Source organism: Dunckerocampus dactyliophorus, chromosome 8 (genome assembly GCF_027744805.1).
Source record: "Dunckerocampus dactyliophorus isolate RoL2022-P2 chromosome 8, RoL_Ddac_1.1, whole genome shotgun sequence".
Lineage (NCBI taxonomy): Eukaryota > Metazoa > Chordata > Actinopteri > Syngnathiformes > Syngnathidae > Dunckerocampus > Dunckerocampus dactyliophorus.
Window position 1 is genome coordinate 23,269,048 of NC_072826.1, and position 1,153,433 is coordinate 24,422,480.

At 41.7% G+C, this 1,153,433-nt stretch overlaps 4 protein-coding genes and 1 non-coding gene across 31 annotated transcripts; 3 read left to right on the top strand and 2 right to left on the bottom strand.

Annotated features, from left to right (window-relative positions):
* Nucleotides 1–1,788: 1,788 nt before the first annotated feature.
* On the top strand, nt 1,789–23,187 carry LOC129186135 (casein kinase II subunit alpha-like). 2 transcript variants are annotated; one of them, XM_054784074.1, is made up of 14 exons: nt 1,789–1,935; nt 3,928–4,221; nt 4,296–4,407; nt 4,510–4,611; nt 8,005–8,055; nt 8,309–8,368; nt 8,457–8,540; nt 13,473–13,583; nt 15,015–15,116; nt 18,980–19,080; nt 19,265–19,413; nt 19,774–19,866; nt 21,834–21,978; nt 22,943–23,187. In XM_054784074.1, the coding sequence occupies exons 2-13, from the start codon at nt 4,121–4,123 to the stop codon at nt 21,950–21,952; spliced, it is 1,185 nt and encodes a 394-aa protein (XP_054640049.1). In that variant the 5' UTR covers nt 1,789–1,935; nt 3,928–4,120; the 3' UTR covers nt 21,953–21,978; nt 22,943–23,187. The 2 variants fall into 2 exon arrangements, with proteins under 2 accessions (XP_054640049.1, XP_054640050.1); XM_054784075.1 differs by having other exon boundaries at nt 1,813–4,221.
* Nucleotides 4,058–41,430, bottom strand: slc2a10 (solute carrier family 2 member 10). 5 transcript variants are annotated; one of them, XM_054784071.1, is made up of 7 exons: nt 41,047–41,430; nt 31,339–31,414; nt 26,442–27,647; nt 25,669–25,791; nt 25,129–25,264; nt 24,929–25,066; nt 4,058–4,510 (listed from the first exon to the last, which is right to left on the bottom strand). In XM_054784071.1, the coding sequence occupies exons 2-6, from the start codon at nt 31,340–31,342 to the stop codon at nt 24,958–24,960; spliced, it is 1,578 nt and encodes a 525-aa protein (XP_054640046.1). In that variant the 5' UTR covers nt 31,343–31,414; nt 41,047–41,430; the 3' UTR covers nt 4,058–4,510; nt 24,929–24,957. The 5 variants fall into 5 exon arrangements, with proteins under 5 accessions (XP_054640046.1, XP_054640048.1, XP_054640047.1 ...); XM_054784073.1 differs by having other exon boundaries at nt 24,915–25,066; XM_054784072.1 differs by lacking the exon at nt 4,058–4,510 and adding an exon at nt 13,046–19,863 and having other exon boundaries at nt 24,915–25,066.
* Nucleotides 8,098–8,233, top strand: LOC129187081 (small nucleolar RNA SNORA57). The gene has a single exon (XR_008572355.1). It is a non-coding gene; the product is annotated as a small nucleolar RNA SNORA57 (small nucleolar RNA).
* A 29,029-nt stretch (nt 41,431–70,459) lies between the features above and the next one.
* On the bottom strand, nt 70,460–281,309 carry fhit (fragile histidine triad diadenosine triphosphatase). 8 transcript variants are annotated; one of them, XM_054784102.1, is made up of 9 exons: nt 278,037–278,062; nt 276,227–276,401; nt 275,830–275,885; nt 275,706–275,742; nt 231,601–231,723; nt 137,959–138,104; nt 131,594–131,623; nt 128,744–128,812; nt 70,460–70,840 (listed from the first exon to the last, which is right to left on the bottom strand). In XM_054784102.1, the coding sequence occupies exons 3-9, from the start codon at nt 275,845–275,847 to the stop codon at nt 70,733–70,735; spliced, it is 531 nt and encodes a 176-aa protein (XP_054640077.1). In that variant the 5' UTR covers nt 275,848–275,885; nt 276,227–276,401; nt 278,037–278,062; the 3' UTR covers nt 70,460–70,732. The 8 variants fall into 8 exon arrangements, with proteins under 8 accessions (XP_054640077.1, XP_054640074.1, XP_054640078.1 ...); XM_054784099.1 differs by lacking the exons at nt 276,227–276,401; nt 278,037–278,062 and adding an exon at nt 280,098–280,172 and having other exon boundaries at nt 275,850–275,885; XM_054784103.1 differs by lacking the exons at nt 276,227–276,401; nt 278,037–278,062 and adding an exon at nt 280,098–280,114.
* A 10,711-nt stretch (nt 281,310–292,020) lies between these two features.
* Nucleotides 292,021–745,546, top strand: LOC129185846 (receptor-type tyrosine-protein phosphatase gamma-like). Of its 15 annotated transcripts, none has more exons than XM_054783375.1 (20): nt 292,021–292,411; nt 383,192–383,305; nt 523,016–523,060; nt 523,129–523,198; nt 549,044–549,192; nt 587,720–587,815; nt 602,887–602,953; nt 612,239–612,396; nt 619,336–619,528; nt 628,733–628,917; nt 656,935–657,043; nt 664,415–664,464; nt 674,511–675,165; nt 692,677–692,830; nt 705,552–705,643; nt 709,222–709,313; nt 710,116–710,206; nt 712,795–712,877; nt 720,621–720,702; nt 744,007–745,546. In XM_054783375.1, exons 2-20 carry the CDS (start codon nt 383,219–383,221, stop codon nt 744,159–744,161), a joined length of 2,613 nt encoding a protein of 870 aa, XP_054639350.1. In that variant the 5' UTR covers nt 292,021–292,411; nt 383,192–383,218; the 3' UTR covers nt 744,162–745,546. The 15 variants fall into 15 exon arrangements, 12 of the variants coding, with proteins under 12 accessions (XP_054639350.1, XP_054639347.1, XP_054639348.1 ...); XM_054783376.1 differs by lacking the exons at nt 292,021–292,411; nt 383,192–383,305 and adding exons at nt 473,442–473,685; nt 473,894–474,135; XM_054783372.1 differs by having other exon boundaries at nt 523,016–523,198.
* The last annotated feature ends 407,887 nt before the right edge of the window (nt 745,547–1,153,433 follow it).

Consider the following 1,153,433-nt stretch of genomic DNA (forward strand, 5'->3'; position numbering starts at 1 on the left):
TGGTTAGCACGTTGGCCAACGCAGTAACAATCGGGAGATCGGGAAGACCTGGGTTCGATTCTCCCTTGGGCATTTCTGTGTGGCGTTTACGTGTTCTCCCCATGTATGCGTGGGTTTTCTCCGGGTACTCCGGTTTCCTCCCACATTCCAAAAACATGCAGGTGAGGTTAATTGGCGACTCTAAATTGTCCATAGGTATGAATGTGAGTGTGAATGGTTGTTTGTCTATATGTGCCCTGCGATTGGCTGGCGACCAGTCCAAGGTGTACCCCGCCTGTTGCCCGAAGTCAGCTGGGATAGGCTCCAGCATGCCCCCACGACCCTAACAAGGAGAAGCGGTATAGAAAATGGATGGATGGAACTATTTTAGCTGATTTCATTTTGTTGGGAAATTACCACTCTGGAATGATAAATTACTGATGTACGTCAGCGGGTCTACGATCCTTATTTAACTATTATCAGTGATTTCCTTTTTTGTCACATCAGTGAGGAACATGGAATTAGGACTCCTGTCTATGTTTTCATTCCTTTCCTCCACTGTCCAGAATTTTGGAATCTCTTCTTCCAGTTTTGGTCCGATATTTACAAAGTAGTTATCAAACTTTTCAACAACCTCATTCATATCATCATATCATCAAAGTAAGGGAAATGTTTCTGAAAAATGAGGGTATTACTTTCTGTCATGCCAGAAAGTGGTCAAAATGCGCACATGTTGGTCACTCTCACTCTCTTGGGAGGGGGGGGGACTAACATTTGCTCAATTGACCGGCAAAGATCGACCAATAGCTCGCAATTGACGGGTTGGTGACCCCTGGCGTATGGTATTATTTTACTGCCCTGCTTCTTTTATTTTGAAGGTCGCACTTTCCAGGCTACAGGATGTAGTATGTCGATGTTGCCGGAGTATGGATGAGTAGACCGGAAGCTGTGCTGCTCCGACAGAACAGGAGATGATTTTTTTAAATGCAACTAAAAATACAGGAGACTATTAAAATGTTAAATGCCAGGTAAAATTCTGTAGGGTTGACACCACTGCTTCTCTGTTAGTGATGGAAATGTCGGCTCTTTTTAGAGAGCCAGTTTTTCTGGCTCGGCTCACTAAAAAGACCCGGCTCTTTTGGCTCCCAAGTGGCTCCTCGGATTATTTTTACTGCTTTAAATTAATTTATTACCAAATTATTTGTATTGCGTAAAATGAATTACTAATGTAAAAAAAACAAATGATGTCAAATGTTTGTTATTTAAATGGATGTATTTAAACCTCAGTGAGCAGATACAAGAACATATTAGAATGTTGTTTTATAGGAAAAAAAAACAAAGACCCATCTCAATAGACAAATTAAATCCAAATAGGTCAAATCTCTTCATGCAAATTTGTCACAAACGAATCGGCTCTAAGAGCACCACCCTGCCACCGCCCCTCCCCCAGCTGAGTGTGGACACCATCTTGACCAATGACATTCGCCTTTAACAGAAAAAAAGACGAGCAAAAAACTTTTTTTCCCCGCTTACTACGCGAGCCCGACTCCTGTTGTTCATTTCAAAGAGCCGGCTCTTACAGCCGATTCGTTCGCGACCGACCCATCACTATTCTATACACAGGTTTACATTTGATCTTCTTACAGTCTAATCGTGTATAGGCTGGGTAAAATAATATCACAGTAACATGTTTTTGCACAACATTCAGCATTATGTAATTACACGCAATAATGTAATTATACGATGCCGTAGAAACGGTTTCCGCGTTTGACGCGCATGTCCCTCTCCGACTTCCGTTTTAGTCGTGACGTAGCGGCAGGGGTCCGCCATATTGTCTCTGATACAGCAGAAATCTCGCACTTGTGCAGACATACCGGCAACGGTCCGACATTTGGCTATACGGATTGACGACTGATCTTCTGGGGAAATATTTCAGTCGTCATATTGTTCACGGGGGTAATTATGCAGTGTTTCCACTGATCATGTTAAGCCGGCAACCGTGCCTGGCGAAACCAATAAGCTTTACTACTTGCTAAGGTTAGCATGCTAACAAGAAGGGCCCGCCCAACACGGATGAGTTATCTACATCTTCTGTCGACTACAGCAATGGGTTTCTCGCGGATTGTCACATTTTTATCATCGGACTTGGGGTCTTTAAGTGGCTCTCATTTGTGCTGTCATGAGTCAAAGCCCCTATAGTATACACTCACCGGGTTACTTTGAACCATACACCGCTAATTTTCAAAATGCCTATGTACCAATCATCCCCATTCGAAACAGTATGAATGTCTCAATTCGCGTACTTCCGTAATTACAATTAGTCTTCTGAGTGCATAAATGTGTTCACACAGAGGTACGGCAAGACGTAGTGCACTGTCAGTACCCGGATGTTGCGCTCAAAATAGTAAGTGCTCGAATATAGTTACCATCTTGGCAACATAGAGGAAGGGGCGAGAGCAAGTTAAAATGAGGAGTAACCCGTAGAGATGGAGGTTGTCATTTCTGGTAAGTGCTCAATGACTAATCAATTTGGGACTGAGCTATGTCAAAGGACATCCAATCCAGACTGTGTCGCAAATCGAATACTTCCGTCAGTACACTCCAATATGTTGTATACTATTCACACTCTATACGTTGTTCCTGAGGGAACGAATTTTGACAGTGGAGTGCTGTTCTAAATCTGTCGTTGCACACTTGCCGGAAATTGCGATGGCATTATTTATCTGCTTCATCTTATTCTTCTTTCCTTTTTAATTGTGAATTAATTGCAACCACTCAATTACTCACTTACCACTGTGTAGCCAAGATGACGTTGACTGAAGCACACTCATCATTTGGGTCGTGTTCAGTGTAATGTCCGGGCACTGAGTACTGACCGTGCACTGCATTTGCTGTACTTCGGACGCAGATTGAGACACAATGACGCAAAACTGTCAAGGTACAAGTGTAAAGTGTTTTTGTCTTCGGGGGCTAGCTTTTTGGCGGCAAAACCCCCCTTTACGTTTGTTTTGTTTTGACGTCATTTCCAACAACATCGGGAATGTGCTGATTAACGTAAATGGGAATATTTGTATTGATTGTGGATGAAAAACATGTCTTAAAGAAAATACAGTGGACCCTGGGTTAGCCTATAATGAATCAACTCTGAAACATACTTCAGCCCCCCCCAAAAAATCAATAAAAAATAATGTAAAGCCAAAGAATCTGTTCCAGAAAGCAAAAAATGTTAACACAAAACACTTTTTAAAAGAAGTTTTTACAATAATAGTTTTACATGCATAAAACAATTCTAAATGCATATAAATGATGAATGAAAGGGATAAATTAACATTTAAGGTTACTTTTACCTTCACCACTTGCAACTTTCTTTGTCTCCATTTTGTCTTATTTTGCAGTCGTGATCAAAAGAAAAGCAAAGACTTTAGATGAGAAACAATTGAATTCAATTTGTGGCAAAACAGGACTGTGGTGTTCACTGTATCATCTGTAATCACAATATTGTATGCATGGAAATGTGGTTTGACAAATATTCCGAATGTATAATCACTGATATTTGTATTTCTTTGTTATTACAACACTTGCGGGTATGCTGTTTTGAAATAATCCTGAAAATATGTAAAGAAGAATATTTCAGATTGAAACATTCTTTTTCAAATGTTCAAATGCCACACTTTAATCTTTCTTACAGCGCTGTGAGGTTTTTGGTCAATGAGTGGTGTGAAAAGGGCTGTAGTCCTGTGGTTTTTATGAAATGAATATTTATGGGATGATAGTGAGGGAGGGATGATGACAAATGAGTAAAACTGATGAGGCAGGATACACAGGATGCATACTCAGCCGTGTTGTATTGTTATTGTGTCTTATTGATTGGTACCATAGTAAATGGCACACTGACCTATTTGCCTGAAGGAGAATTTAATTTGTTTTATCTCTTTTTTTTTTTTAAAGCAAAAACACTGTGCCCCTGGTGCCCCCTCCCTTGTCCTTAAATAACCCCTCCCCAGATCCCTGCCCTGTCTGAATCAAACATCCCCCCCGACCTTCCCTTCTTCCCCTCCCTTTCACCCTCCCACCCTCCAATCCTCCTGCCGATATCTAAGCCTTCTGCGGCTGTACACCACTCACTGCCAAACTGTCGGACATGTCAGGACCCGTGCCAAGCCGGGCCAGAGTGTACAACGAAGTCAACACTCACCGGCCGAGGGAGTACTGGGACTATGAGTCCCACGTAGTGGAGTGGGGGTAAGATTCTTGTTTTGTAGTATTTCTACAGCAGTTTTCAACCTGTCTGATGTTTGGGTACCATGTATTCCCAGGAACCAAGATGACTTCCAGCTGGTGAGAAAGCTGGGCCGCGGCAAATATAGTGAAGTCTTTGAGGCCATCAACATTACCAACAATGAGAAGGTGGTTGTCAAGATCCTCAAGGTAAATCTGTGACATGCTGCTGCTCGTTGTTGGTGAGCGGTTGATCAGTTTTGGATTTTGTCAGGTCACCACGCTAACTTTCGTCCGTTTATGTTCCGTCAGCCTGTGAAGAAAAAGAAAATCAAGCGCGAGATCAAGATATTGGAGAATCTACGAGGAGGCCCTAATATTATCTCCCTCATTGACATTGTGAAAGACCCTGTCGTAAGTATATCTTCTTAGGTTCTTGGTAGATACTACAATCATTTTAATTAATGATTAATCATGTGGTGATGCTGTCACTTGTGTAAGCTCTTCAATTCCAATTTGGCTTGGCAAGTTTGTTTCTGTAAGTACTTGGCTTTCCATGGCTTTTTTTTTTTTGCCTGGTCCACTAATGTGGGGGTGGGGTCTCTCTATGATTTAGTTGTAAATTTAGTTGTTTCAGTATTGGAAACAAACCGCTTTGAAAGATTAACAGCAATGACTATTCATGCCATCCTGTGACACATCAGCGTCACCTCACTTACTGTTCAGTATAAGAACTTGGCTTGGGTAGTGCTGCAGACCAACATGTGAAAACTGGTACTGGTTGTTGGAGGGATGCTCGTCTGCTTTCCCAAATGTGGGATACTGCTGCTGCTAGATTCTGCTCACTAATTTCTATGGGAGAGCCCCCTTGTTTGGAAGCATCCCTCAGTGTTTTCTACATGTAGTCGAATGAATCTTTCCAGTGTCGTCTTTATGTCAGATGCAGGAAACACTTTTGTAGATCCAATAAAAGTACATTGAGGCTAAGATGTTTACACTTTGTCACATTTGGTTCAGTTCCAATGAGTGCAGTTTAAGTGTGATCGCAATCATACAAACCCTGGTCTGGTTCTTATCAAATTGTTGATTTATGTTTAATTTTCTGTATTTCTGTCTCTACATGGGCGCACACTTACACTGCTTGTCTGCTTACTGATCACACAGCGGCATGATCACATGAATTATGTGACACATTTTATTAAGTGTTAGAATGTGCTCGAGCGTGTCTCTCTATGTATTCCTATTCAAGTGAGGGTCATAAATAAGAGGTCCCCAACCACTGGGCACCAGCCCAGTATTTTCAGGGTAAGTCGACTTAGAATTTGGAACCTCCTACCTCAGGGGTTGGCAACCCGAGGCGCCCTTCACCGAGCGTGGTAATTTTTTTTAACACCGAAGTGGGTGACGTGCATTTTCGAAACGAATGTGAAATATCCGACTCGTCATAAGTCGTGAGAGGAAAAAAAAGTGAGCAAGTTTTGAATTGAGTCTAAAGCAAGTTTTCAAATGATTTCAGAGTAGGCCTAAACATGCATGGCGCAATTGTGTTTGTTGAATTTTGTTGTAACAGATAGCATTTAAAGGGGGCCTGTTACACTCATTTTCGGGGCCTTTGTATTGAGTTCTGGAGTTCTATAGAGCAGCTGCACACGATAGCCTGCACAGAAAGCTTTCTAGATCTTCCAGACTATAAGGAAATCTGCGTTGGGATGACGTTGGTGGAACTTGGTGAAAAAAAAACACCTCCTAAAACAGCGTGCAGAGATGTCCAAAACTGCTTTCAGGGCTCACTTCCAAATGCGCAAACCTCATTATCTGACGCGCTGGCATCGTTTAACACAAGAATACAACATTGTAACAACATTTATAGGTTAGAAAAGAGGAAAAGCATAATAGAAAAAGATTACAATTTCTACAAGTTTATAAGCTGTGTAATGTTTTGCGGCTCAAGACTTTTTTTTTTTATAACAAAGATGAGGGAAAATGGCTCTTTTGATGTTAAAGATTGCCGACCACTGTCCTACCTGGAATATCCCCCTGCCATTTTGCCATTTCATAAAACTAACTCATCTTATTTGTCATTTCTGTCTCTATGCGTATGTTTTTACTGCGTAGCCTTTGGTATCAGTTGGAGTGCTAAGCAAATGCACTAAGTATCTTTTTAACATTTCTGGTCTGAGCAGAAATACTGAACTACAAGTGTGAACACAGCCTTAAGTTCCTAAAGGTTGAATTATGCTCCTGCGCTCTGGCTGGCTCCGCCTCCAAACACTCCATCGGACCTCCACCTCCAAAAAATGTTAACCTCGTGTCAACGGCAGAGGCTTTTCTTCGTACATCATTTCCAATTTTTTCCTCTTGTTTGAAGTGGCAGAAAGTCTCAGCTATGAAGACTAGACAATATTGGATTCACAGGACAGACTTTTTTTGTTTAACTGAGTCACAAAACAATGCAGGTATATTTTGAAAGGCTTTATAACCGCATGCATGACCAAAGCATAACTGTTACATTAGCTTCCCTGATTTCTCCTTTCTTCGCTAGGATGGAACATAATGTTGATGTGGACTCATTGTACTTTGCCATGAGTTGTTTCTCGAATTAAATAGTGTTTCTCACCTTCATCGAAACGCTGACAATCTCAACTGTCTTTGGCCCCATCACATGTTATTAGTCAGCGACACCTAAGTTGCTTTTTTAGGGCACTCGAGTCCACGGAATGATACAGTACAGGGCAAACGGACTAGTTTGTTGCGTGCAGTGTTGTACAATAACAGACTGTGTAGGAAATATTTTGGCAAAATTTTTTGTCACTTTTTTACAAGTATATGAAAACTGAGGTTTGACTACTTTGTAAAACCCCATGTGAGTGTTTTGAAAATGTGTGGAGTAAGGGTAGCGCTTCATAGGGGTGAGTTTATTTTTTAACCACTGTCAAACCATTGTCCACTTGCACTGAGAATTGTTTGAATTTGCTGACGTTTATCAACAAATGATAAAAAACACTCAAGATTGCTCTAGCGTTTCTCTCATCAGGGGAGACCCTTCCTAAGGCATGTCAACATCAATACAGATATAACAAAAGGCAGATTTTTCTTTGCGCTTTGCTTTCATACACACGCAAATGTGGGGGTTTGTTCTTTTAAAAACGGAGCTTTTGGAAATTTCCAGCCAGCTCAAAAAAACGGAGGTTTTTGGTGTGTGTCTTGAGAAATGTGAGACATGAATTCATATTTTTAAAGCTTATTTAACAACAGAAGATGAAGTTATTGACGAACATGTATTGCTTTTATTTAATGCAGAGAAAAAAACAAAACGTGTATTTTTCTGGGCTCTACGGGAGTGAACGACCGAATGCTGATTTGAAAGATAATGTACACGATTGTGCAACCTGTTACGGTGGGTTTTTCAGTAGCGGTTGGTTGTATGTTTATGTGGACAGATATTTTTTTAAGAGGTTTTTTTTTTCGGGGAAATGCGTGTTTTTGAAAATGTTGGTGTGGCCATAGCCCAATACTTACTCTATGGCTGGATGTACCTGTTAGGCCGGTTAAGTAGGATGCTTACTCAGGTACACATTATTAACCAAGTAGACCAACAGTGTTCCCATTGCATTATATTATTTTATTTTATATTTGATAGGTCATAAAAGGATACTTTCCTCTAGAACAGGTCTATATCTTGCCCTTTCATTAAACTAAATAGCTTTATGTTATTTGTTTTATGTACAGTATTTGGGCACATAACTATGCATTTACAACTCTTGTCACTTACTGCAGTATTGTGAATGCATCACTGTTGTTTTTCAGTCCCGGACACCTGCCTTGGTCTTTGAGCATGTGAACAACACGGACTTTAAGGTGAGAAGTTAGTTTTTGTGACATGATTGCTCAAGTGTAAACCCTCCTTTCTTGGCACTCTTGCTTCTGTTTGTATGCATGTGTGTATGTAATGGAGGAATATTAGTGTCCAGTGCAACGTCTTCGGTGCCAGAATGTCAACAGTCTTCTGGTCCTATCCTCAATCACTGGCACATTCTAAGCATGCCTATGTTCATACTGTCATGATTCTGTTGAATATGGGTCGCTTTGATGACTTTGTTTTGGTTCTCAGCAATTGTACCAAACTCTGGCAGATTTTGACATCCGATTCTATATGTACGAGATTCTTAAGGTGAGTCCGTCTTGGGTCGTTTGCCACACACATTCTTTCTTTTCAGGCAAAACCTTTCTATAAGTTGCTGTTTGGTTCTTGTCTGTAGGCCTTGGACTATTGCCACAGTATGGGAATAATGCATCGAGATGTCAAGCCTCATAATGTGATGATTGATCACGAACACCGCAAGGTAAGTGCTTTGACACCTGGCACCCAGTGTCTTATCAGGCTGAATCCATATGTAGGATCCCCACATTTTCGGCTAATCCGCAAAAAGTCCCGGCGTTTTGGAGGTACGATTCTGGCAATTTTTTGGAGAACGCCCCCTAGAATGAATAAATCCTTTGGCTTCACGGCTATGAAGCAACTTTGCTACGCTACTTTGGTCAAACGATAAATAGCAACAACAACAACACAGGCAACCTACGGTATGCCCCGTACCTCCGTATTTGGGCTGTGGTTTTGGTGGTATTTTTTCATACGGAGAACAACTTTTTTTTCTACCCAAATACTCTTTTTATTATTATTTATTATTATTATTATTATTATATGATTTTTAAAATGAAGCCTGAAAATGCAGTTGCAATCTACTGGCAGGTACTTCTCCAATAAATAAAATGGTCAACTAAAAAATAAGAATACTATAGCACAGAGAAAAATGGAAGAATGGAGGCCACTTTCATATGTACATTATGCCAAAACCAATCCAACGAAGGTCAGTATATTGTACTATACAGGGTTTCCCCTAGGATTTTCTGAAGCTGCACGGGACTGCCGCTGCTATGTCGTGCCGCTGCAGCATCTGCAATTTTTTTATTATGACAAATAACAATTTTTATGACCTATTTATTTATTAACTTAATGTTTTTCAACTACCAGCAGAACGTGAACTGAGAACATTGCAAAACTGTTAATTTATTGGCAAAGTTGCTGAGAGCACTTAGAGTGAGAGTCTAAAATGTTGAGCCTCTTTTTGTTACCTGGCCTATAGCCCAATAGTACTATGTGACTATTAGGGGTGTAACGGTTCACATGGATGTTTTGAACCATTTCGATTCTGCATGTTTGGTGCCGTTGTGTACCGTTTCGGTTATATTTTATGCTATTTTTCTCATTCAATTATTACAAGAGTGGTAAGTGCTTCACATGGAACTAAACTAAACGTCTGTGCTCGCCCTCTGAGCGTCGGACACTAGTGACTGAGGGGGAAGAACGCTAGTAGCTCGCAGGCGTGACAAATGGCATCATGGCAGATGCAAGCCTGAGCTGGAAGACCCTCCAATCTCACTATGGTCTCCTGTTTGGGAACACTTTGGCGTCCCTGTTAAAATTACGGATTGACAAAGGCAAGTGGATAAATCCACAGTTGTGTGTCGACATTGTTCCACGGATATCGGATATGCTGCAGGAAACTCATCTAACATGTTAGCGAACTTAAAGCGTCACATCATCCGGCAGTGAATGTTACCTCTACAAGAAAGAAAACCAGCTTAGTGCAAACACCGATAACTTCAGCATATAAACAACCTCTAGCAAGCTACTCTGACCGGGCCAAAGCAGTAACACACGGTATTGGAGTTTTTATAGCCACGAGATTACGTCCATATTCAGTTGTTGAGAGCGCTGGCTTTAAGAACAGTCATGGAAAATGATACCACCCTCGTTTCTTTAGTTTCTTTCTTCATTTTAATGCCTGATGCAACTAAAGGTACATTTGTTTGGATAAATCTAAAATAACTCATAAGAGTTACATTTTTGGCAGTACAATGCTAGAGCTATTCATGTTAGAAATTAAGTCATTTTGGTTATTATCAAGAAAACCATGGAAGTTGCGAGATATCAGCTCTTAAATTCAACTCTTCATTATACTCATCATTATGTTTGTCCAAACAAATGTATCTTTAGTTGTACCAGGCATTAAAATGGATCAATAAACTGAAGGAACAAGGCTGGTCTAATGTTTTTTTCCAGACTGTATTTGATTAAAGTTCTTGAACCTTGCTACGTAATACCAACACGTCCTCACTGTAACCAGAAAGTTATACCAGCACTTTATGAAAAAGCTGAAAGTGATCACGGGCACAACAGAGAGCTATTTAACTAATTGTCCTTTACATTTCGCCACATTTCTGTTTGCATTTTAAAAGCATTTTTATACATTTTTTTCTGCCTTTTTTGTACCGAAAATTTACCAAACCGAGGACTTCAAAAAACTGAGCCGACCCAAAAATACATGTTAGTGTACCGTTACACCCCAAGTGACTAGTACAAAAGTACAACATTTTGTACTATTTGACACAAATCTAAATTTAATTTAATGCCTGTTTTAGAGTAAAGCTAATACATGGGAAAAACTGTTCAATAATGTTTTTTAGTTCAAAATAACACAATGAACAAAATAAAATAATTAAGATATTTGTGTTATACAAATGTGTCCTGTATATAGAGTATATTTTGAGAGTCCAGGGTTATGATAGCACAGGTGTATCCAACTTGCAGCATTATTAAATCTACTTTGACAAAATGAAAGAAGAGGAGAGTTATTTGTGACTGCCAACATTTAATTGTACTTTATTTACAAAGCACATCTCCACTCAGTATGTTCAGGCGTCATGTTTGAGTAGAACACTTATAAAAATACCAAGAGGTGAAGCAAATACTTGAACTACTCAACATCAGCTGGTGAGCTACTGCTAGCATACGAGCTACCTGTTGGAGACCCCTGTGATAGCATGACTGTCTAAAGCTGGACGTACTACGTGTTTGAACAACTTAGTCACACATGTAGTGTTTTGAAGACGAGCCATAAGTATTGTAATGATAACAACAGCAAGATTAAGTGAAAATTATGTTAGCGTGAATGTGAACTTGTAGCTCCACCGTGGGACAAAAATGAGCTCGCTAGCTACCACCAGAGAGGCAGTGCAAAAGGGGTAAAAGACACCAGGAAGTTTAATGAGATTGAAACGTGAGCGACGTAGCTGAAGAGATCCACCAGGTCCAAGTCTCCTCTGCACATCTCCAACACAGATGGACGAGGTCATGCGGCTGCTGTCATGCATACGCTCCAATATACAACCCCTGGCAAAAATGATGGAATCACCAGTCTCGGAGGATGTTCATTCAGTTGTTTAATTTTGTAGAAAAAAAGCAGATCACAGACATGACACAAAACTAAAGTCATTTCAAACGGCAACTTCCTGGCTTTAAGAAACACTAAAAGAAATCAAGAAAAAAAGATGTGGTAGTCAGTAACAGTTACTTTTTTAGACCAATTAGAGGGAAAAAATTATGGAATCACTCAATTCTGAGGAAAAAATTATGGAATCATGAAAAAAACAACAACAAAAGAATACTTCAAACACACCACTAGTACTTTGTTGCACCACCTCTGGCTTTTATAACAGCTCGCAGTCTCAGAGGCATGGACTTAATGAGTGACAAACAGTACTCTTCATCAATCTGGCTCCAACTTTCTCTGATTGCTTTTGCCAGATCAGCTTTGCAGGTTGGACCATTTTCTTCAACTTCCACCACAGATTTTCAATTGGATTGAGATCCGGACTATTTGCAGGCCATGACATTGACCTTATGTGTCTTTCTTAAGGAATGTTTTTACAGTTTTTGCTCTATGGCAAGATGCATTATCATCCTGAAAAATGATTTCATCATCCCCAAACGCCCTTTCAATTGATGGGATAAGGAAAATGTCCAAAATGTCAACGTAAACTTGTGCATTTATTGAAGATGTAATGACAGCCATCTCCCCAGTGCCTTTACCTGACATGCAGCCCCATATCATCAATGACTGTGGAAATGTGCATGTTTTCTTCAGGCAGTCGTCTTCATAAATCTCATTGGAACGGCACCAAACAAAAGTTCCAGCATCATCACCTTGCCCAATGCAGATTCGCGATTCATCACTGAATATGACTTTCATCCAGTCATCCACAGTCCACGATTGCTTTTCCTTAGCCCCTTGTAACCTTGTTTTTTTCCGTTTAGGTGTTAATGATGGCTTTTGTTTAGCCTTCCTGTATGTAAATCCCATTTCCTTTAGGCGGTTTCTTACAGTTCGGTCACAGACGTTGACTCCAGTTTCCTCCCATTTGTTCCTCCTTTGTTTTGCTGTGCATTTTCTGTTTTTAAGACATATTGCTTTAAGTTTTCTGTCTTAACGCTTTGATGTCTTCCTTGATCTACCAGTATGCTTGCCTTTAACAACCTTCCCATGTTGTTTGTACTTGGTCCAGATGTTAGACACAGCTGACTGTGAACAACCAACATCTTTTGCAACATTGCGTGATGATTTACTTTCTTTAAGAAGTTAGATAATCCTCTCCTTTGTTTCAATTGACATCTCTTGTGTTGGAGCCATGATTCATGTCAGTCCACCTGGTGCAACAGCTCTCCAAGGTGTGATCACTCCTGTTTAACTGCAGACTAACCAGCAGATCTAATCTGATGCAGGTGTTAGTTTTGGGAATGGAAATTTACAGGGTGATTCCATAATTTTTTCCTCAGAATTGAGTGATTCCATAATTTTTTCCCTCTGATTGGTCTAAAAAAGTAACTGTTACTGACTACCACATCTTTTTTTCTTGATTTCTTTTAGTGTTTTTTAAAGCCAGAAAGTTGCCATTTGAAATGACTTTAGTTTTGTGTCATGTCTGTGATCTGCTTTTTTTCTACAAATTTAAACAACTGAATGAACATCCTCCGAGACTGGTGATTCCATCATTTTTCCAAGGGGTTGTATATACTCTGTAGCCAAATGCCTCGCCTTTTCCTCCACTTTGAGGTAAACTGTGCCTCACTTGAAATATGTAGTGTTGGAAATGAGACGTTACGTCATAGGGAACCATATTTTCAAAATTGTTATCCATTTACATAAAATTTGATGTAGTTATTTACATTTTTTTTAAGTGTGGGTTTTTTTTTTTATATCATTGCACCTGATATTTGGTTGGGGACCCCTGCCTTACAGCATGCTTGTATATGATGTGCTGATTATGATCCCTTCAAACTACAATGTGTGTCTTATATAATACCCATATTTATATTGTACTGTCACAAACTTGTATTTTGTTGTCACTAATAGGTGCATGTGTCTTGTGTGTAGCTACGTCTTATTGACTGGGGCCTGGCTGAATTTTACCACCCAGGACAGGAGTACAACGTCAGGGTTGCATCACGCTACTTCAAAGGACCCGAGCTTTTGGTTGATTATCAGGTAAAACTCTTCAAGGGGAAGGAAGAGCTTTTTCCTTGATTCATCTTGTATGTTTACATGCACCGATTGGACAAAACCGAACCATTGTTGTATTTAGCCTAAGGCCTAAGGAATGCACGTAATGGGATGCCCAACCTACCACAACCATGTAATAATAATAATAATAAGAATAACAATAAATTAACTATTAATATAATACAAATTTCCCTATATGTGTGGGCCATGTTGGCTTTAGAAACTGGATAGATAACCACCATCAAAATGACCATTTACACAATGAAAAGAGAATTTCACATGTACTTGTAGCATGTGACCATCTAGTCCTGACATCAAATAAAGCATGGAATCTGTAACAACTGCTAACAAGAGCAAACTAATCATGGTTTCCTATAGAGACGCTTTTATAATGTTTATATTATCTTATTCTGTATTTGTGAATTGTCAATTTTGCATAATTGGTCCTGATTTACATGTTTTTTTTTAAGGTTTTAAAAATCCATATATCTAAAGTCAAGTATTTGTGTATCATTTGGAGCGGCGTTATGATGCATACAAACAAAAAAAAAGTATTTTTAGCACGAGTGGGAAAGCACTATAGTACGTCACAGAGAGCAGTCATCATTCCCGCAGCGCTCCAGTATCCAACTGATATCATAGCAAGTTAGCTACGTTAGCGAGTGCAGCTTGTACGGCTGAGATGTCATCGTGCATCAACACAAGTTGCCAATGTGAACCAAGACAAGTTGTAGGAGACTTGTAGATATGTATACATTTGTGCCAAAACGTTACTCTACTTGGATTCACTTTGTATGGACTTATTTCACGAGCAAAATGCGAATGAAAGGGTTGAAAAATGTAGTCGCACGTGTGCCCCCTTTTTATTGTTTCTACTTGCACAGTCTATTTGTAGGCGCGTAAGAGAGTCAAATGCTGGCACTGTACAGCCACTTCTTCATTTGAACCATCAGCCATTCCCTCATCGTCTGTTCCCTTCTTGTTCAGGCTGGATGGGTGGAGTCACGTGACTACACACGCCCTACCTCGTCTTATAAAGGGAAATTAACATAGCTTACCAGCACACACAGTGAAAACAGACAAAAAAGACTGGTGTTTTCTTTTTTATTAAAACACTGAATTTATTGACATGGGCAAAGTGACATCGGTTATCGTAGTAAATTTCGGTAATGGTAAATTTTGGGTTTATCGCCCAGGCCTACATTGTATGAATGGACATATGGACATATTCTATATCAAGGGTGCGCATTACGGCGATTGTGAAGGTAGTGCGGGTGGATTGCGTCTTTTACAAATTTTACAATTGGCACACATCCATTTTAGCAAATCCAAGTAAAACACTTGCACTTTAGGACTCCATGAAATGGAAATGTGCCGAATTACAGTCAGAGCTAAAGCAAGATCTGTGTATTTCAGATGTATGACTACAGTCTGGATATGTGGAGCTTGGGATGCATGTTGGCCAGCATGATCTTCAGGAAAGAGCCTTTCTTCCATGGCCATGACAACTATGACCAGGTACTCACACTCTGCATTGCTGCTTCACAGTCTTGCAGTCCTGGGCTCCGTCCACATGGGAACGCTGCGGGTTGGAAAAAAATGCCGTGGTCAGTAAATAGTCACGTCCACACGGGAACAGATCACTGGGTGAGAAGGATGTAATACTTAAGGAATGCCTACATGTGGCGCTGTAAACAAACAGACAAAACCACGTGGCACACAAAATTCTAGAAAGAAGGAAAAACACTTGTGTGGACTTGCGATGAAGTAGAATTACTTCTGCGAGTCATTTTAGAGTAAGACAAAAGATATCAGGAGAATTCAGATATTATGTTGGCTTTTCACCAGCAGTACCCAACCGCTCACTTCTGGACATGTGATGGGGCGGTGATGTCATGGCGACGTTGGCAGATTTTGTTTCAGGGTGACCACATTACCAGAAAACCTTCCCACGTGGACAGGCCCTGACTGACACTAAATATTTTCAGCAAGGTTTTTCCAAATCAAGGACACTGATGGAGCCACAACACTGCCGTCAATCAATGGAAAAAAAACATGGATGTTTCTTTGTTTTTAGTAATGAATATACAGTTGTCCCCTGAACATTGCACTCTCACTCTATTGCGGTTTTTCAAAAATTAATTATTGCATAATCGTTGTTTTGTGGTTGAATACGGCCTATTATCAGCAAAAAAAAAAATTATCCATCCATCCATCCATTTTTTATACCGCTTCTCCTCATTAGGGTTGCGGGGGCATGCTGGAGCCTATCCCAGCTGACTTCGGGCGACAGGCAGGGTACACCCTGGACTGGTCGCCAACCAATCGCAGGGGGAAAAAAATTATATTTAAGCAAATTGTATGTATTCTTGGCCTAAATTAACCATTTGTTCAAGCATGAAAATGGCAAAATGAACAAAAATACACACACAAAGCATTTAGAAGATGTGATATGAAGTGTAATGCGTAGCTAGAGTTGGCTGTTAGTTGAGTGCTAGCAGCAGGTTAGCAGTGTCGAGAGTGGCTGACAGCAGCTCCTGTGTGAATGTTCACTGCATGTGTACTCTGCTTAACAGAGCCATTGAAGTGGCAAAAAATTGTAAAATGAACAAAAATACACAAAGCATTAAGAAGATGTGATATGAAGTGTAATGCAGTAGGTAGAGATGGCTGTTAGCTGAGTGCTATCAGCAGGTTAGCAGATAGCAGCTCCTGTGTGAACGTTCACTGCATGTGTACTCTGCTTATTAACAGAACCATTGAAGTGCATCGTAAGTCTCTCTTTAACCACAGAGGCAGTTCTACACTATTCTACACTGGTCTCTAGGTGTCAGTAACGTTACGTTGATGAGAGCCACCAGGAAGTATGTTGTCAATGCTAACGTGTGAGTTAATTTATTTATGTCTAAGATGGCTTTCTGTAATGTCTACTATATTGGGTAATACAAGTGTATAGGGGTATTATTTCATGTTTAGAGGGCTCTAATACCGGCAAAAGCGTATTTAGAAGGTCATAAAAAGGTTTTATATGCTGTCATTTATTTATTGAATCCTACTTTGGAGAAATTCACTTGTCGCCGTCAGGTCTGGAACCAATAAAACGAGGGACGACTGTATGTAAAATATATATCTTTCACGCCTTCGTGTTCATCTTTTTTCCTGAGGTTTTTTTTTTTTAATAGATTCATTCTTTTTTGGTCATTTTTTCAGTTTAAACTTCCTGGTTTCACTTTAAATTAAATGTTTTAAATGTTCACCTTAATGAACTTAATGGTTTTGGAGTTGGAGGGGGTGTTTAGAGGAGGGGCTCGGAGCGTGCCAACCCACATGAAGGCTTTGTGAAAAGAACTTCGCTGCCTTTGCCGTCTGCTGCCGTGATTGTTTCTGTGAGCGGTGGAGCAAAGGGGCTGCAATGGGGCTCACAATTTCATCTGTCAGCTGCATGGCAGTTATTTTATTTTATTATTTGTTGAACAGGGACAATGTGTAAACACATTCATCTTTACAATAAAGAAGAAGTGCTTCACAATTTAGCTGCAGCTGCTTTCCATCTGCAGTTGCTTAAAGTTTTGAAAGTATTGTTTAGGCATAACAAGTCTGAACTGTGGCATACCACCACACATGCCCAAAGAGTGTAAAGGCTGCAGAATCAGAATCAGGTCATGTATAAGAACTTCTAATGCAGGGGTGTCCAAAGTGCAGTGCGAGGGCCATTTGTGGCCCACTGCTTTTTTTTTTTTTAATTGGCCTGACGCACAATCTAAAAAAAATTACAAGATGAAAGATGAAATAGATAAAAATAACAGCAAAAATAGAAAAAAAACTGCTGTAATGTTAGGGGAATAAAGTCAAAAGACACCATCCCGTGAAACAATACAATGTTGTTGTTGTAACTGCACATGAGGTAGTTCTCTCAAATAGAAATGAAACGTTTAGAAAATTGCTGTCCAAACTACTAAATGACATCAGTTCCTTTTAGTCATTTGTTTTTCAGTTTAAAAATTCAAGTGCATAGCAGTATTTTGCTTTTGCAAATAAAGGAAATCACAAGGCTTTTCAAAACGTTTGAGGTAGTTAATAAAATAAAATAATATAAACTAATATACAGAGCAGAACAACTTAAACCACCAATTAAGTGTCCTGATTTTTAGGTTTCCTTGTAGTGCAAAAAGGAAAAAATGACCAAATGCCTTGTGGGTATTTAATAGTTAAAATATCAATCTAAAAAGGACAGGACAGCTCTAGTCTGAGAAATTGGTGCAAGATCTCCTAGTCTGAAGTTTTTTAATTCTCCACTCTGATCGGAGTTATCCAAAAGCTTTGTTTTTAAAGGACAGAAACAGACTTTTGCGTTTGGCTGAAGGGCCAAAAGGGTAGAAAATTAGCAGTTTTCTAATTGTCTGATGCAAGCCATGTCCTCAAAAACTGTAGACACCTGCATGCGACTCGCAGCTCAAAGAAGCCGCCGCAGTGACGAGCTCCTCTCTCTGCGCCGTAGAACAGAGGTTCGTTCCTGCTGCTATAAGACTGCATAACAGCCCCTGTTCACCATATGTACTTTATTTACTGATAATGTGGTATATTTGTTAATATGTTTGGTGAATATACAAGTATTTAGAACTTAAAAAATATATATGATATATATATTTGGTGAATATTGTGTAGGGGTGCACCGATTAAAATTTGACCTGCCGGTTCAGATTTTGGATGATACCGATTTTTTTTAGAATCAGAATCAGCTTAATTGGCCAAGTATGCTGACACAAACAAGGAATTTGACTTTAGCTCTCACTGTACATACAGGTATACACAGAGACTTAAGAAATACATAAATAATTGAGACATAATTCAAGAGTAAGATTGAGATGTGCAAACGGATAATAATAATACAGTATAATGCCAGTGCAGTTCAAGTAAGCGGGTGTGTGATTAATAAACCGGGAAATGCAAACATCAACTTATAAAAAGAACTGAGAAAGACGGAACACAAACGCTCCCAAATCATATTCTGCAGATTACAAGCTGCAAGTAAAGTAGTTATGTTATGTTGTTTAGGCTGTAGTTATCTGAATAACTGTTAGTTACGTTAACAGATGCCTATTTAGCCTGTTTTATTGTTATTAATATAACTTGCCTTTCACGATGAAATGTCTGTTCTTGGTCTCTGATTTTATAAAATCATTTTCCCCCCAAAAATGCGACTTATGTTTTTTTTTCTTCTTCATTGTGCATTTTTGGCTGGTGACTTATACTCATTTTTGACTTTTTTGCCTTATAGTCCGGGAAATAGGATAAAATTCTTGCTGCAATGTGTGTGGTGTAGTACTGTGTGTGCTGCGTGCGTGCCCTATTTTATGACTGAGAGTTTGTCCTTTTTCCAGCTGGTGAGAATAGCCAAGGTTTTAGGCACAGAAGACCTCTACGATTACATCGATAAGTACAACATTGAGCTAGAACCTCGCTTCAATGATATACTTGGAAGGTAAGTAGCGAGCTAAAACCACTTAAAATGTTTGTTTGAAGAACTGGTCTACAAATCTTCGAGCATCTTTTCCAGCAAAAGCAACTATGATATTCATGACAAAAGTAACAAATATGTACAGAATGAAGTCAATGAAATGAATCAACATTGAATATCTTCTTTCGTACTTGTTGTTCTTCTCCAGGCATTCTCGTAAACGGTGGGAGCGCTTCGTCCATAGTGAAAACCAGCACCTGGTCAGCCCTGAAGCTCTGGATTTCCTGGATAAGCTGCTGCGCTACGATCACCAGGCCCGGCTGACTGCCCGGGAGGCCATGGATCATCCCTACTTCTGTAAGCTCAGCATTCATCATTAGGCTTAGTCCCTGCAAGGAGCTTGTATTACATTCTTAGGAGTGTCTTCATACTTGAACCACAGAAGCTTTTCAAGCACTAGTCATGACTCCGATAACCAAAGACTGCACCGTGCTGTATTTGTTTACCAAGTAGACTCATGATGCCGTAAACACTTCCTGTCTCTCACTTTGGCACACTTCTGTACCAAACTCAGTGTTTCATACTGAAAAATCTTATTATGAATATATGTACAGTACATACCTGTACATACACATCCCCCTAGTGGTTTGGGAACAAATAGAAAGCATATTTGGGCTTTATTGAAATAGAAAGTCATTGTTTTGGTTGCTTTGGTAGTTCCCATTCTGAAGGAGCAGTCTCGTGGTGGAGCTGGAGCTGCCAACCTAGCCAGTGGGAACCCGGCTGTTAGCACGGCCAGCATCATCACTGGTGAGAACACAAGCATTTGTTTCGTCAACATGCTGAGCAAACACAAATGTTATCAGACTAGTTTTTGACATAAGTTTGACATAAGTAGTTTTTTCTGCTTGTACAGTTATAAAACACAGAATGACAAATTACCACGTGTTAATGCCATTTATACAAATAGTAAATGATTGAGGTCCATTGAGCAACAGCAGGTAACCAGCAGAGCCTGGGAGGACGTTCTCATCACAAGCTCATGCATCTAGTATCATCACTGCCATGCTTCCTCCTGCAAATTATTAACCATAACCACCTTCTTGCATAACACTAATAACCATTGTATTGTACAGTATTTGTAAAATCCCTACATATGTGTTTTGACCTGGACACGCCGTGCTGGATGATGATACAAAACAAAACGTACTTACTTTGCGTATTGTCGTCATCAATGTCACTTAAAAGGCATTTCAAATAAGGCCAAATGAGTTCATTATGAATCCTGAATAAAGTGAATGAACTGACCATAAGAAGCAGTGAATCAACTATATTTCACAGGTCAACCACCACATACCCGGAAGACAGTGACGTCACCGACAGGCAGACTGTAACGTTTATAACGTAAAAGCTCATCCATATAAAGCCTGTCCCATGCTTCATTTCCAGGCATTGATTCAATCGATGTCAAACGATATTGGATTGATATTTATGTTGTCCTGAATGGAAACTCGAGAACCCAGAATGATGTAGTTGAATCGTAGGAACATAAATCGATGTAGTGAATGAATCGTTACACCCCTAATCCAATCCCAGTATTGCATCCTTGAATATCAGCTGATTCAATGTCAACCTGATATCAGCATTAATCATACATGCTTTTGACACATTTTGTAGTGTGGAATGTTAGAAAAGGCTTGATCACGTGATATTAATCAGAATTAAACAGAAAACAATCACAACTTCTTCATGTATGTGTGGTATAGTTTTATCCACACGTAGTGGCAGCTAGCCATAAAGGTTCCAGGTGCTGATATTGGCTCAATATCCGATATCAATATTGGATCAGGACACCCCTAGAACACATGATACATTTCACAAATAAACAATACAATACCGCAACATGCAAAGTAAGTTCTAGGAAAAAGTGCCATAAATATGACCACTTTTTTGTGGAATTGATTTGAAACATTTTGTCTCAATGAAAGTGATAAAAAAAATCACTAGCAATTGTCAAGTAATATCAAATGTTCTCCCAGTGTCAACAAGTAAGGCAGGTTCGTCCTTTTCACAAATAAGAATCCAATTCAATGATGCTGGGAATGATACCATTTGAAAAGCTACACATTGACTGTACATCACATCATACATAAACATCTCCGTAAGAACAAAGTATGAAACGATGAAAAATGATCAAGTGGGCTCATTTGCTTATTTTGCTGCAGGTATGCTTGCGTGCGAGTGAGATGATTCCTTCTGGGCTGTGATATTAGAATACAAGAATTAAAGGAAGGCGCATTTACAATCATTGCAAATTGCATGTTGACACCTTGGAAAGAATTCCAGACAGACATACTGAGCTCTAGCAAGCTTGTTGCTATGTGGAACACGACGCCATCACTCGCACGCCGATATCATTATCGGCAGAAAAAACCCATAGTAAAAAAACGATGCCTTACTCATTTTGAGGCCAAATCAGCTGATATTGGTTGACTGATGTTCTTACATTGCCTCACACAAATGAATAATTCAGAATAAGCCACAACGGCAAAGCTGATGATGCACGAGCATCATGGACGTGCTGGATGTATTCCTCCTCCCCCTGTCTTACGTGATACCACAGAGATCAATCCACAGTGTTCCGCTTGAGGCCAGGAGGTTCTCATCCAACATTTCTAAGAATACCAACACGATACCACAAGGGTTAGAGAGGCTGATCTGAATAAAAGCACAGAAGAAGTAGGAGTTCAGTAATGACTGTGCTTCCTGTCCTCCAGGTATTTCTGCCTTGCCAGCTTCCACTGCCCTGGGTCCACTGACTGGATCACCTGTGCTGTCTGCCCCCACCAATGCTCTCAGCTCCTCTGTGTCCACCGCCCCCGGGGCACCACAGTGACCCTCCTCACGTCCGCATCCATGCAGGTTTAATATCTCTACCAGCTCTCCTCACTTCTCACATAAATGATATCATTTCATTCTCTTACAAATACTTCAATTCATACAAGGGGCAGTATCGCTATCACCTATGCCGGGTTTTTGTTGGATTACGTGGTACAGTGGAACCCCGCACGTAGAATCTGTCTACGTGGACCAACTCGTCAAGTCCTGGTCCACCATGTTCTTATTACTATACAGAGCCCGCTTAAGTCGACATCGACAAATATGGTGACACCATCTGTGAGAAATGGTCCGTTTATGTCGACATGTGTTGTAGTATTGTTACCATCAGTATCACGAATACCTAGTTACACAACATTAAAACATGTAGACACTTGCTTCCTGTTCAGTGCAAAGTAAGCCTAAAAATAATAATGGCAGCATGAACGTGGATTCTACCACAGCAACTAACAAGACACACCCTAATTAGTTTCATTTTGTTGTCAAGCCATGACCACAGCAGAGTATAGATATTTATATCCTGAAATATCATGAAAACACAAGAATCTCAATAACCATTGTCCTCATGTCTCAGGACAAAGTCCCAAGTAGCCAGTTGGACACAAAGGGCTTCCACTGTGCTGCGAAGAAAGTACATTAACATCATAAGCATGTAGTTTTGCTTTGGATGAGGTCCAGTGGGTCATTTTTCCTCACATATGCTGCTTGACTTCAAGACATAACCAAAGTTGACTCCATTCATTGGAAGACACAAGAGAATAAAGCTGCTGTTATTGTATAGCAGATAAAAGGTCTTAAACACTTTGGGTTTTTTTTTCATGTCCAATATTGTTACAATATCGACTGGGGCAAGATGTGAGCGATGTCCACCTACTTGCTACAAGTAGTATGGTCCCATTGTATGTTTGGATGCTGTGTTGCCCCCCCGCCCCCAACGTGTGAAACCTTTACGAGGCGAACGTTTCATTTTAACAATCATTCTTGGCAGGTGACTGGAAGGAAAAGTGAGCGGTTCCTGACGAGCAACATTGATGTTGAATAGCACTTGAAGGACGTGTGTATGTTTCCCAGCCTGATGTACATCTTTTCTAAACATGTCAAATGCAAATAAACCCCAAACCTCGAGCGCAGTCCCTACACCATGTATATATTTGTATGTCCTTATGTAAGAGACCAGCGTTTGCAAAGATTTGTGTAAATAAAGCCTTTTATTTATCAGCTGCTTTTGTCTCACACGTTCCTTTGGCAGGTTTTCTTCACCACAGGTCATTTTACGTTTCTACAAGTCCCATGGTAAACATTTTACACTTGACATGGGACATTTTTTCATCTTTTTTCACCTACAAGAGCATATAGCAAGTCAAAGTCAAATGTTAACAGCAATACCAACATCACAGTCCAGCGTTGGTGCAAGAATTAGTATATTGGAAGAAAACACTGAAAAATAAGTGTTTGATCCCTGCAGATGTAAAGTTTACCTTTATGAACACTACATTTTTATTCTAAACTTTAACACACAGAATGCAAAAAAAATATTTGTCAATACAAAAGGTGGTTGGAAAAAGCTTGTTGGCAAGCACGGGTCAGACCTTGACCACATCGCATCACCCTAAAATGGGGAAAAAGGGGCCCCATACAATAATCCCTTACCTCTTCACATTTCATGGCTTCACGAGTTTTACAAAGTATTCATGCTGTTTTGTTAATAATGAATATGGGCTATTCATTGGTTTTGCACTTCAACGTGCAAAAAGATGAAATAGGAGTGATGCAAAACAAAAGCTTTTGAGTTTCATAATTAGTTTTTGAAAAGTGTGTGTCTCATTACATCTGGCGTAAAAGTAACAGCGCATTTCACAAAAAGAACATGAACAGTAAAATGTGGTAGTGTGATGGTCTGGGTTTTGTTTTGTTTAGGTTTCATTTAAAAAACGCATTTTGTGTTTGGTTGTGTTGTCATTGACTAATATTGAAATTTGTTTGATGAGCTAAAACGTTTAAGTGTAACAAACATGCAACAAGAATAAGAAATCAGGAAGGGGGCAAACACTTTCACACCACTGTTACCTTCGAGGAAAAGGCTTCTTGAGGCGTCATCTGTACTTCTGTGAAGAAGGTGTCGGACGTTTCGCTCCTCATCCGAAGAGCTTCGTCAGCGAACTAATAAGTGCTGGTAGCTTAGGCCTTAAATACAGTAAGAGTGGGCGGAATTGGTGTGCCAACACCCTCCTCCTATTGGTTCGTTACACTAAGCCTGGGCGGAGTAGTGGTATAATCCTATCCTGTTATTAACACCTCCGATAAAAGGGAAGTGTCGCTCCCTGAATTGGGTATGAACGACTCTGATACTGGCTTGTTAGCATCTATTGTTCTGGCTCGGCCCTGCCTTCACCTCATTTGCAAGACTAAGAGCTGTGGGTTTTGGTCTCAGTAACCTGCTGAACACAGGGTCCAAATTAAACCTCAAACCACCATTCCGATTCAATGATGGGTTCTGTTGTTTGACAAAAATAGCTTCCTTTACTCCTCTTTCAAACTCACTCTTACTGTATTTAAGGCCTAAGCTACCAGCACTTATTAGTTCGCTGACGAAGCTCTTCGGATGAGGAGCGAAACGTCCGACACCTTCTTCACAGAAGTACAGATGACGCCTCAAGAAGCCTTTTCCTCGATGGACAACTCCTGTACGACTGAGAGCCTACACAGACCACTGTTACCTGTGCTGGATTGAGCAGCAATCTAAACAACCCCTTCACCCACCCATGCAAACAAAACAACACGTGAACACACGTGCCCAATGCTCACACGTTCCACGGCCAAAGCATTCTAGGTATCTTGCAGGACACTCCCCTCACGTGTTTGTGCCCTCTGTTTGTTGCACTTTTGCTTGATTGCAAAACATGTTGAGGAGGTCGTCAGGGAAGTAAACAAGGACGTTCACACGCTCTTCATATTTTTACGTGTGACTCCTCACCTCATGTCAGCTAACTTCCTGTGCTGTTGTTAGCGATGTTCTAAGATTGAACTGCTCCGTTGACGGCTGACTCTTTGGTAGCGGTGGTGAGCAGGTGTTGGTCTGATGAAGGCACAGCACTCAACATGGTGGTGAAACCTGCTGACACCAGGAGCTCAGTGTGGCGTCCGTGTAAGGATGTGTAGGGATGAATAGCACACCTGTTCATACGCAGCTCCTTGTCTATCTCATCCAGCGTCTTGCCTTTGGTTTCTGGCAGCAGGAAGTAGAAGAAAACTGCAGCCACCACTGAGGTCGCCCCGTACATGAGGAACGTCCCACCCAGACCCACAGCATCTGTTCATCAACACATATAACCTCCAAATTTATAATTAGAAAATATACTTCACAATAAAATCAATTATAAGGACAAATGTATACATTAAATTAAGAAAATGTGTATGTCACACACACATATACATTGTATGTATACATACATATATATATATATATATATATATATATATATATATATATATATATATATATATATATATATATATATATATATACGTAATAAAAAGTCATTAAAAAATACATGTAATATATAGAAAAACAAATACGTTAAATTTAAAAGAAAGTATGCATTTTAATACATAATAAAAATATAAAAATTATAATTATAAAAAATATTTTGAAAAATGGTAGGATTTTATAGGCTACAATAATGCAGCACACACCTTGTGCTAGCAAATGCTTACTGAAAACATCCAGGAAGGTGAAGGCAACCAAGAGGTGGGCACTCCAGTTGAAGCAGCTGGTGAGGGCAAACGCTCTTCCTCTCACAGGAGCAGGAAAGATTTCACTGAGGAGGAGCCACGTCACTGCAACACACACACACACACACACATGCAACAACACAATTCATTTATGATGCTGGAACTTCATAGACTTGATGGCAGCACAAATCACATATTGTGGTCCTGAACATGAACCCCAAAATTCACTCACTAGCGCCCTCTTTTAAATCTGTCATTTGGTGGCGACTCCTTGGGACGCTGACCAAATGATCACAAATTCAAATGACGGATACCGGACAGATGGGCAATGACATACTGCTGGCACCAGCATTCTGCTAAGATTACTACTGCACACATCATCACAGATGAATAAAACTACCTATTTTGAGTTATTTTGCAGCCGTAACTTGAAAAAAAAAAACACTCAGACATATACGATGTGCTTGAATGCCTCATCAGCGCAGGGTGCAGTGTTGTTCTATGAACCAAAACCACACACACACACACACAATAAAGATACTGAAAGAATCCCCTGGCTGGAATCTGTCTCTCAAAGACTGAGTCACGTGCAAGCGTGCTTTGTTTGGGCACTCGATTCCGCGGACTAGTTTACTAGGCGAACTGTTTGGCCGTACGATAACTGCAACAGTGTATGAAACCCGACCCAACCAAAGGTTCTACTGTGTAAGAGTGTGTGGATCTGGCCTGCATATATTGAAGAAGAATCCACTTACTTGGTCCAAATCCAATGGAGTATGCAGCCACAGCAGCCATCATGCACGTAAGGATGATCCAGTTTGCAACTTTTTGACCAACACTCGGAGGTTCCTTTGCAAGTTGCACAGGTTTTGGTGTTTTTTGGAGTTTGTTGTCGTCAACCGCCGGCGTGTTCAAAAGCGTATGGTTTCCCACGGGAAAAACAGATGGACTTGTTCTGTTGCCGATGGCGTGGTCTTTGTTACAAAGCCCCCTAGCGTCCTTCAGTGAACGCCCACTGAGAAGTCCGATGGTGATCAGACACAAGGCCATGACGCAGCATCCACTGATGAGCAAAGGCCTCCTGCCCACTCTGTCCGAATACACCATGGAGGTGAGCGTAGCCACCACTTTGACCAGTCCGATGCCAACGGTGGCAAGTACTGCAGAGTCAGCGCTCTGAAAGCCTGCTGACTGAAAGATGGTGGGCGCGTAAAAGAGAATGCTGGGCTGTCCTGTGAACTGCTGAAAGAGCACCAATCCCAGCCCGACGATGCTGCGGCTCCTCATGTTGTCTTTGCGCTGCAAAAGGGACATGATGTCATACTCCTCTCTTTTGTTGCAGTCCCCTTCTTCTTGGGCATCCGTGGAAGTGATCAGATCTGCTTGAGAATGAATCCTACCTCTGCCAGTGTTGGACGGAAGGAAGCATATAGAGAAGAGCTGAATCAAGGCTGGTACCACAGCTAAGCCAAACATCCACTTCCAGCCCCTCTGCAAGTCAAACAGGATGTAGTTCATAGTGTAGGCTACAAGGATGCCCACGGTGATGCCAGCTTCATACAGGGTTACCAGGAAACCCCTACGCTCAGGAGTGACCAGCTCCGACACGAAGATGCAGCAGGAAATGGAGGACAGACACATGGAGACACCCACTGTGAACCTGCCACACAGCAGCGTAGGGTAGGAGCTGATGAGCAGGATGAGGCTACCAGTTAGCATCAAGACATTACTGAGGAGGATGGACTTTCTCCGGCCGTAGCGGTCGATCAAGCCTCCTCCCACCAGAGAGGACAGTAGGGCGCCGATCAACAAAGAGCTGACCAGCGCCTCCTGCTGGATGCAGGTGAGTCGGAGCTCGGCCTTGAGCTGCAGCAAACCACCAGAGATTATGCCCAGTTCGTAACCAAAAAGCAGGCCTCCCAGACTGGACACGGTGCTGGCCAACAAGAGCACAGAGCACCCTGTAGATGACGGAGACATTCAGAAGGTTAAGACGCTACAGCTAACCACACGGCCAAATACTCTTCAAGTAATTTGCCCAACACTGGTTATAATACAAGTAACCTTTTAAAACTGCTGGACCCCACTACAGGGGGGCTTTTGAGTTGTATTTGTGTTGCTATGGTAACCGCGATGCGGCGCTTGTATCAATATACACGTGCGACGCATACACATAACATCAGCTAAAAGCTCAACCAAAGCCATTTTAGAAAAAACAGACAATTCACACACTCGGAGAGCAGCATAAGTCATGAACGATTTCATAAAGCAAAACACTAAAGTTTAAAAATCTGACTGAACAAGCATGTGCATTTACTCTAATCCAGCAGTAACGATTAGGGCTCGACCGATTCAGCGACCACCTGATTGAATCAGCCAATTCCAGTCATTAGAGAATAAACGCTAGTTAACACTAATTCACTCATAATATGGTGGGTTTCTTAAAAATGAATGATAGGGCCCGACCAATTTAGCAGCTGTACAGTAGTATTGTCCTTCTCCTCCTTTACAGTATATAACCAGGGGTCACCAACGTGGTGCCCACATGAGGTGCCCGCAAGCCTGCTTTTCATTCAGGTTTCCAGTTAATAATGAAAGAACAGTAGAAAGAAATGCATTCTGAAATACAAAATGTGAGTTGTGGACACCAGCATTTTGTTCATGTTCTGGTAAAACAAGCATATTCTCTTTGTTTGGGTTTAAAATAAGCTCTGAAGATAAATGTTACAAAAATGAGTAGCTCTTGGCCATTTTCATTTTGTAAAAGTAGCTCTCACAAGGAAAAACCCTGGCGACCCCCGAGGTAAACGTTACTTGCTATTGTTGCCCTCTGTAACAGAGAGTGATGTTAGACTGGAGTCAAACTGCTAGAATGGAAACATACACGATGAATAAAGCTGATTCCGATTCTGTTCGTAGCCTTGAAACCAAAACTGCAATACAACATGAACAGAGGAGTTATACCAGACTCACCTGTCGTACAGCAAATCAGTTCTGGCAAAATAAACATACACGTCTCACATGACTAAGCCGCCAAACAAGTAAACAAACAAAAACAAAAAATACCCCCGACTTAAAGTAATTCAGTGAAGGAAATAGCAGTAATACATCACATACTCAGCATAAGAAACGTACAAATGGGTACTTTTCTACCATGGTTACAGTATGTTGCTTTTTTTAACCTCCTCAAGGTGCTGCCCCTCCTTGGCTCCATACTACACTTGATCTCCACCACAACCACCGGCTAGAACGTGTTACCAATAGCTGTTTCAAAGAAAAGACCTTCCATTCCATAATTGTCACAATTCTAAGTCATCTCGTTGTCTTTGAACGTGCAGGAACAAGTTTTTGTTGCTGACAAACTTCTGCTCCACACTTCAGCCCAATCGTTGACAGTAATGTGCAAATGAGATATGACGACATTACGAGATATTGCTGTATCCCCAAAAGGAGAAGAAAGGAGATGAACACCAAAGAAGAAGAAGGCGAAAAAGCCGATGTGTGTGAGAGCGGGGATGAATGGCCACTGTGATTGGTTTATGTGTAAAAAGAGGGCGGTGTCAGAGTTCTAATGTACGTAAAGTATTGGTTTGTATTCATGATGTGTTGTGTTTAATCCAAACACCAGCACAACCGAGGGTCTTTTTAAGGTGACCACTGAAGTTGAACGGTGAGTAGCAACAACACACGTCAGGCCTTCACAATAAAAGCACTGAGTCTGACTGCACAAGAAAAGTCTCAGTAGGCCTGTCACAATAATCGATAAAACGATTCACCGAACGATACAAAAACAGGTCGATAATTATGACGTCCTCGTTAAATTGACATGTGCATGTATGCGTGTTTCATCTGCTAGTCTCTCCTGCCAAACAAAGACAGATAAGGAAGGAGGGAATGCGCAGCAGGCATATCACAGGTGGGCCAGGAAGGACAAAACTAGTTTAAATGCATTTCAGTTTCGGTTATTTTTGACTCCATGTACTTCACAGCCTACAGGTAGTTTCTCCTGAAGTTTCTCTGCACATTTTCACTTGAAGAATGGAGTTCGAAAACTGTATCGTATCGCCCCGACAGTCAACGCTTACCGAGGCGTTTGGACGGCAATGTAAATACAAGCAAAACAGTGCAAAATGGTGCACGCTCACAGACAGTATCGCTCGCTACAACCATTCGATACGGTTATATGGCATACATTTTAAACAACATACATACAGGCAACTTCTGTGTCAAGCTAATGTGGCTCACACAGGTACGCTATACTTGAGTACCATCTAGTGGTTCAAATGTGAATTACACCTCTCATGACAATAATTAATGAAAAAAATGTCTCATAAAGTGCCGATAATATCAATTATTGACAATTTGTAGCACAATTTGTTTTTCAGAGAGAAGATCTCTCAAGAACGTTTGATGACGTTGACAGGTGGTGTGCTAGCATGATTTAACTTGACACACACACACACACACACACACACACACACAATAACGTCATCAAAGCTCACCTTTATGCATTCACAAACATCGGCATTTGGAAACAACGCCTGAATGGGAAAGTCTACTTGTGGCAGCATCAGACTAAATGTAATGTAACAGTGTAACGGAGCACACAACTATGGTGAGTTCAATGACCGGTGAAACATAATGAAATTTTAAAGCAGGCACACAAACACACACGCACACACAACATGCGCACTCACGCACATGCACACACATAGTTCAGTTCCAAATGTGAAAACTATAAATGGTTTATGGTGTTATATTTGTAAATAAATTGTATTTTTGTTGCAAAAATAAAACCCTTTTTTGTGTCCAAGTGAAAGTTACTGTATGTTTGAAATGTATCTTTTCACAAAAAGCTCGTTTTCAGCAACTGAAACGTACCGATGTTCGACTGCTGACTACTAAAGAACGAAAAAAGGTAGAAACAAACTTTTTTTTTCTGATGAAAGACGGGAGTCTAATATTTCTTTTGGCAGGTTCCATGTTTATACAGTCATAGAACACAATACTCTGTGTGCCTTCAAAGATCAGTCAAAATCGTCTAAAATGGCCGGTTGAAGGGGTTGTCTTTTGAAAAATGTCTGGGACCGAATGAGTATTAACTAACTTTGCAAGTCGATTCCAGTGTGCGCCCAGGTATTTTCGAGGCCACTGTGCTCCAAGTAAAAAAAAAAAAAAAAAAAAAAAAAAGGTCACGTATAGCATCTTGATACAAGCGTCACATAGCAGTTACCATAGCAACACAAAAGCCACCACACTGTCCCACGTACTGGGGTCTGCTGCTTTTTAAAGGTGAATTTACACATTTACAATGATGCTTTGCAGCTGTTGCTCAGATCAATGTGAATCTCTGATGTTGCCCGTCTATTGAAAGCAATGCGATGAAACAGAGTAATGGCCAAATGAAGCTTGTCTGCAAACGCATTTGCATACAGTAGAACAGTAATAAACATGTGATGCACTGCTTTTTCTTCAACTAATGCCATTATTAAATATCTGGGCTCTGCACTGATTTGATGGTAATGGAAATTCATACAGTATGCATACTAAATGAAAAAAAAAACATCTTTATCATAAAAAGATGATACAATATCATATCAAAATAACATATTACTGATTTTTAAAAAAAAACAACAAAAAAAGGTAATTTACCCATTGTTTTTTTCTGTTTACAAGTGCTCTTCTGCCATGTCAGAGAAGTTCCGCTTCAGGTCCAACAGGTCTTGCTCTGTAAAACAAAGACTGTACATGAAATTCAATGGCAGACAGTCGTTGCTCCCCTGGTGTGCATCACGTTGGTCAGTGCTCACAGCAAAGATGAGAGAGCCCAAAGGAGAGCGTGGCAGCACCGTCACCGTGACAACCCCCTTGTTGTTTGCTGTGATTTCATTACTGCATCCACTTGAGATGGAATCAGTAACATGCAAGACACAATTGTATTGGCTTAGCGTCCTTGCATTTAAAGCGTACATATATGGGATCTTCCGCACGATAAGGCGCATTTTAAAGCCTTTCATTTTCCCAAAAATCAACGGCACGTCTTATAATCCCGTGCGCCTTATGTGTGCACTGAGTTCCAAAATCTGGAAAAATGTTGTTGTGCGACTTTGGTAAGCGCTGGACTGTCGGACCATTTCCCGCTGACACAGTACGTACAGTACGTACAGTATGTACGCTGCCAGCGATTAACCAATCAGAGAACATTGTTACATACGTACCGTATACATGCTTACCTCCGGTAGGTATACTACCGGTATGCTGCAAAACCACATTTGTGAAGTGAAGCAAGTGAAGCAAATGAATTCGGAGCTTGCCATCATCCCGGGAGGATCAACAAATGAACTCCAACCGCTGGACACTGGTATAAACAGGGCGTTCAAAGTGAAGTTGTGAGCGGCATGGGAGCGAGTGATGAGAGACGGCGAACACACCTTTACTAAGACTGGGAGGCAGCGCCGTACAAGTTACGCCGCCATATGTGAATGGATTGTGGATGCCTGGGCTAAGGTGTCTGCTTTAACTGTTGTCCGAGCTTTCGTGAAAGTCGGCATCGCTGCTGAACAGCCACCTGACAACAAGGCTGACTCCGACAACGGCATGTTTGATGGCGAAAATGCCCAGCTTGAGACTGCGCGTTATAATCCGGTGCGCCCTATGGTGCGGAAAATAGGGTACATAAAATCATTCCTGACGACGCTGTACATGTGACATCACATGCTTGCTTCATTTAAATCAGGCTGGATTTAGCTTTCTGACAATTATCTGACAGTATGGAAGGAAAAGGCAGAGATGTTAAGGGATAAATTCACAACAAAGGGATGAAACCTTTCTTTTGCAAAACCAATATGAACATAAGACTGAAAAAATAAAAAGCAGTATATTAGATGACAGTTGTCCCTTGCCACTTCACGCTTCGACTTTTGCGGCATCACTCAGGTTTCCAAAATATATAAATTAATGAATCATGCTGTTTCATGGTTGACTATGGTCTATTATTACAAAAAAAATGCCTATTTAAGCAAAAGTTATGAATTTGTGGCCTAAATGAAGTATTTTTAAGCACAAAAATGTTTACAGGAACTAAGATACAAATATGAGGCATCGTCATCAAACAAGTTGCAGTATTTTCACAGGTTAGTGGTTGTGTGTAAGAATTTTGTGTGTGTGCGTGTGTACTTATAATGTGCAAGTACATAAGTATTATTACCATATACGCGTGCAGCAAGCGTATCAAAATGAAACAAACCGTAGACTAGTGGTTCGCATGTGTTGTAATGATATGTAGTATTCTACACTGGTCACTAGGTTACGCTCATGATACAATAGCCACCACAGGAAGTACTCAGTGATAATGTGACTCTACCAATACTAAAAAGTGTGAGTCTATATTAAGTCGAACTTCTGTCTTATTTTGTCTTACTATGTCTACTATATTGGGTAATAGCAGTGTAAAGGTGACTATCTTCTTCTTTTCTTTTCGGCTTTTCCCTTCAGGGGTCGCCACAGCGAATCAATTGCCTCCATCTAACCCTGTCTTCTGCATCCTCTTCTCTCACACCAATTACCTTCATGTCCTCTTTCACTACATCCATAAACCTCCTCTTTGGTCTTCCTCTAGGCCTCCTGCCTGGCAGTTCCAAACTCAGCATCCTTCTACCTATATATTCCCTATCTCTCCTCTGGACATGTCCAAACCATCTCAGTCTGGCCTCTCTGACTTTATCTCCAAAACCTCTAACATGCGCTGTGCCTCTGATGTACTCATTCCTGATCCTGTCCTTCCTGGTCACTCCCAGAGAAAACCTCAGCATCTTCATCTCTGCCACCTCCAGCTCTGTCTCCTGTCTTTTCCTCATTGACACTGTCTCTAGACCAAACAACATCGCTGGTCTAACCACAGTTTTGTAAAGCTTTCCTTTCATTTTAGCTGAAACTCTTCTATCACACATCACACCTGACAATTTTCTCCACCCGTACCATCCTGCCTGTACACGCTTCTTTACCTCTTTTCCACACTCTCCATTGCTCTGGACTATTGACCCTAAGTACTTAAAATCCTCCACCTTCTTGATCTCTTCTCCCTGTAAGCTCACTCTTCCAGTTGGGTCCCTCTCATTCACACACATGTACTCTGTCTTACTTCGGCTAACCTTCATTCCTCTCCTTTCCAGGGCAAACCTCCACCTCTCTAGCTTCTCCTCCACCTGTTCCCTGCTCTCACTGCAGATCACAATGTCATCTGCAAACATCATAGTCCATGGAGATTCCTGTCTAACCTCGTCTGTCAGTCTGTCCATCACCATAGCGAACAAGAAGGGGCTCAGGGCTGATCCCTGATGCAGTCCAACCTCCACCTTGAACTCCTCTGTCACACCTACAGCACACCTCACCACTGTCTTACAGTCCTCATACATGTCCTTCACCGCTCTACATACTTCTCTGCCACTCCAGGCTTCCTCATACAATACCACAGTTCCTCTCTGGACACCCTGTCATAAGCTTTCTCCAGATCTACAAAAACAGAATGCAGCTCCATCTGGCCTTCTTTGTACTTCTCTATCAACATCCTCAAAGCAAATACTGCCTCTGTAGTACTCTTTTTTGGCATGAAACCATACTGCTGCTCACAAATGCTCACTTGTGCCCTTAGTCTAGCTTCAACTACTCTTTCCCATAACTTCATTGTATGGCTCATCAGCTTTATTCCTCTGTAGTTGCCACAGATCTGCACATCTCCCTTGTCCAATTTCCACCAGCACCCTGTAAGTCAACAGCACCGATGGCGGTCGTTGTTAACCCAGGCCTTGACTGATCCGGTATGGAAGTCATCGGTTTGATTCGCATGTTTGATTTGGCAAAAGTGTAAAGGTAACTATAGGGGTGTTATTTCATGTCTACAGACCACTAATGTTAAAAACCATATTTAGAAGGTCATAAACAAGTTTTGTATGCTCTTATTACAAAAACATTACATTCATAAGTAACTTGGTGAAAATTCACTGCACAATAATCATTAAAAAGGCGCTATTTTACATATTTAAAATGCATTTTTGTCCACCTCAAATACCCGAATTTGCAGTAATACATACTGCATGTTATTCGATTCGCAATGCATTGAGGTAAATGCTCATTTAATAGTATAGCAAGTTGATGTTTGACTGTTTTATAGGTCAAAATTGCTAAGTCAAATGAAAAAAACAGTTGCTCCACACAAAATGATGTGTGTTATCACATGGTTTAATTTATTTGTTTGGGTCACACCTAAGCCACATGAGCTGTACGCTTCAAATAAACGTATTATATTAGTGACTTGAACTTTTAACAAGGTTCTTCTCCTCACTTTAAACGGAAGCTTTGTTGAGACATTAACTATTTTATAGGTCTGCCTGAAACTTGTTTTTTTTATAGCTGGAATATCGTACAAATAAAATTGAACTAATACAACAACAAAAAATAAATAAATATCTACCTTAAAGTGGGTTTAGTCTTTTTTTTTTAACTAAATTTGCAGCCTTTAGTGCTTTTTTAAAAAATATAAAATTAAACAAAGAAACAAAAAAAACTCAAGAACAGCAAAATAGAAAAAAGAATAAAAAGGAATAAGTTAATGAGAAAGAAAATAATACATTTTTATACTAAATAAGATTACTACTACTACTACTGCTACTACTACTACTAACGAACTAACTGCTATAGACAACAGAAGATGCGCAGCAGCTGTATTCATGGATTTGACAAAAGCTTTCGATACAATTAACCACAATATCTTAATTTCAAAATTAGAAAGGTACGGAATTAGAGGATTGGTTTTGAATTGGGTTAAAAGCTACCTAGCAAAGAGGAAACAATTTGTAAAGCTAGGAGAAGATACATCTGGGAGTTTACACACCATGTGTGGAGTACCCCAGGGGTCCATACTGGGACCAAAACTATTTAATTTGTATATCAACGACATTTGTAAAGTAACTAAGGACTCAAAATTGGTCTTATTCGCGGATGATACCACCGCTTTCTGTTCTGGTGAAAATACACAACTCATTAAAAAGGTCAAGGATGAAATGGTCATATTAAAGTCATGGTTTGACAGGAACAGATTATTCCTGAACATAAGTAAAACTAAAATAATGCTATTTGGAAATAGCAGAAGGGATATGTACGAGCAAATACAAAGAGACGGAGTGGATATTGAAAGAGTGGAAGAATATAAATTCCTTGGGGTTGTAATAGATGAAAAAATGAGTTGGAAATTTCATATTAAATATATACAACAAAAGGTGGCAAGAAATATCTCTATATTGAATAAAGCAAAATATGTTCTTGATCAAAAATCACTCCACACTCTGTACTTTTCCTTAGTATTAGCATATTTAATGTATTGTGTGGAGATATGGGGAAATAATTACAAAAGCAATCTTCACTCACTCACTGTACTGCAAAAAAGATCTGTGAGGGTAATTCATAATGCCAAGTATAGAGAACATACAAACCCTTTATTTTTAAAATCACATATTAAAATTTGCAGATTTAGTTCATTTTCAAACTGCTAGAATAATGCAGAAAGTTAATAATAACTCATTACCCAAAAACCTCATACAGTATTTCTCAATCAGAGAGGAGAAATATGATCTTAGAGGAAAACTAAACTTAAAACATTTATATGCGAGAACTACGCTGAAAACCCACAGCATTTCCGTGTGTGGAATTAAATTATGGAACGGATTGAGTAAAGAACTAAAACAATGTACAGAGATGAGCAAATTCAAAAAACAATACAAGCAGTTGATGTTTGCTAAATACAAGGCAGAAGAGTCTTGATCATCTCAATGATTGTTCTGTCAGGTTGGTTATTTCTTGTTTTGTTTTGTTTAAAGAAAAAAAAATTCTTTACTCATATTTATCTAATTATTTATTTATTCTCACTTATTATTAATATTATTACTTATTCACTTATTTTTGGGACTTACCGATATGGATTATGTATTATCCTGACTATCACAGAAAACATGACATGGAATGCAGGAAGTGAACAACAGGTGTTGTACTAGATGCGGAATAGATGGGGGGTAGGATTAAATAAGCTCTACTTCTTCCTACTCCTTTTGGACATGTGGAACTGTGAAAGAATGATTCATGAGATGTATTCCATTGTAACCTTCATGTTCAAATAAATTACTACTGCTATTACGACTGCTGCTGCTAATAATAATGCACTTTAATGTCACATAACACAAAGCAGACAAAAGGTTTTGTCTTTAAATATAAAAAGATATATAAAATAAATATAAATACAGCATATAAAACATATTATTTTTAGCTAGTTAAAAAAAACACAAAAATAAAAATATCAATGCATCCTCTGATTTTGCACTATGTGCCCCTCAATGGATAAAGTGTGGACCAATGTGGCATAAATCATTATTTTTTTTAATCTATAGAAAAATGAAAATACATTTAAGTCAAATATAATAAAATGTAACACACTAAATGGTGCAAGGCAGTGGCCGCAGCCCGTGGGTCATTTGGTACCGGGCCGCACAGAAAGAAAAAATTATTTCCATTATTTCTTGTTTTTTTTTTTATGTTCTATTTTGAAAAGTTGCCGGATTCTCTCTGTTACATCCATCTCACTTGACGCATGTCCATTGTGCGTGTGCTAACTTTATCTCATATGCTGCACAGATAGACTACTACTGTATTTTTACCATTTTTCTTTCACCTCATATTTGGTGTCAAATGCTGATACTATGTGGGAATGCATAAAGGTAAGTTTTGATGACTTATTGAGTGCTAATGTGCACATTTGTCTCAAGTTCATTCATGCTAGCGCACTGCCTTTTACCACACACGTCAAACAGCGATGTAATATCTTTCTGGAAAAACTTGGCTGGAACTTGAACTGGTGGATGGTGGGTCGGCATTCATTTTGTGCTTTTAATTTGATGTTATTCATGTCTTAGTTTTACACAATACATAATAAATAAGATAAATTAGATCGCTAAAATGTACAAACCCCCCACTCCCCGGTCCGCGGGAGATTTGTGGGAACACAAGCCGGTCCGTGGGTCAAAAAAGGTTGGGGACCACTGGTGCAAGGTATCACATGAAACCCCTTAATTCAGGGGTGTCCAATCTTTATCCACCAAGGTCCACTTATTGGGAGTGGGTGGATCAATCTAAATATTGACTGTATCAATACCAAGGGTAGTGTCAGTATCGGGTAGGTACAAGAGTGATGGGATCTATAGTTTGTGTTTTCTTGTATGTTTTAATTTCACAAATATGTGTGTTTTTTGTTCTTATTGTTATGCAGTATATTGTTATACTATTTATGTAAAAAAATTGTTTTCTCAGGTGGTGTCTCCTTCAAGCTCGGGGTTCTCTACCGGAGGCGTGGGAGCTTGAATGGAAATGTCAGATGTTGTATCTCAGCTTGGGGGTGACTGCCCCCAGTGCGCCCATCACTACCGGCACCACTGTTAACTTCACATCCCACATTTTCTCTTTTCTTCCCTCCTTCTCCTGGATGTTGCTATCATTCGGGATTGCTACATCTATCACTACCGCTGTCTTCTCATGTTTAGCCACGGCCACGATGTCAGGCTGCTTGGCCATCACCAGTTTGTCAGTCTGGATCTGGAAGTCCCACAAGTCGCTCTCAACCACCTTATGTGGCGTCTGCCATCTTGATTCTGTGATATCCAATGCATATTTGGAACAGATGTTACAGTACACTATTCCTGCTCCCTGGTTGTGTCGCCCCTTGTATGTCCTCCTGCCAGCATCTTACACTCTGCTGTGATGTGCCGCAGTGTCTCTGGGGCTTCTTTGCACTGCCTGCAACTGGGATCCTGTCTGATGTGGTAGACCCTGTTGTCTATTGATCTTGTGTTTAGGGCCTGTTCTTGTGCAGCCGTGATCTTTCAGTCCAGTCTTTTTCACTTCTTCAAATGTTGATGGTACAGGCCATGCTGAAGCTTGTTTTTCCCATGACAGCCCATCTGGCTCCTCCCAACTGACTTCTTGGAGGCCTGTTGTTTCCTGCTGGACAGTGCCTGAGACACTCACTCATCCTCTTTTTGCTTCGGGTATAGCTTTCTTGTGTTGATATCAGCGGCTTGCAGCTCCTCCAGTGGCCAGAGGGGCACAGCCTGGATGTTATTCTAGCCATTCAGCTGACACTTCAGTTGCTCGGGGCTCCCCCTGCCTCATCCTGTAAATATGTTATTCCATCTTCGGGTAGTTCATCTTTCAGTAGTGATCATATTCCCTCGTTCTTGGCACACAGCTTGATGTTGACGAGATCACCTTTATTCTCCTGTCCTCTACCTCTATTGTGTACTCTATTGTGTACTGGTAAAACTATAAAAACGGGTTTTTTGTTAACATTTTTGGCTTTATGGAATTGACTAATTGAATCTACACTGTTTTTCATGAAAAAAAGTTGATTTAGTTAATCCATGTTTACACTTGCACACACTTTTGTCCCCGCAGTGGTACGCAATTTGCATGGCAATGAGTAACGTGGTGGTAAAACAGATGTGAAGTATGTGTAAATTGTGCGAGGCCGCATTGCCAGCATGCAAAGAAAATTTTAAAATTTAGAATGAACAAAAGAATGTAAAATGTGTAGGCAATTGACGACAGCTTGTCACATGCTAAGCCTATCTATGCCAGTGTGTGTGAGATCGCTCACGTTTCAATCTCATTCCACTTTCTGGCATTTTAGTTTACACATAACATGCCTGGCTGGCGGCATCTAGCTACCTCGAGCTACAAGTGGCTATTACGTTCATGGGACACATCAATCATCGATCATCACAACTTACTTTTTTAAAGTGTCACTTAATCTTGCTCTCTTGCTATTATAAAACCTATGGCTTGTCTTCCAAACACTAGTTGTACAACAGAAACATGTAGCGTGTCCAGCTTTAAACAGTGATTCTATCACAGGGGTCTCCAAAAAGGTAGCTTACCAGTGATGTTGAGTAGTTCACCAAAGAATATTTGCTTCACCTCTTAGTATTTGTACAAGTGTTCTATTCAAACATGACACCTGTATTTCATGACAAATGAGCACACTGAGTGAAGATGTGCTCTGTAAATAAAGTGCAATTAAATGTTGGCGGTGCTCTCAGCAATTTTGCCATTTAACAATTTTGCAATTTTCTTGGTTCATGTTCTGCTAGTTGTTGAAAAAAGTTAAATTAGTTAATGAATAAATAAGTCATAAAAAATTGCTATTTGTCATTAAAAGAAATAAAAAATTGCAGACACGGCAGCGGCATGACACAGCGGCGGCCGTCTGCCCTGCCATGCAGCCCACCACCACAGCTTCAAAAAATCCTAGTGGAAACCCTGAAGTGTGTAATCTATGTGTAAACAGTGCGCAAACTAGACTTCACAATTTTCAGGCGTTCCACGAATAAATGACACGCATTGCCACAGCAAATTGCAGGACAATGCGGAGGCAAAATGCGTGCAAGTGTGAACACCATTTTTAGAGGATGTTTCGGTTAGAGTTGGAACCAAAGTTCTAAGTTCTACTGCAGTAGTTTTTGTTTTCTTGACTTATTTTGCACAATTTACATTTATTTTGCTCAAAGAATTGTATAAAACATAATTGTTTTCTTTTCTTGATATTGTTACATTATTGTATTGGTATATTGTTCACAAATTGTTTTACATGAATAAAAATGTTTTTTTTCTGGTTACCTAAAATCTTTGTGCTGTGCTTTATTCTGATAAAATCATGATCAACAAATTAAGGGTAAAATATTCAGTGATCTTGAAAAGTTTCAAGTAAGAAATATCAGTATCATTGTTAGTACTGGCAATACATTAAATTGGTATCAGTTCGATTTTCACAATTTACATTATCATACCATAAAAAATAAATTCCACAAAAGGCGAGGGCTATTTTGATTTGTGTTTTGACCCTTTTTTTTAAAACCATTTTTGCTGTTGTTTTTTTTAAGTGTTCATGTTGAAATGTATTTTTATAATGTGTCAATAAAAAACAAACTGCGGGCACAAATGGCCGGTGGGCTGCACTCTGTGGACACTGCTGCATAATTCATCTGTTTTGGTCAGGCATGAAGCACACGTACTGTACCTTTAAATGAAACTTCATATATTCAACTTCCAACATCACTTTTCTACTCAAACAGTATCTTTACATTTCATCTCCAAAAAGTATATGTTTTCGTCGTGTTCAGACCCGTTTTTTCACCACTTGTGGCGGTTTGTGCATCCAAAAAGTGCACACACACATTGCATCACACGGATATAATCCAGAAAAATTGTAGCTCTAAATATTCCTTTGGGTTTGTAGAACATCGCGGGAAGAAGGTAATAACTTACCAGAAGTTCATCCTGGCGTTCCAGGAAGCTTCTACGTGGCAGACGTGTCAAATTGCAGAAAGAACAGAAGAAAAGAAGGTTGCTAGGAGGAGCAGATGTGAAGATGTGACGTCACCACTGTCAACAAACACAAAAGGACGTGTATTATGAATAACCAGTTTATGGCAGTCATGTATATCGTAAGCGGCAGCCATACTTGAGTAAACGTAAAGATAGCCTAGCCCAAGAAAATTACTTTACTATATGTTTCTTAACTTTAAATCTAATCACTTGTACAGAAGTATCAGAAGTACGATAGCATAGAAAGTAAAAAGTAAGTGGTGTTAATGAGTAGTCAAATTGGACTTGCTTTTTTTTTTTAAGTGTTTATTTATGTAGGCATAAAATACGGCTATATATTATCACAAATGTCGCGTAGCTTTCTTAAGTTAACTCCTACTAGCCTGGACACAACACAACAAGTTAAATGATATGCAATGTACTGAATAACTTAAATAAAATAAGTCGTTTTCTGTAGTTGTCTGTGTAGTATGTGAACCCGGACAGAGAAGCTGCCGGGGCCAGCCAGGCAGTAACTTCCTGTTTATATTGGCGCCTCACCCAAAGAACCAATCACACACGTTCTTCTTCTTCTTCGTCTTTGATTGATTGGCAGCGGCATGATCAGAGTACTCTTTGCAGCCATTGACTGACAAAACATCACCACAAATAATGAAGAGTGACGATCGGAGTAAAATGATCCATTTTCTTTTGGTGGTGCGGTAGACGACATAATTATACAGTAATTACGTCTTGTACAAATTTATATGTAATTTTTTATTTAATATTATATATATATATATATATATATATATATATATATATATATATATATATATATATATATATATATATATAAATGTCATGTCTGCAGTCTTCCCCATATTGAACCGAAATGAGACAATGAGAACCAAACTGAAGCAATTTAATGACACCTGGGGAAGCCTGTGTAGGTGATTTGAGTTTAGTTTGTTTGTTTAGTTTGTTTGTTTGTGTGACACTCAGTTTAAAACATTCATGCCCTGCAAAATTTGGGCTGATTTCTTCACAGTATTCTAATTTTTTGAATTCCTGTTTTCGTGGGTTTTATGAGCTGGAAGCCCAAATTACGTAAAAATAAACAAATAAATACTTGAAATTGTTTAAATTGTGGGCCCTGAATCTATAATCTATGAAAGTTTAACTTTTTGAATGGAATTATGGAAATTAAACAACTTTTCCATGACATTCTAATTTTTTGGAAAGGGTCTGTATATATATATATATATATATATATATATATATATATATATATATATATATATATATATATATATATATACACACACACAATGAAAATTCATATCTACTTGTTTTTAATTTAATAAATTAATTCTCATAAATTTGTACTTATATTAGGCTAAATTTTTATATAATAATTCTTAGCATTACAAAATATTCAAATGTAGTTATTTTTTAAAATAATGAATGACAAACTTTTTTGTATAATGTATGTATAGTATATTGTATGTGTATATTATATGATACGTCCAGACTTTTGGGACACCCTGCATAATAATGAACTATTGCAGGGGTGTCCAAACTTTTTCCAGAGAGGGCCACATAGTGAAAAATGAAAGGATGCAAGGGTCACTTTGATATTTTGCAACACATGCAGCTATATTAAGAAATTATATATTTTCCGTACATTTCAACTTTCATCAAATAATCTTTGTAAATTTTCTTCTTGTAATATTTTGACTTTAATGTCACAATATTTTGATTTTATTATAACTTTCCCTCATCCTAATTTTAAAAAATTACAACTTTGTTTTGTTTCTCGTAATATTATGATTTTATATATATATATATATATACTTTTTTTTTCTTTAATACTGTATTTAAACTCTATGCGACTAAAATGGCATTACTTTTCTTCTCATAAAATACAGCTTTTTTCTCCTAATATTTTTATTTCATTCATGGAAAATTACTGCTGATTTTTCAAAAAAAAATATTCGTTAAATAATATTTTTAGAATGGCCAATTAAAAAAAGGCACTTTGGACACCCCTCGACTATTGCAATGTGGTGTACAATATCATGTAGTACAAAATGAGCTTTTCATATTTCCATGTGAATTTGTATTTCATTACATTCATTAATCCATACAACAAAGAACTGCAAGATGTTGAAATGTATTATGTGACTGGGCGTATCCATCAGTCTCTTTGGACAAATGATTGTCGCCATCTAGTGGCGATGGAGTCCAACATTTATCCCTTCACTAACCACCCTGCATACCTTGACTGGGTGGTATTCACTAATGTATTCGTAAATTACCCATTATAATAGCGCTACAATAATAATAATAATTATAATCCATGAATTCAACATGATTAATTTTAAATTCCTAGATAGGCAATGGATATGTCTTTACATGATCTCAACAGGCTGCCAATGTGAAAGCTCTTTGTTGCCCATGTACCGTAGAATCTTGGATGAGAACCTCCTGAAGATGGGCCATGGATGGGTCTTCCAGGATGACAGTGGCCAAAAACATATGACCAAGACAACAAAGCAGTGGCTCCTGGAGTGGCCTTGCCAGTCTGCAGCACCTAATCCCATAGAATATCTGTAGAGAGCTGAAACTTGAAGTTGCCAAGCAACAGCCTCGAAAACCTCAGGAGTTGGACACTACAGTTGTCCCTTGCCACACAATATCTGAATATTTCAGGTGTCATGAGTCACTGCAGTCGACATTCTTCTGGCATTTTCTTGCCTTGTACTCCCAAAATGACGCACATGTAATTCCACAAGCCTTGAAAAGGTGAAGATCAAGGACTTATGCGTGTCCATTCTTTCTTCTTCTATAGTTTGGTGTGTCACATGGTTCTGTCCGCATGTGTGTCCACAGCGCCACACGTAGGTGTGCCTTGTATATTACATCATTTTCACTCAGTTATCCGTTCCATCTGGATTCAAGATTCAAGATTCAAGAGTTTTATTGTCATATGCATAGTAAAACAGGCAGTTATACTTTACCACTCTGACACAGTGTGGATGCGGCTTTTTTTCAACCCGCCAAAAAAAAATCCCAAGAACATTCCCGTCTGGACAGGGCCCAAGTGTATGTTCAAATCACTCCACTGGACAGTTTGAGAACTGACTGGGAGGGTGTGGGAGGTGGGGGGTTGGTGTATGTGTGGGAGGTGGGGGTCAAGGCAATTTGGTAACTCAAAGGTCCAGTCAATAACGTGATCACCAATATACAAACTTGAGGAGGGGATGGGGACCTTGCAGTAGCAGCTGAAATCTCCAGGGATTCGTGTTAATCCATCCATCCATCTTCTTCCGCTTATCCGAGGTCGGGTCGCGGGGGCAGCAGCCTAAGCAGGCAGGCCAGACTTCCCTCTTCTCGGCCACTTCAATAAGTCCTCGGTCTTCTCGAGGTCTTCTACCGGTCGGACGTTCCCTGAACACCTTCCCAGGGAGGTGTCCTGGTCTCAACCCCAACCCAGAGATGGCACACCGCCCTTTTCCGGACGAGAACCATGAACTCGTACTTGGAGGTGCTGATTCTCATCCCGGCCGCTTCACATTCGGCTGCAAACCAATCCAGTGAGAGTTGAAGTTCATGGCTCGATGAAGCCAGCAGGACCACATCATCTGCAAAAAGCAGAAACTCAATCCTGCAGCCACCAAACCGGAACCCCTCAACACTCTGGCTGCGCCTAGAAATTCTGTCCATAAACATAATTAACAGAATCAGTGACAAAGGGCAGCGCTGGCGGAGTCCAACCCTCACTGGAAACGGGTCCGACTTATTGCCGGTAATGCAAACCAAACTCTGACACCGGCCATACAGGGAACAAACAGCCTGAATTAGCTGGTCCGATACCCCATACTCCCGGAGTACTCCCCACAGAATTCCTCGAGGAACACGGGTGAATGCCTTCTCCAAGTCTACAAAACACATGTAGACTGGTTAGGCAAACTCCCATGGACACTCAAGGACCCTGCTGAGAGTGTAGCACTAGTCCACAGTTCCACGACAAGGATGAAAACCACACTGCTCCTCCTGAATCCGAGATTCAACTATCCGGCGGATCCTCCTCTCCAGAACCCCTGAATAGACCTCAGCATGGAGGCTGAGGAGTGTAGTGTTCCAACTACAGTGTTCCACGATAGTTGGAACACACCCTCCGGTCCACTTTCTTAAGGAACTCCGGGCGGATCTTATCCACCCACCGAGGAGCTTTTTGACAACCTCAGCAACCTCATCCCCAGAGATAGGAGAGCCCACCGTGGAGTTCCCAGGCTCTGCTTTCTCATAGGAAGACGTGTCGGTGGGATTGAGGAGGTCTTCAAAGTATTCTTTCCACCGATCCACAACATCTCGAGTCCAGGTCAGCAACACGCCATCCCCACCATACATGGTGTTGACTGTGCACTGCTTCCCCCTCCTGAGACGTCGGATGGTGGTCCAGAACCTCTTCGAAGCCATCCGGAAGTCGTTCTCCATGGTTTCTCGGAACTCCTCCCATGTCTGAGTTTTTGCCTCAGCAACTGCCAGAGCTGTAGACCCCTTGGCCTGCCGATACCTGTTAGATTCTTCCGGATTCCCATGAGCCAGATAGGCCCGATAGGACTCCTTCTTCAGCTTGACGGCATCCCTCACCACTAGTGTCCACCAACGGGTTCTGGGATTACCGTCACGACAGGCACCGATCACCTTACGGCCACAGCTCCGATCAGCTGCCTCGACAATAGAGGCACGGAACATGGCCCATTCAGACTCAATGTCCGCCACCTCCCTCGGAACAGGGTCGAAGCTCTCCCGGAGGTGGGAGTTGAAACTCCTTCTGACAGGTGACTCTGCCAGTCGTTCCCAGCAGACCCTCACAATATATTGGGGCCTGCCAGGTCTGACCAGCATCCTCCCCCACCATCGGAGCCAACTTACCATCAGGTGGTGATCTGTTGACAGCTCCGCCTCGCTCTTCACCCGAGTCTCCAAAACATATGGCCGCAAGTCCGCTGATACGACCACAAAGTCAATCATCGAAGCGCGGCCTCTTATGCTTGCTAGTGTTTGTTATCGACAATCTGTGACAAGCACAGAAATCCAAACAAGTATCGCTTGGGTTCAGATCAGGGGGGCCGTGCCTCCCAGTCACCCCTCTCCAGGTTTCACTGTCGCTGCCAACGTGAGCTTTGACGTCCCGCAGCAGAACAAAGGAATCCCCTGGGGAAGCAATCTACAGTACTCCCTCTAGAGACTCCAAAAAGGGTGGGTATTCTAAATTGCTGTTGCTGCAAACAACACCCGAAGGCGGAGGGAAACTACCCTCTCGTTCACCGGGTTAAACTCCAACATACAGGTCACAAGAATTTCCATCTCTAACCATTGCCTCTCACTGCTGGCAATGCCAGAGTGGCATAAAGTTACAGCCCCTCTCGAGAGGACTGTTTCCGGAGCCCTTGCAGTGCGTTGAGGTGAGTCGGACTATATCTAGCCAAGACTTCTCAACCTCGTGCACCAGCTCAGTCTCCTTCCCTACCAGAGAGGTGACATTCCATGTCCCAAGAGCTAGTTTCTGTAGCCGATGATCAAAGCGCCAAGGTCCCCGCCTTTGCCTGCTACTCAGCTCACTCTGCACCCAACCCCTTCGGCCCCTCCTATGAGTGGTGAGCTCATTGGAGGTGGGACCCATCTCGTCTCTTCGGGCTGTGCCCCACCCCATGGGTGTAGGGCACCAGATGCTCTCCATCGTGCCCCTCCTCCAAGCCTGGCTCCAGAGGGGTGCCCCGGTGACCTGCGTCTGGGAACACGTGGTCCGATGGTTTGTTTCATCATCGGGGTCTATTGAGCCACTCTTTGTCTGGTCCCTCACCTAGGACCTGTTTGTTATGGGTGACCCTACCAGAGGCACAAAACCCCCCAACAATTTAGCTCCTAGGATTATCGGGACACGCAAACTCCTCAACCACGATAAGGTGGTAACTCAGGGAGGAGTCTAGTGTGAATAAAGTTCGATAATGTGGTGTGCTGTCCAGATATGGCCATATTGTTTACATGTTTTATTGAGCTCACTTCCTGACCATCTATACTGAATACAATAAACATATCTCACCATGAGAATTGTTGGCGACTAGGGTGACTATAATTCAAAGCAAAAAGATTTCACTGTGATGTGCTTTGTAATGAGATAGCTAACAATATTAGCTATCTAATAATATTGGCTATCTAATAATATTAGCAGCTGAAGCCTCATGAAGCTTCCACAGGGTTCATCTGATTGTGCCGGAAAATGAACCAACGTTTTGGGGCTTTGAACCACACAGAACAGTGACATCTGGTGGTGCACTGAAAGTATATCATGTCATCTACTTCAACTAGCTTTCTTGTTTTTGTTCTACTTAAATATGTACACAATAAAAAGCGTAAAACAAAACAAATTGTTATTGATTTATGTGGGAAGTGTTTGTGTTACTTTATGAAAATAAACATAAAGTGACAAGGGATTGTGCTTGTGAAACAGGGCTAAAATGACTGCATGAGATATATTTCAAAGATTTTTATTTAAAAACAGGACTTTTTCAACTGTGGCTGGTTTCAGCCTGTTCCGTCTTTGGCAGACGACTTCACCAGCCTTGGAAAAAATCCTCTCACATGGCACAGAGGAGGCTGGTGTGCATAAAAATGTTACTGCCAGCTTGTAAAGGTGCGGGAAAAGTACTTTGTGGGTGATCCAGTACTTGAGTGGGTCTTCTGCTCTGGGAATGTGGGATTCCTTTAAGTACCTAGACAATAATTATTAGAATAACAATAACAATAATTATATGTCATTCAGCAGCATAGCATGACCGTTCAATGGTGATGCAGATTATAATGTTTACTGTACCTCTGAACCTCCACTGTCGCACTGGCAGTTGTGTTGGTCACCTGCTGTTGAGCACCAACATGCCTGTCCAGGAGTGCCCAAAGACTGTCATCCTCCAGTCGATTTGAAGGGCCTGCTCTTGGTGGTGACTGTGGCTGTGACTGTGAGTGTGACTGAGCAGGCAGTTCAATATGCATTGTTCCTGCACACTCCCTTATAAGTCTCTCTATGGCCGTTTGGGCTGCAGAGCCCCAGCTCCTTGAACCTCGGGTCTAGTAAGGTTGCCATAGAAAGTGCTGTGACCTTCTCCAACATTGCAAACTTTTCAATTAAATTATTTTTTAAATTGGTGGCCAGTTTCTCACCCAGTGGGTGGGTGATATGGCCACATCTGCTCGATATATAATGTTTTAGCATTTTAACTAGTGGTATGACTTTCGAGGCCGACATCTGTTTTTCCTCAGAAAGCTCCACTGTGGCCTGGTGAGATGGCTTCAGGACATCCAGGCAATGGTGCATCGCCTGGTAGTCCTCTGAGGTGAATGGGTTAAGGTCTGAAGAGAGGCTGGCCAGAGCTGCACCCATTGGCTCTCTTTCATTAAACAGCCTTTCCAACATTGCAAAAGTACTGTTCCACCTTGTGTCCACCTAAGATAAAATAACAAGCAAGTTTTGTAAAGAGAATATCACAATTACAGTAACTACAAGAAGAGTAACAATGTTCAAACAGTCATCACCTCCTGAATCAATTTATGTTCTGGCCTGGCCAGCTGTCGCTGCATCTCAAAGAGCTTTTGTTTAGCTGTGGTGCTGGACTTAAAATGCACAACAATCTTGCGCCCCCGACTCCGGATGTCCTCTAGTTTTGGGGTTTGGGCAAGGGACCGCTTTACCACCAAATTCAGCAAGTGTGCAAAACACATTATGTGCCGAAGATGTAGTAAATTGGCACATGCAATCATATTGGGAGCACAGTCTGTGACCAGGCCTGTCACCTGTAGCAAAGATTACATGTGCACACATGTACACACTCATATACACATATAGAAATTAGTAATAGACAATATTGCAGGATAATCTTGTCTTTGACTGGTCTCTCACCTTCCCCTTAATTCCCCACTCTTCCATGAGGACATCTTTGGCCTCAGCCAAGTGAGCTGCAGTGTGGGTTTGGGGAAACTTTTGAACCCCCAAAACCACTGTGGAAAGCTGCACCTACAATGTGCAAAATCAGAGTGAGGCACAAGAACAAGTAAATTTCCCCGCTGTGGGATAAATAAAGTACAAATACAAAATACAAGAACCATAGCAATACACAAAGTAGTTCAAAGAAAGGAAGTACATGCTACAGTATGACTGATACTTACCTCCTCAGTCAAAGTGGCACGTTACAGCCAAGTAGGCGTCCATATTAATGGAAGTCCACATGTCTGCTGTCAGGCTAACAGCAGAGGCCTTGCTCACAAGAGCCATAGCCTTCTCCTTGGTAGCCTTGTATTTGTCATCCACCATTTTTCCCAAGGCCTTCCTATTCGGGATAATGTAGGTGGGGTCCAAAAGGTTGACAAAGGCCTAAGGGTGACATTAAATGAAATACAGCACATTAGTTAAACATGTATTGATACTCAAAATGGGAGAGACCCATTAACCACCATACCTTGAAACCTTTATCTTCCACGATGGAAAATGGTTGCATATCAATAACAATCATGTCCACCAATGCAGCATCAAGTTTTTGCTTCCTTGACACTGCAAAAAAAAAAAAATTAGCCAATTTGTCAAGAAAATCCATACAGAGGAAATTTGTAATATGTTGGATTCAAACCCATAACCTTCGGATCTAAAGCCACTATGTTAACCATTGAGCTATAAGCTATGTGACTATTTGCACCCACCATCCACATCATATATAAATAATTACCGGCAGGAGGAGGATTGAAAGTTTGGTTTGACATCTGAGGTGTTCCAACATGATGGATGGACCGGAGGTGCCGCATCATGGAGGAGGTGTTGTCATGATATGCCAACTCTTGTGGGCAAATCAAACACCGCACCTTCAACAGAAAGAAAACAAATAAATACTTACTTTTTAAAATGAAATACAAACCTACTTCTAGTTAAAAACATCATCAATAGCTAACTATAGTAAACTTGATTTGGCTTAAAGAATTCAGAGACACTTTGCATGCTCTCTTAGCATTCATACACATAAAAATAATAATTGTTATTATATTATTATTAAATTATAAAACTAATTTACAGTTGAAAACAAAAAACAGTCAAATATATTTCATCACACAATAGTAAATATTGTACTATAGCTATACTATTACCTTATTAGGAGAAACCAAGGTGAAGTGATCCCAAGCCATAGAACGTTTCTTACCGGAAGCCATGGTAAAGAAAGAGCAATGAACTGACTCGAATCCAACAGGGCAAAAGAACTAGTGTTTGGGAATCGTCGTTTTGGATTCATTTTTCTTTTAAAGAGAAGAGCGCGCCAAAGTGTTCAAACAGGTGAGCGAGTTCCGGTGACGTCAGAACCGTGGTTTGGCCAAACAATGCATTCGGCGCTTCAGACGTCATCAGTCACGTGACAGGGAAATTTGACACAAGCCCCGGTACATTGCGCCGAACCACTCTGCTTCACAAAGGTAAAACAAGCGCCGAAGCGTCTGTGTTAAACCGCCCATCCCTAGCTGATATAAAACGCAAACGTCACAGTACAGTTCAGTAGCTTCTTGAGTGCTGCGTTTTAGCTGAGGTTTAGCTTGTTGTGGGCTATGGCCAACAGTAACTGGTGTTATTATTATTATTATTAGCATTATCACTGTTGTGAGATAATTTAAACCTGCAATAAAAGCCGGTTGTTGAAGTTCAAGTGCTTTGGGCAGAAACCACAGAAGAAAAAGAAATGAAAAACGTGCATAACTAGCAGACTCGTCTGGTGACGTTAAATGGAAAGATCAGCTAGCATAGTTAAAATCAAAAGTATGGACCCACTTTGGCTTTTATACTGTGGACGAGACTACGTTGACTTTGCAGTATGGAGGAAGTGTCTGACAAAAATAGGATGGACGCACGGCAGAGATGGGATGTATGGATCTCTGAGGGGAGCCGAATCATGGTGAGCTGTTCCTTTCAAATAGCTGCTCAAAAAAAAGGCTCATTTGACTTATTTTTATATTTCTTACGTTTTAAGAAGCTAACTAAGAAGATAACTCGTTTTATCTTGGAAATAATCACTGGGAGGAATGAATTTAGATATCCCACCAATATGAGTTTGAATTATTCTGAAATATTGATTTACACCTTATTTGACATGTGTGGATTCAATTTAAAGTCTGATCTGGATCCATTCTAAATATTCCACAGGGTGGCGACATATCACAGTGCTTTGACAGTGACGTCATTATTTTGAATTACCCTTTGTACAAATTCTATGAATGTGGTAAACCATGACTTGAACACGTATAAACATTAAAAACAAAGTTTCTGTGCAAAACAGCTTTTAGTGCATTTCCACACAAGAATATTGTTACTAATAAAGACATCAAAACTATTCTCTGACTGACTCTCCTCCTCATTTAGACCTCTCCTGCTCGATCAACTCTTTCTGTGTTTTTTTTTTTTACTGGCACACTGAAGGCAGCGTGCACAACGTGGTGTGATGCAGTTTGCATATCTAATAAGCACCGCTCAGCTGTGCTGCGCTCCTCCCAAGAAACTGGGAAAAAAATGAACGGTTCCCAAGTGCGACTCGGTTCCCATCATTCCTGTTAACGAGCCGTTCAAAAGAAACTGTTCGTTTGTGAACGTCACAACACTAACACACTACTCGGTTCCCATCATTCCTGTTAACGAGCCGTTCAAAAGAAACTGTTTGTTTGTGAACGTCATAACACTAACACACTAACACCAACCTCATTCATCACCAGACTCACAGAGAAAACTGCCCAGAAAAAAAAAGTTTATTTTTGTATTCAAATGCTAAATGTTGTGTTTAGTTTACATTTTAGTTTACAATTGTCAAAATTGTAACGCTGCTGTCACAACTGGCTGTAAGCCAAGTGTTGGAACCCAAAATGCAGAAGGAAACTGCGCTGGTGAAAAAAAACAATATCCGTTTATTACGGTAGGTAATAAGTTACAAAAATACAACAAAAATACAAAAACACAACTAAGAAGCTCAGGGCTAAGGCCAAAAAGTCCAACAAAATACACTGCTAGGCAGGAAGAAAAGACACGCACGATAACTAAGGAAGCTGTAGCAAAAACGGCATACAGAGCAGGAAAATACACGATACTAGGAATCGCAATGGAACAAGGCAAATAGTAATAACGACCAGTTGGAAGCCAGGGAAGGAAGGTGCAGGAAGCAGGGTTGGCAAAGGAATAACTGGCAACTGGTTGTGGTCTGGCAGCAGCTGATAAAGGCCCAGGTAATTGGTCACAGGTGACTCGCATGAGCAATTAGGGTAAGCAATGCACTGCAACAGAAAACAGACAGGCGGCAGCAAAGTGACAACACTGAATGTGACAGCTGCTCAATCTTATCCGGGTCATTCTCTGTCTCCTTCCGGTGAATACGTCACAACTGCCCTACTACACAGAATATTTATATTTGTTATGCTTCTACATTATAGAGTTGATCTATTTGAGAGACATGAGATGTTGTGTTTTCTGAATGCGTTTAAAACAGTGTCACTGTTTGTCAGACACCTGAACTAAAATCCTGTTGCACTAAAACAGTTTGATTCTTTTTGCAGCGTTGCTGCTTGTATTCTGGTTAAAATATGCTGTAAAATTTCCATCCATTTTCTGTACCGTTTGTCCTCACTAAAGGCCCTGTCACACCTTGACGATTTAGCCAGCGTATGCCAACGTATGAAAAATTTGGCCAATACGCTGGCGTACGTCGAATAAGTTATGGGTAAGTTTTGTAAAAGTTAAGAGCATGCTGAAGCACGCCGGCATACGTCGTAGTACGTCCAAGTCGTCCAAAAATTTGGTGCATGCACAAAACTTTTTGACGTATGTCAACGTACGATTCATACGTCGCGCATACGCGGGCAATAAGTTATGCAATCGTTGAGACCCGTTCACACACGTTATTTGTAAGTTACGCACAAGTCGTAATACGTCAACATACCTTGAGACAAAACTATCTTCTTGGCTCTCTTCTTGGCAAGCGTTGAATGAGAGGAGATGCCACGTGTAAAAAAAAAAACCCAATACAAAATGCAAGACGCTGCTAGACACGAGGATAGCAGAGGAAAAAACAGATAGATAACAAAAAATCACTGCTGAAAACCAAACAGGAAACATGGCTTGTGTGGATCTAAGAAACACTGCTGAAGACTGAGCGGGTAAGGCGAGAGCAAAAATGACAACAAAAATATACCGCGGCTGGAAAGCCAAGCAGGGAATAATCAGTACTCACAATAGAACGAAGTTGGACCAGAAAGTAAGCTCAAGCAAAACACGAGGCAAGGGTGAGCGGGGAATCAGGCGAGAAGCAGGGAACAGTCTGGCAAAGACTCAGCACCACAGTGCAGCTAAAGTAGTCCCTGGTAAATCGGCTGCAGGTGTGTCCAGGTGACTCTTCCCAGGCTGTAGTGTGCTGCAACAAGAGACAGACAGAGCAGCGCTACAGATTAACAATTATGTTTAACACACAACAAAAAATATAAATGCAACACTTTTGTTTTTGCTCCCATTTTTTATGAGATGAACTCAAAGATCTAAAACTTTTTCCACAAACACAATATCACCATTTCTCTCAAATATTGTTCACAAATCGGTCTCAATCTGAGATAGTAAGCACTTCTCCTTTGCTAAGACAATCCATCCCACCTCACAGGTGTGCCATATCAAGATGCTGATGAGACACCAAGATTAGTGCACAGGTGTGCCTTAGACTGCCCACAATAAAAGGCCACTCTGAATTGTGCAGTTTTATCACACAGCACAATGCCACAGATGCCACTTGGACAGCTGCTGAAACAATCGGTTTGCATAACCAAATAATTTCTGTACAAACTGTCAGAGACAGTCTCAGGGACGCTCATCTGCATGCTCGTCGTCCTCATCGGGGTCTCAACCTGACTCCAGTTCGTCGTCGGAACCGACTTGTGTGGGCAAATGCTCACATTCGATGGTGTCTGGCACGTTGGAGAGGTGTTCTCTTCACGGGTGAATCCCGGTTTACACTGTTCAGGGCAGATGGCAGACAGCGTGTGTGGCGCCCTCCCACTCAATAAAACAAAACTGCACATTTCAGAGTGGCCTTTTATTGTGGGCAGTCTGAGGCACACCTGTGCACTAATCATGGTGTCTCATCAGCATCTTGATATGGCACACCTGTGAGGTGGGATGGATTGTCTCAGCAAAGGAGAAGTGCTCACTATCACAGATTTAGACAGATTTGTGAACAACATTTGAGCAAAATGGTGATATTGTGTTTGTGGAAAAAGTTTTAGATCTTTGAGTTCATCTCATAAAAAATGGGAGCAAAAACAAAAGTGTTGCGTTTATATTTTTGTTGAGTGTATATTGGGTAGCAGGAGTGTAAAGGTGACTATAGGGGTGTTATGTCATGTCTAGAAGGCTCCAATAATGTTAAGAACTTTATTTATAAGATTGTAAACAGGGTTTCTATGCTGTAATAACTACCAAAATATTCCATTTGTAAATAAGGAATCCTACTTGGCAGAAATGCACTTGTCACGGTCGGGTCTGGAGCCAATTAACCGCCATAAAGGAGGGATTACTATATGCATGAAACTGCTTCCCATCACTCAGAAAACATGAATCTAGGGATGTTCATATTAAAAAACGTCTCCAGTAAATACAATTGGACAATCTCATGTAATAAGGTCTCTCATGAGCGATTTTTGTTACTATATTCGTCTAAACAAGTGTAGCTTTAGTTGTAGCACGTATTAAACTGGACAAGAAAGTGACTGGTCTAAACATTTTTTCCATGACTGTACGTTTGCGTCATTACCATCTTTGTACAGCAGAGGGCGCCACTGCATAACAGAACAATGACCGCTTTTACACTTCCAAAGGTTTACACACACCTGATTTATGGCAGTGAATGAGGTGACTTATTGCCACCTTGGCGCGATTTTCCACGGTCGAACGTCTTGTGGCTTTTTTAGTTTTCTACTTTCCATCCGCGAGGCAGCAAACATGACGTTTGCCGATCTGACGAGGCGAATGGTGTCATTTAGCTTATTCCATCTCCTCAAGTGTTCCAGCAAAAGCCTTCAATACAACGAGCGGGTATAATATAAACAAATATATAACAAACAACAGCAATTCATCCAGAACTGGACCAAAAGAACAGAGAAAGCATCGGAGAGAAGCAGAAGGGGTGGCACCGCTCATCCAGGGCATTACAGAAAGAATGGAATTGGTCGAGATACCGTAAAGAGCAAGCAAGCTATGGCTTTAACAAATTTTAATAGTGAACATCCTTCGCTGTCAGTGTTGTTTGTAAAGCTAGCTACAGTACACAACGAATTGGACATAAACAGTTATTTATACTTTTCAGTACACACCACTATGGATTTGAAATCAATCACTCAATCATCCAACCCTCTGTTTTCTATGCCGCTTATCCTCATTAGGATCGCAGGGGTATGCTGGAGCCTATCCCAGCTGACTTTGGGCGACAGGCGGGGTACACGCTGGACAATCGCAGATCAGCATCAATGAATGTTTGACACGTATGAAAATATACAGAAATATGCATTACATCCTGTCCATTTTAAAATCCTTTTTGGTTTTAAATGTCACTTTTGCAAGCTTATTTGTCATTGAGCCATTTCCATAACAGTTGGTGGTGAATGGTCTTTCACTTGTATAGCGCTTTTCCACCACATTTACCTACTGATGACGCAGCATCAGCAGCCCCCGGGGGTTCAGTATCTTGCTCAAGGACACTTTCACACAATCACGGAGGATTGAACCCACAACCTGCAGATTGGGAGACGACCACTCTACCACCTGAGCCTCAGGTCGAGAGGTAGGCTCTCAGGTCTTGTATGCTTAGAATCATTTAAGCGACATCTTCTCCTAAAGCTTCTGTATTCTTTTGTGCACCTAAAGCACATCATGGAGATGAGCGACACATCTGACGACACAAACACAAATTATTATTGGTCATAAATCTGGTTTTACTTGATGGATTTACACCAGGGTTGTGAAGGAATTGCTCCATGGCTTGTTTGGTCTAAGAGGACAAAAAAGAAAGCAACGCCTTGCTGACGTTTTGATCCCATGACAACATTGATCGCTGGTACGTGAAAGTTGGGGCTGAGCCACATGCAATGAGCGTCAATAAAAGTACCCTGTGAGTCCGAACAGCTACAAATCTTTAAATAAAGTTGATCAAATGTAGAATTACTAAAGCTTTTGCTTGGACATCAACAAGTAACTCCAATGGAAAAAAACAGACCCACCTCAGTCGCTGAGAGCGCTGAGGTAGGTTGGATTGTAGGGTGCCTAAAGTGTGCCTAAAGCACTTCATGTGCGCTGCCAATAATGCCTTGCACACGGCGACTTCCATATTACTGTATTATCATTGATAGTAGCCATGCCATAGTTCACAGTCTTGGTTGGCTTCTGGCTGCCGTGTTTTTGCGATACAGCTTTTCTGCAAGCGAGAAATCTCACCAGGTTTTAAACTCACGAGATCTCGTCACATTGTATTTGTCACGCACTTTGCATTTCAAGGATGTCTCAAGGATGCTACAACATTTAGGTGTTACTAACAGCAATGATAAAAAAAACAAGAAATACTAGCAAAAAACACACACAAAAAAACAATAAAAGCCACATAAAAATGGCCAAGTAGGCCTTCTTGAATAAAAACATTTTTAACTGCCTTTTAGAAGAAAAACTCCACATCCTGTAGTGCATGGACACAGTAATACATGCAGTAATACATGCAGTAGTGCATGCAGTACTGCATGCAGTAATGCAGAACAACTGCCACATGCTGGGGTACAATGGGTACAATGTAGTCACGTTTTGAGCAAGGTTTTTTCTGACAATAAAAGGATGTAAATAAAGCAACAAAATGTGTATTGGTGCAGACATAATTTGCATTTCCTACCAACTATTGAGCTGCTGTATATTGCCGTATATTTCCGCATGAACATTTTTCTGTCTAACTACCGTAACGTTGAGTCTTTGGGGTTATCAGAAGAAAAGGAAAGTTTCTCAAGCTACTGACAGAATCTATAATTTAGAGACACACACAATGTTCTCATTGTGTCAGGAAGAATACAAATGAGAACCAATGAAAACAGCAACCCTAACAGCAGTGTCACCATGTGTGAAGTGAGCAAAACCACAGCATGACCTGCTTCATTTGCATCAATGATTCATCATTCATTACTGTTACCCGATAAGTCACATTTGATATATTACTGAGGCGTGGGCATCGTTAGGTCTATTTCGGGGTATTTGCAGCTCCACAAAAAAGTTCAGATGCTGCCGTAAATTACATCAGATTTGTTTTCACGTAAGAAAAACTGTTTCAGGCTTGCACTGAACGCAAACCAGCATAAATATTGGCACAATGTCGGCTCAGCCATATGTTTGGACCCCAAAGCAGACAGATACGGAAGTAAAGCGAAAGGTTTAATGTAACAAAACGTCTTACGTGAATACAGCAGAAGAGCATCAGGGTTAACAAAAGGTGTCAGCAACTTGCAGCGAGGAAAAAGTGCACCAAAAAAATCATGGTAACAAGCTCCAGCGAAGACGCACAAAAATACAAGCACAAGGCAAAACGCAATAATAAGCGAGGCAAAGAGCTAAGGTCGAGGAGTGGCGCAGAACGGAAGACGGTCCGGCATTACAGTGTGGCAAGCAACAGGCTAATAACCTGGTGGCAGATGAGGAGCATGTTGGCTCCGCCTCTTGAACGCCAAAAAAATGACTGTAACAGAGACCAGAGAGCAGCAGACCAGCACAGACGGGCTGATGACAATACCCACTCATGACAATGCAGCATCGCTTCCCGGTCTTGACTGACCCGCTCTGTCTGGCGGTTGGATTGTGGATGGTACCTGGAAGACAAGCTGACTGAAGCACCGAGATCCTGAAGGACCTCCATACCTGGAGCTGAGGATGTCTATAAGACACAAGGTCACACAGAATGCCATGGAAGCGATACACGTGCTTGACCAGTCGAGCAGTCTCCAAGGAAGAAGGAAGCTTGTGAAGAGCTATGAAATCTTGGAAAAGTGATCAGTGACAAGAGAAGGATAGTGTTACCTCAGGACCAGCAGTCCAGTGACAAAGTCCAGGGAGATGCTAGCCCAAAGTTGGGATACAATGGGCAGGGGCTCTAGTAAACCAGCCAAGGGCTGGTGAGAGGATTTGCTGAGGGCACCGACTTAGCAGGCAAAAACCAACTCTGTCAGAGCACATCATGATATCCAGAGGGTACCGTAGACAAATCAATGACTTCTGGTTTAACTCGAGCGTTACGGGTTGCAGCAGTGACAGCAGAATGCAGACCACGTAAATGACAAGCAGGACTCCCAATTGTTCATCTCAGGCTTGAAATAATCAATGATCGGGTTATGGAGTTGCAGCAAGTAAGACCCAACACAAATGGTGCAAACTGAGCAGGCAATACCAAAAAACGAATGAGCTTGTGATGGTTGCCAGAGTCATTTCCGCCAGGAGACGGCCATCAAGATAATTGATATAATTTGACAAACTCGGATGATATAGCCAGGGTCTCCACAGTAGAGGCGCAACTGGAGTCTGCGACAATGATTCCGCTTGACAGTGGTCAGCCTTGGGGACAGGAGCTGGCTCGAAAGGTTGAACAGGAGGAGGGTTGAAGGCAGGGGTGGATCTGCAGGAGCGATCGCAGGCAGGGCAGTCTGCAATGCCAAGGAGGGACTTGCTTCAGATTGTTCTTGATTTGGCAGCTAAGGTCTTTACAAAAAATCCCACTAAGGGCCACTTCGTCATAAACACTGGCAATTGCCAAAATTCTAAACTTGATAGCGTATGAAGCCATTGATATTTCTCCTTGAACCAACTTATCTTCTTATAAAAATGCTGGCACTTGCAACTTTCTTTGGCTCCATTTTGCCTTATTTTGATCAAAAGAAAAGCAGAGACTTGAGGAGAGAAAAATTATTGAATTCAAGAAATAACTCATGGCAAAACAGGAAGGTGGTGTCCGTGCTGATCTTGTTGCCACATCGTGTCCGTTAACAATCACGTCTTGAATTGGGATTCAAAGATTCCACCTGTGAAGCCCTCTAAAAAAACCTCCAAAAACCTCCAACAATGTTTCATATACAAGCTGTAACCACTAACTAGTAATAGGCACAATTGAATTTTGGTGTTGTGATCCAAAATCCACATCTTCATTAATACCACAAGAATGAACGTATCAAAGGGGAACATGTACGCAATATTGTACGATAACCCAGCGTGTACAAGAACCGAGGCAAAATTGGAGCAACCATTTTCATTGAAAAGTGAATCTTCCAAGAACGCGTGTGTTCGGAAACCGAGGTCTGACTGTCTTGTAATATGTTAAAAAAGGGTGTGCCTGAAACATGGTCACATGGTCACTTTTCTCATCCAATAGAAATGTATTATTTCTGGCCGTAATATTGGCAAAGAAGAATATGGCAGGAATGTGAAGAAAACAAGAGAAATTCCATTAAGATTCAATGAACTGCGTAAGCTCAGCGTGATAAAGATAAATAACATACAAATTGCCTGTGATGTTGATATTCCCAGGAGCTGTTCTGGTTGTTTAGAAACGTACTTCTGTTTTTTTCCTTCTTTCTTTACTGCTGCATTAATTCTCGCTCTAAGTGCCGTAGTGAAGTGGTGCATGAATTATCTGTTTTAATCGTGCCAATTACTCAGGCCTTGACACGTGTTTTAACATACACAATAGGTACGTTTGCTGCAATGATTTCAATGTTTGTTTGTCCACACTTTTAAGCAACACGTATGCAGGGTTTTTTTTTCCATAAATGTGTGGCTAAGATCGAGCTGCAGAGAAAAAATAAATCCAAACTGAATGTGCTCTGCTTACAAAGTGTAATTAGTTGGACTGATGAAATCTGACAATCTTGGTTGTGGTCATTTATTTTGGTTTGCAACAACCAATCCAACCCTCCTTTGTATAATGAATGGGCCCAAAACAATACAAATAACATGTGGATTACCATTAATTGGGTAAGAGAAGCAGTCTCCCATGCATGTTACAAAAGTGGCTCCATTCCAGCTAGACTGCACGTGTAACACACTAGGGCAGCCATCACCAAATGGCGGAGCTCGGTCCCGATCCGGACCCAGTGATGGCCCATTACGGACCTGTGACCAATTAAAGTGAATGGGAAATATAATAACATAAACATGCTCGCGGACTGATCGCAGCGGCGGTTTGCGGGCGTAATTACTTCAGTTCATATAGTTACATGACAACAAACGCGGGGAAGTCACTGAAAATGAGCCACTGAAATCGTTTCTTTACTTGCTGAGCGAAGGAGGACCATGGCTTGCCCAAAAGTAAGAACAGTTGATCGAGAAAACCGAACATTTAAGTGAATGGATGAATATAAAAATTGGATTTATTTTAATAATAAAGCCCCGTGTTCATGCATTGTTTGTACAGTCAAACATTTGATTGTTTATTTACTTAATAATAAAAAACTTTCATTTAAAAACTGCATTTTTTTACTGCAAGATTGAAATGACAGAAAATCTCTAATCTCTCTTTAGGAAAACCAACCCGGTGGTTTCACTTTGTTGAAGCAAAACCCATTTCATCTGCTTCTCTTCTGTTCTGGACTACCCTGACATTTGACCTGGGTATAATTTGTCGCCCCGTGAGGATCACATGGTTCATTCGCGCATGCTGATCCACCTCATCAATTGTATATTTTGTTTGCTCAATGATATTTTGCTCTGCTTCTTTCTCTTCCTCAAGAGTGGCGGCAAGGCAGCATTATCATCCAGTAGTACTTTTATATCATCCCATAATAATCATAATAATAATGGATTTGATTTTATAGCGCTTTTCAAGGCACCCAAAGCGCTTCACAATGAAGTGAAGCCATTATTCATTCACTCCTCAGTGATAGTCTACATTTGCAGTCTGACGGAAACGTGGCTGCCAATTCGCGCCTACGCCCCCTCCGAGCACCACCAAACAAGAATGTAAGGGTGACTATAGGGGTGTTAGTTCATGCCTAGAGGGCTCTAATAATGTTAAAAACAGTATTTACAAAGTCATAAACAGGTTTTTTTTATGCTCTAACTACCAAAACATTCCATTTCTAAATAAGGAATCCTGAGGAATTCACATATCACAGTCGGGTCTGAAACAAATTAACTGCGATAAACGAGGGATTACTGTATATATATGGATCCAAACAAGAGGTTTAACTGGTTTGACAGAAACACTGTATTCATTCTATTTTTGCTACCTCCTTAGATGCTTGGATATCTGCAAATCCCTTCCCCAAACATTCATTTCGTAGCAAATCAGCCATGGTGCAGCAAACTGGGGATGTGGGAAAGATAATATGATGCATGGTGTTGTCTTTGACTCAAAGAGGAAATGCTGGTTTGTACCTGAAAGCATGTTTATGATAACTAACCTCCCCTCCGAAAGAGGTTGCAAGCTCCGTGTTTTCAATTTGACATCCACCCCTTGCAGACAAACACCACCGCTGAATCATTTCTCACAAAAGCGGTGCTTCACAGTGGCCACACTTTGTTTGCTGATGAAAGACGTCAATCATCACAGCTTCATTGCTGCAATTCACCCTTGCCAAATATCATCTCTGTTTACTTTCATTCCCTATGCCTTTTATGATGCTGGAGATTTTAATAATAGTAATGGATTAGATTGATATTTGTTTAGGATGCTCTACATCATGAGCTGCCCGAAGCATCTACTGTATATACAGTATGTAACCCACTCACTCAATTCAGTTGTGATACACACGGTGCTACCTGATGGGCAATATCACATGGGAGGTGAATTGGTGGGCGCTACTAAAACATAACACTGGGATCTACGTGCACTTACCCCCCACAGGCATATGACTGACTAGGGTGCAGAGAGGACTGTTACCATGAGCTTGAAAGCCCATGCACACGGTAGCTAACTTAGCTACGCTATAAAACTGATGTCCTGCACAAAATGTTTCCAGCGCTTCGTGTCTCTCAGTCTCTCAACTCCTGTTTCTGGCGTCAACCTCGTCACTAGGGATGAGCGAGTACACCACTATCTGTATCGGTATCAGTATCGGTATCTGTATCTGTATCTGTACCTGTACACCCATCTAAATGATCTGTATTGTGGCTTTACTCGGAGTGGGCGGGGCATAAACCGGAAGTGTGCTGGTTTAAGGGAAATGGGTGGGGACATTCGGTTTTTCGGTACATTATTTTAAGTGCAACATAACCACTAGCTTGTGTAAGCGATCTGTAAGACTTTATTATTGAATTCTTTTTTAATGATCTGTGTGAAGTATTAAAACGAGCATCAGGCCCGTCCCTACTCGTCACTCTCCCTTCTTCATCTTGAGCCCACCCTACAGGAACCCAGTTGGCTAATGATGATTAATTAACTTGTCTCTGATTGGCTGGAACTGCACATTGACACCTGGCTAAACAAATGCACAAGAACGCATTGCTGAGATGTTCGAGGTTCGCTTGAACCTGTGAATTTTCAACTTTTCTACATATTAGTGCAATATTATTAATTTCTCACTTAATACTGATAAACTTACTGATAAACTGAAATTAGCAGTGTGCTGCATAAACCTTTAAATTAGGAGTGTGCTGTGACCAAGTAGTAATAGGCACATTCAAAATAACATGAACTACTTCAGTATTTTGCCGTATTTTGGTCATTTTAAGCAGTAGGCAGCTCAAATAAATTATACTCACCCAATGAATATAACATTGTTTCGTACTGCATTTATTATTCATTGCATGAGAATGTGTTGCACCTTTTGGGTACGGTTGACCTCTTTCTTTTCCTAACAACACACATTTGGTCCAAATAAATTTGCCACTTTGTCACTCCGCAATGGATTTTGCAAAATGCCAAATACTGACTAACCTACTGCCCAAGGGCAGCTAATAGTAAATCATAACCACTACTTTGCATTGTAAAATGTTGTGTCATGAATAAGCAAATCCTTGCCAAGTGCATCTCAGCTTTTGTCACGCTGTAAAATCGCATGTTATCTTGTTTCTTGTAGCTCTACAGTTAGCGTTCGCATTGCAACATAACCACTAGCTAAAGCAAGCATAAAGTGTTATAAAGTCACGCGCTGTGATTATAATAGTTGGTCATTTTACTAAAACAACTCCTCAGCAAATCACCACCTGGTCGTGGTTGAGGGATTTGGGGGCCCGAGTGATCGTAAGAGCTATGTTGTCCGGGGCTTTATGCACCTGGTAGGGTCTCCCAAGGCAAACAGGTCCAATTGAAGCTGGAGCCAGGAGTAAGTCCAACCTGTTCAAGGCTGAATGTCGGCCTTTGTAGAGGCTGCCCTGTGACAATGCTTCTGTTCATTACCTTTATGCACAAGGTTTGCAGGAGAAGCCAATGAGTATAAGATTAAATTCAGTACTCCAAACCCGAGGCCTTAGTCGAAAAAGGGTGGATTGTGCGAGTGAAGTCTTGCCTCAGGTTGAGGTGTTCAAGTATTTCGGGGTCTTCTTCATGGTGCGATATAAACAGATGGATACTGCCGACGCTTCACCAATTCAGGTAAACGTTTGATCAGAGAGACAAACTTGATTTGAACTTTTGATGAATGAGATGAATAGACGGCCTATTAATGTAAATACAATTGACCTTTCAGCTTTAACCAGGTTGGTCTTGATGGGAAGAAAATGCTGCCAGAGTGCGATGGATGTACGGATCTGCAGTGTTCCTCTGGTCGACACTTTGGCTAGCTCAGCAGCATCTTGGCAGATTGAGGATTGAATCTATTTGACTGGGATTAGAGCTGGCCGGGCTTGATAAAAATGTGTTTCAAGCTCACATTGCTTTAATAATGTCAAGAAAAAGCAGTACGCTTAAAGTGTCAAATCAATTCTGCAAAGCAGGGAAAAAAAGAAGTTTGCCCGAGCTTCACCTCTGGCACAAGATAGTGTCAAGTCATCAGGTTTAAATCCACGGGCACGCTGCTCACAATGGTTGGATTATATAGCATGAATCTAAATGAAGTGCTCATTAAAGAAAACATATGAGCTACGTGGAAAACTCGCTTACTGGCGCAATCACTGACAAGGCACTGAAATTAGATTTGTGATGAATGTGATTGTTCTTTATGGTAAGAATATAAAGATTTACCCAAAGTGTTGCAGTAATGTGAATGCTCATGAAGGACACTGTTTCGTTCAGTTGAACTGCGATGTAATCCGACATCATAATTAAAGATATAGATAGTGCATATCCGTATTCCAAATGTGTAAGCAGCACCACCATCTGCTAGCACAGCAAGAGAACATCACAGAGATGAAGATATTACTGTGGTGTCTTTTACACTCTCACAACCTGTTTCTGTCCAAACATCGTGAAGAAAGGCTTCTGTTGGTAACTTCTTAAATATACTGTATGCTGAGAAATACAAGTGCACAAGCAAGCCCAAGGAATATATCTGTGCGATCATGACGTTTATGTTGGAATCATACAATGCTGTAGGCCAGAGGAGTAACTGTGGTGACAAAAAGTGAGTAAAAAAAAACATGAAACGCAAAACAAACATGTTTAGAAATACAAATGAACTTTCACTGTCGCTTCTTTTTGTGTTTTGTTTTTTTTTTTAAATGTCAATGCTATGTTCACACTGCAGGTCATTCAGATCTTTTTGCTCATATGTGACCAGTATCTGATTTTTTCATGTCAGTTTGAACAGCACAATTCTGAGTTTTTCAAATGTGTATGTGGCTATAAATCCAATATGTATGCCACGCGACTGCAGTATGAACGGTCAGGTCGCATATATCCCACCTATACGTCATCGAAAGCCGTGTATTGCCGTGCTTACCGAGACTTTAAAAGGTACTCACGGATGTAGGCAGTCATCGAAAGGTGTGGCTTATCGTGCAAGACTCGGAACGTCACGTCACCCGAGTCTCCCGAGAACCGCTCGGGTCTTGACAGCTGTGGGCAGGTGGGCGAGGTCGCTTGGGCCAGCGCTGTGGTAGTGCTTACTACAGGTCTTAAGTCAGGTTTTAAGCCCCGCAGTAGTGTGTTGAGGGGGGCGCCCAAACTGTCCATCATGGCCTCCTGACGTGCCGATAGTTCCTGGAGGCAAGTTCCCATGGAGGTGAGCTGCTCTTCTTGCTTTCCAAGGTGTGCGCTTGGCTGCGCAGGGCCTTCTTTACAGGATCCTACTCTGCATGGTCCATTACTCTGGTTGGTTCTTTCTGTTACGGTGTGTGCGGTGGACCACAGAATGCAGAGGCAGATGGAGCAACTTCACAGTTCTTTTAATGTCTCCAGATACAGGTTCAAACAGTGGTGAGTAACAACAAATGTACAACTACATGCGCTGGCAATGTAAAAAGTCCTCTGGCTAGGAAGGGAGGGACAGCTGGACTCTACCCAGACGAGCGGAAGACACGGCTCCAGAGCTGCAGGACAATGATGAGATAGCTTGAAGGTAGCAAACACAATGTGGCATGGGTCAGCCTTCGGTGCGAAAGGAGAAGAACAAGCGTCTCCCAGTGGTAGTAGTGGGTGGCCTGATAAGGAGCAGGTGCGTCCAGCTGTCAGGGCTCCACCCGAGCGCCCAACTGTAGAGAAGAGAAGGAGAGCGAGCGCAACAAAGCACAAAAGCAGGAGATCGTCACAGTATGAGCTGCATTACCTTGCTATAATCTCCTGGGAGCGATATGGTGACATAATGGCATACATATTCAGAATAATGAAAACAAGCCATTAATTCCATTTATTTACATGATAGTAGGGCTGCAACTAACGATTATTAACGATTAACGAGTCGATTAATCTCACGCTTGTTGTTTGGTACTCGGTTAAGCCCTAGACCAGGGGTCTCAAACTGAAAAGTCTGGGCTGCATCAGCTATTGGGAGTAGGGCTGGGAATCTCAGGGTACCTCACAATACGATACGATTTGCAATATATGGCTCACGATAACGATGATATCTGACACAAAAAAATAAATAATTTCAGAGTTTGTAGCTTGCTGCAATCAGATGGGTTATGCTCCATCTTACCCATATCCCTAATGAGGATGGTACAGAAAATGAATGGAATTTTTACAGCACATTTTAACCAAAATACAAGCAGCAATGCTGTTTTAATCTCCTTCAGAAAACACAACATCTCATGTCTCTCAAGTAGATCAACTCTATAAAGTAGAAGCATAACAAAAATAAATATTTATTGTAGAACGGCAGTAGTGACGTATTCACTGGAAAAGACAGGCAATGACTCATATAACATTGAGCAGCACTACAATTTTGACAATAAATGACGTAAACTAAACACACGTCTCTTCATTGAATAACAACATTTTAATATAAAAACACATTTTTTTTTACTGTGACGAACTTGTTTGGTGTTCATGTCTGTCGTACCGCCCGTGTGTCCTAATTTCGTCAGACACTTCTTCCATACTACAAGGTCTGTCACGTCTTGTTTTTGATATTGTGGCGATGACCCCAGGATGCAGGAAGTAGAAAGCAATTGCAGGAAAAACGTATCTTTTAATAATAGCTGCAGTGCAGCGGCAGGAAGTCAAGTTAGACAGGTTTGCAGCAGCGTGTCAGGCTTTCACAAACAATGCAACAACAAACTAAGATGCACGCACCTGAACTAAATAGAAGGAGAACTCAAATTAGCAACAGGTGCAAGTGATAAAGGAAAAAGCAAAGCTGGTGGAGACAAACCAGGCAAAACAGGAAGCACTACCAAAATAAGAGCAAAAAACAGGAACTAAGGCATAAAAGTGGAAACAAACTAAACTGTCACGCAGGCTAACTCATGGATCGTGACAGTACCCCCCCATCAAGGATGGATGCTAGACGTCCAAAAAGTCCAAAGTCACAACAAAACAATGAGGGATGGGTGGTGGGAGGACCGGTGGTGGGTCAGCGCCGCAACCCCCCCACGGGACGGCCTGCACGGTGAGCAAGGCAAAGGAGGCAGAACGGCAGGTCCGGCGGAGCGAGTTGCGGAACCCCTCCGGAGAACGGCCAGGATGGTGAATCTGGCAAAGGAGTTGGGACCCCCTCCGGGGGTCGGCTAGAACTGGCTCCATCCTCTTACTTATTTAGGAGAGTCTCTCCTGACTCTCCTAAATCTTCAAACTATCTCTTCCCAAACTATCTCCAAAGTAGATAAATGCTATCCAAACTCTATAATCTCTATCCAGATGCTAAAATGACTGCAACTCCTCATCAAAAACTCACATTTTGAACGGAGCCTGAGGGGTCTGTATTGCCTTCAAGCCTCGCACCAAAATCTGAACCACTGCCCGAAGCAGTCACGTGGTACAGCCGGGCAGCGAGGCTTCAGACGTCATCATTTTCAGCTCCTCCCCTAAATGAAGCGAGCCTCGAAGCGCTCCCTCCATTACTCGACACACGCTTCGAAGCCTCCGCACATCTCGTAACATCACTAGTGCCCCGATTCAGCTTTGTCACTTCCAATACTTTTAGCCTTGAATATCGTCTGATACCAATATTGATCCGATATCACCACAGATGATGCGTATTTTTATTACTTGTTCTGTCCCATGGAATGTTAGAAAGGCTTGATCATGAGATATTAGTCAAACAGTCAGCAACAGCAGGTATGAGAAAAACAGACTCATTTACTTCTTGATGCATCTGGTGTACAGTTTTATCCACAGCAGGCATAATGTTGCGAGGTTAGAGGTGCTCAATGAAACTTATAAACCCCACATTACTCAACCAATGACTTTTTGTTGTCCCGTGGGAGTTTCTCACTCTTTGCAAATTTTTCAAATAGTGGTGGATGATTGAGGAAACTTGCGAAAATCTTCAAGCCCTTCATTGTGATGCTGCTCAAAGGTGCGATGAGGTTGAACTTGAACTTTCCTGGTTGTGTGGCAGCACTGGAAGCTTGTACATGACAAGTTTTGCACTCAAATGTGTTTTTCAGACGTTAATGAAAAATACTGCCACGCGTCCGACATCACTTGAACTCCTTGCTAAACACACTGGAGCACGCTGTTGTTGTGATCACGTGGGTTCTACATGCTGAACAGAAGTGCTGGCGCGGAGTTGGGAATAGACCTCATGTATCGGAGTGCCAATATCTGAGATTTTAGACAAACCCCTTACAGTTAGTGATTTGGTCCACAGCATATCAGAAAAAATGCAAAAGTGTGGATCACTGTTTTCCAAAGTTTTGTTTCTTTTGCCAAAAAACAAAGATATTAGGTCTGCTTTCATGGATGACTAAGGAAATTAAAAATTATTCACATTTGAGAGGCTGAAATCAGAGGATATTTACAATTTAAAATCCAAAAACGATTAATCAAATACCAAAATAGTTATCGATTAATTGGATAACCGATTACTCATCAATTAATCAATTAATTGTTGCAGCTCTAATGATGCACATTGCTTTACTGAGTCTGGGAAAAGTATGGCATTTTCAAATGTCAAATTTGGAGGAACCCTGCAAACAGTGATTTGTGGGTTACATGTACAATGCATACTGCATACATATTATAGTACTGAGGTCAGGGGCGCCGTATGGGGTGGAAAAGTCAGGACAATTCCAAGGCCCCCTGTCAAAAAGTAGAGATGTGGTGACAAAAGCAGCCAACGGGGGGCCCAATGTGATTTTTTTTTTCATGGGCACAGAATTCCTGGCGGTGTCCCTGACTAGGGTAACTAACTAACCAACTTGAATTTCAAAAATAATTTAATAAAAAAACACTGAATGTTAATTTCGCAGCCACATCGTGTTTTTGACAACAATCAAGTCTTCCGTGAAGGTAAACGTAACTTTCAATGTTCATTTATCCCCTTGTTCTGTGTTGTGTTGAACTTACATGATTTCTTATGGGAAAAAACCTATTTGGTTAGAGTAGGTTTCAGTTAGAGTTGGACCTCCTGGAACGGATTAATGACGCTAACCAACATTCCACTGTACTGTACATGTACCATTATACCGCTTGTGTCTATATATGCCTTGTGATGGGCTGGTGACCATTCCATGGTATAGTCCAGTCAGATGGGATAGGCTCCATCTTCACACACAACCATGAACGAGATAAGCAGTAGAAAATGGATGCGTAGTGTAAAATGTGGCAGGTGACCTAAATGACATGTAAAAAACGCAAATGGTGAGTAAAAAGACTGCAATTCAAAAAGATTACTTGTCTTATTTTGTAAAAGACATACTGTATGTCTAAACCATACACCAAAACAAAAGTCCTCCATGTATGAATGCATAGCATTCTCAGGAATATCATGAACGTTTGTATTCATTTTATTATTATTGTATTCCACTCTCAGGTGACCATGACATCGTCGATAATCTGAATCTGATACTGAAAAAAAGGGTATTTTCAGATTTTGCATTTGTCAAACAGGGTGAAACCAACCCATGATGCAGAGGAACACAGCCAAAAGATAACAAAAATGTTTAATGAGAACAAAAGTACAACGCAAATAAGAGAGTCAATAAGTAACAAAACAGAAAACACTGACAGCAAAAGGCTGACAGGGAAAAAAGTAACACTGGAACAAAAAACACTGCGGGCTAACACAATCCGGAGACTAGTGGAAATAGCGACTTGCAACTATGTCAGGAAGCACGAGGCAAGGTAAGAACAGGCAGCGTAACCAACGGGAGCCAGAAAGCAGGGTAGAAGGTACAGGAGCCGGGCGAAGCGGTGAACAGGTGAGTCAGGAGGTACAGTCTGGCAAAGAAGCATGGCTGCTGCTGTGCTTAAGAAGGTCGAGCAGGTAATTGCTTGCAGGTGTGCCCAGGAGTCTTCGTGCACTGCAACCAAGAAGCTGACAGGCGGCAGCAGGGCGACAGACACAGAACATAACAAAACCTCCATTTTATAGAGAACAACTTATAGTTTTACATGCAGAAAACAATGTGAATGTGTTTATAAATGAGGAATGAAATGGATAAATGAACATTTAACATCACGTACCTTTATTGAACACTCTTGTTATGAAGACAGCAAGGAGCGTTTCAACACCTTCCATCGTTTGTGATCTCTGTTTTGTTAACACCTTTACCTTTTTCCCACGTTCAGCTTCCTTCCTTCCTTCTTAGTCAGGATCGAACCTATTGTTGATGCGGCAAACAGACTAGTTTGTGTAACATTCTCATTCGAGTTTGCCAAATAAATGTGCCTTGGGCACCGTCGGATTGCGTACACTAAGTATCGCCACATGTGGTCTTGGGTGTGTGATCCAAGATGGCTGAATAAACAAGTAATGCTGGGAGTATCCTCCACATCTTTATTAATACCACAAGATTCTATGTACCAAAGGAGAAATTACAACAGTTTGTTCTGTGCAATATTGTACGATAACCAAGACAGATTCTAACAAGGAATATAATTGTAGCTATCTGAGTACATTTATAACACATTTTTCTAACAATGTCTTTTTCACTTGTTTTATTTATAGGTTTCGTTTTCTTTTGCATGTGCTGCAGGCCAATAAAACATAAGCTCAAAGCGCAAATGGCCCCGAGCCGCACTTTGGACACTTTGGTCTAAGGGTTCTCAAGTTGTTTCCTCAAGATGGAGGCTTCTTCTGCCATCTCTTCCTCCGATCTCCACTTTGAAGGAACGTCCTGACCTTGGCGATCATGTTTCTGGAGCTGCAAATGTAAAATGAAAACGAACATTTCTGAAACGTTTGCCATCAGAGAACTGAAGCTCACTATCCTAACCAAGTTAAGTTAAGCTGCCAAGAAGATCTTGCGACAGTCGCCAAATTGCCAGCACTGCTTCCATTTGTCACACATGTTGATATTCTGCATCACCATTGCATATCGTGACACCTTCATTGTTACCATAGCAACATATGCAGATTGGTCAAAGCAATCTGATCACTTGTAAAAGCAATAAAGTAAATCCAATTTTTCTGCAGTGTGATCATAGCCTAAGATCTAAAAGACAAAATTATAACAACACAGCCTACATGGCTCTCTCTCGGTCCTTAAAGCTGAGAGTAAGCTTTGTGCTTTTATGTGCTTTTGAACATCTTAAACCGTGGCCCATTTTGTAGAAACCGACATTTCCAAAATAAATGATATGCGAGTTTGCATGTACAAGGTGTACATGGGTGATGTAGTAAAGACTGTGATGCTTATTGTACGTACGTAAGTGAAAATGCACATGCAGTGCCCTCCAGAAGTATTGGAACAGTGAGGTCAATTCCTTTATTTTTGTTGTAACCTGAAAACATTTGAGTTCTGAGACATCAAGAAATTAATAGAACAGCAGAGAGTAACATTTCAGCTCTTATTTCCAGGTATTTCCATCTGGATCAGATGCACAACCTAGAAGATAGCACCTTTGTGCTATCATGTGACTGACATGTTTGACTTGTTGCCCAGGTGTGTCCTATTACATTACTTATTCAATCAATAAGTAAGTGGCTTGGTTCCCAGCAAACAATATAACCACCCTCGACGGTCTTGCACTCCCCCTCGAGAGAACCTTGGGATCATCTTTGATCAGGATCTTTCCTTTAGTTCCCAAATACAACAACTGTCAAGAACAGCATTTTTTCATCTACGACACATAAAAAAACCTCTGAAATTTCCTGCCACTACTAGATACCGAAAAATGAGTTCATGCTTTTGTGACCTCCAGGTTGGATCATTTTTACTCCTTGTTAATAAGTTCCGCCGAATAAATCTCTCAGGACCCTTCAGTTGGTGCAAAACACAGCTGCATGAGTTTTAACCAGAACCGGATCACATTTCACCCGTACTAGCCTCACTGCACTGTTACATGTAAAAGTTTGAAAGTTTGAGTTCAAAATTCTCCGTCTTACATATACCTGTAAAGCACTACACAGTCAGGCACCAGGATATCTTAGAGAGCTTCGAGTGCCTGATCAAACCAGTAGAACACTACGCTCCCACAATTTACACGTACTCGCGACTCCTGGAATTTTTATAAGTAGAATGGCAGTTAGAGCCTTCAGTTATCAGGGTCCTCTATTATGGAAACATCTCCTTGACTCAGTTTGGGAGGCAGACACCCTCTCACTATTTAAAAGTAAACTCATAACTCACCTTTTTGCTAGAGCATATAGTTAGACCAACCCCGTTCTTTGGATAAAGACTCTGCCGTTTTCTCACTCGATCTAGCATCTATCCCTCAACTCTGTTTTTGCTATCTTAACCCAACCGGTCGAGACAGACAGCCACCCCACAGAGCCTCAGTTTCTTTCCCAGAGGGAGTATTTCCTTGCCTCTATCACCAAGTGCTTGCTCATGTGGGATTTCAGTCGGTTTCTCTTTTCATTTATGAGGAGCATGATAGACTTACCTATAATTAATTTCATATTGCGTAGGATAGGTAGGATAGACTGCATTTAGAGGTGAAAACAACATGAAAATCCAAGAGCTGTGAAAAACAAGCAAATGTGAATCTGAGAAAAGATGGAAAATCAAGCAGAACCATTGCATTGCAACACTGGCCATAGTCAGTACAACCATTTGGAATGTTCTGAAGAAGAAAGAAAGCACTAGTGTACTAAGTAACAGACATGGAACAGGTATGGTAAACCAAGGAAAACATCAGCAGACAGAATGACATGACATGACAAAAACATAGTGAGGCTTCTTAAGCTTAGAAGAAATACATTTGAAAAGAAAGAAGTTAAGCAAATGTGGTGTAACCAATGAATAATAGGAGTGTAACAGCAACTATTAGGGTGTTATTTCATGTGTACTGGGATCTAATAATGTTAAAAACCGTATTTAGAAAGTCATAAACAGGTTTTCTATGCTCCAACTCTGAAAATGTTCCATTCATTAACACTGAATCCTATATGGCGGAAATTCATTTAACGCAGTCGGGTCTGGAACCAATTAACCGCTATAAACGAGGGACGATTTTAAAAGTAATTGAGTTTCCCAATACTAGCCCCTAGTACCGGGAACGCATGCTTTTAAAATGTATGTATTTTTCCAATTTCATGGCTTCATTCGATCACATTTTTCCAAAAATATATAAATTAATAAATCATATTGTTTCGTTTTTTGCCTAAATTAAGCATGTTGAAGCATAAAAATGGCTACATGAAGTAGAATACAAATATAAGGCATTCAAAAGACACATTCAAAGACGCTGATGTAGTATACAGTTTGAACTCTCAGCATAGTTCAGTCCCGCACAGCCGTTGCCCCCACTGCAACAGACTTTTCAGTGCAAGAATTGGCCTTATCAGCTCTCTTCGCACACACCTCATATATCATGCAGAATTCAAGGTCATCTTTGCCTGCATCGTCACCCTTCTTATGTCTACTGTATTGGGTAATAGGAGTGTAAAGGTGACTATAGGGGGTGTTATTTCATGTCTTCATGGGCTCTAATGTTAAAAAACTTATTTAGAAGGTTATAAAGTTGTCAGTGCTCTAACTACGAATTCCATTTATAGTAGAAATCTTACTTAGTGGAAATTCACTTATCATGGTTGGGTCTGGAACCAATTAACCTCAATAAGGGTTTACTGTACTGGAAGCTTTCAGGCAAATGAGATACGCATGGTCTTGTCAGCTCCGCACCCTGCTGGGGCTCGAACCCACAAATCTCGACTAAGGGGCGATCCACATGGAAACGTTTACAGGTCAAAACGGCAAAGTATTTTATCGTCTCAGACTCTCATCCACATGGGAACGGCGTTCTGGGTGACCTGAAAGGGTATTTTTTCAAAACGGCTTCCAGAGTGGGAAAATCTGAAAACGCTGGATCGCCATTTCTGTATAAAGTAGCAATATGCTAAAAACAATGACGTCACCGCTCAGTTGCTGTCACGTGACCAGAAGAACAAACGGGAGCCCCGAGCTCGAAACTACAACAGCAAAGGCGGACTTCAAAACTGTGTTTGTGCTGCAGTTGGCGCTATTAGCACTATGACAAAACCTTGTGGCCCTCTATAAACGACACGTGGAGCAGAGATACATACGCAATCACATGCGTTGGATTTTTACAAACCCACCAGGGTGTCAAGCAAGAAGGGCCACCAGAAGACAAAGTGACGGACTTATGCGCCTGCGTCATTTCTTCTTCTATAGTACGGGGTGTCACGTGTCTGTTCACAGCGCCACATGTAGATGTGCTTTGTGTATTACATCGTTTTCACTCAGTGACCCGTTCTCGTCTGGATGCAACTATTTACTAATCTGGGACAGTGTGGAAGCAATTTTTTTTTCAACCTGCCAAAAAAAAAACCCCGGGAACGTTCCCGTAAGGACAGGACCTAAGGCAACTCACCGCAGCCTCATCTCATGTTTCTGCCTAGTATTTGATCAGGAAATTAGCAAATTCAGCATTTTTTTCATTTAAAAATACAACACTGCACAACCACAGTTTAAGGGACAAATATTAATATTTATGTTACTATTCGTTTTTCTTAAAATGATTATGACTCCCCTTACCACACGTACACTAGCATGAACACACACTATATTTTTAGCAATAGAGCCAGCAACCATTCACAGTTGGAAAGAAAATATCTGGGAGGGGAACAAGAAATTTCAGTTAATTAACCTCTGCTAACCCCATTTTCTCCTGTGGTGGCCGGGTGTTGGACAGCGCAGAGGCCACAATCTTATACGTCAAATGCTTTACGCTTTCATTAAGTCGTGACCCCAACATGGTGACCCAGGAGTCGACTTGACCTCTGTGCCATCTGCAGCCAGCACGGATAAAAATCCCCTTATGGCACTGTGGCCAACAATCAGTATACTTCATGAGAAAAGCCCAACATGTAGGAATCCTGAATGACATCAGTCTGGGTCAAGACCCTGCCCTTCCTCACACTAGACGTGTAATAAACTAATCCATGCCCACCCTATCCCAAGGTGCGGGATGTTGTGAACATACAGCAGCTGATGACATTTTGCATATGCATGTTCTGGGTCGGTTGTTCAAAACTGGGTTATTGTTTTAACCACTGGTTAAGTAAACTTCCTGGTTAAGCTGCCTTCATGATGCCATACTGTCATGTCTCCTTACGTGCATTGCTGATGTCTGCGTTATGCATTACTTCACACTTCACTGTACATTGCAGATTTTCACCACATGACAAATGATTTATATTTGCAAGACAAAAAAACATGCTTTTAACTGCCTGATTTTAAAGGAAACTATTTTACTGAACCGTGTTAAGCTTGCAAATTCGATCTTAGTCATGTTTAAGAACAACTATTGTGATGGAATAATTGTACATAGAGCTATTTGAGGCTTTATCGGCGTCACAAGGTTGTATTTTCATGAACTTTTTGAGGCAATAGTGACATTGGGCCTCATTCACGAAACGTTCTTACGCACAAATGTGTTCGTAAAGCCTTCTTACGAAGATTTTTGGCATTCACGAAACCTATTCTCAACTCACAGTTCTTAGATCTAAGAACAAATTCTACGAACGCTCAGGAGGACTCTTACGCACAAGCAAAGCTTGCACTTTCAATGCCCAATCGCCCTCATGATGGATTTTGCAACCTGATCCCAAAAAATGTAGTGCAAATAAAATATCACAACAATTATTTATCATCAAAACAACAAAAATATACTCCATGGATAAATATATATTTAAATCCCAATTCATAAAAAAAAAAGTAGCTGGCTGGAAGTGCGCTGCGCAGAGAGAGAATGTAAAGGGACCATTAGATTTATTTGCTGAAAGCGACGAATATTTGATGTCCCGCTTCAGGCTTCCCTCTCTGTTCTTGCAGGTGTGCAGGATCATCTGAATAACATCGCAATGAAACGTGGTGTGCCTATTGCGCACGTAGCACCCCCAGATAACGACATGCGCCCCCAGCCACGTCTTGAGCCAGAGCACGGGGCTGCTGTATTAATTAGGCAGCGTCTTATCAAATGTAAACACAGAAAAAATAAATTGTCACACACAAACTATGTATTTTACTTTATTTTTCCATCATGATTGTGTAAATATTTTCTAGAGTTTCCGAAATAGTTTGGTTTCTGATTGATGGCCCACCTCCCGTTTCCTCCAGATCCCTCCGGTGCAGTCTAATCTTTTTTTTGAGTCTATTTTAAGTCAAAACAGTTCTTTTTAACCTCTGCGGTGGTGCGTTTCTCCGTGGAAACGGCATTTATGTTTCCTGCAATGGTGCTCCATGCCGACTCTTTTTTGGATGGCCTGATGACCGGTGGATACACGTGAAAATAAGGTGGTCTTGTGTTCGGTCACTCCTTGTAAAAGCACCTCTACTTCTGTAGAATTGAAGTTTTACTTCTGTTTGTTGTCCAGCTGCTCCTCAGTCTTGCCCTTGCGCTTTGCCATCTCCGCCTCTAGCTGCCTGTTGCGCACGGCACATTTTTTACCTTATATAGGAAATAATAGGCGGTGACCTATGCAAATTAGGGCTCACATGCACGGGCATCGCAGTTGGCGTTCATCAACCTAAGAACACCGGTGCGAACGATTATCCCTACCTAAGAACGTGTTGTGAATGTGGCGCAGTTTTCAACCCGCGCCTTCTTAAGTACACTTCTTAAGAAGACTTTTAAGAAGATGTTCGTGAATGAGGCCCATTATTTTTAAAGCTTTCCACAGGAATTGTAAGTATAATGTGTCTGATGGTGTACATAGTCTTGCCTTTGCAATGTATAGAAAGCTGGGTTCTGTACACTTGTGTAACAATAAAAAATACATTTGATAAATATTGTTCATGTGTCGTTTGTATATAAATAGTTATTATACGTATTATCATCTTGGCACCAATATTAGGTTGAACCCTAAGACTCTTACTTTGACAGCAAGCCGGCTTTCTGTATTTTTCCAAACTATACCAGCTTGTGCTGAGCAAAATATTTTTAACCAAATTTTATTTAATTGAGTCCAAATTTGAACATTTTTGAGTTAAGCGCGTCTGGGCTCTTACTTTGAAGGCTGGTTAAGTAGTTCCGGTATCCGGCGTAGGGCCCGAGGTTCATTTGGCTGTAAAGCTGGAAACTATGTTAAATATCGCTCACTTTTATTAATAATATATTACACTAAAATATTTTTGTATAATTTCTTTTTTAAATTTCTTTAATTATTTTGCTATCAATTTTTTCAACAAAATGAGGAATTGTGGGATATATTGGCGCTGACCAGTGACGTCAACCACACAGTTAACTTTGATGGTGCTGTTAATTAACAACGTGACTAACCAGTTTTGAAGAATGCATATTTAACGGTCGGTCAGCTAACAGCGGGTTAAGAATTTAACCGTTGGTTTGGGGTTAACCAGTGGTTAAAACAACCAAGTTTTGAAGAACCGGGCCCTGGGTAACTTCTGGGGGTATTCCAGGTAGGAGGTTGAACAAACTATGAGCCTCCTCAACACTAACTTGATTTACCCCAAGAATTGAAACTCAGGGCCTCATCTAATAAGATCCCAAATAAGGAATACTCAACTGTAAAAAATTGTACTTACTATTAGTAGTTGTGTTGCGGGTGACCTATTATGATTGCTTAAACAATTTTTGAACAGGTGCAAAAAGTGGTGCAGAATGAATCTACGCGGGTCTATTGAAATGAGGACTTTGCGTGTGGTTGTGGTTGGAACCAAGAGTTTGGGAGAGCAGAATGGCCGCAAAGGAAAAATGAGGTCTGAAGACATGAAGTTGGAGATTTGATGCAAATAAACACACTGGTGAACTCCAGCAGAGACATCTCATCATCTGGAGCCTATGACAGCTGACTTCGGGGGAGAGGCGGGGTAACCCCTGGACTGGCACATATAGACAAACAACCATTCACACTCACATTCATACCTATGGACAATTTAGAGTCTCCAATTAACCTAACATGCATGTTTTTGAAATGTGGGAGGAAACCGGAGTACCCGGAGAAAACCCACCCACGCACGCACAGAGAGACTCCACACAGAGATGCCCAAAGGAGATTCGAACCCAGGTCTTCCCGATCTCCTGACTGTGTGGCCAACATGCTAACCACCAGCAGAGACATCTCATCATCATAATAATGCTATATTAGTCACATTTAATGTACATGTTTTACAATACAACAGGTTGTGTAAATGTAGGTGTTTTACGCTATTAAATAGGGTTGTCATCAGATCTCGTGTCACAAGATCTTGTGAGATTAAAAACTGAGAAAAACTGTCTCGCAATAATAGGTCCATCAATTAATCACATGATAAATACAAATGAACCAATAATTTTGCCAGCCGCCATGTACAGTTGTCCCTCGTTTATTGGGGTTAATTGGTTCCAGAAACAACCACGATAAGTGAAGTAGGATTCAAAATTAATAAACTGAATATTTAATAGCACAGAAAACCTATTAATGACATTCTAAACATTTTTTTTAACCATTATTAGAGGCCTGCATACATGAAATAACAACCCTATAGTCACCGTTACACTAAGAGACATAACTAAGGGACACTCGGGGACAGAAGGGATGGCCACCACTCATAGCATGTAGCAAGCTACTGAGCTAACAAGTTAGCCTCCAATTAATTTGTTCTAAACTTAAAAGTGTTTCAAACAGAGTGGAGAACAAGGACAAAGTCAGAAGCCAAAAACGAAGTACTTCCAAGCAGAATGGGAGGAGAACTTTTTTTTCTCTCTATCATGTCGGGCATGCCATGGCTGACTGCATGTGCCTGCAATAAAAACCTGTTGCTCCGGCCATCAAATCTGGTGCTTGTGTGTCTCAACATTACAGTAACATTACTGACACATAGTGACCATATTTATGCATGTAAATGCTGCATTTAGGCAAAAATATGTAAAATTTGCTTAAATATGTTTGTTTAAAAAAAACATAATAGGCCTTATTCAACCATGAAAGTATGATTTATTCATGGTTTTGAAAAACAGTGATAGAATGAAGCTGCAAAACTGGCAAAAGATGACTGTCTCTTTCAGCAGTTTGCAGTTGTTTATGTTTAATATTACAAATCATTAATGCCGTTTACTCAAAAGCTAAGCAGTTTTGAGTTTTGTATTTTGTTTGTTGACACTGTACTCAAAATGAACCAAACCATGACCTTAAAACCGAGGCATGTACTGAACCATGATTATGGCGCACGTACTGTTACACACCTATGGTCACAACTACCAATCATCCCAGCTGCTACCATCAAGGCTCGCTTGCCCGAATAAACATAAGCTAAATATTTTCCATCCTCACTTTAAACAAACTGAAATGAACAAACACTCCAGTCCGTGCAGGGGCCTTACTTATAAATCTTGCGTACGCACAAAACAGGGCGTACGCCGTTTTCCACGCCAAGTATGGTAACTATAAAAACACAACTTGACGTGAGAATGTGCGCACCGCTATGCCACCTTTGTAGTTGGCGTACGCACCTTTTGGAGACATGGCAAAAAGGAGACTCACATTTGAAGTGGTGAGGTGAAATAATTTGTCAGAAATAAACATGCAATAGAAGCCAATAAAGTTTGATCCGTCATTGCATGAAAACATCACGCTGACTTCAAACATTTGGGGAAAGTGTTGTTATTTGACATGACCCTGATGACATGACACATCATAACCATGAATCATAAACACCATTACACACGAGCGGATAGAAACCCCACTCAAAGATACATGGAAAACACAACGCAGCGCTTGAATACTTCTTCATTTTATTTTATAATCATGATAATATTATGTGTTTGATTCATATGAATGTCAATGGCTGTCAATTAAATAATTGTAGGGAGTAAGTTTACAAGACACAGCGCTAAATATGTCCTTAGAGCGCCTTTTCTCGCTATGTTTTTTGACAATTTCTCAAAAAGCTAAGACAGTTTTTCATTGCAGATGTCAAGTATGTCATCAATAGCAACATTTATTTACCATGCACGGCCTTTATTTGTGTGGACAGTGTCAGGGCCATAAACGTAAACGCGTAAACTTCCTCTTTCCTTTTCCTTTTCTTTTGATTTGCTTTGAAATAACACACATTAGTTCCTCATAAAATAATTATAATATACCTCGTATTTTGATGGTGTTAATGTCATCATTAAGTGAAATATTTATTTATTTATTTATACTATCCGGCTGCAATTACAGCAGTGAATTTTCGACATAACTTCATCCCCGTTTTGAGTCATTGCGTCCAACTTTAAATGAAACAGAAATTGCTAAGCTTGTACAATGTACAAACATGCTCACAAAAAATGTGCGCCTTGATATCCAAAGCTTTTTTTTTTTTCCATTCTATCGCTGTGCGCCCCTTTCCACTGACGCTGTTGACAGTGGAGTCGCTCATCTTCCTCTTGTTTATAAGGCCACTGCTGTGTCCTCCAAATATGATGTTTTTACTCGCCTCCAGATGTCCAGCTAAGATTTCCACCTCAGTTTTGATGAAGTTCTGCTTCTTCGTTTTTGGCTTCTTCAGCAACTGTGGGTTCACTAGACTTCGACATAGAAGGACAGAGGATCAAACCAGCAAACTTCAGGCTGGGAGGGGCCACCTGACAATATTTGATCATGTGTTGGTTGGTTTTGTGACAAATGGCCTGTGTGTGGAGTCTTATGCGGTATTGTAAACATGTTCCAGGCACAGTATGAAAGACGGTCTTACATTATGTGCATACCGTATTTTCACGACCTTTAGGCGCACTTAAAAGTCTTACATTTTCAGCCAAATGGACGGGGCGCCTTATAATGCGGTGCGCCTTATGTGTGCACCGAGTTCCGAGTTCTGTAAATGTTGTTGTGTGACTTTGATGAGCGCTTCGCTTGACTGACTGGGAGCATTTCCTGCTGACACGCTGCTTATATAGAGGAAAGGTGGACGTGACTGAGGACAGCATGCGGACGTTATAGGGGGAAGGGTGCATGTGAAAGAGGACGCTAAAGGCACGCCCCCAGTAGGTATATAGTGCCGGTATGTACATTGTGCAAAACAACATCGGTTTGGCTCCGGACCACCGAAAATGGAACCTACAAAGAGAGACGCTTACGATGCACGCGTCACCGTCCCTGTTGATCTGTGATTCCATGCGCTCACAGCCACAGCCACTGTGAAAAACCAAGTGCAGCAAATGAACTCAGAGCTTGCCATCATTCCGGGAGGCTTGACGAAGGAACTCCAACTGCTGGACATCGGTTTAAGCAGGGCGTTCAAAGTGAAGTTGCGAGCGGCAACAGCTTTACTAAGACTGGGAGGCAGCGCCGGGGAGTTACGCCACAATTTGTGACTGGATTGTGGATGCTTGGGCTAACGTGTCTGATGCACTGTTGTTCGAGCTTTCGCAAAAGCCGGCATCATTTCTGAGGAGTTGCACGGCAACGAGACTGACTCTGACAATGACGAGAGGGAACCTGGCGTGTTTGATGGACAACTTTCCCCGTTGTTCATTTTGGAGGACTTTGATGGATTTGCGGATGAGGATTGATCAAAAAACAACATGAGTACATTGTTAAATACTTCAATAATGTTCAACCGAACTCATCGTTTACATTCTTGAATACTTCAATAAAGTACAACCGAACTCAGTTTTGCTCCCGCTGCCTTTTTAAAAACATACACGAGCATGCATAACGTATGCTTTAGCGTGCATGCATGCTACCGTATGTTTTAAGCTAGTATATGTTCTACCATGCCTGCGCCCAATAATACGGTGTGCCTTATGTATGTGTTAAATACAGAAATAGCACCCGTAACTGAGACTGCGCCTTTTAATACGGTGCGCTTTATGGTCACGAAAATACGGTGCTCCATAGTTTCCACTAGCATTCCAGGAGACTCTGTACTTGCCTTATTAGTTCTGCCCAGACTGCATCAGTTCTTATTGCTTCTATAAATTTCTCAAAAATAGTCTTTTTAATTTAGTTTCAATGTCCTGTTTCACTTGACATTCAGTGATACCTTAGTTTTCATTCACTCCGGTTAACGACAAAAGTTATTGCCAAAAATATGTCTTGGTTTTCATACACTGTCTTCGTTATCAAACGCCGCCTAACAAACTAGTTGGTGGAATCTAATGCCCACACAAAGCATCCATTGAGATGATCAGGTGACTCAGTCTCTGAACAATGCATATTGGTTCTTTTTGAGTTGTGACACTTTGTTCATAGAATGCACACAGAACAAAGAATAACTGTATCTGTCTCCTTCCTTCCTCTTAAAGCACTGTGCACCCTGTAGATGAAATGCAGAAAAAAGATGCAGCATAAAAATATTTGCTTGTTGTTTGCTACCAGCAACATCAAAAATACAGAATCTTTGTGGAAGGGAGCTGGCATTATGCAACCGATTCCAGGGTCAAGGTTTTTCTGTTTCAGTCGGTAAAACATGATCAGCATTTAACGCAACAGCAGAACTAATGTACACCTTCCCTGCTCCATTTGGTTCATGTGTAGTGTACACCAGCCACTAAGCAGCTCAATTGAGTGCTCTTGTTTAACTTTGAATTTAAAAAAACAGAAGAGCATATATTAGCGCTGATTCCCAATTAGACTTGGCCCAACTGGAACATTCCCATTCAACAGAATTTTAAGTGCTCCCTCAGTGCTTGATGATAAATGGCTAACCTCTGAATGTCACTAACATTTGCATGCGATGGTGGAAGTGGTGCATCTAAACAGAAACACCGCGTCTCAAAGAAGGAGATGTCACCACATCAGCAGGTGCCTTGGGTGGGCGCTGTTCTGTTACTGAATGATATTCTCTTCTTCTCTCTAATACAATTGAATGGCACTGAAATTGCTAAACCGCAAGTAATTGATATGCCTCAAAATGGCTACAGTGACACATGCAAGCCCTAAATAAAGCTAACATGCTTATTAAACACATTTAAAGTAGAAAATGTATAGCTACTCACCACCAGTGAATGATAATGTAAGATGATCCGTGAACACATGGAATTGGAGTCACGGTGTAGCCTTTAGCCTTTAGGTCTTTCTCCAAGCTGCGTCTACATAATCCACACTGCTTGCCTGTTGTAATTCCACTAACACTACCACACTAAACTCCTTTCCATCATATATTAACTTAATAAGTATTAAAGTCGTACTGACAGTGGAAGCTCGTGCTAACGTAGCCAACAGGGTTGCCAACCGTCCCTTGAAAAAAACGTAATCGTCCCGTATGTAGAAAAAAAGTATGCGTCCTGTATTGAGTTGATGCATTTGATCCCTTATTACCGTGACTATCAAAATTTTGTCTGAACAACGTGGAGTCTATTGACGACAGCTTGTCACAGGCTAAGCTAATCGATGGCAGCGTGTCTGAATGCTCACATGTCAATCTCATTTCTGTTCGACTTTTCCGGCATCTTTTGTGAACACCTTTCCTGGCTGTCACTCTGCTTCACTGGAGGCAGCTACTTTGCTTTTTAACATTTTCTTCAGTAAAAATGACTGATTTTGCACATTTCCTGTTTAAATACAGGGAGGAAACCCAAAATAAGGCTGCCACGAGCATCTCTTTTCGGCTTAATGTGCAAGCCCTGCCTCTCTACCTCTCTTCAGCCTGTGTAATGTCTTAATGTAAGTGTGACATCATTATTCATGCTAATCCAACAAATTCATAGAAATGTCATACGTGGAGGCAATGCAGTGCTTGCCTCATCCTGAAGGGGTGGGGGTGTACTAGAAGGTGCTTGTCACTGCCACCCTTCAATGAGAGGAAAGGTCAAGGTCAGATTTTTTTTTTTTTTTTTTTTTTACAGCAGCATTACCAGCTGGAGAGCAGAGAGTCAAATGCATTCACAGTATTTTTATGCTCTGTTGAATGAATGAATGAATTTGACTGACAAGATGGAGGATTATATATCCAAGCTCACCAGGAGGTGAACGGACCTTTACAACAAAGTATCAGAACCTTTGCTGAAAGGTTCTGATACTTTGTTGTAAAAGATAATAATTTAGCAATTTTGAAAACAAAATTGCTAAATTATTCTCCTCTTTTTCTTGTTAATGAGCAACCTGTATTACCTGTATACATAAAAAACCTCCCATATAGTCAGTGCCTCAACAATGCAACAATGCAATAACTGCATAATTGGCCATTGACTCGACATGCTTCAGTTAGTCGTCCTTTGCTGCATCGCGGTTCAAACATTGCGCCCTCACTCACACGTTTTTTCACAAAGTTATTAATTAATAAATGATTGCTGTTTCGTTTTTCACAAAGTAATTAATAATAAATGATCGCGGTTTCATTGTTGAATGCACCCTATTATTACTAAAGAAATACAGTTTAAGCAAATTGTATTTATTCTTCACCTAAATTAAGCATTTTCAAGCATAAGAATGGCTAAATGAACTAACTCAATGAACTAAAATACTAATACAAGGCAGAAGCAGCAGGGGGGTGAGGGGGTTCGTACATTATAGCGACCAAATTTATCTTATTTATTATGTATTGTGTAAAACTAAGACATGAATAACATCAAATTAAAAGCACAAAATGAATGCCAACCCACCATCCACCAGTTCAAGTTCCAGCCAAGTTTTTCCAGAGAGATTATTACATGGCTGTTTGACGTGTTTGGTAAAAGACAGTGCGCTAGCATGAATGAACTTGAGACAAATGTGCACATTAGCACTCAATAAGTCATCAAACTCACCTTTATGCATTCCCACATAGTATCAGCATTTGACACCAAATATGAGGTGAAAGAAAAATGGTAAAAATACAGTAGTAGTCTATCTGTGCAGCATATGAGATAAAGTTAGCACATGCACAATGGACATGCGTCAAGTGAGATGGATGTAACAGAGAGAATCCGACAACTTTTCAAAATAAAACAAAAAAATGAAATAATGAAAATTTTTTTTTTGCTTGGGGACCACTGCCCTACACATCTGTCCACTCGTACTAAGGTCCACTAGGAAACATATTTACTGTGATACACACGAACAGGAGTTTTATTTAGTCTTAAATGGCTTATTTATGCTTATTATGTCTACTATATTTTGTAATACGAGTGTAAAGCCATTTAAAGCCGCTATTACTACACATTGCTGAGACAATAGCCACCGCAGGAAGTACGCTGTCCAGAAAAAAAAGGAACTGCTAACGTGTGAGTCTTTGTTATCGAAGTTATTTATGTCTAATATGTCTTATTTTATCTGATTATATCTACTACAGTTTTTATTAGGTGATACAAATATAAAGGCGACTATATGGGTGTTATTTCACGTCTAGAAGGCTCTCATGTTAAAAAGCGCATTTAGAAAATTGACAAGTTTTCTATGCCGTGACTACAAAAATGTTACATGATGGCTGTATAATGTTTAAGCAGATCTACATAATTCCTCAATCCAGTCTTCAAAGTGCAGTAAAAATACACACAAGGTGCTTAAATTACATCCTCTCTTTTGTTGTCATTTTTGGATGAGGACTGCTGTTTTTCTGGTCCATTAATTCTGTCATCTTGTTATAACAATGACAAACTCTCATACTGAGGTCATTAACATGTACAGTCATGGGAAAAATTAGTAGACCACCCTTGTTTTTTTCAGTTTCTTGTTCATTTTAATGCCCGATACAACTAAAGGTACCTTTGTTTGGACGAATATAACAATGACAACAAATATAGTTAATTTTTTTGACAGTACAATGCTATAGCTATTCATGTAAGAACTTAAGTGATTCTTTGATCATCAAGAAAAGCATGGAAGTTGAGTGTATTGGTGATGTGATTTGGTCTAGTCAAACAGTCGATTGTATGAGACCACACATCCCTCATTCAGGCCTCACTGTTCATCAGGCTTTTTATCTTCTAATTTCACATCACCTGTCAGTCAAACAGGCTTTTGTCTAAGTACAAATTTAAACATGTTTAATACCTTTTCAAGACATCTAAATGGAAAAATTAAGACTATACCACGGCAAAGAAAAATAGCAATACAACAACTCTGTGTTTGATGGAAAAGGTTTTTACTAAGTTTGAATGCACACACTTGGTGAACAACAGGCGCATTCATGTCAACTGTTAGACATGCAAACATGTCAAGTGCTAAGATAAAGTGAGTCTTGTGGTTTTGGGCTGCATTTGTCAGAAAATGGTACATAGAGAGACTGGTTAGTTTGCATGCACTAGTACGCCCGGCACGGGTTTGATGGGAAGCAGGATCCAGAAACACTGGACACTGTTGAGCAATGAATTGCGCTAATAGGCGGTTCAAAAGACCAGCTCTCGCATTTGTAAAGTTTTTCAAAGACAGACAAGTATGTGATAAAAATGTTGATTTAACACTGGTAGTTGTAAATAACCAGGCTAGTGGGCAAGACTCAAAGTGTGTCCCACACACAAAATTCAGTGATGATGATGATTTAGGCTATAATCTATCAAATGTATTAACAATGTGATTACTGAAATAAATGTTGCATTTTGTGAATACATTCAGTTAATTCTCCAAATAATATAAGTATTTTTAAATAAAATTTCCGTTGTGCCTTATGGTGAGGAAAATATAACCAGATTTGTTTTAAGCATGCTGGCTATGTTATGGTTTAATTTATTTTGAACATGCATACAGGTTACATTGGAATACTTCATGTTACAATTCATAATTCCACATGTCTGAAAAGGAGTAGGAAGAAGCAGAGCATATTTAATCCTACCCTCTCTCCGTTTCATATCAGTTGTTAATACATGTGTTCACTTCCTGCATTTAACATGCACTATTAGTTGTTTGGAAAAACAAACAAACAAAAAAAAGGTTTCCTTATTCCTTTGTTGTTGTCCATATCTACACCATTCTCCATAGTGTTGTGACGTTCATGAACAAACCAGTTCTTTCGAACAGCTCATTAACATGAACAATGGGAACCGAGTCGCAGCTGGGAACCGTTCTTTTTTTCCCCAGTTACATGGGGAAGAGCGCTGTGCATATTAGTTATACCAATAGCAGCACATGAATGCCCTCTGCCTCGGAGAGCAGCAGCGAGCGGTCTAAATGAGCAGGCGGAGAGTCAGTCAGAGAATAGTTTTGTTGTTCTTTATTATGAACAATATCCTTGTGTGAAAATCTTTGCACTAAAAGCTGTTTTGCACAGAAATACATTGTAACCTGCTTTTTTTTATACTTATACGTGTTCAAGTCATGGTTTACACACAGAATTTATACAAAGGGTAATTCAAAATAGTGACGTCACTGATATGGCGCGACCCTGTGGAATATTTACAATGGATCCAGATCAGACTTTAAATTGAATCCATACATGTCAAATAAGGTTCTAATCAATATTTCAGAATAATTCAAACTCACATTGGTGGGATATCTAAATTCATTCCTCCCAGTGATTATTTCCAAGATAAAACGAGTTAAAGCCAGGCTGGCTTCTTAAAACATAATAAATATAAAAATGAGCCAAATGAGCCAGTTTTTTAAACGGCTCTTTGAATTCCCGCAAATGCTGTCTGATGGTTATTGTGCTGCAGTCGGCACCAGTAAGGGCCTTAATTTGGGTCAAAGACCGCCCTGTATCTTGATGGACAGCCCATCTGATCCTCCGGCTCAACGCAGTTGTGATTTTTTTGGGTCGACCACTTGATTGTTTTGTTCCATAATGCTCAGGATCTTTCAAAAAATGTAGAATGACTGATTTACTGCGCTCAACCTCAGCAGCAATGGCACGCTGCGAGAGGCCTTGCTTATGCAGCTCGACAATCCAACCACGCTTCGTAGCTTTGGCCATCAGGAGGGCATGACAGTGTAAATGCCTGACAGAAAATGACAATTTTGAGCAGATTTTGGCTTTTATAGCCAGTGGTCTTAAACTTTTGATCAGCAGATATACAGCCTATTTCAGTTTAATTGTTGTTTTCAATAAATTACTTTTTCAAATGCTTTTTGTCTCACTCCCCCTTCTTGTTTTTGCATATTGTCGCTCTACTTAAAGCCCCGGTCACACCGCCCGAACTTTGCTGTAGCGCCCCTGGAGCAGTGAAAAAAATAATCACCGCTCGTAACTGCGCACAAAATGGGAAAAAAAAATAGAAATCACGGGCATTGTCCTAGCGGTGCCCCGCTGAAGCCGCCGTTGCTTTGGTGTTGGTTTAACGGTAGCGAACGTTGGTTTAGCGGTGACGCGAGCGTCGATAGAGCAGCGTTCTGCGCATGCGGGCTGGTGGCATCCTCATGACTTGCTGGAAGGCTCGTGGATCCGCATTCGCAGTCCCACAGTGCCCTCTAGTGTGTCTCTGCAAACACAACAACTGTCACAACAACTGTCTGACCCACACAACTCTTGTTGTATGTTGTCAACAGCTTGTTGCAATCTGAGGAGGTTCTGATTCTGCTGCTGGACTAGTGCACCAATCATAGCAAGTCTCTCAGCATCCATGGTAGTACAGTTTTACTGTAACTTTGAGCAAATTCGATATAACTGAGGTCTGCACTCAACGGCTATTCCAAATGGGCTCCCTGTATTTATAGCAAAATTATACTCCGCCTCCGACACCTCCATAGCAACGGCAAACCAAAGTTCATCACCGCAATGGATCGCTGCTTCATCGCTGCTTCAACGCCTGACACCGTTCCAGCAATCCCGTGTCCGCTAGTAAAACGCTTACAGCCGCTCCAACTAAGTTTGTGCAACGTTTAATCACCGCCCGGGCAAAGCTGGCGAAGCAGCAGTGGTCCAGCGTTCAAGATTTCTGCGTTGGCGTAGCGGACCCAAGCGTCCACGAACTTCCGTCTAGCGGCGCCAAACTTTGACTGGGCGTTGTTGGAGCCGTGATGAACTTTGCCGTAGCGGAAAATTGCCCGCTCCTCACCGCTGGCAATATTTTGTGCAGCTCAAAACCTTCGGAGCGGTAGGAGGGACCATCAGCGGTGGCCGAGCGTATACGTCGTTGCCTTAACGGGGGCCAACTTCTGTTAAACGGTGGTGAACGGTTACGAGCGGTGATGATTTTTTTTCACCGCTCCAGGGATGCTACAGCAAAGTTCGGGCGGTGTGACCGGGGCTTAAAACTCAATTTTATGTGCTCCAAATGTGCAAAATGCAAATTCTAGCAATTTTTCAACTGGTCTTAAGATTTTAATCAGGAGTGTATATACAGCACAACAACAAAATAGAAGGAGCCCACAGGTGTATAGTCCCATGCATAGTTCTTCCTTTTGAAAGGGCTTCTTGTAAGACTAAGATCTTGTGGATAGTTCTTTCCAACAGTCCAGTCACACGGTTCAGGTGGTCCAAGTCTCTGGAGATCATCTTCATTGGCTTTAGCTTCTCTCAGCTGGGCTTTGAAGTGGCGAACCTCCTCCTCGTTAGACTGCTCCCAGGTAACCGGGGTGCTGAATTTCTCCTTCTCATGAATCCATACGTCCTCTGGGTCTTTGAAGCTAACCTGTTCCAGGTCTTTAACAGACTCTGTCTGTGTGGCAGAGAACAGCAGCATTTGGCAGGCTTCTCCATGATAGCCTTGACTGTGTTGATGAAGCCCATGTCTAGGATGCCGTTGGCTTCATCTGATGTCAACATGTGCAGGTTGGAGGTGTGGAAGGTGGTCATCATATCCATGTGCTGCAGCAGTCTCCCCGGGCTGCAGATGTCACAGTTGGTGTAGTAGATCTTCTCATAATGGCTCTTTTCTCACCCGCCCTGAGCTCCTTTCTGCCAATGTCCTCCTCATGGCTGATGGACTGGATCGCTTGGAGACCTTGATATCTCTGAGCCACTTCCTGATACTTCTTACATTGTTAATTCAGGTGCTCCTGTAGCTTCTTGCCAAGTTGCTCCGGTTTCCTGCTGAACACTCGGTTAGCCTCCACCTACTCTGAGAGGCTTTTCAAGGTCCCCTTCCTCTCTTCATCTAGTGCCTTTGTATTACATTCTTGATAATACTCCTTCAGTTTGACAATGGAAATCCATCCATCTATTTTCTATGCCGCTTATCCTCACTAGGGTCGCGGGTATCCTTGAGCCTATTCCAGCTGACTTTGAGCGAAAGGCGGGGTACACAGTGGACACACATATAGACAACTCACACTCACATTCATACAATTTAGAGTTGCTAATTAACCTAACATGTATGTTTTTGGAATGTAAGAGGAAACTGAAGTACCCGGAGAAAACCCACGCACAGAGAGAATATGCAAACTCCACAGAGAGTGGCCCAGATCGACCCCAGATCTTCCCAATCTCCTGACTGTGTGGCCAACATGCTAACCACTAGGCCACTGTGCAGCCCAATGGAAATCCTGTTCACCAAAACAGTTGGACAGCTTCTCTGACCACTGGTTCCACTCCTCAATTGTCCGGTTATAACCCATCCCAACAGGGTCTTCACGGCAAATGGTCCATTGCCTTGGCCGTTTATAATCCCCCGTGGCTCCATTTACTTTGGTGCATTCATCCCACATCAGTATCCAAGTCTGGGATCTTAATAATGGTGAAATATTCCCTTTTTTTTTTTTACATCTTGCTGATGGGGAATGCTGTCCTTTGAAACAGGAATGGTGTTCTGTGTATAGACCTCTGGAAGTTCCATGAAGTAGTTTTCTCTAGCTCAGAGATCTCCAGCCCCACAACACAATGATTGGCAACCAGTCTCTCTTCACCCATAGTCCACACTATAATATCGGTCCTTGTGCCTTGCAGGTTCAGCTCCTTTGCGAGTGTGTAGGTGATGACGGTAACTGTACTCCCATAATGTGTGTGGGTGTGTGCTGAGTCTGCTCCTCTACACGCTCTTCACCTATGATTGCGTGGCATCCCAGAACAACACCAGCATCATTAAATTTGCGGATGACACTACATTCATCGGCCTGATCACTGGTGGTGTTGAAACGTCATACAGAAGAGTGGTTGGCGGACCTCATAGCTTGGTGTCATGATAACAATCTCCATCTCAATACAGATAAGACCAAAGAGATGATCATTGACCCAAGAACAAGGGAAAAGGAGCCGCGAGACTAAGGTGGAGAGGGTGAAAACCTTCAAGTTCCTTGGCACATACATCAGCGAGGACCTCACCTGGTCTCACAACACCCAACAAGTTATCAAGAAGTCCCAAAAGAGACTGTACTTCCTGAGAAGACTGAGGAAATTTGGAATGTCCACCAAAATCCTTAGTTGCTTCTATAGATGCACTATCGAAAGTGTCCTTACCACCTCCATCACTGTTTGGTACGGTAAGGAAGACGAGACAGGAAGGCACTCAAGCGGGTGATCAAGACCTCACAGAAGATTGTTTGGGCAGCCCTGCCCTCACTGCAAGACATTTATAAATCTAGAGTCCTACAAAGAACACACAACCTCATCAAGGACAGCACACATCCACAACACTCATTATTCACACTCCTACCGTCAGGCAGACGCTACAGGAGTTTGAAGTCCAGGACCACAAGGCTAGCAAACAGCTTTTACCCACAGGCCATCAGGCTTCTCAACGAAGCACTCACACACGCCGCACGCAACACACGCACACACTCAAAACTCTATTTATTTATTTATTTGTATAAATGTCTCTTCTGTTGTTGTTTAATTTATTGGTATTTATGTTTCTGATGTTCTTATTCATTTTCTTGTGTTTTTCTTTCTTTTTTTGGGAGAATGAACAGAGCAAGAATTTCATTGCATAGCGGAACTACCTGTTTTACTGTGCATATGACAATAAAACTCTTGAATCTTGAATCTTGAATAATCTAAGGGGGCATACGCCTTCAGCACTTTATCTTCCTTTTTAGCCTTGATCTCAACAGGTACAATGAGAAATGTACAATATTGGTCCACGACCCCAGTACAAGAACTGGTTCGCTGACGAGCACACTGCTCACTGGTGTCTCGGCTGGTTTTGACAGCAGTTCTCTTTCCATATGGAGAATAGTGGGATGTTTGAGGTTGCATGTGCCACAAGTGAGCCGACTCCTACAGTCCCTGCTGATGTGACCGACCTTTAAACATCCAAAACATACTCCTTTTCCTTTAAGAAATTCAATTCTTTCCTTTTGAGGAATTCTGTTTAGCCTTGGACATTCTAGCAGGTAATGAGGCTGCTCACACCAAAGACATGTTTCTGAGGGAATGCTCCCAGGGTTTGGTTTCCTGCTCAGACACTGCGGGTGGAGAGGCTGCAGCATTGCTAATGGATGTTGCAAAGCTGCTGCCTTCATTGCTATTCTTTGGTGGTGCACTTTTCAATACATGGCTGGGCTTGGTGCCGGAGATGTGTCCAAACACAGGATGAGACAGGACTATAACTTGCCGCTGCAGGAAGCTGACCATGTCGCTGAATGTGGCTCTGAAGCCTCTGTGCTCCTGCATATCATAAGCTGCTGATCTCCAATCCCACAGCTTGTAGGGCCACTTCATGATTGTTGGTCTCATGTGGGATGGGGCATTCATCTCCTCCATATACTGTATTTCGGACAATGCGTTACAGCATTTACGCAGAAACAAGGCAAAGTCTTGAAGTGCTTTAACATCTTCTGATTTTATAGAGGCAAAAGCTTTGTCCATGTAAGCAGAAGCTACGTGATGTTGGTTTCCGAAGTGTTCCAGTAAAAGTTCTTTAGCTCTTTGATAGCCCTGCTGTGGTGACATGTGCATGCAGCTCCTCACCAGTTCCTTTGGCTGCCCTCTGGTTTATTGCTCTAAAAAATGCAAACGATCCAAATAGTTGTTGGTCCTTTGCTCCACATGATGCTCAAATGCTCTCATAAATGAAATGCACTGCAGGGGGTCACCTTAGAAAACTGGGATGTCATGCTGAGGCAGAGATGCTGCCAACTGCTGCTGCACAAGCACGGTGGTGATCTCATTCTGCCTTTGCATGATGGCACAGATTGGGTTAACAGCTACGTCTGATGCCTGCAGCCAGCATGGGTAACTGTTTTTGCATCTGTTTGTTGCGCAATGCTTGTGGTTGTGGTGCTGCAGGCTGAATAGAGACAGCCCTTGACACAGGCATACTATTCCCAAACTGGTCCCTGAAAGTATCCAACTCATTCTTTAGTTTCTGCGAATTAGGTTTGACAGTGACATCTACTGGCTGTCTGTGGTGTCGTAGTTGACTCTGTGGATTTACTTTGTTGGAAACTTGAGTTCTCCAATAAGGTACGGATGTTGGCTGAGCAGTCATTGTGGTAGGTTCAGGCAAAAACTCCTTTGCTTGTGTGTTAAGGCCACTGCGCCTCTGCTCTGTGTCCCTTAACAACATCGGGGTTGATCCCATTAGCGCTTGATCTTCCTCCTCTGCTTCCATCCTCCAACATGGACAAACGTGCAGCAACAGCAGCTATTTCAGCAACCATTTCCATTTGTTCCTTCTGTTTCCTTATTTTGTCAACTTCCAACCTGTGTCTTTGCTCCTCTTCCTCCAAATCATGTTTTCTTTTAAGAGCAGCAGCTTTTGCCAATAAAGCAGCTTGATCCCCCATGGCTTGCTTGAGCATCGAGGTGGAGCTGGACCTGGACGCATATCAGTGCTTACTTGAAATGTCTGAAATGCTGTCTTCAGGATTTACACCACCACATTCGTCTGCTTCAGCATACCAATCATTATTTCATTTGTTTTTATGGTCATTCAACCAAATGTGCACATTTTTTTATAAATTCATCATTAGCTTCATTTTATCCTGAAACCAGGCCTTTTGACTGTGTTGCTCCTCCTCAGGCAAATCAAAATCACTTAACGAGGTGTGATGAAGACAGGATGCATTTTCCAACAAACCATGAACATTTTTTAAAAGCCGTTTTATCATAGAAACATTGGTATTTGATGACAAGAGCTCCAATATTTGGACCTGTATGTTGCTCACTTGCTGAAGTACATCACTCCTTTGCTTTTCTGCTTTTTAATAGAAAAAGCAGCACCTTTCATTAAAAGCTTTCTTTGTCTTTTTCTACCTTGTACTGCCGAAGGTCCAGCTTCAGCCTTATGACGATCCATTGTGCTTTGTCTACCTTTGCGTGCGTGCAATGCGCTTCACAAATGCCACAAACACAAACGTATTCACACACAGACCTTCTGAATGTCCGCTTTGAAACATGAATGATTGACAGGTGCCACCAAAGACTCGCTGTCTGTCAAGCTAGCTTTATCTTCCGGAAGACACCGAAGTCCACACCTTGAAGCCGATCCAAAACGGCCACTATAAGATGAATGACTGCACTCACCGCAGACGTCTTCTACAAGTGTTGTACCTCATATAATCAATCTCACTTGAGAAGACGACGGTGATGAGTGACGGTACCGCCTTGCTTTGTCATACAGGTGGTGATTAGGTGCAGGTGTGGAGCACGTCCAACTTTCCAGGGGAGTCCAAAAAGTGAGTTTGTCTTTTCCCAAAAGCTCCGTATTTTACTTGAGCCACAAGGTCAGGTTTTTACTTTATGTAGTGCCTATCTTGTCCTACCATTTTATTTGCTTCTGGGTGCGGGAGATTAAACAAAGTCCGGACAGATGATTAGGTATAGTCCCGTTTATTGCACATTGATGAATGAATGAATCGGTTGTTTATAGAGTGGTGGTGTATGTCATAAGGTTGTATGTATGACGAATGTGGGGGTCTGGTGCAGTGAGCATGAGTGGAGCTGATTGTCCATGTGAGTCTGTATGGTACGAGCGGTAAAGACTGTGTGATCGCCCGTCACCCCAATCCGTGCCCTGTCTCTTCTGCACTTAAATAGTGTGCCTCCATACCGCCACCAGTGGTCAAACAAAATATAATTCCATCAACAAAACTAAGAGAACAGCACCAAAATAAGCCAAATAACTAAAGCAAAACAAAGCATAAATGGCTCCTACACATACCATAACCCCACTGCCACCATGAGCCACTCCATCGACTAACACAGGTGCATTTTACTGTTTTGATGCCTTTTTAAATGCACAGAGATACTGTGACAAGAGTCTGAGGCCCATTGTTGTGTCATTTGTCTACAAGCATCACCTCATGTTGCAGCATGATAATGCACGCCCCCCTGCTGCAAGGATCTGTACACAATTGCTGGAAGCTGGCAACATCCCAGTACTTGCATGGTGAGTAGGGACGAGCGAATACACCACTATCTGCATCTGTATCGGTTCACCCATCTAAATGATCCGTATCAGTATCTGTACTCGGAGTGGGAAATTGACATGGATTGATCAGAAGTTGCTATATTTATTGTTTATTATTCAGCTATATGTGTACTGTGTATGTGTGTAAGTCATCTGTAAGACTTTGTTGTTGTAAAATAGGTTTAGGATTACAACGTGCATGCTGCAACCTATTGAGAGGGGTGTAATATTTTACCACACTTATGTATATAATGTAGTATGATAGCCATACAGGCAGAATGTTTGATGCAGCTGTGCATGTGCACCCAGTCAATGCAGGTTAACGTTACCACTGTCTGTGTACTGCCAAGTGAAAATTAACAAAATTCTTATATTGTCGGTAGGACGCCCGTTTTATGATGACTTCTTGGAATAAGACAAAAATGCATTTCAAGGAAAAAAAGCGGTCATGCTACCCCAATTGAGCTGCATAAGTGACTGGCGCAACACAAGCCTGCACAGCGCTGTCTTGTCTTGGTTATAACGAGTATCCGGCTCATCTCTAATGGCCAACATACTCACCTACAGTATGTCACCTATTGAGCATGTTTGGGATGCTCTGGATTGGTGTATACGGTATTTGGCATATGGTGGTCACAGCAGATACTGTGTACAGTTTTCCTGCCTCCAGACCACCCCCAATACAGTTCAACAGCTTATTTTGGAGTGACCATTTATTATGGCCAACTGAAGGCACATCTGTGCAATAATCATGCTGTCTCATCAGCATCTTGATATGCCACACCTGTGAGGTGGATGAATTATCAGTCATGAATGATGAATGCTAACTAACACAGATTTAGACAGATTTGTGAACAATATTTGAGAGATAAGCATTTTGCGTACATAGAAAAAGTTTTACATTTGAGGTTAGCTCATGAAAAATGGGAGCAAAAACCTAAAATGTTGTGCTTATATTTTTTTTTAATTGTAAGTAGAGCTTCAAAATACAAAAAGAAGAAATGGGAGTGAGACAAAAACAATTTTGAGTCAGTAATTTATTGCAAACAAGCATTAAAGTGAAATAGGCTGTTCATCAGCGGATCAAAAGTTCAAGATCAAAAAGACCCCTAATATAGAAATAAAATGTTGCAAAAGAGACTCAGTAATGAGTAGCTGTGCCATTCTTGTTAATCATCTCAAAAATTAGTTTGGGCATACTTGATGCCAGTGTTTCCAGGAGGCTCGTGGGAATGTCACTCCAGGTGGTGAAGATGGCTTCATGGAGGGCATCCACTGTCTGGAACTTGATTTCACTTTGGAAAGTTCTCTTGCCATCCATTGCCAAATGTTGTCTATTGGATTTAGATCAGAGGAACACGCAGCATTGTCCAAAAGAGTGAGGTTATTTCTCTGGAAGAAGTCCTTTTTCAGGCGGGCATTGTGAACTGCAGTGTTGTCCTGTTGAAAAAGCCGGTTATTACCACACAGAAAAGGGCATTCAGTCATAGAGGATGCCTCCTGCAACATCTCCACATAGCCATCTGCCGTTTGACGCCCTGCACAACCTGAAGATCCATTGTTCCATTGAAGGAAGAAGCAGCCCAGATCACGATGGCGCCCCCCCCCCCCCACTGTGCCGGGTAGAAAACATCTCAGGTGGGATCTCCTTGTCATGCCAGTAATGTTGGAAGCCATCTGGACCGTCAAGGTTACATTTTTTCTCATCAGATACTAAAACTTTTTTCCACCTTTCAATGTCCCATGTTTGGTGCTCTCTTGCAAATTCCAAACAGGCAATTTTGTGGCATTGAAGGACATAAGGCCTTTGAAGACCTTTTTTCTTCTTAAAAGCCTTCTCTCGCAGATGCCGTCTGCTGGTTATTGGACTGCAGTCAGCACCAGCAACAACCTTCATTTGGGCCAAGAATGGTCCCGTGTCTTGACGGACAGCCAATCGGATCCTCCGGCTCAGGGCCGGTGGCATTTATTTGGGTCAACCTCTTGACTTTTTTGTTCCATAACCATGAGGATCTTTCAAGAAGTTTCAAATGACTGTCTTACTGCGTCCAACCTCAGCAGCAATGGCGCGCTGCAAGAGCTCTTGCTTATGCACCTCAACAATCCGACCTGACAGAAAGTGACATTTAATCCACAAGATTTTTGCTTTTAAAGACTGTGGTCTCAAACTTTTGATCAGCTGATGAACAGCCTATTTCACTTGCTGGTTTGCTTACTCAAAAAATATTTTGTCTCTGTTTTTTGCATTTTGAAGCTCTACTTAGAACCTCCTTAAAATCCAACGCTGCAAAATGTAAATTCTTGCATTTTTTCAACTGGTCTTAAAATTTTCATCAGGAGTGTATATCGTATGTAATTTATATTTACAATTTTAGAGAGACTTCATGGACACTGTGTTTTTTTTCCACCCTGCACTGACTGTTTACATGCTGGACACCAAAGAATCTGTCATTCTGCATCCGGTTACACAGCACCAAATGCGGGCCGACCATCGCTACGGACTGGGCGGAGCGGGATGTTTAGATGCAACTAACTAGACAAGATAAAATGAACTTTTGATGAACACGACATTCAAGACGTGAATGTAGTCTTTCATAACGTAAACGTACACACACTTGTTTCAGTTAGCAACTGGATAACCTGAATTACAATTACATGACCTTCAGCATGCCTATCTCTGGCATCCAATAACTTGCATGTGGGTGCATCCTGTACACTGTGGGCCCTGCCCATCAAATTTTCCTAATTAAACCACAGGAGCATTGTTTTTCAGAGCGCAGTGAGGACATGAATCAGCTAGGGATGTTGACATTGTCCTCTATAACCATCCCAGGTCATCCTCTCACTGTCCTGCTGTTTACTATTCTACTCCTACTCCCATTTGGGACCATAATGGAAGAATTTCCTACAAGCCTTTCGAAGATGACCGTCATTTGTACCAGAGAGACATGATAGAAAATGGGGTAAGAAACTTGTTTCAAATATCCCTCGGCTTGAGCGAGGCTCCACACAGATTCCCTGAAGAAATTAAAAACAGCCTAACTGCGAGCTCGTCTCATGTCCTCATCCGTGCGCCCATGAAAGCGCGACAGTCCCCACTGGACACGGACATACATGGATGCTTTTTAAGTTCATTGCTACAAATTGAGGAATGGAAATGTGAACTCTCCTCTCACGAGGAACTAGACTGGAGGGGACTGTTACATACAGTAGGAAGCATGTTCAGTCATTTCACACCTGCCAACCCTGAATACATTTGATGTACGCCTCTTTACTTTCATATTTTTATATATGTTTCTTTTTATTTTGTACAAAGGCTAAACAATGTTCTAAAATACTAAGCTTTGTGTTATTCATTTTTAGTATCAACATTTCTGCCTTTTCTCATTACATTACGCCTTTTGCTCTAGTTCAGGGGTGTCCAAAGTGCGGCTCGGTGGCCAATTGTAGCCCGCAACAGTTTTTTTATTGGCCCACAGCACATTCTAAAAATATTATTTAACAATAAAAAAAATAACAACAATGGTAAAAAAAAACAGCAGTAGTTTTACAAGAATAAAGTCAAAATATTAGGAGAAAAAATGTGTAATCCAATGAGAAAAAGTTGTAATTTTATGAGAATAACACCGTAATATGCGGGAAAATAACATCATTTTAGTAGCATAAAGTTGAAATACTTAAAGAAAAAAAGATATTCTTTTTTTTAGAGTGACATTTTGAGAAACAAAAACACAAATAAAGTTGTAATTTTCAGAAAATTAGGTTGCGGAAAAAGTTATAATGTTACGAGAAATACAGCCGGAATATGATGAGAATAATGTCATAATTATGAGTATTAAATTTACAAGAAGAAAGTTACTTTAAAAAACTTTAAAAAAAAAACAGCAGCAGAAATACAAAAAACAGCTGCAGTATTCCGAGAATAAAATCAAAATATTAAGAGAAAAAAAGTCATATTTGAACAAGAAAAAAGTGTATTTTATGACAATGATATTGTAATATTATGAGGAAAAATAACTTAATTTAAGTTGCATAGAGTTAAAACATTAAAGAAAGATATGTTATTTTTTAAAAGTTGTAATATTATGAGAAAAAAAACAAAAGAAAATGAAATTGTCATTTTGGGAAAATTTGTATGGGGAAAAAGTACATAAATTACTCATGGAATGAAGTAAAAATATTTTGGGATTAAAGTCATAGCATTACCAAAAGAAAATTTACAAAATTTATTTCAGAACAAAGTTGAAATATTTGGAAAAAAATCCACAAGAGCAAAAATGGAAAAAAAGAGCAAAGATGAAAGTTCATACTAATAATATGGTTTTTCACCTACAGTATAACACAAAGCTGAGATGCAATTTTTTCTTGAGATATACCGTATAGAACGTCTTGGCACTGAATATTAAAGTAGCTCTTGCATCCTTTCATTTGTCAGCATGTGGCCCTCTGGGGAAAAGGTTTGGACACCCCTGCTCTAGTTTGTTAGTGTTTATTTTTTTTGTTTATCCACAAATTTTGGACACCTCTGCTTTTAATGCGCTTTGTCAGGATTGAGTGCAAGACGTGACGTCAACACCGTGGGAAACCACAATTCTCGTCGACTATTTAAATTGTTAGCTTTCTTGGTCGCGAGAGCGAAAGCAAGTGTTCCTGCAGCTGGAACTAATCCATGCGTTGATCTAAAATCTGAGGAGATGGGCTGCACGCAGTTTGAGCGACTCGTATCCACACAGGAAATAATGTTCTACCAGCAAACCAATAATTGCCTTTACCGCCGCAACGTGAGATTAGATTTACATCATGCTACCTAAGAGGGTTTGCAGGGGGGAGGACCGAATTGGTGCTTTGACAAATGAAGGAGGTTTCAAAGACTTAACTTGAAACTGAAACTGGCAAAACACAACAAAATGGCCAAGTAGGAAAATCGCATGCATGTTGGCAGGGCTGATATTTGCATGAGGATGTCAGTGAATTGGGCCACTATTTGTAGATGCCAGTAACTCTTTCATTGCGTTTATGAACATGGCGATTTAAACATTCTTACTCAGAAGGATTCCTGAAGAAGGTATTTTTGGGAAAAATGTATGCTTTTTCATCCTTCAAACAAATAAGTGAGGTGATAAATGGAGTCAGGTAAAATTGCAATGCATGGGAAACCAGTGCTGAATCGTAATGCTTACAACACTGGAACAGTAATGTTTATAGCGGGACTTCTCGTCAACGACTCTAAATGACAAATGTGTAAAAGAACTGAGCTGAATGGAGAACACACACCCACACAAATTGGGGAAAGGTTGAGGACACTTATGCATTTCCCTTGATCATTTTCCTTGAGGAATTATGAATGATAATATAATATAATAAGCATAATAAGATAAAACTACAGTGGTGTCTCAGGTTTTGTTATTAATTTGCTACAAAAGGTCCAGCGAGGAAATAATGTACATCCAATTAATCCGTTCCAGACACCCAAAAATATGAATAAAAATACATTTGATAAGGAATAATGGTTATACAGGTTATATATAATAATAGTTATGCAGTACATGTAAAACACAGTGTGAAATATTTATAAATGAGGTATGAAATAGATGAATAATTAACTGAAGATTCTTGTTGACAAAGGTGGCGAGGAACAGCAAGGGAGGAGAGGGGAGGGGAGAGAGAGGAGGGGATCACACCAACAACAACTTCTCAACATCTTTCATTGTTTGTGATCTGTGTTTTGTTCACACTTTTGCTCCTTTCACAACATTAGCTTCCTTGATTTCTTCCTTCTTGGCAAGGATGGAACTTACTGTTGATACGGCAAACGGACTAGTTTGTGTAAAATTCTCATGTGAGTTTGTCTTACATGATACTGTAGTATTTTGTAAATTTGTGTTGCGTGTGTGATCCAAGCAACGCTGAGAGCGTCCTCCGTCCACATCTGTACGACTACCACAAGATTCAACGCACCAAAAGTAAAATACAACGGTTGTTCAGCACAACAGTGCAACCTTTTTACATATCACCGTATACAGCACTGTGATCTCAGTGTCCGTCCCATCAGTCATTTAAAGTCCAAAACAAGTAGTACTATTTTGTGTAAAGTCTTGATGATGTCACGCGTGTACTCGGTAAATTAAGGCAGTAGGAGTTCAGCCTTGGGCTAGTTCGTGGGAAACATGGCTAGAGATAGCGCCGAGGAGAAACCAGAACTTGAAAAGCCTTTTACTGTGATTCAAGTCTCTTGTTTGGGAACACTTTGCCTTCCTGCTGAATACATAAACGGACAAAGACAAGATGAAAGCAGCGTGCCACCATTGTTCAGTAGAGATGGAGCACGGGACTACAAGATGGAACTATTAAAATGCTCATGACACCAAAACACATCTTGCTAATCTTGTTATTTTTGCCATGCAAAATAACAATGAAAGGCATATTTCCTGTGTTTGTGATGTCGCTTTGAGAACCCCACCTCTCGGAACCATTTCCTATACCACTATCAGGCACCATTATCTTGCAGTCTCTGCATAGATCTGTCATTGTCAATCACTGCCAGTCAAACAGCATGACTTATGTGTGTTATATCAGATGCTCAATGAACTGATTTGCAAACAGGCGGAGGCAGCTCTGATTTCGCAGATTGATATTGTGCTAGCTGACAGTGCTTATTCTGTAAATGTTAAAAAACTAATGTATGTAGTAACAATGTACAATGTATTCAGGCTTGTTTGCTGTGTGCATTACTCCGGAAGAGTTTGGTTGACTACCAACTGAACAGCCTTTCCAATGTGATAACATTTACGAGACATATGTCCACAAGTACTGACTGTAGGACACGTCTGTGGTGGATGTCTACCACAGTGCCAGGCATCCACTGTGGCACCATTCAATCAGTCCCTTCTGGATGATCTTTTTTCCATGTGATTGTATGCTTTTGTTGCAGGTACTCTAGCTTCCTCTTACAACTAAAAAACAGGTTTGTTAACTTAATTACAGACACTAAATTACTGTGTAAATTTTTAGTGGGAATCTACACACCTGCAGGTTTAAGTGGTGGAGATAATGGACCGCTGGAAGTGCCAATTTATGCCAGCCAGCAGAACTTTACTCATTGGCACTTTCACCTTAAAGTATTTAAAAATGTAGCTATTTTTACAAAAGCGGATCAACACACATTCTGGTTTCAAGTGCCTTTTATGAGTGGTGACAAGCACGGCGCTAAAATAAAAGCAGGCAGAGGAGAAAAACAAAGACACAAACAAGGCTAGCAAAGTGAGTATGACTCGCAGTGACAGTGTTCTCAGCAAGGTGACACTGGAAAGAATATCAAATGTGCCATCTGGTCACAGAGGAAGTGACAAAGCCAAGGAAGACACACAGCGACAGATTATCACAAGAGTGTTTAGTTTCTGATTTGATCCTTTATCACAAAGCTGCCGTCAGCCCTCTGATTTATTATTTATTTATATTTAAAATGATAACACAACAGCACTCCAGACTCCCATTTTTACTCGTTTCAGCGATCATCAGCGTATTGCTTGTGACTTTTGCTGTCATATCCTGTATCTTCTGCTCAATAAGAACATGGACTTCCTTGCATGGCAGTAGGTGCTCTAAGCTGTTGATATACAGTATACTAGAGCAGGGTTTCCACTACATGTAATAGATCGTGCCCGTGCGCCACTACAAAATAAAAGCCGCCACACCTTAAAAATGAGGGGTGTTTTTAAACTTTAAATCAATTTTAAGTAATATATTTTATGAATGGACATAATACCTTATTATTTATGCACATATTGACCACAATTGGTTTGAAACAATTAAAAATATCATTAACATATTTTGATAAGTTAGAAGGCAGAGCTAGAAGTGGCCGTTACGTTCATAGGATACATCAATCATCCATCACTTAACAATCTTGCTCTCTCGTTATCATTATAATACTTATGGCTTGTCTTCCAAACAGTAGTTGTGTGTCGAAGTTGTGCAACAGAAACACGTAGTGTGTACACCTTTGGACTGTGATGCCATCCCAGGGGTCCCCAACAGATAGCTAACCAGCTGACGTTGAGTAGTTCACCGAAGAATATTTGCTTCAACTCTTAGTATTTTTAGAAGTGTTCTTGTGGTGTGTTGTGTGCTACGTTGCTGCCCTCTCCTGTGCTCATGTTGCAGTACACCCGCCACACCATCATGAAGAGCGGATTGGCAACACCTGGAGATGATTAACGGGACTAGTCTTAAGACACGAGATCTCCAGACACCGTTGCCAGATCGTTGATTCGCAATCCTCGACCCAGGCGTCCTCGGCTACCTTTCTATGCTATTTGTCGCTGTACTAGTAACCTCTGCTAGTTACTTTCTCCCTGCTTGGATTATTCAGCAGCGTAAGCATTGTGCTAGAACTATCCTGCTTGATTACTCAGCAGCGTTTTTTGTTACTAGCTCTACCCCTTTTTGGTAGCTCCCTTTGTTGTTCTGCCCTTTTCCCGTCTGCATTCGGGTCACCTTTTGTTGCCGCATCCTTGTTTGTATTTTTGCTACCTTTGTTATCCCTTTAGTTTGGAATAAATTGTTTCCAAACATCACGTCGACTCCCGCATTTTGGAATCCCCACCTGCGGCTCACTCCGTTCCTAACAGAACGATCTCGCCAAAAGACATGGATTCCGCGGAGTTCGACCGGGTTCGCTCAGCCCTATCACAGGGCACACTTGTTGGTGAACATTCCCGTACTCTACGGGAGATCATGGAAGCGCTGGCCTCCATGTCCACAAACTTTCAGTCATTGGACTCAAGGATGGAACAGGTGCTCGCCGCCATCGGCGCTGCCGGCGTCAGCCCCTCCTTCGACCTAAGCCTCACCGGTGAGTCGCAGACCTCACACTCTCCCCCCGCCACACGTCGTGAGCCAAGCATACCTCCTCCACCCCGCTTCTCGGGTAACGAGAGCTCATTCATCATTGCTCATTGGTGTTTGACCAGCAGCCTCACACGTACGACTCGGACTCAGCCAAAGTGGCGTTTGTCATGAGCTTATTGGTCGATAAAGCAGCTGCCTGGGCTATCGCCTTAAGTAAATCCAACCCGGCGATACGCACCTCCTTACCACTTTTTCTTGTCGAATTACGCAAGGTTTTTGAGCATCCCGTGGGGGATCGCGAGGCTGTAAGCCGACTATTGGATCTCAGGCAGGGCAATCAGTCCGTAGCCACCTTTTCCATTGAATTCCGCGTACTAGTGGCAGCTAGCGATTTCAACAAACCCGCCCTCCGGGCCATTTTTCGCAAGGGACTTCAGGTTCGTGTCATGGATGAGGTCACCGTCCGTGACGATACCACCACACTCGACCAACTTATCGACCTCGCTATCCGCCTGGATGATCGACTGAGGGAAAGAGATCGCGTTCACCGGGAGCGGTCCAATCATGGCGGTGCAACCGTGGTGACTCCACGTCGGAACCAGACGTCCCTCTCCGAGGGGCACACCCGGAGCAACACGGACTCGGGCTGGGATTCCTCGTCTCTTGACGAACCCATGCAACTAGGAGAAGGACGGCTCTCGTCCACGGAACGCTCTCGCCGGCGGCGTCTTCGTCTTTGCCTGTACTGTGCTGGGTCCGGTCATCAGCTGTCAAGATGTCCTGACCGGCCAAGACGACGTCCCAGGTCTCCTACCAGTTCAGAGACCTCTGAGAAACCGGTATCACTTCAGGATCGACCCCTCGGAGGGGATCGGTCTCAACCCTCAGCTTGTGAGTATGCGGCGAGGGAGCCGTCCAATACGACAGCTCCCTCGGGCCAACGACGGCTCCAATTGGCTGGGACGTTAACAGGACAGGATATATGAAAGCGGAAAGCGGAAAAGACGGTACAAGCCATGTCTACCGTCTGTCATCATGGGGAACGTAAGATCTCTCCCCAACAAGATGGAAGAGCTAACGGCGCTGACCCGACTGCAGAGGGAGTACCGGGAATGCAGCCTCATGTGCTTCACGGAGACGTGGCTGAGTGAGCTTTCTCCGGATTCACATGTCGCACTGGACGGATTCCAGTTGGTACGAGCGGATAGGAATGCAACGGAGAGCGGTAAGAAGAAGGGAGGGGGAATCGCTGTGTTTGTGAATGATAGATGGTGCCACCCGGGGCACATCTGTGTGAAGGAGCAACTGTGCACCAGAGACGTGGAACTGTTAGCGGTTAGCATGCGGCCGTACTACCTTCCGAGGGAGTTTTCACATGTTATTGCTATGACTGTGTACATCCCCCCCTCAGCGGTCGCTGCTGCAGTTATAGAGCAGATCCACACCATCGTCTCTCAACTTCAGCACCCCCAATCCCTCCTCCTCATCTCCGGTGACTTCAATCATGCTTCCCTGTCCTCTGCTCTTCCCACCTTCACCCAGTCTGTCAAATGCCACACTAGAGACAATAAAACGTTGGACCGCTTGTATGCAAACATCAAGGATGCGTACACCTCAACCCCCCTCCCCCCGCTGGGTCGTTCTGATCACAACCTCGTCCATCTCCACACAGACTACACTCCAGTAGTGAATAGACAACCCCCCTGTGAAGAGGCCTGTGAAGCAGTGGTCTGAGGAGAGCAGTGCTAGGCTCAGAGACTGCTTCCAGACAACAGACAGCGCACTGCATCACAGACTATATCAACTTCTGTGTGGAAAACACTGTGCCCTCCAAGGTGATGCGGTGTTTTCCCAACAACAAACCCTGGATGACCTCTGAGATCAAAGCCCTGCTGAACAAGAAGAAGAGGGTCTTCAACTCGGGGGACAAGGAGGAGCTGCGCAGAGTCCAGAGGGAACTCCGGCATAAGATCAGGAAGGGGAAGGACTGCTACAGGAGAAAACTGGAGAAGCGGCTGGAGCAGAATAATGCCAGGGAAGTCTGGAGAGGCCTGCAGACCATCACAGGCCATGGCAAAGGAGTGGGGAGAGACCAAGCCAGTGGGGACAAAATCTGGGCAGATGAACTCAATCTGTTTTTCAACAGATTTGAGTCTGCCCCCCCTGCCTCCCCTACCCACTCACCACTCTTGCCCCCATATCCACATCCCAGCCATCCTCTACCCCCCTCTCCATAACTGATGATCAGGTGAGAAGTCAACTAAAGAAGATCAAGACAAGGAAGGCCCCGGGACCGGACGGCATCAGCCCAAGAATCATCAAGGACTGTGCTGACCAGCTCTGTGGAGTGTTAAGGCACTTGTTCAATCTCAGCCTTAGCCTGGAGAAAGTCCCGGCCCTGTGGAAGACCTCCTGTGTGGTCCCAATACCAAAGACACCACGTCCCAAGGAGCCTAACCACTTCAGGCCTGTTGCCTTGACCTCTCACCTGATGAAGACCATGGAGAGGATTATCCTGCAGCACCTGCGACCCCTGGTGGGCACTCAGCTGGACCCCCTGCAGTTTGCTTACCGGCCTGGGATAGGAGTGGACGACGCAGTGATCTACCTGCTGCACAGATCACTACTACACCTGGAGGACAGCGGGAGCGCTGTGAGGGTCATGTTTTTTGACTTCTCCAGTGCCTTTAACACCATCCAGCCGTCACTGCTCAGAGTGAAGATGGAGAGTGTGGGAGTAGACCAACAACTGACTGCATGGATTATAGACTACCTCACCAACAGACCACAGTATGTGAGGCTCCGTCACTGTGTGTCTGACATGGTACTCTGCAGCACAGGTGCCCCTCAGGGTACGGTGCTCTCCCCTTTCCTCTTCACCCTCTACACCTCGGACTTCACACACAACTCCACACAGTGTCACATCCAGAAGTTCTCCGATGACACAGCCATTGTTGGTTGTGTTTTGGAGGGGAATGATCTGGAATACAGGACGGTCATCAGGGACTTTGTCAGCTGGAGTGAGCTTAACCAGCTGCAACTCAACACCAGCAAGACAAAGGAGATGATCATTAACTTCCAGAGGAAAACATCCCACTTCACACAGGTGAACATCCGGGGAGCGGACATAGAGTTGGTAGACAGCTACAAATTCCTGGGTGTTCACCTTACCAACAAACTGGACTGGTCCGTCAACACCCACGCCCTCTACAAGAAGGGCCAGAGTCGGCTCCACCTGCTGAGGAGACTGAGGTCCTTTGGTGTGTGCAGGACTCTCTTACGGACCTTCTATGACTCTGTGGTGGCCTCAGCCATCTTCTATGCTGTGGGCTGCTGGAGAGGGGGCAGCACGGACAGGGACAGGAGCAGGATAAATAGACTGATCAGGAGAGCGAGCTCTGTCCTGGACGGTCCTTTGGACTCCGTGGAGGAAGTGGGGGAGAGAAGGATGTTGGCTAAGCTGACATCCATCATGGACAACACCTCTCACCCGCTACATGACACTGTTGTTTCCCTGGGCAGCTCCTTCAGCAGCAGACTGTTACACCCACGGTGTAAGAAGGAGAGGTTCCGCAGGTCCTTCATACTGACTGCTATCAGGCTGTACAACACCTGAACCATTTTGTATTCACTATGTCACTATGCATTCTTTACTTGTGTATCTTGCTTGCTGCTGTAACAGATGAATTTCCCTGCTATGGGATTAATAAAGTACCACTATACTATACACATAGCTGTAGTCGCGCTTGTCGACTCGGGTGCCGACGACAATTTTTTAGATGCTAACTTAGTTAAAAAGCACGGTTTGGTTAAGATTAGGCTGCCTAACCCCATGGAGGTACATTCCCTGGACGGGAGGTTACTAGCAATCATAACTCACCAAACCGAATCTCTATCCTTACAACTCTCCGGTAATCATCATCAAAACATTAGATTTTATATCATGCCCTCTCAGTCGGCTCCTGTCGTCCTGGGTCTCCCTTGGCTGCGACTTCACAACCCTACCTTCAACTGGGAGTCAGGTAGAATTATTAACTGAGGGGGGTAATTGTTACGCGCGGTGTTTATGCTCCGCGTTTTCTAAGAATTCACCACCTAGGAAGCCTACTGAAAGGATTAACCTTGTCGGGGTTCCCCTGATGTATCATGATCTGAAAGCCGTGTTTAGTAAGGATTCAGCGCTGAGTTTAACTCCTCATCGGCCATATCACTGCGCCATAAAACTAGTTCCTGATGCCCCTTATCCCAGCTCTAAGTTATACAATGTGTCCCAACCTGAACAGCAAGCGTTGAGGGAATACATGAGCCGCAGGGCTCATTGGTCCTTCTTCCTCGCCTATGGGGGCCGGGTTTTTCTTTGTGTCTAAGAAGGACGGCTCCCTTCGCCCCTGTATCGACTACAGAGGTCTTAACAATATTACTACTGTATAAAGAATAAGTACCCTCTCCCTCTCATGGACTCGGCGTTCTCTTCACACCGCGAGTATATTCACTAAGCTAGACCTACGCTCCGCTTACCACCTGGTCCGCATTTGGGAGGGAGACGAGTGGAAGACGGCTTTTAATATCCCTATGGGCCATTACGAGTATCTCGTTATGCCATTCGGGCTTACCACCGCACCCGCCGTATTCCAATCCCTCATAAATGACGTTTTACGTGACTTGATTGGACAAAGCTGCTTTGTATATTTAGATGACATTTTAATTTTTTCAAATTCTCCACAGGAACATGTGCGGCATGTAAGAGAAGTCCTCCAGCGGCTCTTAGAAAATAAACTTTTTGTGAAATCCGAAAAGTGCGAGTTTCACTCCGCCTCCACCACCTTCCTGGGGTACATAGTGGAGAAAGGAAAGCTACGTGCCGACCCCGCCAAAGTACAGGCGGTGGTTGAGTGGCCCTCTCCTAGATCAAAGAAGCACTTGCAGAGGTTCTTGGGCTTCGCCAACTTCTACCGCAGGTTCATTCGCGATTTCAGCATCAAAGCAGAACCTTTGACGAGGCTGACATCTACTAAACTACCTTTTATATGGACCCCGGAGGCGGAGAAAGCATTTAGCAAGCTTAAGACGCTTTTTACCTCAGCACCGGTTCTCACGCACCCTAACCTGTCTTTACAGTTTCTAGTGGAGGTTGACGCCTCGGACACAGGAGTGGGCGCATTCCTCTCCCAGAGGTCCCCAGTCGACCAGAGGCTGCACCCGTGCGCATTCTTCTCGCGCCGCCTCACACCACCTGAGAGGAACTATGACGTGGGGAATCGGGAGCTGCTGGCCATCGTGCTTGCCCTGCGGGAGTGGAGGCATTGGCTGGAGGGCGCCATCCAGCCGTTCCTCGTCATGACGGACCACAAGAACCTCTCCTATATACGCTCTGCTCAGAGATTGAACTCTCGCCAGGCACGTTGGGCTCTGTTTCTGACTCGTTTAGAATTTTCCATCACTTACAGACCTGGTTCTCGGAGCACGAAACCCGACGCACTTTCCCGGATTCACAGCACTGTGGAGGAAGCCAGGAGTCCGGAACCCATTGTGCCGGGGGCCAAAGTGCTGGGGGCGGTCCTATGGGAGGTGGAGAAACAAGTTTCCGAAGCATTAAAGGGAATCGACACGCCGGAGGGGTGCCCCAGAGGTAAGCTGTTTGTTCCCCCCAACCTCAGGTCCGAGGTCCTGCAGTGGGCCCACACAGCCAAGATCTCATGTCATCCGGGCGTTCGGCGCACCCTATTCCTGGCTTCCCAGCGCTTTTGGTGGCCGTCCATGGCTACCAATGCCAAGGAGTTCGTGACGCCTGCTCTGTCTGCACCAGGAGCAAGGCATCCCATCGTCCACCCACAGGTCTACTCCAGCCACTACCGGTCCCACCCAGACCCTGGTCCCACATCGCCCTGGACTTTGTCACGGGACTACCTTCATCGCGGGGTAATACTGTGATATTGAACATCGTAGACCGTTTCTCAAAAATGACTCATTTCATCGCATTACAAAGATTACCGTCAGCTCTTAAAACGGCACGATTACTTGTTAAACACGTCTTCCGCATCCATGGTATTCCCATGGATATCGTGTCGGACCGGGGTCCCCAATTCACATCACGGGTGTGGAGAGCCTTCTGTCGAGCCCTGGGCGCCAAGGTCAGTCTTTTGTCAGGTTATCACCTCCAGAGCAACGGCCAGACAGAGCGGGCCAATCAAGACCTGGAGGCAGCCCTTCGCTGCGTTTGCCATCTACACCCCTCCTCCTGGGCCGCACACCTTCCATGGGTGGAATACGCGCATAATTCCCTCATCAGCACAGCCACAGGTTTGTCCCCTTTTAAGACTGCTTACGGCTACCAACCCCCCCTGTTTCCTTCACAGGAGAAGGAGATTGCCATCCCTACAGTGGAGTCCCATCTCAGACAAGCCCGGCGCGTTTGGCGGGACACCCGCACGGCTTTGGGTCGAACGGCGGCTCGGAATAAGCAACTGGCTGACCGGCACCGTATCCCGGCACCCATGTTTGTTCCAGGACAAGAGGTGTGGTTATCATCTCGGAACTTGCCACTCGCGGGCACGCGCAGAAAGTTGGCACCAAGGTTCGTGGGACCCTACGTGGTAGACTCTATAATTAACAAGTCGGCAGTCAAGCTAAGGCTACCCCCCACACTGAGGAAACACCCCGTCTTCCACGTTTCCTGTCTCAAGCCGGTCAACTCCAGTTCTCTGTGCCCTCCGGCTAAGGCCCCACCTCCGCCCCGCATCATCGATGGCCAGCCAGCATACTCAGTGAGAGCCATGTTGGACGCGAGAAAGAGGGGGAGGGGGGTGCAGTATTTGGTTGACTGGGAGGGTTATGGGCCTGAGGAACGCTCTTGGGTCCTGGACCTGTCCTGTCCTGGACCCTCAACTTCTCCGTGACTTCCACTCGTCTCATCCCACCAAGCCAGGTATACCGCCAGGGGGCGTTTTATAAGAGGGGGGGATACTGTGGGGTGTTGTGTGCTACGTTGCTGCCCTCTCCTGTGCTCATGTTGCAGTACACCTGCCACACCATCATGAAGAGCGGATTGGCAACACCTGGAGATGATTAACGGGACTAGTCTTACGACACGAGATCTCCAGACACCGTTGCCAGATCGTTGATTCGCAATCCTCGACCCAGGCGTCCTCGGCTACCTTCCTATGCTATTTGTCTCTGTACTAGTAACTTCTGCTAGTTACTTTCTCCCTGCTTGGATTATTCAGCAGCGTAAGCATTGTGCTAGAACTATCCTGCTTGATTACTCAGCAGCGTTTTTTGTTACTAGCTCTACCCCTTTTTGGTAGCTCCCTTTGTTGTTCTGCCCTTTTCCCGTCTGCATTCGGGTCACCTTTTGTTGCCGCATCCTTGTTTGTATTTTTGCTACCTTTGTTATCCCTTTAGTTTGGAATAAACTGTTTCCAAACATCACGTCGACTCCCGCATCTTGGAATCCCCACCTGCGGCTCACTCCATTCCTAACAGTTCTATTCAAAATGACGCCTGTATTTAATGACAAATGAGCACACTGAGTGGAGGTGTGCTTTGTAAATAAAGTACAATTTAAATGTTGGCAGTGCTCTCTGCTGCTTTGCCAAGAAATTAACAGTTTTGCAATGTTCGCGGTTCATGTTCTGCTAGGCGTTGAAAAAAGTGAAATAAGTTAATAATAAAAATAATAAAATAGTCCTTAAAAATTGCTATTCATCATTAAAAAAAGAAAATTTGCAGATGCAGCAGCGGCACAACACAGCGGCAGCAGTCCGTCCTCCCATGCAGCCCACCACCACAGCTTCAAAAAATCCTAGGGGAAACCCTGTAGAGGTGTCCAAAGTGCCAAATGCCGAGTGCCAAAGTAATGTGATTGTTCACTAATATGCCATTTGCGGCCTGCAGCTTGTTTTTTATTTACCTGTGGCACATTGTAGAAATGGTGGAAAGGAACACCCCTGATATATACAGTAGACCACTTTTGGCGGGGGTTATGTTCCAGGACGACCAGGGAATTGCAAAAAAAAGCCCATAAAAATGGCAAAAAATACCTGCACCTCGCCTGGATGTGAGACACCCTCACCCCCTGGAGCCAGGCCCGGAAGAGGGGCTCATAGCCTGGTGGTCTAGCCTTCACCCGAGGGCAAATAAGGGTAATATCTAATAATATATCTCATTAATAATAAAAAATCTTTATTTTTTTTACAATATGTCGAGGGACAATAAAAAACTTTAGCCTAAAATGTCTCACGTGCCACACTTTGGACACCCAAGTACAAGGATGCAGACAGGTGTACCAGTAACAGTTTGAAGAGTGTGAATGATGATTTTATTTGTAGTTAAGTAAAGTTTCTTATTGGTTGAAGTGTAGTATTAATAGTTCCAGCCAGGGATGCTCGGCCCCATAAAAAAAAATTACGTTGGAGCCCCCCCTTTTTATCATGTAATCATTACCTATTTGGACCCTTGGAATTGTCTTAACTTTTCTCCCCTAAACGGCACCCCTGGTTCCATCTTATTGTCCTGTTCCCCATCTCTACTGAACAATGGCGGCACACTGCTTTAGCGGGCCTTATAGCTCGATGTACGTGCTCCTACATGCTGGCTACTTGCAAAAATGGGGAAAATCGACACGCACAGATTTTCAAACCCGCAGACAAAGCGAGTTTGAAGCGGGCTTCCTACAAAGCCTGTAGGAAGAAAATTGGGGCGCAAATTATTTTCTGGGTGCAAGCAGGAAAACCTTGCACGCAGCCAGGTCGCAAGTTTAAAAGTACATTGTGTACGTTGCCCGGCTTCTCTCGCGGCGATCGACTCCTCCAGCTGTACACTCTGGTTCTCCCGACCTCTGTGGACGCACGGCGACTGCTCACATAGCTTATCCGACATTAATGCGCCTTGCCCGGCCACGGGGGGCAGCTTCTCCTGGCCAACACTCTGGTTCTCCCGACCTCCGTGGACGCACAGCAGCTGCTCACATAGTGTATCCGACATTAATGCACCTGATCCAGCCACAGCAGGCGGCTCTTCCTGCTCTACACTCTGGTTGTCCCGGTCACGATAGCCGTAGGTGCCGTAGGAAGCCAGTATGCCCATCTTGCAATCGACGTGAGTGGGCTGCATGAGCCTCGCACGATGCCCACACACGTACGTCCCCAGTGAGTGAATTGTACGACAGCCGTACATGAAGTGCATCTAGCTCACGAGTCGCACGTCACACTCATGATCTAAAAGCCACCAACGGAGGGCAAGCGGCGTGGGTATCACGAATCACTTGCTACAAAAGTACGACACACTTGCAACCCCTCTACGACTGGCCACGGCCAACAAATTTCCCAAAAATTGCAGAGCCCATGCATGTGGTAACACGTACGGCGGAATGTAAGCCCTGCTTTTCATCTTATCCACTTGTCTGTGTCCCTTTATGTATTTCAACGGGAAGACCAAGTGTTCCCAAACAGGAGATTTAACCATGGAAGGGGCTTTTCAAGCTCAAGTTTTCAAGATCCACACATACACACACGCACACACACACACACACTATAGGTGCGAGTGTTTGGTGTTGTCATCGGATGACAGGGAGCTAAAGCTGGAGAGGCAGAAAAGAAAGCTCTCATGGGCACAAAACAGAAAACAGAAGAGGCATAAAGGAGATGGAAAACGATGAAGAGGAAGCTTGTACATATTCAGGTTAGCTAAAGCTACCACTAGTAAAACAACTGGTTACTGTTGTCTAGAGAGTAGGTCAATTATGTCAGTGGCTGCTGTAATATATGTAACTTAAAAGTCTGCCATAAAAGTCTTACATTGTATAAGTCCATGAATAAATTAATGAAAAAGGGTGCATGGGAGTTTGCCCAACCAGTCTTCACGTATTTTGTGAACTTGGAGAAGGCATTCGACCGTGTTTCTCGAGGAATTCTGTAGTGAGTACTGTGGTGAGAACATGGGGTACCGGACCACCTAATTCAGGTGGTTCATTCCCTGTATGACCGGTGTCAGAATTTGGTTCGCATTGCCGGCAATATGTTGGACCCGTTTCCAGTGAGGGTTGGACTCCGCCAGGGCTGCCCTTTGTCACCGATTCTATTCATTACTTTTATGGACAAAGTTTCTAGGCACAGCCAGAGCGTTGAGGGGTTCCGGTTTGGTGGCTGCAGGATTGGGTCTGATGATGTGGTCCTGCTAGCTTCATCGAGCCATGACCTTCAACTCTTACTGGATCGGTTCGCAGCTGAGTGTGAAGCGGCTGAGATGAGAATCAGCACCCCCAAGTCCGAGTCCATAGTTCTCGCTCGGGAAAGGGTGAGTGCCATCTCCTTGTAGGGGATGAGATCCTGCCCCAAGTGGAGGAGTTTAAGTACCTTGGGGTCTTGTTCACGAGTGAGGGAAGGATGGACAGCGAGATCGGCAGGTGGATTGGAGCGGCGTCTGCAGTGATGCGGACTCTGCATCGGTCAGTTGTGGTGAAGAGGGAGCTAAGCCGAAAGGCAAAGCTTTCAATTTAACCCATTGGAAATTGTAGGAGGTTATTACTCAATATAACAGACTGACACACGGTGTCATCGGTGTCAACACTAAACTCAACACACAGCAACTTAACACTCAAAATGTGTACCTAATAAATATACAAACATGTGCAATACAAGCTTAAAATGAAAAAAACGTTATGATGAAAAAATAGTTTTTCATTATCTATTTCGTCTGAACAAAGCATTTAATTGGAGGACAAGCAGCACAGAAAATGGATGGATGGCAATGCGATGCTGCCTCTGTCCACCAGAGGGAGCCAGAGGAGGCTGATGTCATTGCAGCGCCAAAATGAATGTGTTGCTCAGACGCAATGCATTATGGGACAACTTTAATTTTTTAAAACTTGTATTGGTACATGTTTGTATGTTTATCAGGTATAGCTTTGTTAGATGACCTTGTGAATCAGACAGTTATATTATCATACTGCTATATAATGACCATCTTTGATTTCCGATGGGTTGACAAGCTTGTTGTGAGTGCATTCATAACTCGTGATTGAAAGAGCTACCGTATCCTCACTGACTCACGAGCGCCACAGTATTTAAATAGAAGTAAAGGAGATGTCACGAGATTAGAATTTAGCCAAAAATTAGCCGCACCGCTGTATAAGCCGCAGAGTTCAAAGTTTAAGAAAAAAGGAGTGGCTTATACACCGGAATTTACGGTAATTAACTAATGATGGCTGTTTTGTGGTCGACCATGGCGTATTATTAGTAAAAAAATATTGTAAGAAAAATGTATATGTAGTATTCTGTCCACTAGGCATCAGTAATGTTCCATTATTGAGACATGACATGAGATTACGGTTACATCGCATGGAGTCAGCCATGGCATGTCCGACATGATAGAGTGAAAAGAATTTCTCCACGTGTGAAAGTGGTGAGTTTTTGGCTTCTTTGGCCTCCTTCCCTTGGAAGGGATAGTTCAGATTTTTGGACGTGAAGTTGAATGACATCCTCATCAGCATCTGGTCAGATTTCTCTGATGAAGAACGTAGTTTCGCTCAGTTGAATTAATTCATTCAATTAACCGCCATAGAAGGGACGACTGTACACTGAATTATTTGGTGTGAAATGCCAAATCTGCAATTCTTCTACTCTTAGCAGTGAAGAGAACCATTCTCCACCTTCTCTATTGCCTCTTATAGTCTATGAATAAATAATCATGGTAAATCTGGGCTTTAGGACGGAAGAAAAATATTGTATTGTATGTAAATGGAAAACAAACCATTTGCTACTGGGATGTGGAGTGGCACATTTCATTTCTCCTTTCAGTCACTATGAGGGGTATAGCAAAAAAAAAAAACATGTTTATAATCCATGCTTATTAGAATATTCATTTTCAACTTGGCAGTCATTCATTTGCTTCAGATTCTTGCTACAAATTCAAAATGTCACGCTGAAATTGAAAAGCACCCTGAAAGGCATGCTCATTATTTTCAGAGTAAAATGTTGCGGTCCACTGGTTTGGAGATGCTTAGGGCTGTATAGCCCCTCTGATATTCCTTCAAACAAATTTCTCAGATGTTTAATTAAAGTTGTGAGGAAGCACAGGTGAATCAGTTAATTAGCAGACAATTGTGTTTGCATTATGTGTTATTAATACTTCCAGCATCGTGTCTGTAAGGAGGTGGAAAAAAAACAGCATCTGGCAATTTTTATTTAACATTTGCCTCAAATTTGTTTCGTATATATCTTTCATGCTCATATTGTTTTCTTGCTCCATGCTGTTGTATTTTTTATAGCATTCAACATGAAGGTAACAGTTGGTTCTGTGTGTCTTGTTGTCTGCTGTAACAAGGGACTTGTAGAAGTTTGGTGAGAATGCATTTGATGGAATATATTCACCATATTATTGCATGCTACATATAAAACACTTGAATTCATGAATATTTTGATTTTGCAACCATGTCTCTGCACACCATTACATATAGTACGCTTGAAGAGATCACAAAGCCCGCTCAGCTGCAAGAACCCAAAATGGAAAATGAACATACAAAAGAGGAGGAAAGTTTGTATCACATATTGGACCAAGTGACGCAATCGCATGCACCTCGGCCTACCTCGCTGCCTCCACTGCCTAATGAGAGCTCAAAGGCGGACATGCATGTGTCCCTGGCCCCTCTAAACCCTGGTTCTCCTGACCTCTAGAGCAGCATCCCGGTGAAAACGACCAGGCGTTCTGCCGAAAGGCATGCCCAGCGATGCTCCATGAAGGGCTAGGGATGAGCCAGATACTCATTTTAGACGAGTATCCATTACGGATAATGCATTTTTGCAGAGTACGAGCATGAAACGAGTACAGCTCGTCATTATCCGTAATCGTGATGAAGGAAAAGCCTCACCGGGTAACTACTTATGTATTCACTTTTCACGGTCTGTGATTGGCCAGTCACACACAGCGATAGCCCCTCCCTAGACAGACTCGCTACAGTCAGAGAGGAGCCATGCCTCTCACTCTTCAACACAGCCACAATACAGACAGTGAGTCTCTGCTTGCTTGGCTAGACTCCAGCTCACGTTCTGTATTTCGCTGTATTTCGGTTAGTATGATATTTAAAGCTACTTGGTAGACTTGGTAGACAGCTTGAAAACGACTTGTGTCGTGTTGGTCACTGCCTCCAGTCCGGACAGGCTTTTTTTAGGTTTTCCTCAGCTCAGCTCATATCTTAAGTTACTTGGTAAACCTGCTTTGTTACCTACATGGTGCATTTGACAAGACAGAGCTGTAAACGGCTCGTGTTGCGTCGGTCACTGCCGATGTTTTTAAAATATTTCCCTCTGCTTGCTTCTAATTTGGCTGCTGATATAAAGTCAGTTGGAAAACTTTGCTCGTCGTACTGAATGCGGTGCTTTTGAGAAAACTACAGTGAACAAGTTCCTTGTTTGCCATCACTGGATGTTTGCATGAATCACCAACTTCACACAGATCATTAAAAATAATTAAATAATAAAGTCTTACAGATCACTTACACACATACAAAGTACACATATAGCTGAATAATAAACAATAAACAACTTATGATCAATCCATGTCAATTTCAGACTTCAAATAATGTACCGATTTAAGCCCCACCCATTTCCAATTGAACCACGCCCACTTCCGGTTTATGCCCGGCCCAATCCGAGTACAGATACAGATAATTTAGATGGGTGAACAGATACAGATACAGATAGTGGTGTACTCGCTCATCCCAGTACAAGCATACTGAATGTGTATGTGGTCATAACCTTGGTGGGACCCCAATCTGCTCATCGGAAATGATGCTAACTGCCTGTAGGTCATGTGGACCACAAGAGAGTAGATTTCAATATTAATAAACAAAATATTTTCATAGTTAGAACATAGAAAACCTGTTTATGACTTTTTAAAGGTCTGAGTGTGATGAAATCGTAACTGATTTCCTCAAGCGCTATTGTTCAATTAATCGCATAGTTAAAATTGATGAACCTGAGCCAGAATATGATCACACTTTAGTGGTAGTGTTGGAGTTTGGCAGCGTGGTTGATGCATTAACAACAATTTCACCTCACAAAGTTGGTTCAGTGATGAAACTAGTTCATATTGCATTTCTATTTATCAGCTATACATACTGCCCAGATAGGTCAATTTAAAAGAAAATATTACCTTGCAAAAGTAAAATACCTAAAAAATAGCTAAACATTCTGGTATTGACCATGCAGTTGTCCTTCAAGCCATGATGAAGCAAATTGGTCACACTTACACTGAGCTGTGTCCAACTACTCAAGTGAAGCAGCCACCTACAGCCACTTTTGACACCACCACTTCAGTCGGCGTTTAAAGCATCGCTTGCTCCACTGTCAGTTTCTACTCCCAATGTTCAGACTCCAACCACTGTGCACCAGCTGAGGAGTGAGCAGCCACCTCCTCAAGCAGAAACTTCTCTCCTCCAAAGGAGGAGCATCACCTTGCAATTTGACAGGTCAGGACATAAACCCTCCGGCAATTCAGTGCTACGTAGGGAAGCATGTTGTTAAAAGTGAAGATATTTCAATGCACCATTTATCAGCCCAAAGACTTAGACCTTCTCTGGTAGAGCCCCAGACCGCCACCTGAAGCCGACTACAATACACAGAGTAGTAGAGTTCAATTACATGTGAATGACTCTTCAGTGTGCGACATGCATTGTTTTAAAAAAAAATGTGGACAGCCTGTTGATTTGATTAGACACTTATTTCTATGTACAATTTTTTTTCATAATTTATCTGGACATTTTTTGTCCTTACCTCACTCTGATGACTTGCACTGAATGGAATCAGCTAAGGATGCATAGTCCGGACAATAGCTGCTGATAGCCAGCCTCAAGCACACTTCCAAACGATTATCAGTCATGGTGGAACAGTACTTGGACATAATGATCTTCAAGTGGGAAAGTCTGACTCACATAAATAAGTCAAGCCGAATAATGCAGTCAAGGAGATAGCACATATCGTCATATTGGGGTACTTTTCCACTGTGAGTGAGTTCAAGAACTGTCCCTGAGCTCTAGACTTCAGTTGAACGTCGGCTTGTCGTGTCAAAATCCCATCCTCCACTTCAGAAGTGTTCGGGTGAAACATGGTTGGTATTTCTAAAGACAGTGAAACAACCTCAGCATCTTCCCAAAAAAGGTAGCGATTCTAGCGATTGGCTCAAGTAAAGCAAAGTCTTAAAAGCGTCTCTGACAGACAATTGTCATTCTGTTCTGTGTAGCGTGCACTGTCAAGCTGCATGCATGACTTCCCTTGCAAAAGGAACTCTTGTATACAAACCCAGCATCACTCGCAGTGCAATACCGAAGAGGATGTGGATATCAACAGGAGAGAAAGGACAGGATAAATAGAAAGGAAAAGAATTGTGTACCTGTATACTGTATATGTGTATATGTGCATACTTGTGTAGGTGCAGATTTAAGTGTATATATGTATGCGCGTGTTTGTATGTACACACATGTATGTATTAGCAACTGATGTGCTACGAAGAGGGGGTAGGATTAAATAAGCTCTACTTCTTCCTACTCCTTTTCGGACATATGCATGTTCGAAATAAATTTAACCAAACCAAACCAAACCAAATTTGCAAAATCATAGCGCTGGAGCTTTGAGGAGCGATGTTGAAGGCATTAACTGAGATGATCATATTGATCAGTTTTGCCTTTTCCTTGCAGCTCTACTGTAGTTTAAGGTCATTCAACATGTTGGTCAGATCGGTTAAAAATGCTAAAGTCTAGCAGCCACTGTTTGTCTTTTAGTAGGCTGTACTTTGCATGTTTAGCTACATGGAAAAACTCTTCAATTTCAGCTCTGAAAATATTTGCAGGAAATTTCCTAAATTAAGTCATCTCACATCAGTGTGCAAAAACAACTCAGAGTGGTCACAGTCGGCGTTCTCCAGATACGCATGGAATAAACGTCTTTGAAGAGATCTGGCGCAAATAGAACAGGTAATAGTTGTTGCCACATCCATTATTTCTTTCATGTTGAGCATTTTTGCGCATAATGCTTGTTGGTCTATTATGCAGCGGTAATGGAGGAAGTCTTGTCCTCCCTGCACTTACAAATTAATCCATCAGAACGGCCAACCATTGTGGGTGCTCCGTCCGTGGTGATGGACACTGGGAGCTGGGTTTTCTCGATAAAGTTTTTAAAATACCGAAATATGTCCTCTCCTTGCATGTGTTCTTTTTAATGGGCAGTACTGTTAGCAGCTCATTTGCAGTCAAATCAGTAAACACCATTATTAATAAAAATGCACAACTGGACTCACGTCCAGTAGACTTGTTCAACTGTAGTGCAGTTGTTGTAGTTGTAGTTGTGTAACTGTACTTCTTGATATCTGGAGAGATTTGATGGATTTCTGGTTTGTTTTTAAAGTTTGGGAACGAGTCAGCTGCTTCAACAAATGCCTCTTTTTACCATCTCTCCATCTTGGAAGGATTTTTTGTTCTTAATGATGAAGTGACTCACCCGGAAAAATGCTTGGGTGGCTGCTTTCGCTTTTGAAGTTAGCGGTGGGAAAAATGACCGCTTTCCAGACAACTGTGATTTTACTTCCTTCACCTTTTTCCTTCTCAGCTCGCTTTTCGGAGGGAATTCAGTGTTGTAGTTTTAATGAACTGTTCGAAAATGCCGCTCCACATTTCCCTTCTTTGGTATAGCGATGGCAGCCTGGCAGATGAGGCAAATGCACTTTGAAAATGACATTGTGAAGAAAAAGTCTGTCTCCCACTCTTGATGGAAGTGATAATTTTGGATTTACTTGCTCCAGTTACCCCACTCATTTTATACCCTTTCTTAAGTTAAAAATAACTGAAGTGGAGGCTAATTCGCTAGCTTGCTAAAGTTTTGCAGCACTTTGCACTGTTGTAAGTGCATAGGCGGTGACATGATGTATCAGAAAATGTCAGATGTCTGACTGGCTGTCTTGTATGTCAATCAAGTGACAAATTTCATAGTGAGGCTGGCTATTGACCCATACTAGCTTTGCGACCGACTGGTAGCTCGCGATCAACATAATGAGCACCCCTGCTGTAGATTTTGCATATGGCACAGTACAGGACTGGGAAGAACTGTATGCCAAGTTCATGGACACCTTTCAAAATGCATCAACATATTTGCAAATGCTTCAAGTCACTATTATTCTGGCTGTGAAAAGGAAAGGAGTTTTAGAGGCTGATCCTGATACCTGCTTAACCAATTTTGTTGTGGTTTCTGGAATGACACTTTAATTTCAGAGCTGCAGTTAAAGCATAAGTAGGTTAAACCGCCAGCCTTTGCTGAGCTGCTATTGCTTCTGCGGACAGAAGAGGATCAGATAGCAACATTAAGTCTTTGCATAAAACAACACCTCTGAGCCACAAAGCAAAAAGTTGCTGCTCATGCTCAAATTGCTTGCATCGATCTTGCTGAGCAAGGGGCTGTTGCTGCGTTAAACACATTGACGCGACAATTAGCTCAACAGCCAGCTGATGACCAAAAGCAAAAAGTCTCTTCTGACTACCATTCAGCGGGGCCACAACAAACACTGTCTACCAAGAAGTCATCTTTCAACATAAGATATATCTACATCTTTACAGCCCCGGCCTGTTAAGTGTTTTTGCTGTCCCCAGTGTGGAAATGCACCACATTGTGTCCTGGTTGCATTCAAGAAAGGAATATAACAAAATACCCAAGAAAGAATCCAACTTTCGTGCCTCCGGGAATTTAAAATAAAAGCAATTCCTGTGCACTCCAGGGCAGACAGAGGCTGAAGAGGATAGTCAATGTCCTTCAAAGAAGAAATTTGTCCTGTGGGTTGAATTGACTCAATCCATTACATCCCAAAAGCTTGTGTATCGACTACAAAAGGGACTTGTAGGCTAAACGCAGCAGGACTGGCTATTAGGGATGAGCGAGTACACCACTATCTGTATCTATTCACCCATCTAAATTACCTGTATCCGTATCTGTACTTGGATTGGGCGGAGCATAAACCGGAAGAGGACGTGGTTTAACCAGAAATGTGTGGGGCTGAAATGGGTACATTATTTTAAATCTGAAATTGACATGGATTGATCAGAAGTTGTTATATTTATTGTTTATTATTCAGCTATATGTGTACTGGGTATGTGTGTAAGTGATCTATAAGACTTTATTATTTAATTATTTTTAATGATCTGTGTGAAGTTGGTGATTCATGCAAACATCCAGTGATGGCAAACAAGGAACTTGTTCACTGTAGTTTTCTCAAAAGCACCGCGGTCAGTACTACAAGCGAAGTTTTCCAGCTGACGTTATTTCACCAGCCAAATTAGAAGGAAGCAGATGAAAAAAAAACACCGGCAGTGACTGACACAAAACGAGCCATTTACGATTCTGTTTTGTCAAATGCACTGCGCACGTAACGAAACAAGTCTACCAAGTAACTTTAGATACGAGCTGAGCTGAGGAAAACCTAAAAAAAAAACCTGTCCGAAGTGGAGGCAGTGACCAACACGACACAAGCCGTTTTCAACTCTGTCTTGTTAAATGCACTGCGTACTCCTCTCTCTGTCTGTAGGAAGTCTCTCTAGGGAGGGGCAGTCGCTGTGTTTGACTGGCCAGTCACAGAGCGTGATGAGTGAATACATAAATAGTTACCCAATGAAGATTTTCCTTCATCACGATAACGGATAATGACGAGCTGTACTCGTTTCATGCTCGTACTCGACAAAAATGCATTATCCGTAATGGATACTTGTCTAAAACCAGTATCTCGCTCATCCCTAGTGACTATCACTGACCATGACTACCATTGCTTACTGGAGACAGGATCTCAAGTAACTATCTCACCAATCTTATTCTAACATTTATCAGACCAGCCTGTCAAACCACTCGATCACTTGCTCCTTGTGGGGGGCGCCGCGGGACAGTCAGTACCATATTTGGGCTACGTTAAAGTGACTGTCAAGTTTCCCAAAGAGTTTCTGGGCTCTGAGTTCACTATCTCTGCTCTTGCCCTGATGGTCCTTGATTTTTGCCCATTGTCACTATTGATTGACAAAAACACTTTGGAACCCCTGTATGACCAGTTTGTCCAGATTGACTGCTCCAGATTCCTACCAGTCCAGCGTGGCTATTGTGCAGTGCTAAAGCTTCTGGCATTGCAACACCAACAAAGCCAGGATGGCTGTGCAAGGGGCAGTCTGGTTGATCAGCTTTATTGATGAACCATTCACTGTTTCTGCTGGTGGCATTATTGCTGTCGATGGTTCTGCAGACATCAAGATTTCTACTGCCACGCAGTGGGCCTCAGCAAACATACTGCATCTCCTTTGCTGTGTGGATTATGCATCCAAAACTGTCTAATCTCCACTCCATGTCATGCGCCATACAAAGTACCAGCCATTGTGAAAAATGAGTCTGAGCAAGATGCAGTAACGACAGTAATGACAGTAATTTCCATTGCAGGAGACGCTGCCAGCATCCTGTCACAGCAGGTTAAAACCAACTCCGCTCTTTCAGCGGCTGCTGCTCTACGGTTCAATTTTGGCAATTTACCTATTCCACTTGAATGGAAACACCATATCACAGATGAACTTTCAAAAATGCCAAAGGTATTCTCTCAACATGATTTGGACTTTGGCTGCACTGACCAAAGTCTGACAGCATTTTAATTTACATGATGAGACCCCCTTCAGACACTCTGCTCGACCCATACACCTGCAAGACATCAAAGCAGTCTGCAGCCATCTTCGTGACCTCCTGGAAGCTGGTGTGATTCGAGAGTCCGGTTGCTTTTCTCTTTGCCAGTTGTCGTTATTTTGCGAACAGTCTTGACAATCTTCCCTTTAAAACTGGAAACATTGAGTTTGCTTGGGAAGCTTTCAGATCCACAATCTGTTCCACCTCTCAGGAAATACTTGGTTTCTCAAAACAAGGACGTCGAGACTGGTTTAATAAAAATTTTGATATTCAGGAACTGCTGACCAAAACACCAAACACCACCAGCACAAAGAATACCTAAGATATACAACTTATGTTGCTAAGAAGGCTGCGCTCTGCACTTTTCATTTAAAGGTCCAGTGTAAACTGAGGTTGATGAAAGATACAAAACAAAACAGTGGGAATTCAGACCAACACTGACAAAACGAACTTCAAGATATTCTAGAGAGACAAAAAAAAATCTTGAAAGATGGTCCGAGGTGAACATTTGGGAAATTTGCTGATGCCTTTAATTCTCTGAAAGTCTCTGGGACCGATGCTCTTCCAGCAGAATTCTACAGATTTGCTGGTCCTGTTTTGGTAGACGCTAACTCAGGTATTTAAGTCATTGTGGAACCAAGAAGTCCTCCCACAGAAATTCAATCAATATTATTATTAAATCAATCCTATTATGTTATTCATCAATATACACATGCTATATAGGCATATAACCAGAAAAACGCCAGCTAAAAGCTCAACCAAACCAATCTAAGAAAGACCCTTCTCAATAGTACAGTATTTCAAATAGGGGGGGCATGAAAACATTTCTGTCCCCTAAGGAGGCTATGACAGAAAATAATTGAGAACCACTGATTTACACTTACAGTAGTAAAGATACAGTGTATGTCCATTACGAAACAAATAGTTTCATACCAAAATCATCCATGTAGACCAGGGGTCATCCACTACATTTGTCCAAGGGCCAGACTTTTTCTCAGCAGACAACTGTGAGGGCCAGATGGTATCGTAAAATGAAATGGATATTGTACCTAAGCAATATATTATTATTTGATATCTTAACTTTGCATTGTTTAGCCTTGTCAGTGATCAGCCGTTTACGCGCCAAAGTCGCAAAATTGCGACAAGCAACATTGCTGAATTTAACAAGCCACAGAGACAAATATGATGCCTCATGTGGTTACTATTTTACACCAGGAGATGGCGGACATCTGTAACTTCACTCTGACAACATTGTGGGCTTGTTTCTATGCAAAGTTTAGGAGTTTATAGTCTTGAACCCCGTGTGCGGGCGGTAGCGAGTCCGCTCCCCGTTACAGTCCACATGCAGCACATTTTGGTGCCGATGCTTTGCTTCACCGTTTTTAGGGTGGCAGGATACATATATATACATAGCGCTATGGCTTCTATAGCTCAGAAGACAAATTTGAGATTTCCATCTCAGCCTCATTTTAGTTTTTACTTTGTCTAAAAATGTTTCTCATATGTTTCTCCTAAAATGTACTAGGAGAAATAGATGAGACGTACGGTGCGTGGTGGTCAAAACACCGCTAATGGTGAGGGGGCTGGTGGGTATGTATAAAACCATGGAAATAGCAGTAGTCGCGGTAGAATCCGCAGCAGAAAATACACTACTATAATCAAAGGATGCAGCAGTGGTGTTCAAGATCCTGCTGTAAATGATGATGATGATGGCTGGGTTTGCTTGAGAGATGAGGAAAAGTATCATAAGTGGATCAGACATTTTGATGAGCCCGTTGGGTATCGTGGAGAAAGGGATATGACCATTTCTGAGTCTGGTGATGTCATAATATGCAAATTAGATGAGTGAATTTACTCCCATCACAAATTCTGGGTCATACTGATGATTTGTTTCATATACAGTATGCCTTTATCTCTAACCATTTTCAAGCTACAACCTAAATAGTACTATCAAAACTGAATATTTTCTTGAAAAAACTAAGGCGCCTAATGGGTTATCTATCCATCCATTTTCTATGTTACTTGTCCTCACTAGGGTCACCGGGGTATGCTGGAGCCTATCCCAGCTGACTTTGGGCAAGAGGCAGGGTACACCCTGGACTGTTCGCCAGCCAATCACAGGGCACCTAAAGGGTAAACAGACTCATATTACCTGTACTGCAGCAAGCCACTACAGTCCGTAGTCTTGCAAGGGTTTTTACAAATCCAGAACAGTTCCACCCATCAATAATCAGGAGTTTCATTTATAAAGGTTGTGTACGCACAAAACAGAACCTGCAAGTTGCGTACAGCCGTCCCTGGGCCACATCGCGCACCGAATTTCACAGCTTTACTCTATCACATTTTTTTTAAAATACAGTAGGTCCCCAACTTACGAACACAATTGGTTCCAGACGACCATTCTTAAGTCGAATTGTTCGTAAAAAGGTAATAAGGTTATACTACCAATGATATAGGTACTACATGTACATGTATACATATACAGTATATGTGTATGTATGTAAATATGAGTTTGGATGCAGTAGTAATATTAAACAAGGATAATTAATGAAAAAAACAATAATAATAAAAATGATATAATAATACGTAATGATAAATTTTATTTACCTTTGAAGAGGAGTGGGTGAGCATACGTGGTTGGTGGTAGTGGTGGAGGAGGAGGAGTTATTGAAAAAGAACAAATCGTCATCGTCATTAGACTCTTCTAAAAGAGGTAGTGTTCTGTGGGTGGTGTAGAATTAAGCAGGCCTATTAACTCTTCATAAACTTTAATCACACGCTCTGTCCGGGTTGTATCATACAGCTACAATTTAGCTTTCCATTTAGCTTTCTCTCCCCAGCGTCTGTTGGTCCCATCAGCAGTGTCACAGTGCCCTCTACTGGTCAAGCATGTAGCAGCATAAATACTGATGGAGCGACTAGAAGGCAAAATAAAATAAAATATAGACCAGTCGGCTTGTGTTCGTATCCGCCAATGTTCGCAAGTCGGATGTTTGTAAGTTGGGGACCTAGTGTATATTAATTAATAAATCATTGCTGTTTCATAGTTGACCGTGGCCTGTTAGAAATAAAACGCATGCATATGTAAGCAAATAAACTATATGTATTTTTTTGCCTAAATGAAGCATTTTCAAACATAAAAATGGCTAAATTAACTCATACACAAATATATGGCATTCACAAAACACAATGAAAGACACGTTGATATGTAGTATTCTACACTGGTCACTAGGTGTCAGTAATGTTACATTGGCCACAAAAAAGTCCCGGATGTAAAAAAAGAAACAATAATAAGAAACTCTTCCAATGCTAACATGCGTGAGTCTTATTTTCTCTTATTATGTCTACCACATTAGGTAATGGGAGTGTAAAAGTGACTTTAAGGGTGTTAAGGTCTTTCATGTCTAGATAGCACTATCCATCCATCCATTTTCTATGCCGCGTATCCTCATTAGGGTTCCGGGGCTATGCTGGAGCCTATCCCAGCTAACTTTGGGCGAGAGGCGGGATACACTCTGGACTGGTCGCCAGCCAATCGCAGGGCACATATAGACAAACAACCATTCACACTCACATTCATACCTATGGACAATTTAGAGTCACCAATTAACCTAACATGCATGTTTTTGGAATGTGAGAGGAAACCGGAGTACCCGGAGAAAACCCACACACACACGGGGAGAACATGCAAACTCTACATAGAGATGCACAACGGAGATTCGAACTCAGGTCTTCCCGATCTCCTGACAGTGATACAGTATATCAATTAATAAATTATGCTGTTTGATGGTTGAATATGGCCTATTATTAGTCAAAACATTTGTATATTTAGGCTAATGTTACGTATTTATTGCCTAAATGATGCATTTTCAAGCATAAAAATTACCAAAAAAGCACTAAAACACAAGTTTTTGGAACTGAGGCGGCCAAGCCCGCGCTATTGTCATATGCTCTGAGCCACAGAGCAGGGGAGAAGCAGCGCCTGACGGAGGAGCTCAAGCTGGTAAAGAGGCAGTACAAGACAGCAGGGGAAGTTGAGAGAGCTGGCCTGGCAGGCCTGAAAGCATCCTAAGGAAACAACTGTTGACCCTGAAGAGGGCAGAGTTCCACAGGACGAGGCGGAGAGTGAGAGCCAGGAAGAGGGCAGCTTTCCTGGCAAATCCCTTCAAGTTGACCAAGCAGCTCCTTGGCCAAAAGAGGACTGGGCGCCTCACCTGCTCAAAGGACGCCATTAACAATCACCTCAAGGCCATACACGTACAGTGACCCCAGCAGAGAACAACCGCTAGGCCCATGTGATGCACTGACAACATCACCAGAGCCTACATCAGACTTCAACCTGAAGGAAACACCCAGTGACTCCAGGAAACAGCACTGATGATGTGTCCAACTTAGTGCATCAGAAGATGTTTCTGAAGACTATGTTAGATTTAATCCTCCGTGATCTCACAGTGAATGCCACAGTGAATGTGAAAGCAAAGCAAGACAAGTACAAAATCAGCACTAATGTGCGGTCTTGGACAGCCAGCATTCTCTGATGTAGACCTTGTAGATGCAGAGAAAATATTTTATTTTTGATAGGTCTTTTCCTAGCAAGGGTTTAGGAGATTAAAGCATTTAAATGCAAAACTCATCAAGTACATTTTCATTTATTTGATGACCCAAAGTAAAAAATAACAAGTTCTATTCAGAATGAATTGACTGCCATTTGAAATTTTGTGTTTTGTATTTTGATAAAGCTACATACAATAGAGAAGTTGTGCTTTAAAGTAGAGTGCTCTTTCATTCAGCTATGTAGTGATAAAAGTTTTCATCCCCGTTTTTGTCTTTCAAAAAAGTCTACAGTGAGAGCTAAACATTATCGCTGACCATACACATCCAGTCTTCTAATCCTGTATGTTCAACTCCACAACCACTGCAACAGCTAATAATAATTCTACTCACAGTCACAATAACAACCATGCTACATGAGCCAACATCAACATCAATATCAAGTATGGCTTTTCATTGACATGCTGAAGCAGAAAACAGAAATCTTACCTCCTGATAAACACTGTCATTGTCCTCAAAGTCACCTGCCTTCCTGGGCAGCACATGGACATGAACATGCTGCAAGCACACACACAAGACAAACAAAAGCTTTAGGGATGTACTCTGACCTGCATTAAGCTGCAGGGGTCCAACGGGAGGAGTTTCCACATTTTTATGTGTGTATGATTTTTTTTTTTTACTGTGAGAATCTCTACAATGTAAGGAAGTTAGAATGCAAATATAAAATGTACACACATGTACAGTATATGTACGTAAATATGTATCAAACAACAAAGTTAAATGTAATGAAATAGAAGGATTTACCTTCAAGGCAGGTAGAACATATGAACTACCTACACAACAAATAATGTATGTACAATGTACTACCTATGTACACAACAAATAATGTATGTACAATGTACTACCTACAGTTATGTACACAACAAATAATGTATGTACAATGTACTACCTATGTACACAACAAATAATGTATGTACAATGTACTACCTACAGTTATGTACACAACAAATAATGTATGTACAATGTACTACCTATGTACACAACAAATAATGTATGTACAATGTACTACCTACAGTTATGTACACAACAAATAATGTATGTACAATGTACTACCTATGTACACAACAAATGATATGTCCCATTCCAAAAACGTGTTTTTGTCCACCTCAACACAGATATAGAACATCAAGAAACTTCAAGGGCAGCCAAGGTGAAGAGTCAGGCCTGTAGTCTTCGAGAGACATGCTGTGTTTTTTCACATCAAGGTGACAGTGTTGACTTACCCTTCCCCTTCTCCCTCAGCAACTGGCCTGTAATGCTTTGATTGGTTGATGTGGAGTTGTTTTCCACCAATAGGAAGGTGGTGGCAGATACTTCCCAGGGTGTCCCATACAGTCATTTATTTATTATTATATCAACTACTTAAGGAAAAAATGTATCCGGTCCGTTAAGTCAGTCCGTTCCGGTTAGAGTTGAACATTCTGGAACAAATTAATTACACCGACCACGGCTGCACTGTATTTACAGAATGTAGATTGAAGAGCGGCATCTGCACCTAGCTTTCCAGAAGACGGTATATCATTTATTCATTTATTGTTATTTGGAGCTTTCTTTTGATATTGTAATTGTTTCATAGTATCACCACGGCAGAATGAAATGTGATGATCTTTTGTTTTGTTTTGTTCCCCATTAGCTATAGTGTGGGATTTATTTCTGCCGACATAATGTGGTCAAAAATGTGTCGCTATCATCAAGGGCATGATAAGGAAACTGTGGAAAAGGTTTTATTCACTGCCACATAAAGATAGATTGTCAAGGCGGGCTGAAAGGATGTTTCTAAATGTTCCGACCAAGATCTGCTGAAAGACAAACAACACAGTGTGATCTGTCAAGTCAGCTCACATGTGGAATTAATTGCTCATTCGCAGGACGAGGCTCTGCAACAATGCCACATTTCACTGTTGCTCACGGTAACGCGGTTGTAACATTTCAAATAGCAATTAATGTTATTATCTCTTATTGGAAAATAATAACGCCATTACTCCAAACACTGAAGGTAAAAGAAATACGCAACACACAAGTTCAAGTCTTTCTCCACTAACTAGGAAGTCACATTTTGCATCCGGATCAAATACTTATTTCCCACAATCCAATCCAAATTAATTTAGAACCTTTATTTAGTGGTATTTTAAATTGATTTTTTTACATTCTGTCTTTGAAATGATGCACTGTTCATATCTTTGGAAACTTTGGAAAAATCAGCAGGGGATCAAATTCTTTTTCTCCACCGTACGCTCTCATCATTTTATTACCAGTATAAAGTTCCCATTAATAGCAGTGAGGATTGTTCAGGAAACAAATAAGGCCCTCCACAGGATATCTAATCATCTTATATTTTCTGTAACATGGGGATGAAATCCATTTCCATCAGCCCAAATCATTTGTCTTGTGTGTGCGCCACCCCAGTCAGTGAGTTTATCAAAGCAGATATGCATTCCTCTTACAGCTGGACTCACTTATTTAATCAAAGGAGCGTTGTTGTTGGCATGCAGGCAGGTGAAGACAAACATAATGTATGTTGTATAGATATATATTCTGCAGATATATGACATATAACATCCATCATGGACAACACCTCACCCCTTGCATGGCACTGTGGGTCTCTGAGTAGCTCCTTCAGGGGCAGACTGTGAATGAAAGGAGCGCTACCGCAGGTCTTTCAACCCAACAGCCATCAGCGTGTACAACACTTGCACAACCTGAACGTGTTGTAGTTATTCTCTGTTTCTCCATTTGCACTACTTAAAGTAATTTCTACTTCCAAAATTTTTTGTATGATGTGCAATATATTTTTCTTATATTATATTTCTTATATTCTTTTCTACATCCTTAAACTTTACTAAAAAGAAACCTTGTACAGCAGGCGTGTCCAAGTGCAGCCCATTTTCTGTCGTGATGGGCGTATCGATACTAATAAAGGGCATGTGTTACTTCTATCTCTTTTAGGGTAATTTACTGCACACAGGCTTTTGTGCTGGAACCCCCCCCACAGTAGCGTAAAATTAAACTGATTCATGTCACATGACCACTGACCAGAAGAGCAGTGACTCCATGCTGGAGTCAACTACACAACAACAACAGCACAAAGCAGTAAAGAACATCTCAAATGTTGGGCATGCTTGTCACCATGGCTTCTTATGGGCTGGAATAAATCTCTAAATAATTCAGCGATGCCAAGAGTTTAGCAGTGAAAATGAAATACAATGATTATTTAATAGTGTATAAGTGTTGCGCAAACCTCATGCCATATTAACGAGTAGTGAATTATTAAGTTCTCACCTTCACAGTTTGTCCGGCTTCAGGGCCGTCCTAGTGGGAACAGAAAGCGGTAATTAGAAAAGAGACGGAAACTGTAAAGTATTTACATGAATAATTTACAGAGATTTTAATTTCAGATGAGCTGCAGCACTTTGCTACTCTCTAATTAGAAAAAAATATGATTTTTGTCAGTACATTTTATTTATTCATCAGAAATTTTGCTTAAAAATATGTTGACTTGATATAAATAAGATGGAAAATGAAATACTTTCAATGAAATAATGGTAATTGTGGGAGTACATGTACCAACAAAGTCAAATAAAAATTGCCATTGACTCATTTTTAACTTTTTACAATTCATTTAGCACAAAACACCCTAAATAGCTGCCAAACAGTGTGGCTGTGCTTGTGTTTCAGAGCTTGATCTACTAAGATCCCAAAGAAGGAGCGGAAAATTGCATGAGCAAAGTAAAAAGGTGCACATACTATTAATGGGTCTGTTGTAGGCGATCTGTTATGATTGCTTGTACAATTCTTAACTGGCGCAAAAGTGGTGCGGAGCGCTGTGTTGAAATGAAGGTTGTGCGTGTGCTAGCGGTCACCATGGAGAGTTTGGGAGAGCAGAGTGGCCGTAAAGGAAACAAGAGCTTTGAAGTCATGGAGTTGGAGGTCTTGGTGGAGGATAAAAATAAACACACTGGTGAACTCCAGCAGAGATAATAATGCTATGTTAGTCTATTTTCTCATTTCATATACATTGGAAACTTGGTTAGTGTCACTAATCCATTCCAGAAGGTCCGACTCTAACCGAAACGTACTCTAGCCAAATCAGTTTTCCCCCAGAAGAAATGATAAATCCAATTCATCCGTTCCAGAAAGCCAAAAATATATTTTTATAGTTTTACAATTATAATTTTACATGCAGAAAACAATTCTAAATTCATACAAATACATATAAATGATGAATAAAAGGGAGTTATTTCTTGAATTCAAAGTTGTTCAATGTGTTTCTCACCTTTTTTTTTTTATCAGAATGCTGGCATTTGCAACTTTGGCTCCATTTTGGCTTGTTTTGCAGTTGTGAGCAAACAAAAAACTGTGTTAGTTAGCAAAGAACTACAGCATCAACCGCTGATGACATCATTGACGGGCGACGGAGCCAACTCCCGGTTCTGTGTTTTATTTTATTAGCAAGCTAATAGGTTGTGTGGGACGTTGTATGATAAAAATACATTAAGAACACAGTTGGACTCACACAGTGTATTAATAACACGACGAGATGTGCATCATATTGTACGCTAACCGGAAAATGTACACAGGCCAATGCAAAATTTTAGAGTCAATTTTTAACGTAAACCAAAAAACATGCTAACTGGGGCGTATGCTAACTGAGGTTCCGCTGTATTTTTCTTCCAGAGTGTGTAAAAATGTCTTGTCCATCTTCTACTAAAAGCTTTATAATGTTGCTGTGCTTTATTTATCAATTACAGGTGATAATCACGTGTTGTTTTTATAATTTCTTGACTTTTTACACTGAAACAGGGTATTTCTAAAGTCTAAATTCAGGTTTCTTTCATTCGACAAAAAAGAAATGGTCTTTGCTTACCCGGTGTGAAGAAACTGTCACATTCACCAATCCACTCATTATTTTCATACCAACAACATCTATGTAGACATTTACATGCAGTGAAAAAGTCTTTTTTTTTTTTTAGAAACACGTCGTAGGAGTCCAACAGTATACTATTATTCATCCCAGGAGTGGCCCCACTACTGCAAAAAGTTCTACTTAATGTGGTGACTAAAGCAGGCGAGCTGTCATGATTAATCTTCTGTCATCACTTCTCATCACCTCCCCAGTCAAAGAAAATGATATCAAGGTAAGGATTGCTCTTTGCTGCCTTGGGTTTTTTTTTTTTTTGTGTTCTCTCACCTAACCTGTGAAACAATTTTCTCTGAGAGGCCGCAGTGCAGGCGAGCTGCTATTTTCATATTAGCATATATATCACCAGTTATGCAGAATAGGTCGTTCAATCTAAGGTGAGGGTCTGTCTGGGCGTCTTGTGGGCGTCAGAGTTAGCTCCGTGTTTGGCTTCTATCACATTATAGTCTATGACAGATGAGCTGATACAGGTGAAAATGCTTATTGATTATTACTTTCTAGTTAGTTTTCCCGAGTGAAAATATTTAAATCCGATGACGCCATCACCAACGATTATTGCCATATTGCTTGATCTTCTCCTGAAAACACATTGAAGGCACTATTGTTTTGGATTTCTCAAAAAGAAGAGCTCACAGTGTTCAAAACTTGCAGGCTAATTCTGTTCTTTTACACATGGGATTCCAGGGGATCTAAAATGCATCACAACAAACCCTGTGCGGTCGCTCTCGTGGTGCAAAAATGTCAACATGGAAGTGTGGTGAATAATGAGAAACTGGTCGTAATTTAAAATGGAACAAAATTGGCCGTTTGTGGCCTTTTTAATAATTATACAGTATACCTAAAGACAGGGGTGGCCAACCTTCTGACTTGTGGGTCACATTTGGTTCTTACATTGTGTAAAAACTAGAGCTGTCAAGTGATTAAAATGTTTAATCTAATGAATCACAGTTTTCTAATTAATCATGATTAATCACCATTTGTAACAATGTGTGAAATATGCCCATTTTTACTGTACTTTATCAACAGAAAGGTAAATGACAGGACAGGATTATATTTGTATGTATTAACATGTCCGGATGAACTAATAATGTCAATAAATAAAAAGACACCACACAGAGGGCAGTACGGTGGTCTAGTGGTTTGCATGTTCCGTGCGTGCGTGGGTTTTCTCCGGGTACTCCGGTTTCCTCCCACATTCCAAAAATGAGGTTAACTGGCGACTCAAAATTGTCCATAGGTATGAATGTGAGTGTGAATGGTTGTTTGACTGGCGACCAGTCCAGGGTGTACCCCGCCTGTTGCACGAACCCAGCTAGGATAGACTCCAGCATACCTCCGCGACCCTAATGAGGAAAAGCGGCATAGAAGATGGACACCACACAGGTCTAAAAAAACTCAAGTATTTTCAAGTCATCAGACTAAAGTCCAAGTCCATAAATGTAATGAACAGAATTGGTGACAAAGGGCAGCCCTGGCGGAGTCCAACCCTCAATGGAAAAGGGTCCGACTTATTATTGAAGTCTAATAGCAAAACACCGCTTGGGTTCAGATCAAAGGGGCCGTTCCCCCCAATCACATCTCTCCAGGTCTCACTGTCCCTGCCAATGTGAGCGTTGAAGTCTCCCAGCAGAAGAAGGGAATCTCCCGAGAGAGCACTCCCCAGGAATCCCTCTAAGGACTCCAAAAACGGCGGGTATTTTGAGCTGCTGTTTGTCGCATTAGCACAAACAATAAAAACTACCCTCTCGTTCACCGGGTTAAACTCCAACGTATAGGCCCTGAGATTTGCCCGCCTTGCCCGTTGCTTCTCACTGCTGGCAACGCCAGAGTGGAATAAAAAACAACCCTTTTCAAGAGGACTGGTTCCAAAACCCTTGCTGTACGTTGAGGTGAGTCCGACTATATCTAGCCAGGATTTCTCAACCTCGTGTACCAGCTCAGGCTCCTTCCCTACCAGAGAGGTGACATTCCACGTCCCAAGAGCTAGCTTCCGTAACCGAGGATCAGGCCTTTGGCCGCCACCCAGCTCAACTCTGCACCCGACCCCTTTGGCCCCTCCCACGAGTGGTGAGCTCATGGGAGGGGGGACCCATGTTACCTTTTCGGGCTGTGCCCGGCCCATGGGTGCAGGCCCCACCAGCAGATGCTCGCCAGCGTGCCCCACCGGTGACCCGTGTCCAGGCAAGGGAAATCTTGGTCCAAAGTTGTGTTTCTTCATTGGGGTCTGTTGAGCCGCTCTTTGTCTAGGACCTGTTTGTCATGGGTGACCCTACCAGGGGTGCAAAAGCCCCCCGACAACTTAGGTCCTTGGATCATTGGGACACGCAAACTCCTTCACCACGATAAAGTAGTGGCCCAGGAAGGAGGTCTGTAACCACCACGAGGATATCCTTACATGATCAGTAAGTCACAAGTGTCATTACAGTAGTTTTTGATCTGACCACCTCCTTCCATTGGTGGTGGTGGTGGTGGTGTTGGGGGGGGGGGGTTATCGAAAGCTGTAAATGAAACAAATGAAGTAACTTGTAATGTCACTTATTTACTTTTAAAATAAAGTTATCAGTACAGAAGCTAAGTTTCTTTTTAAAGGAGTAATCAGATTACTTTTTCAAGGGAACTGTGGCAACACTGCCAGCAACCATTGGGCTGGGACATGACCAATCTACCACCTGAGCCATGCTACCCTGCAAAAGAAGTGGAATGTTGCAGCAATTGGAAATGCTTTTTCACCAGTGCAGGGCACCATTTGATTTGTCTATTTTCATTTTTAAGCAGACTAAAAACGGTGGAATTCGAAATGTTGGAAAGTAAAAATGCCGACTAAATGCTAAAATTTACAAATAAGCTGTAAATGTACAAAGATTACAACAGGATGCTTCTCAGCATTCACACTATAGAAGGTCATTTGTAATCTGTGTAGAAATTGTGTGAATGCTGAATAGCTGAAGACAAACTGAAATGCTGTACGGAAAATGTGGAATTTGGGGGAAAATGGAAATTTGTGGAATATGAAAAATAAATGAATGTTTTAAATGAGCTGAATGTTTTGATGTTTGATCTACAAGTAGAAGTGCACTCCTGATCAAAATTTTAAAAACCAGTTGAAAAAAGGCAACAATTTACATTTTGCACTGTTGGATCTTAAGGAAGTTCTAAGTAGTGCAAAAGGAAGAAATGGGAGTGAGAAAAAAAAATTAAGCAATTTATAGCAAACAAGCATTAAAGTGAAATAGGCTGTTCATCAGCTGATCAAAGGTTTAAGACCATAGCTTTGAAAACGCAAAATCTTGTCAAAAATGTGTATTCAATGTCATTTTCTGTCAGGTATTCACACTGTCATGATCTCTTGATGGCAAAGGCAATACAGCTTTCTCTTTGAACTCAGTCGGGTTGTTGAGCTGCATGAGCAAGGCCTCTCGCAGGGCGCCATTGCTGCTGAGGTTGGAAGCAGTAAGAAAGTAATTTGAAATTTCTTCAAAGATCCTCAAAGTTACCAAACAAAAAAGTCAAGTGGTAGACCCCAAAAATGTCACCGGACCTGACCATGTGAATGTTAGTTCAGAAACCAATAACCATCAGATGGCATCTCCGAGAGCAGGGTTTTAAGAAGAAAAAATGTCTTCAAAAGCCTCATCTCCTGCAACGCCACAAAATGACCCATTTGAAATTTGCACAAGCGCAACAAACATGGGACATTGAAAGGTGGAAGAAATTCTCTGATGAGAAAAAAATGGAACCTTCACGGTCCTGATGGCTTTCAATGTTACAGGCATGACAAGGAGATACCAACTGAGATGTTTTCCGCAAGGCACAGAAAAGGGGGCGCCATCATGATCTGGGGTGCTTCTTCCTTCAATGGAACAATGGAGCTTCCGTTTGTGCAGGGGCATCAAACAGCAGATGGCTATGTGGAAATGTTGCAAGGGTCATCCCTCATGACTGGAGGCCCTCATCTGTGTGGTAATGACTGGCTTTTTCAACAGGACAACCCTGCAGTTCAGAATGGCCGCTTGACAAACAACTTCTTCCAGAGGAATAACCTCACTCTTTTGGACAATCCTGTGTGTTCCCCTGATCTAAATCCAATTTAAAACATTTGGGGATGGATGGCAAGGGATGTTTACAAAAATGGACATCAGTTCCAGACAGTGGATGCCCTCCGTGAAGCCATCTTCACCACCTGGAACAACATTCCCACGAGCCTCCTGGAAACACTGGCATCAAGCGTCCACAAACCATTTTTTTTCATTTTTTTTAGGTGATTAACAAGAATGGTGCAGATACTCATTACTGAGTCCTTTTTGTATATTTAATTTTTGTTTTTGGGGGGGGGGGGGGGGGGGTTGAGCTATGGTCTTAAACTTTTGATCAGCTGATGAACAGCCTATTTCAGTTTGTTATTTGCAATAAATTTCTTACTACATTTTTTTTGTGTCACCCCCAAAATTTTGATCAGGTGTGAAGTCAGCTGTATTAACTTTAACGAGTATGTGTGGAATTATGGGGAAAGTGGGAATTTTGGGGAAATATTAATTCAAATGAGGTGAATGTTTTCATGTTGGAATGGTTTGAGTCAGCTAACGAATGTGAAAGTAGCTGAGCCTAGCAAAAATGAATAAATAATAATGAATAATAATCAAAAATACTAATAATAAATCAAACAATTTTGGTGCAGAATGACATGTGAAATTTGATAAAAGCTGTTTTTTTTTGTTTTTTTTTTTACCTGAATGGCAATAGTGAGAGAGGTGGCATTGAAGTGTTTCTCAACCAGGTTAGCAACCCTCTGGGTGGTGTTGAAGAGATCTGTAACTTCATCTGGACCAAGATCCCGAAAACGCTCCACTTGTCTCAGGGGGCAAACCAGCACATCTTTTGAAAAAAGTTCTGTTAAGGAAAACTGTTTGCAGTACAGAAAAGTCTTTACAATGTATTAGCACATTTGTTTTTGGTGGAGCTAACTATACAGACTTAAGAGACACAGAACATTCATTTCCTATAGCACTTGACCTCATTAGGGTCACAGGTGAGCTGGAGCCTATCCTAGCTGACTACAGGCTGGGTATACCAGGGTTTCTCCCTGACTTGTTGCCAGTCAGTTGCTGGACACAGAGAACATTGACACTCACAATCATACCGATAGACAAGTCACAGCAGGGGTGGGTAAAGTACGGCCCGTTTTGTCATTTCTTTTTTTTGTATGTCTTGTATGTCTTTGTACGTACGTACATGGTATGTACGTCTTTGGGATGTGGGAGGAAACTGGAGGAGGGCTCTAATAATGTTAAAAACTGCATTTAGAAGGTTGTACACAGGTTTTCTGTGCTCTAACTACAAAAATATTCCATTTATAAATAAGGAATCCTATAATTTCATCCATCCATTTTCCTCTGCTTATCTGGAACCGGGTCGCAGGGGCAGCAGTCTCAGTAGGGAAGCCCAGACTTCCCGGTTCCCGGCCACCTCCTCCAGCTCCACTGGGAGGACACCAAGTCATTCCCATAATCCCTCCAGCGTGTCCTAGGTCTGCCCCGGCCTTCTCCCGGCTGGGCATGCCTGGAACAGCTCACCAGGGAGGCGTCCGGGAGGCATCAGGACTAGATGCCCGGGCCACCTCAGCTGGCTCCTCTCGATGTACAGGAGCAGCGGCTCTACTCTGAGCTCCTCCCGGATGACCGAGCTCCTGACCCTACCTCTTAGGGTGAGACCAGCTACCCTACGGTGGAAACTCATTTCAGCTGCTTGTATCCGTGATCTCGTTCGGTCTCTCTCTACCATGACGGTCTGGTACAGCGATCGTATTACTGCAGGCGCTGCGCCGATCCGCCTATCGACCTCACACTCAAACCTTCCCTCACTCGTGAACAAGACCCCGAGATACTTGAACTCCTCCACCTGGGGCAGGACCCTATTCCCAACCCGGAGGGAGCCATCCACTCTTTTCTGACTGAGAACCATGGCCTAGGATTTGGAAGTGCTGAGTCTCCCCAGTAAACGCCAGTAAAGGTCACAGCCCGACAAAGCCATCAGGACCACATCATCTGCAAATAGCAGAGACGAGATCCTAAGGCCGCTGAACTGGACTCCCTCGACACCTTGGCTGCGCCTAGAAATTCGGTCCATGAAAATTATGACCAGAATCGATGACAAAGGGCAGCCTTGGCGGAGGCCAACGTTCACCAGAAAGAGGCTTGACTTACTGCTGGCTCCAGGCTCCTGCTCCGGTTGTACAAGGACAGAATGGCACGTAGTAGCGCGCCAACAATCCCGTACTCCCGGAGCACCCCCCACAGGACATCGGGAGGCACACAGTCGAATGCCTTTTCCAACTCCACGAAGCACATGTAGATCAGTTGGGCAAACTCCTCAGTACCCTCCAGTACTCTCACAAGGGTGTAGAGCTGGTCCAGTGTTCCGCGACCAGGACAAAAACCACATTGCACCTCCTGTAACCAGGTTCGACTTACGGTCGTACTCTTCTTTCCAGCACCGTGGAATAGACTTTCCCAGGGAGGCTGAGGAGTGTGATCCCCTTATAGTTGGAACACACCCTCCGGTCACCCTTCTTGAAACGGGGGACGACCACCCTGGTCTGCCAATCCAGAGGTACTGTTCCCGACTTCCACGCAATGTTGAAGAGACGTGTCAGCCAAGACAGTCCCCATCCAGAGCCTTGAGGAATTCAGGGCGAAACTCGTCCACTCCCGCAGCTTTGCCACTGGAGAGCGTTTTGACTACCCCAGGTATCTCAGCCACGGTGATGGAACTGTCCGCGTTTGTGTCCTCAGACTCCGGACTCTGCTTCCTCTATGGAAGGTATGTCAGTTGGCTTGAGAAGGGCCTCCAAGTATTCCGTCCACCGTCCGATATCCTCAGTCGAGCAAGCCCCGTGTCCCCACTGTAAACAGTGCTTCCCCTTTCTGAGGCACCGGACGCCCAGAACTTCTCACCTAGTTCAGTTCCAAATGTAAAAATTGTAAATAGTTCATGGTGTTATGTTTGTAAATAAATTATTGTGATGTTAAAAAAGCCCCACCCTTTTTGTGTTGTTCATTTTGTGGTTTAGATGTTGTTTAGATATTTCAGCTGTCACAAAAGCCAAAAATATTTGTGTCAAAGTGACTAACAAGGACTGGTGAGGTAGTGGAAATGTAACAATTATTGAGTAAATATTGGACCAAAACTCCAAAATTCCAAAACTCTGGGCAATGGACAAATGGAATGAAACCATAGATAGGAATCTCAATTCCATGTTTCTCACTGTTGTAACTAAAAAGGAAATCACTGACATTGTCAAAAATTTGAAAGCAAAAACATTAACTGATTGTAATGGAATCGAAATGGAAACAATTAAAAGGGTTATCAATGAGATTGTAGAACCGTTACACATAACCGTTAACATATATTGGTTACTTATCATTTCAGGCTGGAAAATTTCCTAACAAAATGAAAATGGATGAAGTGGTTCCCATTTTTAAAAATGGAGATAAACATAAATTTACAAATTACCGACCAGTTTCCTTATTACCCCAATTTTCGAATATTATGGAGAAGCTATTTAATAACAGGTTGGACAAATTTATTAATAACATGAATGAATTACTAGCAGGTTGTCAATACAAATACAGAGCTAACATTTCAACTTGTATGGATGGCACTGATTGAAATCACAGAGGAAACTACTAATGCTATAGACCACAGAAAGTGTGCAGTTGCAGCATTTATGGATCTTACAAAAGCCTTCGATACAATTAATCACAATATTTTAACAACAAAATTAGAAAGGTACAGAATCAGAGGATTAGTTTTAAATTGGGTTAAAAGTTACCTAGCAAATAGGAAGCAATTTGTAAAGCTAGGAGAATACACATCTGGGAGTTTAAATATCATGTGTGGTGTACCCCGGGGTCAATATTGGGACCAAAACTGTTCAATTTGTATATCAACGCCATTTGTAAAGTGACAAAGGACTTAAAGTTGGTACTATTTGCGGATGATACCACTGAGCAAATTAAAAAAACAATACAAGCAGTTGATGTTTGCTAAATATAAGGCAGAAGAGTCTTGATCATTATACTTAATGTTCTGTTATGCTTTTTAAAAATTATTTATTATTTATTATTTATTTATTATTACACTGATTATTACATGGAAAATTATTATATGGAATGCAGGAAGTGAATAATATGTACTGCACAAGATGCAGGCGCGGATTTAGAGTGGGGTGTAGGGGGGGTACACCCCCCCGTTTTGAGGCACCCACGATTTTTTTTGCCTGATTCTGATGTATGTCCATAGGGACATGCATCTGACATGCATCTGAATTATGGGCGCGTGGTGGACGCATATGCCAGAATGCAACCGAGACGCATGCTATTCCTGAACTCACTGTCAGGCTTATAATTTACATTGGACATTGAACGTGTGCTGTACATGGCTATTCAAAATAAAGGTTCTGGCATCATGACTATAAGGAAAACTGTTGTCTATTCTCAATGAAAATTAACCAGAAATGCGATCCCCAGTGACATAAAATTAGACTCAAATACACAGAATTTACAGCTGCTTCAAATTGGAAAATATTTCAGGAAATTGAGCTAAAATGGGTTTCTCCTAGTACCGGTAATTTTATAAATAGAATGTTTTGGCTTAAACGATATATTCCAAGGATAAAAATAACAACAAACTCTTGAAATTAAGGACATAAAATTGGCCTCAGATATCACCAGATTGCAGGAAATGAGGTCTAATTAAAAAAAAAATTCTGGGGGAGGGCCACCAGACCCCCCACTCCATTCACATTTACAGCGGGCCTACGGCCTTGGCCACACCGCCCCTTTTCAAAAAAGCTAGATCCGTCCCTGAGATGTGGAACAGATGGGGGTAGGATTAAATAAGCTTTGCTTCTTCCTCCTCCTTTTGGACATGTGCAACTGTGAAATGATTCTTGAGATGTATTCCATTGTAACCTGCATGCATGTTCAAATAAAATTAAACCAAACCAAACCGAAGTTATGCTTAAAATGCATCTTTTCACAAAAAGCTTGTTTTCTCCCTTTTCTAGTTGGCAACTGACATTTTCCTGAAACGTATCTATCTTCTACTGCTGCTTACTAAAGAACTGAAAAAGGCAGGAACAAAGTTTTTTTTCTGATGAAAGATGGGAGTCTAAACTTTCTTTTGGTAGGTTCTATGTTGATAAAGCCATAGAACACAATATTGTGTGTGCCTTGAAAGATTGCCAAAATTGCCTAAAATGGCCGGTACTGAAGGGGTTGTCTTTTGAAAAATGGCTTGGGCAGAATTAGTTAGCCTCCATAAATGAGGGATTGGTGTACATAGATATAGCATACATCAAAATTAAAGGATGAATGCCACTTTGATACATTTTGTACATTAACGGTGCTAAAAGCAATCCAGTGTAGTTCAATATATGCAAAACGTCCAAATCTTAGCTTTGTGTTACATGTGACAAAGTAAATGAGTGTAATGTTTCATAATATACATTATCTCATTAATAATTAATTTATTTTAATTTTACAATATGCTAGGGGCCAATTTAAAACAATCTTGTGCGCAGCTGGTTTTTCTCGATGTGTGCCGCGTGGGAAATTGGTACGCCTTTGTAGCAAAAAATCATATTGGGGATCCATGTACAATTACACCCCTAGTTTCTACAGAACCACAGTAGATGCAGTCTCAAATCCCACCATGCATATGCTGTTTACTGTGTCATCCTCATAAACACAGTACACATAGTGCTAGGCATTTCTTTTCTTGCGTGCTAATACACTTGACTCCCTTCAAAACATCAATATGGTTGATTCTGTCTCCACCATTTCAGCGTTTGCAGAAGGAGAGATTTTCATATGACTTTTCCAGGGACGATCTGGTTGGGCCTTCACAATGACAATGAAGAGTCAGAACATCTCCTTTGTGAGAGAGGCATTTGATAAAATCACATTATTATCTGTTACAACAGTTATTTGACTGTTTTTGTGATTCATTTTCAGGGTTACAGTGCATGTAATAAGAACAAGGCATTCAAGATTGGTTTTACATTGCAAATGTAATCATTTCTTTGAGGGAAAACATCTGTTACAATCCCTACACACCCCCAATCCATTACATTTCCCAATGCCCTGGTGTCATTTTTCAACTATGACAATGACTTCACATTAGCCTGAAAATAACATATTTCCCTGACCCTTGTCAAGCTCATCTCACAGACCATTTTCACACAAATGTAATAGTGTTTGAGCCAGTGGGCTGTTCACACAATAAATGATGAAGTAGACTTCATAACGCCCATGCAAACTAGATGGAAATGTGAACTATATGCATATTCTCCAACCAAAGCAAGATACACTAAACCAAAGAAATAAAAAGCTTAACACCAGGGCTATCAATAGAGTTAAATATTTAATCGCAATTAATCACATTTTGTCCATAGTTAACTGATAATTAATTGCACTTAATCACAGATAGAAATATGTTTTCATCTATAGTAAGTAGGAATGTTAATCTCTTTGTGGTACAATAGCTACATCAAATTTTATGTAAAGGGATATCAATTTTGGAAAAATGGGCCATTATTTTATTCAAAAAATGATATACCTTCAGAAGCCACTAGTTTTTTTATGTTTATTGCAAGCTGCTCTTTGTCCTATTTTGTTTGACGGTCCTGGACCGCGCCATTTAATTTTGTCCCGCGCTGTACAGATAGACTAGCTATACTGTATTTTTACCCTCTTTCTTTCACCTCAAACCCCAAATGCGGATACTATGTGAGAATGCATAAAGGTAAGATTTGACGACCTTACTGAGTGCTAATATTTGTTCAATACACAAACTCCTGTCATAGCCTTACAAAATACATAATAAATAAGATAAATTGGATCGCTATAATGTACGTACTAGCACTGCTAGTTCTTCAGCCATGGACACTGTCACTACGCAGTATGTACTGGAAACGCAATCGGTTCTGCGCATGCGCAAAACCAACATCACTTCCTCCTTTAGTAAATTTTTACAACAGCGCTACTGCGACTTCACATGCTGTGGTAGTTATTATTTTTTAAATGTATGAAGTTAAATGATCAATAACCATACTGCATATATCGACAGATAGCGTAGATTACACATGCCTAATATGTGACGACTGAAAAATGGCTCGACCGGATGTAGACGCGTTCTGCACATGCCTTGAACAGCTTGCAGTTAAAAAAACACCAGTTGAGAGACGTCTCACATCTAAAAAAAAACACTCGTTAGTTGGGACATTCTGTGACAGTCCTTATTGGCTAAGGGAGAACCGGTCTAATATTTTCTGTGTCGTGATTGGCTGTAGACCACTGTCAATCAACCTCCTTCGTGCCGTTTCCTCTTGTGGTCAATAGTTGCTAGCAAACTGGCTAACTGAGTGAGCTGCTTGCTAACTGCCAATAAACAATAGAAGAAGAAGAAGAAGCTAACCGGCTAAATTAATCTTCGGACGACGGCAGGAGCAATAGGTTTTAACAAGGATACAAAAACACGACAGCCGAGCGGTGCGAGGGAAAGGCACAGTCAGAGGAGTGAGTCACTTAATAATTTCTTGTGTCCAGCCTAGTAGAGTCATCATTAAAATTCAAACGCAATTTGAACTTGAGTGTTTAAACAAGAGAGAAATGTGAGAAAATGTTAATGTCTGTCTGAGAAAAGTGTATAAAGTGTATTGTGAGGGGTTTTACAGCCTTAAAACATATAATAATTGTAAACAAAGTTAACTACTTCACAGATTTCACTTATTGCGGGCTATTTTGGGAACCTATACCCCACAATAAACGACGGAACACTGTACTGTTCTGCTGGAGAAGAGTGCACCGTAAAGAGACAATGTTGCACTGTTGTGGGAATTAAATCTACCATATACAGTGTGATGGTACTGAGAGCCGTTTCATGTCCAATTCCATCTCTTGACCCAGACAGCGGGGTGGTTTACAGACAAAATGGTCCTCCTATTATTAGGAAACTTACCTATTGAGTGTTGCAATTGATTCACCTCTCATCCACGTCTACAGTACGTGCAAATACTCTGATTCATCTCCTCAGATCCTTTACACACACTTGTTGTTCAAATCATTTTTGAATATGTGGTATTGTTTCTACAATGATCATGAAACGCCGTGTTAATTCAAACTGCACTTTAATGTCTTTTCAAGAAAGGGACTGTTTACAACCGGCTCAAAATGACACTGCCAGCGCTTAGCAAAGGCTCCTGAGCATATGTGTGCACCTGGGGTGCAGCTTACATGCTCGGAGCAGGAAGAGGGCGGGATATAATGCTCGCAACACATACTAAACTGTACGATCTAAAAATTATAAAGCAATAAACAAGTTTTCTCTAATGATATACAAATACGATTGTCGATCTACCTTGTGCTAAATGCTCCCAAATCCTCTTCAGCCACTGCTTTCAAACCCAAGTAACAATCTCAACTTTTGTTCACTTCACTAATATAAGAGAGTGCACTACGTGTACATGTGTTACACACTCACAAAATAACAGGCAATGATGAAGGCAGCAGAATCTCAAATGAATAAAAATGCCCTTTGTCTTGTCAGTTCAAAACCCTCCATGGTCAAAACAAAGAGATCCATCACTGCCGTTGCAACAATTGGCTCTTTCTGCCTGATTGCAGCTGCCCTAGAATGGCCTCCATTGCCCAGCATGGCCTGGAAAACCAAGCAGCACCACCGACACAAGCACTACACATACCTCACGCAAAAAAAAAAAAGAGCAAAAGCATTCATCACAATCATACGCCTGTGATCTCCAGTAAGTGCACAGCAACTATGGAAGACAAAGAACCTTAGGTGTTTCTTTCAAAGCATGTTTTTTCAAGGGAAACTTCAATGACTAAGCAAACCCACACAGTGGATCATTTCCTCTCATCACATAAATAATAAGACATTTTCAAAAAATACTCAGGTCAGTGGTGTCCAAACTGTCCAAATGTATCGTAAAATAAAATGAATTGATTATATATATATATATATATATATATATATATATATATATATATATATATATATATATATATATATATATATATATATATATATATATATTTTTTTTTTTTTTTTTTTTTTTTTTTTTTTGTCAAAAATAGACATTTTCTTCAAAAGAAAAAGGGAACACATATGGGTCATTCTCCTGAAAGGGGTACCAAAAAGTGTGACATAGCAAGCAAAAATTTAAGTTGTTATTTTCTAACTAATTTACATATTAAAGTATCACTTGTTCTTTTACAGTTTATGACAAAAAAAAATATCATATTAACATATTTCATGGCAGTGGGGCACTGTTTACTGAATTGTAACATTTATGTAAAAAATGTAAATAATTAGAGCAATTGATTTACTTTTTTTTGGATAAATGCTGGATTTGCACTTGTTTTAAGTAAATGAATGGGTTTTGAGTCAAAGGTTTTGGAAAAAAACAGTTGACATTTTTACAAGTGCCCCACCATTTCTTTAGTTTTTCTGTGCGTACACATGAACAGTCATGGAGAAATGATATTTATCAAAAAATTATGATGGTGAGGCTTTTTCAGGAAAGTTTTTTTTTCACAATTTACCAGGTGACGTAATGGTGATATAATTTGACGTAACACAGAGCAAGTTTTTTATTCGATGTGTTTGTTGTATATTTTCACATGGCTACAGCTTTAAGTCATTGTTGTCTGTGTGTCCTGCCCCTCCAAGTGACAGCACCCTCCCTGGTACAGCATCCTCCCTGATCTTCCCCACGTCAGGGCAGTAAGATATGACTTTGCTCTTCACGCAGGAACGTAGGCTCTCATTTGTGGCCAATATTGATGAACTGTTTATTTTTTTGATGTATTCATGGTTAGCTTACCGCAGGGATTGCACGCTCAAGAAGCCGCCTCCATGTAAAGGCAAGGGCCATTAGGCGAGGATGTGATGCATATTTTAATTGACTAATTTGAATAACAATAATGGATTAGATTTTATACAACACTTTTCAAGGTACTTCATAGCACTTCATTCACTCTTCAGTCACACACTGGTGGTGGTATTCTACATCTGCAGACGGAAACATGGCTGCCAATTTGTGCCTACGGCCTCTCCGACCACCACCACACATTCATTCAGCACTGGACGTAAGGTGGGTGAAGTGTCTTTTCTTTTGACTAATTATATTCATCCATTCATTTTCTATGCCGCTTATCCTCACTAGGGTCGAGGGTATGCGGGGGCCCAGCCCAGCTGACTTCGGGTGAGAGGCGAGTAAACCCCAGACTGACCCTGCAGCGCCCATATAGACAAACAATCATTCACACTCACCTTCATACCTATGGACAATTTAGAGTCTCCAATTAACCTAACCAATTAACAATGTGGCAGGAAACCGGAGTACCCGGAGAAAACCCAGGCACGCATGGGCAGAACATGCAAACTCTACACAGAGATGCCCAACGGAGATTCGAACCCAGTGTGTGGCCAACATGCTAACCACTAGGCCACCGTGCCGCCCTTGACTAATTATAAATGTTTTTAAAAAGTCAATGTTAATAGTTTTAGTTTGAACTCCAATATATAAAATAAGCCAAAGTAAAATATATAGAGTGGTGCGAAAAAGTGTTTGCCCCCTCCCTGATTTCTTTTTTTTTTTGCATGTTTGTCACACTTGAATGTTTCAGATCATCAAACATATGTAAATATTAGTCAATAACAACACAATTGAACACAAAATGCTGTTTATAAAAAACTCCAAATTTATAAAAAACTCCAAACTTACATGGCCCTGCGAGGGAAAGGCTTCTTGAGACGTCATCTGTACTTCTGTGAAGAAGGTGTCGGACGTTTCGCTCCTCATCCGAAGAGCTTGTCAGTGAACTAACAAGTGCTGGTATCCTAGGCCTTAAATACAGTAAGAGTGGGCGGAATTGGTGTGCCAATGCCCTCCTCCTATTGGTTCCTTACACTAAGACTGGGAGGAGTTGTGGTCTAATCCTCTCCTTCCATTAGCACCTCCGATCAAAGGGAAGTGTAGCTCCCTGTAGTTGGGTATGAACGACTCTTATACTGGCTCGTTAGCATCTATTGTTCTGGCTCGGCCCGGGCTCCACCTCATTTGCATGACTAAGAGCTGTGGGTTTTGGTCTCAGTAACCTGCTGAACACAGGGTCCAAATTAAACCTCAAACCACCATTCCGATTCAATGATGGGTTCTGTTGTTTGACAAAAATAGCTTCCTTTACTCCTCTTTCAAACCATCTGTTTTCTTTGGCCAAAATCTTTACCTTCCTGTGATAAGGGAACCATGAATTCTGCTGTCTACCAAAAAATCCTGAATGAGGATGTCCAGCCATCTGTTCATGAAGCTGAAACCAACTTGGGTTCTGCAGCAGGACACCAGCAAGTCCTCCTCTAAATGGCTTAAGGAAAACAAAATGAAGACTTGGGAGTGTCCTAGTCAAAGTCCTGACCTGAATCCTTTTGCGATGCTGTGGCATGACCTTAAAAAGGCGGTTCATGATGGAAAACCCTGCAATCTGGCTGAATTACAACAATTCTGCAAAGATGAGTGGGCCAAAATTCCTCCACAGCGCTGTAAGAGACTCATTGCAAGTTATCACTAACGCTTGATTGCAGTTGTTGCTGCTCAGGGTGGCCCAACCAGTTATTAGGTTTAGGGAGCAATCGCTTTTTCACACACGGCCATGTCGGTTTGGATTTTTTTTCTGCCTTAATAATAAAACAAGTTCATTTTTTAAATTAAAAAAATACATTTTGTGTTCAGTTGCATTGTTATTGACTAATATTTCAATTTGTTTGATGATCTGAAACATTTAAGTGTGACAAGCATGCAAAAAATAAGACATTTGGGAGGGGGCAAACACTTTTTCAAACTACTGTGTGTCTTATTTAATAAATCCTCCTTATTGTTAACAGTGATAAAAAATCTGCCGGTGTAGGCGCCAGCCTACTCGTCACAGTGAGGACAAGCCGTATAAAAAATGGATGCATGAATGGGTGAAAAACACATGATACGGACTTCATGTAATTTGTGTAAAAGCTGCTACTTTTTTCTCACACTTTAAACTCTGCGGCTTATACAGTGATGTGGCAAATTCGTGGTCACGTTCAGGTCTCGCGACATCTCATGTGCTTCGGAGCAGTCATTTTGTGCTTTGTGCGCGCACGCTCATCTTTAGTGATGTGCAATACCACTGATTTCTTTTCCAATCTGATACTGAGTAAAATTCAGCAAGATCGATCTCCTGCAAATACAGCTAACATGTCCGGTAAATCGAAAAAAGTAGTGTATTTCAAATCATAGCATAGCACATACAATAAGACATCAGAGTAAGTGTCGGGAGGTCCACTATCGCAGGCGGGTGAGGGGGGCTGGACAGCTGTGTGCTGGGGAGGACGGGCTCGGGGGCTGATTTGCCTCAGGGCGGGGGTGATGCTGGGAGCGACAAAGATAGGACAGAGACCGGCGACGTGTGTGCTGAGGGAATTGTAGGACTGCTCGGTTCCAACACTTGAAGAGAATGACTTGAGTGGTTTTATTTCGCAGGAGGACAGGGAATGAATGACTTTTTTCGTAGGCTACTGTTTAACCAGCTGTATTACACGCCCTGTTCGACACTAGAAAAAAAGCATTCATTTAATCAAAAGTTGAAAAAAAATCTCTGTGTAACATCCCTCTGTGTACTAAATATGCCATGTTACGACATAAACACTGTGGCTTGTAGACCGGTGCAGCCTATAGATCAGGGGTCACCAACGTGGTGCCCGCGGGCACCAGGGAGCCCCCCACGACCACATGAGGTGCCCGCAAGCCTGCTTTTCATTCAGGTTTTCAGTTAATAATGAAAGAACAGTAGAAAGAAATGCATTCTGAAATACAAAATGTGAGTTGTGGACACCAGCATTTTGTTAATGTTCTGGTAAAACAAGCATATTCGCTTTGTTTGGGTTTAAAATAAGCTCTGAAAATAAATGTTACAAAAATGAGTAGCTCTTGGCCATTTTCATTTTGTAAAAGTAGCTCTCACAAGGAAAAACCTTGGTGACCCCTGCAATAGATGTACAAATCTTTAAATTTTAATACCAGGAATTATGATACTTATCAATATTATTCTTTTACTTTGAATCGGAAGTGCCTTCATACCTGAAGGAACCACATTTACAATATCAGTTTTCGTTAATACGGTTTCTTAGCTGACATACTTAAATATTTCTATATGCTTTAGGTTGAATGCATCACTAAGATACTTTTTAACATCAGATAACAGTGTAATGTCACTATCCTTCCAAGTCCTCCAAAATAATGTTGTATTTCAAATGATAGATTATTCCGAATGTGTATGTGAAAAGGAGTCCCTATTGCTTGTCCCAAAAGTCTCTTTGTTTTTTTTCCCACATTTTTTAGAAACGAGAGCAGTCCGTAAACTAAGTGGTTGTAATTGATAGTTGTAACTATCTACGGATCTTCATTGGTGTTTTTAATAAGTCAGTCGACATCAATCTGAGCTACAATCTGATAAAGAGTTCCATGTTAAGGAGATTTAAACCTCCATCTTTTTTATAGCAACAAATGATTCCTATTTATTCTCTGTTTTTTTCTGATAAAGATAAACAAATTTAACTGATGGGAATATGACTTTGGGGGTGTCAGTGGTATACACTAAGATATCAAAAAATAAATTTAGAAAGCCACATCATCTTATCAAATTTATTCTGCCAACTAGGTTTAATTTCAGGTCGGAATATTTATCCAGGCTATTTTAAAATTATTTCTTCAATGAAACGAAATGAAATGAATCTTCAATGAAGTTGTTCATTTAGGATCACAGGATTGAATTACTTGTATTTCCTCCATCTTTGTGGATGGAGCGGATAGATGGATGGAGAGATCCTTTCATAGACCTACTTTTGGATACCCTCCATTTTGGTTACAAAGTGAACAGGTCTGTGTCAGCATGGTGCGTCGATTAATCCTGCAACATCTGCTGCGAGAAACTGAAGCCAGAATCCAGTTGGAGGACAGCAACCCTGCTTTCCATCATTCTACTTTTTGTGATGGATAGGCTGTCCAAACTGTGTGTACCTGCTGAAACTGAAGCTAGAAAATGGAAAACAAATCTTCAGTTGATAAGCAGGCAGCAAAGAAATTCCGAGCAAGATCTGGCTTAACATTTAAAAACCCAGGGCCCTGGTCCTGGGAGGTTGCTGGGTTGTGCTCCACCATCATGCAACCTTCGTCATGGTAACAGCCTAATTCTCTCAAATCAAATGTCTCAAAGCATTGATCACCTCAGACACACGGTATGTAAAAGACATTCGGGAAAATCATGGAGACTCAATCTAGCCAAAGATGCCTATGCAATGCTCAAGACTATCTTCAATGATAGAAAGACCTCCAACATCAAGATCCAGCAATGAAAACCTTTGTCTGGTCAACACTCTGCTTTGGCTGTAAATCCTGGACAGCCACGGAGACTACTATTGAATTCAGCAGCAGGATTTTGGTTTGTTTGTCAATCAAGATGGAGGACCAGATGCAACATCATCGGCTAAAAGATGGTTGACAAACATGATCTTTGTCTTCTTTGTGCTTCTTTGCAACCCGATGTGTGCATGTGGATAAGAGTTGTAATTGGATGTTTGGGTAAATCAACAAATCATTCAGTCAAGTAGAGTGATGATTCTGATTCTGAAAAAGTGAACTGAAATGACTGTATGACACATGGCAATGTCAGTGCTGCCTCTGCCCATTCAAGAACTTTGGTTTGTCCAAAGTCAGCTATCACGTAGCACTCAATGCTGACAGGCATGATGGAGAGAGTGCCAGGAGAATAAGTGTTCCCCGTCATGTTCTTTTCAGAGGAACAAAGACCGACACTCATTGGGAGTGTGCCTGAAGCTCAAAAGTGTCATCTCACTCAAACGCTTGCAGCTTAAAACACACATCATGCCTGCCGTCACAAAGAAAAAAAGAGGTTGAATCAGAATTTCATTACACTGCGGCCTTTTGAGATTTGACAGGCATTGTGCCTCTGAACAGGACTCAAGCCTTCTAAATCAGAGAGTTATTGTTTGAGAAGATTGGACGCTCTTTACAATCTGACTGGCAGCAATTATCTAAAAAGAGCCACAATGTGAGAATATCAAGGGCAGAACAGTAGCAAAACAAACGGAATGCTTCTTGTGCTGAGACACCTTCATTTGAGAGAAGCTTAAATTCAAATCCCATCACAACTTCACCAAGTTAACAGCAGCAAGCTTCCTTTTTCTCAAAAACCACAAGCAGAAACTACCGAGTGTCCTCAAGTCTGGACACACAGGCATACTGTATATCATACTATTGTTACAAGTTATAATACGTATACTTTTTTTAAAGCTGTATTTTATTGGAAATAACCAACATTTGCAGAAGTAGAGTTTTTAAATGAAATGTATGTGGTGCACCTATTTTATTTATTTTTTTTACATTTTCATTATTTAGTGCATTATGTATGTATTATCAATTCAGTAATTATGAATGAAAATAAACTTTTTGGTATAATGTATGAACATTATTATATGGCCACACATTAGGGACACCGTGTACATGATACCAAACATGATGAATATGATCAATCAGGCTTAACTGACACAGTGTGGCAAGTGGAGGAGGAAAAGCAGCTTATCTCCCAGACAATTTGATCTAAGATATGGTGAGAGCCTTAACCTGAACTGAAGGGCATGACAATGTGCTGCTATGCTTCCTAAAATACACAATATTCTGTATTAGAGGGCAAATTATTCAGGGACTTGGCTGGGTACATTATTTATGATTGAAATATAGCCTTGTGTGAAACACAGAGGAAGATAAATAATCATATTAGAAGTAGATGCTGTGCTTGAAATTATGCATGCCCTACTCCATATTTGCCCCATAAAACTGACACGAGCATCTGTAATTTTTGACAAATATACATCGACTGCAAAAATAAAAGTCTGCATGAAGCTGCAGGTCATGCAGACGATATAGCTGCTGGTTGTACAATGTACCGTTAGAAGGTGTTATCTACTAGGAATGAGTGAGTACACCACTATCAGTATCTGTATCTGTTCACCCATCTAAATGATCTGTATCTGTATCTGTACTCAGAGTGGCCGTGGTTTAACTGGAAATGGACGGGGCTTAAATCGTTACATTATTTTATCAGAAGTTGCTATATTTCCTATCCATCCGTTTTCTATACAACTTCTCCTCACTAGGTATGCTGGAGCCTATCCCAGGTGACTTTGGGCGGGCGGCGAGGTACACCATGGAGTGGTTGATAGACAAACAATCATTCACACTCAGATTCATGCCTATGGACAATTTAGATGTCGCCAATTAACATGCATGTTTTTGGAATGTGGAGGGAGCACAGGGAGAATATGCAAACTCCACACAAAGATGCCCACTGGAGAGTCAAACCCAGATCTTTCAGATCTCCTGACTGTGTGGCCAACATGCTAACCACTAGGCCACCGTGTGGCCGTTGCTTTATTTATTGTTTATTATTCAGCTATATGTGTACTGTCTATGTGATCTGTAAGACTTAATTATCACTTAATTATTTTTTAATGATTTGTGTGAAGTTGATGCAAACATCCAGTGATGGCAAACAGGGAACTAAACTGTCAGCCTTGTTCACTGTAGTGTTCTCAAAACCACTGCGACGAGTAAAGTTTTCCCACTGTCTTTATATCACCAGCCAAATTAGAAGCAAGCGGACGAAAAAAAAACAAAAACCACCGGCAGTGACCGATGCAACACGAGCCGTTTACAGCACTGTCTTGTCAAATGCACCACATACACAACGAAACAAGTTTACCAAGTAACTTTAGATACGAGCTGAGCTGAGGAAAACCTAAAAAAACCCGTCCGGAGTGGAGGCAGTGACCAACGCGACACAAGACGTTTTCAAGTCTGTCTTGTCAAATGCACCGCGTACGTAACGAAACAAGTCAACCAACTAACTTTAAATATTATACTGTACAAACCAAAATACAGCAAAAGAGACAATGTGCGCCGGAGTTGAGCCAAGCGATTAGAGTCACTGTCTGAATTGTGTTTGTGTGTGAAAGAGTAACAGGTATTGCTCCTCTCTCTGGCTGTAGGAGTCTGTCTAGGCAGGGGCGGTCGCTGTGTGTGACTGGCCAATCACAGAGGTTGAAGAATTAATATATAAGTAGTTACCCAATGAGAGTTTTCCTTCATCACGATTACGGATAATGACGTATCAGGGATCCATTCAGGATGCAGTTGAAGACCTTCCCAAGACCTTCTCGCTCTTCTCCTAGCCTAAAGCGGAATCTGTCTGTGACCTTTCCCTTTTTTAGAACCAAGGGCCTGGACTTTGTAGGCGTAAAGCTCATGCGAGCCCATGCTATGATCCTCGCCAACCCCTCGAGAATCCACCTGGCTCCTGGTACAGATTTTGTCACTATGAGGTCGTCCATGAAGGCTCTGATGGGTGGTTGCCTTACTCCAGACTTGCTGAGTGGGTCCTCCGCATTTTGTTTTTGTTCCCTTGACCAACATGTTCATTGCCAATGCAAAGAGGGTCACTGATATGGTACAACCAGTGATTATACTCACTACCAGCTGGTGCCAGTCAGATGAGACCAAATGAGACTCTCAAGCTGAATTTACTGTAATAGACCGGGATGACGTCTTTCACCTTCTGGGTTACATGGTGTTTTTCCAGTGTGACCTTCACCAGCTTATGGGGAATTGAGCCATAAGCATTGGCGAGATCCAGCCACAGCAAAGCCATGTCACCTCTGCCCTCTTTCGCCTCACTGATGAGCTGGGTTGCCACCCTCGTGTGTTCCAGGCGACCGGGGCCTCCGAGCATTCCTCCCTTTTGCACAGATGTATCAATGTACTTATTGGTCAACAGGAAATTGGAGAGCCTCTTGGCCACAAAGCTGAAGAAGATTTTGCTCTCCACTCTGAGCAAGGAGATAACCCGAAAAAAACAGTCACAGTAAGCCTGCTAAAATCTCAGTCAGTTTTTCCTTTCCTATTTACCTACAAGTGTACATCAATTTGGTCAAATCTATTGAGCTCAACAGATCTAACATTGGATCTAAAAAAAATGATGTACATAGGTAATGGCACCTCGGTATCAGTCAATCAATTATATCAATTTTGAACAGACCTCTGGATCTGATTTAACACAAGAGCCAAGATGGGGAGAGGAAAAAGAGAAGAAATCAATATTTGTGGTAAATGCCTCCAAGAAGAGTGCTGAGCTTTGAGATAAGGACATCACAGCCCTCAACTCATATGCCTTCATCCTACTTTAGTTTATTAGTCTGCCTTGTCTTTGTCTGTGTTCAAGGACTGGCAGGATGAGGAATTGCTATTGTTCTGGATCACAGAGAAGTCAGAGAGCCTGAGACCAAAAAGTCCACTTGAAGTATGAAGGAATATAATCTAAATCTAGAATGATATTTATTCACATTGGCCATCAACCTGTGTTTTTTTGTTTTTCTTCCTCGGCCGCACGGTGGGGAGTGGTTAGCATGTTGGCCACACAGTCAGGAGATCGGGAAGACCTGTGTTTGAATTTCCGCTTGGGCATCTCTGTGTGGAGTTTGCATGTTCTCCCCGTGCACGCGTGGGTTTTCTCAGGGTACTCCGGTTTCCTCCCACATTCCAAAAACATGCATGTTAGCTTAATTGGTGACTCTAAATTGTCCATAGGTATGAATGTGAGTGTGAATGGTTGTTTGTCTATATGTGCCCTGCGATTGGCTGGCAACCAGTCCAGGGTGTACCCCGCCTCTCGCCCAAAGAAAATGGATGGATGGATGGACTTTTCTTCCTTTGATATGACATGATAAACTTACACTGGCGCAAATGAGTTGCTACTCAAGCAAAAATAAATTTCATAAGTCAAATTTGTAATTTCTGCAATTTTTACTGTCACTGCAATCAACTGGATAGAATGTCAGGCTTTAACCAGCACAGACCCAATGCAAATGTTATTTATTTATTCATTTTATGCACTCAGTGTTAATGAATAGGGCCAGGCATGGGCCAAGTGCTGTCCACAGGCCATAAAGCCAAATTTTACAAATTATTTAATAATATTTCTTTAAATGGTCACTGACATCATTTATCAGCTTTGCTTAAATATGTTGAATATTGCTTGTAATTATGTTCTACGTTGTTCATTTTTTTAATGTGAACTTTAAATTCATAAAAATATGTTTATAGTACGTAGAGGGAGAAATGTCACTGACCGCCGCAGAAAAGGGGCGTTTCCGGAAGTGACGTTGGCGAAGGAGCAGCTCTCATCAGCTGCAGCAGCAGAGGAAACAAACATGAGAGAATGGACGAGACAAAGATGTTAACAGTGATTATAGTAAGAATTTGAGCGATGTTCAATAGTTTTTGAGGAGGAAGAAACATCTGGAGATGAAATAGAGAACTCGCAGAACATGGAATCAAGCCGTATTTACTGAACCACCACGATGGAACTACAGTCAAACCTGTCTTAGCGGCCACCTTTCTAGAACGGCCACCTGCCTATAGCAGCCACTGAAAAATCCCCCGCAGCAGATTTACATGTTATAGACCCTGTGTACAGTATAGCAGTCACCTGTCCAACGCGGCCAGCGGCCACCCATTTTGTCTCCCTTGGTCAATATCTGACGGCATATAGCGGCCAAATTACCGACTCAAGTAGAAGCTTCATGCACGAAAAAGTTTAGTTTTTCAATCAATGAAGCCGTCGTGTGTAGACTTTAATTACTGAGTCCTAGCTCAGTCACAATCATTCACAAGATCCACACAAACTGTCAGTTGTTCCACATAAAAAAGCCGTCTTCTTTTGAGCTTGCTATTTCCTGGTCAAACATGTAACTTTAAGAGCATTTGCACCAAAACATTACCGCAAATTAGGCTGGGAACAGGACGTGCTCCCAGCGACGCTACAATAAAAAAAACATACGCTAGCATGCATGCGGCAGCGGGAGCAAAACTGAGTTCGGTTGTACTTAATTGAAGTATTTTAGAATGTACTCACGTTATTTTTGATCAATCCTCATCCACAAATCCATCAAAGTCCTCATCTTCTGTATTCGACACAAAAAAAGCCGTCTTCTTTTCCGTTCGCTACTAGTCCGTTAACTTGTCAGTGTTATTCAGCTCCTGTTTCTTCTGCCAACTTTATTTATTGAACGCGGCCACCAGACAGCAGCTCAGAACACACACACATCTCTCAGCATCGTCTCTCCTTCCTGCTTGCCCACAAGGCAAAGGTTAAACAAGCCCCACTACATAGCTGTCCAGGCAATGCCTGTAACAAGTGACACTGTTTATTTCCTGGTGTGAGACAATGTGCACAATGTGTGTCAATACTGTAATGCCGCTTGTTGTGGGGAAGGAGAGACTCACGTCGCCGATGCACTTTAATGGTTTTATTAACAGCGGAGAACACTGCAGGACTTTACATCCACGCCAACATAAACACACTTCACAACTCTCTCGAAACTCACAGCTAGCACTGAGCCTAGCTCTCCTGCTCGGGACGCCCACCGTCACTTCCCGTCACTTCCTGATGAACTAAAGCTGTAATGACACTCTGCCGTATAAAAAGTAAAATATTAAAAACAAGCGTAAGACATTACTAGCACAGCTTTGTTCTGTGGGTCGTGGATATATTCTATCAGTTATTATTAAGCCTCTAGCTTCCTTTGAGTAAGTAAAAACCTTGGCTATGATTGCACTACATTGTCATGTAGACCTACAAAGTACACTTGGAAGAACAAGAGGTGAATAAATGTATTGCAACTGATGTGAAACTGATGAGGGGTAGGATTAAATAAGCTTTGCTTCTTCCTAATCCTTTTTGGACATGCAAAATTGTGTGTACTGTGTTGTGTGTGTACTATGTGATGTGCTACTATTTGACTCATATGCATGTTCAGGATGAATTAAAACCATGAACCACGAACCATGATAATAACAAGCCTAGTAGTGCTGTACAACTTTCATCCGCAGTCCGCAGTGCCCTCTACTGGTCAACATTATTATTATTATTATTTTCCCTTTTTTTCCCTCTACTGGTCAACATTCAAAATGGACGCCAACCTGTCTATAGAGGCCACCTGTCTATAGCGGCCACTTTTGCAGACTCCCTCTAGTGACCGCTATAGACAAGTTTGACTGTATATGTCTGTTGCGGAGGTGTCCCATGACAAACACTTGGAGATGAAGATTGGGCGGCTTCAAACATAAAATGTTAAGGTCAATATTCCGGTTTTTGAAACATTTGGAATAACCCGTTCACATGCGTGACATGAAGCAAGCAAACAAACACAAAAAAAGCACGGACGTCTCAACGCAAGGAAAACGTCATGACACATTCTTCTTCCTGTTTCCAAAAACAACAACAACACCGGCACGGCAGATTATGAACGACTTTGTTTGCGCTTTGGTGCTGGCACTGACCCACCACCAGTACCTGACACTATTCTGTCTCTCTTTCTTCATTAACTGAAGGCGAGAATGTGAAGAAATAGGAAACTGAGTCGGAGCTGTGCCATCCATATCCATGCTACATCCACCAGAGCCCCCCGGACACTTTAAAGTGTCCTTAATCCTGCTTTGCGTAACTTCTCGCTCACTTTCTGATAGGTTTGGCTACCGCGGTACTTTCTGCCATCTATAAAAGACAATGTTCCTGTCTTTCACCACACTAACTAGGTGGCTTGTTTCCTCCTTACTCCAAAAGTGTGGTTTTGCGTGTGGCCATGTTTACAAGTAGTACCTGCTAAAGACACAAGATTCCTTTCCAATAAGAAATGCGCAGAACAAAAAATTAATGTTCCTTTTGATCGGGATATCCCAATACGAGTATACATGACCCAATGTTTGAAATATTAGGAAAGGAGTAACCCAAGGGTAATATTCGTGTTTAAAAAAAATGGAATATAAGCATATTTTCATATATATATATATATATATATGGAAAAGGGTTATTTGGTGTTGACATGGCCATTGCTAATATTCCGGTTACGATAGGGTTATTTTACTGCATGTAAACGTACTCAATGTCATTACGGTAATCCAAGAAACTCCGTCTCAGCAGCTCCAAGGATACTCCTTTTATACAAAGCAGAGTGGGGGTTTTGTTTACAACGGATACAAAGATGGAGAATCACGCTTCATATGACAAGGTTCTTCAGAAAAAGTCATATTTTATCAAGAACTTGGGTGTTTCTTACAGTTGGTTGCTGTGTTTCGCTGTCGTGTTTGTTTAATTGCAAAATGTGGGTGAATTTGATAAATAGCTGATTCAAGGACAAATCTAAAATCATCTGAAAACCAGTAAGCAGTAAAGACTACTTCAGAACAGAAATAGTGGCCCAAAGTTCACCAACGTTTTGATATTCATGCATATTCTGGGTGTCTTGTTCAATAAAAACCTATAAATTCCCCCTTTTTCAGTTGTTTTGTCATTATTCCACAAACACATTGAGAACAAATGTGTGATACTACAAATAAACCGTTAAATATATGAATTAGTCAGTGTTGGTAGGATCTGCTTTACGCAACATTGTTCAACATGCCCCAAAAGGGCATCCTTCAGGCATGTAAGCAACTGTTTGTTCCTGTAAAGCAACAGCAGCAGTGAGGCCTTGTTATTGTTCTGTGTTTCTGATGTGCTGCATTTAAAAAAAAGTCACCTTGGTTGCTGAGTTTCCCGTTTGATCACACACACTAAAAGCAATCATTTGTGGAGATGGCAGTTGTGAACGGTGACAAACTAGCTCCTGGTGTTTTGTCTTAGCTGCCATCTGGTGTTTGGCCTTCAATGAGTGATTGAAGAGAGAAGGAATGTGGAAGAAAGGGGCTGAAATGCCAATCTATACATTTCCTTCACTGTAAAATGACTCATTTTGCTCAGCATTGAAAGGCTTTTGAGGAGATCCAATCACATGACAGTTTGAGACAAGAACTTTTGTCTGTACCCTCATACTCAGGAAAGATGGATGAAGTAGAATTTGCTGAAAGATGTCCAACAGCTGTATTTTTTAAGTAAAAGACTTTACTTAAGTCTTCATTTTAATTCAGAAGCAGAAGCACTGATCAAAATTTCAGATTTAAATTGCAGTATTTGTTCCATTAAATGGTATTAATTTATTCCCAACAGTCTCTATGTATATATCCATTTAGTAGTGTTTTTCTTGGCTGTACTTCTTCCAGTAGTGTATGTGTATGTAGGATTTTTTTTTTGTCCAATTAGATTTCAGCTTGTGTCTTTGTTGCTATGTCAATGTAATCTGCCCAGGGGCTTCAAAATCTGGAGTGCTAGCCCTAGTCACATACACACTACTAGCAATAGCGCTGTTAGGGCCAGCTTGCAGGCTTATCAGGCGTATTAATGACAATGTATATAGCCGTTTATGTTGACGTGAGTCAGCCAGCCACGGGGTCATCGACTTAAGCGGGTTCTACTGTACTGTTACACTTGGTTCGGGGTTCCAGGCAAGATTTTGCCTTAGACTGACCACATGTCAACCACAAAACAGACACAACGAGACAAACAATTCACATATGTTTATGATTTTCAGTCAACAGTTGCCGGCTGCCCAGAGAGAAAGCACTCAAGCACAGAATGAGGTGAGAGACAACAACCAACAACTCAGCTGACAGACCAGTAGTCACGCCAAAAGTGATAGATAGAGTCGACATCATTAAGCTTGGAGGCGACACATGCCACCAACCAAGCCTGCCTTTCAAGTCATTAACCAAATTGAAGCTCTGGCTTCTTCCCACAGCAGTCACCTCGCCTCATACTTCAGGCGACACTCCCAACAAGTCCACATTTGGGAAGACAAGCGGTATATTGGAGAGTAAATCAAGTTGCTTAATTTGCCCACGGCAGGTTACTCACTGTGGCTTATTGTGTGGTCAAAAAGACAAACACACCAGTAAAAGAAACAATTAGGCACCTTTAATCCGTCCTAGGCAGATGCAAACAAAAAAAGAAATACCTGCCAGTCACACAAATTGTATCATTTTCATTCAAAGTTGAAGCTTGTTGTTGGCGAACAAGTTCACAGCGTCTGTTGTCTGGACTATAAACAAAACACCACACAAATGACAAACGCAACCAAACATGTTTTTTTACAGTGTGCAGACACAAGCATAGAGGAAAACTTGTATGCAGAAAAGAGATAAGAAAATTTGTGTAGGAATTGCGTGTAAATGCTGAAGCTTAACTGAATTCTCTTTTAATTAAGGAATTATGGGAAAAGTGGGGGTTTTTGGAACGTGGAAAGTATATATCCTGGATGTTTTGAATGAGAAACACTGCCTCCTTCCAGCACATCTCTGGGAACCTCTTTGATGTCTTTATATCATCAATATCCTCTTTGTTACATCTGCTGGTCAAATTGTAAAAAAATCTGCCACAGAAAGCCAAGTCCTCCAAGTGTATGCAAGCCAGAACACGCCTTGTTGTTTTGGATGAGTGACCTTCATCACACAATGTACATGTCACATGCGCCGTCCAATGGAGGCGTGACTTTCATATCATTAACTAAGCGTATCATTAACTGTGAGCATTAATTGGTCGGCTGACAAAAATACACGTGTGAATAGCACCAAATATCTTTTTTTTAATTTGAGGTCCAGACCAAAATGAAGGCATTCTTACATTGCTAAAGGAAAAGAAAAGACAGATAAAATGTGTTAAAAAAAAAACAAAAAGAAAGACACATTAAATCAAAGCAAAAATGGTTCTATATATAAGAAGTGCAAATACATTTTAAACGGTTTGAGTTAATAATTAGAACATGAAAAATGTTAAAGTAAGTAAAGAGGTTAAAGATGAATAAATGCATACTGAACTAAAAAACTGACACATAATACATGCTCAGTGTAATAACCCATTAATGATGATCAATACATGAAGTACTCTGTTCAATATTGGTAGATGTTTTTAATGAGCTGAATGTTTCAGAAGTACACTCTTGATCAAAATTTAAAGACTAGTTGAAAATTTGCAAGAGTTTACATTTTATACTGCTGGATCTTAAGGAGGTTCTAATTAGAACTTCACAATGCAAAAAGAATGGGAACTGGGAGTAACGTTGCAATTCTCCTGAATTTGACGCAAACACCAACAAAGAAGAAGCTGGCGAGCACCAACGAATAAGAAGTGGCTAAAAAGTTTGGCTCAGCATCATAAAAAAAGAGCGGTCGGCTCAGTGCAACATTTGCAAAAGATATCATGAAAAAGAGGGTCAACATGATTAAACACCTCCGGATTCATGGTGTGGAAATAATACCTCATATTTGATGTGCTAAGTCAGACTCCCTCTAAGCAGTCAGAATCAAGGAAGTCAAACAATAAATGACGAGTGTTTCATGCCAATGTAACCGAGGGTTTCAGGAGCCCGCTGATGTGGAGGTTTGGTGTAAATACGGTTCTATGAGGTAAGTTTATTCATGTGCACAGCTAGTCTCGTTTAGCGACAGTCTGACACCTTCTCAACCCACCCAACACACTTCTGGCCTTCAAAATAAGAACTCCGCGGGCTACATCCTGTTTACTTATAAGGATGTCATAAAAAAACCTTTTTGGCTAAGAGAGCCATGAAAGTCACATATTTTAAAATGTACCGTAAATTCCGGTGTATAAGCCGTGCCCACCAAATCCTCATATATAAGCCGCACCTGTGTATAAGCCACAGGTGACGCCATAAAAAGTGATATTTAGTGCACAGAAAGACGTTACACAGAAAGACTTTTAAAACTTTTAATTAAATAAATGATTTTGTCTCAAACAGTGCCGAATATTACAGATAACAGTAGTAGCCCACCAGAAAAGCCATTCATCGCCGTCCTCTTGGGAACTAAAACCACAAAAGTCTTCCTCGTCCGAGTCACAAGTGAAGAGCGTCATAATTCCTTCGTCACATCTGCTGTCTGTCTCTCTCTCTCTGTCTCTCTTTCGGTTCGCTCTCCGTGTCTATCTGGCGCTAGTCCCAGCCTTTCGAACCCCATTGAAGATAGTGTAACCGAGTGGTCGAGGACTCCTACAAATGTTGTGGGAGTGCAGCGTCAACGAAAGTACAGGCACGTTTATGTGGCACAGCTTTGTGTCTCAACTGACTACCGTCAAATGACCTCAGCACACAACAACACCACTTCCGGCCTTCAAAGTAACAGCACAGCCTGTAGTGCTGCAAAACAAGGGTGTCACAAAAATAGCTTAAGATAGTGTTTTTTCTGCTCCACGCTGGAAGGAGATTATACACAGACTTGTGCAAAAGTTGCATAGTTCCTTCTACGACAGCCAAATCCATCCGCTTTAACTTGAAAGCGGCATCATATCCATTTCTTAGTGTGTTTTCGATGATGGAAGATTGCCACTACCAAGTGTATGTGCACAACACGTTTACATTCCTGTACAGTAGGTGGCAGTACGCACTGAAACGTTGGCCGCGACCCGCCATAAACAAAAAGAAAGACTGTGTCTACATCCGGGCACTTACGTATATTTCGGTAGTAAGTTTTAGATGGATAGATAGCAACTTTATTCATCTCCAAGAGAACAACACGGCCTTTATGTTTTGTTTTCTATGCTTTATTGTATCTGTATTTGTATTTATTGATGTATACGTGAGCCTATATGACGTGTGCGCCTGTGGCGTTACGTACATTGCGGAAGTTTTAGTAGGGTCACTTGGGAATTTGCTGGGTCTTCCGCAATATTTCTGCTGGAGTTATCGCTCTAGACTTCATGAGGACCACGGTACAGTGGCACATTCGTGGCCGCCTTTGAGCCATCATAGTGCGTGGATCCCCCCGGCAGATATGTCCAATATGTTCCCTCTTTTTTTGTTTTCATTCAACGTAACAGGCTTTGCACTCTTGGCGGTATATTTATGGTGTTTATTGAATAATCCAACTCCAACAATGTTTTACATTTGATTTTAGTATCATATTTTAGCACTGAACTAGAGCGCCAGGGTTATTGGCAAACGCCGACAATGGTGGCTTCTCTACATTTTTTGGTTGTTTCCTGAACTTTTTTTTTGTCCGAATAATGGACTATTTTAGTAATAGCGTTTTCCGAAATACGTATGTAAACGAAAACGTTCAAAGTTTGAGAAAAAAGTAGCGTCTTATACATTAGAATTTAATAAGTCTTTTCAATAAATGCATTCTTTTTAATAATGTTGTTATACTGAAGCTAACCAATAATAAATAACATACTTCTTACCATTAATGCGACTTCTGATGCTGCATGGTTTTGCACTGTACTTCTTTGTTTTCATCATCTTCTTTGTCAAAAGGCTTTGCTCTGCAGAATTAGCAAGCTGACTATTTGATTAAAGGAGAGAAGTTTATTTCTTGACCTTTCAATGACCTGGGTAGGGTACCGCATTATCCAGTATTCATCAAGTTTTGGTGTCTGACCTGCAAACTAACGGAAGGACAGCTGGCATTAGCGCTGGCCACTGGAGTAAAATGCATAAGAAAGCTTTGTATTTTGAATGTTTATTTTGACACTGTGATTTCCGTCATGTTTTACTTTAAAATAAAGAAATTTTATTGTGTTAAGAAATGTCTGAAAGGCAGATGCAGTCATCAAAAGCACCACATCTGGCTCCCGAGCCATAGCTTCCCTACCTGGCTTACACCAACTGTGAGGCCGCAAACAAAGTATACTAGTGCTAAGCGATAACATTAGTCAGAATGGTTGTAAATTAGTCAGCTTTTTTATTTCAAATAGACACAAGGGACTATGTCTTACAGGCTGATGCTCAAAACACAGCGTGAATAGTTCAACACTTCCTAGTTCTCTTCTTCTATGGACTAAAAGCAAACCCAACATGCAGAACATCACTGCCCTTTATTTCCCACATTCTAAAACACATTCTAAACAGCAGCTCAGAACTACACAGAACACCTGTTGCTGCAATAACATTACTGACACCTAGTGACCAGTGTGGAATACAACATACCATGAAAATGTCTATTGTACTTTATGTAGCCATGTTTAAGCTTGAAATGCTTCATTTAGGCTGAAAATGAATTGTAAAATAAATCAAATGTGCTAAAATATGCATACTTTTTGAGTATGCAACGTCGTGGCGGATGCACCGTCAATCACACACACGCAATATACAGCTGTAAGAGAAAGTAAAGCCAAGCGATTTGCCAGGTCTGATTTTTTTCAACGAGGCATTTTTGTCATGCAAATGTATTACTCTTTTGAATGCATATTGTTTTGAGAAGCCAAACTCTCTACTTAAGTAACCAGAATAACTCACCGGAACTACAGTAATTTTCTCATCACTGAAATTCAAACTATCCCTTCAACTGAGGCAAGTGAGGTCTGCAGTTCTGTGGATGTTGTTGTGGGGTCTTTTGTGACCTCTTAGATGAGTCGTCGCTGCTCTCTTGGAGTAATTTTGGTTGGCTGGCCACTCCTGGGAAGGTTCACCACTGTTGCATGTTTTCGCCATTTGTGGATAATGGCTCTCACTGTGTTTCGCTGGAGTCCCAAGGCTTTAAAATGGCTTTATAACCTTTCACAGACTGATAGATCTCAATTAATCTCAGTTATGTTTTAACAGGGCCATGTAGGTTTGGATTTTTTTCCCCCCTTAATAATAAAAAGGTTAATTTAAAAACTGGATTTTCTGTTTAGTTGTGTTGTCATTGACTAATATTTTAATTTGTTTGATGATCTGAAACATTTAAGTGTGACAAACATGCAAAAAAATAAGAAATCAGGAAGGGGGCAAACCCTTCTTCACACCACTGCATGTGACAGGTGCACAGAAACTGCAGAGATCTTTACTTGAAATGCTCCAAGTGCCCTGAATGTTCTCCTGCTTCTTTAAATCGCATGCTTTCTTGACGATTTCGCCGATGCGCTTTGTCAGATGTTCATTCATGGAGACGTTTGTTCCACGCATCTTGCTTCTCTGTTTCAGCAACGATATTTTGTTTTATTCGTTGGCGAACTTAATGTTGATGAAAGGCATGGTGTTGTTATTTCCTCCTACCACTGGAATGCATGCATCAACATCTACAACTAGTTTCACCTCCTTGGATTACAGAGAGTTGGCCATCTGTTGCACCTTCTCCTCTGTTCACAGTCGCCCTGGCATAAGACCTGCATGTAATGTGGAGCACAGTCACAATCACAACATTCATTCTGGACATCATTTACAACATGATCTGGTCCTTCTCGTCATTTTGCTTCTTAAAGCATTCATGTTTTCTGCCAGCTCAACATTTTGTATGCAAACTGCAATCTCATCCCTCAAGTCTTTGATATACTGCTGACAGACTTGGATTGTTTTCCTATGTCATCATTTTGACAAATGATGACAAATTAATATTTACTAAATTTTCCCTCCTTGTGTCGTTCAACATTACTTCTCAGATAGTCCCTAGTTTCTGGCTTCCATGTCCTGAAAATAATGTGGAAGCGGTTGAGCGGTTGAAATGAAAATGATGAATAGAAGAATTTCGATGAAGAATAACATGCGCTCAACAAAAATATAAACACAACACTTTTGTTTTTGCTCCCATTTTTCATGAGCTGAACTCAAACTTTTTCCATGTACACAAAAGCCCCCACCGCATGGAACACTACACAGACTGAACTGAAAATGTCAGAACTGGTCTCAGTCAAAGCCTTTTGTTCTATTTTACACAAAAGGCAGCGAGAAACCGATGAGCAATGCTTGTGTTTGTAATTATTCACCTGGTTGTAATTTATTGTCTTAAACTTTCTTGATTTTTTATTTCTGTATTTATTATGACGTGTGCTGATGACCTCTTAGCCAGGTCGCCCTTGTAAATAAGATCTTGATCTCAATGGGATAAATTCTGGTTAAATAAAGATTAAATAAATAATAATAAAAAAGGCCTATCACTGTCAAATATTGTTCACAAATCTGACTAAATCTGGGTCAGCGACATTCATAATCTAGCCACCTCACAGGTGTGGCATATCAAGATGCTCATGAGCATGATTATTGCACAGGTGTACCTTCAGTTGGCCACAATAAAAGGCCACTCCAAAATGTGCAGTTGAACTGGATTGTGTAGCATACATGTATTACTGTTAAAAACAGCCCATAATTCTTACATATTTATGTTTTTATACTTCACAGATAATGTTTATTCCTCAAGCGTCCTTGAACGCATCATAGTCGCTTGGGTTAAGACTGGAATATTTTCTACTATGTTTTAGACAAAGTACGGCAACGTGCTTACAGTATCTACCACAGAGACATAACACATTCAGAGGACCTTTCACTTGGGAACGATGCACCAGGTGTTTCTTTTTCTGCGCACACACACACCAAGTTTCACAACATGCCACTTTTTCAACTGAGGAGCGATTGGACAGCCAACTGAGATGAGCTGGTGCCTCTCTGACAGAAGTTATAAATGAAAGTGGAAAAGGGTTGCTCTTCGGAGATCGATTGGACTTTGCTAAACCTTTGTTGGTCGCTAATCGTTCTCTCCAGCGCTGGCATTGCAAATGTTGTATAAGCTCCTGTTTGATTTAAATTGTAAACTGTCCTTGAGCCTCCAAGACTCACGTCACAGCTGTTAGAATAAAATAATCTGGGGGGACACCCGCCATGTAAAAGGGCGGATGTCCCAATACTAGTTTCGTCAGTCAATACAGCCTCAAAACTCGTGGTGAGGTGAACACAAGTTAATATGTGATGGTAAGTCGTTACTGGAATGACAACAGGCAAGCAGTGTGGATTATATAGACGCAGCTTGGAGAAACACATTCTCTAGCCTGCTAGCCTGACGACCAGGATAAAGGCTACACGGTGACTCCGATTCCATGCGTTCATAGACCTTCTTACATTATCATTCATTAGTGGTGAGTACCTATCCATTCATACATTCAATTCCTATGCCGCTTATCCCAATTAGGGTCACGGGGGTATGCTGGAGCCTATCCCAGCTAACGTCAGGCGAGTGGCGGGGTGTGTGTGAGGCATATTTATGGTGTAAACCTGGATTGTGCAGCTAAGCATTTAGCTTGTTAGCTTCCTTTGTTCCGAGTCAACAATTGCAATTGATGAGAGACAAGGCGGTTTCCGGGGCTGAATCTACCCTAATAATTACACCACTCTTACGGCAAATGTTGATGGGAAATTGGAGAAGAGCGTCAACATCAAGCTAGCAGGAGGGTTTGGAGGGGGAGGATCGACCCGTATGTCAAAAATAAGCATTTTTATGGGTGCGTCAATTTTCACCATTCACTGGCGATCTTGGAAAGTAATGTAAAGTAATCATATACTGACTGAATGCAAATGATTCTTATATGGCATTGGGTCACAGTTAATACTGTAGACACAGCTAACAAAGATATGGACTATAAATTGGTGTGTTTTCAATCAGCTGGGAGTCCTTTGATGTTGCTTGTTCTTTTCTATTGCTTTTCTTAATGGCTTAGTCTGCATTCACTTCATGTCTAAACCATAAATGGGATCATTATTATTGCTCCGAGGTACCGACACTTTGATCCTAAATTGCCACCGTTGGTTTTCTGAAAATCTCTCTGCAAGAGTGGTGTAATATCAGCAGAGGCATGACTGTTAGCGACGGTATAATTAAAATCTGCTGGATAAGTCGGCTGCAGGTGTCCTAAGAGGGAGTAGCAAGGGGAAAAAAAATACAGAATGGACACAGCAATCACTGTGATTTGGCTTGCAGCCAACTGCAGTGCTCATCTCAATAAATTTCACTTTCATTTAAATATATTTAAATACCTTAATCCTAGCCTATAGCTAATTTGCATGACTGGGACAGAGGAAACATATCTTTAAAGGACCAAAAGAGAGAGGATGGGGACTCCAGGTGACTGCTGTGGGCTTGATGGACAGCTTAGTGTCATTTTGTAATGGCAGTTATTCAGGGGAGTTAGAATAGATCTACATACATATTGATTTGCTTGGTAATTGCGGCCTAGGGCCTGTTACATATCAGATTTAAGAAGTGTGACATTTAAGAGCTGACACAAGGGCTTGGAGGCTTGCATTCAAGTCAATAGCAAACGTGTTGCACGTACAAAGTTGTGTTTATCCAGCTGAGAGCACAATTGGACATGTTCTCTCCAATGCCCAAAGCCAAATGCCCCTGAGGTCATACAATTCTGAATAAAACAAAATCGACAATATCTCGGATATGCTCAAAGTGCCGTCATAGATGATGTAGTGCAAGATCCCAGCTTACCTTTTCCCGTGCTTTAACTTTTACCTTTGGTTCTACCTTTTTTATGTTTGAGCTTCAGCATGCAGTATGAGGACTCAAATCAATAACTGTAATATTTTCATTTTACTTGTGACTGGGTTACAAATACACTAATTACTCGGGGTATATTCATACAAAGTAAAAGCATGGAAAAAATAATATTCACCTATGGTGATGGTTTAAGTGTATGCAAACATGCAAACAAGTTACAATGGAATACATCACATACACGCAACAAAAATATAAACGCAACACTTTTGTTTTTGCTCCCATTTTTTAATGAGATGAACTCAAAGATCTAAAACTTTTTCCACATACACAATATCACCATTTCTCTCAAATATTGTTGACAAATCTTTCTAAATCTGTGATAGTGAGCACTTCTCCTTTGCTAAGACAATCCATCCCACCTCACAGGTGTGCCATATCAAGATGCTGATGAGACACCAAGATTAATGCACAGGTGTGCCTTAGACTGCCCACAATAAATTCATGAATTCAGCCACCCTACGGTAGAAACTCATTTCGGCCGCTTGTATCCGCAATCTTGTTCTCAGCCAAAATGTACTGTCTAGTTTCCAAACATCCATATTCGTGTATGTCTTACAGTAGATCTTAGACACGCTTCTATGATAACTTGAAAGGGATAGTTTTGCAATGAAGTTGTATGACATCACCATCAGCATTGTAGTGACTTATCCCCCACTCGGTCTCCTACATCCACTTCTGGTCAGATTTCTGTGATGAAGAATGTAGTTTTGCTTAGTTTCTGGGGACAATTAACGAAAGAGTTTGGCTTTTCAAAACAATATGCGTTCAAAAGATTAATACATTTGCGTCACAAAAAATGCCTTCTCAAAAAAAATCTGACCTCACAAAACGCTCTGCATTATATTTGTCTCCCGCCGTATTCCTGCACACTGTCGCCTGCACATTCTTGTGTACGTGACGAAGACGCTCGCATTTACTGCCATAAGGGAAGGTCTCGTCCTCTCTCTTCTTAATCTTCTACACAAAATCATGTAAGAGTTGCATAAAATTCTTGAAATTGCCACAAAAAATTGTAACAACCTAAGCAGTGTTTGAAAGCTAATACTTAGCCCTTCCAACGCCGCAAGTATCATTCCTCTAACACTAAAACTCACTGAAGATGCATCTCCATGTACTATTATTCAGAAGTAAAGATATGTACATTTTCTTTAGTCTTTGCTTTCATACCAACATGATCCATGCACACCTTGTACATGCACCCTACAATATGATTTGTTTAATCTTTTTCAAGAAAAACGGTCCAGGGTTTAAAAGGTTACCTTTAGAAAAAATGCTATACATATTGTAACCATGTCTCAGTCAAGTAGTATACCGAAAACTGAGGTACATTTGACATCGTGGAGGGCTCTTTTTCTGTCAGGGGGACAGAAATGCTCAGAAACAAATGCTCAAAGCAGACAAGCAAGACACAGCGGGGTTCAGCATTGGGCTAGGCGTGATGGATATGTTGAGTGAAAAGCATCTGGCTGCTTAACGTGATTCCTTATGACATGAAAACGAGGACACGCTGGATGTACCAGACACCCGACACCACAGGCTAAAGTCTCACAGACAAAACCAATTCTACTTCAATAAAAACATAAATACAATAAATACATCAGTCCATTCTTCCCTCAGGTCTTCATTGCTTCGCTAATGGACAGCATTTTAGATATAAAAAAACCCCAAACATCATAAACAATGATGGCCCACAGTCAGTAACGAGAATAATAGTGATATGAGTTCATTTGAAAAACAACAGTCTCTTTATTCAAATGCAAGCAAAGAACAACACTGAAGACTTGTCTAAAGTGGGTGATGTCTCCAAATAGCTTCAGGAAGATACAGCTGACATTATGGCGATGTCATATCAATTTGGACCGTTCTTTTTCTCCGGTAAAAGGATTATAGACCCTACAGTGGGTAAAATAAGTACTTTGATCCCCTCCTTATTTTGCAAGTATACCCACCTTACAAAAATCATTATTTTTGTAATGGAAAGAGAGAGAATGAAAAAAGTAAGTATAAAGACGTATTTGATACCAACACGGTGTTTCCTACAGGACTGCAATCTATTTGTGGTAGTTGGTTACGGGGGGCGATCATCAGTCATCGTCTAATCTGCATAAATGGCCATGGCTAAAAACAGTCAAACATATTTAATACATTTTTGGGTTATTATTAGTAGGGATGCTCTGACCCATCAGCCACCGATCAGTATCAGCCGGTTTCTGTGCAAAAGCATGTGACGGGCATATGCCGATCAATACATTTCAATGCCGATCACAAAAAACGATCACCTGTGGTTTGTACTATAGGAGGCTGCAGCCTGCAGAGATCCCTGTGTGCAGTGTAGTGTCCTGCTGTAATGTCTTGGCTAGTGTCCCCCTCCTCCTTTCCGTCACACCACGCAGATGTGGGGCAGCAAACCCAAACAAACATGTCTGCCGTGTGGAACTTATATGCCATTTGTGAGAGTGATGTAAAAGTTTGCATCCTGCAACACATGCCACGAAAAATACCTTGTGGTGGGTGGCACGTCAAAAAGCTTTAATTCAGGATGGTATTTGAAGAACAAACACTTGACAGAGTGACTTTTCCAGGCTCACGCTGCAGCGACCATGAGTGAAACGGCAGCTAACAGCTAGCTATCTGACAGTCAGAAGGCTAAGCAATTAATCCAAAAAATTATTGATAAATTATTTCATAAATGATTGGATTTCAGTAAATGACCAGTCTTTCTCAGGGGTGGAAGACAACTGCTTTCTCATTTGGAGCCCAGCTACAGTCTGGACTTCCAGGAAGTCCTGCAAGAGCTCCACCAGACAATGTACTCGCACGTGGAAAGTGTGGCGTCTCATCCTCTGCAAGTTTCACACATACTGTCCAGTATATGTTCCTTGGAAAAAGTCAATCAAATATGTTTTTTGTCTAAATGAAGGTTCTTTTATGGTTCCTATTTTCAGATCATATAGCCCGTGGCAGGGGTTCAACAAGCAATTCTGGGCTCCAAAAAAAATTAAAAAATCACATCAGGCCCCCCCGCCTTTTATTTTTGAATAATCACCTATTTTTGGGGGGGCCCTCACAGTCAGAGGCCCTTGTAATTAACTTTCCCCCCCAATACGGCGCCACTGGCCAATAGCATTCACCATAAATACATTGCAAAGTTTACAGTTAATACATGTGATAGGTATCGATATATCTCATGGTTGATCGGTATCAGAATCGACAGCATAGAATCCTATTCAAGCACCTCTGTTTGTTATTAGTAGCAACATTTCTGCTTTTTCTTGTTACATTATGCTTTTTTTGATCTACTTTTCCTTTTTTGGTTTATTTTATTTGCACAATGTGCCACAGGGCTATAAAAAAAACAGCCGCAGTCAACAAATGGTCTCCGAGTCGCCCGTCTATGATGTCATCAGCAATTGACTCTATAGTTCTAACAGAGTTACGCAACAACTCTCAAAAATGTTAACACAAAACATGCTTTTATAGTTTTACAATTATAGTTTTACATGAAGAAAACCATTCAAAATGATGAATGAAAGGGATAAATGAACATTGAAGGTTACTTTTACCTTCATTGAAGCTGTGACTTTTGCCAAAGACAAGATGTGGCAGCGAGAGCAACATGGACACCACCTTGGTGTTTTTCTATGAGTTAGTTCTTGAATTCAATAGTGTTTCTCACCTTCTTTATCAAAATTCTAGCACTTGAAATTTTCTTTGGCTCCATTTTGGATTACTTTGCAGCTGTGATCAAAAGAAAAGTAGAAACTTCAGGTGAGAAACACTATTGAAATTAAAGAAATAACTTTAATTGGTGTCCGTGCTGATCTTGCCGCCACATCATGTCTTTGGCAATAATCACGTCTTTAAGGTAAAAGTAACCTTAAATGTTCATTCATCCCTTTCATTCATTATTTATATGCATTTAGAATATACTTCTGCATGTAAAACTACAATTGTAAAACTAACTAACAAAAAGTGTTTTGTGTTAACATTTTCGGCTTTCTCGAAAAGTGACCATTATAGCAATAATTCCAGGCGTCGGCCATAATGAGCTAGGAAGCTCGTTCCTGTGGAGCACACCATCACTCATGTGCAGATATCATTATCATGAGAAAAACAAGATATGATCTTATTTTGATTCCAACATTACTGACATCGATCGATATTATCGACCGTGCTTGATTCATGGCATGTGTATAATGATTCACGCATTGTGTATCAGTTAACACAGAAACACAAATGCAACCATGCTGTCCCATGTTCTAGGGTCTCATTATATTTGCAAACACATTATTTTTGATAGAGATGGTGTCGCATCTAGTTAGTTGTGTGTGTGTGTACACACACAGACAACCAGGAATTGCTCACATCAACAAAATCAGAACAATTTATTTACACTCAACACTAAAATATATATATATATATACACACACACACACACAACTGTGCTCATTTGTCTGTCTTGTCACAAAATATATACAGTAATATTTGCTGTGCCTTCAAACAAATCTTCATCCATAAGCTGACAGACTGTCTGTGCATGAAAGGGGCGCAAAATTGAAAAGGAAACCGCCCCACCATCGAGTGTTTGAAAGAAGGAATTAGGATGGCACAGAACTGCTCTAACAACATGGCAAAGTTCATCCAGACAAGCTTTAGCAACATGGCAAGTTCACAAATTAAACCTTCTTGCAGCTCTAAGCTCCACTTAGATCATCTGCTGTCTTCTCCACCTGCCAAGTGAACGGCAGCTCTCAGCGGACCCATTTTAACAAGAAGCGCCTCCGGGAAAAATAAGGCATGCCAGCACATGCAAGTGCATCCCATGGGAGACAGCCGCAGCGGTGTGCAACTCTATCTGGACCATGACATTCCAACAAAGTAACAAGGAAGTCTCAAGTCCACTGGGAAAGGAGGCCTGGGTTAGTGCTTCATTGTCACCTTGGGAAAAAAACAACGAAGCACACCAAAAGCGAAGTAAAGAAATCCCTTGTTCTTTGATCAAGAGTGATCAATTAACTGTGGAAAAGTTTCAAGCAATTACTGATCAAAGAAGGTGCTGAATTGCACTCCGTAAGCTTTGAAGGACTTTAGTCGCCTACATGCCTGATAATGTAAAACCTGCGGTTGTCAATTTCAACCTTAATAGGATCCCAAGATTATCAACCTCCTTCATCCACATCCCAGGAGACAAAGTCAACAGAACGGACAGGCTGGTCAGACAACCTTAGGGCCTGTCCACAGAAGAAGCTTTTTGGGTGGAAAGGGTAAAGTGTTTTATTGTTTCAGCCTTTCATCCACACGGCAACGGCGTTCTGGATGCCCTGAAAGGGTATTTTTTGAAGTGGGAAAATCTGATCACGTCGGCTTGTCGTCGCCGTGTAGAGAAGCAAACTGCTACTTTCTGAAACTTATGACGTCACATGACCAGTGGCCACTGCCGACAAACCACTTTCATTAATGAACAATTAATTAACTGATTCAGTTTTTCCCAAAGAAATCATGTAAATCCAATAATCAGTTCCAGAAAGCCAAAAATGTTAACACAAAACACGTTTTTATAGTTTTACAATTATAGTTTCACTTGCAGAAAACAATTCGAAATGCATATAAATGATAAAGGAATTGGATAAATGAACATTTAAAGTTACTTTTTTTTCAATGAAATGTGATTCTGGATGTGACTGAAGATAGGAAAGTGGTGGTGGTTGATCTCGCCGCCACATTGTGTCTTTGGGAACGCTCATGTCTTCAATGAATGTAAGAGTCACCTTAAATGTTCATTTCACCCTTTCATTAGTCATTTATATGTACTGTACTTACATGCATTTAGAAGCGTTTTATGCATGTAAAACTATAATTGTAAAACTATAAAAACATTCTTTTGTGTTAACATTGTTGAGAGTCAACCACTGATGACATCACAGACTACATTAAGAACACAGTTGGACTCGGACAGTGTATTCATATTGTACCATATTGTATGCACGCAGATGGAGGCAAAATTGTTTTGGTTTGGTTTAATTTTATTTGAACATGCATGCAAGTTACAATGGGATAAATCACATGATTCAATTCCCAGTTCCACATGTCCAAAAGGAGTAGGAAGAAGCAAAGCTTATTTAATCCTACCCCCCATCCATTCCACATCTTGTGCAGTACATATTATTCACTTCCTGCATTCCATATGTGATTTTTACTACATAGAATAATGATAAGGTTATGTAAAAATATGATGATGTAATTAAGTTTTTTCAGTATAATAATAAATAAATAATAATAAACAGAAAGAAGCATAACAAAACGATGAATATAATAATCAGTATAATAATAAATACATAATAATAAATTGAGACAAGTGTAATAAAGTGCGTTCAAGACTCTTCTGCCTTGTATTTAGCAAACATCAACTGCTTGTGTTGCTTTTTTGGAATTCACTCATCTTGGTGCATTAAGTTCCTTGCTCAATCCATTCCGTAATTGAATTCCACGTACTGAAATGCTGTGGCTTTTTAGCGTTGTTCTCGCATATAAGTGTTTTAAGTTTAGTTTTTCCCTGAAGATCATATTTCACCTCCCGTATAGAGAAGTATTGTATGGCATTTTTGGTTAGCAAGTTATTGTTAACTTTATGCATTATTTTAGCGGTTTGAAAATTGACTAAATCAAATTATAATATCTGTGATTTTACGTATCATTTCTGCTATTACCAAATACCATTATTTTAGTTTTACTTAAGTTCATGGAAAATCTGTTTTTACAGCATAACTTTTCAAGATTAACTGAAAAACCTGCTAACTGGAGTGGATGCTAACTGAGGTTCCACTGTATCTGAATACTTCGAGTGGCACGACTCACCCAGTCCACATACACTCCTGATCAAAATCTTAAGACCAATTGAAAAATTGCTAGAATTTGCATTTTGCACATTTGGCTCTTAATGAGGTTTTAAGTAGATGCTACAACATGCAAAAACAAGAAGGGCAAGTGAAAAAAGCTATTTATCAGCTGATCAAAAGTTTAAGACGATCGCTAAAAAAATAACATAAAACTCTCCAAACCAGAACAAAAACATTTCTCGGTGGGACTCAATAATGAGTAGCCCCACCGTTCTTGTTAATCACGTCAAAAATTGCTTGATGCGAGTGTTTCCAGGAGGCTAGTGGGAACATTGCTCCAAGTGGTGAAGATGGCTTCACGAAGGGCATCAACTGTCTGGAACTGATGGCCATTGCCATCCATCCCCAAATGTTCTCTATGGGATTTAAATGAGAGGAACATGCAGGATGGTCCAAAAGAGTGATGTTATTCTCCCTGAAGAAGTCCTTGGTCAAGCGAGCATTGTGAACTGCAACGTTGTCCTGCTGAAAAACCCAGCTGTTACCACACAGACGAGGGCCCTCAGTCATGAGGGATGCCCGCTGCAACATCTACACATAAGCAACCGCCGTTTGACGCCCCTGCACCACCTGAAGTTCCAGCGTTCCACTGAATGAAAAAGCACAAACATCTCAGGTGGGATCTCCTTGTCATGCCAGTAACGTTGGAAGCCATCTGGACCGTCAAGGTTACATTTTACCCTCAGCGCAGTGTCTACCACTTGACTTTTTTGTTCCATAATGCTCAGGATCTTTAGCTTTAGCCATCAGGAGGGCATGACAGTGTGAATACCTGACAGAAAATGAAAATTTTGAGCAGATTTTGGCTTTTGTAGCCTGTGGTCTTAAACTTTTGATCAGCTGATAAACAGCCTATTTCAGTTTAATTGTTTTCAATAAATTACTTTTTCAAAATGCTTTTTGTCTCACTCCCCCTTCTTGTTTTTGCTTTCAACTAGTGATCCATTCCAGTCTGGGTGTGAATATTTACTAATGTGAAACTGTTTGGACACATTTCTTTTTCAACCCCCCCCCAAAAAAGGAGCGTTCCCATGTGGACAGAGCCTTATTGTAACTTTTCTTGTGAACTTTCTTTACCTTTACCTTCCCAGTACAGGGGGCAGTGTGGTTGCATTGTTGTTGCTATGGTAACTTGTATCAATATACACATTATATACATCCACGTAACAGCAAGTATGTCACCTAAAAGCTCACTTTTAGAAAAATAATTTGGTGGCTGAGTGGTTAGCATGTTGGCCATGCCAACCCATGATTGGGAAGATCTGGGTTTGAATCTCCGCTTGTTCGAATGTCTGTGTGGCGTTTGCATGTTCTCCCAAAATCATGCCTGTTAGGTTAATTGCCAACTCTAAATTGTCCATAGTATGAATGTGAGTGTGAATGGTTGTTTGGCTATATGTGCCCTGAGATTGGCTGGCGACCAGTCCAGGGTGTACCCCGCCTCTCCCCCGAAGTCACTCCTAGTGAGGATAAGCGGCATAGAAAAAGAAAGATGGATGGACAATGGAACCCGTTTAAGTTGACATCCCTCGGACTGGGTGACTCACGTAGAATGAGTTTCCCCCATAAGATGGCGAGACTTACCCTAAGAGATAGGGTGAGGAGCTTAGAGTAGAGATGCTGTTCCTTCACATCCAGAGGAGTCAGTTGCGATGGCTGGGGCATTTAATTTGGATGCCTGCTGGACACCTCCCTGTGGAGGTGTTCTGGGCACACCCAGCACACGCTGGAGGGATTATGTCTCACAGCTGGCCTGGGAACACCTCGGGGTCTCCCAAGTGGGACCGGAAGACGTGGCCGGGGGACCGGGAAGTGGAATGCAATGACATCGTTTGTCTCCATTTGTGCAAAATGTAAATGGATGCATTTTGTTAGTTACGGAAAAAGGGGATAAAAGAATGGCTGGGAATTGTACCCTGAAATAAGAAAGGACCTTTCATCTTATGCTGAAGCACTAAAGGCAAGTGGCAGTTCCTTTCCTATTGACCCTGCCACCCTTCTTCCTTTGTTTTGGATTTTGACAGAACCACAAATCTGCTTTTATAAAACAAATCACACAATCAGAGGTCAACAATTCTCCAACACATTTTGACATAAACAGACCCATTTTACATTGAAATGACCCCCTTCAGGCTCAAATTTCATGTCGACAAAAGCCCATGTATATGTCGCCCTTAGGAGTGCACGATATAAACAATATGAAATAGAAACAATATCAATTTGGCAATTCTCCGACGCCAACACCAGCAACAACAACACTTCTTCATTATCCACCAATCACACTGATGGCGAGGTGCATTCACAAACACCGGCATTCTGAACATCAACCTATGTTCCTTTATTAACAACACGACAGATTTTCCAGTTCTCTGCATCTTGGGTGTCATTTTAGAATCAAAGACTAAAACTAGCTGGTTGTATGCCTTTTGGAATGGTTTGCATGAAAGGAAAGAAAGCCTATGCAGTGGAACTTCAGAGGCCTCATTACCATGTTTTTGCGTACATTACAATTAGGCGCACATCTTGTCATGTTATTAATACACTGCGTGAGTCCAACTGTGTTCTTAATGTATTTTTATCACAAAACGGCTTTAGCATCCTACTAGCTTGCTAATACATGGAAACAGGAAGCAGCAGTCAGCTCCGTCGCCTGTCTATAATGTCACTCACTGTGATGGCACTTGAAACTTTCGCTGGCTCCATTTTGATTATTTTGCAGCCGTGATGAAAATAAAAGCAGAGACTTCCGGTGAGAAACACTCCTGACTTCAAGAACTACCTCATGGCAAAACACAAAGGTGGTGTTCACGTTAATCTTGCTACCACATCGTGTCTTTGGCAACAATCACGTCTTCAGTGAAGGTAAAAGTAACCTTGACTGTTCATTTATCCCTTTCATCCATCATATATACTGTATATACATTTAGAATTGTTTTCTGCATGTAAAATACACTAATGTAACAAACTTGGCTGCGTTTGAAAGTTTCTCTACCACCAAATATAATATAATTGTAAAACTATGAAAGCATGTTTTTCTGTCATTTTTGGTTTTCTGTAACGCCTTAATTGGATTTACATTATTTCTTATGGAATAAGGGACTAGGTTAGAGTACGTTTTGGTTAGAGTCTGACCTTCTGGAAGGGATTAATGACGCTAACCAAGGTTCCACTGTCCTTGAAGCGTCATCTTTGAAATCTCTGCAGCTAGTACTTCTTTTTTCTTGGATTTAAATTTATCTGCAACATGATGTCATACAGTTACAGTTATGGACAATAAAGATTGTCAAAACTACATCAACTTTCTTTTAAAAACTGCATATACAGTATTTGAACAGTTTTGCTTTACTTAGGGCCAAAGCAACGCTTCTATTATAATTTATATGCTAAAGAATATATCATGATATACTGTACTGTACTGTATATTGTTATTGCAATATGGATTTTAGGCCATATCGCCCATCCTTAGATGATGTCAACTTGGTTTGGTTTGGTTTGGTTTGGTTTAGTTTATTTGAACATGATGGTTACAATGGAATACATCTCATGAATCATTATTTCACAGTTCCACATGTCCAAAAGGAGAAGGAAGAAGTAGAGCTTATTTAATCCTACCCCCCATCTATTCCACATCTAGTACGGTAGATATCAGTGTACTGATCAAGACTCTTCTGCCTTGTATTTAGCAAACACCAACTGCTTGTATTGTGTTTTGAATTTGCTCATCTCTGTACATTGTTTGAGTTCTTTACTCAATCCGTTCCATAATTTAATTCCACATACGGAAATGCTGTGTGTTTTCAGCGTTGTTCTCGCGTATAAATGTTTTAAGTTTAATTTTCCTCTAAGATCATATTTCTCCTCTCTGATAGAGAAATACTGTATGACGTTTTTGGGTAACAAGTTAGTATTAACATGATGCATTATTTTAGCAGTTTGAAAATGTACTAAATCAGCAAATTTTAATATCTGTGTTTTTAAAAATAGGATTTGTATGTTCTCTATACTCGGCATTATCAATTATCTTCACCGATCTTTTTTGCAGTACAGTGAGTGAAGATTACTTTTATAATTATTGTCCCATATCTCCACACAATACGTTAGATATGGTAATACCAAGGAACAGTAAAGAGTGTGGAGTGATTTTTGATCAAGAACATATTTTGCTTTATTCAATATAGAGATATTTCTCGCCACCTTTTGTTGTATATATTTAATATGAGATTTCCACCTCATTTTTTCACCTATTATATTCCCCAGAAATGTATTTTCTTTCACTCTTTCAAAATCCACTCCGTCTATTTGTATTTGATTGTACTTTTTACTCTATTTCCACATAGCATTATTTTAGTTTTACTTAGGTTCAAGATTAATCTGTTTCTGTCAAACCATGACCATGATAATATTTAAACTCCCAGATGTGTATTCTCCTAGCTTTACAAATTGCTTCCTGTTTGCTAGGTAACTTTTAACCCAATTCAAGACTAATCCTCTGATTCTGTACCTTTCTAATTTTGATGTTAAAATATTGTGATTAATTTTATTGAAGGCTTTTGTCAGATCCATAAATACTGCAACTGCATATCTTCTGTTGTCTATAGCAGTAGTGATTTCCTCTGTGATTTCAATCAGTGCCATGGAAGTTGAAATGTTAGCTCTGTATTCGTATTGACTACCTGCTAGTAATTCATTCTTATTTATAAATGTGTCCAACCTGTCATTAAATAGCTTCTTGATAATTTTAGAAAATTTAGGTAATAAGGAAACTGGTTGGTAGTTTGTAAATTGATGTTTATCTCAGTTTTTGAAAATTGGAACCATGTTAGCAATTTTCATTTTGTTGGGAAATTTTCCAGTCTGAAACGATAAGTTACTAATATATGTTAACGGGTCTACAATCTCATTGATGACCATTTTAATTGTTTCCATTTCGATTCCATAACAATCAGTTGATGTTTTTGCCTTAAAATTTTTGACAATGTCAGTGATTTCCTTTTTGGTTACAACAGTGAGAAACATGGAATTGAGATTCCTATCAATGATATCATTCCATTCGTCCATTGTGTGTTGTTTTGGAATTTCTTCTTCCAGTTTTGGTCCAATATTTACAAAATAATTGTTGAACATTTTAACTACCTACTTGAGCGGTCACTTTTTAGTAATAAGAACACGGCAGCCAGGACTTGATGAGTAAACAGGTTGTCGACACAAGTGGGACAGACTGAAACTGATTTCACTTTTTTTCTACCTTTGTGAAACTATAAATTCAAAAAACATTTGGGAAAGAGTGAATGTGCTGGTTTGACGTAATATAAATGGCATCGATAAGGCATGACAACAGATTTGAAAGCCCACGGTCACTGTGACCTGCGCACCACTTCAGGTTCCAGATTTATTGAGCATTTTAGTCGGGGCGTTGTGACACGTGCTGAACTCATCACCCTGCTTGTCACTCTTGCACATCCCTGTTATTTTTCACGCGGCCTTATGTGTCGTTTGTCCTGATAGTTTTCTTTTTCAAGCACATCTGCCGTGCTCGATGCCTGTCACAAATGATTGGTGGGAAATGTGTCCTCTGATATGGCGTCACTCGACTGTGACACCTCCACCACCACGAAGCCTCGGTGAAACATATGTTCTCTCATACACCCCAAGCACTTGTTTTTGCCTCATCGGCAGCTCGCTCTCCAACATAACGGCTGTGCCCGCATGTCGACCACCTTGCTTTGCCATATCCATTAGCTGCAGTTTGGCTGCTACCTTCGGGTTAAAGAGTGTTCATCTCTGCAGGGATGGCCACTGGGTTAGCTGGGGAGGTGACAGACTTTTTGCTGCTCCCTTATCCTTTTTGACCTGACCTCCCACTCATTATCATGTAATTATATATCACATGACACAGTTGGGCCCGGTGTTCTTGGAAGGAAATAGAACACATCTTGTGAGGACATTATCCCTTCTGTCCTATGCCTGTGAATATTGTCATTCATGCAGGGCATTCTCAGGGCACAGAATCCATTGCAACTGGACTGTTCAGGCCATCTTAGACGCCTCTCATCCGAGCTTGCCTCATCAGTTCATGCTCTGAGACTACATAGGACAGCTCTAGTCCTATCTATTGGAAAGTCAAAACTGTTTTTTACAACTACTTTTGCTTCATGTTAGGTTTATTTCATTTGCTATGCCAACCTTCTCCCTGGTTGCATTCTTGCAGGACGAGATGAAGTCATGTGATTCGCTGGGAAGCATTTGCGTACATTTTTTTGTGTGCCAGTGCTGAAGAGCATTCACACGAGAAATGTAACGGCACACAGGACAACCGTGTCCCGTTCGGTGTGTCCTGCACAGGACAATCCACCTTACGAACCGGCGGTTTCGCGGTACATTTTGCAATGTGTGTGTGCCCGTCCAGGCTGGCAAAATGAGCTCCCTGCAACGTAATATCCCATCCCAGCAATGTACATATTTCACGGGATCGACAGTCGGCCTAAGGCGGACAAAAAGGTGAAGCATTATAATATATATGGGACAGTATAGGCGACTTAATAGCCGTGTGGCCACGCCCATTTGTGTCAGAGATGCGCATGTTGACTCTGAGCCGGTGGATCTCCTCAGGTACGTGCCTGCCAGTCCACATTTCCTGGCCCTGACAGTTTTGAACACTTCACCTACATACAGGGACAAAGATGAGGCCATAAAATGAAAGCAGCGTGCTGCCATTGTTCAGTGGCGATGAGAACGCTGCTACACGCTGCAAATATTAACGCTGCACTTCAGGTAAGGAACTTTATTAAAAATAAAATAATAATCACCCTGTTCAAAAAGAAACACTGTAAACATGGAGAGACCAAAGTGTGGCCCAGTTTGTTCTTCCTCATTTGCTTTGTCTACAACACAACATCTTGTATAGCCTATAATACAATATACTGATCTACATTGGATTGCTTTTAGCATCTTTAATTGGTCCCCACATCCTTCCGTGTTTCTACATGCTATACGAACATTTAGATTTCTTTATTTTACAGTTTATTTGCTGGAGAATTACCTGCCAGTAAATTGCAATTGCATTCCATGCTTGATTTTAAAAACCACTTAATAATAATAAATAATAAAGAGAGAATTTGGGGAGAAAAAAAGTTGTTCTCTTTATGCACAAAAATGTACCAAAACCTTAGCCCAAATATTGAGGCACGGACCGTACTGTTGGTTACCTGTACCGCTACACTCTTAATTCACACGTATGTTCTGCATGCTCCGCACCCAAAGTCTTCTATTATTCTTATTCTATCATTTTTTTAACTCAACTACTTCCACATTTCTCAACCCATTCAAACCATTTCAACATCAAAACTTTCCGCTCGGGACAGGCAGGCAATCTATTGAAATATTCCAAATAAATCGGACATTTTCCGTAATTCCATGCACAATTCATGCTGAAAATGAATGGACAATTTTTACACATTTCTCAACTGACTCAAACTCACTGGGCTCATTCAAAACATCTATTTTCCACATTCCGAAAATTCCTGTTTTTCAAGGAAATCCACATCTTCATGCCCAAAAAGTTCCCATTGAAAGAAATGTAATTTTTACATATTTCTCAACCCATTCCATCCATTCCTGCATGAAAACATTCAGGATAAAAATTGTCCATATTTAAAAAATTCCCACTTTTCCCATAATTCAAAATTTCCCGTACTGCGCATTCACAAGCCATTTCTGCTCACATTGCTGCAATGAGATATATCGATGTTGTGGTGAAATGTGTTTTCATTGCGCACTGCAGTGAGTAAATAAATGTGACCCTTCCAAACAGAAGCTACTGCTGCGCTGAGGTTGCACTGTTAGGCCAGAAGTCTTAAAGTAAGGACTGATGGTAGAAGTCAACACCAGTTGAGTTCATTATTGTCTGGCAAACAACCTCTCGGGAAGTGTTCCAAAGCGTGGTACAGGCTCCAGTGAGCTAATTGACAAATGTGCATATCTCACGAGGACAGACTCTCCAAGTGTTGAGGAATAGTTACCCATGTGAATCTTTTCCTGGCGATGCAGGTTACTGCCTGTGTGCCTGAAACCTCATTAAGCATCCGTTGCCATCCTCCATCTGTTCCACACTTATCCAGTAGAAGCGAGAAGAGATGGGAAGCAAGCTGTCCATTAACTTCCTCTCTTTCTCTTCAAAAATAAATCCTGAGCTGTCTCTTCAATTCAGTCTGTTCTGCTGTCTGCAGTTTACTGTTATTCCACCATCCACCTTGTTTATTGGCATAAGTAGGCTTCCAGACAATCCGAATATTTAACCTTTTAGTACAATGACCAGTGACTAATCACGGTAAATCACAGACAACTGACTTGCCAAACTCATTAGAATGCATGGTGACACATCACATCAGTAATACTTTAAATATGCTGAAATGTGTCCTATACGGCTTTAACTACATCAAGTCCCTAAGTGACGTATAGGAAACATTTAGGAGCGGTTGTCATGTGACAGTCATGTGACTATCCCAGGAAATAGCTTCCCCAAAATGGCAGTGTGCCAGGTGAACTAGCTCATTTCCAATTTTAATAGGGTGTGAAATATTACAAGACTTGGTAGTATTTTAGAAAAACAAAACATCGTATATGTCTTCTGTGTTCCACTTGCTGTGTGGTATATCTACCATTATGTTCATTTAAATGGATCCGACAAAAAGGAGCTGCACAGTCCCACTGGTGTTTTAATGTTCTTAATACTAAGGCCTTTATATTTACGGGGTATACTATTCCGGCTTCATCCCGGTGTCATGTGTAACTGAGGCAGACGGAGACACCCGTGTGACGGTGTTGACTTTCCAATGAGAGCTGATCTCTTGGGGCTTTTACCACGGGGACTCCCGACACTGTCAGCTACAGACCTTCTGGGCTCCACTAGCTGCCCTCATAACCCTCCAAACTTTTTAATGAGGCAGTTAGCCGAGCAGCGCTAACCTTTCAGCGACATTCCCTGACCGAGCACTCTGATGAGAGGGAATATTGATAAAGCTGTCAGGAGGAAAGCTCAGCTGCCCTGAACAAGTCCCTCCCTGAAACTACTTCTTTATTTATTTACTCTTGTCAGTTGTCAATGCGAGTAGTAGTTTGTATCCTTTGAAGTGGGATTTTTTAATTACTTTTAGGTTGCTTTTGATATATATAAAAATGGACATTATTAAGAGAACTGTATTATACCAGATTACACATTTCTGTTATTTAAAAAAAAAGGTAGACTAGATGAGCAGATAAATTCTTTTTTGTGGTATTTTTAAAAAAAAGAAAGCAATATTACTATTACTATTACTATTACTATTACTATTACAATACTACAATTCACTATCACAATTGATAGCCAATTTATTCCAAGAAAACTAAAGTATACAGTAGATCCCTGCTATTCCTGGGCTTATGTAACCAGACCACCCATGAGTAATTGAGACCAGGGGCGCCGTAAAGGGGAGAAAAGTTCGAACAATTCCAAGGGACCCTGGTTGACAGGGGCTCCAGTAAATAGGTAAAATAATTTTGCTGTTTGGTTGTGACTTCAAAAAATATATATTGTCAGAACACAATTAAAACAATCTGTTGTATTTGTTTGACCAAAAGTAATGGTTTGGGCCACTATTACCTTCACACTTCATAGTTGCAGCGTGTTGCCTGTCAGTCTGCAGTTGCGGCAGAGCAGAGTGAAACAATGCTGCCAGTGCCTCATACCATAATGTCTGGGAGTGGAAAAAGGAAAGAGAGAAAAGAGGCAAACAAAAAGGGTGTGAATATGTGACCTGTTTTTTTTGTAGCCTAGCCAGTCTGTGTGTCGTGGAAATTAACTGTTTACCTTAATGTCCAATGTCCAAGGCCCCAAGGTGATTTTTTTTCATGGGGCCCAGAATTCCTGGCGGCACCCCTGATTGAGACGCCCATAAAAATGTCTATTTTTGATGCTCTCATCAAGCCTGGATTATGCTGCTGCATCAAGGCACCACCATATGCTACACATCCTCCTCCAAATCCTCCTGCTCGATTCTCCTCTGATTTCCCATCAACATTTGGAATACGAGTGTTTCTTGTATCTTGCCATCTTGCGCTGACATCGTTGTGTATGCTGTACATTGTATGCTTTGTCATGTATTTAGAAATTATTACCAATTTAGGGGGAATTAAGTGTTTTGTGTAAAAAACACAGCCTATTGTCTGAGAAAAAAAAATAATTATTATTTTTTACATCAGTGAATATGCAGGGAACCACTGTAGCTGTATCCTAAATTAACAACTTGCTGTTTCAGTGGACCACTGGCTGTCTACTGTTTTGACGACAATGCCGAGATTTTACAGCAACTCCTATTTTGCATGCCTGTGCATGTTATACGTTGCTGGAAAGTTAGTTTGTTGACATTCGACTGCTGTACGCCATTCTTGAGTTGAATTACAGTGGAACATTGGCGCATTCTAAAGAGTTCCCAGGCCAGTTGAGAGACAGTCTCAACGTGTCCTGGATCTTCTCCAAGGCTTCCTACTGGTTAGATGTGCCCTGAATACTTTTCTGGGAAGGCGTCCAAGAGGCATCCTGACCAGATGGCCGAGCTACCTCATCTGGCTCCTCTCAATGCGGAGGAGCAGCGGTTATACTCCGACTTTGTGCTGGATGACAGCGCTTCTCACCTTATCGCTAAGGGAGAGCCCAGCCACCCTACGGAGAAAACTCATTTTGGCCGTTTATACCCTCGAGCTTGTCCTTTTGGTCACTACCCAAAGCTTATGACCATAGGTGAGTGTCGGAACGTAGATTCAGTGGTAAATTGAGAGCTTTGCCTTTCGGCTCAGCTCCCTCTTCACCACAATGGACCGAGCCACACCATCAATGTTACTTTCCATCCTTCTCTCACTCGTGAACACGATCCCGGGGTACTTAAACTCTTCCACTTGGGGCAGTATCTCATCCCCAATCTGGAGATGGCTTTCCACCCATTTCCGGGTGAGAACCATGGACTTGGACTTGGAGGTGCTGAGTCTTACCCCAGCCGCTTCACACTCAGCTGCAAACCGATCCAATGAGAGTTGAAGATCACGGCCTGATGGAGTCAGCAGGACCACATCATCTGCAAAATGCAGAGACCCAATCCTGCAGCCACAAAAACAGATCCCCTCAACACCCTGGCTGCACCTAGGAATTCTGTCTCTAAAAGTAATGAACAGAACCGGTGACAAGAGGAGCCCTGGCGGAGTCCAACTCTCACTGGAAATGAGCCCAACTTATTGCCGGCAATGCTGACAAAGCTCTGACACTGGTCATATAGGCAGCAAACCGCCTGAATTAAGTGGTCCGGTACCCAATACTCCCGGAATACTCCCGACGGGATTACTCGAGGAACACGGTCAAATGCCTTCTCCAAGTCCACAAAACATATGTAGACTGTTTGGGCAAACTCCCATGCACCCTCAAGGACCCTGCCGAGTGTGTAGAGTTGGTCCACAGTTCCACAACCAGGACGGAAACCACACTGCTCCTCCTGAATTCGAGATTTTACTTTCTGGTGGATCCAGAACCCTTGAATAGACCTTACCAGGAATGCTGAGGAGTGTGATCCCACGATAGTTGGAACACACCCTCCGTTCCCTTTGTTAAAAAGGGGGACCACCAGCCCGGTCTGCCAATCCAGAGGCATCGTCCCTGATGTTGCAGCGTCGTGTCAACCAAGACACCTCCACAGCATCCAGGGCCTTAAGGAACTCCGGGCGGTTCTCACCCACCCCCAGGGCCCTGATACCGAGGAGCTTCTTGACCTCCTTGGCAACCTCAGCCCCAGAGAGATAGGAGAGCCCACCATGTAGTCCCCACGCATCTTCCCCCACCATCAGAACCAACTTACCACCATGTGGTGAACGACTGACAGCTCCGCCCCTCTCTTCGCCCGAGTGGCCAAAACATATGGCCGCAAGTCTGACGATACAACCACAAAGTTGATCCTCGAACTGTGGCCGAGGGTGTCCTGGTGCCAAATTTACATGTGACACCATTATGCTTTAATAATGTGTTGGTTATGGACAATCTGTGACGAGCACAGCAGTCCAATTAGGTTCAGATCAGAGGGACCGTTCCTCCTAATCACGACTCTGCAGGTGTTACTTTCACTGCCAACGTGAGCGTTGAAGTCCCACAGCAGGGAATGCCTGAGGGAGCGCTTTCCAGTACTACTGCTAGGGACTCCCAAAAGGGTGATTCTTAACTTCTGTTTGCAAACAACAGTCAGGACCCATCCCCCCCACCAGAAGGCAGAGGGAAATTACCCGCTCGTTCACCATTCAATGTACAGGCCCTGAGCCGGAGGGGCAACAAGAATTGCCACCCCTGCCTGTCAACTCTCACTGCTAGCAACGCCAGAGTGGAATGATATCCTGTCCCTCTTGAGAGGACTGGTTCCAGAGCCCTTGCCGTGCATCAAGGTGAGTCTGACTATATCTAGCCGGAACCTCTCCACTTCGCGTACCAGCTCAGCCTCCTGACACTCCACATACCAAGAAGTAGATTCTGCAGCCAAGGATCGAACCGCCAAGGTTCCTGCTTTCAGCTGCCACCCAGCTCACACTGAACCTGATCCATGTTGCCTCTTTGGGCTGTGCCCTATACGTACGGGCCCGGCCACCAGACGCTCGCCATCATGCTCCACCTCTAGGCCTGGCTCCAGAAGGGGGCCCCGGTGACCCTCATCCGGGCGAGGGAAAAGTAAGTCCATTTATCTTGGAGCCACACAACCAAAGCAATATTTCCCATACGAAATAATGTAAATCCAATTAATCTGTTGCAGAAAACCCAAAATGTTAACACAAAGCACATTTTTATTGTTTTACAAAAAATTATGAATGAAAGGGATAATGGAACCTTTAATGTTACTTTGTAAACATCAACATAAATGCAACTCAACTTTGAAACCTCACAGTATTCCAACACTACATAAGTCACACAAAAATGTTCATGTTATGTTGGCAATGGTTCAGTAAACGTAAATAGTTAGTCCACACCATCCATAAACACACACTGACCAAAAATAAATTCTTTCTCTGCATCTGATGTACAATGTCTACATTAGGGATGGGCAACCTCTGCGGTGACAGGGGCCAATCAATGTGGAATGTGGGAAAAAAAAGCATCGTCATCATATATTGTAATAAATTGTAATAAATACACCACATGATACAGTAATCCCTCGTTTATTGCGGTTAATTGATTCCAGACCCGACCACAAAAATATGAATTTCTGCTAACCGTGTGTTTTTCAGTAAATGTTGTCCAGATGTGTGGAGCTGAGTTTTAGCTGGAGTATGGCCACAACAGTACGCCGTTTTATTATAACGATTATGATTCTTCTTATTATTGTTATTATTGTACCTGATGTGAGATCATTCAAACCTGCAATAATCTGTTGACGGCGATCAAGTCTGGTGCATGTTAGTGATGAAACCTAGTGGACAGTTTAGACTACAGTTCACAACATCCTTTTATCCCTGAAAAGTGTATTTGTGTTTTAGTTCAATTTCGTAATTTTTATACTTGAAAATGCTTAATCTAGGTGAGGAATACGTAAAATTTGCTTAATATGCATCTTTTCTCCTAATATTAGGAGTCATTTAGAGTATTAATGAATACATTTTTGAAAAACCGTTACAGAGTGAGAAAGCAATGTTCAAACAGACTGTACTTCACAATATCATTTTTCCATGACTGTTTACGTTTATGCACAGAAAAATCAAAGAAATGATGAGACACTTTTTTCATCACACGGAAGCACATGTACATTTTTTTTTCCCCAAAAACCAATGACTTAAAAATCATTTATTTACTCATACAAAGAGCAAATCAGTTTATTTTAGTTTTTCAGAAGTAAATAAATTAGGGCATTTTTTATGTAAATGTTGAAATGGAGATTTCAGTAAACAGTGCCCGGCTGCCATGAAATATACCAAAATGTGATATTTTCTTGCAAGTTTTTCTTCATAAACTGAAACAGAACAAGTGATGCTTTATTTTAGTATGCAAATTGGTTAGAAAGTAAGGACTTTCATCTTTGCTTGCTATGCCACTCTTTTGGAGAATGACCCATTAGTCTTTTGCTTGATGAAGAATACTTGTATGTTGCTGTCTTGCTGTTTGCTTGTTTTTGACATTTACTTTTTTAAGTGCTTGTGGTTTGAATTGTCTTCTGTTTTTCCAAACCAGTTATGTTTAGCCTTTAGCTGACATTCCTCTAGTTACATGGACATGTGTTTATTAAGGTTGAACAATCACCATAGCAACACAGACACAAACCAGCAGCCCCCAGTGTGGTTTTAACAAGGATACACATCATCGAAACCAGGGGTGTCAAACTCGTTTTCACCGAGGACTACATCTCAGTTATGGCTGCCCTCAGCGAGCCACTTGTAACTGTCCATATACACTCCTGATCAAAATCTTAAGACCAGTTGAAAAATTGCTAGAATTTGCATTTTGCACATTTGGAGGTTTTAAGTAGAGCTACAATATGCAAAAACAAGAAAGGGGAGTGAGACAAAAACATTTGGAACTTGTAATTTAAACAAAAACAAAAAAAAAACTGAAATAGGTTGTTTATCACCTGATAAAAAGTTTAAGACCACAGGCTATAAAACCTAAAATCTACTCAAAATTTTCATTTTCTGTCAGGCATTCACACTGCCATGCCCTCCTCCTTTGAACGTGGTCGGATGGTCGAGCTGCATAAGCAAGGCCTCTCGCAGCGTGCCATTGCTGCTGAGGTTGGGTGCAATAAGACAGTCATTCAAAATTTTTGGAAAGATCCTGAGCATTATGAAACAAAAAAGTCAAGTGGTAGACCCAAAAAAATCACACCTCTGCTGAGGCGAGGGATCCGACTGGCTGTCCATCAAGACACAGGGCGGTCTTACACCCAAATTAAGGCCCTTACTGGTGCCGACTACAGCGTAATAATAACCATCAGATGGCATCTGCGGAAAAGGGTTTAAAAAACAAATTCAAAGACCTCGTCTCCTTCAACGCCACAAAACTGCTTGTTCAGACTTTGCCAGGGAGCATCAAACATGGGACATTGAAAGGTGGAAAAAAGTTTTATTCTCTGATGAGAAAAAATTTAACCTTGGCGGTCCAGATGGCTTCCAACGTTACTGGTATGACAACGAGATCCCACCTGAGATGTTTTCTACCTGACACAGTGGACGGGGGTCCATCATGGTCTGGGGTGCTTTTTCATTCAGTGGAACGCTGGAGCTTCAGGTGGTGCAGGGTCGTCAAACGTGGATGCTTACGTGCAGATGTTGCAGCGGGCATCTCTCATGACTGAGGGCCCTCGTCTGTGTGGTAACAGCTGGCTTTTTCAACAGGACAATGCTGCAGTTCACAATGCTCGCTTGACCAAGGACTTCTTCAGGGAGAATAACATCACTCTTTTGGACCATCCTGCATGTTCCCCTCATTTAAATCCCATAGAGAACATTTGGGGATGGACGGCAAGGGAAGTTTATAAAAATGGCCATCAGTTCCAGACAGTTGATGCCCTTCGTGAAGCCATCTTCACCACTTGGAGCAATGTTCCCACTAGCCTCCTGGAAACACATCAAGCATGCCCAAAGCAATTTTTTAAGTGATTAACAAGAGTTTGGTTTGGAGAGTTTTTTGTTCTTTTTTGAGCGATGGTCTTAAACTTTTGATCAGCTGATAAACAGCCCATTTTAGTTTAATTGTTGTTTTCAATAAATTACTTTTTCAAAGTGTTTTCTGTCTCACTCCCCCTTCTTGTTTTTGCATATTGTAGCTCTACTTAAACCCTCATTAAGATCCAAATGTGCAAAATGCAAATTCTAGCAATTTTTCAACTGGTCTTAAGATTTTCTGTATATGAATATAAATATGGATATTACTTCATATTGTTACATACTGTTGCCCATACATTTAAATATTTAAATATTTTATTTTTACTAACAAATTGATAGATAACTTTTTTTTTTTTTTTCTTGACGGGGAAGGACGTGTATGGCAGAAGCTCTGTTGATGAAACTGGAAATTTTAACTGTTTTGGTGCTTTCCTGACGACACTTCATGAACACAAGATCAGTACTGCTTGCTGAATCCCCCAACTTTAACTTGGATAGTCGAGAGGTACAGATACAAGTATCGATACTGCTAGCAAGTCTAGCTAACTAGCTAACTGCTGAAGTTCAAAGAGGTTGCTTAGCAACAATGTCAAACACAAAGGAAAATGATTCTGGCTCTGAACTTGCAGAGGAAAATGATTCTGGCTCTGAATTCAAAGTGGACATGGAAATAAAAACATTGGCAGAATACCTAGCTAGTCCAAGATACCAAGAGTTGCAAAATGCTGTCAAGAGCTGCAAAGAAACCTTTGATAGACGCTTCGAGAGTAGAGAGATCACTCTACCACAAATAATGCGAGCAATTGAGAAGCTGCATTCAACTGTAGAGATACAGTCTGAAGAAAATAGAGCACAGAACAAGTATATCAAAAAACTAAGAAAAGAAGTCAAGAAGTTGCAAGATGAAACTCCAGACCTGAGCGCTGCTCTTAAGGAGGTTAAATACCCTTTGGAAGATATCAAGGCTCTGCAGGACAACATTAAGGTACTGCTGAATGACAATGCTGCCTTGCGCTCTGCTCGTCAGGAAGCGATAAACCGTAAAGAAAATACAGCATTTTGCAAGGATGTTAGGGTTCTGCAGGATGATATCAGGGCATTATTGGAAGATAACACTGCCTTGCGCACTGCTCTCAAGGAGGCTATAAACCATATGGAAGCCGCCTCACGTACTGATCTTAAGGATGCTAAAGACCCCAGGGAAGAAAATAAAGCACTATGCAATGATATCAGCATTCTACAGGATGATATCAAGGCACTATTGAAGGACAATGCTGACTTTCGCACCACCCTTGAGGAAGAGAAAGAAGCAAAGGAGAATATCAAGGAGCAAATTAAAAACTTCATTGACGAGGTGGATCAGATGGCACGAATGAATGAGGTGGTCCTCACAGGGCTCCAAATCACACCCAAGTCAAGAGATGTTCCTTCAATAAAGCAACAGATTGCTAACTTCCTACACTCGAAGGAGGTGGATGTCGATATCAACAGTATTGACACTTGCGTCCCACTCCATGGCAGGAACAACACCACACCTGTCATCATTAAGTTCACCAACAGGGAATCCAAAACTGCACTGCTGAAACAGGGAAAGAAGCTAAGAGGCACCAACGTCTACATGAATGAGCATCTCACAAAACGCAATTCCGACATCGCCAAGAAAGCACGAGACCTGAGGAAGCAAGGAAAGATTCAAAACACTTGGAGCACTAACGGGAAAATCTACATCAAACTAAAAGGAGGTCCAGGAGTCGCAAGAGTGCTTGTTGTCCAAGACATCAGTGTTCTGGATGCATATTAAAGATCATATGACTATGACAATAAGCATAATTGCAATAACCTTGACATAGTTAATAAAAGGAACTCTTGTATACAAACTCAGTGTCACTAACAGTGCAAAACCAAAGAAGATGTGGATATCAACAGGAGAGGAAGAACAGGATAAACAGATAGGGAAAAGGAAAGGAAAAGGAGGATTTTTTTTTTAAAGCATTTGTGTACCTGTATACTGTATATGTGTATACTGTATATGTATATATGTGCGTACTTGTGTAGGTGCAGATGTAAGTGTATATATATGTATGTGCGTGTTTGTATGTGTATGTACACACATGTATGTATTAGCAACTGATGTGCTACAAAAAGGGGATAGGATTAAATAAACTCTGCTTCTTCCTACTCCTTTTCGGACATATGCATGTTCAAAATAAATTAAACCAATCAATCAATCAATCAAAACTTGCTTTGAAATGAAAATTGAAGTGAGATTGTCAAGGTGTCAAGCTGACATTCAAGTATTTATTTTTGATAACAATAAATGCTTGGAATATATACATAATGACACAGGTAATATTTAAGTTTCGAAGAACTGAACAAAGTACAGATTTTCTGTTAAAATGACGGGGCAACATAAAATGATGTGGTGGGCCACATCTGGCCCCCAGGCCTTGAGTTTGACACCTGTAAGCTAAACCAAGAAAACCTACAAGGAAAGCAGTGTAAACAAAATCTGTTGAAAGGGCCTAAAGATAAGAGGAAAAGTTTGCATGCAGTACGAAAGGAGAACATAAACACCACAAAGTATCAAAAGCAGCACAGATCTGCACAACAAATCCTGCACCCAACCCCGAACAGCAATATTTGCGGCAATATTGACGTTCACAAAGACGACTCAGTCCAATGGGACTGGAACACATTTTTTATTAGCTTTTGTGTCGCAGAACAATGCAAGCGGAATTATGATTTCCCTTGATATATGATATTATGGTAATATAAATTTGTCCTACAGCGGTGCATAGAAATCATACGTACGGAGAGAATCATCCCCGTCTCTCTGTGCTGGTAGTTTTACGAAAATCAATGTCCTCAAAAATCAATAATAGAAACAAAGACCAAGAAATTAAGAATGCTTGATCAAAAAACAAAAAACATGCATCGCTCTCCACGAGTGGTTGATTATGCTGTCTGGTTTACCGTCATGGTGCACAAGGGAAAAATATGATGACATTTATGTTACCAACAAGGGCCGCCAAAGGCTCCCATCCCAGCTTCGAATGGTGCAAGCATGAGACGATAAATGCATGATTTTAACAAATGATGCATACTGCATACATTTAAAAGGTACTACTAAAACAGATGCTCTCCTCTTTTATTATAATAATGATTCATGTGCAAATCAAAGGACGTCATCAATTAAAATAATTACACATGGACAAACTCCCGCCCTTTCACCGTTTTAATCTGGCAAATTCTTGTACGAAAACCCTTTAACAACGAAGCTGATGACAATACTGGTAGCGCTATTTTGAAACTGCCATAAATCTTGACTCATTCACGCAATCGAAATAATTCCAACGGTCTCTGCAACGCTTTCCGTGCTTTCCAGTGATATACATGTCATTACGGTAATCCCAGACTACATCACAGCAGCTCAGAGAAGACAAGGCTTTAGCACAAAGCAAAGTGGGGGTTCGTTTGCAAAAAAAACTGTGAGCCTGTGCGATGAAGAGTGAAGGATAGCAAAATCATATTTTACTAATTTACCTACAGTATATATCGGGGCCCAGTCAGTCAGGGGTGCTTAGAATTGCACTAACCCCTAGAATGGGGTGTAACCCCTAGAATGTTATAGCTAAGCCATACGATTTCATATAATCCATGCAGAAAACACTCAAGGTGCTCACAGACTCCAGTGTACTGTGGGATGTCTGCAGTTATCAGAGCTTTCATAGTTGAGCGCACTGCCGCATTGTAGTTTCCTGTGAAATTTCTGTGAACTCCTACATTGTACACAATCCTTCTGCCTTTTTTGTTGTGGCGCGCCTGCTGGCTTGGCAAAGTAGTGGAATAAGACGGTGGTGGTGCTGCTGGGGAAGGACATGAGAAGTATAGCTGCTGAAAAGCATTTTCGAATGTCATCAGAAAAATTAACACCACCCAGTTGTGACCACCTGAGTTGCAACTTATTTCAAAAGGACACAGAAAGCAGGGAAGACAAGTCATCAGAGTTTAATAATGAAACAAATAAAAAACACCAAAAATTTGCAACCTGTTACTTTCTACCCTGTTTTGAAGTACGTGAATGTTGTAAACGGGCACGTGCAATTTTAGCAAATACAAAATAAATAATAATAATTAAGATGAAGCCTTTTACGCCTGAGCTTAAAATGCCGCCTACTCTCCAGTAAAGCTTGGGCACACACTGGACGTTGTCATCTCCCATGGACTATCTGTGTCAGTTACTAAAATACGGAATGTTCGTATTTCCGAACACTCCATCTGCTTCCAGACCCGAGCACCTCCAGCTGCACCTAAACCTGCTGCCACCTCCTGCCGCCGGGTGATCACCTCCACAGCAATTAATGACATTGCTGCTGCCTTCTCAGGTACAGACCTAAGCCCTATAATGTGTCCAGACATCTTCCTCTCATCTTTCCACTCCACATGTTCCCAGATCCTGGACTCTGTGGCACCATTTAAGGACGTACGTAGCTACCAGACACACACCTGACACGTGGTTGAATGGAACCACTTGCGCCCTGAGACGGCAGTGTAGGCAGGCTGAGCACAAATGGAAGAAGGATGGATTTCATGTATCACTGGGCATCTTAAGGGACAGTCTTGCCACTTACCACAAAACCATGAAGGAAGCAAAAACTAAATACTTCTCAAACATCGTCTCTAGCAATAGCCATCGCCTCAGAGTGTTATTTAGCACCATTAATTCTGTCATTAACCTTGTCACTGCTGTTTTTAATGATGTTTCTGAACACACATGTAATACACTTCAACAATCAACAAACAAAAACAGGCAGACAATCCATCCCAAAGGTCTCAACTGCTAGTCTGGCTGACTCCCCGGTGAAACACACTTTTGAGAACTTTGAGCCAATCTCCACTTCTCTTCTTAAAAAAATCAGTCCAACAGCTAAACCCCACCTAGTGCCCTTTAGAGGTTATCCCTGCAAGGATAATGAAGGAGGTTATAGATCCCATTGGTCCCAGCCTTGTTCTTTTCATGAACAGCTGCTTCTGGCTGGGTATTGTCCCACTGCCCTTAAGAAAACTGTAGTTAGACCACCTCTTAAAAAAACAAACCTAGACCCATCAACTCTGTCCAACTTCCATCCAATTTCACATCTGCCCTTCCTGTCCAAGGTCATGGAGAAACTTGTCTTCTCACAACCCCAGTCATATTTGTCTATCCATAATATTGTTAACAAATTTCAATCTGGCTTAAGAACCCGTCACAGCACAGAATCCGCGTTATTGACAGTACACAATGACATCCTCACAGCCCTTGACGCTAAAAACTCTGTTGTACTGATGCTTTTAGACCTTACAGCTGCTTTTGATACTGTGGACCACTCAGTCCTCATTTCCCGCCTGAAACACTGTGTTGGCCTACGTGGCTCTGTGCTTAAATGGTTCATGTCATATCTCACCAACAGGACTTTTTCAGTAATGATCAATGACTTCTCCTCTACAACCGCCCCGGTGTGCCCCAGGGTTCCATCCTTGGGCCTAACTTATTTTCACAACACATGCTACCATTAGGACAATCATCTCCAGACACAATATCCATTTTCATTTTTATGCCGATGATGTACAGCTCTACCTACCAGTAACGCTCAGTGACAAGAACGCACTAGATCCCCTCCATAGCTGCCTGCATGACATCAAACAAGTCATTTATTTAGACTGGCGTATGACACATGATGATTGGATGTATTTTAGTTGTGATTCTGTGCCTGTATTTTTATTTAGTTTTAGCTGTTTTATATATTTATCTTACTCGATCTTACCCTGTTCTTATTTGTTATAACCTGTTTTTACTCTTGTGAAGCACCTTGTGTTTTTAGAGTAGCCCTCTCTACTTTGCCCTCCTATTTTTGTTTAAAACCATGTTAAAATGTCTTGGAAATGCAAGTACTGCCCTGACATCTGTGAGAAGAGAGCACAGCTTTTTAAACATTATAGGCTAAAACATGGGACTTATGCAAGAACTGAGCCCTTTCCTTGCTTGTGTTTTTTTGTAAGTAACTCTGCCTGAATACTGTATCAAAATTGAGCATATTTCATATTTTTCAGGTGTACTTGGAGTTAAACAGGGTTGCTGGTAGAAATCTTAAAGAAGAGTTCTTTGGTGTTCTTGATGGTTTGTGTCCAAGCTTGATGGAAATCTTCAAGAGGAAGACGGGTCGCATAGGCAAGCAATTAGCTGACCTGCTACAACAGACAACGGTGGGTTGACATTTCTGTTTTTTCTTGTCATGATATTGATGGTTAGTTCATACATATTACAAAAACTAATTCTCCCACCTTCCCTTGTGGTACTTCTCTCTATGAACAAATAAACTGATATAAGATGCATATCTTTGTTCTACATTTAAGTGTGTGTTATATTTCTTTGCAGCCGTTAGATGCCTTGTCAGAGGACACATGTAGAAAGTTGCAGTTTTTTTTCCAACTCTGGTCCTCGCTGCATAGTTATTTTTAATGGCTACTTTGTGTGGCACACAAAGCATATAGTTTTTCCTTTAGCACTCACACGATGCTGCTACATGGTCCGTGTTGTTGCTTTTTTCATACTTGAAAATTGTTCACAGAACAAATAATTAAAAAACTGTGCTGAGGTTGTATATGGAAGGAAATTGTTTCATAACTCAATACACATTCTTTACGTTCTATTTGCTGCATCATAGAATGGTACTGTAAGGTAATATCTGCAGCAAAAAGTAAGAATATACTGTTGTAATTGTTGGCAAAGACCCATTTTGCTAATTTTATGAAAACAAGGTCCTACTGCATCTGGTATTTCACACAGCATCATTGTTAATACATATTTGTTGCTTTGTTGTGTGTCTAAATAAAATAAATAAAATGTACTGCATTGTGTGGTCATTGACAAAAGAAGAATTAAATTGGAAATTTCTTATCCCAAACATAATATTAAATTTAATGTATATGTATTGTTAATAAAACTAGAATTTTAAGTAGACTCCACAATTTTTATGTTTTATTGTTGATTACTTAAATCATTTAAGTTTATATAACTTTAAAATGTTACATTCTGACTATTGTACATTAAAGTTGACTATACTTGAACAAAGTCATTTTCTCTGCTGTCAATTACTTAAACCATTTGAGGCAATCACTTGACACAAATAGTTTAAGTACAACCAACTTGTCCGGGTTTACAGTGCAGTCGAACCTCATTTATCACGGTTAACTGGTTCCATATCCGACCGCCATGAGTGAACTTCCGTGAAGTAGGATTCAATATTAATAAGTGCAATAGTTTCATACTTAGAGCATAGAAAACCTGTTTATTACCTTCTAAATACTGTTTTTACCATTATTAGAGCCCTGTAGATATGAAATGACAGCCCGTAGTCAGCTTTACATTCCTTTTACCCAGTATAGTAGACGTAATAACAGAAAATAAGCCATCTTAGACATAAATAAGATTACATTAGCATGACAGCATGTTTCCTGAAGTAGCTGTTGTCCCATCAATGTAACGTTACTGACACCGAGTGACCCATGTAGAATAACTGCCGCTGTTTGTGTTTGAGAGACTCACGATGCACTTCAATCGCTTTATGAACAAGCAGAGAACACATGAAGTGAACATTCACACAGGAACTGCTGTCAACCACTTTCTACACTGCTGACCTGCTGCTAGCACTCAGCTACAGTCACCTCTAGCAAACTGCCATCACACACGTCACTTCTTAAAGGGGCACACAGATACTGTCACAGTCACAAATACTGTATTACACTTCACATCATGTCTTCTGAATGCCTTATTTGTATTTTTTTTTGTATTAGGCCAATAATACATACTATTTGCTTATAATATGCATTTTTAAACTAATAATAGGCATTGTTCAATAGTAATATTGAACAATGAAACAGCAATCATTTATTAATAAATTCCGACTGTACATTTACATGGACATACAAGTAGCATCCTGTAAAAGCGTCTCTGTGATGATTTGAGATAGAACAATGTCAGATGTTTTGAATAAATAAATTGTTGAGGTAGAGAAAATAATTTTGTTAATAATCAAAGGCAAACAAGAAAATATCCATTAAAAATGAACAAGGTAAAAGCCATGCTCTGTTTTTTGGGGAATAACAGCTTGTATGTTGTCATGACATCCTTCCATGTCCTCAGAGACTTGACACTGCTGAGACTGAGCTGAAACCTGATGAAGTCTTACACCAATGTTGTCGCTGCCACGTTAATGTGACATCTTGCTCTTGTTGGCTGTCACATGTTGTTTGAGCATCCACGCTCACAGCAGCACTGCTGATCAGTGCAGCGCTGTTGTGGAAAGAAGCAGACACTACGTCTATCAGATGTGAGAGCAGATGATAAAGTCCAGTCGGTATTAAAAGTGGTATCTAGAAACAAGCGCCCACTGATTTTAAAAGTACGGCAACAGATTAGGATACTCTCAAATGGATGTCCATTCAAACAGGATTGGAGATGGATCGGGTAAGCGGTAGAAAGATCACAGAGAGGAGGTGGATTTATCTACTGTATTAAGAACACAGACAGGAGATAGCTGGAGGCTTTTGTGCTTGGTAAGTGAGGACATGAGGATCAGCTTCGACGTCTTCAAAAGGCTGACAGAAGCAGTGAGAAAACTCACTTTGACGGAACTTTACACAACCTTGCAGAAACAGACACAACTTTAAAATACTCTTGACCGTGATTTTTTTGATAAATGCTTTATCAAATCGGTGGCGTCCAATGCTGCCGCCGCACCTTGACACTCGTGTCACACAAAGTACTATTTTTCTCTTCTTTACACGGAAAGTAACTTCACACAGCTGACATGACAACGCTGTGGTATGTGTTAAATGGAATGTATGTGTACACAAATACAAGACTCAAGGCTAAAGGCGCACAACCTGAAGCTTGCTCCTAAAAGATGTCACTTCATGAGGTCATCTGTTAAGTTTCTAGGGCACATTGACAAAAATGACAATTCGACTGATCCCAAGAACGTTAGGGCCGTTACTGACATGACTGAGAGTGACCTGATGGATGAGAGTGGTAGCGTCTGTTCACCAACCAAGATTAGATCATTTCTTGGAATGGTTGTCTTCTATCAGCAATTCTATGAAGGGTTCTCCAGCATCAGCAGACGTATATTCATTTGACCACTGGCCTAAAAAGTCAGACACAGATCAACGGTAAAAAGAGCTCATCCGTGATGAAGAAGATGACCTCTGCTGATGAGACACAGCAATGAGGCTTTCAGGAAGTTGAAAAGAGCTTTGTTAGTCAATGCCACCTCGACTCATCCGGACTTCAGTGAACCTTGCTTGTTCTCTGTTGACGCTTCCTCCAATGGACTGGGTGCTGTGTTGTCACAAAGATGTCGCTCAACCGATTGCATTCGCCAGCAAATTTCTGAACTGTGCCCAATCACGTTATCCAGCTCATAGGATGGAATTTGTGGCAGTAAGATGGGCTGTGTTTTATAAGTGCAGCCACTGGTCACCCGTTCACTGTTTGGACAGATAACAACCCTCTTACCTACCTACCTACCTACCTACCTACCTACCTATCTATATAAACTCGTACAGCCACAACATTATGTTGATGCTTGCCAATGCTGTTTCAATGGGCGACGAGCTGCGAAGCAGTTCCTTTTACTCAACATACGTCACACAAACAGCTTTACTGTATATTCAGTGTGAAAAAAGGCCACTCCAAAACACAACGGCGGCTCCTTCTCTGTTGAACAACAAACACCACCTAAGTCTCCTGGCTTGGGTTCTATGCAATATTTTGATGAAAACTACCAACAAACTTGCAAAGCTGATGCTAAATGACAGAAGGTCCAGAACCTGGAACAAAAGATTCTGTCCAAATTTAGCCCCGGCTTGTCTGTTTTGTCTGTAGTTTTTCTATTATCCTGCCGACTTAACAACTTAAACTGTTATCTATTGCCTGAATGGTCCAATTGCTTTTTGGTGCCTGGATGATTGTTTCTGTCCTGCTGCTGGTGAATCAGCATTTGAGTTGTCAAGTGTCTGGCTTGGATTTGGTGCTGAAGATCGCTTCTGCACATTTGCCAACTCGACTGAGGAGACAACGCCGGCTGATTAGCCACAGCTAGCAGCAGGCTAACAACATTACTCAGATGCTCTGCCTCGGTTCCCTCCACCTTGTATCCCTCCCATAAGACAGGTCAGGCTTCTACGTTGACCGCAGTATATCCCCAAAAGCTCCTGCAAAAGGTCTGTTTACCTCTGGTGCCGCTTCCGGACCTTTTGGAATGGATTAATGACAAAAACCAAGGTTCCAGTGTATAAAAATGAAAGTGTGCTGGTACTTACTGAGACACATTTGCAGAGCTGAAAGCTGACATGTCAAAAAATTCAATTTCAGGGTTTGCTTTAAAAAAAAAAAAAAAAGATGTTGCTGGAGAGTAATTTTGAACAACAGCGTTTGGCTGCATGGTTTAAACATCTCTTTATTAAAAAGTTAAATTTCACTTTCAGTGCAGGATCCATCATGTATGACAGGGTTAATCAACAAGGGAAAGAGCAATTCAGCTGTGCCTGCTGTAGGCCAACCCCCCACTCATCTTCTCATTCCTGCACACTCCCTGACCTTCTTCCACTTCCTCATTTGACCAGACGAGTCACTTCCCAAACTACCCTCACCTCTGCAACTACTTGAACCTCAGCAGCATCAATCTTGATGTTCTTGTACGGCCACAAATTATTTGTATTGTCTCGGTCAATTACTCTGCCATTTATCTTCCTGCAGAGCTGTGACATTTCTCTCTTTCACGCTTGTGTGTGCGTGCGTGGAAAAATACACGCCACCGCAACACACACAACAGGGCCTCTATAAGGGCTGTCACATCCCTTGTCAGTGTCCTCATAATGACGGTTGGGTAGTTACCTCAGTTTTAAGGTCACGGTTTGGTTCATTTTTGCTACAGTAAAAAGAAACTAAATGCAAAACATAAAAGTGTTTAGCTTTTGTGTAAACAGCTGCGATGATTTTTTAAAATGAAACATAAAAACTACTGGCATGTAATTCCCCAATAAATAAAACTTCCAAACAAAACATAAAAACATGTATACAGCAAACATAAAAACGATGTAACCATGCTACTTTGATACAATTGGTGCATTAAATATGCTAAAAGTAATCCAATGTAGGTCAATGTATGCTACAATATCTGAACAAAACATCCACACCTTAGATATGTAACAAAGCAAATTCGAGTCATATATAATAATGTAACTTATTAATAATTGATTGATCTATTTTTTGCAATATGTCAAGGGCCAATAAAAAGCAACTGCAGGCCAAAAATGGCAGCCAGGCTGCTCTTTGGACACCCCTGCTTTCCAAGGTTCTTTGTAGTAAAGTGTAACGATGCAGACAAGTGTAACAGCAAGAGTGTGAATTATTTTATTTGTAGATATTTATCGCTGGAAGTGTAGATGAATAGTTGCAGTTTGTAGTCCCATTCCCCAACTTTACTCAACAATAGCGGCACACTGCTTTCATCTTTTCCACTTGTCTTTGTCCCTGTGCGTATTTCACCGGGAAGACCTTGTGTTCCCAAACAGGAGACTTTAACCACGGAAGAGGCTTTTCAAGCTCTAACTTCTCCTTGGCAGCATCGCTAGCCAAGACTATATCTTGTCAAAGACTGGACTGTATTTATTTACCAAGTAGACACCATAAACACTTCCTGTCCCTCACTTAATGTGTACCGTGTGGGAAACCGAACTGCTGATACTGTAGTTCCTGTTGAGATCCCCCACATCCAATGCACACAAATAGGGATCAGAACGATTTAGTTTTCATCTTTTTCCCCAAAATGGTTGTTGAGGATATTTACTTGATGGACTTGATGCTACCTATCATATTACTTATCTGGTTTAGGCAACTACTATATGATTGGCTGGCAACCAGTCCAGGGCGTAACCCGCCTCTCCCTCGAAGTCAGCTGGGATAGGCTCCAGCATACTCCCGGCACAGAAAATGGATGGATGAATGGGTTTGGGCAAGTACAAGAAAGGCAAAACAGAGAGCTAGAGTACGACTGCACAATTTGGGAAAATGTGAATCCCGATTTTCTTCCTTAGAATTGAGATCACTATTTTCTGGGACAAAAAGAGAAGAAACCACAGATTATTAATTAATCTTACTACAATGATTACATTTATTGTCCTGCTCCACTTCCTGTGGTCTTTCTGGCATTCTTCATGAGAGGTCCCAGAAGAACATCTGCTGGACGACTTTCAGGTCAATCAACTGACTCGATCGCTCCTCCCGCCAGCTGATGAATGATAGAGCGGTGGCTATTCAGTGGGTAGAACCAGGGTAGCCGAGCCAACTCGCCCTAACCGGTGAGGCTCGCTGGGGTAATGGGAACGTGAGGAGGTAGTAAAATCATCATCATTTAGAAATTAGATTATTGTTTTTTTTGTATGGTGGTCAGCCCTAAGCTAGAGACACACACACACACATGGATTCAACGGGAGAGGAAATAGGAGGGTGGGAAGAGAAATAGGCAGGCTGGCCACTGGAATTGATCTAAGTGGTGCTGGGGGGCCACGTTATAATAAGGTTTGCAGTGGTTAGTAGAGATTTCATGAGGAGAATGGCGGAGGGCTTATCTCCGCAGAAGCAGAGCCATTATCCTCCTGAAAGAGGGAGTGTGTCATTACTACCTGCCTACACTGTCAGAAAATAAAGCCGTGTTTCTGCTAATGAGCATCCAGGAATACGTCAGTGCTGGACAAACAATAACAATAAAACGTATGCTGGGAGAAAAGGGAAATAAATGCATTGCTAGTCTTTTCTCTTTTCATATAAAAACTATTGAAGTATGAACAAATGGTTCTGCATCTTTTCCACCATAAAAATAGTGTTCCCCCCAAAAATGTGACTACTTGTATCAATGAGAGATACTTATTTCCCACATGAAATCTAAATAAATTAGTTTTTTTAAAAGATATATTTTTGAGCCCAAAAGAAGCCACGGTGACACAAATGTGTACACTTTCAATGTCCTACAATGACCCCCATGCAGCCTGACAGCCCTTTTCTACTATGGCTATTCAGAGTTCCACATAGGTTCTCACAACTTCTTTTCCAGATGTTGAAGTAAGTGGTTGTCGACAAAACTGAAACTAAGCATTGCGTAAACATTTACATAAGGACATACCTGTAAGACATAAGGAGCGTTGTGCTGTCAGTGGAGGGGTTCAGTCATGATGAAAAATAAAAACAAATAACAGGAACAAAATATGAATATTTGTCTATTAAACTGCATTATGTATTTTTCTGGATATGACTCCAATAGTTTTTAACATTTCCTGAAGGAAAAATGGCTGAGTTTGCACATTCCCTGATCAAATACCGTGTAGATACTGAAGATGTGACTGTCGCCAGCATCTCTTCTCAGCTTAGTGCGCAAGCCCTGCGTACCGTCTGAGCGCACTCAGTGAGTATGCTGGGTTGGCTCGCCTGCCAGTTTGTATTTGTTTGCATGTGGCCAATAATGTAATGTTGCAGAAACATTTATGATACACCACAACTTTCTACAGCCTGTGTGATGCCTTTAATGTAAGTGTGGCATAGTGGTGTCAGGTAAGCCAGCGCGTTTCCCGGACGACCCCCTCGGCTGCCACTTGGGGTCGTCCGGTGTGGGGTGTGGGGGCCGGCCTAATCCCCTGGTGGGGGCGCGGGTGCGTGAGCCCAGCTGCCCCCGCAGAGCTCTCTCCCCTGGGTGGGAGGGTGGTTTGGGTTGCCCTTTTTATTTATTTATTTATATATTATTTATATTATATTATGGCGGGGGGCTGGCGGGCGGTCCCTGCTGCCTGCTGGTGTCTGGCTGGTCTCTGCTTCCTGGCCGGCGGTTGTCTCTCTCCCTCCGGGGTTTCTCCCTTGGCGTGTTGATGGATGGGCGGGGGGTGGAGTGGTGGCTGGTCTGCGGCGTGGCGGGGGGCGGGGCGGGCGGGGGCATCTGCTTGGGCGCCGGGCGAGGGGCCGCTCCTTTCGTGGGCCCTGTCGTGCGGTGCTTGCTTCTCTGTCCCTCCCTGGCGCCTCTGGCTTGCGTGCTTCATGGGTGTGGCCGTGCTCCGCTCTATGTGGGGTCCGGTGCTCTTGTGGTCGTCGTGGTGTTGCTCCCTTGCCGGCCGTGGTGGTATGCGGGAGGCGCATGGGCGCGGTTCCCGCTGTCCTGGTGGCGGTCGGATCTGCCTTGGGGCATGTGGCTGGTCCGTGGTGTTTGGCGGTTTGGGAGTGGCGCTGTGCACGCTACCTCCGGTGGGGCTCCGGTGTTGGGGGGCGCTGGGGGTATCGCCTCTGGGGGGTTGGGTGGGCCGGACTGGGCGTCCTGGCGGGCCGGGTAGGGCCTGTGGTGTGTCCTGCGGCCTGTGGCTCGCCCGAGCCTGGGCTGTGGTGGGTGGCCGGTCGGTCATGTGTCCTTGGTCCCCCCCCTGCTCGGTTTGGGCGGCGTTGGGGTGTGGGGCCCCCGTCCTTCCTGTGCCACTGCACCACCTCACATATATATAGGACTTTGGGGGGTGGCCTATGGTCGGGCGTGGCTGGGGAGGGGAGCTGCCTTGGGGGCTCCTCTGTTCCTGCCGTACCACTGACCTGTTGCCCCCCAATTTTAATCGCAGAGTAGACACTTAGAGTTTGGGGGGGCTGGTCAGGTGAGGGACCCTCTGAGCGGCAGATGTCCCCCGATTTTAATTGCATTATTAGCTATCATCCACATACACCCCATATACATGCACACAGATACACCCATCAGGGAGACAGAGACCAGCTTTTCGTAGCTGTCCTCTTTTATTTTATTTTATTTATTTATTATTTTTTTAAATTGCATTATAGACACAATCACACCTTATTACATACACGGGTGGGGCGGGCTGGATTGGGGTGCCTCGTGCACCGCGGCGCCTGCCCGCCAGGGTCGGCGGGGTGGCCGGGGGCCTGGCCGTCACAGTGGCTCGCCCGGGGTGGCCTGGCCTGTGGGATGCCTATGTCTGGTTCGCCTACCCTCCCCTGGGGTGGCCCTCTGGGGCCTGTTGATGCCGGGGGGGGCGGCTTGCGGTGCTTCCCCTGGACTGACACGTGCTGCGGGCGCCTCTGCGCTCTTGGGGCGGGTTCGGCAGTCTCCGGGGGGTGGTGCTGGTGCTGCGAGTGGCCCGTGTGCCGCCGCGGGGGTTGGTGGTTGCTGCGCTGTGGCGGCTGCTGGGGCGCTGGGCAGGCTGGTGGGTTGGGGCTTGGTCATGCTTGCGAGTACTGTGGGCCTGGGTGGCGGGGTGGGGATGGGGGGGGCGGGTGCCCTGGGGCCGGGCCCGCTGGGGGGGGGGAGTTGTGCTCTGCCGGGCGCTTGGGCGATTGAATAAGGAACTTGGGCGTCGCCGTTGCGCTTTGTGCTTTGCTGGGCCGCTGTCTGTGTCCTCGCCTCCCCCGGTCTGTCTGCGAGCTTGTCGGGGGTGGGGCTCCGGTGCGCGGGTGGTGCGCTGTCGGCTCTGGTGGCATGTGGCTGGTCTGGCTTCTGGTGGTTTGTGGGGTCCGTCGGCTGGTCTGCTGCTGGTCTCGCCTTCTCGGCTCTGGTGCTTGGTCTCCCTGTGGCTTGGGGTGCGGTGCTCCCGCTCCCTCTTCGGGGTTTGCTGGCCCGCGGGTGTCGGTTGGCGCTTCCGGCGCGGGCGGGCTTCTTTCCGGTTGTGGGGGCGTCTCTGGGCCTGTCGGTTTGTGGCGCCCGGTACTCGTCTGCCTTTGTGGGATGTGATCTTTCGCTGGTCTCGGGGGTTGGCAGTCTTCCGGCCCGCCGGCGCCCTGTACTTGGCTGGGATTACCTCTCTTCGGCCCCTTGCTGGTCTTCCCGGGGGGGAGGGCTCTCTGGGCTGGCTCTTGGGGCACTGATCTTTGTGCTGCCTGCCCCTGTGGGCCTGGTGGCCTTCTGACGGCAGGGGCTTGGCCTGGCTATTTGGGGCGGGGCTCTCTGGGAGGTGGAAGGCGGCCCCTTTCCTTTCATGCATTCTCAGTGACAATTACACGCCCACACATTCTTGCACCTTTATATATCTGAAGTCTTCCTCACTTACAGAGATACCTGTACATATGTACACTCACAGTACATACGTACTTCCCCACATTATTCACTGAATTAACCAGGGTGTTATTATGGTGATGGTTTTATTACAGCGATGGTGATATCAGCAGTATGACTCTAGTTTTTTTTTGTTTTGTTTTTTTACAATGATGTGCATTACAGTAATTATCATTCTGTTCACTATCATGGATAATCATTTTCATTACTACAATTATGTGTGACTGTTTCAATGCAGTATTGTCATTGTGATCACTATCATAGTTCATCATTTCATGACTACTATTATGTGTGATTGTCATTGACAGAGTTATCATTGTGGTTGTTGATATTGTTTTGTCCTTTGTCCTTAAGTCCTTGTTCGTCTTTATAGTTGTCACAGTTGTCACAGACATTTATTTGCTGATGTCGTCCTGTATGTTTCTGTTGTTCTGTTCTTGTTGTCACAATTGTTGTTGTTGCTGCTGTTGTCCTTGTCTCTTGTCGCTCTTTTTTTTTTTTTTTTTTTTGTCCCCCTCTCATCCCCGCACCCCCCGTTTCCTTTTCTCTTCTTCTCTGTCCCCTCCTGCTCCAGTCCGGTCGCTCCAAATTTGCTTTATAACAAGCATCAAAGTCAATTAAATTTTGTATAACAGGGGAAGTGTATATCACACTTCTCTCTGGCAGAGTAAATCTGTTGAGCACTTGACGGCATTTAGATCTACAATTCTATCTGCTTTAAAGGCTGGACAGGGCATTGGTAAAAAAAAAAAAAAAAAAAAAAAAAAGCCAGCGCGTTTCCAAAAGGTTTTTTTTTTTTTGCCATGACAACTAATTTTAAAGCCATTTATGAATTGTACTGGTAGGGTACTGTACTGGGAGTCAAATATTACAATTCAACTCTTCTTACTATATTTCTTCAATTAATTCATAGAAAACAAGGTAGGAAAATATCACAATCTGGCTTTAGCCTTCGTATTGCTATGGAAGGTCTCACCTGACGTATTTGTCACAATAGCAAAAATGATAATAAGGCAGGGGCTGGGAACCTTTTTGGGTAAGAGAGCCATGAAAGCCACACATTTTAAAATGTATTATATGTATTATGTACATATATTATATCATATTTTTTTTAACACCGAATACAACCAAATGTGTGTATTTTTAAGCAAGACCAACAATTTGGGAATATACTAAATCTCTGAACTTATTCTTTTTAATAACGTTGTACTGAGGCTAACCAATAATAAATATATTAGTTCTTACCGTTAATGCAACTTCTGGTGCTGTACGGTTTTGCACCGTACTCCATATCTTTCTTCCTTTTTGCAATCTTCTTTGCCAAAATAATTAACTAGCTCACTATTAGATTAAAGGAGGGAAGACCCCAGGAGGCTACTGCATTATAAAATATGGGAAGGGCAGCTGGCACGTTGAACGTCATTTTAAACACTGATTTCTGTAATGCTTTACTTTCATATGTCAGCAAAAAAATAAATAAATAAACAAATGCTATGGTGTTACGAAATGTCTGAGAGCCAGATGCAGTCATCAAAAGTTCCACATCTGGCTCCCGAGCCATAGGTTCCCTACCCCTGTAATAAGGCAATCAATAAATGATTGTGAGGAATCAATGCCTTTCAATGAATATATGTTCTTTGCTCAATTCTTTTCAAATGAGGAATACATTTAGCATGAACAATGTAACATGTATGTAACATCATAAGAATTTGTAGTAATTTACAAAAAAAACACCACAAGTGTCTGTTCCACTTGCTTTGTGGTATGGGTTAGTAGTCACCGGTCATTTTTAGTTAACACATTCTTCTTGTTTAATTCTGTTGTAATTAAAGTACAAATGGGACCATGACCTGTCGTGATGCCAGAAGCTTTGTTCCATGGCCGGCGTCTGATATCCTTTCTAATGACTGTGACACTGTCACCTTATACCGCTGCGTTATACACCAGGATCATCGACATGGGTCCGGAGGTTGCTGACATGGGTCCGGACCTGCCAGTTTCCTAACTCTACCAGCTGCTGACCCTGGTTAATGGCTACATCGCCCCATTGCCAGGATGATATGGATCAGGCGGTGACATCATAGACATATTCAAACACTGGCACACCAGCCTATAATCCCCTGTGCTCAAATTACTACCACTCAAAGTACTAAAACACACAATACAGTACCTGTGGTGGGGAAGATCCATCCATCAGTGTGGGACATTTTACAGTTACAATTTAAAACTGATTTTCTGTGGCGTTTAACAAAATGAATATTTAATAATTTCACACACTGCAAACTAATGAAGATTAGACATATCAGGAAACCTGCATCTATACACTCCTGACCAAGACCAGTTGAGAAATTGCAAGAATTTACATTTTGCATGGATGGATCTTAATGAGGTTCTGAAGAGAGCTGCAAAAAGGAGGAATGAGAATGAGACAAAAAAGCAATTTTTTTTAACAACCAATTAACTGCAGTAGGCTGTTCATCAGCTGATCAACAGCGTTGTCCTGTCAAAAACAGCCAGTCACTACCACACAGACGAGGGCCTTCAGTCATAGTCATGAGGGATGCCCCTCTGCAACATCTCCACATAGCCAGCTGCCGTTTGACGCCCATGCACAACCTGAAGCTCCATTGTTCCATTGAAGGAAAAGGCACCCCAGATCATGATGGCGCCTGGTTACTTCTTTTAGGGTCTACCACTTAACTTTTTTGTTCCATAACAGTCCGGATCTTTGGAGATGTTTCAAATGACTGTCTTACTGCGTCCACCCTCAGCAGCAATGGTGCACTGCGAGAGGCCTTGCTCATTCAGCTCAACAATCGGATTGTGTCAATCAGAGAAAGCTTTTTTGTCTTTGCCATCAAGAGAACCTGACAGAAAATTACATTGAATACACATTTTTTTCCAAGATTTTGCGTTTTAAAGATTGTGTTCTTAAAATTTGATCAGCTGATAAGCAGCCTATTTCACTTTAATGCTTGTTTAGAACTACTTAGAACCTCCTTAAGATCCAAGAAGAGTCAGAAGGCAGAAGAGTCCTGATTGTTCTGTCAGGTTTGTTATTTTATTTTATTTATTTTTTTATTTTCTATTTTATTTTATTTTATTTTATTTTATTTTTTATTTATTTAATTAAATTATTTATTTATTTATTTATTTATTTTTATTTATTTTATTTTTTTTTATAATTTTCTTTGTTGTGTTTAAAAAAAATAAAAAAAAAAGCTTTGTTCTTATTTATTTATTTATTTATTTAGTATTGTCATCATTATTATAATTATTATGAATGTTCTCTCCTTTTTTTGGGGGGGAGGGTTATCCCACCGTTATCTATTATGTGTTATCCTGACTATCACTGAAAACATGACATGGAATCCAGGAAGTGAACTACATGTACTGTACTAGATGTAGAATGGATGGGGGGTAGGATTAAATAAGCTTTGCTTCTTCCTACTCCTTTTGGACATGTGGAACTGTCAAAGAATGATTCATGAGATGTATTCCATTGTAACCTTCATGTTCAAATAAACTAAACCAAACCAAACCAAACCAAGAAAGCAAAATGTAAATTCCTGCAATTTTTCGACTGGCCTTAAAATTTTGATCAGGAGTGTAGGATTTATAAATGCTCCATCTAACAATTTTTGGAGGGGGAGGATTATGTGTAATATCTGGTTTGAAGTAGATGCTCTTTGAGAGATAGAAAACAGAAGTGTTCTTTTGCTGATGTTATATTGGCAAAATGCTGGTTTATTAATCACACACCATTGTGTCATCACTTTTCAGCTTTCCACTGACACCAGGCACAACTGTTTGTCATCTATTTTACTGAACTGAACTTAATTTACTGTGCAAACATACTCATTTACACACAGCCTGATGGAAATACACGCATACCAAAAAACAAACAAAGAAAAACATTAAGCTAAACTGCGGATCCGTGACATCCATTATGTATGATTGATGACCATGTTTTTTACACTCATGAAGGAGATGGCACAATAATAATGTAACAATAATAACGTCTCATTAAAGTTGAATGACATGAACTGAGTGTTACAGGGCTCTATATCAGAGTTCACTTGTGTTCATCCAGTCTTAGGAATTCATAGGCTTTTTCCCCCACTTAACTCAATTTAACCCGCCTGGCTCGAACTAAGGTCCGCCAAATGAGTGTCGAGAGCTAGCTGTCAAGCTAACAGCCGTGACTGTCAACACTAGGTTCAGCGCGACTTTTACGATGTCAGAGAGCGAGGTTTACGAACGTATATCCGCACAGACGCATTGGCTGGCACCCATAACACAATAGATGGGGTCTCTTTGACCTCTTAAGCTGTGCACCGTAAAGAAGTGCAGTCAATTTAGAGCAGGATTTTTTAACTGTTACTTTTCAAAACAGTAGTTTATTATTAACACTGTATAAACAGCACTTTACCATTAATCATCCAAACTGAATTACACCATCATATAGTATTTGTGGCAGTGTGGCAAAACAGCTCTAACTGTAGCAGTTTTATTTCATGAATAAATTGCTGCTGTGTTACCTCATGAACGGCGTTGATTACGTTGCACTTGTGACATCACATGGGATGCCGACGTGTCTGGCCCATCTTGTTGTGTCACAGACATATGTACTTTATATGTCTATGAGTCGTACATTAATGAAATTAATGAAATGATACAAAATCCAGTTGAGAATCCAGAGGATCAGAGAAGTAAAGCGGAGAGAATGGGCCAATATACTGAAGTTCCTGTTTGTGCAGCAACTGCTCACCAGTGCAACTCCGAGACTAAACTTTTGCTGCAAAGAGCTTCGCTTTACTTCGGGAGAGATTGACACATTCAAAGTTACCGGATCAATAACTCATCAACTCAGTTACTTTGAGTCAGAAACTGTTGATCAGAAACTGTTCCATCAACAGTGACTTACCCCGCACTTGGTCCCTTGAGCCCAGTTCTGGTTGGATTTTGGAGATGAGAAAGGTTCCGGTTAGTTATTGGGGTTACTTAAGTAAAGAGTTTGGCTTCTCAAAACAATATGAATTCGAAAAGGGTAATGCATTTGCATGACAAAAATGCCTCCTCGCAAAAATCAAACCTCGCAAATCGCTCGGCTTTACTTCCTCTGATGTCGTATTAATGTGCGCTATCGGCTGTCCATTATTGTGAGTGTGATGAAGATGCATCCGCCGCGACGTCGCAGCTATCTTGTTTACGTATGTGTTCCATGGCAGATGAAGATGCGAGGGTCGCAGCCATTTTCATCACATACGCAGCAATAGCATTAATACGACGTTAAAGAAAGTAAAGCCGAGGGATTTGTGAGGTCTGATTTTTTCGAGGAGTCATTTTTGTCATGCAATTGTCTTACTCTTTTGTATGTAACGCATATTGTTTAGAGAAGCCAAACGCTCTACTTAAATAACCCCAATAACTAACCGGAACTAAGTTTCTTATCACTCAAATCCGACCAGAACTGGGCCCCCGGGACCAAGTGCTGGGTAAGTCACTATTGATGGACTACACTGCTGATGGGGATGTTGTACAACTTCATGTCAAGAAATCCAAACTATCCCTTTAAGGGAGAACAAAAATCCAAATCTACATGGCCCTGTGTGAAAAAGTGATTGCCCCCTAAACCTAATAACTGGTTGGGCCACCCTTAGCAGCAGCAACTGCAGGTCACGGGGGGGTAATAATGTATGTCACAAATACGCGTAAGTGCGCAATGATTGAATGGCCAAGTGACAATGCTTTAGAATGTGTCGGTGTTGACATAACCCTTTTCTATAATGTATTTTATTGTACTGTGTATGTATACAAAGCCTGAGAGGGGCTTGTAGGTGATTCCATGGTCTGCCCAGGGGCCACTATATCTGGCACAGACCAATAGTCCCAACGACTCGGGGTGCTCAAAACACTGTGGTCCTTGTGGTCTGTGAAGCGGCTTTAGTATTTTTCCCCAGAAATCATAATCATTTGTCTATAAATCTAAAATATCATAAAAATACAATTATTATTCTGCAGACCATCTGACACAGACGCGTGGCCACTACCAGTAGGAGCGCTAAAGGCACAGTGGTCAATTGATATTTTAGTTTGTTTAATGGTCTTCACGACACATAATGTTTACTTATGTGGTTTGTTAATACATAATCATTATATTGACTCAGTGTAAACAGCTAAATATCAAATCAGTCATGCATAATACAAATATTGATGAAACAACCTATACCATGTTGACAGTCAATAAATGTATTATACCTTAAAACTAGGGGTGTCGCAAGATTAAAATGTGACGAGATTTCTCATTTAGAGAAAAACTGTTTTGTGATAACAGGGTAGCCAGAAGCCAATCAGACTGAACTATGGTATTGCTACTATGCCATAGTATGAAAATAAATATAATAAGTTAGTGGAAATGTGCTTGGCATTATTGGAACCGTACATGAAGTGCTTTACACATACCTACATTGGTGCTCCCAGCGTCAGCGACTGACTTGTGGGTGTGGAGTTAAACAGCTGCGGCACGTGTTAATACCCAAGCAGAAGCTGTAGTAATTTTACATTTGTTCAAAGTTACTTAATATTTATCAGATAAAAACACACAGATGTACAGACTTGTCTGCAACCTTAATCACCGATACCGTTAATCACCATCAACATGAATAATGGCAGCACCGGGTCTGCTCAGAGCAGGTGTACATTGCATCGTGGCGGCCAAATTCGGTGGCTCCCTCTGCTCTATACTCTGGTTCTCCTAACCTCCAGCTGCTCAGAGCGTGTCTGACATGGTAGCGTACTGTGGCGACCATAACTCCGCCTCATAACGCGCCTCGTACGTAGAGGAGATCCATGTATTAAAAGTGAAAGACGGGAAGTGTTTCTTGCATGATGCATTTATTCGGTAATTAAATACAAGTGGTCAACAAAGGTGAAGTATCCGCCACGCAGGATCGCCACCTCTCATTGAGCAGCAGCAGTGCAATGCCGATATGGAAGCTCTAAAAGCTCCACAATGCAACCTGACATAGACAGACAGACACACTCCTTCTTTGCACACACGAGTTTGTCCAAAGTGCGGCGCAGGGGCCATCTGTGGAACTTTGCTCATTGCAGAAATAAAATAAGATAATAATAACAGACAGTATGACTTGCCCGTGAGAAAATACATATCACACACTTCAATTCTGTAACTTTAGTGAAATAGGACATGTAAAAGAAAGTATTACATTATTATGGTATACTATTTATCATCATCATCATTATTATCATAACAGTGCTTTATTTGGGCTCAAAAAAAGTAGACAATAATGTCATTTAGCGTCAATTTGTGGGACAATAAACATTTCAAAACACATCTGCATGGTTTTATGACTGGGTTAAATAAAGTTTTTTTTTTTTTGTCCATTCAGATTTTTTCATTGTACTTAATTTTAAAGTCTCGTCTCGTTCTCATGGACCCAATCTTGTGTATCGTCCGGTGGGTTGAGTGTTCTGTGACACCCTACTTAAAACTAAAACATGTATTAAGACATGTATCAAGAAGTATAAGTCATGTTAAGGTTTGCAAAGGGTGTTTCATTTATTTAAAAACTATAGGTCATGGGAAGGTCACATGCGTTTTGCTGTCCATAAGATTCTAGAGAAAAGGAGTGTATTGAAGGTAATATATTCGTGACCAGGACTCAAACATAATTTAGCTTACTTGATCACCAGTAAATACACTTACATCTGTTAATTTAACGTCAATAAAACCAGTGATGCGTCTTCTTCGTTGTTTATTTTCTTCATATGTTATCCTGAGCTGACATCCTGCCAAGATGTGAGGGTTTTTCCAGGTTCCATGCGGCAAAAGTCCTTGGAACGTTCATTAAATAAAGATTTGATACTTCTCATTCATTTGTTGCTGTTCTGTATATCTGAAGTAGAAATTATAATTAAAACTTTTATATTTCCATTTATGTTGCTTTATTGCTGAACGTCTTCCTTTGCTACATTTATGTGATATTAGTTCCCAGATCAAGATTTGATACCGAGGGTAATTTGAATTGTTGTATAGTTTAAACAAGTCGGGAAAGCAGGGACTTGCATAATTGATAGTTCATACAACTCCGACTAATAATGATAATTTAGTCATTGATTTCTATTAATATTAATGACCCGACAGGCGAAAGATAATGATTTTATTTATTTATTTAACTTTATTCAACACAGTGTTGCCAACACAATGAGAAAAGAGAGAGGGTGTATTAAATCTACAGTAATCTCACAGTACTGGTCAAGCCAGCAAGGGCCACAAGACAGCACCTTAGCACCTCTCGTGGTAGTGATCACTGGTCTATGCCAGACAGCAGCTGGTTGCGAGGAGCTGGTCAGGACCGTACGGCTGGCCACGAACACATGCATAACCGATAGTAAGTATCATATTCATAGAGCTACGTCTAATAGTAGTCATTTTATCATTATTATGATTTCTGTGGTGATAGTGATCAAAAACAGTGGCTAGACAAATGATGATTTATTCATCTGACCGTGTTGGTACCACAGTGACAATAAGGAAAAGTTGTACTAAAAATAAATACCAACACTCCACAGATTACTCAACTGATTCAAACAAGAAGACAGATCACAGAGGAGATGGTCAGGGCCAGTAATTTCAGTGCCCTTCGTGCCAGAGAGCAGCTGATCCCTTCGGTTTGTGCGAATAAGACGCTTGTCATGACCACATGGATCTGTATTATCAATAACAATAACAATAATAATCATAATCATATTGATATGGTGTATTTTACAGACAAAAAATTGGGATCTTAGCCATTATACAGCCAAACGTCCTGCCAAAAGTGCTAGCATTTTGAAAAAAGCAGGTAAGAAAAACTACTGAATGGAAGAAATAACTCATGGTAAAACACCAAGGTGTTTGGCAACAACGATGTCTTCAATGAAGCTAAAAGTAACCTTAAATGTTCATTTAGAAGAAGGATAAATGCATGGAGTCATCCTGCTCCAGCAACATGTCATTATAGTGATTAGATAAAACTGGTCCATCATATATTTCGTCCTATGCTATCAAAGCACTGGGAAAATGCCACGCAATCAAGACATTTTCCAGAAATTGACTTGGCCAATTAGAGCACAGTGTAGGCAATGAAATCTTTTTTTATGGTCAGAGAAAGAGTTTCAACTGTAGTAGAGGCGTGAAGTCATTAAGCTCCAGAAGGGACATTAAAAGAAAGTGTTGAGCCCTAGGGTGATTCAAATTATGACCCCCGACTTTATCCATAAAACCCCTAATTACACACCAATGTAGGCATTGTAATTAATAGTACAGAGCCAGTCTGTTGAACAAGAACAGTATATGTATTCTGAAAATATAACAGTGGTGAGGCTAAAAAAAAAAGGTTACAGGAGCCACAAAACATACAAAGTGAGTTTGACGTTCCCTTTGTGACTCAGGTATCCTACATTGCCTGCTGACCTTTATTGCAGTGGTTGTCCCCATGTCCACAAATACACTGTACAATGTGAAATAAACATCTATAGGTTTCATACAAAATGAGTCACCACAAAAGAGAGCGTGAGGGTCTGTGCAAGCAAAGAGAGAACGGGTGAGAGGGCTCAAGCTCCAAGACAGATTACAAGCTCTCCGTTCACTGACACTATCAAAAGAACCCAATAACCTCGGCTCTTTCTGCTCAGCCAAATCTCCCTGCTGGTGACAAAGAAGCTGGACAGACAGCTCACTCACTGTTTAACTGCAGTATACTTGAATTGGTCATTTATTTCATTTTAAATATACTGTGATTTTCGGTGTATAAGACGTGCCGGTGTTTAAACCGCACCCACGAAATTTGTACATATATAAGCTGCACCAGACTATAGTAAGCTATACATGTCCACGTCACAAAAAGACATATTGTGGCGCGGACAAGTCTGTGAGGACCAGGCAGCTCTTTATTTGACAGGAAACAATCATGACCTATAAGAAAATTCACAACGAGCTAATCAACCCATCGGAAATCACAGAAGGTCATGACTCATTATCACAGTCTGACTCACAGTGACATCTTAGATAGAAAGCTAAAATCATCACACAGCAACTGAACACTCAAAAGGTAGCTAAAAAATATACAATAATATCCCAAATATACAATAGACAAGAATAGCCCACAACACATTTCTTCCCAGCAGAGCAGTTCATTGACCAATGGCTGCCAAGGCTGTAGATTTTGGGATATTATTGTAAAAAAGGAACAGCAAGGAACTCTCGCAATACTAACATGTGAGTCTTATTTTTTCTTATTATGTCTACTATATTGGGTAATATGAGTGGAACGGTAACGACGGCGTGGTATTTCATGTCTAGACGGCTGCAATAATGTTAAAAAGCATAGTTAACAGGTTTTCTATGATCTAACTACAAAAATATCCATTTTATAAATAAGGAATCCTACTTCGCAGAAATTCACAATTCCGCATGTCGAAAACGTTGTAGGTGTCTATTACTGATATTTCATTCACACCAAATGTTTAACATGTTGACACTTACTTTATATTTTCTAATTAAAAAACATTTGCTCACGTCCTGTGTTTAGGTGTCACCATTTTATAACAGGACAAAATACATTAGAATATGCAACAATGACAGTCTATGCAGCGATGACGGAAAGAAAGAAGGGGAAAAGGACTTTCACTTGTATAGCGCTTTTCTACCTTTAAGGTTCTCAAAGCGCTTTGACACTGTTACCACCTGTGCCTACTGCGGTAAGTAAGGCCTGCAGTTCTTTGGATGTTGTTGTGGGGTCTTTTGTGACCTCTTGGATGAGGGGTCACTGTGCTGTTGCGGTCATTTTGGCTGGCCAGTCTATCCTGGGAAGGTTCACCACTGTTCCATGTTTTCACCATAAGTGGATAATGGCTCTCACCGTGGTTCGCTAGAGTCCCAATGCTTGAGAAATGGCTTTATAACCTTTTCCAGACTGATAGATCTCAATTAATCTCAGTTATGTTATGTTATGTTTGAACAGGGAGGCAATCACTTTTTCACACATTGATTTTTTTCTGCCTTAATAATAAAAAGTTTCATTTAAAAACTGCATTTCGTGTTCAGTTGTGTTGTCATTGACTAATATTTAAATTTGCTTGATGACCTGAAACATTCAAGTGTGACAAAAATGTAAAAAAAAAAAAAAGAAAAGAAATCACAGAGGGTGCAAACACTTTTTCACACCACTGTAAATGCTGAATGTAAATTACGCAATAAACTAATGACCAACAAATAAAGTGCATTGCTTAGTATTGTTATAATTGATGACTTGATGACTTTGTCGAGACGATGTCATGTTCAATAATTGTGCAGTTCCTTCATGTTTTTGACATCAGTACAGTTGACACTCTGTGCCTTGAATTTTCCCCTGCTGAAATTTACACCTAATGACACCAGCTGTATTTCCCGATTTTATAACCTTAGTTATTCCATATTTGAGTATACTTTTCTATTTCCAGAAACAAATATTGCTATGTGTGACATAAATACCTATTCTTCAAATTGGATTTGGCTGACCCTACAATGACTCGGACACAAGTTGTACATTATTTCTTACTTTGATTCACGTGCGACATCAGACACACACAGGACAATCACTAAGAATCAAGTTCATTTGTATGTCTAAATGTAATTGAGGTGTTTTTACTAAATCTTTGTCTGTCCTACGAGGTTATGCTTTTTTCCTACAGAATCTGTTACAACATCAGATGCAAATAATATGCAAATTACCCTTGACATCATCTGTCAGCCAATAGTTACTTTTCATACTGAAGAGTTGCCAGCAGTGGACCAGGTTGTGTGCCTCATGACAGCACAACAAGCTAGCAAAAGGGCCGTACAGTTTTTTCTATGCCACTTGTCCTCATTAGGGTTGTGGGGTTACGCTAACTTCGGGCTAGAGGTGGGTTACACCCTGGACTGGTCATCAGCCAATCGCAGGGCACATATAGACCATTCACACTCACATTCATAACCACGTGCGATTTAAAGTCTCCAATTAACCGCTTTGAGTGTCTTAGAGGTGGAAAAGCGTTATACAAGTGAAAGACCATTCACCATTTACAATAACCCATCCATCCATTTTCTATGCCGCCTATCCTCACTAGGGTTGCAGGGATATGCTGGAGCCTATCATAGCTGACATTGGGGTACACCCTGGACTGGTCGCCAGCCAATCGCATTGCACATTCATACTTATGGGCTAATTAGAGTCTCCAATTAACCTAACATGTATGTTTTTGGAATGTGAGAGGAAGCTGAAGTCCACAGAGAAAACCCACGCATGCACGGGGAGAACATGCAAACTCCACAGAGATGCCCAAACAGAGATACAAACCCAGATCTTCTCCTGACTGTGTGGCCAACATGCTAACCGCTAGGCCACCTTATGGCCCAGACAAAAGGGGGTGGAATTTTATAGATGAGCAAATGGGTTAACGTGCAGTCAGGGGAGGCAGGTGAGGCGGAGCCTCACAAAGTCATGATGAAAAATAAAAAAATAAAAATGATAACATAAAACAAATATAAATTGTGGTCATTGAACGGTATTCTAAATGTATTCTCTGTATGAGTCCAATCGTTTTTAACATTTTCTTCAGTAAAAATCGCTGAATTTGAACATTTCCTGATCAAGTGAGGCTGCCGCAAGCGGGTCTGCCTACCGTCACACTGCACATTGAGTTGAATCATGGCACCTGCCAGTTTTAGTTTGTTTATTTCTGTTTCCGTTTTGTCAGCATGTCACCAATAATTTAATGTTGTAAAATCATGTATTATACAGACTTTTTCCAGCACATGTAATGTCCTTAATGTAAGCCTGACATCATTAGAGTTTGAAAGTGCTGGACCACGTGCAGTTTAGATCCACAGTCAGAGCCCAGTTGTGCAAACAAGTCTTCTTTAATTGCCGATTCCACCATCCACCGTTTTACAGGAATGTAAACAACACAAGATGAGTTGGCTAAATATCAAACTTAAAAGACATGCAGCGCACGGTAAAAAAAACGTTTGCCTCCATCCAGGAGTTGACAAACTGAAAGTGAAACCTATCCACACAATGCAGCATCTACTGCTTCTTAAAAGCATGGTGAACAATTTCTGTACTAACACACTAAATTTGAACTTGAACATTAATTCTCTCTTCCTTTACCAAACGTATTTCCAAATGAATTACAATATTGTAGCCAAACAATGTGTCGAATTATAACAAATTAAAAACATGCATCGATATTTGATGCAATATGTACAGTGGTGTGAAAAAGTGTCTGTCCCCTTCCTGATTCATTTTTTTTCCCATGTTTATCACACTTAAATGTTTCATATCATCAGACTAATTTAAATATTAGTCAATGACAACAAAACTGAACACAAAATGCAGTTTTTAAATGAAACTTTTTATTATTAAGGGAGAAAAACAATCCAAACCTACATGGCCCTGTGTGGAAAAAGTGATTACCACCCCATCCCCATTAAAACATAACTTAACTCAGATATATTGACATCTATCAGTCTAGTGGTTCAGTATCCTGCGAACCACAGTGATTATCCACAAATGGCGAAAACATGGAACAGTGGTCAACCTTCCCAGGAGTGGCCAGCCAGCCAAAATTACCCCAACAGCACAGCGACGATTCATCCAAGAGGTCACAAAAGACCTCACAACAACATCCAAAGAACACTTGCCTCAGTTAAGGTTAGTGTTCATGACTCCACTATAAGAAAAACACTGGGCAAAAACGGCCTGCATGGCAGAATTGCAAGACGAAAACCACTGCTGAACAAAAAGACCATTAAGGCTCGTCTCAATTTTGCCAGAAAACATTTTGATGATCCCCATGACCTTTGGGAAAATACTCTGTGGTCTGACTAGACAAAAGTTGAATATTTTGGAAGGTTTGTGTCCCATTACATCTGGCATAAAGGTAATGCCTCATTTCAGAAAAAGGACATCATACCAACAGTAAAATATGGTGGTGGTAGTGTAATGATCTGGGGTTGTTTTGTTGCTTCAAGACCTGGAAGACTTGCTGTGATAAATGGAACCATGAATTCTGCTGTCTACCAAAAAATCCTGAAGGAGAATGTCCGGCCATCTGTTGGTGACCTCAAGCTGAAACCAACTTGGGTTCTGCAGCAAGACAATGATCCAAAACACACCAGCAAGTCCACCTCTGAATGGCTGAAGAAAAACAAAATTAAGACATTGACATAAGAAATTGGAGAGGCCTAGTGCTCAAAAACTCTCCAATGTGGCTGAATTACAACAATTCTGCAAAGATGAGTGCGCCAAAGTTCCTCCACAGCGCTGTAAGAGACCAATTGCAAGTTGCCAGTTATCGCAAACACTTGATTGCAGTTGTTGCTGCTAAGGGTGGCCCAACCTTTTTCACACAGGGCCACATAAGTTTGGATTTTTTTTCCTCTCTTAATAATAAAAAGTCTCATTTAAAAACTGCATTTTGTGTTCAGTTGTGTTGTCATTGACTAATATTTAAATTTGTTTGGTGACCTGAAAAGGTTTGGTGACAAACATGCAAAAAAATAAATCAGGAAGGGGGCAAACACTTTTTCACATCACTGTATATGCCAATCACCATACAGTCTTATAAAAAGAAAGCAATATGAATTCTTTATGCTTCATAACCCCCACTAAATGGCATACAAACATCCCTGGATAAGTGAGTGCTTCATCTCACGTACAAGCAACCTAGTCTTTTTCTCTACGACATCATCGGCTTGATACCGCTGGGAAATAACACTTGAGCATGACTGCTTTCCATGACAGATGAGATGGCTCATTTTTGCCCACTGGCAACATGTAGCCCAAGGCAATTTCTCCACTATGCTGAAAATGTGAAAAATAACAAATACATAATGGAAGTGTACACTGGCAGTCCTGGACAAACATGTAATGAATGAAGCACAGGTTTTCCCACCAAGGAGTCACGTGAACCCCCTGCCGTTCCCCCTGCAAGCTGAGTTTGTTGAGATTGGACTGACATACACTATTCCAGGATACAGTACAGGCTCGGTAAACACTAATATTAGGCCGGTCGCAAATATACATGAAAGAAACTCACCTTCGAAGCCTCACAGTATTCCAACAGCAGGTAAGTCAGACAAATACGTTCTTGTTACGTTTGGCAATTGAGAGATAGATGGATACTTTATTAATCTCCAAGACAAATTCACATTTCCAGCAGTTCTGCAAAAATGTCATAATGAACTAAAGCGGGAGTTACATCCCGACGTACGTTTTACCACACGCAAAGGCTCCGCAATTTTTGGGAAATGTGTTGGCCGTGGCCAGCACGTAGAGGAAGTAGGGTAGTCAGAGGGGTTGCAAGTGCCGTCGTACTTATGGCGTAAGTGATTCGTGACACTCACATGCTTGCCGCTCGCCAAATTGGTAGCTCTTAGATCATGAGTGTGGCGTGCAACTCCTGCATGCTAGGTGCGCTTCCTGTATGGCTGTCTTATGTTTCACTCACAAGGATGTACGTGCGTGGGCATTGTACGAGGCTCGTGCAGCCCACTCACTTCGATTGCAAGATGGGTGTACTGGCTTTCTACGGCACCAATGGCTATCGTGACCGGGAGAACCTGAGTGTACAGCGGGAAAAGCCGTCCGCCATGGCCGGGTAAGGTGCATTAATGTCGGATATGCTATGTGAGCAGCCGCCGTGCGCCCACAGAGGTCGGGAGAACTAGAGTGTACAGCTGGAGGAGTCGCCCACCGCGGGAGAAGCCGCTGCCAGGCAATGTACACAATGTATTTTTTAACTTGCAACACACACCAGGGTCACACACCCCTCTTCTGACTTGCCCTTGCAACCTGGCTGCGTGCAAGTTTGTTCTGCTTGCATGCAGAAAATAATTTGCATCCCAATTTTATTTCTGCGTTGCATGTAGCCAGCACATAGGAGCGTGTACATTGGGATGTAACTCCCCCTTGAATCACTTAATCACAAAATAAAACAACCAATTGCAAGACATGAGAGATAAGAAAATTAAGAAAATAGAATAAGAATAAATAAATAAATGAATATGAAACAGTTCAGGTCAAATTGTAGTGCAATAATACACCATAAATAATATTCCATAATAATGATAACACATAAATAGGTATGGTCCAGTAAATTTAAAATAGTTCTACACCAAGTGTTACATCCATAAACACCACTTACCACTGCTACACACTTTCATCATTTTCATCAGTTGCACATATTTGCCACATATTTTTGGTCGCAAATTCAGGTAGCATGGATGTATTAGCCACATCGTGCTACAGAAAGACCTCTGAACTTTGAACTTTTGACTGACAGCTCAGTCTACCCGACAGAAGGGTGTTTACCTTGTCTGCTGTGGCACAATAGCCAATCAACATCTGCACATAAAAAGTACCAGCCCCTCTTCCAATCTTCTAAAGTATGTGGGAAAGGTCTTAATGATGACTGACACATTCAATAGCCAATTAAATTGTGAAAAGACTGATATGCTGCTTGATGGGTGGAGCAAGAAACTCTTGCGTAACGGAGCAACGGAAAATATCGACTGTGCGTCATCCGTGTGGCAACGTTGCGCCTTTGAAGGTTTTTCTTTTTTATGCCTTCATTCTTACGATCATGACAAAACGGTGTCAGGAAGCCATGGAGTTTCGTTTGCATGCACCTAGTGAAAATACTGACCAAAAGTGAACAAGACTCTCTCGATGGAACACCTTTGGAATGCCTGATCCTAACTTTAAAGAATACATTTTGGGATACCTTTGTAAAATTTGAAATGGGATTAGGTAAAGACTCAAGCTTTAGCCTCATTGAGTTTTCCAATCCATATGTCAAACAATAGTTAATTTTACAGCATGTTTCTTAAAAAAATTAGGCAAACATGAAAAAAAAAAAATCTTCAATTGTCCTTTCAAACTCCCATTTGCAGTGTCAGTAGCATTTTGACAGTTTCTGACTGGGAGAAAAGTCAGCTTGTTTGCTTTCAAAAGAGGCCAAAACCGCGACTCCACTCCAAATGTTAAAGAACAGCTTTACATTTACTTTGGGTATAACTAACATGCCGGAATTAGAGGAATTTCCAATCATCAAAATGTCAACAAGGTAGTCAGCCACTAATCTTAATATGTACATAAGAATATGTCATGAAAAGTACTTATTTACTTACACTAAAATCAGATTTCATCCATGTTAAATAAATCATCAGTTTAAATGTGAACTTGAGTTATTTAACTAAGTGATCACAAGTGCTGTTCATCTTTACCCAGAGTGCTTCATGTAGCTTTGTGTAGTGAAGGAGACACATTTGGTTAAAAAGAGCTAGGCTGTTGGAATGTTTCATCACTGAGTGTATAGCAGTAGAACCAAAATGCAGTTCCTGCTTCTTTTTAAGATTATGTGCGCAGTGTACTGTATGATTACAAGAAACAAGAAACATAGAAACAAATCCAGATTGGGGGAGATGAACTAATCCCTCCGGATGACAGTTTTGTTTGACAGCGCTCTGGCATTAACCAAGCTGATACTGGCTGAAAGCTGGGGTCTGGATCTCAGCGGGGGACGACACAAAGATCTCTGTTGAGATACAGATATATGAGAATGTAATCAATGTAGTCCATGCAGGGACCGGGGAACTGTTGGTATATGCGCTGGACGCGTCCATGCCCGCCTTATAGGACAAGTGAAAGCCCTGACAGAAGTGGGGAAACTCATTTTTGCCCACCATAGTCAAACGCAGCGAGATCGTCATCAGAAGGTTAAAGATCTAATAAAGTTCGGCAATCACACACCAAAGGCAACTTATTTTTTAATGTCACGCCATAATGTCTGCTGCGTTTATATGCCTTTCGTAATTCATTCCTCCATGTCTTGTGGCCTGATCCTTCACTGACTGGTCATTGCAGGCTCTGCCGTCTAGACAATGAAAGCAGGCTGTGACATGTCTGCAGGGGTTTGGTTAAATATCCACCTCACTTCAGACGAGCAAACATAACAAGACCCCGAGGCCAAATATGTAAACCCACCAAACATGAGGCAGACAATAAAGGTCAAGAAACAGCAAATCCTTTAGCTAAAAGAAACTGATGACTTGATTTTGTTTGTATGATTTCTGGCATGCAAGCACCAGTGATCCATGCATAGTTGGGCGTGCACAAAGGAGGGAGCCCTTTGGATCACGCATGCATGTGATTTGGCCTTTCGAGGTCAGAGTAATGTGCAAACAACACAAACACAAAGTGATTATTTCTAAATTTATCAACAACACAGCTTTAGCTTCCATTTTCCATGCAAGGATGTTAAACCCCTTCAATCCTGTGGTTTTTTTTTTTATTAAACGCAGAAAAAGGTCATACCCATAGCCATGCTGAATTTTGAGAAAGTTTTTGAAAGTGTCACTAGTTTGGAAGTATGGAGTAGTACACAACACACCTCCTCCCATTTCAGTTCTGACAATAAAACTACTGAAACTGAGTATTTTACACAGGTTTTTCTAAAGTTAGGATGAGATGTCCAAAGGTGTGGCATTTGGTGACCCTTGTTCAGTCTTTACTAACGCCATACAAACAAAGCTCCATGTCTTCCTGACAGTGTATTGTGTCCATTGTTGCCAACTCCACAGTAAGAAAAGTAGCTATTGCCTGTCCTAGAAGTCACTAGACAATGAATAAACCTGATTCATGGTTTGTTAATTTAAAATTGGCCACTAGTTCATCAAAATAAAATAACTAATATTTTAGCTGTGTAGTGGATGGGGGAAGTGACCGAGTCCGAATGAGGCTCCAGTGTAATTAGTAGTAATTGAATGTAGATAATAAACATTTACGTTTTAGATTCTGCTCTGTAAAACAGGGCGGGATCCACTCTGATGGCATCGTGTCTCGCGCATGTGTGATTCATTTGCAGTTTGGATGTGGAGGAGTGAAGAGCTTTGCGATGCTCTCAGAGTGCCGCGGGGGCTCACTGTGCAACTGACCGCTTGTGACTGCTTTGGGGCAGGGCGAACCTCTCAGCAGCACGCACTGCTGCTCGGTGAGAACAGAAACTACAGAACAACACGTGTTTTTAATCTCCAAATATCAGCGACACCATGAAAAGTCTAGATTTCTAGATTTGTCACTAGTCACTACATCTACTGGACCATTGCCAACATAACAGGACCATTTTTGTCTTTTATCTGCCATGAGGCTTCGAAGGTGAGTTGTCGAATTTACAGAGACCTTGCTAAAATAATTTAGACTGTTGCAGAAGCTCCATTCATCTCATTCATTGTGGCTTACATACCGAGGATTTATATACTTGAGGCCACTTTTTTAAGGGGCATCGCTCAGATGCTCCACTTTAAGCACGACCAGCTAGCTGATTCTTGCTGCCTGCACGCCCGAGTCTGGAGAAGGCAACCAGGAGGCCGACCAGAACGTAGACTTGGCTTAAAAGGTGCACGGGAGTACTGCGAGTCCAACATCTTGACATCTTGTGTCTACGCATGTAACGATAATCAATAGATCGATCAATCGAACGATTTTTAAAAAACGACGATCATTTTCAGCGGCCTCGATAAGTTGATATGTGCATGCATTCGTGTTTGTATTCCTCATGTCTTTTTCAGACTGGATGACAAGAGGGTCCACTCTGCAGCTGTCTGTGCGCGTTGGTGCTACAGTGGAATGAACGGAGAGAGTGAACCCTCCTGTCGTCTCCTCCCCTCTTTGTGCCTGTACGTGGAGGCGAGGCTAGCAGCAAATTAGCCTCCTGAGCCACCATATGCTAACATGAATGACGGCACAAAAGCGTTTCTAAGGAGAATGCCACTTCCCCAGTGTGAGAATATTTCAGTTTTACAATAAACCGAATGAACAAGGTGAGCGCATGAACACCGACAAATTCAGATGTTGCATTTATTTGAAAGTAGTGACGAGGAAGCTGGGCAATACAACAAACTTGTATGCACACCTAAAACGGAGGTGGAAAGGAACCTTCGTCCCGACAATCAGTTCGACATGTCGCTCGCTACATTGCAAAAGAAATGTAACATTTCAGGAAATGTTAAAAATATACAGACAGTACGAATTGCCTGGGAGAATGTAAAACATGTCACAAACAGCAATTCCTGAACTGTATAACCGAGTGAAAGAAAACGTAAAGGACATCAGAAACATTGCATTTCACTCTGCCACGACAGATATATGGGCCGGCTCCAATATGACCCCCTACATTAAATTAACAATACACTAGATAACTGCGTGTGGGTGTTTTTTTTCTTAACAGAGACAGAGTCCATTTTATTTTCATTGTTTTTTTGTTTTTTTTTGTCTTGTTTGTTTAATTTATTTAAAAGCTCTTGACATTCCAATTACAATGTTAAATACTCTTTAGAAATTGAAGCTTATTGCTTTTGATATGATGTACTCTCATTATTATACCATATAATTGATGAAATAATTATCCCCAAAAATGTCAATAATATCGATTATCGACAATAATATGTAGGATGATTATGGACTAGCAAAATTTGTTATTGTGACAGGCCTACTTGTGTTTGATGGAAGTGTGGCCACATGTGAACTTTACCGATGTCAGTGGGCTGATAGACATGTCATTCTCATCAGTAAGAATGGAAGGTAGTATTCCCATTTTTGTACATGAGAAGTGGTGCAATCCCACACATATTAATGAAGGAACATCTTTGTACACTACACATAGATGTTCGGTGTGATACAGAGGTGTAGCAAATTCCCACAGGGTACACATTAAGTGAGGGAGAGGAATTGTGCCTCTTGTACATGTCTACTTAGTAAACATATGCAGTGCAGCTCAGCGTTTGGCTAGCAGGAATATAAAAATATATTTCTGGAAAGAACAATATAGAAAGTAGATGAAAACGACAAAGCATCTGACATTTGCATTAATATCACTTCAAGACATTTGAAGGGGCTATTTTGGGAAAAAAAAAAACACCATTATTCTTGTAATCCATGCCCGAGCACCACCATCTGTACAGAATAATGAGGGACAGCATTCATATGCTAATTGCAACCGGTTTTCCATCCTCGACCAATTTTAATGTGACTTCCATCAGCTTCTATAGATGCCAAAAACTGTAAGACTATGTAAGTTTTTATTTTTACACAGCAGCGTCACATGAAAGTTCAGTGAGCATAGCGTCATGGTTTTTCTCTCAGATGGAAATGAGGACCGGTTACGGTGGATAAAAGCACAATAAACAAATATAGAATATGTTGAACTATCATGCAGAGAAGGTTCCATGTCATTCATTTGTCATCTACTACTCTATGCCATCAACAAAAATACATGAAGTGTCACACCAGATGCCTGTTTCGCAGGGTCAGTGCTGCCTCCATGCGGAGGAACCCCATTTCGGCTGTGCTCGTGACCATAGGTGAGGGTAGGAATGCACTGTAGAAGGACCATTAACTAGAACTTTGCCTTGTGGCTCAGCTCTTTTCACAACAGTCCAGCACAGCAGCCGCGTTACATCAGACGCTGCGTCCTTTCCTCACACGTGAACAAGACCCTGAGATACTTGAACTCCTCCACCAGGACAAAAAACACATTGCATCTCCTCTTCTCTCCAGCACTACAGAATAGACTTTCCAGGAAGGTAGAGAAGTGTGGTCCACCTACTGTATAGTTGGAACATGCCCTCCAGCCACCCTTGATATTGACGAGACGTGCCAACCAAGAGCCTTAAGGAATTCAAAGCAAATCTCATCCAACCCTTGAGCCTTGCCACTGAGGAGTTTTCGGACTACCTTTGATACCTCAGCCGCAGTCACTGACATGTCTGCATTCATATCCTCAGACTCTGCCTCCTCTATGCGAGGTGTGTCAGCGGGGCCGAAAAGAGCTTAGAAGTATTCCTTCCGCCGCTCGATTATATCCCCACTCCATCCCCACTGTAGAGGTCAGGGCACTACTTCCCCCCTCTCATCGGTTTGCCAGAACCTCATCAAAGCCTACTGGAAATTGTGCCCCAGGGCCTGAGCGACTGTGTTTTGATGTTTCTGTTGTCAGCAATTAATTGACAAAAGTTGCTGGCTTAATTGCAGACAGAAAATCACATGAAGTATCCACTCCAAGAGGTTAACTGGAAATGAAAACACTAATGATTTGATGACATTTTTTAAATTTGATTAAATTAATTACATTCAAATCTTTGCACACCCACACAATAACTGAGATACCACTGTACTAGGGTGATGTTCAGCATGACGGTTCTTGTCTTTAGTTTTGTTTATTTCTGGTATCCCTAATCTATTAAGACTTTATTGATCACACCAGCTGCCATGTCCTTGCATCCTGAGGGACTCTTCGTCAGGTAATTGACAAACATAAAAGAATGAACCAGCCAAGTAATTGTTATCTTACAAGGACAATCTTACCTTGCTTGGTTTTGAAAGCCGCCTGGAACTCGCAGTGTATGATCAACCTCGAGGCTTCAGCTTCCCAGAAGCGGCGGGCTTGTGGTGGTCGGCTCGCTGTGACCGCCAGGGCCACAGCCACCTAAAGTCTGGTCACCTCCTGTTTAGGCTCCACACCAGGCTGATATCCAGGTACCTACTGCTCATTTCCATGGGACTCCGATATCCAGTCACCTCCTGCGTCAGCTCCACACCAGCACAAGGTTAAGTCGACTTCAGCTGCTGCTACACGGCAGCCCAGGGTCCAGTCACTACGTGTCCTGGCTCCACGGCAGCTCAGGCTCTACAGTATTTGCTGCCTGTTCCGGTCAGGTTGCCAGAGCCAGATGGACCACAGACCTTCCTCCTGGCCTCTCACCACCCACCCCAGTTTTCTACTTCCCCTGCGGGTCCTGAGATTCTCCAGACATTCCTCCCTCTGTCACTTTTCCCTGTTTGAAGCTTAGTGCTACCCCTTTACATTGGTTAGATGTAACTGCGGGGCTTTACTTTAGTAGTGCTTTAAAAGACAGCAGCGTCACAAGGAGGGCGCCTGTTCATTCTTTTACTTTCTTTGAGTTTCCTTGATGAACCCTTCACCATGAGTGCCTGTCCTAATTTCCTTTTTCTTTCTCTGTTAGTTTAACCTTTTACAGTTACTCTACATCTTTTTACTATTTTTTTGTGCCATTGTTGGTTTTTGTTCCAATGATATGTACGAATTGTTTCATGGGATGATTGAAAAGCGTGACTTTCACTTTCACTTGTGAGCAACGTGATCTGTGAGCTTTTAGAACGTTTAATTTACTCTCACCTGGTGTTTGAAAAAAAAGATACGTCCAGGTACCACAGGCTTTCTGTTGACAAGAGCAAAGGACAGTTCCGTCTGCAGGAACACGGAAGAGACCTTGATGAGGTGCTGTCCAAAGCGCAGAGTCGACATGTCACGCTCGCTGAATCCTGAATAGAAGCACAGATAGCAGGCGTTTCCATAATGTAGGAATAGGACATAATGTTGTTCACACCACCATACCTCTGTGCATGTTTGTGGTATGGATGCCTTTTTTTGCTGTAGGCCAAATAAAAACTAACCGCTGGCCGCAAATTTGCCCTGGGCCACACTTTGAACACTCATGCTGATCTAGTTCTTCATCGGGGTTGGGGTTCGTCGGGGTTGAGCATGAACAACCGCAACTCTCGTTGAATATTTTAGGTTGTTAACGTCCTTCGTCGGGGGCAAACAAGGGGGAGTGATTTGGAGGTGGAACTAATCGGTGCTTTACAGCAGTCACTCTTATTGCAAATGTTGTACACACAGGAAATTATGTAAAAAAGCTGATTAATCCTTTAAAGCCTTTCCAGTCTGCGGAGGTTCGAGGTGCATGTGACGCTATGCATGAGGAAAGACAAATTGAAAAAGCTAAAGTAGTACCAAGCCTGAAGACATATCAATTCATAAACTACTCACCAGTTTCCACAATTTTCCTAAATGATTGAAAACTTATTCAACAACAGGTGAGATCAATTTATAATAAAAGTGAAAGACTTTGGGACAGCCAATAGAGATGCACAGCAAACGTCTCAACATCAATGGCACTAAGTAAAAGAAGTGAAGAAATTACCAATGCATAGCGCATTTTTGGATCTAACAAAAGTGTTAGATATTATAATTAATTGTATCTTAATTAACAAATTAGAACGGTATGGCATCAGATGGAAGGGTTTTGAACTGGTTGCAAATCTACATAACAACCAGTAAGCAATATGTGAAGCTAAGAGAACATACAATACATCTGCATGGCTTGATATCTTGCAGTGTACCCCAGGGGTCAATAGTGGGACCAAAACATATACATAACATATAGAAGATGGCGCCCTCCGTGGCAGACGTCTCTGTCTCACTCTCCCATTTTTTTCTATTTTTTGCTATTTTATTGTTCATTTTGGGCATTCAACGCACTCACGCAGTACATTACAACAGAGAGACACTCTTGAACATCAGCAGGGTTCATCATGATCTTTCATTCAGCCTCTCAGACTTTGCCTTTCTTCTGCGCCGGGAGAACGCAGCAGCCTGCGGGCCTGGTGAGCTGAATACCCGGCGAGCAAAGCATCCGAGGCGGAAACGAGGCAAGAGACGCGGCCTGCATGCTAGGCTAAAAGCTAGAGCGATTAGGCCACCGCTACCAAGCCTGCTGCTAGCCAACGTCTGCTCTCTTGAAAACAAGATGGATGAACTAAGAGCAAGGATTACAGCTCAACGTGAGATCATGGAGTGCTGTGTGCTCTCCTTCACAGAAACCTGACTGACGGAGGATATACCGGACTCGGCAATCCAGTTGGAATGATTTGCCGCGTATCGGGGTGATCGGACTTTAGCGTCTGGTAAACACAGAGGTGGCGGCGTCTGTGTTTACGTAAACAAACGGTAGTGCACAGACGTACAGACGATTGAAAAGCACTGTTCGTAGGACATTGAGCTGCTGATGGTAAAATGCAGACCTTTTTATTTGCCTCGTGAGTTTAGCGCTGTGTATTCAACTGCTGTTTACATTGCACCACGAGCTAACACCGCTAACGCACTAGGCCTCATGCATGACATCATTGATAAACACGAGACCAAACACCCAGACGCTGTATTTATTATACTGTATCTGGCGATTTCAACCACTGTAACCTCAGGACTGTGCTCCCTAAATATTACCAGCATGTAAGCTTTCCCACAAGGGAAAATAGCATCCTGGACCAAGTCTACAGCAACATGAAAGGTGCTTTGAAGGCTGTTCCAAGACCCCACTTTGGAAAGGCTGACCATATCTCCATATTACTTTATCCAACATACGGACAACTTCTTAAACAAGCTCTCCCTGCAAGTACAGCTGTTAAAGTGTGGAATGAAGAAACTGATCAAGTACTTCAGAGCTGCTTTGGCTGCACAAACTGGGATGTGTTTAAAACTGCAGCGGGGAGGGAAGATTGTACTGTTGATTGGGATGAATACGCGTCTGCTGTTACTGCCTACATTAGCACATGTATAGAGACTGTTACCACCACCAAGTATTACAGAAAATACCCCAATCAAAAACCATGGATGAACTGTGATGTAAAGGCTAAGCTACGTGCTTGTTCGTCTGCATTTTTCATGGGCACCGTTGATGACTACAAAAAGGCCAGATATGACCTGAGGAGGTCCATACGAGAGGCCAAAAGACAGTACAGACAGAAGCTGGAGGGCTACTATTCCACCTCAGACCCTCGGCGCATGTGGGCGGGGCTCCAGCACATCACAGACTATCGACAGCGGAGTAGCGAAGCCACGTCCAGCCAAACCACATTTCCAGATGAGCTGAACGAGTTCTATGCCCGCTTTGACACCCAAACTCCTGATGAGCAGAGAGGGTGGCTGGACTTGGGCACACAGGACTCACCTCTCATGGTGACATCAGCTGATCTGCGCAGGGTTCTGAACAAAACAAACCCACGAAAAGCAGCAGGCCCAGACAACATCTCAGGCCGTGCACTTCGGGTTTGCTCATCAGAGCTAGCTGATGTGCTTGCTGACATATTTAACCTGTCGCTTGCAGGCATGTCCACCACAATCCTGAGTTGCTTCTACAGATGCACTATTGAAAGTGTCCTTACCGCCACCATCACTGTTTGGTACGGTAACTGTACAACACGTGATAGGAAGGCACTCCAGCGGGTGATCAAGACCTCACAGAACACTGTTGGGGCAGCCCTCCCCTCACTGCAAGACATTTATAAAACTAGAGTCCTACGCAGAACACACAACCTCATCAAGGACAGCACACATCCACAACACTCATTATTCACACTCCTACCGTCAGGCAGACGCTACAGGAGTTTGAAGTCCAGGACCACAAGACTGGCAAACAGCTTTTACCCACAGGCCATCAGGCTTCTCAATGAAGCACTGACACACGCCGCACGCACACACTCATAGCACTTTATTTATTGACTTATTTGTTTATTCATTTATTTTATTATCTGTATTAATGTCTCTTCTGTTGTTGTTGCTTAATTTATTGGTATTAATGTTTCTGATGTTCTTATTCTTTTTCTTGCGTTTTCTTTCTTTTCTTGGGAGAATGAACAGAATAAGAATTTCATTGCATAGTATAACTGCTGTTTTACCATGCATATGACAATAAAACTCTTGAATCTTGAATCTTGAAAACTGCTCAACTTATATATAAATGATATGTGTAAAGTCATGAAAGACCTCAAATTGTTATTATTTGGAGATGATACTGTCAATTCGGTTCAGGGGAGAACACATGGGAGTAAATGAAAACAACCACAGAGGAAATAAAAAAAAAAAAATTATTTAAACAATCTTTGAAATTAAGCAAGACTAAATACAGTGCAACCTCTGTTAGCGTGTTAATGGTTTGGTTAAATGTATGCCAAAATTTTGCCTTGGTTTGCATATAATATGGCAAGCTTCTTGTCGTGTTATTAATACACTGCGTGAGTCCAACTGTGTTCTTAATGTATTTTTATCACAAAACGTCCCTGTTAGTATCCTATTGGCTAGCTAATATATGGAAACAGGAAGCAAAGTCAGAGCAGCCGCCTGTCTATGATGCCATCAGCAGTTGACTCTGTAGTTCTTTGCTAACGAACACAGTTACGCCACAAGTCAAAAATGTTAACATAAAACATGTTTTTTATAGTTTTACAATTGCTGTTTTACATGCAGAAAACAATTACAAATGCATGTAAATGACGAAAGAATAGGATAAATGTGTGACGATCTCCTGCTTTTGTGCTTTGTGGTGCTCGCTCTCCTTCTCTCCTTCTACAGTCCGGCACTCGGCTGGAGCTGGGACAGCTGGACACACGTGCTCCTAATCGGGTCGCCCACTATTTAGGCTGAGTGGAGGCAGCTGGGAGACGCTGGTTCTTCTCCTTTCACACCGAAAGCCGACCCATGCTATCTCATCATTCTCCAGTATTCTCCTGCACTTCTGGAGCCGCGTCTTCCCCCCGTCTGGGTAGAATCCAGCTGTCCCTCCTCCCGAGCCAGAGGACCTTTTACATTGTTAGTCCCTTCCCTTGTGTGCAGCCAGCTACTGCCGCCAACGTCTTTAGTTATTCATTTTTTGTTACTGACCACTGCTTGAACTTGTCTCTGCATTCTGTGGTCCATTCCGTGGTCCACCGCATACATCGTAACAAAATTAACATTTGAGCTTTCTCTGGATGTGACTGTTGCCAAAGACACAAAGTGGCAACGATCAATAGATCAACACGGACACCACCTTGGTTTGCTATGAGTTACTGTATTTCTTGAATTCAACAGTCTTTCTCACCTTCTTTATCAAAATGCTGGCACTTGCAACTTTCGTTGGCGACATTTTGTCTTATTTTGCAGCAGTGATCAAAAGAAAAGCAGACACTACTGAATTCAAGAAATAGCTCATGGCAGAACAGGAAGGTGGTGTCTGTGTTGATGTCGCTGCCAAATCGTGTTTTTGGAGACGGTCACATCAAGAATCATGTCTTCAATGAAGGTAAAAGTCACTTTTCTATATGTGTATGTATTTTGAATTGTTTTCTGTGTTTTGTGTGCTACCATTTTTGGGTTTCAGGAGCAGATTAATTAGATTTACATTATTTCTTATGGGGAAAATGTATTTGGTATGTTTCAGTTAGAGTTGGAACGGATTAATGATGCTCACCAAGGTTCCACGGTAATGCTACTTGGTGAAAAGATATTCAAACACAAATACAAATAAACTGTGTAGACACTGAGGGTGAATGGAAACAACTTTCTAAGTGTCATAATTGCATATAATCAGCTGATAATTTTAAAAGGTTTGAACATTTTTTTTTTTTTTTTAGATACGGTCTTCATCTTCATCAGCTGATGAACAGCCCATTTCACTTCAATGCTTGTTTGCATTAAACTGCTGACTCAAATTTTTTTTGTGACACTCCCATTTCATCTACTTGCATTTTGAATCTCTACGTAGATCCAACAGTGCTAGGGATGCTCCGATTAGGGTTTTATGCTGATTCCGATACCGATCATCCAGGACTGAAATCAGCCGATACCAATCACATGGAGTAATTATACATTAATTTATTAATGATGAGTGCTATTGGCCAGGGGTGGCGTATAAAGGGCAAATTCAGGACAATTCCAAGGTCCCTTGATTGCCAGGGGACCCCAAAAATAGGTAATTACGAATAAAATTAGTAATTAATTAATGTTGGGAGGGCAACATTATTTTTTTATTTTTTTTTATTTATTTTTTATTTTTTTAATAGGACCCAGAATTCCTGGCTGCACCCCTGGCTATATGGTATGAAAAAAGGAACCATAAAATCACCTTAATTTAGTATATTTAGTATATTTAGTATATTTACTTACTTTTTGAAGACAACTTGAGAAACTTCCAGAGGATGAGAAGTCTTCTATAAGGAGACTTTGGGGAACTTCGACCGCTGAGAAAGGCTGCTCTCGTCCGATTAATTCAATTATTGTTCGAGTTATTGGCTTAGCCGTCTGACTGTCACATACATTCGGGTGAGTGTTAGCCACATGGCTTAGCTGTCGTTTGACGTGAGCTTCCGTGGGCCTCCAAAACTCAACATACTCCAAGTGTTGTTCTTCAAATGCCATATTAAAGCTTTTTACCCTCACAAGATTAGTTTTCGTGGCATGTGTTAGCAGTTAGGTTCCACACGGCAGACATGATTGCTTTTGTTTTGAGGGAAAGTGGGAGGACGATACTGACCAAGACGTTGTTCGGGCAAGACACTACACTGCTCAAAAGGGTCGCTGTGGGCTGCACAGCTGATCGGCTATGGCGTTCACGTGTTTTTTTTTTTTACGATCAGTAGCCGATCAATCGGAGCATCCCTAAACAGTGCCAATTTTGTTTCGCAAATTTTTGCAACTTTTCAACTGGTGTTAGTGTCCAAAAGAACCAAAAATCACGCCATACACTTTACTGTTCTCTGGTGTTACCATAGTTGAATTATTGTGTGGCTATATGGTATAATAATTACAAAGTGCACTGCAGTGACTAACTGTACTATAAAAATGTAGGATAATTTAAGTTCTGATAATCCACAACGTTGGTTATAGAGAACACACAAAGCCTTTATTCCTTAAATCACAAATACTGAAATTAACTGAGCTGCTACATTTTCAAAACATATAAAATGATGCAAAAAGCAAACAATACCCTGCTACACAACAATCAATGCACAACATTATTTTTCTACGAGAGGCAAAATACCACCTTAGGGAATACGTTTAAACATTTAAAACATATAAGTACACACGCACGACACCAACACCTGTGTCATATCTGTATGTGGAATTAAAATATGGGACGGATTGAATTTAAAAAAGTCAAACAATCAAACAATATACAGTAGAACCTCGGTTAGCATGTTTTTCTGTTAACGTCGAAAATTTTACGCTTCGGTCTGCATGCATTCTCCGGTTGGCGTAAAATATGGCACGCATCTTGCCGTGTTATTAATACACTGCACGAGTCCAGTTGTGTTCTTGTGTTTGTTTGTTTTTAATCACAAAACATCCTTCCTTGTTAGCATCCTATTAGCCAGCTTACAAAATGGCAACTGGAACCGGAAGTTACGTTGCCCATCTATGACGTCATCAGTGGTTGATGCTCACGTTTTTATAAACGGTTTAGTTTTAGTTTCATAGTTTTACATGCATAAAACAATTATAAATGATGAATGAACGGGATAAATGAACATTTACGGATACTTTAACACAACTGAAGACGTGACCGATCAAAAACACAATGTGGCCGCGAGATCAACCACTACCACCTTCCTGTTTTCAGTCCCCTCAAGAATCACGTCTTCAATGAAGGTAAAAGTAACCTTAAATGTTCATTTATCCCTTTCATTCATCACCTATATGCATTTATATGCATTTACAATTGTTTTCTGCAAGTAAAACTATCATTGTAAAACTGTAAAAATGTTTTTTTGTACTAACCTTTTTGGCTTTCTGGAAAGGATTCATTGGATTTACATTATTTATTACGGGAACATTTTATTCGGTTAATGTCATTTCAGTTGGACCCGGACCTTCTGGAACGAATTAAGGACTAACCACGGTTCCACTGTACTAATATGAGGCATTTTTTATTTACTATTCATCTTCTATTATTATTTAACATATTATAACACATTTAATATTTTTTTATTACTGAACAATGTTTCTGTTAACTCTGGCTCCTTTATTCATGTATCTATATTACTGTAAAAGCTATCAACAAACTCCTATTATATTATTCCCTTTATCCTTTTCTTTTATTATTAAAACAGTGGCACTGGTTCATATTCAACACAGGAAGTGAACACAATTTTTGTAACTGTGGTGACATGGAGAAGGGGTAGGATTAAATAAACTCTTATTGTTCCTAATCCTTTTCCGACATGATGAATTGTGAAACATTGTAAATGCGATGTACTTCCATGTATAAACTAAACCGTTACCAAATGTGTGGACAAGCAACTAAAAAGTCACATGTCCATATTATGTCCTCATAATAATTTGAGTCTAGCAGTGTAAAAGTACTTAGTTTTCATGTTTCATAATTGTTTAGCAGTATAGTACTTGATTCTATTCAAGAGGTTCAAATGGAAGCTGCTTTGAGCCAACGATGCTGGAATACAAAGAAAGAAAAAATGCCCAGCTGACTGTTTCTAACCAACACGGGCTCCCTTAGCTCCCTCGTGGACTGCACATCGCTGTTCAGGGGGATGAGGGGGTTTGTGATGGACATGTGGGAACGACCTAACCGAGAGCTGGCTTCTCTGTAAAATGAAGCCTCACTTCAAAGTACTTCCATCCAGTCGCCTTTCAAGGCCCTTGTTGAAATGCACTGAACTTAGCACAAAAACCAAGGGAATCCACTCCAGATCAATCTCGCTAACCCCCACCATGGATGAATACCGATGATGTTCATTAAGACTAAATGTTCTCCAAGGTCGCTTGAATTTCATCTAAGTAACTGAAGAGCCAGCCTTGCGATAGCATCTGAGAAATGTGAAAGATGAACAAAAGGCCTCCAATTAATTCCCCACTGCTCCCATGAGAGGGTTAACATTCAAAAGTAGCAAAATGACTTTAGTGTGATCAAAATAAGTTGCCATCTGGACACCAAGGTCTCATTTTGGAAATAACAAATCGGGCAATAGATGAAAGGATTTGTGATGCTCTACACAAATAAATTGGTTTGCTGGCCCAAGACTGGTGTTTGTTACATGTCCCTGTTTATTTCAGACTTTTATTTTAAAAGGAAAGTAAAAACAGGAAACAGACATTGTTTGTCTTTTGGTAAGAACTCATCTTCTGTCATCCTTTCTCTCTCTAAAATCAATCTTCTGAATAAATTGGATTCTAGAGTGTCTTGTATCTCAGAGAAGAAGAGTAGCATATACAGTAATGCTTCACCTGCCATGTTTCAGGTATGCTATACTGGACATTTTGTGTACATAACACACTACATTGTGTGCAAATGTCCTGTTTTATGCTTAATTTCAAGCTGTAAAAACTCACATTAAAGCTTTACTTTAATGCAAGGATCATCCATGTCTACCTTGCTATTTATTTTGGATGACTTTTTCAAGCAAAATGTGTAAAAGATGTTAAGAGTTGTGTGCAATGCTTATACTATCCAAACTTTACTGCAGGCAAAACTGATTAGAGAGGTTTATATCAACAAGTTGTGTTACTGTTCAGCATGTGCATGAATGATGAAGCTTGATGGCACATTCATTAGAAATACATGTAGGACCAGGTGGTAGACGTCGTCCTTTCATCAAACCTCTTATTGAAGACATCTGGATGTGCAAAATCATCCATTGTGCAGAACAGCATTCCTCTTTGGAGCCCCCCCTCCAGTATGATGTTCTAATCTTACGTATGAACAAAGATTAGTCTCAGACAGAGCTAACCTGTTTATAGTAGGACACCTGTGGGTGTTTTTTAACCTCTTTAGACTGGCCCATGTTTGTTGAAAATGATATTCAATACAAATAGTAGTTTCTCACTGCATCTACATGGATGAGCTTGTATTGCATGAGGCATGTCCACGTTCTGGTTATCTCTCTTCGTGGGGCGGCATGGCTCAGGTGGTAGAGTGGTCGTCTCCCAACCTGAAGCTTGCAGGTTTGATCCTCTGTCCTCCTGTGATCGTGTCGAAGTATCCTTGGGCAAGATACTGAAACTGATGCTGCTAGCAGTGTTTTCAGTGCCTTGGAAGTGGAAAAGCGGCATACAAGTGAAAGACCAGTTACTGTTTCTGGTCAAAATGATTTAAACGCAACCCCAAACAATAGACGACCAGATTAGTGAAGGTTAATATGAGTGAAACAAAGTTATGAAGCGCAAACTGCAAAGTAAGACAAGATTTGTATCATAAACGGTCATTTTTGGCTTCATGTTCAGTGAGTTGTACAGTAGAGGAATAATACTTATTGTTCGTTTTCATGCCTGGGTAAAGCTTGTTGTAGAATTCTTATAATTTTGTGGGGTTATCATCGTCATATGCTGCTCTCTGAGTTTTCGCTTGCATTGGTCAGTTCCCCATTTAAGTGTGTGTCGCTTGAATTGTCCTATATTGGTTTTGCCAAGCTTCTAGAAGACATTCATTGTGTTTTATAGATGTATAGCCTGGGTATACTGTAGTGATGACTGTTCTTGATTATTATTAATAAAGCCACATCGGCACAGCCAGATTGGTACTGGGGTATTTTGTGCATAACAGGGTCATAGAAATAATTATTATGTGGCCTAAAGACGGGTAGGTTATGGCAAAGCATATCCAGGGACTGAAGCAAACAAAATCAATATCATGGATCCCTTCAGTGCACTGAGTGCAGAGTGATTTGCACAACTATTACAAAAACTTCTGTTCACCTTTCAGCCAATGAAACCCACTGACTTTTGGCACAATCCTGACTGTTGGAGCCATCTCCTCCCAGGCATTAACACACTGGGCATAGAAGCATCCCTCTGGATAACTGCCATGGCATGCGGAATGTCAGACAGAAATAATCTCCTCCCAGTGATAACCCAGTAATCTCACAGCCCAAGGCAGCTAGAGACACAATTAGAAAATAAATGGAACAATAACATGGCTGGCAGGTAATGACGCAGGGACTGCGGGGCTACACAAATGCACATCTTCACCATAAGTTGACTGAAGACAAATGGACACAACAGAAACATAGCGCCTCCCTTCGCCCAACAGCATTTATATGTACTACTTGTACTATACAAGTGCTTGCGTTGCAAAAATTAATACAAATGTAAGTTTCATTCTTTTATAAAAAAAAAAAAATAATGACAGAAACACATTATAAAACATTTCCAAAACTTTTTCATTGTCTGCACTTTGAAGATTGAAGACATCTGATTCAAACATTTAGCCTAAATACTTTAGGCTAAATACCTCGGTCCATATCTGAACTAGACAGACACCTTGTAATACTGACCAAGACCTGCCAGTGGTGGTTCTGGACATGAGAGACGCCCTTCGCAGGATTTGGACTGAAGTCTTCTACAGACACCCCTGACAACGGTTGTCACAAGAATCGATACTTCAATAAACAAGTCGATATCAACAAAAGCAAGCAAGCAAAATATATAGGTCTGTCGGACGTGGAGCAAGTGACATCTACACCGGACTGTCCCACAAGGAAGTTCTCGTTCACTACATTGCATTTCCTGGTTATTATGCTCCAGTTCGCTGTGAATTTCTGGAGAAGACGAAGTAAACTTGTTCACATTTCTAAAAGACACCATTCGCCTCGTCAGATGATCGGCAAACTTTGTGCCACGAAGTTTGCCGATCATCTGACGTTCACATTTCTCCTGCTAATATACTGCATAGTAGCCAACCTAGTGCTAATGCAGTGCTAATTCCTAACGGACGCGGTAGCTAGGCAGCCAATGTGCTATCTATGGTTGCTATCACTGCTAGCAAAACATATACTGCTCAAAAAAATTAAAGGAACACTTCAAAAACACATCAGATCTAAACTGGGGGAAAAATGATCTTGAATATCTTTCCTGATAATAACTGGGTGATGTATTAGTAACAAAATGATGCCACATCATTTGATAGAAATGAAAATGATCACCCTATAGAGGGGGGAAATCAAAGACACCCCAAAAATGAAAGTGAAAAAATGATGCAGCACACTGGTCCATTTTGCCAAAATGTCATTGTAGCAACTCAAAATGATTCTCAGTAGTTTGTGTGGCCCCCACGTGCTTGTACGCATGCCTGACAACGTCGGGGCATGCTCCTAATGAGACTACGGATGGTGGAGGAAGTATTCCATTGTTTAGTACACGAAACAAACAGCTAGCAAGTACTGCAGTCGCTAGCACATAGCTTGCCTCTCCTCACTGGGAGAAAGAAACTGAATGACTGACAGGCAGGGTCACTCACTCTGTTCATTCCGCCATAGAACCAACGCGCCAAGGTGTTCAGGCAGATGCACGGAGTGAACCCTGTTCTCATATAACCTTTTTGGTAGAGAGAGAGAGAGGAGGAAAACAAACACACAAACACGTCAATATATTGAGGCCGGCAAAATGATCACGTTCGTTTTTATTTATCGTGCACTTAATTGATTTATTGATTATTGTGACAGTAAATCCATATTTTTTTGACTAGATATATTCTATTATTCTATCCTAGAATAATAGTATGGGGTTTCATTCCAGGGCTAAATAAGCAGCAGTTGCAGCTCACTGGTCTTTTATTTTGCAGCTTTTCTTTTATTTTGCAGATTTTATTTTGTCACTTACGCTGGCAATGACGCTAATACATGCACAGTCGTCCCACAAACGTGTGGAAGAAGGACAAGGAAATAAGCCACAAACTTACCACTTCCACACGGAATAGGAGGAGAACCTTTTTTCACTCTGCATCCATGGCTGGCTACATCGAGTGTCAGGAAGTAATGCAATGTACTATAATACGGATGGATGTGTCATCCATTTAACATTACTGCTACTTAGTGGCCAGAATACTACATATCACTTGCATTTCGATATGACTATGACATATCGATATGTCATTTGTCGATATGTCATTCGATATGACATTTCGTCTCTCAACTTCAGAACCAGCACCCCCAATCCCTCCTCCTCATCTCCGGTGACTTCAATCATGCTTCCCTGTCCTCTGCTCTTCCCACCTTCACCCAGTATGTCAAATGCCACACTAGAGACAATAAAACGTTGGACCTCTTGTATGCAAACATCAAGGATGCGTACACCTCAACCCCCCTCCCCCCGCTGGGTCGTTCTGATCACAACCTCGTCCAACTCGTCACAGACTACACTCCAGTAGTGAATAGACAACCCCCTGTGAAGAGGCCTGTGAAGCAGTGGTCTGAGGAGAGCAGTGCTAAGCTCAGAGACTGCTTCCAGACAACAGACTGGGAAGCACTCTGTAGTCCCCATGGCAGTGACATTGACAGCATGACACACTGCATCACAGACTATATCAACTTCTGTGTGGAGAACACTGTGCCCTCCAAGGTGGTGCGGTGTTTTCCCAACAACAAACCGTGGATGACCTTTGAGATTTAAGGCCCTGCTGAACAAGAAGAAGAGGGTCTTCAACTCGGGGGACAAGAAGTAGCTGCGCAGAGTCCAGAGGGAACTCCGGCATAAGATCAGGAAAGGGAAGGACTGCTACAGGAGGAAACTGGAGAAGCGGCTGGAGCAGAATAATGCCAAGGAAGTCTGGAGAGGCCTGCTGACCATCACAGGCCATGGCAAAGAAGTGGGGAGAGACCAAGCCAGTGGGGACAAGATCTGGGCAGATGAGCTCAATCTGTTTTTCAACAGATTTGAGTCTGCCCCCCCCCTCCATCCCCTACCCACTCACTACTCTTCACCCCCACATCCACATCCCAGCCATCCTCTACCCCCCTCTCCATAACTGATGATCAGGTGAGAAGTAAACTAAAGAAGATCAAGGCAAGGAAGGCCCCGGGACCGGACGGCATCAGCCCAAGAATCATCAAGGACTGTGCTGACCAGCTCTGTGGAGTGTTAAGGCACTTGTTCAATCTCAGCATGAGCCTGGAGAAAGTCCCGGCCCTGTGGAAGACCTCCTGTGTGGTCCCGATACCAAAGACACCGCGTCCCAAGGAGCCTAACCACTTCAGGCCTGTTGCCTTGACCTCTCACCTGATGAAGACCATGGAGAGGATTATCCTGCAGCACCTGCGACCCCTGGTGGGCACTCAGCTGGACCCCCTGCAGTTTGCTTACCGGCCTCGGATCGGAGTGGACAACGCAGTGATCTACCTGCTGCACAGATCACTGCTACACCTGGAGGACAGCGGGAGCGCTGTGAGGGTCATGTTTTTTGACTTCTCCAGTGCCTTTAACACTATCCAGCCGTCACTACTCAGAGTGAAGATGGAGAGTGTGGGAGTAGACCAACAACTGACTGCATGGATTATAGACTACCTCACCAACAGACCACAGTATGTGAGGCTCCGTCACTGTGTGTCTGACATGGTACTCTGCAGCACAGGTGCCCCTCAGGGTACGGTGCTCTCCCCTTTCCTCTTCACCCTCTACACCTCGGACTTCACACACAACTCCACACAGTGTCACATCCAGAAGTTCTCCGATGACATAGCCATTGTTGGTTGTGTTTCGGAGGGGAATGATCTGGAATACAGGACGGTCATCAGGGACTTTGTCAGCTGGAGTGAGCTTAACCAGCTGCAACTCAACACCAGCAAGACAAAGGAGATGATCATTAACTTCCAGAGGAAAACATCCCACTTCACACAGGTGAACATCCGGGGAGCGGACATAGAGTTGGTAGACAGCTACAAATTCCTGGGTGTTCACCTTACCAACAAACTGGACTGGTCCGTCAACACCCACGCCCTCTACAAGAAGGGCCAGAGTCGCCTCCACCTGCTGAGGAGACTGAGGTCCTTTGGTGTGTGCAGGACTCTCTTACGGACCTTCTATGACTCTGTGGTGGCCTCAGCCATCTTCTATGCTGTGAGCTGCTGGAGAGGGGGCAGCACGGACAGGGACAGGAGCAGGATAAATAGGCTGATCAGGAGAGCGAGCTCTGTCTTGGACGGTCCTTTGGACTCCGTGGAGGAAGTGGGGGAGAGAAGGATGTTGGCTAAGCTGACATCCATCATGGACAACACCTCTCACCCGCTACATGACACTGTGGGTTCCCTTAGCAGCTCCTTCAGCAGCAGACTGTTACACCCACGGTGTCAGAAGCAGAGGTTCCGCAGGATCTTCGTACCGATCGCTATCAGGCTCTACAACACCTGAACCTTTTTGTATTCACTATGTCACTATGCATTCTTTCCTTGTGTATTTTGCTTGCTGCTGTAACAGGTGAATTTCCCTGCTATGGGATTAATAAAGTACTACTACTACTACTACTAATTTTGACTAATAATAGACCGAAGTCTACCATGAAACAGCAATCATTAATTAATACATTTCTGAAAAAATGCAATATAGCGAGAGAGAGATTATCGAACTGTGACACTGCAAGGGTTGACTGCATATTATATATTTTGGCTTGTGTTATGACGCTTTCAAAACAACGTGTACTTGTTTCAGAAAAAGCCTCCAAACTTGCCAAGTGCGTGATCTTATATCTACAAAAAGGCCTGTACTTTGAAGTAGGATTTCTCCTTATCCTGGATAAGTTTGAGGATTAAGTCTGGATTTGCTGTACTATGAAGCTGGTTCACTTCTTAACAGGATACGTCACCACTGTAGCTTATTTGCTAAAGCTAACCTGCACTGTAAACCCGAATGCTCAACTTAATTTAAAAAAATGATTGGTGTATAATTAAAAAATGTAAAATTTGCTAGTTAATTAAATTTTTAGATTTTTTTAATGCATATGTCCAATTTTTTTGACTTAAAATTATTCATTTTAATTATTAATTCCATACAATTTTAATTACCGGTAAGCAGAACTTATAGTTTATACTTTTCTTTAGTATTATTTTTAATTTACAATTACTTAATATTTTCAACAATCCATCTGGACAACAATCAGAATTAACAATTGCATACAACAATTTTTCCACTATTTTATTAAGATTACATGATTAATTGGCAATATCAGTACACTGTAAAGATAGGGGGGTTATTATTATAATGATCTGTACATATTTATGCACTTTAAAAGTAATGTCTTAAAACGTAATATGATTCCTTTTCATGAATTTCATTTTACAAGTGCAAAGGAAGGTATGTAGGTTTTTTCTTTGAATGGACCAGGATAGTCCCGTGCCCCTGCCTGTTTTTGTTTTTTTTTGTGCCCCTGCCTGTTCTCCCTGTAATATGCCCAAAGATGACATCATATGGTGAGCATGAAGCCTCGAGAAATGAACCTTTTCGTGAACCAGATGGATGGAAAGATTCTAGGTCACCCCCTTGTCCTCGCTACTCAGTCTGTTCCGGACATCTCACCCTTCACCTTTCTGGTTTCAAATCTCCACGCATGAGCATTGTGTGCTCTTGCACTTCCTCGGCTTCACCATCGCCGCGGCCAAGGCGAACCGGCATCCAAAGATTGACTCAGGTAACAACTTTAAAATGCACACACTTTCCGAGCAGTTTCAAGTTTCGCTGAGTGTTAGAAGCAAGTCTTTATTAGAAGCACGTCGCTTTTCTCTCATTGATATTTCAAAAGCAGAGTTTGATTTACTACCTGCTTTGATTAGTTCAGTCCTCATGCTAGCTAACTTTTCTTCTTACCGAGAGCACGTCCTTGCTATAGTCGACTTTATGCCGTTGCAAATGTTATGTTGTCGTATTTATATTTCGCAATAATGTAACATATTTAGAGGAGTAAAGTAAGTCCACAGTGCATGTTCCAGACCACGCTAAAGTTAGTGTGTTAGGACCATGGCGGACATGCTAATGTGCTAGCAACACGGCACACATGCTACTCCACAGCCCTCAGATCAGCACAACAGCATCAAGAGGTCACATTCTCACAACCTTTCAAATAATTGCGCATGTTGTATTTCTGTCTGTGCAGGTGTATGGGCAGGTGTATGGACAAACCAGACTTAAGACTTTGGGGTAAATGTAAGTATAAATACATATCTAAAATTGGTTCTAAAACTAATGCAAATGACTTTTGCCCTGCAAAGACAAAACATTGTGGTTCTGAAGCACCTGTGAAGAACTCGCTGGAGCTTTGGTCTGCACTTCAGTTGCCATCTGAGGTAATCCAGATGGGAACATTTTATTTTGTTAGTACTGGAATTATGACAAACATGTTTTTATTGCAGGTATATTGTGGTGTTCTGTGTGCTGCGTTGCTGCCCTCTGCTGTGCTCTCGTTGCAGTACACCATTCACACCACCCTGAGGAGCAGAGTGGCAACACCTGTGGATGATTGACAGCAGGACTATATCAGTCTCAAGCATTCTACACCTGCTGCCAGATCGTTGCCATTCCTCCACAACTCAGGCTCTTGTGGTTTCATTAGCTGTTGCCCACTACTAGCTGTACTTGCTATTTTTGTTCCCTGCCCGGCTTACTCCGGCAGCGTAAGGACATTGCTAATTTTCTCCTGCTTGATTTGTTCAGCAGTGTTTTGTGTTTCCTGGCTCTACCCTTTTGGTAGCTCTTTTATTTCTCGTCGTTTTCCCGTGTACCATCCGGGTCACCTTTAGTTGTACATCCCTTTTGTTGTACCCTTTTTCTTGTGTTGTACTTTTTTCCTTCATGGTTTGGAATTAAACTCTTCTCCAAACCCCAACGTTGACTCCCGCGTCTTGGGATCCAACCCGCGGCACGCACCGTTCCCTAACAGAACGATCTGGCCGTAGTATGGATCCCGCGGAGTTCGACCATTTCCGCTCTGCCCTCTTGCACCAGGGAGCCCTCGTGGGCGAACACTCTCGCTCCCTGAGCGAGATAATGGAAGCACTCGCCTCCATGTCCACTAACCTCCAAACGTTGGACCAACGTATGGAGCAGGTGCTCGCCGCCAGCGGCGCTGGAAGCGCTAACCCTGCCCACGGTGCAAGCTCAGTCAGCGAGATCCAGCCTGAACGCTCCCCTCCCACCTCACGCAGAGAGCCCAGCATTCCACCTCCTCCACGCTTTACCGGTAACGAGGCCTCGTGTGAGCAATTCATTCATCAGTGCTCGTTAGTATTCGACCAGCAGCCCCACACATACGGCTCAGACCTCTCCAAGGTGGCCTTCATGATGAGCTTGCTGGTTGACAAAGCAGCGGCGTGGGCTATCGCACTGAGTAAATCCAACCCAGCGATACGCTCCTCTCTACCCCTGTTTGTGGCCGAGTTACGTAGAGTTTTTGAGCACCCCGTAGGGGACCGCGAGGCTGCGAGCCGCCTCTTGGACCTTCGACAGAGAAACCAATCTGTGGCGGCGTTCTCTGTTGAGTTCCGCGTCCTAGCGGCGGAGAGTGGGTTCAACGATGCTGCCCTCCGCGCAGTATTCCGCAAAGCGCTTCAGGTCCGGGTCATGGATGAGATCACGGTCCGAGATGATACCACCACCCTCGACCAGCTGATCGAGCTCGCAATCCGCCTGGATGATCGCCTCAAAGAACGGGACCGCGCTCACCGGGAACGAGCTAACCACGGAGGAGCCACTGCACCCGGACCACGCCGAACTCGGACCACGCTCCACGAGGGACGCACCCAGGGCTACACGGACTCAGGTTGGGATGCGTCCTCCACCGATGAGCCCATGCAACTTGGGGGACGGCGCCTCTCTTCGGCGGAACGCTCCCGCCAGCGGCGTCTGCACCTCTGCCTCTACTGCGCCGGGTCGGACCACCAACCGTCTAAGTGTCCAGACAGGCCAAAACGACGCCCAGCTCGCCATCGGGGTCGGAAAGCCCTGAGAGACCAATATCACTGCAGGATCGACCCGCCGGGGGGGGATCGATCCAAGACTTCTTCCTGTGAGTATGCGGGCGGGAGGTCGTCCAATAAGACGTCTCTCTCAACCCAGTGACGTATTCAATTGGCTGGGACCATCACAGGGTTTGGGAGACGGGTTTCTGTGGTCGCGCTCATAGATTCTGGGGCCGACGAGAACTTTTTGGACGCTGAGTTCGTTAAAAAACATGGGCTAGCCACTATTAGTTTGCCTAATCCTAAGGAAGTGCACTCTTTAGATGGCAAATTATTAGCCATAACCACCCATCAGACCAAATCATTAGCGTTACAACTTTCCGGTAACCACCATGAGACTATTAGGTTTTACGTCATTCCCTCACAATCAGCCCCGGTTGTCTTAGGTCTGCCATGGTTACGTCTCCATAACTCCACGTTTAACTGGAAGTCAGGTAGATTGGTTAACTGGGGGGGGGATTGCTATGCTCGTTGCTTGTGCTCTGCTGTGCCCAAGGGCTCTCCGCCCAAGAGACACACAGACAGAATAAACCTGTTGGGGGTTCCCCGCGTCTACCACGACCTAGCTGCCGTGTTTAGCAAGAATGCCACACTTAGCCTGCCTCCTCACCGGCCATATGATTGCGCCATAAAATTGCTCCCTGACACGCTGCTCCCCAGCGCAAAATTATACAACATATCCAGACCGGAGCAGGAGGCACTCCGTGATTATATTTCGTCATCCCTCGCAGCGGGTCTCATTCGACCTTCGTCTTCTCCGCTGGGCTCTGGGTTCTTTTTTGTGTCCAAGAAGGACGGCTCTCTCCGTCCATGCATAGATTACCGGGGCTTAAATGAGATAACTGTTAAGAATAAATACCTGCTTCCCCTTATGGACTCCGCATTTTCCTCCTTACATTCGGCCAGTATTTTTACTAAACTGGACCTACGTAGCGCATACCACTTGGTACGCATCCGAGAGGGAGACGAGTGGAAAACGGCTTTTAACACACCCATGGGGCATTATGAATACCTTGTTATGCCGTTCGGACTGACTAATGCCCCAGCGGTGTTCCAATCTCTTATAAATGACGTGCTGCGCGATATGATTGGACAATATTGTTTCGTATATCTGGATGATATATTAATTTTTTGTAACTCTTTGCAGGAACACGTTCAACACGTGAGACAAGTCCTCCAGCGGCTCCTGGAGAATAAACTTTTTGTTAAATCTGAAAAGTACGAGTTCCACTCCGCCTCGGTTACCTTTTTAGGCTACATAGTGGAGAAAGGCAAGCTGCGAGCCGACCCCGCCAAGGTTCAGGTGGTGGTCGATTGGCCTCCTCCCACATCAAGAAAGCACTTGCAGAGATTCCTAGGCTTTGCCAATTTTTACCGCAGGTTCATTCAGGATTTCAGCATTAAAGCGGAACCTCTAACAAGGCTGACATCTGCTAAGTTTCCTTTTATTTGGACGCCGGAGGCGGAGAGGGCTTTCAGTAGACTCAAAAAACTGTTCATGTCAGCGCCAGTACTTACACATCCCGACCCTTCACTACAGTTTTTAGTAGAGGTGGACGCGTCTGATACAGGGGTGGGCGCTGTCCTCTCCCAGAGGTCCCCGGTCGACCAGAGGCTGCACCCATGCTCATTCTTCTCGCGTCGCCTCACACCTCCTGAGAGGAATTACGACGTGGGGAATCGGGAGCTGCTGGCCATCGTGCTTGCCTTGCGGGAGTGGAGACATTGGTTGGAGGGTGCTACCCAGCCATTCCTAGTCATCACGGATCACAAGAAGCTAACCTTTTAAGTTTATATTCTGAATTTTTTTTATTACTGTTAAATGTGAAAAGTATGCCAATAGTCCATGAAATCTTTAATAACAAAATAATAAATTTAATTCGGATAAATTAATTTTTTTATCTTTCTGAAATTATATTTTTCAGTTAATTCACACCGAAGTAAATTAAAAAAAACAATGTACTACTTACTTAATATTTTTAGTATCTACAGAAATCAAAAAATTTAAGACGTTAAACTTAAAAAAAGTTAGGCAGCCGTTTACATAACAAATTTTAATTACTGCTAACTAATTCGGGTTTACAGTGTGCTCAGGAGTAAGTTAGGTTTGGGCAATACAAAATCAGATCCAATAACAGTACCCCGCACTGACTAATAAGAAACTACATCTTATCAGCCTATAAAAGCCCTGCCCACTGACCAATCATTTGTCTCAGAAAATGACACATTGACAACGGCCGTGGTGATCCGGCTCAGATAGGAAGTAATTCAGGTTTTCAACGCAATGATTTGTACGTAATTTTCAAGAGGAAAGTTTGAGATCTTCTTCTTTTATTGGTCAGCAGGCGAAGCTGTGAAAATATTGATATACTTTTGTCATAAAAGCAACTAACTCCTGCAGAACAGAGCAACAGATAGCATGGACTGAGCATCAACGGAACACGTGGGCTGTGCGTCAATGTTTTTTTTTTTTCTCTCTCTTTATTTTACAAAAAAATGACAACCAAACGGATGGTCGTCAAAGACAAGACCCCATGTCAAGGAACTTTGTTTGCATGGAACGCCTGACTCTACCTTTACAAAAACGTGTAAAATACTCAATTTTTGGAGTATCACTGTCAAATTTGCAATGTCATTAGGGAAGGACCCAAACTATGGCCCCATTGCATTTTCCAGTCCATATCTGAAAGGGCTGTCAACTTAAACGGGTTTCATTGTACAGTCTTTACGTCCTACTCTCCTCTCTCCGAGACCTTATTTTGCACATTGTTTACTTCATTGTCTGCCATGGGATCCATTTCTACCATTGCAAAGTTCATTTTTGGGTTATTTTACTTTGGACTTAATGACACATTTGGAGGGGACATGCACAAAAGGAAGGAGAGAGGCAGAACATTACCCCGTAGGGGACATTTTTATGCATTACAGGTCATCATTTGAGAGGCTTGAGAGCCACTCAGACACCATTAACTAAGACGAGGGACCAACAGGGCTACTTCCTGCCAGGAAGTATTGGGAGAAATATGGAGTGCATGTTCAGAGCTGACGGCTTCAGATTTCCAATGTTTGGAAATCACTCCAACAGTAAATCAATTTACAATGCACTGCACAGAAGGAAAATGTGCTTCTTCTTTGTTAACTTTCTGAAAGTTGAATTTGACAAATATAATGTAACACCAGATTATTGCATCACTGTGGGCATTTTAAGGAAGTTCTTTCTAAAGAAAAAAAGGCTCCAGAAAAAGTGAGTCTGAAGATGCAAATGAAGCTATTTTTTAAAAACAAAGATAAGTATGTATTTTACATAGTCACTTACTAAAGTATAGTATTATTGTGCATAAGAAGGCACCTTTCATCATGATTTACTTTATAACAGTTTAGAGCAGAAGTGGCAATTTTTTTTAACTGTGGACCACAATGGGTTCTACGATTTAGCTGAGAGGCTGGAATAAAGGATATTATATAAGGATATAAAGGATATAAAAGAAAAGTTAAGTTGTATTTCAAAAAAAAAAAAAAAACATTTTTATTTTTAGGCCTTTCACAATAATCAATCATTTGTTTAATGTTTTATGTTTAATTAATTTTGTTTACAACACTTGACATTTCAATGTTAAATACTTGTGAGAAATGAAGTGTATTGTTTTTGATACGTTGTGCTCGTATTATTCCATATACGGTATTATCATTACATGAATGAAAAAAATGGTCTCAAAATAATGCTTATCGTCAATATATTTGTGACAATTATGGTCCAGCAAAATTTGTTATCGTGACGTCCTATTTATTAGATCTTATGGTCATTTTCCAAAGCCTCAGAAATAAAGTCCATTATTATCTACTAGGGATGAGTTTGTTATGGATAATGCATTTTTGCCAAGTACAAGCATGAAACGAGTACAGCTCGTCATTATCTGTAATCGTGGTGACTAAAAATCCTCATTATGTATTCACTCTTTACGCTCTTTGATTGGCCAGTCACACACGGTGACTGCCCCTCCCTAGACATAAACACAAATGAATAGCAACACAACAATCTCAGCTATCAGCAGTACACTAAACACATTGAAATAGCATGCTAACAATATAATGAATTGGTGGCAATGCATACGAGGCTAACTTAGCTCAGCAGTTGGTGACCAGCTCGGCGGTTGGATGCTTAAGGCACACAATATCACATAATACAATATCACGGTGCAAAAAGAGTCTAGCATTTAAGGAATGATAAATAACCAGGTGTTTATAAATGCACACTGTCAGTTGACATCAAAAACAAGGTCTGTGTTACGACAACAACTCTCAAAGTTCTGCAGCTGCCCTGGGGCATTCGTGTGCCCATCCTGCGTTGTAATTAAGCGTTATATTTAATCACATGTTAACTTAAAGGAATAAAAGAGAATGAGCACTACTAAAACAGTCTTTTGTACAAATTTGTATATATAATTACAGTGTATATATATATATATATATATATATATATATATATATACAGTATATATATATAAACAAGAATATAAACAAGAATAACAAGAATAGCAACCCCCAAAAAATGAGATGCAGCTCACAGGTAAGTGGTACTATTTGAGCTATCATTAGAACTGGCTGGCAGGCGACTCATTTGGTCCTTAGGGGCCACCTGGTGCCCGCGGGCACTGTGGTGATGACCCGATTTAAACCACACATACACGCATAATAAATGTCATGCTCGGCGTGCTCGTGAATGCATCTCGTTGTCTGTCTAGTGACAACAAGGAAGTGTCGTTGCAATGACAAATGGACTACAGACGTTTATTTGGTGTGTTTAGAGTTGGAAATACATATATGGTGTTTGAATTGCAGTGCTGTTGATATGTTCAGGTCAGAATAAAGTTATAAAGGAGAGACAGACTCTGTGGGGAGCTACACTGTGCCGCTGTCTGTTGTCATAATAGAGAGCAGTGGCTTGCCATGATGCGTATACGTTAAATATGCTAAAAAATTTAACTTAATTAATTAAATAAATTTGTTACTGCCGTTAACACGCCATTTTGACAGCCCTACTAAGAAGTAATTAATCTTACTGTTCACTTACACACATACACAGTACACATATACTGTAGCTGAATAATACACAATGAATATAGCAACTTCTGATCAATCCATCAATTTCAGACTTCAAATAATGTACCAATTTAAGCTCCACCCATTTCCAGTTAAACCACGCCCATTTCTGTTTTATGCCCCGCCCATTCCAAGTACAGATAGGATACAGATAATTTAGATGGATGAACAGATACAGATATGCTCATCCCTATTATCTCCAATACTCTTAAAGGGCTCATGACACCAAAACACGTTAATCTTGTTATTTCTGTGAAAAATAACACCGATATATTTCCTGTGTTAGATGTGTACTCGAAATGACTATACTAAAAAGATGGTTTGATGAAAATAGATTATCCTTGAACCTAAGTAAAACTAAAATAATGCTATTTGGTAAAAGAAGAAAGGATACAAATGCACAAATACAAAAAAGACGGCATGAATATTGTAAGAGTGAATGAAAATAAATGATGGCGAGCGTCTGGTGGCTGGGCCTACGCCCATGGGGCCCGGCCGGGCACAGCCCGAAGAGACGACATGGGTCCCCCGTCCAATGAGCTCACCACTCATGGGAGGGGCCAAAGGGGTCTGGTGCAGAGTGAGCTGGGTGGCAGCCGAAGGCGGGGACCTTGGCGGTCCAATCCTCAGCTACAGAAACTAGCTCTAGGGACATGGAATGTCACCTCTCTGGTAGGGAAAGAGCCTGAGATGGTGCATGAGGTTGTGAAGTTCCGGCTAGATATAGTCGGACTCACCTCAACGCACAGCAAGGGCTCTGGAACCAGTCCTCTTGAGAGGGGTTGGACCTTGTTCCACTCTGGCGTTGCCAGCAGTGAGAGGCGACGGGCAGGGGTGGCAATTCTTGTTGCGCCACGGCTTGTCGCCGGCATGTTGGAGTTTAACCCGGTGAACGAGAGGGTAGTTTCCCTCCGCCTTCAAGTGGGGGGACGGGTCCTGACTGTTGTCTGTGCTTATGTGCCAAACAGCAGTTCAGAATACCCACCCTTTTTGGAGTCTCTAGAGGAAGTACTGGAGAGTGCTCCCTCAGGCGATTCCCTTGTTCTGCTGGGGGACTTCAATGCTCACGTTGGCAGCGACAGTGAGACCTGGAGAGGCGTGATTGGGAGAAACGGCCCCCCTGATCTGAACCCGAGCGGTGCTTTGTTACTGGACTTCTGTGCTCGTCACAGATTGTCGATAACAAACACAATGTTCAAGCATAAAGGTGTCCACATGTGCACTTGGCAAAAGGACACCCTAGGCCGCTTTTCCATGATTGACTTTGTGGTCGTATCAGCGGACTTGCGGCCATATGTTTTGGACACTCCGGTGAAGAGAGGGGCGGAGCTGTCATCTGATCACCACCTGGTGGTAAGTTGGCTCAGATGATGGGGGAGGATGCCGGTCAGACCTGGCAGGCCCAAAAGGTTTTGTGAGTGTCTGCTGGGAACGACTGGCAGAGTCCCCTGTCAGAAGGAGTTTCAACTCCCACCTCCGGGAGAGCTTTGACCATGTTCCAAGGGAGGGGGCGGACATTGAGTCTGAATGGGCCATGTTCCGTGCCTCTATTGTCGAGGCAGCTGATCTGAGCTGTGGCCGTAAGTTGGTTGGTGCCTGTCGTGGCGGTAATCCCAGAACCCGTTGGTGGACACCAGCGGGGAGGGATGCCATCAAGATGAAGAAGGAGTCCCATCGGGCCTTTTTGGCTCATGGGACTCCGGAAGCAGCTGACAGGTATCGGCAGGCCAAGCGGTCTGCCGCTCTGGCAGTCGCTGAGGCAAAAAATCGGACATGGGAGGAGTTCGGAGAAGCCATGGAGAACGACTTCCGGACGGCTTCGAAGAGATTCTGGACCACCATTTGGCGTCTCAGGAGAGGGAAGCAGTGCACAGTCAACACCGTGTATGGTGGGGATGGTGTGCTGCTGACCTCAACTCGGGATGTTGTGGATCGGTGGAAAGAATACTTCGAAGACCTCCTCAATCCCACCGACACGTCTTCCTATGAAGAAGCAGAACCTGGGGACTCCAAGGTGGGCTCTCCTATCTCTGGGGCTGAGGTTGCGGAGGTTGTCAAAAAGCTCCTCGGTGTCAGGGCCCCGGGGGTGGATGAGATCCGCCCGGAGTTCCTTAAGGCCATGGATGCTGTAGGCATGTCTTGGTTGACACGACTCTGCAGCATCGCGTGGACATTGGGGGCAGTACCTCTGGATTGGCAGACCGGGGTGGTGGTTCCCCTTTTTAAGAAGGGGGACCGGAGGGTGTGTTCCAACTATCGTGTAATCACACTCTTCAGCCTCCCTGGTAAGGTCTATTCATGGGTTCTGCAGAGGAGGATCTGCCGGATAGTTGAATCTCGGATTCAGGAGGAGCAGTGTGGTTTTCGTCCTGGTCATTGAACTGTGGACCAGCTCTACACTCTCAGCAGGGTCCTTGAGGGTGCATGGGAGTTTGCCCAACCAGTCTACATGTGTTTTGTGGACTTGGAGAAGGCATTCAACCGTGTTCCTCGAGGAATTCTGTGGGGAGTACTCCGGGAGTATGGGGTATCGGACCAGCTAATTCAAGCTGTTCGTTCCCTGTATGACCGGTGTCAGAGTTTGGTTCGCATTGCCGGCAGTAAGTCGGACCCGTTTCCAGTGAGGGTTGGACTCCGCCAGGCTGCCCTTTGTCACCAATTCTGTTCATTATTTTTATGGACAGAATTTCTAGGCGCAGCCAGGGCGTTGAGGGGTTCCGGTTTGGTGGCTGCAAGATTGAGTCTCTGCTTTTTGCAGATGATGTGGTCCTGCTGGTCAAGTGGTCAAGCTGTGAACCTCAACTTTCACTGGATTGGTTCGCAGCCGAGTGCAAAGCGGCCGGGATGACAATCAGCACCTCCAAGTCCAAGTCCATGGTTCTCGCCCGGAAAAGGGTGGAATGCCATCTCCAGGTCGGGGATGAGATCCTGCCCCAAGTGGAGGAGTTTAGGTACCTTGAGGTCTTATTCACGAGTGAGGGAAGGATGGAACGCGAGATCGATAAGCGAATTGGTGCGCCGTCTGCAGTGATGCAGACTCTACATCGGTCTGTTGTGGTGAAGAGAGAGCTAAGCCAAAAGGCAAAGCTCTCAATTTACTGGTCGATCTACGTTCCTACCCTCACCTATGGTCATGAGCTTTGGGTAATGACCGAAAGGACAAGATCGCGGGTACAAGCGGCCGAAATGAGTTTTCTCCGTAGGGTGGCTGGGCTCTCCCTTAGAGATAGGGTGAGAAGCACTGTCATCCGGGAGAGACTCAGAGTAGAACCGCTGCTCCTCCGCATTGAGAGGAGCCAGATGAGGTGGCTTGGGCATCTGGTCAGGATGCCTCCCGGACGCCTCCTTGGGGAGGTGTTCAGGGCAAGTCCGACTGGTAGAAGGCCTCGGGGTAGATCCAGGACACGTTGGAGAGACTATGTTTCCCAAATGGCCTGGGAACGCCTCGGGATCCGCCGGGAGGAGCTGGACGAATTGGCCGGGGAGAGGAAAATCTGGGCCTCCCTGCATAGGCTGTTGCCCCCGCGACCCGATCTCGGAGAAGCGGTAGAAGATGGATGGATGGATAGTAAGTTTTCAAACAGCTAAAATTATGCATAAAGCAAACAATAACCTGCTACCCAAAAATGTCATACAATAGTTTTCAAAAAGAGACAAGAAACATGATCTCTCAGGGAAAAACTAAACTTAAAACACTTATGTGAGAACAAGGCTAAAAACCCACAGCATTTCAGTATGTGGAATCAAATTATGAAACGGATTGAGTTACAATCTCAAACAAAGCACCAAGATGAGTGATTTTAAGAAACAATACAAATAGTTGATGTTTGAAAACTACAAGAAAGAGAAGAGTTTTGAACCACTGTGTACAAAACGCTGTGTCTAATCACTACAAGACTCATTACTCTTCATTCATGTGAGTTCACTGTCAGTACTGACCTATTACAATGTCTATTTAAACTATTATTTATTTACTATCATACTAATTATGTGATTATTATTTATTGTGATTGAAGCAAAACCCTGACAATTATAGTATATTACTACACTGTTACATTACCTTATCATTTTCCATTGGATCATTTTCCCATGTATCAACTGGTAAAGACTACATCAGAATAGAGGAAGTGAATAAATGTATTGCAATTGATGAAAAACGGATGGGGGGGAACATTAAATACGCTTTGCTTCTTCCTACTCTTTTTGGACATGTGGAACTGCGAATTGAACTAGGTGATATATTCCATTGTACAACTTGTACACATGTTCAAATAAAATTAAACCGTTACCATTGAACTGTTTGCAATTTTTTTTTTTTAATTTGGCAGTTCTTCCAGGTCTGGAGGAGGCCGAGCAAGTGACATTTACACCAGACGGAACTTCACCTTCACTGCAATGCTTTCTCAACTGTTGTAGTCTAATTCTGGATGAATTGCTGTTGTTTGTTATATATTTCTTATATTAGACTTGCTTGTTGTGTTGAAGGCTTTTTTGCTGGAACACTCGGAGATGGAGTAAACTTGTTCATATTTCCTAAAAGACACCATTTGCCTCGTCAGATCGGCAAACTTCGTGGGACAAATATTTAAATTCTGCCCCGCAGATGGAAATAAAAAAAATAAAAAACCCACAAGATCGAGGGAAAGGCTTCTTGAGACGTCATCTGTACTTCTGTGAAGAAGGTGTCGGATGTTTCCCTCCTCATCCAAAGAGCTTCGTCAGCGAACTAATAAGTGCTGGTAGCCTAGGCCTTAAATACAGTAAGAGTGGGCGGAATTGATGTGCCAACACCCTCCTCCTATTGGTTCCTTACACTAAACCTGGGCGGAATTGTGGTCTAATCCTCTCCTGCCATTAGCACCTCCGATCAAAGGGAAGTGTAGCTCCCTGTAGTTGGGTATGAACGACTCTGATACTGGCTCGTTAGCATCTATTGTTCTGGCTCGGCCCTGGCTCCACCTCATTTGCATGACTAAGAGCTGTGGGTTTTGGTCTCAGTAACCTGCTGAACACAGGGTCCAAATTAAACCTCAAACCACCATTCCGATTCAATGATGGGTTCTGTTGTTTGACAAAAATAGCTTCCTTTACTCCTCTTTCAAACCATCTGTTTTCTTTGGCCAAAATCTTTACCTTGCTGTCCTCAAAAGAGTGATTGGTCGCTTTACGGTGTAGATGTACTGCTGATTGAGGCCCACTAGAATTGCCCCTGCGATGTTGATAAAGCATTTTTTTGGAGCATTTGCTTAGTTTCCCCAATGTAGTGCTCTTTGCATTCCTCATCTTTACAGTGGATGGAATAGACCACATTGCTCTGTTTTTGGTTTGGAGCCTTGTCTTTAGGATGCACTAATTTTTGTCTCAGGGTATTTGCTGGTTTGAAATAGGTAGGAATTTTGTGTTGCCATAAGATCCTCTGGAGTTTTTCGGAGACCCCCGCTACATAAGGGACTACCACTCCTCTCCTTTTTGGTAGTCCCTTATCGTACATCACACAGTACAGTTCACAGTTCCACATGTCCAAAAGGGAGTAGGAAGAAGCAACGCTTCTTTAATCCTGCCCCTCATCTGTTTCACATCAGTTGCAATTCATTTGTTCACCTCCTGTTGTCCAAATGTAGTTTTTTCCAATTATGAATACATAGGAATGTGATAAAGCAATATAACAATGTGGTGCAATGACAGTCAAGGTGTACGCTTACTGCAAAAAAATATATTGCACTTAATGATAACAAACAGATAACTGATAAAAGGTGTTAATAGTTGACAGAACAGTTTGATAATGAGTGAGTACAGACAATGTAGTGACCAAAAATGAAGAGTTAGTGGTCAGTGTAAGAGTGATTGGACTTAGCATTGGATGTTAAGTATTGTATGTGTCTTCCTTGGACTTTATAAACATCAACTGCTTGTACTGTTTCTTAAAATCGCTCATTTTAGTGCTTTCAGTTCCTTATTCAATCTCTTCCACAACATGATTCCACCTACAGAAATGCTGAAAGTTTTTAGCGTTGTCCGTGCATATAAGTGTGATATTAGGGATGAGCCAAATACTCGTTTTAGACGAGTATCCCTTGCGAATAATGCATTTTTGCTGAGTACAAGCATGAAACGAGTACAGCTTGTCATTATCCGTAATCGTAATGAAGGAAAATCCTCATCCTCCATTAACTACTTATGTCTTCACTCTTTAATCTGTGATTGGCCAGTCACGCACAGCGACCGCCCCTCCCTAGACAGACTTGCTGCAGGCTGCAGTCAGAGAGGAGCCCTGCCTCGCTCATGTACGCGGTGCATTTGACAAGACAGAATTGAAAATGGCCTGTGTCGCGTTGATCACTGCCTACACTCTGGACGGGTTTTATTTTAGGTTTTCCTCAGCTCAGCTGGTATCTAAAGTTACTTGGTAAACTTGTTTTGTTACATACACGGTGCATTTGACAAGATAGAGCTGTAAATGGCTTGTGTTGCATCGTCACTGCCGGTGTTTTTTTGGGGGGAGGTTTTGTTGCTTGCTTCTAATTTGACTGGTCATATAAAGTTAGTTGGAAAACAGTTCTTTTGAGAAAACCACAATGAACAAGGCTGACAGATTATTTCCCTATTTGCCATCACTGGATGTTTGCATGAATTACCAAATTCACACAGTGTCATGGAGCTGTGGTGCTGCTTTGCTGCCGCCTATGTGTCATCTGTTGCAGTGCACTGCTGTCTGGCTTGGGAGGAGTTCATCACACACCTGCAAACAATTACACCTGGACTACTTAAGCCCTGCCATACAATTCATTTGTTGCCGGATTGTTTCCTGACCTACACCTGAGTCCTGCTCCTCCGTATCCTAGCTTTCTGGTCCATTCTGCCTGTACTTGTTTGCGAAGCCTAGCCAAGAAGAAGAAGACTTGTAGTATTTGTTGTTTCCCTGCCTGACTACTTCCAGCGACAGTGTTTTTCTTTGTGCTTTGTTGTTTGCCTCCTGCCTGGTTCTCTCCTGCTATTTCGCGTGGTTAGTAGCGCTTTCTGTCTAGTTCTCTCGTACCTTTTTCCCGGTAGCCCGATAGTTTTTCTTTGTACTTTGTTTTTGCAGTTTTTGTATTGGACTATTGTATAATAAATTTTTGTTACACGGATTTCCGCCTCTCTGCATCTTGGGGTCCTAATTACTGGCGTTCCGCCACCCATGAGACACAGATCGTTAAAAAATAATGAAATAATAAAGTCATACAGATGACTTACACACATACACAGTACACATATAGCTGAATAATAAACAGTAAATATAGCAACTTTTTTTTTTTTTTTTTTTTACCCCTGTCCTGTCCAGCCTTTAAAGCAGATAGAATTGTAGATCTTAATGCCGTCAAGTGCTCAACAGATTTTCTCTGCCAGGGAGAAGTGTGATATACACTTCCCCTGTTATACAAAATTTAATTGACTTTGATGCTTGTTATAAAGCAAATTTGGAGTGACCGGACCGGAGCAGGAGGGGACAGAGAAGAAGAGAAAAGGAAGGGGGGGGACAAAAAAAAAGAGAGACAAGAGACAAGGACAACAGCAGCAACAACAACAATTGCGACAACAAGAACAGAACAACAGAAACATACAGAACGACATCAGCAAATAAATGTCTGTGACAACTACAAAGACGAACAAGGACAAAGGACAAAACAATATCAACAACCACAATGACAACGCTGTCAATGACAATCACACATAATAGTAGTCATGAAATGATGAATTATGATAGTGATCACAATGACAATACTGCATTGAAACAGTCACACATAATAGCAGTCATGAAATGATGAACTATGATAGTGATCACAATGACAATACCGCATTGAAACAGTCACACATAATTGTAGTAATGAAATGATTATCTATGATAGTGAACAGAATGATAATTACTGTAATGCACATCATTGTAAAAAAAAAAACTATAGACATACTGCTGATATCACCGTCGCTGTAATAAAACCAACAACATAATAACACCCTGGTTAACTCAGTGAGTAATGTGGGGAAGTACGTATGTACTGTGAGTGTGCATATGTACAGGTATCTCTGTATGTGGGGAAGACTTCATATATACAGTATAAAGGTGCAAGAATGTGTGGGCGTGTAATTGTCACTGAGAATGCATGAAAGGAAAGGGGCCGCCTTCCACCTCCCAGAGAGCCCCGCCCCAAATAGCCAGGCCTAGCCCCCGCCTTCAGAAGGCCACCAGGCCCACAGGGGCAGGCAGCACAAAGATCAGTGCCCCAAGAGCCAGCCCAGAGAGCCCTCCCCCCCGGGAAGACCAGCAAGGGGCCGAAGAGAGGTATTCCCAGCCAAGGACAGGGTGCCGGCGGGCCGGAAGACTGCCAACCCCTGAGACCAGCGAAAGATCACACCCCACAAAGGCAGACGAGTACCGGGGGCCACAAGCCGGCAGGCCCAGAGACGCCCCCACAACCGGAAAGAAGCCCGCCCGCGCCGGAAGCGCCAATCCCCGCTCCCCGCCACTCCCACCCCCAGGGAGCGGAGCCCGGCCCGCCCCGGGCCAACCCCCGCCCGACCCCCGACATAGGGCCGCCCCGCCCAGGGATGCAGGAGGCACACCCTCCACCCACCCGGCGGAGGCACGGGCGGCAGAGATGTATCACCCAGCACTCGACCCCACGGAGTAAACCCCTGTATGCCCGCCCCCAAAAAATAACTAACTAAAATAAATAAATAAATAAATAAATAAAAGTACACACACGCACGCACATACACACTCCTACGCACCCACGCGCACGCACATACACACTCCAACGCACTCAAGCGCGCACACCCACGCACGCACACCCACGCACGCGCACGCGCACACACACACACACACACGCACGCACACACACAGTGGTCGACTGCCCGACACCCGGAAGCCTCACCCTATCCCCCATTGGTAACCCAAGGAGCAGCGGAGCCGGGGACCCCGGGTTCCCAGACATACAATCCAGAACCCAGGCGCGGAGAGCGTGGCCCGCCGGGGAGCAGGAAGACACCAGGCCACACCCTCCCAACGGTAGGACGCCGCCAGCAAGGCAGACAGGGGAGCCAGCGAGGAGAAAAGCGGGAAACCGAGCAGGCGGGAGGGAAAACGGCTGAGCAGCCAGGCGAACCACCACACATCGCCAACCGACACCCGCGGGCCAGCAAACCCCGAAGAGGGAGCGGGAGCACCGCACCCCAAGCCGCAGGGAGGCCAAGCACCAGAGCCGAGAAGGCGAGACCAGCAGCAGACCAGCCGACGGACCCCACAAACCACCAGAAGCCAGACCAGCCACATGCCACCAGAGCCGACAGCGCACCACCAGCGCACCGGAGCCCCACCCCCGACAAGCTGACCGGGGGAGGCGAGGACACAGACAGCGGCCCAGCAGAGCACAAAGCGCAACAGCGACAAACGCCCAAGCGCCCGGCAGAGCACAACCCCCCCAGCGGGCCCGGCCCCAGGGCAGCCGCCCCCCACCCCCACCCTGCCAACCAGGCCCACAGTACCCGCAAGCATGACCAAGCCCCAACCCGCCAGCCGGCCCGGCGCCCCAGCAGCCGCCAGAGCGCAGCAACCACCAGCCCCCGCGGCGGCACACGGGCCACCCGCAGCACCAGCACCACCCCCCAGAGACCGCCGAACTAGCCCCAAGAGCGCAGGGGCGCCCGCAGCACGTGTCAGTCCAGCGGAAACATTGCAAGCCGCCCCCCCCCGGCGCAAGCCCCAGCATCAACAGGCCCCCAGGGAAGGGTAGGCGAACCAGATATAGGCACCCCAAAGGCCAGGCCACCCCGGGCGAGCCACCGTGACGGCCAGGTCCCCGGCCACACCGCCGACCCTGGCGGGCAGGCGCCGAGGTGCACGAGGCACCCCAATCCAACCCACCCCACCCGTGTATGTAATAAGGTGTGATTGTGTCTATAATGCAATTAAAAAAATAAATAAATAAGTAAAATAAAATAAAAGCGGACAGCTACGAAAAGCTGGTCTCTGTGTCCCTGATGGGTGTATCTGTGTGCATGTATATGGGGTGTATGTGGATGATAGCTAATGATGCAATTAAAATCGGGGGACAGCTGCCGCTCGGAGGGTCCCTCACCTGACCAGCCCCCCCAAACCCTAAGGGTCTACTCTGCGATTAAAATTGGGGGGCAACAAGTCAGTGGCACGGCAGGAACAGAGGAGCCCCCAAGGCAGCTCCCCTCCCCAACCACGCCCGACCGTAGGCCACCCCCCAAAGTCCTATATATATGTGAGGTGGTGCAGTGGCACAGGAAGGACGGGGGCCCCACACCCCAACGCCGCCCAAACCGAGCAGGGGGGGGACCAAGGACACATGACCGACCGGCCACCCACCACAGCCCAGGCTCGGACGAGCCACAGGCCGTAGGACACACCACAGGCCCTACCCGGCCCGCCAGGATGCCCAGTCTGGCCCACCCAACCCCCCAGAGGCGATACCCCCAGCGCCCCCCAACACTGGAGCCCTACCGGAGGTACCGTCCACAGCGCCACCCCCAAACAGCCAAACACCACGGACCAGCCACACGCCCCAAGGCAGATCCGACCGCCACCAGGACAGCGGGAACCGCGCCCACGCACCCCCCGCATACCACCACGGCCGGAAAGGGAGCAACGCCACGACGACCACAAGAGCACCGGACCCCACATAGAGCAGAGCACGGCCACACTCACGAAGCACGCAAGCCAGAGGCGCCAGGGAGGGACAGAGAAGCAAGCACCGCACGACAGGGCCCACAAAAGGAGCGGCCCCCAGCCCGGCGCCCAAGCAGATGCCCCCGCCTGCCCCGCCCCCGCCACGCCGCAGACCGGCCACCACTCCACCCCCCGCCCATCCACCAACATGCCAAGGGAGAACCCCGGAGGGAGAGAGACAACCGCCGGCCAGGAAGCAGAGACCAGCCAGACACCAGCAGGCAGCAGGGACCGCCCGCCAGCCCCCCGCCAGCCCCACCCTCAAGCCCCCGGCCAAAGCCACCCCCCGACCGCCCCACCCCGGAGCAAGCATCCCCCCGCCGATCCCGGCCAGCGCCACGCAGAAGAACACCACGCCGCCCGCCCCCACGCGCACCCACCCGCTCACCCGCCCACGGCCCCCACACCCCCCGCCCACCAAGCCACAGCGGCCCTCTCCCTGAAGGGAGAAAGCAAGGGATCCCCCCCACCCCAGCACCCCGCACCCCCAACCCCGAGCCCAAACCGCACATCCACGACCCACACCTCCGTGCCCCCAGTCACCCGGGGGACAGCCACAGGCGCCGGAGGACAACAAGCAGCTCCCACCTGTCACACATACACCACACACATAAATCGGTAAAATAAAATCAAATTAAATAAATAAATAAAATTAAATTTAAAAAATATATAAAATAAAATAAATAAATAAGAAGGGGCAACCCAAACCACCCTCCCACCCAGGGGAGAGAGCTCCGCGGGGGTAGCTGGGCTCAGGCACCCCCGCCCCCACCAGGGGGAGAGGCCGGCCCCCACACTGGACGATCCCACACGGCAGCCGAGCAGGAGGGCCCAGGGCAGACCCCGCCCCACCCCCAGAGGCAAAGGAGGCGAGGGAGAGCCAGCGCCACCAGCCGCACACGGGCCCCCCCAGCAGCAGTAGGCGCCCGGCACCCGCAGGATGCAGCACCCCGCCCACCCACCTACCCCGGAGGCCAACCAACGCCGCCCCCCGGATGGCCCCCCCCAACCCCGCCCCATCACCCGACCCGGACCTTAGATGTTGTTCCTTAGATTCAGCAGACATTCTCTCCATAGCTATATGATCTAACAAAAGATTTTTGTAAAGAGCTATGTTCAGTTTCTTCCTTGATTTCCAATTGATGAGAATGGTTTTCTTGGCGATGCTTAATGCAGTGATGAGAAGCTGTGTTTGGTTTGTTTCTACATCAATTGTGGAGAGATCGCCCAGCAGGCATAGTAAAGGGGAGGTAGGAATGGAGAACCCAAGTGCCAAAGATAGGTACTCACACACTCCGTGCCAAAAATTTTTAATGGGAGCACAGGTCCACATGGAGTGTAAGTAGTCATCTATTCTATGGTCTGAGCAGTGTGTACAGATGTTAGAGTCAGTTAAGCCCATTTTAAACATTCTATGTCCTGTGTAGTGTACTCTATGAAGGATTTTAAACTGAATCAGCTGTAGGTTAGGATTATTGATTAACCGGGAAACATTAAGACATATTTGCTTCCAGAATTCAGGGTCACAGCTTGTAGATAAATCTGAGCTCCATTTGGAGATTGGTACTCCGATTGTGTTGTCATTTTTGGAAAGTAGAATATATAATTTAGATAATGTTTTAGGGGCAGATATTTTTTTAAATTGGTCAATAGTGGTATTGCTTTCCCATGATATAGTCCTGAAACTTAATTAAAAACTTAATTATAGATTTAATTTGTATGTATTCAAGAAATTTGTTCTGATTTATTTCATACTGTGTAACAAGGTCGTTAAATGAGAGTTGAGTTAAAAGAAAGTTGTTTCCTATAATTATATTTTTCATACAATTTATTCCTTTTTCGTGCCATGTTGGGAAATTTAATGGTTTCTTTTTAAGCAAGATGTCAGGATTATTCCAGACGGGAGTGTATTGGCAAGGAGTGAGCGAGAATTTTGTTATTTTTAGAAATTCCCACCAAGCTGTCAGAGTGGTGCTTATATTTATACTTTTAAAACAATTATTTTTCCGGAGGATTTGTCTAATGAAGGGCAGGTTACAAATTGGGATTTCGTGGCTAAGTGATTGTTCGATGTCTAGCCATAAATAATCCAATGGGTTAGGGTTGATCCATTTTAAGAAATACTGTAACCTGTTTGCAAGGAAGTAGTTGGGGAAGTTTGGGAGTTCTAAGCCCCCATATTCTTTAGATTTTTGTAACGTTTTGAGACTTATTCGTGCTGGCTTATTTTTCCAAAGAAATTTATTTATATATATATGAATCTAATGACTTGAACCAAATTATAGATGGTTTGGTGGGGATCATGGAAAATAGATAATTAACCTTTGGTAAAATCATCATTTTCACGGTGGATACTCTGCCTGTAAGTGAGATGGGCAAGGTTCTCCAACGTACAAGATCATCCTCTATTGACTTCAATAGTGGAGTATAATTCAAGCGGATCAGGTCTGACAGGTTGGAGGAAATGTTAATACCCAAATACTTAATGTTCCCTGAACACAGTGGTATAGAAGGGGTGCTCTGGAAACCAAAGTTAATGGGCAGTACTGTGGATTTAGACCAGTTAATGGAGTAATCTGAGAAGGTGCTGTAATTGTTAATGAGTGAGATAGATTCGTGAAGTGAAGAATGTGAATTATCTAGGAAGAGTAATACATCATCAGCATAAAGGCTTATTTTATGATGAACATTTGTGGTGTGGATCCCTTTAATATTTATATGTTGTCAAATTGCAGCTGCAAGAGGTTCGATAAAGATAGCAAATAGTGAGGGAGAGAGTGGACACCCTTGCCTAGTACCTCTTTGTAAAGTAAATTCTGGAGAGATGTTATTGTTGGTCCGAACAGAGGCCTTCGGGGTGTTGTATAGTATTTTAATCCATGTTCTAAATGAATCTCCAAAGCCAAATTTTTGTAGTGTTGCAAAGAGAAATTTCCAGTTTACTCTGTCAAATGCTTTTTCAGCATCTAATGAGACAATTGTGGTTTCTAAATTATGGATGATAGAGTAATCAATCAGATTGATTAGACGGCGTACAATGCTAGTTGAGTTTCTTTCCTTGATAAATCCTGATTGATCAGGGTGTATTATATGAGGGGTAACCTTTTCCAGCCTTATAGCTAACGCTTTGCATATTATTTTAAGATCTGCATTAATCAGTGAGATTGGACGATAACCTTATCCGGTTTCAGCAGGAGACTGATTGTCTTTAATTTTCAAAACCATTCTAAGAAATATTGGAGATAGTAATGACCAGAATGTTTTATAAAACTCGGCAGGGAAACCGTCAGGTCCTGGTGCTTTGTTATTCGGCAACCGGTGTAGAGCGTTATGGAGTTCTATTAATGAAATGGGTACATCTAAGTTTGTCACCTGTTCGTCATTTAATTTTGGTAATTCTATGGTGTTGAGAAATGTTTCGATATCTGGGAGAGATGGTTTAATCTGAGGTGTATATAGATTTTTATAAAAGCTCCTAAAGACAGAATTAATTTCCTCCGGGAAGTGAGTGATGTGACCTCCTGAGTTTCTAATGGAAGAGATAGAGCTTTTTTCTTTATTGACTTTTAGTTGGTTAGCTAAGTATTTTCCGTGTTTATTGCCATGCTCAAACTTTTCCAAACGTAGTCTCTGCAGTTGGAACTGAATTTTCTTGTCAGTAATTTCTTTTAAGTCTAGTTTCAGTTTCAGCAACTTCTGATCAATCCATGTCAATTTCAGACTTAAAATAATGTACAGATTTAAGCCCCACCCATTTCTGGTTAAGCCACACCCACTTTCGGTTTATGTCCCGCCCACTTTGAGTACAGATACAGATCATTTAGATGGATGAACAGATACAGATATAGATAGTGACGTACTCGCTCATCCCTATGAGATATGGTAATATCAGTGAACATAGTCTGGCAGTGACATCACAACCAAGATGGAGTCGGTTCAGAAAACTCGCTGGGGGGGTGTCAAAATCACCACTTCTTTTCACTCCTATTTCATAGATGTGTATTTACAGTATCTATGACAGCACTATGCCAAAAATGTTTGAGTACTTTCATTTTTTTTTTGTTTTTTTCAAACTTTTTTGGGGTAATGACCACTTTAAGTCTGCACTGAGCAGACATTCCTGTCCATTTGCAGGTCAATAGAGCTCTTTTACTAAACTTGAGTCCAAACAAAAGGTAGATGTGTTTGTAATGCAGATACAAAAGGAACAGATTATCACAAAAGGTCCCCAGGTGTACACTAGTCCAGTGAAGTTTTTTGGGGGTGGTTTTGCTGCCGGCTACTGTTAAGAGGCCCAGACACAGCCTTTCATTTGTACTGTTGTATGTGCATGTCTTTTGCATGAACGTGTCCCAAAAGGATCAATACCAGACTCTCTTTAAGCCAGGGAAGAAAGAGAGTTCGCAGATAATGAGCAGATGGCATGGGAACAAGATTCCTGCCATCCATCTCGACAGTTCTCCAGGTAAAGAAACCATTCTGAACTTACACAAAAATAGACAAAATTGACAGTAAAAACACAGAAGTGCAGCTCAAACTGCATTTGTCAGTTTAAAGTTCAAAGCAGTAGAAATAAAATTGTCAAAAAAAAAAAATTCTCAACAACGGCATAAAGCACCACAGACAATTAGACTTTAGAAAAAAAAAACTAAGACGGTAATCAACTGGTTTAATACGATTGAAGTTGGCAGAAACAAATGGATATTAACTGTGTTGCTATGGTAACTGCTATGCAACACTTACACTCAATATACACATGGTATACATCCACGTAACCATAAGCGAAACGCTTAACCAAACAATTTTTATTTGAAAACAAAATTCAAAACACACGCACCGAAATGGGAAAATGTCATGAATAATTTCTAGGGCTGCCAAAGGAACACGTTAACGGAACTACTTTGATTGACGCAAAATTAACGTGCGCACGTCCTGTTTGACCCTCTGCCCACACTGTACTTTGAGGAAACGCAGCAGTGGATGTGGAGCCACAAGCAGGAATACATATTGAGCAGAAATTGACAGAGAAAAGGGTATTTTGTACAGCCCTGGCAGATGGCTGTCTCCACAATGCCAAAGTTATTAGTATCTACCGTCGCTGTGAGTTGAGTTGTCATGGAGTACGTCGACTGCCAGAGATAAGTAAGACGATACTGGAGCAGTGTCTGTATTTTTTGTCATTTTTGTCATTTGGACAGTGGTACCTCAGCATCAAGTGTTCCAACTAACAAGGGTTTTTTAGATGTGCGCTGTCTCTCTGCTGATTATTTGCTTTGAACTGTGAGGTAAATTTGGGTTACGAGCTGCTAGTTACCGACAGGCATAGGCGAGGATGCCTATTCGGGGCTAGCGTTAGTAGCTAGCATTTGCAACGCGCTAGCTAGTCACCGGGAAAGATTTTTAACACAGCAGCAAAACATACGTACATTATATCAAGACAGTTTTTTGTATTTTGTAAAACTAAGACAGGAACAACATCAAATTAAAAGCACTAAATGAATACAGACCCAAAAATCCACCAGTTGTTTTTCAGAGAGGTGTATTTTATTTTTTGAATAAAATAATAGCCCATATTTCCAAAATTGATATCCCTTTACATAAAATTTGGTATGGTTGTTACCTCCCCCAAGGAGGTTATGTTTTTGCCGGCATTTGTCCGTTTGTTTGTTTGTGTTCAAAATAACTTGAAATGTTCTCAACGGATGAAATTTTCAGGAATTGTCCGAAATGGGATATGGAAGAACTGATCAAATTCTGGGGGTGATGCGTATCACCATCTGAATCCAGGAATTTATTACAGTATTCTTTAACATTGCGAGAGAGGACAATTTTCGGCATTTGTGCAAATAAAGCCACAAAAAATTATCAGAGCACTTGGGGAAAAAAAAAAAAATACAGGACGAATTTCCAACAGGTTCTACAAAATATCAAAGACAGATCCAGATAACGAAATAAGTCCGGATACTGTGATCCAGAATATGGAAAATAGGGAGCCTTTACAATTTTCATCATAGGAAGACAACAAATGAAGCTATAGACATACAACAAACACCATAATATATATACAAGACACTGTGGAATCTGGAGTGTGCCAACGGATTTGTTGGGTCTTCAAAAGCTAGTGGGACAGACTTTGAGCATTAGCTGATGAAGCTGATGAAGCCTGCTCAGACGAGAGGCAAAACATCTTCTCAGACAACCTGAATAGTCCAGTTGCAATCGACTGGATGGTCTGAGAATACAATAACCTGGATGAATGAAAATATTCACAGGCATATTTCTGGACATTTTGGGTTTAATAGCCTCAAAATGGTGCGGGAGAATAAAAGGAGTAGCGGATTACCGACGCCATCTCAGGTTTAAGATGTAGACAAAACAGCCTCATACCCACTAGTCCACGCCTATGTTCCACCAGGAAAGTCCATAGGACAGACAAAATCCTGGAAAAGCCATAAAAACAACTCCTGAATGAGAGAGTAAGGCTACGTTCACACTGCAGCATATGATGCCCAATTCGGAGTTTTTGTTTGAATCAAACTTGTTAATGTGAACGCAAAGCGTCAGGAAAGTGGCATGCATGTGCGAAGCACAATGTCACTTGCATTTCCATGTGTTTACAGAAGTAAAGATTGCTGCAGTGATGTGCGATACCACTGATTTCATTTCCGATTCAATACCGGGTAAAATTCAGTATGGTGTCGGCGATACCGATCCTCTACTTTGCACAAATACACCTAATGTGTCTGGTAAACTGTAAAAAGTAGTGTACAGTATTTCAAATTATAGAATAAAGAATCAAGACATCATTGTAACATATTGATTTATTTTAAATCCTAGATAGCGGGATGATTTACAATATAGCCAAGCTAATATTCAACATCAGAAAAAACAAAAGGACAAAATCATATATCTGAAGTATCAAAAGTATCAATATTTAGATTTGGGCATCGACTTTTGAACATTAAGAGCTGGTATCTGAAGTATCAATATTTCAGTATCGAGCCGCACATCACTAGCGTGCTCTCCTGAAAGCGTTTGTGGCAATTTCAAGGATTTTGTGCAACGGGAGTCAGTATTTTCTCCACCAAATGATTCTGTGTAGGAAATTAAGAAGAAAGAGGAACAGAATTTTGGCTGTGGCAGTTCATAGACATCTTGCTGCGACGTCTGTTCCAAGGAGCGTGTGGGTGAATGTCGGTGGCAGGAGTGGTGACATGAGACGAGAGCTGCTTCACTAACACATTTTTAAATAACTTTCAGATGAGACGAAGAACTTTTGCCCACATCTTCGAGTGCCTTGATCCAAGTCTTACGCGATAAACCACTCAGATGACCGGATGTCGAATACATGACCTGACCGTTCAGACCGCAGTAGCATGAGATACATATCAGATTTACAGTGGTGTGAAAAAGTGTGGCCCTTGCTGATTTCTTTTTTTTTGCATGTTTGTGACACTTAAATGTTTCAGATCATCAAACAAATGTAAATATTAGTCAATGACAACACAACTGAACGCAAAATGCAGTTTATAAATTAAAGTTATTATTAAGGGAGATAAAAAATCCAAACCTACATGGTCCTGTGTGAATGTGATTGCCCCCTAAACCTAACAATTGGTTAATAATTGGTTGGGCCACCCTTGGCAGCAACAACTGCAATCAAGCTTTTGCGATAACTTGCAATGAGTCTCTTACAGCCCTGGAAGGAATTCTGGCCCACTCATCTTTGCAGAATTGTTGTAATTCGGCCACACTAGAGGGTTTTCCAGCATGAACCACCTTTTTAAAAGGTCAAGCCACAGCATTTCAATAGAATTCAGGTCAAGACTTTGACTAGGCCACTCCAGAGTCTTCATTTTGTTTTTCTTCCATCCAAACTTCCAAATTTTGAATTTTGATTCCTACTTTTGATGCCCACCTTGCTGGCGGAAAGAAATAGCCGCTAACACCAACAAAGAAGAAGCGGTTATAAAGTTTGGCTTAACTTCATAAAAAAAAGAGCGGTGGTCTCAGTGCAACATTTGCAACAAAATGCTATGATGCAAAGGAGGGCGCACGATTAGGGTTGGGCAACGAGCATCGATGGGAACAGGGACTAACATTCCGATTCTTCCGGAATTGTTCATTTTATAAAATTTTGATTCCTACGTTCGATTATTAACAGGCCCGCCGACGGGAAAAAATGTGATGGTGTTTGATGTGCTACGTCGGACTTCCTCCAAGCAGTAAGAATCATGGAAGTCAAACAATAAATGACGTCTGTCTCAAGCCAATGTAACCGAGGGTTTCAGGATGACCACTGATGTCGTGGAAGTTTGGTGTAAATAAAGGACAGGAATTAGTCTACGACTGCAGGATGCAAGTTTATGTTTATTCAGTTTGTTCACGTCTCTTTTAGCAAAAGTCGAGAGACCTTCTCAACCAACACAACACACTATAAGATGATAATAGTGCTTTCCACTACATCCTGCATAGAAAGCTTGTACACAAACCTTTAACAAGTTGTTTGATATTCTGCACCGAGGTCAGTGCATGTTTCATTTCAAATCCATTTTGGTGATGTTTAGAGCCAAAAAAGGTGACAATTTTGACAATGTCCCAATATTTATGTGCTGCATTACAACTTGCACAGAGTCTCAGAGTACTCGCCACAACCACACAACACTTCCACATACTCTACAGGCGAGGTGCATTCACGGACGTCAACACAAATCACAAGCAGGTTGTTTGATTATGCAATGATATGGTAACCTCTCGGGGTGTGACGTGAGATTACAAAGTGACAATATTTCTCCTTTAAGACAAAAGCTCTTCTTTTGCAAGGCAGAAGCCTATCCAACTGTGAGCTATTCCAACTTCTGTTTTTGACCTATGGGAGCGGTAATGTGCCTTTGCTACATCTAAACTGCCAGAAACTGTCAAAAAAAGAAGGGGAAGCAGCCTATCGAGGACAGCCAGAATGGCGTCGCCGTCTGAAAATATTATATCATTGAAGATGCCCCTGCCACTTTTATATTGTTTGTGTGGCAGCATTTTGGGTACCCAGTTGAAATACTGTAGTAAAAAGCAACCAAGTGACAGACAAGACATGGACAATATCTAAGCTCTGTAAGAAAATTGCAGCGTACAGCGCGACTAAAGCAAGCACTATGCAAACACCACCACAGCTGGCTACTAAAATCAACTGCACCTGTGAAGAAAACAGCTAAGGGCCAGGCAACGCTGACACCATGGCAATAACGAGAAGCAAAGTTGTTTTCATTGCAGCTGATATGAGGCAATTTTCTGTGACAGAAAATGGGGCAATTTGGCGACTCCTCCACACACTGGAACAAGACTAAGGTTGTGCAGACCCTTGAAGACACAGAAAGCATCGCCATAACGACGGTTGGACATTGAGAGGTACGTATTTACTTTATTTTAACGTATCATTTTTAGCTTTGGTTTCAATGTGTGGCTCATGCTTAGGTCATGAATGCCATGTTCGAAAACATTTCAAAATTCACCTGCACCTGTCAAACACTCCTGATCAAAATGTTAAGATTTTTTGTCTCACTCCAATTTCTTCTTTTTGCATTTTGAAACGCTACATCCAACAATGTAAAATGTAAATTCTTGCAATTTTTCAAATGGTCTTAAAAATTTTGATTAGGAGTATATAACGTTTTTCTTAGAATAAAAAAAAAAAATGCACGTGGCACAATTATGCAAATTAGACTCACCACCAGAAATAGATTGCAGTTCTGTAGGAAACATTGTACTCAAAGCATTTTTTAGCAGTTAAAGCCATTATTCATTCACTCCGCAGTCACACACTGGTGGTAGTAAGCTACATGTTTAACTGGGGTACACTGATTGAAACGTGGCTGCAGGCCTCTCTAACCAACATCAAACATGATTTCACATTTATACACCAGTGTGAGCAAGGTGAGTGAAGTGTCTTGTCCAAGGACACAACAGCAGTGACAGGGAAGGGGAAGCGGGTTTCGAAACTCCAGTTTCTGGACGACCCGCTGACCTCCTGAACCACTGCCGCCCGATACTAACAGACTAACCAAATGTGTTCAAGACAATAAAAACTTTCAAACATTTTGACACATATAAAGTACTTTTTGGTGCAGTAGCAATGTGTTGTGTGCTGTCAAGATACCTGACAAAATGACTTCTTGCTTCTGGGCTCTACTTGCCTGTGAGAGGAAGAAGTAAGGACGTTTTTTATGTGAAAATCACCAAAGGGGTGAAGCAGAGCATCAATATGCAGCTTGAGGTCATACCCTGACCATCTTCTCCATACCTCAACTGGGACCTCACGACCTTCGAGTCGTAGCTTCTGTGAGCACACACAAAAAAAGTCAAATGAGTGACGGTAAAGGGTTTTAAATAGGAAGAACTGAGTGAGTGTGGGTCTGATTATAGTGATATAGAGAGTGCCCCTAAAGTGTGGCCATGTACACATACTGAATAATATACTGTGCATGTAGTTTACAAAACATATTTAATTTCAATCAATTTCGACATAAAAATGATGATGAGGATATGCGTTTTGCTACGCTATATGTATTTGTATGGGCAAACTTAGGAGATTGACTGACAATGGTCTACAGCCAATCACGACGCAGAAAACAATGGGCGGTACAGACAGACGAGAGAGGGAAGAGACAGACACTCAACTTCCCACAATGCAATTCTTCTTAAAGGGCCAGGCTCGTCCTGTAACAGCGTTCATACGTTGTAATTTAAAAAAAAAGCACTAAAAGAAAAAAAAAATCAGCAAAACAGCAAATCCACGAAAGTTGAACAGCAATAAGCGAGGGAACACTGTATCCACGTGGTGGTGACTCAGACTCTGTGAAGAATGGATAATGGTTATTTTAGATTGGGGACACAATAGACAGATTCCAGCCTGGGAATCCTTTAAATATCTTGATAATGAGTGTGTGTTTGGTTTATTTGTTCACACTAACAGAACAACGAACAACTCTTTCTACGCAATGCACTGATGAGGCATTCAAGTGCACTGTATATTTGTTCGTATGTTCTGTGCTTTTATTATTTTGATAAACTTTGATAAAAAAAGGTGAGAAACCCGATGGAATTCAAGAAAGTACGAAGTTAGCGTCTGTTACAATGGAGGTTCCTAGTTAACAAGGGGAATGGTTTAAGGGAGACACATAACAGAAAGTGAAGCAGGCCAGTGTGCGTAATGATGATTACACCTGCTGCTGAAGTTTACGATCAAGTTCCAGTGCGCAAGCATACAGTAGAGCTCTAACCGGCCACGCTTTGAAGTTAACTTTGTAACGGACAAGAATGAAACCGCATCCGCGTGACTCTTCCATCCCCTCTCTACTCATTCATGTGATCACCAACAAGTCTTTAACAAAGGTAATAGTAATGTTGAATGTTAATTTAGCCATTTTATTCCTCATTTTTGCAATGTTTTGTGCATGCAAAACTATAATTATTCTCTATTGAATGTTTTTGTTCTTCTCCCGTCCTTCGTATGGCCATGTTTATGTGTTTTTTGTTGCTGTTTTGTTCAAATATGCCACAAGCCATCAAAAAACGAGCCGCGGGGTGCAAATGGCCCAGGACTTGGAACACCATTGGGCTAAGCCTTAGAAAATGAACAAATAAATAATGTCCTGTAGTCTTTCTCTTTACATATTATACATATTATACTGTATGGTATTACGTTCAAGCTTGCGACTCATTCATGTCTTGTCAAAGACGTGCGAGGTTACACATGTCACATTGTTCATGCTAAATGTATTGAAAAGTCAACTTGACACTTTTCTGTGGAGCACAAATGTACTTTGAATTGAAGTAAAGACATATATTGACTGAAAATTATTGAAAGAGTGACACTGTTGTTATCATTTTTGCTTTCCATCGCAATTCGACGGCCCATAACCAAACGAACTTGTTTTATATGAATTCATTGAAGAAATATAGCAAGAACAGTTGAATTGTAATATTTGTCACGGTTAAAGCATCACAGGCAAAAAAAAAAAGCTTTTGAAAATGAACCTGACACGTTGCCATTTCGGGGAAACCATATCCCGGGATAGTCACATGACTGTCACATGACAACCACTCCTAAATGTTTCCTATACTGTACTTTGATGTGTTCAAGTCAAGCGAAAAGCTGTATTGGACACGTTTGAAAACATTTCAAGTGTTTGTCATTATAGCTGGTTATGGGGTAAGAGCAGAAGCATTATAAAACACTTGACGAGTATGTTAATAAGACGTACACCACAATAACTATGAATTTAAAAGACATCGAGATATAACACAAAGCAAATGCGGTATTTCTACTATTTTAATGCCGTTGTCACAGTAATAATGTACGTTACACATCTCAAAAACGTCATTAGTGATCAGGAGACAATAGTAACACACACCAATTATAATACAACGGAAAAACAACAGTTACATTCATTCTAAGTTCGAAAATGAATAATGGAAGTTCGATCACCCGGCTCGTGCTTTTCACGCTTACCGTATATCCGGGAAAGCAAACTGTCGCGTCGTTGCATTGTGGGTAACGTAGTTTTTAATCACCGGTGTTCCAGTTGAAGCCTTGAGCATTGTACTTTTCAAAAACTACAAGTCCCAAAAACAAAAGTAAAACGGATGGTGCGCTTACAGGCTACAAGATAATAAAAATAGAAAATAAAAGCGAAGACACATTACAAACAAATAGAGCAGATGAAGAGTTACTACTTGTATTCATCAAATAGTGTTGTTTGATGCAGTCCTCCACTGGTTGCTGGTAGTGACGTAAAAAAAAATACCACGATGTTCTTCACTGATCCTGTACGACAGGAGTGTGTTTTTATTGTAGTGGTATATATTCTATACAAAAAAAATGACAAAATATTCTTGAAGAATATTGTAAAGAGAAAACGCTAAATGTGGTTGTTTTATGAAAATTGTTTACAATATATTTACATTTTAGCAGCTCTAATATACAAAATGTATCAAAGTGGCCCCAGCATCTTTCCGTTTGTCTGTATGCTATTTTTTATTTTAGAATTGTATTTTTGGGAGAATTACCTGCCAGCAGTTTGCAATTTTATGTTTTATTTTAAAAATCATAAAAGCTGTTTTTGTTTTGCACTGTGCTCCCTTACTGCACCCAAAATAAACTGAATATGACCTCTTAAGCCCGAAAGCCACTGATGTGTGTCATTGTTTCTATGGTAGTAGAAGTGATGATTGTACCAATGACCACGTACAATATACTGTATGTAACATTATATTTATTGTTCTGTCATGCTTGTTATTTATTTATTACACTGATTATATGAAATAATATTATATGGAATACAGGAAGTGAATAACATGTACTGCACAAGATGTGGAACAGATGGGGGGTAGGATTAAATAAGCTTTGCTTCTTCCTACTCCTTTTGGGCATGTGGAATTGTGAAATGATTCATGAGATGCTTTCCATTGTAACCTGCATGCATGTTCAAATAAAAATAAAAAAACCACAGCAAATATTGAAAAATCAGCAGTAGTTTTACAAGAATAAAGTCAAAATATTAAGAGAAAAAATATGTAATCTAACTCAAAAATGAGAATAATGTCATTTTAGTAGCTTAAAGTTGAAATATTAAAGAAAGACATTTTTAAATTCGTAATATTTGGAAAAACAAAACAATGGTGGCATGTTGGCCACACAGTCAGGGGAATCGGGAAGATCTGGGTTCAAATCTCTGTTTGGAGTTTGCATGTTCTCTCCGTGCATGCGTGGGTTTTCGCCGGGTACTCCGGTTTCCTCCCACATTCCAAAAACATGCATGTTAGGTTAATTGGAGACTCGAAATTGTCCATAGGTATGAACGTGAGTGTGAATGGTTGTTTGTCTATATGTGCCCTGCAATTGGCTGGGCACCAGTCCAGGGTGTACCCCGCCTCTCACCCAAAGTCAGCTGGCTCCAGCATACCCCCGCAACCTGAGTGAGGATAAGTGGCATAGAAAATGGATGGAGGTTGCAGAAAAAGTTATGTTACGAAAATGAGGTCAAAATTTTTTTAGAAAATTTACGAAGATTATTTAAGAAGAAAGTTTTTAAATAATTAACACACCAGCAAAATTGAGGAAAAAAAACATCAAAAACAGAAGTTGATACTAATAGGCTTTTTTCACCGATATCACCAAGCTGAGATTCAGTTTTTCTTGAAATATAACTTCTTAGCACATCTACTGTCAGGGTTGGCCTTAGCCAATGTGCTGGATCCCAATAAGCAGAAGGAAGACAAGTCCGTGTAACAAACGTTTAACAAAGTGACTCACAGGGAGCAGAATGCAAAAAACAAAAAAGGTAAAAGTGCAACAAAAAACTCCAGGCAAGCCACGGGAAAAATATTCAAAAAATAAAAAGGCACTGCTTACAGACTAGCAGGGAAAAAATGGAAAAACAAAAATGAACAGTGGTACTATCACTGCGACAACTAGCAGGAAGTAGATAACAAAAAGTACAACAGAAAATCATGCTGCTAAAATAGCCAAGCAGGGAATGATACTCACAAAACACAGGTGACCAGAAAGTAACACGAGTCGAGAACTACAAGACGCAGACAGGAACATGGAACAGGCTAGTAGCAAGTAACAATCTGGCAAGGATTAGACATGAGTGTGCTGCTTAAGAAGTGGCTGGGAAATTAGCTGCAGGTGTGTGCAGGTGGCTCCTCCCAGGCCTGCTGGCAGTGCACTGCAACCACACACAGACAGGCAGCAGCAGAGCAGCACAACAGATGATGACATCTACACACTTTAGAAAAATATCAAAGTAGTCATTGCATCCTTTCATTTTTCACTGTGTGTGTCAGGAAACGTGGTGTGGCTGTCGACTGTTTGACCCCTGGTATGCAGAGACAGAGGCAGCAGTGTGCAAATAAAAGTCTTTTAATTAAGCAAGTGCTGTACTCACAGTCGTGCAGGAACAAACAACAAAAAGTGACAGAGGGGAAAAAGGCTCTGTGCAAACATAAATGATAGATAAGGCAGCAACAACAGGTAAGTAGACCGTTTAAGTGACAGCACAGGCCAAGAAAGCCGAATCAATGAACCAGCCCCGTTCATGGAATGACGCTGGGCTTATACACTCAACTAATTGCAATAGCAAACAGCTGTGCACAATTCCACTGAGGTAAAGCAGCTACAACCTCCACACAGTAGGAAGTGCAGCATTCCAAAATAAGAGCGTAGGACAGAAAGTGATAATTCCTGTCCTGTGGAACATGACAGTTTACCTCTCCCCCCACGGAACAGATGTCAGCTGTTCCACAGTTGTGAAAAATCAAGGGTGGGTGGAGGGAGGAACGGCGCACACCCCTCCACCACACGACGAACACAGATGACAGGCCGGCGTCTTCACAGTGAGGCAGTGTCCGGTGGCAACGCTGGATCGCGTGATGGTGCAGCTTGCGTGAACAGGTTGAGAATCGTCGCTTCTGCCGCAGGAACTGTGGACGGCCAGCACGGCCAGGTTTGAGGCCGCCAGGACAGGAGCCAAGGAAGGAGCACGTTGGCGTGTGGGAGACACCAGGACAGGAACTCCAGGCGAAGCAGTCTGGCGAGTGGGAAATTCGACACTATCACGGGAACTGACGGAGGAGCAGAAGCAGATGACGTCTAAGCCAGACGCAAAAAAGAAGGAGATGATGACCTGATGTAACGGCAAAGAAGTAGTAGAAGAAGCGGGCATCGCTTCATGGCTTGCTGCAGAAAACGCTGCTTCCTGACTTGCAGGTGGAGGAGGAGGAGCTAGAACTGGAAGAGGTGGCCGAGGACGGAAGTACGGAAGTCTGGACTTCCCTACTGAGACTGCTGCCCCCAGGACCCGAACCCGGATAAGAGGAAGGAAATGGATGGATGGATGGATGGATGGATGGATGGATGGATGGATGGATGGATGGATGGACTCCTTCCCATGTTTGTATAAGGGATTATTGTGCCTGTTGTGAGATCATTCAAATCTTCAATAAAAGCCTGTTGTTCCGGCAATCAAGTCTGGTCTGTGTGTGTCTCACCAAACATTACTGACACCTAGTGACCAGTGTAGAATACTACATATCATTACCTCTTTGAATGCGTCTTATGAAATGCCTTATATTTGTATTTTACATAATTTAGCCATTTGTATTCTTGAAAATGCTACATTTAGGCAAAAAACTAGTAAAATTTGCTATATTCAACTATAAACCAGCATAATTTATTCATATATTTTTGAATTCGAATCACGTAGTGGCGAAGGACTACTGTACTGTGATTTTTAAAAAATTCCTGTTGATATTTTATTTGTATCAATATCTTCCTTGCTTTTCTTTACACAGGTGAACAAACTTTAAATGACAGAATGTAAGCAAATGAAACATTGTAAAATATCTCATGGTGTGAATGAATTTGATTCAGTAATAAACGTGGAGAAGGGGAATAAATAAGCTCTGCTTCTTCCTACTCCTTTTTAGGCATGTTGAACTGTACAAATGTAAACATGTGATGATTTCTACAATGTAACTTATTGTATTGTCTTGCATTATTGGATAGCATGTTTGAAACAAATAAATAATAATCAACCCCTCAGAAAAGTGCCATTTTTTGCCATTTTTTCTTACCGGCACCCCCACTGAGGGCGTGGGAGTTTTGCCCCATCTCCTGGACCAGAACAGTGCAGTTCAAGCAATGTGAAAAAATAGATTTTGGGGCAGAATAAAAGGCCAAAAAATTAACCCCTCATAAAAGTGGCATTTTCTGCGTTATTTGGGTCATGCTGGGTCATGAGGGTGTGGGAGGCTTCCCCCACCTCCCGTACCAGAACAGTGCAGGTGAAGAAACTTGAAAAAAATGAGATTTTGCGAAAAGACGCAGGGCAGAAAAAAGGGCAGAAATTGACCCCCTCGGGAAGGTGTCATTTTCTGCTATTTTCTGCTATTTTTAGTGTGTGGACATTTTCCCCACCTCCCAGTCCCTAAAAGTTTAAGTGACCTGAAAGAATTAGATTTTCCAACAGCCTGTGGGGCTGAAAAAATGGCAGAAAATCGACCCCTTGGGAAAGTGGCGTTTTCTACCATTTTTTAGTCCTGCCTGCACCCCTGATGATGGTGTGGGAGGTGTTCTGTCGAATTTGTCTTATTTGAGAATATATTGTTAAGTAAGCATCCCCTGACTGTATGCGTGTTTATCAAAGAGTATGACAATTTTTTAGGATGATGCTAAAAATGCATGTCTTTCAAATCCCTGCTATGAATATGATGCAAGATTGACTTGTTTTGATAACTATGCAGCATACATATGAGTGGTTGTACAGAGTAAATAATTGGCAAAGAGACGCCACTACTGAAATGATTGTAACGAGAGACCAGAGAGACCGCTGGTATGTAACAACTGTTGTTGCGTAAGTAAGTAAGACACAACTGTGCTTAGTCTGAGTAGATATTTGACATTTATTCCTCATTCATTTAAAGGTTATCAACTGTTAAAGTTGACTAGAATTATACAACAGAAGTACTGTAGACTTAAACACTGGTTGGACTGTTCCAGATTGCCTGGCAACCTTATCAAGCTCGCCGCTGCCTGCACACGTAGAGCATACACACATTGATTGACTACACATATTCTCGCACACTGATCCACTGAGGCCCTGTCCACACGGGAACGTTCCTGAGATTTTTATTTTGGTGGGTTGAAAACAAGTTGCGTCCATACTGTGCTGGATTAGTAAATTGTTGCATCCAGGCGGGAACAAATCACTTGAGTGAAAACTATGTAATACATAAGCACAATTACGTGCAGAGCTGTGTACAAACACGCGGGCGGAACTACGTGACACACCAAACCATAGGAAAAAAAAGCACGCATGCGCATAAGTTTGTCATCTTCTGCTTTTCAAGACTTACAAGAAGTGGAATTATTTCAGAAAATATGAGGAGAATGTCGACTGGGGTGAGTCATGTTTGTCGAAATATTCGGATAGTTTGGTTTGTCTTGTGAGCGCACTTCTGGTCACGTGACGGCAACGAGTTGGCGGTGAGTCGGTGACATCATCGTTTTCGTATTGCCTGTACACACAACAAAGACAAGCCGGCGTTCTCAGATTTTCCCACTCTGGAAACTGTTTTAAAAAAATACTGTTTCTGGTCACCCACAGCACCGTTCTCGTGTGGATGAAAGGCTGAAACTATCAAATACTTTGCCGTTTTGACCTGATAACGTTTCCGTGTGGGCGGCCCCTGAGAAGAGAGTAACTCTCCTGCGTGGGCGGGACTCAAGAATAGTATAATCAGGTAGGAATTTCCTAGTTTGAGACCTTCCGGCTTCCTCCTATGAAGGGCAGGTGTCCAGCGCTGTGTCTTTTGTACTAACCCTATCTTCCAGACAATTTCTTGCCCAAAAAATTGAAAATACAGAAATGTGTTTGACTGATCTCTTCTCGGGAAAAACAAACTCAAATGTTTCAACTGGGGGCTCGTCCGGGATCCCAAGAGATCTTACACAGTTTCACAGTTTCTCTTTCAGCCAGCAGCCGCTTCTTTAAATTTCTAAAGGTAAGCAGTAAACCTGTTTCGCCAAATTTCTGCAGTCATATGCTCTGCTGAATAGACTAACTGTTGTGGATGTTATGTTAATCTAATATATGTCTGGAATATTTCAAAAGTTTAATAACTATAGACCAGGGGTCTCAAACACAATTTACCTGGGGGCCGCTGGAGGTAGAGTCTGAGTGAGGCTGGGCCGCATCAAGTATTGGGAGTAGGGCTGTGAATCTCGGGTCATCTCACAATACGACACGCGATACATGGCTCACAATAACAATAATATCTCGATACGGTGATTAGGTGAACCAAATAAATAAATAAATAATTTCATGGTGTATATTTTGCTGCAATCAGCTGGGATAGGCTCCAGCTTACCCGTGACACTAATGAAGACAAGCGGTATAGAAAATGGGTGGAATTTTTTTACCACATTTTTGAAGTGACTCACTCACTCTTAGTTCAGTATAGGCTTTTATGTGCATCCTACGAATAATATTGGCTTGTCGCAGGCCGTATTGCAGTAATCTTTGAAGACAAGTCGCGGGCCGCAAAATGGCCCACGGGCCACGAGTTTGTGACCCCTGCTATAGACCGACTATAGGGTGGGATAGTTATCTTGGTATACCGAGGATTTATGCTAGGGTCCGACTACTGGGCGGAACTAGCATTTGTGTGTGTTGAGTTAAAGGTGTCAGTTTTAAAGGCCTTGGCACCGAAAGCTTCTCACCTTTTATGAATAGTGTTGTGCGCAGGGCGGGTGAAAAGGGGAGGGTGTTCTAATCTGACATTAATGAAAATGAAAGAGCAAGAAATCTGTTTGTGGGGGCACCGGAACCAAATTTTTCTTGTTTATATTTACTGTGTTGTGTGAAAATAAATTACGTGAGTGTAGTGATGTGGACAGTCAAAGCACGAGTGGGGGAAACCTAATGGTGCTAACAGAACCCACTGTCTGCAAAGTAGGCTGTCTGGTGTGTGTTCCTTATGTGACCACCACTTAAGCGGAGCGCTCGGGACATAGCGTGCCATACGTCTCTGCCGACCAGCTTGTGTGAATGGTGATTGATGAGAGGAGGCGTGACGGAGGGCTTAGCCTTCCGGCCGGGACTATGGAGTTCCGTTCGAGTTAGGGAGAAATTGCAAAAATGATGACCGTCATCAGAGCATGTGAATTAACTGAGGGAGCGATAGCGAACATACAGTGAGGCAAAAAAGTATTTAGTCAGCCACCAATTGCGCACGTTCTCTCACTTAAAAGATGAACGAGGTCACCAATTTTCATCATAGGTATTCAAGATTCAAGATTCAAGAGAGTTTTATTGTCATGTGCATAGTACAACAGCAGTTATACCATGCAATGAAAATCTTATTCTGTTCATTCTCCCAAGAAAAGAAAGAAAACAAATGAAAGAATAAGAACATAAGAAACATAAACACATAAACATATATACCAATAAATTAAGCAACAACAACAGACGAGACATTAATACAAGTAAATAATACAAATAAATAAATAAATAAAGTGCTATGAGTGTGTGCGTGTGTTGCGTGTGGCGTGTGCGAGTGCTTCGTTGAGGAGCCTGATGGCCTGTGGGTAAAAGCTGTTTGCCAGCCTTGTGGTCCTGGACTTCAAATTTCCTCAGTCTTCTCAGGAAGATATATACCTCACCAGGTATACCTCAACTATGAGAGACAAAATGAGAAAAAAAAATCCAGAAAATCACATTGTCTGATTTTTAAAGAATTTATTTAATTATGGTGGAAAATAAGTATTTGGTCACTAAGAAAAGTTCATCTCAATACTTTGTTATCTACCCTTTGTTGGCAATGACAGAGGTCAAATGTTTTGAGGAAGTCTTCACAAGGTTTCCACACACTGTTACTGGTATTTTGGCCCATTCCTCCACACAGATCTCCAGTGATGTTTTGGGGCAATCGCTGGGCAATATAGACTGTCAACTCGCTCCAAAGATTTTCTATGGGGTTGAGCTCTGGAGACTGGTTAGGCTACTCCAGGACCTTGAAATGCTTCTTATGAGGGCACTCCTTCGTGCCTGGGTGGTGTTTTTGGGATCATTATCATGCTGAAAGACCAAGCCACATTTCATCTTCAATGCCCTTGCTGATGGAATGAGGTTTTCACTCAAAATCGCACGATACAAGGCCTCATTCATTCTTTCCTTTACACGGATAAGTCGTCCTGGTCTTTTTGGAGAAAAATAGCTGCAAAGTATGATGTTTCCACCCCCATCCTTCACAGTAGGTATGGTGTTCTTTGGATTCAACTCAGCATTCTGTCTCCTCCAAACACGACAAGTTGAGTTTCTACCAAAAAGTTCTCTTTTGGTTTCATTTGACCATATCACATTCTTCCAATCGTCTTCTGGATCATCCAAATACTCTCTAGCAACTTCAGACGAGCCTGGACATGTACTGGCTTAAGCAGGGGGCACTGCAGGCACCTGGCAGCGTAGTGTGTTACTGAAGGTAGCCTTTTTACTTTGGTCCCAGCTCCCTGCAGGTCATTCACTAGGTCCTCCCATGTGGTTCTGGGATTTTTGCTCACCGTTCTCGTGATCATTTCGACCCCACGGAGTGAGATCTTGCGTGGAGCCCCACATCCAGGGAGATTATCAGTGGTCTTGTATGTCTTCCATTTTCTAATAATTGCACCAGCCCAGTGCAGGTCTACAGTTTTGTTTCTGGTGTCCTTTGACAGATCTTTGGTCTTGTTGAGGTTGAGGTAGTTGAGGTATACCTATGATGAAAATTGGAGACCTCACTCATCTTTTAAGTGGGAGAACATGCGCAATTGGTGGCTGACTAAATACTTTTTTGCCCCACTGTATACACAGACTCGGCTTATAACTCCAAAGCCGTACACACGGAGTTAAAACATTGGATGAGGACAGATTACATGACATCTACTGGAAAGCCCATTAAAAATCTTGAACACATTATTAGGCTGCAGGAAGCGTTAGCCCTCCCTGCTACAGAGGCCATTATCAAGTGCCCAGGACATCAGGTGGGGAACTCACGCATTGCCAGAGGGAATAATGCTGCTGATCTTGCTGCTAAGGCAGCAGCAGGTTATGTAAATAAATGTACAGATTACCAGATGATGACTGTAGCGATGAAACGTTGAGCTTTAAATGATTAGTTGACATGCAAAGTGAAGCAGCTCCACAGGAACAACAAGCATGGTTAGCGAAAGATGCCAGCAAGTGCACATAAACTGGCATCTGGAGGTCACACGATGGATATGTTTTTGTGTCAACAAAGTTGTTGTTGCTGTGCAAGGAAGGCCATGTTAGGGGACGTCAGTCAGGGAGGAGATTGACAGAGATGATAAAGAAGCAGTGGTGGCATCCGGACATGTCAGATGTTTGTAAATATTATGTAGATACTGTACATGCGAAAGTTGTTCATCATTTAACCCCAAAACAACTCTCAAGCTGGGGGTGGGAGCATTTCCAGCGCCCTCAGGCCCTTGGAAAGAAGTTGACTTCACTGTCACGGCCTCACAACAGCGAGTAAAGGGCTATAGCTACCTGCTGGTGGCTGTAGACACCTCCTCCAGATGGGTGGAGGCCATTCCCACAAAAACAGACAGCAAAAGAGGTCATAGACTGGCTGGTTTGTGACCTGATCCCAAGGTATGGCCTCCCCACTATCATTCGTTCTGACAATGGCACCCCCTTCGCTTCTCAGTCACTAGGAGAGGTGAAAAGATTTTTTGCCATCCAATATAAATTTAGGCCCGTGTGTCATCCCTGCATCCCACAATTAGCTAAACGATGTGACTCAACTGAAATGACTTGGGTGCAAGCATTGTCGTTGGCTTTGTCTGCCATCCGGTCAAGCCCAAATGAGACGACAGGCTCGTCACCTCATGAACTCCTCACAGGACTGTTGTGGAAAAAATTATTTAAGAAAAGAGAATGCCTGAAATAAAGACAGGGAGTTTGCCCAGTTTCTTTCTTTTGCAAAGGAGGTCAGACAACATACAGAAACACACAGCATGCATGGCTGCAGTCTGCAGATGTCTGGCGTCTTGGCTAAAACTCTTATACCCCGTAGCATGCAAATGATTTACATTGTAAAAGAAAAGACACATTCTTGTCACTCACTCCCCTGATGTCGCCCTTGTATATCGGGGTTAGCTTACGCGGCTTGTCGCACCCATGCTAGATACCCTCCTGACTGCGAGGTCAACTATGTTTGAAGGGACTTCCTGATGCCGCCTTGTCCTGGGGGGGAACTAGTAATAAAGAGTGACTTCCTCTGGCACTGTTTATTACCCCCAGGCTACAGATAACCTCCTGCAGGGCCCACTATGTACAACATGTACTCAGATACAAGAATTGAAGCTCTACAAAAGGCTATAAAAAAGTAGTTCACTTAATAAGATAATGTGTTACCTAAGTTATACCTGTAAACTGTACATTTTCCCATCATAGGACAAAGCACATAGCACATTCACCAAGCCGGCCGGCTATGGCACTCCTGTCAAGGAGAATTTCTCCCATTTGATAGAGGACAAGAGTTATGTGGAGGATTTGCAAAATGCTATACGATTTGTGTCTGACTTGATACCAGAGGTCCTGGAAAGGGAACTATCTTCAGGATCGACCGAAGATGTGCAACCTGGTGATTGGGTGTATAGGAGAGTATACCAGCAAACTTGGAAGAAGGAGGCAGGATCTGTTCAAGGTAGAGTCAGCTTCCTCATTTGGCGTCAGGGTGTCATTAGAGAACATTCACTGAACTGGACTAGGCGGAGATGTGATCACCATGGCTGTCTATATTTTTGGTCTTCTTACCCGCGACACTAGACTGGTCAACAGGTGCACTGACTACCGACGTGCTTCCCCTTACGGTTGTAGCTTCGGATGAAAGATGTTCAGATCTGAATATTTGTGACTTCCTTCCCCACGATTTCAACTGCAGACGCATACAAACGTGTTTCAGCTTCCATTGTGTTATTCTCAATATTTGCGACTTGTCCAGGCCGGCCTACTGTTGTGGTTACTTTTCAAGGTGAGACGTCTAGGGCCCTCCCTTGGCCTACCAACTCTCAGCTATAGAGGAGGCTCTGCCTCTTTTCCCGAAGAGCAAGGTCTAATTGACCGGCCCTACTGTGCCTGAACCACCGGACCCGGGGGATGATGACTGCTCAGGCTGTTATTGACTTAAACCATTTGTGGAAGTGTTATTTGACATGACACTGATGGATATCATTTGGCATTTGTCGTAAACACCATTACACACCAGTGTATAGTATCCCGACTAAAAGATAATGAAAAACACAACACAGCGCTTGAATACGTCATCATTTTATATTATAACCATGATAATATTGTGTTTGATTAATATTAATCATAACAAACATCAGGTTGTCAATTAAATAATTCTAGGGATTAAGGTTACAAGACACAGCGCTAATATGTCGTTAGTGCGCCGTTTCTTGCTTTTCTTTGGACAATTTATAAACAAAATTATTTTTGCATATATCAAATTAGTATGTCATCTATAGCAACATTTATTTACCAGGCACGGCCTTTTATTCGTATGGATAGTGTCTCTTTCATTTTCCATGAATGATGAACTTTTGTTTTGTTGCGCTACACACAACATTAGTTCCTCATAAAATAATTAGGTTTAGTAGTGTACCTTTGAATCAGTGGGTGTTTCGGCCTTTCAACATTAGACACCCTCATCAAAGGTGGCCAACTACAGGGTGATGAAGCCTGAGCATGTGTCCCATGCCCAATCATGAGTAAAGTAGTGTCTGGAAAGTGGAGGGAGATGAGCTAGGCAGTAAGGTCCCGCCCTGGGACCAAAAAACTGCCCCGCCCACGGGGTCATCGCTAAGCCTCACCCCTTCCCCCACACCCCACCCTTGGGTAAGGGCAGGAAGGAAAAGTACTACTTAAAACTACTTTAGAGTCACTGTTACTGTTAGTCTTAATTCAAGTGGTTAAAACTACATCAAAATGCGTAACCTATCATGTTCGTTTCGACTCATGCAATGGATTATTCCATGTAACTGTGCATGTGCAGATTGATTCAGGACGACGACGGCAAAAACAAAGTTGTTGGCGCGGTGTGGAGGAAGATGAAGCGGAGTTACCCGAGTGGAGCGGAGAAGGAGAGAGGAAAGTACGGTTTTTATCAAAACTACCGAAGGTGTCAGCATTTTTCATAGTCCCAAGTACATACGTCGACACACAGGAGCCAGATGGTCTTGACAGGAGCAATGCTGTCAGTGTCAGCCACGCAGATAGTTTTCGGGATGAAGCTGAGCCTGCGAGTGATGTTTTCATCACAAAGATGTGAGTATTTTTGTGACGACATGTGTGTGCACACCAAGACCTTCTGCACATACAACAACAAACCGTGGCTGACACCCAAACTCAGGCAGCTGCGTCAGACCAAGGAGATGGCTAACAGAAGCAGGGATTGGATCCTGTACAGGCAGGCCAGAAACTCCCTGACAAAGGAGGTCAAGGTAGCTAAGAGGAGCTACACTGAGGAACAAAAAAACAGCTTTGCTGCCACAACCCTGCATCAGTTTGGAGAGGCCTGCAGGACATCAACAACTGCAGGAGACCATCCGCCCACCCTCTGGAAACCCCCCAACTCGCCGACGACCTTTACACCTTCTACACCAGGTTTGAAAAAAACTCCTTCACACCCCTCACAGTGTCTAATTTGGACACCTTAAGGTTTCTGGGAACCACAATCTCTCGAGACCTGAAGTGATCCTCTCACATAGACACTGTACGGAAAAAGGTCCAGCAGAGGTTGTACTTCCTACGACAACTCAGGAAATTCAGTGTGCCCCAGGAGCTGCTGTTCCAGTTCTACACCGCAATTATTTAATCTGTTCTGTGCACTTCCATCACTGTCTGGTTTGGATCTGCAACCAAACAGGACAGGAACAGACTCCAAAGGGCCATCAAGTCAGCAGAAAAAATTAGCCGACCTCCCCTCCAGACACTTCACACCCTGGTCAAAAACTGTTCAAACTCCTCCCCTCAGGTAGGTGCTACAGAGCACAGTACGCCAAAACAACCAGGCACAGAGACAGTTTCTTCCCCAAGGCCGTCACTCTGATCAACACTTAAACACATCAGTGTTGACCCCCCCCCCAAAAAATACTGTGAATGTAAATCCTATTTTTTTTCTTTTAATGTAAATGCAGTCTGTTGTATAAATAAATGCAGCTAATATCCCGGTTTATTAATCACACACCCACTGAACTGCACTGTCATTATATTATTATCCCTTTTGCACATCTCAGTGTTACTCTTTAATTTCTTCTTAATCAATGATTTATTTTTTAGGTGTTGTGTGTATGTACAGTGAGAGCCAATTTAACCAAAGTCAAATTCCTTCTTTGTTTAAGCATACTTGGCCAATAAAGCCTGTTCTAATTCTGAGTATTAAAGCGGTAAACTTGTGGAAGATCAGAATTTCCCTTATTTTCCAGAACATTTCCCTTATGCAAATGTTCACAGGTATGATGGGGACTCGATGATGGGGTTTGTACAGTAATATGCATCGCTGCCACCTGCAGGAGTACTGTAGTATGATTTAAAAAAAAAGTCCTCAGATTGATTGAACTTGGATTGCAATTGATTGGACTTCGCGCAAGTTTCCTCTGTGAGTGAGTGCAACTCATTTAAGCACTGCATGCAGATCTTCTTTCACTAAAACTGCTTCCATGGTGCCCATAGATGGATCCAGAAGTATTCTTTTGGAAGGTGTTGTAACAGCAATGACGTGTCTGTGTGTGTGCTTCAGTGTTCTCGCAGGCGCTAGGATCCAGAGGAGTGGCTCCGCTTTATCCTCGCCTCTCCCCATCCTCTCCCTCTCTCTCTCTCTCTCTCTCTCTCCTGTCTCTCCCCATCTCTCTCATCTTCTTCCTCGCATGAAGACTGTTTTAAAGTCTGACAGACTTCCTGCATGGATGGAGGAACCATGTAGCGCATTTTCTCCACAAAGCAAGCATTGACGTTCCTCTCTGTGACTGCAGGACGAAGATTTTCTCCGCAGGTGTCACATGCATGCACAGTACTGTTGGCCGTGCTCTAATTGAGGAATATCGGACGCAAAGACTGGATGTGAAAGAGCATTTCTTCGCATCCGCGTTCACTTCTGCCCTGTCGCCGGTTTGAACGCCAAAAGGGAGGAAGTCAACTCTTATTTCTATCATGTGGACGTTCCTGCAAACGTGTAGCTGCTGGATTTTCCTCCTGGTCGTTTCCTCCATCCTTCTCCGGACAGAGTGTCATCCCGGTAAGTTTAATCTCTTTCGTACTTGGCTGTGTTCTGTAACAGTGTATACTTTCTACATTAGGACGGAGAAATGCAAAATCTATTTGCCTGTTTTACCTGCTAGTTTGTTATTGGTCCGATACCAAGTAAATGCAGAGCCAGTGGCCGATGCCGATACTTTTACTTGGAATATTGCAATTGCAATTGATTGTGTGGTCCTGCTGGTGTAATGTTACATGCTTCCCTTGTTGGCATTGAGTGTCCAAATGTCCAGTAGCCGGTCCCAAGCGTGGATAAATGTGGGGTGTCGAGAAGGGCATCCATTGTAAAAACAAAAAAGACAAATCAAACATGCTATTGACTCAATGAGGCGACCCCTGAAGGCAGAAGCGGAAAGATCCCAAAACAAATGTAAAAATCCTGTGATGTCCTATAATTCTATCAGGATTATAGTCAAATAAAACGAAGGACAAATATTTGAGGCAAATGTAAAAAAGTATTTATTTTGTCAACAAACTTGTATGTGAAGAATTTAACAATTTCTAAATATAATTCTTAGCTGGTGAGGCATTGACTCCTTTGGATTTTTTTTGTTGTTGTTGTTAATACAGGTTTTGTATGGAAGGGATAACAAGAAAATTCACTTTCCTTGAAAACATTGCTTTCAAATGCTTCTTCCATCCATTCATCCATTTTCTATGCCGATTCTCCTCATTAAGGTCACGGGGGTATCCTGGAGCCTATCCCAGCTGACTTCGGGCGACAGGCGGGGTACACCCTGGACTGGTCGCCAGCCAATGGCAAGGCACATATAGGCAAACAACCATTCACACTCACATTCATACCTATGGACAATTTAGAGTCTCCAATTAACCTAACATGCATGTTTTTGGATGTGGGAGGAAACCGGAGTACCCGGAGAAAACGCACGCACGGGGAGAACATGCAAACTCTACACAGAAATGCCCAACAGAGATTCGAACCCAGGTCTTCCCGATCTCCTCACTATGACTGTGTGGCCAATATGCTAACCACTAGACCACCGTGCGGTCTAGAATACTTCTTAGTCCCATTTGTATGTATGTATAGTACTTTATTAATCCCACAGCAGGGAAATTCACTTGTTACAGCAGCAAGCACGATACGCAAGTAAAGAATACATATTGACTACAACATGGTTCAAGTGGTGCAGGTGTTGTAGAGCCTGACAGCGGTCGGTATGAAGGACCTGCGGAACCTCTCCTTCTTACACCGTGGGTGTAACAGTCTGCTGCTGAAGGAGCTGCTAAGGGAACCCACAGTGTCATGTAGGGAGTGAGAGGTGTTGTCCATGATGGATGTCAGCTTAGCCAACATCCTTCTCTCCCCCACTTCCTCCACGGAGTCCAGAGGACCGTCCAGGACAGAGCTCGCTCTCCTGATCAGCCTATTGATCTTGCTCTTGTCCCTGTCCGTGCTGCCCCCTCTCCAGCAGCCCACAGCATAGAAGATGGCTGAGGCCACCACAGAGTCATAAAAGGTCCGTAAAAGAGTCCTGCACACACCAAAGGACCTCAGTCTCCTCAGCAGGTGGAGGCGACTCTTGCCCTTCTTGTAGAGGGCGTGGGTGTTGACGGACCAGTCCAGTTTGTTGTTAAGGTGAACACCCAGGAATTTGTAGCTGTCTACCAACTCTATGTCCGCTCCCTGGATGTTCACCGGTGTGAAGTGAGAAGTTTATTTTTTTATTTCTGAAAAACATTTGTGTTGTTGTTGTAAAAGTCGGATCACCTCCTGGTGAAATTGGATATATAATCCTCCATCTTGGTGGTCAAATTCATTAATTCAGCTGAGTATAGAAATATCTTTAATGTGACTTGTTGCTAAATCTACCTCCAGCTGGTGCTGCTGTCAAAAAAACATACAAAAACGCTGTGTTTTCCCCTCTCTGGAAGGGCAGCAATGACAAGCAACTTCTAGCTCACGCATGCTCCTTCAGGATGAGGTGGAGTACCTCAGCGTATGACATTACTGTGTATTTAATGTCGGGTTAACAGAAATAATGTTATACTTAACATTACATTGACATTACACAGGCTGGGGAAAGTCATGGTGTATAATCAATGTTTCTGCAACATTACATTATTGGCCACATGCGGACAAACACGAACTGGCAGGCTCAGTCCGCCATCCAGAGTACTCTTTGAGTGCACTCAGACTTTAGGCACTTAAGGCGAGAGGCCGTGTATTTGATCAGGGAATGTACATATTCAGCAATTTTTCCTCAAGAAAATGTTATTATTTTTTATTTTATTTTATTTTTTGTATTATTTTATGTGTGAGTTGCTTTTAACCGGGTTTACAGTGTCCTTGGTTCCTTGAAAGGCGCTTACAAATAAAGATTTCCTGGATTTTTAGGACATTTCATGCAAAAATTCTGATATTGTGTCAGAGGAGCGTCTGACTTGAGTCACATGTAAGTGAGGAAACAGTAATAAGCAGGGTTCCCTGTCAGCTGGCGGAGTGTGTACACTCATGATCAAAATTTTAGTGACACATTGCAAGTATTTACATTTTGGACCTTAAGGAGGTTCTAAGTAGAGCTTCAAAATGCAAAAAGAAAAAAAAAAGAAGTAAGCAAACAAGCATTACATTGAAATAGATTGTTCGTTAGCTGATCAAAAATTTAAGACCATAGCACAGAAAAACCCAACCTGCCCTAAAATAGAAACAAAATGTTGAAAAAAGGACTCAGTAATGAGTAGCTGAGGAATTCTTGTTAATCACCTCAAATATTGGTTTGGGTATGCATGATTCCAGTGTTTCCAGGAGGCTAGTGGGAATGTTGCTCCAGGTGGTCCATTTTTGGAAACTTCATTGTAAACCTACTACGTCCAACCTCAGCAGCAATGGCGGCCTTGCTTATGCAGCTCAGTAATCCGACCGCGTTCAAAGAGAGAAAGCTTTTTCGCTTTTGCCATCAAGAGATCATGACAATACCTGACAGAAAATGATATTGAATACACATTTTTGCCAGGATTTTGCCTTTTAAATGCTGTGGTATTAAACTTTTGATCACCTGATGAACAGCCTATTTCACTTTAAATAGATAGTTCGGATTTTTTGACATGAAGTTGTATGACATCCTCATCAGCAGTGTAGTGCATCAACAGTGACTTACCCCCCCCCCCCCACTTCGTCCCTGAGCCGAGTTCTGGTCGGATTATGGTGATGAAGGACGTAGGTCCAGTTAGTTGGTAGGGCCCCTTAAATTATGAGTTTGGCTTCTCAAAACAATATGCATTCAAAATAGTAATATATTTGCATGACAAAAATGCCTCACAATCCCGTCGTATCACTGCGTGCTATCGCCTGTCCATTGTTGTGTACGTGTTCCACAGTGTTTACATGCGCGGAAGAAGATTTTATCCGCTGTTTGAACACAAGCTTGTATGCATGTTCAAGTAAAATTAAACCATTACTATAACCATTACCATATTGTTTAGAGAGCCAAACTCTTTACGTAAGTGGCCTCACCAACTAACTGGAACTACGTTCCTCATCACCGTGTCACTGATGGGGATGTCAAACAACTTCATGTCAAAAAATCCCAACTATCCCTTTAATGCTTGTTTGGAACAAATTACTTAATTTTTTTTTGTCTCCCTCCCATTTCTTCTTTTGCATTTTGAAGCTTACTTAGAACCTCCAACAGTGCAAAAATTCTTGCAATTTTTCAACTGGTCTTAAAATGTTGATCACAAGTGTATAATTTATTTGGATTTGAATGGATTTAAATGGATTCGATTTCTTTTGTGCCTTTTTACCAGGTACCCAAAGCGCTTCACAGTGAACCCATTATTCATTCACTCCGCAGTCACACACTGGTGGTGGTAATCTGCATCTGTAGCCACAGCTGCCCTGGGGTAGACTGACAGAAACGTGGCTGGCAATTCACGCCTATGGCCTCTCCAACCACCACCGAACATTCATTCACATTTATACACCAGTGTGGGCAGCACTGGAGGCATGGTGGGTGAAGTGTCTTGCCCAAGGACACAGCACTGATGGAGGGATGGAAGCATGGAAGCAGGGTATGAACCAACCATCCAGTTTTTGGGCGACCTGCTCCACCTCCTGAGCCACTTCTCAGCCTATGTAATTTATATTCCCCATCCATTCATTTTCTATGCCACATCTCCTCATTAGGGTTGCAGTGGTATGCTGGAGCCTATCCCAGCTGACTTCGGGCGACAGGCGGGGTACACCCTGGACTGGTCGCCAGCCAATTGCAGTACCATTCACACTCACATTCATACCTATGAACGATTTAGAGTTGCCAACTTGTTTTTTGGAATGTGGGAGTACCCGGAGAAAACCCACGCATGCACGCACGCACGCACGGGAGAACATGCAAACTCCACAAATTCTCCAAGGGAGAATCGAACCAGGTCTCCCCGATCTCCAGACTGTGACTGTGTGGCCAACATGCTAACCACTAGACTAGGCTATAGGTACAGGTATTTAGTACAGTACAGTATTTTCAAACGCAATACAAAAACAAAAACTAAGAAATGCCAGACTTTCATCCTACACAATTCAATTTGGCCATCTTAGCCGTTGCACCTCTTTTTTGTGTGGAAAACAGAAGATTACTTGTGTAATTGTGTTCTGGGACACTGGAGATGAAGCTGGGTATCAATATAAGTTCCTCTGGAGCTCATGGCTGTCTTATTGTCATGTTAAGCTTTCGCAATGTCAGCGGTCATCTTTTTAAGACCCTTGAATTTTAGTAGGTGCTGTTACGAACTTATAACGATCTTATAATGATGTTCAGAGTTCCGATGTCCGTGAATGCACCTCATGTGAGTGTGCTTCGTTGAGAGAGTGCAAAATGAGGAGAGAGGTGTTGCAAGGTGGAGATGGTGTTGGAATAAAATTTCAAAATGATTGAAAATGGAAACTCATGTATGGAAAAATATTTGTGATTCCAAGACTGTTACCACTGTTCTGTTTTCTAAAAGATACAATTACGAATAACTAAAAAAAAGAAAGAAATGGATGAATCTCTTTTTCTAAGGCATTTGCTAGGGCAGTTAAGATGAGATCACACAGTAGGCGACTTATCCTGGAAAACATTTGGAAAGATTGACAAGTTGAATGGCCAGCCATCCCTCAGCTCTTATCCTCCTCCAACCCTTCGCATGAGCTACATTACCCAGCTATCTTTTCCTGGAAATTATATGATGAAATAATGGCACATATCCAAATAATTCCATAATTTACTTACACGATACTCGGGCAAATAACCATTATTTTCTTCGTCAATTAAGCTGAAGCTTGTTGTTTCAATTGACTAATCGGTTAGGCCCGAGACCAGGGGTCTAGGCTCTGGAGCCGCATGCGGTTCTTTTATCCTTCTGCTTTGGCTCCAGCTTGTTTATGCTTCTGTGTAGTCACTACGCCGTCTCTTCTGACCTCATCATGAGCCTTTCAGAGTTGGAGTTGATCATGTGCCGCACAATGCTCCATCAAAGTGCTAATGGCAGTGTTTTCTGGTGAGTCAGAATTTCGCTTGTTAGTAGCCCTGTCACGATAATCGATAAAACGATTAATCGAACGATAGAAAAAAACGCGGCCGATAATTTTGACACCTCAATAAATTGACATGTGCGACATGTACGTATGCCTGTTCCATTTCCTCGTCTCACTGTAGCACACAGGGTGGATGACAAGAGGCTTCACTCTGCTTGTGTCTGTGTGCATTGGTTGTGTAGTCAAATGAAGGGAAAGAATGAGCCTCCTGTCAGCTATTGAGCCTCTTTGTCTCAGTAGGTGGAGGCGGGGGCTAGCCACGTAGTGATTGGATATACAGAGTGCTAGCTAGCAGTTAGCAACCAAACGCTAATATGAATGAAATCACAAAAGCGATCATCGAATACCACATTTCCAGTGTGGATGTCCTGTGGGGCATTCGTCCCGGTGAAGTGTTGCTCACTGCATTGCAGGGGACGAACGGTGCGAGTTGCCTGGGAGGGCGTGCATGTTGCGGGCAGCGGTTCCTGAGCTGTGTGGCCGAGTGGAGGAGGACGTGTGGAAGGACAATCAGCAACATTGCATTTTACTCAGCGGTGATTCAGCTCAAATATGACCCCTATATTTGTTTAACAATACACTACATAAATGCGTGTTTGTGTGTGTGTAGGTTTTATTGGAGTGTTTCTTTTTTTTCTTAACAGAGACAGTCTATCTAGTGTAGCTTTGCTGGGAGCACCTGCTGTTTCCCAGCGTGCTTTGCTGTACAGTGTTTGTACTTGTAAAAGTACATACTTAGAGTTCACATAGTTGTCAGTTATTACTCTGCATTATACATTGGTAGCGTCGTGTCTGTTTTTATCCACCTATTGCGTTGCTGTGTGTAGTTTCATTGACACCTTGAGTAGGATTGCAGTGGTGACCTCCTGCCATTTGTGAGCGTTAAAGTACACTAAGTCCCCTACTAACGAACATCTGACGTTCGAACATTCGGAGATACGAACACAAGCCGACTGGTCTATATTTTCATGTGTTTTGCCTTATAAGTCCATATTTATACTGCTACATGCTTGACCAGCCAACCCATATTTATACTAGTACATGCTTGACCACTAGAGGGCACTGTGACACTGCTAATGGGACCAACAGATACAGGAAGACGAGGAAGAGGGGAGAGGAGGGCTAAGAGTTGTATGATACAACCCGGACAGAGCGTGTGATGAAAGTTTATGAGTTAATAGGCCTGCTTAATTCTACACCACCCACAGAACACTACCTCTTTTAGAAGAGTCTAACGACGACCACAATTTGTCCTTTTTTTCAATATCTCCTCCTCCTCCTCCACCACAACCAACGACGTATGCTCGACCACTCCTCTTCAAAGGTAAATAACATTTATCATTACGTATTATTATATCATTTTCATTAATTATCCTCGTTTAATATTACTACTGCATCCAAACTCATATTTACATGCATACGCATATACTGTATATGTATACACGTACATGTAGTACCTATATCATTGCTAATATTACCTTTTCCACTACTTAAGAACAATTCGACTTAAGAACGGTCGTCTGGAACCAATTGTGTTTGTTAGTTGGGGACTTAGTGTAGTCAACGTCTATGACTCAAACAGGTACACTACACTTGAGTAGCGTCTTGTGGTTCAAATGTGACAGAAGGGACATTTACTGACAATCTTAAAAAAAATTTAACCTTAATGAAAAAAATGGTCTAAAAAAGGTTGAAATTACCGAATATCGACGATAATTTATAGCACAATTATCAACCACCAAAATGAGTACAGGCCCACTTCTTAGCTTCATTTGTCACTAATGAACAATGGTAACTAAAGGGACATGTAGAGTGGTACTGGAAGTGGAACTAATCAATGTGTTATAACCCTTTTATTGTATATGTTGGTCCAAAATCGGCGGGGAAGGCTTAAGAAATGTGACTAATTGCCAACTGGTGTGGCTCTTCACTCCGCCAGGAAGACAGAAAAGGAACGTGACATTATGCTTAAGTAAACTATATATGTAGCGTTATGTACTATTTACTTGTCAAATATTGTAGGTGTTGTGACTCCTAGTCGCTTTTAATTTGGTGGAAACGAGCCCAAAATGTTCTTTTGATGCTAAAGGTTGCTGACTCCTGCCCTAGATGGACCAAATCAATATCAACCAGTTAATGATTTGGTCTGCAACATATCAGAAAAAAGGCAAAAATGTTGATCACTGTTTTCCAAAATCAAAGCTGATGTGTGTATATATATATCTTGTTTTGCCTAAAAAACAAAAATAATAGGTCAACTTTCATGGATGACTAAAGAGAATATTTACATGTGAGAGGCAGAAATCAAAGGATATTTACATTTTTAAATCAAAAAACGATTCATCAAATACCAAAAGAGTTGTTGATTAATTGTCGTATCTCTAATGATACACATCTATTCTGGAAAAAGTATGGAATTTAGAAATGTCAAATCCGTAGGAACCCTCGATTTACTGTCGACAAAAATGCAAATGTCACTTCATGAGGAATTAATGAATTAGCTGTTTCTAATTAAGTTTTGTTTGCCAGACCATGGCGCTTCAGCGTGAGGCTGTAATGTGATTTTGAAGTATGGCATGTTTGTTTAACTGTCTCTGATAAGCAGTGTAAGTCTTTGCTTGTGCGCCCAAAATGACAAATTGAAAATAAAAGCCTGTACAGTAAGATAAGAGATAATCTGACGGTTGTCAAGTCTTGATTCATCTTCTCAGGCTGGGAAAAATGTCTCTACACTTCCAAAGAGTGGATGGACCTTTGACTGCGCCCTGGACGCGTGGCAGCTCCTTGTGGTGTTGAAATTCACGTGTCCATCTATCTATAAAAAAAACACGTTTAACACAGAGCTAGCTAGTCAGTAACTAACTAGGAAAGGCCTAAACACTCAAAAGTCCACAACATGAACCTGTTAAAAGTACAGAATGCCAGTCCTGGGGGTGCTAGCTTGCTAGTTTGAGTTGCTATGGTAATTGTTCAGTGTCAATAAACACAGCTGTTGACACCTATACTGTGTATGTATAGTCTGTCATATACTCTGTCGCCGAATGCCTCACCTTTTCATCCGTTTCTAGGCAGAGACTGTCCCTCACTTGAAATACGTACGGTGTGGCCAATGGGACATTAGGTTGCTGGAATGGCTTTTTGCCAGCCTGCACAAGCATGCACAGACACACACACAGAGCAAAATGTATCGCAGACCCGCAGTCCATAAGGTGCATTATTGTCCGAAAGGTACATGGTTTTATCATATATCCAATAAATATTTACAATATATTTGAACAGCACAACAAAAACACATATTTGTGAAAATAAGAACAGGAGAACTGAAAAATATTAATCTCATCAGGCTAGTATTGATCCGATACTGAAAATATCAACATTTGGATCGGTCCACCTCTACCACAAGCACTTAAATAGGCAAATGTGTGGTAAGCAAGCGAACAAAAGCCAGCATAATTAATTTCATTAAACTTGGCCGAGCTTGAAAGATAACACTTTTGGTAACGGTAAAGGTATCTTTCCTGCACCGCCTAAACAGCTTTTATGCTACTTACTTTTTTAGGATGCCTTTTTTTGAGCAAAATGACCCTCTTATGACCGGGGCTTAAGAGGCTTGTTTTGTTGTTTTATTGCTCATTCCACTATGTTTTCTTCACATTGTTTTTATAATGTTTGGGAGAAATGCAGCTGAACTCTTTGAACAGACTTCCATGACAAAAAGCAGTGGTGAAAAGATTGGAAAAAAAACGATGAGTGTATGTTTGTTTGTTTGTGTTCTTTGCTCCAGCAACTTGATATGTGTGGCAAAGCCAAACATGATACACAAACGTAAATTTATAATGCAGGATCTGTGGTTCCTTCCTACCCATCTTTCTCAGTTCGACCACGTGCTGTCATGATAGTGGCTGCGAGCGAAAGCGAGTTAGTTGGTTTATGTTGAATGGCTGTCAGATGATGTGGAAACAGAGATGAGTGTGCTTCGCTCCTGCTGGGTGTCATCATTGGTGGTGTTACTCTCTTTACCTCCTGCCTGCTAACGCTTTTCTATTAATAAGCCTCTTAGCCGGGAGGTATGGAAAGCTCTGGGAAAGGAAAGATAAGGTCCAAATCCATCCATTTTCTATACTGCTTGTCCTCATTAGGAGACACCATGGACTGATAACCAGTCAATCACAGGACACATACTGTATATACAGCGTTCTTCCAAACATTGGCAAAATGGTGACACTAATAACATTAAAAGAGGGTGAAGAAGTTCTGAAATTTGCAGTGAGTCAAATGTAATGCCAAATGTGTCGTTTTTGTGTCAGTTAGGTCAAAAGAAACACCAAACATTAACATGTAAGCTACAGAAGGAAATTTGTGTAGAAATTGAATGTGAATGCTAAAGCTGAACAGAAATACTGCAGAGGAAATGTGGAGTTGCAGAACAGTGTATTTATTTTTTTTTACATGTGGAAAATTGTTATCCTTAATGTTTTGATGCTTGAGTGGAGAAACTGGGAATGATTCTGTCGTCATCTATATTTTACTTAATATATAGACAAATGTCGACAAATAAAGTCAGAAGAATTATAAAGATCAAAAGGAAATTGTAAAAAAAAAAAAAAACATTTTCAAAAGGAATGTTGTCATGTAAAATCTGCAATTATGGAAACCTTGGGAATTTTTTGGACAGTTCACACACTCACACACGCACACACACGCATGCATGCACACAGAAACACACACGCACACGCTCGCACACACACGTTACCAGCAATGCAAAAGACACTAAACATTAAGTTTAGTGTCTTTTGCGTCTTCTTAGTGTCTTTTGCTTCTTGAACTGAGGTGTCATACACATTAACCTCTGGCAACAGTACAGCATTTATTTTTAATACTTTAAAAAAATGATGATCCTATATTGTTTTAAAATCTTTTGGCAAACTAGTTGGGGAAACAAGTTGTAGCACACAGGTTCCATTTTATTGCCTGGCTTATATGAAATGACAGAATATTTACTTATCCTGGAAATCAAATGTTTCTGCGTACCCCCTAAATTTGCTTGTGTACGCGTACCCCTGGTTGGGAAGCACTGACCTATAACACAAAGTGGACATGCAAATTGTTTTATATATAATTTATTATGTTGAATTTGTGTTTTTACAAAATGTCAAATATCAAAATAGCCTCTCCCTCCTTTCTGTTGAATCTGGTTGATGCAAGTGGACTGTAATAGCGACTGGTCAAACTACTTGATTTGCAGCGAGATGCGAAACTACCGTACTGGGTTCACACTTGGAACATCGTAGATGAACTAGCAAAACATAATCATGCAGATTCGGGTTGTTTTATGCATTACTTATTAGCATATTTACCGTAATTTTATCGTAATTTTCGCGCCTGAATGTAAGCCGCACCCCCTAAATTTAAAGAGAAAAATAGATTTATACAGTACATATAAAGGCTGCACATGTCTATAATTCGCAGGTGTCCATGTCTTAACCTCGGATATTTAGTACACAGAAAGATGGTACACAGAAATATATTATTTTACTTTTAATTCATTAAATGCTTTCATCCAAACAATGACAAACAGTGTGTGTAATACGGCTGGTTAAACAGTAGCTTACCAGAAAAGTCATTCATCTGTCTTCATCTTCCTTCTGCATCTTCTTTGGTGGCGGAATTGAACAGCCTCATAATTCCTTCGTTACACACTTTGTCAGTCTCTTTCTCTCTTTCATTGTCACTCTGTCACTTTTGTCTCGAGGCAAATTAGCCCTTGAGCTTATGCTGTCTTCTTCATCACGCAGTAGTCCAGCCTTTCGATACCGATAGTGGTGGTGGATTTTTTGACACTGCTACACACTTTCAGATCCAATGGCAGACTTGCAGAATCGCTTGTAACTTGAAAGCTGCGTCATATGCATTTGTTTGTTTGCTTTCCACGGTGAGGCTCCACGGAGCGCAGAATGACTGTTCTGAAGCATACAAGATGTCACGAGATTAGAACAGGACCTTAAATTAGCCACATCACTGTATAAGCCACTGGGTTCAAAGCGGGAAAAAAATTAGCTTCTACACCGGAAATTATGGTAGCTTTTTTTAGAAAATTGACAATATCAAAATGGCCTCCGCGTCCCCTGTTTTTTCTCTACAGTATGCAGCCCTGGGCAGAGGAAGTTTGGACATCCCTGGATTACGTATTGAAACTGAAACTGACCTAGCTATGCTTAATGTGCTTAACAATGCAACTTGTGGAAAATGTGGCCCTGACTCCGGCCTGCAGTGTTTTTGAGACCACAGTTAAGCACTTTATTCTCAGAGCTTTCGAGGAGTAGAATACCTTGTTTATGCTGAAGTCCACCGTAATAATAACATATCCAGCTGCAGAGAAATATCCATAATGATTCAGCCAACAGGAACTACAGGGTATTATGCTCAGTCTGCATAAAGCAACCTGACTGATGCCGACATGCCCCCGGTCATCCACACAATGGCCGCTTTATAACCACGCAAACATCTGTTGTTTTTAGGATGAAAAGTGCAGAATGCTACCGCAGGCGTCTGCAAGCTGATATCGGGCATCACTGTGACTCTTTTGTCAACAACATGCAGCATCAGCATTGAGGTGTCGCACCCCTGTCACTGTGCTGCTCTTCAGCCTTAGGTAACTAAACACTCAAAGATGGAGGGCGGCTACAGAAAAGACACGTAAAGAAAGACATGTTTGGCCTTCAATATGTCATGAATGGGCCCCATTGCTCTCGGCTGGGGAGGAAAAACAGAACAGTCATTGTAATCTCTGAAGCGTCTGAGCAAACGTGTCTGCTTGCCCTCACAAACATGCCCCCCCACTCCCTATATCTCTTGTCTCTTTGCTCACTTTCTGAACATGCATCCTTCATCTCAGCACAGTTAACCATTCTAAGCAGCCCTCTGTGTCGCCAACCTTTTCTCTGAGCCTTTTTGTCACGGTGATACAAGAGGGAAAGGGGTGGGCGGGGGCTGACATTTAAGGAAAGAGATCGGATATGCTTCGTGGCTCTCGGTTGGAGACATTATCGTCGTCATCATCTCAGCGCTTGCTGGGCTATTATCTGCTCTCCGCCGTGGCCAGAAAAATGCTTGCTCGTCTGCGCAACGGTCACTTTATCAGTCTAGCTGGGGGCCTGTCATTGCCACCCCATCTTCCCTTAATAGATAGATTAAAAGATACCAGGTCTTGTTTGTGTGTACATAAGCAAGCAGTCGTGGGAGGAGTGGTGGCGGCAGTAAGCCTTGTAGGATGCTGTGTTGGTGGCCTCTGCCTGTCATAATGAGGCAGTCGCTGGAAATTGAGGATGAATGAAGCGACAGCAAGATAATTGGACCAGGATGAAAACCACCTTGCACCTCCTGTATCCAAAGTTTGACTAATGCTCTGACTTTTCTCTCCAGCACTCTGGAGTAGGGTTTCCCAGGGAAGCCGAGGATTGCGATACCCTATAGTTGGAACACACCCTCCTAAACAGGCGACCACAACCCCAGTCTGCTCCAGAGTACTGTTCCTCACGTGTCAACCAAGACAGTCCCACAAAATCCAGAGTCTTAAGGAATTCAGGGCGAATCTCGTCCTGCGGGCCTTTGCCACTGAGGAGTTTTCTGGCTACCTCAGATACCTCAGGCACAGTGATGGACAACATGTCGTTCACCTGGCCTCTGAACTTCTCTGTGTACCCCCCACTAGAACTGAAGAATGGGGAGTTTGGGCTTCCCTACTGAGACTAGCCCCTACCACCCGGACACAAAGAAGCAGAAGAAAATGGTTGAATTCTCTTTTGTCTTCTATTGATTTGCGCAGGAGATGATGCTGTATTGTTGCACAGGCAAAGTAAAGGTGTGATCATGATCCCAATGCGAATGACGATAAGTGCAGAGGTGCTCGTGATATTTCAAGAATATATTGAAGAATATCATTTTTTTGTCTTTGGATCTCACAGAGCCTCAGATCCACAGCACTGCTTTAAACTGGTGAATAGCGGCAAAGAGCGCTCTCCCTTTTTTCCCCTTCCTGGGCTCTGTTGCACTCTTACTTAATTGGCTTTTGAAAATAACATTTGATCTTCAACCGCCACCAAGTTCTCGTCTTCCATTTCATTGTTTTTAATCAAATCACTGCTGCATTGCTTGGTGAGTGGAGTACTTCTACTATTTTCTAGATCAGTGTTTTTCAACCAATGTGCCGTGGCACACTCATGTGCCGTGAGGGATTGTCTGGTGTGCCGTGGGAAAGTATCCAATTTCACCTAATTATTATCCGCAAATAATGTGCTGTCTAGTAGTGATCGGCAAAGCAGCCACGTAATACACTTCCATATCAGTAGGTGGCAGCAGGTAGCTTTGTTCAGGCAAAATAATCAATGCATGAATGTGTCAGATGGCGGTGACAGTGGCATTGTGGCTAGCGAAACAGTGATGGAGACGTTTTTGAAAAGGAAAGATGCTGACTCTGAACTGCACCCTGGAAAAAATTTGGACCCAGATGAAGGCCCAAGTATGAGTGGAGGTCAAAAGAAAGCAAAGACGGATAGCGGAAGCAAATTCTCTTGCACGAGGCAGTACTAGCTGTCTTTCATTTGGATTTACTTTTACTGGGGATGCAAGGAAACGACTATGTTGTGCTTGGTGTGTGGTGAAAAACTATCCAACAATGTTATGGTCACAAGTAAGCTTCAACACCATCTCCAAATGAGACTGAGAGTTGTTGAGGAAGAGCATCGTGTGTGTCTTTCTTCGATTCCTGCCAGGATATTAGCTCTGTGTTCATCCAAACAAGCACAGGTTTCACACTGAGTGAGTAGAAATATGAATGATTCTAAAATACTTCACTACTCTTTGTGTTTATTTGATTCCGACACTGACACTGTGATGAGAACAACTTTATATTGTCAATAAAGGCTACAGAGTTCATTTGTTAGCATTTTCGGCTGGTGGTGTGCCTCGTGGTTTTTTCAATAAAAAAAATGGTTGAAAAACACTGTTCTAGATGGTGCCTCCTAAGTTTTGGTTTAGTCAGGTTGATCAATGAGAGCTTTCCAACACCATTTGTGTTCTTAGTTGCTGTCTTTCTGCAACAACAACATTCCCATTGAAAATGAATGGACATTTTTCAGAAGTTCCATGTTTCTCAAACATGAAAACATTAAGGTCAGATCCATTTTCACACATGCCAAAAATCCCCTTTCCAAAAACCCCTTTTCTCAAAAATTCCCATTTTCTAAACACAAATTCCCTTTGGTTACAGTAAATTATAGTGTATACGCCACACTTGTGTATAAACCGCACTCACTAAATTTAAAGGAAAAAAATGATTTGTACATATATAAGCCTCACCGGACTATAAGCTGCAGGCGTCCACATTATAAAATGGTATATTTAGTGCACAGAAATACGTTACACGTAAAGATTTTGTAAAACATTTATTAAAATAAATGCTTTTTTCCAAACAATGGGCCTCATTCACGAAACGTTCTTACGCACAGATGTGTTCTTAAAGCCTTCTTACGAAGATTTTTGGCATTCACGAAACGTGTTCTCACCTCACAGTTCTTACATCTAAGAACAAATTCTACGAACACTCAGGAGGACTCTTACGCACAAGCAAAGCTTGCACTTTCAATGCCCAATCGCCCTCATGATGGATTTTGCAACCTGATCCCAAAAAATGTAGTGCAAATAAAATATCCCAACAATTATTTATCATCAAAACAACTAAAATATACTCCATGGATAAATATATATTCAAATCCCAATTCATCAAAAAAAAAAAGTACCTGGCTGGACGTGCGCTGCACAGAAAGAGAATGTAAAGGGACCATTAGATTTATTTGCTGAAAGCCACGAATATTTGATGTCCCGCTTCAGGCTTCAGGCTTCCCTCTCTGTTCTTGCAGGTGTGCAGGATCATCAGAATAACGTCACAATGAAACGTGGTGTGCCTATTGCGCACGTAGCACCCCCAGATAACGACATGCGCCCCCAGCCACGTCTTGAGCCAGAGCACGGGGCTGCTGTATTAATTAGGCAGCGTCTAATCAAATGGAACCACAGAAAAAAGAAATTGTCACACACAAACTATGTATTTTGACTTTATTTTTCCATCATGATTGTGTAAATATTTTCTAGAGTTTCCGAAATAGTTTGGTTTCTGATTGATGGCCCACCTCCCGTTTCCTCCAGATCCCTCCGGTGCAGTCTAATCTTTTTTTTTTTAGTCTATTTTAAGTCAAACCACTTCTTTTTAACCTCTGCGGTGGTGCGTTTCTCCGTGGAAACGGCATTTATGTTTCCTGCAATGGTGCTCCATGCCGACTCTTTTTGGATGGCCTGATGACCGGTGGATACACGTGAAAATAAGGTGGTCTTGTGTTCGCTCACTCCTTGTAAAAGCACCTTGATTTCAGTAGAATTCAAGTTTTTCTTTCGTTTGTTGTCCAGCTGCTTCTCAGTCTTGCCCTTGCGCGTTGCCATCTCCGCCTCCAGCTGCCCGTTGCGCACGGCACATTTTTACCTTATATAGGAAATAATAGGCGGTGACCTATGCAAATTAGGGCTCACATGCACGGGCATCCCCGTTGGCATTCATCAACCTAAGAACACCGGTGCGAACGATTATCCCTTCTTAAGAACATGTCGTGAATGTGGCGCAGTTTCCAACCCGCGCCTTCTTAAGTACACTTCTTAAGAAGACTTTTAAGAAGATGTTCGTGAATGAGGCCCAATGTGTGCCAAACCCTCTCTTTTGGTGTGCCCTCCGTGTCCTCCTCTTCATCTGGCAGTAGTCCCAACCTTTTGAAGATAGTGTTTTTTCTGATCCACGCTGTAAAGATCCATCGACAGACAACAGTTCCTTCTCTGACAGCCAAATCCATCACCTTTATCTTGAAAGCAGCATCATATCCATTTCTTCCTGTGTTTTCTATGATAGAAGTTTGTGACTACTGGGTTGTCACTGTGCATGTGACGCGTCTACATTCCGGTACAGTAGGTACCGAAGAAGAAGAAAAACGTGTCTACATCTGGTCACCTATCTTTTGGCAGATGGATAGATAGCAACTTTATTAACATGACATTTTATGTTTTCTTTTATTTGGTATTTGTATCTGTATTTTTATTCATTGATGTATAATATACGTGAGCGGATTTGACGTGTACGCCTGTGGCGCTACCTAAGTTGTGCAGGTTTTACGTAGGGTCACTTAGGGAATTGCTGGATATTACACACTATTTCTGTGGAGTTATCACTGTGGACTTCATCAGAACCACGATTCAACGGGACCAGGGATACCATTGTCCGCCTTTGAGTCGTCAATATGTCCCCGCTTTTGTATGTTACATTTCCTTTTTGTTTTCATTCATCATAACAGGTTTTGCAATCTTGCCAGTATATTTATGGTGTTTATTGATTAATTCCAAATCCAACAATGTTTTACATTTGATTTTAGTATAAATTGTGCTTGTTGTTGCTCATTGTAAACTGGAGTGTGTGCATGCATACCCGGCTCCACTCAACTAGAGCAACGGGGTTAGAAAACACCGAGAACGGTGACTTCTCTACATTTTTTTTGTTGTTTCTTGAACTTTTTTTTGCCGCTATCATGGACTATCTTTGTAATAGCGTTTTCCAAAATAAATATTTCAAAGATTAGTAGCAGGTCTAAAGTATAGGAGATGTCAAGAGATTAGCCGCACTGCTGCATAAGCTGCAGGGTCCAAAGTTTGAGAAAAAAGTTGCAGCTTATACACGGGAAATTACGGTATATGTGGTCCTCAGATTACAAAGGAGTTCTGTTCCAACGACACATTGTAAGTCGAATTTTAGTGTAAGTGGGAACTCATATTGAAATTACACTTCCATCTATACTTCCACATTTATCCGCTGATTCAAACAATTCCAACATGAAAACATTAAGTTCAGATCTATTTCCCACATGACAAAAATCCCCACATTTCCCGAAATTCCACAGTTTCTAAACACAAATTCGCTTTCATCGCAAGTCCACATTTACAAACCGATTCAAACCATTACAACATGAGAACATTCGGTTCATTTCAGAAATGAGTATTTCTGACACTTAAAAAAAAAGTCAAACCATTCCAGCATCAAAACATTCAAGCAAACAATTTTTCACATCACGAAAATTCCCACTTTTTTCATCACTTCACATTTCAGTTCAGTAGCAATAACATCCAATTTCTAAAAACACCATACCCAACTCAAAATCATCCATCCATCCATTTTCTATACCGCTTCATCCTCATTAGGGTCACGGGGGCATGCTGGAGCCTATCCCAGCTGACTTCGGGCGACAGGCGGGGTACACCCTGGACTGGTCGCCAGCCAATCGCTCACACATATAGACAAACAACCATTCACATTCATACCTATGGACAGTTTAGAGTCTCCAATTAACCTCACCTGCATGTTTTTGGGAATGTGGGAGGAAGCCGGAGTGCCCGGAGAAAACCCACGCGCACACGGGGAGAACATGCAAACTCCACACAGAAATGCCCAGGGGAGAATCGAACCCAGGTCTTTCCGATCTCTAGGCTGTTCCTGTATTGGCCAACGTGCTAACCACTAGACCACCGTGTGGCCCAACTCAAAATCAGTTGAATTGCATTTCATTAGAAAACAACATTTATCATCCTTTTCTGTCTTTGTCTTCTTAACAGAACGGATGCAACATTCTGCTCGTGAAATAGCCAAATAGACATGTTGACGGCACAAGATGTTGATGATTGTAGAGAGGTGTACACAACAAAGCCCCTTTTTTACATTTTGCTCAGTGCATCACAGTGCCAGGAGCTTCCGTGTCACTGTATGTGGCTGCAGAGTGTTAAAAGGAGGCTAGACTGACAGGCTGTCGGCCCGCATGGAGGCTCGTGAACCTAACTGATGGTGACACCAAACAAACACCAGGAGGTGAGCAGAGAAGGTGACAAGATAGAGAAACAAATAGACATAGCTCCAGTCAAAGGGAGAGTTTGGTCTCTACATGCCCTCTAGATTGAAACCTGTGATGCCGTCAGTTTGTTTTAGAGGCTTGAGGATGCAATTTGACTGCATATTCGTGACACTGAGGTGTCGGACGTCTGCCAGGTGGTAGGGGGGTTTTTTTTGGCCGCGGGAGCCATGTCAGGACTTTCAGACACTTTGTGTTCATTTGTCAGACTTGAAAGGTGGCCATTCGCTCTGGAGCCGTGACAGCTCTCCAATACACCGGTGAAAGGTGTAGATGGGTGTTCCTGCCATTTCCCAAAACACTTTTTCATCTTGAATGGGGGAATGCACTTCACTCGCCTTCCATCAGTCATCCCAGATGACAGAGATGGAGGCATCTGCATGCGCCCTCTGAAAGGTAAAAGCAGTGTTACCACCTCCCCTTGATATGTTGTCTGCCAGTTACATAATAGTCATCTTTTGCTTAACACTCTTTGTCAGGTCTTTAGCATGGCTTATCTGCCTCGTCCTCAAATTTGCCTTTCTATCATTTGCATCTATACGTTTAGTCTCTTATCTTTAGTGTATGCATTGCTTACATATTATCTGATTGGACGCCTTAAACCACAGGTGTCCAAAGTTTCTCCACCAAGGAACAAAAACTGAAAAATGAATGGATGCAGGGTCACTTTGATATTTTGTAAATCAACACATGTAGATATGCTAAGAAGAATATACCTGTACTGTATTTCATGGGGAAAAAACTGCATATTATTAGTATGAACTTTGATCTTTGCTGTTTTTATTCCCATTTTTACTGTTTTTTAAATTTTCCAATTATTTCAACTTTCTTCTTAAATAATCTTTTATTATTTTCTTCCCGTAATATTATGACTTCTTGCCCATATTATAACATTTTCTCAACCTAATTTGAATTTTTAAATTACAACTTTATTTTGTTTCTTTCTCATAATATTACGGCTTTTAAAAAGTAACCTATTTTTTCTTTAATTTTTCAGCTCCATGCTACTAAAATGACATTATTTTTCCTCATAATATTACGACTTTATTCTAGTAAAATTGTGACTTTTTTTCTCGTTACAATACGACTTTTTTCTGTAAACATTTTGCCTTGTTTTTGTAAAATTAGAGCTTTTCATTTTTTTCATTTCTGCTGTTTTTTTAATTTTCTAAATGTTTCAACTTTCTTCTTGTAAATTTTCTCCTCGTAATTATGGCTTCTTTCTCAAAATATTTTGACTTTATTCTCATTCTTATTCTTCTAACTTTCCAAAAATTACAAGTTTATTTGTTGTTTTGTTGCTATTTTTTTTGTGCTTCTCATAATATTACAACTTAAACAAAAAAACATTTATTTTCTTGAATATTTCAACTTTGTGCTGTTAAAATGAATTAAAACAGATTTCCTCATAATATTATGACGTTATTCTCGTAAAATTTCTTGTTAGAATGCAATGTTTTTCTCGTACAATTTTGACTTTATTCATTTAAAATTACTGCTGTTTTTTTTTGTTGCTGTTAAATTATAGCTTTAGAATGTGCTGCGGGCCTGCACGGGGGCCTAAAGGTTAGCATGTTGGCCACACGGTCACACGGTAAACATCTCCGTTTGAGCATCTCTATGTGAAATTTGCATGTTGTTGCCGTGCGTGCATGGGTTTTCTCTTTTTAGGTTAATTGGCAACTCTAAATTGTCCATAGGTATGAATGTGAGTGTGAGTAGTTGTTTATCTATATGTGCCCTGTGATTGGCTGGTGACCAGTCCAGGGTGTGCCCCGCCTCACGCCCAAAGTCAGCTGCACAGCGAGTCGAACACAGATCTTTATGATTTCCAGACTGTGTCGCTAACATGCTAACAACTAGGCGCCATCTATCCATCCGGGCAAGGACGACCGTGGCGCAGCAACATCCAGCGGATTACAAGGAAAGGTGGCCATCTTCCGCTCCTACTGCAGTAAAAACATTGCAGACAAACACATCCAGCCCAACTACATCACCAACATGGACGACGTGCCGCTCACTTTCGACATCCCAGTGAACCACACTATAGAGAAGGGGACCAGCACGGTAGCAATACACACAACGGGGCACGAGAAGTCGGCATTTACTGTTGTGCTTGGTTGCCATGGTAATGGACAGAAACTGCTACCTGTGGTGATTTTTAAGAGGAAGATGCTGCCTAAAGAAAAGTTTCCAGCCGGACCAATCAAAGGGGCTGGAAGGACGAGGAGAAAATGGCTGAGTGACTTGTACGGAAAGAGACTGGATGTTTTTTCCCAAGCGTCACCACAGCCGCTGTGAAAAACCAAACGCAGAAAATGAACTCGGAGCTTGCCATCATTCCGCGAGGCTTGACGAAGGAACTCCAACCGCTGGACAACGATGTAAACACGACGTTTAAAGTGAAGTTGCGAGCGGCGTCGGAGCGATAGATGACAGCTAGCGAACACAGCTTCACTAAGACTGGGAGGCAGCACCGTGCGAGTTATGCCACAATTTGTGAATGGATTGTGGATGCTTGGGCTAACGTGTCTGATGCACTGTTGTTCGAGCTTTCACAAAAGCCAGCATCATTTCTGAGGCGCTGCACGGCAACGAGACTGACTGACAATGACGACAGGGAACCTGGCGTGTTTGATGGAGAACTTGCCCGGCTGTTCATTTGGGATATAAAAGATGAGGACTTTGATGGATTTGTGGATGAGGATTGATAAAAAAATAACGTGAGTACATTGTTAAATACTTCAATAAAGTACAACCAAACCCAGTTTTGCTCCTGCTGGCTTTTTAAAAACATACAATAGCAAGCATGCTAGCATATTGTAGCGTCGCTGGGAGCACTTCCTGTTCTTCACGTGCTTTGCGGTACTGTTTTGCTGCAAATGCTCTTAAAGTTACATGTTTGAGCTACATAGTTGTTAGTTATTTTTCTGCAAAAATGTCTTGTCTGCTTTTGCGTTGCTGTGTGATGTTTTTAGTTGTGCACCGTGACTGACACTGTTGTGTTGAGTGATGACCGTTCTGATTTCAATTGAGTTTGATGAACTGAATGAGAGTTCTGCTCTTAATTTATCTAAAGAAATAAAGCATTGTCGCTTCCCCACTGACTTCTGAGCTACACGGTATGTTTTAGCGTGCATACCTGAGCCCAATAATACGGTGCGCCTTGTGTATGTGTTAAATACAGAAATAGCACCTGTAACTGAGACTGCGCCTTTTAGTACGGTGCGCCTTATGGTCGTGAAAATATGGTACTCCACTGCGTGGCTAGCTCGTGAAGGTCTTAAAAATAACGACATGACCTCCTTGCTCACCTGACCCTATTGAGTACTTGTGGGCCCTTAAACGTAAGATTTACATTGAAGAAAAAAGGTACATCTCTCTGAACAGTGTCTGGGAGGCTTTGCTTGCTGCTGCACAAAAAAACAAAAAATGTAAAGAAACTGACAGACTCCAAGGATGGAAGCTTTTCCGTGTTAGTGAAAAGAAGGATGGCTATATTGGTCACTGAATTATTTTTGGAAATGTCAGAAACATTTATTTGTAAAGTTTGTTTGTTGTTTGTTTATCATTCTGACTTAAAAAAATATGAAAATAATGTAGTGAGCTGGGAAAATCTTTGTTTTTCTTTGAGCTGCCCAATAATTCCCAAATAATAGATGCCCTAATAATTGTGCACACAGCGATATTCTTAGCAAAAGCCAAAACCTTTCACTTCCTTAAATATTCAAGTTTGAGGTTGATTTACATTTTGGATTGACCAAGAGCACTGTTATTGTTAAATAACAAAACTAATAATCAATAATGCAAATGACCTAATAATTGTCCACATAGTGTATGTCAGAATTAGCAAAAAGGCTATTTTTCATTCCTCAGTCCCTCATCTAATCCATCCATCCATCTTCTATGCCACTTATCCTCACTAGGGTCGCCATAATCCCATTAATAAAAATACATATGAAATCTAATAATGGGAACGCAATGAGCCAACAATCGAGCAACATCATACAGCACCAAGACACAAACACATGCATGACAGGATACCAACGACAGCAGTACCGTCAGTCTGTAGTTAATGTTGGCAGTTCTGATTGTCAATAAGCCATTTCTTTAACTATCTTGAATGTACTGTATATGTGTTTTGATGTCTAATGGCTATCGGCATTATGTTCCACTCAGTGGCAGCTCGAATGGAGAAAGCTTTTTCTACACTTTTTCTAAATGGAATAGTGCAATCTCCCCTCTTAGCGTCTCTAGTTGTGCTCTGAACAGCTGTTCGGATGTTGACAAACTGTTGAAGCGGAGGAGATGATAAACCGTTAAAAATGTCATAAATAAAACAGATTTGCTAATTTGACCATGTGTTGCCAGCTGAGTAGTTTATGTTTGTGTAATATCGGACAAGGGAAATGTGTGGTTTCTTATTCAAAGTTTTTATGCATGTATTTTAGTGCGTTTGTGAAGTGACTTCAGGGGTCTGAGAGATGTAATAAGCCTGCAACCAAATGGGTAAACAGTAAGTGATACTATGTGAGGATGTACATTTTTGCTGCCTGTGTGGACATTTGATGGTGAATGTGTCTGAAGTCACTGAAATTTGATTAGATTAGCAATTAGAGACCCTTTTTGCATGTGATTTAAATGACAGACACATGTTTGTATTCTGATACGATCTCAAGTCTTTTGCTCGGCACTAGAGGTATTGTTGGACACATACCCCTTTTCCACTGTAGTGAACTTTGGTGTTGGAGTCTTTTCGCGGCAAGGGTGGAACCGTATTGCCTGTCAACTGACTCGGACACCAGTTTCATTTTCCATTGTCCTGGGGAGCCGTGTCATTACGTCACAGGAAATAACAGGAAATACGAAGTGTTGACCATTTTTAATCGAAACAAACTGCACATTATTTACAGGTAACGATAGAAATATAAAGGTGCAAAATGCAAAATATTTTAACAAAAAGATTGAACATTGATTGAACCTTATTAAACCAGAACACCGTTGCACAATAAATGTTACTTCTTGCATCTGTTTACACTGAAACCAGTTTGCTGCCGTAATAAAGCAAATGTCAAGGTTAGGGTAGCATTCTGACAATAGCAAGCTAGTATGCTAACATTAACAGCAGGCTAGTATTTTCACCCAAAACTGTGCTGTGAAATCAAATTAAACAAATACAACTTAAAGAAATCCAGGCAGGTCTGACTTGTGCCTGGGTCTTCTTTCGTGATGGTCTCCCGGATTTCGGTGGAGTTGGGAGAAGTACATCATTGTGGTATTAAGCACACCAGCACCGGCAAGATGGCACGGCGGTGTCTGGCCCAAAACTTGTCGAGCTCCTCAAAATAAGGCATTACTCTCCTCCAACGTCTACCTAGGTCTTTCTTTTGGTCTCTATAGACCTTCTTTAATTGCTGAAGTTTATTATTTGTTAGAAAGACTGAAAAAAAACCGCTGCAACCATTTCCCCTCTTCCAGTATTGGCAGTGTTCTTGTCGCTGTTTCAAATTTCTTCAGCACGTCTTCGAATGTCCAAATGGACAAGAGACAGCGGGTTTCCTCTGGTGTCCATGTTTTCATCGCATTTTCCATTGAGCGTTCCACTGAGCAATGCAAGTAATAGAAATGGAGGTAATTCACTGGCTTCTTTTTAGGTAACCCCGCCCACCTCATTATGCAAACGGTTCGCTCACTCGGCCCATCAGGCTTTTGCAGCCAGAGTTGAACCCAAAAATGCCCCCTTTGGTCGAACCAATTGTGGAACCATGACAATGGAAAAGCAAAACTCCAAAAAAACAGCTCCAAAAAACTCCAGTCACAGTGGAAAAGGGACATAAGTGAAGAACATTGCGACTGTTTTAGACATGTTTAACTGCAAGCAGGATTGCTTCACCCAAGCTGTGATATTCTTCTCTACCACCTGTGAGATATCGCTACCGTGAGCGTAAATTACAGTGTTATCCACATACATTTGGACAGAGACATCAATGCAAATGGATGGGAGGTCATTCATGTAAAGTGAAAACAGCAATGGTCCTAAATTTGATCCTTGAGGAAGACCAGTGGCCAGCCGGAGAGGGCTACTGATTTAACGGACTGGACTCTGACATATCGGGAGCACTCTGTGAGGTAAGACTTAATCCACTTAAGTGGATCTGGTGAAAAATTTAAGCTACATAATTTTGTTAGCAATATTTTATGACAGTGTCAAATGCCTTCTTGAGATCCTGTAACACAGCACCGACACCCCCACCCATGTCTAACATGGCTCTGATGTTTTCCGTGAAATAACAAGTAGCAGTCTGGGTGGAGTAATTGGCTCTTAAAGCCAAACTGCATGGGGTGTAGAGCAAAGGGTGTGGTGTTTAAATGATTCATTGTATGTTTTGCTACCAGTTCCACTTTTAAAAATGCAAGTGACAGCGACTTTCCACATGCTTGTGAATATTTGTTGTGAAATGGACAGATGGATAATTTTGGAGATGGGCCGCGTGACTAATATTCTTAGGTCCTTAAGCATCACTGTGTCCATACCAAAAATATCTTTATATTTGGATGGTTGAAGTCAATTAATAAGTGTGTGATACCTCTGATTCTGTGATATTTAGTAAATTGAAAACTGGTTGTTCTATTGAAAATCACATCTTTCACTGCATTGACAAGGTCTACATAGATGATCTTGGTATTAAAGTAAAGAGAATACTTTTTTGTACACTATTTACATACCTGGGTAACTGTAAATGAAGATTGAACTTTGGATTTAATTTCCAAAGTCACCTGGACTGTTTGCTTGTTTTCGACATTTGCTCCATTTCCAGTCAAACCTGTCTATATAGCGGCGACTAAAGGGAAACGGCAAAAGTGGGTGCTATAGGCAGGTGGCCGTTATAGACAGGTTGCCGGCCATTTTGAATTTGTGCACGCACATATTAACATGTCTGTGATTAGAAGCTTGTTGTGTTTGCAGATACATATAATTATACTGTTACATGTTGACCAGCAGAGGACACTGTGGGACTGCGGATGAGACCAACAGTAGAGAGAGTGAATGAGAGAAAAGGAAGTAGGAAGTTGGAATGATATGATGCAACCGAGCCGAGCTGCGATTAAAAGTTGTAAAGAAGTACTAGGCTTGTTATTCTACACCACCCACAGAACAAAGCTGTGCTAGTATTGTCTTTTGTTATGTTTGTTTTTAAGATTTTGTTTTTGAATTTGGATTTGGTTGGCTGATCTTAAACTTTTTTGAAGAAAATTTTTGTTCTAATAAAAAAAGTTTTAATATAATCTTTTCACATTTAAAACATTATTACATGTTTCTTGTTTCAAATGTGAGTTGATTATTTTTCGTGCATGAAGTGTTACGGATGCGTGTGCGGAGGACCACAGAATGCGGAAGCAAGGTAAGTGGATGGCAGTTCTTTAATTGCTTTTCAGCGTGGAGGTAATCACAGGAGTGAACTGTGGAGCTTGTGGAGCCCCAGAGTAAGATTCAGAAACACAATAGAATTTGCAAACGGCTCGGTCAAGGGACAACTGGAACACCCAGCTGTGGAGACGCCGAATCTGGAAGGGCTTGAGCGATTTGGTGAGCCGCGAGTGCGTAGACTGAGTTGTCATGGAAGGAACCGGCGTCTCACAGCTGCCCCTACTTCGAGTTAAGTAGAGGAAGGATTAATTAGCTGCTCCTGCTGCACGCCCAGCTGTGGGAGAGAGAGAGAAAGAGCGAGAAAACGGGGCGCAGCAGCAGGTCACATGAAGCTTCTGCTTGAGTCGGTATTTTGGCCGCTATATGCGGTCAGATATTGGCCAAGGGATACAAAATGGGTGGCCGCTGGCCTCGTTAGACAGGTGACCGCTATACACAGGGTCTATAACACGCAAATTTTCTGTGGGGGGATTTTTTTTCCTTCTTCAGTGGCCGCTATAGGCAGGTGGCTGTTCTATACAGGTGGCCGCTAAAACAGGTTTGACTGTAATTGCTTGTGGTTTAAATGATTTTTTTTCCCCAAATACTGGTGTTGCTGACTTTTAGCTGTGGAATTACGTAGACTAAGACTATCAATTTATACAATAACACACCCTGATACCAGGGTATTTTGGATATATGAGGTTCACTTTTGAACACAATTAACAGAACCACTAACAGAAACACTGACCTACATTTACAACCAACTAACATTCTAATATTTGTTCCATTAAATTCTTAACCGTCTATTATTTTTATTTGTGTTTCTTGCATGCATGCATGTGCATGTTTCTTGGCTGTACTGCTTCCAGTAGTATATGTGTGTGTTCGTTTTTTTTTGTGTAATCAGATTTAAGCTTCTATGTGTTGCCATGGTCAATGTAATCTGCTCAGGGTCTTTAGAATCAGGAGTTCTAGCCCATGTCACATATATAGCCTTTAAAAAAAATATCTAAATATGTAAGGGGCGCCCCTGGACAGTCCTGTCGTAAACGGACAAAGACAAGTGATGAGACAAAAGCAGTGAAAAGTGTTGTAGTGTATAACAACACCGTCACTTGCACTGTGGTTTGAATCCAGGGTAAATGGTAACTTATGACAATACATATATATATATATATATATATATATATACACATATACAAACACATACACTATATATATTTTTATATTATTATTTTTTTTTTTTTGACGTGCTCAACAGATTTGCTCTGCCATGGAAAAGTGTGAGATGCACTTCCCCTGTAATACAGAATTTATTAGACTTTGATGTTTTGTTGTTATGCAAATTTGGAGCGGCCTGACCGGAGCAGGAGGGGACAGAGAAGAAGAGAAAAGAAAACAGAGAGGGGAGTGCGGGGATAAGTGGGGGACAAAAAAAGAGAGAGACAAGGACAACAGCAACAACAACAATTGTGACAACAATAACAAAACAACAGAAACAAACAGGACTACATCAGTAAATGTCTGTGATGACTATTAAGACCCTGACGGAAAGACAAAATAATATCAACAACCACAGTGACAATACTGCATTGAAACAGTCATACATATTAGTAGTAATAGTAGTAATGAAATTTTTAACCATGATAGTGACTGGCGAGAGATTACACACCACAAGGGCAGACGGGCACCGGGGGCCACACAACAGCAGGCCCAGAGACGCCCTCGCAGCCAGAAAGGAACCCACCCACAGCGGAAGCGCACGCACACGCACGCATGCACGCACACACACACACTGTGGTTGACTGCCCGATACCTGGAAGCCTCGTTGCAAGACATCTCCTGCTGGGGACCCAGGGCGTAGCAGAGTAGGGGATCCTGGGGTCGCAGACCCACAACGCAGATCCCAAGCCACAGAGAACGTGGACCACTAGGGGGGAAGAAAACCCCAGTTTCCCCCATCCCAATGGCAGGACGTTACCAGCAAGGCAGAGAGAGGAGCAGGCGAGGAGGAGCGCCAGCAAATGAGCAAGCGGGTGGGCAAACGGGCGAGCAGCAGGGCAACCCACCACACAGCGCCGGCCGACACCTGCGGTGTAGCAAATCCCCTGAGAGGGCGTTTTCAAACAATACTGGCTCTCACAGTGTCTGCCAAGAAAAATTTTGGCTGGTCGAGTCACCACTGAAGGCCCAGATACCAAATGCACCACCCGCCACTGCAAATGACACATGCCAGTGGGACTACGGGCTCGGCAGTTCGCCAGGCAGCGTGAAGAATGAAGGCAGAGGGGAAAAAGGAAGCACTTCCCTCGATGCCATGATTATGTCTATGAACGCAACAAATGTGTGCTCATTTTACTTTATTTACATCAAATGATGCAATCAGAAATTATCCAAATTTCACTTAATTATTATCCGCAAATAATGTGCAGTTGTCGAGGGTCTGTGCTGGCACGTAGTTATCCGCAGAGTAACCATGTAACACACGACCATATCAGTAGGTGGCAGCAGGTAGCTAATTGCTTTGTACAAAAGAATTAATGGATGGATGTCAGATGGAAAGCGAAACAGTGATGCAGAAGTTTTTGAAAAGGAAAGATGCTAACTCTGAACTGGACCCTGGAAAAAATTTGGACCCAGATGAAGTCCCAAGTATGAATGGAGGTCAAAAGAAAGCAAAGATGGATAGCTCTAGCAAATTGTCTTGCGCGAGGCAATATCTTTCATTTGGATTTACTTTCACTGGCGATGCAAGGATACGACTATGTTGTGCTTGGTGTGTGGTGAAAAACTATCCAACAATGTTATGGTCCCTAGTAGGCTTAAGAGAGAGTTGTTGAGGAAGAGCTTTGTGTGTGTCTTTCTTCGATTCCTGCCAGGATATTAGCTCTGTGTTCATCCAAACAGGCACGGGTTTCACACTGAGTGAGTAGAAATATGAATGATTTTAAAATACTTCACTACTCTTTGTGTTTATTTGATTCCTACACTGACACTGTGATGAGAACAACTTTATATTGTCAATAAAGGCTACAGAGTTCATTTGTTAACATTTTCTGCTGGTGGTGTGCCTCGTGATTTTTTCAATAAAAAAAAAAAGTGCCTTTGTACTACATGTACGTGTATACATATACAGTATATGTGTATGTATGTAAATATGAGTTTGGATGCAGTAGTAATATTAAACGAGGATAATTAATGAGAAAAACAATAATGAAAATGATATAATAATACCTTTGAAGAGGAGTGGTCGAGCATACGTCGTTGTGGTGGAGCTGGAGGAGGAGTTATTGAAAAAAAAGACAAATCGTCATCGTTGTTACACTCTTCTAAATGAGGTAGTGTTCTGTGGGTGGTGTAGAATTAAGCAGGCCTATTAACTCTTCATAAACTTTAATCACACGCTCGGTCTGGGTTGTACAATTTAGCTTTCCATTTATCTCCCCAGCGTCTAACTCTTCCTCTGTTGGTCCCATTAGCAGTGTCACAGTGCCCTCTACTGGTCAAGCATGTACAGTAGCAGTATAAATACTGATTGAGCGACTACAAGGCAAAATAAAATAAAATGTAGACCAGTCGGCTTGTGTTCGTATCCGCGAATGTTCGCTAGTCGGGTGTTCGTAAGTTGGGGACCTCGTGTATACTATACTAAATTTAAACAAATACAATTTAATAAAAATGTAATAAAAATAAATAAATATTATTAATAATAATTATAATTAAAAAAACATTCTGCTGTTTTTTTACACTTGAAAAATAAGAATTCTACTAATATTTTAAATGGTTCAGCTGACAAAAACTGAATTAAAATAAACTAAATAATATCCTGCGCTCAATACGGTACAGGGCTGCTCTGAACCTAAAGTTGCATACCGAACGGTTCGATACCAATATGCATATTGTTACATGCCTACACATAATGTATGGGTAGCAGTAGTAGTGTGTTGTTCACCCTCAGACAGAAGAGCAACCATCTTCTGCTTTGTTGTTTTGGGAGTTTGCTTTCACTTCATGGTGATGTTTGAGAGCTAAAATTGTGGGAACAGCATAAAGATAGATGATTAAACTTGAACTTTGTTATTTATGATGTGCATAGTGTTTCAGCTGTGAAATTTGTCCGCTTTCCTTCAGCAGAACTGAGTTTAAAGAAGAGAGAGAATGAGGAGAAAAAAAATAAATGAGTGCACGTCAAGAAGAATTGTGTCACACATGCAGAAGAGAACAGCGCAGAGATCTCATTAAAATGCTGAAGTGGTGTTGGGTTTTTCACTTTAATGCTTGGGAGATGCTGGCTTCATCCTTGGAGAAAGAGGGGGACTTTGGGGCACCAAGACAATTTGTCTTGTGTCCAGGGGGAGGTGGTTTAAACAGTAATGCTTCTGCTTTTTCTTTCTCTAATGACCTCTCCCCTTCTCAGTCTTATATCTCTGTCTGCTTCAAGCGCCATTGCTCGTTGTTGATGTCCTCTTCAAGCTGTCTTGTTCTGTGTGTTTTTCTCAATTTCCACGCCAACGCAGGAGATAAAGACGATGGAGCCTTCACTATTTAGACCAGGACACCATCCAACAGATTAAATGACACATGGTGGATATTGTGCACGTGGTGTAATAGTATAATATGGGTACAGACTAGGGAAGGCAACGTGTGTCGAAATTGCCTGTGAATGCTGAAGAGCTGCAGCTGAACTGAAATGATGTTTTGGGGACGAAAGTAAACATTTTTGAAAATTGGGTGAAATTTTGAGGATGTGGAAAGTTTAGAGCTTGCATGTTGTGAATGTTGCCATGGGTTGAGAAATGTGGAAAAGTAGTACTCATTCTCACTCGGTGTTGGGAATTTTTACCTCCGCCAAGGAGGTTCTGTTTTTGCTAACGTTTGTTTGTGTTCAAAATAACTTTTAAACGTTTTTAATGGATTTGGATGAAATTTTCAGGAATTGTCAGGAAATGGGATATGGAAGAACTGATTACATTTTGGATTACATCCAGGATTTTTTTTTTTAAGGATTCTTTAACATTGTGAGATTTTGTTGTTGCATTTGTGCGTATAACTCCACAAAAAATGGTCAGACAACTTGGAAAAAAATACAGGACAAGTTTCCAACAGGTTCAACAAAATATCAAAGACTGATCCAGATATTGCTTTAATTCTGGATACTATGATCCAGAATATGAAAAAATAGGGGACCTTTGGAATTTTCATCCTAGGAAGACATCAAATGAAGCTATAAACATGCAACAAACGCCAATATAGCCAATATTGCCAATATTGCCAAGATACTGTGGAATCTGGAGTGTTCCAACGGATTTGCTGTATCTTCAAAAGCTATGAAGCAAGATCCAGAAGAAAACCGCCGCTACAGAAAATGTAATTTGTGTGAATAACTACTGAACTATTATTGATATCATTATGAATCCCATTGCTAATGGTATGTTTTCATGATCAAGGAATCAAAATATGTAGATAAAATAAATGTAGGACTAATATTTATGGTGTAAATCACAATATGGGGGGAACTATGGCGCTTGGAAGAGGTCTGTGCTTTCCAAGTGCTTTTGTGGTTTAGATATGAAAAACTGTCAGATAACTGTCAGATATTTTAGAATGAACTGAATCCTTTGACGAGGGAAAGGCTTCTTGAGACGTCATCTGTACTTCTGTGAAGGTGTCGGACGTTTCGCTCCTCATCTGAAGTGCTTCGTCAGCGAACTAACAAGTGCTGGTAGCCTAGGCAGCATAAATACAGTAAATACAGTAAGAGTGGGCGGAACTGGTGTGCCAACGCACTCCTCCTATTGGTTCCTTACACTAAGCCTGGGAGGAGTTGTGGTCTAATCCTCTCCTTACATTAACACCTCAGATCAAAGGGAAGTGTAGCTTCCCTGCTTAGTTTCCCCAATGTAGTGCTCTTTGCATTCCTCATCTTTACAGTGGATGGAATAGACCACATTGCTCTGTTTTTGGTTTGGAGCCTTGTGTTTAGGATGCACTAATTTTTGTCTCAGGGTATTTACTGGTTTGAAATAAGTAGGAATTTTGTGTTGCCATAAGATCCTCTGGAGTTTTTCGGAGACCCCCACTACATAAGGGACTATCACTCCTCTCCTTTTTGCTTCTGTGGGCTTTTGGGTTTCTTTCCCTACTCTCTTCTTTTGACATTTGTTAAAAGCCCACCGCGGGTACCTACAGGTTGAGAGCGCTCTCTGGACATGTTGTTTCTCCTTTTTCCTTCCCTTAGCACTAGTTGGTGTTTGTTCCGCTCTATGTTGGAGGGTCCTAATAACCCCTAGTTTATGTTGTAGTGGATGGTTTGATTCAAAAAGCAGGTATTGGTCAGTGTGTGTGGCCTTTCTGAAGACCTCTGTAAGTAGCTGTCTGTCCTCTCCTATAATTACCTTGCAGTCTAAGAAGGCTAAGTTGGTTCTCTTTAGAGTCCTCGAGAGTAAATTTGATAATGGTGTCCACCGCATTGATATGATCTGTGAAAGACTGAATTTCTTGTTTTTTGATTATGACAAAGGTGTCATCCACGTATCTAAACCAGTGTCTTGGTTTTGTCCCTGAGAAGGATGTGAGAGCCTGTTTCTCCATCTCTTCCATGTACACATTCGCCACTATGGGTGAGACTGGTGAGCCCATAGCACAACCATGAATTTGTCTGTAAAATTTCCCTCTAAACTGAAAATATGTAGTGTTAAGGCAAATTTCCAATAATTGGCAGATGTGGTCAGCACTAAGTTTTGTTCTCCTATGCAGATTTGAGTCCTCGAGCAGTCTCTTCCTCACCACCGAGACTGCTGCTGAGGTGGGGACAGATGTGAAAAGTGAAGTCACATCATAAGACACCAAAGTTTCCTCTGGCTCCAATCTGAGGTCTTTGATACTCGCCACAAACCCTTTTGTGTTCTCTATATGATGATCAGTGTTGCCTACCAATGGGGATAAGACTGTTTTTTAAATATTTAGCTACATTGTACGTGGTAGAGTCAATGCTACAGACAATGGGTCTGAGGGGAAACCCTTCCTTGTGAATTTTTGGAAGGCCATAGACACATGGTATATCTATGGAGGAGTAAAGGAAGCTATTTTTGTCAAACAACAGAACCCATCTTTGAATCGGAATGGTGGTTTGAGGTTTAATTTGGACCCTGTGTTCAGCAGGTTACTGAGACCAAAACCCACAGCTCTTAGTCATGCAAATGAGGTGGAGCCAGGGCCGAGTCAGAACAATAGATGCTAACGAGCCAGTATCAGAGTCGTTCATACCCAACTACAGGGAGCTACACTTCCCTTTGATCGGAGGTGCTAATGACAGGAGAGGATTAGACCACTACTCCTCCCAGTCTTAGTGTAAGGAACCAATAGGAGGAGGGCGTTGGCGCACCAATTCCGCCCACTCATACTGTATTTACTGTATTTATGCTGCCTAGGCTACCAGCACTTGTTAGTTCGCTGACGAAGCTCTTCGGATGTGGAGCTAAACGTCCGACACCTTCTTCACAGAAGTACAGATGACGTCTCAAGAAGCCTTTCCCTCGTTGGACAACTCCTGTACGACTGAGAGCCTACACAGATGAATCCTTTGACGTATGAATGATTTGAATCAGTTTTAAAAATGTGAGAATTCAGGAACTTTGTCCATTGTCAATGTTTTTTTGCAGAAAAAAAACATGGAAATCGTTTGGAATGTGCTGATAGATATCCATTGTGTCCCAAAGAAGCTAAACATGCTGGTGTTGGAATGGTTTGACTCAATTGAGAAATGTGGCAGTAGTGTAAAAAAACTTGATCATAATAATTGCTAATGGTGTGGATGCTCTTCAGTGTTCACACAATTAGCAAGGAAACTGACTTGTCTGTTGCCCAATAAATGGAAGACCATTATAATGATAGATGTACAATTATGAAAGAAGGCTTGGCAACAGCATACTTGACCAACTCCCCAAAAAAGCCGAAACATTTCCTGTGCAAAACATTCAGTCATTGATTTGTTGTGTTCCTCTGTTCCTTCTCCGCATGGCTGAATGATTATTCTTTGACCTTCTATATTTGACTTTCTATAGCTAGCAGAAAACTCCTGACACAGCATGACACATACAGTACCTGGAAATCAGCCAGGACAAAAAGATGATGGCCTCACAACACAGTGGCAAGCTTGGGACTTTGTCTGAAGAAATGCTGTAGGTTGATATATGGACACATTTACACTAGCTACAGTATACAGCGGGTTTTAAAATTAATAAATAAATAAATAAAGACGAAAAGGTCACTGGGAAGCTAACAAAGAACAGCCAAAAGACAAAGTAGCAAATAACTTACATGTAACAGTTGGCAGCAAGGGTAAAAGGATCACTAGTGGAAATGGCATGAACGACAGGAGCATGCGCAATGCTGGTGATGGTTAGCAACAATCTGGTAATGGTCTGACAAGATAGCACAGCTTAATTAGTGATGGGCTGCACCTGCGCTAGTCTCAGGAGCTGGTGAAGGTCATGAACAGGTTGTCTATGCTACGAAAGTATTTCATTTATTAAAATTGAATACTTCGTGGAAATTCACTAATCATGATATCCGTGATAAACGAGGGATGACTGTTATATGTAATGGCATGAAAAAGTGTGTGTTTGGAAAAGAAGCCCTGTGGCTAAAATGCTGACAGAAAACCACAAAAATGAAGAGACAACTCAAAGAATCGTACAAAAATAAGTGTTTTAGTGTCTCCTCTAGGTTTACAGCTTTAGAGTGGCGAGTGGTTTACGAATATCAACACAAAGTTGCATACACATGCATGTGCGTAACAGGGCCAACTGTAATGTGATCGCTCCCCTACAATTACATTTAACTAATATTCATAATAGAAAGACTGCAAAATAATCTCCAAATGAAGATATGCCATTGAATGAATGTGCCCGCTGCTCTGACTGCGATACACACAGCAGAAGATAAACATGAAGAGACACCAATGGCATGATGTCATGTAAACAGATCAATAAGACACAGGAAGGTTATTTACTTTCGTGGTGGGTATGGATGAACCGATCCACATTTTTTCACTTCCGATCCGATCCTAATGCCTGATTTTGGAATTCTGCCAATACTGATACTATTCTGATCCCATGGCTCTCTTTTAATAGTATTATTATAGTCATTATTGTTATATGTCCCAAAAGACAACTTGAAGTAATATAAGGTCAGAGCAACCAGAAGGCGCTTGTAGAGTCATTTCAGTGATATGAGCTCCCTTTCCACTAAATGTTTAGGAACTTTTAATTCCTGGTAACTGTAGCTCCTGGAACTGAAAGGTTCCTGTAGCCCTGTGTGGTTTGTAAAGTTCGGGGTAGTTTGTTCATCAGGCCGATGACACATGAGGGAATGGTATTTCTACACTGATGCAAATTTGGTCAGATTTTTTTAGTGTCAGTAACGAAAATACAAAGCAAAAAGATACAAAAAAGATGGTTTAAAAACAAAGTGCCCTGAGTTTTACACAGTGAAGGCTTAGGGCTTTCCACTTCGCTGTCCACTTCTCATAGCTTCTCAAATCAACATGAAGCTTGTTGGATCAGCCCTACCCCTAGTTGTGGTGTGCTCAATTTGTAGTGTGTTCTTGGCAGAAATGCACATGTACAGAAGATACGGATTCAGTTTCCCATGATCCTTTACTGCAGCGTCTGCCGTCTAAAACAGTCATACCCAGAGTAAATATAAAACTGTCCTTGAACCATTTGGAGTGGAGGCTTGGCTTTGGGCTCTTTTGAAAGCTAACAAGCGGCATTCTTCTCCCCCACAATCAAAATATGTCTAACTGCTACTGACACTGACGGATAGGAGTTTGAATACACTGAAAGGATATTTTTTCTCTCCGGGTACGCCGGCTTCCTCCCACATTCCATTGCGTGTTAGGCTAATTGGAGACTAAATTGTCCATAGGTACGAGTGTGAGGACCCCGCCTTTTGCCCGAAGTCAGCTGAGGTAGGCTCCAGCATACCTGAGACCCTAGTGAGGATAAACGGCATAGAAGATGGATGGATGGATGGATGAATGAAAATAATAATGATAATATTAGACAGCCGGGCCCGTCAGGTGGTTGTCTTGCTCTGTCGGGCAAATGATGGAAGATTTATTCTTGGTTGATGACCAAGACTGTATCCACTTGTCTTACATTCTCATTTAAATACTCTCATTTGACTACAGATGAACCTGTGATCCTGAACAGCATATGTAGTAGAAAATGAAAGGAGGTTGATGATGGGTTGCTGCTGTAGTGGCTGCAGTTTTCTTTAGACTGATTCTTGTTTTTCCTCTTGCATATGAATTCATTATGAAGATTTCCTGAGGAGACTGCTAAGGTGTTATCGTCGTTGCTCCAGATGTTCAACAGATGGGACGCACTAATGTCACCCTAGGGTGCGCGTGATTCCACTCAACCTGCCATGGTCACATTTGTTTGAGTGGACCTTCCTGTTATGCTTTAGCTACTGTTTTGGAGTTTTTTCTGAACCCCTTCTAATTCTGGGATTTCTTTTTTGGCTGAAACGCCTAAAAAAATTATCCCCAAATTAAATATAAAACTGTCTTTGGACCGTCTAGATTACAGGCATGACTTTAGGCAAGCTGATTTTTTTTTCCTCAAGAGTCCTGGCTAGGGCTAGCCGATCAATTGAAAAATAACCAAAACCGACCTCTAGAGCTTCTAATCGACGTAAAACCGCCGTGGCCACCAGGGGATACCATGCGTCAAGCCTGCCAGGACACCGAAAGAAGAAGTAAACACGTGACACTAGCCCATCCAGTCTGACTGCTACACTACACAGAAATGTGGAGGAAGATTCAAAACGCGGCATATTCGTGAAGTCTATGGAGTCGACAGTACAAAGCGAGCAGGTTCCCAAAAGGAATTCCGTGTCAGTTGTTTGGACACACTTGATGTCAACCAAAAAGTAGTGAAGTGCAAACACTGCAGAAAAATAGCTTCTGTGTCCAAACTTTTTCAACCCTTGAAGCACAAACATATTATCGAATATGAACAGTGCATGGCACAAAAGAAGAGAGAGACAACTGACAAATGCCAGACAATTATTTTATTCTGTATAAGGATATATATACACTAGGTTCCCAACTTACGAACATCCGACTTGCGAACATTCAGAGATACGAACGCAAGCTGACTGGTCTATATTTTCATGTATTTTGCCTTGTAGTAACTCAATATTTATGATGCTACATGCTCGACCAGTAGAGGGCACTGTGACACTGCTAATGGGACCAACAGGTAGAGGAAGACGGTGGGGAGAGAGTGTAAAGGAGAAATGGAAAGCTAAATTGTAGCTGTACGATACAACCTGGACAGAGCGTGTGATTAAAGTTTATGAAGAGTTAATAGGCCTGCTTAATTCTACACCACCCACAGAACACTACCTCTTTTAGAAGAGTCTAACGACGACGACCATTTGTGCTTTTTTCAATAACTCCTCCTCCTCCTCCTCCACCACAACGACGTATGCTCGACCACGCCTCTTCAAAGGTAAATAACATTTATCATTACGTATTATTATATCATTTTTATTATTGTTTTTTTTATTAATTATCCTCGTTTAATATTACTACTGCATCCAAACTCATATTTACATACATACACATATACTGTATATGTATACACGTACATGTAGTACCTATATCATTGGTAATATTACCTTTTGTTGGACTTACGAACAAATCGACTTGCGAACGGTCGTCTGGAACCAATTGTGTTCGTTAGTTGGGGACTTGGTGTATATTTATTTCGCTTGCAAGAAATACGTTTTTTTCATTCTCTTTTTTTTGGAAAATCAAATGTGAATTTTTTTTCCACAAAAGATTTTCATTCTGGTTGTGTGTTTTCAATTCCTTAAATTGTTCATCTGTACATACTAATTTCAGCTGTTTCAAAACTATACAAATATTTACAGAATAGTTGAGTGGGATAGTCGTAAAATAACTGAAATTGAGTTTGGAGGTTCAATTAAACGTAATTTAGATTTTTGCCAAAATTGCCCAGCCTTAGTCCTGACACTGACAGGGATTTTTTTTTTTTTTTTTTACGTTTATGTATACAGTAGACGCCCCTACAACGTAAATAATCCGAGAACCTTTATGTTATAGGAATTTTATGTTATACGAAGTGTAAAATACATATAAATAGCCTACCAAGATCTTCCCAAACTCACCCATTTTGGCATTTCAAAATATTCAAAGTCCACCAAATATGGTGGGAAAATATAAGAAAACAGCATAAACACAGTAGAGTAACATTCCAATATAAGTTAAGGTAATAAATAAGATTACTGTAAATGAATAAAACTGAAAAACAAAAACAATCCTAAAGTTCACGAGATGTCTTGATCAGGAGCGCAAGTGGAGACAGGAGGGGGAGGGGGAGGGAAGCCTGTCTATCACACATAAACACGGAAGCGCTGGATACGTCAGCCAATGAGATGAGAGCGTAGGCGGTGCCCCGATCATCAGACAATGAGATGAGAGCGTAGGCGGTGTTCCGATAATCAGCCAATGAGATGAGAGCGTAGGCGGTGCTCCGATAATCAGCCAATGAGAGCATGAAGCGTCAGGATTCGTGGATAACTTCCTGCTTCGTTTCGATCGACAACTTTTCCCTTTTTCCTTGTCCCTTACACTTGGTTTAGGGCCCATGACTACGGTCATTTTAACACAAAGAAAAGTAAAGAAATTAAGAAGAGATTTCAATGCGTGCAAACTAGTTTAAGGGTGACTACGATGAAGAAGGGAGCTCACATACAAACATGGACACACTGGATAAGTCAGCAAATGAGATAAGAGCGTAGGCGGTGCCCCGATCATCAGCCAATGAGATGAGAGCGTAGGCGGTGCCCCGATAATAAGCCAATGAGAGCGTAAAGCGTCACCAAGTGTACTCTGTTAGTCTCTCTGTCGCTTGCACTGACTTGACGCTTTACGTTATATGGAATTCCTTACGTAATACGATGCAAAAACTTTACATAAATTCTTTACGTTGAGTGGAATTTACGTAAAAGGAGGTTTACGTTATCCGAGGTACTACTGTATTTGTTTTCCCAGAAACCTTTACTTTTATAATAACGAGTTTAGTATGATGAACTGGAAAAACTCAATGGCTTGAGTTTGAGCTTTGAGCCCTAATCCCATTTCAAGTTTGACAATGGTACTACAAAAATGTTACTTTGAAGACCATTTTGTCATGAATTTTTGTAAAATAAACACACACGTTTAGTACATTTACTGGACCTTTGCCAGTGTAACAGGATCCTTTTTGTCTGACTTGTGTCTGCTGTTGGAATACTGTGATGTTTCGAAGGTGAATTACATTCACACCTGCAGGTCATGAGAATGGCAAAGGGTTAAACTACTTTTATATCCAATTCTCTTTTTTCTTCCTTAATTTGTGACTTTCACCACTGGATTGGTTGAATTCCCCCTCCATCCTTCACTGCGAGACAAGCACCATATTCCACATGAAAAGCCTTTGGATTTACGCTACAAATGGTAGCCATCTTTCTTGCATTAATCACCTCAAGCTTGGGCGCTCCAGGTCATCATGTCCACAGGCCAATTGATGACCCACAGGGGGGAAGCCAGTGGAAATGCGCCAAGCCCGATGCTTCTGAAATACTTTCTGGGTGCCTCACAAAGGATCAACAGGACAGCAATTCTGTTTTCCAGTGTACTAGAATCTAGGGAGAAGATTCCCAGCATCAAATTTAAATGTTACGATTAAAATCAACGTATGTTACTGATTTTGGGCAGTTGCCTCATCGCCACACTCAGAACCAAAACAAATACAAACCCAAATCATTTTAGGTTTAACCTCTTAAACGTTTTACCTCTAAACCTCCACAAAGCAACTAACCTCAACCCCTTAAACATTTGTGTTGCTATGGCAACCGCTATGCGAGGCTTGTGTCAATATTCACATGCTGTACATCTACATGATGTACATCAACTGAAATCTCAACCAAACAATTTTAGAAAAACAGAAAACAATTCAAACAAGCCTTTAAATGGCCGAATTAAAAGAAACAAGCAGTAGAGCAGCATATGTCATGATCATGAATGATTTAATAAAACAAAACACTCATGTAACAAATTTAGCCGCGTGTGAAAGCCAACACTTCCAACGCTACCAGTATTCAAGATTCAAGAGAGTTTTATTGTCATGTGCATAGTACAACAGCAGTTATACCATGCAATGAAAATCTTATTCTGTTCATTCTCCCAAGAAAAGAAAGAAAACAAATGAAAGGATAAGAACATAAGAAACATAAACACATAAACATATATACCAATAAATTAAGCAACAACAACAGAAGAGACATTAATACAAGTAAATAATACAAATAAATAAATAAATAAAGTGCTATGAGTGTGTGCTTGTGTTGCGTGCGGCGTGTGCGAGTGCTTCGTTGAGGAGCCTGATGGCCTGTGGGTAAAAGCTGTTTGCCAGCCTTGTGGTCCTGGACTTCAAACTCCTGTAGCGTCTGCCTGACGGTAGGAGTGTGAATAATGAGTGTTGTGGATGTGTGCTGTCCTTGATGAGGTTGTGTGTTCTGCGTAGGACTCTAGATTTATAAATGTCTTGCAGTGAGGGGAGGGCTGCCCCAACAATGTTCTGTGAGGTCTTGATCACCCGCTGGAGTGCCTTCCTATCACGTGTTGTACAGTTACCGTACCAAACAGTGATGGAGGCGGTAAGGACACTTTCGATAGTGCATCTGTAGAAGCAACTCAGGATTGTGGTGGACATGCCAAATTTCCTCAGTCTTCTCAGGAAGTACAGTCTCCTTTGGGACTTCTTCAGAATTTGTTGGGTGTTGTGAGACCAGGTGAGGTCCTCGCTGATGTGTGTGCCAAGGAACGTGAAGGTTTTCACCCTCTCCACCTCAGTCTCATCAATAAACAGGGTTCTATGCGGCTCCTTTTCCCTTGTTCTTGGGTCGATGATCATCTCTTTAGTCTTATCTGTATTGAGAAGGAGATTGTTATCACGACACCAAGCTATGAGGTCCGCCACCTCTCTTCTGTATGATGTTTCAACACCACCAGTGATCAGTCCGATGACTGTAGTGTCATCTGCAAATTTAATGATGCTGGTGTTGTTCTGGGAGGCCACGCAATCGTAGGTGAAGAGCGTGTAGAGGAGTGGACTCAGCACACACCCCTGTGGGGTCCCAGTGCTCACAATTCTTGAGCTGGATGTGCGGTTGTGGACTCTGACTGACTGGGGCCTGCCTGTGAGAAAGTTAAACACCCAGTTACAGAGGGAGGGAGACAGGCCAAGTGTGAGGAGCTTATTTGTGAGTTTGTGGGGGCTGACTGTATTGTTCTGATGTATGTGTCCTGGCCCTGTAGGTGAGAAAGGGCTGTGTGGATGGCAGTGTTGACTGCATCATCCGTGGACCGGTTCTGGCGATATGCAAACTGTAGAGGGTCCACAGTTGCCGCCGGGATGCTCTTTTTGATGTGGGTCATGACTATTCTTTCAAAGCACTTCATAACAATAGGAGTGAGTGCTATAGGGCGATAGTCATTCAAGCAGGTCACGTTGCTCTTCTTGGGTACGGGCACTATGGTGGTGGACTTAAAGCAGGTCGGTACAGATGCTTGTGCAAGCGACAGGTTAAATATGTCAGCAAGCACATCAGCTAGCTCTGATGAGCAAACCCGAAGTGCACGTCCTGAGATGTTGTCTGGCCCTGCTGCTTTTCGTGGGTTTGTTTTGTTTAGAACCCTGCGCACATCAGCTGATGTCACCATGAGAGGTGAGTCCTGTGTGCTCCCCAGGTTCAGCCACCCTCTCTGCTCATCAGGAGTTTGGGTGTCAAAGCGGGCAGAGAACTCATTCAACTCATCAGGAAGTGTGGTTTGGCTGGACGTGGCTACGCTACTCTGCTGTCGATAGTCTGTGATGTGCTGGAGCCCCGCCCACATGCGCCGAGGGTCTGAGGTGGAATAGTAGCCCTCCAGCTTCTGTCTGTACTGTCTTTTGGCCTCTCGTATGGACCTCCTCAGGTCATATCTGGCCTTTTTGTAGTCATCAGCGGTGCCCATGACAAATGCAGTCGAACAAGCACGTAGCTTAGCCCTTACATCACAGTTCATCCACTGTTTTTGGTTAGGGTGTTTTCTGTAATACTTGGTGGTGGTAACAGTCTCTATACATGTGCTAATGTAGCCAGTAACAGCAGAAGCATATTCATCCAAATCAACAGTACAATCTTCCCTCCCCGCTGCAGTTTTAAACACATCCCAGTTTGTGCAGCCAAAGCAGTCCTGAAGTACTTGATCAGTTTCTTCATTCCACACTTTAACTGCTGTACGTACAGGGGGAGCTTTTTTAAGAAGTTGTCTGTATGTTGGATAAAGGAATATAGAGATGTGGTCAGCCTTTCCAAAGTGGGGTCTTGGAACAGCCTTCAAAGCACCTTTCATGTTGCAGTAGACTTGGTCCAGGATGTTATTTTCCCTTGTGGGAAAGCTCACATACTGGTAATATTCATCCATGGTAATAGTATCATCCACCTACCACTAAAACTTCTTAAACAAGCATCTTAATTTACTCTTATCCAGGTATGTAAATCTCTTTGTGATCGACGATTTGATTCAAATTTGTTTTCAACACCTCCCAGAGTGGATACAGTAGAACCTGTTTACTGTAAGACAACCCCCACCTAAAGCCTGGATTATGCTCCTGCGTAGTCGCTGCACTGTCTTGAGCCTTTTATAGCTTTTTGTCTGGGTGGAGCGCGTGACGTGCAATTCTCTGTTGAAACGCTCGGAGAAGTGTTTTGCGGCGAGTCCACTCAGTGAGCAACCATGACCTTGCCACTTTATTAGCTTATTGGCTTCCTTTGCCAAGCGATGGCAAATGAAGAGGGTTATTGGAGCTGGAAGTAATCAATGTGTTACTTATTTGCTGCAAATACTGACCTGATATTAAAGAAGAACGCTTTCACAAAGGTGAGCTGTACGTCCTCTGAAAAAGTCGTATACACACAAGAAATAATGTAGCGCAAACTGCCCAATCGCAGCTCCCACAGTCCGTGTTGCTGTTGAATGCGATGTTAGAATTTGTTGGAGATGCATGTCAAGCTCCGCTGGAGGGGCGCCATGAAACTGAAGCATAAATTCAGGCATAAGTGGACCAACTCATCAAGTTCTGGTTTTACGTGTTTCTATTATTACTAAAAAGTACTCGATTACACCGATGTTGACCACTTTTGTTGACATCAAATTTGAACCGCAAAGGCTCATTTCTATGAAAAATCGCCTGTTTATGTCGACATGTGGTGGTTTTGTTAACTCCATCATTATTGCTTGTGTGCAAATGCAGGTTTGTAGGTTTTGTCAAAATAAAATCAAAGAAAAGAAGGGAGCGGCAAGAGGAAAGGAACCACCACTTAGCGCCAAAGCTTCGACATATGACGAACGATCCTTTCTTCTTTCATGGTAGACCTCTCAGCCGTTCTTCATCCCCCATTACACAACGAGCAAAGTGCACCTAATTAAAGTTTATACAATTGGAGGAAAATAATCCTCCATTGTCCTTACGTCTCTTTATGTCTCAAATTCACAAGTAAATGTGCAAGCAATGGCTATTTCCGTCCTAACCGCTTATGTTGACGGAAATCAGCCAATCTGAAGGATGTGGACTTAAACTGTTTCGACTGTAAGTCCTGCATTGGCTTTGTGTGGAAATATAGTGAGGATTTTTTGCATAGTTGCAGAACATCAGCAAAGAAACAGTCGTGTTTTTCCATCCATTTTCTATACTGCTTGTACTCACTTGCGTCCGGGGGTATGCTGGAGCCTATCCCACCTGTCTACGGGCGAGAGGCGGGGTACACCCCAGACTAGTCTCCAGCCAGTTGCAGGACACATATAGATCATTCGGACTCACATTCACACCTATGGACAATTTGGAGTCTCCAATTAATATTGCATGCATTTTTTTGAAATGTGGGAGGAAGCCGGTGTACCCGTAGAGAACCCACACACGCATGGGAAGAACATGCAAACTTCACATGGAGATGTTCCAACTGCGATACGAACCCTGTGTTGTTTTTGTTTTTTTTAAGTAAAAAAAAGATCCTGATCTAGCCATGCTGTCATGACTCCTTTCATTTCTAGTTTTCCTGCGTGTCATTCTGTTTGCATTAATGTCTTTGGGTCTCTTCGTGGCTGGCTCTTCCCTCGTGCCCGCAGCTGTGTTTTGAGCTCTGACCGTTGAGAAAAGGCCTCTCAGGCGATGTCATTCTAAAGGCCGCTGCTGCGTCTTGATGTTGACAGGCACTGACTGAGCCAACCAAAAGCAAAATCCAATAACCATTAATCTGGCGGTTCTCTATAGCAAGCCCGTTTAAAATTAGCACACTTTTCCTTCTCTTCACACTTTGCCTGTCCTTGCCACAAACCCCCATGTAGAAATCTGGGATACAACAAGCAGATGTCGTCGCATCTAAATGGGTTTTCTTGCATCTTTTTCTTCCATCTAAAGTCTAAATCACACGTTCAATCTGATATTCCAGATGGAATCCATACACAGTTTGTCCATTAGCATTTGTGTTACCATTGGGTATCACTGCATGGTGGCTGGGTGAGGATGACTTTCTTTCTTGTTCTTCTCCCAAGACACAATTGGAGCAAAGGCAAGGAAATGTCCACACACACACACACACACGCACACGCACACAAAACACTCCCCCAAGACACACACGTTCACTCCGAGGCCTTTTCGGGTCGCACGCTGTGTTTTAAGCAGCACTGCAGCCAGCTAGGACACAGTATCGTCCTGTTTCCTTTTTGCCACCCGTACTGACATCTCAATGATAAAACAAGACTTTCATCTTTGCAGCGTGCACACCAAACCACAGCTCTGTTATCAAGGGATGTCTTTGTAGCAAGTGTTAGTGCATATCATCAATTCAAATATCATCATAAGCCACATATTAAAACCACATGGAGTACAAATCATAGGCACACAAAGTGAGTCCATCACGAGTAATCTGGTTTGCTAACACCTTTACCCCTTTCACAACAACAACGTGCGATGACCCAGACTGTGAATGAAAGCAGAGGCAAAACTTTGGCGAACATTTTCATCGAAAAACGATTCAAACGAAAACTGGGGCGTTTGAAAACCAAGGTTTGACTGAATTTGAGGCCACAAGCTGTGTTTTTAAATTCAAATAGATTTGGATCAACGACTGAATCAATGAATACATACAGTACATGTGAAGAGCAAAGTTGTGTAGAGTTGGCATGTTCTCCCAGTGCTTGCTTGAGTTTTCCCAAAATTAGTCCATAATTATGAATGTGAATGGTTGTTTGTCTAGATGAGTCTCCCTTGGATTTCCTTGGCCTTTTTTGAGATTGAGACAGACGAGGGATGCTGCGATCATTCGGCCACCGATTAGTATCGGCCGATTTCCGTAAAAAATGTGGTGACGGCCGCGACATGACAATTCATGTCATGACAACACAAACATGACATGTTTGACATATGCATGTCTCCTGTGTCACGTAGGGTTTTTCAGTTTGACAGCTTGACACATGCTACGCCAATTGATGCCACGTGTTTGACCGCTTTTCGCCTTCTGACACTTCTGACTCAAATGTGACTTTTTACCACAGTGACATTTCGTTTTTAATAGGTAATATTACCTTTTCCCCTACTTAAGAACAATTCGACATAAGAACGGTCATCTGGAACCAATTGTGTTCGTAAGTTGGGGACTTAGTGTATTCATATTACTCCAAAACATGCATCAAGTAAAATTTAAGTTTCTGTCAAATAGTACAAAACTCCATTCCATTCCATTCCATTTTCCTCCGCTTATCCGGGTCCGGGTCGCGGGGGCAGCAGTCTCAGTAGGGAAGCCCAGACTTCCCGGTCCCCGACCACCTCCTCCAGCTCCACCGGGAGGACACCGAGGCGTTCCCAGGCCAGCTGTGAGACATAATCCCTCCAGCGTGTCCTAGGTCTTCCCCGGGGCCTTCTCCCGGCTGGGCATGCCCAAAACACCTCACCAGGGAGGCGTCCGGGAGGCATCCGGACTAGATGCCCGAGCCACCTCAGCTGGTTCCTCTCGATGTGAAGGAGCAGCGGCTCTACTCTGAGCTCCTCTCGGATAACCGAGCTCCTCACCCTGTCTCTTAGGGTGAGTCCCGCTACCCTACGAAGAAAACTCATTTCAGCTGCTTGTATCCGCGATCTCGTTCTTTCGGTCATGACCCAAAGCTCATGACCATAGGTGAGGGTGGGAACATAGATCGATCGGTAAATTGAGAGCTTTGCCTTCCGGCTCAACTCTCTCTTCACCACGACGGTCCGGTACAGCGACCGCATTACTGCAGACGCTGCGCCGATCCGCCTATCGACCTCACGCTCCAACCTTCCCTCACTCGTGAACAAGACCCCGAGATACTTGAACTCCTCCACCTGGGGCAGGACCTCATTCCCAACCCGGAGGGAGCAATCCACCCTTTTCCGACTGAGAACCAGTCAAACTCGTTTGACAAAAATAAAAGTCCTAAAAATATGCTCCCAAAATTTATTTGTAATAATTACGTATTTGCCAGGGGCTCTTGGGATTGTCTAACAGCGGCCCTGGCCAATAGCACTCATCCTAAATAAATTGAGAAATGTGCAGTTAATCCATGTGATTGGTATCGGTATCGGCCGATGAATGATCGGCATCAGAATCGGCAGCATAAAACCATGATCGGAACATCCCTATTGCAGACTTAAACGCCTGTATTTGCAGGAGCGGTTCCCAAAAACTTTGTTGGAAATTGCAGTGTCGCTCTAAAACTGCGAGAAAAAAACAAAAGTTGTAGTCATTTTTCATGCAATTTTCCCTTTGTACACTATTCCTAAATGGAAAGTCATTAAGGGTCAATAAAATGTTATTTTAGCTCTCAAAAATGTAACCTTTTGATGTGAAAATCTGAGCACAGAACATGCAAAACAACAACAATGCAAATCCAAAAGGGACTATGGAAACGATACTTGCTTAAAAAGCTATACAGTGGCTACTCTAAAGTATACTAAGGCTGCATTGTGTGACTCCTGAAGAGCAAGACGATACGTTATGGTATTCTGCATTAAAATTATATATATTTTTTTAATCTATTTTCCACATCCCAAAAATCCTAGTATTCCTGAAATTCCTCATTATACATAACACAGATTCCTTTTGATCTTGATTTTCTTTGGTTCTTACGACAATTCTTACTACTTCCACACACAGCTTTTGGCATTCACACACAATTTCTAATCGCTGTCATTATCAGATCGTCAATGGCAGAAATGGTTTCATTGTCGCTGGAAAATAAAATAAAAAATAAGGTTTATGTTGTAAACTGGGATGATTTTCCATCACAGATTCAAGTTATGGATGGATCCCAATGCGGCTGTCAGCACCGTTTCTTTCCCCTTCTGCATTCTGATTTGGTGTATCTGGGTCAGGCTGACAAATGGTCAACTCCTTTTGCGTGTGTAGCATTCTCTTTTTAAATAATACGTTTTTCTCATGTAATCTCACTGGAATTTTTTATCCACACACACACACACACACACACACACACACACACACACACACCTCTACCCCCCCATGTTTTTATCGTGTAAACATCAACTGCAAATGAAAAATTGCAAAGGTATTGTACACTGTCTTTTTAATTCCCTTTTTTCTGTATCTTCCTAATCCTGATGTACGCTAGTGTTAGCCATCTGGTGCAGTCGACATGCTTATCAACTAAAACACACAAATGTCATCTTTAAGCTGTTTGTATGGGCCTCAGTCATGTCTTAATCTTTCTTTTATGAGATCAAATCTGCCAGTGGCTACAAAACCATTGGGTGAACTGAACTGTTCTATACTAGGTTTAATTTAAACATAGTGTTTTGGGATTGGTTTGGAGCTCAGAGTTCTTAAACTCTTAAAGCCTGGGCTTGAGAGGCTTGGTTGAAAAAGACATATCCAAAATAAAGAGGATTTTTCTCAGTATGTACTGTACACGGTCTGCATGTGTGGTATGAAAGTCAAGACTGACAGTTATTGTAGATGTGAAAATGTACATATCTTTACTAGTTTTTGTGGCAGAGGAATGAAACTTCTAGCGTTGAAAGGGCTATGAGTATATTGATATAAGCATTGTGTACCTGTTACCATAGCAACACAAATGCGTACAGTATTTGAGGTTGAAGTAGTTAACAGATTGACCAAAGTGGAAAAATTATTTTGTATTTTGAGAGCAGTTTTTGAGAAGCTGGCATTATTTGCACGTAAGCCTAGGTCATAAACGGAAGTACAACTTTTTGGCCGTGCAATTTTTGGCGTTCTCCAAATCGCTGATTTTTTTTGTTGTTGTTCGTGGCGAACATAGTTTTGGCGACCATGAAGGCGTAAGATGTGAACACACATGGAGGACGTACAAAATATCTGAACGTGCGTTGGCCACACTGATTATATATGTGGGGTGCACACGACACACATAGGAGTCATTTAGGGCCGCACGGTGGTCTAATGGTTAGCATGTTGGACAACACAGCCTGGAGATTGGAAAGACCTGGGTTTGATTCTCCCTTGGGCATTTCTGTGTGGAGTTTGCATGTTCTCCCCATGCGTGTGTGGGTTTTCTCCGGGTACTCCGGCTTCCTCCCACATTCCCAAAAACATGCATGTTAGGTTAATTGGCGACTCTAAATTGTCCATAGGTATGAATGTGAGTGTGAATGGTTGTTTGTCTATATGTGCCCTGCGATTGGCTGGTGACCGGTCCAGGGTGTACCCCGCCTGTCGCCCAAAGTCATCTGGGATAGGCTCCAGCATGCCCCCACGACCCTAATGAAGATGAAGCGGTATAGAAAATGGATGGATGGATGGATGGATGGATGAGTGCACACGACACACATAAGAGTCACTTTGCCCAAACCTCACACCAGCAAAACGTATTCAAGACACACGTTGGCTGGACGGACGACGTGCGATGATGTATGAATGCGTACGTTTGTTTTACAAATTGAAAAAAACATTAGCAGCCGCAGAGTTTGTTTGACTTGACAAAGAACCTCTGTCACACGCGCGCCCTCCGAGCGTTTTTCTTGCGTATTTTTGCATGTAGACCAGCTGTACCGGTTGTGACCTATATTTTATAACCTCGAGTGGAAGTTTTTATGTATTCATTTATTTTTTTTAAACTGTGGAAAAAAAAACAGTTCATCGATGTTGCCGCCAATTATTTCAAAAATGTTTTTCAATAAAACATGTGAAGGTTAAGGGTTAAGTGATGGGACAGAGGAGGAGTGAGTGCAAAGAGACTCAAGATAATAATGGATTGATTGGACACCGTGGAGAACATTAGCCGTTAGGTCAGAGCTGCTATGGCGGAGTCACTCACTCCCTTTTCCTTTCATCTTCCTAATTAGGCCGTATTGGCACTTCCCTTCTTTCCTCTTCTCTTCATACCCATCCCACTTGCAAGAAGGATGACGGAGACATACTGTAGTTCAATGGTAGAAAAGAAAAGTAATGCATGCGATCATTAGAGCGTACTATTGATAGCTGCACTGAATCTAATTATCCACATTAACAATCTTAACCCACATTTTATGCTTTCTCTCCAGAGAGACATATTAGAGATTACTTCACTTCCACTGTATGTCACACTGACGAGAAGCAATTACAATATGTTGGAAAAAAAGAACAGATCTTGAAAAAAGTTGTCTCGTGGGCACTAGGGCCTGGGATAATAATAAATGAATTAATCACACAATATATGTAAATGAACTCAATCATTTTGCCGGCCTCAATATATTGCCGTGTGTCTGCATGTCTGTTTTCCCCGTCTCACAGGCAGGCAGGAAGAGAGTTCACTCTGTGCATTGGTTTTAGCACCTTGGCACATTTGTAACATAGAACAATGGCATTCACGGAGTGAGCCATTTTGTTAGTCATACAGTCTCTTTGTCTCGGTGGGTGGAGGCGTCACCAGTAGCATACACACAGAGTGCAGAAGAGTGTAGCATAGTAGAAATGAAATTCGTAGATTGCAATATATTGTCATATATTTTTGATATTTTTCACTGTACTTTTCTTAAAAGTACAATTAAAATCTCGCCTCGTACTTGTAGACCCAATCTTGTGTATCGTCTTGTCTGGTGAACTGAGTCTCTCGTGTCACCCCTCATAAAAAGGCATGAGCAAAGGCACTCAACACATAAAAATGGCTTGAGCCTGTACGAAGGGAGTGGCGATGAACTTGCACAATCAAGAGCGAGAGGTGACGTTGTCTCAAAGCAACCAGTGCATTATATATATATATATATATATATATATATATATATATGTTCATTAACAAAGGAAGCTAACTAAAGATAGCTAAATGCATAATCCAGGTGTAATCCCTAATCATGCCTCACACACTTTTAAACACATTTACAGTATAAAATGTATAGTTACTCACCACTAATGAGCGATCATGTAAGATGAGATGATCCATGAACACATGGAAGTGGAGTCACAGTGTAGCCAGGCACAGCACACAAGTACGGTGCGTTCAAGGACCGTCGAACAGTGCCAAGTGCCAAATTTCAACGCTTATGAAAAAAGCATTATCAGTGAAGCATAAAGACATAAACATGTAAAAATTGTGGGCTTTTCTAACAGTGGCACATGTATACCGCACATTTTACCTGTATTATCACCTATTTATATATTATTACGGACCTGTGGTAAATGAGATGTGTTTTCTGGCAGAAAAAAACTACCTATTTTTGGAATTTTCAGAGAAAATTTTTTTTAACTGTTTTACCAAACATCTGCAATTTTGTATGAGCTGTGAATGTTGAATGTGTGGACGTCCATTGTATACACTCTTGATCAAAATGCTAACCCAGTTGAAAAATTTCAAGAATTTACATTTTGCACTGTTGGATCTTAAGGAGGTTCTAAGTAAAGCTTCAAAATACAAGAAGAATGAGAGCGAGACAAAAATATTTTGAATGAGCAATTTATTGCAAACAAACATTAAAGTGAAATAGGCTGCTCATCAGCTGATCAAAAGTTTAAGACCATAGCTCAAAAAACCCTGCAACACCCCTAAAATAGAAATAAAAAGGTTCAAAAAAGGATGCATAGATGCATACAAAACAAATGGTTACCTCCGTGGAGGAAAAAGGGCATACAAAAATAAATAAGTCCAAACGACGAAAAACTCAGGGCTAAGCCACAGGAAAGCGTAAGAAGAAAAGGTGCTGCAAGCAAAAAATACTGCAGGAGAAAAACACAATGGTGAGGAACAAAAGTAGCACAAAACCAAGGGCGCTGTTGGAAGAAGCCAAGCAGGAAATGAATCTATAAACACGGAACGTTAACAAGCTAACGTACACATTGTACACAGGGTAGAACAAGGCAGGTTGGCACAGGTTGCTGGCAAGGAACGAGGAACAATCTGGCAACAGCTTAAGAAGTCCAGGCACTAATTGGCTGCAGGTGTGCACCGGCAGCTCCGCCTCTGCAAGACAGCATGTACTGCAACACAAGGCAGGCAGGCGGCAGCAGAGCGACAACGCAGAACCTGACAGGGCATGCTTGATGCCAGTGTTTCTAGGAAGCTAGTGGGATTGTTGCTCCAGGTGGTGAAAATGGCTTCACAGAGGGCATCCACTGTCTGGAACTGATGCCCATTTTTGTAAACTTCCCTTGTCATCCATGCCCAAATGTTCTCAATTGCATTTAGATCAAGCAAAGCCAAAAGAGTGGGGGTATTCCTTTGGAAGATGTTGTTTGCCAGGCGGGCATTGTGAACTTCAGCGTTGTCCTGTTGAAAACGCCAGTCATTATCACACAGACTTCAATCATGTGGGATGCCCCCTCCAACATCTCCACAAAGCCAGCTGCACAACTGGAAACGCCATTGTTCCATTGAAGGTAAAAGTAGCCCAGGTTCATGATGGCGCCCCCTGCACTGTGCCATGTGGAAAAGATCTCAGGATCTCCTTGTCATGCCAGTAACGTTGGAAGCCATCAGGACCGCCAAGATGACATTTTTCTCATCGGAGAATAAAACGTTCTTCCACCTTTCAATGTCCCATGTTTGGTGCTCTCAACAATCTGACCGTGTTCAAAGAGAGAAAGGTTTTTTTGCCTTTGCCATCAAGAGATCATGACAGTGTGGATGTGTGACAGAAAATGACATTGAATCCATATTTTTGCCTATATTTTCCCTTTTGAAGGCTGCGGTCCTAAACTTTTGATCAGCTGATGAACAGCCCAATTCACTTGAATGCTTGCTTGCAATAAACTACTGAACTGTTTTTGTCTCATTCCCATTTCCTCTTTTTGCACTTTGACCTCCTTAAAATCCAACAGCGCATTATGTAAATTCTAGCAATTTTTCAACTGGTCTTAAAATTTTGAGCAACAGTGTATGTACTGTAATGCTAACATTTGACCTTGACATTATTATGAGAAGGTACCTTTAATTATCATTACATGAAATATTAGTTTCCACTATCTTTTAGTGCTTCACATCTGTCAGTTGTACAGTTTGTACGACTGCCTCAACACAATTTCAACACAGCTGAGAACACAATTAGGATATTTTTTCCCCAATTTGTCGTACATTATGCATCAGTTGGTGAAATATTTATGTACAGATTCCTACTCCATGTCTGAAAGTAAGCCCAAGCATTCGTACGTGTATGTGTACATGTTGTCATATGAGAGGACTTCATACGGTGTCGACTAGAGTCTTTAGGCTGACAAGCTTGTGATGTCACTGCTGTCAGCCGTGCTTGTGTTTGTGTGCGCGTGGAAGGAATGCTAATCGAGTGGTTTGTGATCCCATGTGAACCAAGCGGTATTTATTATGCAACTGGCAAACACCGAATCTCAGCTCAGCTAACGGAGGAGAGACACAGAGATGGATGGATGCATGGATGGATAGCTGCAAAGAGATGAATGGATAGACAGCAAGTGAGGAGTGAGTGTTTGTCTGTGTGCAGTTTTTACATACTTCTGTTGTGTTCAACGATGTTAAAACCTGAAGGTCTGTGTAACAACTAAGCCTAAATTATATGATATGGGTGTTGGAATTGGAATATAAATGAATTGAATATAATTATATGTGTATATAATTACAACGAATTAAGTGACCCGTTTATGTCAGCACCTCCTTGAAGTGGCTGACTCATGTCGACATAAGCAGCTATTGACATAACTGAAACCAAACTAGCCATCGCTTGCACATTAACTTATTGACTTTGGCCTCAGACATAAGGAAAATGGGCGATAATAAAGGATTTTTGAACCTACAACAGTTGGATTTTAATTCTTCTGTTTTCTTCTGCTATTATGCCGGCCCGTCTGGCAGCGCCTTGATCCTGTTACAGCCCTGAGTATTGTGTGCAGGACTTGCGATTCTCTCCCAAAACGCTATGGGCAGTGTTTTCCTGAGAGTGAGCAACCGACTAGCGACTAGCTATTTACTTTTCAGTGTATTAGTAGACAAAAACAACAGCGACTGAAGCGGCATTAGTGTCAAGGTGGCCGTGCAGTTATGTCCTGTCCTTTGCCACAACCCACCATAAAACAGACGATGTAGAAGGTAGTTGCAATAGTTTCGACCAGCTGGTGGCACCATTAGAGTCGACATCTGCATGCAGTCATGACCAAACCCCGACCTTTAACCCTCATATTGGTTTCAGAGGAACTCTAAGTGTCTGAAGTGAAGTAATGGTTAGTAAAGTGTGATGGTTAACGAGAGGCAGTCTTCGCCACCATGGTCGACCCGCCGCGTGTGATAAAATTTCACGCTTCATTCACATCATCTGTGTTACGATGGCAGGTGGAGGCAGTGCAGCATCCCCACAGAGTCACACAGAATCTGACCCTCTTTTATAACTTTATTCTGAGCAAACACATCAACAGCAGTGAAATTCCAACACCATACATCTATGTCCAGCTCACAAACACGTCTCTCTTTCTCCACCACACTACCACGAGGTGCATTCACGGTAGGGATGGGGGACGATACTTGGATGCATCGCGATGCGGACATTGATGTTTATTAATCGATTCATTAATGTCAATAATGGATGTTGACGAAACAAAAAATGTAACAAAAAGATGGACAGTTTATGGCGGAGCACCTAAGTGTAAGACGCTACCAAATCCGCTAGATTTAAAGGGAGCGTCTTGAAGCCACTTTCATGTAGTTGAAGGTAAAAATGACAATATGCAAGCTTTGTCATACAAGCTTAAAATATTTTGGGAACCTCACAAATACGAGAGACCACACAGCACATTTCCTCCCGAACCAGGGGGAAAAACAGCCAGCTGAAGTTGCTGCCAACCAGAGAACCATCGAGCAGGCGATAACAAATTTTCCACTTTTATTGCGAAGGTTTTGCGGCCATATTCGGTTGATGAGAAGCAGGGCTTTCGTGCTTTTTTGCGCACTTTGGAACCCAGACACAACATTCCATTGCAACGTTATTTCACTGACCCTGCAATTGTGAATATTCACAATTGTGAGTAATGAAATAATAATAAGAATAGTAATATGCTGACGTGCAAGCATTATTCTTGTATGAGAGCCGCTGGTATAGAAACCTATATTTTGTATGAAAGCTGTTTTTGAATTTGCTATTCAGCAAAAATATGAAGCTTGTTTCTTTTTTACTTCCGGTTGACCGTTCTTCCTGCGGTGGTTATTGTCTCATCAATGTAACACTACTAACACCTAGTGACCTGTGTATTTCTTTGTATTTTACCTCATTTAGCCATTTTTATGCTTGAAAATGCTTAATTTAGGCCAAAAATATGTAACATTTTCTTAAATATTCATATATATTTTTTGACTAACAACAGGCTGTATTCAACCACAAAACAGCATGATTTATTAATTAATATATTTTGAAAAACCATGATAGAGTGAAGTCGTGAAATTTGAAGTGCGAAGTGCCGAAGGACGACTGTACGAACAAACTTTGTTGGTCTTCTGAGAGCAGGATTGAAATAGCACTCCAGGGCATTGTTACGAGTATTAATAGACGACACCCCATTACAGAAAAGAAGATAAAAGAGCAGGATTATTTAATTATTATTTAATTTGCCCAGGCAAAGACCCGTGACCCTCTGAAAACGGCTCGCGAGCCACCAATTGAGAATCACTGCTACAAAGTATGTTAAACATAGCCAATGTTTTGCTGACAATATGCCTTCCAAGCCATTAGCAGGCCCTTCCACGGTAGAAGACATTAGCCCACATTAGTGGTGCAGTAAGTAATGCAATTGGGCGTCATCGGGGGGACTGTAATGTGGGAATTGAGTTACCGCTAGTGGCGTGTGAAGTGAACTCAAATGTGGAATATATGCCTTTGCTCAGACAGCACTATTGATTTGACACACACGTAAGCAGGGGACGTGTGTCAGAGCCCGAAGAGCATCAAGGGTGACGTGAAACTATATATTTGTTTGCCACTGATCCTTTTGAGGGTGACAAAGACGGGGCTGCGTAGCTGACTTTGTGCACAACACATTTAATGTGCACAAGTGTAGGTGTGCGTGTGGGTTGGGTCGGGAGACAAACACGCACACACATACTCCACTATTATGTGCGGTGGGCCAAGAAATAATAAGCCACAGGCCGCAAATTGCCCGTGGGCCGGACTTTGGACAACCTGCTTTTATAGTAAATAAGCTTTTTGGTTTATGTCATCAGAAAAATGCGACATTATCGTGTTTTAGGCTGAATCCTACCCCTTAAAACCAAGGGCTAAGAGGAAGAATGTTACGCGTGGTAGGCGTGGGACCCCAGATGCAGAGGCAGGAGACAGGTGTGCAGGTAAGAATGTCTTTAATAATGTCTTTTAACTAAACAGAGGGCGCTGGTGCGTGGCAAAAAAGGCTGAACATAAATGCACCATGAAAACCTGACTTGGAGGAGACCTGGGGTTTCCAGCTGGAGAGCCGGGAGCACGGGGCGCACACCCTGGGAGACGCCGGGAACGGATGGGTCCTCAGGAGGGAAAGGAGAGTTCCCCTTGCTGCAACAAGGGTGTAATGGAAGAGAGGTCAGAGCAGACTAGTCCGTAGATGTGACACAAACCATAGAGAATAATCCAGCGTCTCCCAGGTGTAATCCCTCATCTTAAATGAGGCTGGAGATCATCAGGGGCAGGTGCGCCCAGTGGTCCCGCCTCCAGCCGGTGACCGGGCTCCTGCAACAGAGGACACACCCAGGAGAAGACAGGGAAGTGCAAAGGGCACAGACAGAGTGCAAACTGTGACAGTACCCCCCCCCTTAATGGACGCCCCCTGGCGGCCTACCTGGCTTCTCAGGGAAGCGATCATAAAAGTCGGACAGGAGTGTGGGGTCGAGTATGAGCGACCGCGAGACCCAGGAGCGGTCCTCAGGGCCGTACCCCTCCCAATCCACCAGGAACTGGTAACCCCTGCCCCTTCTTCTCACGTCTAAGATGGCCTTGACTGTGAATGCCGGGTGACCATCCACTAGCCTGGGAGGAGGAGGAGGCACCTCTGGAGGGCTCAGAGCGCAGGAGGTGACCGGCTTGAGGAGGGAGACATGAAATGTGGGGTGTATACGAAGAGAGTCTGGAAGCCGTAATCGAACGGATGAGGGATTAATGACTCGCTCGATGGGATATGGTCCAATGAACCGGGGTTGAAGCTTCTTAGAGGTGGTGTGTAGCGGGAGGTCACGGGACGACAGCCACACCCTTTGTCCGGGTTCATAGTGGGGGGCGACCGAGCGGTGGCGGTTGGCCAGCCGTTGGTTCCGCTCGGCCGTATTGGAAAGCGCAGCCCGGGTATTTCGCCAGGCCCGGCGGGCACGGCGCAAATGTGCTGACACGGAGGGCACGGCCAACTCCGACTCCAGAGATGGGAAGGCTGGGGGTTGGTACCCGTATGCGGCATGGAAAGGGGACATACCCGTAGCAGAGCAGGTGAGGGTATTGTGGGCGTATTCGATCCAAGGTAAGTTCATTGACCATGAGGCGGGCTGTTGGTGACATACGCAGCGGATGGCGGCCTCCAGGTCCTGGTTGGCCCGCTCCGTCTGGCCATTCGTCTGTGGGTGGTAGCCCGATGACAGGCTGGGGGATGCTCCCAGGGCCTTGCAAAATGCTTTCCAGACAGCCGAAGTGAATTGAGGCCCCCTGTCCGAGACCACGTCCAAAGGGATGCCGTGTAACCGGAAGACTTGGGACACCAGGAGGTCCGCCGTCTCGAGCGCAGAGGGCAGTTTAGGAAGGGAGATGAAGTGAGCCATCTTCGAAAACCGGTCTACCACGGTGAGGATGACTGTGTTGCCATTGGAAGGGGGGAGTCCCGTGACGAAGTCCAATGAGACGTGTGACCACGGCCGGGAAGGAATGGGAAGCGGTCGCAGCAATCCAGCGGGCGCCTGATGGGACGACTTGTTTCGGGCACAGACGGAGCAAGCCGTTACGAACTTCCTGGCATCCGCTCGTAGCGATGGCCACCAGAATCGCTGAGTTAGCAGAAAGACTGTGCGTGAGATCCCCGGGTGACAGGCCATCTTGGAACCATGTGCCCAACAGAGGACGTCCGAGCGAAGACTCGGGGCGACAAACAAGCGGCCAGCCGGACAGTCCTTGGGCGGGGGGCTGTCTTTGAGAGCGTCTGCCACCCGCTTCTCAATGTCCCACTGGAGGGCGCCCAAGATCCGGTTTTGGGGGATGATAGTCTCTCGGTGGGTGTCCTCCGTCGGCGGGGAATTCAGCCGGGAAAGGGCGTCCGGCTTGCCATTTTGGGACCCTGGGCGAAAAGTCAGAGAAAAATTGAACCTTGTGAAGAAGAGTGCCCACCGTGCCTGTCTCGGGTTGAGCCTCTGGGCTGTTCTGAGGTACGCCAGGTTCCGGTGATCGGTGAGAACCACGAAGGGGAGTTCGGAGCCCTCCAGCCAGTGCCTCCATTCCTGCAACGCCAGTACCACGGCCAATAGTTCCCTGTTGCCAATATCATAATTGCGTTCTGCTGGAGTCAGGCGGCGTGAGAAGAAGGCACAGGGGTGCAGCTTCCGGTCAGTGGAGCGCTGAGAAAGCACCGCTCCTACACCTGTGTCAGACGCATCCACCTCGACAAAGAATTGAGATGCAGGGTCAGGGTGAATCAGTACTGGAGCGCTGGTAAATAATGATTTTAATTTGGAAAAAGAGGAGTCGGCCTCATGCGTCCACGTAAACGGCACCTTGGTAGATGTGAGCTTGGTTAGAGGTTCCGCTACTCTACTAAAATCCCGGATAAAGCGGCGGTAGAAGTTAGCAAACCCCAGGAACCTCTGAAGGAGCTTTCTTGATGTAGGAACGGGCCACTCGACCACAGCCTGAATCTTGGCACTATAAACCCAAGAAAAGGAGTAGAGGTGGTATGAAAGGAGCATTTCTCCGCTTTAACAAATAACCTATTCTCTTGGAGCCTTGGAAGAACCAGCCGGACTTGCTGGACGTGCTCCTCTGTGACAAAGAAGCCACTAAGAAATGGGATACCACTTGATTCTCATTACGTCATCCCCCTTCACAGCTTGCTGGCTGTGACATAGGCAGATTAAACCATTAAACTGTTCATAATAAATGTTTCCTATCATTAAAAAGGTGCATGCATTTCTACATTATTTCATTCTTATATAGCCTACCTCAGATCACCTTTTTTTAAATAAAAGAAACACATTTTTACAAACTATGACATTAATTTCCAAACAATAATAAAGGTGTAATAAATAACACCTTACAGCTAGCGCTGTAACAACATTTATAGAAAATGTATCAGATATAAATATGACATAGAAATATAACAAACTTTATAGCACCAGCAGCCTTATTAAGCATTATTTCAAGGTTTAAAAATCTCCCTGTTTTGACCTTGCTCTCCTCCTGTCGTTGATGTTCTCCATCAGATTCTCTTGCGAGAAAGTTCAGAATGGCATTTTGTTGTGTTTTGCGTTTCCATGCTGGGATTTCAGCTTTTGAATGGTCGTAGAGTGCTGTGTGGTGAAGCAGAGGGCTGACTTCAGTTAGCCCAGCATCTCCTACAGACGACACATGTGCATGATTGATGGGGTATAACTATTAATTCATTGTAAATACAATAATACTAGTATCAGTGGTATAGTAATAGTGTGCTGAAAACAAATAGCGAGTGATGGTAAACAAATAGATGGGACGATGTAAGATTCCAAAAGTTTAATACATTTTGATAACGTGGTGTGCTGTCCACATGTGGCCATGTTGTTTACATGTTTTATTTAGGTCACTTCCTGACCATCCATACTGTACAGTATGCTGAATACAGTAAACATATCTCACCATGAGAATTGTTGGTGGACGAGGGCGGCTATAATTCACAGCAAACAGACTTCACTTTGATGTACTGCGTTACATGAGTGATTAGATAGCTAATATAAAGCTAATATAATATGAACATCACAGTATAGTTCAGCAATGTAGATTTCCCTCACTGGCGAGCTAGCAAGTTAGCGAGCGATTTTAAAATAAAAGTTGCAACTAACAGGTCACAGGCATATGTTCACTTCTTGTGGACGCTCATAGAAAGAGCTCTGTTTTAAAGAGTTTTAAACTTTTTGTGACTATTCCTGACCATAACTTGTGATTACATGTCTGGCAGTGAGTCCTGAGATTTCTGCCTTAATTCGGACCAGCGAGTGGACTAAACTCACCAAAACAAACGTATAGGAGGAGCCGACAGCCGCTATAGGCAAACTATCAAGCCAGCCGCGGCTTTGAATCGACAGTTGCTCACAAAGCCGGACTCTTAAATCATCGTGGAGTCTTCTTGAGGAGATATCTGCGGCTAACAAGGACTGGTGAGAGACACAAACTCGCTGTTACAACAAATATTAAACACTGAAGGCAGTGTAAAACAAGCTAACGATTAATTGACAACACTCGAGACGGTGTTGCCCAACAACCGCAATAATGCCAAAGATAAAATAGACAAGCAGCGGATCTAGCGGTGGTTCGGGCAGTTCAGGTGGAAGCACTCCAGATTCGGTTGAAAGCATGGGAGGTGCCAGTTCTGTACCTGCCTCCCAGTCGCAGATATCCGTAGGTGCGAGTTTTGTACCCACAACTCCGCCGCCGAGACCTGACGATGAGTACATGCTCTGTTGGAAGCGTCAACTGAGTAATCATGTTGATGCCGAAATGGGGAAAGCTACGAAGAAGTTACAGGAGGTCGTGGAAAAGCAAGAAAATAGCATAGCGCAAAACAAGAAGCTCCCCTAGCGCAAATGCTATTGGAACTCGAAAAGAAGCTGGAGCATATTGAGGAGAAGGTAATGAAGCTGGATCCCATGCAACAAAATACTGAGGTCTCCCAACATGGAAGAGGAAAACAGCTTTAATATGACACAAGAAGATCTACAATTGGACACTTTTTGTTTCACAGATCACAAACAATCGGATTTGGAAAAAGACATACAGTACTGTAGATCCGGACTCTTTTTTTTTCACATCACAAATGACTGTTGTTATCATACGGAGGAGCAATACAACAGTAATCTTAATATCGGCAATAAGTTGTCCATTATCCACATAACCAGCAGAAGCATTTATGCAAACTTTACTAACATCAAACATTATTTGAACCAATTCAAGGAACCCTTTAAAGTAATTGCAATCTCAGAAACTTGGATTAATGCTAACAAAGGTATGGACTTTGAGCTGGAAGGATATGAAATGACCTGTATAAACCAGAACAATTCAGGTGGAGGAGGTGTGGCTGTGTACCTGGACAAACATCTCAACTACAAAATGGTGAAGAATATGTCATTTGTTATTGACAACATCCCAGAATGTACAACGATTGAAATCTGCAAAAATGTGTTAATAAATTGTGTAAATAGAACTCCAAAGTCAAGGATTGGAATGTTTGAGGACTGGATTAAGACAACCTTTACAGACGTAGGTCAAAAGACTTCAATATTGCTCTTTTGAATCCACATAAGTACAAGGAAATAGATGACGTCATAGACACAATGTACATTTTGAGCCTATATCCTAAAATTATTCAACCAAGCAGAATAACAAACCACTGTGCCAACCTTATCGATAATATATTCACCAAAGACAGTAAAAGTAAATACATTTCTGGTGATCATAACAGACGTAAATATGAGTTGGAAATCACATATCAAAAATATACAACAAAAGGTGGTGAGAAATACTTCAATATTGAAGAAAGCAAAATTTGTTCTCGATCAAAAATCACTCTACACTCTTTACTGTCCTTTGGTATTACCATATCTAACGTATTGTATGGAGATATGGGACAATAATTATAAAAGCAATCTTCACTCACTTGATATACTGCAAAGAAGATTGGTGAGGATAATTCTTGATGCCATGTAAAGAGAACATGCAAACCCTTTATTTTTAAAATCACAGATTTAGTAAATTTTCAAACTGCTAAAATAATGCATAAAGTTAATAATAACTTGTTACCCAAAAAGTCATACAGTATGATCTTAGAGGAAAATTAAACCTAAAACACTTACAGGTTTATGCGAGAACAACGCTGAAAACCCACATGCAGAATTAAATTCTGGAACGGATTGAGCAAGGAACTCAAACAATGTACCAAGATGACAAAGGACTTCTTCCAGAGGAGTAACCTCACTCTTTTGGCCCATCCTGTGTTATCCTTTGATTTAAATTCAATAGAGGACATTTGGGGATGGATGGCAAGGGGAGTTTACAAAATGGATGTCAGTTCCAGACAGTGGATGCCCTCTGTGAAGCCGTCTTCACCACCTGGAGCAACAATCCACAAGAAAACCACTGGGATCAAGCATGCCCAAACCAATTTTTAAGGTGATCAACAAAAATGGTGCAGCGACTCATTACTCAGTCCTGTTGTGAACATTTTATTTCTAAATTACGGAGGGGTTGTTTTGTTTTTTTTAGCTATGGTCTTAAACTGAAACTTAAACAGCCTATTTCACTTAATGTTTGGTTGCAATAAATTGCTTACTCGAAACATTTTTTTCTCACTCCCATTTCTTCTGTTTGCCTTTTGAAACTCTACTAAGAACCTCCTTAAGATCAGTGCAAAATGTAAATTTAAGGTCATATCCGTAAAGTTCAGAAGGTCACTGTGAATTGTACAACGTAACAGCATAGAATGTGATTTAGCACTCCACCGCCTCCAGCCGTTCTAATTAATTGTACCACTTCACTTTCTCTCTTTGCCTTTCGTCCTACTTTTCTACTTGCAGGACTGCTTGCATGCAGCTGAGCCATTACCTACACCACTTCCATGAAATATGTTCTGCTACAATCCCTGATCAATAACTGAGACCGAATGCAAGTTGCTTTAACACTGTAATTCCTCACATTTGCTTGGAGTGTGAGCAACGAGTCATTGTCATCTCCCTGGTCCCTAAATATAAATCATGATGTAGCCACTCAGTGCACCCATCTGGAATTCTCTGCTGTCTCATTCACTGGCAGTGGATGTAGTGCTGAAGAAGAAGGCCTTAACACTCTTTGACAAACGCTTTGAAAGGTTATATGGGTGTTATGCATTTCACAGGATGCTTGACCAGAAAGGTAAGAGGCAAAGTCACCTCAGTAAATTTAAACAGCAGGCCACAAATTGCCTGTGTATGAGTAATTATTATCTGACAGGTCGCTACTGTACCATTTTGAGGAAATGTGTATGTGCAAATGTTGTAGTTTGCTTGTGGTTAGCACCTACCAGTCAACCAGTCAGCGTGGTAGGAAGTCATTTTACTGGGTAGAGGTCATTGTAACAGTAATCGCTGCTGGACCGTCCCCAATAGATAATGCCAAAATTAATAGGCCAATTAGTCTATGGAGATTGTTATGATGGCTGCACGAGACAGAGAGCCAGCACCATGAGGCGTTCCATTTGTGTCATGTACGTCTGTACTTACTGTAGTTTGCCTAGTCTGCACACACAGAAGTGTGTCTGTGTGCCGTTCTTAGCACATTGCACCCAAAGCAATGTGTGGGCAAGTGCTTCATTGGTCATCTATGGAAAAAGCTACACAGCTGATTGGTGCCTGAGATGGTCTTTTTATATATTATATATCACACAGTGGTTTTTATGTTCTGTTTATAAAAACAAATATTTTTTTTTCCCATTATATTAGTATCATGCAAGAAGAATTATGTTTGCTTTACCAAATGGATGTTGTTTTATTGTGTTATTATTCCAGAAGAGTAACAGCTCTTTTCCAGAATAACCAACATGCAAAGGATTTTCATCCAAGTATCAATATGCTTTAGAATAAATACAGTAAATACATTTCTTAAATTAATTATCAAATGACTGGTTTATTTAATTTAATAATTTAGTTAAATTATTTAATCAATAAATAAAATGCCTTGTATTATTTATGCTTGATATGAAATACACAGCTTTTTAAAATTCACCAGACACATTAGGTGAATTTGCAGAAAGTATCATATCGGATTGGTATTGCCGATACCAGCCTGACTTTTACTCAGTATCAGCTTGTAAACTAAATCAGTGGTATCGCACATCACTACTCCTAAGTCAATAACGTCATGTCCTGTTGTTAAATAAGGTTTAAAAACATGAGATAATGTTGCGTATTTCTTATGGCACCAACCAAAAACCTCTGTTGCTATAAGAGCAGTGGTGACCAAAGTGCGGCACAGGGGCCATTTGCGGCACATGGCTCATTTTTTCAAGACCCACTGCACATTGCAGAAGGCACATTATAAGAAAAAAATTAAATCTGTATTACATTTATTATTACTGGAAATAATAATAAATTAAATTAAAGCTGAAAGGCTACACTTCAATCACATGCTTATATATTTATTGATTGATTTATTTCTAATCCATTGTGGTGGTTTTGTCCTCACTATGGCAAGGTTTACAACAAAGGATGTAAAAATTGTGGTTAAATTGATACACTTTTGACTTGTAGTGTATATGTACAGTATATATGTATATTTATAGTGAGTACACCCCTTACCTCACATTTGTGCAAATATTTTATTAAAAAATCATAAGATTTTGAAATGTCTTAACTTATAGCTTTTGTTACTGTGGTACTTCTTCATTACTACTATGTTCGACCTCTCTATGATTACTGAGCTGTAGCTACAGCGGAGAAAGACATTGTATATCTGAAGAAATGGCAAGTAGGGTTATGTAGCATGTCTACAACAGTTTGAAATTTGGCCCCAAGGGTTATGCTGTCAGTTTCCTCCTATGTCCTGCAGCCTGGTGCCACAGTACAGCAGGCAAAATATCCCAAAGGAAAAGTCTCATCTCAGCAGGAAGGACTGTGGCCGATTCAAATCTCCTCCCTCTTGGGAATGCCCCACTGTGCCCTCAGCCAAGGGTACTTAACCCTCAAAGACTTTAACACAGGGAAATAGATAATGACGGCATTATAGGTGGATTCTGTGGAGACTAGGTGTGTTGCGTGTGCTTCTGAGATAAGACAAAGTTCTTGAAGTGGCTGGAAAGTCAAGTCAGTTTTTCTTTTATCGTTATTCTCTGCCTGTGACGCATACTCCAGTGAGTGACCCTCCAATCATGTGTTTTTCCCTGGGTGAATTGCTTCATCATGATTAGGCTGCATTCACCTCACATCTTTTGCTGAAACTTCCTGGATGTCATCTGGAAACATTTAATATGCAAATTTGTGATAGTTCCTGGACTGGAATGTTAAGTGTGGTGTGCATACTCCCTCTCAGTGGTGCCACACACATATACTTGTATAATACTCCCGAGAGGTATGGAAAATGGTCCATAAATTAGTCCTGAAATTGTTTTCATACTAGTACAAGGGTATCGACCAGCAAAATTATTCCAATTTATAAGTCTGTGCAATGAACTCTGATGCAGTAGTGTGCTAACCTCCTCTCTATTTTAAATTTGCATTGGCCAGATGTAGTTGGCCTGATCATACACCAATCAACTTTCATTTCCAGTAATGTATTTCAGTTGTACATGACTGGATGCTGTGGATCCAATTTGAGCAGTGAATTATTTACCTACTTACAGTCCAGATGTCATGGCTCTATCGTGAAATCAATAAGGACTGACTTGGATAAAATACCTACTACACACTCTCCACTCCAATCAGGCTTCACTTGTTCTCCTCCATGACTACCAGCCAGGCAGCTGTTTCACTTGCTCTTTTTCATCATCTCTGGCTGGGACTGTCTCTTTGTCCTCACTCTCAGCTCTTTCTGAAGTTTCATATGCATAGTCTCTGTGTGCTGGCTCAAGCCAGTGAAATTCACCCGTCTACCCATCAATTTTCCATACGACTTATCCTCGTTGGGGTCACGGTTGAGCCGGAGCTTTTTCCCAGCTGACCCCAAGTGCTAGTTAAATGCGCCAGCGCGTCATAATCATGCACCGAGTAAAAGGTGGCACAGCTGATTGGCGCATACGCTCCGTTTCAATCCTACCCTTTCTCCGATGGTGCATTTCCATTCACCCACATCAATGAGTATACTAAGTACACTGTGTACTTAGATCCTGTGGACTTGAATTTTGACAGCGTAGTACTGTCCAAAATCGCTTACCGGAAATGACAGTATTTGTCCGCTTTCTCTTCTTCTCCTCTCCTTTTTTTTGTGAATTGCAACCAAGAGATGTTAGTCCCTCCCCTTCCACGATGCAGCTAAGATAGCGATGAGTGAAGGTAGTTATGATCCACGACTTGCATCACTTGCCATGCTGAATGTGTTGAGAGCAACATCCGTGTACTAACCATGTTTTGAACACACTCTAAATGCTAAGTGGAAGTGTGGAAGTGCACAAATTGAAACACAGGCCGAGTCTGTCAGCAATTTGTAATAATCTGTTCACTTCCAGTGTTAAACATTTTCTATATAAATTCCAATGTTGCCTACACAACCTTTATGAATGACACCACAGACCAAACACAGAAACAAACCAAACCCAAAAGGACATACCGATGCACCGACGGGTTTCTGTTGATCTGAAGCGTCCCTGGGAGAATGATGAACAATGGCATAATTTCCCTCTACAGTGGTGAGGCGATGGAAGAAGAATGCGCACAGACGGAGCTTCTGGTCGACCGGGGAAGGCTGGGATAAAACCGCTCCCGCTCCTGTATCCGACACGTCGCCCTCTACAACAAATTGTAAAGAGGGATTGGGATGAGTGAGAACAGGAGAAGTGATGAACAAAATCTTCAGTCTAGCAAACGGCGCCTCAGCATCTGGGGTCCACAAAAAAGGAACATTAATGAATGTAAGCCTTGTCAGAGGTTCCACCTTGCTACCAAAATTGCAAATACACTTCCGGTAGAAAAACCCCAGGAAACTCTTCAAGTGCTTCCTTGACCACCATGTGCATTTCTCAGCCTTCACAAAAGAGACGGTTCTCCAGAAGCCGCTATAGGACTTGCCGTAAATGTTGCACGTGTTCCTGTCATGAATTGGAAAATATCAGAATGTCATCTAAGTACACAAAACAAAATTGGTTGAGCATGGACATCAGGACATCATTAATGAGACACTGGAATACTGCTGGGGCGTCAGTGAGGCCGAAGGGCATAACCAGGTACTCGAAATGCCCCAAGGGGGTATTAAATGCGGTCTTCCACTCGTCTCCCTCCCTGATCCGTACCAGGTAGTGAACGTTGCGCAGGTCTAACTTGGTAAAAATCTTGGCGGAGTGTAACGGCGAAAACGCTGAGCCCATAATTGGCAAGGGATAACGATTTTTGACTGATTGTTGTTGAGCCCCTGGTAGTCAATACAAAGGCGTAATGACTTATCTTTCTTCTCTACGAAGAAAAACCCTCCCTCCAATGGGGACGATGAAGGCTGAATAAGTCTTGCGGCAAGCGAGGACAAGATGTAATCTTTTAATGTCTGTTTCTCCGGGCCAGATGCATTATATAGTCTCGCATTAGGTAAGGGTGCGTCTTTAATCGCTCAGTCATATGGCCGATATGCGCCCTGTCCTTACTAAATACCTGACTCACATTGTGATATTCCTCAGGAACCCTAGATAAATCGATCTGTGACTGAATAACCGGGCTCTGGGGGACTGCTAAACGTAAACAACTGGAATAGCAGTAATCGCCCCAATTAACAATTTCAGTCTTCTTCCAATCGATAGAGGGATTATGTAATTTAAGCCAAGTAAGACCTAGAACCACTGGCACACACTGAGAAGGTATAATAAAGAACTGAATCGACTCATGATGATTACTCGAAAGCTGGAGTGACAAAGACTTGGCCTGGTGCAAAACCACTGCCAAGAAGCTTAACCTAAGTAAAACCGTGTTTGTCAACACAGTCCGAATCAAAAAAACTATCGTTTGCCATTGAGTCGATTAATACCAACACCTGGAAGCTTATACCCCCCCGCCAAAGCCCTCCGTTGATAGTCCCTGAAGTTTGCAGTCTCAGATTGGCCGGTGTCACAGCTTTCGTGACTGGCTCCTTGTCGACATACTCACAGTGTGAGGGAGTAGATCGATCCCTGTTGGAGAGTAGGTCCCGTGTCGATACTGGCAAGCTTTCCTTTACCACGTCAGGTGGTGATCCCGGCTGGCAAGTAGGTCCAGCTGGACACCTAGCGATCTGATGGTCCTGGCCCCCGCAGTACAGGCAGAGGTGTAGGCGATGACACTGAGGTATGACGTCGACCCCCCAGCTGCATCCGCACCTTGGTGGAGTGGGCGGGTGGTTTGCTGGCCGCTCTGTCCCTGATGCGACAGGGCGGACCGGAAATGCTCAAACAGTGTCCACAATGGTAGAAAAAGACAAATATAAGAAACAACTAAGTACAACACAAACACACCGGAACTAGTACGGGGAAAAATACAAACAGAACTAAAGATACTGCTACAACACGGAAATAGCAGGAAAAATTATACTAACAAAAATCACTGCTGAGAACCAAGCAGGCACACAATAGCGAAAATGCTAGCTAAAGCTGCTGCTGGAGGTAGCAAAGCAAGGAATCACAAAAGTACTCACAATGCCGGCAGGTAAGACCATAACGTAGCAAACAATGAGCAAACATGAGATTGGGAGGAGCAGGTAGCAGGGAACAATCTGGTGACGAGTGAGCCAAACAGCACAGCTTAAAAAGGGCCAGGTGAGTAATTTCCTGCAGGTGTGTACCGGTAGCTCCTCCCATGCGGCTCAGTAGTGTGCTGCAAGACCCAGCAGATAGGCGGCAGCAAAGCAGCAACACAGATCATGACAGACCCTGCAAGCTCCTGACAGTAACATTCTCCAGATCATATCATTAGTTGATGAATTGTTGAGTGTCTGTGTTTAATATTTTGACAACAGGTTTGATGCCTTGCAGTGGAAACCCAAACATATTATTTTTTTTTGATGAATGCCTGTAGTTTAGCCAGCTTAACTTGGGAGTATTTATAATAGTTAATGTATGCACTCAGAAAATGTAATGTTTGCTATTATTATTTGCAGAATTTTTTATTTTTGCAGGGGCTCATTGAAAAACAATGTTAAAGAATATATGATATAGTTTTTCAGTTGAACCTTCCTTTTTATTCACTGAAGGACAGTTTATTTGTTTTTAATTTAAAATCTCCTAAGGGGGGCCGCACGGTGGTCTAGTGGTTACCATAATCAGGAGATCAGGAAGACCGGGTCCGAATCTTAGCTGGACATTTTCTGTGTGGAGTTTGCATGTTCTCCCCGTGCGTGTGTGGGTTTTCTCCAGGTACTCCGGTTTCCTCCCACATTCCAAAAACATGCATGTTAGGTTAATTTGCGACTCTAAATTGTCCATAGGTATGAATGTGAGTGTGAATGGTTGTTTGTCTATATGTGCCCTGCCATTGGTGACCAGTCCAGGGTGTACCCCACCTGTCGCCCGAAGTCTATTCTTTTTTTTATCTCTGTGCTGGCTTAATTACTCCCTCTTGGCTGCACCTGAGCTGCACCCTATCCTAAAACTAAATGGAGTAATTAGCCTGTGGAGACCGCCACCTTCACCAGACTACAAATAGATCCAGGCCACAGATGTCTGGCAGCCAACCGTGGACAGGTTGAATGAATAGAAGCTGTGTGTTTGCAAATAGAACAAACATGGACCGGTTAAATAAACACCATGTTTAATTAAATTAATTTGAAAAACCCCATTAAATGCAGCTATATTAATCTCTCTTCAATATTTGTTTTGGCAATTATGGTGATTGTTATTATTTTTTTTTAATTGATGTAATTATATGAGATAACTGTAAAGTCCATGAAATCACAACAACACAATCCATGCTTTCCCTGGCCGTTAGGCTTTTAGAGAGAGATAAATTTCATGTTTGGACAGAGGAAGAATTATCCTCAGCTCAAGCTAACATCACACATATGTAAGCACTAATTCAACCAAACATCCCCTGGGAAAATTCAAGCCATCTTGTTGCTAATGACACTTATCTAGTCAGACATAAAACTATCCTTTTTATTTAGAGTAAAAGGATGAGTGACTGAGGATAGATGTATCATTTATTCCTAAATCATTCATCCTGTGCTCCACATGTAGTTTCAGATCAGCACAAAGTCCATTAGAAAGTCCTAACTGCCTGGGTCTGCTCCAGTAATATCCACACTGAATGGAGCTTTATTGGAATGCACCATTAAGTGCTGCTGGGATTGTGGGATGTGGGGGTGAGGAGGGATTGGACATCTAACACTCTGTTCCGTGTTCCATCACAGTGATGGGAACAGATGGGAGACACAGCGTTCATCTGGTAAATTCATCATTGCGTCCTTTATATCTTATAGACGGCTGAAGATTGAAGGAGGAGAACTTGGGTGTATGTATTTGTGTTTGTGGGCGTGGCTTGTTTGTGTGTGTGTGTGTTGGGTGGGGGGATGATGTGTGCATGTACATGCTCCAGTTCCTCACATCATGACAGGTGAGGCCACTAATAGTTTCTGTTCGTTATCTGAATTCAGCTCCTTTCTTCCTTATTCAGTGTTTCTTTCTAGACATCACAGGCCAATCAGTTCTACAAAGCACGAGTCTCATCTATAAAAGTGCTCGTGGAATTCTTAGTAAAAGCCTTCGTACGCCAGAAACCCACAATCTGCGTACGGACCAAAAATATTCAGACTTGGCGTACGCACACTGTCACGCAATTTGTGTTTTATAATTCTCACCGTGAGTAGAAGTGTGCGTACGCAACTCCACCTCACGCCTCGCCTTCTCCACGCCTCCACTCACTATAAAAAAATATATATATATTAAAAAAAATATATTTAAAAACTTTGATTGCATTGTTCAGTCATTCTGAATGACGGCTGGTGAGAAGACGAAAAAGAACGGAATTTCACAAAACTGTAGGTGGAAATACTGGAAAAAATATAATAGTAATAATATTTAGAGGACATAGTGCTGGCATAACAAATAAAAGAAAGATGGCTGATTGAAAGCACATCCGTTGTCATTGGCGTGTGTGGAACTCTACATTGTTAGATTTGTTGAAAGTGAACGGTAAATTCGTAAAAAAAATACATTTGTACACTACATCTGTAGTTCATCATGGCGCCAGCCTCATTGCTGCAGCTCAGCCTCATGTCCGGATGTGACGTAATGAGGGTAATACTGCTCACCTAAAGAAGAGTAAACAAACGCTTGTTGTAGGTAGATCATCGACTTTGTTCAGAATATTTTTCATCAAAATGGTAGTCATGCCAGAACATTATGTTGCTGCTGGATGTTCACAGTATCCGAGTCGACGTGAGGCCACATGTACATTAAAACAGACAGGCTATAAAAAAAACCTTTACGCACACTAAGAAGAATTTAAATTTAAAAGAATAATTGAAATATATAAAGGATAAGCAACCCCAGAGTAGCTTAACATTCTGTGTTTTGAAGGCGACCAATCTCTGTGTTTTACGGCTTAAGTCCATTGCTCTGCAAGTTCTCTGTTTCATCTCCAAATGTTTCTTCCTCCTCAAACTATTGACACATTGCTCAAACATTTGCTATAATTACTGTAAACATCCTATGTCTCGTACACCGCTATGTTCGTGCAGCTGAGCGGCGTTACCCTGATTACATCACACCCAGAAATGAGGCTGAGCTGTGACAACTAGTTTGTCATGGCTGGTGCCATGAACTACAAATGTAATTTTTGCTAATTTACCGTTTGCTTTCAACAAATCAAACAGTGTAGAACATATTTACAAACAATATATACCGTAAATCACGGTGTATAAACCGCACCCGTGTATTAACCGCACCCCCATTTTCAGGCTCACGGCGGGAAAAAAAAAAAGTTTAGTTCATAAATGCTTGCCAACTCTTTCATCTGAACTGAACATGCGTAAAGGTACTAAGCAATTTCAAAAAGAAGAAGAAAGGAGAAATCTGCCGTCCATCAATTCATCTGCAATGGAAATCATGTAAGAAAAGTTTATTTCCGACACAAACTGACAATCATACACACATATTATACACATCAAAGTAACACTCAAACGTAACACTCATGCCGAACTTCGGCATCTAGATCTTTAATATTATGGCTAAGCACAGATTAATAATAATAATAATAATAATAATAATAATAATAATAATAAATCTAAATAAAGAAATTTGCAATTTTCAGAGATGTTTTGATATCTTATCTCTTATCTGTTATCTTATCTGTTTTGATATCTCTTATCTTACCTATCTCACTGCTTCTTTTTTTCTCTAGAAGCCAAAGAAGTCTTCCTCATCAGATGAATTTGAATAAACTCCAACGTTGTATTGTATTTTACATCATCTGCAATGTTTTAATGGAAGCTTAGGTTAGCTTCAGTGTATATAGAGATCGTTTCACTGTGTGAAAATAAAGACAGCAGCAGTCAGATAAGTTAGAAAGAAATTGCATACACAAGCATTTTCAGCAACTGTACAGCAGAGGGCGCTAAAGTCAAAGCAACTGTCTGACCCACAGATGGCTATTCCCAAATGGGCTTCTGGTCAATTTCTCCCCGTATTTATAGCCAAATTCTGGCCTAGTGGACCCAAGCGTCCACAAACTTGCGTCTAGCGATCGCCAAACTTTGACTGGCTGTTGTTGGAGCGGTGATGAACTTTGCCGTGGCGGAAAGTTGGCCGCTCCTCACCGCTCGCAATATTTTGTGCAGCTCAAAACTTTCGGAGCGGTAGGAGGGACCATCAGCGGTGGCCGAGCGGATACGGTGTTGCCTTAACGGGGGCCAACTTCTGTTAAACGGTGGTGAACGGTTACGAGCGCTGATGAATTTTTTTCACCGCTCCAGGAACGCTACAGAAAAGTTCAGTAGGTGGTGCGGGAACGTTTGGCAGTCTCCTGTTTGTTGAGTCTTCAACTCTCACCTCCGGCAGAGCTTCGCCTGCATCACGGGGGAGGACAAGGATATTGAGTCCAAATGGGCTCTATTCCGTGCCTCCATTGCTGAGGCAGCCAATCAGAGCTGCGGCCGCAAGGGGGTCAGTGCCTGTTGTGGGAGAAAAAAAATCCAAACCTACATGGCATTGTGTGAAAAAGTGATTGCCCCCTAAAGATAATAACTGGTTGAGCCACCCTTAGCAGCAACAATTGCAATCAAGTGTTTGTCATTAACTTGCAGTGTCTCTTACAGCGCTGTAGAGGAATTTTGCCCCACTCATCTTTTCAGAATTGAAATTCAACCACATTGGAGGGTTTTCAAGCATAAACCGCCTTTTTAAGGTCATGCCACAGCATCTCAATAGGATTCAGGTCAGGACTTTGACTAGGCCACTCCAAGTCTTTATTTTGTTTTTCTTCAGCCATTCAGAGGTGGACTTGCTGGTGTGTTTTGGATCATTGTCCTGCTGCAGAACCCAAGTTGGTTTCAGCTTGAGGTCACTAACAAATAGCCGGGGCATTCTCCTTCAGGATTTTTTGGTAGACAGCAGAATTCATGGTTCCATTTATCACAGCAAGTCTTCCAGGTCAGCATAACACCCCCAGACCATCACACTACCACCAGCATATTTTACTGTTGGTATGATGTTTTTTCTGAAATGTGTCGTTACTTTTACAGCAGATTTAATGGGACACACCTTCCAAATAGTTCAACTTTGGTCTTGTCAGACCACACAGCATTTCCCCAAAGGTCATCAATGTGTTCTCTGGAAAAATTAAGATAAGCCTTGATGTTCTTTTTGTTCAGCAGTGGTTTTCGTCTTGGAACTCTGCCACACAGGCCATTTTTGCCCAGTGTCTTCTTATAGTGGAGTCATGAACACTGACCTTAACTGAGGCAAGTGAGGCTTGCAGTGCTTTGGATGTTATTTTGGGGTCTTTTGTGACCTCTTCAATGAGTGGTTGCTGTGCTTTTGGGGTAATTTTGTTGGCTGGCCACTCCAGGGAAGGTTCACCACTGTTCGATGTTTTCGCCATTTGTGGATAATGGTGCTCACTGTGGTGGTTTTTCAAAAATGTATTAGTTAATAAATAATTGCTGTCAACCGTGGTTGACTATGGCCCATTACAGTAACAAACAATCTTGAAAGACAAGTTATATATAATATTCTGGTCACTAGGCATCAGTAATGACACAAAAAAGGTAATGAGACATGACTTTACATTACAGTACCTTCATACTGCATGTCAGTAGCCATGGCATGTACGACATGATGAGTTAAAAAAAGTTCTCCTCCCATTTCGTGTGGAAATGGTACGTTTTTGGCTTCTTGCTAAGTCCTTATTCCCCACTCCGTTTGAAACCCTGTCTTGCATTTAGAATCAATAAATGGGACGCTAACTAGTTAGCTCACTAGCATGCTCTGCTTAAGGGCCTGGCCTTCTATTGTGTCCCTGCAGTGATACCGTGGCCTGCACATTAGCAATGTGGTGTAAACAAAGAATAATATGAGTGTAAAGGTGACCATAGGGCTGTTATTTCATGTCTACAAGGCTCTAATAATAGTAAAAAAAAGTTTTTTAGAACGTCATAAACAGGTTTTCAGTAGTCTACTACGAACATATTCCGTGTATTAATATTGAATTCTACTTTGTGGAAATTAATATATCGCAGTCGTGTTTGGAATAAACGAGGGACAACTGTATTAGCGGTTTAGTACTGTATTATTATGAAGAACTAATTTTGTACATTAGTCCAGCGTGGACTGGTCGTCGTCCAATGTCAGCTAGGAGAGGCTCCAGCATATCACCCTAGTGTGGTTAAAAGCGGCATTGAAGATGAATAGACAGTTATAGTGAATCACAACAAAACAAAATCCAAAAACTCAACATTTGTGCGAAAGGAAAACCAATAAGAGTAATTTTACACACACGGCCCTGACACTATCCACACAAATAACGGTTATGGTAACACGGATAAATGTTGCCATATGTTGAGAAATTGTCCCATGAAAAGCGAGCAACGGAGCAGAGACAGGCAGAGCTGGCCATTAAACTCTTTAATGATCTGCTCATGAAGAGTGCACTCATCTAAAAGACAAAACATAACAAAATTACGAACTCACCGAAGATAAGGAACTAAAAAGAACAGTGCAGGAAAATTAACAAAATCGCTGCTACAAAAAAATGAATAATTGACTAAAATGAGTAGCTGGAGTGGACGAGGGAACGTAGGCATAATAAAGAACAGAGTGACCCAAAAATAGGAGAAGCAATATAAAGATCGCCAGTAGAAACTGGACGAGAAAGGGATATGGCGCTCACACTTCTTGGCGTGGTCCAGTGAAGAAGAGGAGGTGGAGGAACAATCCTACATCTTGCTGCTGCACTGCCTAAGAACGTGGAAAGCAGCTGTAGGTGTGTCTTGTTGCACCGTACAGCGCCGGAAATAAATACATCTAAGGAGGAAAAACAAGAACAGACCAGTACGGAGAACACAATACAAAATAAAAGACGGGTTGGAAACATGACAACATCTGCAAAAAATTGTATATTTAAAATATCCACAGATTGATGACGATAGATGATAGATAGATGATGATGATAGATAGATGATAGAGCTCTCTCTGTCTCTCAGCCACAATCTCTATACCCACAATCCGACCACACTGTTTTCTTTCCAATCCACCAGTAAATGTCACTCATCTCCCGCCATAATTAGATTGTGAAGCCCCCAAAGGAAATGCAGTACATGAGCATGCCTTTTTTTCTCTAATCTGTGGTTCCAAGAGGTGGCTCCAGTGGTTCATGCTATTTCTTGGCTGGATTCATCTGGGTACCTTCCAGACCTTATCGCAAATTGCTGTGAGAAGGTTTACACTAAATACCTAATTGACAGCATATTTTATGCATTGCCACTCGTCAGTCTAAAGGCTACTGACTAACTCTGTCATGGTGGGATGTTATACTTGCCTTTTGTTTTGTTGACTGGAATTTGGATTTCTGGAATGTTGTAACAGTAAGTTTTAATGTGTTTGCGTTAGCATTGTGATGTCGCCAATCATAATATCGGTTGTTTGATTTCTGACTTGACTTGTTACAACATTTTTTGTTAATTGTGATTAAAATTTTACATGTGAACAGAGCATTAATAAAGCTTAAATTTTACAATTAGTTTATTGATCTATCTTACTTCTATCAACGCTAAACACTAAAACCTCGGTTCCGGGGTGCAAAATTTGACGCTTTTGGACTCTTTCACATGAAAATCTTTAAGTCTGATGAGGCAATACAACAATGTATCATATCTTCACACAGACTGGACAGGTGTTTGTGAACCCATCTCTTTCCTGTACTTTTGTGCCCACTCCCCCCTCGTCCAAGTGAACGAAGCCAAGTGAACCAAAACATAGCTTGTTGTGTGCCACAGTGACTAGGCGACTGACGAAGAAGTTAGCTGTCGCTATGGACCAGATTTTAGAACAAGATAAAGGATGATGTCTCGGAAGTTGAAGACAACACCACTTTTGAGCCCGATTTTGAAGAGACTGACCAGTCAACAGATGGAGAGAAAGAGGCACCTGAAGAACGGGCACCTGTGGAAACAAGTGTGTGGGATGCAGGCATGCCTATAATTCGGGCAACTACTCAATGTCCTTACAAGACTTTCATATTCTTTCAATAATTATTGGATTCAATAACGGACAGACAGACACACACACACATACTCACAACTTCATGTTGAGAAGTTTGGTCTCTGGTTTTCCATTTCTTTTTTACTTTACATGTTCCATCCATCCATCCATCTTCTTCTGGTTATCCGAGCTCAGGTTGCGGGGGCAGGAGCCTAAGCAGGGAAGCCCAGACTTCCCTCTCTCGAGCTACTTCCTCCAGCTCTCGAGGTGTTCCCCGGTCAGTTGAGAGACATAGTCTCTCCAATGTGTCGTGGGTCTTCCCTGAGGCCTCCTACGGGTCGGACGTGCCCTGCTCACCTCCCTAGGGAGGCGCCCGGGAGACATCTTGACCAGATGCCTGAGACACCTCATCTTCTCAATGCAAAGGAGCAGTGATTCTACTCTGAGTTTGTCACCCTATAGCCCTGTCACTAAGGGAGAGCCTAGCCTAATTTTGGCCGCTTGTACCCACGATCTTGTCCAAATTTGAATGCCTTCCACAAAGACCTGTGCCTCTTCTTTTCTTCACTGAAACACATGAAGCTCATGACCATAGGTGAGGGTAGGTTCGTAGATCGACTGGTAAATTGAGAGCTTTGCCTTTCGGCTCATCTCCCTCTTCACCACAACGGACCGATACAGAGTACGCATCACTGCAGACGGCGCACCAATTCGCCTGTCGATTCTGTTACACCCTTCCCCTCACTGGTGAACAAGACCCCAAGGTACTTAAACTCCTCCACTTGGAGAAGGATCTCATCCGCGACCAGGCGAGGACCGGGCGAGAACCATGGACTCGGACTTGGAGATGCTGATTCTCATCCCAGCCTCTTCACACTCGGCTTTGGAATACATTTTTAGTGCCTTATGTATTTTCACTGCAGTTGTATTTTCACGTTAGCCTCTGCGCTGAGACATTGTTCACAGCTAAAAAAAGATGGACATAAAAAATTGGTGGTGATTAGTGTTTTTTGTGTTAATATAAGAGCAGTCAAATTTGACCTGGGACACTGAAGTAACGGTAGGATGATGAACACGACAGAAGGGTTAAAAGGGGGCGGATTTGGCCCACGGGCCGTAGTTCGCCCACGGGCCGTAGTTTGCTCAGTCCTGTACTAACCACTAGGTCACCGTGCGGCCCACCAACTGAAGTTTATTTTGTATTTGATTTTGCTTTTATCTCCTTTTCCTTCACACTGTGAACTGCATGGGTGCTTGGCATTGCGACTTCTTTTGGAACATTTAATAGCCAAGGTTTTAATCTCCGTAATGCATCTTTCCTTTCATCTATGCTGACAATTCACTTTGTTCCAGCATACAAAATGTAAGTTGCTTAGTTTCTTATTCACTCCCACAGTTCAACTGAACAGATGGTAATTGTGGACGGGAAGGTTTTTCATGCTGATGCAAAAATGTGTTAATCTATTCATTGTCCTAAATGATGCAGGGCAAAGTCATGTCTGTATGCATTATGTTTAAAGTTTTTGCTTCAAGGCTCAGCCTCTTATTAAATGCAAATTACTTTTCAGCCACTGTGATAAAATTCAAAGTGACAACAGAACACACACGCACACATACCTACTTACCGTATATTGTTTATATAAAATAGGGGTGTCACGAGATTTTGCGAGATTTAAATCTGATGATATTTTTCACTTAGAGAAAAGTTGTTTCGCAAAAACAGGGCAGCCAGAAGCCAATCAGTGCTTTACGCACACTATAAACCTTGCAATCCAACCTGTACTCTGTGTTCCCAGCGCCACTCATTTGCTTGCAACATGTGGCTGCTGTTTTTCCATTGGAGTTCAACAGCTGTCGCGGTGTTAATGTCTAGGCACAGGTGTCGGCAAACTGCAGCTTTGTAGCCGCAAGCGGTACGTCAGCCTCCTTGTTGTAGCTCCCTTCACAGTGCTCAGATATTTTATTAACACCCAAGTGGGGAAAATGCATATTTTTGAAAAGCGGTAAAAATATCCAATCTGATTCAGTGAATGGCTGAGTTCTGACTAGTGATGGGATGAGCGCAAGGAAGAAAGGAGGAGCTGGTGTTTGCCTGCCTGCATTCGATGAGAGATGACAGAGACGTCTTTTTCCCCCCACATTAAGATGAATATATCCACCCCAAAGAGAAATATATCAGAAGGAAATAGAGTTTTTAATTCTCCACAGACATACTTTTTTTTGTCTGCGCTGCCGACAATGGCGCCTTACTTGTATGCTTGATACAAGGCGAGAAATCAGCAAACAACAAAAAACGTTGAAAGACATTTTCAAAACAAGCTCATTTTCAAAACAAGCTCTCAACATTTTCTGAAAAGTAGCAATTTATTTCAAAGTAGACCTACTTGTGTAACAGTGGTCATCCCTGCAGTCCAACCCTGCACACAAGGGAAGCGAACCAGCGACCACATAAGTCCACCGATTGTTCCAAATTTAACATAAATGATCAAAAGCAATACAGAATGGTGGTTGATGCAATACTGTAAGTTGTATCGAGGGCATATCAATTATATAGAAATGGTGTAGATCGAAATCTCCCCTCGCTTTTGGTGAATGGTAAAAACATATCAGACTTTAAACTAACCAACTTTATTACACGACATACATTTAACAAAGCATTTTGTTCTTTTTTGTCCCCTTGAAATTCAATTCTATTTTTCCTTCTAGAAAGGAAACTGAACATCTAAGATCCAAATTCTACAAATTTCCCATTACACCAAAAGCCAAAGAGATTCATTTTAAGGTTCTCAATGCAATATACCCTTCTGCTCATTTTCTATGTAAACTTTTTGGCTTTGAATGCTAATAATTGCTGATTCTGTAACCAGTTTGTTGAAACTACAGAGCACATATTCTATGACTGTAAGTACCGTACACTAATGCCTTTTGGTTATCTAAACATATTCATATTCCAGACTTTAAATTGGAAAATGTTATGCATGGTTTCATTGTAAAAAAAAAAAACTCTATTGTTGTTTTGAGGAAGTTTTTTGTAAACAAAAATAGATTCCTAAAGACTACACCAAATTTGAATGCCTTCCACAAAGACCTGTGCCTCTTCTTTTCTTCACTGAAACACATGAAAAGAAAGACTGCTGTGAAACTCCTCAAGATGGTAGAGGACTTTAGACTCATGGAAACCACCTAGCGTTGTCTCATACAATTGAAATTAGAATTAGCTGAGCATAAAAAAAAAACAGTGCAGAATAAAAATAATGCACAAATTTGCTGTTCAACATTCACACAATATTTTTCCATATAAAGGCTGATAGTGGCCCATGATATCAGTCATGACCCAGGACTCCAAATTGCCTCCAGAGAAGTCAAGGTGTACCTGGATAGCGTATCAGTGGACCAGCTGCCGTTTCCCATGACTTGATGGCAGACAGTGAAAAGCCTGCAGGACAATCATGTCCATGTGAATATGAAATGTCACATGTAAAGACAGTGAATTATTAGGAGGAATGAAAGTGCACGGCAGAGCAGCAGATGCTTTGTGTCTCCAGTATTCTGCAGAGCGACATCTGTTTTGATCGTTTCAGATTCACTGACCTTCAAGGCTGCTTAAAGAGGAGATAGAGACCCCATTTTTCTTTCCTTGCCCCTCAAATTGTAGAAAATTCAATCAATGGGCTTGTTTTTTTTCCTCCTTTCCTTTTTTGGGAGAAGGTGATGGGAATAAATCAGTCAGTCCAACCAAATTACACCTACACTTCTGTTGTTTACATTACACATGATCTTGGATACATCATTCTGACTCATTTCAAAGCCCCCCCTCCCCCCTGCTTTGAAATACTATGAAACTGATAATATCTATCTGTACTGTATAAACTCAACTTGAAACTGAAACCAGCAAAATGCAACAAAATGGAGAAGCAGTGAAGAACACAAGCATATTCAGGAGCCAAATTGCATGCTGAGTATGACAAATTCAGACATGTTGGCAGGTCTGCACTAATATTGAAAGGGGGGAGGGACACCCTACTGTTTGAGAAGCGCTGGTTTAGAAGTAGAGCACATAGGCGAACTTGTACATCCAAAATGTGCGAAGCGTAGCAACCATTCACACATTGTCTCAAACTTAAAGGCAATTTAAAGTCTCCCATTAATTTCCTTTTATTCAATGAGAAGGTTTCTCCAAGTGTTGACGTGGTAGTTGGTGTGTTTGGACTGTGGGAGGAAGGAAGTAACCGGTGAAAGACAATCGAAGCACAAGTAGAACACAGAAGTTCAATTCACATTTAAACACAACCTTCTTGTTGCGAGGCCACTGTGCTCACCAATTCAGTGAAATGACAGCAGTGAAATACACGTTTGCTTCAACTTTCAACACCTTCAATGCAAAATAGGGATGGGATTTAATATATCTATATAATATTACATTTTCCTTGATTTCTTCTTTCCATTGATAACATTGTAGTACATTAAGAACAAACATGCTTTACAATGCAGAATGATATTTTTTTGTTTAAATCAATTGACGAAAAAAAAACAACTTGCAAATGGTTCCACCATCTTGGGACTCATTAGGCGCTGACCTTGGCTGCAGTGGCATCACTGACAGGCTTTCTTACACAATCAGGTGTCCAAAAAACAAATGGCAGCAAAACGTGGTGGAGGGTAAATGAGGGTGATGACTCATGACAGCTTTCACAGAGGTGTGCATTAACAGCTCCTGTCCTAGCGGAGGTGTCGCTTTCACGGCATTGTTTTTAGTCCCATGGCAGCATGACCTTGTCCTTGCTGAGCACTAGCTATTAATTAACCAAGCATGTGTGTGCTCATGGGTGGTGGGGTTCTATTGGATGGGATGGTTGGAGGCTGTGAGTGGCATCCTTTTGCTGCCAGCCTGCAAGCCTCATGCAATCAGTGAGGTGGGGATGAAGGTGCTTTGAAGGCCAAATGTGTTTTTGTGGACATTTTGGCATGAACTAGACATTAAACAACGATACTGTATATTTTGCAGGCATTCTTTGTGTGCTTCTCAGTCTACCCTGGATGCATTTGCCTCCTAGTGTTTCTGCCTCATAGATGATGATCAGTCCTGTTGAGCTTCACAGAATGTGTGTGTTTGTGTGTGTGTGTGTGTGTGTGTGTGATGGTCGTGTCTTTCATTGCCCTTGGCCAATGCTCCAGAAAACATGAAGTCATGCTGGGTGGAGAGAAATCTCTGCATTGCTATGATCGACGTCCAGCCATGCACGAAAGCCTACCATCCCTCTCTTTTGCTCCACAAACCCATTGTTCACGCATAACTCACTATTGTGATTACAGCGCTACTTCAATTTTCGTTATTGATCCGTTCCAAAGGGTCCATTGAAAAATGAATTTCTTCATTGCTTCACTCTATCACATTTTATTCAAAATATTCCATTCCATTCCATTTTCCTCCGCTTATCCGGGTCCGGGTCGCGGGGGCAGCAGTCTCAGTAGGGAAGCCCAGACTTCCCGGTCCCCGACCACCTCCTCCAGCTCCACCGGGAGGACACCGAGGCGTTCCCAGGCCAGCTGTGAGACATAATCCCTCCAGCGTGTCCTAGGTCTTCCCCGGGGCCTTCTCCCGGCTGGGCATGCCCAAAACACCTCACCAGGGAGGCGTCCGGGAGGCATCCGGACTAGATGCCCGAGCCACCTCAGCTGGCTCCTCTCGATGTGAAGGAGCAGCGGCTCTACTCTGAGCTCCTCTCGGATAACCGAGCTCCTCACCCTGTCTCTTAGGGTGAGTCCCGCTACCCTACGAAGAAAACTCATTTCAGCCGCTTGTATCCGCGATCTCGTTCTTTCGGTCATGACCCAAAGCTCATGACCATAGGTGAGGGTGGGAACATAGATCGATCGGTAAATTGAGAGCTTTGCCTTCCGGCTCAACTCTCTCTTCACCACGACGGTCCGGTACAGCGACCGCATTACTGCAGACGCTGCGCCGATCCGCCTATCGACCTCACGCTCCAACCTTCCCTCACTCGTGAACAAGACCCCGAGATACTTGAACTCCTCCACCTGGGGCAGGACCTCATTCCCAACCCGGAGGGAGCAATCCACCCTTTTCCGACTGAGAACCATGGCCTCGGATTTGGAGGTGCTGAGTCTCATCCCAGAAGCTTCACACTCAGATGCAAACCGTCCCAGTAAACGCTGCAGGTCACAGCTCGATGAGGCCATCAGGACCACATCGTCTGCAAATAGCAGAGATGAGATCCTAGTGCCCCCGAACTGGACTCCCTCGACACCTTGGCTGCGCCTAGAAATTCTGTCCATGAAAATTATGAACAGAATCGGTGACAAAGGGCAGCCTTGGCGGAGGCCAACGTTCACCGGAAACAGGCTTGACTTACTACTGGCAATGCGAACCAGGCTCCTGCTCCGGTTGTACAAGGACTGAATGGCACGTAGTAGCACGCCACCAATCCCATACTCCCGGAGCACCCCCCACAGGACACAGCGAGGGACACGGTCGAATGCCTTTTCCAGGTCCACAAAGCACATGTAGACCGGTTGGGCAAACTCCCAAGTACCCTCCAGGACCCTTGCAAGGGTGTAGAGCTGGTCCAGTGTTCCGCGACCAGGACGAAAACCACATTGCACCTCCTGTAGCCGAGGTTCGATTAACGGTCGTACCCTTCTCTCCAGCACCCTGGAATAGACTTTCCCAGGGAGGGAAAGTCTATTATTTAATAAATCATGCTGTTTTGTGGTTGAATGTGGACTATTATTAGTAAAAAATAAATAAATAAATCCATATTTAAGCAAATTTTATGTTTTTTATGGGGCTAAGTGAAGCATTTTCAACCATAAAAATGATTAAATGAAGTCAAATAGAAATATAAGCCATTCAGAAGATGCATTTCATGATATTGTGGTGATATGTACTATTGTACACTCACTCGGTGTCAGCCATGTCACTGCAATGTTGTGTGAGACAAACAAGCACCAGACTTGATCGCCAGAGCAACAGGCTTTTATTGCAGATTTGAATGATCTCACAACAGGCACAATAATCCCTAACACGAGCAGCCAAGCTAAAACTCAACTCTGAAGCCATGACGTCACCCACTGGAACACATTTACAGCAACACATACGAGCACAAGTGTTACTTATGTATTAAATGTTTTATTTTCTCTTACTATGTCAACTTTATTGGGTAATACTGTCACAAGAAGAGACGATACATGAGATTGTGTCCATGAGCTCAGACGAGCTCACAAACCAATGCAGATGGTCCAGCTGGTCTGGGGCTTCTTGTCCAGTTTTATTTTGGGTAGGTGGAAAAAAGTGCCTATCGCTGCAGGTTTTGTTAGCTAACAATTCTTCGTTCGTTGTGATGCAGTGTCTTGGAGCAATGTTCTCCTTGCCGTACAAACGAAGCCTTTCCATCGATGGTAACTTTTTTTCTGTCGGCATGGCTTGGGAAGCTCCACATTTCCACCATTTACACATTTACCTCATGCCGGTGTAAGGACGTGCTACAAAGTTTCACTCTCTCTTCTTGCTGGCTCAGCTTCTAAAACCTGTAGCTCATCCTCCATACAGTATACACTCCAAATCAAAATCATCTTAAGACCACTTGAAAAATTGCTAGAATTTGCATTTTGCACATTTGGATCTTGATGAGGTTTTAAATAGAGCTGCATTATCCCAAAACGGGGGAGTGAGACAAAAAGCATTTTGAAAAATGAATTTATTGAAAACAACAATTAAACTGAAACAAGCTGTTTATCAGCTGATCAAAAGTTTAAGACCACAGGCTATAAAAGCCTAAATCTGCTCAAAATTGTCAATTTCTGTCAGGCATTCACACTGTCATGCCCTCCTGATGGCTAAAGCTAAGAAGCTTTCTTTTTTTGAACGTGGTCGGATTGTCAAGCTGCATAAGCAAGGCCTCTCGCAGCGTGCCATTGCTGCTGAGGTTGGGTGCAGTAAATCAGTCATTCTACATTTTTTTGAAAGATCCTGAGCTTTATGGAACAAAAAAGTCAAGTGGTAGACCCAAAAAAAATCACACCTGCGCTGAGTCGGAGGATCCAATTGGCTGTCCATCAAGACACAGGGCGGTCTTCCACCCAAATTAAGGCCCTTACTGGTGCCGATTGCAGCACAATAACCATCAGACGGCATCTGCGGGAAAAGGGTTTAAAAAACAAATTCAGGAGACCTCGTCTTGTTCAACGCCACAAAACTGCCCGTTTAGACTTCGCCAGGGAGCATCAAACATGGGGCATTGAAAGGTGGAAACACATTTTATTCTCTGATGTAACCTTGACGGTCCAGATGGCTTCCAACATTACTGGCATGACAAGGAGATCCCACCTGAGATGTTTTTTACACGGCACAGTGGAGGGGGGTCCATCATGATTTGGGGTGCTTTTTCATTCAGTGGAACACTGGAGCTTCAGGTGGTGCAGGGTTGTCAAACGGCGCCTGCTTACGTGCAGATTTGCAGTGGGCATCCATTGTCGCTCTCTCTGACTCCCCCTTCTTGTTTTTGCATATTGTAGCTCTACTTAAAAGCTAATTAAGATCCAAATGTGCAAAATGCAAATTCTACCAATTTCTGAACTGGTCTTAGGATTTCGATAAGGAGTGTATTCTGGCTCAAAAAGATGAGGTTCTTTTGTCCAAAAGCAGTCATCTGCGGCGGCTCTCACAAAGTCTGCCATGATTCGTAGTAGCAAACAGACTATTGTTTGACACGCTATTGTTGCTGCCTGAAGTAGCGCTAGATGTGAAATCAACGCTCACAGAAAGAAGTTCTGGTAATGTTGCAAATGATCAAAATACAGCAAAATACTGTCGGTATTGCATGTTATCATCAATGTACCTGCCACAGCATGTATATAGAACGTTTTTTAGAGGTGTGTCCCATGACCTGCACTGTTAGCTCCCTCATGCTAACTGTTTTTGATGGTAACGGTTGCCGACCTCTGGCTTTGTGTGAACATTGTTCACATTTATTTTCCTTGACTCAAGGTAACATCAGTTATGAAAAGTAAGACTTTTGTTGCTGTGTTTGCAGTTATAGCAAATATGATACTATAATAGCATTCTAGTAATTATAGTAAATATAGTTACATTTGGTGGTGTGCACACACATCTAATAAGCAATTGGTAATTTGTGTAAAAATAACTATTAAATTGAACTCCATACTGTATTATGTAGGATTGACCACCTAAAACCTAGCCTTTGGACATTGAAATGATAGCAAAAAAAAGTTGTATAAAAGTTGTTTTATCTATTATTTCTTTTTTTTTTCATGTTCCTCATGGTAGGACAGCACAGATAAAAAATGGCAAACATTTATTTCTAGGCACAAATTCCTTTATAGTTGAAAAATCAGCGGTCAATGTCCACACAATTCAGTCTTGACTATTTGTTTTGAAGATGAAGATTTGCACAGGCATAAGTGCGTTTATACAAAAAGGTTAAAGTCGCCAAAGACGACCTTTTAATCTGCATTGAGTCTTGGTACAACTCCCTGAGGGAGTGTCTGGGAGAAAATGAACTAGCTTGATACATATTCAATTTAACTACATGGACATGTTCTGTGTACACCGTGGAGGTACTAAAACTAGTCATATACAGCACTTTTTTGTTTCTACCAGAATATGAATCCCTTTTTGTCACACCTGTTATGAGTGCATGCAAATAATGTAGTATGTAAATCAGATGATGATGTCATTTAGCTGCTTTGCTCTTCTTATTCTGGGACTTTTTTGGGCGAAACAGGAAAAAAAAGTCATCACCCGAGTAGTTGGAAAGATGTTCTTGAACCATTTGGAGTAGAGACATGATGTTGGGCTCCTTTGAAAGCTAAGAGTCTGAACTTTTCTCAGTAACAGACAGATTCAGTCGAAGTGCTATTGTCACTGACAAATATAAACAAGAAGGTTTTTGCTGCTGAAAACATTGGGTTTTGTAAGGATCAGCCATTGATTCTTCTTTTGACTGTGTTGAGACGTGGGGACTTTGGGCAAGTGTGGTCTGGAATGGAATAATGTTCACTATATGGAAGGATAGTTCTGGTAGTAAATGTGGGTAAACAAATCCATTCATTTCATTGGTTACACAGCTAAACAGTGGTAACGTGCATGCAGGTGAGCCAACATAAGACATGGAGTTAAATCCAAATGATTGTAATTGGACATATTAGGCCGCCAGTGGACAGCAATCATATGCATAGAATGAAATTATTCACGTTGTGCTACATTTCAACCACAGTAGAAAACATTGTTAAAAGATCCAGCTGGTCTTTCTGTGCCTGAAAATGACGTTTTGAGAGCAAGACAGTAAAACTCAGAGCAGTGGCTCCTTCACTTTTATAAGTGGCAATAGCAGCACAGCCTGTCCGCTGCAACGGGGCAATACACCCCCTTATAGCAGCCTCTCTGCTGATGTCATACATTTTGCTACGTCTGGAGAATAAAACAAAATAAGCTGCAGGGCTGAAGACTCAGTATATTTCACCACTGACATTTTAGGTTTTTATCTACTTTGATCCACTCTCTGTCGGAACTCAAGGTCGCTGATTTGCTACTTAAATATTGTAATGTAGGTCGATTTAGTGTCAGATTGTGAAGTTATCGGTGTTGGTATCAGCTTGGGAAAAATATTGTGCATCCCTAAAAATAATCGTTCAGGTAATGGATACAGCGATAGCAGCTTTGTACAGCTTTAGGTGTTTGTATCACACCCGCACACATGCACGCACGCGGCCTAGCCGGCTGTATTGCAATCACTCCTCCAGTTACATTTGACAAACTTTCATAAAGGAAAGCAAAGACTCCACCATAATCCACAAAGTCAAAATAGACATGTAATTTCATGAACGGTATTCTTAAATGACTTGTGTTGTGATCTGCAGTTGACGTTTGCTAAATACAAGGCAGAAGAGTCTTGATCGTCACAATGATTGTTCTGTCGTGCTCGTGTTTTGTTGTTGTTGTTGTTTTTACTGTTATTTATTATTTATTATTACAATGATTATTATATAAAATATGAGATGGAATGCAGGAAGTGAACAACATGTACTATACTAGATGTGGAATGGATGGGGGGGTAGGATTAAATAAGCTTTGCTTCTTCCTTCTCCTGTTGGACATGTGGAATTGTGAAAGGATGATTCATGAGATGTATTCCATTGTAACCTTCATGTTCAAATAAACCAAACCAAACCAAACCAAACCAAACCAAGCTGGCCAACACGTTGGACTTTGAGCCTCTTCTTCCCTGTTTCCACTATGAGTTCCTGTTTGGAACTCTTACTTTGTAGTTTCATTTCCTGTTTTGCTCTGTTAGCGCCGCCCTTTCTGTTCAGATCACTTTCACTTTCAGTGCGTCTGAGTGTTATAATTAGCGTGCTATTTAAGTTCAGGTGAATCTTCACGTTTGGGAGACGTTTGCGTGAAGTTTGCTGTTTTGTAACTTTATTACCATTTTTTTTGCATTCCGGTAAGCAGCAGTCACCTAGCCAGTCATGTGTGATTGACTCGCTGGAAGCTCCACCTTCTTCCTTCAATGAAAACTTTATCAGGATGCGGCAGGTGTAAACAAAACCATTATTGTTTACACTTGCCCATCCTGAACTAACTCAACATGCTAGCTTAGCATATAGTGACACTGGCCCTATCCAGAAAATATGTAACATGAACTAAGAGTTCTTGAGTGGGGTGCCCACCACAGTATAATGCTAGGGGAAACTTTGATTCATTTAACCCAGGGAAGTCCAAAGTGCAGCACAGGGGGCGTTTGCAGCCTGCGGCTGTTTTTTACACTTAGACTTAGACAGACTTTATTGATCCACAAAGGAAATTGCCTGGTTACAGTAGCTCGATTGTAGAAGAAAGGGACCAACACTCAATAACACACGATAAGATGCAATGCAACATGAATAAAATATAATAAAATAAAATAAATTCAAGATTTGCATTTTTACAAATAGTTTGTAAAAATATAGTAAGTACAAGTAAATTTACAATTTATACAAGGGAGGGCAGACACTACAGCGCAGTCGTGTTGTGAATGATCTTTTAGAGACAGGTGCTGAAGTCCTGTGGCGTTTACTGTGAGAACAGAACTGGAGGAGTCTGTTGGAGATTGAGCTCCACTGCCCCTCTATTGTCCAAAGAGTGGGTGGGTGGGGTTGTCCATGACGGAGAGCAGTTTGCCCAGTGTCCTCCTGTCTCTCACTGTTAAAAACGCCTCCAACTGAGTACCAATAACTTGTTCGGTTTTCCGGATCAGTTTGTCCATCCGGTTCATGTCCTTTTTGCTGGTGCTGCTCCCCCAACAAACCACAGCCAAGTACAGGGCACTGGCAACCACGGACTGGTGGAAGAGCTCCAGCAGCTTTCTGCACACAATGAAGGACGTAAGCTTCCTCAGGAAGTATAGTCTGGTCATGCCCTTCTTGCAGACAGCATTGCTGTTGTCCTTCCAGTCCAGTCTGCAGGTCACGTGGACGCCCAAGTGCTTCTAGTGGTCCACTACTGCCACCTCCCACTGCAAGTGCTTTTGTTATTGTTCCGCGGCACATTGCAAAAATAGAATTTAAGGAAAGCTAAACAAAGAAAAAACAGCAAAAATTGAAAAATCTGCAGTAATTTTACAACATCCGTCCTCTGCTGCTTATCCTCGCTAGGGTCACGGGTATGCTGCAGCCTATCCAAGCTGACTTCGGGCGAGAGGCGGGTTATAATTTTACAACAATAAAGTCGAAATATTAAGAGAAAAAATTTGTCATTAATGGGAAAAATAAATTTTACAAGAATAGTGTTGTAATATTATGAGGAAAATACAGTAATTTATAGTAGCATAAAGCTGAAATATAAAAAAACAGATTTTTTAAAGTCATAATTATATGAGAAACAAACAAAACAACAAATATATAGATATACAATATTATGATTGTTTAAGAAGAAGGGTTAGCATGTTGGCCACACAGTCAGAAGATCGGGAAGACTTGGGTTCCAATCTGTGCTGGGCTTCTCTGTGTGGCGTTTGCATGTTCTCCCTGTGTGTGGGTTTTCTCCGGGTACAAACAAACAACATAACAAATTAAACAAACAAAAAAAGTCTGAATTAACCCTTTAAAGTTGCTGTCAGCCTTGTTTACCCAGAGGATGCTTGCGTTGGAACGTGATGCATCTAGGTCATTGTCGCCTTCTTCATGCTTTAAGCTACACCTGACGTAACACACGCACACCTTGTCACCTCGTTGTCCGCTAATGGTTGTGATTTGGCTAAGTTTAGCTACTGATTTATAGCAATCGTTGAATGTATAGCCTCTCATAAAAACAGCATACATGTAAATTGTTGAACGGCTCTCTGAGACCGCTTTTGTGTGTGTGTGTGGGTGTGTGTGTGTGTGGACATATACATGAGGAAGGTGACCAATCGTCTTGTTCAGGCCGAGCGACAATTTACGCCAATTTTTATGCAGTTTAACTCATAATTCTGAAAAATATAGACATTTTTTGTTCACCCTGTTCTCTTAAACCACTATTAGTAACATGCTAGCCATTGGTAGTGCTCTTATATTTTTTGGTTTGGTTGTATTTTGGGGTCGCACGGTGGCCTAGTGGCTAGCATGTTGGCCACACAGTCAGGAGATTGGGGTTCAAATCTCTGTTGGGCACCTCTGTGTGGAATTTGCATGTTCTCCCCGTGCGTGTGTGGGTTTTCTCCGGGTACTCCGGTTTCCTCCCACATTCCAAAAACATGCATGTTAGGTTATTTGGAGACTCTAAATTGTCCATAGGTATGAACGTGAGTGTGAATGGTTGTTTGTCTATATGTGCCCTGTGATTGGCTGGCGACCAGTCCAGGGTGTACCCGCCTCAGTTAGCTGGGATAGGCTCTAGCATACCCGTGACCGTAGTGAGGAGCAGCATAGAAGATGGATGGATTTTGGAGATGAAGACACACAGCACCTTTTAAACCGTGAGCAAAACAACATATGCAAATTAAATCACATTTTCATTGCATGTGCAAGATGATGTTGACATCAAAGTAAAAGTTTGATGCTTACTGTAGAAACGACAATTTAGAGATCTATGCTAGAGACTGAGTAAATGAAGATGTTTGTTCAGTGAGTTTTAGTGGTAGAGCAATGATATTTGTAGCGTTGGAAGTGTTAAGCTTTCAAACGCTGCTATGTTTGTGAGTGTTTTGTTGTATGAAATTATTCACGGGATACGCTGCTCTCTGCGCTGCTTGTTGACATTCGCCCATTTACAGTAAGTGCTTGTGCCTTGAATTGTCTTTTGTTTTTTGAAAATTGGTTTGGTTGAGCTTTCAGCTGACATTCTTGTAGTTACGTGTACGTGTATATATTGATATCGACCAAGTACCAGAGCCACACAGACACAACCCAACAGCTGCCAGTACGGGCATCCTGCAGTTTTAAAACGTTAATAACTTCTGAATTAGATTTCAGTGTGGTCAGGGTGATATCTTTTTTCTCTCTGCAGTTCCTGGTAAATTTTAAATAAAGCCAAGGTGTATTCGCTTTTTGCAAGATATATATTTTTTGTTGACTTCCTACCCGCCTCCACTGTGAACTTGCCTGTGAGTGGTATGTCAGCTAAGGACACAGTTGGATGTCATCCGGGCCAGTAGGTGTTCAGGCAGGGCTGCAGAGTGCTGCTGCTTCTCTTATTGCTAACCTTTGCGTCCCTGTTGTTCATCTTTCCTGCAGCATTGACAGGAAGCCAAACTGAGTCTCATGCCCCTCCTGTCCAAGGCCTTCACACAGCTGGCGAAACACGACCGCGGAGAGCTGCTACTGAGGATACCTACTGGGCGTACTCAGGTATGTGTTTCTGGACGAGTCTCACTACTGGTAAAGGCTGCTGTTGCTTGGGAACATTTTAGTCTATGTTGAACCAGAGAATATGGATGGACATATGTTGGACGCTTTTTTGTGTCTTTCTTTTTGATTGCATTAGTATTTTTATGTAGTGCCAGATACTACTCTGGACAACTTTGTGGCAAAAATGTACATATACAAAAAACTGTTCTTAAATCATCACACTTTCATATTTGTTCAGGTTTTTTTCATAAATCACTTAAACAGTTTCAGACTTGCTTGAAACTACCAAATATTCAGTAATTTTTAGGATTTTAACTAAGCATACTATTTGCTCCGATGTCCTTAATTTTGGAGGATCGGCGATTGCCGATCTTATCTACCTGCGCAAAGGCCTGAAAGTCAGCCACTGTCCCATTTTGCTCTGGCAGACTGACAGCTAGCAATCGAGCTAAGGCTAAAGCTAAAGCTAGAGGGAGCAAAGGGCCATGTCGCAGCCCGCCATTATGAGCAGTGAAAAGAGCAAAGCTACTATGAGGAAAATGATGGCATTCATTGGATTGGACGACCAGCCATTTTCGGTCTTTGTGCACTGCATTTTTGGTAAGAGGCTCAAATCAGGTCTGTAGTGTAACCTGTTGTGCAAGTTTTGTTTGTTTTTAAAATGTGAAAAGGAACTGATATAATTGAGTAATTTGGACAGCATTTTCTAAACTTTTCATTTCTATTTGAGAGGACGTTCTATTTTGAGAGGAGGTGGATACTGTCAGTATTAAAAAAAATGGTATCAGCCCAAATCAGCATTGGCAGGTCAGGCTTTTTAAAGATAGGCGAGCGGCCAAAAAATTGTCATCAGTGCACCCCTAATTTTAACCCATAAAATACCACTTTGATTAGAGAATATGAAATAGGTCATAACTATAACACAACAACTGCATTATTTTTGATGTAATAAATAAAAGGGGGAGAAGTCTTTGACATGTCAAAGATTAACAATTAAATTTATTTGACTGCCCCTCTGGACACCATGTACACGTACAAAAAACTAAAAACTATGAAATCATCATGCATCTTATTTTTTCTGATTATTTTTTTTCATGAATCAATTCAACTTCAATTTTGCTGAATACAACTGGTTTAATGATTTATCAACATACTGTAATTTCAAATAACAAATGAATGGACAACTGAACAGTTACTATCACTTTTACCTCAATTTAATGCTCTTTGCAAACAACAAGACAGGGGAGGGCTGAAGCGGAGTTTTGCAGAGAAGGAGAAGAAGGAGAGGAGATTATGCTTGGAGGGCAATCCCTTTTTTTTAACTGTTACTGCACTCACAAAAAAATCTATGCAGAGAGGTCTGTTAATGACTTTTTAACATGCACAGTTTCACATAAAAAAAAAAACAATGCCACAAACATAACATGGAATGGTGAAATTAACATTTAAGATCATTTTGCCTGTAGTGAACGCCCTTGGAAAAACAACCAGAAGGCGCAGGGATGGAAGAGTTTGGAGTCACGCTTGTCTGAGCTTGCAGGCACGCCATGCCTACAACACTGTGTATGCCTGTTCTTTTTTTTTTTATTTTAGAACCAGCCTCTGCTTGGTCAACTGACTCACTCATTGCAGGCATTTTCTTTGTTAGATCTGCATGCAGCAGCCCCGCCTATGAAACAGTGTCTCCCGCTAGTTTATCCACACCAGCAACAACTTCTCAACATCTTCGATGGTTTGTGGTCTTGTTTTGTTAACACCGTTCACCCTCTTTGGAATGTTGCTGTCACTCGCAACCTTCTTTGGACTCGTAGTGGTTTATTTAGAGTTTGTTGCAAAAATGCACGGACAGGAGTCTTCATTGCAGAGGCTCCATAGTTTGGCCACTTGACCCGGATGCCTTACAGACTCCCATAATAAAGTGTGAACTAAGTATCAGATTTTGTCGTGATCCAAGATTGCTACGTAAACAAACCAAACACAAATACAACAGTTTGGTACGCACGCCGTATTGCACTCTAAATAGGTGGGCAAACTCAAACCAAGGCAACATTTTAGCATACATTTTGTCTGTTAACCGAAAATGCACAAACTGGGGCGGACGTTAACTGAGGTACCACTGTACTGCACTCCTTTGTTCCCGCTGACTGTCAATTGCTTAGCATTCCAAGAGGTTTTGGATGATATTATGCTACAGTGTTGTGGACACAGTTTGAGCAAGACAGAGTTTAGAATGTAAAAATGAAGATAGTATGCACAGAGCCTTGACCTGCATCCACATACCTTTGGGATGAACTACACAGAAATTAGGTGAGCTAGATTGTGTGCAAGGCCCCCTTGTCTAACATCAGTGTCCAGTATTGTCAAACTGCGGCCCGTGGGCCATATGAGACCTCTCCCGCCCAACTGTTGCAAATTATTTTATTAAAACCATTTACCACCAAAACTGTGGCAAGATTTGCAAAGCTATTTTGAAACTATGACAAGTCTTGAACCAATTGTGAATTTCAAAATAAACCCAACTTTGCTGGATGATAATTGTCCTTCATATTATTGCCAATAATTGATGTTATTGTCAACATTATTCTGAGACAATTTTTTTCATTAATACAATGATAATATATGGCATAGTAACACACGCACACACTCATAGCACTTTATTTATTTATTTATTTATTTGTATTATTTGCTTGTATTAATGTCTCTTCTGTTGTTGTTGCTTAATTTATTGGTATATATGTTTATGTGTTTATGTTTCTTATGTTCTTATTCTTTCTTGTGTTTTCTTTCTTTTCTTGGGAGAATGAACAGAATAAGATTTTCATTGCATGGTATAACTGCTGTTTTACTATGCACATGACAATAAAACTCTCTTGAATCTCTTGAATCTTGAATCTAGTAATGCGAGTACATCGTAGCAAAAGCAATAAACTTATTTCTGAAGCATATTTACCATTGGAATTGAAATGTCAAGAGCTTTTAAATAAAGTAAATCAAACAAACAACATAATTAAACCAAAAAAAAACAAACAATGAAAATAAAATGGACAATTGCACTTTAAATAAAATTGCAAAAATTGAACTTAAATCCCAATCAATTACAATATTTCTGATTTTGAAGCAGCGTCACTTTCGTTATTGTAAAAAGCAACAACAACCCGGAAATACTCTGAAGTTCACATTGCGTGTCAATGCAGACGTCAGCTCATTTGCATATACACTTCCTTGATCCACTTTTCGCAACATTGTCTGTGAAATACACTGTTTATGTTTAATGAGGTGTAACGTTTTGTGGGGGTACATGTTTTGGACGTAGCAAAATGCATTTGGTGCACACTGAGGTGTTACATTTTGGGGATCACTGAAACTTAAGTTTCACCGTTTTGTATTATTTATTTCATTTTTTGTCACAATCTTTTTGATGTCACAAAATTACGATGCGCAAACGGGTTGCGCAAACATCAGATCGTGTTTTATATACAACAGGCACGAAGAACGTATTTGATCGTGTAGGACATGACACACATGGCTAGCAAGAAGTGCACTCGCAAGCACGTAGCACACCTCTCCTCACTAGGACAAAGAGACTCACTCCGTTCATTCCGCTATAGAACCAAAGCGCCCAGGTGTTGAGACAGATGCACAGAGTGAACCCTCTTGTCATCCAGCCTGTTTGGTAGAGAGAGAGGAGGAAAACAAATACGTATGGGCATGTCAATATATTGAGGCTGGTTAAATTATTAAGTTTGTTTTGATTTATCGTGCAGTTAATTGATTACCGTGACAGGCCTAAATTCAAGGAACTATGCAACAGCAGTTACGAGAAGAGGAGGTTTTGATTCAAAGCAGAGTGGGGGTTTGTTTACAAAGAAGCGTGAGCCTGTGTGATGAAGATAGATGAAGAAGCAAGCTTGATATGACAAAAGTTCTGCAAAGAAGTGATACTTTATCGGACACACAGCGTTACAGCTTTGGAGGAGCAAACTTTCATAACCTCAATATTTCCAAAGGGGCATTATTGACCTTTCAAGCAATCTTTTCACTTCATTTTTTTCAATCTTAATTAATGGCCCCTTGTGTATGCAAGAGCTTGGAGGAGTTTACTATATTGTGGATGACAGTTTTAGTTAGAGTTGATGTGGATCCTTTTGTCCCTTTTGCATGTTTGATCCCAGTTATGATGTAACATGCTGATGTAATGGCAGACACGAAAGGAAAATAAGCTGCCTGAAATGAAATGAAATAAGAACAGACAGTAAAGTTTGATGACACTTAACACTCAAAGAATTTGTAGTTTGGCCACATTTTTATTACTAATGACTAACCCCCTTCCTGTTCCGATGGCCAGCCAGATATTATTTTCGCGACAAAGCCAGGGTTTTACGCCGTCCCATATTGGCGTGCATGGCATGGTGTACACCTTTGAAAAGTTTGCTTTGTTGAGACTGGACTAAGGCTTTATTCACACTGCAGGTCAATTCCAATTTTTTTGCTGTTATGTGACCTTCATCTGATTTTTGCATGTGGATATAAATCCAATATGTATGCGATGCGACTGCAGTATGAACGGTCAGGGGGCGTATATCCGACCTATACGTCATCGAAAGACGTGTATTGCCGTGCTTACAGAGACTTTAAAGGTATTCACCGATGTAGGCAAAAGCTCTTCTTGTCATTCAAAAATTATTTTTAAAAAGTGTCAGTTCCTGCCACACACACACGCTCCTTGGAACAGACGTCACAGCAAGTTCTCCACAAACTGCCATAGCCAAAGTTCTTGCCCTCTTTCTTCTTAATCTGCTACGCAGGCTCATTTGTTTAGCAAAATATTGACTCCGGTTGCACAAAATCATTGAAATTGCCACAAACGCACTGAGGATCGCACACACACCGCAGCAATGTTACCCCCGTAAACACACGGCAATGGGTGTGACGATTGCTTTTGCGCATGGACGTCACTTCCCGGCCTCTTTGCGTTCACATTGACAAGTCGCATTTTTTGGTAATATGAACGACCACATGAAAAATCGGATTTAAAAAATCTGAAGTAGTCATCACACCCTGCCTTGTAAACATTTTCAGTATGCAGTTATAACTATAGGCGAGGTAAACAAGAATGTCAGAGCAGATGCAAAGATAAACATGCATTGTATTCCAACAGAAGATAAAAGCCAGACAAAAAAGGCCCTGTTTTGTTGAGAATTGTGCAGTAAATGTAAATAGTAGTCATGTCAAAAGTAGCTCATTAATGGCAGTAAATGATTCACGTAATTAATTGTGTTAATTTGTTATTTTTATTTGTATACACATCATGGCAAGCAACGCCTCTCTGTTATGATGACAGATGGCGGCACACAGCCACACAGAAACTGTTGCCAACTTTTCAGTAAGAAAAGGAGCTATTGGCTGTCCTAGAAGTCGCTAGATGTCGCCATTGTCTAATTTGCATGTCATTTCCATATGATGTTGTAAAATGCTGTGGAAAAAAAAAACATCACCTCGTAGGAGAGACAAAAAAGTGAGTGAAAGCGCCTTAATTACGTTTAGAACTACAAATAAACTTGATTCTTGGTTTGTACATTTAAAATTGTCCATTTCATAATAAAACAAATAAAACAACTTTAATATTTTATCTCAGGCATCGCCTCAAAATTCTCCCATCACACATTGGCTATTGAGAACTTTTTTAAATTAATCAATTAAACAGCGAATAACAGATGATGCTGTGTTTATGCTATGGCGCACATGAACACGGTTTGTGAGCAGCACACTTCTGGCTCGGGATGTCCCGATACACATTTTTTGGCTTTCGTTATGAATTTTTTTTTATAGTCTTGCCGATCCGATCCGACAGTGATCGTTTTTTGTTGTTGTTGTTTTTTTGAATAATAATTATAATAAGCTTTTGTTCCAAATATGTATTTGTGGGATTGAATATGGTGATGAAAATAGCTCTTCAAAGCATGAAACATAATGCAACCAATGTATTGCTGAATTTACTGTTTTATTGCACAGCATGACCGACAATATTGTTTGGCTTTTGTAACAAACCTCTGTGAGTCTGGTCCCTAATCCAATGAAAGTCCATCCAATAAAAGATAAAATTGGAAAAAATGGGCGTGCAAATGTGTAGTTTGTGTTGAGAATGGCAATTGACGGTTGGTAACGCGCTGGGTGCAAGAATAAACATGCCTCTCGTCTTGTTTCACTCAGAACCTGCACGTCGTCAGTGGGCGTTGTAAAATGGTCCTTATATTAAAGCAGTAAAACACAACATGATGAAAATATACTCATCCCATATACTGCATATACAGCTGCACTAGCTAAACTAAGCGAACCCCGCTAGCTTCCATTCACGCTCCCTAACAGAGGAGTTTCCAAGGTTTTTCGCCACCGTTTCGACGTGTTTAACAGTGTTTGTGCGGTCCCTATAATAAGCAACTGGTGGCCAGAGCGGCACTTCCCGTGCAAGCTCCCTACACCATGACACAGCCGTCCGGGCACAATGAGAAGGAACTATATCGCTACGGAGCCGAATGTCCAATATTCATATATTGAATATCCAATAATATAATAGATTACCACACATGCCATGTTGGCTTGTGGCTCAGAGTTACGAACGTGATACGGTAATCGGATCGGCCCAATCTTGTGGCAGAAGCCGATAATATCCGATCTTCACTAATACAGCGGATCGGATCCTGAAGATGGGCTCGGGACATCCCTACTTCTGGTCAATATATGTAATAGCAATGAATTTGCACTTTCCATGCGTAAAGCAGCTTGTGACTGCCTTTGGGCGGGGGCGGACCTGTCAACAGCACCCGCTGCTGCTCAGTGAGAACACAAAAATGCAGAACAATACGTGCTTTCATGATACTGGACGTCCCCAACGGCGCCAGAAAAAGTTGTGAGATTTGTCGCTAGTCGCTTTTGAGAAAATATGCCTTCAAGGGGGGTTGGAATGTCGCCAGATCTAGTGACAAAATTGCCAAGTTGGCAACACTGCACTCTTTTATAACTTTATTCTGACCTGAACACATCAACAGCAGTGTAATTCCTACACCTACACCCTACATCTACTGCAGGGATCCCCAAACCCTGGTCATTTGGTACCGGGCCGCACAGAAAGAAAAGATCATTTCCATTATTTCATTTTATTTCATGTTTTATTTTGAAAAGTGGCCGGTTACATCCGGCTCACTTGATGCATGTCCATTGTGCGTGTGCTAACTTTATCTCATGCCGCACAGATAGACTACTACTGTATTTTTAGCGTTTTTCTTTCACCTGATATTTGGTGTCAAACGCTGATACTATGTGGGAATGCATAAAGGTAAGTTTTGATGACTTATTGAGTGTCAATGTGTACGTTTGTCTCAAGTTCATTCATGCTAGCGCACTGCCTTTTACCGCACACATCTTGAACTGGTGGATGGTGGGTCGGCATTCATTTTGTGCTTTTAATTTGGTGTTATTCATGTCTTAGCTTTACACAATACATAATAAATAAGATAAATTAGATCGCTATAATGTACGAACTTATCCCACCACACCCCCCACCCGGTCCGCGGGAGTTTGGGGGAACACAAGCCGGTCCGTGGGTCAAAAAAGGTTGGGGACCACTGATCTACTGTATGTATCTCCATCTCAGAAACACGTGTCTAGTCCGTTGAGCCGCGGAACGACACTCCCTGATTGTAAGTCTTGTAACTCTTAACGCAGAAGTACAATTTGCTGCATTTAAGTATGCTCGCAAATCCCAGAAAATAAACTCAAAACATGTGAATTCAACGTAAGTTACTGTGATGTCTTTAAATGCAACCCCTCTTTGCTCATAACAACACACTTAAAGTGTGATTTAAATGTACTGCTACTATTAAAGAAGCTAGTGTTAGTAAATATGTTTTCCAGATAGGTGTGCTTAACGTGCTAACGTTAGCATGCTAACACCTTGCATGACAGTGTTAATTTTTATATAGTGTAGGTGTTTACATCTGAAAATGACTAATCCAATCCACTTCATTTATATAGCACATTTTACAAACATTTTCCAAAGTTCTACACAAACTAGGACAACAATAAATAATAAGAAGTAAAAATACAAAATGAATATAGTACAACTAAAGAAACAAATAAAAACAAAATAATTTAAGACAATAAATAAAAGAAATAGGTAAAAAATAAAAATAAAAAAATAGGATAAATAAAATCCAAAAAATCAAAATAAAAAACTAGGATAAGTAAAACCAATCAAAACTACAAGAAAATAATAAAAGACACAGAGGACCACACAACTCACGCTGAGTTAAAAGTCAGAAAATAAAAGTGTTTTTTTTATATGAGACTTGAGGCATTCAACTTTGGGGGGCATTTTTACATGAGTGGGGAGAGTGTTCCACAGCTTGGTACCGATTACAGAAAAGGCCCGGTCTCCCCTGGTCTTAAGTCTCGTTTTGGGCACCACCAGTTGGAGCTGGCTTTCGCACCGCAATGAGCGCGCTGGAGTGTAAATTTGGAAGCGGTCCAAGATGTGTTGAGGAGCCAGCCCATTCAACGCCTTAAAAACAAACAAACAATAAAACCAACAGGCAGCCAGTGCAGGGAGACTGATTTGTGGCTTATTCCAGAGTAAAGTGCATTACAGTAGTCCAGAAGTAACAAAATAAAGCGTGCGTGACTTGTTCAAAATGTCGCAAATCTAAAAATGATTTTGATTTGAGATAAAAGATGATAAAAACAGGATTTTACAACGGCGTTGATTTGTTTCTTAAGCTTCAGATCACTGTCAATTATGACGCCAAGGCTGGTGGCTCTGGGACACACATGGTTGTGGAGGCGGCCTAAGTCCAACAGAGTACCAGTGTGATTGAGCCAGGTCACCTCTGTCCTCCCCTCATTGAGCTTTAAGAAATTTTGAGCCAACCAGACCTCGCTGAAGCACTCGAGAAGGGGTGCCAGGGGAGCATGGCCACTTTTCGTAAGTGGTAAGTAAATTTGGCAGTCATCTGCACAAAAGTGATAGGAGATGCCATGTTTTCTGAATATTACAGTCAGTGGGACCAGGTACAGAGCAAATAGGATGGGCCCAAGAATTGAGCCCTGGGGGACTCCACAGTCAAGAGGGGCGGTGGACGAGGTGGAGTCCCCAAGTCCCATGTAAGGCATCTCCCTGACAGGTGAGACCTAAACCACTCAAGGGCAGTCCCCCTGACACCCACACAGTTTCCCAAGTGAAATAAAAGATTAGTGTGGTCCACTGTGTCGAAAGCAGCAGTCAGGTCTGAAAGCACTAAAATGGCTGAACCACGAGAATCAGTCATTAAAAATAGCTCATTAAAAACCTTTAAAAGTGCAGACTCAGTGTTATGGAAGGCTCTGTAACCTGACTGGAAGGGGTCTAAAATGCAATTTTCATCTAAAAAAGGCTGTATCTGTGCAAGTATGCTTTTTTTCAAAATCTTTGAGACAAAAGGTAGCTTAGAAATAGACCGATAATTTGATAAAGGTGATCAAAAGCAGTCTTTTTAAGCAAAGGTTCAACATCAGCCTTTTTACAAAAGGATGGCACAATACCAGATAGACAGACTGCTGTTGGTGATATTACAGACATGGGGGTAATCGTTGCCCACACGTCCTTAAAAAAGAAAGGAGGGACCGGGTCGATGGGAGAGGAAGAAGGCTTAAGTCCATCAACTACCTAAATGTGGACTGTGTGTGCTTTCGAAGGTGTTTTTCTCTGTCTGACAAACAATCATGACAAAACTCCTGTGAATATTGAAGCGATCACACCTCGACTGTTCAGGTTGTCTTAGAAGACGTTTGGCCTCTCGTTCGAGCAGGCTTCAGCAGTTCATGTTCAAAAGACTATTGGACAAACACTAGACAGACGAGACAGGACACAGGAGATCGTGCTCCAATGTCTCAGACTAGAGCTGTCCTGTCCTTTTTAGATTAATATGTTATGTATTGGCTGGCGACCAGTCCAGGGTGTACCCCGCCTGTCAGCTGGGATAGGCTCCAGCATACCCCCGCGACCCCAATGAGGAGAAGGGGCATAGAAAATGGATGGATGGATGGATGTTATGTATTAAATACCCACAAGGCTGCTGCATTTGGGCATGTTTTTCTTTTTGCACGACAGGGAAACCTAAAAAGCAGGACACTTTATTGGTGGTTTAAGTTGTTCTGCTCTATACATTGTTTTATTAACCACCTCAAACCTTGTGACAAGCCTTGTGATTTCCTTTAGTTGCAAAAGCAAAATGCTATGCTCTTTGATTTTTAAACTGAAAAATAAAAGGCTAAAGGAACTGATGTCATTTAGTAGTTTAGAGAGCAATTTTCTAAACTTTTCATTTATTTTGAAAGAACTACCTCATGTGCAGATAAAACAACAAGATTTTATTATTTCACGGGATGTTGTCCAATGTTTTTCAACAAAATAAGATTGGAACATTGAAGGTGTATACTGCCAGTTATAAAAATAATGGAATCAAAAATCGGTATCATCCAAAATCTTAATTGGCAGGTCAAGATTGTTAATCAGTGATTGGCAAGAAAATTTTAATCGGTGCACCCCTACACAATATTCACCAAATATACCACAGTACCACATTATCAGCCATACTGGTGATATTAGTAAATAAAGTGCATATGGTGAACAGGGGCTGTTACAGCAGCAGGAATGAACCTCTCTGTTCTACGGCGCAGGGAGAGGAGCTTGTTACTGCGGCAGCTTCTTTGAGCTGCGAGAGTCACACGCAGGCGTCTACAGTTTTTGAGGATATGGCTTGCATCAGAGGATTAGATATTTTTCTACCCGTTTGGCCCCTCGTCCACACGCAAATGTTTGTTTTTGTCCTTTAAAACAGAGCTTTTGGATAACTCCGGTCAGAGTGGAGAATTTCAAAAACTCTCGCTTTAGTGTTTGTGTGCGTATAAGTAAAATGGAGCTTTTTGATTTGTGTCGTAAGTGTGCGACATTATCATGTTTTTACACCTTATTTAACAACAGAACATGAAGATGACTTATGGGTGTTGGTCCCATTTTTGCAGGTTGATGCAGATGATGACATGCTTTATAATACGCACAGGTGATGAAAAAAACATTCATGATGTTTGTGAAGTGTGCTCTGATTTGAAAGATAATATCTCAAGATTTGTTGAACATCCATCCATCCATTTTCTATACCGCTTCTCCTCTTTAGGGTCACGGGGGTATGCTGGAGCCTATCTCAGCTGACTTCGGGCGAGAGGCGGGGTACACCCTGGACTGGTCGCCAGCCAATTGCAGGGCACATATAGACAAACAACCATTCACACTCACATTCATACCTATGGACAATTTAGAGTCACCAATTAACCTAACATGCATGTTTTTGGAATGTGGGAGGCCACTAGACCACCGTGCGGCCAATCTGTTGAACAGATACTGTATGTTATAATGCGGGACCCAGCTGGGTCAAAATGGCCCACGTTTGAAAAAGTTAATATACTGTTTCTCATTTTCATTTTCTTCCTATCCACCATCTTAAACCTTCTTGAGGACACGCACAGCACACACACACACCTACACTTCCACTTTCACTTCCAGAGCTGCATGATGTAATCACCTGGTACTGACAAAAATGAAGAGCCAAATCTAATTTGTACCATTCAACACTAAGCACTATCAGGGCGCTCAGGCCTTGTGTCATAGCCTTCAAGTGGGATGAGAGTAAATGAGAATGAGAATTCATGATATTTTATCCAGATTTTTTACTTTAGAAGGGAAGATATAATTATACGTTTTTATAAACTCGAACGCCCGATACCTACAGGGTATGTATACGTCTTCTATGTTTTTTTGCGCAAGAGGCAACTCTCCACTACTCCCTGTAGAGTAGTTTTAAGCCATAAAAATGGCCACCAGATAGCAGAAGTTCATTTGATAAGAGCTCTGCAGCGATGATGGAAATAGAAAAATCACATATGACAGAAAGGAGGAAGTGGAAGAGCGAGAGTGTCGCGTGCAGAAGGTTAAGCATTTAGGGAAATTTTAATGTGTGCACACGCATTCACACACATAGTTCCTGTCCAAATGTGAAAATTGTTAATAATTCATGGTGTTATATTTGTAATTATTTTGATGTAAAAAAAAAAGTTTGTGTTGTTTATGTTGTGGTGTAGTTGTTTAGATATTTGAGCTGTCACAAATATTTGTGTCAGTGAAAGTTATGCTTGAAATGTGTCTTTTCACAAAAAGCAGTTTTTCTCCCTTTTCTTGTCAGGAAGTGATATTTTACTTTTAACTTACCTACAGTATGTTCTACGGCTGATTACTAAAGATGGTAAAAAGGTAGAAACAAACTTTTTTTCTGATCAAAGACGGGAGTCTAATCTTTCTTTTGATAGGTTCCATGTTCGTATAGTCATAGAACAATATTCTGCGTGCATTGAAAGATCTGTCAAAATCGTCTAAAATGGCCAATACTGGAGCGGATGTCTTTTGAAAAATGGCTGGGATTGAATGAGTTATGTTGGCAGTTTTTTGCATTTTTTTCTTTTTCATATGAGAATGCTAAATACAGCATTAACAAGGAACAGGCTGTAAGACGGCTTACGGTTGGAGAGCAAATCACAGGGTCAATGAGTCAATGAGAAAAACAGTCTGTGACAGCCTGACTAGGTTTTTGGACCCGAGAGTCGTGAAAGATGAACAAAATACAAAAATATAATGCTATGGCAAACATTGCAGAGAATGAAGTACAAACCAAGGACAACAGACACTAGTAAAAAGGGTCGACAACTAAATATAATAATAAGAAAGTGTACGAAAGGGCAGTTATTTTGGTTTAAGTTGGAAAGCGAACAAACGGAACAGCAAGGCAGTCAAGGAAGATACAGGGAAACAAACAAAAACACTGCTGTAAAAGACAGCAAAACGACTAAAAGCAAGCACGTAACTGGAAAAGGGTAGCAAAGGACTAGTGGTACTGACAGGAGAACTCAGGTGTACATGAGGAGTCATCTCAGGCCAAATATATAAAACTGTATATTTGGGTGCAAGACTCTGTAACAGGAAACATGCATATGCAGTCTTTCAGTTAGATGTATAAAACTCCATGTAATGCAGTACATCCCATGTGTTTTTCCTTCATACACATTGATCCTCCTGGAATTGTGCGCATGTGAACGAGTCTTCTGACCATGCCCATAAATCACCATTGGCTTCAAACACACACCCACAGTTACCTTTTTTGCATATAAAAGGACAGGATTTTGTTTCATTTTGATTCAAGATGGCGGAAGCAAGCAAAACACAGAAAAAGAAGAAGTACCATTTCACAGATTGTGAAATGGAAGTAATGGTGGAACAAATGGAAAAGGGAAATATATTATTTGGAAGCTTGGGCACAGGGATGACAAACAAAAAGATGCAAATGGAACAGCAGACGGTAACAGATGCCGTGAATTTGGTTCTGAGTTCTGATATGAGAACCCTGGAGGAGATTTAAAAAAACTGGTCCGACTATAAAAGAGAGGCTAAAAAGTGCATTGCTGCGTGCAGTAACAGCTTGTGTGCCACCGGAGGAGGAGCGGCAACCCCAGTGCTCTCATCACTGGATGAGCGCATGGCTCCCATTCTAAGTCATGCTGCCATCAGTGGCATTGTGCCAGATCACATGGGGAACACAGATCAGCCTGAGCATATGGATTTAGGCAACATGCTCAGTTTATATCTTGTTTTTATTGGACTTGCAATGAAGACAAACACGTTTGTTCTTTGCTACATTGTTATTATTTTATTCATGGGTCAAGATGCTGCTACTTCCATAAAAAAAAAATCTCAGTATGGAAAAGTGACATACAACAAAAAGCAGTTCTGGACTTTCTTACAAAACAATCTGAGGGAGAACATCAACAACAGGAGAGCGAGGCTTGATAAGGTTGATACATTTGTTGCTGAAGTTTGTTGCATTGTTATTTCTATTTCATGTGTATATTTGATGCATTTTGTAATTTTATAAGTGTTACAGTCCCGGTTGTAAGCTGTTATTTACTACAGTTGTTTGTACAAATGTGTGCCTTTTATTTTTAAAAAAGGTTTTGTTTGGCAGGCTATATAACACTGAAATCATGTAGAAATGTACGCACCTTACTTTATGGAAGGAAAGTCATGTGCCTATGTCACAGCCAGCGAGCTGTGAAGGGTGATGATGTAATGAGAATCAAGTGGTGTCCCATTTCTTAGTGGCTTCTTCCCCTTGGCCCTCGGTTTAAAGGGGTAGGGAAAGTGAAAAAGACAAGGGGTTAGATGGAGGGGAAGGGCGAAGGGGTAGAATTGGGATTCAGCCTAAGTGTTTAATCTTGAAGAGTTCATTTAGAATTGGTGTTCCAATCCCCGCCCGGCGCAGAGGTGAAAACTTGTCACTGTGAGTGGGAATTCCCCTGAAAATGAGGCTTTATCATTGGTTATATGTATTTTTGTACTTCAGATACTACTTTACCATGATTGTTGAACTTTCCCCTTCCATTTGGTATTAAATTAATATGCAGACTTAGACTTAAACCACAGCCATCGTGAGTGGACAAAAAAAGTGATGCTCAAATTCAACCCATTCAAACAGAAGGATGCCAAAATTAGAGTGCCATAAAAGATATGTAGGATGATTACTTAACTACAGTATTTATCAGTGCTCATGTGAAATTTTATCAAAATGTGACCATGCAAAACACATATTTTTGCCCTGGAATTACGATCAAATGAATTAACCAATTGATTATGTTCAATATTTGAAGTTAATTAAGATAAAAAGGTGTATGTTTTTATTGTGCAGGAGTAGGGGGTCCGTGGCTTCAGGTCAAATGTCTGAAGGGGAATGTAAAACGGTTGGTAGCCACTGGTATACTGTATATCCATTCATACAATACATGACTTAACATCTTTGCCAAATTAAACAAGTTAAAAAAAAACAACTAATTTTTAAGGTGTGGCAGCATTTATTTTGCAGTGGCAGCCAATTACATGAAGCAGAAACCCTGTACATGTTATGCATACTTGGATTTGAATGTACTGCATTATTGTATGTTCATGTGATGAAACAGCATTTAAGCCATATGAACAATTTGTAAATACCCCGCATAGGTCATTCATCTCGTGAAGAAATTGTACTTATGATGTATGTCATTTATCTAGCACTCACTGGTGCGTCATATTAAAATGTAAATATCACTCTAACTGACACCAACACTTCATTATTTGACACCACTAAGTCTTCATGCTTGTGTGCGCGCGTGTGCGTGTGCACGCGTCCCAGTATTTGTGTCGCACATGTTGATTAAAGGAATGCCAGCAGCAAATTGAGAAATCCGTGTGAGGTGTGCGGGGCCATGCATTATACGACTACTCTCGGTGATTGTGTCAGTGGCTACGTGTCTAATGCAGGATCAACCCGATACACTCACTGGAAATCATCGATTTGTTGCCTTAATATTGTCCCACCTTTCAAGAAGTCCTTGAGTAGTCAAGGTGTCTGTGGAGGACTGGGAAGGCAATATCCATCTCGTGCAGGGAGTTGCACACACTTTTCCAGCATGCTTATGAAATGACCCCGTCAAAATGTTCTACCATCTAGCATTAAAAACGACAACACTTTTATTTATAAATATATTGAGTATTTTGATAAGTACAATATATGCTGGTGTTCCTTGCATTAATGCTTGAAGCCATTTTTAATTGAAGGTATTTCCGGTTTGTTTTTAAAGTCCCCACCACTTTTTATACCCTTTTTAGGTTTAGAAGAGATACATTGGAGGCTAAGAGGCAACTCTGGGACTTCCTAGAGTTTTGCAGCTTTTGGTGTAGTTGTACGGGCATGCGTAGATACGATTTTAGACTGGCTGCCCAGTATGTCAATCAAGTGACAAATGTTATCGTGAGGATGGATGACAGGCTGAAGTCTATTTTTCCCATGCGATATACCCACACCACCTTTGCGATCAACGTAATGGGCACCCCTGATCTAGTGCATATACGTTGGGTAGAATAAATATTTGATCCCAATTCAAAACGTGGCTAAGGGTTGTACGTCTTTAAGAACCTGATCCGGATGCAGAGAAAAAAATTGGCGGAATGGAAAGATACAATTTTTCTTATGTTTCTTTGTTTAAACACTTGGTTGTAAAAAACGCTTGTTGTCCAATGCTGTCAAATATGACATCTGTTAAGTTATTACAGATGTATATCCCTCAGGTCAGGTGACCCTGGTAGCCTGGCTAACTTCTGTTTTCTTCTGTGAAGTGATAGCATTTCTCATGCAGTTGATTTGGGGTTTGTGTTTTTGGCATTTGCAGCATTGTTCTTTTGCTTTTGGTTTTGATCCTGCATTGTTTGTGGTTGGAGCAACATTTTGCCAATTGCATGTGTTTTATGCTGTTTTTGAATTGGAGCACTTGCCCCTGCTGGCCACTGTATAGATGCTTTAGGAAATGAAAAAGAAAAAGAAAAACAATGCGTTCTAATGTTTTTGTACCACAAATCAACTGAGGTTTGGAGGCAGTGAGTATGTCGTGTTGTGCGTGTGTTGTATCTTAAGTAAAATAACACACCAAACCAAAATAAAGGCTTTGGTAGAGAGAAAAATAATAGTCTGAAGGACAAAAACTGGCCAGCTTTATTGGATTGTTCCAATTGATCCGACCTCCCCACCTGTGCGTGTGCGTGTGCTCATGCACGTCGACAATTATTGCTATTCTCGTGCTGCTGCCTACCATTTTGCATGCAGCTGTCAACACACAGCACAAAAAAAGGTCCCACAGTGGCCCTGTACATAATTTGTTCAATTTACTGTACAGTACAGCCAATACCCTTGCTCAGACGACAGGTCCATCAACTTTATCTTGAGCTTCTTTAGCAAGGCAGTGGTTATGTCGAAGGTGTTTTTGGGCCCCTTATCACACGCAGATGCACAGCTGATTGAAGGAGGAAGGAAATCATCTGAATCTCAGTAAGTCATAAAGACACCGAGAAATAAATGCTGGTCCAACGTTCGCATACTGTAATCTTTGATGTTCAATGTTTTATCCTTTATTCATGTGTATTCTGGGTGACTTGTTTTATAAAAACCTGGAAAATTCAATAGTGTTTTTTGAGTCGATCTGCCGTTATACCCTGGTGTAATACCTAAAGCATGCTGCCGGATGTTAAAAGAATATACCATAAAAGTGACAAAAGTACATATTTTTTAGATGTCATATATACAATACCTATCATTTCTGCAAATATTTTATTACATCTTTTCATGGAACGACAGACGTGAAGAAATGACACCCCTCGGAGAATGCAACCCCCCCCGAAAAAACAGTGTGTTTTGTGGCATTTGTGTGCTCATCCTAGACTGTTTTTCTGTTCACTCACTACCTTTGACATAACCACTCAGTGGGATTTTTGTTTTCTATTTTTCTCAAGCTGCGGTTCCTCTCGGGGGAGGCTCGCATCACAGTTTGAAAACTGATTTAGAGCAAGCGACCTGCTCTTTTTTCACAATCCCCTGAACAGCCACCACATACATCGATCCGCAGGGACTGTGTGCAACCCCCCGCCCGCCGGCAGCGTTGTGCTACTGTGTATTGGGGATGAGAGATATTCTCCCTCGTTTGTGAATTAATTTTCCATGAGCTGAGATTTGGTTTTGAGCTAAATAGGGACTTGGATGTAAAGGCCTCCTCCCTGTCTTTTTTATTCCACATTTATACCGCTGCACATCACTCACAGACGTGTGTGCGATTGTATATGCTCATTTCTTGCTCTTTGTTTAATATGAAGCCAGGCTATGCCGCAGGCCTCCTGTCTCATCCGTCCAATTCTCTTTCTGTGTTTAGAATTGTGTGTGCGTGCGCGCGTGTGCATGTGCGTGCAGAAGCAAGAACTCGGCAAGGACGCTAATTTGTCTTTTGTTGACGTTGAGTGTGGGGAAGCGGTGTCCCTGCTTATTAATTATGCCTTAAATATTAAAAAGACTCCATCAAACATGAATTATTCATTCATTTGGCCCAGATCATCTCAGCTAAAGATTTTCAAGACTTGTCATACATCATCTGACAGGATCATGACAACGTTGCTGTAGTGCAGTGGTTCTCAATTATTTTCTGTCATGTTCCCACTGGGGGACAGAAATGTTTTCACGCCCCTCCCCCTGATTTGAAACACTATTGAGAAACTGATAACATCTATTTATTTATCTGTACTGTACAGATTGAACTGAAAACTAAAACCAGCAAAATGCAACAAAATGGAGAGCAGTAAAGCATACAAGCGTATTTAAGCGTCAAATTGTATGCAGACAAACAAATTCATACATGTGGGGGCCAACCCCACTATTTGAGAAGCACTGCTGTAGTGAGAGGCGGGCTGTACAGGTGTGTGTGTGTGTCTTTGTGCATATGTGTGGGACTATGAAGAACGTGTCTTCTCATCATGTCAACTGGATGTGAAAACAACTGGAAACAGACAAAAATAAGGAGCACACATCCTACAAACTTTAACCGGGTCATTTAGACAGCCATTAAAACATGATTCAAAGAGGGCAAAAGAGATTGACTGGCCGATAGCTACTTTTATTGCTGTCCACCTATTTTTTGTTTAATATGCTGCTGAGAATGTAACCCCGATGATGGGTGTGAGATGTAGCGCAGGTAAGGATTTATTTCTTTGTAATGTTTACGCTGCTGCTAGGAATGCACCACATGGACCTCCATAATTTTTATACTCTTATTATTGCATGGTGTTTTTCGTCTTATATGGTGCTAAGTGTATGCAGCAGAACTGTACTTTTAAGGTGAGAAAAATGTTGGCAATTTCAATAAAATTAAAATAAAAAAAGGGCAAGGTAAGTTTTTTGTATGGAAAAAGTATCGATCTGTAAAACAAACGTATCGAACCGCACCGAACCGTGAATTTTGTGTATTATTGCACCCCTAATAACTATTATTAGTATTAGTTAGCAAAGAACTACAGAGTCAACTACTGATGGCATCATAGATGGGTTGACGGAGCTAAAGGACAATGACTTTCGGTTCCGGTTTCCATGCTAACACAGTCATAGCACTATATTATGATTAGGGATGTCCGATATTGGCTTTTTTGCCGATAACCAATGTGCCGATATTGTCCAACTCTCAATTTCTGATTTCGATATCAACCGATTTGTGTAACGTCACATTTCTCCTGTCATGGAAGGACTGGACCTATTACCTTATTATGTATTATGATTTTTTATTATATTATGTTACTACAAATTTGACGTGATCTGTTGCTTATTTATTTATTTATTCTTATTGTATTTTCCATTCCATTCCATTCCATTTTCCTCCGCTTATCCGGGTTCGGGTCGCGGGGGCAGCAGTCTCAGTAGGGAAGCCCAGACTTCCCGGTCCCTGACCACCTCCTCCAGCTCCACCGGGAGGACACCAAGGCCTTCCCAGGCCAGCTGTGAGACATAATCCCTCCAGCGTGTCCTAGGTCTTCCCCGGGGCCTTCTCCCGGCTGGGCATGCCCGAAACACCTCACCAGGGAGGCGTCCGGGAGGCATCCGGACTAGATGCCCGAGCCACCTCAGCTGGCTCCTCTCGATGTGAAGGAGCAGCGGCTCTACTCTGAGCTCCTCCCGGATAACCGAGCTCCTCACCCTATCTCTTAGAGTGTCCTAGGTCTTCCCCGGGGCCTTCTCCAGGCTGGGCATGCCCGAAACACCTCACCAGGGAGGCGTCCGGGAGGCATCCGGACTAGATGCCCGAGCCACCTCAGCTGGCTCCTCTCGATGTGAAGGAGCAGCGGCTCTACTCTGAGCTCCTCCCGGATAACCGAGCTCCTCACCCTGTCTCTTAGAGTGAGTCCCACTAACCTACGAAGAAAACTCATTTCAGCCGCTTGTATCCGCGATCTCGTTCTTTCGGTCATGACCCAAAGCTCATGACCATAGGTGAGGGTGGGAACATAGATCGAATGGTAAATTGAGAGCTTTGCCTTCCGGCTCAGCTCTCTCTTCATCACGACGGTCCGGTACAGCGACCACATTACTGCAGACGCTGCGCCGATCGACCTATCGACCTCACGCTCCAACCTTCCCTCACTCGTGAACAAGACCCCGAGATACTTGAACTCCTCCACCTGGGGCAGGACCTCATTCCCAACCCAGAGGGAGCAATCCACCCTTTTCCGACTGAGAACCATGGCCTCAGATTTGGAGGCACTGAGTCTTATCCCAGAAGCTTCAAACTCAGATGCAAACCGTCCCAGTAAACGCTGCAGGTCACAGCACGAAGAGGCCATCAGGACCACATCGTCTGCAAATAGCAGAGATGAGATCCTAATGCCCCCAAACTGGACTCCCTCGACACCTTGGCTGCGCCTAGAAATTCTGTCCATGAAAATTATAAACAGAATAGGTGACAAAGGGCAGCCTTGGTGGAGGCCAACGTTCACCGGAAACAGGCTTGACTTACTACTGGCAATGCGAACCAGGCTCCTGCTCCGGTTGTACAAGGACTGAATAGCACGTAGTAGCGCACCACCAATACCATACTCCCGGAGCACCCCCCACAGGACACCGCGAGGGACACGGTCGAATGCCTTTTCCAGGTCCACAAAGCACATGTAGACCGGTTGGGCAAACTCCCAAGTACCCTCTAGTACCCTTTCAAGGGTGTAGAGCTGGTCCAGTGGTCCGCGACCAGGACGAAAACCACATTGCACCTCCTGTAGCCGAGGTTCGATTAACGGTCGTACTTCGTACGGCACTGCTTCCTCTTTCTGAGGCGCCGGACGGTTTGCCAGAACCTCTTTGAGGCCGACCGAAAGTCGTGTTCCATGGCCTCACCAAACTCCTCCCACACCCAAGTTTTTGCCTCGACCACCGCCGAAGCCGCGTGCCGCTTGGCCTGCCGGTACCTGTCAGCTGCTTCAGGAGTCCCACAAGCCATCCATGCTCGATAGGACTCCTTCTTCAGCTTGACGGCAGCCCTGACCTCTGGTCTTATTGTATTTTCTGATTTTATTTTCTATACTGCCTTTCAAGCAAATCTGTTTGTTTATTCAAGCACATTTTTACATGCCATGACATGCGACGTCTGCATCAGTGTTATTCCCTGTCAAACCATTGATATCACGGCGGCAGCACGGTGGCTAAGATGAAAGTCAAGCGGCTCACAAGGAAGTAGATATTCAAGCCTTCATTACCTTCCATTTCAATGGGAAACGTGAATTCACTACCTAGCATGATTGACGAGCTGGCAAGAACTGCAAGACATTCAGGGAGTGCAGCTTATTTGTGCCTCACTGAATGGCTAACAGGCCGCATGTTGGCCACACAGTCAGGAGATCGGGAAAACCTGGGTTTGGCTCTCCGCTTGGGCATGTCTGTGTGGAGTTTGCATCTTCTCCCCGTGCGTGCGTGGATTTTCTCCGGGTTTCTCCGGTACTCCGGTTTCCTCCCACATTTCAAAAACATGCATGTTAGGTTAATTGGTGACTCTAAATTGTCCATAGGTATGAATGTGAGTGTGAAATTGTTTGTCTATATGTGCCCTGCAATTGGCTGGCGACCAGTCCAGGGTGTACCCTGCCTCACGCCCGAAGTCAGCTGGGATGGGCTCCAGCATGCCCCCGTGACCCTAATGAGGAGAATCGGCATAGAAAATGGATGGATGGGTGGGATGAATGGCTAACAGCTAGCGTCCCAGAGGCTAACTTGTGGTGTCATCCTGGCCATGTGAACATTAATGTCCATCCGTACAACATTTTTTTTTAATATTGGTCGTCATTATTGGGGGATTTTTTTTTTTTAATGCAGTATCAGGCTGATATTATCGGTGGGCCGATATTATCGGACAAACCTAGTTATGATCACATTTGTACTCACACGGTGTATTAATAACAGAACAAAATATGCGCCTTACTGTATGCCAACCAGGAAGATGTATGCAAGTCAAGGTTGTTGTATTTTTTTTTTAATTGCCGTATTGGCTGGACAGTACAGTTTAAAAGATAAGTACCAAAACATCACTTTTACCGTTCATTTTGTTATCACCATCCTTTTTTATTTGGTATCATGTTTGGAATATTGAATATACCACAACACAACTACTGCAAAAATGTACAGGTCAGATTTCTTCATCAAGTTCTGGTTATAAAGGTAGACTTGGCTTATTTCTAGTGAGATACACACTCATCGCAGAAAGAGGACACTTCAGCAAAATGAGTCAATTTCAGTAATGTTCTCCTCAGTAAAGGCCGTGTATAGCACTTTTGGATCTATATGTGCCTGTCAGGGATCGTCTGCAATGTCCTGATGATGCTTGGTCTAAAAGTGACTATTCTCCTTGTTCCATTGGTCAAAGAGTCATTAATTATCCCTCCTACCCCCCAGTTATCTACTGCAAAGTGAATTACACAAGTGCCTATTGATTTCTGTCCTCATAGCAGACATGTTTATAGAGTAAAACCATTGCTTTTCTCCTCAAGCATTTTCCATTGTGAGACTAAGGAAAAGAAGTGTGCGGGTCTAATTGGTCTTGGACAAGATCATCTTGACTGCCTGGACTCAACAGCTGCATGTTCCAGAAAAAAAAAAAAAACTGAGCAGAAAGGATGATGTCATTGTTTAACTGTTGCTTAAGTGTGTCCATTAAAGTGTAACTACGGTGCCGTGGCCTGAAGAAAATGTCCAACATCTGATCTAAATCTACTGGATATTTGCAGGGACTTCTATTGCTTTCAAATGGCACAAGGCTGGGGCAAAGGACAGTAATTATTGCTCTCTAGTAGAAGTGTGTGTGTGTGTGTGTGTGTGTGCGGGTGTGGGTGTTTCCTGACGGGTTTCATGCTTCATTACCAAGGGGTGTTAAGGTAATAAGGTCCCTTACATGCCCATTGAGGGAACATATCTCTGCTCCTGGCACTAAAATTAGCACATCGTTGAGGGTTGCTCCTTTGCCTCCATCCATTGGTACTGAAGATTAAAGACTCACCCAAGATAATTGTTAAATATACCCGACTCTTTATAATCTAATAGCAGTTCTTGTTTAATCAGACACTTCATTCTGGATGTTGTTTTCCGATGACTCCCTTCACAAGTAAAATACTTTTTTTCATGCGGTATTGTCTCATTTGGGACACTTTAAGCAAGTCCAAGCCACCTTAAGTCCTCTCAATTTGGAGGAGTAGTAGCTCTACTGATGACCAAGCTCCCAAACCTATCTGTAAGGGCCATTCACCCTCCAGTACCCTTTTAAGGGTGTAGAGCTGGCCTAGTGTTTTATAGTTCCATAAGTGAGGGTTTTAACATGGATGGGCCGGTAAATTGAGAGTTTTGCCTTCTGGCTCAGCTCTTCTCTTCACCACAACAGTCCGGTACAGCAAGCACATTACTGCAGACGCTGCGCCGTCCCACCTGCCTAGTTCATGTTCCAGCCTTCATTTATGAGAACCAGGACATCACAATTGGAGGTGCTGAGTCTCAATTGCAGCAGCTTCAAACTCAGCTATGAACCATCCTAGTAAATGTGAAAGGTCACTGCTTGATCAGGCCAGGATCAGATAAAATGCTAGGGTCCCCAAACTGGACACCTTCAACGCCTTGGATGCGCCTAGAAATGAAATGCATAAAAATATTGAACAGAACAACTCTTCATTATGAATAAGCTTTACTTAGTGTAAGCAATGCAAACAAGGGGCCTCGTTTATCAACCCGTGCGTAGAAAATTAGAAAATTTTGTACAACTGAAATTTAGAATGTGTGTAAATACATCAGGGGAGTGGGGGTGTCATATGCACAAGTACAAGTTGATCAATCATAAATCCCATACTTGGCATGGGAATGTTCTCCCACTCTCTCTATGCACACATCTGTGTGTAAGCACGCTTGATAAATGAGATAAATGAGGCCCCCGGCACCTGCTGCTCTGGTTGTATAAGGATCGAATGGCACATAGTAACAAGCCATGATTCACAGTACTCCCTAAGCACGCTGTATAGGACACAGGAACATGGTTGAATGCCTTTTCCAAATCCACAAAGCACATGTGCACCCTCCAGTACACTCTCAGGGGTGCAGAGGTGCTTCAGTGTTCCACAAGAAGATCAAAAACCACATTGCACCTCGTGTAGCCGAGGTTTGACTAACAGCCGAACTGGAATAGACTTTACAAGGCAGCAATGTGATCCCGCTATACACTGTGTGCACAATTATTAGGCAAGTCAGTATTTTGACCATATTCTAATTTTTATGCATATTTTCCAACCCCAAGCAGAAACTTGAATGCCTATTGGGTTGAAGCATACCAGGTGATGTGCATGTGTGTATTGAGGGTGAGTGTGGCCTTAGGAGATTAACACCCTTTAGTAGGTGTGCACAATTGTTAGGCAGCTTCTTTTCCTCTGGCAAAATGGCACATCTTTCACAGGGATGCAGCAACACACTCTTGAAATAACCGAATTTGCCAAGATATCAGGACGTGACAACAGAGCCATCAAATGTTTTGTTGCAAGTACACAAAACGGTCGCAAGAAACGTGTCGAGAGAAAAACGTGCAAATTAACTGCCAAATATTTGAAAAAAATCAAACGTGAAGCCCCCAGGAACCCATTATCCTCCAGTGCTGTCACATTCCAGAACTGTTATCTACCTGGAGTGTCCAGAAATGGGGTACATGGTGTTCAGTGCTCAGAGACATGGCCAAGGCAAGAAAGGCTGAAACCCGACCACCACTCAACAAGACACACAAGTTGAAAGGCTATGACTTGGCCAAGAAATATCTGAAGACAATTTTTTCAAAAATGTTATAGACTGATGAGACGAGAGTGACTCTTGATGGACCAGAGGGATGGGCTGTGACTGCATCAGTAATGGGCAGAGAGCTCCACTCCAACTCAGACGCTGGAATTATTAAAAGATGAGCTCGTTGGGCCTTTTCAGGTTGAAGACTCAAACTCAACTCCCAAACCTACTGCCACTTTTTCACAGTGGTACAGGAAAAAAGTGTGCATCTTTGAAGGAGACCATGATTTTTATGCAGGACAATGCTCCATCTCATGCACCCAAGTACTCCACTGCATGGCTGGCTAGCAAAGGTCTTAAAAATGTCTTACAAAATAATGACATGACCTCCATGGTCACCTGACTTAAACCCTATTGAGTACTTGTGGGCCCTTAAATGTAAGATTTACAGTGAAGAAAAAAAGTACACCTCGCTGAACAGTGTCTGGGAGGCTTTGGTTGCTGCTGCACAAAAAGTTGATGGTCAAATGATCATGAAACTAACAGGAACTAACAGTGGAAGGCTTTTGCGTGTTATTGAAAAGAAGGATGGCTATATTGGTCACAGATTTATTTTTGGACGTGTCAGAAACATTTATTTGTAAATTTTGTCGTTTGTTTATCATTCTGACTTAAAAAAAAATGAAAACAAAGTAGTGAGATGGGACTATTTTTCTTTTTCTTTGAGTTGCCTAATAATTTTGCACACTAATAGTTGCATAACAATTGTGCACACGGAGATATTCTCAAAAAAAGGCAAAACCTCACTTTCACTTCCTTAAATATTCAAGTGTGAGGTTTATTAACATTTTTGATTGACAAAGAGCGCTGGTATTGTTCAATAATAAAACTAATAATCAGTAATGCAACTTGTCTAATAATTGTGGAAATAGTGTCGTTTGAACAGACCTTCGGGTCACCACCCCAGCCTGCCAATCCAAAGGTACAGTTACCAAGAGCATGCAGTTTTAAAGAGACGTGTCAACCATGACAGTTCCACAACATCCAGAGCCTTAAGGAATCCAGGGCCAAATCCTTAGATCGAGGATTCAAGCGGCTATTGGAATGCAGCCGAGATCCTCAAAGTATTCCATCCACTGCCCGGATGTATCTCCAGTAAACCACCAAACAAAATGTTTGTATTCCCACAGACAACCCAAAATGCAACCCAAAAATGTAAGATTGTAAGTCATTGGGAAGAGCTTCTAGTTTGAGAAGCATGTCGTCATCTTCTTCGAGACAAGAACATCTTTATTTTCCTTAGTTAAACACAAAACTGTCGCCTGTACATATACAAATAGTCCTCTTAAATAAATTATTCCAATTTGTGGTTTTGATTCAACCCAAACTAGTACACTAGTACATTGCTTAAATGTGACGCAATTGTCTCAGTAAAGACTTGAAGCGGAGTTATTTATAGGGATGGCTGTTGAAATTATCCAGTTGTGCCAAGCCAAGTTGCTAAAGCATCCATGAAAATGGATATGCATTCATGCAGTCTGCAACAGTAACATTCATAAATTATTCAGTATGTTCTTAGCATGTGAATAGGGCAAATAGCTTTTATCCAATGGCTAATTATGCTCTTAATTAGCTGAGGAAAGGACACATAAATTAATGAAGTTTCATCAAGTGCTACATGTCTGGAGGGATGTCAACTCATTAAGCGTGACTACTGATACTTACTGATCTGTAGGCATCTGCCGCCAGTCTGAAATGTCCTTCCTCCGAACGAATGCAAATGTTAATGCTACCAGTGCGTCATGCTTTCCATCCAGCTGGCTTAGTCGATGTGCTCAGCAATTGTGGCCGTCCATCGCTAATCAGTTCCATTAATAAGGCTTGAGATAGTCAACCATAATGGAACATGGCTCGGTGACTTGTGTCAAGATGTGTTTTGTTTTAGAATGCAATCTTGGAACATGTCCTCTTCCAATTTACATGAATCATCCCTTTTCTTCACGTCCTTGGGCACATTTCCCTTCCATGGCCTACAGCCAGTGCATTACTTTACATGATGAACTGAAGGTAGAATGAAGGTAGAATTTATTTATTTTCTTTAAAATGTACTCCTTCACATAGACATGAGCCGTCCATGATGTTTATTGTAGAGTCATCTCCCCTAATGTCAACTCTTTGTGTGGATAAAGGACACCTGTCACACAAACACTCTCTTCTACTCACATGAACAATCTCCACCACCATGGGAAAGACCAAAGAGCTGTCAAAAGATTTCCTGGACAAGATTGTAGACCTGCATAAGACTGGAATGGACTGCAGACCACCAGCAAGAAGCTTGGTGAGAAAGAGACCACTATTAGCAAATAATTTCTAAATAACAAAAGTAAAAATGAAAAAAAAAGAAATCCATGATAGCAGTCAATCACCCTGGCTCTGGAGTTCCATGCAAGATTTCACCCGGTGGTGTCAAGCATGATTGTGGCAAAGGTGAGGGAGCAGCCCATAATGACAAGGGAGGAGCTGGTTAATGATGTCAATGGGGTTGCAGTGCTTGAAGAGCCCCCTGCTCAAGAAGACACAAGTATGACAATCAACCCCTGAATGACTCACACAAGGCTCTTGTGATGTGGTCACTTGACACCAAAATAGAGCTCTTTGCATCAAGTGGACCGGACGTGTTTGGAGGCAGAGAAATACTGAATATGAATCCACCAACATCCCGACTGCCAAACACGGACGTGGAAACATTCTGCTTTGGGGAGGGTTCTCTGCTTGGGGTACAAGAAGACTTTACCGTCGTGGATAAGTCCTCCAACATGACAATGACCAAAAATACACTACTGAGGCAAAAAATGAGTGGCTTAAAAAGAAGCATATTAAGATCCTAGCATATCTAGAGGAGTGGTCCAAGCTCCTGACTGAGATGTGTGCAACCCTGGCGACCAACTATGAAAGAGCTGACCTCTGTGCTATTGCCAACTAGCGTTTCTCCACCAAGTAACCTACTAAGTCATGTTTTTGGGGGGCAATAAATAATCAATATATAATCAATTAATGTCTAACCTTTATTTAATGTTTTTTGTTGCTGGAATTTCTTGTTCGTATTCTATGTCTCTCTGATAAAATAGAACTACCCCGAATTCTGCTTAATGGGACAGCCATCGCGCACGATGATGTAATGCACACTTGAAGGATGCAGACCTGGAAACGGGACACAGCTTATTTTTTCGACAAATTGTGTCTTTGGTCACCTTTTGATGACTTATTGGTCGGATAAACAAGACCCGAACATTCAGACTGCAGTAGCATGGGATACGTACCTGATTTATATTTGCATATGAAAGAGGCCTGAGCTGCATTTGAAAAAAATCTGACTTTTTCTGTTCACACTGACAAGAAAAAAATCAGGTCACATATGAGCAAAAAAACGGAATTGACCTACAGCGTGAAGTGTCCAATTGTTGTGTACCTTATGTTGTTTAGCATTTGTCTTTTTTTAATCTACTGGGTTGATTTGCCAATTCAATTTCGTCTATCAATGTGATTTTATCTATTTAACTATTTTGCCACACTGCGGGTGTAAAAAAGCCAAACTGAAAGAAATAGCAATGTGGTTAGCAAGACAATGTCATAGAACAGAAAGGAAAAAGAAGGGTGAATGGCATGGATGGAAAATGGGAATGTCGAAACCGTGGACCCAAGTGTGTGAAGAAGTATGCAGAATAAATGGTAGAGCAAAGAAAAAGTAAAGAGTAAAGAGAACGAGAAGCTTAGGACAAAGGAGGAAAGAGAAAAGTCAAATGAAGATTTTAGCTGCTAGCTCATGGGTCAAAACAGTCTGAAAAATTAATTAAGATAATGAAATGCTTGGCTAAGTCAGACACAATGTGTGTGTGCGTGTGTACTCTGGAGTGTTGGAGGAAAAATCCAGTCTTATTTCTATTTGTTGGACTTTGATGAGGTCAGCAGAGGAATGCATTGATTTCATAAAGGGCACGAGGGTCTGATCGCCATTTAAACAGCCGAGTGTGAGATCAATGAGAAGGAGATGAAAACATGACATTTACTGTAGTTTGGGTCCCTGGGCATGAAGGACCTGTGTCGAAAGTCACGCTGTCAGCCTCCCCCCTCCATGAGCACCCACTGCTCTGTTCACATGGATAGCTGTGCCACCGGCACGACTCTAAATCCAATATATATTTACGGTTAGGGTTCGGGATGAGGGTTAAGGGTTTCGGTTTGGGATTATATTTACAGTTTCTCTGTCTCCAGAATCATCCAGACATAAACTACTGTAGTCCAGCAAAACTACCGCCTCTGTTTTTCAACAAGATTTCACTTTTTGCGTCATGAAAGTGTCTCTCAGTGTAGGATATCTTGTTGGACATGGTGGACATCTCTATGCCTGCCACAAGGTCGTCTTATATTTTCAGTTACGTACGGTGATGTTCATGGCTGGTGGGGTAATTACTTTTTTTGGAGGTTTTTTTTCATGTTAATACACGTTGCTCATTAAGAGGATAACACAAGAAGAAGAGGATAATTCACTTTGGTTAAAAATACGTCTTAGTCCATTTATTTATTTATTTATTTTATTAACATTAGTGTTCTTACCTTTTGTCTGTTTATGAAGTACTGTAAATGCAACCTATCCTTATCCAGGAAAGGTTCTGATGCTTTGTTGTAAATGTATGATCACCTTCTGGTGAGCTTAGATATATAATCCTCCATCTTGGCATTCAAATTCATTTATTTATTCATTTAAAATATTTTGCATTTGACTTATTTATAAATCTAACTCACTCACTCCTCTCTATGGAAGGACGGCACGAGCACCTATCACAACCGCCACCCCTTCAGGATGCGGTGGAGTACTGCAACGCCTCACCGTATGACATTTTGTATTTCATTGTGGGATTAGTAAGAATAATGATGTCACACGTACATTAGAGACATTACGCAGACAATGCTACAGAAAGTCAAGTCATGGTGTGCAGTAAATGTTTCTGCAACATTATATTATTGGCCACATGCTGACAAACACAAACTGGCAGACGTCAGTGAACTCAGACGGTAGGCAGAACTTGCACACTAAACCAGGAAGAGACGTGCAGCAGCCTCATCTTGGGTTTGTGCCCTGTATTTCATCAGAACGTGCAAATTCAGCCAGTTTTTAAATGTTAAAAATGACTGGAATCATACAGAAAACACATTTCTCATTTGTAATCATTTATTTCATGATATAAATTACACATATATATTTATATTATTCTTTTTTTTCTTCCATCATGACTCCCCTGACTGCAAGTTGCACCAACTACGTGCATTTTAAACAAAAACTTTGTTTCATAGTTCCAGGGATTATTGGTGCAAATAACCTTTTAAAAGCGCCGGACCCCAGTAATGGCAGCAGTGTGGTTGCATAAGTGTTCTGCAACGCTTGTATCAATATACACGAGCTACACAACCACATAACCGGAAGAACATCACCTAAAAGCTCACCCGATGTTTTCATCCAAATGCATCAATTTATGTATTTAAGGATACCTGACCTAAAATGCTTTAATCCGAATGCAATGTAGAATGTATCATGCAATGTAGAATGTATCATGCAATGTAGAATGTATCATGCAATGTAGAATGTATCATGCAATGTAGAATGTATCATGCAATGTAGAATGTATCATGCAATGTAGAATGTATCATGCGATGTAGAATGTATCATGCAATGTAGAATGTATCATGCAATGTACAATGAGTCACTAAAAACATGCAGTCCACAAAGCTGCTGAATAATAGATTAAAAAAGGGGCTGTAACTGGTTTTGATTTGTCTGAGCTTTAAATAAAAAAATTAAGCCGCTATAGAGCAGGACATGAGGTCAAGGAATGCCTTGCTAAAGGCTGGGAGCGTCAAAGTTGAGCTCACGCTGGTCAGCCTCAGAACAAACAATAGGATGTGTTTAGGTCTTACACATAACAATCATTTTGTACCACCTTGGAATACACTTTCCCTCTCTCTCCGTCTTCGAGCACACGCATGCATGCAAACACACACACACACACACACTCACTTTGTGTGCATCTGCAGCGACTGGTTCAGTCTAATCTTCACTCTGCACTTGGGCTGATAAAGATATCTTGATGCAATCTATAAGCAACCCATTGGTTTACTGATCAGTCAACCACATATCTGGCTTAGATGGCTTAGAGTGTGTAAACACGTTCTAATGTTTATGCGCTATGCATTCAATACAGTACATGGCCCAGCCACGGACACATCATTACATAATGACCGTTTGCACAATCTAAATATCTTATCCAAATGTAGCTTTTAAAAAGATGAAGTGCAAAGTTATCACATCAATGAAGGCGTTCCTAAGTGCTAATGTAATGGACTACCACAATCACACCGGTTCCACAGTCTTAAAAGCCTATTTGACTAGCATTATGACACAAACTCAATACAATTTCCATATGCTGAATAGAGTGCATGGAAACATGGAAGAAATAAATGAGCTTATTTTTCATACAGCATGCCATTGAAACTTTTAGTGTCACGGTAATATTATGTTTATTTTTAAATGTAACCCATAAGAAGCCAAAGCCATTTGCGCTTAAAGTGTTCATATCACCAAAACATTTTGTAAAAAACAGTAACAGAATGAAAGTACAGTAATCCCTTTGTTTATAGATGTTCGCAAAGTAGGATTCCCTATTTATAAATCAAATATCTTTGTAGCTAGAGCATAGAAAACATAAACATAAACATAAAATAAGCCAAAAATTCCAACCTACATGACCTTGTGTGAAAAACTGATGCTTCAGGACCTGGAAGACTTGCTGTGATAAATGGAACCATGAATTCTGCTGTCTACCAAGAAATCCTGAAGGAGAATGTCCGGCCATCTGTTTGTAACCTCAAGCTGAAACCAACTTGGGTTCTGCAGCAGGACAATGATCCAAAACACACCAGCAAGTCCAACTCTGAATAGCTCAAGAAAAACAAATTGAAGACAAGGAATGGCCTAGTCAAAGTCCTGACCGGAATCCTATTGAGATGCTGTGGCATGATCGAAAACCCTCCAATGTGGCTGAATTACAACAATGTGTGGCCAAAATTCCTCCACAGCGCTGGAAAAGACTTGCTGTCAGATCAAGTTATCGCAAACACTTGATCGCAGTTGTCGCTGCTAAGGGTGGCCCAACCAGTTATTAAGTTTAGGGGGCGATCACTTTTTCACACAAAGCCATGTGGGTTTGGATTTTTTCTCTCTCTTGAAAATAATAAGTTGAATTTAAAAACTGCATTTTGTGTTCAGTTGTGTTGTCATTGCCTAATATTGACATTTGTTGGATCTCAAACATTTAAGTGTGACAAACATGCAAAAACAAGAATCAGGAAGGGGGCAAACAGTTTTCACAACACTTTAATATTAAGATATATTTTTGAAAAAACACGATAGCGTGAGGGCGAGGGACAACTGTACTCACTTAATAAAACATTTTTGTCATTGAAACGTTGAAATTAAGTTAGGATTATCACATGCTCTCCAGCTAGTTTTCTGAGCAGTCGCCATCTTGGCTGTGACGTGGAGCACACTGAACCGTCATGGACACACAGTCAAGAAAGCTACATATTCACAACAATAACACAGTAATAAATGATGTTGTGTCGTGCTGGGTATGGCATAACACACTCAAAATATGGGCCACAACAGGTGTGTTGTTTGTCTGGCAATGATTGACACTGACAGATCGACTGCAAGATACAAGACGATACAAGTCACCGTTTAGCTAGCCTTGGTATGAAAAGCCATATTATTCTAAGAGTGGCAGAATATGTCTATCGTGAAAATGTGGATTGACTTCCTGCCACCTTAGCACTTTTTCACAGGCGAACGTTTTCTGTTTTTGACTTTTAATTTCCATTTGGTAATGCTTGTGTAATACACATTCAGTCGCAACGTTTCCTTTATCTGAGGCGTAGTGTCAAAACTGTTGTCAAACTGTGACAAGCAACGGATGTGACGCTTTTGAAAATGTGAACGGGCTTACTCCGTTTTCACGTATGTTCGAGCAAAAGCCTGCCACACAACGAGTGGGCATAATATAGAAAAGATATATAACAACAGAAAATCAAGAAAAATGCATTCTATTCCATACTGTATATTCTGTGAGCATTTGTGGGTGGGAGGGTTCTCAAAGAAAACGTCACTTCCTCTTTGTTCTCCAGTCTGCTTCTTCCTCCTCTCTGACAAAGTGTAAAAAAGGCTAACTTTCGAGCACACATTTAATGTAGGAAATGTGCCTCTTCAGTGTTATTTTTCACGGCCAAAATAACAAGAATAATGTGTTTTGGTGACATGAGCGCTTTAAAGTAAAATCATGGTGGATGTACCACAGAGCATGTGGAACACGTTTGTGATGTTTTCTGTAAAAACACTACTTGATGTCAGAGAGGGTCCATTGGTCATGCTAAGCGTATTCTTTATTCTGTATTTGTAACTAAAAGTGCTCAAGTTGATATGTTGTGTACTTGGTACCACAAATGTACTTTGAATGGAAGTAAAGAATGTACATTCATTGAAAATCATTGAAAGAACAACATTTATGGAGTGAATACGTCACGGCAGGCTTTCAATAGCAATTTGAAGGCTAAAAGCCCGATAGTGATATTTTCCTAGCTTTTGTGTATGAATTCACTGCGTGCAAGATTATATGCAGTAAAATGGGTTTCACAACATCAGATCAATGCACTTATTGCTCACTACACACCACAGACAATTACATGCATGCTTTCTGGCACTGTACACCTATTAAACAGTTTTGAACACAAGTCGCAGATCACCTATCACATATATTAGGCTGCCGCATCCCTCCATGTCCTCAACTCTGTATTTTAGATGATATGTCATCAGTAGAATTACACAATCTCCACTATAACTACACTGTGTATAGCCCTGGCTGTCGCCAAGAAAACCGTCCTCCTAAACTGGAAAATAAGTAATCAACTGACCATAACACACTGGAAGAATTTGTTAACAGATTAACTTTCAATGGAAAAAATGTCAGCTTCAGTCAATCACAGCACACCCTGTTTCAACAAAATATGGTCTACATTTATTCAAAAATGTCCATCTACAAATGCCTGATCTGAATTCCACAGAATTTGCAGGGGGTTTTTTTCTATTATGACTATTTTTTGCTTCTCTTTTTAATTCACTTTGTTTATTAATGTACTCCTCCAAATCCTTTTTCCCCCTTCCTCTACAATATTACTATCAGTGTTTTAATATTTACACATATATGTAAGTACAAACACCCGTACAATAACCCTCCCCTCACTTATCTGTTATCAAACAATCAGGTTTATCGCTAAGTAAATCCCTCATTTCTGTTACATTGTTTTTCTTCCTTATGTTGTCTGACTTTTCAGTTTCTGTAAATGAAAATAAAGTCGTCCTTCAGAAATGGGGGGGGAGCAAAAAAAAAGTTTAATTCTAATATGTGACTCCTAATGGAAGCACTACAGTTGTTAAATTGATTTAAAATCAGCTGTTATGGTAAAAATAATTCTAATAATAAACTTTTGCAAATTAGCTAGCTTACCCGACACTGCCATTTTGGGGAAGCCATATCCTGGGACAGTCACATGACCACGCCAAAATGGTTCGTACACGTCACTTCAAGTCAAGCACAAGCACACTGTAGTCAACGTTGCATTGGGCTGATTTTAGGACAATTTGACAGTTACATTTTCTGTAGCTACTCAATACAGAGCAACTAGTTCATAAGCAAGGAAGTCACCAATGGTGGGAAGAAGTTGCAAAAGACATTTCCTGTATTAAGGATATGCTGAAAGACTAAAGGAGAGAGATAGAGTGGTAGAAGGGAAGACTAGAGCTGCACATACTGCAATGGTGACAGCATACTGTATGCATGAGGCGTGATTAATGGCCATTCTGACTGGCTGTGGCAGTGAAGCCGGTAGGGTAGGGTGGCAGAGGTTAGGATGTCCTCTCTGAATAAACCTTTTAAATGGCTGCCTATCAGAATCATAGGAGTTAGCTTTGTGTACATGTGCATGAAGGAGTAAATGTGCTGAGTTGCATGGTGTTACGTCTCGTTCTCTCTCATCCATGATATGATGATGGCTGCGAGCTCTGCCATCTTTCACAACTAAAACACAAGCATACATACATGAAAACTGGAAAGATGAATTTGTGAACGAATTGTTTTTTACAACATCTGTTTGGTAAATAACAATAACTACAGGAAGCAATTTCTGTAGAAATTGCGTGTGAAACCTGAAGAGCTGAAGCTGAACTGAAATGCTGTATGCAAAATGTGGAATTATGGGAATAGTGGGGATTTTGGGGAGTTGGAAAACTCTTTATCAGAATTTTTTGATGCTGGAAGGGTTTGAATGGTCTGGAAAATGTGGAAACATGCCATTCATTTCAATGGGAATCTTCAATGGGAATGGAATCTGGAATTCCAGTTAAAGTGGGAATTTTTGGGATGTGGAAAATATATATCCCAAATGTCCTGTATGTATAATGATTTTTACGAGGTGGGAAATTTTCAGAATGAGTTGAATGTTTTCATGTTTTAATGGTTTTAATCAGTTGAGAAATTTAAGAAATGTTGAAGTTCATTTTCAATGGGAATTTTATCATGGAAAATGTAGAATTTTGGGAAAAGTGGGAATTTTTGGGATTTGGAAAATTGTTATTATGAATGTTCTGAATAAGCTGAATGTTTTCATGTTAGAATGGTTTGAATTGGTTAAGAAACGTGAGAAATGTTCAACTTGTAAAAAAATTCCATTCATTTTTCAATGGAATTTATTTTCAAGGACAATGTGGAATAACACAAAATGTTTTGGGGGGGGAATGTGTCAATATATACTGTATATAAAGTGTCCTAAATGAGCTGAAGAATTTGTTTTGATTCGAGTGAGAAAAGTGGAAGTAGAAAGAATTGAAATCATGACATCCATGTTGGTACTTCAGTGTGGTCCATTGTTCAAGTGTACTCCCCAGTACCATCTCAGTACCCTTTTCCAGGATGGTAACAGGCTTCGCGCTGGTCCTGGTCCTCTTAAAGTCCACCACTCGCTTCTGTTGCTAGTGTTGACCAGATGCTTCCTTCTGCACCAGTCCACAAAGCTGTCCACCAACTTCTCCTGTCCACCTGTCATACACACCAGCACCACATAGTCATCAGACAACTTTTACAGGTGGTATGATCCAGAGTAGTATTAGAAATCTGAGGTGTACAAAGTGAACAGAAAATGAGTAAATGCACTTCCTTGTAATGTGCCGACGTTATTGACCACAACATCAGTCAATGTTCCCCAAGTGCACAAATTAGGCCAACTGACAGTCAGTCACCCAGGAGATGGTTTTAGTTTAAACATCCATCTGCTTCTGGCCTGGCCCCCCAGCTAAATTTTAGAAGCCACTGTTGCCCTTGAGTCAAAATGTTTGCCTATCCCTGATCTAGATCCTAATGTTGGTCTGACCGTCAGGGACTATCCACACGGAAGCGTTTTCAGGTCAAAACGGCAAAGTATGTTATCTTCAGCCTCTCATCCACACGGAAACGGCGTTCTGGGTGCCCTGAGACAGTATTTCTTTAACGGCTTCCAGAGCCACACGGTGGTCTAGTGGTTAGCATGTTGGCCACACAGTCACAGTCTGGAGATCGGGAAGACCTGGGTTAGATTTTCCCTTGGGCATTTCTGTGTGGAGTTTGCATGTTCTCCCCGTGCGTGCGTGCGTTTTCTCCGGGTACTCCGGTTTCCTCCCACATTCCAAAAACATGCATGTTAGGTTAATTGGAGACTCTAAATTGTCCATAGGTATGAATGTGAGTGTGAATGGTTGTCTATATGTGCCCTGCGATTGGCTGGCGACCAATCCAGGGTGTACCCCGCCTGTCGCCCAAAGTCAGCTGGGATAGGCTCCAGCATACCCCTGCGACCCTAATGAGGAGAAGTGGCATAGAAAATGGATGGATGGATGGGCTTCCAGAGTGGGGAAATGTGAAAACCCCGGCTTGTTGTTTCCGTACAGACTAGCAATACGCTACTCCTTAAAAACCGTCGCCGTCACGTGACCCGAAGTGAGCTTTGAAGACAAACCAACATAATATCTGAATATTTCGAGTGTCACAACTCACCCCAGTCGACACTCTCCTGGTGTTTTCTTGTCTTAGACTTCCAAAATGACGCACATGTGATTTAACTTTGTCATACGTCTAGACGAGCCTTGGAAAGTGGAGATGGACGGACTAGCATGCGTTTTCCTCTTCTATGGTTTGGTGTGTCACGTGGTTCCGTCCGCGTGTCAGTTCACAGCGCCACACGTAGCTGTGCCTTGTGTACTACATCGTTTTCATTCAGTTATCCGCTCCGTCTGATGCAACTATTTACTAATCTGGCACAGTGTGGACGCGGTTTTCTTTCAATCCGCCAGAAAAATATCCCAAAAATGTTCCAGTGTGGACATGGCCTCAGTTGACTCTTTTTGCATTTCATCCCCCATCCATTGTTTTTTCCGTGTGCCGCGATCTCAGCTACAATGAGACGTGTCGATATAGTTCACACTGAGGCCTCCCATGCACTCCTTTCCGCTATTCAAATGCAAATTATGTGAGCCAATTATCGCTCAGCATGCGGTGATGTCTGCGTTTGAAAGTGTATTCCAATGCAGACTGTCATAGCAGATTGAGTTAGCCAATGCAGCATCTCCTGTTGCACTAACAAGAGATACATTTGAAAATTGTACTCATCAAAGCAAAATAAGTCATAATATTGAAGTTCTGCTTCCCCAAATTTGCTAATATGGGTGCTGATTACCACCTCTGTGTGACTGCACCCAAAAGGCATTCTCTTGCCTTGTTACCTTCTGATAATATATATATATATGTAATTATACAGTATATATAATGAGGGTTTTACAACTACATTATATTCAACTGCTATTTAACTTCAAAGCAATGAAGCTGGTAGTACGTAAGGATGTAGTTTGATACCATAGTGCATGATATAGTGTCATTGCATCATTGATTTTGATAACATTAAATATATGTACTTATATATTAATATATTATTGGCTTGGTTTGGTGTGGTTTAGTTTATTTGAACATGAAGGTTACAATGGAATACATCTCATGAATCATCCTTTCACAGTTCCACATGTCCAAAAGGAGTAGGAAGAAGCAAAGCTTATTTAATCCTACCCCCCATCCATTCCACATCTTGTACATATATATATATATATATATATATATATATATATATACATATATATATACATACATATATATATATATATATATATATATATATATATATATATATATATATATATATATATATATATGTGTGTGTGTTTATAACAGGTATGACAGGTGGACAGGAGAACCTGACAGAACAATCGTTCTGATGATCAAGACTCTTCCACATTGTATTTAGTAAACACCAACTGCTGATGAACTAATGTTTTTTAAATTTACTCATCTCTGTACTTTGTTTGAGTTCCTTACTCAATCCGTTCCATAATTTAATTCCACATATGGAAATGCTGCGGGCTTTTCAGCATTGTTCTCGCATATAAATGTTTTAAGTTTAATTTTCCTCTAAGATCATATTTCTCCTCTCTGGTAGAGAAATACTGTATGACGTTTTTGGGTAACAAGTTATTATTAACTTTATGCATTATTCTAGCTGTTTGAAAAGATACTAAATCTTCAAATTTTAATATCTGTGATTTTAAAAATAAAGGGTTTGTATGTTCTCTATACTATATATGTACTTATATATTAATATAGTATTAATATATTAACTTTTCCTGAACATCTTGTTTGTTAGTGTTGGTCGGGTAAGACGCTAGGATAAATTAGTCAAGATTCATTCAGCGAGAGAAAGCAATTTCTGTAAAATTGTGTGTGAATGCTGAAGAACTGAAGCTGAACTGAACTGCTATATGCAAAATGTGAAATCATGGGAAAAGTGGATATGGAAGGATGAAAACTGTTTGTACCTGGAGAGCAGTGAAGTGTACAATCGGAATTAGGGGTCGGAACATGTTGGCAGGTATGATAATACCAGCGCAATACTTTTCTCTTATCCACTTGTCTTTATCTGTTGATGTATTTCAATGGGAAGGCCAAGTGTTCCCAAACAGGCGTCTTATGACGAAAGAGGGTTTTCAAGCGGCCTGGCACTCACTAACCATAACTCTCGCAATGTATTTGTAGATGCATGACATGAGGCACACTTCCTGTCCTTCACTTAATGTGTACTGAGTGGGAAACCAGTACACTTCTGTACCCAAACAAAGGTTCTGTACCAAAAAGTATGATTCGGAATACATGTACAGTTACACCACTAACTGCCACACAACCAAGGACTATTAAAGGTCTGACAGTGTATGTGTAATTAGTGCATGTCACTGCATGATGAATGGCCTAAATGTCACATGTCATATGTCCAGGCCTCTTAGCACCAAGACTTGACCCACGACAGGGGCAGCTCAGAAACCACGAACCTTCATACTCTCTGCAGGTTTACCTTTAATCATTAAAGCATTCATTTCCATGTGTTAGGAACAAATGTCTCTTTGGGTGTACTAACACCTGTCATACACCTGTCACCTGTCATCAAGCAATCCGTCCCGGAAATGCAATCGGTGCTGCGCATGCGTGACATCTCACTTCCTCCTTTAGCAAATTTTTACGACAGCGCGTCTGCGACGTCACGTGCTATAACCATACTTCATATATGTAATACATTGGGGGGTTATTTTCTTAGAGACTCTTATAAAAGACTTTGTTAGCATGTGGATTCTATTGGCTTTATTCACCAAGACTGAGCTACGTAAAAACATATGGAATGCACGTAGCGCAGAGGTAAACGTCATATCTGGTTACGTATAACATAAATAATTAAATACAATAAAACAACAGAATGGTTATGGTTTAATTTATTTCGAACATGCATACAGTGTACATTGAATGCTTCATTTTACAAGTCACAGTTCCACATGCCTGAAAAGGAGTAGGAAGAAGCAGAGCTTATTTAATCCTACTCCCACTTCGTATGACATCAATTGCTAATACATACATATGTATAGATAAACACACACATACATATATTTGCACATATACTCCTTACTCCCCTGTTGATATCCACATCCTCCGTCTTTGGTGTTGCACTGTCAGTGTCACTGAACACAGAATGAATGTAAACAACCAAGTAAACAGTGTAAACAATGATGGATTAATCGAGTTTTTTGCTTTTTTTCTGAATGTAGAAATACCACCCATCTCTTACGTGCAAATGCTTTTGTCTGTATTTTTTCAGTGGCGAAAAAAAAACATAAAATTATTTGTGGAACCAAACCTGGGCTTATGCCATAAATTCAGGTGTATCAAGCCACACCCACTAAATTTAGAGGATAAAACAGATTTATTCTCATATAAATCACACAGATGTATATGCCGCACGTGTCCACGTCGTAAAGTGGCATATTGTGGTGCGCACAAGTCAGTGAGACTCAGTCAGCTCTTTATTTGACAGGAGCCAATCATGAGCTATGAGAAAAAAACTCATGGCAAGCTTGTCAACCCATTGGAAATTGCAGGAGGTCATTACTCAATATAACAGTCCGACTCACAGTTTCATCTTACAAACAACATTAAACTCATCACACAGCAACTAACACCCAAACATTATACCTCAGTAATATATAAACATGTATCAATACGAGTTATATATGGAAAAAAAAAAACATTTTAAAGTGTTCCCATAATGCATTTCGGTTGAGAAAACCAAGGAGGAGAGCATAAAAAGCATTGAAAATGGCGCTACAATACTGCTTCTGTCCACCAGAGGGAACCAGAGGACCCGGAACCCAAAGTAACAAGAGGGAAAATAACGTCATTGCAGCGCCCCGATGAATGCTTTGCCCATACGCAATGTCTTATGGGAAAACTTTAAAATGTTTTTTTTATGTTTAAAGTCATATTGGTACATGTTTGTATATTTGTATATACACCTTTTGAGTATGAAGTTGACACGTGATGAATTTAGTGCTGTTAGTAAAGTGTACTTTGAAAGATGACACCATGGGTAAGACTGTTATTTTGTTATACTGATATATGCTGACCTGCACTACCTTCCAGTGGGTTGACAAGCATGTTGTGGGTGCACTGGGGGTGGGGGTTGGTATATAATGCTGCCATAAAATAGGTCGACAGAAGACATAGATGACACATTCCGAATAATAGACTGACGAGTTGTAGACGCGTTCTGCACATGCGCAGAACCGGTACCAGAGCCAGTTGAAAAGGCAAAATTTCGGGAAATGTTTGACAGACAGTAAGAATTGCCTGGGAGAACGCACAGTACATGAACATGTCACAAACAGCAATTTCTGAACTGTATAACCGAGTGAAAGAAGACGTGTTGAAGGACATCAGAAACATTACATTTTATTCCGCCACCACATACGGTATATGTACTGTATGTACCCCACACTTGGTCCCTTGAGCCCAGTTCTGGTCAGATTTTTTGTGATGAGAATCGTAGTTCCGGTTAGTTGCTGGGGTGAGTTAAGTAAAAAGTTTGGCTTCTCAAAACAATACGTGTTCGAAGGAGGAATACATTTGCATGACAAAAATGCCTCCTCGAAAAAAATCAGACCTCACAAATCGCTCGGCTTTACTTTCTCTGACGTCGGCTGTCCATCGTGTATGTGATCAAGATGCATCCGCTGCAAGTGTCAGCGCCATCTTGTTTGCGTATGTGTTCCACAGCGGATGAAGATGCGTGGGTCGCAGCCATCTTCATCGCGCACAACAATGGACCGCCGATTTGTGAGGTCAGATTTTTTTTTAGGAGGTATTTTCATCGTGCAATTTACAAACCAAACCACCAGAAACAAGGTAAACGTCTATTTTGGCAGTTATCTATTTAAGTATTACCTGCTTTTAGGATACCCTCTGGATTTTTTTTTTCTCATATATTTTTTTATAATTAATGCTATTGTGTTAGAAGGGCATTTTTAGTTGATGATGTGCACTAAAAGAAAATATTTTTCCCTAACTACACTATTTTCCTATTTCCCTGGTCGTCAATATCTAGCCCGTCAAAGCTTTTCATTTGGGCCACCAAACATCATCCAAATCATGTAAAGCATTTTCTAGCCCTTGGTCAAATGTAATGGGGACTGATTACTCGATTAATGGAGCAAAATAATCAATTGGTTACAGTACTTGATTACGAAAATAATGGATAGCTGCAGCCCCAATAATCCCAAAAAAAGGCTGCCAAATCTTTGTGCCTTTGGATTGAGGCAATGATACCGCCTCTCTACAGTTCTTCTTTCACCAAACTGTGAGCAAAGCTCTCATATTGCAGGCAGAAGTGTTGACAGGACTCACTCAAGTGTGAGTCAGAGGCTGTGGACACTAGTTGGAGGACATTCCAGGCTTTTTATTTAAGATTTATTACATCTGTCACTGTTGGTTATTTTTCCTTCCTTTCCATGTTTCCTTTTAGGTACCTTTATATACAGTATGTGTTACTCCGTGTGTGATGCCCACCGTGGAGCCCGCCATGGAGGCCCGCCAATCGGTCCTTTCAGCCGATTAAAGCCTCATTGTGATCCGATCGTTTCCAGGCAGTACGAGTCTTTGTCGTTACTGTAAACTGCTGGCTGTTGCAATATTCATGACCTGGAGTGTCGAGTAACTAGAAATCCTGGGCTTTAAATACTTCTGTAACTGTAGATCAAGCCCAGTCAGCCTTGACTGGATTGCACACATGCACTGCTCTCTTGTTAACTTTTCAAAAGCAGCGCAAACCGGTACAGGGGGCAGGGTGCTTGTATTTGTGTTGCTATGGTAAGTGCTACGCAACACTTGTATCAATATACACATGCTACACATCCACGTAACTAGAAGAACACCAGCTAAAAGCTCAACTAAACCATTTGTAGAAAAATCGAAAACAATTCAAAGCACAAGCACTTACGTGTAGAAAACAGTCAGAGAGCAGCGTATGTCACTGAATTTCATAAATCACTAATATAACTAACTTTGCAGCGTTTGAAAGTTTGAAACCCTGCAAGTATCATTCCTCTACTACTAAAACTCACTGAACAAGCATCTTCATTTACTCTTATCCAGTAGTAAAGAGATTTACATTTTCACATCTACAATAACCATCAGTCTTTACTTTGAAACCAATGTCATCCATGCATAATAAAATCTTACTTACTTTGTTTTCATAGCATGCCTCTCCAGCCCAGACTTTAAGACAGAAAGGCATCTTTTGTTTGTTTTTTCTTGCATGCTGGCTTTAGTTGTCATTTTCATTTCATGCTTCAGAAAACTGTCGCATTTATAAATGTTAGACGGAATAACTTGGAACAGGCACTCAAACTATGAGGATATTTTTGGTTTTGCTGCTTAAATTGGTCCAGGGATGCAGAGACAGGGATGCAAACAAGATGGCGCTGACACTTGCAGCGGATGCATCTTGATCACATACACGATGGACAGCCGACGTCAGAGAAATGGTTTTCTCACAGAGAGTGCAATAATAATAATAATTGCACATGATTATTATTATCTGTCTGTGTTTACGCGTCTACTCGGGGAAACAACTATGCAGTCCAGCCTTTGGCTACTGGGAGTCATGGCCAGTGATACAGCCGAGGATGAACTGGAGCTTGAAAATCCTCCTCCGTCGTTAAGTCTTCTTTTATGGGAATAATTAAATACATAAACGTACAAAGACAAGTGGATAAGGCCAAACTGTATACACAAAGCTAAGCAGTTTATGTTTTGCCTTTTGCACCCAAAATGAATCACTCCATGACCTTAAAACTAAGTTACATATCAAACCGTGTTGATGGCGTGCAATGGCAGCATTATATACCAACCCCCACCCCCAGTGCACCCACATCATGCTTGTCAACCCACTGGAAGGTAGTGCAGGTCAGTATATACAGTGTCAGTATAACAAAATAACAGTCTTACCCATGGTGTCATCTTTCAAAGAACACTTTACTAACAGCACTAAATTCATCACGTGTCAACTTCATACTCAAAAGGTGTATATACAAATATACAAACATGTACCAATATGACTTTAAACATAAAAAAAACTTTTTAAAGTTTTCCCATAAGGCATTGCATATGGGCAAAGCATTCACCCCTCCAATCATCAGAATTTAGCATTTAGATTAGAATTTAGCCATAAATTAGCCGCAGCACTGTATTAGTCGCAAGGTTGAAAGTTTAAGAAAATAGTAGCGGATTATACACCGGAATTTACAGAATATGTTTTGATAGAAGTGCATATCTTTTGACAGAAGTGTGTCATTTTGCAAACAATATAGAAGTTATGCAAATTGAGTGTGGCATACCATTACACCCCTCCAATCATCACACTCATACACAAATACTATATAAGCTGCCCACACACAAAGAATCCCCTAAACTCTTAGGAGTGTACTGTGAGTGCACTGATAGCTCGTGATTGCCTCCCGCCAGAGAAAGAGGTATCGTTTCCTCACTGACTTGCAAGCGGCACAGTATTTGAACAATTACGGTAGTAGTAGTCCTTGAGTAAAGGAGATATCACAAGATTAGAATTTAGCCATAAATTAACCACACCAGTGTATTAGCCGCAGGGTTGGTGTACCGTTACACCCCTCCAATCATCACACTCATACACAAATACTATATAAGCTGCCCACAAATAATCCACAAAGAATCCCCTAAACTCCCAGGATTCCCTGCTCTGCCTGAAGGATGTACTTCGTACCTGAGCACAGAGTACACGGATCACGGTCACTGAGGATTCTTGCAAAATCACTGCAGCTGTTCACATATATCGCTTTGATATTACAGTTCAGTTGATGCAGCACCCTCAGGGCTCGGATTGCATTTAGCCTTCAAGAGAGGCGAAAAATATTCTAGCTCCACCTTTAAACAGAGCTGCCTGGAACACTGCAATCTCTGCCTCTAGGGCAAACAGGAGACTACAAAGCTGCCAAGTGCCTCAGCATTGTAGGGATTGGTTCGGTATAGACAGTGTATTGTCTGTGAGCAGACTTTCTACTGTGCATATCTTGTGTCTTTGAAATGCAGTCCTGGTTCTGAACATTGTATGTTTCTGACCATACTGTTCAGAATGTTCTGTACGCCATTTCCCTTATGGCAAACTTTTTCCAGTGAGGGCTGCATACAGAGAAATGAAGGATGCGGACTGCTGCATTCATTCATTTTCTGCATCACGTACTGTACATGCTTAGCATGTTACATGAAGAAACATCACGTGGTTACATTTGTACACTTCAACATGTCCATAAAGGAGTAGGAAGAAACAGCGCTTATTTAATCCTACCTCTTCTCCATGTCTATTATTGTAAATCATACATAACAGAACTTTGATATGTTAACACTAATAATATTTTTGTTTGCTTACGTTTTTTGTCATTTAATGGGTGTTCACTTCCTGGATTTAAGTGTGTTTAAAAAAACAGGCCACATTAAAAATAAAGATGTTAACATAAAAACAAAATAAAAATGTAATAAGAGAATAAAATATGACTAAATAGTATTAATAGCAAAAATAATAAATACTGAGTTAAAAAAACCAAACACAAATTATAAATAAATGATGGATAGTAATTCAAGATTCAAGAGAGTTTTATTGTCATGTGCATGGTAAAACAGCAGTTATACCATGCAATGAAAATCTTATTCTGTTCATTCTCCCACGAAAAGAAAGAAAACACAAGAAAGAATAAGAACATAAGAAACATAAACACATAAACATATATACCAATAAATTAAGCAACAAAAACAGAAGAGACATTAATACAAATAAATAATACAAATAAATAAATAAAGTGCTATGAGTGTGTGCGTGTGTTGCGTGCGGCGTGTGTGAGTGCGTCGTTGAGAAGCCTGATGGCCTGTGGGTAAAAGCTGTTTGCCAGCCTTGTGGTCCTGGACTTCAAACTCCTGTAGCGTCGGCCTGACGGTAGGAGTGTGAATAATGAGTGTTGTGGATGTGTGCTGTCCTTGATGAGGTTGTGTGTTCTGCGTAGGACTCTAGTTTTATAAATGTCTTGCAGTGAGGGGAGGGCTGCCCCAACAATGTTCTGTGAGGTCTTGATCACCCGCTGGAGTGCCTTCCTATCACGTGTTGTACAGTTACCGTACCAAACAGTGATGGAGGCGGTAAGGACACTTTCGATAGTGAATCTGTAGAAGCAACTCAGGATTTTGGTGGCCATGCCAAATTTCCTCAGTGTTCTCAGGAAGTACAGTCTCCTTTGGGACTTCTTCATAATTTGTTGGGTGTTGTGAGACCAGGTGAGGTCCTCGCTGATGTGTGCCAAGGAACTTGAAGGTTTTCACCCTCTCCACCTCAGTCTCATCAATAAACAGAGGACAGCTGAAAGAAGGACAGAAAAGAAAGGAAGGATGGTGTTGAAAAAATCAATAAGAAAATAGTAATGAAGAAAATGCAGTATATAATTTGTGCAGTACTGAAGAAAAGGAAGAAACATTAAAATAGTAAAAATGTAATAAGAGTCATAAACTAGTTTAAATGAATGTAATTATTTATCATGTTAAAACTATGATCTTTTTGATTTGATGAATAAAATTGTCCAGCCTGTTCTGCTTGTTTTGCATGAAAAATGGGGTGCAATTGAAGGATGTAGCATTGGTGCATATGTCTATGGTTGCCAAGGTCCATGTATTCTGTTTTTTTACCATTGTTTACACACTAAAATTTATATATAAAAACAACAAGCACAGATTCAGCTGGACACTTTTATTGTGATTTGCAAAACTCTACATGCACCTTAGACAAAGATGGGGATTGTGAGGTTACTTCCTTCTCATTGCAAAACGCCGGCTTGCCAATGACCACACTAATGAGCAAACTGGATAAGCACATCCACCAGGTACAGTCACAGTACACAGTACACTCACTAAACTTAGCAAATACCAACAAAGACTGTATTCCTCTTCATACACAATAATGTGCTATCCCTCTTTGGTGTACTTTGGTGTCCTCCGGGTCTCCATTGAACTAGATGTCGAGCAGTTCAGAGTTAAGTACGACAATACAACACAACAGTAATGCATGGAATTATAAAACACGTAAGTCTTTCAAAGCACTTTCTTCTTTCATTATGAAAAAGAAACATTTAACTTCATTAATTTCCATTGCAGTTTGAAAGGTTGCTTTGTCTGCTCAAAACATTTTTGTGGCTTTGATTTCAACAACAGGTCAATTATACACATTAACTCTGTGGTTTTTTGCCAAGCCATTAGGTGCCAGCTTGTGTATTTTACAAGGCAAGCCGTATGGATTTTATTGATCGTGAGTGGGCCTAATAGAACACTTTAAGACTCACATAAACATTTACTGTAACAATGTACCACTACAGACGAGGGGGCATCATAATGCGTTGACTGTAAATCTGAATTATTGTTGATAGGCTTAACTTAGACTGTTACTCAAATTTGCATCGGTGGTACATATACGAACAAGAGATTTTGATTCATAATAATATTACCAACAACAACAATAACAATCATCATAGTAATAATAACAATAATAACAATGTTATTGTGGTGATTACCTCTTTTGTGTTACTGCTGTTGCTGCTGTCAAAAGCTTGACCCCTGGTATGCAGAGACGGAGAAGCAGCGACGTGCAAATGAGTCTTTAATTGTGCAGGAACTCAAAAAACAGGAGAACAAACAAAAGGCGACAGAGTGGATAAGCTCTGTGAAAAGAAAACACACGTGGCCATCTTGGGCAGTAGGAACAGGTAAGAACCTTTTAAGTGACGGCACCGGTGAGGAGTCGAGGAATAATAGCAGGAACAAGGATAACAATAGCAATGAACCAGCGCCAGACATGCGACGACGCTGGCCTTTTAACAGCCACTAATTGTCTGCAGCTGCGCGGCCACCAGGCGTGACACGGCTGCGTCTTCCTCCCCGGAGAGAGTGCCACCCGCCAAAATAAGGGCGCAGGACAGGGAGAACTCGCTCCTGTCCTGCGAAACCTAACAGTACCTCCGCTCCACGGAACGGATACCAGACGTTCAGAAGCTCCACGAAATCCAGGGTGAGTGGAGGGAGGATCGCCGGAGGGTCGCCGGGATTGCACGCCTTCCACCATGGCAGGAACGGTGAAACCGGACCGGTATCAGCACCGCCGGCAAGAGGGTGCCAGGCGGTGCAGCCGGCGACAGTGGCAGACGAGGAAACTCCATGGGAGACAAGTTAAGTAGCCAGGTCTGCGGTGACCGAGCGGGAGGCGGCTGGGTTTGTGGCGACGCAGTCGGGGGTGGCCGGGTCTGCGGGATGGCTTGCTCCCGGCCGACGGACGGGCTGCGGTGAGCGACGGCTTGCTCTCGGCCGGAGGAGGAGAAGGAGCTGCGGCGGACGACGGCTTGCTCTCGGCTGACGGAACAGACGCGGAGAACGAAGGCTTACTCTCGGCCGCAGGTGGAACCAGAGCCAAAGGTGATCCAACCTCAGCCCCGCGTGGAAGGTTAGCGGGCGCCAGAGGTGACATGACCTCGCTCAAGTGAACTGTCATCCCTGCGGCCGGCTCCGGAAGCGGCTGTGCGGCTGGGGGCACACAGCTGACCATAGCACCCCCCTCAAGGGACGGATCCCAGATGTCTCCAGAAGGGTGGAGAATGGGCTGGAGGTGGGCCTTGCGTGCGGTCGCCTGGCTGAGAGCGACGCTGGTCCTTAGCTCCCGGAGGCTCTCCTTGAGCCTGCCAGGTGCCTTGTAGTCCTGCAGCATACGCTCGCAGCAAGCGGCAATCTCCGCAATGCCGCAGTGCAATGTCTCTACAGGGGTCATTTCTGACTGGTTCATTCTGTTACATTCGGTTGCTGCTGTCGAAAGCTTGACCCCTGGTATGCAGAGACGGAGAAGCAGCGACGTGCAAATGAGTCTTTAATTGTGCAGGAATTCAAAAAACAGGAGAACAAACAAAAGGCGACAGAGTGGAAAAGCTCTGTGAAAAGAAAACACACGTGGCCATCTTGGGCAGTAGGAACAGGTAAGAACCTTTTAAGTGACGGCACCGGTGAGGAGTCGAGGAATAATAGCAGGAACAAGGATAACAATAGCAATGAACCAGTGCAGCACGCGCGACGACTCTGGCCTTTTAACAGCCACTAATTGTCCGCAGCTGCGCGGCCACCAGGCGTGACGCGGCTGCCTCTTCCTCCCCCAAGAGAGTGTGGCCCGCCAAAATAAGGGCGCAGGACAGGGAGAACTCGCTCCTGTCCTGCGAAACCTAACATTTTGGGCCATCATGCGTATTTCCCTGATCTAAATCTAACTGACGCCATTTGGGGATAGATGGCAAAAAACATTTACAAAAATGTGCATCAATTCCAGACAGTGGATGCCTTCCGTGAAGCCATCTTCACCAGCTGGAGCAACATTCCCACAAGCCTCCTGGAAACACTGGCATCAAGCATGCCCACACCAATCTTTGAGGTGATTAAGTGGAATGGCTCAGCTACGCATTACTGAGTCCGTTTGATTTGTATTTTAGGAGGGTTTCTGTTTTTTTTTTATTTTTATATATATATATTTTTTGCTCTGTTTTTAAACTTTCTTAAGATCCAGCAGTGCAAAATTTGAGTGTATACATACAATAGAAGACCCTTGTAAAGATCTCTGTAGGTTTGGAGAACATGTCATTTAATACAATATTTGCAGGGATGTGAGGGGTGTACTCCCTTTTGTAATGCACTGTACGTATGTTCGATGTGGGACTGGTACATTTTCACGCAGTAGTTTATCGGCTTTTGTGCCACAGCAGGCAGGGTAAACACTTGTCTATTGAGTAGAGTGAGGTGAAAAGTTCAAAGTTCAGTGTCGTTTCAGTCGGAGCATATGGCTCGTGCATCTAGGCTAACCTAGTTTACGATCAATAATATGAGATATCAGTGAAAAAAAATTTAAGTCTGCAGCAGCGGTCAGTGTGACTTTATCAAGTAAGGCTTGCCATCAGACTGACAAATGGGTTAAGTATTTGAAAATGATTTCAATAGTTGTTCATGACCTTTAATAACCTTATTTTTGACTGATTTACCCTTCAAATGTCAACATTTAGATGCAGATTGTTGAGATCTGATTCACATTCAGCCCTTTCTGGAGTAGCAACCTTCTGGTTTTCAAAGTCTAATGATGGAAAGATATGTTGCATTGCTTTGTCAAGGAAGAAGCAGCAACGTCTACAGAATGAGTCAAAGCAATGCATGATGTGGGCATTTTTATGAGATTCTGTCCTGTTTGTTTTGTTGCTTTGGCAGCCGCAGGGCTTCTTGTGCAAAAATGTAGCTGTGTACACGTTGTATGCATGTGTCAATGCATCTTTCATAAATCCTTAACTCGGTTTGTGCATGTGCTAGTGGGGTTGAGCAAACATATGAAGAATATTGTGTGCTAAGGGACTAAAGAATGAAAAAGATGCTGCTGAAAGAAAAAAAAAAGATTAACTCACTATGGTTTAGCTGGATGGGAATAGTCATAGTATAACAATAATAATACTGATAAGAATTATAAATATATACACTACAGGTCAAAAGTTTTAGAACACTCAATTTTTCCAATTCTTTATTGAAATTCAAGTCCAATTAATAACTTGAAATGGTACATAGCCAAGTGGTGAAGTGCCAGTGGTTAAAAAAACTGAAAAATAATGTGTATTTCAGAATGATAACAAAGACCTGCTTCAGAGACCTCAAAACAGGCCAACAATTTAAAGTTGTTCTGCAGAAATGGAGGTTGATCAAGTTGGTGCAACTAATTCCTAGAAGTGTTCCATGTTCTGGAGGACTTACTATCTTCTTTGTCTGCATAAAAACAGTATGGTACTATACCCTCGTGAACATCAGTTGACGATTAGATATACAGTAGACGCCCCTACAACGTAAATAATCCGTTCCGAGAACCTTTATGTTATAGGGTTTTTATGTTATACGAAGCGTAAAATACATGGAAATAGCCTAATCCGTTCCAAGATCTTCCCAAACTCAGCCCTTTAACACTTCAAAATATTCAAAGTCCACCAAATATGGTGGGAAAATATAAGAAAACGTTAGCATAAACATAGTACAGTAACATTCCAATATAAAAGAAGGTAATAAATAAGATTACTGTAAATGAATAAAACTGAAAAACAAAAACAATCTTACCGTTCACGAGATTGATCAGGAGCACACAAGTGGAGGCAGGAAGGAGGAGGAGGACTAGCCTTAAAGAGTTAAGAGTCATCTGGTCTCAGAGACAAACGCACACACACTACAAGATAATGCTGTGTGCAAAATTTTAATTTGTAACTTAACTTAATTGTTTAAGTTAGTTTAAGGGCAACTACGACGATGAAGGAGGTTGAAGGGAGAAGCCTGTCTCTCACACAAAAGTGCTGTATAAGTCAGCCAATGAGATGAGAGCATATGCGGTGCCCCAATGATCAACCAATGAGATTAGAGCGGAGGCGGTGCCCCGAAAATCAGCCAATGAGAGCGTGATGCATCAGAAGGCGTCACCAAGTATTAGGCTGAACTTGCACCAACTTAAGGCATAAATAAAGTTGATTGAAAAAAAAAAAACTTGCACCGGCTTGACGCTTTACGTTATATGGAATTTCTTCCGTAATATGATGCAAAAACTTTACATAAATTCTTTACGTTCAATGGAATTTAGGCAAAAGGAGCTTGTGAACATCTAATGAACTTCATGCCCAAGAGGATTAATGCAGTGCTGGAAAACAATGGCAACCATGTAAAATATTGACACTTTGGGCCTAATTTGAACATTTTCACTTTGGGCTGGAGTCACTTTTGTTGCCAGTGGTTTTGACATTAATGTTTGCGTGTTGAGTTATTTTGAGGGATCAGTAAATTTACACTGTTATCCAAGCTGTACACTTGAGTACTGTACATTGTATCAAAGTAGAATTTCTTTAGTGGTGTCGCATGAACAGATGTAATCAAATATTTGCACAAATGTGAGGGGTGTACTCAGTCTTGTAGGAGAAGTATTGTATATACTCCCGCCCACCCCCGGCCACATTTTTTAGCCCAATGGGGCCCCAGAGTGAAAGATTTTTCCATCCCTGACATAAACTGAGAAATTCTTCATAAAAATGACTCCTTAGCATCAGAAAATTTATAATAGTAATAGTGGTCGACCATGTATGTCGACATCGACTTAAGTGAGAACTTTTTAGTAATGAGAAGACAGTGGACCAGGACTTTTTGAGTTTGTTATGGTTTATTAAAAACCATATTTAGAAGGTTGTAAACAGGTTTTCTATACTCTAAGTACGAAAAAATTTATTTTATAAATAAGGAATAAATAAGGAAATTTATCACGGTCGGGTCTGGAACCTATTATCTGCTATATACGAGCGATTACTGTAATTGTAGTGTAGTAGTGAGTGAGTAGACACTTATGTGGAATGGAGTAACAAGGAATTCCAGGAAGAATAGGAAAAAGTAGCAACCAAAATCTACCCGTAAAGAAGGGCAAAAAACATCTGAACATGTAAAAACAAAAAACAAGATGTAGCATGGAAGCTAGGGGACAAGGAAGTATTGACACATAACTGAGAGGTAAGGTCAATACGGGGAAACAGGAGTAATAATTACCGATTGTGTCCACCTGCTTCATTGCTCTGCCCCCAGTCATCAGACAAATCTGCCTGCAAAGCAAAGTATAAACCGGAAAAGATAAACGCATGACTGTCATGCACAGCATAAGAAGGCTATCATACATCAGACTTGTAATGACTACATTCACGTGCTAAGATGCCCATTTAGCACAGACATATTCATTGAAAGCCACTTGCTGCTTCATGTTGTCCTGCAGTGTCCACTTGATTAAATAAAAGCTTATGCAATCAATAATGCCTGAGCCACAAGGGAGCACTGCAATGATGCACAGTCCAAACAGCCTGCCTATGCTAAACTTTTTCATTTCCTTGAGTGTAAGGACAGCGATTGAAGTCAAATGCCTTTGCAAATGTCATCATTTAGCACTTCTCCGTGTCCTTAACCTGCCTAACCTTGACAGTTTTGCCTTTAAAGTGGACATAGAGTTAGTGCTTCAGGTTTGTTAATAAAAAAGGGTTTGGAAGAATATCTTTCAAACTGCACAAGATAATTCAAACTGCAGTTTAAACTCATCCTAGCTTGCTTTACATTCATTCATTAATTTTAGGACTTTTTAAACTGATTGCTTTGATGTTGACCCCCTATTGCTCACACTGGGTGGAGTCTGCTGTGGTATGTTGTGATGTAATATAGCAGCAATATATAATATACAGTGGAACCTCCCTAGCGTGTTTTTTTTTTTAGTTAAAGTCGAAAATCAAATCACAATTTTGCCTCTGTTTGCATGCATTTTCCGCTTACTGTACAATATGGCACGCCTTTTGTCGTGTTATTAAAACACTGTGTCCATCTGTATTCTTAATATATTTGTTAAATCAGTAAACTTCCTTCCGTCTTAGCATCCTATTAGCTAGCAAACAAAATGGCAACCGAAACAGGAAGTTATGTCACCCGTATATATGATCAGTGGTTTATTCAAAACATTTTATCACAAAACATGTTTTTGTAGTTTTACAATTATAATTTTACATGCATAAAACAATGTTAAATGAATATACTGTACATGACGAATGAACGGGCTAAATGAACATGGAAGTTTACTTAAACTTCATTGACGACTACTGTTCCCAAAGACATGATGTGGCAGCGAGACACCACACGGACATCAGCTTCCTGTTTTGACATGAGTTATTTCTTGTATTAAATAGTATTTCTCACCTTCTTTATCAAAATGCTGGTACTTGCAACTTTCTTTGGCTCCATTTTGGGTTACAGTATTTAGGTGAGAAATATTACTGAATTCAGGAAACACCTCATGTCAAAACAGGAAGTTGGTGGTGGTTGATACCACATCGTGTCTTTGGGGATAGTCGTCAAGAATCGCGTCTTCAATGAAGGTAAAAATGACCTTAAATGTTTATTTATCCTTTTCATTCATCATTTATATGTATTTATAAACATTCTGTTTTCGGCATATCAGACTAATTGTAAAACTTTAAAAACATGTTTGTCTTAACTTTGGCTTTTTGGAACTGATTGATTGGATTTACATTATTTCTTATGGGAACAATTTATTCAGTTAGCGTCTGTTTCGTTAGAGTCAGACCCTCTCTAATGACACTAACCAAGGTTCCACTGTATATTAGCAGCTGAAATTACATTCTTTTTGGCTCAACAAAAGCATTGACATTCAATTTCAAAGGGGAATTATTGATAAAGGGAGCCCTTTTTGTATCCCTCTTTTGTTTTTTCAAACCACCACAAAATTGAAACAGGCAAAACTGACGGCTAGGTAAAGACGATGCCTTGATATCTTTCCCAGTAGTTTGTTTACCACAGTTGATGGGTTGCCATCTGGTGTTCCATAGATAGTGTTGCTTCAATAGATTGCTTCCAGACAATACTTTGAGTTCATATAATGCTGTTTTTTTTCAGGTTTTCAAACTGTTTGTACATTTTGATGTAAGGTTAAACAAGGATGTCATTTTAGTTGGATGAAAGCTTTTTCATGTAATTTTTATTGAACACCAACAATGTATGTGTACGTGTTTACATGCAGTCATACAAACATACAGTCAAGGGCAGACATCTTTTGGAACAGTGCACAGATTTTCTTTTCTTTTCTTTTTGTATCACAGAACACACAGGTAAGACGCCTGCCATACACTCCTCCCACCCACAAACAAAAATGGACACCTCCCATGTAAAAGACAAACAGACGGGAAAATTGAGAAAAGAAAACTGAGAAAGAAAAACATAGTAAATAAATAAATACAAACAATAACAATGTTGGTCTAAAATATCCATATATATATATAGAGAGAGAGAGAGAGACACACACACACACACACACACGCACACACAGTATATCCAATGTATGTACCATGAAGCCGCACACTCCTCACTGAGTTACGTGGATCAAATTCACACAATAATACGCACCGCCCAATCCTGTCTAGTGGGCAAAGTTTTGAATTGATCAAATCCGAGGCCACGGTTCTCAGGCGGAAAAGGATGGATTGCACCCTCCGGGTTGAGAATGAGGTCTTGCCCCAAGCGGAGGAGTCAAGTATCTCGGGGTCTTTTTCACGAGTGAGGGAAGCTTGGCGCGTGAGGTCGACAAGCAGATCGATGCAGCGTCTGCAGTACAGTACAGGATCGTCGTGGTGAAGAGAGAGCTGAGCTGGAAAGCAAAGCTCTCAATTTACCGTTAGATCTATGTTCCACCCTCATCTATGGTCATGAGCTTTGTGTCGTAACCGAAAGAACAAGATCACGGATACAAGCGACTAAAATTAGCTTCCTCCGTAGGCTGGCTGTACTCACCCTAAGACAGAGTGGGGAGCTCAGTCATCCGGCTCAGAGTAGACCCACTGCTCCTTCACACTGAGAGGAGCCAGTTGAGGTGGCTCGGGTAACTAGTCCGTATGCCTCCCGGATGCCTCCCTGGTGAGTTGTTCCGTGCATGCCCAACCCGGAGAAGGCCGGACACGCTGGGGGACTGTGTCTCTTGACAGTTGTGTTTCGATTGTTTTCCGTTTGTAGTTATGGCAGCTTTAGGTGAGGTTTATAAGAGTTTAATCCATGAAGTAAAATTTGGGCCGAATCCAAATTTTTCAAGACATGCGAACAAATATTCCCACTCCAACCTATCAATGGCCTTCTCCGCATCCAACGAGATGACCACCTCTGGCACCGCCTCCGATGCAGGAGAACGGATGATATTTAGGAATCTACAAATATTTGTGAATGAGTGACGCCTTAGGATAAAACCAGTTTGATCCGTAGAAATCACATAATGCATCCAAGCACAAGGCAAGACCTTTGGCTAAGAGTTTCACATTGCTGTTCAGAAGGGAAATGGGTTGGTATGAACCACATCCATTGTTAATTTTATCTAGTTTTAACAAGAGAGTAATTGTCGCTTCAGTCAGTGTACATGGACGTGATCTAAGGGAGAAAGAATCATTGAACATAGCAAGTAAGATTGAGGATAATTTGGCAGCACATTTTTATAAAATTCAATTGGGTATCCGTCGAGGCCAGGCGTTTTGCCATTTTGCAGCACCATTATTGCTTTAGTAATATATGCATGTTTTAATAGAAGCTCGGCCTTGATCCAATGTGTCACACTAATTTTAGGGGTCTGGAGATTATTGAATAATTGCTCCCTGTCAATGTTGTCATTTGTACTTTCAGATGTATACAATTTAGAGTAAAACAAGGCAAATGTTTCGTTAATTTCTTCAGGGTCATTAGTTAGTTGCTTTCTTTTGTTGTGGAATTTGTTGAGATACTGAACGACATTTGAGCTGTTGTGCCAAGAGGCAGCTTGCTTTATCGTCTTGCTCATGAATATATCCTTGTGATTTTAGCAGGAGACATGTTTTTTCAGTTGATAACAAATTGTATTGTATTTGTAAGTCCAGTTTCTTTTTTTATATGTAGCCCAGTGAAAAAAAACAGTGTTTACAGTGTTTCAGGTGACACCACTAGGGGTCAGTATGCTGTTCACAGTGCTTTTGGGTTGGGTTGGACGAGAGCCAAGAAGCTATGCTTGTCAATAAGTCAGATTTTAATGTCAAAAGGTGAATGTCCTAAATAATATGCATTTTTTAGTTTACAAAATATTTGTAGTGAAATGGTATTTGTCGGTTCTGACAGTATGTGGATTTTTGGTGTTTAGATGATCTTTTGGTTGCTACAAGCAAATAGCAAGGAGAGCGGCTCTTTGAACAAGCTGGCAGTTTGCCCTTCTGTTGCCCAACGTTTATTTCATCGGTTAGTAATGTATGTAGATTTTCTTTCTAGTTACAAATGATACCTTTTTACCTTGTTGAATATCTATGTCATGCAACTTAGGTAAGTATAATGTGACAACTTTTGTTGCAGAAATGTGGACATTGTTGTTGCTGCCACCACTGAGGCCTTTCAGAAGATACTGACCGCTAAGGGTCTATTTTGCGGTGTTCACATGAGATATTCACAATCAAATGTGTTCGTGATACTTTATTTGGAAATGGGGTGTTACAAGATATTAAGAGGATGCTCTTAGATGTGACAGGGTATAGCGCCATTGCAGTTATTTTATAGACATTTTATTTGTATTTGTATTTGTACTTTATTTATCCCACAGCAGGGAAATTCACTTGTTACAGCAGCAAGCAATATACGCAAGTAAAGACTACATAGTGACTACAACATGGTTCAGGTGGTGCAGGTGTTGTAGAGCCTGACAGCGGTCGGTATGAAGGACCTGCGGAACCTCTCCTTCTTACACCGTGGGTGTAACAGTCTGTTGCTGAAGGAGCTGCTATGGGAACCCACAGTGTCATGTAGCGCGTGAGAGGTGTTGTCCATGATGGATGTCAGCTTAGCCAACATCCTTCTCTCCCCCACTTCCTCCACGGAGTCCAGAGGACCGTCCAGGACAGAGCTTGCTCTCCTGATCAGTCTGTTGATCCTGCTCATGTCCCTGTCCGTGCTGTGAGGCTACCACATAGTCATAAAAGGTCCGTAAAAGAGTCAGGCACACACCAAAGGACCTCAGTCTCCTCAGCAGGTGGAGGAGACTCTGGCCCTTCTTGTAGAGGGCGTGGGTGTTGACGGACCAGTCCAGTTTGTTGTTAAGGTGAACACCAAGGAATTTGTAGCTGTCTACCAACTCTATGTCCGCTCCCTGGATGTTCACCGGTGTGAAATGGGATGTTTTCCTCTGGAAGTTAATGATCATCTCCTTTGTCTTGCTGGTGTTGAGTTGTAGCTGGTTAAGCTCACTCCAGCTGACAAAGTCTCTGATGACCGTCCTGTATTCCAGATCATTCCCCTCTGAAACACAACCAACAATGACTATGTCATCGGAGAACTTCTGGATGTGACACTGTGTGGAGTTGTGTGTGAAGTCCGAGGTGTAGAGGGTGAAGAGGAAAGGGGAGAGCACCGTACCCTGAGGGGCACCTGTGCTGCAGAGTACCATGTCAGACACACAGTGACGGAGCCTCACATACTGTGGTCTGTTGGTGAGGTAGTCTATAACCCATGCAGTCAGGTGTTGGTCTACTTCCACACTCTCCATCTTCACTCTGAGTAGTGACGGCTGAATGGTGTTAAAGGCACTGGAGAAGTCAAAAAACATGACCCTCACAGCGCTCCCGCTGTCCTCCAGGTGTAGCAGTGATCTGTGCAGCAGGTAGATCACTGCGTCGTCTACTCTGATCCCAGGCCGGTAAGCAAAACTGCAGGGGGTCCAGCTGAGTGCCCACCAGGGGTCGCAGGTGCTGCAGGATAATTCTCTCCATGGTCTTCATCAGGTGAGAGGTCAAGGCAACAGGCCTGAAGTGGTTAGGCTCCTTGGGACGCGGTGTCTTTGGTATCGGGACCACACAGGGGGTCTTCCACAGGGCCGGGACTTTCTCCAGGCTCAGGCTGAGATTGAACAAGTGCCTGAGAACTCCACAGAGCTGGTCAGCACAGTCCTTGAGGATTCTAGGGCTGATTCCATCCAGTCCCCGGGCCTTCCTTGCCTTGATCTTCTTCAGCTGACTCCTCACCTGATCATCAGTTATGGAGAGGGGGTTAGGGGGGGGCAGTAGAGGGTAGAGGGAGTGGTGAGTGGGTAGGGGAGGGAGCGGGGGCAGACTCAAATCTGTTGAAAAACAGATTGAGTTCATCTGCCCAGATCTTGTCCCCACAGGCTTGGTCTCTCCCCACTCCTTTACCATGGCCTGTGATGGTCTGCAGGCTTCTCCAGACTTCCCTGGCATTATTCTGCTCCAGCCGCTTCTCCAGTTTCCTCCTGTAGCAGCCCTTCCCCTTCCTGATCTTATGCCGGAGTTCCCTCTGGACTCTGCACACTCCTCCTTTTCCCCCAAGTTGAAGACCCTCTTCTTCTTATTCAGCTGGGCCTTAAAATCTCAGAGGTCACCCAGGGTTTGTTGTTGGGAAAACACCGCACCAACTTGGAGGGCACAGTGTTCTCCACACAGAAGTTGATATAGTCTGTGATGCAGTGAGTCATGCTGTCAACGTCACTGCCATGGGGACTACAGAGCACTTCCCAGTCTGTTGTCTGGAAGCAGTCTCTGAGCCTAGCACTGCTCTCCTCAGACCACTGCTTCACAGGCCTCTTCACAGGGGGTTGTCTATTCACTACTGGAGTGTAGTCTGTGACGAGATGGACGAGGTTGTGATCAGAACGACCCAGCGGGGGGAGGGGGGATGAGGTGTATGCATCCTTGATGTTTGCATACAGGAGGTCCAAAGTTTTATTGTCTCTAGAGTGGCATTTGACATACTGGGTGAAGGTGGGAAGAGCAGAGAACAGGGAAGCATGATTGAAGTCACCGGAGATGAGGAGGAGGGATTGGGGGTGCTGGTTCTGAAGTTGAGAGACGATGGTGTGAATCTGCTCTATAGCTGCAGCAGCGACCGCTGAGTGGGAGATGTACACAGTCATAGCAATAACATGTGAAAACTCCCTCGGAAGGTAGTATGGCCGCATGCTAACCGATAACAGTTCCACATCTCTGGTGCACAGTTGCTCCTTCACACAGATGTGTCCCGGGTGGCATCATCTATCATTCACAAACACAGCGATTCCCCCTCCCTTCTTCTTACCGCTCTTCGTTGCATTCCTGTCCGCTCGTACCAGCTGGAATCTGTCCAGTGTGACGTGTGAATCCGGAGAAAGTTCACTCAGCCACGTCTCCGTGAAGCACATGAGGCTGCATTCCCGGTACTCCCTCTGCAGTCGGGTCAGCGCCGTTAGCTCTTCTATCTTGTTGGGGAGAGCTCTTACGTTCCTCATGATGACAGACGGTAGACATGGCTTGTACCGTCTTTTCTGCTTCTTGCTTCTTCTTGCTTCTTGCACTTCACTCCCGACCTGCATCCTCTTCTGCTCCTCCGCAGCTCCTTGGGGATCTCCGGCCTCTCCGCACAGATATATATATATACTGCTCAAAAAAATTAAAGGAACACTTGGAAAACACATCAGATCTAAACTGGGGGGAAAATGATCTTGAATATCTTTCCTGATAATAAGTGGGTGATGTATTAGTAACAAAATGATGCCACATAATTTGATAGAAATGAAAATGATCACCCTATAGAGGGGGGAAATCAAAGACACCCCAAAAATGAAAGTGAAAAAATGATGCAGCAGACTGGTCCATTTAGCTAAAATGTCATTGTAGCAACTCAAAATGATTCTCAGTAGTTTGTGTGGCCCCCACCTGCTTGTACGCATGCCTGACAATGTCGGGGCATGCTCCTAATGAGACTACGGATGGTGTCCTGGGGGAAAAGAAGAATACCTATTTGCTTTGAGGAAATAGGAACCGCCACGGGTCAACACTCCCCATCTGGTCCATGAAGGCTGACAGCAACTTGGCCATTTTTTTTAAACGTTTTTGGATTTAGGGTTGGAGCGGTCCAGTACAGGGTCTATTACACAGTTTAGATCTCCCCCAAAATAAGTTGTTGTGGGTTTAGGCTCGATATTAATGAAATAATTTGCCCCGTGAATTTATCGTCATCCCAGTTTGGTGCATCGGCATTAAACAGCAATGGGCCTGTGATAAAGGACCCCAGTAACCATTAAAATCTCCCTTGTGGATCCAAGGTAGTATTAGTTAAATTAAACTGGATTCTTTTATGTATCAATATGGCAGTGCCGCACAATCTGAAATCAAGGTTTGAGTGGAATACACCCAACCCACCCAACCTTTTTTTAGTCTGTTTTGATCTTTCACAAAAAGGTGTGTTTCCTGGAGGAATGAAAGATCACATCTTAAATGCTTAAGATAATGAAACATCCTGGCTCTTTTAACAGGTCTATTCAGCCCCTTGACATTCCAGCTGATAAATCGTGTCGCGGTCTTCTTAGTGTCATCACTGTCTTCCATAGTTATTTCAATAGTTAAACAGCGCGAGTCATGAATATAGAATACGCAAATAAATAAATAGATGATCAGGGTCCTCTGCTTGGTGAATTCTGCAGACAGCAATCAGCTGTCGGGTCCTTGGCAATCAGCACAGCCGCGATGGGCTCGTCCTGGCTAGCCGCCATGTTGCTAACTGAATGAAGCTAGCTTTTGTGCAGCCTGTGTAGCTGGCGTTTGAGCGCTCTTTGATGGTGTACTGCTATTCAAATGGCTCATCTAATATATATATATATAAAATAATGATAGAACTCTTACATTTTCAAGAAAAAATGTTCGTCAAATATAGAAGAAAAAGAAAGTGAGGTGGGAGCCGTCACCCACACGTCCTCTCACTACATGACACCGGAAGTCTCCTCGGACGAAAGCTTTTTAACCCCTTGTACTGTTTGCAAATCTTTGCCAAAAGTAATCATACAGAAATAATCTTTTGGGTTTATTCTGAAGGGGTAAGATTGCGGCATGAGTGGACACAACTGCCCCCCTCTCTCCCGATGTGTTTACATGCTTTTGTAAATAAGTAAGCAATTTCCTTAATTTTGGGGGGGATCGGTGATCGGCCGATCCTTAAATATGTAACTGATTTTATCCAATGATCTTATCTACCTCCGCAAAGGTCTGAAAGTCAGTCACTGTCCTCTTTTGCTCTATCAGACTGACAGCTAGCAATTGAGCTAAGGCTAAACCTAAAGCTTGCCAAAGCAAAAAGCCAGGCAGCGGCCCGCTGTTAGCGCTTATGAGCAGTGAAAAAAGCAAAGCTACTACGCGGAAAATGATGTAGTTCATGGCATTGGATAACCAGCCGTTGTCGGTTGCCGTGCACTTTACTTTTGGTAAGAGGCTCAAGTCAAGTTTTGTTTGTTTTTAAAATGTGAAAAATAAATGACAAAAAGGAACTGATATAATTTAGTAGTTTAGACAGCAGTGTTCTATTTCTCTTTGAGAGAGCTACCTAATGTGCAAACACAGGTAATGTTTGTTTTACAACTTTAAAACATTGGGACATTGGAGGTGTATGCTGTATTTTTTCAAAAATCTCTATCGGCCAAAATCAGAATCGGCAGGTCATGTTTTTTAAAGATCGGTGATCAGCCAGAAAATTGTAATCGGTGCATCCCAATTTTTAAATCCCATGTTTTCACCAAAATGCATATACTGTCGGAAGTTGCTGTTAGAAATTGGCAGCAAACCCTTTATAGACTTTAAAATCCGAGGATGCCAGGAAGCTACAGAAGGTAGGCAATCTCCGGCAGCCCACCTCAGGTTGGACCCCCACTAGTGTGCTGCAACTGAGGAAAGGAAGCAGAAGCAGGGCAATTGCTGAGGGACCTGGACTAGCCAATGTTCGCTCCCTGGACAACAAAATGGACCATATCCGCCTTGTGAGCGCAACACAACCGACTGGTACATATTGTTGTTTACATATTCTTGAAAACATCCTGGCCTCAGCCATTGAGCTACAACAGCCAACATGCTATGGCAGGAGATGTCTGTTATACCAGTGGCTTCAGTGGTACCCAGTGCACCCCAATTCCATGTTTGTATTAAACTTGTAGTTTTGTGATGGCTTACTAAGTTAATCAAAATAAACATTTAATTTGTATTAACTTTCAATCTTGCATTTTTTGTTTATCTTAAATCAAGGCAGCTAGACTCCTCAGATATATTATTATTATTATTATTATTATTATTATTTGTACTTTATTTATCCCACAGTGGGGAAATTCACTTGTTACAGCAGCAAGCAAGATACGCAAGTAAAGAGTACAGTGTAAAGAATACATAGTGACTACAACATGGTTCAAGTGGTGCAGGTGTTGTAGAGCCTGACAGCGGTCGGTATGAAGGACCTGCGGAACCTCTCCTTCTTACACCGTGGGTGTAACAGTCTGCTGCTGAAGGAGCTGCCCAGGGAAACCACAGTGTCATGTAGCGGGTGAGAGGTGTTGTCCATGATGGATGTCAGCTTAGCCAACATCCTTCTCTCCCCCACTTCCCCCACGGACTCCAGAGGACCGTCCAGGACAGAGCTCGCTCTCCTGATCAGTCTATTGATCCTGCTCCTGTCCCTGTCCGTGCTGCCCCCTCTCCAGCAGCCCACAGCATAGAAGATGGCTGAGGCCACCACAGAGTCATAAAAGGTCCGTAAAAGAGTCCTGCACACACCAAAAGACCTCAGTCTCCTCAGCAGGTGGAGGCGACTCTGGCCCTTCTTGTAGAGGGTGTGGGTGTTGACGGACCAGTCCAGTTTGTTGTTAAGGTGAACACCCAGGAATTTGTAGCTGTCTACCAACTCTATGTCCGCTCCCTGGATGTTCACCGATGTGAAGAGAGATGTTTTCCTCTGGAAGTTAATGATCATACATATACTATGTACTAAAAACCTTTACACTTTTTGTTCAAATCATTTCTTCAATCAATTGTCATTGAAGGGTGATCTAAGACAACCTGAACAGTCCGGTTGTGATCGATTCAATGCCCCGAGATCCCTTGCTGCACTATTTTCATGACGAAGCCGGAGTTTTACGTCAGCCAAACGCAGAGTAATCACATGATGTTCCTTAATGTAAGTTGTTGTCCAATGGAAAGCTTTTACCTTTTCTTATCCATCTGGTCCAAACCACGGTCTACAGAATGAGCGTCGAGAGCGCTGGGCATCAAGCTAAAAGCCTGCACTGTTAAGCTGAAGACGTCTGGGAGTGAGGTTTTCCAACATACTTTTGTGCGGCAGCACCAGCCGGCATTAGTTACATATCTGCCACTTTAAATCCGGGTGGTGACCTATTTTTGGTCAGGCAGTTTCGTTCAACATCGTTTCCATTTTTTACTCTTCCCTACCGACAGCTCAACAATTGTTTGATCTAAGTGGAGATTGTCTGCAGCGGCGGTGACTGTAGATGCACCTTTGAAGCCTTTTGTTGCAATGGTTGGTAAAAAAAATGTCAGATCTCATTGGAGTCAGGACATTCTAATAGGCTGAGAGCCCCAGGGCCTGACAGGGAAATGGAATTATGGGGACAGGTTGCTCAAGGCCATGGTAGATTTGACTCTGTGATCTCACAATCCACCCTTTTTAAACACTTTGACTTCAAGCAAAGCACTTTGTCAACTGAGCTCACATCACAGGAAGAGGCAGGGAAACTGCACCGCTGAGGAATTGATTGGGTTGCTGTTAAGTGTGAGGTGGGCTGCACAGGTGATAGCTGGCTTATGAAACGGTGCTGCAAGGACAGGAGGTTGAAATAAGAGCTTTATCTTCATCCACTCAATCAGTGTATAGTGTGCTCTTCTGCTCGGAAGTCATTGTTTGTTCATTGGCTAAAACTGGTGGAAGTGGAAGGCTCATGCTGCCTGGGTTATGTAACAGAAATGCCCTAGGGTGCCGTGGATGTGGGCTGAGTCATTAAATAGCTAAATAGAGACACATTCAGCTATCACAACAGGGAGAGAGCACTTTGGACACCTCAGTTTGAAGCTTTATACCACACCCTGCCCCAACTACCCCAGTAGTCCGTCATCGTCTTGCTTTCTGAAAGTCATTCCATTCAAACCCAGCCATCCTGAGTGATGGCCATTTCTTGGAAGACGAAGCAGAGCGGGTTGAAAAAATCGGCTGACATTCTGGACTGACGGGAGGGGGGGATGAGCTGGCCTCATTCGGCCCTAATTATCCCGCTGACCTTTCTGGTAAACTCGAAGCAGAGAGAAGTGAGGAGGAGGACAAATAGAAGCACCTCACCAATGATTCATACGGAATGCAGGCGCTCAAGATATACTGTAGCAATGTAATGTGTTTGTGGTTTGATGTAGCCATTTGTGCTAAATAGACATAATGATGCTATGAGCCATTTTTTTATCCTCATCAATTTGTTCTACTATTACTTCAACTAGCAACACAGGAGAAGGCAATTTTTGTTGAAAATTGCATGTGAATGTTGAAGCTGAACTGGAACGTGGTACGAAAAATGTGGAATTCTGGGAAAACTGTCATTGTTTTGGAATGCCAAAAGAGATGTTTTGAATGAGCTGAATGTTTTGGTGTTGAATGGTTGAGAAATGTGCAAGTTGTAATAATTTTAATATCAAAGGGAATTTGTGTTGTGGGGAAAGCAAATGGAAAGTGGAAGCTGACATAAAAAACATCAGCAGTTTGACTTTTTTTTTTTTTCGCAATTTTACTACATGTTGATATGAGCTGGTCTATGTAAACCAGCATCAATATTTAGCACAGGTTTAATTAATAATCTTGCTCACTTGAAATAATAATTTAATCATCTTATTAAATAACCATTGCATATTATTTTCATTGTTTTTTTTGTATTTTATTGTGCTAGCTATGTTTTCTGTGTGCCTGAAGCGCTACATGCCTAATTATTTCCACCAATTAACAGTAAAAGAGATACATTGCATTAACGGCGTCCATATTTGATCCAAGGGTACCACTAACTCATTGCCCCTTTGTTGGTGTTTTGTAAGTGAACAAAGACTTTTGTTGCTTGTGTAGGGTACCCACATCGTGGAATCATGACACACATTATTCTGCACCACAATTCTACTTCTACATTCAACTCTACATTCCAACATCAAATTAGTCAGCTCATTCAGAGCAAAGTGGTTATTTATCATCACTTTCAAAACAAATATTCCATAACGCCACATTTTCTGCGACAACATTCCCTTTGGAAATTAAAGGGCAATTTTTACAAGTTGCACATTTCTCAAGCAATTCAAACCTTTTGACAAATGGAAACTCATTCAGGACATTCAGACCAACAATATTCCACACGCCAAAGATTCCCACTGAGAAGAAGAATGACTAACAAGTTAGGTGAACAATGAAAAAGATTTAAACACTTATATGCGGTGTTCCCGTGTCATGATTTAGCCATTGCTGTTAACATAAACATATGAACCCCAATTCAAAACACCATTTGATAAGGTAGACATAACCCACATAAAGAGACTTTACTCTGTTCACTACAAATCCAAAATATGATGCATTCATTGCAAACCGATACTGCAAATATATTAAACACAGCAGATAAATACACTCCAAACATGTTCGGCTTTGAGATATTCAGGATTAACAGGCTATTTTGGTGATTTGTTACGGGGACATGACCGAGAAACAAATGACAAGACGTACAAACAAAATGTAAAATTTAGTGAGTCTGCCTGCACAAGCGTACTTAGTAGAAAACAAACAGGGACAAAAGGCAGGACAGCATGGAAATGTTTTGCACTCGCCAACACGGTGAATCCTGCTTGACAATGATAGGATGAGCTGATATCGAAGGATCAAAAAGCGACGTTGATATGAACGCCTAGCCATCACAAGCCAGTTACGCCACACGGTGGCCAAGTGGTGGCCACACAGCCTACCCCTGCGACCCTAGTGAGGACATAGCAACATAGTAAATGAATGAATGAAACAAGAGATTACTGTACTTAGCAATATTGTAAGTCACAGAATTCATGCTCCTAACAACGGGTCTGATAGGAGCTCTTGCTTTGTGTTTTTGGAAGACCATAAATGCCAGGATATTGCTTCCTTTAATGAGCCAGAATATATTTGAAGCAGTGTTCTGTCTCTGTGTGGGGCACATACAGTATGCGTGTGAAGAAATATTAGTGTGTGTGTGTGTGTGTGTGTGTGTGTGTGTGTGTGTGTGTGTGAGCTTCGGTATTGTTTTTGTGCAAGTGTGGTCGTTGAGATTGCATTATTTTCTGTTCTCTTCACATAGAGCTAGAGCAAGTGACTCCTGAGACAGATGTGTTCTGTGTGGGTGGGTCCCTGGGACAGATCTCCAGGGGTCCCAATGATGGAAGATAGGCAACCCTGTGTTGCTACTAATGTAGACCGTGGTTTAAAGATGAAGGGGGGGAAAAAAAAGAAACTCTCCGTTGAGCCCCGTGGAGTTACAGCTAAGATCTATCATGCGTGAGTGTGTGTGTGCGTGTTGTTAGAATTAATACGTGTGTGCGCGCGTGTGTGTGCACTCTTAGCAGTCAGAGTGCTTCAAGAGTATAAATTACAGCTTCTCCTTGAGGGTGTGAAGAGGAGTGCATGAATTTTGCAGCTCAGGGAACAGCAGCTCTCCCTCGATACACATGCATACTTTGTTCCATGAGTACACCCTGCAACCGCTATGGATACATCTATGGTGAAAAAGCCTGTTCAAAGACCACCATGGGTGATGACATATTTAGCTAAATAAAAAAAACACCTACTCACATTTGCCTTGTATCTTATGCAACGTGGCTGCTAGTCGAGCGGTAGGTCGATATTAACATACTGTATTATGCAATTGGTGTCGCACAGAAATAGGAAGGAGAGTGCTGGTAGCCACAAAATTAGTTGTAAAAGATTCATAAATAGCTATCGTTTCCAGGATGTGTGCATTCCGAGAATAATGCTCGGCATGAACTAACAAGGTCACAGAATAACAGGTTTGCTGGAGCCGCCATATGTGACCTGTATCTGAGTTTTTCATGTCAGTGTGATCAGCATATTTACAATTGTTCTAAATGCGACCCAGGCCTCTTTTGTATGTAGATATAAATCCCATATGTAGCCGATGGTACCGCAGTCTGAAAGTTCGGGTCTCAAACATCCGACCTATACATCATGGAAAGGCGTGTTTTGCCATGCGAGTGTTGGGAATCTGTGTCAGTGAAGCGGCTCATGTCAATGACCACCAGCCACACGCTCCTTAAACTGCCACATCCAAAAGTCTTGCCCTCTTCTTAATCTCCGATGTGAAATAATTTGGTTAAGAAAATGTTGAAAATTTTATTTTTTTCAAAACATTCAACCCTTGTTGTAAACACTTGCCTAATAACCTACTGTAGCTCATTGAAAGTAACTAATCAGAACTTTTGGGTTTGGTTATACAGGTGGTCCTCGGGTTACGTACAAGTTCTGTTCCTATATTGTGATGTAAGTTGAGTTTTGGTCTAATTTGGCTGTTATGCCTAATTGATAACTGAATGAACTCCTAAGTCACTCACATTGTACACATAACACATGAAGGACATAAAGACAAATAGAACAGTAATTTAAAAAAAACAAACAACTTCTTACCTTTTACTCTGTGGCTTACTGGGTGGTGGAAGATGAGGCAGGAGAACAAAAAATAAATAAAACCACTGTGCTTAGTTCAGGGGTGTACAAACTTTTTAACCCTTGGGCCACATTGGGTTAAAATGTAAAACTTAAAAAAATTATTAATTGTAACAGTCCACCTGGAATTGTTTGTCTTATTTTGTTGCAATTAAGCCAAAACACAGCAAAAAAGTGACAGACAACACATCAAAAAACAAAAACAAACGGTAAAAACACCCATAAAATATAAAATATCATTTTTTGTGACTTTTCTGCTTTCTGCCAAACCCTCGTCTTCCTGCAGCTGCTGTGATTAAAGTATGATTACCGGAATGACTCGTACATCACTCGAAAGCACAGACTCTTGCTTCAGAAACCGTTGAATAATTTCAATAGTTCAAGATTTACGTTAATTTTAAAATAGCACTGCAATTCCTATTGACAGCTACAGCGTTGACGTTGAAGGTCTAAAAAAAAATGTGGAAGCGTCCTGCTGGCTGAATTTAAAAGCTTAACGGGCCGCATATGGCCCGTGGACCATAGTTTGCCCATGTCTGGATTAGTTATTTTTATCACTTATAAAGGGTCAGGCAAAATGATCTGACACATTTGTAGGTTAAATAAAAGGCAAATAAAGTAAAGAAACAAGAAAGTGTTTTTATTTTCGAAAAGTACATATAATGCCATTCTGTTTCATTATGTTTTAAAAATTAAATCAGTCGAATTGGATCCATTATTGTCCACACACTCAATGCAGATCCAGTAGCTGTGAAGTTGGTAACCCATAACAAGATGGTGTTTCCAGCTGGTACGGGATCATGTCTACCAAGACTGAAGTGCAAACGGAACACTCGTTGTGTTGCAGTTACAGATTGGTTTGTTTTGATAAACGTTTCCACAGTGAAAGTGCGATGTTCACCAGTCCAATTCATGGCAGCAACTGAAAAAGAAACGAAAAACAATGGCATTATAAAGAAACAAAGCAAAATGGCATCATATGAAAAAAATGGCATTATATGTACTTTCGAAAATAAAAACACTTTATTGTTTCTTTACTTTATTTGCCTTTTATTTAACCTACAAATGTGTCAGATCATTTTGCCTGACCCTGTATAAGAGCAAATGCTTTAATAGAAGGAAATGTTATGGGGGTTTTTTATCCATTAATTTTTATAGTCGTGATCAACAGTTGAACGTTTAATACCAAAAGTGCTGCCAAAACTGGTGGGTGTTTGTCCTCTCTGAGTTTTCACTTGATGGCATTTCCTTTCTGTGGCATAATTTCCTTACTCTTGGAAGAGATGAAGTGCAAATAGTTCTGTCACGCACTGGCGTGGTAGGTAATGTGGACCCACGATGCAGAGAGGAAACACACACACGGTCGGAAGTAACAAAAATAGTTTTAATAACAAAAAGTGCCCTCCGATGAGGTAAGTAAACATTCCACACAAAATAATAAAAGTCCAAGAACAAAAAGACAGGCAAAGTCACAAAAGTACAAACAAAAATCACTGCCAGCAAAAACGTGCTGCAGGGGAGAAAAACCACACACTATTGAAACGAACAGGAAAAACAAATGCTAGCGGACAGGCCGGACTAATGAGCTGAAGACAAAGCTGAGCAAGAGAAACAAAACTACTCACTACCAACACGTAGGTACACGTGTGGCATAAGCATAAACACAGGAAAGAAGGTTTGGCGCAGGTTGCAGGCAAAGAGCAGAGAACAATCTGGCATTGGAGTGCTGCCTTCCGAAGGCTTAAGAATGGTAAGAGGTTAATCAACTGCAGGTGCGTGTGTCGCCAGCTGCGCCTCAGCAAGGCAGCATGCACTACAACACAAATACAGAAGGCGGCAGCAAAGCGACAACACGGAACATGACGAGTACATTAATAAGCATGTTAGTCACTTCATGTAGCATCAAACGAGGCACATGTGTTCATCTGCATGCTTACATTTGTCCGCTGCGCGTGCTGAAACTAGTTTTCCTTCAAATCCGGTGTTTATAGAAAAAAAATTACATTTTTTTATGAATTTATGAGAGCTTTTACGTAACCACGAAATGGCAAAACCCGGAACACTGTAACCCGAGGATCACTTGTACTGAGTTTGGTTATGTTGTTGCTAGTGTCAATTTGTTTGCTAGGCTTGGTTCATTATGTTTTGTGCAATTAAAAGTTTGATTCACATATTCAACAAAAGTAAGAATGCTTTTGTAACAGGACAAATGCACTAAATTAAGCAATAATGAAGCCCCACATAAAAACATGGAATGCAAAAGCGCTTATCAACTCAAACCATTCACATTTGCTAAGTTAGGGTAAAATATGACGCTAAATCATTGGCCACAATCTGCCCACATTAGCCTCACACTACAACACCAGAATTGCCAGGAAAGCCAAGAGCATCACCTCCGACCCCACTCACCCAGCACACCTATTCACATCTATTCACAGTCCTACCATCAGGTAGAAGGTACCAGAGCATCACATGCAAAACCACACATTCTAGGGACAGCACCTACCCACAAGCCATCCGCCACTTGAATATGCGCCAACACTTACTGGACTCCACTACCGACCTACTACCTCTTCTGCTTATTTTGCACACTGTTACTCCAGCAGCCCTGTACAACCATGCACTTTTACTAATGCACTTTTTCAATGTTCGTACGCTGTCATTCCTGTCTTCTATGTCCTGTTTTTGACCCCTCCTTAGTTTTGTTTCTCGAGTTGTATTGTTGTGATTGTATTGTCAAACTGTGAGCACACCAAATACATTCCTAGCAACTGTATACCTACAGTATACTGGTGATATGGCTAATAAACTTGAACTTAAAAGTGACACTAAATTAAGCGCTGTTTGGGAGCTGAAAGGGAATGACGTTTACACGGGAACGCTCCTGGGATTTATTTTTTTTTATAAGCAAAAAAATAAATGGTGTCCACACCATATCGGATCAATAAATAGTCATAGGAGCATATTATTGGATAAAAAGATGTACACACGACACACCAAGACTGTAGAAGAAGAAAGAACGCATACACATAAGGTCCGTCGTTGTCTACTTTTCCGGCTTGTCTAGACCTACGACAAAGTTGAATTACTTCTGCAAGTCACTCTGGAGCATAGGACAAAAAATACCAGGAGAAGGTGGACTGGGAGAGTATTTCCAATCCAAATACTCAGAATTATGTTGGCTTTTCAGCAGCAACGCTTACTTCTGGTTATGTGATGATGATGAGGCAGTGATGTCATCATTATCAAAAAGTAATGGTTTGCTTGTCCACACAGCAATGACAAGACACTGTCATCAGATTTTCCCACCCGAGAAGCTGTTTTCAAAAAGTGCCACTTCAGGGCACCCAGAACGCCGTTGTGTCCATGAAAGGCTGAAACAATAAAATTCTTTACCATGTCCACCTGAAAACATTCCTGTGTGGACAAGCTCTCAGAAAAGCTCACGTCACCTTTTGCTGCACCTTTTCGAACACCAGCGCCCCCATTGCAGTACCATGACAGACAGCACCTTTTAAAACAGGTTTGAGTTATAAATCGGCCTCTGAGGACAGCCATAACTCCAATGTGGGCTGTGATAAAAATGAGTTTGCCACCCATGTTCTAATGTGTATATGACTACAATGACTGCTGTGCCTCTACATTGAGCAACTAGGCGACACACTGCAGCGCTAAACACTTCATTATAGGTTACTGCACTGTGTAAAAACTTTCATAAATCACTCTGACGACAGTTTATGGGAGGTTATTATCAATACTAATTAAACATAAAGCACTGCAAAAAGAAAAACATTGTTTACTCAGTTAAGAAGTTGAGCACTTTACCAGCAGTGCTAAGGCACTAAAGGACTCATAAATTAGTAGCCTGACACACATTATATTTTAATTGCAATGCCTATAACAAGCATAGACTCATTTATTATTTTTCTCATGTTTTACAATGATTTTACAGAGTGCCAGCTGTCCACAAAGAATTGCACAAAATAAGCACACTGATTTATATGTACTGTATATCTTAACTGTACTGTATGAGGATATACTATAGTTGACTTCCGAGCATTGAAGGCACAAGCTAGTACAAGTAGGTCCACAACAAAGCTCTTGTGTGATTAATGTAGGGTTTATACCCAATGTGCCTGTCTTCAGTCCCACCGTGAAATGAGGCATGGAGTGGAGTCATTTATCATCTGAGCTGATGAGAGGCCAAGCAGACATTGCTGGTAGGCGACATTCAAAACAAAACATAAGAAAGCAACAAACAAACATAAGCTCCATATAAACTCTGTATTATCCTAATAAAGCATTTTATCAGTTTTAAATGACTTTGGTAGACAGCAGAATTCATGGTTCCATTTATCACAGCAAGTCTTCCAGGTCCTGAAGCAGCAAAACAACCCCAGACCATCACACTACCACTGCCCCTTTACTATTGGTATGATGTTCTTTTCCTGAAATATGGCATTACTTTTATGCTAGATGTAATAGAACACACACCTTCCAGAAGGTTTGTCTCGTCAGAGTATTTTCCCAAAGGTCTCAGGGATCATCAAGATCTTTTCTGGCAAAATTGAGATGAGCCTTTAACATTCTTTCTGTTCAGCAGTGGTTTTCGTCTTGGAATTCTGCCATGCAGACCGTTTTGCCCAGTGTCTGGTGGAGTCATGAACACTGACATTAACTGAGGCATGTGAGGTCTGCAGTTCTTTGGATGTTGTTGTGGGGTCTTTTCTGACTTCTTGGATGAGTTGTCGCTGCGCTCTTGGAGTAATTTTGGTTGGCCGGCCACTCCTGGGAGGGTTCACCACTGTTCCATGTTTTCACCATTTTGTGGATAATTTGTGGCTCTCACTCTGGTTTGCTGAAGTCCCAGCTTTAGCTTTAGAATGGCTTTATAACATTTTACAGACTGATAGATTTCAATCTCAGTTAAGTTAAACATTAAGTGAAACATTTAAGTGTGACAAACATGCAAAAAAATAAGAAACCAGGAAGGGGGCACACACTTTTTCACACCACAGTATATTTTATTCAGAAACATGTGCCTTCAAAGAACAAATTTGGAGCTATGGACTGGAAAACACAATGAAGCCATAGCTTGAGTTCTTACTCATTTCATATTTGTTAATACTACAAAAATATATATTTCACAAAGGCTTTTCTAAAGTTAGGATCAGGTGTTCCAAAAGTGTTCCATTTGCTGAGTGAGCAACCATGTCACTCGTCAACTATTAAGCTGGTTAGCTTACTTCGTCGCCAGTGACCAATGGCAATTAAAGAGAAACTTAGACTGCTATTAGAGCTGGAATGAATTGATGTATTACAACAGTCACGTTTATTGCCAATGTTGTATCATTCCAGTGCAGGCTCAGTAAACACGAATGTTAGACCAGTCACAATCATAAACATCAATAAAAGTCAGTCTTGAAGCCTAACAGTATTCCTGCAGCAGATAAAAGCCACAGTCACATCAAGCTGCAAAACTGTATATGCATGCAATGAATCTTGATTGCAATTGTTGCTGCCAGTTATTAGGTTTAGGGGGCAATCCCTTTTTCACACAGGGCCATGTAGGTTTGGATTTTTTTCTCCCTTAATAATAAAAAGTTTAATTTAAAAACTGCATTTTGTGTTCAGTAAAAAAAAAAATCTTATTTTTAAGCGTATGCTATTTGTCAGTGTCAGTAGTACTCAGACATATTCTGTTCTGACTGTTGACAGGAGAGTTTGTTTTAAAAGATCACAGTGTCATGCCTCTACTCCAAATGGTTCAAGGACAGCTTTTAAATTTACTTTGGATATGACATTTCTAAGCGTTATAGACCAAAAAAAATCCCCGAATTCGAAGGGGTTAACCACTGTAACACACCTCAATAAAACACTTAAACTTTTGTTAACAACTTACAATGCACGTAGCACTTAGCTGGTTATCAGTCTGAATAATCTCTTCATTCTCACAATGCTGTTCTCTCTTTTGACTCAACTCCTGGTCCAGTGTAGCATTATTTATGGCTAACAGGTCGGCACACTCTAATGGGAGTTTGGAGACTGCTACTGTATTTAATATAAGTACATACTTCACGTAACTTCCAGCAACGTTGTCTTCTTGTTCTTCGCATAGCCTTAACTAGGGATGAGCGAGTACACCACTATCTGTATCTGTATCTGTATCCGTATCTGTATCTGTATCTGTATTTGTATCTGCATCTGTATCTGTATCTGTATCTGTATCTGTATTTGTATCTGCATAGGTATGTGTATCTGTATCTGTATCTGCATCTGTATCTGTATCTGTATCTGTATCTGTATCTGTATCTGTATCTGTATCTGTATCTGTATCTGCATCTGTATCTGTATCTGTATCTGTATCTATATCTGTTCACCCATCTAAATTATCTGTATCCAAAGCTGTAATTGCAGTGGGCGGGGCATAATCCAGAAGTGGGCTTGGTTTAACGGAAATGGGGGGGGGACATAGTGGACGCCACACGTAAACAAGATGGCCGCGGCGCTCCGTCGCGGAAGTAGATGTGAGCGTCTTCGTCACATACCCAAGAATAGAGAGGTGACAGTGCACAGGGATACGGCGGGAGACAAATATAACACAGAGTGATATGTGAACTCTGATTTTTTCGAGTAGGCATTTTTGTGATGAAAATGTATTACACTTACTATTGCAACGTGCATACTGCCGCATATTGAGAGGGGTATAATATTTTACCCCACATATGTATATAATGTAGTATGATAGCCATACAGGCAGAATGTTTGATGCCGCTCTTGTATGTGCAGGTGTAGCTAATGCTGTGGCCAGTCAATGCACGTTACTGTTACCACTGTCGGCGTACTGCCAACTGAAAATTAACAAAATTCTAACATTCTAGGTAGCACGCCTGTTTTATCATGACTTCATGGAATAAGACAAAAATACATTTCAAGGAAAAAAAATGGTCACGCTACCCCAATTAAGTTGTTGCATTTGTGACTGACGCAACGCAAGCCTGCACTGTCTGGTCAAATGCACCACGTACGTTACGAAACAAGTTTACCAAGTAACTTTAGATACAAACCGAAATAGAGGGGAGCTCAGTGGAGGCAGTGGGCCACACGAGCCGTTTTCAACTTGCCAATTGCACCTTGTACATGAATGAGGCACCGCTCAGCTCCTCTGTGGCTGCCGCCTGCGGCCTGCAGCGTATGTCTCGGGACGAGCAGTCGCTGTGTGTGACTGGCCCATCACAGAGCGTGAAGAGTGAACATAATGAGGATTTTCTTTCATCACGATTACGGATAACGACGAGATGTACTCGTTTAATGCTCGTACTCTGCAAAAATGCATTATCCGTAATGGATACTCGTTTATAACGAGTATCGAGCTCATCCCTAGTCTTAACACCCTTTGTTTAGGCCGGTCCTGTCTTTGGAATAAAGACCCAAGGAGCATTCGACTTTTGTGGTTTTAGGACATTAATTTTAGGTGCCATACTTGTCCTTGACTGAACTATTACTATTATAACACTGGTGTTCAATGTTTTATTTAAAGAAGTGCTAAATGGGAAAGCTGTACTGACTGTAATTCTGCATGCTTTATACATTTGCTGTATTGTTCCTTGCCAGACACAGACATCTGCTGATGTGTCAAAATGCTGGTGGCCGCTTCCGTCGACAATATTTGCTGATCTGTGTGCAGTTTGAGCTAGAGTGGAGAGTAGAGCAGAGAGCAATAACTATGAATGAGGGAAGCAATAATTCTATTGGCTTCCTCATGAAATCACAGCTGACCGATGCGGAATAATCAGACATTGAAATCAGGAGGAAGAAAAGAGCTGAATTGGCAAAATGGGAAATCTCACCAGTGCAATAGTGCAATAATAAAAGAATCAATGAGGTGCAGTTGCCATTGCAGTTCTTGAAGGCAACACGACAGATGGAGCAGCGATTTGCCTCGATACTGTTTGCAGATGGATGGAGAGAAAGGATCTGCCACAAATCGTGGAGAAGCAGTCTGTCACATACACATCTGGAACATATTCACAGCCAGTGAAAGAAATGTGGTATAAAGATGATTTACAATTTAACTGCATTATTGTGCCACTCGTGTGTTACCATGGTATCATTTTTTTCCTCATTTCCACTTGTAATTTATATATTATCTAGCTAGATAGATAGAAAATGAATAGAATTGAATTCAATGACTAGGTTGTGCAAAATGTTCTATGAAGTTATGTGTACATTTTATTTTTGTATTCTTTTTCCTCAACTGTGTTACAGCCACATTCATTGTTGTCTTCGCCAAATAGTTATTGTTTCACTGTGACCCAGTTTCTCCTCCACCTACACGTGTGTCCACACCTGCCAACAAATCTCACAAATACACACATCCCGGGGGAGTTGTGCACATTAATTGGAATAACAAAGATGAAGAGCTGCTGTTTTATGCTGGAACACCCACTTGTACAACAGTGATGTTTCACATAATGTCTTTCACAATCACAATTGCTTATATTTCGTACAAGAGAAATAATAAATAATTGGCTGGGATGGTTCACCCATGACTAATGAGGACAAACAGTATAGAACACAAAACATGAGAAAAACAGACACGTTACTGTTTGGGAATGCAGTTTCCTTATGAAGGAAAAAATGGCTGTCAGACTGTGTTATACTCCTCTTACCAAGCATGTTGTGGTATGTTTTTTTTCCGGCTTTAGATGTGCCAAAAACCTCTACCATTGCTAGAAAAAGACATATCCAAAATAAATAACATTTCTCTCTCCATTTACAAGGTTACAAAGCAAAGGGGAGACTAGGATGGTTCATTCGTTCATTCATTCTTTGTGGGTTATAAATTCCTATATCTCAACACATTGTGTATTCCATGTAACGTCCAAGCAGGAGGTTGTCTGTACCATGAGTTTGACTGCAGCAAAGTATCTTTGTTTGATCAGTCTTCCTCTCCAGGTCTGTCCCTTGGTAAGAACCAGAAGAGCGTCTTGAAGTATATATTGGCACCCAAGCAATCTAAGGATGTATCTTCTTTTGATAGATAAATTATAAACTGCTCAAGTCGTATGTCTTTATTTCAGGCATTTGCTTTCATAGTCAGCACATAATTAGTTCCGCTACAATGGCTGCTGTAGATGTGCAAATGTACATACCTTTGGTACTGGATAAATGAAGCTGCTTGTTCAGTGAGTTTTGTGGGAGAGGAATGATACTTATGCCGGTGGAAGGTCTATGTGTTAGCGTTCATTCATTAGTTTGTCGCATTTGTGTTTTGTTTGATGAAATCAATCGTGACAAACACATGCTTTTGCAATTTCTTGAAACATGACGAAAACAATGTCATGATGTAGTTTTCGACATGTTCGCAATTAAGCAATTGTGCTTTGAATTGTTTTCCTAAAATTGGTTTGGTTGAGCTTTAAGCTGCCGTTCCTCTAGTTATGTGGATGTAGCTTGTGTATAATGATGGAAGAATAAACTTCTTAAGTTTATAATAAATAAATTGGAGGCTAACCAGTTAGGTTACTAGCATGCTATGCTTAAAGCCATGGCAATGTGATATAAACAAAGAATAAAATGAGTGAAAAGGTTACTACAGGGGTGTTATTTCATGTCTATGGGGCTCTAATAATGGGAAAATAAAATGTATTTAGAAAGCCATAAATAGATTTTCTATGCTCTACCTACAACAATATTAAATTTATTAATATTGAATCCTACTTTGCAGAAATTCACTTATCGCAGTTGAGTCTAGAACCGATTAACCACGATAAACGAGGGATGACTGTACTGTGAGCGGTGATTGCTGTTTAGCTAGCAATTTGGCATGAAAACCGATATTATTATTCTAAGATTGGTAGAATATTACTAGGAGAAAAAATGTAGATTTACTTACTGCCCCCTTGGGACACTTTTCCATCGTTGAACATCTTCTGAATTTTTTTTTACTTTTGTTTATTTCCATCCACATCAGTGCCTGTGTTTTGTCGGTCGAGGAGAGATAGCTAGGGTGAACGATAGTAGAATTATCCTCCAGTAATACACATTCAGTCCCAAACTTTCCTTTATCTGAGGCACAGTATCAAAACAATTGTCTTTGAAATGTGCCAAAATACCAAAGCATCTGACACAATATATATATATATATATATATATATATATATATATACTGTATATATAACAAACAACAGAAATTAAACAAAAACTGCACCACAACAATATAGAATCCAATAGACTCCATGGGCACTTCCAGGTGGGAAGGTTTTCAGTGAAACGTCACTTCCTACTTCTCTAGTCTCCTTCCGAAGACTGGTTTCAGTTACGATGAGTGGAAAAAAATGGTTTATTTTTCAGCATTCGAGCACACATCTAACACAGGAAATATGCCTTCCAATGTTATTTTTGGTGTCATGAGCACTTTAAATACCCAGACATTTTTGAACTGACACATGAAGAATTTGTGGACTTTGAGTAAATGCCTCTTGGAATTTCCACTGGCACAAAGCAGTTATTACCCAGTTCCAAAATAATGATGACATCCATTATGAGGGCGGGAAACATGACAGGGAAACAATTAGCACCACCAGAGAGCTTTGAAAAGCTCCGGAGTGGTCAGAGTGGCCATTCTGATGTTCATGTTTCTATGTGCAGCAATGGGGCAACACTGTCATTATGCTGTTCCAGGTAATAAGACGGCCTGGGGAAAGTGTCTAATAAGAAGGGCTTGGCTTATCTCCTACCTAGACTGGACTGAATACCATTAATTACCTGCTGCCTGTACCTGCCTTAGCTATCTGTGTCTCACGGCAGGGCCTTGACTATCCACTCTGAATAGAAGTAAATTATTATTTTCTATCTTCTGCCTCACCACCTTTAACCTTCCCATGAGTCACAGTTGCAGTCCTACCTTGACCCAGTGTTTATCAAATAATAGCTCGTTTGCTTAGACCAGAGGTCTTCAACAGGTCTGTGGTGGAACTGCAAGGGAGGGTCGTGAAATTGTTGATTAGACTTTTTTTTTCAATTATGATACACTTTGCTCTCCATAAATAGGGTTGATTTTATGGATTATTCATACTGTACAGTTCTTAAAATGACTCCAAATATGGTGTCAATCTTTATTGAATATACATGTGGTGGTGATCTTATTTTTACTTTCTTTTCTTCCCTCTTCTTTTGCATGGCCTGTGGTGTGTTGTCCTCTTGGCGAAAGGTAAGCACTGTTTCTTTATGTGCTTGGTTAAATGTGTAAAGCTCTTTGCAGTGAACAACCGGAGCCTGTTTTTTTAAGTAAAGAAAGGTAAAAGTTTGTTGTTGTTTTTTTTGTCGGAGGCACTTTGTGTTTCTGAATGCCAATCTTCACTAAAGACAAGCGAAAAGTCTTACCTGGATGCAGTGACATGTGTTGAGGCTTATGGTTGGTGAGGCACTGACATGTTGTTAAACTTAGAATAGAATAGAATAGAATTCACTTGAGGTGAAAGTGTTTTCAAATACTTAAAATCTAAAACTGGAAACCATGTGTGGTCTTACCTTATATTTGTATATGAAGTCCAAGCAACTATTCTTCAAGTAAAAACTGTTTGTAAAATCTTCCTTTGTTTTAGTTTGAATAGTCTGTCAGCCACTGTGTGTGATTGTTTTGCACTTCCTGGCCACCGCAGCCTCACTGTGGAAAGACAACAGAAGCAAGCACCTGGCAGCTTATGTGTGCCTCTGTCCCTTCATTTTCAGAGGACGGGGGAACTGTGCTCAATGGTGTATAAGATATGTTTCTGCAAACATTGTAATGGCAACATGCTGGCAGACAAAAATGGGCATTCAGTCACTTCTTGCAGTGCACTCAGACTCAGACGGTTGCTTGACTGCACACTAGGGATGAGCGCGTACACTACTATCTGTATCTGTATCTGTTCACACATGTAAATGATCAGTATCCGTATCTATACTTGGAATGGGCGGGGTATAGACCGGAAGTGGGCTCGGTTTAACCAGAAATGTGTGGGGCTTAAATCTGTACATTATTTTAAGTCTGAAATTGACATTGATTGATCAGAAGTTGCTATTTTTATTCTTTATTATTCAGCTACATGTGTACTGTGTATTATTTTTTCTAGCGTATTTAACGCATACGCATCATGGCAAGCCACTGCTCTCTGTTATGACGACAGACAGCGGCACAGTGTAGCTCAGAGACTGACGCTCTTTTATGACTTTATTCTGACCTGAACACATCACCAGCAGTACAGTTCAAACACCACATATGTATTTCCAACTCTAAACAAACTAAATAAAAGTCTGTAGTCCATTCGTCATTGCAACGACACTTCCTCGTTGTCACTAGACAGACCACAAGATGCATTCACGGACACTCCGAACATCACATCAACGTCCTTATTGTGCGTGTATGTCTGGTCTAAATCGGCCACCAACAAGGTGCCCGCAGGCACCAGGTGGCCCCTAAGGACCACATGAGTCGCCTGCCAGCCTGTTCTAAAGATAGTTCAAATAGTACCACTTACCTGTGAGCTGCATGTAATTATTTTTTTGGTTGCTATTCTTGTTTAAATCACACTTTCATGTAAACTGGAAATGACAATATGTAAAAAACACTTTACAAATTGTACAAACGACTGTTTTAGTAGTGCCCATTCTCTTCGTTCCTTTACGTTAACGTATGACTACACATAGCTGTCATTACGATGCGAGGTAGGCACATGAATGCACCAGGGCTACGTTGCTATTCATTTGTGTTTATGTCTAGGGAGGGGCAATCACAGAGCGTGAAGAATGAATACATAATGAGGATTTTCCGCCATCACGATTAATGAGCTGTACTCGTTTCAGGCTCGTACTCGGCAAAAGTGCATTATCCGTAACAGACACTCGTCTACAATGAGTATCCGGCTCATCCCTACTGTACACTGATGAAGAGAGTAGAGACTCGTGGCAGCCTCACCTCAGGTTTCGACCCTGTTCTTTTCAGATGAAAGTTTTAAGACCAATTGAAAAATTACAAGAATTTACATTTTGCACTTTTTGATCTTAAGGAGGTTCTAAGTAGAGCTTGAAAATGTAAAAAGAAGAAATGTGAGTGAAACTAAAACATTTTTGAGTAAGCTATTAATTGCAAACAAGCATTAAAGTGAAATAGCCTGTTCATCTGCTGATCAAAAGTTTAAGACCTTAGCTTAAAAAAAAAAACAAAAAACATTTAGATCAGGGGAATACGCAGGATGGTCCAAAAGAGTGAGCTTATTCCTCCGGAAGAAGTCCTTTGCCAGGCATTGTGAACTGCAGCGTTGTCCTGTTGAAAAAGCCAGTCATTACCACATAAACGAGGGCTTTCAGTCATGAGGGATGCCCCCTGCAACATCTCCACATAACCGTCTGCCGTTTCACGCCCCTGCACAACCTAAACCTTCCATTGTTTCATTGAAAGAAAAAGCAGCTCCGATCATGAGCTGTGCCGTGTGGAAAACATCTCAGATGGGATCTTGTCATGCGAGTAATGTTGGAAGCCATAAAGACTGTCAAGGTTAAATTTTTTCTCATCAGAAAATAAAACTTTCTTCCAACTTTCAGTGTCCCATGTTTGGTGCGCTCGGGCAAATCCCAATTTTTGGCGTTGAAGGAGACGACGCCTTTGAAGGTGTTTTTTCTTCTTAAAACTAGGAATGCGGCGATGGTTCAGCCACCAATCAATATCAGGCATTTTCCGTAAAAAAACACATGATCGTAGTATGCCGATAAACGCCTTTCAAAGCCGATCACAAAAAACGATCAGCGTGCGGTGTCAAATACTACACGTCTGCTGTGTCACATAGGGTTGCCAACAAAATGATGTGTCTTGTATTGAACTAGCCTCAGGCTACGCCAATTGATGCCAGCGTGTTTGATCACTCCCTTAACAAACCTAGCTCCGTTTGACTATTCTGACAGTCTAGCTGTCAGCTAGCTAGATAGCTAGATACTGTAGATAGATAGTGTCATCCGCCTACTTTTGGTCTTCGGACTCCATATGTGACTTTTTACCACAGTGACATTTTGTTATTAAAACGAACAAACAATGTGGTTAGTTCAGTGCTTGTTGTTTACTACCCAAGTGGATATCGAGGAAAAGGCTTCTTGAGGCGTCATCTGTACTTCTGTGAAGAAGGTGTCGGACGTTTCGCTCCTCATCCAAAGAGCTTCGTCAGCGAACTAATAAGTGCTGGTAGCTTAGGCCTTAAATACAGTAAGAGTGGGCGGAATTGGTGTGCCAACACCCTCCTCCTATATGTAGCGGGGGTCTCCGAAAAACTCCAGAGGATCTTATGGCAACACAAAATTCCTACCTATTTCAAACCAGTAAATACCCTGAGACAAAAATTAGTGCATCCTAAAGACAAGGCTCCAAACCAGAAACAGAGCATTGTGGTCTATTCCATCCACTGTAAAGATGAGGAATGCAAAGAGCACTACATTGGGGAAACTAAGCAAATGCTCCAAAAAAGGCTTTATCAACATCGCAGGGACAATGCTAGTGGTCCTCAATCAGCAGTACACCTACACCTGAAAGCTACCAATCACTCTTTTCAGGACAGCGAGGTAAAGATTTTGGCCAAAGAAAACAGATGGTTTGAAAGAGGAGTAAAGGAAGCTATTTTTGTCAAACAACAGAACCCATCATTGAATCGGAATGGTGGTTTGAGGTTTAATTTGGACCCTGTGTTCAGCAGGTTACTGAGACCAAAACCCACAGCTCTTAGTCTTGCAAATGAGGTGAAGGCAGGGCCGAGCCAGAACAATAGATGCTAACAAGCCAGTATCAGAGTCGTTCATACCCTATTCAGGGAGCGACACTTCCCTTTTATCGGAGGTGTTAATAACAGGATAGGATTATACCACTACTCCGCCCAGGCTTAGTGTAACGAACCAATAGGAGGAGGGTGTTGGCACACCAATTCCGCCCACTCCTACTGTATTTAAGGCCTAAGCTACCAGCACTTATTAGTTCGCTGACGAAGCTCTTTGGATGAGGAGCGAAACGTCCGACACCTTCTTCACAGAAGTACAGATGACGCCTCAAGAAGCCTTTTCCTCGATGGACAACTCCTGTACGACTGAGAGCCTACACAGATACCCAAGTGGATAGAACATTCATGGTGTACATGGGGTACTTTTTCGAGTGTCACTGAGCAACTTTACTCTCTTGTTGTCCTCAAAACACTATTTGTGTGTGGTTGTTTAATGAACATAAACACATAGTGTGTCCGGTCTTATGATGGACATACTAAGACAGGGGTCAAGGTGATTTTGAGTAGCTCACAAAGAATATTTGCTTCAATCCATAATAGTTTTGTATATTAACTGTTGAATTCAGACTTTATCCCTTTATATAATGGCAAATGAGCACAAAATAGCATAAAGACAACTTTTTGTCTTTATGAGTGGATCTCCACTTTTGAGTGGAGATCTCCTTGGTAAATTAAGTAGTGTACAGTGTAAATGTTGCGAGTCAAAAATAAAACACAAATAGTTGACAGCTCTAAGAGTGATGAAAGAGACCCCTCCAACCTGGATACTCAATTATTTTTTTTTTAAGGTGAGCAGGGTGGATTTCTATATTATAAAGATATTTATTTGTCTTATTTTAGTCTGTTAATTTTGTTATCTTGAGCTTAAGAAAATAATTAATAAACAATTTATTTCCAATGTATTCTTATTACTCCAAAACATGCATCAAATTAAATTCAGGTTTGTCAATTACAAATACAAAATTTGTTTCACACAAATTTCAATTATCATAGAAAACATGACATGGAATGCAGGAAGTGAACAACAGGTGTTGTACTAGATGTGGAATGGATGGTGGGTAGGATTAAATAAGCTTTGCTTCTTCCTACTCCTTTTGGACATGTGGAACTGTGAAAGAATGATTCATGAGATGTATTCCATTGTAACCTTCATGTTCAAATAAACTAAACCAAACCAAACCAAACCAAATAAAGGCAAAAAAAAAGACAATACGCCCAAATAATATGAATAATAATATCAATATTTACTTATTTGCCAGGGGCAATTGGAATTGTCTAATGGTGCCCCTGACCAATAGCACTCATCATAAATAAATTGAAAATGTACAGTCAATCTATGTGATTGGTATTTGTATCGACCTCATCCATAACACCCAGGATCTTTGAAGAAGTTTCAAATGTCTTACTGCGTCCTACCTCAGCAGCAATGGAACGCTGTGAGAGACTTTGCTTATACAGCTCAAAAATTTCAAAGAGAGAAAGCTTTTTTTGCCTTTGCCATCAAGAGATCATGACGGTGTGCTTTTAAAGGCTGTGGTCCTAAACTTTTGATCAGCTGATGAACAGCCTATTTCACTTTATTGGTTGTTTGCAATAAATTGCTTACATAAATTGCTTATATTTTCACAACCATAAGGCGCACTTAAAAGTCTTAAATTTTGTCCAAAATGGGCGGGGGGCGCCTTATAATGCAGCGCGCCATATGTGTCTAATTACATCATGTACAAGGAGGGATGTTATTTTCTTCTTCGTGTGCTACTGTCTGCTGTAAGTTTGTAAACTCATTTAAATAGATCAAGTGCATTTTTTTTTCTTTGCCAGATTATTAATTTGAGAAGGTCATTCGTCTCCACATAACACTTATCTCATTGTAAGAATGTGCCTCACAGTGTGAGCCAATGCAGGAGGTCTCTGTGATCACTGTTTTGCTCATCTCATCAAGTTGCCACTTCTGACTAAATTTTTCACACCATTTAGCAGTTTGCCAGTCCCCCATTGTGTATCTTTCTCCACATCTTTTTCTTTTCCTGTCTATCTACAGTGGAACTTCAGTTTTTGAACGTACATGTTTGCATGACAAAAATATTTGCCAAAATTTTGCCTCGGCTTACACTCTCATTTTTTTCACAATATTATATGTAACAAACTTGTATTTTACCCTTTGACATGATGACTGTTATGCTACAGTGGAACCTTGGTTTTTGTATGTTCAGTTTTTGATTAAAATTTTTGCCAAAAAATCCAAGGAGTGGAGTGCTAAAAAAAATCTCATTCTTTGGTGCCTCAGTCTTGTGTTATTAATTGTGTGTTATTGCGTTAGTCCAGCTTTGTCAAATAAGACAACCCCACAGCATCTAGAGCCCTCAGGGTTTCTGGGAGGATCACATCCATTCCAGAGGTCTTGTCAACGTGGAACCTTTTGACCAACTTGGCAACCTCAGCCCCAGAGTTGGGAGACTCCACCTTTTATTCCTTTCACCAAGCCACCACATTTAGAGTTGAGGTCAGCAGCACACCATCCTTGCCAGTTTTTGCTTCGGCGACCACCAAAGGTATCCATTGCTTTGCCTGCTGTTTCCTGGCAGCAATTTCCTGACTCCAGTGGGCCAAAAAGGGCCGATAGCACTCCTTCATCCCTGATGGCCACCAACAGATTCTATGATTACCCCCACAACAGGCACTGACCACCTTACGGCCACAGCTTCGATTGGCCACTTCGACAACAGAGGCACAGGACATGGCCCACTAAGAGTCAATGTGCGCTGCCTTGAGCATGGTCAAAGTTCTCCTGGAGGTGAGATTTTATAGTCCTGACAGGAGACATGTTCCCAGCAGACTTTCACAATAAGCTTGGGCCTGCCAGGTCTGACTGGCGTCGTCCCTCTCTCTCTGAGCCAATTCACCACCAGAAGGTGATCTTCTTCTCTCTATACCCAAGTGGCCAAGACATATGAACTCAAGTTCGATGGTACTTCCACAAAGTCGATCATCGAACTGCGGCCCAGGGTGTCCTGGTGCCAAGTTCACATACAGTATGCTCATGCTTGAACACATGCTTGAACATGATATTAGTAATTGACAATATGTGATGAGAAAATAAGCAGCGCTTGGGTTTAGCTCAGGAGGCCCATTCCTCCCAGTCAAGCCTCCCCAGGACTGTCGCTGCCAATGTGAGCGTTGAAATGTCCCAGCAGAATAAGGAAATCCACAGAGTTCATTACTTTTAAAGGACAGAATTTCTAGGCACAGCTAGGGGGTTGACGCGATCCGGTTTGGTGGCTGCAGGATTGGGTCTCTGCTTTTGGCGGATGATGTGGTCCCGGTGGCTTTTTTGGGCCATGATTTTCAGTTCTTGCTGGATCGGTTCAGAGCTGAGTGTGAAGCAGCCGGGATGAGAATCAGCACCTCAAAGTCCAAGTCCATTGTTCTCCCCCTTGGGGATGAGATCCTGCCCCAAGTGGAGGAGTTCAAATGCTTCAGGGTCTTGTTCACGAGTGAGGGAAGGATGGAACTTGATATTGACAGGCGGATTGGTGTGGCGTCTGCAGTGATGTGGACTCTGCATGGGTTTGTTGTGGTGAAGAGAGAGTTGAGCTGAAAGGCAAAGCTCTCAATTTACTAGTCAAGCTACGTTCCCAACTTCACCTATGGTCACAAGCTTTGGGTAGTGACCGAAAGGACAAGATCACAGCTACAAGCGGTTGAAATTAATTTCCTCCGGCTGGGCTCTCCCTTAGAGTTAAGGTGAGAGAACTCCTGGAGAAACCCTGAGTAGAGCCACTACTCCTCCGCATTCAGGGCATGTCCAGCCAGTAGGAGACCTTGGGGGAAGACCCAGGACACGTTGGGGAGAATATGTCTCAACTGGCCTGGGCACACGTGGGGATCCTCCGGTAGGAGCTGGACAAAACAGCCGGGGACAGGGAAATCTGGGCTCCTTGTTTGAGGCTGCTGCCCCCACGACCCGAGGCCAGATAAGCGGAAAAGGTGGATGGAGTCAAACTGTATTGGGTACGTGTCTTTTTTACACAATGTGCTACCAACTCCCACCCGGCAATTATTGACAGATGCATCGCTCGTCTATGACATCATCAGCGGTTGACTTTGCATGTCTTGGCTGACACAGTTACAACGCAAGTCTCTGCTTTCTTTTTTATTGAGTACAATAAAATAACGCACCTTGGGGTCCAAGAAAGTTGCAAGTGCCAGCACTTTGATGGAGGTGAAAAACACTATTGAATTCAACAAATAAGGTGTCGTTCTCTCCTCCCCTCGTCCCTCACCACTGCTTCATCACTGTCTTCAGTTATAGGTTTCAAATTGTTTTCTGCCTATAAACCTATAATTGTTCTATCATAAGTGTGAAAATGTTTTTTGGTGTCTGGAACAGGTTAATTTGATTTACAATGTTAATTGTGGGAAAATTTGTTTTAGTTTTTGTAAGATTCTGGTTCAGATTCAGACGACCCCTTTGGAACGGATTAATAACGAAAACCAAGGTTCCACTGCACTGTCATTTAATTACCACACAAGGGAAGTTGCTGTCACTCCCTTTTAAGCTGTGCATGTCCTCACTATTGTGGTACAGCTCTGGTTGGAAGATGCTACTCTACACTTACGCTGCCCTCTTCTGAGAACGACCCACTTTCACAACAAAGCCATGCATTGTGGGGTGATTGTTGCTAGGCCACGTAGTGTATTGCATTCACAGGCTACACTACGTCATTTTCACAGAAATGCTCTGAGGGCTTGTGAAGTTATTTTATTTCTTCTTTTTTTTCTGGATGACCCGCAATCTGGGGAACTTGGGGTTCACTCCTGGGCCGCATGTGCCCGCTAATTGAATACACCTGCCTTATTTCTCAGTCTTTTATTTGATCTTCATAACTGTTGCACTATCTAGTGGGCTTTCTTCATATGCTCTCACTACAAAAAAATTTAATTTTATTCCTGCTATGGGATATTGCTAATTGTTGTATTTGTTAATTGTTAACTGGCCAGTAATTGGATTCCAAGATGCAGAGTCAGAGACAACATAGTGAATACAAGGGCTGCATTCCAATAGTGGTTTAAGTCGCCCTCCCTGACTTGGCCTCGGCACTTTATATTATGTAATTGCCGGCGTCATGTGGAGGCCACTTGCAGAGCCGAGGGAAAATGGAAGTGGGAGGAATAGAAATGATAAATGGAATGCACTTTCCCTTGTTCATTTTTAGCCCAAGCAGTCATGGTTCCACCACTAGTTGTAGGTGTATACAACATCTTACAAATAATAGAAGAAACAACTGTTGATTATTATTATTATTAAATAGGCCCTATTTGTATACAATATTTTTTTCTAAAAAAAAAAAAATCAGTTTAGTTTTAGTTTCCGAAGTTACGACACCTGTGATGGCGGTAAGAATTCCCTCAAGGGCAAATGCCGAGGGACGTCAACGCGAGTGACTTAAACCACTATTGGAATGCAACCAATATATATAACTAAACTATGCAAACCCAACAAAGTCAAACAAAGTGGAGCTTAAGAGATCCACTGATTGTCAGTTGCACCTCGTGGTGCTGCCCCGCACAGGAATATGGCTACCTGGAAAAACAGGAGACAGAAACATCATGAGGGAGAAACAAAATACAAAATAAAAGGCAGCAACAGAAAATACTGAATGCAAGACATGGAGATTTATTAGCGATACCATTTCAATGCACTGCTATGTTTTCTGAGCTGTGATGAAAGTGGGTCTATGTATATGTGACACCACCCCAGCTTAGCCCCCTGAAGAGAACTGACCCCCCCTGCTACTTCCACACTATTAAATCAGCCTTTTAAAGACTTAATGTGTAACCTGCTGGCTGTTTTCATAATTCTCATCTTACATTGTCAATTTACTCTATGTGCCAACTACTGAGATGAAAACCCTTTAGCCACTGAGCGTCACTTAAAACGGTTACACATTCGCAGTCAAGAACAACATGGCCATGAATAATTAAGGATGATAAAAGCAAAGAATGCATGCAAAGAAGCACAAGGCAGGCAGAACCCTAATGAGCTGTGGTGATAAACATCAGGCACTGTGTGGTTAATACAGTAGTTTTGCAAGCTGGATACACACTTCTGTATATATCACTGAATTAAATGCAAACATTGACATGCTCTGATAGAATGCTGCTTCATGGCACATATCAAATGCCTCGAGTGAGGGGAAAAATAATGTTAAGGCAGTGATTGTTGCTGGTGATGCATCTTCAAACATAAATTCATCAAGGATAGGAAATGTTTGTTGTATTTATTGCTACATGGTATTCAAGTGCTAACATAACACAGTCACAAAACTTTTGATATGTAACAGTAACAGGAAAGTTTACGCCCATTACACCACCTCTCTGGTAGAAGTCATAAAGGAAAGAGGAACAGAGTTCTTCTTTGGAGATTGATTGACTTCATGAAACCTTGGTTGGCCGCTAATGCTCTCTCCAGCACTGGCATTGCAATTGCAGTTGTTTGTATCTACTCTTGTTTGAATTAAATTGTAAACTGTACTTGAGACTCCGAGACCCATTTCACAGCTGTGCACGTGCATGCACGGAGAGAACATGCAAACTTCACACAGAGATGCACAAACGGAGATTCAAACCCAGATCTTCCCAATTTCCTGACTGTGTGGCCAGCATGCTAACTACTATGGCACCGTGCGGCCTAGTAGCAAAACTGCTTAGCTTTTGTGTAAACAGCTTGAACATTTTTTTAAATGAAACATAAAGCATTGCAAACTGCTAGCAGACAGTTCTCCAATAAATACACTTCTCGAATGAAAAATAAAAAAAATAATTCCTTTTTTTGTGAAATTTAAGCATGCAGACAAGTGTAAGAGTAAGAGTGTGAGAGTGTGAATGATTATTTCATTAGGAGTAAAGCTTATTATTGGTTGAAGTGTAGTATTAATAATTACAGCTTGTATTACTATTCCCCATCTCTACTGAACAAAGGCGGCATACTGCTGTCATCTTATTCACTTGTCTTTGTCCCTTTACGTATTTCACTCGGAAAGCCAGGTATTCCCAAACGGGAGACTTAAACCACCTGTAGCCCTGTGTAAAATGATCCACAATACAGTTCATAATAGGTTACTAAGTTACTTGATGTGATAATGCATTAAAAAGGAGTTCATAATATTCAAATTGGTTAAAAGATATAAATCTCATATTTAGTGTTTAATAGTTGAATAAATAACGTTTTATGGTCATTTGCAATGTCTGTTATTTGAAAGTGTGGTTGATGTGCAACATGTAATAGTTGTATTTCTAACTTGTTAGTAGCAGTCTGTCAATCATTTCATGTCTGTATTGTCATTGGGTCTCTGTAAAGGTGACAGCCAATCCAAAGTGTTGGGGCGGGACTAAGAGAAAGTGCAGGTTAGCCAGAGGGAGCGGGAAGCAGAGAGACGTTATTGTCGGGAGAGTGCAGTATGAGACATCGTTAAGTAGTAACAAATAAGTTTATCATCAAAAGTCGACTACCCGTGGTCCTGATATTAACTTCTTGTGAACTGCAAAAGGTGAATAGATGCTGTAACTGCTTGTTGTAGCTGTAAAAGTCTGGAAATGTAATGCCATTTAGCAGTCACTAGTTAGCCTAGCAATCACACATGTGATTAGGCATTGGTATCATAATTTAGCATTGTGATGTGTGTCCAGCTAAAGCTAACGCTAATTCTACATGATGTAGTGTTTCATGGTAGCTCAATGGAGTGTATGTGCTTAAAGGAGATGATGCTTTCCCGGTGGATGGGCCCTGCTGTTTCGGCTGTTCCTGCTGTTCTGCTGTGCTGCTGCACTGTGTTCTTGCCCTGTTTGCTGTATTTCGGATATGATTCTGGGCTGGGCCTGCTGAGTGATGCTGCTCTGCCTTGCCTTGGTGTTGGATGCTAAGTGTGCTAACATCAAAGAGAGCATCTGAGGACTGCATATCCACACTCATCGGTATCCCTAACCACCTATAAGGATTCGTGAGTACCCAATTGACTTATTGTGCACGTGCTTTTATTTTCTGCTCTTCTTGAGTGAAGTGGCCATTTTGGTTTGTAGGCCTCACCACACCCAAGCAACGACACAGGCCTGCAACTGAGTGAACTAAGTTGGAAATGGGTTTAAACAAGGAAACTAAATAGTGGTACTGTTTGGACACTTTGAGTTATTATTGTGCTTTATTTTTTTTTCACTTTATTGTGACCAAGAGGTCATTTGAAAGACTCAGAACACAGAAACAAGAGCTGGTATTTTATTTGGGAAACTTTATTTGATGTTGTGGACCATATTTTATTTGAAATTATTCTTTTCATCAGAAAGGGTCATTTAGAATTTTGGGTGTAAATATTGTAAATAAATTTATGTTCATCTGTTATATCTAAAATACAGTTGTGGAGGTCTTTATTACAAATTGAACAGAAATATACTGTACATTGCAAATTATTGTGTACAAAACACACAAACTTAGGCCCAGTCTTATTGTATTAATCATTCCAGTATTTATAAATTAACTACATGAGGCCATCTCTACTGAACAAAGGCGGCATACTGCTGTCATCTTATTCACTTGTCTTTGTCCCTTTACGTATTTCACTCGAAAAGCCAGGTATTCCCAAACGAGAGACTTAAACCACCGAAGAGGCTTTTCAAGGTCTGGCCTCTCCTTGGCACCATCGCTAGCCATGACTCCGGCTACCCAAAGGCTGGACTGCACTGCATTTGTTTACCGAGTAGACAAAATGCGAGGCATGCTAGCTGTCCCGACCACACAATGTATGGCTTGTGGCAAATTGGTATGCCTCTGTACAAAATCAAAGGTTCTGTTCCAAAAAAAAAAAAAAAACAATACGCGAATAAGTTATTTGCTAATGAAATTCATCAGATTCATATCAGATTTTGATGAGTTCATTATCAATTTGTCTCTGAAAAAAAAATACTTTCATTCGTTGAAGATAATTCTATGAGAATATTTAAGTTTCCATATTAATCACCGTATTCCCAATATTGTTGGTAATGTCATAACATCAAAACATTTTTTTTCTGCCAAAATTGTTGCCTTTATGTAAGGATTAGGGCTGACAAATGATTACAAATTGTAATCAGATTAATTACAGTGTTTAAATTAATTAATCATGATTAATCACAATTAGCAACTCTGTCTGAAATGTGCCCATTTTTACTGTATTTAATTAACAGATACGATAAATGTCAGGACAGGATTATACATATTTGTATGCATTAAACAGCTCCAAATGAACTGAATATGTCAATCTAACTAAGACATAACACACAAGTCTAAACATCTATTTGTCTAACACTAGTCTCTTTAATAGTAGCAGAACACTTGAATCACACTTTAAACCGTGTTATTATGAGCAATGAGGGGTTGCGTTCAAAGACATCTCCTAATTTAAGGTAAATTTATTTGTTTTCAGTGTCTTTTCCAGCATACTTAAATGTAGCAAATTGTACATCCAAATTAAGACTGACGAAGTGAGTGATAAGAATATCAACTTCATGTTTTTCTTTATCTTCCTATTTATTTACACACACACACACACACACACACACACACACACACACACACACACACACACATTATAAAGGCATTTTTGTAATGTTCGTAGTGTCCCTGAATGCATTTCGCATTCTTGTAATGAGAATGGGGAAGTGTTGTTCCCAGGAGAACAGACCAGAGACGTGTGCGAGTTGGAGATACATACAGGATACGGTGTTGGAATTGCACTGCTGTTGATGTGTTCAGGTCAGAATGAAGTTATATAAGAGCGTCAGACTCTGTGGGGAAGCTCCACTGTGCTTCGAAGCACAATGGAGAACTCCGTCTGCTGTCATGACTCCGTCTGCTTGTTCTGGTGTGCATGTGTTAATTACACACAAAAAAAGTACGTAATTAATTAAATAAATTTGTTACGTTTATTTTTGGCAGACCTAGTAAGGATGCATACCAAAACTTTCATACAGAGTATAAACGGTAGTCATTAGACTGAAAACCTAAGTAGCTAATATTGCCTCATTTTGTTGCTAAATTAATAGTTTCTACTTATTAAAATAAATCAATAGTTACTATTACTGGTACTGTAGTAGCACTGAAATTGGTAATTTTGTCTTCTGATTTTTCTTTCACATTTTGCACACAATTTGTTGTGAATTCATTACTTGGCGTTTTATTTATATTATTGAAGTATTTAAATGACTAGTCTGTTCAACTTGCATGTACCAGTTTTTTTTTTTAAACAATCTTTGAACAAAATGTGCATGTTTTTTAGACATCAGCACTGTTTTATAAGTACCAATTTGGCAACGGTATCAGATAATATGTAAACAATACCCAACCCTACCTTTATGTTATATTTTGTTGTCTTGGCAGTTTTGCATGTTTCACGTCTGCAAATGTGTGTTGCCTTGGTCCTACATAAACTTAATTGTATTGTGTTTCTATGTGCAAATATTGTGGTATGGTTAATCAATTTGGTGTTGATAAGTGCACAGTAAAAAAAAAAAACAATTTTCTGTTGTGGCATGGTAGGCTCTGTTATTGCTCAGCTGATTAAAGTAGTTTTCATTTATGCTTTATTTGATCAGTTGTATGGACCGGATTCAGATATTTGTAGAAACATCTTACTGTTGCGGCACTTACACTAGACCCAAGCAAATCCCACAATCCTTTGTCATTTGAGCAGTGAACAATGTGCAGTAACCACGTCATAGTCCGCTATGGTGCATTCGCGTGTTTATATGACCTAACATTGGGGTTGATACAGGCATATGCCACTGGGTTATTCAGTTAGACAGAAAATGACATTGAATCTGAATTGGCACTCTGGAAAAAGTTGTTTAAAAGGTTAAACCTTGTCTCAAACATTAATAATAACAATAATTAATATATTTTGGTTCATATAGGAATAATATGTGCATGGAAACGTGTATAGTGACTGTGGGTTACCGAATGTACTTTTTTGAATGGAGAAATGGTCAATATGTCAAATGCGTGTTGATTTTGAAGTAATATAGATTTAGTACATTTCATGTATGAAAGATACCACAACGTGGTTGTTAAATGACTTTAATAGGGGACTACTACTTAATAGAGTACTACAACCTTTGCAGGGAGTCTGTAACCCTGTTGGATATCGCCAGAGCGCAAACACTCAATGTTTCCACGATTTCACTTTTCTCTCCCCCCCCCCCTTTTGCTCAGTGTTCAGTCCATTCATCTCATTATGGTCTGGCTATCTCTAGTGGGGTTGAAAATGAAGTGTTAATCTCTCTTCTCTTATTAATCTCCTGCAGCTCAGAAGTGCTTCAGTTTCTCACAGTATTGCAAAATGATGACTGGCAGTTTTACTTGTTTGCAGAAATAAATGTGGAGGCTAAATTGAATTTTAATGGATGGCTCATCCCCCAAGTGAAAGGTGCAATCCATTACTGCATGATGTTATTTGTTGCCAGTGTTGATTGATGGTACCTATAGCGGAGAAGACCAAGAGTTGCTAGGTTAGGGAAGGAAACTGCGTCTTGTGTTGATGAGGTTTTATCTACCGTACATGAGAGAGGAGTTCAAGATTTTATCAGTTGTTGTGCCTTTTTTGTTGAAGGTAAAAAAAGTATCTTAATGAAGCTGACCTCTCTCACTAAACAGGAAGACCCCACCAAAACATACTAATGATGTCATTACATCATCTGGAAGGAGTTTGACTCCCTTCCTTCAAAACTGCAGCTTCTGTGTAGCCTTGCGGAATCGTTTTCCGATTTGGAGTTTGTAAAAACTGTACACTTCCTGGCTGAACTCATTGTATTCCTTTATTGAGAGTAGCGAAACATGTTATCCTGAGAGTCGTCAACAGATGGAGGCTGACACAAAATTTAGCTAATCTGGCACAAGCAGCTGGTGTGCTTAGGAAAAAACAAATCAATTAGAAATCTCTGCCAGCACCCAAACTTTGTTCGTGGAATCTCTGGTGGGTTAACCAGGTGGTGGAGCCTATTGGCTTTCCATCTATTCACATCTCAGGTTAGCTGCATAAGTCACTTCCTCTCTAAGGATCCTCCATCTTCTAGTGACTTTTCTAGTGAAGCATTTAGTCTGGAGTAAAGAGGTGCACTGTGACTAAGTTGCTAGACTGTCTCAACCAGGGTTGTCACACTTGTATTCATTGCGGGCCACATCAGAGTTATGATTGCCCTCAGCGGGCCAGTTATAACTGTTCAAAGGTCATTTTTATTGTCATTGGAAATTTTGTGGCGTTGAAGGAAATGAGGCATATGCCTGGTGAATGACAGAGAATACTGTGTCAGACGTACAACGAATCTTCCTCTAAGCGTACTGATGAGGATCCACGCTGGTGTTAATATCATCCTGTATGTGGACAAATGTCAGCCACTCGAAGCAATTCATTACTTTGGGGGTCAATGTGACCAAGAGGGCTTTGTTATATGAAAAATGGTGGCCATCTAGAAGCATGTCGGCACCTTAGCTTTGTAGAGCTTTTGTAAAGTGAGATGAGAGGACCTTAGCGAGTGGCATCCTTCAATATTCCGTCTGGCCCTGCTGCCTTGCGTGGATTTATTTTGATCAGGTACGTCAGGTACGTGAATCATAGTGAGTGTGCAAGGCATCGGAGAGAAAAGGTCTGGCTTCTTATTATAGTCTGTGGTGGTCTTGATGCTCTTCCACATGCTCTGTGGGTTGTTACTGGTAAAGTGACTTTGTATTTTCAGATCATAGGTGGCTTCTCATCCCTGCATCCAGGTCCCTCCTCACTGCTCTCGTATGCAGATGCCCTGAGCCGGAGGATCCGATTGATGGTCTGTCAAGACACAGGACCGTCCTCGGCTCAAAAGAAGGTTCTTCCTGGTGCCAAATGCAGCTCAATAACCATCAGACGACATCTCCGAGAGAAGGTTTTTAAGTAGAAAAAATGTCTTCAAAGGCCTAGTTTCCTTCAACGCCACAAAATTTCCAATTACAAAATTACCAAACATGCAAAATTGAAAAGTGGAGGAAAGTTTTATTCTCTGATAAGAAAAACTGTAACTTTAACGGTTCTTCCAATGTTACTAGCATGACAAGGAGATCTCACCTGAGATGTTTTTCACACGGCACAGTGAAGGGGTGCTATCATGATCTGAGGCGATTTTTCCTTCACTGGTACAATGGAGCTTCAGGTTGTGCAAGGGCGTCAAACGGCAGCTGGCTATGTGGATATGTTGCAGGGGGCATCCCTCATGGCTGAAGGCCCTCGTCTGTGTGGTAATAACTAGCTTTTTCAACAGGACAATGCTGCAGTTCACAATAACCGCCTGACAAAGGACTTCTTCTAGAAGAATAACCTCACTCATCCTGCATGTTCCCCTGATCTAAATCCAATTGGGGACATTTGAGGATGGATGGCAAGGGAAGTTTACAAAAATGGACATCAGTTCAGGCAGTGGGTGCCCTCTGTGAGGGCATCTTCAGAATGGCCTTTACTAGTCAGAGATACACGTGAAATTGTGCAATCACCTGTCCATACATATAAAACATACCATACAATAAAACAGGGGGTAGACAGGACAGGATGATTGATACAGATTAAGTCGATTGTTTGGACATGTGCGAGTAGCCACATTCCAATAGTTCCGATACAGCAGGGCAGTGCCTAATCCCATCACCAACAGACCTTTTCTAGTTATGAATAGGTAGATGTCTTCGATGTACTCCACAGAAAGAAGAATCGCAAGGCCCCAAGGCCTGGGTTCATCACGTACCCGGCGGTGAACGTTCCATCAGGGCAGACAGGGTTCCCTGAATCCGAGCTTCTCGTCAAGAAGATCTTGTCAATTGTGTGGCGAGACCAGTTGATCAATGCCATTTGGAGAGCAGTGCAGAGAGAGGCTCTTAAAGGACTAAAACAAGAGATGAGAAGCAAAGCAGGGAAGATAAGGGAGAAGAGAGGGGAAAGGTGTGACCGACTTTGTTGACAGCCAGAGTAAGGAAGGGTGGTTTCAGAGTTTTTTTTAGCTTTGGTCTTAAACTTTTGATCAGCTGATGAACAGCCTATTTCACTTTAATGGTTGTTTGCAATAAATTGCTTACTTGTTTTTTTGTCTCACTCTCATTTTTTATTTTTGCACTTTAAAGCTCTATTTAGAAACTCCTTAAGAGCCAACAGTGCAAAATGTAAATTCTTGCAGTTTGTCAACTCGTCTTAAAATTTTTATCAGTTGTGGAAATAAATAAAATTAAATGCACTTTAGTAAATTGGGGACCCACTGCATTTCCCAAGGACCCAGTCAAATTGCAGCTCGTTGTCCAGTGCTCTAATGTTGGCCAGGAAGAATTGTGGGTCTGTTGCTAGCCTTTAGCTTAGCGAGCACTCCACCCTGTTTACCCATCTTCTGCCTCCGTGCACACCGCTTCAAGTAAAACTTGTAAAAAGAAAGCTGTTATTTTCTTACTGCCTGATTTTCCCTCCATGAGCGCCTAGAAGCACAAATGAAACAAATGCTGAGGGACGGGACCCACCCTGAATGACTGAAACAGTCCTGATTCTGAAAGACCCCCAAAAGGGACCAGTCCCATCCAACTATCGGCCGATAATCTGTCTCTCCACAACATGGAAGCTCTTGTCGGACATCATAGCAGCTAAGATAAGTGGGCACATGGATCAATACATGACAGAAACACAGAAAGGCATTGGTCAAAACACCAACTACTGGTTGACAGAACTGTCCCCCGACACTGTAAAACCAGACAGACAAACCTGTGTACTGCCTGGATTGATTACCAGAAAGCCTATGACTCAATGCCGCATACATGGATCCTGGAATGCCTGAAGCTGTACAAGGTCAACACCACTCTAACAACCTTCGTTGCAAACTCATTGAGGCTGTGGCAGACTTTGAGCCAATTGCGCAAGTTTCCATCAAATGTGGCATATACCATACCAAGGAGATGCTCTGTCTCCGCTGCTGTTCTGCATAGGCCTGAACCCCCTCAGCCAATTAATCAACAAGACTGGCTATGGATACCAACTTAAGAATGGGGCCACTGTCAGTCACCTCCTCTACGTGGATTACATCAAGCTGTACGCTAGAAGCGAGCGAGACATTGACTCACTGATCCACACCACCAGGATCTACAGCGGGGACATCAGAATGTCATTCGGACTAGAGAAATGTGGCCGAATGGTAACAGAGAGAGGGAAAGTAGTCCATACAGAGGGCGTTGCACTCCCAGAGGGCAGAATAGTAGATGTTGATGAGAGCTACAAGTACCTTGGAATACCACAGGCAAATGGTAACCATGAAGAGGCCACAAGGAAAGCTGCAACGTCAAGTAGATGCAACGTGTAAAGCAAGTCCTGAGAAGTCAGGTCAATGGCAAGAACAAGATCCGGGCAATTAACAGCTATACCCTGCCAGTGAACGGATACCCTGCTGGGATAATAAACTGGCCAAAGGAGGAAATTCAGACCACAGATGTTAAAACAGCTGCTCACCATGCACGGAGGGGTCCACCCTAAATCCAGTATCCAGAGGCTATAGGCTAAGCGTAAAGAGGGAGGCAGAGGATGAGGGAGGCAGAGGATTAGTGAGCATCAGGACCACTATCCAAGAAGAAACAGCCAAGCTCCACGAATTCATAAGGAAGATGGCCCCAAGAGATGGAGCCCACGTGGTACTGTTTCAGAGTCTTCTGAGAGGAGACAGGACACGAGCTGAAGTGACTTTTCAATGTTTTCAAAACCAGAGAACCGGCGACTGAATTCTCTGTGCTAGTCATCCAGTGATTTGCTGTATTTCTTTGCGTATCGCGTCGCCGCTTTCTGTGTGCCAAGTGTGGTGAAATGATTGAAAGATGCATTTGCAACTTGTCTGGAGAATAAAACTAGCTTAGATTTGAAGGCTGTAACATGTTTGTACATGTCGTGCACAAACTGATCTTTCCCCTGCAGTTTCACATTCAGCTCATTCAAGTGTGAAAATACGTCCACAGCAAATGCAAAATCACAAAGCCAGTTCTGGTCTCTTAGCTCAGGAAATTCGTCAGATTTCCCCACGAACTCCAAAAATTGTGCCGATCTCCGATTGAAGCACTTTGCCCAAACTTAACCAGCAGACACGAGACTGGTAAAGTAAGTCAGGATGATCCGCATCAGTTTCCTCCAGGAACATGATGAACTGACGATGCTGGAGTCCCCTTGCGCGTTTAAAGTTCACAGGTTTTACGACTGGATTCACGACATGGTTAAGCTGCAATACAGACTTGCACAGTGATTCCTGATGGATGATACAGTGAAGGAAAATAACATCGCGCTCAGGGATTTCCTCTTTTACTTTATCCTGGATATTTTCAGCAGCCCAACGTTTTATTACGTTAAATTTGTTGAACTATCCGTCGTGACACTGGCAAGTTTACTCCAAGGTAGTTTACGTTTCTCTATGGCAGCAGTCACCTTGTCATACAAATCTTCTCCCCGCGTTGTTCCCGTCAGGGACTCCATGCTCAAAAACTCTTCCGTTATCTCAAAGCAGTCATTAATCCCTCAGATAAAAATTAGGAGCTGCGCTGTGCCTTTTATATCGTTGCTTTCATCAAGTGCGAGTGAATATAACTGAAAGGACTCTGCCTTTTTGTTTATTTGGCTGGCTATATATTTGTCAAGTTCCACACGGCGAGTCACAGTCCGACGTGACAAGCTGATCTTTTCAAACTTGCTTTAGTTTTCCGGACACAGAACACCTGCAGTCTCCACCATGCAGTCTTTTAAAAACTCACCTTCGGAGAAAGGCTTGCTAGCTTTTGCTAATTTGAATGCCAGCAAAAAGTTGCCTTGGTAGTTGACTCTTGAATCATAGTTTGTCCGTGAAATTTTTTTTTGCTGAGTCTGTAAATTAGCTGCCAACCTCTCAGCTGCAGCTGCCCGTTCTTGCGCTGATTGCTTGCTAGCGTAATTGGCATGCTTCGCAGCAAAGTGACGGCTGATATTGTACTCCTTAAAAACCGCAACAGTTTCTTGGCATATCAAGCATACGGCCTTTGATTGGACTTCTTTGAAAAAATATTTTGTTGTCCATTCCGTAGTAAACACTCTGCACTTTTCTTTCGGCATATCAAACTTTAGACTGTTGTCAAAAAAACACACTGAGGTTTTTAACGGCAGGAGCAAAAAGAGGGGTAGGAGTGTTAAAATAGGGTTCACTGTGCAGTGAATCGGGGGTAAAAATAATCGGGGGCAAAGTATCAAAAGCAGCTGTAAGGTCTAAAAGCATCAGCACCACAGTTTTTAGCATCAAGGGCTGTCATTTGTCATTGTGTCAATGTCATTGTGTACTTTCAATAATGCGGATTCTGTGCTGTGGCCGGTTCGAAAGCCTGATTGAATTTTTTTTGCAATATTATGGATAGACAAGACCGCACGGTGGCCTGGTGGTTTAGGTTCGGCTTTTTGAGAAGTGGTCTAACTACAGTTTGCTTAAGGGCAGTGGGACAATATCTAGCCAGAAGCAGCTGTTCATGAAAAGAACAAGACTGGGACCAATGGGATCTATAACCTCCTTCATTAGCCTTGCAGGGATAACGTCTAAAGGGCAGTCGGTGGGTTTTAGCTGTTAAACTGATTTTTTTTAAGAAGAGAAGTGGAAACAGGTTCTCAAATGTGTGTTTAACAGGGGAGCCAGGCATACCAGCAGTTGAGACATTTGGAATGGATTGTCTGACTGTGATTTCGTCCATAAAAAAAGTGTTGAGATGTATTACATGTGTGTTCAGAAACATGGTTTAATTTTATTTGAACATGCATACCAGTTACAGTGGAATACATCACATAATACAAGTCACAGTTCCACCCCATATCTGTTTCACATCTGTTGCTGTACATTTATTCACTTCCTGTATTGCATATATGATTCTTTTTTAATACATAGAAAAGTGATAAGGTAATGTAACAATATTGTAAAATAATTGTCAAGGTTTTTCCACAATCATAATAAATAGTAAGCATATATAATCAATATAACAATAAATAAAAATAATAAATACAAATAAACATAACATAACAAGTTCAAGACTCTTCCTTATATTTTGCAAACATCAACTGCTTGTATTGTTTCTTAAAATCACTCATCTACAGTATGTGCATTGTTTGAGTTCCTTACTCAATCCGTTCCATAATTCAATTTACTGAAATGCTGTGGGTTTTTAGCGTTGTTCTTGCGTATAAGTGTTTTAAGTTTAGTTTTTCCATGAGATCATATTTCTCCTCTCTTGTAGAAAAGTATTGTATGACATTTTTGTGTAGCAGGTTATTGTTTGCTTGATGCATAATTTTAGCTGATTGAAAATTTACTAAATCAGCTAATTATAATATTTGTGATTTTAGAAATAAAGAATATGTATGTTCTCTATACGCGGATACGCATTATGGATTATGCTAACTAATCTTTTATGTAGTACATTAAGCGAATTAAGATTACTTTTATATCTTACCCCATAGCTCCACACAAGGGTCCCAGTATTGACCCCTGAGGTACTCCACACGTAATACTTAAACTTACAGATGTGTATTCTCCTAGCCGTACCCTTCTAATTTTGTCATTAAGATGTTGTGATTAATTGTATCAAAAGCTTTTGTCAGATCCATAAATATTACAGCTGCACACTTTCTGTGGTCTATAGCTTTGATAATTTCCTCAGTAGTTGAAATGTTCATTCTTATTAATAAATTAAGAAATTTGTCTAACCTGTTATTGAATAGCTTCTCGATTATTTTAGAAAATTGTGGTAATAAGGAAACTGGTTGATAGTTTGTAAATTAATGTTTGAAAATGAATAAATTGAAAAATACAATTAAAATAAATTGAAAATTGGAACCAATTTAGTTGTGTTCATTTTTTTTTAAAGAAATTTACAAGTCTGGACTGGTAAATTATTGATTTACGTCAGCGGTTCTACGATCTTGTTAATAACCCTTTTTATTGTTTCCATTTCGATTCCATTCCATTCAGTTGATGTTTTTGCTTTACAATTATTGACAATATCATTGGTTTCTTTTTTTGTCACATCAGTGAGGAACATGGAATTAGAATTTCTGTCTATTGTTTCATTTCTTACCTCCACTGTCCAGAATTTTGGAATCTCTTCTCGTTTTGGTCCAATATTTACAAAGTAGTTATTAAACTTTTCAAATACCTCATTCATATCACCATTTGTGTCTCCAACCATAAAATGATGAGGGTAGTCTGCTTTCTTAGTACTGTTCCTTGTTAGTACTATTTAGAATGCTCCAAGTAGCTCTAATGTTGTTTTTATTTTTGTCTAATAATTGACTTTAATATAGTTTCTTACACATGCAAAATTTTTGTAGTCTGTTGAATGATAAATTTCCTATATAATGTGTTTTTCTTCTTACAGGCATTTTTTAGTCCTTTTGTCATCCATGGCTGATTATTTTGCTTTTGCTTATTGGACATTTCTTTTAAGGGACAGTTCTTTTCATACAGCTTCATATACAGTAAGTGTTTAGAAAGTGTTCGTATGCCTCATCCACATCATTTGCACTGTACACACTCTCCCATCGCCCTGCGATTGGCTGGCAACCAGTCCAGGGTGCACCCCTGATGTCGTTGGTAAGCAGACCACTAGTTGTGTTGTTGTCAAAGTCATTGGTGAATACATTATCACTTAGGGCAGGACACTGGTTTGATATCCTGCTTGGGCTCGTGATTTTAGGATATAGACTCAAACTATACATAGTGTCTATGAAGTCATCTATAACCTTGTTCTTGTGTGGATTCAGAAGATCAATACTGAAGTCTCCACATACCAAGATTATTTTTTCATTCATGTCTGTGAAGGGTGTTTTAATCCAGTCCTCAAACATGTCAATGCTTGACTTTGGAGTTCTATATAAAAAAAAACTTCTTAAGAAATGTTTTTTTTTTTCTTTCAATCATTATACATTCCAAAATGTTATCAATAGTGAATGACATATTCTTCATATTTTGTAGTTCAGATGTTCATCCACGTACACAGCCCCTCCTCTTACACTTGTATTATTCATATTAATGCAGATCATTTCATAACCTTCCAGCTCAAAGCCCATGCCTTTGTCGGCATTAATCCAAGTTTCCGAGATGCGATTATCAAGGGTTCCTTATTGATTCAAACATTGTTTGATGTTATAATTTGCATACATGCTTCTGCGGTTTATTTGGATAATTGACAACTTATTGCTGATGTTAGGTTTGCTGTTGTATTGCTCCTCTGACGTTGTTATTCGAGTTGTGTTATACGAGTTATTTTCCTTCTCCATGTTGTCGTATTTATATGATCTTTAGTATTTATCCAGGTCCTTGTTGTCTTTGACAATAAGCACTCTGGCCTCTGATCCTCCATTTAACTTGATGAAAATTTTGCAGTTGGCACTCCCAAGTACCTCGCATCCTTCCCTGCTTCCTCAAATCACATGCTTTCTTGGCGATTTCAGCGTTGCGTTTTGTCGGATGCTCATTCATGTAGACGTTTGTACCTTTCATCTTCTTTCCCTGTTTCAGTAGTGAGGTTTTGAATTTCCTGTTAGTGAACTTGACGATGATGACGGGTGTCGTGCTGTTCCTGCCATACAGTGGGACGCAAGGGTCAATGGTTTTGATGGTTTGGATGCTACGTTCACCTTCTGTGATTGTAGAAAAGTAACAACTTGTTTCTCCATAGAAGCGACATACATTTAATCTGGTTCATCCTTATTCCCAACTGCCATGGCATAAGACCTGGGTTTAATCCAAAACCCCGTCACGATCACAGAATTAATTTTGTGCTTTCGGATCCATGTCATCAAACGTGATCTGCAGTTGCTCAATTATTTTCTCCTTTTCTTCATTATTTTGCTTGAGAGCGGCACTCAGTGCAGTATTACTACCCTGTAATACCTTGTTCTCCGCTCTCGGGCTTTGACCTTCATACTTCAAATCATGAATGTCCTGGTTGATGGAACCGATGTATTGTTCCATGTAATTCAGCCTCTGTTGTATGTGATCCAGTCTCTGTACTTTCTCTTTTATGTGATTAAGTAGTATTTGTTCTAGGGTGTCTTGTTGCATTTTCGTCATCTTTGACGACGACTCTTCTCTCTTTGGCATTGTCGCTATTGCTAAGCAACACCTTATGTAGGTTAGCCTGTTAGCTTGCCTTACAACAGCCTTCGGTGTGTAATATTCGTTGTTACAGCGAGTTTGTGTCTCTCACCAGAGTTGAAGCCAGAGATATCTCTTCAAGAAGACTCAAAGACATTTTATGACTCCGGCTTCATGAACAGACGCCGTTCAAGCCACGGCTAGCCAGTTAGCTTGCCTTGTAACGGCTGTCGGCACTTACTGTTTGTTTGTTTTGGTGAGTTTGATCCTCTTTAAATCATTAAAAACAGCAGTGACAAGGTTAATGACAGAATTAATGGTGCTAAATAACACTCTGAGGCGATGGCTATTGCTAGAGACGATGTTTGAGAAGTATTTAGTTTTTGCTTCCTTCATGGTTTTGTGGTAAGTGGCAAGACTGTCCCTTAAGATGCCCAGTGATACATGAAATCCATCCTTCTTCCATTTGCACTCAGCCTGCCTACACTGCCGTCTCAGGGCGCAAGTGGTTTCATTCAACCACGTGTCAGGTGTGTGTCTGGTAGCTACGTACGTCCTTAAATGGTGCCACAGAGTCCAGGATCTGGGAACATGTGGAGTGGACAGATGAGAGGAAGATGTCTGGACACATTATAGGGCTTAGGTCTGTACCTGAGAAGGCAGCAGCAATGTCATTGGTTGCTGTGGAGGTGATCACCCGGCGGCAGGAGGTGGCAGCAGGTTTAGGTGCAGCTGGAGGTGCTCGGGTCTGGAAGCAGATGGAGTGTTCGGAAATACGAACATTCCGTATTTTAGTAACTGACACAGATAGTCCATGGGAGATGACAACGTCCAGTGTGTGCCCAAGCTTTACTGGAGAGTAGGCGGCATTTTAAGCTCAGGCGTAAAAGGCTTCATCTTAATTATTATTATTTGGTATTTGTTGAAATTGCGCATGCCTGTTTACAACATTAGCGGACACCGCACTGACCTTGATGTTCTGAATTGTGGTGTTGGTGCTCTGATCGTGATTGGTGGATCAGGAGAAAGTGTTGAAGATGTGTGTGTGAGATGCGCTGCATACTGTGTTGGAACTGAGCACTACTGTTGGCATTAATATAACTTAATAAGAGAGTCAGTATCTGTGTGACTATCAGAACACTTCACTACTTTGCAACACACACGTCAAATAGATGAATGGGACTTTGATGAATGGCTCAGAACACCGTCAGGTAAAGTCAACATCTTAAATCCTTTTAAATGCTGCTTGTATTGCAGTAAAATAGCAGAAGATGTGAACAGTAATTCCCACTTGTTTTGAGGCATTGACTGAATTGAAATGTACTTAGGCTAGGAGTGGCAGCTGCAATGGCAGTTATAAAGGGAGCGCTATGATTCACCGAGAGCTTGTCACTCCACCTATGCGCAGATTGCCGTGGCAACTTGAAGCTGAAAGTACAAATGCGTACCTAGACAGCAACGAAACAACGAACGAGCAAAGCAAGCGTGCAGAGTACAAAATGATGTTGGCAGGTCTGCAGCCCTGACACCCCACAGGTGCAAAACAATGGGCGGTGAGTGCCTCAGAGGGCCCCATGGTTAATAATTACTGGATTTGACTGTTTAAAAAAATTACACAAAACTGCTTAGAAAGCGCATTTGTGAAAATTTAAATATCTCATTTATATGTGAAGAAATTGCCCCATAATTTTTATTAACTCTTTCACTGCCAAAGACTGCTATTCACGTCTTTTCAAAAAGTAACGATGACTGCCAAAGACGTCTATTGATGTCTTTTGCTTTAGCTACAGATCAAAGTCATATTCATCTTGTGTGTGAATTTCTTGTGTGAATTTCTGTCCCAGTAGTGGGCAACAGTTCTCTTTTTCTCCAACTAGCAGCAACACAGTCTATGAAGAAGACAAATTGTGGGTTGAGAGAGGAAAATGGCCAAACACATGCAGAAATTCAGGCAGCTAACACTGTCACAGAGCTTGTCTGGCGGTGGATCTGCGTTTAGTAGTGATGCGATCTCGAAAGATGGACGTGACATTGGTGATGAAGGTGACGTAGACACAAATGCAGTTGACAGTGGCAGCCGAAGCAACAAGCTAGTGGTTAGTGTTGCTGAGCCATGTGGCGTGACACCGGAGCCTGACACCGGAAGCAGTTCAGAGTCAGGTGACTCAGAACCCGACCCTGATTCTTCTGAGGATACTTTCAATGTTTATGTAGTCCTAAAACTCAATAGTCTATGGGTCTTGAAAGTTCAGCAAAAATGCCCAAAAACTGGCAGTATGGAGCTCTATGCTCTGGACATGGCTGGCAGTCAATGAGTTAACATGGATAAAATATGTTAACATTCAAAATACAACTAAAAAGTGGTAGTACAGTCGTCCCTCGTTTATAGCGGTCAATTGGTTCCAGACCTGACCGCGATAAATTCCTTTTTGCAATGTAGGATTCAATGTTGCTAATATTATTTTTCTAGTTAGAGCATAGAAAATGTGGCTTTGACCTTTTAACATTACTAGAGGCCTTGTAAACATCCAATAACATGCCAATACTAATACATTTACACTCCTATTATTCATTGCTTATGCGGCAGGGATTTGAAGCTAACGAGCAAACCAATTAGCCTCAAATTTATTTATTCTAAACTAAAAAGTCAAAAACTTTAACTTTAAGAAATTATGTTTCACTCTCATGTCGGACATGCCATGACTGACTTCATGCAGTGTTAAGGTAATGTAATGCAAGGTAATGTCTCAATGTTTTGTGTCACTACTGCCGCCTTGTGACCAGAATACTACCTATCACTTGTATTTAAATATGTTTTGATGAATAACAGACCAGAGTCTACCACAAAACAGCGATTAATTAATTACTGAAAAAAAGGTGATATAGTGAGGGAGCAAGAATCGAACCGCAATATACTTTGAGGGACGACTGTATAAGCATATTTAAGTTAATATGTATTTAAGTTAATATAAAACAGGTTGCCAAGGCGTTTGCAACCCTGAATTATATGCTACAATTGGGGTTAAAAGGCATGTTTATAATTGTAATGGTCAAGAGTTAAGGATAAAATGTTGAATGCTAATATGTATTCTAAAATGTAATTCTGTTTGCAGTATATTTGTTTCAGACTTTGGAAAAGTGTTTTTGTCATGTTGATGATATTTCTCAGCCCATTCAATCGTTAACATAACCAGCCAATAATAGTCAACTCAGATGCAATCAAGTCTGCTGTTTTTGTGGAAGTTGTGCATTTGGAATGAAGACACAATCCGACAAAGCAGTGGCAGCCATACTTTCTCAAGGGAATGTTTGTAAGGGACAAAAAATCAATACAGGCAGTTTACAGGCCAATTGAATGGCTTGACTTCCTGCTCTCATTCATCAGCAAACAATGTGCCACCTGACTAGAGAACAAATATTCACAGAGACTTCTCAGCAAAGCTACGGTGTCTCGGGTGTTATTGTCTGCATTTGATATGCAAAAAATCCTCTGCACCATAAATCCAAACCCATTTTTGTCCTCATAGTTTAACCATCATATTCATTGTTTAAATTGTATTATGCACCTACCTAAGTAGTCATTTGATATAAGGATTAAAACAGATTACTGTCTCATTCTCATACTAGGTTAACAAGTTTTATTATAGTAGTGATGATCTGCCTCTAATTGCTAATGATGAGAATGTCTTTCACTGCTAAGTCATTCATACCTCAGTGCAACTATTAGTTCAATGAAACAGCAACAATGGAACTGACTGTAAATAAACTGTAAATTCTGTGATGGACAGGATGCACAGACATGAGTCTTAGCGTCCAAACCAGGGGTTAAAAAAAAAAAACATGCTGATTAACATCGCTAAACAATGGAGAAAAGTACAGCGTCAAAAAAGGAAGACACACACACACACACACAAAAAAAAAAAACGCATCAGTTAATGATCAAATGATCAAAGATGGTGCCCTCCGTAGCAGACGTCTCTGTGACACTCTCCCGTTTTTTTCTATTTTTTGCTATTTTTTGTTCATTTTGGACATTAAACACACTCACGCAGCACATTACAACAGAGAGACACTTTTGAACATCGGCAGGGTTCACCATGAACTTTCATTTAGCCTCTCAGACTTTGCCTTTCTTCTGCGCCGGGAGAACGCAGCAGCCTGCGGGCCTGGTGAGCTGAATACCCGGCGAGCAAAGCATCCGAGGCGTAAACGAGGCAAGCGGGCCGGCCTGCATGCTAGGCTAAAAGCTAGAGCGATTAGGCCACTGTTACCAAGCCTGCTGCTAGCCAACGTCCGCTCTCTTGAAAACTAGATGGACGAACTAAGAGCAAGGATTACAGCTCAACGTGAGATCAGGGAATGCTGTGTCCTCACCTTCACAGAAACCTTGCTGACGGAGGATATACCAGACTCTGCGATCCAGTTGGAAACATTTGCTGCTTACCGGGGAGATCGGACTTTAGCGTCTGGTAAACACAGAGGTGGCGGCGTCTGTGTTTACCTAAACAAACGGTGGTGCATAGACGTACAGACGATGGAAAAGCACTGCTCGCAGGACATTGAGCTGCTGATGGTGAAATGCAGATCTTTTTATTTGCCTCGTGAGTTTAGTGCTGTGTATTTAACTGCTGTTTACATTGCACCACGAGCTAACACCGCTAACGCACTAGGCCTCATGCATGACATCATTGATAAACACGAGACCAAACACCCAGACGCTGTATTCATTATATCTCGCGATTTCAACCACTGTAACCTCAGGACTGTGCTCCCTAAATATTACCAGCATGTAAGCTTTCCCACAAGGGAAAATAGCATCCTGGACCAAGTCTACAGCAACATGAAAGGTGCTTTGAAGGCTGTTCCAAGACCCCACTTTGGAAAGGCAGACCATATCTCCATATTACTTTATCCAACATACGGACAACTTCTTAAACAAGCTCTCCCTGCAAGTACAGCAGTTAAAGTGTGGAATGAAGAAACTGATCAAGTACTTCAGGACTGCTTTGGCTGCACAAACTGGGATGTGTTTAAAACTGCAGCGGGGAGGGAAGATTGTACTGTTGATTGGGATGAATACGCGTCTGCTGTTAGCACATGTTTTGAGACTGTTACCACCACCAAGTATTACAGAAAATACCCTAATCAAAAACAGTGGATGAACTGTGATGTAAGGGCTAAGCCGTGTGCTCGTTCGTCTGCATTTGTCATGGGCACCGCTGATGACTACAAAAAGGCCAGATATGACCTGAGGAGGTCCATACGAGATGCCAAAAGACAGTACAGACAGAAGCTTGAGGGCTACTATTCCACCTCAGACCCTCGGCGCATGTGGCCGGGGCTCCAGCACATCACAGACTATCGACAGCGGAGTAGCGTAGCCACATCCAGCCAAACCACACTTCCAGATGAGCTGAACGAGTTTTCTGCCCGCTTTGACACCCAAACTCCTGATGAGCAGAGACGGTGGCTGGACTTGGGGAGCACACAGGACTCACCTCTCATGGTGACATCAGCTGATGTGCGCAGGGTTCTGAACAAAACAAACCCACGAAAAGCAGCAGGCCCAGACAACATCTCAGGACGTGCACTTCGGGTTTGCTCATCAGAGCTAGCTGATGTGCTTGCTGACATATTTAACCTGTCGCTTGCACAAGCATCTGTACCGACCTGCTTTAAATCTACCACCATAGTGCCCGTACCCAAGAAGAGCAACGTGACCTGCTTGAATGACTATCGCCCTATAGCACTCACTCGTATTGTTATGAAGTGCTTTGAAAGAATAGTCTTGACCCACATCAAAAAGAGCATCCCGGCAACTGTGGACCCTCTACAGTTTGCATATCGCCAGAACCGGTCCACGGCTGATGCAGTCAACACTGCCATCCACACAGCCCTTTCTCACCTACAAGGCCAGGACAGATATGTCAGAATGCTATTTATAGACTATAGCTCTGCTTTTAACACAGTCAGCCCCCACAAACTCACAAATAAGCTCCTCACACTTGGCCTGTCACCCTCCCTCTGTAACTGGGTGTTTAACTTTCTCACAGGCAGGCCCCAGTCAGTCAGAGTTCACAATCGCACATCCAGCTCAAGAATTGTGAGCACTGGGACCCCACAGGGGTGTGTGCTGAGTCCGCTCCTCTACACGCTCTTCACCTATGATTGCGTGTCCTCCCAGAACAACACCAGCATCATTAAATTTGCGGATGACACTACAGTCATCGGACTGATCACTGGTGGTGTTGAAACATCATACAGAAGAGAGGTGGCGGACCTCATAGCTTGGTGTCATGATAACAACCTCCTTCTCAATACAGATAAGACTAAAGAGATGATCATCGACCCAAGAACAAGGGAAAAGGAGCCGCATAGACCCCTGTTTATTGATGAGACTGAGGTGGAGAGGGTGAAAATCTTCAAGTTCCTTGGCACACACATCAGCGAGGACCTCACCTGGTCTCACAACACCCAACAAATTATGAAGAAGTCCCAAAGGAGACTGTACTTCCTGAGAACACTGAGGAAATTTGGCATGGCCACCAAAATCCTCAGTTGCTTCTACAGATGCACCATCGAAAGTGTCCTTACCGCCTCCATCACTGTTTGGTACGGTAACTGTACAACACGTGATAGGAAGGCACTCCAGCGGGTGATCAAGACCTCACAGAACATTGTTGGGGCAGCCCTCCCCTCACTGCAAGACATTTATAAAACTAGAGTCCTACGCAGAACACACAACCTCATCAAGGCTTCTCAATAAAGCACTCACACACGCCGCACGCAAGACACACACACACTCATAGCACTTTATTTATTTACTTATTTGTTTATTCATTTATTTTATTATTTATCTGTATTAATGTCTCTTCTGTTGTTGTTGCTTAATTTATTGGTTTTAATGTTTCTTATGTTCTTATTCTTTCTTGTGTTTTCTTTCTTTTCTTGGGAGAATGAACAGAATAAGAATTTCATTGCATAGTATAACTGCCTGTTTTACTATGCACATGGCAATAAAACTCTTGAATCTTGAATCTTAAAGGTACCATATGTAGGGCCTTATTAAAACTTTTTTATTTTTTCCCAAATCCTGTTTATTTTGTATTTTCGTTTTTTACATTTTACACTGATTATAGCACCGTAGAGCGTGTGCTGTTTGTGTCAGTGAATAAAATGTCTGTTAATTAAATGCATACCTGTATTTATTGCAGTTGTGTACCCCTTCAGACATTTGACCTGTAGCCCCAACTCCTGCACACTTAAAAACTAGGGCTGTCAAAAATAGCGTGTTAACGGTAGTAACTAATATATTTGATTAATTACATTAAATTGTTTCGCTTAATTAATGCACACACATCATGGCAAGCCATGGCTCTCTATTATGACAACAGACTGCATCACAATGTAGCTCCCCACAGAGTCACAGTGTCGTTGCGCTTTATAACTTTATTCTTACCTGAACACATCAGCAGGAGTGCAATTCCAACACCATATATGTATCTCCTACTCCAAAGAAACACGTCTTTAGTCCATTCATTGCAACAACACTTCCTCATTGTCAGCGCAAAATGCGTTCATGGACACTCCGAACATCACAACAACTTTATTATGCATCTATGGGTGGTCTAAATAGACAGAAATGCGATGAAAACCAATAAGTGGATATTCTTATCACTGACTTTGTAACTCTTAATGCGGAAGTACAATTTGCTGCATTTAAGTATGCCTGGAAATCCCAGAAAATTCACTCATAACATATGAATTCAACTTAAATGATGTGTGTCTTTTGAACGCAACACAATATAGTAAAAGTGGGCATATTTCAGACATGATAATAGAAATAGTTTAATTTATTTTGAACATGCATACAAGTTACATTATAATACATCACATAGTACAATTCACAGTTCTACATGTCCAAAAAGGAGTAGGATGAAGCAAAGCTTATTTAATCCTACCCCCCATCCATTCCACATCTTCTACAGTACATATTATTCACTTCCTGTATTCCAAATGCACTCTTTGCTAGTTTAAAACACATATAGGGAAATTATTTGGTAGTATGATAAAGTAATACAGTATAAGGTAAGGCAGCGTGACATGGTTGGTTGGTTGGTTGGTTGGTTGACATGATTGATCATGATTAATTAATTGGAAAATCGTGATTAATCTGATTAAAATTTGTAATCATTTGACAGCCATTAAAAACAAACCTTTTTATCTGAATTAGTTTTAAATATTGAACATAGTAGCAATCCCAGGTCAAAAATGTGCATTTTGCATGGTCACATTTTCAAGTTTCACATGAGCACTGATAAATAGATGAGTAATAATCCATATCTTTTATTCCAGTTTGATGTTGGCATCCTTTCGTTTGAATGTGAGCTTCACTTTTTTTGTCCACTCAGGATTGTCCACTATGGTTTAGTCTGCATGTAAATTTAATACCAAATTGAAAGGGAAAGTTTAACAATCACGATAAATATAGCTTACAATCAACAATAAAGTCGAAGATTAAAAACTCTTAATGTACAAAATAATCATCAAACTTAGTTGTTCATATAATGCACACCGAGCAATGAACAAGTTCATGCTCTGTCTCCTTTCGGCTCTGTTCTCCTCACACCGTGAGACGTTCAGGCGCACTCGTAATGATGAGTGTTAATTGTTAATTGAGGTGCTAATTGTTTTTAATTTTTATTCACGTACCCCCATCACAATTGCCGTACCCCACTTTGGGAACCTAGGGTGTAATATGTCATCGTCCAATTTTGCCCAGTATTTCAGAAACGGATGTAGCTTGACTAACTTTTCTAATGGGATGTCAGCCTCAGCACACATTGCTACAACATTCTCAACAAACTAAGACATAGTCACAAATGCAGTTGCCATATCTTTACTCATGTAAGCTATTCTTTTATGACACCCTTATTTTGGTTACACAATTAGACAGGATGTGTTTTGTGTGAGTTGAGAATGTCTTTTGACTTGCTAAAGTGAGACGAGCTCAAGTTAACAACCCCTAAATCACAACGTATACAGCCTGAGTCACACACAGCTATACTAGCATCCTTCGCTAAACCAAACTAACCCAGCTTAAAACTTGGAAATTGCCAGTATAAGCTGGCAATAAGAGATTCCAAGTTTTTTCGCCGACTTTGCCGGTGTTTCAGGTGGCTGCGTTGACATGCTTAGTTTGGGAGCAGGCTGGTTAGTGTTGATGAGGACACGCCACTGTGAATGAGCAGTCCGCTGGGAAAATAATTCGGCACACAAACGTTCCGTCTCCTCAAAATGACAGCATTCCGTTCACACTACTGTCTGTCAGTTATATGGATAGTTCAGATTTTTTTGAAGTTGTATGACATCCCCATCAGCAGTGTACTACACCAATGTGATGTGTATGTGATGAAGACGCTCGCATCTTCTTCCGCTATGGAAACATGTAAACAAGATGGCAGCGGCGGTCCTCGCAGAAGAAAAGTGGCATTACCGCGAGCGCCTTCATCACACACACACATGAATGCACAGATGACAGTGTGCATAGATACGCCGGGAGACAAATATAACGGCGAGCGTTTTGTGAGGTTTACTTTTTTTGAGGAGGCATTTTTTGTCATGCAAATGTATTACTCTTTTGAACACATACTGTATAAGCCAAACTCTTTACTTAAATGGTCTCAGCAACTAAGCGGAAGTACGCTCCTTGTCAGGATGGAAGACCATGGTCTATTCAGCTGAAGTAGGATGCAGAAAATTGGGGTAATAAGAAAACTGGTCGGTAATATGTAAATTGATGTTTATCTCTCTTTTTGAAAATTTGCTAGGAAATTTTCCAGTCTGAAATGATAAGTTACTAATATATGTTAACGGTTCTACAATGTCATTGATAAACCTTTTAATTGTTTCCATTTTGATTCCATTTCAATCAGTTGTTTTTTTTTTTTCTTAAAATTTTTGACAATGTCAGTGATTTCCTTTTTAGTTACAATAGTGAGAAACATGGAATTGAGATTCTTATCTATGGTTTCATTTCATTCGTCCATTGTCCAGAGTTTTGGAATTTCTTCTTAGCAATGACAAAAGGTATTCAGAGCCATGATTTTTTTTTTAAATCTGGAATAGTGCTGTCTCATTGTTTAAAAGTCCCAATGAGCAGACCTGCACATACATATTCACTGGCAAGAAAGTGACATGCATCCAGGCACAAAACAGTGCTGGCATACAGATTGCAGCTTTAATGGTTGATGCTGATGCCTTTGTGATGGGGCTGGGATACAATGCCAATAGCAGTGTAGTTACACTCCTGTTGGCAATGTGCCACACCACAGTACAGTACCAATTTCCCACATGGTACACATTAGATGTGAGGGACAGGAATTGTATATTTGGTATTGCGATGCGCCTCCATAAGCCCAGGAAGCTTGCCTAAAAGCCCACAAAAAAAGCAAGCCATTCCGCAGTGAAGCAGAGATCTACGCCGAAGAAAACAGTCCAGTGGAGCCTTTGGCTAGCAAGAGTTGTGGCTTGCAATAGCACCAAGGAAAAGCCAGAGTCTAGAGACCCTCTTCATTCTTTGAACTCTCCCATTTCAGAACACTTGAAATATAATAACACGTGAAATATGTAAGAGTCGATAAGAGCAGCTTGCCACCTGTCACAGTGGCACAGCCAGTGTATGGAAGCAAACATGCAGAGACGACACAGTGGTAGTGAACAAAAATTTAATACAAAAAAAGGTAACTCCATGGGAGTACAGTGGGACATAGAAAATAAAATAAATAAAATCATAAAATAAAAATGTACAGTCCAAAAAAGTACAACAGAAAAAAAAATACAATTCAGGAACTAAAAGCGCTGCTAACCTAGCAGGAAAAATAATATTCACACACTGCTGAAAACCAAGCAGGTGGAAACACAAAAGACGCTGCTGAGAACCAAGCAGGTAGTAGACAAGGCTATACAGTAGAGGCACAACTACTCACGGCGATCTTACATCGCTGTGAGAATACATCACATCTAAACCTGAGTTTGGAATAAAGTTTTGGATTGCAGTAGACTTGGACACTAAGCACATGTGCAATGTCAACGTAATACAACTCTGCATGGCGCAATCGATACAATTCGTCGGGATGTTCCTGCACAGCAGAAAAACACCATGGAAAGTGAGCAGTTTTCCACACAGGTGTTCACATCTGGCAGTGCCCTGTTGACAGTTTATGCAGCCAAACAGAACAAAAATATGTGTCTTCTCAGCATGCTGCATAAGAAAGTGGGACTTTGCGGTGAAAACTAAACGCCATCACGGACTACAACCATTTGAAATGTGGTGTTGACATTCTGGATCAGACGTTGCGTGCTTACACAGTGTGTGCAGGAACACGGAGATGGCCTGTAGCTGTCTTTTACAAGGGTTTCTCAAGGTAAACCAACTACATGCCAAGTCCGTACGACTTGTAACAGAAATCAAAGCACTGAAAAATGTGCCGTTTCCCAAAAGTCTGTCTGTAAATGTAGAAAAGGATCTAATACAGTTTTTTTCCAATTGCTAAAACACAATTTTGGCTAGGCTGGTTTTATCAAAATACTTTAACTACACAACTCACACACCCGAACTGCAAAATCCCTCATACTGTATATCCTGCAAAATGAAGCACTGCAACCAAAACTACATATAGCTTCATCAAAATCAAACTTTTGTACCAAGTGGCACACACGTCATTCATATTACAAAATTGATGTCTAATCAACTTGACACTGTTGGGCATAATGAAAAGTGCTCTCATCTTTAGTATGCTTTGCCATAATACTAAAATAGTTCAAATTGTAGAACAGTCTTCAGATTGTTCACATGCACAGAAATAATTGCAGATACACACACGCTGTTGAAACATTTACTTTTATTTTTCACCAACAAGTCAGTGCAACATATGCACCGCAGATATGTTTACATTGGAGTGAACAAATATATGCTCACGGAACAGTAAACTGAAAAAGAAAATTGCAGAAAAAAATATATATTAAAAAAAAATATATAAAAAAAGAGAGGCAAGAAAAATTAGGCAGCATCTTGTCGCACAGCTGGCCACAACGCCTCGTCCACATCACAGGCAATATCTTCCCTTGCCAGACATCGAGGGAAGAAGCGCCTCAATCCCTGAATTGCACCCACATCAATTTCATCACATGCCTCTTCCATAGCCTGCACAAGAGGCATGCGCACAAAGGGCTGCTGGTCGTATACCTTCCACCGCCATGCCGAAAAAAACTCTTCTATGGGGTTCAGAAATGGTGAATATGGTGGGAGGTATTGCACGAGAAATGCTGGGTGGTCAGCAAACCAATTTTGGACTGGGGCTGCACGATGAAAGCTCACGTTGTCCCATACTACAACGTACCGGTTTCTTTGATGGTCTGCATCATTCATATGCTCTGGTGGTATGAGAATGTTGTGTAGTCTGTCCAGAAATGTGAGAATATGGGCTGTGTTGTATGGTCCAGGGATGGCATGACGGTGGAGGACACCATGCGTATTGGAGATGGCAGCGCAAATTGTGATGTTCCCACCACGTTGGCCAGGAACATCTATAATGGCTCTGTGGCCAATGACGTTTCTTCCCCTTCTTCTGGTCCTTGCTAGGTTGAACCCAGCCTCATCTATGACGATGAACACATGCGGGATTGCATGAGAATCCATTTCCAGTACTGCCTGAAAACAAAGAACACAAATCAGTCAATATGGTGTTATCCAGTACACTGGGAAACAGTGTTGCGTGTAGTGTACTGCAGTCAATACTGTACTTACATCCACATATGCTCGTCTGAGCTCTTTGTTTTTTTCAGAGTTTCTCTCAAAAGGCACCTTTTATAAAGTTGTTTCATTCTGATTTGGTTTCGCTTGAGAATGCAAGCCAATGTGGACAGACCAACTCGCTGAATGTTGTTGAATATGGTGTTGTCTTAGATGGTGTGGCTTAGAATTTCTCGTAATCTGATTTCATTATTTTCCAAAACCAAGTTTACAATGGCAGCTTCCTGTACCCCGGTGAACATTTGGCCCCTTCCTCCACCATGGTTGCGTCTCTCAGTCCTTTGGAAAAACAAACAAACAAAAAATATATCTATCGGGCTTGGACAATGCAGCCGATAGATATTTCCCCCACAGTAGAGTAAATTGTACAGGAAACTTGTACAGTTAGTGTATGACATCACAGCCATTCAAGAAATAAACAGGTGTCACCCAACTGATACACTATGACACTGGGTGTACTACATAGTGTGAAAGAAATTTTGGTTACATACCTGTGCTCCAGTCTAAATGTCCGGATGACAGAGGCGACAGTAAAACGACTCAAGTTGGGCCTCACTCTCTGTCCAGCCTCTTGCATTGTCAGCCCATGGTTGATGACATGATCAACTGAGCTCTACCCCTACCTCTCACTCTTCCTCCCCCTCTCATTCTCACCCTCGCTCTTCCTCTTCCTCTCTCTGCCACGTCTTCCATTGTTGTTAAAAAAAAAAAAAAAAAAAAAAAGTGCTCACCTGTGGTCTATTTATCGTGCTTACTTCCTGATTGAGGTGGTAACAATTAACCATTGATGTGTTTGGCCAGGTGGCACATATATTAGCCAATTGGCTCATGTACTGTCATTTTGAATGGCAGTGTTTTGAAATTGCAAGCATGTGACCTTACAGTATGTCAGATTGTAGTGTCTTATGCAGAAAACCGTGTTCAGTGCATTTAAAAAGTGCCATTTTGAATTGCAAAATGTGTGTAAAGCAGAACATGTGTTTAGAGTTTTGGAAACTTGAGAAGAGGTTTTGCTCTCTCGGTGTCAGTTTAAATAATAATAGTGCTATGCATGTCATTTTAGTGTTTTAGCAATTGGAAAAAAACTGTAAACTAATGTAGGAAGTCATATTTCAGCTGGACCACATAGTGTATCTGTGGTGGCGGAGTAAAATGCAACATTTCTGATGTCCAACACGTCTTTTTTCAAGGTTGTATAATTTCAGATGTTTACTTACACAATTCAACATGTTCGAAAAGGAGTAGGAGGAAGCAGAGGTTTAAAATCCTATGCCTTCTCAGTTTCACAATAAACGCTAATTAATTAATTAATTGCTGATATATATTTGTTCACTTCCTGTATTCCATATGTACCATTTACCATGTTTTTTTTAATGTTTGAAGAAAATTATAAAGATGTGTAATTCTTTTATGATATAATTTGATCAATGCCTGCAATTTAATCAACTTTTTTCTTATCATAGAACTATTTTAACCTTTTGTGGCATTATGTCTGGTCTTTACTGTAATAAATGAACACCGGACCACAGTACAGGGTGCAGCATGGTTGCATTTGCGGTACTATGGTAACTGTTGTGCAACACTTACACATGCTATACAGCCATGTAACCAAAGAACATCAGCTAAAAGTTCATTTAAACCAATTTTGGCAAAACAGAAGGCAATTGAAACCATAAGCACTTAAATGCGCAAATGTTAAAAACAGTGAGAGTAGCGTATGTCATGAACAATGTCAGACAACAAAACACCAATAAACTTGGCAGTGTTTGAAAACTGACATTTAGCTAATATCTTCATTTACTCCTATCCAGTAATAAAGGTATGTACATTTTACATAAACGATAGATTGATTCATCTCCAAGAGAAATTCACAATCACACATCTGCAATAATCATCAAAGTCTCCCCTTTACTTTCGTACCAAGCTCATCCATGTAGACCTTGTACAGTACATGTAGAGAAAAATGGTATTTATTTGGTATTTGTCTTTTTATAGCAAGCCTCTCAAGTCTATCAGTAACTAATAATTTTCTGTTTCTCGAACCTTGGCATCTGCTGTCTAAGCTGCTGCTGTCATAGGTAATGCAAGCTTTATTTAAAAGCTAAGACCATTCCAATCAATACGCACCCCGGGGCAAGGAGATTGAGGAGAGTGGAAGGAGAACAGGATGCTGCCTAATTCAACGAAATAGACATTACCCAGCGCTCGAAACGCGCCAGGGCGTGAGTAATCATAGACAAATTCATTTAGGAAGCCAAGAGCATGGTATTGCTTTCAATTAAAGGCAACGATTAGAGGAAGTTGGGTGCACATAGTGGGAGTGAATTCACAGCATGTCAGTTTTAGCTGAGCATTTATTAAATTAAATTAAATTTTGTAGTCTTACACCAGTGTTGCTAGTTTTCTATACGGTAAATGTCCACAATGATATTGGGAAGAGCGGACTGTTTGTTTCAGTGAAGTGTGGTGAGCTCCATGTCTGGTGAGGCACTGACTCCTTTGAATGTTTTTTTTTTTTATGTTAAAAAAGATTGCTCAGTAAGAGGATAAATAGAAAAATAAGAGAATCACTCACTTTGGTTAAAAAAAATGCCTTCAAATTGTTTTCAAAATACTTAGACTACTTAGTCTCATTTATTATTATTATTATTATTTTTTTATTAACTGAAAAAATGTGTGTTATTACCTTTTGTTTATATATAAAGTACATGCAGCCTTTCCTTCTCCAAGAAATGTTCTGATACTTTGTTGTAAATGTCTGATCACCTCCTGGTAGGCTTGAATATATAATTTACATCATTCCCATGGCTGAGATAAAAGTCCAATGCCACTCTCAACATCCACGCCTCATGTGATTAGCACCTATTGGCACAAAGGACAGTTTCCATCAAGTCCTGTGTGTTTACGAACTCAAGTATCTGGACTAGACCAGTGACTGCTGCGAAAGGGCAGCTGACAACCAACATAGCAAAGACTATGTGACGGCTTGGAGATATAGCTGACGGGGCTGTCATGGGCTAGCTACTCATAACAGCAATCTCCAACGCTGTCTCAGTTTATTGGAGATACCCTCCAACTGCTACAGAAAGTCAACAAAGGAACATACCCCTAGTGCGTGCGAGAGCAGGGGTGCAAAATGGCTCGACAATTCCTCAATTGTCAAGCCATTTTGCACCCCTGCTGTCTGTAGCCATGTCCTCACATGGCTACAGACCCAGGAACTAATATGACTACGAGCAAGAACACGACACATGAAGCAGCCACAGCAGCAGCAGGACAGTCACTTCAGGTGTGCACTCTGTGGCTGGGCAAATATGACATCATTCAGGGGGTTGAGGACCCACCAATGAAAGAGTGCTTGAGAGATTAGAGACAAGGGCCTCGCATTGACTAATACTTGCTACGAAGCAACCACTCAAATCAGTCTATTGAAGCACAGTGACGGGACAAAAACCAAAGTTAGCAGAGCATCAGCACCCCTGTTACTGAGGAGGATAATACAAGCACAGAAATGCCACAGAAACCTCCCAAGAAGGATAAGATCAAAAGGTGCAGACCAAGTGTGAAGTGGCCCAAATTGTTGAAAAGAGGGAGTGGGAAACATTCAACAATGATCTGATAAAAATCCTGGAACAACAAGGAGGAACAGCAGAAAAAAACCTGGGCAAGATGGGGGACATAATCTACCTGTATGGAAAAGAACACATTGGAGTTAACATGGGGAAAAACAATAAACCAACACCAGCCAAATCCAGGAGACAGCAAGATATCGAAACACTGATCAAGGGGAGAAGGCAGCTGAGAAAGCAGTGGAAGAAGGCCTCTGATGCCGCCAGAGATGGTCTCACACTACTCCAGAGAGATACCAAATCTCTGTTGGCGACCTTACAAAGAGCAAGGAACTGAGGAACACACAAGAACACGGTCCTATAAAAACCCTTTCAAGTTTTTTAAGGATCTCTTTGCTAAGGAAAAAAGCGGAACCCTGAAAACCCCAAAGCAAGAACTGGAAGAACATCTTGAAAAGATCCACCATGACACGAAAAGGCATGAATCCCTAGTCATCCCACATGATCTCCCACCTATTCAGCCTCCTGAATTCGACTTGGAGACTGGCCCTCCAAAATGGAAGGAGGTAGAGAACACAGTATGGCGCGCAGGATCGGCATCAGCCCCCGGGCCAAATGGAGTGCCATATACTGTAAGCTGTGTAAGAATGCATATGTGATAGATATTCTACGCTACCTGTGGAGGCTCATGAGGATAGTATGGCAAAAGGCAATAATAACCAATGCGTGTTGAAGGGCTGGAGGCGTGCTAATTCCCATGGAGAAGGATACAGCAGTCAATTTCTGCCAATCTGCCTTCTCAACGTTGAAGGGAAAATCTTTTTCAGTGCGATAGACAGACACTGTCCAGCAACCCGGAGAAGAACAAGTACATTGATATATGCGTACAGAAGGCTGGCATCCCAGGGTTCTTACTTGGAGCTGTTGCTTGGAGCATACCAGTATGATCTGGCACCATATCTAAATGGCTAAGACGACAAAGAGACTCCATGTAACCTTCCTCGACTTGACTAATACCTTGGATCAGTTCCCCACAACCTCCTCTGGGAATCCTTTAACTTCTTCCACATTCCATTATCCATCACTACTCTGGTGAAAGCCTACTTTGAAGATCTGCAACTGTGCTTGACAACAGCCGACTACACAACATTATCACAGTGTCTAGAAGTAGGCATCATGGCAGGCTGGCCAGTCTCACCCCTGGCATTCACAATGGCCATGGAAGTCATCATCAGGGCCTCTAGATGGGTGGTGGGAGGCGAGCAAACTAAAAACGGAACCCACTTTCCACCTATTGGAGCATTCATGGATGACATGACCACGCTGACCACTTCTGCAAATTGCACCAGGTGGCTACTTGGAAAGCTGCAGGAAAATATCAGGAAAAAAAATCAAGCCGAATAAGTCATGAAGTATCTCAATAGTCATGGAAGAGCTTAAGAACGTGAGGTTCTGCATTGGTGACGACCCAATACCAATGGTGTCAGAGGAATCCAATCCAATCCAATCCACTTTATTTATATAGCACATTTTATAAACACTGTTTCCAAAGTGCTGCACAGACTAGCAAAACCATAAATAATAAGTAAATAAAGGAATGTAAATGTAAATAATAAGTAAAAATTACGACAATAAAAACTAAAAGATCATATAGAAACGTACTACAATAAAATATTTAAAACAAGAAATCGAAACAATAAAAGCCAAAAGTCCAAGAAGTAGGTAAAAAATAAATAGGTAAATTTAATTAAAAAAACTAAAATAAATAGAACCAATAAAAACTTAAAAAATTATAAAAGACACAGAGGACCACACGACTCACGGCGAGTTAAAAGCCACAGAATAAAAGTGGGTTTTAAGACGAGACTTAAAGCTTTCAATTGTGGGGGCCGTTTTTACATGAGGGGGGAGAGTGTTCCACAGCTTTGGGCCGACAACAGAAAAGGCCTGGTCTCCCCTGGTCTTAAGTCTGGTCTTAGGCACCACCAGTTGGAGCTGGCCTTTGGACCTCAAAGTGCGTGCTGGAGTGTAAATTTGGATGAGGTCCGAGATGTACTGAGGGGCCAGCCCATTCAAAGCCTTAAAAACAAACAATAAAATCTTAAAATCAATTCTAAAACGCACAGGCAACCAGTGCAGGGAAGCTAAAATTGGGGTAATATGCTCCCTCTTTTTGGTTGCTGTTAAAAGCCGTGCTGCAGAGTTCTGGACTAACTGTAAGTGAGAGAGTAATTTATGGCTTATTCCAGAGTGAAGGGCATTACAGTAGTCCAGACGTGACGAGATAAAAACGTGCATGGCTTGTTCGAAATGTTGTAATGATAAAAATGATTTGACTTTGGATAAAAGCCGAAGATGATAAAAACAAGATTTTACAACGGCATTGATTTGTTTGTTAAGTTTAAAATCACTATCAATGATGACGCCAAGGCTGGTGGCTGTGGGACTGACATGGTTTTTCATGGGACCCAAGTCCAAGTGGGGGGCATTATTATTAATGATGATAACTTCTGTCTTCCCCTCATTGAGCTTTAAAAAATTTTGAGCCAACCAGACCTTGACGTCACTAAAGCACTCAAGAAGGGGAGTCAGGGGGGCATGGTCATTTCTTGTAATTGGTAAATAGATCTGGCAGTCATCTGCATAAAAGTGATAGGAGATGCCATGCTTTCTAAAAATTGTGCTAAGTGGGATTAGGTACAGAACAAATAGGATGGGCCCCAGGATTGATCCCTGGGGGACTCCACATTCAAGGGGGGCAGTAGATGAGGTGGAGTCACCAAGTCCCACAGTAAGGCATCTCCCTGACAAGTAAGACCTAAACCAATCAAGGGCAGTCCCCCTGACACCCACACAGTTTTCCAAGCGAGATAAAAGAATAGTGTGGTCCACTGTGTCAAAGGCAGCAGTCAGGTCTAAAAGCACTAAAATGGCTGAACCACCATTATCAGTCATTAAGAACAGGTCATTAAAAACCTTTAAAAGTGCAGACTCAGTGCTATGAAAGGCCCTGTAACCTGACTGGAAGGTGTCTAAAATCCCATTTTCATCTAAAAAAGACTGCATCTGTGCAAGAACACTTCTTTTTAAAATCTTTGAGATAAAAGGTAGTTTAGAAATGGGCCGATAATTTGATAAAATCGAAGGATCAAGACCTGTTTTTTTAAGCAAAGGTTCAACAGCAGCCTTTTTACAAAAGGAAGGAACAATACCAGAGGACAGGCTGCTGTTGATGATATCACACAACTAGGGGCCAATAGTTGCCCACACCTCCCTAAAAAAGCGAGGGGGGAGTGGGTCAATGGGAGAGGAAGAAGGCTTAAGACCATCAACTACCTTGGTAATGAAGGCCAGCGACACAGGTTCAAACTGATTAAAAACTTTAGAGCACTGTGTCACTGTAGACAAATTAAAAGAGGGGGGTGATATATTGGCTCGTATAGACGCAACCTTATTATTAAAAAAGTGCAGGAAATGTTCACAAGTGTCAGATGAGACTTCCAGTGTCGTGGATGGAGTGGGATTTAAAACAGAGTCAATAGTTTTAAAAAGAACACGAGTTGTTAATATTTTTTGATATCACATCTGAGAGGTATTTTGTTTTCTCAGCCTTCACTATGTTTTGATAACGCCTCCAACTGGCTTTGAGGGTTTCAAAGGAACCTTGCAGACCATCTTTCTTCCACCTGCGCTCGGCCTTTCGGCATTCGCGGCGTGCTTCTCGTGTGACATCGTTGAGCCACACTTCCTGTTTAGTTTTAGAGCGCATGGTTTTACGCGGGGCTAGACTGTCCAGGACATCAGCACAGGTAGAAGTAAAGCAGTTCATTAGCTGCTCAGTATCAAGAGCAGCGTCTGGCGCCATTGCAACCCGAGATGCAGTGGCAAACAGAGAGGCAAAGGCAGAGGCCGTGTCAGGCTTGATGAAACGGCCAAGGTGAGCAGGAGCAGGCAGGGTGGCACTGCAGTGCAAATCAAAGTCAAACATGACCGGACTGTGGTCAGAGAACACTGCATCCCCTACAGAGACATTATCAACAGCCAGTCCATGAGACAATACAAGGTCCAAAGTGTGTCCGTATATATGTGTAGCTCCTGTAACATTTTGTACTAAATTAAAAGCCTCCACCAACTCTAAAAAGTCTTTTGCCATAGGCGTAGAAGGGCAGCAGACATGAATATTAAAATCACCCACAATTAACATTCTGTCAAACTTTACCAACATTGCAGCGATAAAGTCAGAAAAATCCCGGATAAAGTCATTGTTGTGTTTGGGTGGTCTGTAAATGACTGCGCACAATAGCGGCTCAGACTGTGAAGCAGCTCACCTCAAATGAGGAGAAAGACACCATGGACAATGGCTTATGGTGTAAGGACGTTTTTAAAATAGTAGTGATGCCTCCTCCACGGCCGGTAGTTCTTGGCGTGTTAATGAAGGTACAATCGGGAGGCAACAGCTCAGAGAAGGAAGCGGACTCACCGGCATGAATCCAGGTCTCAGTGATGAATAATAAATCCAAAGAATGCTCCTTAAAGAGGTCCTGGAGGATAAAAGTCTTGTTTGAAACTGACCTCGCATTCACCAGTGCACACTTCGTCGAAACCCGAAGAGCCGCTGAAGCTGCTGAAGCCGCTGAAGCTGCCCGGTTCAGCGGCCGGAGGTTGCCGGGGTTCACGCCGCCAGAAGCAACAGGAGAGCGGCAAGGGCGCAGCGCACAGCGCTCGTCGCGCCGCCCAACGATGGGCACCAGCCAGGCCCCAACGGAGGTGAGAAAACGCCGAGAGATGAAGCGGCGAAAACAATCCTCAAAGTCCCTCGGAACATTACGTGGGAGCCTTGCTGCCTCGGGAGAAAGCGCCAGCCAAGTTTTGAGCTTTACCAGTCTTCCACCTTGTGCGCCCCGGCGTCTACGTTTCCTGGGAAGCGACGGCTCCGCCCGAAGCAGAAAGTCTGGTACGTCAGACAGGTACGACGGATGCGGTTTATTTGGCCCCCATTGCTCTTGTCTCGCACCAGCGGCTACAGTGTCGAGGATTTCAAATAGTTCCTGACGGTCATACACCAACAGAGAGTCGATGGTCCTCATAACAAATGCAAAAATAACAATAAAACCGATCACAGTAAACTGAGGGAAGCGGCGAGCCAGACACACCGGCGCCATCTTGGTTCAACAGTGGTTCAACAGCAACCCATAAAAGGCCTGGGCAGAGGGTACAATGCAAGCCCCAGGGACACAGACCAGGTGCAGGTACTAAGGCAGGACATCACCAACAGTCTGGACATATCAACAAGACACTTCTGCCCAGGAAGCTCAACTCTGGTGCCTCCAATTTGGACTTCTCTCTTGGGTAATATGGCCACTCACAATCTATGACGTCCATATAACAACTGTAGAGAAGATGGAGCGAACCGTAACTTCTTATGTGAAGTGGCTTGGCGTCCCACGCTCTCTGACAAACATCAGCATCTACGGCAAAGGAGTCCTTGAACTGCTTATCACAACCCTCATTGAAGAATACAAGTGCTCTAAAGTGAGACAACAGATGACATAGAAGGACTCCAGAGACCAGACCATCAGCGTTGCTGCACCACCTGGATGGACACCATCCAACACAGTACAGCACACTACATCAACCCTGAAGCACAACGACATCGTGGGACATGTCCAGCTGGGAAGAGGAGGATTTGGCGTTGCAGTGAATAAACCAACTTGGCCCAAAGTTTCAGCTTCACAAAGGAGGAAAATGGTGGTAGAGGAGGCGCACCGTCAGGAGGAGGCTGAAAGAAGTGCAAAGGTTGTCTCTCTTGCCAAGGAGGGACAATGGATGAGGAGGGAAGACATGGAGAGAGAAAGCTCATCTGGAAGCAGCTCTGGGAAATGGAAGCAAGCAACATCAGCTTCATCGTAAGAGGTACATATGATGTGCTCCCATCCCCAAAAAACCTTCACCAGTGGTATGGCGAGGACCCAACCTGCGTCCTCTGCCCAAACCCAGCGACTCTCAAACACATCTTGACCAGTAGTAGGATGAACCTCAAACAAGGCCGCTACACTTGGAGGCACAATCAGGTCCTCAAGAGTCTGGCAACAGTTGAGAGCAAGAAAACACCAACAACTCCTTGCCCCTGAGAGCTACCATTTCCATCTCTGTGCCAACATTCTTTCGAGAGGGACAGAAACAGCTTAACCAACCCCTTACCAAACCAAAAGGTGGACAGTTAGCCATGGCCAGAATTGGAAAATGCTGGTTTATATTGGCAAACAACTAATATTTCCCCCAGAAATTACAATGGTCACCTTCACTAAAGGTGGTCAACATCATAGCACTCACAGTCCGAAGGGAGGATTCCACCGAAGAGGCCTACGAACAAAAGAAACTGCGCTACACAGACCTGGCAGCAGATACACAATGAGGATGGAAGGCCAAGGTCTATTCAGCTGAAGTAGGATGCAGAGGTTTTGTGGCTTCCTCTACTATGAGGCTCATGAAAAACCTTGGCATTCATAGATATGCTCTGACAGACAATAAGATCAATCTCTGAAGCGGCCAAAAGAAGCAGCCAGTGGCTATGGATCAAGCACAAGGACCCTTGCTGGGCTGAAAGCAGATGGGGGCACACCTGAAACGCAAGGTGTTGCCGATGAGCTCTCTGGAGGTGTCATGGGTCTATCATGGAAACACCAATGAAGAAGGTTGCCCACCTGGCAACCTCAATGATTTTTGAAACCCACCCCCTTTCCTGCCCTTATCCAAAGATAGGGTGTGGAGGGAGGAAACACACTGATTAACCTCTAAGAATCAGAATGTGTATCTTTGTATTTTTCTGTCTATACAGAGGAGGCAAACTTTAAATATATTGAAATTATAAGCCATCTTTGAGTAAACTTAGAGCAGTGATCACCAACCTTTCTGAGCCCAAGATCCCTGGTCTCAGCCGTGAACCTTTTCTCTGTTTGAATGCGCTGGCACCTCCTGCCAGGCTTTCCGTCAGTGTTCCTCAATGCACGGTTAAAACAAACAACCATTCACACTCACATTCATACCTATGGACAGTTTAGAGTCGACAATCTAACGTGCATGTTTTTGGAATGTGGGAGGAAACCGGAGTACCCGGAGAAAACCCACACACGCACGGGAGAACATGCAAACTCCACACAGAAATGCCCAAGGGAGAATCGAACCCAGGTCTTCCCAATCTCCAGACTGTGTTGCGCAATAATTGCATCAAAATAACATACCTTTATAATATTACAGGTATATCTTGGCCAGCGCCTCTCAAAGTTCTCCCATCACACATTGGCAATTGAGAACTTTTTTCAAATTAGCACAATTGAACAGCAAATAACAGATGATGCTGTGTGTATTTTATGGCTCACATTAACATACAGTATGTTAATGTCATGTAATAATGTATGTAGATATAATATAATCATATACAGTATAAGTAATAGCAACTGAGCTTCACAATAACTATCAACAGTAGGCTTATCAATTAATTATTACATTATTATAAAATTATTACAACACCCTTGTGTCTTCAGATTATTGATCCATTTTAATGTGTGGTACATCCATCCATCCATTTTCTATACCGCTTCTACTCATTAGGATCGCGGGGGTATGCCGGAGCCTATCTGAGCTGACTTTGGACTAGAGGAGGGTACACCCTGGACTGGTCACCAGCCAGGTTGCAGGGCACATATAGACAAACAACCATTCACACTCACATTCATACCTATGGACAATTTAGAGTCTCCAATTAACCTAACATTTATGTTTTTGGAATGTGGGAGTACCCAGAGAAAACCTGCACACGGGGAGAACATGCAAACTCCACACAGAGATGCCCCAGGGGAGAATCAAACCCAGGTCTTCCGATCTCCAGAATGTGACTGTGTGTTAACCACTAGACCACTGTGCGGCCCCATGTGTGGTACACAACTAAAGGTAAATTTCTTTGGACAAATATGATGATAACAAATAACAAACAATAACAAATAACAAATATAGCTCATAAGCGTTTAATTTAATAGCTGATGTCAAGCAACTTCCATGGTTCCTTGATAATAACCACAATTACTGAAGTTGTTACATGAATAGCTATAGCATTGTACTCTTATGAGCTATTTTTGTTGTCATTGTTATAGTTGTCCAAACAAAAGTAGCTTTAGTTGTATCGGGCATTAAAATGAACAAGAAACTGAAGAAACAAGGGTGGTCTAATAGTTTTTTCCATGACTGTACATTTACCCAAAGAATTGTAAACTAATCTACTTAATTTTACTAATAAAGAATAGCAATACATTAACAAAATATAAACACACCATCCTCTTTTATCCAGGCTGACTGAAAATTAAGAAACATTTGCCTTTTAGAGCTCGCTATGTAAAACAGGGTGAGCTCCACCCCCCCAGGCATTGCAGCTTGGAAGCTGACTGTATACTGCTGGCTTGTGACTGCCTTTGGGCGGGGTGGACAACAACACCCGCTGTTCTCAGTGAGAACACAAAATGCTTTCACTTTTGAGTCCCCAAATACCAAAAAACTCCCCAACATCTACCGGAAGAAGTCTCTAGATTTGTAGTGGCTTTTGAGAAAATATGTCATCAAAGGGGGTTGGAATGTCCCCAGACGTAGCGAAAAAATTGCCAAGTTGGCAACACTGCTTCCCGTCCGTTTTACTATAATACGAGTATAATACGAGTGTTTTAGCAATCATCATTTAGCTCTGTTAACGCTGCTGTACCATTAGGTATGAGCTAACCTGCAAAACAGCATTTACTATGTAACGCGCTGTTAATGAATTGATTGGCTGCATAAGTAAATACGTGCAAACAAGTTCTTATCGTTGGCTGGACAGTGTTTGTCATTGTGTTACATGTTTTTACTGCTTGTTGTCGCCTGTCACTCGCGGAGTTGCATTGCAAAATGGTACAGAATAAATTTTATTTACAGTTCAGGTTGGATTTTCTTTTTGTTGAGCAGCAAGGATTTCCTCTCCGCAGAGAACACAAGATTGTGCAATTGTGTACGCGCGCAGCTTAGAGCGATGTGATAATGCATTTATTTCTCCTAATATTTTTGCGATTGTAGCGGAGACTATATGGACTATATGTGATTTAAGCAAATTCGCTGGAGCAACTCATCCACACAGCCGCTCTGGTCAAAGAGTCAGACGCAGTAAAGCGTTTGATGGGCCTTATTCACAGTTCACATTTTCATACAGCTGGATGATTTGACATTTTATATAATGTCTGATGTATTCTCTGGTATCTTTTCGCACCAACACAGACAGACATAAACATATATGTGCATTTCAACAGCAGCTGCCCAGATGGCTCGAATGTGCCATTGGTTCTAAAGAAGGATCCTGAGCTGCCCTGCAAGGTGCCTGGCGTAAAAAACACGAAGTCCGCCCTGAAGAGTGCCTCATAAATTAGAGCCCGGCCGAAGAAGAACATTCTATTTTTTTCACGCAACTTTTAGAGAGCGCTTCAACAGCATTTTAACATCGTATAAGTTGCATCTCTGTGAGATAAACAAAGATAGATACAACTGTTAATCCACATGTCCACCATTATCTAATATAAGACGATTATACAGTGTTTTAAAGTAAAATAAAGATATACAGTGGTGTGGAAAAAGTATTGCTCCCTTGCTGATTTATTCTTTTGCATGTTTGTCACACTTAAATGTTTCAGATCATCAAACAAATTGAAATATTAGTCAATGACAACACAACTGAACACAGAATGCAGTTTTTAAATGAAACGTTTTATTATCAAGGGAGAACAAAATCCAAACCTACATGGCCCAGTGTGAAAAAATGATGGCCTCCTAAACGGAATAACTGGTTGGGCCCCCCTTGAAGCAACTGCAAGCAAGCGTTTGTGATAACTTGCATGAATCTCTTACAGCATTGTAGAGGAATTTTGGCAGACTAATTTTTGCAGAATTGTTGTACCGTAAATTCCAGTGTATATGCTGCACGCTCTAAAAAAACAGATTTGTTCTTATTTAAGCCGCACGTGTCCACATCATAAAATGACCTATTGTGGCATGCAGGACCAGGACCAGGCAGCTCTTTATTTGACAGGAGCTAATCAGGAGCTATGATAAAAATCTCAAAATGAGCTTGCCAACCCTTTGGAAATTGCAGGAGGTCATACTCAATATCTGACTCAGTCTGACTCACGATGTCTTATACAAACAACATTAAACTCATCACACAGCAACTTAAAGGGTCACTGACATCATTTGTCAAATTTGCTTAAATATGTTCTACATTGTGGCCTAGTGGTTAGCATGTTGGCCACACAGTCAGGAGAACGGGAAGCTCTGGGTTCGAATCACCATTGGGAATCTCTGTGTGGAGTTTGCATGTTCTCCCCATGCGTGCGTGGGTTTTCTCCGGGTACTCCGGTTTATCCTCATTAGTTGTTTGTTTTATGAAAGCGAACGGTAAATTCGCAATTACATTTATTGCTCCCGAGGGGAGAATAGAGAACCTGCAGAACAGGGAATTAATCCATATTTATTCGAACCACCGACAATGAAACTAGCGTGTCTGATGCGGAGGTGTCCGATGACAAAGACATGGAGATGAAGATTGGTCGGTTTCAAAACACAGAATGGTAAGTGTAAATTACCTTGAAGTTGCTTATCCTTCAATTAGTGTTTTTAATTGGCTTCTTAATGAGCATAAAGGGGTCTTTAGAGCCTTTTTTATTGTATTTTGTCGCCGTCGCCGCCCCCCGCCGTCAGCATATTGCTGTGAATGCTTGTCGCTATGGTGGCATCGTGTTTAGAATACAATGTGCAAATAAGACATAACTTACTCTGTTCTGTGGCAACTTTGACGTCATTCTTCTTCTCCATTCTTCTTCTCCTTCATTGCAGTCTTCAATGAAATGAACAGTACAAAGAACACAACGCGAGGTGAGCGTCCATTTGTCTCTGTAGTTGCTTCATTCATTGTAGTCTTAAACCTTCGTCTTTTGGAAAATAAAACGAACTCACTCGGACACTGTGAACAGCCAGCGGAAACACGAGTCACAGTCATTCACAGTCATTTGTCATGACTACTATTTTGATTAAAAAATATACCGAACGACATCGACAAACTACCTTGACAAGCGTTTGTTTACTCTGTTTTCGCTGAGAGGTTTATGCGCTGACGTCACTTGGGAAACGACCCTTTTCTGCAACTGGAGTTTGTCATCGCTCCCGCCATAAACAATAAATGTAATTTTTGCGAATACACTGTTTGCTTTCATAAAACGAACAATGTAGAACATAATTACAAACAATATAGAACACGTTTAAGCGAAGTTCATAAATCATGACCCTTTTACACTCAAAAGGCACCTAGGAAATATACATTATAAGCACCAATACGAATTTAAACTAATAAACAGCAGCTATTTGAACATCTATGCAAAATGCATTACTGTCAGAACAGCAGTACATTGGAGGACAAGCAGCATAGAAAATGGTGGATGTCACTGCAGTGCTGCCTCTTTCCACCAGAAGGAGCCAGACGACCCAGAGCCCAGAGGGAGGCTAACGTCTGCAGTGCCCCAATGAATGCATTGCTCAGACACTGTAGATTATAGGAAAACTGTAATTTTTTTTTTCCATTTCAAACTCATATTTGTACATGTTTTTATATTTGTCGGGTACACCTTTTGAGTATTTAAACAATTAGTAGTACTTCTGAAGTAAATGAGATGTCACAACATTAAAATTTTGCCATAACATAGCCGCACCGCTGTATAAGTCGCAGGGTTGAAAGTTGAAGAAAAAAGTAGCAGTTTATACACCGGAAATTATGGTAATTCAGCCACATTCATTTTGTTTTTCTTCAGTCATTCAGAGGTGGACTTGCTGGTGTTTTTTGGGTCATTGTCCTGCTGCAGAACCCAAGTTTGTTTCAGCTTGAGGAACAGATGGTCGGACATTCTCCTTCAGAATTTTTTGGTACACAGCAGAATTCATGGTTCCATTTATCACAGCAAGTCTTCCAGGTCCTGAAGCAGCAAAACGGCCCCAGGCGATCACACTACCACCACCACTTTATTGTTGATATGATGTTGTTTTTCTGAAATATGGCATTACTTTTATGCCAGATGTAATTTAACACACACCGTCCAGAAAGTTAAACTTTTGTCTTATAAGAGTATTTTCCCAAAGGTCTTGGGTGTCATGCAGATGCTTTCGGGCAAAATTGAGAGGAGCCTTAATGTTGTTTTTGTTCAACAGTGGTTTTTGTCTTGGAACTTGCCCAGTGTCTTTCTTATGGTGGAGTTATGAACAATGGGCCTCATTCACGAAACGTTCTTACGCACAAATCTGTTCTTAAAGCCTTCTTACGAAGATTTTTGGCATTCATGAAACGTGTTCTTAACTCAGTTTTTAGATCTAAGAACAAATTCTACGAACGCTCAGGAGGACTCTTACGCACAAGCAAAGCTTGCACTTTCAATGCCCAATCGCCCTCATGATGGATTTTGCAACCTGATCCCAAAAAATGTAGTGCAAATAAAATATCCCAACAATTATTTATCATCAAAACAACTAAAATATACTCCATGGATAAATATATATTCAAATCCCAATTCATCAAAAAAAAAAAGTAGCTGGCTGGACGTGCGCTGCACAGAGAGAGAATGTAAAGGGACCATTAGATTTATTTGCTGAAAGCCACGAATATTTGATGTCCCGCTTCAGGCTTCAGGCTTCCCTCTCTGTTCTTGCAGGTGTGCAGGATCATCTGAATAACATCGCAATTAAACGTGGTGTGCCTATTGCGCACGTAGCACCCCCAGATAACGACATGCGCCCCCAGCCACGTCTTGAGCCAGAGCACGGGGCTGCTGTATTAATTAGGCAGCGTCTAATCAAATGTAACCACAGAAAAAATACATTGTCACACACAAACTATGTATTTTGACTTTATTTTTCCATCATGATTGTGTAAATATTTTCTAGAGTTTCCGAAATGGTTTGGTTTCTGATTGATGGCCCACCTCCCGTTTCCTCCAGATCCCTCCGGTGCAGTCCAATCTTTTTTTTTTTTTTAGTCTATTTTAAGTCAAACCACTTCTTTTTAACCTCTGCGGTGGTGCGTTTCTCCGTGGAAACGGCATTTATGTTTCCTGCAATGGTGCTCCATGCCGACTTTTTTTGGATGGCCTGATGACCGGTGGATACACGTGAAAATAAGGTGGTCTTGTGTTCGCTCACTCCTTGTAAAAGCACCTCTACTTCAGTAGAATTGAACGTTTTTCTTTCGTTTGTTGTCCAGCTGCTCCTCAGTCTTGCCGTTGCGCGTTGCCATTTCCGCCTCCAGCTGCCGGTTGCGCACGGCACATTTTTACCTTATATAGGAAATAATAGGCGGTGACCTATGCAAATTAGGGCTCACATGCATGGGCATCGCAGTTGGCATTCATCAACCTAAGAACACCGGTGCCAACGATTATCCCTACTTAAGAACGTGTCGTGAATGCGGCGCAGTTTCCAACCCGCGCCTTCTTAAGTACACTTCTTAAGAAGATGTTCGTGAATGAGGCCCACTGATCTTAACTGAGGCAAGAAAGGTCTGCAATTCTTTGGATGTTGTGGAAGGGTCTTTTATGACCTCTTGGATGAGTTGTCGCTGCTCTCTTCGGGTGATTTTGGTTGGCCGGCCACTCCTGGGACGGTTCACCATTGTTCCATGTTTTTGCTATTTTAGGATAATTGCTCTCACTGTGATTTACTGGAGTCTCAACGCTTGATAACCTTTTCCAGACTGATCTCTCACAAACGACCATGTAGGTTTGGATTTTTTTTCTCCCTTAATAATAAGTTTATTTTAAAAACAGCATTTTGTGTTCAGTTGTATTGTCAAAGACTAATACTTAAATTAGTTTGTTGATCTGAAACATTTAAGTGTGTCAAACATGTTTAAAAAAAAAAACAAAAAAAAAAACTCAGGAACGGGGAAACACTATTCCACACCACTGTATTTAACTATCCATCGTTAATGTACGACTACTACACAACGTCCCACTTCACTTCATATTTCCATGCTGGATTTATAGGGGCCCATACATTCACAAGTTAATGCCTTCATTAAAATCCTTTTGAAAATGTTCCAAGTAATGTATTTAGTTGTAATTTTATATATTGCATATTTTCAAACCAGCTACATCAAATGTAGTTTAGTCCCTTGTATTAAGACTATTCATGTGCTGCATGTTTTTATTGTTTTGTTTGTAGTCAACTTTTATTTTCACTTTTTAATGTTTGCTTCGGCATTTGTTTTTGAGCTGTTTGCAAATACTCAGTAGCTGCAGACTGAACTTTTCCATAGCTAGTAAATATGACTAATTGATATTGGTAAGATCTTTTTGTGAATAGGCCTTTTATAAACACAATGTATTAGTTCAAAAACACCTCACATTAGCCTATGTATTATCACTTTCAGCTAAATGCAGCCATTTGTTCTTATTTAAAAATGTTCAATTATAGTATCAAATTATATGCGAATTACCAAAATGCGCTAAATGTATATCTTTTCATTTCACAGGCAGAAGGGAAGTCTAAGGTATGGAGCCACTTCACAAAAGACTCAACCGGTGTTATGTTAGATGCAACAGGGCTCCAGCACCATCAAACCAAAAAAACACAACACACATTTGTGGCAACACCTAAAAGTAAATCACAAAGGCATGTCCTTACTTTAACAGTGTTACTAATTAAAGTTCCTTATTTTAATTTAGTAGTATTCTGCTTGTTTGTGGTGATCATATTTTGGGGATTATAAGAATATTTCAATGTTTTTATTTCATATATTGTCCATATATGTTTTATATGGTACCCCGCCTCTCGCCCGAAGTCAGCTGGGATAGGCTCCGGCATACCCCCGCGACCCTTATTGGGATAAGCGGCATAGAAAAAGGATGGATGGATGTTTATGTTTTTTTTTTTTAATATAATTTTTATTTAAAATAACACAAAAAAAACTGCAACTCAAAAAAATAAATCTCTCTTTTTCTCTCTCTCTCTCTCTCTCTCTCTCTCTCTCCTTCTTCGTCTAGCCAAAGGCTGCACACTGTTGTAGATGTGTGACAAACACTTACTGTCCCTCATTCAATGTTCCATGTAGGAACTAATCTCTTTCCCATACCGAATGTTCTATCAGAAAAATATGCTTACAGATACATGTCCCATTACAAACCTACTGCCTATATGTGGGTAGGTGTGGATACATTTGTTGATACCCTTCTGTGAAAGAAAACAAAACCCACAATGGTCAATGAAATAAGTTGACATTGACAAAAGTAAAGATACTGGAACTTGTCAAAATATATACACTAAGTCCCCAACTAACGAACACAATTGGTTCCAGACGACCGTTCTTATGTCGAATTGTTCTTAAGTAGGGGAAAAGGTAATATTACCAATGACATAGGTACTACATGTACGTGTATACATATACAGTATATGTGTATGTATGTAAATATGAGTTTGAATGCAGTAGTAATATTAAACGAGGATAATTAATGAAAAAAACAATAATAAAAGTGATAATAATACGTAATGATAAATGTTATTTACCTTTGAAGAGGAGTGGTCGAGCATACGTCGTGGTGGAGGAGGAGGAAGAGTTATTGGAAAAAAAGGACAAGTCATCGTTAGACTCTTCTAAATGAGGTAGTGTTCTGTGGGTGGTGTAGAATTAAGCAGGCCTATTAACTCTTCATAAACTTTATTCACACGCTCTGTCCGGGTTGTATAATTTAGCTTTCCATTTAGCTTTATCTCCCCAGCGTCTTAACTCTTCCTGTGTTGTTTTCATTAGCTCTAACGCTGCCTCTGTTGGTCCCATTAGCAGTGTCACAGTGCCCTCTGCTGGTCAAGCATGTACAGTAGCAGTATAAATACTGATTGAGCGACTACAAGGCAAAATAAATAAAATATAGACCAGTCGGCTTGTGTTCGTATCCGCAAGTGTTCGCTAGGCGGATGTTCGTAAGTTGGGGACCTAGTGTATTGACAAGCTGCAAAGCTTGTGGGAGGCAAATATGGAGCTTTTTGTCAAGTCACATCGGCCCTGTCTACGGATGCATCCAGAGAAAAGAACAGCAGACCTACTGTGAAAGATGGAGGAGACTTACTTACTGTATCGTCTACGGCACAGGTGCCAAACTCAAGGCCAAATGTGGCCCGCCACGTCATTTTATGTGGCCCACAAGAGCAATTAAATAGGTCAAAAGCGTGCTTTGATCAAAAACTACATTTCCCACAGTGCCTATTGACTACAATACGAAATGACGGCTCACCGCCACTACACGGCAGTGTCTCCACATCAATGCCAACGAGTTGAATTGACAAACAATGATCCAGGGAGAGAAAAGTTGATGTGGATGGAAGACCGTTTCAAGAAATAGGGGAAGGCGGATACTTGTTTGTGCTTCAAGGAGAAAGACCGGTATGTATTTTTTTGTGTTGCGAAGCGGTGTCGGTTGTTAAAGAGTACAATCTGCGTCGGCATTTTGACACTAAATACGGAGCTAAGTACGCCAAAGCTAGCCTTCAAGAAAAGCATCAAATTGCCCAAGAATTAGAAGGCGAGTGTGGTCAGAAAATCCACAGCCAAAAACAATGCGGCAGTGGAAGCTAGCTGTATTGTGGCTGAGAAATTGGCCACGCTTCCAAGTGTTTTTCAGAGGGAGCGTTTTTTGAAGCAGTGCGTGCTGAAGGTCTGTGAGCAGGTGTGTCCCGACCAATTACAGATTTTAAAAAATATCAGTTTTTAGGCAACTAACCTAAAAACTTGACCAATATACTGAGTTAACTTTTATTTTGTAATTTTTAGTTGATTACATATTATTTATATGTAGCTGCTGTTGCAATTATTTAGTATTTGCAGGTTTTATGTTTGTATGCAGACAAATTATTGTAGTCAAACCATCAGTTGGATGCAAGACTGTGCAGCCTTTTTTTTTGTAAAATGCTACATCTGTCATACATGTTGTTAGCAGCTCACAATTGTTGATTCTACGGTAATTAAGACCATTTTAACTTTGACAAAAACGTTTGGAACAAAGTTAATGTCATCACTTGTGTTTTGTTATTTTTCTTAATTCACTTGGATACTTTGATCCTTGATTGTTGGAGTAGTGTGGGTTTCATAAGCTGACAAATTCAAATGATTTATGTTGTAACAGAGCAACAAGTAAAGATATGTTTTTCCTATGCAACTGTAATGTTTGTCACTTGAATAAGTCATCAATTTAGAGTTATTTAACATTAAGGAGTTGTTACGTTTATTTTACATTACCTTCGATTACATTTAGTTTTATTTCTAAGTTACATCTGGCCCATTGAGGACAGCCATTATGTCGATGTGGCCCTAAGTGAAAATGAGTTTGACACCCCTGTTCTACGGCTACTTTGCTGCATCCGACACAGGCTGTCTCTTAATATGTCCAAGAACGGCTAAGGACCAAACATTGGACTATTCTAAAGTGGCCTTCTATGAGCCCTGATTTAAATTCAATTGAACATCTGTGGAAAGAAACGTGCAGTCTGGAGAAGGCCCTCATCAAACCTGAGAGAGCTGGAGCAGTTTTCTCATGAGCAGTGGACCACTATACTTGTCGACAGGTGCAAGAGTCTCACTGAGACATTGAGACTAATTGCTTCAAAAGGTTGTGTAACAAAAAGTTGAGCTTGTTGGCAAGCACGGAGGTCAGACGTTTATTTCGGTTGCTCACCAGAATTGCACACATCTCAGGAGGGATTTTGCTCAGAGAAACATCCCCAAAGCAGAATGTTTCCACCTCCATGTTTGACAGGAGGGAGGCTATTGTTGGACTCATACGATAGGAAAAGACCGTTAAAAACTTTTTTTATTTAAGAAGACCTATTAGGTCATGTTCATGTGTCTTTTATTATTTATTTTAAATTTATTATTATATTGTTATTACAGTATGCCCAACTTCTCTGCCTCCAAACACGTCCAGTCCACTTATCGCATGCGCCATTCTCCCAAGCCGTGTGTGAGTCATTCAGGTGTTTTCATATCCAACATTCAGACGGGTCTGTATATGTGTTTTCTTGAGCATGGGAACCTTGCGGGCACAGCAGGATCTCGGCACAAAGTGCACAGCAAAATGTCTTACTAATGCTTTTATTGCTGACTGTGCTCCCAACTCCCTTGACATCATCAACCAGCTCCTCCCTTGTCATTGTGGGCTGCTCCTTCATCTTTCTCAAAATTGATGGATGCATGGAACTCCAGTCTGAAGGTGATTGACAGTTATCTTGGATTTCTTCCATTTATGAATATTTGCGCCAACAGTAGTCTCTTTCTCACCGAGGTTCTTGTTGATGGTCGTTGAGTCAATTCCTGTCTTGTGCGAGTCTACAATCTTGTCCATGTGATCCTTTGACAGTTCTTTGGCCAATTGTGGAGTGGAAGGTTTGAATGAAAGATACAATTGTGACATAATGTTACACATTGTTTATTATTTTACATTAATGTAAACGTGGATATTTTCTTATTGAACGGTACACCATTTGATAAAATATAAAAAATTTTGCGAACTCAAAACAGTTCTTCAGTTACTTCCCAAACCACAGCGAGCTAGACCTCTTGCTGTTGATGTTTTTCATGTTGCCAAATCTGCTAAAAGGCAGACAGAAAGACAGCCTAGCTATAACCTATTGCCAAAGATAATAGACATCCAGGTGTCACATGAAAATGGGTTCACTGACATTTCATTGTAGCTTTCCCAGCAAGTAATGCTTATACTAAACCTCTTCTGAGAGGGTCTCCATTGCTCGTTTGGCCTCAGGCTTTCACACTGGACATTTACTGTTAAAGGATGTCTCTTTGGATGTAAATATAACTTGCCAGTATCCTCATGAATTCTCTGAGGTACTTTCTAGTGCTTCCTGTCAGCATACACGGTGACAGACATCTTCTGCATATTAGCTGTCTAGGATGTACTTGAGAACGAGGTCAGCAGTGCATAATCATTGACTATCTGTATAATGTCACCAAACACAGAAGCGGAAACACAGCTGCCTTAGACTCATAACATTTTCTACCCCATGAAAGAAATGCAGATGGTGTTGGTGCTTTTAAAGCAGCTGCCTCAGTTGAAGGCACTCGATGTTTATACTGTGAGGAACGTCTCATTATAATTCCAACATCTTGGCAGCACAGTTTTCAGATGATATGCCGTTGCTCTGAAATGCTCCTTGAAATATCCTTCTAAAGTCTACTCTGCCACAATGCATGCATCTTCTAATTAGAATCTGCTTTCCTGCTTTTGCCAGGTACATATGGACCAGATGAGGGCTGGGCATCAGCCTTCCCAGAATGTAAGGAAAGAAACCAATCACCAATCAATATTGTGGACCAAGATACCAAAGTATCCACTGAGTTTCAGGAACTGACACTGGAGGGCTTCGATACGGAATCTTCAAACAAGACATCAATGAAGAACACTGGCAAAACAGGTACAGTAAACAAATAACAAGTATGGACCTTTACCTGTTGTTCAGTTGAGACAGTACATCTATGAAAGTAAATTACAATGTTACCGTCAAATAGGCTGCATCTCTTAAGAGGTACACACAAAGAAAGTTGGTCTTTCAGAGAGCTGTCTAGCCAAGATCGAGTTACTGCCCTGGAAGCAGACACTTGGTTATAGTTAAGGGTACTTTTTTTCCTCATCCCTTACCTGTACTTTTGAGATCAAATATCGCAGTGGTTTCTTTTACAGTCACTTTTACATCCTCACATAGAGCTAAACCACTTATAGTTAAAATGTGACTGCATCCAATTTTTTATTACAGTGATATTTTTCACAGGTCTGCCTCAAAAACAGGCGTCATTTATCATGTTGCCATTTGCTTCATAACTTGTTCTTCAATTAACAGCCATCACTGCAAATTGTAGTTATCCGGCCATCATTCCACTCTCGCACACAGACTCACTGGTTTATTATCGATAAACTCTTCCGTACTGTCAGTCATTGCACATTCAATTTATAAAAACATAATTTTGGTTAGTCACCACAAGATTCGCTGGAGAATTGGTTCCAAACGGAAGAATATACTATTTGCGACTCATGTTCAACTCTCGCAACCATCATTAAGAATATATATTTACCTGCCTTCAGTAACACAATCTTTAACAGATTGGAATAACCAGGACTCTCAACAGGCTAAATAGTGCAAAAAGCCAAATAAATATCTCAAAACCATTTCCTGGATCATATGACACGTAAAAAAGGATAGATGTCAAATGCAGGCTTCATGTGTGCCATACACCCAAACTTGGGAACCCAACATCTTCTCATAGCTTTCACCATGTTTCGGGCATTGTCTCTTGTGTACTTTGTCTTGTGGAACATGCCATATAGGAACAATTTCATGAATGTAACTGCTAAAGCTATGGCAGTGTGAAAGCCAGAAGACTCCTAGGCATGCAGAACAGCAAAATCTGAATCAGTCCTGTGAGCTATGAGACTCAACACCGACACAGGACTGACAGCCGAGCTCTATATATCTGTCGTGAAAGTTACAGAGGATGAGACTTCTTCTTTAGGGAGACTTTTGATGTGAGAGTACATTGTTTGGCGGAGCTCTGGCAGGGCTCCGTCTGTGAAATACACTCCTGATCAAAATCTTAAGACCAGTTGAAAAATTGCTAGAATTTGGATTTTGCACATTTGGATCTTAATGAGGTTTTAAGTAGACCTACAATATGCAAAAACAAGAAGGGGGAGTGAGACAAAAAGCATTTTGAAAAAGTAATTTACAATTACAACAATTAAACTGAAATAGGCTGTTTATCAGCTGATCAAAAGTTTAAGATCACAGGCTATAAAAGCCAAAATCTTCTCAAAATTTTCATTTTCTGTCAGATATTCACAGTCATGCCCTCCTGATGGCTAAAGCTAAGATGCTTTACCTTTTTGAATGTGGTCGGATTGTCGAGCTGCATAAGCAAGGCCTGTCGCAGTGTGCCATTGCTGCTGAGGTCAGTCTAAATTTTTTGAAAGATCCTGAGCATTATGGAACAAAAAAGTCAAGTAGTAGACCAGAAAATATCAGACCTGCGCTGAGCCGGAGGATCCGATTGGCTGTCCATCAAGACACCTTACTGGTCCTTACTGGTGTTGACTGCAGCGCAATAAACATCAGACTGCATCTGCGGGAAAAGGGTTGGAAAAAAAACCCAACAAATTCAAAGACCAAAGTAAAAAAAAAAAAAAAAAAAAAAATCCCAAGTTTCCTTCAACGCCACAAAACTGCCTGTTTAGACTTTGCCAGGGAGCATCAAACATGGGACATTGAAAGGTGGAAACAAGTTTTATTCTCTGATGAGAAAAAATTCAACCTTGACGGTCCAGATGGCTTCCAACGTTACTGGCATGACAAGGAGATCCCACCTGAGATGTTTTCTACCCGCACAGTGGCGGGGGGTCCATCATGATCTGAGGTGCTTTTTCATTCAGTGGAACACCGGAGTTTCAGGTGGTGCAGGGTCGTCAGACGGCGACTGCTTACGTGCAGATGTTGCAGCAGGCATCCCTCATGACTGAAGGCCCTCGTCTGTGTGGTAACAGCTGGCTTTTTCAACAGGACAACGCTGCAGTTCACAATGCTCGCTTGACCAAGGACTTCTTCAGGGAGAATAACATCACTCTTTTGGACCATCCTGCATATTCCCCTGATTTAAATCCCATAGAGAACATTTGGGGATGCATGGCGAGGGAACTTTATAAAAATGGCCATCAGTTCCAGACAGTTGATGCCCTTCGTGAAGCCATCTTCATCACTTGGAGCAATGTTCCCACTAGCCTCCTGGAAACACTCGCATCAAGCATGGCCAAAGCAATTTTTGAAGTGATGAACAAGAACGGTGGCGCTACTCATTACTGAGTCCTACTGAGAACATTTTTTGTTCTGGTTTGGAGAGTTTTTTGCTATTTTTTGAGCGATGGTCTTAAACTTTTGATCAGCTGATAAACAGCCCATTTCAGTTTAATTGTTGTTTTCAATATACACCAAGTCCCCAACTAACAAACACAATTGGTTCCAGATGACCGTTCTTAAGTCGAATTGTTCTTAAGTAGGGGAAAAGGTAATATTACCAATGATATAGGTCCTACGTGTATACATATACAGTATATGCGTATGTATGTAAATATCAGTTTGGATGTAGTAATATTAAACGAGGATAATTAATGAAAAAAACTAATAAAAAATGATATAATACGTAATGATAAATGTTATTTACCTTTGAAGAGGAGTGGTCGAGCATACGTCGTCGTGGTGGAGGAGGAGGAGGAGTTATTCAAAAAAGGACAAATGGTCGTCGTCGTTAGACTCTTCTAAAAGAGGTAGTGTTCTGTGGGTGGTGTAGAATTAAGCACGCCTATTAACTCTTCATAAACTGTAATCACACGCTCTGGTTGTATCTTAAAACTCTTAGCCTTCCTCTCTCCTCTTCCTCGTCTTCCTGTATCTGTTGGTCCCATTAGCAGTGTCACAGTGCCCTCTACTGGTCAAGCATGTACCAGTAAAAATATGGACTTATAAGGCAAAACACATGAAAATATAGACCAGTCGGCTTGTGTTCGTATCTTCGAATGTTCGCATGTCGGATGTTTGTTAGTAGGGGACTTAGTGTATTACTTTTTCAAAATGCTTTTTGTCTCACTCCCCCTTCTTGTTTTTGCATATTGTAGCTCTACATAAAAGCTCATTAAGATCCAAACGTGCAAAATGCAAATTCTAGCAATTTTTCAACGGGTCTTAAAATTTTGATCAGGAGTGTATTTCCGTCCAGGTAGCACATAGCGTGTCTGCAAACAAGAGAGCAGTCGGCAGAACCCGGTGTCTTCCACTGATCTAAAAGGACTGTCATATAGTCCGATGAATGCAATTATTTTCTGTGTTATTTGCTTAGCCGTCTGAGTGTCACGCTCATAGTGTTGCACAGCATTGGCTGCGCAAGCTGAAAGGCACTGACTGACCTACAGTATATCGATATACAGTGGAACTTTGGTTAGCGTCATTAATCCATTCCAGAAGTTCTGACTCTAAAGCGGACGCTAACCTAGTTTTACAAATATTATTTTTACATGCAGAGAACAATTCAAAATGCATATAAATAACATAAATGATGAATGAAGGGGTTAAATTAACATTTAAGCTTACTTTTACTTTCAACGATGACGTGAATCTTGACGTGACTGTTCCCAAAGACACAATGTGAAACCAACACCATCTCCCTGTTTTGTTTATTTCATGAATTCAATAGTGTTTCTCAACACAAGTCTCTGCTTTTCTTTTGGTCACGGCTCCAAAATAACCCCAAATGGAGCCAAAGAAAGTTGCAAGTGCCAGCATTTGATAAAGAAGGTGAGAAACACTATTGCAATTAATAACTCATAGCAAAACAAGGTGGTGTCCGTGTGGTGTCCAAAAAAGGAGCATATATCATGAATTAAATTAATTAAACAAAACAATAATGTGACAAACTTGGCCTAGCTTGAAAGCTAACATCTTGTCTACTGTTAGTACCATCCCTTGACCGCTAAATCTCGCTGCATAAGCAGCTTCATTTATTATCCAGTAGCAAAGATACTGTATATACATTGTCACATATACAGTAAGCATCAAAGTTTACATTTATACCAAGATCATCCATATGTAGACCCGAAAATGCTATTTATTTTGGGTCAGCCTTTGTCAAACAAAATGGTCCAGGGTTTAAGAAGAACTTTTTGTGTTAACAATGATAGATTGTTTATCACATTTGACTTCAAAATGTAACTCCAAAACTTTGCTTTGTCATTGAAAACCACATTCCCTGTTCTCAAACTAATGGTTTGAAATCATGGAATTCCACTGCATAAAAGATGAAAAGAAATGCAATAGTCAATCTCATAATCATTGCTCTTGTTGGCACATATGTATGTGTCACGCACGAATTGCATCATTTCACTGCTTCTGATTATAAAACAGGACATGTTCAAGATGAAGCCAGTCATTCACGATAATGATTACACATTCCATTTTCATTCAGACCAGCTGCATGACATTGAGGGCAAAGGCAGGTATCACTACCTGTAGGAATTAAGACAGGGCCATCTGCATTCCTCTTTGTTGGCATATCACAGACCTTTCTTGACAGCTGTAGGTATTTCACAATTCCAGGTTGTCAGGAAGTCGGATGGCCATTTCTCTCAGCCGAGGCTTGATTGAGAGGCAGATGCCACAGGTGGTTGGTAAGGCCATTGTTGTCATTTTGAGCAGTTCCTATGCTGGCTCGTTTTAGACGAGTATATTAAGGATAATACATTTTTGCTGAGTACAAGCCTGAAACGAGTACAGCTCATCATCATCCGTACTTGTGCTGAAAAAAAATCCTCATTGGGTATTGGGTAATTATGTATTCACTCTTCTGGCTCGACCGCCCTCAGATAGGGTTAGGGTTAGGGTTAGCGATGCCTCACTCTTTCACACACACACACACACACACACACACACACACACACACACACACACACACTGGCTTGACTCCAGTGCCAGCTTCCTCAGCCCGCCTCTATTTCAGATTGTATGATATTTAAAGTTAGTTGGTACATTTGTTGGCAAGACAGAGTTGAAAACGGCTTGTGTCATGTTGGTCAACAGTTTAGTGAGGCAACAGATACAGATAGTAGTGTACTCGCCATGTTTTATTTTCCACCATTCAAATATGAGACACTGCAATAACTGGCTGATGTTTGAATGCACAAAACAGGACAAGGAGCTGTGCACCTGTGTTGCACTCCAAAGCAGTTGATGCTTCAGTGTTCAAGGGCAGACTCGACATCTCCTGTACCTTCATGCCCAGAACAGGTTCAGATTTCACATTTGAAACATCTTACTGAAACAGTAAAGTAAAAGTACTGTGCAAACATCATATACCCTTACAAATTTTGAACACGTGGTAGTAGCGCGCATTAAGGGCATGGGGCTTGGGACTAATGCAGAGAGCCGTTTTGACATTTTGCTCAAAAAAGACTTATCCACAATAAAAAAAAATTCTTTGCATCTACCTGTACAAGCGTCTGTGTAGGCTCTCAGTCGTACAGGAGTTGTCCATCGAGGAAAAGGCTTCTTGAGACGTCATCTGTACTTCTGTGAAGAAGGTGTCGGACGTTTCGCTCCTCATCCGAAGAGCTTCGTCAGCGAACTAATAAGTGCTGGTAGCTTAGTTTTTCGGGGGTCTCCGAAAAACTCCAGAGGATCTTATGGCAACACAAAATTCCTACCTATTTCAAACCAGTAAATACCCTGAGACAAAAATTAGTGCATCCTAAAGACAAGGCTCCAAACCAGAAACAGAGCAATGTGGTCTATTCCATCCACTGTAAAGATGAGGAATGCAAAGAGCACTACATTGGGGAAACTAAGCAAATGCTCCAAAAAAGGCTTTATCAACATCGCAGGGACAATGCTAGTGGTCCTCAATCAGCAGTACATTTACACCTGAAAGCTACCAATCACTCTTTTCAGGACAGCGAGGTAAAGATTTTGGCCAAAGAAAACAGATGGTTTGAAAGAGGAGTAAAGGAAGCTTTTTTTGTCAAACAACAGAACCCATCATTGAATCGGAATGGTGGTTTGAGGTTTAATTTGGACCCTGTGTTCAGCAGGTTACTGAGACCAAAACCCACAGCTCTTAGTCTTGCAAATGAGGTGAAGGCAGGGCCAAGCCAGAACAATAGATGCTAACAAGCCAGTATCAGAGTCGTTCATACCCAATTCAGGGAGCGACACTTCCCTTTTATCGGAGGTGTTAATAACAGGATAGGATTATACCACTACTCCGCCCAGGCTTAGTGTAACGAACCAATAGGAGGAGGGTGTTGGCACACCAATTCCGCCCACTCTTACTGTATTTAAGGCCTAAGCTACCAGCACTTATTAGTTCGTTGACGAAGCTCTTCGGATGAGGAGCGAAACGTCCGACACCTTCTTCACAGAAGTACAGATGACGTCTCAAGAAGCCTTTTCCTCTACCTGTACAAGGTCTACATCAGGGCTCATCAATTACATTTGTCCGAGGGCCAGAATTTGACAGAAACACTATGAGGGCCAGATGCTATCATAAAATAAAATGAACATTGTATCATAAGTAACAAGTTATTTGTTATATTAATTTTGTATCGTTTAGGTTTAGTAGGGGTGTCACAAGGTGTCGCGTCACAAGGTCTCTCGAGATTAAAATGTGACAAGATTTGTAGTCCAGGAAACTGTCCCGTGGACACTAGGCCTGCGATGATAATAAATAAAGTAATAAATCACACAATAAATGAAAATTAACTTGATCATTTTTCTAGTCTCAATATACAGTCTTGCCTTGTGCATGCGTGTCTGTGTTCCTCGTCTCCCGCCTCCAAACGGGCAGGAAGAGGATTCACTTTGTGCATTGGTTTCAGCACCTCGGCATGTTTGTTCCATAGAACAACAGCATAAACAGAGTGAGCCCTTTTGTCAGTCATACAGTCTCTTTGTCTCAGAGGGTAGAGGCAGGGCCAAATACATACAAGAGCACAGACGTGTGTAGCCTTATGAGGAGTAATGCAAGTTAACGTAGTAAAGTCTGATGATGGAAACGATTGATGAAATGATTTTTTTTTTTAACTTGAAAACAATTTTAAATAATATATTGGATGAATGGATATATACAGTCTGCTGTATACAGTGATCTGAAAGAGTGTTTTCCCCCTTCCTGATTATTATTTTTTTTTTTTGCATGTTTGTCACAATTATTAAATGTTTCAGATCATCAAACAAATTTAAATATTAGTCATTGACAATATCTCCGGGGCCCCACTCTGGAGCCAGGCCTGGAGGAGGGGCACGATGGCGAGCGTCTGGTGGCCGGGCCTACGCCCATGGGGCCCGGCCGGGCACAGCCCGAAGAAACGACATGGGTCCCCCCTCCAATGAGCTCACCACTCATGGGAGGGGCCAAAGGGGTCGGGTGCAGAGTGAGCTGGTTGACAGCCAAAGGCGGGGACCTTGGCGGTCCAATCCTCAGCTACAGAAACTAGCTCTAGGGACATGGAATGTCACCTCTCTGGTAGGGAAAGAGCCTGAGCTGGTGCATGAGGTTGAGAAGTTCCGGCTAGATATAGTCGGACTCACCAACGCACAGCAAGGGCTCTGGAACCAGTCCTCTTGAGAGGGGTTGGACCTTGTTCCACTCTGGCGTTGCCAGCAGTGAGAGGCGACGGGCAGGTGTGGCAATTCTTGTTGCACCCCGGCTTGTGGCCGGCATGTTGGACTTTAACCTGGTGAACGAGAGGGTAGTTTCCCTCCGCCTTCGAGTGGGGGGACGGGTCCTGACTGTTGTTTGTGCTTATGTGCCAAACAGCAGTTCAGAATACCCACCTTTTTTGGAGTCTCTAGAGGAAGCACTGGAGAGTGCTCCCTCAGGCGATTCCCTTGTTCTGCTGGGGGACTTCAATGCTCACGTTGGCAGCGACAGTGAGACCTGGAGAGGCGTGATTGGGAGGAACGGCCCCCCCTGATTTGAACCCGAGCGGTGCTTTGTTATTGGACTTCTGTGCTCGTCACAGATTGTCGATAACAAACACAATGTTCAAGCATAAGGGTGTCCACATGTGCACTTGGCACTAGGACACCCTCGGCCGCACTTCCATGATTGACTTTGTGGTCGTATCATCGGACTTGCGGCCATATGTTTTGGACACTCGGGTGAAGAGAGGGGCGGAGCTGTCAACTCATCACCACCTGGTGGTAAGTTGGCTCCGATGGTGGGGGAGGATGCCGGTCAGACCTGGCAGGCCCAAACGTATTGTGAGGGTCTACTGGGAACGACTGGCAGAGTCCCCTTTCAGAAGGAGTTTCAACTCCCACCTCCGGGAGATCTTCGACCATGTTCCGAGGGAGGTGGCAGACATTGAGTCTGAAAGGGCCATGTTCCGTGCCTCTATTGTCGAGGCAGCTGATCGGAGCTGTGGCCGTAAGGTGGTTGGTGCCTGTTGTGGCGGTAATCCCAGAACCCGTTGGTGGACACCAGTGGTGAGGGATGCCATCGAGATTAAGAAGGAGTCCTATCGGGCCTTTTTGGCTCATTGGACTCCGGAAGCAGCTGACAGGTATCGGCAGGCTCTGCTCTGGCAGTCGCTGAGGCAAAAACTCGGACATGGGGGGAGTTCGGAGAAGCCATGGAGAACGACTTTCAGACGGGTTTGAAGAGATTCTGTACCACCATTCGGCGTCTCAGGAGGGGGAAGCAGTGCACAGTCAACACCGTGTACTTCGAAGACCTCTTCAATCCCACTGACACGTCTTCCTATGAGGAAGCAGAGCCTGGGGACTCCACGGTGGGCTCTCCTATCTCTGGGGCTGAGGTTGCTGAGGTTGTCAAAAAGCTCCTCGGTGGCAGGGCCCCGGGGGTGGATGAGATCCGCCCGGAGTTCCTTAAGGCCATGGATGCTGGAGGCATGTCTTGGTTGACACGATTCTGCAGCATCGCGTGGACATCGAGGGCAGTGCCTCTGGATTGGCAGATCGTTGTGGTGGTTCCCCTTTTTAAGAAGGGGGACCGGAAGGTGTGTTCCAACTATCGTGGAATCACACTCCTCAGCCTCCCTGGTAAGGTTTATTCAGGGGTTCTGCAGAGGAGGATCCGCTGGATAGTTGAATCTTGGATTCAGGAGGAGCAGTGTGGTTTTCATCCTGGTCGTGGAACTGTGGACCAGCTCTACACTCTCAGCAGGGTCCTTGAGGGTGCATGGGAGTTTGCCCAACCAGTCTACATGTGTTTTGTGGACTTGGAGAAGGCATTCGCCCGTGTTCCTCGAGGAATTTTGTGGGGTGTACTCCGGGAGTATGGGGTATCGGACCAGCTAATTGAAGCTGTTCGTTCCCTGTATGACCTGTGTCAGAGTTTGGTTCGCATTGCCGGCAGTAAGTCGGACCCGTTTCCAGTGAGGGTTGGACTCTGCCAGGGCTGCCCTTTGTCACCAATTCTGTTCATTATTTTTATGGACATAATTACTAGGCGCAGCCAGGGCGTTGAGGGGTTCCGGTTTGGTGGCTGCAGGATTGAGTCTCTGCTTTTTGCAGATGATGTGGTCCTGCTGGCTTCATCAAGCCGTGAACTTCAACTTTCACTGGATCGGTTCGCAGCCGAGTGCGAAGCGGCCGGGATGAGAATCAGCACCTCCAAGTCCGAGTCTATGGTTCTCGCCCGGAAAAGGGTGGAATGCCATCTCCAGGTCGGGGATGAGATCCTGCCCCAAGTGGAGGAGTTTAGGTACCTTGGGGTCTTATTCAAAAGTGAGGGAAGGATGGAACGTGAGATTGATAAGTGAATTGGTGCGGCGTCTGCAGTGATGCAGACTCTACATCGGTCTGTTGTGGTGAAGAGAGAGCTAAGCCAAAAGGCAAAGCTCTCAATTTACTGGTCGATCTACGTTGCTACCCTCACCTATGGTCATGAGCTTTGGGTAATGACCGAAAGGACAAGATCGCGGGTACAAGCGGCCGAAATGAGTTTTCTCCGTAGGGTGGCTGGGCTCTCCCTTAGAGATAGGGTGAGAAGCACTGTCATCCGGGAGAGACTCGGAGTAGAACCGCTGCTCCTCCGCATTGAGAGGAGCCAGATGAGGTGGCTTGGGCATCTGGTCAGGATGCCTCCCGGACGCCTCCCTGGGGAGGTGTTCAGGGCAAGTCCGACCGGTAGAAGGCCTCGGCGAAGACCCAGGACACGTTGTAGAGACTATGTTTCCCAACTGGCCTGGGAACGCCTTGGGATCCGCCGGGAGGAGCTGGACGAAGTGGCCAGGAGAGGAAAATCTGGGCCTCCCTGCTTAGGCTGTTGCCCCCGCGACACGATCTCGGATAAGTGGTAGAAGATGGATGGATGGATGGTCATTGACAACACAACTCAACACAAATGCAGTTTTAAAATGAACATTTTTACTATTAAGGGATAAAAAAAAAAATCCAAACTTACATGGCCCTTTGTGAAAATATGATTGCCCCCTAAACCTAATAACTGGTTAGGCCAGAAACAACTGCAATCAAGCATTTGTGATAACTTGCAATGAGTCTCTTAAAGCGCTGTGGAGGAATTTTGGCCCACTCATCTTTGCAGAATTGTTGTAATTCAGCCACCTTGGAGGGTTTTTGAGTTCATGCCACAGCATCTCATTGGGATTCAGTTTTCAGTTTTTGTTTTTCTTCAGCCATTCAGAGGTGGACTTGCTGGTGTGTTTTGGATCATTGTCCTGCTGCGGAAGCCAAGTTTGTTTCAGCTTGTGGTCACAAACAGATGGCCACACATTCTCCTTCAGGATTTTTTGATAGACAGCAGATATCATGGTTCCATTTATCACAGCAAGTCTTCCAGATCCTGAAGCAGCAAAACAGCCCCAGACCATCACACTACCACCACCACATTGTACTGGTGGTATGATGCTCTTTTTCTGAAATGTGGCGTTAATTTACACCAGATGTAATTGGATACACTTTCCAAACAGTTAAACTTTTGTTTCGTCAGACCACACAGTATTCTCTCAGTATTCTCTCTCATCAAAACGTTTTCTGGCAAAATTTAGATTAGCCTTTATGTTCTTTTTGTTCAGCAGTGGTTTTCGTCTTGGAACTCTGCCATGCAGGCCGTTTTTGCCCAGTGTCTTTCTTATGATGTAGTCATGAACACTGACCTTAAACTGAGGCGAATGAGGCCTGCAGTTCTTTGGATGTTGGTGTGGGGTCTTTTGTGACCCCTTGGATAAGTTGCCTCTGCACTCTTGGAGTAATTTTGGTTTGCCACTCCTGGGAAGTTTCACCACTGTTCCATGTTTTCACCATTTGTAGATAATGGCTCTCACTGTGGTTCGCTGGAATCCCAATGCTTTAGAAATGGCTTTATAACCTTTTCCAGACTGATAGATCTCAATTAATCTCACTTAAGTTATGTTTTAACAGGGGGGGCAATCACTTTTTCACTCAGGGCTACGTAGGTTTGGAATTTTTTTCCTCCCTTAATAACAAGTTTAATCTAAAAACTGCATTTTGTGTTCATTTGTGTTGCCATTCACTAATATTTAAATTTGTTTGATAATCTGAAATATTCAAACGTGACTAACATGCATAAAAATATAAAATCCGGAAGGGGGCAAACATTTTTTCACACCACTGTAAATACATGTATAGCTTATTATTTATACACATATTGACCACAAAACAATTTTAAAATATCCTAAAACTGTTACACTGCGCTTTATTTTGATAAACATGCACCGGAATCGCCTGTCAGCCCTGTTGTCACTTGCACATGTGTGACCAGATAAAAGTACGCAACAGTACACAGCGGCGGCAGTCCTCCCATGCAGCCTACCATCACATCTTAAAAAAAATCCTAGGGGAAACCCTGTCTCATTTTGTGAACGAGTGTCTCGTGAAATCGCTATTGTTTAGCCTTTGTCAGTGTTAACACACTGATACTGTAATAGCTGTACTGCAGCAAGCCACTAAAGTGTTACACAGGTCCAATTTTACAAATACAGAACCGCACCAACTGTCAGTAATCAGGGGTTTATTTCATAAAGGTTGTATAGGTACAAAACAGGACCTGAAAGTGGCATACAAAATGCAAAAGGTATAAGACAACTTGTACAATATGTTAAATAGATCAGTCTATCAGATTACCATCATGATCGATTGCAGAACTACAACATGACATCAAATAACAATAACATTAAAAGGTAGGCAGAGCAGATTGCCAAATCCTCCGTGATCTCACAGTGAATGCCAACTGTGTTAACTTTGCGCGCCACAACAAAGCAAGGTGAGTCAAGTTAAAGGAACTCAGCGTTAATGTACAGTATGCCGTTCTCAGATGTTCACAAGCAAAATGACCCACCCACAATAGATTTTGTGCCGCTCGTGCCAGCACCCATGATTTGAAAGAAATATGATTTTACATAGCCATTATTGTCATTGTACCATGGTGTTTCTGTTTTTGAAAATGTGTACTTATTTAATAGCTCTAGGACTCTACACTGAATTCAATCATTTTATCCTGGGGGCCGGATGGAAAATTCTAGCGGGGCTAATCTGGTCGATGGGCCACCAGTTTATGCTGTTGGTCTACATGGATGACCTTGAAAGTATGAAAGTACAAAGGAAACGTTGATGGTTATGGGAGAAAATGTACAGTACATATCTTTTTTTTTTTTACTGTATAAGAGTAAAAATTAAGCTACTTATTCAGTGAGTTTTAGTGTTAGAAGAATTATGCTTGTAGTTTTGGAAGGACACAGTGTTTGCTTTAAAATGCTCCTAAGTTTGTTTACATTAGTGTTTTCTTTTACGAATTTATCACAACATGTACAGCTGTCTGATCATGGTGCATTTAAGTGCTTGTGGATTGAAGTGTCTTCTGTTTTTCGTAAATCGGTTTGGTTGAGATTTTAGCTGACATTCTTTTGGTTATGTGGATGTATAGCATGTGTTTATAGATTAATGTGTTGTGTAGCAGTTACCACAAAAACACAAATGAACCACATTGCCCCCATACTGTGACCCGCCGCTTTAAAAAAAGTCAATTTTGCTAATCCGTACATGCATGGTCATTGCTGAGATAATGACACAAGTTGACAGTGGACACTGCAACAAAAACGTTTTAAATTTGGGGTGGCCCAACATGTTGAAAGTCCAGAAAAAATACAGCTCTGAAAGCAAAATGGCATGCAGCTTCTGTTCCCTCCACTTCATAATGCATGGCTAACAAAACAAATGTCCCTGTCTTTTTTCCGTTAATAATGCATGCATACCAGGCAGTTTCTCTGCGACAGATGAGTGTTTTGCCTCCGGAGGGATCACCTCCACTGAGAACTCTGATGGAGATGGTGGAAAAAAATGACATTATTCTGCATAACAAACAAAAACCTTGACACAATTTTATTGTCTGCTGAACTTTCTGTTCTTGAATATGACCAAATGAGGGACAACCTGTAAAGATGGATTGACAAATTCTTCAAAAGTTGGAGAATTGCCTTTTGATGTTTTGATGTTTTTACCATATATAACCTTGCAGCTTATATATGGTAAAATTGGATGTAAAGGCCTTGTCACACCTTGACGTTTTAGCCAGCGCATGCCCGACGTGATCATTTTGATGGCATACGTTGAACTGTGGAAGTTTTTTTCAATTTTGGGCGTATACATAGCGTACTCATAACGAGTTGGACGTATACATGACGTATTAGTAACTTATATAGAACGTTTTTATAACCTATAGACAACTTATACCAATGAATGCGTAGCGTGTTGTCGGCGTTCACAACTTATGCCCAACACCAGTCTAACTTATGCAAACCGCACGGCAGCGTATGGCCGACGATGGCGTGCCGTAGCCTATAAAAAGGCTGCCACTTGATGACTCACCTCACTAGACATTGCAGTGTCAACATCCCTATCATGCCGAAGAAAATTTCCAAGACCGCTGGCAAGAAGTATCAGGGCAGTGACGGAGGGATCCATCACCACCCACAGCCTCTCCCTCCCACTCTCACTCTGATGGAGATGACGCAGGTTGTAACGCCTCTTCCCCTCCTGTTGGTTCCATTCCCAAAGTTGTTTGAGTATTATTAAAGTGTTGCACTGTGCAATAACACTTGAAGGAATACGTTTATTATCGTTCATTGCTGGGGTGTGGTGTCATTATGACGGATGATCATGTTTTTCACGGATGTCTTTTATACTCATTTGTAAATAGTTTTATTTTCCAGCAAACGCTAACTTGGACAGTAACATGATGTATCTCTCCATTCTTTTTTAATGTAAATACTCCTATGCACTTTGTTGACGTGATCAATAATACTTGATTAAAACATGCATTGTTTCTCTCAGACAAAGAGCAAAAAAAATAAAAAATAAATGTTAGTTCCATTCCCAGTGTCACAGTGCCCTCTACTGGTCAAGCATGTACAGTATAAATAAGGAGTTCCTACAAGGCATAGCATAATGTACTGTATCTGCAAAAACAACAGCCTCCATCTCCTCTCAGTCAACGCTTGCCAAGAACAGAGCCAAGAAGATAGTTTTGTCTCAAGGCATGTTGACGTTTGTGCGTAACTTACAAATAATGTGTGTAAAAGGGCGTCAACAATCGCATAATTTATTGCCCGCGTACGCGTGACGTATGAATCATTCGTTGACATACGTCAAAGTTTTTGGCATGCACACAATTTTTTGACGACTTAGACGTTCTACGACGTATGCCGGCGTGCTTCAGCGTGTGCTTAACTTATACAAAACTTACCCATAACTTATTTGACGTACGCCAACGTATTGGCCAAATTTTTCATACGTTGCCGTAAGCTGGCTAAATCGTCAAGGTTTGACAGGGCCTTAAGACCGTTATGACTTGAGGGTCACAGGAGGCGTAAAATACAAGTCAAAATATTTTATATAATATACTGAATCTAAGATTTTTTTTATGATTAAGTGTTTTATTTCTTTGCTGTATCAAAAAAGAACCCTTTAAAATCCCTCCCGTGCCCAAAGTCACAAATGAAATCGACCTGATGGTCAAGCCAGCCCAAGGGAGCAAAAAACAGTAATCAAGCCATCCTAATAAAACAACAACCCGCTAACTAAATCCCTTATCAAAATAAAACCAAAAACAGGAGAACCATTCCCACCAGGCCAAGCAAAAAGCTAACAAAAAGAGGGCGTTTCTCAGGCATAACTGCTGCAGGGAACAGGAAGTAGCTGATTGGTTTTGGAGCGTGAACCGACATGTGCATGGCCGTGTGTGACGAAAAGACAGAGGTGAGAGAGCGCAACCTATTTATAGGTTTTGGAAAAGGCGGAGCAACTCTGCATCTTCTCCAAGAAATACAAAACATGGACATGGTGAAGGGCAAGAAAAAAATTGTCACTTCACAGAAAACGGTGCCTATGCCTGACAAAGACATTACTGAAATAGAGCAACAGGAGAAGGCACTGTAAATATATTTCAGCATCACATTTTAGACAGTTGTTGCCATTTTCGCCAAATTTGTTCCTGAATAGCAATCATACATGTACACCAGCAGTCTAATTAATCGAATGCGTCTTTGAGGCTCCACACTCACATTCTCACTTGCCTTTTCAGATTGATAATGATACAGAAATGTGATAACGTCTCTCATTTACCAATAAAAATCAACAATGTTCTGCGTTAATGTGGGAGTGAAATACATGCTATTGGTTGGAACATAAATGGAAGTCAAAGCTTGACAAGCACTTTTCATTCACATAACATACATAATATATGGAGAATGGCTGCAGACAGTTGAGGAAAGTAACATATCCAACAAAATTCAACCATTTTACAAACTATACATGTGCGAATGTGTAAATTTGCCACGTGTCTGTACATCTCCGTGTTTTCTAATCTAATTGCATCACAATTTTTGGGAAAAGCTCCCGCGAAATCAGGCTTTTAAGGTTGCAACAATCTCCAAAAAGTCGCATGAGGACTTCCGATTTCGCTTCCCGTCTGCACGCTGCTAGAGTTTCAAAGAGAAAAGAGGATTTTAAGATATAATAGAGAATATAATAGAGGATACAATTTTGCTGTGTCAAACGGTGCAGTGACAAAAAAAGACAATCGAGGGAAAGGCTTCTTGAGACATCATCTGTACTTCTGTGAAGAAGGTGTCGGACGTTTCGCTCCTCATCCGAAGAGCTTCGTCAGCGAACTAACAAGTGGAGGCGGGATCCAATGCGGTCCAATGGGGTCTTATCCCCATTGGTAGGCAACACTGATCATCATATAGAGAACACAAAAGGGTTTGTGGCGAGTATCAAAGACCTCAGATTGGAGCCAGAGGAAACTTTGGTGTCTTATGATGTGACTTCACTTTTCACATCTGTCCCCACCTCAGCAGCAGTCTCGGTGGTGAGGAAGAGACTGCTCGAGGACTCAACTCTGCATAGGAGAACAAAACTTAGTGCTGACCACATCTGCCAATTATTGGAAATTTGCCTTAACACTACATATTTTCAGTTTAGAGGGAAATTTTACAGACAAATTCATGGTTGTGCTATGGGCTCACCAGTCTCACCCACAGTGGCGAACGTGTACATGGAAGAGATGGAGAAACAGGCTTTCACATCCTTCTCAGGGACAAAACCAAGGCACTGGTTTAGATACGTGGATGACACCTTTGTCATAATAAAAAAAACAAGAAATTCAGTCTTTCACAGATCACATCAATGCGGTGGACACCAATATCAAATTTACTCTCGAGGACGCTAAAGAGAACCAACTAGCCTTCTTAGACTGCAAGGTAATTATAGGAGAGGACAGACAGCTACTTACAGAGGTCTTCAGAAAGGCCACACACACTGACCAATACCTGCTTTTTGAATCAAACCATCCACTACAACATAAACTAGGGGTTATTAGGACCCTCCAACATAGAGCGGAACAAATACCAACTAGTGCTGAGGGAAGGAAAAAGGAGAAACAACATGTCCAGAGAGCGCTCTCAACCTGTGGGTACCCACGGTGGGCTTTTAACAAATGTCAAAAGAAGAGAGTAGGGAAAGAAACCCAAAAGCCCACAGAAGCAAAAAGGAGAGGAGTGATAGTCCCTTATGTAGCGGGGGTCTCCGAAAAACTCCAGAGGATCTTATGGCAACACAAAATTCCTACTTATTTCAAACCAGTAAATACCCTGAGACAAAAATTAGTGCATCCTAAAGACAAGGCTCCAAACCAAAAACAGAGCAATGTGGTCTATTCCATCCACTGTAAAGATGAGGAATGCAAAGAGTACTACAATGGGGAAACTAAGCAAATGCTCCAAAAAAAGGCTTTATCAACATCGCAGGGACAACTCTAGTGGGCCTCAATCAGCAGTACATCTACGCCTTAAAGCAACCAATCACTCTTTTGAGGACAGCGAGGTAAAGATTTTGGCCAAAGAAAACAGATGGTTTGAAAGAGGAGTAAAGGAAGCTATTTTTGTCAAACAACAGAACCCATCATTGAATCGGAATGGTGGTTTGAGGTTTAATTTGGACCCTGTGTTCAGCAGGTTACTGAGACCAAAACCCACAGCTCTTAGTCATGCAAATGAGGTGGAGCCCGGGCCGAGCCAGAACAATAGATGCTAACGAGCCACTATCAGAGTCGTTCATACCCAATTACAGGGAGCTACACTTCCCTTTGACCGGAGGTGCTAATGGCAGGAAAGGATTAGACCACCACTCCTCCCAGTCTTAGTGTAAGGAACCAATAGGAGGAGGGTGTTGGCACACCAATTCCGCCCACTCTTACTGTATTTAAGGTCTAGGCTACCAGCACTTCCTCGAGCAGTCTCTTCGTCACCACTGAGACTGCTGCAGAGGTGGGGACAGATGTGAAAAGTGAAGTCACATCATAAGACACCAAAGTTTCCTCTGGCTCCAATCTGAGGTCTTTGATACTCGCCACAAACCCTTTTGTGTTCTCTATATGATGATCAGTGTTGCCTACCAATGGGGATAAGACCCCATTGGACCCCATTGGATCCCTCCTCCACTTGTTAGTTCGCTGACGAAGCTCTTCGGATGAGGAGCGAAACGTCCGACACCTTCTTCACAGAAGTACAGATGACGTCTCAAGAAGCCTTTCCCTCGTTGGACAACTCCTGTACGACTGAGAGCCTACACAGACACAAAAAAAAAGACCATGTTACACACTAGGCTGACATGAGACTGGTCAAGGTCAAGTGAACTGCTGCGCCAAATTCCATTCAGCGCTTGATAAAATTGAGGAAATAAGAAACAAATCAGAAATGCTCATGTCACAAAAAAAAAAAAAGGAAAGCATTCGCTTAATACAATGTTTTGTCATACTGGTGCCAACCACCAGTAAACAACTGTAAAATACGAGTTAAATGAAGTTGTGATTATCAAACGCCCCTCAGCGAGTTTCCTGAACCGCCACAATTATTGGCAGTGAGACAAAACACAGCCATGGACAAACAGCAAAGCGAAAGACCAATATCCACAACAGTAACAATAATAACATTCACTGATATTGTGTTGTAATGTGTACGATATAACACACATCAGCATTTTTCCATCTACGTCCATCAGAACATAGCCCGACTCCATCTCTCACATTCTCTGCCACTGAAATCCTCATCCACGCCTTTGTCACATCCAGAATTGACTACTGCAATAGCGTTCTCTATGGTACACCATCCTAAATCCTCAATAGATTACAGCACATTCAAGACTTCGCTGTCCCCCTCCTCGCCTCCACCCACTCCCGTGAAGATCCCTGTTCTTCAAAACCTCCAGTGACTCCCCGTCCCTCAACGCATCCATTTCAAAGTCTTCCTGATCACTCGACAATTTGGCCCCTCCATACCTCACAGACCTGCTCCAACAGCACAATCCCTCACGTTCCCTTCGCTCTTCAGACTCCAACCTCCTGACCCTTCCTTGTAGGACCAAGCTCCAAACCTGGGGACACAGAGCCTTCTCCTTCGCCGCCCCCACCCTCTGGAATTTATTGCCCCAACCACTCCGTACCTTCCCACCTTCAAAAAAACAACTTAAAACCCACCTATTTAAAACTATATTCAATGATTAACTTTTTATACTTGGCTGCTTTGCTTTGTTTTTGTTTTGTTTCTAGTTCTGTTTGTTGTATTTTAATGTGCCTTTCTGTTCTGTTTGTTATTTAACGTTGTACTGTTATCTTCCATTGTAAATCGACTTTGAGTACCTTGAAAATTTATTATTATTTTTATTATTATTATTAAATTATTATTTGTATTATTATATATTTTTAATTTCGGTATACCTTTCAATATCTTGCACAGCGAAAATAAGATTCACGTGTTTGGTGAGCATTTTAAGAACGGAGATAAAACAAGACAAACAATTTCGTAAGGACATTGAAATGCATAAAAAGGATCACTTCAAATGGGAAGTGAGCAACAAACTCTCTCACAAGATGCAAACAGTGAAAAAGAGAAAACCACTGTTGCCAACTCCTCAGTAAGAAAAAAAGTAGCTAGATGTCATCTGCTAATTTGTATACTATTTGCATACGACATTGTAAAAGATGCTGTAGAAAAAAAGCATAACCTCGTAGGAGAGACAAAAAAGTGATTAAAAACCTTAATTACTGTATGTTTAGAAATAAAAATAAACTTGATTCTTGGTTTATTATTTTAAAATTGGCCATCACTTCATCAAAATTAAATCTTTTTAATATTGTAATGACTCTTAGGGGTGTTATGTGTTGTGTTTGTGTATGTGTTGCCATGGAAAGATGTGTTCTGGGGTTGGAGGGAGTGAAAAGAAACATGAATAGGAAGTGACAGCGTGAATTCCCCATGTTGGCAGAGATTGTTGGAAGTTAGTTCGGTGTGGGTTGCGGCCGTGACAGTCGCCCGTGTTAGTGATTGTGGTGCTGTGTGGTGATTGTTTGACTTCAATAAAAAAGCCGGTTGTTCCGCCCATCCTGCCTGGTGTTTGTGCACAGACTGTTACAAAATTTTATCTCGGCCAGGGCCTCTCAAAGTCTAGACAGCGTAATAATTACATCCGGACTCGCTTCAAGCCTCCACCTTTTATCTTGCAGGTAGGACTACTTGTTTCATTTATCACACACCGTTCTCCCATCACATGTTTTGACACACTGACAGGTAAGACCGAGTCAGAATGAGGCTTGAGTATAATGAGCAGTTATTTAATGAAGATTAAGAAACATTTATGCTTTAGATCCTGCTCTGTAAAACAGGGCAAGATGCACCCGGGCGGTATCGCGCCTCGTGCATGTGTGATTCATGGATGCGTAGAGCTCCACTATGCTCTCCCGCTCTCTCAAGAAAACCCTTATCCAAAAAAAACCCCACCAACTTTGAATTCAGGTTAAAAAGAAGCAACACACGGATCAAGAGAGTGCTACTGGGGTGTGGAAGACAAATCAATGTCCACATTTGTGGAAGGCTTGCTAATGCTGGAGGTCGCCCTAGATGACCAACCTCAGAATTCAACCTGACCCTCCTCTGCTGTGACCTATCATTCTCAATTTCCTGGAATGTATAGCTACAGAAGCGATAACAGAGTGTTGTCTTTTGACCATGACTATGCAACAGAGATTGTACAGAAATGGAAGGAGTACAAGTGGGTTCTTCAGAATAAGGGGATTCAGTTACAGACAACCTATACCAGGATGAAGATTGCGCTGACCCTCTCTCATTCATACAGTATATTTGCTCTAGATTTGTATCACTGAGCTGCCGCTTGTACATTGTTATGTATGTGTTTCACAGTGTTTGCATGCGTGGATGATGACAACTGCAAGACAATAGAGCTAAAGTAAGAGCAGTGTGAAACACATACAGAACAGTGGACAAGCGGCAGCGTGCATTGATACAAAGGGAGAGAAAATAACGCAGAGCAATTGTGAGGTCTGACTTTTTTGTGTGATGCAAATTTATTACTGTTTTGAAGGCATATTGTTTTGGGAAGCAAAACACTTTACTTTTCTGAGCCCAGCAATTAGCTGGAATTATTTTCTTCACCTCCAAAAACCGATCAGAACTCGGCTCATGGGAGAAAGTGAGGGAAAAGTAACCGATGAGGCGCTATAGTACACTGCTGATGGGAATGTCATACAATGTCAAAAAATCCCAACTGTTCCTTTAACTATTTAAATACAAACTTTCTGCTACGTAGGGAATTACTTTTACTTGCTGTATTACATGTTAGTGACATCTAAATTGTTGGAAATGGACATTCTATTCTTACTTTACGAAATAAAGTATGATTAGGGATGTTTGTTGTGAATTTTTTCTCACATACTTTTGTCTATCTACTAGGGATGAGCTGGATACTTGTTGTAGACGAGTATCTGTTACGGATAATACATTTTTGCAGAATACAAACATGTAACTACTGTAGTACAGGTCATCATTATCCGCCATCGTGATGACGGAAAATCCTCATTATTCACTCTTCACACCCTGCGATTGGCCAGTCACACACAACGACCTGCTCTCCCTAGACATATACACAAATACACAGCCACATAACATCTCAGCTATGAGCAGTACACTAAACACATTGAAATAACATGCTAACAATATAATGAATTAGTGGCAATGCTGACGAGGCTAACTTAGCTCAGCAGTTAGTGACCAGCTCGGCGACTGGATGCTTAAGGCATACAATATCGTACAATACAATATCACGGTGCAAAGAGCATCCATGTGAGGATACTGGAGGGTACATGGGAGTTTGCACAACCGGTCCACATGTGCTTTGTGGACTTGGTTTGGTTTGGTTTGGTTTAGTTTATTTGAACATGAAGGTTACAATGGAATACATCTCATGAATCATTCTTTGACAGTTCCACATGTCCAAAAGGAGTAGGAAGAAGCAAAGCTTATTTAATCCTACCCCCCATCCATTCTACATCTAGTACAGTACATGTAGTTCACTTCCTGGATTCCATGTCATGTTTTCAGTGATAGTCAGGATAACACATAATAGATAACGGTGAGATAACCCTCCCCCCAAAAAAAGAGAGAACATTCATAATAATGATAATAATGATGACAATACTAAATAAATAAATAAATAAATAAGAACAAAGCTTTTTTTTTTTTCCCTTTCCCTTTTTTTTTTTAAACACAACAAAGAAAATTATAAAAAAATAAATAAATAGAAATAAATAAATAAAAAATAAAATTTAATTAAATAAATAAAAAATAAAATAAGATAAAATAGAAAATAAAAAATAAATAAATAAAATAAAATAACAAACCTGACAGAACAATCAGGACTCTTCTGCCTTGTATTTAGCAAACATCAACTGCTTGTATTGTTTTTTGAATTTGCTCATCTCTGTACATTGTTTGAGTTCTTTACTCAATCCGTTCCATAATTTAATTCCACACACGGAAATGCTGTGGGTTTTCAGCGTTGTTCTCGCATATAAATGTTTTAGGTTTAATTTTCCTCTAAGATCATATTTCTCCTCTCTGATTGAGAAATACTTGATTAGATTTTTGGGTAACGAGTTATTATTAACTTTATACATTATTCTAGCGGTTTGAAAGTGTACTAAATCTGCGAATTTTAATATCTGTGATTTTAAAAATAAAGGGTTTGTATGTTCTCTATACTTGGCATTATGAATTATCCTCACAGATCTTTTTTGCAGTACAGTGAGTGAGTGAAGATTGCTTTTGTAATTATTTCCCCATGGAAAAGGCATTCGACTGTATCCCTTGCGATGTCCTGTGGGATGGGTGGTCTGGTTTGCATTGCCAGTTGTAAGTCAAGCCTGTTTCCGGTGAACATTGTCTGCCCTTGTCACCGATTCTGTTCATAATTTTCATGGACAGAATTTCTAGGCGCAGCCAAGGCGTCGAGGGAGTCCAGTTCGGGGGCCTTAGCATCTCGTCTCTGCTATTTGCATACAATGTGGTCCTCATGGCTTCATTGGGCTGTGACCTTCAGCGTTTACTGGGGCAGTTTGAATTTCAGTGTGAAGCTTCTGGGATGAGACTCAGCACCTCCAAATCCGAGGCCATGGATCTCAGTCGGAAAAGGGTGGATTGCTCCCTCCGGGTTGGGAATGAGGTCTTGCCCCACGTGAAGGAGTTCAAGTATCTCGGGGTCTTGTTCACTAGTAAGGGAAGGTTGGAGTGTGAGGTCGATAGGCGGATCGGCACAGCGTCTGCTGTAATGCGGTCGATGTAAAGCTCTCAATTTCACCGTTCCCGCCCTCACCTATGGTCATGATCTTTGGGTTGTGACCGAAAGAACGAGTCTGCGGATACAAGCGGCTGAAATGAGTTTCCTCCATAGGGTGGCTGATCTCACCCTAAGAGATAGGGTGGGGAGCTCAGTCATCCGGGAGGGGCTCAGAGTAGAGCCGCTGCTCCTTCACATTGAGAGGAGCCAGTTGAGGTGGCTCAGGCATCCAGTCCTCCCGGACGCCTCCCTGGTGAGGTGTTCTGGGCCTACCCAGCCGGGGGAAGGCCCCAGGGCAGACCTAGGACACGCTGGCGGGATTATGTCTCACAGCTGGCCTGGGAAAGCCTTGGTGTCGTCCCCGGTGGAGCCGGAGGAGGTGGCCAGGGACCGGGAAGTCTGGGCATCCCTACTGAGACTGCTGCCCCCGTGACCCGGACCCGGATAAGCGGCGGAAAATGGATGGATGGATGGATGGATGGATGGATGGATGGATGGATATAGCAACTTCTGATCAATCCATGTCAATTTCAGACTTAAAATAATCTACCGATTTAAGTCCCACCCATTTTCGGGTAAACTACTTCCAGTTTATGTCCCGCCCATTCCGAGTACAGATACTGATACAGGTAATTTAGATGAGTGGACAGATACAGATACATATACAAAGAGTGGTGTACTCATTCATCCCTATTATCTACCATTGCTATTTTTGTGGATCACTGACGAAGAAAATACACACATATGATTTTTAGTCTATTTTAATTCAATTGTGAATAAAAAAAATGAATTTTTGGTGTTACAGTAGTCTGTTTGATACGACTTCAGGCGTCATGTCACATTAAAAATTTATTCTTCTAGAACACTCTGACACTTATTAAACGGGTAGGTTTCTTATTGTATCCATATACTTTGTCTTATTTCTAGGGCTGTCAAATCATAAAAAAAAAAAATCAGATTCATCATGGTTTTGAAATTAATTAATCGTGATTAATCACCATGTCACACTGTCTGAAATATGACCATTTTTACTGTATTTTGTTGAAAGATAAATGACAAGGCAGGGTTATATACAGTATATACTGTATTTATATGTATTAACAGTACTTAATTAACTGAAAAATCCAGTTAAGAGATGGCACCCATGTCTGAAAATCTGTTTACCCAACACTGGTTTCTTTAATAGCAGAATATTTGAACCAGACTTAACTGTGTTAACTGTGCAGTTTAAGTTGAATTCACATTTTGAGTGAATTTTCTGGGATTTCCGAGCATACTTAAATGCAGCAAATTGTACTTCTGCATTAAGAGTTACAAAGTGAGTGATAAGAATATGCACTTATTGTTTTTCTTTGCAATTTTGTTTTAGACCACACATACTGTACATGCATAATAAAGACGTTGCGAAGTCGGGAGTGTCCATGACTAAATCTCACGTTCTGTGTAAAACAATGAATGCAATGACGTAGCCCCCCCCCCCCCCCCCCCCCCCCCCCCCCCCCCACACACACACACACACACACACACACACACACACACACACACACACCTTCTACACTTGTAAATTAATGTTAATAGCAGCGCCATCACACTCTATGGCGACTGGCACATGTGTAGAAAGCTCGCTTCGATGATTGCTTGATCAAAGTGTGTTTATGCAAGAGGAAACTAGTGTCCAATTGTATAATCTAGGTATGTAATATAATCTGGGTAATCCAATTTGTAAAAAGCCAAACAATCTACAGCATGAGTGCTGAAGTCCCCGAGCAGGATGAGTAATCCCTATCCAGTCATCCAAACGGGAGGGGAGGGGATGGTGGAACTGCTGTTTGGCATATAAGAGCAAACAACAATCAGACCCATCCCCACACCCAAAGGCAGAGGGAGAGTACAAATTCGTCCATTGGGTTAAACCCCAACATACAAGCCATGTCCTTGCTTTCTGCTGCCACCCATCTCACACTGTAATCTCTGGCCCCTCCTATGAGTAGAGATCCCATTGCCTGGCCAACAGGCGCTCACCATCGAGCCCTACTCCCAGGCCTGGCTCCAGTGACCCAGTCCAGGCGAGAGAAAACAAAGTTGGCACGCATCAGGGTCTTTTGAGCTACTCTTCCTTTTTATTATTATTATTTTCTAGTCCCTTCCCCAAGACCTGTTTGTCTTGGGTGACCATACCAGGGGCATAAAATCTTAATTTCTAGGAGCATTGGGACGTGCAAATTCGTCCACCACAATGAAGTGGTACCTTAAAGAGGAGTAGAGTGTAAATAAATAAATAATCTATTTCTGTAGTACATGGCAACTGTTCATCCGCCAGTCTGTACAACGGTTTATCTATGCTGATAATTGCCTTCGTAGATGTTTTGAGATCAGCCTTTATCTTAATTGCAAGTAACAATAGCTTTTCCATCATAATTAGAAGAACAATTTAGGTATGTTATTTGTAAGAACAGTTGTTCCGAAAGATGTTGAATGTAATGTACTATTCCACATTCTCATTATTTTTTGCTCTGCCATTTTCTTTTTGTTTCTTTCCTCCAGTGGCCATTGTGCTCAAAGATGATTATTTTGTGAGGGGAGCAGGTCTACCAGGGAGATTTAAGGCAGAGAAAGTGGAGTTTCACTGGGGGCCAAGCAACGGATCAGAGGGCTCTGAGCACAGCATCAATGGCCGACGTTATCCAGTGGAGGTAAACACATTTGTCAAGCCTTGATCTGCTGTGTTATATTAATAAACAGTGTGGTGAAGGTAATTCTTTACAACCTTCTAAGATCATGTCAGAACTCATATTGTATGTCCAGCTTAGAGCATTGAGCATTTTCATTGTACTTTGTTTATTACCATTTGTTATTCTTTTCTTTGGTGTCTTTTCCAGTAAATAGTACATAGAGTGAGCAAGAACTATCATGGTTAAAGACATGTAGATTCTATGCCATCATGAATACATCCATCCATCCATCCATCCATCCATTTTCTACTGCTTATCCGAGGTTGCGTCGCAGGGGCAGCAGCCTAAGCAGGGAAGCCCAGACCTCCCTCTCCCCGGCCACTTCGTCCAGCTCCTCCCGGTGCATCCAGAGGCGTTCCCAGGCCAGTTGGAAAACATAGTCTCTCCAACGTGTCCTGGGTCTTCCCTGAGGGCTTCTTTCGGTGCCCTGAACACCTCTCCAGGGAGGTGTCCGGGAGGCATCCTGACCAGATTCCCAAACCAGCTCATCTGGCTCCTCTCATGAATACAATATAGTTTTAAACAGACCTTTAGTGGCCAATAGTTAGTGTTCTTTATGCAAGCTGACAATGCTAACTCGGATAAAAAGGCAAAAGAAAGAGAAATGCAGAGAAACAGTGGATTATTGACAAGATGTATATTGACAAGAAGGCCAGATACAGCCATTACACCAAGTAGTGATTCCCTTCTAATATTGGTAAAAAGCCTAAAAAACGTAAATGCAAAGCTGCCCTTAAACTATTTGGAGTAGAGATGATTTTAGGTTACAGTTACGAGAGGTGCGAACTGACTCAAATGTTTTGGGCTCAAGTTTGACTCGACTCCACATGCTACACAAGTCACATGCAAGTCAACTTAGTTGTTTTTTATTACATGTATTCTCCACAGTAGTTGTAGTTGTCCTATATGTATTTTATTTACCTGTTAAACGTTTTAGTGTTTGCGCCGTGATTGTAGTAAGTGTTCTGTCTAGTAACCCATATGTTCATGTCACTCTGTGACAAGCTCATTGCAAGTTAAGTGTTGCCTATTGCTTGGCCAATTAAATAACCTCTTCCTTTGACCATCTGACCATCTCTTGCGGCACTGATTGCCTTCGTATATAATTGTAATATGAAATGCTCAGGACATGCAGGCTATACAAACACCAAAGGGGCTGCGAATTTGAGACCCCTATTGTAAATAATGTGTGAATGTGAGTGTGAGTGGCTGTTTGTCTATTTGTGTCCTGTGGTTGACTGGTGACCAGTCCAGGATGTACCCCACCATAGAAGATGGATGAATGGATGGAATGAATGGATTTTTATTATTTTTTTTTTTTTCATGGTTCAGTATACCAAAGACCACGGCAGTCCTGAACAACCGGCTCTTGAGCGGTTCTGAACCTGCTGGCAAAATAAAACATTCAGACACAGTTGGAAAATCAATAGAAACACACCTTTCAGAGTTCAATTCAAACTAACAGATGAATTCAAGATTGAATTGAACCAATCCCAGCCTATCCCAGCTGATTTCTGGCGAGAGGGTACACCCTGGACTGGTCACCAGTAGACCAACAACACAAAGATGCCCAAACGGAGGTAAAAACTCAAAACTTTGAGATATCCTGACTATGTAGACAACATGCTAACCACTAAGCCACTGTGCGGCCCCAAACATTGTGGTTTGTTTTTGTTTAATCATAATACATAATCATTTATTTTTACTCTGACATAATCTCAGGGCAAAAGTTGACCAATGCGTTCATGGGACAAAGTGGATCATTCCTACAATTCGGTGCCCCCCGTGACATTACAGTACATGCTATATTTTGTTTCACATCACATTTGAGATTGTAAGTCCACTTTAGATTTTGTGCATCATTGACTCATAGTTGAATGTTTTTTTGTTTGTTTTTTTTTAATGAGCAGAGCTAGGCGATCCCAACAAATAAACAGGTCTCATTTGTGGCTTTTTCCACCTCAAAGAAACAGTCAGATAAACAAATAAACATGGTAAGTTTGTAACAACAGTACTTTAATTTACTGAGTGATTAGTGATATTATTAATGCATGGTAAATATGGGTTTTGTGTTAAACTCGCATGTCATTTAAATTTTTTTTCAACACAAATTATGCTGATCTTGTGTGAAAATAGGCTATAACAAAAACGTTTTTTGTAAAAATGTATGCTCAGCAACTGCGGTGGGCATCCTCGTTGTAGTCAGAATGCTACAATATTGATCACATTCCATTTTTATATGGTTTGACATCATTCGACGTCCACACACATCAATAATCATCTTATTCTGTTCGTTATACCCCGGCTGTGTCCACCAAATTTTTTCAGTACTTCCAGCGATAGTTCAATGAAATTCGGCTTCCTCATCCTCGTTACTCTCTCACCAGCCGTGTTTCACAATAACAGTAGCAACTGTAACAATGCAGTCAAGGGTCTTTAATAGGGATGAGCGAGTACACCACTATCTGTATATGTCTACACCTATAAGGCCAGGAGACATGTCAGAATGCTATTTATAGACTATAGCTCTGCATTTAACACAGTCAGCCGCCACAAACTCACAAATAAGCTCCTCACACTTGGTCTGTCACCCCCCCTCTGTAACTGGGTGTTTAACTTTCTAACAGGAAGGCCCCAGTCAGTCAGAGTCCACAATCGCACATCCAGCTCAAGAATTGTGAGCACTGGGACCCCACAGGGGTGTGTGCTGAGTCCGCGCCTCTACATGGTCTTCACCTATGATTGCGTGGCCTCCCAGAACAACACCAGCATCATTAAATTTGCGGATGACACTACAGTCATCGGCCTGATCACTGGTGGTGTTGAAACGTCATACAGAAGAGAGGTGGCGGACCTCATAGCTTGGTGTCATGATAACAATCCTTCTCAATACAGATAAGACTAAAGAGATGATCATCGACCCAAGAACAAGGGAAAAGGAGCCGCATAAACCCCTGTTTATTGATGAGACTGAAGTGGAGAGGGTGAAAACCTTCAAGTTCCTTGGCACACATCAGCGAGGACCTCACCTGGTCTCACAACACCCAACCAATTATGAAGAAGTCCCAAAGGAGACTGTACTTCCTGAGAAGACTGAGGAAATTTGGCATGTCCACCAAAATCTTTAGTTGCTTCTACAGATGCACTATCGAAAGTGTCCTTACTGCCTCCATCACTGTTCGATACGGTAACTGTACAACACGTGATAGGAAGACACTCCAGCGGGTGATCAAGACCTCACAGAACATTGTTGGGGCAGCCCTCCCCTCACTGCAAGACATTTATAAAACTAGAGTCCTACGCAGAACACACAACCTCATCAAGGACAGCACACATCCACAACACTCATTATTCACACTCCTACCGTCAGACAGACGCTACAGGAGTTCGAAGTCCAGGACCACAAGACTGGCGAACAGCTTTTACCCACAGGCCATCAGGCTTCTCAACGAAGCACTCACACGCCGAACGCAACACACGCACACGCTCATAGCACTTTATTTATTTATGTATTTATTTATTATTTTTTTAATTATTTTTCTGTATTAATGTCTCTTCTGTTGTTGTTGCTTAATTTATTGGTTTTAATGTTTCTTATGTTCTTATTCCTTTTCTTGTGTTTTCTTTCTTTTCTTGGGAGAATGAACAGAATAAGAATTTCATTGCATAGTATAACTGCCTGTTTTACTATGCATATGACAATAAAACTCTTGAATCTTGAATGTCCACCCATCTAAATTATCTGTATCCGTATCTGTACTCTGAGTAGGCAGACATAAACCAGAAGTAGGTGTGATGTAACCGGAAATGGGTGAAACATTATTTTAAGTCTGAAATTGACATGGATTGATCAGGGCTTGCTATATTGTTGTTTGTTATTCAGTTATAGGTGTACTGTGTATGTGTGCAACTAATCCGTAAGACTTAAAAATAAAAAATAATTAAATAAAAAATAATTCAATAATGATGTGTGTGAAGTTGGTGAGTCATGCAAACATCCAGTGATGGCAAACAGGAAAATAATCTGTCAGCCTTGTTCACTTTCTCAAAAGCACCGTGTTCAGTGCTTCAAGCAAAGTTTTTCAACTGACTTTATACCACCAGCCAAATTATAAACAAGAAGAGGGAGAGGAAAAAAAAAAACAAAAAAAAACCACAGGCAGTGGCTAACGCATGAGCAGTCTACAGTGTACTGTCTTGTGAAATGTTATGTACGTTATGAAACAAGTTTAAATTTGCAACGTGCATACTGCAGCGTTTTGAGGTGGGTGTAATATTTTACCATGCTTATGTATATAATGTTGTATGATAGCGATACAGGCAGAATGTTTGATGCAGCTGTTGTACTTACTACTGTGCAAGTGTACCTAATTTTGTGGCCAGTCAAAGTAGGTTACTGTTACCACAGTGTGTGTACTGCCAACTGAAAATTAACAAAATTCTTATATTGTACGTAGCACGCCTGTTTTATGATTACTTCATGAAATAAGACAAAAATACATTTCAAGGAATAATGCGGTCATGCTACCCCAGTTGAGTTGTTGCACATGCTACTGACGCACCACAAGCCTGCACAATGCTTGTTACGATTGGCCATAGCCAAGAGTACTGGATCCAAATAGCAGAGATGAGTCAGTCCCTGTAACAAAATGTATTAACAAAAAGGTGTCCACCAAGTGGAAAAAATAAAGAAACACAAAAATGCAAAGTACAACCCAAAACTACCCGGACGAGATATCAATCTCTTTGACCGCAGGCTGGGAAGCGGAACTCAAGGGAACAGCAGAGCATAAACAGCTGGCATAACAATAACTTCCCCAATTGACGACCTGGTTATGGTTCCAATCAATAGTCGGGTTATGTTGATTTACCCATACGAGACCCAAAACCACAGGTGCTGACAGGGAAGGTATAACAGATCTTGATGGACTCGTGATGATTGCCTGAGAAATGAAGAGATAATGGCTCCATATGGCGAGTAACTATAGCGAGTAACTGCCCATCCAAAGAGTGAACCTCGTTAGGCTCCTGTAATCTAATCTTAGCAAACCCATTACTCTCTACAAAGTCAAAATCCAGAAAACTATGATTGGCCCCAGAGTCCACTAACGTAACTATTGACACGCTCTTGCCTACCCTCGTAATTGTCCCCGGGATTTGGAGTCTCTGAGTGGTGGTAGATATAGTCTGCTAGCCAGCCCCTCCTTCTCATACTCAGAAACTGGAGACGGTGATCAAGCCCCTTTAGTGGGTTGATCCTGAGTGGATACTGGCCATTTCTCCTTGATCGTGTCCGGTAGTGATCCAGTTCGGTGAGTCAGTCGATCAAGACACTTGGCGATATGGGGATCAGTCCCCCCCACAGTAAAGGTAGAGGTATAGTCGTTGACAGCGAGAACGCTCCGCTGAGGTGAGACGCCGGCTCATGATGAAGGCAATCTTGGACTGGTCGGTAGCGTAAGTGCTAGGCTGTTGGTCAAACACGAGAGTGCATTGATGCAAAAATTGTTCACAAGATACCGATTCTCCCAAGAACCGTGATGGGTGAGGAATGTTTGGCTCACGATACGGGGTGAAAGTCAGGGCAGGCGGCGGTGCCGGGTTGGCAATGCTCACGTTAAGGGGAGGTGCGGTGTCCTCCGGGAGTTGCATAGGAAGTGCTCGCTCCAGTCGCTGGTCAATGGCGCTCACGCTGGAGGATAAGGCAGCAATGGCCTCCATAATCTCCCTTAACGATCACTCATGGCTGCCCCTAATTACTAATTGCCCCTAGTGTGTGTGTGACAGGGCAAAACGGAAGTGCTCGAGCTCCGCGGGACCCATGACTGGCCAGACTGTTCTGTTACGATTGGCCACAGCCAAGAGTACTGCATCCCAATAGAGATGAGTCAGTTCATGTAACAAAATTTATTAACAAAAAGGTGTCCAAGTGGAAAAAATACAGAAACACAAAAATGCAATGTACAGCCCAAAACTACCCGGACCTGGTCACGGGGAAAAACTAAGAAGTAAAGAGGCTGCTAGCACGGAAGACAAGCAGGGAAAAAACTAGAACTAAAAGGTGCTGCAAAAAGGTAGCAGAAAGGAAAAATACAACTGAAAACGCTGCTGAGAACCTAGTAGGACCCAGGCAAAAACTAGCACTCACCACTAAAAGAAAAAGCCTGGCAGGGGATACTGTGATATATACAATTAAGCCGAAGCAAAAATGACCAGAGAGTTGCTCGACACAAGGCTACAATACCAGGAGGAGTTGGTAGCAGGCGAAGAGCAGGTAACAATCTGGCAACGAGTGCAGGTCACACTGCAGCCTAAGAGGGCTGGCTGATAATTGCACACAGGTGTGTCAATTAGCTCCTCCTGGTAGGCTCGGTGGTATGCTGTAGCACACAGAGCATGGCAGCGCTGTCTTGTCCAATGCACTGCGTAGTTACAAAACAAGTTTACCAAGTAACTTTAGATACAAACCGAAATAGAGGCGAGCTGAGGAAAACCTAATAAAGTGGAGGCAGTGGGCAACGCCACACGAGCCATTTTCAACTTGCCAATTGCATTGTGTATATGAATGAGGCACCGCTCAGCTCCTCTGTGGTAGCCTGCAGAGTATGTCTAGGGAGGGGCGGTCGCTGTGTGTTATTGGTCAATCACAAAGCGTGAAGAGTGAATACATAATGAGGATTTTCTTTCATCACAATTACGGATAATGACGAGATGTTCATTCTAGTACTTGGCAAAAATGCATTATCTTTAATGGATACTCGTTTATAACAAGTACCCGGTTCATCCCTCGTCTTTAAATATGTACGCCACATTCATTGACCTTCTATGGAAAAGTGGAGGTGTAGAGAGGGCGTGACCAAGAAAAGAACCTGACCAAGCTTTGTACAGGGTTGCATACACTCCTGATCAAAATCTTAAAACCAGTTGAAAAATTGCTAGAATTTACATTTTGCACATTTGGATCTTAATGAGGTTTTAAGTAGAGCTACAATATACAAAAACAAGAAGGGGGAGTGAGACAAAAAGCATTTTGAAAAAATAATTTATTGAAAACAACAATTAAACTGAAATACTGTTTATCAGCTGATCAAAAGTTTAAGACCACAGGCTATAAAAGCCAAAATCTGCTAAAATATTTCATTTTCTGTCAGGCATTTACAGAAAGCTCTGCAAAAATGCCAAGAAAGCTTAGCTTTAGCCATGCCCTCCTGATGGCTAAAGCTAAAAAGCTTTCTCTTTTTGAACGTGGTCGGATTGTCGAGCAGCATAAGCAAGGCATCTCGTAGCGTGCCATTGCTGCTGAGGTTGGGTGCAGTAAATCAGTCATTCTACATTTTTTGAAAGATCCTGAGCATTATGGAACAAAAAAGTCAAGTGGTGGACCCAAAAAAAAAATCATACCTACGCTGAGCAGAGCGGTCTTGGACCCACATTAAGGCCCTTACTGGTGCCGACTGCAGCGCAGTAACCATCAGATAGCATCTGCGGGAAGAGGGCCTAAAAAACAAAATCAAAGACCTCGTCTCCTTCAACGCCACAAAACTGCTCGTTTAGATTTTGCCAGGGAGCATCAAACATGGGACATCGAAAGATGGAAAAAAGTTTTATTCTCTGATGAGAAAAATTTTTACCTTGACGGTCCAGATGGCTTCCAACGTTACTGGCATGACAACGAGATCCCACCTGAGATGTTTTTTTACCCGGCACAGTGGAGGGGGGTCCATCATGTATTTGTATTTGTACTTTATTTCTCCCACAGCGGGGAAATTCACTTGTTACAGCAGCAAGCAAGATACGCAAGTAAAGAGTACAGTGTAAAGAATGCATATTGACTACAACATGGTTCAGGTGCTGCAGGTGTTGTAGAGCCTGACAGCGGTCGGTATGAAGGACCTGCGGAACCTCTCCTTCTTACACCGTGGGTGTAACAGTCTGCTGCTGAAGGAGCTGCCCAGGGAAACAACAGTGATGATGATGAATGATCTGAGGTGCTTTTTCATTCACTGGAACACTGGAGCTTCAGGTGGTGCAGGGTCGTCAAACGGCGGTGGCTTACGTGCAGATGTTGCAGCGGGCATCCCTCATGACTGAGGGCCCTCGCCTGTGTGGTAACAGCTGGGTTTTCAACAGGACAACGCTGCAGTTCAAAATGCTCGCTTGACCAAGGACTTCTTCAGGGAGAATAACATCACTCTTTTGGACCATCCTGCATGTTGCCCTGATTTAAATCCCATAGAGAACATTTGGGGATGGATGGCAAGGGAAGTTTTAAAAAAATGGCCATCAGTTTCAGACAGTTGATGCCCTTCATGAAGCCATCTTCATCACTTGGAGCAATGTTCCCACTAGCCTCCTGGAAACACGCATCAAGCATGCCCAAAGCAATTTTTGAAGTGATGAACAAGAACGGTGGAGCTACTCATTACTGAGTCCTACTGAGAAAATGTTTTGTTCTGGTTTGGAGAGTTTTTTGTTATTTTTTGAGCGATGGTCTTAAACTTTTGATCAGCTATTTCGGTTTAATTGTTGTTTTCAATAAATTACTTCTTCAAAATGCTTTTTGTCTCATTCTCCCTTTTTGTTTTTGCATATTGTAGCTCTACTTAAAACCTCATTAAGATCCAAATGTGCAAAATGCAAATTCTAGCAATTTTTCAACTGGTGTTAAGATCTTGATCAGGAGTGTACATGATGCTGTGTACAGAGCATGTTAGCCTACACATACATCTTTACACGAGGTTCTATGGCACAGCACCACAGGTCGGTACAGTAGCCTGAACAAAGATGTGACATGCACTAGTCCAGCGGGTCACCTTAAGCAGCATTCTCATGCCATCATTCTATGCAACCTGAAGTTTATATACTGCTTTTTCTATAATGCCGCCACAAATGGACAGTGTACATTGGGGTAAAATACACTTTAAAAAGCGCTGTTTTAACAGAAACTGAGCACATAGAGAACTTACGAACAAAAATGTTAGCTTGTACATATTGCATACAACATTGTGTGTAAATGTCTCTATCACGTGACAGGGCAGCGGATATGTAGTGGCCCAAGTATTTCACCTCATCACAGACTTTAAGGATGTTGTCCTTCAAGTTTCAGTTATATTATTATGAATTCTGTCTCATACCCGTGACCCTAGTGATGACAAGCAGCATAGAAGATGGATGGATGAATGGATGGATGGGTGGATGGATGAAGTCTGTTATCAACCTGCAAGGAGCAATCACAATCCTTTTATTCTATGACTCGATTATGTTGCACGGGTGTATGTGCATAGAATTGTGCTGGGCCCTGGCCCATCTCTTCCGATCATGCCAGAAAAGGTGAACATGCAGTGCATGGGTGTGGATCCATGCATCACACTAGCCAAATGTGCCAGACTTTAGGTGTGCCAGACTTTAGGGCCCAGGCACGGTGTGATTGGCCTTGTGTGAGTATGCCCTTAGGCTGTTTATTCTGTGACTGATACATAGAGATAAATATTGGACATTTAAAAAAACATTTGATCCATTACATTTTGAAAATACAAATGAACAGCTTCTCTGCCTAGATAAAAGACAACAGCTGTTCCTGCAATATGGCAGTGTGCGGCTTTGCATCACTAAACAGTTGCAAGTGGCAAACTAGACCACGTTCAAATGTCTTTGAAGTGATTGGATTTGTCCTTGCTGTGTACACAACATAACTATGCTAAGAGTTTTCTCCTGTTATTACACCACTTATAGTTTTGATACTTAGTTTGTGCAATGTTTCTTTTACATCAGGGTGGTCCTCCCATTCATCACGAATGGGAGGACCACTGTCTGAGTCTAGACCCAGATGCCCTAAGCGGAACAAAGAAATGATTTGAATATTTAAAGTTTTGACAGAATTGCTATTATTTTGACCCGTGCAGCTTTTTTAGACTTTACGGTACTTGTATATCAGTTCAGGAAATACACTGACCCATTGCATGTGAGTTAAGCCATTCCACCTCATACTATCCAGCCAATCAAATCTGTGCATTGGCGGTAAATATTGTTGGCTTAAATACAACAGAGACAGATGAAAGAGAGACACCAAACGAGTGACATGGAAGAATGAGTGAGATACTGGGAAAGAAGAGAGAAATTAGTGATAGATACACAGAGGACAGCGAAACGAGTGAAAGTAATGAGGAAAAAAGAGAGATGCGTCCCACCTGCCCACTTGCTACTCCCATCCTCCTTTGTTGTGGTGACCTGATCTTGGTCCAGTGTGGCGAGTGAGTCGGAGGTGATCCAACCTTAGCCCAGCATGGAATGGGAGAAGGAGCCAGAGTTACCCGACCTTGGAGTAGCCTGGAGCAGGGACAATGGCTTGACCTCGGCCTGGATTAGAGCGGGAATGGGAGCCCTAGGTGACCTGACCATGGTCTGTTGTGGCACTTAAGTTACTGATGCCAAAGGTGATCTAACCTTGGTCTGTGGTGACGCTGGTGCAAAAGGTGATCTCACCTCAGGGCCATGTGAAGCAGGAGCCAGAGGTGATCTAACCTTGGTCTCAGGTAGCGCTGGTCCCAGAGGTGTGATCTAACTCCTGACTGGCATGTAGCAGGAGCCAAAGGTGATCTAACCTCGGGCCCACAAGGAGAAGGAGTTGGAGTTCAGGCCATGGTATAATATCTTCCAGCCCCTGTGCGATGCAAGAAGGAGGTCAGATCACCTCAGGCTCCAGCACCCTCTGCACGTGGGTCCAAGGTTGGATGACCTCTGGCACCAGCAACACACCGGACCAAGGTCAAGTCACCTACAGCTCCGTTCCCACTTCATGCCAGGCCAAGGTCAAGACATTTCCTACTCCTGCACCACATATCCGATGCCTGTACCTTGTCTCTCCAAGCTTCCGACAGCTCCTTGCTGAGATGGCAAGTCAAACTGGCGCAGGGCGGTGTCTCCAGGCTGGGGGCCTCCGACAGCAGACTCTCTTTTGCCACGAACATTCTCCACACCTGAAGCAGAAGCAGCTATCTTGCATCAATCCTTTTCTGCAAAGGTGGCCAACCTGCACTCATCATCCTTGTCAGCCGCAGAGGCCAAAACGCCCAAACTGCGATTTTCATCTTAAGATATACTTGACATAGACTGCTGCAAACCTGCTTGGGAGTAGGTTAGGTTTCGGTAATACAAGATCAGATCCCACAACAATAATAATAACAATGGATTCACTTTTATATAGCGCCTTTATAGAAGGTACCCAAAGCACTTCACAGTGAAAGCCAGTATTCATTCACTCCACCGTCACACATTGGTGGTGGTAACCTACATCTGTTGCCACAGCTGCGCTAAGGTAGACTAACAGAAACATGGCTGCCAATATGTGCCTACGGCCTCTGTGCACCATCTAACATTTATTCACATTTATACACCAGTGTGGCCACCACTGTAGGTCAGGTGGGTGAAGTGTCTTGCCCAAGGACGCAACAGTGACTGGGATGGAGGAAAATTGATATGAACCATATTGATGACCTGCTCTTCCTCCTGAGCCCACAGACCAATAAGAGATCCCAGCCTGTAAAATTGCCATCCACTGACCCATCAGTTGTCTGTGGAAAAAGCATGCCATCTTTCATTGACAACGGCCGCACTGATTCAGCTCAATTAGAGTAATTCAGGCTTTAAAAGCAAGGATTTGCCAGTATTGGGCCACAAAACCTTTTTATGTTCTCCATAATTTTGGACAGTTGTAGTTGGTTGTTGGAGGGAATGGCTTATAGCTTCTGGGGTCGTATGTTTACAAAAGTAAGTCCAGAGGCCCAACAGCCATCTTTCGCAGCTCACAGATGTACCAGGGTGCTGAGTGCCAGGAGACTGCCTTGGATGTTAAAGGTGCGTGAAAGGGATTGGTTGTCAGCACCAGGAGGAAGTCAGTATAGCCAGATGAGAGAAGTTGATGGTCCAGGGCCAGGGCATCCATGTTGATGTTTTTCAGATTTCTGAAGTGGATCTGCCGCTTGGGTTTGGTGTGGAGGGAAGGGAAGGGTAGCTCCATTGACACAACCTTGTGATCAGACACACCAAGATCATAAACCAGGAAATTGTGATGAGGGCGGAGTTAGAAATGACCAGATAGTGTGTGTCCCCTGGAGTGGGTGGCGACATCAACATGTTGTAGGTTGAGGGAGTTCGGTAGCTGAAGGAAATCAGCAGCACAGTGGCAAGAGGGTGTGTCAACATGAATATTTAAATCTCAGAGGATTGTGGCATTGGCAGAGGTGGTAGCTACAGAGTGTTGTGATGAGGTGAGACATTTCAAGCATAAAAGCAAGGTTGGATTTGGGAGGCCGGTAGACGACAACAGCCATGAGGAAGGGGAGCTTACATTTAAATACAAGACACTCACAGTAGGTTGTTGTGTGTAGTGGGATGGTGGTCACCTCCAGGTGCTGTCGGTGGATGGATAATTTCAAATTGCATAATTTACTGGGACGACACTCGTGTCGACTTCTCCCAGGTGATCTGTACATAAATTCTATTGGCCAATTTGAAATTGGAGTGTGAATCCCGTTTTTTTTTTAAGCTTTGGAATGACATGTCACCCATGGTGGTTGTAGTTCGTGCAACAAGAGGTTCTAAAATGGCCGTTCAAACCCATTGACGTATCTGCCAGCTGAGCACAATGCTGGCACGGGACTGGCAATGTGACTGTTAATAAAGAATGACTGGATACCAGCCCATAGAAAATCTCCAGGTGAGGGAACTGTAAGTGTGGAATATTTCTTAAATTTGTCATGAAGTAATGTTATGAATGAGCTGAATGAATGATTTTCAGTTCAGTTCAGTTTTCATGTTGGAACGATTTTAATTGGTTGAGAAATGTAAAACTTTTGAATTGCCCTTTCATTTTCAGTTTGAATTTTGGAAATGAATGTGTCACTAGCTAGATATTTTGTCCCGAACGGGCTGCACATTTTCATGGTGGAATGGTTTGAATTAGTTGGGAAATGTGGAAGTAATGTAAAGTCAAGTTTGTAGAAGTAAAATGTGGACGTGTCAAAAAATAAAGTGCGGTTAATATAATAAATACAATAATTTTGGTGCAGAACGTATGGACCCAATGCTTTTTTTTTACAAAAATCATTCAAAATGTACACTGTATAATCAATACACCCTAGAAAAATAGTGGCTCAGTAAATGATGGATTGCCCACAATTAAGGTGGCATTCATTTCCATGATGAGTAGGTAGGTAGGTACTTTATTAAACCCCAAGAAGAAATTCATGTTGGGCCATTAAGTATGGTACTTTGATTGACTGAACATGATGTCGTCGTCTACACATTTGTTGTCAGTGTTTCAAAGCATTTTTGCTATTTTATTAGAAAAGACATTTTGTTTTAACCTTGCATCCATTCATTTTCTTGTATGTTACCCAGACAGTTGAATGTCTTTCTTCCCTTTAACTACTTATGTCATTCATGTTCCTATTTTTTGCTTGTCATTTCCATTTCTTTCGCTGTCAGTCCGTCCCGTCTTTCAGTGGGTGGTGGAGAAGAGAAGGGTTTGTGCAAGTGGTCTCCATGAATAATGTATGATTTACAAGGCTTGTCATTTAGTAATTGTAGCATAATGGGGCCCTTGAATGGCATGATGAAGTAGAGACCTACTACTCCCCTACCTGCTGTTTTAAACAGTAATGCTCTATTTGATATGCCAAGCACATCTATCACAACCCTCAGCTGGAGGGCCTCACCCTATGGGAGTGTGTGCGTGGACACAACTCCTTTACCACTGCTCTGTACTTGGCATTGTAGAGCTTACATGTACAAAATCCCCCATTGTTTCTTTTCCTTAAGTATGCATGATGAAAAAAGCTTAGTAATCTGTGTGTATTTGCTATGGTGCTGCAGTGCAATTTAGAGGTACAGTATCCTCTGCATTGTTATTTTCAATCATATGTTGCACATCTGCAGTGCATTTGCATGTTAACATGACACGATCATGCACAGTGAATCTGTCAAAAATACACATTTGGGAAACAAATGTCAAATATATGCAAATGTATGCAAGTAGCTAATACCTCCACCAAGTGCAGCAAGGAAAATGTGTTGAAACGCCCTGAAAATGATAATAGCCAATAATAGCCAAAATGATTTATTCAGAACATCATTTGAACAAAGCTTTAATCAGTGCTGAAAATCTTGAATTGGCTGACTAATGTCAACATAAGTTATCAATAGGCGTGTCATGATAACAAATTTTGCTGGAAGATAATTGGCCTACAACTTATTGTTGATAATCAACATTATTGACACCATTTTTTGAGACCATTTTTTCATGAATGATATGGCATAATAATGAGTACATTGTATCAAAAGCAGTAAACTTTTATTTCTCAAAATTATTTAACATTGTAATTGGAATGTCAGTAGTTTTTAATTAAACAAACATAATAAATTAAACAAACAAAAAAACTCAATGAAAATAAAATGGCCTTTTAGTTTCTTTTCACATAAATTGTACTTAAATAAAAATCACAATCATAACCAAATACAATACAAATAGACCCCGTCTCTGTTAAGAAAAAAAAACACTACACACAACACAACAAAAGCACAACAATAAAAACCACACACACACACACGCAGTTATGTAGTGTGTTTTTAAACTAATCTGGGGATCATATTTGAGCTGGACTACATGAAAATGCAGTAAAATGCAATGTTTCTGATGTCCTTCAACACGTCTTCTTTCACTCGGTTATAAAGTTCGGGAATTGCTGTTTGTGACATGTACGGTACATGTACGTTCTCCCAAGCAATTCTTACTGACAGTCAAACATTTCCCAAAATGTTGGCTTTTCAACCGTGTTGAAAGGTTGCATTTCTTTTGCAATGTAGGCACCATTTGGCGCAGTTTAGTTTATATTTACTTTGCCAACCAAATGCTTCAGTAAGTATGGACTGTCGGGACGAAGGGTTCTTTCTACCTCCGATGGTTGTTTTTTTCTCCCAGTTGGGAAAACTGGACAGGATGGTTGTGTCTGAGGTGCGCAACCAAGTTGGTCTCATTCTCCTTCTTCCTTGTCACTACTTTCGAACAAATGTGACATATCGGTTTGTCTGTGTAAATGCGCTCACTTTGCTCATTCTGTTTAAAATCGAAATATTCCCACACTGGGGATGTAGCATTCGGCTTAGAAACCATCGCTTTCATGCCTTCATTCATATTAGCTTTTGCTTGCTCACGAGGCTAACTTGCTGCTAGCATTCTGTGTATCCACTCACTAGTAGCCCACGTACTGGGACAAAAGAGGCTGAATGGCTAACAGGAGGCTTCAGTCTCTCCGTTCAATCCACTATAGAGCCAATGTGCACAGACAGATGCAGAGTGAGCCCGCTTGTCATCCAGCCTGCGTGGTAACGAGAGACGAGGAAAACAAACACACATACACATGTTAATTTATTGTGGCTGGCAAAATTATCTAATTTGTTTTTGTATGCTATATATACAGATGAGCGGAAATTTTTCTCTAGTTTGATTCACTTTGTATCGACTTATTTTTATTTATTTATTTATAGGTGCATATGCGAGTGAAAGGCTCGCACCGTATAGCCCTGACACACAGACACAATGCAGACAGTGACAGTAACGCTGGCTGCACCCGCAAGTGTGTCTCGAGAGGTTTGGTGTGGTTTGGTTTAGTTTTATTTCAACATGCCATAAGGTTACAATGGAATACATCTCATGAATCATCCTTTCACAGTTCCACATGTCCAAAAGGAGTAGGAAGATGCAAAGCTTACTTAATCCTACCCCCCTTCCAATCCACATCTTGTACAGTACATATTATTCACTTCCTGCATTCCATGTAATATTTTTATATAATAATCAGTGTAATAATAAATAATAAATCATTAAAAATAAATAAATAAATAAAAACAAACATGACAGAACAATCATTGCAATGATCAAGACTCTTCTGCCTTGTATTTCGCAAACATCAACTGCTTGTATTGTGTTTTGAATTTACTCATCTCTGTACATTGTTTGAGTTCCTTACTCAATCCGTTCCATAATTTAATTCCACATACTGAAATGCTGTAGGTTTTCAGCGTTGCTCTCACATATAAGTGTTTTAAGTTTAATTTTGATCCCTGAAGATCATATTTCTCCTCTCTGATAGAGAAATACTGTACGTTTTTAGGCAACAAATTATTATTAGCTTTATGTATTATTTTAGCAGTTTGAAAGTGTGCTAAATCTGCAAATTTTAATATCTGATTTTAAAAATAAAGGGTTTGTATGTTCTCTATACTCGGCATTATGAATTATCTTCACCGATCTTTTTTGCAATACAGGGAGTGTGTAAAGGTTACTTTTATAATTATTGTCCCATATCTCCACACAATATGTTAGATATGATAATACCAAGGAACAGTAAAGAGTGTGGAGTGATTTTTGATCAAGAACATATTTTGCTTTATTCAATATTGAAGTATTTCTCGCCACCTTTTGTTGTATATATGTAATATGAGATTTCCACCTCATTTTTTCACCTATTATAATCCCCAGAAATGTATTTTCTTTCACTCTTTCAAAATCCACTCCGTCTATTTGTATTTGATTGTACTTTTTACTCTATTTCCACATAGCATTATTTTAGTTTTACTTAGGTTCAAGATTAATCTGTTTCTGTCAAACCATGACTTTAATATGACCATTTCATCCTTGACCTTTTTAATTAGTTCTTGTGTGCTTTTTCCAGAACAAAAGGCAGTGGTATCATCCGCAAATAATACCAACTTTAAGTCCTTTGTTACTTTACAAATGTCATTTATATACAATTTGAACAGTTTTGGTCCTAAAATGGACCCCTGGGGTACTCCACACGTAATATTTAAACTCCCAGATCTACATTCTCCTAGCTTTACAAATTGCTTCCTGTTTGCAAGGTAGCTTTTAACCCAATTCAAGACTAATCCTCTGATTCCGTACCTTTCTAATGTTGTTGTTAATATATTGTGATTAATTAATATATTGTGATTAAGGTGCAGTCGATGTGTGTGACTGGCCAATCACAGAGCGTGAAGCGTGAAAACATAATGAGGATTTACCGTCATCATGATTACGAATAATGATGAGCTGTACTCCTTTCATGCTCGTACTCAGCAAAAATGCATTATCTGTAACGGGAATATGTGCCCTGCGATTGGCTGGCGACCAGTCCTGGGTGTACCCCGTCTCTCGCTCAAAGTCAGCTGGGATAGCCTCCAGCATACCCCCGCGACCCTAATAACGATAAGCGGCATAGAAAATGAATGGATGGACGTAACGGATACTCGTCGACAACGAGTATCGGGCTCATCCCTTGTTTTTATTTATTGTGCGATTAATCGGTTTATTGATTATTGTGACAGGCCTAGTTGTCGACATAATAGAACATAGCTTTGACTATGTTGAACTTGCTTTCGTACATTTGCAAATCTTTCTTCCGTTGGCTAACAAGCTAAATAAATAAATGGATGCACTTTGTTACTTGCTGAAAGGGGTATATGAAAGAGCATCTGAGAAGTCTACTGCAACAGATAAGTGTCAGTTCCTTTCCCGTTTCCCCCTCCCACCCTTCATCCCCTTCTTTGAAGGTGTTTGAGCTGCTTTATTTGGCACTAAGTAAAGCTTCATCATATTGCTAAGTGCAAACTTAACAATATGATGAAGTTAATAATACAACAACACATGGCAACATAAACTGACCCATTTTTCATAGAAATGTCGCCTTTTGGTGTCATATTTTATTTGTACAAAAGAGGTGGCTGTATCAGCTGAAGCGAGCACTTTTAAGTAATAGCGATTATAACACTCGGGCTTGATGAGTTGGTCCACATACTGTAGACGGGTTGTCGATGTAAACGGGCTCAACTTAAATGGCTTTCCACTGCATCTGTGTTTCATACTGTTGAGTTGTCACACGGCAGTTTTCACTATTTAATTATTTAAGGCTGGCTGGTTAATAATTGATGACAAATAAACCATTGTCGTTTTGGAAAACTGCCATAAAGCAGCTTGCAAGAAGTACCACATTGTTTTGATAAACCAGCAGTGTAACCACATTGCTGAGAAAAAAAGCAATCTGTCCTAGTTAGCGTAGATGCTAAGCTATCCATTCTGTTCGAATGTCTTTGGCCAAAGCTCATTTTTATCTCCATCCCCTTTCAAACGTTCCAGACGTGATAAATGAGAGGAGCAAAGAATGGGAAGATGGAGAGAGAAGGGAGCCGTGTGCTGTGTGGCTTCAGAACTTCCTCTCAAGCTTTCACCCACCTGCGCAGATAAGAGAGGCACTGCAAATTAACACACTCTAGGAGGGCTGTGTGCGTGTGTGTGTGTGCGCGCGCGTCTCTCTTTGCCTTGCCGTGGGTATCGCAGATAAAGATGTGTCATTGATAAATGAGATTTTATTTGCTGTGTGGGAAATGGAATTCCTGCCCCTAAATCACCAGATGAATAATGATAACACTCGGGAACACTTTTCATTTTTGGGACTGTTGTCTACGAACTGTTCAGTGCCTGTGATGTGAATTTGTTTTGTTTTCTACATGATAACTGGTGGTGCATGGTTTATTTGTTTCAATCATACTTAAAAGGTTACGTTAAGGAACATCAAAAGTTTACATTTGCACAATTCAACATTTCCGAAAGAAGCAGGAAGAAACAGAGCTCATTTAAATGATATAATCCTACCCCTTTCTCAATGTCTATTACTGATAATCCATTCACATATGTTACATGTTGGCACTTACAATATATAATTGCTTACATTTTGTCATTTAAATTGTGTTGACTTTGTTCACTTCCTGTGTAAAAAGGAGGAAATAAAAATGATTAAAATCATGATGAAATCAGATTACAATTTAATGAAAGAAATCAAATAGAAATACATGTTGTTTTCATATTCAAATAAACGTCAAATCAAAGTAAATGGAAAAATGAAACCGAATGTTTTGCTTCTACAGTATAAGCATTGATGTAGGTACTGAAAATATGTACTGTATATTGTGACATAGCCAGGGAGCCAGCTCCTCAATGAAATCATATAGTGTACAATAGTTGACAACAGTTCTTCAACAATGCAAAGAAGTACAAAAACTACCCATTTAAGCTGACTCCGTTTAATGTCGATAACCAGTCTGTGTCGACCAGCGCATGAAGTCCTGGTCCACCCTGTTCTTATTACTAAAGTACCCACTTAAGCCAATATTGACATATATGGTCAACCTATTTTCTCTAAATAAAATCTGACATGCAAAGGGGTCATTTCCATGAAAAATTGCTTTGTTTTTGTCGACATGTGTTGCAGTATTGTTAGCTTCATTATTATTGCTGTTTCTGCAAAAGCAGATTTGGGTTTATGTCAAAATCAATAAAAGCAAAGAAAGAAGGGTTAGGGGGGCACCAGGAAAGGGACCGCCACTTGCTTTCAAAGCTTGGGCATTGGACCACTAACTAACAACTCACATTTAAATTTTGCACAAATGAAGGAAAACCATGTTCAAAAATCCTTCATTATTGACCATTATGTCTCGGCCAAAAGTTCCAAGTAAATGTGCAAGCAATGGCTATTTTCAGTTATGTCAACAACCGCTGATTTTAATGTGATACAGCTAATTCAAGGGATGTCAACTGAAACAGGTTTCACTTTAGTTCCACTTTGTAGTCGCACGTTCCCCATCTCTCATAAAAAATTTGGGGGCACACCGTCGTATCCACTTGTCTTTGTCCATTTACGTATTTTACCCAGAAGGCCAAATGTTCCCAAACAGGCAACTTTAACCAAGAGAACAGGGTCTTCAGGCTCAGGCTTCTCCTTCACACTATTGCTAGTCATGTCTCTGCTACACTGTATTTGTTCACCAAGTAGATGTCTGACCCGAGGTACATTCCCTGCCCCTCACTGAATGTGTGCAATGTGGGAACTAGGTATGCCTCTGAACATAGTTCATGTCTTACTAAGGGTTTTCCTTCACCCCAGAAAGCCAGAGGGTTTCCAGAAGCATAAGATTATTAAGGTCACCTGACGTGTGTGGAACCAATAACCTGTCACACTGGTGTGGACAGAACATGTCATTGAAGGGATAAATGTAGATGGACAATCCTGTAATACCAATAGACACAAGTGGTGAAAAACACCATTGTTTTTTCTGCAGCTCCCAACAAGGTAAATAAGGTGAACATGGTTTCCTTGCTCTGGTATTATAGTGCTTTATAGATAAGCACATCGTTGTGTTTCTGTGCTGTTGATCTTAGTTAATGGTATTCTCGTTCTTATGACCAATCCTTCTCTATTTATGCTGTTTGTGCTTAGGTTATTTATTGCCTGTTCTCTTTTCTCTTGCTCTCAGCCAGCTACTTTCCATTAAACCTTCAAAGATAACTGATGACTGCCAGGATCAACTCCCTAATTTTTTTTTCTATTTATAATTCACCTTCCCATGAGATAGAACACGTGCCATTACTAACAAAATATCACATTTCCGTGCTTGTCCTCAATGACACAATTTTGCCTCAAGAGCAAATAAATGCATTATCTGAGTATACAAATACAATTTATAATATTCCAATGGATAGGTGCAGGCTCTGCCACCATTGTGTTTTTCCCCATTTTCCCCCCTGAGAAAGAATATTTAGCTCTCCTCATTTTTATGAAAAAGTAACACTCATGAAATTGAAAAAGCCCCGTCATTTCTCATCTTGGGTTTTTAACCTTTTAACAGCGCTGGAAGCCAGTACAAGATGCAGCGTGTTTGCATCTGTGATGCTATGAGACACAATGCTTGTATCAATAAACACATGCTTTACATCCACATAACCGGAAGAACGTAAGCTAACAGCTCAACCAAACCAATTTTAGGAAAATAGTTCAAACCAAAAACACTTAACTTATATAATTAAATTTAAAAAAACAAGCAAGCAGCCCGTGACCTGCACATCACTATAGTATAACATAATATAATAATAATATAAGAAAACTGCACTTTTTTAAAAAAATTTGCTCATCATCCACAATTCTTATGTGAAAATTGAACACATTTATTTCTCTTTTCTGTGTGTTCTAAAGAGAGAAAACTAGTTGGCAAGACGGAGCTAACAATGGATGCCATGGGCCCCACCTATTTCGATGACAAAGTCCTCTAAAAGAACCTCTAACAACGTTTTATCGTTTTACATGCTGTGATCATGCATTAACATGTACATTCATGGTAACATGCAATATTTATAGTATGTAACGCTTATCTGAGACGGGGGCAACAGCCTAAGTACGGGAGCCCAGACTTCCCTCTCCCCGCCACTTTGTCCAGCTTCTCCCAGGGGATCCCGAGGCATTTCCAGGCCAGTTGAGAGAGAGAGTCTCTCGAACGTGTCCTGGGTCTTCCTCGAGGCCTCCTACCGGTCAGACATCCCCTGAACACCTCCACGGGGAGGCGTCCGGTAGGCATCCTGACCAGATGCCCAAGCCACCTGATCTCGTTACTCTCAATGCGGAGGAGCAGCAATTCTACTCAAAGCTCATGACCATAGGTGAAGGTAGGAACGTAGCTCGATCAGTAAATTCAGAGCTTTGCCTTTTCAGCTCAGCTCCCTCTTCACCACAACGGGCCAATGCAGAGTCCGCATCACTGCAGACGTTGCACCAATTCACTTGTCAAGCTCGCGTTCCATCCTTCCCTCACTCTTGAACAAGACCCCAAAGTACTTAAACTCCTCCACTTGAGGCAGGATCTCATTCCCGACCCGCAGATAGCACTCCATCCTTTTACAGGCGACGGACTCGGACTTGGAGGTGCTGTCTTCATCTTGGCCGCTTCACACTCGGCTGCAAACCGATCCAGTCAAAGTTGAAGGTCACAGCTCGATAAAGCCAGCAGCACAACATCGTCTGCGAAAAGCAAAGACCCAATCCTGTAGCCACCAAACCGGAACCCGTCAATGGCCTGGCAGCACCTAGAAATTTTGACCATAAAAGTAACGAACACAGTGTCTCTGTTCTGTAAAAATAACTGTTTAGAATTTATGAATGTCAGACCACATGAACCTAATTGGAGTAATGAACAAAATCGATGACAGAGGGCAGCCCTGGTGGAGTCCAATCCTCATTGGAAACGGGTCCAACTTATTTGCAATGCAAACGAAACTCTGACACCAGTCGTACAGGGAAGGAAAAGCCTGAATTAGGTCATCCAGTACCCCGCATTCCACACAGAATTCCTTGAGGAACACGGTTGAATGCCTTCTCCAAGTCCACAAAACACATGTAGACTTTGGAGCCTCATTGACCCAACCAAGAGTGTAAAACTGGTCCACAGTTCCACAACCACAACCGAAAACCACACTGCTTCTCCCGAATCCGGTGGCTACTCCTCTCCAGAAACACTGAATAGATCTTACCAGGAAGGCTGAGGAGTGTGATCCCATGATCGTTGAAACACACCCTCCGCCCCCCTTCTTAAAAAGGGGGTCCAACACACCGGTCTGCAAATCCAGAGGCACTGCCCCCGATATCCATGCGATGCTGTAGAGTCGTGTCAACCAAGACACGCCCACAGCATCCAGGGCCTTAAAGGAACTTCGAGCGAATCTCATTCTCCCCCGGGGCATTGCCACCGAGGAACTTTTGACAACCTCGGCAACCTCAGCCCCAGAGATAGACACCATCGTGGAGTCCCTAGGCACTGCTTCCTTATTGGAAGACGTGTTGGTGGGATTGAGGAGGTCTTCCAAGTATTCCTTCTACCGGTCCACAACATTTTGAATCTAGGTCAGCAGCACACCATCCTCACCATGCATTGTTTGTGCACTGCTTCCCCCTCCTGAGGCGGCGGATAGTGGTCCAGAATCTCTCCGAATCAGTCTGGAAGTCCTTGCCCATGGCTTCTCCAAACTCCTCCCATGTTTGAGTTTTTGTCTCAGCGACTGCCAGAGCCGCAGACTGCTTGGCCTGCCGGTACCTGTCAGCTGCCTCTGAAGGCCCATGGGCCGAAAAGGCCGATAGGACTCCTTCAGCTTGACGGCATCCCTCACCACTGGTGTCCACCAACGGGCTCTGGGATTACCGCCACAACAGGCACTGACCACCTTACAGCCACAGCTCCCAGCAGATCTTCACGGTGTGTTTGACCCTACCAGGTCTGAGTGGCATCCTCCCCCACCATAGGAGCCAACTCACCACCAGGTGGTGATCGGTTGACAGCTCAGCCCCTCTCTTCACCTGAGTGTCCAAAACATACGACCACAAAGTCAATCATCTAACTGCGGCCCAGGGTGTCCTGGTGCCAAGTGCACATGTGGACACCCTTATGCTTGAACATGGTGTTCGTTATAGACAATCTGTGATGGACACAGAAGTCCAAAATTAAAGCACCACTCGGGTTCAGATCAGGGGGGCCGTTGCTCCCAATGACGCCTCTCCAGGTCTCACTGTCGCTGTCAACCGCACAGAAAAGGGAAAGAAATATGTGTTTATTTTTCACATAAAGATTGTGGATGATGGGCAAATTTGTTTTAAAAGTGCAGTTTCCCTTTAAGAGCAGTAACAGTAACGGCAGTAACAAAAAATTTACATTTTCACATCAACAGTAACCAATCAAAATCTTTACTTTCATACCAAGATCATCCACGTACACCTTACACGTACACCTCCTTGTACATGCACAGAAAAGTATTTAATTTGGATCTGTCGGATTCTAGCAGCCCCTCAAGCTCAGGGTTTAAGAGGTTAAGATAGATTTCATGAGGTTGCAGTGTTCTCTGAACATAAGAGTACCTTATAACCCAGTTTGGACAGCTCTGTCCCTGCACTTCCGATGTGTAGCAGTGAGGCAGATGAAAGGCTACATCGTGTGACCTTTGACGGACAACCTTTCTCCAGCTTTGACAGAGGCCAGTGAATTTGAAACTCCATTGTGTATATTAGATTGAGAGTGTGTGAAACTGCATCAAACCTCCTTGATGTCCTTGTTCTGTGCTCTCTGCAAGGACGTGTGCTCCATCTGGTGCACTTTGTTTTCACACAAAGCCTTGCTTGTGTCACTTCAGATCTGGCAGTCCCTCGGGGGGGATCAGTCTTGCAGCACTCTCAGCATGACAGCATTGCCTGCACCACTGAGTGCCACCTACTTCACATTTTCATCCTGAAGTAACAGAAATGTCCCAGGAGACACTTGGCACTGGATGGAACACAAAGTCTGTCCAAAGTATTCTGTCAAGACATGTTTTTAAATCATTTTTGATGGCAAGAAGTCATGGAGATTGCCATGACTGTTTTTGCCCAGAGGTCGGCCTAAGAAATGTCCAGGACACATTAAACTGTTCTGCTCTTTGTTATTTCATGAATATGGTTTGGTCAGATCAGTTATATTTACCTTATATCTGTGAGCAGAGAGCATGTGTAGCTCAGCATAAGATGTTTAAGTGATAGTGCTTAGTCTCTAAACACTGTCTCTGTTATTCCACAGGCAACTTTTTCAATTCCTTCTCTTTATCCCTCCTTTTTTTTGACACTCAGCTCAGTGCACATTTCTCAGCCGATTCAAACCATTCCAACATAAGTTGGTGCAAAACTCTGCTGCGTGTGTTTTAACAGGGACCCATAAATATGAGCAAATTTCCTCCATTTTAGCTTCACTTCACTGGCTGCCCATGTATTTTAGGATTCATTTGGACATTATTTTATTTGTTTTTAAATCCCTCAATGACCTAGTTCCTCCCTACCTGAGCTGCTAAATCTCTATATGCCACCCCGCTCACTCAGGTCAGCTAATCAGCAAGCTCAGAGCTGTAAACAAACCTCTTTCTTGTCCGTTTTAAATCTTTGCTTGAAACCCATTTCTTCTCTGGCCGAAATGACACTATTTGAGTTATTAATGTTATTTATTGTATTTTATTTTGTGTTGTATTTATTTTTTGTTTGTTTTTAAAATTTAATTTTTCTATATGTTTTTTACTGTGTTTTATCTTGGCTGTTATTGTTATACATTGTTGTTTATGTCTTTTAATATTATTTTGGATGTTTTAGATTCCTCGTTGTGCTTTTATGTCTTTATATACATACATACATTATTCTGTACAGCGCTTTGCGCCACTGTGGTTGAGTTAAAAGCGCTTTACAAATAAAGTTGGATTGGATTGTATCAAAATGTTCATCTCATTTGGGAACACTATTAACACACTAATCTTAAAGGAAAACTGCACTTTTTTGGGAATTGCGCCCATCATCCACATTCCTTATGTGAGATTTGAACACACATCTTTTTCTTTTCTTTGCATTCTAAAGCTATAAAAACTAGAGCTGTCAAATGATAAAAAATTGTAATCAGAGTAATCATTTTTCAAATTAATTAATCACCATTAGCAACTATGTCTGAAATATGCCCATTTTTACTGTATTTAATTAACACGATAAATGACAGGACAGGATTACTGTATATATGTGTATGTATTAACAGCTCCAAATGAACTGAATATTACAATCTTGCTAAACGATACCACACAAGTCTAACAATCTATTTTTCTAACACTAGTCTTTTTAATAGTAGCAGGACATTTGACTCACACTTTAAATGTGTTATGAGCAATGAGGGGTTGCGTTCAAAGACATCACGTATTTAAGGTCAATTTACTTGTTTTCAGTGTACCGTAAAGCACCGTGTATTAACCGCACCCGTGTATGAACCGCACCCCCATTTTCAGGCTCACGGCGGGGGGGAAAAAAAATGTTTTAGTCCATAAATGCTTGCCAACTCTTTCATCTCAAATCAACATGTGTAAAGCTACTAAGCAATTTCAAAAAGAAGAATAAAGAAGAAATCTGAACTTCGGCATCTAGATCTTTAAAATTATGGCTAAGCACAGATTAATAATAATAATAATAATAATAAAAAATAAAAAAAAAAGAAATTTGCAATTTTCAGAGATGTTTTGATGTCTTATCGTTCACTGCTTCTCTTTTTCTCTTATTATTTTATTGCATTGCTTCAGTGTGAATTTGAATAAACTCCAACGTTGTATTGTATTTTACATTATCTGCAATGTTTTAACACACATTATAAAGCTGTTTTTGTGATGTTCGGAGTGTCCCTGATTGCATCTCGAGTTCTTGTAATGACAATGAGGAAGTGTCGTTCCCAGGATGGACGGAATAGAGACATATGTGAGTTGGAGGTACATTCAGTATATGGTGTTGGAATTGTACTGCTGTTGATGTGTTCAGGTCAGAATGAAGTTATGAAACAGCGTCAGACTCTGTGTGACTGTGTGGGGACGGAGCGCTCCACTGTGCTTCAAAGCACAGTGGAGCGCTCCGTCTGCTGTCATAACAGAGAGGCGTGCTTATTCTGGTGCGCATGCAATGCAATTATTTAAATTAATTAGTTGACACCATTAACACATTATTTTTGACAGCCCTAACAAAAACAGTTAAAAATAGGTAGCTAAAAATGCACGTAATGTATGCAACTGCTCCACCTAAAAAGCTGTCTGAAAAAAAACTCCAAAAAGCGGTAGCAACGGTATAAAGCAGGCCTTACATCCCGACGTACGTGTTACCACATGCATGTGCGCCACAATTTTTGGGAAATTTGTTGGCCGTGGCCAGTACGTAGAGGAAGTAGGGTATCAGAGGAGTTGCAAGTGTGTCGTACTTATGGAGCAAGTGATTCGTGACACCCATGTGCTTGCCGCTCGCCCTCCGTTGGTAGCTTTTATATCATTAATGCGGCCTGCGACTCATGCGTGCTAGATGCGCTTCATGTAGTCATACATTTCACTCACTGGGGACGTACTCTACGTGTGTACTTCCCCTAACGACCTGGCTGCATGCAAGGTTTTCCTGTGTGCACGCAGAAAATAATAAAAAAAAAAATAATCCCAATTTTCTTTCTACGGGCTTTGCGTGCTGTCTGTGGGTTTGAAAATTGTGTGTGTCTCTTGTGATTTTCCCCATTTTTTCACGTAGCGAGCACGTATTTCGGGATGTAAGGACCGCTTAACCAAACTACAGCATTGTTACACCAAAGAACTACTTTACTGGGAGAGTGACACCTCACCACACCACACCAGCTAGCTACAAGCCAGCTAGCAACTAGTTTCACCACATACTCGCTCATAACGCATCAGGCCACTACTAAAAGGTAACATATTGTTTTCGTTTTTGAGTTTGGAAAAGTGAACGCTAAGTGTAGCACTCGTTTCTATGTTGCTATGTTAAATCAATGCGCCTAGGAAGTGAGTGTTAAGTTGCTGTGTGATGAGTTTTGCGTTCTTTGTAAGATGACACTGTGAGTCAGACTGTTATATTGAGTAATGACCTCCTGCGACTAGCAATGGGTTGACTGGGTTGACAAGCTCGTCGTGATTGGCTCCTGCCAAAGAAAGAGCTACTTTTTCTTCACTGACTTGCGAGCGGCACAGTATTTAAACGATCAGTAGTAGTTCTGAAGTAAAGGAGATTTCATAAGTTTAAAATTTAGCCATATATTAGTCGCACCGCTGTGTCAGCCGCAGGCTTCAAAGTTATGAAAAAAGTAGCGGCTTATACACCGGAATTTATGGTATATTTAATTGATAAATCATTCTATTTTGTGGTTGAATATGGCCACGGAATATCATACATTATCATACATTTCAAAAATATGTATAATGCATATGCATTTAATGTTCATGTTTAATTTTTTTATTCAAGCATAAAAATGGCTGAACTAAAATACAAACACTAGGAATAAAGAAGAATGAAATAGTGGATGTAGTATTCTACATTGGTCACTAGTTGTCAGTAGTTGTTGGGTGAGGCACACAAGCACCAGACTTGATCACCGAAACAAAAAGCTTTTATTGCAGGTTAAAATGATCTCACAACAAGCACAATAATAACATAATAGGCATAATAGTAATAAAAAGTTACTTGTTGTGGCCATAATCCAGCTAAAACTCAATTCTGAACACCCCATGGCACTTCCTGTCCACACGTCCGGAACACATTTATTGCAACACACAAACACAAGTCTTATGAGTCTTTATGTTTTAAATGGATTATGTTTTCTGATTATGTCTACTATATTGGGTAATATAAAGGTGACTGTATGGGTGTTATTTTATGTCTAGAGGTCGCTAATAATGTTAAAAATCGTATTTTGAAGATTTTCAACAGTTTTTTTATGCCATAAATACAAAAATAATCCATTTAGGAGGAATTAAAAGTCTACTTTGCAGAAATTCACTTGTCATGGTCAGCTCTGGAACCAAATAACCGCGATAAACGATCACTGTACTCACAAAAAGTTATTATTTGACCTTCTCTCAACTTTTGAATGCACATGTCCATCTCTTCAAAGTTTCAGTACTTTTTGCACAACTTGCTGTTCTCTAAGAAAGATCTCAATGGCAAAATTCACAACAGGTGAATTCTTAAAAACATTTGTAGTCTCTCTGTATATCTGTTGCTACCTGCTGATGACACTCTGGAACACTCTAAGGTCAGTGGCCACTTATCTCGGAGAACCTCTTGTTTGAAGCCTGATAATGTTAAGGAACTGTTAATCGATTGTTAGGTGTAGTCCTCAGCTCATGATGTCAAAATGCTTGAGGAAGAGGATTGTTTAAATACAAAAAGTAGTGAAACACTCAACAGTTGGACATGTGCGTTCAAATGTTATGAGAAGGTCAAATTAAATTAAGCTGTAAAGGTTAAAGTGCATTTTAAGTTCAACTTGAAATTTCACCTGAATCCCAATATCCCTAACTATTTCTGTACTTACAGTACATACTACATACTTTCAACTGCATACACACACACACACACACATGCACGCACACGCGGTTTATAAACAGAGTCAAAACGTTTTGGGTATATAATATAAAATGTTCAATGAATTAATATATTAACGATCTAGCCATCAATACATTACAATCGATTGATCTATCCACATGGTGCGGTGTCTTGCATTAATCTTGTATTGGTATGTGAGACTTTTAAATTTCCTGTCCATAATCTTGACCACTTTTATTCTTCCATTTTTAACCTCAGAGCACATATTGATTGTGGAATGAAGTCAGCCCTGAATTATTCCCTGTTTGTCTACTCGTGATATTACTTGATGTAGGAGCAGTAGCCTGAAAGAAATCCATTTATATGGAAAACACAAAAGCCCACACTGATATGAAACTTTGAAAACCCAAGAACTGTGAGCATAATATCATGAATGAAATTAGTTTGCTATCTAAAAATTCTAAAATAAAAGACAATTATGGTTACAATTAGTTGTTTTTGTTAACAATTACCAACACGGTATATCAGAGAATACCGTATATCGTTACTAACTTGCTGATGTCAAATATTTCTTGTAAGAATGCTGGCACTCTTCAACATTTGTTTAAAAAATGGTTTTCAAATACTTCTTATTCCCATTTTTTTTTTTTTTCAATTAACGGAAAAACATTTGTGGTCTTACCTTTTATTTGTCTATAAAGTACATGCACCCTATCCTTCTCCAGGAAAAGTTCTGATACTTTGGTGTAAACGTGTGGTCACCTTCTGGTGATCTAACCCTACAATAGGTTATTTGTCAAGCTTTGTTCAGATCTCACATTTATAATGAAATCTAATTTGAAATCCTTTTGAATTTGAATATGAAAGCCTCATCCCTTGTGGCAGTAAATCACGTAGATCACAAATTAATGATGCACTCCCGGTTTGAGGAGACTTGTTCCCATTCATAATATAATCTTGTAACATGATAGAGTGGATTATTATAGGTGAGATGTAATGATAGCTTTCACCCTCCTGTCTGTATTAGAACTATCTCTAATAGTGATGCATTTAAGTGTCAGGACTTGAAACTGTCTGATTTTTCACTCCAGTATGCGCTCACTCTGTCTCCTGTACCCCCTGAAATATGAATGCTTTAGTGAGTATATTTTGTTACATTGCTGCCTGTGTTTGATTGTGTGTTTGACAAAAACACACTGTCACACACTTTACATAAAATGAACATGACCAAAAGTTCAAGTTCACTGTTCATACAAGTATTTGGATAATATCTCTGTACTTAACACAAAAGCTGCACAAAGACCTTGTGTACAATACAAAACAGTTTTTTTGTTGTTTTTTTACCATTTAGCACAAGCTAATAGCTGGTGCTATGTTATTGGTAGTTTATAGCAAGGATTAGGTTTGAAAACACCGTCTTTGTTCTAACGTTGATGATCTGATGAGCTCTCGGAAATGGCACAATTGAAAGCACCAGGTTTATTATGAGGTTTACAAAGAAAAGCTCCATGCTTTCAACCAAACCTAGGTAGAACTTAAGGGAAAGTTATTTTTCTGAAATCATTACCAACTGGAGTAACAACTCTCGTGCACTGTTTGCGAAAGTTATCAGATTAACCTTACAACTCTTGCTAGAACTAAGTGCAATGACTTTTCAATATTCTTTCATAACAAAGTTTGATACATTCCAATCACATCACTGAGACAGCACTGATCAAATGACAAATGATATCCGTCTGAACACAGATGCAGGCAAAATCTCACTTTTAGTTCCGCTAAACCTGAGCGCTGCCTTTGACACAGCTGACCATGTGATCTTACTACAGAGGTTAGAAAACTGGGTGGGAATCTCTGGTACTGCTCTAAACTGGTTAAAGTCCTATCTAGAGGACAGGAAGTACCTTTGTTAGAATTGGTAACTGTGTCTCAGACCAAATGGCTATGACCTGTGGGACTCCCCAGGGGTCAATCCTGGGACGCCTATTGTTCAATCTGTATATTCTTCCTTTAGGCCAGCTAATACGCAACTGCAATGTGTCCTACCACAACTGTGCAGACGACACTCAGATCTATGTGTCACTGACAGCAGGTGAACATGGCCCAGTAGATTTACTTTGGCAAAAACAAAACAACCTTCTCCAGCTAAACTCAGACAAAACTGAAATCATTGTCTTTGGCCCACAGAAACAAAGAGAAAGCTTTATTAGCCACCTTAAGACTCTCTAAAACCTAATCATCAGGTTAAAAATCTTGGGGTAATAATAGACCCAGACCTGAACTTTAACAGCCACATTAAATCAATAATATCAGCTTTTTACCACCTAAAAAGCATTGCCAAAATCAAGGAAATAGTATCTAAGCCAGATTTAGAGAAACTAATCCATGCCTTTGTCTCCAGCAGGCTGGACTACGGTAACAGGCGTCTCACTGGGCTCTCTAAACAAACGGTAAAACGCTGCTGCTCGAGTCCTGACTAGAACCAGGAAATATGACCATATTAGTACAGTACTCCGGTCTCTGCACTGGCTTCCTGTCGCTCAGAGAATACACTTTAAAACAGCTGTGCTTGTGTACAAGTATTTTCATGGTCTTGCGCCAGAGTACATCTAGACATGAGCCACATGAACCATCTCGGGCTCTGAGAAGCTCAGGTAGGGGTCTCCTGCCGGTGCCCAGAGTCAGGAATAAACACAGTGACGCTGCATTTCAGTTTTATGCTGCCAAAATCTGGAACAGTCTTCCAGAAAATGTCGCACATTCCTCAAATTTGGCAATGTTCAAATCCAGGCTGAAAACACTTCTATTCAACTGTGCATTTGACAACTGAAAGTATTTTATCTGCACTATTCATTTTTTTAATGGAATGATTTATGGAATTTTATGTAATGATTTTAGAATGAATTTATGTTTTATGGAGTTATATTATAAAGTGATTTTACCCTTCTTTTAATTACCTTGTGTACGAATTGTGCTCTACAAATAAACTTTGTGTGTCACCTCTCTGGTGATGAAGGAACCTGACCTGGACCCTTCCTGATTTCTTATTTTTTTGTGCAAGTCAGCAAGTCTTCCAGGTCCTGAAGCAGCAAAACAGTCATGGCCATCACACTACTACCACCATATTTTACTCTATAATGTTGTGTTTCTGAGATGCGGTGTTACTTTTACACCAGGTGTAATGGGACACACGTCTTCCAAACACGTCGTCAAACCAGAGTATTTTCTCAAAGGTCTTGGGGATCATCAAGATGTTTTCTGCCAAAATGTTAGTTCCGCAGTGGTTTTCGTCTTGGAACTCCACCATTCAGGCCACTTTTGCCCAGTGTCTTTCTTACGGTGGAGTCATGAACACTTACCTTAACTGAGGCAAGAGATATCTGCAGTTCTTTGCGGGCTGGAGTCCCAAAGCTTTAGAAATGGCTTTATAACTTTTTCCAGATTGATAAATCTCAACTCACACAGGACCATGCAGGTTTGGATTTTTTTCTCTCCCTTAATGATACAAAGTTGCATGAGAGGCGAAGGCAGGAGTTGCAATTCTTGGTGCCCCTCGGCTCAGCTCCTGTACATTGGCGTTTAACCTGGTAAACAGGAAGGTAGTCTCCCTCTGCCTTCAGGTGAGGGTCGGGTCTTGGCTGTTGTTTGCGCTTCTGCAACAAACAGCACCAGGACATGCTGGTCATATCGTCGGACTTGCGGCCATATATTTTGAACACTTGGATGAAGACAGGGGCAACGCTGTCAACTGATTACTACATGGTGGTGAGTTGGCTCCGATGGTGGGAGAGGATGCCAGTCAGACCTGACAGGCCTAAAGTGAGGCAGCTTACATTGAGCCCAAGTGGGCCATGTTCCATTGTCGAGGCAGCTGACCGGAGCTGTAGCTATAAAATTGTCGGTGCCAGTTGTGGCGTAATCCCAGAACCCGTTGGTGGACATCGCCAGAGATGCCGTCAAGCTGAAGGAATGGCCTTTTTGGTCTCAGGGACTCCAGAGGCAGGTACCACCAGGCTAAGCGGTTTATGGCAGTCGCCGAGGCAAAAACTCGGGGAAGCCATACAGAACGACTGCGAAGAGATTCTGGACCACCATCCGTCGTCTCAGGAGGGACAAATAGTATATACTGTCAACACTGTGTATGGTGGGGTTGTTGTACTGCTGACCTTGACTCGAGATGTTGTGGGCCAGTGGAAGGAATACTTTGAAGACCTCCTCAATCCCACCAGCATGACTCTTGATGAGGAAGCGGTGGCTAGGGACTCCATGGTGCACCCTTCTATCTCTGGTGCTGAGGTTGCTGAGGTGGTCAAAAAAGCTGCTCAGGGGCAGGGCCCCAGAGGTGGATGAGATCCGCCCTGAGTTCCTTAAGGCCCTGGATGCTGTGGGGCTGTCTTGTTTGACACAGCTCTGTAGTATTGTGTGGACATGGAGGTGCAGTGCCTCTGCATTGGCATACCGGGGAGGTGGTTCCCTTTTTAAGAGAGAGGGTGTGATCCAACTATTGTGGGATCACATCCCTCAACCTTGCATGTAAGGTCTGTTCAGGGGTTCTGGAGAGGAGGGTGTCCTGGATAGATTCGGATTCAGGAGAAGCAGTGTGGTTTTTGTTGTGGCTGTAGAACAACTCTACACTTTCGGTAGGGTCCATGAGGATGCATAGGACTTTGCCCAATCAGTGTACAAGTTTGTGGACTTTGAGAAGGCATTCAACCATTTACCTTGAAAAATCTGTACTCGAGGACTACGGGGTACCGGACCGCCTAATTTGGGCGGTTCGCTCCCTGTATGACCGGTGTCTGAGCTTGGTCCAGATTGCTGACAATAAGTCATACTTGTTTCCAATGAGGGTTGGACTCTGCCAGGGCTGTCCTTTGTCACCAATTGTGTTCATAACCTTTATTGACAGAATTTCTAGGCACATTCAGGGCGTTGAGGGGATCCGGTGTGGGGACTGAGGAATTGGTCTCTGCTTTTTGAAGATGATGTGGTCCTGCTTGCTTCATCTGGCTGTGATTTTCGGTTCTCACTAGATAGACTAAAGAGTGAGGGAAGGATGGAATGTGAGATTGGATTAATGCAGGCGGATCGATGCAGCGTCTGCAGTGATGCAGACAATGTAATACATAAGGCACACCTATGTGGCGCTGTAAACAGACACACTAATTATAAAATAAGAAAGAACACATAACACATAATTCCGTCATCTTCCGCTACACACAAATAAAAACAAGAATCTGACCTGTGTCTATGCATCTCTGCTCCATGTGTAGTTTATGGAGGTTTTTTGCACTAGTGCTAATAGCACCAACTGTAGAACTCACACAGCTCTGTAGTCCACCATTATTGCTATTGTTTCACATGCGGTCCTTCGTCTTGTTCTTTGGTCACGTGATGTCGACGGGGTAGTGAACTCATCATTTTCAGAAAGTAGTGGTTTTCTTGTCTACACGGCAATGATAAGCCCGCGTTATTCAATTTTTTCACTCTGGAAAAAGTTTTAAAAATACAGTTTCAGGGCACCCGGAATGAGATTGCCATGTGGATGAAAGGTTGAAATGCGAAAATACTCCATCAGAAAACGTTTCCTTGTGGACAGCCCCTCTGTCTAGTCAGAATTCCTCAACCTCCCATATAAGTTCAGACCCCTTTCCCAGCAGAGAGGTAACATTCCATGTCCCGAAAACCAGATTTGGCAGACTTTGACCACATTGCCCAGGCGCCTGCCCTTAACTGCCAGTCAACGCACATTACATCGGACCCTTATATTTACTCTCTCACGTGGTGGTTCTGTTTGAGAATATTCTAATTGTTGGGCTGCTTTACCAATGCTCATTTGCAAGTACAATCATCCACTGTGACTATAAATAATCCTGATCTAGGAGGATGTGCTGTTCCAGTTGAGCTATCTCAGCTATAGATTCACCACTTATATTCTATTAGGTTGCTTGATAACTGTTTACTTTGCAAATAGATGAAAAGAAAAAATCCACCACTTTATGCAAGGATTAGCTTGTTAGAGAACTTCAGGTACAAAGCAGAAACAGGTACTGACATTGCTGGTGTTGATATAGCCAAAATTGTTTTTAGTATGCAGGGATGAGTTGTCTAACATTGCAAATTATGTTAATATGAGTGTTGGAACCTGTATGTGTTTCCATATTGTGTGTACGCGCACACTCAGTAATGTATTTCTCACTCTGTGTGCAAGGAATTGTCGTGTGCGTCACGCACATCACCATGACAATGAGGGCTGAGGAGAGTTTGACCAGCAATTGTGTGTGTGTGTGTGTGTGTGTGTGTGTGTGTGTGTGTGTACCTGTGTGTGCTCTCATTGGGTTTCACTGGGCAGCAACCCACTATCCAAGTCCGTTTTATAATACAGTAATCCCTCGCCACTTTGTGGTTCGAATTTTGTGGCCTCACTCGTTTTTATCATGCGCACAATACTGAACTTTGAACTGTACTAGGTACCTGGACCTGGAAGATAAATGGAACCATGAATTCTGCTGTCTACCAAAACCTCCTGAAGGTGAATGTCCGGACATCTGTTTGTGGCCTCAAGATGAAACAAACTTGGGTTCTGCAGCAGGACAATGACCCAAAACACCAGCAAGTCCAACACTGAATGGTTGAAGAAAAACAAAATGAAGACTTTGGAGTGGCCTAGTGAAAGTCCTGACCTGAATCCTACAGAGATGCTCTGGCATGACCTTAAAAAGGCTTGAAAACCCTCCAATGTTACAACAATTCTGTAAAGACGAGTTGGCCAAAATTCCTCCACAGCGCTGTAAGAGAGTCATTGAAAGTTGTCGCAAACGCTTGATTGCAGTTGTTGCTGCTAAGAGTGGCCCGACCAGTCATTAGGTTTCAGGGGCAATCACTTTTTCACACAGAGCCTTGTAGGTTTGGATTTTTTTTCTCACTTCATAATAAAAAGTTTCATTTAAAAAAATGCATTTTGTGTTCAGTTGTGTCGTAATTGACTAATATTGAAATTTGTTTGATGATCTGAAACATTTAAATGTGACAAACATGCAAAAAAAAAAAAAAGAAATCAGGAATATATTAAACTGCACCGCAAACATGCAATTTGCAATGATGTGTTATGTTTTGCTCTTTGCATTTAATGCGTTGCCACCAAAATAGCTTTACAGCGACCGCAAAGCACATTGTGCCAGACAGAAAAAGTAAATAAGGAAATAAATAATAATAATACACTAAGTCCCCAACTAACGAACATAATTGGTTCCAGACGAGTTGAATTGTTCTTAAGTCGAAAAAAATTAATATTACCAATGATATAGGTACTACATGTACGTGTATACATATACAGTATATGTGTATGTATGTAAATATGAGTTTGGATGCAGTAGTAATATTAAACGAGGATAATTAATGAAAAAAACAGTAAGAAAAATGATATAATAATACGTAATGATAAATGTTATTTACCTTTGAAGAGGAGTGGTCAAGCATACGTCGTTGGTAGTGGAGTAGGAGGAGGCGATATTGAAAAAAAAGGACAAATGGTCGTCGTCGTTAGACTCTTCTAAAAGAGGTAGTGTTCTGTGGGTGGTGTAGAATTAAGTAGGCCTATTAACTCTTCATAAACTTTAATCACGCGCTCTGTCCGGGTTGTATCATACAGCCACAATGTAGCTTTCTATCCCAGGCGTCTGTTGGTCCCATTAGCAGTGTCACAGTGCCCTCTGCTGGTCAAACATGTAGCAGTATAAATATGGACTTATAAGGCAAAACACATGAAAATATAGACCGGTCGCCTTGTGTTAGTATCTCTGAAAGTTCGCACGTCGGATGTTCGTTAGTAGGGGACTTAGTGTAAATAATAAAAACAGAAAAACGACCTGAAAACTAAGGAAATCCAAAGCTTAAGTACTTCCATTGATGCAGAACATGGCAAAGCACTGGTTGTGTAAGGTTGTGTAAGGATTCCTTCAATACTTCTAATCTAGTATCACACCTCAGGAAGAATCACTCGGAATTGTTTTGACACTTTTTCTGTAACTAGTATTGCTTATTGCAGTATGTGTCTTATTTTGCACAAAAAAAGTGTTTGTTGACTTCATCCAGTAGATGAGGCAAAATATGTTCTCTGCACAGAATTAGTGCTGGACAGTAATGGGTATCAGAACTCTAAGAAAGCCTATAACTTGGTTTTAAAGGTACGTTAGCTTTGGTTAGGCACTGCTTGGGGGGATTGGGGGGAGGGGGGGTGTTTGAAAATTCAAACTTATATATTCCACCTTCTTTCTGCTCAGATGCTGCAAGCCATGCCCCACGCTACACACACGCATTACACATTTGTTGACAGCTAATGATAGCAATGTGGCCAACTAATCATTGAATGTATACCCTGCTGAAAAAAAACAGCATAGACCAGCATGGAAATTATACTGGTGTATGCTGGTCAGTGCTGGTTTAGCTGGTGGACCATGCTGGTTTCATGCTCCAAATTGTTGGTGGCTTCTCTGAGACACTGCTTGATGTATGTGTTCCCAATGGACATGTATGCGTATACGAGACAGCGGTGAAAGCCATTCCTCTTATTCACGTCAAACGAAAGTTTAACTTAAATAGTAACAAATCTCTATTTGTCACAATGTCACAGTAAATTGTCATTTATTTGTTCAGTCTGTTCATTTACAACACTATAGCTAACTTCTGCTTACTGATGGTGGTGTTATGTGTTATAATAACAAAAAATGAAACAAATAAGAAAAGGAAAAGTGAATATAATAGTTTACAACAAACGTGTCCAAACTTTGTATACAGAGGGTCACATACAGAAAAAATGAAGGATGCGGGGGCCACTTTGATACATTTTGTACATTAAAGATGTTAACAGCATCCAATGTAGGTCAATATTGTCGTGTGCCACGTGACAGTCTGGAGGCTTAGTTTGGTTTTCGTATGTTTCCACAATTATTTCCTGTTTAGGACTTTTACTTTATAGTTTAATTTCCTGTTTGGCAACATAGGTGGTACTTTTACTTTCTGTTTTGAGCGCTACCAGTTGGAGTTGGAGTTACAGTTGGAGCATTTTTACATTTCATTTTTACTACCCCAAGGGCCACTAAAAAATGAGCTGCGAGCCACACTTAGGAACGCGCAACAATGTAAGCAAGTGTAACAATAACAGTTTGAACAACGATTATTTTATTTTTTGGCTTATCTAATCTAATCGAAGAGTATAATTGTTGCAGTTTGTGCCCCATCGCTACTGAGCAATGAGGGCACACTGCTTTCATCTTATCCACTTGTCTTTGTCCCTTTACGTATTTCACCGGCAAGGCCAAGTGTTCCCAAAAAAGACGTTAACCACAGAAGAGGCTTTCAAACTCTGGCTTCTCCTTGTCACTATCACTAGCCATGACTTCCGCTAGAAAGACTGGACGTGCAGTAGTACCAAGCCGACGCATGACGCCATATACTGTACACTTCCTGTCCCTCACTTAATGTGTACTGTTTAGGAAATTGGTACGCTTTTGTACTGAACCGAAAGTAAGAAGAAACAGTAATTCACAGGTTGAGGTTGTTGTTTCTAATGCCTCACCACGCAAACAGTTAGGGGTCAGACTCTGGTCTTTTCTTCTCTTTACATTTTCGGAAACCCTCAAATAGTTGCTGCTATATTGTTCTAAAATAATGCCTTTAAACTAATATTATGTTTGTCTTCTCTATGCCAGATGCAAATCTACATGTACAATTCGGATGACTTTGACAGCCTCAGTGCAGCACTCAAGGAGAAAAGAATCATCGCAGCCATGGCGGTTTTCTTTCAGGTTTGTATTCCTTTTTTGTCTGTGTGTTTGGGAGCATAAAAATACAGCTTTTGTATTAGAGCTGTTAAGGTCAATTTGTGGTTGTGTAATTTAACTTCAATAGTATTTTAAAGCAGACATACAGTATAATAGAAATGTGACTTCTGAATTGCTTGTGTCTACATATCTGGGTCTCTGGAGTGCCTGTCCAACTATCAAGTGTGAAATGACACAACCATTTTTATGTTAGCTGCCTTTTACAGAAAATGTTTGGAGCTATTCTAATTGTGGCTCGACTGTGACATAACAGCCGTCACACGGTCAAGGTCTTGCTAGCTTCCTGAGCTCAGATCCACCGTTGTCTTTTCTTGCAAGCGAGGGGTTTACATGGAACCATTATTATGTCAAAGCCAAAACCTAAGCAGAGCTGCAGTGTTGTTGGGTGCACAGTTTGTCACGGTCAGCCCTTCCCTAATGGCTGCGTAATGCTTGCTTACCGTTACACAACTCAGTCAGCCTGACAAATGGGCTGACAATGTCACGAGCCACCGTGTTATCAACACACAAAAAAGGCTAATTTTATTTTAGGCAGATTTTGTGGTGGGTGACTCATGAACATCATATGTGACCATATTTTTGCAGCACATCAAGTCTCACCTAACAAATCTCATGTTTGAAAAAGCAATTTAAATGATTTTTGGAGACTTTTTGGAGACTTTTTTTTTTTTTTTTTAAGAATCTGTAACGTGGATTGACTCAACAAAAATCTAAACGCAACAATTTTGTTTTTGCTCCCATTTTTTATGAGATGAACTCAAAGATCTAAAACTTTTTCCACAAACACAATATCACCATTTCTCTCAAATATTGTTCACAAATCTGTCTAAATCTGTGATAGTGAGCACTTCTCCTTTGCTGAGACAATCCATCCCACCTCACAGGTGTGTGATTAGACACCATGATTAGTGCCTTAGACTGCCCAGAATAAAAGCCCACCCTGAAATGTGCAGTTTTGTTTTATTGGGGGTGGAGGGTCTGGGGACTCAGAAAACCAGTCAGTATCTGGTGTGACCACCATTTGCCTCATGCAGTGCAACACATTTCCTTCGCATAGAGTAGATCAGGTTGTCGATTGTGGTCTGTGGAATGTTGGTCCACTCTGATTCAATGGCTGTGCGAAGTTGCTCGATATTGGCGGGAACTGGTGCACGCTGTCATATACGCCGAACATGCTCAATGGGTGACATGTCGGGTGAGTATGCTGGCCATGCAAAAACTGGGACGTTTTCAGCTTCCAAGAATTGTGTACAGATCCTTGCAACATGGGGCCATGCATTATCCTGCTGCAACATGAGGTGATGATCTTGGATGTTGACACAACAATGGGTCTCAGGATGTCGTCATGGTATCGCTGTGCATTCAAAATGACATCAATAAAATGCACCTGTGTTCATCGTCCATAACAGATGCCTGCCCATACCACAACCCCACCACCACCATGGGCCACTCAATCCACAACAGTGACATCAGAAAACCGCTCACCCACACAACGTCACACACGCTGTCTGCCATCTGCCCTGAACAGTATAAACCGGGATTCACCCGTGATGAGAACACCTCTCCAACGTGCCAGATGCCATCAAATGTAAGCATTTGTCCACTCAAGTCGGTTACGCCGAGTCAGGTCGAGACCCCAATGAGGACGACGAGCATGCAGATGAGCTTCCCTGAGACTGTTTCTGACAGTTTGTGCAGAAATTTTTTGGTTATGCAAAACAATTGTTTCAGCAGCTCTCTGAGTGGCTGGTCTCAGACGATCTTGGAGGTGAACATGCTGGATGTGGAGGTCCTGGGCTGGTGTGCTTACACGTGGTCTGCGGTTTGCCAAATTCTCTAAAACGCCTTTGGAGACGGCTTACGGTAGAGAAATAAACATCCAATACACGAGCAACAGCTCTAGTTGACATTCCTGCTGTCAGCATGCCAATTGCAAGCTCCCTCAAATTTTGCGACATATGTGGCATTGTGCTGTGTGATACAACTGCACATTTCAGATTGGCCTTTTATTGTGGGCAGTCTAAGCCTCTAATCAGCATCTTGATATGGCACGCCTGTGTGGTGTGATGGATTATCTCAGCAAAGGAGAAGTGCTCACTATCTCAGATTTAGACAGATTTGTGAACAATATTTGACAGAAATGTTGATATTGTACATGTGGAAAAAGTTTTAGATCTTTGAGTTCAGCAAAAACAAAAGTGTTGTGTGTATATTTTTGTTGAGTGTATATACAAGTACATGTACAGTATATATATATATGTATGTATATATATATATATATATATATATATATATATATATATATATATATATATATATATATACACTGCTCAAAAAAGTTAGAGGAACACTTCAAAAACACATCAGATCTAAACTGGGGGAAAAATGATCTTGAATATCTTTCCTGATAAAAAGTGGGTGATGTATTAGTAACAAAATGATGCCACATAATTTGATAGAAATGAAAATGATCACCTTATAGAGGGGGGAAATCAAAGACACCCCAAAAATGAAAGTGAAAAAATGATGCAGCACACTGGTCCATTTACAGTGGCTTGAAAAAGTATTCATACCCCTTGAACTTTCCCACATTTTGTCACGTTCCGACCACAAACATAAATATATTTTACTGGCATTTTAGATGAAAGATCAACACAAAGCGACACACAATTGTGAAGTAGAAGGAAAAATTGTCCATGACTTTCAAATTGTTTTTTCAAATTGTCAGGCATGCGTACAAGCACGTGGGGGCCACACAAACTACTGAGAATCATTTTGAGTTGCTACAATGACATTTTAGCAAAATGGACCAGTGTGCTGCATCATTTTTTCACTTTCATTTTTGGGATGTCTTTGATTTCCCCCCTCTATAGGGTGATCATTTTCATTTCTATCAAATGATGTGGCATCATTTTGTTACGAATACATCACCCAATTATTATCAGGAAAGATATTCAAGATCATTTTTCCCCCAGTTTAGATCTGATGTGTTTTTGAAGTGTTCCTCTAGCTTTTTTTTAGCAGTATATATATATACACAGTGTTCCCACGTTTAACGCGGGGGTTAGGTTCCAAAAAACACCAGTGTTAAGTGAAATCCGTGTAGTAGAAGTTGATTAAGACTGTAAAACCCCTCACCACCCACTTAATACACTCAGACATGAGAAAATTTACACTCCTGATCAAAATCTTTAGACCAGTTGAAAAATTGCTAGATTTTGCATTTTTCACATTTGGATCTTAACGAGGTTTTAAGTCGAGCTACAATATGCAAAAACAAGAAGGGGGAGTGAGACAAAAAAAATTGGAGCTTGTAATTAAAAAAAAAAACAAAAAACTGAAATAGGTTGTTTATCACCTGATCAAAAATTTAACACCACAGGCTATAAAAGCCAAAATCTGCTCAAAATTTTCATTTTCCTGATGGCTAAAACTAAGAAGCTTTCTCTTTTTCAACGTGGTCAGATTGTCGAGCTGCATAAGCAAGGCCTCTCGCAGCGTGCCATTGCTGCTGACGTTGGGTGCAGTAAATCAGTCATTCTACATTTTTTTAAAGATCCTGAGCTTTATGGAACAAAAAAGTCAAGTGGTAGACCCAAAAAAATCACGCCTGCGCTGAGCTGGAGGATCCGATTGGCTGTCCATCAAGACACAGGGCGATCTTCGACCTAAATTAAGGCCCTTACTGGTGCCGACTGCAGCGCAATAACCATCAGACGGCATTTGGGTTTAAAAAACAAAAAACTAATTCAAAGACCCCGTCTCCTTCAGTACCACAAAACTTCCCGTTTAGACTTTTCCCGGAGATCAAACATGGGACATTGAAAGGTGGAAAAAAGTATTCTCTGATGAGAAAAAAATTTAACCTTGACGGTCCAGATGGCTTCCAATGTTACTGGCATGACAAGGATATCCCACCTGAGATGTTTTCTACCTGGCAGAGTGGGGGTGGGGGGCGGCATCATGGTCTGGGGTGCTTTTGCATTCAGTGGAACACTGGAGCTTCAGGTGGTGCAGGCTCGTCAAACGGCGACTGCTTACGTGCAGCTGTTGCAGCGGGGATCCCTCATGACTGAGGGCCCTCGTCTGTGTGGTAACAGCTGGCTTTTTCAACAGGACAACGCTGCATGACGAAGGACTGCTTGACAAAGGACTTCTTCAGGGAGAATAACATCACTCTTTTGGACCATCCTGCATGTTCCCCTCATTTAAATCCCATAGAGAACATTTGGGGATGGATGGCAAGGGAACTTTATAAAAATGGCCATCAGTTCCAGACAGTTGATGCCCTTCGTGAAGCCATCTTCATCACTTGGAGCAATGTTCCCACTAGACTCCTGGAAACACGCATCAAGCATGCCCAAAGCAGTTTTTGAAGTGATGAACAAGAACAGTGGAGTTACTCATAACTGAGTCCTACTGAGAACATTTTTTTTGTTCTGGTTTGCAGGGTTTTTTATTTTTTGAGCGATGGTCTTAAACTTTTGATCAGCTGAAAAACCGCCTATTTCAGTTGAATTGTTTTCAGTAAATTACTCTTTCAAAGTGCTTTTTGTCTCACTCCCCCTTCTTGTTTTTGCATATTGTAGCTCTACTTAAAACTTAATTAAGATCCAAATGTGAAAAATGCAAATTCTAGCAATTTTTCAAATGGTCTTAAGATTTTGATCAGGAGTGTATATGTGTATATGTTGACATACAGAGGGCCTTGAAAGACAGGATCACACCTTGGTCCATGGGCTGAATCAGCGATGTACTGTAGTGTTTCCAAAATAAGCCTGTCTCATTCATATTAAAAACTTGTTCAGGCTTATATACCCCTTTAAATTTGTTTATGTATGCCTCTGCCCCAGCATCCGCAGAAGCGGCCTCTCCGTGCTCTTGCGGAGAGTTGCGGAGAGTTACAGCCTTTTTTGCATTCTTGTTAAAATGTATTATATATTATATTATATAGTTATTTTCCTCCTCGTTTATGGTATAAACCGAAGATTAATTTATTTCGTAATGGCGCCCTACAGCTGCGTAAGTTCTACCTTCCTTCAGCATGTCCAGAATTCCAACTTTTTGTGCATCTTCCTCTGCCTTTTTGGTGCAACTGCAGGTGCCTTTGTCGATGCAGAGCATTTACTCAACATTGTGAGTTTTGTCAGGGAGAAAACTTGCAAACATACAGCACTAAAGAGCCACACTGCTAGCGATCAAACAATTATGTAAATTAGGCAAGCTGAACACATTCTGTACTGTACAGGACACATGGCATGGAGGAGACTGATTGATGGTCTACAGTCCCTTAGCCAAGACAATGCGGGTTCTCCCTTAGCGAATTAGTACGCAGAACACAATGCGTTCATACGCAGAAAAAAAAAAAAAAGTATGCTGCACTGTAAAAAATTGCACACACAAAAGAATATGTGTAATAGCGAGGCAGCGTGACGTTAACCGCGTTATAGCGAGGGAACACAGATAGATAATTAAAGATTATGTTTGCCCTGCCATTGGCTGACGTCCATGGTGTACCCTGCCTCTCGCCCAAAGTCAACTGGGATAGACTCCAGCATACCCGTGACCCTAGTGAGGATAAACGGCATAGAAAATGGATGGATGGATAAAAGACGACTGAAGATGGCTTCACGGAGGGCATCCACTGTCTGGAACTTCCCTTGCCATCTGTCTCCAAATGTTTTCAATTGGATTTTGATCAGGGGAACATGCAGGATTGTCCAAAAGAGTGGGGTTATTCCTTTGGAAGAATTCCTTTGTCAGCTGTCTTGTTGAAAAAGCCAGTCATTACCACACAGACGAGGGCCTTCACTTCCACTTTCTGACCTATCGATCACTGATGTAATTAGTAACTCTATACTTCAATGTGTCTTTTTTTGCAATAAGTCCAATATTTACATTTTATTATGCTGTTGATTCATCAGCAGTTAGTTCTGTCAAAAGCAAGAGGAGACACACTGGGAGGAGAAAGAAGTCAAGGAAAACAGGTTTCAATAAATAAATTGTTTAAGTTTAAATAAATAATATGTTTAAGTCTTTACCAGTAGTCTTTGTGTCTGATGGCGTAAGCTTATTATATCCATGTCAGACCCAAGGACCTAAATGGCTTGTACATTCTGCCTTATTTTATTACATCAGCATGAATAACGTCCAACGTCTTTTCCATGCAGTCGGCATTGTTTCAATCACATGCTGGGCACCTGATGTATTCCGTCGCAACAAATGATGATGCAGGCTTGTCGGTCCACCTTCTGGACTGGAGGTGTAGTGCACTTTCTTTTACCACTCCCCCAAATGTCAGCATATTTTGTAATAAATTACCATGAACTTTGAGGTGCGGTCAAAATGCAAACCAAACAGATTACCAAGAACTTTGTTTAAACGAGTTAAAAAAACTCTTGGGATTTTGGTGGCAAAGGGGCTCCTGATTGAATAATATGTCTGAAGGGGATAATGGTGTGATGGAAGTGGTGGGACGACATAAATATGAAGACATCAGAGTCACCACAGTCTACTTTCTATTTTTCATACACTGTCTGTCTCTGAAGAGTGACAGAGGAAAACTGAGCTTTGGGGACGAATGGAGAGAGAGCAAGGAAGACAGGATTAGCAAAGGAATAGTTATTGAAAGAGTAGGACAATGTGATGTCAGCCCTCGTGGCTGAGGAGCTCAGGAGACAAGCCTGTGGACTTTCAGAGACAAGCATTGATGATGAAACACTAATTCACACCGTCCTCCTTTCTTTCCTCACTTCAGTCACTGTCTCTCAGTCTGTCATTTTGACTAGGCTGATTTTATTTCTTGTTAATATCCTTTCCTTACAAACGCCCATTTTGTTGACTGAAAAAAATATTTGTTGCAGCTGAATACGAATACACAATAGATGTGTTTGTGGGTGGGGATCAGTTGGAAATAGGGGTTTCACGAGACACCCAACTCATGAGACCAGACGATGCACAAGATTGGGTTCACGCGAATGAGACGAGACGAGATTTTAACATTAATTTTAAGAAAAGTACAATGAACAAATATGACTGGACAAAACAACCTTTTTAATTTAACCGAGTCAGTTTATTTTCCCACAAATTGGTATGGTATGGTGTGGTTTTAATTCACCCTGAACATGCATATGAGTCAAACATTATTAGCACATCACATAGTACAATTCACAATGTTGCATGTCCAAAAAGGAGTAGGAAGAAGCAAAGCTTATTTAATCCTACCCCTCATCAGTTTCACATCAGTTACACATTGATGCTCAAGGGACATTAATATATAATAATAACAATAACCTATCACATCATAATAATGCAATGTTTAATTTAATATGTCATCTTTAAAGTTGTAGAATTGCTGTTTATGACATGCATTGTCTCACAGGCAATTCCTACTGTCAATAAAACGTTTGCAGCATTTCTTGATAAGCTGGCTTTTCAACTGTATTAAAGCACAGCATTTCTTTTGCAATGTATTAAAGTACGCTGCCTGAGTGCACACCATTTTTGTATAGGTGCAACCAATGCACAGAGTCAACTCCTGCTTGGAGGGGAAAGACAAGCAAAACAGACACGTGTTGCAGGTGGCACCAGACTTAGGGGAATCTGGTCCAGTAGGAAAGGTTACACAGGCTAGGGAGCACTTGCCATTAAAAATGATTGTGAAACACTAGAGAGAGATCTAAAGTGTCATCTCACGATTGACCCCCTTTATTGATCATGCATGGCTAAAGCTAACTGCTCCAGTCTTGCTACTGAATCACTCAGCACCATGATGCACCCTCTGCTGGTTTAAACATGTCATTAAACTGTCAAAATGAAATACAGTACTGTACATAGAAAATAGTAGTTAGTAAGGTTCAGTTATTAACAAAAATGGTGTGGGGGTCCCTGTGTAATTTATGATTCTGCATGAAGCATTTCCAACCTTCTACACAAGCGCATAACAATATATGGAGGCAGGCAAAATTATCCAGTTAATTTTCATTTGTCATTAATTTATTTACTTATGATCAAGTTTTTTTTCTGAATGAGAAATCTTGTCACGTTTTGATCTTGCGAGATGTTGTGACACCCGTAGTTGGAAACTTTCAATGATATTTTGTTGCACTTTCTTCTCCTGCATGGTTTATTGTCTTTAGTGCTCATGACACCAACACATTTGCAAAAAGAATAACAAAATGAAAGTACTCACTTAATAAAACGTTTTTGTCATATTGCTGTCATAGATAAACAACTATGAAATATGAGTGAAATGAAGTGGTTATTTTGACACGCCCCCAGCGAGTTTCTGGATCTCCACCACCTTGGCTGTGACGTCGCACCCGGAACCCGCAGAGAGAGGACAGAGAGCTATTTTCTGACATTTCAGACTGTTCTTCGGTAATTGAAGACTTCTTTTTAAGTCAAAGAAAATGAAAGAGCGTTTGATGGAGCGGTGGGCATCAGACCATACAGATTTGAGCCATATCTTGATGAGCAACAGAGCAACATGGACACAGATTCTGATGAATCTGAAGACCAGGCAGCCAATAATGATTGTCAAGGTGATGTGAATGTTTCTACACCAGCTGACAGTGGGCGACTGTCATCTGATATAACACACAGTAACAGTTCAATAATAATAAACAGGAATGTTGTTTTGCGACGGAGATATATGCGGACTATAAGTTACAAGACCAGTGAGTAGTGATTGAGGAAAACTGATGACTTCATGCTGGCATTGAAATTTGACATGAAAACACATATTCTAAGACTGGTAGATTACACTGTATCTACCACAAAAATGTAGATTTACTTACTGTCACTGACATGCTTTTACATCTTCTGGGTTTTTTACTTTTTGTATTGCTGTCGGTACTTGTGTTTTGACTTGCACCCGGTCTGGGTCAAGGAAAGATAGTCGGGATAGCTGATGGTAGAAGCACCCTCCTAAACACTCAGTCCCAAACTTTCCTTTAAGTGAGGAATAGTATCAATAGTATCATCTGATGGTGTCTATTTTGCTCACATTAGTTGCACTTGCCTGGTGCCAAATCCCTGCCACACAACGCCCAGGCATAATATCACAAAGTATGTATAACAACAAAAACAGAAATTCAACAAAAATTGTGCTACCACAACACAAAAACAATTGAAACAATGGAGGTGGCGGTCCGGGTGTGACGTCACTTCTGCATTCTGCCCCATACACCGGAGAGAGACTGTTTTGACCAAACCTTTACAAAAGTCAGCATTCGAGCACACATCTAATATGGGAAATATGCCTTTCAATGTAATTACAGTATACACGCCGAAAATAATAAGATTAACGTGTTTTGGTGTGATAAGCACTTATATGTTATTTGCCATAAAAAAGGAAAGCTACTTTTTGCTGTCAGAGATTGTACATGCTATGCACTTGCTTGTTAGCAGATTTTTTTGGTAGACTGAGAACAAGTTTAGTTTTTAACAAAACTGAAGTAATGTTACTTGGCAATTGCAGAAAATACATTCAAATACAAATACAGCAGATGGTGGAGAGATTGACAGCTGCCTAAAGGACGCCAACATTCAAACATACTACAAACATAAATACTACAAACACATGCACGTACACTAGTTATTTGTTGTCAGCTAATGATAGCGATTTGGTAAGGTTTACCTATTAACGTTAGCGATCATTAACTATCACTGAATGGATCATAACCACACAATGACTCCAAATTGCCCGGCCCTTCTCTGAGACGGCTGCTGTGTGTGTGCATGCGCTATAGACATGTATGTGAATACAGCCGTGACTGACAGCCATGAACGCTAATGATTTTATTCTGCCAAATATTGCAAATATAACATTATGCAGTTTACCTGTGGTGGTCTTATAGTTTTTTGGTTTCAAAAAATGTAATTTGGAGTGAGTTGCATACAGTCCCTTTAAAGCAGGGGACTCAAACTCGTGGCCCGCGGGCAATTTGCGGCCCACCAAATCGTATCTTGCGGCCCGCGACTGGACATAAAGAGTAGTGTAACTGCAGACCGCAACATCCGGGCAAGCTCAGTGTTACTTCCATACTTACAAGTAAACACCAACACTGAACTAACAGTGGTGTTATCACATGGATGTATTGTGTATCGTATCGTATCGTGAGCTACCCTGAGATTCCCAGCTCTACTCCCAATACTTGATGCGGCCCAGCCTCACCCAAACTCTACATCCACTGGCCCCCAGTGAAATTGAGGTTGAGACCCCTGCTTTAAAGAAAAACTGCACTTTTAAAAACAATTTTGCCCATCATCCACAATCCTTATGCGAGACATGAACATATATGTCTCTCTTTTCTATGCGTTCTAAAGATATAAAAACAGACAAAAGGTGACAGCTCATGACTGCACGTAATGGGATCCACCTATGCCGCCTACAAAGACCGCTATTAGAACAGCTCCAAAAACCTCCAACAATGTTTTATATGCAGTACATGCTGAGGCACATTCATGATAACATGCGTATTTTGGCCTTTTTTAACACATTACCGGAACTTCCTTCCTCGGCACATTGAATTCACATAGCGATATAGAAACGAGCGCCTACACGTAGTGTTACAAACTAGAATAAAAAATAAAAACATAGCAGCAGTGGTCCACCTTCATCCAGTAGAATAAGTTGCATGGGCTCGGTAACACGTCTGTTACAGTTCGGCAGTGCCGAATTTTGGATTCCAAAATGCGGAGGCGAAGCAGTCCGTGTAATAAAGTTTTAATTGAAACAAAAGGACACCGCAAAGTGGGAAAAACCCAGAAACGTACAAAGAAAACTGCAAGTTACAACAGAAAACCTCCCGGACCTAGTCACGGGGAAAAATGTAAAGAAATAAGAACGCTGCAGGTAGGAAACGCTAGCAGGTAAAAAATGGAAAATTAAATTGCTGCGCAAAAGTGGCAGAGGGAAAAAACTAACATAAATCGCTGCCGAATAGTCAGGCAGGAAATCAAGCAACAGAAAAACACTCACCACTGCACTCCAAATAACAAGGACCAGAGAATAGCAACATGAAGAACTAGATGCTGGGAAGAGCAGGTAGCTGATGCAGGGCTGACAACAATCTGGCACTGGCAGTGAGTCTGGCTGCAGCTTAAGAAGGGCAGCCAGCTAATTGCAGGTGTGTCCAATTAGTCCCTCCTGCAGACTCAGTTGTGTGCTGCAACAAAACACAGCCAGAGGGCAGCAGAGCAGCACACAGAACATGACATGTGTAGACAGCACAGATCAAGAAACTGTCAAGAAACTTGCTCGTCCTCCCCTCCACCAATGCTTCTCCTCCTCTTGGATCAATGACCTTCAGTCCGCAACCAATAAAAACAATTTAAAAATCACCAATGCGTTGAAAAGTCCCATGGTGTGGGAGAGAAATGATCTGCTCAGTCTTTCGGTGGAGCAGCACAGTGATCGTAATCTGCTTTCAGGGCTACCGGCCTGAAGTCATCCAGCTCACCAGGATGTAGTCTCTTTGGGACTAAAACTATGCAGGAGGTCTTCCGCAGCTGTGGAACCCTACCCACCCCCCAGCTCAGGTTGCAGATGCGCTGTAGAGAGACTCCCAGCTCCCACATGCAGGATTTCAGTATTCGAGGTGACAATCCATCCAGACCTGCTGCTTTACTGGAGCGCAGCGCAGCGGCACTGTATGCATTGTTGATGTTTGCATACATTAGGTCTATAGTCCTGTTGCCCCTGGTGTTAAAGTCCACATAGTGGTTGAAGGCAGCCAGTGTTTTGTCAAGTATCACATGATTGAAGTCCCCGGAGATCAAAACAAGAGCCTCAGGGTGCTGTGTTTGGACTCTCGCAATGGATGATGTCACACACATTGCGCAGAGATATGTAAACAACGATAACAATGGCGTGACTAAACTCCTTGGGCAAGTAGTAGGGATGTAGGCTGACAGCCAGGAGTTTGATGTCCCTACTGCAGATGGTCATTTTAATGTTCACATGCCCAGGATGACACCACCATTTTTTCACATACAGTGGAGCCAACCTCCTTTGTGCTTTCCACACGCTCTTGTGTCCCTGTCCGCTCTGATTCTGCTGAAGTCCCTAGCTCCAGGTTAGCATCTGTGACGCTAGCTGTTAGCCACGTTTCAGTAAAGCACAATTAGCTGCACTCTGCACAATATTCTGTTTATTAATATTGAACCCTACTTTGCTGAAATTCACTTATTGCAGTCATGTCTGGAACCAATTAACCACAATAAACGAGGGACGACTGTACACGTAAAAGGTTTTGATTGATTTTACTAGTGCATAAAATAACAATACTGTTTTTCTGATGCCCAATGTGTGTGTGAGTCATCTGGTTTCATCGTTAGTGAGTCATCAGTCCTCATTCTCTGCAGTGTGCATACAACAGTTTCAGAGCTGCGTTGCGTACACGAATGCAAAGTTGTTTTTTTTTATACATAAAATACAATGTTGGTGTAAAAAGTGGCTATTTTAATGAGCCCGTTTTGTGCGTACGCAGGTCCCTGGGGTTTCTGCCAGCTGGGTATCTACACATAATTTGTCTTTATGTGTAGAAGTTATTTTATGTTCTTTGCCATGCATTTTAACTAACTTGACTTAAAGCAGCAACCATATGCGTTGTTATCCTAGATACTCACATAGCCATATTGGCCAGTTAAGGATGGCAACATACTTTATGCTCTTGTTTTATTGATCTTCAGCCCCCATGACAACAAAAGATCTCTCATTTGAGACAAACATTTGTTGTGGATCTGGTTACCAGGGCCTTCGATGCTCTTGGGTATCAGTAGGAGAGTGTCTTTCAGAGCTTGTGAAATAGGTGTTGTTTGTGTTGGTAAGTGTACAGGTAAGGTAAGTACAGGTAAGTGCAGTGCAATTGCCTGTACTTCTCAGCAGCATCAGTGTGCTATGTTTTCTGGATATATCATCCATTTTCTTGTCATTTTTGTCCTTTTGTCTAATTGCGTAGTTGTCTAGTTGTGGGTGCATTCTTACTTGTATCAAACACTCAGGAATAGGTGTCTAGAGACCTGGAAGTCTGGGCTTCCCAACTCACTGCTGCACCCACACCCTGAAACCAGATAAGCGGAAGAAAATTGACTAAAATAAAAGGCTTTTAATTTTAATTTAAGGCTTTTAATCTTAACTGCTATGGAAAGCCTGGCATGATGTGCAGTATTTGTCACAATAGCAAAAATAATAAGCTGATAAAATGTGAACGTTTCATATTATTTGAATGAATGTTATTTTTTTCAATTCAAAGTACATTTCTGGTACACAAAACAGTCAAGTTGAGTTTTTTTTCAAATAAGGAATACCGTAATTTCCGGTGTATAAGCCTCACCCACTAAATTTTAAGATTTGTACATAACTGGACTACAGTATACACCGCAGGTGTCATAAAATGGGATATTATAGCATACACGAGTCAGAGAGAGAGGCAGCTCTATTTGGCAGGAACCAAACATGATCAATCACCTCGTCAACCCAATGGAAATCACAGGAAGTCATTACTCAACAGTCTGACTCACGGTGACTTAAAAGAAAAGGTTAAATCATCACACAGCAACTTAACACGCAACAAGTAGGTAACAAATTTACAAAACAACTACCAATACGAGACAACTATGTTTCCCATCGTCCTTTGTTGGAAAACAGGGAGTAGACTTCCTAAAATATATACATATATTTATATAATATATATACTTCCTGCTTGACGTAAACTCAAAAGTAGAAACTCAAACGTCCACCAGTCTTTGTGTGAGCTGCTGTCTGCCAGTGCTTTTACGTTTAAACAACAAACGTCATGTCATGTTCTGCTGGAGCTGCTCTGCTGCCACCTATCTGCTCTTTCTTGCAGTGCACTGCTGGTCCTGCCGGGGCGGAGGCACTTGCGCACACTAGAATATGGAAGTAGACTTCCTGCTTCCCAGCAAAGCAAAGCAAAGGATGGTGGAAAGCAGTTAACATAGTTGTTGTTTATTAGTCATCCACAGGTATTGGCAGTTGTCTTGTATATGTTACCTACCTGTGTGTTAAGTTGCTGTGTGATGATGTTAGCTTTTTCTTTTGTGACACTGTGAGTCAGACAGACTATGTTGTTATGTTGCGTAATGACCTCCTGCGATTTCTGATGGGTTGGCAAGCTCATTATGAGTTCCCTTGTAGCTCATGATTGGTTCCTGCCAAATGAAGAACTACCCCTTTCTCAGTGACTCGTGAGTGACACAATATTTAAACCAATTCTGAAGTATATGAGATGTCACAGGATTAGAACATGACCACATATTAGCCACACCGCTATATGAGCCACAGAGTTTAAAGTTCAAGAAAAAAGGAGCAGCTTATACACCGGCAATTACGGTACATTTACTGTACCACGAGCAATGTGACATATACTATACGGGACATCACACGTTTGACATGAATTAGTAGTATTTTAGAAAAGAAACATCACAAATGTCTTCTATGTGTTCCACTTGGTCTGTGGTAGGGTTGGGCGATGTTGGTATCTATGCAATACCAAGTAAATACAGGGCCAGTATTGCTGATACCGACATGGACACTTTTTATTTGAATTGTTTTGGATCATTGAATGATTTTGTGATTTTGCCTTTCAAAACAAGGACAAAGATTTTAGACAAACCACAAAATATTTTAGCAACATAGTGATTAATTAACAATATGTAAAGATTTTGTTTGAGCAAAATAAAGTACCAAAATTAAGTGAAGTAAACTAACAAAAGCTAAAACTATGGTTTAACATCATGGTGATTGGATGATGAGTCAACAAACTGTCGAGCAGCTAAGTAATATGATTAATAAAATACAATCAATGAAATATGACTAAACTGATATTGAAAACATGATTAAAACAATGTTACATTTTATTTTTGATTTGGTCAAAACAAATATTTTTCCAAAAAGGGTCTTGGAAGAAGAGCTTACTCATGTGCGTCCAGGACATTTCCATATCCAGGACGCTACTGTATTTGAAGAGAACTGTTCTTTACAGGCCATATTTTGCTGTCTCCCTCAGGTTGGAGGAAATGACAATCCTGCTGCTGATCCTATAATCCATGGCTTGAAGGGTGTGGTCCATCACGGTGAGTGTCAGTGTGAGATCATCAAATACTGAAATGCAATATCTTTTCACCACTGTCATTTAGTGAAAAAGTACATAAGAACTGAAAAATAAATATTGACAAAATGAAAAGCAACTCATTGTGTGAACAGCAGATGGCCTTTTTATTCTCTCACAAAGGGGGGAAATCTGTCACATTGACAGATACCATGAAGTCAAAAGAAAACAAAACATATTCTGTAAATATTTTATATGCCTCCAAAATTGTACATGTTTTTGCTATGGCCTTAGTTACACTCGTCTCCCAACGTTCATGTGAAGTACCTCAGTAATATTGTATCATATGTAGGAAGACAGACAAAGAACCGCCAAGGCCAAACATATTTTTTGTTTAAGGGCATGTAGTTCGTCCATAACACACTGCATGAAAGTAAACAGCTGAACGATATACAGTGGTGTGGAAAAGTGTTTGCCACCTTCCTGAGTTCTTATTTTTTGCATGTTTGTCACACGTAAATGTGCGTCAATGACACAACACAATGACAACATATCTGAACACAAAATGCAGTTTAATGAAACTTAAATGAAATTTTTTATTATTAAGGGAGGAAAAAAATCCAAACCAACATGGTCCTGTGTGAAAAAGTGATTGTCCCCTACACTTAATAACTGGTTGGGCCTGTAATCAACTATTTGCAATAACTTGCAGTGACTCTCTTACAGCACTTTGGAGGAATTTTGGCTCACTCATCTTTGCAGAATTGTTGTAATTCAGCCACATCGGAAGGTTTTCCAGCCTTTCTGAACCACCTTTTTAAGGTGATGCCCCAGCATCTCTATAGAACTCAGGTCAGGACTAGGCAATTCCAAAGTCTTGATTTTGTTTTTCTTCAGCCATTCAGAGAAGAGAGACTTGCTGGTGTGTTTTGGATCATTGTCGTTCTGCAGAACCCAAGTTTGTTTCAGCTTCAGGTCACTAACAGATGGCTGGACATTTTTGGTAGACAGCATTTTTGGTAGACAGCAAAGTTCATGGTTCCATTTATCACAGCAAGTCTTCCAGGTCCTGAAGCAGCAAAACAGCACCACCACCATATTCTACTGTTGTTTTTCTGAAATGCGGCATTACTTGTACACCAGATGCAATGGGACACACGCTTTCTAAAATGTTCAACTTTTCTCTGAGTATTTTCCGAAATGTCTTAGTATCATCAAAAAAAAATTCTGGCAAAATTTAGACGAGCCTTAATGTTCATTTTGTTCAGCAGTATTTTTTGTCTTGGAACTCTGCCATGCAGGCTGTTTTTGCCCAGTGTTTTTGTTATGGTGGAGTCATGAACACTGACCTTAAGTGAGGCAAATGAGGCCTGCAGTTCTTTGGATGTTGTTGTGTGTGTTTTTTTTTTAACCTCTTGGATGAGTTGTTGCTACGCTCTTGGGGTAATTTTGGTTGGCCGGCCACTCCCGGGAAGGTTCACCACTGTTTCGCCATTTTTGGTTAATGCCCTCACTGTGTTTCGCTGGGGTCCCAAACTATAAAAATGGTTTTATAACCTCTTCCAGACGCCCGCCCGCGCCGGAAGCGCCAGATCCCGCCCACCCCCACACCCCAGGGAGCGGAGCCCGGCCCACCCCGGGCCAACCCCCGCCCCGCCAAGGGATGCAGGAGGCACACCCTCCACCCACCCGGCGGAGGCACGGGCGGCAGAGATGTATCACCCAGCACCCGACCCCATGGAGCAAACCCCTGTATGCCCCCCCCAAAAAATAAATAACTAAAATAAATAAATAAATAAATAAATAAATAAAAGTACACACACGCACGCACATACACACTCCTACGCACCCACACGCACGCACATACACACTCCTATGCACATACACACCCCTACGCGCACGCACATACACACTCCTACGCACTCAAGCGCGCACACACACACACGCACACGCACGCACGCACACACAGTGGTCGACTGCCCGACACCCGGAAGCCCCACCCTATCCCCCGTTGGTAACCCTCGGAGCAGCGGAGCCGGGGACCCCGGGGTCCCAGACATACGATCCAGAACCCAGGCGCGGAGAGCACGGACCGCCGGGGAGCAGGAAGACACCAGGCCACACCCTCCCAACGGTAGGACGCCGCCAGCAAGGCAGACAGGGGAGCCAGCGAGGAGGAAAGCGGGAAACTGAGCAGGCAGGCGGGAAAACGGGCGAGCAGCCAGGCGAACCACCACACAGCGCCAACCGACACCCGCGGGCCAGCAAACCCCGGAGCGGGAGCACCACACCCCAAGCCGCAGGGAGGCCAAGCACCAGAGCCGAGAAGGCGAGACCAGCAGCAGACCAGCCGACGGCCCCCACAAACCACCAGAAGCCAGACCAGCCACATGCCACCAGAGCCGACAGTGCACCACCCGCGCACCGGAGCCCCACCCCCGACAATCCCACAGACAGACCGGGGGAGGCGAGGACACAGACAGCGGCCCGGCAGAGCACAAAGCGCAACAGCGACAAACGCCCAAGCGCCCGGCAGAGCACAACCCCCCCCCAGCGGGCCCGGCCCCAGAGCACCCGCCCCCCCACCCCCACCCCGCCACCCAGGCCCACAGTACCCGCAAGCATGACCAAGCCCCAACCCACCAGCTGGCCCGGCGCCCCAGCAGCCGCCACAGCGCAGCAACCACCAGCCGCCTGCGGCGGCACACGGGGCACCCGCAGCACCGGCACCGTCCCCCGGAGACCGCCGAACCCGCCCCAAGAGCGCAGAGGCGCCCGCAGCACGTGTCAGTCCAGGGGGGGCACCGCAAGCCCCGGCATCAACAGGCCCCAGAGGGCCACCCCAGGGAAGAGCAGGCGAACCAGACAAGGGCACCCCACAGGCCAGGCCGCCCCGGGCGAGCCACCGCAACGGCCAGGCCCCCGGCCACACCGCCGACCCTGGCGGGCAGGCGCCGAGGTGCACGAGGCACCCCAATCCAGCCCGCCCCACCCGTGTATGTGATAAGGTGTGATTGTGTCTATAATGCAATTAAAAAAATAATAAATTAATAAAATGAAATAAAAGAGGACAGCTACGAAAAGCTGGTCTCTGTGTCCCTGAGGGGTGTATCTGTGTGCATGTATATGGGGTGTATGTGGATGATAGCTAATGATGCAATTAAAATCGGGGGACAGCTGCCGTTCGGAGGGCCCCTCACCTGACCAGCCCCCCCCCCCCAAACCCTAAGTGTCTACTCTGCGATTAAAATTGGGGGGCAACAGGTCAGTGGCACGGCAGGAGCAAAGGAGCCCCGCAAGGCAGATCCCCTCCCCAATCACGCCCGACCGTAGGCCACCCCCCAAGGTCCTATATATATGTGAGGTGGTGCAGTGGCACAGGAAGGACGGGGGCCCCACACCCCAACGCCGCCCAAACTGAGCAGGGGGGGGACCAAGGACACATTACCGACCGGCCGCCCACCACAGCCCAGGCTCGGGCGAGCCACAGGCCGCAGGACACACCACAGGCCCTACCCAGCCCACCAGGATGCCCAGTCCGGCCCACCCAACCCCCCAGAGGCGATACCCCCAGCGCCCCCCAACACCGGAGCTCCACCGGAGGTAGCGTCCACAGCGCCACCCCCAAACACCACGGACCAGCCACACGCCCCAAGGCAGATTTGACCGCCACCAGGACAGCGGGAACCGCGCCCACGCGCCCCCCGCATACCACCACGGCCGGCAAGGGAGCAACACCACGACGACCACAAGAGCACCGAACCCCACATAGAGCGGAGCACGGCCACACCCACGAAGCACGCAGGCCAGAGGCGCCAGGGAGGGACAGAGAAGCAAGCACCGCACGACCGGGCCCACGAGAGGAGCGGCCCCCCGCCCGGCGCCCAAGCAGATGCCCCCGACCCGCCCCGCCCCCCGCCACGCTGCAGACCGGCCACCGCCCCACCCCACGCCCATCCACCAACACGCCAAGGGAGAAACCCCGGAGGGAGGGAGACACCCGCCGCCCGGAAGCAGGGACCAGCCAGACACCAGCAAGCAGCAGGGACCGCCCGCCAGCCCCAGACCCAGGACACCAAGCCCGCCCCCGCCCGCCCCCGAGGTACCAGGCCCACCCAGCGACCAGGACCACACCCCATGCCAGATGAACGAGACCCCCAGGGGCAGAGACAGATGCCCTCGTCCCCCTGAGAGTCAGGTCAGGGAATTAATTATTGGTGCCCATATAGACTGAAATTCTGACATTTGTTCTTTAGATTCAGCAGACATTCTCTCCATAGCTATATGATCTAACAAAAGATTTTTGTAAAGAGCTATGTTCAGTTTCTTTCTTGATTTCCAATTGATGAGAATGGTTTTCTTGGCGATGCTTAATGCAGTGATGAGAAGCTGTGTTTGGTTTGTTTCTACATCAATTGTGGAGAGATCGCCCAGCAGGCATAGTAAAGGGGAGGTAGGAATGGAGAACCCAAGTGCCAAAGATAGGTACTCACACATTCCGTGCCAAAAATTTTTAATGGGAGCACAGGTCCACATGGAGTGTAAGTAGTCATCTATTCTATGGTCTGAGCAGTGTGTACAGATGTTAGAGTCAGTTAAGCCCATTTTAAACATTCTATGTCCTGTGTAGTGTACTCTATGAAGGATTTTAAACTGAATCAGCTGTAGGTTGGGATTATTGATTAACCGGGAAGCATTAAGACATATTTGCTTCCAGAATTCAGGGTCACAGCTTGTAGATAAATCTGAGCTCCATTTGGAGATTGGTACTCCGATTGTGTTGTCATTTTTGGAAAGTAGAATATATAACTTAGATAATGTTTTAGGGGCAGATATTTTTAAAAATTGGTCAATAGTGGTATTGCTTTCCCATGATATGGTCCTGAAACTTGCTTTAATTATGGATTTAATTTGTATGTATTCAAGAAATTTGTTATGATTTATTCCATACTGTGTAACAAGGTCGTTAAATGAGATAAAGTTGTTTCCTATAATTATATTTTTCATACAACTTATTCCTTTTCCGTGCCATGTTGGGAAATTTAATGGTTTCTTTTTAAGCAAGATGTCAGGATTATTCCAGACGGGAGTGAGCGAGAATTTTGTTATTTTTTAAAATTCCCACCAAGCTGTCAGAGTGGTGCTTATATTTATACTTTTAAAACAATTATTTTTCCGGAGGATTTGGCTAATGAAGGGCAGGTTACAAATTGGGATTTCGTGGCTAAGTGATTGTTCGATGTCTAGCCATAAATAATCCAATGGGTTAGGGTTGATCCATTTTAAGATATACTGTAACCTGTTTCTAAATTATGGATGATAGAGTAATCAATCAGATTGATTAGACGGCGTACGTTGCTAGTTGAGTTTCTCCCCTTGATAAATCCTGATTGATCAGGGTGTATTATATGAGGGGTAACTTTTTCCAGCCTTATAGCTAATGCTTTGCATATTATTTTAAGATCTGCATTAATCAGTGAAATTGGACGATAACTGGAAGGTAGTGTTGGGTCCTTATCCGGTTTCAGCAGCAGACTGATTGTAGCTGAGTTCATGTTTGGAGGCAAGCATGAACTGTTTTTAATTTCCAAAACCATTCTAAGAAATATTGGAGATAGTAATGACCAGAATGTTTTATAAAACTCGGCAGGGAAACCGTCAGGTCCTGGTGCTTTGTTATTCGGCAACCGGTGTAGAGCGTTATGGAGTTCTATTAATGAAATGGGTACATCTAAGTTGGTCACCTGTTCGTCATTTAATTTTGGTAATTCTATGTTGTTGAGAAATGTTTCGGTATCTGGGAGAGATGGTTTAATCTGAGGTGTATATAGATTTTTATAAAAGCTCCTAAAGACGGAATTAATTTCTTCCAGGAGGTGAGTTTCTAATGGAGGAGATAGAGCTTTTTTCTTTATTGACTTTCAGTTGGTTAGCTAAGTATTTTCCGTGTTTATTGCCATGCTCAAACTTTTCCAAACGTAGCCTCTAAAAAATCATTTAAGTGATTTCTTGATTGAGAACAGGTGTGGAAAAGTCAGGCCTGGATGTGGCTAGAGAAATTGAAGTCAAAACCACAGTTATGTTTTAACGGGGGGCAATCACTTTTTCACACAGGGTGTAGGTTTTCTCCCTTAATAATAAAAAAGATTCATTTAAAAACTGTGTTCAGTTGTGTTGTCATTGACTCATTTTTAAATTTGTTTGATCTGAAACATTTAAGTCTGACAAATAAGGAAGGGCGCAAATGCTTTTTCACACCAGTGCAGGGTTTCCACTACATGTAATGGATTGTGGCAGGGCACCACCAATGCTGCCACACCTTGGAAATGATTTTTTTTTATTAATGTGAAAACACTATTAAGTAATACAGTGCATGTATGGACATATATGCTCAGTGGCGGACTTAGCAATTTTGGGGCCTAAGGCAAACATAGCCAGGGGCCCTCTTCATATGTTCTTTTAACACAAAATAGCAGGAAAGGCAACCTCAAGGCCCCTACCTTGCAACCTTGCACTGAATGAATACGGCGTGAAAAGAATGAGAGAATAAAGTTTCACATATAAAACCAGTGTCAAAATGCCAGATATTTATTTTTGAACAAAAACAACCCAGACATCATCACAACAGATGTGTGTGTGTTTCAGAGACAAAAAGGGTGAATTGTGTATTGAGGGTGAAGATGAACAATTGCAATGTAACAAAAGCAATGACTAAACAATGTTTGCCAACAGTCATAACGATACACAGCGCCAGGAGGAAGGCATGGAAATGGGGAGAAATCAATTGTTTGCAAAGATGACTTATGTTTATGTGTGTGAGATAGACAGACAGAAACAGGAAAAGTTTGTGTTCAAAGGGAGGGGGTGTTCATGTGTGTGTCAGAGAGAGAGAGAGACAGATTATTTATTGAATACTGTGAAACAACCAAAATATGTAAGTCTAAATAACAATTTCATTAATGCATTAATTAACCATGAACCATTAATTAACGCAATTAAAATGTGGGAATGTGTGAAAATGTGCTTTTAAATAATTTTGGGGAATTTTCATAAGAATTATCGTTTTTAAATTCAATTCTGTCACATTCTGTCCATTCAATAGCTTCACTTGTGTAAAGAGTAGGACCACAAAATTCATGTCACAAATCAATGGCCAAGTGAAGCTATTGAACAGACATGTTACAGAACTGCATTTATTAAACAATAAAATTCCCCAAAATTATTTAAAAGCACATTTTCCCAAAGTATTTGCTGTAGTATGAACAGGAGAAGGCCGTTGATGTGTGAGGTGAGTTTTGTGGTCCTACACAATACAGAAGTTAATTTATTAACACCCTAATAAAAATTGCCCTAAATTATGTAAAAGTCCATTTTCACAAACGTGTTGCTTCGCATATTATTTGTAGTTCTAAACATAATCAAGGTGTTTTTACTCACTTTGTTAATTTATTCTACTGTACTTATGTTTTTTTCCTACATCTCTTACAACATCATAAGCAAAAATTATGCAAACTAGCCAACGACGTCATATATGGCCTTCCAGGACAGCCAATAGCTACTTTTCTTACAGAGGAGTTGGCAACATTGATGCCAACCGGCATAATACAGAAGAAGAAAAATACATTTGTTGACGGTCCCTGCGCGCCGGTCTCGCTGCCGGCTTCTAATAGAGATCAATATAAAGTCAGGCTGCACTGAAGACGGCACGTTTTGAAAACTGGGTTGTAGCTGTTTGTCTGTGTTGTCACGGCCGGAAGGAGGTATGGTTTACTGTTTTAGAACTATTCACTTGGGAGTTATTGATCCCGGAAGTTTGAATATGTGAATGTTTCTAACTTTACCGCAGTCTCTAACTCGAAAAGACTTGCAAAAGAGTTTTGCGAGATCTTGTAAAAGTTTTGCGAGCTCTCGCAAAAGTTTTTTTTTTCATTTTTTTTATTTTTTAAACCTTTCATTTTTTTTCTCCATGTCCCCTCTGGGGCTCCGTGGTAAGATACCTATATCTATAACAAAAGTTATCTGTTTTTTTTTTTTTTTATCCGTTCTTTTGTAGCGGCTACTTACAGTATGTAGAAAAAAAAGTCAATTGTTTTATGGCTGCGCTTCACGTCGTGAACTTTACCGCTATAGAAATGTGTTTTCTTCAAGTTTGTTTGTTAAACTACTATTTCATGAATGAATGAATGAATGAATTGGAATTGGAAAATGTGCCCATTACTGAAAAGCTTTTTAATATGTTGCCTTGACTACGTCTGCATTGTCTTTTGCATAATCTATTCAATTTCCCCGGGAGCATGTTGGCCACACAGTCAGGAGATCGGGAAGACCTGGGTTCGAATCTCCGCTTGGGCATCTCTGTGTGGAGTTTTCATATTCTCCCCATGCGTGTGTGGGTTTTCTCCGAGTACTCCAGTTTCCACATTACAAAAACATGCATGTTAGGTTAATCGAGACTCTAAATTGTCCATAGGTTGAATGGGAGTATGAATGGTTATTTGTTTATATGTGCTCTGCGATTGGCTGGCAACCCAAAGTCAGCTGGGATAGGCTCCAGCATACCCCCGCGATCCTAATTAGGATAAGCGGCATAGAAAAATTATGGATGGATTGATGGATAGACAAAAGTAAACATATGCGAGAAATACGGCATCAATTTCAAGTAAATTTCCAGGATGAAATAGTGCCACAACAGGCTGCTTTAAAACAGAAAGTGAAAGTCAAATAAAGAAATTAAAGTTCGCCTAATTAACAGTACGAATGAAATGGAAAATTTAATTATAAACTAGGGGTTTTCTACAAGATTGAGATGGTTAATTAATTGTATAAGACCATGGCTTGTTTTGTCTGAGGTTGAGAATAAAGAAAGCTACATTGTGGAATCCTCCTTGCCGTCAGTCATTTCCAAAATACTGTATGACAGAATGAAAGTTCTCAGTTCTCAGATTTCTGAGGTTTTGGACAGGTGTGAAACTACAGTAGTGCACGTCGGATGCCGCTCACAGAGGCCCAAGTCGTTTTTGTGTATGCTCAGATACTTGAAAAATTAGGGGAACCATTGCATGTGTGAATATTTTTTATATTAAATAACACATTACTGAACATACTGTGCATACTCAATTGTGATTTAAACAAAAAAAATTGTCCTGTCAGCCCATTGGGACAGATAGTATTTTTGATCTAGATGCCCTTACATGTTAAACACAATTTTTGTTATCGTGACAGGCCTAGCTTGGACCTTCTTTGCAAAGCTTGGTCATGACATAAAGGTGTTGTATTTATTGAAACATGTCCTCCCCTTATGTTTTTATAGAAAAAGAGACATTTTTGGAGCCCTTTGTCCTGAGGGACCTGCTGCCATCCTCACTGGGAAGCTACTATCGCTACACAGGGTCCCTGACTACCCCTCCTTGTAGTAAAATAGTGGAATGGCTCATCTTCAACAGGCCAATATATGTCTCCTACAAACAGGTAAGAAACATGACAATGCAAATCATACCTTTCAAACTTCTTGTTTTCACAGGGAAACTACTGCATTGCCCCTTCTTTCCCAGAGCTCTCCTGTTTTAATAGTTTCCCGTATGTCCGCATATTCTAACTTTCAGGAAATAAAATTATCTTCACCAAGTCTGCCAGAGCAGAGTCAGTGACAACACAATTGCACAGAAAATGCAGTTTTTAAATTAAACTTTTTATTATTCAGGGAGAAAAAAATTCAAAAAAAAAAAGTGATTGCCCCCTGAAAGAAAGTAATTGAGATCTAACACACTGGGCAAAAACGGCCTACATGGCAGACTTCCAAGATGAAAACCACTGCTGAACAAAAACATCGTTAAGGCTCGTCTCAGTTTTGCCAGAAAACATTTTGATGATCCCCAAGACCGTTGGGAAAACACTCTGTGGTCTGACAAGACAAAAGTTTAGCATTTTGAAAGGTTTGGGTCCCATTACATCTGGCGTAACACTAATGCGGCATTTCAGAAAAAGAACATGATACAAACAGTAAAATATGCTGGTAGTAGTATGATGGTCTGGGGCTGTTTTGCTGCTTCAGGACCTGGAAGACTTTCTGTGATAAATGGAACCATGAATTTTGCTGTCTACCAAAAACCCTTAAGGAGAATGTCCAGCCATCTGTTGTTGAAATCTAGCTGAAATGAACTTGGGTTCTGCAGCAGGACAATGATCCAAAACACACCAGCATGTCCACCTCTGAATGGCTGAAAAAAAACTAAATGAAGACTTTGGAGTGGCCTAGTCAAAGTCCTGACCTGAATCCTATTGAGATGCTGTGGCATGACCTTAAAAAGGTCATGAGTCACCACAACATTTTTTCGTCCTGATGTTGTTGTGTCCACCAACACAAAGGCAGGGCAAAGGAGCGCAACAATGCCAAGTATACCGAGCCGGCTGCTGAGTGATGGAAGGCTGGTTGGAAGACCACCTTCGTGGAACCTTTGCCAACCACACCCCTCTTGAGGGATGCAGGAGTGACCGGAGGGAAACTGAAGGGAAAAAAAGTAGAAAAGGGCAGCCTTTTGCTCTGGTTGAGGAGGAAGGACAGGTGCAGGGGAAAGAACAACTAACCACAAGAACAGCCGCAGGACGCAACACCTACAGTGGTGTGAAAAAGTTTTCCCCCTTCCTGATTTCTTTTTTTTTTTTTTTTTTTTTTTGCATGATTGTCACACTTAAATGTTTTAGATCATCAAACAAATTTAAACATTAGTCAATGACAAGAAAACTGAACACAAAATGCTGTTTTTAAATGAAATGTTTTATTATTAAGGGAGGAAAAAAATCCAAACCTACATGGCCCTGTGTGAAAAAGTTTAAATTGCCCCCTAAACGTGGTTGGCAACAACTGCAATCAAGCGTTTGTGATAACTTGCAATGAGTCTCTTACAGCGCTGTGAAGGAATTTTGGTCCACTAATCTTTGCAGAATTGATGTAATTCGGACACATTGGAGGGTTTTCGAAATCGAAGGTGTGATGGTCAATGTTGTTAGTGGGTATGCTCCACAGGTAGGGTGTGAGCTGGAGGAGAAGGAGAAATTCTGGTTGGACTTGGATGAAGTGATGCAGAGCATACATAGAAGAGAGAGAGTTGTCATTGGTGCAGACTTCAATGGACATGTTGGTGCAGGAAACAGAGGTGATGAGGAGGCCATGGGCAGGTTTGGTATCCAGGAGAGGAATGCAGAAGGACAGATGGTGATTGACTTTGCAAAAAGGATGGAAATGGCTATAGTGAATACTTTCTTCCAGAAGAGGCAGGAACACAGGGTGACCTATAAGAGTGGAGGTAGGAGCACACAGGTAGACTACATCTTGTGTAGACGGTGTCATCTTAAGGAGATCAGTGACTGTAAAGTAGTGGTAGGCCATAGTGTAGCCAAACAGCATAGGATGGTGGTATGAAGGATGACTCTGGTGGTGAGGAAGATGAAGAGGACAAAGACAGAGCACAGGACGAAATGGTGGAAGCTGAAAAAAGAAGAGTGTTGCATGACTTTTAGGAAGGAGTTAAGACAGGCTCTGAGTGGTCAGGAGGTGCTTCCAGATGACTGGACAACAACAGCTAGTGTGGTCAGGGAGATAGGCAGGAGAGTACTTGGTGTGGCATCTGGAAGGAAAGTAGACAAGGAGACTTGGTGGTGGAATGAGGAGGTACAGGAGTGTATACAGAGAAAGAGGTTAGCTAAGAAGAAGTGGGACACTGAGAGGACTGAGGAGAGTAGACAGGAGTACAGGGAGATGCAGCGTAAGGTGAAAGTAGAGGTCACAAAGGCCAAACAAGGGGCTTATGATGACTTGTATGCTAGGTGGGATAGTAAGGAGGGAGAGACTTATCTATACAGGTTGGCAAGACAGAGAGACAGAGATCCGAAGGACGTGCAGCAGGTTTGGGTGATTAAGGATAGGGATGGAAGTCTATTGACAAGTGCCAGTAGTGTGATGGGAAGATGGAAAGAATACTTTGAAGAGCTGATGAACGTGGAAAATGAGAGAAAAGACTAGAAGAAGTGACTTTTGTGGACCAGGAAGTAGCAAAGATTTAGTCACGATGAAGTGAGGAGGGCATTGAAGAGGATGAAGAGTGGAAAGGCCGTCGGTCCTGATGATATACCTGCAGAGGTTTGGAAGTGTCTAGGAGAGGTGGCAGTAGAGTTTCTGACTGGGTTGTTCAACAGGATCTTAGATAATCAAAAGATACCTGAGGAATGGAGGAGAAGTGTGCTGGTGCCCATTTTTAAGAACAAGGGAGATGTGCAGAGTTGTGGCAACTACAGAGGAATAAAGCTGATGAGCCATACAATGAAGTTATGGGAAAGAGTAGTTGAAGCTAGACTAAGGGCAGAAGTGAGCATTTGTGAGCAGCAGTATGGTTTCATGCCAAAAAAGAGTACTACAGAGGCAGTATTTGCTTTGAGGATGTTGATAGAGAAGTACAGAGAAGGCCAGACGGAGCTGCATTGTGTTTTTTGTAGATCTGGAGAAAGCTTATGACAGGGTGTCCAGAGAGGAACTGTGGTATTGTATGAGGAAGTCTGGAGTGGCAGAGAAGTATGTTTGAGCGGTGAAGGACATGTATGAGGACTGTAAGACAGTGGTGAGGTGTCCTGTAGGTGTGACAGAGGAGTTCAAGGTGGAGGTGGGACTGCATCAGGGATCAGCCCTGAGCCCCTTTTTGTTCGCTATGGTGATGGACAGACTGACAGACGAGGTTAGACAGGAATCTTCATGGACTATGATGTTTGCAGATGACATTGTGATCTGCAGTGAGAGCAGGGAACAGGTGGAGGAGAAGCTAGAGAGGTGGAGGTTTGCACAGAGGGACAGTAGACGTTTTGGAGATAAAGTCAGAGAGGCCAGACTGAGATTGTTTGGACATGTCCAGAGGAGAGATAGGGAATATATAGGTAGAAGGATGCTGAGTTTGTAACTGCCAGGCAGGAGGCCTAGAGGAAGACCAAAGAGGAGGTTTATGGATGTAGTGAAAGGACATGAAGGTAGTTGGTGTGAGAGAAGAGGATGCAGAAGACAGGGTTAGATGGAGGCAATTGATTCGCTGTGGTGACCCCTGAAGGGAAAAGCCGAAAGGAAATAATAAGAAGAAGATTATAATAATAATACAACATAATAGTAATACATCATAATTTAATACTAAGTCCAGTCCTGTGTATGTTTTTACCGCTCCCCCTGTGTTGTGTTGAAAAGCCGCATGGTGTGGGGGAGGACTGAGGTGCTTTGTCTTTTGGTGGAGCAGGCAGTGATAGTAATCTGCCACTGAAACTGCTCTTCTGTCAGAAGATGATGCTGTGCATTGGATGATGCTGGTCGTCCATGATGGAAAGGAGCCTCCTCAGTGCTCTTTGCTCTGCCACAGATGTCAGGCTGTCCAGCTCAGTGCCACTGACAGAGCCTGCCTTCCTCACTAGTTTGTCCAGGCATGTGGCGTCCTTCTTTTTGAGGCTGCTCCCCCAGCAATCTACTGCATACAGGAGTGTACTAGCTACCACAGTCTGGTAGAAGATCTGTAGAAGCTTCTTGCATATGATGAAGGACTGCCTTCTGAGGAAGTACAAACGGCTCTGCCCTTTTCTGCACAGAGAATCTATGTCGGCAGTCCAGTCCAGTTTATCATCCAGATGCACTCCCAGGTATTTGTAGGTGTGAACCACCTCCACACCGTCACCTTTAATGAGATCAGGTGTTAAGTATTAGGTGATGATTATGAATTTTGAATTTCCATTTGACAATTCTGTTGCTAAAAATAGTACATGGTTAAAGTGCATCTGGAGACATGTTTGGGGATTCTCTATTGTCTCTCATGATCATGCAATTCGAATTTCCATTTTGAAAATTCTTGTACGAAAAATAGTGCAAGAGTAAGGTGCCTCTGGACACAAGCATGTATGGGCATTTTATCTGATATTGAATTGGGTGAAATTGACAATGAAGATGACTGGCCAATCGGGACCTGCCAACAATTGAAAGGTTGCAAACAAGAGGCTGGACCGCACGTGCACGGCACATAAGAAATATTGATGCATTGAATGTCATCAACGACTGTGCTGAGATTGGAGATAAGTGCAGACTATCTCTCCGCATCAAAAAGTGAGGATGATCACCAAAATGTTCTATAAATTGTTAAAAATCCAGGAGATCTGTTCCAAATCTGTGGGAACGCAAGTGAAAGACTAGCACCTAATTCTTTTATGAACTATAGCGTTATAACATTGTAAAGCAAAACACATATTATACCACTGATGTCTTCATGTCTTGTACTTGTAAGTTGCGCTATAACTGTTGTATTTATATAGTAATCATGTGTGAGTTTTCAAAATAATTGCTTGAAAAAGTTGTCGAACATTTCAAATTCATTTCAAATTTACTAAAACCTTGCTTTTTTATAGCAAAGAATGAAAAAACAAACCAGTCAAAACTTTGGATTTTTGAACCTGCCGAATTTGGCATCGTTGCAAGTCAAATTTTCAAACGCCCAGTGGACTACCTAAACAAAAAAAATATATATATATTTTGCATTAATTACTTTTTCACTAAAAGGAAAAAACGTTAGACTAGGGACAAGTAAAAAGCAAACACTTTGCCAAAAAAATGGAGGGGTTGATTTAATTAGTAGTAAAATTTCCAATTGGTTGAAGTGTACTAACCCCGCCTGTCGCCCAAAGTCAGCTGGGATAGGCTCCAGCATGTCCCCGCGACCCGAATGAGGAGAAGCGGCGTAGAAAATGGATGGATGGATGAAGTGTAGTATATACTAGTAGAATAATATATGTAATAGTTGTAGCTCACTCCCTTTTAACGCTCCCTTTACGTATTTCTCAAACACAAGACTTTACCCGATTGTAAACTAGATAAGCAAGTTAACACCATTTTGAAATTCAGTTTTTATCATCTTCGTCTTTTATCCCAAATCAAATAATTTTAATCCATTCAGTGTATTGAACAGTTGGCTTTTATTTTATCACGTCTGGGCTACTGTAATGCACTTTACACTGGAATAAGTCACAATGCACTTTCTCGCTTACAGTTTTCCAGAATTCCAGAACCAAAAAAAGGGGAGCATATCACCCCAGTTCTCGCCTCCTTGCACTGGCTTCCTGTTCATTTAAAAATTTAATTTTAAGTTTTTATTGTCTGTTTTAAAGGCTTTGAATGGATTGGTCCCATAGTACATCACAGATCTCATCCAAATTTACATTGAATTGCACTAATTGAGGTCCGAGAGCCAGCTCCAACAAGACCAAGACCAGGGAAGACCGGGTCTTTTCTGTGGTTGGCCCCAAACTGTGGAACACTCTGCGCCCTCATGTCAAAACGGCCCTTCACAATTGAATGCTTGAAAACCCCTTTTTGTTGTGTTGGCTTTTAACGCTGTGTGAGTTGCGTGGTCCTCACTCCATTCATATGTTTAGCTTTTTCTTTGGCTTTTTGTGGCAACACTAGTTCTAAAAGCCACCCACAACAGCCTTTCTGGGATTACGCGACATGTAGATTACGTGAGTGTCGCTCAATTGAATGAAAAACAATAAACAATAAAAACCAGGACATGTGACAGAAAAAAACAGGGCAGACAAAAAAGGATGTGAAAACAGGAAATGTCCTGGGGAAACAGGATGTTTGGTCACCCTAGATTAAGGCTTTTCCCTTGGGTGATAGTTGATATAGGTCAGCTGGAGTGCCAGGTGTTGCTCAGGGCCTGCTTTTTGAGTGGATCAATACTCAAGGTCTTACACAAGTTATCTTCTTTCAAACAGGCACTCACCACACATGATTTTTTTCCCCTCATTTACCTGCCATGTGTGGCAGCACACACCTCTTCTTGTTCTCTATTAAACACATTGCACAGATAGTCATCTCCTGAACATATTTAAGGATTCTCCACTTGCATTGTCTGGGTTTATAGGAGCTTCATTGTTATTATTTATTTATTTGTTATGTATTTGTTTTTTTATTTGTGATTTATATCACAAACCTATCTGCACGCAAAAAAATGTTTGTACCTTTTGGGCGTACACCGGAGTGTTATCCTTAAAGTATACTGTTTGATTTGTTTTATGTCAACACTATTTACTCATCAATCTGTTTACATTAAATATGGGAACTACTTTTAGTTCATTTCAGGATTTTGGAGGAGTTACACGGTGAAACTGTGCAATGTGTACAGACAAAGGAATGTGAGCAAAGGCATTTTTAACTTCACTTTTTGTGCATTGAATGTATTTTGTGAAAGTGCAAATTCTGTTTTAGTGAGATTTTAATGCTGGCAGCTCATTTTGTGGACTAGTGAAAGGCTTAACTTACTTTTGAAAATGTACAATGCAAATTAGTCTTTTCCTCTCTCTTTTTCTTCTTCCCACTTCTGTGGCATCTGTCAACAGTTAGAGGCTTTTTACTCTATCTTTACCACGGAGCAACAGGACCATGTTAAGTCGGTGGAATATCTGCGCAGCAACTTCAGACCCATTCAGAGGCTGGACAACCGCCATGTGTTCAAGTCAGCGGTTAAAGACGCCTGGCAGCCTGACCTGTCTAACAACGCAGGTGGGCCTTATGGGACAGAGGCTTCCAGAGGTAGGTGACGCTTCTTTTGATTTCAAGTATGTATGTTCTGTTGAGAATTTTGTAGAAGTGACAAACAAGCAGCATAGCTAACAAATCATGAATACATATAAGTTGTGAAACTAAAGCTTAGTTCACACCTGCACGTATTTTGTCCCCACAGTTGTACGCAATTTTGTGTGCCAGTGATGTGCCAATAAGTAAATTGGTCCTAACGGGCGTGAAGTATGTATATAATCTGTGCGGGACTGCGTGCCAGTGCGCAAAGAACATTTTGAAATGTTAAACATTTGTGGAGCTCATAATTTCTGTGAATTAGTCGTCAACGCACCACGAACACACCACAACATACAGTATGCCTATACAATATGGGTCTCATTCACATGAATGGGTTAACTTTTCCACCACTTCTTGGAGTAAGTTGCGAGGAATTCTCAAGTAATTTCTGTAGCCTCTTGGATTTTGTGAATTTCTGGTAATAAGTGATCTAATGTCCAAAGCGATGTCTTCTAGTCAGCAATCCCCTCGCCCACACTGTGCTTGCCTTATTATTTGTAGTTTATGCCTCCTTCATGCTCTTTCTGCATTCTCTTTCTGCAGCTGTGAGATAATATAGACTTACCTTTCTTTTCTGTAATGAGACCTTCTTCTCTGGAGTTTTGTAGGTCCCTTGCAAATACAAGAATTAAATGAAGCTAGGAGTGCCTGATGTTGTACGGGCATCACAAGGGACAAAGCGGGCCATGACTGCTTCACCGATGCTGGAAGTGGTGGTGGCAATGCATACCCGTACAGGAACTTTGCACTTCCTGCATAGTATATCATATACTAGACATAAATAGTACTTGACTTAAGTGTAAATAAGTCGTGCGGGGAGGTGGGGGGCATTTCGTGCCAATACGCACTATTTTCAGTCACAAACTGCGTGCCAAGTGTGTAAACAGTGTGCAAACAGCATAAACAAGTCTTCAACCTCTTCAGGCGTGCCATCTAAATGACACGCAATGCTACAGCGAATTGTGAGACAATACAGAGGCAAACTGCATGCAAGTCTAAACACTGCTTTACTCGCCACTGGGCCACATAGAATAGCAAATTACTATAATTACAAAATTTTAAGACTTTTGTATGTTTCAATTATAATGATTAAAGGCAGCTTTTTCTATTATTGATTCAGAATATTCTCAGATCCTTAATTTATGGCACTGCAAGGATTCTGCTTGTGCTATAGTGGACATCTTAAGAATCAGGTGGATCAGGAGTAGGGGAGACTCAACTGTATTGCGTTCTTTGAAAACCCCTGACCTAGAGTTTTGCATATCCCAACCAACACAGGTACTTGTTATATGGGCTTTTCTGGCATGCTGTACTCCATGCTTTAGTAGTGTGTCCTTGAACGCTGCAGTGGGACACATTTGGTATAAGCAGATCTTTACAGCTAGTAGAGGGGGCAGAGGGGGTAAGGCAGCAGGGGGAAAGGCACACAGAGATGAAAAACAAATGCCAGACTGACATGCCACGGATACCTCCTCTGTAAAATCATTTTTTTTAACTGCTTTAAGCTAGCACTTGAAAGTATCATTCCTCTATCACTAAACTTCACTGATCAAGCAGCATTTACACTAATGCCGGAGCAAATATGTGTACATTTTCACATCTACAATAACCATCAGTCTCACGTTTACTTTGATATCAAGATCATATATGTAGACCTTGTAGATGAAGAGAACAATGTTATTTATTTTTCTAGCAAAATACCCAGGGGTTTAAGAGGTTAATAAAGTCAGATAGTTATTTAAATGTATTTTTTTTTTTTGGTTTATTTGTTTTCTTTTGTTGTATTTCATTAATGTTTGTAGTTGTTTACAATTGCATTGCTTCTTATTGACATGTTTTTGCCTCTGTATTACCTAAAAGAGTGGGTCCCAATATTGGAAAAACGTGGTTTAGCAGTCGCACCACTCAAAACTGGCCGCAGTGTTGACTTTTTGCCTTTGTACATAAAATATAGGACACTTGATCGCACATGACATGATCTGAGTCATTCAATTTCTACTATTCCTTCAGGGGAAAATTATTTCAGATTTTTGATCATTAAGATGGTGGTTGTATTACAAGGTATTTTGGGCATCTCACTAGTTTAAGGAGATGCACCGAATGCTGCAGCAGATTGGTGTGTGTGTGTGTGTGTGTGTGTGTGTGTGTGTGTGTTCAACACACGAGTAGAGGATATCTCAATTACTTGCTTCCTACATTAATAAGTGATCGCTGTTTTGTGGCTGACTACGGCCTATTATTAGTATTTTTAAAAAAGGCATATTTAAGCAAATGTTAGGTATTCTTGTCCTAAATTACATATTTTCAAGCATAAAAATGTCTAAATGAAGTAAAATACAAATACAGTATAAGGCATACTGTGGACAGTAACAAATTCTCTCCGGTCAAATGATCAGCTGTCGCTCTTTGTTCCATATGCCCGTACAGAAGTGGGTAAAAGGGCTTTTGTGTTTTCTGCACCTCATGCATGGAATACGCTGCAAAAGGTCTGGAGGTTGACTGACTTGATTTCTTTAAATGCTTTTAAATCCAAACTGAAAGTACGGTTTTAGTACATCTGGGAGAAACTTGGCTGCCAATTCGTGCCTACGGTCTCTCCGACCACCACCAAACGTTAAGTCACATTCATACACCCACGTGGACAGCACTGGAGACAAGTGGGTGAAGTGTCTTGACCAAGGATGGACAGATGCAGCTTCTCATGCATATTTGCAGCCATTTACAGCCGAGACGTGTTGCCAAGTCCGGCGAGAGAAACAAGCAACTAACTCTCTGAATACAAGCCGAAAAAAACAGGGAATTTGGGAATTTGGAATCAACTTTACAACAAAAAAAAACAGGGCAAAAGTTGGTTTTAATAACCAGACTTGGCAAAACTGAGCCAGTGACAGTGTACTGATTTCCCCTCCTGAGACGGTGAATGTTGGCCCAAAATCTCTTTGAAACCGTCCAAGTTTTGCCATGGTGACCACCAAATCCGCAAACGGCTTGGCCTGCCGGTACATGTTAGCTGCCTCCAGAGTTCCATGGGGCTCTCCAGATCTCACTGTTGCTGCCAACATGAGCATTTAAGTCCCCCAGCTCAACGAGAGAATGCCACGAGGGAGCACTTTACAGTACTTTCTCTAGGGACTCCAAAACGGGTGGGTACTCTGAACTGCAGAACCTTAAACAACAGTCAGAACTCGTCCCTCCACCCGAACGTGGAGGGGAAACTACCCTCTTGTTCACTAGGTTAAACTCCAACAAACAGGCCCTGAGCCGAGGGGCAACAAGAATTGCCACCCCTGCCCGTCGCCTCACACTGCTGGCAGTGTCAGAGTGGAATAAAGTCCAGCCTCTCTCAAGAGGACTTGTTCCTGAGCCTTTGCCGTGTGTCGAGGTGAGTCTGACTATATCTAGCCGGAACTTGTCCACCTCGGACACCAGCTCAGGCTCCCCACCAGAGCAGTGACATTCCACGTACCAAGAGCTAGCTTTTGCAGCCAAGAATAGAACCGCCAAGGTCCCTGCTTACGGCTGCCACTCAGCTCACTCTGCACCTGACCCCCTTTGGTCATTTCCTTGAGTGGTAAGGTAATTTTTATCATTGGCATGCTAATACATGCCCAATAGATTAGGGATGAGCTGGATACTCGTTTTAGACAAACTGGTCACTGCCTCCACTCCGGATGGGTTTTTTTTTTAGGTTTTCCTCAGCTCAGCTCAAATCTCAACTTACTTGGTAAACTTCTTTCATTACTTACGTGGTGCATTTGACAAGATGGAGCTGTAAACCGCTCATGTTGCGTTGGTCACTGACTTTTTTTTTGTCAGCTTGCTTGTGCTTTTGAGAAAACTACAGTAAACAAGGCTTGTTTTAATTATTTTGTTATTTATAATTATTTCCCTGGTTGCCACGGTTACCGTGGGTACCCACAGGTTGAGAGCGCTCTCTGGACATGTTATAGTCATATAACATATAACACCTGCGGTGGGCTTTTAACAAATGTCAAAAGAAGAGAGTAGAGAAAGAAACCCAAAAGCCCACAGAAGCAAAAAGGAGAGTAGTAGTCCCTAAGGCATGTAGCTGGGGTCTCCGAAAAACTCCAGAGAATCTTATGGCAACACAAAATTCCAACCTATTTTAAACCAGTAAATACCCTGAGACAAAAACTTGTGCATCCTGAAGACATCTATTCCATCCACTGTAAAGATGAGGAATGCAAAGAGCACTACATTGGGGAAACTAAGCAAATGCTCCAAAAAAAGCTTTATCAACATCGCAGGGACAATTCTAGTGGGCCTCAATCAGCAGTACATTTACACCTTAAAGCAACCAATCACTCTTTTGAGGACAGCGAGGTAAAGATTTTGGCCAAAGAAAACAGATGGTTTGAAAGAGGAGTAAAGGAAGCTATTTTTGTCAAACAACAGAACCCATCATTGAATCGGAATGGTGGTTTGAGGTTTAATTTGGACCCTGTGTTCAGCAGGATACTGAGACCAAAACCCACAGCTTTTAGTCATGCAAATGAGGTGGAGCCAGGGCCGAGCCAGAACAATAGATGCTAACGAGCCAGTATCAGAGTCGTTCATACCCAACTACAGGGAGCTACACTTCCCTTTGATCGGAGGTGCTAATGGCAGGAGAGGATTAGACCACAACTCCTCCCAGTCTTAGTGTAAGAAACCAATAGGAGGAGGGCATTGGCACACCAATTCTGCCCACTCTTACTGTATTTAAGGCCTAGGCTACCAGCACTTGTTAGTTCGCTGATGAAGCTCTTCGGATGAGGAGTAAAACGTCCGACACCTTCTTCACAGAAGTACAGATGACGTCTCAAGAAGCCTTTCCCTCGTTCAACTATAGAAACATCTGACCTCTCTACTTGCCAACAAGGGTTTCTTTACAAGTACTAAGTCATGTTTTGCACTGGGATGAAATTGTGTAATTTCCTGTATATAAGATGCACCAGACTATAAGCCGCACTTGTCCATGTCATAAAATGGTATACAGGTATTGTGGCGCGTACGAGGCTATGAGGAACAGGTAGCTCTCTAGGTAGGAGCCAGGTAGGAGCTAATCATGAGTTACAAGATGAACTCGACAAGCTTCTAAACCCATCGGAAATCACAGAGGTTCTTCTTCTTTTCCTTTCGGTTTTTCCCTTCAGGGGTCGCCACAGCGAATCAATTGCCTCCATCTAACCCTGTCTTCTGGTTGCCACGGTTACCGTGGGTACCCACAGGTTGAGAGCGCTCTCTGGACATGTTATAGTCATATAACATATAACACCCGCGGTGGGCTTTTAACAAATGTCAAAAGAAGAGAGTAGGGAAAGAAACCCAAAAGCCCACAGAAGCAAAAAGGAGAGGAGTAGTAGTCCCTTATGTAGCTGGGGTCTCCAAAAAACTCCAGAGGATCTTATGGCAACACAAAATTCCAACCTATTTTAAACCAGTAAATACCCTGAGACAAAAATTTGCGCATCCTAAAGACATCCTCATTGTTACTGTCTCGAGACAACATCGCTGGTCTCACCCACAGTTTTGTACACCTTTCCTTTCATTTTAGCTGAAACTCTTCTATCACACATCACACCTGACACTTTTCTCCACCCGTACCATCCTGCCTGTACACGCTTCTTCACCTCTTTTCCACACTCTCCATTGTAAACCTCCACCTCTCTAGCTTCTCCTCCACCTGTTGCCTGCTCTCACTGCAGATCACAATGTCATCTGCAAACATCATAGTCCATAGAGATTCCTGTCTAACCTCGTCTGTCAGTCTGTCCATCACCATAGCGAACAAGAAGGGGCTCAGAGCTGATCCCTGATGCAGTCCCACCTCCACCTTGAACTTCTTTGTCACACCTACAGGACACCTCCCCACTGTCTTCCAGTCCTCATACATGTCTTTCACCGCTCTAACATACTTCTCTGCCACTCCAGGCTTCCTCATACAATACCACAGTTCCTCTCTGGACACCCTGTCATAAGATTTCTCCAGATCTACAAAAACACAATGCAGCTCCGTCTGGCCTTCTCTGTACTTCTCTATCAACATCCTCAAAGCAAATACTGCCTCTGTAGTACTCCTTTTTGGCATGAAACCATACTGCTGCTCACAAATGCTCGTCAATGTAACAGTCTGACTTGTGTCATCGAAGAAAGAATGCTAAAATCATCACAAATTAATATGCAAAACCTTGTAACCATTGTAACCTTCATGCATTGCTTCCCATCAAAGCAGTTCATTCAGTGATGGCCTGTGTCCACCAGAGCCCCGTTCACTCTACAGCTATTGCCGTGGGTTGACAAGCGCATTGTGAGTTCCCTTGTAGCTTGTGATTGGCTCGTGCCAAAGAGCTACCGTTTCCTCACTGACTTGCGAGCGGTACCGTGTTTAAATGAGTAGTAGTTTAAAGTAAAGGAGATGTCACGAAATTAGAACATAAATTAGTGGCACCGCTGTATAAGCCGCAGGGTTCAAAGTTTAAGAAAAAAATATTTTTACGGTACTTATTTCCCTCTATCAAATACAAATGAATGAATAACCTAAACCTTTTTTCTACATTTTTTTATATTCTGTCTCTGTTAAAATAAAGCCAGCATAAAAATGATGTGCTGTTCATATCTTTTAACTCACAACATCAGCGATGATCAAATCAAAAGTTCCTTACTATATACTGTATTCCAGATGTTTAACCAGAATTTACCATTCAGAACATAGCTTACATGCTTAACACAGTCATGGTGGAATACATATAAATAAATAAATAAATAAATAAATATATATATATATATATATATATATATATATATATATATATATATATATATATATAATCCCATAGTTACAATAAACTGTAAGCATGTTAGGACCCATGTTGATATAATCCCATGATATGTATATTTTCTTGCATAAAGGTGACACTGTTTGACTTCTTAATGAGGATCGTGTGTGGGAATGTGTGTGCTCTTCATTGTGAAGGTGTGCTCTTGTGTGTTAAAGTCTGTGACTAATGGCTTTCGTAATGCTACGCCACATGGGGCTCGACTGCAGGTTATGAATAGAAAGACACCACTGCGGATTTTTATAAGCAGGCTAATCAATTTGGTTCCACTAGGCATGTGAGCTCTTTTCCCAATCAACCCATGTTCATCACTGAATTGCCATACCCATTTCCATTGTATGACAATGAATTAATAATAATGAATAACTATTCCTCATTTCCTCACAGCCAGTAGTAAGGAATTGACGCTCCCCATCCAGTAACAGTAATACTGTACATACTAGTACAGTCGTCCCTCACCACATCACGCTTCGAATTTTGCAGCTTTCTATCATGGTTGTTCAAAATATTCATAATAATAAATCATTGCGGTAAAGCCTATTATTAGCCAAAACATGCATGTTTAAGCAAATTGTACATATTTTTGGACTAAATGCAGCATTTTCAAGCCTAAAAATAACTAAATGAACTAAAATACAAATATAAGACGTTTGAAACACTTGTCACTATGTGTCAGTAATGTTACTGTTAATGTTACGGATTAATGATGCTAATCAAGGTTTCACTGTACAAAAATAATAAGAATGATTTAGATTTCATATTCATATTTCAAGGTACCTGAAGCGCTTCACAGTGAAGTGAACCTATTATTCAGTCACTCCTCAGTCACACACTGGTGGTGGTAATCTACATCTGTAGACAGTTGCCCTGGGGTAGACTGATAGAAACGTTGAATGTGACTTTTCCTGATGTTTTTGGCACCCCATGGAGGCCACGGGGCATCCGCCAGTATTACGTTTTTCTTCTGCAATTGAGCTACTGTAACCAAACAATTTCTTTTGTGGATCAACAAAGTCTGTCTAAGTATAATGGGCCAGTAGACTATGAGAGAGTCTCTCTGGTGAAACACAATGATGAAGTGTCTAGCAGCATGTAACACATGACCACTTTTATTACTAAGTGGGGAATTAACAAGCAAGTGCAAGAGTTATGATTATGATGTTTATTTGCCAGGCTTTATATCTATTTACATCACTAACACTGACTCTAGGTTTTGCTCCAGGCTTTGCAGACTAAAGCTGGATGCCAAGGAGAGTCTGTAGACTGAGAATGTGTGATGGCTGGAAGTGTGTTTGTTCACTGGTGTGTACTGGATAGAGTAATATCTATCTACAGGTATATTAGGGCTGTCATCGACTCAGGATTTCCATAAAACAGGCACAATAATTGCTAATAAAATCTAATATGTTCGATTTTGACTAATATTGGAACGTTTCTTGTTTGTTTTGTAGGGCACAGATAATGGGGATCTACAAATTAATACATCTCGTTTGCAACCTTTTCCACCTCAAAGAAAAAGGCTAAAACACCCAAATAAACATGACAGATGTGCAACAACAGTACCTTGATTTATTTAGTGACACAGAAAGAAAGATTAACTTTTGGCATGTGGGCATATCATACATCGAAAAAGTGCACATAAAATAGAAACAACATGGCTTGAAAAACAACCAAGAAGTTTGCTCATGCTGACGGTAGTCCAGCACTCACCCTCAGCTCCTTTGGCTTGTGCCACTGCAGCAGATGATTTTATTAATGCTAGGAATGTATAGGTCTTCTGTTAAACACACACCTCATTTTCAATTCTTTATGATCACAAAGTAGGCTGATTTTTTATGGCTATTTATAACAAAAACATTCTATGTACAAATGTATGCTTAGCAGCAGCCTTGGGCACCCCCATGTGGTCAGAACAGTCAGCTACATACAATCTTGATCACATGACATTTTCATTCAAGATTGATGGTTAAATCGGATTCCATCGAATCGTCAAAAAATCGACACCCCTAATACGTATGTATATGTGCTTGGATGACTAATATGGTCACGCAGCAAAGAGTACTAAAACACTGAACAGATCACAAATAAGACTCATGCTTATGTAAGAAGCACATACTGTCTACTGCCTCCCTCTCTGTTTTTGGAAGACAAGCTAATCGGATGTATGCACTCTTATTATATTTATTATTTCTTCCCCCATTTCATGTTTGTTGGTGCCGTTATTCCGCCTTTCTTCTCCTGACTTTGCCCTAAATTAGCATTTTTTTTCTTCATTACATTTCATTTGTATGTTGATTCTCAACTGTGTCCCTCTCTCCAGTGTGCAGCAGCGCTCCATTTAACATGAAGGTGCGACACGTGAATGGAAGCGCCCTGGTGGTTCGCTGGGCACGTCCGGAGGTCATATACCACCCACCCATTCTCCACTTCCTGGTGTCCTACAGCTGGACAGCTCATGACGACAGCTACGAGGAAACACACCTCACTGATGCGAAACACATAATGGTGAGCCTGTGGTGAGGGTTGGGCTTCATTGAGCTAGCTGAAGAATGAGTAAAGGCATTGCTTACAGAACAAAACACTTCCTGCATGAGTCACCTGACAGTTTGTCAGATGCTTTTTAAAACTCTCAGGAGTCAATGACCGCTGTCACTACGCAATCCGTCCCGGAAACGCAATCGGTTCTAGGCATGCGCGAAGACTATGTCACTTCCTCCTTTAGCAAATTTTTACGACAGTGACCGGATGTGGACGCATTCTGCACATGCGGAGAACTGATTGCGTTTCCGGGACGGATTGCACAGTGACCACCGATCTGGCGCATAAAAATTCTTGTGCCATGTTTCAGGCGGCTCAACGTGATGACGCAGTCACGCAGAGGCATACAAGTCGTTAAAGTGTGTAAATCGATCAAATAAAAACGGTGTATAATCAGAAGTATTTGCCACAATTTCATCGTTTTGTTCTCAAGTTTGTTGCGCACTTGGATGCGCTTTTGGTGCAGGACGAAAGGTGAGGGATCCCACTTACAAAGTGAAAGTATCCGCAGGTAATGAAACATGACTCCACATCCACAAATAAAATAATTACAAGCTATTTCGTTGCTGAGGCAGCAGGGGGAAGGGTAAATAAACACTGCCACCATGTGGAGAACAGACATGAAGAAACACATCATGTCTTTGATTTTTAATCTACAGCAGGGGTCTCAAACTCGCATCTGCGGGCCATTTGCAGCCTGCTGAGTCACATTTTGCTGTGCGCAAATTGTCATCAACGACTAATGCGGCCCACGAGGTCTTAGCTAAGTCAATGTTACTTGTAAGGGGCAAGCATAAGCCCACACAGACTTCACAGTAAACTTGTCACATACAGCCTAATTCAACGCAGATTGCTGACAGGGGGTAGGTGAATAAAAACTTTAAACGGTTTGACTACATTAGATTTACATAAAGTGCTTGAACGCCTCATGTGAAGACCCACAGCAGCTACTACCATGCAGAAGAAAGTGACAGCATGAAGTTGTTCATTCTTCTGTTTGCGTTAGATGAACAAATAGATAAGGGATACAACGGGAGACAAATATAACGCCGAGCGATTTATGTCAGATTTTTTTGAGGAGGCATTTTTCTGATGCAAATATATTACTCCTTCAAACGCATATTGTTTTGAGAAGCCAAACTGCCTACTTGTGTAACCCCAACGTCTACCTGGAACTACACTGTCAGTTTGCATTAGGTTTATGGCCTATTGTCGCTGATATACTACAAACCGAAATATAATAACTTCAAAAATACTCATCAAACCTTCCACATTTCACATACCATTGGAAGCATTTGAGTCCAAGAAGGGAGTTCCAAGGAGAAAAGGATACTTACTGGAGCTAAATCCACCTTGAGCTTTGAGCCTGTATCGGTAAGTTTCTGTCACCTTCTCTGGGCTGTACGTCGATCATCCGCTGTGAGCTCCTAACGTATGAGCCCTCGTGTGTAAGTCCCGTACTGTGCCACCAACTAGTGGCTATATCATCTGCCATTAAGGCAGAACCTTGAAACCACCGACCTGTACTGGCCGCAGTTGTTTATCGTCGCCAGTGTTCTGAGACGACGACCGAACCACCGGTAGCACGGCCTGTTAGCTGAATCAGCTCCTGAACGACAACTCGCTTCTAACTTCCTGTTCCGATCCTGCTAACGTCTCCCAGCTGGGACGACGCTCTCGGAAGGTCCGGGCGTTTAACAATCTTCGCTCTGAGGATCACAATCTGCATGGACAAACAACTCTAAAGTTTTCATAAAATTGAACAGACCTCCAGAAAAGGCCAGAATATTGAACATAAAGGACATTACCGATCTCCAAAAGTACCAGAAGAACTAACCAACCACATATCGATAAATACTTCAACATGAATAATATCAGCCAAACAAATCCTCAACAGACAAATAAATAAATTACAATGGGCTTTCAGCACACACACATGGAATGAAGATATAGATCCGGTAACACATTTCTTTGTACATATTACACGCGAGTGCTTTTACTATACTAAAGAACAATACAACAGTAATATTATAGACGCCAAGCTATGAATTATTCACATTAACACTAGAAGCATGTATGCAAACTACAATAACATAAGAATTCCAGAACACTGTGCCACACTAATTGATAATATACTGTATTTACTAGTGATTTTGATAACACGGCATGTGGTCTGCTAATTAAAGACATCAGGGAGCATCTTCCAGTGTTATTAATTTACAATGAAAACTACGGCAAGACAAAGGTGGAAAACAAAAAGAGATTTCAAAGACTACGAACAGAAGAAAGAACGCTTTTAAGAAAGATCTGGAGGAACAAAGATGGGATTGCATCTATTGTGAAAATGATGTGGATAAAGCATACAAACACGTTCTTAATATTTATATGAAGCTTTACGATAAGCACTGTCCATTGACAAAATTGTCTAACAAGAGAATTGTCAGGTCTGGCTATGGCCAGGGTTTGGATCCCAAAACAGAGGAGAACAGTCCAAGTAGCAACGGAAAAATCTTTAATACAAAAAGTGTCCCCACAAAGAGGTAGCAAATACAGACAACAAAAGGTGGCAACAAGCAGTCCAAAAATGTAACACAAAAAAGCAAAATATTGAGAACAAAAAGCACTTGCATAAAGAACAGTACGTACTTAACTCAAAACGGCTTCAGGTAACACAAGGCGAAGAATAACTAGGCAGCAAGGCAAAAGCTAAAAGCCAGAATATAGCGTGAGCGTGGACACCACTGCCCTGCGATTGGCTGGCGACCAGTCCAGGGTGTACCCTGCCTGTCGCCCGAAGTCAGCTGGGATAGGCTCCAGCATACCCCCGCGACCCTAATGAGGAGAAGCGGCATAGAAAATGGATGGATGGAAGATACACCATGAGGCCGGGCTGAGTGGAGAGCAGATGTGCATGAAGGTACAATCTGGCATCGAGGAGCAGTTTCAGCCAGTCGAGATAATTGGAGGCAGGTGTGCGCTGTCAGCTCCACCCCTGCCGGACCAGCGGTGCACTGCAACAAATGGCAGAAAAGAAACACCACAGCAGGAGAAACCAACCATGGATGCCAAAGGGACTGCAAAAGGCTTGTAAAATGAAAAACATGTTATATAAGAGCTCTATTATCCAAAAAACTAAAGAAGCAGAAAATAAGTATACAAAGTACAAAGATAATTTAACAAGTATTTTAAGAATATGTAACGGAATATTATAGAAAACTATTAGACAAGAATATAAATAATGGGGCATCTTAAACAGTATTCAGGAATGGATCCAAGAAAGCTGATTGCACTCAATATTTTAAACATGGAAATGTCAAAAATGAACGAGGTAGTAGAGATGTTCAATAAATACTTTGTAAACATTGGACCTAATTCAGTAGAAAGGATCCAAAATAACCTGTCAGCGGAAGAAGGGAATGTAAGTATAGACAGGAATCTCAACTCCATGTTCCTCACCAGTGTGACAAAAATAATTGATATTGTCAACAAAAGTAAGGCAAAAACATCAATTGACGAACGGTATCGACATGGGAATGATAAAAAAGGTCATTACAGAGATCACGGAACCACTGACATTACTAACTTATTATTTCAGACTGGTATATTTCCAAATAAAATGCAAATAGCTAAATTAGTACCAATTTTCAAAACAGGAGACAAACATCAATTCACAAACTACCGACCAGATTCTCTATTGCCACAATTTTCTAAAATCATAGAAAAGCTATTCAGTAACAGATTACATAAATTTATAAATAAGAATGAATTTTTGATTGATAGTCAATATTGATACAGAGAAAACATTCCATGGTGCTGATCGAAATAACTGAGGAAATTACCAACGCTTATAGACCGTAGTGAGTGTGCAGCTGCAGTATTCATGAATTTAACAAACACATTTGATACAATTAATCACAATATCTTAATTAACAAATTAGAAAGGTATGAAATCAGAGGGGTAGTCTTGAAACTTGTTAAAAAGCTACTTAGCAAACAGAAAGCAATATGTGAAGCTAGGAGAATATACATCTTAAATATCTCATGCGGCGTACCCCAAGGGTCAATACCTTTGGCCAAAACTGTTTAACTTATACATAAATTATATCTGTAATGTCACAGAAGACCTAGAGCTAGTATTATTTGCAGACAGCAACCACATTGTGTTCTGAAGATAGCACACAAAAGCTATTAAAAATTATCACAGATGAAATTATAATACTAAAAATAATGTTTGATAAAAATAGATTATCCCTGAACCTAAGTAAAACTAAAATAATGGTATTTGGTAATAGCAGAAAAGATACTGGTTTGCAAATACAAATGATGGCGTGGAGATGACAAAATGAGATGGAAATCTCACATTAAAAATATACGACCAAAAATCACTCCATACTATTGTTCTCTAGTATTACCATATCTAACTTATTGTGCGGAGATATGGGGAAATAACTACAAAAGGAGACTTTGCTCACTAGCTGTACTACAAAAAGAATAAATTAGGGTCATCCATAAGGCCGCTTATAAAGAACATACAAACCCCCATTCCTAAAATGACAACTACTAAAATCTGTTTATCTGGTAAACCCTTCAAACGGCTAAAATTATGCATAAAGCAAAAAAACAACGAGCTACCCAGAAACGTAATATGATTCTTCTCCTCAAGAGAGAGGAAATATGGTCTTCGGAAAAATTTTGACTTAAAACACTAAAATGCCCACACAACGCTAAAAACCTTCAGCATATCTGTATGTGGAATCAAAGTATGGAACAGATTGAGTGAAGAACTCCAAAAATGCACTAAAATGACCCAATTTGAAAACACTACAAGCAGTTGATGTTTAGAAAATATAAGGAAGAAGAATCATGAACTACATACAGTAGAGATATTATGCGAAGCCATATGACACCGGCACTTTGTGAGATTTGCAGCAGTTTGTCCAAGCAGATTTCCAAACCTCACCTTCATTTTAACACATTGTTATATTTGTCTGTGTAGGCTCTCAGTCGTACAGGAGTTGTCCAACGAGGGAAAGGCTTCTTGAGATGTCATCTGTACTTCTGTGAAGAAGGTGTCGGACGTTTCGCTCCGAAGAGCTTCGTCAGCGAACTAACAAGTGCTGGTCACACATGTGGCCTTTGCGGCCACATGTGTGACGCAGATTGAGACTTATTCATTCAGCTGTGTTAGGCTCCAGTTTACCAGTGACATGAGCTAGAAGCCTATCCCAGCTGAATGCAGCAAAGTACAAACTATGAAATTATTATTTTTTTGGTTCACCCTATCACTGTACAGTATCGACATATCGTTATGGTCAGTCATGTATCACATATCGTATGGTACCCTGAAATTCCCAGTGCTACTCCCAATACTTGATGTGGCCCAGCCTCACCCAGATTCTAACTCCAGCGGCCCCCAGGTAAATTGAGTTTGAGACCCCTGATCTACAGTCATGGAAAAAATTAGACCACTCTTGATTCTTCAGTTTCTTATTCATTTTAATTCCTGGTACAAGTAAAGGTACAACTGGCCGCACAGTGGTCTAGTGGTTAACATGTTGGCCACACAGTAACAGTCTGGAGATCAGGAAGACCTGGGTTGCATGTCCTCCCCGTGCGTGCCTGGGTTTTCTTCCACATTCCAAAAACATGCATGTTAGGTTAATTGGCAACTCTGAATTGTGACTGAATTGTCAATGAATGTGAGTGTGAATGATTGTTTGTCTATATGTGCCATACGATTGGCTGGCGACCAGTCCAGGGTGTACCCCGCCTGTCGCCCAAAGTCAGCTGGGATAGGCTCCAGCATGCCCCCGCGACTCTAATGAGGAGAAGCGGCATAGAAAATGGATGGATACAGACAGTAATACAATGTCAGGCGAGCACAGTGACTCCCTGACAACAACAGTGTTGCACCAGTTTTTGTTAACATAAAGGCACAAACCTCCACCAAGTTACTTGCCATCATCACAGGGTCTCTGTTGAGGCGATATAGTGCTCCAAAGCCCTCGACTTCCAAGTCGGACTGAAGATCCGTGTCTTTAAGCCACGTTTTCGTCAGAGCCAGGAGGCAAGCGCTGTGATACTCCATCAGGAACCGGGTGTTCAACAGTTTTTGCAAAACTTCTGAAGGTGTCAACCTTTTTCACAGTCACAACATACACGACGATAGTACTACTGTCAGACTAGTGTCAGCTGCAGAGAATGCAGTTTTAGAGCTGAAGCGGAGAGTGACGCTTTTCATCACAAAGATGTATTAAAGCAGTAAACTATATTAAATGTTCTTATCAATTACAGTAAAAGCCTTCAGATGGTCCACGTGTTAGGTAATAATAATACTGCATGGAGGATTTGAAGGTTTTTTTCTAGCTGAGGAAATAGGAGAATTCACACTTATGAGTAGATTATAAACATTAATATTTAAAATTGTTTTTGGGGGGGTTATATAAACATGACTAGGTCACCTGCAACTTAAGCTGACAGATAACTCAGATTTCAAAAGCAGGCAAAAAGTGGTCTAAATTACATACTCACCTTTTGAAATACGAAAATTAACTTTTGTCAGTGCAGTACAAATATGTGGAGGTCCCAATGACTGAGTTTGCCTTGGGCCCCCAAATGACTAAATACGCCCCTGCATATAACAGTCTTGTCATGTTTATTCATCCATCCGTTTTCCTACCGTCTGTCCTGTTAGGGTCAGATGTGAGCTGACTGCAACTGTAAATATATCAACAGATTTACAGGTAGGTAGGGGTAGGTGGCTGCCTGCCGCACCTCCTCCAGTGTCCATGGGTAAGCAGGGTTATCAGCTGGGAACCACCATTCTCCATTCATCCCTGGAAGAGCTATGGTCTTATGACAAGATATGGAGTCTTGAGTTACAGTGAGCAGCATTCCTCACTCCCGAGCTACTGGTGAAGGTTCTGAGGACATGGAAGAGTGTTGTAGGTTGAGCGAATGAGGACGCCGAGTTTTGCCAGTGGAAACTTCCACAGGTCTTAACAAGTGATGTTTCAACAACTTCCCTCCAGGTTGTCCTTCTTCCTTGTCGACCATGTGACATGGCTATCCCATGACACTGTTTCACTTGACTTTGGCCATTTGATCTTCTTCCTTCTATTCGGCTTCCTGGTCTCTGCTTGTCGCTCTGTCCTGTGTGAGTGGAGACTAGGTCTTCATGTTCACGTAGGGGTTCAGCCTCGGCCAGAGGGCCTTCTTCCTCTCTACGTTCCCTGCCTTCAGCAACATTGTTACCTCTGTGTTTTTTGGACCGGGATTGTGGTTCCTTTTGTCCCATCCGATGCAGCAGTACAAGGTTGCTGTTGGCCTTTCTGACCACACACTGCTCTCCCCTGGTGTACTGGTAGCCCCTTAAATGGTGTCACTTTTCACATCCACATACACACAGAGAATGACAAAGAGGTGGTCAATCACCAATCACTTTTTTTTAAACGAACATCCACACCAAAATAACCATAATCGTATGTAGAAAGTAGAAATTTAAAACAGGAATGAATGGACACGAAAAAAATCCACATTTTCACCCACTCCAAAAAAATGTCCATCCACCCATCCAAAAATATATATGGCCACATAAAAACTGTTTTGGCAATTTTTTTATCAATGAAGATTGTCCACAGAAAACAAGTTGTCTTTTGTCTATTTTACTTTGAAAAGGCACTAATCAAGCAGAGAGCAGAGACATTCAATGTTGCTGTCTAGTGGTGAATGCCCCAAGACAAAGAAACATGCAGGCTTATATCATCAGGACGCGAAAGCACATACACTCCTGATCAAAATCTTAAGACCAGTTGGAAAAATTGCTAGAATTTGCATTTTGCACATGTGGGTCTTAATGAGGTTTTAAGTAGAGCTACAATATGCAAAAACAAGAAGGGGGAGTGAGACAAAAAAAAATTTGGAACTTGTAATTAAAACAAACAAAAAAAAACTGAAATAGGTTGTTTATCACCTGATCAAAAGTTTAAGACCACAGGCTATAAAAGCCAAAATCTGCTAAAAATTGTCATTTTCTGTCAGGCACTGTCATGCCCTAAGAAACTAAGCTAAGAAACTTTCTCTTTTTGAACATGGTTGGATTGTCAAGCTGCATAAGCAAGGCCTCTCCCAGCGGTATACTTACACGTATTTGATGTACTATTGTCCTATTTTTTTGTTTCTACTTAGCTATTTATTGTTATTGAATTGTTTTTATCACATGTCAAAATGGTGGAATTTAGGGCACAGGCCAATGATAGGGTCAAGCAACTACATTCATTTTTAACAACATCCTTCATGTGCTCTATTATACATATGGTCTCATCAGCAGACAAGAAGAGCTATAAGAGAAGACGGGGAGTAGACAGGATGCTTCATTCCCTAACACTGTGGTCTCCTGGTCAGCTCACAGAATACTAATGCTAAGCTGTAGGCAATGCAGAGCTGCCATTCTGTGGAAAAAAGCATGACCTTGGGCCTGTGGCTCTGAGGGAAAACTGGAATGGCTGCAAAAAAAGATCAGACTGCCCCCTAGCGTTCAAAAATAGGAATAATCTATGATAAAGGAAAGGCATATTAGGTTTTTAATTCTGCCATCAGCACCTCAGAAGATGATTCCCTCCTCTGAAACATGTTTGATTCTTCTGTCCTTTTTTTCGACCTTCCCTGTCTACTCAATCTAGGACACAAGTTCTCACTGGCTGACGTGGATATGTCCCACACAGCCCACTTCAGGGTTTCCGGTACATGTAATTGATCATGGCACACCACCACAACAAAATAAAAGCCACCACACATAAAAAAATTTGTTGTTTTTTTTTACTTGAAAGCAATTCAGTATATATTTTATGAATTGATAGATATGCTATATAGATAAATATACTGCTCAAAAAAATTAGAGGAACACTTCGAAAACACATCAGATCTAAACTGGGGGAAAAATGATCTTGAATATCTTTCCTGATAATAACTGGGTGATGTATTAGTAACAAAATGATGCCACATCATTTGATAGAAATGAAAATGATCACCCTATAGAGGGGGGAAATCAAAGACACCCCAAAAATGAAAGTGAAAAAATGATGCAGCACACTGGTCCATTTTGCCAAAATGTCATTGTAGCAACTCAAAATGATTCTCAGTAGTTTGTGTGGCCCCCACGTGCTTGTACGCATGCCTGACAACGTCGGGGCATGCTCCTAATGAGACTACGGATGGTGTCCTGGGGGATCTCCTCCCAGATCTGGACCAGGGCATCCATGAGCTCCTGGACAGTCTGAGGAGCAACCTGGTGGCGCTGGATGGACCTAAACATAATGTCCCACAGGTGTTCTATTGGGTTTAGGTCAGGTGAACATGGTGGCCAGTCAATGGTATCAATTCCTTCATCCTCCAGGAACTACCTGCATACACTAGCCACATGAGGTCGGGCATTGTCGTGGACCAGGAGGAACCCAGGTCCCACTGCACCAGCGTAGGTTCTGACAATGGGTCCAAGGATTTTATCCTGATACCTAATAGCAGTCAGGGTGCCCTTATCTAACCTGTAGAGGTCTGTGCATACTTCCAGGGATATGCCTCCCCAGACCATCACTGACCCACCACCAAACCGGTCATGCTGAATGATGTTGCAGGCAGCATAACGTTCTCCACGGCATCTCCAGACCCTTTCACGTCTGTCGCATGTGCTCAGGTTGAACTTGCTCTCATCAGGGAAGAGCACAGGGCACCAGTGGTGTAGTTGCCAATTCTGGTGGTCTATGGCAAATGCCAATCGAGCTCTACGGTGCTGGGCAGTGAGCACAGGGCCCACTACAGGACATCGGGCCCTCAGGCCACCCTCATGGAGCCTGTTTCTGATTGTTTGGTCAGAAACATTCACACCAGTGGCCTGCTGGAGGTCATTTTGTAGGACTCTGGCAGTGCTCATCCTGTTCCTCCTTGCACAAAGGAGCAGATACCGATCCTGCTGAGGGTTGAAGGGCCTTCTATGGCCTTGTCCAGCTCTCCTGGAGTAACTACCTGTCTCCTGGAATCTCCTCCATGCGTCCAGGTGCCGCAGTGATGCCAAGGTCCAGATGTGGGAGGAGATCCCCCAGGACACCATCCGTAGTCTCATTAGGAGCATGACCCGACGTTGTCAGGCATGCGTACAAGCACGTGGGGGCCACACAAACTACTGAGAATCATTTTGAGTTGCTACAATGACATTTTGGCAAAATGGACCAGTGTGCTGCATCATTTTTTCACTTTCATTTTTGGGGTGTCTTTGATTTCCCCCCTCTATAGGGTGATCATTTTCATTTCTATCAAATTATGTGGCATCATTTTGTTACTAATACATCAGCCACTTATTGTCAGGAAAGATATTCAAGATAATTTTTCCCCCAGTTTAGATCTGATGTGTTTTCGAAGTGTTCCTCTAATTTTTTTGTCTATAGCAGCCACTAGAGGGAGTCTGCAAAAGTGGCCGCTATAGACAGGTGGCCTCTATAGACAGGTTGGCGTCCAGTTTGAATGTTGACCAGTAGAGGAAAAAAAGGGGAAAATAATAATAATAATAATAATGTTGACCAGTAGAGGGCACTGCGGACTGCGGATAAAAGTTGTACAGCACTACTAGGCTTGTTATTATCATGGTTCATGGTTTTAATTCATCCTGAACATGCATTAGGCAAACAGTAGCACATCACATAGTACAATTCACAATTTTGCATGTCCAAAAAGGAGTAGGAAGAAGCAAAGCTTATTTAATCCTACCCCTCATCAGTTTCACATCAGTTGCAATACATTTATTCATCTCTTGTTCTTCCAAGTGTACTTTGTAGGTCTACATGACAATGTAGTGCAATCATAGCCAAGGTTTTTACTTACTAAAAGGAAGCTTGAGGCTTAATAATAACTGATAGAATATATCCACGACCCACAGAACAAAGCTGTGCTAGTAATGTCTTACGCTTGTTTTTTTATATTTTACTTTTTATACGGCAGAGTGTCATTACAGCTTTAGTTCATCAGGAAGTGACGGGAAGTGACGGTGGGCGTCCCGAGTTGGAGAGCTAGGCTTAGTGCTAGCTGTGAGTTTCGAGAGAGTTGGGAAGTGTGTTTATGTTGGCGTGGATGTAAAGTCTTGCAGTGTTCTCCGCTGTTAATAAAGCCATTAAAGTGCATCGGCGACGTGAGTCTCTCCTCCCCACAACAAGCGGCATTACAGTATTGACCAGTGCGCACCAGGAAATAAACGGTGTCATTTCTTACAGGCATTGGCTGGACAGCTATGTAGTGGGGCTTGTTTAACCTTTGGCTTGTGGGCAAGCAGGAAGGAGAGACGATGCTGAGAGATGTGTGTGTGTTCTGAGCTGCTGTCTGGTGGCCGCGTTCAAGAAATAAAGTTGGCAGAAGCAACAGGAGAAGTTTCCTTCTTTGCTTCGGAGCTGAATAACACTGACAAGTTAACAGACTAGTAGCGAACGGAAAAGAAGACGGCTTTTTTGTGTCGAATACAGAAGATGAGGACTTTGATGGATTTGTGGATGAGGATTGATGAAAAATAACGTGAGTACATTCTAAAATACTTCAATTAAGTACAACCCAACTCAGTTTTGCTCCCGCTGCCGCATGCATGCAAGCGTATGTTTTTTTTTATTGTAGCGTCGCTGGGAGCACGTCCTGTTCCCAGCCTAATTTGCGGTAATGTTTTGGTGCAAATGCTCTTAAAGTTACATGAAGACAGCTTTTTTATGTGGAACAACTGACAGCTTGTGTGGATCTTGTGAATGATTGTGACTGAGCTAGGACTCAGTAATTAAAGTCTACACACGACGGCTTCATTGATTGAAAAACGAAACTTTTTCGTGCATGAAGCTTCTACTTGAGTTGGTAATTTGGCCGCTATATGCAGTCAGATATTGACCAAGGGAGACAAAATGGGTGGCCGCTGGCTGCGTTAGACAGGTGACTGCTATACACAGGGTCTATAACATGTAAATTTGCTGGGGGGGATTTTCCAGTGGCTGCTATAGGCAGGTGGCCGTTCTATACAGGTGGCCACTAAGACAGGTTTGACTATATTCTTCTGCCCTCACTGTGTGTTCCTATACACATGTATGCAGCGAGCCAAACACTCTCCCAAAAAAGCACCAGAGACCGAGTTGGCTTTAGATGCTTCAGTGGAAGCCGTGTAAAACTGTAAAAACAATACATATGCACACTCAGGTAGGATACACATTTATATGTGCATGGCGATCAAGGGTACCCAAGTGTTACATTTTGGGTAAAATTTCAAACTCGTGGATAGACCTTGGTAATGTTATAAACACAAACTTCAAACATTGCAAAACACACACCCAACATACCAGTGCTTGAGACATCTTCCATTTCCCATAGCAACCCTCCGAAGTTTACTCTTTCTTAAATGTAATGCACATAACTCGGTGTCAACTTTATGCTGTTATCTCTGCATAGATTTGACTTATGTTAGAAAAGTAACTTATATTTGAGAGAGTATCATAAAGTAAATAAAAACAAGTGACAAATCTAGATCTTGAGTTAAAGTTCTGAAAATATGGCAAAGAAAAATTAACCTTCAGCCCTTACCATGCCATTGTTGTGTCAGTAGAGACTACAAAGACTACAAATCCCATCAGCCATTCTTAAGACTGTAATAACATAAACAGTGACCTATCAACTCCACAATATAAGCTAATCATTGCAGCACTGTGGCAACATGAGCCAGGAGTGAGTGGTTCTTGAATTATCATGGTAAAGGCCTAAAATTATAAGGCGATCTTTGACCTCCCATGAGGGACACGCCGATCACTTCCGGGTTAAATACGGAGCAATTTATCAACGAACACGCTAGAATTTATTTGGTTCAAATAAATGTCAACGACATATAATATGACGAATAAAAGTAAGTAAAATCCGGCTAGTAATGATGAATAATTTTGCCCACTTCGCGTGTTTTTTGCACAGTACACGAACGGCGACCTACAAGAGGTAAAAACAACGGCTGTCAAAAGGAGTTACACTGCTCGATAAACACAAAATTTGTAACTCACCCGACGAAAAAAATCATTTCAAAGTGCATAAAGATCTTCTCCAATATATATAAAAATAAAAAAAATCGTACCTTAGACTTGACAATGGTTGTTAAACCGCCGATTGCTCGTCGAATTGAATGATGCTGCTTGATACTGCCGAGGTCGTGACTGAACGTACATTACGCTAACAAAAAAATGGCGGACACGGTGAAACTTTCCCCTGCTGAACGCGTATTTGGTGAATAACCGGCGGAGGGACACAAGTTTTGTTTGGCCCAAGAAGGCACTTTTTATTTTCTAATTCAATATTTACTAGCAGTACGCAATTTACGCTGTGAGCTCGAAGTGTACGTACATTACTGGCCTGACACGAAATTTAGGTGTGTTAGACTTTTGTTCAAATAATCTTATTTTACTCTTTACACACAAAAAAATCACTTTAGTTGCAGAGTTGAGTAATTATTCCATGAATATATACCATTGTAATCATCATGGGGTTTGTTTTTCCATGGAATTATGTTCTTCAAAATTTTCATCGGCAGGCGGACATGAAGGTGATGTACTTTTCACTAACAATTACGCGACAGTTATTTTTTTTTACACTGAGAATATTTGAATAAAACACATTAAAAACCAATTTCAGTCATCATTCTTTAATTCTAAGTAGAAATCATGACAAAATTATCAGAGAAAATATTGTTAATTTCACAACAAAAGTAGACATGCTTTACATGTAACATTTCAATGTCCAAATATAGACACTTTTTTACAACATAGCCGTGCTAGCGCAAAAAAAAAAACATGAACAGGCTTAATTTATGGTTTGGTAAGCTTCCTCACTCTCCAAACGTCAGAGTGATAGGCATAGTACACATTGTTAGAACAACAATTTCAAATACTATTCAAGTGAAGTTGAAGACAGCAAAGGGTACCCTTGATCTGAGCCATGCACATATATGAGTCACAAACAAATAGAGAAAAAACAAACAAATACGTCATCCGATGTCGTATGTCATAATATCACAGATTATTATACATCAGGGTATATAGTGAAATAAACTTACAGTTTGTGCTTCTTGAAGAGCAAAGCAAAAAAGGATGGAGGGAGATAGAATGCATTTGGCTTCAACATGTACAGCATAAACCAAAATGGCCCATTCAAAACTCACAACTTTGACTTGACACTTGACCACAATTAACACAACCACCAGAGGGTGCCAAAAACAATAAATAATGGAAGTCACATTATAATTTGAGGGGCAGAACACTCCCCGTCTGGCATCAGATCAAACACATCAAATAATTCTAGGTTATCACTGGAGTAGATGTGGATAGAAGAACCATCCTTGATGATCTTCACTTGGATCTTCCTCACCCTCCCATCATCGCTTGGAAAGGTGTCCGTCACCAATCCGACAGGCCAGCAGTTTCTCTTAGCTTGACTGTTTCGAAGAAGGACTACATCTCCTTTCTGCAGGTTTGGCGTTTCAGTTCTCCATTTTCGGCGTTCTTGTAGACTTCTCAGATACTCCCGTTTCCAGCGGCCTCAGAAGCTGTAGGCTAAACTCTGCACATGCTTCCACTGACGTCGGAAAAGGTCATCAAACTGGCCTTGGAGGTACAGGAGTCAGCCCCACTTTCTGAGTAAGTCGAGTTGCGGGAGTGAGAATGATTGGATTCTCGGCATCTGTTGGTACTGAAGTCAAAGGCCTTGCATTAACTATTGCTGTGACCTCGGCCATAAGAGTCACAAGAACTTCATGTGTCAGTTTGGCGGTTCCATGTTTGAAGAGCATGGCATCCAAGATGCGGCGAGTGATCCCAATCATACGCTCCCAGCTGCCGCCCATGTGCAAGGCGTGTGGAGGGTTGAACTGCCATGTACACTCCTGTTCTTGCAGGTAAGTCTCCACTTTCTTGTTTTTGCAGCCTTCAGAGTCAATTTGGAGTTCCTTGCAGGCCCCTACGAAATTGGTTCCGCAGTCTGACCTGAACAGTTTCATAGGGCCTCGTATTGCGAGGAAACGCCTGAGGGCATTGATGAAGCAGGAGGTGTCCATTGACTCCAAGACTTCAATGTGTATTGCCCTTGAACTCATACACACAAAGATGACTGCCCATCGCTTGCTGTTCGCTTGGCCTCCTCTTGTTCCTCGTGGAGTCACAGACCAAGGGCCGAACACATCCAACACTACATAGGTAAAGGGAGGGTCCACACTTAGACGTTCGGCAGGTAGGTCTGCCATTTTCTGCTCTTCTCGTTTCCCTCGTAACTTGCGACAGATTACACAGGTGTGGATCCGACTGCTCACAGCTCTCTTTCCCCCAACTATCCAAAAGCCTGCAGCCCGATAGCTCCTTCTGTAAAGAGCCGACCCTGGTGATGAACTGCTTCGTGAAAGTGCCTAATCAGCAGTGTTGCAATATGTTGCTTGCCTGGAACCAAAATGGGATGAGCTTCATCAAAAATAATTTTGGCCTTGGCAAGACGACCTCCAACTCTGAGGAGCCACTGTGAGTCCATGACGGGACAGAGTTTGCTGAGCTGGCTGTGCTTGGGAATTGACTTTCCAGCCTGAACGCATTTTATTTCCTCACCGTAGACTTCCCTTTGCACGTTGAGAATCACCATCACTTTGCCCTGCTCACGTTGAACTTTGGTAAGAGCCTTGTCGCAGATGTGCCAGCCACTGCAAGTATTGTCCTTAGACGCTTGTACAAAGGAGTGGGCAACGTGTGACAGTAGTGCCACAGCTCATACGAGAGATGTCCAACTCGAGAAACGTTCAAACCGTGCACCACCAAGCTTGCTGACAGAGAGTATGGTGGAACACACGTGTACTGCTGGACGAACCTCCACATCTCTTTCAAGATCGATTAGCTGGAATGCTTCTGCGTTAGGCTGAACCTTTTGGATGTGAGTGAGGAAAGATGGACCAGTTAACCAAGGTGAGAGAGCTAGCTGATTGGCATGGTCAGCAGGGTTTTGGTCAGTGCAAATGTAATTCCATTGGCTCACTTGCGTAGATCGTCTGATCCTTTGGACTTGATTATGCACATAAACATAAAATCGTCTTGAGTCATTAGATATGTAGCCAAGCACTACCTTGCTGTCAGAAAAGAACTTGACATCTTCCACTTTGACGTCCAACTCCTCTAAAATCACCTCACTCAGCTCCACTGCTAGCACTGCGGCACAAAACTCAAGTCTCGGTACTGTGATGTCAGGTTTTGGGGCTAGTTTTGCTTTGCCGAGAATGAAACCTACTTCACTTCGTCCCTCAGCAGTCACCATTCTGAGGTATGCAACAGCAGCAATCACATTAGTGGATGCATTGCAGAAAACACAGATCTCTTTCTTCTGTGCCATTGAGAAAGACAGTGACGTATACATTCTCTGAATCTTCAAATCTTGAAGCTCTTGTAGCGAGTTTTTCCATTTTAACCACTCTTCTTGTTTCTTCTTAGGTAGCGGGGCATCCCATTCACAGATGTCAGTGGTAAGTTCGCTGACAGCTGCAGAAAATCCGAGAGGGTCGAACAAACTGTTGATAGTCGACAGCACACCGCATCGTGTGAATGGTTTTTCACCAGATGCCACAGGAAAAGTGAAAGTGTCTGTGAGCAGATCCCATCCAAGACCCAGACTCTGTTGCAGTGGTGGAGAATCATGACCAATGTCAAGGTCTCGGAGGCCTTTAGCTAGGTCTTCCCCTGGGAAAGCCTTCATAACTTCAGACACATTAGAGCTGATTTTGTTGAGCTTGAGGTTCGACTGTGCTAACATATCTTGTGTTCTCTTCAGCACATCAATTGCCTGCTCTGCACTGGGAAATGATTTCAACCCATCGTCCACATAGAAGTGATGTTCCACAAAGCATCAGGCTTCTGCACCAAACTTTTGCTCGCCATCGATTGCAGTCCTCTTCAACCCATAAATTGCAATAGCTGGTGAAGGGCGGTTGCCAAAAACATGGACCTTCATGCGGAACTCCACCAATTCACCATCAAGATCATGGTCACTGAACTACATGAACCTAAGGTAGTCGCGATGATCTTCTCTGACCACAAAGCTGTGGAACATTTGCTGAATGTCGGACATGACAGCAACTGGTTCACTTCTGAACCAGAGGAGGACTTCAATCAGACTGTTGTTCAGATCTGGACCTTGTAACAACACGTCATTCAAAGATATGTGGTTGTACTGTGCGGTTGAGTCAAACACAACTCTTATTTGTTTCGGCTTTTTGGGGTGATAGATTCCAAAGTTTGGCAGGTACCAACACTCTTGATCTTTGTCCAGTGCAGGTGCAACTTCAGCATGATCATTGCTGAAGATCTTTTTCATGAAGTCCACGAAGTGGTCCTTCATCTCAGACTTCTTTAGCAGAGTTCGGCGGAGGAGCATCAGGTGATTGAGTGCTTGTTGCCTATTGTTGGGCAGACGCTGTCTGGGACTACGGAATGGGAGAGGAGCCACCCAACTGTTGGAGCTGTCCTTAGTGAACTCTTTATTCATGATGCAAAGGAAAGTTTCATCTTCGACTGAAGGTGCAAGTTTATCATCATCAAGTGAATGACTGAAGATGTATTTGCCCAGGTTTTCACGAAGAGCTTTATGTGGTTCACTTATGAACTTCTCCTTCACATGCATGCTACTCCCACATTGTTCGAAAAGACTGGGTCGTCCGTTTTCCAAGATGTTAGTCTTGCAGGCATTCACGTTTGGTTTGTGAGCTCTGCCTTGAAAGTTCTCTCCACAGATCTCTGTGCAACTTGAAGTGGCAACCTCCAGCGCCTCTGCACACTGCTCCCCGCCATGCTCTGTGGTAGATGAGATTGACTCCTTAGCTGCCCAAGAGGGTGGGCCAGCATAAAGGGCTGAAACATGAGAGTTGCTGTCGCATTCTGAACAACGTATGTCAGCTCTACAGTTCTTGGATTGATGGGTTGTCGAAGTGCAGCATCTAAAGCATATTAAAATGCTCTTTAAGAAATTATTTCCTTTCCTGCAGTGTTTTTTCCCCTGAAAGCCCTACATACTTAGGGGTGTGGTTTTTGGTGAATAGGGCACTGTTTGGATGGGTTTTCTTGAGATTTCTCATCTTCGTCTGGGGATGAGTTGAGAATTTGTACTTTGTTGACTGAGACAGGGGTCTTGATTGTCCACTTTGCTTGAGGGCGTTCAGCTCTTTGATACGTGCTGTTAGAGATTTGGAGAGCAAAGCTTGGGTCTGTTCTCATTTCAGCTTGATCCCTCACGAAGTTGGCAAAAACTGTAAATGGTGAGTATGGAACTGTATACTCCCTCTTGTATCTAGAACCACAGGTTACCCATTGCTCTTGGAGATTGTATGGGAGCTTCTCCACAATGGGGTTCACTCCTCGAGCTGTATCAAGAAAGCTAAGGCCAGGTAGGTAGCCATCGCACTTGGCTGCTTCAACTTCAAGGAGCAGATCTGCTAATTCTTGTAGGCGCGGGTATTCTTTATTCTGGATTCTTGGGAAGTTCTCCAATCTCATGAAAAGGGATGCTTCAATAGCTTCGGGAGAACCATAACTCCTATCCCAACCTATTCACACCATCTTCAAACCATTAGCTGGGTGATTGACATGGACTGCTCTGATCCTCTTCATGTGTTGCAGTGCTTCCCCACTAAGCCACTTGGAAAGTAGATCAAGTTCTTCAATGGGTTTGAGGTCCAACCCATCAATTGCATCACAGAAGCTAGTTTTCCAAGACAAATAATTTTCTGGACGATTGTCAAATATCTCTAGCCCTGATAGGATTAGGTCACAACGAGCCAAATGGGTGACAAGATCAGACACGTCAGCAGAAGTGCTTGACGTCCTCTGTGGTTGATCACGTTTGTTGCTATTGCGTGGTAGGGGGATGCGGTCATCGACGTAGACATGAGTGTGGCCCATGGGCTGGTGTCCATTTTGGGGTGGAATTTGTTGGGGAGGTGAAGCATGTTGAGCATGACTGGTCGCGGTGACAGCATTCTGTGGATGTGCAGGCTGCAACACATCTGTTGCCTGAGGAACATTGGCAATACGTCTTGCTCGCTGTCCATATTTTCACTAATTGTGTCTTGTCGTGGGGCCGCACGGTCACAGTCTGAAGATCGGGAAGACTTGGGTTCGATTCTCCCCTGGGGCATTTATGTGTGGAGTTTGCATGTTCTCCCCGTGCGTGGGTTTTCTCCGGGTAATTGGCGACTCTAAATTGTCCATAGGTATGAATGTGAGTGTGAATGGTTGTTTGTCTATATGTGACCTGCGATTGGCTGGCGACCAGTCCAGGGTGTACCCCGCCTCTCGCCCAAGGTCAGCTGAGATAGGCTCCAGCATACCCCCGCGACCCTAATGAGGAGAAGCGGTATAGAAAATGGATGAATGTGTCTTGTCGTTGATTATGGAAATGCCTGTTGACATCGTCGCAGGTAAGTTGCAATGATGGCTCAGTTGTTACAAAAATGTTAGACCCTTTTTGATCATCTTCTAGGTCTGCAGCTGCTTCGAACACTTCTGCAGCTGCTAATGCAGCCTCAGCTTCACCTTCCTCTCTCAAAGCATTCAGTGTGGCGTCCATACGAGCCTTTTCGACTGTCATCTTTATTTGTCATTTTGCATATGCAGCTTTTACACGTGCAGCTTAAGCTTTTGCTCGTGTGTCTAGCGCGGCGACGTTCATACTAGCTTTACTGGAACGGGAAGTTGCTGATGATGATGCTTTGCATTGTGATCGGATCTCCAAGTCACTTCGGGTGCTGGATTTGGGTGTAACCGACATGTTGTTCTCAGCATTGATGTGGTTTTCCCGTCAGCATAGATGCTCTTGGCAAGGAAACTTTTTACTCTTCTGCCCTCACTGTGTGTTCCTATACACAGGTATGCAGCGAGCGAAACACTCTCCCAAAAAAGCACCAGAGACAGAGTTGGCTTTAGATGCAAAAACAATACATAGATGTAAAAACAATACATATGCACACTCAGGTAGGATACACATGCATATATGAGTCACAAACAAATAGAGAAAAAACAAACAAATACGTTATCCGATGTCAATAATATCAACAGAATAGTATGTAACCCGCCCTGTTTCGCACAAAGGACCTTCGTAATGGGAGGCGAGAGCGCTGACCACAAGGCCAAAAGCCCCGACTGTCGACCACGTGTTCAGCGCAGCTCTTAAGGCAGAGGGAGTGAGGTTTACCAATGTACACTTGCGTAGCCTCACAGGCTGGCATCCGTTACAATTATAGATCAGGGTATATAGTGAAATAAACATTTTGTGCTTCTTGAAGAGCAAAGCAAAAAAGGATGGAGGGAGATAGAATGCATCTGTCTTCAACATGTACAGCATAAACCAAAATGGTGGTGCATAGACGTACAGACGATTGAAAAGCACTGCTCACCGGACATTGAGCTGCTGATGGTGAAATGCACACCTTTTTATTTGCCTCGTGAGTTCAGCGCTGTGTTTTTAAAAGCTGTCTAGATTCCACAATGAGCTAACACCGCTAACACACTGGGCCTCCTGCATGACGTCATCGATAAACAAGAGACCAAACACACGGACGCTGTATTCATTATATCTGGCGATTTCAACCACTGCAATCTCAGGACTGTTCTCCACAAATATTACCAGCATGTAAGCTTTCCCACAAGGGAAAATAACATCCTGGACCAAGTCTACAGCAACATGAAAGGTGCTTTGAAGGCTGTTCCAAGACCCCATTTTGGAAAAGCTGACCACATCTCCATATTCCTTTATCCAACATACAGACAACTCCTCAAGCAAGCTCCCCCTGTGAGTACAGCTGTTAAAGTGTGGAATGAAGAAACTGATCAAGTACTTCAGGACTGCTTTGACTGCACAAACTGGAATGCGTTTAAAACTGCAGCGGGGAGGGAAGATTGTACTGTTGATTTGGATGAATATGCATCTGCTGTCACTGCCTACAATTAGCACATGCATAGAGACTGTTACCACCACCAAGTATTACAAAAAATACCCAAATCAAAAACCATGGATGAACTATGATGTAAAGGCTAAGCTACATGCTCGTTCGTCTACATTTGTCATGGGCACCGTTGAGGACTACAAAAAGGCCAGATATGACCTGAGGAGATCCATAAGAGAGGCCAAAAGACAGTACAGACAGAAGCTGGAGGGCTACTATTCCACGTCAGACCCTCGGCGCATGTGGCCGGGGCTTCAGCACATCACAGAGTATCGACAGCGGAATAGCGTAGCCACATACAGCCAAACTACACTTCCAGACGAGCTGAATGAGTTTTACGCACGCTTTGACACCCAAACTCCTGATGAGCAGAGAGGGTGGCTGGGCTTGGGCACACAGAACAAACCCACGAAAAGCAGCAGGCCCAGACAGCATCTCAGGCCGTGCACTTTGGGTTTGCTCATCAGAGCTAGCTGATGTGCTTGCTGACATATTTAACCTGTCGCTTGCACAAGCATCTGTACCGACCTGCTTTAAATCTACCACCATAGTGCCCGTACCCAAGAAGAGCAACGTGACCTGCTTAAATGACTATCGACCTATAGCACTCAGTCCTATTGTTATGAAGTGCTTTAAAAGAATAGTCATGACCCACATCAAAAAGAGCTTCCCGGCCACTGTGGACCCTCTACAGTTGGCATACCGCCAGAACCGGTCCACTGATGATGCAGTCAACACTGCCATCCACACAGCCCTTTCGCACCTACAGGGCCAGGACACATATGTCAGAATGCTATTTATCGACTATAGCTCTGCATTCAATACAGTCAGCCCCCACAAACTCACAGATAAGCTCCTCACACTTGGCCTGTCACCCTCCCTCTGTAACTGGGTGTTTAACGTTCTCACAGGCAGGCCCCAGTCAGTCAGAGTCCACAATCGCACATCTAGCTCAAGAATTGTGAGCACTGGAACCCCACAGGGGTGTGTGCTGAGTCCGCGCCTCTACATGGTCTTCACCTATGATTGCGTGGCCTCCCAGAACAACACCAGCATCATTAAATTTGCGGATGACACTACAGTCATCGGCCTGATCACTGGTGGTGTTGAAACATCATACAGAAGAGAGGTGGCGGACCTCATAGCTTGGTGTCATGATAACAATCTCCTTCTCAATACAGATAAGACTAAAGAGATGATCATTGAACAAGAACAATGGAAAAGGAGCCGCATAGAACCCTGTTTATTGATGAGACTGAGGTGGAGAGGGTGAAAACCTTCACGTTTCTTGGCACATACATCAGCAAGGACCTCACCTGGTCTCACAATAGCCAACAAGTTATCAAGAAGTCCCAAAGGAGACTGTACTTCCTGAGAAGACTGAGGAAATTTGGCATGTCCACTAAAATCCTGAGTTGCTTCTACAGATGCACTATCGAAAGTGTCCTTACCATCACTGTTTGGTACGGTAACTGTACAACACGAGACAGGAAGGCACTCCAGCGGGTGATCAAGACCTCACAGAACATTGTTGGGGCAGCCCTGCCCTCACTGCAAGACATTTATAAAACTAGAGTCCTACGAAGAACACACAACCTCATCAAGGACAGCACACATCCACAACACTCATTATTCACACTCCTACCGTCAGGCAGACGCTACAGGAGTTTGAAGTCCAGGACCACAAGACTGGCGAACAGCTTTTACCCACAGGCTTCTCAATGAAGCACTCACACACGCCGCACGTAACACACGCACACACTCATAGCACTATTTATTTATTTATTTATTTATTTATTTATTTGTATTAATGTCTCTTCTGTTGTTGTTGCTTAATTTGTTGGTATTTATGTTTCTGATGTTCTTATTCATTTTCTTGTGTTTTTCTTTTTTTTTTTGGGAGAATGAACAGAACAAGAATTTCATTGCATAGCAGAACTACCTGTTTTACTGTGCATATGACAGTAAAACTCCTGAATCTTAAATGGCCGATTCAAAAGACACCTGACCACAATTAACACAACCACCAGAGGGTGCCAAAAACAAGAAATAATGGAAGTCACATTTTAATTTGAGGGGCAGAACATATATAGCTTATTTTTTTACGCACATATTGACCACAGTTAGTTTGAAAACAATTAAAAATATCATTAAAACGTTTCACTGCACTTTATTTTGATAAACATGCACCGGAATCGCCTGTCTGCCCTGTTGGCACTTGCGCTTGTGTGACCTGATAAAAGTACACGACCCGTCTTGTGTTGATGTTCACTTTCTTCCTTATTATTGTGAGAATGAAAAATAGTGTGTAAAATGTGGAGTCAATTGACGACAGCTTGTTGCAGGCTAAGCCAATATAAGCCAACATGCGTGATCGCTAAAGTTTCAATCTCATTTGACTTTCTGGCGCCTTTGTTTGCCTGGCTCTCACAGCCCCTCTGGCGGCGGCTAGCTAGCTCGTTTTTGTCCCACAGGCGAGCTACAAGTGGCTGTCACGTTCATGGCGTACATGCTAGCTTAATTTGTGTGTCCCTTAACAATCTTGCACTCTTGTTATAATACTTATGGCTTGTCTTCAAAACACTAGTTGTTCAACAAAGTCCACGAAGTCTTTTTTAAGATAGCAGTGCTATCACAAGGGTCTCCAACAGGTAGATTGTAAGTTAGCAATAGCTCGCCAATTGATGTAGAGTAGTTCAGCAAAAATATTTGCTTTATCTCTTAGTATTTTTACAAGTCAAAAATTACGCCTCTATTTAATGACAAATAAGCACACTGAGTGGCGAGAGCTTTGTAAATAAAGTACAAAATTTTGTACTTTTGTACTAGTCACATAGTTGACATAGTTTGACTAAACAGGTCAGGTAAACGAAACGAGGCTTGACATTTTAGACTTTCAGTTCAAGTGCTCACAGCAACTTTGCCATTAAATGACCAGTTTTGCAATGTTCTCGGTTCATGTTCTACTGGTTGTTGACAACCATTAAATAAATAAGCTAATAAGTAAATAAGTCATAAAAAATTGCATTTGTCATTAAAAAAATAATGCAGAAGCAGCAGCGGAACGACTCAGCGGCAGCAGTCCGCCCTCCCATGCAGCCCACCACCACAGCGTCCAAAAAATCCTAGGGGGAGACCCTGCACTTGATGGGTGGAATAAGAAAAACTAGATTCAAGAGAGAAAGGCGAACTGGCACTAGTCCCAAACTGAGGGTTTGGAATACCCATACAAATAGGCACAGTGATGCAGCAAATTAATGAGGACATTGCCAAGGTAGGATTTCCCACTTATGCTTATGTTTGTGTTGTTTATCTTCATATTTCACCTTAAAAACTGTCTGTCGTGACTTCGGCTCCATTGTCTTTTGCATAATCATTTTCAACTCTTGTATTTTGGTAATGTTTAATAGCAAATGATAACTTAATGTAATACATGAACTGTGTGTCAAATGAACGTTATGTAGCCATTTTGACATATTTTTAGTACGAAGGTTATGTACACAACTATTGAGGAATTATGTGTAATTTTCTTTATTGCCATATTGAGTATACAGTAATTATGATATCAAATACTTTGATGACTTGTAAACTTTGAAAATGTGAATGTGAAATACTAATCATTAATATTTACAATAGTATTTCAAAATTTACCGGTTAGATTTTATATGTTATGTTTTATACAAAGGTAGATAATTTTGACTGCATGCTGAAAAAGGGCGTGCACCCCTGATATACATGTATAACGTACATAACTACCTACTCATATTATTTTAAATAAAGGGTTAGGGTTAGGATTAGTAAATACACTGCTCAAAAAAATTAGAGGAACACTTCGAAAACACATCAGATCTAAACTGGGAGAAAAATGATCTTGAATATCTTTCCTGATAATAAGTGGGTGATGTATTAGTAACAAAATGATGCCACATCATTTGATAGAAATGAAAATGATCACCCTATAGAGGGGGGAAATGAAAGACACCCCAAAAATGAAAGTGAAAAAATTATGCAGCAGACTGCTCCATTTTGCCAAAATGTCATTGTAGCAACTCAAAATGATTCTCAGTAGTTTATGTGGCCCCCACGTGCTTGTACGCATGCCTGACAATGTCGAGGCATGCTCCTAATGAGACTACGGATGGTGTCCTGGGGGATCTCCTCCCAGATCTGGACCAGGGCATCACTGCGGTACCTGCATGGAGGAGATTCCAGGAGACAGGTGGTTACTCCAGGAGAGCTGGACAGGGCCATAGAAGACCCTTCAACCCTCAGCAGGATCGGTATCTGCTCCTTTGTGCAAGGAGGAGCAGGATGAGCACTGCCAGAGTCCTACAAAATGACCTCCAGCAGGCCACTGGTGTGAATGTTTCTGACCAAACAATCAGAAACAGGCTCCATGAGGGTGGCCTGAGGGCCCGACGTCCTGTAGTGGGCCCTGTGCTCACTGCCCAGCACCGTAGAGCTCGTTTGGCATTTGCCATAGACCACCAGAATTGGCAACTACACCACTGGTGCCCTGTGCTCTTCCCTGATGAGAGCAAGTTCAACCTGAGCACATGCGACAGACGTGAAAGGGTCTGGAGATGCCGTGGAGAACGTTATGCTGCCTGCAACATCATTCAGCATGACCGGTTTGGTGGTGGGTCGGTGATGGTCTGGGGAGGCCTGGTCTGGAAGGATGCACAGGCCTCTACAGGTTAGATAACGGCACCCTGACTGCTATTATGTATCGGGATGAAATCCTTGGACCCATTGTCAGAACCTACGCTGGTGCAGTGGGACCTGGGTTCCTCCTGGTCCACGACAATGCCTGACCTCATGTGACTAGTGTATGCAGGTAGTTCCTGGAGGATGAAGGAATTGATACCATTGACTGGCCCCCACGTTCACCTGACCTAAACCCAATAGAACACCTCTGGGACATTATGTTTAGGTCCATCCAGCGCCGCCAGGTTGCTCCGCAGACTGTCCAGGAGCTCATTGATGCCCTGGTCCATATCTGGGAGGAGATCCCCCAGGACACCATCCGTAGTCTCATTAGGAGCATACCCCGACGTTGTCAGGCATGCGTACAAGCACGTGGGGGCCACACAAACTACTGAGAATCATTTTGAGTTGCTACAATGACATTTTAGCAAAATGGACCAGTGTGCTACATCATTTTTTAACTTTCATTTTTGGGGTGTCTTTGATTTCCCCCCTCTATAGGGTGATCATTTTCATTTCTATCAAATTATGTGGCATCATTTTGTTACTAATACGTCACCCAATTATTGTCAGGAAAGATATTCAAGATCATTTTTCCCCCAGTTTAGATCTGATGTGTTTTTGAAGTGTTCCTCTATTTTTTTTGAGCAGTATATATACAGTATATTTTCCATATTTACAGTAGAAGGAAGATCTGTGGGATTGGGTCAGCACCCCTGTGTGAGCACCCCTGCTATAGATGATACAACATAACAAAACATCAAGAGCTGGAGACCTTTCAAAGGCATGGCCCTGTGTAATCCCCCTCCCGCCCCCCCACCCCCCAACCATGTGACTAATAGGAAGCCAGTGTAATGTTTCATTGCCTGCAGTTACTTCTGTTTTTCAAGTGTGTATACCTTTTCTTTCTTCCTGCACCAAAAGCGCATCCAAATGCGCAACAAACGTGATGGAAGAACATACAAAATCATCGCGAATATTACTAATTATGCATCTGTTTTTACCTGACCCAAATCTATTTTTTAAACTTAACTAAAGGGGGAGTTACATCCCGACATCCTACTTGCTGGCACATTTCCCGCATGGATTTTCAAACCCGCAGACAGCCCCAAAAGCCCGTAGGAAGAAAATTGGGATGCAAATGATTTTCTGCGTGCATGCAGGAAAACCTTGCACGCAGCCAGGTTGCAAGGCAGAGGAGGAGTGTGTGTGTCGCAAGTTTAAAAGTACATTGTGTACATTGCCACACTCTGGTTCCCCCGGTCACGACAGCCGTAGGTGCCGTAGGATGCAAAGTACGCCCATCTTGCAATGGAAGTGAGTGGGCTTGACGAGCCTCGTACGAAGCGCACACACGGTACATCCCCAGTGAGTGAAACATACGACAGCCTTACATGAAGCTCGCACGAGTCGCATGCCGCAGTCACAATTTAAAAGCTACCAACAAAGACCCAGCGGCAAGCATGTATGTGTCACCAATCACTTGCACCCTAAGTACTACACACTTGCAACCCCTCTGACACCCTACTCCCTCTACGTGCTGGCCACGACCAACACTACTATGTAAAGCAGTCTGCAGTAGCCTACTGCATAATTATCTTCCATAGAACTAATTTTGACATAGTAAAAATTACATACAATTGGCAAGATTTATCAAACAATACTCTGAAAGGACTTCCATGAAGTATCGAGTTGGCTTAAAAAGAAATACCTTGTACATCAAAGAATTCAGAAACATGCTAAAAACGCTTCTATCAACTACTCCTAAATTCCAAGTTGGATGTTGGTGCAAAAAATATGCTTTCAGAACTGGTGGGAAGATGTAATGTGTTGGGGGCCGCACGGTGGACTAGTGGTGAGCATGTTGGCCACACAGCCAGAAGATTGGGAAGATCTGGGTTCGAATCTCCGTTGGGCATCTCTGTGTGGAGTCTGCATGTTCTCCCTGTGCATAGGTTTTCTCCGGGTTTTCTTCCTCCCACATTCCAAAACCATGCAATGTTAGGTTAATTGCCGACTCTAAATTGTCCATAGGTATGAATGTGAATGTGAAAGGTTGTTTGTCTATATGTTTGCTGCGATTGACTGGCGGCCAGTCCAGGGTGTACCCCGCCTCTCGCCCGAAGCAGCTGGGATGGGCTCCAGCATACCTGCGACCCTAGTGAGGATAAGCGGCATAGAAAATGGATGGACGTAATGTGTTGTTGCGCTCCAGACCACCCATTAGTTGATTTTAACATAATTTTTTGTGTGTCTGTGTCACACAGGAGGCTGTCATCTCCCCCGTCTCACCGGATGTGTTGTACCTCTTTCGGGTTCAGGCTGTCTGCACCAATGACATGCGAAGTGATTTCAGTCAAAGCATGCTCTTCAGAGGTAGCACGCCAGTGCAGCAACACACACACGCACACCAACACACACACACACATACTCGTCAAGTAGTCTCCAACTGGTGGCATGTTATGTTTTACCACCATCTCTGTTAGATTGAGCTTCTCTGAGCAGGAATCAGTATACAACACTGTCTAAGAGACAGAATTTTTGTTATATGTATTAGGGCTGTCCGATAATATCAGCCACCGATAATTATCGGCCCAATATTGGCATAAAAATGTGATATCGGCCAACATCGGTATTTTTATTTTTTTTTATCCACATTGTAAACCGATATAGAGCTTTTGGCACCAACATGGATCATGTAGTTAATAATGTGCCACTCATAAGCATTTAGCAAGCAGCGCAACAACAGAGCTCACAATGACCTTACCGGCTCCATAGAAATTACGGGGGTGGTACCATTCCACATATGATTCTTACTCACGGTGTCTTCAAAGAAAGAGCTAAAAAAAACACATCACACAGCAACGTAATACATCTATGTGTATATATGTATCTGTATATACTGTATGTATGTGTATACACTCCTGAGCAAAATCTTAAGACCAGTTGGAAAATTGCTAGAATTTGCATTTTGCACATTTGGATCTTAATGAGGTTTTAAGTAGACCTACAATATGCAAAAGCAAGAAGGGGAAGTGAGACAAAAAACATTTGGAACTTTTAATTTAAACAACAACAACAACAAATGAAATAGGTTATTTATCACCTGATCAAAACCACAGGGCTTTAAAAGCCAAAATCTTCTCAAAATTTTCATTTTCTGTCAGGCATTCACACTGTCATGCCCTCCTGATGGCTAAAGCTAAGAAGCTTTCTCTTTTTGAATGTGGTCGGATTGTCGAGCTGCATAAGCAAGGCCTCTCGCAGCGTGCCATTGCTGCTGAGGTTGGGTGCAGTAAGACAGTTAGAGACAGACATACTACTTTTTTTTTTAAAAGATCCTGAGCATTATAGAACAAAAAAGTCAAGTGGTAGACCCAAAAAAAATCCCACCTGCGCTGAGTCGGAGGATCCAAGTGGCTGTCCATCAAGACACAGGGCGGTCTTCCACCCAAATTAAGGCCCTTACTGGTGCCGACTACAGCGCAATAACCATCAGACGGCAAGAGTTTAAAAAACAAAAAACGAATTCAAAGACCTCGTCTCCTTCAACGCCACAAAACTGCCTGTTTAGACTTTGCCTGGGAGCATCAAACATGGGACATTGAAAGGTGAAAAAAGGTTTTATTCTCTGATGAGAAAAAATGTAACCTTGACGGTCCAGATGGCTTCCAACATTACTGGTATGACAAGGAGATCCCACCTGAGATGTTTTCTACCCGGCACAGTGGAGGGGGTCCATCATGGTCTGGGGTGCTTTTTCATTCAGTGGAACACTGGAGCTTCAAGTGGTGCAGGGTTGTCAAACAGCACCTGCTTACATGCAGATGTTGCAGCAGGCATCCCTCATGACTGAGGGCCCTCATTTGTGTGGTAACAGCTGGGTTTTTCAACAGGACAACGCTGCAGTTCACAATGCTCGCTTGACCAAGGACTTCTTCAGGGAGAATAACATCACTCTTTTGGACCATCCTGCATGTTCCCCTCATTTAAATCCCATAGAGAACATTTGGGAAAATGGCCATCAGTTCCAGACAGTTGATGCCCTTCATGAAGCCATCTTCACCACTTGGAGCAATGTTCCCACTAGCCTCCTGGAAACACTTGTATCAAGCATGCCCAAACAAATGTTTGAAGTGATTAACAAGAACGGTGGAGCTACTCATTACTGAGTCCTACTGAGAAAATGTTTTGTTCTGGTTTGGAGAGTTTTTTGTTATTTTTTTTTTAGCGATGGTCTTAAACTTTTGATCAGCTGATAAACAGCCTATTTCAGTTTAATTGTTGTTTTCAATAAATTACTTTTTCTAAGTGCTTTTTGTCTCACTCCCCCTTCCTGGTTTTGCATATTGTAGCTCCATTTAAAACCTCATTAAGATCCAAATGTGCAAAATGAAATCATTTTTAATCATTAATTAATCATGATTAATCACCATTTGCAACTATGTCTGAAATATGCCAATTTTTACTGTTTTTTATTGAAAGAAAGATAAATGACAGGACAGGATTATATACATTTGTATATACTGTATTAAGTATTAACAGCTTTCAATTTACTGAAAATTTTAATCAAGCTGAAAGACAGCACACGTGTGAAAATCCATTGACCTAAATCTTGTTTCTTTAATAGTAGCAGAGCATTTGAATCAGAATTTAACGTAGTTATTATGTGCAATGACGGGTTGCGCTCAAAGACACCACACCATTTAAGTTTAATTCACATGTTTTGAGTATGTATGTATGTATGAGATGTATTTTCTAGGATTTCCAAGCATATAGTACTTAAATGTAGCAAATTCTACTTCCACGTTAAGAGTTAGAAAGTGAGTGATAAGAATACCCAGTTGTTTTTTTTCTTTATTCTTTTGTTTATTTAGACCACACATGCGTGCATAATAAAGACAATGTGATGTTCGGAGTGTCCATGAATGCATCTTGCGGCCATCTAGTGACAATGAAGAAATGTTGTTTCAATGACGAAGGGATGAGAGGCTAGTGTTTGAATTGCACTGCTGTAGATGTGTTTAGATCAGAATTAAGTTATAAAAGAGAGGCAGTTATAAAAGAGCGGCATATTCTGTGTGACTATGTGGGGGTGCTACATCGTGCCGCCTTCTGTTGTCATATCAGAGGCGTGGCTTGCCATGATACGTATGCGTTAATTACACACAAAAATTTTACAGCCCTTATATTTATATATTTATATACACATATATTAGGGCTGTCAGCGATAACAGAAGTGTCTTTCCTTAACGGCACTAATTTTTTTGACGAGAAATTAACGTTCGAACGTCCTGTTTGACCCTTGGCCCTAACCGTAGTCTGAGGAAACTGAGCTGATGTGAAGCCAGAAGAGGGAACAAATATTGAGCAGAAATGGGCAAAGAAAATGATATTTTCACTGGTAAGTTTAGCTTCACAGCCCTGGCAGATGCCTCTCTCTATAAGACCAAAGTTATTTGTGTCGCTGTGAGTCGAGTTGTCATGAAGTACGTAGCCGGGAAGAAGAGAGAAGTTACCAGTGCACTGCAAGTATATCTTTAATTGTCATTAATACAATGGTACCGTGGCATATGAGTGTCCCAACTAATGAGTGTTTTTTTTTAGATGCGAACCGTACTACAAAATAAAAATAACTTGGGCTGTGACATTTATTTTAAAAGTCAGGAGCCAGTTAAATTTTTTTGATAATCCAAAAGTCCAGGGAAGAAAACCGAGTGTCATTTCATGTAGGGCTCACTACACACGGCAGACTACAAATTGCAGTTACACAGTAATTCCAGGGCAAAATTAACATATTTCGCATCATCAGATTTGAATGAACTTTCATCTGCAGATAGATATTCCCTACATCCATCCATTTTCTGTGCCGCTTATCCCAATTAGGGTCGCTGGGGTATGCTGAAGCCTATCTCACCTGACTTTGGGCATGAGGCGGGGTACATCCTGGACTGGTCGCCAGCCAATTGCATGGCACATATAGACAAAAAACCATTCACACTCACATTCATACCTATGGACAATTTAGAGTTGCCAATTAACCTAACATGGGAGGAAACCCGAGTACCCGGAGACAACCCACGCACGCACGGGGAGAACATGCAAACTCCACACAGAGATGGCCACGCGGAGATTCGAACCCAGGTGTATATCAGGTGTATTTTCATTTGTATACAGAAAAGTTAAGTCGAACTGTAAGCCTTTCAAACTCATGGATTGGAGGTTCAGGACAAGATAAGAGGTATGTGGGATATATATTTACAATATCTACCTGCGGGGCCGCACAGTGGCTTAGTGGTTAGCATGTTGGCCACACAGTCAGGAGATCGGGAAGACCTGGGTTTGAATTTCCGCGGCGATAGAGATATGTGAGTTCATAGTTGCTGCACTATTCTAGTCGCTTGCGCTTCAGTTCACAGATATCTGCTGTAGGGCTGAAAACCACACAGGAAAAACTCAAATTGCCATTTTTCTGGCAGATATTGCGATTTTTACTTGATTCACATTTTTCTTCAAATCAAACTTCAGTGCAATATTTCCAGTGTACAGTAACATTTATGAGCATGGCAGAAAATGACAGCATGCCATCCATCTTAAAATTTGTTTCTAAATGTATTAACAAAAAATATGCATGTACAGTTTCATGTACAGTCCTTGACCGATGCCAGTTATTACAACGGAAAAACTAAAAAAAACGCCATTTTGGACTGTGTAATCTTTTAAAATGTAGCGCAAAAAATCCTTGTGTTAAGTTAAAAAAAAAGGTCAATACAAAACAATTCCAAAAAATGTCAAATAATGTTTGGTTTGGTTTGGTGTAGTTTATTTGAACATGAAGGTTACAATGGAATACATCTCATGAATCATTCTTTCACAGTTCCACATGTCCAAAAGGAGTAGGAAGAAGCAAAGCTTATTTAATCCTACCCACCATCCATTCCACATCTAGTACAGCACCTGTTGTTCATTCCATGTCATGTTTTCTATGATAATCAGAATAATAATACATCATAAATAACAGTAAGAAGACACAAAAAAGTATATATAAAAAATAAATTTAAAATAAATATAAATTAAAAAAAACAAAACTTAAAAAAAAACGAACCTGAAAGAACAATCAGTGATGATCAAGACTCTTCTGCCTTGTATTTAGTAAACACCAACTGCTGATAATGTTTTTTAAATTTACTCATCTCTGTACTTTGTTTGAGTTCCTTACTCAATCCGTTCCATAATTTAATTCCACATATGGAAATGCTGTGGGCTTTCAACGTAGTTCTCGCGTATAAATGTTTCAAGTTTAATTTTCCTCTAAGACCGTATTTCTCCTCTCTGATTGAAAAATACTGTATGAGGTTTTTGGGTAACAAGTTATTATTAACTTTATGCATTCTACCGGTATGAAAGAATACTAAATCTGCAAATTTTAATATCTGTGATTTTAAAAATAAAGGGTTTGTATGTTCTCTATACTTGGCATTATGAATGATCCTCACCGATCTTTTTTGCAGTACAGTGAGTGAGTGAAGATTGCTTTTGTAATTATTTCCCCATATCTCCACACAATACATTAAATATGCTAATACTAAGGAACAGTACAGAGTGTGGAGTGATTTTTGCTCAAGAACATATTTTGCTTTATTCAATATAGAGATATTTCTCGCCACCTTTTGTTGTATATATTTATGTAACTGTTAAATAATAATTTAAAAAAAACATTCACCATGACATTGTCTTTTCCACTTTTTGATTTAAATCTTTGTATTTTATACTGAAACCAAAGTGTTCCCAAATGGTGTCTTAAAGTTTGTGGGTGGATCTTATAGCTCGCCAGTCTTCCTTGCCAAATAAGATGCTGCTCGTAGTGGTCCAACTCCATTACGTCCGCCGGGCAACTAATACATATTTTAAATGGTTTGTCTCACAAAAACTGAATTAAAATGAAATAAAATAATATTCTGCAACAGTACATGTATCTGTATCGAACCGTTCGATACAGTCGTCTCAGTTTGATAGCACTGTGAATCGAACGATACTGTTACCCAGATGTAGATGTCCCATGACATCAGTCATCTGACATCAAAATCCTCTCAGCCTGAAGCAATGAGTGGCGTCCATTGCGGCAGACTGCGTCTGAAGTGGCATGCAAAACTACATTTTTCATCTTTATTATCCAAATTCTAGATGAAATAATTCAGCAAAAGGATGCATATGCATTCAATAAAAGTTGTCATTGCATTTGTGTCGGCCAGTGCCATGCAAAGTGTAAAATAAAAATGTGCTGTGCATGCCCTGAAGTACACTCCTGAAATGTTTTTTTTCACACATTTTTTATTGTTGCTATTATTTTATGGTGAATTAAAAATATATATATATTTTTATGGCTTAAGTTTTTAATGTGTTGCCTTGACCTTGGCTGTATTGTCATTTGAATAATTGTTTTGTTTTATTTTCTAATTGTAATCTTTAATAGCAAACTGGATGTGTAGATGTGGAAATAATTAACTCAGCATAGTTTGATTTAAATACTAATGAATCTGTGAATACAACTATTGATGAATTATGCGTCATTATCTTTATTGTCATGTTGAATTGAATTATTGCCAATTATTTAATTTATTTTTTATTAACTTCTAATTATCCACAGCAGAAAATGAGGCAGGTATAGCTGCACCAGATACATAAAAAATCAAACTCAAAAACTTTTTTTTGAGTCTATATAGTATTTTTTTTAGCCATGGTCAGTGTTAACAGACTCATATCTGAACTGCAGCAAGCCACTAAAGTCCAGAGGCCACAATACGTATTATTAAAAAACCCAGGATTACCCCACCTACCAATGATCAGGGGGTGAATGGACTGCGTCAAAGTTGTGATGTTTCACCTGAAAGTGCCTCTGCGGGGTATTTTCCTTCAGAACAGTGTTTACTTCATTACAAAGTCATCAGCTTCCCCACTGCATTTTGAGTAAATGCATATTTTGTTGCCCAGTCTTTGTTAAAAGTCCAATTTGTAGTGGTTACTTTTCTTTTTTTGTAGAGACATCTTCTTCGTCTGCTGCTTCATTGTGAAGCATATGCCTCACAGTCGCCCCCGGCAAAGCGGAGGAAGTACGGCATGAACAAGCACTTCTCGAGTTAAACTGAATGGTTTACATTATTTGGATGATTGGCGGCCCGGATGTGGCCCACAGGCTGCCTATTGAGGACTCCCACCATACTGTATGTGTGCAAAAGCATACAGTAGATGGTCACTCAAAATAATTTAAGTCTCAGTGCAAATTGTATCTATTTGCAACTTTTATAAATGTGCAGTAGTTTATGTTAAACTAACAAAAACATGTAAATACTAGTAACTAGTAATAGTTTAACACATCTGAGATTACAGTGACATTTTTTTAATATGGCCATTAAATTAGCGATGGTTTCTTCATTCTTTGTTTATAAAGACATCATTTATGCTAATCTATAACATCAGTATGAAAGAGGCAAAGAATTTATTTATTTTTTTTAAATATAGGGAAGATGCAAAAAATCTGCTGCAAAAAGGGAAGTGTGTGCACTTGACTGCCTGTTTCATTAGATTCTGGTTTGCCATGTGTGTTCATTACTCTTGAGGATGAATGAGCATATACTGTACATACACACTAATGCCAAACAGACTCACTTAAGTTTTTGAAAGAAATGACATCTAATTGTCATTTTTTGTTTAACAACACATCATTCAGTGTGCTCCCTTCTGTTTCAGCAAACACCACAAGGATCTTTGAGGGAACACGGATCGTAAAAACTGGAATGGTAAGGAATTGTGGGATGGAGGGAAGCTTTCCACTGTAAATCCACAAGAGATCACTGTTTAGAAAAGCATTCATTTCCCTGTATGAACGTAAATAGCCAATTGGGCATTTCGGATTTAATATTATGAACCTGATGCATCCTTACATACAGTACATAATAGATGTAATGTCCTGCATGACATGACGTGGTTTATTATAATTTACTTTACATGCAAACAGTTGACAAACAGTTTACATGAGCAGTTTTTATGAATTGAATGTGTACACGTTTGTTCAAAAAGGTGTGTGTTGACTGTGTGGACAAGGAAAAAATAAAATCATGTGTCACCATTCAGGAGCTAAAGATGACAGCAACCCTAGCAACACTAATGACAAAGCTAATGGAGCACATCTCAAAATGGAATACACGCACACATCGAATCAAGTTGGACATACAGGAATCGCGGAAGGATACAACTAACCAAAAACATGATCACAGAAGTAGACAACTAACTAAACACATGGATTACAGAAGGAGACAACTAAATACATGGATTTCAGAATGAGACAACTAACAAAAATAAATTAATAAATAAAGCAATTACAAGACCTTTACAATACACAATCGCACTGATTACTTCACAGAGTAAGGAAATACAAGTACTGTACATTCGTCCATCCTTCCATCCCAGACTTCCAGTCCTCGGCCACCTCCACCAGCTCCACCGGGAAGACACTAAGGCGTTCCCAGGCCAGCTGTGAGATATAATCCCGCCAGCATGTCCTAGGTCTGCCCCGGGGCCTTCTCCCGGCTGGGCATGCCCGGAACACCTCACCAGGGAGGTGTCGGGGATGCCCAAGCCACCTCAACTGGCTCCTCTCAATTTGAAAGAGCAGCGGCTCCCCTCTGAGCCCCTCCTTGATGACTGAGCTCCTCACCCTATCTCTTAGGGTGAGTCCAGCCACCCTATAAAGGAAACTCATTTCAGGCGCTTGTATCCGCGATGTCGTTCTTTCTGTCATGACCCAAAGCTCATGACCATAGGTGAGGGTGGGAGCGTAGATCGACCAGTAAATCGAGAGCTTTGCCTTCCGGCTCAGCTCTCTCTTCACTATGACGGTCTGGTACATCCACCGCATTACTGCAGATGTTGGTCGATCCGCTTATCGACCTCAGGCTCCAACCTTCCGTCACTCGTGAACAAGACCTCGAGATACTTGAACTCCTTCGAGGCCAACCGAAAGGCGTGCTCCATGGCCTCACCAAACTCCTCCCACACCCGAGTTTTTGCCTAGACCACCGCCGAAGCCGCGTGCCACCTGGCCTGCAGGTACCTGTCCGCTGGTTCAGGAGTCCCACAAGCCATCCATGCTCGATAGGACTCCTTCTTCAGCTTGACGGCAGCCCTGACCCCTGGTGTCCACCATCAGGTATGGGGTTTGCCGCCACGACTGGCACCAACCACCTTGCGGCCGCAGGTCAACTCGGCCTCAGCAATGGAAGCTCAAAGTACGGCCCATTCAAACTCCACATCCTTGTCCTCCCCTGGGATGCAGGCGAAGCTCTGCCGGAGGTGAGAGTTGAATACTCGTTGAACGGGAGACTCTGCCAGACGTTCCCAGCACACCCTCACTACACATTTGGGTCTCCCATCTCTGTTCGACATCCTCCCCCGCCATCTAATCCAACTTATCACCAGGTAGGAATCAGTTGACAGCTGAGCCCCTCTCTTCACCCCTGTGACCAGAACATGCTGACGCAGGTCTGATGATACGATTACAAAGTCAATCATAGACCTGCGGCCTCGGGTGTCCTGGTGCCAAGTGCACTTTATGTTCGAACATGGTGTTTGTTATGGACAACTGTGGTTCGCACAGAAATCCATTAACATCACACTGCACGGGTTCAATCACGCCCTTCCAGGTCACACTGTCATTTCCCACATGGGCTTTGAAGTCTTCCAGTAGAATGACAGAGTCACCAGTTTGGGTCTTCCAGGTCTGTCCGGCATCCTCCCCCGCCATCTAATCCAACTGATCACCAGGTGGTGATCAGTTGACAGCTCAGCCTGCTCTGATGGAGTCCAAGAAGTCTGGGTACTCTGAGCTACCGTTTGGCGGGTACGCACAAATGACGGTCAGGAACCTTTCCCCAAACCAAAGGCGCAGGGAAATGACCCTCTTGTTCACCGGGGATGACCCCAACACAGAGGGACCGAGCCGGGGGGCTAATAATAAGCCCACACCAGCTCGCCTCCTCTCCCCTGCAGCAACTCTGAGGTCAAGCCCCTTTCAAGGAGTTTGGTTTCAAAACCCAAACTGTGGGTTGAAGTGAATCTGACTATGTCTAGTCGGAATGTATCAACCTCTCGCACAGGTTCGGGTTCCTTCCCCACCACAGAAGTGGCATTCCATGTCCCAAGGACCAGTTTTAGCCACCAAGACCCCTCGACCGCCACCCAAAACACATTGCACCGGACCCTTATGCTTGCCCCCACAAGTGGTGGGTCTACGGGGGGGAGGTCCCGTGTGGCTTCTTCTAGCTGGGCCTGGCCAGGCCCCACAGGTGAAGGCCGGACCACCAGGCGCTCGCCTGCAAGCCCCTCCCTCGGGCCTGGCTGCAGGGTGAGGCCCCGGTATTCCACATCTGGGTGAGGTGCGGCCCCTCCTCTTGTGTTTATTCATAGGGTCTTCTGAATCACTCTTGGTCTGGCCCGTCACCTAGGACCTGTTTGTCTTGGGAGATCCTATCAGGGGCATACAGCCCCAGACAACATAGCTCCTAGGATCATTCGGGCACTCAAATCCCTCCACCACGATAAGGTGGTAATTCACGGAGGAGCTGTACATTTGAGATGTAGGAAATGGGTGTCAACCAATGTTCCCTCTAATTTTTTAAGTGTCTGAGCATCGACACAAATGAACTGAGCATTCCTTGGACTGTCTGGATCAGTCAGCAGCAGGGATTCAACCCCACATCCAGCAGACCCCACCGTCACTCTGCTTGAATTTGCGTCTCTGCAGAAAAAGCTAGTTTTCTCTGTTTTTTGGTCAAAATCTGGTGTTTTTGCTGAAACTACCCTATGTTCTACCGCCAATATGTAAAGACACAAAAAAGCTTCAAACAATCTTTTTTTTCTTTTTTTGTTGAAATAAGAAAGTCTCTTTAGATAGTTTCAATGTTTATGTAATCCTAAAACTCAATATTGTGCCTTGAAAGGGTCTTGAAAGTTCAACAGAAATGCCCAAAAACTCTGGCAGTATGGAGCTCTCTGCTCTGAACATGGCTGGCAGTCAATGGATTAAAGATCTATATCTTGTTGGAAACACCTAGTTTATCATTTCATTTTTCATTTCTTTTCTTGTTTACTATTTATTTTGTTTATGTATACTTTAATTTCCTTATTTCCTTTCTGTTTTGCAGCAGCCTGTTCTGGCACTATTTCATTCTGGAAATTTACTACAAAGCGATGCCACATTTGATATATATATTTACGTTTGTCTAAATAAAGTAGTAAAATTAAAAAAAATCTCAAGCACATAAAAAAAACACCTTCCGTTCTTTCGGCATCATTCGGGCAAACTCGGCGTAACACCTCCTCCATCCAGTAAGTCGAGCCATCATAATAAAAGATGGCTTGCTACTTTGGCTTTGCACCATGCTTTTCAGAGCAGCCATTCTCATTCAAAAAAGAAAAAATCTCAGCCAGATTCAACTCTTGTTCTTCTGTTCCCACTTACTCCGACAGCCAGCCCACCTTAAAAGACCTTTTTTAACTTTAGCTTGGTGAGTGGATGTGGCACTGCCCGTTCATGTCACCATAATACAGGGTTAGCAAGCATCATTTAGCTGTCTTCGCTGCACCAGTAGCTATACGCTAACCTGCAAAACAGTGGCATGTACTATGTAACGTGCTGTTAATGAATTGACAGGCTATGTCAGTAAATACGTATACTGTATACGTATTTACGTATATAATATGCATAGTAACAATAATGAAATAATTATAATAATAATATACATATATAAATACGTATACTAAGTAAATACAGGATCTCATCTTGACTGGACAGTGTTCGTCATTGTGTTGTTACCAATTTTTATTGCCTGTCACTCACGCATTTGCGTTGCAAAATGGTACTGAATGGTTTACAGTATTATGGTTTACATTATTTGCGCAGCTTAGAGAGAATTTTGGTGTCTACCATTATCACATTTAAGAAACATTACAAACATATAGTGTTTCAGGAAGAAGAATGCCGAACCGCAGTGTCTGCAATCATTATCCTGAAATCTCTTACCAAATAGGGCATTATCATCTGTTACATATTTATCTGTTTATTATGCATGTTTATTCTTAAGTATATTATGTATACAAAGTTTAAGTTACTGTAATTTGTTTAAGTCACACCCACTAAATTTAGAGAGAAAAACAAATTTGTACATATACCACACCGGACTGTAAGCCCCACATGTCCACATCATAAAATGGCATATTGTGTTGCGCACGAGTCTGTGAAGACCATGTGTGGCATCCTTCTGTCTCAGTAGCACCCCGGTTGGTCAATAATCAGACTTGTTGAGAGCAGCGTCTGGTGTGGCTCAGCAGTCCAATTCTGGCATGACAGAATTGTCATTGCCACAGGTGTGCCACACAAAGTCGGACGGCTGTGCAGAGGCCTTGCTCTGCTGACTCTGTTTCCTTCATTCTCTCTTGCTTTTCAGGTGAAGGTTCCTCTTCTCCTCACCTCTCCTGACTCCCTCATGCACAGTGCCAGCAGCTGCGAACACCAGCCACTAGTTCCCAACTGTTTGGGTCAATGTCTGCCAGCTTAATGTCTCTTTTGCAGACATCCTTGAGGTGTAACGTTGGGTGGCCTATTGGACGGCGTCCCAAGGCTAGCTCGCCATACAGAATGCCCTTGGGGATGCGACCATTTTCCATGTGGTACACATGCCCAAGCAAACGCATTCGGCGCTGGCACAGCATGAGGTGCACCCTGAGGGAGCCTGCTTTCTCTAGCACTGCAGTGTTGCGGGACCTTATCCTGCCATGTGATACGATGCGTCGTAGGCAGCGAAGGTGGAAGCTTTCCAGCCGGTTTTCCTGTCTGGCATATGTGGTCCAGGATTCACTGCCATACAGCAAAGTGTTAAGGACACACACTCGGTGCACTTTGAGCTTGGTGTTCACCGTCAGCTGGTTGTCGCCCCAAACTCTCTTGCGGAGCGTCGTCATGATGGCGGCGGCTTTTGCGATGCGTTTGGAGATTTCAACAAACGAATTATAGTTCAGCTTGTTGTGGAGGGTGTGATGGCCTGTTAAAACAGGGATAAATAAGTGATACGTGCAAGCGATATCTTCTCTATTAAGCCTTCTCAGTGGAATTTATTTTACACTCCATTGACATACATTGACATACAATACTGGGTACTTCTGATGCATCACCACATCCATCCATCTTTTTTCTAAGCCGCTTATCGTTATCATTAGGTTTGCGGGGGTATGCTGACTTCGGGTGAGAGGCGGGTTCCACCCTGGACTAGTCGCCAGCCAATCGCATGGCACATATAGACAAACAATTATTCACGCTCACATTCATACCTATGGACAATTTAGAGTCTCCAATTAACCTAATATGCATGTTTTTGGAATGTGGGAGGAAACCGGAGTAGCCGGCGAAAACCCACGCACACACGGGGAGAACATGCAAACTCCACAGTGGGGACTTGGCCAGCCAGAATATTTCTTGGTAGACACTGTGAGGGCCAGTATCGTGAAAAAAATATTGCCATTTACCCTGACTGGGATTGAAACCACGGTTTGCCAGTCAGCGACTTAAAAAAAATGAACTTCTAAATTATACAGTACGTAAGTGGCAGGTAGTATATGTAAGTTCCCTATTGGCTGAAGCGCAGCATTAATAGATCCAGCTTGTCGTTCAACAATGCCAGTTCACTGCTTTTGTCTGATCTACTTATCTTTGTCTATTTACAGTATGTCAGGGCTGTCAAGCTGTCCTTTGATATTTATAAAAAAAAAAAAAATACATATATTAAAAGACAGATATTTGTGTTTTTATTAGTATCAACATTTTAGCCTTTTCTAGTTACATTATGCCTTTTTGCTCTATTTTTCTACTTTTGCTGTGAGTGACGGTTCACAGATAGCCCCTGGACCACACTTTGGACACCCCTAGTTGTTTTGCCAGGAAGGCGACTTTTTGCCAGGTGAGGGAGGAGTGTGTTCAAGCTTTGCCTTCTTGGCACTGTTGCTAGTCAGGGGTTGCGTGGCATTGTGGAGGGGTTTTATACACCTTTTAGACCTGCATTGCACACCGGCACTTTGCCTTTATATAACGCTTTCATATTACAAACAACAGTATACTCATCACACAGCAACTAACATTCAAACGTTATACATTGTTTCCTTGCTACATACATCGGACTGTTTCGCAGAATATTTTTTTTACAGCGTATAATTTAGGGTTCTGCGTCCTGATTAGCTAAGGGAGAACCCATGCGTTGTGTCTGTGTCCTGATTGGTTAAGGGAAAACCAAAACCAGTTGAGGTATATGGAATATCATAGAAGATGTTGCTGACATCAGGATGTGAGGCTGAAGGGTGTTACTGAGGAAAAGTTGGCAAACAGGAGTCTGGGTTCAGTTATTGGGGCAGTCCAGGTGTTTGTGGAGGGTGTCTGAGATACAGTATATATATATATATATATATATATATATATATATATATATATATATATATATATTTATGTAGCGTTGACTTGTGCGGTATGCAAATTGGAGAGGATCCATCAGTGAGTTGGTGGCATCCATGATGTGATGTTTTATAATCCTTTCCATTGACTTCAACATTAGGGAGGTGAGGGCCACAGATCTCAAGTCGAGTGCATTAGTGCTACTCTTCTTGGGAATTGGGATGACTATGTTGTGTTTCCACAGCTGGGGGACTATCCCAGTATTGAAGGAGCTCTGAAACAGGGTCTTAAAAAAACACAAACCACAGCATGACTGCTGATATTGTCTGGTCTGGGAGAGAGCTGGACTCTCGCCATGTCCTCTGTACAGAAGGTGTACGTGGAGTTGCTGGGCTGGACTTTAATTTATTCGATTTGCAAGTCACCAACTGGTGACTCCGTCGTTTTGCTGTGAGACTTCAATGCCCATGTGGGCAATGACAGTGTGACCTGGAGGGGCGTAATTGGGAGGAACGGCCTCCCCGATCTGAACCCGTGCGTACAGGAAGCAGAGGCTGAGGACACGAATGCGGACAGTTCCATCACCGTGGCTGAGGTATCTGGGGTAGTCAAAACGCTCCCCAGTGGCAAAGCTCCGGGAGTGAATTCCTCAAGGCTCTAGATGTTGAGGGACTGTCTTGGCTGACACGTCTCTTCAACATTGCGTGGAAGTTGGGAACAGTACCTCTGGATTAGCAGACTGGGGTGGTGGTCCCCCTTTTCAAGAAGGGTGACCGGAGGGTGTGTTCCAACTATAGGGGGATCACACTCCTCAGCCTCCCTGGGAAAGTCTTTTCCAGGGTGCTGGAGAGAAGGGTACGACCGTTAATCAAACCTCGGCTACAAGAGGTGCAATGTGGTTTTCGTCCTGGTCGCAGAACACTGGACCAGCTCTACACCCTTGCAAGGGTACTGGAGGGTACTTGGGAGTTTGCCCAACTGGTCTACATGTGCTTTGTGGACCTGGAAAAGGCATTCGACCGTGTCCCTCGCGGTGTCCTGTGGGGGGTGCTCCGGGAGTATGGTATTGGTGGTGCGCTACTACGTGCCATTCAGTCCTTGTACAACCGGAGCAGGAGCCTGGTTCACATTGCCAGTAGTAAGTCAAGCCTGTTTCCGGTGAACGTTGGCCTCCGCCAAGGCTGCCCTTTGTCACCGATTCTGTTTATAATTTTCATGGACAGAATTTGTAGGCGCAGTCAAGGTGTCGAGGGAGTCCAGTTCGGGGGCATTAGGATCTCATCTCTGCTATTTGCAGACGATGTGGTCCTGATGGCCTCTTCGTGCTGTGACCTGCAGCGTTCACTGGGGCGGTTTGCATTTTTTGGGATGAGACTCAGCACCTCCAAATCTGAGGCCATGGTTCTCAGTTGGAAAAGGGTGGATTGCTCCCTCCGGGTTGGGAATGAGGTCCTGCCGCAGGTGGAGGAGTTCAAGTATCTCGGGGTCTTGTTCACGAGTGAGGGAAGGTTGGAGCGTGACGTCGATAGGCGGATCGGCCAACATCTGCAGTAATGCGGTCACGGCACCGGACCGTCGTGGTGAAGAGAGAGCGGAGCCGGAAGGCAAAGCTCTCAATTTACCGTTCGATCTATGTTCCCAACCTCACCTATGGTCATGAACTTTGGGTCATGACCGAAAGAACTAGATCGCGGATACAAGCGGCTGAAATGAGTTTTCTTCATAGGGTAGCGGGACTCACCCTAAGAGATAGGGTGAGGAGCTCGGTCATCCGGGAGGAGCTCAGAGTAGAGCCGCTGCTCCTTCACATCGAGAGGAGCCAGTTGAGATGGCTCGGGTATCTAGTCCGGATGCCTCCCGGACGCCTCCCTGGTGAGGTGTTTCGGGCATGCCCAACCGGGAGAAGGCCCACGGGAAGACCTAGGACACGCTGGAGGGATTATGTCTCACAGCTGGCCTGGGAACGCCTTGGTGTCCTCCCCCGTGGAGCTGGAGGAGGTGGTCGGGGACCGGGAAGTCTGGGCTTCCCTACTAAGACTGCTGCTCCCGCGACCCGGACTCGGATAAGCATAGGAAAATGGAATGGAATGGATTTGCAAGGCATTGTCGATCTAAAATCTGGTGTTGAAAGAGTTGAGGTCATTGGGTCGGGATGTGCGGCTGTTATTGTCCACCTGAATGGTGTTCTGGTGAGTCGCAGTGATGTTAATAGCAGCCATGTTTTTGAGGCCCTGCTAAGCTGAGCGGAGGCACCTCTGTGTGAATTTTTGATTGTTCCTATACATAGTTGAGATGTAGTTATTGCTTTTTGACACAGAAGAAGAGGTTTTTAGTTTTACACCTATTGTTTTACATGCACAAAACAATTCTAAATGCATATAAATGATGAATGAAAAAGATGAATGAACGTTTAAGCTTACTTTTACCTTCACTGAAGATGTGACTTTTCAAAGACACATTGTGGCAGCGAGATCAACCACCACCACCCTTACAGAATCATGTCTTCTATGAAGGTAAAGGTAACCTTAAATGTTCCTTTATCCCTTTCATTCATCATTTATATGCATTTAGAATTGTCTTCTGGATCTACAACTATAATTGTAAAAAAAATAAAAATAAATAAAAACGAGTTCTGTGTCAACATTTTTGGCTTTCCGGCACAGATTGACATTATTTTTTTATGGGACCATTTTATCGGTTATCGTCTGTTTCAGTTACAGTTGAGCCTTCTGGAACTAATTAATGACACTAACCAAGGTTCTATTGGAAACCAATCATCTTCGTTTTTTAATTCCCATTAATGAAAAGAAAATTCAATGACCCAATGTTACACAGGCCCCGTGGGTACATCTTTCCATCACGAAAGGAAGGGCAGAAGTAGTAGCTATGCCAAAACAAGCCATTGGATATCCAAGGGCAGGAGAGGATATTCCACAACAACCATAACAGACCAGAATCACATCATTAGTTGAGTGGGTAGTGAACACATACAAAAACGCATAAAACACACATAAAGCTGCTCTATGAGCCGTCTGGTCATCCACAAGATCAGTTGCCCAGAACTGGAATCTGAGTTATTTTCAAATGTGTAATACATTTAACATGAACAATGTAAAATATATGCAACACATATCTTTAACATGAATTTGTAGTATTTTAGAAAAACACCACAAATGTCTTCTATGTGTTCCACTTGTACTGTGGTATATCCCCCATTAGTTTATTTTAAGCACAAATGGGCCTGGGTTCTTCTGGGTTAAATTTCCATCACAATTAATTACAATATTTAAATGTGATTAATGCTATATAAAAAAGCTTATTGACAGCACTAATTCTGATTTTGTTCATCAGCCCACAGTTTCACCAGCATCTTCAGCTGACATGGCTCCCATCTCCTCTGGTTCATCCACTTGGACCTCCTCTGGCATTCCCTTCTCCTTTGTCTCTATGGCAACGGGCATCAGCCCTTCCTCCAGTGGTAGTCAGGCAACAGTGGCATCGGTGGTGACCAGTGCTTTACTCGCTGGTCTTGGCTTCAGTGGGGGAGTCATCTCGTCTTTCCCCAGTTCAGTTTGGCCAAGCAGAGCACCAACACACAATCTTGTGCCCCGGCCCAAACCCATCATGCCCAAGGATGTCTGTCCTCCTGTTGTCACAAAAGAGAACAGAGAGGCAGGGAGTGATGACAGTGGCAATAACAAGGGTCACGGAGATGATGAAGACAGAGAAGGGGAGGATAGAGAGGAGGAAAAAAAGGACAAAAATCAGAAGAAGCAAAAGAAAAGATCAGCAGCAGAGGAAGAATGGAAGGACAAAAGCATGGCAAGGAATGAGCCAGCCAGTCCCAAACCTAATGGGAATGCAGAGGAGAACGTAGATTCAACAAGTAGGCCACCTGTTGACAACCTATTTGACTGTAACCACACCACCATGGAAGCATTTCTGGCTCCTGAGGTTTCCCCAGTGACACTTAGTTGGGAAAGCTCGCCCTTCTCTGTTTATACCGGTGAGTCACAACATCAACAATCTGTTAGATTGTAATGGGAAGACAAAAGTCCCTGTGTCGCTGTTTCTACACCAGACCCCTGTACAGTGGGCAGACTGGTTGTCTTTGTGTTGCTATGCAACGCTTGTATCAATATACACATGCTATACATCCATGTAACTGGAAGAATTTCTGCTAAAATCTCAACCAAACCAATTTTTGAAAAACAGAAGACAAGTTAAACCAAGCACGTCAATGGGCAAATGTCAAAAACAAGAAAGCTGTCTGAGAGCAGAACAACAAAACCGTAATGTAGCAAACTAAGCACACTTAGCTCTTCCAATGGTACAAGCAGCTTCATTTACTTACATATCCAGTGGGAAAGATATGAATATTTTCATATCAACAATAACCATCAAAGTGTCCCCTTTACTTTGACACCAAGATCATCGAGTCTGGACCCATAGGCAAAAATACATAGAAGTATAGTATACATTTCCCAATTTGTTTTATTTAAAATATATAACATAATAAAATGATACAACATAAATAAGTATTTTCTTCTTTCTAATTAGAGGTATTACGTTTAATATATTTGATTTATATGAAACCTTTTTGTACAATGCATGTATATTGAATGTATCCAGACTTGAGGGACACCCCGTATAGGGTTGGGCATTGTTTGAATTTGAATGGCTCCGGTTCCCAATCAGATTCCTCGTTTCGATTCCAGTTCCTAACGATTCTTGATTCCGATGCTTTTAAAGCGTTGTACAAGTTTGCATGGTTTAAATGAGGGGCGCAGAGTTTGTAATGAAATGTCTGAACTTCTCCATGAATTGTTTACTTTACTATGATTTTTTTAAAGGGCTATTTGCAGCCAGTATATAAATATCAAACTTTCAACTTCAATATAAATGTTATGAAGTTTCTTTTTACAGGCGTACACTTTCACAAAAAATGTTTTCTTTTTAAAATAGTAAGCAGTATTTTGTTTGCTGCTTCAGTGTTGGTGTAACCTGTTTTTTATGACAGCCTTATGACACAGGGTGTAGCCCAAATCGTTTTTATTTTGAAAGCCGAAGTGTGTTGTGTGGTTTGAGAAGGTCCCTTGACTGTTGCTAAACTTGCCTAGCCGTAACCGTAGCTCCTGTCCTTTATTTACACCGAACTTCCACATCAGCTAGCTTCCTGAAACTCTTGGTTACATTGGCATGAGACATGGCATGAGTTATTTATTGTTGGACTTCTCTGATTCTGATTGCTTAGAGGCATACTTAGAAGTCAGATGAAGCGCATCAAGGTACTGCTTTATTTCACACCATTAATGTGTGAACGTTAATCATGTTAATGAACCATGTTGCACCCTCCTTTGCATGATATCATTGTGTTGCAAATGTTGCACTGAGCCTACCACTCTTTTTTTTCATGAAGTTAAGCCAAACTTTTTAGCCTCTTCTTTGCTTGTGCTCGACGGATTCTTTTTTGCTGGTGTTCGTGTCTATTTCTTACGGTCTGCGATGTGGGCATCGAAACTAGGAATCGAAATAAAAAAAATGTTAGTCCCGGTTCTCATCGACTCGATGCCCAACCCTAACTCTGTACAAGCTGAGGGTTAGCATTAATAACTGGTGGGTGGAACAATCCTATTGATTATCCGACACACTAGATTTGGTGGCCATAATCGTGCACATGTTTTTGCTATGATGCTGTACTCTGTCACACGCACCATTGCTTGATGCTCAGTTACTTCCACAGTTTTCAACAGATTCCAACCAATCCAACACCAAAATGTTCAGCTCATTCGGGACATGATGGCCAGCTATTGACACATTCCAGAAAAGGGTTGAATGTTGCCATGGCACCACAAGTTTCAATAGTTGATCTGATAAATGCAATAGAATCAGCTATTAGGAAAAATAACTGAATTCGAAAGGATCGGCAGCTCTCTCTAATGCCAAGGATCCCCCTTCTAACCTCGCCCTTGAGGAAATAAAAGTTGTGACATCACTGAGTGAAGATGAAAACATCACAATCTAGCAGGGGAGGGGAGGGTAGATGCACAGTAATTCTTAACCCAACTGACAACCATGACAAGTTACTTACACTTCTCAATGATGCCAACACATACAGTATGAAAGACTAAAAAGAGACCCAACCAGTGGGTACAAGAAGAAAATCATAGAACACCAACAAACATTGCAGAAGTCAGAAACGATTAGCCATGCACTTTATTACCAATTATACTCACAAGAGACCTTACCTGGCATTTATGGTCTTCCAAAAATACACAAAGAAGGGGCCCCCCCGTCAAACTCATTGTAAGCAGCATAAACTCTGTAACTTACAATATTGCTAAGTTTGTGGCCAACATCTTAGCGCCCCTGGCGGGCAAAACATCACATCACATCCACAGCTCAATGGACTTTGTCAAGAAAATCAGACACTTAAAACTGGACAAAAATATAACTATGGTTTCATTCAACGTCACCTCCTGTTCACCTGTATGCCAACCCAGGATGCAGTTGAGTTGAGACTGTACGCAGAACAAATATGTAATTTGCTGGAACTTTACCTCAATAAAACCTATTTTCAATTGATGGGAACTTTTTACAGACAAAAGCACAGCTGTGCTATCAGGTCACCAGTATCCCCTATCATGGCCAACCTCTACATAGAGGACATGGAAAGGAGGGCTCTGAACTCCTTTAAGGGAACAGCACCAAGTCTCTGGTGTAGATATGTGGATGACACATGGGTGAAAAAAGCAGAAGCCTAGAAGTGCGAGCCTTCATCGAGCACATTGACCCAGTGGAGAAAAACATCAAGTTCACACGTGAGGATGTCAAAGACAGTAAGTTGGCTTTTTTGGACTGTGGACTGACGTCTACATTGTAGACGACTGGGGCCTCCATGTTGGTTTTTACAGAAAACCCACATACACTGACCAATAACTACTTTTTGATTTACACCACCCACTGGAACACAAACTGGGCATTATCAGAACCCTACAACACAGAGCTGATGGTGTTCCCACCAGCCTACAGGCCAAAGAGAAAGAGCGTAAACACATGAGAGATGGTTTGAAAGAGGAGTGAGGGAAGCCATCTACGTTAAGGTTGAGAAACCGTCTCTGAAATTGTGTGTGTGTCGGGGGGGGCGCTATGCCACCACCTTTCTCCCACATACAATGCTGTTCTTTCATCCCTTCCTGAAAGACTGTCATTTAGCCTCTAAGAAATAAACAAGGCATAGCCACCTTGTTTTCAGATGGGTCCATGACCGACCATCATTACATCTGAATGGGATCTAACTAAGGCTATACCAGCCAACCACCATCGTTGGCAGGCACTCCAAACCACTCCATTCCAACCATTCCTGTCTGGACCTGCCCCCTCCTTTAGAGGATGAATACATGGAATGTTGCACCAGGCTCTCAGACTAGAGCTGTCCTATCCAGTCTGACTAGTGTATGCCCCACCTACTCTCTGCACATGAACTAGACTAGAGCTATCCTATCTAGTTTCACTGGCGTGTGTCCCACCTAGTCTTTGAGCATTAACTGATGAATCCTGCTCGGATAAGAGGAAAGGTCTTCTAAGACAACTTCAACAGTCCGTCAGTTGTGATCGATTGAATGCCCTGAGAATACAACGACCTGGATGAATCAGAATATTCACAGGCATTTTTCTGTAATCCCACATTTTCCATGAAAACATTGTCATTGAAAATTAATGGACAATTTATTAAGTTCAAGTTTATTATTAAGTAACATTGAACATAACATTGAACTCATTCAGGACATTTAGACAAATAATTTCCTGCAATTTAGCCCAAATTCCAAATTTTCCATCACAAATTCCCTTTTATTTTGAGAATTCAACTCAACCGATTCAAACAGATCCAATACCAACACCAAAACATTGAGCTCATTCCAAACATTCAGGTTAACAATTTTGCACATCTCTAAAAGTCCCACTTTTCCCAGAATTCCACATTTTCTATACAGCATTTCAGTTCAGCATTCTCATTTAATTTCTGCTTAATTGCCGTCTCTAAGTACACTGACAGTAGCAAACAACACTGAGTACTATTCTATTTGTAAGTCATCACTATTATATATATTGAGAAACGTTTGTAAGGCCAGTTATCTAAGTTTGTTGTGTGTGAATAAAATTTTAAAAAACACAGCTGAATGTGTTATTTACAGGGCAAGACATGATGGTTGGCTCTTGACCAAAAGTCAAAATCAGTTAAGTATTGTGACTATGTATTGCAGTAATGTAAAGTGTTGACAGAATTGTAGCTGGAGCTAAGTGCACACTTAATGCCTTTACCACTATTGCGCTCCCTGCAGCAATTCCCAGCCCCTCCCCACCCAGACTTTCAGCAGTGCACTGTAAGCAAGCAAACACCAAGGGACAACAATTCAATATCTAGTGCAAAGACAGACATTATTATGAACTAAACCAATGTACGGTATTGCCTGGAAATCTCTTTGTCGATGCATATTCACTATATTTGATTGTATTTCAGCTGGCAGGACACAATGTCAAAAGTTTCAAAGTTGTTCCACAACTGTGTTAAAGTGGTAACTGTAGGTATTATGATTACATCCTTTGTGAGGAGAATTTTTATTTTTTTTATCCAGTTCCACTGCTGTTTTGAGGTATAGTAAACTGCTTGGAGTCAGTGGCTCAGGAGGTGCAGCGGGTCATCCTGTAACAGTAAGGGCTGGCAGTTTGAACCCTGCTTCCTCCATCTTAGTCACTATTGTTGTGTCGTTGGGCAGGACACACCCACGTTGCCTCCAGTGCCGCCGACATCGATATGATATTAATATAAATGTGAATAGATGTTTGGTGTAAAAATGTGAATGAATGTTTGGTGGTGGTCAGAAAGGCTATTGGAGCGATGGTAGCCATATTTCCCTCAGTCTACCCCCAAAGGCATTTTTTTAAAATAATATTTTTCTAATAAACATAAGGGTAACAAAAGGCAACGGGTGAAAAAAGCACTGTGGGAGAAAACCATTTAAAACCTCCAGCCCTCATGCAGTAGCAAAGAAAATATGTAATAATAATAACAATGGAATACAAATAAAATATAATAGAATAAATACTAATCTACAAGTAGGATGTTGGTATCGAAGTAAAGGGAAGACTTACTTTAGTTACTGTACTGTAGATGTTTGAGTTTCTTGTCTTTTATTTTATCATACATATTATTTTAGACCGGGGATCACTAACTGGTGGACCGTGCATCTTTTTTAGACTTTACGGTACTGGTTTATCATCTGAGGAAATCCACTGACCAATTGCATGCGAGTTATGCCATTCCAGCCAATCAAATCTGTGCACTGGCATTAAACAATGTGACTGAGACATCAGAGACCGTTGAAAGAGGAGAGAAGCAAAGCAAGTGACACCGAAGAATGAGTGAGAAATACAGACAGAAGATAGAAACAAGTGATAGATACCGATAAAGAGGGCAATGAGACGAGTGAAAGTTACGGGAAAAGAGTGTTTATTTACAACAGTGATAGACATATAGAGTGCATATATACAACATACGTGTGGAGGTTATAAAACACAATACAAAATTAAATTAAACAAACAAAAAATACTAATTCAAATATTAATAATAAATAGTAATAAACACAATTAATGTTATGTACATTTGCTGACCGGTTGACTGAGAGGGAGAGATTGCTTGCTCTTCAACCTTTGGTCCAGCCCACCAAAAGCCAGCAGACCCTAAGCACCCCCAGCCCACATACCCTCACCCCATAACCAAAACCAGAGAAGCCGCCACACATCGCCCCCCACCCCAATTGTAATTCTTTATTTTGTCCCCCTGCCCATGTTCTCCCTGCATTTGTGTGTTGTGCATTAAAATAAGCATTGTGCTTACCCTGTCCTTTCATGTATTTTTTCCTTCTTTCTTTTTTCCCCCTCTTTCCCCCTCTGTATGCCTGTGCATATGTCGTGCATTAAAAAGAGTGGTCGGGCGTGTGAGGTGGCGTTGCTTTCACTACCGACTAGCTCAGTGCAGACGAGGAATGTCGGAAAGAGTCCTGACCCCACGGTGGGGCACACCATAAGGAAAAAAAAGAAACAAAACATCCATCCATCTATTTTCTATGTCGCTTATCCTCACTAGGGTCGCGGGTATGCTATCCCAGCTGACTTCGAGCGAGAGGCGCGGTAATTCTGTGGGGTACACCCTGGCCTGGTCGCCAGTCAATCGTAGCGCACATATAGACAAACAATCATTCACACTCACATCTACGGACAATTTAGAGTCGGCAATTAACGTAACATGCATGTTTTTGGAATGCGGGAAGAAAACCGGAGTACCCGGTGAAAACCCACGCACAGGGAGAACATGTAAACTCCACACAGAGATGCCCAGCGGAGATTCGAACCCAGATCGTCCCGATCTCCTAACTGCGTGGCCAACATGCTAACAACTAGGCCACCGTGCCGCCCTGTATGTAGATATGATATTATAAATAAGAAATAAGATAAAAGAAACTATACTTTGGAAAAAATGTAAAAGAAGAGAGAAATAAACGCATACCTGCATTTAGCTGAGCACCAGGCGATTACCGGTGCCGCTTCAAAACACACCTCGTGGATAGAAGAGGTCTGTGTTGACAATTTAGCGACATGTTTGGTTTGGTTTAATTTTATTTGAACGTGCATGCAGGTTACAATGAAAAACATGTCATGAATCATTTCGGAGTTCCCCATGTCCAAAAGGAGTAGGAAGAAGCAAAGCTTATTTAATCTTATCCCCCCCTACGTTCCACATCGTGTGCAGTACATATTATTCACTTCCTGCATTCCACATATTATTTATTCCAAACAACAATCAGTGTCATAATAAATAATTATAAATAAAAACAAGCATGACAGAACCATAAATATAATAATCAATATAATAATAAATAAATAAGATGACGACAAGCATAATAAAGCAAGTTCAAGACTCTTCTGCATTGTATTTAGAAAACTTCAACTGCTTGTATTGTTTTTTTAATTCGGTCATCTTGGTGCATTGTTTTAGTTCCTTGCTCAGTTCTTTCCATAATTTAATTCTGCAGACTGAAATGCTGTAGGTTTTTAGCGTTGTTCTATCATATAAGTGTTTCAAGTAAAATTTTTCCCTAAGATCAAATTTCTCCTCTCTTATAGAAAAATACTGTATGGCACTTTTGGGTAGCAAGTTATTGTTAATATTATGCATTATTTTAGCAGTTTGAAAATGTACTACAGCAGCAAATTTTAATATCTGTGATTTTAAAAATAAAAGGTTTGTAGATCGAGGAAAAGGCTTCTTGAGACGTCATCTGTACTTCTGTGTAGAAGGTGTCGGACGTTTCGCTCCTCATCCGAAGAGCTTCGTCAGCAAACTAATAAGTGCTGGTAGCTTAGGCCTTAAATACAGTAAGAGTGGGCGGAATTGGTGTGCCAACACCCTCCTCCTATTGGTTCGTTACACTAAGCCTGGGCGGAGCAGTGGTATAATCCTATCCTGTTATTCACACCTACGATAAAAGGGAAGTGTCACTCCCTGAATTGGGTATGAACGACACTGATACTGGCTTGTTAGCATCTATTGTTCTGGCTCGGCCCTGCCTTCACCTCATTTGCAAGACTAAGAGCTGTGGGTTTTGGTCTCAGTAACCTGCTGAACACAGGGTCCAAATTAAACCTCAAACCACCATTCCGATTCAAAGATGGGTTCTGTTGTTTGACAAAAATAGCTTCCTTTACTCCTCTTTCAAACCATCTGTTTTCTTTGGCGTAAAGGAGGAGTAAAGGAAGCTAAGGAAGCTATTTTTGTCAAACAACAGAACCCATCTTTGAATCGGAATGGTGGCATACGCGGCATTATGAATTATCCTCACCTTTTTTGCAGTACAGTGAGAGTGCTTTTATAATTATTAGCCCATATCTCCACACAATAAGTTAGATATGGTAATACCAAAGAACAGTAAAGTGTGTGGAGTGATTTTTGATCAAGAACAAATTTTGCTTTATTAAATTTTAAAGTATTTCTCGTCACCTTTTGCTGTATTTTTTAATTGAGATGTCCAATTCATTTTTTCATCTATTGTGATCCCAAGAAATTTATTTTCATTCACTCTTTCAATGTCCACACCTTCTATTTGTATTTGGTCATACTTATCCTTATACTTATCCATACTTTCTGCTATTTCCAAATAGCGTTATTTTAGTTTTGCTTAAGTTCAAGGATAATCGTTTTTTTATCAAACTATGTCTTTAATATGACCATTTCATCCTTGACCTTTTGAATTAATTATAGTGTGCTTTCTTCAGAACAAAAGGCAGTGGTATCATCCGCAAATAATACCAACTTTAAGTCCTTTGTCACTTCACAAATGTCTTTGATATACAAATTTAACAGTTTTGGTCCCAATATTGACCCCTGGGGTACTCCACATGTGATATTTAAACTTGCAGATGTGTATTCTCCTAGCTTTACAAATTGCTTCCTGTTTGCTAGGTAGCTTTTAACCCAATTCAAAACAAATCCTCTGATTCCGTACCTGTCTAATTTTGTTGTTAAAATATTGTGATTAATTGTGTCGAAGGCGTTTGTAAGATCCATGAATACTGCAGCTGCACACTTTCTGTGGTCTATAGCATTGGAAATTTCCTCCGTGATTTCAATCAGTGCCATAGAAGTTGAAATGTTAGCTCTGTATCTGTTTTGAGAACCTGCCAGTAATTCATTCTTATTAATAAATTTGTCCAATCTATTATTAAATAGCTTCTCGATAATTTAAAAAAATTGGGGTAATAAGGAAACTGGTCAATAATTTGTAAATTGAAATTTTGTAAATTTAAAATTTTTGACAATGCCAGTGATTTGCTTTTTATTCACATTAGTGAGAAACATGGAATTAAGATTCCTATCTATGGTTTCATTCCATTCCTCCATTGTCCAGAGTTTTGGAATTTCTTATGCCAGTTTTGGTCCAATATTTACAAAATAGTTGTTTAACATTTCAACTACCTCATTCATATCATCCTTATTAGTGTTTCCAACCATACAATAGTGAGAGTGGTCTGCTTTCTTCGTACTATTCCTTTGCTTTGCGGGTTATACTGTATATCAGCAGTGGTGGGTGGTGCATTTTGTACCTGGACATTTAGTAAGGACTTATGCAAACCAATGCACCTCTTAATACCACCACTATCACGTCACAATTACACAAACCATCGATAATATACAAAAATGCAATATAACAGTGTGTTGCATTACAGAATTGGTGATGAATACCATTTTTACTGTGGAAGGGGCGAACAAACCCTTTCCCAGGCTGACTTATAGATAAAATATATGTATATAAAATCACTTTATTTGTTCATATAGCACACACAGAATGATAAACAATGCCTTATCTGTCTACTTTGTGCGGGAATAGGATTAATAAAGCGATGGACTGTTCATGTGATCTAGCGCACTGGTAATTTTGAGTGTTATAGTGCTAAAGGCATAGGCTTTCAGAGATCAGCCAACCACAGGACGAAAAAAAAATGACGTTAATATACACCTGCTAGCTGTCCCTGTGAGGCGAGTCTGAGATTTGATGAAAGAAACAGCCCTATTTCTAATTATGAATCTAATATCGGACCAGCCCTCCTAGCTCTGAAGGCTCTGGACAGATTCACATGCCGACGCATAAAAGCTGAACTCTGACAAAAATATAACATACACATATGGGAAACAGTGCAGCCAAAAGACAGGTTACAAAATTAATGAATCTAGAATCGTACATTCACAATTTGAATGTGTCTTCTTAATGCGTGGTATTTGTATTTTTGTTCATTTAGCCATTTTTATGCTTGCAAATGCTTAATTTAGACTTAATTATGTTTTTTTTTTTACTAATAGGCCGTATTCAACCACAAAACAGCAAAACAGCACGACCGTATTTTCACAACCATAAAGCGCACTTAAAAGTCTTAAATTTTGTCCAAAATGGGCGGGGCACCTAATAATGCGGAGCGCCGTATATGTGTTCCAAAATCTGTGTTGCTGTGTGACTTTTATGAGCGCTCCGCTCGACTGACTGGGAGAGTCTCCTGCCGACATGCCGACACGCTGCTTGTATAGAGGAAAGGGACGTGGACGTGACTGAGGACGCTAAAGGCACGCCCCGGTAGTTATATAAGTATATTTTATGAAATGGCGCCATCTATCCATCCGGGCAAGGACTACCGTGGCGCAGCAACATCCAGCGAATTAAAAGGAAAGCTGGCCATCTTCTGCTCCTACTGCAGTAAAAACATTGCCGACAACTACTACTCAACTACATCACCAACATGGACGACGGGCCGCTCACTTTCGACATCCTGGTGAAACACACTGTAGAGAAGAAGGGGAACAACACAGTAGCGATACACACAACGAGCCATGAGAAGTCGGCTTTTACTGTTGTGCTTGGTTGCCATGGTAATGGACAGAAACTGCTACCTGTGGTGATTTTTAAGAGGACGATGCTACCTAAAGAAAAGTTTCCAGCCGAACCAATCAAAGGGGCTGGATGGACGAGGAGAAAATGGCTGAGTGACGTGTACGGAAAGAGGCCGGATGTTTTTTTCACACGCGTCACAAGTGCAGCAAATGAACTTGGAGCTTAACATCATTCCGGGAGGCTTGACGAAGGAACGCCAACCGCTAGACATCGGTGTAAACACGGCGTTTAAAGTGAAGTTGTGAGCGGTGTGGGAGCGATAGATGACAGCTAGTGAACACAGCTTCACTAACACTGGGAGGCAGTGCCGTGTGAGTTGCGCCACAATTTGTGAATGGATGTAAACACGGCGTTTGAAGTGAAGTTGCGAGCGGCGTGGGAGCGATGAATGACAGCTAGCGAACACAGCTTCACTAATGGATTGTGGATGCTTGGGCTAACGTGTCTGATGCACTGTTGTTCGAGCTTTCACAAAAGCCAGCATCATTTCTGAGGCGCCGCACGGCAACGAGACTGACTCTGACAATGACGACAGGGAACCTGGCGTGTTTGATGGAGAACTTGCCCCGCTATTCATTTGGAATCCAAAAGATGAGGACTTTGATGGATTTGTGGATGAGGAATGATCAAAAATAACGTGAGTACATTGTTAAATACTTCAATAAAGTACAACCAACTCAGTTTTGCTCTCACTGGCTTTTTAAAAACATACTGTACAATAGCAAGCATGCTAGCGTATTGTAGCTTTGCGGTCGTGTTTTGGTGCAAATGCTTTTAAAGTTACATGTTTGAGCTACATAGTTGTTAGTTTTTGTTCTGTAAAAATAGCGGTCTGCTTTTGCGTTGCTGTGTGTTTTTAGTTGTGCACCATGACTGAGACTGTTGTGTTGAGTGATGACCATCCAGATTTCAAGTGAGTTTGATAAACTGAATAAGAGTTCTGCTCTTAGTTTATATAAAGAAATAAAGCATTGTCGCTTCCTCACTGACTTCTGAGCGTCACTGTATGTTTTAGCGCGCATACCTGAGCCCAATAATACGGTGCGCCTTGTGTATGTGTTAAATACAAAAATAGCACCAACTGAGACTGCGCCTTTTAATATGGTGCGCTTTATGGTCGTGAAAATACGGTGAATGAAGATAATAGACTATTGACATGACAATAAAACTCTCTTGAATCTTGAATCTTGAATTGAAAATAAATTTATACAATTTAATGGAATAAAAACTTCCATTTAAATTGTGAATGTAGGTAATTGCTTCTGATCGTGTTCAGGCCAACAGAGAAGGCTTTGCTGGCCCTGACTGTATAGTAGTATAAAATTGTATCCCGGTGCCTTTGGCAACACAAACTCGGCGTATGTCCGGCAATCAAAATAAAAGCACGCCAGTAAAACATGCATGGTCGAAGAAGGAGAGGAGGAAAGTGTGTCCGTAGGAAGAGAGAGAAGAGGAACGCCAAGAGTATAGGACTGAGAGTAGGGACGTTGAATGTGGGAACTATGACAGGAAAAGGTAAAGAGTTGGTCGACATGATGCAGAGAAGGAAAGTAGACATACTGTGTGTCCAGGAGACCAGGTGGAAAGGTAGCAAGGCTAGAAGTTTAGGAGCAGGGTTCAAGTTGTTCTATCATGGTGTAGATAGGAAGAGAAACGGAGTAGGAGTTATCTTGAAGGAGGAGTTTGTTAGGAATGTCCTGGAGGTAAAAAGAGTGTCAGATAGAGTGATGAGTCTGAAGCTAGAAATCGAAGGTGTGATGGTCAATGTTGTTAGTGGGTATGCTCCACAGGTAGGATGTGAGCTGGAGGAGAAATTCTGGTTGGACTTGGATGAAGTGATGCAGAGCATACCTAGAAGAGAGAGAGTTGTCATTGGTGCAGACTTCAATGGACATGTTGGTGCAGGAAACAGAGGTGATGAGGAGGCCATGGGCAGGTTTGGTATCCAGGAGAGGAATGCAGAAGGACAGATGGTGGTTGACTTTGCAAAAAGGATGGAAAAGTGAATACTTTCTTCCAGAAGAGGCAGGAATATAGGGTGACCTATAAGAGTGGAGGTAGGAGCACACAGGTAGACTACATTTTGTGTAGACGGTGTCATCTGAAGGAGATCAGTGACTGTAAAGTAGTGGTAGGCCATAGTGTAGCCAAACAGCATAGGATGGTGGTGTGTAGGATGACTCTGGTGGGGAGGAAGATGAAGAGGACAAAGACAGAGCAGAGGACAAAATGGTGGAAGCTGAAAAAGGAAGAGTGTTGCATGACTTTTAGGAAGGAGTTAAGACTCTGGAGTCAAGGCTCTGAGTGGTCAGGAGGTGCTTCCAGGTGACTGGACAACAACAGCGAGTGTGATCAGGGAGACAGGCAGGAGAGTACTTGGTGTGGCATCTGGAAGGAAAGTAGACAAGGAGACTTGGTGGTGGAATGAGGAGGTACAGGAGTGTATACAGAGAAAGAGGTTAGCTAAGAAGAAGTGGGACACTGAGAGGACTGAGGAGAGTAGACAGGAGTACAGGAAGATGCAGCGTAAGGTGAAAGTAGAGGTAGCAAAGGCCAAACAAGGGGCTTATGATGACTTGTACGCTAGGTGGGATAGTAAGGAGGGAGCGACTGATCTACACAGGTTGGCAAGACAGAGAGACAGAGATGGGAAGGACATGCAGCAGGTTAAGGTGATTAAGGATAGGGATGGAAGTCTATTGACAAGTGACAGTAGTGTGATGGGAAGATGGAAAGAGTACTTTGAAGAGCTGATGAACGTGGAAAATGAGAGAAAAGACTAGAAGAGGTGACTTTTGTGGACCAGGAAGTAGCAAAGATTTAGTCAGGATGAAGTGAGGAGGGCATTGAAGAGGATGAAGAGTGGAAAGGCCGTCGGTCCTGATGATATACCTGTAGAGGTTTGGAAGTGTCTAGGAGAGGTGGCAGTAGAGTTTCTGACTGGGTTGTTCAACAAGATCTTAGATAATCAAAAGATGCCTGAGGAATGGAGGAGAAGTGTGCTGGTGCCCATTTTTAAGAACAAGGGAGATGTGCAGAGCTGTGGCAACTACAGAGGAATAAAGCTGATAAGCCATACAGTGAAGTTATGGGAAAGAGTAGTTGAAGCTAGACTAAGGGCACAAGTGAGCATTTGTGAACAGCAGTATGGTTTCATGCCAAAAAAGAATACTACAGAGGCAGTATTTGCTTTGAGGATGTTGATAGAGAAGTACAGAGAAGGCCAGATGGATCTGCATTGTGTTTTTGTAGATCTGGAGAAATCTTATGACAGGGTGTCCAGAGAGGAACTGTGGTATTGTATGAGGAAGTCTGGAGTGGCAGAGAAGTATGTTAGAGCGGTACAGGACATGTATGAGGACAGTAAGACAGTGGGGAGGTGTGCTGTAGGTGTGACAGAGGAGGTCAAGGTGGAGGTGGGACTGCATCAGGGATCAGCTCTGAGCCCCTTCTTGTTCGCTATGGTGATGGACAGACTGACAGGCGAGGTTAGACAGGAATCTCAATGGACTATGATGTTTGCAGATGACATTGTGATCTGCAGTGAGAGCAGGGAACAGGTGGAGAAGAAGCTAGAGAGGTGGAGGTTTGCCCTGGAAAGGAGAGGAATGAAGGTTAGCCGAAGTAAGACAGAGTACATGTGTGTGAATGAGAGGGACCCAAGTGGAAGAGTGAGCTTACAGGGAGAAGAGATCAAGAAGGTGGAGGATTTTAAGTACTTAGGGTCAACAGTCCAGAGCAATGGAGAGTGTGGAAAAGAGGTGAAGAAGCGTGTACAGGCAGGATGGTATGGGTGGAGAAAATTGTCAGGTGTGATGTGTGATAGAAGAGTTTCAGCTAAAATGAAAGGAAAGGTGTACAAAACTGTGGTTAGACCAGCGATGTTGTTTGGTCTAGAGACAGTGTCAATGAGGAAAAGACAGGAGACAGAGCTGGAGGTGGCAGAGATGAAGATGCTGAGGTTTTCTCTGGGAGTGACCAGGAAGGATAGGATCATGAATGAGTACATCAGAGGGACAGCACACGTTAGAGGTTTTGGAGATAAAGTCAGAGAGGCCAGACTGAGATGGTTTGGACATGTCCAGAGGAGAGATAGGGAATATACAGGTAGAAGGATGCTGAGTTTTGAACTGCTGGGCAGGAGGCCTTGAGGAAGACCAAAGAGGAGGTTTATGGATGTAGTGAAAGAGGACATGAAGGTAGTTGGTGTGAGAAAAGAGGATGCAGAAGACAGGGTTAGATGGAGGCAATTGATTCGCTGTGGGGACCCCTGAAGGGAAAAGCTGAAAGGAGAAGGAGTAAAACATGCATGGTTACACCACACATTCAGTCCACACTTTTCCCTCCGAAAACTTGCTTGGTACTTTGGCCATGCAGCATTTTTTTTTGAGCAGCCCTTTCTCATTTGAAAAAGAAAAACGTTTCAGCTGCTGTTCTTCTGTTCGCACAGTCTCCCCCTGCACAGCAGAGATGCACATCACACTGAGCACTTTAAAACGCTGCTGAAAACCTACGTTTTTTCACTGGAATTCGACAAAGACTGAACAAGCACCCTGATTTTTTTGGTATATTTTATATTTTTTAAGTAAATTTGCTGTTTATGTGTTGTAGCATATTTACTGATATTTAGTATTTAGTCCATTTTATTTGTCTTATTGTTTATATGGTTTGTGTAGCACATTGGTCAACCCTGGTTGTGTTTTAAAATGTAGTATATAAATAAAGTTTGATTTGCCTTGATAAGCAACCACCCGCGACCCTAAAAGCGTAGAAGCGGCATAGAAAATGGATGGATGGATGGAAGTCGCAATAAATGTTCCCACTATGCTGCGCACAAAATACAATCCACCCTGAACTGTAAATGAAATAAACACATAATTTATTCTGTACCATTTTGCAATGTAACGGAGTGAGTGCCAGGAAACAACAACAAGCGGAACATATACTGTAACACAATGATGAGCACTGTCTAGCCAATGATAAGATCCTGGTTGCACGTATTTACTACCACAGCCGGTCAACTTATTAACAGCGCGTTACATGGTACATGCTGCTGTTTATGGAAGCTTAGCATATAGCTAATGCTGCTTGCTAACCCTGTGTTATGGTGAAACAAAAAAACAGAGCAACAGCATCTGCAAAAGCGCTGCTTTATAAAACATGCTGCAAAGTTTAAGTTGCAAGCCAGTTTTCTGAATGAAAAGTGTGGACCGACTGTGTGGTGTAACTGTGCATGTGTTACTGCCGTGCTTTTATTTTGATGGCCGGACATACCGCATACAGGAAGTGCCGAGTTTGTGTTGCTGAAGGGACCGAAAGGTCAGTTGTGAGTTTATTTTATTTTATTTTAATATAGACAAAAGTAAACATATATAACAAACATGGCATCAATTTCAAGTAAATTTCCAGGATAAAATCGTGCCACAACAGGGTGCTTTAAAACAGAAAGTGAAAGTCAAATAAGGAAATTAACAGTTTGTGATGACTGTTCTGCAAATGTCAGGGGTTGGACTGCCAGAGAGGGCACAGAGGCAGTCTACAAGTGTGGTTTTGATGCAATCACTTACTATTCTGCAGGTCTCATTATCCTCATTGAGGATGGTGTCTAACTCATAAAATGAATTAAAATAACTCATAACTCATGGCTATATGTTAACTCATAAAAAGGCTTGCATGGCAGTGTTCCAAGATGAAAACCACTGCTGAACAAAAAGAACATTAAGGCTCGTATCAATTTATGATCCCCAAGAGCTTGTATCTGATGATACAAAAGGTGAACATTTTGGAAGGTGTGTCCCATTACATCTGGTAACACCGCATTTCAGAAAAAGAACATCATACCAACAGTAAAATTTGGTGGTGGTAGTGTGATGGTCTGGCACTCCTGAAGGAGAATATCCAGCTATCTGTTCGTAACCTCAAGCTGAAAGGACAATGATCCAAAACACACCAGCAAGTCCACCTCTGAATGGCTAAAGAAAAACAAAACAAAGACTTGGGAGTGGCCTAGTCAACGTCCTGACCTGACCATTTATTAGGTTTAGTGGGCTTTTTCACACTTTTCTCCCTTAATAATAAAAGTTTCATTTAAAAACTCCATTTTTGATTCAGCTGTGTTGTCATTGACATTTAAATTTGATAATCTGAAACATATAAGTGCGACACACCACTGTATGTAGTTGCCCGTTCGAGCCCGTTGTGTGCAGGGCTGGACTGCAGGGATGACGACTGTTACACATGTATATCTACTTCGAAATAAATTACTATTTTTCAGAAAGTTTTGAGTACTTGTTTTGAAATGTCTTTCTTTTTGCTGTTTTTCGCCACATATCAAGCATATACGTAAACCAGCATCACTGAAAGACAAAGGAATCTGTGCAGAATTGAATACTGTATTTATTTTCAACATGTTTCTTTTTTAAGGATATATTGATGGTTAGTTTACCGCAGGGAGAAAGACCTGTCTGTCACTCCCTTCCTCACGCTCATCCAATCACTTGTCAGATCTCAGCCAGGATGCATGTCTTACAGAAAGTCAGATATTCTTAACTAATTTTAAAAATGCGCATTTCCCTACTGAGGTGTTGAAAAAATATTTGAGCATTGTGAAGGGATCACAACAAAGACGCTCTGGAGCCACGGGTTGCCGACCTCTGACCTCGCCTGTAGAACTGTAGAATGCAAACATGAAGAGAATATCCCAACATTGCTAATCAGGATTACGTGTTAATTATGTCATGAATTGCAGTAGAAAATAACGGCAAACATTTAAGATGGCATACTTTGGTAAACTCTGTATTTACTTTTCCCCTACAGAGTGTGATCAGACTAGCCTGAATAGCCTGGTTCAAAGGGAAAACAGTCTGGCTTTGCGTGCACAGGTTTCCACAAACCTGTTTAAGGAGTCAGGGCTTTGAGATTTAGACCAGCTGTATCAATTCATACATTGATAGATACAGATATATAGAACTGAAATGATGTGGGTTTTAGTCTGGCAATTAATTTTCTTAATTCCACAGGCAATTCTACGACATTCATCAACCCGAACCACCATGTGAGAGTGAGAGCTGGGTCACGACTGGACTGCATGGACTGGATGATACCTTTGATAGGGGTCTCAGCTGTAACCTTCCTATCTCTTGCTCTGCTGCTGGCTGTACTCATCTACTGCAGGTAGGGGACATTGAGCAACTACATTTATATTTGACATTCAAATCTGAGATGAAGGAAAAAGGAAGTCGTCGCTTGTTGGATGATGCAATTACCCAAAGTCGGACATTGCTCACAGTGATGTGCAGTGAGGTATTGCAGCCGTGAATATCGGCCAATACCAATATCAATCTCATCTGAGATCAGCACCGATCATAGTTTTATTACTTTTTTAGTAGTGTGTAATGTTAAAAAAGGCTTAATTAAGTGATATTCCTTAAACAGAGAATAGTCAGCAACACTGATTATTACTCCTCTGTGAATGACCTTATTGTGGTGGAGGGGTTTGAGTGCTCGAGTGATGTTGTCTGGGGCTATATGCCCCTGGTAATCCTGGAGTCCTGGAGTCCCCCAAGGTAAACAGAGCAAGACTGAAGACCCTATGAAAACACATGAGGAGGGATTGCACCTCGCCCGGACGTGTGATAACGGGTCCTCACCCTGGAGCTAGGCCCGGGGGAGGAGCTCGCAGGCGAGCGTTTGGTGGTCGGGACTTCACTCGTGGGGCCCGGCCATGCTCAGCCCGAAGAAGCCACATGGGATCTCCCCCCGCCCCCCCGAGCCTGTTTCTGGTGAACGTTGGACTCCGCCAAGGCTGCCCTTTGTCACCAATTCTGTTCATAATTTTCCTGAATAGAATTTTTAGGTGCAGCCAAGGCGTCGAGGGAGTCCAGTCTGGGGGCCTTAGGATCTCGTCTATGATATTTGCAGACGATGTGGTCCTGATGGCTTCATCGGACTGTGACCTTCAGCGTTTACTGGCGAGGTTTGCATCTGATTGTGAGGTTTCTGGGATGAGACTCAGCAGCTCCAAATCCAAGGCCATGGTTCTCAGTCGGAAAAGAGTGGATTTCACTCTCCAGGTTGAGAGTGAGGCCTTGCTCCAGGTGTTGTTCACGAGGGAAGGTTGGAGCATGAGGTCAACAGGTGAATCGAATCAGCGCAGCAGCTGCAGTAATGCGGTCGCTGTACCGGACCGTCATGGTCTGTCATAGCGGGCATCTAGTCTGGATGCCTCCCGGACGCCTCCCTGGTGAGATGTTCCAGTTCTACTGAGACCGCTGCCCCCGCAACTCGGACCCGGATAAGCTGGGGAAAATGGGTGGATGGGTGGACTGGGTATGAGAATAAGTGACCTAGTGTATTTACATCTTGATGCATCTGGTGTGTAGTTTTATTGACAATAGGCATAATGTAGCGAGGCTCGATGTACTCAATGAGGCATCACTGCTACTCCTTGCTATAAAAACACTGGCACAAGCTGTTGTGTTCACGTGTTTTCAGATGCTGACTAGAAGTGCTGCTGTTGGATACAAGTGCTGTAGAGTCTGAAATAGACTGCTTGTATCTGAGTGCCATTATCGGAGATTTTAGATACAGGCCGATACAATCCAATATTGTTTTTTTTTGGCTGATATCGGACCAATATTTTATTTCAATATCGGATTGGGACACCTGTAGTTAGTGTCTTTCATTCGTTCCAGAAGGTCTGACTCTAACCGAAACGTACTCCAACCTAATTAGTTTTTACCATAAGAAATAGTGTAAACCCAATTATTCTGTTCCACAAAGCCAAAAATGTTAACACAAAACACGTTAAATTATAGATTTACAGTACATGCAAAAAAACAATTGACGAATGAATGACGAATGATGAATGAAAGGTATAAATTAACTTGGAAATTTTAAGGTTACTTTTACCTTCATTGATAATGTCATTCTTGCCAAAGACACCATGTGGCAGCGAGATCAACACGGACACCACCATTCCTATTTTGCCATGAATTATTTCTTGAATACAATAGTGTTTCTCACCTCAATAACCCAAAAAATAGCCAGAGAAAAGTTGCAAGTGCCTGCAAAGCTGAGAAACACTATTGAATTCAAGAAATAACAGAAAGGTGGTGTCGGGTGTTTCTCACTGCCACATTGTGTCTTTGCCTACAACACATCTTCAGTGAAGTTAAAAGTAACCTTAAATGTGCATTTAACAGCTTGCATCTGAAATTTACAGTATATATATTTATATGCATTTAAAATTGTTTTATACATCTATAACAATAATCTATAACAGTAAAACTATGAAAATGTTTTATGTTAACATTTGTGAGATGGGTGGCATAACTGTGTTAGTTAGCAAAGAACTACAGAGTCAATCACTGATAACATCATCGACGGGACAGAGCAAATTCATTAATTAATTGAGCAGAGCATAAAAATATTACATTTGACTTGTTGCTCTCAAAAAACTGGCCAAAAAAAAAAGTTGGCTTTTACTCTCTATAGAAGGACGGCGGTGACAAGCAACTTCCAGGTTATGCACACACCCACCCCTTCAGGATGAAGCGAGTACTGCAAGTGCCTCCAGTATGACATTTCTGTGTATTCTACAGTGGCAGGTGGTGCATTTGGTACCTGGACCTTTAGTAGGAACTTGACCAGCCAGAATTTTTCTTGGCAGACACTGCGAGGACCAGTATTATTAAAAAAATAATGATAATACACTGCTCAAAAAAATTAGACGAACACTTCGAAAACACATCAGATCAGATCAGATGCCACATAATTTGATAGAAATGAAAATGATCACCCTATAGAGGGGGGAAATCAAAGACACCCCAAAAATGAAAGTGAAAAAATGATGCAGCACACTGGTCCATTTAGCTAAAATGTCATTGTAGCAACTCAAAATGATTCTCAGTAGTTTGTGTGGCCCCCACACAAACTGTGTGTGGCTTGTACGCATGCCTGACAATGTCGGGGCATGCTCCTAATGAGACTACAGATGGTGTCCTGGGGGATCTCCTCCCAGATCTGGACCAGGGCATCACTGCGGTACCTGGACGCATGGAGGAGATTCCAGGAGACGGGTAGTTACTCCAGGAGAGCTGGACAGGGCCGTAGAAGGTCCTTCAATTCTCAGCAGGATCGATATCTGCTCCTTTGTGCAAGGAGAAACAGGATGAGCACTGCCAGAGCCCTACAAAATGACCTCCAGCAAGCCATTGGTGTGAATGTTTCTGACCAAACAATCAGAAACAGGCTCCATGAGGGTGGCCTGAGGGCCCGACGTCCTGTAGTGGGCCCTGTGCTCACTGCCCAGCACCGTAGAGCTCAATTGGCATTTGCCATAGACCACCAGAATTAGCAACTACACCACTGGTGCCCTGTGCTCTTCCCTGATGAGAGCAAGTTCAACCTGAGCACATGTGACAGACGTGAAAGGGTCTGGAGATGCTGTGGAGAACGTTATGCTGCCTGCAACATCATTCAGCATGACCTGTTTGGTTGTGGGTCAGTGATAGTCTGGGGAGGCATATCCCTGGAAGGACGCACAGACCTCTACAGGTTAGACAATGGCACCCTGACTGCTATTAGGTATCGGGATGAAATCCTTGGACCCATTTTCAAAACCTACGCTGGTGCAGTGGGACCACAATGCCCGACCTCATGTGGCTAGTGTATGCAGGTAGTTCCTGGAGGATGAAGAAATTGATACCATTGACTGGCCCCCACTTTCACCTGACCTAAACCCAATAAAACACCTCTGGGACATTATGTTTAGGTCCATCCGGCGCCGCCAGGTTGCTCCTCAGACTGTCCAGAAGCTCATTGATGGCCACACAAACTACTGAGAATAATTTTGAGTTGCTACAATGACATTTTGGCAAAATGGACCAGTCTGCTGCATAATTTTTTCACTTTCATTTTTGGGGTGTCTTTGATTTCCCGCCTCTATAGGGTGATCATTTTCATTTCTATCAAATTATGTGGCATCATTTTGTTACTAATACATCACCCACTTATTATCAGGAAAGATATTCAAGATAATTTTTCCCCCAGTTTAGATCTGATGTGTTTTTGAAGTGTTCCTCTAATTTTTTTTAGCAGTATCTATATTGCATTGCCATTTACCTGACTGGGATTCAAACCATAGTCCCTGTGCCAAGTGCAAACATTGCAGACAAAACATTCCATTCCATTCCATTTTCCTCCTCTTATCCGGGTCCGGGTCGGGGGGCAGCAGTCTTAGTAGGGAAGCCCAGACTTCCCGGTCCCCGACCACCTCCTCCAGCTCCACCGGGAGGACACCAAGGCATTCCCAGGCCAGCTGTGAGACATAATCCCTCCAGCGTGTCCTAGGTCTTCCCCGGGGCCTTCTCCCGGCTGGGCATGCCCGAAACACCTCACCAGGGAGGCGTCCGGGAGGCATCCGGACTAGATGCCCGAGCCACCTCAGCTGGCTCCTCTCGATGTGAAGGAGCAGCGGCTCTACTCTGAGCTCCTCCCGGATGACCGAGCTCCTCACCCTATCTCTTAGGGTGAGTCCCGCCACCCTACGAAGAAAACTAATTTCATCCGCTTGTATCCGCGATCTCGTTCTTTCGGTCACGAGCTTTGGGTGAGGGTGGGAACATAGATCGAATGGTAAATTGAGAGCTTTGCCTTCCGGCTCAGCTCTCTCTTCATCACGACCATCCGGTACAGCGACCGCATTACTGTAGACGCTGCGCCTATCCGCCTATCGACCTCACGCTCCAACCTTCCCTCGCTCGTGAACAATACCCCGAGATACTTGAACTCCTCCACCTGGGGCAGGACCTCATTCCCAACCCGGAGGGGGAAATCACCCTTTTCCGACTGAGAACCATGGCCTCGGATTTGGAGGTGCTGAGTCTCATCCCTGAAGCTTCACACTCAGATGCAAACCGTCCCAGTTAACGCTGCAGGTCACAGCTCGATGATGCCATCAGGACCACATCGTCTGCAAATAGCAGAGATGAGATCCTAAGGCCCCCGAACTGGACTCCCTCGACACCTTGGTTGCGCCTATAAATTCTGTCCATGAAAATTATGAACAGAATCGGTGACAAAGGGCAGCCTTGGCGGAGGCCAACGTTCACCGGAAACAGGCTTGACTTACAGCTGGCAATGTGAACCAGGCTGCTGCTCCGGTTGTACAAGGACTGAATGGCACGTAGTAGCGCGCCACCAATCCCATACTCCCGGAGCACCCCCCACAGGACACCGCGAGGGACACGATCGAATGCCTTTTCCAGGTCTACAAAGCACATGTAGACCGGTTGGGCAAACTCCCAAGTACGCTTCAGTACCTGTGCAAGGGTGTAGAGCTGGTCCAGTGTTCCGCGACCACGACGAAAACCACATTGCACCTCCTGTAGCTGAGGTTCGATTAACAGTCGTACCCTTCTCTCCAGCACCCTGGAATAGACTTTCCCAGGGAGGCTGAGGAGTGTGATCCCCCTATAGTTGGAACACACCCTCCGGTCACCCTTCTTGAAAAGGGGGACCACCACCCCAGTCTGCCAATCCAGAGGTACTGTTCCCGACTTCACGCAATGTTAAAGAGACGTGTCAGCCAAGACATCCAGAGCCTTGAGGAATTCAGGGTGAAACTCGTCCACCCCCGGAGCTTTGCCACTGGAAAGCGTTTTGACTACCCCAGATACCTCAGCCACGGTGATGGAACTGTCCGCGTTCGTGTCCTCAGCCTCTGCTTCCTCTATGGAAGGTATGTCAGTGGGATTGAGAAGGGCCTCAAAGTATTCCTTCCACCGCCCAACTATATCCTCAGTCGAGGTCAGCAGGCCCCCGTCCCCACTGTAAACAGTGTGAACCGGGCACTGCTTCCCCTTTCTGATGCGCTGGACGGTTTGCCAGAACCTCTTCGAGGCCGACCGAAAGTCGTTTTCCATGGCCTCACCGAACTCCTCCCACGCCTGAGTTTTTGCCTCGACCACCGCCGAAGCCGCGTGCCGCTTGGCCTGCTTCAGGAGTCCCACAAGCCATCCATGCTCGATAGGACTCCTTCTTCAGCTTGACGGCAGCCCTGACCTCTGGTGTCCACCATCGGGTTCGGGGTTTGCCGCCACGACTGGGACCGACCACCTTGCGGTCCCAGCTCCGATTGGCTGCCTCAGCAATGGCGGCACGGAATAGAGCCCATTCGGACTCAATATCCTTGTCCTCCCAGGGATGCAGGCGAAGCTCTGCCGGAGGTGAGAGCTGAAGGCTCGACGGACAGGTGACTGCCAAACGTTCCCAGCACACCCTCACTACACGTTTGGGTCTCCCGGGTCTGTCCGGCATCCTCCCATGCCATCTAATCCAACTCATCACCAGGTGGTGATCAGTTGACAGCTCAGCCCCTCTCTTCACCCGTGTGTCCAGAACATGCGGACGCAGGTCTGATGATACGACTACAAAGTCGATCATAGACCTGTGGCCTAGGGTGTTCTGGTGCCATGTGCACTTATCGACATCCTTATGTTCGAAAATGGTGTTTGTGATGGACAAACTGTGGTTCGCACACAAGTCTAACAACATCACACCGCACGGGTTCAGATCGGGGAGGCCGTTCCTCCCAATCACGCCCCTCCAGGTCACACTGTCATTGCCCAGTTGGGGTGTTCTCCAGCACCCTCTGATGGACTCCAGGACGGCTGGGTACTCTGAACTGCTGTTCGGCACGTACGCACAAACAACTGTCAGGACCCTTTCCCCAACCCGGAGGTGTAGGGAAATGACCCTCTCGTTCACCGGGGATGACTCCAACACGGAGGCACCGAGCCGGAGAGCTAATAATAAGCCCACACCAGCTCGCCGCCTCTCCCCTGCAGCAACTCCAGAGTAGAACAAGGTCCAGCCCCTCTCGAGGAGTTTGGATCCAGAACCAAAACTGTGGGTAGAGGTGAGTCCAACTATATCTAGTCGGAATGTCACAACCTCTCTCACAAGTTCGGGCTCCTTCCCTGCCAGAGAAGTAACATTCCATGTCCCAAGAACCAGATTTGGCCGCCGAAGACCAGGTTGCCTAGGCGCCCGCCCTCGACCACCGCCCAAAGCGCAATGCACCGGACCCTTATGCTTGCCCCCGCAGGTGGTGGGTCTACGGGGAGGAGATCCCGTGTGGCTTGTTCGGGCTGAGCCCGGCTGGGCAGACAAAACAGACGCTTAAAAAAACAAACTCTACATCAAACATAACTGCCGGGTAGTATGTAAGTTCCTTACTGGCTGAACTGCAGAATTAAGTAGGCTCTCAGTCGTACAGGAGTTGTCCATCGGGGGAAAAGCTTCTTGAGATGTCATCTGTACTTCTGTGAAGAAGGTGTCGGACGTTTCGCTCCTCATCGGAAGAGCTTCGTCAGCGAACTAACAAGTGCTGGTAGCCTAGGCCTTAAATACAGTAAGAGTGGGCGGAATTGGTTGCCAACACAAAATTCCTACCGATTTTTAAACCAGTAAATACCCTGAGACAAAAAAAAAAAAAAAAATTAGTGCATCCTAAAGACAAGGCTCCAAACCAGAAACAGAGCAATGTGGTCTATTCCATCCACTGTAAAGATGAGGAATGCAAAGAGCACTACATTGGGGAAACTAAGCAAATGCTCCAAAAAAAGGCTTTAGGGACAATTCTAGTGGGCCTCAATCAGCAGTACATCTACACCTTAAAGCAACCAATCACTCTTTTGAGGACAGCGAGGTAAAGATTTTGGCCAAAGAAAACAGATGGTTTAAAAGAGGAGTAAAGGAAGCTATTTTTGTCAAACAACAGAACCCATCATTGAATCGGAATGGTGGTTTGAGGTTTAATTTGGACCCTGTGTTCAGCAGGTTACTGAGACCAAAACCCACAGCTCTTAGTCATGCAAATAAGGTGGAGCACACCTCATGTTGCACACCTCTGCTGATTATAAACAAGGAAATCACAAAATCACTCTTCAAGAATTCCAGGTAAAAAGTATCAGTATCGCCATTACTGGCCCTGTATTTACTTGCCATTGGATCAATACCAAAATTTGCAGTATTGCCCAATCCTAGTGGCCTGAATGCATCATGACGCAAGCTCCCTCACACCAGGATATTTGGCTTGGGGTTTACTGGTCACAGAACAAGCCCACCATGCCTTGTTAGGAAAGCCTTCCTCCCTCCCTCTGCCATGTTTCATAGCTTGCCGACTAGGATGGAGGAAGGCTCGTAAAATGCAATTTTTAAAAAGTGTATTCAAATACAATGAAATAACTGTACTGTATTAATCTATGTTATCTGCAATGTGGTATTAAGCTTGTTGTATTCTCCTGTGGTGAGGCACCACACTCCTGAGAAAATGTAACCTTGCTTTGCAGCGTCTCGGACCGTAAGGGATATACCTTTTATTTGCTGTCTGTAAGAGACTCAATTAGAGGGTCTACAGCCCACCTTCGCAAAAGCCTTCTCTGATTTCTGATCAGCATTTACAATAAAAATGACTGTTGTAACACATTGGGTAGTTCCAGCTCCAGTCACACTCTCCGTTTCTGTTTAATTGTCATTGTTCATTAGTGACTAACAAGCGAAATAGTCAAGAGTGTCATGGTTGCTCACTGAGTTGACTCTGGAAAACACCGCCTAAGTGTTTTGGCAGATAATTGCGCATCACGCACAAGATGACAAGGCCATAAAAGGATCAATACGGCATGGGAGGGGATGGTGCCATGACTACGTCAAAACATTATTCAGGCTTTACAGATGACTTTTAATTAGATTCCACCTCTTACAAAATGTATGAGTAATGTAATTAACTCTCTTTCTAATGAAGTAATCATCCATTGTAGTTTGCCATGAAATCCATGCACCAACAAAAAACATCCTTGTTTGCTCAAAGTATTGTCACAATGACACATAAAACTAGAGAAGGCAATTTCTGTAGAAATAGCATGTGAACACTGAATTACTGAAAACGTTCAGTTCAGTTAGTATATTCAGACCAACAGCATTCCAAATCCCCAAAATTCCCACTATTCCTAAAATTCCACATTTCCACACACACACAAGAAATAATTCCATCAAAAGGAACCATTGACACTAGGGATGAGCGAGTACACCACAATCGGTATCTGTATCTGTTCATATAAATTATCTGTATCTGTACTCGGAATGGGTGGGACATTAAAAGGAAGTGGGTGTGGTTTAACCGGAAATGTGTGGGGCTTAAATCGGTACCTTATTTTAAGTTGCTTTATTTATTTTTTATTATTCTTCTACATGTGTATTGTGCATTTTTTTCTAGTGTATTTAACGCATACAATCATGGCAAGCCCCTGCTCTCTGTTATGACGACAGACAGGGGCACGGTGTAGCTCCCCTTGGAGTCTGCCGCTCTTTTATAACTTTAATCTGACCTGAACACATCAACAGAAGAGTAATTCAAACACTATATATGTATTTCCAACCTTAAACAAACTAAATAAATGTCTCGAGTCCATTCTTCATTGCAACAACACGTCCTCCTTGTCACTAGACAGACCGTGAGATGCGTTCATGGGCACTCCGAATGTCTGCTGATCATCATCACATCACTGCTGATAGCTGAGATGTTATATTGCTATCAATTTGTGTTTAGGTCTAGAGAGGGGCGGTTGCTGTGTGTGACTGGCCAATTACAGAGCGCCAAGAGTGAATATGGAGTGAATGAAGATTTTCTGTCATGACGATTACGGATAATGATGAGCTGTACTCATTTCAGGCTTGTACTCGTAAAAAATGCATTATCCGTAACGGATACTCGTCTACAACAAGTAATTGACATCACTAATTGACACCATTCCAGCATGAAAACATTCAGGCGAACAGTTTTCCACAACCTAAAAATTCACAATTTCCACATTTTTTGTTCACATTTCACTTCAGAAATTAAATGCATTCAGTTCAGAAATGCTGTACAGAAAATGTGGAATACCAGCAAAACGTGGGAATTTTAGAGATGTGAAATACTGTTGATCCGAATATCCTGACTGAACTGAAACTGTAAATCAGTTGAGAAATGTGGAACTTCATTTTCAATGTGAATTTTGTGGCAGAAAATGTGGAATTGGAAGGTTAATTTTATTTTATTTTATATTCAGCGTCAGATCACAGAAGTAATATAAGGATTCCTTTCAGATAGAACAGGTCTATACTAGGAATTTCCCACTCCGATCTTGAGGGTTGGGATCGGCTGCCGATCCGCTGTATTTGAGAAGATCGGATAATATCGGCTTCCGCCACGAGATCAGGCCGATCCGGTTGCTCTATCACGTTCGTAACTCTGAGCCACACTCCAACATGGTAGGTGCAGTAATGCGCCTCAGAGCTGGTTGCCACTCGACTCGTGCCACCCGCAAAAGGAAGAAAACACAAACCACCATGCAGACATGTCCGTGGTGTACCGTGGTGAAGTACACTCCAGGAAAAAAGAAACGCAACACTCAGTTTTAGGAGTTTTGGGGGGGCAGAATAATGTTATTTGTGAGATCTGCCAGTTTTGTATGAACCCTACATCCATTTCTAATCCTCAGGCCAACTCATGCGGCGTTTACACATTTTCGAGTCCAATAACACAACCAAACAACAGAGCACCCCCCAAACCAAAAGTTACAGGAACTGAATTATACTGTCAAGAGTTCACGACACTGGCCTGTGGTGTGTCCCAATGGTCTCGGAACCTGTCACGGAGATGTGTCAGCCGGTTGGCGCGGTCTTGTGAAGCGGTCGTTACACGGGGGCGACTAGTACGAGGGCAGTCGTTAGAGGAACCAGTGGCGTGGTTTCGCTCAACAAGACGAGTAATGGTAGAGCGGTGGACTCCAAACACCTTGGCAACATCAAGACAACCTCGTCCAGCTTGGAGCATGCCAGTAGCTCGATCCCTCTCTGGTTGCGACAATCATGGCATTGTGAAGAAGTGTGTTTTTGGCTTAATTCTGGTGCCCTTTTATAGAGAAGGCTTGAGCACAGTTAACCAGTGGTAAAACTCAACCCTGAGTTTCAAACACGAGCTTGTGTGCATAAACAAGCCTGAAATGCACTCTTTATTGTCCTCACAATCAGTCAACGGAACCAAGAACTCTGTTCATCTGTTCATTTGCAGTGAAATCATGATGCTAAGCCATTTTTCCAAATGCAAAAAGTGCCTTCTGAATGCCTTATATTCGTATTTTTTTTCATTGAGCCATTTCTATGCTTGAAAATGCTTCATTTAGGCACCCGTATTTCTGAGGATTTTCGAAAATTAAAATGTTGCATTTCTTTTTTCCTTGAGTGTAGTTACATGTGTTCGGCTCCATAGCTATAGCGGTGGTAGTTCCCTCTTACTGTGCCCGGACTTCTGCGTCATGTGGTAGGGAGCTCGTACAGGAAGTGCCGCTCTGACCACTGGTTGCTTATTATAGGGACCACACAAACACTACTAAACATGTCGAAACGACAGCGAAAAGCCTTGGAAACTCCGCTGTTACGGAGCGTGAATGGAAGCTAGTGGGGTTCGATTAGTTTAGCTAGTGCAGCTGTGTGTGGGTGCGTGTGTGTGTGTGTGTGTGTGTGTGTGTGTGGGGGTGACTCAGACAGGATGAGTATAAAGCAATTTCACCGTGTTGGTGTTTTATTGCTTTAATGTCAGGACCATTTTAAGTGGAAAAGGTAAAAAAAAATGAATTCTATCAAATTAAACGTGAAAAAATGGACTTTGGAAAAGAATAAAACGGATTTCATCGAGCCCACAGAGAGTCTGTTTTAAAAAAAAGTCATATATTCTAAATCACACCACAAATTGATCTCAAATTGATCTCATGTCAAATGATAAGTCCTACTCTAAAAGTATTTTGCGTGCCCATTATTTCCAGTTTTATCTTTTATTGGATGGACTTTTATTTAATTAGGGACCTGACTCACACGGGTTTGTTACAAAAGCCATGCAATATTGTTGGTCATGCATGTTGGTCAATAAAAAAGTAAATTCAGCAATACTTTGGTTGCATTATTTTTAATGCTTTGAAGAGCTATTTTCATAACCATATTCAATCCCACAATTTCATGTTTGTAACAAAAGCTTATTATTGAAAAAACAAAACAAAACAAAAAAGATCGGGATTGGATCGGCAAGAATATACAAAAAATCTAATCCCATTTGAAGGCAAAAAATGTGGATCGGGACATCCCCAGTCTATACCTTGTTTATCTTATTTACATGACAGCATGTAATTTCTTTCTTTCATCTGCTCTCTGGAGTGATCACATTAATTAAATGACATGTTTTAATTCCAACTGTGGATCATTCTGTAGCCTTTTTTAAAATTTGTATTTTGGAGCGTTCTATTATGAAAATCTGTAAAAATTTACTGCGGAGGAGCCATTGCAGTACATTGTGTTCCGCTGTCTTTGTGCGTGTATGCAAGTGTTCAGCAATGTATAGCGATAAAGACCACCCCACCACCACCACCCTGCCCCCCAACCCACACACCTTAAATGTAACAGTAGAAGATAGATCACATTATGGTAACTGCGAATGTAACTGCGAATCAAAGATATAGGTAGTCCAATCAAATTAGCGTGCAACCTTTTTTATTTTCATTTTTTTATTGGATGCACAATGCTAACACGAAGAGCATCAGTTCGAAGTTTGCAAAGTTTGTCACTTGGTTTGCATGCGCTGCTGTCTTCAAGCACACTTTGATATTGTATATGTAATAAAGAAATGTAATAAGGGACAAGACACCTTATCAAAAATGGTATGGACTTTTGTTTCAAAAACTGTAGCCTTCATAATTGGAGACTCAACATTGCCCATCTTGTGTCTTGATATGCATACATTAACATTGATAAATATGTGAGTGAAGAATCATCGGAACAGTCTTTTTCTCTGCCTCAGACGCTGTTTCCAGAGAGCGTATCTTCACGTAGAGGACAGCAGCTCACGCAAAGTAGTGGCCAATGGGACAATCCCTGTCACTCCCATCCCAGGTAACAATCAACAATCTCATATGCCTCCTCAGATTACCCGCTTAATGTTTGCGGGATATGTATATGCATTTTTTTGGATGGTTGTGTGAACCTTTTTTTCTTATCAGCACATACATCCCTCGTTTATAGCGGTTAATTGGTTCCAAACCCGACCATGATAAGTGAATTTCCGTGAAGTAGAATTTTTTTATTTTATTTATAATTGGAATGTTTATTTATATGAATATTTTTTTAGCATAGAACATCTGTTTAAGACCTTCTAAATATGTTTTTTAGCATTACTAGAGCCTTGTAGACATGAACACTCACTTTTTCACTTGTATTACCCAATATAGTAGACATAATAAGACAAAATAAGACATGTTAGACATAAATAACAAATAACATAGACTCCCAGTTAGCATTGGCAGCATACTTTCTGCAGTGGCTATTTCATCTCATAAATGTAACTTTACTGACACCTAGTGACCAGAGTAGAAAACTACTTTAAAGGAGTACACTGGTTAAGGAGACACACAGGATGCACTTCAATCGCTATATTAACAATCAGAGAATACATATGCAGTGAACATTCACACGGGAGCTGCTGTCGGCCACAACTCACGTGAATCACTGCACTCTCCACATTGCTATTGTTCATCATTCAGCTAAACACTGTCAACTCTTGCTAACTCTAGCTGACCTCACACATGTCACTTCCCAGTCCCCGTCCCCACAAAAGTCACATATTTTACACTGCATACACTCCCTCCAAAAGTGCCTTCTGAATGCCTTATATTCGTATTTTTTTTCATTGAGCCATTTCTATGCTTGAAAATGCTTCATTTAGGTAAAAAATACATAAAATGTACTTACATATGCATATTTTTTTTTACTAGTAATATGCCACGTACAACCACGAAACTATCATTTATTAATGTTTTTTTTTTAATGCGATAGAGTAAGGGCACAACTTTCGAACCGCAATGTAGCGAGGGACAATCGTACAATTTTCCTACCATTACATTATAGACCAGTTCTATACATTGTACTTATCGAAACTTATCAAACTAACTAAATGTCCATATCATATTTTTCTTAATTATATAACAACACATGATTTATTTCTCTACATGGTCGAGTTAATTAGACTTTGGAGATTATGTTGGAGTCTTTCTCATTCTTTCTTTGATGAAAGTTTGTGAAATGTAACTGTGAAAGAGCAATTGCAATACTTTATGTAACCCCCCCCCCACACACACACACACCACACGCACACACACACACACTCAACACACAAGCATGTGTGCACATCAAATGTTACTGTGGAGGAGCAATTGCAATACAGTCATCTATGCTGCATGCGTGCGTGTGTGCAGATATTTGTATCATTCTATCAGCCAAATCCCCCCAATCCATACACACTCATACATTCTGCACATGTACATCCAAAATGTAACTGTGGAGCAGCTATTACACGTGTGTGCATGAGCCTCCCCCAAAACTGTACACCTAGGAGAAACACTGGTATCAGATGCTTGTCCCCTAGAAGGGTCCAAAGTCCAAAGCCACCACCAGAGCACACCATTTGTCTCAGTTTACAGCATCAAACAGAGTGGTAAAACAGATAAAATATTACATTAAATAAAATATTTATTAGGATAAATTATTACATGTCAGCTGGTTTGGGAATTTTTTCAGCCAAGTCTACTGAAACAGAATCTTCCAAGCCAAGGGTCCATGCAATTCTGTGTTTGTGTAGATGTGAATGAAACTGCTCTGATCTTAAGTTCCAGAGTTTGAATCAAAACAAATTAAAAGCTTGTGGGAGCCACTTCACAAGGTACCTTGGCAAAGTTTTAAGGCCTCCATTCACACCACCATGCAAGTGCACAGACAAAATGCTGTCTGCCACTGAACTACCAACAATCCTTCACAAACATTGACGATGCACAATGTGCAGAATTTGTGCTATTCACTTTTGATAGATTTACGAACACACACACCGATTCAATGTGATATTCTGCTTTTTTATTTTGAAGGTCACGATTTCCCTGTGTTGCTGTAATTGCTCGAGCCTGACTTCGGCACACCTATGATGGTTCTGATCGAGCTAGAGAGCGATTGATACTGTATGCTAGCTATACTATGCACTTGCATGAGCTAGGTAGTAGCCACCTTGAGTGTGGTTTCAGTGTCGCTTTGATAATGATCTTAACATAACACAATCACACAAAATGTATTGTTTCTTTTCACAGTTTGATCAACATACAAGTATTTTATAGCCACACAAAACATCACAATCCGGGCGATTTGTAACGCTTGTCGGGATGTCAGAAGGCAGGGTCAAGGAAGTCTCCCGCACAATCCGGAAGAGTTGGCAGTTCTGGGATATTTTGTTGGACTGAGCTCCGCTTGTAGCTCCATGTTCAGTCATTCTGTTTACTTTTCCGTGAACTTACAAACGGAACAGGAGCAGGTTTTCCTGCTCCTGTTCTGGTGCAATTGGTGGGCTCCGATTGTCTGTTGTAACAGACATTTCCGCAATGTTTGATTGTTTTAATATGCCCACAGTTGATCATCGTAATCGACCTGAAATTTATTGCGATCATGGATCACGATCATATAATTGCCCAGCCCTAGATATAACAAATTTTGTTGCATAGTGTTACCAGGATGGAAGTGCATCGGTATGTTGTGTTGGTTATAAAATCCAGAGATAGTTGTGAGACATACAGGATGACAATGTTATATCGTCTGCTACTCTTTTCTTAGGGGATACCGGTAAACCCATAGCACAACCGTTCTTTATTCTTTCAAATGTTTCCATTAATTGAGAATATGTGGTATTGAGGCAAAGTTCCAGCAAATGGCATATCTGTTCTGGGTTGAGTGTGGATCTGTCTTGGAGGGTGTGGTCAATGTGTAAACGTTGCCTCACAGTTTCCACTGCATCCCTGGTTGGAATACAGGTAAACAGGAGAGTGACGTCAAATGAAACCTTTGTTTCATTCCAGCTTTAGGGGTGCTAAGATCCATCCATCCATTTTCTATGCTGCCTTTCCTCACTAGGGTCGCAGGAGTATGTTGGAGTATGCTCCCACCTGACTTTGGGCAAGAGGCAGGGTACACCCTGGACTGGTTGCCAGCCAATTGCAGGACACATATACTGTAGACAAACAACCACTCACTCGTACAGTACCTATGGGCAAATTAGAGTCCCCAATTAACCTAACATGCATATTTTTGGAATATGAGAGAAAGTACCCAGGAAAAAACCCACGCACATATGGGGAGAACATGCAAACTCCAAACGGAGATTCGAACCCAGATCTTCATGATCTCCTGACTGTGGAACCAACATGCTAATCACTTGGCCACCGTGCGGACCGGGGTGCTAAGACGTTAGCCAAATACTTAGTAATCCAATCTACAAAGTTAGGGAAATTGCAGTAATACAGATGAAGAGAGGTGATGGGACAAGCAAACGGGCCAAAGCACAAATGTTCAGTGTCGAGAGGAATCGCACCCAAGTCCAGCACAGTATGACTGGCCTAGTTTGAGTACGCACTAAATCTGGTGTCATGTCTCTACTTCAGATGATCTGGGAGTTATTCCAGTGAAACACTTCATCAAACATGTCTCAGAGCTCTGCTTGAAAAACTTGCATGGATACTCACAAGATTTTGAGGTAAGCAATAAAATGGGTTCAACAAACACTGTGGATAAAAAATGAGAAAATAGGGGTTGTATGTCAGCAATCTGCCAGTTCACTTCCTTTCTTGAGATACACTACCTTCCAAATCTCCAATCCTTCCAATTGCTGAGGGCACAAAATCATTTAAATTACTTCAGGACCCATGCAGAGAATGACAAAATAAAGCATTCTGTATAAATAAGTCTTAGAGAGCCATATTTGTGCCATGTCAATCCATGTCAATTTCAGACTTAAAATAATGTATTGATTTAAGCCCCACCCATTTCAACTTAAGCCATGCCCACTTTGGATTTATGCCACGCCCACTCCGAGTACAGATAAGGATACAGACAATTTAGATGGGTGAACAGATACAGACATAAATAGGGGTGTACTTGCTCATCCCTACCTCCGTATAGCCCTGTTCAGAGCAGCTGGTTTGTCTCATGCAAATGAGCCACTGCCCACCTCGCCCCTCTCCTGCAATAGCTGTGTGGGCCCTTTAAGTGCAAGTGAGCGAGTGAGTGAGTGAGGGGGCAGCGCAGAGAGTGAAAGCAGCTTGACACATGTTGTACATAGAAAGACAGGGCTTAGCCCTGAAAATGCATAGAAAACTTCAAAAGGATAGTTACTATACAACCAGGAAAACTGCCTGCTGTACAACTAGTAACAAGTATTGTGGTTTCAAAATTGTGTAAGAACTGTGTATTTTATGTCCAAAAGCATTATGACGTGTGTGCATTTGCGTGTGTGTGCATGTGTGTCCTTGTGTGTGTGCATGTGTGTCCTACCACAGGAGATTCAGCACTGCCCTGCAGAGTTAAAAATCTCAGCGCACTCCAACCATCCTAACAAGTACAAGAACAGATACGTCAACATAGTCGCCTGTGAGTACAGAAAATGTAGGCCAGTTTTAATGTATATTTTGATTTTGTATATTGTAGAATTTGTTACGATTTAGGAAATTGAATTTAGTGAAAAGACAGACTCCCATTGAACTTAAACTGCAATCGCTCATCTACGCTTACATTTGTACATGTTTACCCGTGTGCTGCACTCGTGTGTGTGGACTGGGGGGATTGGGCTGATAATAGATAAACCGTAAAAATGTGCACAAATGCACATGTGCAGTGTACCCAATTGAATTGCTGCTCCTCTGCAGTTACAGTACATTTCACAAAATTTAAGAATAGAAAGCAATAAATACTCAAAAATAATCCACAATAGTTATATACGCATAACACAACCATGTAGAGATAGAAGTGACATGCGGTAATTTATTTCATTAATTTTGTTGTTAACATTTTTACTGTGATTAATGCATGCAAATCATAGCAAGCCACGCCTGTTCATGATAGACACTCCTGATCAAAAACTGATTGAAAAATTGCAAGAATTTACATTTTGCACTTTTGGATCTTAAGGAGGTTCAAAGTAGAGCTTCAAAATGCAAATAGAAAAAATTGGAGTGAGAAACGTGTACGGATTGTTGAGCTGCATAGGCAAGGCCTCTCGCAGCGTACCATTGCTGCTGAGGATAGACACAGTAAGACAATCATTTGAAACTTCTTAAAAGATCCTGAGGGTTATGGAACAAAACAGTCAAGTGGTAGACCCTGAGCCGATCCGATTGGCACGGGACCATCCTCGGGCCAAATGAAGGATGTTACTAGTGCCGAGTGCAGTCCAATTACCATCAAACGCCATCTGTGAGAGAAGTGTTTTAAAGAAGAAAAAAGGTATTTAAAAGCCTTGTTTCCTTCATTGCCACAAGATTGCCTGTTTGGAATTTGCACAAGACTGCCAAACATGGGACATTCAAAGGTGGAAGATAGTTTTATTCTCTGATGAGGAAAAATGTAACCTTGACGGTCCTGATGGCTTCCAATGATACTGGCCTGACAAAGAGATCCCACCTGAGATGTCCACGGCACAGTAGAGAGGGCGCCATCGTGATTTGGGGTGTTTTTTCTTGCAATGGAACAATGGAGCTTCAGGTTGTGCAGGGGCGTCAAACGGCAGCTGGCTATGTGGAAATGTCGCTGGGGGCATTCCTCCTTCATCCCCCACTGAAGGCCCTCATCTGTGTGGTAATGACCGGCTTTTTGAACAGGGCAATATTGCAGGTCACAATGTCCGCCTGACAAAGGACTTCTTCCAGATGAGTGACCTCCCTCTTTTGGGCCATCCTGCGTGTGTCATGGTGGGGTTGCTGCTGTCGAAGACTTGACCCCCGGTGTGCAGAGAGGAGGCGGCGAAGTGCATAAATAAAAGTAATTTTATTGCACAAGACCATAAGAACAAAACCAAAAGTGACAGAGGAAAAGCTCTGTGGGAAAAATAATACAAAAGTAATATAACAGGTAAGTCTAGGTGACAGCACTGGTAAGGCAACAAGGTTCATCAACAATGAAAATGACAACAATGAACCAGCCCCGTGCATTCGACGGCGCTGGTCTCTTAACTGTCACTGATGAATATTGACCGCAGCTGTGCTGCCACCAGGCGTGGAGTGACAGTCCCTTCCACCACGCCGGAAGCACCGCTTGCCAGAATAATGGTGCAAGACAGGAAGTACACGCTCCTGTCCTGCGTAGCGTGACAGCATGTCCCTCATGTAATGCAATTGAGAACATTTGGGCATGGATGGCAAGGGAAGTTTACAAAAAAAATTCCAGACAGTGGAGGCCCTCTGTGTAGAGACCATCTTCAAACCTGAAGCAACATTCCCACTAGTCTCCTGACAACACTGGCATCAAGCATGGACAAACCAGTTTCTTAGATGATTATCAAAAATGGTGCAGCTACTCATTACTGAGTCCTTTTTGAACATTTCTATTTTATTTTAGCCTATTTCACTTTAATGCTTGTTTGTAATAAATTGCTTACTCATTTTTTTTGACAAGGTACCTTGTGAAGTGGCTCCCACAAGCTTAAGATCTACTAGTGCAAAATGTAAATTCTTTCAATTTTTTGACTGGTCTTGTAATTTTGATTAGGAGTGTGCACTGTATATACAGACACACACATATTTAAAGACAAACCTTTGTGCCAGCTGTGGGTTATACTGTAGGTGACGAAGTGTATTATTATTGTGTACCGGTAATTAGTGTCACAATTTCTGTTTTTTTTTTAAATACATTAAGCCTTTTTGCTGTTTGTTTGCTCGGGCCAATGGTGCCCATCATATACTGAGAACCACTACAATTATTAGTGACTTTGCAAATATCACCACACACACCGTGTCGCCAACCCACTTCAATATATATAGTATTTGGCATGGTACTGCAATTAGCTCCTGTTAACTGTCTAGAACAGTCTAGAAGCAGCTCAATCTTGTTCAATGGAGGAAATGTTGGAAGCAAAGGGCAGGTGCCGGACTGACCCAGTGTACCAGAATTACATGATAGCAGTAGGCTTAAGCTTGTCTTACTGTCACAAATACAACAGTTGCTTATCTGTTTTTTATGCTCAGATGACCACAGCAGGGTAAGGTTAAGACTGCTGGCTGGCAAGGATTCCACACACACCGACTACATCAATGCGAACTATGTGGACGTAAGTGGTTCCAGCAGGACACAGCAGCGGCACATCATCAAAAGTCAACATACCCCTGCTTATAAAATCCTACTTTTTGTGTTGTAAAAATTAAGACAAAATGAAAGGATGTGAGTGTACCTGTGGTACGAAGGTACGCCGTTGGTTCAGTACTTACCGTGGTTTGAAGGCCACGGTTCAGTTCATTTTGGGGACTGTCAATACACAAAGTGCAAAACAGTAGTAGTATATACTCCCACCTATTAAGGAGGGAGGAATGGGGGATTTTACAAAGTGAGATACGATTGCTTCATTACAAGAAATTATTAGTGTGCATACTCATCACTTTATTAAAAGTGGAGCCCATTTGAATGTTAATTAAGAAATGATACAGTGTTGGCCACATTTTGTGGCAAAAATGCTTTGTGCCTGTCTTCCACAGTGCATAATTTTATCACAATTGTTTTTAGGAAAGTGGTCTCTCTTTTAACAAATATTTTGTTGCTGGATTTTGAAAACTCTCAAAAAAATACACTACTTTTTTTTTTTGTTTTGTTTTTTTTACTGTGGAACATTGGTTAGTGTCATTCCAGAAGGTCCGACACTAACCAAAATGGATGCTCACCAAATACATTTTTCCCATAAGAAATAATGTAAATCCAATAAATCCTTTCCAGAAAGCAAAAATGTTAACAAAACAAAAAAACTAACAACAAAAATGTTTTTGTAGCTTTACAATGATAGTTTTACATGCAGAAAAATTCTAAATGCATATAAATGAAATGAAATGGATAAATGAACATTTAAGGTTATGTTTACCTTCATTGAGGACGTAATTCTGCTGCCTCCCAATAGTCGGTCAAATTTTTTCCCACTCTCTATTCCCTGCTTTGCTTCTCACATCTCGTTTTTGTCCTGTCTCATTCTTTTAAGAGCCTCTCTCCGTATTGCTCTCCAAATCAATTGATCAATAATTCTTGACAAGAAGCTCGGGTTCAGGGTAAAGTCTGCCCTGACGGAACGTTCACCGTCGGTTATGTGATGGATAGTTGGAGGAAGTGGGGTGTTATGCGCCTGGTGATTCTTTCCGTTGAGGACATCGAAAACATCTTCCTATTCGGAACCATGGTAACAGTTCTGTTGCTGATTGGGATTAAGCACTGACCTGGTTTATCACAAAATTCAGAAGACGGACACAGCAGTCCAAGTGCTCAGCAGCTGTCCATCATGATTGATGGATCGATCCAGAGACCAGAATGGACAAACAGAGTAGCCAAGACTATTGGAATGCGGTTACTCACACTAACCCAAACAATCGATTATACATCCCCCCCCCCCCTTCCCCCCACCCCCACCCCCCCGAAATATGGCTACTGCCGACCTGAACTGGAAAACCTGCACCCCTCACTCCCCCCACCCCTGATGCAAGTTTTGAGTTTTTATGTCGTAAAATGTGCCTATTTGTGCATATGTTGCCAAGGTTTATTTTGACAGTCCCACACTGTATCCACGCCCCCATTGGAACATAGTTTGGACTTGCTTTTTTTCTTCTCTCCTCTCCTCTCCTCTTTTTCTCCTTTTTCCTCTCCCCTTTTTATCGCCCAATTTGGCCTGTCGAACCCCCGTCATATTGTATAGCAGGGGTCACCAACGTTTTTCCTTGTGAGAGCTACTTTTACAAAATGAAAATGGCCAAGAGCTACTCATTTTTGTAACATTTATTTTCAGAGCTTATTTTAAACCCAAACAAAGCGAATATGCTTGTTTTACCAGAACATTAACAAAAGGCTGGTGTCCACAACTCACATTTTGTATTTCAGAATGCATTTCTTTCTACTGTGCTTTCATTATTAACTGAAAACCTGAATGAAAAGCAGGCTTGAGGACACCTCATGTGGTCGTGGGGGGCTACCTGGTGCCCGTGGGCACCACGTTGGTGACCCTGTTGTATAGTATGTTGTATATGTACACAAAGAGGCAGTGAGATGACACTCACATTCAACACTGTTAAATTCAAGAAATAACTACAAACAGGAAGGTGGTTTCCGTGTTGGCCTCGCTGCCATTTTGTGTCTTTGGGACAGTAATGTCCTCAACTAAGGTAAAAGTAACCTTAAATGTTCATTTATCCATTTCATTCGTCATTTACATGCATTTAGGATTGTTACATGCATGTAAAACTATAATTGTAAAAGTATAAAAATGTGTTTTGTGTTTTTTGAGATTCAACTGCTGATGAGATCAAAGACAGGTGATGTAGCTGACTTCCAGTTCGTGTCTCCATATAGTGGCACGCTAATAGGATGCTAACAAGGCCTTTCTCTGATAAAAAAAAACACACACACACATTAAGAACACAGTGTAGGCAGTGTATTAACAACACAGCAAGATGTGTGCCATATTGTACTCTAACCGGAGGATGCACGCAGACCGGGGAGAAATTATGGTGTCAATTTTTGACGTTAACCAAAAAACACGCTAATCGGGGCAGACGCTAAACAAGGTTCCACCGTAGGGATAGCAACCATAGTTAGAAAATATGTCCATTGGGCCTCGTTCACAAACATCTTCTTAAAGGTCTTCTTAAGAACTGTACTTAAGAAGGTGTGGGTTGGAAACTGCATTGGAAACATTCACGACACGTTCTTAAGTAGGGATAATCGTTCGCACCGGTGTTCTTAGGTTGATGAATGCCAACGGGGATGCACGTGCATGTGAGGCCTAATTTGCATAGATCACCGCCTATTATTTCCTATATAAGGGCAAAATTGTGCCGTGCGCAACAGGCAGCTAGAGGCCGAGATGCCAAAGCGCAAGGGCAAGACTGAGGAGCAGCTGGACAACAAACGAAAGAAAAACTTCAATTCTACTGAAATAGAGGTGCTTTTACAAGGAGTGAGCGAACACAAGACCACCTTATTTTCACGTGTATCCACCGGTCATCATGCCATCCAAAAAGAGTCGGCATGGAGCACCATTGCAGGAAACATAAATGCCGTTTCCACGGAGAAACGCACCACCGCAGAGGTTAAAAAGAAGTGTTTTGACTTAAAATCAGAGTAAAAAAAAAAGATTGCACTGCACCGGAGGGATCTGGAGGAAACAGGAGGTGGGCCATGAATCAGAAACCAAACCATTTCGGAAACTCTACAAAATATTTACACAATCATAATGGAAAAATAAAGTCAAAATACATAGTTTGTGTTTGACAATTAATTTTTTCTGTGGTTACATTTGATTGATTAGACGCTGCCTAATAAATACAGCAGCCCCGTGCTCTGGCTCAAGACGTGGCTGGGGGCGCATCTGGGGGTGCTACGTGCGCAATAGGCACACCACGTTTCATTGCGATGTTATGGAAGACGCAGCAGGCCATTATGATCCTGCACACCTGCAACAACAGAGAATCAATTATTTATCCAGTTGACCAAATAAAACATATTTGCGATGGAGAATTCCTGGATTAATGAGAGCCTTCACAAAGAATCAGAATGTTTGCCTCTTATTTTTTTGCCATTCCAAAGCATAAATAAACTAAAACCTAATATTAAATACTACAAAACCTACTGTACCTTTTCTGGTTTGTAGAGCAGCCTTCCACCTGCAGTGTCCAAACACATCCTGCTTGCCTTGAGTATACCGATGGTGCCCTCCACGCAGCAACGTGTACGTGTGTGCTTTTGGTTGTACATTTGTTCTTGTGGGGTCTGCGGATTATTCAATGGTGTCATGAGCCAAGGTGCCAGGGCATAGCCTCGATCACCTGTAAAATAAGTTAATGGCCACATAACAACATGCAAAAGGCACGAAATTAACATTTTACGAGCCGATTAACCGGTATTAACTGTCGCATGCTGCGCCATGACTCAGGCGCATTCCAACGGAGGAATTTCAGAAAATGTAGGAGTCGTGTGTACCTCCAGGGAAACTTGCAACAACATTCAGAATCTTGTTGCGAATCTGAGATTATCTGGATATTAATTGAGTGATATCGTTTGTGATTGAGGTAGGGAAATGGATGAATGAATTGGGATTTGAATATATATTTATCGATGGAGTATATTTTAGTTGTTTTGATGATAAATAATTGTTGGGATATTTTATTTGCACTACATTTTTTGGGATCAGGTTGCAAAATCCATCATGAGGGCGATTGCACATTGAAAGTGCAAGCTTTGCTTGTGCGTAAGAGTCCTCCTGAGCGTTCGTAGAATTTGTTCTTAGATCTAAGAACTGTGAGTTAAGAACACGTTTCATGAATGCCAAAAATCTTCGTAAGAAGGCTTTACGAACACATTTGTGCGTAAGAGTGTTTCATGAATGAGGCCCATTGTTCTTACAGTGATATTTGCAAACTCATTCACAGAATGTCCTAATTTCCCTTCTCATTTTTCCCCACCAATGCTCAGGTTATGTATCTATTACATCTCACTGTCAAGTGCGTTGCATGTTTTAAAGACACACATCAATAACAGTGTAGAATATACACAAGTGACACATAGTTAATCCATCTTCATTCACCTCTAACCCCAGAAAACATTCAAAACCAAACTATGTAATGCCATAGATAACAATGTTGCAAGTATTGTATGCAGCAATAGCAGAATAATTTAAATTTCAAACACTTCATCCCTGAGGAGCAATTTAAAAGACCCAAAGAGCAGCATACAGAACAAGAACAAATCGAAAATCAGACAATAAAAACACACAAATTATGCAATTTAAAAATCAAAATTAAATGGGGACAGGGAGGGGCCAGAGTTCAGAAGCTGGACTGCTGTGGAGACGAAGGTTGCCCTCCTTCTTTTGTGTTCTGCACAAAGTGGAAAATAATTAACTAATAAAGTCTTTCAGATCACTTCAACACATACGCAGTACACACACATTATAGCTGGATAATAAACAATAAAAATAGCAACTTCTGATCAATTCATGTCAATTTCAGACTTGAAATAATTTAAATTAAACCACACTCGCTTCTGCATTATGCCCCACCCACTCAGAGTACAGATATGGATACAGATAATTTAGATGGGTGAACGGATACAGGTACAGATAGTGGTGTACTCGCTCATCCCTACCTATCAAATATGGTGCCCAAGTACCTATACTTCTCAAGCACCTCATCCATACCCACAATGGTGGTAGTAATGGCCTCTGCCAGTTGTCTCTGCTTGCTGACGAATGTCACAATCACCTCCTTGGTCTTGGTTGGGTTCATCTGGAGACAAGCGTCATCACACCAGGCGATAAAGTCCTGAAGAACAGAACTGTGGTGTAGGTTTGGTGCAGAGAGAGCAGGACTGTGTCATCAGCAAATTTCACCAGGTGGCAATGCGGCTGGCTGGATCTGCAGTCATCAGTGTATAGGATGAGAAGGACCAATAAGATACAGCCCTGCGGGGGCCAGTGGGGGTGTGGAGGATGTCAGCATAGATGAGTATAGACCATTAATAAGCACCCTTTGTGAACGGTCAGTCATTAAATATTAGTATGATGTCCTTCTAAATTCATATGAAACCCTGGTTTGTGTGCTACCACAGTAGAGAAAAGATTCCAGGGAAAATCATAAACTCCTTTTTCAGAAGAAGATCTAGAAGGGGCTAAATGTTGCAAAAAGACTGGAAATGGACTGATTTGATCTCTAGAGGGCTTGTGAAACCAAATTCACACCGTGCTTTACCATCCAATGCAGTTTTGCAGAAAGAATGGATAATCCTACCAGTTTGTAGTACCATGCACAGGGTGTGTTGCTCCTGAACTGGTCCTGGCGCTGTTCAAAGGGTCAGTTGGTGGCTCGCCATCTTTATCACACACACATGTGCTCCAGCACATGTTCTCTTACGTCGGTTTAGCTCGATATTTCTTCAACCCAATCTAATTGGTCTATTATAAACAACATGAAATATGCAGAAATACATCAAATAAACCACTAGGTAGTGTTACAATAAAGAACACGTCACTTTCATCTCTTAATTAGAGCTAGTTAACAAGTGTCTGTGCCGAAATGATGAGAGGAACAATACACTTGCAACAGTGTCTCAAACAGTTGAAAATACACCACAAGCTTCACCATAAAACATAAACACACTGTATTATCTCACATCACTTTGCACAAGTACTGTTGAAATTAAATAAAATACATTTCTTTCACTCACCAAGTCCCGTTCGGCAAAAGGAAACATCTCCAAAACAGGAAATGAAAAATGAAAAATACCTTCTTTGCACTTTCTTAGCCTAAGACTAGACTAAGATAGTATTTTGAAGCGTTTTCATATTTTTCTGGCAAGTTTCCTGCCCTTCTCCTTCTGCTGCACACTATGCGCTGACTGAGTAATGTTCTCTCTCCTCTGCACAGGAAACAGAGCTAGTCACATGGGTTACGTAGGAACATACCCTTTCAAAATAAGTCACATATTTCAACTGTAAATTAAAATAAGAACCAATTAATTTATATCCTTTTCCCATTTTAACAGGTTTTTAAACAACAGAATATTACACACATTTTTACAGATTATATAACCATATTGACTCATATTGTTTTTTTTATACAAAGTACTTTTTGCTGTTTTTTGAGAGAGGCGAAACGTCATCTAAGACAACTTGAAAAGTCCAGTTGTGATCGATTAAGTCCCCTGAGAACTTCGAGCATTAGCGACTTCCACCTGTGATTGCCGGTACATGTAAAGTTGGCGCGCAGCCAAGTGTAAACAGAACAGCTTGTTGATAAGCGCTAAGATAACTTCAAACCTCTACGCTACAATATGGCATAGTTCAGAATCAATATGTATGTGATAACATGCCAAAGCATACACATTTTAAATAAAATAAATCTACTAACCAGAGATGTCAATTTCTCCTCCTCAGTCAGCTATGGTGGGCATAACTTGGCTTGTTCAACAATTTTACTTTGATCAATCAGTGCTGATGTCACTGCTAATAGCGTTTAAGTGACACGGGCCACTGCTGCTGATTCTGAAGACCCTGGGCAGATTACTGTACATTGATATTGCCACACATAGAGGCTGAAATCAGATTAGACAACAAAAATTAACGTACACATACACTACTGGAAGCAGTGCAGCTAAGAAAAACACAAAACAATAATGGACTGTTGGGAATAAATTCATAAAATTTAATTAAACAAATTAAGTTGTAAATGGGCCGCATGGTGGTCTAGTGGTTAGTATGTTGGCCACACAGTCACAGTCTGTGTAGAGTTTGCATGTTCTCCCCGTTCGTACGTGGGTTTTCTCCGGGTACTCCGGTTTCCTCCCACATTCCAAAAACATGCATGTTAGGTTAATTGGTGACTCTAAATTGTCCATAGGTATGAATGTGAGTGGGAATGGTTGTTTGTCTGTATGTGCCCTGCCATTGGCTGGCGACCAGTCCAGGGTGTACCCCGCCTCTCGCCCGAAGTCAGTTGAGATAGGCTCCAGCATACCCCCGCGACCCTAATGAGGAGAAGCGGTATAGAAAATGGATGGATGGATGGAAGTTGTAAATGTAGATCAATGCTTCTGGTAGTGGTTAGGCCAGCAGAGAAGGCTTTTCTTGCCCTCACTGCACACCACTGGAATTATACCTGGAATGTGATAGTAAACATCATAATATGAGAAAAAAATTGCTTGATTTGCACATTGAAGAATATGCACAAATTGATTTTTTTTTTTTTGGTCAATCTACTTTAAAATTCATGCATCGTGTGAAATGTAATTCTAACATGCTACTCTTCCCCGCCACCTTTGCCAATGTGTGCAGTGCAATGCCAGACACGTGGAATGCCTCAGTGCTGAAAAGGAGTACAACAAAGAGAAAAAACGAATTTCGTCTGTGGTACCATGTAAGTGTTGCCTTTTGGTGAAATCATATTTGATACAGTTACCTCCAGCCCACAATAATGATTAGGAAGCTGGTATAGCACATACAGTGGTCCCTCGCTACATCGCAGTTCGAACATCACTCCCTCACTCTATCGAGGTTTTTCAAACATTAATTAATGAAAAAATGTTGTGTGGTTGACTACAGCCTAGTGTTAGAAAATAATCATATTTAAGCAAATTGTACCTGTTTTTTCCCAAATTAAGCATTTTCAAGCATAAAAATGGCAAAATTAAGTAAAATACAAATACAATACAGTCGTCCTTCACTATATCACAGTTCGAATATTACACCCTCACTATATCGCGTTTTAAAAATTAATAATAAATTAATAAATGATCACCTGTTAATGGTCTATTAGTCAAAAAATATTGAAAAACAAGTTATATGTAGTACTCTGTTCACAAGGCATCAGTAATGTTGAGACATGACGTTAGATTACATTTTCGCAGTGCATGGAGACTGGCTACTGAGGCAGCAAAGCCTGCATGCCATGGCTGAGATCAAATTAAAAAAATGTTCTCCTCTTAGTCTGTGTGGAAGTGGTAAGTTTTTGGCTTCTTTGTCCTTTCCCACTCATTGAAGAGGCTAAGTAGTTAGCGCGCTAGCTTGCTATGCTAGCGGCGACCGTGACTGCAGTGATCCTGTAGCCTGCGCGATATGATGCAAACAAAGAATAAAAGGAGTGTAAAAGTGACGATAGGTGTGTTATTTCATGTCTACAGGGCTCTTATAATGTTAAAAACCGGTATTTAGAAAGTCCTAAACAGGTTTTCTATGGTTTAACTACAAAAATATTCCTTTCATTATTATTGAACCCCACTTTGCGAAAATGCACTTATTGCGGCCCGGTCTGGAACCAATTAACCGCGATAAACAAGGGACGACTGTATAAGTCATGAAGACCACCAGCATGTCAATGTAGTATTATACTTTGGTCATATATATATATATATATATATATATATATATATATATATATATATATATATATATATATATATATATATATCTAGAAGATTGTAAACAGGTTCTATTATTCTATGCCATAACTAGGAAAATATTCCTTAATAAAGAAGGAATCCTATTTTGCGGAAATTCACTTTTCGCATTCAGTTCTGGAACCAATGAAGCGATATAATGAGGGATTACTGTATTGTTTGTACATTGCCTATTACTTGTTACATTGTGCGAACAATTAATGTTTTAAAACTGACGGACCCCAGTACAGAGTGCAGCTTGATTATGTCTGTGCTTCGATGGTAACTACTATGCGACGCTTGTATCCATATACACATGCTATACTGAACAACCATGTAATTGGAAGAATGTCAGCTAAAAGTTCAACCAAACCAATTTTATAAAAACACAAGATACAATTCTAATCATAAGCACTTAAATTCAAGATTGAAGAGTTTTATTGTCATATGCACAGTAAAACAGGTAGTTAAGTATAACTACCTGTTTTACTGTGCATATGACAATATATATTATATATTATTATATAATATATATTGCATAATAATATATCATTATTATGCAATGAAATTCTTATTCTGTTCATTTTCTCTAAAAAAAGAAAGACAACACAAAAAAATGAATAACAACAGAAGAAACACCAACACCAACACCAATAAATTAAAAGCAACAAGAACAGAAGAAACATTAATACCAGTAAATTAACAGCAACAATAATATGTTCAGTGTTTTGAGTGTGTGCGTGTGTTACGTGTGTAGCGGCCACTTGGAATGAATTAGTCAGATGTGGAGTTTCAAACAGGTGCCTTTATTCTTCTGGCTCAGTTCTTGCACCTTGAGCACCATGAGCTCAGTACCGTAAGCACCATAAGCACCGTGAAAACTACAGAATAAACAAGAATATGAAGAATATGACATTGTGCTGTCGTTTCACAACCAATACATAAATCACTCTTTCAGTGTAATAACATGAATCATACTGAATACATTTTCATATGCAGCTTCACATAAAACATTTAAACAACTTCTCTTATTCACTTATTAACACACACACATATACACACACAGTCTGAAATATACATATGGTCAGCAGTTTCATACCTCATTTCGCCTTCCAAGGGCGCTAGCTTAAACACGAGGTAGTCTTCCACATTAGCCTACCACCAGCCAGGTTGAAACTACACAGCAGGAAATTTTGTCACTTGAAACACGAACAATTCAATGAAAACACATATTCTCATTAACTTACTACTCACAATATTTAGACAATCAGTGCAAACAACTTTACCTGAGAAAATATGTGAGCACATTGTGTGTGGGGTTGCAATCACCATTAGCAAAGTTAACCTTTTGACACAGGAAAAGAAAAAACGTCCCGCCAAAATAAGAGCGTGCCAACATCCAGTGGCAGGACCACATTCTTCAAAATAAATGAGTGAATAACTGAGCATAAAGAACATAAACCTGTCATTTACAACGTGCGACGTGTGTGAGTGCTTCGTTGAGAAGCCTGATGGCCTGTGGGTAAAAGCTGTTTGCCAGTCTTGTGGTCCTAGACTTCAAACTCCTGCAGCGTCTGCCTGACGGTAGGAGTGTGAATAATGAGTGTTGTGGATGTGTGCTGTCCTTGACGAGGTTGTGTGTTCTTCGTAGGATTCTAGTTTTATAAATGTCTTGCAGTGAGGGGAGGGCTGCCCCAACAATGTTCTGTGAGGTCTTGCTGTGTAGGTGTGTGTGTGTGTGTGTGTGTGTGTGCGACTCTGTTGTGTTTTACTGCTTTCATGTACGGACAATTTTACATTTCTCACTGACGACGTGCAGGTTTGAGTGAAAAAAGATGAGAGGCATGTTTATCTTGCACCCTGCGCGTATCAACCGTTCTCAAAACACACAGCACATTCGGGCTTTCAAAATAAGACCGCTCTTTGTCACATTTGTCATTGTTGTAATTGTGTAAACAAAATAAGGGTGTCATTAAAATATCTTGTATTAATAACGTGATTGGAATTACATCTGTGACTACATCTTCCTTAATCACAGGCATTACAGTTTGTTGAACATTTTGTAGCAGTATGTGCTGAGGCTGACATTCCATTAGAAAAGTTAGCTAAGCTACATCCTTTCTCAATGGGCCAATGATGTATTGCATCAATTAATATAAGGATTTTTGCATTTTATTCACTAACCTAAATAGCACACACTCGATGCTGCTAAAATAAGTGGAAAAGGTAAAAACTGAATTCTAAAAAATTTAAACGGAGAAAACGTAATTTGGGAAAAACGGATTTCATAGAGAGGTTGTCTAAAAAAATGGTATTCTAAATCACACCACACACTGATCTATAATTATGTCATGTTGTTATGTCATGATTAGTCCTACCCTAAAAGCATTTTGCAAGCCCATTTTTTCCAATTTTATCTTTTATTGGATCATTTATTGGCTTAGGGACCTGACTCACAGAGGTTTTGTTACAAAAGCCAAACAATATTGTTGGTCATGCTGTGTAGTAATAAAAAAGTAACTTCAGCAATACTTTGTTTGCATTGTGTTTAATGCTTTGAGAGCTATTTTCCTAAACAAATTAAATTCCACAAATTCGTGTTTGTTACAAAATGTTGTTATTATTATTAAAACAAACAAACAAAAAAAAACTATCTGGATCGGATCGACAAGACTAAAAAAAAAAAATCAGATCGGAAGCCAAAAAATGTGGATCGGGACATCCCTAAGGCATACACACCTGTGTATATGTATACACCTGTAACCATGTTCATGCGTGTTTGTTTTCCTCCTCTCTCTCAACCAAATGGATGACAAGAGGGTTCACTCCGTGCATTTGTCTCAACACCTGGTCATATTGGTTCTATAGCAGAATGAACTGAGTGAACCTTCCTGTCAGTCATTCAGTCTCTTTGTCTCTGTAAGGAAACAAACGCACTAGCGAGCGCACTACTTGCTAGCTGTGTGTGTCGTGTGCTACACGATCAAATACTTTCTTCATGGCTGTGTTGTGTATAAAGCATGATCTGATGTCAATTTCAGCCCTTTTGCGCATCGTCCTTTAGTGACATGAAAATGTTTGTGACAAAGACATAAATAAATAATACAAAACTGTGGCACTTACATTTCAGTGATTCCCAAAGTATAACACATATACATTCGTATTACCCAATATAACACCACATTGTGCACAAAACACATTTTTCTGCATCCAAACTCCGACAAAATACTGTACTACACCCCATTAAATGTGTGCTAAAACTGAATCAAGGAAGTGTATATGCAAAAGATCTGATGCCAGCATGTTTTGGTCAATATTTAACAATAACAAAAGTCACACTGATTCAAAATCAGAAATGCGGTAATTGATTGTGATTTTATTTAAATCCCAATATTGCTAAAAGAGACTTTTCATTGGTTTTTTTTGTCTTTTGTTTTTTTTGTGTTTAACTTATATTTGTTTGTTTAATTTTTTTTTTTTAACTCTTGACATTCCAATTTAGTTTGTAACCCGAGGCCCTGAAATTCACTGATCCGGTACACTTTCAAACAGACAAAATAATGCACAAAGAAAACAACAGCCTGCTACACAATAATGTACAACAGTGTTTTTAATTAAGAGAGGAGAATTATGACCAAAGAGAGAAATTACATTTAAAACTTTTGTAACGCTAAAAATATGTAGCATATCAATATGTGTAATTAAAATGGATTGAAAAAAATCCGGAATTTTCAGTGTATAACTTTTTTCTCAAACTTTGAACCGTGCACCTTATGCTGCAGTGCAGCTAATATGTGGTATATGTGGTAATATGTATTTCGTAAAATGCTATTAGTAACATAGTCCATCATAACGGCAAAGAAAGACAACCAAAAAATGCAGAGAATGCACCTTTCTCTGTGTTTGCTAACCCTGTCGTTCTCGTTGAGTGGAGCCGTGTATGCAAGCACATGCTGCACTTTACAGTGAGCAACAACAAGCACAATTTATACTAAAATCAAATGTAAAACATTGTTGGATTTTGATTTTTCAATAAACACCATGAATATACTGCCAAGATTGCAAAGCCTGTTTTGTTGAAAGAAAACAAAAAGGGAAAGTAACATATAAAAGAGGGGTTGTCCCAATCTTCCATCATAGAAATCACATGAACAAATGGATATGATGCCGCTTTCAAGTTTAAAACGATCGATTTGGCTGTCACGACAAGGAAACATGGCTGCTTTGCGTAATCTTAGCATCAATTAATGTATGGTCAGACATTGGAGACAGCAAAATAAAAAGCTGATGCAAAGCAAAACGACAATAAAAGCTTAGAGGTAAGAAAAGCAGATGGGCTGAACGAGAAAAAATGCTTGAAGACTGAGTAACTACGCAGAGAGCAGACGGACGCATGCGAAGAGCAACTTTTCCACAAGTCCTTGTGGATCCTTACAGCGTGGCGGAGAAAAAAACACAACGGGTTTCGAAAGGCTGGACTACCAGACGAAGAGGAGGACTCTGAGAGCACACCAAAAGAGAGAGACGACAACAAAAAGTTCTAGCTTCAAAATGGTTGGACATAAAGGCATACTCTAAATGAGAAAAATCATCAGTATGACCCACAGTTTGTGATGTGATGTGGGAATAAATTCACTCATCTAATTTGCATATTATGACATCACCAGGCTGATCCCCGTCTCCACGTACCCAACAGGCTCATCAAAATGTCTGATCCACTTCTGATACTCTTCCTCATTTCTCAAGCAAACCCAGCCATCATCATTATTGGTAATTACAGCGGGACGTTGAGCGCCACTGCTGCCTCCTCCACAAAAAACCTAGGCAACATAGGCACAAATAAGTACACATTACAACATAAAATGTAACGCGAGGACAACCTGTATTTGTAAGTCAGATTGTTTATGGTGACGTTTTTTTGTCAACATCAGATTTGCTATCTTTATATTATAAAGTTTGAATAAAAACTGGAGTTTTTGCATTTTTAAAGTTCCACAATCAGACGGCAACTTTCAATGGAGCAGCTAACCATACAATGCCCTACCCATACCACTTGTTTGTCCTCCCGGTCTAATCCAAAATCAGATTTGTAATATTCTACTAGCATGTATTTCGGTTGAGAATTTCACATATGAGAATAATATATCGCCCCTGGTCACAGTGAATGTGATGTACTCACGCAGGCATACACCCTGTGTTTTATCAAATATTTTTGCCACTTCGCACTACAAATTTTGCGGCTTTACTCTATCATGTTTTTTCAAAAATATATTAATAAATGATGCATTTTCATGGTTGAATACATCCTATTATTCGTCAAAACGTGCACATTTAATAAACAAATGATATATATTTTGTGTCTAAATCAAGCATTTTCAAGCATAAAAATGGCCAAATGCAAATATAAGGCATTCAAAGATGTTGATATGTAGTATTTTACACTGGTCACTAGGTGTCAGTAATGTTACTCTAATGTTCAGTGAGAATTGATCATTGGAGCAAGAGGCTTTTATTGCAGGTTTGAATGATATCACAACAGGTACAATAATCCCTTATAGAAATCCCTATTAAAAACACAGGCTACCATAACCCACACCAAGCTGAAAGTCAACTCTGAACCCCTGATGTCACTTTCTGTCCGCCCCTCACTCAGCTCCCCTAGGCAACACATTTATAGCAATACACACAAGCACAAATCTTATTTAACTTATTGGGTTTCAGTGGATTTCCTCCTCGACATGTTTGCAGTCAAAAATGCGACAAACAATGCGGCGAAACACCCAAATGTCCAATAAAATATCACTTTTCTGCAGAACTTTCTTCTCCACCCTCTTTGTCACATATGAAATCCTTTTTATTTTTTCCCCAAATTTAATTTAATGTTTTTCTAAATTCAGTTTTATTAGAATTCCATTTTTTTACTTTTTACACTTGTATTTTACCAGCATAGAGTGTGTGCTGTTTGGGTTAGTGAATAAAGTGTACATTAATTAAGTACAAAAATACTTACATTTAGATGCAATACGTCATTGGCCTATTTTGCCCAGTAATTCAGAAATCGATCTAGTGTGTGTAACTTTTCTATTGGGATGTCACATTTTGCTACAAAATCTTCAACATACTGTAATGCCCGTGCTTGTGATTAATTGGCATGAAAATTAGGTATCGGCTCATATCGGTATAGTTTTTTTTTTTTTTTTTTGCACATAATGATATTGCCGCGCGAGTCTTGACGCTCCACCAGCATGCTGGCTAGCTCATTATGTCCGCAGTCTGGAAGTTTTACCTTCGGATTGCATATAAACAATTTGCAGTGAGTGTTAAGTGTTACATTTTGCTCATTGAGGTTCATGCTGCCCCACCTGAATTGTAGCACTGCTTACTATGAGACAGTTGCATGTGCAGCTGCATGTTTCCAGTGACCGCAAAGCAGTTGCACATCACGCCAAACAGGAAACAGAAACCCAAAATAAGAGCACGAAAAAGAAATTAACTTGGAAACTGAGGAAAACCAAAACTAAAGTCCAATCTGTCATGTGTATAATACTTGTACCTCAGGAAGAATCACTCAGGGTCACACAGTGTTTTTACCTTTTTTGTACTTGTATTCGTCTTATTTTGGGATCGGTGTTTATTTGTGAAATGTATCCAGTAAACATATTGTGTGATGATCATCAAACAGATTTAAGTGTTGGTCGGTGATGGCACAGGTGGGCGCGGGATGCAGTTTTTGGATGAAACCTTTTATTGTTAAGGGAGAAATAAAATCCAAACCTACATTATTTGCCTGAATCGGTATCGGTTGATATTGGTATTGGTAATAAAGTGCTGTGCAATATCGGATATTGGTAAGAAAACCAATAATCAAGCAGCTCTAGTACATAAGATCTCAACACAGGCCAAACGTGGTATCTTTGCCTTTAAGTGTGATTAGGTTCTAACCTTGAATTTGAATTTATTTGAACAGCAGGTGACCGTTGTGTGGCTGGGAAAGGGGGTGGTTACAAGTATAAGCCTGAGGCTGTGGCGTTTCCGTACTTACACTTCGGCTCAATATTTCTATCTGTACACTTCAATAAGTACTTTATACTCAATGTGCACAATGTGTTTAGTTCTTGAGTGCGCAAATTTCGACAGTTTAGTGCTGTCTCACATCAATTACTGTAGTTGTGCACATTTTGGCCGTTTTGACTGCAACATCCGATTTGCTGTTGTGTCCTTGGGCAAGACACATCACCCTCCTTGCCTAAAGAGTGGCCCACAAATGTGACCTTCTCTAAACTTTTGAATGCACATGTCCAAATGTATGGTATGGTATGGTTTAATTTATTGTGAACATACATATTGGTTACATTGGAAAAGGAGTAGGAAGAATCAGAGCTTATTTAATCCTACCATCTCTTCCTTTCACATCATTTGCTAATACATTTGTTCACTTCTTGTATTCAACATGTATTGTTTACAAAATTTGAAATAACATAACAAAATGATCAGGATGTATAACAATGTGTAAAGTTAAGGTTTGCATAAATTAACATTCCCTCCTCTGTGTATAAAAAGCAGTTGTTTCTAATAGATTAAAAGGAGAAAAAAAACATTTTTCCTTTGCTGTTGTCCCAATCCATTTCCCCATCTCCCTGTCCTGCAATCTTTCGTGTTGTATTGTGAGTATCATTGAATGTAGATACATGGGTTCCTAATTTCAGTGCTTCTTGTTGAGCAGAAGCACTGTAATTGCTTTGCACGGTAGTGACGTCAAATGTTGAAAAACATAATTCTTCAACTGCATCATTCCTTGTTTGTGGGTTGTATCTTTTTCTATTTCCTTGTTGTCATGGTGATGTGCTCTTTCATATTGATCCAGATCCTTGATATATTTGACAACAAGGACTCTGGCCTCTTCAGGTCCTCCATTTAGCTCAATATATATTTTGCAGTTCGCGCTCCAAGTACCTTGAACCTTTCCTTGCTTCCTCAAGTCGTGTGCTTTCTTGGTGATGTAAGCGTTGCGTTTTGTTAGATGCTCACTCATGTAGATGTTCGTACCTTTCAGCTTGTTTCTCTGATTCAGTATTGCAGTTTTGAATTTCCTGTTGGTGTACTTGACAATGATGACGGGCGAAGTGTTGTTTCTGCCAAACAGCGGAATGCATGTATCGATGATATCGATGATATCGATGATATCTACATCCATCTCCTTTGGATTGTAGAAAAGGGGCTATTTGTTGCTCCGTTGAAGTAACATTAATTTAATCTGGTTCTTCTCTATTCTCAACTGCCCTGGCATGCCCTGGCGCTCCGTCAGAATGACGTTGTTCATTCGTGCATTCTGATCCATTTCCTCATTGTATTCTTCATTTGATCCATCTCATCAATTGTATTCTTCATTTGCTAAATGATTATTATTTTTTTCCTTGGTTCTTTCTTTCCTTAAAGGAATAATGCACTTTTTAAAAATGTTGCCTATGATCCACAATCCTTATGTGAAACATGACCACACATGCCTTTCTCTTTTCCGCACATTCTAACGAGAGAAAAGCAGCTAAAAAAAACAGCTTGCATGTGGTAGTTAATGGGAGCTAACAATGCACATAACGGGACACACCTATTTCGATTATAAAGCCCTAAAAAAATACTCCAAAAAACACCAGTGATGTTCTATTTACTTAACTAACCTGTATATAAACCATTGTTATTGTAGCAGCTAACACAAAGAACTATTTTTCTGGCTTAGTGATGCACTGCCTCACGCCACTACCGAGAGGTAACGAGCCCACTCCAAAACAATGCGATAGGACACCAATCTGTCTGAAACTGACAGGGAAACAAGAACAAGCATATGAACAACTACAAATACAGTAGACAACCAAATTATCTGTAAAGTATTAGCCCACATTCAATGTTTTGTTTATACACGGCGAGATGGACTGTGTTGTGATATCATGTGCTCTGTGCTCCATGTATCAGAATTAATATCGATATCATGGTGGCTGAGTGGACAGTCCAGCTGGTCTTTTCCAGTTTAGTCTCTGAATGTTTTATTTTTCATAACATTGTTATACAGATGCTATTCAATAAGAAATAAAAATACTTCTTACCATTAATGTGACTTCTGTATCTTTTTTTCGTTTCGCCATCGTTTCGCCATCTTCTTCGTCAAAAATCGTCACTTCCTGTTGTACGGAAAGGACGCTCACGGAAAAGCTCCGTCCACTATTACCAGAGTTTTAAACTTTTGCGACCTTGGTGAATACAGTTTGTGATCACAACTTGTGATTACAACTCTGCAAGTGAGTGCTGAGACTTCTGCCTCAATTCGGACCCGCGAGTGGACTAAACTCACCAAAAGAGACAATCAGGTGGAGCCGACAACCGTTACAAGCAAGCTATCATGCTAGCCGCGGTTTGAAGCCTGATTTCAATAACAGGATAACATTTGGAGTTTTCCTGTGCAGCTTTTTTGGCCCACGAGGACTGGTGGGACTTTGGTGAGATACTGGTGAGAGATAAACCCGCCGTTATAACGAAGATTAATCACCGAAGGCATTGCACCACAAGTCAACGGCTAACGGACGGCGTTACCAAGCAACAGTAACAATGTCAAAGGCTCGAGGGAGAAGAAGCGCAACAAGCGGTGGCTCTAGCAGTTCTGGTCGAAGTACTCCAGATTCAGTCATATATACGGATGTCGAACAGATTCCTGAGACAACTGGAGGTGCTCACCTATTACCACAACCGCCGCCGAGACCCTACAAGGATGACACAGTTAACCAGTTGACACACCTGAGCGGAAATATAGACAAAGCAACAGCGACAGCCTTGCAGAAGGTTAAACACCGCGCAAACAAGCAAGAAAGAAGTTCAATGGAAAAGAGTGAATATACCATGGCGAAAACCATGGAGGATTATGGAAAACAGATGCAGCAACTTGTGGAGAATTCCAACTCCCTGCATAAACTAACTTACAGTTTGCTAGAGACTACCAACGCCATACAAAGAGAAATGCAAGTTCAGAGAGAAGCATTTCAAAATGAAATGGGGATATTAAGGAACGAAATGCAAGGTCTGAGAGTGGAGAATAAAAAATTACAGGAAAGTTATGATGCACTGGGAGCCACTCTCAAAAATGAATGTGAAGAAAAGGATAAAATCATTGAGAAGCTGAAAATCACCATAGATGACATGGATCAGAACACACGAATGAATGACGTGGTCGTGACGGGACTTCGAATCAAACCAAGGTCCTATGCCAGAGCAGTGGCGAATACTGAAGAACCAGACGAAAGGGATGTCGCCTCAACAGAGCAACAAGTTGTTGATTTTTTGCAATCGAAGGAGGTGGATGTAGACATCCAATCTATTGATACTTGCATCCCACTGTATGGGAGGAACCGCACTACACCCGTCATCATCGTCAAATTCACCAACAGGAAATACAAGGTTGCTCTGCTGAAACAGGGAAAGAAGCTGAAAGGAACAAATGTCTACATGAATGACCACCTGACCAAGCGCAACGCTGAGATTGCGAAGAAAGCACGTGATCTGAGGAAGCAAGGAAGGATCCAAGGAACATGGAGCGCAAACTGCAAAATCTTCATCAAAGCAAATGGAGGACCAGAGGCCAGAGTTCTTGCTGTCAAAGACATCAAGGACCTAGAAAGATATTGAGGTCTCCCAACATGGAGGAAAACAGCTTTAATATGCTACAAGAAGATCTACAATTGGACACTTTTCACTTTACAGATCACAAACAATTGGATATGGAAAAAGACATTGATCCAGACTCAAATTTTTTCTCTCACATTACAAACGACTGCCGTTATTATACGGAGGAGCAATACAACAACAGTTTTATCAACGACGACAAGTTATCCATCATACACATAAACAGCAGAAGCTTGAACGCAAACTTTACTAATATTAAACAATATTTGAATCAATTCAAAGAACTTTTCAAAGTTATAGCAATCTCAGAAACTTGGATTAATGCTAACAAAGGAATGGACTTCGAGCTGGAAGGATATGAAATGACGTGTGCAAACAGGAACAATGCAAATGGAGGAGGTGTGGCCATATACGTGGACAAACATTTGAACTACAAAATGGTAAAGAATATGTCATTTGTCATTGATAACATTTTAGAATGTATAACAATTGAAATTTGTAAAGAAAAAAGCAAAAATGTGTTAATAAGTTGTGTGTACAGAACTCCAAAGTCAAAGATTGGAATGTTTGAGGATTGGATTAAGACAACGTTTACAGACATAGGTCAAAAAACTATTTTCATATGTGGAGACTTCAATATTGACCTCTTGAACTCACACAAGTGCAAGGAAATAGATGACTTCATAGATACAATGTATAGTTTGAGTTTATATCCTAAAATCATTAGACCAAGTAGAATAACAGACCACTGTGCCACCCTCATCGATAATATATTCACCAATGACTTTGATAACAACACCATCAGTGGCCTGCTAATTAGTGACATCAGTGATCATCTTCCAGTATTTACAATCTACAATGAACATTATAAGAAAAAACAGGCGGAGGCAAAAAAGACTTTTCAAAGATTGCGTACAGAGGACAACATCCGTGCCTTCAAGATAGGACTAGAAGAACAAAGTTGGGAGAGTGTCTACAGTGCAACAGATGTGGACGAGGCATATGACAACTTCCTTGGTACTTATATGGAGCTCTACGATAAGAACTGTCCCTGGCAAGAAAAGCCCAAGAAGCAAAAGAAAAACAACCAGCCATGGATGACAAAAGGACTAAAAAACGCCTGTAAGAAGAAGAACACATTATACAGGACATTTATCATTCAACAGACTAAAGAAGCAGAACAAAAGTATAAGACATACAAAAACAAGTTGACAACTATCTTGAGAGTGTGTAAGAGGGAATATTATAGTCACGTACTAAATAAGAACAAAAATAACATGAGAGCAACTTGGGGCATCTTAAATAGTATTATAAAGAACAACTTTAAGAAAGCAGACTATCCTCCCTATTTCATGGTTGGAAACACTTACAGGAATGACATGAATGCGGTAGCTGAAATGTTTAATGAATATTTTGTAAATATTGGACAAAAACTGGAAGAAGAAATTCCAAAACAAGACACAATTGATGAAGGGATTGATATTATTGATAGGAATCTTAATTCTATGTTTCTCACTGTTGTAACCAAAAAGGAGATCACTGACATTGTTAACCATTTTAAGGCAAAAACATCAACTGATTGTCATGGAATCGAAATGGAAACAATTAAAAGGGTCATCAATAAGATCGCAGACCCGTTAACATATATTAGTAACTTATCATTTCAGACTGGAATATTTCCAAGCAAAATGAAAACAGCCAAGGTGGTTCCAATTTTCAAAAAAGGAGACAAACACCAATTTACAAATTATCGACCAGTTTCCTTGTTACCACAATTCTCGAAAATTGTGGAGAAGCTATTTAATAATAGGTTGGACAAATTTATTAAAAAGAATGAACTATTGGCAAGTAGTCAATATGGTTACAGAGCCAACATTTCAACTTCTATGGTACTGATGGAAATCACGGAGGAAATCACTACTGCCATAGACAACAGAAGATGCGCAGCTGCAGTATTCATGGATCTGACAAAAGCTTTCGATACAATTAATCACACTATTTTAATTTCAAAATTAGAAAGGTACGGAATTAGAGGTTTAGTCTTAAATTGGGTTAAAAGCTACCTAGCAAAGAGGAAACAATTTGTAAAGCTAGGAGAATATACATCTGGGAGTCTACACAATACGTGTGGAGTACCACAGGGGTCCATACTGGGACCAAAACTGTTTAACTTGTACATTAACGACATTTGCAAAGTAACTAACAACTTAAAATTGGTCTTATTCGCCGATGATACCACCGCTTTCTGTTCTGGTGAAAGCACACAAGAACTCATTAAAAAGGTCAAGGATGAAATGGTCATATTAAAGTCATGGTTTGACAAGAATAGATTATCTCTGAATTTAAGTAAAACTAAAATAATGCTATTTGGTAATAGTAGAAAGGACACGTACGACCAAATACAAATTAATGGAGCGGATATTGAAAAAGTGGAAGAATATACATTTCTTGGGGTTATAATAGATGACAAATGAGTTGGAAATCTCATATTAAATATATACAGCAAAAGGTGGCGAGAAATATCTCTATATTGAATAAAGCAAAATATGTTCTTGATCAAAAATCACTCCACACTCTGTACTGTTCCTTAGTATTACCATATCTAACGTATTGTGTGGAGATATGGGGAAATAATTACAAAAGCAATCTTCACTCACTCACTGTACTGCAAAAAAGATCTGTGAGGATAATTCATAATGCCAAGTATAGAGAACATACAAACCCTTTATTTTTAAAATCACAGATATTAAAATTCGCAGATTTAGTACACTTTCAAACCGCTAGAATAATGTATAAAGTTAACAACAACTCGTTACCCAAAAACCTAATTAAGTATTTCTCAATCAGAGAGGAGAAATATGATCTTAGAGGAAAATTAAACCTAAAACATTTATATGCGAGAACAACGCTGAAAACCCACAGCATTTCCGTGTGTGGAATTAAATTATGGAACGGATTGAGTAAAGAACTCAAACAATGTACAGAGATGAGCAAATTCAAAAAACAATACAAGCAGTTGATGTTTGCTAAATACAAGGCAGAACAGTCCTGATTGTTCTGTCAGGTTTGTTATTTTATTTTATTTATTTATTTTTTTATTTTCTATTTTATCTTATTTTATTTTTTATTTATTTAATTAAATTTTATTTTTTTTTTATTTATTTCTATTTAGTTATTTTTTTATAATTTTCTTTGTTGTGTTTAAAAAAAAAAAAGGGAAAGGGAAAAAAAAAAAAGCTTTGTTCTTATTTATTTATTTATTTATTTAGTATTGTCATCATTATTATCATTATTATGAATGTTCTCTCTTTTTTTGGGGGGAGGGTTATCTCACCGTTATCTATTATGTGTTATCCTGACTATCACTGAAAACATGACATGGAATCCAGGAAGTGAACTACATGTACTGTACTAGATGTAGAATGGATGGGGGGTAGGATTAAATAAGCTTTGCTTCTTCCTACTCCTTTTGCACATGTGGAACTGTCAAAGAATGATTCACGAGATGTATTCCAGTGTAACCTTCATGTTCAAATAAACTAAACCAAACCAAACCAAAAGGGTTGGCTCTGCAGAATTAGCAAGCTGACTATTTGATTAAAGAAGGGAAGTTTACCTCCTGATATCTCAATGACCCGTGTTGTCTCCCACTTTATCCAGTAATCATTGAGTTTTCTGACCCGGAAAACATTGGAAGGACTGCTGGCATTGGCTCTGGACATCTGCACTGCGGTAGAAAATGGATGGATGGATTAAAATGCATAAGAAAGTTTTATATTTTGAACATTATTTTTAACACTGTGATTTCTGTAATGTTTTACTTTAACATGTCAGCAAAATGTTTCTTTAAATAAATACATTTTATCAGAAATGTCTGGGAGCCAGATACAGTCATCAAAAGAGCCATATTTGGCTCCCGAGCCATTGGTTCCCTACCCTTGCTGTAGCTCATCCTCCATATATTCAGGCTCAAAAAGATAAGGTTCTGGATCCTCATTTGTCCAAAAGTAGTTGTTGACAGCATGAAGTCTGCCATGATTAGTAGTAGCAAACAGACACACTGCAGTTGTTGATGTAAGTAGCGCTAGTTCCTATCTGTGGGCTATGTAAAATCAATGTGCCCAGGAAAGAAGTTTTGGTAATTTAAAAAATGATCAAAATACAGCAAAATACTATAAGTATTAAATATTATTGAGAATGTATGTACAGCATGTATATAAAACCAGAAAACATTGTTGGAGGTTTTTTAGAGGACGTGATAGTCAAAACAGGTGTGTCCTGTGACCTGCATTGTTAGCTCCCTCATGCCAACTGTTTTTCTCTATTTGGAACGCAAAAGGGAAAGACATGTGCTTTCATGTTTACATAAGGATTGTGGATGATGGGCAAAATTCCAAAAACTTTACAGTTTTCCTTTTGAGAGCAGCGCACAAGGCAGCGTAATCATTGATATTATTCCGCAGTGCTCTATTTTCCTCCCTAAGGTTTTTGACTGCATCATGGATCTCAGAGAAGCTCCTCTTGCAGCTGTCATTCTGTGATCGTACCTTTCCAATCTGTGTTTGCAGGCCTCTTAGATCTTGCCTTATCAGTGCAACAGTTTGTGCTACAGTTTCCTCCTGTTGGTTTTTCCAGTTGGTCTTTCTTGACATCCTTCAAGGCGCCATATAATTAAATCCTCGTCATCCAACAGGATAATTGATGCTATTTCTGATTGTGGACCCGGATTTTGAGGGCCAGTATCTTTTTGCTTTTTGTGTAGCGTTATTGCTAGAACTGCTTTGAACTTCAGCACTTTGCTGATTAGCTAGGCTTGCTTGCATCTGTCAGCACTTGTAATTTTACGCTTGTTTAACATATGTACCTCTTGCCGGTCCAAGTTCAAGTTGAGGGTGTCAGCAAGCTGTTCTGATCTTTGTTCCTGAGGTGTATTCATGAAAGTGCCAAAACAGTTCAAAACTCCAGCAGCAACAGCAGAGCTCTTGCCATGAGCGTCCTTTCCAGGTTGTATGTTTTAGTACTTTCAGTGTGTTTTCAACTTGCTGTTCTATAACAAGGAGTTAAATGCAAAAATTCACAACAGGTGATTTTTTTTAATTTTTTAGATTTTGACAGAAGACTCTTACATACTGCTCAAAAAAATTAGAGGAACACTTCAAAAACACATCAGATCTAAACTGGGGGAAAAATGATCTTGAATATCTTTCCTGACAATAATTGGGTGATGTATTAGTAACAAAATGATGCCACATAATTTGATAGAAATGAAAATGATCACCCTATAGAGGGGGGAAATCAAAGACACCCCAAAAATGAAAGTGAAAAAATGATGCAGCAGACTGCTCCATTTTGCCAAAATGTCATTGTAGCAACTCAAAATGATTCTCAGTAGTTTGTGTGGCCCCCACGTGCTTGTATGCATGCCTGACAACGTCGGGGCATGCTCCTAATGAGACTACGGATGGTGTCCTGGGGGATCTCCTCCCAGATATGGACCAGGGCATCAATGAGCTTCTGGACAGTCTGAGGAGCAACCTGGCGGCGCCGGATAATGTCCCAGAGGTGTTCTATTGGGTTTAGGTCAGGTGAACGTGGGGGCCAGTCAATGATATCAGTTCCTTCATCCTCCAGGAACTACCTGCATACACTAGCCACATGAGGTCGGGCATTGTCGTGGACCAGGAGGAACCCAGGTTCCACTGCACCAGCGTAGGTTCTGACAATGGGTCCAAGGTTTTTATCCCGATACCTAATAGCAGTCAGGGTGCCATTATCTAACCTGTAGAGGTCTGTGCGTCCTTCCAGGGATATGCCTCCCCAGACCATCACTGACCCACCACCAAACCGGTCATGCTGAATGATGTTGCAGGCAGCATAACGTTCTCCACGGCATCTCCAGACCCTTTCATGTCTGTCGCATGTGCTCAGGTTGAACTTGCTCTCATCACAGGGCACCAGTAGTGTAGTTGCCAATTCTGGTCTATGGCAAATGCCAATCGAGCTCTCCGGTGCTGGGCAGTGAGCACAGGGCCCACTACAGGACGTCGGGCCCTCAGGCCACCCTCATGGAGCCTGTTTCTGATTGTTTGGTCAGAAACATTCACACCAGTGGCCTGCTGGAGGTCTGATCTCCTGACCTTGTGGCCAACATGTTCATCTTTTTTCTCACATTACAAAATTGAAATGGCCGAGAGTAACTCATTTTTTGTATGTATGTACTGTATGTATGCATGTATGCATGCATGCATGTATGTATGTATGCATGTGTGCATGTATTTATTTATTTATTTATTTATTTATTTATTTATTTCAAACCAGACAAATCTAATGATGCTTGTTTTTGCTTGTTTTTGTTTTTGGTATCCACAACTCACATTTTGTATTAAAACAACAAAAAAATGTGGCCATCTTGTAGTTCAAAATGCATTCATTTGTAGTGTATCACATTAACTCATAAAAATCTGAAAGAAAACCAGGCTCGCGGGGACTGTTGGCTGTGGGCACTGCGTTGGTGACCCCTGCACTAGACCGTGCGGCCCCAGAATTCCAATATTTTATAAATGTAAAGAGCATTCTTCCACATCCCACACGTCCCCACTTTTGCATATTTTCTGTACAGCATTTCAGTGGCTTTCAGCTTTTCAGCATTTATATGCAATTTCTATGCAAATTACCTTTTCTGCTTAGAATGTGCTTTGTACTGGATAACATACAGACCTGATCAAAATTTTAAGACCAGTTGAAAAATTGCTAGAATTTGCATTTTGCACATTTGGATCTTAATGAGGTTTTAAGTAGTATGTAAAAGCAAGAAGGGGGAGTGAGACAAAAAACATTTGGAACTTAATTTAAACCAAAAAACAGAAAAATGAAATAGGTTGTTTATCACCTGATCAAAAGTTTAAGACCACAGGCTCTAAAAGCCAAAATCTGCTCAAAATGTTCATTTTCTGTCAGGCATCCACACTGTCATGCCCTCCAGGCTAAGCTAAGAAGCTTTGTCTTTTTAAAGGTGGTTGGTTTGTTGAGCTGCATAACAAGGCCTCTCGCAGCGTGCCATTGCTGCTGAGGTTGGGAGCAGTAAGGCGGGAAAAGGGTTTAAAAAAACAAAAAAACGAATTCAAAGAACATGGGACATTGAAAGGTGAAAAAAAGTTTTATTCTCTGATGAGAAAAAATTTTACCTTGACGGTCCAGATGGCTTCCAACGTTATTGGCATGACAAGGACACCTGAGACACAGTGGAGGGGGTGCCTGTGAGATACACTTCCCCTGTTATACAGAATTTATTTGACTTGGATGCTTGTTATTATGCAAATTTGGAGCGGCCGGACCAGAGCAGGAGGGGACAGAGAAGAAGAGAAAAGAAAACAGAGGGGGGTGTGCGGTGATAAGAGGGGCACAAAAAAAAGACTGAGACAGGGACAACAGTAGCAACAATTGTGACACAACAACAGAAACATACAGGACTACATCAGCAAATGTCTGTGATGACTATAAAGACCATGATGGAAAGGACAAAATAATATCAACAACCACAATGACAATACCGCATTGAAACAGTCACACATAATAGTAGTAATGAAATGATTAACTATGATAGTCAACAGAATGACAATAACTGAGGCACATCATTGTAAAAACTATAATCATATTGCTGACATCACCGTTGCTGTAATAAAACCAACAACATAACACCTTGGTTAACTCAGTGAGTAATGTGGGGAAGTACGTATGTGCTGTGAGTGTGCATATGTACGTGTGTACAGGTATCTCTGTATGTGCAAGTCTTCATATATATAAATGTGCAAGAATGTGTGAACGTGTACAGTAATTGTCACTGAGAATGCATGAGACTGCCCCAGTCAGTCAGAGTCCACAATCGCACATCCAGCTCAAGAATTGTGAGCACTGGGACCCCACAGGGGTGTCCGAACAACACCAGCATCATTAAATTTGCGGATGACACTACAGTCATCGGCCTGATCACTGGTGGTGTTGAAACATCATACAGAAGAGAGGTGGCGGACCTCATAGCTTGGTGTCGTGATAACAATCTCCTTCTCAATACAGATAAGACTAAAGAGATGATCATCGACCCAAGAACAAGGGAAAAGGAGCCGCATAGACCCCTGTTTATTGATGAGACTGAAGTGGAGAGGGTGAAAACCTTCAAGTTCCTTGGCACACACATCAGCGAGGACCTCACCTGGTCTCACAACACCCAACAAATTATGAAGAAGTCCCAAAGGAGACTGTACTTCCTGAGAAGACTGAGGAAATTTGGCATGTCCACCACAATCCTGAGTTGCTTCTACAGATGCACCATCGAAAGTGTCCTTACCGCCTCCATCACTGTTTGGTACGGTAACTGTACAACACGTGATAGGAAGGCACTCCAGTGGGTGATCAAGACCTCACAGAACATTGGGCCTCAAGTTTTGACTTAAAATAGACTCAAAAAAAAGATTAGACTGCACCGGAGGACTGGAGGAAACGGGAGGTGGGCCATCAATCAGAAACCAAACCATTTTGGAAACTCTAGAAAATATTTACACAATCATGACGGAAAACTAAAGTAAAATACATAGTTTGTGTGTGACAATTTATTTTTTCTGTGTTTACATTTGATAAGACGCTGCCTAATTAATACAGCAGCCCCGTGCTCTGGCTCAAGACGTGGCTGGGGGCGCATGTCGTTATCTGGGGGTGCTATGTGCGCAATAGGCACACCACGTTTCATTGCGATGTTATTCTGATGATCCTGCACACCTGCAAGAACAGAGAGGGAAGCCTGAAGCCTGAAGCGGGACATCAAATATTCGTCGCTTTCAGCAAATAAATCTACATGGTCCCTTTACATTCTCTCTCTGCGCAGCGCACGTCCAGCCAGCCTTTTTTTTTTTGATGAATTGGGATTTGAATATATATTTATCGACAGAGTATATTTTAGTTGTTTTGATGATAAATAATTGTTGGGATATTTTATTTGCACTACATTTTTTGGGATCAGGTTGCAAAATCCATCATGAGGGCGATTGGGCATTGAAAGTGCAAGCTTTGCTTGTGCGTAAGAGTCCTCCTGAGCATTCGTAGAATTTGTTCCTAGATCTAAGAGCTATGAGTTAAGAACACGTTTCGTGAATGCCAAAAATCTTCGTAAGAAGGCTTTAAGAACAGATTTGTGCGTAAGAACGTTTCGTGAATGAGGCCCTCCCCTCACTGCAAGACATTTATAAAACTAGAGTCCTACGCAGAACAAACAACCTCATCAAGGACAGCACACATCCACAACACTATTATTCACACTCCTACCGTCAGGCAGACGCTACAGGAGTTTGAAGTCCAGGACCACAAGACTGGCGAACAGCTTTTACCCACAGGCCATCAGGCTTCTCAACGAAGCACTCACACACTCATAGCACTTTATTTATTTATTTATTTATTTATTTATTTGTGTTAATGTCTCTTCTGTTGTTGTTGTTGCTTAATTTATTGGTATATATGTTTATGTGTTTATGTTTCTTATGTTCTTATTCTTTCTTGTGTTTTCTTTCTTTTCTTGGGAGAATGAACAGAATAAGATTTTCATTGCATAGTATAACTGCTGTTTTACTATGCACATGACAATAAAACTCTCTTGAATCTTGAATCTTGACCAAGGACTTCTTCAAGGAAAATAACATCACTCTTTTGGACCATCCTGCACGTTCCCCTGATTTAAATCCCACAGAGAACATTTGGGGATGAATGGCAAGGGAAGTTCATAAAAATGGCCATCAGTTCCAGACAGTTGATTCCCTTCGTGAAGCCATCTTCACCACTCGGAGCAATTGCAATACATTTGTTCACTTCCTGTATTCCAATTTTATATATATATTTTTTCAGATATATACATATATATACATACATACGTGTATGTATAAATTGTATATTCAGACTACAGATGGACTCATGCTGTGTATTAATAACAACAACGACAAGACGTTCTTGTCCGCTAACCGGAGATTGCACATAAACTGAGGCAAAATTGTGGCGTACATTTTTGATGTTAACCAAAAAACACGCTAACAAGGTTCCACTGTATCTCAATCAGGCCATAGGAACCCAGTTCCAGGTGTGCTTTGAAGAAAATGATACCACAGACCAAGTGGGATACAGAGAACATTTATGGTTTTTATTTCTGAAATACTACTAATTCCACAGTATGTTGTTACATATGTTACATTGTTCATGGTAAATCTATTCCTTATTTGAAAATAACTCATCTTGACACTTTTGTGTCTAGTACCACAAATGTAATTCAAATTGAACCAAAAGACATAGATTCATTCAAAATCATTAAAACAGTGACAGTGAGTGTCATAGCACTTTTGCTATGTGACAAATATGTCACGTCAGGCTTTCAATTGCAATTTCAAGGCCAGATAGCAACATTTTCCTTGATTGTTTTCTATTAATTAATTTAAGAATTATGGTAAAAACAGTAGAATTGTAATATTCAACACCCTATTAAAACATTGCAATTGTTAATGGTTGCAAAATAATGTTTCATCGCAAAAAATACGCTTTTGGAAATGACCCAATGAGTAAATTGGTCGTAAACAAGTGTGAAGTTTGTGTAAACTGTGCGGGGCTGAATGCCAGTGCGCAAAGAAAATTTTAAAATGTTCACAACTTGTGGCACACATAATTTCCAGGAAGTAATTGTGAACGCAACATGAACACACCGTGAACTTAAGCCTAAACAATGCCGGCGGTTCATATCAGATAGATGGATACTTTATTCATCTCCAAGGGAAATTCACATTTCCAGCAGCTCTGCAAAAATGTCATAATAAACTTAATCACCTTAATAAAACAAGGCAAAACAGGAGATAAGAAAAATAAGAAAATAGAATAAATACTGTAAATAAATATACGAAACAGATCACTTCAAATTTGTAGTGCAATAATGCATAAAAATACATACATAATGCGTCTCATTCACATGAATGAGACCAGCTCTTGGAGCAAGTCGGGGGGAATTCTCAAGTAGCTTCTGTAGCCTCTTGGATCTTCCTTATACATTTCTGTTAATAAGTGATCATTATGCCCAAAGCGATTTTCTCGTCATTTATTGCCTCCCTCCGTGTCTTTGTGCATTTTCTTTCTGCATCTGCGAGATAATATAAGCTTACCTTTCTTTCAATGAAATCGGGAAGGGGGCAAACACTTTTTCACACCACTCTATATAAAACAATAAAACGTTGTTAGAGGTTTTTTTAGAGGGTTTATAGTCGAAATCGGTCGGTCCCATGACGTCCATCGTTAGCTCCCTCATGCTAACTAATTTTCTGTCTTTAAAATGCACAGAAAAGGGAAATAAATATTTGTTCATGTTTCACATATGGTTTGTGGATGATGGGGACAATTCCCATAAAGTGAGTTTTTCTTTAACCTCTGTTGTACATGATTTTAAAGATGTTTGTATATTTTCATTTCATATTTTATTTAACAACAAGGACGTGACGTTTTTTAAGTATACTTTTAAAGCTTTTAAAGCTTCAGCCACTACACGAGAGGGAAGGTCCTCTTGTGACTAGACAAATGTTCACCCCTCATTTTGTGTTTGTCATCAGGTTTGGAGCGGTATCAGCCAGCTTGCTGTGTGCCCTTACTACACTTCTGCACCAAGAAAATCAGCTTTGGGCCTCTTGACAGGAACGCTAACAGGACCATGACATCCTTGTCCGATCAGTCTCACCAGGCAGAGACCAAGGAGTCACGAGTGTGATCTCAGGGGCCTGAGCTGGACTGAGAGCACCCTGTGGATCCAAACATCTTCACCCCCTCAACTCCTGCAGTATTAAAAGGAGGCATTAAACTTTGTAAGCTGTCAAGTAACTTTCGTGGATAAGACATTTTGAGGCCTTTTGCCAGACTCTTGGTTAAAATTAATAACTTAATTACTTTTTTAAACTGATAAAAAGATTTTGATATTTATTTTTTTCACCATTTTAATGTCTTAATGTCCTCCTATTGAAGGGGTGCCACTTTTTTGAGTTTCACACAAGATACACTTCTCCGTCTTGTGTATTTTCACTATATAATGTCACTGTTACTGCCTACGCTAAACCCAACTCCTCGCTCACTCAAGTTGATTGTTTTGACATTTTGGCAGCCTTGTTCCCTGCAAAGCCACCTGCTTCTGTGAAGGACATTGCCCTGCGGGCGCCTATCAGTGGTTTTAAAGCAGCAGACACAAGAGGTCAAACTGTTCTTCACCAGTCACTAACTGGTGTTTGATGACAGTAACCTCTTTTTTCTGCTCTTCTATCCCACTTAAATTAACACCCAAAGTCATAAAAACAGTATGTTGGAACAAAAACAGTATGTTGGAACTAACATGAGCTCATTTCTAAATAATGACATTTTTTCTAGCTTACACAACGAACTGCATCACAGACAAACGCTGCTGTTGTACTCAAGGACTCATTCTGCACTGTCATTGGCTGACACTTTCTCCTAGCTCACAGTGTGCCCTAGCAAACTTCACCAACAAAGGCGAGTTTGCTACACTGCCCTGATTCTCCTCACTGAATGCCGACAACACCAGTAAGCATCAGCTTGCAAGAGGAGTGATCGCATTACTTAATTTACTTTACTTTTTACTTGTTTTTATTTTGTGCATGGATGTACTGTTGAGTGAGCAAGTGTGCCATGTTCTTGATGGATCATTTTCAGTCACTCTATTAATTTCTGTCCTTCCAATGAAACTGTCCTTCTAATGAAGAATGGCAGACCTTTGGAAGTTTCTTCAAAGAAGAACAAGACAATGAGGAGACTAATAATATATTTTTTAAAAAAACAGCATCAGTTCTTTGAAACGCAAGCAGCCACATGGAACAAGGTGTGAGATGTGCATGAGTGTGTATGAAAAAATTGTTCCACAGAATTGCAACTTCAGTTGTAAGCAAGAAATTGGAAGTTCACATTTTTTGCATAATCGTGCAGCCCTAGTTGAAACTTATTATCCCAGCGAATGAATTTCCTTTTTATGTTTTTATGTTTTTTGTGTTTTACATTAGTAAATCACATCATGTTAGAATAGGTGGTGTTACATATTGTAAACTTTTATTTCTTTGTACAGTATAAGTTACTGTCTCATTTTTGGAAACACTATGCTCATATAAATATAGTATCACAATAATGCTTAATCCTTTTTTTTCTTTTGTTGGTACAAGTGGTGGTCACGCACCTCAGGCTGTTTTAAGGTCACTTTACATTTTTCACAACCACTGTGCAGCTATGTACATGTATGTACATTCTCACTGAAATCAGTTTATTGATATAATTATACCACATATTTGCTTATTAAACAGGTGCTCAATATTGGTGATACCAGCACACTGACATTTGCTGCAAGTAAAACAAGCTGGGGAAATAAAAAAAATACACATATTAATTTCAGAAGGTTTACACTAAAACAGATGCTTATTAGTTAACTACGTACTGATTAATGATTAGGTATGTAAAATAAAATGACCCTGAGCGATACTGAACCAGTAAATATACAGTCGTCCCTTGGTTATCACGGTTAAATTGAATATTTTTGTAGTTATAGCATAGAAAACCTGTTTATGACCTTCTAAATATATATATATTTTTTTACTGTAGTAAAACACCGTTATAGTCACATTTACACTCACATTACTTAATGTAGTAGCCATGATAAGCAGTAATAAGACATACCTCACACGTTAGCACAGGTCGCCATCTCTCTGGTTGAACAATGAACAAACTATATGTATACAAATAAATCAGGTGCCACAATAATAACAATAAACAACTAACACGCTATATGTGCAATAATAAAAATGGTGCAACAAAAGTGGAAAACATCTAACATACTAAAACAATAATAATACTGACAAAATCAGAGCAGCCCTGTAAAAGCAAAACCTATATGTGCGTATGTTACACGGTCCCAAAACTAAGCAGTCGGCATCTCCAGGGTCAGGAGGTTCAGGCACAGCAGGAGCGGTCAGTTGGAGGACCTCATCCTCGGAGAGTATCACTTGTTCTCACGAGGATCATTTGCTGCTTACTAGTTCACAGCCATGTACCCTTGTTTGACCCAAGCTCGAACCAGTTTAATACCTATACATATTCAAATTCACAGGAAGGAGTACACACCTGGTGTGTCTCAAGCTTAGCATTTAGCCTAGGAACTTTCTAGTTTTCATCACTGCCTGCTAATCTGAGCGGGAGTCCAGCATGCTGTACTTGTGACATTTTCCAGACATTTTTCACGAAAAGATTTATAAGACTGAGTGTTATTTTATTTTAAATAATTATTGCTTCAAAACGCGTTTCAGACCAAATAGAGTGCATTTATGAACATAGCCCAAAACTGCCCAACAATGAACCACATATGCACAAAACCACCTAAAAAGTGCTTAAGCACCTGCTCAGGCCGAATTAGTTACTTTTTCTAATTTTGCCTGTAACTGTCCAACAATACATCCCAGCAGCACCAAACGACATTCACCATGCAGGGGGTGCGAAGCTACACCACATACATGAGATTTGAGCCTATAGCACCTTCTGCTAGCTTGCAGTGACTAAATCTAACACTTATTGCTTAAAAACGTGTTTCAGAGCGAATAGAGTACATTTATGAACATAGGCCAAAAGTGCCCAACAATGAACCACATATGCACCAAACCACCTAAAAAGTGCTTTAAACACCTGCTCAGGCCGAATGAGTTACTTTTTCTCATTTTGCCTATAACTGTCCAACAATACATCCTAGCAGCACCAAACCACATTTCCCTTGCAGGGGGTAAGAAGCTACACCACATACATGAGATTTGAGCCTATAGCACCTTCTGCTGGCTTGCAGTGACTAAATACAGTCCAGTCTATGGAATGTGGAGGGAGGGGGCGATGTGAGACTCTGAAGCCTGCCAGATGCTGATAACGCCATGTCCGTTGTAGGGAAACTGCCATCTGTGTGCACTCAACCGGTAGAGGTTGCCTGGAACATCCTGTTGGTCAGCGTTGCCCTTCTTCTGATACCTGTCGGCTCATGAGAACAACACATCATGTGACATATAACTGCTGACCTAGCACGTCTGCTCTGACTAAAGATTTAACCCAAGGAAAGATGTGTGGACGTGAATATCTTAACTATGGTACCCAAGTAACTACTAAGTGATGTACTGTAACTATGCATTAACTATAATGCATAGCAATGTAAATCAACATGTTAATTATGATACATAGCAATGTAGTCAACTAAATAATGTAAATATATGTTAATTATACATAATAAAATAATGTACTTCTTCATTCCCCCTCTTGGCCTCGAAAGAGGCCACAGCAACTAAACAAAGCAAATAGCATCAATAAACATCCACAACCATGTCAAAAGGTTTTATTTCACTCCACCAGGGCCACTGTCGAGGGTTCCTCCTTTACCGGGACCAGAAGATATTGGCCCTTTGGATCTCCCAAAACACGCATAATGAGCTTTTCCAGTAAACCCCTAATACATGGGATGCAACAACAGTCACACAACATAAGCAAAGTAGCAAACACAGCAATAGAAATAAAGAAAGAAGAGATGAGGTTCTTGTACCACCCAAAATAAGCCATCCACATGTCCCAAATGGAAGTATTCACACCCGAATGATCTTTCATCTTACGGTTTAAGGTGCGCAGGCCATCTAGTCCTTGGGTAAGTTTACCATCAGCAGCTGTGTTATTAGGAATGAAAGTACAACACGAATCACCAAACATAGAACTGACCTCACCCTTTTCAGCCAATAGGGTGAAAGCAATGCGATTCTGGAAGGTCATCAGGGAGGTCGCTCTCAACTGTTCATGGACTGCCTGAAACCCGGCCTGTGTATGGTTACCTAAACGCTGAATGTTGTAATGAATATATTAATACGGTTAACATTTTTGTTAACGGTGATCTACGGAAGAATAGACTCAAATCCAGCAGCCACTTGGTTAATGAGTTTGTATTCATCCGGGACACCACGAGGAACCCCAAGGGCGTCGATGTAAGTGGGATCAGTCGTGCTGAGCCAAGTGGTGGAGGTGTCTTCGAGTGTGTGCTGGTGGCAGGAGGGCCACCGAGTCGACCGCATCCATCAAATAATCTACAGAAGCAGATTCTACAGAATCACACTTACCGGTAGAATGAGAGAAACCAATGCACACAAACAGGTCATGCTTTTAGCAGGCGAAGAGTACTGCTCCTCCGCACCACCACCACACATCGGCTCGAGAGACAGGAGAAAAAGTTGAAGACACCTGATGGACTGAAACACATAAAGAGTCATTCACCCTTCCTAACAAATTATTTTTCCCTGTAGAGCTGTTAACATAAGTTAAATTATTTGCTGAGACTGTTGTGTCAAATAGAGGCTTTACCTGTGTTGATGGGACCACAAGATATACTTCGTCCCATGTGCGACACTTTGATTGTTTAATGGAGGTAGAATTCATAACAGACATAAAGCAGGAGTCATCCAATACTGCGGGAACAACTTTTAACAAGGGCCTGGGACCCATACACACCACACAATCAGAAGAAGTGTTATTGGCCGCCTGCTCAACCATGAGAAGCCAATTGTTGGTATGACCTGTAACTCCAGTGATGAGAGTAAACGCATCAACCACATCCTGGCTGTCACTTATTGCCCGAACCTTCGCGGCTTTAGCAGTTTGTGTCTGTAGATGAGTAACTGTAGACGCAGTACATATACGGAATGGCCAACACTGGTACATAGGCATAGGCAACATGGACCCATAGGCATATAAAGTGAAGTTATAGCATCCAGGGGTTGATGAATTAAACCCCTCATGTATGTGGTGTACCTTCTTACCCCCTGCAAGGGGAATGTGGTTTGGTGCTGCTAGGATGTGTTGTTGGACAGTTACAGGCAAAATGAAAAAAGTGATTCATTTGGCCTCAGCAGGTGTTTAAAGCACTTTTTAGGTGGTTTGGTGCATATGTGGTTCATTGTTGGGCAGTTTTGGCCCATGTTCATAAATGCACTCTATTCTGTCTGAAAGGAGTTTTTCAGGTTTTTTTTTGACACTCCTTTCATTGAGAAATTAGCTCTAATCGGCCGTACCTTTTTTCCAATATATGATGACCAGCTACCTACACCCGATTCTCTGTAATCCCACCCCTGATTACACGCCCCGCTAGAGTGGCCGTACATACTGTACCACCCCTTGACCTGATGTACCCACCTGGCCGGAGAACATCCCCAGGCCCGTCGCCTAGAGGACGTACACTCCTGATATTCTTGATGTAATGTTAATTGGTCTATGACAAAATTTGTACCTACTGGCCAGGCGGAACAAAGGGTGAGTACTTGTCGAGAATGTTGCTGATGAATTCCGTGAACACCATAAACCATGATCTCGCTGACATCTGAACAAGAAGATATTGTGGACCGCCGGCGTCGGACCGCCAGGGAATACGAATCGGTCCTGTTGTCAATTCGGTAAGTAACAACCTGCATGTCCAGGGGTGTGATGGTGTGTGGAACAAGAGCAGTAATAACATAACGAACCAGCAGGAGGCAGAAAAAAGAACTTGCAGCAACAATAAAAACAGCTATCATATCATATCATTTGTGTCTGTAGATGAGTAACTGTAGACGCAGTACATATACGGAATGGTATATGTAATATGCTAAATGTATTAACCCCCCACCCCCTCTTGGACTGGACCCAGTCCACAATAAGAAGACATAGATGTGTCAGGTCGAAGCAAAGAAAAGTGAAACCACTTACGCCACTTACGTCCTTTGCCCTCCAGTTGCACAAGCACAAGCAGTCACCACAAAGGGACCAGTCCACCTAGGTTCCGACTACTTCCTGGAGAGCCTCTTCAGGAAGACCTTGTCAGCGACCAAAGGTGAGGGAGGAGTTGCAGAGGGAGGAACAGCGGAGTCATGAACCTGTTGAGAAACAGACACAATAAGGGCATGCAACTGCTTCCAATAGGATTTGGAATCCAGGGAAGGCGTAGGAACTTCTTCATCAGGAAGGAACTAGGGCCTGGCATGAGACCTCCAGTCCACAACTCATAAGGAGACAAACCAGACCTACTGTAGTGTTAACACTCTGGCAAATGGCTAACAGAGCAATGGGAAGCGCCTGAAGCGCCTGAAGCCAGGTAAGGGAAGTGGAGGACGTGATCTTAGCCAATTTGTCCTTCAACGAGCGGTTCATACGTTCGACTTGGCCCTGACTTTGAGGATGATAGACAGAACTAAACGAATGTTTAAGGCCGAGAAAGGCTTCCACTTTGACAAGGGCCACACTAGTGAAGTGTGTGCCGTTGTCAGAGCGAATCCAGGCCGGAAAACCATGAGTCGGGATGTAATGGTGGCGTCCTCCTTGGCGCAGGGGTAAACCTCGAGCCACTTAGTGAAAGCATCTACAATAACCAAAAGGTAGCGCTTACCTTGAACGCAGAAGGACATGTCAGTAAAGTCCAGAGAAATTTCCACACCTGGCCACAGGGCGGTAGCCAAATGAGCTGGAGTCGGGCGCACGTTAAAGTACGTACAGGTGGAATAAGAGATGATGAAGAGATGAATGATTCCAAATAAGGTCTTTCATATATTAGGGCGCCACCAGTTGTTTAGATTCGAAAGCATTACCAGAGGACCCACATGTGCCAATCCGTGAGCCTTGGAAAGAGCCTGGGTAGACAACTGACGCATAGGAAGGGCAGGACGCCTGTTGGGGCCCACCCACACCCCGTCGGATGTGACAGAGGTACCTTTGGACCGCCAAAAACTTACCTCTTCCGGAGAAGCAGAACGATGGTGGGACGCAATAAAGTCCAAAGACGGTGATCAGCTGGTGATCAGGCAGCTGAGATGAGATGAGACATCATCAAATCGGCAGGGCGGCAAATCGGCGGTTTTAGTCTGGGGAAGTGGTGTCGTCCTGCTTTTGCAGCCTGGTCTGCTGCTGCTGCCCCTGGATTGAAGGGTGTTAGCCTTGCTATGTCCTGCAGTTTTCGCAATAGCCAATGAAGCAGGTAGGTGAATACTTTTAGCTAAACGTTCAATCAAAGGTCTGTGGGCTATTGGGGTACCTTTAACCATCACGAAACCTGTCTGCTGCCATTCAGAAGGTTGAGGACAGCGGCGCCCACAGCATAGGCAGAGTCACAGTAAATAGTCATGTCTTGTCCAGCACTTCCATCCCCTGGGCCGAAGAGTTAGTCATGTAAATGTCAGAAGTCACCAGCGCAAAAGTGTCACAAGTATGGACTTCACTACAGTGGCCATTCAATTTCCTGACGGCACATACCTGGATTGCAATGACAGCACAAGAGGGGGACAGTGGCTGTGAAAGCACTTCCATCAGCACAGATGGCGGACATTTATTGGGTGGAGCTTTATCCTGAAACACATGCGTCAAATAAAGGCATATTTACTATGTTCAACGTGTGGAAACCTTGGATCTGCTCTTGTGCTCCTTACCTGCCACCCATCGACCCGCTATATTTTATGATCATGACCAAATGTATGCTGATAAAATAACACCATTTTTAGGTACAAACACCTCAGCGCTCTAACTGATTGGCAGCCCTCCGAGGTGCCTCAGGTTCAATACTCACCATCATCTATATAATTCTATAGAATTGTGGGGACTGACTCGGCTGTTCTCCGACATCAGGTACTTTCTCAGGAGCATGGGAGGGACCTCACAGACCATGAACTTAGCCAGGACATGCTGGCTGAGGGGGGTGGACCACAACTTGCGGCGTCCTCCTAGCTGCATAGGCACCTCCTGGGACGTCGCTTCGTCGTCCATGGGTCCAGCGGCGCGTCTCTCCTTTGGTGGGTGCGATACCAGTTGAGAACTCGACGTCCGGCCGTAGTAACCACGTACTTCCACGTACTCTCTCGCTCTTCCCCTCATGCGCTTATCAAGGCAAATGGCTAAGTTTATGAGACTCTCTAGGGAAGTGGTGTCGTCCTTGGACACCAGCTCGTCCTTAATGCGGGGGTTGACCGCTTTGCGGAAGATATTGCGGAGGACGGTGTCAGGATATCTGCTCTCGGCAGCGAGCACTCGGAAGTCTATAGAAAATCCGCGACCAAGCGCCCTCTCTGCTTGATATCCAGCAGCCGGCTAGCTGCTTCCATCCCGCGAACGGCGTGGTGAAAAACCTTTTTAATTTCCACTAAAAAGGTGAGGATAGCGGGCATGGACGTGCTCACGGCCATGGCCCATGTAGCGGCTCTCCCGGAGAGTAAACTCATGATAAAAGCTACCTTCGACTGGTCTGAGTAATAGGTAGTGGGCTGTTGGTCGAATACAAGGGAACACTGATGTAGAAACTGGTTGCATGAGTCCGACTCTCCCGAGAAGCGAGGAGAGTGTGGGATATTGAGCTGCCGATATTGATGAGAAACAGGCGTGGGCACGGGAGCGGCGTTCTGAGTGTCTAATCGGCGAACGAGGGAATCCAATGACTCCATGTTCGTGGACAGGGCGGAGATGGCTTACATAATTTCACGGAGGGATTTCTCGTGACTCCCGACTAAGTGTCCTTGACGTGACAGAGCGGTGTGAAAATGTTCCATCTCTGCGGGATCCATTCTGGCCAGATTGTTCTGTCAAGGGTGGCGCGAGCCACGACGAAGGGTCTGGATCCCAACGCAGAAAGAAAAGGCAAAAATTTGTAAAACAAAAGGTTTAATCCAACAAAAGGTACAACACAAGAAAATCTACAACGGGTAATACTAACAAAAAACACTGACAGCAAAAGGCTGACAGGAAAAAACTAGGAATAGAAACAAAAACACTGTAGGCAAAGCTAGACAGTAAATTAACCTTAGCGAGGAGCAGACAAGATACCGAATAATACACAGGGCCAGAAAGCAGGGCAAAAGGTAAGGAGCCGGACTGAAAGGACAGGTGATCAGGGAGTACAATCTGGAACTGGATTGCTGCTGCTGCCTTGCACATGAGTAGTTGTCTGAAGGTATGCTCCGGTGTCCCCCTTCATCGGCTGGGGTGCACTGCAGACAAGTGACAGACAGGCGGCAGCAGAGCGACAAGCAAAATGTGACAGTCGCAGGAGATGGACGAGCATGGATTCAATGCTGTCACTTTGACAGCAAATGGACCAGCGATTCAATAGCTGGTCCATCTCCTTCTTAAACTGGCTTAGTGTCCCTAATGATATGGCCATCATATGGTTTTCAGCACATTTTCGGTGCGAATTGTCACTTTGTCAGCAATTCAGGTGGGGGCAGAGTCGAAGGGGGACACAGACTAAAACCGAATAAAGTTGCAATAGCTGGTCCATCTCCTGCGACCTTCTTAAACTTGCTGAGTGTTCCTAATGATATGGCCGCCATATGGTTTTCAGTAGATTTTCGGTGCGAATTGTCACTTTTTCAGCAAATGCAGTGCAAGTCAGGTGGGGGCAGCGTCGAAGGGGGACACAGACTAAAACCGAATAAAAGTTGCAATAGCTGGTCCATCTCCTGCGACCTTCTTAAACTTGCTGAGTGTTCCAAATGTTATGGAAGTTTTCAGCACATTTTAGGTGCGAATTGTCACTTTGTCAGCAAATCAGTGCAATTCACGAGGGACTGTGGGGGGTCACCAAAGGGGTGTTCAGACTAAAACCAAATAAAGTTGCAATAGCTGGTCCATAGCTGGTCCAATAGCGACCTTCTTAAACTTGCTGAGTGTTCCTAATGTTATGGAAGCACATTTTCGGTGTGAATTGTCACTTTGTCAGCAAATGAAGTGCAATTCAGGAGGGGCAGCGTCGAAGGGGGACACAGACTAAAACCAAATAAAGTTGCAATAGCTGTTCCATCTCCTGCGGCTTCTTAAACTGGCGGAGTGTTCCTAATGATATGGCCGCCATTGGGTTTTCAGCTCATTTTGAGTGCGAATTGTCACTTTGTCAGAAAATGCAGTGCATTGCATTTTCTCTCTGTTTTGTACTTAAGATTGAATACAGAGAAGGGGCACACCTACAATTTTGATAATGATGGTTTGAAAAAAAAAAAAAAAGACCCCAAAAACATGCATGTTGGTTAATTGGCGACTCTAAATTGTCCATAGGTATGAATGTGAGTGTGAATGGTTGGTTGTCTATATGTGCCCTGCCATTGGCTGGCGACTAGTCCAGAGTGTACCCCGCCTGTCGCCCAAAGTCAGCTGGAATAGGCTCCAGCATGCCCCCGCGACCCTAATTAGGAGAAGCAGCATAGAAAATGGATAGATGGACGTTTACACAGAGTATATGTATATTAAATGCATAATCTCTCTTTGAACAAACTTTAAATGGTATTCAATAATCCAGTGAACAGAGAAAATAAGTACAAACTTTACAGCATATTTTTATATCTAACTGAATCCAATTTTAGTCAAGTTACCATGGACAAGGAGTAAGTAGACATTTTACGGGCGCTTCATACATATGTTTATTGATTTCCAATATTTGTTTTTGACTTCATCATGTAGGATCATTGAAATGTCCAAATATATCTCAGTCATGTCTTGGTTATTGAATAAATTTATTAAATATGTTATTTTCCCAACTTTACAAAAGATTCTGACAACATGGATAAAGCAGGATTAATTCACTGGGAGAATTAGATTTTTATATACAGTACACCAAGGAAAACCGCTGTACTAGGAAATGTTTACCTTCGTGATCGCACACTGCCTGCACATTGATGCTGTGGAAGCCTTTCCTGTTTACATATGCTGGTTCATCTTGACTTGGGACTTGTACAGTGAAAAAAGACAAGAGGCACGTTTATTCTTGCACCCAGCGCTTATCAACCATCAATCGCCATTCTCAACACACATTCTGGCCTTCAAAATAAGAGCGCTCTTTGTCACATTTGTCTAATTGTGTAACCAAAATATGGGTGTCATTAAAATATCTTACATTAATAACACGATTGAAGTGACATTTGTCACTACATCTTCCTTAATCACAAGCGCAGTTTGGTGAAGACTTTGTAGCAGCATGTGCTGTGCTGACATCTCATTAGAAAAGTTAGCTAAGCTACATCCATTTCTCAATTACTGGACAAAATGGACCACTGATGTATTGGCAGTAGCTTAAGGTGTTGTGAGTGATGCTGAGACTGGCGAGGCGTTGTTACTCTGCCAGATAAATAATAGTTGTTTGTGTTAGCTGCACAATATTGCTGGAACATTGTTGGCGTTTTTTTGAGGGGTTTGACGGCTTTATTGTCAAAATAGGTGTGTCCCATGACGTCCATTGTTAGCTCGCTCATGCTAACTCATTTTCCGTCTTTAGAACACACAGAAAAGGGAAAGAAACATGTGTTCATGTTTCATATGTGTATGATGGGCAAAATGCCCCAAAAAGTGAAGTTTTCCTTTAATGCTAAAATCTATATTTAAAGGCAATTATAAAAAACTACCTAAAAGTAATAAAATAGTTAATGATATTATTATGGTTAAAAATACAAGTTTTCTCTCTGAGATCAATCTGCTGACAGATGGCTGCTCTTCTTTTTCCAGCAACACATAATTCCAAAATAAATATAAAACAACAACTTTGGCTGCATTATTTCATGCTTTTTTTTAGGTCTGTGCATCTTATTTTTTCTACTTTGTGGACTTCATATCGCAAGAAGCAAGAGTTTTTCATAATGGTGAACACCTTAGCATTAATTTTTTAAAATTATGTTTGACAATTTGGCACAACCGGGAAGTGGTCCAAAGACTAGACCGTCCCAGATCACAGATCGCTCTAGCTGAGCCTGGAGGATTCTCATAAGGATGCAGCTTTCGTGGACCGCATAGGTTGGCTCCTTGAAGGATGTATACTCCGAAATGGGACACAGCTAATGTTTTGTGTCATTACTGCCACAAAAGTGATATGTAGTATTCTGCTCACTAGGCAGTGAGCAGAATACTACATATCACTTGCATTTCAATATGTTTTGACTAATAATAGACCATAGTCTTCCACAAAACAGCCAGCATTTATTAATTAATTAGTTTGTGAAAAACCACAATGTTGTGAGGGAGCAATAATGAAATTGCGATATTGCGAGGGTCGACTGTATTAATCTGTTATTTTTTCCATACGTTCTAATCCCATTCTAATAAGTATACTTCTACTTCTACAGACTTCCATTGTGTTTACAGTTCAATTTGTCACTTTATGAGCAAATCAGTGAAATGCCAGCCAAACTCACCAAGCTACACGTGGGAGGTGGCAAGGGGGGTGGTCTGACAAACACCAAATACTGTTGCAATAGCTGGTCTATCACCTGCAGCTCCCTTAAACCATTGGGTTTTCAGCTCAATTTGGGTGCATATTGTCAAAGTGGTAAATTTCTTTTTCCACTTCTATGACAGTTAAAATGTAAAGTACAATGGTTGCAAAGCTTACAAAACTACATTTAACAAGTAGAACACACCTACTCACACAAGTACAGTCAAAATTTGCCATTTTGTAAAAAGCTCCTCTGCCTCTGGCATGCCTCAGACTCAGTCAATACTATTATTAGTTGTATATGAATGGCTTGTATATAATATATATGTATATATATTGATAAATATTGATAAATAATATTGATAAATAAATAAATATAAAGAAGCTAAATACAGTATAAAAAGTTGATATAGTTACAACTCAACGTAACCAACTTACTTGAATGCAACACGACGCCATCATGAACTAACTACGCAGTTGTTAATAGAGCAGAACAAGCAGGCGTGTGACAGTCAGGCGGACTTGACTTTCCTACCATAAAGGTATGTTTTCTCACACGCAAAATGATGATGCTGATGAAGTAAAAAGATACACGGTATTGTGTAGGAGTATCAGAGGTTGAAAGAGTATTGAAATGATACATATATTAATTAACATTAATATATGATATATACAAGTACAAGTACTGCTCCTGTGATGAAATGTTACGTAATATTACTAGTAAGTAATATTAAGTAATATTACTAGTTATGTCTTCTGCTCAGGATACGTAAAGGACTGTGGGTGATTTAGAATGTACTCAAAAGTAAAAGTTATGCAGTTTTTGCAGGGTTGGTTGATACACATTTTAGATTAGATTATTTTAGATTTTATTTTATTTTAGATGAATGAAAGGAAAACACTTTCCAGAAGCGGAGAGATACATAAAACATAATCTATCATGCTTAAAGAAAGTAATTTTCCATCATAGCAGCTCTTAAGAAGTGATAAGCTCTTAATTGGCCACCAGGGAGCGCCCAAAGTGCTCAGCCATTCCACACGTGGTCGGGAAGGGGGGCAATTCTGTCCCCTAGTGGCGGCATGACAGAAAATAACGGAGAAACGCTGCTGTAAAACAATAAAAACTCTACTATTGCACTTGAAATCGTTCAGGTCCATTGCATGATATATTTATTTTACAAATGCATTAAACTTTCAATAGTTGATAAAAAATAATGACTGTGATATGTTTTGTTTTGTTGGGTTTTTTGCAACTACTGTTTAAATAGAATTATAGAATTTACAAAAAGGGCTGAACAATTTTCATGGTTTTTTTGGGCGTTTTTACACATAAGTGCTATAGTTTGTATTAAATACTAAATGTTCACAGGAATACTGAATCTCCCAACATGAATTAACTTTCTTAAAGAGCTCAGACACTTTTTAAGGGAGCTTGGTTTGTTTGGAAGGCATCATGCCTCACATGAACAGGGTAGCACAAACCTGTTTCCAGGACATACTGTATTACTTCTTCTTAATCATCCACCCTCTAGCTGGATGCCTACATATGATTTTCATGAAAATGTCACAGATCTACAATTTTTTAGAAGGGGAAAAGATTCCCCTTCTAGAATGCTGTCAACATGCGTTTAATCCAAGGCCAACCCAAGATGGGCTCAGGACTGAGGACAAAACACTATTAAAGGTAGAACATAATTACAAACAATAGATAACATATTAAAGCAACATTGTTGAATCAATTCAGAGACCCTATAAATATAATTTATAAAAAGGTTGATTTATTTTAAATGATTTTTTTGTCATAAAGGAAACTAGTTGTTTTTACACAGAAAATGCACTGTGTGCAGGTTTGTCAGTGATTATTAATCAAAAATATGCCGCGAGTGCCCCCGAGAGGGCTGCCAAAAAATACTTGTTTTGCATTTATGAGCCACTTGTATGGTTCACTGCGCTCTACGTACACATTTGCACTTTCAGTTTCAACTTGCGTGTCGGTGGTCAGCTGTCAAGGAATGACATTTTTATTACTGCATCCTTCAGCTGTTGCTCATAGCAAGTGGACTTCACTTCTGTTCATTCACTGCCTCAAAACGAGTAGAAATTACGATCACTGCTGCTGTTGCTGTGATGTTGATTGTCAATGCAAGCAGCATTTAAAAGATCAAATGAAGACTGGTTCATGTTGTAAGGCTTGCACATGTGCATCTACTGCACCAAATGAAACCAACACCCTTAGTCAATGACTTCATGTTCTGTTGTTAAATAAGGTTTGAAACACGATACCATGTCGCACAAATCTTATGACGCAAACTAAGAAGTTTGGAACAATACCTCTGGATTGGCAGACTGGGGTGGTGGTCCCCCTTTTCAAGAAGGGTGACCGGAGGGTGTGTTCCAACTCAAGGGGGATCACACTCCTCAACCTCCCTGGGAAAGTCTATGACACGGTGCTGGAGGGTACGACCGTTAAACCTTGGCTATAGGAGGTGCAATGTGGTTTTCGTCCCAGTCGCAGAACACTGGACCAGCTCTACCCCCTAGCAAGGATACTGGAGGGTACATGGGAGTTTGACCAACCATTCTACATGTGCTTTGTGGACTTGGAAAATGTCCCTTGCGGTGTCCTGTGGGGGGTGTTCCGGGAGTTCGGGATTGGTGGTGCGCTACTACGTGCCATTCGGTCCTTGTACAACCAAAGCAGAAGCCTGGTTCAGACTTACTGCTGTAAGTCGAGCCTGTTTCCGGTGAACGCTGCCTTCCGCTTCGGCTGCCCTTTGTCACCTATTCTGTTCATAATTTTCATCGACAGACTTTGTAGGCGCAGCGAAGGCGGCGAGGGAATCCGGTTCGGGGGCCTTAGGATCTCGTCTCTGCTGTTTGCAGACGATGTGGTCCTATGGCATCATCAGGCTGTGACCTTCAGCATTTACTGGGGTGGTTTGCAGAAGAGTGTGAAATGTCTGGCATGAGACTCAGCACCTCCCAATCCGAGGCCATGGTTCTCAGTCAGAAATGTTGGATTGCACCCTCCGGGTTAGGTGAGGTCCTGCCCCAGGTGGAGGAGTTAAAGTATCTTTGGCGCGTTTACTACAATGTTAACTTGAGAAATTAAAGTTTACTGCTTTTGATAGGGTGTACTCGCATTATTATGCCATATTAAGATGACATAATTGCATTCATGAAAAAATGGTCTTTGTGTAAAGCAGTTTTTTTAGTCATAACATCCATTTCATTTCCCCTTCTAGATGCTGTCAACGTGTGTTTATCCAAGGCAAACCCAAGGTGGAAGAGCTGAGGACAAAACACCATTAAAGGTAGGATTGGGGCCAAGCGCTCATCACCTTTGATGACCCTTCCGATCTTGTGAAGCAGAATTCACCAAGCGTTGGATTGTTCATCCAATAATAGGGAACTGGAGCTGGGTTTAGACTGTTGTCGGACAGGTTTGTTTTTACTGATGAATGTTGTGTTGGCCTAGTGGTTAGCATGTTGGCCACACAGTCAGGAGATCGGGAAGATTTGGGTTCTAATCTCCGTTGGCATCTCCGTGTGGAGTTTGCATGTTCTCCCTGTGCGTGGGTTTTATCTGGGTTCCTCGCACATTCCAAAAACATGCATGTTAGGTTAACTCTAAATTGTCCGTAGGTATGTGAGTGTGAATGCGATTGGCAGAGTGTCCAGTCCAGAGTGTACCCCGCCTCTCGCCCAAACAGCATACCCGCAACCCTAGTGAGGATAAGCGGCGTAGAAGATGAATGGATGTTGTGTTGTTTGGTTTGGGCTCATATAAATGATCAATAAAAAATAAAATATAGTAAATACAAATCAGTTTTTGTTTATAACTTCAACTTAAACGCAATGATCATGTAATTTGTCAAACAAAGTACACCAAAGGTCACAGATGCCATATGTACAGTTTGTATGCAGTTTAATGTGCATCATGGTTCCAGAAATTGGCTTTTAAACTTTTTTTTTAAATCAGTTGTTTTGCAAGTTGGGTGTATGCCTCCCTTGAAATGTTCTGGCGCAGCCCAGAGGCATTGGAAAGCTTGTCATGAGTACAACACATTTGCCTGCAAGGGAAATGTGGTTTGGTGCTGCATGGACAACTGTAGTTACGGTGAAAGCCCACAAGATGGCGACAAAGTCCGGGAGATGACCGGGGAAACAAGTATGTCTTATCCCAGCCATTTTTCAGTTTCAGAGTTCATTTTAGATGATTTTGACTCGTTTTTCAAAGCACAAAGAATATTGTGTTCTATGGCTATATGAACATGGAACCTACCAAAAGAAAGATCAGTTGCATGGGCAACGTCAGACAACGTCAGAACAAAAAAGTTTGTTTCTACCTTTTTCATGAGTAATCAGCAATAGGAAAAGAGAGAAAAACAGCTTTTTGTAAAAAGCATAACTTTCACATTGATACACATTTTTTGCTTATGTGACAGCTCAAATGTTTTAACTGCACAAGAACATAAACACAAAAAAGGGTTGCTTACATCAAAATATAACACCATGGACGTTTGTGTATGCGTGTGCATGCGTTAAAATTTCCCTACAATGCCTTCTGTGTGCTACACTCCTCCATCCTCTCACACTTTTTCCTTGCTGGAGGGTGCGTTAATACATAGAAAAGACCCATGCCGTCTTATCAAATGCATTTCTGCCACCTCGCGGCCGTTTATATAATATGTGTCCTGGACACAGATTTTTATTTAATTGATTTTGGTTTTGCAATTATCTTTTTTCCTCCTAATTTCCACGACATTACCTTGCATTGCTCTTCACAAGGCTCCCTTGCTGCACTGCTGTGTGTGTATGCCTACCCCCCCACAAACGTTAACTGAGATTGCTTCTCCAAAGGTAAGGTAGAGAAACCATCTCTAAACATCTACACTACACTACAACACCACTTTCGTGCACAAACAATGCTGTCCTTTCATCCCTTCTTAAAAGACTCACTTATTTGTCTCACTTTATCTGTCTGAAAGGAAATAAACAAGGCATAGCCATCTTGTTTGCAGAATGTGGTGAATGGGGATGTATTGCTGGGCAAAGAGAGAAAAAGTGCCTCATTCGGCCTGAGCAGGTGTTTAAAGCACTATTTAGGTGGTTTGGTGCATATGTGGTTCACTGTTGGGCAGTTTTGGCCTATGTTCATAAATGCACTCTATTCTGTCTGAAAGGAGTTTTTCAGCAATAACTGTTAGATTTAGTCACTGCAAGCTAGCAGAAGGTGCTACAGGCTCAAATCTCATGTATGTGGTGTATCTTCTTACCCCCTGCAAGGGGAATGTGGTTTGGTGCTGCTAGGATGTGTTGTTGGACAGTTACAGGCAAAATGAAAAAAGTGAATCATTTGGCCTCAGTAGGTGTTTAAAGCACTTTTTAGGTGGTTTGGTGCATATGTGGTTCATTGTTGGGCAGTTTTGGCCTATGTTCATAAATGCACTCTATTCTGTCTGAAAGGAGTTTTTCAGCAATAAGTGTTAGATTTAGTCACTGCAAGCTAGCAGAAGACACTATAACCTCAAATCTCATGTATGTGGTGTAGCTTCTTACCCCCTGCAAGGGGAATGTGGTTTGGTGCTGCTAGGATGTATTGTTGGACAGTTACAGGCAAAATGAAAAAAGTGATTCATTTGGCCTCAGCAGCACTTTCTAGGTGGTTTGGTGCATATGTGGTTCATTGTTGGGCAGTTTTGCCCTATGTTCATAAATGCACTCTATTCTGTCTGAAAGGAATTTTTCAGCAATAACTGTTAGGTTTAGTCACTGCAAGCTAGCAGAAGACACTATCACCTCAAATCTCATGTATGTGGTGTAGCTTCTTACCCCCTGCAAGGGGACTGTGGTTTGGTGCTGCTAGGATGTATTGTTGGACAGTTACAGGCAAAATGAAAAAAGTGATTCATTTGGCCTCAGCAGGTGTTTAAAGCACTTTCTAGGTGGTTTGGTGCATATGTGGTTCATTGTTGGGCAGTTTTGGCCTATGTTCATAAATGCACTCTATTCTGTCTGAAAGGAGTTTTTCAGCAATAAGTGTTAGATTTAGTCACTGCAAGCTAGCAGAAGACACTATAACCTCAAATCTCATGTATGTGGTGTAGCTTCTTACCCCCTGCAAGGGGAATGTGGTTTGGTGCTGCTAGGATGTATTGTTGGACAGTTACAGGCAAAATGAAAAAAGTGATTCATTTGGCCTCAGCAGGTGTTTAAAGCACTTTCTAGGTGGTTTGGTGCATATGTGGTTCATTGTTGAGCAGTTTTGGCCTATGTTCATAAATGCACTCTATTCTGTCTGAAAGGAGTTTTTCAGCAATAACTGTTAGATTTAGTCACTGCAAGCTAGCAGAAGGTGCTACAGGCTCAAATCTCATGTATGTGGTGTAGCTTCTTACCCCCTGCAAGGGGAATGTGGTTTGGTGCTGCTAGGATGTATTGTTGGACAGTTACAGGCAAAATGAAAAAAGTGAATCATTTGGCCTCAGGAGGTGTTTAAAGCACTTTTTAGGTGGTTTGGTGCATATGTGGTTCATTGTTGGGCAGTTTTGGCCTATGTTCATAAATGCACTCTATTCTGTCTGAAAGGAGTTTTTCAGCAATAAGTGTTAGATTTAGTCACTGCAAGCTAGCAGAAGACACTATAACCTCAAATCTCATGTATGTGGTGTACCTTGTTACCCCCTGCAAGGGGAATGTGGTTTGGTGCTGCTAGGATGTATTGTTGGACAGTTACAGGCAAAATGAAAAAAGTGATTCATTTGGCCTCAGCAGGTGTTTAAAGCACTTTTTAGGTGGTTTGGTGCATATGTGGTTCATTGTTAGGCATTTTTGGCCCATGTTCATAAATGCACTCTATTCGGTCTGAAACGCGTTTTTCAGCAATAAGTGTTAGATTTAGTCACTGCAAGCCCGCAGAAGGTGCTATAGGCTCAAATCTCATGTATGTGGTGTACCTTCTTACCCCCTGCAAGGGGAATGTGGTTTGGTGCTGCTAGGATGTATTGTTGGACAGTTACAAGCAAAATGAAAAAAGTGATTCATTTGGCCTCAGCAGGTGTTTAAAGCACTTTTTAGGTGTTTGGTGCATATGTTGGGCAGTTTTGGCCCATGTTCATAAATGTACTCTATTCTGTCTGAAAGGAATTTTTCAGCAATAACTGTTAGATTTAGTCACTGCAAGCTAGCAGAAGGTGCTACAGGCTCAAATCTCATGTATGTGGTGTAGTTCTTACCCCCTGCAAGGGGAATGTGGTTTGGTGCTGCTAGGATGTATTGTTGGACAGTTACAGGCAAAATGAAAAAGGTGATTCATTTGGCCTCAGCAGGTGTTTAAAGCACTTTTTAGGTGGTTTGGTGCATATGTGGTTCATTGTTGGGCAGTTTTGGCCCATGTTCATAAATGTACTCTATTCTGTCTGAAAGGAGTTTTTCAGCAATAACTCTTAGATTTAGTCACTGCAAGCTAGCAGAAGACACTATAACCTTAAATCTCATGTATGTGGTGTAGCTTCTTACCCCCTGCAAGGGGAATGTGGTTTGGTGCTGCTAGGATGTATTGTTGGACAGTTACAGGCGAAATGAAAAAAGTGATTCATTTGGCCTCAGCAGGTGTTTAAAGCACTTTTTAGGTGGTTTGGTGCATATGTGGTTCATTGTTGGGCAGTTTTGGCCCATGTTCATAAATGCACTCTATTCTGTCTGAAAGGAATTTTTCAGCAATAACTGTTAGATTTAGTCACTGCAAGCTAGCAGAAGACACTATAACCTTAAATCTCATGTATGTGGTGTAGCTTCTTACCCCCTGCAAGGGGAATGTGGTTTGGCTAGGATGTATTGTTGGACAGTTACTGGCAAAATGAAAAAAGTGATTCATTTGGCCTCAGCAGGTGTTTAAAGCACTTTTTAGGTGTTTGGTGCATATGTTGGGCAGTTTTGGCCTATGTTCATAAATGCACTCTATTCTGTCTGAAAGGAGTTTTTCAGCAATAACTGTTAGATTTAGTCACTGCAAGCTAACAGAAGACACTATAACCTCAAATCTCATGTATGTGGTGTAGCTTCTTACCCCCTGCAAGGGGAATGTGGTTTGGTGCTGCTAGGATGTATTGTTGGACAGTTACAGGCAAAATGAAAAAAGTGATTCATTTGGCCTCAGCAGGTGTTTAAAGCACTTTTTAGGTGTTTGGTGCATATGTTGGGCAGTTTTGGCCCATGTTCATAAATGTACTCTATTCTGTCTGAAAGGAGTTTTTCAGCAATAACTGTTAGATTTAGTCACTGCAAGCTAGCAGAAGACACTATAACCTTAAATCTCATATATGTGGTGTATCTTCTTACCCCCTGCAAGGGGAATGTGGTTTGGTGCTGCTAGGATGTGTTGTTGGACAGTTACAGGCAGAAGACACTATAACCTCAAATCTCATGTATGTGGTGTAGCTTCTTACCCCCTGCAAGGGGACTGTGGTTTGGTGCTGCTAGGATGTATTGTTGGACAGTTACAGGCAAAATGAAAAAAGTGATTCATTTGGCCTCAGCAGGTGTTTAAAGCACTTTTTAGGTGTTTGGTGCATATGTTGGGCAGTTTTGGCCTATGTTCATAAATGCACTCTATTCTGTCTGAAAGGAGTTTTTCAGCAATAACTGTTAGATTTAGTCACTGCAAGCTAGCAGAAGGTGCTACAGGCTCAAATCTCATGTATGTGGTGTATCTTCTTACCCCCTGCAAGGGGAATGTGGTTTGGTGCTGCTAGGATGTATTGTTGGACAGTTACAGGCAAAATGAAAAAAGTGATTCATTTGGCCTCAGCAGGTGTTTAAAGCACTTTTTAGGTGGTTTGGTGCATATGTGGTTCATTGTTGGGCAGTTTTGGCCCATGTTCATAAATGCACTCTATTCTGTCTGAAAGGAATTTTTCAGCAATAACTGTTAGATTTAGTCACTGCAAGCTAGCAGAAGACACTATAACCTTAAATCTCATGTATGTGGTGTAGCTTCTTACCCCCTGCAAGGGGAATGTGGTTTGGCTAGGATGTATTGTTGGACAGTTACTGGCAAAATGAAAAAAGTGATTCATTTGGCCTCAGCAGGTGTTTAAAGCACTTTTTAGGTGTTTGGTGCATATGTTGGGCAGTTTTGGCCTATGTTCATAAATGCACTCTATTCTGTCTGAAAGGAGTTTTTCAGCAATAACTGTTAGATTTAGTCACTGCAAGCTAGCAGAAGGTGCTACAGGCTCAAATCTCATGTATGTGGTGTATCTTCTTACCCCCTGCAAGGGGAATGTGGTTTGGTGCTGCTAGGATGTATTGTTGGACAGTTACAGGCAAAATGAAAAAAGTGATTCATTTGGCCTCAGCAGGTGTTTAAAGCACTTTTTAGGTGGTTTGGTGCATATGTGGTTCATTGTTGGGCAGTTTTGGCCTATGTTCATAAATGCACTCTATTCTGTCTGAAAGGAGTTTTTCAGCAATAACTGTTAGATTTAGTCACTGCAAGCTAGCAGAAGGTGCTACAGGCTCAAATCTCATGTATGTGGTGTAGCTTCTTACCCCCTGCAAGGGGAATGTGGTTTGGTGCTGCTCGGATGTATTGTTGGACAGTTACAGGCAAAATGAAAAAAGTGATTCATTTGGCCTCAGCAGGTGTTTAAAGCACTTTTTAGGTGGTTTGGTGCATATGTGGTTTATTGTTCAATAATTATGTTCAATAATTAATATTTATTTACACTAATTGGTTTTGAAAGTGAGGTGCATCTGGCGTGCTCTGGCGCTGCACAGAGATTGGGAGGTTTTGAAAAAGTGCAGTGAGCAGAATAATTACTTTAAAACTGTGGGTACACAGAAAGACCAAAAGATGGCGACAAAGCCCAGCAAAGTGAAAAAGTACCCCACTGAGTGTGAATTGCTGTGCAGTTCTAAGCAAAATGAGAAAAAGTAACTCATTCACTGAGAAGGTGTTTAAAGCACTATTTAGGTGGTTTGGTGCATATGTGGTTCACTGTTGGGCAGTTTTGGCCTATGTTCATAAATGCACTCTATTCTGTCTGAAAGGAGTTTTTCAGCAATAAGTGTTAGATTTAGTCACTGCAAGCTAGCAGAAGACACTATAACCTCAAATCTCATGTATGTGGTGTAGCTTCTTACCCCCTGCAAGGGGAATGTGGTTTGGTGCTGCTAGGATGTGTTGTTGGACAGTTACAGGCAAAATGAAAAAAGTGATTCATTTGGCCTCAGCAGCACTTTCTAGGTGGTTTGGTGCATATGTGGTTCATTGTTGGGCAGTTTTGGCGCATGTTCATAAATGCACTCTATTCTGTCTGAAAGGAGTTTTTCAGCAATAACTGTTAGATTTAGTCACTGCAAGCTAACAGAAGACACTATAACCTCAAATCTCATGTATGTGGTGTAGCTTCTTACCCCCTGCAAGGGGAATGTGGTTTGGTGCTGCTAGGATGTATTGTTGGACAGTTACAGGCAAAATGAAAAAAGTGATTCATTTGGCCTCAGCAGGTGTTTAAAGCACTTTTTACGTGGTTTGGTGCATATGTGGTTCATTGTTGGGCAGTTTTGGCCTATGTTCATAAATGCACTCTATTCTGTCTGAAAGGAGTTTTTCAGCAATAACTCTTAGATTTAGTCACTGCAAGCTAGCAGAAGACACTATAACCTTAAATCTCATGTATGTGGTGTAGCTTCTTACCCCCTGCAAGGGGAATGTGGTTTGGTGCTGCTAGGATGTATTGTTGGACAGTTACAGGCAAAATGAAAAAAGTGATTCATTTGGCCTCAGCAGGTGTTTAAAGCACTTTTTAGAAGTTTGGTGCATATGTTGGGCAGTTTTGGCCTATGTTCATAAATGCACTCTATTCTGTCTGAAAGGAGTTTTTCAGCAATAACTGTTAGATTTAGTCACTGCAAGCTAACAGAAGACACTATAACCTCAAATCTCATGTATGTGGTGTAGCTTCTTACCCCCTGCAAGGGGAATGTGGTTTGGTGCTGCTAGGATGTATTGTTGGACAGTTACAGGCAAAATGAAAAAAGTGATTCATTTGGCCTCAGCAGGTGTTTAAAGCACTTTTTAGGTGTTTGGTGCATATGTTGGGCAGTTTTGGCCTATGTTCATAAATGCACTCTATTCTGTCTGAAAGGAGTTTTTCAGCAATAACTGTTAGCTTTAGTCACTGCAGGCTAGCAGAAGACACTATAACCTTAAATCTCATATATGTGGTGTAGCTTCTTACCCCCTGCAAGGGGAATGTGGTTTAGTGCTGCTAGGATGTATTGTTGGACAGTTACAGGCAAAATGAAAAAAGTGATTCATTTGGCCTCAGCAGGTGTTTAAAGCACTTTTTAGGTGGTTTGGTGCATATGTGGTTCATTGTTGGGCAGTTTTGGCCCATGTTCATAAATGCACTCTATTCTGTCTGAAAGGAGTTTTTCAGCAATAACTGTTAGATTTAGTCACTGCAAGCTAGCAGAAGGTGCTACAGGCTCAAATCTCATGTATGTGGTGTACCTTCTTACCCCCTGCAAGGGGAATGTGGTTTGGTGCTGCTAGGATGTATTGTTGGACAGTTACAGGCAAAATGAAAAAAGTGATTCATTTGGCCTCAGCAGGTGTTTAAAGCACTTTTTAGGTGTTTGGTGCATATGTTGGGCAGTTTTGGCCTATGTTCATAAATGCACTCTATTCTGTCTGAAAGGAGTTTTTCAGCAATAACTGTTAGCTTTAGTCACTGCAGGCTAGCAGAAGACACTATAACCTTAAATCTCATATATGTGGTGTAGCTTCTTACCCCCTGCAAGGGGAATGTGGTTTGGTGCTGCTAGGATGTATTGTTGGACAGTTACAGGCAAAATGAAAAAAGTGATTCATTTGGCCTCAGCAGGTGTTTAAAGCACTTTTTAGGTGGTTTGGTGCATATGTGGTTCATTGTTGGGCAGTTTTGGCCCATGTTCATAAATGCACTCTATTCTGTCTGAAAGGAGTTTTTCAGCAATAACTGTTAGATTTAGTCACTGCAAGCTAGCAGAAGGTGCTACAGGCTCAAATCTCATGTATGTGGTGTACCTTCTTACCCCCTGCAAGGGGAATGTGGTTTGGTGCTGCTAGGATGTATTGTTGGACAGTTACAGGCAAAATGAAAAAAGTGATTCATTTGGCCTCAGCAGGTGTTTAAAGCACTTTTAAGGTGGTTTGGTGCATATGTGGTTCATTGTTGGGCAGTTTTGGCCTATGTTCATAAATGCACTCTATTCTGTCTGAAAGGAGTTTTTCAGCAATAACTCTTAGATTTAGTCACTGCAAGCTAGCAGAAGGTGCTACAGTCTCAAATCTCATGTATGTGGTGTACCTTCTTACCCCCTGCAAGGGGAATGTGGTTTGGTGCTGCTAGGATGTATTGTTGGACAGTTACAGGCAAAATGAAAAAAGTGATTCATTTGGCCTCAGCAGGTGTTTAAAGCACTTTTAAGGTGGTTTGGTGCATATGTGGTTCATTGTTGGGCAATTTTGGCCTATGTTCATAAATGCACTCTATTCTGTCTGAAAGGAGTTTTTCAGCAATAACTGTTAGATTTAGTCACTGCAAGCTAGCAGAAGGTGCTACAGGCTCAAATCTCATGTATGTGGTGTAGCGTCTTACCCCCTGCAAGGGGAATGTGGTTTGGTGCTGCTAGGATGTATTGTTGGACAGTTACAGGCAAAATGAAAAAAGTGATTCATTTGGCCTCAGCAGGTGTTTAAAGCACTTTTTAGGTGTTTGGTGCATATGTTGGGCAGTTTTGGCCTATGTTCATAAATGCACTCTATTCTGTCTGAAAGGAGTTTTTCAGCAATAACTCTTAGATTTAGTCACTGCAAGCTAGCAGAAGGTGCTACAGGCTCAAATCTCATGTATGTGGTGTACCTTCTTACCCCCTGCAAGGGGAATGTGGTTTGGTGCTGCTAGGATGTATTGTTGGACAGTTACAGGCAAAATGAAAAAAGTGATTCATTTGGCCTCAGCAGGTGTTTAAAGCACTTTTTAGGTGGTTTGGTGCATATGTGGTTCATTGTTGGGCAGTTTTGGCCCATGTTCATAAATGCACTCTATTCTGTCTGAAAGGAGTTTTTCAGCAATAACTGTTAGATTTAGTCACTGCAAGCTAGCAGAAGGTGCTACAGGCTCAAATCTCATGTATGTGGTGTACCTTCTTACCCCCTGCAAGGGGAATGTGGTTTGGTGCTGCTAGGATGTATTGTTGGACAGTTACAGGCAAAATGAAAAAAGTGATTCATTTGGCCTCAGCAGGTGTTTAAAGCACTTTTAAGGTGGTTTGGTGCATATGTGGTTCATTGTTGGGCAGTTTTGGCCTATGTTCATAAATGCACTCTATTCTGTCTGAAAGGAGTTTTTCAGCAATAACTCTTAGATTTAGTCACTGCAAGCTAGCAGAAGGTGCTACAGGCTCAAATCTCATGTATGTGGTGTACCTTCTTACCCCCTGCAAGGGGAATGTGGTTTGGTGCTGCTAGGATGTATTGTTGGACAGTTACAGGCAAAATGAAAAAAGTGATTCATTTGGCCTCAGCAGGTGTTTAAAGCACTTTTTAGGTGTTTGGTGCATATGTTGGGCAGTTTTGGCCTATGTTCATAAATGCACTCTATTCTGTCTGAAAGGAGTTTTTCAGCAATAACTCTTAGATTTAGTCACTGCAAGCTAGCAGAAGGTGCTACAGGCTCAAATCTCATGTATGTGGTGTACCTTCTTACCCCCTGCAAGGGGAATGTGGTTTGGTGCTGCTAGGATGCATTGTTGGACAGTTACAGGCAAAATGAAAAAAGTCATTCATTTGGCCTCAGCAGGTGTTTAAAGCACTTTTTAGGTGTTTGGTGCATATGTTGGGCAGTTTTGGCCTATGTTCATAAATGCACTCTATTCTGTCTGAAAGGAGTTTTTCAGCAATAACTGTTAGCTTTAGTCACTGCAGGCTAGCAGAAGACACTATAACCTTAAATCTCATATATGTGGTGTAGCTTCTTACCCCCTGCAAGGGGAATGTGGTTTGGTGCTGCTAGGATGTATTGTTGGACAGTTACAGGCAAAATGAAAAAAGTGATTCATTTGGCCTCAGCAGGTGTTTAAAGCACTTTTAAGGTGGTTTGGTGCATATGTGGTTCATTGTTGGGCAGTTTTGGCCTATGTTCATAAATGCACTCTATTCTGTCTGAAAGGAGTTTTTCAGCAATAACTGTTAGATTTAGTCACTGCAAGCTAACAGAAGACACTATAACCTCAAATCTCATGTATGTGGTGTAGCTTCTTACCCCCTGCAAGGGGAATGTGGTTTGGTGCTGCTAGGATGTATTGTTGGACAGTTACAGGCAAAATGAAAAAAGTGATTCATTTGGCCTCAGCAGGTGTTTAAAGCACTTTTTAGGTGTTTGGTGCATATGTTGGGCAGTTTTGGCCTATGTTCATAAATGCACTCAATTCTGTCTGAAAGGAGTTTTTCAGCAATAACTCTTAGATTTAGTCACTGCAAGCTAGCAGAAGGTGCTACAGGCTCAAATCTCATGTATGTGGTGTACCTTCTTACCCCCTGCAAGGGGAATGTGGTTTGGTGCTGCTAGGATGTATTGTTGGACAGTTACAGGCAAAATGAAAAAAGTGATTCATTTGGCCTCAGCAGGTGTTTAAAGCACTTTTTAGGTGTTTGGTGCATATGTTGGGCAGTTTTGGCCTATGTTCATAAATGCACTCTATTCTGTCTGAAAGGAGTTTTTCAGCAATAACTGTTAGCTTTAGTCACTGCAGGCTAGCAGAAGACACTATAACCTTAAATCTCATATATGTGGTGTAGCTTCTTACCCCCTGCAAGGGGAATGTGGTTTGGTGCTGCTAGGATGTATTGTTGGACAGTTACAGGCAAAATGAAAAAAGTGATTCATTTGGCCTCAGCAGGTGTTTAAAGCACTTTTTAGGTGGTTTGGTGCATATGTGGTTCATTGTTGGGCAGTTTTGGCCCATGTTCATAAATGCACTCTATTCTGTCTGAAAGGAGTTTTTCAGCAATAACTGTTAGATTTAGTCACTGCAAGCTAGCAGAAGGTGCTACAGGCTCAAATCTCATGTATGTGGTGTACCTTCTTACCCCCTGCAAGGGGAATGTGGTTTGGTGCTGCTAGGATGTATTGTTGGACAGTTACAGGCAAAATGAAAAAAGTGATTCATTTGGCCTCAGCAGGTGTTTAAAGCACTTTTAAGGTGGTTTGGTGCATATGTGGTTCATTGTTGGGCAGTTTTGGCCTATGTTCATAAATGCACTCTATTCTGTCTGAAAGGAGTTTTTCAGCAATAACTGTTAGATTTAGTCACTGCAAGCTAACAGAAGACACTATAACCTCAAATCTCATGTATGTGGTGTAGCTTCTTACCCCCTGCAAGGGGAATGTGGTTTGGTGCTGCTAGGATGTATTGTTGGACAGTTGCAGGCAAAATGAAAAAAGTGATTCATTTGGCCTCAGCAGGTGTTTAAAGCACTTTTTAGGTGGTTTGGTGCATATGTGGTTCATTGTTGGGCAGTTTTGGCCCATGTTCATAAATGCACTCTATTCTGTCTGAAAGGAGTTTTTCAGCAATAACTGTTAGATTTAGTCACTGCAAGCTAGCAGAAGGTGCTACAGGCTCAAATCTCATGTATGTGGTGTAGCGTCTTACCCCCTGCAAGGGGAATGTGGTTTGGTGCTGCTAGGATGTATTGTTGGACAGTTACAGGCAAAATGAAAAAAGTGATTCATTTGGCCTCAGCAGGTGTTTAAAGCACTTTTAAGGTGGTTTGGTGCATATGTGGTTCATTGTTGGGCAGTTTTGGCCTATGTTCATAAATGCACTCTATTCTGTCTGAAAGGAGTTTTTCAGCAATAACTGTTAGATTTAGTCACTGCAAGCTAACAGAAGACACTATAACCTCAAATCTCATGTATGTGGTGTAGCTTCTTACCCCCTGCAAGGGGAATGTGGTTTGGTGCTGCTAGGATGTATTGTTGGACAGTTACAGGCAAAATGAAAAAAGTGATTCATTTGGCCTCAGCAGGTGTTTAAAGCACTTTTTAGGTGGTTTGGTGCATATGTGGTTCATTGTTGGGCAGTTTTGGCCCATGTTCATAAATGCACTCTATTCTGTCTGAAAGGAGTTTTTCAGCAATAACTGTTAGATTTAGTTACTGCAAGCTAGCAGAAGGTGCTACAGGCTCAAATCTCATGTATGTGGTGTAGCGTCTTACCCCCTGCAAGGGGAATGTGGTTTGGTGCTGCTAGGATGTATTGTTGGACAGTTACAGGCAAAATGAAAAAAGTGATTCATTTGGCCTCAGCAGGTGTTTAAAGCACTTTTTAGGTGTTTGGTGCATATGTTGGGCAGTTTTGGCCTATGTTCATAAATGCACTCTATTCTGTCTGAAAGGAGTTTTTCAGCAATAACTCTTAGATTTAGTCACTGCAAGCTAGCAGAAGGTGCTACAGGCTCAAATCTCATGTATGTGGTGTACCTTCTTACCCCCTGCAAGGGGAATGTGGTTTGGTGCTGCTAGGATGTATTGTTGGACAGTTACAGGCAAAATGAAAAAAGTGATTCATTTGGCCTCAGCAGGTGTTTAAAGCACTTTTTAGGTGGTTTGGTGCATATGTGGTTCAATGTTGGGCAGTTTTGGCGCATGTTCATAAATGCACTCTATTCTGTCTGAAAGGAGTTTTTCAGCAATAACTGTTAGATTTAGTCACTGCAAGCTAACAGAAGACACTATAACCTCAAATCTCATGTATGTGGTGTAGCTTCTTACCCCCTGCAAGGGGAATGTGGTTTGGTGCTGCTAGGATGTATTGTTGGACAGTTACAGGCAAAATGAAAAAAGTGATTCATTTGGCCTCAGCAGGTGTTTAAAGCACTTTTTAGGTGTTTGGTGCATATGTTGGGCAGTTTTGGCCTATGTTCATAAATGCACTCTATTCTGTCTGAAAGGAGTTTTTCAGCAATAACTCTTAGATTTAGTCACTGCAAGCTAGCAGAAGGTGCTACAGGCTCAAATCTCATGTATGTGGTGTACCTTCTTACCCCCTGCAAGGGGAATGTGGTTTGGTGCTGCTAGGATGTATTGTTGGACAGTTACAGGCAAAATGAAAAAAGTGATTCATTTGGCCTCAGCAGGTGTTTAAAGCACTTTTAAGGTGGTTTGGTGCATATGTGGTTCATTGTTGGGCAGTTTTGGCCTATGTTCATAAATGCACTCTATTCTGTCTGAAAGGAGTTTTTCAGCAATAACTGTTAGATTTAGTCACTGCAAGCTAACAGAAGACACTATAACCTCAAATCTCATGTATGTGGTGTAGCTTCTTACCCCCTGCAAGGGGAATGTGGTTTGGTGCTGCTAGGATGTATTGTTGGACAGTTACAGGCAAAATGAAAAAAGTGATTCATTTGGCCTCAGCAGGTGTTTAAAGCACTTTTTAGGTGTTTGGTGCATATGTTGGGCAGTTTTGGCCTATGTTCATAAATGCACTCTATTCTGTCTGAAAGGAGTTTTTCAGCAATAACTGTTAGCTTTAGTCACTGCAGGCTAGCAGAAGACACTATAACCTTAAATCTCATATATGTGGTGTAGCTTCTTACCCCCTGCAAGGGGAATGTGGTTTGTTGCTGCTAGGATGTATTGTTGGACAGTTACAGGCAAAATGAAAAAAGTGATTCATTTGGCCTCAGCAGGTGTTTAAAGCACTTTTTAGGTGGTTTGGTGCATATGTGGTTCATTGTTGGGCAGTTTTGGCCCATGTTCATAAATGCACTCTATTCTGTCTGAAAGGAGTTTTTCAGCAATAACTGTTAGATTTAGTCACTGCAAGCTAGCAGAAGGTGCTACAGGCTCAAATCTCATGTATGTGGTGTACCTTCTTACCCCCTGCAAGGGGAATGTGGTTTGGTGCTGCTAGGATGTATTGTTGGACAGTTACAGGCAAAATGAAAAAAGTGATTCATTTGGCCTCAGCAGGTGTTTAAAGCACTTTTAAGGTGGTTTGGTGCATATGTGGTTCATTGTTGGGCAGTTTTGGCCCATGTTCATAAATGCACTCTATTCTGTCTGAAAGGAGTTTTTCAGCAATAACTGTTAGATTTAGTCACTGCAAGCTAGCAGAAGGTGCTACAGGCTCAAATCTCATGTATGTGGTGTACCTTCTTACCCCCTGCAAGGGGAATGTGGTTTGGTGCTGCTAGGATGTATTGTTGGACAGTTACAGGCAAAATGAAAAAAGTGATTCATTTGGCCTCAGCAGGTGTTTAAAGCACTTTTAAGGTGGTTTGGTGCATATGTGGTTCATTGTTGGGCAGTTTTGGCCTATGTTCATAAATGCACTCTATTCTGTCTGAAAGGAGTTTTTCAGCAATAACTCTTAGATTTAGTCACTGCAAGCTAGCAGAAGGTGCTACAGGCTCAAATCTCATGTATGTGGTGTACCTTCTTACCCCCTGCAAGGGGAATGTGGTTTGGTGCTGCTAGGATGTATTGTTGGACAGTTACAGGCAAAATGAAAAAAGTGATTCATTTGGCCTCAGCAGGTGTTTAAAGCACTTTTTAGGTGTTTGGTGCATATGTTGGGCAGTTTTGGCCTATGTTCATAAATGCACTCTATTCTGTCTGAAAGGAGTTTTTCAGCAATAACTGTTAGCTTTAGTCACTGCAGGCTAGCAGAAGACACTATAACCTTAAATCTCATATATGTGGTGTAGCTTCTTACCCCCTGCAAGGGGAATGTGGTTTGGTGCTGCTAGGATGTATTGTTGGACAGTTACAGGCAAAATGAAAAAAGTGATTCATTTGGCCTCAGCAGGTGTTTAAAGCACTTTTTAGGTGGTTTGGTGCATATGTGGTTCATTGTTGGGCAGTTTTGGCCCATGTTCATAAATGCACTCTATTCTGTCTGAAAGGAGTTTTTCAGCAATAACTGTTAGATTTAGTCACTGCAAGCTAGCAGAAGGTGCTACAGGCTCAAATCTCATGTATGTGGTGTACCTTCTTACCCCCTGCAAGGGGAATGTGGTTTGGTGCTGCTAGGATGTATTGTTGGACAGTTACAGGCAAAATGAAAAAAGTGATTCATTTGGCCTCAGCAGGTGTTTAAAGCACTTTTTAGGTGTTTGGTGCATATGTTGGGCAGTTTTGGCCTATGTTCATAAATGCACTCTATTCTGTCTGAAAGGAGTTTTTCAGCAATAACTGTTAGCTTTAGTCACTGCAGGCTAGCAGAAGACACTATAACCTTAAATCTCATATATGTGGTGTAGCTTCTTACCCCCTGCAAGGGGAATGTGGTTTGGTGCTGCTAGGATGTATTGTTGGACAGTTACAGGCAAAATGAAAAAAGTGATTCATTTGGCCTCAGCAGGTGTTTAAAGCACTTTTTAGGTGGTTTGGTGCATATGTGGTTCATTGTTGGGCAGTTTTGGCCCATGTTCATAAATGCACTCTATTCTGTCTGAAAGGAGTTTTTCAGCAATAACTGTTAGATTTAGTCACTGCAAGCTAGCAGAAGGTGCTACAGGCTCAAATCTCATGTATGTGGTGTACCTTCTTACCCCCTGCAAGGGGAATGTGGTTTGGTGCTGCTAGGATGTATTGTTGGACAGTTACAGGCAAAATGAAAAAAGTGATTCATTTGGCCTCAGCAGGTGTTTAAAGCACTTTTAAGGTGGTTTGGTGCATATGTGGTTCATTGTTGGGCAGTTTTGGCCTATGTTCATAAATGCACTCTATTCTGTCTGAAAGGAGTTTTTCAGCAATAACTCTTAGATTTAGTCACTGCAAGCTAGCAGAAGGTGCTACAGGCTCAAATCTCATGTATGTGGTGTACCTTCTTACCCCCTGCAAGGGGAATGTGGTTTGGTGCTGCTAGGATGTATTGTTGGACAGTTACAGGCAAAATGAAAAAAGTGATTCATTTGGCCTCAGCAGGTGTTTAAAGCACTTTTTAGGTGGTTTGGTGCATATGTGGTTCAATGTTGGGCAGTTTTGGCGCATGTTCATAAATGCACTCTATTCTGTCTGAAAGGAGTTTTTCAGCAATAACTGTTAGATTTAGTCACTGCAAGCTAGCAGAAGGTGCTACAGGCTCAAATCTCATGTATGTGGTGTAGCTTCTTACCCCCTGCAAGGGGAATGTGGTTTGGTGCTGCTAGGATGTATTGTTGGACAGTTACAGGCAAAATGAAAAAAGTGATTCATTTGGCCTCAGCAGGTGTTTAAAGCACTTTTTAGGTGTTTGGTGCATATGTTGGGCAGTTTTGGCCTATGTTCATAAATGCACTCTATTCTGTCTGAAAGGAGTTTTTCAGCAATAACTGTTAGCTTTAGTCACTGCAGGCTAGCAGAAGACACTATAACCTTAAATCTCATATATGTGGTGTAGCTTCTTACCCCCTGCAAGGGGAATGTGGTTTGGTGCTGCTAGGATGTATTGTTGGACAGTTACAGGCAAAATGAAAAAAGTGATTCATTTGGCCTCAGCAGGTGTTTAAAGCACTTTTAAGGTGGTTTGGTGCATATGTGGTTCATTGTTGGGCAGTTTTGGCCTATGTTCATAAATGCACTCTATTCTGTCTGAAAGGAGTTTTTCAGCAATAACTGTTAGATTTAGTCACTGCAAGCTAACAGAAGACACTATAACCTCAAATCTCATGTATGTGGTGTAGCTTCTTACCCCCTGCAAGGGGAATGTGGTTTGGTGCTGCTAGGATGTATTGTTGGACAGTTACAGGCAAAATGAAAAAAGTGATTCATTTGGCCTCAGCAGGTGTTTAAAGCACTTTTTAGGTGTTTGGTGCATATGTTGGGCAGTTTTGGCCTATGTTCATAAATGCACTCAATTCTGTCTGAAAGGAGTTTTTCAGCAATAACTCTTAGATTTAGTCACTGCAAGCTAGCAGAAGGTGCTACAGGCTCAAATCTCATGTATGTGGTGTACCTTCTTACCCCCTGCAAGGGGAATGTGGTTTGGTGCTGCTAGGATGTATTGTTGGACAGTTACAGGCAAAATGAAAAAAGTGATTCATTTGGCCTCAGCAGGTGTTTAAAGCACTTTTTAGGTGTTTGGTGCATATGTTGGGCAGTTTTGGCCTATGTTCATAAATGCACTCTATTCTGTCTGAAAGGAGTTTTTCAGCAATAACTGTTAGATTTAGTCACTGCAAGCTAACAGAAGACACTATAACCTCAAATCTCATGTATGTGGTGTAGCTTCTTACCCCCTGCAAGGGGAATGTGGTTTGGTGCTGCTAGGATGTATTGTTGGACAGTTACAGGCAAAATGAAAAAAGTGATTCATTTGGCCTCAGCAGGTGTTTAAAGCACTTTTTAGGTGTTTGGTGCATATGTTGGGCAGTTTTGGCTTATGTTCATAAATGCACTCTATTCTGTCTGAAAGGAGTTTTTCAGCAATAACTGTTAGCTTTAGTCACTGCAGGCTAGCAGAAGACACTATAACCTTAAATCTCATATATGTGGTGTAGCTTCTTACCCCCTGCAAGGGGAATGTGGTTTGTTGCTGCTAGGATGTATTGTTGGACAGTTACAGGCAAAATGAAAAAAGTGATTCATTTGGCCTCAGCAGGTGTTTAAAGCACTTTTTAGGTGGTTTGGTGCATATGTGGTTCATTGTTGGGCAGTTTTGGCCCATGTTCATAAATGCACTCTATTCTGTCTGAAAGGAGTTTTTCAGCAATAACTGTTAGATTTAGTCACTGCAAGCTAGCAGAAGGTGCTACAGGCTCAAATCTCATGTATGTGGTGTACCTTCTTACCCCCTGCAAGGGGAATGTGGTTTGGTGCTGCTAGGATGTATTGTTGGACAGTTACAGGCAAAATGAAAAAAGTGATTCATTTGGCCTCAGCAGGTGTTTAAAGCACTTTTAAGGTGGTTTGGTGCATATGTGGTTCATTGTTGGGCAGTTTTGGCCTATGTTCATAAATGCACTCTATTCTGTCTGAAAGGAGTTTTTCAGCAATAACTGTTAGATTTAGTCACTGCAAGCTAACAGAAGACACTATAACCTCAAATCTCATGTATGTGGTGTAGCTTCTTACCCCCTGCAAGGGGAATGTGGTTTGGTGCTGCTAGGATGTATTGTTGGACAGTTACAGGCAAAATGAAAAAAGTGATTCATTTGGCCTCAGCAGGTGTTTAAAGCACTTTTTAGGTGGTTTGGTGCATATGTGGTTCATTGTTGGGCAGTTTTGGCCCATGTTCATAAATGCACTCTATTCTGTCTGAAAGGAGTTTTTCAGCAATAACTGTTAGATTTAGTCACTGCAAGCTAGCAGAAGGTGCTACAGGCTCAAATCTCATGTATGTGGTGTAGCGTCTTACCCCCTGCAAGGGGAATGTGGTTTGGTGCTGCTAGGATGTATTGTTGGACAGTTACAGGCAAAATGAAAAAAGTGATTCATTTGGCCTCAGCAGGTGTTTAAAGCACTTTTAAGGTGGTTTGGTGCATATGTGGTTCATTGTTGGGCAGTTTTGGCCTATGTTCATAAATGCACTCTATTCTGTCTGAAAGGAGTTTTTCAGCAATAACTGTTAGATTTAGTCACTGCAAGCTAACAGAAGACACTATAACCTCAAATCTCATGTATGTGGTGTAGCTTCTTACCCCCTGCAAGGGGAATGTGGTTTGGTGCTGCTAGGATGTATTGTTGGACAGTTACAGGCAAAATGAAAAAAGTGATTCATTTGGCCTCAGCAGGTGTTTAAAGCACTTTTTAGGTGGTTTGGTGCATATGTGGTTCATTGTTGGGCAGTTTTGGCCCATGTTCATAAATGCACTCTATTCTGTCTGAAAGGAGTTTTTCAGCAATAACTGTTAGATTTAGTCACTGCAAGCTAGCAGAAGGTGCTACAGGCTCAAATCTCATGTATGTGGTGTAGCGTCTTACCCCCTGCAAGGGGAATGTGGTTTGGTGCTGCTAGGATGTATTGTTGGACAGTTACAGGCAAAATGAAAAAAGTGATTCATTTGGCCTCAGCAGGTGTTTAAAGCACTTTTTAGGTGTTTGGTGCATATGTTGGGCAGTTTTGGCCTATGTTCATAAATGCACTCTATTCTGTCTGAAAGGAGTTTTTCAGCAATAACTCTTAGATTTAGTCACTGCAAGCTAGCAGAAGGTGCTACAGGCTCAAATCTCATGTATGTGGTGTACCTTCTTACCCCCTGCAAGGGGAATGTGGTTTGGTGCTGCTAGGATGTATTGTTGGACAGTTACAGGCAAAATGAAAAAAGTGATTCATTTGGCCTCAGCAGGTGTTTAAAGCACTTTTTAGGTGGTTTGGTGCATATGTGGTTCAATGTTGGGCAGTTTTGGCGCATGTTCATAAATGCACTCTATTCTGTCTGAAAGGAGTTTTTCAGCAATAACTGTTAGATTTAGTCACTGCAAGCTAACAGAAGACACTATAACCTCAAATCTCATGTATGTGGTGTAGCTTCTTACCCCCTGCAAGGGGAATGTGGTTTGGTGCTGCTAGGATGTATTGTTGGACAGTTACAGGCAAAATGAAAAAAGTGATTCATTTGGCCTCAGCAGGTGTTTAAAGCACTTTTTAGGTGTTTGGTGCATATGTTGGGCAGTTTTGGCCTATGTTCATAAATGCACTCTATTCTGTCTGAAAGGAGTTTTTCAGCAATAACTCTTAGATTTAGTCACTGCAAGCTAGCAGAAGGTGCTACAGGCTCAAATCTCATGTATGTGGTGTACCTTCTTACCCCCTGCAAGGGGAATGTGGTTTGGTGCTGCTAGGATGTATTGTTGGACAGTTACAGGCAAAATGAAAAAAGTGATTCATTTGGCCTCAGCAGGTGTTTAAAGCACTTTTAAGGTGGTTTGGTGCATATGTGGTTCATTGTTGGGCAGTTTTGGCCTATGTTCATAAATGCACTCTATTCTGTCTGAAAGGAGTTTTTCAGCAATAACTGTTAGATTTAGTCACTGCAAGCTAACAGAAGACACTATAACCTCAAATCTCATGTATGTGGTGTAGCTTCTTACCCCCTGCAAGGGGAATGTGGTTTGGTGCTGCTAGGATGTATTGTTGGACAGTTACAGGCAAAATGAAAAAAGTGATTCATTTGGCCTCAGCAGGTGTTTAAAGCACTTTTTAGGTGTTTGGTGCATATGTTGGGCAGTTTTGGCCTATGTTCATAAATGCACTCTATTCTGTCTGAAAGGAGTTTTTCAGCAATAACTGTTAGCTTTAGTCACTGCAGGCTAGCAGAAGACACTATAACCTTAAATCTCATATATGTGGTGTAGCTTCTTACCCCCTGCAAGGGGAATGTGGTTTGTTGCTGCTAGGATGTATTGTTGGACAGTTACAGGCAAAATGAAAAAAGTGATTCATTTGGCCTCAGCAGGTGTTTAAAGCACTTTTTAGGTGGTTTGGTGCATATGTGGTTCATTGTTGGGCAGTTTTGGCCCATGTTCATAAATGCACTCTATTCTGTCTGAAAGGAGTTTTTCAGCAATAACTGTTAGATTTAGTCACTGCAAGCTAGCAGAAGGTGCTACAGGCTCAAATCTCATGTATGTGGTGTACCTTCTTACCCCCTGCAAGGGGAATGTGGTTTGGTGCTGCTAGGATGTATTGTTGGACAGTTACAGGCAAAATGAAAAAAGTGATTCATTTGGCCTCAGCAGGTGTTAAAAGCACTTTTAAGGTGGTTTGGTGCATATGTGGTTCATTGTTGGGCAGTTTTGGCCTATGTTCATAAATGCACTCTATTCTGTCTGAAAGGAGTTTTTCAGCAATAACTGTTAGATTTAGTCACTGCAAGCTAACAGAAGACACTATAACCTCAAATCTCATGTATGTGGTGTAGCTTCTTACCCCCTGCAAGGGGAATGTGGTTTGGTGCTGCTAGGATGTATTGTTGGACAGTTACAGGCAAAATGAAAAAAGTGATTCATTTGGCCTCAGCAGGTGTTTAAAGCACTTTTTAGGTGGTTTGGTGCATATGTGGTTCATTGTTGGGCAGTTTTGGCCCATGTTCATAAATGCACTCTATTCTGTCTGAAAGGAGTTTTTCAGCAATAACTGTTAGATTTAGTCACTGCAAGCTAGCAGAAGGTGCTACAGGCTCAAATCTCATGTATGTGGTGTAGCGTCTTACCCCCTGCAAGGGGAATGTGGTTTGGTGCTGCTAGGATGTATTGTTGGACAGTTACAGGCAAAATGAAAAAAGTGATTCATTTGGCCTCAGCAGGTGTTTAAAGCACTTTTTAGGTGTTTGGTGCATATGTTGGGCAGTTTTGGCCTATGTTCATAAATGCACTCTATTCTGTCTGAAAGGAGTTTTTCAGCAATAACTCTTAGATTTAGTCACTGCAAGCTAGCAGAAGGTGCTACAGGCTCAAATCTCATGTATGTGGTGTACCTTCTTACCCCCTGCAAGGGGAATGTGGTTTGGTGCTGCTAGGATGTATTGTTGGACAGTTACAGGCAAAATGAAAAAAGTGATTCATTTGGCCTCAGCAGGTGTTTAAAGCACTTTTTAGGTGGTTTGGTGCATATGTGGTTCATTGTTGGGCAGTTTTGGCGCATTTTCATAAATGCACTCTATTCCGTCTGAAAGGAGTTTTTCAGCAATAACTGTTAGATTTAGTCACTGCAAGCTAACAGAAGACACTATAACCTCAAATATCATGTATGTGGTGTAGCTTCTTACCCCCTGCAAGGGGAATGTGGTTTGGTGCTGCTAGGATGTATTGTTGGACAGTTACAGGCAAAATGAAAAAAGTGATTCATTTGGCCTCAGCAGGTGTTTAAAGCACTTTTTAGGTGTTTGGTGCATATGTTGGGCAGTTTTGGCCTATGTTCATAAATGCACTCTATTCTGTCTGAAAGGAGTTTTTCAGCAATAACTGTTAGCTTTAGTCACTGCAGGCTAGCAGAAGACACTATAACCTTAAATCTCATATATGTGGTGTAGCTTCTTACCCCCTGCAAGGGGAATGTGGTTTGGTGCTGCTAGGATGTATTGTTGGACAGTTACAGGCAAAATGAAAAAAGTGATTCATTTGGCCTCAGCAGGTGTTTAAAGCACTTTTTAGGTGGTTTGGTGCATATGTGGTTCATTGTTGGGCAGTTTTGGCCCATGTTCATAAATGCACTCTATTCTGTCTGAAAGGAGTTTTTCAGCAATAACTGTTAGATTTAGTCACTGCAAGCTAGCAGAAGGTGCTACAGGCTCAAATCTCATGTATGTGGTGTAGCGTCTTACCCCCTGCAAGGGGAATGTGGTTTGGTGCTGCTAGGATGTATTGTTGGACAGTTACAGGCAAAATGAAAAAAGTGATTCATTTGGCCTCAGCAGGTGTTTAAAGCACTTTTAAGGTGGTTTGGTGCATATGTGGTTCATTGTTGGGCAGTTTTGGCCTATGTTCATAAATGCACTCTATTCTGTCTGAAAGGAGTTTTTCAGCAATAACTGTTAGATTTAGTCACTGCAAGCTAACAGAAGACACTATAACCTCAAATCTCATGTATGTGGTGTAGCTTCTTACCCCCTGCAAGGGGAATGTGGTTTGGTGCTGCTAGGATGTATTGTTGGACAGTTACAGGCAAAATGAAAAAAGTGATTCATTTGGCCTCAGCAGGTGTTTAAAGCACTTTTTAGGTGGTTTGGTGCATATGTGGTTCATTGTTGGGCAGTTTTGGCCCATGTTCATAAATGCACTCTATTCTGTCTGAAAGGAGTTTTTCAGCAATAACTGTTAGATTTAGTCACTGCAAGCTAGCAGAAGGTGCTACAGGCTCAAATCTCATGTATGTGGTGTAGCGTCTTACCCCCTGCAAGGGGAATGTGGTTTGGTGCTGCTAGGATGTATTGTTGGACAGTTACAGGCAAAATGAAAAAAGTGATTCATTTGGCCTCAGCAGGTGTTTAAAGCACTTTTTAGGTGTTTGGTGCATATGTTGGGCAGTTTTGGCCTATGTTCATAAATGCACTCTATTCTGTCTGAAAGGAGTTTTTCAGCAATAACTCTTAGATTTAGTCACTGCAAGCTAGCAGAAGGTGCTACAGGCTCAAATCTCATGTATGTGGTGTACCTTCTTACCCCCTGCAAGGGGAATGTGGTTTGGTGCTGCTAGGATGTATTGTTGGACAGTTACAGGCAAAATGAAAAAAGTGATTCATTTGGCCTCAGCAGGTGTTTAAAGCACTTTTTAGGTGGTTTGGTGCATATGTGGTTCAATGTTGGGCAGTTTTGGCGCATGTTCATAAATGCACTCTATTCTGTCTGAAAGGAGTTTTTCAGCAATAACTGTTAGATTTAGTCACTGCAAGCTAACAGAAGACACTATAACCTCAAATCTCATGTATGTGGTGTAGCTTCTTACCCCCTGCAAGGGGAATGTGGTTTGGTGCTGCTAGGATGTATTGTTGGACAGTTACAGGCAAAATGAAAAAAGTGATTCATTTGGCCTCAGCAGGTGTTTAAAGCACTTTTTAGGTGTTTGGTGCATATGTTGGGCAGTTTTGGCCTATGTTCATAAATGCACTCTATTCTGTCTGAAAGGAGTTTTTCAGCAATAACTCTTAGATTTAGTCACTGCAAGCTAGCAGAAGGTGCTACAGGCTCAAATCTCATGTATGTGGTGTACCTTCTTACCCCCTGCAAGGGGAATGTGGTTTGGTGCTGCTAGGATGTATTGTTGGACAGTTACAGGCAAAATGAAAAAAGTGATTCATTTGGCCTCAGCAGGTGTTTAAAGCACTTTTAAGGTGGTTTGGTGCATATGTGGTTCATTGTTGGGCAGTTTTGGCCTATGTTCATAAATGCACTCTATTCTGTCTGAAAGGAGTTTTTCAGCAATAACTGTTAGATTTAGTCACTGCAAGCTAACAGAAGACACTATAACCTCAAATCTCATGTATGTGGTGTAGCTTCTTACCCCCTGCAAGGGGAATGTGGTTTGGTGCTGCTAGGATGTATTGTTGGACAGTTACAGGCAAAATGAAAAAAGTGATTCATTTGGCCTCAGCAGGTGTTTAAAGCACTTTTTAGGTGTTTGGTGCATATGTTGGGCAGTTTTGGCCTATGTTCATAAATGCACTCTATTCTGTCTGAAAGGAGTTTTTCAGCAATAACTGTTAGCTTTAGTCACTGCAGGCTAGCAGAAGACACTATAACCTTAAATCTCATATATGTGGTGTAGCTTCTTACCCCCTGCAAGGGGAATGTGGTTTGTTGCTGCTAGGATGTATTGTTGGACAGTTACAGGCAAAATGAAAAAAGTGATTCATTTGGCCTCAGCAGGTGTTTAAAGCACTTTTTAGGTGGTTTGGTGCATATGTGGTTCATTGTTGGGCAGTTTTGGCCCATGTTCATAAATGCACTCTATTCTGTCTGAAAGGAGTTTTTCAGCAATAACTGTTAGATTTAGTCACTGCAAGCTAGCAGAAGGTGCTACAGGCTCAAATCTCATGTATGTGGTGTACCTTCTTACCCCCTGCAAGGGGAATGTGGTTTGGTGCTGCTAGGATGTATTGTTGGACAGTTACAGGCAAAATGAAAAAAGTGATTCATTTGGCCTCAGCAGGTGTTAAAAGCACTTTTAAGGTGGTTTGGTGCATATGTGGTTCATTGTTGGGCAGTTTTGGCCTATGTTCATAAATGCACTCTATTCTGTCTGAAAGGAGTTTTTCAGCAATAACTGTTAGATTTAGTCACTGCAAGCTAACAGAAGACACTATAACCTCAAATCTCATGTATGTGGTGTAGCTTCTTACCCCCTGCAAGGGGAATGTGGTTTGGTGCTGCTAGGATGTATTGTTGGACAGTTACAGGCAAAATGAAAAAAGTGATTCATTTGGCCTCAGCAGGTGTTTAAAGCACTTTTTAGGTGGTTTGGTGCATATGTGGTTCATTGTTGGGCAGTTTTGGCCCATGTTCATAAATGCACTCTATTCTGTCTGAAAGGAGTTTTTCAGCAATAACTGTTAGATTTAGTCACTGCAAGCTAGCAGAAGGTGCTACAGGCTCAAATCTCATGTATGTGGTGTAGCGTCTTACCCCCTGCAAGGGGAATGTGGTTTGGTGCTGCTAGGATGTATTGTTGGACAGTTACAGGCAAAATGAAAAAAGTGATTCATTTGGCCTCAGCAGGTGTTTAAAGCACTTTTTAGGTGTTTGGTGCATATGTTGGGCAGTTTTGGCCTATGTTCATAAATGCACTCTATTCTGTCTGAAAGGAGTTTTTCAGCAATAACTCTTAGATTTAGTCACTGCAAGCTAGCAGAAGGTGCTACAGGCTCAAATCTCATGTATGTGGTGTACCTTCTTACCCCCTGCAAGGGGAATGTGGTTTGGTGCTGCTAGGATGTATTGTTGGACAGTTACAGGCAAAATGAAAAAAGTGATTCATTTGGCCTCAGCAGGTGTTTAAAGCACTTTTTAGGTGGTTTGGTGCATATGTGGTTCATTGTTGGGCAGTTTTGGCGCATTTTCATAAATGCACTCTATTCTGTCTGAAAGGAGTTTTTCAGCAATAACTGTTAGATTTAGTCACTGCAAGCTAACAGAAGACACTATAACCTCAAATATCATGTATGTGGTGTAGCTTCTTACCCCCTGCAAGGGGAATGTGGTTTGGTGCTGCTAGGATGTATTGTTGGACAGTTACAGGCAAAATGAAAAAAGTGATTCATTTGGCCTCAGCAGGTGTTTAAAGCACTTTTTAGGTGGTTTGGTGCATATGTGGTTCATTGTTGGGCAGTTTTGGCCCATGTTCATAAATGCACTCTATTCTGTCTGAAAGGAGTTTTTCAGCAATAACTGTTAGATTTAGTCACTGCAAGCTAGCAGAAGGTGCTACAGGCTCAAATCTCATGTATGTGGTGTAGCGTCTTACCCCCTGCAAGGGGAATGTGGTTTGGTGCTGCTAGGATGTATTGTTGGACAGTTACAGGCAAAATGAAAAAAGTGATTCATTTGGCCTCAGCAGGTGTTTAAAGCACTTTTTAGGTGTTTGGTGCATATGTTGGGCAGTTTTGGCCTATGTTCATAAATGCACTCTATTCTGTCTGAAAGGAGTTTTTCAGCAATAACTCTTAGATTTAGTCACTGCAAGCTAGCAGAAGGTGCTACAGGCTCAAATCTCATGTATGTGGTGTACCTTCTTACCCCCTGCAAGGGGAATGTGGTTTGGTGCTGCTAGGATGTATTGTTGGACAGTTACAGGCAAAATGAAAAAAGTGATTCATTTGGCCTCAGCAGGTGTTTAAAGCACTTTTTAGGTGGTTTGGTGCATATGTGGTTCATTGTTGGGCAGTTTTGGCGCATTTTCATAAATGCACTCTATTCTGTCTGAAAGGAGTTTTTCAGCAATAACTGTTAGCTTTAGTCACTGCAGGCTAGCAGAAGACACTATAACCTTAAATCTCATATATGTGGTGTAGCTTCTTACCCCCTGCAAGGGGAATGTGGTTTGGTGCTGCTAGGATGTATTGTTGGACAGTTACAGGCAAAATGAAAAAAGTGATTCATTTGGCCTCAGCAGGTGTTTAAAGCACTTTTTAGGTGGTTTGGTGCATATGTGGTTCATTGTTGGGCAGTTTTGGCCCATGTTCATAAATGCACTCTATTCTGTCTGAAAGGAGTTTTTCAGCAATAACTGTTAGATTTAGTCACTGCAAGCTAGCAGAAGGTGCTACAGGCTCAAATCTCATGTATGTGGTGTACCTTCTTACCCCCTGCAAGGGGAATGTGGTTTGGTGCTGCTAGGATGTATTGTTGGACAGTTACAGGCAAAATGAAAAAAGTGATTCATTTGGCCTCAGCAGGTGTTTAAAGCACTTTTTAGGTGTTTGGTGCATATGTTGGGCAGTTTTGGCCTATGTTCATAAATGCACTCTATTCTGTCTGAAAGGAGTTTTTCAGCAATAACTCTTAGATTTAGTCACTGCAAGCTAGCAGAAGGTGCTACAGGCTCAAATCTCATGTATGTGGTGTACCTTCTTACCCCCTGCAAGGGGAATGTGGTTTGGTGCTGCTAGGATGTATTGTTGGACAGTTACAGGCAAAATGAAAAAAGTGATTCATTTGGCCTCAGCAGGTGTTTAAAGCACTTTTTAGGTGGTTTGGTGCATATGTGGTTCATTGTTGGGCAGTTTTGGCGCATTTTCATAAATGCACTCTATTCCGTCTGAAAGGAGTTTTTCAGCAATAACTGTTAGATTTAGTCACTGCAAGCTAACAGAAGACACTATAACCTCAAATATCATGTATGTGGTGTAGCTTCTTACCCCCTGCAAGGGGAATGTGGTTTGGTGCTGCTAGGATGTATTGTTGGACAGTTACAGGCAAAATGAAAAAAGTGATTCATTTGGCCTCAGCAGGTGTTTAAAGCACTTTTTAGGTGTTTGGTGCATATGTTGGGCAGTTTTGGCCTATGTTCATAAATGCACTCTATTCTGTCTGAAAGGAGTTTTTCAGCAATAACTGTTAGCTTTAGTCACTGCAGGCTAGCAGAAGACACTATAACCTTAAATCTCATATATGTGGTGTAGCTTCTTACCCCCTGCAAGGGGAATGTGGTTTGTTGCTGCTAGGATGTATTGTTGGACAGTTACAGGCAAAATGAAAAAAGTGATTCATTTGGCCTCAGCAGGTGTTTAAAGCACTTTTTAGGTGGTTTGGTGCATATGTGGTTCATTGTTGGGCAGTTTTGGCGCATTTTCATAAATGCACTCTATTCTGTCTGAAAGGAGTTTTTCAGCAATAACTGTTAGATTTAGTCACTGCAAGCTAACAGAAGACACTATAACCTCAAATATCATGTATGTGGTGTAGCTTCTTACCCCCTGCAAGGGGAATGTGGTTTGGTGCTGCTAGGATGTATTGTTGGACAGTTACAGGCAAAATGAAAAAAGTGATTCATTTGGCCTCAGCAGGTGTTTAAAGCACTTTTTAGGTGGTTTGGTGCATATGTGGTTCATTGTTGGGCAGTTTTGGCCCATGTTCATAAATGCACTCTATTCTGTCTGAAAGGAGTTTTTCAGCAATAACTGTTAGATTTAGTCACTGCAAGCTAGCAGAAGGTGCTACAGGCTCAAATCTCATGTATGTGGTGTAGCGTCTTACCCCCTGCAAGGGGAATGTGGTTTGGTGCTGCTAGGATGTATTGTTGGACAGTTACAGGCAAAATGAAAAAAGTGATTCATTTGGCCTCAGCAGGTGTTTAAAGCACTTTTTAGGTGTTTGGTGCATATGTTGGGCAGTTTTGGCCTATGTTCATAAATGCACTCTATTCTGTCTGAAAGGAGTTTTTCAGCAATAACTCTTAGATTTAGTCACTGCAAGCTAGCAGAAGGTGCTACAGGCTCAAATCTCATGTATGTGGTGTACCTTCTTACCCCCTGCAAGGGGAATGTGGTTTGGTGCTGCTAGGATGTATTGTTGGACAGTTACAGGCAAAATGAAAAAAGTGATTCATTTGGCCTCAGCAGGTGTTTAAAGCACTTTTTAGGTGGTTTGGTGCATATGTGGTTCATTGTTGGGCAGTTTTGGCGCATTTTCATAAATGCACTCTATTCCGTCTGAAAGGAGTTTTTCAGCAATAACTGTTAGATTTAGTCACTGCAAGCTAACAGAAGACACTATAACCTCAAATATCATGTATGTGGTGTAGCTTCTTACCCCCTGCAAGGGGAATGTGGTTTGGTGCTGCTAGGATGTATTGTTGGACAGTTACAGGCAAAATGAAAAAAGTGATTCATTTGGCCTCAGCAGGTGTTTAAAGCACTTTTTAGGTGTTTGGTGCATATGTTGGGCAGTTTTGGCCTATGTTCATAAATGCACTCTATTCTGTCTGAAAGGAGTTTTTCAGCAATAACTGTTAGCTTTAGTCACTGCAGGCTAGCAGAAGACACTATAACCTTAAATCTCATATATGTGGTGTAGCTTCTTACCCCCTGCAAGGGGAATGTGGTTTGGTGCTGCTAGGATGTATTGTTGGACAGTTACAGGCAAAATGAAAAAAGTGATTCATTTGGCCTCAGCAGGTGTTTAAAGCACTTTTTAGGTGGTTTGGTGCATATGTGGTTCATTGTTGGGCAGTTTTGGCCCATGTTCATAAATGCACTCTATTCTGTCTGAAAGGAGTTTTTCAGCAATAACTCTTAGATTTAGTCACTGCAAGCTAGCAGAAGGTGCTACAGGCTCAAATCTCATGTATGTGGTGTACCTTCTTACCCCCTGCAAGGGGAATGTGGTTTGGTGCTGCTAGGATGTATTGTTGGACAGTTACAGGCAAAATGAAAAAAGTGATTCATTTGGCCTCAGCAGGTGTTTAAAGCACTTTTAAGGTGGTTTGGTGCATATGTGGTTCATTGTTGGGCAGTTTTGGCCTATGTTCATAAATGCACTCTATTCCGTCTGAAAGGAGTTTTTCAGCAATAACTGTTAGATTTAGTCACTGCAAGCTAGCAGAAGGTGCTACAGGCTCAAATCTCATGTATGTGGTGTAGCGTCTTACCCCCTGCAAGGGGAATGTGGTTTGGTGCTGCTAGGATGTATTGTTGGACAGTTACAGGCAAAATGAAAAAAGTGATTCATTTGGCCTCAGCAGGTGTTTAAAGCACTTTTTAGGTGTTTGGTGCATATGTTGGGCAGTTTTGGCCCATGTTCATAAATGCACTCTATTCTGTCTGAAAGGAGTTTTTCAGCAATAACTCTTAGATTTAGTCACTGCAAGCTAGCAGAAGGTGCTACAGGCTCAAATCTCATGTATGTGGTGTACCTTCTTACCCCCTGCAAGGGGAATGTGGTTTGGTGCTGCTAGGATGTATTGTTGGACAGTTACAGGCAAAATGAAAAAAGTGATTCATTTGGCCTCAGCAGGTGTTTAAAGCACTTTTTAGGTGGTTTGGTGCATATGTGGTTCATTGTTGGGCAGTTTTGGCGCATTTTCATAAATGCACTCTATTCCGTCTGAAAGGAGTTTTTCAGCAATAACTGTTAGATTTAGTCACTGCAAGCTAACAGAAGACACTATAACCTCAAATATCATGTATGTGGTGTAGCTTCTTACCCCCTGCAAGGGGAATGTGGTTTGGTGCTGCTAGGATGTATTGTTGGACAGTTACAGGCAAAATGAAAAAAGTGATTCATTTGGCCTCAGCAGGTGTTTAAAGCACTTTTTAGGTGGTTTGGTGCATATGTGGTTCATTGTTGGGCAGTTTTGGCCCATGTTCATAAATGCACTCTATTCTGTCTGAAAGGAGTTTTTCAGCAATAACTGTTAGATTTAGTCACTGCAAGCTAGCAGAAGGTGCTACAGGCTCAAATCTCATGTATGTGGTGTAGCGTCTTACCCCCTGCAAGGGGAATGTGGTTTGGTGCTGCTAGGATGTATTGTTGGACAGTTACAGGCAAAATGAAAAAAGTGATTCATTTGGCCTCAGCAGGTGTTTAAAGCACTTTTTAGGTGTTTGGTGCATATGTTGGGCAGTTTTGGCCTATGTTCATAAATGCACTCTATTCTGTCTGAAAGGAGTTTTTCAGCAATAACTCTTAGATTTAGTCACTGCAAGCTAGCAGAAGGTGCTACAGGCTCAAATCTCATGTATGTGGTGTACCTTCTTACCCCCTGCAAGGGGAATGTGGTTTGGTGCTGCTAGGATGTATTGTTGGACAGTTACAGGCAAAATGAAAAAAGTGATTCATTTGGCCTCAGCAGGTGTTTAAAGCACTTTTTAGGTGGTTTGGTGCATATGTGGTTCAATGTTGGGCAGTTTTGGCGCATGTTCATAAATGCACTCTATTCTGTCTGAAAGGAGTTTTTCAGCAATAACTGTTAGATTTAGTCACTGCAAGCTAACAGAAGACACTATAACCTCAAATCTCATGTATGTGGTGTAGCTTCTTACCCCCTGCAAGGGGAATGTGGTTTGGTGCTGCTAGGATGTATTGTTGGACAGTTACAGGCAAAATGAAAAAAGTGATTCATTTGGCCTCAGCAGGTGTTTAAAGCACTTTTTAGGTGTTTGGTGCATATGTTGGGCAGTTTTGGCCTATGTTCATAAATGCACTCTATTCTGTCTGAAAGGAGTTTTTCAGCAATAACTCTTAGATTTAGTCACTGCAAGCTAGCAGAAGGTGCTACAGGCTCAAATCTCATGTATGTGGTGTACCTTCTTACCCCCTGCAAGGGGAATGTGGTTTGGTGCTGCTAGGATGTATTGTTGGACAGTTACAGGCAAAATGAAAAAAGTGATTCATTTGGCCTCAGCAGGTGTTTAAAGCACTTTTAAGGTGGTTTGGTGCATATGTGGTTCATTGTTGGGCAGTTTTGGCCTATGTTCATAAATGCACTCTATTCTGTCTGAAAGGAGTTTTTCAGCAATAACTGTTAGATTTAGTCACTGCAAGCTAACAGAAGACACTATAACCTCAAATCTCATGTATGTGGTGTAGCTTCTTACCCCCTGCAAGGGGAATGTGGTTTGGTGCTGCTAGGATGTATTGTTGGACAGTTACAGGCAAAATGAAAAAAGTGATTCATTTGGCCTCAGCAGGTGTTTAAAGCACTTTTTAGGTGTTTGGTGCATATGTTGGGCAGTTTTGGCCTATGTTCATAAATGCACTCTATTCTGTCTGAAAGGAGTTTTTCAGCAATAACTGTTAGCTTTAGTCACTGCAGGCTAGCAGAAGACACTATAACCTTAAATCTCATATATGTGGTGTAGCTTCTTACCCCCTGCAAGGGGAATGTGGTTTGTTGCTGCTAGGATGTATTGTTGGACAGTTACAGGCAAAATGAAAAAAGTGATTCATTTGGCCTCAGCAGGTGTTTAAAGCACTTTTTAGGTGGTTTGGTGCATATGTGGTTCATTGTTGGGCAGTTTTGGCCCATGTTCATAAATGCACTCTATTCTGTCTGAAAGGAGTTTTTCAGCAATAACTGTTAGATTTAGTCACTGCAAGCTAGCAGAAGGTGCTACAGGCTCAAATCTCATGTATGTGGTGTACCTTCTTACCCCCTGCAAGGGGAATGTGGTTTGGTGCTGCTAGGATGTATTGTTGGACAGTTACAGGCAAAATGAAAAAAGTGATTCATTTGGCCTCAGCAGGTGTTAAAAGCACTTTTAAGGTGGTTTGGTGCATATGTGGTTCATTGTTGGGCAGTTTTGGCCTATGTTCATAAATGCACTCTATTCTGTCTGAAAGGAGTTTTTCAGCAATAACTGTTAGATTTAGTCACTGCAAGCTAACAGAAGACACTATAACCTCAAATCTCATGTATGTGGTGTAGCTTCTTACCCCCTGCAAGGGGAATGTGGTTTGGTGCTGCTAGGATGTATTGTTGGACAGTTACAGGCAAAATGAAAAAAGTGATTCATTTGGCCTCAGCAGGTGTTTAAAGCACTTTTTAGGTGGTTTGGTGCATATGTGGTTCATTGTTGGGCAGTTTTGGCCCATGTTCATAAATGCACTCTATTCTGTCTGAAAGGAGTTTTTCAGCAATAACTGTTAGATTTAGTCACTGCAAGCTAGCAGAAGGTGCTACAGGCTCAAATCTCATGTATGTGGTGTAGCGTCTTACCCCCTGCAAGGGGAATGTGGTTTGGTGCTGCTAGGATGTATTGTTGGACAGTTACAGGCAAAATGAAAAAAGTGATTCATTTGGCCTCAGCAGGTGTTTAAAGCACTTTTTAGGTGGTTTGGTGCATATGTGGTTCATTGTTGGGCAGTTTTGGCCCATGTTCATAAATGCACTCTATTCTGTCTGAAAGGAGTTTTTCAGCAATAACTGTTAGATTTAGTCACTGCAAGCTAACAGAAGACACTATAACCTCAAATCTCATGTATGTGGTGTAGCTTCTTACCCCCTGCAAGGGGAATGTGGTTTGGTGCTGCTAGGATGTATTGTTGGACAGTTACAGGCAAAATGAAAAAAGTGATTCATTTGGCCTCAGCAGGTGTTTAAAGCACTTTTTAGGTGTTTGGTGCATATGTTGGGCAGTTTTGGCCTATGTTCATAAATGCACTCTATTCTGTCTGAAAGGAGTTTTTCAGCAATAACTGTTAGCTTTAGTCACTGCAGGCTAGCAGAAGACACTATAACCTTAAATCTCATATATGTGGTGTAGCTTCTTACCCCCTGCAAGGGGAATGTGGTTTGTTGCTGCTAGGATGTATTGTTGGACAGTTACAGGCAAAATGAAAAAAGTGATTCATTTGGCCTCAGCAGGTGTTTAAAGCACTTTTTAGGTGGTTTGGTGCATATGTGGTTCATTGTTGGGCAGTTTTGGCGCATTTTCATAAATGCACTCTATTCTGTCTGAAAGGAGTTTTTCAGCAATAACTGTTAGATTTAGTCACTGCAAGCTAACAGAAGACACTATAACCTCAAATATCATGTATGTGGTGTAGCTTCTTACCCCCTGCAAGGGGAATGTGGTTTGGTGCTGCTAGGATGTATTGTTGGACAGTTACAGGCAAAATGAAAAAAGTGATTCATTTGGCCTCAGCAGGTGTTTAAAGCACTTTTTAGGTGGTTTGGTGCATATGTGGTTCATTGTTGGGCAGTTTTGGCCCATGTTCATAAATGCACTCTATTCTGTCTGAAAGGAGTTTTTCAGCAATAACTGTTAGATTTAGTCACTGCAAGCTAGCAGAAGGTGCTACAGGCTCAAATCTCATGTATGTGGTGTACCTTCTTACCCCCTGCAAGGGGAATGTGGTTTGGTGCTGCTAGGATGTATTGTTGGACAGTTACAGGCAAAATGAAAAAAGTGATTCATTTGGCCTCAGCAGGTGTTTAAAGCACTTTTTAGGTGTTTGGTGCATATGTTGGGCAGTTTTGGCCTATGTTCATAAATGCACTCTATTCTGTCTGAAAGGAGTTTTTCAGCAATAACTGTTAGCTTTAGTCACTGCAGGCTAGCAGAAGACACTATAACCTTAAATCTCATATATGTGGTGTAGCTTCTTACCCCCTGCAAGGGGAATGTGGTTTGGTGCTGCTAGGATGTATTGTTGGACAGTTACAGGCAAAATGAAAAAAGTGATTCATTTGGCCTCAGCAGGTGTTTAAAGCACTTTTTAGGTGGTTTGGTGCATATGTGGTTCATTGTTGGGCAGTTTTGGCCCATGTTCATAAATGCACTCTATTCTGTCTGAAAGGAGTTTTTCAGCAATAACTGTTAGATTTAGTCACTGCAAGCTAGCAGAAGGTGCTACAGGCTCAAATCTCATGTATGTGGTGTAGCTTCTTACCCCCTGCAAGGGGAATGTGGTTTGGTGCTGCTAGGATGTATTGTTGGACAGTTACAGGCAAAATGAAAAAAGTGATTCATTTGGCCTCAGCAGGTGTTTAAAGCACTTTTTAGGTGTTTGGTGCATATGTTGGGCAGTTTTGGCCTATGTTCATAAATGCACTCTATTCTGTCTGAAAGGAGTTTTTCAGCAATAACTCTTAGATTTAGTCACTGCAAGCTAGCAGAAGGTGCTACAGGCTCAAATTTCATGTATGTGGTGTACCTTCTTACCCCCTGCAAGGGGAATGTGGTTTGGTGCTGCTAGGATGTATTGTTGGACAGTTACAGGCAAAATGAAAAAAGTGATTCATTTGGCCTCAGCAGGTGTTTAAAGCACTTTTTAGGTGTTTGGTGCATATGTTGGGCAGTTTTGGCCTATGTTCATAAATGCACTCTATTCTGTCTGAAAGGAGTTTTTCAGCAATAACTGTTAGCTTTAGTCACTGCAGGCTAGCAGAAGACACTATAACCTTAAATCTCATATATGTGGTGTAGCTTCTTACCCCCTGCAAGGGGAATGTGGTTTGGTGCTGCTAGGATGTATTGTTGGACAGTTACAGGCAAAATGAAAAAAGTGATTCATTTGGCCTCAGCAGGTGTTTAAAGCACTTTTTAGGTGGTTTGGTGCATATGTGGTTCATTGTTGGGCAGTTTTGGCCCATGTTCATAAATGCACTCTATTCTGTCTGAAAGGAGTTTTTCAGCAATAACTGTTAGATTTAGTCACTGCAAGCTAGCAGAAGGTGCTACAGGCTCAAATCTCATGTATGTGGTGTACCTTCTTACCCCCTGCAAGGGGAATGTGGTTTGGTGCTGCTAGGATGTATTGTTGGACAGTTACAGGCAAAATGAAAAAAGTGATTCATTTGGCCTCAGCAGGTGTTTAAAGCACTTTTTAGGTGGTTTGGTGCATATGTGGTTCAATGTTGGGCAGTTTTGGCGCATGTTCATAAATGCACTCTATTCTGTCTGAAAGGAGTTTTTCAGCAATAACTGTTAGATTTAGTCACTGCAAGCTAACAGAAGACACTATAACCTCAAATCTCATGTATGTGGTGTAGCTTCTTACCCCCTGCAAGGGGAATGTGGTTTGGTGCTGCTAGGATGTATTGTTGGACAGTTACAGGCAAAATGAAAAAAGTGATTCATTTGGCCTCAGCAGGTGTTTAAAGCACTTTTTAGGTGTTTGGTGCATATGTTGGGCAGTTTTGGCCTATGTTCATAAATGCACTCTATTCTGTCTGAAAGGAGTTTTTCAGCAATAACTGTTAGCTTTAGTCACTGCAGGCTAGCAGAAGACACTATAACCTTAAATCTCATATATGTGGTGTAGCTTCTTACCCCCTGCAAGGGGAATGTGGTTTGGTGCTGCTAGGATGTATTGTTGGACAGTTACAGGCAAAATGAAAAAAGTGATTCATTTGGCCTCAGCAGGTGTTTAAAGCACTTTTTAGGTGGTTTGGTGCATATGTGGTTCATTGTTGGGCAGTTTTGGCCCATGTTCATAAATGCACTCTATTCTGTCTGAAAGGAGTTTTTCAGCAATAACTGTTAGATTTAGTCACTGCAAGCTAGCAGAAGGTGCTACAGGCTCAAATCTCATGTATGTGGTGTACCTTCTTACCCCCTGCAAGGGGAATGTGGTTTGGTGCTGCTAGGATGTATTGTTGGACAGTTACAGGCAAAATGAAAAAAGTGATTCATTTGGCCTCAGCAGGTGTTTAAAGCACTTTTAAGGTGGTTTGGTGCATATGTGGTTCATTGTTGGGCAGTTTTGGCCTATGTTCATAAATGCACTCTATTCTGTCTGAAAGGAGTTTTTCAGCAATAACTCTTAGATTTAGTCACTGCAAGCTAGCAGAAGGTGCTACAGGCTCAAATCTCATGTATGTGGTGTACCTTCTTACCCCCTGCAAGGGGAATGTGGTTTGGTGCTGCTAGGATGTATTGTTGGACAGTTACAGGCAAAATGAAAAAAGTGATTCATTTGGCCTCAGCAGGTGTTTAAAGCACTTTTTAGGTGGTTTGGTGCATATGTGGTTCAATGTTGGGCAGTTTTGGCGCATGTTCATAAATGCACTCTATTCTGTCTGAAAGGAGTTTTTCAGCAATAACTGTTAGATTTAGTCACTGCAAGCTAACAGAAGACACTATAACCTCAAATCTCATGTATGTGGTGTAGCTTCTTACCCCCTGCAAGGGGAATGTGGTTTGGTGCTGCTAGGATGTATTGTTGGACAGTTACAGGCAAAATGAAAAAAGTGATTCATTTGGCCTCAGCAGGTGTTTAAAGCACTTTTTAGGTGTTTGGTGCATATGTTGGGCAGTTTTGGCCTATGTTCATAAATGCACTCTATTCTGTCTGAAAGGAGTTTTTCAGCAATAACTCTTAGATTTAGTCACTGCAAGCTAGCAGAAGGTGCTACAGGCTCAAATCTCATGTATGTGGTGTACCTTCTTACCCCCTGCAAGGGGAATGTGGTTTGGTGCTGCTAGGATGCATTGTTGGACAGTTACAGGCAAAATGAAAAAAGTCATTCATTTGGCCTCAGCAGGTGTTTAAAGCACTTTTTAGGTGTTTGGTGCATATGTTGGGCAGTTTTGGCCTATGTTCATAAATGCACTCTATTCTGTCTGAAAGGAGTTTTTCAGCAATAACTGTTAGCTTTAGTCACTGCAGGCTAGCAGAAGACACTATAACCTTAAATCTCATATATGTGGTGTAGCTTCTTACCCCCTGCAAGGGGAATGTGGTTTGGTGCTGCTAGGATGTATTGTTGGACAGTTACAGGCAAAATGAAAAAAGTGATTCATTTGGCCTCAGCAGGTGTTTAAAGCACTTTTAAGGTGGTTTGGTGCATATGTGGTTCATTGTTGGGCAGTTTTGGCCTATGTTCATAAATGCACTCTATTCTGTCTGAAAGGAGTTTTTCAGCAATAACTCTTAGATTTAGTCACTGCAAGCTAACAGAAGACACTATAACCTCAAATCTCATGTATGTGGTGTAGCTTCTTACCCCCTGCAAGGGGAATGTGGTTTGGTGCTGCTAGGATGTATTGTTGGACAGTTACAGGCAAAATGAAAAAAGTGATTCATTTGGCCTCAGCAGGTGTTTAAAGCACTTTTTAGGTGTTTGGTGCATATGTTGGGCAGTTTTGGCCTATGTTCATAAATGCACTCTATTCTGTCTGAAAGGAGTTTTTCAGCAATAACTCTTAGATTTAGTCACTGCAAGCTAGCAGAAGGTGCTACAGGCTCAAATCTCATGTATGTGGTGTACCTTCTTACCCCCTGCAAGGGGAATGTGGTTTGGTGCTGCTAGGATGTATTGTTGGACAGTTACAGGCAAAATGAAAAAAGTGATTCATTTGGCCTCAGCAGGTGTTTAAAGCACTTTTTAGGTGTTTGGTGCATATGTTGGGCAGTTTTGGCCTATGTTCATAAATGCACTCTATTCTGTCTGAAAGGAGTTTTTCAGCAATAACTGTTAGCTTTAGTCACTGCAGGCTAGCAGAAGACACTATAACATTAAATCTCATATATGTGGTGTAGCTTCTTACCCCCTGCAAGGGGAATGTGGTTTGGTGCTGCTAGGATGTATTGTTGGACAGTTACAGGCAAAATGAAAAAAGTGATTCATTTGGCCTCAGCAGGTGTTTAAAGCACTTTTTAGGTGGTTTGGTGCATATGTGGTTCATTGTTGGGCAGTTTTGGCCCATGTTCATAAATGCACTCTATTCTGTCTGAAAGGAGTTTTTCAGCAATAACTGTTAGATTTAGTCACTGCAAGCTAGCAGAAGGTGCTACAGGCTCAAATCTCATGTATGTGGTGTACCTTCTTACCCCCTGCAAGGGGAATGTGGTTTGGTGCTGCTAGGATGTATTGTTGGACAGTTACAGGCAAAATGAAAAAAGTGATTCATTTGGCCTCAGCAGGTGTTTAAAGCACTTTTAAGGTGGTTTGGTGCATATGTGGTTCATTGTTGGGCAGTTTTGGCCTATGTTCATAAATGCACTCTATTCTGTCTGAAAGGAGTTTTTCAGCAATAACTGTTAGATTTAGTCACTGCAAGCTAACAGAAGACACTATAACCTCAAATCTCATGTATGTGGTGTAGCTTCTTACCCCCTGCAAGGGGAATGTGGTTTGGTGCTGCTAGGATGTATTGTTGGACAGTTACAGGCAAAATGAAAAAAGTGATTCATTTGGCCTCAGCAGGTGTTTAAAGCACTTTTTAGGTGTTTGGTGCATATGTTGGGCAGTTTTGGCCTATGTTCATAAATGCACTCTATTCTGTCTGAAAGGAGTTTTTCAGCAATAACTGTTAGCTTTAGTCACTGCAGGCTAGCAGAAGACACTATAACCTTAAATCTCATATATGTGGTGTAGCTTCTTACCCCCTGCAAGGGGAATGTGGTTTGTTGCTGCTAGGATGTATTGTTGGACAGTTACAGGCAAAATGAAAAAAGTGATTCATTTGGCCTCAGCAGGTGTTTAAAGCACTTTTTAGGTGGTTTGGTGCATATGTGGTTCATTGTTGGGCAGTTTTGGCCCATGTTCATAAATGCACTCTATTCTGTCTGAAAGGAGTTTTTCAGCAATAACTGTTAGATTTAGTCACTGCAAGCTAGCAGAAGGTGCTACAGGCTCAAATCTCATGTATGTGGTGTACCTTCTTACCCCCTGCAAGGGGAATGTGGTTTGGTGCTGCTAGGATGTATTGTTGGACAGTTACAGGCAAAATGAAAAAAGTGATTCATTTGGCCTCAGCAGGTGTTTAAAGCACTTTTTAGGTGGTTTGGTGCATATGTGGTTCAATGTTGGGCAGTTTTGGCGCATGTTCATAAATGCACTCTATTCTGTCTGAAAGGAGTTTTTCAGCAATAACTGTTAGATTTAGTCACTGCAAGCTAACAGAAGACACTATAACCTCAAATCTCATGTATGTGGTGTAGCTTCTTACCCCCTGCAAGGGGAATGTGGTTTGGTGCTGCTAGGATGTATTGTTGGACAGTTACAGGCAAAATGAAAAAAGTGATTCATTTGGCCTCAGCAGGTGTTTAAAGCACTTTTTAGGTGTTTGGTGCATATGTTGGGCAGTTTTGGCCTATGTTCATAAATGCACTCTATTCTGTCTGAAAGGAGTTTTTCAGCAATAACTCTTAGATTTAGTCACTGCAAGCTAGCAGAAGGTGCTACAGGCTCAAATCTCATGTATGTGGTGTACCTTCTTACCCCCTGCAAGGGGAATGTGGTTTGGTGCTGCTAGGATGTATTGTTGGACAGTTACAGGCAAAATGAAAAAAGTGATTCATTTGGCCTCAGCAGTTGTTTAAAGCACTTTTTAGGTGTTTGGTGCATATGTTGGGCAGTTTTGGCCTATGTTCATAAATGCATTCTATTCTGTCTGAAAGGAGTTTTTCAGCAATAACTGTTAGCTTTAGTCACTGCAGGCTAGCAGAAGACACTATAACCTTAAATCTCATATATGTGGTGTAGCTTCTTACCCCCTGCAAGGGGAATGTGGTTTGGTGCTGCTAGGATGTATTGTTGGACAGTTACAGGCAAAATGAAAAAAGTGATTCATTTGGCCTCAGCAGGTGTTTAAAGCACTTTTTAGGTGGTTTGGTGCATATGTGGTTCATTGTTGGGCAGTTTTGGCCCATGTTCATAAATGCACTCTATTCTGTCTGAAAGGAGTTTTTCAGCAATAACTGTTAGATTTAGTCACTGCAAGCTAGCAGAAGGTGCTACAGGCTCAAATCTCATGTATGTGGTGTAGCGTCTTACCCCCTGCAAGGGGAATGTGGTTTGGTGCTGCTAGGATGTATTGTTGGACAGTTACAGGCAAAATGAAAAAAGTGATTCATTTGGCCTCAGCAGGTGTTTAAAGCACTTTTAAGGTGGTTTGGTGCATATGTGGTTCATTGTTGGGCAGTTTTGGCCTATGTTCATAAATGCACTCTATTCTGTCTGAAAGGAGTTTTTCAGCAATAACTGTTAGATTTAGTCACTGCAAGCTAACAGAAGACACTATAACCTCAAATCTCATGTATGTGGTGTAGCTTCTTACCCCCTGCAAGGGGAATGTGGTTTGGTGCTGCTAGGATGTATTGTTGGACAGTTACAGGCAAAATGAAAAAAGTGATTCATTTGGCCTCAGCAGGTGTTTAAAGCACTTTTTAGGTGGTTTGGTGCATATGTGGTTCATTGTTGGGCAGTTTTGGCCCATGTTCATAAATGCACTCTATTCTGTCTGAAAGGAGTTTTTCAGCAATAACTGTTAGATTTAGTCACTGCAAGCTAGCAGAAGGTGCTACAGGCTCAAATCTCATGTATGTGGTGTAGCGTCTTACCCCCTGCAAGGGGAATGTGGTTTGGTGCTGCTAGGATGTATTGTTGGACAGTTACAGGCAAAATGAAAAAAGTGATTCATTTGGCCTCAGCAGGTGTTTAAAGCACTTTTTAGGTGTTTGGTGCATATGTTGGGCAGTTTTGGCCTATGTTCATAAATGCACTCTATTCTGTCTGAAAGGAGTTTTTCAGCAATAACTCTTAGATTTAGTCACTGCAAGCTAGCAGAAGGTGCTACAGGCTCAAATCTCATGTATGTGGTGTACCTTCTTACCCCCTGCAAGGGGAATGTGGTTTGGTGCTGCTAGGATGTATTGTTGGACAGTTACAGGCAAAATGAAAAAAGTGATTCATTTGGCCTCAGCAGGTGTTTAAAGCACTTTTTAGGTGGTTTGGTGCATATGTGGTTCATTGTTGGGCAGTTTTGGCGCATTTTCATAAATGCACTCTATTCTGTCTGAAAGGAGTTTTTCAGCAATAACTGTTAGATTTAGTCACTGCAAGCTAACAGAAGACACTATAACCTCAAATATCATGTATGTGGTGTAGCTTCTTACCCCCTGCAAGGGGAATGTGGTTTGGTGCTGCTAGGATGTATTGTTGGACAGTTACAGGCAAAATGAAAAAAGTGATTCATTTGGCCTCAGCAGGTGTTTAAAGCACTTTTTAGGTGTTTGGTGCATATGTTGGGCAGTTTTGGCCTATGTTCATAAATGCACTCTATTCTGTCTGAAAGGAGTTTTTCAGCAATAACTGTTAGCTTTAGTCACTGCAGGCTAGCAGAAGACACTATAACCTTAAATCTCATATATGTGGTGTAGCTTCTTACCCCCTGCAAGGGGAATGTGGTTTGGTGCTGCTAGGATGTATTGTTGGACAGTTACAGGCAAAATGAAAAAAGTGATTCATTTGGCCTCAGCTGGTGTTTAAAGCACTTTTTAGGTGGTTTGGTGCATATGTGGTTCATTGTTGGGCAGTTTTGGCCCATGTTCATAAATGCACTCTATTCTGTCTGAAAGGAGTTTTTCAGCAATAACTCTTAGATTTAGTCACTGCAAGCTAGCAGAAGGTGCTACAGGCTCAAATCTCATGTATGTGGTGTACCTTCTTACCCCCTGCAAGGGGAATGTGGTTTGGTGCTGCTAGGATGTATTGTTGGACAGTTACAGGCAAAATGAAAAAAGTGATTCATTTGGCCTCAGCAGGTGTTTAAAGCACTTTTTAGGTGTTTGGTGCATATGTTGGGCAGTTTTGGCCTATGTTCATAAATGCACTCTATTCTGTCTGAAAGGAGTTTTTCAGCAATAACTGTTAGCTTTAGTCACTGCAGGCTAGCAGAAGACACTATAACCTTAAATCTCATATATGTGGTGTAGCTTCTTACCCCCTGCAAGGGGAATGTGGTTTGGTGCTGCTAGGATGTATTGTTGGACAGTTACAGGCAAAATGAAAAAAGTGATTCATTTGGCCTCAGCAGGTGTTTAAAGCACTTTTTAGGTGGTTTGGTGCATATGTGGTTCATTGTTGGGCAGTTTTGGCCCATGTTCATAAATGCACTCTATTCTGTCTGAAAGGAGTTTTTCAGCAATAACTGTTAGATTTAGTCACTGCAAGCTAGCAGAAGGTGCTACAGGCTCAAATCTCATGTATGTGGTGTAGCTTCTTACCCCCTGCAAGGGGAATGTGGTTTGGTGCTGCTAGGATGTATTGTTGGACAGTTACAGGCAAAATGAAAAAAGTGATTCATTTGGCCTCAGCAGGTGTTTAAAGCACTTTTTAGGTGTTTGGTGCATATGTTGGGCAGTTTTGGCCTATGTTCATAAATGCACTCTATTCTGTCTGAAAGGAGTTTTTCAGCAATAACTCTTAGATTTAGTCACTGCAAGCTAGCAGAAGGTGCTACAGGCTCAAATCTCATGTATGTGGTGTACCTTCTTACCCCCTGCAAGGGGAATGTGGTTTGGTGCTGCTAGGATGTATTGTTGGACAGTTACAGGCAAAATGAAAAAAGTGATTCATTTGGCCTCAGCAGGTGTTTAAAGCACTTTTTAGGTGTTTGGTGCATATGTTGGGCAGTTTTGGCCTATGTTCATAAATGCACTCTATTCTGTCTGAAAGGAGTTTTTCAGCAATAACTGTTAGCTTTAGTCACTGCAGGCTAGCAGAAGACACTATAACCTTAAATCTCATATATGTGGTGTAGCTTCTTACCCCCTGCAAGGGGAATGTGGTTTGGTGCTGCTAGGATGTATTGTTGGACAGTTACAGGCAAAATGAAAAAAGTGATTCATTTGGCCTCAGCAGGTGTTTAAAGCACTTTTTAGGTGGTTTGGTGCATATGTGGTTCATTGTTGGGCAGTTTTGGCCCATGTTCATAAATGCACTCTATTCTGTCTGAAAGGAGTTTTTCAGCAATAACTGTTAGATTTAGTCACTGCAAGCTAGCAGAAGGTGCTACAGGCTCAAATCTCATGTATGTGGTGTACCTTCTTACCCCCTGCAAGGGGAATGTGGTTTGGTGCTGCTAGGATGTATTGTTGGACAGTTACAGGCAAAATGAAAAAAGTGATTCATTTGGCCTCAGCAGGTGTTTAAAGCACTTTTAAGGTGGTTTGGTGCATATGTGGTTCATTGTTGGGCAGTTTTGGCCTATGTTCATAAATGCACTCTATTCTGTCTGAAAGGAGTTTTTCAGCAATAACTGTTAGATTTAGTCACTGCAAGCTAACAGAAGACACTATAACCTCAAATCTCATGTATGTGGTGTAGCTTCTTACCCCCTGCAAGGGGAATGTGGTTTGGTGCTGCTAGGATGTATTGTTGGACAGTTACAGGCAAAATGAAAAAAGTGATTCATTTGGCCTCAGCAGGTGTTTAAAGCACTTTTTAGGTGTTTGGTGCATATGTTGGGCAGTTTTGGCCTATGTTCATAAATGCACTCTATTCTGTCTGAAAGGAGTTTTTCAGCAATAACTGTTAGCTTTAGTCACTGCAGGCTAGCAGAAGACACTATAACCTTAAATCTCATATATGTGGTGTAGCTTCTTACCCCCTGCAAGGGGAATGTGGTTTGGTGCTGCTAGGATGTATTGTTGGACAGTTACAGGCAAAATGAAAAAAGTGATTCATTTGGCCTCAGCAGGTGTTTAAAGCACTTTTTAGGTGGTTTGGTGCATATGTGGTTCATTGTTGGGCAGTTTTGGCCCATGTTCATAAATGCACTCTATTCTGTCTGAAAGGAGTTTTTCAGCAATAACTGTTAGATTTAGTCACTGCAAGCTAGCAGAAGGTGCTACAGGCTCAAATCTCATGTATGTGGTGTACCTTCTTACCCCCTGCAAGGGGAATGTGGTTTGGTGCTGCTAGGATGTATTGTTGGACAGTTACAGGCAAAATGAAAAAAGTGATTCATTTGGCCTCAGCAGGTGTTTAAAGCACTTTTAAGGTGGTTTGGTGCATATGTGGTTCATTGTTGGGCAGTTTTGGCCTATGTTCATAAATGCACTCTATTCTGTCTGAAAGGAGTTTTTCAGCAATAACTCTTAGATTTAGTCACTGCAAGCTAGCAGAAGGTGCTACAGGCTCAAATCTCATGTATGTGGTGTACCTTCTTACCCCCTGCAAGGGGAATGTGGTTTGGTGCTGCTAGGATGTATTGTTGGACAGTTACAGGCAAAATGAAAAAAGTGATTCATTTGGCCTCAGCAGGTGTTTAAAGCACTTTTTAGGTGGTTTGGTGCATATGTGGTTCAATGTTGGGCAGTTTTGGCGCATGTTCATAAATGCACTCTATTCTGTCTGAAAGGAGTTTTTCAGCAATAACTGTTAGATTTAGTCACTGCAAGCTAACAGAAGACACTATAACCTCAAATCTCATGTATGTGGTGTAGTTTCTTACCCCCTGCAAGGGGAATGTGGTTTGGTGCTGCTAGGATGTATTGTTGGACAGTTACAGGCAAAATGAAAAAAGTGATTCATTTGGCCTCAGCAGGTGTTTAAAGCACTTTTTAGGTGTTTGGTGCATATGTTGGGCAGTTTTGGCCTATGTTCATAAATGCACTCTATTCTGTCTGAAAGGAGTTTTTCAGCAATAACTCTTAGATTTAGTCACTGCAAGCTAGCAGAAGGTGCTACAGGCTCAAATCTCATGTATGTGGTGTACCTTCTTACCCCCTGCAAGGGGAATGTGGTTTGGTGCTGCTAGGATGCATTGTTGGACAGTTACAGGCAAAATGAAAAAAGTCATTCATTTGGCCTCAGCAGGTGTTTAAAGCACTTTTTAGGTGTTTGGTGCATATGTTGGGCAGTTTTGGCCTATGTTCATAAATGCACTCTATTCTGTCTGAAAGGAGTTTTTCAGCAATAACTGTTAGCTTTAGTCACTGCAGGCTAGCAGAAGACACTATAACCTTAAATCTCATATATGTGGTGTAGCTTCTTACCCCCTGCAAGGGGAATGTGGTTTGGTGCTGCTAGGATGTATTGTTGGACAGTTACAGGCAAAATGAAAAAAGTGATTCATTTGGCCTCAGCAGGTGTTTAAAGCACTTTTAAGGTGGTTTGGTGCATATGTGGTTCATTGTTGGGCAGTTTTGGCCTATGTTCATAAATGCACTCTATTCTGTCTGAAAGGAGTTTTTCAGCAATAACTGTTAGATTTAGTCACTGCAAGCTAACAGAAGACACTATAACCTCAAATCTCATGTATGTGGTGTAGCTTCTTACCCCCTGCAAGGGGAATGTGGTTTGGTGCTGCTAGGATGTATTGTTGGACAGTTACAGGCAAAATGAAAAAAGTGATTCATTTGGCCTCAGCAGGTGTTTAAAGCACTTTTTAGGTGTTTGGTGCATATGTTGGGCAGTTTTGGCCTATGTTCATAAATGCACTCTATTCTGTCTGAAAGGAGTTTTTCAGCAATAACTCTTAGATTTAGTCACTGCAAGCTAGCAGAAGGTGCTACAGGCTCAAATCTCATGTATGTGGTGTACCTTCTTACCCCCTGCAAGGGGAATGTGGTTTGGTGCTGCTAGGATGTATTGTTGGACAGTTACAGGCAAAATGAAAAAAGTGATTCATTTGGCCTCAGCAGGTGTTTAAAGCACTTTTTAGGTGTTTGGTGCATATGTTGGGCAGTTTTGGCCTATGTTCATAAATGCACTCTATTCTGTCTGAAAGGAGTTTTTCAGCAATAACTGTTAGCTTTAGTCACTGCAGGCTAGCAGAAGACACTATAACCTTAAATCTCATATATGTGGTGTAGCTTCTTACCCCCTGCAAGGGGAATGTGGTTTGGTGCTGCTAGGATGTATTGTTGGACAGTTACAGGCAAAATGAAAAAAGTGATTCATTTGGCCTCAGCAGGTGTTTAAAGCACTTTTTAGGTGGTTTGGTGCATATGTGGTTCATTGTTGGGCAGTTTTGGCCCATGTTCATAAATGCACTCTATTCTGTCTGAAAGGAGTTTTTCAGCAATAACTGTTAGATTTAGTCACTGCAAGCTAGCAGAAGGTGCTACAGGCTCAAATCTCATGTATGTGGTGTACCTTCTTACCCCCTGCAAGGGGAATGTGGTTTGGTGCTGCTAGGATGTATTGTTGGACAGTTACAGGCAAAATGAAAAAAGTGATTCATTTGGCCTCAGCAGGTGTTTAAAGCACTTTTAAGGTGGTTTGGTGCATATGTGGTTCATTGTTGGGCAGTTTTGGCCTATGTTCATAAATGCACTCTATTCTGTCTGAAAGGAGTTTTTCAGCAATAACTGTTAGATTTAGTCACTGCAAGCTAACAGAAGACACTATAACCTCAAATCTCATGTATGTGGTGTAGCTTCTTACCCCCTGCAAGGGGAATGTGGTTTGGTGCTGCTAGGATGTATTGTTGGACAGTTACAGGCAAAATGAAAAAAGTGATTCATTTGGCCTCAGCAGGTGTTTAAAGCACTTTTTAGGTGTTTGGTGCATATGTTGGGCAGTTTTGGCCTATGTTCATAAATGCACTCTATTCTGTCTGAAAGGAGTTTTTCAGCAATAACTCTTAGATTTAGTCACTGCAAGCTAGCAGAAGGTGCTACAGGCTCAAATCTCATGTATGTGGTGTACCTTCTTACCCCCTGCAAGGGGAATGTGGTTTGGTGCTGCTAGGATGTATTGTTGGACAGTTACAGGCAAAATGAAAAAAGTGATTCATTTGGCCTCAGCAGTTGTTTAAAGCACTTTTTAGGTGTTTGGTGCATATGTTGGGCAGTTTTGGCCTATGTTCATAAATGCACTCTATTCTGTCTGAAAGGAGTTTTTCAGCAATAACTGTTAGCTTTAGTCACTGCAGGCTAGCAGAAGACACTATAACCTTAAATCTCATATATGTGGTGTAGCTTCTTACCCCCTGCAAGGGGAATGTGGTTTGGTGCTGCTAGGATGTATTGTTGGACAGTTACAGGCAAAATGAAAAAAGTGATTCATTTGGCCTCAGCAGGTGTTTAAAGCACTTTTTAGGTGGTTTGGTGCATATGTGGTTCATTGTTGGGCAGTTTTGGCCCATGTTCATAAATGCACTCTATTCTGTCTGAAAGGAGTTTTTCAGCAATAACTGTTAGATTTAGTCACTGCAAGCTAGCAGAAGGTGCTACAGGCTCAAATCTCATGTATGTGGTGTAGCGTCTTACCCCCTGCAAGGGGAATGTGGTTTGGTGCTGCTAGGATGTATTGTTGGACAGTTACAGGCAAAATGAAAAAAGTGATTCATTTGGCCTCAGCAGGTGTTTAAAGCACTTTTAAGGTGGTTTGGTGCATATGTGGTTCATTGTTGGGCAGTTTTGGCCTATGTTCATAAATGCACTCTATTCTGTCTGAAAGGAGTTTTTCAGCAATAACTGTTAGATTTAGTCACTGCAAGCTAACAGAAGACACTATAACCTCAAATCTCATGTATGTGGTGTAGCTTCTTACCCCCTGCAAGGGGAATGTGGTTTGGTGCTGCTAGGATGTATTGTTGGACAGTTACAGGCAAAATGAAAAAAGTGATTCATTTGGCCTCAGCAGGTGTTTAAAGCACTTTTTAGGTGGTTTGGTGCATATGTGGTTCATTGTTGGGCAGTTTTGGCCCATGTTCATAAATGCACTCTATTCTGTCTGAAAGGAGTTTTTCAGCAATAACTGTTAGATTTAGTCACTGCAAGCTAGCAGAAGGTGCTACAGGCTCAAATCTCATGTATGTGGTGTAGCGTCTTACCCCCTGCAAGGGGAATGTGGTTTGGTGCTGCTAGGATGTATTGTTGGACAGTTACAGGCAAAATGAAAAAAGTGATTCATTTGGCCTCAGCAGGTGTTTAAAGCACTTTTTAGGTGTTTGGTGCATATGTTGGGCAGTTTTGGCCTATGTTCATAAATGCACTCTATTCTGTCTGAAAGGAGTTTTTCAGCAATAACTCTTAGATTTAGTCACTGCAAGCTAGCAGAAGGTGCTACAGGCTCAAATCTCATGTATGTGGTGTACCTTCTTACCCCCTGCAAGGGGAATGTGGTTTGGTGCTGCTAGGATGTATTGTTGGACAGTTACAGGCAAAATGAAAAAAGTGATTCATTTGGCCTCAGCAGGTGTTTAAAGCACTTTTTAGGTGGTTTGGTGCATATGTGGTTCATTGTTGGGCAGTTTTGGCGCATTTTCATAAATGCACTCTATTCTGTCTGAAAGGAGTTTTTCAGCAATAACTGTTAGATTTAGTCACTGCAAGCTAACAGAAGACACTATAACCTCAAATATCATGTATGTGGTGTAGCTTCTTACCCCCTGCAAGGGGAATGTGGTTTGGTGCTGCTAGGATGTATTGTTGGACAGTTACAGGCAAAATGAAAAAAGTGATTCATTTGGCCTCAGCAGGTGTTTAAAGCACTTTTTAGGTGTTTGGTGCATATGTTGGGCAGTTTTGGCCTATGTTCATAAATGCACTCTATTCTGTCTGAAAGGAGTTTTTCAGCAATAACTGTTAGCTTTAGTCACTGCAGGCTAGCAGAAGACACTATAACCTTAAATCTCATATATGTGGTGTAGCTTCTTACCCCCTGCAAGGGGAATGTGGTTTGGTGCTGCTAGGATGTATTGTTGGACAGTTACAGGCAAAATGAAAAAAGTGATTCATTTGGCCTCAGCAGGTGTTTAAAGCACTTTTTAGGTGGTTTGGTGCATATGTGGTTCATTGTTGGGCAGTTTTGGCCCATGTTCATAAATGCACTCTATTCTGTCTGAAAGGAGTTTTTCAGCAATAACTCTTAGATTTAGTCACTGCAAGCTAGCAGAAGGTGCTACAGGCTCAAATCTCATGTATGTGGTGTACCTTCTTACCCCCTGCAAGGGGAATGTGGTTTGGTGCTGCTAGGATGTATTGTTGGACAGTTACAGGCAAAATGAAAAAAGTGATTCATTTGGCCTCAGCAGGTGTTTAAAGCACTTTTTAGGTGTTTGGTGCATATGTTGGGCAGTTTTGGCCTATGTTCATAAATGCACTCTATTCTGTCTGAAAGGAGTTTTTCAGCAATAACTGTTAGCTTTAGTCACTGCAGGCTAGCAGAAGACACTATAACCTTAAATCTCATATATGTGGTGTAGCTTCTTACCCCCTGCAAGGGGAATGTGGTTTGGTGCTGCTAGGATGTATTGTTGGACAGTTACAGGCAAAATGAAAAAAGTGATTCATTTGGCCTCAGCAGGTGTTTAAAGCACTTTTTAGGTGGTTTGGTGCATATGTGGTTCATTGTTGGGCAGTTTTGGCCCATGTTCATAAATGCACTCTATTCTGTCTGAAAGGAGTTTTTCAGCAATAACTGTTAGATTTAGTCACTGCAAGCTAGCAGAAGGTGCTACAGGCTCAAATCTCATGTATGTGGTGTAGCTTCTTACCCCCTGCAAGGGGAATGTGGTTTGGTGCTGCTAGGATGTATTGTTGGACAGTTACAGGCAAAATGAAAAAAGTGATTCATTTGGCCTCAGCAGGTGTTTAAAGCACTTTTTAGGTGTTTGGTGCATATGTTGGGCAGTTTTGGCCTATGTTCATAAATGCACTCTATTCTGTCTGAAAGGAGTTTTTCAGCAATAACTGTTAGATTTAGTCACTGCAAGCTAACAGAAGACACTATAACCTCAAATCTCATGTATGTGGTGTAGCTTCTTACCCCCTGCAAGGGGAATGTGGTTTGGTGCTGCTAGGATGTATTGTTGGACAGTTACAGGCAAAATGAAAAAAGTGATTCATTTGGCCTCAGCAGGTGTTTAAAGCACTTTTTAGGTGTTTGGTGCATATGTTGGGCAGTTTTGGCCTATGTTCATAAATGCACTCTATTCTGTCTGAAAGGAGTTTTTCAGCAATAACTCTTAGATTTAGTCACTGCAAGCTAGCAGAAGGTGCTACAGGCTCAAATCTCATGTATGTGGTGTACCTTCTTACCCCCTGCAAGGGGAATGTGGTTTGGTGCTGCTAGGATGTATTGTTGGACAGTTACAGGCAAAATGAAAAAAGTGATTCATTTGGCCTCAGCAGGTGTTTAAAGCACTTTTTAGGTGTTTGGTGCATATGTTGGGCAGTTTTGGCCTATGTTCATAAATGCACTCTATTCTGTCTGAAAGGAGTTTTTCAGCAATAACTGTTAGCTTTAGTCACTGCAGGCTAGCAGAAGACACTATAACCTTAAATCTCATATATGTGGTGTAGCTTCTTACCCCCTGCAAGGGGAATGTGGTTTGGTGCTGCTAGGATGTATTGTTGGACAGTTACAGGCAAAATGAAAAAAGTGATTCATTTGGCCTCAGCAGGTGTTTAAAGCACTTTTTAGGTGGTTTGGTGCATATGTGGTTCATTGTTGGGCAGTTTTGGCCCATGTTCATAAATGCACTCTATTCTGTCTGAAAGGAGTTTTTCAGCAATAACTGTTAGATTTAGTCACTGCAAGCTAGCAGAAGGTGCTACAGGCTCAAATCTCATGTATGTGGTGTAGCGTCTTACCCCCTGCAAGGGGAATGTGGTTTGGTGCTGCTAGGATGTATTGTTGGACAGTTACAGGCAAAATGAAAAAAGTGATTCATTTGGCCTCAGCAGGTGTTTAAAGCACTTTTAAGGTGGTTTGGTGCATATGTGGTTCATTGTTGGGCAGTTTTGGCCTATGTTCATAAATGCACTCTATTCTGTCTGAAAGGAGTTTTTCAGCAATAACTGTTAGATTTAGTCACTGCATGCTAACAGAAGACACTATAACCTCAAATCTCATGTATGTGGTGTAGCTTCTTACCCCCTGCAAGGGGAATGTGGTTTGGTGCTGCTAGGATGTATTGTTGGACAGTTACAGGCAAAATGAAAAAAGTGATTCATTTGGCCTCAGCAGGTGTTTAAAGCACTTTTTAGGTGGTTTGGTGCATATGTGGTTCATTGTTGGGCAGTTTTGGCCCATGTTCATAAATGCACTCTATTCTGTCTGAAAGGAGTTTTTCAGCAATAACTCTTAGATTTAGTCACTGCAAGCTAGCAGAAGGTGCTACAGGCTCAAATCTCATGTATGTGGTGTAGCGTCTTACCCCCTGCAAGGGGAATGTGGTTTGGTGCTGCTAGGATGTATTCTTGGACAGTTACAGGCAAAATGAAAAAAGTGATTCATTTGGCCTCAGCAGGTGTTTAAAGCACTTTTTAGGTGTTTGGTGCATATGTTGGGCAGTTTTGGCCTATGTTCATAAATGCACTCTATTCTGTCTGAAAGGAGTTTTTCAGCAATAACTCTTAGATTTAGTCACTGCAAGCTAGCAGAAGGTGCTACAGGCTCAAATCTCATGTATGTGGTGTACCTTCTTACCCCCTGCAAGGGGAATGTGGTTTGGTGCTGCTAGGATGTATTGTTGGACAGTTACAGGCAAAATGAAAAAAGTGATTCATTTGGCCTCAGCAGGTGTTTAAAGCACTTTTTAGGTGGTTTGGTGCATATGTGGTTCATTGTTGGGCAGTTTTGGCGCATTTTCATAAATGCACTCTATTCTGTCTGAAAGGAGTTTTTCAGCAATAACTGTTAGATTTAGTCACTGCAAGCTAACAGAAGACACTATAACCTCAAATATCATGTATGTGGTGTAGCTTCTTACCCCCTGCAAGGGGAATGTGGTTTGGTGCTGCTAGGATGTATTGTTGGACAGTTACAGGCAAAATGAAAAAGTGATTCATTTGGCCTCAGCAGGTGTTTAAAGCACTTTTTAGGTGTTTGGTGCATATGTTGGGCAGTTTTGGCCTATGTTCATAAATGCACTCTATTCTGTCTGAAAGGAGTTTTTCAGCAATAACTGTTAGCTTTAGTCACTGCAGGCTAGCAGAAGACACTATAACCTTAAATCTCATATATGTGGTGTAGCTTCTTACCCCCTGCAAGGGGAATGTGGTTTGGTGCTGCTAGGATGTATTGTTGGACAGTTACAGGCAAAATGAAAAAAGTGATTCATTTGGCCTCAGCAGGTGTTTAAAGCACTTTTTAGGTGGTTTGGTGCATATGTGGTTCATTGTTGGGCAGTTTTGGCCCATGTTCATAAATGCACTCTATTCTGTCTGAAAGGAGTTTTTCAGCAATAACTCTTAGATTTAGTCACTGCAAGCTAGCAGAAGGTGCTACAGGCTCAAATCTCATGTATGTGGTGTACCTTCTTATCCCCTGCAAGGGGAATGTGGTTTGGTGCTGCTAGGATGTATTGTTGGACAGTTACAGGCAAAATGAAAAAAGTGATTCATTTGGCCTCAGCAGGTGTTTAAAGCACTTTTTAGGTGTTTGGTGCATATGTTGGGCAGTTTTGGCCTATGTTCATAAATGCACTCTATTCTGTCTGAAAGGAGTTTTTCAGCAATAACTGTTAGCTTTAGTCACTGCAGGCTAGCAGAAGACACTATAACCTTAAATCTCATATATGTGGTGTAGCTTCTTACCCCCTGCAAGGGGAATGTGGTTTGGTGCTGCTAGGATGTATTGTTGGACAGTTACAGGCAAAATGAAAAAAGTGATTCATTTGGCCTCAGCAGGTGTTTAAAGCACTTTTTAGGTGGTTTGGTGCATATGTGGTTCATTGTTGGGCAGTTTTGGCCCATGTTCATAAATGCACTCTATTCTGTCTGAAAGGAGTTTTTCAGCAATAACTGTTAGATTTAGTCACTGCAAGCTAGCAGAAGGTGCTACAGGCTCAAATCTCATGTATGTGGTGTAGCGTCTTACCCCCTGCAAGGGGAATGTGGTTTGGTGCTGCTAGGATGTATTGTTGGACAGTTACAGGCAAAATGAAAAAAGTGATTCATTTGGCCTCAGCAGGTGTTTAAAGCACTTTTAAGGTGGTTTGGTGCATATGTGGTTCATTGTTGGGCAGTTTTGGCCTATGTTCATAAATGCACTCTATTCTGTCTGAAAGGAGTTTTTCAGCAATAACTGTTAGATTTAGTCACTGCAAGCTAACAGAAGACACTATAACCTCAAATCTCATGTATGTGGTGTAGCTTCTTACCCCCTGCAAGGGGAATGTGGTTTGGTGCTGCTAGGATGTATTGTTGGACAGTTACAGGCAAAATGAAAAAAGTGATTCATTTGGCCTCAGCAGGTGTTTAAAGCACTTTTTAGGTGGTTTGGTGCATATGTGGTTCATTGTTGGGCAGTTTTGGCCCATGTTCATAAATGCACTCTATTCTGTCTGAAAGGAGTTTTTCAGCAATAACTGTTAGATTTAGTCACTGCAAGCTAGCAGAAGGTGCTACAGGCTCAAATCTCATGTATGTGGTGTAGCGTCTTACCCCCTGCAAGGGGAATGTGGTTTGGTGCTGCTAGGATGTATTGTTGGACAGTTACAGGCAAAATGAAAAAAGTGATTCATTTGGCCTCAGCAGGTGTTTAAAGCACTTTTTAGGTGTTTGGTGCATATGTTGGGCAGTTTTGGCCTATGTTCATAAATGCACTCTATTCTGTCTGAAAGGAGTTTTTCAGCAATAACTCTTAGATTTAGTCACTGCAAGCTAGCAGAAGGTGCTACAGGCTCAAATCTCATGTATGTGGTGTACCTTCTTACCCCCTGCAAGGGGAATGTGGTTTGGTGCTGCTAGGATGTATTGTTGGACAGTTACAGGCAAAATGAAAAAAGTGATTCATTTGGCCTCAGCAGGTGTTTAAAGCACTTTTTAGGTGGTTTGGTGCATATGTGGTTCATTGTTGGGCAGTTTTGGCGCATTTTCATAAATGCACTCTATTCTGTCTGAAAGGAGTTTTTCAGCAATAACTGTTAGATTTAGTCACTGCAAGCTAACAGAAGACACTATAACCTCAAATATCATGTATGTGGTGTAGCTTCTTACCCCCTGCAAGGGGAATGTGGTTTGGTGCTGCTAGGATGTATTGTTGGACAGTTACAGGCAAAATGAAAAAAGTGATTCATTTGGCCTCAGCAGGTGTTTAAAGCACTTTTTAGGTGTTTGGTGCATATGTTGGGCAGTTTTGGCCTATGTTCATAAATGCACTCTATTCTGTCTGAAAGGAGTTTTTCAGCAATAACTGTTAGCTTTAGTCACTGCAGGCTAGCAGAAGACACTATAACCTTAAATCTCATATATGTGGTGTAGCTTCTTACCCCCTGCAAGGGGAATGTGGTTTGGTGCTGCTAGGATGTATTGTTGGACAGTTACAGGCAAAATGAAAAAAGTGATTCATTTGGCCTCAGCAGGTGTTTAAAGCACTTTTTAGGTGGTTTGGTGCATATGTGGTTCATTGTTGGGCAGTTTTGGCCCATGTTCATAAATGCACTCTATTCTGTCTGAAAGGAGTTTTTCAGCAATAACTGTTAGATTTAGTCACTGCAAGCTAGCAGAAGGTGCTACAGGCTCAAATCTCATGTATGTGGTGTAGCGTCTTACCCCCTGCAAGGGGAATGTGGTTTGGTGCTGCTAGGATGTATTGTTGGACAGTTACAGGCAAAATGAAAAAAGTGATTCATTTGGCCTCAGCAGGTGTTTAAAGCACTTTTTAGGTGTTTGGTGCATATGTTGGGCAGTTTTGGCCTATGTTCATAAATGCACTCTATTCTGTCTGAAAGGAGTTTTTCAGCAATAACTGTTAGCTTTAGTCACTGCAGGCTAGCAGAAGACACTATAACCTTAAATCTCATATATGTGGTGTAGCTTCTTACCCCCTGCAAGGGGAATGTGGTTTGGTGCTGCTAGGATGTATTGTTGGACAGTTACAGGCAAAATGAAAAAAGTGATTCATTTGGCCTCAGCAGGTGTTTAAAGCACTTTTTAGGTGGTTTGGTGCATATGTGGTTCATTGTTGGGCAGTTTTGGCCCATGTTCATAAATGCACTCTATTCTGTCTGAAAGGAGTTTTTCAGCAATAACTGTTAGATTTAGTCACTGCAAGCTAGCAGAAGGTGCTACAGGCTCAAATCTCATGTATGTGGTGTACCTTCTTACCCCCTGCAAGGGGAATGTGGTTTGGTGCTGCTAGGATGTATTGTTGGACAGTTACAGGCAAAATGAAAAAAGTGATTCATTTGGCCTCAGCAGGTGTTTAAAGCACTTTTAAGGTGGTTTGGTGCATATGTGGTTCATTGTTGGGCAGTTTTGGCCTATGTTCATAAATGCACTCTATTCTGTCTGAAAGGAGTTTTTCAGCAATAACTGTTAGATTTAGTCACTGCAAGCTAACAGAAGACACTATAACCTCAAATCTCATGTATGTGGTGTAGCTTCTTACCCCCTGCAAGGGGAATGTGGTTTGGTGCTGCTAGGATGTATTGTTGGACAGTTACAGGCAAAATGAAAAAAGTGATTCATTTGGCCTCAGCAGGTGTTTAAAGCACTTTTTAGGTGTTTGGTGCATATGTTGGGCAGTTTTGGCCTATGTTCATAAATGCACTCTATTCTGTCTGAAAGGAGTTTTTCAGCAATAACTCTTAGATTTAGTCACTGCAAGCTAGCAGAAGGTGCTACAGGCTCAAATCTCATGTATGTGGTGTACCTTCTTACCCCCTGCAAGGGGAATGTGGTTTGGTGCTGCTAGGATGTATTGTTGGACAGTTACAGGCAAAATGAAAAAAGTGATTCATTTGGCCTCAGCAGGTGTTTAAAGCACTTTTTAGGTGTTTGGTGCATATGTTGGGCAGTTTTGGCCTATGTTCATAAATGCACTCTATTCTGTCTGAAAGGAGTTTTTCAGCAATAACTGTTAGCTTTAGTCACTGCAGGCTAGCAGAAGACACTATAACCTTAAATCTCATATATGTGGTGTAGCTTCTTACCCCCTGCAAGGGGAATGTGGTTTGGTGCTGCTAGGATGTATTGTTGGACAGTTACAGGCAAAATGAAAAAAGTGATTCATTTGGCCTCAGCAGGTGTTTAAAGCACTTTTTAGGTGGTTTGGTGCATATGTGGTTCATTGTTGGGCAGTTTTGGCCCATGTTCATAAATGCACTCTATTCTGTCTGAAAGGAGTTTTTCAGCAATAACTGTTAGATTTAGTCACTGCAAGCTAGCAGAAGGTGCTACAGGCTCAAATCTCATGTATGTGGTGTAGCGTCTTACCCCCTGCAAGGGGAATGTGGTTTGGTGCTGCTAGGATGTATTGTTGGACAGTTACAGGCAAAATGAAAAAAGTGATTCATTTGGCCTCAGCAGGTGTTTAAAGCACTTTTAAGGTGGTTTGGTGCATATGTGGTTCATTGTTGGGCAGTTTTGGCCTATGTTCATAAATGCACTCTATTCTGTCTGAAAGGAGTTTTTCAGCAATAACTGTTAGATTTAGTCACTGCATGCTAACAGAAGACACTATAACCTCAAATCTCATGTATGTGGTGTAGCTTCTTACCCCCTGCAAGGGGAATGTGGTTTGGTGCTGCTAGGATGTATTGTTGGACAGTTACAGGCAAAATGAAAAAAGTGATTCATTTGGCCTCAGCAGGTGTTTAAAGCACTTTTTAGGTGGTTTGGTGCATATGTGGTTCATTGTTGGGCAGTTTTGGCCCATGTTCATAAATGCACTCTATTCTGTCTGAAAGGAGTTTTTCAGCAATAACTCTTAGATTTAGTCACTGCAAGCTAGCAGAAGGTGCTACAGGCTCAAATCTCATGTATGTGGTGTAGCGTCTTACCCCCTGCAAGGGGAATGTGGTTTGGTGCTGCTAGGATGTATTCTTGGACAGTTACAGGCAAAATGAAAAAAGTGATTCATTTGGCCTCAGCAGGTGTTTAAAGCACTTTTTAGGTGTTTGGTGCATATGTTGGGCAGTTTTGGCCTATGTTCATAAATGCACTCTATTCTGTCTGAAAGGAGTTTTTCAGCAATAACTCTTAGATTTAGTCACTGCAAGCTAGCAGAAGGTGCTACAGGCTCAAATCTCATGTATGTGGTGTACCTTCTTACCCCCTGCAAGGGGAATGTGGTTTGGTGCTGCTAGGATGTATTGTTGGACAGTTACAGGCAAAATGAAAAAAGTGATTCATTTGGCCTCAGCAGGTGTTTAAAGCACTTTTTAGGTGGTTTGGTGCATATGTGGTTCATTGTTGGGCAGTTTTGGCGCATTTTCATAAATGCACTCTATTCTGTCTGAAAGGAGTTTTTCAGCAATAACTGTTAGATTTAGTCACTGCAAGCTAACAGAAGACACTATAACCTCAAATATCATGTATGTGGTGTAGCTTCTTACCCCCTGCAAGGGGAATGTGGTTTGGTGCTGCTAGGATGTATTGTTGGACAGTTACAGGCAAAATGAAAAAGTGATTCATTTGGCCTCAGCAGGTGTTTAAAGCACTTTTTAGGTGTTTGGTGCATATGTTGGGCAGTTTTGGCCTATGTTCATAAATGCACTCTATTCTGTCTGAAAGGAGTTTTTCAGCAATAACTGTTAGCTTTAGTCACTGCAGGCTAGCAGAAGACACTATAACCTTAAATCTCATATATGTGGTGTAGCTTCTTACCCCCTGCAAGGGGAATGTGGTTTGGTGCTGCTAGGATGTATTGTTGGACAGTTACAGGCAAAATGAAAAAAGTGATTCATTTGGCCTCAGCAGGTGTTTAAAGCACTTTTTAGGTGGTTTGGTGCATATGTGGTTCATTGTTGGGCAGTTTTGGCCCATGTTCATAAATGCACTCTATTCTGTCTGAAAGGAGTTTTTCAGCAATAACTCTTAGATTTAGTCACTGCAAGCTAGCAGAAGGTGCTACAGGCTCAAATCTCATGTATGTGGTGTACCTTCTTATCCCCTGCAAGGGGAATGTGGTTTGGTGCTGCTAGGATGTATTGTTGGACAGTTACAGGCAAAATGAAAAAAGTGATTCATTTGGCCTCAGCAGGTGTTTAAAGCACTTTTTAGGTGTTTGGTGCATATGTTGGGCAGTTTTGGCCTATGTTCATAAATGCACTCTATTCTGTCTGAAAGGAGTTTTTCAGCAATAACTGTTAGCTTTAGTCACTGCAGGCTAGCAGAAGACACTATAACCTTAAATCTCATATATGTGGTGTAGCTTCTTACCCCCTGCAAGGGGAATGTGGTTTGGTGCTGCTAGGATGTATTGTTGGACAGTTACAGGCAAAATGAAAAAAGTGATTCATTTGGCCTCAGCAGGTGTTTAAAGCACTTTTTAGGTGGTTTGGTGCATATGTGGTTCATTGTTGGGCAGTTTTGGCCCATGTTCATAAATGCACTCTATTCTGTCTGAAAGGAGTTTTTCAGCAATAACTGTTAGATTTAGTCACTGCAAGCTAGCAGAAGGTGCTACAGGCTCAAATCTCATGTATGTGGTGTAGCGTCTTACCCCCTGCAAGGGGAATGTGGTTTGGTGCTGCTAGGATGTATTGTTGGACAGTTACAGGCAAAATGAAAAAAGTGATTCATTTGGCCTCAGCAGGTGTTTAAAGCACTTTTAAGGTGGTTTGGTGCATATGTGGTTCATTGTTGGGCAGTTTTGGCCTATGTTCATAAATGCACTCTATTCTGTCTGAAAGGAGTTTTTCAGCAATAACTGTTAGATTTAGTCACTGCAAGCTAACAGAAGACACTATAACCTCAAATCTCATGTATGTGGTGTAGCTTCTTACCCCCTGCAAGGGGAATGTGGTTTGGTGCTGCTAGGATGTATTGTTGGACAGTTACAGGCAAAATGAAAAAAGTGATTCATTTGGCCTCAGCAGGTGTTTAAAGCACTTTTTAGGTGGTTTGGTGCATATGTGGTTCATTGTTGGGCAGTTTTGGCCCATGTTCATAAATGCACTCTATTCTGTCTGAAAGGAGTTTTTCAGCAATAACTGTTAGATTTAGTCACTGCAAGCTAGCAGAAGGTGCTACAGGCTCAAATCTCATGTATGTGGTGTAGCGTCTTACCCCCTGCAAGGGGAATGTGGTTTGGTGCTGCTAGGATGTATTGTTGGACAGTTACAGGCAAAATGAAAAAAGTGATTCATTTGGCCTCAGCAGGTGTTTAAAGCACTTTTTAGGTGTTTGGTGCATATGTTGGGCAGTTTTGGCCTATGTTCATAAATGCACTCTATTCTGTCTGAAAGGAGTTTTTCAGCAATAACTCTTAGATTTAGTCACTGCAAGCTAGCAGAAGGTGCTACAGGCTCAAATCTCATGTATGTGGTGTACCTTCTTACCCCCTGCAAGGGGAATGTGGTTTGGTGCTGCTAGGATGTATTGTTGGACAGTTACAGGCAAAATGAAAAAAGTGATTCATTTGGCCTCAGCAGGTGTTTAAAGCACTTTTTAGGTGGTTTGGTGCATATGTGGTTCATTGTTGGGCAGTTTTGGCGCATTTTCATAAATGCACTCTATTCTGTCTGAAAGGAGTTTTTCAGCAATAACTGTTAGATTTAGTCACTGCAAGCTAACAGAAGACACTATAACCTCAAATATCATGTATGTGGTGTAGCTTCTTACCCCCTGCAAGGGGAATGTGGTTTGGTGCTGCTAGGATGTATTGTTGGACAGTTACAGGCAAAATGAAAAAAGTGATTCATTTGGCCTCAGCAGGTGTTTAAAGCACTTTTTAGGTGTTTGGTGCATATGTTGGGCAGTTTTGGCCTATGTTCATAAATGCACTCTATTCTGTCTGAAAGGAGTTTTTCAGCAATAACTGTTAGCTTTAGTCACTGCAGGCTAGCAGAAGACACTATAACCTTAAATCTCATATATGTGGTGTAGCTTCTTACCCCCTGCAAGGGGAATGTGGTTTGGTGCTGCTAGGATGTATTGTTGGACAGTTACAGGCAAAATGAAAAAAGTGATTCATTTGGCCTCAGCAGGTGTTTAAAGCACTTTTTAGGTGGTTTGGTGCATATGTGGTTCATTGTTGGGCAGTTTTGGCCCATGTTCATAAATGCACTCTATTCTGTCTGAAAGGAGTTTTTCAGCAATAACTCTTAGATTTAGTCACTGCAAGCTAGCAGAAGGTGCTACAGGCTCAAATCTCATGTATGTGGTGTACCTTCTTATCCCCTGCAAGGGGAATGTGGTTTGGTGCTGCTAGGATGTATTGTTGGACAGTTACAGGCAAAATGAAAAAAGTGATTCATTTGGCCTCAGCAGGTGTTTAAAGCACTTTTTAGGTGTTTGGTGCATATGTTGGGCAGTTTTGGCCTATGTTCATAAATGCACTCTATTCTGTCTGAAAGGAGTTTTTCAGCAATAACTGTTAGCTTTAGTCACTGCAGGCTAGCAGAAGACACTATAACCTTAAATCTCATATATGTGGTGTAGCTTCTTACCCCCTGCAAGGGGAATGTGGTTTGGTGCTGCTAGGATGTATTGTTGGACAGTTACAGGCAAAATGAAAAAAGTGATTCATTTGGCCTCAGCAGGTGTTTAAAGCACTTTTTAGGTGGTTTGGTGCATATGTGGTTCATTGTTGGGCAGTTTTGGCCCATGTTCATAAATGCACTCTATTCTGTCTGAAAGGAGTTTTTCAGCAATAACTGTTAGATTTAGTCACTGCAAGCTAGCAGAAGGTGCTACAGGCTCAAATCTCATGTATGTGGTGTAGCTTCTTACCCCCTGCAAGGGGAATGTGGTTTGGTGCTGCTAGGATGTATTGTTGGACAGTTACAGGCAAAATGAAAAAAGTGATTCATTTGGCCTCAGCAGGTGTTTAAAGCACTTTTTAGGTGTTTGGTGCATATGTTGGGCAGTTTTGGCCTATGTTCATAAATGCACTCTATTCTGTCTGAAAGGAGTTTTTCAGCAATAACTCTTAGATTTAGTCACTGCAAGCTAGCAGAAGGTGCTACAGGCTCAAATCTCATGTATGTGGTGTACCTTCTTACCCCCTGCAAGGGGAATGTGGTTTGGTGCTGCTAGGATGTATTGTTGGACAGTTCCAGGCAAAATGAAAAAAGGGATTCATTTGGCCTCAGCAGGTGTTTAAAGCACTTTTTAGGTGTTTGGTGCATATGTTGGGCAGTTTTGGCCTATGTTCATAAATGCACTCTATTCTGTCTGAAAGGAGTTTTTCAGCAATAACTGTTAGCTTTAGTCACTGCAGGCTAGCAGAAGACACTATAACCTTAAATCTCATATATGTGGTGTAGCTTCTTACCCCCTGCAAGGGGAATGTGGTTTGGTGCTGCTAGGATGTATTGTTGGACAGTTACAGGCAAAATGAAAAAAGTGATTCATTTGGCCTCAGCAGGTGTTTAAAGCACTTTTTAGGTGGTTTGGTGCATATGTGGTTCATTGTTGGGCAGTTTTGGCCCATGTTCATAAATGCACTCTATTCTGTCTGAAAGGAGTTTTTCAGCAATAACTGTTAGATTTAGTCACTGCAAGCTAGCAGAAGGTGCTACAGGCTCAAATCTCATGTATGTGGTGTACCTTCTTACCCCCTGCAAGGGGAATGTGGTTTGGTGCTGCTAGGATGTATTGTTGGACAGTTACAGGCAAAATGAAAAAAGTGATTCATTTGGCCTCAGCAGGTGTTTAAAGCACTTTTTAGGTGGTTTGGTGCATATGTGGTTCAATGTTGGGCAGTTTTGGCGCATGTTCATAAATGCACTCTATTCTGTCTGAAAGGAGTTTTTCAGCAATAACTGTTAGATTTAGTCACTGCAAGCTAACAGAAGACACTATAACCTCAAATCTCATGTATGTGGTGTAGCTTCTTACCCCCTGCAAGGGGAATGTGGTTTGGTGCTGCTAGGATGTATTGTTGGACAGTTACAGGCAAAATGAAAAAAGTGATTCATTTGGCCTCAGCAGGTGTTTAAAGCACTTTTTAGGTGTTTGGTGCATATGTTGGGCAGTTTTGGCCTATGTTTATAAATGCACTCTATTCTGTCTGAAAGGAGTTTTTCAGCAATAACTCTTAGATTTAGTCACTGCAAGCTAGCAGAAGGTGCTACAGGCTCAAATCTCATGTATGTGGTGTACCTTCTTACCCCCTGCAAGGGGAATGTGGTTTGGTGCTGCTAGGATGCATTGTTGGACAGTTACAGGCAAAATGAAAAAAGTGATTCATTTGGCCTCAGCAGGTGTTTAAAGCACTTTTTAGGTGTTTGGTGCATATGTTGGGCAGTTTTGGCCTATGTTCATAAATGCACTCTATTCTGTCTGAAAGGAGTTTTTCAGCAATAACTGTTAGCTTTAGTCACTGCAGGCTAGCAGAAGACACTATAACCTTAAATCTCATATATGTGGTGTAGCTTCTTACCCCCTGCAAGGGGAATGTGGTTTGGTGCTGCTAGGATGTATTGTTGGACAGTTACAGGCAAAATGAAAAAAGTGATTCATTTGGCCTCAGCAGGTGTTTAAAGCACTTTTAAGGTGGTTTGGTGCATATGTGGTTCATTGTTGGGCAATTTTGGCCTATGTTCATAAATGCACTCTATTCTGTCTGAAAGGAGTTTTTCAGCAATAACTGTTAGCTTTAGTCACTGCAAGCTAGCAGAAGGTGCTACAGGCTCAAATCTCATGTATGTGGTGTAGCGTCTTACCCCCTGCAAGGGGAATGTGGTTTGGTGCTGCTAGGATTTATTGTTGGACAGTTACAGGCAAAATGAAAAAAGTGATTCATTTGGCCTCAGCAGGTGTTTAAAGCACTTTTTAGGTGTTTGGTGCATATGTTGGGCAGTTTTGGCCTATGTTCATAAATGCACTCTATTCTGTCTGAAAGGAGTTTTTCAGCAATAACTGTTAGCTTTAGTCACTGCAGGCTAGCAGAAGACACTATAACCTTAAATCTCATATATGTGGTGTAGCTTCTTACCCCCTGCAAGGGGAATGTGGTTTGGTGCTGCTAGGATGTATTGTTGGACAGTTACAGGCAAAATGAAAAAAGTGATTCATTTGGCCTCAGCAGGTGTTTAAAGCACTTTTTAGGTGGTTTGGTGCATATGTGGTTCATTGTTGGGCAGTTTTGGCCCATGTTCATAAATGCACTCTATTCTGTCTGAAAGGAGTTTTTCAGCAATAACTGTTAGATTTAGTCACTGCAAGCTAGCAGAAGGTGCTACAGGCTCAAATCTCATGTATGTGGTGTACCTTCTTACCCCCTGCAAGGGGAATGTGGTTTGGTGCTGCTAGGATGTATTGTTGGACAGTTACAGGCAAAATGAAAAAAGTGATTCATTTGGCCTCAGCAGGTGTTTAAAGCACTTTTAAGGTGGTTTGGTGCATATGTGGTTCATTGTTGGGCAGTTTTGGCCTATGTTCATAAATGCACTCTATTCTGTCTGAAAGGAGTTTTTCAGCAATAACTGTTAGATTTAGTCACTGCAAGCTAACAGAAGACACTATAACCTCAAATCTCATGTATGTGGTGTAGCTTCTTACCCCCTGCAAGGGGAATGTGGTTTGGTGCTGCTAGGATGTATTGTTGGACAGTTACAGGCAAAATGAAAAAAGTGATTCATTTGGCCTCAGCAGGTGTTTAAAGCACTTTTTAGGTGTTTGGTGCATATGTTGGGCAGTTTTGGCCTATGTTCATAAATGCACTCTATTCTGTCTGAAAGGAGTTTTTCAGCAATAACTCTTAGATTTAGTCACTGCAAGCTAGCAGAAGGTGCTACAGGCTCAAATCTCATGTATGTGGTGTACCTTCTTACCCCCTGCAAGGGGAATGTGGTTTGGTGCTGCTAGGATGTATTGTTGGACAGTTACAGGCAAAATGAAAAAAGTGATTCATTTGGCCTCAGCAGGTGTTTAAAGCACTTTTTAGGTGTTTGGTGCATATGTTGGGCAGTTTTGGCCTATGTTCATAAATGCACTCTATTCTGTCTGAAAGGAGTTTTTCAGCAATAACTGTTAGCTTTAGTCACTGCAGGCTAGCAGAAGACACTATAACCTTAAATCTCATATATGTGGTGTAGCTTCTTACCCCCTGCAAGGGGAATGTGGTTTGGTGCTGCTAGGATGTATTGTTGGACAGTTACAGGCAAAATGAAAAAAGTGATTCATTTGGCCTCAGCAGGTGTTTAAAGCACTTTTTAGGTGGTTTGGTGCATATGTGGTTCATTGTTGGGCAGTTTTGGCCCATGTTCATAAATGCACTCTATTCTGTCTGAAAGGAGTTTTTCAGCAATAACTGTTAGATTTAGTCACTGCAAGCTAGCAGAAGGTGCTACAGGCTCAAATCTCATGTATGTGGTGTAGCGTCTTACCCCCTGCAAGGGGAATGTGGTTTGGTGCTGCTAGGATGTATTGTTGGACAGTTACAGGCAAAATGAAAAAAGTGATTCATTTGGCCTCAGCAGGTGTTTAAAGCACTTTTAAGGTGGTTTGGTGCATATGTGGTTCATTGTTGGGCAGTTTTGGCCTATGTTCATAAATGCACTCTATTCTGTCTGAAAGGAGTTTTTCAGCAATAACTGTTAGATTTAGTCACTGCAAGCTAACAGAAGACACTATAACCTCAAATCTCATGTATGTGGTGTAGCTTCTTACCCCCTGCAAGGGGAATGTGGTTTGGTGCTGCTAGGATGTATTGTTGGACAGTTACAGGCAAAATGAAAAAAGTGATTCATTTGGCCTCAGCAGGTGTTTAAAGCACTTTTTAGGTGGTTTGGTGCATATGTGGTTCATTGTTGGGCAGTTTTGGCCCATGTTCATAAATGCACTCTATTCTGTCTGAAAGGAGTTTTTCAGCAATAACTGTTAGATTTAGTCACTGCAAGCTAGCAGAAGGTGCTACAGGCTCAAATCTCATGTATGTGGTGTAGCGTCTTACCCCCTGCAAGGGGAATGTGGTTTGGTGCTGCTAGGATGTATTGTTGGACAGTTACAGGCAAAATGAAAAAAGTGATTCATTTGGCCTCAGCAGGTGTTTAAAGCACTTTTTAGGTGTTTGGTGCATATGTTGGGCAGTTTTGGCCTATGTTCATAAATGCACTCTATTCTGTCTGAAAGGAGTTTTTCAGCAATAACTCTTAGATTTAGTCACTGCAAGCTAGCAGAAGGTGCTACAGGCTCAAATCTCATGTATGTGGTGTACCTTCTTACCCCCTGCAAGGGGAATGTGGTTTGGTGCTGCTAGGATGTATTGTTGGACAGTTACAGGCAAAATGAAAAAAGTGATTCATTTGGCCTCAGCAGGTGTTTAAAGCACTTTTTAGGTGGTTTGGTGCATATGTGGTTCATTGTTGGGCAGTTTTGGCGCATTTTCATAAATGCACTCTATTCTGTCTGAAAGGAGTTTTTCAGCAATAACTGTTAGATTTAGTCACTGCAAGCTAACAGAAGACACTATAACCTCAAATATCATGTATGTGGTGTAGCTTCTTACCCCCTGCAAGGGGAATGTGGTTTGGTGCTGCTAGGATGTATTGTTGGACAGTTACAGGCAAAATGAAAAAAGTGATTCATTTGGCCTCAGCAGGTGTTTAAAGCACTTTTTAGGTGTTTGGTGCATATGTTGGGCAGTTTTGGCCTATGTTCATAAATGCACTCTATTCTGTCTGAAAGGAGTTTTTCAGCAATAACTGTTAGCTTTAGTCACTGCAGGCTAGCAGAAGACACTATAACCTTAAATCTCATATATGTGGTGTAGCTTCTTACCCCCTGCAAGGGGAATGTGGTTTGGTGCTGCTAGGATGTATTGTTGGACAGTTACAGGCAAAATGAAAAAAGTGATTCATTTGGCCTCAGCAGGTGTTTAAAGCACTTTTTAGGTGGTTTGGTGCATATGTGGTTCATTGTTGGGCAGTTTTGGCCCATGTTCATAAATGCACTCTATTCTGTCTGAAAGGAGTTTTTCAGCAATAACTGTTAGATTTAGTCACTGCAAGCTAGCAGAAGGTGCTACAGGCTCAAATCTCATGTATGTGGTGTAGCTTCTTACCCCCTGCAAGGGGAATGTGGTTTGGTGCTGCTAGGATGTATTGTTGGACAGTTACAGGCAAAATGAAAAAAGTGATTCATTTGGCCTCAGCAGGTGTTTAAAGCACTTTTTAGGTGTTTGGTGCATATGTTGGGCAGTTTTGGCCTATGTTCATAAATGCACTCTATTCTGTCTGAAAGGAGTTTTTCAGCAATAACTCTTAGATTTAGTCACTGCAAGCTAGCAGAAGGTGCTACAGGCTCAAATCTCATGTATGTGGTGTACCTTCTTACCCCCTGCAAGGGGAATGTGGTTTGGTGCTGCTAGGATGTATTGTTGGACAGTTACAGGCAAAATGAAAAAAGTGATTCATTTGGCCTCAGCAGGTGTTTAAAGCACTTTTTAGGTGTTTGGTGCATATGTTGGGCAGTTTTGGCCTATGTTCATAAATGCACTCTATTCTGTCTGAAAGGAGTTTTTCAGCAATAACTGTTAGCTTTAGTCACTGCAGGCTAGCAGAAGACACTATAACCTTAAACCTCATATATGTGGTGTAGCTTCTTACCCCCTGCAAGGGGAATGTGGTTTGGTGCTGCTAGGATGTATTGTTGGACAGTTACAGGCAAAATGAAAAAAGTGATTCATTTGGCCTCAGCAGGTGTTTAAAGCACTTTTTAGGTGGTTTGGTGCATATGTAGTTCATTGTTGGGCAGTTTTGGCCCATGTTCATAAATGCACTCTATTCTGTCTGAAAGGAGTTTTTCAGCAATAACTGTTAGATTTAGTCACTGCAAGCTAGCAGAAGGTGCTACAGGCTCAAATCTCATGTATGTGGTGTACCTTCTTACCCCCTGCAAGGGGAATGTGGTTTGGTGCTGCTAGGATGTATTGTTGGACAGTTACAGGCAAAATGAAAAAAGTGATTCATTTGGCCTCAGCAGGTGTTTAAAGCACTTTTTAGGTGGTTTGGTGCATATGTGGTTCAATGTTGGGCAGTTTTGGCGCATGTTCATAAATGCACTCTATTCTGTCTGAAAGGAGTTTTTCAGCAATAACTGTTAGATTTAGTCACTGCAAGCTAACAGAAGACACTATAACCTCAAATCTCATGTATGTGGTGTAGCTTCTTACCCCCTGCAAGGGGAATGTGGTTTGGTGCTGCTAGGATGTATTGTTGGACAGTTACAGGCAAAATGAAAAAAGTGATTCATTTGGCCTCAGCAGGTGTTTAAAGCACTTTTTAGGTGTTTGGTGCATATGTTGGGCAGTTTTGGCCTATGTTCATAAATGCACTCTATTCTGTCTGAAAGGAGTTTTTCAGCAATAACTCTTAGATTTAGTCACTGCAAGCTAGCAGAAGGTGCTACAGGCTCAAATCTCATGTATGTGGTGTACCTTCTTACCCCCTGCAAGGGGAATGTGGTTTGGTGCTGCTAGGATGCATTGTTGGACAGTTACAGGCAAAATGAAAAAAGTGATTCATTTGGCCTCAGCAGGTGTTTAAAGCACTTTTTAGGTGTTTGGTGCATATGTTGGGCAGTTTTGGCCTATGTTCATAAATGCACTCTATTCTGTCTGAAAGGAGTTTTTCAGCAATAACTGTTAGCTTTAGTCACTGCAGGCTAGCAGAAGACACTATAACCTTAAATCTCATATATGTGGTGTAGCTTCTTACCCCCTGCAAGGGGAATGTGGTTTGGTGCTGCTAGGATGTATTGTTGGACAGTTACAGGCAAAATGAAAAAAGTGATTCATTTGGCCTCAGCAGGTGTTTAAAGCACTTTTAAGGTGGTTTGGTGCATATGTGGTTCATTGTTGGGCAATTTTGGCCTATGTTCATAAATGCACTCTATTCTGTCTGAAAGGAGTTTTTCAGCAATAACTGTTAGATTTAGTCACTGCAAGCTAACAGAAGACACTATAACCTCAAATCTCATGTATGTGGTGTAGCTTCTTACCCCCTGCAAGGGGAATGTGGTTTGGTGCTGCTAGGATGTATTGTTGGAAAGTTACAGGCAAAATGAAAAAAGTGATTCATTTGGCCTCAGCAGGTGTTTAAAGCACTTTTTAGGTGGTTTGGTGCATATGTGGTTCATTGTTGGGCAGTTTTGGCCCATGTTCATAAATGCACTCTATTCTGTCTGAAAGGAGTTTTTCAGCAATAACTGTTAGATTTAGTCACTGCAAGCTAGCAGAAGGTGCTACAGGCTCAAATCTCATGTATGTGGTGTAGCGTCTTACCCCCTGCAAGGGGAATGTGGTTTGGTGCTGCTAGGATGTATTGTTGGACAGTTACAGGCAAAATGAAAAAAGTGATTCATTTGGCCTCAGCAGGTGTTTAAAGCACTTTTAAGGTGGTTTGGTGCATATGTGGTTCATTGTTGGGCAGTTTTGGCCTATGTTCATAAATGCACTCTATTCTGTCTGAAAGGAGTTTTTCAGCAATAACTGTTAGATTTAGTCACTGCAAGCTAACAGAAGACACTATAACCTCAAATCTCATGTATGTGGTGTAGCTTCTTACCCCCTGCAAGGGGAATGTGGTTTGGTGCTGCTAGGATGTATTGTTGGACAGTTACAGGCAAAATGAAAAAAGTGATTCATTTGGCCTCAGCAGGTGTTTAAAGCACTTTTTAGGTGTTTGGTGCATATGTTGGGCAGTTTTGGCCTATGTTCATAAATGCACTCTATTCTGTCTGAAAGGAGTTTTTCAGCAATAACTCTTAGATTTAGTCACTGCAAGCTAGCAGAAGGTGCTACAGGCTCAAATCTCATGTATGTGGTGTACCTTCTTACCCCCTGCAAGGGGAATGTGGTTTGGTGCTGCTAGGATGTATTGTTGGACAGTTACAGGCAAAATGAAAAAAGTGATTCATTTGGCCTCAGCAGGTGTTTAAAGCACTTTTTAGGTGTTTGGTGCATATGTTGGGCAGTTTTGGCCTATGTTCATAAATGCACTCTATTCTGTCTGAAAGGAGTTTTTCAGCAATAACTGTTAGCTTTAGTCACTGCAGGCTAGCAGAAGACACTATAACCTTAAATCTCATATATGTGGTGTAGCTTCTTACCCCCTGCAAGGGGAATGTGGTTTGGTGCTGCTAGGATGTATTGTTGGACAGTTACAGGCAAAATGAAAAAAGTGATTCATTTGGCCTCAGCAGGTGTTTAAAGCACTTTTTAGGTGGTTTGGTGCATATGTGATTCATTGTTGGGCAGTTTTGGCCCATGTTCATAAATGCACTCTATTCTGTCTGAAAGGAGTTTTTCAGCAATAACTGTTAGATTTAGTCACTGCAAGCTAGCAGAAGGTGCTACAGGCTCAAATCTCATGTATGTGGTGTAGCGTCTTACCCCCTGCAAGGGGAATGTGGTTTGGTGCTGCTAGGATGTATTGTTGGACAGTTACAGGCAAAATGAAAAAAGTGATTCATTTGGCCTCAGCAGGTGTTTAAAGCACTTTTAAGGTGGTTTGGTGCATATGTGGTTCATTGTTGGGCAGTTTTGGCCTATGTTCATAAATGCACTCTATTCTGTCTGAAAGGAGTTTTTCAGCAATAACTGTTAGATTTAGTCACTGCAAGCTAACAGAAGACACTATAACCTCAAATCTCATGTATGTGGTGTACCTTCTTACCCCCTGCAAGGGGAATGTGGTTTGGTGCTGCTAGGATGTATTGTTGGACAGTTACAGGCAAAATGAAAAAAGTGATTCATTTGGCCTCAGCAGGTGTTTAAAGCACTTTTTAGGTGGTTTGGTGCATATGTGGTTCATTGTTGGGCAGTTTTGGCCCATGTTCATAAATGCACTCTATTCTGTCTGAAAGGAGTTTTTCAGCAATAACTGTTAGATTTAGTCACTGCAAGCTAGCAGAAGGTGCTACAGGCTCAAATCTCATGTATGTGGTGTAGCGTCTTACCCCCTGCAAGGGGAATGTGGTTTGGTGCTGCTAGGATGTATTGTTGGACAGTTACAGGCAAAATGAAAAAAGTGATTCATTTGGCCTCAGCAGGTGTTTAAAGCACTTTTTAGGTGTTTGGTGCATATGTTGGGCAGTTTTGGCCTATGTTCATAAATGCACTCTATTCTGTCTGAAAGGAGTTTTTCAGCAATAACTCTTAGATTTAGTCACTGCAAGCTAGCAGAAGGTGCTACAGGCTCAAATCTCATGTATGTGGTGTACCTTCTTACCCCCTGCAAGGGGAATGTGGTTTGGTGCTGCTAGGATGTATTGTTGGACAGTTACAGGCAAAATGAAAAAAGTGATTCATTTGGCCTCAGCAGGTGTTTAAAGCACTTTTTAGGTGATTTGGTGCATATGTGGTTCATTGTTGGGCAGTTTTGGCGCATTTTCATAAATGCACTCTATTCTGTCTGAAAGGAGTTTTTCAGCAATAACTGTTAGATTTAGTCACTGCAAGCTAACAGAAGACACTATAACCTCAAATATCATGTATGTGGTGTAGCTTCTTACCCCCTGCAAGGGGAATGTGGTTTGGTGCTGCTAGGATGTATTGTTGGACAGTTACAGGCAAAATGAAAAAAGTGATTCATTTGGCCTCAGCAGGTGTTTAAAGCACTTTTTAGGTGTTTGGTGCATATGTTGGGCAGTTTTGGCCTATGTTCATAAATGCACTCTATTCTGTCTGAAAGGAGTTTTTCAGCAATAACTGTTAGCTTTAGTCACTGCAGGCTAGCAGAAGACACTATAACCTTAAATCTCATATATGTGGTGTAGCTTCTTACCCCCTGCAAGGGGAATGTGGTTTGGTGCTGCTAGGATGTATTGTTGGACAGTTACAGGCAAAATGAAAAAAGTGATTCATTTGGCCTCAGCAGGTGTTTAAAGCACTTTTTAGGTGGTTTGGTGCATATGTGGTTCATTGTTGGGCAGTTTTGGCCCATGTTCATAAATGCACTCTATTCTGTCTGAAAGGAGTTTTTCAGCAATAACTCTTAGATTTAGTCACTGCAAGCTAGCAGAAGGTGCTACAGGCTCAAATCTCATGTATGTGGTGTACCTTCTTACCCCCTGCAAGGGGAATGTGGTTTGGTGCTGCTAGGATGTATTGTTGGACAGTTACAGGCAAAATGAAAAAAGTGATTCATTTGGCCTCAGCAGGTGTTTAAAGCACTTTTTAGGTGTTTGGTGCATATGTTGGGCAGTTTTGGCCTATGTTCATAAATGCACTCTATTCTGTCTGAAAGGAGTTTTTCAGCAATAACTGTTAGCTTTAGTCACTGCAGGCTAGCAGAAGACACTATAACCTTAAATCTCATATATGTGGTGTAGCTTCTTACCCCCTGCAAGGGGAATGTGGTTTGGTGCTGCTAGGATGTATTGTTGGACAGTTACAGGCAAAATGAAAAAAGTGATTCATTTGGCCTCAGCAGGTGTTTAAAGCACTTTTTAGGTGGTTTGGTGCATATGTGGTTCATTGTTGGGCAGTTTTGGCCCATGTTCATAAATGCACTCTATTCTGTCTGAAAGGAGTTTTTCAGCAATAACTGTTAGATTTAGTCACTGCAAGCTAGCAGAAGGTGCTACAGGCTCAAATCTCATGTATGTGGTGTAGCTTCTTACCCCCTGCAAGGGGAATGTGGTTTGGTGCTGCTAGGATGTATTGTTGGACAGTTACAGGCAAAATGAAAAAAGTGATTCATTTGGCCTCAGCAGGTGTTTAAAGCACTTTTTAGGTGTTTGGTGCATATGTTGGGCAGTTTTGGCCTATGTTCATAAATGCACTCTATTCTGTCTGAAAGGAGTTTTTCAGCAATAACTGTTAGATTTAGTCACTGCAAGCTAACAGAAGACACTATAACCTCAAATCTCATGTATGTGGTGTACCTTCTTACCCCCTGCAAGGGGAATGTGGTTTGGTGCTGCTAGGATGTATTGTTGGACAGTTACAGGCAAAATGAAAAAAGTGATTCATTTGGCCTCAGCAGGTGTTTAAAGCACTTTTTAGGTGGTTTGGTGCATATGTGGTTCATTGTTGGGCAGTTTTGGCCCATGTTCATAAATGCACTCTATTCTGTCTGAAAGGAGTTTTTCAGCAATAACTGTTAGATTTAGTCACTGCAAGCTAGCAGAAGGTGCTACAGGCTCAAATCTCATGTATGTGGTGTAGCTTCTTACCCCCTGCAAGGGGAATGTGGTTTGGTGCTGCTAGGATGTATTGTTGGACAGTTACAGGCAAAATGAAAAAAGTGATTCATTTGGCCTCAGCAGGTGTTTAAAGCACTTTTTAGGTGTTTGGTGCATATGTTGGGCAGTTTTGGCCTATGTTCATAAATGCACTCTATTCTGTCTGAAAGGAGTTTTTCAGCAATAACTCTTAGATTTAGTCACTGCAAGCTAGCAGAAGGTGCTACAGGCTCAAATCTCATGTATGTGGTGTACCTTCTTACCCCCTGCAAGGGGAATGTGGTTTGGTGCTGCTAGGATGTATTGTTGGACAGTTACAGGCAAAATGAAAAAAGTGATTCATTTGGCCTCAGCAGGTGTTTAAAGCACTTTTTAGGTGTTTGGTGCATATGTTGGGCAGTTTTGGCCTATGTTCATAAATGCACTCTATTCTGTCTGAAAGGAGTTTTTCAGCAATAACTGTTAGCTTTAGTCACTGCAGGCTAGCAGAAGACACTATAACCTTAAACCTCATATATGTGGTGTAGCTTCTTACCCCCTGCAAGGGGAATGTGGTTTGGTGCTGCTAGGATGTATTGTTGGACAGTTACAGGCAAAATGAAAAAAGTGATTCATTTGGCCTCAGCAGGTGTTTAAAGCACTTTTTAGGTGGTTTGGTGCATATGTAGTTCATTGTTGGGCAGTTTTGGCCCATGTTCATAAATGCACTCTATTCTGTCTGAAAGGAGTTTTTCAGCAATAACTGTTAGATTTAGTCACTGCAAGCTAGCAGAAGGTGCTACAGGCTCAAATCTCATGTATGTGGTGTACCTTCTTACCCCCTGCAAGGGGAATGTGGTTTGGTGCTGCTAGGATGTATTGTTGGACAGTTACAGGCAAAATGAAAAAAGTGATTCATTTGGCCTCAGCAGGTGTTTAAAGCACTTTTTAGGTGGTTTGGTGCATATGTGGTTCAATGTTGGGCAGTTTTGGCGCATGTTCATAAATGCACTCTATTCTGTCTGAAAGGAGTTTTTCAGCAATAACTGTTAGATTTAGTCACTGCAAGCTAACAGAAGACACTATAACCTCAAATCTCATGTATGTGGTGTAGCTTCTTACCCCCTGCAAGGGGAATGTGGTTTGGTGCTGCTAGGATGTATTGTTGGACAGTTACAGGCAAAATGAAAAAAGTGATTCATTTGGCCTCAGCAGGTGTTTAAAGCACTTTTTAGGTGTTTGGTGCATATGTTGGGCAGTTTTGGCCTATGTTCATAAATGCACTCTATTCTGTCTGAAAGGAGTTTTTCAGCAATAACTCTTAGATTTAGTCACTGCAAGCTAGCAGAAGGTGCTACAGGCTCAAATCTCATGTATGTGGTGTACCTTCTTACCCCCTGCAAGGGGAATGTGGTTTGGTGCTGCTAGGATGCATTGTTGGACAGTTACAGGCAAAATGAAAAAAGTGATTCATTTGGCCTCAGCAGGTGTTTAAAGCACTTTTTAGGTGTTTGGTGCATATGTTGGGCAGTTTTGGCCTATGTTCATAAATGCACTCTATTCTGTCTGAAAGGAGTTTTTCAGCAATAACTGTTAGCTTTAGTCACTGCAGGCTAGCAGAAGACACTATAACCTTAAATCTCATATATGTGGTGTAGCTTCTTACCCCCTGCAAGGGGAATGTGGTTTGGTGCTGCTAGGATGTATTGTTGGACAGTTACAGGCAAAATGAAAAAAGTGATTCATTTGGCCTCAGCAGGTGTTTAAAGCACTTTTAAGGTGGTTTGGTGCATATGTGGTTCATTGTTGGGCAATTTTGGCCTATGTTCATAAATGCACTCTATTCTGTCTGAAAGGAGTTTTTCAGCAATAACTGTTAGATTTAGTCACTGCAAGCTAACAGAAGACACTATAACCTCAAATCTCATGTATGTGGTGTAGCTTCTTACCCCCTGCAAGGGGAATGTGGTTTGGTGCTGCTAGGATGTATTGTTGGAAAGTTACAGGCAAAATGAAAAAAGTGATTCATTTGGCCTCAGCAGGTGTTTAAAGCACTTTTTAGGTGGTTTGGTGCATATGTGGTTCATTGTTGGGCAGTTTTGGCCCATGTTCATAAATGCACTCTATTCTGTCTGAAAGGAGTTTTTCAGCAATAACTGTTAGATTTAGTCACTGCAAGCTAGCAGAAGGTGCTACAGGCTCAAATCTCATGTATGTGGTGTAGCGTCTTACCCCCTGCAAGGGGAATGTGGTTTGGTGCTGCTAGGATGTATTGTTGGACAGTTACAGGCAAAATGAAAAAAGTGATTCATTTGGCCTCAGCAGGTGTTTAAAGCACTTTTAAGGTGGTTTGGTGCATATGTGGTTCATTGTTGGGCAGTTTTGGCCTATGTTCATAAATGCACTCTATTCTGTCTGAAAGGAGTTTTTCAGCAATAACTGTTAGATTTAGTCACTGCAAGCTAACAGAAGACACTATAACCTCAAATCTCATGTATGTGGTGTAGCTTCTTACCCCCTGCAAGGGGAATGTGGTTTGGTGCTGCTAGGATGTATTGTTGGACAGTTACAGGCAAAATGAAAAAAGTGATTCATTTGGCCTCAGCAGGTGTTTAAAGCACTTTTTAGGTGTTTGGTGCATATGTTGGGCAGTTTTGGCCTATGTTCATAAATGCACTCTATTCTGTCTGAAAGGAGTTTTTCAGCAATAACTCTTAGATTTAGTCACTGCAAGCTAGCAGAAGGTGCTACAGGCTCAAATCTCATGTATGTGGTGTACCTTCTTACCCCCTGCAAGGGGAATGTGGTTTGGTGCTGCTAGGATGTATTGTTGGACAGTTACAGGCAAAATGAAAAAAGTGATTCATTTGGCCTCAGCAGGTGTTTAAAGCACTTTTTAGGTGTTTGGTGCATATGTTGGGCAGTTTTGGCCTATGTTCATAAATGCACTCTATTCTGTCTGAAAGGAGTTTTTCAGCAATAACTGTTAGCTTTAGTCACTGCAGGCTAGCAGAAGACACTATAACCTTAAATCTCATATATGTGGTGTAGCTTCTTACCCCCTGCAAGGGGAATGTGGTTTGGTGCTGCTAGGATGTATTGTTGGACAGTTACAGGCAAAATGAAAAAAGTGATTCATTTGGCCTCAGCAGGTGTTTAAAGCACTTTTTAGGTGGTTTGGTGCATATGTGATTCATTGTTGGGCAGTTTTGGCCCATGTTCATAAATGCACTCTATTCTGTCTGAAAGGAGTTTTTCAGCAATAACTGTTAGATTTAGTCACTGCAAGCTAGCAGAAGGTGCTACAGGCTCAAATCTCATGTATGTGGTGTAGCGTCTTACCCCCTGCAAGGGGAATGTGGTTTGGTGCTGCTAGGATGTATTGTTGGACAGTTACAGGCAAAATGAAAAAAGTGATTCATTTGGCCTCAGCAGGTGTTTAAAGCACTTTTAAGGTGGTTTGGTGCATATGTGGTTCATTGTTGGGCAGTTTTGGCCTATGTTCATAAATGCACTCTATTCTGTCTGAAAGGAGTTTTTCAGCAATAACTGTTAGATTTAGTCACTGCAAGCTAACAGAAGACACTATAACCTCAAATCTCATGTATGTGGTGTACCTTCTTACCCCCTGCAAGGGGAATGTGGTTTGGTGCTGCTAGGATGTATTGTTGGACAGTTACAGGCAAAATGAAAAAAGTGATTCATTTGGCCTCAGCAGGTGTTTAAAGCACTTTTTAGGTGGTTTGGTGCATATGTGGTTCATTGTTGGGCAGTTTTGGCCCATGTTCATAAATGCACTCTATTCTGTCTGAAAGGAGTTTTTCAGCAATAACTGTTAGATTTAGTCACTGCAAGCTAGCAGAAGGTGCTACAGGCTCAAATCTCATGTATGTGGTGTAGCGTCTTACCCCCTGCAAGGGGAATGTGGTTTGGTGCTGCTAGGATGTATTGTTGGACAGTTACAGGCAAAATGAAAAAAGTGATTCATTTGGCCTCAGCAGGTGTTTAAAGCACTTTTTAGGTGTTTGGTGCATATGTTGGGCAGTTTTGGCCTATGTTCATAAATGCACTCTATTCTGTCTGAAAGGAGTTTTTCAGCAATAACTCTTAGATTTAGTCACTGCAAGCTAGCAGAAGGTGCTACAGGCTCAAATCTCATGTATGTGGTGTACCTTCTTACCCCCTGCAAGGGGAATGTGGTTTGGTGCTGCTAGGATGTATTGTTGGACAGTTACAGGCAAAATGAAAAAAGTGATTCATTTGGCCTCAGCAGGTGTTTAAAGCACTTTTTAGGTGATTTGGTGCATATGTGGTTCATTGTTGGGCAGTTTTGGCGCATTTTCATAAATGCACTCTATTCTGTCTGAAAGGAGTTTTTCAGCAATAACTGTTAGATTTAGTCACTGCAAGCTAACAGAAGACACTATAACCTCAAATATCATGTATGTGGTGTAGCTTCTTACCCCCTGCAAGGGGAATGTGGTTTGGTGCTGCTAGGATGTATTGTTGGACAGTTACAGGCAAAATGAAAAAAGTGATTCATTTGGCCTCAGCAGGTGTTTAAAGCACTTTTTAGGTGTTTGGTGCATATGTTGGGCAGTTTTGGCCTATGTTCATAAATGCACTCTATTCTGTCTGAAAGGAGTTTTTCAGCAATAACTGTTAGCTTTAGTCACTGCAGGCTAGCAGAAGACACTATAACCTTAAATCTCATATATGTGGTGTAGCTTCTTACCCCCTGCAAGGGGAATGTGGTTTGGTGCTGCTAGGATGTATTGTTGGACAGTTACAGGCAAAATGAAAAAAGTGATTCATTTGGCCTCAGCAGGTGTTTAAAGCACTTTTTAGGTGGTTTGGTGCATATGTGGTTCATTGTTGGGCAGTTTTGGCCCATGTTCATAAATGCACTCTATTCTGTCTGAAAGGAGTTTTTCAGCAATAACTCTTAGATTTAGTCACTGCAAGCTAGCAGAAGGTGCTACAGGCTCAAATCTCATGTATGTGGTGTACCTTCTTACCCCCTGCAAGGGGAATGTGGTTTGGTGCTGCTAGGATGTATTGTTGGACAGTTACAGGCAAAATGAAAAAAGTGATTCATTTGGCCTCAGCAGGTGTTTAAAGCACTTTTTAGGTGTTTGGTGCATATGTTGGGCAGTTTTGGCCTATGTTCATAAATGCACTCTATTCTGTCTGAAAGGAGTTTTTCAGCAATAACTGTTAGCTTTAGTCACTGCAGGCTAGCAGAAGACACTATAACCTTAAATCTCATATATGTGGTGTAGCTTCTTACCCCCTGCAAGGGGAATGTGGTTTGGTGCTGCTAGGATGTATTGTTGGACAGTTACAGGCAAAATGAAAAAAGTGATTCATTTGGCCTCAGCAGGTGTTTAAAGCACTTTTTAGGTGGTTTGGTGCATATGTGGTTCATTGTTGGGCAGTTTTGGCCCATGTTCATAAATGCACTCTATTCTGTCTGAAAGGAGTTTTTCAGCAATAACTGTTAGATTTAGTCACTGCAAGCTAGCAGAAGGTGCTACAGGCTCAAATCTCATGTATGTGGTGTAGCTTCTTACCCCCTGCAAGGGGAATGTGGTTTGGTGCTGCTAGGATGTATTGTTGGACAGTTACAGGCAAAATGAAAAAAGTGATTCATTTGGCCTCAGCAGGTGTTTAAAGCACTTTTTAGGTGTTTGGTGCATATGTTGGGCAGTTTTGGCCTATGTTCATAAATGCACTCTATTCTGTCTGAAAGGAGTTTTTCAGCAATAACTGTTAGATTTAGTCACTGCAAGCTAACAGAAGACACTATAACCTCAAATCTCATGTATGTGGTGTACCTTCTTACCCCCTGCAAGGGGAATGTGGTTTGGTGCTGCTAGGATGTATTGTTGGACAGTTACAGGCAAAATGAAAAAAGTGATTCATTTGGCCTCAGCAGGTGTTTAAAGCACTTTTTAGGTGGTTTGGTGCATATGTGGTTCATTGTTGGGCAGTTTTGGCCCATGTTCATAAATGCACTCTATTCTGTCTGAAAGGAGTTTTTCAGCAATAACTGTTAGATTTAGTCACTGCAAGCTAGCAGAAGGTGCTACAGGCTCAAATCTCATGTATGTGGTGTAGCGTCTTACCCCCTGCAAGGGGAATGTGGTTTGGTGCTGCTAGGATGTATTGTTGGACAGTTACAGGCAAAATGAAAAAAGTGATTCATTTGGCCTCAGCAGGTGTTTAAAGCACTTTTTAGGTGTTTGGTGCATATGTTGGGCAGTTTTGGCCTATGTTCATAAATGCACTCTATTCTGTCTGAAAGGAGTTTTTCAGCAATAACTCTTAGATTTAGTCACTGCAAGCTAGCAGAAGGTGCTACAGGCTCAAATCTCATGTATGTGGTGTACCTTCTTACCCCCTTCAAGGGGAATGTGGTTTGGTGCTGCTAGGATGTATTGTTGGACAGTTACAGGCAAAATGAAAAAAGTGATTCATTTGGCCTCAGCAGGTGTTTAAAGCACTTTTTAGGTGATTTGGTGCATATGTGGTTCATTGTTGGGCAGTTTTGGCGCATTTTCATAAATGCACTCTATTCTGTCTGAAAGGAGTTTTTCAGCAATAACTGTTAGATTTAGTCACTGCAAGCTAACAGAAGACACTATAACCTCAAATATCATGTATGTGGTGTAGCTTCTTACCCCCTGCAAGGGGAATGTGGTTTGGTGCTGCTAGGATGTATTGTTGGACAGTTACAGGCAAAATGAAAAAAGTGATTCATTTGGCCTCAGCAGGTGTTTAAAGCACTTTTTAGGTGTTTGGTGCATATGTTGGGCAGTTTTGGCCTATGTTCATAAATGCACTCTATTCTGTCTGAAAGGAGTTTTTCAGCAATAACTGTTAGCTTTAGTCACTGCAGGCTAGCAGAAGACACTATAACCTTAAATCTCATATATGTGGTGTAGCTTCTTACCCCCTGCAAGGGGAATGTGGTTTGGTGCTGCTAGGATGTATTGTTGGACAGTTACAGGCAAAATGAAAAAAGTGATTCATTTGGCCTCAGCAGGTGTTTAAAGCACTTTTTAGGTGTTTGGTGCATATGTTGGGCAGTTTTGGCCTATGTTCATAAATGCACTCTATTCTGTCTGAAAGGAGTTTTTCAGCAATAACTCTTAGATTTAGTCACTGCAAGCTAGCAGAAGGTGCTACAGGCTCAAATCTCATGTATGTGGTGTACCTTCTTACCCCCTGCAAGGGGAATGTGGTTTGGTGCTGCTAGGATGTATTGTTGGACAGTTACAGGCAAAATGAAAAAAGTGATTCATTTGGCCTCAGCAGGTGTTTAAAGCACTTTTTAGGTGTTTGGTGCATATGTTGGGCAGTTTTGGCCTATGTTCATAAATGCACTCTATTCTGTCTGAAAGGAGTTTTTCAGCAATAACTGTTAGCTTTAGTCACTGCAGGCTAGCAGAAGACACTATAACCTTAAATCTCATATATGTGGTGTAGCTTCTTACCCCCTGCAAGGGGAATGTGGTTTGGTGCTGCTAGGATGTATTGTTGGACAGTTACAGGCAAAATGAAAAAAGTGATTCATTTGGCCTCAGCAGGTGTTTAAAGCACTTTTTAGGTGGTTTGGTGCATATGTGGTTCATTGTTGGGCAGTTTTGGCCCATGTTCATAAATGCACTCTATTCTGTCTGAAAGGAGTTTTTCAGCAATAACTGTTAGATTTAGTCACTGCAAGCTAGCAGAAGGTGCTACAGGCTCAAATCTCATGTATGTGGTGTAGCTTCTTACCCCCTGCAAGGGGAATGTGGTTTGGTGCTGCTAGGATGTATTGTTGGACAGTTACAGGCAAAATGAAAAAAGTGATTCATTTGGCCTCAGCAGGTGTTTAAAGCACTTTTTAGGTGTTTGGTGCATATGTTGGGCAGTTTTGGCCTATGTTCATAAATGCACTCTATTCTGTCTGAAAGGAGTTTTTCAGCAATAACTGTTAGATTTAGTCACTGCAAGCTAACAGAAGACACTATAACCTCAAATCTCATGTATGTGGTGTACCTTCTTACCCCCTGCAAGGGGAATGTGGTTTGGTGCTGCTAGGATGTATTGTTGGACAGTTACAGGCAAAATGAAAAAAGTGATTCATTTGGCCTCAGCAGGTGTTTAAAGCACTTTTTAGGTGGTTTGGTGCATATGTGGTTCATTGTTGGGCAGTTTTGGCCCATGTTCATAAATGCACTCTATTCTGTCTGAAAGGAGTTTTTCAGCAATAACTGTTAGATTTAGTCACTGCAAGCTAGCAGAAGGTGCTACAGGCTCAAATCTCATGTATGTGGTGTAGCGTCTTACCCCCTGCAAGGGGAATGTGGTTTGGTGCTGCTAGGATGTATTGTTGGACAGTTACAGGCAAAATGAAAAAAGTGATTCATTTGGCCTCAGCAGGTGTTTAAAGCACTTTTTAGGTGTTTGGTGCATATGTTGGGCAGTTTTGGCCTATGTTCATAAATGCACTCTATTCTGTCTGAAAGGAGTTTTTCAGCAATAACTCTTAGATTTAGTCACTGCAAGCTAGCAGAAGGTGCTACAGGCTCAAATCTCATGTATGTGGTGTACCTTCTTACCCCCTTCAAGGGGAATGTGGTTTGGTGCTGCTAGGATGTATTGTTGGACAGTTACAGGCAAAATGAAAAAAGTGATTCATTTGGCCTCAGCAGGTGTTTAAAGCACTTTTTAGGTGATTTGGTGCATATGTGGTTCATTGTTGGGCAGTTTTGGCGCATTTTCATAAATGCACTCTATTCTGTCTGAAAGGAGTTTTTCAGCAATAACTGTTAGATTTAGTCACTGCAAGCTAACAGAAGACACTATAACCTCAAATATCATGTATGTGGTGTAGCTTCTTACCCCCTGCAAGGGGAATGTGGTTTGGTGCTGCTAGGATGTATTGTTGGACAGTTACAGGCAAAATGAAAAAAGTGATTCATTTGGCCTCAGCAGGTGTTTAAAGCACTTTTTAGGTGTTTGGTGCATATGTTGGGCAGTTTTGGCCTATGTTCATAAATGCACTCTATTCTGTCTGAAAGGAGTTTTTCAGCAATAACTGTTAGCTTTAGTCACTGCAGGCTAGCAGAAGACACTATAACCTTAAATCTCATATATGTGGTGTAGCTTCTTACCCCCTGCAAGGGGAATGTGGTTTGGTGCTGCTAGGATGTATTGTTGGACAGTTACAGGCAAAATGAAAAAAGTGATTCATTTGGCCTCAGCAGGTGTTTAAAGCACTTTTTAGGTGGTTTGGTGCATATGTGGTTCATTGTTGGGCAGTTTTGGCCCATGTTCATAAATGCACTCTATTCTGTCTGAAAGGAGTTTTTCAGCAATAACTGTTAGATTTAGTCACTGCAAGCTAGCAGAAGGTGCTACAGGCTCAAATCTCATGTATGTGGTGTAGCGTCTTACCCCCTGCAAGGGGAATGTGGTTTGGTGCTGCTAGGATGTATTGTTGGACAGTTACAGGCAAAATGAAAAAAGTGATTCATTTGGCCTCAGCAGGTGTTTAAAGCACTTTTTAGGTGTTTGGTGCATATGTTGGGCAGTTTTGGCCTATGTTCATAAATGCACTCTATTCTGTCTGAAAGGAGTTTTTCAGCAATAACTCTTAGATTTAGTCACTGCAAGCTAGCAGAAGGTGCTACAGGCTCAAATCTCATGTATGTGGTGTACCTTCTTACCCCCTTCAAGGGGAATGTGGTTTGGTGCTGCTAGGATGTATTGTTGGACAGTTACAGGCAAAATGAAAAAAGTGATTCATTTGGCCTCAGCAGGTGTTTAAAGCACTTTTTAGGTGATTTGGTGCATATGTGGTTCATTGTTGGGCAGTTTTGGCGCATTTTCATAAATGCACTCTATTCTGTCTGAAAGGAGTTTTTCAGCAATAACTGTTAGATTTAGTCACTGCAAGCTAACAGAAGACACTATAACCTCAAATATCATGTATGTGGTGTAGCTTCTTACCCCCTGCAAGGGGAATGTGGTTTGGTGCTGCTAGGATGTATTGTTGGACAGTTACAGGCAAAATGAAAAAAGTGATTCATTTGGCCTCAGCAGGTGTTTAAAGCACTTTTTAGGTGTTTGGTGCATATGTTGGGCAGTTTTGGCCTATGTTCATAAATGCACTCTATTCTGTCTGAAAGGAGTTTTTCAGCAATAACTGTTAGCTTTAGTCACTGCAGGCTAGCAGAAGACACTATAACCTTAAATCTCATATATGTGGTGTAGCTTCTTACCCCCTGCAAGGGGAATGTGGTTTGGTGCTGCTAGGATGTATTGTTGGACAGTTACAGGCAAAATGAAAAAAGTGATTCATTTGGCCTCAGCAGGTGTTTAAAGCACTTTTTAGGTGTTTGGTGCATATGTTGGGCAGTTTTGGCCTATGTTCATAAATGCACTCTAATCTGTCTGAAAGGAGTTTTTCAGCAATAACTCTTAGATTTAGTCACTGCAAGCTAGCAGAAGGTGCTACAGGCTCAAATCTCATGTATGTGGTGTACCTTCTTACCCCCTGCAAGGGGAATGTGGTTTGGTGCTGCTAGGATGTATTGTTGGACAGTTACAGGCAAAATGAAAAAAGTGATTCATTTGGCCTCAGCAGGTGTTTAAAGCACTTTTTAGGTGTTTGGTGCATATGTTGGGCAGTTTTGGCCTATGTTCATAAATGCACTCTATTCTGTCTGAAAGGAGTTTTTCAGCAATAACTGTTAGCTTTAGTCACTGCAGGCTAGCAGAAGACACTATAACCTTAAATCTCATATATGTGGTGTAGCTTCTTACCCCCTGCAAGGGGAATGTGGTTTGGTGCTGCTAGGATGTATTGTTGGACAGTTACAGGCAAAATGAAAAAAGTGATTCATTTGGCCTCAGCAGGTGTTTAAAGCACTTTTTAGGTGGTTTGGTGCATATGTGGTTCATTGTTGGGCAGTTTTGGCCCATGTTCATAAATGCACTCTATTCTGTCTGAAAGGAGTTTTTCAGCAATAACTGTTAGATTTAGTCACTGCAAGCTAGCAGAAGGTGCTACAGGCTCAAATCTCATGTATGTGGTGTAGCGTCTTACCCCCTGCAAGGGGAATGTGGTTTGGTGCTGCTAGGATGTATTGTTGGACAGTTACAGGCAAAATGAAAAAAGTGATTCATTTGGCCTCAGCAGGTGTTTAAAGCACTTTTTAGGTGTTTGGTGCATATGTTGGGCAGTTTTGGCCTATGTTCATAAATGCACTCTATTCTGTCTGAAAGGAGTTTTTCAGCAATAACTCTTAGATTTAGTCACTGCAAGCTAGCAGAAGGTGCTACAGGCTCAAATCTCATGTATGTGGTGTACCTTCTTACCCCCTTCAAGGGGAATGTGGTTTGGTGCTGCTAGGATGTATTGTTGGACAGTTACAGGCAAAATGAAAAAAGTGATTCATTTGGCCTCAGCAGGTGTTTAAAGCACTTTTTAGGTGATTTGGTGCATATGTGGTTCATTGTTGGGCAGTTTTGGCGCATTTTCATAAATGCACTCTATTCTGTCTGAAAGGAGTTTTTCAGCAATAACTGTTAGATTTAGTCACTGCAAGCTAACAGAAGACACTATAACCTCAAATATCATGTATGTGGTGTAGCTTCTTACCCCCTGCAAGGGGAATGTGGTTTGGTGCTGCTAGGATGTATTGTTGGACAGTTACAGGCAAAATGAAAAAAGTGATTCATTTGGCCTCAGCAGGTGTTTAAAGCACTTTTTAGGTGTTTGGTGCATATGTTGGGCAGTTTTGGCCTATGTTCATAAATGCACTCTATTCTGTCTGAAAGGAGTTTTTCAGCAATAACTGTTAGCTTTAGTCACTGCAGGCTAGCAGAAGACACTATAACCTTAAATCTCATATATGTGGTGTAGCTTCTTACCCCCTGCAAGGGGAATGTGGTTTGGTGCTGCTAGGATGTATTGTTGGACAGTTACAGGCAAAATGAAAAAAGTGATTCATTTGGCCTCAGCAGGTGTTTAAAGCACTTTTTAGGTGGTTTGGTGCATATGTGGTTCATTGTTGGGCAGTTTTGGCCCATGTTCATAAATGCACTCTATTCTGTCTGAAAGGAGTTTTTCAGCAATAACTGTTAGATTTAGTCACTGCAAGCTAGCAGAAGGTGCTACAGGCTCAAATCTCATGTATGTGGTGTAGCGTCTTACCCCCTGCAAGGGGAATGTGGTTTGGTGCTGCTAGGATGTATTGTTGGACAGTTACAGGCAAAATGAAAAAAGTGATTCATTTGGCCTCAGCAGGTGTTTAAAGCACTTTTTAGGTGTTTGGTGCATATGTTGGGCAGTTTTGGCCTATGTTCATAAATGCACTCTATTCTGTCTGAAAGGAGTTTTTCAGCAATAACTCTTAGATTTAGTCACTGCAAGCTAGCAGAAGGTGCTACAGGCTCAAATCTCATGTATGTGGTGTACCTTCTTACCCCCTTCAAGGGGAATGTGGTTTGGTGCTGCTAGGATGTATTGTTGGACAGTTACAGGCAAAATGAAAAAAGTGATTCATTTGGCCTCAGCAGGTGTTTAAAGCACTTTTTAGGTGATTTGGTGCATATGTGGTTCATTGTTGGGCAGTTTTGGCGCATTTTCATAAATGCACTCTATTCTGTCTGAAAGGAGTTTTTCAGCAATAACTGTTAGATTTAGTCACTGCAAGCTAACAGAAGACACTATAACCTCAAATATCATGTATGTGGTGTAGCTTCTTACCCCCTGCAAGGGGAATGTGGTTTGGTGCTGCTAGGATGTATTGTTGGACAGTTACAGGCAAAATGAAAAAAGTGATTCATTTGGCCTCAGCAGGTGTTTAAAGCACTTTTTAGGTGTTTGGTGCATATGTTGGGCAGTTTTGGCCTATGTTCATAAATGCACTCTATTCTGTCTGAAAGGAGTTTTTCAGCAATAACTGTTAGCTTTAGTCACTGCAGGCTAGCAGAAGACACTATAACCTTAAATCTCATATATGTGGTGTAGCTTCTTACCCCCTGCAAGGGGAATGTGGTTTGGTGCTGCTAGGATGTATTGTTGGACAGTTACAGGCAAAATGAAAAAAGTGATTCATTTGGCCTCAGCAGGTGTTTAAAGCACTTTTTAGGTGTTTGGTGCATATGTTGGGCAGTTTTGGCCTATGTTCATAAATGCACTCTAATCTGTCTGAAAGGAGTTTTTCAGCAATAACTCTTAGATTTAGTCACTGCAAGCTAGCAGAAGGTGCTACAGGCTCAAATCTCATGTATGTGGTGTACCTTCTTACCCCCTGCAAGGGGAATGTGGTTTGGTGCTGCTAGGATGTATTGTTGGACAGTTACAGGCAAAATGAAAAAAGTGATTCATTTGGCCTCAGCAGGTGTTTAAAGCACTTTTTAGGTGTTTGGTGCATATGTTGGGCAGTTTTGGCCTATGTTCATAAATGCACTCTATTCTGTCTGAAAGGAGTTTTTCAGCAATAACTGTTAGCTTTAGTCACTGCAGGCTAGCAGAAGACACTATAACCTTAAATCTCATATATGTGGTGTAGCTTCTTACCCCCTGCAAGGGGAATGTGGTTTGGTGCTGCTAGGATGTATTGTTGGACAGTTACAGGCAAAATGAAAAAAGTGATTCATTTGGCCTCAGCAGGTGTTTAAAGCACTTTTTAGGTGGTTTGGTGCATATGTGGTTCATTGTTGGGCAGTTTTGGCCCATGTTCATAAATGCACTCTATTCTGTCTGAAAGGAGTTTTTCAGCAATAACTGTTAGATTTAGTCACTGCAAGCTAGCAGAAGGTGCTACAGGCTCAAATCTCATGTATGTGGTGTACCTTCTTACCCCCTGCAAGGGGAATGTGGTTTGGTGCTGCTAGGATGTATTGTTGGACAGTTACAGGCAAAATGAAAAAAGTGATTCATTTGGCCTCAGCAGGTGTTTAAAGCACTTTTTAGGTGGTTTGGTGCATATGTGGTTCAATGTTGGGCAGTTTTGGCGCATGTTCATAAATGCACTCTATTCTGTCTGAAAGGAGTTTTTCAGCAATAACTGTTAGATTTAGTCACTGCAAGCTAACAGAAGACACTATAACCTCAAATCTCATGTATGTGGTGTACCTTCTTACCCCCTGCAAGGGGAATGTGGTTTGGTGCTGCTAGGATGTATTGTTGGACAGTTACAGGCAAAATGAAAAAAGTGATTCATTTGGCCTCAGCAGGTGTTTAAAGCACTTTTTAGGTGTTTGGTGCATATGTTGGGCAGTTTTGGCCTATGTTCATAAATGCACTCTATTCTGTCTGAAAGGAGTTTTTCAGCAATAACTGTTAGCTTTAGTCACTGCAGGCTAGCAGAAGACACTATAACCTTAAATCTCATATATGTGGTGTAGCTTCTTACCCCCTGCAAGGGGAATGTGGTTTGGTGCTGCTAGGATGTATTGTTGGACAGTTACAGGCAAAATGAAAAAAGTGATTCATTTGGCCTCAGCAGGTGTTTAAAGCACTTTTAAGGTGGTTTGGTGCATATGTGGTTCATTGTTGGGCAATTTTGGCCTATGTTCATAAATGCACTCTATTCTGTCTGAAAGGAGTTTTTCAGCAATAACTGTTAGATTTAGTCACTGCAAGCTAACAGAAGACACTATAACCTCAAATCTCATGTATGTGGTGTAGCTTCTTACCCCCTGCAAGGGGAATGTGGTTTGGTGCTGCTAGGATGTATTGTTGGACAGTTACAGGCAAAATGAAAAAAGTGATTCATTTGGCCTCAGCAGGTGTTTAAAGCACTTTTTAGGTGTTTGGTGCATATGTTGGGCAGTTTTGGCCTATGTTCATAAATGCACTCTATTCTGTCTGAAAGGAGTTTTTCAGCAATAACTGTTAGCTTTAGTCACTGCAGGCTAGCAGAAGACACTATAACCTTAAATCTCATATATGTGGTGTAGCTTCTTACCCCCTGCAAGGGGAATGTGGTTTGGTGCTGCTAGGATGTATTGTTGGACAGTTACAGGCAAAATGAAAAAAGTGATTCATTTGGCCTCAGCAGGTGTTTAAAGCACTTTTTAGGTGGTTTGGTGCATATGTGGTTCATTGTTGGGCAGTTTTGGCCCATGTTCATAAATGCACTCTATTCTGTCTGAAAGGAGTTTTTCAGCAATAACTGTTAGATTTAGTCACTGCAAGCTAGCAGAAGGTGCTACAGGCTCAAATCTCATGTATGTGGTGTAGCGTCTTACCCCCTGCAAGGGGAATGTGGTTTGGTGCTGCTAGGATGTATTGTTGGACAGTTACAGGCAAAATGAAAAAAGTGATTCATTTGGCCTCAGCAGGTGTTTAAAGCACTTTTAAGGTGGTTTGGTGCATATGTGGTTCATTGTTGGGCAGTTTTGGCCTATGTTCATAAATGCACTCTATTCTGTCTGAAAGGAGTTTTTCAGCAATAACTGTTAGATTTAGTCACTGCATGCTAACAGAAGACACTATAACCTCAAATCTCATGTATGTGGTGTAGCTTCTTACCCCCTGCAAGGGGAATGTGGTTTGGTGCTGCTAGGATGTATTGTTGGACAGTTACAGGCAAAATGAAAAAAGTGATTCATTTGGCCTCAGCAGGTGTTTAAAGCACTTTTTAGGTGGTTTGGTGCATATGTGGTTCATTGTTGGGCAGTTTTGGCCCATGTTCATAAATGCACTCTATTCTGTCTGAAAGGAGTTTTTCAGCAATAACTGTTAGATTTAGTCACTGCAAGCTAGCAGAAGGTGCTACAGGCTCAAATCTCATGTATGTGGTGTAGCGTCTTACCCCCTGCAAGGGGAATGTGGTTTGGTGCTGCTAGGATGTATTGTTGGACAGTTACAGGCAAAATGAAAAAAGTGATTCATTTGGCCTCAGCAGGTGTTTAAAGCACTTTTTAGGTGTTTGGTGCATATGTTGGGCAGTTTTGGCCTATGTTCATAAATGCACTCTATTCTGTCTGAAAGGAGTTTTTCAGCAATAACTCTTAGATTTAGTCACTGCAAGCTAGCAGAAGGTGCTACAGGCTCAAATCTCATGTATGTGGTGTACCTTCTTACCCCCTGCAAGGGGAATGTGGTTTGGTGCTGCTAGGATGTATTGTTGGACAGTTACAGGCAAAATGAAAAAAGTGATTCATTTGGCCTCAGCAGGTGTTTAAAGCACTTTTTAGGTGGTTTGGTGCATATGTGGTTCATTGTTGGGCAGTTTTGGCGCATTTTCATAAATGCACTCTATTCTGTCTGAAAGGAGTTTTTCAGCAATAACTGTTAGATTTAGTCACTGCAAGCTAACAGAAGACACTATAACCTCAAATATCATGTATGTGGTGTAGCTTCTTACCCCCTGCAAGGGGAATGTGGTTTGGTGCTGCTAGGATGTATTGTTGGACAGTTACAGGCAAAATGAAAAAAGTGATTCATTTGGCCTCAGCAGGTGTTTAAAGCACTTTTTAGGTGTTTGGTGCATATGTTGGGCAGTTTTGGCCTATGTTCATAAATGCACTCTATTCTGTCTGAAAGGAGTTTTTCAGCAATAACTGTTAGCTTTAGTCACTGCAGGCTAGCAGAAGACACTATAACCTTAAATCTCATATATGTGGTGTAGCTTCTTACCCCCTGCAAGGGGAATGTGGTTTGGTGCTGCTAGGATGTATTGTTGGACAGTTACAGGCAAAATGAAAAAAGTGATTCATTTGGCCTCAGCAGGTGTTTAAAGCACTTTTTAGGTGTTTGGTGCATATGTTGGGCAGTTTTGGCCTATGTTCATAAATGCACTCTATTCTGTCTGAAAGGAGTTTTTCAGCAATAACTGTTAGCTTTAGTCACTGCAGGCTAGCAGAAGACACTATAACCTTAAATCTCATATATGTGGTGTAGCTTCTTACCCCCTGCAAGGGGAATGTGGTTTGGTGCTGCTAGGATGTATTGTTGGACAGTTACAGGCAAAATGAAAAAAGTGATTCATTTGGCCTCAGCAGGTGTTTAAAGCACTTTTAAGGTGGTTTGGTGCATATGTGGTTCATTGTTGGGCAGTTTTGGCCTATGTTCATAAATGCACTCTATTCTGTCTGAAAGGAGTTTTTCAGCAATAACTGTTAGATTTAGTCACTGCAAGCTAACAGAAGACACTATAACCTCAAATCTCATGTATGTGGTGTAGCTTCTTACCCCCTGCAAGGGGAATGTGGTTTGGTGCTGCTAGGATGTATTGTTGGACAGTTACAGGCAAAATGAAAAAAGTGATTCATTTGGCCTCAGCAGGTGTTTAAAGCACTTTTTAGGTGTTTGGTGCATATGTTGGGCAGTTTTGGCCTATGTTCATAAATGCACTCTATTCTGTCTGAAAGGAGTTTTTCAGCAATAACTCTTAGATTTAGTCACTGCAAGCTAGCAGAAGGTGCTACAGGCTCAAATCTCATGTATGTGGTGTACCTTCTTACCCCCTGCAAGGGGAATGTGGTTTGGTGCTGCTAGGATGTATTGTTGGACAGTTACAGGCAAAATGAAAAAAGTGATTCATTTGGCCTCAGCAGGTGTTTAAAGCACTTTTTAGGTGTTTGGTGCATATGTTGGGCAGTTTTGGCCTATGTTCATAAATGCACTCTATTCTGTCTGAAAGGAGTTTTTCAGCAATAACTGTTAGCTTTAGTCACTGCAGGCTAGCAGAAGACACTATAACCTTAAATCTCATATATGTGGTGTAGCTTCTTACCCCCTGCAAGGGGAATGTGGTTTGGTGCTGCTAGGATGTATTGTTGGACAGTTACAGGCAAAATGAAAAAAGTGATTCATTTGGCCTCAGCAGGTGTTTAAAGCACTTTTTAGGTGGTTTGGTGCATATGTGGTTCATTGTTGGGCAGTTTTGGCCCATGTTCATAAATGCACTCTATTCTGTCTGAAAGGAGTTTTTCAGCAATAACTGTTAGATTTAGTCACTGCAAGCTAGCAGAAGGTGCTACAGGCTCAAATCTCATGTATGTGGTGTAGCGTCTTACCCCCTGCAAGGGGAATGTGGTTTGGTGCTGCTAGGATGTATTGTTGGACAGTTACAGGCAAAATGAAAAAAGTGATTCATTTGGCCTCAGCAGGTGTTTAAAGCACTTTTAAGGTGGTTTGGTGCATATGTGGTTCATTGTTGGGCAGTTTTGGCCTATGTTCATAAATGCACTCTATTCTGTCTGAAAGGAGTTTTTCAGCAATAACTGTTAGATTTAGTCACTGCAAGCTAACAGAAGACACTATAACCTCAAATCTCATGTATGTGGTGTAGCTTCTTACCCCCTGCAAGGGGAATGTGGTTTGGTGCTGCTAGGATGTATTGTTGGACAGTTACAGGCAAAATGAAAAAAGTGATTCATTTGGCCTCAGCAGGTGTTTAAAGCACTTTTTAGGTGGTTTGGTGCATATGTGGTTCATTGTTGGGCAGTTTTGGCCCATGTTCATAAATGCACTCTATTCTGTCTGAAAGGAGTTTTTCAGCAATAACTGTTAGATTTAGTCACTGCAAGCTAGCAGAAGGTGCTACAGGCTCAAATCTCATGTATGTGGTGTAGCGTCTTACCCCCTGCAAGGGGAATGTGGTTTGGTGCTGCTAGGATGTATTGTTGGACAGTTACAGGCAAAATGAAAAAAGTGATTCATTTGGCCTCAGCAGGTGTTTAAAGCACTTTTTAGGTGTTTGGTGCATATGTTGGGCAGTTTTGGCCTATGTTCATAAATGCACTCTATTCTGTCTGAAAGGAGTTTTTCAGCAATAACTCTTAGATTTAGTCACTGCAAGCTAGCAGAAGGTGCTACAGGCTCAAATCTCATGTATGTGGTGTACCTTCTTACCCCCTGCAAGGGGAATGTGGTTTGGTGCTGCTAGGATGTATTGTTGGACAGTTACAGGCAAAATGAAAAAAGTGATTCATTTGGCCTCAGCAGGTGTTTAAAGCACTTTTTAGGTGTTTGGTGCATATGTTGGGCAGTTTTGGCCTATGTTCATAAATGCACTCTATTCTGTCTGAAAGGAGTTTTTCAGCAATAACTGTTAGCTTTAGTCACTGCAGGCTAGCAGAAGACACTATAACCTTAAATCTCATATATGTGGTGTAGCTTCTTACCCCCTGCAAGGGGAATGTGGTTTGGTGCTGCTAGGATGTATTGTTGGACAGTTACAGGCAAAATGAAAAAAGTGATTCATTTGGCCTCAGCAGGTGTTTAAAGCACTTTTTAGGTGGTTTGGTGCATATGTGGTTCATTGTTGGGCAGTTTTGGCCCATGTTCATAAATGCACTCTATTCTGTCTGAAAGGAGTTTTTCAGCAATAACTGTTAGATTTAGTCACTGCAAGCTAGCAGAAGGTGCTACAGGCTCAAATCTCATGTATGTGGTGTACCTTCTTACCCCCTGCAAGGGGAATGTGGTTTGGTGCTGCTAGGATGTATTGTTGGACAGTTACAGGCAAAATGAAAAAAGTGATTCATTTGGCCTCAGCAGGTGTTTAAAGCACTTTTTAGGTGGTTTGGTGCATATGTGGTTCAATGTTGGGCAGTTTTGGCGCATGTTCATAAATGCACTCTATTCTGTCTGAAAGGAGTTTTTCAGCAATAACTGTTAGATTTAGTCACTGCAAGCTAACAGAAGACACTATAACCTCAAATCTCATGTATGTGGTGTAGCTTCTTACCCCCTGCAAGGGGAATGTGGTTTGGTGCTGCTAGGATGTATTGTTGGACAGTTACAGGCAAAATGAAAAAAGTGATTCATTTGGCCTCAGCAGGTGTTTAAAGCACTTTTTAGGTGTTTGGTGCATATGTTGGGCAGTTTTGGCCTATGTTCATAAATGCACTCTATTCTGTCTGAAAGGAGTTTTTCAGCAATAACTCTTAGATTTAGTCACTGCAAGCTAGCAGAAGGTGCTACAGGCTCAAATCTCATGTATGTGGTGTACCTTCTTACCCCCTGCAAGGGGAATGTGGTTTGGTGCTGCTAGGATGCATTGTTGGACAGTTACAGGCAAAATGAAAAAAGTGATTCATTTGGCCTCAGCAGGTGTTTAAAGCACTTTTTAGGTGTTTGGTGCATATGTTGGGCAGTTTTGGCCTATGTTCATAAATGCACTCTATTCTGTCTGAAAGGAGTTTTTCAGCAATAACTGTTAGCTTTAGTCACTGCAGGCTAGCAGAAGACACTATAACCTTAAATCTCATATATGTGGTGTAGCTTCTTACCCCCTGCAAGGGGAATGTGGTTTGGTGCTGCTAGGATGTATTGTTGGACAGTTACAGGCAAAATGAAAAAAGTGATTCATTTGGCCTCAGCAGGTGTTTAAAGCACTTTTAAGGTGGTTTGGTGCATATGTGGTTCATTGTTGGGCAATTTTGGCCTATGTTCATAAATGCACTCTATTCTGTCTGAAAGGAGTTTTTCAGCAATAACTGTTAGATTTAGTCACTGCAAGCTAACAGAAGACACTATAACCTCAAATCTCATGTATGTGGTGTAGCTTCTTACCCCCTGCAAGGGGAATGTGGTTTGGTGCTGCTAGGATGTATTGTTGGAAAGTTACAGGCAAAATGAAAAAAGTGATTCATTTGGCCTCAGCAGGTGTTTAAAGCACTTTTTAGGTGGTTTGGTGCATATGTGGTTCATTGTTGGGCAGTTTTGGCCCATGTTCATAAATGCACTCTATTCTGTCTGAAAGGAGTTTTTCAGCAATAACTGTTAGATTTAGTCACTGCAAGCTAGCAGAAGGTGCTACAGGCTCAAATCTCATGTATGTGGTGTAGCGTCTTACCCCCTGCAAGGGGAATGTGGTTTGGTGCTGCTAGGATGTATTGTTGGACAGTTACAGGCAAAATGAAAAAAGTGATTCATTTGGCCTCAGCAGGTGTTTAAAGCACTTTTAAGGTGGTTTGGTGCATATGTGGTTCATTGTTGGGCAGTTTTGGCCTATGTTCATAAATGCACTCTATTCTGTCTGAAAGGAGTTTTTCAGCAATAACTGTTAGATTTAGTCACTGCAAGCTAACAGAAGACACTATAACCTCAAATCTCATGTATGTGGTGTAGCTTCTTACCCCCTGCAAGGGGAATGTGGTTTGGTGCTGCTAGGATGTATTGTTGGACAGTTACAGGCAAAATGAAAAAAGTGATTCATTTGGCCTCAGCAGGTGTTTAAAGCACTTTTTAGGTGTTTGGTGCATATGTTGGGCAGTTTTGGCCTATGTTCATAAATGCACTCTATTCTGTCTGAAAGGAGTTTTTCAGCAATAACTCTTAGATTTAGTCACTGCAAGCTAGCAGAAGGTGCTACAGGCTCAAATCTCATGTATGTGGTGTACCTTCTTACCCCCTGCAAGGGGAATGTGGTTTGGTGCTGCTAGGATGTATTGTTGGACAGTTACAGGCAAAATGAAAAAAGTGATTCATTTGGCCTCAGCAGGTGTTTAAAGCACTTTTTAGGTGTTTGGTGCATATGTTGGGCAGTTTTGGCCTATGTTCATAAATGCACTCTATTCTGTCTGAAAGGAGTTTTTCAGCAATAACTGTTAGCTTTAGTCACTGCAGGCTAGCAGAAGACACTATAACCTTAAATCTCATATATGTGGTGTAGCTTCTTACCCCCTGCAAGGGGAATGTGGTTTGGTGCTGCTAGGATGTATTGTTGGACAGTTACAGGCAAAATGAAAAAAGTGATTCATTTGGCCTCAGCAGGTGTTTAAAGCACTTTTTAGGTGGTTTGGTGCATATGTGATTCATTGTTGGGCAGTTTTGGCCCATGTTCATAAATGCACTCTATTCTGTCTGAAAGGAGTTTTTCAGCAATAACTGTTAGATTTAGTCACTGCAAGCTAGCAGAAGGTGCTACAGGCTCAAATCTCATGTATGTGGTGTAGCGTCTTACCCCCTGCAAGGGGAATGTGGTTTGGTGCTGCTAGGATGTATTGTTGGACAGTTACAGGCAAAATGAAAAAAGTGATTCATTTGGCCTCAGCAGGTGTTTAAAGCACTTTTAAGGTGGTTTGGTGCATATGTGGTTCATTGTTGGGCAGTTTTGGCCTATGTTCATAAATGCACTCTATTCTGTCTGAAAGGAGTTTTTCAGCAATAACTGTTAGATTTAGTCACTGCAAGCTAACAGAAGACACTATAACCTCAAATCTCATGTATGTGGTGTACCTTCTTACCCCCTGCAAGGGGAATGTGGTTTGGTGCTGCTAGGATGTATTGTTGGACAGTTACAGGCAAAATGAAAAAAGTGATTCATTTGGCCTCAGCAGGTGTTTAAAGCACTTTTTAGGTGGTTTGGTGCATATGTGGTTCATTGTTGGGCAGTTTTGGCCCATGTTCATAAATGCACTCTATTCTGTCTGAAAGGAGTTTTTCAGCAATAACTGTTAGATTTAGTCACTGCAAGCTAGCAGAAGGTGCTACAGGCTCAAATCTCATGTATGTGGTGTAGCGTCTTACCCCCTGCAAGGGGAATGTGGTTTGGTGCTGCTAGGATGTATTGTTGGACAGTTACAGGCAAAATGAAAAAAGTGATTCATTTGGCCTCAGCAGGTGTTTAAAGCACTTTTTAGGTGTTTGGTGCATATGTTGGGCAGTTTTGGCCTATGTTCATAAATGCACTCTATTCTGTCTGAAAGGAGTTTTTCAGCAATAACTCTTAGATTTAGTCACTGCAAGCTAGCAGAAGGTGCTACAGGCTCAAATCTCATGTATGTGGTGTACCTTCTTACCCCCTGCAAGGGGAATGTGGTTTGGTGCTGCTAGGATGTATTGTTGGACAGTTACAGGCAAAATGAAAAAAGTGATTCATTTGGCCTCAGCAGGTGTTTAAAGCACTTTTTAGGTGATTTGGTGCATATGTGGTTCATTGTTGGGCAGTTTTGGCGCATTTTCATAAATGCACTCTATTCTGTCTGAAAGGAGTTTTTCAGCAATAACTGTTAGATTTAGTCACTGCAAGCTAACAGAAGACACTATAACCTCAAATATCATGTATGTGGTGTAGCTTCTTACCCCCTGCAAGGGGAATGTGGTTTGGTGCTGCTAGGATGTATTGTTGGACAGTTACAGGCAAAATGAAAAAAGTGATTCATTTGGCCTCTGCAGGTGTTTAAAGCACTTTTTAGGTGTTTGGTGCATATGTTGGGCAGTTTTGGCCTATGTTCATAAATGCACTCTATTCTGTCTGAAAGGAGTTTTTCAGCAATAACTGTTAGCTTTAGTCACTGCAGGCTAGCAGAAGACACTATAACCTTAAATCTCATATATGTGGTGTAGCTTCTTACCCCCTGCAAGGGGAATGTGGTTTGGTGCTGCTAGGATGTATTGTTGGACAGTTACAGGCAAAATGAAAAAAGTGATTCATTTGGCCTCAGCAGGTGTTTAAAGCACTTTTTAGGTGGTTTGGTGCATATGTGGTTCATTGTTGGGCAGTTTTGGCCCATGTTCATAAATGCACTCTATTCTGTCTGAAAGGAGTTTTTCAGCAATAACTCTTAGATTTAGTCACTGCAAGCTAGCAGAAGGTGCTACAGGCTCAAATCTCATGTATGTGGTGTACCTTCTTACCCCCTGCAAGGGGAATGTGGTTTGGTGCTGCTAGGATGTATTGTTGGACAGTTACAGGCAAAATGAAAAAAGTGATTCATTTGGCCTCAGCAGGTGTTTAAAGCACTTTTTAGGTGTTTGGTGCATATGTTGGGCAGTTTTGGCCTATGTTCATAAATGCACTCTATTCTGTCTGAAAGGAGTTTTTCAGCAATAACTGTTAGCTTTAGTCACTGCAGGCTAGCAGAAGACACTATAACCTTAAATCTCATATATGTGGTGTAGCTTCTTACCCCCTGCAAGGGGAATGTGGTTTGGTGCTGCTAGGATGTATTGTTGGACAGTTACAGGCAAAATGAAAAAAGTGATTCATTTGGCCTCAGCAGGTGTTTAAAGCACTTTTTAGGTGGTTTGGTGCATATGTGGTTCATTGTTGGGCAGTTTTGGCCCATGTTCATAAATGCACTCTATTCTGTCTGAAAGGAGTTTTTCAGCAATAACTGTTAGATTTAGTCACTGCAAGCTAGCAGAAGGTGCTACAGGCTCAAATCTCATGTATGTGGTGTAGCTTCTTACCCCCTGCAAGGGGAATGTGGTTTGGTGCTGCTAGGATGTATTGTTGGACAGTTACAGGCAAAATGAAAAAAGTGATTCATTTGGCCTCAGCAGGTGTTTAAAGCACTTTTTAGGTGTTTGGTGCATATGTTGGGCAGTTTTGGCCTATGTTCATAAATGCACTCTATTCTGTCTGAAAGGAGTTTTTCAGCAATAACTGTTAGATTTAGTCACTGCAAGCTAACAGAAGACACTATAACCTCAAATCTCATGTATGTGGTGTACCTTCTTACCCCCTGCAAGGGGAATGTGGTTTGGTGCTGCTAGGATGTATTGTTGGACAGTTACAGGCAAAATGAAAAAAGTGATTCATTTGGCCTCAGCAGGTGTTTAAAGCACTTTTTAGGTGGTTTGGTGCATATGTGGTTCATTGTTGGGCAGTTTTGGCCCATGTTCATAAATGCACTCTATTCTGTCTGAAAGGAGTTTTTCAGCAATAACTGTTAGATTTAGTCACTGCAAGCTAGCAGAAGGTGCTACAGGCTCAAATCTCATGTATGTGGTGTAGCGTCTTACCCCCTGCAAGGGGAATGTGGTTTGGTGCTGCTAGGATGTATTGTTGGACAGTTACAGGCAAAATGAAAAAAGTGATTCATTTGGCCTCAGCAGGTGTTTAAAGCACTTTTTAGGTGTTTGGTGCATATGTTGGGCAGTTTTGGCCTATGTTCATAAATGCACTCTATTCTGTCTGAAAGGAGTTTTTCAGCAATAACTCTTAGATTTAGTCACTGCAAGCTAGCAGAAGGTGCTACAGGCTCAAATCTCATGTATGTGGTGTACCTTCTTACCCCCTTCAAGGGGAATGTGGTTTGGTGCTGCTAGGATGTATTGTTGGACAGTTACAGGCAAAATGAAAAAAGTGATTCATTTGGCCTCAGCAGGTGTTTAAAGCACTTTTTAGGTGATTTGGTGCATATGTGGTTCATTGTTGGGCAGTTTTGGCGCATTTTCATAAATGCACTCTATTCTGTCTGAAAGGAGTTTTTCAGCAATAACTGTTAGATTTAGTCACTGCAAGCTAACAGAAGACACTATAACCTCAAATATCATGTATGTGGTGTAGCTTCTTACCCCCTGCAAGGGGAATGTGGTTTGGTGCTGCTAGGATGTATTGTTGGACAGTTACAGGCAAAATGAAAAAAGTGATTCATTTGGCCTCAGCAGGTGTTTAAAGCACTTTTTAGGTGTTTGGTGCATATGTTGGGCAGTTTTGGCCTATGTTCATAAATGCACTCTATTCTGTCTGAAAGGAGTTTTTCAGCAATAACTGTTAGCTTTAGTCACTGCAGGCTAGCAGAAGACACTATAACCTTAAATCTCATATATGTGGTGTAGCTTCTTACCCCCTGCAAGGGGAATGTGGTTTGGTGCTGCTAGGATGTATTGTTGGACAGTTACAGGCAAAATGAAAAAAGTGATTCATTTGGCCTCAGCAGGTGTTTAAAGCACTTTTTAGGTGTTTGGTGCATATGTTGGGCAGTTTTGGCCTATGTTCATAAATGCACTCTATTCTGTCTGAAAGGAGTTTTTCAGCAATAACTCTTAGATTTAGTCACTGCAAGCTAGCAGAAGGTGCTACAGGCTCAAATCTCATGTATGTGGTGTACCTTCTTACCCCCTGCAAGGGGAATGTGGTTTGGTGCTGCTAGGATGTATTGTTGGACAGTTACAGGCAAAATGAAAAAAGTGATTCATTTGGCCTCAGCAGGTGTTTAAAGCACTTTTTAGGTGTTTGGTGCATATGTTGGGCAGTTTTGGCCTATGTTCATAAATGCACTCTATTCTGTCTGAAAGGAGTTTTTCAGCAATAACTGTTAGCTTTAGTCACTGCAGGCTAGCAGAAGACACTATAACCTTAAATCTCATATATGTGGTGTAGCTTCTTACCCCCTGCAAGGGGAATGTGGTTTGGTGCTGCTAGGATGTATTGTTGGACAGTTACAGGCAAAATGAAAAAAGTGATTCATTTGGCCTCAGCAGGTGTTTAAAGCACTTTTTAGGTGGTTTGGTGCATATGTGGTTCATTGTTGGGCAGTTTTGGCCCATGTTCATAAATGCACTCTATTCTGTCTGAAAGGAGTTTTTCAGCAATAACTGTTAGATTTAGTCACTGCAAGCTAGCAGAAGGTGCTACAGGCTCAAATCTCATGTATGTGGTGTAGCTTCTTACCCCCTGCAAGGGGAATGTGGTTTGGTGCTGCTAGGATGTATTGTTGGACAGTTACAGGCAAAATGAAAAAAGTGATTCATTTGGCCTCAGCAGGTGTTTAAAGCACTTTTTAGGTGTTTGGTGCATATGTTGGGCAGTTTTGGCCTATGTTCATAAATGCACTCTATTCTGTCTGAAAGGAGTTTTTCAGCAATAACTGTTAGATTTAGTCACTGCAAGCTAACAGAAGACACTATAACCTCAAATCTCATGTATGTGGTGTACCTTCTTACCCCCTGCAAGGGGAATGTGGTTTGGTGCTGCTAGGATGTATTGTTGGACAGTTACAGGCAAAATGAAAAAAGTGATTCATTTGGCCTCAGCAGGTGTTTAAAGCACTTTTTAGGTGGTTTGGTGCATATGTGGTTCATTGTTGGGCAGTTTTGGCCCATGTTCATAAATGCACTCTATTCTGTCTGAAAGGAGTTTTTCAGCAATAACTGTTAGATTTAGTCACTGCAAGCTAGCAGAAGGTGCTACAGGCTCAAATCTCATGTATGTGGTGTAGCGTCTTACCCCCTGCAAGGGGAATGTGGTTTGGTGCTGCTAGGATGTATTGTTGGACAGTTACAGGCAAAATGAAAAAAGTGATTCATTTGGCCTCAGCAGGTGTTTAAAGCACTTTTTAGGTGTTTGGTGCATATGTTGGGCAGTTTTGGCCTATGTTCATAAATGCACTCTATTCTGTCTGAAAGGAGTTTTTCAGCAATAACTCTTAGATTTAGTCACTGCAAGCTAGCAGAAGGTGCTACAGGCTCAAATCTCATGTATGTGGTGTACCTTCTTACCCCCTTCAAGGGGAATGTGGTTTGGTGCTGCTAGGATGTATTGTTGGACAGTTACAGGCAAAATGAAAAAAGTGATTCATTTGGCCTCAGCAGGTGTTTAAAGCACTTTTTAGGTGATTTGGTGCATATGTGGTTCATTGTTGGGCAGTTTTGGCGCATTTTCATAAATGCACTCTATTCTGTCTGAAAGGAGTTTTTCAGCAATAACTGTTAGATTTAGTCACTGCAAGCTAACAGAAGACACTATAACCTCAAATATCATGTATGTGGTGTAGCTTCTTACCCCCTGCAAGGGGAATGTGGTTTGGTGCTGCTAGGATGTATTGTTGGACAGTTACAGGCAAAATGAAAAAAGTGATTCATTTGGCCTCAGCAGGTGTTTAAAGCACTTTTTAGGTGTTTGGTGCATATGTTGGGCAGTTTTGGCCTATGTTCATAAATGCACTCTATTCTGTCTGAAAGGAGTTTTTCAGCAATAACTGTTAGCTTTAGTCACTGCAGGCTAGCAGAAGACACTATAACCTTAAATCTCATATATGTGGTGTAGCTTCTTACCCCCTGCAAGGGGAATGTGGTTTGGTGCTGCTAGGATGTATTGTTGGACAGTTACAGGCAAAATGAAAAAAGTGATTCATTTGGCCTCAGCAGGTGTTTAAAGCACTTTTTAGGTGTTTGGTGCATATGTTGGGCAGTTTTGGCCTATGTTCATAAATGCACTCTATTCTGTCTGAAAGGAGTTTTTCAGCAATAACTCTTAGATTTAGTCACTGCAAGCTAGCAGAAGGTGCTACAGGCTCAAATCTCATGTATGTGGTGTACCTTCTTACCCCCTGCAAGGGGAATGTGGTTTGGTGCTGCTAGGATGTATTGTTGGACAGTTACAGGCAAAATGAAAAAAGTGATTCATTTGGCCTCAGCAGGTGTTTAAAGCACTTTTTAGGTGTTTGGTGCATATGTTGGGCAGTTTTGGCCTATGTTCATAAATGCACTCTATTCTGTCTGAAAGGAGTTTTTCAGCAATAACTGTTAGCTTTAGTCACTGCAGGCTAGCAGAAGACACTATAACCTTAAATCTCATATATGTGGTGTAGCTTCTTACCCCCTGCAAGGGGAATGTGGTTTGGTGCTGCTAGGATGTATTGTTGGACAGTTACAGGCAAAATGAAAAAAGTGATTCATTTGGCCTCAGCAGGTGTTTAAAGCACTTTTTAGGTGGTTTGGTGCATATGTGGTTCATTGTTGGGCAGTTTTGGCCCATGTTCATAAATGCACTCTATTCTGTCTGAAAGGAGTTTTTCAGCAATAACTGTTAGATTTAGTCACTGCAAGCTAGCAGAAGGTGCTACAGGCTCAAATCTCATGTATGTGGTGTACCTTCTTACCCCCTGCAAGGGGAATGTGGTTTGGTGCTGCTAGGATGTATTGTTGGACAGTTACAGGCAAAATGAAAAAAGTGATTCATTTGGCCTCAGCAGGTGTTTAAAGCACTTTTTAGGTGGTTTGGTGCATATGTGGTTCAATGTTGGGCAGTTTTGGCGCATGTTCATAAATGCACTCTATTCTGTCTGAAAGGAGTTTTTCAGCAATAACTGTTAGATTTAGTCACTGCAAGCTAACAGAAGACACTATAACCTCAAATCTCATGTATGTGGTGTACCTTCTTACCCCCTGCAAGGGGAATGTGGTTTGGTGCTGCTAGGATGTATTGTTGGACAGTTACAGGCAAAATGAAAAAAGTGATTCATTTGGCCTCAGCAGGTGTTTAAAGCACTTTTTAGGTGTTTGGTGCATATGTTGGGCAGTTTTGGCCTATGTTCATAAATGCACTCTATTCTGTCTGAAAGGAGTTTTTCAGCAATAACTCTTAGATTTAGTCACTGCAAGCTAGCAGAAGGTGCTACAGGCTCAAATCTCATGTATGTGGTGTACCTTCTTACCCCCTGCAAGGGGAATGTGGTTTGGTGCTGCTAGGATGCATTGTTGGACAGTTACAGGCAAAATGAAAAAAGTGATTCATTTGGCCTCAGCAGGTGTTTAAAGCACTTTTTAGGTGTTTGGTGCATATGTTGGGCAGTTTTGGCCTATGTTCATAAATGCACTCTATTCTGTCTGAAAGGAGTTTTTCAGCAATAACTGTTAGCTTTAGTCACTGCAGGCTAGCAGAAGACACTATAACCTTAAATCTCATATATGTGGTGTAGCTTCTTACCCCCTGCAAGGGGAATGTGGTTTGGTGCTGCTAGGATGTATTGTTGGACAGTTACAGGCAAAATGAAAAAAGTGATTCATTTGGCCTCAGCAGGTGTTTAAAGCACTTTTAAGGTGGTTTGGTGCATATGTGGTTCATTGTTGGGCAATTTTGGCCTATGTTCATAAATGCACTCTATTCTGTCTGAAAGGAGTTTTTCAGCAATAACTGTTAGATTTAGTCACTGCAAGCTAACAGAAGACACTATAACCTCAAATCTCATGTATGTGGTGTAGCTTCTTACCCCCTGCAAGGGGAATGTGGTTTGGTGCTGCTAGGATGTATTGTTGGACAGTTACAGGCAAAATGAAAAAAGTGATTCATTTGGCCTCAGCAGGTGTTTAAAGCACTTTTTAGGTGTTTGGTGCATATGTTGGGCAGTTTTGGCCTATGTTCATAAATGCACTCTATTCTGTCTGAAAGGAGTTTTTCAGCAATAACTCTTAGATTTAGTCACTGCAAGCTAGCAGAAGGTGCTACAGGCTCAAATCTCATGTATGTGGTGTACCTTCTTACCCCCTGCAAGGGGAATGTGGTTTGGTGCTGCTAGGATGTATTGTTGGACAGTTACAGGCAAAATGAAAAAAGTGATTCATTTGGCCTCAGCAGGTGTTTAAAGCACTTTTTAGGTGTTTGGTGCATATGTTGGGCAGTTTTGGCCTATGTTCATAAATGCACTCTATTCTGTCTGAAAGGAGTTTTTCAGCAATAACTGTTAGCTTTAGTCACTGCAGGCTAGCAGAAGACACTATAACCTTAAATCTCATATATGTGGTGTAGCTTCTTACCCCCTGCAAGGGGAATGTGGTTTGGTGCTGCTAGGATGTATTGTTGGACAGTTACAGGCAAAATGAAAAAAGTGATTCATTTGGCCTCAGCAGGTGTTTAAAGCACTTTTTAGGTGGTTTGGTGCATATGTGGTTCATTGTTGGGCAGTTTTGGCCTATGTTCATAAATGCACTCTATTCTGTCTGAAAGGAGTTTTTCAGCAATAACTGTTAGATTTAGTCACTGCAAGCTAGCAGAAGGTGCTACAGGCTCAAATCTCATGTATGTGGTGTAGCGTCTTACCCCCTGCAAGGGGAATGTGGTTTGGTGCTGCTAGGATGTATTGTTGGACAGTTACAGGCAAAATGAAAAAAGTGATTCATTTGGCCTCAGCAGGTGTTTAAAGCACTTTTAAGGTGGTTTGGTGCATATGTGGTTCATTGTTGGGCAGTTTTGGCCTATGTTCATAAATGCACTCTATTCTGTCTGAAAGGAGTTTTTCAGCAATAACTGTTAGATTTAGTCACTGCATGCTAACAGAAGACACTATAACCTCAAATCTCATGTATGTGGTGTAGCTTCTTACCCCCTGCAAGGGGAATGTGGTTTGGTGCTGCTAGGATGTATTGTTGGACAGTTACAGGCAAAATGAAAAAAGTGATTCATTTGGCCTCAGCAGGTGTTTAAAGCACTTTTTAGGTGGTTTGGTGCATATGTGGTTCATTGTTGGGCAGTTTTGGCCCATGTTCATAAATGCACTCTATTCTGTCTGAAAGGAGTTTTTCAGCAATAACTGTTAGATTTAGTCACTGCAAGCTAGCAGAAGGTGCTACAGGCTCAAATCTCATGTATGTGGTGTAGCGTCTTACCCCCTGCAAGGGGAATGTGGTTTGGTGCTGCTAGGATGTATTGTTGGACAGTTACAGGCAAAATGAAAAAAGTGATTCATTTGGCCTCAGCAGGTGTTTAAAGCACTTTTTAGGTGTTTGGTGCATATGTTGGGCAGTTTTGGCCTATGTTCATAAATGCACTCTATTCTGTCTGAAAGGAGTTTTTCAGCAATAACTCTTAGATTTAGTCACTGCAAGCTAGCAGAAGGTGCTACAGGCTCAAATCTCATGTATGTGGTGTACCTTCTTACCCCCTGCAAGGGGAATGTGGTTTGGTGCTGCTAGGATGTATTGTTGGACAGTTACAGGCAAAATGAAAAAAGTGATTCATTTGGCCTCAGCAGGTGTTTAAAGCACTTTTTAGGTGGTTTGGTGCATATGTGGTTCATTGTTGGGCAGTTTTGGCGCATTTTCATAAATGCACTCTATTCTGTCTGAAAGGAGTTTTTCAGCAATAACTGTTAGATTTAGTCACTGCAAGCTAACAGAAGACACTATAACCTCAAATATCATGTATGTGGTGTAGCTTCTTACCCCCTGCAAGGGGAATGTGGTTTGGTGCTGCTAGGATGTATTGTTGGACAGTTACAGGCAAAATGAAAAAAGTGATTCATTTGGCCTCAGCAGGTGTTTAAAGCACTTTTTAGGTGTTTGGTGCATATGTTGGGCAGTTTTGGCCTATGTTCATAAATGCACTCTATTCTGTCTGAAAGGAGTTTTTCAGCAATAACTGTTAGCTTTAGTCACTGCAGGCTAGCAGAAGACACTATAACCTTAAATCTCATATATGTGGTGTAGCTTCTTACCCCCTGCAAGGGGAATGTGGTTTGGTGCTGCTAGGATGTATTGTTGGACAGTTACAGGCAAAATGAAAAAAGTGATTCATTTGGCCTCAGCAGGTGTTTAAAGCACTTTTTAGGTGTTTGGTGCATATGTTGGGCAGTTTTGGCCTATGTTCATAAATGCACTCTATTCTGTCTGAAAGGAGTTTTTCAGCAATAACTGTTAGCTTTAGTCACTGCAGGCTAGCAGAAGACACTATAACCTTAAATCTCATATATGTGGTGTAGCTTCTTACCCCCTGCAAGGGGAATGTGGTTTGGTGCTGCTAGGATGTATTGTTGGACAGTTACAGGCAAAATGAAAAAAGTGATTCATTTGGCCTCAGCAGGTGTTTAAAGCACTTTTTAGGTGGTTTGGTGCATATGTGGTTCATTGTTGGGCAGTTTTGGCCCATGTTCATAAATGCACTCTATTCTGTCTGAAAGGAGTTTTTCAGCAATAACTCTTAGATTTAGTCACTGCAAGCTAGCAGAAGGTGCTACAGGCTCAAATCCCATGTATGTGGTGTACCTTCTTATCCCCTGCAAGGGGAATGTGGTTTGGTGCTGCTAGGATGTATTGTTGGACAGTTACAGGCAAAATGAAAAAAGTGATTCATTTGGCCTCAGCAGGTGTTTAAAGCACTTTTTAGGTGTTTGGTGCATATGTTGGGCAGTTTTGGCCTATGTTCATAAATGCACTCTATTCTGTCTGAAAGGAGTTTTTCAGCAATAACTGTTAGCTTTAGTCACTGCAGGCTAGCAGAAGACACTATAACCTTAAATCTCATATATGTGGTGTAGCTTCTTACCCCCTGCAAGGGGAATGTGGTTTGGTGCTGCTAGGATGTATTGTTGGACAGTTACAGGCAAAATGAAAAAAGTGATTCATTTGGCCTCAGCAGGTGTTTAAAGCACTTTTTAGGTGGTTTGGTGCATATGTGGTTCATTGTTGGGCAGTTTTGGCCCATGTTCATAAATGCACTCTATTCTGTCTGAAAGGAGTTTTTCAGCAATAACTGTTAGATTTAGTCACTGCAAGCTAGCAGAAGGTGCTACAGGCTCAAATCTCATGTATGTGGTGTACCTTCTTACCCCCTGCAAGGGGAATGTGGTTTGGTGCTGCTAGGATGTATTGTTGGACAGTTACAGGCAAAATGAAAAAAGTGATTCATTTGGCCTCAGCAGGTGTTTAAAGCACTTTTTAGGTGTTTGGTGCATATGTTGGGCAGTTTTGGCCTATGTTCATAAATGCACTCTATTCTGTCTGAAAGGAGTTTTTCAGCAATAACTCTTAGATTTAGTCACTGCAAGCTAGCAGAAGGTGCTACAGGCTCAAATCTCATGTATGTGGTGTACCTTCTTACCCCCTGCAAGGGGAATGTGGTTTGGTGCTGCTAGGATGTATTGTTGGACAGTTACAGGCAAAATGAAAAAAGTGATTCATTTGGCCTCAGCAGGTGTTTAAAGCACTTTTTAGGTGGTTTGGTGCATATGTGGTTCATTGTTGGGCAGTTTTGGCGCATTTTCATAAATGCACTCTATTCTGTCTGAAAGGAGTTTTTCAGCAATAACTGTTAGATTTAGTCACTGCAAGCTAACAGAAGACACTATAACCTCAAATATCATGTATGTGGTGTAGCTTCTTACCCCCTGCAAGGGGAATGTGGTTTGGTGCTGCTAGGATGTATTGTTGGACAGTTACAGGCAAAATGAAAAAAGTGATTCATTTGGCCTCAGCAGGTGTTTAAAGCACTTTTTAGGTGTTTGGTGCATATGTTGGGCAGTTTTGGCCTATGTTCATAAATGCACTCTATTCTGTCTGAAAGGAGTTTTTCAGCAATAACTGTTAGCTTTAGTCACTGCAGGCTAGCAGAAGACACTATAACCTTAAATCTCATATATGTGGTGTAGCTTCTTACCCCCTGCAAGGGGAATGTGGTTTGGTGCTGCTAGGATGTATTGTTGGACAGTTACAGGCAAAATGAAAAAAGTGATTCATTTGGCCTCAGCAGGTGTTTAAAGCACTTTTTAGGTGGTTTGGTGCATATGTGGTTCATTGTTGGGCAGTTTTGGCCCATGTTCATAAATGCACTCTATTCTGTCTGAAAGGAGTTTTTCAGCAATAACTCTTAGATTTAGTCACTGCAAGCTAGCAGAAGGTGCTACAGGCTCAAATCTCATGTATGTGGTGTACCTTCTTATCCCCTGCAAGGGGAATGTGGTTTGGTGCTGCTAGGATGTATTGTTGGACAGTTACAGGCAAAATGAAAAAAGTGATTCATTTGGCCTCAGCAGGTGTTTAAAGCACTTTTTAGGTGTTTGGTGCATATGTTGGGCAGTTTTGGCCTATGTTCATAAATGCACTCTATTCTGTCTGAAAGGAGTTTTTCAGCAATAACTCTTAGATTTAGTCACTGCAAGCTAGCAGAAGGTGCTACAGGCTCAAATCTCATGTATGTGGTGTACCTTCTTACCCCCTGCAAGGGGAATGTGGTTTGGTGCTGCTAGGATGTATTGTTGGACAGTTACAGGCAAAATGAAAAAAGTGATTCATTTGGCCTCAGCAGGTGTTTAAAGCACTTTTTAGGTGGTTTGGTGCATATGTGGTTCATTGTTGGGCAGTTTTGGCGCATTTTCATAAATGCACTCTATTCTGTCTGAAAGGAGTTTTTCAGCAATAACTGTTAGATTTAGTCACTGCAAGCTAACAGAAGACACTATAACCTCAAATATCATGTATGTGGTGTAGCTTCTTACCCCCTGCAAGGGGAATGTGGTTTGGTGCTGCTAGGATGTATTGTTGGACAGTTACAGGCAAAATGAAAAAAGTGATTCATTTGGCCTCAGCAGGTGTTTAAAGCACTTTTTAGGTGTTTGGTGCATATGTTGGGCAGTTTTGGCCTATGTTCATAAATGCACTCTATTCTGTCTGAAAGGAGTTTTTCAGCAATAACTGTTAGCTTTAGTCACTGCAGGCTAGCAGAAGACACTATAACCTTAAATCTCATATATGTGGTGTAGCTTCTTACCCCCTGCAAGGGGAATGTGGTTTGGTGCTGCTAGGATGTATTGTTGGACAGTTACAGGCAAAATGAAAAAAGTGATTCATTTGGCCTCAGCAGGTGTTTAAAGCACTTTTTAGGTGGTTTGGTGCATATGTGGTTCATTGTTGGGCAGTTTTGGCCCATGTTCATAAATGCACTCTATTCTGTCTGAAAGGAGTTTTTCAGCAATAACTCTTAGATTTAGTCACTGCAAGCTAGCAGAAGGTGCTACAGGCTCAAATCCCATGTATGTGGTGTACCTTCTTATCCCCTGCAAGGGGAATGTGGTTTGGTGCTGCTAGGATGTATTGTTGGACAGTTACAGGCAAAATGAAAAAAGTGATTCATTTGGCCTCAGCAGGTGTTTAAAGCACTTTTTAGGTGTTTGGTGCATATGTTGGGCAGTTTTGGCCTATGTTCATAAATGCACTCTATTCTGTCTGAAAGGAGTTTTTCAGCAATAACTGTTAGCTTTAGTCACTGCAGGCTAGCAGAAGACACTATAACCTTAAATCTCATATATGTGGTGTAGCTTCTTACCCCCTGCAAGGGGAATGTGGTTTGGTGCTGCTAGGATGTATTGTTGGACAGTTACAGGCAAAATGAAAAAAGTGATTCATTTGGCCTCAGCAGGTGTTTAAAGCACTTTTTAGGTGGTTTGGTGCATATGTGGTTCATTGTTGGGCAGTTTTGGCCCATGTTCATAAATGCACTCTATTCTGTCTGAAAGGAGTTTTTCAGCAATAACTGTTAGATTTAGTCACTGCAAGCTAGCAGAAGGTGCTACAGGCTCAAATCTCATGTATGTGGTGTACCTTCTTACCCCCTGCAAGGGGAATGTGGTTTGGTGCTGCTAGGATGTATTGTTGGACAGTTACAGGCAAAATGAAAAAAGTGATTCATTTGGCCTCAGCAGGTGTTTAAAGCACTTTTTAGGTGTTTGGTGCATATGTTGGGCAGTTTTGGCCTATGTTCATAAATGCACTCTATTCTGTCTGAAAGGAGTTTTTCAGCAATAACTCTTAGATTTAGTCACTGCAAGCTAGCAGAAGGTGCTACAGGCTCAAATCTCATGTATGTGGTGTACCTTCTTACCCCCTGCAAGGGGAATGTGGTTTGGTGCTGCTAGGATGTATTGTTGGACAGTTCCAGGCAAAATGAAAAAAGGGATTCATTTGGCCTCAGCAGGTGTTTAAAGCACTTTTTAGGTGTTTGGTGCATATGTTGGGCAGTTTTGGCCTATGTTCATAAATGCACTCTATTCTGTCTGAAAGGAGTTTTTCAGCAATAACTGTTAGCTTTAGTCACTGCAGGCTAGCAGAAGACACTATAACCTTAAATCTCATATATGTGGTGTAGCTTTTTACCCCCTGCAAGGGGAATGTGGTTTGGTGCTGCTAGGATGTATTGTTGGACAGTTACAGGCAAAATGAAAAAAGTGATTCATTTGGCCTCAGCAGGTGTTTAAAGCACTTTTTAGGTGGTTTGGTGCATATGTGGTTCATTGTTGGGCAGTTTTGGCCCATGTTCATAAATGCACTCTATTCTGTCTGAAAGGAGTTTTTCAGCAATAACTGTTAGATTTAGTCACTGCAAGCTAGCAGAAGGTGCTACAGGCTCAAATCTCATGTATGTGGTGTACCTTCTTACCCCCTGCAAGGGGAATGTGGTTTGGTGCTGCTAGGATGTATTGTTGGACAGTTACAGGCAAAATGAAAAAAGTGATTCATTTGGCCTCAGCAGGTGTTTAAAGCACTTTTTAGGTGGTTTGGTGCATATGTGGTTCAATGTTGGGCAGTTTTGGCGCATGTTCATAAATGCACTCTATTCTGTCTGAAAGGAGTTTTTCAGCAATAACTGTTAGATTTAGTCACTGCAAGCTAACAGAAGACACTATAACCTCAAATCTCATGTATGTGGTGTAGCTTCTTACCCCCTGCAAGGGGAATGTGGTTTGGTGCTGCTAGGATGTATTGTTGGACAGTTACAGGCAAAATGAAAAAAGTGATTCATTTGGCCTCAGCAGGTGTTTAAAGCACTTTTTAGGTGTTTGGTGCATATGTTGGGCAGTTTTGGCCTATGTTCATAAATGCACTCTATTCTGTCTGAAAGGAGTTTTTCAGCAATAACTCTTAGATTTAGTCACTGCAAGCTAGCAGAAGGTGCTACAGGCTCAAATCTCATGTATGTGGTGTACCTTCTTACCCCCTGCAAGGGGAATGTGGTTTGGTGCTGCTAGGATGCATTGTTGGACAGTTACAGGCAAAATGAAAAAAGTGATTCATTTGGCCTCAGCAGGTGTTTAAAGCACTTTTTAGGTGTTTGGTGCATATGTTGGGCAGTTTTGGCCTATGTTCATAAATGCACTCTATTCTGTCTGAAAGGAGTTTTTCAGCAATAACTGTTAGCTTTAGTCACTGCAGGCTAGCAGAAGACACTATAACCTTAAATCTCATATATGTGGTGTAGCTTCTTACCCCCTGCAAGGGGAATGTGGTTTGGTGCTGCTAGGATGTATTGTTGGACAGTTACAGGCAAAATGAAAAAAGTGATTCATTTGGCCTCAGCAGGTGTTTAAAGCACTTTTAAGGTGGTTTGGTGCATATGTGGTTCATTGTTGGGCAATTTTGGCCTATGTTCATAAATGCACTCTATTCTGTCTGAAAGGAGTTTTTCAGCAATAACTGTTAGATTTAGTCACTGCAAGCTAACAGAAGACACTATAACCTCAAATCTCATGTATGTGGTGTAGCTTCTTACCCCCTGCAAGGGGAATGTGGTTTGGTGCTGCTAGGATGTATTGTTGGACAGTTACAGGCAAAATGAAAAAAGTGATTCATTTGGCCTCAGCAGGTGTTTAAAGCACTTTTTAGGTGGTTTGGTGCATATGTGGTTCATTGTTGGGCAGTTTTGGCCTATGTTCATAAATGCACTCTATTCTGTCTGAAAGGAGTTTTTCAGCAATAACTCTTAGATTTAGTCACTGCAAGCTAGCAGAAGGTGCTACAGGCTCAAATCTCATGTATGTGGTGTAGCGTCTTACCCCCTGCAAGGGGAATGTGGTTTGGTGCTGCTAGGATGCATTGTTGGACAGTTACAGGCAAAATGAAAAAAGTGATTCATTTGGCCTCAGCAGGTGTTTAAAGCACTTTTTAGGTGTTTGGTGCATATGTTGGGCAGTTTTGGCCTATGTTCATAAATGCACTCTATTCTGTCTGAAAGGAGTTTTTCAGCAATAACTGTTAGCTTTAGTCACTGCAGGCTAGCAGAAGACACTATAACCTTAAATCTCATATATGTGGTGTAGCTTCTTACCCCCTGCAAGGGGAATGTGGTTTGGTGCTGCTAGGATGTATTGTTGGACAGTTACAGGCAAAATGAAAAAAGTGATTCATTTGGCCTCAGCAGGTGTTTAAAGCACTTTTAAGGTGGTTTGGTGCATATGTGGTTCATTGTTGGGCAATTTTGGCCTATGTTCATAAATGCACTCTATTCTGTCTGAAAGGAGTTTTTCAGCAATAACTGTTAGATTTAGTCACTGCAAGCTAACAGAAGACACTATAACCTCAAATCTCATGTATGTGGTGTAGCTTCTTACCCCCTGCAAGGGGAATGTGGTTTGGTGCTGCTAGGATGTATTGTTGGACAGTTACAGGCAAAATGAAAAAAGTGATTCATTTGGCCTCAGCAGGTGTTTAAAGCACTTTTTAGGTGGTTTGGTGCATATGTGGTTCATTGTTGGGCAGTTTTGGCCCATGTTCATAAATGCACTCTATTCTGTCTGAAAGGAGTTTTTCAGCAATAACTGTTAGATTTAGTCACTGCAAGCTAGCAGAAGGTGCTACAGGCTCAAATCTCATGTATGTGGTGTAGCGTCTTACCCCCTGCAAGGGGAATGTGGTTTGGTGCTGCTAGGATGTATTGTTGGACAGTTACAGGCAAAATGAAAAAAGTGATTCATTTGGCCTCAGCAGGTGTTTAAAGCACTTTTTAGGTGTTTGGTGCATATGTTGGGCAGTTTTGGCCTATGTTCATAAATGCACTCTATTCTGTCTGAAAGGAGTTTTTCAGCAATAACTGTTAGCTTTAGTCACTGCAGGCTAGCAGAAGACACTATAACCTTAAATCTCATATATGTGGTGTAGCTTCTTACCCCCTGCAAGGGGAATGTGGTTTGGTGCTGCTAGGATGTATTGTTGGACAGTTACAGGCAAAATGAAAAAAGTGATTCATTTGGCCTCAGCAGGTGTTTAAAGCACTTTTTAGGTGGTTTGGTGCATATGTGGTTCATTGTTGGGCAGTTTTGGCCCATGTTCATAAATGCACTCTATTCTGTCTGAAAGGAGTTTTTCAGCAATAACTGTTAGATTTAGTCACTGCAAGCTAGCAGAAGGTGCTACAGGCTCAAATCTCATGTATGTGGTGTACCTTCTTACCCCCTGCAAGGGGAATGTGGTTTGGTGCTGCTAGGATGTATTGTTGGACAGTTACAGGCAAAATGAAAAAAGTGATTCATTTGGCCTCAGCAGGTGTTTAAAGCACTTTTAAGGTGGTTTGGTGCATATGTGGTTCATTGTTGGGCAGTTTTGGCCTATGTTCATAAATGCACTCTATTCTGTCTGAAAGGAGTTTTTCAGCAATAACTGTTAGATTTAGTCACTGCAAGCTAACAGAAGACACTATAACCTCAAATCTCATGTATGTGGTGTAGCTTCTTACCCCCTGCAAGGGGAATGTGGTTTGGTGCTGCTAGGATGTATTGTTGGACAGTTACAGGCAAAATGAAAAAAGTGATTCATTTGGCCTCAGCAGGTGTTTAAAGCACTTTTTAGGTGTTTGGTGCATATGTTGGGCAGTTTTGGCCTATGTTCATAAATGCACTCTATTCTGTCTGAAAGGAGTTTTTCAGCAATAACTCTTAGATTTAGTCACTGCAAGCTAGCAGAAGGTGCTACAGGCTCAAATCTCATGTATGTGGTGTACCTTCTTACCCCCTGCAAGGGGAATGTGGTTTGGTGCTGCTAGGATGCATTGTTGGACAGTTACAGGCAAAATGAAAAAAGTGATTCATTTGGCCTCAGCAGGTGTTTAAAGCACTTTTTAGGTGTTTGGTGCATATGTTGGGCAGTTTTGGCCTATGTTCATAAATGCACTCTATTCTGTCTGAAAGGAGTTTTTCAGCAATAACTGTTAGCTTTAGTCACTGCAGGCTAGCAGAAGACACTATAACCTTAAATCTCATATATGTGGTGTAGCTTCTTACCCCCTGCAAGGGGAATGTGGTTTGGTGCTGCTAGGATGTATTGTTGGACAGTTACAGGCAAAATGAAAAAAGTGATTCATTTGGCCTCAGCAGGTGTTTAAAGCACTTTTAAGGTGGTTTGGTGCATATGTGGTTCATTGTTGGGCAATTTTGGCCTATGTTCATAAATGCACTCTATTCTGTCTGAAAGGAGTTTTTCAGCAATAACTGTTAGATTTAGTCACTGCAAGCTAACAGAAGACACTATAACCTCAAATCTCATGTATGTGGTGTAGCTTCTTACCCCCTGCAAGGGGAATGTGGTTTGGTGCTGCTAGGATGTATTGTTGGACAGTTACAGGCAAAATGAAAAAAGTGATTCATTTGGCCTCAGCAGGTGTTTAAAGCACTTTTTAGGTGGTTTGGTGCATATGTGGTTCATTGTTGGGCAGTTTTGGCCCATGTTCATAAATGCACTCTATTCTGTCTGAAAGGAGTTTTTCAGCAATAACTGTTAGATTTAGTCACTGCAAGCTAGCAGAAGGTGCTACAGGCTCAAATCTCATGTATGTGGTGTAGCGTCTTACCCCCTGCAAGGGGAATGTGGTTTGGTGCTGCTAGGATGTATTGTTGGACAGTTACAGGCAAAATGAAAAAAGTGATTCATTTGGCCTCAGCAGGTGTTTAAAGCACTTTTAAGGTGGTTTGGTGCATATGTGGTTCATTGTTGGGCAGTTTTGGCCTATGTTCATAAATGCACTCTATTCTGTCTGAAAGGAGTTTTTCAGCAATAACTGTTAGATTTAGTCACTGCAAGCTAACAGAAGACACTATAACCTCAAATCTCATGTATGTGGTGTAGCTTCTTACCCCCTGCAAGGGGAATGTGGTTTGGTGCTGCTAGGATGTATTGTTGGACAGTTACAGGCAAAATGAAAAAAGTGATTCATTTGGCCTCAGCAGGTGTTTAAAGCACTTTTTAGGTGTTTGGTGCATATGTTGGGCAGTTTTGGCCTATGTTCATAAATGCACTCTATTCTGTCTGAAAGGAGTTTTTCAGCAATAACTCTTAGATTTAGTCACTGCAAGCTAGCAGAAGGTGCTACAGGCTCAAATCTCATGTATGTGGTGTACCTTCTTACCCCCTGCAAGGGGAATGTGGTTTGGTGCTGCTAGGATGTATTGTTGGACAGTTACAGGCAAAATGAAAAAAGTGATTCATTTGGCCTCAGCAGGTGTTTAAAGCACTTTTTAGGTGTTTGGTGCATATGTTGGGCAGTTTTGGCCTATGTTCATAAATGCACTCTATTCTGTCTGAAAGGAGTTTTTCAGCAATAACTCTTAGATTTAGTCACTGCAAGCTAGCAGAAGGTGCTACAGGCTCAAATCTCATGTATGTGGTGTACCTTCTTACCCCCTGCAAGGGGAATGTGGTTTGGTGCTGCTAGGATGTATTGTTGGACAGTTACAGGCAAAATGAAAAAAGTGATTCATTTGGCCTCAGCAGGTGTTTAAAGCACTTTTTAGGTGGTTTGGTGCATATGTGGTTCATTGTTGGGCAGTTTTGGCGCATTTTCATAAATGCACTCTATTCTGTCTGAAAGGAGTTTTTCAGCAATAACTGTTAGATTTAGTCACTGCAAGCTAACAGAAGACACTATAACCTCAAATATCATGTATGTGGTGTAGCTTCTTACCCCCTGCAAGGGGAATGTGGTTTGGTGCTGCTAGGATGTATTGTTGGACAGTTACAGGCAAAATGAAAAAAGTGATTCATTTGGCCTCAGCAGGTGTTTAAAGCACTTTTTAGGTGTTTGGTGCATATGTTGGGCAGTTTTGGCCTATGTTCATAAATGCACTCTATTCTGTCTGAAAGGAGTTTTTCAGCAATAACTGTTAGCTTTAGTCACTGCAGGCTAGCAGAAGACACTATAACCTTAAATCTCATATATGTGGTGTAGCTTCTTACCCCCTGCAAGGGGAATGTGGTTTGGTGCTGCTAGGATGTATTGTTGGACAGTTACAGGCAAAATGAAAAAGTGATTCATTTGGCCTCAGCAGGTGTTTAAAGCACTTTTTAGGTGGTTTGGTGCATATGTGGTTCATTGTTGGGCAGTTTTGGCCCATGTTCATAAATGCACTCTATTCTGTCTGAAAGGAGTTTTTCAGCAATAACTCTTAGATTTAGTCACTGCAAGCTAGCAGAAGGTGCTACAGGCTCAAATCTCATGTATGTGGTGTACCTTCTTACCCCCTGCAAGGGGAATGTGGTTTGGTGCTGCTAGGATGTATTGTTGGACAGTTACAGGCAAAATGAAAAAAGTGATTCATTTGGCCTCAGCAGGTGTTTAAAGCACTTTTTAGGTGTTTGGTGCATATGTTGGGCAGTTTTGGCCTATGTTCATAAATGCACTCTATTCTGTCTGAAAGGAGTTTTTCAGCAATAACTGTTAGCTTTAGTCACTGCAGGCTAGCAGAAGACACTATAACCTTAAATCTCATATATGTGGTGTAGCTTCTTACCCCCTGCAAGGGGAATGTGGTTTGGTGCTGCTAGGATGTATTGTTGGACAGTTACAGGCAAAATGAAAAAAGTGATTCATTTGGCCTCAGCAGGTGTTTAAAGCACTTTTTAGGTGGTTTGGTGCATATGTGGTTCATTGTTGGGCAGTTTTGGCCCATGTTCATAAATGCACTCTATTCTGTCTGAAAGGAGTTTTTCAGCAATAACTGTTAGATTTAGTCACTGCAAGCTAGCAGAAGGTGCTACAGGCTCAAATCTCATGTATGTGGTGTAGCTTCTTACCCCCTGCAAGGGGAATGTGGTTTGGTGCTGCTAGGATGTATTGTTGGACAGTTACAGGCAAAATGAAAAAAGTGATTCATTTGGCCTCAGCAGGTGTTTAAAGCACTTTTTAGGTGTTTGGTGCATATGTTGGGCAGTTTTGGCCTATGTTCATAAATGCACTCTATTCTGTCTGAAAGGAGTTTTTCAGCAATAACTCTTAGATTTAGTCACTGCAAGCTAGCAGAAGGTGCTACAGGCTCAAATCTCATGTATGTGGTGTACCTTCTTACCCCCTGCAAGGGGAATGTGGTTTGGTGCTGCTAGGATGTATTGTTGGACAGTTACAGGCAAAATGAAAAAAGTGATTCATTTGGCCTCAGCAGGTGTTTAAAGCACTTTTTAGGTGTTTGGTGCATATGTTGGGCAGTTTTGGCCTATGTTCATAAATGCACTCTATTCTGTCTGAAAGGAGTTTTTCAGCAATAACTGTTAGCTTTAGTCACTGCAGGCTAGCAGAAGACACTATAACCTTAAATCTCATATATGTGGTGTAGCTTCTTACCCCCTGCAAGGGGAATGTGGTTTGGTGCTGCTAGGATGTATTGTTGGACAGTTACAGGCAAAATGAAAAAAGTGATTCATTTGGCCTCAGCAGGTGTTTAAAGCACTTTTTAGGTGGTTTGGTGCATATGTGGTTCATTGTTGGGCAGTTTTGGCCCATGTTCATAAATGCACTCTATTCTGTCTGAAAGGAGTTTTTCAGCAATAACTCTTAGATTTAGTCACTGCAAGCTAGCAGAAGGTGCTACAGGCTCAAATCTCATGTATGTGGTGTACCTTCTTACCCCCTGCAAGGGGAATGTGGTTTGGTGCTGCTAGGATGTATTGTTGGACAGTTACAGGCAAAATGAAAAAAGTGATTCATTTGGCCTCAGCAGGTGTTTAAAGCACTTTTTAGGTGGTTTGGTGCATATGTGGTTCAATGTTGGGCAGTTTTGGCGCATGTTCATAAATGCACTCTATTCTGTCTGAAAGGAGTTTTTCAGCAATAACTGTTAGATTTAGTCACTGCAAGCTAACAGAAGACACTATAACCTCAAATCTCATGTATGTGGTGTACCTTCTTACCCCCTGCAAGGGGAATGTGGTTTGGTGCTGCTAGGATGTATTGTTGGACAGTTACAGGCAAAATGAAAAAAGTGATTCATTTGGCCTCAGCAGGTGTTTAAAGCACTTTTTAGGTGTTTGGTGCATATGTTGGGCAGTTTTGGCCTATGTTCATAAATGCACTCTATTCTGTCTGAAAGGAGTTTTTCAGCAATAACTGTTAGATTTAGTCACTGCAAGCTAGCAGAAGGTGCTACAGGCTCAAATCTCATGTATGTGGTGTAGCGTCTTACCCCCTGCAAGGGGAATGTGGTTTGGTGCTGCTAGGATGTATTGTTGGACAGTTACAGGCAAAATGAAAAAAGTGATTCATTTGGCCTCAGCAGGTGTTTAAAGCACTTTTAAGGTGGTTTGGTGCATATGTGGTTCATTGTTGGGCAGTTTTGGCCTATGTTCATAAATGCACTCTATTCTGTCTGAAAGGAGTTTTTCAGCAATAACTGTTAGATTTAGTCACTGCAAGCTAACAGAAGACACTATAACCTCAAATCTCATGTATGTGGTGTACCTTCTTACCCCCTGCAAGGGGAATGTGGTTTGGTGCTGCTAGGATGTATTGTTGGACAGTTACAGGCAAAATGAAAAAAGTGATTCATTTGGCCTCAGCAGGTGTTTAAAGCACTTTTTAGGTGGTTTGGTGCATATGTGGTTCATTGTTGGGCAGTTTTGGCCCATGTTCATAAATGCACTCTATTCTGTCTGAAAGGAGTTTTTCAGCAATAACTGTTAGATTTAGTCACTGCAAGCTAGCAGAAGGTGCTACAGGCTCAAATCTCATGTATGTGGTGTAGCGTCTTACCCCCTGCAAGGGGAATGTGGTTTGGTGCTGCTAGGATGTATTGTTGGACAGTTACAGGCAAAATGAAAAAAGTGATTCATTTGGCCTCAGCAGGTGTTTAAAGCACTTTTTAGGTGTTTGGTGCATATGTTGGGCAGTTTTGGCCTATGTTCATAAATGCACTCTATTCTGTCTGAAAGGAGTTTTTCAGCAATAACTCTTAGATTTAGTCACTGCAAGCTAGCAGAAGGTGCTACAGGCTCAAATCTCATGTATGTGGTGTACCTTCTTACCCCCTGCAAGGGGAATGTGGTTTGGTGCTGCTAGGATGTATTGTTGGACAGTTACAGGCAAAATGAAAAAAGTGATTCATTTGGCCTCAGCAGGTGTTTAAAGCACTTTTTAGGTGGTTTGGTGCATATGTGGTTCATTGTTGGGCAGTTTTGGCCCATGTTCATAAATGCACTCTATTCTGTCTGAAAGGAGTTTTTCAGCAATAACTGTTAGATTTAGTCACTGCAAGCTAGCAGAAGGTGCTACAGGCTCAAATCTCATGTATGTGGTGTACCTTCTTACCCCCTGCAAGGGGAATGTGGTTTGGTGCTGCTAGGATGTATTGTTGGACAGTTACAGGCAAAATGAAAAAAGTGATTCATTTGGCCTCAGCAGGTGTTTAAAGCACTTTTTAGGTGTTTGGTGCATATGTTGGGCAGTTTTGGCCTATGTTCATAAATGCACTCTATTCTGTCTGAAAGGAGTTTTTCAGCAATAACTGTTAGCTTTAGTCACTGCAGGCTAGCAGAAGACACTATAACCTTAAATCTCATATATGTGGTGTAGCTTCTTACCCCCTGCAAGGGGAATGTGGTTTGGTGCTGCTAGGATGTATTGTTGGACAGTTACAGGCAAAATGGAAAAAGTGATTCATTTGGCCTCAGCAGGTGTTTAAAGCACTTTTTAGGTGGTTTGGTGCATATGTGGTTCATTGTTGGGCAGTTTTGGCCCATGTTCATAAATGCACTCTATTCTGTCTGAAAGGAGTTTTTCAGCAATAACTCTTAGATTTAGTCACTGCAAGCTAGCAGAAGGTGCTACAGGCTCAAATCTCATGTATGTGGTGTACCTTCTTACCCCCTGCAAGGGGAATGTGGTTTGGTGCTGCTAGGATGTATTGTTGGACAGTTACAGGCAAAATGAAAAAAGTGATTCATTTGGCCTCAGCAGGTGTTTAAAGCACTTTTTAGGTGTTTGGTGCATATGTTGGGCAGTTTTGGCCTATGTTCATAAATGCACTCTATTCTGTCTGAAAGGAGTTTTTCAGCAATAACTGTTAGCTTTAGTCACTGCAGGCTAGCAGAAGACACTATAACCTTAAATCTCATATATGTGGTGTAGCTTCTTACCCCCTGCAAGGGGAATGTGGTTTGGTGCTGCTAGGATGTATTGTTGGACAGTTACAGGCAAAATGAAAAAAGTGATTCATTTGGCCTCAGCAGGTGTTTAAAGCACTTTTTAGGTGGTTTGGTGCATATGTGGTTCATTGTTGGGCAGTTTTGGCCCATGTTCATAAATGCACTCTATTCTGTCTGAAAGGAGTTTTTCAGCAATAACTGTTAGATTTAGTCACTGCAAGCTAGCAGAAGGTGCTACAGGCTCAAATCTCATGTATGTGGTGTAGCTTCTTACCCCCTGCAAGGGGAATGTGGTTTGGTGCTGCTAGGATGTATTGTTGGACAGTTACAGGCAAAATGAAAAAAGTGATTCATTTTGCCTCAGCAGGTGTTTAAAGCACTTTTTAGGTGTTTGGTGCATATGTTGGGCAGTTTTGGCCTATGTTCATAAATGCACTCTATTCTGTCTGAAAGGAGTTTTTCAGCAATAACTCTTAGATTTAGTCACTGCAAGCTAGCAGAAGGTGCTACAGGCTCAAATCTCATGTATGTGGTGTACCTTCTTACCCCCTGCAAGGGGAATGTGGTTTGGTGCTGCTAGGATGTATTGTTGGACAGTTACAGGCAAAATGAAAAAAGTGATTCATTTGGCCTCAGCAGGTGTTTAAAGCACTTTTTAGGTGTTTGGTGCATATGTTGGGCAGTTTTGGCCTATGTTCATAAATGCACTCTATTCTGTCTGAAAGGAGTTTTTCAGCAATAACTGTTAGCTTTAGTCACTGCAGGCTAGCAGAAGACACTATAACCTTAAATCTCATATATGTGGTGTAGCTTCTTACCCCCTGCAAGGGGAATGTGGTTTGGTGCTGCTAGGATGTATTGTTGGACAGTTACAGGCAAAATGAAAAAAGTGATTCATTTGGCCTCAGCAGGTGTTTAAAGCACTTTTTAGGTGGTTTGGTGCATATGTGGTTCATTGTTGGGCAGTTTTGGCCCATGTTCATAAATGCACTCTATTCTGTCTGAAAGGAGTTTTTCAGCAATAACTCTTAGATTTAGTCACTGCAAGCTAGCAGAAGGTGCTACAGGCTCAAATCTCATGTATGTGGTGTACCTTCTTACCCCCTGCAAGGGGAATGTGGTTTGGTGCTGCTAGGATGTATTGTTGGACAGTTACAGGCAAAATGAAAAAAGTGATTCATTTGGCCTCAGCAGGTGTTTAAAGCACTTTTTAGGTGGTTTGGTGCATATGTGGTTCAATGTTGGGCAGTTTTGGCGCATGTTCATAAATGCACTCTATTCTGTCTGAAAGGAGTTTTTCAGCAATAACTGTTAGATTTAGTCACTGCAAGCTAACAGAAGACACTATAACCTCAAATCTCATGTATGTGGTGTACCTTCTTACCCCCTGCAAGGGGAATGTGGTTTGGTGCTGCTAGGATGTATTGTTGGACAGTTACAGGCAAAATGAAAAAAGTGATTCATTTGGCCTCAGCAGGTGTTTAAAGCACTTTTTAGGTGTTTGGTGCATATGTTGGGCAGTTTTGGCCTATGTTCATAAATGCACTCTATTCTGTCTGAAAGGAGTTTTTCAGCAATAACTCTTAGATTTAGTCACTGCAAGCTAGCAGAAGGTGCTACAGGCTCAAATCTCATGTATGTGGTGTACCTTCTTACCCCCTGCAAGGGGAATGTGGTTTGGTGCTGCTAGGATGCATTGTTGGACAGTTACAGGCAAAATGAAAAAAGTGATTCATTTGGCCTCAGCAGGTGTTTAAAGCACTTTTTAGGTGTTTGGTGCATATGTTGGGCAGTTTTGGCCTATGTTCATAAATGCACTCTATTCTGTCTGAAAGGAGTTTTTCAGCAATAACTGTTAGCTTTAGTCACTGCAGGCTAGCAGAAGACACTATAACCTTAAATCTCATATATGTGGTGTAGCTTCTTACCCCCTGCAAGGGGAATGTGGTTTGGTGCTGCTAGGATGTATTGTTGGACAGTTACAGGCAAAATGAAAAAAGTGATTCATTTGGCCTCAGCAGGTGTTTAAAGCACTTTTAAGGTGGTTTGGTGCATATGTGGTTCATTGTTGGGCAATTTTGGCCTATGTTCATAAATGCACTCTATTCTGTCTGAAAGGAGTTTTTCAGCAATAACTGTTAGATTTAGTCACTGCAAGCTAACAGAAGACACTATAACCTCAAATCTCATGTATGTGGTGTAGCTTCTTACCCCCTGCAAGGGGAATGTGGTTTGGTGCTGCTAGGATGTATTGTTGGACAGTTACAGGCAAAATGAAAAAAGTGATTCATTTGGCCTCAGCAGGTGTTTAAAGCACTTTTTAGGTGTTTGGTGCATATGTTGGGCAGTTTTGGCCTATGTTCATAAATGCACTCTATTCTGTCTGAAAGGAGTTTTTCAGCAATAACTCTTAGATTTAGTCACTGCAAGCTAGCAGAAGGTGCTACAGGCTCAAATCTCATGTATGTGGTGTACCTTCTTACCCCCTGCAAGGGGAATGTGGTTTGGTGCTGCTAGGATGTATTGTTGGACAGTTACAGGCAAAATGAAAAAAGTGATTCATTTGGCCTCAGCAGGTGTTTAAAGCACTTTTTAGGTGTTTGGTGCATATGTTGGGCAGTTTTGGCCTATGTTCATAAATGCACTCTATTCTGTCTGAAAGGAGTTTTTCAGCAATAACTGTTAGCTTTAGTCACTGCAGGCTAGCAGAAGACACTATAACCTTAAATCTCATATATGTGGTGTAGCTTCTTACCCCCTGCAAGGGGAATGTGGTTTGGTGCTGCTAGGATGTATTGTTGGACAGTTACAGGCAAAATGAAAAAAGTGATTCATTTGGCCTCAGCAGGTGTTTAAAGCACTTTTTAGGTGGTTTGGTGCATATGTGGTTCATTGTTGGGCAGTTTTGGCCCATGTTCATAAATGCACTCTATTCTGTCTGAAAGGAGTTTTTCAGCAATAACTGTTAGATTTAGTCACTGCAAGCTAGCAGAAGGTGCTACAGGCTCAAATCTCATGTATGTGGTGTAGCGTCTTACCCCCTGCAAGGGGAATGTGGTTTGGTGCTGCTAGGATGTATTGTTGGACAGTTACAGGCAAAATGAAAAAAGTGATTCATTTGGCCTCAGCAGGTGTTTAAAGCACTTTTAAGGTGGTTTGGTGCATATGTGGTTCATTGTTGGGCAGTTTTGGCCTATGTTCATAAATGCACTCTATTCTGTCTGAAAGGAGTTTTTCAGCAATAACTGTTAGATTTAGTCACTGCAAGCTAACAGAAGACACTATAACCTCAAATCTCATGTATGTGGTGTAGCTTCTTACCCCCTGCAAGGGGAATGTGGTTTGGTGCTGCTAGGATGTATTGTTGGACAGTTACAGGCAAAATGAAAAAAGTGATTCATTTGGCCTCAGCAGGTGTTTAAAGCACTTTTTAGGTGGTTTGGTGCATATGTGGTTCATTGTTGGGCAGTTTTGGCCCATGTTCATAAATGCACTCTATTCTGTCTGAAAGGAGTTTTTCAGCAATAACTGTTAGATTTAGTCACTGCAAGCTAGCAGAAGGTGCTACAGGCTCAAATCTCATGTATGTGGTGTAGCGTCTTACCCCCTGCAAGGAGAATGTGGTTTGGTGCTGCTAGGATGTATTGTTGGACAGTTACAGGCAAAATGAAAAAAGTGATTCATTTGGCCTCAGCAGGTGTTTAAAGCACTTTTTAGGTGTTTGGTGCATATGTTGGGCAGTTTTGGCCTATGTTCATAAATGCACTCTATTCTGTCTGAAAGGAGTTTTTCAGCAATAACTCTTAGATTTAGTCACTGCAAGCTAGCAGAAGGTGCTACAGGCTCAAATCTCATGTATGTGGTGTACCTTCTTACCCCCTGCAAGGGGAATGTGGTTTGGTGCTGCTAGGATGTATTGTTGGACAGTTACAGGCAAAATGAAAAAAGTGATTCATTTGGCCTCAGCAGGTGTTTAAAGCACTTTTTAGGTGGTTTGGTGCATATGTGGTTCATTGTTGGGCAGTTTTGGCGCATTTTCATAAATGCACTCTATTCTGTCTGAAAGGAGTTTTTCAGCAATAACTGTTAGATTTAGTCACTGCAAGCTAACAGAAGACACTATAACCTCAAATATCATGTATGTGGTGTAGCTTCTTACCCCCTGCAAGGGGAATGTGGTTTGGTGCTGCTAGGATGTATTGTTGGACAGTTACAGGCAAAATGAAAAAAGTGATTCATTTGGCCTCAGCAGGTGTTTAAAGCACTTTTTAGGTGTTTGGTGCATATGTTGGGCAGTTTTGGCCTATGTTCATAAATGCACTCTATTCTGTCTGAAAGGAGTTTTTCAGCAATAACTGTTAGCTTTAGTCACTGCAGGCTAGCAGAAGACACTATAACCTTAAATCTCATATATGTGGTGTAGCTTCTTACCCCCTGCAAGGGGAATGTGGTTTGGTGCTGCTAGGATGTATTGTTGGACAGTTACAGGCAAAATGAAAAAAGTGATTCATTTGGCCTCAGCAGGTGTTTAAAGCACTTTTTAGGTGGTTTGGTGCATATGTGGTTCATTGTTGGGCAGTTTTGGCCCATGTTCATAAATGCACTCTATTCTGTCTGAAAGGAGTTTTTCAGCAATAACTCTTAGATTTAGTCACTGCAAGCTAGCAGAAGGTGCTACAGGCTCAAATCTCATGTATGTGGTGTACCTTCTTACCCCCTGCAAGGGGAATGTGGTTTGGTGCTGCTAGGATGTATTGTTGGACAGTTACAGGCAAAATGAAAAAAGTGATTCATTTGGCCTCAGCAGGTGTTTAAAGCACTTTTTAGGTGTTTGGTGCATATGTTGGGCAGTTTTGGCCTATGTCCATAAATGCACTCTATTCTGTCTGAAAGGAGTTTTTCAGCAATAACTGTTAGCTTTAGTCACTGCAGGCTAGCAGAAGACACTATAACCTTAAATCTCATATATGTGGTGTAGCTTCTTACCCCCTGCAAGGGGAATGTGGTTTGGTGCTGCTAGGATGTATTGTTGGACAGTTACAGGCAAAATGAAAAAAGTGATTCATTTGGCCTCAGCAGGTGTTTAAAGCACTTTTTAGGTGGTTTGGTGCATATGTGGTTCATTGTTGGGCAGTTTTGGCCCATGTTCATAAATGCACTCTATTCTGTCTGAAAGGAGTTTTTCAGCAATAACTGTTAGATTTAGTCACTGCAAGCTAGCAGAAGGTGCTACAGGCTCAAATCTCATGTATGTGGTGTAGCTTCTTACCCCCTGCAAGGGGAATGTGGTTTGGTGCTGCTAGGATGTATTGTTGGACAGTTACAGGCAAAATGAAAAAAGTGATTCATTTGGCCTCAGCAGGTGTTTAAAGCACTTTTTAGGTGTTTGGTGCATATGTTGGGCAGTTTTGGCCTATGTTCATAAATGCACTCTATTCTGTCTGAAAGGAGTTTTTCAGCAATAACTCTTAGATTTAGTCACTGCAAGCTAGCAGAAGGTGCTACAGGCTCAAATCTCATGTATGTGGTGTACCTTCTTACCCCCTGCAAGGGGAATGTGGTTTGGTGCTGCTAGGATGTATTGTTGGACAGTTACAGGCAAAATGAAAAAAGTGATTCATTTGGCCTCAGCAGGTGTTTAAAGCACTTTTTAGGTGTTTGGTGCATATGTTGGGCAGTTTTGGCCTATGTTCATAAATGCACTCTATTCTGTCTGAAAGGAGTTTTTCAGCAATAACTGTTAGCTTTAGTCACTGCAGGCTAGCAGAAGACACTATAACCTTAAATCTCATATATGTGGTGTAGCTTCTTACCCCCTGCAAGGGGAATGTGGTTTGGTGCTGCTAGGATGTATTGTTGGACAGTTACAGGCAAAATGAAAAAAGTGATTCATTTGGCCTCAGCAGGTGTTTAAAGCACTTTTTAGGTGGTTTGGTGCATATGTGGTTCATTGTTGGGCAGTTTTGGCCCATGTTCATAAATGCACTCTATTCTGTCTGAAAGGAGTTTTTCAGCAATAACTGTTAGATTTAGTCACTGCAAGCTAGCAGAAGGTGCTACAGGCTCAAATCTCATGTATGTGGTGTAGCTTCTTACCCCCTGCAAGGGGAATGTGGTTTGGTGCTGCTAGGATGTATTGTTGGACAGTTACAGGCAAAATGAAAAAAGTGATTCATTTGGCCTCAGCAGGTGTTTAAAGCACTTTTTAGGTGTTTGGTGCATATGTTGGGCAGTTTTGGCCTATGTTCATAAATGCACTCTATTCTGTCTGAAAGGAGTTTTTCAGCAATAACTCTTAGATTTAGTCACTGCAAGCTAGCAGAAGGTGCTACAGGCTCAAATCTCATGTATGTGGTGTACCTTCTTACCCCCTGCAAGGGGAATGTGGTTTGGTGCTGCTAGGATGTATTGTTGGACAGTTACAGGCAAAATGAAAAAAGTGATTCATTTGGCCTCAGCAGGTGTTTAAAGCACTTTTTAGGTGTTTGGTGCATATGTTGGGCAGTTTTGGCCTATGTTCATAAATGCACTCTATTCTGTCTGAAAGGAGTTTTTCAGCAATAACTGTTAGCTTTAGTCACTGCAGGCTAGCAGAAGACACTATAACCTTAAATCTCATATATGTGGTGTAGCTTCTTACCCCCTGCAAGGGGAATGTGGTTTGGTGCTGCTAGGATGTATTGTTGGACAGTTACAGGCAAAATGAAAAAAGTGATTCATTTGGCCTCAGCAGGTGTTTAAAGCACTTTTTAGGTGGTTTGGTGCATATGTGGTTCATTGTTGGGCAGTTTTGGCCCATGTTCATAAATGCACTCTATTCTGTCTGAAAGGAGTTTTTCAGCAATAACTCTTAGATTTAGTCACTGCAAGCTAGCAGAAGGTGCTACAGGCTCAAATCTCATGTATGTGGTGTACCTTCTTACCCCCTGCAAGGGGAATGTGGTTTGGTGCTGCTAGGATGTATTGTTGGACAGTTACAGGCAAAATGAAAAAAGTGATTCATTTGGCCTCAGCAGGTGTTTAAAGCACTTTTTAGGTGGTTTGGTGCATATGTGGTTCAATGTTGGGCAGTTTTGGCGCATGTTCATAAATGCACTCTATTCTGTCTGAAAGGAGTTTTTCAGCAATAACTGTTAGATTTAGTCACTGCAAGCTAACAGAAGACACTATAACCTCAAATCTCATGTATGTGGTGTACCTTCTTACCCCCTGCAAGGGGAATGTGGTTTGGTGCTGCTAGGATGTATTGTTGGACAGTTACAGGCAAAATGAAAAAAGTGATTCATTTGGCCTCAGCAGGTGTTTAAAGCACTTTTTAGGTGTTTGGTGCATATGTTGGGCAGTTTTGGCCTATGTTCATAAATGCACTCTATTCTGTCTGAAAGGAGTTTTTCAGCAATAACTCTTAGATTTAGTCACTGCAAGCTAGCAGAAGGTGCTACAGGCTCAAATCTCATGTATGTGGTGTACCTTCTTACCCCCTGCAAGGGGAATGTGGTTTGGTGCTGCTAGGATGCATTGTTGGACAGTTACAGGCAAAATGAAAAAAGTGATTCATTTGGCCTCAGCAGGTGTTTAAAGCACTTTTTAGGTGTTTGGTGCATATGTTGGGCAGTTTTGGCCTATGTTCATAAATGCACTCTATTCTGTCTGAAAGGAGTTTTTCAGCAATAACTGTTAGCTTTAGTCACTGCAGGCTAGCAGAAGACACTATAACCTTAAATCTCATATATGTGGTGTAGCTTCTTACCCCCTGCAAGGGGAATGTGGTTTGGTGCTGCTAGGATGTATTGTTGGACAGTTACAGGCAAAATGAAAAAAGTGATTCATTTGGCCTCAGCAGGTGTTTAAAGCACTTTTAAGGTGGTTTGGTGCATATGTGGTTCATTGTTGGGCAATTTTGGCCTATGTTCATAAATGCACTCTATTCTGTCTGAAAGGAGTTTTTCAGCAATAACTGTTAGATTTAGTCACTGCAAGCTAACAGAAGACACTATAACCTCAAATCTCATGTATGTGGTGTAGCTTCTTACCCCCTGCAAGGGGAATGTGGTTTGGTGCTGCTAGGATGTATTGTTGGACAGTTACAGGCAAAATGAAAAAAGTGATTCATTTGGCCTCAGCAGGTGTTTAAAGCACTTTTTAGGTGTTTGGTGCATATGTTGGGCAGTTTTGGCCTATGTTCATAAATGCACTCTATTCTGTCTGAAAGGAGTTTTTCAGCAATAACTCTTAGATTTAGTCACTGCAAGCTAGCAGAAGGTGCTACAGGCTCAAATCTCATGTATGTGGTGTACCTTCTTACCCCCTGCAAGGGGAATGTGGTTTGGTGCTGCTAGGATGTATTGTTGGACAGTTACAGGCAAAATGAAAAAAGTGATTCATTTGGCCTCAGCAGGTGTTTAAAGCACTTTTTAGGTGTTTGGTGCATATGTTGGGCAGTTTTGGCCTATGTTCATAAATGCACTCTATTCTGTCTGAAAGGAGTTTTTCAGCAATAACTGTTAGATTTAGTCACTGCAAGCTAGCAGAAGGTGCTACAGGCTCAAATCTCATGTATGTGGTGTACCTTCTTACCCCCTGCAAGGGGAATGTGGTTTGGTGCTGCTAGGATGCATTGTTGGACAGTTACAGGCAAAATGAAAAAAGTGATTCATTTGGCCTCAGCAGGTGTTTAAAGCACTTTTTAGGTGTTTGGTGCATATGTTGGGCAGTTTTGGCCTATGTTCATAAATGCACTCTATTCTGTCTGAAAGGAGTTTTTCAGCAATAACTGTTAGCTTTAGTCACTGCAGGCTAGCAGAAGACACTATAACCTTAAATCTCATATATGTGGTGTAGCTTCTTACCCCCTGCAAGGGGAATGTGGTTTGGTGCTGCTAGGATGTATTGTTGGACAGTTACAGGCAAAATGAAAAAAGTGATTCATTTGGCCTCAGCAGGTGTTTAAAGCACTTTTAAGGTGGTTTGGTGCATATGTGGTTCATTGTTGGGCAATTTTGGCCTATGTTCATAAATGCACTCTATTCTGTCTGAAAGGAGTTTTTCAGCAATAACTGTTAGATTTAGTCACTGCAAGCTAACAGAAGACACTATAACCTCAAATCTCATGTATGTGGTGTAGCTTCTTACCCCCTGCAAGGGGAATGTGGTTTGGTGCTGCTAGGATGTATTGTTGGACAGTTACAGGCAAAATGAAAAAAGTGATTCATTTGGCCTCAGCAGGTGTTTAAAGCACTTTTTAGGTGTTTGGTGCATATGTTGGGCAGTTTTGGCCTATGTTCATAAATGCACTCTATTCTGTCTGAAAGGAGTTTTTCAGCAATAACTCTTAGATTTAGTCACTGCAAGCTAGCAGAAGGTGCTACAGGCTCAAATCTCATGTATGTGGTGTACCTTCTTACCCCCTGCAAGGGGAATGTGGTTTGGTGCTGCTAGGATGTATTGTTGGACAGTTACAGGCAAAATGAAAAAAGTGATTCATTTGGCCTCAGCAGGTGTTTAAAGCACTTTTTAGGTGTTTGGTGCATATGTTGGGCAGTTTTGGCCTATGTTCATAAATGCACTCTATTCTGTCTGAAAGGAGTTTTTCAGCAATAACTGTTAGCTTTAGTCACTGCAGGCTAGCAGAAGACACTATAACCTTAAATCTCATATATGTGGTGTAGCTTCTTACCCCCTGCAAGGGGAATGTGGTTTGGTGCTGCTAGGATGTATTGTTGGACAGTTACAGGCAAAATGAAAAAAGTGATTCATTTGGCCTCAGCAGGTGTTTAAAGCACTTTTTAGGTGGTTTGGTGCATATGTGGTTCATTGTTGGGCAGTTTTGGCCCATGTTCATAAATGCACTCTATTCTGTCTGAAAGGAGTTTTTCAGCAATAACTGTTAGATTTAGTCACTGCAAGCTAGCAGAAGGTGCTACAGGCTCAAATCTCATGTATGTGGTGTAGCGTCTTACCCCCTGCAAGGGGAATGTGGTTTGGTGCTGCTAGGATGTATTGTTGGACAGTTACAGGCAAAATGAAAAAAGTGATTCATTTGGCCTCAGCAGGTGTTTAAAGCACTTTTAAGGTGGTTTGGTGCATATGTGGTTCATTGTTGGGCAGTTTTGGCCTATGTTCATAAATGCACTCTATTCTGTCTGAAAGGAGTTTTTCAGCAATAACTGTTAGATTTAGTCACTGCAAGCTAACAGAAGACACTATAACCTCAAATCTCATGTATGTGGTGTAGCTTCTTACCCCCTGCAAGGGGAATGTGGTTTGGTGCTGCTAGGATGTATTGTTGGACAGTTACAGGCAAAATGAAAAAAGTGATTCATTTGGCCTCAGCAGGTGTTTAAAGCACTTTTAAGGTGGTTTGGTGCATATGTGGTTCATTGTTGGGCAGTTTTGGCCTATGTTCATAAATGCACTCTATTCTGTCTGAAAGGAGTTTTTCAGCAATAACTGTTAGATTTAGTCACTGCAAGCTAACAGAAGACACTATAACCTCAAATCTCATGTATGTGGTGTAGCTTCTTACCCCCTGCAAGGGGAATGTGGTTTGGTGCTGCTAGGATGTATTGTTGGACAGTTACAGGCAAAATGAAAAAAGTGATTCATTTGGCCTCAGCAGGTGTTTAAAGCACTTTTTAGGTGTTTGGTGCATATGTTGGGCAGTTTTGGCCTATGTTCATAAATGCACTCTATTCTGTCTGAAAGGAGTTTTTCAGCAATAACTCTTAGATTTAGTCACTGCAAGCTAGCAGAAGGTGCTACAGGCTCAAATCTCATGTATGTGGTGTACCTTCTTACCCCCTGCAAGGGGAATGTGGTTTGGTGCTGCTAGGATGTATTGTTGGACAGTTACAGGCAAAATGAAAAAAGTGATTCATTTGGCCTCAGCAGGTGTTTAAAGCACTTTTTAGGTGGTTTGGTGCATATGTGGTTCATTGTTGGGCAGTTTTGGCGCATTTTCATAAATGCACTCTATTCTGTCTGAAAGGAGTTTTTCAGCAATAACTGTTAGATTTAGTCACTGCAAGCTAACAGAAGACACTATAACCTCAAATATCATGTATGTGGTGTAGCTTCTTACCCCCTGCAAGGGGAATGTGGTTTGGTGCTGCTAGGATGTATTGTTGGACAGTTACAGGCAAAATGAAAAAAGTGATTCATTTGGCCTCAGCAGGTGTTTAAAGCACTTTTTAGGTGTTTGGTGCATATGTTGGGCAGTTTTGGCCTATGTTCATAAATGCACTCTATTCTGTCTGAAAGGAGTTTTTCAGCAATAACTGTTAGCTTTAGTCACTGCAGGCTAGCAGAAGACACTATAACCTTAAATCTCATATATGTGGTGTAGCTTCTTACCCCCTGCAAGGGGAATGTGGTTTGGTGCTGCTAGGATGTATTGTTGGACAGTTACAGGCAAAATGAAAAAAGTGATTCATTTGGCCTCAGCAGGTGTTTAAAGCACTTTTTAGGTGGTTTGGTGCATATGTGGTTCATTGTTGGGCAGTTTTGGCCCATGTTCATAAATGCACTCTATTCTGTCTGAAAGGAGTTTTTCAGCAATAACTCTTAGATTTAGTCACTGCAAGCTAGCAGAAGGTGCTACAGGCTCAAATCTCATGTATGTGGTGTACCTTCTTACCCCCTGCAAGGGGAATGTGGTTTGGTGCTGCTAGGATGTATTGTTGGACAGTTACAGGCAAAATGAAAAAAGTGATTCATTTGGCCTCAGCAGGTGTTTAAAGCACTTTTTAGGTGTTTGGTGCATATGTTGGGCAGTTTTGGCCTATGTTCATAAATGCACTCTATTCTGTCTGAAAGGAGTTTTTCAGCAATAACTGTTAGCTTTAGTCACTGCAGGCTAGCAGAAGACACTATAACCTTAAATCTCATATATGTGGTGTAGCTTCTTACCCCCTGCAAGGGGAATGTGGTTTGGTGCTGCTAGGATGTATTGTTGGACAGTTACAGGCAAAATGAAAAAAGTGATTCATTTGGCCTCAGCAGGTGTTTAAAGCACTTTTTAGGTGGTTTGGTGCATATGTGGTTCATTGTTGGGCAGTTTTGGCCCATGTTCATAAATGCACTCTATTCTGTCTGAAAGGAGTTTTTCAGCAATAACTGTTAGATTTAGTCACTGCAAGCTAGCAGAAGGTGCTACAGGCTCAAATCTCATGTATGTGGTGTAGCTTCTTACCCCCTGCAAGGGGAATGTGGTTTGGTGCTGCTAGGATGTATTGTTGGACAGTTACAGGCAAAATGAAAAAAGTGATTCATTTGGCCTCAGCAGGTGTTTAAAGCACTTTTTAGGTGTTTGGTGCATATGTTGGGCAGTTTTGGCCTATGTTCATAAATGCACTCTATTCTGTCTGAAAGGAGTTTTTCAGCAATAACTCTTAGATTTAGTCACTGCAAGCTAGCAGAAGGTGCTACAGGCTCAAATCTCATGTATGTGGTGTACCTTCTTACCCCCTGCAAGGGGAATGTGGTTTGGTGCTGCTAGGATGTATTGTTGGACAGTTACAGGCAAAATGAAAAAAGTGATTCATTTGGCCTCAGCAGGTGTTTAAAGCACTTTTTAGGTGTTTGGTGCATATGTTGGGCAGTTTTGGCCTATGTTCATAAATGCACTCTATTCTGTCTGAAAGGAGTTTTTCAGCAATAACTGTTAGCTTTAGTCACTGCAGGCTAGCAGAAGACACTATAACCTTAAATCTCATATATGTGGTGTAGCTTCTTACCCCCTGCAAGGGGAATGTGGTTTGGTGCTGCTAGGATGTATTGTTGGACAGTTACAGGCAAAATGAAAAAAGTGATTCATTTGGCCTCAGCAGGTGTTTAAAGCACTTTTTAGGTGGTTTGGTGCATATGTGGTTCATTGTTGGGCAGTTTTGGCCCATGTTCATAAATGCACTCTATTCTGTCTGAAAGGAGTTTTTCAGCAATAACTCTTAGATTTAGTCACTGCAAGCTAGCAGAAGGTGCTACAGGCTCAAATCTCATGTATGTGGTGTACCTTCTTACCCCCTGCAAGGGGAATGTGGTTTGGTGCTGCTAGGATGTATTGTTGGACAGTTACAGGCAAAATGAAAAAAGTGATTCATTTGGCCTCAGCAGGTGTTTAAAGCACTTTTTAGGTGGTTTGGTGCATATGTGGTTCAATGTTGGGCAGTTTTGGCGCATGTTCATAAATGCACTCTATTCTGTCTGAAAGGAGTTTTTCAGCAATAACTGTTAGATTTAGTCACTGCAAGCTAACAGAAGACACTATAACCTCAAATCTCATGTATGTGGTGTACCTTCTTACCCCCTGCAAGGGGAATGTGGTTTGGTGCTGCTAGGATGTATTGTTGGACAGTTACAGGCAAAATGAAAAAAGTGATTCATTTGGCCTCAGCAGGTGTTTAAAGCACTTTTTAGGTGTTTGGTGCATATGTTGGGCAGTTTTGGCCTATGTTCATAAATGCACTCTATTCTGTCTGAAAGGAGTTTTTCAGCAATAACTCTTAGATTTAGTCACTGCAAGCTAGCAGAAGGTGCTACAGGCTCAAATCTCATGTATGTGGTGTACCTTCTTACCCCCTGCAAGGGGAATGTGGTTTGGTGCTGCTAGGATGCATTGTTGGACAGTTACAGGCAAAATGAAAAAAGTGATTCATTTGGCCTCAGCAGGTGTTTAAAGCACTTTTTAGGTGTTTGGTGCATATGTTGGGCAGTTTTGGCCTATGTTCATAAATGCACTCTATTCTGTCTGAAAGGAGTTTTTCAGCAATAACTGTTAGCTTTAGTCACTGCAGGCTAGCAGAAGACACTATAACCTTAAATCTCATATATGTGGTGTAGCTTCTTACCCCCTGCAAGGGGAATGTGGTTTGGTGCTAGTAGGATGTATTGTTGGACAGTTACAGGCAAAATGAAAAAAGTGATTCATTTGGCCTCAGCAGGTGTTTAAAGCACTTTTAAGGTGGTTTGGTGCATATGTGGTTCATTGTTGGGCAATTTTGGCCTATGTTCATAAATGCACTCTATTCTGTCTGAAAGGAGTTTTTCAGCAATAACTGTTAGATTTAGTCACTGCAAGCTAACAGAAGACACTATAACCTCAAATCTCATGTATGTGGTGTAGCTTCTTACCCCCTGCAAGGGGAATGTGGTTTGGTGCTGCTAGGATGTATTGTTGGACAGTTACAGGCAAAATGAAAAAAGTGATTCATTTGGCCTCAGCAGGTGTTTAAAGCACTTTTTAGGTGTTTGGTGCATATGTTGGGCAGTTTTGGCCTATGTTCATAAATGCACTCTATTCTGTCTGAAAGGAGTTTTTCAGCAATAACTCTTAGATTTAGTCACTGCAAGCTAGCAGAAGGTGCTACAGGCTCAAATCTCATGTATGTGGTGTACCTTCTTACCCCCTGCAAGGGGAATGTGGTTTGGTGCTGCTAGGATGTATTGTTGGACAGTTACAGGCAAAATGAAAAAAGTGATTCATTTGGCCTCAGCAGGTGTTTAAAGCACTTTTTAGGTGTTTGGTGCATATGTTGGGCAGTTTTGGCCTATGTTCATAAATGCACTCTATTCTGTCTGAAAGGAGTTTTTCAGCAATAACTGTTAGCTTTAGTCACTGCAGGCTAGCAGAAGACACTATAACCTTAAATCTCATATATGTGGTGTAGCTTCTTACCCCCTGCAAGGGGAATGTGGTTTGGTGCTGCTAGGATGTATTGTTGGACAGTTACAGGCAAAATGAAAAAAGTGATTCATTTGGCCTCAGCAGGTGTTTAAAGCACTTTTTAGGTGGTTTGGTGCATATGTGGTTCATTGTTGGGCAGTTTTGGCCCATGTTCATAAATGCACTCTATTCTGTCTGAAAGGAGTTTTTCAGCAATAACTCTTAGATTTAGTCACTGCAAGCTAGCAGAAGGTGCTACAGGCTCAAATCTCATGTATGTGGTGTACCTTCTTACCCCCTGCAAGGGGAATGTGGTTTGGTGCTGCTAGGATGTATTGTTGGACAGTTACAGGCAAAATGAAAAAAGTGATTCATTTGGCCTCAGCAGGTGTTTAAAGCACTTTTTAGGTGGTTTGGTGCATATGTGGTTCAATGTTGGGCAGTTTTGGCGCATGTTCATAAATGCACTCTATTCTGTCTGAAAGGAGTTTTTCAGCAATAACTGTTAGATTTAGTCACTGCAAGCTAACAGAAGACACTATAACCTCAAATCTCATGTATGTGGTGTACCTTCTTACCCCCTGCAAGGGGAATGTGGTTTGGTGCTGCTAGGATGTATTGTTGGACAGTTACAGGCAAAATGAAAAAAGTGATTCATTTGGCCTCAGCAGGTGTTTAAAGCACTTTTTAGGTGTTTGGTGCATATGTTGGGCAGTTTTGGCCTATGTTCATAAATGCACTCTATTCTGTCTGAAAGGAGTTTTTCAGCAATAACTCTTAGATTTAGTCACTGCAAGCTAGCAGAAGGTGCTACAGGCTCAAATCTCATGTATGTGGTGTACCTTCTTACCCCCTGCAAGGGGAATGTGGTTTGGTGCTGCTAGGATGCATTGTTGGACAGTTACAGGCAAAATGAAAAAAGTGATTCATTTGGCCTCAGCAGGTGTTTAAAGCACTTTTTAGGTGTTTGGTGCATATGTTGGGCAGTTTTGGCCTATGTTCATAAATGCACTCTATTCTGTCTGAAAGGAGTTTTTCAGCAATAACTGTTAGCTTTAGTCACTGCAGGCTAGCAGAAGACACTATAACCTTAAATCTCATATATGTGGTGTAGCTTCTTACCCCCTGCAAGGGGAATGTGGTTTGGTGCTGCTAGGATGTATTGTTGGACAGTTACAGGCAAAATGAAAAAAGTGATTCATTTGGCCTCAGCAGGTGTTTAAAGCACTTTTAAGGTGGTTTGGTGCATATGTGGTTCATTGTTGGGCAATTTTGGCCTATGTTCATAAATGCACTCTATTCTGTCTGAAAGGAGTTTTTCAGCAATAACTGTTAGATTTAGTCACTGCAAGCTAACAGAAGACACTATAACCTCAAATCTCATGTATGTGGTGTAGCTTCTTACCCCCTGCAAGGGGAATGTGGTTTGGTGCTGCTAGGATGTATTGTTGGACAGTTACAGGCAAAATGAAAAAAGTGATTCATTTGGCCTCAGCAGGTGTTTAAAGCACTTTTTAGGTGTTTGGTGCATATGTTGGGCAGTTTTGGCCTATGTTCATAAATGCACTCTATTCTGTCTGAAAGGAGTTTTTCAGCAATAACTCTTAGATTTAGTCACTGCAAGCTAGCAGAAGGTGCTACAGGCTCAAATCTCATGTATGTGGTGTACCTTCTTACCCCCTGCAAGGGGAATGTGGTTTGGTGCTGCTAGGATGTATTGTTGGACAGTTACAGGCAAAATGAAAAAAGTGATTCATTTGGCCTCAGCAGGTGTTTAAAGCACTTTTTAGGTGTTTGGTGCATATGTTGGGCAGTTTTGGCCTATGTTCATAAATGCACTCTATTCTGTCTGAAAGGAGTTTTTCAGCAATAACTGTTAGCTTTAGTCACTGCAGGCTAGCAGAAGACACTATAACCTTAAATCTCATATATGTGGTGTAGCTTCTTACCCCCTGCAAGGGGAATGTGGTTTGGTGCTGCTAGGATGTATTGTTGGACAGTTACAGGCAAAATGAAAAAAGTGATTCATTTGGCCTCAGCAGGTGTTTAAAGCACTTTTTAGGTGGTTTGGTGCATATGTGGTTCATTGTTGGGCAGTTTTGGCCCATGTTCATAAATGCACTCTATTCTGTCTGAAAGGAGTTTTTCAGCAATAACTGTTAGATTTAGTCACTGCAAGCTAGCAGAAGGTGCTACAGGCTCAAATCTCATGTATGTGGTGTAGCGTCTTACCCCCTGCAAGGGGAATGTGGTTTGGTGCTGCTAGGATGTATTGTTGGACAGTTACAGGCAAAATGAAAAAAGTGATTCATTTGGCCTCAGCAGGTGTTTAAAGCACTTTTAAGGTGGTTTGGTGCATATGTGGTTCATTGTTGGGCAGTTTTGGCCTATGTTCATAAATGCACTCTATTCTGTCTGAAAGGAGTTTTTCAGCAATAACTGTTAGATTTAGTCACTGCAAGCTAACAGAAGACACTATAACCTCAAATCTCATGTATGTGGTGTAGCTTCTTACCCCCTGCAAGGGGAATGTGGTTTGGTGCTGCTAGGATGTATTGTTGGACAGTTACAGGCAAAATGAAAAAAGTGATTCATTTGGCCTCAGCAGGTGTTTAAAGCACTTTTTAGGTGGTTTGGTGCATATGTGGTTCATTGTTGGGCAGTTTTGGCCCATGTTCATAAATGCACTCTATTCTGTCTGAAAGGAGTTTTTCAGCAATAACTGTTAGATTTAGTCACTGCAAGCTAGCAGAAGGTGCTACAGGCTCAAATCTCATGTATGTGGTGTAGCGTCTTACCCCCTGCAAGGGGAATGTGGTTTGGTGCTGCTAGGATGTATTGTTGGACAGTTACAGGCAAAATGAAAAAAGTGATTCATTTGGCCTCAGCAGGTGTTTAAAGCACTTTTTAGGTGTTTGGTGCATATGTTGGGCAGTTTTGGCCTATGTTCATAAATGCACTCTATTCTGTCTGAAAGGAGTTTTTCAGCAATAACTCTTAGATTTAGTCACTGCAAGCTAGCAGAAGGTGCTACAGGCTCAAATCTCATGTATGTGGTGTACCTTCTTACCCCCTGCAAGGGGAATGTGGTTTGGTGCTGCTAGGATGTATTGTTGGACAGTTACAGGCAAAATGAAAAAAGTGATTCATTTGGCCTCAGCAGGTGTTTAAAGCACTTTTAAGGTGGTTTGGTGCATATGTGGTTCATTGTTGGGCAGTTTTGGCCTATGTTCATAAATGCACTCTATTCTGTCTGAAAGGAGTTTTTCAGCAATAACTGTTAGATTTAGTCACTGCAAGCTAACAGAAGACACTATAACCTCAAATCTCATGTATGTGGTGTAGCTTCTTACCCCCTGCAAGGGGAATGTGGTTTGGTGCTGCTAGGATGTATTGTTGGACAGTTACAGGCAAAATGAAAAAAGTGATTCATTTGGCCTCAGCAGGTGTTTAAAGCACTTTTTAGGTGGTTTGGTGCATATGTGGTTCATTGTTGGGCAGTTTTGGCCCATGTTCATAAATGCACTCTATTCTGTCTGAAAGGAGTTTTTCAGCAATAACTGTTAGATTTAGTCACTGCAAGCTAGCAGAAGGTGCTACAGGCTCAAATCTCATGTATGTGGTGTAGCGTCTTACCCCCTGCAAGGAGAATGTGGTTTGGTGCTGCTAGGATGTATTGTTGGACAGTTACAGGCAAAATGAAAAAAGTGATTCATTTGGCCTCAGCAGGTGTTTAAAGCACTTTTAAGGTGGTTTGGTGCATATGTGGTTCATTGTTGGGCAGTTTTGGCCTATGTTCATAAATGCACTCTATTCTGTCTGAAAGGAGTTTTTCAGCAATAACTCTTAGATTTAGTCACTGCAAGCTAGCAGAAGGTGCTACAGGCTCAAATCTCATGTATGTGGTGTACCTTCTTACCCCCTGCAAGGGGAATGTGGTTTGGTGCTGCTAGGATGTATTGTTGGACAGTTACAGGCAAAATGAAAAAAGTGATTCATTTGGCCTCAGCAGGTGTTTAAAGCACTTTTTAGGTGGTTTGGTGCATATGTGGTTCATTGTTGGGCAGTTTTGGCGCATTTTCATAAATGCACTCTATTCTGTCTGAAAGGAGTTTTTCAGCAATAACTGTTAGATTTAGTCACTGCAAGCTAACAGAAGACACTATAACCTCAAATATCATGTATGTGGTGTAGCTTCTTACCCCCTGCAAGGGGAATGTGGTTTGGTGCTGCTAGGATGTATTGTTGGACAGTTACAGGCAAAATGAAAAAAGTGATTCATTTGGCCTCAGCAGGTGTTTAAAGCACTTTTTAGGTGTTTGGTGCATATGTTGGGCAGTTTTGGCCTATGTTCATAAATGCACTCTATTCTGTCTGAAAGGAGTTTTTCAGCAATAACTGTTAGCTTTAGTCACTGCAGGCTAGCAGAAGACACTATAACCTTAAATCTCATATATGTGGTGTAGCTTCTTACCCCCTGCAAGGGGAATGTGGTTTGGTGCTGCTAGGATGTATTGTTGGACAGTTACAGGCAAAATGAAAAAAGTGATTCATTTGGCCTCAGCAGGTGTTTAAAGCACTTTTTAGGTGGTTTGGTGCATATGTGGTTCATTGTTGGGCAGTTTTGGCCCATGTTCATAAATGCACTCTATTCTGTCTGAAAGGAGTTTTTCAGCAATAACTCTTAGATTTAGTCACTGCAAGCTAGCAGAAGGTGCTACAGGCTCAAATCTCATGTATGTGGTGTACCTTCTTACCCCCTGCAAGGGGAATGTGGTTTGGTGCTGCTAGGATGTATTGTTGGACAGTTACAGGCAAAATGAAAAAAGTGATTCATTTGGCCTCAGCAGGTGTTTAAAGCACTTTTTAGGTGTTTGGTGCATATGTTGGGCAGTTTTGGCCTATGTTCATAAATGCACTCTATTCTGTCTGAAAGGAGTTTTTCAGCAATAACTGTTAGCTTTAGTCACTGCAGGCTAGCAGAAGACACTATAACCTTAAATCTCATATATGTGGTGTAGCTTCTTACCCCCTGCAAGGGGAATGTGGTTTGGTGCTGCTAGGATGTATTGTTGGACAGTTACAGGCAAAATGAAAAAAGTGATTCATTTGGCCTCAGCAGGTGTTTAAAGCACTTTTTAGGTGGTTTGGTGCATATGTGGTTCATTGTTGGGCAGTTTTGGCCCATGTTCATAAATGCACTCTATTCTGTCTGAAAGGAGTTTTTCAGCAATAACTGTTAGATTTAGTCACTGCAAGCTAGCAGAAGGTGCTACAGGCTCAAATCTCATGTATGTGGTGTACCTTCTTACCCCCTGCAAGGGGAATGTGGTTTGGTGCTGCTAGGATGTATTGTTGGACAGTTACAGGCAAAATGAAAAAAGTGATTCATTTGGCCTCAGCAGGTGTTTAAAGCACTTTTTAGGTGGTTTGGTGCATATGTGGTTCAATGTTGGGCAGTTTTGGCGCATGTTCATAAATGCACTCTATTCTGTCTGAAAGGAGTTTTTCAGCAATAACTGTTAGATTTAGTCACTGCAAGCTAACAGAAGACACTATAACCTCAAATCTCATGTATGTGGTGTACCTTCTTACCCCCTGCAAGGGGAATGTGGTTTGGTGCTGCTAGGATGTATTGTTGGACAGTTACAGGCAAAATGAAAAAAGTGATTCATTTGGCCTCAGCAGGTGTTTAAAGCACTTTTTAGGTGTTTGGTGCATATGTTGGGCAGTTTTGGCCTATGTTCATAAATGCACTCTATTCTGTCTGAAAGGAGTTTTTCAGCAATAACTCTTAGATTTAGTCACTGCAAGCTAGCAGAAGGTGCTACAGGCTCAAATCTCATGTATGTGGTGTACCTTCTTACCCCCTGCAAGGGGAATGTGGTTTGGTGCTGCTAGGATGTATTGTTGGACAGTTACAGGCAAAATGAAAAAAGTGATTCATTTGGCCTCAGCAGGTGTTTAAAGCACTTTTAAGGTGGTTTGGTGCATATGTGGTTCATTGTTGGGCAGTTTTGGCCTATGTTCATAAATGCACTCTATTCTGTCTGAAAGGAGTTTTTCAGCAATAACTGTTAGATTTAGTCACTGCAAGCTAACAGAAGACACTATAACCTCAAATCTCATGTATGTGGTGTAGCTTCTTACCCCCTGCAAGGGGAATGTGGTTTGGTGCTGCTAGGATGTATTGTTGGACAGTTACAGGCAAAATGAAAAAAGTGATTCATTTGGCCTCAGCAGGTGTTTAAAGCACTTTTTAGGTGGTTTGGTGCATATGTGGTTCATTGTTGGGCAGTTTTGGCCCATGTTCATAAATGCACTCTATTCTGTCTGAAAGGAGTTTTTCAGCAATAACTGTTAGATTTAGTCACTGCAAGCTAGCAGAAGGTGCTACAGGCTCAAATCTCATGTATGTGGTGTAGCGTCTTACCCCCTGCAAGGGGAATGTGGTTTGGTGCTGCTAGGATGTATTGTTGGACAGTTACAGGCAAAATGAAAAAAGTGATTCATTTGGCCTCAGCAGGTGTTTAAAGCACTTTTTAGGTGTTTGGTGCATATGTTGGGCAGTTTTGGCCTATGTTCATAAATGCACTCTATTCTGTCTGAAAGGAGTTTTTCAGCAATAACTCTTAGATTTAGTCACTGCAAGCTAGCAGAAGGTGCTACAGGCTCAAATCTCATGTATGTGGTGTACCTTCTTACCCCCTGCAAGGGGAATGTGGTTTGGTGCTGCTAGGATGCATTGTTGGACAGTTACAGGCAAAATGAAAAAAGTGATTCATTTGGCCTCAGCAGGTGTTTAAAGCACTTTTTAGGTGTTTGGTGCATATGTTGGGCAGTTTTGGCCTATGTTCATAAATGCACTCTATTCTGTCTGAAAGGAGTTTTTCAGCAATAACTGTTAGCTTTAGTCACTGCAGGCTAGCAGAAGACACTATAACCTTAAATCTCATATATGTGGTGTAGCTTCTTACCCCCTGCAAGGGGAATGTGGTTTGGTGCTGCTAGGATGTATTGTTGGACAGTTACAGGCAAAATGAAAAAAGTGATTCATTTGGCCTCAGCAGGTGTTTAAAGCACTTTTTAGGTGTTTGGTGCATATGTTGGGCAGTTTTGGCCTATGTTCATAAATGCACTCTATTCTGTCTGAAAGGAGTTTTTCAGCAATAACTCTTAGATTTAGTCACTGCAAGCTAGCAGAAGGTGCTACAGGCTCAAATCTCATGTATGTGGTGTACCTTCTTACCCCCTGCAAGGGGAATGTGGTTTGGTGCTGCTAGGATGTATTGTTGGACAGTTACAGGCAAAATGAAAAAAGTGATTCATTTGGCCTCAGCAGGTGTTTAAAGCACTTTTTAGGTGTTTGGTGCATATGTTGGGCAGTTTTGGCCTATGTTCATAAATGCACTCTATTCTGTCTGAAAGGAGTTTTTCAGCAATAACTGTTAGCTTTAGTCACTGCAGGCTAGCAGAAGACACTATAACCTTAAATCTCATATATGTGGTGTAGCTTCTTACCCCCTGCAAGGGGAATGTGGTTTGGTGCTGCTAGGATGTATTGTTGGACAGTTACAGGCAAAATGAAAAAAGTGATTCATTTGGCCTCAGCAGGTGTTTAAAGCACTTTTTAGGTGGTTTGGTGCATATGTGGTTCATTGTTGGGCAGTTTTGGCCCATGTTCATAAATGCACTCTATTCTGTCTGAAAGGAGTTTTTCAGCAATAACTCTTAGATTTAGTCACTGCAAGCTAGCAGAAGGTGCTACAGGCTCAAATCTCATGTATGTGGTGTACCTTCTTACCCCCTGCAAGGGGAATGTCGTTTGGTGCTGCTAGGATGTATTGTTGGACAGTTACAGGCAAAATGAAAAAAGTGATTCATTTGGCCTCAGCAGGTGTTTAAAGCACTTTTTAGGTGTTTGGTGCATATGTTGGGCAGTTTTGGCCTCTGTTCATAAATGCACTCTATTCTGTCTGAAAGGAGTTTTTCAGCAATAACTGTTAGCTTTAGTCACTGCAGGCTAGCAGAAGACACTATAACCTTAAATCTCATATATGTGGTGTAGCTTCTTACCCCCTGCAAGGGGAATGTGGTTTGGTGCTGCTAGGATGTATTGTTGGACAGTTACAGGCAAAATGAAAAAAGTGATTCATTTGGCCTCAGCAGGTGTTTAAAGCACTTTTTAGGTGGTTTGGTGCATATGTGGTTCATTGTTGGGCAGTTTTGGCCCATGTTCATAAATGCACTCTATTCTGTCTGAAAGGAGTTTTTCAGCAATAACTGTTAGATTTAGTCACTGCAAGCTAGCAGAAGGTGCTACAGGCTCAAATCTCATGTATGTGGTGTAGCTTCTTACCCCCTGCAAGGGGAATGTGGTTTGGTGCTGCTAGGATGTATTGTTGGACAGTTACAGGCAAAATGAAAAAAGTGATTCATTTGGCCTCAGCAGGTGTTTAAAGCACTTTTTAGGTGTTTGGTGCATATGTTGGGCAGTTTTGGCCTATGTTCATAAATGCACTCTATTCTGTCTGAAAGGAGTTTTTCAGCAATAACTGTTAGCTTTAGTCACTGCAGGCTAGCAGAAGACACTATAACCTTAAATCTCATATATGTGGTGTAGCTTCTTACCCCCTGCAAGGGGAATGTGGTTTGGTGCTGCTAGGATGTATTGTTGGACAGTTACAGGCAAAATGAAAAAAGTGATTCATTTGGCCTCAGCAGGTGTTTAAAGCACTTTTTAGGTGGTTTGGTGCATATGTGGTTCATTGTTGGGCAGTTTTGGCCCATGTTCATAAATGCACTCTATTCTGTCTGAAAGGAGTTTTTCAGCAATAACTGTTAGATTTAGTCACTGCAAGCTAGCAGAAGGTGCTACAGGCTCAAATCTCATGTATGTGGTGTACCTTCTTACCCCCTGCAAGGGGAATGTGGTTTGGTGCTGCTAGGATGTATTGTTGGACAGTTACAGGCAAAATGAAAAAAGTGATTCATTTGGCCTCAGCAGGTGTTTAAAGCACTTTTTAGGTGGTTTGGTGCATATGTGGTTCAATGTTGGGCAGTTTTGGCGCATGTTCATAAATGCACTCTATTCTGTCTGAAAGGAGTTTTTCAGCAATAACTGTTAGATTTAGTCACTGCAAGCTAACAGAAGACACTATAACCTCAAATCTCATGTATGTGGTGTAGCTTCTTACCCCCTGCAAGGGGAATGTGGTTTGGTGCTGCTAGGATGTATTGTTGGACAGTTACAGGCAAAATGAAAAAAGTGATTCATTTGGCCTCAGCAGGTGTTTAAAGCACTTTTTAGGTGTTTGGTGCATATGTTGGGCAGTTTTGGCCTATGTTCATAAATGCACTCTATTCTGTCTGAAAGGAGTTTTTCAGCAATAACTCTTAGATTTAGTCACTGCAAGCTAGCAGAAGGTGCTACAGGCTCAAATCTCATGTATGTGGTGTACCTTCTTACCCCCTGCAAGGGGAATGTGGTTTGGTGCTGCTAGGATGCATTGTTGGACAGTTACAGGCAAAATGAAAAAAGTGATTCATTTGGCCTCAGCAGGTGTTTAAAGCACTTTTTAGGTGTTTGGTGCATATGTTGGGCAGTTTTGGCCTATGTTCATAAATGCACTCTATTCTGTCTGAAAGGAGTTTTTCAGCAATAACTGTTAGCTTTAGTCACTGCAGGCTAGCAGAAGACACTATAACCTTAAATCTCATATATGTGGTGTAGTTTCTTACCCCCTGCAAGGGGAATGTGGTTTGGTGCTGCTAGGATGTATTGTTGGACAGTTACAGGCAAAATGAAAAAAGTGATTCATTTGGCCTCAGCAGGTGTTTAAAGCACTTTTAAGGTGGTTTGGTGCATATGTGGTTCATTGTTGGGCAATTTTGGCCTATGTTCATAAATGCACTCTATTCTGTCTGAAAGGAGTTTTTCAGCAATAACTGTTAGATTTAGTCACTGCAAGCTAACAGAAGACACTATAACCTCAAATCTCATGTATGTGGTGTAGCTTCTTACCCCCTGCAAGGGGAATGTGGTTTGGTGCTGCTAGGATGTATTGTTGGACAGTTACAGGCAAAATGAAAAAAGTGATTCATTTGGCCTCAGCAGGTGTTTAAAGCACTTTTTAGGTGGTTTGGTGCATATGTGGTTCATTGTTGGGCAGTTTTGGCCCATGTTCATAAATGCACTCTATTCTGTCTGAAAGGAGTTTTTCAGCAATAACTGTTAGATTTAGTCACTGCAAGCTAGCAGAAGGTGCTACAGGCTCAAATCTCATGTATGTGGTGTAGCGTCTTACCCCCTGCAAGGGGAATGTGGTTTGGTGCTGCTAGGATGTATTGTTGGACAGTTACAGGCAAAATGAAAAAAGTGATTCATTTGGCCTCAGCAGGTGTTTAAAGCACTTTTTAGGTGTTTGGTGCATATGTTGGGCAGTTTTGGCCTATGTTCATAAATGCACTCTATTCTGTCTGAAAGGAGTTTTTCAGCAATAACTGTTAGCTTTAGTCACTGCAGGCTAGCAGAAGACACTATAACCTTAAATCTCATATATGTGGTGTAGCTTCTTACCCCCTGCAAGGGGAATGTGGTTTGGTGCTGCTAGGATGTATTGTTGGACAGTTACAGGCAAAATGAAAAAAGTGATTCATTTGGCCTCAGCAGGTGTTTAAAGCACTTTTTAGGTGGTTTGGTGCATATGTGGTTCATTGTTGGGCAGTTTTGGCCCATGTTCATAAATGCACTCTATTCTGTCTGAAAGGAGTTTTTCAGCAATAACTGTTAGATTTAGTCACTGCAAGCTAGCAGAAGGTGCTACAGGCTCAAATCTCATGTATGTGGTGTACCTTCTTACCCCCTGCAAGGGGAATGTGGTTTGGTGCTGCTAGGATGTATTGTTGGACAGTTACAGGCAAAATGAAAAAAGTGATTCATTTGGCCTCAGCAGGTGTTTAAAGCACTTTTTAGGTGGTTTGGTGCATATGTGGTTCAATGTTGGGCAGTTTTGGCGCATGTTCATAAATGCACTCTATTCTGTCTGAAAGGAGTTTTTCAGCAATAACTGTTAGATTTAGTCACTGCAAGCTAACAGAAGACACTATAACCTCAAATCTCATGTATGTGGTGTAGCTTCTTACCCCCTGCAAGGGGAATGTGGTTTGGTGCTGCTAGGATGTATTGTTGGACAGTTACAGGCAAAATGAAAAAAGTGATTCATTTGGCCTCAGCAGGTGTTTAAAGCACTTTTTAGGTGTTTGGTGCATATGTTGGGCAGTTTTGGCCTATGTTCATAAATGCACTCTATTCTGTCTGAAAGGAGTTTTTCAGCAATAACTCTTAGATTTAGTCACTGCAAGCTAGCAGAAGGTGCTACAGGCTCAAATCTCATGTATGTGGTGTACCTTCTTACCCCCTGCAAGGGGAATGTGGTTTGGTGCTGCTAGGATGCATTGTTGGACAGTTACAGGCAAAATGAAAAAAGTGATTCATTTGGCCTCAGCAGGTGTTTAAAGCACTTTTTAGGTGTTTGGTGCATATGTTGGGCAGTTTTGGCCTATGTTCATAAATGCACTCTATTCTGTCTGAAAGGAGTTTTTCAGCAATAACTGTTAGCTTTAGTCACTGCAGGCTAGCAGAAGACACTATAACCTTAAATCTCATATATGTGGTGTAGTTTCTTACCCCCTGCAAGGGGAATGTGGTTTGGTGCTGCTAGGATGTATTGTTGGACAGTTACAGGCAAAATGAAAAAAGTGATTCATTTGGCCTCAGCAGGTGTTTAAAGCACTTTTAAGGTGGTTTGGTGCATATGTGGTTCATTGTTGGGCAGTTTTGGCCTATGTTCATAAATGCACTCTATTCTGTCTGAAAGGAGTTTTTCAGCAATAACTGTTAGATTTAGTCACTGCAAGCTAACAGAAGACACTATAACCTCAAATCTCATGTATGTGGTGTAGCTTCTTACCCCCTGCAAGGGGAATGTGGTTTGGTGCTGCTAGGATGTATTGTTGGACAGTTACAGGCAAAATGAAAAAAGTGATTCATTTGGCCTCAGCAGGTGTTTAAAGCACTTTTTAGGTGTTTGGTGCATATGTTGGGCAGTTTTGGCCTATGTTCATAAATGCACTCTATTCTGTCTGAAAGGAGTTTTTCAGCAATAACTCTTAGATTTAGTCACTGCAAGCTAGCAGAAGGTGCTACAGGCTCAAATCTCATGTATGTGGTGTACCTTCTTACCCCCTGCAAGGGGAATGTGGTTTGGTGCTGCTAGGATGTATTGTTGGACAGTTACAGGCAAAATGAAAAAAGTGATTCATTTGGCCTCAGCAGGTGTTTAAAGCACTTTTTAGGTGGTTTGGTGCATATGTGGTTCATTGTTGGGCAGTTTTGGCGCATTTTCATAAATGCACTCTATTCTGTCTGAAAGGAGTTTTTCAGCAATAACTGTTAGATTTAGTCACTGCAAGCTAACAGAAGACACTATAACCTCAAATATCATGTATGTGGTGTAGCTTCTTACCCCCTGCAAGGGGAATGTGGTTTGGTGCTGCTAGGATGTATTGTTGGACAGTTACAGGCAAAATGAAAAAAGTGATTCATTTGGCCTCAGCAGGTGTTTAAAGCACTTTTTAGGTGTTTGGTGCATATGTTGGGCAGTTTTGGCCTATGTTCATAAATGCACTCTATTCTGTCTGAAAGGAGTTTTTCAGCAATAACTGTTAGCTTTAGTCACTGCAGGCTAGCAGAAGACACTATAACCTTAAATCTCATATATGTGGTGTAGCTTCTTACCCCCTGCAAGGGGAATGTGGTTTGGTGCTGCTAGGATGTATTGTTGGACAGTTACAGGCAAAATGAAAAAAGTGATTCATTTGGCCTCAGCAGGTGTTTAAAGCACTTTTTAGGTGGTTTGGTGCATATGTGGTTCATTGTTGGGCAGTTTTGGCCCATGTTCATAAATGCACTCTATTCTGTCTGAAAGGAGTTTTTCAGCAATAACTCTTAGATTTAGTCACTGCAAGCTAGCAGAAGGTGCTACAGGCTCAAATCTCATGTATGTGGTGTAGCTTCTTACCCCCTGCAAGGGGAATGTGGTTTGGTGCTGCTAGGATGTATTGTTGGACAGTTACAGGCAAAATGAAAAAAGTGATTCATTTGGCCTCAGCAGGTGTTTAAAGCACTTTTTAGGTGTTTGGTGCATATGTTGGGCAGTTTTGGCCTATGTTCATAAATGCACTCTATTCTGTCTGAAAGGAGTTTTTCAGCAATAACTCTTAGATTTAGTCACTGCAAGCTAGCAGAAGGTGCTACAGGCTCAAATCTCATGTATGTGGTGTACCTTCTTACCCCCTGCAAGGGGAATGTGGTTTGGTGCTGCTAGGATGTATTGTTGGACAGTTACAGGCAAAATGAAAAAAGTGATTCATTTGGCCTCAGCAGGTGTTTAAAGCACTTTTAAGGTGGTTTGGTGCATATGTGGTTCATTGTTGGGCAGTTTTGGCCTATGTTCATAAATGCACTCTATTCTGTCTGAAAGGAGTTTTTCAGCAATAACTGTTAGATTTAGTCACTGCAAGCTAACAGAAGACACTATAACCTCAAATCTCATGTATGTGGTGTAGCTTCTTACCCCCTGCAAGGGGAATGTGGTTTGGTGCTGCTAGGATGTATTGTTGGACAGTTACAGGCAAAATGAAAAAAGTGATTCATTTGGCCTCAGCAGGTGTTTAAAGCACTTTTTAGGTGGTTTGGTGCATATGTGGTTCATTGTTGGGCAGTTTTGGCCCATGTTCATAAATGCACTCTATTCTGTCTGAAAGGAGTTTTTCAGCAATAACTGTTAGATTTAGTCACTGCAAGCTAGCAGAAGGTGCTACAGGCTCAAATCTCATGTATGTGGTGTACCTTCTTACCCCCTGCAAGGAGAATGTGGTTTGGTGCTGCTAGGATGTATTGTTGGACAGTTACAGGCAAAATGAAAAAAGTGATTCATTTGGCCTCAGCAGGTGTTTAAAGCACTTTTTAGGTGTTTGGTGCATATGTTGGGCAGTTTTGGCCTATGTTCATAAATGCACTCTATTCTGTCTGAAAGGAGTTTTTCAGCAATAACTCTTAGATTTAGTCACTGCAAGCTAGCAGAAGGTGCTACAGGCTCAAATCTCATGTATGTGGTGTACCTTCTTACCCCCTGCAAGGGGAATGTGGTTTGGTGCTGCTAGGATGTATTGTTGGACAGTTACAGGCAAAATGAAAAAAGTGATTCATTTGGCCTCAGCAGGTGTTTAAAGCACTTTTTAGGTGGTTTGGTGCATATGTGGTTCATTGTTGGGCAGTTTTGGCGCATTTTCATAAATGCACTCTATTCTGTCTGAAAGGAGTTTTTCAGCAATAACTGTTAGATTTAGTCACTGCAAGCTAACAGAAGACACTATAACCTCAAATATCATGTATGTGGTGTAGCTTCTTACCCCCTGCAAGGGGAATGTGGTTTGGTGCTGCTAGGATGTATTGTTGGACAGTTACAGGCAAAATGAAAAAAGTGATTCATTTGGCCTCAGCAGGTGTTTAAAGCACTTTTTAGGTGTTTGGTGCATATGTTGGGCAGTTTTGGCCTATGTTCATAAATGCACTCTATTCTGTCTGAAAGGAGTTTTTCAGCAATAACTGTTAGCTTTAGTCACTGCAGGCTAGCAGAAGACACTATAACCTTAAATCTCATATATGTGGTGTAGCTTCTTACCCCCTGCAAGGGGAATGTGGTTTGGTGCTGCTAGGATGTATTGTTGGACAGTTACAGGCAAAATGAAAAAAGTGATTCATTTGGCCTCAGCAGGTGTTTAAAGCACTTTTTAGGTGGTTTGGTGCATATGTGGTTCATTGTTGGGCAGTTTTGGCCCATGTTCATAAATGCACTCTATTCTGTCTGAAAGGAGTTTTTCAGCAATAACTCTTAGATTTAGTCACTGCAAGCTAGCAGAAGGTGCTACAGGCTCAAATCTCATGTATGTGGTGTAGCTTCTTACCCCCTGCAAGGGGAATGTGGTTTGGTGCTGCTAGGATGTATTGTTGGACAGTTACAGGCAAAATGAAAAAAGTGATTCATTTGGCCTCAGCAGGTGTTTAAAGCACTTTTTAGGTGTTTGGTGCATATGTTGGGCAGTTTTGGCCTATGTTCATAAATGCACTCTATTCTGTCTGAAAGGAGTTTTTCAGCAATAACTGTTAGCTTTAGTCACTGCAGGCTAGCAGAAGACACTATAACCTTAAATCTCATATATGTGGTGTAGCTTCTTACCCCCTGCAAGGGGAATGTGGTTTGGTGCTGCTAGGATGTATTGTTGGACAGTTACAGGCAAAATGAAAAAAGTGATTCATTTGGCCTCAGCAGGTGTTTAAAGCACTTTTTAGGTGGTTTGGTGCATATGTGGTTCATTGTTGGGCAGTTTTGGCCCATGTTCATAAATGCACTCTATTCTGTCTGAAAGGAGTTTTTCAGCAATAACTCTTAGATTTAGTCACTGCAAGCTAGCAGAAGGTGCTACAGGCTCAAATCTCATGTATGTGGTGTACCTTCTTACCCCCTGCAAGGGGAATGTGGTTTGGTGCTGCTAGGATGTATTGTTGGACAGTTACAGGCAAAATGAAAAAAGTGATTCATTTGGCCTCAGCAGGTGTTTAAAGCACTTTTTAGGTGGTTTGGTGCATATGTGGTTCAATGTTGGGCAGTTTTGGCGCATGTTCATAAATGCACTCTATTCTGTCTGAAAGGAGTTTTTCAGCAATAACTGTTAGATTTAGTCACTGCAAGCTAACAGAAGACACTATAACCTCAAATCTCATGTATGTGGTGTAGCTTCTTACCCCCTGCAAGGGGAATGTGGTTTGGTGCTGCTAGGATGTATTGTTGGACAGTTACAGGCAAAATGAAAAAAGTGATTCATTTGGCCTCAGCAGGTGTTTAAAGCACTTTTTAGGTGTTTGGTGCATATGTTGGGCAGTTTTGGCCTATGTTCATAAATGCACTCTATTCTGTCTGAAAGGAGTTTTTCAGCAATAACTCTTAGATTTAGTCACTGCAAGCTAGCAGAAGGTGCTACAGGCTCAAATCTCATGTATGTGGTGTACCTTCTTACCCCCTGCAAGGGGAATGTGGTTTGGTGCTGCTAGGATGCATTGTTGGACAGTTACAGGCAAAATGAAAAAAGTGATTCATTTGGCCTCAGCAGGTGTTTAAAGCACTTTTTAGGTGTTTGGTGCATATGTTGGGCAGTTTTGGCCTATGTTCATAAATGCACTCTATTCTGTCTGAAAGGAGTTTTTCAGCAATAACTGTTAGCTTTAGTCACTGCAGGCTAGCAGAAGACACTATAACCTTAAATCTCATATATGTGGTGTAGCTTCTTACCCCCTGCAAGGGGAATGTGGTTTGGTGCTGCTAGGATGTATTGTTGGACAGTTACAGGCAAAATGAAAAAAGTGATTCATTTGGCCTCAGCAGGTGTTTAAAGCACTTTTTAGGTGGTTTGGTGCATATGTGGTTCATTGTTGGGCAGTTTTGGCCCATGTTCATAAATGCACTCTATTCTGTCTGAAAGGAGTTTTTCAGCAATAACTGTTAGATTTAGTCACTGCAAGCTAGCAGAAGGTGCTACAGGCTCAAATCTCATGTATGTGGTGTAGCGTCTTACCCCCTGCAAGGGGAATGTGGTTTGGTGCTGCTAGGATGTATTGTTGGACAGTTACAGGCAAAATGAAAAAAGTGATTCATTTGGCCTCAGCAGGTGTTTAAAGCACTTTTAAGGTGGTTTGGTGCATATGTGGTTCATTGTTGGGCAGTTTTGGCCTATGTTCATAAATGCACTCTATTCTGTCTGAAAGGAGTTTTTCAGCAATAACTGTTAGATTTAGTCACTGCAAGCTAACAGAAGACACTATAACCTCAAATCTCATGTATGTGGTGTAGCTTCTTACCCCCTGCAAGGGGAATGTGGTTTGGTGCTGCTAGGATGTATTGTTGGACAGTTACAGGCAAAATGAAAAAAGTGATTCATTTGGCCTCAGCAGGTGTTTAAAGCACTTTTTAGGTGGTTTGGTGCATATGTGGTTCATTGTTGGGCAGTTTTGGCCCATGTTCATAAATGCACTCTATTCTGTCTGAAAGGAGTTTTTCAGCAATAACTGTTAGATTTAGTCACTGCAAGCTAGCAGAAGGTGCTACAGGCTCAAATCTCATGTATGTGGTGTAGCGTCTTACCCCCTGCAAGGGGAATGTGGTTTGGTGCTGCTAGGATGTATTGTTGGACAGTTACAGGCAAAATGAAAAAAGTGATTCATTTGGCCTCAGCAGGTGTTTAAAGCACTTTTTAGGTGTTTGGTGCATATGTTGGGCAGTTTTGGCCTATGTTCATAAATGCACTCTATTCTGTCTGAAAGGAGTTTTTCAGCAATAACTCTTAGATTTAGTCACTGCAAGCTAGCAGAAGGTGCTACAGGCTCAAATCTCATGTATGTGGTGTACCTTCTTACCCCCTGCAAGGGGAATGTGGTTTGGTGCTGCTAGGATGTATTGTTGGACAGTTACAGGCAAAATGAAAAAAGTGATTCATTTGGCCTCAGCAGGTGTTTAAAGCACTTTTAAGGTGGTTTGGTGCATATGTGGTTCATTGTTGGGCAGTTTTGGCCTATGTTCATAAATGCACTCTATTCTGTCTGAAAGGAGTTTTTCAGCAATAACTGTTAGATTTAGTCACTGCAAGCTAACAGAAGACACTATAACCTCAAATCTCATGTATGTGGTGTAGCTTCTTACCCCCTGCAAGGGGAATGTGGTTTGGTGCTGCTAGGATGTATTGTTGGACAGTTACAGGCAAAATGAAAAAAGTGATTCATTTGGCCTCAGCAGGTGTTTAAAGCACTTTTTAGGTGGTTTGGTGCATATGTGGTTCATTGTTGGGCAGTTTTGGCCCATGTTCATAAATGCACTCTATTCTGTCTGAAAGGAGTTTTTCAGCAATAACTGTTAGATTTAGTCACTGCAAGCTAGCAGAAGGTGCTACAGGCTCAAATCTCATGTATGTGGTGTAGCGTCTTACCCCCTGCAAGGAGAATGTGGTTTGGTGCTGCTAGGATGTATTGTTGGACAGTTACAGGCAAAATGAAAAAAGTGATTCATTTGGCCTCAGCAGGTGTTTAAAGCACTTTTTAGGTGTTTGGTGCATATGTTGGGCAGTTTTGGCCTATGTTCATAAATGCACTCTATTCTGTCTGAAAGGAGTTTTTCAGCAATAACTCTTAGATTTAGTCACTGCAAGCTAGCAGAAGGTGCTACAGGCTCAAATCTCATGTATGTGGTGTACCTTCTTACCCCCTGCAAGGGGAATGTGGTTTGGTGCTGCTAGGATGTATTGTTGGACAGTTACAGGCAAAATGAAAAAAGTGATTCATTTGGCCTCAGCAGGTGTTTAAAGCACTTTTTAGGTGGTTTGGTGCATATGTGGTTCATTGTTGGGCAGTTTTGGCGCATTTTCATAAATGCACTCTATTCTGTCTGAAAGGAGTTTTTCAGCAATAACTGTTAGATTTAGTCACTGCAAGCTAACAGAAGACACTATAACCTCAAATATCATGTATGTGGTGTAGCTTCTTACCCCCTGCAAGGGGAATGTGGTTTGGTGCTGCTAGGATGTATTGTTGGACAGTTACAGGCAAAATGAAAAAAGTGATTCATTTGGCCTCAGCAGGTGTTTAAAGCACTTTTTAGGTGTTTGGTGCATATGTTGGGCAGTTTTGGCCTATGTTCATAAATGCACTCTATTCTGTCTGAAAGGAGTTTTTCAGCAATAACTGTTAGCTTTAGTCACTGCAGGCTAGCAGAAGACACTATAACCTTAAATCTCATATATGTGGTGTAGCTTCTTACCCCCTGCAAGGGGAATGTGGTTTGGTGCTGCTAGGATGTATTGTTGGACAGTTACAGGCAAAATGAAAAAAGTGATTCATTTGGCCTCAGCAGGTGTTTAAAGCACTTTTTAGGTGGTTTGGTGCATATGTGGTTCATTGTTGGGCAGTTTTGGCCCATGTTCATAAATGCACTCTATTCTGTCTGAAAGGAGTTTTTCAGCAATAACTCTTAGATTTAGTCACTGCAAGCTAGCAGAAGGTGCTACAGGCTCAAATCTCATGTATGTGGTGTACCTTCTTACCCCCTGCAAGGGGAATGTGGTTTGGTGCTGCTAGGATGTATTGTTGGACAGTTACAGGCAAAATGAAAAAAGTGATTCATTTGGCCTCAGCAGGTGTTTAAAGCACTTTTTAGGTGGTTTGGTGCATATGTGGTTCAATGTTGGGCAGTTTTGGCGCATGTTCATAAATGCACTCTATTCTGTCTGAAAGGAGTTTTTCAGCAATAACTGTTAGATTTAGTCACTGCAAGCTAACAGAAGACACTATAACCTCAAATCTCATGTATGTGGTGTAGCTTCTTACCCCCTGCAAGGGGAATGTGGTTTGGTGCTGCTAGGATGTATTGTTGGACAGTTACAGGCAAAATGAAAAAAGTGATTCATTTGGCCTCAGCAGGTGTTTAAAGCACTTTTTAGGTGTTTGGTGCATATGTTGGGCAGTTTTGGCCTATGTTCATAAATGCACTCTATTCTGTCTGAAAGGAGTTTTTCAGCAATAACTCTTAGATTTAGTCACTGCAAGCTAGCAGAAGGTGCTACAGGCTCAAATCTCATGTATGTGGTGTACCTTCTTACCCCCTGCAAGGGGAATGTGGTTTGGTGCTGCTAGGATGCATTGTTGGACAGTTACAGGCAAAATGAAAAAAGTGATTCATTTGGCCTCAGCAGGTGTTTAAAGCACTTTTTAGGTGTTTGGTGCATATGTTGGGCAGTTTTGGCCTATGTTCATAAATGCACTCTATTCTGTCTGAAAGGAGTTTTTCAGCAATAACTGTTAGCTTTAGTCACTGCAGGCTAGCAGAAGACACTATAACCTTAAATCTCATATATGTGGTGTAGCTTCTTACCCCCTGCAAGGGGAATGTGGTTTGGTGCTGCTAGGATGTATTGTTGGACAGTTACAGGCAAAATGAAAAAAGTGATTCATTTGGCCTCAGCAGGTGTTTAAAGCACTTTTTAGGTGGTTTGGTGCATATGTGGTTCATTGTTGGGCAGTTTTGGCCCATGTTCATAAATGCACTCTATTCTGTCTGAAAGGAGTTTTTCAGCAATAACTGTTAGATTTAGTCACTGCAAGCTAGCAGAAGGTGCTACAGGCTCAAATCTCATGTATGTGGTGTAGCGTCTTACCCCCTGCAAGGGGAATGTGGTTTGGTGCTGCTAGGATGTATTGTTGGACAGTTACAGGCAAAATGAAAAAAGTGATTCATTTGGCCTCAGCAGGTGTTTAAAGCACTTTTAAGGTGGTTTGGTGCATATGTGGTTCATTGTTGGGCAGTTTTGGCCTATGTTCATAAATGCACTCTATTCTGTCTGAAAGGAGTTTTTCAGCAATAACTGTTAGATTTAGTCACTGCAAGCTAACAGAAGACACTATAACCTCAAATCTCATGTATGTGGTGTAGCTTCTTACCCCCTGCAAGGGGAATGTGGTTTGGTGCTGCTAGGATGTATTGTTGGACAGTTACAGGCAAAATGAAAAAAGTGATTCATTTGGCCTCAGCAGGTGTTTAAAGCACTTTTTAGGTGGTTTGGTGCATATGTGGTTCATTGTTGGGCAGTTTTGGCCCATGTTCATAAATGCACTCTATTCTGTCTGAAAGGAGTTTTTCAGCAATAACTGTTAGATTTAGTCACTGCAAGCTAACAGAAGACACTATAACCTCAAATCTCATGTATGTGGTGTAGCTTCTTACCCCCTGCAAGGGGAATGTGGTTTGGTGCTGCTAGGATGTATTGTTGGACAGTTACAGGCAAAATGAAAAAAGTGATTCATTTGGCCTCAGCAGGTGTTTAAAGCACTTTTTAGGTGGTTTGGTGCATATGTGGTTCATTGTTGGGCAGTTTTGGCCCATGTTCATAAATGCACTCTATTCTGTCTGAAAGGAGTTTTTCAGCAATAACTGTTAGATTTAGTCACTGCAAGCTAGCAGAAGGTGCTACAGGCTCAAATCTCATGTATGTGGTGTAGCGTCTTACCCCCTGCAAGGGGAATGTGGTTTGGTGCTGCTAGGATGTATTGTTGGACAGTTACAGGCAAAATGAAAAAAGTGATTCATTTGGCCTCAGCAGGTGTTTAAAGCACTTTTAAGGTGGTTTGGTGCATATGTGGTTCATTGTTGGGCAGTTTTGGCCTATGTTCATAAATGCACTCTATTCTGTCTGAAAGGAGTTTTTCAGCAATAACTGTTAGATTTAGTCACTGCAAGCTAACAGAAGACACTATAACCTCAAATCTCATGTATGTGGTGTAGCTTCTTACCCCCTGCAAGGGGAATGTGGTTTGGTGCTGCTAGGATGTATTGTTGGACAGTTACAGGCAAAATGAAAAAAGTGATTCATTTGGCCTCAGCAGGTGTTTAAAGCACTTTTTAGGTGTTTGGTGCATATGTTGGGCAGTTTTGGCCTATGTTCATAAATGCACTCTATTCTGTCTGAAAGGAGTTTTTCAGCAATAACTCTTAGATTTAGTCACTGCAAGCTAGCAGAAGGTGCTACAGGCTCAAATCTCATGTATGTGGTGTACCTTCTTACCCCCTGCAAGGGGAATGTGGTTTGGTGCTGCTAGGATGTATTGTTGGACAGTTACAGGCAAAATGAAAAAAGTGATTCATTTGGCCTCAGCAGGTGTTTAAAGCACTTTTTAGGTGTTTGGTGCATATGTTGGGCAGTTTTGGCCTATGTTCATAAATGCACTCTATTCTGTCTGAAAGGAGTTTTTCAGCAATAACTGTTAGCTTTAGTCACTGCAGGCTAGCAGAAGACACTATAACCTTAAATCTCATATATGTGGTGTAGCTTCTTACCCCCTGCAAGGGGAATGTGGTTTGGTGCTGCTAGGATGTATTGTTGGACAGTTACAGGCAAAATGAAAAAAGTGATTCATTTGGCCTCAGCAGGTGTTTAAAGCACTTTTTAGGTCGTTTGGTGCATATGTGGTTCATTGTTGGGCAGTTTTGGCCCATGTTCATAAATGCACTCTATTCTGTCTGAAAGGAGTTTTTCAGCAATAACTGTTAGATTTAGTCACTGCAAGCTAGCAGAAGGTGCTACAGGCTCAAATCTCATGTATGTGGTGTAGCGTCTTACCCCCTGCAAGGGGAATGTGGTTTGGTGCTGCTAGGATGTATTGTTGGACAGTTACAGGCAAAATGAAAAAAGTGATTCATTTGGCCTCAGCAGGTGTTTAAAGCACTTTTAAGGTGGTTTGGTGCATATGTGGTTCATTGTTGGGCAGTTTTGGCCTATGTTCATAAATGCACTCTATTCTGTCTGAAAGGAGTTTTTCAGCAATAACTGTTAGATTTAGTCACTGCAAGCTAACAGAAGACACTATAACCTCAAATCTCATGTATGTGGTGTAGCTTCTTACCCCCTGCAAGGGGAATGTGGTTTGGTGCTGCTAGGATGTATTGTTGGACAGTTACAGGCAAAATGAAAAAAGTGATTCATTTGGCCTCAGCAGGTGTTTAAAGCACTTTTTAGGTGGTTTGGTGCATATGTGGTTCATTGTTGGGCAGTTTTGGCCCATGTTCATAAATGCACTCTATTCTGTCTGAAAGGAGTTTTTCAGCAATAACTGTTAGATTTAGTCACTGCAAGCTAGCAGAAGGTGCTACAGGCTCAAATCTCATGTATGTGGTGTAGCGTCTTACCCCCTGCAAGGGGAATGTGGTTTGGTGCTGCTAGGATGTATTGTTGGACAGTTACAGGCAAAATGAAAAAAGTGATTCATTTGGCCTCAGCAGGTGTTTAAAGCACTTTTTAGGTGTTTGGTGCATATGTTGGGCAGTTTTGGCCTATGTTCATAAATGCACTCTATTCTGTCTGAAAGGAGTTTTTCAGCAATAACTCTTAGATTTAGTCACTGCAAGCTAGCAGAAGGTGCTACAGGCTCAAATCTCATGTATGTGGTGTACCTTCTTACCCCCTGCAAGGGGAATGTGGTTTGGTGCTGCTAGGATGTATTGTTGGACAGTTACAGGCAAAATGAAAAAAGTGATTCATTTGGCCTCAGCAGGTGTTTAAAGCACTTTTTAGGTGGTTTGGTGCATATGTGGTTCATTGTTGGGCAGTTTTGGCGCATTTTCATAAATGCACTCTATTCTGTCTGAAAGGAGTTTTTCAGCAATAACTGTTAGATTTAGTCACTGCAAGCTAACAGAAGACACTATAACCTCAAATATCATGTATGTGGTGTAGCTTCTTACCCCCTGCAAGGGGAATGTGGTTTGGTGCTGCTAGGATGTATTGTTGGACAGTTACAGGCAAAATGAAAAAAGTGATTCATTTGGCCTCAGCAGGTGTTTAAAGCACTTTTTAGGTGGTTTGGTGCATATGTGGTTCATTGTTGGGCAGTTTTGGCCCATGTTCATAAATGCACTCTATTCTGTCTGAAAGGAGTTTTTCAGCAATAACTGTTAGATTTAGTCACTGCAAGCTAGCAGAAGGTGCTACAGGCTCAAATCTCATGTATGTGGTGTAGCGTCTTACCCCCTGCAAGGGGAATGTGGTTTGGTGCTGCTAGGATGTATTGTTGGACAGTTACAGGCAAAATGAAAAAAGTGATTCATTTGGCCTCAGCAGGTGTTTAAAGCACTTTTTAGGTGTTTGGTGCATATGTTGGGCAGTTTTGGCCTATGTTCATAAATGCACTCTATTCTGTCTGAAAGGAGTTTTTCAGCAATAACTCTTAGATTTAGTCACTGCAAGCTAGCAGAAGGTGCTACAGGCTCAAATCTCATGTATGTGGTGTACCTTCTTACCCCCTGCAAGGGGAATGTGGTTTGGTGCTGCTAGGATGTATTGTTGGACAGTTACAGGCAAAATGAAAAAAGTGATTCATTTGGCCTCAGCAGGTGTTTAAAGCACTTTTTAGGTGGTTTGGTGCATATGTGGTTCATTGTTGGGCAGTTTTGGCGCATTTTCATAAATGCACTCTATTCTGTCTGAAAGGAGTTTTTCAGCAATAACTGTTAGATTTAGTCACTGCAAGCTAACAGAAGACACTATAACCTCAAATATCATGTATGTGGTGTAGCTTCTTACCCCCTGCAAGGGGAATGTGGTTTGGTGCTGCTAGGATGTATTGTTGGACAGTTACAGGCAAAATGAAAAAAGTGATTCATTTGGCCTCAGCAGGTGTTTAAAGCACTTTTTAGGTGTTTGGTGCATATGTTGGGCAGTTTTGGCCTATGTTCATAAATGCACTCTATTCTGTCTGAAAGGAGTTTTTCAGCAATAACTGTTAGCTTTAGTCACTGCAGGCTAGCAGAAGACACTATAACCTTAAATCTCATATATGTGGTGTAGCTTCTTACCCCCTGCAAGGGGAATGTGGTTTGGTGCTGCTAGGATGTATTGTTGGACAGTTACAGGCAAAATGAAAAAAGTGATTCATTTGGCCTCAGCAGGTGTTTAAAGCACTTTTTAGGTGGTTTGGTGCATATGTGGTTCATTGTTGGGCAGTTTTGGCCCATGTTCATAAATGCACTCTATTCTGTCTGAAAGGAGTTTTTCAGCAATAACTCTTAGATTTAGTCACTGCAAGCTAGCAGAAGGTGCTACAGGCTCAAATCTCATGTATGTGGTGTAGCTTCTTACCCCCTGCAAGGGGAATGTGGTTTGGTGCTGCTAGGATGTATTGTTGGACAGTTACAGGCAAAATGAAAAAAGTGATTCATTTGGCCTCAGCAGGTGTTTAAAGCACTTTTTAGGTGTTTGGTGCATATGTTGGGCAGTTTTGGCCTATGTTCATAAATGCACTCTATTCTGTCTGAAAGGAGTTTTTCAGCAATAACTCTTAGATTTAGTCACTGCAAGCTAGCAGAAGGTGCTACAGGCTCAAATCTCATGTATGTGGTGTACCTTCTTACCCCCTGCAAGGGGAATGTGGTTTGGTGCTGCTAGGATGTATTGTTGGACAGTTACAGGCAAAATGAAAAAAGTGATTCATTTGGCCTCAGCAGGTGTTTAAAGCACTTTTAAGGTGGTTTGGTGCATATGTGGTTCATTGTTGGGCAGTTTTGGCCTATGTTCATAAATGCACTCTATTCTGTCTGAAAGGAGTTTTTCAGCAATAACTGTTAGATTTAGTCACTGCAAGCTAACAGAAGACACTATAACCTCAAATCTCATGTATGTGGTGTAGCTTCTTACCCCCTGCAAGGGGAATGTGGTTTGGTGCTGCTAGGATGTATTGTTGGACAGTTACAGGCAAAATGAAAAAAGTGATTCATTTGGCCTCAGCAGGTGTTTAAAGCACTTTTTAGGTGGTTTGGTGCATATGTGGTTCATTGTTGGGCAGTTTTGGCCCATGTTCATAAATGCACTCTATTCTGTCTGAAAGGAGTTTTTCAGCAATAACTGTTAGATTTAGTCACTGCAAGCTAGCAGAAGGTGCTACAGGCTCAAATCTCATGTATGTGGTGTACCTTCTTACCCCCTGCAAGGAGAATGTGGTTTGGTGCTGCTAGGATGTATTGTTGGACAGTTACAGGCAAAATGAAAAAAGTGATTCATTTGGCCTCAGCAGGTGTTTAAAGCACTTTTTAGGTGTTTGGTGCATATGTTGGGCAGTTTTGGCCTATGTTCATAAATGCACTCTATTCTGTCTGAAAGGAGTTTTTCAGCAATAACTCTTAGATTTAGTCACTGCAAGCTAGCAGAAGGTGCTACAGGCTCAAATCTCATGTATGTGGTGTACCTTCTTACCCCCTGCAAGGGGAATGTGGTTTGGTGCTGCTAGGATGTATTGTTGGACAGTTACAGGCAAAATGAAAAAAGTGATTCATTTGGCCTCAGCAGGTGTTTAAAGCACTTTTTAGGTGGTTTGGTGCATATGTGGTTCATTGTTGGGCAGTTTTGGCGCATTTTCATAAATGCACTCTATTCTGTCTGAAAGGAGTTTTTCAGCAATAACTGTTAGATTTAGTCACTGCAAGCTAACAGAAGACACTATAACCTCAAATATCATGTATGTGGTGTAGCTTCTTACCCCCTGCAAGGGGAATGTGGTTTGGTGCTGCTAGGATGTATTGTTGGACAGTTACAGGCAAAATGAAAAAAGTGATTCATTTGGCCTCAGCAGGTGTTTAAAGCACTTTTTAGGTGTTTGGTGCATATGTTGGGCAGTTTTGGCCTATGTTCATAAATGCACTCTATTCTGTCTGAAAGGAGTTTTTCAGCAATAACTGTTAGCTTTAGTCACTGCAGGCTAGCAGAAGACACTATAACCTTAAATCTCATATATGTGGTGTAGCTTCTTACCCCCTGCAAGGGGAATGTGGTTTGGTGCTGCTAGGATGTATTGTTGGACAGTTACAGGCAAAATGAAAAAAGTGATTCATTTGGCCTCAGCAGGTGTTTAAAGCACTTTTTAGGTGGTTTGGTGCATATGTGGTTCATTGTTGGGCAGTTTTGGCCCATGTTCATAAATGCACTCTATTCTGTCTGAAAGGAGTTTTTCAGCAATAACTCTTAGATTTAGTCACTGCAAGCTAGCAGAAGGTGCTACAGGCTCAAATCTCATGTATGTGGTGTAGCTTCTTACCCCCTGCAAGGGGAATGTGGTTTGGTGCTGCTAGGATGTATTGTTGGACAGTTACAGGCAAAATGAAAAAAGTGATTCATTTGGCCTCAGCAGGTGTTTAAAGCACTTTTTAGGTGTTTGGTGCATATGTTGGGCAGTTTTGGCCTATGTTCATAAATGCACTCTATTCTGTCTGAAAGGAGTTTTTCAGCAATAACTCTTAGATTTAGTCACTGCAAGCTAGCAGAAGGTGCTACAGGCTCAAATCTCATGTATGTGGTGTACCTTCTTACCCCCTGCAAGGGGAATGTGGTTTGGTGCTGCTAGGATGTATTGTTGGACAGTTACAGGCAAAATGAAAAAAGTGATTCATTTGGCCTCAGCAGGTGTTTAAAGCACTTTTTAGGTGGTTTGGTGCATATGTGGTTCATTGTTGGGCAGTTTTGGCGCATTTTCATAAATGCACTCTATTCTGTCTGAAAGGAGTTTTTCAGCAATAACTGTTAGATTTAGTCACTGCAAGCTAACAGAAGACACTATAACCTCAAATATCATGTATGTGGTGTAGCTTCTTACCCCCTGCAAGGGGAATGTGGTTTGGTGCTGCTAGGATGTATTGTTGGACAGTTACAGGCAAAATGAAAAAAGTGATTAATTTGGCCTCAGCAGGTGTTTAAAGCACTTTTTAGGTGTTTGGTGCATATGTTGGGCAGTTTTGGCCTATGTTCATAAATGCACTCTATTCTGTCTGAAAGGAGTTTTTCAGCAATAACTGTTAGCTTTAGTCACTGCAGGCTAGCAGAAGACACTATAACCTTAAATCTCATATATGTGGTGTAGCTTCTTACCCCCTGCAAGGGGAATGTGGTTTGGTGCTGCTAGGATGTATTGTTGGACAGTTACAGGCAAAATGAAAAAAGTGATTCATTTGGCCTCAGCAGGTGTTTAAAGCACTTTTTAGGTGGTTTGGTGCATATGTGGTTCATTGTTGGGCAGTTTTGGCCCATGTTCATAAATGCACTCTATTCTGTCTGAAAGGAGTTTTTCAGCAATAACTCTTAGATTTAGTCACTGCAAGCTAGCAGAAGGTGCTACAGGCTCAAATCTCATGTATGTGGTGTAGCTTCTTACCCCCTGCAAGGGGAATGTGGTTTGGTGCTGCTAGGATGTATTGTTGGACAGTTACAGGCAAAATGAAAAAAGTGATTCATTTGGCCTCAGCAGGTGTTTAAAGCACTTTTTAGGTGTTTGGTGCATATGTTGGGCAGTTTTGGCCTATGTTCATAAATGCACTCTATTCTGTCTGAAAGGAGTTTTTCAGCAATAACTGTTAGCTTTAGTCACTGCAGGCTAGCAGAAGACACTATAACCTTAAATCTCATATATGTGGTGTAGCTTCTTACCCCCTGCAAGGGGAATGTGGTTTGGTGCTGCTAGGATGTATTGTTGGACAGTTACAGGCAAAATGAAAAAAGTGATTCATTTGGCCTCAGCAGGTGTTTAAAGCACTTTTTAGGTGGTTTGGTGCATATGTGGTTCATTGTTGGGCAGTTTTGGCCCATGTTCATAAATGCACTCTATTCTGTCTGAAAGGAGTTTTTCAGCAATAACTCTTAGATTTAGTCACTGCAAGCTAGCAGAAGGTGCTACAGGCTCAAATCTCATGTATGTGGTGTACCTTCTTACCCCCTGCAAGGGGAATGTGGTTTGGTGCTGCTAGGATGTATTGTTGGACAGTTACAGGCAAAATGAAAAAAGTGATTCATTTGGCCTCAGCAGGTGTTTAAAGCACTTTTTAGGTGGTTTGGTGCATATGTGGTTCAATGTTGGGCAGTTTTGGCGCATGTTCATAAATGCACTCTATTCTGTCTGAAAGGAGTTTTTCAGCAATAACTGTTAGATTTAGTCACTGCAAGCTAACAGAAGACACTATAACCTCAAATCTCATGTATGTGGTGTAGCTTCTTACCCCCTGCAAGGGGAATGTGGTTTGGTGCTGCTAGGATGTATTGTTGGACAGTTACAGGCAAAATGAAAAAAGTGATTCATTTGGCCTCAGCAGGTGTTTAAAGCACTTTTTAGGTGTTTGGTGCATATGTTGGGCAGTTTTGGCCTATGTTCATAAATGCACTCTATTCTGTCTGAAAGGAGTTTTTCAGCAATAACTCTTAGATTTAGTCACTGCAAGCTAGCAGAAGGTGCTACAGGCTCAAATCTCATGTATGTGGTGTACCTTCTTACCCCCTGCAAGGGGAATGTGGTTTGGTGCTGCTAGGATGCATTGTTGGACAGTTACAGGCAAAATGAAAAAAGTGATTCATTTGGCCTCAGCAGGTGTTTAAAGCACTTTTTAGGTGTTTGGTGCATATGTTGGGCAGTTTTGGCCTATGTTCATAAATGCACTCTATTCTGTCTGAAAGGAGTTTTTCAGCAATAACTGTTAGCTTTAGTCACTGCAGGCTAGCAGAAGACACTATAACCTTAAATCTCATATATGTGGTGTAGCTTCTTACCCCCTGCAAGGGGAATGTGGTTTGGTGCTGCTAGGATGTATTGTTGGACAGTTACAGGCAAAATGAAAAAAGTGATTCATTTGGCCTCAGCAGGTGTTTAAAGCACTTTTTAGGTGGTTTGGTGCATATGTGGTTCATTGTTGGGCAGTTTTGGCCCATGTTCATAAATGCACTCTATTCTGTCTGAAAGGAGTTTTTCAGCAATAACTGTTAGATTTAGTCACTGCAAGCTAGCAGAAGGTGCTACAGGCTCAAATCTCATGTATGTGGTGTAGCGTCTTACCCCCTGCAAGGGGAATGTGGTTTGGTGCTGCTAGGATGTATTGTTGGACAGTTACAGGCAAAATGAAAAAAGTGATTCATTTGGCCTCAGCAGGTGTTTAAAGCACTTTTAAGGTGGTTTGGTGCATATGTGGTTCATTGTTGGGCAGTTTTGGCCTATGTTCATAAATGCACTCTATTCTGTCTGAAAGGAGTTTTTCAGCAATAACTGTTAGATTTAGTCACTGCAAGCTAACAGAAGACACTATAACCTCAAATCTCATGTATGTGGTGTAGCTTCTTACCCCCTGCAAGGGGAATGTGGTTTGGTGCTGCTAGGATGTATTGTTGGACAGTTACAGGCAAAATGAAAAAAGTGATTCATTTGGCCTCAGCAGGTGTTTAAAGCACTTTTTAGGTGGTTTGGTGCATATGTGGTTCATTGTTGGGCAGTTTTGGCCCATGTTCATAAATGCACTCTATTCTGTCTGAAAGGAGTTTTTCAGCAATAACTGTTAGATTTAGTCACTGCAAGCTAGCAGAAGGTGCTACAGGCTCAAATCTCATGTATGTGGTGTAGCGTCTTACCCCCTGCAAGGGGAATGTGGTTTGGTGCTGCTAGGATGTATTGTTGGACAGTTACAGGCAAAATGAAAAAAGTGATTCATTTGGCCTCAGCAGGTGTTTAAAGCACTTTTTAGGTGTTTGGTGCATATGTTGGGCAGTTTTGGCCTATGTTCATAAATGCACTCTATTCTGTCTGAAAGGAGTTTTTCAGCAATAACTCTTAGATTTAGTCACTGCAAGCTAGCAGAAGGTGCTACAGGCTCAAATCTCATGTATGTGGTGTACCTTCTTACCCCCTGCAAGGGGAATGTGGTTTGGTGCTGCTAGGATGTATTGTTGGACAGTTACAGGCAAAATGAAAAAAGTGATTCATTTGGCCTCAGCAGGTGTTTAAAGCACTTTTAAGGTGGTTTGGTGCATATGTGGTTCATTGTTGGGCAGTTTTGGCCTATGTTCATAAATGCACTCTATTCTGTCTGAAAGGAGTTTTTCAGCAATAACTGTTAGATTTAGTCACTGCAAGCTAACAGAAGACACTATAACCTCAAATCTCATGTATGTGGTGTAGCTTCTTACCCCCTGCAAGGGGAATGTGGTTTGGTGCTGCTAGGATGTATTGTTGGACAGTTACAGGCAAAATGAAAAAAGTGATTCATTTGGCCTCAGCAGGTGTTTAAAGCACTTTTTAGGTGGTTTGGTGCATATGTGGTTCATTGTTGGGCAGTTTTGGCCCATGTTAATAAATGCACTCTATTCTGTCTGAAAGGAGTTTTTCAGCAATAACTGTTAGATTTAGTCACTGCAAGCTAGCAGAAGGTGCTACAGGCTCAAATCTCATGTATGTGGTGTAGCGTCTTACCCCCTGCAAGGAGAATGTGGTTTGGTGCTGCTAGGATGTATTGTTGGACAGTTACAGGCAAAATGAAAAAAGTGATTCATTTGGCCTCAGCAGGTGTTTAAAGCACTTTTTAGGTGTTTGGTGCATATGTTGGGCAGTTTTGGCCTATGTTCATAAATGCACTCTATTCTGTCTGAAAGGAGTTTTTCAGCAATAACTCTTAGATTTAGTCACTGCAAGCTAGCAGAAGGTGCTACAGGCTCAAATCTCATGTATGTGGTGTACCTTCTTACCCCCTGCAAGGGGAATGTGGTTTGGTGCTGCTAGGATGTATTGTTGGACAGTTACAGGCAAAATGAAAAAAGTGATTCATTTGGCCTCAGCAGGTGTTTAAAGCACTTTTTAGGTGGTTTGGTGCATATGTGGTTCATTGTTGGGCAGTTTTGGCGCATTTTCATAAATGCACTCTATTCTGTCTGAAAGGAGTTTTTCAGCAATAACTGTTAGATTTAGTCACTGCAAGCTAACAGAAGACACTATAACCTCAAATATCATGTATGTGGTGTAGCTTCTTACCCCCTGCAAGGGGAATGTGGTTTGGTGCTGCTAGGATGTATTGTTGGACAGTTACAGGCAAAATGAAAAAAGTGATTCATTTGGCCTCAGCAGGTGTTTAAAGCACTTTTTAGGTGTTTGGTGCATATGTTGGGCAGTTTTGGCCTATGTTCATAAATGCACTCTATTCTGTCTGAAAGGAGTTTTTCAGCAATAACTGTTAGCTTTAGTCACTGCAGGCTAGCAGAAGACACTATAACCTTAAATCTCATATATGTGGTGTAGCTTCTTACCCCCTGCAAGGGGAATGTGGTTTGGTGCTGCTAGGATGTATTGTTGGACAGTTACAGGCAAAATGAAAAAAGTGATTCATTTGGCCTCAGCAGGTGTTTAAAGCACTTTTTAGGTGGTTTGGTGCATATGTGGTTCATTGTTGGGCAGTTTTGGCCCATGTTCATAAATGCACTCTATTCTGTCTGAAAGGAGTTTTTCAGCAATAACTCTTAGATTTAGTCACTGCAAGCTAGCAGAAGGTGCTACAGGCTCAAATCTCATGTATGTGGTGTACCTTCTTACCCCCTGCAAGGGGAATGTGGTTTGGTGCTGCTAGGATGTATTGTTGGACAGTTACAGGCAAAATGAAAAAAGTGATTCATTTGGCCTCAGCAGGTGTTTAAAGCACTTTTTAGGTGGTTTGGTGCATATGTGGTTCAATGTTGGGCAGTTTTGGCGCATGTTCATAAATGCACTCTATTCTGTCTGAAAGGAGTTTTTCAGCAATAACTGTTAGATTTAGTCACTGCAAGCTAACAGAAGACACTATAACCTCAAATCTCATGTATGTGGTGTAGCTTCTTACCCCCTGCAAGGGGAATGTGGTTTGGTGCTGCTAGGATGTATTGTTGGACAGTTACAGGCAAAATGAAAAAAGTGATTCATTTGGCCTCAGCAGGTGTTTAAAGCACTTTTTAGGTGTTTGGTGCATATGTTGGGCAGTTTTGGCCTATGTTCATAAATGCACTCTATTCTGTCTGAAAGGAGTTTTTCAGCAATAACTCTTAGATTTAGTCACTGCAAGCTAGCAGAAGGTGCTACAGGCTCAAATCTCATGTATGTGGTGTACCTTCTTACCCCCTGCAAGGGGAATGTGGTTTGGTGCTGCTAGGATGCATTGTTGGACAGTTACAGGCAAAATGAAAAAAGTGATTCATTTGGCCTCAGCAGGTGTTTAAAGCACTTTTTAGGTGTTTGGTGCATATGTTGGGCAGTTTTGGCCTATGTTCATAAATGCACTCTATTCTGTCTGAAAGGAGTTTTTCAGCAATAACTGTTAGCTTTAGTCACTGCAGGCTAGCAGAAGACACTATAACCTTAAATCTCATATATGTGGTGTAGCTTCTTACCCCCTGCAAGGGGAATGTGGTTTGGTGCTGCTAGGATGTATTGTTGGACAGTTACAGGCAAAATGAAAAAAGTGATTCATTTGGCCTCAGCAGGTGTTTAAAGCACTTTTTAGGTGGTTTGGTGCATATGTGGTTCATTGTTGGGCAGTTTTGGCCCATGTTCATAAATGCACTCTATTCTGTCTGAAAGGAGTTTTTCAGCAATAACTGTTAGATTTAGTCACTGCAAGCTAGCAGAAGGTGCTACAGGCTCAAATCTCATGTATGTGGTGTAGCGTCTTACCCCCTGCAAGGGGAATGTGGTTTGGTGCTGCTAGGATGTATTGTTGGACAGTTACAGGCAAAATGAAAAAAGTGATTCATTTGGCCTCAGCAGGTGTTTAAAGCACTTTTAAGGTGGTTTGGTGCATATGTGGTTCATTGTTGGGCAGTTTTGGCCTATGTTCATAAATGCACTCTATTCTGTCTGAAAGGAGTTTTTCAGCAATAACTGTTAGATTTAGTCACTGCAAGCTAACAGAAGACACTATAACCTCAAATCTCATGTATGTGGTGTAGCTTCTTACCCCCTGCAAGGGGAATGTGGTTTGGTGCTGCTAGGATGTATTGTTGGACAGTTACAGGCAAAATGAAAAAAGTGATTCATTTGGCCTCAGCAGGTGTTTAAAGCACTTTTTAGGTGGTTTGGTGCATATGTGGTTCATTGTTGGGCAGTTTTGGCCCATGTTCATAAATGCACTCTATTCTGTCTGAAAGGAGTTTTTCAGCAATAACTGTTAGATTTAGTCACTGCAAGCTAGCAGAAGGTGCTACAGGCTCAAATCTCATGTATGTGGTGTAGCGTCTTACCCCCTGCAAGGGGAATGTGGTTTGGTGCTGCTAGGATGTATTGTTGGACAGTTACAGGCAAAATGAAAAAAGTGATTCATTTGGCCTCAGCAGGTGTTTAAAGCACTTTTTAGGTGTTTGGTGCATATGTTGGGCAGTTTTGGCCTATGTTCATAAATGCACTCTATTCTGTCTGAAAGGAGTTTTTCAGCAATAACTCTTAGATTTAGTCACTGCAAGCTAGCAGAAGGTGCTACAGGCTCAAATCTCATGTATGTGGTGTACCTTCTTACCCCCTGCAAGGGGAATGTGGTTTGGTGCTGCTAGGATGTATTGTTGGACAGTTACAGGCAAAATGAAAAAAGTGATTCATTTGGCCTCAGCAGGTGTTTAAAGCACTTTTAAGGTGGTTTGGTGCATATGTGGTTCATTGTTGGGCAGTTTTGGCCTATGTTCATAAATGCACTCTATTCTGTCTGAAAGGAGTTTTTCAGCAATAACTGTTAGATTTAGTCACTGCAAGCTAACAGAAGACACTATAACCTCAAATCTCATGTATGTGGTGTAGCTTCTTACCCCCTGCAAGGGGAATGTGGTTTGGTGCTGCTAGGATGTATTGTTGGACAGTTACAGGCAAAATGAAAAAAGTGATTCATTTGGCCTCAGCAGGTGTTTAAAGCACTTTTTAGGTGGTTTGGTGCATATGTGGTTCATTGTTGGGCAGTTTTGGCCCATGTTCATAAATGCACTCTATTCTGTCTGAAAGGAGTTTTTCAGCAATAACTGTTAGATTTAGTCACTGCAAGCTAGCAGAAGGTGCTACAGGCTCAAATCTCATGTATGTGGTGTAGCGTCTTACCCCCTGCAAGGAGAATGTGGTTTGGTGCTGCTAGGATGTATTGTTGGACAGTTACAGGCAAAATGAAAAAAGTGATTCATTTGGCCTCAGCAGGTGTTTAAAGCACTTTTTAGGTGTTTGGTGCATATGTTGGGCAGTTTTGGCCTATGTTCATAAATGCACTCTATTCTGTCTGAAAGGAGTTTTTCAGCAATAACTCTTAGATTTAGTCACTGCAAGCTAGCAGAAGGTGCTACAGGCTCAAATCTCATGTATGTGGTGTACCTTCTTACCCCCTGCAAGGGGAATGTGGTTTGGTGCTGCTAGGATGTATTGTTGGACAGTTACAGGCAAAATGAAAAAAGTGATTCATTTGGCCTCAGCAGGTGTTTAAAGCACTTTTTAGGTGGTTTGGTGCATATGTGGTTCATTGTTGGGCAGTTTTGGCGCATTTTCATAAATGCACTCTATTCTGTCTGAAAGGAGTTTTTCAGCAATAACTGTTAGATTTAGTCACTGCAAGCTAACAGAAGACACTATAACCTCAAATATCATGTATGTGGTGTAGCTTCTTACCCCCTGCAAGGGGAATGTGGTTTGGTGCTGCTAGGATGTATTGTTGGACAGTTACAGGCAAAATGAAAAAAGTGATTCATTTGGCCTCAGCAGGTGTTTAAAGCACTTTTTAGGTGTTTGGTGCATATGTTGGGCAGTTTTGGCCTATGTTCATAAATGCACTCTATTCTGTCTGAAAGGAGTTTTTCAGCAATAACTGTTAGCTTTAGTCACTGCAGGCTAGCAGAAGACACTATAACCTTAAATCTCATATATGTGGTGTAGCTTCTTACCCCCTGCAAGGGGAATGTGGTTTGGTGCTGCTAGGATGTATTGTTGGACAGTTACAGGCAAAATGAAAAAAGTGATTCATTTGGCCTCAGCAGGTGTTTAAAGCACTTTTTAGGTGGTTTGGTGCATATGTGGTTCATTGTTGGGCAGTTTTGGCCCATGTTCATAAATGCACTCTATTCTGTCTGAAAGGAGTTTTTCAGCAATAACTCTTAGATTTAGTCACTGCAAGCTAGCAGAAGGTGCTACAGGCTCAAATCTCATGTATGTGGTGTAGCTTCTTACCCCCTGCAAGGGGAATGTGGTTTGGTGCTGCTAGGATGTATTGTTGGACAGTTACAGGCAAAATGAAAAAAGTGATTCATTTGGCCTCAGCAGGTGTTTAAAGCACTTTTAAGGTGGTTTGGTGCATATGTGGTTCATTGTTGGGCAGTTTTGGCCTATGTTCATAAATGCACTCTATTCTGTCTGAAAGGAGTTTTTCAGCAATAACTGTTAGATTTAGTCACTGCAAGCTAACAGAAGACACTATAACCTCAAATCTCATGTATGTGGTGTAGCTTCTTACCCCCTGCAAGGGGAATGTGGTTTGGTGCTGCTAGGATGTATTGTTGGACAGTTACAGGCAAAATGAAAAAAGTGATTCATTTGGGCTCAGCAGGTGTTTAAAGCACTTTTTAGGTGGTTTGGTGCATATGTGGTTCATTGTTGGGCAGTTTTGGCCCATGTTCATAAATGCACTCTATTCTGTCTGAAAGGAGTTTTTCAGCAATAACTGTTAGATTTAGTCACTGCAAGCTAGCAGAAGGTGCTACAGGCTCAAATCTCATGTATGTGGTGTAGCGTCTTACCCCCTGCAAGGGGAATGTGGTTTGGTGCTGCTAGGATGTATTGTTGGACAGTTACAGGCAAAATGAAAAAAGTGATTCATTTGGCCTCAGCAGGTGTTTAAAGCACTTTTTAGGTGTTTGGTGCATATGTTGGGCAGTTTTGGCCTATGTTCATAAATGCACTCTATTCTGTCTGAAAGGAGTTTTTCAGCAATAACTGTTAGCTTTAGTCACTGCAGGCTAGCAGAAGACACTATAACCTTAAATCTCATATATGTGGTGTAGCTTCTTACCCCCTGCAAGGGGAATGTGGTTTGGTGCTGCTAGGATGTATTGTTGGACAGTTACAGGCAAAATGAAAAAAGTGATTCATTTGGCCTCAGCAGGTGTTTAAAGCACTTTTTAGGTGGTTTGGTGCATATGTGGTTCATTGTTGGGCAGTTTTTGCCCATGTTCATAAATGCACTCTATTCTGTCTGAAAGGAGTTTTTCAGCAATAACTGTTAGATTTAGTCACTGCAAGCTAGCAGAAGGTGCTACAGGCTCAAATCTCATGTATGTGGTGTAGCGTCTTACCCCCTGCAAGGGGAATGTGGTTTGGTGCTGCTAGGATGTATTGTTGGACAGTTACAGGCAAAATGAAAAAAGTGATTCATTTGGCCTCAGCAGGTGTTTAAAGCACTTTTTAGGTGTTTGGTGCATATGTTGGGCAGTTTTGGCCTATGTTCATAAATGCACTCTATTCTGTCTGAAAGGAGTTTTTCAGCAATAACTGTTAGCTTTAGTCACTGCAGGCTAGCAGAAGACACTATAACCTTAAATCTCATATATGTGGTGTAGCTTCTTACCCCCTGCAAGGGGAATGTGGTTTGGTGCTGCTAGGATGTATTGTTGGACAGTTACAGGCAAAATGAAAAAAGTGATTCATTTGGCCTCAGCAGGTGTTTAAAGCACTTTTTAGGTGGTTTGGTGCATATGTGGTTCATTGTTGGGCAGTTTTTGCCCATGTTCATAAATGCACTCTATTCTGTCTGAAAGGAGTTTTTCAGCAATAACTGTTAGATTTAGTCACTGCAAGCTAACAGAAGACACTATAACCTCAAATCTCATGTATGTGGTGTAGCTTCTTACCCCCTGCAAGGGGAATGTGGTTTGGTGCTGCTAGGATGTATTGTTGGACAGTTACAGGCAAAATGAAAAAAGTGATTCATTTGGGCTCAGCAGGTGTTTAAAGCACTTTTTAGGTGGTTTGGTGCATATGTGGTTCATTGTTGGGCAGTTTTGGCCCATGTTCATAAATGCACTCTATTCTGTCTGAAAGGAGTTTTTCAGCAATAACTGTTAGATTTAGTCACTGCAAGCTAGCAGAAGGTGCTACAGGCTCAAATCTCATGTATGTGGTGTAGCGTCTTACCCCCTGCAAGGGGAATGTGGTTTGGTGCTGCTAGGATGTATTGTTGGACAGTTACAGGCAAAATGAAAAAAGTGATTCATTTGGCCTCAGCAGGTGTTTAAAGCACTTTTTAGGTGTTTGGTGCATATGTTGGGCAGTTTTGGCCTATGTTCATAAATGCACTCTATTCTGTCTGAAAGGAGTTTTTCAGCAATAACTGTTAGCTTTAGTCACTGCAGGCTAGCAGAAGACACTATAACCTTAAATCTCATATATGTGGTGTAGCTTCTTACCCCCTGCAAGGGGAATGTGGTTTGGTGCTGCTAGGATGTATTGTTGGACAGTTACAGGCAAAATGAAAAAAGTGATTCATTTGGCCTCAGCAGGTGTTTAAAGCACTTTTTAGGTGGTTTGGTGCATATGTGGTTCATTGTTGGGCAGTTTTTGCCCATGTTCATAAATGCACTCTATTCTGTCTGAAAGGAGTTTTTCAGCAATAACTGTTAGATTTAGTCACTGCAAGCTAGCAGAAGGTGCTACAGGCTCAAATCTCATGTATGTGGTGTAGCGTCTTACCCCCTGCAAGGGGAATGTGGTTTGGTGCTGCTAGGATGTATTGTTGGACAGTTACAGGCAAAATGAAAAAAGTGATTCATTTGGCCTCAGCAGGTGTTTAAAGCACTTTTTAGGTGTTTGGTGCATATGTTGGGCAGTTTTGGCCTATGTTCATAAATGCACTCTATTCTGTCTGAAAGGAGTTTTTCAGCAATAACTCTTAGATTTAGTCACTGCAAGCTAGCAGAAGGTGCTACAGGCTCAAATCTCATGTATGTGGTGTACCTTCTTACCCCCTGCAAGGGGAATGTGGTTTGGTGCTGCTAGGATGTATTGTTGGACAGTTACAGGCAAAATGAAAAAAGTGATTCATTTGGCCTCAGCAGGTGTTTAAAGCACTTTTTAGGTGGTTTGGTGCATATGTGGTTCATTGTTGGGCAGTTTTGGCGCATTTTCATAAATGCACTCTATTCTGTCTGAAAGGAGTTTTTCAGCAATAACTGTTAGATTTAGTCACTGCAAGCTAACAGAAGACACTATAACCTCAAATATCATGTATGTGGTGTAGCTTCTTACCCCCTGCAAGGGGAATGTGGTTTGGTGCTGCTAGGATGTATTGTTGGACAGTTACAGGCAAAATGAAAAAAGTGATTCATTTGGCCTCAGCAGGTGTTTAAAGCACTTTTTAGGTGTTTGGTGCATATGTTGGGCAGTTTTGGCCTATGTTCATAAATGCACTCTATTCTGTCTGAAAGGAGTTTTTCAGCAATAACTGTTAGCTTTAGTCACTGCAGGCTAGCAGAAGACACTATAACCTTAAATCTCATATATGTGGTGTAGCTTCTTACCCCCTGCAAGGGGAATGTGGTTTGGTGCTGCTAGGATGTATTGTTGGACAGTTACAGGCAAAATGAAAAAAGTGATTCATTTGGCCTCAGCAGGTGTTTAAAGCACTTTTTAGGTGGTTTGGTGCATATGTGGTTCATTGTTGGGCAGTTTTGGCCCATGTTCATAAATGCACTCTATTCTGTCTGAAAGGAGTTTTTCAGCAATAACTCTTAGATTTAGTCACTGCAAGCTAGCAGAAGGTGCTACAGGCTCAAATCTCATGTATGTGGTGTAGCTTCTTACCCCCTGCAAGGGGAATGTGGTTTGGTGCTGCTAGGATGTATTGTTGGACAGTTACAGGCAAAATGAAAAAAGTGATTCATTTGGCCTCAGCAGGTGTTTAAAGCACTTTTAAGGTGGTTTGGTGCATATGTGGTTCATTGTTGGGCAGTTTTGGCCTATGTTCATAAATGCACTCTATTCTGTCTGAAAGGAGTTTTTCAGCAATAACTGTTAGATTTAGTCACTGCAAGCTAACAGAAGACACTATAACCTCAAATCTCATGTATGTGGTGTAGCTTCTTACCCCCTGCAAGGGGAATGTGGTTTGGTGCTGCTAGGATGTATTGTTGGACAGTTACAGGCAAAATGAAAAAAGTGATTCATTTGGGCTCAGCAGGTGTTTAAAGCACTTTTTAGGTGGTTTGGTGCATATGTGGTTCATTGTTGGGCAGTTTTGGCCCATGTTCATAAATGCACTCTATTCTGTCTGAAAGGAGTTTTTCAGCAATAACTGTTAGATTTAGTCACTGCAAGCTAGCAGAAGGTGCTACAGGCTCAAATCTCATGTATGTGGTGTAGCGTCTTACCCCCTGCAAGGGGAATGTGGTTTGGTGCTGCTAGGATGTATTGTTGGACAGTTACAGGCAAAATGAAAAAAGTGATTCATTTGGCCTCAGCAGGTGTTTAAAGCACTTTTTAGGTGTTTGGTGCATATGTTGGGCAGTTTTGGCCTATGTTCATAAATGCACTCTATTCTGTCTGAAAGGAGTTTTTCAGCAATAACTGTTAGCTTTAGTCACTGCAGGCTAGCAGAAGACACTATAACCTTAAATCTCATATATGTGGTGTAGCTTCTTACCCCCTGCAAGGGGAATGTGGTTTGGTGCTGCTAGGATGTATTGTTGGACAGTTACAGGCAAAATGAAAAAAGTGATTCATTTGGCCTCAGCAGGTGTTTAAAGCACTTTTTAGGTGGTTTGGTGCATATGTGGTTCATTGTTGGGCAGTTTTTGCCCATGTTCATAAATGCACTCTATTCTGTCTGAAAGGAGTTTTTCAGCAATAACTGTTAGATTTAGTCACTGCAAGCTAGCAGAAGGTGCTACAGGCTCAAATCTCATGTATGTGGTGTAGCGTCTTACCCCCTGCAAGGGGAATGTGGTTTGGTGCTGCTAGGATGTATTGTTGGACAGTTACAGGCAAAATGAAAAAAGTGATTCATTTGGCCTCAGCAGGTGTTTAAAGCACTTTTTAGGTGTTTGGTGCATATGTTGGGCAGTTTTGGCCTATGTTCATAAATGCACTCTATTCTGTCTGAAAGGAGTTTTTCAGCAATAACTGTTAGCTTTAGTCACTGCAGGCTAGCAGAAGACACTATAACCTTAAATCTCATATATGTGGTGTAGCTTCTTACCCCCTGCAAGGGGAATGTGGTTTGGTGCTGCTAGGATGTATTGTTGGACAGTTACAGGCAAAATGAAAAAAGTGATTCATTTGGCCTCAGCAGGTGTTTAAAGCACTTTTTAGGTGGTTTGGTGCATATGTGGTTCATTGTTGGGCAGTTTTTGCCCATGTTCATAAATGCACTCTATTCTGTCTGAAAGGAGTTTTTCAGCAATAACTGTTAGATTTAGTCACTGCAAGCTAACAGAAGACACTATAACCTCAAATCTCATGTATGTGGTGTAGCTTCTTACCCCCTGCAAGGGGAATGTGGTTTGGTGCTGCTAGGATGTATTGTTGGACAGTTACAGGCAAAATGAAAAAAGTGATTCATTTGGGCTCAGCAGGTGTTTAAAGCACTTTTTAGGTGGTTTGGTGCATATGTGGTTCATTGTTGGGCAGTTTTGGCCCATGTTCATAAATGCACTCTATTCTGTCTGAAAGGAGTTTTTCAGCAATAACTGTTAGATTTAGTCACTGCAAGCTAGCAGAAGGTGCTACAGGCTCAAATCTCATGTATGTGGTGTAGCGTCTTACCCCCTGCAAGGGGAATGTGGTTTGGTGCTGCTAGGATGTATTGTTGGACAGTTACAGGCAAAATGAAAAAAGTGATTCATTTGGCCTCAGCAGGTGTTTAAAGCACTTTTTAGGTGTTTGGTGCATATGTTGGGCAGTTTTGGCCTATGTTCATAAATGCACTCTATTCTGTCTGAAAGGAGTTTTTCAGCAATAACTGTTAGCTTTAGTCACTGCAGGCTAGCAGAAGACACTATAACCTTAAATCTCATATATGTGGTGTAGCTTCTTACCCCCTGCAAGGGGAATGTGGTTTGGTGCTGCTAGGATGTATTGTTGGACAGTTACAGGCAAAATGAAAAAAGTGATTCATTTGGCCTCAGCAGGTGTTTAAAGCACTTTTTAGGTGGTTTGGTGCATATGTGGTTCATTGTTGGGCAGTTTTTGCCCATGTTCATAAATGCACTCTATTCTGTCTGAAAGGAGTTTTTCAGCAATAACTGTTAGATTTAGTCACTGCAAGCTAGCAGAAGGTGCTACAGGCTCAAATCTCATGTATGTGGTGTAGCGTCTTACCCCCTGCAAGGGGAATGTGGTTTGGTGCTGCTAGGATGTATTGTTGGACAGTTACAGGCAAAATGAAAAAAGTGATTCATTTGGCCTCAGCAGGTGTTTAAAGCACTTTTTAGGTGTTTGGTGCATATGTTGGGCAGTTTTGGCCTATGTTCATAAATGCACTCTATTCTGTCTGAAAGGAGTTTTTCAGCAATAACTGTTAGCTTTAGTCACTGCAGGCTAGCAGAAGACACTATAACCTTAAATCTCATATATGTGGTGTAGCTTCTTACCCCCTGCAAGGGGAATGTGGTTTGGTGCTGCTAGGATGTATTGTTGGACAGTTACAGGCAAAATGAAAAAAGTGATTCATTTGGCCTCAGCAGGTGTTTAAAGCACTTTTTAGGTGGTTTGGTGCATATGTGGTTCATTGTTGGGCAGTTTTTGCCCATGTTCATAAATGCACTCTATTCTGTCTGAAAGGAGTTTTTCAGCAATAACTGTTAGATTTAGTCACTGCAAGCTAGCAGAAGGTGCTACAGGCTCAAATCTCATGTATGTGGTGTACCTTCTTACCCCCTGCAAGGGGAATGTGGTTTGGTGCTGCTAGGATGTATTGTTGGACAGTTACAGGCAAAATGAAAAAAGTGATTCATTTGGCCTCAGCAGGTGTTTAAAGCACTTTTAAGGTGGTTTGGTGCATATGTGGTTCATTGTTGGGCAGTTTTGGCCTATGTTCATAAATGCACTCTATTCTGTCTGAAAGGAGTTTTTCAGCAATAACTGTTAGATTTAGTCACTGCAAGCTAACAGAAGACACTATAACCTCAAATCTCATGTATGTGGTGTAGCTTCTTACCCCCTGCAAGGGGAATGTGGTTTGGTGCTGCTAGGATGTATTGTTGGACAGTTACAGGCAAAATGAAAAAAGTGATTCATTTGGCCTCAGCAGGTGTTTAAAGCACTTTTTAGGTGTTTGGTGCATATGTTGGGCAGTTTTGGCCTATGTTCATAAATGCACTCTATTCTGTCTGAAAGGAGTTTTTCAGCAATAACTCTTAGATTTAGTCACTGCAAGCTAGCAGAAGGTGCTACAGGCTCAAATCTCATGTATGTGGTGTACCTTCTTACCCCCTGCAAGGGGAATGTGGTTTGGTGCTGCTAGGATGTATTGTTGGACAGTTACAGGCAAAATGAAAAAAGTGATTCATTTGGCCTCAGCAGGTGTTTAAAGCACTTTTTAGGTGTTTGGTGCATATGTTGGGCAGTTTTGGCCTATGTTCATAAATGCACTCTATTCTGTCTGAAAGGAGTTTTTCAGCAATAACTGTTAGCTTTAGTCACTGCAGGCTAGCAGAAGACACTATAACCTTAAATCTCATATATGTGGTGTAGCTTCTTACCCCCTGCAAGGGGAATGTGGTTTGGTGCTGCTAGGATGTATTGTTGGACAGTTACAGGCAAAATGAAAAAAGTGATTCATTTGGCCTCAGCAGGTGTTTAAAGCACTTTTTAGGTGGTTTGGTGCATATGTGGTTCATTGTTGGGCAGTTTTGGCCCATGTTCATAAATGCACTCTATTCTGTCTGAAAGGAGTTTTTCAGCAATAACTGTTAGATTTAGTCACTGCAAGCTAGCAGAAGGTGCTACAGGCTCAAATCTCATGTATGTGGTGTAGCGTCTTACCCCCTGCAAGGGGAATGTGGTTTGGTGCTGCTAGGATGTATTGTTGGACAGTTACAGGCAAAATGAAAAAAGTGATTCATTTGGCCTCAGCAGGTGTTTAAAGCACTTTTAAGGTGGTTTGGTGCATATGTGGTTCATTGTTGGGCAGTTTTGGCCTATGTTCATAAATGCACTCTATTCTGTCTGAAAGGAGTTTTTCAGCAATAACTGTTAGATTTAGTCACTGCAAGCTAACAGAAGACACTATAACCTCAAATCTCATGTATGTGGTGTAGCTTCTTACCCCCTGCAAGGGGAATGTGGTTTGGTGCTGCTAGGATGTATTGTTGGACAGTTACAGGCAAAATGAAAAAAGTGATTCATTTGGCCTCAGCAGGTGTTTAAAGCACTTTTTAGGTGGTTTGGTGCATATGTGGTTCATTGTTGGGCAGTTTTGGCCCATGTTCATAAATGCACTCTATTCTGTCTGAAAGGAGTTTTTCAGCAATAACTGTTAGATTTAGTCACTGCAAGCTAGCAGAAGGTGCTACAGGCTCAAATCTCATGTATGTGGTGTAGCGTCTTACCCCCTGCAAGGGGAATGTGGTTTGGTGCTGCTAGGATGTATTGTTGGACAGTTACAGGCAAAATGAAAAAAGTGATTCATTTGGCCTCAGCAGGTGTTTAAAGCACTTTTTAGGTGTTTGGTGCATATGTTGGGCAGTTTTGGCCTATGTTCATAAATGCACTCTATTCTGTCTGAAAGGAGTTTTTCAGCAATAACTCTTAGATTTAGTCACTGCAAGCTAGCAGAAGGTGCTACAGGCTCAAATCTCATGTATGTGGTGTACCTTCTTACCCCCTGCAAGGGGAATGTGGTTTGGTGCTGCTAGGATGTATTGTTGGACAGTTACAGGCAAAATGAAAAAAGTGATTCATTTGGCCTCAGCAGGTGTTTAAAGCACTTTTAAGGTGGTTTGGTGCATATGTGGTTCATTGTTGGGCAATTTTGGCCTATGTTCATAAATGCACTCTATTCTGTCTGAAAGGAGTTTTTCAGCAATAACTGTTAGATTTAGTCACTGCAAGCTAGCAGAAGGTGCTACAGGCTCAAATCTCATGTATGTGGTGTACCTTCTTACCCCCTGCAAGGGGAATGTGGTTTGGTGCTGCTAGGATGTATTGTTGGACAGTTACAGGCAAAATGAAAAAAGTGATTCATTTGGCCTCAGCAGGTGTTTAAAGCACTTTTTAGGTGGTTTGGTGCATATGTGGTTCATTGTTGGGCAGTTTTGGCGCATTTTCATAAATGCACTCTATTCTGTCTGAAAGGAGTTTTTCAGCAATAACTGTTAGATTTAGTCACTGCAAGCTAACAGAAGACACTATAACCTCAAATATCATGTATGTGGTGTAGCTTCTTACCCCCTGCAAGGGGAATGTGGTTTGGTGCTGCTAGGATGTATTGTTGGACAGTTACAGGCAAAATGAAAAAAGTGATTCATTTGGCCTCAGCAGGTGTTTAAAGCACTTTTTAGGTGTTTGGTGCATATGTTGGGCAGTTTTGGCCTATGTTCATAAATGCACTCTATTCTGTCTGAAAGGAGTTTTTCAGCAATAACTGTTAGCTTTAGTCACTGCAGGCTAGCAGAAGACACTATAACCTTAAATCTCATATATGTGGTGTAGCTTCTTACCCCCTGCAAGGGGAATGTGGTTTGGTGCTGCTAGGATGTATTGTTGGACAGTTACAGGCAAAATGAAAAAAGTGATTCATTTGGCCTCAGCAGGTGTTTAAAGCACTTTTTAGGTGGTTTGGTGCATATGTGGTTCATTGTTGGGCAGTTTTGGCCCATGTTCATAAATGCACTCTATTCTGTCTGAAAGGAGTTTTTCAGCAATAACTCTTAGATTTAGTCACTGCAAGCTAGCAGAAGGTGCTACAGGCTCAAATCTCATGTATGTGGTGTAGCGTCTTACCCCCTGCAAGGGGAATGTGGTTTGGTGCTGCTAGGATGTATTGTTGGACAGTTACAGGCAAAATGAAAAAAGTGATTCATTTGGCCTCAGCAGGTGTTTAAAGCACTTTTTAGGTGTTTGGTGCATATGTTGGGCAGTTTTGGCCTATGTTCATAAATGCACTCTATTCTGTCTGAAAGGAGTTTTTCAGCAATAACTCTTAGATTTAGTCACTGCAAGCTAGCAGAAGGTGCTACAGGCTCAAATCTCATGTATGTGGTGTACCTTCTTACCCCCTGCAAGGGGAATGTGGTTTGGTGCTGCTAGGATGTATTGTTGGACAGTTACAGGCAAAATGAAAAAAGTGATTCATTTGGCCTCAGCAGGTGTTTAAAGCACTTTTTAGGTGTTTGGTGCATATGTTGGGCAGTTTTGGCCTATGTTCATAAATGCACTCTATTCTGTCTGAAAGGAGTTTTTCAGCAATAACTGTTAGCTTTAGTCACTGCAGGCTAGCAGAAGACACTATAACCTTAAATCTCATATATGTGGTGTAGCTTCTTACCCCCTGCAAGGGGAATGTGGTTTGGTGCTGCTAGGATGTATTGTTGGACAGTTACAGGCAAAATGAAAAAAGTGATTCATTTGGCCTCAGCAGGTGTTTAAAGCACTTTTTAGGTGGTTTGGTGCATATGTGGTTCATTGTTGGGCAGTTTTGGCCCATGTTCATAAATGCACTCTATTCTGTCTGAAAGGAGTTTTTCAGCAATAACTGTTAGATTTAGTCACTGCAAGCTAGCAGAAGGTGCTACAGGCTCAAATCTCATGTATGTGGTGTAGCGTCTTACCCCCTGCAAGGGGAATGTGGTTTGGTGCTGCTAGGATGTATTGTTGGACAGTTACAGGCAAAATGAAAAAAGTGATTCATTTGGCCTCAGCAGGTGTTTAAAGCACTTTTAAGGTGGTTTGGTGCATATGTGGTTCATTGTTGGGCAATTTTGGCCTATGTTCATAAATGCACTCTATTCTGTCTGAAAGGAGTTTTTCAGCAATAACTGTTAGATTTAGTCACTGCAAGCTAGCAGAAGGTGCTACAGGCTCAAATCTCATGTATGTGGTGTACCTTCTTACCCCCTGCAAGGGGAATGTGGTTTGGTGCTGCTAGGATGTATTGTTGGACAGTTACAGGCAAAATGAAAAAAGTGATTCATTTGGCCTCAGCAGGTGTTTAAAGCACTTTTTAGGTGGTTTGGTGCATATGTGGTTCATTGTTGGGCAGTTTTGGCGCATTTTCATAAATGCACTCTATTCTGTCTGAAAGGAGTTTTTCAGCAATAACTGTTAGATTTAGTCACTGCAAGCTAACAGAAGACACTATAACCTCAAATATCATGTATGTGGTGTAGCTTCTTACCCCCTGCAAGGGGAATGTGGTTTGGTGCTGCTATGATGTATTGTTGGACAGTTACAGGCAAAATGAAAAAAGTGATTCATTTGGCCTCAGCAGGTGTTTAAAGCACTTTTTAGGTGTTTGGTGCATATGTTGGGCAGTTTTGGCCTATGTTCATAAATGCACTCTATTCTGTCTGAAAGGAGTTTTTCAGCAATAACTGTTAGCTTTAGTCACTGCAGGCTAGCAGAAGACACTATAACCTTAAATCTCATATATGTGGTGTAGCTTCTTACCCCCTGCAAGGGGAATGTGGTTTGGTGCTGCTAGGATGTATTGTTGGACAGTTACAGGCAAAATGAAAAAAGTGATTCATTTGGCCTCAGCAGGTGTTTAAAGCACTTTTTAGGTGGTTTGGTGCATATGTGGTTCATTGTTGGGCAGTTTTGGCCCATGTTCATAAATGCACTCTATTCTGTCTGAAAGGAGTTTTTCAGCAATAACTCTTAGATTTAGTCACTGCAAGCTAGCAGAAGGTGCTACAGGCTCAAATCTCATGTATGTGGTGTACCTTCTTATCCCCTGCAAGGGGAATGTGGTTTGGTGCTGCTAGGATGTATTGTTGGACAGTTACAGGCAAAATGAAAAAAGTGATTCATTTGGCCTCAGCAGGTGTTTAAAGCACTTTTTAGGTGTTTGGTGCATATGTTGGGCAGTTTTGGCCTATGTTCATAAATGCACTCTATTCTGTCTGAAAGGAGTTTTTCAGCAATAACTCTTAGATTTAGTCACTGCAAGCTAGCAGAAGGTGCTACAGGCTCAAATCTCATGTATGTGGTGTACCTTCTTACCCCCTGCAAGGGGAATGTGGTTTGGTGCTGCTAGGATGTATTGTTGGACAGTTACAGGCAAAATGAAAAAAGTGATTCATTTGGCCTCAGCAGGTGTTTAAAGCACTTTTTAGGTGTTTGGTGCATATGTTGGGCAGTTTTGGCCTATGTTCATAAATGCACTCTATTCTGTCTGAAAGGAGTTTTTCAGCAATAACTGTTAGCTTTAGTCACTGCAGGCTAGCAGAAGACACTATAACCTTAAATCTCATATATGTGGTGTAGCTTCTTACCCCCTGCAAGGGGAATGTGGTTTGGTGCTGCTAGGATGTATTGTTGGACAGTTACAGGCAAAATGAAAAAAGTGATTCATTTGGCCTCAGCAGGTGTTTAAAGCACTTTTTAGGTGGTTTGGTGCATATGTGGTTCATTGTTGGGCAGTTTTGGCCCATGTTCATAAATGCACTCTATTCTGTCTGAAAGGAGTTTTTCAGCAATAACTGTTAGATTTAGTCACTGCAAGCTAGCAGAAGGTGCTACAGGCTCAAATCTCATGTATGTGGTGTAGCGTCTTACCCCCTGCAAGGGGAATGTGGTTTGGTGCTGCTAGGATGTATTGTTGGACAGTTACAGGCAAAATGAAAAAAGTGATTCATTTGGCCTCAGCAGGTGTTTAAAGCACTTTTAAGGTGGTTTGGTGCATATGTGGTTCATTGTTGGGCAGTTTTGGCCTATGTTCATAAATGCACTCTATTCTGTCTGAAAGGAGTTTTTCAGCAATAACTGTTAGATTTAGTCACTGCATGCTAACAGAAGACACTATAACCTCAAATCTCATGTATGTGGTGTAGCTTCTTACCCCCTGCAAGGGGAATGTGGTTTGGTGCTGCTAGGATGTATTGTTGGACAGTTACAGGCAAAATGAAAAAAGTGATTCATTTGGCCTCAGCAGGTGTTTAAAGCACTTTTTAGGTGGTTTGGTGCATATGTGGTTCATTGTTGGGCAGTTTTGGCCCATGTTCATAAATGCACTCTATTCTGTCTGAAAGGAGTTTTTCAGCAATAACTGTTAGATTTAGTCACTGCAAGCTAGCAGAAGGTGCTACAGGCTCAAATCTCATGTATGTGGTGTAGCGTCTTACCCCCTGCAAGGGGAATGTGGTTTGGTGCTGCTAGGATGTATTGTTGGACAGTTACAGGCAAAATGAAAAAAGTGATTCATTTGGCCTCAGCAGGTGTTTAAAGCACTTTTTAGGTGTTTGGTGCATATGTTGGGCAGTTTTGGCCTATGTTCATAAATGCACTCTATTCTGTCTGAAAGGAGTTTTTCAGCAATAACTCTTAGATTTAGTCACTGCAAGCTAGCAGAAGGTGCTACAGGCTCAAATCTCATGTATGTGGTGTACCTTCTTACCCCCTGCAAGGGGAATGTGGTTTGGTGCTGCTAGGATGTATTGTTGGACAGTTACAGGCAAAATGAAAAAAGTGATTCATTTGGCCTCAGCAGGTGTTTAAAGCACTTTTTAGGTGGTTTGGTGCATATGTGGTTCATTGTTGGGCAGTTTTGGCGCATTTTCATAAATGCACTCTATTCTGTCTGAAAGGAGTTTTTCAGCAATAACTGTTAGATTTAGTCACTGCAAGCTAACAGAAGACACTATAACCTCAAATATCATGTATGTGGTGTAGCTTCTTACCCCCTGCAAGGGGAATGTGGTTTGGTGCTGCTAGGATGTATTGTTGGACAGTTACAGGCAAAATGAAAAAAGTGATTCATTTGGCCTCAGCAGGTGTTTAAAGCACTTTTTAGGTGTTTGGTGCATATGTTGGGCAGTTTTGGCCTATGTTCATAAATGCACTCTATTCTGTCTGAAAGGAGTTTTTCAGCAATAACTGTTAGCTTTAGTCACTGCAGGCTAGCAGAAGACACTATAACCTTAAATCTCATATATGTGGTGTAGCTTCTTACCCCCTGCAAGGGGAATGTGGTTTGGTGCTGCTAGGATGTATTGTTGGACAGTTACAGGCAAAATGAAAAAAGTGATTCATTTGGCCTCAGCAGGTGTTTAAAGCACTTTTTAGGTGGTTTGGTGCATATGTGGTTCATTGTTGGGCAGTTTTGGCCCATGTTCATAAATGCACTCTATTCTGTCTGAAAGGAGTTTTTCAGCAATAACTCTTAGATTTAGTCACTGCAAGCTAGCAGAAGGTGCTACAGGCTCAAATCTCATGTATGTGGTGTAGCTTCTTACCCCCTGCAAGGGGAATGTGGTTTGGTGCTGCTAGGATGTATTGTTGGACAGTTACAGGCAAAATGAAAAAAGTGATTCATTTGGCCTCAGCAGGTGTTTAAAGCACTTTTAAGGTGGTTTGGTGCATATGTGGTTCATTGTTGGGCAGTTTTGGCCTATGTTCATAAATGCACTCTATTCTGTCTGAAAGGAGTTTTTCAGCAATAACTGTTAGATTTAGTCACTGCAAGCTAACAGAAGACACTATAACCTCAAATCTCATGTATGTGGTGTAGCTTCTTACCCCCTGCAAGGGGAATGTGGTTTGGTGCTGCTAGGATGTATTGTTGGACAGTTACAGGCAAAATGAAAAAAGTGATTCATTTGGGCTCAGCAGGTGTTTAAAGCACTTTTTAGGTGGTTTGGTGCATATGTGGTTCATTGTTGGGCAGTTTTGGCCCATGTTCATAAATGCACTCTATTCTGTCTGAAAGGAGTTTTTCAGCAATAACTGTTAGATTTAGTCACTGCAAGCTAGCAGAAGGTGCTACAGGCTCAAATCTCATGTATGTGGTGTAGCGTCTTACCCCCTGCAAGGGGAATGTGGTTTGGTGCTGCTAGGATGTATTGTTGGACAGTTACAGGCAAAATGAAAAAAGTGATTCATTTGGCCTCAGCAGGTGTTTAAAGCACTTTTTAGGTGTTTGGTGCATATGTTGGGCAGTTTTGGCCTATGTTCATAAATGCACTCTATTCTGTCTGAAAGGAGTTTTTCAGCAATAACTGTTAGCTTTAGTCACTGCAGGCTAGCAGAAGACACTATAACCTTAAATCTCATATATGTGGTGTAGCTTCTTACCCCCTGCAAGGGGAATGTGGTTTGGTGCTGCTAGGATGTATTGTTGGACAGTTACAGGCAAAATGAAAAAAGTGATTCATTTGGCCTCAGCAGGTGTTTAAAGCACTTTTTAGGTGGTTTGGTGCATATGTGGTTCATTGTTGGGCAGTTTTTGCCCATGTTCATAAATGCACTCTATTCTGTCTGAAAGGAGTTTTTCAGCAATAACTGTTAGATTTAGTCACTGCAAGCTAGCAGAAGGTGCTACAGGCTCAAATCTCATGTATGTGGTGTACCTTCTTACCCCCTGCAAGGGGAATGTGGTTTGGTGCTGCTAGGATGTATTGTTGGACAGTTACAGGCAAAATGAAAAAAGTGATTCATTTGGCCTCAGCAGGTGTTTAAAGCACTTTTAAGGTGGTTTGGTGCATATGTGGTTCATTGTTGGGCAGTTTTGGCCTATGTTCATAAATGCACTCTATTCTGTCTGAAAGGAGTTTTTCAGCAATAACTGTTAGATTTAGTCACTGCAAGCTAACAGAAGACACTATAACCTCAAATCTCATGTATGTGGTGTAGCTTCTTACCCCCTGCAAGGGGAATGTGGTTTGGTGCTGCTAGGATGTATTGTTGGACAGTTACAGGCAAAATGAAAAAAGTGATTCATTTGGCCTCAGCAGGTGTTTAAAGCACTTTTTAGGTGTTTGGTGCATATGTTGGGCAGTTTTGGCCTATGTTCATAAATGCACTCTATTCTGTCTGAAAGGAGTTTTTCAGCAATAACTCTTAGATTTAGTCACTGCAAGCTAGCAGAAGGTGCTACAGGCTCAAATCTCATGTATGTGGTGTACCTTCTTACCCCCTGCAAGGGGAATGTGGTTTGGTGCTGCTAGGATGTATTGTTGGACAGTTACAGGCAAAATGAAAAAAGTGATTCATTTGGCCTCAGCAGGTGTTTAAAGCACTTTTTAGGTGTTTGGTGCATATGTTGGGCAGTTTTGGCCTATGTTCATAAATGCACTCTATTCTGTCTGAAAGGAGTTTTTCAGCAATAACTGTTAGCTTTAGTCACTGCAGGCTAGCAGAAGACACTATAACCTTAAATCTCATATATGTGGTGTAGCTTCTTACCCCCTGCAAGGGGAATGTGGTTTGGTGCTGCTAGGATGTATTGTTGGACAGTTACAGGCAAAATGAAAAAAGTGATTCATTTGGCCTCAGCAGGTGTTTAAAGCACTTTTTAGGTGGTTTGGTGCATATGTGGTTCATTGTTGGGCAGTTTTGGCCCATGTTCATAAATGCACTCTATTCTGTCTGAAAGGAGTTTTTCAGCAATAACTGTTAGATTTAGTCACTGCAAGCTAGCAGAAGGTGCTACAGGCTCAAATCTCATGTATGTGGTGTAGCGTCTTACCCCCTGCAAGGGGAATGTGGTTTGGTGCTGCTAGGATGTATTGTTGGACAGTTACAGGCAAAATGAAAAAAGTGATTCATTTGGCCTCAGCAGGTGTTTAAAGCACTTTTAAGGTGGTTTGGTGCATATGTGGTTCATTGTTGGGCAGTTTTGGCCTATGTTCATAAATGCACTCTATTCTGTCTGAAAGGAGTTTTTCAGCAATAACTGTTAGATTTAGTCACTGCAAGCTAACAGAAGACACTATAACCTCAAATCTCATGTATGTGGTGTAGCTTCTTACCCCCTGCAAGGGGAATGTGGTTTGGTGCTGCTAGGATGTATTGTTGGACAGTTACAGGCAAAATGAAAAAAGTGATTCATTTGGCCTCAGCAGGTGTTTAAAGCACTTTTTAGGTGGTTTGGTGCATATGTGGTTCATTGTTGGGCAGTTTTGGCCCATGTTCATAAATGCACTCTATTCTGTCTGAAAGGAGTTTTTCAGCAATAACTGTTAGATTTAGTCACTGCAAGCTAGCAGAAGGTGCTACAGGCTCAAATCTCATGTATGTGGTGTAGCGTCTTACCCCCTGCAAGGGGAATGTGGTTTGGTGCTGCTAGGATGTATTGTTGGACAGTTACAGGCAAAATGAAAAAAGTGATTCATTTGGCCTCAGCAGGTGTTTAAAGCACTTTTTAGGTGTTTGGTGCATATGTTGGGCAGTTTTGGCCTATGTTCATAAATGCACTCTATTCTGTCTGAAAGGAGTTTTTCAGCAATAACTCTTAGATTTAGTCACTGCAAGCTAGCAGAAGGTGCTACAGGCTCAAATCTCATGTATGTGGTGTACCTTCTTACCCCCTGCAAGGGGAATGTGGTTTGGTGCTGCTAGGATGTATTGTTGGACAGTTACAGGCAAAATGAAAAAAGTGATTCATTTGGCCTCAGCAGGTGTTTAAAGCACTTTTAAGGTGGTTTGGTGCATATGTGGTTCATTGTTGGGCAATTTTGGCCTATGTTCATAAATGCACTCTATTCTGTCTGAAAGGAGTTTTTCAGCAATAACTGTTAGATTTAGTCACTGCAAGCTAGCAGAAGGTGCTACAGGCTCAAATCTCATGTATGTGGTGTACCTTCTTACCCCCTGCAAGGGGAATGTGGTTTGGTGCTGCTAGGATGTATTGTTGGACAGTTACAGGCAAAATGAAAAAAGTGATTCATTTGGCCTCAGCAGGTGTTTAAAGCACTTTTTAGGTGGTTTGGTGCATATGTGGTTCATTGTTGGGCAGTTTTGGCGCATTTTCATAAATGCACTCTATTCTGTCTGAAAGGAGTTTTTCAGCAATAACTGTTAGATTTAGTCACTGCAAGCTAACAGAAGACACTATAACCTCAAATATCATGTATGTGGTGTAGCTTCTTACCCCCTGCAAGGGGAATGTGGTTTGGTGCTGCTAGGATGTATTGTTGGACAGTTACAGGCAAAATGAAAAAAGTGATTCATTTGGCCTCAGCAGGTGTTTAAAGCACTTTTTAGGTGGTTTGGTGCATATGTGGTTCATTGTTGGGCAGTTTTGGCCCATGTTCATAAATGCACTCTATTCTGTCTGAAAGGAGTTTTTCAGCAATAACTCTTAGATTTAGTCACTGCAAGCTAGCAGAAGGTGCTACAGGCTCAAATCTCATGTATGTGGTGTACCTTCTTATCCCCTGCAAGGGGAATGTGGTTTGGTGCTGCTAGGATGTATTGTTGGACAGTTACAGGCAAAATGAAAAAAGTGATTCATTTGGCCTCAGCAGGTGTTTAAAGCACTTTTTAGGTGTTTGGTGCATATGTTGGGCAGTTTTGGCCTATGTTCATAAATGCACTCTATTCTGTCTGAAAGGAGTTTTTCAGCAATAACTCTTAGATTTAGTCACTGCAAGCTAGCAGAAGGTGCTACAGGCTCAAATCTCATGTATGTGGTGTACCTTCTTACCCCCTGCAAGGGGAATGTGGTTTGGTGCTGCTAGGATGTATTGTTGGACAGTTACAGGCAAAATGAAAAAAGTGATTCATTTGGCCTCAGCAGGTGTTTAAAGCACTTTTTAGGTGTTTGGTGCATATGTTGGGCAGTTTTGGCCTATGTTCATAAATGCACTCTATTCTGTCTGAAAGGAGTTTTTCAGCAATAACTGTTAGCTTTAGTCACTGCAGGCTAGCAGAAGACACTATAACCTTAAATCTCATATATGTGGTGTAGCTTCTTACCCCCTGCAAGGGGAATGTGGTTTGGTGCTGCTAGGATGTATTGTTGGACAGTTACAGGCAAAATGAAAAAAGTGATTCATTTGGCCTCAGCAGGTGTTTAAAGCACTTTTTAGGTGGTTTGGTGCATATGTGGTTCATTGTTGGGCAGTTTTGGCCCATGTTCATAAATGCACTCTATTCTGTCTGAAAGGAGTTTTTCAGCAATAACTGTTAGATTTAGTCACTGCAAGCTAGCAGAAGGTGCTACAGGCTCAAATCTCATGTATGTGGTGTAGCGTCTTACCCCCTGCAAGGGGAATGTGGTTTGGTGCTGCTAGGATGTATTGTTGGACAGTTACAGGCAAAATGAAAAAAGTGATTCATTTGGCCTCAGCAGGTGTTTAAAGCACTTTTAAGGTGGTTTGGTGCATATGTGGTTCATTGTTGGGCAGTTTTGGCCTATGTTCATAAATGCACTCTATTCTGTCTGAAAGGAGTTTTTCAGCAATAACTGTTAGATTTAGTCACTGCATGCTAACAGAAGACACTATAACCTCAAATCTCATGTATGTGGTGTAGCTTCTTACCCCCTGCAAGGGGAATGTGGTTTGGTGCTGCTAGGATGTATTGTTGGACAGTTACAGGCAAAATGAAAAAAGTGATTCATTTGGCCTCAGCAGGTGTTTAAAGCACTTTTTAGGTGGTTTGGTGCATATGTGGTTCATTGTTGGGCAGTTTTGGCCCATGTTCATAAATGCACTCTATTCTGTCTGAAAGGAGTTTTTCAGCAATAACTGTTAGATTTAGTCACTGCAAGCTAGCAGAAGGTGCTACAGGCTCAAATCTCATGTATGTGGTGTAGCGTCTTACCCCCTGCAAGGGGAATGTGGTTTGGTGCTGCTAGGATGTATTGTTGGACAGTTACAGGCAAAATGAAAAAAGTGATTCATTTGGCCTCAGCAGGTGTTTAAAGCACTTTTTAGGTGTTTGGTGCATATGTTGGGCAGTTTTGGCCTATGTTCATAAATGCACTCTATTCTGTCTGAAAGGAGTTTTTCAGCAATAACTCTTAGATTTAGTCACTGCAAGCTAGCAGAAGGTGCTACAGGCTCAAATCTCATGTATGTGGTGTACCTTCTTACCCCCTGCAAGGGGAATGTGGTTTGGTGCTGCTAGGATGTATTGTTGGACAGTTACAGGCAAAATGAAAAAAGTGATTCATTTGGCCTCAGCAGGTGTTTAAAGCACTTTTTAGGTGGTTTGGTGCATATGTGGTTCATTGTTGGGCAGTTTTGGCGCATTTTCATAAATGCACTCTATTCTGTCTGAAAGGAGTTTTTCAGCAATAACTGTTAGATTTAGTCACTGCAAGCTAACAGAAGACACTATAACCTCAAATATCATGTATGTGGTGTAGCTTCTTACCCCCTGCAAGGGGAATGTGGTTTGGTGCTGCTAGGATGTATTGTTGGACAGTTACAGGCAAAATGAAAAAAGTGATTCATTTGGCCTCAGCAGGTGTTTAAAGCACTTTTTAGGTGTTTGGTGCATATGTTGGGCAGTTTTGGCCTATGTTCATAAATGCACTCTATTCTGTCTGAAAGGAGTTTTTCAGCAATAACTGTTAGCTTTAGTCACTGCAGGCTAGCAGAAGACACTATAACCTTAAATCTCATATATGTGGTGTAGCTTCTTACCCCCTGCAAGGGGAATGTGGTTTGGTGCTGCTAGGATGTATTGTTGGACAGTTACAGGCAAAATGAAAAAAGTGATTCATTTGGCCTCAGCAGGTGTTTAAAGCACTTTTTAGGTGGTTTGGTGCATATGTGGTTCATTGTTGGGCAGTTTTGGCCCATGTTCATAAATGCACTCTATTCTGTCTGAAAGGAGTTTTTCAGCAATAACTCTTAGATTTAGTCACTGCAAGCTAGCAGAAGGTGCTACAGGCTCAAATCTCATGTATGTGGTGTACCTTCTTATCCCCTGCAAGGGGAATGTGGTTTGGTGCTGCTAGGATGTATTGTTGGACAGTTACAGGCAAAATGAAAAAAGTGATTCATTTGGCCTCAGCAGGTGTTTAAAGCACTTTTTAGGTGTTTGGTGCATATGTTGGGCAGTTTTGGCCTATGTTCATAAATGCACTCTATTCTGTCTGAAAGGAGTTTTTCAGCAATAACTCTTAGATTTAGTCACTGCAAGCTAGCAGAAGGTGCTACAGGCTCAAATCTCATGTATGTGGTGTACCTTCTTACCCCCTGCAAGGGGAATGTGGTTTGGTGCTGCTAGGATGTATTGTTGGACAGTTACAGGCAAAATGAAAAAAGTGATTCATTTGGCCTCAGCAGGTGTTTAAAGCACTTTTTAGGTGTTTGGTGCATATGTTGGGCAGTTTTGGCCTATGTTCATAAATGCACTCTATTCTGTCTGAAAGGAGTTTTTCAGCAATAACTGTTAGCTTTAGTCACTGCAGGCTAGCAGAAGACACTATAACCTTAAATCTCATATATGTGGTGTAGCTTCTTACCCCCTGCAAGGGGAATGTGGTTTGGTGCTGCTAGGATGTATTGTTGGACAGTTACAGGCAAAATGAAAAAAGTGATTCATTTGGCCTCAGCAGGTGTTTAAAGCACTTTTTAGGTGGTTTGGTGCATATGTGGTTCATTGTTGGGCAGTTTTGGCCCATGTTCATAAATGCACTCTATTCTGTCTGAAAGGAGTTTTTCAGCAATAACTCTTAGATTTAGTCACTGCAAGCTAGCAGAAGGTGCTACAGGCTCAAATCTCATGTATGTGGTGTACCTTCTTACCCCCTGCAAGGGGAATGTGGTTTGGTGCTGCTAGGATGTATTGTTGGACAGTTACAGGCAAAATGAAAAAAGTGATTCATTTGGCCTCAGCAGGTGTTTAAAGCACTTTTTAGGTGTTTGGTGCATATGTTGGGCAGTTTTGGCCTATGTTCATAAATGCACTCTATTCTGTCTGAAAGGAGTTTTTCAGCAATAACTCTTAGATTTAGTCACTGCAAGCTAGCAGAAGGTGCTACAGGCTCAAATCTCATGTATGTGGTGTACCTTCTTACCCCCTGCAAGGGGAATGTGGTTTGGTGCTGCTAGGATGTATTGTTGGACAGTTACAGGCAAAATGAAAAAAGTGATTCATTTGGCCTCAGCAGGTGTTTAAAGCACTTTTTAGGTGTTTGGTGCATATGTTGGGCAGTTTTGGCCTATGTTCATAAATGCACTCTATTCTGTCTGAAAGGAGTTTTTCAGCAATAACTGTTAGCTTTAGTCACTGCAGGCTAGCAGAAGACACTATAACCTTAAATCTCATATATGTGGTGTAGCTTCTTACCCCCTGCAAGGGGAATGTGGTTTGGTGCTGCTAGGATGTATTGTTGGACAGTTACAGGCAAAATGAAAAAAGTGATTCATTTGGCCTCAGCAGGTGTTTAAAGCACTTTTTAGGTGGTTTGGTGCATATGTGGTTCATTGTTGGGCAGTTTTGGCCCATGTTCATAAATGCACTCTATTCTGTCTGAAAGGAGTTTTTCAGCAATAACTGTTAGATTTAGTCACTGCAAGCTAGCAGAAGGTGCTACAGGCTCAAATCTCATGTATGTGGTGTAGCGTCTTACCCCCTGCAAGGGGAATGTGGTTTGGTGCTGCTAGGATGTATTGTTGGACAGTTACAGGCAAAATGAAAAAAGTGATTCATTTGGCCTCAGCAGGTGTTTAAAGCACTTTTAAGGTGGTTTGGTGCATATGTGGTTCATTGTTGGGCAGTTTTGGCCCATGTTCATAAATGCACTCTATTCTGTCTGAAAGGAGTTTTTCAGCAATAACTGTTAGATTTAGTCACTGCAAGCTAGCAGAAGACACTATAACCTCAAATCTCATGTATGTGGTGTAGCTTCTTACCCCCTGCAAGGGGAATGTGGTTTGGTGCTGCTAGGATGTATTGTTGGACAGTTACAGGCAAAATGAAAAAAGTGATTCATTTGGCCTCAGCAGGTGTTTAAAGCACTTTTTAGGTGGTTTGGTGCATATGTGGTTCATTGTTGGGCAGTTTTGGCCCATGTTCATAAATGCACTCTATTCTGTCTGAAAGGAGTTTTTCAGCAATAACTGTTAGATTTAGTCACTGCAAGCTAGCAGAAGGTGCTACAGGCTCAAATCTCATGTATGTGGTGTAGCGTCTAACCCCCTGCAAGGAGAATGTGGTTTGGTGCTGCTAGGATGTATTGTTGGACAGTTACAGGCAAAATGAAAAAAGTGATTCATTTGGCCTCAGCAGGTGTTTAAAGCACTTTTTAGGTGTTTGGTGCATATGTTGGGCAGTTTTGGCCTATGTTCATAAATGCACTCTATTCTGTCTGAAAGGAGTTTTTCAGCAATAACTCTTAGATTTAGTCACTGCAAGCTAGCAGAAGGTGCTACAGGCTCAAATCTCATGTATGTGGTGTACCTTCTTACCCCCTGCAAGGGGAATGTGGTTTGGTGCTGCTAGGATGTATTGTTGGACAGTTACAGGCAAAATGAAAAAAGTGATTCATTTGGCCTCAGCAGGTGTTTAAAGCACTTTTTAGGTGGTTTGGTGCATATGTGGTTCATTGTTGGGCAGTTTTGGCGCATTTTCATAAATGCACTCTATTCTGTCTGAAAGGAGTTTTTCAGCAATAACTGTTAGATTTAGTCACTGCAAGCTAACAGAAGACACTATAACCTCAAATATCATGTATGTGGTGTAGCTTCTTACCCCCTGCAAGGGGAATGTGGTTTGGTGCTGCTAGGATGTATTGTTGGACAGTTACAGGCAAAATGAAAAAAGTGATTCATTTGGCCTCAGCAGGTGTTTAAAGCACTTTTTAGGTGTTTGGTGCATATGTTGGGCAGTTTTGGCCTATGTTCATAAATGCACTCTATTCTGTCTGAAAGGAGTTTTTCAGCAATAACTGTTAGCTTTAGTCACTGCAGGCTAGCAGAAGACACTATAACCTTAAATCTCATATATGTGGTGTAGCTTCTTACCCCCTGCAAGGGGAATGTGGTTTGGTGCTGCTAGGATGTATTGTTGGACAGTTACAGGCAAAATGAAAAAAGTGATTCATTTGGCCTCAGCAGGTGTTTAAAGCACTTTTTAGGTGGTTTGGTGCATATGTGGTTCATTGTTGGGCAGTTTTGGCCCATGTTCATAAATGCACTCTATTCTGTCTGAAAGGAGTTTTTCAGCAATAACTCTTAGATTTAGTCACTGCAAGCTAGCAGAAGGTGCTACAGGCTCAAATCTCATGTATGTGGTGTACCTTCTTATCCCCTGCAAGGGGAATGTGGTTTGGTGCTGCTAGGATGTATTGTTGGACAGTTACAGGCAAAATGAAAAAAGTGATTCATTTGGCCTCAGCAGGTGTTTAAAGCACTTTTTAGGTGTTTGGTGCATATGTTGGGCAGTTTTGGCCTATGTTCATAAATGCACTCTATTCTGTCTGAAAGGAGTTTTTCAGCAATAACTCTTAGATTTAGTCACTGCAAGCTAGCAGAAGGTGCTACAGGCTCAAATCTCATGTATGTGGTGTACCTTCTTACCCCCTGCAAGGGGAATGTGGTTTGGTGCTGCTAGGATGTATTGTTGGACAGTTACAGGCAAAATGAAAAAAGTGATTCATTTGGCCTCAGCAGGTGTTTAAAGCACTTTTTAGGTGGTTTGGTGCATATGTGGTTCATTGTTGGGCAGTTTTGGCCCATGTTCATAAATGCACTCTATTCTGTCTGAAAGGAGTTTTTCAGCAATAACTGTTAGATTTAGTCACTGCAAGCTAGCAGAAGGTGCTACAGGCTCAAATCTCATGTATGTGGTGTAGCTTCTTACCCCCTGCAAGGGGAATGTGGTTTGGTGCTGCTAGGATGTATTGTTGGACAGTTACAGGCAAAATGAAAAAAGTGATTCATTTGGCCTCAGCAGGTGTTTAAAGCACTTTTTAGGTGGTTTGGTGCATATGTGGTTCATTGTTGGGCAGTTTTGGCCCATGTTCATAAATGCACTCTATTCTGTCTGAAAGGAGTTTTTCAGCAATAACTGTTAGATTTAGTCACTGCAAGCTAGCAGAAGGTGCTACAGGCTCAAATCTCATGTATGTGGTGTAGCGTCTTACCCCCTGCAAGGGGAATGTGGTTTGGTGCTGCTAGGATGTATTGTTGGACAGTTACAGGCAAAATGAAAAAAGTGATTCATTTGGCCTCAGCAGGTGTTTAAAGCACTTTTTAGGTGGTTTGGTGCATATGTGGTTCAATGTTGGGCAGTTTTGGCGCATGTTCATAAATGCACTCTATTCTGTCTGAAAGGAGTTTTTCAGCAATAACTGTTAGATTTAGTCACTGCAAGCTAACAGAAGACACTATAACCTCAAATCTCATGTATGTGGTGTACCTTCTTACCCCCTGCAAGGGGAATGTGGTTTGGTGCTGCTAGGATGTATTGTTGGACAGTTACAGGCAAAATGAAAAAAGTGATTCATTTGGCCTCAGCAGGTGTTTAAAGCACTTTTTAGGTGTTTGGTGCATATGTTGGGCAGTTTTGGCCTATGTTCATAAATGCACTCTATTCTGTCTGAAAGGAGTTTTTCAGCAATAACTCTTAGATTTAGTCACTGCAAGCTAGCAGAAGGTGCTACAGGCTCAAATCTCATGTATGTGGTGTACCTTCTTATCCCCTGCAAGGGGAATGTGGTTTGGTGCTGCTAGGATGTATTGTTGGACAGTTACAGGCAAAATGAAAAAAGTGATTCATTTGGCCTCAGCAGGTGTTTAAAGCACTTTTTAGGTGTTTGGTGCATATGTTGGGCAGTTTTGGCCTATGTTCATAAATGCACTCTATTCTGTCTGAAAGGAGTTTTTCAGCAATAACTCTTAGATTTAGTCACTGCAAGCTAGCAGAAGGTGCTACAGGCTCAAATCTCATGTATGTGGTGTACCTTCTTACCCCCTGCAAGGGGAATGTGGTTTGGTGCTGCTAGGATGTATTGTTGGACAGTTACAGGCAAAATGAAAAAAGTGATTCATTTGGCCTCAGCAGGTGTTTAAAGCACTTTTTAGGTGTTTGGTGCATATGTTGGGCAGTTTTGGCCTATGTTCATAAATGCACTCTATTCTGTCTGAAAGGAGTTTTTCAGCAATAACTGTTAGCTTTAGTCACTGCAGGCTAGCAGAAGACACTATAACCTTAAATCTCATATATGTGGTGTAGCTTCTTACCCCCTGCAAGGGGAATGTGGTTTGGTGCTGCTAGGATGTATTGTTGGACAGTTACAGGCAAAATGAAAAAAGTGATTCATTTGGCCTCAGCAGGTGTTTAAAGCACTTTTTAGGTGGTTTGGTGCATATGTGGTTCATTGTTGGGCAGTTTTGGCCCATGTTCATAAATGCACTCTATTCTGTCTGAAAGGAGTTTTTCAGCAATAACTCTTAGATTTAGTCACTGCAAGCTAGCAGAAGGTGCTACAGGCTCAAATCTCATGTATGTGGTGTACCTTCTTACCCCCTGCAAGGGGAATGTGGTTTGGTGCTGCTAGGATGTATTGTTGGACAGTTACAGGCAAAATGAAAAAAGTGATTCATTTGGCCTCAGCAGGTGTTTAAAGCACTTTTTAGGTGTTTGGTGCATATGTTGGGCAGTTTTGGCCTCTGTTCATAAATGCACTCTATTCTGTCTGAAAGGAGTTTTTCAGCAATAACTGTTAGCTTTAGTCACTGCAGGCTAGCAGAAGACACTATAACCTTAAATCTCATATATGTGGTGTAGCTTCTTACCCCCTGCAAGGGGAATGTGGTTTGGTGCTGCTAGGATGTATTGTTGGACAGTTACAGGCAAAATGAAAAAAGTGATTCATTTGGCCTCAGCAGGTGTTTAAAGCACTTTTTAGGTGTTTGGTGCATATGTTGGGCAGTTTTGGCCTATGTTCATAAATGCACTCTATTCTGTCTGAAAGGAGTTTTTCAGCAATAACTGTTAGCTTTAGTCACTGCAGGCTAGCAGAAGACACTATAACCTTAAATCTCATATATGTGGTGTAGCTTCTTACCCCCTGCAAGGGGAATGTGGTTTGGTGCTGCTAGGATGTATTGTTGGACAGTTACAGGCAAAATGAAAAAAGTGATTCATTTGGCCTCAGCAGGTGTTTAAAGCACTTTTTAGGTGGTTTGGTGCATATGTGGTTCATTGTTGGGCAGTTTTGGCCCATGTTCATAAATGCACTCTATTCTGTCTGAAAGGAGTTTTTCAGCAATAACTGTTAGATTTAGTCACTGCAAGCTAGCAGAAGGTGCTACAGGCTCAAATCTCATGTATGTGGTGTACCTTCTTACCCCCTGCAAGGGGAATGTGGTTTGGTGCTGCTAGGATGTATTGTTGGACAGTTACAGGCAAAATGAAAAAAGTGATTCATTTGGCCTCAGCAGGTGTTTAAAGCACTTTTTAGGTGGTTTGGTGCATATGTGGTTCAATGTTGGGCAGTTTTGGCGCATGTTCATAAATGCACTCTATTCTGTCTGAAAGGAGTTTTTCAGCAATAACTGTTAGATTTAGTCACTGCAAGCTAACAGAAGACACTATAACCTCAAATCTCATGTATGTGGTGTACCTTCTTACCCCCTGCAAGGGGAATGTGGTTTGGTGCTGCTAGGATGTATTGTTGGACAGTTACAGGCAAAATGAAAAAAGTGATTCATTTGGCCTCAGCAGGTGTTTAAAGCACTTTTTAGGTGTTTGGTGCATATGTTGGGCAGTTTTGGCCTATGTTCATAAATGCACTCTATTCTGTCTGAAAGGAGTTTTTCAGCAATAACTCTTAGATTTAGTCACTGCAAGCTAGCAGAAGGTGCTACAGGCTCAAATCTCATGTATGTGGTGTACCTTCTTACCCCCTGCAAGGGGAATGTGGTTTGGTGCTGCTAGGATGTATTGTTGGACAGTTACAGGCAAAATGAAAAAAGTGATTCATTTGGCCTCAGCAGGTGTTTAAAGCACTTTTTAGGTGTTTGGTGCATATGTTGGGCAGTTTTGGCCTATGTTCATAAATGCACTCTATTCTGTCTGAAAGGAGTTTTTCAGCAATAACTGTTAGCTTTAGTCACTGCAGGCTAGCAGAAGACACTATAACCTTAAATCTCATATATGTGGTGTAGCTTCTTACCCCCTGCAAGGGGAATGTGGTTTGGTGCTGCTAGGATGTATTGTTGGACAGTTACAGGCAAAATGAAAAAAGTGATTCATTTGGCCTCAGCAGGTGTTTAAAGCACTTTTTAGGTGGTTTGGTGCATATGTGGTTCATTGTTGGGCAGTTTTGGCCCATGTTCATAAATGCACTCTATTCTGTCTGAAAGGAGTTTTTCAGCAATAACTGTTAGATTTAGTCACTGCAAGCTAGCAGAAGGTGCTACAGGCTCAAATCTCATGTATGTGGTGTAGCGTCTTACCCCCTGCAAGGGGAATGTGGTTTGGTGCTGCTAGGATGTATTGTTGGACAGTTACAGGCAAAATGAAAAAAGTGATTCATTTGGCCTCAGCAGGTGTTTAAAGCACTTTTAAGGTGGTTTGGTGCATATGTGGTTCATTGTTGGGCAGTTTTGGCCTATGTTCATAAATGCACTCTATTCTGTCTGAAAGGAGTTTTTCAGCAATAACTGTTAGATTTAGTCACTGCAAGCTAACAGAAGACACTATAACCTCAAATCTCATGTATGTGGTGTAGCTTCTTACCCCCTGCAAGGGGAATGTGGTTTGGTGCTGCTAGGATGTATTGTTGGACAGTTACAGGCAAAATGAAAAAAGTGATTCATTTGGCCTCAGCAGGTGTTTAAAGCACTTTTTAGGTGGTTTGGTGCATATGTGGTTCATTGTTGGGCAGTTTTGGCCCATGTTCATAAATGCACTCTATTCTGTCTGAAAGGAGTTTTTCAGCAATAACTGTTAGATTTAGTCACTGCAAGCTAGCAGAAGGTGCTACAGGCTCAAATCTCATGTATGTGGTGTAGCGTCTTACCCCCTGCAAGGAGAATGTGGTTTGGTGCTGCTAGGATGTATTGTTGGACAGTTACAGGCAAAATGAAAAAAGTGATTCATTTGGCCTCAGCAGGTGTTTAAAGCACTTTTTAGGTGTTTGGTGCATATGTTGGGCAGTTTTGGCCTATGTTCATAAATGCACTCTATTCTGTCTGAAAGGAGTTTTTCAGCAATAACTCTTAGATTTAGTCACTGCAAGCTAGCAGAAGGTGCTACAGGCTCAAATCTCATGTATGTGGTGTACCTTCTTACCCCCTGCAAGGGGAATGTGGTTTGGTGCTGCTAGGATGTATTGTTGGACAGTTACAGGCAAAATGAAAAAAGTGATTCATTTGGCCTCAGCAGGTGTTTAAAGCACTTTTTAGGTGGTTTGGTGCATATGTGGTTCATTGTTGGGCAGTTTTGGCGCATTTTCATAAATGCACTCTATTCTGTCTGAAAGGAGGTTTTCAGCAATAACTGTTAGATTTAGTCACTGCAAGCTAACAGAAGACACTATAACCTCAAATATCATGTATGTGGTGTAGCTTCTTACCCCCTGCAAGGGGAATGTGGTTTGGTGCTGCTAGGATGTATTGTTGGACAGTTACAGGCAAAATGAAAAAAGTGATTCATTTGGCCTCAGCAGGTGTTTAAAGCACTTTTTAGGTGTTTGGTGCATATGTTGGGCAGTTTTGGCCTATGTTCATAAATGCACTCTATTCTGTCTGAAAGGAGTTTTTCAGCAATAACTGTTAGCTTTAGTCACTGCAGGCTAGCAGAAGACACTATAACCTTAAATCTCATATATGTGGTGTAGCTTCTTACCCCCTGCAAGGGGAATGTGGTTTGGTGCTGCTAGGATGTATTGTTGGACAGTTACAGGCAAAATGAAAAAAGTGATTCATTTGGCCTCAGCAGGTGTTTAAAGCACTTTTTAGGTGGTTTGGTGCATATGTGGTTCATTGTTGGGCAGTTTTGGCCCATGTTCATAAATGCACTCTATTCTGTCTGAAAGGAGTTTTTCAGCAATAACTCTTAGATTTAGTCACTGCAAGCTAGCAGAAGGTGCTACAGGCTCAAATCTCATGTATGTGGTGTACCTTCTTACCCCCTGCAAGGGGAATGTGGTTTGGTGCTGCTAGGATGTATTGTTGGACAGTTACAGGCAAAATGAAAAAAGTGATTCATTTGGCCTCAGCAGGTGTTTAAAGCACTTTTTAGGTGTTTGGTGCATATGTTGGGCAGTTTTGGCCTCTGTTCATAAATGCACTCTATTCTGTCTGAAAGGAGTTTTTCAGCAATAACTGTTAGCTTTAGTCACTGCAGGCTAGCAGAAGACACTATAACCTTAAATCTCATATATGTGGTGTAGCTTCTTACCCCCTGCAAGGGGAATGTGGTTTGGTGCTGCTAGGATGTATTGTTGGACAGTTACAGGCAAAATGAAAAAAGTGATTCATTTGGCCTCAGCAGGTGTTTAAAGCACTTTTTAGGTGGTTTGGTGCATATGTGGTTCATTGTTGGGCAGTTTTGGCCCATGTTCATAAATGCACTCTATTCTGTCTGAAAGGAGTTTTTCAGCAATAACTGTTAGATTTAGTCACTGCAAGCTAGCAGAAGGTGCTACAGGCTCAAATCTCATGTATGTGGTGTAGCTTCTTACCCCCTGCAAGGGGAATGTGGTTTGGTGCTGCTAGGATGTATTGTTGGACAGTTACAGGCAAAATGAAAAAAGTGATTCATTTGGCCTCAGCAGGTGTTTAAAGCACTTTTTAGGTGGTTTGGTGCATATGTGGTTCATTGTTGGGCAGTTTTGGCCCATGTTCATAAATGCACTCTATTCTGTCTGAAAGGAGTTTTTCAGCAATAACTGTTAGATTTAGTCACTGCAAGCTAGCAGAAGGTGCTACAGGCTCAAATCTCATGTATGTGGTGTAGCGTCTTACCCCCTGCAAGGGGAATGTGGTTTGGTGCTGCTAGGATGTATTGTTGGACAGTTACAGGCAAAATGAAAAAAGTGATTCATTTGGCCTCAGCAGGTGTTTAAAGCACTTTTTAGGTGTTTGGTGCATATGTTGGGCAGTTTTGGCCTATGTTCATAAATGCACTCTATTCTGTCTGAAAGGAGTTTTTCAGCAATAACTGTTAGCTTTAATCACTGCAGGCTAGCAGAAGACACTATAACCTTAAATCTCATATATGTGGTGTAGCTTCTTACCCCCTGCAAGGGGAATGTGGTTTGGTGCTGCTAGGATGTATTGTTGGACAGTTACAGGCAAAATGAAAAAAGTGATTCATTTGGCCTCAGCAGGTGTTTAAAGCACTTTTTAGGTGGTTTGGTGCATATGTGGTTCATTGTTGGGCAGTTTTGGCCCATGTTCATAAATGCACTCTATTCTGTCTGAAAGGAGTTTTTCAGCAATAACTGTTAGATTTAGTCACTGCAAGCTAGCAGAAGGTGCTACAGGCTCAAATCTCATGTATGTGGTGTACCTTCTTACCCCCTGCAAGGGGAATGTGGTTTGGTGCTGCTAGGATGTATTGTTGGACAGTTACAGGCAAAATGAAAAAAGTGATTCATTTGGCCTCAGCAGGTGTTTAAAGCACTTTTAAGGTGGTTTGGTGCATATGTGGTTCATTGTTGGGCAGTTTTGGCCTATGTTCATAAATGCACTCTATTCTGTCTGAAAGGAGTTTTTCAGCAATAACTGTTAGATTTAGTCACTGCAAGCTAACAGAAGACACTATAACCTCAAATCTCATGTATGTGGTGTAGCTTCTTACCCCCTGCAAGGGGAATGTGGTTTGGTGCTGCTAGGATGTATTGTTGGACAGTTACAGGCAAAATGAAAAAAGTGATTCATTTGGCCTCAGCAGGTGTTTAAAGCACTTTTTAGGTGTTTGGTGCATATGTTGGGCAGTTTTGGCCTATGTTCATAAATGCACTCTATTCTGTCTGAAAGGAGTTTTTCAGCAATAACTCTTAGATTTAGTCACTGCAAGCTAGCAGAAGGTGCTACAGGCTCAAATCTCATGTATGTGGTGTACCTTCTTACCCCCTGCAAGGGGAATGTGGTTTGGTGCTGCTAGGATGTATTGTTGGACAGTTACAGGCAAAATGAAAAAAGTGATTCATTTGGCCTCAGCAGGTGTTTAAAGCACTTTTTAGGTGTTTGGTGCATATGTTGGGCAGTTTTGGCCTATGTTCATAAATGCACTCTATTCTGTCTGAAAGGAGTTTTTCAGCAATAACTGTTAGCTTTAGTCACTGCAGGCTAGCAGAAGACACTATAACCTTAAATCTCATATATGTGGTGTAGCTTCTTACCCCCTGCAAGGGGAATGTGGTTTGGTGCTGCTAGGATGTATTGTTGGACAGTTACAGGCAAAATGAAAAAAGTGATTCATTTGGCCTCAGCAGGTGTTTAAAGCACTTTTTAGGTGGTTTGGTGCATATGTGGTTCATTGTTGGGCAGTTTTGGCCCATGTTCATAAATGCACTCTATTCTGTCTGAAAGGAGTTTTTCAGCAATAACTGTTAGATTTAGTCACTGCAAGCTAGCAGAAGGTGCTACAGGCTCAAATCTCATGTATGTGGTGTACCTTCTTACCCCCTGCAAGGGGAATGTGGTTTGGTGCTGCTAGGATGTATTGTTGGACAGTTACAGGCAAAATGAAAAAAGTGATTCATTTGGCCTCAGCAGGTGTTTAAAGCACTTTTAAGGTGGTTTGGTGCATATGTGGTTCATTGTTGGGCAGTTTTGGCCTATGTTCATAAATGCACTCTATTCTGTCTGAAAGGAGTTTTTCAGCAATAACTGTTAGATTTAGTCACTGCAAGCTAACAGAAGACACTATAACCTCAAATCTCATGTATGTGGTGTAGCTTCTTACCCCCTGCAAGGGGAATGTGGTTTGGTGCTGCTAGGATGTATTGTTGGACAGTTACAGGCAAAATGAAAAAAGTGATTCATTTGGCCTCAGCAGGTGTTTAAAGCACTTTTTAGGTGTTTGGTGCATATGTTGGGCAGTTTTGGCCTATGTTCATAAATGCACTCTATTCTGTCTGAAAGGAGTTTTTCAGCAATAACTCTTAGATTTAGTCACTGCAAGCTAGCAGAAGGTGCTACAGGCTCAAATCTCATGTATGTGGTGTACCTTCTTACCCCCTGCAAGGGGAATGTGGTTTGGTGCTGCTAGGATGTATTGTTGGACAGTTACAGGCAAAATGAAAAAAGTGATTCATTTGGCCTCAGCAGGTGTTTAAAGCACTTTTTAGGTGTTTGGTGCATATGTTGGGCAGTTTTGGCCTATGTTCATAAATGCACTCTATTCTGTCTGAAAGGAGTTTTTCAGCAATAACTGTTAGCTTTAGTCACTGCAGGCTAGCAGAAGACACTATAACCTTAAATCTCATATATGTGGTGTAGCTTCTTACCCCCTGCAAGGGGAATGTGGTTTGGTGCTGCTAGGATGTATTGTTGGACAGTTACAGGCAAAATGAAAAAAGTGATTCATTTGGCCTCAGCAGGTGTTTAAAGCACTTTTTAGGTGGTTTGGTGCATATGTGGTTCATTGTTGGGCAGTTTTGGCCCATGTTCATAAATGCACTCTATTCTGTCTGAAAGGAGTTTTTCAGCAATAACTGTTAGATTTAGTCACTGCAAGCTAGCAGAAGGTGCTACAGGCTCAAATCTCATGTATGTGGTGTAGCGTCTTACCCCCTGCAAGGGGAATGTGGTTTGGTGCTGCTAGGATGTATTGTTGGACAGTTACAGGCAAAATGAAAAAAGTGATTCATTTGGCCTCAGCAGGTGTTTAAAGCACTTTTAAGGTGGTTTGGTGCATATGTGGTTCATTGTTGGGCAGTTTTGGCCTATGTTCATAAATGCACTCTATTCTGTCTGAAAGGAGTTTTTCAGCAATAACTGTTAGATTTAGTCACTGCAAGCTAACAGAAGACACTATAACCTCAAATCTCATGTATGTGGTGTAGCTTCTTACCCCCTGCAAGGGGAATGTGGTTTGGTGCTGCTAGGATGTATTGTTGGACAGTTACAGGCAAAATGAAAAAAGTGATTCATTTGGCCTCAGCAGGTGTTTAAAGCACTTTTTAGGTGGTTTGGTGCATATGTGGTTCATTGTTGGGCAGTTTTGGCCCATGTTCATAAATGCACTCTATTCTGTCTGAAAGGAGTTTTTCAGCAATAACTGTTAGATTTAGTCACTGCAAGCTAGCAGAAGGTGCTACAGGCTCAAATCTCATGTATGTGGTGTAGCGTCTTACCCCCTGCAAGGGGAATGTGGTTTGGTGCTGCTAGGATGTATTGTTGGACAGTTACAGGCAAAATGAAAAAAGTGATTCATTTGGCCTCAGCAGGTGTTTAAAGCACTTTTTAGGTGTTTGGTGCATATGTTGGGCAGTTTTGGCCTATGTTCATAAATGCACTCTATTCTGTCTGAAAGGAGTTTTTCAGCAATAACTGTTAGATTTAGTCACTGCAAGCTAACAGAAGACACTATAACCTCAAATCTCATGTATGTGGTGTAGCTTCTTACCCCCTGCAAGGGGAATGTGGTTTGGTGCTGCTAGGATGTATTGTTGGACAGTTACAGGCAAAATGAAAAAAGTGATTCATTTGGCCTCAGCAGGTGTTTAAAGCACTTTTTAGGTGGTTTGGTGCATATGTGGTTCATTGTTGGGCAGTTTTGGCCCATGTTCATAAATGCACTCTATTCTGTCTGAAAGGAGTTTTTCAGCAATAACTGTTAGATTTAGTCACTGCAAGCTAGCAGAAGGTGCTACAGGCTCAAATCTCATGTATGTGGTGTAGCGTCTTACCCCCTGCAAGGGGAATGTGGTTTGGTGCTGCTAGGATGTATTGTTGGACAGTTACAGGCAAAATGAAAAAAGTGATTCATTTGGCCTCAGCAGGTGTTTAAAGCACTTTTTAGGTGTTTGGTGCATATGTTGGGCAGTTTTGGCCTATGTTCATAAATGCACTCTATTCTGTCTGAAAGGAGTTTTTCAGCAATAACTCTTAGATTTAGTCACTGCAAGCTAGCAGAAGGTGCTACAGGCTCAAATCTCATGTATGTGGTGTACCTTCTTACCCCCTGCAAGGGGAATGTGGTTTGGTGCTGCTAGGATGTATTGTTGGACAGTTACAGGCAAAATGAAAAAAGTGATTCATTTGGCCTCAGCAGGTGTTTAAAGCACTTTTTAGGTGGTTTGGTGCATATGTGGTTCATTGTTGGGCAGTTTTGGCGCATTTTCATAAATGCACTCTATTCTGTCTGAAAGGAGTTTTTCAGCAATAACTGTTAGCTTTAGTCACTGCAGGCTAGCAGAAGACACTATAACCTTAAATCTCATATATGTGGTGTAGCTTCTTACCCCCTGCAAGGGGAATGTGGTTTGGTGCTGCTAGGATGTATTGTTGGACAGTTACAGGCAAAATGAAAAAAGTGATTCATTTGGCCTCAGCAGGTGTTTAAAGCACTTTTTAGGTGGTTTGGTGCATATGTGGTTCATTGTTGGGCAGTTTTGGCCCATGTTCATAAATGCACTCTATTCTGTCTGAAAGGAGTTTTTCAGCAATAACTGTTAGATTTAGTCACTGCAAGCTAGCAGAAGGTGCTACAGGCTCAAATCTCATGTATGTGGTGTACCTTCTTACCCCCTGCAAGGGGAATGTGGTTTGGTGCTGCTAGGATGTATTGTTGGACAGTTACAGGCAAAATGAAAAAAGTGATTCATTTGGCCTCAGCAGGTGTTTAAAGCACTTTTTAGGTGGTTTGGTGCATATGTGGTTCATTGTTGGGCAGTTTTGGCGCATTTTCATAAATGCACTCTATTCTGTCTGAAAGGAGTTTTTCAGCAATAACTGTTAGATTTAGTCACTGCAAGCTAACAGAAGACACTATAACCTCAAATATCATGTATGTGGTGTAGCTTCTTACCCCCTGCAAGGGGAATGTGGTTTGGTGCTGCTAGGATGTATTGTTGGACAGTTACAGGCAAAATGAAAAAAGTGATTCATTTGGCCTCAGCAGGTGTTTAAAGCACTTTTTAGGTGTTTGGTGCATATGTTGGGCAGTTTTGGCCTATGTTCATAAATGCACTCTATTCTGTCTGAAAGGAGTTTTTCAGCAATAACTGTTAGCTTTAGTCACTGCAGGCTAGCAGAAGACACTATAACCTTAAATCTCATATATGTGGTGTAGCTTCTTACCCCCTGCAAGGGGAATGTGGTTTGGTGCTGCTAGGATGTATTGTTGGACAGTTACAGGCAAAATGAAAAAAGTGATTCATTTGGCCTCAGCAGGTGTTTAAAGCACTTTTTAGGTGGTTTGGTGCATATGTGGTTCATTGTTGGGCAGTTTTGGCCCATGTTCATAAATGCACTCTATTCTGTCTGAAAGGAGTTTTTCAGCAATAACTCTTAGATTTAGTCACTGCAAGCTAGCAGAAGGTGCTACAGGCTCAAATCTCATGTATGTGGTGTACCTTCTTACCCCCTGCAAAGGGGAATGTGGTTTGGTGCTGCTAGGATGTATTGTTGGACAGTTACAGGCAAAATGAAAAAAGTGATTCATTTGGCCTCAGCAGGTGTTTAAAGCACTTTTTAGGTGTTTGGTGCATATGTTGGGCAGTTTTGGCCTATGTTCATAAATGCACTCTATTCTGTCTGAAAGGAGTTTTTCAGCAATAACTGTTAGCTTTAGTCACTGCAGGCTAGCAGAAGACACTATAACCTTAAATCTCATATATGTGGTGTAGCTTCTTACCCCCTGCAAGGGGAATGTGGTTTGGTGCTGCTAGGATGTATTGTTGGACAGTTACAGGCAAAATGAAAAAAGTGATTCATTTGGCCTCAGCAGGTGTTTAAAGCACTTTTTAGGTGGTTTGGTGCATATGTGGTTCATTGTTGGGCAGTTTTGGCCCATGTTCATAAATGCACTCTATTCTGTCTGAAAGGAGTTTTTCAGCAATAACTGTTAGATTTAGTCACTGCAAGCTAGCAGAAGGTGCTACAGGCTCAAATATCATGTATGTGGTGTAGCTTCTTACCCCCTGCAAGGGGAATGTGGTTTGGTGCTGCTAGGATGTATTGTTGGACAGTTACAGGCAAAATGAAAAAAGTGATTCATTTGGCCTCAGCAGGTGTTTAAAGCACTTTTAAGGTGGTTTGGTGCATATGTGGTTCATTGTTGGGCAGTTTTGGCCTATGTTCATAAATGCACTCTATTCTGTCTGAAAGGAGTTTTTCAGCAATAACTGTTAGATTTAGTCACTGCAAGCTAACAGAAGACACTATAACCTCAAATCTCATGTATGTGGTGTAGCTTCTTACCCCCTGCAAGGGGAATGTGGTTTGGTGCTGCTAGGATGTATTGTTGGACAGTTACAGGCAAAATGAAAAAAGTGATTCATTTGGCCTCAGCAGGTGTTTAAAGCACTTTTTAGGTGTTTGGTGCATATGTTGGGCAGTTTTGGCCTATGTTCATAAATGCACTCTATTCTGTCTGAAAGGAGTTTTTCAGCAATAACTCTTAGATTTAGTCACTGCAAGCTAGCAGAAGGTGCTACAGGCTCAAATCTCATGTATGTGGTGTACCTTCTTACCCCCTGCAAGGGGAATGTGGTTTGGTGCTGCTAGGATGTATTGTTGGACAGTTACAGGCAAAATGAAAAAAGTGATTCATTTGGCCTCAGCAGGTGTTTAAAGCACTTTTTAGGTGTTTGGTGCATATGTTGGGCAGTTTTGGCCTATGTTCATAAATGCACTCTATTCTGTCTGAAAGGAGTTTTTCAGCAATAACTGTTAGCTTTAGTCACTGCAGGCTAGCAGAAGACACTATAACCTTAAATCTCATATATGTGGTGTAGCTTCTTACCCCCTGCAAGGGGAATGTGGTTTGGTGCTGCTAGGATGTATTGTTGGACAGTTACAGGCAAAATGAAAAAAGTGATTCATTTGGCCTCAGCAGGTGTTTAAAGCACTTTTTAGGTGGTTTGGTGCATATGTGGTTCATTGTTGGGCAGTTTTGGCCCATGTTCATAAATGCACTCTATTCTGTCTGAAAGGAGTTTTTCAGCAATAACTGTTAGATTTAGTCACTGCAAGCTAGCAGAAGGTGCTACAGGCTCAAATCTCATGTATGTGGTGTAGCGTCTTACCCCCTGCAAGGGGAATGTGGTTTGGTGCTGCTAGGATGTATTGTTGGACAGTTACAGGCAAAATGAAAAAAGTGATTCATTTGGCCTCAGCAGGTGTTTAAAGCACTTTTAAGGTGGTTTGGTGCATATGTGGTTCATTGTTGGGCAGTTTTGGCCTATGTTCATAAATGCACTCTATTCTGTCTGAAAGGAGTTTTTCAGCAATAACTGTTAGATTTAGTCACTGCAAGCTAACAGAAGACACTATAACCTCAAATCTCATGTATGTGGTGTAGCTTCTTACCCCCTGCAAGGGGAATGTGGTTTGGTGCTGCTAGGATGTATTGTTGGACAGTTACAGGCAAAATGAAAAAAGTGATTCATTTGGCCTCAGCAGGTGTTTAAAGCACTTTTTAGGTGGTTTGGTGCATATGTGGTTCATTGTTGGGCAGTTTTGGCCCATGTTCATAAATGCACTCTATTCTGTCTGAAAGGAGTTTTTCAGCAATAACTGTTAGATTTAGTCACTGCAAGCTAGCAGAAGGTGCTACAGGCTCAAATCTCATGTATGTGGTGTAGCGTCTTACCCCCTGCAAGGGGAATGTGGTTTGGTGCTGCTAGGATGTATTGTTGGACAGTTACAGGCAAAATGAAAAAAGTGATTCATTTGGCCTCAGCAGGTGTTTAAAGCACTTTTTAGGTGTTTGGTGCATATGTTGGGCAGTTTTGGCCTATGTTCATAAATGCACTCTATTCTGTCTGAAAGGAGTTTTTCAGCAATAACTGTTAGATTTAGTCACTGCAAGCTAACAGAAGACACTATAACCTCAAATCTCATGTATGTGGTGTAGCTTCTTACCCCCTGCAAGGGGAATGTGGTTTGGTGCTGCTAGGATGTATTGTTGGACAGTTACAGGCAAAATGAAAAAAGTGATTCATTTGGCCTCAGCAGGTGTTTAAAGCACTTTTTAGGTGGTTTGGTGCATATGTGGTTCATTGTTGGGCAGTTTTGGCCCATGTTCATAAATGCACTCTATTCTGTCTGAAAGGAGTTTTTCAGCAATAACTGTTAGATTTAGTCACTGCAAGCTAGCAGAAGGTGCTACAGGCTCAAATCTCATGTATGTGGTGTAGCGTCTTACCCCCTGCAAGGGGAATGTGGTTTGGTGCTGCTAGGATGTATTGTTGGACAGTTACAGGCAAAATGAAAAAAGTGATTCATTTGGCCTCAGCAGGTGTTTAAAGCACTTTTTAGGTGTTTGGTGCATATGTTGGGCAGTTTTGGCCTATGTTCATAAATGCACTCTATTCTGTCTGAAAGGAGTTTTTCAGCAATAACTCTTAGATTTAGTCACTGCAAGCTAGCAGAAGGTGCTACAGGCTCAAATCTCATGTATGTGGTGTACCTTCTTACCCCCTGCAAGGGGAATGTGGTTTGGTGCTGCTAGGATGTATTGTTGGACAGTTACAGGCAAAATGAAAAAAGTGATTCATTTGGCCTCAGCAGGTGTTTAAAGCACTTTTTAGGTGTTTGGTGCATATGTTGGGCAGTTTTGGCCTATGTTCATAAATGCACTCTATTCTGTCTGAAAGGAGTTTTTCAGCAATAACTGTTAGCTTTAGTCACTGCAGGCTAGCAGAAGACACTATAACCTTAAATCTCATATATGTGGTGTAGCTTCTTACCCCCTGCAAGGGGAATGTGGTTTGGTGCTGCTAGGATGTATTGTTGGACAGTTACAGGCAAAATGAAAAAAGTGATTCATTTGGCCTCAGCAGGTGTTTAAAGCACTTTTTAGGTGGTTTGGTGCATATGTGGTTCATTGTTGGGCAGTTTTGGCCCATGTTCATAAATGCACTCTATTCTGTCTGAAAGGAGTTTTTCAGCAATAACTGTTAGATTTAGTCACTGCAAGCTAGCAGAAGGTGCTACAGGCTCAAATCTCATGTATGTGGTGTACCTTCTTACCCCCTGCAAGGGGAATGTGGTTTGGTGCTGCTAGGATGTATTGTTGGACAGTTACAGGCAAAATGAAAAAAGTGATTCATTTGGCCTCAGCAGGTGTTTAAAGCACTTTTAAGGTGGTTTGGTGCATATGTGGTTCATTGTTGGGCAGTTTTGGCCTATGTTCATAAATGCACTCTATTCTGTCTGAAAGGAGTTTTTCAGCAATAACTGTTAGATTTAGTCACTGCAAGCTAACAGAAGACACTATAACCTCAAATCTCATGTATGTGGTGTAGCTTCTTACCCCCTGCAAGGGGAATGTGGTTTGGTGCTGCTAGGATGTATTGTTGGACAGTTACAGGCAAAATGAAAAAAGTGATTCATTTGGCCTCAGCAGGTGTTTAAAGCACTTTTTAGGTGTTTGGTGCATATGTTGGGCAGTTTTGGCCTATGTTCATAAATGCACTCTATTCTGTCTGAAAGGAGTTTTTCAGCAATAACTCTTAGATTTAGTCACTGCAAGCTAGCAGAAGGTGCTACAGGCTCAAATCTCATGTATGTGGTGTACCTTCTTACCCCCTGCAAGGGGAATGTGGTTTGGTGCTGCTAGGATGTATTGTTGGACAGTTACAGGCAAAATGAAAAAAGTGATTCATTTGGCCTCAGCAGGTGTTTAAAGCACTTTTTAGGTGTTTGGTGCATATGTTGGGCAGTTTTGGCCTATGTTCATAAATGCACTCTATTCTGTCTGAAAGGAGTTTTTCAGCAATAACTGTTAGCTTTAGTCACTGCAGGCTAGCAGAAGACACTATAACCTTAAATCTCATATATGTGGTGTAGCTTCTTACCCCCTGCAAGGGGAATGTGGTTTGGTGCTGCTAGGATGTATTGTTGGACAGTTACAGGCAAAATGAAAAAAGTGATTCATTTGGCCTCAGCAGGTGTTTAAAGCACTTTTTAGGTGGTTTGGTGCATATGTGGTTCATTGTTGGGCAGTTTTGGCCCATGTTCATAAATGCACTCTATTCTGTCTGAAAGGAGTTTTTCAGCAATAACTGTTAGATTTAGTCACTGCAAGCTAGCAGAAGGTGCTACAGGCTCAAATCTCATGTATGTGGTGTAGCGTCTTACCCCCTGCAAGGGGAATGTGGTTTGGTGCTGCTAGGATGTATTGTTGGACAGTTACAGGCAAAATGAAAAAAGTGATTCATTTGGCCTCAGCAGGTGTTTAAAGCACTTTTAAGGTGGTTTGGTGCATATGTGGTTCATTGTTGGGCAGTTTTGGCCTATGTTCATAAATGCACTCTATTCTGTCTGAAAGGAGTTTTTCAGCAATAACTGTTAGATTTAGTCACTGCAAGCTAACAGAAGACACTATAACCTCAAATCTCATGTATGTGGTGTAGCTTCTTACCCCCTGCAAGGGGAATGTGGTTTGGTGCTGCTAGGATGTATTGTTGGACAGTTACAGGCAAAATGAAAAAAGTGATTCATTTGGCCTCAGCAGGTGTTTAAAGCACTTTTTAGGTGGTTTGGTGCATATGTGGTTCATTGTTGGGCAGTTTTGGCCCATGTTCATAAATGCACTCTATTCTGTCTGAAAGGAGTTTTTCAGCAATAACTGTTAGATTTAGTCACTGCAAGCTAGCAGAAGGTGCTACAGGCTCAAATCTCATGTATGTGGTGTAGCGTCTTACCCCCTGCAAGGGGAATGTGGTTTGGTGCTGCTAGGATGTATTGTTGGACAGTTACAGGCAAAATGAAAAAAGTGATTCATTTGGCCTCAGCAGGTGTTTAAAGCACTTTTTAGGTGTTTGGTGCATATGTTGGGCAGTTTTGGCCTATGTTCATAAATGCACTCTATTCTGTCTGAAAGGAGTTTTTCAGCAATAACTGTTAGATTTAGTCACTGCAAGCTAACAGAAGACACTATAACCTCAAATCTCATGTATGTGGTGTAGCTTCTTACCCCCTGCAAGGGGAATGTGGTTTGGTGCTGCTAGGATGTATTGTTGGACAGTTACAGGCAAAATGAAAAAAGTGATTCATTTGGCCTCAGCAGGTGTTTAAAGCACTTTTTAGGTGGTTTGGTGCATATGTGGTTCATTGTTGGGCAGTTTTGGCCCATGTTCATAAATGCACTCTATTCTGTCTGAAAGGAGTTTTTCAGCAATAACTGTTAGATTTAGTCACTGCAAGCTAGCAGAAGGTGCTACAGGCTCAAATCTCATGTATGTGGTGTAGCGTCTTACCCCCTGCAAGGGGAATGTGGTTTGGTGCTGCTAGGATGTATTGTTGGACAGTTACAGGCAAAATGAAAAAAGTGATTCATTTGGCCTCAGCAGGTGTTTAAAGCACTTTTTAGGTGTTTGGTGCATATGTTGGGCAGTTTTGGCCTATGTTCATAAATGCACTCTATTCTGTCTGAAAGGAGTTTTTCAGCAATAACTCTTAGATTTAGTCACTGCAAGCTAGCAGAAGGTGCTACAGGCTCAAATCTCATGTATGTGGTGTACCTTCTTACCCCCTGCAAGGGGAATGTGGTTTGGTGCTGCTAGGATGTATTGTTGGACAGTTACAGGCAAAATGAAAAAAGTGATTCATTTGGCCTCAGCAGGTGTTTAAAGCACTTTTTAGGTGGTTTGGTGCATATGTGGTTCATTGTTGGGCAGTTTTGGCGCATTTTCATAAATGCACTCTATTCTGTCTGAAAGGAGTTTTTCAGCAATAACTGTTAGCTTTAGTCACTGCAGGCTAGCAGAAGACACTATAACCTTAAATCTCATATATGTGGTGTAGCTTCTTACCCCCTGCAAGGGGAATGTGGTTTGGTGCTGCTAGGATGTATTGTTGGACAGTTACAGGCAAAATGAAAAAAGTGATTCATTTGGCCTCAGCAGGTGTTTAAAGCACTTTTTAGGTGGTTTGGTGCATATGTGGTTCATTGTTGGGCAGTTTTGGCCCATGTTCATAAATGCACTCTATTCTGTCTGAAAGGAGTTTTTCAGCAATAACTGTTAGATTTAGTCACTGCAAGCTAGCAGAAGGTGCTACAGGCTCAAATCTCATGTATGTGGTGTACCTTCTTACCCCCTGCAAGGGGAATGTGGTTTGGTGCTGCTAGGATGTATTGTTGGACAGTTACAGGCAAAATGAAAAAAGTGATTCATTTGGCCTCAGCAGGTGTTTAAAGCACTTTTTAGGTGGTTTGGTGCATATGTGGTTCATTGTTGGGCAGTTTTGGCGCATTTTCATAAATGCACTCTATTCTGTCTGAAAGGAGTTTTTCAGCAATAACTGTTAGATTTAGTCACTGCAAGCTAACAGAAGACACTATAACCTCAAATATCATGTATGTGGTGTAGCTTCTTACCCCCTGCAAGGGGAATGTGGTTTGGTGCTGCTAGGATGTATTGTTGGACAGTTACAGGCAAAATGAAAAAAGTGATTCATTTGGCCTCAGCAGGTGTTTAAAGCACTTTTTAGGTGTTTGGTGCATATGTTGGGCAGTTTTGGCCTATGTTCATAAATGCACTCTATTCTGTCTGAAAGGAGTTTTTCAGCAATAACTGTTAGCTTTAGTCACTGCAGGCTAGCAGAAGACACTATAACCTTAAATCTCATATATGTGGTGTAGCTTCTTACCCCCTGCAAGGGGAATGTGGTTTGGTGCTGCTAGGATGTATTGTTGGACAGTTACAGGCAAAATGAAAAAAGTGATTCATTTGGCCTCAGCAGGTGTTTAAAGCACTTTTTAGGTGGTTTGGTGCATATGTGGTTCATTGTTGGGCAGTTTTGGCCCATGTTCATAAATGCACTCTATTCTGTCTGAAAGGAGTTTTTCAGCAATAACTCTTAGATTTAGTCACTGCAAGCTAGCAGAAGGTGCTACAGGCTCAAATCTCATGTATGTGGTGTACCTTCTTACCCCCTGCAAAGGGGAATGTGGTTTGGTGCTGCTAGGATGTATTGTTGGACAGTTACAGGCAAAATGAAAAAAGTGATTCATTTGGCCTCAGCAGGTGTTTAAAGCACTTTTTAGGTGTTTGGTGCATATGTTGGGCAGTTTTGGCCTATGTTCATAAATGCACTCTATTCTGTCTGAAAGGAGTTTTTCAGCAATAACTGTTAGCTTTAGTCACTGCAGGCTAGCAGAAGACACTATAACCTTAAATCTCATATATGTGGTGTAGCTTCTTACCCCCTGCAAGGGGAATGTGGTTTGGTGCTGCTAGGATGTATTGTTGGACAGTTACAGGCAAAATGAAAAAAGTGATTCATTTGGCCTCAGCAGGTGTTTAAAGCACTTTTTAGGTGGTTTGGTGCATATGTGGTTCATTGTTGGGCAGTTTTGGCCCATGTTCATAAATGCACTCTATTCTGTCTGAAAGGAGTTTTTCAGCAATAACTGTTAGATTTAGTCACTGCAAGCTAGCAGAAGGTGCTACAGGCTCAAATATCATGTATGTGGTGTAGCTTCTTACCCCCTGCAAGGGGAATGTGGTTTGGTGCTGCTAGGATGTATTGTTGGACAGTTACAGGCAAAATGAAAAAAGTGATTCATTTGGCCTCAGCAGGTGTTTAAAGCACTTTTAAGGTGGTTTGGTGCATATGTGGTTCATTGTTGGGCAGTTTTGGCCTATGTTCATAAATGCACTCTATTCTGTCTGAAAGGAGTTTTTCAGCAATAACTGTTAGATTTAGTCACTGCAAGCTAACAGAAGACACTATAACCTCAAATCTCATGTATGTGGTGTAGCTTCTTACCCCCTGCAAGGGGAATGTGGTTTGGTGCTGCTAGGATGTATTGTTGGACAGTTACAGGCAAAATGAAAAAAGTGATTCATTTGGCCTCAGCAGGTGTTTAAAGCACTTTTTAGGTGTTTGGTGCATATGTTGGGCAGTTTTGGCCTATGTTCATAAATGCACTCTATTCTGTCTGAAAGGAGTTTTTCAGCAATAACTCTTAGATTTAGTCACTGCAAGCTAGCAGAAGGTGCTACAGGCTCAAATCTCATGTATGTGGTGTACCTTCTTACCCCCTGCAAGGGGAATGTGGTTTGGTGCTGCTAGGATGTATTGTTGGACAGTTACAGGCAAAATGAAAAAAGTGATTCATTTGGCCTCAGCAGGTGTTTAAAGCACTTTTTAGGTGTTTGGTGCATATGTTGGGCAGTTTTGGCCTATGTTCATAAATGCACTCTATTCTGTCTGAAAGGAGTTTTTCAGCAATAACTGTTAGCTTTAGTCACTGCAGGCTAGCAGAAGACACTATAACCTTAAATCTCATATATGTGGTGTAGCTTCTTACCCCCTGCAAGGGGAATGTGGTTTGGTGCTGCTAGGATGTATTGTTGGACAGTTACAGGCAAAATGAAAAAAGTGATTCATTTGGCCTCAGCAGGTGTTTAAAGCACTTTTTAGGTGGTTTGGTGCATATGTGGTTCATTGTTGGGCAGTTTTGGCCCATGTTCATAAATGCACTCTATTCTGTCTGAAAGGAGTTTTTCAGCAATAACTGTTAGATTTAGTCACTGCAAGCTAGCAGAAGGTGCTACAGGCTCAAATCTCATGTATGTGGTGTAGCGTCTTACCCCCTGCAAGGGGAATGTGGTTTGGTGCTGCTAGGATGTATTGTTGGACAGTTACAGGCAAAATGAAAAAAGTGATTCATTTGGCCTCAGCAGGTGTTTAAAGCACTTTTAAGGTGGTTTGGTGCATATGTGGTTCATTGTTGGGCAGTTTTGGCCTATGTTCATAAATGCACTCTATTCTGTCTGAAAGGAGTTTTTCAGCAATAACTGTTAGATTTAGTCACTGCAAGCTAACAGAAGACACTATAACCTCAAATCTCATGTATGTGGTGTAGCTTCTTACCCCCTGCAAGGGGAATGTGGTTTGGTGCTGCTAGGATGTATTGTTGGACAGTTACAGGCAAAATGAAAAAAGTGATTCATTTGGCCTCAGCAGGTGTTTAAAGCACTTTTTAGGTGGTTTGGTGCATATGTGGTTCATTGTTGGGCAGTTTTGGCCCATGTTCATAAATGCACTCTATTCTGTCTGAAAGGAGTTTTTCAGCAATAACTGTTAGATTTAGTCACTGCAAGCTAGCAGAAGGTGCTACAGGCTCAAATCTCATGTATGTGGTGTAGCGTCTTACCCCCTGCAAGGGGAATGTGGTTTGGTGCTGCTAGGATGTATTGTTGGACAGTTACAGGCAAAATGAAAAAAGTGATTCATTTGGCCTCAGCAGGTGTTTAAAGCACTTTTTAGGTGTTTGGTGCATATGTTGGGCAGTTTTGGCCTATGTTCATAAATGCACTCTATTCTGTCTGAAAGGAGTTTTTCAGCAATAACTGTTAGATTTAGTCACTGCAAGCTAACAGAAGACACTATAACCTCAAATCTCATGTATGTGGTGTAGCTTCTTACCCCCTGCAAGGGGAATGTGGTTTGGTGCTGCTAGGATGTATTGTTGGACAGTTACAGGCAAAATGAAAAAAGTGATTCATTTGGCCTCAGCAGGTGTTTAAAGCACTTTTTAGGTGGTTTGGTGCATATGTGGTTCATTGTTGGGCAGTTTTGGCCCATGTTCATAAATGCACTCTATTCTGTCTGAAAGGAGTTTTTCAGCAATAACTGTTAGATTTAGTCACTGCAAGCTAGCAGAAGGTGCTACAGGCTCAAATCTCATGTATGTGGTGTAGCGTCTTACCCCCTGCAAGGGGAATGTGGTTTGGTGCTGCTAGGATGTATTGTTGGACAGTTACAGGCAAAATGAAAAAAGTGATTCATTTGGCCTCAGCAGGTGTTTAAAGCACTTTTTAGGTGGTTTGGTGCATATGTGGTTCATTGTTGGGCAGTTTTGGCGCATTTTCATAAATGCACTCTATTCTGTCTGAAAGGAGTTTTTCAGCAATAACTGTTAGCTTTAGTCACTGCAGGCTAGCAGAAGACACTATAACCTTAAATCTCATATATGTGGTGTAGCTTCTTACCCCCTGCAAGGGGAATGTGGTTTGGTGCTGCTAGGATGTATTGTTGGACAGTTACAGGCAAAATGAAAAAAGTGATTCATTTGGCCTCAGCAGGTGTTTAAAGCACTTTTTAGGTGGTTTGGTGCATATGTGGTTCATTGTTGGGCAGTTTTGGCCCATGTTCATAAATGCACTCTATTCTGTCTGAAAGGAGTTTTTCAGCAATAACTGTTAGATTTAGTCACTGCAAGCTAGCAGAAGGTGCTACAGGCTCAAATCTCATGTATGTGGTGTACCTTCTTACCCCCTGCAAGGGGAATGTGGTTTGGTGCTGCTAGGATGTATTGTTGGACAGTTACAGGCAAAATGAAAAAAGTGATTCATTTGGCCTCAGCAGGTGTTTAAAGCACTTTTTAGGTGGTTTGGTGCATATGTGGTTCATTGTTGGGCAGTTTTGGCGCATTTTCATAAATGCACTCTATTCTGTCTGAAAGGAGTTTTTCAGCAATAACTGTTAGATTTAGTCACTGCAAGCTAACAGAAGACACTATAACCTCAAATATCATGTATGTGGTGTAGCTTCTTACCCCCTGCAAGGGGAATGTGGTTTGGTGCTGCTAGGATGTATTGTTGGACAGTTACAGGCAAAATGAAAAAAGTGATTCATTTGGCCTCAGCAGGTGTTTAAAGCACTTTTTAGGTGTTTGGTGCATATGTTGGGCAGTTTTGGCCTATGTTCATAAATGCACTCTATTCTGTCTGAAAGGAGTTTTTCAGCAATAACTGTTAGCTTTAGTCACTGCAGGCTAGCAGAAGACACTATAACCTTAAATCTCATATATGTGGTGTAGCTTCTTACCCCCTGCAAGGGGAATGTGGTTTGGTGCTGCTAGGATGTATTGTTGGACAGTTACAGGCAAAATGAAAAAAGTGATTCATTTGGCCTCAGCAGGTGTTTAAAGCACTTTTTAGGTGGTTTGGTGCATATGTGGTTCATTGTTGGGCAGTTTTGGCCCATGTTCATAAATGCACTCTATTCTGTCTGAAAGGAGTTTTTCAGCAATAACTCTTAGATTTAGTCACTGCAAGCTAGCAGAAGGTGCTACAGGCTCAAATCTCATGTATGTGGTGTACCTTCTTACCCCCTGCAAAGGGGAATGTGGTTTGGTGCTGCTAGGATGTATTGTTGGACAGTTACAGGCAAAATGAAAAAAGTGATTCATTTGGCCTCAGCAGGTGTTTAAAGCACTTTTTAGGTGTTTGGTGCATATGTTGGGCAGTTTTGGCCTATGTTCATAAATGCACTCTATTCTGTCTGAAAGGAGTTTTTCAGCAATAACTGTTAGCTTTAGTCACTGCAGGCTAGCAGAAGACACTATAACCTTAAATCTCATATATGTGGTGTAGCTTCTTACCCCCTGCAAGGGGAATGTGGTTTGGTGCTGCTAGGATGTATTGTTGGACAGTTACAGGCAAAATGAAAAAAGTGATTCATTTGGCCTCAGCAGGTGTTTAAAGCACTTTTTAGGTGGTTTGGTGCATATGTGGTTCATTGTTGGGCAGTTTTGGCCCATGTTCATAAATGCACTCTATTCTGTCTGAAAGGAGTTTTTCAGCAATAACTGTTAGATTTAGTCACTGCAAGCTAGCAGAAGGTGCTACAGGCTCAAATATCATGTATGTGGTGTAGCTTCTTACCCCCTGCAAGGGGAATGTGGTTTGGTGCTGCTAGGATGTATTGTTGGACAGTTACAGGCAAAATGAAAAAAGTGATTCATTTGGCCTCAGCAGGTGTTTAAAGCACTTTTAAGGTGGTTTGGTGCATATGTGGTTCATTGTTGGGCAGTTTTGGCCTATGTTCATAAATGCACTCTATTCTGTCTGAAAGGAGTTTTTCAGCAATAACTGTTAGATTTAGTCACTGCAAGCTAACAGAAGACACTATAACCTCAAATCTCATGTATGTGGTGTAGCTTCTTACCCCCTGCAAGGGGAATGTGGTTTGGTGCTGCTAGGATGTATTGTTGGACAGTTACAGGCAAAATGAAAAAAGTGATTCATTTGGCCTCAGCAGGTGTTTAAAGCACTTTTTAGGTGGTTTGGTGCATATGTGGTTCATTGTTGGGCAGTTTTGGCCCATGTTCATAAATGCACTCTATTCTGTCTGAAAGGAGTTTTTCAGCAATAACTGTTAGATTTAGTCACTGCAAGCTAGCAGAAGGTGCTACAGGCTCAAATCTCATGTATGTGGTGTAGCTTCTTACCCCCTGCAAGGGGAATGTGGTTTGGTGCTGCTAGGATGTATTGTTGGACAGTTACAGGCAAAATGAAAAAAGTGATTCATTTGGCCTCAGCAGGTGTTTAAAGCACTTTTTAGGTGTTTGGTGCATATGTTGGGCAGTTTTGGCCTATGTTCATAAATGCACTCTATTCTGTCTGAAAGGAGTTTTTCAGCAATAACTGTTAGCTTTAGTCACTGCAGGCTAGCAGAAGACACTATAACCTTAAATCTCATATATGTGGTGTAGCTTCTTACCCCCTGCAAGGGGAATGTGGTTTGGTGCTGCTAGGATGTATTGTTGGACAGTTACAGGCAAAATGAAAAAAGTGATTCATTTGGCCTCAGCAGGTGTTTAAAGCACTTTTTAGGTGTTTGGTGCATATGTTGGGCAGTTTTGGCCTATGTTCATAAATGCACTCTATTCTGTCTGAAAGGAGTTTTTCAGCAATAACTGTTAGCTTTAGTCACTGCAGGCTAGCAGAAGACACTATAACCTTAAATCTCATATATGTGGTGTAGCTTCTTACCCCCTGCAAGGGGAATGTGGTTTGGTGCTGCTAGGATGTATTGTTGGACAGTTACAGGCAAAATGAAAAAAGTGATTCATTTGGCCTCAGCAGGTGTTTAAAGCACTTTTTAGGTGGTTTGGTGCATATGTGGTTCATTGTTGGGCAGTTTTGGCCCATGTTCATAAATGCACTCTATTCTGTCTGAAAGGAGTTTTTCAGCAATAACTGTTAGATTTAGTCACTGCAAGCTAGCAGAAGGTGCTACAGGCTCAAATCTCATGTATGTGGTGTACCTTCTTACCCCCTGCAAGGGGAATGTGGTTTGGTGCTGCTAGGATGTATTGTTGGACAGTTACAGGCAAAATGAAAAAAGTGATTCATTTGGCCTCAGCAGGTGTTTAAAGCACTTTTAAGGTGGTTTGGTGCATATGTGGTTCATTGTTGGGCAATTTTGGCCTATGTTCATAAATGCACTCTATTCTGTCTGAAAGGAGTTTTTCAGCAATAACTGTTAGATTTAGTCACTGCAAGCTAACAGAAGACACTATAACCTCAAATCTCATGTATGTGGTGTAGCTTCTTACCCCCTGCAAGGGGAATGTGGTTTGGTGCTGCTAGGATGTATTGTTGGACAGTTACAGGCAAAATGAAAAAAGTGATTCATTTGGCCTCAGCAGGTGTTTAAAGCACTTTTTAGGTGGTTTGGTGCATATGTGGTTCATTGTTGGGCAGTTTTGGCCCATGTTCATAAATGCACTCTATTCTGTCTGAAAGGAGTTTTTCAGCAATAACTGTTAGATTTAGTCACTGCAAGCTAGCAGAAGGTGCTACAGGCTCAAATCTCATGTATGTGGTGTAGCGTCTTACCCCCTGCAAGGGGAATGTGGTTTGGTGCTGCTAGGATGTATTGTTGGACAGTTACAGGCAAAATGAAAAAAGTGATTCATTTGGCCTCAGCAGGTGTTTAAAGCACTTTTTAGGTGTTTGGTGCATATGTTGGGCAGTTTTGGCCTATGTTCATAAATGCACTCTATTCTGTCTGAAAGGAGTTTTTCAGCAATAACTCTTAGATTTAGTCACTGCAAGCTAGCAGAAGGTGCTACAGGCTCAAATCTCATGTATGTGGTGTACCTTCTTACCCCCTGCAAGGGGAATGTGGTTTGGTGCTGCTAGGATGTATTGTTGGACAGTTACAGGCAAAATGAAAAAAGTGATTCATTTGGCCTCAGCAGGTGTTTAAAGCACTTTTTAGGTGGTTTGGTGCATATGTGGTTCATTGTTGGGCAGTTTTGGCGCATTTTCATAAATGCACTCTATTCTGTCTGAAAGGAGTTTTTCAGCAATAACTGTTAGCTTTAGTCACTGCAGGCTAGCAGAAGACACTATAACCTTAAATCTCATATATGTGGTGTAGCTTCTTACCCCCTGCAAGGGGAATGTGGTTTGGTGCTGCTAGGATGTATTGTTGGACAGTTACAGGCAAAATGAAAAAAGTGATTCATTTGGCCTCAGCAGGTGTTTAAAGCACTTATTAGGTGGTTTGGTGCATATGTGGTTCATTGTTGGGCAGTTTTGGCCCATGTTCATAAATGCACTCTATTCTGTCTGAAAGGAGTTTTTCAGCAATAACTGTTAGATTTAGTCACTGCAAGCTAGCAGAAGGTGCTACAGGCTCAAATCTCATGTATGTGGTGTACCTTCTTACCCCCTGCAAGGGGAATGTGGTTTGGTGCTGCTAGGATGTATTGTTGGACAGTTACAGGCAAAATGAAAAAAGTGATTCATTTGGCCTCAGCAGGTGTTTAAAGCACTTTTTAGGTGTTTGGTGCATATGTTGGGCAGTTTTGGCCTATGTTCATAAATGCACTCTATTCTGTCTGAAAGGAGTTTTTCAGCAATAACTCTTAGATTTAGTCACTGCAAGCTAGCAGAAGGTGCTACAGGCTCAAATCTCATGTATGTGGTGTACCTTCTTACCCCCTGCAAGGGGAATGTGGTTTGGTGCTGCTAGGATGTATTGTTGGACAGTTACAGGCAAAATGAAAAAAGTGATTCATTTGGCCTCAGCAGGTGTTTAAAGCACTTTTTAGGTGGTTTGGTGCATATGTGGTTCATTGTTGGGCAGTTTTGGCGCATTTTCATAAATGCACTCTATTCTGTCTGAAAGGAGTTTTTCAGCAATAACTGTTAGCTTTAGTCACTGCAGGCTAGCAGAAGACACTATAACCTTAAATCTCATATATGTGGTGTAGCTTCTTACCCCCTGCAAGGGGAATGTGGTTTGGTGCTGCTAGGATGTATTGTTGGACAGTTACAGGCAAAATGAAAAAAGTGATTCATTTGGCCTCAGCAGGTGTTTAAAGCACTTTTTAGGTGGTTTGGTGCATATGTGGTTCATTGTTGGGCAGTTTTGGCCCATGTTCATAAATGCACTCTATTCTGTCTGAAAGGAGTTTTTCAGCAATAACTGTTAGATTTAGTCACTGCAAGCTAGCAGAAGGTGCTACAGGCTCAAATCTCATGTATGTGGTGTACCTTCTTACCCCCTGCAAGGGGAATGTGGTTTGGTGCTGCTAGGATGTATTGTTGGACAGTTACAGGCAAAATGAAAAAAGTGATTCATTTGGCCTCAGCAGGTGTTTAAAGCACTTTTAAGGTGGTTTGGTGCATATGTGGTTCATTGTTGGGCAGTTTTGGCCTATGTTCATAAATGCACTCTATTCTGTCTGAAAGGAGTTTTTCAGCAATAACTCTTAGATTTAGTCACTGCAAGCTAGCAGAAGGTGCTACAGGCTCAAATCTCATGTATGTGGTGTACCTTCTTACCCCCTGCAAGGGGAATGTAGTTTGGTGCTGCTAGGATGTATTGTTGGACAGTTACAGGCAAAATGAAAAAAGTGATTCATTTGGCCTCAGCAGGTGTTTAAAGCACTTTTAAGGTGGTTTGGTGCATATGTGGTTCATTGTTGGGCAATTTTGGCCTATGTTCATAAATGCACTCTATTCTGTCTGAAAGGAGTTTTTCAGCAATAACTGTTAGATTTAGTCACTGCAAGCTAGCAGAAGGTGCTACAGGCTCAAATCTCATGTATGTGGTGTAGCGTCTTACCCCCTGCAAGGGGAATGTGGTTTGGTGCTGCTAGGATGTATTGTTGGACAGTTACAGGCAAAATGAAAAAAGTGATTCATTTGGCCTCAGCAGGTGTTTAAAGCACTTTTTAGGTGTTTGGTGCATATGTTGGGCAGTTTTGGCCTATGTTCATAAATGCACTCTATTCTGTCTGAAAGGAGTTTTTCAGCAATAACTCTTAGATTTAGTCACTGCAAGCTAGCAGAAGGTGCTACAGGCTCAAATCTCATGTATGTGGTGTACCTTCTTACCCCCTGCAAGGGGAATGTGGTTTGGTGCTGCTAGGATGTATTGTTGGACAGTTACAGGCAAAATGAAAAAAGTGATTCATTTGGCCTCAGCAGGTGTTTAAAGCACTTTTAAGGTGGTTTGGTGCATATGTGGTTCATTGTTGGGCAATTTTGGCCTATGTTCATAAATGCACTCTATTCTGTCTGAAAGGAGTTTTTCAGCAATAACTGTTAGATTTAGTCACTGCAAGCTAACAGAAGACACTATAACCTCAAATCTCATGTATGTGGTGTAGCTTCTTACCCCCTGCAAGGGGAATGTGGTTTGGTGCTGCTAGGATGTATTGTTGGACAGTTACAGGCAAAATGAAAAAAGTGATTCATTTGGCCTCAGCAGGTGTTTAAAGCACTTTTTAGGTGGTTTGGTGCATATGTGGTTCATTGTTGGGCAGTTTTGGCCCATGTTCATAAATGCACTCTATTCTGTCTGAAAGGAGTTTTTCAGCAATAACTGTTAGATTTAGTCACTGCAAGCTAGCAGAAGGTGCTACAGGCTCAAATCTCATGTATGTGGTGTAGCGTCTTACCCCCTGCAAGGGGAATGTGGTTTGGTGCTGCTAGGATGTATTGTTGGACAGTTACAGGCAAAATGAAAAAAGTGATTCATTTGGCCTCAGCAGGTGTTTAAAGCACTTTTTAGGTGTTTGGTGCATATGTTGGGCAGTTTTGGCCTATGTTCATAAATGCACTCTATTCTGTCTGAAAGGAGTTTTTCAGCAATAACTCTTAGATTTAGTCACTGCAAGCTAGCAGAAGGTGCTACAGGCTCAAATCTCATGTATGTGGTGTACCTTCTTACCCCCTGCAAGGGGAATGTGGTTTGGTGCTGCTAGGATGTATTGTTGGACAGTTACAGGCAAAATGAAAAAAGTGATTCATTTGGCCTCAGCAGGTGTTTAAAGCACTTTTTAGGTGGTTTGGTGCATATGTGGTTCATTGTTGGGCAGTTTTGGCGCATTTTCATAAATGCACTCTATTCTGTCTGAAAGGAGTTTTTCAGCAATAACTGTTAGATTTAGTCACTGCAAGCTAACAGAAGACACTATAACCTCAAATATCATGTATGTGGTGTAGCTTCTTACCCCCTGCAAGGGGAATGTGGTTTGGTGCTGCTAGGATGTATTGTTGGACAGTTACAGGCAAAATGAAAAAAGTGATTCATTTGGCCTCAGCAGGTGTTTAAAGCACTTTTTAGGTGTTTGGTGCATATGTTGGGCAGTTTTGGCCTATGTTCATAAATGCACTCTATTCTGTCTGAAAGGAGTTTTTCAGCAATAACTGTTAGCTTTAGTCACTGCAGGCTAGCAGAAGACACTATAACCTTAAATCTCATATATGTGGTGTAGCTTCTTACCCCCTGCAAGGGGAATGTGGTTTGGTGCTGCTAGGATGTATTGTTGGACAGTTACAGGCAAAATGAAAAAAGTGATTCATTTGGCCTCAGCAGGTGTTTAAAGCACTTTTTAGGTGGTTTGGTGCATATGTGGTTCATTGTTGGGCAGTTTTGGCCCATGTTCATAAATGCACTCTATTCTGTCTGAAAGGAGTTTTTCAGCAATAACTGTTAGATTTAGTCACTGCAAGCTAGCAGAAGGTGCTACAGGCTCAAATCTCATGTATGTGGTGTAGCGTCTTACCCCCTGCAAGGGGAATGTGGTTTGGTGCTGCTAGGATGTATTGTTGGACAGTTACAGGCAAAATGAAAAAAGTGATTCATTTGGCCTCAGCAGGTGTTTAAAGCACTTTTTAGGTGTTTGGTGCATATGTTGGGCAGTTTTGGCCTATGTTCATAAATGCACTCTATTCTGTCTGAAAGGAGTTTTTCAGCAATAACTCTTAGATTTAGTCACTGCAAGCTAGCAGAAGGTGCTACAGGCTCAAATCTCATGTATGTGGTGTACCTTCTTACCCCCTGCAAGGGGAATGTGGTTTGGTGCTGCTAGGATGTATTGTTGGACAGTTACAGGCAAAATGAAAAAAGTGATTCATTTGGCCTCAGCAGGTGTTTAAAGCACTTTTTAGGTGGTTTGGTGCATATGTGGTTCATTGTTGGGCAGTTTTGGCGCATTTTCATAAATGCACTCTATTCTGTCTGAAAGGAGTTTTTCAGCAATAACTGTTAGCTTTAGTCACTGCAGGCTAGCAGAAGACACTATAACCTTAAATCTCATATATGTGGTGTAGCTTCTTACCCCCTGCAAGGGGAATGTGGTTTGGTGCTGCTAGGATGTATTGTTGGACAGTTACAGGCAAAATGAAAAAAGTGATTCATTTGGCCTCAGCAGGTGTTTAAAGCACTTTTTAGGTGGTTTGGTGCATATGTGGTTCATTGTTGGGCAGTTTTGGCCCATGTTCATAAATGCACTCTATTCTGTCTGAAAGGAGTTTTTCAGCAATAACTGTTAGATTTAGTCACTGCAAGCTAGCAGAAGGTGCTACAGGCTCAAATCTCATGTATGTGGTGTACCTTCTTACCCCCTGCAAGGGGAATGTGGTTTGGTGCTGCTAGGATGTATTGTTGGACAGTTACAGGCAAAATGAAAAAAGTGATTCATTTGGCCTCAGCAGGTGTTTAAAGCACTTTTTAGGTGGTTTGGTGCATATGTGGTTCATTGTTGGGCAGTTTTGGCGCATTTTCATAAATGCACTCTATTCTGTCTGAAAGGAGTTTTTCAGCAATAACTGTTAGATTTAGTCACTGCAAGCTAACAGAAGACACTATAACCTCAAATATCATGTATGTGGTGTAGCTTCTTACCCCCTGCAAGGGGAATGTGGTTTGGTGCTGCTAGGATGTATTGTTGGACAGTTACAGGCAAAATGAAAAAAGTGATTCATTTGGCCTCAGCAGGTGTTTAAAGCACTTTTTAGGTGTTTGGTGCATATGTTGGGCAGTTTTGGCCTATGTTCATAAATGCACTCTATTCTGTCTGAAAGGAGTTTTTCAGCAATAACTGTTAGCTTTAGTCACTGCAGGCTAGCAGAAGACACTATAACCTTAAATCTCATATATGTGGTGTAGCTTCTTACCCCCTGCAAGGGGAATGTGGTTTGGTGCTGCTAGGATGTATTGTTGGACAGTTACAGGCAAAATGAAAAAAGTGATTCATTTGGCCTCAGCAGGTGTTTAAAGCACTTTTTAGGTGGTTTGGTGCATATGTGGTTCATTGTTGGGCAGTTTTGGCCCATGTTCATAAATGCACTCTATTCTGTCTGAAAGGAGTTTTTCAGCAATAACTCTTAGATTTAGTCACTGCAAGCTAGCAGAAGGTGCTACAGGCTCAAATCTCATGTATGTGGTGTACCTTCTTACCCCCTGCAAAGGGGAATGTGGTTTGGTGCTGCTAGGATGTATTGTTGGACAGTTACAGGCAAAATGAAAAAAGTGATTCATTTGGCCTCAGCAGGTGTTTAAAGCACTTTTTAGGTGTTTGGTGCATATGTTGGGCAGTTTTGGCCTATGTTCATAAATGCACTCTATTCTGTCTGAAAGGAGTTTTTCAGCAATAACTGTTAGCTTTAGTCACTGCAGGCTAGCAGAAGACACTATAACCTTAAATCTCATATATGTGGTGTAGCTTCTTACCCCCTGCAAGGGGAATGTGGTTTGGTGCTGCTAGGATGTATTGTTGGACAGTTACAGGCAAAATGAAAAAAGTGATTCATTTGGCCTCAGCAGGTGTTTAAAGCACTTTTTAGGTGGTTTGGTGCATATGTGGTTCATTGTTGGGCAGTTTTGGCCCATGTTCATAAATGCACTCTATTCTGTCTGAAAGGAGTTTTTCAGCAATAACTGTTAGATTTAGTCACTGCAAGCTAGCAGAAGGTGCTACAGGCTCAAATATCATGTATGTGGTGTAGCTTCTTACCCCCTGCAAGGGGAATGTGGTTTGGTGCTGCTAGGATGTATTGTTGGACAGTTACAGGCAAAATGAAAAAAGTGATTCATTTGGCCTCAGCAGGTGTTTAAAGCACTTTTAAGGTGGTTTGGTGCATATGTGGTTCATTGTTGGGCAGTTTTGGCCTATGTTCATAAATGCACTCTATTCTGTCTGAAAGGAGTTTTTCAGCAATAACTGTTAGATTTAGTCACTGCAAGCTAACAGAAGACACTATAACCTCAAATCTCATGTATGTGGTGTAGCTTCTTACCCCCTGCAAGGGGAATGTGGTTTGGTGCTGCTAGGATGTATTGTTGGACAGTTACAGGCAAAATGAAAAAAGTGATTCATTTGGCCTCAGCAGGTGTTTAAAGCACTTTTTAGGTGTTTGGTGCATATGTTGGGCAGTTTTGGCCTATGTTCATAAATGCACTCTATTCTGTCTGAAAGGAGTTTTTCAGCAATAACTCTTAGATTTAGTCACTGCAAGCTAGCAGAAGGTGCTACAGGCTCAAATCTCATGTATGTGGTGTACCTTCTTACCCCCTGCAAGGGGAATGTGGTTTGGTGCTGCTAGGATGTATTGTTGGACAGTTACAGGCAAAATGAAAAAAGTGATTCATTTGGCCTCAGCAGGTGTTTAAAGCACTTTTTAGGTGTTTGGTGCATATGTTGGGCAGTTTTGGCCTATGTTCATAAATGCACTCTATTCTGTCTGAAAGGAGTTTTTCAGCAATAACTGTTAGCTTTAGTCACTGCAGGCTAGCAGAAGACACTATAACCTTAAATCTCATATATGTGGTGTAGCTTCTTACCCCCTGCAAGGGGAATGTGGTTTGGTGCTGCTAGGATGTATTGTTGGACAGTTACAGGCAAAATGAAAAAAGTGATTCATTTGGCCTCAGCAGGTGTTTAAAGCACTTTTTAGGTGGTTTGGTGCATATGTGGTTCATTGTTGGGCAGTTTTGGCCCATGTTCATAAATGCACTCTATTCTGTCTGAAAGGAGTTTTTCAGCAATAACTGTTAGATTTAGTCACTGCAAGCTAGCAGAAGGTGCTACAGGCTCAAATCTCATGTATGTGGTGTAGCGTCTTACCCCCTGCAAGGGGAATGTGGTTTGGTGCTGCTAGGATGTATTGTTGGACAGTTACAGGCAAAATGAAAAAAGTGATTCATTTGGCCTCAGCAGGTGTTTAAAGCACTTTTAAGGTGGTTTGGTGCATATGTGGTTCATTGTTGGGCAGTTTTGGCCTATGTTCATAAATGCACTCTATTCTGTCTGAAAGGAGTTTTTCAGCAATAACTGTTAGATTTAGTCACTGCAAGCTAACAGAAGACACTATAACCTCAAATCTCATGTATGTGGTGTAGCTTCTTACCCCCTGCAAGGGGAATGTGGTTTGGTGCTGCTAGGATGTATTGTTGGACAGTTACAGGCAAAATGAAAAAAGTGATTCATTTGGCCTCAGCAGGTGTTTAAAGCACTTTTTAGGTGGTTTGGTGCATATGTGGTTCATTGTTGGGCAGTTTTGGCCCATGTTCATAAATGCACTCTATTCTGTCTGAAAGGAGTTTTTCAGCAATAACTGTTAGATTTAGTCACTGCAAGCTAGCAGAAGGTGCTACAGGCTCAAATCTCATGTATGTGGTGTAGCGTCTTACCCCCTGCAAGGGGAATGTGGTTTGGTGCTGCTAGGATGTATTGTTGGACAGTTACAGGCAAAATGAAAAAAGTGATTCATTTGGCCTCAGCAGGTGTTTAAAGCACTTTTTAGGTGTTTGGTGCATATGTTGGGCAGTTTTGGCCTATGTTCATAAATGCACTCTATTCTGTCTGAAAGGAGTTTTTCAGCAATAACTGTTAGATTTAGTCACTGCAAGCTAACAGAAGACACTATAACCTCAAATCTCATGTATGTGGTGTAGCTTCTTACCCCCTGCAAGGGGAATGTGGTTTGGTGCTGCTAGGATGTATTGTTGGACAGTTACAGGCAAAATGAAAAAAGTGATTCATTTGGCCTCAGCAGGTGTTTAAAGCACTTTTTAGGTGGTTTGGTGCATTTGTGGTTCATTGTTGGGCAGTTTTGGCCCATGTTCATAAATGCACTCTATTCTGTCTGAAAGGAGTTTTTCAGCAATAACTGTTAGATTTAGTCACTGCAAGCTAGCAGAAGGTGCTACAGGCTCAAATCTCATGTATGTGGTGTAGCGTCTTACCCCCTGCAAGGGGAATGTGGTTTGGTGCTGCTAGGATGTATTGTTGGACAGTTACAGGCAAAATGAAAAAAGTGATTCATTTGGCCTCAGCAGGTGTTTAAAGCACTTTTTAGGTGTTTGGTGCATATGTTGGGCAGTTTTGGCCTATGTTCATAAATGCACTCTATTCTGTCTGAAAGGAGTTTTTCAGCAATAACTCTTAGATTTAGTCACTGCAAGCTAGCAGAAGGTGCTACAGGCTCAAATCTCATGTATGTGGTGTACCTTCTTACCCCCTGCAAGGGGAATGTGGTTTGGTGCTGCTAGGATGTATTGTTGGACAGTTACAGGCAAAATGAAAAAAGTGATTCATTTGGCCTCAGCAGGTGTTTAAAGCACTTTTTAGGTGGTTTGGTGCATATGTGGTTCATTGTTGGGCAGTTTTGGCGCATTTTCATAAATGCACTCTATTCTGTCTGAAAGGAGTTTTTCAGCAATAACTGTTAGCTTTAGTCACTGCAGGCTAGCAGAAGACACTATAACCTTAAATCTCATATATGTGGTGTAGCTTCTTACCCCCTGCAAGGGGAATGTGGTTTGGTGCTGCTAGGATGTATTGTTGGACAGTTACAGGCAAAATGAAAAAAGTGATTCATTTGGCCTCAGCAGGTGTTTAAAGCACTTTTTAGGTGGTTTGGTGCATATGTGGTTCATTGTTGGGCAGTTTTGGCCCATGTTCATAAATGCACTCTATTCTGTCTGAAAGGAGTTTTTCAGCAATAACTGTTAGATTTAGTCACTGCAAGCTAGCAGAAGGTGCTACAGGCTCAAATCTCATGTATGTGGTGTACCTTCTTACCCCCTGCAAGGGGAATGTGGTTTGGTGCTGCTAGGATGTATTGTTGGACAGTTACAGGCAAAATGAAAAAAGTGATTCATTTGGCCTCAGCAGGTGTTTAAAGCACTTTTTAGGTGGTTTGGTGCATATGTGGTTCATTGTTGGGCAGTTTTGGCGCATTTTCATAAATGCACTCTATTCTGTCTGAAAGGAGTTTTTCAGCAATAACTGTTAGATTTAGTCACTGCAAGCTAACAGAAGACACTATAACCTCAAATATCATGTATGTGGTGTAGCTTCTTACCCCCTGCAAGGGGAATGTGGTTTGGTGCTGCTAGGATGTATTGTTGGACAGTTACAGGCAAAATGAAAAAAGTGATTCATTTGGCCTCAGCAGGTGTTTAAAGCACTTTTTAGGTGTTTGGTGCATATGTTGGGCAGTTTTGGCCTATGTTCATAAATGCACTCTATTCTGTCTGAAAGGAGTTTTTCAGCAATAACTGTTAGCTTTAGTCACTGCAGGCTAGCAGAAGACACTATAACCTTAAATCTCATATATGTGGTGTAGCTTCTTACCCCCTGCAAGGGGAATGTGGTTTGGTGCTGCTAGGATGTATTGTTGGACAGTTACAGGCAAAATGAAAAAAGTGATTCATTTGGCCTCAGCAGGTGTTTAAAGCACTTTTTAGGTGGTTTGGTGCATATGTGGTTCATTGTTGGGCAGTTTTGGCCCATGTTCATAAATGCACTCTATTCTGTCTGAAAGGAGTTTTTCAGCAATAACTCTTAGATTTAGTCACTGCAAGCTAGCAGAAGGTGCTACAGGCTCAAATCTCATGTATGTGGTGTACCTTCTTACCCCCTGCAAAGGGGAATGTGGTTTGGTGCTGCTAGGATGTATTGTTGGACAGTTACAGGCAAAATGAAAAAAGTGATTCATTTGGCCTCAGCAGGTGTTTAAAGCACTTTTTAGGTGTTTGGTGCATATGTTGGGCAGTTTTGGCCTATGTTCATAAATGCACTCTATTCTGTCTGAAAGGAGTTTTTCAGCAATAACTGTTAGCTTTAGTCACTGCAGGCTAGCAGAAGACACTATAACCTTAAATCTCATATATGTGGTGTAGCTTCTTACCCCCTGCAAGGGGAATGTGGTTTGGTGCTGCTAGGATGTATTGTTGGACAGTTACAGGCAAAATGAAAAAAGTGATTCATTTGGCCTCAGCAGGTGTTTAAAGCACTTTTTAGGTGGTTTGGTGCATATGTGGTTCATTGTTGGGCAGTTTTGGCCCATGTTCATAAATGCACTCTATTCTGTCTGAAAGGAGTTTTTCAGCAATAACTGTTAGATTTAGTCACTGCAAGCTAGCAGAAGGTGCTACAGGCTCAAATATCATGTATGTGGTGTAGCTTCTTACCCCCTGCAAGGGGAATGTGGTTTGGTGCTGCTAGGATGTATTGTTGGACAGTTACAGGCAAAATGAAAAAAGTGATTCATTTGGCCTCAGCAGGTGTTTAAAGCACTTTTAAGGTGGTTTGGTGCATATGTGGTTCATTGTTGGGCAGTTTTGGCCTATGTTCATAAATGCACTCTATTCTGTCTGAAAGGAGTTTTTCAGCAATAACTGTTAGATTTAGTCACTGCAAGCTAACAGAAGACACTATAACCTCAAATCTCATGTATGTGGTGTAGCTTCTTACCCCCTGCAAGGGGAATGTGGTTTGGTGCTGCTAGGATGTATTGTTGGACAGTTACAGGCAAAATGAAAAAAGTGATTCATTTGGCCTCAGCAGGTGTTTAAAGCACTTTTTAGGTGGTTTGGTGCATATGTGGTTCATTGTTGGGCAGTTTTGGCCCATGTTCATAAATGCACTCTATTCTGTCTGAAAGGAGTTTTTCAGCAATAACTGTTAGATTTAGTCACTGCAAGCTAGCAGAAGGTGCTACAGGCTCAAATCTCATGTATGTGGTGTAGCTTCTTACCCCCTGCAAGGGGAATGTGGTTTGGTGCTGCTAGGATGTATTGTTGGACAGTTACAGGCAAAATGAAAAAAGTGATTCATTTGGCCTCAGCAGGTGTTTAAAGCACTTTTTAGGTGTTTGGTGCATATGTTGGGCAGTTTTGGCCTATGTTCATAAATGCACTCTATTCTGTCTGAAAGGAGTTTTTCAGCAATAACTGTTAGCTTTAGTCACTGCAGGCTAGCAGAAGACACTATAACCTTAAATCTCATATATGTGGTGTAGCTTCTTACCCCCTGCAAGGGGAATGTGGTTTGGTGCTGCTAGGATGTATTGTTGGACAGTTACAGGCAAAATGAAAAAAGTGATTCATTTGGCCTCAGCAGGTGTTTAAAGCACTTTTTAGGTGTTTGGTGCATATGTTGGGCAGTTTTGGCCTATGTTCATAAATGCATTCTATTCTGTCTGAAAGGAGTTTTTCAGCAATAACTGTTAGCTTTAGTCACTGCAGGCTAGCAGAAGACACTATAACCTTAAATCTCATATATGTGGTGTAGCTTCTTACCCCCTGCAAGGGGAATGTGGTTTGGTGCTGCTAGGATGTATTGTTGGACAGTTACAGGCAAAATGAAAAAAGTGATTCATTTGGCCTCAGCAGGTGTTTAAAGCACTTTTTAGGTGGTTTGGTGCATATGTGGTTCATTGTTGGGCAGTTTTGGCCCATGTTCATAAATGCACTCTATTCTGTCTGAAAGGAGTTTTTCAGCAATAACTGTTAGATTTAGTCACTGCAAGCTAGCAGAAGGTGCTACAGGCTCAAATCTCATGTATGTGGTGTACCTTCTTACCCCCTGCAAGGGGAATGTGGTTTGGTGCTGCTAGGATGTATTGTTGGACAGTTACAGGCAAAATGAAAAAAGTGATTCATTTGGCCTCAGCAGGTGTTTAAAGCACTTTTAAGGTGGTTTGGTGCATATGTGGTTCATTGTTGGGCAGTTTTGGCCTATGTTCATAAATGCACTCTATTCTGTCTGAAAGGAGTTTTTCAGCAATAACTCTTAGATTTAGTCACTGCAAGCTAGCAGAAGGTGCTACAGGCTCAAATCTCATGTATGTGGTGTACCTTCTTACCCCCTGCAAGGGGAATGTGGTTTGGTGCTGCTAGGATGTATTGTTGGACAGTTACAGGCAAAATGAAAAAAGTGATTCATTTGGCCTCAGCAGGTGTTTAAAGCACTTTTAAGGTGGTTTGGTGCATATGTGGTTCATTGTTGGGCAGTTTTGGCCCATGTTCATAAATGCACTCTATTCTGTCTGAAAGGAGTTTTTCAGCAATAACTGTTAGATTTAGTCACTGCAAGCTAGCAGAAGGTGCTACAGGCTCAAATCTCATGTATGTGGTGTACCTTCTTACCCCCTGCAAGGGGAATGTGGTTTGGTGCTGCTAGGATGTATTGTTGGACAGTTACAGGCAAAATGAAAAAAGTGATTCATTTGGCCTCAGCAGGTGTTTAAAGCACTTTTAAGGTGGTTTGGTGCATATGTGGTTCATTGTTGGGCAGTTTTGGCCTATGTTCATAAATGCACTCTATTCTGTCTGAAAGGAGTTTTTCAGCAATAACTCTTAGATTTAGTCACTGCAAGCTAGCAGAAGGTGCTACAGGCTCAAATCTCATGTATGTGGTGTACCTTCTTACCCCCTGCAAGGGGAATGTAGTTTGGTGCTGCTAGGATGTATTGTTGGACAGTTACAGGCAAAATGAAAAAAGTGATTCATTTGGCCTCAGCAGGTGTTTAAAGCACTTTTAAGGTGGTTTGGTGCATATGTGGTTCATTGTTGGGCAATTTTGGCCTATGTTCATAAATGCACTCTATTCTGTCTGAAAGGAGTTTTTCAGCAATAACTGTTAGATTTAGTCACTGCAAGCTAGCAGAAGGTGCTACAGGCTCAAATCTCATGTATGTGGTGTAGCGTCTTACCCCCTGCAAGGGGAATGTGGTTTGGTGCTGCTAGGATGTATTGTTGGACAGTTACAGGCAAAATGAAAAAAGTGATTCATTTGGCCTCAGCAGGTGTTTAAAGCACTTTTTAGGTGTTTGGTGCATATGTTGGGCAGTTTTGGCCTATGTTCATAAATGCACTCTATTCTGTCTGAAAGGAGTTTTTCAGCAATAACTCTTAGATTTAGTCACTGCAAGCTAGCAGAAGGTGCTACAGGCTCAAATCTCATGTATGTGGTGTACCTTCTTACCCCCTGCAAGGGGAATGTGGTTTGGTGCTGCTAGGATGTATTGTTGGACAGTTACAGGCAAAATGAAAAAAGTGATTCATTTGGCCTCAGCAGGTGTTTAAAGCACTTTTAAGGTGGTTTGGTGCATATGTGGTTCATTGTTGGGCAATTTTGGCCTATGTTCATAAATGCACTCTATTCTGTCTGAAAGGAGTTTTTCAGCAATAACTGTTAGATTTAGTCACTGCAAGCTAACAGAAGACACTATAACCTCAAATCTCATGTATGTGGTGTAGCTTCTTACCCCCTGCAAGGGGAATGTGGTTTGGTGCTGCTAGGATGTATTGTTGGACAGTTACAGGCAAAATGAAAAAAGTGATTCATTTGGCCTCAGCAGGTGTTTAAAGCACTTTTTAGGTGGTTTGGTGCATATGTGGTTCATTGTTGGGCAGTTTTGGCCCATGTTCATAAATGCACTCTATTCTGTCTGAAAGGAGTTTTTCAGCAATAACTGTTAGATTTAGTCACTGCAAGCTAGCAGAAGGTGCTACAGGCTCAAATCTCATGTATGTGGTGTAGCGTCTTACCCCCTGCAAGGGGAATGTGGTTTGGTGCTGCTAGGATGTATTGTTGGACAGTTACAGGCAAAATGAAAAAAGTGATTCATTTGGCCTCAGCAGGTGTTTAAAGCACTTTTTAGGTGTTTGGTGCATATGTTGGGCAGTTTTGGCCTATGTTCATAAATGCACTCTATTCTGTCTGAAAGGAGTTTTTCAGCAATAACTCTTAGATTTAGTCACTGCAAGCTAGCAGAAGGTGCTACAGGCTCAAATCTCATGTATGTGGTGTACCTTCTTACCCCCTGCAAGGGGAATGTGGTTTGGTGCTGCTAGGATGTATTGTTGGACAGTTACAGGCAAAATGAAAAAAGTGATTCATTTGGCCTCAGCAGGTGTTTAAAGCACTTTTTAGGTGGTTTGGTGCATATGTGGTTCATTGTTGGGCAGTTTTGGCGCATTTTCATAAATGCACTCTATTCTGTCTGAAAGGAGTTTTTCAGCAATAACTGTTAGCTTTAGTCACTGCAGGCTAGCAGAAGACACTATAACCTTAAATCTCATATATGTGGTGTAGCTTCTTACCCCCTGCAAGGGGAATGTGGTTTGGTGCTGCTAGGATGTATTGTTGGACAGTTACAGGCAAAATGAAAAAAGTGATTCATTTGGCCTCAGCAGGTGTTTAAAGCACTTTTTAGGTGGTTTGGTGCATATGTGGTTCATTGTTGGGCAGTTTTGGCCCATGTTCATAAATGCACTCTATTCTGTCTGAAAGGAGTTTTTCAGCAATAACTGTTAGATTTAGTCACTGCAAGCTAGCAGAAGGTGCTACAGGCTCAAATCTCATGTATGTGGTGTACCTTCTTACCCCCTGCAAGGGGAATGTGGTTTGGTGCTGCTAGGATGTATTGTTGGACAGTTACAGGCAAAATGAAAAAAGTGATTCATTTGGCCTCAGCAGGTGTTTAAAGCACTTTTTAGGTGTTTGGTGCATATGTTGGGCAGTTTTGGCCTATGTTCATAAATGCACTCTATTCTGTCTGAAAGGAGTTTTTCAGCAATAACTCTTAGATTTAGTCACTGCAAGCTAGCAGAAGGTGCTACAGGCTCAAATCTCATGTATGTGGTGTACCTTCTTACCCCCTGCAAGGGGAATGTGGTTTGGTGCTGCTAGGATGTATTGTTGGACAGTTACAGGCAAAATGAAAAAAGTGATTCATTTGGCCTCAGCAGGTGTTTAAAGCACTTTTTAGGTGGTTTGGTGCATATGTGGTTCATTGTTGGGCAGTTTTGGCGCATTTTCATAAATGCACTCTATTCTGTCTGAAAGGAGTTTTTCAGCAATAACTGTTAGCTTTAGTCACTGCAGGCTAGCAGAAGACACTATAACCTTAAATCTCATATATGTGGTGTAGCTTCTTACCCCCTGCAAGGGGAATGTGGTTTGGTGCTGCTAGGATGTATTGTTGGACAGTTACAGGCAAAATGAAAAAAGTGATTCATTTGGCCTCAGCAGGTGTTTAAAGCACTTTTTAGGTGGTTTGGTGCATATGTGGTTCATTGTTGGGCAGTTTTGGCCCATGTTCATAAATGCACTCTATTCTGTCTGAAAGGAGTTTTTCAGCAATAACTGTTAGATTTAGTCACTGCAAGCTAGCAGAAGGTGCTACAGGCTCAAATCTCATGTATGTGGTGTACCTTCTTACCCCCTGCAAGGGGAATGTGGTTTGGTGCTGCTAGGATGTATTGTTGGACAGTTACAGGCAAAATGAAAAAAGTGATTCATTTGGCCTCAGCAGGTGTTTAAAGCACTTTTAAGGTGGTTTGGTGCATATGTGGTTCATTGTTGGGCAGTTTTGGCCTATGTTCATAAATGCACTCTATTCTGTCTGAAAGGAGTTTTTCAGCAATAACTCTTAGATTTAGTCACTGCAAGCTAGCAGAAGGTGCTACAGGCTCAAATCTCATGTATGTGGTGTACCTTCTTACCCCCTGCAAGGGGAATGTAGTTTGGTGCTGCTAGGATGTATTGTTGGACAGTTACAGGCAAAATGAAAAAAGTGATTCATTTGGCCTCAGCAGGTGTTTAAAGCACTTTTAAGGTGGTTTGGTGCATATGTGGTTCATTGTTGGGCAATTTTGGCCTATGTTCATAAATGCACTCTATTCTGTCTGAAAGGAGTTTTTCAGCAATAACTGTTAGATTTAGTCACTGCAAGCTAGCAGAAGGTGCTACAGGCTCAAATCTCATGTATGTGGTGTAGCGTCTTACCCCCTGCAAGGGGAATGTGGTTTGGTGCTGCTAGGATGTATTGTTGGACAGTTACAGGCAAAATGAAAAAAGTGATTCATTTGGCCTCAGCAGGTGTTTAAAGCACTTTTTAGGTGTTTGGTGCATATGTTGGGCAGTTTTGGCCTATGTTCATAAATGCACTCTATTCTGTCTGAAAGGAGTTTTTCAGCAATAACTCTTAGATTTAGTCACTGCAAGCTAGCAGAAGGTGCTACAGGCTCAAATCTCATGTATGTGGTGTACCTTCTTACCCCCTGCAAGGGGAATGTGGTTTGGTGCTGCTAGGATGTATTGTTGGACAGTTACAGGCAAAATGAAAAAAGTGATTCATTTGGCCTCAGCAGGTGTTTAAAGCACTTTTAAGGTGGTTTGGTGCATATGTGGTTCATTGTTGGGCAATTTTGGCCTATGTTCATAAATGCACTCTATTCTGTCTGAAAGGAGTTTTTCAGCAATAACTGTTAGATTTAGTCACTGCAAGCTAACAGAAGACACTATAACCTCAAATCTCATGTATGTGGTGTAGCTTCTTACCCCCTGCAAGGGGAATGTGGTTTGGTGCTGCTAGGATGTATTGTTGGACAGTTACAGGCAAAATGAAAAAAGTGATTCATTTGGCCTCAGCAGGTGTTTAAAGCACTTTTTAGGTGGTTTGGTGCATATGTGGTTCATTGTTGGGCAGTTTTGGCCCATGTTCATAAATGCACTCTATTCTGTCTGAAAGGAGTTTTTCAGCAATAACTGTTAGATTTAGTCACTGCAAGCTAGCAGAAGGTGCTACAGGCTCAAATCTCATGTATGTGGTGTAGCGTCTTACCCCCTGCAAGGGGAATGTGGTTTGGTGCTGCTAGGATGTATTGTTGGACAGTTACAGGCAAAATGAAAAAAGTGATTCATTTGGCCTCAGCAGGTGTTTAAAGCACTTTTTAGGTGTTTGGTGCATATGTTGGGCAGTTTTGGCCTATGTTCATAAATGCACTCTATTCTGTCTGAAAGGAGTTTTTCAGCAATAACTCTTAGATTTAGTCACTGCAAGCTAGCAGAAGGTGCTACAGGCTCAAATCTCATGTATGTGGTGTACCTTCTTACCCCCTGCAAGGGGAATGTGGTTTGGTGCTGCTAGGATGTATTGTTGGACAGTTACAGGCAAAATGAAAAAAGTGATTCATTTGGCCTCAGCAGGTGTTTAAAGCACTTTTTAGGTGGTTTGGTGCATATGTGGTTCATTGTTGGGCAGTTTTGGCGCATTTTCATAAATGCACTCTATTCTGTCTGAAAGGAGTTTTTCAGCAATAACTGTTAGATTTAGTCACTGCAAGCTAACAGAAGACACTATAACCTCAAATATCATGTATGTGGTGTAGCTTCTTACCCCCTGCAAGGGGAATGTGGTTTGGTGCTGCTAGGATGTATTGTTGGACAGTTACAGGCAAAATGAAAAAAGTGATTCATTTGGCCTCAGCAGGTGTTTAAAGCACTTTTTAGGTGTTTGGTGCATATGTTGGGCAGTTTTGGCCTATGTTCATAAATGCACTCTATTCTGTCTGAAAGGAGTTTTTCAGCAATAACTGTTAGCTTTAGTCACTGCAGGCTAGCAGAAGACACTATAACCTTAAATCTCATATATGTGGTGTAGCTTCTTACCCCCTGCAAGGGGAATGTGGTTTGGTGCTGCTAGGATGTATTGTTGGACAGTTACAGGCAAAATGAAAAAAGTGATTCATTTGGCCTCAGCAGGTGTTTAAAGCACTTTTTAGGTGGTTTGGTGCATATGTGGTTCATTGTTGGGCAGTTTTGGCCCATGTTCATAAATGCACTCTATTCTGTCTGAAAGGAGTTTTTCAGCAATAACTCTTAGATTTAGTCACTGCAAGCTAGCAGAAGGTGCTACAGGCTCAAATCTCATGTATGTGGTGTACCTTCTTACCCCCTGCAAAGGGGAATGTGGTTTGGTGCTGCTAGGATGTATTGTTGGACAGTTACAGGCAAAATGAAAAAAGTGATTCATTTGGCCTCAGCAGGTGTTTAAAGCACTTTTTAGGTGTTTGGTGCATATGTTGGGCAGTTTTGGCCTATGTTCATAAATGCACTCTATTCTGTCTGAAAGGAGTTTTTCAGCAATAACTGTTAGCTTTAGTCACTGCAGGCTAGCAGAAGACACTATAACCTTAAATCTCATATATGTGGTGTAGCTTCTTACCCCCTGCAAGGGGAATGTGGTTTGGTGCTGCTAGGATGTATTGTTGGACAGTTACAGGCAAAATGAAAAAAGTGATTCATTTGGCCTCAGCAGGTGTTTAAAGCACTTTTTAGGTGGTTTGGTGCATATGTGGTTCATTGTTGGGCAGTTTTGGCCCATGTTCATAAATGCACTCTATTCTGTCTGAAAGGAGTTTTTCAGCAATAACTGTTAGATTTAGTCACTGCAAGCTAGCAGAAGGTGCTACAGGCTCAAATATCATGTATGTGGTGTAGCTTCTTACCCCCTGCAAGGGGAATGTGGTTTGGTGCTGCTAGGATGTATTGTTGGACAGTTACAGGCAAAATGAAAAAAGTGATTCATTTGGCCTCAGCAGGTGTTTAAAGCACTTTTAAGGTGGTTTGGTGCATATGTGGTTCATTGTTGGGCAGTTTTGGCCTATGTTCATAAATGCACTCTATTCTGTCTGAAAGGAGTTTTTCAGCAATAACTGTTAGATTTAGTCACTGCAAGCTAACAGAAGACACTATAACCTCAAATCTCATGTATGTGGTGTAGCTTCTTACCCCCTGCAAGGGGAATGTGGTTTGGTGCTGCTAGGATGTATTGTTGGACAGTTACAGGCAAAATGAAAAAAGTGATTCATTTGGCCTCAGCAGGTGTTTAAAGCACTTTTTAGGTGGTTTGGTGCATATGTGGTTCATTGTTGGGCAGTTTTGGCCCATGTTCATAAATGCACTCTATTCTGTCTGAAAGGAGTTTTTCAGCAATAACTGTTAGATTTAGTCACTGCAAGCTAGCAGAAGGTGCTACAGGCTCAAATCTCATGTATGTGGTGTAGCTTCTTACCCCCTGCAAGGGGAATGTGGTTTGGTGCTGCTAGGATGTATTGTTGGACAGTTACAGGCAAAATGAAAAAAGTGATTCATTTGGCCTCAGCAGGTGTTTAAAGCACTTTTTAGGTGTTTGGTGCATATGTTGGGCAGTTTTGGCCTATGTTCATAAATGCACTCTATTCTGTCTGAAAGGAGTTTTTCAGCAATAACTGTTAGCTTTAGTCACTGCAGGCTAGCAGAAGACACTATAACCTTAAATCTCATATATGTGGTGTAGCTTCTTACCCCCTGCAAGGGGAATGTGGTTTGGTGCTGCTAGGATGTATTGTTGGACAGTTACAGGCAAAATGAAAAAAGTGATTCATTTGGCCTCAGCAGGTGTTTAAAGCACTTTTTAGGTGGTTTGGTGCATATGTGGTTCATTGTTGGGCAGTTTTGGCCCATGTTCATAAATGCACTCTATTCTGTCTGAAAGGAGTTTTTCAGCAATAACTGTTAGATTTAGTCACTGCAAGCTAGCAGAAGGTGCTACAGGCTCAAATCTCATGTATGTGGTGTACCTTCTTACCCCCTGCAAGGGGAATGTGGTTTGGTGCTGCTAGGATGTATTGTTGGACAGTTACAGGCAAAATGAAAAAAGTGATTCATTTGGCCTCAGCAGGTGTTTAAAGCACTTTTAAGGTGGTTTGGTGCATATGTGGTTCATTGTTGGGCAGTTTTGGCCTATGTTCATAAATGCACTCTATTCTGTCTGAAAGGAGTTTTTCAGCAATAACTCTTAGATTTAGTCACTGCAAGCTAGCAGAAGGTGCTACAGGCTCAAATCTCATGTATGTGGTGTACCTTCTTACCCCCTGCAAGGGGAATGTGGTTTGGTGCTGCTAGGATGTATTGTTGGACAGTTACAGGCAAAATGAAAAAAGTGATTCATTTGGCCTCAGCAGGTGTTTAAAGCACTTTTAAGGTGGTTTGGTGCATATGTGGTTCATTGTTGGGCAGTTTTGGCCCATGTTCATAAATGCACTCTATTCTGTCTGAAAGGAGTTTTTCAGCAATAACTGTTAGATTTAGTCACTGCAAGCTAGCAGAAGGTGCTACAGGCTCAAATCTCATGTATGTGGTGTACCTTCTTACCCCCTGCAAGGGGAATGTGGTTTGGTGCTGCTAGGATGTATTGTTGGACAGTTACAGGCAAAATGAAAAAAGTGATTCATTTGGCCTCAGCAGGTGTTTAAAGCACTTTTAAGGTGGTTTGGTGCATATGTGGTTCATTGTTGGGCAGTTTTGGCCTATGTTCATAAATGCACTCTATTCTGTCTGAAAGGAGTTTTTCAGCAATAACTCTTAGATTTAGTCACTGCAAGCTAGCAGAAGGTGCTACAGGCTCAAATCTCATGTATGTGGTGTACCTTCTTACCCCCTGCAAGGGGAATGTAGTTTGGTGCTGCTAGGATGTATTGTTGGACAGTTACAGGCAAAATGAAAAAAGTGATTCATTTGGCCTCAGCAGGTGTTTAAAGCACTTTTAAGGTGGTTTGGTGCATATGTGGTTCATTGTTGGGCAATTTTGGCCTATGTTCATAAATGCACTCTATTCTGTCTGAAAGGAGTTTTTCAGCAATAACTGTTAGATTTAGTCACTGCAAGCTAGCAGAAGGTGCTACAGGCTCAAATCTCATGTATGTGGTGTAGCGTCTTACCCCCTGCAAGGGGAATGTGGTTTGGTGCTGCTAGGATGTATTGTTGGACAGTTACAGGCAAAATGAAAAAAGTGATTCATTTGGCCTCAGCAGGTGTTTAAAGCACTTTTTAGGTGTTTGGTGCATATGTTGGGCAGTTTTGGCCTATGTTCATAAATGCACTCTATTCTGTCTGAAAGGAGTTTTTCAGCAATAACTCTTAGATTTAGTCACTGCAAGCTAGCAGAAGGTGCTACAGGCTCAAATCTCATGTATGTGGTGTACCTTCTTACCCCCTGCAAGGGGAATGTGGTTTGGTGCTGCTAGGATGTATTGTTGGACAGTTACAGGCAAAATGAAAAAAGTGATTCATTTGGCCTCAGCAGGTGTTTAAAGCACTTTTTAGGTGGTTTGGTGCATATGTGGTTCATTGTTGGGCAGTTTTGGCGCATTTTCATAAATGCACTCTATTCTGTCTGAAAGGAGTTTTTCAGCAATAACTGTTAGCTTTAGTCACTGCAGGCTAGCAGAAGACACTATAACCTTAAATCTCATATATGTGGTGTAGCTTCTTACCCCCTGCAAGGGGAATGTGGTTTGGTGCTGCTAGGATGTATTGTTGGACAGTTACAGGCAAAATGAAAAAAGTGATTCATTTGGCCTCAGCAGGTGTTTAAAGCACTTTTTAGGTGGTTTGGTGCATATGTGGTTCATTGTTGGGCAGTTTTGGCCCATGTTCATAAATGCACTCTATTCTGTCTGAAAGGAGTTTTTCAGCAATAACTGTTAGATTTAGTCACTGCAAGCTAGCAGAAGGTGCTACAGGCTCAAATCTCATGTATGTGGTGTACCTTCTTACCCCCTGCAAGGGGAATGTGGTTTGGTGCTGCTAGGATGTATTGTTGGACAGTTACAGGCAAAATGAAAAAAGTGATTCATTTGGCCTCAGCAGGTGTTTAAAGCACTTTTAAGGTGGTTTGGTGCATATGTGGTTCATTGTTGGGCAGTTTTGGCCTATGTTCATAAATGCACTCTATTCTGTCTGAAAGGAGTTTTTCAGCAATAACTCTTAGATTTAGTCACTGCAAGCTAGCAGAAGGTGCTACAGGCTCAAATCTCATGTATGTGGTGTACCTTCTTACCCCCTGCAAGGGGAATGTAGTTTGGTGCTGCTAGGATGTATTGTTGGACAGTTACAGGCAAAATGAAAAAAGTGATTCATTTGGCCTCAGCAGGTGTTTAAAGCACTTTTAAGGTGGTTTGGTGCATATGTGGTTCATTGTTGGGCAATTTTGGCCTATGTTCATAAATGCACTCTATTCTGTCTGAAAGGAGTTTTTCAGCAATAACTGTTAGATTTAGTCACTGCAAGCTAGCAGAAGGTGCTACAGGCTCAAATCTCATGTATGTGGTGTAGCGTCTTACCCCCTGCAAGGGGAATGTGGTTTGGTGCTGCTAGGATGTATTGTTGGACAGTTACAGGCAAAATGAAAAAAGTGATTCATTTGGCCTCAGCAGGTGTTTAAAGCACTTTTTAGGTGTTTGGTGCATATGTTGGGCAGTTTTGGCCTATGTTCATAAATGCACTCTATTCTGTCTGAAAGGAGTTTTTCAGCAATAACTCTTAGATTTAGTCACTGCAAGCTAGCAGAAGGTGCTACAGGCTCAAATCTCATGTATGTGGTGTACCTTCTTACCCCCTGCAAGGGGAATGTGGTTTGGTGCTGCTAGGATGTATTGTTGGACAGTTACAGGCAAAATGAAAAAAGTGATTCATTTGGCCTCAGCAGGTGTTTAAAGCACTTTTAAGGTGGTTTGGTGCATATGTGGTTCATTGTTGGGCAATTTTGGCCTATGTTCATAAATGCACTCTATTCTGTCTGAAAGGAGTTTTTCAGCAATAACTGTTAGATTTAGTCACTGCAAGCTAACAGAAGACACTATAACCTCAAATCTCATGTATGTGGTGTAGCTTCTTACCCCCTGCAAGGGGAATGTGGTTTGGTGCTGCTAGGATGTATTGTTGGACAGTTACAGGCAAAATGAAAAAAGTGATTCATTTGGCCTCAGCAGGTGTTTAAAGCACTTTTTAGGTGGTTTGGTGCATATGTGGTTCATTGTTGGGCAGTTTTGGCCCATGTTCATAAATGCACTCTATTCTGTCTGAAAGGAGTTTTTCAGCAATAACTGTTAGATTTAGTCACTGCAAGCTAGCAGAAGGTGCTACAGGCTCAAATCTCATGTATGTGGTGTAGCGTCTTACCCCCTGCAAGGGGAATGTGGTTTGGTGCTGCTAGGATGTATTGTTGGACAGTTACAGGCAAAATGAAAAAAGTGATTCATTTGGCCTCAGCAGGTGTTTAAAGCACTTTTTAGGTGTTTGGTGCATATGTTGGGCAGTTTTGGCCTATGTTCATAAATGCACTCTATTCTGTCTGAAAGGAGTTTTTCAGCAATAACTCTTAGATTTAGTCACTGCAAGCTAGCAGAAGGTGCTACAGGCTCAAATCTCATGTATGTGGTGTACCTTCTTACCCCCTGCAAGGGGAATGTGGTTTGGTGCTGCTAGGATGTATTGTTGGACAGTTACAGGCAAAATGAAAAAAGTGATTCATTTGGCCTCAGCAGGTGTTTAAAGCACTTTTTAGGTGGTTTGGTGCATATGTGGTTCATTGTTGGGCAGTTTTGGCGCATTTTCATAAATGCACTCTATTCTGTCTGAAAGGAGTTTTTCAGCAATAACTGTTAGCTTTAGTCACTGCAGGCTAGCAGAAGACACTATAACCTTAAATCTCATATATGTGGTGTAGCTTCTTAACCCCTGCAAGGGGAATGTGGTTTGGTGCTGCTAGGATGTATTGTTGGACAGTTACAGGCAAAATGAAAAAAGTGATTCATTTGGCCTCAGCAGGTGTTTAAAGCACTTTTTAGGTGGTTTGGTGCATATGTGGTTCATTGTTGGGCAGTTTTGGCCCATGTTCATAAATGCACTCTATTCTGTCTGAAAGGAGTTTTTCAGCAATAACTGTTAGATTTAGTCACTGCAAGCTAGCAGAAGGTGCTACAGGCTCAAATCTCATGTATGTGGTGTACCTTCTTACCCCCTGCAAGGGGAATGTGGTTTGGTGCTGCTAGGATGTATTGTTGGACAGTTACAGGCAAAATGAAAAAAGTGATTCATTTGGCCTCAGCAGGTGTTTAAAGCACTTTTAAGGTGGTTTGGTGCATATGTGGTTCATTGTTGGGCAGTTTTGGCCTATGTTCATAAATGCACTCTATTCTGTCTGAAAGGAGTTTTTCAGCAATAACTGTTAGATTTAGTCACTGCAAGCTAACAGAAGACACTATAACCTCAAATCTCATGTATGTGGTGTAGCTTCTTACCCCCTGCAAGGGGAATGTGGTTTGGTGCTGCTAGGATGTATTGTTGGACAGTTACAGGCAAAATGAAAAAAGTGATTCATTTGGCCTCAGCAGGTGTTTAAAGCACTTTTTAGGTGTTTGGTGCATATGTTGGGCAGTTTTGGCCTATGTTCATAAATGCACTCTATTCTGTCTGAAAGGAGTTTTTCAGCAATAACTGTTAGCTTTAGTCACTGCAGGCTAGCAGAAGACACTATAACCTTAAATCTCATATATGTGGTGTAGCTTCTTACCCCCTGCAAGGGGAATGTGGTTTGGTGCTGCTAGGATGTATTGTTGGACAGTTACAGGCAAAATGAAAAAAGTGATTCATTTGGCCTCAGCAGGTGTTTAAAGCACTTTTTAGGTGGTTTGGTGCATATGTGGTTCATTGTTGGGCAGTTTTGGCCCATGTTCATAAATGCACTCTATTCTGTCTGAAAGGAGTTTTTCAGCAATAACTGTTAGATTTAGTCACTGCAAGCTAGCAGAAGGTGCTACAGGCTCAAATCTCATGTATGTGGTGTACCTTCTTACCCCCTGCAAGGGGAATGTGGTTTGGTGCTGCTAGGATGTATTGTTGGACAGTTACAGGCAAAATGAAAAAAGTGATTCATTTGGCCTCAGCAGGTGTTTAAAGCACTTTTAAGGTGGTTTGGTGCATATGTGGTTCATTGTTGGGCAGTTTTGGCCTATGTTCATAAATGCACTCTATTCTGTCTGAAAGGAGTTTTTCAGCAATAACTCTTAGATTTAGTCACTGCAAGCTAGCAGAAGGTGCTACAGGCTCAAATCTCATGTATGTGGTGTACCTTCTTACCCCCTGCAAGGGGAATGTGGTTTGGTGCTGCTAGGATGTATTGTTGGACAGTTACAGGCAAAATGAAAAAAGTGATTCATTTGGCCTCAGCAGGTGTTTAAAGCACTTTTAAGGTGGTTTGGTGCATATGTGGTTCATTGTTGGGCAGTTTTGGCCCATGTTCATAAATGCACTCTATTCTGTCTGAAAGGAGTTTTTCAGCAATAACTGTTAGATTTAGTCACTGCAAGCTAGCAGAAGGTGCTACAGGCTCAAATCTCATGTATGTGGTGTACCTTCTTACCCCCTGCAAGGGGAATGTGGTTTGGTGCTGCTAGGATGTATTGTTGGACAGTTACAGGCAAAATGAAAAAAGTGATTCATTTGGCCTCAGCAGGTGTTTAAAGCACTTTTTAGGTGTTTGGTGCATATGTTGGGCAGTTTTGGCCTATGTTCATAAATGCACTCTATTCTGTCTGAAAGGAGTTTTTCAGCAATAACTCTTAGATTTAGTCACTGCAAGCTAGCAGAAGGTGCTACAGGCTCAAATCTCATGTATGTGGTGTACCTTCTTACCCCCTGCAAGGGGAATGTGGTTTGGTGCTGCTAGGATGTATTGTTGGACAGTTACAGGCAAAATGAAAAAAGTGATTCATTTGGCCTCAGCAGGTGTTTAAAGCACTTTTTAGGTGGTTTGGTGCATATGTGGTTCATTGTTGGGCAGTTTTGGCGCATTTTCATAAATGCACTCTATTCTGTCTGAAAGGAGTTTTTCAGCAATAACTGTTAGCTTTAGTCACTGCAGGCTAGCAGAAGACACTATAACCTTAAATCTCATATATGTGGTGTAGCTTCTTACCCCCTGCAAGGGGAATGTGGTTTGGTGCTGCTAGGATGTATTGTTGGACAGTTACAGGCAAAATGAAAAAAGTGATTCATTTGGCCTCAGCAGGTGTTTAAAGCACTTTTTAGGTGGTTTGGTGCATATGTGGTTCATTGTTGGGCAGTTTTGGCCCATGTTCATAAATGCACTCTATTCTGTCTGAAAGGAGTTTTTCAGCAATAACTGTTAGATTTAGTCACTGCAAGCTAGCAGAAGGTGCTACAGGCTCAAATCTCATGTATGTGGTGTACCTTCTTACCCCCTGCAAGGGGAATGTGGTTTGGTGCTGCTAGGATGTATTGTTGGACAGTTACAGGCAAAATGAAAAAAGTGATTCATTTGGCCTCAGCAGGTGTTTAAAGCACTTTTAAGGTGGTTTGGTGCATATGTGGTTCATTGTTGGGCAGTTTTGGCCTATGTTCATAAATGCACTCTATTCTGTCTGAAAGGAGTTTTTCAGCAATAACTGTTAGATTTAGTCACTGCAAGCTAACAGAAGACACTATAACCTCAAATCTCATGTATGTGGTGTAGCTTCTTACCCCCTGCAAGGGGAATGTGGTTTGGTGCTGCTAGGATGTATTGTTGGACAGTTACAGGCAAAATGAAAAAAGTGATTCATTTGGCCTCAGCAGGTGTTTAAAGCACTTTTTAGGTGGTTTGGTGCATATGTGGTTCATTGTTGGGCAGTTTTGGCCCATGTTCATAAATGCACTCTATTCTGTCTGAAAGGAGTTTTTCAGCAATAACTGTTAGATTTAGTCACTGCAAGCTAGCAGAAGGTGCTACAGGCTCAAATCTCATGTATGTGGTGTAGCGTCTTACCCCCTGCAAGGGGAATGTGGTTTGGTGCTGCTAGGATGTATTGTTGGACAGTTACAGGCAAAATGAAAAAAGTGATTCATTTGGCCTCAGCAGGTGTTTAAAGCACTTTTTAGGTGTTTGGTGCATATGTTGGGCAGTTTTGGCCTATGTTCATAAATGCACTCTATTCTGTCTGAAAGGAGTTTTTCAGCAATAACTCTTAGATTTAGTCACTGCAAGCTAGCAGAAGGTGCTACAGGCTCAAATCTCATGTATGTGGTGTACCTTCTTACCCCCTGCAAGGGGAATGTGGTTTGGTGCTGCTAGGATGTATTGTTGGACAGTTACAGGCAAAATGAAAAAAGTGATTCATTTGGCCTCAGCAGGTGTTTAAAGCACTTTTAAGGTGGTTTGGTGCATATGTGGTTCATTGTTGGGCAGTTTTGGCCTATGTTCATAAATGCACTCTATTCTGTCTGAAAGGAGTTTTTCAGCAATAACTGTTAGATTTAGTCACTGCAAGCTAACAGAAGACACTATAACCTCAAATCTCATGTATGTGGTGTAGCTTCTTACCCCCTGCAAGGGGAATGTGGTTTGGTGCTGCTAGGATGTATTGTTGGACAGTTACAGGCAAAATGAAAAAAGTGATTCATTTGGCCTCAGCAGGTGTTTAAAGCACTTTTTAGGTGGTTTGGTGCATATGTGGTTCATTGTTGGGCAGTTTTGGCCCATGTTCATAAATGCACTCTATTCTGTCTGAAAGGAGTTTTTCAGCAATAACTGTTAGATTTAGTCACTGCAAGCTAGCAGAAGGTGCTACAGGCTCAAATCTCATGTATGTGGTGTAGCGTCTTACCCCCTGCAAGGAGAATGTGGTTTGGTGCTGCTAGGATGTATTGTTGGACAGTTACAGGCAAAATGAAAAAAGTGATTCATTTGGCCTCAGCAGGTGTTTAAAGCACTTTTTAGGTGTTTGGTGCATATGTTGGGCAGTTTTGGCCTATGTTCATAAATGCACTCTATTCTGTCTGAAAGGAGTTTTTCAGCAATAACTCTTAGATTTAGTCACTGCAAGCTAGCAGAAGGTGCTACAGGCTCAAATCTCATGTATGTGGTGTACCTTCTTACCCCCTGCAAGGGGAATGTGGTTTGGTGCTGCTAGGATGTATTGTTGGACAGTTACAGGCAAAATGAAAAAAGTGATTCATTTGGCCTCAGCAGGTGTTTAAAGCACTTTTTAGGTGTTTGGTGCATATGTTGGGCAGTTTTGGCCTATGTTCATAAATGCACTCTATTCTGTCTGAAAGGAGTTTTTCAGCAATAACTCTTAGATTTAGTCACTGCAAGCTAGCAGAAGGTGCTACAGGCTCAAATCTCATGTATGTGGTGTACCTTCTTACCCCCTGCAAGGGGAATGTGGTTTGGTGCTGCTAGGATGTATTGTTGGACAGTTACAGGCAAAATGAAAAAAGTGATTCATTTGGCCTCAGCAGGTGTTTAAAGCACTTTTTAGGTGTTTGGTGCATATGTTGGGCAGTTTTGGCCTATGTTCATAAATGCACTCTATTCTGTCTGAAAGGAGTTTTTCAGCAATAACTGTTAGCTTTAGTCACTGCAGGCTAGCAGAAGACACTATAACCTTAAATCTCATATATGTGGTGTAGCTTCTTACCCCCTGCAAGGGGAATGTGGTTTGGTGCTGCTAGGATGTATTGTTGGACAGTTACAGGCAAAATGAAAAAAGTGATTCATTTGGCCTCAGCAGGTGTTTAAAGCACTTTTTAGGTGGTTTGGTGCATATGTGGTTCATTGTTGGGCAGTTTTGGCCCATGTTCATAAATGCACTCTATTCTGTCTGAAAGGAGTTTTTCAGCAATAACTGTTAGATTTAGTCACTGCAAGCTAGCAGAAGGTGCTACAGGCTCAAATCTCATGTATGTGGTGTAGCGTCTTACCCCCTGCAAGGGGAATGTGGTTTGGTGCTGCTAGGATGTATTGTTGGACAGTTACAGGCAAAATGAAAAAAGTGATTCATTTGGCCTCAGCAGGTGTTTAAAGCACTTTTAAGGTGGTTTGGTGCATATGTGGTTCATTGTTGGGCAGTTTTGGCCTATGTTCATAAATGCACTCTATTCTGTCTGAAAGGAGTTTTTCAGCAATAACTGTTAGATTTAGTCACTGCAAGCTAACAGAAGACACTATAACCTCAAATCTCATGTATGTGGTGTAGCTTCTTACCCCCTGCAAGGGGAATGTGGTTTGGTGCTGCTAGGATGTATTGTTGGACAGTTACAGGCAAAATGAAAAAAGTGATTCATTTGGCCTCAGCAGGTGTTTAAAGCACTTTTTAGGTGGTTTGGTGCATATGTGGTTCATTGTTGGGCAGTTTTGGCCCATGTTCATAAATGCACTCTATTCTGTCTGAAAGGAGTTTTTCAGCAATAACTGTTAGATTTAGTCACTGCAAGCTAGCAGAAGGTGCTACAGGCTCAAATCTCATGTATGTGGTGTAGCGTCTTACCCCCTGCAAGGGGAATGTGGTTTGGTGCTGCTAGGATGTATTGTTGGACAGTTACAGGCAAAATGAAAAAAGTGATTCATTTGGCCTCAGCAGGTGTTTAAAGCACTTTTAAGGTGGTTTGGTGCATATGTGGTTCATTGTTGGGCAGTTTTGGCCTATGTTCATAAATGCACTCTATTCTGTCTGAAAGGAGTTTTTCAGCAATAACTCTTAGATTTAGTCACTGCAAGCTAGCAGAAGGTGCTACAGGCTCAAATCTCATGTATGTGGTGTACCTTCTTACCCCCTGCAAGGGGAATGTGGTTTGGTGCTGCTAGGATGTATTGTTGGACAGTTACAGGCAAAATGAAAAAAGTGATTCATTTGGCCTCAGCAGGTGTTTAAAGCACTTTTAAGGTGGTTTGGTGCATATGTGGTTCATTGTTGGGCAGTTTTGGCCCATGTTCATAAATGCACTCTATTCTGTCTGAAAGGAGTTTTTCAGCAATAACTGTTAGATTTAGTCACTGCAAGCTAGCAGAAGGTGCTACAGGCTCAAATCTCATGTATGTGGTGTACCTTCTTACCCCCTGCAAGGGGAATGTGGTTTGGTGCTGCTAGGATGTATTGTTGGACAGTTACAGGCAAAATGAAAAAAGTGATTCATTTGGCCTCAGCAGGTGTTTAAAGCACTTTTTAGGTGTTTGGTGCATATGTTGGGCAGTTTTGGCCTATGTTCATAAATGCACTCTATTCTGTCTGAAAGGAGTTTTTCAGCAATAACTCTTAGATTTAGTCACTGCAAGCTAGCAGAAGGTGCTACAGGCTCAAATCTCATGTATGTGGTGTACCTTCTTACCCCCTGCAAGGGGAATGTGGTTTGGTGCTGCTAGGATGTATTGTTGGACAGTTACAGGCAAAATGAAAAAAGTGATTCATTTGGCCTCAGCAGGTGTTTAAAGCACTTTTTAGGTGGTTTGGTGCATATGTGGTTCATTGTTGGGCAGTTTTGGCGCATTTTCATAAATGCACTCTATTCTGTCTGAAAGGAGTTTTTCAGCAATAACTGTTAGCTTTAGTCACTGCAGGCTAGCAGAAGACACTATAACCTTAAATCTCATATATGTGGTGTAGCTTCTTACCCCCTGCAAGGGGAATGTGGTTTGGTGCTGCTAGGATGTATTGTTGGACAGTTACAGGCAAAATGAAAAAAGTGATTCATTTGGCCTCAGCAGGTGTTTAAAGCACTTTTTAGGTGGTTTGGTGCATATGTGGTTCATTGTTGGGCAGTTTTGGCCCATGTTCATAAATGCACTCTATTCTGTCTGAAAGGAGTTTTTCAGCAATAACTGTTAGATTTAGTCACTGCAAGCTAGCAGAAGGTGCTACAGGCTCAAATCTCATGTATGTGGTGTACCTTCTTACCCCCTGCAAGGGGAATGTGGTTTGGTGCTGCTAGGATGTATTGTTGGACAGTTACAGGCAAAATGAAAAAAGTGATTCATTTGGCCTCAGCAGGTGTTTAAAGCACTTTTAAGGTGGTTTGGTGCATATGTGGTTCATTGTTGGGCAGTTTTGGCCTATGTTCATAAATGCACTCTATTCTGTCTGAAAGGAGTTTTTCAGCAATAACTGTTAGATTTAGTCACTGCAAGCTAACAGAAGACACTATAACCTCAAATCTCATGTATGTGGTGTAGCTTCTTACCCCCTGCAAGGGGAATGTGGTTTGGTGCTGCTAGGATGTATTGTTGGACAGTTACAGGCAAAATGAAAAAAGTGATTCATTTGGCCTCAGCAGGTGTTTAAAGCACTTTTTAGGTGGTTTGGTGCATATGTGGTTCATTGTTGGGCAGTTTTGGCCCATGTTCATAAATGCACTCTATTCTGTCTGAAAGGAGTTTTTCAGCAATAACTGTTAGATTTAGTCACTGCAAGCTAGCAGAAGGTGCTACAGGCTCAAATCTCATGTATGTGGTGTAGCGTCTTACCCCCTGCAAGGGGAATGTGGTTTGGTGCTGCTAGGATGTATTGTTGGACAGTTACAGGCAAAATGAAAAAAGTGATTCATTTGGCCTCAGCAGGTGTTTAAAGCACTTTTTAGGTGTTTGGTGCATATGTTGGGCAGTTTTGGCCTATGTTCATAAATGCACTCTATTCTGTCTGAAAGGAGTTTTTCAGCAATAACTCTTAGATTTAGTCACTGCAAGCTAGCAGAAGGTGCTACAGGCTCAAATCTCATGTATGTGGTGTACCTTCTTACCCCCTGCAAGGGGAATGTGGTTTGGTGCTGCTAGGATGTATTGTTGGACAGTTACAGGCAAAATGAAAAAAGTGATTCATTTGGCCTCAGCAGGTGTTTAAAGCACTTTTAAGGTGGTTTGGTGCATATGTGGTTCATTGTTGGGCAGTTTTGGCCTATGTTCATAAATGCACTCTATTCTGTCTGAAAGGAGTTTTTCAGCAATAACTGTTAGATTTAGTCACTGCAAGCTAACAGAAGACACTATAACCTCAAATCTCATGTATGTGGTGTAGCTTCTTACCCCCTGCAAGGGGAATGTGGTTTGGTGCTGCTAGGATGTATTGTTGGACAGTTACAGGCAAAATGAAAAAAGTGATTCATTTGGCCTCAGCAGGTGTTTAAAGCACTTTTTAGGTGGTTTGGTGCATATGTGGTTCATTGTTGGGCAGTTTTGGCCCATGTTCATAAATGCACTCTATTCTGTCTGAAAGGAGTTTTTCAGCAATAACTGTTAGATTTAGTCACTGCAAGCTAGCAGAAGGTGCTACAGGCTCAAATCTCATGTATGTGGTGTAGCGTCTTACCCCCTGCAAGGAGAATGTGGTTTGGTGCTGCTAGGATGTATTGTTGGACAGTTACAGGCAAAATGAAAAAAGTGATTCATTTGGCCTCAGCAGGTGTTTAAAGCACTTTTTAGGTGTTTGGTGCATATGTTGGGCAGTTTTGGCCTATGTTCATAAATGCACTCTATTCTGTCTGAAAGGAGTTTTTCAGCAATAACTCTTAGATTTAGTCACTGCAAGCTAGCAGAAGGTGCTACAGGCTCAAATCTCATGTATGTGGTGTACCTTCTTACCCCCTGCAAGGGGAATGTGGTTTGGTGCTGCTAGGATGTATTGTTGGACAGTTACAGGCAAAATGAAAAAAGTGATTCATTTGGCCTCAGCAGGTGTTTAAAGCACTTTTTAGGTGTTTGGTGCATATGTTGGGCAGTTTTGGCCTATGTTCATAAATGCACTCTATTCTGTCTGAAAGGAGTTTTTCAGCAATAACTCTTAGATTTAGTCACTGCAAGCTAGCAGAAGGTGCTACAGGCTCAAATCTCATGTATGTGGTGTACCTTCTTACCCCCTGCAAGGGGAATGTGGTTTGGTGCTGCTAGGATGTATTGTTGGACAGTTACAGGCAAAATGAAAAAAGTGATTCATTTGGCCTCAGCAGGTGTTTAAAGCACTTTTTAGGTGTTTGGTGCATATGTTGGGCAGTTTTGGCCTATGTTCATAAATGCACTCTATTCTGTCTGAAAGGAGTTTTTCAGCAATAACTGTTAGCTTTAGTCACTGCAGGCTAGCAGAAGACACTATAACCTTAAATCTCATATATGTGGTGTAGCTTCTTACCCCCTGCAAGGGGAATGTGGTTTGGTGCTGCTAGGATGTATTGTTGGACAGTTACAGGCAAAATGAAAAAAGTGATTCATTTGGCCTCAGCAGGTGTTTAAAGCACTTTTTAGGTGGTTTGGTGCATATGTGGTTCATTGTTGGGCAGTTTTGGCCCATGTTCATAAATGCACTCTATTCTGTCTGAAAGGAGTTTTTCAGCAATAACTGTTAGATTTAGTCACTGCAAGCTAGCAGAAGGTGCTACAGGCTCAAATCTCATGTATGTGGTGTAGCGTCTTACCCCCTGCAAGGGGAATGTGGTTTGGTGCTGCTAGGATGTATTGTTGGACAGTTACAGGCAAAATGAAAAAAGTGATTCATTTGGCCTCAGCAGGTGTTTAAAGCACTTTTAAGGTGGTTTGGTGCATATGTGGTTCATTGTTGGGCAGTTTTGGCCTATGTTCATAAATGCACTCTATTCTGTCTGAAAGGAGTTTTTCAGCAATAACTGTTAGATTTAGTCACTGCAAGCTAACAGAAGACACTATAACCTCAAATCTCATGTATGTGGTGTAGCTTCTTACCCCCTGCAAGGGGAATGTGGTTTGGTGCTGCTAGGATGTATTGTTGGACAGTTACAGGCAAAATGAAAAAAGTGATTCATTTGGCCTCAGCAGGTGTTTAAAGCACTTTTTAGGTGGTTTGGTGCATATGTGGTTCATTGTTGGGCAGTTTTGGCCCATGTTCATAAATGCACTCTATTCTGTCTGAAAGGAGTTTTTCAGCAATAACTGTTAGATTTAGTCACTGCAAGCTAGCAGAAGGTGCTACAGGCTCAAATCTCATGTATGTGGTGTAGCGTCTTACCCCCTGCAAGGGGAATGTGGTTTGGTGCTGCTAGGATGTATTGTTGGACAGTTACAGGCAAAATGAAAAAAGTGATTCATTTGGCCTCAGCAGGTGTTTAAAGCACTTTTTAGGTGTTTGGTGCATATGTTGGGCAGTTTTGGCCTATGTTCATAAATGCACTCTATTCTGTCTGAAAGGAGTTTTTCAGCAATAACTCTTAGATTTAGTCACTGCAAGCTAGCAGAAGGTGCTACAGGCTCAAATTTCATGTATGTGGTGTACCTTCTTACCCCCTGCAAGGGGAATGTGGTTTGGTGCTGCTAGGATGTATTGTTGGACAGTTACAGGCAAAATGAAAAAAGTGATTCATTTGGCCTCAGCAGGTGTTTAAAGCACTTTTTAGGTGGTTTGGTGCATATGTGGTTCATTGTTGGGCAGTTTTGGCGCATTTTCATAAATGCACTCTATTCTGTCTGAAAGGAGTTTTTCAGCAATAACTGTTAGATTTAGTCACTGCAAGCTAACAGAAGACACTATAACCTCAAATATCATGTATGTGGTGTAGCTTCTTACCCCCTGCAAGGGGAATGTGGTTTGGTGCTGCGAGGATGTATTGTTGGACAGTTACAGGCAAAATGAAAAAAGTGATTCATTTGGCCTCAGCAGGTGTTTAAAGCACTTTTTAGGTGTTTGGTGCATATGTTGGGCAGTTTTGGCCTATGTTCATAAATGCACTCTATTCTGTCTGAAAGGAGTTTTTCAGCAATAACTGTTAGCTTTAGTCACTGCAGGCTAGCAGAAGACACTATAACCTTAAATCTCATATATGTGGTGTAGCTTCTTACCCCCTGCAAGGGGAATGTGGTTTGGTGCTGCTAGGATGTATTGTTGGACAGTTACAGGCAAAATGAAAAAAGTGATTCATTTGGCCTCAGCAGGTGTTTAAAGCACTTTTTAGGTGGTTTGGTGCATATGTGGTTCATTGTTGGGCAGTTTTGGCCCATGTTCATAAATGCACTCTATTCTGTCTGAAAGGAGTTTTTCAGCAATAACTCTTAGATTTAGTCACTGCAAGCTAGCAGAAGGTGCTACAGGCTCAAATCTCATGTATGTGGTGTACCTTCTTACCCCCTGCAAGGGGAATGTGGTTTGGTGCTGCTAGGATGTATTGTTGGACAGTTACAGGCAAAATGAAAAAAGTGATTCATTTGGCCTCAGCAGGTGTTTAAAGCACTTTTTAGGTGTTTGGTGCATATGTTGGGCAGTTTTGGCCCATGTTCATAAATGCACTCTATTCTGTCTGAAAGGAGTTTTTCAGCAATAACTGTTAGATTTAGTCACTGCAAGCTAGCAGAAGGTGCTACAGGCTCAAATCTCATGTATGTGGTGTAGCTTCTTACCCCCTGCAAGGGGAATGTGGTTTGGTGCTGCTAGGATGTATTGTTGGACAGTTACAGGCAAAATGAAAAAAGTGATTCATTTGGCCTCAGCAGGTGTTTAAAGCACTTTTAAGGTGGTTTGGTGCATATGTGGTTCATTGTTGGGCAGTTTTGGCCTATGTTCATAAATGCACTCTATTCTGTCTGAAAGGAGTTTTTCAGCAATAACTGTTAGATTTAGTCACTGCAAGCTAACAGAAGACACTATAACCTCAAATCTCATGTATGTGGTGTAGCTTCTTACCCCCTGCAAGGGGAATGTGGTTTGGTGCTGCTAGGATGTATTGTTGGACAGTTACAGGCAAAATGAAAAAAGTGATTCATTTGGCCTCAGCAGGTGTTTAAAGCACTTTTTAGGTGGTTTGGTGCATATGTGGTTCATTGTTGGGCAGTTTTGGCCCATGTTCATAAATGCACTCTATTCTGTCTGAAAGGAGTTTTTCAGCAATAACTGTTAGATTTAGTCACTGCAAGCTAGCAGAAGGTGCTACAGGCTCAAATCTCATGTATGTGGTGTAGCTTCTTACCCCCTGCAAGGGGAATGTGGTTTGGTGCTGCTAGGATGTATTGTTGGACAGTTACAGGCAAAATGAAAAAAGTGATTCATTTGGCCTCAGCAGGTGTTTAAAGCACTTTTTAGGTGTTTGGTGCATATGTTGGGCAGTTTTGGCCTATGTTCATAAATGCACTCTATTCTGTCTGAAAGGAGTTTTTCAGCAATAACTGTTAGCTTTAGTCACTGCAGGCTAGCAGAAGACACTATAACCTTAAATCTCATATATGTGGTGTAGCTTCTTACCCCCTGCAAGGGGAATGTGGTTTGGTGGTGCTAGGATGTATTGTTGGACAGTTACAGGCAAAATGAAAAAAGTGATTCATTTGGCCTCAGCAGGTGTTTAAAGCACTTTTTAGGTGTTTGGTGCATATGTTGGGCAGTTTTGGCCTATGTTCATAAATGCACTCTATTCTGTCTGAAAGGAGTTTTTCAGCAATAACTGTTAGCTTTAGTCACTGCAGGCTAGCAGAAGACACTATAACCTTAAATCTCATATATGTGGTGTAGCTTCTTACCCCCTGCAAGGGGAATGTGGTTTGGTGCTGCTAGGATGTATTGTTGGACAGTTACAGGCAAAATGAAAAAAGTGATTCATTTGGCCTCAGCAGGTGTTTAAAGCACTTTTTAGGTGGTTTGGTGCATATGTGGTTCATTGTTGGGCAGTTTTGGCCCATGTTCATAAATGCACTCTATTCTGTCTGAAAGGAGTTTTTCAGCAATAACTGTTAGATTTAGTCACTGCAAGCTAGCAGAAGGTGCTACAGGCTCAAATCTCATGTATGTGGTGTACCTTCTTACCCCCTGCAAGGGGAATGTGGTTTGGTGCTGCTAGGATGTATTGTTGGACAGTTACAGGCAAAATGAAAAAAGTGATTCATTTGGCCTCAGCAGGTGTTTAAAGCACTTTTAAGGTGGTTTGGTGCATATGTGGTTCATTGTTGGGCAGTTTTGGCCTATGTTCATAAATGCACTCTATTCTGTCTGAAAGGAGTTTTTCAGCAATAACTGTTAGATTTAGTCACTGCAAGCTAACAGAAGACACTATAACCTCAAATCTCATGTATGTGGTGTAGCTTCTTACCCCCTGCAAGGGGAATGTGGTTTGGTGCTGCTAGGATGTATTGTTGGACAGTTACAGGCAAAATGAAAAAAGTGATTCATTTGGCCTCAGCAGGTGTTTAAAGCACTTTTTAGGTGTTTGGTGCATATGTTGGGCAGTTTTGGCCTATGTTCATAAATGCACTCTATTCTGTCTGAAAGGAGTTTTTCAGCAATAACTCTTAGATTTAGTCACTGCAAGCTAGCAGAAGGTGCTACAGGCTCAAATCTCATGTATGTGGTGTAGCGTCTTACCCCCTGCAAGGGGAATGTGGTTTGGTGCTGCTAGGATGTATTGTTGGACAGTTACAGGCAAAATGAAAAAAGTGATTCATTTGGCCTCAGCAGGTGTTTAAAGCACTTTTAAGGTGGTTTGGTGCATATGTGGTTCATTGTTGGGCAATTTTGGCCTATGTTCATAAATGCACTCTATTCTGTCTGAAAGGAGTTTTTCAGCAATAACTGTTAGATTTAGTCACTGCAAGCTAACAGAAGACACTATAACCTCAAATCTCATGTATGTGGTGTAGCTTCTTACCCCCTGCAAGGGGAATGTGGTTTGGTGCTGCTAGGATGTATTGTTGGACAGTTACAGGCAAAATGAAAAAAGTGATTCATTTGGCCTCAGCAGGTGTTTAAAGCACTTTTTAGGTGGTTTGGTGCATATGTGGTTCATTGTTGGGCAGTTTTGGCCCATGTTCATAAATGCACTCTATTCTGTCTGAAAGGAGTTTTTCAGCAATAACTGTTAGATTTAGTCACTGCAAGCTAGCAGAAGGTGCTACAGGCTCAAATCTCATGTATGTGGTGTCGCGTCTTACCCCCTGCAAGGGGAATGTGGTTTGGTGCTGCTAGGATGTATTGTTGGACAGTTACAGGCAAAATGAAAAAAGTGATTCATTTGGCCTCAGCAGGTGTTTAAAGCACTTTTTAGGTGTTTGGTGCATATGTTGGGCAGTTTTGGCCTATGTTCATAAATGCACTCTATTCTGTCTGAAAGGAGTTTTTCAGCAATAACTCTTAGATTTAGTCACTGCAAGCTAGCAGAAGGTGCTACAGGCTCAAATCTCATGTATGTGGTGTACCTTCTTACCCCCTGCAAGGGGAATGTGGTTTGGTGCTGCTAGGATGTATTGTTGGACAGTTACAGGCAAAATGAAAAAAGTGATTCATTTGGCCTCAGCAGGTGTTTAAAGCACTTTTTAGGTGGTTTGGTGCATATGTGGTTCATTGTTGGGCAGTTTTGGCGCATTTTCATAAATGCACTCTATTCTGTCTGAAAGGAGTTTTTCAGCAATAACTGTTAGCTTTAGTCACTGCAGGCTAGCAGAAGACACTATAACCTTAAATCTCATATATGTGGTGTAGCTTCTTACCCCCTGCAAGGGGAATGTGGTTTGGTGCTGCTAGGATGTATTGTTGGACAGTTACAGGCAAAATGAAAAAAGTGATTCATTTGGCCTCAGCAGGTGTTTAAAGCACTTTTTAGGTGGTTTGGTGCATATGTGGTTCATTGTTGGGCAGTTTTGGCCCATGTTCATAAATGCACTCTATTCTGTCTGAAAGGAGTTTTTCAGCAATAACTCTTAGATTTAGTCACTGCAAGCTAGCAGAAGGTGCTACAGGCTCAAATCTCATGTATGTGGTGTACCTTCTTACCCCCTGCAAGGGGAATGTGGTTTGGTGCTGCTAGGATGTATTGTTGGACAGTTACAGGCAAAATGAAAAAAGTGATTCATTTGGCCTCAGCAGGTGTTTAAAGCACTTTTAAGGTGGTTTGGTGCATATGTGGTTCATTGTTGGGCAGTTTTGGCCTATGTTCATAAATGCACTCTATTCTGTCTGAAAGGAGTTTTTCAGCAATAACTGTTAGATTTAGTCACTGCAAGCTAACAGAAGACACTATAACCTCAAATCTCATGTATGTGGTGTAGCTTCTTACCCCCTGCAAGGGGAATGTGGTTTGGTGCTGCTAGGATGTATTGTTGGACAGTTACAGGCAAAATGAAAAAAGTGATTCATTTGGCCTCAGCAGGTGTTTAAAGCACTTTTTAGGTGGTTTGGTGCATATGTGGTTCATTGTTGGGCAGTTTTGGCCCATGTTCATAAATGCACTCTATTCTGTCTGAAAGGAGTTTTTCAGCAATAACTGTTAGATTTAGTCACTGCAAGCTAGCAGAAGGTGCTACAGGCTCAAATCTCATGTATGTGGTGTCGCGTCTTACCCCCTGCAAGGGGAATGTGGTTTGGTGCTGCTCGGATGTATTGTTGGACAGTTACAGGCAAAATGAAAAAAGTGATTCATTTGGCCTCAGCAGGTGTTTAAAGCACTTTTTAGGTGTTTGGTGCATATGTTGGGCAGTTTTGGCCTATGTTCATAAATGCACTCTATTCTGTCTGAAAGGAGTTTTTCAGCAATAACTCTTAGATTTAGTCACTGCAAGCTAGCAGAAGGTGCTACAGGCTCAAATCTCATGTATGTGGTGTACCTTCTTACCCCCTGCAAGGGGAATGTGGTTTGGTGCTGCTAGGATGTATTGTTGGACAGTTACAGGCAAAATGAAAAAAGTGATTCATTTGGCCTCAGCAGGTGTTTAAAGCACTTTTTAGGTGGTTTGGTGCATATGTGGTTCATTGTTGGGCAGTTTTGGCGCATTTTCATAAATGCACTCTATTCTGTCTGAAAGGAGTTTTTCAGCAATAACTGTTAGCTTTAGTCACTGCAGGCTAGCAGAAGACACTATAACCTTAAATCTCATATATGTGGTGTAGCTTCTTACCCCCTGCAAGGGGAATGTGGTTTGGTGCTGCTAGGATGTATTGTTGGACAGTTACAGGCAAAATGAAAAAAGTGATTCATTTGGCCTCAGCAGGTGTTTAAAGCACTTTTTAGGTGGTTTGGTGCATATGTGGTTCATTGTTGGGCAGTTTTGGCCCATGTTCATAAATGCACTCTATTCTGTCTGAAAGGAGTTTTTCAGCAATAACTGTTAGATTTAGTCACTGCAAGCTAGCAGAAGGTGCTACAGGCTCAAATCTCATGTATGTGGTGTACCTTCTTACCCCCTGCAAGGGGAATGTGGTTTGGTGCTGCTAGGATGTATTGTTGGACAGTTACAGGCAAAATGAAAAAAGTGATTCATTTGGCCTCAGCAGGTGTTTAAAGCACTTTTAAGGTGGTTTGGTGCATATGTGGTTCATTGTTGGGCAGTTTTGGCCTATGTTCATAAATGCACTCTATTCTGTCTGAAAGGAGTTTTTCAGCAATAACTGTTAGATTTAGTCACTGCAAGCTAACAGAAGACACTATAACCTCAAATCTCATGTATGTGGTGTAGCTTCTTACCCCCTGCAAGGGGAATGTGGTTTGGTGCTGCTAGGATGTATTGTTGGACAGTTACAGGCAAAATGAAAAAAGTGATTCATTTGGCCTCAGCAGGTGTTTAAAGCACTTTTTAGGTGGTTTGGTGCATATGTGGTTCATTGTTGGGCAGTTTTGGCCCATGTTCATAAATGCACTCTATTCTGTCTGAAAGGAGTTTTTCAGCAATAACTGTTAGATTTAGTCACTGCAAGCTAGCAGAAGGTGCTACAGGCTCAAATCTCATGTATGTGGTGTACCTTCTTACCCCCTGCAAGGGGAATGTGGTTTGGTGCTGCTAGGATGTATTGTTGGACAGTTACAGGCAAAATGAAAAAAGTGATTCATTTGGCCTCAGCAGGTGTTTAAAGCACTTTTAAGGTGGTTTGGTGCATATGTGGTTCATTGTTGGGCAGTTTTGGCCTATGTTCATAAATGCACTCTATTCTGTCTGAAAGGAGTTTTTCAGCAATAACTCTTAGATTTAGTCACTGCAAGCTAGCAGAAGGTGCTACAGGCTCAAATCTCATGTATGTGGTGTACCTTCTTACCCCCTGCAAGGGGAATGTGGTTTGGTGCTGCTAGGATGTATTGTTGGACAGTTACAGGCAAAATGAAAAAAGTGATTCATTTGGCCTCAGCAGGTGTTTAAAGCACTTTTAAGGTGGTTTGGTGCATATGTGGTTCATTGTTGGGCAGTTTTGGCCCATGTTCATAAATGCACTCTATTCTGTCTGAAAGGAGTTTTTAAGTAAATAACTGTTAGATTTAGTCACTGCAAGCTAGCAGAAGGTGCTACAGGCTCAAATCTCATGTATGTGGTGTACCTTCTTACCCCCTGCAAGGGGAATGTGGTTTGGTGCTGCTAGGATGTATTGTTGGACAGTTACAGGCAAAATGAAAAAAGTGATTCATTTGGCCTCAGCAGGTGTTTAAAGCACTTTTTAGGTGTTTGGTGCATATGTTGGGCAGTTTTGGCCTATGTTCATAAATGCACTCTATTCTGTCTGAAAGGAGTTTTTCAGCAATAACTCTTAGATTTAGTCACTGCAAGCTAGCAGAAGGTGCTACAGGCTCAAATCTCATGTATGTGGTGTACCTTCTTACCCCCTGCAAGGGGAATGTGGTTTGGTGCTGCTAGGATGTATTGTTGGACAGTTACAGGCAAAATGAAAAAAGTGATTCATTTGGCCTCAGCAGGTGTTTAAAGCACTTTTTAGGTGGTTTGGTGCATATGTGGTTCATTGTTGGGCAGTTTTGGCGCATTTTCATAAATGCACTCTATTCTGTCTGAAAGGAGTTTTTCAGCAATAACTGTTAGCTTTAGTCACTGCAGGCTAGCAGAAGACACTATAACCTTAAATCTCATATATGTGGTGTAGCTTCTTACCCCCTGCAAGGGGAATGTGGTTTGGTGCTGCTAGGATGTATTGTTGGACAGTTACAGGCAAAATGAAAAAAGTGATTCATTTGGCCTCAGCAGGTGTTTAAAGCACTTTTTAGGTGGTTTGGTGCATATGTGGTTCATTGTTGGGCAGTTTTGGCCCATGTTCATAAATGCACTCTATTCTGTCTGAAAGGAGTTTTTCAGCAATAACTGTTAGATTTAGTCACTGCAAGCTAGCAGAAGGTGCTACAGGCTCAAATCTCATGTATGTGGTGTACCTTCTTACCCCCTGCAAGGGGAATGTGGTTTGGTGCTGCTAGGATGTATTGTTGGACAGTTACAGGCAAAATGAAAAAAGTGATTCATTTGGCCTCAGCAGGTGTTTAAAGCACTTTTAAGGTGGTTTGGTGCATATGTGGTTCATTGTTGGGCAGTTTTGGCCTATGTTCATAAATGCACTCTATTCTGTCTGAAAGGAGTTTTTCAGCAATAACTGTTAGATTTAGTCACTGCAAGCTAACAGAAGACACTATAACCTCAAATCTCATGTATGTGGTGTAGCTTCTTACCCCCTGCAAGGGGAATGTGGTTTGGTGCTGCTAGGATGTATTGTTGGACAGTTACAGGCAAAATGAAAAAAGTGATTCATTTGGCCTCAGCAGGTGTTTAAAGCACTTTTTAGGTGTTTGGTGCATATGTTGGGCAGTTTTGGCCTCTGTTCATAAATGCACTCTATTCTGTCTGAAAGGAGTTTTTCAGCAATAACTCTTAGATTTAGTCACTGCAAGCTAGCAGAAGGTGCTACAGGCTCAAATCTCATGTATGTGGTGTACCTTCTTACCCCCTGCAAGGGGAATGTGGTTTGGTGCTGCTAGGATGTATTGTTGGACAGTTACAGGCAAAATGAAAAAAGTGATTCATTTGGCCTCAGCAGGTGTTTAAAGCACTTTTTAGGTGTTTGGTGCATATGTTGGGCAGTTTTGGCCTATGTTCATAAATGCACTCTATTCTGTCTGAAAGGAGTTTTTCAGCAATAACTGTTAGCTTTAGTCACTGCAGGCTAGCAGAAGACACTATAACCTTAAATCTCATATATGTGGTGTAGCTTCTTACCCCCTGCAAGGGGAATGTGGTTTGGTGCTGCTAGGATGTATTGTTGGACAGTTACAGGCAAAATGAAAAAAGTGATTCATTTGGCCTCAGCAGGTGTTTAAAGCACTTTTAAGGTGGTTTGGTGCATATGTGGTTCATTGTTGGGCAGTTTTGGCCTATGTTCATAAATGCACTCTATTCTGTCTGAAAGGAGTTTTTCAGCAATAACTGTTAGATTTAGTCACTGCAAGCTAACAGAAGACACTATAACCTCAAATCTCATGTATGTGGTGTAGCTTCTTACCCCCTGCAAGGGGAATGTGGTTTGGTGCTGCTAGGATGTATTGTTGGACAGTTACAGGCAAAATGAAAAAAGTGATTCATTTGGCCTCAGCAGGTGTTTAAAGCACTTTTTAGGTGGTTTGGTGCATATGTGGTTCATTGTTGGGCAGTTTTGGCCCATGTTCATAAATGCACTCTATTCTGTCTGAAAGGAGTTTTTCAGCAATAACTGTTAGATTTAGTCACTGCAAGCTAGCAGAAGGTGCTACAGGCTCAAATCTCATGTATGTGGTGTAGCGTCTTACCCCCTGCAAGGGGAATGTGGTTTGGTGCTGCTAGGATGTATTGTTGGACAGTTACAGGCAAAATGAAAAAAGTGATTCATTTGGCCTCAGCAGGTGTTTAAAGCACTTTTTAGGTGTTTGGTGCATATGTTGGGCAGTTTTGGCCTATGTTCATAAATGCACTCTATTCTGTCTGAAAGGAGTTTTTCAGCAATAACTCTTAGATTTAGTCACTGCAAGCTAGCAGAAGGTGCTACAGGCTCAAATCTCATGTATGTGGTGTACCTTCTTACCCCCTGCAAGGGGAATGTGGTTTGGTGCTGCTAGGATGTATTGTTGGACAGTTACAGGCAAAATGAAAAAAGTGATTCATTTGGCCTCAGCAGGTGTTTAAAGCACTTTTAAGGTGGTTTGGTGCATATGTGGTTCATTGTTGGGCAATTTTGGCCTATGTTCATAAATGCACTCTATTCTGTCTGAAAGGAGTTTTTCAGCAATAACTGTTAGATTTAGTCACTGCAAGCTAACAGAAGACACTATAACCTCAAATCTCATGTATGTGGTGTAGCTTCTTACCCCCTGCAAGGGGAATGTGGTTTGGTGCTGCTAGGATGTATTGTTGGACAGTTACAGGCAAAATGAAAAAAGTGATTCATTTGGCCTCAGCAGGTGTTTAAAGCACTTTTTAGGTGGTTTGGTGCATATGTGGTTCATTGTTGGGCAGTTTTGGCCCATGTTCATAAATGCACTCTATTCTGTCTGAAAGGAGTTTTTCAGCAATAACTGTTAGATTTAGTCACTGCAAGCTAGCAGAAGGTGCTACAGGCTCAAATCTCATGTATGTGGTGTACCTTCTTACCCCCTGCAAGGGGAATGTGGTTTGGTGCTGCTAGGATGTATTGTTGGACAGTTACAGGCAAAATGAAAAAAGTGATTCATTTGGCCTCAGCAGGTGTTTAAAGCACTTTTAAGGTGGTTTGGTGCATATGTGGTTCATTGTTGGGCAGTTTTGGCCTATGTTCATAAATGCACTCTATTCTGTCTGAAAGGAGTTTTTCAGCAATAACTGTTAGATTTAGTCACTGCAAGCTAACAGAAGACACTATAACCTCAAATCTCATGTATGTGGTGTAGCTTCTTACCCCCTGCAAGGGGAATGTGGTTTGGTGCTGCTAGGATGTATTGTTGGACAGTTACAGGCAAAATGAAAAAAGTGATTCATTTGGCCTCAGCAGGTGTTTAAAGCACTTTTTAGGTGTTTGGTGCATATGTTGGGCAGTTTTGGCCTCTGTTCATAAATGCACTCTATTCTGTCTGAAAGGAGTTTTTCAGCAATAACTCTTAGATTTAGTCACTGCAAGCTAGCAGAAGGTGCTACAGGCTCAAATCTCATGTATGTGGTGTACCTTCTTACCCCCTGCAAGGGGAATGTGGTTTGGTGCTGCTAGGATGTATTGTTGGACAGTTACAGGCAAAATGAAAAAAGTGATTCATTTGGCCTCAGCAGGTGTTTAAAGCACTTTTTAGGTGTTTGGTGCATATGTTGGGCAGTTTTGGCCTATGTTCATAAATGCACTCTATTCTGTCTGAAAGGAGTTTTTCAGCAATAACTGTTAGCTTTAGTCACTGCAGGCTAGCAGAAGACACTATAACCTTAAATCTCATATATGTGGTGTAGCTTCTTACCCCCTGCAAGGGGAATGTGGTTTGGTGCTGCTAAGGATGTATTGTTGGACAGTTACAGGCAAAATGAAAAAAGTGATTCATTTGGCCTCAGCAGGTGTTTAAAGCACTTTTAAGGTGGTTTGGTGCATATGTGGTTCATTGTTGGGCAGTTTTGGCCTATGTTCATAAATGCACTCTATTCTGTCTGAAAGGAGTTTTTCAGCAATAACTGTTAGATTTAGTCACTGCAAGCTAACAGAAGACACTATAACCTCAAATCTCATGTATGTGGTGTAGCTTCTTACCCCCTGCAAGGGGAATGTGGTTTGGTGCTGCTAGGATGTATTGTTGGACAGTTACAGGCAAAATGAAAAAAGTGATTCATTTGGCCTCAGCAGGTGTTTAAAGCACTTTTTAGGTGGTTTGGTGCATATGTGGTTCATTGTTGGGCAGTTTTGGCCCATGTTCATAAATGCACTCTATTCTGTCTGAAAGGAGTTTTTCAGCAATAACTGTTAGATTTAGTCACTGCAAGCTAGCAGAAGGTGCTACAGGCTCAAATCTCATGTATGTGGTGTAGCGTCTTACCCCCTGCAAGGGGAATGTGGTTTGGTGCTGCTAGGATGTATTGTTGGACAGTTACAGGCAAAATGAAAAAAGTGATTCATTTGGCCTCAGCAGGTGTTTAAAGCACTTTTTAGGTGTTTGGTGCATATGTTGGGCAGTTTTGGCCTATGTTCATAAATGCACTCTATTCTGTCTGAAAGGAGTTTTTCAGCAATAACTCTTAGATTTAGTCACTGCAAGCTAGCAGAAGGTGCTACAGGCTCAAATCTCATGTATGTGGTGTACCTTCTTACCCCCTGCAAGGGGAATGTGGTTTGGTGCTGCTAGGATGTATTGTTGGACAGTTACAGGCAAAATGAAAAAAGTGATTCATTTGGCCTCAGCAGGTGTTTAAAGCACTTTTAAGGTGGTTTGGTGCATATGTGGTTCATTGTTGGGCAATTTTGGCCTATGTTCATAAATGCACTCTATTCTGTCTGAAAGGAGTTTTTCAGCAATAACTGTTAGATTTAGTCACTGCAAGCTAACAGAAGACACTATAACCTCAAATCTCATGTATGTGGTGTAGCTTCTTACCCCCTGCAAGGGGAATGTGGTTTGGTGCTGCTAGGATGTATTGTTGGACAGTTACAGGCAAAATGAAAAAAGTGATTCATTTGGCCTCAGCAGGTGTTTAAAGCACTTTTTAGGTGGTTTGGTGCATATGTGGTTCATTGTTGGGCAGTTTTGGCCCATGTTCATAAATGCACTCTATTCTGTCTGAAAGGAGTTTTTCAGCAATAACTGTTAGATTTAGTCACTGCAAGCTAGCAGAAGGTGCTACAGGCTCAAATCTCATGTATGTGGTGTAGCGTCTTACCCCCTGCAAGGGGAATGTGGTTTGGTGCTGCTAGGATGTATTGTTGGACAGTTACAGGCAAAATGAAAAAAGTGATTCATTTGGCCTCAGCAGGTGTTTAAAGCACTTTTTAGGTGTTTGGTGCATATGTTGGGCAGTTTTGGCCTATGTTCATAAATGCACTCTATTCTGTCTGAAAGGAGTTTTTCAGCAATAACTCTTAGATTTAGTCACTGCAAGCTAGCAGAAGGTGCTACAGGCTCAAATCTCATGTATGTGGTGTACCTTCTTACCCCCTGCAAGGGGAATGTGGTTTGGTGCTGCTAGGATGTATTGTTGGACAGTTACAGGCAAAATGAAAAAAGTGATTCATTTGGCCTCAGCAGGTGTTTAAAGCACTTTTAAGGTGGTTTGGTGCATATGTGGTTCATTGTTGGGCAGTTTTGGCCTATGTTCATAAATGCACTCTATTCTGTCTGAAAGGAGTTTTTCAGCAATAACTGTTAGATTTAGTCACTGCAAGCTAACAGAAGACACTATAACCTCAAATCTCATGTATGTGGTGTAGCTTCTTACCCCCTGCAAGGGGAATGTGGTTTGGTGCTGCTAGGATGTATTGTTGGACAGTTACAGGCAAAATGAAAAAAGTGATTCATTTGGCCTCAGCAGGTGTTTAAAGCACTTTTTAGGTGGTTTGGTGCATATGTGGTTCATTGTTGGGCAGTTTTGGCCCATGTTCATAAATGCACTCTATTCTGTCTGAAAGGAGTTTTTCAGCAATAACTGTTAGATTTAGTCACTGCAAGCTAGCAGAAGGTGCTACAGGCTCAAATCTCATGTATGTGGTGTAGCTTCTTACCCCCTGCAAGGGGAATGTGGTTTGGTGCTGCTAGGATGTATTGTTGGACAGTTACAGGCAAAATGAAAAAAGTGATTCATTTGGCCTCAGCAGGTGTTTAAAGCACTTTTTAGGTGTTTGGTGCATATGTTGGGCAGTTTTGGCCTATGTTCATAAATGCACTCTATTCTGTCTGAAAGGAGTTTTTCAGCAATAACTTTTAGCTTTAGTCACTGCAGGCTAGCAGAAGACACTATAACCTTAAATCTAATATATGTGGTGTAGCTTCTTACCCCCTGCAAGGGGAATGTGGTTTGGTGCTGCTAGGATGTATTGTTGGACAGTTACAGGCAAAATGAAAAAAGTGATTCATTTGGCCTCAGCAGGTGTTTAAAGCACTTTTTAGGTGTTTGGTGCATATGTTGGGCAGTTTTGGCCTATGTTCATAAATGCACTCTATTCTGTCTGAAAGGAGTTTTTCAGCAATAACTGTTAGCTTTAGTCACTGCAGGCTAGCAGAAGACACTATAACCTTAAATCTCATATATGTGGTGTAGCTTCTTACCCCCTGCAAGGGGAATGTGGTTTGGTGCTGCTAGGATGTATTGTTGGACAGTTACAGGCAAAATGAAAAAAGTGATTCATTTGGCCTCAGCAGGTGTTTAAAGCACTTTTTAGGTGGTTTGGTGCATATGTGGTTCATTGTTGGGCAGTTTTGGCCCATGTTCATAAATGCACTCTATTCTGTCTGAAAGGAGTTTTTCAGCAATAACTGTTAGATTTAGTCACTGCAAGCTAGCAGAAGGTGCTACAGGCTCAAATCTCATGTATGTGGTGTACCTTCTTACCCCCTGCAAGGGGAATGTGGTTTGGTGCTGCTAGGATGTATTGTTGGACAGTTACAGGCAAAATGAAAAAAGTGATTCATTTGGCCTCAGCAGGTGTTTAAAGCACTTTTAAGGTGGTTTGGTGCATATGTGGTTCATTGTTGGGCAGTTTTGGCCTATGTTCATAAATGCACTCTATTCTGTCTGAAAGGAGTTTTTCAGCAATAACTGTTAGATTTAGTCACTGCAAGCTAACAGAAGACACTATAACCTCAAATCTCATGTATGTGGTGTAGCTTCTTACCCCCTGCAAGGGGAATGTGGTTTGGTGCTGCTAGGATGTATTGTTGGACAGTTACAGGCAAAATGAAAAAAGTGATTCATTTGGCCTCAGCAGGTGTTTAAAGCACTTTTTAGGTGTTTGGTGCATATGTTGGGCAGTTTTGGCCTCTGTTCATAAATGCACTCTATTCTGTCTGAAAGGAGTTTTTCAGCAATAACTCTTAGATTTAGTCACTGCAAGCTAGCAGAAGGTGCTACAGGCTCAAATCTCATGTATGTGGTGTACCTTCTTACCCCCTGCAAGGGGAATGTGGTTTGGTGCTGCTAGGATGTATTGTTGGACAGTTACAGGCAAAATGAAAAAAGTGATTCATTTGGCCTCAGCAGGTGTTTAAAGCACTTTTTAGGTGTTTGGTGCATATGTTGGGCAGTTTTGGCCTATGTTCATAAATGCACTCTATTCTGTCTGAAAGGAGTTTTTCAGCAATAACTGTTAGCTTTAGTCACTGCAGGCTAGCAGAAGACACTATAACCTTAAATCTCATATATGTGGTGTAGCTTCTTACCCCCTGCAAGGGGAATGTGGTTTGGTGCTGCTAAGGATGTATTGTTGGACAGTTACAGGCAAAATGAAAAAAGTGATTCATTTGGCCTCAGCAGGTGTTTAAAGCACTTTTAAGGTGGTTTGGTGCATATGTGGTTCATTGTTGGGCAGTTTTGGCCTATGTTCATAAATGCACTCTATTCTGTCTGAAAGGAGTTTTTCAGCAATAACTGTTAGATTTAGTCACTGCAAGCTAACAGAAGACACTATAACCTCAAATCTCATGTATGTGGTGTAGCTTCTTACCCCCTGCAAGGGGAATGTGGTTTGGTGCTGCTAGGATGTATTGTTGGACAGTTACAGGCAAAATGAAAAAAGTGATTCATTTGGCCTCAGCAGGTGTTTAAAGCACTTTTTAGGTGGTTTGGTGCATATGTGGTTCATTGTTGGGCAGTTTTGGCCCATGTTCATAAATGCACTCTATTCTGTCTGAAAGGAGTTTTTCAGCAATAACTGTTAGATTTAGTCACTGCAAGCTAGCAGAAGGTGCTACAGGCTCAAATCTCATGTATGTGGTGTAGCGTCTTACCCCCTGCAAGGGGAATGTGGTTTGGTGCTGCTAGGATGTATTGTTGGACAGTTACAGGCAAAATGAAAAAAGTGATTCATTTGGCCTCAGCAGGTGTTTAAAGCACTTTTTAGGTGTTTGGTGCATATGTTGGGCAGTTTTGGCCTATGTTCATAAATGCACTCTATTCTGTCTGAAAGGAGTTTTTCAGCAATAACTCTTAGATTTAGTCACTGCAAGCTAGCAGAAGGTGCTACAGGCTCAAATCTCATGTATGTGGTGTACCTTCTTACCCCCTGCAAGGGGAATGTGGTTTGGTGCTGCTAGGATGTATTGTTGGACAGTTACAGGCAAAATGAAAAAAGTGATTCATTTGGCCTCAGCAGGTGTTTAAAGCACTTTTAAGGTGGTTTGGTGCATATGTGGTTCATTGTTGGGCAATTTTGGCCTATGTTCATAAATGCACTCTATTCTGTCTGAAAGGAGTTTTTCAGCAATAACTGTTAGATTTAGTCACTGCAAGCTAACAGAAGACACTATAACCTCAAATCTCATGTATGTGGTGTAGCTTCTTACCCCCTGCAAGGGGAATGTGGTTTGGTGCTGCTAGGATGTATTGTTGGACAGTTACAGGCAAAATGAAAAAAGTGATTCATTTGGCCTCAGCAGGTGTTTAAAGCACTTTTTAGGTGGTTTGGTGCATATGTGGTTCATTGTTGGGCAGTTTTGGCCCATGTTCATAAATGCACTCTATTCTGTCTGAAAGGAGTTTTTCAGCAATAACTGTTAGATTTAGTCACTGCAAGCTAGCAGAAGGTGCTACAGGCTCAAATCTCATGTATGTGGTGTAGCGTCTTACCCCCTGCAAGGGGAATGTGGTTTGGTGCTGCTAGGATGTATTGTTGGACAGTTACAGGCAAAATGAAAAAAGTGATTCATTTGGCCTCAGCAGGTGTTTAAAGCACTTTTTAGGTGTTTGGTGCATATGTTGGGCAGTTTTGGCCTATGTTCATAAATGCACTCTATTCTGTCTGAAAGGAGTTTTTCAGCAATAACTCTTAGATTTAGTCACTGCAAGCTAGCAGAAGGTGCTACAGGCTCAAATCTCATGTATGTGGTGTACCTTCTTACCCCCTGCAAGGGGAATGTGGTTTGGTGCTGCTAGGATGTATTGTTGGACAGTTACAGGCAAAATGAAAAAAGTGATTCATTTGGCCTCAGCAGGTGTTTAAAGCACTTTTAAGGTGGTTTGGTGCATATGTGGTTCATTGTTGGGCAGTTTTGGCCTATGTTCATAAATGCACTCTATTCTGTCTGAAAGGAGTTTTTCAGCAATAACTGTTAGATTTAGTCACTGCAAGCTAACAGAAGACACTATAACCTCAAATCTCATGTATGTGGTGTAGCTTCTTACCCCCTGCAAGGGGAATGTGGTTTGGTGCTGCTAGGATGTATTGTTGGACAGTTACAGGCAAAATGAAAAAAGTGATTCATTTGGCCTCAGCAGGTGTTTAAAGCACTTTTTAGGTGGTTTGGTGCATATGTGGTTCATTGTTGGGCAGTTTTGGCCCATGTTCATAAATGCACTCTATTCTGTCTGAAAGGAGTTTTTCAGCAATAACTGTTAGATTTAGTCACTGCAAGCTAGCAGAAGGTGCTACAGGCTCAAATCTCATGTATGTGGTGTAGCTTCTTACCCCCTGCAAGGGGAATGTGGTTTGGTGCTGCTAGGATGTATTGTTGGACAGTTACAGGCAAAATGAAAAAAGTGATTCATTTGGCCTCAGCAGGTGTTTAAAGCACTTTTTAGGTGTTTGGTGCATATGTTGGGCAGTTTTGGCCTATGTTCATAAATGCACTCTATTCTGTCTGAAAGGAGTTTTTCAGCAATAACTTTTAGCTTTAGTCACTGCAGGCTAGCAGAAGACACTATAACCTTAAATCTAATATATGTGGTGTAGCTTCTTACCCCCTGCAAGGGGAATGTGGTTTGGTGCTGCTAGGATGTATTGTTGGACAGTTACAGGCAAAATGAAAAAAGTGATTCATTTGGCCTCAGCAGGTGTTTAAAGCACTTTTTAGGTGTTTGGTGCATATGTTGGGCAGTTTTGGCCTATGTTCATAAATGCACTCTATTCTGTCTGAAAGGAGTTTTTCAGCAATAACTGTTAGCTTTAGTCACTGCAGGCTAGCAGAAGACACTATAACCTTAAATCTCATATATGTGGTGTAGCTTCTTACCCCCTGCAAGGGGAATGTGGTTTGGTGCTGCTAGGATGTATTGTTGGACAGTTACAGGCAAAATGAAAAAAGTGATTCATTTGGCCTCAGCAGGTGTTTAAAGCACTTTTTAGGTGGTTTGGTGCATATGTGGTTCATTGTTGGGCAGTTTTGGCCCATGTTCATAAATGCACTCTATTCTGTCTGAAAGGAGTTTTTCAGCAATAACTGTTAGATTTAGTCACTGCAAGCTAGCAGAAGGTGCTACAGGCTCAAATCTCATGTATGTGGTGTACCTTCTTACCCCCTGCAAGGGGAATGTGGTTTGGTGCTGCTAGGATGTATTGTTGGACAGTTACAGGCAAAATGAAAAAAGTGATTCATTTGGCCTCAGCAGGTGTTTAAAGCACTTTTAAGGTGGTTTGGTGCATATGTGGTTCATTGTTGGGCAGTTTTGGCCTATGTTCATAAATGCACTCTATTCTGTCTGAAAGGAGTTTTTCAGCAATAACTGTTAGATTTAGTCACTGCAAGCTAACAGAAGACACTATAACCTCAAATCTCATGTATGTGGTGTAGCTTCTTACCCCCTGCAAGGGGAATGTGGTTTGGTGCTGCTAGGATGTATTGTTGGACAGTTACAGGCAAAATGAAAAAAGTGATTCATTTGGCCTCAGCAGGTGTTTAAAGCACTTTTTAGGTGTTTGGTGCATATGTTGGGCAGTTTTGGCCTCTGTTCATAAATGCACTCTATTCTGTCTGAAAGGAGTTTTTCAGCAATAACTCTTAGATTTAGTCACTGCAAGCTAGCAGAAGGTGCTACAGGCTCAAATCTCATGTATGTGGTGTACCTTCTTACCCCCTGCAAGGGGAATGTGGTTTGGTGCTGCTAGGATGTATTGTTGGACAGTTACAGGCAAAATGAAAAAAGTGATTCATTTGGCCTCAGCAGGTGTTTAAAGCACTTTTTAGGTGTTTGGTGCATATGTTGGGCAGTTTTGGCCTATGTTCATAAATGCACTCTATTCTGTCTGAAAGGAGTTTTTCAGCAATAACTGTTAGCTTTAGTCACTGCAGGCTAGCAGAAGACACTATAACCTTAAATCTCATATATGTGGTGTAGCTTCTTACCCCCTGCAAGGGGAATGTGGTTTGGTGCTGCTAAGGATGTATTGTTGGACAGTTACAGGCAAAATGAAAAAAGTGATTCATTTGGCCTCAGCAGGTGTTTAAAGCACTTTTAAGGTGGTTTGGTGCATATGTGGTTCATTGTTGGGCAGTTTTGGCCTATGTTCATAAATGCACTCTATTCTGTCTGAAAGGAGTTTTTCAGCAATAACTGTTAGATTTAGTCACTGCAAGCTAACAGAAGACACTATAACCTCAAATCTCATGTATGTGGTGTAGCTTCTTACCCCCTGCAAGGGGAATGTGGTTTGGTGCTGCTAGGATGTATTGTTGGACAGTTACAGGCAAAATGAAAAAAGTGATTCATTTGGCCTCAGCAGGTGTTTAAAGCACTTTTTAGGTGGTTTGGTGCATATGTGGTTCATTGTTGGGCAGTTTTGGCCCATGTTCATAAATGCACTCTATTCTGTCTGAAAGGAGTTTTTCAGCAATAACTGTTAGATTTAGTCACTGCAAGCTAGCAGAAGGTGCTACAGGCTCAAATCTCATGTATGTGGTGTAGCGTCTTACCCCCTGCAAGGGGAATGTGGTTTGGTGCTGCTAGGATGTATTGTTGGACAGTTACAGGCAAAATGAAAAAAGTGATTCATTTGGCCTCAGCAGGTGTTTAAAGCACTTTTTAGGTGTTTGGTGCATATGTTGGGCAGTTTTGGCCTATGTTCATAAATGCACTCTATTCTGTCTGAAAGGAGTTTTTCAGCAATAACTCTTAGATTTAGTCACTGCAAGCTAGCAGAAGGTGCTACAGGCTCAAATCTCATGTATGTGGTGTACCTTCTTACCCCCTGCAAGGGGAATGTGGTTTGGTGCTGCTAGGATGTATTGTTGGACAGTTACAGGCAAAATGAAAAAAGTGATTCATTTGGCCTCAGCAGGTGTTTAAAGCACTTTTAAGGTGGTTTGGTGCATATGTGGTTCATTGTTGGGCAATTTTGGCCTATGTTCATAAATGCACTCTATTCTGTCTGAAAGGAGTTTTTCAGCAATAACTGTTAGATTTAGTCACTGCAAGCTAACAGAAGACACTATAACCTCAAATCTCATGTATGTGGTGTAGCTTCTTACCCCCTGCAAGGGGAATGTGGTTTGGTGCTGCTAGGATGTATTGTTGGACAGTTACAGGCAAAATGAAAAAAGTGATTCATTTGGCCTCAGCAGGTGTTTAAAGCACTTTTTAGGTGGTTTGGTGCATATGTGGTTCATTGTTGGGCAGTTTTGGCCCATGTTCATAAATGCACTCTATTCTGTCTGAAAGGAGTTTTTCAGCAATAACTGTTAGATTTAGTCACTGCAAGCTAGCAGAAGGTGCTACAGGCTCAAATCTCATGTATGTGGTGTAGCGTCTTACCCCCTGCAAGGGGAATGTGGTTTGGTGCTGCTAGGATGTATTGTTGGACAGTTACAGGCAAAATGAAAAAAGTGATTCATTTGGCCTCAGCAGGTGTTTAAAGCACTTTTTAGGTGTTTGGTGCATATGTTGGGCAGTTTTGGCCTATGTTCATAAATGCACTCTATTCTGTCTGAAAGGAGTTTTTCAGCAATAACTCTTAGATTTAGTCACTGCAAGCTAGCAGAAGGTGCTACAGGCTCAAATCTCATGTATGTGGTGTACCTTCTTACCCCCTGCAAGGGGAATGTGGTTTGGTGCTGCTAGGATGTATTGTTGGACAGTTACAGGCAAAATGAAAAAAGTGATTCATTTGGCCTCAGCAGGTGTTTAAAGCACTTTTAAGGTGGTTTGGTGCATATGTGGTTCATTGTTGGGCAGTTTTGGCCTATGTTCATAAATGCACTCTATTCTGTCTGAAAGGAGTTTTTCAGCAATAACTGTTAGATTTAGTCACTGCAAGCTAACAGAAGACACTATAACCTCAAATCTCATGTATGTGGTGTAGCTTCTTACCCCCTGCAAGGGGAATGTGGTTTGGTGCTGCTAGGATGTATTGTTGGACAGTTACAGGCAAAATGAAAAAAGTGATTCATTTGGCCTCAGCAGGTGTTTAAAGCACTTTTTAGGTGGTTTGGTGCATATGTGGTTCATTGTTGGGCAGTTTTGGCCCATGTTCATAAATGCACTCTATTCTGTCTGAAAGGAGTTTTTCAGCAATAACTGTTAGATTTAGTCACTGCAAGCTAGCAGAAGGTGCTACAGGCTCAAATCTCATGTATGTGGTGTAGCTTCTTACCCCCTGCAAGGGGAATGTGGTTTGGTGCTGCTAGGATGTATTGTTGGACAGTTACAGGCAAAATGAAAAAAGTGATTCATTTGGCCTCAGCAGGTGTTTAAAGCACTTTTTAGGTGTTTGGTGCATATGTTGGGCAGTTTTGGCCTATGTTCATAAATGCACTCTATTCTGTCTGAAAGGAGTTTTTCAGCAATAACTTTTAGCTTTAGTCACTGCAGGCTAGCAGAAGACACTATAACCTTAAATCTAATATATGTGGTGTAGCTTCTTACCCCCTGCAAGGGGAATGTGGTTTGGTGCTGCTAGGATGTATTGTTGGACAGTTACAGGCAAAATGAAAAAAGTGATTCATTTGGCCTCAGCAGGTGTTTAAAGCACTTTTTAGGTGTTTGGTGCATATGTTGGGCAGTTTTGGCCTATGTTCATAAATGCACTCTATTCTGTCTGAAAGGAGTTTTTCAGCAATAACTGTTAGCTTTAGTCACTGCAGGCTAGCAGAAGACACTATAACCTTAAATCTCATATATGTGGTGTAGCTTCTTACCCCCTGCAAGGGGAATGTGGTTTGGTGCTGCTAGGATGTATTGTTGGACAGTTACAGGCAAAATGAAAAAAGTGATTCATTTGGCCTCAGCAGGTGTTTAAAGCACTTTTTAGGTGGTTTGGTGCATATGTGGTTCATTGTTGGGCAGTTTTGGCCCATGTTCATAAATGCACTCTATTCTGTCTGAAAGGAGTTTTTCAGCAATAACTGTTAGATTTAGTCACTGCAAGCTAGCAGAAGGTGCTACAGGCTCAAATCTCATGTATGTGGTGTACCTTCTTACCCCCTGCAAGGGGAATGTGGTTTGGTGCTGCTAGGATGTATTGTTGGACAGTTACAGGCAAAATGAAAAAAGTGATTCATTTGGCCTCAGCAGGTGTTTAAAGCACTTTTTAGGTGTTTGGTGCATATGTTGGGCAGTTTTGGCCTATGTTCATAAATGCACTCTATTCTGTCTGAAAGGAGTTTTTCAGCAATAACTGTTAGCTTTAGTCACTGCAGGCTAGCAGAAGACACTATAACCTTAAATCTCATATATGTGGTGTAGCTTCTTACCCCCTGCAAGGGGAATGTGGTTTGGTGCTGCTAAGGATGTATTGTTGGACAGTTACAGGCAAAATGAAAAAAGTGATTCATTTGGCCTCAGCAGGTGTTTAAAGCACTTTTAAGGTGGTTTGGTGCATATGTGGTTCATTGTTGGGCAGTTTTGGCCTATGTTCATAAATGCACTCTATTCTGTCTGAAAGGAGTTTTTCAGCAATAACTGTTAGATTTAGTCACTGCAAGCTAACAGAAGACACTATAACCTCAAATCTCATGTATGTGGTGTAGCTTCTTACCCCCTGCAAGGGGAATGTGGTTTGGTGCTGCTAGGATGTATTGTTGGACAGTTACAGGCAAAATGAAAAAAGTGATTCATTTGGCCTCAGCAGGTGTTTAAAGCACTTTTTAGGTGGTTTGGTGCATATGTGGTTCATTGTTGGGCAGTTTTGGCCCATGTTCATAAATGCACTCTATTCTGTCTGAAAGGAGTTTTTCAGCAATAACTGTTAGATTTAGTCACTGCAAGCTAGCAGAAGGTGCTACAGGCTCAAATCTCATGTATGTGGTGTAGCGTCTTACCCCCTGCAAGGGGAATGTGGTTTGGTGCTGCTAGGATGTATTGTTGGACAGTTACAGGCAAAATGAAAAAAGTGATTCATTTGGCCTCAGCAGGTGTTTAAAGCACTTTTTAGGTGTTTGGTGCATATGTTGGGCAGTTTTGGCCTATGTTCATAAATGCACTCTATTCTGTCTGAAAGGAGTTTTTCAGCAATAACTCTTAGATTTAGTCACTGCAAGCTAGCAGAAGGTGCTACAGGCTCAAATCTCATGTATGTGGTGTACCTTCTTACCCCCTGCAAGGGGAATGTGGTTTGGTGCTGCTAGGATGTATTGTTGGACAGTTACAGGCAAAATGAAAAAAGTGATTCATTTGGCCTCAGCAGGTGTTTAAAGCACTTTTAAGGTGGTTTGGTGCATATGTGGTTCATTGTTGGGCAATTTTGGCCTATGTTCATAAATGCACTCTATTCTGTCTGAAAGGAGTTTTTCAGCAATAACTGTTAGATTTAGTCACTGCAAGCTAACAGAAGACACTATAACCTCAAATCTCATGTATGTGGTGTAGCTTCTTACCCCCTGCAAGGGGAATGTGGTTTGGTGCTGCTAGGATGTATTGTTGGACAGTTACAGGCAAAATGAAAAAAGTGATTCATTTGGCCTCAGCAGGTGTTTAAAGCACTTTTTAGGTGGTTTGGTGCATATGTGGTTCATTGTTGGGCAGTTTTGGCCCATGTTCATAAATGCACTCTATTCTGTCTGAAAGGAGTTTTTCAGCAATAACTGTTTGATTTAGTCACTGCAAGCTAGCAGAAGGTGCTACAGGCTCAAATCTCATGTATGTGGTGTAGCGTCTTACCCCCTGCAAGGGGAATGTGGTTTGGTGCTGCTAGGATGTATTGTTGGACAGTTACAGGCAAAATGAAAAAAGTGATTCATTTGGCCTCAGCAGGTGTTTAAAGCACTTTTTAGGTGTTTGGTGCATATGTTGGGCAGTTTTGGCCTATGTTCATAAATGCACTCTATTCTGTCTGAAAGGAGTTTTTCAGCAATAACTCTTAGATTTAGTCACTGCAAGCTAGCAGAAGGTGCTACAGGCTCAAATCTCATGTATGTGGTGTACCTTCTTACCCCCTGCAAGGGGAATGTGGTTTGGTGCTGCTAGGATGTATTGTTGGACAGTTACAGGCAAAATGAAAAAAGTGATTCATTTGGCCTCAGCAGGTGTTTAAAGCACTTTTAAGGTGGTTTGGTGCATATGTGGTTCATTGTTGGGCAGTTTTGGCCTATGTTCATAAATGCACTCTATTCTGTCTGAAAGGAGTTTTTCAGCAATAACTGTTAGATTTAGTCACTGCAAGCTAACAGAAGACACTATAACCTCAAATCTCATGTATGTGGTGTAGCTTCTTACCCCCTGCAAGGGGAATGTGGTTTGGTGCTGCTAGGATGTATTGTTGGACAGTTACAGGCAAAATGAAAAAAGTGATTCATTTGGCCTCAGCAGGTGTTTAAAGCACTTTTTAGGTGGTTTGGTGCATATGTGGTTCATTGTTGGGCAGTTTTGGCCCATGTTCATAAATGCACTCTATTCTGTCTGAAAGGAGTTTTTCAGCAATAACTGTTAGATTTAGTCACTGCAAGCTAGCAGAAGGTGCTACAGGCTCAAATCTCATGTATGTGGTGTAGCTTCTTACCCCCTGCAAGGGGAATGTGGTTTGGTGCTGCTAGGATGTATTGTTGGACAGTTACAGGCAAAATGAAAAAAGTGATTCATTTGGCCTCAGCAGGTGTTTAAAGCACTTTTTAGGTGTTTGGTGCATATGTTGGGCAGTTTTGGCCTATGTTCATAAATGCACTCTATTCTGTCTGAAAGGAGTTTTTCAGCAATAACTTTTAGCTTTAGTCACTGCAGGCTAGCAGAAGACACTATAACCTTAAATCTAATATATGTGGTGTAGCTTCTTACCCCCTGCAAGGGGAATGTGGTTTGGTGCTGCTAGGATGTATTGTTGGACAGTTACAGGCAAAATGAAAAAAGTGATTCATTTGGCCTCAGCAGGTGTTTAAAGCACTTTTTAGGTGTTTGGTGCATATGTTGGGCAGTTTTGGCCTATGTTCATAAATGCACTCTATTCTGTCTGAAAGGAGTTTTTCAGCAATAACTGTTAGCTTTAGTCACTGCAGGCTAGCAGAAGACACTATAACCTTAAATCTCATATATGTGGTGTAGCTTCTTACCCCCTGCAAGGGGAATGTGGTTTGGTGCTGCTAGGATGTATTGTTGGACAGTTACAGGCAAAATGAAAAAAGTGATTCATTTGGCCTCAGCAGGTGTTTAAAGCACTTTTTAGGTGGTTTGGTGCATATGTGGTTCATTGTTGGGCAGTTTTGGCCCATGTTCATAAATGCACTCTATTCTGTCTGAAAGGAGTTTTTCAGCAATAACTGTTAGATTTAGTCACTGCAAGCTAGCAGAAGGTGCTACAGGCTCAAATCTCATATATGTGGTGTACCTTCTTACCCCCTGCAAGGGGAATGTGGTTTGGTGCTGCTAGGATGTATTGTTGGACAGTTACAGGCAAAATGAAAAAAGTGATTCATTTGGCCTCAGCAGGTGTTTAAAGCACTTTTAAGGTGGTTTGGTGCATATGTGGTTCATTGTTGGGCAGTTTTGGCCTATGTTCATAAATGCACTCTATTCTGTCTGAAAGGAGTTTTTCAGCAATAACTCTTAGATTTAGTCACTGCAAGCTAGCAGAAGACACTATAACCTTAAATCTCATATATGTGGTGTAGCTTCTTACCCCCTGCAAGGGGAATGTGGTTTGGTGCTGCTAGGATGTATTGTTGGACAGTTACAGGCAAAATGAAAAAAGTGATTCATTTGGCCTCAGCAGGTGTTTAAAGCACTTTTTAGGTGGTTTGGTGCATATGTGGTTCATTGTTGGGCAGTTTTGGCCCATGTTCATAAATGCACTCTATTCTGTCTGAAAGGAGTTTTTCAGCAATAACTGTTAGATTTAGTCACTGCAAGCTAGCAGAAGGTGCTACAGGCTCAAATCTCATGTATGTGGTGTACCTTCTTACCCCCTGCAAGGGGAATGTGGTTTGGTGCTGCTAGGATGTATTGTTGGACAGTTACAGGCAAAATGAAAAAAGTGATTCATTTGGCCTCAGCAGGTGTTTAAAGCACTTTTTAGGTGTTTGGTGCATATGTTGGGCAGTTTTGGCCTATGTTCATAAATGCACTCTATTCTGTCTGAAAGGAGTTTTTCAGCAATAACTGTTAGCTTTAGTCACTGCAGGCTAGCAGAAGACACTATAACCTTAAATCTCATATATGTGGTGTAGCTTCTTACCCCCTGCAAGGGGAATGTGGTTTGGTGCTGCTAAGGATGTATTGTTGGACAGTTACAGGCAAAATGAAAAAAGTGATTCATTTGGCCTCAGCAGGTGTTTAAAGCACTTTTAAGGTGGTTTGGTGCATATGTGGTTCATTGTTGGGCAGTTTTGGCCTATGTTCATAAATGCACTCTATTCTGTCTGAAAGGAGTTTTTCAGCAATAACTGTTAGATTTAGTCACTGCAAGCTAACAGAAGACACTATAACCTCAAATCTCATGTATGTGGTGTAGCTTCTTACCCCCTGCAAGGGGAATGTGGTTTGGTGCTGCTAGGATGTATTGTTGGACAGTTACAGGCAAAATGAAAAAAGTGATTCATTTGGCCTCAGCAGGTGTTTAAAGCACTTTTTAGGTGGTTTGGTGCATATGTGGTTCATTGTTGGGCAGTTTTGGCCCATGTTCATAAATGCACTCTATTCTGTCTGAAAGGAGTTTTTCAGCAATAACTGTTAGATTTAGTCACTGCAAGCTAGCAGAAGGTGCTACAGGCTCAAATCTCATGTATGTGGTGTAGCGTCTTACCCCCTGCAAGGGGAATGTGGTTTGGTGCTGCTAGGATGTATTGTTGGACAGTTACAGGCAAAATGAAAAAAGTGATTCATTTGGCCTCAGCAGGTGTTTAAAGCACTTTTTAGGTGTTTGGTGCATATGTTGGGCAGTTTTGGCCTATGTTCATAAATGCACTCTATTCTGTCTGAAAGGAGTTTTTCAGCAATAACTCTTAGATTTAGTCACTGCAAGCTAGCAGAAGGTGCTACAGGCTCAAATCTCATGTATGTGGTGTACCTTCTTACCCCCTGCAAGGGGAATGTGGTTTGGTGCTGCTAGGATGTATTGTTGGACAGTTACAGGCAAAATGAAAAAAGTGATTCATTTGGCCTCAGCAGGTGTTTAAAGCACTTTTAAGGTGGTTTGGTGCATATGTGGTTCATTGTTGGGCAATTTTGGCCTATGTTCATAAATGCACTCTATTCTGTCTGAAAGGAGTTTTTCAGCAATAACTGTTAGATTTAGTCACTGCAAGCTAACAGAAGACACTATAACCTCAAATCTCATGTATGTGGTGTAGCTTCTTACCCCCTGCAAGGGGAATGTGGTTTGGTGCTGCTAGGATGTATTGTTGGACAGTTACAGGCAAAATGAAAAAAGTGATTCATTTGGCCTCAGCAGGTGTTTAAAGCACTTTTTAGGTGGTTTGGTGCATATGTGGTTCATTGTTGGGCAGTTTTGGCCCATGTTCATAAATGCACTCTATTCTGTCTGAAAGGAGTTTTTCAGCAATAACTGTTTGATTTAGTCACTGCAAGCTAGCAGAAGGTGCTACAGGCTCAAATCTCATGTATGTGGTGTAGCGTCTTACCCCCTGCAAGGGGAATGTGGTTTGGTGCTGCTAGGATGTATTGTTGGACAGTTACAGGCAAAATGAAAAAAGTGATTCATTTGGCCTCAGCAGGTGTTTAAAGCACTTTTTAGGTGTTTGGTGCATATGTTGGGCAGTTTTGGCCTATGTTCATAAATGCACTCTATTCTGTCTGAAAGGAGTTTTTCAGCAATAACTCTTAGATTTAGTCACTGCAAGCTAGCAGAAGGTGCTACAGGCTCAAATCTCATGTATGTGGTGTACCTTCTTACCCCCTGCAAGGGGAATGTGGTTTGGTGCTGCTAGGATGTATTGTTGGACAGTTACAGGCAAAATGAAAAAAGTGATTCATTTGGCCTCAGCAGGTGTTTAAAGCACTTTTAAGGTGGTTTGGTGCATATGTGGTTCATTGTTGGGCAGTTTTGGCCTATGTTCATAAATGCACTCTATTCTGTCTGAAAGGAGTTTTTCAGCAATAACTGTTAGATTTAGTCACTGCAAGCTAACAGAAGACACTATAACCTCAAATCTCATGTATGTGGTGTAGCTTCTTACCCCCTGCAAGGGGAATGTGGTTTGGTGCTGCTAGGATGTATTGTTGGACAGTTACAGGCAAAATGAAAAAAGTGATTCATTTGGCCTCAGCAGGTGTTTAAAGCACTTTTTAGGTGGTTTGGTGCATATGTGGTTCATTGTTGGGCAGTTTTGGCCCATGTTCATAAATGCACTCTATTCTGTCTGAAAGGAGTTTTTCAGCAATAACTGTTAGATTTAGTCACTGCAAGCTAGCAGAAGGTGCTACAGGCTCAAATCTCATGTATGTGGTGTAGCTTCTTACCCCCTGCAAGGGGAATGTGGTTTGGTGCTGCTAGGATGTATTGTTGGACAGTTACAGGCAAAATGAAAAAAGTGATTCATTTGGCCTCAGCAGGTGTTTAAAGCACTTTTTAGGTGTTTGGTGCATATGTTGGGCAGTTTTGGCCTATGTTCATAAATGCACTCTATTCTGTCTGAAAGGAGTTTTTCAGCAATAACTTTTAGCTTTAGTCACTGCAGGCTAGCAGAAGACACTATAACCTTAAATCTAATATATGTGGTGTAGCTTCTTACCCCCTGCAAGGGGAATGTGGTTTGGTGCTGCTAGGATGTATTGTTGGACAGTTACAGGCAAAATGAAAAAAGTGATTCATTTGGCCTCAGCAGGTGTTTAAAGCACTTTTTAGGTGTTTGGTGCATATGTTGGGCAGTTTTGGCCTATGTTCATAAATGCACTCTATTCTGTCTGAAAGGAGTTTTTCAGCAATAACTGTTAGCTTTAGTCACTGCAGGCTAGCAGAAGACACTATAACCTTAAATCTCATATATGTGGTGTAGCTTCTTACCCCCTGCAAGGGGAATGTGGTTTGGTGCTGCTAGGATGTATTGTTGGACAGTTACAGGCAAAATGAAAAAAGTGATTCATTTGGCCTCAGCAGGTGTTTAAAGCACTTTTTAGGTGGTTTGGTGCATATGTGGTTCATTGTTGGGCAGTTTTGGCCCATGTTCATAAATGCACTCTATTCTGTCTGAAAGGAGTTTTTCAGCAATAACTGTTAGATTTAGTCACTGCAAGCTAGCAGAAGGTGCTACAGGCTCAAATCTCATATATGTGGTGTACCTTCTTACCCCCTGCAAGGGGAATGTGGTTTGGTGCTGCTAGGATGTATTGTTGGACAGTTACAGGCAAAATGAAAAAAGTGATTCATTTGGCCTCAGCAGGTGTTTAAAGCACTTTTAAGGTGGTTTGGTGCATATGTGGTTCATTGTTGGGCAGTTTTGGCCTATGTTCATAAATGCACTCTATTCTGTCTGAAAGGAGTTTTTCAGCAATAACTCTTAGATTTAGTCACTGCAAGCTAGCAGAAGGTGCTACAGGCTCAAATCTCATGTATGTGGTGTACCTTCTTACCCCCTGCAAGGGGAATGTGGTTTGGTGCTGCTAGGATGTATTGTTGGACAGTTACAGGCAAAATGAAAAAAGTGATTCATTTGGCCTCAGCAGGTGTTTAAAGCACTTTTAAGGTGGTTTGGTGCATATGTGGTTCATTGTTGGGCAGTTTTGGCCCATGTTCATAAATGCACTCTATTCTGTCTGAAAGGAGTTTTTCAGCAATAACTGTTAGATTTAGTCACTGCAAGCTAGCAGAAGGTGCTACAGGCTCAAATCTCATGTATGTGGTGTACCTTCTTACCCCCTGCAAGGGGAATGTGGTTTGGTGCTGCTAGGATGTATTGTTGGACAGTTACAGGCAAAATGAAAAAAGTGATTCATTTGGCCTCAGCAGGTGTTTAAAGCACTTTTTAGGTGTTTGGTGCATATGTTGGGCAGTTTTGGCCCATGTTCATAAATGCACTCTATTCTGTCTGAAAGGAGTTTTTCAGCAATAACTCTTAGATTTAGTCACTGCAAGCTAGCAGAAGGTGCTACAGGCTCAAATCTCATGTATGTGGTGTACCTTCTTACCCCCTGCAAGGGGAATGTGGTTTGGTGCTGCTAGGATGTATTGTTGGACAGTTACAGGCAAAATGAAAAAAGTGATTCATTTGGCCTCAGCAGGTGTTTAAAGCACTTTTTAGGTGTTTGGTGCATATGTTGGGCAGTTTTGGCCTATGTTCATAAATGCACTCTATTCTGTCTGAAAGGAGTTTTTCAGCAATAACTGTTAGCTTTAGTCACTGCAGGCTAGCAGAAGACACTATAACCTTAAATCTCATATATGTGGTGTAGCTTCTTACCCCCTGCAAGGGGAATGTGGTTTGGTGCTGCTAGGATGTATTGTTGGACAGTTACAGGCAAAATGAAAAAAGTGATTCATTTGGCCTCAGCAGGTGTTTAAAGCACTTTTAAGGTGGTTTGGTGCATATGTGGTTCATTGTTGGGCAGTTTTGGCCTATGTTCATAAATGCACTCTATTCTGTCTGAAAGGAGTTTTTCAGCAATAACTGTTAGATTTAGTCACTGCAAGCTAACAGAAGACACTATAACCTCAAATCTCATGTATGTGGTGTAGCTTCTTACCCCCTGCAAGGGGAATGTGGTTTGGTGCTGCTAGGATGTATTGTTGGACAGTTACAGGCAAAATGAAAAAAGTGATTCATTTGGCCTCAGCAGGTGTTTAAAGCACTTTTTAGGTGGTTTGGTGCATATGTGGTTCATTGTTGGGCAGTTTTGGCCCATGTTCATAAATGCACTCTATTCTGTCTGAAAGGAGTTTTTCAGCAATAACTGTTAGATTTAGTCACTGCAAGCTAGCAGAAGGTGCTACAGGCTCAAATCTCATGTATGTGGTGTAGCGTCTTACCCCCTGCAAGGGGAATGTGGTTTGGTGCTGCTAGGATGTATTGTTGGACAGTTACAGGCAAAATGAAAAAAGTGATTCATTTGGCCTCAGCAGGTGTTTAAAGCACTTTTTAGGTGTTTGGTGCATATGTTGGGCAGTTTTGGCCTATGTTCATAAATGCACTCTATTCTGTCTGAAAGGAGTTTTTCAGCAATAACTCTTAGATTTAGTCACTGCAAGCTAGCAGAAGGTGCTACAGGCTCAAATCTCATGTATGTGGTGTACCTTCTTACCCCCTGCAAGGGGAATGTGGTTTGGTGCTGCTAGGATGTATTGTTGGACAGTTACAGGCAAAATGAAAAAAGTGATTCATTTGGCCTCAGCAGGTGTTTAAAGCACTTTTAAGGTGGTTTGGTGCATATGTGGTTCATTGTTGGGCAATTTTGGCCTATGTTCATAAATGCACTCTATTCTGTCTGAAAGGAGTTTTTCAGCAATAACTGTTAGATTTAGTCACTGCAAGCTAACAGAAGACACTATAACCTCAAATCTCATGTATGTGGTGTAGCTTCTTACCCCCTGCAAGGGGAATGTGGTTTGGTGCTGCTAGGATGTATTGTTGGACAGTTACAGGCAAAATGAAAAAAGTGATTCATTTGGCCTCAGCAGGTGTTTAAAGCACTTTTTAGGTGGTTTGGTGCATATGTGGTTCATTGTTGGGCAGTTTTGGCCCATGTTCATAAATGCACTCTATTCTGTCTGAAAGGAGTTTTTCAGCAATAACTGTTAGATTTAGTCACTGCAAGCTAGCAGAAGGTGCTACAGGCTCAAATCTCATGTATGTGGTGTAGCGTCTTACCCCCTGCAAGGGGAATGTGGTTTGGTGCTGCTAGGATGTATTGTTGGACAGTTACAGGCAAAATGAAAAAAGTGATTCATTTGGCCTCAGCAGGTGTTTAAAGCACTTTTTAGGTGTTTGGTGCATATGTTGGGCAGTTTTGGCCTATGTTCATAAATGCACTCTATTCTGTCTGAAAGGAGTTTTTCAGCAATAACTCTTAGATTTAGTCACTGCAAGCTAGCAGAAGGTGCTACAGGCTCAAATCTCATGTATGTGGTGTACCTTCTTACCCCCTGCAAGGGGAATGTGGTTTGGTGCTGCTAGGATGTATTGTTGGACAGTTACAGGCAAAATGAAAAAAGTGATTCATTTGGCCTCAGCAGGTGTTTAAAGCACTTTTAAGGTGGTTTGGTGCATATGTGGTTCATTGTTGGGCAGTTTTGGCCTATGTTCATAAATGCACTCTATTCTGTCTGAAAGGAGTTTTTCAGCAATAACTGTTAGATTTAGTCACTGCAAGCTAACAGAAGACACTATAACCTCAAATCTCATGTATGTGGTGTAGCTTCTTACCCCCTGCAAGGGGAATGTGGTTTGGTGCTGCTAGGATGTATTGTTGGACAGTTACAGGCAAAATGAAAAAAGTGATTCATTTGGCCTCAGCAGGTGTTTAAAGCACTTTTTAGGTGGTTTGGTGCATATGTGGTTCATTGTTGGGCAGTTTTGGCCCATGTTCATAAATGCACTCTATTCTGTCTGAAAGGAGTTTTTCAGCAATAACTGTTAGATTTAGTCACTGCAAGCTAGCAGAAGGTGCTACAGGCTCAAATCTCATGTATGTGGTGTAGCTTCTTACCCCCTGCAAGGGGAATGTGGTTTGGTGCTGCTAGGATGTATTGTTGGACAGTTACAGGCAAAATGAAAAAAGTGATTCATTTGGCCTCAGCAGGTGTTTAAAGCACTTTTTAGGTGTTTGGTGCATATGTTGGGCAGTTTTGGCCTATGTTCATAAATGCACTCTATTCTGTCTGAAAGGAGTTTTTCAGCAATAACTTTTAGCTTTAGTCACTGCAGGCTAGCAGAAGACACTATAACCTTAAATCTAATATATGTGGTGTAGCTTCTTACCCCCTGCAAGGGGAATGTGGTTTGGTGCTGCTAGGATGTATTGTTGGACAGTTACAGGCAAAATGAAAAAAGTGATTCATTTGGCCTCAGCAGGTGTTTAAAGCACTTTTTAGGTGTTTGGTGCATATGTTGGGCAGTTTTGGCCTATGTTCATAAATGCACTCTATTCTGTCTGAAAGGAGTTTTTCAGCAATAACTGTTAGCTTTAGTCACTGCAGGCTAGCAGAAGACACTATAACCTTAAATCTCATATATGTGGTGTAGCTTCTTACCCCCTGCAAGGGGAATGTGGTTTGGTGCTGCTAGGATGTATTGTTGGACAGTTACAGGCAAAATGAAAAAAGTGATTCATTTGGCCTCAGCAGGTGTTTAAAGCACTTTTTAGGTGGTTTGGTGCATATGTGGTTCATTGTTGGGCAGTTTTGGCCCATGTTCATAAATGCACTCTATTCTGTCTGAAAGGAGTTTTTCAGCAATAACTGTTAGATTTAGTCACTGCAAGCTAGCAGAAGGTGCTACAGGCTCAAATCTCATGTATGTGGTGTACCTTCTTACCCCCTGCAAGGGGAATGTGGTTTGGTGCTGCTAGGATGTATTGTTGGACAGTTACAGGCAAAATGAAAAAAGTGATTCATTTGGCCTCAGCAGGTGTTTAAAGCACTTTTAAGGTGGTTTGGTGCATATGTGGTTCATTGTTGGGCAGTTTTGGCCTATGTTCATAAATGCACTCTATTCTGTCTGAAAGGAGTTTTTCAGCAATAACTCTTAGATTTAGTCACTGCAAGCTAGCAGAAGGTGCTACAGGCTCAAATCTCATGTATGTGGTGTACCTTCTTACCCCCTGCAAGGGGAATGTGGTTTGGTGCTGCTAGGATGTATTGTTGGACAGTTACAGGCAAAATGAAAAAAGTGATTCATTTGGCCTCAGCAGGTGTTTAAAGCACTTTTAAGGTGGTTTGGTGCATATGTGGTTCATTGTTGGGCAGTTTTGGCCCATGTTCATAAATGCACTCTATTCTGTCTGAAAGGAGTTTTTCAGCAATAACTGTTAGATTTAGTCACTGCAAGCTAGCAGAAGGTGCTACAGGCTCAAATCTCATGTATGTGGTGTACCTTCTTACCCCCTGCAAGGGGAATGTGGTTTGGTGCTGCTAGGATGTATTGTTGGACAGTTACAGGCAAAATGAAAAAAGTGATTCATTTGGCCTCAGCAGGTGTTTAAAGCACTTTTTAGGTGTTTGGTGCATATGTTGGGCAGTTTTGGCCCATGTTCATAAATGCACTCTATTCTGTCTGAAAGGAGTTTTTCAGCAATAACTCTTAGATTTAGTCACTGCAAGCTAGCAGAAGGTGCTACAGGCTCAAATCTCATGTATGTGGTGTACCTTCTTACCCCCTGCAAGGGGAATGTGGTTTGGTGCTGCTAGGATGTATTGTTGGACAGTTACAGGCAAAATGAAAAAAGTGATTCATTTGGCCTCAGCAGGTGTTTAAAGCACTTTTTAGGTGTTTGGTGCATATGTTGGGCAGTTTTGGCCTATGTTCATAAATGCACTCTATTCTGTCTGAAAGGAGTTTTTCAGCAATAACTGTTAGCTTTAGTCACTGCAGGCTAGCAGAAGACACTATAACCTTAAATCTCATATATGTGGTGTAGCTTCTTACCCCCTGCAAGGGGAATGTGGTTTGGTGCTGCTAGGATGTATTGTTGGACAGTTACAGGCAAAATGAAAAAAGTGATTCATTTGGCCTCAGCAGGTGTTTAAAGCACTTTTAAGGTGGTTTGGTGCATATGTGGTTCATTGTTGGGCAGTTTTGGCCTATGTTCATAAATGCACTCTATTCTGTCTGAAAGGAGTTTTTCAGCAATAACTGTTAGATTTAGTCACTGCAAGCTAACAGAAGACACTATAACCTCAAATCTCATGTATGTGGTGTAGCTTCTTACCCCCTGCAAGGGGAATGTGGTTTGGTGCTGCTAGGATGTATTGTTGGACAGTTACAGGCAAAATGAAAAAAGTGATTCATTTGGCCTCAGCAGGTGTTTAAAGCACTTTTTAGGTGGTTTGGTGCATATGTGGTTCATTGTTGGGCAGTTTTGGCCCATGTTCATAAATGCACTCTATTCTGTCTGAAAGGAGTTTTTCAGCAATAACTGTTAGATTTAGTCACTGCAAGCTAGCAGAAGGTGCTACAGGCTCAAATCTCATGTATGTGGTGTAGCGTCTTACCCCCTGCAAGGGGAATGTGGTTTGGTGCTGCTAGGATGTATTGTTGGACAGTTACAGGCAAAATGAAAAAAGTGATTCATTTGGCCTCAGCAGGTGTTTAAAGCACTTTTTAGGTGTTTGGTGCATATGTTGGGCAGTTTTGGCCTATGTTCATAAATGCACTCTATTCTGTCTGAAAGGAGTTTTTCAGCAATAACTCTTAGATTTAGTCACTGCAAGCTAGCAGAAGGTGCTACAGGCTCAAATCTCATGTATGTGGTGTACCTTCTTACCCCCTGCAAGGGGAATGTGGTTTGGTGCTGCTAGGATGTATTGTTGGACAGTTACAGGCAAAATGAAAAAAGTGATTCATTTGGCCTCAGCAGGTGTTTAAAGCACTTTTAAGGTGGTTTGGTGCATATGTGGTTCATTGTTGGGCAATTTTGGCCTATGTTCATAAATGCACTCTATTCTGTCTGAAAGGAGTTTTTCAGCAATAACTGTTAGATTTAGTCACTGCAAGCTAACAGAAGACACTATAACCTCAAATCTCATGTATGTGGTGTAGCTTCTTACCCCCTGCAAGGGGAATGTGGTTTGGTGCTGCTAGGATGTATTGTTGGACAGTTACAGGCAAAATGAAAAAAGTGATTCATTTGGCCTCAGCAGGTGTTTAAAGCACTTTTTAGGTGGTTTGGTGCATATGTGGTTCATTGTTGGGCAGTTTTGGCCCATGTTCATAAATGCACTCTATTCTGTCTGAAAGGAGTTTTTCAGCAATAACTGTTAGATTTAGTCACTGCAAGCTAGCAGAAGGTGCTACAGGCTCAAATCTCATGTATGTGGTGTAGCGTCTTACCCCCTGCAAGGGGAATGTGGTTTGGTGCTGCTAGGATGTATTGTTGGACAGTTACAGGCAAAATGAAAAAAGTGATTCATTTGGCCTCAGCAGGTGTTTAAAGCACTTTTTAGGTGTTTGGTGCATATGTTGGGCAGTTTTGGCCTATGTTCATAAATGCACTCTATTCTGTCTGAAAGGAGTTTTTCAGCAATAACTTTTAGCTTTAGTCACTGCAGGCTAGCAGAAGACACTATAACCTTAAATCTAATATATGTGGTGTAGCTTCTTACCCCCTGCAAGGGGAATGTGGTTTGGTGCTGCTAGGATGTATTGTTGGACAGTTACAGGCAAAATGAAAAAAGTGATTCATTTGGCCTCAGCAGGTGTTTAAAGCACTTTTTAGGTGTTTGGTGCATATGTTGGGCAGTTTTGGCCTATGTTCATAAATGCACTCTATTCTGTCTGAAAGGAGTTTTTCAGCAATAACTGTTAGCTTTAGTCACTGCAGGCTAGCAGAAGACACTATAACCTTAAATCTCATATATGTGGTGTAGCTTCTTACCCCCTGCAAGGGGAATGTGGTTTGGTGCTGCTAGGATGTATTGTTGGACAGTTACAGGCAAAATGAAAAAAGTGATTCATTTGGCCTCAGCAGGTGTTTAAAGCACTTTTTAGGTGGTTTGGTGCATATGTGGTTCATTGTTGGGCAGTTTTGGCCCATGTTCATAAATGCACTCTATTCTGTCTGAAAGGAGTTTTTCAGCAATAACTGTTAGATTTAGTCACTGCAAGCTAGCAGAAGGTGCTACAGGCTCAAATCTCATGTATGTGGTGTACCTTCTTACCCCCTGCAAGGGGAATGTGGTTTGGTGCTGCTAGGATGTATTGTTGGACAGTTACAGGCAAAATGAAAAAAGTGATTCATTTGGCCTCAGCAGGTGTTTAAAGCACTTTTAAGGTGGTTTGGTGCATATGTGGTTCATTGTTGGGCAGTTTTGGCCTATGTTCATAAATGCACTCTATTCTGTCTGAAAGGAGTTTTTCAGCAATAACTCTTAGATTTAGTCACTGCAAGCTAGCAGAAGGTGCTACAGGCTCAAATCTCATGTATGTGGTGTACCTTCTTACCCCCTGCAAGGGGAATGTGGTTTGGTGCTGCTAGGATGTATTGTTGGACAGTTACAGGCAAAATGAAAAAAGTGATTCATTTGGCCTCAGCAGGTGTTTAAAGCACTTTTAAGGTGGTTTGGTGCATATGTGGTTCATTGTTGGGCAGTTTTGGCCCATGTTCATAAATGCACTCTATTCTGTCTGAAAGGAGTTTTTCAGCAATAACTGTTAGATTTAGTCACTGCAAGCTAGCAGAAGGTGCTACAGGCTCAAATCTCATGTATGTGGTGTACCTTCTTACCCCCTGCAAGGGGAATGTGGTTTGGTGCTGCTAGGATGTATTGTTGGACAGTTACAGGCAAAATGAAAAAAGTGATTCATTTGGCCTCAGCAGGTGTTTAAAGCACTTTTTAGGTGTTTGGTGCATATGTTGGGCAGTTTTGGCCTATGTTCATAAATGCACTCTATTCTGTCTGAAAGGAGTTTTTCAGCAATAACTCTTAGATTTAGTCACTGCAAGCTAGCAGAAGGTGCTACAGGCTCAAATCTCATGTATGTGGTGTACCTTCTTACCCCCTGCAAGGGGAATGTGGTTTGGTGCTGCTAGGATGTATTGTTGGACAGTTACAGGCAAAATGAAAAAAGTGATTCATTTGGCCTCAGCAGGTGTTTAAAGCACTTTTTAGGTGTTTGGTGCATATGTTGGGCAGTTTTGGCCTATGTTCATAAATGCACTCTATTCTGTCTGAAAGGAGTTTTTCAGCAATAACTGTTAGCTTTAGTCACTGCAGGCTAGCAGAAGACACTATAACCTTAAATCTCATATATGTGGTGTAGCTTCTTACCCCCTGCAAGGGGAATGTGGTTTGGTGCTGCTAGGATGTATTGTTGGACAGTTACAGGCAAAATGAAAAAAGTGATTCATTTGGCCTCAGCAGGTGTTTAAAGCACTTTTAAGGTGGTTTGGTGCATATGTGGTTCATTGTTGGGCAGTTTTGGCCTATGTTCATAAATGCACTCTATTCTGTCTGAAAGGAGTTTTTCAGCAATAACTGTTAGATTTAGTCACTGCAAGCTAACAGAAGACACTATAACCTCAAATCTCATGTATGTGGTGTAGCTTCTTACCCCCTGCAAGGGGAATGTGGTTTGGTGCTGCTAGGATGTATTGTTGGACAGTTACAGGCAAAATGAAAAAAGTGATTCATTTGGCCTCAGCAGGTGTTTAAAGCACTTTTTAGGTGGTTTGGTGCATATGTGGTTCATTGTTGGGCAGTTTTGGCCCATGTTCATAAATGCACTCTATTCTGTCTGAAAGGAGTTTTTCAGCAATAACTGTTAGATTTAGTCACTGCAAGCTAGCAGAAGGTGCTACAGGCTCAAATCTCATGTATGTGGTGTAGCGTCTTACCCCCTGCAAGGGGAATGTGGTTTGGTGCTGCTAGGATGTATTGTTGGACAGTTACAGGCAAAATGAAAAAAGTGATTCATTTGGCCTCAGCAGGTGTTTAAAGCACTTTTTAGGTGTTTGGTGCATATGTTGGGCAGTTTTGGCCTATGTTCATAAATGCACTCTATTCTGTCTGAAAGGAGTTTTTCAGCAATAACTCTTAGATTTAGTCACTGCAAGCTAGCAGAAGGTGCTACAGGCTCAAATCTCATGTATGTGGTGTACCTTCTTACCCCCTGCAAGGGGAATGTGGTTTGGTGCTGCTAGGATGTATTGTTGGACAGTTACAGGCAAAATGAAAAAAGTGATTCATTTGGCCTCAGCAGGTGTTTAAAGCACTTTTAAGGTGGTTTGGTGCATATGTGGTTCATTGTTGGGCAATTTTGGCCTATGTTCATAAATGCACTCTATTCTGTCTGAAAGGAGTTTTTCAGCAATAACTGTTAGATTTAGTCACTGCAAGCTAACAGAAGACACTATAACCTCAAATCTCATGTATGTGGTGTAGCTTCTTACCCCCTGCAAGGGGAATGTGGTTTGGTGCTGCTAGGATGTATTGTTGGACAGTTACAGGCAAAATGAAAAAAGTGATTCATTTGGCCTCAGCAGGTGTTTAAAGCACTTTTTAGGTGGTTTGGTGCATATGTGGTTCATTGTTGGGCAGTTTTGGCCCATGTTCATAAATGCACTCTATTCTGTCTGAAAGGAGTTTTTCAGCAATAACTGTTAGATTTAGTCACTGCAAGCTAGCAGAAGGTGCTACAGGCTCAAATCTCATGTATGTGGTGTAGCGTCTTACCCCCTGCAAGGGGAATGTGGTTTGGTGCTGCTAGGATGTATTGTTGGACAGTTACAGGCAAAATGAAAAAAGTGATTCATTTGGCCTCAGCAGGTGTTTAAAGCACTTTTTAGGTGTTTGGTGCATATGTTGGGCAGTTTTGGCCTATGTTCATAAATGCACTCTATTCTGTCTGAAAGGAGTTTTTCAGCAATAACTCTTAGATTTAGTCACTGCAAGCTAGCAGAAGGTGCTACAGGCTCAAATCTCATGTATGTGGTGTACCTTCTTACCCCCTGCAAGGGGAATGTGGTTTGGTGCTGCTAGGATGTATTGTTGGACAGTTACAGGCAAAATGAAAAAAGTGATTCATTTGGCCTCAGCAGGTGTTTAAAGCACTTTTAAGGTGGTTTGGTGCATATGTGGTTCATTGTTGGGCAGTTTTGGCCTATGTTCATAAATGCACTCTATTCTGTCTGAAAGGAGTTTTTCAGCAATAACTGTTAGATTTAGTCACTGCAAGCTAACAGAAGACACTATAACCTCAAATCTCATGTATGTGGTGTAGCTTCTTACCCCCTGAAAGGGGAATGTGGTTTGGTGCTGCTAGGATGTATTGTTGGACAGTTACAGGCAAAATGAAAAAAGTGATTCATTTGGCCTCAGCAGGTGTTTAAAGCACTTTTTAGGTGTTTGGTGCATATGTTGGGCAGTTTTGGCCTATGTTCATAAATGCACTCTATTCTGTCTGAAAGGAGTTTTTCAGCAATAACTCTTAGATTTAGTCACTGCAAGCTAGCAGAAGGTGCTACAGGCTCAAATCTCATGTATGTGGTGTACCTTCTTACCCCCTGCAAGGGGAATGTGGTTTGGTGCTGCTAGGATGTATTGTTGGACAGTTACAGGCAAAATGAAAAAAGTGATTCATTTGGCCTCAGCAGGTGTTTAAAGCACTTTTTAGGTGTTTGGTGCATATGTTGGGCAGTTTTGGCCTATGTTCATAAATGCACTCTATTCTGTCTGAAAGGAGTTTTTCAGCAATAACTGTTAGCTTTAGTCACTGCAGGCTAGCAGAAGACACTATAACCTTAAATCTCATATATGTGGTGTAGCTTCTTACCCCCTGCAAGGGGAATGTGGTTTGGTGCTGCTAGGATGTATTGTTGGACAGTTACAGGCAAAATGAAAAAAGTGATTCATTTGGCCTCAGCAGGTGTTTAAAGCACTTTTTAGGTGGTTTGGTGCATATGTGGTTCATTGTTGGGCAGTTTTGGCCCATGTTCATAAATGCACTCTATTCTGTCTGAAAGGAGTTTTTCAGCAATAACTGTTAGATTTAGTCACTGCAAGCTAGCAGAAGGTGCTACAGGCTCAAATCTCATGTATGTGGTGTAGCGTCTTACCCCCTGCAAGGGGAATGTGGTTTGGTGCTGCTAGGATGTATTGTTGGACAGTTACAGGCAAAATGAAAAAAGTGATTCATTTGGCCTCAGCAGGTGTTTAAAGCACTTTTTAGGTGGTTTGGTGCATATGTGGTTCATTGTTGGGCAGTTTTGGCCCATGTTCATAAATGCACTCTATTCTGTCTGAAAGGAGTTTTTCAGCAATAACTGTTAGATTTAGTCACTGCAAGCTAGCAGAAGGTGCTACAGGCTCAAATCTCATGTATGTGGTGTACCTTCTTACCCCCTGCAAGGGGAATGTGGTTTGGTGCTGCTAGGATGTATTGTTGGACAGTTACAGGCAAAATGAAAAAAGTGATTCATTTGGCCTCAGCAGGTGTTTAAAGCACTTTTAAGGTGGTTTGGTGCATATGTGGTTCATTGTTGGGCAGTTTTGGCCTATGTTCATAAATGCACTCTATTCTGTCTGAAAGGAGTTTTTCAGCAATAACTCTTAGATTTAGTCACTGCAAGCTAGCAGAAGGTGCTACAGGCTCAAATCTCATGTATGTGGTGTACCTTCTTACCCCCTGCAAGGGGAATGTGGTTTGGTGCTGCTAGGATGTATTGTTGGACAGTTACAGGCAAAATGAAAAAAGTGATTCATTTGGCCTCAGCAGGTGTTTAAAGCACTTTTAAGGTGGTTTGGTGCATATGTGGTTCATTGTTGGGCAGTTTTGGCCCATGTTCATAAATGCACTCTATTCTGTCTGAAAGGAGTTTTTCAGCAATAACTGTTAGATTTAGTCACTGCAAGCTAGCAGAAGGTGCTACAGGCTCAAATCTCATGTATGTGGTGTACCTTCTTACCCCCTGCAAGGGGAATGTGGTTTGGTGCTGCTAGGATGTATTGTTGGACAGTTACAGGCAAAATGAAAAAAGTGATTCATTTGGCCTCAGCAGGTGTTTAAAGCACTTTTTAGGTGTTTGGTGCATATGTTGGGCAGTTTTGGCCCATGTTCATAAATGCACTCTATTCTGTCTGAAAGGAGTTTTTCAGCAATAACTCTTAGATTTAGTCACTGCAAGCTAGCAGAAGGTGCTACAGGCTCAAATCTCATGTATGTGGTGTACCTTCTTACCCCCTGCAAGGGGAATGTGGTTTGGTGCTGCTAGGATGTATTGTTGGACAGTTACAGGCAAAATGAAAAAAGTGATTCATTTGGCCTCAGCAGGTGTTTAAAGCACTTTTTAGGTGTTTGGTGCATATGTTGGGCAGTTTTGGCCTATGTTCATAAATGCACTCTATTCTGTCTGAAAGGAGTTTTTCAGCAATAACTGTTAGCTTTAGTCACTGCAGGCTAGCAGAAGACACTATAACCTTAAATCTCATATATGTGGTGTAGCTTCTTACCCCCTGCAAGGGGAATGTGGTTTGGTGCTGCTAGGATGTATTGTTGGACAGTTACAGGCAAAATGAAAAAAGTGATTCATTTGGCCTCAGCAGGTGTTTAAAGCACTTTTAAGGTGGTTTGGTGCATATGTGGTTCATTGTTGGGCAGTTTTGGCCTATGTTCATAAATGCACTCTATTCTGTCTGAAAGGAGTTTTTCAGCAATAACTGTTAGATTTAGTCACTGCAAGCTAACAGAAGACACTATAACCTCAAATCTCATGTATGTGGTGTAGCTTCTTACCCCCTGCAAGGGGAATGTGGTTTGGTGCTGCTAGGATGTATTGTTGGACAGTTACAGGCAAAATGAAAAAAGTGATTCATTTGGCCTCAGCAGGTGTTTAAAGCACTTTTTAGGTGGTTTGGTGCATATGTGGTTCATTGTTGGGCAGTTTTGGCCCATGTTCATAAATGCACTCTATTCTGTCTGAAAGGAGTTTTTCAGCAATAACTGTTAGATTTAGTCACTGCAAGCTAGCAGAAGGTGCTACAGGCTCAAATCTCATGTATGTGGTGTAGCGTCTTACCCCCTGCAAGGGGAATGTGGTTTGGTGCTGCTAGGATGTATTGTTGGACAGTTACAGGCAAAATGAAAAAAGTGATTCATTTGGCCTCAGCAGGTGTTTAAAGCACTTTTTAGGTGTTTGGTGCATATGTTGGGCAGTTTTGGCCTATGTTCATAAATGCACTCTATTCTGTCTGAAAGGAGTTTTTCAGCAATAACTCTTAGATTTAGTCACTGCAAGCTAGCAGAAGGTGCTACAGGCTCAAATCTCATGTATGTGGTGTACCTTCTTACCCCCTGCAAGGGGAATGTGGTTTGGTGCTGCTAGGATGTATTGTTGGACAGTTACAGGCAAAATGAAAAAAGTGATTCATTTGGCCTCAGCAGGTGTTTAAAGCACTTTTAAGGTGGTTTGGTGCATATGTGGTTCATTGTTGGGCAATTTTGGCCTATGTTCATAAATGCACTCTATTCTGTCTGAAAGGAGTTTTTCAGCAATAACTGTTAGATTTAGTCACTGCAAGCTAACAGAAGACACTATAACCTCAAATCTCATGTATGTGGTGTAGCTTCTTACCCCCTGCAAGGGGAATGTGGTTTGGTGCTGCTAGGATGTATTGTTGGACAGTTACAGGCAAAATGAAAAAAGTGATTCATTTGGCCTCAGCAGGTGTTTAAAGCACTTTTTAGGTGGTTTGGTGCATATGTGGTTCATTGTTGGGCAGTTTTGGCCCATGTTCATAAATGCACTCTATTCTGTCTGAAAGGAGTTTTTCAGCAATAACTGTTAGATTTAGTCACTGCAAGCTAGCAGAAGGTGCTACAGGCTCAAATCTCATGTATGTGGTGTAGCGTCTTACCCCCTGCAAGGGGAATGTGGTTTGGTGCTGCTAGGATGTATTGTTGGACAGTTACAGGCAAAATGAAAAAAGTGATTCATTTGGCCTCAGCAGGTGTTTAAAGCACTTTTTAGGTGTTTGGTGCATATGTTGGGCAGTTTTGGCCTATGTTCATAAATGCACTCTATTCTGTCTGAAAGGAGTTTTTCAGCAATAACTTTTAGCTTTAGTCACTGCAGGCTAGCAGAAGACACTATAACCTTAAATCTAATATATGTGGTGTAGCTTCTTACCCCCTGCAAGGGGAATGTGGTTTGGTGCTGCTAGGATGTATTGTTGGACAGTTACAGGCAAAATGAAAAAAGTGATTCATTTGGCCTCAGCAGGTGTTTAAAGCACTTTTTAGGTGTTTGGTGCATATGTTGGGCAGTTTTGGCCTATGTTCATAAATGCACTCTATTCTGTCTGAAAGGAGTTTTTCAGCAATAACTGTTAGCTTTAGTCACTGCAGGCTAGCAGAAGACACTATAACCTTAAATCTCATATATGTGGTGTAGCTTCTTACCCCCTGCAAGGGGAATGTGGTTTGGTGCTGCTAGGATGTATTGTTGGACAGTTACAGGCAAAATGAAAAAAGTGATTCATTTGGCCTCAGCAGGTGTTTAAAGCACTTTTTAGGTGGTTTGGTGCATATGTGGTTCATTGTTGGGCAGTTTTGGCCCATGTTCATAAATGCACTCTATTCTGTCTGAAAGGAGTTTTTCAGCAATAACTGTTAGATTTAGTCACTGCAAGCTAGCAGAAGGTGCTACAGGCTCAAATCTCATGTATGTGGTGTACCTTCTTACCCCCTGCAAGGGGAATGTGGTTTGGTGCTGCTAGGATGTATTGTTGGACAGTTACAGGCAAAATGAAAAAAGTGATTCATTTGGCCTCAGCAGGTGTTTAAAGCACTTTTAAGGTGGTTTGGTGCATATGTGGTTCATTGTTGGGCAGTTTTGGCCTATGTTCATAAATGCACTCTATTCTGTCTGAAAGGAGTTTTTCAGCAATAACTCTTAGATTTAGTCACTGCAAGCTAGCAGAAGGTGCTACAGGCTCAAATCTCATGTATGTGGTGTACCTTCTTACCCCCTGCAAGGGGAATGTGGTTTGGTGCTGCTAGGATGTATTGTTGGACAGTTACAGGCAAAATGAAAAAAGTGATTCATTTGGCCTCAGCAGGTGTTTAAAGCACTTTTAAGGTGGTTTGGTGCATATGTGGTTCATTGTTGGGCAGTTTTGGCCCATGTTCATAAATGCACTCTATTCTGTCTGAAAGGAGTTTTTCAGCAATAACTGTTAGATTTAGTCACTGCAAGCTAGCAGAAGGTGCTACAGGCTCAAATCTCATGTATGTGGTGTACCTTCTTACCCCCTGCAAGGGGAATGTGGTTTGGTGCTGCTAGGATGTATTGTTGGACAGTTACAGGCAAAATGAAAAAAGTGATTCATTTGGCCTCAGCAGGTGTTTAAAGCACTTTTTAGGTGTTTGGTGCATATGTTGGGCAGTTTTGGCCTATGTTCATAAATGCACTCTATTCTGTCTGAAAGGAGTTTTTCAGCAATAACTCTTAGATTTAGTCACTGCAAGCTAGCAGAAGGTGCTACAGGCTCAAATCTCATGTATGTGGTGTACCTTCTTACCCCCTGCAAGGGGAATGTGGTTTGGTGCTGCTAGGATGTATTGTTGGACAGTTACAGGCAAAATGAAAAAAGTGATTCATTTGGCCTCAGCAGGTGTTTAAAGCACTTTTTAGGTGTTTGGTGCATATGTTGGGCAGTTTTGGCCTATGTTCATAAATGCACTCTATTCTGTCTGAAAGGAGTTTTTCAGCAATAACTGTTAGCTTTAGTCACTGCAGGCTAGCAGAAGACACTATAACCTTAAATCTCATATATGTGGTGTAGCTTCTTACCCCCTGCAAGGGGAATGTGGTTTGGTGCTGCTAGGATGTATTGTTGGACAGTTACAGGCAAAATGAAAAAAGTGATTCATTTGGCCTCAGCAGGTGTTTAAAGCACTTTTAAGGTGGTTTGGTGCATATGTGGTTCATTGTTGGGCAGTTTTGGCCTATGTTCATAAATGCACTCTATTCTGTCTGAAAGGAGTTTTTCAGCAATAACTGTTAGATTTAGTCACTGCAAGCTAACAGAAGACACTATAACCTCAAATCTCATGTATGTGGTGTAGCTTCTTACCCCCTGCAAGGGGAATGTGGTTTGGTGCTGCTAGGATGTATTGTTGGACAGTTACAGGCAAAATGAAAAAAGTGATTCATTTGGCCTCAGCAGGTGTTTAAAGCACTTTTTAGGTGGTTTGGTGCATATGTGGTTCATTGTTGGGCAGTTTTGGCCCATGTTCATAAATGCACTCTATTCTGTCTGAAAGGAGTTTTTCAGCAATAACTGTTAGATTTAGTCACTGCAAGCTAGCAGAAGGTGCTACAGGCTCAAATCTCATGTATGTGGTGTAGCGTCTTACCCCCTGCAAGGGGAATGTGGTTTGGTGCTGCTAGGATGTATTGTTGGACAGTTACAGGCAAAATGAAAAAAGTGATTCATTTGGCCTCAGCAGGTGTTTAAAGCACTTTTTAGGTGTTTGGTGCATATGTTGGGCAGTTTTGGCCTATGTTCATAAATGCACTCTATTCTGTCTGAAAGGAGTTTTTCAGCAATAACTCTTAGATTTAGTCACTGCAAGCTAGCAGAAGGTGCTACAGGCTCAAATCTCATGTATGTGGTGTACCTTCTTACCCCCTGCAAGGGGAATGTGGTTTGGTGCTGCTAGGATGTATTGTTGGACAGTTACAGGCAAAATGAAAAAAGTGATTCATTTGGCCTCAGCAGGTGTTTAAAGCACTTTTAAGGTGGTTTGGTGCATATGTGGTTCATTGTTGGGCAATTTTGGCCTATGTTCATAAATGCACTCTATTCTGTCTGAAAGGAGTTTTTCAGCAATAACTGTTAGATTTAGTCACTGCAAGCTAACAGAAGACACTATAACCTCAAATCTCATGTATGTGGTGTAGCTTCTTACCCCCTGCAAGGGGAATGTGGTTTGGTGCTGCTAGGATGTATTGTTGGACAGTTACAGGCAAAATGAAAAAAGTGATTCATTTGGCCTCAGCAGGTGTTTAAAGCACTTTTTAGGTGGTTTGGTGCATATGTGGTTCATTGTTGGGCAGTTTTGGCCCATGTTCATAAATGCACTCTATTCTGTCTGAAAGGAGTTTTTCAGCAATAACTGTTAGATTTAGTCACTGCAAGCTAGCAGAAGGTGCTACAGGCTCAAATCTCATGTATGTGGTGTAGCGTCTTACCCCCTGCAAGGGGAATGTGGTTTGGTGCTGCTAGGATGTATTGTTGGACAGTTACAGGCAAAATGAAAAAAGTGATTCATTTGGCCTCAGCAGGTGTTTAAAGCACTTTTTAGGTGTTTGGTGCATATGTTGGGCAGTTTTGGCCTATGTTCATAAATGCACTCTATTCTGTCTGAAAGGAGTTTTTCAGCAATAACTCTTAGATTTAGTCACTGCAAGCTAGCAGAAGGTGCTACAGGCTCAAATCTCATGTATGTGGTGTACCTTCTTACCCCCTGCAAGGGGAATGTGGTTTGGTGCTGCTAGGATGTATTGTTGGACAGTTACAGGCAAAATGAAAAAAGTGATTCATTTGGCCTCAGCAGGTGTTTAAAGCACTTTTAAGGTGGTTTGGTGCATATGTGGTTCATTGTTGGGCAGTTTTGGCCTATGTTCATAAATGCACTCTATTCTGTCTGAAAGGAGTTTTTCAGCAATAACTGTTAGATTTAGTCACTGCAAGCTAACAGAAGACACTATAACCTCAAATCTCATGTATGTGGTGTAGCTTCTTACCCCCTGAAAGGGGAATGTGGTTTGGTGCTGCTAGGATGTATTGTTGGACAGTTACAGGCAAAATGAAAAAAGTGATTCATTTGGCCTCAGCAGGTGTTTAAAGCACTTTTTAGGTGTTTGGTGCATATGTTGGGCAGTTTTGGCCTATGTTCATAAATGCACTCTATTCTGTCTGAAAGGAGTTTTTCAGCAATAACTCTTAGATTTAGTCACTGCAAGCTAGCAGAAGGTGCTACAGGCTCAAATCTCATGTATGTGGTGTACCTTCTTACCCCCTGCAAGGGGAATGTGGTTTGGTGCTGCTAGGATGTATTGTTGGACAGTTACAGGCAAAATGAAAAAAGTGATTCATTTGGCCTCAGCAGGTGTTTAAAGCACTTTTTAGGTGTTTGGTGCATATGTTGGGCAGTTTTGGCCTATGTTCATAAATGCACTCTATTCTGTCTGAAAGGAGTTTTTCAGCAATAACTGTTAGCTTTAGTCACTGCAGGCTAGCAGAAGACACTATAACCTTAAATCTCATATATGTGGTGTAGCTTCTTACCCCCTGCAAGGGGAATGTGGTTTGGTGCTGCTAGGATGTATTGTTGGACAGTTACAGGCAAAATGAAAAAAGTGATTCATTTGGCCTCAGCAGGTGTTTAAAGCACTTTTTAGGTGGTTTGGTGCATATGTGGTTCATTGTTGGGCAGTTTTGGCCCATGTTCATAAATGCACTCTATTCTGTCTGAAAGGAGTTTTTCAGCAATAACTGTTAGATTTAGTCACTGCAAGCTAGCAGAAGGTGCTACAGGCTCAAATCTCATGTATGTGGTGTAGCGTCTTACCCCCTGCAAGGGGAATGTGGTTTGGTGCTGCTAGGATGTATTGTTGGACAGTTACAGGCAAAATGAAAAAAGTGATTCATTTGGCCTCAGCAGGTGTTTAAAGCACTTTTTAGGTGGTTTGGTGCATATGTGGTTCATTGTTGGGCAGTTTTGGCCCATGTTCATAAATGCACTCTATTCTGTCTGAAAGGAGTTTTTCAGCAATAACTGTTAGATTTAGTCACTGCAAGCTAGCAGAAGGTGCTACAGGCTCAAATCTCATGTATGTGGTGTACCTTCTTACCCCCTGCAAGGGGAATGTGGTTTGGTGCTGCTAGGATGTATTGTTGGACAGTTACAGGCAAAATGAAAAAAGTGATTCATTTGGCCTCAGCAGGTGTTTAAAGCACTTTTAAGGTGGTTTGGTGCATATGTGGTTCATTGTTGGGCAGTTTTGGCCTATGTTCATAAATGCACTCTATTCTGTCTGAAAGGAGTTTTTCAGCAATAACTCTTAGATTTAGTCACTGCAAGCTAGCAGAAGGTGCTACAGGCTCAAATCTCATGTATGTGGTGTACCTTCTTACCCCCTGCAAGGGGAATGTGGTTTGGTGCTGCTAGGATGTATTGTTGGACAGTTACAGGCAAAATGAAAAAAGTGATTCATTTGGCCTCAGCAGGTGTTTAAAGCACTTTTAAGGTGGTTTGGTGCATATGTGGTTCATTGTTGGGCAGTTTTGGCCCATGTTCATAAATGCACTCTATTCTGTCTGAAAGGAGTTTTTCAGCAATAACTGTTAGATTTAGTCACTGCAAGCTAGCAGAAGGTGCTACAGGCTCAAATCTCATGTATGTGGTGTAGCGTCTTACCCCCTGCAAGGGGAATGTGGTTTGGTGCTGCTAGGATGTATTGTTGGACAGTTACAGGCAAAATGAAAAAAGTGATTCATTTGGCCTCAGCAGGTGTTTAAAGCACTTTTTAGGTGTTTGGTGCATATGTTGGGCAGTTTTGGCCTATGTTCATAAATGCACTCTATTCTGTCTGAAAGGAGTTTTTCAGCAATAACTCTTAGATTTAGTCACTGCAAGCTAGCAGAAGGTGCTACAGGCTCAAATCTCATGTATGTGGTGTACCTTCTTACCCCCTGCAAGGGGAATGTGGTTTGGTGCTGCTAGGATGTATTGTTGGACAGTTACAGGCAAAATGAAAAAAGTGATTCATTTGGCCTCAGCAGGTGTTTAAAGCACTTTTAAGGTGGTTTGGTGCATATGTGGTTCATTGTTGGGCAATTTTGGCCTATGTTCATAAATGCACTCTATTCTGTCTGAAAGGAGTTTTTCAGCAATAACTGTTAGATTTAGTCACTGCAAGCTAACAGAAGACACTATAACCTCAAATCTCATGTATGTGGTGTAGCTTCTTACCCCCTGCAAGGGGAATGTGGTTTGGTGCTGCTAGGATGTATTGTTGGACAGTTACAGGCAAAATGAAAAAAGTGATTCATTTGGGCTCAGCAGGTGTTTAAAGCACTTTTTAGGTGGTTTGGTGCATATGTGGTTCATTGTTGGGCAGTTTTGGCCCATGTTCATAAATGCACTCTATTCTGTCTGAAAGGAGTTTTTCAGCAATAACTGTTAGATTTAGTCACTGCAAGCTAGCAGAAGGTGCTACAGGCTCAAATCTCATGTATGTGGTGTAGCGTCTTACCCCCTGCAAGGGGAATGTGGTTTGGTGCTGCTAGGATGTATTGTTGGACAGTTACAGGCAAAATGAAAAAAGTGATTCATTTGGCCTCAGCAGGTGTTTAAAGCACTTTTTAGGTGTTTGGTGCATATGTTGGGCAGTTTTGGCCTATGTTCATAAATGCACTCTATTCTGTCTGAAAGGAGTTTTTCAGCAATAACTCTTAGATTTAGTCACTGCAAGCTAGCAGAAGGTGCTACAGGCTCAAATCTCATGTATGTGGTGTACCTTCTTACCCCCTGCAAGGGGAATGTGGTTTGGTGCTGCTAGGATGTATTGTTGGACAGTTACAGGCAAAATGAAAAAAGTGATTCATTTGGCCTCAGCAGGTGTTTAAAGCACTTTTTAGGTGGTTTGGTGCATATGTGGTTCATTGTTGGGCAGTTTTGGCGCATTTTCATAAATGCACTCTATTCTGTCTGAAAGGAGTTTTTCAGCAATAACTGTTAGCTTTAGTCACTGCAGGCTAGCAGAAGACACTATAACCTTAAATCTCATATATGTGGTGTAGCTTCTTACCCCCTGCAAGGGGAATGTGGTTTGGTGCTGCTAGGATGTATTGTTGGACAGTTACAGGCAAAATGAAAAAAGTGATTCATTTGGCCTCAGCAGGTGTTTAAAGCACTTTTTAGGTGGTTTGGTGCATATGTGGTTCATTGTTGGGCAGTTTTGGCCCATGTTCATAAATGCACTCTATTCTGTCTGAAAGGAGTTTTTCAGCAATAACTGTTAGATTTAGTCACTGCAAGCTAGCAGAAGGTGCTACAGGCTCAAATCTCATGTATGTGGTGTACCTTCTTACCCCCTGCAAGGGGAATGTGGTTTGGTGCTGCTAGGATGTATTGTTGGACAGTTACAGGCAAAATGAAAAAAGTGATTCATTTGGCCTCAGCAGGTGTTTAAAGCACTTTTAAGGTGGTTTGGTGCATATGTGGTTCATTGTTGGGCAGTTTTGGCCTATGTTCATAAATGCACTCTATTCTGTCTGAAAGGAGTTTTTCAGCAATAACTGTTAGATTTAGTCACTGCAAGCTAACAGAAGACACTATAACCTCAAATCTCATGTATGTGGTGTAGCTTCTTACCCCCTGCAAGGGGAATGTGGTTTGGTGCTGCTAGGATGTATTGTTGGACAGTTACAGGCAAAATGAAAAAAGTGATTCATTTGGCCTCAGCAGGTGTTTAAAGCACTTTTTAGGTGGTTTGGTGCATATGTGGTTCATTGTTGGGCAGTTTTGGCCCATGTTCATAAATGCACTCTATTCTGTCTGAAAGGAGTTTTTCAGCAATAACTGTTAGATTTAGTCACTGCAAGCTAGCAGAAGGTGCTACAGGCTCAAATCTCATGTATGTGGTGTAGCTTCTTACCCCCTGCAAGGGGAATGTGGTTTGGTGCTGCTAGGATGTATTGTTGGACAGTTACAGGCAAAATGAAAAAAGTGATTCATTTGGCCTCAGCAGGTGTTTAAAGCACTTTTTAGGTGTTTGGTGCATATGTTGGGCAGTTTTGGCCTATGTTCATAAATGCACTCTATTCTGTCTGAAAGGAGTTTTTCAGCAATAACTGTTAGCTTTAGTCACTGCAGGCTAGCAGAAGACACTATAACCTTAAATCTCATATATGTGGTGTAGCTTCTTACCCCCTGCAAGGGGAATGTGGTTTGGTGCTGCTAGGATGTATTGTTGGACAGTTACAGGCAAAATGAAAAAAGTGATTCATTTGGCCTCAGCAGGTGTTTAAAGCACTTTTTAGGTGTTTGGTGCATATGTTGGGCAGTTTTGGCCTATGTTCATAAATGCACTCTATTCTGTCTGAAAGGAGTTTTTCAGCAATAACTGTTAGCTTTAGTCACTGCAGGCTAGCAGAAGACACTATAACCTTAAATCTCATATATGTGGTGTAGCTTCTTACCCCCTGCAAGGGGAATGTGGTTTGGTGCTGCTAGGATGTATTGTTGGACAGTTACAGGCAAAATGAAAAAAGTGATTCATTTGGCCTCAGCAGGTGTTTAAAGCACTTTTTAGGTGGTTTGGTGCATATGTGGTTCATTGTTGGGCAGTTTTGGCCCATGTTCATAAATGCACTCTATTCTGTCTGAAAGGAGTTTTTCAGCAATAACTGTTAGATTTAGTCACTGCAAGCTAGCAGAAGGTGCTACAGGCTCAAATCTCATGTATGTGGTGTACCTTCTTACCCCCTGCAAGGGGAATGTGGTTTGGTGCTGCTAGGATGTATTGTTGGACAGTTACAGGCAAAATGAAAAAAGTGATTCATTTGGCCTCAGCAGGTGTTTAAAGCACTTTTTAGGTGTTTGGTGCATATGTTGGGCAGTTTTGGCCTATGTTCATAAATGCACTCTATTCTGTCTGAAAGGAGTTTTTCAGCAATAACTCTTAGATTTAGTCACTGCAAGCTAGCAGAAGGTGCTACAGGCTCAAATCTCATGTATGTGGTGTACCTTCTTACCCCCTGCAAGGGGAATGTGGTTTGGTGCTGCTAGGATGTATTGTTGGACAGTTACAGGCAAAATGAAAAAAGTGATTCATTTGGCCTCAGCAGGTGTTTAAAGCACTTTTTAGGTGGTTTGGTGCATATGTGGTTCATTGTTGGGCAGTTTTGGCGCATTTTCATAAATGCACTCTATTCTGTCTGAAAGGAGTTTTTCAGCAATAACTGTTAGCTTTAGTCACTGCAGGCTAGCAGAAGACACTATAACCTTAAATCTCATATATGTGGTGTAGCTTCTTACCCCCTGCAAGGGGAATGTGGTTTGGTGCTGCTAGGATGTATTGTTGGACAGTTACAGGCAAAATGAAAAAAGTGATTCATTTGGCCTCAGCAGGTGTTTAAAGCACTTTTTAGGTGGTTTGGTGCATATGTGGTTCATTGTTGGGCAGTTTTGGCCCATGTTCATAAATGCACTCTATTCTGTCTGAAAGGAGTTTTTCAGCAATAACTGTTAGATTTAGTCACTGCAAGCTAGCAGAAGGTGCTACAGGCTCAAATCTCATGTATGTGGTGTACCTTCTTACCCCCTGCAAGGGGAATGTGGTTTGGTGCTGCTAGGATGTATTGTTGGACAGTTACAGGCAAAATGAAAAAAGTGATTCATTTGGCCTCAGCAGGTGTTTAAAGCACTTTTAAGGTGGTTTGGTGCATATGTGGTTCATTGTTGGGCAGTTTTGGCCTATGTTCATAAATGCACTCTATTCTGTCTGAAAGGAGTTTTTCAGCAATAACTGTTAGATTTAGTCACTGCAAGCTAACAGAAGACACTATAACCTCAAATCTCATGTATGTGGTGTAGCTTCTTACCCCCTGCAAGGGGAATGTGGTTTGGTGCTGCTAGGATGTATTGTTGGACAGTTACAGGCAAAATGAAAAAAGTGATTCATTTGGCCTCAGCAGGTGTTTAAAGCACTTTTTAGGTGTTTGGTGCATATGTTGGGCAGTTTTGGCCTATGTTCATAAATGCACTCTATTCTGTCTGAAAGGAGTTTTTCAGCAATAACTCTTAGATTTAGTCACTGCAAGCTAGCAGAAGGTGCTACAGGCTCAAATCTCATGTATGTGGTGTACCTTCTTACCCCCTGCAAGGGGAATGTGGTTTGGTGCTGCTAGGATGTATTGTTGGACAGTTACAGGCAAAATGAAAAAAGTGATTCATTTGGCCTCAGCAGGTGTTTAAAGCACTTTTTAGGTGTTTGGTGCATATGTTGGGCAGTTTTGGCCTATGTTCATAAATGCACTCTATTCTGTCTGAAAGGAGTTTTTCAGCAATAACTGTTAGCTTTAGTCACTGCAGGCTAGCAGAAGACACTATAACCTTAAATCTCATATATGTGGTGTAGCTTCTTACCCCCTGCAAGGGGAATGTGGTTTGGTGCTGCTAGGATGTATTGTTGGACAGTTACAGGCAAAATGAAAAAAGTGATTCATTTGGCCTCAGCAGGTGTTTAAAGCACTTTTTAGGTGGTTTGGTGCATATGTGGTTCATTGTTGGGCAGTTTTGGCCCATGTTCATAAATGCACTCTATTCTGTCTGAAAGGAGTTTTTCAGCAATAACTGTTAGATTTAGTCACTGCAAGCTAGCAGAAGGTGCTACAGGCTCAAATCTCATGTATGTGGTGTAGCGTCTTACCCCCTGCAAGGGGAATGTGGTTTGGTGCTGCTAGGATGTATTGTTGGACAGTTACAGGCAAAATGAAAAAAGTGATTCATTTGGCCTCAGCAGGTGTTTAAAGCACTTTTAAGGTGGTTTGGTGCATATGTGGTTCATTGTTGGGCAGTTTTGGCCTATGTTCATAAATGCACTCTATTCTGTCTGAAAGGAGTTTTTCAGCAATAACTGTTAGATTTAGTCACTGCAAGCTAACAGAAGACACTATAACCTCAAATCTCATGTATGTGGTGTAGCTTCTTACCCCCTGCAAGGGGAATGTGGTTTGGTGCTGCTAGGATGTATTGTTGGACAGTTACAGGCAAAATGAAAAAAGTGATTCATTTGGCCTCAGCAGGTGTTTAAAGCACTTTTTAGGTGGTTTGGTGCATATGTGGTTCATTGTTGGGCAGTTTTGGCCCATGTTCATAAATGCACTCTATTCTGTCTGAAAGGAGTTTTTCAGCAATAACTGTTAGATTTAGTCACTGCAAGCTAGCAGAAGGTGCTACAGGCTCAAATCTCATGTATGTGGTGTAGCGTCTTACCCCCTGCAAGGGGAATGTGGTTTGGTGCTGCTAGGATGTATTGTTGGACAGTTACAGGCAAAATGAAAAAAGTGATTCATTTGGCCTCAGCAGGTGTTTAAAGCACTTTTTAGGTGTTTGGTGCATATGTTGGGCAGTTTTGGCCTATGTTCATAAATGCACTCTATTCTGTCTGAAAGGAGTTTTTCAGCAATAACTCTTAGATTTAGTCACTGCAAGCTAGCAGAAGGTGCTACAGGCTCAAATCTCATGTATGTGGTGTACCTTCTTACCCCCTGCAAGGGGAATGTGGTTTGGTGCTGCTAGGATGTATTGTTGGACAGTTACAGGCAAAATGAAAAAAGTGATTCATTTGGCCTCAGCAGGTGTTTAAAGCACTTTTAAGGTGGTTTGGTGCATATGTGGTTCATTGTTGGGCAATTTTGGCCTATGTTCATAAATGCACTCTATTCTGTCTGAAAGGAGTTTTTCAGCAATAACTGTTAGATTTAGTCACTGCAAGCTAACAGAAGACACTATAACCTCAAATCTCATGTATGTGGTGTAGCTTCTTACCCCCTGCAAGGGGAATGTGGTTTGGTGCTGCTAGGATGTATTGTTGGACAGTTACAGGCAAAATGAAAAAAGTGATTCATTTGGCCTCAGCAGGTGTTTAAAGCACTTTTTAGGTGGTTTGGTGCATATGTGGTTCATTGTTGGGCAGTTTTGGCCCATGTTCATAAATGCACTCTATTCTGTCTGAAAGGAGTTTTTCAGCAATAACTGTTAGATTTAGTCACTGCAAGCTAGCAGAAGGTGCTACAGGCTCAAATCTCATGTATGTGGTGTAGCGTCTTACCCCCTGCAAGGGGAATGTGGTTTGGTGCTGCTAGGATGTATTGTTGGACAGTTACAGGCAAAATGAAAAAAGTGATTCATTTGGCCTCAGCAGGTGTTTAAAGCACTTTTTAGGTGTTTGGTGCATATGTTGGGCAGTTTTGGCCTATGTTCATAAATGCACTCTATTCTGTCTGAAAGGAGTTTTTCAGCAATAACTCTTAGATTTAGTCACTGCAAGCTAGCAGAAGGTGCTACAGGCTCAAATCTCATGTATGTGGTGTACCTTCTTACCCCCTGCAAGGGGAATGTGGTTTGGTGCTGCTAGGATGTATTGTTGGACAGTTACAGGCAAAATGAAAAAAGTGATTCATTTGGCCTCAGCAGGTGTTTAAAGCACTTTTAAGGTGGTTTGGTGCATATGTGGTTCATTGTTGGGCAGTTTTGGCCTATGTTCATAAATGCACTCTATTCTGTCTGAAAGGAGTTTTTCAGCAATAACTGTTAGACTTAGTCACTGCAAGCTAACAGAAGACACTATAACCTCAAATCTCATGTATGTGGTGTAGCTTCTTACCCCCTGCAAGGGGAATGTGGTTTGGTGCTGCTAGGATGTATTGTTGGACAGTTACAGGCAAAATGAAAAAAGTGATTCATTTGGCCTCAGCAGGTGTTTAAAGCACTTTTTAGGTGTTTGGTGCATATGTTGGGCAGTTTTGGCCTATGTTCATAAATGCACTCTATTCTGTCTGAAAGGAGTTTTTCAGCAATAACTCTTAGATTTAGTCACTGCAAGCTAGCAGAAGGTGCTACAGGCTCAAATCTCATGTATGTGGTGTACCTTCTTACCCCCTGCAAGGGGAATGTGGTTTGGTGCTGCTAGGATGTATTGTTGGACAGTTACAGGCAAAATGAAAAAAGTGATTCATTTGGCCTCAGCAGGTGTTTAAAGCACTTTTTAGGTGTTTGGTGCATATGTTGGGCAGTTTTGGCCTATGTTCATAAATGCACTCTATTCTGTCTGAAAGGAGTTTTTCAGCAATAACTGTTAGCTTTAGTCACTGCAGGCTAGCAGAAGACACTATAACCTTAAATCTCATATATGTGGTGTAGCTTCTTACCCCCTGCAAGGGGAATGTGGTTTGGTGCTGCTAGGATGTATTGTTGGACAGTTACAGGCAAAATGAAAAAAGTGATTCATTTGGCCTCAGCAGGTGTTTAAAGCACTTTTTAGGTGGTTTGGTGCATATGTGGTTCATTGTTGGGCAGTTTTGGCCCATGTTCATAAATGCACTCTATTCTGTCTGAAAGGAGTTTTTCAGCAATAACTGTTAGATTTAGTCACTGCAAGCTAGCAGAAGGTGCTACAGGCTCAAATCTCATGTATGTGGTGTAGCGTCTTACCCCCTGCAAGGGGAATGTGGTTTGGTGCTGCTAGGATGTATTGTTGGACAGTTACAGGCAAAATGAAAAAAGTGATTCATTTGGCCTCAGCAGGTGTTTAAAGCACTTTTAAGGTGGTTTGGTGCATATGTGGTTCATTGTTGGGCAGTTTTGGCCTATGTTCATAAATGCACTCTATTCTGTCTGAAAGGAGTTTTTCAGCAATAACTCTTAGATTTAGTCACTGCAAGCTAGCAGAAGGTGCTACAGGCTCAAATCTCATGTATGTGGTGTACCTTCTTACCCCCTGCAAGGGGAATGTGGTTTGGTGCTGCTAGGATGCATTGTTGGACAGTTACAGGCAAAATGAAAAAAGTGATTCATTTGGCCTCAGCAGGTGTTTAAAGCACTTTTTAGGTGTTTGGTGCATATGTTGGGCAGTTTTGGCCTATGTTCATAAATGCACTCTATTCTGTCTGAAAGGAGTTTTTCAGCAATAACTGTTAGCTTTAGTCACTGCAGGCTAGCAGAAGACACTATAACCTTAAATCTCATATATGTGGTGTAGCTTCTTACCCCCTGCAAGGGGAATGTGGTTTGGTGCTGCTAGGATGTATTGTTGGACAGTTACAGGCAAAATGAAAAAAGTGATTCATTTGGCCTCAGCAGGTGTTTAAAGCACTTTTAAGGTGGTTTGGTGCATATGTGGTTCATTGTTGGGCAGTTTTGGCCCATGTTCATAAATGCACTCTATTCTGTCTGAAAGGAGTTTTTCAGCAATAACTGTTAGATTTAGTCACTGCAAGCTAGCAGAAGGTGCTACAGGCTCAAATCTCATGTATGTGGTGTAGCGTCTTACCCCCTGCAAGGGGAATGTGGTTTGGTGCTGCTAGGATGTATTGTTGGACAGTTACAGGCAAAATGAAAAAAGTGATTCATTTGGCCTCAGCAGGTGTTTAAAGCACTTTTTAGGTGTTTGGTGCATATGTTGGGCAGTTTTGGCCTATGTTCATAAATGCACTCTATTCTGTCTGAAAGGAGTTTTTCAGCAATAACTCTTAGATTTAGTCACTGCAAGCTAGCAGAAGGTGCTACAGGCTCAAATCTCATGTATGTGGTGTACCTTCTTACCCCCTGCAAGGGGAATGTGGTTTGGTGCTGCTAGGATGTATTGTTGGACAGTTACAGGCAAAATGAAAAAAGTGATTCATTTGGCCTCAGCAGGTGTTTAAAGCACTTTTAAGGTGGTTTGGTGCATATGTGGTTCATTGTTGGGCAGTTTTGGCCTATGTTCATAAATGCACTCTATTCTGTCTGAAAGGAGTTTTTCAGCAATAACTGTTAGATTTAGTCACTGCAAGCTAACAGAAGACACTATAACCTCAAATCTCATGTATGTGGTGTAGCTTCTTACCCCCTGCAAGGGGAATGTGGTTTGGTGCTGCTAGGATGTATTGTTGGACAGTTACAGGCAAAATGAAAAAAGTGATTCATTTGGCCTCAGCAGGTGTTTAAAGCACTTTTTAGGTGTTTGGTGCATATGTTGGGCAGTTTTGGCCTATGTTCATAAATGCACTCTATTCTGTCTGAAAGGAGTTTTTCAGCAATAACTCTTAGATTTAGTCACTGCAAGCTAGCAGAAGGTGCTACAGGCTCAAATCTCATGTATGTGGTGTACCTTCTTACCCCCTGCAAGGGGAATGTGGTTTGGTGCTGCTAGGATGTATTGTTGGACAGTTACAGGCAAAATGAAAAAAGTGATTCATTTGGCCTCAGCAGGTGTTTAAAGCACTTTTTAGGTGTTTGGTGCATATGTTGGGCAGTTTTGGCCTATGTTCATAAATGCACTCTATTCTGTCTGAAAGGAGTTTTTCAGCAATAACTGTTAGCTTTAGTCACTGCAGGCTAGCAGAAGACACTATAACCTTAAATCTCATATATGTGGTGTAGCTTCTTACCCCCTGCAAGGGGAATGTGGTTTGGTGCTGCGAGGATGTATTGTTGGACAGTTACAGGCAAAATGAAAAAAGTGATTCATTTGGCCTCAGCAGGTGTTTAAAGCACTTTTTAGGTGGTTTGGTGCATATGTGGTTCATTGTTGGGCAGTTTTGGCCCATGTTCATAAATGCACTCTATTCTGTCTGAAAGGAGTTTTTCAGCAATAACTGTTAGATTTAGTCACTGCAAGCTAGCAGAAGGTGCTACAGGCTCAAATCTCATGTATGTGGTGTAGCGTCTTACCCCCTGCAAGGGGAATGTGGTTTGGTGCTGCTAGGATGTATTGTTGGACAGTTACAGGCAAAATGAAAAAAGTGATTCATTTGGCCTCAGCAGGTGTTTAAAGCACTTTTAAGGTGGTTTGGTGCATATGTGGTTCATTGTTGGGCAGTTTTGGCCTATGTTCATAAATGCACTCTATTCTGTCTGAAAGGAGTTTTTCAGCAATAACTGTTAGATTTAGTCACTGCAAGCTAACAGAAGACACTATAACCTCAAATCTCATGTATGTGGTGTAGCACTTACCCCCTGCAAGGGGAATGTGGTTTGGTGCTGCTAGGATGTATTGTTGGACAGTTACAGGCAAAATGAAAAAAGTGATTCATTTGGCCTCAGCAGGTGTTTAAAGCACTTTTTAGGTGGTTTGGTGCATATGTGGTTCATTGTTGGGCAGTTTTGGCCCATGTTCATAAATGCACTCTATTCTGTCTGAAAGGAGTTTTTCAGCAATAACTGTTAGATTTAGTCACTGCAAGCTAGCAGAAGGTGCTACAGGCTCAAATCTCATGTATGTGGTGTAGCGTCTTACCCCCTGCAAGGGGAATGTGGTTTGGTGCTGCTAGGATGTATTGTTGGACAGTTACAGGCAAAATGAAAAAAGTGATTCATTTGGCCTCAGCAGGTGTTTAAAGCACTTTTTAGGTGTTTGGTGCATATGTTGGGCAGTTTTGGCCTATGTTCATAAATGCACTCTATTCTGTCTGAAAGGAGTTTTTCAGCAATAACTCTTAGATTTAGTCACTGCAAGCTAGCAGAAGGTGCTACAGGCTCAAATCTCATGTATGTGGTGTACCTTCTTACCCCCTGCAAGGGGAATGTGGTTTGGTGCTGCTAGGATGTATTGTTGGACAGTTACAGGCAAAATGAAAAAAGTGATTCATTTGGCCTCAGCAGGTGTTTAAAGCACTTTTAAGGTGGTTTGGTGCATATGTGGTTCATTGTTGGGCAGTTTTGGCCTATGTTCATAAATGCACTCTATTCTGTCTGAAAGGAGTTTTTCAGCAATAACTGTTAGATTTAGTCACTGCAAGCTAACAGAAGACACTATAACCTCAAATCTCATGTATGTGGTGTAGCTTCTTACCCCCTGCAAGGGGAATGTGGTTTGGTGCTGCTAGGATGTATTGTTGGACAGTTACAGGCAAAATGAAAAAAGTGATTCATTTGGCCTCAGCAGGTGTTTAAAGCACTTTTTAGGTGTTTGGTGCATATGTTGGGCAGTTTTGGCCTATGTTCATAAATGCACTCTATTCTGTCTGAAAGGAGTTTTTCAGCAATAACTCTTAGATTTAGTCACTGCAAGCTAGCAGAAGGTGCTACAGGCTCAAATCTCATGTATGTGGTGTACCTTCTTACCCCCTGCAAGGGGAATGTGGTTTGGTGCTGCTAGGATGTATTGTTGGACAGTTACAGGCAAAATGAAAAAAGTGATTCATTTGGCCTCAGCAGGTGTTTAAAGCACTTTTTAGGTGTTTGGTGCATATGTTGGGCAGTTTTGGCCTATGTTCATAAATGCACTCTATTCTGTCTGAAAGGAGTTTTTCAGCAATAACTGTTAGCTTTAGTCACTGCAGGCTAGCAGAAGACACTATAACCTTAAATCTCATATATGTGGTGTAGCTTCTTACCCCCTGCAAGGGGAATGTGGTTTGGTGCTGCGAGGATGTATTGTTGGACAGTTACAGGCAAAATGAAAAAAGTGATTCATTTGGCCTCAGCAGGTGTTTAAAGCACTTTTTAGGTGGTTTGGTGCATATGTGGTTCATTGTTGGGCAGTTTTGGCCCATGTTCATAAATGCACTCTATTCTGTCTGAAAGGAGTTTTTCAGCAATAACTGTTAGATTTAGTCACTGCAAGCTAGCAGAAGGTGCTACAGGCTCAAATCTCATGTATGTGGTGTAGCGTCTTACCCCCTGCAAGGGGAATGTGGTTTGGTGCTGCTAGGATGTATTGTTGGACAGTTACAGGCAAAATGAAAAAAGTGATTCATTTGGCCTCAGCAGGTGTTTAAAGCACTTTTAAGGTGGTTTGGTGCATATGTGGTTCATTGTTGGGCAGTTTTGGCCTATGTTCATAAATGCACTCTATTCTGTCTGAAAGGAGTTTTTCAGCAATAACTGTTAGATTTAGTCACTGCAAGCTAACAGAAGACACTATAACCTCAAATCTCATGTATGTGGTGTAGCACTTACCCCCTGCAAGGGGAATGTGGTTTGGTGCTGCTAGGATGTATTGTTGGACAGTTACAGGCAAAATGAAAAAAGTGATTCATTTGGCCTCAGCAGGTGTTTAAAGCACTTTTTAGGTGGTTTGGTGCATATGTGGTTCATTGTTGGGCAGTTTTGGCCCATGTTCATAAATGCACTCTATTCTGTCTGAAAGGAGTTTTTCAGCAATAACTGTTAGATTTAGTCACTGCAAGCTAGCAGAAGGTGCTACAGGCTCAAATCTCATGTATGTGGTGTAGCGTCTTACCCCCTGCAAGGGGAATGTGGTTTGGTGCTGCTAGGATGTATTGTTGGACAGTTACAGGCAAAATGAAAAAAGTGATTCATTTGGCCTCAGCAGGTGTTTAAAGCACTTTTTAGGTGTTTGGTGCATATGTTGGGCAGTTTTGGCCTATGTTCATAAATGCACTCTATTCTGTCTGAAAGGAGTTTTTCAGCAATAACTCTTAGATTTAGTCACTGCAAGCTAGCAGAAGGTGCTACAGGCTCAAATCTCATGTATGTGGTGTACCTTCTTACTCCCTGCAAGGGGAATGTGGTTTGGTGCTGCTAGGATGTATTGTTGGACAGTTACAGGCAAAATGAAAAAAGTGATTCATTTGGCCTCAGCAGGTGTTTAAAGCACTTTTTAGGTGTTTGGTGCATATGTTGGGCAGTTTTGGCCTATGTTCATAAATGCACTCTATTCTGTCTGAAAGGAGTTTTTCAGCAATAACTGTTAGCTTTAGTCACTGCAGGCTAGCAGAAGACACTATAACCTTAAATCTCATATATGTGGTGTAGCTTCTTACCCCCTGCAAGGGGAATGTGGTTTGGTGCTGCTAGGATGTATTGTTGGACAGTTACAGGCAAAATGAAAAAAGTGATTCATTTGGCCTCAGCAGGTGTTTAAAGCACTTTTAAGGTGGTTTGGTGCATATGTGGTTCATTGTTGGGCAGTTTTGGCCCATGTTCATAAATGCACTCTATTCTGTCTGAAAGGAGTTTTTCAGCAATAACTGTTAGATTTAGTCACTGCAAGCTAGCAGAAGGTGCTACAGGCTCAAATCTCATGTATGTGGTGTAGCGTCTTACCCCCTGCAAGGGGAATGTGGTTTGGTGCTGCTAGGATGTATTGTTGGACAGTTACAGGCAAAATGAAAAAAGTGATTCATTTGGCCTCAGCAGGTGTTTAAAGCACTTTTTAGGTGTTTGGTGCATATGTTGGGCAGTTTTGGCCTATGTTCATAAATGCACTCTATTCTGTCTGAAAGGAGTTTTTCAGCAATAACTCTTAGATTTAGTCACTGCAAGCTAGCAGAAGGTGCTACAGGCTCAAATCTCATGTATGTGGTGTACCTTCTTACCCCCTGCAAGGGGAATGTGGTTTGGTGCTGCTAGGATGTATTGTTGGACAGTTACAGGCAAAATGAAAAAAGTGATTCATTTGGCCTCAGCAGGTGTTTAAAGCACTTTTAAGGTGGTTTGGTGCATATGTGGTTCATTGTTGGGCAGTTTTGGCCTATGTTCATAAATGCACTCTATTCTGTCTGAAAGGAGTTTTTCAGCAATAACTGTTAGATTTAGTCACTGCAAGCTAACAGAAGACACTATAACCTCAAATCTCATGTATGTGGTGTAGCTTCTTACCCCCTGCAAGGGGAATGTGGTTTGGTGCTGCTAGGATGTATTGTTGGACAGTTACAGGCAAAATGAAAAAAGTGATTCATTTGGCCTCAGCAGGTGTTTAAAGCACTTTTTAGGTGTTTGGTGCATATGTTGGGCAGTTTTGGCCTACGTTCATAAATGCACTCTATTCTGTCTGAAAGGAGTTTTTCAGCAATAACTCTTAGATTTAGTCACTGCAAGCTAGCAGAAGGTGCTACAGGCTCAAATCTCATGTATGTGGTGTACCTTCTTACCCCCTGCAAGGGGAATGTGGTTTGGTGCTGCTAGGATGTATTGTTGGACAGTTACAGGCAAAATGAAAAAAGTGATTCATTTGGCCTCAGCAGGTGTTTAAAGCACTTTTTAGGTGTTTGGTGCATATGTTGGGCAGTTTTGGCCTATGTTCATAAATGCACTCTATTCTGTCTGAAAGGAGTTTTTCAGCAATAACTGTTAGCTTTAGTCACTGCAGGCTAGCAGAAGACACTATAACCTTAAATCTCATATATGTGGTGTAGCTTCTTACCCCCTGCAAGGGGAATGTGGTTTGGTGCTGCGAGGATGTATTGTTGGACAGTTACAGGCAAAATGAAAAAAGTGATTCATTTGGCCTCAGCAGGTGTTTAAAGCACTTTTTAGGTGGTTTGGTGCATATGTGGTTCATTGTTGGGCAGTTTTGGCCCATGTTCATAAATGCACTCTATTCTGTCTGAAAGGAGTTTTTCAGCAATAACTGTTAGATTTAGTCACTGCAAGCTAGCAGAAGGTGCTACAGGCTCAAATCTCATGTATGTGGTGTAGCGTCTTACCCCCTGCAAGGGGAATGTGGTTTGGTGCTGCTAGGATGTATTGTTGGACAGTTACAGGCAAAATGAAAAAAGTGATTCATTTGGCCTCAGCAGGTGTTTAAAGCACTTTTAAGGTGGTTTGGTGCATATGTGGTTCATTGTTGGGCAGTTTTGGCCTATGTTCATAAATGCACTCTATTCTGTCTGAAAGGAGTTTTTCAGCAATAACTGTTAGATTTAGTCACTGCAAGCTAACAGAAGACACTATAACCTCAAATCTCATGTATGTGGTGTAGCACTTACCCCCTGCAAGGGGAATGTGGTTTGGTGCTGCTAGGATGTATTGTTGGACAGTTACAGGCAAAATGAAAAAAGTGATTCATTTGGCCTCAGCAGGTGTTTAAAGCACTTTTTAGGTGGTTTGGTGCATATGTGGTTCATTGTTGGGCAGTTTTGGCCCATGTTCATAAATGCACTCTATTCTGTCTGAAAGGAGTTTTTCAGCAATAACTGTTAGATTTAGTCACTGCAAGCTAGCAGAAGGTGCTACAGGCTCAAATCTCATGTATGTGGTGTAGCGTCTTACCCCCTGCAAGGGGAATGTGGTTTGGTGCTGCTAGGATGTATTGTTGGACAGTTACAGGCAAAATGAAAAAAGTGATTCATTTGGCCTCAGCAGGTGTTTAAAGCACTTTTTAGGTGTTTGGTGCATATGTTGGGCAGTTTTGGCCTATGTTCATAAATGCACTCTATTCTGTCTGAAAGGAGTTTTTCAGCAATAACTCTTAGATTTAGTCACTGCAAGCTAGCAGAAGGTGCTACAGGCTCAAATCTCATGTATGTGGTGTACCTTCTTACTCCCTGCAAGGGGAATGTGGTTTGGTGCTGCTAGGATGTATTGTTGGACAGTTACAGGCAAAATGAAAAAAGTGATTCATTTGGCCTCAGCAGGTGTTTAAAGCACTTTTTAGGTGTTTGGTGCATATGTTGGGCAGTTTTGGCCTATGTTCATAAATGCACTCTATTCTGTCTGAAAGGAGTTTTTCAGCAATAACTGTTAGCTTTAGTCACTGCAGGCTAGCAGAAGACACTATAACCTTAAATCTCATATATGTGGTGTAGCTTCTTACCCCCTGCAAGGGGAATGTGGTTTGGTGCTGCTAGGATGTATTGTTGGACAGTTACAGGCAAAATGAAAAAAGTGATTCATTTGGCCTCAGCAGGTGTTTAAAGCACTTTTTAGGTGGTTTGGTGCATATGTGGTTCATTGTTGGGCAGTTTTGGCCCATGTTCATAAATGCACTCTATTCTGTCTGAAAGGAGTTTTTCAGCAATAACTGTTAGATTTAGTCACTGCAAGCTAGCAGAAGGTGCTACAGGCTCAAATCTCATGTATGTGGTGTACCTTCTTACCCCCTGCAAGGGGAATGTGGTTTGGTGCTGCTAGGATGTATTGTTGGACAGTTACAGGCAAAATGAAAAAAGTGATTCATTTGGCCTCAGCAGGTGTTTAAAGCACTTTTTAGGTGTTTGGTGCATATGTTGGGCAGTTTTGGCCTATGTTCATAAATGCACTCTATTCTGTCTGAAAGGAGTTTTTCAGCAATAACTCTTAGATTTAGTCACTGCAAGCTAGCAGAAGGTGCTACAGGCTCAAATCTCATGTATGTGGTGTACCTTCTTACCCCCTGCAAGGGGAATGTGGTTTGGTGCTGCTAGGATGCATTGTTGGACAGTTACAGGCAAAATGAAAAAAGTCATTCATTTGGCCTCAGCAGGTGTTTAAAGCACTTTTTAGGTGTTTGGTGCATATGTTGGGCAGTTTTGGCCTATGTTCATAAATGCACTCTATTCTGTCTGAAAGGAGTTTTTCAGCAATAACTGTTAGCTTTAGTCACTGCAGGCTAGCAGAAGACACTATAACCTTAAATCTCATATATGTGGTGTAGCTTCTTACCCCCTGCAAGGGGAATGTGGTTTGGTGCTGCTAGGATGTATTGTTGGACAGTTACAGGCAAAATGAAAAAAGTGATTCATTTGGCCTCAGCAGGTGTTTAAAGCACTTTTAAGGTGGTTTGGTGCATATGTGGTTCATTGTTGGGCAGTTTTGGCCTATGTTCATAAATGCACTCTATTCTGTCTGAAAGGAGTTTTTCAGCAATAACTGTTAGATTTAGTCACTGCAAGCTAACAGAAGACACTATAACCTCAAATCTCATGTATGTGGTGTAGCTTCTTACCCCCTGCAAGGGGAATGTGGTTTGGTGCTGCTAGGATGTATTGTTGGACAGTTACAGGCAAAATGAAAAAAGTGATTCATTTGGCCTCAGCAGGTGTTTAAAGCACTTTTTAGGTGTTTGGTGCATATGTTGGGCAGTTTTGGCCTATGTTCATAAATGCACTCTATTCTGTCTGAAAGGAGTTTTTCAGCAATAACTCTTAGATTTAGTCACTGCAAGCTAGCAGAAGGTGCTACAGGCTCAAATCTCATGTATGTGGTGTACCTTCTTACCCCCTGCAAGGGGAATGTGGTTTGGTGCTGCTAGGATGTATTGTTGGACAGTTACAGGCAAAATGAAAAAAGTGATTCATTTGGCCTCAGCAGGTGTTTAAAGCACTTTTTAGGTGTTTGGTGCATATGTTGGGCAGTTTTGGCCTATGTTCATAAATGCACTCTATTCTGTCTGAAAGGAGTTTTTCAGCAATAACTGTTAGCTTTAGTCACTGCAGGCTAGCAGAAGACACTATAACCTTAAATCTCATATATGTGGTGTAGCTTCTTACCCCCTGCAAGGGGAATGTGGTTTGGTGCTGCTAGGATGTATTGTTGGACAGTTACAGGCAAAATGAAAAAAGTGATTCATTTGGCCTCAGCAGGTGTTTAAAGCACTTTTTAGGTGGTTTGGTGCATATGTGGTTCATTGTTGGGCAGTTTTGGCCCATGTTCATAAATGCACTCTATTCTGTCTGAAAGGAGTTTTTCAGCAATAACTGTTAGATTTAGTCACTGCAAGCTAGCAGAAGGTGCTACAGGCTCAAATCTCATGTATGTGGTGTACCTTCTTACCCCCTGCAAGGGGAATGTGGTTTGGTGCTGCTAGGATGTATTGTTGGACAGTTACAGGCAAAATGAAAAAAGTGATTCATTTGGCCTCAGCAGGTGTTTAAAGCACTTTTAAGGTGGTTTGGTGCATATGTGGTTCATTGTTGGGCAGTTTTGGCCTATGTTCATAAATGCACTCTATTCTGTCTGAAAGGAGTTTTTCAGCAATAACTGTTAGATTTAGTCACTGCAAGCTAACAGAAGACACTATAACCTCAAATCTCATGTATGTGGTGTAGCTTCTTACCCCCTGCAAGGGGAATGTGGTTTGGTGCTGCTAGGATGTATTGTTGGACAGTTACAGGCAAAATGAAAAAAGTGATTCATTTGGCCTCAGCAGGTGTTTAAAGCACTTTTTAGGTGGTTTGGTGCATATGTGGTTCATTGTTGGGCAGTTTTGGCCCATGTTCATAAATGCACTCTATTCTGTCTGAAAGGAGTTTTTCAGCAATAACTGTTAGATTTAGTCACTGCAAGCTAGCAGAAGGTGCTACAGGCTCAAATCTCATGTATGTGGTGTAGCGTCTTACCCCCTGCAAGGGGAATGTGGTTTGGTGCTGCTAGGATGTATTGTTGGACAGTTACAGGCAAAATGAAAAAAGTGATTCATTTGGCCTCAGCAGGTGTTTAAAGCACTTTTTAGGTGTTTGGTGCATATGTTGGGCAGTTTTGGCCTATGTTCATAAATGCACTCTATTCTGTCTGAAAGGAGTTTTTCAGCAATAACTCTTAGATTTAGTCACTGCAAGCTAGCAGAAGGTGCTACAGGCTCAAATCTCATGTATGTGGTGTAGCTTCTTACCCCCTGCAAGGGGAATGTGGTTTGGTGCTGCTAGGATGTATTGTTGGACAGTTACAGGCAAAATGAAAAAAGTGATTCATTTGGCCTCAGCAGGTGTTTAAAGCACTTTTTAGGTGTTTGGTGCATATGTTGGGCAGTTTTGGCCTATGTTCATAAATGCACTCTATTCTGCCTGAAAGGAGTTTTTCAGCAATAACTCTTAGATTTAGTCACTGCAAGCTAGCAGAAGGTGCTACAGGCTCAAATCTCATGTATGTGGTGTACCTTCTTACCCCCTGCAAGGGGAATGTGGTTTGGTGCTGCTAGGATGTATTGTTGGACAGTTACAGGCAAAATGAAAAAAGTGATTCATTTGGCCTCAGCAGGTGTTTAAAGCACTTTTTAGGTGGTTTGGTGCATATGTGGTTCATTGTTGGGCAGTTTTGGCCCATGTTCATAAATGCACTCTATTCTGTCTGAAAGGAGTTTTTCAGCAATAACTGTTAGATTTAGTCACTGCAAGCTAGCAGAAGGTGCTACAGGCTCAAATCTCATGTATGTGGTGTAGCGTCTTACCCCCTGCAAGGGGAATGTGGTTTGGTGCTGCTAGGATGTATTGTTGGACAGTTACAGGCAAAATGAAAAAAGTGATTCATTTGGCCTCAGCAGGTGTTTAAAGCACTTTTAAGGTGGTTTGGTGCATATGTGGTTCATTGTTGGGCAGTTTTGGCCTATGTTCATAAATGCACTCTATTCTGTCTGAAAGGAGTTTTTCAGCAATAACTGTTAGATTTAGTCACTGCAAGCTAACAGAAGACACTATAACCTCAAATCTCATGTATGTGGTGTAGCTTCTTACCCCCTGCAAGGGGAATGTGGTTTGGTGCTGCTAGGATGTATTGTTGGACAGTTACAGGCAAAATGAAAAAAGTGATTCATTTGGCCTCAGCAGGTGTTTAAAGCACTTTTTAGGTGTTTGGTGCATATGTTGGGCAGTTTTGGCCTATGTTCATAAATGCACTCTATTCTGTCTGAAAGGAGTTTTTCAGCAATAACTCTTAGATTTAGTCACTGCAAGCTAGCAGAAGGTGCTACAGGCTCAAATCTCATGTATGTGGTGTACCTTCTTACCCCCTGCAAGGGGAATGTGGTTTGGTGCTGCTAGGATGTATTGTTGGACAGTTACAGGCAAAATGAAAAAAGTGATTCATTTGGCCTCAGCAGGTGTTTAAAGCACTTTTAAGGTGGTTTGGTGCATATGTGGTTCATTGTTGGGCAATTTTGGCCTATGTTCATAAATGCACTCTATTCTGTCTGAAAGGAGTTTTTCAGCAATAACTGTTAGATTTAGTCACTGCAAGCTAACAGAAGACACTATAACCTCAAATCTCATGTATGTGGTGTAGCTTCTTACCCCCTGCAAGGGGAATGTGGTTTGGTGCTGCTAGGATGTATTGTTGGACAGTTACAGGCAAAATGAAAAAAGTGATTCATTTGGCCTCAGCAGGTGTTTAAAGCACTTTTTAGGTGGTTTGGTGCATATGTGGTTCATTGTTGGGCAGTTTTGGCCTATGTTCATAAATGCACTCTATTCTGTCTGAAAGGAGTTTTTCAGCAATAACTCTTAGATTTAGTCACTGCAAGCTAGCAGAAGGTGCTACAGGCTCAAATCTCATGTATGTGGTGTACCTTCTTACCCCCTGCAAGGGGAATGTGGTTTGGTGCTGCTAGGATGTATTGTTGGACAGTTACAGGCAAAATGAAAAAAGTGATTCATTTGGCCTCAGCAGGTGTTTAAAGCACTTTTTAGGTGTTTGGTGCATATGTTGGGCAGTTTTGGCCTATGTTCATAAATGCACTCTATTCTGTCTGAAAGGAGTTTTTCAGCAATAACTCTTAGATTTAGTCACTGCAAGCTAGCAGAAGGTGCTACAGGCTCAAATCTCATGTATGTGGTGTACCTTCTTACCCCCTGCAAGGGGAATGTGGTTTGGTGCTGCTAGGATGTATTGTTGGACAGTTACAGGCAAAATGAAAAAAGTGATTCATTTGGCCTCAGCAGGTGTTTAAAGCACTTTTTAGGTGTTTGGTGCATATGTTGGGCAGTTTTGGCCTATGTTCATAAATGCACTCTATTCTGTCTGAAAGGAGTTTTTCAGCAATAACTCTTAGATTTAGTCACTGCAAGCTAGCAGAAGGTGCTACAGGCTCAAATCTCATGTATGTGGTGTACCTTCTTACCCCCTGCAAGGGGAATGTGGTTTGGTGCTGCTAGGATGTATTGTTGGACAGTTACAGGCAAAATGAAAAAAGTGATTCATTTGGCCTCAGCAGGTGTTTAAAGCACTTTTTAGGTGTTTGGTGCATATGTTGGGCAGTTTTGGCCTATGTTCATAAATGCACTCTATTCTGTCTGAAAGGAGTTTTTCAGCAATAACTGTTAGCTTTAGTCACTGCAGGCTAGCAGAAGACACTATAACCTTAAATCTCATATATGTGGTGTAGCTTCTTACCCCCTGCAAGGGGAATGTGGTTTGGTGCTGCTAGGATGTATTGTTGGACAGTTACAGGCAAAATGAAAAAAGTGATTCATTTGGCCTCAGCAGGTGTTTAAAGCACTTTTTAGGTGGTTTGGTGCATATGTGGTTCATTGTTGGGCAGTTTTGGCCCATGTTCATAAATGCACTCTATTCTGTCTGAAAGGAGTTTTTCAGCAATAACTGTTAGATTTAGTCACTGCAAGCTAGCAGAAGGTGCTACAGGCTCAAATCTCATGTATGTGGTGTACCTTCTTACCCCCTGCAAGGGGAATGTGGTTTGGTGCTGCTAGGATGTATTGTTGGACAGTTACAGGCAAAATGAAAAAAGTGATTCATTTGGCCTCAGCAGGTGTTTAAAGCACTTTTAAGGTGGTTTGGTGCATATGTGGTTCATTGTTGGGCAGTTTTGGCCTATGTTCATAAATGCACTCTATTCTGTCTGAAAGGAGTTTTTCAGCAATAACTGTTAGATTTAGTCACTGCAAGCTAACAGAAGACACTATAACCTCAAATCTCATGTATGTGGTGTAGCTTCTTACCCCCTGCAAGGGGAATGTGGTTTGGTGCTGCTAGGATGTATTGTTGGACAGTTACAGGCAAAATGAAAAAAGTGATTCATTTGGCCTCAGCAGGTGTTTAAAGCACTTTTTAGGTGTTTGGTGCATATGTTGGGCAGTTTTGGCCTATGTTCATAAATGCACTCTATTCTGCCTGAAAGGAGTTTTTCAGCAATAACTCTTAGATTTAGTCACTGCAAGCTAGCAGAAGGTGCTACAGGCTCAAATCTCATGTATGTGGTGTACCTTCTTACCCCCTGCAAGGGGAATGTGGTTTGGTGCTGCTAGGATGTATTGTTGGACAGTTACAGGCAAAATGAAAAAAGTGATTCATTTGGCCTCAGCAGGTGTTTAAAGCACTTTTTAGGTGTTTGGTGCATATGTTGGGCAGTTTTGGCCTATGTTCATAAATGCACTCTATTCTGTCTGAAAGGAGTTTTTCAGCAATAACTGTTAGCTTTAGTCACTGCAGGCTAGCAGAAGACACTATAACCTTAAATCTCATATATGTGGTGTAGCTTCTTACCCCCTGCAAGGGGAATGTGGTTTGGTGCTGCTAGGATGTATTGTTGGACAGTTACAGGCAAAATGAAAAAAGTGATTCATTTGGCCTCAGCAGGTGTTTAAAGCACTTTTTAGGTGGTTTGGTGCATATGTGGTTCATTGTTGGGCAGTTTTGGCCCATGTTCATAAATGCACTCTATTCTGTCTGAAAGGAGTTTTTCAGCAATAACTGTTAGATTTAGTCACTGCAAGCTAGCAGAAGGTGCTACAGGCTCAAATCTCATGTATGTGGTGTAGCGTCTTACCCCCTGCAAGGGGAATGTGGTTTGGTGCTGCTAGGATGTATTGTTGGACAGTTACAGGCAAAATGAAAAAAGTGATTCATTTGGCCTCAGCAGGTGTTTAAAGCACTTTTAAGGTGGTTTGGTGCATATGTGGTTCATTGTTGGGCAGTTTTGGCCTATGTTCATAAATGCACTCTATTCTGTCTGAAAGGAGTTTTTCAGCAATAACTGTTAGATTTAGTCACTGCAAGCTAACAGAAGACACTATAACCTCAAATCTCATGTATGTGGTGTAGCTTCTTACCCCCTGCAAGGGGAATGTGGTTTGGTGCTGCTAGGATGTATTGTTGGACAGTTACAGGCAAAATGAAAAAAGTGATTCATTTGGCCTCAGCAGGTGTTTAAAGCACTTTTTAGGTGTTTGGTGCATATGTGGTTCATTGTTGGGCAGTTTTGGCCCATGTTCATAAATGCACTCTATTCTGTCTGAAAGGAGTTTTTCAGCAATAACTGTTAGATTTAGTCACTGCAAGCTAACAGAAGACACTATAACCTCAAATCTCATGTATGTGGTGTAGCTTCTTACCCCCTGCAAGGGGAATGTGGTTTGGTGCTGCTAGGATGTATTGTTGGACAGTTACAGGCAAAATGAAAAAAGTGATTCATTTGGCCTCAGCAGGTGTTTAAAGCACTTTTTAGGTGGTTTGGTGCATATGTGGTTCATTGTTGGGCAGTTTTGGCCTATGTTCATAAATGCACTCTATTCTGTCTGAAAGGAGTTTTTCAGCAATAACTCTTAGATTTAGTCACTGCAAGCTAGCAGAAGGTGCTACAGGCTCAAATCTCATGTATGTGGTGTACCTTCTTACCCCCTGCAAGGGGAATGTGGTTTGGTGCTGCTAGGATGTATTGTTGGACAGTTACAGGCAAAATGAAAAAAGTGATTCATTTGGCCTCAGCAGGTGTTTAAAGCACTTTTTAGGTGTTTGGTGCATATGTTGGGCAGTTTTGGCCTATGTTCATAAATGCACTCTATTCTGTCTGAAAGGAGTTTTTCAGCAATAACTCTTAGATTTAGTCACTGCAAGCTAGCAGAAGGTGCTACAGGCTCAAATCTCATGTATGTGGTGTACCTTCTTACCCCCTGCAAGGGGAATGTGGTTTGGTGCTGCTAGGATGTATTGTTGGACAGTTACAGGCAAAATGAAAAAAGTGATTCATTTGGCCTCAGCAGGTGTTTAAAGCACTTTTTAGGTGTTTGGTGCATATGTTGGGCAGTTTTGGCCTATGTTCATAAATGCACTCTATTCTGTCTGAAAGGAGTTTTTCAGCAATAACTGTTAGCTTTAGTCACTGCAGGCTAGCAGAAGACACTATAACCTTAAATCTCATATATGTGGTGTAGCTTCTTACCCCCTGCAAGGGGAATGTGGTTTGGTGCTGCTAGGATGTATTGTTGGACAGTTACAGGCAAAATGAAAAAAGTGATTCATTTGGCCTCAGCAGGTGTTTAAAGCACTTTTTAGGTGGTTTGGTGCATATGTGGTTCATTGTTGGGCAGTTTTGGCCCATGTTCATAAATGCACTCTATTCTGTCTGAAAGGAGTTTTTCAGCAATAACTGTTAGATTTAGTCACTGCAAGCTAGCAGAAGGTGCTACAGGCTCAAATCTCATGTATGTGGTGTACCTTCTTACCCCCTGCAAGGGGAATGTGGTTTGGTGCTGCTAGGATGTATTGTTGGACAGTTACAGGCAAAATGAAAAAAGTGATTCATTTGGCCTCAGCAGGTGTTTAAAGCACTTTTAAGGTGGTTTGGTGCATATGTGGTTCATTGTTGGGCAGTTTTGGCCTATGTTCATAAATGCACTCTATTCTGTCTGAAAGGAGTTTTTCAGCAATAACTGTTAGATTTAGTCACTGCAAGCTAACAGAAGACACTATAACCTCAAATCTCATGTATGTGGTGTAGCTTCTTACCCCCTGCAAGGGGAATGTGGTTTGGTGCTGCTAGGATGTATTGTTGGACAGTTACAGGCAAAATGAAAAAAGTGATTCATTTGGCCTCAGCAGGTGTTTAAAGCACTTTTTAGGTGTTTGGTGCATATGTTGGGCAGTTTTGGCCTATGTTCATAAATGCACTCTATTCTGTCTGAAAGGAGTTTTTCAGCAATAACTCTTAGATTTAGTCACTGCAAGCTAGCAGAAGGTGCTACAGGCTCAAATCTCATGTATGTGGTGTACCTTCTTACCCCCTGCAAGGGGAATGTGGTTTGGTGCTGCTAGGATGTATTGTTGGACAGTTACAGGCAAAATGAAAAAAGTGATTCATTTGGCCTCAGCAGGTGTTTAAAGCACTTTTTAGGTGTTTGGTGCATATGTTGGGCAGTTTTGGCCTATGTTCATAAATGCACTCTATTCTGTCTGAAAGGAGTTTTTCAGCAATAACTGTTAGCTTTAGTCACTGCAGGCTAGCAGAAGACACTATAACCTTAAATCTCATATATGTGGTGTAGCTTCTTACCCCCTGCAAGGGGAATGTGGTTTGGTGCTGCTAGGATGTATTGTTGGACAGTTACAGGCAAAATGAAAAAAGTGATTCATTTGGCCTCAGCAGGTGTTTAAAGCACTTTTTTTAGGTGGTTTGGTGCATATGTGGTTCATTGTTGGGCAGTTTTGGCCCATGTTCATAAATGCACTCTATTCTGTCTGAAAGGAGTTTTTCAGCAATAACTGTTAGATTTAGTCACTGCAAGCTAGCAGAAGGTGCTACAGGCTCAAATCTCATGTATGTGGTGTACCTTCTTACCCCCTGCAAGGGGAATGTGGTTTGGTGCTGCTAGGATGTATTGTTGGACAGTTACAGGCAAAATGAAAAAAGTGATTCATTTGGCCTCAGCAGGTGTTTAAAGCACTTTTTAGGTGGTTTGGTGCATATGTGGTTCAATGTTGGGCAGTTTTGGCGCATGTTCATAAATGCACTCTATTCTGTCTGAAAGGAGTTTTTCAGCAATAACTGTTAGATTTAGTCACTGCACGCTAACAGAAGACACTATAACCTCAAATCTCATGTATGTGGTGTAGCTTCTTACCCCCTGCAAGGGGAATGTGGTTTGGTGCTGCTAGGATGTATTGTTGGACAGTTACAGGCAAAATGAAAAAAGTGATTCATTTGGCCTCAGCAGGTGTTTAAAGCACTTTTTAGGTGTTTGGTGCATATGTTGGGCAGTTTTGGCCTATGTTCATAAATGCACTCTATTCTGTCTGAAAGGAGTTTTTCAGCAATAACTCTTAGATTTAGTCACTGCAAGCTAGCAGAAGGTGCTACAGGCTCAAATCTCATGTATGTGGTGTACCTTCTTACCCCCTGCAAGGGGAATGTGGTTTGGTGCTGCTAGGATGCATTGTTGGACAGTTACAGGCAAAATGAAAAAAGTGATTCATTTGGCCTCAGCAGGTGTTTAAAGCACTTTTTAGGTGTTTGGTGCATATGTGGCCTATGTTCATAAATGCACTCTATTCTGTCTGAAAGGAGTTTTTCAGCAATAACTGTTAGCTTTAGTCACTGCAGGCTAGCAGAAGACACTATAACCTTAAATCTCATATATGTGGTGTAGCTTCTTACCCCCTGCAAGGGGAATGTGGTTTGGTGCTGCTAGGATGTATTGTTGGACAGTTACAGGCAAAATGAAAAAAGTGATTCATTTGGCCTCAGCAGGTGTTTAAAGCACTTTTTAGGTGGTTTGGTGCATATGTGGTTCATTGTTGGGCAGTTTTGGCCCATGTTCATAAATGCACTCTATTCTGTCTGAAAGGAGTTTTTCAGCAATAACTGTTAGATTTAGTCACTGCAAGCTAGCAGAAGGTGCTACAGGCTCAAATCTCATGTATGTGGTGTACCTTCTTACCCCCTGCAAGGGGAATGTGGTTTGGTGCTGCTAGGATGTATTGTTGGACAGTTACAGGCAAAATGAAAAAAGTGATTCATTTGGCCTCAGCAGGTGTTTAAAGCACTTTTAAGGTGGTTTGGTGCATATGTGGTTCATTGTTGGGCAGTTTTGGCCTATGTTCATAAATGCACTCTATTCTGTCTGAAAGGAGTTTTTCAGCAATAACTGTTAGATTTAGTCACTGCAAGCTAACAGAAGACACTATAACCTCAAATCTCATGTATGTGGTGTAGCTTCTTACCCCCTGCAAGGGGAATGTGGTTTGGTGCTGCTAGGATGTATTGTTGGACAGTTACAGGCAAAATGAAAAAAGTGATTCATTTGGCCTCAGCAGGTGTTTAAAGCACTTTTTAGGTGTTTGGTGCATATGTTGGGCAGTTTTGGCCTATGTTCATAAATGCACTCTATTCTGTCTGAAAGGAGTTTTTCAGCAATAACTCTTAGATTTAGTCACTGCAAGCTAGCAGAAGGTGCTACAGGCTCAAATCTCATGTATGTGGTGTACCTTCTTACCCCCTGCAAGGGGAATGTGGTTTGGTGCTGCTAGGATGTATTGTTGGACAGTTACAGGCAAAATGAAAAAAGTGATTCATTTGGCCTCAGCAGGTGTTTAAAGCACTTTTTAGGTGTTTGGTGCATATGTTGGGCAGTTTTGGCCTATGTTCATAAATGCACTCTATTCTGTCTGAAAGGAGTTTTTCAGCAATAACTGTTAGCTTTAGTCACTGCAGGCTAGCAGAAGACACTATAACCTTAAATCTCATATATGTGGTGTAGCTTCTTACCCCCTGCAAGGGGAATGTGGTTTGGTGCTGCTAGGATGTATTGTTGGACAGTTACAGGCAAAATGAAAAAAGTGATTCATTTGGCCTCAGCAGGTGTTTAAAGCACTTTTTAGGTGGTTTGGTGCATATGTGGTTCATTGTTGGGCAGTTTTGGCCCATGTTCATAAATGCACTCTATTCTGTCTGAAAGGAGTTTTTCAGCAATAACTGTTAGATTTAGTCACTGCAAGCTAGCAGAAGGTGCTACAGGCTCAAATCTCATGTATGTGGTGTACCTTCTTACCCCCTGCAAGGGGAATGTGGTTTGGTGCTGCTAGGATGTATTGTTGGACAGTTACAGGCAAAATGAAAAAAGTGATTCATTTGGCCTCAGCAGGTGTTTAAAGCACTTTTTAGGTGGTTTGGTGCATATGTGGTTCAATGTTGGGCAGTTTTGGCGCATGTTCATAAATGCACTCTATTCTGTCTGAAAGGAGTTTTTCAGCAATAACTGTTAGATTTAGTCACTGCAAGCTAACAGAAGACACTATAACCTCAAATCTCATGTATGTGGTGTAGCTTCTTACCCCCTGCAAGGGGAATGTGGTTTGGTGCTGCTAGGATGTATTGTTGGACAGTTACAGGCAAAATGAAAAAAGTGATTCATTTGGCCTCAGCAGGTGTTTAAAGCACTTTTTAGGTGTTTGGTGCATATGTTGGGCAGTTTTGGCCTATGTTCATAAATGCACTCTATTCTGTCTGAAAGGAGTTTTTCAGCAATAACTCTTAGATTTAGTCACTGCAAGCTAGCAGAAGGTGCTACAGGCTCAAATCTCATGTATGTGGTGTACCTTCTTACCCCCTGCAAGGGGAATGTGGTTTGGTGCTGCTAGGATGCATTGTTGGACAGTTACAGGCAAAATGAAAAAAGTGATTCATTTGGCCTCAGCAGGTGTTTAAAGCACTTTTTAGGTGTTTGGTGCATATGTGGCCTATGTTCATAAATGCACTCTATTCTGTCTGAAAGGAGTTTTTCAGCAATAACTGTTAGCTTTAGTCACTGCAGGCTAGCAGAAGACACTATAACCTTAAATCTCATATATGTGGTGTAGCTTCTTACCCCCTGCAAGGGGAATGTGGTTTGGTGCTGCTAGGATGTATTGTTGGACAGTTACAGGCAAAATGAAAAAAGTGATTCATTTGGCCTCAGCAGGTGTTTAAAGCACTTTTAAGGTGGTTTGGTGCATATGTGGTTCATTGTTGGGCAGTTTTGGCCTATGTTCATAAATGCACTCTATTCTGTCTGAAAGGAGTTTTTCAGCAATAACTGTTAGATTTAGTCACTGCAAGCTAACAGAAGACACTATAACCTCAAATCTCATGTATGTGGTGTAGCTTCTTACCCCCTGCAAGGGGAATGTGGTTTGGTGCTGCTAGGATGTATTGTTGGACAGTTACAGGCAAAATGAAAAAAGTGATTCATTTGGCCTCAGCAGGTGTTTAAAGCACTTTTTAGGTGTTTGGTGCATATGTTGGGCAGTTTTGGCCTATGTTCATAAATGCACTCTATTCTGTCTGAAAGGAGTTTTTCAGCAATAACTCTTAGATTTAGTCACTGCAAGCTAGCAGAAGGTGCTACAGGCTCAAATCTCATGTATGTGGTGTACCTTCTTACCCCCTGCAAGGGGAATGTGGTTTGGTGCTGCTAGGATGTATTGTTGGACAGTTACAGGCAAAATGAAAAAAGTGATTCATTTGGCCTCAGCAGGTGTTTAAAGCACTTTTTAGGTGTTTGGTGCATATGTTGGGCAGTTTTGGCCTATGTTCATAAATGCACTCTATTCTGTCTGAAAGGAGTTTTTCAGCAATAACTGTTAGCTTTAGTCACTGCAGGCTAGCAGAAGACACTATAACCTTAAATCTCATATATGTGGTGTAGCTTCTTACCCCCTGCAAGGGGAATGTGGTTTGGTGCTGCTAGGATGTATTGTTGGACAGTTACAGGCAAAATGAAAAAAGTGATTCATTTGGCCTCAGCAGGTGTTTAAAGCACTTTTTAGGTGGTTTGGTGCATATGTGGTTCATTGTTGGGCAGTTTTGGCCTATGTTCATAAATGCACTCTATTCTGTCTGAAAGGAGTTTTTCAGCAATAACTGTTAGATTTAGTCACTGCAAGCTAACAGAAGACACTATAACCTCAAATCTCATGTATGTGGTGTAGCACTTACCCCCTGCAAGGGGAATGTGGTTTGGTGCTGCTAGGATGTATTGTTGGACAGTTACAGGCAAAATGAAAAAAGTGATTCATTTGGCCTCAGCAGGTGTTTAAAGCACTTTTTAGGTGGTTTGGTGCATATGTGGTTCATTGTTGGGCAGTTTTGGCCCATGTTCATAAATGCACTCTATTCTGTCTGAAAGGAGTTTTTCAGCAATAACTGTTAGATTTAGTCACTGCAAGCTAGCAGAAGGTGCTACAGGCTCAAATCTCATGTATGTGGTGTAGCGTCTTACCCCCTGCAAGGGGAATGTGGTTTGGTGCTGCTAGGATGTATTGTTGGACAGTTACAGGCAAAATGAAAAAAGTGATTCATTTGGCCTCAGCAGGTGTTTAAAGCACTTTTTAGGTGTTTGGTGCATATGTTGGGCAGTTTTGGCCTATGTTCATAAATGCACTCTATTCTGTCTGAAAGGAGTTTTTCAGCAATAACTCTTAGATTTAGTCACTGCAAGCTAGCAGAAGGTGCTACAGGCTCAAATCTCATGTATGTGGTGTACCTTCTTACTCCCTGCAAGGGGAATGTGGTTTGGTGCTGCTAGGATGTATTGTTGGACAGTTACAGGCAAAATGAAAAAAGTGATTCATTTGGCCTCAGCAGGTGTTTAAAGCACTTTTTAGGTGTTTGGTGCATATGTTGGGCAGTTTTGGCCTATGTTCATAAATGCACTCTATTCTGTCTGAAAGGAGTTTTTCAGCAATAACTGTTAGCTTTAGTCACTGCAGGCTAGCAGAAGACACTATAACCTTAAATCTCATATATGTGGTGTAGCTTCTTACCCCCTGCAAGGGGAATGTGGTTTGGTGCTGCTAGGATGTATTGTTGGACAGTTACAGGCAAAATGAAAAAAGTGATTCATTTGGCCTCAGCAGGTGTTTAAAGCACTTTTAAGGTGGTTTGGTGCATATGTGGTTCATTGTTGGGCAGTTTTGGCCTATGTTCATAAATGCACTCTATTCTGTCTGAAAGGAGTTTTTCAGCAATAACTGTTAGATTTAGTCACTGCAAGCTAACAGAAGACACTATAACCTCAAATCTCATGTATGTGGTGTAGCTTCTTACCCCCTGCAAGGGGAATGTGGTTTGGTGCTGCTAGGATGTATTGTTGGACAGTTACAGGCAAAATGAAAAAAGTGATTCATTTGGCCTCAGCAGGTGTTTAAAGCACTTTTTAGGTGTTTGGTGCATATGTTGGGCAGTTTTGGCCTATGTTCATAAATGCACTCTATTCTGTCTGAAAGGAGTTTTTCAGCAATAACTCTTAGATTTAGTCACTGCAAGCTAGCAGAAGGTGCTACAGGCTCAAATCTCATGTATGTGGTGTACCTTCTTACCCCCTGCAAGGGGAATGTGGTTTGGTGCTGCTAGGATGTATTGTTGGACAGTTACAGGCAAAATGAAAAAAGTGATTCATTTGGCCTCAGCAGGTGTTTAAAGCACTTTTTAGGTGTTTGGTGCATATGTTGGGCAGTTTTGGCCTATGTTCATAAATGCACTCTATTCTGTCTGAAAGGAGTTTTTCAGCAATAACTGTTAGCTTTAGTCACTGCAGGCTAGCAGAAGACACTATAACCTTAAATCTCATATATGTGGTGTAGCTTCTTACCCCCTGCAAGGGGAATGTGGTTTGGTGCTGCTAGGATGTATTGTTGGACAGTTACAGGCAAAATGAAAAAAGTGATTCATTTGGCCTCAGCAGGTGTTTAAAGCACTTTTAAGGTGGTTTGGTGCATATGTGGTTCATTGTTGGGCAGTTTTGGCCTATGTTCATAAATGCACTCTATTCTGTCTGAAAGGAGTTTTTCAGCAATAACTGTTAGATTTAGTCACTGCAAGCTAACAGAAGACACTATAACCTCAAATCTCATGTATGTGGTGTAGCTTCTTACCCCCTGCAAGGGGAATGTGGTTTGGTGCTGCTAGGATGTATTGTTGGACAGTTACAGGCAAAATGAAAAAAGTGATTCATTTGGCCTCAGCAGGTGTTTAAAGCACTTTTTAGGTGTTTGGTGCATATGTTGGGCAGTTTTGGCCTATGTTCATAAATGCACTCTATTCTGTCTGAAAGGAGTTTTTCAGCAATAACTGTTAGATTTAGTCACTGCAAGCTAGCAGAAGGTGCTACAGGCTCAAATCTCATGTATGTGGTGTACCTTCTTACCCCCTGCAAGGGGAATGTGGTTTGGTGCTGCTAGGATGTATTGTTGGACAGTTACAGGCAAAATGAAAAAAGTGATTCATTTGGCCTCAGCAGGTGTTTAAAGCACTTTTAAGGTGGTTTGGTGCATATGTGGTTCATTGTTGGGCAGTTTTGGCCTATGTTCATAAATGCACTCTATTCTGTCTGAAAGGAGTTTTTCAGCAATAACTGTTAGATTTAGTCACTGCAAGCTAACAGAAGACACTATAACCTCAAATCTCATGTATGTGGTGTAGCTTCTTACCCCCTGCAAGGGGAATGTGGTTTGGTGCTGCTAGGATGTATTGTTGGACAGTTACAGGCAAAATGAAAAAAGTGATTCATTTGGCCTCAGCAGGTGTTTAAAGCACTTTTTAGGTGTTTGGTGCATATGTTGGGCAGTTTTGGCCTATGTTCATAAATGCACTCTATTCTGTCTGAAAGGAGTTTTTCAGCAATAACTCTTAGATTTAGTCACTGCAAGCTAGCAGAAGGTGCTACAGGCTCAAATCTCATGTATGTGGTGTACCTTCTTACCCCCTGCAAGGGGAATGTGGTTTGGTGCTGCTAGGATGTATTGTTGGACAGTTACAGGCAAAATGAAAAAAGTGATTCATTTGGCCTCAGCAGGTGTTTAAAGCACTTTTTAGGTGTTTGGTGCATATGTTGGGCAGTTTTGGCCTATGTTCATAAATGCACTCTATTCTGTCTGAAAGGAGTTTTTCAGCAATAACTGTTAGCTTTAGTCACTGCAGGCTAGCAGAAGACACTATAACCTTAAATCTCATATATGTGGTGTAGCTTCTTACCCCCTGCAAGGGGAATGTGGTTTGGTGCTGCTAGGATGTATTGTTGGACAGTTACAGGCAAAATGAAAAAAGTGATTCATTTGGCCTCAGCAGGTGTTTAAAGCACTTTTTAGGTGGTTTGGTGCATATGTGGTTCATTGTTGGGCAGTTTTGGCCCATGTTCATAAATGCACTCTATTCTGTCTGAAAGGAGTTTTTCAGCAATAACTGTTAGATTTAGTCACTGCAAGCTAGCAGAAGGTGCTACAGGCTCAAATCTCATGTATGTGGTGTACCTTCTTACCCCCTGCAAGGGGAATGTGGTTTGGTGCTGCTAGGATGTATTGTTGGACAGTTACAGGCAAAATGAAAAAAGTGATTCATTTGGCCTCAGCAGGTGTTTAAAGCACTTTTAAGGTGGTTTGGTGCATATGTGGTTCATTGTTGGGCAGTTTTGGCCTATGTTCATAAATGCACTCTATTCTGTCTGAAAGGAGTTTTTCAGCAATAACTGTTAGATTTAGTCACTGCAAGCTAACAGAAGACACTATAACCTCAAATCTCATGTATGTGGTGTAGCTTCTTACCCCCTGCAAGGGGAATGTGGTTTGGTGCTGCTAGGATGTATTGTTGGACAGTTACAGGCAAAATGAAAAAAGTGATTCATTTGGCCTCAGCAGGTGTTTAAAGCACTTTTTAGGTGGTTTGGTGCATATGTGGTTCATTGTTGGGCAGTTTTGGCCCATGTTCATAAATGCACTCTATTCTGTCTGAAAGGAGTTTTTCAGCAATAACTGTTAGATTTAGTCACTGCAAGCTAGCAGAAGGTGCTACAGGCTCAAATCTCATGTATGTGGTGTAGCGTCTTACCCCCTGCAAGGGGAATGTGGTTTGGTGCTGCTAGGATGTATTGTTGGACAGTTACAGGCAAAATGAAAAAAGTGATTCATTTGGCCTCAGCAGGTGTTTAAAGCACTTTTTAGGTGTTTGGTGCATATGTTGGGCAGTTTTGGCCTATGTTCATAAATGCACTCTATTCTGTCTGAAAGGAGTTTTTCAGCAATAACTCTTAGATTTAGTCACTGCAAGCTAGCAGAAGGTGCTACAGGCTCAAATCTCATGTATGTGGTGTAGCTTCTTACCCCCTGCAAGGGGAATGTGGTTTGGTGCTGCTAGGATGTATTGTTGGACAGTTACAGGCAAAATGAAAAAAGTGATTCATTTGGCCTCAGCAGGTGTTTAAAGCACTTTTTAGGTGTTTGGTGCATATGTTGGGCAGTTTTGGCCTATGTTCATAAATGCACTCTATTCTGCCTGAAAGGAGTTTTTCAGCAATAACTCTTAGATTTAGTCACTGCAAGCTAGCAGAAGGTGCTACAGGCTCAAATCTCATGTATGTGGTGTACCTTCTTACCCCCTGCAAGGGGAATGTGGTTTGGTGCTGCTAGGATGTATTGTTGGACAGTTACAGGCAAAATGAAAAAAGTGATTCATTTGGCCTCAGCAGGTGTTTAAAGCACTTTTTAGGTGGTTTGGTGCATATGTGGTTCATTGTTGGGCAGTTTTGGCCCATGTTCATAAATGCACTCTATTCTGTCTGAAAGGAGTTTTTCAGCAATAACTGTTAGATTTAGTCACTGCAAGCTAGCAGAAGGTGCTACAGGCTCAAATCTCATGTATGTGGTGTAGCGTCTTACCCCCTGCAAGGGGAATGTGGTTTGGTGCTGCTAGGATGTATTGTTGGACAGTTACAGGCAAAATGAAAAAAGTGATTCATTTGGCCTCAGCAGGTGTTTAAAGCACTTTTAAGGTGGTTTGGTGCATATGTGGTTCATTGTTGGGCAGTTTTGGCCTATGTTCATAAATGCACTCTATTCTGTCTGAAAGGAGTTTTTCAGCAATAACTGTTAGATTTAGTCACTGCAAGCTAACAGAAGACACTATAACCTCAAATCTCATGTATGTGGTGTAGCTTCTTACCCCCTGCAAGGGGAATGTGGTTTGGTGCTGCTAGGATGTATTGTTGGACAGTTACAGGCAAAATGAAAAAAGTGATTCATTTGGCCTCAGCAGGTGTTTAAAGCACTTTTTAGGTGTTTGGTGCATATGTTGGGCAGTTTTGGCCTATGTTCATAAATGCACTCTATTCTGTCTGAAAGGAGTTTTTCAGCAATAACTCTTAGATTTAGTCACTGCAAGCTAGCAGAAGGTGCTACAGGCTCAAATCTCATGTATGTGGTGTACCTTCTTACCCCCTGCAAGGGGAATGTGGTTTGGTGCTGCTAGGATGTATTGTTGGACAGTTACAGGCAAAATGAAAAAAGTGATTCATTTGGCCTCAGCAGGTGTTTAAAGCACTTTTAAGGTGGTTTGGTGCATATGTGGTTCATTGTTGGGCAATTTTGGCCTATGTTCATAAATGCACTCTATTCTGTCTGAAAGGAGTTTTTCAGCAATAACTGTTAGATTTAGTCACTGCAAGCTAACAGAAGACACTATAACCTCAAATCTCATGTATGTGGTGTAGCTTCTTACCCCCTGCAAGGGGAATGTGGTTTGGTGCTGCTAGGATGTATTGTTGGACAGTTACAGGCAAAATGAAAAAAGTGATTCATTTGGCCTCAGCAGGTGTTTAAAGCACTTTTTAGGTGGTTTGGTGCATATGTGGTTCATTGTTGGGCAGTTTTGGCCTATGTTCATAAATGCACTCTATTCTGTCTGAAAGGAGTTTTTCAGCAATAACTCTTAGATTTAGTCACTGCAAGCTAGCAGAAGGTGCTACAGGCTCAAATCTCATGTATGTGGTGTACCTTCTTACCCCCTGCAAGGGGAATGTGGTTTGGTGCTGCTAGGATGTATTGTTGGACAGTTACAGGCAAAATGAAAAAAGTGATTCATTTGGCCTCAGCAGGTGTTTAAAGCACTTTTTAGGTGTTTGGTGCATATGTTGGGCAGTTTTGGCCTATGTTCATAAATGCACTCTATTCTGTCTGAAAGGAGTTTTTCAGCAATAACTCTTAGATTTAGTCACTGCAAGCTAGCAGAAGGTGCTACAGGCTCAAATCTCATGTATGTGGTGTACCTTCTTACCCCCTGCAAGGGGAATGTGGTTTGGTGCTGCTAGGATGTATTGTTGGACAGTTACAGGCAAAATGAAAAAAGTGATTCATTTGGCCTCAGCAGGTGTTTAAAGCACTTTTTAGGTGGTTTGGTGCATATGTGGTTCATTGTTGGGCAGTTTTGGCGCATTTTCATAAATGCACTCTATTCTGTCTGAAAGGAGTTTTTCAGCAATAACTGTTAGATTTAGTCACTGCAAGCTAACAGAAGACACTATAACCTCAAATATCATGTATGTGGTGTAGCTTCTTACCCCCTGCAAGGGGAATGTGGTTTGGTGCTGCTAGGATGTATTGTTGGACAGTTACAGGCAAAATGAAAAAAGTGATTCATTTGGCCTCAGCAGGTGTTTAAAGCACTTTTTAGGTGTTTGGTGCATATGTTGGGCAGTTTTGGCCTATGTTCATAAATGCACTCTATTCTGTCTGAAAGGAGTTTTTCAGCAATAACTGTTAGCTTTAGTCACTGCAGGCTAGCAGAAGACACTATAACCTTAAATCTCATATATGTGGTGTAGCTTCTTACCCCCTGCAAGGGGAATGTGGTTTGGTGCTGCTAGGATGTATTGTTGGACAGTTACAGGCAAAATGAAAAAAGTGATTCATTTGGCCTCAGCAGGTGTTTAAAGCACTTTTTAGGTGGTTTGGTGCATATGTGGTTCATTGTTGGGCAGTTTTGGCCCATGTTCATAAATGCACTCTATTCTGTCTGAAAGGAGTTTTTCAGCAATAACTGTTAGATTTAGTCACTGCAAGCTAGCAGAAGGTGCTACAGGCTCAAATCTCATGTATGTGGTGTACCTTCTTACCCCCTGCAAGGGGAATGTGGTTTGGTGCTGCTAGGATGTATTGTTGGACAGTTACAGGCAAAATGAAAAAAGTGATTCATTTGGCCTCAGCAGGTGTTTAAAGCACTTTTAAGGTGGTTTGGTGCATATGTGGTTCATTGTTGGGCAGTTTTGGCCTATGTTCATAAATGCACTCTATTCTGTCTGAAAGGAGTTTTTCAGCAATAACTGTTAGATTTAGTCACTGCAAGCTAACAGAAGACACTATAACCTCAAATCTCATGTATGTGGTGTAGCTTCTTACCCCCTGCAAGGGGAATGTGGTTTGGTGCTGCTAGGATGTATTGTTGGACAGTTACAGGCAAAATGAAAAAAGTGATTCATTTGGCCTCAGCAGGTGTTTAAAGCACTTTTTAGGTGTTTGGTGCATATGTTGGGCAGTTTTGGCCTATGTTCATAAATGCACTCTATTCTGCCTGAAAGGAGTTTTTCAGCAATAACTCTTAGATTTAGTCACTGCAAGCTAGCAGAAGGTGCTACAGGCTCAAATCTCATGTATGTGGTGTACCTTCTTACCCCCTGCAAGGGGAATGTGGTTTGGTGCTGCTAGGATGTATTGTTGGACAGTTACAGGCAAAATGAAAAAAGTGATTCATTTGGCCTCAGCAGGTGTTTAAAGCACTTTTTAGGTGTTTGGTGCATATGTTGGGCAGTTTTGGCCTATGTTCATAAATGCACTCTATTCTGTCTGAAAGGAGTTTTTCAGCAATAACTGTTAGCTTTAGTCACTGCAGGCTAGCAGAAGACACTATAACCTTAAATCTCATATATGTGGTGTAGCTTCTTACCCCCTGCAAGGGGAATGTGGTTTGGTGCTGCTAGGATGTATTGTTGGACAGTTACAGGCAAAATGAAAAAAGTGATTCATTTGGCCTCAGCAGGTGTTTAAAGCACTTTTTAGGTGGTTTGGTGCATATGTGGTTCATTGTTGGGCAGTTTTGGCCCATGTTCATAAATGCACTCTATTCTGTCTGAAAGGAGTTTTTCAGCAATAACTGTTAGATTTAGTCACTGCAAGCTAGCAGAAGGTGCTACAGGCTCAAATCTCATGTATGTGGTGTAGCGTCTTACCCCCTGCAAGGGGAATGTGGTTTGGTGCTGCTAGGATGTATTGTTGGACAGTTACAGGCAAAATGAAAAAAGTGATTCATTTGGCCTCAGCAGGTGTTTAAAGCACTTTTAAGGTGGTTTGGTGCATATGTGGTTCATTGTTGGGCAGTTTTGGCCTATGTTCATAAATGCACTCTATTCTGTCTGAAAGGAGTTTTTCAGCAATAACTGTTAGATTTAGTCACTGCAAGCTAACAGAAGACACTATAACCTCAAATCTCATGTATGTGGTGTAGCTTCTTACCCCCTGCAAGGGGAATGTGGTTTGGTGCTGCTAGGATGTATTGTTGGACAGTTACAGGCAAAATGAAAAAAGTGATTCATTTGGCCTCAGCAGGTGTTTAAAGCACTTTTTAGGTGTTTGGTGCATATGTGGTTCATTGTTGGGCAGTTTTGGCCCATGTTCATAAATGCACTCTATTCTGTCTGAAAGGAGTTTTTCAGCAATAACTGTTAGATTTAGTCACTGCAAGCTAGCAGAAGGTGCTACAGGCTCAAATCTCATGTATGTGGTGTAGCGTCTTACCCCCTGCAAGGGGAATGTGGTTTGGTGCTGCTAGGATGTATTGTTGGACAGTTACAGGCAAAATGAAAAAAGTGATTCATTTGGCCTCAGCAGGTGTTTAAAGCACTTTTTAGGTGTTTGGTGCATATGTTGGGCAGTTTTGGCCTATGTTCATAAATGCACTCATTTCTGTCTGAAAGGAGTTTTTCAGCAATAACTCTTAGATTTAGTCACTGCAAGCTAGCAGAAGGTGCTACAGGCTCAAATCTCATGTATGTGGTGTACCTTCTTACCCCCTGCAAGGGGAATGTGGTTTGGTGCTGCTAGGATGTATTGTTGGACAGTTACAGGCAAAATGAAAAAAGTGATTCATTTGGCCTCAGCAGGTGTTTAAAGCACTTTTAAGGTGGTTTGGTGCATATGTGGTTCATTGTTGGGCAATTTTGGCCTATGTTCATAAATGCACTCTATTCTGTCTGAAAGGAGTTTTTCAGCAATAACTGTTAGATTTAGTCACTGCAAGCTAACAGAAGAAACTATAACCTCAAATCTCATGTATGTGGTGTAGCTTCTTACCCCCTGCAAGGGGAATGTGGTTTGGTGCTGCTAGGATGTATTGTTGGACAGTTACAGGCAAAATGAAAAAAGTGATTCATTTGGCCTCAGCAGGTGTTTAAAGCACTTTTTAGGTGGTTTGGTGCATATGTGGTTCATTGTTGGGCAGTTTTGGCCTATGTTCATAAATGCACTCTATTCTGTCTGAAAGGAGTTTTTCAGCAATAACTCTTAGATTTAGTCACTGCAAGCTAGCAGAAGGTGCTACAGGCTCAAATCTCATGTATGTGGTGTACCTTCTTACCCCCTGCAAGGGGAATGTGGTTTGGTGCTGCTAGGATGTATTGTTGGACAGTTACAGGCAAAATGAAAAAAGTGATTCATTTGGCCTCAGCAGGTGTTTAAAGCACTTTTTAGGTGTTTGGTGCATATGTTGGGCAGTTTTGGCCTATGTTCATAAATGCACTCTATTCTGTCTGAAAGGAGTTTTTCAGCAATAACTCTTAGATTTAGTCACTGCAAGCTAGCAGAAGGTGCTACAGGCTCAAATCTCATGTATGTGGTGTACCTTCTTACCCCCTGCAAGGGGAATGTGGTTTGGTGCTGCTAGGATGTATTGTTGGACAGTTACAGGCAAAATGAAAAAAGTGATTCATTTGGCCTCAGCAGGTGTTTAAAGCACTTTTTAGGTGTTTGGTGCATATGTTGGGCAGTTTTGGCCTATGTTCATAAATGCACTCTATTCTGTCTGAAAGGAGTTTTTCAGCACTAACTGTTAGCTTTAGTCACTGCAGGCTAGCAGAAGACACTATAACCTTAAATCTCATATATGTGGTGTAGCTTCTTACCCCCTGCAAGGGGAATGTGGTTTGGTGCTGCTAGGATGTATTGTTGGACAGTTACAGGCAAAATGAAAAAAGTGATTCATTTGGCCTCAGCAGGTGTTTAAAGCACTTTTTAGGTGGTTTGGTGCATATGTGGTTCATTGTTGGGCAGTTTTGGCCCATGTTCATAAATGCACTCTATTCTGTCTGAAAGGAGTTTTTCAGCAATAACTGTTAGATTTAGTCACTGCAAGCTAGCAGAAGGTGCTACAGGCTCAAATCTCATGTATGTGGTGTACCTTCTTACCCCCTGCAAGGGGAATGTGGTTTGGTGCTGCTAGGATGTATTGTTGGACAGTTACAGGCAAAATGAAAAAAGTGATTCATTTGGCCTCAGCAGGTGTTTAAAGCACTTTTAAGGTGGTTTGGTGCATATGTGGTTCATTGTTGGGCAGTTTTGGCCTATGTTCATAAATGCACTCTATTCTGTCTGAAAGGAGTTTTTCAGCAATAACTGTTAGATTTAGTCACTGCAAGCTAACAGAAGACACTATAACCTCAAATCTCATGTATGTGGTGTAGCTTCTTACCCCCTGCAAGGGGAATGTGGTTTGGTGCTGCTAGGATGTATTGTTGGACAGTTACAGGCAAAATGAAAAAAGTGATTCATTTGGCCTCAGCAGGTGTTTAAAGCACTTTTTAGGTGTTTGGTGCATATGTTGGGCAGTTTTGGCCTATGTTCATAAATGCACTCTATTCTGTCTGAAAGGAGTTTTTCAGCAATAACTCTTAGATTTAGTCACTGCAAGCTAGCAGAAGGTGCTACAGGCTCAAATCTCATGTATGTGGTGTACCTTCTTACCCCCTGCAAGGGGAATGTGGTTTGGTGCTGCTAGGATGTATTGTTGGACAGTTACAGGCAAAATGAAAAAAGTGATTCATTTGGCCTCAGCAGGTGTTTAAAGCACTTTTTAGGTGTTTGGTGCATATGTTGGGCAGTTTTGGCCTATGTTCATAAATGCACTCTATTCTGTCTGAAAGGAGTTTTTCAGCAATAACTGTTAGCTTTAGTCACTGCAGGCTAGCAGAAGACACTATAACCTTAAATCTCATATATGTGGTGTAGCTTCTTACCCCCTGCAAGGGGAATGTGGTTTGGTGCTGCTAGGATGTATTGTTGGACAGTTACAGGCAAAATGAAAAAAGTGATTCATTTGGCCTCAGCAGGTGTTTAAAGCACTTTTTTAGGTGGTTTGGTGCATATGTGGTTCATTGTTGGGCAGTTTTGGCCCATGTTCATAAATGCACTCTATTCTGTCTGAAAGGAGTTTTTCAGCAATAACTGTTAGATTTAGTCACTGCAAGCTAGCAGAAGGTGCTACAGGCTCAAATCTCATGTATGTGGTGTACCTTCTTACCCCCTGCAAGGGGAATGTGGTTTGGTGCTGCTAGGATGTATTGTTGGACAGTTACAGGCAAAATGAAAAAAGTGATTCATTTGGCCTCAGCAGGTGTTTAAAGCACTTTTTAGGTGGTTTGGTGCATATGTGGTTCAATGTTGGGCAGTTTTGGCGCATGTTCATAAATGCACTCTATTCTGTCTGAAAGGAGTTTTTCAGCAATAACTGTTAGATTTAGTCACTGCACGCTAACAGAAGACACTATAACCTCAAATCTCATGTATGTGGTGTAGCTTCTTACCCCCTGCAAGGGGAATGTGGTTTGGTGCTGCTAGGATGTATTGTTGGACAGTTACAGGCAAAATGAAAAAAGTGATTCATTTGGCCTCAGCAGGTGTTTAAAGCACTTTTTAGGTGTTTGGTGCATATGTTGGGCAGTTTTGGCCTATGTTCATAAATGCACTCTATTCTGTCTGAAAGGAGTTTTTCAGCAATAACTCTTAGATTTAGTCACTGCAAGCTAGCAGAAGGTGCTACAGGCTCAAATCTCATGTATGTGGTGTACCTTCTTACCCCCTGCAAGGGGAATGTGGTTTGGTGCTGCTAGGATGCATTGTTGGACAGTTACAGGCAAAATGAAAAAAGTGATTCATTTGGCCTCAGCAGGTGTTTAAAGCACTTTTTAGGTGTTTGGTGCATATGTGGCCTATGTTCATAAATGCACTCTATTCTGTCTGAAAGGAGTTTTTCAGCAATAACTGTTAGCTTTAGTCACTGCAGGCTAGCAGAAGACACTATAACCTTAAATCTCATATATGTGGTGTAGCTTCTTACCCCCTGCAAGGGGAATGTGGTTTGGTGCTGCTAGGATGTATTGTTGGACAGTTACAGGCAAAATGAAAAAAGTGATTCATTTGGCCTCAGCAGGTGTTTAAAGCACTTTTAAGGTGGTTTGGTGCATATGTGGTTCATTGTTGGGCAGTTTTGGCCTATGTTCATAAATGCACTCTATTCTGTCTGAAAGGAGTTTTTCAGCAATAACTGTTAGATTTAGTCACTGCAAGCTAACAGAAGACACTATAACCTCAAATCTCATGTATGTGGTGTAGCTTCTTACCCCCTGCAAGGGGAATGTGGTTTGGTGCTGCTAGGATGTATTGTTGGACAGTTACAGGCAAAATGAAAAAAGTGATTCATTTGGCCTCAGCAGGTGTTTAAAGCACTTTTTAGGTGTTTGGTGCATATGTTGGGCAGTTTTGGCCTATGTTCATAAATGCACTCTATTCTGTCTGAAAGGAGTTTTTCAGCAATAACTCTTAGATTTAGTCACTGCAAGCTAGCAGAAGGTGCTACAGGCTCAAATCTCATGTATGTGGTGTACCTTCTTACCCCCTGCAAGGGGAATGTGGTTTGGTGCTGCTAGGATGTATTGTTGGACAGTTACAGGCAAAATGAAAAAAGTGATTCATTTGGCCTCAGCAGGTGTTTAAAGCACTTTTTAGGTGTTTGGTGCATATGTTGGGCAGTTTTGGCCTATGTTCATAAATGCACTCTATTCTGTCTGAAAGGAGTTTTTCAGCAATAACTGTTAGCTTTAGTCACTGCAGGCTAGCAGAAGACACTATAACCTTAAATCTCATATATGTGGTGTAGCTTCTTACCCCCTGCAAGGGGAATGTGGTTTGGTGCTGCTAGGATGTATTGTTGGACAGTTACAGGCAAAATGAAAAAAGTGATTCATTTGGCCTCAGCAGGTGTTTAAAGCACTTTTTAGGTGGTTTGGTGCATATGTGGTTCATTGTTGGGCAGTTTTGGCCCATGTTCATAAATGCACTCTATTCTGTCTGAAAGGAGTTTTTCAGCAATAACTGTTAGATTTAGTCACTGCAAGCTAGCAGAAGGTGCTACAGGCTCAAATCTCATGTATGTGGTGTACCTTCTTACCCCCTGCAAGGGGAATGTGGTTTGGTGCTGCTAGGATGTATTGTTGGACAGTTACAGGCAAAATGAAAAAAGTGATTCATTTGGCCTCAGCAGGTGTTTAAAGCACTTTTTAGGTGGTTTGGTGCATATGTGGTTCAATGTTGGGCAGTTTTGGCGCATGTTCATAAATGCACTCTATTCTGTCTGAAAGGAGTTTTTCAGCAATAACTGTTAGATTTAGTCACTGCAAGCTAACAGAAGACACTATAACCTCAAATCTCATGTATGTGGTGTAGCTTCTTACCCCCTGCAAGGGGAATGTGGTTTGGTGCTGCTAGGATGTATTGTTGGACAGTTACAGGCAAAATGAAAAAAGTGATTCATTTGGCCTCAGCAGGTGTTTAAAGCACTTTTTAGGTGTTTGGTGCATATGTTGGGCAGTTTTGGCCTATGTTCATAAATGCACTCTATTCTGTCTGAAAGGAGTTTTTCAGCAATAACTCTTAGATTTAGTCACTGCAAGCTAGCAGAAGGTGCTACAGGCTCAAATCTCATGTATGTGGTGTACCTTCTTACCCCCTGCAAGGGGAATGTGGTTTGGTGCTGCTAGGATGCATTGTTGGACAGTTACAGGCAAAATGAAAAAAGTGATTCATTTGGCCTCAGCAGGTGTTTAAAGCACTTTTTAGGTGTTTGGTGCATATGTGGCCTATGTTCATAAATGCACTCTATTCTGTCTGAAAGGAGTTTTTCAGCAATAACTGTTAGCTTTAGTCACTGCAGGCTAGCAGAAGACACTATAACCTTAAATCTCATATATGTGGTGTAGCTTCTTACCCCCTGCAAGGGGAATGTGGTTTGGTGCTGCTAGGATGTATTGTTGGACAGTTACAGGCAAAATGAAAAAAGTGATTCATTTGGCCTCAGCAGGTGTTTAAAGCACTTTTAAGGTGGTTTGGTGCATATGTGGTTCATTGTTGGGCAGTTTTGGCCTATGTTCATAAATGCACTCTATTCTGTCTGAAAGGAGTTTTTCAGCAATAACTGTTAGATTTAGTCACTGCAAGCTAACAGAAGACACTATAACCTCAAATCTCATGTATGTGGTGTAGCTTCTTACCCCCTGCAAGGGGAATGTGGTTTGGTGCTGCTAGGATGTATTGTTGGACAGTTACAGGCAAAATGAAAAAAGTGATTCATTTGGCCTCAGCAGGTGTTTAAAGCACTTTTTAGGTGTTTGGTGCATATGTTGGGCAGTTTTGGCCTATGTTCATAAATGCACTCTATTCTGTCTGAAAGGAGTTTTTCAGCAATAACTCTTAGATTTAGTCACTGCAAGCTAGCAGAAGGTGCTACAGGCTCAAATCTCATGTATGTGGTGTACCTTCTTACCCCCTGCAAGGGGAATGTGGTTTGGTGCTGCTAGGATGTATTGTTGGACAGTTACAGGCAAAATGAAAAAAGTGATTCATTTGGCCTCAGCAGGTGTTTAAAGCACTTTTTAGGTGTTTGGTGCATATGTTGGGCAGTTTTGGCCTATGTTCATAAATGCACTCTATTCTGTCTGAAAGGAGTTTTTCAGCAATAACTGTTAGCTTTAGTCACTGCAGGCTAGCAGAAGACACTATAACCTTAAATCTCATATATGTGGTGTAGCTTCTTACCCCCTGCAAGGGGAATGTGGTTTGGTGCTGCTAGGATGTATTGTTGGACAGTTACAGGCAAAATGAAAAAAGTGATTCATTTGGCCTCAGCAGGTGTTTAAAGCACTTTTAAGGTGGTTTGGTGCATATGTGGTTCATTGTTGGGCAGTTTTGGCCTATGTTCATAAATGCACTCTATTCTGTCTGAAAGGAGTTTTTCAGCAATAACTGTTAGATTTAGTCACTGCAAGCTAACAGAAGACACTATAACCTCAAATCTCATGTATGTGGTGTAGCTTCTTACCCCCTGCAAGGGGAATGTGGTTTGGTGCTGCTAGGATGTATTGTTGGACAGTTACAGGCAAAATGAAAAAAGTGATTCATTTGGCCTCAGCAGGTGTTTAAAGCACTTTTTAGGTGGTTTGGTGCATATGTGGTTCATTGTTGGGCAGTTTTGGCCCATGTTCATAAATGCACTCTATTCTGTCTGAAAGGAGTTTTTCAGCAATAACTGTTAGATTTAGTCACTGCAAGCTAGCAGAAGGTGCTACAGGCTCAAATCTCATGTATGTGGTGTAGCGTCTTACCCCCTGCAAGGGGAATGTGGTTTGGTGCTGCTAGGATGTATTGTTGGACAGTTACAGGCAAAATGAAAAAAGTGATTCATTTGGCCTCAGCAGGTGTTTAAAGCACTTTTTAGGTGTTTGGTGCATATGTTGGGCAGTTTTGGCCTATGTTCATAAATGCACTCTATTCTGTCTGAAAGGAGTTTTTCAGCAATAACTCTTAGATTTAGTCACTGCAAGCTAGCAGAAGGTGCTACAGGCTCAAATCTCATGTATGTGGTGTACCTTCTTACCCCCTGCAAGGGGAATGTGGTTTGGTGCTGCTAGGATGTATTGTTGGACAGTTACAGGCAAAATGAAAAAAGTGATTCATTTGGCCTCAGCAGGTGTTTAAAGCACTTTTTAGGTGGTTTGGTGCATATGTGGTTCATTGTTGGGCAGTTTTGGCGCATTTTCATAAATACACTCTATTCTGTCTGAAAGGAGTTTTTCAGCAATAACTGTTAGATTTAGTCACTGCAAGCTAACAGAAGACACTATAACCTCAAATATCATGTATGTGGTGTAGCTTCTTACCCCCTGCAAGGGGAATGTTGGTTTGGTGCTGCTAGGATGTATTGTTGGACAGTTACAGGCAAAATGAAAAAAGTGATTCATTTGGCCTCAGCAGGTGTTTAAAGCACTTTTTAGGTGTTTGGTGCATATGTTGGGCAGTTTTGGCCTATGTTCATAAATGCACTCTATTCTGTCTGAAAGGAGTTTTTCAGCAATAACTGTTAGATTTAGTCACTGAAGGCTAGCAGAAGACACTATAACCTTAAATCTCATATATGTGGTGTAGCTTCTTACCCCCTGCAAGGGGAATGTGGTTTGGTGCTGCTAGGATGTATTGTTGGACAGTTACAGGCAAAATGAAAAAAGAGATTCATTTGGCCTCAGCAGGTGTTTAAAGCACTTTTTAGGTGTTTGGTGCATATGTTGGGCAGTTTTGGCCTATGTTCATAAATGCACTCTATTCTGTCTGAAAGGAGTTTTTCAGCAATAACTCTTAGATTTAGTCACTGCAAGCTAGCAGAAGGTGCTACAGGCTCAAATCTCATGTATGTGGTGTACCTTCTTACCCCCTGCAAGGGGAATGTGGTTTGGTGCTGCTAGGATGTATTGTTGGACAGTTACAGGCAAAATGAAAAAAGTGATTCATTTGGCCTCAGCAGGTGTTTAAAGCACTTTTTAGGTGGTTTGGTGCATATGTGGTTCATTGTTGGGCAGTTTTGGCCCATGTTCATAAATGCACTCTATTCTGTCTGAAAGGAGTTTTTCAGCAATAACTGTTAGATTTAGTCACTGCAAGCTAGCAGAAGGTGCTACAGGCTCAAATCTCATGTATGTGGTGTACCTTCTTACCCCCTGCAAGGGGAATGTGGTTTGGTGCTGCTAGGATGTATTGTTGGACAGTTACAGGCAAAATGAAAAAAGTGATTCATTTGGCCTCAGCAGGTGTTTAAAGCACTTTTAAGGTGGTTTGGTGCATATGTGGTTCATTGTTGGGCAGTTTTGGCCTATGTTCATAAATGCACTCTATTCTGTCTGAAAGGAGTTTTTCAGCAATAACTGTTAGATTTAGTCACTGCAAGCTAACAGAAGACACTATAACCTCAAATCTCATGTATGTGGTGTAGCTTCTTACCCCCTGCAAGGGGAATGTGGTTTGGTGCTGCTAGGATGTATTGTTGGACAGTTACAGGCAAAATGAAAAAAGTGATTCATTTGGCCTCAGCAGGTGTTTAAAGCACTTTTTAGGTGTTTGGTGCATATGTTGGGCAGTTTTGGCCTATGTTCATAAATGCACTCTATTCTGTCTGAAAGGAGTTTTTCAGCAATAACTCTTAGATTTAGTCACTGCAAGCTAGCAGAAGGTGCTACAGGCTCAAATCTCATGTATGTGGTGTACCTTCTTACCCCCTGCAAGGGGAATGTGGTTTGGTGCTGCTAGGATGTATTGTTGGACAGTTACAGGCAAAATGAAAAAAGTGATTCATTTGGCCTCAGCAGGTGTTTAAAGCACTTTTTAGGTGTTTGGTGCATATGTTGGGCAGTTTTGGCCTATGTTCATAAATGCACTCTATTCTGTCTGAAAGGAGTTTTTCAGCAATAACTGTTAGCTTTAGTCACTGCAGGCTAGCAGAAGACACTATAACCTTAAATCTCATATATGTGGTGTAGCTTCTTACCCCCTGCAAGGGGAATGTGGTTTGGTGCTGCTAGGATGTATTGTTGGACAGTTACAGGCAAAATGAAAAAAGAGATTCATTTGGCCTCAGCAGGTGTTTAAAGCACTTTTTAGGTGTTTGGTGCATATGTTGGGCAGTTTTGGCCTATGTTCATAAATGCACTCTATTCTGTCTGAAAGGAGTTTTTCAGCAATAACTCTTAGATTTAGTCACTGCAAGCTAGCAGAAGGTGCTACAGGCTCAAATCTCATGTATGTGGTGTACCTTCTTACCCCCTGCAAGGGGAATGTGGTTTGGTGCTGCTAGGATGTATTGTTGGACAGTTACAGGCAAAATGAAAAAAGTGATTCATTTGGCCTCAGCAGGTGTTTAAAGCACTTTTTAGGTGGTTTGGTGCATATGACATTCATTGTTGGGCAGTTTTGGCCCATGTTCATAAATGCACTCTATTCTGTCTGAAAGGAGTTTTTCAGCAATAAGTGTTAGATTTAGTCACTGCAAGCTAACAGAAGGTGCTACAGGCTCAAATCTCATGTATGTGGTGTAGCGTCTTACCCCCTGCAAGGGGAATGTGGTTTTGTGCTGCTAGGATGTATTGTTGGACAGTTACAGGCAAAATGAAAAAAGTGATTCATTTGGCCTCAGCAGGTGTTTAAAGCACTTTTTAGGTGTTTGGTGCATATGTTGGGCAGTTTTGGCCTATGTTCATAAATGCACTCTATTCTGTCTGAAAGGAGTTTTTCAGCAATAACTGTTAGCTTTAGTCACTGCAGGCTAGCAGAAGACACTATAACCTTAAATCTCATATATGTGGTGTAGCTTCTTACCCCCTGCAAGGGGAATGTGGTTTGGTGCTGCTAGGATGTATTGTTGGACAGTTACAGGCAAAATGAAAAAAGTGATTCATTTGGCCTCAGCAGGTGTTTAAAGCACTTTTAAGGTGGTTTGGTGCATATGTGGTTCATTGTTGGGCAGTTTTGGCCTATGTTCATAAATGCACTCTATTCTGTCTGAAAGGAGTTTTTCAGCAATAACTGTTAGATTTAGTCACTGCAAGCTAACAGAAGACACTATAACCTCAAATCTCATGTATGTGGTGTAGCTTCTTACCCCCTGCAAGGGGAATGTGGTTTGGTGCTGCTAGGATGTATTGTTGGACAGTTACAGGCAAAATGAAAAAAGTGATTCATTTGGCCTCAGCAGGTGTTTAAAGCACTTTTTAGGTGTTTGGTGCATATGTTGGGCAGTTTTGGCCTATGTTCATAAATGCACTCTATTCTGTCTGAAAGGAGTTTTTCAGCAATAACTCTTAGATTTAGTCACTGCAAGCTAGCAGAAGGTGCTACAGGCTCAAATCTCATGTATGTGGTGTACCTTCTTACCCCCTGCAAGGGGAATGTGGTTTGGTGCTGCTAGGATGTATTGTTGGACAGTTACAGGCAAAATGAAAAAAGTGATTCATTTGGCCTCAGCAGGTGTTTAAAGCACTTTTTAGGTGTTTGGTGCATATGTGGCCTATGTTCATAAATGCACTCTATTCTGTCTGAAAGGAGTTTTTCAGCAATAACTGTTAGCTTTAGTCACTGCAGGCTAGCAGAAGACACTATAACCTTAAATCTCATATATGTGGTGTAGCTTCTTACCCCCTGCAAGGGGAATGTGGTTTGGTGCTGCTAGGATGTATTGTTGGACAGTTACAGGCAAAATGAAAAAAGTGATTCATTTGGCCTCAGCAGGTGTTTAAAGCACTTTTAAGGTGGTTTGGTGCATATGTGGTTCATTGTTGGGCAGTTTTGGCCTATGTTCATAAATGCACTCTATTCTGTCTGAAAGGAGTTTTTCAGCAATAACTGTTAGATTTAGTCACTGCAAGCTAACAGAAGACACTATAACCTCAAATCTCATGTATGTGGTGTAGCTTCTTACCCCCTGCAAGGGGAATGTGGTTTGGTGCTGCTAGGATGTATTGTTGGACAGTTACAGGCAAAATGAAAAAAGTGATTCATTTGGCCTCAGCAGGTGTTTAAAGCACTTTTTAGGTGTTTGGTGCATATGTTGGGCAGTTTTGGCCTATGTTCATAAATGCACTCTATTCTGTCTGAAAGGAGTTTTTCAGCAATAACTCTTAGATTTAGTCACTGCAAGCTAGCAGAAGGTGCTACAGGCTCAAATCTCATGTATGTGGTGTACCTTCTTACCCCCTGCAAGGGGAATGTGGTTTGGTGCTGCTAGGATGTATTGTTGGACAGTTACAGGCAAAATGAAAAAAGTGATTCATTTGGCCTCAGCAGGTGTTTAAAGCACTTTTTAGGTGTTTGGTGCATATGTTGGGCAGTTTTGGCCTATGTTCATAAATGCACTCTATTCTGTCTGAAAGGAGTTTTTCAGCAATAACTGTTAGCTTTAGTCACTGCAGGCTAGCAGAAGACACTATAACCTTAAATCTCATATATGTGGTGTAGCTTCTTACCCCCTGCAAGGGGAATGTGGTTTGGTGCTGCTAGGATGTATTGTTGGACAGTTACAGGCAAAATGAAAAAAGTGATTCATTTGGCCTCAGCAGGTGTTTAAAGCACTTTTAAGGTGGTTTGGTGCATATGTGGTTCATTGTTGGGCAGTTTTGGCCTATGTTCATAAATGCACTCTATTCTGTCTGAAAGGAGTTTTTCAGCAATAACTGTTAGATTTAGTCACTGCAAGCTAACAGAAGACACTATAACCTCAAATCTCATGTATGTGGTGTAGCTTCTTACCCCCTGCAAGGGGAATGTGGTTTGGTGCTGCTAGGATGTATTGTTGGACAGTTACAGGCAAAATGAAAAAAGTGATTCATTTGGCCTCAGCAGGTGTTTAAAGCACTTTTTAGGTGGTTTGGTGCATATGTGGTTCATTGTTGGGCAGTTTTGGCCCATGTTCATAAATGCACTCTATTCTGTCTGAAAGGAGTTTTTCAGCAATAACTGTTAGATTTAGTCACTGCAAGCTAGCAGAAGGTGCTACAGGCTCAAATCTCATGTATGTGGTGTAGCGTCTTACCCCCTGCAAGGGGAATGTGGTTTGGTGCTGCTAGGATGTATTGTTGGACAGTTACAGGCAAAATGAAAAAAGTGATTCATTTGGCCTCAGCAGGTGTTTAAAGCACTTTTTAGGTGTTTGGTGCATATGTTGGGCAGTTTTGGCCTATGTTCATAAATGCACTCTATTCTGTCTGAAAGGAGTTTTTCAGCAATAACTCTTAGATTTAGTCACTGCAAGCTAGCAGAAGGTGCTACAGGCTCAAATCTCATGTATGTGGTGTACCTTCTTACCCCCTGCAAGGGGAATGTGGTTTGGTGCTGCTAGGATGTATTGTTGGACAGTTACAGGCAAAATGAAAAAAGTGATTCATTTGGCCTCAGCAGGTGTTTAAAGCACTTTTTAGGTGGTTTGGTGCATATGTGGTTCATTGTTGGGCAGTTTTGGCGCATTTTCATAAATACACTCTATTCTGTCTGAAAGGAGTTTTTCAGCAATAACTGTTAGATTTAGTCACTGCAAGCTAACAGAAGACACTATAACCTCAAATATCATGTATGTGGTGTAGCTTCTTACCCCCTGCAAGGGGAATGTTGGTTTGGTGCTGCTAGGATGTATTGTTGGACAGTTACAGGCAAAATGAAAAAAGTGATTCATTTGGCCTCAGCAGGTGTTTAAAGCACTTTTTAGGTGTTTGGTGCATATGTTGGGCAGTTTTGGCCTATGTTCATAAATGCACTCTATTCTGTCTGAAAGGAGTTTTTCAGCAATAACTGTTAGATTTAGTCACTGAAGGCTAGCAGAAGACACTATAACCTTAAATCTCATATATGTGGTGTAGCTTCTTACCCCCTGCAAGGGGAATGTGGTTTGGTGCTGCTAGGATGTATTGTTGGACAGTTACAGGCAAAATGAAAAAAGAGATTCATTTGGCCTCAGCAGGTGTTTAAAGCACTTTTTAGGTGTTTGGTGCATATGTTGGGCAGTTTTGGCCTATGTTCATAAATGCACTCTATTCTGTCTGAAAGGAGTTTTTCAGCAATAACTCTTAGATTTAGTCACTGCAAGCTAGCAGAAGGTGCTACAGGCTCAAATCTCATGTATGTGGTGTACCTTCTTACCCCCTGCAAGGGGAATGTGGTTTGGTTCTGCTAGGATGTATTGTTGGACAGTTACAGGCAAAATGAAAAAAGTGATTCATTTGGCCTCAGCAGGTGTTTAAAGCACTTTTTAGGTGGTTTGGTGCATATGTGGTTCATTGTTGGGCAGTTTTGGCCCATGTTCATAAATGCACTCTATTCTGTCTGAAAGGAGTTTTTCAGCAATAACTGTTAGATTTAGTCACTGCAAGCTAGCAGAAGGTGCTACAGGCTCAAATCTCATGTATGTGGTGTACCTTCTTACCCCCTGCAAGGGGAATGTGGTTTGGTGCTGCTAGGATGTATTGTTGGACAGTTACAGGCAAAATGAAAAAAGTGATTCATTTGGCCTCAGCAGGTGTTTAAAGCACTTTTAAGGTGGTTTGGTGCATATGTGGTTCATTGTTGGGCAGTTTTGGCCTATGTTCATAAATGCACTCTATTCTGTCTGAAAGGAGTTTTTCAGCAATAACTGTTAGATTTAGTCACTGCAAGCTAACAGAAGACACTATAACCTCAAATCTCATGTATGTGGTGTAGCTTCTTACCCCCTGCAAGGGGAATGTGGTTTGGTGCTGCTAGGATGTATTGTTGGACAGTTACAGGCAAAATGAAAAAAGTGATTCATTTGGCCTCAGCAGGTGTTTAAAGCACTTTTTAGGTGTTTGGTGCATATGTTGGGCAGTTTTGGCCTATGTTCATAAATGCACTCTATTCTGTCTGAAAGGAGTTTTTCAGCAATAACTCTTAGATTTAGTCACTGCAAGCTAGCAGAAGGTGCTACAGGCTCAAATCTCATGTATGTGGTGTACCTTCTTACCCCCTGCAAGGGGAATGTGGTTTGGTGCTGCTAGGATGTATTGTTGGACAGTTACAGGCAAAATGAAAAAAGTGATTCATTTGGCCTCAGCAGGTGTTTAAAGCACTTTTTAGGTGTTTGGTGCATATGTTGGGCAGTTTTGGCCTATGTTCATAAATGCACTCTATTCTGTCTGAAAGGAGTTTTTCAGCAATAACTGTTAGCTTTAGTCACTGCAGGCTAGCAGAAGACACTATAACCTTAAATCTCATATATGTGGTGTAGCTTCTTACCCCCTGCAAGGGGAATGTGGTTTGGTGCTGCTAGGATGTATTGTTGGACAGTTACAGGCAAAATGAAAAAAGAGATTCATTTGGCCTCAGCAGGTGTTTAAAGCACTTTTTAGGTGTTTGGTGCATATGTTGGGCAGTTTTGGCCTATGTTCATAAATGCACTCTATTCTGTCTGAAAGGAGTTTTTCAGCAATAACTCTTAGATTTAGTCACTGCAAGCTAGCAGAAGGTGCTACAGGCTCAAATCTCATGTATGTGGTGTACCTTCTTACCCCCTGCAAGGGGAATGTGGTTTGGTGCTGCTAGGATGTATTGTTGGACAGTTACAGGCAAAATGAAAAAAGTGATTCATTTGGCCTCAGCAGGTGTTTAAAGCACTTTTTAGGTGGTTTGGTGCATATGACATTCATTGTTGGGCAGTTTTGGCCCATGTTCATAAATGCACTCTATTCTGTCTGAAAGGAGTTTTTCAGCAATAAGTGTTAGATTTAGTCACTGCAAGCTAACAGAAGGTGCTACAGGCTCAAATCTCATGTATGTGGTGTAGCGTCTTACCCCCTGCAAGGGGAATGTGGTTTTGTGCTGCTAGGATGTATTGTTGGACAGTTACAGGCAAAATGAAAAAAGTGATTCATTTGGCCTCAGCAGGTGTTTAAAGCACTTTTTAGGTGTTTGGTGCATATGTTGGGCAGTTTTGGCCTATGTTCATAAATGCACTCTATTCTGTCTGAAAGGAGTTTTTCAGCAATAACTGTTAGCTTTAGTCACTGCAGGCTAGCAGAAGACACTATAACCTTAAATCTCATATATGTGGTGTAGCTTCTTACCCCCTGCAAGGGGAATGTGGTTTGGTGCTGCTAGGATGTATTGTTGGACAGTTACAGGCAAAATGAAAAAAGTGATTCATTTGGCCTCAGCAGGTGTTTAAAGCACTTTTAAGGTGGTTTGGTGCATATGTGGTTCATTGTTGGGCAGTTTTGGCCTATGTTCATAAATGCACTCTATTCTGTCTGAAAGGAGTTTTTCAGCAATAACTGTTAGATTTAGTCACTGCAAGCTAACAGAAGACACTATAACCTCAAATCTCATGTATGTGGTGTAGCTTCTTACCCCCTGCAAGGGGAATGTGGTTTGGTGCTGCTAGGATGTATTGCTGGACAGTTACAGGCAAAATGAAAAAAGTGATTCATTTGGCCTCAGCAGGTGTTTAAAGCACTTTTTAGGTGTTTGGTGCATATGTTGGGCAGTTTTGGCCTATGTTCATAAATGCACTCTATTCTGTCTGAAAGGAGTTTTTCAGCAATAACTCTTAGATTTAGTCACTGCAAGCTAGCAGAAGGTGCTACAGGCTCAAATCTCATGTATGTGGTGTACCTTCTTACCCCCTGCAAAGGGAATGTGGTTTGGTGCTGCTAGGATGTATTGTTGGACAGTTACAGGCAAAATGAAAAAAGTGATTCATTTGGCCTCAGCAGGTGTTTAAAGCACTTTTTAGGTGTTTGGTGCATATGTTGGGCAGTTTTGGCCTATGTTCATAAATGCACTCTATTCTGTCTGAAAGGAGTTTTTCAGCAATAACTGTTAGCTTTAGTCACTGCAGGCTAGCAGAAGACACTATAACCTTAAATCTCATATATGTGGTGTAGCTTCTTACCCCCTGCAAGGGGAATGTGGTTTGGTGCTGCTAGGATGTATTGTTGGACAGTTACAGGCAAAATGAAAAAAGTGATTCATTTGGCCTCAGCAGGTGTTTAAAGCACTTTTTAGGTGGTTTGGTGCATATGTGGTTCATTGTTGGGCAGTTTTGGCCCATGTTCATAAATGCACTCTATTCTGTCTGAAAGGAGTTTTTCAGCAATAACTGTTAGATTTAGTCACTGCAAGCTAGCAGAAGGTGCTACAGGCTCAAATCTCATGTATGTGGTGTACCTTCTTACCCCCTGCAAGGGGAATGTGGTTTGGTGCTGCTAGGATGTATTGTTGGACAGTTACAGGCAAAATGAAAAAAGTGATTCATTTGGCCTCAGCAGGTGTTTAAAGCACTTTTAAGGTGGTTTGGTGCATATGTGGTTCATTGTTGGGCAGTTTTGGCCTATGTTCATAAATGCACTCTATTCTGTCTGAAAGGAGTTTTTCAGCAATAACTGTTAGATTTAGTCACTGCAAGCTAACAGAAGACACTATAACCTCAAATCTCATGTATGTGGTGTAGCTTCTTACCCCCTGCAAGGGGAATGTGGTTTGGTGCTGCTAGGATGTATTGTTGGACAGTTACAGGCAAAATGAAAAAAGTGATTCATTTGGCCTCAGCAGGTGTTTAAAGCACTTTTTAGGTGGTTTGGTGCATATGTGGTTCATTGTTGGGCAGTTTTGGCCCATGTTCATAAATGCACTCTATTCTGTCTGAAAGGAGTTTTTCAGCAATAACTGTTAGATTTAGTCACTGCAAGCTAGCAGAAGGTGCTACAGGCTCAAATCTCATTTATGTGGTGTAGCGTCTTACCCCCTGCAAGGGGAATGTGGTTTGGTGCTGCTAGGATGTATTGTTGGACAGTTACAGGCAAAATGAAAAAAGTGATTCATTTGGCCTCAGCAGGTGTTTAAAGCACTTTTTAGGTGTTTGGTGCATATGTTGGGCAGTTTTGGCCTATGTTCATAAATGCACTCTATTCTGTCTGAAAGGAGTTTTTCAGCAATAACTCTTAGATTTAGTCACTGCAAGCTAGCAGAAGGTGCTACAGGCTCAAATCTCATGTATGTGGTGTACCTTCTTACCCCCTGCAAGGGGAATGTGGTTTGGTGCTGCTAGGATGTATTGTTGGACAGTTACAGGCAAAATGAAAAAAGTGATTCATTTGGCCTCAGCAGGTGTTTAAAGCACTTTTTAGGTGGTTTGGTGCATATGTGGTTCATTGTTGGGCAGTTTTGGCGCATTTTCATAAATGCACTCTATTCTGTCTGAAAGGAGTTTTTCAGCAATAACTGTTAGATTTAGTCACTGCAAGCTAACAGAAGACACTATAACCTCAAATATCATGTATGTGGTGTAGCTTCTTACCCCCTGCAAGGGGAATGTGGTTTGGTGCTGCTAGGATGTATTGTTGGACAGTTACAGGCAAAATGAAAAAAGTGATTCATTTGGCCTCAGCAGGTGTTTAAAGCACTTTTTAGGTGTTTGGTGCATATGTTGGGCAGTTTTGGCCTATGTTCATAAATGCACTCTATTCTGTCTGAAAGGAGTTTTTCAGCAATAACTCTTAGATTTAGTCACTGCAAGCTAGCAGAAGGTGCTACAGGCTCAAATCTCATGTATGTGGTGTACCTTCTTACCCCCTGCAAGGGGAATGTGGTTTGGTGCTGCTAGGATGTATTGTTGGACAGTTACAGGCAAAATGAAAAAAGTGATTCATTTGGCCTCAGCAGGTGTTTAAAGCACTTTTTAGGTGGTTTGGTGCATATGTGGTTCATTGTTGGGCAGTTTTGGCGCATTTTCATAAATGCACTCTATTCTGTCTGAAAGGAGTTTTTCAGCAATAACTGTTAGATTTAGTCACTGCAAGCTAACAGAAGACACTATAACCTCAAATATCATGTATGTGGTGTAGCTTCTTACCCCCTGCAAGGGGAATGTGGTTTGGTGCTGCTAGGATGTATTGTTGGACAGTTACAGGCAAAATGAAAAAAGTGATTCATTTGGCCTCAGCAGGTGTTTAAAGCACTTTTTAGGTGTTTGGTGCATATGTTGGGCAGTTTTGGCCTATGTTCATAAATGCACTCTATTCTGTCTGAAAGGAGTTTTTCAGCAATAACTCTTAGATTTAGTCACTGCAAGCTAGCAGAAGGTGCTACAGGCTCAAATCTCATGTATGTGGTGTACCTTCTTACCCCCTGCAAGGGGAATGTGGTTTGGTGCTGCTAGGATGTATTGTTGGACAGTTACAGGCAAAATGAAAAAAGTGATTCATTTGGCCTCAGCAGGTGTTTAAAGCACTTTTTAGGTGGTTTGGTGCATATGTGGTTCATTGTTGGGCAGTTTTGGCGCATTTTCATAAATGCACTCTATTCTGTCTGAAAGGAGTTTTTCAGCAATAACTGTTAGATTTAGTCACTGCAAGCTAACAGAAGACACTATAACCTCAAATATCATGTATGTGGTGTAGCTTCTTACCCCCTGCAAGGGGAATGTGGTTTGGTGCTGCTAGGATGTATTGTTGGACAGTTACAGGCAAAATGAAAAAAGTGATTCATTTGGCCTCAGCAGGTGTTTAAAGCACTTTTTAGGTGTTTGGTGCATATGTTGGGCAGTTTTGGCCTATGTTCATAAATGCACTCTATTCTGTCTGAAAGGAGTTTTTCAGCAATAACTCTTAGATTTAGTCACTGCAAGCTAGCAGAAGGTGCTACAGGCTCAAATCTCATGTATGTGGTGTACCTTCTTACCCCCTGCAAGGGGAATGTGGTTTGGTGCTGCTAGGATGTATTGTTGGACAGTTACAGGCAAAATGAAAAAAGTGATTCATTTGGCCTCAGCAGGTGTTTAAAGCACTTTTTAGGTGTTTGGTGCATATGTTGGGCAGTTTTGGCCTATGTTCATAAATGCACTCTATTCTGTCTGAAAGGAGTTTTTCAGCAATAACTGTTAGCTTTAGTCACTGCAGGCTAGCAGAAGACACTATAACCTTAAATCTCATATATGTGGTGTAGCTTCTTACCCCCTGCAAGGGGAATGTGGTTTGGTGCTGCTAGGATGTATTGTTGGACAGTTACAGGCAAAATGAAAAAAGTGATTCATTTGGCCTCAGCAGGTGTTTAAAGCACTTTTTAGGTGGTTTGGTGCATATGTGGTTCATTGTTGGGCAGTTTTGGCCCATGTTCATAAATGCACTCTATTCTGTCTGAAAGGAGTTTTTCAGCAATAACTGTTAGATTTAGTCACTGCAAGCTAGCAGAAGGTGCTACAGGCTCAAATCTCATGTATGTGGTGTACCTTCTTACCCCCTGCAAGGGGAATGTGGTTTGGTGCTGCTAGGATGTATTGTTGGACAGTTACAGGCAAAATGAAAAAAGTGATTCATTTGGCCTCAGCAGGTGTTTAAAGCACTTTTAAGGTGGTTTGGTGCATATGTGGTTCATTGTTGGGCAGTTTTGGCCTATGTTCATAAATGCACTCTATTCTGTCTGAAAGGAGTTTTTCAGCAATAACTGTTAGATTTAGTCACTGCAAGCTAACAGAAGACACTATAACCTCAAATCTCATGTATGTGGTGTAGCTTCTTACCCCCTGCAAGGGGAATGTGGTTTGGTGCTGCTAGGATGTATTGTTGGACAGTTACAGGCAAAATGAAAAAAGTGATTCATTTGGCCTCAGCAGGTGTTTAAAGCACTTTTTAGGTGTTTGGTGCATATGTTGGGCAGTTTTGGCCTATGTTCATAAATGCACTCTATTCTGTCTGAAAGGAGTTTTTCAGCAATAACTCTTAGATTTAGTCACTGCAAGCTAGCAGAAGGTGCTACAGGCTCAAATCTCATGTATGCGGTGTACCTTCTTACCCCCTGCAAGGGGAATGTGGTTTGGTGCTGCTAGGATGTATTGTTGGACAGTTACAGGCAAAATGAAAAAAGTGATTCATTTGGCCTCAGCAGGTGTTTAAAGCACTTTTTAGGTGTTTGGTGCATATGTTGGGCAGTTTTGGCCTATGTTCATAAATGCACTCTATTCTGTCTGAAAGGAGTTTTTCAGCAATAACTGTTAGCTTTAGTCACTGCAGGCTAGCAGAAGACACTATAACCTTAAATCTCATATATGTGGTGTAGCTTCTTACCCCCTGCAAGGGGAATGTGGTTTGGTGCTGCTAGGATGTATTGTTGGACAGTTACAGGCAAAATGAAAAAAGTGATTCATTTGGCCTCAGCAGGTGTTTAAAGCACTTTTTTAGGTGGTTTGGTGCATATGTGGTTCATTGTTGGGCAGTTTTGGCCCATGTTCATAAATGCACTCTATTCTGTCTGAAAGGAGTTTTTCAGCAATAACTGTTAGATTTAGTCACTGCAAGCTAGCAGAAGGTGCTACAGGCTCAAATCTCATGTATGTGGTGTACCTTCTTACCCCCTGCAAGGGGAATGTGGTTTGGTGCTGCTAGGATGTATTGTTGGACAGTTACAGGCAAAATGAAAAAAGTGATTCATTTGGCCTCAGCAGGTGTTTAAAGCACTTTTTAGGTGGTTTGGTGCATATGTGGTTCAATGTTGGGCAGTTTTGGCGCATGTTCATAAATGCACTCTATTCTGTCTGAAAGGAGTTTTTCAGCAATAACTGTTAGATTTAGTCACTGCACGCTAACAGAAGACACTATAACCTCAAATCTCATGTATGTGGTGTAGCTTCTTACCCCCTGCAAGGGGAATGTGGTTTGGTGCTGCTAGGATGTATTGTTGGACAGTTACAGGCAAAATGAAAAAAGTGATTCATTTGGCCTCAGCAGGTGTTTAAAGCACTTTTTAGGTGTTTGGTGCATATGTTGGGCAGTTTTGGCCTATGTTCATAAATGCACTCTATTCTGTCTGAAAGGAGTTTTTCAGCAATAACTCTTAGATTTAGTCACTGCAAGCTAGCAGAAGGTGCTACAGGCTCAAATCTCATGTATGTGGTGTACCTTCTTACCCCCTGCAAGGGGAATGTGGTTTGGTGCTGCTAGGATGCATTGTTGGACAGTTACAGGCAAAATGAAAAAAGTGATTCATTTGGCCTCAGCAGGTGTTTAAAGCACTTTTTAGGTGTTTGGTGCATATGTGGCCTATGTTCATAAATGCACTCTATTCTGTCTGAAAGGAGTTTTTCAGCAATAACTGTTAGCTTTAGTCACTGCAGGCTAGCAGAAGACACTATAACCTTAAATCTCATATATGTGGTGTAGCTTCTTACCCCCTGCAAGGGGAATGTGGTTTGGTGCTGCTAGGATGTATTGTTGGACAGTTACAGGCAAAATGAAAAAAGTGATTCATTTGGCCTCAGCAGGTGTTTAAAGCACTTTTAAGGTGGTTTGGTGCATATGTGGTTCATTGTTGGGCAGTTTTGGCCTATGTTCATAAATGCACTCTATTCTGTCTGAAAGGAGTTTTTCAGCAATAACTGTTAGATTTAGTCACTGCAAGCTAACAGAAGACACTATAACCTCAAATCTCATGTATGTGGTGTAGCTTCTTACCCCCTGCAAGGGGAATGTGGTTTGGTGCTGCTAGGATGTATTGTTGGACAGTTACAGGCAAAATGAAAAAAGTGATTCATTTGGCCTCAGCAGGTGTTTAAAGCACTTTTTAGGTGTTTGGTGCATATGTTGGGCAGTTTTGGCCTATGTTCATAAATGCACTCTATTCTGTCTGAAAGGAGTTTTTCAGCAATAACTCTTAGATTTAGTCACTGCAAGCTAGCAGAAGGTGCTACAGGCTCAAATCTCATGTATGTGGTGTACCTTCTTACCCCCTGCAAGGGGAATGTGGTTTGGTGCTGCTAGGATGTATTGTTGGACAGTTACAGGCAAAATGAAAAAAGTGATTCATTTGGCCTCAGCAGGTGTTTAAAGCACTTTTTAGGTGTTTGGTGCATATGTTGGGCAGTTTTGGCCTATGTTCATAAATGCACTCTATTCTGTCTGAAAGGAGTTTTTCAGCAATAACTGTTAGCTTTAGTCACTGCAGGCTAGCAGAAGACACTATAACCTTAAATCTCATATATGTGGTGTAGCTTCTTACCCCCTGCAAGGGGAATGTGGTTTGGTGCTGCTAGGATGTATTGTTGGACAGTTACAGGCAAAATGAAAAAAGTGATTCATTTGGCCTCAGCAGGTGTTTAAAGCACTTTTTAGGTGGTTTGGTGCATATGTGGTTCATTGTTGGGCAGTTTTGGCCCATGTTCATAAATGCACTCTATTCTGTCTGAAAGGAGTTTTTCAGCAATAACTGTTAGATTTAGTCACTGCAAGCTAGCAGAAGGTGCTACAGGCTCAAATCTCATGTATGTGGTGTACCTTCTTACCCCCTGCAAGGGGAATGTGGTTTGGTGCTGCTAGGATGTATTGTTGGACAGTTACAGGCAAAATGAAAAAAGTGATTCATTTGGCCTCAGCAGGTGTTTAAAGCACTTTTAAGGTGGTTTGGTGCATATGTGGTTCATTGTTGGGCAGTTTTGGCCTATGTTCATAAATGCACTCTATTCTGTCTGAAAGGAGTTTTTCAGCAATAACTGTTAGATTTAGTCACTGCAAGCTAACAGAAGACACTATAACCTCAAATCTCATGTATGTGGTGTAGCTTCTTACCCCCTGCAAGGGGAATGTGGTTTGGTGCTGCTAGGATGTATTGTTGGACAGTTACAGGCAAAATGAAAAAAGTGATTCATTTGGCCTCAGCAGGTGTTTAAAGCACTTTTTAGGTGTTTGGTGCATATGTTGGGCAGTTTTGGCCTATGTTCATAAATGCACTCTATTCTGTCTGAAAGGAGTTTTTCAGCAATAACTCTTAGATTTAGTCACTGCAAGCTAGCAGAAGGTGCTACAGGCTCAAATCTCATGTATGTGGTGTACCTTCTTACCCCCTGCAAGGGGAATGTGGTTTGGTGCTGCTAGGATGTATTGTTGGACAGTTACAGGCAAAATGAAAAAAGTGATTCATTTGGCCTCAGCAGGTGTTTAAAGCACTTTTTAGGTGTTTGGTGCATATGTTGGGCAGTTTTGGCCTATGTTCATAAATGCACTCTATTCTGTCTGAAAGGAGTTTTTCAGCAATAACTCTTAGATTTAGTCACTGCAAGCTAGCAGAAGGTGCTACAGGCTCAAATCTCATGTATGTGGTGTACCTTCTTACACCCTGCAAGGGGAATGTGGTTTGGTGCTGCTAGGATGCATTGTTGGACAGTTACAGGCAAAATGAAAAAAGTGATTCATTTGGCCTCAGCAGGTGTTTAAAGCACTTTTTAGGTGTTTGGTGCATATGTGGCCTATGTTCATAAATGCACTCTATTCTGTCTGAAAGGAGTTTTTCAGCAATAACTGTTAGCTTTAGTCACTGCAGGCTAGCAGAAGACACTATAACCTTAAATCTCATATATGTGGTGTAGCTTCTTACCCCCTGCAAGGGGAATGTGGTTTGGTGCTGCTAGGATGTATTGTTGGACAGTTACAGGCAAAATGAAAAAAGTGATTCATTTGGCCTCAGCAGGTGTTTAAAGCACTTTTAAGGTGGTTTGGTGCATATGTGGTTCATTGTTGGGCAGTTTTGGCCTATGTTCATAAATGCACTCTATTCTGTCTGAAAGGAGTTTTTCAGCAATAACTGTTAGATTTAGTCACTGCAAGCTAACAGAAGACACTATAACCTCAAATCTCATGTATGTGGTGTAGCTTCTTACCCCCTGCAAGGGGAATGTGGTTTGGTGCTGCTAGGATGTATTGTTGGACAGTTACAGGCAAAATGAAAAAAGTGATTCATTTGGCCTCAGCAGGTGTTTAAAGCACTTTTTAGGTGTTTGGTGCATATGTTGGGCAGTTTTGGCCTATGTTCATAAATGCACTCTATTCTGTCTGAAAGGAGTTTTTCAGCAATAACTCTTAGATTTAGTCACTGCAAGCTAGCAGAAGGTGCTACAGGCTCAAATCTCATGTATGTGGTGTACCTTCTTACCCCCTGCAAGGGGAATGTGGTTTGGTGCTGCTAGGATGTATTGTTGGACAGTTACAGGCAAAATGAAAAAAGTGATTCATTTGGCCTCAGCAGGTGTTTAAAGCACTTTTTAGGTGTTTGGTGCATATGTTGGGCAGTTTTGGCCTATGTTCATAAATGCACTCTATTCTGTCTGAAAGGAGTTTTTCAGCAATAACTGTTAGCTTTAGTCACTGCAGGCTAGCAGAAGACACTATAACCTTAAATCTCATATATGTGGTGTAGCTTCTTACCCCCTGCAAGGGGAATGTGGTTTGGTGCTGCTAGGATGTATTGTTGGACAGTTACAGGCAAAATGAAAAAAGTGATTCATTTGGCCTCAGCAGGTGTTTAAAGCACTTTTTAGGTGGTTTGGTGCATATGTGGTTCATTGTTGGGCAGTTTTGGCCCATGTTCATAAATGCACTCTATTCTGTCTGAAAGGAGTTTTTCAGCAATAACTGTTAGATTTAGTCACTGCAAGCTAGCAGAAGGTGCTACAGGCTCAAATCTCATGTATGTGGTGTACCTTCTTACCCCCTGCAAGGGGAATGTGGTTTGGTGCTGCTAGGATGTATTGTTGGACAGTTACAGGCAAAATGAAAAAAGTGATTCATTTGGCCTCAGCAGGTGTTTAAAGCACTTTTAAGGTGGTTTGGTGCATATGTGGTTCATTGTTGGGCAGTTTTGGCCTATGTTCATAAATGCACTCTATTCTGTCTGAAAGGAGTTTTTCAGCAATAACTGTTAGATTTAGTCACTGCAAGCTAACAGAAGACACTATAACCTCAAATCTCATGTATGTGGTGTAGCTTCTTACCCCCTGCAAGGGGAATGTGGTTTGGTGCTGCTAGGATGTATTGTTGGACAGTTACAGGCAAAATGAAAAAAGTGATTCATTTGGCCTCAGCAGGTGTTTAAAGCACTTTTTAGGTGTTTGGTGCATATGTTGGGCAGTTTTGGCCTATGTTCATAAATGCACTCTATTCTGTCTGAAAGGAGTTTTTCAGCAATAACTCTTAGATTTAGTCACTGCAAGCTAGCAGAAGGTGCTACAGGCTCAAATCTCATGTATGTGGTGTACCTTCTTACCCCCTGCAAGGGGAATGTGGTTTGGTGCTGCTAGGATGTATTGTTGGACAGTTACAGGCAAAATGAAAAAAGTGATTCATTTGGCCTCAGCAGGTGTTTAAAGCACTTTTTAGGTGTTTGGTGCATATGTTGGGCAGTTTTGGCCTATGTTCATAAATGCACTCTATTCTGTCTGAAAGGAGTTTTTCAGCAATAACTCTTAGATTTAGTCACTGCAAGCTAGCAGAAGGTGCTACAGGCTCAAATCTCATGTATGTGGTGTACCTTCTTACACCCTGCAAGGGGAATGTGGTTTGGTGCTGCTAGGATGCATTGTTGGACAGTTACAGGCAAAATGAAAAAAGTGATTCATTTGGCCTCAGCAGGTGTTTAAAGCACTTTTTAGGTGTTTGGTGCATATGTGGCCTATGTTCATAAATGCACTCTATTCTGTCTGAAAGGAGTTTTTCAGCAATAACTGTTAGCTTTAGTCACTGCAGGCTAGCAGAAGACACTATAACCTTAAATCTCATATATGTGGTGTAGCTTCTTACCCCCTGCAAGGGGAATGTGGTTTGGTGCTGCTAGGATGTATTGTTGGACAGTTACAGGCAAAATGAAAAAAGTGATTCATTTGGCCTCAGCAGGTGTTTAAAGCACTTTTAAGGTGGTTTGGTGCATATGTGGTTCATTGTTGGGCAGTTTTGGCCTATGTTCATAAATGCACTCTATTCTGTCTGAAAGGAGTTTTTCAGCAATAACTGTTAGATTTAGTCACTGCAAGCTAACAGAAGACACTATAACCTCAAATCTCATGTATGTGGTGTAGCTTCTTACCCCCTGCAAGGGGAATGTGGTTTGGTGCTGCTAGGATGTATTGTTGGACAGTTACAGGCAAAATGAAAAAAGTGATTCATTTGGCCTCAGCAGGTGTTTAAAGCACTTTTTAGGTGTTTGGTGCATATGTTGGGCAGTTTTGGCCTATGTTCATAAATGCACTCTATTCTGTCTGAAAGGAGTTTTTCAGCAATAACTCTTAGATTTAGTCACTGCAAGCTAGCAGAAGGTGCTACAGGCTCAAATCTCATGTATGTGGTGTACCTTCTTACCCCCTGCAAGGGGAATGTGGTTTGGTGCTGCTAGGATGTATTGTTGGACAGTTACAGGCAAAATGAAAAAAGTGATTCATTTGGCCTCAGCAGGTGTTTAAAGCACTTTTTAGGTGTTTGGTGCATATGTTGGGCAGTTTTGGCCTATGTTCATAAATGCACTCTATTCTGTCTGAAAGGAGTTTTTCAGCAATAACTGTTAGCTTTAGTCACTGCAGGCTAGCAGAAGACACTATAACCTTAAATCTCATATATGTGGTGTAGCTTCTTACCCCCTGCAAGGGGAATGTGGTTTGGTGCTGCTAGGATGTATTGTTGGACAGTTACAGGCAAAATGAAAAAAGTGATTCATTTGGCCTCAGCAGGTGTTTAAAGCACTTTTAAGGTGGTTTGGTGCATATGTGGTTCATTGTTGGGCAGTTTTGGCCTATGTTCATAAATGCACTCTATTCTGTCTGAAAGGAGTTTTTCAGCAATAACTGTTAGATTTAGTCACTGCAAGCTAACAGAAGACACTATAACCTCAAATCTCATGTATGTGGTGTAGCTTCTTACCCCCTGCAAGGGGAATGTGGTTTGGTGCTGCTAGGATGTATTGTTGGACAGTTACAGGCAAAATGAAAAAAGTGATTCATTTGGCCTCAGCAGGTGTTTAAAGCACTTTTTAGGTGGTTTGGTGCATATGTGGTTCATTGTTGGGCAGTTTTGGCCCATGTTCATAAATGCACTCTATTCTGTCTGAAAGGAGTTTTTCAGCAATAACTGTTAGATTTAGTCACTGCAAGCTAGCAGAAGGTGCTACAGGCTCAAATCTCATGTATGTGGTGTAGCGTCTTACCCCCTGCAAGGGGAATGTGGTTTGGTGCTGCTAGGATGTATTGTTGGACAGTTACAGGCAAAATGAAAAAAGTGATTCATTTGGCCTCAGCAGGTGTTTAAAGCACTTTTTAGGTGTTTGGTGCATATGTTGGGCAGTTTTGGCCTATGTTCATAAATGCACTCTATTCTGTCTGAAAGGAGTTTTTCAGCAATAACTCTTAGATTTAGTCACTGCAAGCTAGCAGAAGGTGCTACAGGCTCAAATCTCATGTATGTGGTGTACCTTCTTACCCCCTGCAAGGGGAATGTGGTTTGGTGCTGCTAGGATGTATTGTTGGACAGTTACAGGCAAAATGAAAAAAGTGATTCATTTGGCCTCAGCAGGTGTTTAAAGCACTTTTTAGGTGGTTTGGTGCATATGTGGTTCATTGTTGGGCAGTTTTGGCGCATTTTCATAAATACACTCTATTCTGTCTGAAAGGAGTTTTTCAGCAATAACTGTTAGATTTAGTCACTGCAAGCTAACAGAAGACACTATAACCTCAAATATCATGTATGTGGTGTAGCTTCTTACCCCCTGCAAGGGGAATGTTGGTTTGGTGCTGCTAGGATGTATTGTTGGACAGTTACAGGCAAAATGAAAAAAGTGATTCATTTGGCCTCAGCAGGTGTTTAAAGCACTTTTTAGGTGTTTGGTGCATATGTTGGGCAGTTTTGGCCTATGTTCATAAATGCACTCTATTCTGTCTGAAAGGAGTTTTTCAGCAATAACTGTTAGATTTAGTCACTGAAGGCTAGCAGAAGACACTATAACCTTAAATCTCATATATGTGGTGTAGCTTCTTACCCCCTGCAAGGGGAATGTGGTTTGGTGCTGCTAGGATGTATTGTTGGACAGTTACAGGCAAAATGAAAAAAGAGATTCATTTGGCCTCAGCAGGTGTTTAAAGCACTTTTTAGGTGTTTGGTGCATATGTTGGGCAGTTTTGGCCTATGTTCATAAATGCACTCTATTCTGTCTGAAAGGAGTTTTTCAGCAATAACTCTTAGATTTAGTCACTGCAAGCTAGCAGAAGGTGCTACAGGCTCAAATCTCATGTATGTGGTGTACCTTCTTACCCCCTGCAAGGGGAATGTGGTTTGGTGCTGCTAGGATGTATTGTTGGACAGTTACAGGCAAAATGAAAAAAGTGATTCATTTGGCCTCAGCAGGTGTTTAAAGCACTTTTTAGGTGGTTTGGTGCATATGTGGTTCATTGTTGGGCAGTTTTGGCCCATGTTCATAAATGCACTCTATTCTGTCTGAAAGGAGTTTTTCAGCAATAACTGTTAGATTTAGTCACTGCAAGCTAGCAGAAGGTGCTACAGGCTCAAATCTCATGTATGTGGTGTACCTTCTTACCCCCTGCAAGGGGAATGTGGTTTGGTGCTGCTAGGATGTATTGTTGGACAGTTACAGGCAAAATGAAAAAAGTGATTCATTTGGCCTCAGCAGGTGTTTAAAGCACTTTTAAGGTGGTTTGGTGCATATGTGGTTCATTGTTGGGCAGTTTTGGCCTATGTTCATAAATGCACTCTATTCTGTCTGAAAGGAGTTTTTCAGCAATAACTGTTAGATTTAGTCACTGCAAGCTAACAGAAGACACTATAACCTCAAATCTCATGTATGTGGTGTAGCTTCTTACCCCCTGCAAGGGGAATGTGGTTTGGTGCTGCTAGGATGTATTGTTGGACAGTTACAGGCAAAATGAAAAAAGTGATTCATTTGGCCTCAGCAGGTGTTTAAAGCACTTTTTAGGTGTTTGGTGCATATGTTGGGCAGTTTTGGCCTATGTTCATAAATGCACTCTATTCTGTCTGAAAGGAGTTTTTCAGCAATAACTCTTAGATTTAGTCACTGCAAGCTAGCAGAAGGTGCTACAGGCTCAAATCTCATGTATGTGGTGTACCTTCTTACCCCCTGCAAGGGGAATGTGGTTTGGTGCTGCTAGGATGTATTGTTGGACAGTTACAGGCAAAATGAAAAAAGTGATTCATTTGGCCTCAGCAGGTGTTTAAAGCACTTTTTAGGTGTTTGGTGCATATGTTGGGCAGTTTTGGCCTATGTTCATAAATGCACTCTATTCTGTCTGAAAGGAGTTTTTCAGCAATAACTGTTAGCTTTAGTCACTGCAGGCTAGCAGAAGACACTATAACCTTAAATCTCATATATGTGGTGTAGCTTCTTACCCCCTGCAAGGGGAATGTGGTTTGGTGCTGCTAGGATGTATTGTTGGACAGTTACAGGCAAAATGAAAAAAGAGATTCATTTGGCCTCAGCAGGTGTTTAAAGCACTTTTTAGGTGTTTGGTGCATATGTTGGGCAGTTTTGGCCTATGTTCATAAATGCACTCTATTCTGTCTGAAAGGAGTTTTTCAGCAATAACTCTTAGATTTAGTCACTGCAAGCTAGCAGAAGGTGCTACAGGCTCAAATCTCATGTATGTGGTGTACCTTCTTACCCCCTGCAAGGGGAATGTGGTTTGGTGCTGCTAGGATGTATTGTTGGACAGTTACAGGCAAAATGAAAAAAGTGATTCATTTGGCCTCAGCAGGTGTTTAAAGCACTTTTTAGGTGGTTTGGTGCATATGACATTCATTGTTGGGCAGTTTTGGCCCATGTTCATAAATGCACTCTATTCTGTCTGAAAGGAGTTTTTCAGCAATAAGTGTTAGATTTAGTCACTGCAAGCTAACAGAAGGTGCTACAGGCTCAAATCTCATGTATGTGGTGTAGCGTCTTACCCCCTGCAAGGGGAATGTGGTTTTGTGCTGCTAGGATGTATTGTTGGACAGTTACAGGCAAAATGAAAAAAGTGATTCATTTGGCCTCAGCAGGTGTTTAAAGCACTTTTTAGGTGTTTGGTGCATATGTTGGGCAGTTTTGGCCTATGTTCATAAATGCACTCTATTCTGTCTGAAAGGAGTTTTTCAGCAATAACTGTTAGCTTTAGTCACTGCAGGCTAGCAGAAGACACTATAACCTTAAATCTCATATATGTGGTGTAGCTTCTTACCCCCTGCAAGGGGAATGTGGTTTGGTGCTGCTAGGATGTATTGTTGGACAGTTACAGGCAAAATGAAAAAAGTGATTCATTTGGCCTCAGCAGGTGTTTAAAGCACTTTTAAGGTGGTTTGGTGCATATGTGGTTCATTGTTGGGCAGTTTTGGCCTATGTTCATAAATGCACTCTATTCTGTCTGAAAGGAGTTTTTCAGCAATAACTGTTAGATTTAGTCACTGCAAGCTAACAGAAGACACTATAACCTCAAATCTCATGTATGTGGTGTAGCTTCTTACCCCCTGCAAGGGGAATGTGGTTTGGTGCTGCTAGGATGTATTGTTGGACAGTTACAGGCAAAATGAAAAAAGTGATTCATTTGGCCTCAGCAGGTGTTTAAAGCACTTTTTAGGTGTTTGGTGCATATGTTGGGCAGTTTTGGCCTATGTTCATAAATGCACTCTATTCTGTCTGAAAGGAGTTTTTCAGCAATAACTCTTAGATTTAGTCACTGCAAGCTAGCAGAAGGTGCTACAGGCTCAAATCTCATGTATGTGGTGTACCTTCTTACCCCCTGCAAGGGGAATGTGGTTTGGTGCTGCTAGGATGTATTGTTGGACAGTTACAGGCAAAATGAAAAAAGTGATTCATTTGGCCTCAGCAGGTGTTTAAAGCACTTTTTAGGTGTTTGGTGCATATGTTGGGCAGTTTTGGCCTATGTTCATAAATGCACTCTATTCTGTCTGAAAGGAGTTTTTCAGCAATAACTGTTAGCTTTAGTCACTGCAGGCTAGCAGAAGACACTATAACCTTAAATCTCATATATGTGGTGTAGCTTCTTACCCCCTGCAAGGGGAATGTGGTTTGGTGCTGCTAGGATGTATTGTTGGACAGTTACAGGCAAAATGAAAAAAGTGATTCATTTGGCCTCAGCAGGTGTTTAAAGCACTTTTTAGGTGGTTTGGTGCATATGTGGTTCATTGTTGGGCAGTTTTGGCCCATGTTCATAAATGCACTCTATTCTGTCTGAAAGGAGTTTTTCAGCAATAACTGTTAGATTTAGTCACTGCAAGCTAGCAGAAGGTGCTACAGGCTCAAATCTCATGTATGTGGTGTACCTTCTTACCCCCTGCAAGGGGAATGTGGTTTGGTGCTGCTAGGATGTATTGTTGGACAGTTACAGGCAAAATGAAAAAAGTGATTCATTTGGCCTCAGCAGGTGTTTAAAGCACTTTTAAGGTGGTTTGGTGCATATGTGGTTCATTGTTGGGCAGTTTTGGCCTATGTTCATAAATGCACTCTATTCTGTCTGAAAGGAGTTTTTCAGCAATAACTGTTAGATTTAGTCACTGCAAGCTAACAGAAGACACTATAACCTCAAATCTCATGTATGTGGTGTAGCTTCTTACCCCCTGCAAGGGGAATGTGGTTTGGTGCTGCTAGGATGTATTGTTGGACAGTTACAGGCAAAATGAAAAAAGTGATTCATTTGGCCTCAGCAGGTGTTTAAAGCACTTTTTAGGTGGTTTGGTGCATATGTGGTTCATTGTTGGGCAGTTTTGGCCCATGTTCATAAATGCACTCTATTCTGTCTGAAAGGAGTTTTTCAGCAATAACTGTTAGATTTAGTCACTGCAAGCTAGCAGAAGGTGCTACAGGCTCAAATCTCATTTATGTGGTGTAGCGTCTTACCCCCTGCAAGGGGAATGTGGTTTGGTGCTGCTAGGATGTATTGTTGGACAGTTACAGGCAAAATGAAAAAAGTGATTCATTTGGCCTCAGCAGGTGTTTAAAGCACTTTTTAGGTGTTTGGTGCATATGTTGGGCAGTTTTGGCCTATGTTCATAAATGCACTCTATTCTGTCTGAAAGGAGTTTTTCAGCAATAACTCTTAGATTTAGTCACTGCAAGCTAGCAGAAGGTGCTACAGGCTCAAATCTCATGTATGTGGTGTACCTTCTTACCCCCTGCAAGGGGAATGTGGTTTGGTGCTGCTAGGATGTATTGTTGGACAGTTACAGGCAAAATGAAAAAAGTGATTCATTTGGCCTCAGCAGGTGTTTAAAGCACTTTTTAGGTGGTTTGGTGCATATGTGGTTCATTGTTGGGCAGTTTTGGCGCATTTTCATAAATGCACTCTATTCTGTCTGAAAGGAGTTTTTCAGCAATAACTGTTAGATTTAGTCACTGCAAGCTAACAGAAGACACTATAACCTCAAATATCATGTATGTGGTGTAGCTTCTTACCCCCTGCAAGGGGAATGTGGTTTGGTGCTGCTAGGATGTATTGTTGGACAGTTACAGGCAAAATGAAAAAAGTGATTCATTTGGCCTCAGCAGGTGTTTAAAGCACTTTTTAGGTGTTTGGTGCATATGTTGGGCAGTTTTGGCCTATGTTCATAAATGCACTCTATTCTGTCTGAAAGGAGTTTTTCAGCAATAACTCTTAGATTTAGTCACTGCAAGCTAGCAGAAGGTGCTACAGGCTCAAATCTCATGTATGTGGTGTACCTTCTTACCCCCTGCAAGGGGAATGTGGTTTGGTGCTGCTAGGATGTATTGTTGGACAGTTACAGGCAAAATGAAAAAAGTGATTCATTTGGCCTCAGCAGGTGTTTAAAGCACTTTTTAGGTGGTTTGGTGCATATGTGGTTCATTGTTGGGCAGTTTTGGCGCATTTTCATAAATGCACTCTATTCTGTCTGAAAGGAGTTTTTCAGCAATAACTGTTAGATTTAGTCACTGCAAGCTAACAGAAGACACTATAACCTCAAATATCATGTATGTGGTGTAGCTTCTTACCCCCTGCAAGGGGAATGTGGTTTGGTGCTGCTAGGATGTATTGTTGGACAGTTACAGGCAAAATGAAAAAAGTGATTCATTTGGCCTCAGCAGGTGTTTAAAGCACTTTTTAGGTGTTTGGTGCATATGTTGGGCAGTTTTGGCCTATGTTCATAAATGCACTCTATTCTGTCTGAAAGGAGTTTTTCAGCAATAACTCTTAGATTTAGTCACTGCAAGCTAGCAGAAGGTGCTACAGGCTCAAATCTCATGTATGTGGTGTACCTTCTTACCCCCTGCAAGGGGAATGTGGTTTGGTGCTGCTAGGATGTATTGTTGGACAGTTACAGGCAAAATGAAAAAAGTGATTCATTTGGCCTCAGCAGGTGTTTAAAGCACTTTTTAGGTGGTTTGGTGCATATGTGGTTCATTGTTGGGCAGTTTTGGCGCATTTTCATAAATGCACTCTATTCTGTCTGAAAGGAGTTTTTCAGCAATAACTGTTAGATTTAGTCACTGCAAGCTAACAGAAGACACTATAACCTCAAATATCATGTATGTGGTGTAGCTTCTTACCCCCTGCAAGGGGAATGTGGTTTGGTGCTGCTAGGATGTATTGTTGGACAGTTACAGGCAAAATGAAAAAAGTGATTCATTTGGCCTCAGCAGGTGTTTAAAGCACTTTTTAGGTGTTTGGTGCATATGTTGGGCAGTTTTGGCCTATGTTCATAAATGCACTCTATTCTGTCTGAAAGGAGTTTTTCAGCAATAACTGTTAGATTTAGTCACTGAAGGCTAGCAGAAGACACTATAACCTTAAATCTCATATATGTGGTGTAGCTTCTTACCCCCTGCAAGGGGAATGTGGTTTGGTGCTGCTAGGATGTATTGTTGGACAGTTACAGGCAAAATGAAAAAAGTGATTCATTTGGCCTCAGCAGGTGTTTAAAGCACTTTTTAGGTGGTTTGGTGCATATGTGGTTCATTGTTGGGCAGTTTTGGCCCATGTTCATAAATGCACTCTATTCTGTCTGAAAGGAGTTTTTCAGCAATAACTGTTAGATTTAGTCACTGCAAGCTAGCAGAAGGTGCTACAGGCTCAAATCTCATGTATGTGGTGTAGCGTCTTACCCCCTGCAAGGGGAATGTGGTTTGGTGCTGCTAGGATGTATTGTTGGACAGTTACAGGCAAAATGAAAAAAGTGATTCATTTGGCCTCAGCAGGTGTTTAAAGCACTTTTTAGGTGTTTGGTGCATATGTTGGGCAGTTTTGGCCTATGTTCATAAATGCACTCTATTCTGTCTGAAAGGAGTTTTTCAGCAATAACTGTTAGCTTTAGTCACTGAAGGCTAGCAGAAGACACTATAACCTTAAATCTCATATATGTGGTGTAGCTTCTTACCCCCTGCAAGGGGAATGTGGTTTGGTGCTGCTAGGATGTATTGTTGGACAGTTACAGGCAAAATGAAAAAAGTGATTCATTTGGCCTCAGCAGGTGTTTAAAGCACTTTTTAGGTGGTTTGGTGCATATGTGGTTCATTGTTGGGCAGTTTTGGCCCATGTTCATAAATGCACTCTATTCTGTCTGAAAGGAGTTTTTCAGCAATAACTGTTAGATTTAGTCACTGCAAGCTAGCAGAAGGTGCTACAGGCTCAAATCTCATGTATGTGGTGTACCTTCTTACCCCCTGCAAGGGGAATGTGGTTTGGTGCTGCTAGGATGTATTGTTGGACAGTTACAGGCAAAATGAAAAAAGTGATTCATTTGGCCTCAGCAGGTTTTTAAAGCACTTTTAAGGTGGTTTGGTGCATATGTGGTTCATTGTTGGGCAGTTTTGGCCTATGTTCATAAATGCACTCTATTCTGTCTGAAAGGAGTTTTTCAGCAATAACTGTTAGATTTAGTCACTGCAAGCTAACAGAAGACACTATAACCTCAAATCTCATGTATGTGGTGTAGCTTCTTACCCCCTGCAAGGGGAATGTGGTTTGGTGCTGCTAGGATGTATTGTTGGACAGTTACAGGCAAAATGAAAAAAGTGATTCATTTGGCCTCAGCAGGTGTTTAAAGCACTTTTTAGGTGTTTGGTGCATATGTTGGGCAGTTTTGGCCTATGTTCATAAATGCACTCTATTCTGTCTGAAAGGAGTTTTTCAGCAATAACTCTTAGATTTAGTCACTGCAAGCTAGCAGAAGGTGCTACAGGCTCAAATCTCATGTATGTGGTGTACCTTCTTACCCCCTGCAAGGGGAATGTGGTTTGGTGCTGCTAGGATGTATTGTTGGACAGTTACAGGCAAAATGAAAAAAGTGATTCATTTGGCCTCAGCAGGTGTTTAAAGCACTTTTTAGGTGTTTGGTGCATATGTTGGGCAGTTTTGGCCTATGTTCATAAATGCACTCTATTCTGTCTGAAAGGAGTTTTTCAGCAATAACTGTTAGCTTTAGTCACTGCAGGCTAGCAGAAGACACTATAACCTTAAATCTCATATATGTGGTGTAGCTTCTTACCCCCTGCAAGGGGAATGTGGTTTGGTGCTGCTAGGATGTATTGTTGGACAGTTACAGGCAAAATGAAAAAAGTGATTCATTTGGCCTCAGCAGGTGTTTAAAGCACTTTTTAGGTGGTTTGGTGCATATGTGGTTCATTGTTGGGCAGTTTTGGCCCATGTTCATAAATGCACTCTATTCTGTCTGAAAGGAGTTTTTCAGCAATAACTGTTAGATTTAGTCACTGCAAGCTAGCAGAAGGTGCTACAGGCTCAAATCTCATGTATGTGGTGTACCTTCTTACCCCCTGCAAGGGGAATGTGGTTTGGTGCTGCTAGGATGTATTGTTGGACAGTTACAGGCAAAATGAAAAAAGTGATTCATTTGGCCTCAGCAGGTGTTTAAAGCACTTTTAAGGTGGTTTGGTGCATATGTGGTTCATTGTTGGGCAGTTTTGGCCTATGTTCATAAATGCACTCTATTCTGTCTGAAAGGAGTTTTTCAGCAATAACTGTTAGATTTAGTCACTGCAAGCTAACAGAAGACACTATAACCTCAAATCTCATGTATGTGGTGTAGCTTCTTACCCCCTGCAAGGGGAATGTGGTTTGGTGCTGCTAGGATGTATTGTTGGACAGTTACAGGCAAAATGAAAAAAGTGATTCATTTGGCCTCAGCAGGTGTTTAAAGCACTTTTTAGGTGGTTTGGTGCATATGTGGTTCATTGTTGGGCAGTTTTGGCGCATTTTCATAAATGCACTCTATTCTGTCTGAAAGGAGTTTTTCAGCAATAACTGTTAGATTTAGTCACTGCAAGCTAACAGAAGACACTATAACCTCAAATATCATGTATGTGGTGTAGCTTCTTACCCCCTGCAAGGGGAATGTGGTTTGGTGCTGCTAGGATGTATTGTTGGACAGTTACAGGCAAAATGAAAAAAGTGATTCATTTGGCCTCAGCAGGTGTTTAAAGCACTTTTTAGGTGTTTGGTGCATATGTTGGGCAGTTTTGGCCTATGTTCATAAATGCACTCTATTCTGTCTGAAAGGAGTTTTTCAGCAATAACTGTTAGCTTTAGTCACTGCAGGCTAGCAGAAGACACTATAACCTTAAATCTCATATATGTGGTGTAGCTTCTTACCCCCTGCAAGGGGAATGTGGTTTGGTGCTGCTAGGATGTATTGTTGGACAGTTACAGGCAAAATGAAAAAAGTGATTCATTTGGCCTCAGCAGGTGTTTAAAGCACTTTTTAGGTGGTTTGGTGCATATGTGGTTCATTGTTGGGCAGTTTTGGCCCATGTTCATAAATGCACTCTATTCTGTCTGAAAGGAGTTTTTCAGCAATAACTGTTAGATTTAGTCACTGCAAGCTAGCAGAAGGTGCTACAGGCTCAAATCTCATGTATGTGGTGTACCTTCTTACCCCCTGCAAGGGGAATGTGGTTTGGTGCTGCTAGGATGTATTGTTGGACAGTTACAGGCAAAATGAAAAAAGTGATTCATTTGGCCTCAGCAGGTGTTTAAAGCACTTTTAAGGTGGTTTGGTGCATATGTGGTTCATTGTTGGGCAGTTTTGGCCTATGTTCATAAATGCACTCTATTCTGCCTGAAAGGAGTTTTTCAGCAATAACTGTTAGATTTAGTCACTGCAAGCTAACAGAAGACACTATAACCTCAAATCTCATGTATGTGGTGTAGCTTCTTACCCCCTGCAAGGGGAATGTGGTTTGGTGCTGCTAGGATGTATTGTTGGACAGTTACAGGCAAAATGAAAAAAGTGATTCATTTGGCCTCAGCAGGTGTTTAAAGCACTTTTTAGGTGTTTGGTGCATATGTTGGGCAGTTTTGGCCTATGTTCATAAATGCACTCTATTCTGTCTGAAAGGAGTTTTTCAGCAATAACTCTTAGATTTAGTCACTGCAAGCTAGCAGAAGGTGCTACAGGCTCAAATCTCATGTATGTGGTGTACCTTCTTACCCCCTGCAAGGGGAATGTGGTTTGGTGCTGCTAGGATGTATTGTTGGACAGTTACAGGCAAAATGAAAAAAGTGATTCATTTGGCCTCAGCAGGTGTTTAAAGCACTTTTTAGGTGTTTGGTGCATATGTTGGGCAGTTTTGGCCTATGTTCATAAATGCACTCTATTCTGTCTGAAAGGAGTTTTTCAGCAATAACTGTTAGCTTTAGTCACTGCAGGCTAGCAGAAGACACTATAACCTTAAATCTCATATATGTGGTGTAGCTTCTTACCCCCTGCAAGGGGAATGTGGTTTGGTGCTGCTAGGATGTATTGTTGGACAGTTACAGGCAAAATGAAAAAAGTGATTCATTTGGCCTCAGCAGGTGTTTAAAGCACTTTTTAGGTGGTTTGGTGCATATGTGGTTCATTGTTGGGCAGTTTTGGCCCATGTTCATAAATGCACTCTATTCTGTCTGAAAGGAGTTTTTCAGCAATAACTGTTAGATTTAGTCACTGCAAGCTAGCAGAAGGTGCTACAGGCTCAAATCTCATGTATGTGGTGTACCTTCTTACCCCCTGCAAGGGGAATGTGGTTTGGTGCTGCTAGGATGTATTGTTGGACAGTTACAGGCAAAATGAAAAAAGTGATTCATTTGGCCTCAGCAGGTGTTTAAAGCACTTTTAAGGTGGTTTGGTGCATATGTGGTTCATTGTTGGGCAGTTTTGGCCTATGTTCATAAATGCACTCTATTCTGTCTGAAAGGAGTTTTTCAGCAATAACTGTTAGATTTAGTCACTGCAAGCTAACAGAAGACACTATAACCTCAAATCTCATGTATGTGGTGTAGCTTCTTACCCCCTGCAAGGGGAATGTGGTTTGGTGCTGCTAGGATGTATTGTTGGACAGTTACAGGCAAAATGAAAAAAGTGATTCATTTGGCCTCAGCAGGTGTTTAAAGCACTTTTTAGGTGGTTTGGTGCATATGTGGTTCATTGTTGGGCAGTTTTGGCCCATGTTCATAAATGCACTCTATTCTGTCTGAAAGGAGTTTTTCAGCAATAACTCTTAGATTTAGTCACTGCAAGCTAGCAGAAGGTGCTACAGGCTCAAATCTCATGTATGTGGTGTAGCGTCTTACCCCCTGCAAGGGGAATGTGGTTTGGTGCTGCTAGGATGTATTGTTGGACAGTTACAGGCAAAATGAAAAAAGTGATTCATTTGGCCTCAGCAGGTGTTTAAAGCACTTTTTAGGTGTTTGGTGCATATGTTGGGCAGTTTTGGCCTATGTTCATAAATGCACTCTATTCTGTCTGAAAGGAGTTTTTCAGCAATAACTCTTAGATTTAGTCACTGCAAGCTAGCAGAAGGTGCTACAGGCTCAAATCTCATGTATGTGGTGTACCTTCTTACCCCCTGCAAGGGGAATGTGGTTTGGTGCTGCTAGGATGTATTGTTGGACAGTTACAGGCAAAATGAAAAAAGTGATTCATTTGGCCTCAGCAGGTGTTTAAAGCACTTTTAAGGTGGTTTGGTGCATATGTGGTTCATTGTTGGGCAATTTTGGCCTATGTTCATAAATGCACTCTATTCTGTCTGAAAGGAGTTTTTCAGCAATAACTGTTAGATTTAGTCACTGCAAGCTAACAGAAGACACTATAACCTCAAATCTCATGTATGTGGTGTAGCTTCTTACCCCCTGCAAGGGGAATGTGGTTTGGTGCTGCTAGGATGTATTGTTGGACAGTTACAGGCAAAATGAAAAAAGTGATTCATTTGGCCTCAGCAGGTGTTTAAAGCACTTTTTAGGTGGTTTGGTGCATATGTGGTTCATTGTTGGGCAGTTTTGGCCCATGTTCATAAATGCACTCTATTCTGTCTGAAAGGAGTTTTTCAGCAATAACTGTTAGATTTAGTCACTGCAAGCTAGAAGAAGGTGCTACAGGCTCAAATCTCATGTATGTGGTGTAGCGTCTTACCCCCTGCAAGGGGAATGTGGTTTGGTGCTGCTAGGATGTATTGTTGGACAGTTACAGGCAAAATGAAAAAAGTGATTCATTTGGCCTCAGCAGGTGTTTAAAGCACTTTTTAGGTGTTTGGTGCATATGTTGGGCAGTTTTGGCCTATGTTCATAAATGCACTCTATTCTGTCTGAAAGGAGTTTTTCAGCAATAACTCTTAGATTTAGTCACTGCAAGCTAGCAGAAGGTGCTACAGGCTCAAATCTCATGTATGTGGTGTACCTTCTTACCCCCTGCAAGGGGAATGTGGTTTGGTGCTGCTAGGATGTATTGTTGGACAGTTACAGGCAAAATGAAAAAAGTGATTCATTTGGCCTCAGCAGGTGTTTAAAGCACTTTTAAGGTGGTTTGGTGCATATGTGGTTCATTGTTGGGCAGTTTTGGCCTATGTTCATAAATGCACTCTATTCTGTCTGAAAGGAGTTTTTCAGCAATAACTGTTAGATTTAGTCACTGCAAGCTAACAGAAGACACTATAACCTCAAATCTCATGTATGTGGTGTAGCTTCTTACCCCCTGCAAGGGGAATGTGGTTTGGTGCTGCTAGGATGTATTTATTGTTGGACAGTTACAGGCAAAATGAAAAAAGTGATTCATTTGGCCTCAGCAGGTGTTTAAAGCACTTTTTAGGTGTTTGGTGCATATGTTGGGCAGTTTTGGCCTATGTTCATAAATGCACTCTATTCTGTCTGAAAGGAGTTTTTCAGCAATAACTCTTAGATTTAGTCACTGCAAGCTAGCAGAAGGTGCTACAGGCTCAAATCTCATGTATGTGGTGTACCTTCTTACCCCCTGCAAGGGGAATGTGGTTTGGTGCTGCTAGGATGTATTGTTGGACAGTTACAGGCAAAATGAAAAAAGTGATTCATTTGGCCTCAGCAGGTGTTTAAAGCACTTTTTAGGTGTTTGGTGCATATGTTGGGCAGTTTTGGCCTATGTTCATAAATGCACTCTATTCTGTCTGAAAGGAGTTTTTCAGCAATAACTGTTAGCTTTAGTCACTGCAGGCTAGCAGAAGACACTATAACCTTAAATCTCATATATGTGGTGTAGCTTCTTACCCCCTGCAAGGGGAATGTGGTTTGGTGCTGCTAGGATGTATTGTTGGACAGTTACAGGCAAAATGAAAAAAGTGATTCATTTGGCCTCAGCAGGTGTTTAAAGCACTTTTTAGGTGGTTTGGTGCATATGTGGTTCATTGTTGGGCAGTTTTGGCCCATGTTCATAAATGCACTCTATTCTGTCTGAAAGGAGTTTTTCAGCAATAACTGTTAGATTTAGTCACTGCAAGCTAGCAGAAGGTGCTACAGGCTCAAATCTCATGTATGTGGTGTACCTTCTTACCCCCTGCAAGGGGAATGTGGTTTGGTGCTGCTAGGATGTATTGTTGGACAGTTACAGGCAAAATGAAAAAAGTGATTCATTTGGCCTCAGCAGGTGTTTAAAGCACTTTTAAGGTGGTTTGGTGCATATGTGGTTCATTGTTGGGCAGTTTTGGCCTATGTTCATAAATGCACTCTATTCTGTCTGAAAGGAGTTTTTCAGCAATAACTGTTAGATTTAGTCACTGCAAGCTAACAGAAGACACTATAACCTCAAATCTCATGTATGTGGTGTAGCTTCTTACCCCCTGCAAGGGGAATGTGGTTTGGTGCTGCTAGGATGTATTGTTGGACAGTTACAGGCAAAATGAAAAAAGTGATTCATTTGGCCTCAGCAGGTGTTTAAAGCACTTTTTAGGTGTTTGGTGCATATGTTGGGCAGTTTTGGCCTATGTTCATAAATGCACTCTATTCTGTCTGAAAGGAGTTTTTCAGCAATAACTCTTAGATTTAGTCACTGCAAGCTAGCAGAAGGTGCTAAAGGCTCAAATCTCATGTATGTGGTGTACCTTCTTACCCCCTGCAAGGGGAATGTGGTTTGGTGCTGCTAGGATGTATTGTTGGACAGTTACAGGCAAAATGAAAAAAGTGATTCATTTGGCCTCAGCAGGTGTTTAAAGCACTTTTTAGGTGTTTGGTGCATATGTTGGGCAGTTTTGGCCTATGTTCATAAATGCACTCTATTCTTTCTGAAAGGAGTTTTTCAGCAATAACTGTTAGCTTTAGTCACTGCAGGCTAGCAGAAGACACTATAACCTTAAATCTCATATATGTGGTGTAGCTTCTTACCCCCTGCAAGGGGAATGTGGTTTGGTGCTGCTAGGATGTATTGTTGGACAGTTACAGGCAAAATGAAAAAAGTGATTCATTTGGCCTCAGCAGGTGTTTAAAGCACTTTTTAGGTGGTTTGGTGCATATGTGGTTCATTGTTGGGCAGTTTTGGCCCATGTTCATAAATGCACTCTATTCTGTCTGAAAGGAGTTTTTCAGCAATAACTGTTAGATTTAGTCACTGCAAGCTAGCAGAAGGTGCTACAGGCTCAAATCTCATGTATGTGGTGTACCTTCTTACCCCCTGCAAGGGGAATGTGGTTTGGTGCTGCTAGGATGTATTGTTGGACAGTTACAGGCAAAATGAAAAAAGTGATTCATTTGGCCTCAGCAGGTGTTTAAAGCACTTTTAAGGTGGTTTGGTGCATATGTGGTTCATTGTTGGGCAATTTTGGCCTATGTTCATAAATGCACTCTATTCTGTCTGAAAGGAGTTTTTCAGCAATAACTGTTAGATTTAGTCACTGCAAGCTAACAGAAGACACTATAACCTCAAATCTCATGTATGTGGTGTAGCTTCTTACCCCCTGCAAGGGGAATGTGGTTTGGTGCTGCTAGGATGTATTGTTGGACAGTTACAGGCAAAATGAAAAAAGTGATTCATTTGGCCTCAGCAGGTGTTTAAAGCACTTTTTAGGTGGTTTGGTGCATATGTGGTTCATTGTTGGGCAGTTTTGGCCCATGTTCATAAATGCACTCTATTCTGTCTGAAAGGAGTTTTTCAGCAATAACTGTTAGATTTAGTCACTGCAAGCTAGCAGAAGGTGCTACAGGCTCAAATCTCATGTATGTGGTGTAGCGTCTTACCCCCTGCAAGGGGAATGTGGTTTGGTGCTGCTAGGATGTATTGTTGGACAGTTACAGGCAAAATGAAAAAAGTGATTCATTTGGCCTCAGCAGGTGTTTAAAGCACTTTTTAGGTGTTTGGTGCATATGTTGGGCAGTTTTGGCCTATGTTCATAAATGCACTCTATTCTGTCTGAAAGGAGTTTTTCAGCAATAACTCTTAGATTTAGTCACTGCAAGCTAGCAGAAGGTGCTAAAGGCTCAAATCTCATGTATGTGGTGTACCTTCTTACCCCCTGCAAGGGGAATGTGGTTTGGTGCTGCTAGGATGTATTGTTGGACAGTTACAGGCAAAATGAAAAAAGTGATTCATTTGGCCTCAGCAGGTGTTTAAAGCACTTTTTAGGTGTTTGGTGCATATGTTGGGCAGTTTTGGCCTATGTTCATAAATGCACTCTATTCTGTCTGAAAGGAGTTTTTCAGCAATAACTGTTAGCTTTAGTCACTGCAGGCTAGCAGAAGACACTATAACCTTAAATCTCATATATGTGGTGTAGCTTCTTACCCCCTGCAAGGGGAATGTGGTTTGGTGCTGCTAGGATGTATTGTTGGACAGTTACAGGCAAAATGAAAAAAGTGATTCATTTGGCCTCAGCAGGTGTTTAAAGCACTTTTTAGGTGGTTTGGTGCCATATGTGGTTCATTGTTGGGCAGTTTTGGCCCATGTTCATAAATGCACTCTATTCTGTCTGAAAGGAGTTTTTCAGCAATAACTGTTAGATTTAGTCACTGCAAGCTAGCAGAAGGTGCTACAGGCTCAAATCTCATGTATGTGGTGTACCTTCTTACCCCCTGCAAGGGGAATGTGGTTTGGTGCTGCTAGGATGTATTGTTGGACAGTTACAGGCAAAATGAAAAAAGTGATTCATTTGGCCTCAGCAGGTGTTTAAAGCACTTTTAAGGTGGTTTGGTGCATATGTGGTTCATTGTTGGGCAATTTTGGCCTATGTTCATAAATGCACTCTATTCTGTCTGAAAGGAGTTTTTCAGCAATAACTGTTAGATTTAGTCACTGCAAGCTAACAGAAGACACTATAACCTCAAATCTCATGTATGTGGTGTAGCTTCTTACCCCCTGCAAGGGGAATGTGGTTTGGTGCTGCTAGGATGTATTGTTGGACAGTTACAGGCAAAATGAAAAAAGTGATTCATTTGGCCTCAGCAGGTGTTTAAAGCACTTTTTAGGTGGTTTGGTGCATATGTGGTTCATTGTTGGGCAGTTTTGGCCCATGTTCATAAATGCACTCTATTCTGTCTGAAAGGAGTTTTTCAGCAATAACTGTTAGATTTAGTCACTGCAAGCTAGCAGAAGGTGCTACAGGCTCAAATCTCATGTATGTGGTGTAGCGTCTTACCCCCTGCAAGGGGAATGTGGTTTGGTGCTGCTAGGATGTATTGTTGGACAGTTACAGGCAAAATGAAAAAAGTGATTCATTTGGCCTCAGCAGGTGTTTAAAGCACTTTTTAGGTGTTTGGTGCATATGTTGGGCAGTTTTGGCCTATGTTCATAAATGCACTCTATTCTGTCTGAAAGGAGTTTTTCAGCAATAACTCTTAGATTTAGTCACTGCAAGCTAGCAGAAGGTGCTACAGGCTCAAATCTCATGTATGTGGTGTACCTTCTTACCCCCTGCAAGGGGAATGTGGTTTGGTGCTGCTAGGATGTATTGTTGGACAGTTACAGGCAAAATGAAAAAAGTGATTCATTTGGCCTCAGCAGGTGTTTAAAGCACTTTTTAGGTGGTTTGGTGCATATGTGGTTCATTGTTGGGCAGTTTTGGCGCATTTTCATAAATGCACTCTATTCTGTCTGAAAGGAGTTTTTCAGCAATAACTGTTAGATTTAGTCACTGCAAGCTAACAGAAGACACTATAACCTCAAATATCATGTATGTGGTGTAGCTTCTTACCCCCTGCAAGGGGAATGTGGTTTGGTGCTGCTAGGATGTATTGTTGGACAGTTACAGGCAAAATGAAAAAAGTGATTCATTTGGCCTCAGCAGGTGTTTAAAGCACTTTTTAGGTGTTTGGTGCATATGTTGGGCAGTTTTGGCCTATGTTCATAAATGCACTCTATTCTGTCTGAAAGGAGTTTTTCAGCAATAACTGTTAGCTTTAGTCACTGCAGGCTAGCAGAAGACACTATAACCTTAAATCTCATATATGTGGTGTAGCTTCTTACCCCCTGCAAGGGGAATGTGGTTTGGTGCTGCTAGGATGTATTGTTGGACAGTTACAGGCAAAATGAAAAAAGTGATTCATTTGGCCTCAGCAGGTGTTTAAAGCACTTTTTAGGTGGTTTGGTGCATATGTGGTTCATTGTTGGGCAGTTTTGGCCCATGTTCATAAATGCACTCTATTCTGTCTGAAAGGAGTTTTTCAGCAATAACTGTTAGATTTAGTCACTGCAAGCTAGCAGAAGGTGCTACAGGCTCAAATCTCATGTATGTGGTGTACCTTCTTACCCCCTGCAAGGGGAATGTGGTTTGGTGCTGCTAGGATGTATTGTTGGACAGTTACAGGCAAAATGAAAAAAGTGATTCATTTGGCCTCAGCAGGTGTTTAAAGCACTTTTAAGGTGGTTTGGTGCATATGTGGTTCATTGTTGGGCAGTTTTGGCCTATGTTCATAAATGCACTCTATTCTGTCTGAAAGGAGTTTTTCAGCAATAACTGTTAGATTTAGTCACTGCAAGCTAACAGAAGACACTATAACCTCAAATCTCATGTATGTGGTGTAGCTTCTTACCCCCTGCAAGGGGAATGTGGTTTGGTGCTGCTAGGATGTATTGTTGGACAGTTACAGGCAAAATGAAAAAAGTGATTCATTTGGCCTCAGCAGGTGTTTAAAGCACTTTTTAGGTGTTTGGTGCATATGTTGGGCAGTTTTGGCCTATGTTCATAAATGCACTCTATTCTGTCTGAAAGGAGTTTTTCAGCAATAACTCTTAGATTTAGTCACTGCAAGCTAGCAGAAGGTGCTACAGGCTCAAATCTCATGTATGTGGTGTACCTTCTTACCCCCTGCAAGGGGAATGTGGTTTGGTGCTGCTAGGATGTATTGTTGGACAGTTACAGGCAAAATGAAAAAAGTGATTCATTTGGCCTCAGCAGGTGTTTAAAGCACTTTTTAGGTGTTTGGTGCATATGTTGGGCAGTTTTGGCCTATGTTCATAAATGCACTCTATTCTGTCTGAAAGGAGTTTTTCAGCAATAACTGTTAGCTTTAGTCACTGCAGGCTAGCAGAAGACACTATAACCTTAAATCTCATATATGTGGTGTAGCTTCTTACCCCCTGCAAGGGGAATGTGGTTTGGTGCTGCTAGGATGTATTGTTGGACAGTTACAGGCAAAATGAAAAAAGTGATTCATTTGGCCTCAGCAGGTGTTTAAAGCACTTTTTAGGTGGTTTGGTGCATATGTGGTTCATTGTTGGGCAGTTTTGGCCCATGTTCATAAATGCACTCTATTCTGTCTGAAAGGAGTTTTTCAGCAATAACTGTTAGATTTAGTCACTGCAAGCTAGCAGAAGGTGCTACAGGCTCAAATCTCATGTATGTGGTGTACCTTCTTACCCCCTGCAAGGGGAATGTGGTTTGGTGCTGCTAGGATGTATTGTTGGACAGTTACAGGCAAAATGAAAAAAGTGATTCATTTGGCCTCAGCAGGTGTTTAAAGCACTTTTAAGGTGGTTTGGTGCATATGTGGTTCATTGTTGGGCAGTTTTGGCCTATGTTCATAAATGCACTCTATTCTGTCTGAAAGGAGTTTTTCAGCAATAACTGTTAGATTTAGTCACTGCAAGCTAACAGAAGACACTATAACCTCAAATCTCATGTATGTGGTGTAGCGTCTTACCCCCTGCAAGGGGAATGTGGTTTGGTGCTGCTAGGATGTATTGTTGGACAGTTACAGGCAAAATGAAAAAAGTGATTCATTTGGCCTCAGCAGGTGTTTAAAGCACTTTTTAGGTGTTTGGTGCATATGTTGGGCAGTTTTGGCCTATGTTCATAAATGCACTCTATTCTGTCTGAAAGGAGTTTTTCAGCAATAACTCTTAGATTTAGTCACTGCAAGCTAGCAGAAGGTGCTACAGGCTCAAATCTCATGTATGTGGTGTACCTTCTTACCCCCTGCAAGGGGAATGTGGTTTGGTGCTGCTAGGATGTATTGTTGGACAGTTACAGGCAAAATGAAAAAAGTGATTCATTTGGCCTCAGCAGGTGTTTAAAGCACTTTTTAGGTGTTTGGTGCATATGTTGGGCAGTTTTGGCCTATGTTCATAAATGCACTCTATTCTGTCTGAAAGGAGTTTTTCAGCAATAACTGTTAGCTTTAGTCACTGCAGGCTAGCAGAAGACACTATAACCTTAAATCTCATATATGTGGTGTAGCTTCTTACCCCCTGCAAGGGGAATGTGGTTTGGTGCTGCTAGGATGTATTGTTGGACAGTTACAGGCAAAATGAAAAAAGTGATTCATTTGGCCTCAGCAGGTGTTTAAAGCACTTTTAAGGTGGTTTGGTGCATATGTGGTTCATTGTTGGGCAGTTTTGGCCTATGTTCATAAATGCACTCTATTCTGTCTGAAAGGAGTTTTTCAGCAATAACTGTTAGATTTAGTCACTGCAAGCTAACAGAAGACACTATAACCTCAAATCTCATGTATGTGGTATGTGGTGTAGCTGCAAGGGGAATGTGGTTTGGTGCTGCTAGGATGTATTGTTGGACAGTTACAGGCAAAATGAAAAAAGTTATTCATTTGGCCTCAGCAGGTGTTTAAAGCACTTTTTAGGTGGTTTGGTGCATATGTGGTTCATTGTTGGGCAGTTTTGGCCCATGTTCATAAATGCACTCTATTCTGTCTGAAAGGAGTTTTTCAGCAATAACTCTTAGATTTAGTCACTGCAAGCTAGCAGAAGGTGCTACAGGCTCAAATCTCATGTATGTGGTGTACCTTCTTACCCCCTGCAAGGGGAATGTGGTTTGGTGCTGCTAGGATGTATTGTTGGACAGTTACAGGCAAAATGAAAAAAGTGATTCATTTGGCCTCAGCAGGTGTTTAAAGCACTTTTTAGGTGTTTGGTGCATATGTTGGGCAGTTTTGGCCTATGTTCATAAATGCACTCTATTCTGTCTGAAAGGAGTTTTTCAGCAATAACTGTTAGCTTTAGTCACTGCAGGCTAGCAGAAGACACTATAACCTTAAATCTCATATATGTGGTGTAGCTTCTTACCCCCTGCAAGGGGAATGTGGTTTGGTGCTGCTAGGATGTATTGTTGGACAGTTACAGGCAAAATGAAAAAAGTGATTCATTTGGCCTCAGCAGGTGTTTAAAGCACTTTTTAGGTGGTTTGGTGCATATGTGGTTCATTGTTGGGCAGTTTTGGCCCATGTTCATAAATGCACTCTATTCTGTCTGAAAGGAGTTTTTCAGCAATAACTGTTAGATTTAGTCACTGCAAGCTAGCAGAAGGTGCTACAGGCTCAAATCTCATGTATGTGGTGTACCTTCTTACCCCCTGCAAGGGGAATGTGGTTTGGTGCTGCTAGGATGTATTGTTGGACAGTTACAGGCAAAATGAAAAAAGTGATTCATTTGGCCTCAGCAGGTGTTTAAAGCACTTTTAAGGTGGTTTGGTGCATATGTGGTTCATTGTTGGGCAGTTTTGGCCTATGTTCATAAATGCACTCTATTCTGTCTGAAAGGAGTTTTTCAGCAATAACTGTTAGATTTAGTCACTGCAAGCTAACAGAAGACACTATAACCTCAAATCTCATGTATGTGGTGTAGCTTCTTACCCCCTGCAAGGGGAATGTGGTTTGGTGCTGCTAGGATGTATTGTTGGACAGTTACAGGCAAAATGAAAAAAGTGATTCATTTGGCCTCAGCAGGTGTTTAAAGCACTTTTTAGGTGGTTTGGTGCATATGTGGTTCATTGTTGGGCAGTTTTGGCGCATTTTCATAAATGCACTCTATTCTGTCTGAAAGGAGTTTTTCAGCAATAACTGTTAGATTTAGTCACTGCAAGCTAACAGAAGACACTATAACCTCAAATATCATGTATGTGGTGTAGCTTCTTACCCCCTGCAAGGGGAATGTGGTTTGGTGCTGCTAGGATGTATTGTTGGACAGTTACAGGCAAAATGAAAAAAGTGATTCATTTGGCCTCAGCAGGTGTTTAAAGCACTTTTTAGGTGTTTGGTGCATATGTTGGGCAGTTTTGGCCTATGTTCATAAATGCACTCTATTCTGTCTGAAAGGAGTTTTTCAGCAATAACTGTTAGCTTTAGTCACTGCAGGCTAGCAGAAGACACTATAACCTTAAATCTCATATATGTGGTGTAGCTTCTTACCCCCTGCAAGGGGAATGTGGTTTGGTGCTGCTAGGATGTATTGTTGGACAGTTACAGGCAAAATGAAAAAAGTGATTCATTTGGCCTCAGCAGGTGTTTAAAGCACTTTTTAGGTGGTTTGGTGCATATGTGGTTCATTGTTGGGCAGTTTTGGCCCATGTTCATAAATGCACTCTATTCTGTCTGAAAGGAGTTTTTCAGCAATAACTGTTAGATTTAGTCACTGCAAGCTAGCAGAAGGTGCTACAGGCTCAAATCTCATGTATGTGGTGTACCTTCTTACCCCCTGCAAGGGGAATGTGGTTTGGTGCTGCTAGGATGTATTGTTGGACAGTTACAGGCAAAATGAAAAAAGTGATTCATTTGGCCTCAGCAGGTGTTTAAAGCACTTTTAAGGTGGTTTGGTGCATATGTGGTTCATTGTTGGGCAATTTTGGCCTATGTTCATAAATGCAATCTATTCTGTCTGAAAGGAGTTTTTCAGCAATAACTGTTAGATTTAGTCACTGCAAGCTAACAGAAGACACTATAACCTCAAATCTCATGTATGTGGTGTAGCTTCTTACCCCCTGCAAGGGGAATGTGGTTTGGTGCTGCTAGGATGTATTGTTGGACAGTTACAGGCAAAATGAAAAAAGTGATTCATTTGGCCTCAGCAGGTGTTTAAAGCACTTTTTAGGTGGTTTGGTGCATATGTGGTTCATTGTTGGGCAGTTTTGGCCCATGTTCATAAATGCACTCTATTCTGTCTGAAAGGAGTTTTTCAGCAATAACTGTTAGATTTAGTCACTGCAAGCTAGCAGAAGGTGCTACAGGCTCAAATCTCATGTATGTGGTGTAGCGTCTTACCCCCTGCAAGGGGAATGTGGTTTGGTGCTGCTAGGATGTATTGTTGGACAGTTACAGGCAAAATGAAAAAAGTGATTCATTTGGCCTCAGCAGGTGTTTAAAGCACTTTTTAGGTGTTTGGTGCATATGTTGGGCAGTTTTGGCCTATGTTCATAAATGCACTCTATTCTGTCTGAAAGGAGTTTTTCAGCAATAACTCTTAGATTTAGTCACTGCAAGCTAGCAGAAGGTGCTACAGGCTCAAATCTCATGTATGTGGTGTACCTTCTTACCCCCTGCAAGGGGAATGTGGTTTGGTGCTGCTAGGATGTATTGTTGGACAGTTACAGGCAAAATGAAAAAAGTGATTCATTTGGCCTCAGCAGGTGTTTAAAGCACTTTTTAGGTGGTTTGGTGCATATGTGGTTCATTGTTGGGCAGTTTTGGCGCATTTTCATAAATGCACTCTATTCTGTCTGAAAGGAGTTTTTCAGCAATAACTGTTAGATTTAGTCACTGCAAGCTAACAGAAGACACTATAACCTCAAATATCATGTATGTGGTGTAGCTTCTTACCCCCTGCAAGGGGAATGTGGTTTGGTGCTGCTAGGATGTATTGTTGGACAGTTACAGGCAAAATGAAAAAAGTGATTCATTTGGCCTCAGCAGGTGTTTAAAGCACTTTTTAGGTGTTTGGTGCATATGTTGGGCAGTTTTGGCCTATGTTCATAAATGCACTCTATTCTGTCTGAAAGGAGTTTTTCAGCAATAACTGTTAGCTTTAGTCACTGCAGGCTAGCAGAAGACACTATAACCTTAAATCTCATATATGTGGTGTAGCTTCTTACCCCCTGCAAGGGGAATGTGGTTTGGTGCTGCTAGGATGTATTGTTGGACAGTTACAGGCAAAATGAAAAAAGTGATTCATTTGGCCTCAGCAGGTGTTTAAAGCACTTTTTAGGTGGTTTGGTGCATATGTGGTTCATTGTTGGGCAGTTTTGGCCCATGTTCATAAATGCACTCTATTCTGTCTGAAAGGAGTTTTTCAGCAATAACTGTTAGATTTAGTCACTGCAAGCTAGCAGAAGGTGCTACAGGCTCAAATCTCATGTATGTGGTGTACCTTCTTACCCCCTGCAAGGGGAATGTGGTTTGGTGCTGCTAGGATGTATTGTTGGACAGTTACAGGCAAAATGAAAAAAGTGATTCATTTGGCCTCAGCAGGTGTTTAAAGCACTTTTAAGGTGGTTTGGTGCATATGTGGTTCATTGTTGGGCAGTTTTGGCCTATGTTCATAAATGCACTCTATTCTGTCTGAAAGGAGTTTTTCAGCAATAACTGTTAGATTTAGTCACTGCAAGCTAACAGAAGACACTATAACCTCAAATCTCATGTATGTGGTGTAGCTTCTTACCCCCTGCAAGGGGAATGTGGTTTGGTGCTGCTAGGATGTATTGTTGGACAGTTACAGGCAAAATGAAAAAAGTGATTCATTTGGCCTCAGCAGGTGTTTAAAGCACTTTTTAGGTGGTTTGGTGCATATGTGGTTCATTGTTGGGCAGTTTTGGCCCATGTTCATAAATGCACTCTATTCTGTCTGAAAGGAGTTTTTCAGCAATAACTGTTAGATTTAGTCACTGCAAGCTAGCAGAAGGTGCTACAGGCTCAAATCTCATGTATGTGGTGTAGCGTCTTACCCCCTGCAAGGGGAATGTGGTTTGGTGCTGCTAGGATGTATTGTTGGACAGTTACAGGCAAAATGAAAAAAGTGATTCATTTGGCCTCAGCAGGTGTTTAAAGCACTTTTTAGGTGTTTGGTGCATATGTTGGGCAGTTTTGGCCTATGTTCATAAATGCACTCTATTCTGTCTGAAAGGAGTTTTTCAGCAATAACTCTTAGATTTAGTCACTGCAAGCTAGCAGAAGGTGCTACAGGCTCAAATCTCATGTATGTGGTGTACCTTCTTACCCCCTGCAAGGGGAATGTGGTTTGGTGCTGCTAGGATGTATTGTTGGACAGTTACAGGCAAAATGAAAAAAGTGATTCATTTGGCCTCAGCAGGTGTTTAAAGCACTTTTTAGGTGGTTTGGTGCATATGTGGTTCATTGTTGGGCAGTTTTGGCGCATTTTCATAAATGCACTCTATTCTGTCTGAAAGGAGTTTTTCAGCAATAACTGTTAGATTTAGTCACTGCAAGCTAACAGAAGACACTATAACCTCAAATATCATGTATGTGGTGTAGCTTCTTACCCCCTGCAAGGGGAATGTGGTTTGGTGCTGCTAGGATGTATTGTTGGACAGTTACAGGCAAAATGAAAAAAGTGATTCATTTGGCCTCAGCAGGTGTTTAAAGCACTTTTTAGGTGTTTGGTGCATATGTTGGGCAGTTTTGGCCTATGTTCATAAATGCACTCTATTCTGTCTGAAAGGAGTTTTTCAGCAATAACTGTTAGCTTTAGTCACTGCAGGCTAGCAGAAGACACTATAACCTTAAATCTCATATATGTGGTGTAGCTTCTTACCCCCTGCAAGGGGAATGTGGTTTGGTGCTGCTAGGATGTATTGTTGGACAGTTACAGGCAAAATGAAAAAAGTGATTCATTTGGCCTCAGCAGGTGTTTAAAGCACTTTTTAGGTGGTTTGGTGCATATGTGGTTCATTGTTGGGCAGTTTTGGCCCATGTTCATAAATGCACTCTATTCTGTCTGAAAGGAGTTTTTCAGCAATAACT

What these genes read in the sequence shown, in the direction of transcription:
- LOC129186135 (XM_054784074.1), top strand. Translation starts at nt 4,121, where the DNA reads ATGTCAGGACCCGTGCCAAGCCGGGCCAGAGTGTACAACGAAGTCAAC. An exon ending in TCCCACGTAGTGGAGTGGGG is followed by an intron (nt 4,222 to 4,295) that starts GTAAGATTCTTG and finishes ATGTATTCCCAG; the next exon opens with GAACCAAGATGACTTCCAGC. An exon ending in TGGTTGTCAAGATCCTCAAG is followed by an intron (nt 4,408 to 4,509) that starts GTAAATCTGTGA and finishes ATGTTCCGTCAG; the next exon opens with CCTGTGAAGAAAAAGAAAAT.
- slc2a10 (XM_054784071.1), bottom strand. An exon ending in CACCTTCCTGGATGTTTTCA is followed by an intron (nt 25,265 to 25,668) that starts GTAAGCATTTGC and finishes GTTGATGAACAG; the next exon opens with ATGCTGTGGGTCTGGGTGGG. An exon ending in AAGGAGCTGCGTATGAACAG is followed by an intron (nt 25,067 to 25,128) that starts GTGTGCTATTCA and finishes TGGTGTCAGCAG; the next exon opens with GTTTCACCACCATGTTGAGT.
- fhit (XM_054784099.1), bottom strand. Translation starts at nt 280,157, where the DNA reads ATGTTCCTGTCTGCGTCTTGTAGTTCTCGACTCGTGTTACTTTCTGGT. An exon ending in AAAGCCTGTGGTACCTGGAC is followed by an intron (nt 138,105 to 231,600) that starts GTATCTTTTTTT and finishes TTTTTTCAAAAG; the next exon opens with ATGTGCTGGTTTGCCCCCTG. An exon ending in ATGACAGTGTTTATCAGGAG is followed by an intron (nt 70,841 to 128,743) that starts GTAAGATTTCTG and finishes TTACATTTGCAG; the next exon opens with CTCCAGAAACATGATCGCCA.
- LOC129185846 (XM_054783372.1), top strand. Translation starts at nt 292,327, where the DNA reads ATGTGGACGTTCCTGCAAACGTGTAGCTGCTGGATTTTCCTCCTGGTC. An exon ending in TGGGACAGAGGCTTCCAGAG is followed by an intron (nt 619,529 to 628,732) that starts GTAGGTGACGCT and finishes CCCTCTCTCCAG; the next exon opens with TGTGCAGCAGCGCTCCATTT. An exon ending in CCCTGTCACTCCCATCCCAG is followed by an intron (nt 705,644 to 709,221) that starts GTAACAATCAAC and finishes TCTCTACTTCAG; the next exon opens with ATGATCTGGGAGTTATTCCA.